The sequence below is a fragment of the Ambystoma mexicanum genome, chromosome 5q, assembly GCF_040938575.1.
Source record: "Ambystoma mexicanum isolate Mex_15411 chromosome 5q, UKY_AmexF1_1, whole genome shotgun sequence".
Classification (NCBI taxonomy): Eukaryota; Metazoa; Chordata; class Amphibia; order Caudata; family Ambystomatidae; genus Ambystoma; species Ambystoma mexicanum.
The window spans coordinates 92,861,339-94,014,771 of record NC_090933.1 but is presented as its reverse complement, the minus strand read 5'-3'; the positions used below and the strand labels follow the sequence as shown (position 1 = coordinate 94,014,771).

General features: G+C 47.1%; 2 protein-coding genes across 2 annotated transcripts in view; both read left to right on the top strand.

Moving 5' to 3' along the window:
• Positions 1-31,884, top strand: part of TGFBR1 (transforming growth factor beta receptor 1) — a 360,240-nt gene extending 328,356 nt beyond the window's left edge. Inside the window, exons 8-9 of the mRNA XM_069620584.1 lie at positions 8,713-8,843; positions 30,694-31,884. Coding sequence (XP_069476685.1) covers positions 8,713-8,843; positions 30,694-30,819 — 257 coding nt within the window. The 3' untranslated portion in view covers positions 30,820-31,884. The remainder of the gene's footprint in view (positions 1-8,712; positions 8,844-30,693) is intronic.
• A 151,230-nt stretch (positions 31,885-183,114) lies between these two features.
• Positions 183,115-1,121,238, top strand: CLPTM1L (CLPTM1 like). The gene is made up of 17 exons (XM_069620583.1): positions 183,115-183,373; positions 221,932-222,032; positions 276,783-276,972; positions 383,817-383,962; positions 407,560-407,638; positions 438,197-438,314; positions 498,727-498,821; positions 557,576-557,660; positions 662,181-662,284; positions 771,454-771,519; positions 782,408-782,458; positions 794,156-794,238; positions 900,569-900,603; positions 986,292-986,347; positions 1,061,003-1,061,047; positions 1,097,283-1,097,398; positions 1,121,021-1,121,238. The coding sequence occupies exons 1-17, from the start codon at positions 183,212-183,214 to the stop codon at positions 1,121,103-1,121,105; spliced, it is 1,617 nt and encodes a 538-aa protein (XP_069476684.1). The 5' UTR covers positions 183,115-183,211; the 3' UTR covers positions 1,121,106-1,121,238.
• The last annotated feature ends 32,195 nt before the right edge of the window (positions 1,121,239-1,153,433 follow it).

Here is a 1,153,433-nt window from a genome sequence, read left to right as displayed (position 1 = left end):
GTCTATCCCAGAGTGCACCACAGGACAACTGTAGCTCCTCTACTTTAGTTCTGTTATCATGAGCGGAGCTCACGCAACGCGTGAGCTCCTCTAGCTCTCTTTCCGCCTCCCGGAGATCCCTTTCAACCCCCCCCCCTGTAGCCCTTTGACTTGGGAAATAGCTACCCCACGCACCACCACCTTAAACGCTTCCCACAGTGTGCCCACTGAGCTTACGCTTCCCGTGTTTTTGTCAAAATATTCTTCAATAGCGTCTCTCAGGCCCTCCCGAAACCCCTCATCCTGCAGAGCCTCAGTCCTAAGTCTCCACGTAGGGATCTGCGGGCGTGGGGGCTGGTGTCTCCAGTCTACCACCAAGGGCGAGTGGTCCGACAGCACTCGGGCCTTGTATTCTGCTCCTTCTATTTCTCTCACTATCCTGGCTGTTACAAACATGTAGTCTAACCTTGTGTACAGATCATGTGGTGCTGTGTAGTGTGAGTACTGTCTTTCCGTGGGATGCAGCCTCCTCCACGCATCCTCCAGGCCTAGGTCTTTCAGTAGGGTATTCAGCGCTTTAGCCGCCGGTGCCATTTTCCCTGCCCTATCCTTGGACCTATCCATACTGGGGTCTGCGGTACAGTTAAAGCCCCCCCCCACACTACCGTACCCCCCGCCAGGGGGCCACGTTTACTGTAGAGGGTCCTAAAGTAAGCTGCTGTATCGTTATTGGGGGCGTACAAATTTATGATGTGTATTTCTCTGTTTTCCAAGAGACCCGTTTCCACCACCATTCTACCCTCCGGGTCCACCGAAGAAGCAAGCACTCGAAACGGCACATGGGGCGCCACCCAAGTGACGACCCCTCTGGCATACGCTGAGTATGCCGCCCCCACAACGGTGCCCTTCCATTTCCTCCCGACCACCTCCACCTAGTGAGGTGGGTCTCTTGCAACAGGGCTATGTCTACGCGCATCCTCTTTAAGTACATCATCACTTTGTTGCGTTTAAGGTAGCTGTTGAGGCCCCATACATTCCAGGTCACAATTCTAAGATTACCCGATGCCATCTAGTCGGTCTATCTCCGTCCCATCTCTCCCCATAATGTTCCCCATATAGGGTTGTTTCCTGGCTTCTTCCCTACTATTAACAAACCGTGCCCCCCTCCCCCCTTCTCCAACCTCACACCACTGCACACAACTCCCCCCTCCCCCCCTCTCCCCACCAACCCCCAACAATAGCCCAGCTCCATCCCTGGATCTCAGGCCTACCCACGTCTGGACCCGTCTCGTAACCAAGAACAAGGACCCTGCGGGGTGTCACCAATCTAACAGTGACCTAACTAAGTATACTACTATCGGGTACAGAGGTTGCTCCCCAGGAGCTCCCAGACATCTGTTTAGGAGAAGTGAATTCAACGGGACCCGTCGGCAGATGCCATAACTTCCCCCTCACAGGCACAATATCAAACTATATTCTAGTCCCAATGTCATAGCCATGGCCTCACGGGGGCCTCTGCAGCGTGCTACTTTTCTCCATCCGCTTCTGTCTGGGCATCCGATTCCTGTGGTCGACCTTGCATATCGAGCCATTCCATCGCGTCGCTCGGCGTCTCAAAGAAGAGGGATCTGTTCTTATGGATCACCTTTAACCTGGCGGGGTAAAGCAACATGTAGCGGTGGCCTGCCTCTCTGAGCCTCCTCTTCACCGTTCCAAAGTTCATTCGACTCCGTTGTACAAGCAGCGTGTAATCCGGATACGCTGTTATATTCGCTGACCCCCTTTCTATCGTGCCCCCTTTCCGGAAAAATTCGAGAATCTTCTCGCGGTCACGATAGTTCAAGATCTTAGCAATCAAAGGCCGCTGGGGAGCTCCTGGGGCCGGTCTCCTGGTGAGGGCCCTGTGCGCCCTTTCGACCGCGAACCCCTGGGTCAGCTCTCCGCCTGTGATCTCCTGCAAAAGCATGGTTTCAACGAAATCCGTGGGGTACGATCCTTCCGTTCCCTCCGGTACCCCCACTATGTGAATGTTGTTGAACCTGGCACGCCCCTCCGCCTGCTCTGCTCTGTCCTCCAAATTGCCCACTCGCTGCACGAGGGCATGAAGTTCCTTGGCTGTGTATTGCACGCCTCCACAGTCGGGGCCAACTCCTGCTCCAGTTCCCCAGTACGCTCCGCGATCGTTCGGACATCCTGGCGCAACAGATTCACTTCTTCTTGGACCGTTCCTATCTTAAGGTTTAGGCCCTCTTGCAACTCTTTCATGGCCAGGCCCAGCTTCGTCTCCCAGGCCAACTTCAGGTCAGCAATTGCTGCCAGCACCTCCTGGATGGTACCCGGTGGGTCCGTCGTCGCCTGGGTGGTACCCGGTGGGTCTTTGCTCTTGCCCCCTTCCGCGCCCGAGGGCGACCTAGCATAGGTCTCCATCGTAGACTGCTTGATCCGGGGTCGCACCACCTTGGAAGACATCTTGTTGCGTCGATTGGGCCCACACGCCCAGCTGTATCCAGCGGGTTCAATCTGCTAGTCCGCCACAACCCATGGTCGCTGCAGTAGGGGCTCGTCCTTATGTGCTTGCTTTCGGCCCGAGGCGCATGTGACCCATCTATCTAGTTGGGCTCGCCCACGTTCCGACCAACCTTGTCTTCCTCAGCGCGTCGGTCCTTTTATGGCCCTTTGTCCACAGGCGGCCATCTTGGGTGCTCCCCTTCCTTTGTGCGACCGCCAACTTCTTCGGGGTCTAGTTCCGTGAATATGCAGTCCCGCCGTTGGGGAGGGCACGCACCGTGTGCCCCCCACTTTCATACGCCTTTAGATGCACCGTGGGCTCGAAAGTCCACCAAAAACCATCACTTTTTTCCCAGGATCAGGATCGGATCATCGGGAGCTCCTCCAGGGAACGTCCTCTCACGTAGCCATCAAGCCACGCCGCCCTCGATTTTGAATAGTTACACTTGTAAAGTACATGGCATGGCCCTGTCAGCTGTCAATCCTCCTCGCATTTAAATGGAGTCCTGCCAATGCCCCACTTGTTATTGATGGGAATATGGAGATGGTACATGTAGCTGAGCCACAAGTTCAACCCTTAGATTCACACAGTTTAGGAGCCAAAATTCATATACTGTTAAGATGGATTTCCAAAATCAATTATGGGGGTGGATTTTGGGGGGCCAACCTATTAAGGTGACAGGAAAGATACTAAAGTCTAGCCAAACACAATAAAGTTAGGTAGCGGAGCGTTAAGGCTTAGACTTGGGAGGAGGTGTGAGAGTGGTCTATGGCTACATTGAGTCCACACAGTGTTAGGGAGAATTTTCATTTATTGTGCCCATTCCCCTCAACCTCAGAGATCCCCAGCACTTTTGCTGGACTTCTGGGATTGTTTTACTTACTCTCCTGAGTGAGTGGGACTTTTTACCACTTATTCTGCTCTGAGATGGGAACTCTATTTTTCTGCTACTGTATTTTACTTTTAATGGAGTCATGCTTTCCTCCATGTATTTCACTAGAGACATCTGTAATAAATGATTTCAGCACACAGCACCCTATGTGCAGTGTTGCTCGGGAGTCCCTATTATATATTACGTTTTCCTTAGAACTACTGTACTTAAGGATAGTAAGTTACTTTCATCTTACTTACCTTTCTTTTTGTGGGATCAGCACACACCACTTTACGTGGAGTGCTGAGGGGCGACATTGTAACTCCTTTCTTACTGCTTCTGCAACTCTTATAGGTACAGTAACAAACAACCCTAATGGCTGGTGGCAGTAGATAACTTTTTTTGTTTTTAAACAATTTGTATGTTAGTTACTCGCAGGCTGTTTTCACAGCTGCAGTACAGTTCCCATGGGAGGCTATTTCCCAAAATGTCCTCTGTCTTCTTTTATCGCTGTGTTTCAGTTGTTTGTTCCTTCTTCTACCGTTCTAAATGGGTGTGGGTCCTCTTTGTGTTTTGACTTTGGTGGGATGCTTTTGTGAAGCCTGCCAAGGTTCTAGTATGTCTGCTGAGGCAGAAAGTGAGGGAGGAGCCCGAAACTTCTCTGGCCTTTGTCTTGGGAAATGCCAGGCTCGAACCAACCAATTCGAACTAGGCAGTTGGTTGTCCTGCAAGGACATCCACCCCCAGGTGATTGACAGGTCTGTAGGACTGAATGAATGGGTTCCTGCATAAAAGGCAAGACTTTTGGGACAGAAGGCAGAGTCAATGTTGTGTTTCAGATTCCCAGGTGAACCTATGCCTGTGTTCTCAAGTACCATCCAGGGAGAAACAACAAGGAACTTCCTAGCCAATCATTGGGACCACAGGCAGAACAAAAAGCTGCAGCGCCGGACCCTCAGTAGCTTAAAAGGAAACAATAGGATTAGACCCAACTCTCTAATAACCAGCCCCATAGGAGCGTGAGTACTGCACAGTAACTTTGACACATTACCTACATAGTTAAGGAGAAAACCAGCATACCAAGAAGACGATTCAGGACTAGGGTGAACCAGTGAAGGGCACCTGTCCCAGACAGCACAAGGGCACATCTAATGGGGCGCAGAGCAGTTCAGGTGTAATTTCTGGTTCTGCCTTAGGTTGCAAAAGTCACACAATGCCAAGGAAGGGATCCAGACAATACAGCCAAGTCCAGAGTCACAAGAATCCAGAAGATAAAACAGTTCACTAAAATCCAAGAGACTTCCAAAAGCAATCCAAAGGGAAAAGCTAAAGTCCAGAAGCCAGTTTATCAAAGTACAAGGAATATCCAGGAGCAATCCAAAAAGAGTAGCCAATATCCAAAAACCAGTACACCAAAGCACAAGGAGCATCCATGAGCAATCCAAAGGGAAAAAGTCAACGTCCAAAAAGCCAGAACAACGATCCAAAAAGACACTAAAAAACTAAATGCCATTAGTACGAAATTCTGAAGCACTACCGTGCAGTAGTTACTTCCTTAAATACAGGCAGTTTCCTGATTGGCCGTATCACGTGACAGTGCAAATGTGTGTCATGGGGCTCGGCGTGAGTGCCGATGTATCCTGGTTTTCCCCAATTGCCTTGGCAATCCCCAACTGTACCGCGGGACCCGGAGCAGAAGAGAACTAAGGCACGGCAGCAGCAGTCTGCGCACAGAGCAACCCTAATGGAAAGGAAAGGGATGCTGCTGTGCCAGCAATGGTGAGTTTGACAGTCGACCAATGAAACTGAAGCTCTGAAGAAGACCACCAGAGATGCCTGCAGCACCTCCAGTAACCACAGAAGTACTGCTGAAGTACCGCTGCTGTCCTGATCCTGATTTCAAATCGACTGGGAAGCTCTACCAAGGATGGCTTTCTCCTCTGGACATGTGGGCATAGCCATTCTAAAGACACTCTTCAATTTGAGCTGTCCCTCGATGTCTGGGCTGCAGAATCTCAATACCTGGGGTACCCCGACCACCTTGAAGTGCATTGCCTTGCCGTTGACAAATCTCGGCAGAACCTGTGTGGCATCCATGTGGAGCTCCAGAAGCACGAATCCTCTCCTCAAAGATTCTAACCGATCGTTAGCTACTGGTGCTGAGAGAAAGATGTCAAGACCATGAACCGATGCAGGCGTACAAAGATTTCTGTGCTGGCGAGTCCCTCTCTCAACTACTGCTGCAGGAGCCCATCCAGGGTCACCTTTTTCGTCACCACAACCAAGGACTAGGAGACCAGGTTTGCAGCCATGCATCTTGATGGCATCCAGCTTCATCAGCTTCTTCACTCTCACAGTACTGTGGGCTTAAGGGAAACTTACCTGTAGCCATTTGTGTCGCTCCTTTGCTTTGGAACACTGTTTTTCACTGTTTGGGTGTTCACCCATTTTCAGTCACCCAGGCCTAACAGCCTGTGTCCCTCCAGGAAGGCTTCTCCTAAGCTCCTGAACGTCTTTCAAGACCAACTAACTTGTTACTTACTTGTGCTAAGAAGATTTGCATTAGAACTGTTGCATTCCTATTGACTTGGGCATTGCTGGTTTCCTAAAAGTAAAGCCTCTAAATCTCTGGGTTTGGGCATTGCTTGTTTCCCTCCAAAACCTGAAATGAATTCCTCCTTTCTTGTTACGGAAAAAGACTGACAAACCTTATAAGAGTTGCTTTTATTATTGCTTAACTGTGATTGTTGTTCTTAAACATTATTGAACTTACCTAAACTTGAACACTGCAGACTTGATTTAAAATAAGTACTTTTACTGACTTGAACTGAAGTCACTCTGCGTGGATAAGGACAGTATATAACCAATTACTAACCTGCTTTATTCCCTTAATATTCTAAATGAACGTTGGATGGTGCTTGTTGATATATTTGTGTTTAGAAATGTCTTGGGTATATATAAACAAAAATAACTATTTGGATATAACTGCAAGTGTGTGTGTGTTTCCTTAAATCCATGTATGTTGTGATTTATTTCTACTTTTGTACAGCGCACATTCCTCCTCCTAAGCGAAACCTGGTTGCTCTGCCATTCTACCAACTTTGGGTAGTGCAGGCCTAGATTAGAAGTTGGGGCCTTGACACCAAGGGATAAGTCTTGTAGAGCCCAATACTAATTGGACTGTAGAAAAACATACCTAACACACAGAACACCACCAGTAATTTCAGTTGGACAGGTAAGTACAAAAATATACAATTATTATTGATATTTTATTTCTATCGCGCTCGTACACAAGTGTTTCAGAGCGCGACAAAAGGGAGGGGAACCGGGGAGAACAAAACAACTATCTTACTAGGCCCAGTGACATTGAGAATTTGCAAGTGCATGGGAGAGTGCATGGATGGGAAGAGAAGTGGAGAGTGCGGAACAAAGGAGAAACAGATAAATAATAATAAATAAATAATAAAGGCAACAAACAGTGGTAGTGCAGCCAGCAATTGGCAAGTGCTGGGTTTAAGGCAGCAAACGGGGTAGGTCTGATAAGTGCAGGAAGAAAAAAGGGGGGCGGCTGTATGGGTACAGATACAGACCCCAGTGCAAGGGGGGGCCCGGAGGCAGTACGGGAGGGTGGCTGGATGAGCAGGTACCTGGGCCTAAAGGACAGAGGGTGGCCAGGTGCATGGTGCCAAGAGAGAACAGATTGGCAGGAGAGAGGGGGAGCAAAGGCAGAAGCAAAGAGGAAGGTCTTGGGGTGCTTCCGGAACCGGAGTTGGTTCTACTCAAGTTTTAGAGTGGCAGCGAGGCTGTTCCAGAGAAAGGCCCCAGCCAAAGACAGAGATCTACCCCAGCTCGTTTCTTTGAAAAATAACTGACCCTGAGGGAGCTAGAGGTAGAGGAGCGAGGAGCTCGAGAGGGGAGGTATTTGCGGAGGGATAGCTGAAGGTATTTTGGACCCAGGCCCCAGAAAGCCTTGTGGACAATGCAGAGGGTTTTTAATTCAATCCTTGCATCCACTGGGAGCCAATGGAGAGATTTCAGAGCTGGAGAGATACGATCCCAGGGCTTGAGGCTAAGGACAAGACTCGCAGTCCTGTTCTGGATTAGTTGCAGAGAACGGAGAGTAGAGGCAGGTAGATTTAGAAAGAGGCTGTTACAATAGTCCAACCTAGAGAGAACCAGAGCTTGGGAGACCATGAGCTTCTGGGGGAAGGAGAGGAAAGGCAGAGTACCTCTGACGATGGCAGAAGGAAAGAGCTGGTGAGTGCACCGGTTGGTCCAGGGACACTTCTGAAGGTACAGATTCTTGGCAAGGGGTCAACACTGGTTGTTCCCACCGGTCCTGGGGTCAAAGCACCAACAAGGGTCTTCTTGGGATCAGGCAGAGGTGCAGGGCTTCATCAGAACTTCACTGGAGTTGATGCTGGTCAGCTGCAAAGGTCGTCATAGGCGGTTTCACTTCTTCATAAGGGTCTTGACTCCAGCCTTCTGTGCATCGGCTACAGGAGTGCTCCTTTTATCCAAGATTTTGAATGGAAGCTCGGCCAGGTCCAAAAGTGGTAAGGATGGGCACAAGTCAAACTGGCAAAGGCTATCCAATCATGGATAGCCACTGGCCGCACAATCTGCCAAGCAACAGACATCCACGCACCAGGATGTGGACTGTGACCAGGCAGTCCCAGCCCCCACACCTGCCCACAAAGACAACCCCTTAGCCAGTGAAAGCAGCAACTGTCCCTGGGAAAGAACATTCCATATAAGGCAATTCCAGCCCTGAGTGGGGAAGGAAGAAGGCCAAAGAACAACATGGCCAAGGGCAGGCGCCATTCTTGTGGCACAGCCATCATAGAGCGCTAACCCCATTTGTGGTCATTGCAAAGCTGCACAAGTAAAATGTTTAAAACACAGTAGTATAAATATTTACTGCCACCAGCCCATCCTGAACACATTGTATTTGGCACCCAAAATGTACAAAAGAGTTATAAGGATATCAAGTATCCTAACCGCACTTCACTTTAGGGTGATGCGTGCAGTTGTAAAAATAGTCTCTCAGCTGTCTCCCCATTAAAATGAGCACAAAGAAAGGGAAGGCGAAGGCTTTGCTTACCTCCAAACAGTCTGGGACGTAGTAAAAACAAAGCAAAAGGTGTCACATAGAAGTCTATGAGAGGAAAGCAGCAGGAACAAAATCTTTCCTAACATCGAGTACACCATTTCTTCAGAATCTGGTTAGTGTTGCCTTTCTCCAAGCAAATGTGCATGTCAAAAGATAGCTAAGCATTTACCTGATTTTGGTTTTTATATAGCACAACATTTTCAGAGATAAGCTGTTTTATGGGATATTTATACTTTGCAGGAATTCATGAAGAGTACCAGTTGCCTTACTATGACCTTGTGCAGTCGGATCCTTCGGTTGAAGAAATGAGGAAAGTTGTTTGTGAGCAGAAGTTAAGGCCCAACATCCCAAACCGATGGCAAAGTTGTGAAGTGAGTATTTATGTAGCTTTTTGAAAGTGAAGAAAGTCAATTGGGACAGGAGTTGTCCTCAGATTGACTGCATTTTTTCTATTTACAGTGCAACATAGGATAAATGTATAAATAAAGATGGATTGCTTTCTTTCCAAAAACAAGTGCATTATTAGCCAAGGCCTTGCATGATTAATTCCATTTATACATTCCTAGATGTTGTAGACGAAGAAAAGATAAAAACGTTTCCAAGTATGGGCCTCTTGACACAATTTTAATCCACTCTACAAATGTTTTTATTTATGCACTTTTGTTCAACACAAACTATCACCATCACTGGTCTCCAGGCGCTAATAAGAAATTATTCAGTCCAGACGCACAAGCCGTTTTAAGTGAGAATAGCCACTTTTATTTTTAAAGCTTTCCTGAAATGCAACAAGTTCCAAAGAGTTCCATAGTGGTGGCCTGCAAAGAAGAGTACTGTCCACCCAGACCGAGTTTAGGGCAAAAGATGGTTCCTAGAACTAGAGTGAAGTCGTTGAGTTGGCACTGTAAGGGTGCAGAAGTAAGGCTCAGACACAAAGGTGGCATAGTTTTGGCTATAAGCTTTTACTAACCAAAAAAGGGTTGGGAAAAACGTCCTCTGTCCCTAAAGCTAAGAGGGAGTTCCCTGCCTGAAAGGAAACTTGTGAAAGTGTCAGGATGACAAATAAAAAAACACCCATCACTGTCATGTCCCAAAGACCTACTTCTGACCCAAACACAAATAACCGAAACTAAATGTGCATGGATGTTCTCTTCCAATCTGAAGTGGTAATGACAGTTCTTGCCAACGGGCACGTTCCCAGTGTCTCTGGTGATCAAAACAACAAAAGAAATGTTCCACATTGTGTAACTCCAAGTTCTCCAGCATTGGATCTTTCATGGATTCACATGCTTAGAATATTCCCCGTCGTCAGACTGGGACCCCTCGGTACACATATATAGCCTTTTTTAAAGGAAAAACTTTCGACACTTTTGTGTCCTATCTACGTCCTTCTAGGACCCGCCTACGCATGCTCCGCAGGCCGTGCTAGTATAAGAGGCCCGCCCCCGCGGCTCCCCTTCAGATTTCAACCGTCTCCAAAGTAGTGGGATCTCCTCGTGTTGTCCTACTGTTTTGTACTAGGTTGCGTCATTGGATTTCGAGTAATAATGTCCTCTGTGTCAGGTAAAGCGCTGTTCCGTCCATGCGCGACATGCGGCTTAAAAAAGGTTTACAAGTGGGACGGACATATGGACTGCATATATTGCCTCCACCCTCACCATTCGGCGGATACCTGCGACATATGCAAGGGGTTTTCTCAAAAAACCCTCAAAGACCGGAACCGACGCCTGGTGGCATGGCTGAATGATGGAGCAGGGGCATACCCCCCCTCGGAGGTGGGCTCCACACAGTCGGTGAAAACATTGCGCCGAGCGGCCTCGTCGGAACCACCGGCGAAGAAATCTAGACCGTCGGAAAAAGAGTCGTCTGGAAGTCACTCCACTAGAGACTCCTGGGCGAAGAAATCATCCGCATCAAAAAAGCATGAGAAGGAAAGGAAATCCTCCTCTGGCGATCATCACAGATCGACCACGAGTCGAGAGTCGAGTAAAAGCGGGCACAGTGTGGAGAAGGCGGGACCGCCAAAACCACCTGCGAAGTCTTCGTCGTCGACGGCGGTCCAGTCATCGACCGCCTCCCTGCCACTTGCACAGGGGACATCCACCGTCCCGTCGACGAGGGCCTCGTCGACGGGGATCCTACTGGAGGCCTGAAGTCTTTGACCCGACCCCCCCGGAGCCTTTGCTACAGGAACAAGCTATGTTGCTGTCCTCGGAGGACGAGAACGAGAGAGTTGCTGGCCCAGCAGACCTAGGGCTACGAGCGGCTGACAAGTCGTCGACGAGGGCCTCCATTACACCGGTATCTGCCCCTCTCCTCAATCCTCAATCGGTTTTGTCGTTGGATATTCTGTCCACGCTTCAGTCCTTGTTGCAGTCGTTGGACCAGCGACTACCCCAGGCAAGCCTGCCACAGTCACTCGTCGACGAGCCGGGCCCGTCCCGTCAACCGACGCACCCACGCACGCCAATCTCAACACTGGCACAGGAGGAAGGTGAGCTGCCAGATTCGGAGTCTGACAGGGGGGCCATGTCGGATATCTCATTATCCCCCTCCAGGGATCCTACCTGGGAGTCAGAGGCGGAGTTGGAAAACCCCAGAAGCCCAGCTCACCCGTCCCCTCCGGACGACATCACGTTATTCCATTCTATGATGGAGAAGGCATGCAAAGAATTTGGTCTGTCCCAAGAAGAACAGAAAAAGGATTGTTTTTTGTTCGTCCACATGGGCAAGAGAAGGAGGTCGGTGTTCTCGATACCAATACTGGACCATGTATGGAAAGAGGGGTTGCAGCCAATGAGACACCCATTCTCAGAACCACCAGTGAAAGGACGCCTAGAAAAAAAGTTTAAGGCTCCAGAGTCTACCCCCAAGTGTTTATCCTCCCAACCAACACCGGACTCGGTGGTGTCGGCGGCAGCAGCGAGGAAGGCAAAGGCACAGCACAAGTGCACGACTCCTCCCGAGAACGAGGCGAGACGCCAAGATGCCTTTGGCAAGAAAGTGCTCTCCGTGGGAGCGACCACAGTAAAGGCCGCAAACTCTCTGGCAATTGTGGCCAGATACGATAGGGAGATGTGGCACAGACTAGCTCCGCTGCTTGATCATCTTCCAGAAGAACAGAGAAAGGCGGCGATGCTACTGGTCCGAGAGGGTGAGGAAGCCTCAAATCACGCAATAAACATCTCGGTGGACCTCGCTGAGTCAGGCTTCAAGCAAGTCAACAATGGGGTGGTATTGCGTCGACAGTCATGGCTTAAGTGTACCTACTTCAGGCCAGAGGTGCAATACAAGGTCTTAGATATGCCCTTTGAGGGAGACCTTCTTTTCGGCGAGAAGGTGGACGAGGCCCTAAAAGGGATGAAAGAAGATTCGGACACGGCACGTTCATTGGGTGCCCTCCAGAGTGGCAGAAGTTACAAGTCTTTTCGTCCCTTTAGAGGGGCTTCAGGTAATTCAAGATTCTCGTCTGGAGACAGATCCTTTGCCAGATCGGCTTACCCCTCCCAGGGATACCGACGTGCCTCACAATCGGCTAACCGTCGACGAAACTTCCAGTCTTCCAGAAAACGACCATCCATACCCATCGTCGTCGAGAGACAAGCAAAATAAAGACCAGCAGTGACATACCACGCACCGTTCTGGGGGGAAGAGTCTCAGCATATGTCGACGAATGGGAAAGGATAACGACGGACCAATGGGTGTTAGACACCATAAGAAACGGACACTCTCTGCAATTCAAACACAACCCTCTGCAAATTCCACCTACGTTCACCGCTCAGTCCCATATGAAGGTACTGCAAAAGAGGTTACACTCATGTTAGCGAAGGCCGTGATAGAATTAGTTCCAACATCACAGAGAGGTCATGGAGTCGTAAAAAAGCCGAACGGCAAATGGCACCCCATTCTAGACTTACGCGATCTCAACAAGTCCTTGAAGAGCCTAAAATTCAAGATGCTCACTCTGCAGGAAGTGATCCGCGCAGTTCAGAAGGGAGATTTCCTGGCGTCCCTGGATTTACAGGACGCGTATTTCCATATTCCAATGTGTCGGAAACACAGGAAATTCCTACGTTTTGTAATAGGGCGAACTCACTAACAATTCACGGTTCTTCCTTTCGGGCTCAAGACCTCCCCCAGAACGTTCACAAAATGCCTGGCTCCAGTGGCTGCCTGGCTAAGGAAGCAAAGCCACCATGTATACCCATACCTCGACGACTGGCTGGTAAGGGGATCCTCCCCAGCGTCGACCAACACAAGTCTGCAAGCCACCATGCAGCTTCTACAACGACTAGGATTCGCCATAAACTTCGAGAAATCCTCTCTGCGGCCATTGAGAACGCTGGTATTCTTGGGGTCACAGTTCGAGACTCAGTTAGGGCTGGTGAAACCTTCCCTCGACAGGACCTCAAGACTCATTCAACAAGCGGCCCGGTTACGGCGAAACACCAGGATCTCAGTGAGAAAGTATGTTTCGGTCCTAGGGGCCATGGCATCCTGCATCCATCTGGTGAGAAACTGTCGACTATTCATGAGGCCAGTCCAAGAATTCCTCGCGGACCGATGGACACAGGCTCAGGGATCGTGGTCGGACAGGATAACCGTCGACGACGACAAGCTACGTCGGACCCTCCAGTGGTGGCAGAGTTCCCACAATCTGAACAACGGTGTGCCCCTACAGGAGCCGGAGTTTCAGAGCACCATAGTTACGGATGCGTCCCTAACCGGATGGGGAGCGCACATGGGTGCTCTCCAAACGCAAGGTCGCTGGTCTCCAACGGAATCACTCCTACACATAAACGTACTGGAACTCAGAGCGGTACAATGGGCTTTGAAGGTGTTCCTACCACACATCAAGAGTTTGCGAGTGCGAATACTGACCGACAATACAACAGCCATGTTTTGTCTGAGGAAACAAGGAGGGACACGATCGAGGACTCTTTCCATAGAAGCCCAGAAAACATGGCATTGGGCATCGAAACACGAAATTTCCCTCGTGGCTCATCACCTTCCAGGAGTGAGGAACGGCCAAGCTGACTCCCTCAGCAGAAGCATGGCCCAGATACACGAGTGGGAAGTGGACACGGGTCACTTGAGGAAAGTGTTCGAGAAATGGGGTCACCCCCCTCTGGACGCCTTCGCGACCAAAGACAACAAGAAATGCGAGCAATTTGCAAGCAGATGGCCCCAAGAGGGTTCGGTGGGGGAGGCGTTCTCCTTCCCATGGACGGACATGTTCCTCTATGCTTTCCCCCCGTTTCCCCTCATACGGAAAACAATACAGTGGATAGGCAGATACAATTGCCGGGTGATTCTAGTGACACCATACTGGCCGAGGCAACCGTGGTTCTCAGACCTCCTCCATCTATCGTTGGAACATCCCATAGCGTTTCCGAAAGTCCCGTACCTTCTATCCCGGGACAGAGGCACGGTGTGGCATCACGACCCGGACAGTCTCAACCTTACGTCCTGGCTCCTCACTTCTCGGAGTTCGGCGCCTTAGACATTTCAGAGGATTGCCAAAAAATTCTACAGGCGGCTAGAGCCCCTTCTACTAACAAATCTTACTCCTATAAGTGGCGGAGATTCTGTGAATGGTGTAGAGGACAACGGGGCCTACAACCATTGTTGGTGACGCCGGAACAAGTTCTACCTTACCTGCTCCTCTTGGCAGAAAAGGGATTGTCCCCCTCGTCGATAAAGGTACACCTGGCAGCCATCTTGAGGTTCACAATGAAGAGGCAGTCGTCTCCCCTATTCAGTGACAGACTGGTAAAACACTTCATGCGGGGTTTATTTCGAGCCTTTCCCCCGGTGAAACGTTTTCCCCCGACGTGGAGCCTCAACACAGTGTTGGCAGGCTTGATGAAACCGCCTTTCGAGCCTATGGCCACGTCCGACATAAAATTAATTTCGTGGAAGTTGGCATTCCTGATAGCTATCACATCAGCCAGACGTATCTCGGAACTACAAGCGCTGGTCGTGGACCCGCCCTACCTAAGATTCTTTAAGGACAAGGTAGTCCTGGCAACTAACCCTATGTTCGTCCCGAAGGTTCTGACGGTATACCACAAACACTCAGTCGTGGTTCTGCCTACTTTCTTCGCCACTCCATCATCGGCAGCAGAAAAAACTCTTCATACCCTGGACGTTAAGAGGGCTCTGAAATTCTACCTACATCGTACACAAGACATCAGGGCTACTCGGCAACTGTTTGTCGCATATGGTCCGTCGACGAGAGGAAAAGCAATCTCTAAACAGGGACTGGCTAGAAGGGTCTCGTCGACGATTGCTTTTTGTCACTCTAAGGCCGGAAGGCCACTGCAAGGACATCCTAGAGCTCATTCTACAAGGTCGATGTCCTCCTCAACAGCGTTATGGGCGGGGATTCCGCTGACGGACATATGCCAAGCTGCGGCATGGTCAGTGCCCCACACGTTTACCCACCACTACTGCCTTGCCAGGCAGCATGCAGACGATGTGCAGATGGGAAGAGCTGTCCTGCGCCATCTGTTTCAGTAAGGTAAGCTCTTCCCTGTGGAGATTCTGTTGTCTACCCTCTTAAGGGCGATATACTTTATGTGGGCAATGTTATATGACTTAACTTATCCCTACGGTAGATATGCATTGTGTAGTAGGGTGAGGATATATATTGTTACATTACATTCTCACCGCCGTCTCAAGAGTTACTGCTATACAATCTATTCTAAGCATGTGAATCCATGAAAGATCCAATGCTGGAGAAGGGAATAGTTTCTTACCTGTAACTCCATTTCTCCAGCATTGGTATCTTTCATGGATTCACATGCGCCCGCCAACCTCCCCGTATGTAATGTATGTGATAAATTTAACCCTTCCTACTTTGGAGGGGCCGAAATCTGAAGGGGAGCCGCGGGGACGGGCCTCTTATACTAGCACGGCCTGCGGAGCATGCGTAGGCGGGTCCTAGAAGGACGTAGATAGGACACAAAAGTGTCGAAAGTTTTTCCTTTAAAAAAGACTATATATGTGTACCGAGGGGTCCCAGTCTGACGACGGGGAATATTCTAAGCATGTGAATCCATGAAAGATACCAATGCTGGAGAAATGGAGTTACAGGTAAGAAACTATTCCCGATTAGGGGTTTGCTCCTTCCCCTAGATTCCATCTGGTTCTACTTTTCCTTTCGTTATCTCTTTTGGGTACCAGACCCTGTTTCTTCTTGAATATACTTCACTGTACTCTAAGGTCCGAGTCCCAGACTCATAGTTCTGTATTATACAAACTCAGTGTACTCTACTGCCAAGCATAGGCTTTCTTTTGATCTCTCTTTTGCTCTCTGGATCCCAGACCCTCTTATTCTCAAATTCTCATTTGGGTGCGGGTCCCAGACCTGCAGTGTGTTAGGGAGAATTCTCACAAATGTGTTAATTCCCTTCTACCTTAGAGACCCCCAGCACTTTTGATGGACTTCATGACTTTTAATTTCTAACCTGGAGAGACTGAGCCCTTTTTCTCACTCTCTCATGTATTTTTATTTAACTTTGGAGTCTGACAAACTCCATAGGCATCATCTTTTACATTGGGACACACAGTGCCTTCAGTACAGTGGCACATGGAAGTCTCTTAGATGTCCCAAATGTTTAAATACATTTAAATACCTTTAAATACCTTGTATTGGTGAAACTACTGTTTCAAGTGTTCTGTTTTCCACAAACATTTTCAAATACATTGGGCAAGACTTTTTACCTACCTGCAAAGAAGATCTCCAGCTCTGTCACACTTCGGGGAATCTGGCGGCTTTGGACTAGATGGAAGCTGCGCCCTCCATTGCTGGTTCCATCACGTACGGCGAAGTGCAGAGTACGGGTCTAGCCTTTCTGTGCAACGCGTTCCGACGCCGGCACTTAATCCCTCCCACTTCCGGTGTCGGATGCGTTGCAACGTACAGTATCCCTGTTCGCCTGCGCTGTCCGTACTCTTGGAGTTTCTTTCCTCTAGCCTTTGGCTATTATCCATTCCTGGTTCTCTAATTCTTTTCTTCCCGTTTTCAGCAGCCTGCCCTCGCTGCAGCTCGCCTTCGCTCCTCTTCCCTCTGCTGTTCCAATTCCGGCTTACTCGCTTCCTTCCCTCCCGCCTAGTGTTGTTTCCCTTCTGCTCTTGTGCATTACCTCTTTTCTACTCTGTCTCTCGTTGCTGCCCTTGTCTTCCTGTGTACCGACCTCGGCCTGTCCAGCGGATTGCCTTGCCACATCCTTTATCTAATTTGTTCATCTGGTACTCTATCCTGCGAGACCCTGGGACTACCCTTCAACTTTGAGCACTTATTATTCTCTTCCTGGACTCTGTTGTTACCAGCCACTCCTCCATTGCTGCTGCCCCTGGAGTTTACCGAATCTTGCAGAAGTAGACCACGCTTCAGCAGAGAACTATTCTGGGTTTTTTTGTGCCACAGGCTTTTTCCCCACTATCCGGCGGCCGCGGAGGATTACCCCAGCTCACCCATTGGGTGTCACTTTTCGTCCTTCCACGGTTGCCCCTATCTTCACTAAAAAAAGGAGAAGACTCGAACCAAGGACAATCCGAAGCTGACACAACGCCGGAAACTCAGAGGTGAGGTGGAAGGGGAGGAAAGAGAAACAGACTCTTCTCAGGAGGAAGAGGACATCACAGATCTTTCTGACAAGCTCCCCTAGACATTGTGCAATTAACATTGGCTGTCCTGGCTCCCTGAGTGACTCTTCTTACCTCTTTGATTTGATTTTATTTATAAAGCGCAAAAAACCAGACCCAGGGGCAACCAGGCGCATACTCTTAAACATGTTACAAAAAGCAGTAGTTACAGAAGTTACAAAAATATACAGCATATATACATGTACCGAAGGGTACCATTAACAGCGTATAATACAGGGACAGAGCAGAGAGAAAATGTATATTCAGTTCTGTACCCCACATGGAGTCTGGACTGTGTCAAGGTCTCATGAGTCTTGGGAGAGCAGCCATGTTTTAGCATTATTCTTGAAGGAGTGGAATGATGGTTCAATTCCGATAGGTGTGGGCAAGGTGTTCCAGAGTTTGGAGGCCAGGGCGGGGAAGCTCACCCCACCAGCTTTTTGGAGTTTGCATCTAGGCACGATGATGCTGTGAGTTTGGGCTGCTCTGGTAGGTCGAGTGGAGGTGTGGCGTGAAAAGCGAGTGGACAGGTAAGGTGGGGCGTTGTTGTTCAGACATTTGTGAGTCAAAGCTAGGGTTTTCAGGGCAATTCTCTGTTTTACCGGGAGCCAGCGTAAGTCCAATCTGACCGAGGAGATATGAGAGCGTCTCGGGATGTTTAAGGCTGCCCTTAAGGCATTATTTTGTACAGTTTGCAATTTATTAAGGTTAGACTGACTGGTCCCTAGGTAGAGAGCACTACAGTAGTCGACTTTGGCCATAAAAGAGTTCTGGCAAGTGTGATACAGTTGGTGGAGTTTAGGAAGGGTCTACAGGCAGTGATAAGTTTGCAGGTATAGGCCGAAGCTGACCTAACTGCGTTTATTTGTCTGTTCAGAGAAATCGAGGAGTCAAGATAGACCCCTAGCGTCTTAGTATCTTTGGAGACTTTAATGTCATTACCGTCAATAATGAAGGACTTGTAGGTTTGGTCTAGTTTGTTGAGCCGATGATTTGATCCTAAAAGTAAGAGCTCAGTCTTATCATCGTTAAGGCAGAGTTTGTGCTGTGCCATCCAGGCCTGGATGACAGAGTAAACATTGTTAAGGGCTTTGGTGTCAGCTGTGTAGTCTCCTGTGATAGGGATGAGTATCTGGGTGTCGTCCGTGTAGTTAGTGTAGGAGACACCCAGATAGTCCAATACATCGAAGAGGGGCTTGGTGAATACGTTATACAACGTAGGGGATACACACAAGCCTTGAGGAACGCCACAGTGAATGGGGGAGGGATCCGCTGATGCCAGCGGTGAGAAGACCCTCATGGATCTATTGCTCAGGAATGAGTGGATCCAGGCATTGGCAGAGTCGGAGAAGTGGGCTGCGGTTTTGAGATGCTGGCAGAGTATTTGGTGGTTGACCAGATCAAAAGCCGCGGAGAGATAGAGGAGAAGGAGAAGAGCTAGCTTCCCATTGTCCTTCAGTGACTCCATCTGAGTTTTCAAGTCAATCAAAGCTGACTCTGTGCCATGTTTAGGTCGGAACCCTGATTGTCTTAAGCCCAGGAGATTGTTTAGTTCGAGGTAATCCTGAATCTGCAGGTAGGCTGCGCGGTCCAGGATCTTGAGCAGGAATGGGACCGTAGTGATAGGTCTGAAGTTAGTTGGCATATTAGGGTCAAGGGAGGGTTTTTTGAGGAGTGGGATAACCCATGCATCCTTTAGGTTGTCGGGGACAATACCCGTCTTGAAAGAAGCATTTATGAATGCTGTAATGAACGGGGCTAGCTCATGAGATGCTTCCTTGATAATAGGTGCTGGGCAGGGGTCGCCTTGGCAATTGGAAGGTTTTAAATTGTTTATGATGTTTTCTACCTGACTCTGTGCTTTATCTTTTCCCCCAGGAAAGGGTTAATTGACTGAATATTGGAAGGTTTCAAAAATGACTTACCTGTTTATGTATTATGTTTTAACTTTTGTTTTATTCCCATATCTAACCTTTGTACCAAAAACAATATTGCTCTAAATGTACCAGTGATAATCAATGTCCACAGTGTCCTAACTATTTAAGTCACCTGAGGGTGTAGGAAGTGTCTGTGTGCCATCCCCAAAGGGTATCATCTGATTTAGAGACACTAGAAGTGTGTTTTGAAGTCTATTACAAGTGTTTTTTTTATATATATATATATATATATCTCCCTTCTGAAGACGGCTTAAACAACTGAATGTGAAATACATGAATAATTGTTTTATCAAGAAACCTTGAGTGTAAGTGTTTATTTGAATAACTGTACTGTGAAACTCTGTGTCACAACATTACTGTTCACATTGACTCCTCTTGAGAACACAACAATATTGACACTCCCCTTGGAATAGGGAGGGATACAGCTACCAAAATTAGAATACTACTACCTGGCATCCCAGTTTACCTTCACTGCCAAATGGTTAGCAGAGGAACCCAATGCAGAACATACTTTGCTGGAGGCCCTGATCCGCCCGGTGCAACTGCCCGAAGCTCTGTGGCACCCTCTGAGCAAACAGGTATCCCACCCACTACCGCTGATGCTTGGCAGACAAGTCTGGCTCTGGGTTATGAGACTTCTGAAGCTTACACACCCCTATTCCCCACACAGACCTATACTGGTCAACACGCAGTGGGACTTCCAAGAGTTGAAAGCGCGGTGCTGGGAGGAGGTTGGCATTGTAACGTGGGGAGACATGTACGAGAACGGCACTTACAGAGAATTCCTGGACCTCACCTGTAGGGAGGTTCTCCCGAAAGGGCAGTTTTTAATATATATGCAGATAATTAAATATGCTAGTCGAGTCTGGCCGGATTGGCCGACGGAACCCCAATCAAACAAACTCCTTATGCTTATGTACGAACTGAAAGACTGATGGAGACCGGTGTCTCGATTATACAAGACCCTAATTGAGAGCACGATTACGGACCAAGCAAAGCTTAAGGCAAGATGGGAGGCAGATCTAGGAGATAGCTTCACAGATAAACAGTGGCTGTTGGCGCTTGGTCACGGTAAACATTTCTCACGCAATGCAAGGTTCCGACTTCTCCAGGTCAATGTCCTTCACCACACATATTTAACCCTGGCTAGGGTCGCCAAATTCACTAAAGAGGCGGCATCCAATTGTCCTAGATGTGGTCACGCAGACACCCACATAATGCACATGTCCTGCGAATGTGATTTGGTACAAATGTTTTGGACCAGAATTAAACATACCTGCGAAAGCGCAGAGATCACTAGGTACAAATGGACACCACAAGAATGCACACTGGGAATGTACTCTAGAAACAGTATGTCTTTATGTTTATGGACCTTACCTGTATACTGGGGAAGAGGTGTATAGCCATGGCTTCGAAATCGATTAGAGGTCCATAGTATGAAGTATGGCAAAAAGAAATGCAACGCTGGAGTGCAGCTGACACATCGGCATGGGGACATGCTATAAATTTGCATGGTAGCGAGGTGGGACTCTTTTTTTGAAGCCTGGAAGGCATTGGTTAATACTGCTCTTTATCCTTCCGATGACAACCCTCCATGAACTACCTTAACGAGGTTGGATTTTACATCAGCCCTTTCTGTAAAGCTTGTCAACTGTGAAGCATACTATACGCTCCCCCTTCCCATGCAGACTGCAACTGTTGTATATTAATCCGTTACTATATTTAGAACTGATACTGATTGAGCACAGCAGAAATTTGTACTATACTAACGAAAGTGGTTGGTGTTTGGTTGGATTGCTTTCTTCCTTTTTCTTTTACCCTCCCAATATTGGTTATCCCCTCCCCTGGTTTGTTGTCCTTCTGTTCAAGCTTATTGGCCTGTCATACTACAAAGCATGTACCTGCTACTGAACATGCAAATGTCATTTAATTCTTGTATTTGAGAAATGCAAATAAAAAATAAAAATGTCTGCTGAAGTCAAGGAGCGTAGTTGACCAAGTTCTGCACAAATCAAGAGGACATTTGAGCGGTTTAAACAAACCGGGAATGAGTCCCCCAAAAGACTGGCTAGTTTGAGAACATTACAACCTAGGTAGGCCACCCTCGTCAATCCAGGGCCAAAGATAGGTCAGGAATTTGTCTCATTCTTACATTGGGGAATCTTTAGTGGGCCAGAGTGGGGTGCCGCGGGTGCATCAATCCTTACAGATGCCTGCACATTATAAGGTTTCTCAGACCCCCGTTGCCGTACTTTAGATCTCATTTTATATTTCATTCCCTTACACCAAGGGAGCTGTAAATGAACATCTTGAGAAAGGAGGTTACCAATCGGATTTTCTCCGCTTCCATCTGGAGGGATGTAACTGTCACGGTCCATACCCCCAAACATCAGGTACAGACCACCCTGCCCAAGGCGTTGGGTCCAATGGGGGCCTTGAAGGCCCCAAGGAATCTTGCAGGGGCTTCCTGGACTCGGGTGAAGGGATTATTTGCCGTGGGACTATTTGCTTGGGTGTGGTTGCTGGAACTACTTTACCTGAGAACTACTTTCAGAAGACTATATAAGCCACACCCTTCATACAGAACACGCTTCGCGTTTATTCTGCACTCCTGCAGCGTAACGCTCACCGTGTCTGCAGCTCCAGGCCAGCCATCAGCCACGCCCATTCAGTTGTCTCGAGTTACCTGCAAAGAAGAGTGAGAAAGAAGAGCAGAACATGATACTTACCAGTCTCTTCATCACGGCCGCTCGGGAGTCCACACTTCTTCAGAACTGAAAAGGAAAGAACATCAGATTAGCCTTGCAGACCACATGCTCTTCATCGCAGTTCAGCGCCACACTAATACTTACCAGCGAACCATCGGAACGTCATCACTCGATCTCCGCTTCATCTTCCGATCGCCGCTCCGGGACTGCCGCATCTGTAAACAGAAAGAAGACATCAGGTTAGCAGAGCAGCGGGAAGGCCTCCTTCTGACTTATAATCCTGCACGAGGCAGCTCTCACCTGAAGGCAGCAATCCTCACGGGCTCACAATTCTTCATCACGCAGCCTTTGTTCAGGAGACTCTGGACCTGCAGAATATAAAAGCAGCAGGTTAGTTGTGCAGAAAAACAGTATCGGGTGGAAAGACTTTTGCATAGCACTGGCACAAATCTTACCTTGGGAAGCCAGCTACCAAGAACCTCGCTCCATCGTATGCACGAAGAGGGAATCTGTAAAGAAAGGTACAGAGTGAACTTTTGCAACTTGAACTCTTAGCTATCCATATCTTTGGAATAAGACTTGACTTACCATAGAGTCACAGTTGTCTGGAACTTACAATAGGATCAGTGAAGTAACTAGATCCTAGAACTATGACGCACCCCTGCGAACAGTGGCAGGACGGCGAGCCCGCTATTCGTAACTCAAAGGTGAGATATAGCGGGGGGTGCAGGAGGACGCCACGGGAGGCGCCCTCATCCACATGGTTGGGTAACCTGTGATCTACCTTTCTAGGCAAGCCTGCTTTCGTATCGCAGGGGAGTACAAGACACCACTCACCACCAGATCATCCAGCTCCGTTCGGCGCCCCTGTGGAGATCAGGTGAGCGTAACAGTAACATTATCCAAGAAGCTTCCCCAGCTTAGAATTAGCCCCCTATAATCCAAATTCAACTGGATGGACCATAGAGCTGCAATACACTGGGTTAAACTGATCAACCATCGGCTTGAGGTTTGTGCAGGACATATTGTAGATCCCTGGAGGGGCAACTCCAAGCCACTTGTCTCGAGCCACATATGACCCCAACTGTTGCCCCATCTTCAATATCCCCAGCAATGAGGGGGTTATAGTGTCAATAAATTGAGTGACATTACTCTTTGGAAATCCACTCCCCTCTCTCTGTACACCCACTGACATTGCACCTTGAGGACAGGAGTATTTGCCAATGCCAAGGATTGAGAAGATGGAGGGCAGGTCCTAAGAGAATAATCCTCTACATGGGGTAACCCTTGCAGTTGACGGTTAAATATTAGAGGCCAGGCATTCCGTTCAGTCCTTGGTCTATTTTCACTGGACCCTGAGAGCTAATTGCTGGACCTGACCCTACCACCTTCTCCGTAGTAAAGCACTCTATATGACCTTTCAGAGGCAGAAAATACGTGTGGATCCCCATAGCATTTATATCCACACTAGTAGAAAGAATGACATCTCCTTCAATTTGATTGTGGCGCCAAGAGAGCTGGGTGCAAATCCGCCGCCTTTGCCTAATGAATCTGTGCGGATGAGCCTTCCTCCAACAGGGGTGAGCGGGAGGTCAGCACCTGCATTAAGTTCCTTCTGGATACTCCTACTTTTTTTACAGACTCTGGGACAGTAACGTTTCGCATACATTTCCTTGAGGAGACATTTTTCTTATAAGTGCATTTCTGCTTTTTACATTGCTTCAATCTTCCATTCTCGACCACGGCTAAATCCACATATGGTTTCTGTTCTGCGACCCTTGTACTTCCCAACTTTCCGGCATCACCACTCTTACTGAGTTCATTGTTGTTAGGCTTGGAGGCTAGTGTGGGAACTTCCAGAGTAGACACCTCAACAACAATCACTTCATTTTTATTGTCTCCAGATATAGGAATATTCAGTGGTCTCTCCAAAATCGAGACTTGGCCAAAGGACACAATGTGTCCCAGGCAGGCTTCGAGATGTTCAAGCTTTACTCCAAAGGAGTACAACATTGTGGTATGACATTTCACTTCCTCCCAGATGTTATCGTAGAGACGCACAAAAGAACTCGGCACTATATTGAGAGCAGGCCGACTAGGCGAGGTTAACTTAACCATATCATCTGCCTCTCTCCATGTATGGTGGATAGGGCCATCATCTGTGTGCTCTGTAAATTCCGACGGGATGGGGGATGCTATAGCCCCAATCTCCTGAGCCATAAAGTCAGTCAAGTATGTTGGAGAACCTGGACATGAAGCATCACAGGTCTGTTGTATTGCACTTCTCTGATCTTCAGTAGTGTTCACTCCAATAACCTCATCAGCGTGTTCAGTGATACTCATACCAGTTAGCAATTTCATCAGAGTACATTCTAGAATAGCCGTACATCTAGTGGGATTCATAGTCCGTATTTCAGTACTGGAACCCAATGATATAGGTCAGTGATTTTCTGCCCTGCTATAGGTGGCATTAGAGGGCGCACGGTGCCCAGTCAAAGTTTCCAAACATTAGTTTGGAATGTCAAAAGTTCCGACACAAAAGTGTCGAGAAAAATGTTTTGTGAATTTATTTATTTAATATTAAAGGGTTTATTTTAATTTAGTATAGGTAAATAAGGGTTTAAAAAATGATAAAAACAGGGTCTTGGGGGGGGGGGGGGGGGAACCCCCCAAAAAAAAAAAAGAAATTTGAAACTTTTTTTTTTTACACTTTTGTGTCGCAACTTTTGGCATTCGAAACTTTGGCTGTCGAAACAGTCACTAGGAACCAGGGCGTACTATACTGCTTAATTTGCTTTTGGAGATGTTTTTCTCCTACTTCCCCATATTAGTACATCGATGTTCGTGAGCCATAGCGGTCTTGTTTTCCATATTTTCATCTGATAAGGGGTCCTTCATCGGGGTAGCCTGAGTCCCCTGTGCAGGTAAGAGATTGAGGTTGACCTGGAGATCATTCAACATATCCACAGACTGAGATAACCTGCAGGACACAGGAGAGATAATTGAAGAAGGACCAGCTTTTGAGGGGTAGGCTGAAGCATGTTCTCAGTATTGGACTGGTTCCTCAGGCCAGTCTGAAAAGCCTTTATCTTTATTGCAATGTTTGTTTCTTGTACCATCGCGGCCTGAAAGTGCCGTATAAACAACCCTGTAGTCACCATAGATGGTATTTAAATGAGACAGGCAGGAAGTGAAGGTTAGATTGCCTTGGACACCGCCTTCAACCACAATAGAGCGGTCTTGCAGAAAGTCAAACGGGCTTGAGGCTGGAGGCAATTAGAAAAAGCGCTTATAGTAGCAAATGAATGTGAACAAAACTTTGGCAGGTACAGAATTGTCTGAAGATTGTCTAAGCACAGCCGGCTCACTCAGGATGGATGAAAGAAGGTACCTGCCCACATGTAGTCCTGAGCTTGTTCGCCTTCTATCCGGTCCTGGGCCTGCTCCACAAAATCAGCTGTCCAAATCACAACCTGGTGAGCACTTAAAATAGTTTGTATGACACCGGCAGCCACTCACTGGTGGTGTGTTTACCGAGGCAGAAGCGGGTTGCTTTCACATTTTGCAGTAACTTTTCGTATCTGGTTGAGAAGCTCTGATGCCTGCTGACAACTGCCAGCTATGCCTGCTGCTACGCTGAAGCTTTAGGGAGACGTCCCTTTAGCTTCTCCTCACAGCACAATGACTCTGCCTTTCACCTTGTTTCCAGCACCAGCACAGAAAGCACAATCACTGCTGACAATTGCCAGCTACGCATGCCGCCTTCCCTGGTTTATTTCATGAGTTCTCTCAGAGGCAGACTAGGGACCCTAGTGGTCTAGGTGCCAGCTGTAGGCAGGTTGAGATAGGGCTCAATTGCAGGAAAGTCCATAGGAGATTTTCTTCAACAAGTAAGTATTCACTTTCAGAGTTAGTTAAAGTGTTCAGGAACTTCACAGAAGGCTCCTATATGTGTTCCAGCATAAGGCCTGGGCACGTGGCATGGGCAAACTACCAACCACTCGAATCACCCACTCAGCCTCGCAGGATGCACACCAGACTTAAGATAAGCATTACCCAAGCCCACACAGTACATTAGGAGATAAGACGAGCTTCGGAGTCGATGCTTTCAGGATGCGCAGCACAGGACCCGGTCCCTGGATTCTTGGCCTGGAGATGAAAGAACTGGACACTGGATGGGAACTTGCAGCAGCAGTCATCAGAGGAGGCTTCCAGCTAAGGTTTCTTCACGGATTCTTGTGGCTCTGTGAATTTGGTGCCTTTTTACAGCAGTCAGATGAAGAACGAATATTGCCGGTTAGATTTTCTTTACTTTCTCGGTCCTACACTCCGGTGAGGGGACTTCAGGGATTCTAATAGTGTCTCTCATGAGCCAGGAGGAGGCCACCACAGTTTTGGACAGATTCGGACTTTGGAAGACCATGCACCACACAATGGTGGTCCCAGGTTATTGGGGTATTCCAGCCCAGCAAGGTCGCAGCTTGTTGTGGAATAGCTCAAAATGCAGGTCTTCTTGAGAATAGAGGATCCCACCAGCCTCTGGGTAGGAGTCGTGTTCGGGACCCCCAGGTCGATTGGAAGAAGGGTTACAGCAGACTGGTTACACAGCAGGCTCTCCGGTCACTGGAAATCACTACAGCTGTCCTTTCTTCTTCTTCCCCTTCGGTTTCAGCTTGAGTGGTTGACTCGTTAGCAGCTTCCGGGTTCGGAGTATTTATCAGGAACTACAGCACAACTTCTGCAATCTCTCCCTCCAGTTTACAGAAAGGGGCAGTCTTAGCTGTCCAATCAGGACAACCAGACTCCCACTGGGAGTTGGTTCCTTTCAGGCAAGGTGAAAGACAAATGGCTACAGAGTTTTGGACTCCTCCCTCACTTCCTGCCTTCTCAGATACTCTGGAGCCTGGGCGGGGAATACAAAGGATTCCCGCCGAAGACAGAACTTTCACTGAGGTCGTTCCCACCTAGAATGGCAGTGGAAGTCCTGAGAAGCAACAAGCACATGAGAAATGGCAAAAAAAGGAGCCCACCATTTTAGCAAAATGGTGGCACTTCTATACATTACAGAGGCTGATTGATTTAACAACCTACGAGTAATGATGGCTAAAAGTCATAAAAGTAGCTTCACTGCCACCAGCCATTCAAGTGAACTTGCAATTGTACCAAAAATGTTACAGGTAAGAAAGGGGATATATTGTATCCTCCCAAAACTCCACTTAAGATGGGGTGTGCTAGCTCACTATATAAAATGTAAAGAGTGATTCAAATCCCTTTTTACCCCTTGGGAACAGTAGTTCACCGAAGTACATTAAAGAGAAATTAACAAAGGGGCAACCCAGCCTAAGCCCAAAAGGTACAGGAAACTATACTCCAGCCATACACTACAGAGAGACATAAAAAGGTCACTCATAAAAAGAGTAGAAGACTAGGTGAGAGGGGGAAAAGATTCCCACTCGCCTAGGGACAAGGAGAAATAATCCCCAAGTCCAGTTATAAAGTTCTGGGGTTGACACAGGTCTGGAAGATTTATCACAAATATCAAAATCTTACCTAACAATCCTGACTTTCGCACCATTTGTTTAACCTCTATAATAGCAAGCCTCTCCATGACCTGCTGAGTCAGTCCATTATTATGCAAATGACACACAAATACTGTTAAGATTGATTGGTAAGTGTGGAGATTGACCTTGTGTGCATTCGTTCTCCATTTGGTACCATTGAAACATGCATGAGGAGCAATTGATGAAGTCTGACTCAGTCGTAGACAGAGTTCTTGGTAAATACCATTTGTAAGCACAGTTTAAGATCTAAATCTTTCGGATCAGACAGCAGGGCACATGCAGTCGCTTGGCTTATTTCTTGATTGCTCTCTCAATGGTTGCACAGACCATTGGATTTTTTAGTTCTTCAAACTATCATCTTATGTTGCTCAGGCCGTTTTTATCCGAAGCCTGCTGTGCCATCATAGCTTACACTATTATTGGAACAAAAGTTGACTATTGTAATTTTCTCTTCCTTGGAGCAAACAAGAGTGGCATCTCACAACTCCAGGTTCTTCCAAAAACTGCTGTGGGAATTATAACAAGCAAACCATGGTATGCTCACATAGTCCCTATCCTACGGAAGCTACATTGGGTGGTAGTTACAGTTTGTATTACCTTTAAAGCCCTTAAATTGACCCACAAAGCACTCTATGGTCCTGACCCAGAGAATCTGCATAATGAAGTGCAGTGGCATGAACCCAAGTCATTACTAAGGTGTAGAAATATATGTCTGACACATATCACTCCAGAACAGTTTTGGGTCACTGATTTCAAGTGCATGTTCCAAAGCTAAGGAACACACTTCCGGGCGAAGTTATTTGGCTCAATCACTTAATAAACTTCTGCAAACATTTAAAAACATTCTTACTTTAAGTTTATCACATTATTTCCTGCCTGCATCCATTATCTCTGTAACACTGCACTTTGATACCCTCTGGGTTGTTTTGCACTGTGTAAGTACAGAATGTGAGAAACCTGAAGGTGTCTCACCTGCTAGTACCTGGGGATCTGTCATCCAGGTGGCCAGGACACGGCCATCGTTTTTGGATCCAGTTCCTGGGGGTGGACCAGTGCGGGAGGATCACCTAGATGGGGGTCTTTGGGGATTGGAAGTGAGACACCGGACAGCGAGACGTTGTATCCCCGTCCCTGCCCATCCTACCAGGTAGGATACGTAGGGACTCAACCACCCCCCCTTTTCCGACACTTTCTCCCGGACTACTCACTGTGAGGGAAAACCGACTAACACCTGAGCTGTATACCTGACATGTCCCACTACAATGGTCAGGCAATTACTGATCATTACACACACATGACTTCATCACACTTCCCCACACAGATAAAAGGTGGAGCATGAAAGCACACTCTGAGCAAGGCAAAGCACATGAGGAAGCAGCAGTTCCTAGATGGCAGTTTAATACAAGGCAGAAGACGGCAAGACCGAAGAGGATTGCAAGGAGGGAAGTACCCTTGACCTTTTCACCAAAAGACTGCATCTTTCATGAGCCTTCTAGAATAGGAAACTTAAGACCAAGAATTAATGCTGAAGAATCCTGCATTGTGTGTCGGAGGCACCCGAGGCTCTCCCGCATCGATAGTCAAGCTATGGAGAGGCGTTTGCCGCCAAGGTACTGTCCTTGGCTCCTACAACAAAGCAGCACCAGTGAAGTCGGCACAACCGGTGAGTTGGGGAGACTGATACCAGACCGGTCTGTGTGGAAACCATTGTTGCAAGCTGCAACATTATATAAAGAAGAATAATAAGACAGCAGATGAGTGAATGAACTTTGAAGCCACGAATCAGCCATAACTAGGAGATTGTCTATGTGACTAAAATGTCACAGGAGCAGAGAGAAAGGTGATACTAGATACTCTTTGGCACTCCACATAAGGTGGTGTGTGCCAATCACTGACTATAAAGTTTTAGGAGAGATACTAAGTATCTCTCTATCTTTAAGAACTGTAGTTACTCTAGGATAAAGAAAAATAATCTCAAGGCACTGCCCTTAAGGAGCTGTGTGCTGCAATGGGAAATACAGATTCCTTTTACAGTTATTAGCCTTCATTGCAAATGTTCCTTTGAAGACAATCTGTAGAGAAGCTACATGGAGCTCAGTTCACTTGTTCACTCAACATTACTGGGTGGATACTCAAACAAGTGATTCTTAGGTGGGACAGTCGGTGTTAAGACAACTGTTTGCCTCTGTTCCTTCTAACAACCCACCTCCTTCTCCTGGTACTACTCGCTAGCCTATGCAAAGCATGTGATTCTAAGCAGATCCACAAGCCTCATAAGACAAATATGTCATACCTCTAATAGTCTGACTGATGCTGGTATCTGCTTAGATTCACATGCGCCCACCCTTCCTCCTTCGTTGGGAGTAGAAGGTACAGTAGAATGTGTTTATAAACAACTTACATCTGCTTCACTTTCCTGTACTTTAATACACACTTCATGTGTCCTTGTGTCAGAAAGAAAACAATCTGAGGACCTCGACACGTTAAGGACCATGGGTACACTGTACGGCACAGTAGGGATAGTATTTCAGATACACCCCGTCTACGTCCCTTTTTGATTTAAAAAACAATGCATACTCCGCACCAACCAGTAAATGTTGGCCTATGCAAAGCATGTGAATCCATGCAGAAACAAGCATCAGAAAGATGATTACAGGTATGCAACATTTTTCATATATATGGGGCTGATGGACTAAGCTGAAATAATTGCATGAGCTCAGAATTATAGGCAAGTAAACTTGCACCTTACTTGAGCTACTTATTTAGTTTAGTAAATCAGCCCCGTATCACTTTGGTTATTCGCACAAGCACTAAAATAACCAAAATTCTCTTACTAGATAGGATTTTCCACCTCTTTACATCCCCCAAAAAATTCCCTAATTTAGTACATCAACAATCTTCCTTTATGGGCACTGGTTCCTATGAGGCACACAATTAACACTCGTAATAAAAGAAAATGTAAATGGCAACCTTGCACTTTCTGCAAATATATCCTCACCATGATCCCCTTGTTAGGATGTACTTTGAATTAATTGTCCTCTGTACTTGTGGATGAACAGCACACATGGTACCATACAGGTCAGTCCGTTGTAGTAACACCGGACCCAGTGGATCCAAATTGTACCTCTGGATATCTTTGTCTCACAATTTATACCGTTAATGCTTTCTAATCCCGTCTTATGCTTGTGGAAATGTTCACATAAACTAGAAGTTGCACAAAGTGTAGGTGAAAAGCATGGTTACTGCAAACTTTATCGTAATGAAGTAAAAATGCTAAATGCGTTATTGCTCAAACTTGTGCCAACCGATCTTTAGGACATGAGGGAAATATTTTTGTGAGGTGACCATTCTTTTTTCTTATTTCAGGCCTTACGTGTCATGGCAAAGATAATGCGGGAATGTTGGTATGCCAATGGAGCTGCTCGGCTGACTGCTTTGCGCATTAAGAAAACGTTATCACAGCTCAGTCAGCAGGAAGGCATAAAGATGTAATTCTCCTTTTCAGAACACTCAAACTTCAAGATGTTAAATGCAAATGGATTTTATCATTCAGAAGATTCATTGTTCTACCTCTGCGAGCAAACAGAAGATTTTGCTTCATTTTGAGACGTCATAGGAACAGGAGATGCTATTTCCAGACTTGTCTGCCAATTCATAAACAATGAAATTTGATTCTATGCACTGTGACCACCACCTTCCTAGATATTTTGTAAAAATCTAAATAGTCTTATTTTGTATTAACTGAAACATGTTTAAAACAGGTATTTGCTGGTCTTAAGTATTCTGAAAAATGTGGCCAGTATATATTTTTACAATATAAGAGCTGGTTCGCTGTATTATAGAGAACACATTTTAATATCAAGAAGTGTGTGTTTGTTCACATCATCGGTACATTCTAGCTATTCTGAGGCATTTTATATTTGATTGAGCTTTTCACTATAACGTAACATACTTCTGCGGCCATTGGCACTGTGTTCTCACACTCATCATGGTTAAAAACGTGAACTGTTGCAGCCTTTGAAAACATAATTTATGCAGTTTTATTGTGTATTTACTATTATTTGATTTATTTTGAACATTATATCCCTTCAAAATAGATTATGCCTAGCCAGTTAGTGACATTTACTTTTTTAATGTTTTTTATGGCAATTATTACAACTAAGTATAAAATTATATATATTGTTACAAGGCATTTGAAAAGTACAAAAGGTCAAGTAGATAATTTGCATGGTTAACAACATTTCAAACTTTATTGTGAATGAAAATCATGTGCCTTACGATAAATGTTGTACATTCCTAAATTCCCTTTGTCAATTGACATGTTATGTCTGATTAAAGGGATTAGTGCCAAAAAGTATTGTGCTTAAAATATCATATCTTGTACATTCTATATGACACAAACCCTACAAAAAATTGACAGTATAATAACGACAATGTATCACAGAGTTCAGAGTAGAAACCTTTCATACTCTGTTGGTACCTGCAGGCAAGTCATGGCCTTGTGTATTGTGCACTTTTTTGTGTTTATCAGGATAAAACTATACCTTTTTGATTACACCCTTTGGCTGCTGTATGTCTGTACACCAGATTGTCATGCTATATCCCTTGGGGACAATGATCCCTTCAGCTGATACCTGTTGTGTTCTAGGTTCGCATTGAGATGCTATATTCAGTCCCTTTCAGTGACTCAAGCTAAAAGGCAAATGGTTAATTTTACAATGTGTAGTCCAAAAACGCATGGGGGGGAAGTTTGTGTGAGGGGTCAAAAATGAGTCTGGCACAAAGTTGTAGTATTCTTATTTTCAGACATTTTATTTACCAGAAATGGGTTGGAAAACGTCCCTCTAGCCCTATCCTTAAGAAGGAGGTGGTCCCCTACCTAAGAAACTATAACTAAGAATCAGTTGGTGTCAAGTAGTTGGCAACTTAGAAACTGTCCTTATATCCAAATTTTCTAAACTGACCCTCACACTAGAAACAACCAAGGGTGTGAGGAAATGTCTTTGACTTATGTTTAGTGAAATGTGTTCATAATCAAAACATAAAGATACATCCAAAAAGTGTTTCCCCAAGGAGAAATCTTTGGAGCCAGAGGATGGCTCCATCCCCCTGGATTTTTAGGTAGGATGGCGAGAGTGCCTCTTTTAAACAACAGTTTCTTTGTATCACAAGAGTGTCTCTTTGTCCAACAATTCCTTGAGACTTCTTCTACACTGGATTTAGAAAGTTCTTGTTAACACAATATTGTCCATAACATCTAACAATCCCTTTGTATCAAAAGTGTTTCTCTTGAACAACAATTTCTTTATATTTGATTCAAAAGGTTTCTTATTCAGTAAACCGGAAGGTTTGGCTGGTGTATTTTTCCACCAGAAATTTTCTTATGGGCTTTTACACTTTCTGGTGTACTCCCAGGTGAGGTATTTTCCCTAAAATGTCAGTCTTCATACAACTTCAAGTGCTGGGTATATTTACATATCTAAACTTTTATCATGTACTTTTCAGGTTCCCTGGTATCCTTCCTTGCCAGGTAGTTTGTATCACTGTTAAACGTTTCTTTACAACTCTGGTGGATTGCCTGGTATACTCCTCTGCCAAGTATCTTCCCTGAATGTTGGGGTTCTTTATCTGGTTTAAAATTCCTGGTGTATTTGACTGCCAGGACTTCTCTTTATGTCCTTCTTGGAACCCTCTGGTATACTCCGCTGCCAGGTATCTTTCCCCAAATGTCAGCTGCCTGGTGCCTTCTCTTTACCATGACTTCTTTATTGGTTTTGCTTGTTAATTCAATATATCACATCACCATCTACTTTGTTCTGTCCAATGTATTTACTTAGGGTAACACTTGTTTCAGCTCTCCCCCACATTGACATCTCATACATACGTATTTGTACAGGCTTCGTTGCTGCACTTTTTCTTGTCGGCATTCAAATCTTCTTTTTAAACATTCATTTAATATTAGGTTTTGTCTGTTTAAATTGCCTTTGAGTATTGTCCCAAATATCAATCTCACATAATTCATTCACTGGCTTCACCTGTGTGTCGGTACACCCTGGTGTCCCCAATGGCTCTAGGTCGAATCACTGATAGTTCCTGGCGTCACTGCATGCCACTTCGGTGAAGCTTCCTCACTGAATTGGCTTCTTACACAATGCGGATGTCTCCCCAGTGTTTTTTGCAGCTCTGCATTCACTTGCCGGCTTCCTTCTGTTGCCTGGACTAGAGAACGCGGTTTCCCAAAGCAACCGTGCCTCCAGTCGCTCCACTGTGCCTTCCGGTGCTCCCATGGTCATTCAGTTATGCCTGCTGTGCCTCTCCTTGCTTCACGCCACGCCAGTGTATGAGACTCACATTTGCGAGCCGCTGCTTGGATGCGCCCGTCTTCTCTTATACAGTTCTTTCCCATACTGCTTTGCTGAATTCTGTGGTTGCCATTTTTAAATGTCCTGGGCACTTTAGTTTGAATGAAACAACTAGTCAGTGCATTAGTCTTTGAACTTTTCCTAGTTTGTATCAACTCTTCCCACCTCTTCTTCGTCTTAGTACTTGAGGCTTTATGGAGCTGAAGTCTATAGATGCAATTGGATTTCCAAACTGATGTTGTTTAAAAACATCACATAAAGAAATGTCAGAAACTAAAGATTGTTTGTGTGTTGTGAATGTTGGAGGTTCTAAAGACTGTACTGGGCCTCTTTACCTCAGCCTACCAAATAACTAAGAGTGAAAATGGAGGTCAAATACAACCATAGACTCCTAATGAATCATTACTCTCCATTACATTTACTTTAATTAAGTCTCACTTCTGTCAGAAATCCTGCAACTCCATACTTTGATACCCTCCCACCGGAGTCACCTTGCCAGTGTAGAGTATTGCTGTCTGGGTTTCAGTTTTGCCAACATACCCACAAGTTTCTTGGAGGGAATCTGAAATAATGTATTTGCTTGTTAATAAATGATAAACACGCTGGATCCTAAAAAGGTTTACTACCTGATGTATATCTCTCATCAGGTCTTTCTGTAACATTCACATTCCTCTTAGATACAACATAATTGCATTTCTTCAAAACCTTTGTTGACTTCAGGTACACTTGTTCCAACTTCCTCCATACTGACATCCCATATATGAGGGTTTGTTCAAGTTCTGTCTGTCAACATTTCTTTCAATATCTCTTGACTCTTGGCAATGCTTGTTACAGATTTTCCCTAATTGACGTCTCATATTAGGAGAATTGTGCCACTTTCGCTCTGGTTTTGTTTCTGTAATGTTTGGATTATGGCAACGCTGGTTCCAGGTTTCCGCTAACTGACATCTCATATTATGGCAGGTTTTCTAAACCTGCCATTGCGCCTAAAACCCCTGGCCCCTAACTCCTGCCAGGAAGGCTGTGGCAGCCTCAGTAGACAGAGATATGGTCAGCGCTAGGACTCCACTCCACTTACTAATGGTGGCATGGTAATCCAGGGTTAACTCCAGGAGGAGTTCAACCCGGAGCTCCAAGGATTATCTTCTATATTTAGATACGAGCGGCAAGACATGCTCATCTTTCAATCGATTCACTGAGGAGAGTGGAGCAGACGGCTGCTACAATTTCATGTCAGTTGCAGACCCGGATGGCTAGGTGCTATTTCTTCGTGAGGAGCTTTCACCCGACTATGGCGGCGACATGAAGCAGAGGCTGTTGTCATTTCATAGGCATTTAGCTGCTATAATCAGGAATGTTACGAGCAAGCCTGCCGGTTGTGTGGGGTCAGTAATGCGAGACGGACAACTACTTGTGTTTTTATCCAAATTAAACATTTTATTAAAAGTAAAGAGTGCAAATTAAATCTCACTAAACCCACCATATTGGGGAGTTTCCTACCTATTCTAAGGTCTAATTGATTAATTTATAGCATTTACAAAACTGGCCCTCACACTAAACAACAAAACATTAATGATAAAACATAAACAACAGAAATAAAGGCATAACCAACAACCAATGATTTTAATGACTTTCACCTGTCCTGGGTAGATCCTTTTCCCAGGATTACTTAGTCACCTCCTCCCAAATGTTCAAAAGGAAAGTAACGTTCCAAAGGAAGTGCCCCAAACAAAATTCCACTGGCACAGTTCTTCAGCCTTCCATTGAAAGGTTCCCCTTCCAAGTTAAGCCAAGAAAACGGCACCAATGGTAATCCTGGAAACCCTTCTTCCAGGATAGGTTTGCCACAGTTTGTTAAACAAGGAAACAACTTCTACTTCAACAATTTCTTTGGTATTCTTGACCTCTGCAGTGTCTTTGGTATACTTGTCAGGATGTTTCTTCTCAGGGTGTTGCTTTCCTCGTCACAACCTCCTCCTTCTACTACTGTTACTGGAGAGCAGGCTCCTTTGCCTCACAGTATACTACTAACTTCAATCAACTTTGGGATAAGATGTACTGTCTACTCCAACTTGATACTTAAGAAATATAAGGTGCTGAAAGACAATACTCTCGACCTCCACAGGTAGGCAAGGCACTCTTCTTTCCTGAGCTATGAGAAAAGGGCAGCCTGTTTGCCTCTAATGTCTGCCTTTTTACCACCAATGTAACCTGCTTCTGCTTCTGGACTGCTTTTCTGTTAGCTTCAAAAGTCTTAGCCTTACAGATTGTTGCCTTAGTTCTTTTACAAGCACCCAGCTCCCTTCCCCAGCTTCATTCACACCTTCATGGTTCCAGTAGTTAACCTTAAGCTGTATCGCCACGCTTCGAGCTTCAGATAACAATGTCGCACTTGGATCAGAGGACACTGTGCCTTTAACAACTTCAACACTCTCAAAATGCGGGTAAATAGTTCAGACCTGGCCTCTGCTCTCCTTTCCTCCTCTCCCCACCTGCTCCTGCTGGGGGAATCTTAACTTACACCTTGTCTCTCCCGAATCATCAGGACCTTTCCGCAACCTATGTGACTCTCTTTCTCTCTCCATTCTACCTTCTGGCCAGACGCACACCGCAGGCCATACTTTGGATGCTCTCATCTCCTCAGACATCCCTCTCACTACCTCACTCACCTGAACTGATCACTCTCTTCTCTCTTCACACTTGAAGCTCTCATCTCCTTTAGCACTAGCACACCCTGCACCACAGACTGCCTTCAAGGTCTTCCAACCCATGAAGAGTGTCAGTGGATGCCTTTGCCTCCATCTACTCTCCTCCTTCTACTCCTGAAGCCGACTCCCACCCTGACACAGCCCTCACTAACTTTTGCCTTTCCATCTCCAACACTCTTTACATTCTTGCCCCTGTCATGAGGGTCTGACTGAAGCCTGCCAAATAGTGCAACTCTTGGTACGACTCCGATCTGGCTGCCCTTAAATGCAAGTTGTATATAACGCGCCTAAACACTTGTGTATAGGCGCGTTATAAATGCTATATCATATCACATCATATCAAGTGCAGAGCAGCAGAATGGAAATGGGGATCCTCAGGTGCACCCTCTGGCAAGCTAGCCTTCTTCAAAGGCAATACAGACCCCTCATCAGGTCCAAAATGAGAGTCCATATTCAAGCCTGCATCTCTGTGGCATCTAACAACACAGCCAAACCTTTCAAAGTCTGCAAGGAACTGGCCAACCCTACTGCAGCGTCATCCTCTGCTGCACCCACCCAGGCCCTTTGCTCGGCCCTGGCTGCAAACTTCACCGCCAAAACACTGGACATCCTGACCTCTCTCGCCACCGCACCCACTCATGCACCAACATCTCTTGGGCCTCCCTCTCAGCCGCCCCCACAACACCCCTCTTCTCTCCTCCCTCTCCCCTGTCACACCTGAGGAGGTCTCTAGACAAGTCTGGTCTACGAAAGCCTCCTCCAAACAGTTGGCCCCCTGCCCTTCCAAAACCATCAAGGACAACATTGACACACTCACTCCAGCCTTGGCAGACCTCTGTAGCCTCTCCTTCGCCACTGATGTTTTCCCCACTTCTCTCAAGGACTCTTGTGCACCCTCTGCTCAAAAAACCTTCCGCCGACCCTTCTATTCCAGCAAACTACCACCCGGTCTCTATCACTCCCTTCCTGGGAAAACTCCTGGAGAAGTTGGCCATTTCTCAGCTTACCCTCCATACTGAATCTGTTGGTTGTCTCCATGACCATCAGTCTGGCTTTAGAGCATCCAGAGGCACGGAGACTGCTCTTCTGAACACCTGCTCTGAAATCTTGACTCTAACTCTCCCTCTGTCCTCATTCTTCTTGACCTCTCTTCTGCTTTTGACACAGCAAAAGTAAACCACAACATCCTGATCTCCCGTCTCCGTGACACCCCTGGCATCACAGAACAGGCCCTGGTGTGGCTTGCCTCCTTTCTCTCTGACCGTCCTTCCCAGATGGAACTTGGGTCTTTTCTCTCTGCTCCCACTCTCTCTACTTGTGGTGTCCCCCAGGGATCTAACCTATCCCCCTGGTTCTTCAATGTTTACATGGCCCCTCTGGCCCGCAGGATCTCTGCCTTCACCTCCAACTTTCAGTGTTATGCGGATGACACACAGCTCCTTCAGGCTACCCTCGGCCTTCTCCTCCTCGCTCTTCCCTGACTGTCAGCAATTCTGTCTTGGAGTGCTGCGAAGAATCTCTGCCTGAATGCCAGCAAGACAGAGATCGTCCTCATTGGGACCCCTGCTCCTGCTTTCCCACTTTCAATCTGGCCGGCCTCCCTTGGCCCTGCGCCCTCACCCACTAGTAAGGCAAAAAATCTAGGGACATCTTCGACTCCACTCTCTCCTTTTTCTCTCAAATCTCAGACATCTCTAAAAGTCCCAATACCAGCTGCACCTCCTCAGAGGTATTCTACCTTTTCTCACTTTCCCCAAGGGGCTTACCATCTCCAGAGCCCTGGTTCTTTCTAGAATGGACTACTGCAACAGTCTCTCTATCAATCTTCCTACTTCTACTCTCTGACCTCTACAACTCATCCAGAACAGAACCGCAAGACTTATCCTTGGCCTCAAGTCCAGGGACTGCATCTCTCCTGCACTGAAATCTCTCCACTGGCTATCGTGGCTGCAAGGATCAAGTTTAAGACCCTCTGCATAGTCCACAAGGCGTTCCGGGGCCTGCACTATCTACAACTCTCCCTAAATACTGTCCTTCTAGAGCCCTCCGCTCTTCCTCTTCCAACTCCCTGTGGGTGAGCCATTTTTCAAAACAGAGATTTGTGGGTCGATCTTTATCCTCTGCAGGTGCTTCCCTCTGGAACAACCTCCCTGCCTCTCTCCGTTTTGAGCCTGATCTCCTTAAGTTCCAGAAACGCCTCAAGACCTTCCTCTTCGCTTCCTCTTTCTCTCTCCCTTGTTAACCTTCTCTCTATTCTCACCTACTTCCCTCATCCATTCTCTCCCTAACTCTGCTCCATTTGCTGTCTGTTTGCGTGGTGCACCTTTAGAGCCACACAGATCTCAGGCTCCCACAGCAGTCCTCACACTTGCCCCTAGGCCTCTGCACTCTGCTCGGCATCAACTGCACTTCTGGAATGTGTTCCATGAGAAGGTTAACCTCTCTGCACTCATCCCAGGTTCCCTTCCCCCCCTCACTTTGACTTCCGTCTGCACACTTACATTACCTAGAATTCACTAGGCTTAGTTCGCCAGACCTAGTACGGTAGTTTCTTTTCTGTATGTTCTTTCTCCTTCTCCTCCCCCTTATCACCTCACTCTCTGTCATGCACTTGCACTATCTGAAACATTGTTGGCCTAGTACAGTAGTATAAGGATTGTATGTTCTTCTCCCTCTTCTCCCCCTTTCCCGCCTCCCTTCTTGTCATGCACTTACACTAGTAGTAATGGCATCAGGCTAGTCATTGGGCCCTATTTTAAGTTTGCCGGTCCGGAAACAATGATGCTGGTAAGCTTACTGGCACCGTTGTTTCCGGACCGGCAAACTACAGGTTTGCCTGCCAGAGCTGCTGTGCCCAACAGGTCTGATCCAGCCACGCACGGCAGTCAAAGGCGTCAATGGAACTACCAGCACCATTAACAACGGTGCTTCTGTGTCCGAATTCCCATAGAGTCCAAATTGCCGGCACCTGGCATCTCGGCCTCCGGACTTGGAATAGCCCGGTGGCACCAGGAAGTAATGTGCCAGTAATTCATTACGGTCCGGCAGCAACCCGCCGGTAGCACCGGGACGCTTACCGCCGGACCTGTAATGAGGCCCATTTTTTGCTCAATCATTCGGAATCTTCAAGGCCTAAGAATGACTCCGTATTCCCTTGTTCCCTTCCCTCCTTGAAGCGCTTTGAAGCACTTTGCTTGTTTATAAGTGCCTTACAAATAAACAATTACAATTTAACAGGGCCGGTGTTATTATAGGAAGGTTTCGCCTACTGGCTTGGACAATTCTTGTTCTTTTCTTCAGGTTAAAAACTTCTGTAGTCTTGGAATATTTGTTCTAAATGTACTTGTTCCTAATGTTACAAGGATATTTCTTCAATATAGAAACCGATTAAGGTAAATGCCCAACTGTGAAAACATATTTTCAGCTTTAAATTCTTGAAAGAAATGGTATTTCCCTTTATTATCACAGAGTTACACTATGACTAACGTTGGGAATCACAATTATTTGCATGCAACCTTGCTTTAATGGAATCTACTGTGTAACAAATGGTAAAAGTTAGGTTTTGGTTTTCGGTTTGATCCTGAAAAGCGGTCCCCTTCTTAATTGTATAAACGTGGCCAGTTTTACAGTTCAACAATGGAGAATCAACAAGTTCTGCTGTACGCGAACACTTTAACTGGCATTTAGAGTTATGCGTTATACATTCTCATTGTTAGCCGACCACTTCATATCAATGGACAACTTTTACTCGCTTCCACGCTTACGCAAGATATTATGGAGCTGGTAAGGGTTACCAGCAAGCTTTTAAAAGTGAACATGCATACAGAACTTCACTCACCGGCTCCAGGAATACTATGCTTGCGGATTTCATCCAATTCCTGACCTCTTCGGGCTCTGCTACTTCATTAGGCACTCTTGGGACCCACATCCCTTGGCAGCACAGGTGTCTTTGGTCCGGCCTTAACCATATCTCCTCTCCTCGTCTTGCTTCAGTGCACAGGCCTCGGGTTGCAGCACTTTCTTGGCTCTGCATTCACAGTCATTAGGTGCTCCTGGGAAGACTTTCAACCTCGCCACGTCACTCTCAGTGCAGCCATGACGAGGCAGGGTTTGTGAACACAGTACTCTCTCAGGACTTGCAGGTGAAATCTGCTTTTCTCTTGCCCCAGCGTCCCTTAAGTGAACACACTTCCTCGTGAACTGCCAGCCTCGTGCTCTTCTCCTTCTGATACTGCTACCAGTCTTACAGTTCCTGCTCCAGCTCCATTCTACTTCTCTCCCCTTCTGCAGTCTTTTATGCCTTCCATGTGGGTCAATTAAGTTGAGGTGCAGGCCCTGAGTGTTAATTGCCTGACCTTGGCAAAGGCCGTTAGGCCTACTTGCCTGTTCTCCACTACTACATTCCTCCTGATTACTCTTCTTAGTCTGTCTCTGGGGCATTATGGCACATGTAGTTGACTTTAGAGAAGTTATGTTTTCTACTTTTTTTATCGAATGAGAGTTATATTTAATTCCCTTAGTATTTTTAGAAGAGGCTTTGGAGGTTTTAATTTTATTAGAGGAGGCAACATTTCCATTAATTCTAGTAGTGCACCTTTGGTATTCAGGAGGATTATTGATTTTAGGGATAAAAAGAATGGGTTCTTTTAATGAAACTGGTTTACATGTTACAAACTTAGCATTTAACATTTCGGGTTTGACAGGAGATTGAGAGATGTTAAAATGGCAATAAGCCATAAACTCTTCTGCATTGATGGAAAGGGAATCCCTTTCAGACGTTAAATACTGTGTCTCATCCCACAGACTTTCCTCACTGCCCTGGGCCTTGTCTACACCCAGGTGATCCGTCCCACAGTACACCACCCCCAGGATTGAGATCTTGAAGTCTCTGCCCTCTCCTGGCCTTTGGGAGGAGACATTAGGCAGGGTTTTGGTGAGGGATCCACATGATTCTTCACACGGCCAAGTGCTCATATTGCTTTCACGTTTACCGGAGTAGACCTCCTGAACTCTCAATGCTATTGGGGCACTCTACATACTTTGAACTCTGCATGCTGAACGTTTGTCTCCTATAAATAACCATGAGCAAATGCGCATCTTTCGCCATTCCTTACTTTCACTTTACATTGTGCCAGGAGCCACCTACAAGCCATATAGCGTCCATCCAAACCATTGATTGAGTGCACTGCTTTCCCTGTCCTCGCTCTTTCATTCCAGTAACTGAAAGTGTCTTCACAATACTATGGACACAGTATTGTGCAGTTTCCCTTCCACAGAGGACTGACTATCCATAACAGGTAACCTGAACCCTTCAAATGGTTTCAAGGGGGTTGGGAGAGTACAAACTTGTATTGCTTACAACTAGGGTTTCCTGTTTTAAGGGTTTTTTTTTTTTATTTCCGGGGTGTTTTTACAGTGTTTTCAGAATGTGTGTTTATCAGTGTTTTCCCGTTTGCCCCTTTCAAAAAATCGCGGACGACTGTTTTTCCAGGTATAAACACAGAAATGTTCTTTTATGGCTTCATTGCATGCATATGTAGGAGCTGTATTTCCTAACACAATGTCATGTAACCAAGTATGCCTTCTTCTGTAACCAGCTTTGACTCTATATGTAACAGTGCCACGATGCCTCCCGGCTGCTGCGCAGTATATAAATATTAATTAATAAATAAATAACATTGTTATATGTTACGCGGGGAGGGGGCGGATGTGTGCATTTCATTTTTCAAAGGCAGAGAGGTAATATGTTACCTTACAAAGCACACCCATATGTCTGCATTTGACACTTTTATTGTGAGCAGGAATGGGAATAAACTTCCATTGCACATATGTTCATGGAAAAGGTACACCAGCAACATAGGAGAGTTTCACCTGTTGGCATGGCAACGGCAGAAACAGCAGCAACAGCAGTAGGATGTGGGCTAATTGTTCGACGATAAAAAGGAATGAGCCAAACCGATAATGGAAGGCATGACATTACAATGCCCGTGCTCAGAAGTAAGGCAACCACATTTTACCATTATTTAATGTCTTCAGGAAAGTGGTGCGCATGATACAGAATATCACGTTTCATAAATGCCTCTTTGCCAATGTCATAGTTAATGTTGTAATGAAGGGACATCACAGGGTAACACGAATGGCACATGACTGGTGTTTGTTCTACTTTCGGATCAGTTCATAATCTGGCACAAACACCAAATATGTTGCTTAGGATACAGCTAGAGTGTTGGAGCTGATTCCTCACAATCATAATTGAGCTGAACGTTTTATTATAGAACGCTTCCCTCCCTTCTGCATTCCCATCATTCAATAGTGTTTATTCTTTCAGAGGAGCTACACTAAGGCAATGTATGGATGCAGTGTGTTTCCAGAGCGTAACCCTCCCTGCATGCCACAGTAGGATAAGTGTAAAGGCACATGCAGAGGTTGTCCAATAAATAAATTGTCCAAATAAATAAATAAACAAGGCCGTGGCTGAGGCTTGTAACTGCCTCTGGTGCCCCGTTGTAGGGGGCACCAGAGGCAGTAACAGTCCTGCACACATCCTGTTCCTCTGCCACGGCCTGGTTTATTTATTTAGACAATGTTTTTCAGGTCTGTGGACCCGATTAATTAATTTATTTCCGCGGTGTTGGTCGGGACCAACATTGCAGAAATAAATAAATCAGATCCACCGACCTGACAAACATTGTCCAAATAAATAAATAAACAAAGCCGTGGCTGAGGCATGTAACTGCCTCTGGCCACTACATGCCACTTACACACCTGCAGAGAGGCAAAGCTGCCTACAATGCACGCCCACTCCCCACACCCCACTGCACCTCCCCTCCCATTACAACACTGGCACAACACCATTCAGTGACTAATGGCCCATCATTAGCAGTTTCCTGCCAGCATTCTGATGGGAGGGGCTGGTATTAGCTGCAGGGGGAACTGAAGTGCCCTTATTGTTGTGCTTATGAAGAAATAAGCGCAAAAATAAGGGACTAATTGACAGGAGAAACAAAAGCAGTTCGCAAAAATGCATTCAATTCACCATTCGGCCACAAGGTGGCAATCGTGCATAATCATTTAAGGCATTAAATACAACTCTTTGAAAGAGTTGCCAGGATAGCTCACTGGCAACGCTTCTGTCTTGAATACAAGACATCACAGCTTCAAATTCCGCTCTCTGCACATAGTAAGTAAGTATGATTTAATGAATTACCAGGGTTTATCGGGTCTAGATATCGGGAAAATTGGTAACATCCAAAAACCGGACTCCCTACTTATAACTCTATTATTATCTCTTCCTACTTGCTGCAGCTCTTCAGCCCAGAAGACTTGCTCACCTGAATCTCCTTGCGCTCCAGATTCTGCATTAATACCACTTACTCTGGTACTTTAGACCCAAGCAACACAAATATTGTTCCATGGTAGCATTGGCACGCTCCATTTGCCCGTCTGTTTGAGGATGGAAGGCAGACGAAAAACTGCCTGGATGTGGAGGGAAGAGAGTGCTCTCCAGAACCGTGAGGTGAACTGTGTCAGTGTCGGTGACGATAACTGATGGCAAACCAAAGCGTCTGAATACGTGGGGTAAGAAAAGAGAGGCCAAGGCCGGAGCCGAGGACAGACCAGAACACGGGACAAAGACAACATACTTGGTGAAATAATCAATTACCGCCAGAATGGTGTTGAGTCCCTTGACAGCTGGCAATTCCACAACAAAGCCAATTGACACCATCTGCCAAGGTTTATAAGGCACAGGGAGCGGATGCAGCAGTCCCATGGGTTTGGACTGGGATGGTTTGCACTGGGCACATATGGCACAAGCGGACAGGTAGTCCATAACATCCCAAGACATCGAATGCCACCATGATCAGTGCCAGAGTGACTCAAGCATTTTCTGGTGTACGAGATGCGCCGCGACCACTGAATCATGGGCCCACTGCAGGGCATGTGACCACGCCCGACGAGGTGGCAAAAAATCCAGCCTTGTATGAATGGCAACTCCCTGAAAACATCAAGATTGAGTGACATGACCTCATCCGGATTGGAAACGGCCCACTCTTCTATGAGAGAGCACAATGAGGGCTGAACTGAGCATCCACAAACCTGTTAGGCTCACCTGGTCTCTGCGGAGGCGTTGGGGCATGGTTGCAGCCCTCCCAGGAATGTGGTCACCCCCGTCGGATCTCTCTCCTTGAGGATAGGCTGTGGACTGCGACAATTGGTGACTCTGCTCCTGCGCATATATGAGAAAAGGTGAGTGCGCTGCTCAGTGACTATGGTACCTCTCAAACCCTTCTACCCAAGGTGCAATTTCTGTGGGCATGTACTGGCCCATAAGGCTCACCTGGTATTCATTGATGGTGAGCTCTCCCTCCTGCTGCTTCTGGCAGGGGCGCTTGTTGATGGGATCTAGTTCCTTCACTGATCCCTGGTGAGTAACAGTCCAGTCCAGCTGCGACTATTCGCCTCTTGATTGGTAGTGTTTCTCAATGTCTCTTGTCTTTTCCTCTTTCTGTTTTCCTCTTTCTGTTTTTCCCCTTTCTGCTTTCTGTCTTGTATTATTACTCTCGATTTTGTTATTTCCTGAGTAAAGTTTTCTCTTGTGCTTTCTTACCAATAGATGGAATTGCGGCTCAAATGTAGCTGTGGAGGTGCGGAACGCGGCCAGGAGGAAGATGGATGAAACCGCAATGTCCGACAACAGGTGAGTGATGGTTTAAGGGAAAGCGCGAGATGGGATGGAGCACGACCTTACACTCAATGTCTTTTTAATGTCTAACCTTACTTTTGGCTTTTTTCTTGTAGGTGCTGCGGTCGCGGTGAAGCATGTAGTGAAGAATTCACTGTCCCTGAAGTCGTGAAGGTGAGCTGCGGTGTCAAGATGAATAGTTTGGCGCTCCGGAAGATGTGAAGAAGACGTGCACAGGTGAGAGCTGATTCCCCAGATGGTAAGTATGGAGGCAGGAAGTAGGATTTCCAAGGTAAGTTCAGATCCCAGGCGGCGGTGAGCGTTACGCTGCATGGATGTGCAGAATAACACGAAGCATCTGCCTCATGGATTGGAGCAGGTTATATAGCTCGGAGCGTGAGCACGCCCACTAGGCCTGGCTTGCCTGCCACACCTTGCCACTCCTAGTGAGTCAGCACGTGCAAGACAACCCAGTGAATAGCAGCCCCACCCCAGAGTACACGTGGGGCTGCTTTAAGTGATGAAAGTGTCTATGTGAAATGTACTTTGCACTCAGAATGAAGTGCTATGCTTACAATAAAAGCTTTTTGTGCCCAATAAATGTTTCTTGTTGTCTGTTATTTATGAGCCTGGCGCTAAGGTGCCAGGCCTGTGCCCAACCGGGCCCTGTCTGTGTTCTTGGCCTGATGACCATGACAAAACCACCTTGTCCGACAATAGCGAAATGGGTATCTTATGCTTGAACTGGTCACTCGAGGCTTGCCTCGACAAAGCATCAGCAGGGATGTGCAGTCGTGCTGGGCGATAGGTAATGACAAAGCGGAACTGGGAGAAAAAAAGATGCCATCATGCTTGGCGTGCTGTGAGGCATTTCATAGATTTGAAAGCCAGCATGCTTCTGTGGTCTGAGTAGACTGTGACTGTATGTTTGGTCCCCAAACGATGGTGCCTCCATTATGTGAATGCATCCTTTATAGCCAATAGTTCTCTCTCTGTTATGGGATAGTTCTGTTCATAGCTAGAAAGTTTACGTGAGAAATAGGCTACGGGGTGTACTACCCCTGTAAGTGGACAGGGTTGAGAGCGGACCGCACCAACAGCATAACCTGAGGCATGTGATTTCACAAAGAATGGTTGATCTGGATTAGGGTGCTGCAGAACCAGAGAAGATGTGAAAGCGTCTTTAAGCAGAGTGAAAGCTGTCTGAACCACAGTACTCCAAACAAACAGCGTTTTGGAGCTAGTTAACGCCGTGAGCGGAGCTGCAATGGCAGAAAAGGAATGTATAAAACAGCGATAAAAATTTGCAAAACCCAGGAATGATTGTAAGGTTTTCAGTTCTTAGGGACGGGCCACTTGGTCACCGCTTTTACCTTAGATGCACTCATTCTGATACCGCTGTTGGTGAGGTTGAACCCCAGAAACTCGACCTCTGTGGTATGAAAAATGCATTTTTCTGCTTTGACATATAAATGATTATCTCTAAGGCGTTGCAGGACGTTGAAGACGTGTTGGACATGTTCTTCCATGATTGCTGAATATATGAGAATATCGTCCAAATAAACCACGACATACCGGTCTTGTATGTCATGAAAAACAATCATTCATAAACGCCTGGAAAGTGGCCCAATGATATGACCAAGTATTCGTAGAGGCCAAAAACGGGTTTTGCAGGTCGTTTTCCATTCGTCACCTTCTCTGATTTGGCCAAAATTGTACGCACCACACAGGTCCAATTTAGTAAAGACCTGTGAACTACCCAACTGATGCATGAGCACCGATATCAAGGGTAGGCAGTACTGTTCTTCACTGTTACCTCGTTTAGAACACGGTAGAGACTGCAGGGGCGCAGATCACCTTCTTTCTTGGGTTCAAAAAAGAGCGGTGAAGTAGCCAGGGATTTGGAGGACGGAATGAACCCCATTGCAAGGGCTTTGTCAAGATACTCTTTTAGTAGGAGGGCGTGGCCAGCGAGCAGCCGATGTAGACGTGTGCCCGCTGAGCTCCTGGTGCCGCCAAACATCCTGTTAAATCCTGGGGGAATCTGACTTGCAGCACCCCTGCAAAACTACGATAAATTGGCGGAAAGACAGCATAACGCATCGCAGCTACTCCAAAACAAAAACGGAGATCGAAAGCAGAGATAGCCGCCGAACACGATCCAAGATGGCCGACGGCGACTTGGAATAACTCGCCATTCACATCCAGAACGAAGAACAGCGGCCCAAGGGAGGTACAAACACCTAACGGGAAGGCCGCGACCCCGCCTCGAGACGTGAGGACACTGGCACTGAGCGAGCGGCCCCCGGCGCACTGCCCCCTGACGACTCCATACACAAGACCGCCGGCGTCGTCCCCGTCCCCAGGCGTGCCGTCCAGCCGTAGGCGCTCCGCTCCACTCCGCGTTGAGCGCCTGCCACTCCAGAGCAACAGGAATCAGGCAACGGCAGGAGGGATGGCGAAGCGCGTAGCCAGGCACGCAAAACGGTAAGGAGAGGGGTGGGCGGGAGGCGGTGGTTGCGACCAGTCCCTTCCCGCTCCCGGCCTTCCCGCCCGCCCGCTCCCAGCAAATCCCCCCGATCATTGCGGTGCACGGAAACCACCGCTGCAGCCTTAAGACCCTCGCTGGAGGTGCAGCAAAACACAGAGGTAATCCCACACAGCAATAAAGTCTTGGGAAACCATCCAGATACACAGAATCAAGCTGAAAGGGACTAGCATTACTCTGTTGGACACAAGCACGTTGCTCCTGCACACAGGGAGGCGCGGGAAACCCGGAGTGTAAGTGGACGGTCCCACGGAGGGGAACGGGAGGTGGGGGACGGGGAGGGAGAGCCGCCCCACCCGCCCGCCCCCCCTCAACAACCTAACACCCTGAATGCAAATAGCCCCTTTCCTCGACCAACAGCCCAGGTGTTAAATCCGTGTCCCGGTTCACGTACAACACTTTTAGGATCAGGAAGCCCCTGAAAGTGGAAGAGGGTATGGGTAAAGATAAGGGCAGAAGAGGCACGACACAAAGCAAAATGGAGCAATACGCAGTGCCCACACTGCCCTTGGAGCCGACACAGGCAGCTACTGAAGATGAGGAACCCGAACCCTCTCTCAAAGACATTATGAATGGCATAGCCAATTCCAGAACGGCTATGGAGATTAAAATGGATGGCATCAGCACAGAAGTGTCCCTCCTACGCCATGATTTGCAGAAACTCACGTCTCGCACGGGAGAGGCGGAAACCCTCCGTAACATGAGTCAACAGATGACCAGAATACTGCAACGTGTTAAAACTCTAGAAGAACGAGTGGAGGAGGGGGAGGGACGCTCTAGGCGAAATAATATACGAATCCTGGGACTACCTGAGAAAAGTGAAGGCCCCTCCATGGAACTATTCCTTGAACAACTGCTCATGGATCTATATGCCCCAAAGAAATTCTCAAAACTCTTCTCTATTGAACGTGCACATTGAGTCCCAACAGGCAGACCAACGCCTGGGGCCCCACCCCGCACAGTGATCGCCAAAATCTTAAATTACAGGGACCGAGACACGGTACTGCAGATGGCTAGATCCAAAGGTTCCATGACCTATAACAGCGCCAAAATCACCTTCTTCCCGGACTTCACCAGGGAAGTACAAAGAGCACGCCAATCCTTTGACCAGCTCAAGAAAAAGCTACAGATCCAGAACGTCAAATATGGCCTCCTGTTCCCGGCACAGTTGAAAATTTACCATAATGGCACAACAGTGCACTTTAATGATCCAAAAGATGCATGGAACTGGGCAGAAAACAACCTGGAGGGAGATTGGGGCCCTACAAATAGAAGGGAACGTGAACGAAATAGACCGCGCCCAGACAGACCCCCGAATGCACAGCTACTGCAAGACCAGGATGAACTACCGCCAAGAGGAGCCGACTGAGGTGGGCAGGCACAGGTTGACACCAACATAACCGCCAACATCTGCAAGGGACTTCAAGTTGAGATGCCCGTTGGCAACGCACCGTCAGACTTCCCCCGCAGAATAAAGAAATGGCGGCTCAAGTGGGCCCCCCCCTGACAAAGGTGAAAGAACTAGTGTCAAGTAACAGCGAGAGACACACAAACAAGTTATACCAAATGTATTGATTAATTTTTCAGTCCGAGCAGACCCTAGTCAAGCTCGGCCTAATGTTCGGGCGACAGATACTTCTAGTTGGGGTGGAGTATAGGGAGGGGGCAAGGGAGTTTGTTTCATGACAGAGTTTGTTTGTCTAGTTTACTGTTTTAGGATCAATGCGCGCAATGGGCTGGAGTCTGGCTCTCGTGGGGCGGACAGGGGTCACAACCCGGGGACACACACAGCATTACCCGGTATGCCCAACTCCCGACCACCATGACGGAACACGCCATTGTAAGCAAGACCAGGTCCATTAAGATAATGACCTGGAACGTGAACGGGCTGGGCACCAGTATCAAGAGGCGCCTTGTACTACAATATCTGAACCGTCATGCTGTCAGGAAAGGAAGAAGGCGATGGATATGGCAGGGGAAATGTGCACAAAATACACAGTAAACAACCTTGAATCTAACAACGTGCATTCAATACCCAAGACTCGTGTATACCACTATATGAAAAGGAATGTAGGGTAAGCACTTAGAACCTCCTTATGACTGAAAGGAAAGTCGGCAAACTCCTTACCCACTATGCTATTACAGATACTGACGGCGTTAAACCCACGTAGAGGGCAAGCAGGGACAGAATCTGTAAGCTGACACTCTAGACGGTACTGAATAAAGAATTTGTAAACAGTACTCACAAGGACCGGAATGACCACATGAATGCCAGTACTCACGAAGACCGGAAAGACCACTTGGATGTCCGTATTCACGAGGACCGGAAAGACCACTCAAAAGTCAGTACTAACCCACAACCCAGTAAATCAAACAAGAACCCAGAAGGCAGTAAAGGCAAAGAGTGAGGATGACTAAATACCTAAACCCAAGTCAAGAGGCAAGAAGGAATAGTACAGTGTGGAAAACAAAAGATAATCACACAGGAGCTAGTTACAACAGCTTCCCACACCTAATAATAAAATAGGAAATAAATGTAAAAGTGTAAAGGAAAACATGGCATGGATCCCAATAGAAGGCAAGGATCAGGAGCAGTGAAAACGATATCAAAAGGGAAACTTTCCCACCCATCCAAGGTGAAAAGGCAGGAAACTAAACCTGTAAAGGAAAGATTAATGCAACAAGTCTTTCAGTAGCAAAGGACAATTTCTAGGAAACAGTGAACACAGGCAATTGGGCTACAGCAAAAGGAAAGCTCAGAGAAAGGCTGCCTGCAGACAGAGAAAGGGAGAAAGGGATTTCAAAAAGGCAGAAATCAATTAGGCATACAAATACGAATTCCAGGACAAGGAACAAGAAACACTAACTAGAAACTGGGCACAAAAACTTGGAACCAGGAACAAGGGACCAGTCAAGACAGGAACGCTGCAACAATGACCAGCGCTGGACTGAAGCAAACGGAGGCTTTTAAAGCTGCTTAACGAGCACACCCCTCAGGCGTGTCGCCTGCTGCACCTGCAGCCACAGGTGTTGCCTATCCTCCACCCAGCCTTGTCCTGCAAGGGAGGAGGTGAGGCAGTGAGCCAGGCATTCTGGGAAGCATAGTCATTTGATTAAAGTAGCAGTAGCATGCTGGCTGCCAAAAACCTGGAATGGATCCGGAAGGGAAGTAATTTGGGAAATAAGGGTTTAGCGCTCCCAATTCATCAGGACACTGTAGCATAAGGTTCGGAGGAAATGTCCAGTAGGGAAGAAACCCCAAAACATGCCCCCAAGTGGCGGGAACAGGAGCGAAGGGAGCGAGCCGTGACACATGCGCCCGATGTGGTTTTCCTAACCGAAACGCACCTGGCGGGTACGAACTGTAACCTCTTTAAGCGAACCAATTACCGCATTGCGTTACACTCGGATTTCACCATGGGAGCCAGGGGAGTACTGATCCTGGTACACAAGCGACTACCATTGAATCTCCTATCTGTCACACAGGACACGGGAGGTAGATTCGTTTACATAACCGCGACTCTCTGGGAGCGGTCCATATCCATGCTAGCAGTATACGCACCACCAACCTTACTCACTGCACTAATTAACGATATAACGCCTATGTTAGCGGCGGATTCCTCGAACTTGGTAGTGGTGGGGGAGATTTTAACGAAGTCATGAACCTGGAACTCGACCGTACGCACATCCGTTCGAGAAACCCAGCTGCGCATACCAAATTAGCCACATTCGTCGACGCAATAGGCCTGAAAGATGTGTGGAGACACTTACACCCCGGCACAAGAGAATACTCGTTTCTCTCCGGAGCACACGCCTCACTATCCAGACTTGATTACTTTTTTCTCCCGACTTCCGAATTACATCTAGCAACCGATGCACACCTCCTACCCAGAGGCATATCGGACCATTCACCGCTCATACTAGAGCTTAATACCCACAGGCCGGTCCCCCAACCCGCATGGAGGTTAAATAATTATTATCTAGGCTTCCCCGACTTGGTGGAGCATATTAAAAATGCGACAGAATCATACTTTGAATTGAACATAACCTCCGTGGATAGCCCTGTAACACTGTGGGAGGCATACAAGCCAGTACTGAGGGGGGAACTCATATCCCAGATCGCAGCCCATAAGAGAAAACAGGTAGCAGCGATCAGGGCGGCCGAAGTGCGCGTGCAAGAGGCAGAGGTAGCTCATCTATCCCAGGACCTCCCAGAATCTCATCGCGAGTTACAATTAGCACAAAAACTGTTCCAAAACGTCGCCCTGGACAATGCCAGACAGGCACACGCAGCGATGCGTGCCAGAGTATACGAAACCGGGGATAAGGCAGGCAAAATGTTGGCATGGCTGGAGAAGCGAGACGAGGGGCTCCGACATGTTAGAGCAATTAGATCACAGGGGAATACACTAACAACAGCGGACCGCGACACAGCGGAAGGGTTTGCAGCCTATTATAAGGAGCTTTATGGAGCGCCAACCTCCCCCTTTGACACCACGGCCATCTCGGGAATCACCCTTCCCTCCTTGACGCCCGAACAAAGAGCCCTGCTAGAAACCGATATAACAGAGGATGAACTGTCTGCAGCCATAGCGAACTTCCAACCCGGAAAAACCCCGGGACCCAACGGCTTTCCCGTTGAGGTGTGGAAGAAAATGGGCACAAGCATAATCACACCACACTTACTGAAAATGTATGAAACCTCCCGCAGCAAAGGGTCCCTCCCACAGGACCTGAGACAGGCCACTATAGTGGTCATACCTAAGGCGGATAAACCCCCAGATTGCTGCAGCTCGTATAGACCGATTTCCCTCATCAACACTGAAACCAAAATCCTAGCGAAAACATTAGCCAATAGACTCCAGCAAGTCATACCCTCCTTGATCCACCCGGATCAGTGTGGTTTTATGCCGCAAAGATCCACGCGGATGAATATACACCGATTATTCACTGCAATGGAAAATGCGACCACTATCCGAGGCCCTCTAGCCCTGCTGGCAGTAGACTTCGAGAATGCCTTTGATTCTATTAGATGGGATGCGATCTGGGAAATAATGCATAGAATGGGATTTGGGCCCCAGTTCATGAGTTGGGTTAAATTACTGTATAAATCTCCATTAGCTGTCACGAAAGTGAATGGTCACGTATCAGACCCCTTTGAAATTGGCACAGGGACCAGGCAAGGATGCCCACTGTCAGCCATGATATTTGCAATAGCAATTGAACCACTCGCAATACTGTTAAGAACTAACGAAACATGGAAGGGATTCCGATGGTCTGAAGCCTGGGAGGACAAAGTGTCCCTATATGCAGATGACCTGTTGGTATACTTACAGGACCCGGTCAGATCCTGCCCCATAGTGACTGATCTACTCCAGAAATACGGCTCCTTTAGTGGCCTGAGAGTAAACTGGGCCAAATCTACTCTGTTCCTGCTTAGACAAGAGGAAGAATCGATCCCGCCCCAATGTCCCTACCAGGTAGAAAGGGAACAATTCAAATACTTAGGTATATTAATAACAAATAATCTGACTGATTATGTTCCCAGAAATTTGTACCCAGTCATGACAAGATTTGCAGAGGACACCCGTCACTGGTCATCCCTTCCTCTGACATTACTGGGTAGAGCTGCGCTCTTTAAAATGATGACCTTGCCTCGACTCCTGTACATATTACAGAACGCCCCCTTATACATTCCTCCAAACATATTCAAGAAAATAGATCAGACACTTCGTAGACTACTATGGAATGACGGCCACCCACGTATAGCTCTCGCCACGCTCCAAAGATCCATATGGGAGGGTGGAATAGGACTACCCCGAATGCAAACGTATTATTGGGCCAGTCAATTGATGAAAGTGAATGACCAACTGCACGGCGACACCGGCGCACCACATAACAGATCTCTAGAACCCGACACTCCCGGGAAACCCATTATGCTATATCTCTACAAGAAAAGAGACCGCGCGGCCACCCCCAACATGCGAGCACAGATAACACAAATCTGGATAGATGCACACAAATTTGTGGGATGGGGCGACAAACTATCGCAGGCGCAACCTCTGTGGAATAACAGGAACCTTCCCGGTGTATACACGCTCCCCAGATGGCCGAACTGGTCTCGGCATGGATCACTCACACTGGGAGACCTTGTGAAAGATAACACCATGGTTCCTTTTGCGGAGTTGGCGCTCCGATTTGGACTTCCCCAAACTGAACACTACCACAATGCCCAACTACAACACGCATTACAGAACATTCTCCCCGAAGTGATCTCTCTACCAGACTTCACCCCCATTGAAAGAAACCTATTCCCGGAACAAATCACTCATAGAGTGACATCGGTTCTGTACAGTGCCATAAGTTCCTTTGGCACACCAGATCTGCTGTCACTGCGGACCAAATGGGAGTCGGATGTGGGGGCCATACTACCGGAGGAATGGGTCATAGCATTGATGTTCCCAAGGGAGATAGCAATATCATCGAGGCTTAGACTGATCCAGTTAAAGATACTACACAGAGTATACTATCCTAGGGTAGCCCTATATAAATGGGGAAGGATCAATGACCCGAACTGCCTGCGATGCAAAACAGAAGGCACCTTCTTCCACATCCTGTGGGATTGCACACACATCCAACCACTTTGGGAGGAATGTTGTGTGGAACTCTCCAGAGTTATGGGGAAAACAATTCCCAGAAACCCTAAGCTATTACTGTTGGGGATAGATGATGAAATTGACTTATCTAGATATGAAAAATTGCTTTTGTTCACCACTACTGCACTTTTGAAAAGGAACATTGCTCAGAAATGGGGCTCGGACCAAATACCGAGCTACGAACAATGGAGGACAGATGTGGATATTTGTATCGCAACGGAATACAGAGTATACTCAGCCAGAGGATGCCCGGCTAAAGCCCCGAAAGTGTGGCAGAAATGGGAAGAAGCCCAATGAGGGCTAACACAGGCAAATTGGCCATTGGGACACATCAAAAGGCGCCCCCCCCCCGACGCCCATGGTGCCCGCAGGATAATGCAGCTAGGCGCTGCCCCGTGTTCGGACAAAATTGACCCATTTGTTCTTTGTTCTTTTCTTGAAACATTATGTGTACACCAATCGGAGACAGACAGTGACCTATACCAGCAATGCGCATGTATTGATTGTTTGTTTCTTTACTTGTTTTTAAAACACCAATAAAATATGTTATCAAAAAAAAAAAGATACTCTTTTAGTACCTAATCCTCCTTCAAAGACAAGGAGTACACACGACCGGTTGGTATCTTAGCACCAGGGACTAAATCAATAGGGCAATCGTAGATCCGATTAGGCGGTAAGGTTTCAGCCATGCCCTTGGCGAATACATCTGCAAAACCGGCGTATTCTGGTGGAATGGGTGCAACTGGACTAGTTGATACAGACCCTATGCAAGAAGAGACAGTGGTCAACATATGACTAGTTATTCTACATGTGATTCCCAAGATGGTGAGACAAGAGCTGTTACAGAGAGCAGAAGGGAACTGCAGAAGGCCGGACACCCAGTCTATGACTGGATTATGGAGGCAAAGCCAAGGAATACCCAAGATCACTTTGTACTCAGGAGCCTTGATAACATCGAAGATGATGTCTTCCACATGGCCTTCCAATGTACTCATTTCCAAATACACGGTCTGTTGGGTAACCAGTCCCGATACCAGGGCAGACCCGTCCACTTCACTAACAAATTCGGGTTGTTCTTTAGGGACCAAAGGTATATATTCGAGGACTTAGCAAACTGGTAGTCAATGTAATTACCGGTGACACCTGAGTCGAGAACCGCAGGGACGGGAAAAGGTATACCTAGCTTCACTGAGAAAGTGACTGCTAGACGAAACAGGGCTGTCTGCTGTAACAAACTGGACTCCATCTACTGTCGGGATCTGGCGTTTCCCGCCTTCTTTTTTGGTTTCTTGGTACAATCAGGAAAGAGATGTTCAGAGGAGCCACAATACATGTAAAGATTGTGGCTATGGTGGTATTCCCTCTGACCCGGAGTTAGAGACCCCCCAACAGCTCCGATCTGCATCGGTTCTGGAGCTGGAATTGCTGCTGTAAGGATGTCCAGAATGAATGGAGACAGAACAGTGGGTCTTTTCTCGCTCTTCTGTTCTGCACTTTGCGCGTCTATTTGTAGCACCATATGGAGGAGTTCCCCAAAGGCTGTTGGTACTACAGCAACCGTTGAAAGAGTGTTTTTCAATTCCTCTAATAGACCTTGATAGAAAACCACAGATTTTTTCTCCTCGGGCCAGTCGGTTTCAGCAGCTAGCTGATTAAAGCAAGCCAGGTAAGTAAGTAGAGGCCTGGAACTCTGTCGTAGTTTAAGCAACTCCAGGTCAGAAGCTTGAGTAGTATACCGTGTATCAAACACCCTACTCATGGCGGTCAACAATGTATCACAATTGTATAGTACATGGCTGTTGGCCTCTAACAAGGGGTTGGCCCAGGCAGCGTCCGTACCCCCTAAATGCAATAGGACAAAGGCAGCCTTGGTGGTGGAAGTAGGGAATGAAGTAGGCCTGTACAAGAAGTGTAGTTTACACTGGTTAACGAATGTCCTATATTGCTTTGGATCGCCCGAGAAGCGTTCCGGTGGTGCCAGAGGGAACTGAGCAGAGAGAACAATCGGGGTAGCTTCCTGTGTGGGTGGAGGAAAACCGGAAGCAGAAGCTTCGGCATCCATAGCCTCTTCTCTCTGTTGACTCGCAGTGGTAACCAGGGAGTGAAGGGTTATGATATGCTGTTGCATCACCTCTTTCATAGTAGTCATATCTACTCTTAGTTCTGCAATCAGTTGCAGGACCTGAGCCATTGTCTCCGAGGGGTCCATCAGGACCCTTTGTTTAAGGCTTCTAATTCTGTTACCACCTAGCTGAACTGGCCGGGGCGTTGCTTAGACCCCTAATCAACAGATGAGGGGGAGCTGCTCCGGAAATATTCAGCCCAAGCTGTTGTAATCTTCCAAGACAGGAAAGCAACCAGAACCAGGCCTCCTCAACCTGAGGTTCTCTTTAATGCAATAAACCTCTCTGCTACTTAAGTAATAACAGACAGAGGTGTTGATTACCCAAGAGAGCGGGATACCACACCGCTACGCCAAGGCTGTAAAGGAAAGAAGAACTGATTAGAGTAGCAAAAAACAATGCCAAACTCAGTGTTCCTAATGGTGATGGAAATACCTTAGCACCTTGAAGTGGAGCGGACAACGGTATGGAAATGGAATGAACTGAAGGAACCAACCCCTAGGAAAAGGAGGACTAATTACTAAATATGAACAATACAGGAGGACCCTTAGGAGATGACAAGAGAATATGCTTACCCTGTAGAATGTGGAAGGTGCCGTGTGGACAGGGGAAAACAACAACAGTATAACATTAAAAATGGGAATGTTAGTAAAGGGGTTTCACCCTGAATGGCACGTGGAATGTAGCTAAAGCCGGGTTGGTGCAAAAGAACAGGAGAGCGTCCAAGATTTGCACGATAAGCCCCAAACACACACTGATGATGCAATTCCACTGAGAGTTCAATGAAGAGCTGGTTCCACAAAGTTAGTTAAAGAGACGAAAAAGGGCTGTGTCCTAGGCTTTCGTTCAGTCAACAATATGCAATCAAGAATAGGTGAGGTAAGAACAGTATTGAGGGAGCTTACCCGCTTTCTTATATATGCTCGTAACAATGTAATTGCCAGGCGGAATGGCAATGGCTGGACGCCGACAACAGGAGACTTGCGTGTGTAACAAGAGTGGTCCGATCACTGGACGTTGGAGAGGGAGATGCGGACCCAACGGAGCTGCTGGTAACGGCAACTTTGTAATCCGATAAGCGACGAACCAGAACGGTAAGAGGAGAAAAATCTGAGGACGGTCTGTGTCAATCATGAGTGACTTGTGGCAAAGGAACAGGCAAGGTAGTCTGTTGAGGAAGTCTGAAGTCGTAGCAGAAGGGTCTAATAACAAGGAGTTTCCCCGATATAGTAACGCTTAATTTGAAGTGTCTTTCAGTAGTGAGAGAAGCGTTTCAATGGTCAAAGCGGGGGGGAGCTTATGTGAACATGCAGCAGACAGCTGATTCGTCAGGTGAGCGGTACACTGAATCCAATGCCCAGAAACAGGGACGCTTTGTTTCCAGGGCAACCTCCAACGCTGCAAATAAGGTGAAGCAAGTCTTTTGGCCATGTAGAGACGCAGGGTGAGTGGGTACCGCAGATGTAACACTTTAAGTCCAGCCACACTGCCACCTCCGGGAGACGGCCCGAAAATTCTCACTTTACCTATGCCCAGCAAATACGGAGGTGACCCAAAGGAATTAAAAGCCTTTGTGACACAGTGTAAGATTCACATCCTCAACAGACCAAGACTATATGCTTCAGATCAAGCCAAGGTCTCCTTTCTTCTCCTTAACCCAGACAAAACTGCCTTGTCTTGGGCCACTCTTTAACTGGACTCAGATGATCCCATTCTGGGTAGATATGATGATTTCTTTGAGGCTTTCCAGTCTATGCTCAGTAGGCAATATGCTACCCAATCACTTAGAAATGAGTTCATGGAACTACAGCATATATTCTGTACATTCATGGAATATACAGATATATGAGGCGGCTGGTCTTTGGCCAACAAAATACATTGCCTATGCTATGGGAGGGTAATTTCTAGACTCACAAACCCTCCTCTTGGCCGTAAGCCAAACGCATCATCCATACATTGCATCCCCTTCTGACCAAGTATCTGATTCCGAACTTTGCATACTACTATAATTGTCATCATTGTCATCAATATTGATTGACATGAATTCTTTCACTGACTTCATTTCATGATTTACTGGAGTATCCAACCCAGGAGGTTTTTTTGTGTTACTATATGTACACACTCCTCACTTATTTCAGTGCAAATTATTGATAAACAGTGTATGCAACAACAACATGTCATAAATATTCCTAGCACTGCTACTAGGATTGCAACTAGTTTCCATCCCCATGAGCGTAATATTTCCCAAAACCAGGAGCTTATATTTAATTCCCAACTACCTTCTGGGGGATGGAGGTCGGAGCTCAAAACGTGCAACTTTTTAATAGTTTCAAAAATAGTAGGTGATGAGTCACTTACAAATACGCAACACGATGATCCCACGATTTTGCAATCTCCCCCACGATCAGCCAAAATGATGTCAAGAGCCATCCTATTTTGGAGTGTCATCAATCTAATCCCTTTTCCCTCCAATGTCATGTTGTATAATATGTCTGTTGTCCCATTTATCGTTTTCTCTAATATTCTGAACAGTTGTCTTATTTTATAGGAGTTTATTGCTTGGCCCCAAAATGGTATAAATGATTTTGCTATGTCCTCCGCAATTAATCCTCCCTCCTCGTCTCGTCATGGTCTTGATCTGGATAGTTTGGCTATGTCGGCTGTTTTTGAAAGAAACACCCCTGGAAACAGAATCCCCAAATAACAAGTACCTCCCCAATTTCTAGACAACCAGGGATAAGCTTTTTCTCCACTATATACACTGGTTCTTCCTCTCTCTCAAGGATTGCAATGTTCATACACCGGGTGTATGTCCCTACTGAATAGGAGCTTTTTTTCTTTAAACAAAATGGAACAGAGCGTGGACTGTAATTTACTGCATAGGAGGGGGCACTGTATCTTTATTTCCTTCTAGGTTCATATGAAACGTGATTACAGATGATTTATATGGCACATATAATCTATCTTGTGGTGTGACTGCTGGTCTTATTAATCTTGCTTTGCTAAATATAGAGCAACCTACAGGTTTTATTACCACCTCCTCGTATTCATCCAGATCTGTTCTATCTAATTGAACCGTTTCACTCTTATTCCATTTCCCATAGTACAATGCACTTAAGGATGCGTAACATGGAGAATTTAATGGCAATGGCTGCACATACCAACCTATTCCCTTACCACCATGTTGTGGTAAGTGAGCACACACCCAACAATTGTTTTTGTTTTTTGCCACCCCACCCCAAATCACTGGATTGGATACTGGATACTGGATTGGATTGTCGGAGGCGGCCTTTCAGAGCTGTGCTGATGTGACGGCTTCTGCGAGGTGCGGCCTGACGGTCCTTTTGGAAGACCAGGTCCTTTACTCTAAACCGGAAACTCAGCGGAAACTCTGCGAGGGAACCAGAGGCGGAACGGCCGCTAGGACGCGAGCGGCTGAGAATGAGAGGCTGCAACAGACGTCCAGTGTGAGGACGCGAGCGGCTGAGTGTGGCTGAGAGCGAGAGTCGGCCTGCGTTGCGGGTCTGTCCCCCGCGGATTCCAGCGGATTCCCGCTGACCCAGGGATTCCTGCTGACCCAGGGACACATCAGGCACATAGTGACACGGTAAGCCTGCTCTACCGCCGATTGTGCACAGAGGGGAGGCGCTACCGATAGATTAAATGGATAATACTCTGTTTTAAAACACTGTATTAAAACACATAGAGGCCTATGGTGCAGTGAGCCATTACTAAAGCGGGCCGCTGGTGGGATCTCTTCTTTCTTCCCTGAATACTGCACAGTACTGGTGCACAGGTGGGAGTGCTCAGAGACAACGAGAGGCACCGGCGGGGGAGACAGCGGGGGGGCAAATCCCCTTGGAACCCATTTGACCCTATAGACACCTCGGTGCACACAGCTGGGGGGTGCTTAGTAAACACTACCCCCTTTCGGCCTAGTGTGAGCTTATTGGAGTTTACTGGAGTTTACTGGAAGAGGCTGTTGCAGGCATCTCGCTTTTATTTAAACAGCGAGGTGTGTTTTGAGCTAGGACCCAGATAACTGAACTGTGGCTTAGCCGTAACAATGCAACAAGGGAAAAGAGCTCCCCATTCTATCTACAATCTACGGAAAACTAAGGCTAAACCTATGAAGGAAAATAAAGTGACCAAAAAGAAAGAAGACAAGATCAAGAAGAATAATGGGGCCCAAGGAGCGATCACCGATTTCTTTACAGCAAATCCGCCCCTTGAAATAAACTCAACTATCAACGAGGAAACGGTAGTACCTGTGTCAATCAGTAATATCACCCTAAACTCCACTAACTTTGACGATATAGATAACAACTCGCTGCTTGACCTCTGTTTAGACATACAGAGAGGTATGCTATCTCAGATCCCCCAGAAGGTATCTAGCAGTACAATATCACCCAAGGTTAATCCCAACTCACTCACAGAGAAGCAAACATCTGAGGGTAATGTCAGTCGTTTGTCCGCTTCTCCAAATCTAGCGATGGCATCTATGGAGGACGAACCTGAAAACGAGGTTGAAGATGATAAAAATCTACATCCAAGTACAACTGCGATAGCCCAGCTACAATCCTCGGTGGCCTCCCTCCAATTCGCACTTAAAATACTTCTGCAAATGTCAGGACGCATCCTGACAAACACTAATACAATCACCTGGGCGTTAGAACACAAGGATCCTCTCCATGAAGATGCAGAGAAAAATCTATCTGACGCTGTACACTTTGTAGAAGAATCTGAAGAGCTTGAAGTCCCGCTTGAGGTAGTGGGGGAAGCCGCTACACTTTATGGGAACTCCCCGGAGGGGGAAACACCCTCAGTAGCCGCTAAGGACCCGAAGCCCACACTAAGTCCCGGGGATATCGCATCCCTTACTCGGAAACAACGCAGATTGGCCAAGAAGGCACTTAAAAACAAGAAAGCAATTAAGAGTGACATTACCTCCACTGTTGAGCCATTGAAGGCCCCGGAAACTCGCTCTAAAAAAGCGAGGAAAAGACAAGCACGGGCAGCAGCCCGAGCGGCGGAAACTAAGGGTCCGCTCTCAGGATGGTTAGTGCCGGGAGAAAAATCTATAGTGTAGGAGCCTGAAGATACCTTTCTGGGGGACCCTGAGTTGTATCCTGACTCCAGCTTCCACGTAGGTCCAGAAGAATTGTCAGAAATAGGAGCAGTAGTAGAACCATCTGAGCCTATACGGAATGCCCCAAAAAATACAGTGGAGGAGAGCAACAAGAACTGCATCTGCTTCATTAAGAATCTGTATCCTAGTGGCAAAAACCCCTGGCTGTCACGCTCAGAGTTCCTAACTAGACTCCACCACATACCTCAACTCAGAGTTTTGAAGTCTGATGACTTCTTGTTTATTGAACCTTTACAGGTACCTAATTCACATGTCTCGGCCATATACTGTACCTTCCTGGCCTCTGCGAATCTAATCAGAAACTTTAAGGAAGAATTGAGGGCTGTAGACATTGACATAGATGTGGATCCGCAGGAGAAGGACCCTCATGACGATTCTGAGGTCACGGCCATACCGGCACTAGTCACCATCGAAGCCAAGTCCGTAGCAGCTGAACATTCTGCCTTGGCCGAAATACAGCTTGCACTCCAACAACTCCTGGCATCCTTCCCCCGAGTACTTCAGAACCACTGATGTTTCTCTTTAATTTCTTGGAACTGTCGAGGTTTTACGCATCTCTTGAGGCCCGAGGGTTCAGTAGCTTTATTGTCTAAACACAGCTGCATCTGCCTCCAGGAAACTTGGTCCTCTGATCCTCTATTCCTCGACGGTTTTGTCACATATCAGACATTTGCAAAAAGGGGTGATAAGGGCCGCCCATTTGGGGGATTACTTACAGGGGTTGTGAATACAGTGATATCACGAAAGATAAAGTGCAAAGCTGAGGACTTCCTATTAGCGGTAGAGATCGATTATGTAAAAGAAGGTGATCTGTGTAGATTCTTACTGTTAAATCTCTATAATCCACCAGGTGCCGTGATAAGTGAATCCTTACAAGAAGCAATTCAGGATATACTGTCTTATTGGGCACTTAGGCCCGGAAATGCTGCAGTAGTAGTGATGGGGGATTTTAATTGCCATATGACAGGCGACCGTCTAATATCCCCTAATCCTGATCTTAGTGAAAGATGTGTGATGATGCATGGTAGAAGGGAGGGGGAAGGTTTGGGTTGGTTACAACTGTTCGACTCCTGGGACCTTAGTATGATCAATGGTCGCACACTGGGAGACCGGCCCGGGAAACATACTTGGACTAATGGCAAATCGTGCAGCACATTGGACTACATCTTTATGTGTCCCGAGTTGCAGTCTAGAGTAATGGACATGACTGTAACTCATAACAAATGGAGCGACCATGCGCTGCTCCTTTGCTCTCTTCGTCTCCCCACTTCCTCTATCTCTCATTCTAATATCGGAAACATACAAACCAACTGCTCTGGTACCAGAATAATTTGGTCAGAGAAGAATATAATGAAGGCCTCTGAAGCTCTCAAATCAGCTGATGCACGGGTCCTTCCTCACTTCGAACATATGACATCGAATGACATAGAGGATTGGATTCGGGGTTTTACTGGCCTACATGCTACAACAAAAACTAGGTGCATGTTAAAGCCCGAGGGCAGAACTCCCTACTATAATAAGGGTATTCGGGATGCTAAGAGAGCATACAGAGCGGAGATAAGGGGGCTTAGGAGCATGAACTTGGTGGGAGAGGACTATTATGAGAAAGTTAGAAAAGCGAAATCCAGATATAGAGCCTGTGTTAAGAGCATAAAAATGTCAGAAAGGAACAACAGACATCAAAGGCTCATACAAACTATCTGTACCAGAAATTCTTGTAATATATGGTCACTCCTAAACGAGAACAGAAAGGAGGTTAAGGGACCATTAGCTAACCCAATAGGCGAAGAAACATGGATAACATTCCTTTTAGGGCGAAATTTAGAAGAGGATGAGACCACTAAGATAACACTAGAGAAGGTTCCCTTTCCCCCGCCTTTCGATGTCTCTACTGAGGCCATCTATAAGAAAATGGTAGCTCTTAAGGCCTCCAGAGCCCCTGGCCCTAACGGGTTAGCAAATGTAGTTATAAAGAACTACCCTGCATTCTGGGCTTACCTCTTCTCTATTCTCTTCAAGAAGATCCTAGTCCAGGGGACTATTCCCAGCTCTTGGCAAACGGCTATTCTGATACCTGTGTTTAAAAAAGGCAGCCGCACAGACCCTAACAACTATAGGCTCCTTTCTATGCTGGACATCACTGGTTAACATTTTGCGGCATTACTGCTCAATGAGCTAGAGAAATGGGTGGAACATACGAACATCCTCAGCAGGTTCCAATGTGGCTTCCGGCGTGACTATTCCACCTCCCATAACCTTTGTGTGATGGATATGCTACGCACACGTGCACTCAGTAAGGGACAGCCCCCGCTATATGCGTTATATATAGATTTCAGGGCTGCGTTCGACACTATACCTAGAGCAAGGTTATGGATGAAGTTGGAAAAAATGGGCTGTCCGCCGGGCCTATTATATTACCTTAGACAATTACATCATAATACTTCCGCCTGCCTCAGACTAAATCAGGAAGGCAGTATGACTAAACAGGTGATCCAGAATAGGGTGGTAAAGCAGGGATGCGTAACTGCTCCCCTTATTTACAATTTATATGTATACAACATCCCTGCAGCACTGGCGGAGACAAACAATTGCCCCCCAAAATTTGGTGAGGCTCCCTGTAGTGTCTTAGCATATGCTGATGACCTGGTCATATTTGATAACACCATAGCCGGACTGAGGCGTTCAGCGGTTACTTTGTGGGATTATGCTAAGACTAATGGCTTGTCTATAAACCTAGACAAAACAAAGGTACTTAGATTCACTAGGAGAAGAGTCTCCAGAGTGAACCTATGGGTATACAACAATAATATACTTTATGCTCCATCATATAGATACCTTGGAGTAGATATTGAGCCACTGGGTGATTATACCCTGTGCAGACAAGGGCGCATAACCAGGGCTATGCAAGTAATAGCATTAATATCATCTTTTACAAATAAGCAGGGTGGCTTTACCTTATGGGGGACAAGACAGCTTTATATTCAAGTGTTTGCGCCCATGATCATCTATGGCCTGGAGTCTCTTCTCTCTACTGACCTCGCCTGGCTGCAAGTAATAGAGGGCAAATTTTGGCGCCGGATACTCGGCTTACCCCCTAGTGTCCCTATGGCCTTGATTAGGCTCGAACTCGGCCTGCCCTCTCTTAAAGCATTAGTACTTAAGAGGAGAGCAGGATTCTATTTGAAAATGAAGGGTGGCACTTCCAACCAATTATTGGTGGTGATACATCAAGAAGTGAGTAAAAAACATTCCTCCTCCCCCCCTCTTGAAAGAAATGACCAAATTTCTTGCGAACATAGGCTGGATGCAAAGAGAGGAAACAGTCTCTAAGGAGGTGCTAATAGCACTTGGCAAAAAGGTGGATATGTGGGATTGGCTAGAGAATTTCTCACATTTAAGTAGCCTAAACTCCTACCACTTCATTAAATATAGATTATATATCTTAATGCAACCACAAGCATATTTATATCTCTGCCCCACCAAAAGGCTCAGACGGTTCATTATTTTGTTCCGAATGGAGCAACTACCTACCTTTTATAACATAGGAGTTAGAGAAAAAATTGCAGCTTGTGACAGAGTTTGTCGTATATGCAAATCTCCTGGATGTGTGGAAACAGCTAAGCATCTGTTAACGGAGTGCTTAATGTTGGAACAGCCAATACTTAAATATCTTAGGGAATTCGTACACGACCCACTTAACATACGTAGAACCTCCTTCTGGCGCTATTGCACAAATACCAGCAATATGCACCTGTTTATTGCATTGTATAATGTGTGGCAACAGATCGAAAAACATCTGGGTCCTTTACTCTGATCTGAAATGTCCGATCATGGTGGGCTAAAAGATTGCCGATGTTGCATGTGCTGGATAAGCATGCTATTTTGTAAAGCACCCTTACTTGATGGAACCCTATATCTATGGCATCTTTTTGTTAGGATAGCTGTGGGTGAGAGATGTAATGTCCGTATTTATGGTACTGACTTGGGGAAACATAACGGTTAAAGATCTGTTATAATGAAGTCCTAATATTTTATCTCATTTTCATTTTAAAAGAAATTATGTCTGATGTTTTAATATATATAGATTTGAATATATATGTTGTTAGGTTGATATTCCATATGTTATATGGTATATTGTATGATTTGATTCCTTATTTTATGACTTGCTCTTTATTTTTATTTTTGTTAATGTATGTAATTCATATTATGTGTAAAGTTTTGAATTCATTTTCAAATCTATATCACATTAAAGTTAAATTAAATTAAATTGTTTTTCATTATTAGCAGTAGTGTGTTATTTCCATATCCTTCCCTGTGTCTCTCTTGCATTGGGGACAGAGTATAAGTAATTACATGGACTGGGCTTGCAGTGGCAGAAATATTTCTACTAGGTAAGAACACTTCTAATGGGTGCATTTAGTACCAATACTGTCATTATCGGTGCTAATATACTCATAACGCACATCACTATTGTTAGGATCAGCATACAATGTTTTCGGCAATGTTTTTTCTGTAACCTTACAGGCTCTACAGTTAGCTCATTATCAGCAGCGATGCAGGAGGGGGCAAAAGCTGGTGCAGGCATCTTTCTCTCGTGGTCCTTCTTCTCCAACAATGTTCGTCGTGAATATCTCTTATCGTTGCTCTTGTTCGAATGTCAATAAGTTCAGAAATGTCAACAAAGTGTTTTGGCAGTTCTGAGCAGCGTGGATTGCTATACGTTGGGCAAGATTTATCGTGCTTCTGCACATTGCTCAAAGAACTCCAGAGCGGTTACCAATTGCCTTCGTACCATATGAGCCCCTGTTGTCTGTGAGGGGTGATCTACACATGGATTTTTCAAAAATAGCACTGGGGAGCCGTGTTCTTGAGCTGTCAGATTTGCACAACTCCCATGCCTCTCTCCCGTAGGCCTCCGGTTCCCACTTCATCTGTGATGGGAAACGGAGGCAACAAAGATCAATAAAACCAAGATTTGATAACTCCTTGTTTCGAGGCCGTAAATTATACCGCCTTACTCCTGGTACTGTGTGATCAATGAATAGTGCAGGTGCACTTCCAGACTCGGGATCAGTGCCAGCCTGCGGTGCAACGATGAGTGGTGGGTGCCAAAGTGTCGATGCAGGCTTTGTGTCAGCCAGCAGTGATGCAGATTCTGCTGGGCAACGTTGGGGCAATCTTAGCCCTTTCTCCTTTATAGCAATCTTTCCAGGCTTTGTTTCAGGATCAGAAAGATTTTGTGACAAAGAGCTGGCATCAATTTCTTTAATTTCTGGGGCCGTTGTCTCTCTTTGGTCGTCTGGATCGGTCAATTCTTTCAATGGCGATGGGACTTTCTTCGTATGCGTTGCATGTATCCACGCCTTCCTACCATCCACACGGATTGCAGTCTGTGTTGCCAAAAGGATTTGGTAGGGTCCACGCCACCTGGGTGCGAGCAATGACGTTCTCTCTAATTTCTTCAATAGAACCCATTCTCCTGGTTGCAGCGAATGCCCCGGACGAGTATATCTGATTGGACAAGCCTCCTGCACCTGCTTATGAATCAAACGCAATTTCTGTATTAACAGGTTACAATATGTACTGAGCACAGGATACTCGACTTCTCTCAATCGCCTCGGCTGTGGCTCACACCAAACATTCGCCAGCCTCCCCATCACAATCTCGTAAGGGGAGAGCCCAGTCCTTGCCTGCACAGATGTACGCATGCACAATAATGCTAGGGGCAATGCGTCTGTCCAACGCAACTTATTCCCCGCACAGATTTTGCTAATTTTGACTTTCAATATGCCGTTCTGGCACTCAACAAGGCCGGCACTCATGGGATGTCTGGTGCAATGGAATTGTTTGTCAATCTGGAGACCTGCGCAAATCTGTAGTACCACTGCGCCCACAAAATGCGGGCCATTATCTGACCATATGACCCGGGGCAAACCAAACCGTGAAAAGCACTCCTTCAACATCACTTTTGCAGTGCTCATGGCAGTGCAATCCTTCAATGAATATGCCTCCACCCACTTACTGAACGCACACACAACTACTAGAACGTATCTCAAGTTTTTACACCTTTCCATTTCTATGAAATCAAAATGGATTACCTTGAATGGCATAGAAGGTGGGCCAAAACTAGCTGTTGGAGTTGCTGTCCCCTTCCCCACATTGTGTTGCAGACACGTAATGCAATTCTGTACCAGTCTTTCTGCAGTCTTCTTTATGTGTGTGTTTTGCCATACTGTGGCTAAGTGTCAAAACTTGACTCCTCTTCCCCCTATCTCCTCCTCACCTGTGTCTTCTTGTATCTCCTCCAACTTTAATGCTTCTGTCTTCTTCCTGGTTCTTATGCTTTCCACTGGCCTCTTCTCCTTTTTCTGACATAAGTAAGGACGCGCTCCCTCGGTGGCCACCTTGATCTGGATGTTTTACAGATCTTGGGGAAACCCGAGGAGCACGCCCTTCGTGCTGGGAAAAAGCCCAAAGGCAAAAAACCCTGAGAGATGTTAACCGTCCGTCTTCAGATGTGGTGAGTGTTTGGTAGTACCTTTCAATTGTCCTTTGGGAAGGGTACCAGAAAAGTCTCCAAAGATTCCTCCGATTAGATTAAGGAGGGGCTGAATAGAGGAAAACAGACTTCAGTTGTTCTCACAAGAAAAACGGAAAAGGAACCGGAACACCGGCAAAGAAAGAAAGAAACAGGTAAGAATAAAAGATAGAAGGTAGCGAGAAAGAAATAGAAAAATGTAAAGACTTCCGATACTCAGGAAGGCAGTAAATATAGAGAGAAAGGCTGAGAGAGATAGCCGAGATAGACACTTAAATGGAAATAGCGGCAGTCACAAAAGGTGGTTAGCGCTACGTGTACGAACGAACAGCGAAACAGAACCAAGAGTTACCTTACCTTAACCTGTAGACACCCACGTGAGGAGATAAAGGGGAAAAACATACAGAAAGGAGAGTAGGAGAGGTTAAACAGAGAAGCGGTTCTGAACTGCAAGTCGCCTTAGGGAAAGAACTGGCAGCGCACGTAACAAAGTTGATACAACGCGTCGAGCGCCAGAATGCATTGTTGTTTATAGGTTCCAGCGGCCATGTTGGATAAAAACTAGACCGTCAACCTGGAACTATCAGAACCATGTTAGTGGTATTTCCATCTATGCATGAACTTCCAGGGCTGGTGCATGACAGTATGCCCCCTTCGATACTTGCTTCCTCCAGGCTTTCCCGGATTCCGTTGGTGGAACTGTTGAACAAGTCTTGGGGCATTTACATGGGATCTTGGTTCCCATGTTCTTTCAGCAATCGGATAACCCTTCCAATGGACTAGGTATTGAAGAGTTACCCCTTCTGTAACGAGAATCCACCAATCTGGCCACCTCATACTCCTTTGGTTCATCGCGAGGGGCAGTGATCGGGCTTCTTCTTGTTCTTTTGTAAGGATCTTTCTTATGAGCCTTTAGAAGCAAAGAATGAAAGACCGGATGAATTCTTCTTAAGGCGCTGGGGAGTTGTAATTTGAATGCAACTGGATTGATCCTGGATAGAATGTGATATGGACCTATAAATCTGGCTGCAAATTTACCCATATGGGTCCAACGAGGTAAATACCGAGTAGAGAGCCAGACTCGATCTCCTGGCTTCCATAATGGAGTAGGACCTCTTTTGGTGTCGGCGGACACCTTGTATCTCCTCCTGCTGTGTTCCAATGCTTGCAATGCTTCTTTGTGTGAGACTCTGAGATCCATTAGCATCTCTTCTATGGCTGGCGTGGAGATCTTAGACCTTGGAGCTAGGACTCCTGGTAAGTGGTGCGGTGGTACCCATAGGTACATTTGAAAGGGCTCATCTTGATTGCCGTATGATACGTATTATTGTAGGCGAATTCTGCCATTGGTAGCAAAGAAGCCCAATTATCTTGCTCTCTATTGCAAAAGCAACGTAGGTACTGCTCTAAATTGGCGTTCTGTCTCTCCGTCTGTCCGTTTGATTGAGGATGATACCCAGAGGAGAGAGCTTGTTGAACTCCAAGTTGTTGACAAAGGGAGTCCCAAAACATGGGGGTAAATTGGGTTCCTCTGTCAGAGATTATGGTTTGGGGTAAGCTGTGTAGTCTTATCACCTCCCTGAGGAATATGGTAGCCGTCTCAGAGGCAGAGGGTACTCCTTGTAATGCTACAAAGTGGGCTAGCTTTGTATAAGAATCTATAGTTACCAAGATCGCTGTTCTACCATTTGAAGTTGGTAGCTCTACTACAAAATCCATCGAAAGGTCTTCCCAAGGGCGTGTGGGTGCCTTGGCTTGATGTAAGAATCCTAATGGTCTTTGACGAGATGTCTTATTGATGGCACAGATGGGGCAAGTAGAAACATAGGAGGTGATATCTTTTCGCAAAGATGGCCACCAAAAACTTCTGGATATCAGCTCATAAGTTGCCTTTTCTTCCTTATGTCCCCCAAGGGGAGATCATGACAAAAGCTGATGGCTTGGTTCCGAAGAGTCGAGGTAGGTAGAAATAGTGCAGACTGGTGAAACCATAGTCCGTTGATTTCTTGTAATTGATTGGCTTCTCTTTCTTCTTGTGTATATTCCTCCAATCCACTATGAACCTCCTGTAGAAAAAGATTTGCTATCATGTAAAAATGATGCTTCGGTGGAATTTTTTCCTTCTGGAATTCTGGCTTCTCCTCATCTACCCAGCTTCGGGACAATGCGTCAGCAACACTGTTCTGAGATCCAGGTATATAGGTGATTTGGAAGTCGAAATTGGAAAAGTAGTATGCCCAGCGAGCATGTCTCGAATTTCTACACTCCATCTGTTGGAGTACCTTCAAGTTTCTATGGTCTGTTCGGATCGTGAACTGTTGCGCTGCCCCTTGCAAAAGGTGTCTCCATTCTTGACAGGCAGCTCGCATAGCCAATAGCTCTCTCTCGAGCACAGAATAATTTCTTTCACTTCCCGTCAAGGTGCGGGAATAGTAAGCTATGGGGTGTTCTTCCCCTTCTCGATCCTCTTGTAATAAGACTGCCCCCAAGGCACCTCCGGAGGCGTCTGTCTCCAGGACAAAAGGTTTTGTCTGATCAGGTTGTAGTAGAACCGGAGCAGAGGTGAAATGTTTCTTAAGGTTCTTGAATGCCTCCTGTGCTTCAGTATCCCAGTGAAAGACCACTCCCTTTTTGAGGAGCGAGGTTATGGGCAAAACCAGGTCTGAAAATTTCGGGATGAATCGGCGATAGAAATTTGCCAGACCTAGGAAGTGTTGCACCTCCTTAACTGAAGAAGGATCTGGCCATCGGTCTATTGCCTGAATCTTGTTAGGATCCATTCGCACCCCATTAGCAGACAAGATAAACCCGAGGTATGAGACCTCGGAAGCTTCGAAGGTGCACTTCTCCGGCTTGGCAAAGAGATGATTCTCTAGTAGTCTCTGTAGAACCACACTTACATGGACTCGATGTTCTTCCAAGGAAGGTGAGAAGATCAGTATATCATCCAGATATACCACGACGGATGTATATAGAAGATCTGCGAAGATCTTGTCCACAAATCTCTGAAATATCGCTGGGGCGTTCACTAATCCGAATGGCATCACACAGTACTCGAACAACCCCATTGGTGTTCTAAATGCAGTCTTCCACTCATCCCCTCTCTTAATCCTTAACAAATGGTAGGCCCCTTGTAGGTCGAGTTTGGTGAACACCCTTGAGTTCCGGACAGCCTCGAGAATGTCTCGAATAAGGGGCATTGGGTATCTGTCACGGACAGTCAGGCTATTTAAACCCCTGTAATCGATACATGGGCGTAATTCCTTTGAGTCCTTCTTAGATATAAAGAACAATGATGCCCCTCCTGAAGACTTGACCGTCGGATCAGTCCATTCTCCAAGTTGGCATCTAGATAATCCTTCAGAGCTGCCTTCTCTGCTAAGGACAAGGGATACATCCGTCCAAATGGAAGAGAAACCTCCTCCTTGAGGTCTATGCTACAGTCTTCATTACGGTGAGGTGGGAGGAGTCTAGGGTTTACATCTTCAAACACCCTTGAAAAAGTCTGGCACTGTACTGGGATAGAGGAAACTGAGATGTTGGATAGTCCTTCGGTAATGCTGGATTGGACTTCAACCTGGAGTCCCTTCATGCAATGTTCTCCGCAATAGTCTGAATCAAAGCTGAGTTTGTTAGCCGTCCAATCTATTCTGGGGTTATGACGTCGTAACCAGGAGATACCTAGTATCAGAGGGAAATGTGCCGCCCTGATGACATCAAAGCTAAGGGTCTCCGTGTGGTGTCCCATTCCCAATGAGATAGGAACCGTTTCCATAGTAATAAATCCGGAAGATAAAGGACGTCCATCCACCCCTTCGACTGGGAGAGGTGTTGTCTTCTTCTGGAGCGGGATTTGGTTCTCTTGGGCCCATTTGACATCTATGAAATTTCCTGCAGCTCCACAATCTAGCATGGCTAGTACAGGGATGTTCTGCTTCAAACTGTAGGAAAACGAGACCTGAAATACCATTAAACGGTTGTCTTCTATTCCTTCCTGGCTGAATCTGGTAAGATTGCAAGGGTTTGAGCAGGTGTCCCCACGGTCTCCCTTGCATAGACCTGGGGTCTGTCGTTTCCCTGTCTTCTGGAGGGAATTTCAGAACAGTCCTTGAGGCTGTGTCTAGAGGATCCACAGTACATACAGAGGTTCAGTTCTTGTATTCTCTTCCTTTCAGTCTTGGTTAATGGTCCTCTGGTGGATCCTATCTGCATCGGTTCCTCTAGGGTTGGACGTTCTCTTCTTCCTTGCGGGGGACTGTACCGTTGTACATAGCCTCTTCCTCTTCTTCTCTCCAAACGTCTCTCTTGAATACGAAATTCGATCTGGAGGGAGAGGGTAACTAGCTCACGAAAGCTGTTGGGACGAGCTACCGGGGCCAGTTCGTCCTTCATTTCCTCGTTCAACCCCCTTCTGAAGATTGTCTGTTGCACTGTATCTGGCCAACCAGCGGATACTGCTAGACTCTGGAATTGCGCAATCTAAGCTTGTAGGTCCTGATTTCCCTGCTTTACATCGAGGAAAGCTTCGTATTTGGTATACTGGACCTCTGGACTTTCAAAACGGTCATTGAACCCCTGTATGAACACAGCATAATCATTAACCAAAGGATTCTGGTTAGTGACCAGGGGGGTTGCCCAGGCCAGAGCACTTCCAGCTAAGTTAGAAATTATAAATCCTATCCCAGCCCTTCCAGACTCGAAGGCTCTAGGCCTGAAGGAGAAATATACCGCACAGGCATCTAGGAACTCCTTTATCATTTTAGGGTTTCCTTCATATTTACCATGTGAAAATGGCATAGGTGGTAAATCATCTCTACTCTCTGTTCTGGCCGCAGCCTGTTGACAGAGCAGAAGGTTCTCAGCATGCAGGGTTTGCATCTCCACTCTGAGTCCTTGTATGGCGTTGCACATCTCCTGAATCTGTTCCGGAGACGCCATGGGTGTAATCGGGCATTGTATACTGTCAAAACTTGACTCCTATTCCCCTGTCCCCTCCTCACCTGTGTCTTCTTGTATCTTCTCCAACTTTAATGCTTCTGTCTTCTTCCTGGTTCTTATGCTTTCCACTGGCCTCTTCTCCTTTTTCTGACGTAAGTAAGGACGCGCTCCCGGGGGGCCACCTTGATCTGGATGTTTTACAGATCTTGGGGAAACCCGAGGAGCACGCCCTTCGTGCTGGGAAAAAGCCCAAAGGCAAAAAACCCTGAGAGATGTTAACCGTCCGTCTTCAGATGTGGTGAGTGTTTGGTAGTACCTTTCAATTGTCCTTTGGGAAGGGTACCAGAAAAGTCTCCAAAGATTCCTCCGATTAGATTAAGGAGGGGCTGAATAGAGGAAAACAGACTTCAGTTGTTCTCACAAGAAAAACGGAAAAGGAACCGGAACACCGGCAAAGAAGGAAAAAGAAACAGGTAAGAATAAAAGATAGAAGGTAGCGAGAAAGAAATAGAAAAATGTAAAGACTTCCGATACTCAGGAAGGCAGTAAATATAGAGAGAAAGGCTGAGAGAGATAGCCGAGATAGACACTTAAATGGAAATAGCGGCAGTCACAAAAGGTGGTTAGCGCTACGTGTACGAACGAACAGCGAAACAGAACCAACAGTTACCTTACCTTAACCTGTAGACACCCACGTGAGGAGATAAAGGGGAAAAACATACAGAAAGGAGAGTAGGAGAGGTTAAACAGAGAAGCGGTTCTGAACTGCAAGTCGCCTTAGGGAAAGAACTGGCAGCGCACGTAACAAAGTTGATACAACGCGCCGAGCGCCAGAATGCATTGTTGTTTATAGGTTCCGGCGGCCATGTTGGATAAAAACTAGACCGTCAACCTGGAACTATCAGAACCATGTTCGTGGTATTTCCATCTATGCATGAACTTCCAGGGCTGGTGCATGACACTAAGTGCTGGACTATCTTTTTTGCACAAATGTGTGTGGGACTGTGGGCCATTGTGACCATCGCGGTTACATAGGAGTTGGGCAGCATCCATTTTCTACTTTTCTTGTCCACCCAGCAACCTTCTAGATCTAATTCTGCAGAGCCCTCAGCCCATTCTTGTATTTCATCAGCAGTGGCTTCTGCCTGCATCTCTTTAACAGTGGCAATCCCATTCATGCAATGCACTTCCTCTGACTGTAGTGTTAACCTCTTGGTATTCAAATCAGTGGCAGTTTGCTTCACAATCCTGTCTGCAAATGAGTTTCCCTCTCCCACTTTACATGTTACTTTTTTATGCGCCTCGCATTTCACTATTGCTAGGCGCTTTGGACACGTAAGTGCAGACAGCAATCGTACAATCAAAGGCCCATGTTGAATTCTGGTTCCATGTGATGTCAAGAAACCCCTCTCAGCCCAGAGTCGGACAAAGTTGTGTACCACCCCAAAGGTGTATTGGGCGTCAGTATATATGTTTACACTCAGATTTTCAGAACTTTCACATGCTCTGGTTAATGCTATTATCTCCGCGGCTTGTGCGGAGTTGTAGGGAATTCTTTTACTTTCTACAATACTTTTCTGTGTTGTAATAGCCTAGGCAGCATTTGATGTGCCATCAGGTAATTTGAAGCAGGAGCCATCACAAAACAGTTCTCCATCTGGCTCTTTCTGTGGGGTGTCTGTTAAATCAATTCTTCCTTTCGTTTCTTCCTCAGTAACCATTAAACAATCATGGGGAGGTGATTCACTCTCACCTAGTTCTCCATTGGGCAGTGGCATTAATTCTGCAGGATTCAAAGCGCTACACCTCATAATTTGGATGTGTGGTGCAAATAGGACAATTTCATATCTAGTCAATCTAGCGGACGTGAGGTGTTGCGTCTGCGTTCCATTTAATAGAACGTCTATGGCATGTGGCACCATTAAAATTAAGGTGTGCCCCAGCACCATTCCTTCAGTTTGTTTCACTGACGCAGCAGCCACTGCAACAGCTTGCAAACAACATGGTAATGCGCAAGCGACAGGGTCCAGCGCGGAAGAAAAATAACCGTATGGTCTATTTCTTCCACCTTGCTCCTGTGTCAAAACAGCCAACGCGCAGCCTTCATTCTCATGCACAAACAATCTGAAAATGTTTTCATAGTTTGGTGTGCCCAAAACTGGGCCGGAGCACAATGCAGTTTTGAGCAGACCAAATGCTCTTTGGCATTCTTCATTCCATTGCAAAGGCATCACAGCATCCTTTTTTGTCAATGCCACCATTGGTTTCACAATCATTGCAAAGTTTACTATCCACTGCCGGCAATAGGAAGCCATGCCTATTATGGCTCTGACTCCTTTCTGTGTTTTTGGAATAGGCATACCAGCGATACTCTCTATTCTTTCTGGTGTCAGTCTTCTCCCCTCTTTCGAAAGTAGGTAGCCCAAATAAGCCACCTCCTTTCGACAATACTGGAATTTCTTCAAACTAGCTTTATGGCCATGTGCTGCTAAGTGTGACAATAACAAGACAGTACTTTCTTTACAAATTTTCTCCGTATCCGCAGCAATTACAGATCTACATACTGTAATAATACACAACCAGCCGGTAGTTCTAACATATCTAATTGTTCTTTCAATGCCCTGCTATAAATACTCAGACTCTCTGTATAGCCTTGTGGAATGCGCGTGAAGGTGAATGACCGCCCTCCTAAAGGGAAAGCAAACATGTATCTGCTATCTTTGTGTACTGGGATGCTGAAAAAAGCATTTTTAAGGTCTATCACGCAAAAATATTCTGCAGAGGCGGCTATCATTGTCAAAATTGTGGTGAAGTTGTGGACCAATGGGAATTGAGGATCAACCACTTTGTTCAATGCGCGCAGATCAATTATGAAACGATACGGTATCTCATTCCCTCCTTTCTTATACACCGGGAGAATGGGGCTGTTACATGTGCTACCTGTAACGTCTTCAATTACCTTCAATTTTACCAAATCTGAAACAATACTTTTCAATGCTTTCTCTCCCTCCATTTAAATCTTGTATTGAGGAATACGTGGCAACGTTACTCCCTCCTTCAACATTTTTTTACTGGCTCTATTTTCAAGCACCCCCACATCATTGTCATTCATTGCCCATATGCAAGCTGGTACTTTACTCAATTCCCCCGGCAAAGGTTTGGACAAATATTCGGACACTGGTATATTCTGTGGCGAAATTGTCAAGAACACTCCATCAGGAGTGCAATGGATAACTGCACTCAGTTTTTTCAACAAATTTAATCCTAAAAGATTCTCCCCACAATTTTCTGTTAAGAGAAATTGACAATATTCAGTAAATGGACCTAATGTTACTGGTACGGATTGGGACACTGGATTGATTACTGGCGTACCTGCGAACCCTACTGAAATATTCCTTTGCCCTGACAGCGGTATTTCCGGAACCAAGTGGTGGTCTATTGAGCACTTTTGCGCACCTGTTTCTACGAGAAAGCTGTGCTCCCTATTCCCGACTTTCATTTCTACGTAGGGTCCTTTTTGATTCACGGGAATAGACACTGGTTCCGACCCCTGTCTTGGGCTGTCCTATTGGGGAAACAACACATCATCCGATATGTAGTCGCCACTATAATATGTATTGGGTTGTGTGCCAAAAATGTTTCTGCTTCTGCCTTTATTTTGCCCACTCTGATTTTGGTTATAAGGAACCTGACTTTGATCTTGGCTCTGATTCTGAGTGCCATTTCCTTGATTGTTCTGGTGTTGCTGCATATTATTATTTCTACTCCCATTTGTTCCCGGGTGTCCCCTGTGCGGTCTTCTCTGACCAAACCCATTCCTATTTTGCAAGTGTGGACATTGCGCTCTCCAATGACCCTCTTCTCTACAATGTGCACACTGATTTAATCCCAGAGGCCCTCCATGCATGTTGGAATTACTTCTCCCTTGCGCATTCCCTCTCCCTCTATTGTGTCCAGTCACCTGCTGAAGTAACACCCTCGTTTTCAAATTTAGCCGGTCCTTTGCCTCTTTCTCTGTGTTCACTCTATTCTCATAATACTGAGCCATATGCAATACTTCACTCAATGATTTTGCTTGCCGTGCACTTTCCGATGTCATTATTAAGTTTTGAATTGGAGGTATTAACCCTCTCACATTCTTATCAACAAATAGTCTTTTACCTGCCTCCGTGCTTACATCCTGTCCAATAAAATCTGTAAACACTTCCTCAAATCTATTAAAAAATTCTGTGGACAACTCATCTTTGTTTTGGACACATGCAGTTAATTTGTCCCATACAATTCTTTTTTCTGGAACGATTGTTTTCAGTTTTTGTATTATTCGTCCTGGTAGCGCTGCCATATTTGGCGATAGTTTCTCGCCTGCTTTTCTATTCCCATGCTCTATTGCTAGATTTTCCCATGTGGCACCGTAAGCATCCTCATCATTTACTTTCCTTATTTGTTTCTATGTGTCTGCTGGCACAATTACTGGGAATATCAAGTCTATATCATTCATAGTAAAAATGGACGATCTCAAATAGGACTCTATTTCCTTATAGAATCCCGCCGGATTCTTCCTCAAATCGGGAATCGTTTGTTTTATATTATTCACCTCTTGTGTGGAGAACGGGACATGTACATACTGTGCTGTATAATGCGCTTCCGTTACCTGTGCTGGTTGATTACCTGATGCAGGAATTTCTACTTTCGGCACAAAAGTAGGTGGGACTTCCCTCATAGGAAATACCACACTTACTTTTCCTCCTCCCCCTCATATGCAATACTATTCCCAAATCAAGTGATAAGGCTGTTTCTCCCGTTCCACATTCTATTGCTCTTTTATATATTGCCATCAATTCGGGGGGACTAGCTTGTTTATTGTCTATATCTCTGTCCTGCAAATGTTCAACCATCACCTGCAATGCTTTTCTCTTCATTGGCAATGTGTATTGATTGAATATCTCCTGCACTTCCATTGTGGGAATACTAGGATCTGCAATCCATTTTAGCACCACCTGCGTTTTTCACACGCCTGTTTTGACGGCAGAAGAAATCGCCGCTGCACATATGGTACCGCCTCTTTCCTATCCCTTCTTGTATCTTTGACCCTATACCCTGGCATGGCAAACATTTCAGCATATGCATCATCAAGTTCATTTTTAAATTCAAAAAGCCTGTCCACATGTTCTTTTATCTCTTCATCTCTCTCTCTCTCTACATCGTGCCAAAGCATTGAAATCCCGCAACTTCTGCGGCGGTACCATTCCAATTAACTGCTTCCATCTCTCCATTAAATATTCTCCCATGCATTCCAACAGTACCTGTCTTTCACTATTCTTCCTGAAATCATACATTGAGTGCAGCGTTGATATTTCATCATTTCTGTCTATATACATCTCTGTCTGTTCTTTCAACTCCCATTTTCTCTCCTTGCTGACCGCACTACAGGTTACTCTAGTGCACTCAGTTTGTGCCGTCCCCTCTCTGCCTCTTTCGTCTTCTCTTATTACAGTGAATTCAAGTTCAATGGGCGGAGGGGGAAGGGGAATATCTTGGGAGGGAGGTGTAGATGGAACAACTGGACCGGGAACGGGGAGTGGCTGCTGCAGCGTTGGAGTTGCGGACCTCGGCGCTGTTAGCTGTATGATCTGTGGCTGTACTGGGATCTGAGCAGCTGGGAGGGGCTGGGCAACTGAAGGGGGTGGAGCAATAGGCACTGGTGCAATCCTCTTGGTCTCTCTTTTTGGGCGCTCTTGCCTTGTCTCAGTTAATATTTTATTAATTAACTCATCTGATTAATGCAATTCTCGTTGAGGATATATTTTGTCTACCCCCAACTGACCACATCTCTCTGACTTTCTCAAATTATTATCCTATTCCTTTTTCATCCTGCTCTTTCACTCTTTCTGTTTTTGACTTGTGCCTGCGTGCATTTTTCTCCCTGCTTTTCCAACGAAGCATGGCTTCCTTACTCCAATCTCTAATGATGCCAAATGCCGCAGGGCATGTTTATTTTTCGCAGCAATACTTTTTCCAAATAATCTATCCTCGCAATCTCATAACTACTGTGTTTTGGCCATTGTAAATCTTCTTCGTGCCTGGTTTGCCTATGCCAAATTTCACAAAACATTACCGCCCCTACACCATACTTTACATACATTTCATATGCCGGCGACCCCACAGGTGGCGCGACCTGGCCAGTTTCCAAAGATTGTCTACCGCAGTGGAAAAAACCCACTAGGCAGGAAGACAATACCCCAGGCATGTTTTAACCTTCCCCTTGGTTAATTTTAACCTTACACTGGGCGTTTGATTTTGCAAAACCAACTCTCAACCAATATCAGGGTTATTTAGAATTGGGGCACGACTCACCTGATCAACCAATTCGTCCTTCAAGACCCAATTCGTCTGTGTACTGATGCAACCAAAAATCGTCATGTCTGTGTATCTTGACTCACTCTGCCTCATTTCGAGACCCTCGCCTCCTTGTTCTCTGGCCGGACATGTCTATCAGGGATCAGCTGTTTACAGATCTGCAAAGGAGCCTCTCATCACTTTCACAGGGGTGCCCCTAACACCTCTTGATCCCGGCTTGACCGTCTCGTCCTTGCTTCGTTTTCTCCTCTCGCCTTCTTTATATTACAACGTGCACGATGGAACAAGTGGGGGAGGGTCCCTATTCGTGCGCTATTTTGATGGGGCCCCTAGCGGACCCTCGCATATGGAAACAAGGCACACTCACCACACACAAACTGATACGCCAGACACGAGGTTCAATTCCCAAAATCTAGGGTTTATTGCAAAGCAAATAGTCTCAGTTGGCCAACTGGATCTCACGTCCCGCAAAGTGTGTCTCCAAACCCAGAGGGACGCAAGAGAGCGAACATTTTACAACAGTTACATATATACAAAACGTACATCTCACTATCAGTAATGACATGTTCAATACCGCCCATAATGTATTTCCTTTGAAATGGATTCGATGATTGACAATTGTGACAAATATGACACCTTCAGACATTCATTTAGCAACAGTTTACAATATGCAGACTTGCAGACATGATTCTTTGTTTTAGGGAACACACTGCTCCTGTTCTTTCAAGCAAGCTGTGTGCAGGGGAGAGACACATTCTAGGCCTTGCTATCTTCTAGTTTCTATTTGTGTGCTAGGGGTCAACTCGCTCTACAGGGCTCCGTGTAGGGGGGTCGTAAAAGGGAGCATAATTCAAGCCATTAATTGTTCGGTCCTTCCTTTTCTACTGCATCAGCGAGACTAGCTGGCACCTGCATAGTGATTAAATGCCTTGTTGCTTACTTCCAAGGACTTGTGAGGGAGGAGACCGGACATTGCTGTCTGGATTGCCTGCGTTGTATTTCGACATGTATCTTGTGGCCTTGCTCTATGCATGAGCAACAATGAAATAACGGAATAGAATAAGCTTACAGCAAAGCAGTTTGAACAGAGAGCAAGAAGCGAAAATTAGACAAAATGGCGAATTCTATTCTGTTCAAAATGGACGTACTCTGGTCATGCTTATGAATCTGTACTCCTAATACCGAATATATGAATCGGTTGGTCTTCGACCAACAAAATACATTGCCTATGCTATGGGAGGGTAATTTCTAGACTCGTATATAGACTACAGGCAGCCCAATGATATCACTATAAAAAATCGATATCCATTACCCCTGATCCAGGTCTTGCTAGATCAAGCCTGTCATAGCACCATGGACACTAAGTTGGACTTAACGGGGGCCTACAACCTGTTACATATAGCAGCAGGGGATGAATAGAAAACTGCATTTCATCCTTGTTATGTCCTGGTGGCACCGGGATATCAGGTGCCAGAAAAGTGTTATGAGTCTGGCAGCAAGACGCCAGTCACCCTAGCGGGTTACCGCCTGACGCGTAATGAGGCCCACTGTCAGGTTTTCCAAACCAGCCATTTCACCTAAAACCCATGCCGCCTATCTCCTGCCAGGAAGGCTGTGGCAGCATCACTGGACACAGAGATATGGTCCTTGCTGTGAGAAAACGGAAGGTGTCTCACCCGCCAGTCCCCGGGCATCTGTCATTCAGGTAGCCAGGACATGACCATCGCTTTTGGATCCAGTTCCTGGGGGTGGACCAGTGTGGGAAGATACCTGGATGGGGGTTCTCGGGGAGTGGAAGTGGGACACTGGAGGACGAGACACGGTATCCCCTTCCTTGTTATACCAGGTAGGATACCTAGGAACTCGACCCCCCCCCATTTCCCAACATGAACACTGTTTCAAGGACAGCTCACTGTGAGAGAAAATGGACTAACACCCGAGCCGTATAACTGACATGTCCCAACATAAGGGTCAGGCAGCGTCAGGCAATTACTGATAATTACACACACCTAACTTCCATCACACTTCCCCACACGGATAAAAGGCGGGGCACGAAAGCACACTATGAGCAAGGCAAAAGACACGAGGAAGCAGCAGTTCCGAGATGGTGGTTTAATACGAGATATAAGGTGGCAAGATCAGAAAGGGTTGCAAGAAGGGAATTGCCCTTAGCCTTTTCAGAGGAAGAAACCTGCTACTTTCACAAACCCTCCATAAGAAGAAACATAAGACCGGGAATTAAAGCTGCAGAAATGTGTGCTATGTGTCGAACGTGCCAGGGGCACTCCTGCATCGATAGCCAAGGCGTGGAGGAGCGATTACAGCCGCGGTACTGTCCTGAGCTCCTGCAACAAAGCCGCTCCAGAAAAGGCAGCACAGCTGGGGAGACTGATAACAGACTGGTCTGTGTTAGAACCAAGGTTGTAAGCGGCAACATTGTATGAAGAAATCTGCAAAGAACCGAGTGTAAGGCGTATGTGATGAGCGCTGGGAATATAATTGAATATCCATGGAGTTATTGAACCTTTGAAACCAAGGTAGATGCCATATACAGAGTGATCCGGAGCCACGTGGGTGCTCATTCGAAGGACTCTGTTAGGCATCCAACTAAGATTGTAAAAATTGTAAATCGTGCAATCGAAGTGGTCCTGCAACAGGTCAAGCCAAACCCTGTGCACATTCGAAAGTCTTCGATTGCTATATGAACTGTAATTGGTCCGAGCCCGGCTGAGGGAACTAATTGTGAAAAGAGGATCTGAGTCCGACGGAGGGGGATCCAGGGTGAACCGTGAGTCACCCAAGAAAAGCTTGTGGTACAAAAGGGATCTAAGCCTGGCTGAGTGGGATCCAGGGTGAGAGTGAATCACCCTATGTGAATACTTGCAAAGGAATATTTCGTTTGTTTGATAAATCAGGCCCTTTGAAGCAAACGACTTTTGATAATTTAAGAGACTTGGGCATGGAAGGCCCTGATTCTTGTAAAGGAACTGTGTCCTCATGCCAAAGAAGCCCAACAGTGTACTATGCTCGAGTGAACCGCCTTGTCCAGTGCTGAAAACATGAGGAAGGGAGGCCAACGGCCTGAACATCCTGACTTATCATTTTGTGAACACTTCTTTCTTTTTCATGAATATTACCCCACACTATTTGTAACTTAGCGGTAAGGATTTGGCAATAGGTTTTTTAGTATAGGCCCTTTTATTTTGACGAGACTCCACTAGGACTGCATTATTATTATTTTGATGGTCCTAGCTTGCTCCCATCTTACATTTAGGTTTAGATAGGCGTTTATCACACCCTCTGGTCACTTGTGTCTGTCTTACTTTGATACCATGCCTTCCTTACAGTGCTAGGACTCCACCTCACTTACTTATGTGGCATGGTAATCCAGGGTTAACTCAGGAGAAGTTTGACCCGGAACTCCAAGGACTATCTTCTATATTTAGATATGAGCGTCAAGACGTGCTCGTCTTTCAAACGATTCATCAAGGCGAGCACAACAGAAGACTGCTGCATTTTTATATCAGTTGCAGATCCGGATGGCAACCCGTTATTTCCCGGGGAGGAGCTTTCACCCGACCACATGGAAGGTGACACGAATCAGAGGCTGCTGTCATTTCATAGGTATTTAGCTGCTATAATTAGGAACGTTATGAACAAGGTGCCTGCCCGTCAAGTGCTCATATTGCTTTCATGTTGTCACACCCCTGGAGTATCACAGAACTCCTTCCTAGCCACATAAGCCAAATATAGTTGACCCCTCCCACCTTGGTTGGCACAAGCCCCTGACTTGAATATAACAAGTAACTTGAGGCAGCCAAAGGGGGAAGAGGGTTAGGGAGAGGTTGTGGATAGGTAGGGGGTGTTTAGAGAAACCGGAAAAAGGTTTAGGGATTCCTTGCAAATGGATGGGTATGGGGAAACATAGGGAAATAAGCATACAAAGATATGAGTTTACACTGAATGTGACAACACCTCCTGACACCTCAACTCACAACTACACCCTTCTTGATTAGGATGTAGCTACCTTAAGAGTTCCTGCCCAATCTTACTCCCTTCCTAAACATAGCAACAAACATAAGCACATATAGTTATTGATAGCCATGGATAACTGCCCCTGCATACAACATGGAAAGACAATGCACAAACTTCAATATATATTATTACCCATGCACCGTTTTCCTGAATGGTGCTCTCAAACCTATTCGAGTTCAACTTGATGCTCTTCTCATGTCTGACATAATAACTTGCTGGACAACATAAACATGACAAGAGCAAGCCCACACACAGCATAGCATTTCCTTCTCTGCCTTTGCAATGATGCAAACAGATATGATTCCTGATTTCCGCTTGATACAGAATGTCTTTTTAGCAAGTTCACCAGGTTTTCAACACTCTAGTTCTCAGCGTACAACATGAAAGTTCAGCGCACTGTGACTGGTGCACGGAAATGCCAGCAAATATCAAGCGTGCAACATGAAATAGGTCCGTACACTGTGAATGGTGCGCGAGAAATACCAGCAGAATATTAAGCGTGCTCACACACTCCCAGGTCACTTAACTGAGGCCTGGGGGGGCTCGCCGGCACCTCCCCAGGTATGAGATGAGCCCGGGTTGGACGGGCCACCGTCATAGCCTGCTCCGCTCCATGAAAGGAAAGAAGCGTTAGGAACGCTTTGATTCACAGCCCGGTCCGGTTCCTGTCAGTCCATCTGCGTCTGTTCTCCTCGGCCCGTGCCTGCCGCACCAACAATCACCAACAGGCAGCACGGGCCGGGGAGAAACTTAAGTAGCAGCTCAAGGGGAGCCAGCACACCTGCTCCCAACGGTCACCAGAATAATGGGAAATGTAGTCTTTCCTCATTCAACACCGCAACGTCTTATTTCAGAGATGCCAGAACAGCGCAGCCCTCATTTCCTTACACACGTTTACCAGAATAGATGCCCTGAACTCCCAATGCTATGGGGGTGCTCTATGTACTTTGAACTCTGCCTGCTGAGCGTGTCTCTCCTGCTGCAGCTCTTCAGCCCACAAGACTTGCTCACCTGAATCTCCTTGCACTCCAGATTCTGCATTAATACCTGGTTGAGGAACGGAAGGGGTTCTGATGTATATAAAGTCAAAACCTCATTCCCTTTTTGCCCTGGTATAATCACTCCATGGTTCCCAAAGACCAGGTCTGTATCATGGTTTGACATATTAGGAGAATTGTGCCATTTTTCCCCTTGCTTTTCACTTCTACTTGGTAGGTGTCCAAAAATGCTTCCCAAGTGTTCATTGACGTGTTGGTACATCCTGGGGCCCCCTATTCTTTAAGGTTGACTCACAGGTGTAACATGTGCAACTGCGGCAAAGAGTTTTCGTTGGGCAAGCTTCCCTATTTGGCAGAGTCTCCTTCGGATCCCATGTCGGCTTTTACTTCTCTTGCCGATGAAACAACTGCCGCTCTACAGGACTGCGTCTCCTCCGGCCGTGCTGAGCACTGATCACGTTTAGCGGTTCCTCCACGGCACCCACTGCGACTCCTAGGAGTTCCTCTCCTCCAGACTGAAACACCTCCAGACTTTTACCTGAAAACGTTTCCTACTATCCCCACGGCTTGTCCCAGTGAGTCTACCTCTGCCTCTGGTTTCGCTTCCCGCTCTGCGCATTCTGCAGCTTCTCTCCACCCTCCTTCTCCAATCTGATACTTGCAAGTGATTTCCAAATGCTAATGCCCTGCTCGCAGCTGACTTTGATCCAGACAACTAGACTGGACGTTGTTGTTGCTGTCGCATTCATTCCACATTGACTCTTTGCTCCTCTTCCTCATCTTAGTACCTGAGGCTTTCTGGGACTTGGAGTACAATGAAATTTCAAATGGTTTTAAGTTACATTGTTGGACAGTTCTAACTAAATAACAATCATCATAAACATTAGATGGTACAGCGCTTTCGTTGTGTAAGGCGCTTTATAAATCAGTAAATACATAAATACATACATGCGCTTTAGACTTATTATGCACATATGAAGAGTGAAAAGAGTTTTGTTTAAAATACTCGACACAAGCAGGTTTCAGGTCTTTATAATTAAATGGTTCTGAATAATGACAACATGCCATCAAAGACTCTGGAACTAAGGGATCCTTATGTAAGGAACTCATGGTGGCAACAGTAAAGACAGACACAAGTGATCACAGTTCAAGAGTGTTTATTAAACTGTAAGGAGGTTAGAAAAAAGCCTAATCTAAACCGAAATCTAAGATGGGAGCAGGCTACGACCATCATATTATTATAAGGCAGCCCTAGTGTCCTCTTGTCAGATAAAAAGGGCCTATACTAAAAGAAAATATTGCCAAACCTTACTGCTAAGTTACAAAATAGTGTGGGATAGTGTTCACCAGAAAGGAAAGACGTGTTCACAAAATAGTAAGTCAGGATGGTACAACTGGGGACTCCCTTCCCCATGTTTTTAGCACGGGACAAGGTGGGACTCTGGAGCACAGCATACACCGGGGTTTCTTCAGCACAAGCTCACAGTTTGTTTCCAAATTATTGGGGTTTTCTGTGGCCAGGTTTCTTTTACACCAAGTCTCATGTCTGAGAGGGCCTGATGCACTATAAACAACAAACAAAAAAGTTCCTTTTAATAATCTTCGTGTCGGGTGATTTCCCTTCACCCATGAATCCCCCTCAACCGGGCTCCGATCCCTCTCCAGCGTTGGCTTCCCTCAGTCTGGTTCACATTTGCCAGTTTCACACATTTCACTTAATACCTTGTGGAATTCACTTCCAATAGCTTTTTCTAGCCCCCAGTCGGGCTTTCTCTCAAGCCCCCATTCAGGCTTTTCATATTTATCGTACATGCAGCATTTTCCCTCAGCCAAGCACACACGCCTGTTTCACAATGTCACAATTTCGGTAATGGGTTAAGGACTTTCGATTGTACACAGGATTTTGACTCAAACCTTGTATGATCACCTTAACTCTGTATTCCGGTTTTTCTTGCTGCCTCTTGTTACTATTTTATTCACACGAAAAGGGCGACTAGCCAGAGTCTTTTGAATGGACGCTGACGTGGCGCCGGGCCACTCTGCAGCTGGTCTTTTCCCTGGGTTTGCAACTTTCACTCAACACTGTCCGGTTTTGCGATTGGTTCTCCCTCTGACTCGCCGGCTGTGCTGACCCCTTCAATATTTCTTGTCTCTGGAGTTAAGGACGGTACCATGATAGCAAGCACGCCTCACAGCCTTGTTGTTACGCAGGACACATAGAATACAACCAGTTAGAACAATAAGTGACTTACCGGAACTTCTACTTTTGGTTGTAATTTGGATCACTGGACTCTGATGTGGATGGAAGGTCGTATGATGAATGAAACCCTTCCTAGCAATCTCCTCCACAGGCTGAAAAGAACCTAAAGCCAGTGCAGTGAATTACCTGAAAGGGCATGCCGTTCCCTATTATGGGGAGAGCTGGGATATGGCAGCAGTCGATTCAGTGAATTTGAAGATTCTCCTAGAAGAGGAGGGCTAAATTAGTATGAAAGACTAATACAGCTAACTCACAGCTTATACTTCATAAATGTCACCAAGGAAAAGTTCCTACCTTTACTGGAAGCAACTGACTGACAACCACTAATGCGAAATCCAAAGGAAACGAAATGAGGACGGAAGGTTAGTAAAGTACTATATCCCGCACGGCATGAGGGTGTCGGGTTGGTGCACCAATTCCTCTGCAAAGCGTCATTTTAGTTTGTGCACGTTGCTGAAAACACAAAAGATTCAATGTAATAGTAACCCAAAGTTCTGATAATGGAGAATCCAGTTGAAAGAACACAACAGAACATCTGAGGTGTGGAGCGTTAGATGGAATCCACTGTTAAAGATACCAAACCCAGGATAGAAGGTTTTAACACCAGGAACTAAGGTCTGTTCAAATGGGAGACCAGAAAAAGCCACATGTCAGGAACACTGTGCGAGGCACAAAGCTGCTGTTTAACTGAAATGGAAATTCCTTAACTTTCACTGTGTTGTGCTGGAATGAATTAATCAGCTGTAATTAGTACCCGAAGAACGCTGAAGTCGAAACAGCTGAGAGCAACAGGAGACGGGAGATGCGCTGCATGTAGAATGACGCGGCTCCCGAAATGAAACAAATCCAAAGGCTTTCCGACAACAACAGGAGGCTGGGAGACTGGAGACACGTTGTGGGAGGAACGCTCGCGCTCCGGGACATGAAGGTGTCTCATTGAGGCTGGAGATGCGTTGTGGGTGTTGTGATCGGAGGGCCCACTGTGGTGGAGTGCGGGCCCCTCCTAGATCTGGGCCCTGCGCGCTGATGGATCGCGCAAGAACGGACACTGGAGACGTCCGCCTGTTCCGGCGCTCCGGCGCGAACTGTCGCCGGGCGCCGCCTTTATTAACTGGCGCGCATGCGCCGGCTCGCGGACCGTGTACCACGTACACAACATCCCTCCTTTTTCCCCTCAAACAACAAAACATTAAACATGGCGAGCCAACATGGCTCAAAACATTTTATACTTAACAGACTTGATTGCTCAGGCTGCTGAGTCCATAATGAAGTCTTGGAACCTTTGTGGGGGGCGGCGCCCTTCCCTGCGGGGGTACCTGGGCGGGCTCCTTTCGAGGTTCTCTGGCCTCCCAGGATCTCCGGGTGGTTCAACGTTTTCCGGCGGCGCTTCTGCCGCCAGCCTTTGGCCGGGATCCGGTTCTTCTTCTGAGGCTATTGGTCCTATGCGTTTGAAGAAGGACACATTTATGGTCACCGTCCCACGCTTTCGCCGCCGTGATCATGGATCCTTTGATGTGAGTCACTCCCATCAGTTGTGTTTCATAAGTCATTGAGAGTTTCCCTTCCGGCTTCCTGTTTCGGACAAGGACGGTGTCTCCTACTGCTATCTCTTTCTCCGGCAGCCTCCGCCTCGTTGTCTCACTCTCGTTTCTCGCGGCCCTCTCTGCTGCCACCTGTGCGTCATCGATCACCCCTGGGCATCGTTCTCCCGCTTCCGGTATCAACCCTCTGGGTATTCGCTTGAACAGTGCCTCGGCGGGCGCAGGTCTTCGCCACCATTGACAGAGATGCGAAAAATTTTGTTAAGCGTCCGCATGAAACGCTCAACCTCTCCATTGGCCCTCGGCCACAGCGGGGTCACCTTTCGGTGCTTGATGCCTCGTTCTGCGCAGTATCTGGCAAAACGCTGTCCTTGGAACGGGGCTCCATTGTCTGAGCAGATCTCAAGTGGGAAGCCGTGGGTGGCGAAAATTTTGTCCATGGCCAGGATGGTGTGATCGCTGGCGGTGGATTCCACGAGTTCCACCTCCGGGTACCTCGACCACTGGTCTGTTACTACTAAGAAGTATAGGCCTCTACCGGTCGAGCCGAAGTCTGCGTGAACAGTACCCCATGGCACGTCGCTCCGTTCCATGGCTCGAATGGGCGGGCTCTTTTCCGCCGGACTCGCGGCTTGGCAGGGGATGCAGGTCCTCACGAATTCGGTCACCCTGTGTTCCAGGTCGGGGAACCAGACCTTCAGCCTTAGGCGCGCCTTCATCTTAGCCATTCCTTGATGCCCTGTGTGGGCTAGCTGGAGGACTCTCGTGACCAGGGACCTGGGGATCACGATCTGGTCTCCACGCAGTAGCAGGCCGTCCGTGGACACCGAGAGCTCGTGTCGAGCCTTCCACAGTAGTTGTAGGTCTCTCTGCACCTCTGGGTTTCTTCTGGCGTTGTTCAGGAGGATGTCCCGCCATTCCCCCGTGGCTACCGCTCTTTTCACTCGCAGGAATGCCTCGTCAGAGTTCGAGTCATCCGCAATGTCCTCCCTCGACAGGGCCACTGGCAGGGCTGATTCAACGACGAGATGCACTGCGTCCCCAGCGTCAGACAACTCCACAGGATTCTGGGCGTTTCTCGTGCCTGGGTGGCGGGACAGGTAGTCCGCGGGGTTATGGGTGCCTGGGCGGTACACCAACCTGACGCCGTATTCGATGAGTGACAGCATCCATCTTTCGATACGGGGAGGCGGCTTGGAAGATGTGCCAGACAGGATGGGAATCAGGGGTTTATGGTCTGTGACCACAACAACAGGTTTGCCGAGGATGTATATCATGAAGTGTTTGCACCCCCATAGGATGGCAAGGGCCTCTCTCTCAATTTGTGAATAGCGCCTTTCCGTGTCGGTGAGGGCCTTGCTGGCGTACGCTATGGGTCTCATGGCCCCCAGTTCGTCGGCCTGCATGAGGACTGCCCCTAGTCCTACAGGGCTGGCGTCAACTACGATCTCTGATTCCCGGCTGGGGTGGAAATAGGCCATTGTCTCCTGCTCTGACAGGGCCTCTTTGATGGCATTGAAGGATCTTTGTTCAGACGCTGTCCATTGCCACGGCACGTCATTTCTGGTAAGTGCCCTCAGTGGTTCTGATAGGGAGGCCAGGTCTTTGATGAATCGGCCGCAGTAATTGACCATCCCCAAGAAGCTCCGAACTTCTGCTGGAGATGTGGGTGGAGGTGCATCTCTTATGTCTTTTACTTTTCCAGGGTCTGGGGAAATGCCGCCCGCATGAAAAGTGAACCCGAAGAATTCCAGCCGGTCTTTAAGGAACTCGCACTTTTCTTGGTGCAGGGTTAGGCCTACCGCCTGGAGCCTCTCAAACGTGCGCTCTAGCCTTTTAAGGTGTTCGCTCTCCGACTTGGCGAAGACTAAAATGTCGTCGGACATGTTAATGACACCCTTCAGACCGGACAACGCACCTCTTATGGCGTTCTGGAAGACCTCAGCCGCGGATGAGATCCCAAAGTTAAGTCTCTTGTACTGGTACAACCCCTCGTGCGTCGTGAACGTCGTAATGTACCTCGACTCGGGGTGTAGTTCCAGTTGATGGTAGCCGGATCTGAGGTCCAGTTTGGAGAAGACTTTGGCGCCTTGGAGTTCACCGACGATATCATCCAGGGTGGGTGTGAGGTGGCGCTCCCTTTTGATGGCGGCATTTGGGAGCCTCATGTCCACACAGATGCACACAGCCCCTGGTTGTTTCGGCTTTGGGGCTACTACGATGGGCGAAACCCAAGGGGTGGGGCCTTCTACCCGTTCGATGATGTCTCGGTCAATCAGCTGTTGCAGCTCCTCCTCCACTTGGGCCCTCAGGTGAAAGGGAATTCGGCGGTGTTTGAGGGCTGTCGGCCTTACAGACTTGTCGATGTGCAGGCGAATAGGGTCTGCGTTCAGTTTGCCGATGCCCTTGAAGAGACTCCCGAACTTGTGTAGCATGCTTTTCAGATTGGCGTGGTATACCCCAAATGTGAAATGGACAATGTCGAGCGCTTCCGACGCTGCACAGCTCAGCAAGGAATGTGGGCTGACGTCGGTGACGAAGAATCTTGCTTTGATGGAGTTTTGCCCATGAGAGACTGGGGCGACAAACGCACCCTGGATGGGTAAGGGAGTGTCTCCACCGAATGCATATATCCTTGCTGTGGATGTTGACAGTTCTGGTGGGCCTGGTAGGGCTACATAATGTTCGGTGGCTAGCACGCAGACTGAAGCTCCGGTGTCAATAAGGATGGGGGTGGGAATGTCATTGATGTTGACGGTGCACGTGGGTTGGCGCCTCGTGCTGGGACCTTTCGCGATGCTGGATATGAAGAAAACTTCTTCCTCCTCCTCTACTTCTTCCGCGAGGTCTAGGTCCTGCAGGCCCTGATCAATCGAGGAGATGCCTCTCACTCTGCGAGTACCACCTCGCCCCACTCTCTCTGGTCCTCTCGCTGCTGCAACAGGGGAAGCCGCACGGCACATTCTGGCAAAGTGACCCGGTGTTCCGCACCGGCTGCATGTCCTCGACTTCGCCGGGCAGTCACCGCTGTGGGGGAGGTCATACCCACAGTTCGAGCACGATGGGGCGTTGCTTGGTGTGGACGTGGCGTCAGGCCTTTTCGGCGCCCATCTCGACCTACCCGCAGCTGACCGTCCTACTGCGAATGCGTCTTCGTTGTGTCCTGGTCGCGAGGCAGCGTCCATTTTCGCGCCTCTGGCCTCTGCTAGCTCATGTGCTCTGCCCAGGTCTAGAATCTGCTGGAGGGTCAGGCCAGGCTCCCTCAGTACTTGCCTCCGAAGTTTTCCAGAGCTGCACCCCTGCAGTAGTTGGTTGCGGACCATTTCCTCCTCGTTGGCCCATCTGCAGGAGGTCGCCAGGTGTCTCAGGCGGGCGCAGAATTTGTCTAGGGGCTCATCGTCCAATTGTCTCTCAGCGCCCATGACAAACCTGTCAAAGTCTACATTGGCCATGGGTAGGAAGTGGTCTTTGAGTGCCTGCTTGACCGCGTCGTATGTGACCACGGGGATGACGAGGGAGTCGTAGATCTTGTGGACTTCTACGCCTGCCGAATAGATCATGGTTGCAATCTTTTCATCATCATCGTCTACCCCAGATGCCCTAAAGAACATGTCCAGTCTTTTGACCCACAATAGCCACTTCGGGCCTAGCTTGGAAGGGGGGCCAGTGGCATCGAATTCTGGCATGGGGGCTAGGAAGCTGCGAGCTCTGCGGGGGATTGGGGCTGCGGCACCCTCATCGTCAGCACCTTCACCCATTTCAGTGCCACGTACTCACAGTTGGCTGTCTCGGGAGAGGATGGCTTATCTCGGCCTCGTGGTAGGGTTGGGTGCGAAATCCCCTTCTTTCTTCTCGGTTGCCACAGTCTTGCGCCTGCAGGACTGTGGGCGTTCCAAAAATTATTCTTTGGTGTCTTCCGACGCCGTTGGCGAGTGGCGCACGAGCACCCTGTTGGGCCGCAACCACTGTCGCCACGTGTGACGGGGAGCGGGTGAAAGAAAAATGGCCGCCGGTGCTCCGTGGGTCCGTGACACGGCAGACTTCCGTCACTCCGTGGTCGTCGGGCACGGAAGTGGACCGTACCTCCTCGTCGCCAGTGTTGTGATCGGAGGGCCCACTGTGGTGGAGTGCGGGCCCCTCCTAGATCTGGGCCCTACGCGCTGATGGATCGCGCAAGAACGGACACTGGAGACGTCCGCCTGTTCCGGCGCTCCGGCGCGAACTGCCGCCGGGCGCCGCCTTTATTAACTGGCGCGCATGCGCCAGCTCGCGGGCCGCGCATGCGCGTTATGTGTACCACGTACACAACATCGGGCAGAACGCTGCAACTCCGGGACATGAATGAGGCTGGAGACATGTTGAGGGCAGAACACTGCGGCTCCAGACCAGAAAGGAATTCCAAATGCTTTCCGAAACTGGAAAGGCAAAGCTGAAGATACAAGTTATGCGGACCGAAGGTGTGGAGCACCTGGAGCTTCAATAACCTAATAAGAAGCAACGAGCTCCCGCCGTGGGTCAACTTAAATGTAAACACCCCCAACAGGTGACCAAGTTCACGTGACTCGCAATTCTAACATTGGAAACGCCAGTGATTCTATACTTGGAGTAGAACGGTCTTGCTGCTGTTCTATGGGCAAACTGCTGTTTGCATGTAACAGCATTATACCATCTGGAGGACAACCTTGAGGAAACCAGTGGAGCACATCTGGCAGGCATGACACTCTGTTATCAGTGCTGGAGGGTCCTGTGCACCATGGACATCTGTTACACCACACGTCAGCTGTAGTTCCCGGTCTTCTGATTCCTTTCACAGAGCCTTCACGGGCTTAGGTCCAAAAGGGCAAAGGCACTTCCCTTCTTGTTGTCCTTCTCGGTCTCGCCACCTTTCTTCTCCGTTTGAACTGCCATCCTGGAACAGCCACCTCCTTGTGCGTTTGTCCTTGTTCAAACTGTGCTCTTGTGCTACACCTTTTATCCTTGTGGGGAAGGGAAAGGGCAGTCAGGTGTGTGTAATTATTGTCAATTGCCTGACTGTGCCTGACCATTGTGTTGGGACAAGTCAGGTAAACGGCTCTGGTGTTAGTCTGTTGTCTTTCATGGTATAAGAAAGTGTTTGTGTCAGAAAAGGGGGGAGGGTAGAGCTTCTAAGTATCTTACGGTGTAGGATGGGGAAAAGGTATTATGAGCAAGGGAGTACCGCACCGAACCCGTCAGTGTCCCACATCCACTCCCCGAAGACCCCACATCCAGGTGATCCTCCCCCACAGGTTCACCCTCAGGAACTGGATCCAATAGTGATGGCCGTGTCCTGGCCACCTGGATGACAGATCTCCGGGGACTAGCGGGTGAGACACCTTCAGGTTTCTCACACTTCTCACAAAAAAAGGCATGTACACTGCTTCTTTCCTGTTGGAGTCCACTCCCCCTTGACCACCATCTCCTCCCATGTGATCCACCCTCATATTAATATCCCTGGGGTCCAGATCAGGCAGTGACTGCCTTCCCCTGGCCACATGGAAGGAGACTCTAGGCAGGGGAACAGTGATGACTCAGCAGAATTTATCACATACCCTTCCCCATATGTCTCAGCCTCCTGCTTTAGGGTCATTGGTTTTGAAAGAACCACTGACCTTCGCCATACAAGGAAGAGGTTTCTCGGTTTGAGTTTCCCAATTCAAACCAGGTCATGTTGATGAAAATCCTTCTTTCTTCCATAGGTCAATTGGGAAATAGGGATGAGATGTTTTCTGATTTTCATGTTTGGTCTTATTGGGTATTTTAAAATGTGTTTGGGCCACTTGGAAGACCCACTGATCAAAATGGGGTACTTAGATGTGGTAGTCCAGGTATTACTGCACTAATAACTGTACTTTCTTCCCCAATTTAATAACATGGATTTGAGCTTGTGGGTGTCTTTCTGTTTGGCGATGAATACTAGCCCACTTGTCCCCCCCCCCTCGCACTTCCTGTCTGCACACTTGCACAACCTTGAATGTACTAGGCCTAGCAAGACTGTCTCCCCTCCCTTGCTTGGTTGTACCTGAAATACTTGAGCATAGGTGTATTAGTGCCAAGCCTAGTACGCTAGTTTATTGTTCTTTATGTCTTTTTACCTCCTCCCCTCCCCACTCTTTGTCATGCACTTGCACTATGTGACAAGCCGTTCTGTATAGTATGGTAGATTATTGATTGGATGCTCTTCTCCCCCCCCCTTCTCTCATTCCTCCTGTCATGCACTTGCACTAGCTGAAATGCCTTGCCCTAGTATGCTAGTTATTTTTGTTAACATCATTCGGAATCTTCAAGGCCTAAGACTGACAACTGTATTCACTTGTTCCCTTCCCGCCTTGAAGCGCTTTGAAGCACTTTGCTTGTGTATAAGCGCTTTACAAATAAACAATTAAAATTACAAATCCTCTTTTCCCCTTATCTCAAAACTTAGATCCTGTAAACCACTGATTGGTGGCCCTGGGGTGGATGATGTTTGTTCCTCCTAGACTAAAGGGCACTGTCCTGAAGGGAGACCATATTCCTCCCATGAATGATCCCACCCATCTCCTATGGGAGATAATGGTCTAGGGGCTGATATCTCCTCCTCTTTCTTTGAGGGTCTCCTCTTTCTCAGAGGAAGTGGATGACATTGATAGGATATCTTACTTAGGGGACAGTCTATATTTTCCTGATGTAGTAGGAGTATTGCCCAAGGTGGAAGACAATGACATTTTGGGACTTAGAGACTTTGCAGTTCTCTGTCTCTGAGGGACAGGACACTTTTCTAGAAAAAGGGGAATCAGGAAAGCTGTTTTCCTTGTTGGGTATCCCGACTAAAGAGACCCCTACTGACGTGTTAGGTGTTCTAACGTTCTCTAGAGAATATAACGGAGTGGCCAGAGTTTCGGGAGCATTACACTCTCCTGTTTTCCAGGGAACAGAGATCTCGCGTATTATTGGGTTATCAGGAGCTTTTCTCTCTTCTCTTAGTAGTCTTGACTAGGTCTGATCGTAACTAGAGGCAGAGTTTTTTTCTGCCTCCAGCTTCGAATTATAAAAAAAGAATATGTTGGTCCCACCTCCAATTAGGTTGCTTCTTTGGGTTCTCTCCATCTCCCTCCTAATGTCAAACTGGAACAGAGGTTCACATAGAATGTCATACACCAAGAAACCTATCAGTTCACCCTTCTTAATCTGTATCAGATTGTAGGACAAGTGTAAGAGGGCCATTTTTACTTCCTCCCCACTGGACAAGAGAGGCAAGATCTTTAATCTTCTCTTTCTTCTCGTTTCACCTAGGGGCATAAGATAAATAACCGAGTTGGCAGGGATTTCAACCTTTTGCTCTAGGAAAATTATTATTTTGTCCCTACTGGGAATTTGGTTTCCGTGGGAGAAAGAAACGGTTATAAGTATTACCCTCCACATTTTTCCTAGTGGGGAAAAATGGCTTGGGGTGTCAAGGGGAGAAACTGAACTCTGACTCTTTGCCCCAGATGGTGAAAGGGCTCTTGTGTTCTTTCTATAGCTCCTAGTCCACTAGTAGAAAATAGGACCTGTTTAGATCTTTAACCAGATGTAACAACTGTGGGGCTAGTTCTTACTCTACTTATGTGGGCTCCCCAGTTTGTATCAACTGAATCTGATCCCACGCCTGACACCATTTGTGAGGAGACAGAAATGAGAGGCGGACACAAAGTTAGTAGTATTCACAACATCAGCCATTTTTATTAACAAAAAGAGGTTTGGAAAAAGGCCTAACTTTCCCTATCCAAAGAGAATGTGCCTTCTCAGGACACTCAAACTAAAGCAGGCTGGCCTAGTGTCCAAACTATATCTGACCCTTACCCTAACATACACAACAATCAAAACGTGCAAGGTAAATGTTTCAAATTTCAATTCAACACAAATGTGCAAAAACCTAAACTTATAATTCCAACAAAATAATCCTTGTGTCCAGGGGCTGGCTCCCTTCCCCTGAATTGTTTTAGGAAAATTGTTCAAAAAGTTCTATTAAAGGCAATGCAAATGTCTTTCAAATAATACTTTCTTCAGGAGGGCAAAACAAATGTCTCTTCCACAACACTGGTTGGAATGTAGAAAAACGCAAGTCTCTTTGAGTTTGCTGGTTGACAAAATGTTCAACTCAAACCACAACTTGATATGACAAAGTTTCTCTTTAACACACCAGTTCAAAAGGTTCCATGTAATAATGTCCCAGCAAAACATGTCGCCTGGCAAAAAAGTTGCCAAAGAATTGCAGTTTTTTGCATGGACAGAATTACATTAAACATGCGGAGGACAGTCCTGCAACCCCCAAAACCTATTTTTTTCTCAAGGGGAGAGGGGGACACCTCCGCAACCTTGCTCCCCTTGTGACCATATACATGGTCACCATATGTGTCACCACAACCTTTTCCCGGCTACATTATGTATGGCGACCATAGATATGGGGAAAATATTACTGGATACTGTTCAAAATGGGTTTCCTGGTATACTTTCCTGCCAGGAAATTTTTCAGCTGAATATCTAGATATCTTGGTTTACTCCCCTGCTAGGAATATCTCTGTTTTGGTTAATGCAGATCACCTGGTGTACTTTCCTGCCAGGTATCTATTCCCAACAAGGATCACTACCTGATGTTTCTCTCTTATCAGGTCTTTCTGTAACATTCACATTCCTCTTAGATACAACAAAATTGCATTTCTTCAAAAACTTTGTTGACTACAGGTATCACTTGTTCCAATTCCCCCATACTGACATCCCATATATGGATGTTTGTTCAAGTTCTGTCTGTCAACCTTCCTTTCAATATTTCTTGGCTCTTGGAAATGCCTGTTCCAGATTTCCGCCAATTGACATCTCATATTAGGAGAATTGTACGTACGACTTTTGCTCTTTTGTTCTTATGTAATGTCTTTTGCTTATGGCAATGTAGGTGCCATGTTTACCTTAATTGACATCTCATATTAGAAGAATGTTACCAAGTTTACCCTTGCTTTTCTTCCTAAATGTCATTTGCCTTGTGGCAATGCTGGCTCCAGGTTTCCCCTAATTAACATCTCATATTAGGAGAATTGTACCATTTTGCCCCCTTGCTTTTCAGTTCTACTTGGTCAGTATTCAAAAATGCTTTCCAAGTGTCCATTAAAGTGTTGGCACATCCCAGGGCCTCCTACTCTTTAAGGTTGATGTGCAACTGCGGCAAATAGTTTTTGTTGGGCAGGCTTCCCCTTTTTGCTAGCGTCTCCTTCGGTTCCCGCATCAGCTTTTCCTTCTCTTGCCGATAGAAACCCTGCCGCTCTACAGGGCCTCATCTCCTCCGGCCCTGCTGTGCACAGTTCACCTTTAGCGGCCCCTCCAGGGCACCTGCTACGACTCTACCGGAGTCCCTCTCCTCCAGTCTGAAACAACTCCAGACTTTTACCTGCAAATTTTCTGCTCTCCCCACGGCTCGTCTCAGTGAGTCTCTCTCTGCCCTTGGGTTTGCTTCCCGCTCAGCACACTCTGCAGCTTCTCTTCTCTCTCCTTCTCCAATCTGACACTTGCAGGTGATTTCCAAATTTAAATGCACTGCGCATCTGAATCTGAACCTGACAACTCTGAAGATACTCTGACAACCACTCCCGAGAGATCTTCTGTTCAGGTGGCATGGGAAGGGCCGTAGCTTTTGAATCCTGACCCTGGCGGTGGACAAGCGAGGGAGGATCACCTGGGTAGAGGATCAGGGAGAAGGGCCCGAACAGCGAGACATGCTATCCACCCTTTCCTAACTCTGACTCACCCTCCCTTCCCTCAACCTTTATGGGCTACTTTCATTCAGGCCCTATATTACCCTATAAATATCCACCAAGTACTGAGAAGAAGAAGAAGCAACTAGAAGTAACATTCACTTCCTATTACAAACACCACTCTACTACTGAGACGAAGAAGAGGCGTATGAAGATATCCAAAACTGAAGGTCAGGCATGTCCCATTGATTGGATTAAGTATGGTCAGGCAAGACAAGCCAACAACTCACACCTGAGACCCCTTAATAGGGCTCAGGTGTATACATGGGGAAGGCCCAAACTAGCAGAAGGAGAAGGAGAACGAGGATTTGAGATGCCGTGTCGGGAAGAGACTCAGAATTCTGGATGATGGCATCTATCACGGAGGACCTGTAGCTGGTGTGTGCCTGGAGTTCTCAAACTGGAAGGTGGGCAGGTGAAGAGGGAGAGAGAGAGAGAGACACGCTGCCCGTGCTGAGACCCAGAGGCAGCTCGAGCTGCAAAAGCAACCGGGAGAAGGGGAGACGCAGTCCGCCTCTATTGTGAAGTTGGAGGTTGAGAAGTGCAGTCGGAATGTGCCTCGACGAACATGGTGGTCTGCTACCCTGCTATAGAGAAGGTGAGCAAGAGCAACAGGAGCAGCCACTGGGGAAATGCGAAGGGCCAGTGAGAGTCAGAGGACACAGAGAGACCGGAGCACTCCGGGGACCGCAGGCAAGTGACGGTCCAAGTGAAGGTGAATCATATTGAATACCAAACTGAGTTGAAACTACTAATTGAATATATTAAACACCAAACTGAAGTTAACACCTGCTATTTGAATAAGATCAAGGCATATTAAACAGTGACCAAACTTTTGGAGTCAAACAGATTTACTGAATGTCAGACTATATGTAAGCAGCATTGTAGGCAAAATGAAAAAATATGGAATATTAAACAATCATTTAGGTATTCTACCAAACGAAATGAGAGAGACCCATAAGTCTATGGTAAAACAAAAGACAGATGCAAAAGAGTGTTACATTAACAGAAGAGTGTTATGATAACCAAAGTGCACACAAGTGTAACAAGTCAGAAGCCTGAGAATGGGCCAAACAAGGTTAAGGGAACTCATGGTTGCACGACCTGTGATGGGTCAACTGTGTGGTCTGACAACTGCACTTAGACCAGAGAACTCTAAATAATGACACTCAAAGAACATTGGAAATGATTCCTGAATAAGTGTGAAACAATTGTTAAAGCAAGTCAGAAGGTGGGTCAAGTAGACCTATTGTTTTTTTGTACTGAACATTGAGCGGATGGAAGCAGTATAAGTGCTGCAGTGAAATCTTGGGGAAGGGAAACCTGAGAGTTGAAAGAACTGAGAAACGCTGTCTTGGGGAAGGGAACTTCAAGACCTCCTTTTTCTGTGAACTATACTGTATTGAACTTGGGGAAGTGAACCTCAAGATTTGACAGAACATTGTGGAGACAAGCATCCATCAGACCTGTGTTGAATTTGGAATAGGGAACCCAAGAAGAACTCTGAACTAACAACAACTGAGACTTTCCTTTGGAACGCTATTCTATGGGCTAAAACCCCATACCATACTTTCTCTAGATGTGAGGATAAGCATAGGTATTTGACACAGACATACCTTTGGATTTGGACTTACAGACACAGACTTCCATTTATTTTATTTAGGCAGGAGAAATCCCTACCTTAGTTATTGAACAAGTTGGGCATTACACCATCCTGATATTTGAAATAAAACATTCTTTGAAACTTGAAATATGTTGTCTGTGTCATCTCTTGATACCATGCTTATCTCACACAACTAGACGGCGCATTGTTCTTGGTGTCACATTCATTCCACATTGACTCTGCTGCTCTTCCTCGTCTCAGTACCTGAGGCTTTCTGGAACTTGGAGTCCAAGGAGAATTCAGATGGTTTTGAGTTACATTGTCGGACAGTTCGATCTAAACAATCCTCATAAGCATTAGATGGTAAATGTGTTTTAGACTTATTATGCACATATGAAGAGTGGATATAGTTTTGTTTAAAATACTTGGCACAAGCAGGTTTCAGACCTTTATAATTAAATGGTTCTGGATATTGACAACATGCCATCAAAGACTCTGAAAGTAAGGGATCCTTCTCAATAGAAAGGGTTGAACACTGCTTCTTTCCTGTTGGAGTCACCACTCCCCCTTGACCGCCATCTCCTCCTATGTGATCCATCCTCAGAATGCCACCCCTAGGGTCAGGACCAGGAGAGGCTGCCTTCCCCGGCATCATGGGAGGAGACTACGCTGGGGAACAGTGATGACTCTGCAGGATTCATCAAAGTACCCATGTGATATGAAATGGTAGTGGTTATAGCCTTGGACAGGGTCAAAGTCATCATGGCAGCTGCTTTTGGTATCTTAGTAGAACAGCATCGCAAGAGCATCTGACAAGAACAAAGGATAATGAGGAAAAAACAAAAAAATTGGCATTAAGATTTTGACCACTAAGCTCATCCAAGATGGCACCCAAGAAAAAAGAGAGTTCAACCAAGGGTCATTTGTAATTCCTGCTTCATTCTCCAAGACCACCCTAAGCTTCTGCGATGCGACAATTGTCTGAGTCAAAGTTCCATTCACTGAATCGTTAGGAAGTGCAAAAGTGCAGCACTAACTCCCAATTTTTTGACACAACCCCTCCTCGAGGGTGTACCTATTTTGCAAGGTGATAAGCCTCAGCGCCCATAATTCCTCTTTGATCGCACTGAAAACCGACTCAGAGGAATTCACAAACCATAATAGTTTGTAGTGGGTGACCTGCAGCCATTTCGCATTTGCGATGGCTTGAACACAGGGGGCCAAGAGAGAAGAAAAGAAACTCTCAGTTCGACTGAACAGTCCGTGCTGCTCAGGAATGTCCATCAGAGCTTTTCTAGATGTGGAGGATATGTAGTTAGATCATCTGCTCTGTCTCAATGGTTCCACTTTTTTTTACAATCCAACAAAGTCAATTACTTGTCTGTATACGATGACACAGGGGGCACAGATGTGGCATTGGGCGGGCAATGTGATGAATCCTGCAGAATTCTCAGATAATCCAAGCCTAAAGACTCCTCCCATGTGGCCAGGGGAAGGCAGCCACTATCTGATCCTAAGCCTGTGGGTGGTTTTAGACAGGTGGATCACGTTGGAGGAGAAGGCTTCAAGGGAATGTGAGGACTCCAGCAGGGGAAATGCAGTATTAATCCTCTTCTGAGGGTGAAGGTTCCCTAATGCCTGAATATCTGATGGCTTGTTATCATAGTAAGGTTTACTCTCCCAGATTCCCCCCAAGGCATAAAGTATGAAAACCCTGATGGTAAACAGGGAAATTAAATATGTAAACGTCAGGGAATTAATACTATTTCTGATTCTCATAATTCTACAGTATGTTTGAATTGTGAAAGCAAGAAACGACCATTATTTCCTTTGAGAACTCTCCCTAAATATGTATCTTATAAATCACCAAACCAAATTAAGTTGAATAACTTTAAAAGGAATATGACCATTAGGGACTTCAAGTCCCATAATGCTCTGAGTACTGAGACAAGGAAGAGGTGCTCACAGTTACAGAAACATAGTGTGCAGTCTAGGGGTTATAATGAGCTATGGCTGAGCAGGACTTTTAAAGCCTCTTCAGGTGCAGGCCATTAGAAAGAAGCAATGGGAGCAGCATAAGCAGAAGGAAGAGGACGCCGGAACCACCGATGTGTTGTCAGGGAATTCAGAATGCAGAGAACTGCAGCAGGAATCTGTGCTGAGACTAGCTGTCCCGTAGGAAAGGGAAGCTCTCAGAGTTCTGCATCCTACTCTGTTGGGTTGCATTCACCGACGTATGCAAGGAGCAAAGAAGGAGCCCTTTCCAGGAAGCGCGAGCAACGGGAATGTGACTGGAGTTGTCAGACACCCAACCGGTCTTGATGAAAGAAGACATTAAAGCAACAGCATGTCCAAAGTAAGTGCAAGGAAAGACCAGTGAGTTGCCTTCGCTAGGTAACCCTAGGGCACTCCGCAATAGACCGCTGGCTCACAGCAACCCTTTTGAATGTCAAACTATTGAGCTAAAGCATTTTTGGCATGCATCTCATACATCTCATGTTGGGAGAGACCAAGTGAAACAAAATTGTAACCACCATTGCCAAAGTAAACAGGGAGCCAGTGCTTAAAGTGGGCCGGGGCCTGCCGGGGCCGGGCCCCGGCAGTCTCCAAAAAGAGGGACTGAGCCGGGGCCCTGCCGGCGCCCTCCATCCCACACAACATTGGCGGGATGCATTATCCCGCCGCAGCCGTGACGGGAGATGCGCCCGCCAGTTTAATTTCAGGCGAGCTGACAGAAGTGCCAGCCAGGCACAGCGTCGCTGAGGCTGGCTGGCACTTCTGTCAGTCACTGTAACTTCCCTGATGACCCCTCATCTGAGGGGTCATCAGGGAAGTTACAGTTCCTTTGTTTGCCCTCACCAGGTCACTGACCCTCAGCGAACCTGTGGGCTCCATGATCTAATATGCAGATTAGATCACGGAGCCCGCGGGTTTGCAGAGGGTGAAAGGCGCCTCGGGCTCAGTGATCTATCTGCTCTGAGCAGAGATCACAGAGCCCGAGGCGCCTTTCTCCATCGGCAAAGCTTTATAAAAGATGGCTTGAATTGTATACGTTTCAAGCCATCTTTTATAAACGTAGAAATATTTCTATGTTTATAAAAGACCGCTTGAAACGTGCACAATTCAAGGCATCTTTTATAAAGCTTTGTCGATGGACAAAGCCACCTGGGGTTTCGTCCGTCCTCAACGCTTTATCGCTTTATAAAAGATGCCTTGAATTGTTTACGTTTCAAGCCGTCTTTTATAAACATAGAAATATGTTATAAATCTCTATGCTTATAAAAGGTGGCTTGAAAAGTGCGCAAACCATAGTAAGGTAAGCACACAAGTGTGCGTAACTTACTATGGTTTGTGCACTTTTCAAGCCACCTTTTTATAAACATAGAAATACGTAACATTGGTATGTTTATAAGGCTTGAAAGGTACACAAACCATAGTAGTACGCATACAAATATATACATGCTCACATACATTTATATATTTATTTGCGCACCTTACAATGATTTGTGCACGTTTTAGGCCACGGCCACAATGGAAGCCACGCCCCCAAACAAGGGCCCCCCCTCAATTTCTTACCCCACTTAAAGCACTACAGGGAGCAATATTGGGACAAAGGTAATGTAATCTACAAGAAGGCAGATTAACTGAAAGGGAAGATAACAACCAGCATTAAGAAAGGCAATTATAAATAAAAGGGGATACACCTTTCCTAATGAGGGATACCTGCTGAAAAAGAAACATTACGAGCAGATAAATGGTGGTGTAGAAGGAACCCAGAGGTGGCAGAAAAAAGCCATCCTTGTAGAAATCATCAAGGGAGAGAATATAACCTGCATTGCATGTGGCAAACTAATCAGTGGGAAAAACAATGTCAATGCATATTGTACCCTTGTGGAAGAAGTTGTGAACCCTGTTGTTGTTGTTGAAAGTCAAAGACTTTTTCAAGAAGCAGTTTATTTTAAATAACTTTCCACAATAAAGATGTAAGTGTGGAAAGTTTGAAGCAAACCTCACCACAGAGTACTTATAGGAGTGGTAGGAGTTGTATCCTGGCAGGCGAGAATACCAGGAAAGGGACTATTAGTGGTACATCCTGGCAGGTTATTTGACCAGAAAGAAGATAATTGAAAGTACTGCAGTGTGGTAGAAGGTTGTGGTGGAAAGAAAGTAACAAGTCAAATAATGTCTTATGATGAACTGTGGTAAAACCACAATCACTTCTCTAAAGAAGCCATAGCATGGATACAATCGTTCCCAACCAACAGGACTATGAGAGTCTTCTCCCCTATGGCAGCAGCCAACCCCATCCCCATAACTTGTGGAGTCCCCCAGGGATCTTACGTTTCACCCACCCTCTACAATATCTTTACCAAGCCCCTTTTCGATAATCTACACCTTCTGGGTGTCACCTACACTAACTATGCAGATGACACACAGATTCTCCTACCGCTTACCGGTGATTACGACAAGGATTTGGTCTTGGTGAACAGGATATATCTCATCATCCAGGCATGAATGGCCAACCACGGTCTATGCCTGAATGATGACAAAACAGAGATCATCATCCTGGGCACTCGCTCAACCCTCAAAAAACTCAGCCCCGAATACTCAGCATTCAACATAGACAATAACATTATTACTGTCGCCAAGGAGGTTAAAAATATGAGCTTCTATTTGGACTCAACTCTCTCCTTCAACAAGCAGGTCAATGCCTTGGCCTCAGCCACGGCACATACATGCAAGTTGATTAGAGCAGGCAAGGCCTTCCTGTCATAAGACAGTTGCATCACCCTAGCCAGAGCCCTCATCTTATCCAGGCTGGACTACTGCAACGCTCTATACATAGGAGCCAATAAACAAACCATCAAAAAAATCCAACTCCTACAAAATAATGCGCTGAGAGCAGCCCTAGGAATCCCCAAGAGAGAACTTATCTCTAATACTAGAAGAACCAACAATTGGCTCTCCACACTTGATAAAATAAAACTAAAAACTGCCTCCCTCACCCACAAATGCTTGAACAATGCAGCACCCCGCTACCTTTCCGACAGATTCACTTTGAAGCCTGCCACAAGAATCACTAGACTCGCCAACACCAACTTCCTCTTGGTCCCGAGACACAAACTTGCCAAAATCGAACGCAGCAGCTTCCAGGTCAAGGCAGCCCTCCTATGGAACTCGCTACCATCCCCTCTAAGAATTGATGAAACATATCACAAGTTACGCCAGAGCATCACTAGTTGACTCAAAGATGCCGACATCTAGGCATGTATCCTGCTGACTTTGCCCGGCACCTCTCTCTACACTGCATGCACCAACCACACCAACTACTTTGTGAAACTATGCATGCCTTCAATGTACCTGCCTGTATATATTGCAACTTCATTGTGCCTACATGTAACCAATCGGCACCTGCACCTAAATGTATTTTATATGTTGTAACCAAGCTTTGAGTATCCTTATGCCTTGCGCCTGAATACCCTCGGGTCTGGAGCGCATTACAAATAATAAACTAAACTAAACTAAACTAAAACCATTCTGAAAAACCTTTATTGTTTATGATGAAGAAATAAGTGGTTATTGTTCAAAGAAGAGAAATTATATTGAATACTCATTGGAAGTGTGAAGACAAAGGGCCTCATTACGAGTTTGCTGGTCTGGAAACAAGGGTGCCGGTAAGCTCAACTGCACCCTTGTTTCGGGACTGGCAAACTACGAGTTTGCCTGACGGGGCTGCTGCGCCCAACAGGTCTGACCGTGCCGGGTGCAGCTGCCACAGTATTCACACTCTTCAAGGAAGTGCAACAGTGCTGGCACTTCCGTGAACTGATTCCCATGGACTCCACGGGAATGGGGAACAATATTTTACTGGCGCCTGACTTCCTAGGCTGCCGGACTTGTAATGTCCCGTTGGCACCAGGAAGTCAGGCGCCGGTAAAATGTTACGAGTCCAGCGGCAACCAACTGGTATCACCAGCAGGGTTAATGCCGGATTTGTAATGAGACCCAAAGTCTTTCTGCTTTATCAAGCAAGAACTTGGGACAACTTTGACAATCATTTTGAAGACTAATAAATCCTGTTTAGCAATAAGACTATCCAAATGCCAAGTGAAATAATTATGAACTGGAAAGAACTTTGTGCTCTATTTGGAGCAGAACGTGGCTATTAAGAAGAACTTTGTGTTGTATTTGCAGCAAAACTTGGCTATTGAAAAGGACTTTCTTGATTTGAACTTTCATTTGAAATATCCTGAATTAATTATGGGGAAGGGGATTTCCTTTAGTCTTGGTTTGACAGCTAGGAAAATCCTCATTAGGTTGGGGGAAAGCAAGGCATTTATCTCACCCTTATCATTTAATAAAATTGATATTTGTGAGAAAACTCAATCTACTTGTCCGTCTCGCATTTCTGACCCCTCACAGCGAGTACCAAATGTCCCTGAGGGATGACAAGGACAGGCACGTGCAGTGTAGTGAGAATGCACACTCCTCAACAGGCTGGAGGTAATTGTCGCTATGCAAATTGTCCACGCGACCAAAACGCATCAAGTGGTCCAGCCAGATCATCGTTGTGAAGAGTGTGGCTATATTTCCCATTTGTGCCAATAGGCACCGTGCCGTCGCCCTTCAAATATAGAGAAAAATGTGTAAGTAACTGGATTTTAACAGGTTTCTCTGGCTCCTTAAGCCTGGTCAGATACTATAGGTACTAAGTCCAGACACTTCCACACACTTGGTTAATGTGTGCCACCCCGTCACCCGAGAATCCCCTCATTCCTCCAGCTCTGCAACCCTTCGCCCCTTGCTTCCATCAATTATTCACAATAACAGCCCCCTTGAAGTTCAACTGGATTCTTTGCCTGCAATGTATATTCTTCTGCTTTTTATGATCTATAGGCGAACATTCCTCGTCAACAGGAAGGATAGACGCTGTGACGGATTGCCCTTGGAACTGCCCTTGGATCCTGCACAAGGCACAGGACCTCTGCTAACCTAATCTGATCAGGAATAAATAGTCTAGGGCACCAGAAGCATAGGGGATAAGAGAGCAGATGTAATAAGTTCCTACGGATCTCTCTCTTCCCACCCTCCTCATATGCCTATACCAGCACTTCTTGAATTGGCGGTTTCTGTACAAGACTATGGGCCTCATTCTGAGTTTGGAGGTAAGTAACCGTCCTTACCGGCATGGAGCAAATACCATGTCCATGTAGTCAAGAGCCTGCTAATAGAGGGCTATTACGAGTTTGCGTGCACAAGCTTTGCGCCATGCCGGTAATGACATTAAAGAAGAGAAGAGAAATTATAACGCCATGCCCTTAAAGTCCTAAAAATGGCCCTTAGCGGCATCATGTAAAGCACAGACAGCACTACCGGCATAAATAAAGATGGCATTAGCGGTCAACGCTAATAACGGTCACCTAACCACAAGCCATGCGGACGTGCCAGCTGCGCTCACTCTTTGTGAAACTAGTGCCCAGATCTCCTTCTTGATGACTACCTCCCTCTTGAGGCTCTGAGCAAATACATCGGCATTCTCTGCCAGGGTCTCTGCGAGCATGGTGAGCTCGTCTTCATTAAAGCGATCCTTGCGCTGGCGGGAGGCGCCTGTTTTCACTGCCTTATATGGTAGTTGTGGGTTGATGTGGGTACACAGCAATATACTCCTGGTCCTGTTTGCTGAGGATGGAAATGGATTGTGTTTTCAAAGATGGCCGCCGTGCTCTTTCCCTTTCCTGTGCGATGACGCTATTTCCGGTTCCGCAATTTAACGGTCACCGCTAATAGCGGTGACTGCTATTGGCATGTTACAGGAGGTCGGAAGTGCTATCAGCGCTTTCGTCGGTGCCGCTAAGGGTCTTTTTGGGGACTTTAGCGGCATGGCGGTAGGGTCATTACCGGCATGGCGCTGTGCTCGTGTCCGCGTACTCGTAATGGCACGCAATTAGCGGCCTCTACCCAAGGCGGACACGTTATTAGCGCCATGCCGGTAAAGGCCGGAATTTAGCGCATAACGTGTAATGAGGCCCATAGTCTGATGATAGTTCACCAATATGTCTGTCTAAAGAGGCAAGCCATGCCCCAATACACACACATTCCCAGCCTAGTTGTAGTCCACAGCACAGACACATGCAGATGCCTGCAGCAAGCCAATGCCAGACCTTACACAACCCACACTAAGATGTTAATGGCATAAATCACACTGCATGCAGGCCACAACAGATATGCATGTCACAGCATAGGTCCGCCCCAACATGAGTGACCCCGACGGAAGCCTGCATTACCCACCCATATAGCAAGCAACATGATGATCCAAACTGCACTGCCTATTCCCCTCCATTGTGTAGATGAGCAATTATACAAATGTATGCATGATGCTTCCCAAACCATCACTCATGCCGTCCCTCTCTTCGACCCCCACAGACTCAGATCCTGACGGCGAGGCCGAGGACTCACCCCCAAAGCCGACCACACCCCGGGAGAGGGCCCGGGATGAAGGCAACAGGCCTTCCACCTCCAAAGCCCCACACAAGCCATGGCAGGCACCGAAGGGCAAACCACCTCAGGATGCCACGGCACTTGTGCTGCCAAGGCTAGTCGACACTGAACCCACAACTCCAGTGACACTGGCACAGGATACAGTTGAAGGTGCACTCTCTGCAGAGAACAGTTCTGTCGGGGTGGCGGCAGCTACAGCACCCCTGACTGATGACGAGGCGCGGGGACAGGTGTGTGTTCCCGTGGAGGACGACTCCTCCGACCTGCCTGGCACACCAAGTCTGGCACCATCCCCCCAGCTCACATCGGTCGACTCCAATCACGGCACCACCCTGGAGCAGTCTGGGGGGGGAGTACATCCAAGGGAGCATGAGTCCCATAGAGGACCCAATTCAAATTGAGCATGACACACAAGAACCCTCCACCTCCACTGGTGTACCGGCGGGGGGGCAGCAGGCAGGGCAGGCTTTGCAGCAGCAGGAGGACCTAACTGCCCTGGAGAGACAGTTTGTCAATGACAATGCCCAAGCAAGGCAGGAGTGGCACGAGAACACCGCCTCCCTGGGGAAGATCATCGCAGATAGCACCGGTAGATTGTGCGAGGAGGTGTCTGCCCTGCGGCAGGTCCTCAGCCGCATAGCAGATTCGATGGAGGCTGGGCATCGGCTCCCCAAATGGAGCAGGCGGCCACCCCGTCTTCCTCAAGCTCCACGCAGACCAGCCCACTACGCAGGCCGGCGCACACCCTGCGCCGCCCATGAGGTGCAGGGAGTGGCAGGATGGAGACTGGCCAGCCTGATGAAGGCAATAGACAATTGCTTGGGCACCATGTGTGGGGAAGGGGGAGGGGGCGGAAGGTGAGGGTTTGTGTGGGAGTTGTGGGGGGGAGTTGGAGGGGGGAAAGGGTGTGTGGGGGAGTTGTGGGGGGGAAGAGAGGGGGGTGAGGGTGTGTGGGGGAGTTGTGGAGGGAGGGGAAGGGGTGTGTGTGTGGTGGAGGGTTAGTACACGTACATCTTTATTGGACAGTTTAATACACCCGTTGTGTGAAAATAATTATCTTGACTGGACATTCCTCATTGCGCATGTGTCATTTATTCATATACATTGCATAGTGTACATGTACTCCCACACCCAGTGCCCTCTGTCCAACTATTGTGTCAGCCTCTGCAGCATGTGTGTCAGAGATATTGTGCAATCACTGAATGACGCACAGCACGTCCCTCCTGTGCATCGGCACTGCAATGATGTGCAGCCACATCTTCATCCCCTTCATCATCACCAGGTGGTAGCAGTTCAATGTCAGGGGGCAGGGGCCCGTTCCGTCGGATACACATGTTGTGCAGCATGACACATGCCATGATGATCTTGGCCACCTTCTAATGCTTGTAGAGGAGTGCTCCACCCGACTGGCTAAGGCAGCGAAACCGTGCCTTCAACAGGCCAAAGGTCTGCTCAATGACCACACAGGTACGGGTGCGGGAACGATTGTAGTCCTGCTCGTGCCTGTTCTGTGGGTTTCCGACAGGGGTGAGGAGCCACGGCTTCAAGGGATAGCCACTATCACCTGCAAGGGAGGCAAAAAAAGGTATATGTCAGTCGATTCATGCTGAACAGCTGTACTAGTCACACATGCCTGCAGATTATCCTTGGTCACATGCGCATGTCCCTGGTTGTATGCACGCCATTTTTATGCCCTCAATGTGTCCTGTGCCATGGACTATTGGTGTGGGTTGCATCTCCAAGATGATACACGGTGTGCACTGCCTTGATGTTGCTCATGCATTGTGGACGCATAGAGCTGTGTTTGTGTCAAATTTGTGATGGGTTGTGTAAGATTTTCTGACTGGCAGCGTTGGCACTAGGCTATGCAGTATTATGCATTCAGCGCTGATTTTTCCCATGGTGACATGCTGCACTCCTGTGGTTGTGGCAGCCCTGTGACAGACAGTGGGTGACCTTGGTGGTTTTTTTCAATGCACTCCCATGGATACTTGTCCTGTGTGGTGATTTGCTGGAGACAGCAACATAGTGCATATTCACTGCATGTTGCTGGATGGTGTTACAGAGGGTGAGGTCCGCTGATGAGTGGTGCACGTATTGTGGGATATGGGGTGGTTTACTGTTTGGCATGTTGTGATAGGTGTCCACCTTACTTCAGTCCTATGGGATTTCGTTGTCATGTTCTGTTTGGGATGCTTTGGGGCACAGTGTTCAGTGATGTACACATGGTGGTGTGTGCATCTCTCCCCCCATTTCACTGGCATGTGCCTGTCAATTTACCAAGCAGCCAGGCACGTCGTCCTGCATGTCGCTCCATGTAGCGGGCAGCGTGGAGTTCTGCAGGACCATTGAGTCATGAGTTGATCCAGGATATCGGGCACAACAATGTGTGATGATCTTGCTGGCGTCACATACCATCTGCACATTGATGGAGTGGTATTGCTTGCGGTTGCAGTACACCACCTCCATGTCATGCGGGCCACCAACTCCACGTGGGTGCAGTCGAGGGCACCTATACAATTTGGCATGCCTGCCAGTGCATGTAAGCCAACTTTTGTATCGGAAATCTCCTAGGGAGTCCGTGGTAGGGATATGTAGTCCCTTGTGTGCGAGAATGCGAGAAAATAAGAGTTGTGATATGCCATGCATGTGCCCCACTGTGTGCTGGTAGGTGCCTGTGGCAAGAAGTGGGGCACGGACACTACCTTCAGAAGAGGGGGGATGTCCGTGCATATTTCGATGAGGCTGACAATGTCGTCATGTATCATGTCCACGATGGTGGTGATGGTGTCCCGGGCCAGACGGTACAGGGTGTGGATCTGCTCAGGCGTTAGGTTGGATGGACTGGCTCTGATGCGAGGCATTCAGGGGCTGCCTGCGTGGTACCACTGGCTACACTGGTGGGGCATGCTGGGCCTGTCTCACCCTCCTTCTCCTCCTGCGTCTCCTCTGTGGTGCCTGCTGTTGCTGTTGTTGTTGTTGCTGGTGTGGCAATGCAAGCATGTCCCCCATCCCCAGTATTGCTACTACTAGTGGAATCATTTTGGTGTGGGAAGGGGTGTGGTGTGTGGGTGTGCTCCTTTTGTGCTGGCCTAGACTCCGTTGCCTTTACCTCTGCTGATTGTGTGCACCTGTGGCAGTTGGGAACACTGCACATAGCATTTTACGGTTGGTTCATGATGCCGGTATTGCTGGCATGCCGGTACCCCTATTAGCGCCTTCATGATGCCGGTATTTGCATGTCCGCCTGACTTGTGATGTCCTCCCATTAGCGGCATGCCGGTATTGCCGGCCTGATGGGCCGCATGCCCGCGCCCTTGCCGCTATTAGAGGCACCGCTATTAACAGTGCCTCTAATACCAGGGTCTTAGGTCGGAATAGCCCGGAGTGGTATGCGATGCCGGTTATCCTTTACCGGCATCAGTTTTCCATTACCTCCAACCTCGCAATGACCCCCTATGTGGGGAATATTGGGCTTCCCCTGAGAGAGGCAGCAGATATTGTTTTTTATCTACATAAACTAAAGCATAAGTCACAGGTAGGGGATCGAGTGAGATCTATCGGCAGTTATCTGATTAAGACATTTTCCTACACATTAAGACACTTTGGGCCTCATTATGAGTCAGGTAGAAAATTGGCGGAAAAACCGCTGTTTTGGATTTACAGTTACCACCATGCATTGCCACAGATTTTCTGCCGAATACCAACCTGGCGGATGCGCGCACACAGCAATGGTGATAACAGACTCGTGCAGTTACCGCTGAAAACTCTGTGGTACGATGCAATCCATCAAGAATTTGCGGAATTACCATTACCGCCATTGGAGCCGTGGAAATTTCAATGGCGGTAATTCCGCGTGCAGAAATTTGTCATCACTATAAAAGGAAGTTCCACGATGGCCATTTTGAAAAACACAATCCATCCAATATCTCGAGATATGAGTGCAACCCAGACACCCAGCTAAGGACAAACATGTCCACAGGAAAGAGCAAATCCAGGGTGTCTGATATGAGGCAGCAGAAGCCGCAATTCAGCGAGCTGGAGCTCACAGTGTTGGCAGAGCAAGTAGTTGCCAACTCTGAGATATATGGGCCATCTCACAGAAAGACCAGCCAACAGCGCCAAAAACACATATGGGTAGAAATCCGGGACAAGGTGGTGGCTGTAGGGCATGTCCAATGTGCTGAAGAGCACATGAAGGAAAGGTGGAATTACCTCAAGTCCAGGATCAGGACCATCATCGCCAATCGCCGCCGGGAGGCCACTGCCACTGGAGGTGGCACAGTAAAACACCTGCTACTGACACCTTGGAAGGAGATGATCAGTTGGATACTGCACATGGTCAGGATCGAGGGTGTGGGCATGGCAGAGCGAGGAGCCAGAAGCAAAGCTGAATGTGGTGAGTACCACAGTGACACATGTAACGATGACTACACTACCGTGCAGGCAGAAAGCAATCACCACCCATGTGAGGCACCAAGCTCAATTGACAGCAACCAGTGACAACCGGACCAGCCCTCACATGACACCCATGCACAGCCAACATAGCAACCATGCAACTTGTCCCTGCCCATGGATGCACAACAGTTGATAGTTGCGTCGCAGCCACATGCACCCTGGTTGCCATGGCCCGTGTACAGACACACTGAGGAGTACACATCAAACAACATGCCCACCTGATGCACACACAGCCAAATGCACTCCACCCACTTTACTGCATCACCAGATATCTCAAGTTTGACTACCTCTCTCTTTGTCCCCAAGTGTTCAACAGAGCAGTGACACGTTTATCTACTTTCTTTTTTCAGTAGATGGACATATAGAGAGCTTAATGAAACACACTTTTGAAGAGGGCTGGATTGACATGGATGAGAAAGCGTTTTTGATTAACAGCAACCCCACAATCCCGGCTTTTTATTTCCTCTCTAAAATTCACGAGGACTCCCAAACACCACCTGGGAGACCTATAGTGTCAGCGATCAATTCGATTTTGGAACCGGTGTCCATCTATGCAGACTGGTTCCTCAGACCTTTTGTATCCAAGATGCAATCATACATAAAGGATACCACTAGTATGATTAATATCATCCAAACACTAGAGATTGGCATGAGTGATACACTAGTCATCCTAGATGTGGTATCTCTATATACCAGTAAACCACAACAGGAATGTATAGAAGTGATGTCAGGATACCTTGATAAACGCACCACCACCTTAGATAAAGTTCCAACGGCATTCATTTTAGAATGCATTAGATTGGCACTCACAGAGATTTTTTTAATTTATGAGGGTATCTCTTTCAACCAGCAACACGGGACAAGCATGGGTGCAACCTTCGCCCCAGACCTTGTGAATCTTTATATGGATAACCTCGAGATGAATTCTATTTATCATAACGATAATGCTTTTCAGAAGAATATCGTGGCATGGCATTGATATAGATGACATCTGTATGATATGGAGGGGCCCGATTACAGAATTAACATCTTTTCAAATATGGTTGAATGGACAAAATCCATTCATTAAGTTCACGATTGAACACAACGAACATAAAGTACCATTTCTAGACCTAGAAATTATGAAAACTGGACAATGCACATTGGAAACTGTCCTGTATAAAAAAACGACGGACAAAAATATGTTGCTAGAATATAGTAGTTTTCACCCTCAGATTCGCAGAAATTGCACCCAAATGGCAGAATACATACCTCATGGCAAGGCTCTTAAAACCAGACTCAAAGACCGAGGCTATCCAGGTGTCATACCTCAAGGAACCTGGCGGCTGTGGACTAAATGGAAGCTGCGTCCTCCATTACCGGTTCCTTCACGTACAATGAAGCGCAGAGTACGAGTCTAGTCTTTTTTACGCATTCCGACGCCCGTTTATAAGCCACTCGCTTCCGGGGTCGGATGCGTTGCAACGAACAGTTTTCCTGATTGCCTGCGCTTCCGTACTCCTTGTACTCGCTCTTCAGAGTTTTGCCCTCTCTTTCTCGCCTCGTTTTCCTCCCGTCCTTACCTCTGTCCCTTTTACCCTTCTCCTTCTACCTTCCGCTCCCTTCTTCCTTCTGTCCCGTCCTCCCGTCTGGTGTTCTTTTACTTCAGCCTTACCTTCTTTCATTTCCTCCTTCCAGTCTTTCCTACGAGTTACTTCCCGTGTATCGACCCTTTTCTGTGTAGCGGACTGTCTTGCCTTATCCCAGTGACTTTGTTGTTCTTCCTGTGCACCGACTCATGCTTGCCTACAGACTGCCTGCCTTTTCCTGTACATTGTTGTGGCGATCCAAACTTACTACTACTGGACCTACTCAGGTTAATCTGGATATTCCGAGTTCACTCATCTCTTCAGTTGAAGCATTCCTTTCTGGGGTTTTTTATGCCGCCGGCTTTTTCCCCACAGTATTACGGCTGAGGAGGGTAGCCACAGTTCACCCATTGGGTGTCACTGTGGCGTCCTTTCACGGTCGTCCTTCCCTGCAAAAAAAAAAGGGAAAGAATCGAACACAAGACAATCCGAAGCTTGCTTCACATCGAAAGATCAGAGGTGAGGAGGAAGGGGAGGACAGGGGATCAGACTCTTCACAAACAGAGGAAGATATCTCTGACACCAGGAAAGACTAGAAGGGCGTGGCTTGGGCGCCATGTGAAAGGACGTGGAGGAGTAGGGGCTCCCGCACATCCGTATGCTGATCCGATGATAAAATGCACTTTTACGCATTTGCGGCGGACAAAAAGGCAGGCGCATGACTATGAACTCGTGAGGCCCATTGTGAGAGTGGCAGACCCCATGGAAATTGGTTGGTTCGGACGGCCTGGAGTTTTGTGGCGTGGCGGACGATCGGACCGGCGAAATCCAAGATGGCGGACACCAACTAACAAAGGGACTCGAGGACCGATTCCGAGAGAAACTAGCGATGTGATCACTAGTATGCCGATATGATACTGCCGCTTTCCCTGTGCCGCGAAACTGCCCCTCCGGAAAGCGACACTGCAAGGTACCGAGCAGAAATGCTCACTGGGTCCCTATTATGCTTCTGGATGCGCCCCGCCTGAGAACCTGCGACGCTGTCGGATTCCCGCGGGCCGCGTACGCACTGAGTCTGCCAAGAAAGTATCAATATTGTGCCCGGGATACCCAAACACACAAGTTGCTGCAACAGTGTTGCGACCTCAGGTGAATTCTGTTGCCGAGTCCCGAGGAACGGCTCTGAAGGGGGCCAGTGAAGTGCCCGTGTGACTGCTGCTGCTGCAGAGCCGCTTCCCCAGAACGGGGAGATGCCCATGCTGAGCCCATAATATCCGAGCGCGCGCGTTGCCTGTGCCCCTGAAGCGGATGACTGGGAGCCGCAGGCAACGCTGGAAACACCACGGCCCCGACCCGAGAGTGAGCGTTGATTCGGCGGCTGAAACACCTTAAATAGCCATTGCATTTCGGTGCTGGACTGCCCCTGGGCAGGACAAAGACTGATATGCAAATAGATATTTCCCATCTGTGAAAGGCACAGTGAGAAAAAGCAGTGGCTGCGAACTCTCAAGTGGTTAATAACCACTGAACAGGTTATCAAGCCTTGTTCTATCGAGAGAGGGACGCCCGCTACCTTTGCAAACCTTAAATAGATGTGCTGCCGCATTGGCGTCGCTTGAGAAGGACAAATCCTGCCGTGCAGCATATGTGACGGACTGTGGGCTGCCCAAGTAAATACTACGAGGCAGACGAGACAGACAAAGCCAATGTGGAAGGCACATGTATTGACACACTGAACCCCGGATGCCATTGAGAGAGGAGGAGGATCTCTGCATCCTTCAATGAGGTTCACTCCGTTCTGGCACCTACGATCAAGAAGCCTACCGCACGTGTAACACGAGAGGAGGGGACCCAGGAAGTGCTTCGGAACCTCATAACAAGAGGTTCGGTGAAAAGGACGTTAAATGACAAGAGTGCCCCGAAAGTTAATGCAACATTACGAACTTGGGGCAGCACAGAACTGATGCTGAGCCCATAAGTAATTATCTAAGAGTGATATCAAAATGGTGCACAGCCATGTACAACGAGACCGGGCATAGTGATAACCATCAGTGCCCTGGTGGCTGCAGACATGTACACTGGGCGCCACGTGCATTACTGAACATGCCAAGATAACAGAGACTGGTTGTTAATGCAGCAGATCAGCTGTTGATTGGAAGAACTAACAGAACTGGCACTTGAAAACACTGTGAAGCCACTACAGTGCAGAAGAGCGCATGGCTCAGGAGAGCTGCTCGACACAAAGCACAGACATCTGAACCGGGATTCCCGACCTGTGAAATAGTGGCACTGAGGGAGCACAGGTACGCGGGAGGACACAATCCATTCTAGGTGTTGGGCAAGTGACAAGGGCATACCTGAACACGGTTGAAACGACCCTGGACGCGCTAAGGGTGGCCTGGTGCCTCTCGGACTTTCGCTCAAGGAGGCGTGCTGCTGCCACACGCCCGAATAGCAGTGTAAGATGTCTAACAAGACTGTTAGACCCAAAAGCAAACAGCCCACACTGGAGGCCTATGCCAAGACGCCCACAGGAGCAGAAAGCGGTAGAAGCAAGGACTCTACCGCTGCAGTGGCGGAGACTCCGGGCATGATCCAGGAAGTGTTGGCAGCGATTGCAGATCTGAAGATTGCTTGGGAGACCAAACTGGGCCTGGCAATGGACGAATTGAAAGTGGGTCTGGATCTCAAAATCGGAGCAGTCCAGGAGGAGGTCAATCTATTGAGACAAGACGTGCGTACGCTCGCAGAGCGCACCGGAAACCTGGAACAGGAGATGGCCCCGAATACAGCGGCATGTGCCGCCCACGGATCGGAACTTCATGCCCTTGTGCAGCGTATGGGCAACCTGGAGAATAGGGCAGAGGAGGCAGAAGGGCGCGCTAGACGCAATAATATTCGTATTGTCGGCCTGCCGGAGGGAATGGAGGGGCCTGACCCAACAGAATATGTTGAATCTATGCTCCTGCAGGAAATAACCGGTGGAGCATTGTCCCAGGGGTTCGCTGTTGAGAGGGCGCATAGGGCCTTGACAAGGAGACCACCCCCGGGCGCCCCCCCCGCGGCCGCTGATCGCAAAGATCTTGAACTACCGGGATTGTGAAAAGATATTGGAATTCTTCCGGAAGGGGGGATGATAAAAAGGGGGTCGGCGAAAATCACGGCGTACCCGGACTACACTTTGCACGTTCAGCGTAGCAGGATAAACTTCGGGGCGGTGAAAAGGAGTGTGAGAGACGCTGGTCACCGATATATGCTGCTCTATCCGGCCAAATTGAAAGTGTTCTACAAGAGCAAAAAAACTCTGTTCTTCGAGATGCCGGAAGAGGCTACGGATTGGCTGGACGTGCAGGGTCGCCCTCAAGAACCGGACGTCCAGACGGGAGCCGCTGAGGATAAGTAGCACGCAGCGGGGTCATCTCTGGTGACCTGATACAGGACATTGGGACTAGAATATAGAATTGAATAAATCTTGCGGGGGGTGTGTTGCAGCAAACACAGGCTGGCGAGACACTTGAATATAGGGTTAAATTAAGTTGTGGGGTATATGTTGCAGCGAATATGCACTGGTAGGATCCGTAGAATACGATTATCCTATTCGGGTGGGCGGGAGCTCCTGGGAGGCAGTCCTCAAACCCTGTAGAAGTACATTTAGGTAGGTCACTGTTAGATTGGTGACGCCCCGCGGGGTCCTTAACCTCGGTTCCGAGATAGGACCAGGCGCGGGTGAGCCTGAGATCCAGGGATGGAGCTGGGCATTTGTTGGGGTTGGGTAGGCGGAGGGGAGGGGTTGTGTGCAGTGGGGTGGAGAGTGAGGAGGGGAGGGGTTGTTGAGGGTGGGAGGGTTCAGAGTCGGACAACGGGTCATCTGGGAAGACATCGGAGAGGAGGGTGGTGGGGGAGTACATCGCGTAGACGGCATCGGGTAATCGGGTAATCTCAGAGTAGTGACCTGGAATGTGCGGGGTCTGAATAGTTATCTAAAACGCAACAGAGTGATGATGTATTTAAAAAGGATGTGCATTGACATAGCCTTGCTACAAGAGACCCACCTCACTAAGGAGAAGTTGGAGGTGGTCAGTAGGAAATGGAAAGGTAGTGTAATAGGTGCCACATATTCGGCATATGCAAGAGGGTTGATCACCTGGGTGGCATCGCACGTGCCGTTTCAGTTGCTTAGCTCGACAAGAGATCCAGAGGGTAGAATGGTGGTGGTGAAGGGGATCCTGGAAAACAGGGAGGTGAACATTATAAAGCTATATGCCCCTAACCATGATACAGCGGCTTATTTTAGGTCCCTATATAGTAAAATTAGCCCCATGGTGAGTGGCGCGATGGTGTGGGGAGGGGACTTCAATTGCACCCTAGACCCCAGGATTGATAGGTCAGATGATAAAACTAGGAAGCCTGCGCCAGCAGCGAAAGCACTGAGGACACAATTGATAGACCTTGATTTGGAGGATGTGTGGAGAAGGCTACACCCTACAGATAGGCAGTATTCGCACTACTCAGCGCCATATGACCTGCATACAAGATTGGATTACGTGTTCGTGGCGGTGGAGATAGCAGGGGAAATGGTGGGGGCCGAATACAAAGCCAGGGTGTTGTCCAACCATTCGCCTTTGATCGTAGAGTGGCAACACCAACCCCCCCGAGCGCGTATCCCGACATGGAGGCTCAGAACTGAGGCTCTACAGGATGCAGAATTTCGAGAGGACCTGAGGGTGGCCATCGAGGAATACTTTGAAATTAATACGGGCAGTGTACGCTCTGTGGGAACGGTATGGGAGGCCTTCAAGGTAGTGGTGCGGGGGGTAGCTATATCAAAATCTAGAGGGCTCCAAGGGGGGATTGAACGGGAACTGCTGGAAACAGAAAGAGAGCTGGAGGGCCTTACCCGCAGCGATGAGACCGCCCGAGAAAACAGCGCCAAGATAAAAGTCTTACAGTTAGCTTGTAGCGAACTCTGGGACAGATTATGTAAATTAAATTATAAGAAATACACGGAGAGGTTGCATGCAGTGGGGGATAAGCCGGGTAGACTACTGGCGTGGTTATACAAAAATGAGACCCCCAGTCCGGTGATCAGAGAGATTAGAGATGCAGAAGGCCGAATTTACAACACCCAGGAAGGGGTAATTGGGGAGTTCCTCAAGTATTATAGACGATTATATGAAGACACGGGAGAGGACATGAGCCAGGAAATAGTGGAAACAATAGAGGATGTGGGATTGCCCACCTTGGATGACCTAGAACGCGCAGACTTAGACGCCCCCATCACCGCGGACGAATTGGAGGCGGTGATCCAGCACCTCCCTACATGTAAAGTGCCCGGGTCGGATGGGTTACCCAGCGAATTTTACAAAACATACAAGCAGGAATTAATCCAGCCGCTGCTGGCCATGTTTAATGAAGCCTATGAGCGCGGGGTACTACCGGTGCCCCTCCGCGAGGCAGTAATCATTCCGCTCCTGAAACCAGGTAAGCCGAACATGGACTGTGGGTCTTACAGGCCCTTGTCCATACTTAATCAGGATAGTAAAATACTCACGGCAGTGCTGGCCAACAGGCTAAAGAGGGTCATCAGCAAGTTGATACACCCAGACCAAACGGGTTATGTCCCCGGTAGAAATATCACAGATAACCATAGGAAGCTGCACCATATCATTGACCAAACCAAGGATGACCTGAGCAAGATGGCTATCGTGTCGTTGGACGCGGTCAAAGCCTTTGATTCAGTGCGGTGGCCGTGGTTGAAAGAGACCCTGAAAGGATACGGAATGGGATCAGGATACACTAGATGGGTCCAATTGTTATACAGCTCCCCAATTGCGAGAGTCAAAACTGGACCTACAATCTCAGACAAATGGCAACTCAGCAGAGGGACCAGGCAGGGTCATCCATGTTATACATCCTGGCATTAGAGCCGCTAGCAATATGCCTGCGGCAACAATATGGGGAGGTGAGGATTTGCACGACAGGGGGCACACACCTGATATCACTTTATGCAGATGATATGCTTCTTTACTTGCGCTACCCGGAAGAAAATCTGCAGTATGTACTGGAGGTGATGGACCGTTATGCCACCCTCTCGGGCATATCGGTGAACTCCGGGAAGTCTAGCTTGTTCCCCTTGGGAAGATATAGAAACACCCTATCGGCGAAGTTACCCGTTCTACAAATACCCTGGCAGACCACTACATTCAAATATCTGGGTGTGAATATTTACCATAAAATAGAGATGGAGCACAAACATAATACAGCGAAAGCGATTGAAGGCATTAGGAATAGTATGGTGTTTTGGGCTAGGCTACCCCTGGCCATGATGGGAAGAGCGGCTCTGCTCAAAATGGTCGTTCTGCCTAGACTTTTGCACTTTTTTGTGAATGTCCCATATCTGATCCCCGGACGCTTCTTTGTGAAACTCCATGGCATGTGCATGGGCTTCATATGGGGCAACTCCAGGAATAGGGTTGCCCTTTGGAAACTACAAAACACTTATGATAAGGGGGGCATAAACCTTCCAAACTATGAACTGTATTACTTGGCAGGGCAGCTGATGTATGTGGCCAGGTGGTTGACTGTGGAGGACTCGGCAGAGGCCAGGCTTCTGCGGGGCGACTCTGCCCCATACTTTTTAAAAGAGACAGTGTGGATGCACAAAACTAAGATGGTGGGAAAGGGGAGGCTATTGGAGTTGGGCTGGGAAGTCTGGCGCAGAGTGTGGAAAATGGTGGGCGACTCTCAGCAGGTCCCGCTGGTGGTTCTATGTGGGGATGACCCCCAATTGTTCGAAGCGGTTCGCAAATACTGGGAACCGGTGGGTCTAGCCACCCTTGGAGATATATGGCAGGACGGGGAGGTATTGGAGTTTCAGAGGTTGCAGGAGGAGATGGGGGTGCATGGTGGCCAATACATTACATATATTAGACTCTTGAAATGGGTAAGGAGGAGGTGGCCTGGGTCGGCATTGGAGGCAGAACCTAACACCACCCTGGAAATGATGTATGATGTCTCAGAGGGTGGACATGAAATATCTAGGATATATGAGCTCTTAAGAGCAAAGAAGGAGAGGGAGTTACTCCAGCTGAGGCATGATTGGGAGGAGGAGATGGGAGAATCCATGACGGATGGTCAATGGGAGAGAGCCCAGAGGTATCATAAAAAGGTGTCCCGGAACGGGAGACTCCAGCAGATTCAGCTGTATGTCACCCACAGAGCCTATCTGACCCCTGGGAGAATAGCCAGGTTTGGAGGTTCAGCCATACAGAAATGCCCCCGGTGCGGGGTAGAGGAGGCCGGGTTGCTGGACATGTTCTGGGCTTGCCCAGAGGTGCGCGCATTTTGGGAAGAAATAAAGATGAAAATGGCCGATGGGGGTGTGGTGCTAGATGTGGGGTCTGCTGGGGCATGCATGCTTGGGCATTTCCCCAGGCCACGCAATTTAGGGCATATCAGCAAAATGAAGGACCTAGCATATATCCTGGCCAAGCGCAGGATTGCAATGTGTTGGAAGGCGGCCCATAGGCCTAGAGTCGAGATATGGTGGGCGAACCTCGTGAGATGGGCAGAAGCGGAAACTCTGGTCTGGTTTGAGGCTGTCACCAGGGGGGAGAAGAGGAGGTAGGTCCCCTGATAGCATGGAGGCAACTGGTGACCTCGATGGCTACCCCTCACCAGGTCAGCCATGAAACTGAGGACTCAGATGAGTCAACAAACACTGAGTTTCCCGAAATACTCATGCAGATGACACTTATGAAACGACTCGAGTTTGTGGGGAGGGAGGGGGGAGGACTGGAAACGAATAATGTGTTTATTTGATATTGATTATGTATGTCCTAAAAGTTGTAATGTTTGGAGTGTTCTTTTAAAAATAATAAAAATTGTTTCAACAAAAAAAAAAATCCAGGAAAGGCTATACAGCGAGCCTATAAAAGAGCACAACACACAAATCGGGAGAGCTGTCTACATCCTACTAACAGAACCAACCTTGACAAAATCACATGTGCGAGTACGTTTAGTCCAATAAGCAATTCTCTTAGGAAAGTAATTCTCAAAAATTGGAATATGGTGAAAACAGAAGATTTCAACCCACCAAAGCCACGTTTCGCGTTCAAAAGACCAAAACATCTAAGAGATGTATTAGTGCATTCGTATCCTGTGAATAACAACACGAAAACTGTACAAAGCCCGCTGTGGACTTCCACCAGTAATGGGACACCACAGATGTGGTAAATGTTCTGTTTGTGGACAAACAACATAAAAACTATAACTTTGAAAGGTGTGGAGATAAAACTGACCAATTTCACTAATTGCCTGACCCAATGGGTTGTATATGTCATCAAATGCCCCTGTGATCTTATCTATATAGTGAAAACCAAGCGACAAATCCGACAAAGGATATGCGAGCACAAGTCGTGTATAAAAAACAAGGTGCATAACAAACTACTGCTAGCACACTATATACAAAAACAACATAAGTTCACAGACATTTTCTGGTGTGTACTCATGGTGATAAAACGATCCCCAAGAGAAGGCAATCAAGATCTTGCCATACAGAGATGCGAACAAAAATGGATTTATGACATGGACACAGTGAAAAATATATTAAATATAGCTGTTGAATGGAATTTGTTCATTTACATCGATGTTATCTTAATTTCCTGTCTAAGCATACACTACACCAACTACTATGCCAGAAGAATACATTCCTGGAAAGACTATGGGCCTCATTACACGGTAGGCGGTAACCATGGTGCTATTAGCGCCATGGTTGCTGCCGGTATTTTACCGTGTCCGCCTTGGTGGATGGTGGAATTACCGCCCTACTCCAAGGTGAGCGGGGGCGGTAATTCCCCATTCACCAAGGCACTTCCCCATTCCTATTTTTGCCCCCATAGGGCTCAATGGGAATGGGGAAGGAGGTAATTACGGTACCGCAAATTGCGATACCGTAATTAGCACCAAGGTCCCTTAGCGGGCCCGTTCCTTAACGGCTGGTTAAACCAGCCGTTAAGGTCGGGTCCCGCAAAGGGACCTCGTAGTAAGGCGGTAAGGGTTTACCGGTACCGGTGCCCTTACCGGTACCGGTAAACCCTTACTGCCTACCGTGTAATGAGGCCCTATGTATGCCAGGGCCAATTGACAAAAGCTGTCTATTTGGAATTCTGTCGCATTCTGACTGGTGTAAAGCGCATGTTCATTTTAGCATATTGATATGGCGAACATTAAGTTGGGAAGTATATATCAATCTGCTCGCTTATAGATATATATCCGCTGTTCATTTCTAATAGGCCTCATGTAGAGTGCTGATATGTGAAAAAACATTTCCAAACATTCCATGAAAAAGTAACAGAGAAATAAATGCCTCACGATATCGTATAAGCATACCAGCAGATGAGATAATTAGTCTTTAAAAAAAGTGCAGAATAAGAGGATCCAATGAAACTGTGCCGACATCCATGGTAATGACAAGGGCAGCGTGGCTCTGTAGTCACGATCTGTTGAACTACAGATGTGACCACGTGACACGTATATGAATATGGGCCTCATTAGACGGATGGCGCGAAGGGATTACCGGCACCAGTAAGGGCACCAATGCCGGTAATCCCTTAGCGCCATACTACGAGGTCCCTCAGTGGGTCCCGTCCTTAACGTGTGACCACATGTTAAGGAAGGGACCCGCTGAGGGACTTCAGAGCAAATAACGGTACCGCTAACAGCGGTACCGTTATTTGCTCTAACGGTACCGCTAACAGCGGTACCGATATTTGCTCCTTCCCCATTCCCATTGAGCCCTCTGGGGGCTCAAATGGGAATGGGGAAGGGCCATGGTGAATGGGGAATTACCGCCCCCTTACACCTTGTAATGGGGCGGTAATTCCGCCATCCACCATGGCGGACACCGTAAAATACGGGCAGCAACCATGGCGCTATTAGCGCCATGGTTACCGCCTACCGTGTAATGAGGCCCTATGTGTGTCAAAATCTATGTGTGTCAAAATCGAGCAAGACCCTTCTGTTGTGATTTTACTCATAACAAGCATAACGCGGACGGTAACATCATTAAACAAATGTTCTGCTTAAGTGACATTGTTCACTTGAATTTCAAAATACATAACAAGAAAAGTGTGGCTCGGGTCATTTTCCAAATAGCGATCGCGTGACAGCTCTTGCATGCGTCACCTGACCGCTCCAAGTGCATTATGGTAGGAGAACGTTACCCACGAGAAAGCACACGGATCCAAGGAGCCGTCTAGAGGGGACGCCAAATCAGAAACACGGCAACGAACACCCACGCTTTTTCACGGTAAGCAAAAAGGGCGCAAAAATAAGTAAAACTAGCATTAAGCAATGTAGGAATAGTGCGCGCAAAAAGGCATGAAATAATTGTGAAAAAACTAAATTAAGGACAAACATCATTGAATAATTTATCCAACCAAATTCACTTTGTAATACAGCACTAATGCATATCCACATGTGCAATAATGATATTACACTAACAAGTGAACTAAGTGACATAAGCCAAATGATAAACAGCACTAAGAGATATGTAAAGAGTAGTTATCCGACACTTATAAATCGTGCAACCTAACAGAATCTTCTTTTTTGCAGATTGGGCGTAATTTGAAATATCTGCCCAAAGACAAGTGCTTAAAAAAGCAGAAAGGTTTAAAAAGATGTTGTGAGACAGCAACAACAGCAAACAACCTACCATGTTCATCGAAATCCAGTTACAGGTGAGAGAACGAACGTAAAGACACAATAATATCCTTTAGGTCAAACAAAAACAAAGAAATTCTAAATACTCTGGGTAAAAAGCAATCCATTGTTTTAACAGGCAGCCACTGGGCCCCTGATGGGACAGACCTTAATAAACAAGTCGGTCAAAATTCAAGCTCAAGTCCCCAATTTGGCGCTTTTGGGCAACAGGTCAGTGAACGTATAGGCCTTATTTGTTAGACCTTTAACATCTCCTCAGAAAGCTTTTTAAGTTGTTCAGTTGTTTACCAGGTTGGTGACTTTCTGTTTTTATATATTTTGTTGTAGATCGAGATTGAAGACATGATCATTGGGGTTAGAATTGAGTACTGATTGAAAGTTATTAGTTCTGAAGACGGCCTCAGTAAACATTGTACCAACAGCATTAGAGATAGTACAGTATGGTTTATTCAGGCCGAAACTGTCAGGTTTCTTGATTGTCGTGAAGAGTATAATGCCTCCGTCCTCAAGTACCACAGAGAGAGAATAAAATATTTACTCCCTATGCGATCATTGAGGCCACAGGTGGGTAGTCCTCGAACGGAAAGTCGAACCCCAAGGCGGCTGTAAAGGAAAGCCTTTATTAGCAATCAAATGAGCAAAGTACAAGCAAAGAGACAGGATAAGGAGAAGTGCTTACCTAAACCGGGAGTTGGTGTGGCCCTATATCCTGTGCTGGGTGATAGTTCCGTGGAAGGGGCACGTGAGCTGGTTCCCCGATGGCAGTAGGGAGAGGAACAGTAGGCTGGGTGTGGGCCCCGGCCTGCCCTCCTGTAGTGAGTGAAAAAGAACCAAATTCCAAGTACTTGATAACGTATAGCAGTGAGAAGACAAAAACGCCAAGTCCATTCAGGGTAATCCAAGGCAGTCCAAAGAGTGTTCCGAGTTCGATTGATCCAACAAAAACAGAGCCGAGGAGCGAAACCAAAGCAAATCCGGGTAGAAGTCCTGAGTCAAAAGCCGTGAAACTAAAGGTATCCTGAACGCCGAACAGATTCCTCCAAAGAACAGCTGTGAAGCGCGGAACCGCAGAAGTTCAGCGCTCAAGTAGCGGTCGCTTCCACGTCACATGATCCGCGAGTGCGATAGGCAACAGCGGCACGTGACCCGCGAGCACGACACGCGAGCGTTGTTTACATCTTAACGATCGCGGAAGCGATCTCCTGTGCGCAGCATCCTGCAGCTGGCGTTTGCGAGCTCCATCTTGCAGATGCCATGGCAGGCGCCAGCGAAGGAACGGGGAACCCCCGAACTTGCGTACGTGGTCCCTACGTTAAACCCGCTCACGTGACACCCTCCCACTGTGAATGACAGGTAGTGAGAAAGTAGCTGAAGTAACTGGGGCAGTGTTGTCTGTCCTAGTGTGAGTGTTGCCTGTCCTAGATACTTGTGGAATGGGAATGGAGCAAGAGGAAAGCATGACAGAGCCCCCCCCAATGGGCCACGGCCCCGTCGGCACAGAGGATTGTCCTTATGAAAGCGAGAAACCAAACGAGGAGCGTGAACATCCCCCTCAGGGACCCATGAGCGTTCCTCCGAGCCATAGCCCTCCCAATTCCACAGATACTGCAAACCCCCCCTGAAAACACAGGAACCCAGAATAGCAGCCACCTCAAACACATCCGGGGAAAATGGGGAAACCGGGGCCCCCGGGGAACGAAGGCGGGTAGTACCAGGACAGGGTTTGAGAAGGGAAACATGAAAGACAGTGTGAAGACGCCATGAAACCGGGACCCGAAGGCGAAAGGCCACAGGGTTGATTACCCGGAAGATCACAAAGGGACCAATGAATCGGGGCAACAACTTGCGGCAACCCTGCAAATGCAGATGTCGAGACGAAAGCCAAACCCTATCCCCCACAGCAAACGAAGGGGCAACAGAACGCTTCCGGTCCGCGGCAGCCTTCATCGAGTCCTGAGCTTCCCTGAGATGCAGCAAGGTCTGCGCGCGGACGGCAGAGACGTCTCTGATGCAAGAAGAAGCGGCCGGGTTACCAGAAAACGAGAAGTCGGGGATGGGCAGGATTCTAAGGTGCTGCTCATACAAAACATAAAAGGAAGAGAAACCAGTGGAGGAGTGCACCGCGTTGTTGTAGGCAAATTCAGCCAGATGAAAGATGCGAAACCAGGATTGCTGATGCTGAAGAGTCAAACAACGGAGGTACTGTTCCATGGTCTGGTTAACCCTCTCGGTCTGCCCATCCGTCTCAGGATGATAGGCCGAAGAGTAACGCAAATCTTTCCCCACCAACTTCGTCAAAGCGCGCCAGAAACGAGAGGTGAATTGAGAACCCCTGTCGGACACCAACACTGACGGTAAACCGAAAAGGCAAACTATGGACCTGAAAAACAATCCCGCCAAGGCAGGAGCAGAGGGAATGCCTGAGCACGGGATAAACCGTGCCATCTTGGTGAACGAGTCCACCACTACCCAGATGGAGTCAAAGCCTTGAACCTTGGGGAGGTCCGTCACGAAATCCATCGTCAAGGTATGCCAAGGCCTCGGGGGTATGGGTAGGGGCTGCAGAAGTCCTAACGGCCGCCCTTTCCGGTGTTTACATTGGGCACAGACAGAGCAGGTGTTGACGTAGCATTCCACATCCCTTCTCATGGACGGCCACCAACACCAGCGCTGTAAGAGCGAGAGAGTTTTTCGCTGACCGGGATATGCATTAACGGGGAGATCGTGGGACCGTTCAAGAGCCAGATTGCGGGCGTCAGTGGTGGGTAGAAACAACTTGTTCTGAAAGAAGGGCAGACCGTCCTGTAAGACCAGATCCCAATCCAGAAGTAAAGACAGGTGAGTAGACCCACAAACTGACCTTATCCAGAAGAGTCAGAGACGGGGTACAAAGACATATCACATGTTTCTTATCTAGTAAAGTTTCGGGATAGATAGGCAACAAAACCCCCCCAGGAGAGCGAGACAAAGCATCCGCCTTTCCATGAACGGTACCTGGACGATGCATGATCTGGAAATCGTAAGAGGCAAATAATAGGTGCCACCTGACTTGCCTGCTATTTACGCACTTTAGTGCCAGATCACGGAGATTCTGATGGTCCGAGAAGACCGTCACCCGGTGTCTAGCTGCTAGGAGATGGTGACGCCAGACCTGGAACGCTTCTTTAACAGCCAGGAGTTCCTTCTCAGTCACCGTATAGTGACACTCTGCGGGGGTGAACTTCCGGGAGTGAATGGCGACTGGGTGCAATCGTCCGGTAGTGGCACACTCTTGAGACAAGATCGCCCCTAGGGCAAACGAGGATGCACCCGCCACAACTATGAAAGGGAGTTCAATGTCAGGGTGCTGAAGGACAGGAGCAGTGGTAAATGCAGCCTTGAGGGTATCAAATGCAAGTTGTTGGTCATCGGACCATTTGTATGGGACAAGAGGACTGGTCAGGAGGGTGAGAGGTGCTGCTATGGAGGAAACCCCAGAGATGAACCTTCTATAAAAGTTTGCGAAGCCCAAAAAAGACTGCAATGCTTTGAGAGTGGTGGGGACCGGCCATTCCAATACAGCCTTGACCTTGGCCTGGTTCATAGCGAGGCCGTCAGGGCTGATATGGAACCCTAGAAACTCATTGGGCCTCATTACGAGTTCGGCGGTAACCGAGGCGGTAAAACCACCTGGTTACCGCCAGACTCGTGTTATCATTCCGCCTCCGTGACTCCCGGAAATACCAGGGCATTACGACCCTGGTGTCCCAGGAATTCCGGAGGCGGAATTCGGTAAAGCTCCATTCCCATTGAGTCCCGTATGACTTAATGGGAATGGGGAAGTGGAAACACCGGCACCATCTCGTGATGGTGCTGGTGTTTCCACGTCCGCCTGCAGGCGGGCGGTGTAAAACCCCCCAGGTCAGACCTGGCGGGAACATTACCTCCCGCCTGCAGGAGTCGGGATCAGGCAGTCCGGAATTAACAGTGGCGGTGGGTTTACCGCCACTGTTATTTCCGGACCGCCCGACCTGTAATGAGGCCCAATGTTGTCCGTGTGAAACTGCCATTTTTCGGGTTTTGCAAAAAGAGAAAATGTGCGTAAACCTGTTAGTACCTCCCTTACATGTAGGACGTGTTCCTCTTGTGAACATGAAAAAATGAGAATGTCGTCCAAATAGATTACCATGAAAACATCTAGGATATCACTGAATATCTCATTCATGAAGCCCTGGAAAGTAGCGGGCGCATTACATAGGGCGAAGGGCATGACCAGGTATTCGTACAATCCGTAACGAGTGCAAAAGGCCGTTTTCCACTCATCGCCTTTTCGCACGCGTACTAGATTGTACGCACCCCTGAGATCCAACTTGGTGTACACAGAAGCGTGCGTGAGGCGATCTGAAAGGGGTGTGATGAGAGGTATCAGATACCTATCCTTTTTGGTGATGGCATACAAGCGTCGATAGTCGACACATGGGCGGAGGTCTCCCGCCTTCTTAGGGACAAGGAAGAGGGGACTGGCAGCCGGGGAAGAAGACGGGCATATATGACCTTTGTGTAGGGATTCCTGAATGTACGCCTTCAATGTCTGTTCCTCAGTGGGAGACAGTGAGTAAATACGACCCGTTGGGACAACAGAACCTGGTAGTAACTCAATGGGACAATCGTACATCCTATGGGGTGGAAGGACTTCCGATGACCCCTTATCAAACACGTCCTGATAGTCCCGGTAGGCCTCTGGAACTATCTCGGTTACAAGACCCACAATATGTGTATCGGCCAAGGGAACGGGTGATGGTTCCAAAGAGAGTTGTGTAATGGCGCTGAGGAGTTGAGCTGGGGCACTCTCGACAGGAGGTATCGTGAGACAATACTCTTGGCAAACATCTGACTCAAAGAGCACGGTACCTGCCTTCCAATTGATCAATGGGTTGTGCAGACGCAACCAAGGAATACCCAGAATGAGACCGTATTGTGGCATGGATATTAGGTCAAAACTGATGGTCTCTTTGTGAAATGTTTGTATAACCAATGTAAGAGGTGCTGTCTGTTGTTTTACTGGGCCAGAAACTAAAGAACTCCCGTCTATAGTCTGCACGGGTTCTGGTCGGGTCTTAGTGATGAGAGGGAGATTGAGTGTGTGGGCCAAAGTGATATCCATATAATTACCAGTGGTGCCAGAATCAACGATGACGGTGACTGGATGGGAGACCAGGTCCGGGGGGTGACATAGAGCGCTCAATCCCATCCCCGGGTCTATGGTCGAGCTGCCCGAAAACCCTGGGGCTTAACCTTCGGGCGACGTGAACATTCTTTCACGAAGTGGCCAACCAACCCACAATAGTAGCAAGCATTGTCCACCCTCCTGCGTTCCCTTTCTGTGGAAGTCAAGGGGCTGCGCAGCCCTCCGACCTGCATGGGTTCCGGAACGGGCTCAGAGTGGGAGGAAGTTGCAGGAGGGATGGAACCAGAGAACCCAGCTTCAGCTCTCCGTTCTAAGCGTCTGGCGTCGACCTGGAGAGCCAGATCCACTAAGTCGGGGAACAGCATGGGTAAAGAGGGAACCACTGAGAGTGCATCTTTCATAGTGTTGTCTAAACCCCTGTAGAACACAACGGCCCTCTTACTCTCAAGACACGTGACATTTCGGTTACCAGGAGATCAAAGTCATACAATGTCAGGCTGTCGTTCTCGAGAAGCGGATTGGCCCAGGCAGCGGCTGTACCAGATAAGTGAGACAACCGAAAGGCAGCCTTAGCGGTAGAATCGGGGAAGGAAGCAGGTCGACACAAGAAGTGTAGCTTACACTGGTTCATAAAAGTGCAGTATTTGTTGGGATCCCCCTGGAACCTTTCAGGTGCAGCCTATGGGAAAGGAGAGGGTACAACCACGGGAGCAGGGGTGGCTGGGCTTGGGGCCTGGGGCAATGGAGCGGGTGGTACTGCATCCCCGAATTCTGCATCCGCAGGTAAAGGGTGGCGGGCACTTTGGATAGTATCCATGTGCTGGTGAAGGGCTGTGGTGTCCGCGGCCATGTCCGCTCTTAGTACTGTGATCGCCTGAACCATAGCTGCCATGGGGTCATCCGTGGCACCCTGCATACTCTGCACGACAAGAAAGGCTTCACAGTCTGTCGGGTTTCTTGATTGTCATGAAGAGTATAATGCCTCCGTCCTCAAGTACCACAGAGAGAGAATAAAATAATTACTCCCTATGCGATCATTGAGGCCACAGGTGGATAGTCCTCGAAGCCCGGAACCACGGAACGTCAAAGCCCAAGGCGGCTGTAAAGGAAAGCCTTTATTAGCAATCAAATGAGCGCAGTACAAGCAAAGAGACAGGATAAGGAGAAGTGCTTACCTAAACCGGGAGTTGGTGTGGCCCTATATCCTGTGCTGGGTGATAGTTCCGTGGAAGGGGCACGTGAGCTGGTTCCCCGATGGCAGTAGGGAGAGGAACAATAGGCTGGGTGTGGGCCCCGGCCTGCCCTCCTGTAGTGAGTGAAAAAGAACCAAAGTCCAAGTACTTGATAACGTAGAGCAGTGAGAAGACAAAAACGGCAAGTCCATTCAGGGTAATCCAAGGCAGTCCAAAGAGTGTTCCGAGTTCGATTGATCCAACAAAAACATAGCCGAGGAGTGAAACCAAAGCAAATCCGGGTAGAAGTCCTGAGTCTAAAGCCGTGAAACTAAAGGTATCCTGAACTCCAAACAGAGTCCTCCAAAGAACAGCTGTGAAGCGCGGAACTGCGGAAGTTCAGCGCTCAAGTAGCGGTCGCTTCCGCGTCACATGATCTGCGAGTGCGATGGGCAACAGCGGCACGTGAGCCGCGAGCGTGACACACGAGCGTTGTTTACATCTCAACGATCACGGAAGCGATCTCCTGCGCGCAGCATCCTGCAGCCGGCGTCTGCAAGCTCCATCTTGCAGATGCCATGACAGGTGCCAGCGAAGGAACGGGGAACCCCCGAACTTGCGTACGTGGTCCCTAGGGTAAACCCGCTCACGTGACACCCTCTCACTGTGAATGACAGGTAGTGAGAAAGTGGCTGATGTAACTGGGGCAGTATGAGTGTTGTCTGTCCTAGTGTGAGTGTTGCCTATCCTAGATACTTGTGGAACTGGAATGGAGCAAGAGGAAAGCGTGACAGAAACATATGTCGACTTTATAGGAAGCACCATCATCTAGCTTCTTTTATTCTTGTTGAAACACTGTCACACTCTGCCTCTTGTCTCACCTGTTTGTCCTTTGAAGTCTTCTTTCTCAGAGGTCTTTCTTTCTTTCTGGACGTTCGGGACTTGTACAGGTACGGACGGGTATCCTCCGTCTCCAGTGTGTAGACCGGACACCAGCCTCGGAGGGATGGTAAGCGTTCAATATTCCAGGAAGATCAGGTGAGTAATGGTCTTAAGTCCGGGATGGGTCTAGGAACCAGGGAGGAGTCGAGGTACTTGCATAGTGCAGAAGGCAGAATGCGAGTACGGAAGGAGCAGGACCGAATCCCCGGGAAGGAAGAGGGATGAGCAGATCCTCAGGCGGAAGCGCGAGGACCAGAACAATTTGATACCAGGACGGATATGTAGGAACTGCTAACTAGAAAGGGAGTAGCACGGGAGTAGAGGGAAAAGTTAGGTACGCACTTCCCGGATACTCGGAAAGGTAGCGTTGAGACGCGCAGAGCCGCGGGGCGTGTCTGTTTTCTAGGAAGTGGCAGGTCTTGCAGAAACACTAGACAGCAGCTTCTCAATGGTGTCGGCCATGTTGGTAAAATAGCGGTTCGACATTGCAGTGCTTGATGGACCATGAAGTCCAGAAAGGGCGGAAACTGCGAATCATGACAGCATGCCCTCTCTTAAACCTCGATCCAACGGGTTTACCTGGATGAGTTAGGTGGAATCTCCGTACCAAACGGGGGGCATTCATGTTGGACACTGGTTCCCATGTTTGTTCGCTAGGGGGATTACCTTTCCATTCCACCAAGTATTGTAGTCAACCTCTCCTATATCTGGAATTACATATCCTGGAGACCTCAAATTCAATCTGATCATTGATGAGCACAGGAGTAGGTCGATGAGCTTTCCTGGTGGATTGAGAATAGGGTTTTAGCAAGGAAGTGTGAAAAATGGGATGTATCTTCTTCCAGGATTCTGGTAATTGAAGTCGATATGCCAATGGGTTAATGATTTCTTTTATAGAAAAAGGCCTGTAAAATCGAGGGGCCAATTTATTGGGTCGCAGGTGTCGAGGCAAGAGTCTAGAGGAAAGCCAGACCTTGTCGCCAGTGGCATACATTGGACCAGGTCTCCTCCTGGTATCAGCGTGTCTTTTAACATCCATGTCATGCCTGCGCCACGGACGCACTCATTGGCAACCATCATGGACTAATTGTTATTCATTCATCTTCATAATATTCTTTGAACAACCCCTATTCACACTTTGGTCCTTAATTCCCATTTGCGCAACATTGGTACTTTCCTATTTAATTCATCTAACTAGATGTACCATAATACACCTTGCTACAGCTGTCAATTCCTGACCATTCCCATTCATCATCATTGGAACCACAATCCCCAGGAGCCCTAGCGATCAGTGCTGCTTCCACCATCTCAGGACCAGAGGGGGAGGAGGCAGATTGTCTTCAGGTGTGCTGCTCCAAGTGCTGCCAATTAGCCTGCCTCAGTACAGGGCAGGGCGGTATTTAAGCAGCTGCCTGCAGGAGCTCAGTCTCTTGCATCAAGACTCTCCCAGCCCCTTTTTGCCTTGAGCCATGATTTTGTATGCTGTTCCTGCTGTATCCTACTTTTGATCCAGTGCCCTTTCCGGGCTCCCTGCCTTGCAGCCGATCACGCTCTGCTGCCTTCTACCTACAGCCCTTGTCCTCTGGGCTTCCTGCCTTGCAGCCTACTACAGTCCTCTGCAGCCCTCTACAGTCAGCGGCCCTGCTCCTCTGGGCTCACTCCTTGCTGCCCTGCTCTTCTGGGCTCCTTGCCTTGCAGCCTGCTTCACTCCACTGCCTACAGCCCTTGTCCTCTGGGCTCCCTGCCTTGCAGTCTGCTTCACTCTGCTGCCTACAGCCCTTGTCCTCTGGGCTCCCTGCCTTGGAGCCTGCTTCACTCTGCTGCCTACAGCCCTTGTCCTCTGGGCTCCCTGCCTTGCAGTCTGCTTCCCTCCGCTGCCTACAGCCCTTGTCCTCTGGGCTCCCTGCCTTGCAGTCTGCTTCACTCCGCTGCCTACAGCCCTTGTCTTCTGGGACCCCTGCCTTGCAGCTTGCTACACTCCTCTGCCTTCAGCCCTTGTCCCTTGGGCTTCTTGCCTACAGCCCTTATCCTCTGGGCTCCCTGCCTTGCAGCCCTGCTCCTTTGGGCTCCTTGCTGCCCTGCTCCTCTAAGCTCTCTGTCTGCCGTCTACTACAGCTCTCTGTCCTGCTCCTCTGGGCTCTCTGCCTTGCAGCCTACTACAGACCTCTGCAGTCCACAACAGTTTACCTGCACCTTGTGCCACCCGTTATTGCAGCCCCTCTGTTTCCTGGCTGCTGCCCCCTTGCTCTCTTCCTTGTTTTCAACTCTCTGTTCTTGATCCTCTGTCCTTCCCTTAGGTTAACCATTTCAGTTAGACTGCTTTTCCTTCATTTCCTTCTGCTAGTTTGCTCATCGACTTCCTTTTCCCTGGATATTTCTGTTCTTGTCTTCTCTTGTATCGTATGTAGATCCCTTTGTACAGAGCTTGACTGTTGGTTTCCGACAGGCAACCTCTGGCCCTTCCGTTGTCGCGTTTCAGTGTTACAGACACCCACAGCTGTTGTTCCCAGCCATGAGCATACAGCGTGGGCCCCTGTAATAGCAATCTGTGCAGAAGGCTGGAGTTTCGTAAGGTCCGTGGAACACTCTTTCCCATTTCTGCATACACCCCAAGAGGGAATCCAGTTTGTTTGTACCTTTTTATTTCCTGCTACACTTGCCTACTCTTCGTTCTTGTTGAGCTTCCTGCTGTGTGTGTGCCTATCTGTCACCTTACTTCAGCACAGCCACCCAAACCTTACCTGGGTGCCCCGTGCCACTCTTGACAGAGTGCCATCCTTGACAATCCGTCCTGGCTTTTTCCAAATGACTTTTAACGTCCTTATGTACAGTGACTAGATGATCAATCCAGGAATCAACCGAAGGAACCAGGGTGGAGTGAGGCAGGAGAGTTGGAAGGACAGATGGATGGAAACCTTGACTGCAAAAGAAGGGGCTTGTCTTGATAGCAGAGTGGTCAGAATTGTTGTATGCAAATTCAGCAACTGGTATTAGAACTGACCAATCATCCTGGACCTTGGCAGCAAAGCATTGTACATATTGTTCTAGGGTCTGATTTACTCGTTCGGTTGTCCCGTTGGACTGAAGATGATATCCTGAAGATAAGGCACGTTGAATACCTAACATTTGGCACAGGTATTCCAGAATCGGGAAATGTATTGAGGCCCACGGTCTGAAATGATCTTGGAAGGGAGACCATGCAGTCTAAAGATGTGGTTCAAAAATATACCTGCCATTTCTTGTGCAGAAGGTAGCTTGTACAAGGGAGTGAAGTGGGCCATATGGGAGAATAGATCGATGGTAACCATAATGTTAGTGAAACCCTTGGAAGGAGGTAGATCCACTGTATAATAGGTGGCAATTATTTCCCAAGGGCGGTCTGGCAATGTGGGTTGATGGAGAAGACCTGCAGGTTTTCTTTTGTCGCACTTGTTCAGACTGCAGACAGCACAAGCTTGGATGTATGCCTTTACCCCATCAATCATTCTAGGCCACCAAACATGTCTCTTGATGAAATGGAGAGTAGATGTAATGCCCTGATGCCCGGAATGAAAGGTATCATGACAGAGGTTTATTATCTTGGTTCTCACGGTCTGAGTAGGTATAACCAATCTCTTGTCCTTAAAAAGGTACCCATCTTTAGCAATCAGGGACCATTGGTTGGTCTTGGTGTAATCCTTCCAGAGATCAGAAAGTGGGGTCTCAGTACGGACATTGTCCAATAAAGAGCTGGCCTGGGCCACGAATACAGTGCCGGGGAACATCTCGGGAAGAGCACGTGCCTCAACCGGTTCGTAATCAGGACATCTAGATAAGGCATCAGCGATTATGTTGGTTGTTCCGGGTACGTGATGGATGTGAAACTGATATTGGGCAAAGAAAAAAGCCCAACATGCCTGACGACTGTTTCTGCACTCAAGGGATTGCAGGAACTGTACATTCCTGTGATCAGTTCGTACTTGTACAGGGAATTTGGCACCCAGAAGCAGATGACGCCACTATGTAAAAGCCTACCGGATGGCGAGCAATTCCTTCTCCAGTACTGAGTAATGGGTCTCACTGGGATTCAGAGTTTGAGAAAGGTAAGCAATGGGATGTTCTTCTTTGTCCTCAGATTCTTGTTTTAACACTGCCCCAATAGCGTAATCTGAGGCATCAGTTTCTACCAGGAAGGGTTTATTGATGTCAGGCTGAGCCAGGACAGGACCTTGAGTAAACCTTTGTTTTAGTTCTTGGAAGGCAGACCAGTTGAAAGGAATGTCTTTCTTTAACAATGCAACTATAGGTTGTACTATGGCAGAGAATGTAGGAATTAATTTCCTATAAAACTTTACAAGTCCCAGGAAGGGTTGGATCTGTTTTACTGTTGTAGGAGCAGGCCACGAAAGGATAGCGTCAACCTTGGCGGGATTCATTTCTATTCCTTTGGAACGCAAAACAAATCCCAGGTAATGGACTGTAGGGACATGAAAGACACACTTTTCTGGTTTAGCCAGCAGCTTGTTCTCTCGTAGGCATTGTAAAACCAAGGTCACGTATTCTTGATGTAATATGGGATTGTTGGAATATATCAATATGTCATCCAGGTAAACAATGACAAAGAGGAAGAGCATGTCTGAAAAGACTCTATTCATGAAGCGCTAGAAAACTGCGGGAGCGTTGGCAAGACCAAATGGCATGACCAAATATTCAAAGTGACCGAAGGGTGTCCTGAAGGCAGTCTTCCACTCATCGCCTTCCTTTATGCGGATCTGATGGTAAGAACCCCGTAAATCGAGTTTGGTAAAGATTATAGCACCGCGTACTGCTTCCAATATGTCTGAAATGAGTGCTAAAGGATAGCGGTCCTTGAGGATGCATTGGTTAAGGCCCTGGTAGTCCAGGCATGGTCAGAGTTCCTTGGTGTCCTTTTTGGGCACAAAGAACAAAGAGGCCCCAGCAGGAGACTTAGAAGAATGAATGGTTCCGTTGGCGAGATTGGTGTCCAGGTATTCACGTAGAGCTCTTATCTCAGGCTCTGAAAGTATAAACATCCTTCCAAATGGTATAACTGCAGGGACTTCAGTATCGATAGCACAGTCTTCTGGTCGATGGGGAGGTAGTGACTGAACAATGGCTGTCGAGAATATATCTGAACATTTTTGATATATTTCAGGTACGTGGGTAACATTAGAAAGACAAATAGTGGGTTGTTCTGGGATCCGGGATTCCATGGATATAGTTTGCATCAAATTCCGGGATAGACAATGAGACAGACAACATTCTGAACCTAGAAACAAGGATCCGGCCACCCAGTTGATGTATGGGTTGTGTTTTTGAAGCCATGGCATGCCCAGAACCATTGAGTAATGAGCTGCCTTCATTATATCAAAACATAGCATCTCCTGTTGGTTGTTTATTGAGAGCGGTAGTTCCGTGGTTTGCTGGGTTATGGGTCCAGAAGACAGTGGTTTCCTATCTATCCCTTCGACTGCCTGGATTGTTTCTTTGGATTCTCGAGTAATATTGTGCTTTAAGGCCCATTCGTGGTCCAAGAATATTCCCATAGCACCACAATCCACTAGGGCCAGTATGGAATGAGTCTCCTTATTGGCGGAAGACAAGAATGCCTGTAGTACCACTATGGTGTTTTGATGAAGACAGTTCAAGGAAGGAGATGAAGCGGAACAAGTACGTTTCTCCCGAAGCTGGGCTCCGTTCAAGATCGGGAGCTGGCGTTTCCCGAACGCCGAGGCGGGGCTATTGGACAGTTTCTTACGAGATGTTTATCAGAAGCACAATACATACAGAGTCCAGAGTTGATCCTGCAAATCCTTTCTTGTGGAGAGATTGGACCCCGCAAGGAGCCAAGTTGCATAGGTTCAGGATCGGGAGAGTGAGGAGTGGTTGTTTCTTTAGGGCTAGGATAATCCACGGGAACCTTTGGTAGTACTGTTCGTGTCTTTCTTTTCTCTGCCTTTCTCTCTTGAATACGGAAGTCGATTTGTAGAGACAAATCTATCAAAGCCTGGAAGGAACCTGGACGGGCCACTCTAGAAATTCATCCTTGATTTCTTCATTTAACCCTCGACGAAACAAGGTAAAGCATGCCTCCTGGATCCAATCTGCCTCCTTAGCCAATTGCTTAAAGCGGGTTCCATAAGACAACATATCTTGGTTTCCTTGTTGGAACTCCAGCAGCTTCTCCTGAGCACTGTACACTTGTTCAGGACGGTCAAACATGGTTTTGAAGGCATCCACAAATCCGTCATAGTTGTCCAGGAGCGGGTCACCCGCATTCACCAAGGGAGTTGCCCAGGCTAAAGCATTTCCATAGAGGTGTGGGATTATAAATCCCACTTTGGCCCTGGGTGTGGAAAAATAGTAGGGTTTAAATGTGAAATGCACCAGACAAGAATCGAGGAAGGAACTCAGTGCCTTAGAGGAACCGTTGTATTTGTCCACTATGCCCCCTACCAAGGCACTTTCCTGGAATGCTGAGTCCCTGGATAGCACGAGTTGTTTTAGTGCTGCATTTTCGGCTTTGAGGTTCTGAACTTCTGTTGTTAATTCTTGCATTCCTCTTATGAGGTCCTGGACAGCAGCCTCCATATTGAATTCTATATCAAGTCTTTGGCATCTCAAACTGTCACACTCTGCCTCTTGTCTCACCTATTTGTCCTTTGAAGTCTTCTTTCTCTGAGGTCTTTCTTTTTTTCTGGACATTCGGGACTTGTACAGGTACGGATGGGTATCCTCTGTCTCCGGTGTGTAGACCGGACACCAGCCTCGGAGGGATGGTAAGCGTTCAATATTCCAGGAAGATCAGGTGAGTAATGGTCTTAAGTCCAGGATGGGTCTAGGAACCAGAAGGAGTCGAGGTACTCGCACAGTGCAGAAGGCAGAATGCGAGTACGGAAGGAGCAGGACCGAAGGCCCCGGAAGGAAGAGGGACGAGCGGATCCTCAGGCGGAAGTGCGAGGAGCAGCACAAATTGATACCAGGACAGATATTTAGGAACCGCTAACTAGAAAGGGAGTAGCATGGGAGTAGAGGGAAAAGTTAGGTACGCACTTGTCGGATACTCGGAAAGGTAGCTTTGAGACGCGCAGAGCCGCAGGGGCGTGTCTGTTTTCTAGGAAGTGGCAGGTCTTGCGGAAACACTAGACAGCGGCTTCTCAATGGTGTTGGCCATGTTGGTAGAATAGCGGTACGACATTGCGGTGCTGGTTGGACCATGAAGTTCAGAAAGGGCGGAAACGGCGAATCATGACAAACACCATAGTAGTGTTTTCCAAAAAACTATATGTGACATTGGGCCTCATTACAACGTAGGCGGCCGCGGAATGAATGGTGCTGGTAAGAGACTGGCACTGTTTATTCTGGACCGCCACATTACGAGATCTCCTCGCGGGTGCCGGTAAGGACGTCTGGTGTGACCAGACGTACTTAGCGGCACCCGCAAGCAGACCAGGATGCTGTCAGAACAACTGAATACTTGAAATGGAGCGAGTTGCCTCGTAGTGTAGACGAAGAATTCTTCCAAATAATGTACCTGTCTGATTGTTAGAAATCACAACCAGAATGTTCTATTAATGGAAAGACAGGAGACCGATGACACTGGCGTCGTAAAAGTGGTCACAAGGTAGGCAGGAGTACACACCACTGGCATCGTAGAACTGGACACAAGGTAGGCAGGAGTACACACCCCCAGCTGAAGACAAGGCAATAGTCAGTATAGTGTAACCAGGAAAACACTACACAATGTACCCAGTAACCTGCTATGTATATATGGCAATGTCAGGATAAGGACAATGATATACAGGCAACTGAATTCACAGAGAGGAGAACCAGGAATTAGGAACTGGTTAAGGCGGAAACATGAAAGAGTCAAATAAGCAGAATAACAGTCTTACTGTATTGGACTCCTGTCCGACGGAAAAATGGAGTTCAAGAGCAACTGAAATATGTGGCAAGTTCCTTTGATGGCAATAACGTACACCCAGAAGTCTCTAGTCTGTGTACTTATTTGTCCCCAAATACAAAGTTATTTCCAGGCACTGTGCAAAGTTCCGTGTGAAGCAAGGTGAGCAAGGTAAAGAAGACGAAATCCAAAGACAATCCTATGAGTTTTCCAGGTCAGGCAACGTGCAGGCGGCAAGGTACTCAAACGTGTCCAAAGATAAACCCAAAGTCGGTCCGTGATCAGGCAGGAGGCAAGCAACAATGAGTAGAGTCGAAATCCAAAGGCAAAACAGCAGCGGTCCGTGGTCAGGCAGGGTGCAGGTGACAAGAGCAAAATCAGAATCCAGAAATGCAAAACTTTAGCGGTCCGTGGTCATAGCAAGGAAGGCAAGAAGGAATGTTTCAGAAACACAAATAGCAAGGTCCGTAACGCCACCGAAGGTTGTTCAGAAGCGCTGGCAACTTCAGTGGGAAGAGCTTAAGAAGGATGAATCATATGACTGCATTGCGTGCTGCCGTCAGCGTAGGGCGGGCCATCCTGTGGTGTAGAGGATGCCAGCGTTGCCAAGCGACCTTCCAGGCGCCAGGCTGCGTTCCATGTAAACAGATAGTGTTATTCATGCGGCCCGCATCCTTGTGAAAAAGCATGCGCTTTCTGGCGTGCCTACACTTGTATTTCGCTACTGCCCGCACTTCCCCTACTGCCGTACCAGGACGGCAGGGAAACCTGACAGATGCTAACAACGGGCCCGTTGTTAGCATCCTCCCCATTCCCATTGAGCCCTATGGGTCCCGGTCCCGAGAATGGGAATTACTGGGCCCGTCAAAGTCGGCATGGCCCGGTAATTCTCTATTTTGGGACCAAACTCGTAATGAGGCCCATTGACCTGATTGATAACCGTTAATTGAGATTAGGAGAGTTATAAATGACTACTCTCTAATTGTATCACCATCATTACTCAGTAAAACTGGGGGGAAATGTATGTCACCTATTGAAAAAATAATTTTCTGTACCTAATATTTTATTTGTATTCATTACTTTTTTGTATTGTTTCTTTGGTACTGATGTTTTGTTCTGTACTTAGGTGGCCCTGACCTACTAAGCATTACTGTTTGCTTGCATTGTGTTCAACTAGGGTGCTTTTTCTCCCCTCGCAGGATTCCCTCGCGCTCCTCGCAGGATTCTCAAACTTAAGTGGCCCTGACCTACTACGCATTACTGCTTGCTCTGCATTGTGGTAAACTAGTGCCCTCCACTCACTTCCTGTCTGCATACTCGTGTCGTCCGCCTCCCCTCTTACTCCATGGTGCTCTCTATCTCGCCTATCTACTCTAACTGCTTCTCCATTGACTATCCTGCTCTCCTCACTAAATCCGGTAGGAAAAAGTTTAAAAAGGACATCCTGGTCTCCAACCCAGGCCTCCCTATCGCTGACACCTACACGAGCGCCTGCTCCAAGGAAACTCTCACTGACATTCTCTTTTTCGTGCCTTCACCTGAACTATGGACCCTTCACATGGTCGCTGTGCTCTCTCCTTTCTCCACCTCTCCCATTAATGGTGGCACCCGTTGGGATGTCCTCTTGGCCCCTTTCCACTCCTCTAAAGCCATCATTAATGTCTATGCTAACGGGACCGTCTTGGTCCAAGGCCCTCAGGCCAACCTTCACCTCTTTGATAGACGCTTCCCATGCCTCATCAACTTCCTCTCCGCTCCCGCTGTCCCCCCTCCTCTGTCCTCGGCTACCTTGCCTCTCCCCTCCCTCCCTGCCCCTTCTCTTGCTCCCTCTTCAACTCCTTCTCCAACACCTCCGCAGGGCGTACCTCTGATCTGTACCCCTCCCCGGAAGTTTTTCAAGGGTGGCAACCTTCTCCACATTGCCACTCTAAATTCTCGCTCTGCCATCAAGCACTCCTCTGATATCTGTCGCCTTCTTGAGGAACTGGACCTCGACGTCCTCGGTCTCACTGAGACTTGGTTCACTGCCAGCTCTGCCACCAGCTTCGACACACTCCTACCTGATGGCTACAAGATCCTCTCCGTGCCCAGGCCTAACCGTTCAGGGGGTGGTGTTGCCCTTATCTTCCCTGAGTGGATTCCTGCCACTGTCACCCCCACGCAGACCTACTCCTCTTTTGAATGTCTTGTCTGCCGACTCTCTCTCTCTCCTAGCCATTCCCTTACCGTGGCCACTATCTATCGGCCACCTGGTCAAATTTCCTCCTTCCTCTCTGAGTGGGCTGACCTCTCCTCACTCCTGTCCTCAACCACCCAACTCCTCTTTCTCGGTGACTTCAACATCCACCTCGATGCCTCCTGTCCCCCCACTGGTCTCTTTCGCGAACTCTGCAACTCTCTCTCACTCTCTATTCTCCCGTCTGGGCCTACTCACTCTGCAGGGCACACTCTTGATGCTCTGATCTCTTCTGACCTTCCCCTCTCCCTCCCTCTCTCCACTCCTCTCTCCTGGAGCGATCATTTTCTCCTATCCTCCTACCTCTCCCTCCCTAACCCACAGGCAAAGCCACCCTCTTCACTGCCTCCCACCTTCTCGGTCATCCGACCCATGAGGCGCGTGTCAGTTGAGGCTTTCGCTTCTACCTTCTCGCCCCCTTCTCCCCCCTCGGCTGACTCCCACCCTGACACAGCCCTCTCCATGCTCTATTCCTCTATATCTGATACTCTCGATATCCTTGCCCCCGTCATGAGAATCCGCCTGAAGCCCAAAGCCAAATTTAACTCCTGGTATGACTCGGATCTCGTCACCCTAAAACGCAAGTGCAGGGTGGCAGAGAGGAAATGGCGTGCTTCATGTTCATCCTCTGACAAACTGGCCTGCCGCCTGCTCCAAAGGCAATACCGGCTCTCCGTTCTCACCAAGAAGAGAGCCCTTATCCAAGCCCGCATCTCTGAGGCATCTAACAACTCGGCCGAACTCTTTAAAATCTGCAAGGAGCTGGCCAACCCTGCTGCAGTCTCTACCTCTCCTGTCCCCTCCCAGGCCCTTTGCACTGCACTGGCCTCGCACTTCATCTCAAAAACTCAGGACATCCTGTCCTCGCTCTCCTCCTCTCACCTCCCTCCCTCTCTTCCCGGCTCTTCCTCTTGCTCTCTTGCAGCCGCCCCTCCGCCCTCCTTCTCTGCTTTTCCACCTTTTTCTGCTGATGAGGTTTCCAGACAAGTCCGATCTATGAAAGCCTCGTCTAAACAGGTTCACCCCTGTTCCTCCAAAACCATCAAGGACCACATCGACTCCCTGGCTCCTGCCCTGGCTGACTTTTGCAACCACTCATTCGCCTCTGGAGTCTTCCCATCCCCCCTCAAGCACTCCCTTGTGCACCCCCTCCTCAAGAAACCCTCTTCCGACCCCTCCTGCCCGGCCAACTATCGCCCAATCTCCATTACTCCCTTCCTGGGCAAGCTCCTGGAGAAACTGGCCATCTCCCAGCTTAACCTCCATGCTGAATATGTTGGTAACCTTCATGACCATCAATCCGGCTTCAGAGCGGCCAGAAGCACGGAAACTGCTCTCCTGAACATCCGTGAAGACCTGCTCCTGAACCTCGATTCCAACACTCCCTGTGTTCTCATTCTGCTCGATCTCTCCTCTGCCTTTGACACTGTCAACCATTCCATCCTGCTCAACCGTCTCCGTGATAACCTGGGTATCACTGGTCAGGCTCTGGCATGGCTGACCTCTTTCCTTTCCGGTCGACCCTCCCAGGTCCAAATGGGCTCCTTCCTCTCCGACATCTTTTTCTCCGCCTGTGGTGTCCCCCAGGGATCCAACCTCTCTCCCTGGCTTTTCAACCAGTATCTGGCACTCCTTGCCCACCGCATCGCCGCTCTCTGCCCCCACTTCCAGTGCTGTGCGGACGATACCCAGCTCATTTTCAGGCTACCCTCGGCCTCCTCCTCTTCTTCCCTCATCTCCGACTGTCTGCTATCCAGGAATGGTGTGCCGCCAATGACCTCTGCCTTAACGCCAGTAAGACTGAGATTCTACTCATCGGCACACCCACTCCCTCCTTCCCTGCAGCTCTCTGGCCGGCCTCCCTTGGCCCCCTTCCTGCCCCTACCTGCAAGGCTAAAAACCTTGGGGTCATCTTCGACTCCACACTCTCCTTCTCTCCTCATATATCTGACGTCTCTAAGAAGCCACACTACCAGCTGCACCTCCTCAGAGGTATTCTTCCCTTCCTCTCCTTCCCCCAGAAGCTCACTGTCTCCCGAGCCCTGGTTCTCTCAAGGCTGGATTACTGTAACAGCCTCTATCTTAATCTGCCTGCCTCCACTCTCCGCCCTCTGCAACTTATCCAGAACAGAACTGCGAGACTTGTCCTTGGCCTCAAGCCCAGGGACCGTATCTCTCCAGGACTGAAATCTCTTCACTGGCTCCCAGTGGCTGCGAGGATTAAGTTCAAAACCCTCTGCATTGTCCACAAGGCCTTCTGGGGCCTGGGGCCTAAATACCTTCAACTCTCTCTTCCTAAATATCTTCCTTCACGAGCCCTTCGCTCATCCGTCTCCAACTCCCTCATGGTCAGCCGCTTCTCGAAGCAACGAGCTGGGGGTAGATCTCTCTCCGCAGCAGGGGCCTCCCTCTGGAACAGCCTTCCTGCCTCCCTGAAACTTGAGGAGAACCATCTCCGGTTCCGGAAGCACCTCAAAACCTTCCTCTTCGCTTCTGCCTTCTCTCTCCCTCTCCCCTGCTAAACCTGCTTAACTCCCCACTGAAATTCTGCACTAAACCTGCATCTTGGCCACTCTCAGCGACCTCGGTCCAGGGCCCAGCCACTCTCCACTTGCACTGCCTCCCTGGCTCCCCCTGCACTGTGGGACTGTCACTGTATCCCTACAGCCCCCTTCCTAGCACTTGCTCTGCACTTACCTCGCACTTGCCACCAGCTGGCCCTTTTATTTATTATTTATTATTTTATTACGCTACTTACCGTGTACTGCACTTTCCCCCCCACCTCCTCCCCCTGCACTTTCTCCTTCTCCCCTTACCTCTGCACTTGCCCGATCTGAATGACACCTGGCCTAGTAGGATCGTTTGTCTGTCTTCCCCTTGTTTCCCTCCCTCCCTGCCTCGTCGCGCCTTGAAACACTTGTGTATAGGCGCGTTACAAATACCATATCATATCATATCATACTTAGGGTTACCTTGTGTATCATGTTATTGATAAAATGTTTTAAGATGCATTAATAAAATTTTAACAATTTTTTTGTCATGGAGATTATGTCCATCTACTGAAACAAGAAAGTAGATAAACGTGTCACTTCTCTGTTTGTCAAGGAGTTCCCCCCTTCTCACCTGAGTCCGATCTTTGCTGTATTTCTTGGTCGATGCCTTCTTGCGGACAGATCGGGTCTTGAATAAGGCTGCACGAGTCTCTTCCAACTCCAGCGTGCCTTCAAAGTTCTGGGATGCAACAATCCAGGAATTCGGGAAATTAAGAAAGTGCACTACTCAGCACACGAGTCCAGGAAGTAAGAAAGAAAGGAGAGGGACTAGGAATGGAGTAGTAGGGACAGAATCAGGGAAGCAATACCGCGAGCTACGGAGCAGACGTCTGGTCGCTACTTCGCAATAGCATTGAGACGCGCGGAGCCGCGGGGGGCGTGGTCTATTAATAGAACACGCTACGTCCAACGTGTAGAGCGAGGAAGGTGTTTCACGCTGGACTGCCATGTTGGGAGTACCAGGGAGTGCAAGCCCCGTTGAGACAAGGACCAGGAAGTCCAAAAGGGGCGCGTTTTGTAGGTCATGACAGCATGCCTCCTCCGAAGACCCGTTCCTCCAGGTTTGCCCGGGTGTATGAGGTGACATTTTCTGAGCAGTCGAGGGGCCTTGAGATTAGAAAGTGGTTCCCAGGTTCTTTCACTAGGAGGATATCCCTTCCATTCAACCAGGTATTGAAGCTGACCCTGTTTATACCTGGAGTCGCATATTCGGGACACTTCATATTCCAGTTGGTTGTCGACCAGCAGAGGAGGGGATCTGCAGGATTTCCGGGAGGATTGGATGTAGGGTTTTAATAAGGATGTGTGAAAAACTGGGTGAATTTTCTTCCAGGAGTCTGGTAGTTTGATCCGGTATGAGACTGGATTTATAATTTCCTTGATGGGAAATGGACCATAGTACCGAGGGGCCAATTTGTTTGGCCGCAGATGTCAGGGTAGTAATTTCGAGGACAACCAGGCTTGATCACCAATTGCATAAGAAGGCCCTGGTCTTCTTTTGGAATCCGCATACCTCTTAGTCTGTGTTCTGGCCTTCTCTAAGTTTTCTTTGGCCTCCTGGTGTATGTTGATGAGGGTTTCGATCCAGGAGTCGACAGTAGGTACCGGTGTGGGATGAGGGAGAACAGAGGGTAGAACCGATGGATGGAAACCTTGGCTACAATAAAAGGGACTGGTCTTAAGTGCTGTATGATCAGAATTGTTGTAGGCGAATTCAGCCACGGGTATCAGGAGCGACCAGTCATCCTGAACCTTGGTGGCGAAACATCGAAGATACTGTTCCAGGGTCTGATTAGCACATTCTGTGGCCCCGTTGGTTTGGGGATGATAACCTGATGAGAGGGCGCGTTGGATTTCCAAAATGCGACAGAGATGTTTCCAGAATTGTGAGACGTATTGAGGTCTTCGATCAGATATTATCTTGGAAGGAAGTCCATGCAGACGGAATTCGTGTTCCAGAAAGATTCCAGCAAGTTCGGACGAGGATGGTAGCTTACACAGGGGTGTAAAATGAGCCATATGAGTGAACAAGTCAATGGTAACCATGATGGTCGTGTATCCTCAGGAAGGTGGTAATTCCACAATGAAGTCTGTAGCAATGAATTCCCATGGTCTTGTTGACAGTGTAGGTTGCAGTAGAAGACCCACCGGTCTCTTGTAATTATGTTTATTTTGACTACAGATAGCACAAGCTTGGATGTACTGCTGTACGTCGGTCTTCATTCCAGGCCACCAAAACTGTCTTTGTATGAGGCGGAGGGTGTTGGTTATGCCACGATGTCCGGAGTTAAGGTTATCATGACCGAGGTTTATTATTCTTTGTTGTAATTTCTGTGTGGGAATGACCAGTGCATTGTCCTTGAAAAAATATCCTTCCTTGACTCTTAGATTCCATTGATTCCTCCTTGAAATATCCTTCCACAGATCAGAGGATTGGGTTTGCACTCAAATTTCTTCCTGGAGATTGACTGCTTGAGCTACAAAGATCGTGTGGGGAAACATATTAGGATAGGCCCTATATTCAGTAGTTACATAGTCAGGACGTCGAGATAAGGCGTCAGCAATCAGGTTTTGTGATCCGGGAACATGAGTGATGTGGAAATGGTACTGGGCAAAGAAGTAGGCCCAACGCGCCTGATGACTGTTCCTACACTCCAATGATTGTAGAATTTGAAGATTCCGATGGTCCGTGAGGACCTGAACTGGATGTCTAGCACCCAGAAGTAGATGTTGCCATTCAGTGAAGGCTTGGCGGATGGCTAACGGTTCCTTTTCCATTACGGAGTAGTGTGTCTCACTGGAAGTCAGGGTTCGTGAAAGGTATGCAATGGGGTGTTCCAGTTTATCCTCAAATTCATGCTTCAACAACGCTCCTATGGTGTAGTTAGAGGCATCCGTTTCCACTAGGAATGGTCGATTTATGTCGGGTTGGGCTAAGATGGGGGCTTGCATGAACTCTGCTTGTAAACGTGGGAATGCCTTATCTTGCGGTGTAGACCAGATAAAGGGGGTGTCTTTCTTCAAGAGAGCAACGATCATCTGAACAATCTCGGAAAAGGTGGATATGAACTTCCGGTAGAAGTTGGCAAGCCCCAGGAAGGATTGAACTTGTTTCACGGATGTGGGAGCGGGCCATGCCAGTATGGCCTTTACCTTTGAAGGGTCCATACCAATTCCTTCTGGGCTAAGGATGAACCCTAGGTAGTGAACAGAAGTAACATGAAACAAGCATTTTTCGGGTTTGGCTAAAAGTTTGTGTTCACAGAGTCGTTGTAATACTGCCTTTACATGTTCTTCATGCTTTAGAAGGTCCATGGAAAAGATCAATATATCGTCCAGATAGACAATGACGAAGAGGAATAACATGTCAGAGAACACCCTATCCATGAAACGTTGAAAAACTGCGGGGGCATTATCTAGTCCGAAGGGCATGACTAGATATTCATAGTGACCAAAGGGTGTTCTAAAGGCTGTTTTCCATTCGTCTCCTTCCTGGACACGGATCAAATGGTAGGCACCCCAGAGATCCAACTTTGTGTATATTACGGCGCCTCTCACAGCTTCCAGGATATCCGAGATCAAGGGCAATGGGTACCGGTCTTTGAGGGTGCATTGATTTAAGCCACGATAGTCGAGGCAAGGTCTGAGTTCCTTGGTGTCCTTCTTGGGAACAAAGAACAACGAAGCACCCGCTGGAGATTTTGAAGGTCTTATGGTGCCATTTTCAAGGTTGGTATTCAGGTATTCTCGGAGGGCCTTTTTCTCAGGTTCGGAAAGGATGAACATTCTGCCGAAGGGAATCACTGCTGAGGGATCTGTATCTATGGCGCTGTCTTCAGGTCTGTGAGGGGGTAAGGCCTGGACTATGGCAGTTGAAAATACATCAGCATATCCCTGATAGGCCTCAGGGACTTGTATGATATTGGAAACCATGAGTGGTATTTGCTGGTCTCTTGGTAGTTCTTTAGGGGGTGTCAAGGAGGGATCCAGGAATAGACAGTGAGACATACAAAACTCTGAGCCTAGGAATAGTGATCCTGCTGCCCAATTGATATACGGATTGTGCTTCTGTAACCAGGGCATACCCAATACCATGGGGTAATGAGCTGACTTAATAATGTCGAATCTAATCCGCTCTTGGTGATGGTTTATAGAAAGCTGGATCTCTTTAGTCTGCAGGCTTATGGGCCCTGAAGTGAGGGGTCTTCCGTCGATTGCTTCTACCGGTTGCATAGTGCTTCATGTCTCATATGGAATGTGATGACTAACAACCCAATCTTGATCAATGAATATTCCCATAGCTTGGCAGTCTACCAAGGCCAAAATGGAATAGGTCTTATTCTTGGAGGGCGATAGGAAGGACTGCAGTATCACCAAATTGTTTTGTCCAGGAGAGTTCAAGGATGGAATTGATGTGGAGCAAACATCTCTCTCCCGAAGCTCTGCTCCATCTAAGATCGGGAGCTGGCGTTTCCCGAACGCCGAGGAGGGGCTAGAGGACATTCCCTAACCAAGTGTTTATCTGAGGCACAATACATGCACAACCCCTATGAATCCTTCTCATCCTTTCTTGCGGGGATATAGGTCCACGGAAGGCTCCTATCTGCATGTGTTCTAGTTCAGTGACTGAGCCTGGGTTTGTGTCCGTGTTGGTGGTGCTCTCAAAGGACACTTTTGGAGGATTTCCTCTGGATTTCTTCTTCTCTGCCTTCCTTTCCTGGATACAAAAGTCTATTTGCATGGCAAGGTCCATTAGTGCCTGGAATGAGTTTGGGCGAGCCACTCTGGCCAACTCATCCTTAATCTCCTCATTCAGTCCTTTCCTGAAAAGGGTAAAACTCGCCTCAGGGGACCAATCAGCTTCCTTGGTTAATTGCTTGAATCGGGTTACAAAGGTGAGCATCTCCTGGGATCCCTGCTGAAAGTCAAACAGGCGTTCCTAGGCACTATAGACCTGCTCTGGGCGGTCAAACATGGTTTTAAGGGCCTGTATGAACCCATCATAGTCATCTAGGAGAGCATCGCCGGAATTAACGAGGGGCGTAGCCCAGGTTAAGGCATTTCCTGAAAGGTCAGAAATTATGAAACCCACCTTATCCCTGGGAGTCGAAAAGTAGTAGGGCTTAAAAGTAAAGTGGACCAAACATGAATCCAGGAAATCACGAAGGGTTTTTGCCGACCCATCGTATTTGTCAACTATGCCGCCCAGCAACACACTTTCTTTTGTGGCAGAATCACGGATAGAACTAATTGTTTGAGAGTGGCGTTTTCCGCCTTTAGATTCTGTACCTCGGTTGTTAGTTCTTGCATGCCACGCATCAGGTCCTGAACGGCTGCTTCCATGTCCATATCGAGTTCGGTCGGGTGGCGTCTCAAAGTGTCAAGGAGTTCCCCCCTTCTCACCTGAGTCCGATCTTTGCTGGATTTCTTGGTTGATGCCTTCTTGCGGACGGATCGGGTCTTGAATAAGGCTGCACGAGTCTCTTCCGACTCCAGCGTGCGTTCAAAGTTCCGGGATGCAACGATCCAGGAATCTGGGAAATTAAGAAAGTGCACTACTCAGCACACTAGTCCAGGAAGTAAGAAAGAAAGAAGAGGGACTAGGAATGCAGTAGTAGGGACAGAATCAGGGAAGCAATACCGCGAGCTACGGAGCACACGTCTGGTCGCTACTTCGCAATAGCATTGAGACGCGCAGAGCCGCGGGGGGCGTGGTCTATTAATAGAACACGCTACGTCCAACGCGTAGAGCGAGGAAGGTGTTTCACGCTGGACGGCCATGTTGAGAGTACCAGGGAGTGCAAGCCCCGTGGAGACAAGGACCAGGAAGTGCAAAAGGGGCGCGTTCTGTAGGTCATGACACTGTTGGACACTTGGGGACAAAGAGAGGGGTAGTCAAACATGAGGTGTGTGTTTACTGTCCTATGTTTCTCCCTATTTTTTCAAGTTTGACCCCTCCCGTAAACAAAAAACAGAGGAGAACCCAATTTTTGGATCCCACCAGATACCTGCCACCAACAGTCCAGATGCACCACTAAACAGGACAGCCCATGGATTTTCGTAAAATCGAGTGCAGCGCTTTAACGCACCGCAATTTGCATATGACGCGTTTGCTGGTGTGTGTGCCTCGCAGATATGAGGCTGATGTCCCTGTAGGCTGCAGATGTTTTGAAGCTACTGTGTTCTAACAAATTTAAACCGAAGAAAAGAAAATATCTCCAAAATGGCCACCGCAGTTTCGTTTCGTTTCAGTGAGCAGCCTTCGACCTTCAAGCTGCCCCACAGTGATTGGCTCCACATTGCTACATAGAGCCAATCAGACTACTGGTAGGTGGAAGCCAGAGCCTCATGTCAAGGCCGGACTCCTAAGGCTCCTATCTGAGCTACAGGAGACTCTACGCGCACTATGACCCAGGCCCTCCTCCCTACCGATATTACCAGGTTCCAATCTCCATCACTGATTAGCTGAACCCGGGTACCTGCTCATTTCCATGCAAACCTACCAAGCCTGCATTAATTTTCTTCACAGTATGCAGCCTACTCCACACATATTTCTTACTGTACAGGTCACCTACAAAGCTATGTGCCTCGTCCAATCCCCTTGGAATGCACCCCCACTCTTTAGCAGGACGTCAGATTTATTCTTTCAAAAGTTTGCCGGCCCTTGGCCCTATACCAATTTAAGTGTGCTTTTAATGTTTGCAGCCCCCTTGGCCATAATTAAATCTAGATGTGTTTTTTAAATGTTTTCAGCCCCCATGGCCATAATCAAATCTAGATGTGTTTTTAAATGCTTGCAGTCCCTTGGCCCTATACCAATTTAGAGGTGTTTTTGAATGCTTGCAGGCCCTTGGCCCTATACCAATTTAGATGTGTTTTTAAATGTTTGCAGGCCCTTTACCAATTTAGATGTGTTTTAAATGTTTGCAGGCCCTTTATCAATTTAGATGTGTTTTTAATTGTTCCCGGGCCCTTTACCAATTTAGATGTGTTTTTAAATGTTTGCAGCCCATTTTGTCAAGCTGTCATGCGCCTCGCTCTGTGGCGCCTGTGGCCCAGGTCTCGCCTAGGGGGCCGTAGGTTTCCGCCACGTTTGACTGTGCCTGCAGAAGTCTAGTTGCTCTTTGCTCCGGGACACGACCTGCGTACTTAACCCACACCCCCGGTAGCGGCCGTTGCGTTGCAACTTTGCAGTTTTGCTTTCCACTGCTTGTTGCCCTAACGCTAGTGTGTTTTTCTTCCTTTCCTTTCTATTTTGTCCTCTACTTTCTGTTTCATTCCTTGGCGTCCGGCCCTCCTTTGGATCACTGTTTTTGCTGCCTCTCTTTATGGTTTCACTGCTCCGCTGTGGTTTCTCCCCCCCCCCCTCTCTCTCTCTCTCTCTCTCTCTCTCTCTCTCTCTCTCTCTCTCTCTCTCTCTCTCTGTGTCTCGGCTCCGGTGCCACTTTTGACTGCTGTTGCTACTACCTCTTTGCTACTACCGAGTCCAGCACTTCTACACCTGTTCCCTATCTCCTAACGGGAATCTATTACTCAGAGATTGCAGTCTTCCCAGCCATAAGGAGCCCATCTCCCATCTACTCCCACGGCTCGCCTCAGCTGGAGTTTCCATTGCTCACCCATCAAACTACGTTTTTTTTTGTGCCTGACAAGGCTTTTTTTCCCTTACCTCCCACTCCAGGAGGGAGTCGCCAGAAAAGGCAGTTTAGAGGCTTCACTGTGGCTTCCTTTCGGGAGAGACACTCTCTACCTAAAAAAATAAGACTGACTACAGCGGCCAGATGCCCCAGTTGTCCATCAGTACCGATTCTGTATCTTCAGTTGAGGAGGAGGAGGTGGAACAGGGTTCTGAAGAAGAGAAACCAGTGGAAAGTGACACAAGCCTCCCTAGCCCAGACCCACCTTATACTCAATAGTCAACACAGATCAAAGAACTACTCATAATGGCTAGCCCGTATCCCGATCGGGTGCACCAAGCTACTGATTCCCTTGAGCCAACAAACTGCCCTAACAACTACTTGCCACTCACCATCACCAAACGCAAACACCTACTCCCCTTGAATATGGCACTTGTGCTGCCCAACTCACACAACATTCCACCATCACCCTTCCTTCCTTGGGCATGGCCAATCCACACTACCACAGACCGTCATACTACGGCACACAAGACTGCCTCAAATATTAAGAAACCATGCTCCAGAGAGAATAGGAACAAGCGACTCACATCCCGCCTATCACACCTCCTGCCTAAGGAACCGCATCTCCACTCCACGGCTAACCAACAGACCACTGCACACAAGACAGCCCTAAGCTCCAAGAAAGCATGCTCCCTTGAGAATAGGAACAAGCGACCAGCATCTCGTCTAGTCACTAGCCAGCAGTTTTCCTAACAACTACCCCATCTCTCCATCAGAGAAACAAACAACTCAAATCTAGAACTGAGGCCCCTTCTACTACAACAACTCAACACTCCACGAAGGGAACCAGCTCACTCCTGAGCCTGGACCCTTACACTAGTCCCTCTGGGGGCACAGACTCCTATACCAAACCTTTGTGGTAACACAGCGCAATCCTCTCACTACTGCTGAATATACAAAGAAAAAGGACACCTCCCCAGAACCCAGAACTAAAATGGTCACCTCCCCTAACAACCCTGTAACCACAACACATCTCAAAGAAGCCCTCATAAATGCCTGATCCCGCCTGGCCCATGCCCTCGACATTGTATCACCACCGACAACCTTGACTTCCTAGCAATCTCGGAAACATGGCTGCAACCAGCCGCTGGCCCTATCCTCTCCTTAGCTATCCCAGTGGGATATACCATCCTCAGGAAAGATAGATTCATATCTAAAGAAGGTGTAGTAGCCATCATTGCCAAAAATAGCCTTCCTGTCAAAGAAATTCCTAGCCAGTCTATCCCGCCTGGAGAATTGATCTCTCTCAAAATCTCCGTATCTGCTATAACTACCTTCATGATCCACCTAATCTATAGCCCTCCTGGCCCCCTGCTCTCTTTTGAGGAAGACATTGCACAACTCCTTTCAACCAACACCAAGCCCTCATCCAGAGCTATCATTTTGTGAGATTTCAACCTAGGTCTCAACGACCCTTCAGACTCCAAGGAACTTGCCCTTGCTAACACCATTGAAGCCCAAGGCTTCTCCCGCTGAATATCCAACCCTACACATGATAAATGCTGCACACTAGAATGGCTATCAGACCACAACTGCTACACCAATATACTAACTAACAATCTGTGCCCCTGGTCAGACCACAATGTCATCATATTCTCTATCAACGATCTAGCTCAACTAAATATCCCACCTCAATCAGCCTCAGACGCCCTCTCAAGAAACTCATGAAACATCACACCAGACAACATACTCCCGTTGCTTAGACCCCTAACAACTTTCATACAGACCAATTCCGATCCCAAGGAGATGGTTTCGCTTTACAACCAAACTCTCCAAGTCGCTGTGAACAAAGTTGCACCCTTGGGCAACCGTAAACCCAAACCAACAGCCCACCTAAACTCCTGGTTCACCTCAAGTCTCAAAGCCTTACGCTCTTCAAAAAGAATCGCTGAGGGCGCATGGAAAATAAACACCCTCTCCTGCAAACAAACTACACTTCAATGCGTTGGCCAAAGAGTGTAAACTAGCCATACTTAAATCCAAAGGTAACTCTTACAATGAGAGAATCGCAAGAGCAAACTCTCACACGAGAGAACTCTTCACCATTCTACTCAAACTCGAAACACCAGCCCCTCCACCAGACCACTGTATTAAAGATATACCCTGGTGCAAAAACATCCCAAAACGCCCTCCTTGGCAAAATCTCCCTACTACAAAACAAAATCACAGTGAAGAAAACTAAACATGCCCCAGCTGACCAGACCCTTGACCAGCGACCCAAACCCCCTAGCCCCACGCCCACATTTGAATTCACCCCTGTAACCACCACTGAAACCACCAAAATCATCAAAGGCCTGAAACCCTCCAGATGTAAAGGAGACATTTGCCCAGCCTCTCCCATAAAAGACTGTGCCGAAGAGCTTGCCCCCTTCATCGCAGCCTTGATTAACAACTCCTTTTCATCTAGCAATGTACCAGAAAATCTTAAAGAAGCCTGGGTACTCTCACTCCTTAAAAAAACAACACTGGACCCCAATGTCCCCACAAATTACTGCCCTATCACAACAGTACCTTTCCTCCTGAAAATACTTGACAGAGTGGCCTACCTGCAAATTCAAAGATACTTGGAAACGCACAACCACCTTGGCCTCCGTCAGTCTGGCTTCCACCCTGGTCACGGAACGGAAACCATCCTTTTAGACCTCAAAATCCAAATGGATGAGATCAAAGACAAGGGGCTTCATTACACCGTAGGCGGTGGACCAAGGTGCTATTAGCACCTTAGTCCATGCTGGTAAAATACCGGCACTGCCTTGGAGGAAAGGGGAATTACCGCCCTATTCCAAGGTTGGCGGGGCGGTAATTCCCCCTTCCCCCATTGCCCTTCCCCATTCCCATTTTTGCCCCATAGGGCATAATGGGAATGGGGAAGGTGCTAATTACGGCACCGCAAATTGTGGTACCGTAATTAGCACCCTGGTCCCTTTGCGGGTTGGTTTTTAACACCTGCTAAAAAGCAGGCGTTAAAGTACCAACCCGCAAAGGGACCTCGTAGTAAGGCGGTAAGGGTTAACGGTCACCGGTACCATTACCGGTGACAGTTAACCCTTACCGCCTTCCATGTAATGAGGCCCAAGGGTAATCTAGTCATCCTCCTCCTACTCGACCTCTCGGCAGCCTTTGATTTGGTAAATCATATTATACTCTGCCAACACCTCACCCTAGATGCCCACTTCTCAACCAAAGCCATAAAATTGATAGAATTTTTCTTGTCCAACCGATTAATGAGGTTGTTCACAACCACAGCAGCAGCCCCCCAGCCCCAGTCACCTGTGGAGTGCCACAAGGTTCATCTGTCTTTCCAACACTTTACAACATTTTCACCAAGCCACTCTTCGACCTCTTAGACAAACTGGGTGTCACATACACTAACTACACGGATGACACCCAAATACTCCTACCCATCACTGGCAATTATGACACTGACTCCAACGTACTGAACAAAATATATTTAACCATTCAAGCCTGGATGGCGCAACACAAGCTCTGCCTAAATGACGAGAAAACGGAACTACTCCTCATTGGCACTCAATCTCGGTTAAATAACCTCCCTGACTCTTATAAATCTTTTACCAATGACGGAAACAATATCACTGTATCCAAAGAGGTAAAAACCTTACGAGCATACCTAGACTCCTCGCTCTACCTAACAAGGCAGGTAAACGCTTTCGCCTCGGCAGAAGCTCTATCTAGATTGACAAATCACTAAGACCCAAACCAATAGACCTAACCGTTTGGCCTACACATGCCTTCTAGCCATCCCCAGATACAGGTGCCAAAAAGCCAGAGGCTGCAGCTTCCCAGTGATTGGGGCCAAGCAATGGAATTCCTTGCCTTTAGCTCTTAGATCACATCCCTCCCTTTGGTCCTTCCGCAAAAAGGCCTTAAGAACTGGCTCTTTTCACAAGATACCTAGAGGAACTACCAACTATATAATTCTTGTCTTAACTGTGTTCCAGCAATCTACCTGTACTGATACCTGGTACCAACTGTATATAGAATTCCATGCATATAAGGGGCCTCATTACGAGAAAACGGTCATGAAAAAAGGAAGGCGGAATGGTAATACCAGCATCGTTAACGGGTCCGGGCCATTACGACCCGACAACCCGCCAATACCGCCACCGCCCGTAACGTGCCCCTTCCTACGGCACGCGCGTGTACACGCGCCCCTTGGCGGAGTAAATACCGGGATGCCGGTAATAGGAGGACATCACAACTCACGCAGGCATGCAATTACCGGCATCCCGAAGGCGGTAATTAGGGCCTGCACGATGGCGGCCATACAGGCATCGCGGACCACCCGTAAACAGCAACCTGCAGTCAAGGCAACTGCCATAGGTGTACACAATCACCACAGTTGGAGTCAATGGAGCCTGTCCCAGTATAAAAGGAGTACACCAACACACCACACCCCTTCCTACACCAAAATGATACCACTAGCTGTTGCAATCATGGGGCTGGAGGACATGCCTATACTGCTACAACTACAGCAACAACACCAACTACAACAACAACTACAGCCACAGCAACAGGCAGCACAGAGGAGACGCAGGAGGAGAAGGAGGGTGAGACAGGGCCAGCAATTAGCACCAGTGCAGCCAGTAGTACCTCGTAGGCAGCCACCAATCCCTCGCATCAGACCCAGTCCATTCAATTTAACCCCTGAGCAGATCCACACCCTGTACCGGTTGGACCGGGACACCATCACCACCATAGTGGACATGATACACAATGACATTGTCAGCCTCATAGAAATACGCACTGCCACCCCCCGCTACTAAAGGTGGTGTCTGTGCTCCACTTCCTGGCCACAGGCACCTATCAGTACACAGTGGGCCAGCTGCATGGCATATCACAACCACTATTTTCACGCATGTTGACCCAAATGCTGGATGCCCTACTGAAGCACGCTAGCACCCACATATCCCTACCACGGACTGCCCAGGAGATAGCCAACACAAAAGTAGGTTTCCATGCACTGGCAGGCATGCCCAATTGCATTGGTGCCCTCGACTGCACCGATGTAGAATTGGTAGTCCCCCATGCCTTAGAGGCAGTGTACCGCAATCACAAGCAATACCACTCCATCAATGTGCAGATGGTATGTGACTCCAGCAAGATCATCAAACATTGTTGCGCCCGATATCCCGGATCTACACATGATGCCATGGTGCTGCGTAACTCCACGCTACCCCGTCACATGGAGCGACATGCTGGACGACGTGCCTGGCTGCTTGGTGAGTTGCCTGACTGGCCCATGGCAGTGCACCGGGGTTGTGAGGTGGGGGGATTCATACGCCACCAGGGAGGGAATGGACGGTGAGTGGAGAATGCACGCAGAGCTAAACGCTCCTGACCTGAACCTCCCAACCCGAACATGACACATCACTGGCACACATTGGACCAATGCTGTATATCAATGACAACATGTAAGATGCACAACCTGGCCACCATGGGTATGTCAAGCAATGCATGACTAAACATGATTGCAACTGTGCTAGCGTGATCATGCACAGTGTAGTACACACAGCAAAAATGGGAGGCAAAACATTGTCCTGTATTCACAGTACATCCGCATCAGCATGCAAGAAATCACCCTGCATCATCTGTACAACGCCATCCAGACTAGCACACCATATTGCAGTATACAATGCATCTAAATAATATTTGTGCATACGTACAGGGACATATGCATGTCAACACCAAATTGCTGCGGCCATGGCTGTGAATCCTGAAGGTGGCAGCTTAGAGTGACTCACACAGACCTATTTGTATTCGCTTGCAGGTGATGGAGGATATCCCTTGAAGCCGTGGCTACTTACCCCTATGCGGAACCTGCGGAACAGCCATGAAGAGGAGTACAATCGGGTTCATACCCGTACCCGTGTTGTGATTGAGCAGACCTTTGGCCTGTTGAAGGCGTGGTTCCGCTGCCTAAGCAGGTCTGGTGGAGCACTCCTTTATAGGCCTGAGAAGGTGGCAAAGATCACCATGGCCTGTGTCATGCTGCACAACATGTGCATACGGAGAAATGTACCACTGCCAGCTGACATTGACATGCAGGCACCGGGTGAGGATGATGGGGATGAAGACGGAGGAGAAGCAGCACCCCTGCCAGTACGTGATGCACAAGATGGCCGTGCATTACGCCAATCACTGATTGACGAATACTTCTGGCGCACAGGGACGTTGATGGATATGTGTCAGTAACACATTGTACACTGGGTCCATGTGGACATGCACACAGGGAATGTGGGGAGTTGGGCACTGTGCACTGTCATGAATGAAATGTATACACACGAAATGAACAATGTCCAGGCATTGAATGATTTTTCACACAATGGGTGTATTAATAACAACTACAGAAATGTGTAACCCCCCCCACAACATCAAAACACCTCATACCCCCAATGAACTCCTCATACCCCCAATGAACTTCCCATACCCCCCAATGAACTCCCCATACCCCCCAATGAACTACCCATACCCCCAATGAACTCCCCCTAATACACCCATACACCACCAACACCATCTGACCCACTCCCATTGTTGTCCCACACTATTTCCTTGCTTTCTTGTTGTCCGGGGGCAGCATTTCTGAGTGCCTCGCACTCCGTCTTGTTGGACGCACAGGGCTGGAGAGTGCAGAGGTAGTGGGTGTGGAGGATGGGGGTGTGGTGGATGGGGTGGAAGCCGTGGTGATTTGCACGGCTGGCGCGGGTTGTTGCTGCTGCATGTGCAGCAGGATTGAGGTGAGGTCCTGTGTGACGGCCCCCAGACTGTTTCGCATCATCAATGCAGAGGCCTTGATGGTGGCTGTGTTCGCCGCTATGGCCTGCGCAATATCACGCCTCGGGTCCAGCATCGAGTTCTGTCTAGCCTCCACCCTTGCTAGCCGTACCTCAAGGTTGGTGGGAGCAGCAGTGATTGAGGGTGCTGCCACCGGGCGTGCATTGGCAGTGCTGTCCTCGGGGGGGGGGGGGGTGCTGAGGTCCGAATCTTGGAGTAGAGGATCTGCAATGCTGCTGGTGGGTGAGGCCTGAGTGTGGGGTTGGGGGGTGGAAATGGGGCTTGGGGAGTGTGGACATGCCACATGGGTTAGTCCATCCTCGTCCACATACTCCTCCACTGCTGTTTCAATGTCGCTCAGTGGGGCAGTGGCTGCTGCCTCGCCCACCGAACTTGTTGCTGCCGAAAGTGTGCACTGGCCTCGCCTTCCACTGGTGTTGCCAGCTCTGCAGTCCGGTGTCAGGCATTGATGTGGGGCCCTCATGTGCGGCCATGGCCTGGGCACTCGCCCTGGGTTTTGGTGTGGCCTGCGAGGCTGCCCCGGAGGTGGTCTTGCCTGTGGGTGTTGTCTTGTGCTGGGACGTGGATGCCCTTGTGGCTGTTTCCTCGCTGGCATCCTCTCCATCGGTGCCAGGGGGGGTAGAAGAGATGCAGGGCATCAGTTATGGTCTTACATGCAAGATGCATTATATGGTGCTGTGGAGGATTTCATTTATCATGCATTCATATCTTACAGGTGTGTCACAAAAAGTAGTATGAAGGGGGCATTTTGGCATTTGCTGTGATGTCTCAATTCAGGGATGCTGCATGGCAGGTGGTATGCCGTTGTATTGGGGTTTGTGTGATGTATTACATGGGCACGGTCTGTGTGTGTTGGCTGTGTGTTGGTAATGGGATTGGCACTCAGCATGCATTTAAGTGTGGCAGGGTTTGGGCCTCCATCTGGACAAGGATATGTTGATGTGTGTGTTGGGACATGCATTGCCTTGCCTAGATTCTATTCCAGATCACTTGTGCTAAATCATGGTTTCCCCTACTGGGATCTGCAGGGTCACTCACCTCCATCTCCAGATGTTGTGGTACCCATCTACATCTCCCCGAAGCCCTTGATGGACTCCATCTGGATGAAGGTACTGCACCTCTCCTCCCAGCGCATTTGTGGGTGAGTGGGGACCCCCGCCTGTGGCCATGGCCTCCCTCCTATTGCTGGCCAGGATGTTCCGTACCCTGAGGCGGAGGTCATCCCACCTTTTCTTACAGTCTTTGACTGTCCGTGGGGTGGTGCCGACTGCCGAGACCTTGCGGCCTACCTCCTCCCAGATCTCCTTTCTTCGCTGCTGCACCTCCCTTTTGAGGTTGTGCTGGTTAATCTCCTCAGCATGAGCAGCAAGGGTGTCCGCCAACATGTTCAGTTCTTCGTCCGAAAAATGCTTCTTGCGCAGGCGGGGGTTTGATTTCCTGGTAGCCTTAGACATGTTGAATAGATTGGCACTGGTCTCTTCTGAACACAACTGGTGGTTTGGGAGGATTGCAATGGATTGTGTTTTTAAAGATGGCCGCCAGCGCATTTCCCATTCCGACGCGATGACGATACTTCCGGGTCCGGTATTACGAGCCCGGTATTAGCATGATGTTAATACCGGGTCGGTATTAAGTAGTGCCTCCTAGGCAGAGGCGGTATCGGCGGGTCCCGTGATGGCGCTATTGGGGGGTTGGAGGGCCTTTAGCGCCATGGTGGTATGGCCATTACCGGCATGGGGGTTTGCGCGTGCTCGCGTACTCGTAATCACCCGCTATTAGCGGCGACAAACGAGCACGGACCCGCTAGTTCCTCCATGCTGGTAATGACCCCGTTTTTACTGCACTTCTCGTAATGAGGCCCAATGTCTTTTACTGGATAACTGCTGCTACAACCTCGCAGCCTGTAACCACCTGCAATATGTAACTACGGTAACCATCATTCCTATGGAACCCAGTGCCCAGTTGCCTCCGGGTAAGGTGCGCTTTACAAATGTCAAAATAAATAAATAAATGTCTCAACTAATTTCTTTGATGCACCTCCAAATCTAGCAGGCCAACCCACACCTGACCGTCCATACACAATGTATGCCATGCACACAGTGGCCGATAGATGAAGCCAGCAACGCCAGGAGTCATAACACACATTGATGACAATTTACAAGTGACAGTGAATGTTATTTTCCAAAGCACATCAGCAACAATGTGGTAACGCACATGCAAATTTGTCCCAACAGGAACCCAAGACACCCAGGAAATGTCCTAGGAGGCTGGACCATCCAGGACACCAGCAACAACCACTGCCAGCAAGCAGCCAGGCCAAGGCAGTTCAGGAAGTGGGGATGTGCCACCCAAGAAGAGGCACCAGGCCACCAACAGAGACTACTGCCATCCCGATAGACAAGCCCACGGGATCAAACAGACCCCTGGTATTCAATCTGTGCCACCAAGAAGAGTTCAGGACAGTGCCACATCACGCCCGACTGTGGACGCACAGGTGGGTCAGGGTGAGGATGACAGCCAGCAATCAGAGCATGCCACTGCAGGCATGGATGTAGATCGGCATGAGGGTGCTGGTCAGCTATGATGTGGCACTATGCCATGTGGGGTTCACGCATATGCCTACATGGGTTGTACGTTGACATGATTGCGTGGTGCTGCCTAGCCTGGCTGGATGGCCTGATTCATCACATGTGTCAAGTCTGTGTCCTGGTGTGGTCAGTCAGGGTGCCTGACCTATTCTGCCTGTCATTGTTGTTACATCATGGTACTTGTAGTTCATTCACTTTACTACTACTGATGTACCCCATGTGCATGTGAGTGATTATTTTTTTTGATAATTCGGTTTTATTAAAGTTTTTATGGTTATGACATCAATAAAACAATAATACAACCATTGAAGTAAATAGAAATTCAATCACAACTCCCCCCCCCCTCCCACTCTTTCCCCGCCTCCCCCCTCTCTCTCCCACACCATGGGTCATTGGATGATAGTAACAGCAGGGTCCGACACAATATTTTAATACACATTGCAAATGAAAGGTAGTCCAAAAATGGGCTCTCAAAACGTAGGGCCCAGCGTGCAAGAACAGCATCCTCCGTCCTATCAGGCCCCTCCAGGCCCCGGGAAGGGGTGCCCAGAAGGCAATGTTCAGGTCTAGCAGTCCATCTAGAATGTTTCTTATACCTCAAGCTATTCTCCCATATTTATCAAAGAAGGGAAGCCATAGGCCTTTGATATTAGACTTAGATTCATCAATCAAATGGGTCAAGAATTCCATGTCGTACATTGCCCATATTTTAGAGACCCACTCTCCCTCCCCGGGGGGGTCGGGGTGATTTCCATTTTTGGGCCCAGCAGCATCTAGCCGCAACTAACATGACGTGCAGCATGTGATCGTGTTTCACCTTTGGACCCTCCTCTATCTCAATACCAAACAACATTAGGCAAGGGGATAGGGTTCTTTCGATTCTGTCAACCTCTTTTATCCAAGACAAGACCATACTCCAATAGGTTTGTACCACATGACACTTCCACCACATATGTACATGGTCCCCATTTTCAGTGTGACACTTCCAGCAGTGAGGATCGTAGCCCTTTCTCATCCTGGCTATCCTCTGTGGGGGTAATGCCATCTGTGAATCAGCTTCAGGGCCTGGTGGCGGTATTGGGGGGCGGCCGTGGAGCGATTGGCCTGTCTACAAATCTTGGTCCATCTCCTTTCGGTGATGGGAGTGTCTAGGTCTTTTTCCCATTGTACCTGGGAGGATGGGGGATCCCGCGGGGCCGAGAACAGCAAAAGGCTGTAAAGCCGCGATATCACAACTTTAGTCCCTTTATATGTGATTAGAAATTTCTCAAAGTCTGTTAAGTCTCTCCTTAGAGTGTCTCCCCACCTGTTCTCAGTAAGGGCACCTTTGAGCTGCAAGTATCGAAAGGGAGAGAGGTTGGTGAGGCCCAGGGAGTCCTTCAGATCTCCCAGGGATATAAATACCCCCTCCACCTAAAGCTGCCCAGCTCTGCTAAGACCTGCCTCATACCATTGTTGGAAGGCTAATGGTTTGTTGATCCCATCCCAGAGTGGGGGAGCCCAGATGCAGCTTAGGTGCGAGGGCCATGTCGTGAGCCATCGGAGGAATCCCCCCCTCTTTCCATATGGACCATAGCACCCCCAGGACTGGATGCTTCAAGAAACTCCTTGGGATGCGTGCCTTGGGGACCCATAGCAACTTGTCTAATGTGACCGGAGAGAAAAGCACATTGTCCAATACTACCCACTGTTTCTTTGGGCCCATCACCAAGTGATCAACCAGAATTCGCAGTTGTGATGCTTTGTAATATGTGTCTAGGTCTGGGAAGTTAACTCCACCCTCATCTTTGGGCCTTATCAGTGGCATGTGAGTGCTTTTGCCAGTCAGGTCTGCGTGCTACTTACCCACAAGCCAGCTGTGCTGTCCTCTGTGCCTTTCCATGTACGCAGGCAGGGTGTTCTTGCGCAGAATAAGTGCATCATGTGTCGCACCAGGATATCAGGCACAACAGTGACTGATGGTGAGATCGGCATCACAGGTCATCTGCACGTTCATAGAGTGATTTTGTGTCTGGTTGTGGTATGCCTGTTCAGTTGCATGGGGTGGTACCAACGCCACATGGGTGCAGTCCAATGCTGCTATTGTGTTGGGCAAATGTGGAATGCTGTAGAACCTTGCCTTGGCTGCATGCACCTGTGCCTAGGTGATGGGCATGGAGATGTGCTGGTGTGCGTGCATTATTAGGGCATTCAGGACTTGGTCCAGCACCTTACAAAATGTGGCCTGCGACATGACATGCAATGCCCCTACTGTGTATTGGAAAGCACCTGTGCCACAGTAATGTAGAACGGACGCAAGCTTCAGCGGGGGGAGAGGGGGTGTCTGTTCGGATGGAAATAGCACTCTGCAGTTGTGCCTGTGTCAGGGTGAGCAGCTCTGTGATGGTTGGACGGTCCAGTCTGTATGAGATGTCTAGTTGCCTGTCCCTGAATGTCGATGTGGATGGTCAAAACGTGGGATTGTGATGTGTTTTTTGCTGAATTACCTCCAATTTTTTGAGGTAATTCTATGTCGAGACTGGAGGCTTGGATTATGCTTTCTCTCTTTACTTAGAACTCGAGCAGCATATAACAGTTACAACTCATAAAAAATATTACAATTAAAAAACTACATTTCCCATAATAAATGTCTTTTTTGTGTAGTCCATTTTTTTTTATGTCTATGAAAAACCACATGACACATTGCACCAGTCACGACACCCTAGGATCCTTATATTCCTCTACATTTCTGTGTCCTTCCTCTTTCTTTGCTGCTCGGGCAGCCAGATAAGTACTTTCCCATTATAACTGATTTTTTGTTGTCATGAGGAATAGAATTGTTTAAAGTAATTTATATGTTGAGAGTGCGCGCCCACACAGCGTTGAATTTGCTTGGTGGAGTGTATCTGCAATCTTTAGAGGATTAGAATTTACAGAACAAACCCGTGACGGGACCTAAGGCTCTGGCGGGCACAACATCCTCCTTCTCTGAGAGGGGGCACTGCTGCATGAAACGACACTGAGTGCGACAGAACCCTGAAAGGTTCTGGCGCTCAGTAGTCGTAGTACCGACTAAGAAGGAGCAAGTTGGCAACGCTCCAGGAGACAATCGGTATTTAGTCTGACACCAAGGTCAGAAAGACATCAAGGAATACACAGCAGCGCATAGGAGCATAACCCGCTTCCAGCTGACACAAAGGATCAGCAGAAATTCGCACAGCACCCCACCTAGTGGCCAATAAAAATACTGACGAAGAGAAAGTCAGTGGAGGAGACTTTTCCCTTACTATCATTTAAAGAGGCAGCAGCTGTCATTTCGGAAGGTGCTAAGCACTGCTAGACGGGCACAGATCCAACTTAAACTGGTACATTGATAACCCAGACCCACTCAACTGCAATTGTGAGACAGGGGCAGGCCCAAGACCCCTGCTAAGAACCCACCGGCATTACAATGCACAGCTCCAGTGAAGAATATGAGGAGCCCCATACCAGAAGGCAGTGGACAGCGTCCAACAAAGGCTGAGCAGTACTGTGTATTGGAAGCAGGTTGGGTGGTTTATCACAAGTTAGGAGGTTGGTGGAAGACCTTATTACTTTCTCCCAACCATGCACTTGCGCGATCTGTTAGACACCTGGCCTAGTAGGATTGTTGTCTGTCTTCCCTCTGTACCCCCTCCCTTGCCGCATCAAGCCTTGAGACACTTGTGTATAGGCGCGTTATAAATGCCATAGGGCAAGGGGCAAGATAGAAGGCCGAAAAGTCTGGAGCAACCAACCCCCCCACCCCCTGGGTGCAAGAAGAAAGGTGCTAAAAGGAGAGTGAGGTCATTGGAGAGGAGAGGCACAGGATATACAGATGATGAGTCCTATTCAGAAGACGTAGAGGCTAAGGAATGGGACGAGATGTCAGGAAAGCTCAGAAGAGCGTGATACATCCTCCCAAAGCCCTTTTGACAAGCATAAGACTGCCAAGAAAAGAAAAAGACAGAGCGAGGAAGAGGAAGAAGGTATTCGACCCAGACTCATACATCCCAGTTAGGCAGAGTGGGAGCCCCCGCCAATATTGGAAATTAAATAAAAAAGAGAATCCGTAGCTCCCTATCTAAAGAGGCCAGAAGCAAATTACGGGCAGAATGCCCCGGGTCTCAGATGCCAAAGAACAGGGCAGAAATGCCTTAAATAGATGAAAAGATGATGTCATTCATTGGGCGCTACGACAGGGACATCAAGAAGGGAATAGAGAGATCCTGGAGGTCGTGCCAGAATAGACTCCTAGATGTCCTGGGTCCGTTGGCAAAAATGTGGCAGATGGCAGAGGAAGCTAGACAACCAGAGCAGAAAGTATACCCGGAAATATTAGTGGGATGGGCGCAAAGAGCAATATGCCTGCTCGGCGATGCTTACAACACCCTAACAACTGAACGAAGGAGGTGCATCCTCGTCAAGATAGACCCCACGATGAGTGAACTAGCAACGGCAGAGTCGACATCCAGCAGTAACGGAAAACTGTTCGGGGATGCATTTATTAAAGAAATTGTGAAGTTTGCAAATACGTACGCCACGATAGATAAGGCGCAAGCATCACTGAAGAGGGTCTTTGGCTACAAGGTTTTCGGTAGGGCTGCAAGAGGAAGGGGCAGCTCAGTCAGCCGATTGGGTCCTCTATCAGGCCCAACTTCAATAATAGAAACGACTGGAGAAACCAAGAAGAACACCAGCCCAAACCCCTCTTCCAGTCGAGGGGAATGGGCAGAGGCAGAGGCTAGAGAGGCAGCAACAGAGGCCAGCAGTCAAATACAGGTGAGACAGAACACAGACTTACACAAACACCTGGTGATAACAGGGATCCCAGTGGTAGGGGGGAGAACGGCACAGTTCTTACAATGGTGGAGAGAGTTATCAGGAGATGCATGGGTCGAGGAAACAGTACAGGGTTTCCATCTAGATTTCTGTCAGGAACCAGTACAAACAACAGGCCTGAGACCCATAAGGTTCACACGAGAAGACGAAAGGCTGCTAGACAAAGAGATAGCGGAGCTAGAAAGGAAAGGGGTCATCACTCGGGTGTCCGATCCCTTGAACAGGTTTGTGAGCAATGTGTTCTTAGTGAAGGGCAAAAGGAAACACAGACCGGTGATAAACTTGAGGAAACTGGAACAAATTCATAGTAGACAGACACTTCAAGGTGGAGGGCATTCATCTTCTAAGACATGTATTACAGAGGGAAGACTGGTTAGTCAGAATAGACCTCAAAGATGCATATCTGACGATCCCAGTATCACAGGAGGATTGGACATTTCTACGGTTTTGGTGGGAGGCCAGAAATGGCACTTCACATGCCTCCCATTCGATCTAGCATCAGCCCCCTGGGTCTTTACGAAGTTAATGCGGACTGTAGTGTGTCACCTCAGGGAGCAGGGCATCAGACTCATAATATATTTAGACAACTTTTGTCTGATGAGACAGGACAGGAAGAGACTTGTAGAACAGGCAGAGAAGACAACACAATTATTACAGGAACTAGGTTTTTTAATAAATTGAGAAACATCTGTGTTGGAACTGGTGCAGACAATAGAGTTCCTAGGTTTCGTAGTGGACACGAAGACAGCCACGCTCAGTCTACCGATGGACAAAGAGAATGCGGTCAAGAAAGAGATCAGCTCAATAATAACGAAGGGAGAATTGTCACTCAGGGAAGTAGCCAGACTAGTGCGAAGACTAGCATCATCTATTCAGGCGATCTTCACAGGGCCGCTTCCTTACAGGGCTCCTCAATGCCTGAAGATCCAAAACTTGAGAAAAGGGTTATCATACGAACAAAGGGGGCCGATCTCTGCCGAGGCGAGGATGGAACTATGGTGGTGGTTCAAACACAGGGAGGCCTGGAGTGGGAGAGCAATATTTGGCTCATCCCCAGACCTCATTATAGAATTGGATGCCAGGCGCTGGGGCTGGGGAGCCCATTGTGGAGAAATCACAAGAGGTACTTGGTCAGGAAAGAGGCTCGAGCTAGACATCAATTGTCTGGAGCTACTGGATGGGTCCTTCGCTGTGAGATGCTGGACCCAGGACAAGGTGAACCGTTGCGTACTACTAAAGATGGACAACGTCTCAGAGGTACGGTAAATAAACAGACTAGGTGGGACGAAGTCCAGGATGTTAGCCGAGCTGGCCAAGCATTTCTGGCACATGTGCCTGGAAAACAAGATCAGCATCACAGCAGAATATTTCCCAGGCCTGCAGAACGTAATAGCAGACTGGAATTCAAGACACCCGAGAGATGCCAGTGACTGGCAACTGGACAGGACAGTGTTTGAGTCCTTGATGGAAATGAGAGGTCCATGCAAGACGGATCTGTTTGCATCCAGACTAAAGACTCAATTTGAGTGATTTTTTCAGCTGCAGGCCCGATCCAGCAGCGGTGGCAACAGATGCATTTTTATAAGCATGGGGAACGGACAAAGAATACGCCTTTCCCCCATTCGCAATGATTCAGAGGACGATAGCACAGGTCAGGAGACAACAGGTGACGGTAATTCTAATAACAGCAGACTGGAGGAGTCGGTTATAGGTCCTGGACCTTCTAGAACTGTCAATCAACATTCCTTTCGTATTACCACAGTTCAGGGAACTGATTCAGAATCTAGTAGGAGAGTATCACCCACTGAACCAGGAGTTGAGACTGATCGCGTGGGCGATTTCCGGACAACCTGGCAGAAGCCAGGACTTTCGGGAGATGCTGCAGAATTTATCGAGACAGCATGGGCACCAGGTACCAGAAAGGGCTATAGATTGGCCTGGGCAAGGTGGACTAGCTGGCGTGTTGAACGACATATACATCCCAATAGAGCAGATGTCACTCAGATTGCAAATTTCTTAGGAGCTTTGGCAGCGCAAGGGAAGGCATATAGGACTGTAAATACGTGTAGATCAGCCATATCTGCCGGCCACCCGAAAATAGAGAAAGTGGCAGAGGGAGAACACGACTCATATGTAGACTCCTTAGAGGGGTAAGGCTATTGAGACCACCACTTTCCAAATACACTCGGACATGGGACGTGAACATAGTCCTGAATATGTTTATCAACTGGCCAGATAACAACTAGACAAGGAAAGCAATATCGGCAAAGCTCATCACACTGCTCTGCCTCATATCCTGCAACAGAGTATCAGACGTAAGAACAGTTGAAATAGATAAGAAGTCATTCAACCCCTCTGGGGTCACTTTTCTCATTAGCAAGGGAACTAAGACAGGTATCTAATCAGTCTTATGCTCAGATTTTCCGGACCAGCCTAAGTTATGCCCAATCCGGTGTCTAAAACATTATGAAGAAAGGATGAGTATGCTTAGTCCCGCAGGGTTGACACAACTGTTTATATCACTGAGGAAATCATTCAAGGAAGTTGCAGGAGCAATACTAGCCATATGGGTCAAATGATGCATGCTACAGGCAGGCATTGACAATGGCACATACGGGGCACATTCCATTAGGGGACCTATGGCATCTGTGAGAACCACCCACGCCAAACTTGGTAATACCAGGATTCAGTTGATCGCGTAGTGTAGCCGTAGAAACCTTCCAGACAATGCAACTCCCAATAGTACAAAGGGACTATATTGGAAGGGGAATTGCCCAGAAGATTATATGAGTCGGAACACAGCTACGTAGGGAATACCTCTGGGCAAGGATAGCAAATCAGGCAGGACAGAGGGCCAGGATACCCAGGATATCAGTTTTGGTGTTTGACGGGTAATATTCTTGTCGTGGAAAAGAAGATGAAAGGAAGTTCGTCCGATGATACTGGTTCCAGTGACAGGGACAATCCAACCTATACCTATACCCGCCGGCACGCGGACGCCTAATAAACAAATGTCCGTGAATAATCCGAGTTTCTGGATAAGTTCCGAAAGAAATGTGGAAGGTCCAAATAACAATGTTCCGAGAGTCAGAGTTCCGTGAATAGTGCAATAATCCGAGACGCCAAATCATAAAAATGCCAGGCAAAAGAATGGTTGTTCGTTCCGAGATCGAGTAAACAGGTAATATCCAATACAAGGTTGAGGGGTAGTTCAATATCAATCCGTGAGACAAAAACAGGGTCCAAGGTCCAAGAACAACAGGCCAGACAAGAACACAGTAGGGAGCTCCAAAAATTGTAAATTCAGAAGCAGCGTTCCGAATGCCGGGCGGAGATTTAAACTAATCACGTGACCCTGCGGGGAACGTTGCCATGACGTAACCGTGCACGAACGTGCTCAGGCAACCAACGTTTCCACGGCAACCCCCAGCGTTGTCTGATACTCTGGAAACGCTTTGGCTCCGTGTGTTTTGGAATTGTGGAACGTGTAGTCTTGACGTAACGCTGGATGGAACGGGGAGCAGACGCTGGTTTCTTGACAGTATCCTCCCCCAAAGATGCCCTCACTCCCCGAGAGGCCAAGAATCGAGCCAAGAGAACCGGAGCATGTACATTGGATTCAGGCTCCCAAGTACGATCCTCGGGTCCATAACCCTTCCAGTCAATAAGGAAACAACGAACACCTCGGGAAACCTTAGTGTCTAGAATAGCCTTCACCTCATACTCCTCCTCCCCCTGTATCTTGACCGGAGGCGGACGAACTGGGAGCCTGGTCCCCTCCGAACAGGGCTTCAGTAGAGATACATGAAAAACCGGATGGATCTTCCAAGTATACGGTAGTTCAAGTCTCACTGCAGACTGATTGATTACATCCTTGACAGGATAAGGACCAACAAATTTGGGTTTCAAACAACTCCTCATAGGAATACGGAGATGTTTAGTGGAAAGCCAGACCAACATACCCGGGTGGTAATCGGGCGCAGGAGACCTATGCCGGTCGGCGTACTCCTTAGAACGATCCTGAGCTTCCTCCAAACGGGAATGAACATGTTGGTGTAGAGAAGTAATATCTCTAAGACTGTCTTGGACCGCGGGATTGTCTGACAAGACTGGAATATCCAATGGCAGAGAACGGGGATGACAACCATACAAGGCAAAGAAAGGAGTAGTACCTGTGGAAGTATGAACAGAATTGTTGTACGCAAATTCGGCAGTCGCCAACGCCGATAACCAGGATTCCTGATGCTGCATAGTTAGACAACGTAGATACTGCTTAAGTGTGGCATTCAAACGTTCCATCTGACCGTCCGTTTCCGGATGATAAGCAGTGGAATACCTCGCATCAACACCCAGGGACATAGTAAGATGCTTCCAGAAACGCGAGGTGAACTGCGAGCCTCTGTCGGATATTATGACATCAGGAAGGCCAAAACGGCAAAATACATGGCGAAGAAACAGATCCGCCAGAACCGGTGCCGTAGGCAAACCTTGACACGGAACAAACACGGCCAGTTTGGAGAAATAATCGATTACCACCCATATGGTGTCAAAACCCTGAATGGGAGGGAGTTCAGTGATGAAATCCATAGATATCATGGTCCATGGTTTGCTAGGAACCGGAAGAGGACACAATAAACCCACAGGTTTCGTGGTTGAGGACTTACACTGGGCACAAATAGCGCAGGTAGAGATGTAATCCGAGACATCTTTCTGCATCGAAGGCCACCAACACCATCTCTTGAGTTGTTCCAGAGTTTTGCGCACCCCAGAATGGGCTGAAACCAAAGAATCATGACCCCACCTTAAAGCTGTTTGTCTGGAGTCGACATCTGGAAGATACAGACGACCTTTAACATAAGGCATAGAGTTAATTATGGTCATATTCAAATTCTCAATCTCCGGAGGATTCCCCGAAACCCATTCTCTAATGGATTCCTTCAATGGAGTCTTCAAGGTACAGGAGCATATTACCTGATTTGGTAACAACATTCCACCAAATTCCTTGGGAGAGGAGTCATCCCCATACCTCCTAGAAAGTGCATCTGCCTTGGAATGTAGGGCCCCAGGACGATACGTGATCTGGAAATTGAATTGTGAAAAGAACTCATGCCACCTGGCATGCCTTGCTGTGGTGCATTTCACTGACTGCATGGCAAGAAGATTGCGATGATCAGTGTAAACTTTTACTGGAACAGCAGTACCCAGAAGATGATGTCGCCACACCTTGAATGCATCACGTATAGACAATAATTCTCGCTCAGTGACAGTGTATCTTTTTTCATATTTGGTAACCTTCCTGGAATGAAACGCCACAGGATGAAGGAAACCTGTGTCCTTGCAATACTGAGACAACACCGCCCCAACCGCTTGATCCGAGGCATCAGCCTCCACATAGAATGGTTGCATAGACTCGGGATGCTGGAGGACTGGCGCAGAGGTGAACGCGATCTTGAGATTGTCAAAAGCTCTTTGTGCTTCCGCCGTCCACTTGAACCCATTCTTAGGACTGGTAAGGGCAGTCAAAGGGGCAACAATAGCAGAGAATGAGCGAATGAAACGTCTATAAAAGTTCGCAAACCCTAAAAAAGACTGCAAGGATTTCATAGATGTAGGAGCAGGCCAGTCCAAAACAGCCCTTACTTTGGAATCGCTCATACCGACTCCCTGGTTCGTGATATCGTATCCCAGGAATTCCACATGTTGGACATGGAAGATACACTTCTCTAGCTTAGCATAGAGATGATTGTCTCGGAGCCTTTGTAGCACCGTGGAAACGTGTTGAACATGGGTATCATAGTCCGGTGAGTAGATCAGGATATCATCAAGATATACAATGACATAGTGGTCGAGTAAATCACTGAAAACATCATTGATAAAGTACTGAAACGTAGCCGGGGCATTGCTCAAACCAAAAGGCATGACCAAATACTCATACAGGCCGTACTTGGTTTTAAACGCCGTCTTCCACTCGTCATCCTTCCGTATTCTGACCAAATTATAAGCGCCCCGCAAATCCAACTTGGTGAAGATGGAAGAAGAACCCAATTGGTCTAGAAGAACCGAGATGAGTGGAATTGGGTATTGATTATGGATGGTGACAGCGTTCAATGCACGGTAGTCGATGCAAGGGCACAAATCGCCTTCTTTCTTTGGAACAAAAAAAAGAGGCGATGCTGCCGGAGAACGCGATGGTCTGATAAAGCCAGAAGCCAAAGACTTGTCCAAATACTCCTTGAGCACCAAGTCCTCCTTGTGGGTTAAGGAGTAGACACGACCAGATGGTATAACAGCATTAGGAACCAAATCAATAGGACAGTCATACTGTCGATGTGGTGGTAGAATCTCAGCACCTCTCTTGTCAAATACGTCCTTAAAGTCTTGGTACTCCCCAGGTAACACCGAGTTCATGACTGCTCCAATGACCAGAGCGGAATCCAAGAGATGTGTACTGGGTCCCACAGATGAAGATCCTGATGTCCCACAAGAAGTAGCACAGTATTCAGAATGAAAAGAAACCGTCCCTTTAGCCCAATCCACTAACGGATTGTGTTTCCTTAGCCAGGGCAACCCAAGGATTAACTTAAACTGGGGTGCTGTAATGACGTCAAAGGTTATGGTCTCGTTATGCCCAGAGGACGTAGTCATGAAAAGATCCACCGTTTGTTCAGTAACCAGACCAGATAACAAGGTCGTGCCGTCAACGGCGTTGACCAGTTCAGGAGAAGGCTTGGGAATCAGAGGAATACCATGATTCTTAACAAACTGGCTGTCGGCATAATTCCCAGTGGCCCCTGAATCCAATACAGTGTCCGCCGTACAAGAAACAATGGAAGGAGCGCAAACATCAACCGTTATGGGAAACAAAACCATGAGATCAGAGCCCGTATTCAAGGGACTCGACAAAGGGGCTCTCTCTATTGCCGAGCTTTGGAGTTTCCCTGTTTTCGTGGTTTTCTGGGGCACTGTCTCAGGAAATGTTCCGAGGAGCCACAGTAATAACATAAATTGTTCTTCCTACGGTTCTCTCTTTCCTCAGACGAGAGCGGAGCCCTGAGGGTACCTATCTGCATAGGTTCAGGCGTAGCATGGCTCTGATCAGCAGCTACTGGCGTAGGATAGGGAACCAGACTCTTTTCCCCTTTGCGTTCTGCTCTCCTGGCATCAATTTGAAGTACTAGATCAACTAACTCCGAAAAACCAGTAGGAATCACTGGGACAGTGGACAAAACATCCTTGAGAGAGTCTGAAAGCCCTTTGTAAAACAGAGCCCCTTTCTTTGCCTCGGGCCAATCCGTCTCCGCCACCAGTTGGTTAAACTTGGCTAGGTAGGCCAATAAAGACAAATCCTTCTGTTGTAAAGAGAGTAGTTCCAAATCCGAGGCTTGGGATTTATATCGTGTGTCAAAGACACTGGACATAGCAGAGATGAGAGCATCACAGCCGTACAAAAGATGGCTCCCTTGTTCCAGTAAAGGATTTGCCCAGACCGCTGCCGTACCCCCAAGGTAGGATAACACAAACGCCGCCTTGGTAGTGGCATCGGGGAAAGACGTAGGACGGCACAAAAAATGCAGCCTACACTGGTTGATGAAAGTGCGGAACGTCTTAGGATCCCCCATGAAACGTTCCGGAGGGGCCAAGGGAAACTGGGCCGTCATGTACACAGGTGCAGTATCTTGTCGAGGAACGCCAGCTCCAAGGGCAGAACCAGAAGGAGGGGCGCTAACACCGCCACCCGCCTGCAAACCGGCCTGAAGGGCGTCGATCCGACGCTGGGTGGCATCATGAGCCGCAGTCATGTCTGCGCGTAAACCAGCAACCAACTGAACTAAAGCTGCCAATGGATCATCGGCAGTGTCCATGATAATGGATATATGGCTTCTGAATATGAAAGGAAGTTCGTCCGATGATACTGGTTCCAGTGACAGGGACAATCAAATCTATACCTATACCCGCCGGCACGCGGACGCCTAATAAACAAATGTCCGTGAATAATCCGAGTTTCTGGATAAGTTCCGAAAGAAATGTGGAAGGTCCAAATAACAATGTTCCGAGAGTCAGAGTTCCGTGAATAGTGCAATAATCCGATACGCCAAATCATGAAAATGCCAGGCAAAAGAATGGTCGTTCGTTCTGAGATCGAGTAAACAGGTAATATCCAATACAAGGTTAAGGGGTAGTTCAATATCAATCCGTGAGACAAAAACAGGGTCCAAGGTCCAAGAACAACAGGCCAGACAAGAACACAGTAGGGAGCTTCAAAAATTGTAAATTCAGAAGCAGCATTCCGAATGCCGGGCGGAGATTTAAACTAATCACGTGACCCTGCGGGGAACGTTGCCATGACGTAACCGTGCACGAACGTGCTCAGGCAACCAACGTTTCCACGGCAACCCCCAGCGTTGTCTGATACTCTGGAAACGCTTTGGCTCCGTGTGTTTTGGAATTGTGGAACGTGTAGTCTTGACGTAACGCTGGATGGAACGGGGAGCAGACGCTGGTTTCTTGACAGCATCTAAGGCCTTTAACGCAGGAGCTAGGTTGATTGACATCCTTAGGGCAGTAGACTGATCTAAGGAGTTGACATTTAAACAATTTTCTTTCAGACCGATAGAGGAGTGGTGGTAAGTAAGTTTTAAACAAGCATAATCCAAGCCTCCGGTCTTGACATAGAGTACTGATTTTCCATACTAACGTTATAGAAAGTCAAGATTCTATTAAAGACACAGAGTCGAAGGATTATCCCACCCGAGTAATCGTTATATGGAAATGTAATGTTGTTTGGTATTGTTGTTGGTGAATTGTGACAGAATTGTGACGCATATGTTATACGACATACTACAGGGGTGCAGGTTAATGGTGGTTTAACGATTACCCACCCTAATACAGCTAGACTCAGCCTGTTTTTTGGGTTACTTTTCAGGCACAAAGGTGAAGAATACAGGAGCATGAGGAGGAACAGAAAGTTGAGGATAAAAACAGCGTTTACCGGTTGGGGCGCAAAAGTTCAAGTTGGCGATAGACAAGGAAAGAGGAAGGACACAGAAATGTAGAGGAAGATAAGGATCATAGTGTGTCGTGACTGTTGGAAAGTATCATGCGGTTTTTCATAGACATTAAAAAAAATTGACTACACAAAAAAGACATTTATTATGGGAAATGTAGTTTTTTTATTGTTATATACTGCTCGAGTTCTAAGCAAAGAGATAAAGCATAATCCTACACCTCTGTGTCTTTAATAGAATCTTGACTTTCTATAACGTTAGTATAGAAATTCAGTATTCTGCTTTTTTAAGACTTGTAATATTGTCATGCGCCCCTTCTATGTGCTCCGACAGTTAGTGGCTAACCGAGAACCTCGCAGTACTGATCTTCCTCCAATGCCACTATCATCCGGGAAGTACAACGGCTTTTCAAAGCACCTCAAGGAGTTCATTGAAGCGTGTAATATACAATTTGCATTTCGTCCAACCACATTTTCCACCGATTTGAGTAAGGTCGGATTTTTGGTGTCCAACTTAACGGGGAACGCTTTGGCTTGGGCGAGTCCTTTGGTTACGGCTGATGACCCTGTTCTACGGGATTGGAGAGCTTTCCTTGAAAGATTTAAACTAGCATTTGAAAGGCCAGAAATCAAGTATATGGCTTGTGAAGAATTGTTAGAAGTCCATCAAGGGCAGATGGATCTCTTGTCGTACATTACCAAGTTCAAACTTTTAGCCACAGAGTCTAATTGGCAAGAACAAGCCCAATTTACTATCTTCAGAAGAGGACTTAAGGAGGAGTTGAAGGATGAACTCGGGAGAATCCCACATCCGGCTTCGTTTGCTGAATTGTTGTCCGTAACTCTACAAATTGAGCATCGTATAAACGAAGGGAAGCAAGAGAAGAAGAAGGGAAGAGGGACCTTCGGACTTCCCAGTACTTCACCCGCTACTCCCATCTCCTCTGGCCTCTCTAAGGAAGAACCCATGCAGATCGGCACCATGAGGTCTCCTCTTACTCCGGACGAAAGAAAGAGGCGCAGAGACGCTGGTCTCTGTATGTACTGTGGATCTGCTTCTCATTTACTTCGCGATTGTCCCGATGTCCCACCTAGACGTTCGGGAAACGCGGTGCCTCGAACTTAAGTGGGACCACGGTTCGAGGGGTTACTGAAGGTCCATATGTAACTTTGTCATTTGCTCCCTCTCGCCAGAATGAAGACGCTCGCCTGATGGTGGTTTCCCTGCATTTGTCCTGGGGTAAGAAGTCGGTGGACACGCTGGCACCCATTGATTGTGGTGCCGCTGGAAACTTTATGGACACTGTATGGGCCTGGAAGATGGGAATCCAACGAGTGCAGAATAAAGAAGACCTCAAGGTAGAAGGAGTTGATGGTACTCCTCTCTGTTCGGGACCCATCACCCATTTCACTGAGAATATCCAGGTTACCATCCAAGACCACAAGGAAGAAATGTCTTTTGATATAATTAGGGCAGCTCATTTCCCTATCATTCTGGGCATATTTTGGCTCCATCGTCACAATCCAACTAATGATTGGTCCAACAATACCCTCAGCTTTCTCTCTTCCTACTGCAGTCAGTCTTGTATGTCTTCACAGCGATATCAGACTGCCATTTTGCAAACCGTAGAGTCTCAAACTCGAACCATACATTCTATACCACCCCAGTTTTCTGAATATACCCAAGTGTTTGTTGAAAAGGTGGAGCATAATTTACCCCCCCACCACCCTGAAGATTGTTCACTTGATCTCATCCTAGAGGAATTAGTACCATTCAGCAGGATGTTTTCCTTGTCTCTTAGGGAGAAGTTGGTTCTTCGACAGTATCTGGATGCCAATCTCAAGAATGGTTTAATTCAGCATTCCAAATCACCTGTTGGGGCTTCTCTATTCTTTATCTCGAAAAAAGATTCAGAGGAACTCAGACCCTGCATTGATTATCGCGGACTCAACAAAGTCTCCATCAGAGACAGATATCCCATGCCCCTCATTTCCGACATTCTCGAGACCGTCAAAGGAGCAGTGATCTTTACCAAGTTGGATCTCCGGAACGCATACCATCTCCTGCGCATCCGTGCAGGAGATGAATGGAAGGCCGCCTTTAGAACACCGTACGGGCTTTACGAATATAAGGTAATGCCCTTTGGCTTGGTCAATGCGCCTGCGGTGTTCCAACGGTTTATGGACCGCACTTTCTCTGATTTATTATTTCATTCGGTCATCATTTACTTGGATGATATCCTAGTTTTCTCCAAATCACCCCAAGAACATTCCACTCACCTGCATGAGGTATTCAGACGTCTTCAAGAAAATCATCTCTTGGTCAAACCCAGTAAGTGTATGTTCCAGGTTTCCTCAGTTCCCTATTTGGGATTCATCCTCTCCAGAGACGGGATTCAGATGGACCCTAAGAAGATTTCTGCAATCTCTTAATGGCCATCTCCTTCTTCGGTGAAGGAAGTTCAGAGATTCTTGGGTTTTGCCAACTTTTATCGTAAATTCATCAAGAACTTTTCTTCTACTGTGGTTCCCATCACTTCCCTTATCAAGAAAGACCAACTACCTTTTAAGTGGTTGTCAGAAGCAGAAGAGGCTTTTCGAATCTTAAAAGGGAGATTCAGTTCAGCCCCCGTTTTGAAGCAACCAGATCAAACCAAGAGGTTTATTGTTGAAGCCGATGCTTCGGCCGATGCGGTGGGAGCTGTCTTTCTTCAAGAGCATGAAGGTATCGAACACCCTGTAGCAAATCTCTATAAGACCCTAACCACCAGTCAAAAGAATTATTCAGTTATCGAACGAGAACTCCTGGCCATTAAACTTGCTTGTGAAGACTGGAGACATCTCCTACAAGGAGGGGTAGGCCCCTTCACCATAAGGACAGACCACAAGAACCTAAAATCTTTGCAGAACATGGAGTGTACCAATTCCCGTCAAGCTAGATGGGCTCATTTCTTTGCCCAGTACGATTTTGAGATCACCTATGTCCCGGGCTGTCAGAATGTGGTAGCCAATGCGCTTTCCCGCCGATGGACCATTGAAGAATCCTCGTCTCAGATCAAGGAAAAGATCTTTCCGGACAAGGTGTTTATTACAGCCACTGTGGCCTTTCTCGCCCAAATAAAGACAGCCACCGCACGATTGCCTCTCCCAGACTTTACATTACCTAGGTTCAAGGTCGAGATAAAGGACGGGCTGTACTTTGTCAACAAGAAGCTTTATATACCTCTACCAGATCTACGCCTCAAGATTGTGTTGTGGTGTCATGACCATAGGACGGCCGGTCATCAAGGGATAAAAAACACTGAAGACCTAGTCAGGAGATCATTTTTTTGGCCTGAAATATCTGCTGATGTCAGGAGACATGTCAAATCCTGTGTCCAATGCGCTCGTAGTAAACATTGCTACCAAAGACCCATAGGACTCCTGGAACAGATCCCTTTACCTACTGTGCCATGGGAGCAAATCTCCGCGGATTTCATTGTGGAACTTCCAGTATCTCGGGGACACACCTGCATAATGGTTACTGTAGATTTGCTTACCAAGTTGGCTCACTTTTCTCCATTTCCAGGGTTACGCATCAGAAATGGCAGTGGTCTTTATCCGGGATATCTTTTGCCTACATGGATTGCCTACAAAGATCATTTCGGACAGAGGGAGTCAATTCACCTCCAAATTCTGGAAGGCCTTATGTCACCAGTTGGGTATAGAACGTGGTCTCTCTTCAGGATTCCATCCGCAAACCAACGGACAAAAGAGAGACTCAATGGTACGCTAGAGCAATATCTACGGTGTTATCTCAACAACACTCAAGACAACTGGTATGATTTACTGCCCACTGCTGAATTTGCTTATAATAACTCTAAACATTGCGCCCTCGAACTCAGTCCCTTCTTCTGTACCTATGGTCAACACCCCAAGGGCATACTGCCGGTGCCTTCCTCCGATTCCATCTGTCCCACTATTGATGCCCGTTTGCAGCAAATTCATGAAGCCCACAAGATCGCTGAAAAGGCCCTGGCAGAGGCCCGTTCAGGATGCAGGAGATTGGCAGATTGGAAAAGAACAGAGGTCCCGTTTTTTGGTCCAGGTTCCAGGGTTCCGTTGTCTACCAAATTTCTCCCTAGATGGATACGTCCTTCCAAATTGTCTCCTAGATTCATAGGTCCTTACACAGTGGTATCTCGTTTCAACCCGGTGATGTTTCATCTCCGCCTGCCCAAGAACATGAGCAAGATACATCCTGTTTTCCACTCTTCTTTATTGCGTCCGGCCTCAGAGGACATCCCTACCACCCCAGTTAGACGACGCAATGAAGACAAGGCTACCCAAGAAGAAGAGTACGAAGTAGCAGAGATTAAAAACTCACGTTACCACAGAGGTAGATTGGAATTTCTTATATCCTGGAAAGGTTATCCATCATCTGAGGATTCTTGGGAACCCAGTTCACATGTTCGGGCCCCTCGTTTACTGAGGATGTTTAACCGAGCCCACCCGGGTAAGCCGGGTTTCTCCTGCACTGGAGGGGGGCATACTGTCATGCGCCCCTTCTATGTGAGGGTATGGGACCCATGGCGACGCAGCCGCCATAGAATTGCTCCATTACGTTAGACCGCAACGCTTTCAGCGGTCTAGTCTTTTCCTTTCTGTCATGGCTGCCGCCGGCTTTTTAGCAGCTCTCTGCCAGCGGCGGATGCGTTGCAACTGTGTATCTTTCTACTTTGTTGCCAGCGCTTGAGTGAAATTTTCCCTTGGCTCCTCTGAGCCCCTCTTTCCTTCGTCTCTCGCTCCTTTTCCTCTTTTCTCCTTTGCGCTCTGGCTTTTCTCCGCTGCTCCCTTCTTTCTGGCGTTTGCTTTCGCTTAGTTGGCTTTTCGCCCTGCCCGCTCTCCAAGGATTTCTGCACCTGCTTGTGTCCTTCTATTTCTCTTCTCCTACCTTGGCTCTGCATATGCACTTACTTACCGCTCCCTTCCTCTACATTTACGGAGTGTAGAAGTGCTATTTGGTTGATCGACCGCTTACCTGTTTACCTGGAAAATCATTGCTTCGATTACTAAAGTGTACTTTGGTTTTTTTTGCCTTCACAGCTTTTTCCCTTTCCTGGCGGCTGTGGATCCGGGGCCTCTCGTTTCCAGATTTTTCCGGTAACCATTCTGGCGTCGTTCCGCGGTCGGCCATACCTGCATAAAAAGAAATCAACTATAGGAGAAAGAAAGAAGAAAAAGTCACTCTTGATGATATCCTCAGGTGAGGAAGAGTGTGAGACGTTTGAATCGGAGATAGAGGTTGATTTACCTGACAAATATGACAGAAATGGGTTTTCGTTTTTTGGAGGTAATTCCGCCCTCGGAATTACCTCCATCTCGGACTCTGCAAATTATTGTCTGTGTTACCGCTGGAGGTGATTCCGCGGGTGGTAACTCAGCCTGAGGGGTTACATACATGCCAACATTCAAATTCACCTGGGAGGGAGATTACCACAGGGAAATAGGGAGTGAAAAGAGCAATATTTTTCACCTAAAAATCGGGAGTCTCCCACATAATCGCGAGGGTTGGCATGTATGGTGTTATCGCCAGAAATGTTGTAAGTCATAATTTGGCATAGTGGTAAACTTTACCACTTACCACCAAACTCGTAATGAGGCCCAAAGTCTTTTGCTATCATAGTGAATTATATGAATTGTTTTTAGTCACTTGTTCTTGGCAACATTATCATTCAGTCTTTTGCACAGTATTTTTTCTAAGAAATGTCATGAAATATGAACATTGTATGATATGATATGATATGATATGGTATTTGTAACGCGCCTATACACAAGTGTTTCAAGGCGCGACGAGGCAGGGAGGGAGGGAAACAAGGGGAAGACGGACAAGCGATCCTACTAGGCCAGGTGTCATTCAGATCGCGCAAGTGCAGAGGTAAGGGGAAAAGGAGAAAGTGCAGGGGGAGGAGGTGGGGGGAAAAGTGCAGTACAAGGTAAGTGGCGTAGTGAAATAATAACGATAATAATAAATAAAAAGGGCCAACTAGTGGCAAGTGCGAGGTAAGTGCAGAGCAAGTGCTGAGCAGGGGGCTGTAGGGATACAGTGACAGTCCCACAGTGCAGGGGGAGCCAGGGGGGCAGTGCAAGTGGAGAGTGGCTGGGCCCTGGACCGAGGTCGCTGAGAGTGGCCCAGATGCAGGTTAAGTACAGAATTCAGTGGGGAGTTAAGCAGGTTTAGCAGGGGAGAGGGAGAGAGAAGGCAGAAGCGAAGAGGAAGGTTTTGAGGTGCTTCCGGAACCGGAGATGGTTCTCCTCAAGTTTCAGGGAGGCAGGCAGGCTGTTCCAGAGGGAGGCCCCTGCTGCGGAGAGAGATCTACCCCCAGCGCGTTGCTTCGAGAAGCGGCTGACCATGAGGGAGTTAGAGATGGATGAGCGAAGGGCTCGTGAAGGAAGATATTTAGGAAGAGAGAGTTGAAGGTATTTAGGCCCCAAGCCCCAGAAGGCCTTGTGGACAATGCAGAGGGTTTTGAACTTAATCCTCGCAGCCACTGGGAGCCAGTGAAGAGATTTCAGTCCTGGAGAGATACGGTCCCTGGGCTTGAGGCCAAGGACAAGTCTCGCAGTTCTGTTCTGGATAAGTTGCAGAGGGCGGAGAGTGGAGGCAGGGAGATTAAGATAGAGGCTGTTACAGTAGTCCAGTATATTTGCATTTCAATATTTAAAGTGATTGGATTTGATAAAGGTTTTTTAAACTGCATAACAATAAAAACATGTTTTAAAAAAAATGGTTGCCATTTCTATTTCTTTCAAGGCTGGCTCAGACACAAGTGTGAAATGGGGAGTGTTAATGGCCCCTTCTCTGTGAAGTCACAGCTCAGTAGGAATAGGCGATTAGCATCCCAAAGCCCCTCATCCCGTGAATACTATAGTGGATACCTCCACTACATAAACCTGTTTTTTTGTGTACTTACCAAAACAGTGTGTTAATAATTCATTGCATGCTTGCAAATTGTATTCACAAGATGCTTGTGGTAACAGTGACTGTTGTTTTGTTAAAAAATAAAGGGTGTTTAAAAGGAATGTTGAAAACGAGGAAAGGGGATGAAAAAATTGAGACGAGCATGGGTGTGCCACCACCGGGGGTTTCGTGCCTAATAAGTTAGCGTGTGGAAAAAAATATCACGTTGCCTTTGCAGGGAAGCAGTGATGTGTTTATTTTTCCTCTAGCATGGCGCCCAGGACATTAACATTCACATAATGTGAATGAAGTTAGCATTCTAGCAATCCCATAGCACTTCGTGAACAGTATTGCGGTGACCATGGTGATATCCAGGATTGTCCCTTCTTTGTGTTCATGTCCTGGCTACTGTCACCGGAAGTATCTTTCTCCTATAGCTCTGTCAATTTTACGGTGATAACTGCGGCACTGCAACCAAAGCGGTGCGCCTGCATGCACCAGCTATGCTTAACAAGAGCTCCTTTACCACCCTCATCGTGGGGGTGTTTATCGTTTATGTATTGCACACCTGCTGGGTGATGTATGGAATCGTGTATACCAAGCCCTGCGATCGACACGGTGACAACTGCATCATCTCCTACTTGAGCAAGAGGCCCAAGCTGCAGGTTAGTGCTCGAGACTGTCGCTAGACACCGACTGCACACCCCTCTCCAGACCTACTTGCTTACCTTTTACCCACTACTATGCGCTTCTTATGTCACTGCCACCACTATTGTGAAAGGTTGAGAAAATATTGCTTAGTTTCACCATGATGTCATTCATATGTCGGACGTATGTTGTTCATCCATGTGCAGTTTATAATATCGTGCCATGTCATTTAAGAGATGCTCATCCCGGTTCCAGATGTTTTGTTGTATTCCGCGGTAGTCATGAATTTCCAATGGGAAAAGAAAAATTGCAACCCCAAAATGCAACACTAAGACTGGTTGTGCGACACCCTAATGATGTGTGGAGCATGGCACTTTTAATTTTTCAAATGGGTACCTACCTGTAGACGCTTTTTGAGGGTGGGGGAGTTGTCGGAGTACTGCAACATGGAGTAACCGTGCAGGTAAGTGTTGGTGTTTTGTATTTCAATATCGTACTTTTTTGTTTTTGTTTTCCTGTAGAAAAATTGCGTTCTGGTTGTCTGACCTATCGGTCCTAAACAATCCATAAGTCTGGAGGTAGAGGGGCTAAGGACTGTGCCACTGAAAGCGCTGCTTATTTGTACTCTCAACCATGCTTACAAGCAGTCCGATTTTGGATGTACATGTCCCGCTTTCTTGTCTCCTGTCATTTTGTATTGTTGTGCAGTACTCTAAACGCTGGACTACACCTATAATAAAAGAAAGTGACAAGCCAGTCTCCTGGCTGAGCTTTTAACACATGACCAGTGCCCGCTTGATAGCTCTGTGAACTCTGACCTATTGATGTGAACCTGCCCTTAGTCGTAGTTTCCAGTTTGTTATTGTGCACGAGGCAAATAACCTTGCAGCCCTACAAAACATGTGTCTTGAAAATGGATTAGATGGGGTTTGTAAAGTTTTAATAAAAAGGGTTTTGTGTGCTGTTTTACCAAGTTATGAGGAATGGGAAACGATTTAAACGGTTTTACGAAAACGGATTTAGCATGTATAAAGTACACCTGAGCTTTCGGGATGGCCAAACCAAGCTGGGTGTGCGTGACACACCCTGGCAGAGTTGGTTGGAATCTGCTAAATGATGATGACTGTGGGAATGAATCCCTGAGGTAGTCCGATATAATATCTGAATCGCCATGCATTAGACATTTTCACCAATTATTTGCACTGCCCAATGATAGAAATCATTTGGCACCTTTAACTGTAAATCATTTGTGGGCTAATCAATTTCACTCACAAAGATCGCACATCATGCTACCACATCTGAAAAACTCGAAAGCGTGTGGCTTGGATGAGTTAGCAAATGCATTATTTAAGACTGGCGTTAGCCTCTAGGCGATATGTGGGTACCATTGTGGCACACTGAGATAAGACATGCTGAGATATGGAAATTGATTGATTGTCCAACGGGTGGAGTGTAATGCGTGTGCGGGGGAAAAAAAAAAAAAGAAAAAATGAGCTAAAAAAACATGGCGCCGGTATGTGGCCATTTTGGACATTTATTTCCAAAACCGCAATGGAAGTCTACTTTTCGGTGAGCTCAGTTAGAAGGCAGACAAGAATTCTGCAAGGGTTACGAGATTCAGATGAGCTCACTATGGAGGATAATTGGTGTATTGTTCAATCAAGGACGCGCCAAGAAAGGAGTGAGAGTTGTGCAGTGATGAGGGGTGCTGGGAACGAGGGTGCAGGAGACATTCTGGGTTTTTCCACTAATAAATGCATTTTTCCACTCGGTGCTCTCCATGCTTGCTGTCTGTACTTCACCCGGGATGGTTGGCAACCTGAGGTGGGTGGGGATTTGCTCCCCACAAGAGAAGAGGTATCCGGGTAGTAGAATTGGAACCCCGGGGGATGAAGACTCGCTAAGAGGGAGGACGCTTTTCTCCAGGCCCTGTTAGCACGTGATCTCTCTGCCTGCCTGCCTTGGGACTGGGTAGTGTTGTCGTGTCTGAGATGATGTTTTCTCCTGCTACTGCACTAACGGTGATGTAGGACTAATGTTATCTTTCTTCTTTGTGTGCATATGTCCATGTATAACCCATTATCTTTTATTTTACTGTCTAGCTGTATATCTGTGAAGTGTGAATAAACTGCCTGTAAAGAGCCAATTATATTCTAACTGTGAATAAGTGTATATTATTGCCTCCCTGAGTCCAAGAACTTTTGGTCTGTGTAATATGGTAAGTGGTCTCTAGGGTAATTAAACAGGACAGAAAAGCAAAACAAAACAAGTATGCAGCATGTTCTCTTGCAAACTTGCAAATCTATTAAGTTAGTTGTTTAGTCCTTCTGCCTGCTCTTACTAGCATTGGTTATAATCAGACGCAGCACTCAGTTCCAAACCCAAATAAGGATAGGTCAGGGCATACTTGATCGTACACAGCAGTGTTTCCATCCTAACCTCATTAACTTTCTTCCTTGAAATCGTCATAATGTTTGTCTTTTCCAAGTTTATAACCAGTTCTTGCTGACAGGCATATACTGCAAGTTGACTTGAGCATATTCCTCATGCCGGTGAATGTCTGATCAAACATGACCAAATCATCGGCCTAGAGCATGGCGACAATGGGAGAATCACCAATCTTTGGGGGTAGTTTGCTTTCTCAAGCAAATGCAATGGGAGGTCAGCTATATACAGGTTAAATAACAGGGCAGCCAAGACGCACCCTTGCTTGACTCCCCTGTTTATCCGTATTAGTGTTGTCACCGTACCCCCTTTATCCAGCCTCACACTTGCCCAATCGTCACTGTGGCGGAGCAGGATCAGTATTTGCAGTAACAAGCCCGGACATCCCAGTTTGCTGAGTTTTGACCACAGGATCTCTCTTATATACTTGGTCACATGTGGATTTAACATCAGCAAATGCACCGTATGTTATGTCGCTTTTACAACAAGAGGTGTGTATTAGTGAGTCCAGGACTCTGATGTTGTGAACGGTCATTGATCATGGACGAAAACCGGTCTGGAATGAGTGGAGTATGTTATTGGCACCTACCCATTTTAGCAGCTCTTTCAATACCAGACTGGCAAAAAGTTTACCAGTGGATAGCAGCCTGTAATTATTAACATTCATCCGCTCTCCTTTCTTATAAATGGGTATAAAAACCGACTACTGCCATGAGGTTGGTATTTTTCTCTCCCTCTCTCTCTGCAAACTCGTATGGACAAAACACAAGTCGTGCCCAATTATCTGGATCGCTCTTAAGGACCACATTGGCCAAGCCATTGGGTCCTGGTGTTCTTGATGTGTTCAGCTTGTTTATGACTGCCACTAGGATCTTCCAGCTCATAGTCAGCAGCCAAGCCGTTTCTGACCCGGCAATTACTTGGGGAGCGGGAGAGGGCTACAGGTTCAAATAATTTTGAAGTAATAGGGGCACTCCAGTAAGCTCCTGAAATGGGGTATACCATCTTCTTTCCCCTCTTACCCCGGGCTGTTGCCAATATTTTCCATATGGCTCCAGTGTCTCATCTCTTAAAGACTTGTACGAACCGCTGCCACCTTCTCCTTACAATCGTGATCTTATAGTGCTTTAGCTATGAGCGATATTCCTTTTTGATTCTTGTGATTTCACCAAGCACAGCCGCCGTAGGGCCATAGATTGCGCGTGACTTAAGCGCACGAATGGCCCTACGTTGTTGCGCTTACGTTTACATATCTTTGTCAAACACATTGGTGCTCTCTTGTGTCGCTGGCCACAGTTGGTTTTCTGTTACTTGCCCCCATTTTGTCTGACATCTGAAAAAGCCATTCTTATATTTCATTGGCATTTTTGCCTTTGAGCCCTCTCCAGTCAAAACGGCCCTGGTAAAAGACCATACATTTTGATCCAGGTCCAGCTCAGTCGATTTCCCAGGTGGTTTGATATCAAGCAACCACACGAGATTATCGTTCTCCCTAATGTTCTTGTTTAGGTCCACTATCATCATGGCGTGGTCACTGAATCATTAGGGACAACTCTAAGGGAATTCACCTGCTCTAATAGGCAGTTATTGCAGGCAAAGTAGGCCAACATGGCTTTTATACCCCCAGCAAACAATGTGGGGCACCTGGTGGATCCCCCTCCCCCGACCATTAAGCAAAGTCAGGTTCCAGTCCTGCAAATAACAACGCCACTGTTCCGCGCACACCTCCCTGGCATTCAAGTGTTTATGTATCATTATACTATGCTCGACTACATTTTTGTGCACTGCACCCTGTCTTGTCCGCACATCTAGCATTCCAATTCCCACATACAATTTCCGAATTATTAGCTGCAAACTCTCCCCTGTGTGTCAAGATTAGGTCTAGGTTATCAAACACTTCTTCGGTAACGCTCAAACCCGGTGGGTTGTAGATGTTTTCGATCAGCATACATTGTAGTTGTTCACCTACTGTCCTAAGGGTCTCAACTGCCAAGATTAGGGTAGGATTGAGATAATTTCTTAAACCAATCAAGAGCCCTCCACTCTCCCCTTGACAGTTTTTGATTGGAAGAAGACATCCATATATCTCAATGTTAAATCTAACCCAAGTCTCTTGTAATGCAAATATGTCATGGTCAGTCAGATTACCCCTAGACGCACCCTTCTGTAACCAATGTGAGAACCCCTTTGTGTTCCAGCTCAGAATTGAACAACTTCACTGGTTGATCCTAGTTTAGGGTCGGACTCTCTGTAACCATTCCCACCCCTTGGCGTCATCGAACTTCACTCCTGTATCGGGTACACTGCTTACAATAGGAACTTTGTTGGGCGATTGGGATCTTTTGCACTGCGGACGACATGCTGGCAACTCGGCCTTGCTTTCTTATGCATTTGTTTGCGTTGTTGTCTCTGGCAGCTTTCTCGAACGGTAAGCACGGGCGGCACTATAGAGGCTGTCTTTATTGAACAGTCTTCCTTCAGTAGCCAACTAGTTAGTGTGCCCATGTTTTGGGCAGATCTCCTCTTGCAGCGTGCTGCTCGCTTCTTTACCTTTTTGGATTTTACGTTTGTGTCGGATGTCCCTATTGAGTTGAGAGGCTGGCTTTCGGAGGTGTCCATCTGGGTATATCAGACCTTTTTGGTCTTAAGTGCCCTAGTCTGTAACCGCTTTGCCAGATGTTGCAGTTTGTGGGTAGGGTAGTTTGCCGGCGAGTTTACATCCATCTCGTTTATTTTATCTGCCTTTTGATTGTCGGTGTGTGTGCCGCAAGGGAAGTGGGGAGGAGGAGATGGATTAGTGGTACCGGCCAAGCTGTATCGAGCTGAGGCTCCTCCTCGAATGCAGGCAACTGTAGAAAGACTTGGCCGCAGGCCCACGAGCAGACCACTTAAGCCAACCATTTAAAGAAAAAGTATATGCTTTCTAATTCATTCTAGATGTCTTTGTTTATTTGTGAGCAGATATAGAGTAAGCAACTATAGAGGAGATACATGGGACTTTGATATTTATATGCCACTGATTACACGCATAGCTTTTACTGATGTGCCTCAAGCAGGTTGTTTGTTTTATTTGTATAGCCCTCCAAACCCAGAGGTAGAAGGGCACTTAAAGAAGGTTACATAGTGAGATATATACAATTTCAAAGTACAGCAATTTGCAAAGTTTACAATTTACAGAGTTTACAAACAGTCTTCAATAAAGTAGTGTACACAATAAAGAATTGAAAAACGGTCATTGCCAGCCCAGTCTAAAACCCCGCTGGCTGTCTACCACGGCCTGAAACCCCCTCTTCTTGATGCATCTGGCGCCACTGGCGAGGGCTCTTCTCCGAAAGACTTCACCAGATATGGGTTGGGGAGTGATAACTTTGCACCTCAACATAGTTGCCATCTGTGAACTATGCAACCAAGGTAACGCAAGTCTGGATTCGAGAGTTAGACACAACTGGTGGACTGCTAATGTCTGTTGCAAATGACAGTTGCTCTCGTTGTTGCCAGATTACTTTTTAAAATGTGTACAATTTGCCAATTTCAATCCTGCCTGTACATCTTGCCTTAACTTTCATCCTTGCAGCTTTAGTTGTTTTTCTTTGTATGCACTATGTCTCATATGTTAATTATGCTTCATACCACAAGCAATTGGCTATTGATAATTGACTCTTGCGAGTAAGAAATGGTGTGTATGTGTAGATTTGAGTTGGCAAGTGAGTTGTTACGACTGGCTAGTAGCTTGATTTTGTTATTCGTGCTTAATTCATGCAAGGTTTGTATGTTTGCTAAAAATACATTACACCCTCTTCCTCCTATCATTTGCTAATTGAAGGAAGACTGCATTCCATGACAAGCCCTCTTGCCACCCCTTCTTCTTTTTATTTTTTTTGTTTGTTTTTTATTTAAACTCCTTGGAGTCGAGGGATTTTTATATAGGATTCCTTCCCCTACTGAACTTCCTTACAATACCTACGGACATTGATTATTCTCTTGCAGTCCTGTTGAGATGCTCTGCTCCTTCTCTAGAGATTGCTTTGATGTATGTATGTATTTCATCTTATATAGCGCCGGTAGCCTGCAGGCATCAGGGCGCTCGGACAAGACAAACACTTACTAAATGAACAGAAGGGCCTCCAGCATCAGAACTGAATAAACTGCAAGGAGTGACTTATCTGAATAGGTGGGTCTTCAGAAGTTTCCTGAACACAGAATGGCTGCTTTCCATTCTCAAAGTCGCGGGTAAGATGTTCCACAGCTGGGCCTGGGCAGCCAGCACCACAAAAGATCTTCCCATGCCAGACTTGAGTTTATCTTTGGGAATGGTCAGAAAGCTCTTACCTTCCTTGGAGTCCCTCTCTTGTTTGGTCTGCATTTATATGGATCCTGCGAGCACTATTTTGTTCATTGATATCTGAATCCCTCATCCTTCCATTTCTATATTTACCCTTCTCGGGGTGGAACTTTCAGGTTGTAGGCTACTGGTCAGGCATGAGATGTCACTCATTTCCCCCCACCCCCCTCAATTCTCCCAGTGTGAGCAACAGCAACACACCAGTTCTTGTTCACCTGGAGTCAGTTGTCACTCTCTGGTGGCTAATGGCGAGTGCACATTTTGGACCCTGCCCCCCTGGTAAGGCCTGTGTATATGCCTGTGCTCAGGTGCCCACTTCTGCTTAATGTTTCTCGGCAATTCGTCCATTCAAGGGCTCCATTTTTCTGGGCTTTGGGTGGTAGTGCTCTCACCTTCTCCTTCTGGTATAATTGTGTTGCAGGGATGTATGGCTGAGCTGACAACTCACTTGCTTTTGGCATGTGACGCGACACCCACCATAGTCAGTTCACTTACACCCAATCCCCATGCACATCTGCAGGTGCCAATGGGCTCCCATTTGCCAAAAACAAAATCCTCTTTTTTTCACCCATATTGACAACTGAATAGGTTGACAGGTATGAGTTTTTTCGTGCCCTTGGCACACATCATTATGGTCCCTGCTATCGGTGCACTCCCGTATTAGATAATTGCCAATGCCTGTTTTCTTCTTCTGCTGCTTTGCAGCTTTCTGTATGAATGGTTTATTATGGTTTCAGTTAGTAAATAATGGGATGAGGGGGTAATGCCTGGGTAATCTTCAATAGTCCAAGTCCAACTCTTAGCCCCACTCGTTTCATCCTTCCCTAGATTGTGGCTCATTCAGCCGCTTACCCTCATCTTGGGTATGATGAGGAAATTCAGTAGGGTAGGGATTCCTATATAAGGGTCATTTTACTTGGAGGAGATCATTTTTAATTTTTTTTTATTTGTATTACTTGTTTATAATCTAATAAGATTTTTACAAGGTCCTTTTCCATTTTTGCAGAATCTTTGTAAAAGGCCATGAAAATGACGTGAAGCAAAAAGAAAGAAACCGGGTATCAGGGAATCGGGGGGGGGGGGGTAGGGAAGAGAGAAGAAAGTGTAGTAACAAAGGTTATTATAATACAGAATTATTGAATTTTCACTGGTTAGTCAGATACAGGTCAGCCTCTTATATTAGTCAGGCGTTGTTTGGGCTGTGATAATTTTCATTGCCGCTTCTAGAATTTTGACCGCCGCTATGGTGTATCTGACTTTCTCCCCTGCTATCAAATGACACCACCAGATTTCTTCTTCTCTCATTTTGACGTCTCCAAAGAGCGGCGTTAGATAGGAGATCCGAAGATGGCTAGTCTTTTGACATTTCATTAACAGATATTTTATCGTTTCCGGTTCAGAGTCATCATTGCACAGTCTGCATTTGTCCGACGTTGTAAGTGCATGGATCGCTCGGATTTCTTGTGTTGGTAGCACGTTTAAACGTAGTTTCATGAACGATTTCTGCAAAGCTTTGTTCAAGAATTTGGAGCAGTATGCTACTGGGACTTTCAGTTTGTTTGTCGATGGCGGTAGATGGGTCAACAATCGGTTTGCGGTGGCCTTGTCACACGTTGAGATCCAGTCATAAAGCTCCATTTTTGTCTTTGCTCTTTCGGGGTTGATGATCAGATCTTCTTATGTGCAGGCCAAGTCTTTCAATTTACTAACCAAATTGCTTTTCCAGATGTTTAATGCTTTGCAGCGGCCGCTTTGGAGTTCAAGACAAATGATCTTATATATCGCCAAGGTGTCTGAAGTTAAACGTTTCTGCAGAAGGTGCATTTGGACTTGTTCTACTGAAGCTGCGAGAGAAAGAAGACCGAGTTTGCGCCTAATGGCTGCTATTGAGGTTGACTTTGGAAGTTCCACCACTTATTTCCACACAGAGCCTTCTATCTTCGTCCAGAGCGAGGATGGAATATTAAGGGATGCGTCCATTCCATAAATCAGGGTGGGCATCACTTTGGATATATAGAACTGTATTGCCGGTGTTAGGGATAATTTTCCGTATTTTCTGTCCACCAGTCTGATTTTACTGGTCAAAGTTTTTGTTTTGGTCCAAAGTGTTTGTTGCATCGCTTTTTCGTTACTCGTTGTGTCCACCATTATGCCCAGGTATTTGAAGTGCGGAACTGCTTTTATTTTTATGTTGTTGATTGACCAGAGGCTTGTCCTTTTTCTTGTTTGTTTTTTTTGTCTTGGCTATATTGATTTCAAAATATTCTTCTTTGGTGTATTTGGCCAGATTAGATAGCTGGCGCTGGAGACCAATTTGGGTTTGATCTAGCAAAATTAGATCGTCCGCGTAGAGAATATGGGATGCTGGATGTTCGCCTATTTTGAGGGGAAAAGATCTCACCGATTCTTCGGAGTGTTGAAAATCAACAAGGAAAGCGATAAAGAGAGATGGAGCCAGTGGGCAGCCCTGTTTTACTCCTTGCTCCGATTTGATTTCTTCAGAGAGTAGTCCCTGGTGATTCAATCGCACTCGCAATTTGGTGTCTGTGTGGAGTGTGATCACTGGTTCGAGGATATCGGCGGGGCAATTCCATGTCTTTAGCTTGGTCCAAAGTTTTTGACAATTTATTTTGTAAAATGCCTGTGACATGTCGATGAATGCTAAGAACCCTCTCGGAGCACCCGACATGATGTTGCTTTTTGTAATATTTAGTAAAAGGATGTTGATGCTGGTGCTTGCGTTTTTCAAGAAATCTGTTTGAAAGGCGTCTAAGCATGGTGATGTTCTAGCCCACTTTTGAAATCTTTTCAATAATAAGGTGGCAAAGATTTGACCAATTATGTCCATCAGCGCTATTGGCCTGTAGTTTACTGGATCGTCTCTTTCCTTTTTTGAAGATTGGGACCACTACGGCTTCAGTCCAGGATCTGGGAATCTGCTTTGTTTTGCAATGATGGAAAATGTTGCTTATGAAGATATCTTCCGGATTCTGTTTGAGGTTGATGTTAGTGAGACCATCTGGTTCTGGTGCTCTTGATCGTTTGAGTTTCATGATTGTTGCTTTGATATCTTCTACGTCTGTAAGATCGGCCCACTTATTTTCCGCCGGAAATTGTAAGGTCTTTGCATCCGATGTTAAGGGGGCAAAAAGGTTGGAAAAGTGGGTTATCCAATCTGTTTCTGGGACAGAGTTGATTAGCTGGTTGTTAGTTTGTAGGTCTTTACTCTTTATCAGAGCCCAGAAATCTCGAGTTTTTGCTGGCTAGGATTTTCAACATGTTCTCAGCGTCATTTTGATTTAGGGTTGCCCTGTAGCCTCTTAGCCAGATTGTATAGCTCCTTGCTGCAGCCTTAAGTACATTTCTCAATTTGTCCGAATCTGGCGCGTGGCTGGTCCGCTTTAATTTTCTTAGCTCTCTTCTTTTCGCTGCAAGTGTTTTGTCGTATTCATGTTTGTCTTTCTTCTCAGTTTCTTTTCCTTTCCTTGTGTCTTGTTTGTAAGCGATCAGAAAAGGAATATAATTTGGCATAGTCGTTTCAGCACCAAGGAGAGTGTTTGTAGGTTTGACGTTGTATTTATTTGTTATGCGCCTTATGTCTGCCGCTGTTGGTCTAAGGTGCATCTGGTGTGAATTTTGCTCCACGTTTGGTTTGTAGACTTGTTTTACTGGGCAGATAGCAATCAATGCCATACGTAATAAGTTGTGATCACTTTCTTTGGTCCGATAGACTTCAAATAGGTTGACATAGGGTAGCGGGGCATGGGTCAGGAAGATATAGTCTAAAGTTGCAGCTGAGTTTGCCTGTTCCCATGTTGGAAGGCATGGATGGTTTCCACGTAATGTTGCTACATTGTGAAGGTCTCTTGAGTTCATGAGGTTCATCCAAATCTTTCCTCGTTCCACAGTGGCGAGACTAAGTTGTTTTTGAGTGTTGGTGTCAGAAGGTGTTTCACACTTTGCATTTAAATCTCCGCAAATGATGATATGACTAGTTTCAAGTTCGATTAGGAATTTGTCGATTGTGTTGGCAACAGCCATACAGAAGGTGGCGTTAGTTCTTTGCGGGTTCCAGTACACATTTATTATTGCCAACTTTGTTGAATTTTGATTTGCCATAGTTGGTTTTGTGTGGTTCCATGAGGCTAAGAGAGCCAAGATTATGTAGGCTTCAACTACTTTTGTTTTCAATAGTAATTCCTGAGCCTGATCGCACTGCCGTCAGGAGGCCCGACGATGGACGCCCTAGAAGGCCTTTCACGGCTGGAAATAGCTGGATCTCATAGACATCCAGGGCCGGTTTTTCCTGTAGCCAAGTCTCTTGGAGGCAGATTATGTCCAAGGTTTCCAAATCTTGAGTGTCAGGGTTTGCTAGATGGTCATGGCCACGGGTGTTCCAGGAGCCCATTGTTACCGGTTTTGGTGGTGTCGAAACGTAACGATGGACGGTATATTTGTCTTCTTTGTTGTTCCTTTTCCTTAGTTGCTATTTTGTAGAGTTTGGTTTTAGGACTTCTTTCAAACATTTCCATGGTCCAGCTGAGCCACGATCGTTAGGCCGATTTTTGTCCGGTTGATGGCTGCGAGGCAGACTTTTGATGGGTTTGTCTTGTAAGATCTTCTCGATTGGTCCAGGGTTCTTCTACTGCCTTCCTGTTAACTGGATTTTTGAAGATGTGGTTTCTATCTGACCTCCACCTTCTTCTGTTGTTTTCGAAATTGTCAGTTCGTAATTGATAGTCTGTCGTATCTGGACCGGTCAGAGCTGATATGACTTGAGAATGCTGAGTTCCGTGTGCCCTGGTAGTCGTTTCTTTTATTTTGACGATAGTCCTCCGTCTTGGACCTATAGTGAGTTTTTGTGGCGTCTCTGCTTGATTTTGTAGCCGGTTGTTTAGTGGTGGAGGATGGTTCACTCAATAGTTCTGATATTTGAAAACCCAGATGTTCAAGGTCGGAATATACCTTGTTTGATTTCGTAAAGGGCTGACGCTTTTATGTGCAAGTAGGCTTTTGCTTTTTTGTTCTTGTGATATGGTTCAATCAAGGTAAAATCTTCAGTTTTTAATGTGCGTAGCTTCCGGTCTTTTCCTAGTATTTCCAGCACAGATTTTCTGTTCAGGGACCATGTAATTTCTACCAGGAGCTAATTGCTCCGTCTTGAAGGTACGAATGTGATTTGTCTGCGCAGGGCGTCTTGTGGATTCCCGATAAGTTTGTTCTTTGTCTTGATTATTTTCCCCCGTTGACCCTCTTTGTTCGCTAACTGTCTTTCGTTGTTCATAAGGTCCAGATTGCGTCAGCTTCTTATTGGATGATGCTGTTTGGTCTTTCTGTTTGGTCCGTGTGTTCTCGAGCTGCGCTTTTTGACACTGTAGTTAGTCTTGATGAAACTCGATTTGGGAGGGGTTGATTTTTGTGTATTGGATCGAGTGGACCTTGTTCATGATTTATTGTTGCCTCGACGACCTGGGTTTGGTCAGAAGAAACGTCTGTATCTTCCTCTTTATCTGGATGAAGTGTTAGGTTCATTAGTGAGGAAATGGCCATGAATTATTTTGTGGTTGTTGGCGATTTGTTGAGTTCGATCACATCTTGGTCGTCCTGCTGAACATCTTTCGGAGTACTTGTTGGCTTTGTCGGTTTTATTTTTGAAAAAGGAGAGCAACAAATAGAGTGCCTTTGGTGGGTTGTAGGCATCCTTCAATTAGTAAGAAATGGGACGAGGACTTGAAGTAATGATAATTGCCCTTCCTAATGCAATATGTCTGGGTGGTCTGCTTTCAACCAGTGTTGTCATATGTATGTTCGCTTAAACATCTTGTACTTGTGTGAAGGGAGTGTTTTTGAAATTGTGATACTCCTTTGAAACTCTGCAACACTTACTTTGTGGTGCTGTATTCATAATCATTGAAAAATATGTTGTCTTCATATTTGTCACCTATAGAACCCTGTTGCCAAAAATGGAAGCAAGGGGTATCCGGAATCACCTGCATGGGAGGCACACAAGGGGGCACAGTCATTATTGTGGTAGTGACAATGCAGCCATGTTTGGATGTGGGTCTGTGTCACATGGGATTGCCGCAAGACGTAGCAAATGGCATAGATGGTGGGGGTGGGTTGTGCCCACATTCCCTACACCATATGACCCCCAGCATGGCCATTATCCTTATGCCGCCACATGCCTCTACATTGTCTATGATGTGTGCCATGTTTATTTGCTTTTGCATCTTGTACATCGGTCATCTCTCCCGTTCGCTATTCTGTGTTCCTTCATTGTTCTGATTCATGTTACATGCACATGGGTATGTGCGCTTGTGACAGGCAAGTCACCTGGCTTCATGCTGTGGAGTGCACTGCTGGTGGGGAGGTAGGTCAAATTTGACTGACATGGCTGTGACGCAGGCAGTGGGGGATGTGCACGGTGTGTTCATGCTGGGGTAAGTGGCATGGGGGCAATGAATTCTGGTACCTGTAGTGTATGTGATGTTCCTGTCCATCTGTGCACAAATTGTGATGGTGTTTCCTTCCATTTGCCCATGCCCCACATGCCAAACATGCCCTCCGACACATGCATGCAATTTGTATGCATACTGTTGCATAACGCACATGCACTGGTGACAGTGGACAATTCCCCCCCCCCGCTCTTCACAGCAAACTTACTATGAGTAGGTACTTACAGTCACCCAACAGCCAGGTCCGCTGTATCGTGCCATGTACCCTGGGAGCATGGAGTCCTGCTTGGATCCAGGGAAACTTGCACTGCAGTGGATTATCAGGAGGTCTGTATCACGCACAACCTGGATGTTCAATGAGTGGTACATTTTCCTGTTGCGGTAGCCCTCCTCATTGGCATGTTTGACCACCAGCTCAACGTGCATGCAGTCCAGTGCACCTATCACGTTTGGCATGCCTGCCAGGGCATGGAAGACGACTTTTGTGTCATTGACCTGGGCTGGTGTTCTGGGGAGGGCATTATGGTCAGAAACGTGACGCATCAGGGTATCTAGAACATGGACTAGGACCTTTGAGAAACGGGGCTGGGATATCCCGTACAGCTCTCCCACATTGTGTTGAAAGGTGCCGATGGCCAGGAAATGCAGCACTGATACTACCTTGAGCAAGACAGGGTGGAGGGTTGCGGTCCTGCTGCCAATAGGGCTCCGGATGTCGGCTTGGACTAGGTCCACTACGGTGGTTATGGTTGCCCTGTCCAGCCGATACAGGGTGTGGATCTGTGTGTCTGTGAGGTTCCAGTATGCAGGGTATGGGTGGCTGCCCACGGGGTGCTACCTGCTGCCCATTGTTGACCTGCATGGCTCATCATCCTCCTTCTCCTCCTGTGCCTCCGCCGCCTTCTCTGCCTGTCTGCCTCTTCCGATTTCAGCTCATATTGGATACCTGCATGCTTGGCCCCCAGCTCTGATTACTACTGCTGCTGCCAGCATGGTTGTGTTGGAAGGTGTGTGGGCGTTGTCCTTTTGAGTATTCACAGTGCTCATGGTGTGCAGCTGGGCTAATTATGGCCACCTCTGGCCTGTTGCTGCACACCTTGGACTGCTTAACGCCTGCTCCGTGATGCCAGTGTTTCCGGTGTGGATTTCACGGTGGCACCAGCATTTTTATGCTAGTGTTTCCGTGTTGACGGAAGTCATAATGATGCCGTACTTCTGTTGTGCTGGATTTTACGGCAGTGCCTTCCGGGGTTGCTGCTGTTGATGTTTACAGTTCTGCCAGCAACGGTAGCACCATGAGTCCTATTTGTGTGAACGTAGTTTCCGGCATCGCGGGTCATAGTGTGCCAGTCCGGAAAAGGGTGCCGGTACGGTGCTACCGGCACCATTATTTCCAGACCGCCACACTTTTAATGAGGCCCATTTTGTATGTAACTATAACCTTACGAATTCTGGTTAGACCTGTTCATCAGTAATTGATATTAGGTACTAGGGAAGCTCGGAGTCAAAACGTGTGTAAGCCTTTCTCACACCTGCTACAAATATGCTGTGAATATGTCAGATTTTATACAAAGGCACTGTAAATATCTCGGATCCAATATCTGCTAATAAATCTAACCATATACGATTCTGAAACCGAATTAAACAATCCGTTTAATCTTTTGATGCCTCCAGTAATTCACTAAGGTACTAGCGCATTGGGGAACAGAATATCATTGGCTACTATTATCCATGACAATTGGGGTATACATGTCAACCCTGTAAACCCATGCTGCAGTGTCGTCATGAAACCGGAGTATAAAATGCATCTTCATCACAGTACGGATAGTGTAATGCAATACAAATACAACGTTAGAACTCGTATTTGTTTTTTTCTTTTCAGGTCATCGCTAAACCACTTCTACCAGGTATACCCAGCCAAACATTTCTTAAAATATAATGATGTCCTCTCCTCCTCTGTATACTCGTTTCTTATATTGGGCCTTATTTACAGAAGTGTTTTCCTATGGGAAAACCCTATGCAAAAACGCTTTGTAAACATGCCCATAGCTCACTTCATTGCAGAAAAGGGATTTGCTTTGTAGATTTTCGCTTTCTCTGCAGGATGCATCACATTGTATCGAGGAAGCAGTTTGGTGATTTAAGGATTAAATCAGTTGGGGGTGGGAGGAGCTATAATCCAATATAGGGTGGAAATATGGTGTTTTTTCTCCTCGTGATAGAAACTCAACCCGAAAGAGTGGTTGCTTCTAAAACCTTCTTTTTCCTGTTAGTTTGCTCATTGCTGGCGTCGTTTCGGATCATTGATGGAGGGTTGCTGTCAATACTTCCTGGTTGACCATGCATGACGTGTCAGGGGACATGAGATCAGACAACATTTTTGCCGCTTTCAGGATGTTTTTTTGTGTAAAGTGGTGAAGGTTCAACAGAATGTTGATGGGATTTCCAGTCACAAGGTTTATTGTCCCTCCTCTTTGTACTTGTTCTAGCTAAATATTTTTGTTGGGAGTATTGAAGATGTAGGAGCATTTATGTGTTCTTTAATATCTTGACCATCCACTCACTCCTACTAGTCTTTAGTTTGCATGTAATATTCAGCATATTTGGGTTTGTGCTCAGTAATATGAGAGCCCGTACTGCCAACACATGGCATGCTTCCATTTTGGAAGGTTGAGGGCCTTTGGGTTTTAATGAGAATGATTTACCTTCTGTAACGCTATTGGGTGTAGTGGGGGAAACTGGGAGACTATGATTTTTCCAAAGAACACATAATTTGGCATGATAAGTTTGGTGCGATTCCAACCTCTGACCTATATGTGAAACAAAAGTTCCTGCTCTACAAATATTGTAGTCTGTGTTCTATGCGCTAAAACAAGATGGAAAGAAAGCTTTGAATGAATCCTAACAGCTAGGAATTATTTTGACCAACTTTCCATTCCATCATATTTGTGCCTTTTGCATTAGGGGTCCTGCCCAATACAAGTTACTGTGGCCCATAGCCCCAAAAGTAGCAGTTTGGCCTCAAGTGTGTGCTGACTACCCCTTTGGTACACGGGCACAAGCCACCTAAGGCCGCGTCCAGTGAGCATGGAATCCCAATGTCCGTTTAGGGTGAAGGAGTTGGGAAAGTAAAGATAGTGAGGAGGAGGACGTCCGTCCCCCGTCCCCTCAAAAAAAGCAAATCTTCTCTGAATTCTGAAGACCTCCACAGCAACACAAGTGACACGCACAGCAGTGCTGTGCATATTCCACCCTGTCATTTAAATTGAACAGACAAATACTTGCAACCAATTTTATTTTCTATTGACTGGTCAGTCAATCGGGTTATTTTGAAATATCATGATTCCATAAAAACACAATATATTAAGAACATGAATAAATGCATACATAAAAAGGTTGAAGAAATAAGGGTTCAGGCATTACTATTCAGCAATAAATATTTCCTAATTCTGTAAATGGGTCAAACCAGCCCACAAGGTGGGTATCTGCCCTCCAGAAGGTAGCATAACGCCAGATGACCTTGATGAAAACCCACATTTCTTAAAAGCAGGCACAATTTTCTTCTAATTGATATGTAAACTGGACAACAAAAAACATAAAATCCAACAATTTGTCGCTAACATCTGAACAAAAAGGGCAATACACATCTGCAGGTATCTTATTCCATAAACCGAGATTGTTTTAAACAGAATGTAATAAATCCAAGTCTAAGAGTAACTGAAAGGTGCAGGAAAACCCTACACTCTTGGACCAGGGTATTACCATACCAGAATATGCTGAAAGATTGTCCAGAGGACATTCATTTTTAATAAACTATCAACATTTATTTAGCATGATACAAAATGTATAACTAGTGAATTAATCAACACTTCAAAGTTAATTTGCATTGCAGGAAAACATCAACTTTTACCAATTTATCATACTGACCGTGATCCATTCACTCATTCGTCCACATTCGGTGCCAAGCATTCATCCAAAAACTACTAAAACATATACCAAAGTACATTCAGTGTGTAATAGAACATTCTAATGATCACAACAGACAATTCTAGTTCATAAAGTGCATTCATTGTTGAAGACTACTGTAATTATACAACATGTGATCAACTAGTGGAGTGGATCGAATTAATATAGACCATATGATCCCATTCCCCCACTTTCTTCGACCAGATTTCGACGTATTAGGCTGATTTAGTCAAAGTCTTCATCAGGATATCCATGTAATACACTGGAAAGGAATATGTACATGCTGTTTAATGCACTCTCCTATATAGACCATATGAACAGTAAAAGCACAAAGGATAAGAAATTCCCTAGAAAAAAGAGAGAAACCTACAACAATTTTTTATTAAAAGTCAAAGTTTAAAAAGTTGATTTAAAAAGAGAGTACAACTTGAAGAAAAAAAAATCAACTGTGCACCTCATTTCCCAGTGCAAAAAGGTTAGTGAAACAGGAAATCTGTGCCCTCAAGTGAAGAGAAGCAGCACCAGCAAAATCAAGATAAAGTGAATTAACTGCGGTATGAATAGATTTTTGTGCCATGGAAAGGACCAAAGAGAAGAGTAGAAGAACTAACCTTGCATCAATGGTAATGAAGTTCCCCATCAGAAGTCAATGTAACAAGCTAGCCAACACAGAATGGCGTAAATGCCTGAAATAGACATATAAACAGTTGAAAAAGCCTAAAGAGCAACTGTGAATGTACCACTGCTTTGAATGGTTACTTTCACTATTATCTGGGATGACTCACTTCACTATTCAGAAGAAATCAAAAGTGACTTCACATTGGGTGCTATAATTAAATAATAGCACCGATGGTACACCCAATTGTACATAAACTGCTCGCTTTCTTGTAGGCAAGAATCATGCATAGTTTACTCAAAGGGTATTTCTACACGATCTGAATAAGGGAAAAATAATTTCCCAGTTTTTCTAATGGTAACATGGCATCCCGAAGCACAGAAAATTCATCAACAATTACCCGTTATATTTAGGATACCATCAGCAAAATTACTCAAAAAGATGCGTTACTGGAACCCTATCAGGTTAAATGTGTCCACTCTGCAGGACTGTTTGTTTAAAGGTTAGTAAAAATGAATAAGAAATGCATCTATATGAGATCCCGCAGGGAGTCATAAAATGAGGGCAGAGGGTGGCGCTTACCATTGCAATAACAGCCCACCTCCCACATTGCCTAAACCATTATAAAGAATCCATTACCAAGCCTGGGCCAGATTGCGTAGACTTGCTGGCGAGGATAAAAATAGCTAGGAAGTGGACAGATACTATCTGCCTGCCAGTGCATTGGCTACAAGGCTAATAGATTGAAAAAGGTACTTACAAAAAATGGTGCGTCCCACTAAGCACAAACGCGGTCCGTATTCCGACCGCTGACTGCAACAAAGCTATCTAGCGAGGTGCACATGCGTGGATATCCATATATACGGAAGTAGTGAAAAGCTACAGCGTGCACCTGATAAAATGCCAAAATCGCAACGAGTACGCTCAAGAGAACTACAAATACGGAAGCATATTGTTGCATGTAATTGGACTAGCATACTGTTGCATATAATTGGACCACCTACTAAAGTAGAAACAAAAAGGCACGATTTCCACTAGTCTACTCGCAAACAAGAAATCTTATATATACATGTGTATATATATATATATATATATATATATATATATATATTTCAACAATAAGAAGAAGTAATTCCACTTCTGAAAGGAGACAGCACTCTCAAAATTGCGGTCGTATGCCGGTTCCAGTTTTCATAGAATCAGCCCATCACACAACGGCAAGTGTATTCAAATATCCAGTTTTATTTTGGCATCCACAAGATAGATTAACCACAGTACAACGCGTTTTGCAGCGCTCCCGCTGCTTGATCACGTACAAATGAACAACAGTTAAAAAACGCCATTAAATACATGCACATGCAACACTCTATGGTTCCATAGGTTGTGTTTGTCCGTTTTCGCTTTTTACCCAAATAAGGTTCTATAGCTTCCTTTGGTAAACTCATTCGGCCATTTTGTAATAGGTTTTATGTGCATTTCACCATTAATTCAAATCACCTTGTGTGTGCAGTTTGTATTTTCATAGTTTTCCATGTATTCCATATATTTGCAGGAATATATAAGTATAGCAGATAAACTACCAGGTTACTTTTATAAAAGTTATATAAAGTGCTTGGTTTAGTGCATTGAAGAGAAATAAAATTTGTCATTACGCCCGCATTTTTTTTCATATGGATAAAAGCAAAAAATGAAGCCATTCGCCGCTTTGCAACTGCCTCTGATCTATTTGTGATTTAATTATTTCTTCATGTAGGTACTAGTAGAGTTTCAAGTTCTATGCAACTCGTATTCAGGCAATGTGTAAAGTGCATAGTGTTTGTGCAAATTACTTCTAAGTAAAAATACATTGTCGAAGAGAAGTGACTACAAAGTACTATCATGCATGTATAATTGTTTCAGTTGCAAAACGTCACATCACTTTTCTTCTTATTTCCCAAAATGATTGTGCCACAATGTTTCTGTTTTGAAAACTACTACGCACACCTATAAAAATAAATAAAATAACGTAATAGTTGTAAACCGATTAAAACTTATTGGAGAAATGCATAGAGAAGCTAAAGTTCATAGTGCAAACAAAATATATAGCTGCCATAGGTTTTTATCCTTCTCTTGTCACAATTTGGCCCACATTTCACCACCAAAGGAAAAAAGAATTTACAAATAGTTAATTCTCAATATTTCGGTTACATCCTCTGCATGAAAGATGTATTATTTGGTGATAAAATCCACATATACTATATTTAACAAGTAAAAAAGACTTTCTTAAGATGTTATCTTTGAGTCTGTTTCTTCTTTCGTGAACCCCAGTAATCGAGACATTTTAAAGTTGATTTTAAAGTGAAAAGACATTTCTAAAATGCACAGAATATTAGCAATTCATGTTCCAAGAAAAGTGTATAACTCTTCATCTTAGGCTTCCATCTGACGAAGCTCTAATTCTCGATTACCCCCTCGTGGATTCTCTTTTACATGATGTATTCCAAAAAACCTAAAAGGTTCCAACTTACTTTGGTGGACATCTCTAAAATGGACTGCCATAGGATAGGAAGCATCAACATTTTTTATGGCTCACATATGTTGTAGAATTCGTAATTTTAATTTACCTATGGTACTTCCCATGTACCAAAGGTCACATGAACAACATAATACGTATACAGCAAATTCTGTATTGCATGTGATCATGGATTTCACTTCAACATTATGACCAAGTACTGGGTGTACACAACTGTTCTTATTTAAAGCAAATTGACATGCTTTACACTTTGTACACTTGTGAAAGCCTGTATTCTTGCTCCCTAGCCATGAGGAGATGTCATGATTTTCCATTCTAGAGGGTAGAAAACTACTAACGAGTAAGTCTTTGATGGAAGTTGATTTTCTGAAGGTTATATATACTCGTTCCTCAAGATACGGTTGTAGAGCTTCATCTGATTTTACGACATGCCAATGTTTGTGCAGTATTTTTCTTATTGTACTGGCTTCGGTACCGTATGTGAGAATTAGCCTTATTTCATCTGTTTTTGTTTCTTCTGCAGATGTTCGATTAGTCAATAATAAGGCAGTTCGGTCTAATTTGCGTGCTTTGGAGTAAGCTCTTTCAATAACTGCGTTTGGGTATCTTTGATTTGCAAAATTATTGGCAGTAGTTTTGCATTCTTTATCAAAGCACTCCAGTTTACTACAATTACGCCGAATTCTAACAAATTCTCCATACGGTATACTCCATTTTAATGGAGTTGGATGGTTGTTGCTCGCAAACAGAGGCATGTCAGAACTGGTGGGTTTCCGATGAAGCTCTGTACTAATTTCTTTTTGATCCGTTTTAACTAGTACATCAAGAAAAATTTGTGACTCTCGACTATGTGTCTCAGTAAATTTCAAGTTCAAGTTGTTAGTATTCAAAATTTCAACAAAGTCGAGCCACTCTTTTTCATTGCCATTCCAGGGCATAAATAGATCTATGAACCAAAGGACTACTTGATTTGTGTGCTGGCTGTTGGCTTCTGTCCATACAATGAATTTTTCCCCCCAACCGATAGTAAGATTGGCATTTAATGGAGCAAAGCTTGTACCCATTGCTGTGCCTCTCAATTGATTGTAGTAGACATTTTCGAATAAAAATACATTATTGCGTAGACATAGATCTATCATTTCCATGATCATTTCGCCATGGGTGCGGTAATTTAATGATCTGTCTAAAAAGTGTTTGCACGCCCTTTTTCCATCCTGATGCTCTATGGAGGTATAGAGTGATACCACATCTAGTGTTGCAAACATAAAGGGCCTCATTACACGGTAGGCGGTAAGGGTTTACCGGTACCGGTAAACCCTTACCGCCTTACTACGAGGTCCCTTTGCGGGTTGGGGAATTTAACGCCTGCTTTTTGCAGGCGTTAAAAACCAACCCGCAAAGGGACCAGGGAGCTAATTACGGTACCACAATTTGCAGTACCCTAATTAGCGCCTTCCCCATTCCCATAGAGCCCTATGGGGCAAAAATGGGAATGGGGAAGGGCAATGGGGGAAGGGGGAATTGACACCCCACCAACCTTGGAATAGGGCGGTAATTCCCCTTTCCACCAAGGCGGTGCCGGTATTTTACCGGCATGGACCAAGGTGCTATAATAGCACCTTGGTCCACCGCCATCCGTGTAATGAGGACCAAAGTCTTTTTCCCAAACGACTCCTTCAATCCTACTCAAAGTCTTTAGTGTCCCGTAAATACGATGGTAAGGTAAAGACTAAAGGCAGTAACATTTGGTCAACATATTTCAACATGTTTTCAAGAGAGGCTCCATTTAAGGTGACCATGGGTCTGCCATGTTAATGGACCTTCGGTAGAAAATGAATAGTAGGAATAATGGGGAATTTATTGTAAAGGTATTTGTAGTCCTCATCATTCAAAATATCCAAGGTCTGTCCATTTTTTCAGAAAACATTCTAGTTTGTTCTTTATGATTTCAGTAGGACTCTCAATCAATTTCTCATAGCAGCTAGTGTCAATTGCCTTTCTGCTTCTTCTATGTAATCTTTTCTGTTTCGGATTACTATATTACTGTCCTTGTCGGAAGCTTTTATAACGACGTTATTTAGATCCTGCAGGTCTTTGAGAATTTTCTTTTCTTTTTCTGAGAAGTTCGATTTAATTTTCTTTTTTAGAAGTCTGGCTTTTTTCAGGTCCTGGATGACTAGGTCCTGGAAGGCTTCAATTTTACCTCTGGGTTGGAACATTGAGTTGAATCTATATTTCGCCTTCAGTTTACTCTTATATAAAATATATTTTACGCTGGGTGGTGTGTTGCCACAGCAGAGGTCCAATTTGCAAATAATGTTATAAAAAGGGAAAAGTATATATGTGTGTAGCTTGATACTTGTTGTTTTTCTTGAATTTAGTCCTAAACAAAAGAGGAAGAGAGAAAGTCTTTCAAATTCTAGGAACTCTCAGATGCAAGGCAAAATAAATTTCACAGTCTACAAAATATGGCATGTTTTGTTTAGGATGCCTCTATCACAAGTTGAAATTCCATGGTTCCAGTGTATTAAGGGCTTTAGTTAATGTCTTAGAGCCACAGTTGTTCTTTATAGGGCAGCTTATTTGTTATTTGTGCTGTACTGCTTGCGGCAATTATTTCCACACAGAACCATGTCAGTTGTTCCACACTATGGCCAATCTCCAAAAAATGGAGGACCATTGGTGCATTCAGATTACGTGTTCTAATTTTCGAACAATGCTTGTTAATGCACACATATACCTCTCTTGAAGTTTTCCCAAAGCATTTGGCAGGGGAATTGGACCGCGTAAATACATTTTTTACTTTTGCAAGTAGTGAAAGTGCGCAATTGCCAAGTCCTTCACATGCAAAAGAAGTCATTTTCTTGGAGTACTTGCAGGCTACACATGAGGTGCAAGGGTAGTGACCCAATACTGAATTAAAGTTGGTATCTGTAATTGATTCACATTTAGAGGAAAGTCTGTTGGCACCGATTTGTTCATTTCTGTCTTAAGTTTTTACACTTTGTTTGCGTTTATAAAAAAAAAAAAAAGGTGTTTGCAATTTAGCTTCTGTCGATTCTCCAAATCCAAGTCTAGTCATCAAAATTCTGTCACATGCAAAGTTAATCAAAGAGAGGTAATCCTGCCGTGTGATGGTGGAATAAACTAGGTGCTTACAGTTTGCATCTTTCATAATCTCATAATTTTCTGCTCAGATCAATCCTACAGTTACACAGACGTTCTCTTAAAAAAATTGCAGACGTGCAATCTAAAATGTGCAAGTGATTGACATGATTGTGAGCATTCATATTTCACATTGTCTTATATGCTTCAACCGTGGAATAGTCATGCCACCTTCCTTGCTCATTATTTGAGTTAAAACTGCTTTTGGATTCCACCATAATCGCAGCCATTGGTGGACTGGTTCAAGTAAAATGTCTTCCCATTAAGAAGCCCATACCCAGGTCAATATGAACTGAGTTATTTGCCACTGATCTGTTTTTTTGAAGAAGTTGTTTTCTATAGTTGAACTGCAGTCCGATTTGAGAAGCCCCATAGTGAAGCTCCATATCTCCAAATTTTATATGATTTTAAAAAAAGAAATATATAGTATTCAAATTAAATTAACAGGCTGAGCATGGCGAATGTGTGAATCGTGTAATGCCACTGAGAGTGGGTTTCATTCTATTAACTTACACATGTATATGATCGTTTCCTGATAAATGTGTTGAAATCATATTCCAAGATAATCAAAAGAAGTAACTCTTGGTATAACGCTGGTAGTACTAAGCATCTTTGGTGTGTTCCTTTGTTTTGCTTCCGGTGGTACAAACAGGGATAGCTGATTTCATTGTGTTAATTTCTAAGTCCCTTGAGTTCATAAACTTGGTATACTCTGTTATCAGGTTTTGGAGATCCCTTGGTGTCCTTGCCTGCAGGACTGTATCGTCCACATAAGCAAATACCTGTAGGGGCGTATTCCCCATTTTTAGCACATCTATATTAACAAGAGAGTCATAGAAGTCCCTTGAAATATAAAGAAAACAGCAGTAGGGTCAAAACGCACTCCTGTATTAACAGGACAATATGATGTGCATCTACACCAACTACCTGTGACAAAGGCATGAGTTCCACTAAAATGTTTAGCATATCATGGGGACAATCCAAGGACCTGAGCACAGTCCAGTGCTTGGCCCTATTAACTTTGTCAAAGGCCGTGCTCTGCTCCACAAAGGGCATATGTATAGGTTATTTTTTAATATACAATGTGTGCCACAATTGGTTATAGACTTGGGGCTTCTTCGCTTGTGCCCACACCAGAACGAAAGCCCAACTGGATTTTTGTCAAAAGATCATTTCACGAGTTGAGTTCTAATTGGTTTTAACAAGTTTGGCCAAATTTTAAAATTTCAATAAAGAGATAGGTCTGTAGGCCATTGAATTATTCCTGGAGCCCTTTTTGAACATTTGATGAATTACTGCCAGTTCCCAACCAGCTGGAGATTTACAGGTTTTTATTATGACATTAAATACCTTAGTTGGTATTGGTGCCAGTAAGTCTGTAGGGTCCCAAAATAAATCTGCAGGATACCATCCTGCCCAAGGCATCGTTCAAGTGTCTGGGCTTCCATGGCCACTACTACCTCCTGTAATGAAAATGTAAGCGGATCTATGGGCTCAACCCTACCTTCTGTCCTATTATAAAATGGGACTAGCTCCTGCCCTGTGCTCAAATTGGAAGTACTATATAAAGAACCAAAGTGGGGAAATCCATGCCTCATCACTTAACATTCATCTCCATACAATTGTTTACTCTCCTATATCTGGGTCCATAGGTCACCAGGTCCCAGAACATTTTAAAAATAATGTTCTGCACTGACCTGCAACTAATCAGCCCGTGCCTCTTTCTCCAGTTCAAGCTAGCGTTTTATCAATTGCAAGCTTGCAAGTAGTATGAGCTTGCGTCATCTTTCCTAGGGGTTTTGTAGTTTTTCAATAAACAAAGTTTTTTTTTCAGCCACATTGCATTCCTTGTTGAACCAATTCCCCCTTTTCCTGGTTCTTTGTTTGGAAGAGCTGGTATGAAACGAGTTGGATACACTTACCATAAGTGCATCAAACGCTGTTAGGGTCAACAAATACAGAACCTCTGCATCTAATAATTACAAGAATTTGTCTGTTTGTTCTACATATTAAATGATGTATCGGTTGTTTATCTAAAGGCCCTCCCTGCCCCAATCTAATTCTTGGCCGCGAAGATGATAATTGTGCAATGGCCACGTGTGGCAACTCAATTGGGGTAACTGGTTCATCAACCCATTCAATGTTTAATACAGTTGGGTATTGACAGCTATAAATGTCTTCTTCAATCTATAATTTATCACCATAGTACGATGGGAATGCAGCAATAGTCGAAGAACCCTGGTGCTCTTTTCCTGGAATGTCACTAGGCACCCTACCATTGATGGAACACATGCTCTATTCTATTAGCCATGAATAATTCACTCTCAAAAGATGTTCAACTAACAAATGGTTCATTGCCACCATAAAACGCAAGCCCTACAGACGAGCGAGGTTTTGTTGATGTTGAGGAGAGTAATGAGTGCATCCCTGGTAACGTTCTCCAGGATGGAGACTTGGATTACCCCTCTGTTAGAGATTGACTTTAGGGCAGTGGGGATGTTACTAAGTGCTTCCTGTGGTATGATTCTCAGTGCTGATCACCTTGGAATATGACATTTTGGGTGCATATATGGAGCTTTGGGTGTCATCATTAGGGTGTTGGAATCCTGTTGAGTATGTTTTTGAATGGACTGTTGCTTGTGTTGCATTTGTCTGTGGGTTTGGGTGCATGGGGGTTGGTCGGGGCTGATGAGTGCTTGATGGCCTTGAAGAAGACTCTGCTCTCGTATGCGGTTTCTGCAATGGTTGCTGTAAATTGTTATGCTTTATCTGCAAGTCCAGGGTGGAGATGGTTTTAATATCAGACTTTCTCCAATTATTTTCTTGATTTCAGATGTCTCATTAGCCATTGGTGAGTTCATGCAGATACCAAGGTGCTGCCATCTTCTTTTTGTTGGTTTGTGTTTTCAGTGTTGTCTAGATGTTGGTGGTGTTGTCCAGTGTATGGCTGACTTTGAGCAGCAGGCTGTTGTGTCAGTTAAATGGGTGCAAGTAGATGTCCGCATGATGGTCTGTTCCCAGATTGTCTGTGGGGTTCTTTTTTGAAAGCGTGATGAAGTCTTTGTTGATTTCTGATGGCCTTAATCCAATCCAAGGGCACGGGCTAGGTATGGTTGCGTGGTCTGTCCAATTTAGATGTGGAGATGAGCGGCAGTTGAAGTCTTGAGATGCAGTGACTATTGGGTTGAGAATGTTGCTTCTCTTGTGGTTTAGACTTATGATGAGCTGTGCAATTCTGATTGTGCCCTTGAGATGGAAGAGCCTATTTTGTTTTCTTGGTTGCCTGCCGTTAGGAACGTTTTCTCTTTGCGATACTTTCGCTACATGTTCTATGGACCTCCAAACTTTTTGCTTTTTGTTTTTACACCATGTCCTTAATTTTCAGCTTAACTACACTGGCCTTTTGCATTTTGTTATGGGGAAACTGACTAGTCTTTCAGACTGTTGGTTCTGGGAAACTGTTTCCCTTAGTCTACTAACTTTGTTGACTGTTGGGTTACTTTTTAACATTTCCAGGGTTCGAAATTGCCAGGAGCTGGGATCTATTTAGCTCCTAGTTATTGCCTAAGGGAGCCTGGTTATCTTGGAACCAGCACCTACTTGTGACGCCTGGAGCAAGAGGTGCCTTACCAATCTAGCTATGATCGTTTAACTATGTGCGTTTGGTAATGTATATAAAGGATGACAAAGAACACACTTGAGGGACATTTAGAGTATATTGGATGATCTGAAATGGGCAAAAAGTTAGTTTGCATCTTGCGCAAAGTTAGATTTGCTGCACACTCCGTACTAGCTCCTGGTACCCCAGAGGTAGCTCCTCCCTACCTGGTTATGCCCAATAACCAGGAGCTGCTTTTTGCTCCTAGTCAAAAAATCCCAATTGCGATTCCCTGCATTGCATAATGCATCTTCCAATGCAATGTAATGGTGTTTATATTGTATGACCCTAGAACACACTAGAAGGGATTTTTTGGTTGTCTCCGATGTGTCTAAGGACAAACTGGTGGCAGCAGTTACTGTTTCATAATGTACTTTTCTTTAGCCTTTCCAAGATTACTGCGTTTGGCTACTAACAGTGGCTAGTGTCCCAACATTGCCAGGCCACAAGGTTTTCCGTTTGTTCCTTGGCCATCTTGTCTTTTGGCTGCCTTCCTGCCTTGCCATGTCAGGAATGTCCTTTTATGGTCCTGCACTTGCCCGGGAAAGCCTTGCTTTTCGTGAGCTAGTGCATACCACGTGTGTGGGATCTCATGGGTGGGTTGGGACTGTCTGGTCCCAATCCTCATAGTGGTACCAGAATGACTAGTGTCCTGCATGAATCGGACCCACAGTGGTCCCTGATTGGACCACTGCTGGTGTGCATGTGTGGGACAGATCTTGCCATAGGAAGGCTGTGTCTAATCGCTCACCTGACTTTGGGATAAGAGGGGTCCTGCAGCCATTCCAGCAGATCTGAAGAGGAGCCAAGATCCTGTCATAGCTGTGAAAATGGTGGTATACCCATGGACGACCCTTGAAGAGGCCTGACCACCTGGTGGAGCCCTGGTTTGCTACTGATCTCGAATGACCCTCGTCATTGCTTCAACACCTTAGACTGGTGGGAACTACTGGTCCCGGCGTCTTCTGGCAACCCATCAAGTAAGAGCCTTTGGAAGTGTCCCTGGACCATCCTGTGGGCTGACTTGCTTCAATTTGTCTACTGCGGTAGAAGCACTGTCATTCCGAGTTCCGTCCCAGAACTCCAGGAGTCTTCAGCTTATCCACCAAGAGGCCATCCTCATAAATGTCCGCTCCCTGCCATCAATGGGTCCTGAGATAGAAGGCTTTCTTCGACTGCGACAACTGTGACGCCTGCTGTTGCCTTGCTTGGTGCCGGTCCCTGAAATTGGCTTTCCCGCATCTGGTCCAGTGCCTAGAAAAAGCCTTTGTTGGTGTTTGCTGCATGCAACCACAGGAACAGGTTGCACCAGCTCCTGCACTCGCAGCTCCTGGGCACCCGCGACTGGAACCAAAGGCGGGAAAACATACCTCGGGCGACCCGCCAAGTCTGAGGAGAAACCGGAGAACTGGTGGCAAGTTATAGCGAAACGTGCCTGTCCCCCTGAATAACCTTTGAAACATTTATAGCTATTTGTTTGGCTTTAGCAATACTTGTTGCCGAAAGTCCTCCAAAAGCTAGGAACAGTCTTACTTACCCATATACGTCGTCTTCTGCCTTTTGGACCCATCTTCAGGTCCCCAGGACCTCTCGCCTACTTTTTTTCCAACTCCTAAAGCTCTTGGACACGTTGAACTTTTGGATACAAGGCCTCATAAAACTTAGGGTTGGACTTCAAAAATTGGGATTGCAATTTCCGTGGACATTTGGTGCTAATCTAATTACATAGCTTCCTTTTCAGGTATTAGGGGGGTGAATTGATTATTTTGCACCAACTACAGTAACTTTATATATGTTTTGTTGTGTGATAATATTACCTGTCATTTAATGTTTTCTGGGCCTAAAATAAATATAGTATTTTAATAACTAAGTGTAATCCTGGGAGTTTCACTGTGTAGATTCATTATGGACCCCTAACCGCACTCGCCTGTCATGAGATTTAGCCTTTGCCTCTCTCCTTGCTACCTTGATTGTTTTGACTAACTCCCAGAAGTTGCTCCCTGTTCACTATATCAAGGGTGGCTCCTAAACATCTGTCCACCAGGCCAGAGATTAGAAATCCATTCTAACACCTGGTAGATGGAGGTCTAGGAGAAAGCGATTGATGGATGTGTTGATGCCTGCTCTCTTGACAAGGTCAGTGATTTCATTGTTCTTGGGTGGGCGGTAGATTATTTGCAATGTAATTGTTAGAACATGGGTCAGTGAGACGTCAAGTTCTGCCTACAGTTAATATAAAGTGCCCTCCTGCCTTTTTAATGTAAGTACTACTCCCTTTTAAACCATGTTTATTTTTTTAAATGTTATGTTTGCCATCCAAAAGTAACCTGAATAGAAAGCTGGTAAGTGGTAGGTTCACAGCTTCACGTATTTAAATGATTCTGCAGGGGGGCATGTTCATGAAGTTTTGGAGGTGACAACCAGGTTCTCCCTCCTCCTCCTCCCGCAGGCTTGGTTGTGCTGCTGGTGTGCTGTATGCTGTATCCTGAAGGGAGGAGCACTCGAGGGATCGGGATAAGCCATGTTTCTGTTAGGGTTTTGTGTGAAGATGAGCTATGCAATGTAAGCAGGTTGCAGTACTGTTGAATGTGTGCAAACAGGCATGCACTGAGTACTTGGGTGCCATCCACTAGGTGGTAGTATGTTTCAGGTTGTGAGGGTGTGAAACATGATGATGCTAGGTGTGGGAGTGCGTGCATTTCTTTAGTGTGGTTGTGGAAGGGAGTGGTGCGTGATTTGTGATGCGCAGGTTTACTGGGGGTGAAGCAAGGAGGGATTATGGTCCATGGCTCTTTCAAGGCCCTAATTGAATCAACAGATCTTAGCCCCTCACTTTGTTTGCCCTTTGGTATGGATGCCCAGCGAAGGATGCCTGCAAGACTGAATGAAGTAGAGAGGATTTTCAGATCGTCTGAATGCATGCAGAGTCACTGTTTACCTGCTATGGTGTGGGCATACTGGTCTGGATTCCTTCTCCAGAGCATAGTGCATAAATGCATGCTTAGCTCTGCCGCCTCAAAGGCTACATGCCCTGTGTTGTGGATAGTGAAAAAGGAACCAAGTGAAGTACTCTGACAGTAGCTTCTCTTACAAAGTTGAGTATGATCAAAATGAGAGACACCTGAAAATATATGGTTCAAGCAAGCTTTATTAGGGTAAGCAACAACGTCACTGGAAAACAGCACTAGACCCAATGACACCATTGAAAGATGGTATATTTTATTAAGCTTCTTTGCCAGGTTTTTGGGAATGGGGCCTTACTGAAGGGTATTCTCTCCTTAGGATAGAACATGAACATTGTAGGAGAGTTTAATCTTCGCCCTAATTATCGCCCCAGTGCTCCTTATTTTCTTTTTTCCATGAGTGCTTTTAGTTATTAAGCCATTAAGCCAGGGCATGACAAGTCTGTAGTTAGAATGTCTTGGTCTCTGGTATTTCTTTCTACTTATGTCCTTTAGCACACAGGTTATGTCTGTGTTACTCTTATGTCGTCTTTCTCCAGGATGTCAAACTAATACCTCTTCCCAGGAAATAGGCCATGCTAAAAATCGGTACTTCCTTGCTGCACAAAGTACAGTGTCCGTTTTAAATACTCTATGCCCGGGCCTCTCCTTGGGTTCACTCAAGGGGAATGTCGCTGGTCCCAATGGTCTGTCCGGTTTGGTTACATGCGATTTAATTTTAAAAATAAAGAATGGATTTTTAACGGATCCAAAACAATGAAAAATATATCGAATTCTTTTTTAACTTTTCTTTGGGGGGTTGGGGAAGTGTTTCCTCCCCAAGCCCCACGTTTCCTCATGTTTAAAACCCCACCCCACATATAGTGATATTTTTTATTTGATATTTTTTCTTTGTTTTTTGATACGATTAAGTTTAATTCTTTATTTTCTATTACTTATAATCCCTGGATACCGTCCAGTTCTTTTTCCAGTGTCACTCAGTCTTCAGTACAAAGTCACCTGTGTGATTTCTCTCTAGGTGGGTGAGAGGCCTTCCCTGCTGGTTGGATAGCATTACCAGGGTGTTGCGGCACTCTTGCTGCAGCTCCAAGTTGGTTAAGAAGAGATTCCACAGTTTATACCCTCAGCGTGGCAAGTCTGGAGGGTGGTCAAGTGCCTGCCGGGGTTAAGGCTCACCACCCTGTCTGAGTACTAAAACTATTACCAGCCCCGTCTTGCTCGCCAAGCTGATGTTCACATGTGCCTATTAGTATGATTCTAGACCTTGTCCCTGGTTCTTGAGCTGTCTCTCATCGAACTTTGTTGACGTTGCGTTGTGTGCTCATTCCTCACCTCACACTTTTTCCTGACAACAAAAAGGCTCATGTTGTCTCGCTCTCGGTTTGGCATTCTACATATGTCCCAGAGGAACTTCCCATTGTCCCCTTTCTCAATGTCTGTGTCCTCGTCTGTCCAACTGCTTCTCCCACCTTCCGTCTAACTTTTCAACCTCATGCTTTTTTGGCTTGGATTAACGTCCCCATTCTCTGCCTCTTGCAATATTTGCCTCCTTTCTTCCTCTTTGTTATTTAACTCCTTCTCCCTCTCGTGTTCTCTCTCTTCCTTCTGCACCCCAACTGCTCTTACCGTTGGCTGGACCGGATTCTGGTAAAGGCCAGTAACTGAGTTTGATTAACCTTCCCATTCTGGGATTGATTGGTTTTCTACATGCATACCGAACCTCTAAAAGGCCAGTCCACCATCTTGGGTGTGAAAGAATTGTGCATACAGCCTTACACACACACACAGTTTAAACATTGCAGTCAGAGCCGTGTCTGCTCAGTGGTCTGCTGTTCCTTCATCGCAGAAGTGATGAACATATCATTACTGGATTCTTTCTTGGTATGTTCTACTGGAATATCACAATAGGCCTTGTGCTGTGGGTCATGTTCTTTTGGGATTGTGGTGATTAAAACACTATGGTGAATCTGATTCTTTAACTTGGTAGCAGTGGCTGCATAAGCCATATGCAGTCCCCCTGTCAACCGACCCCAGTGTTGTGTGAACAAGGATCCTCCCCATACCATCCCTGGATGCCACATCTGTTAGGTGAGCACAGGACAAAATATATGCCAGAGTGTGCACTGTAGATCAGGGGAGATTCAGAGGTAACACTTAGCATATAACAGAAACTGGGTACATACCATGCTGATCTGAAACAGGTACTCGCAGGAGCTGCAGGGGTAGGAGCTGGCTGTAAGCAACGAGACACAGAGAAAGCAAAGCACAGACAAGTAAATAAACTGCGGGGTTCAAAATTGAGGGGAACTGCAAGCTATTTAGCTCCTGCTTGCATCCTAGAGCCTGGTAAGCTTGACACCAACAGCTACCAGGTGCTCATTTTGGCTCCTGAGGCCAACTGATGGCAAACAGACATACCTACGTGAATTTTACCCTGTGCATTTGGGACATTCTAGAAAAAAAAACATTAGGGAACATTGAAAGCATAAGGTGTCATGAATAATGGACACAATTATACGCTTCCATCTTATATGGAAGGTAAATGTGCAGAACGCTATGTTAGCCAGTTGTAGCTCGTGGTCACTGGTTAATGCTGGATACCCAGTAGCTGCTTATAGCTCCAGTTTATCCAGTGTCAATTTCGATCCCTGTACTGGGTTATAAGGAATGGTCAGAATAAAGGGTGTACTGAAATATAAGGGGTCTCTAGGGATTAGGGAAAGCCCTTGGGATATTTACCAGCAGATTACTCTTAACAACTGTCATTAAGGAGCGTCATGATTTTGGCATGCTGAGGAGATAGTTGAACTCCATGAAGGGTACAATTGGATACCATATACTGAGTCAGGTAAGGCACTGACAGACTAGACAAAGGCAATGGAAGTCTATCACTTATCTGATCTTAATGAAGACCAACCAAGGGGTCATACTGCATATGAATAAGAAGTGGAGGCACATCAGTGAACCACTCTGTAATACAGGCAGAAAGCAGTGTGGATAGAAATAGCCTGGTACAGGATAAGCAGGGAACCCATGGGAAACACAGAGACTATAGACACAGGCTGTAGATGGAAGCTATGAAAGTGTTCACTTAGAATGCACATGGGAATGTTGAGAGGATATCCTGGACGAAGAATCGGAACAGGTATCGGGGACTAGCAGGGAAGCCAGCAAGGAAAGCTGTGGCACAAACTCTGAATCTGACCGTATGAGGAATGTCAGGAGAAACCGGGCACCATTCACAAAGGATAGGTCACTGCCAACTCTGCAAATGCGTGGCTTCAGGAAACTCCCTGCCCTAAGGAGAAGCCACTTCAACTGTGGACTGAAGCCAAGTAACAAAGCAAGAAACAAACCAACAAGAAAGCTTAATAATGCAAGTTACTGGTAACACAGCAAATGTGTAGCATTGGATAACGGGAGAAAATTACAGTAAAGCAAGAGACCGAGATTTCAGAGAAAGGCAGAAAGCAGTAGGCAGAAACAGGAGGAGCCTGAGGCAGAAGTGCTCACAGGAAACATGGTGTTTGCAGTAAGTCAGAAAGCCAGCAGATACCTGCATACGACTTAACAGCAAACAGGACAGAGACTGCAATAAAGCAGCTACATCAGGTAGGATTCAGTAGCCGAAAGTAGGATTTCCAGGAAAGGTTAAAAAAACAAAACTGTGGTGGGTCAGTAGGAGGGCACAGACTCGGATTTCCCATCTTGCTGACGTTCATTATCTATGTGAAAACTGGGACGAGGTGGTCGGGACTGTAAAGAACCCTATATCAGAACTGAATGATTTAATCAAAGGAATTGCCAAAAAGTATACTTTATTGAATTGAACTAAGTGCAAGAACCTATCCACAGGAGAAGGAGTCATTGTCTTGTATTTATTTTGTTCTAAAAGTGGTAGGGTTAGGACAGGGTAGTTCGGACAGCGGACAGATATTATTTTGGACCTCCACCGACACCAGACGAGCACCTTGATTATGATATGATATTTGATAGGATATTTGATAGGATATTTATAATGCACTTAATACCCAGAGGTTCCAAGCACGGACCAGGGGATCGAACCTGTGGTGCTCCGTGTCTTCTTGCTTCCAAGGCGAGCACTCCTGACTTTCACTATGCCAAGGGTGTTCCCACCTAACACAACTAACTAAGGTCTCGGGAGGATAGCTCAGCAGCAACGTGCTCGCCTTGGAAGCAAGAAGACACGGAGCACCACAGGTTCGATCCCCTGGTCCGTGCTTGGAACCTCTGGGTATTAAGTGCATTATAAATATCCTATCAAATATCATATCATAATCAAGGTGCTCGTCTGGTGTCGGTGGAGGTCCAAAATAATATCTGTCCGCTGTCCGAACTACCCTGTCCTAACCCTACCACTTTTAGAACAAAATAAATACAAGACAATGACTCCTTCTCCTGTGGATAGGTTCTTGCACTTAGTTCAATTCAATAAAGTATACTTTTTGGCAATTCCTTTGATTAAATCATTCAGTTCTGATATAGGGTTCTTTACAGTCCCGACCACCTCGTCCCTTTTTTTTAAAAAAATCTTCCTTCCTTCCTTCCTTCCTTGTATTCCTTGTCTTCTTTTTTTATTTGTTCCTTTCCTTTTTGTTCTGCTTTCACTTTTATCCTTTATATCTTGTCTGAAACGGACCTCACCGTTCAGAGGTTATTCATACTCTTTTCATTCACTTTTGTTACTTTGAGCACTCCACTGATGTCTTTGGTCCCGCTCCCGGGTCTCCCGCTTTCCCCATTACCTGATTTGTCTAGGGATAACGTCACAGGGATTCTTGGCAGCTTGTGACCCTCTTTTTCCAATTGTCAGGTTGGCTTCCTGGTTCCTTAACAATCTCCTCGCTCTTCCTCTTATCGGTTTGCTATGCAGAACTGTGTTGTAGGTGGTATCAGTGTAATGAATGGACCCCAGGGTCCACCACAACGGACTTGTGGTCACACCACCACTTGCCTCTGTTTCAGGATGCTCCATGTCCACTTCAGCTTCTTCTCCTTCTTGCTCCAATGCGAAACGTCGGAGTCTGCTACCATGCTCACTGGTAAAGTGCGTCCAGCTGTTGCTTATCGTATCGTGACAAGCAGTTTTGAAGCTTGAGGGTTCTCTTTGAAGGTCTGTGCCTCCCATTCTTATTACACAGCTGTGTAGCTTCCCTGGTGCAGCGTCACAGTCCCTTCTCTTTGTTTGATTATGGCTCTGTATTCTTTTAATGAGTTTCCTCGTCTGTGTTCGATGGATTTTTCTCCATAGTTATAGTTAAAGTATTTGGATGTCAACAGCAGATTCTGAGTGGTTTTTCCACACAGTTCCTTATTGACTTTGGCCGCAGATGGGTTGGTGAGACTTTGGTTAGGAAGTTCCCCATAAGAACAGGAGTCGTCCCCAAGTAGGAAGTCTCTCCTGGTGAGGCCCTGCTTGCTTCTGCCCCTAGGGAGGGTATCTTGTAGCAGGTTAGCCCCCCTAGCCTCACAGGGAAAAGCTCCCATCTGGGGAGAAGTGACAAAATCCTGTGATTCGTCATAACTGGAAGACTAGAAAAGGTACTGCAAAGCAGATACCGCAGGCAGAATTCAGAAGCCGAAAGCAGATTATTCAAAAAGCTTAAAAATTGGTCAGTGAAAGCGGTTTGTAGAAGAAATGCTGCTGCTGATGGGAGCCACCCGTAGCCCCACAGTGTAAAGCTGATTCCATTCTCAGACAACTGTGCTCAAGCAAGCCCACTCCAGGCTGAATAGCCTGGCGCAGTGGATTGTAATTCAGGCCTCTCCAGCTCTCAGCATCCTAGTTAGTAGCTTGTAATAGGTGAATATAATTGGGTTCTCTACAGCTCTTAGCTTCCTGCTGCAAGCAAATGTACTTCGTATGCCTCCCTCAGCCCTCTGTCTCTTAGATCGAATACCTATATCCAACGCGTCTAGTAGATTAACCCAAAACCCAGAATGGAACATAAAATTAGATTGGTCCAAAACTGCATGGGTAAAATGGGTAAATAAATACAGAGGCAGTTTGTATGTTTTCAGCATGGTAATTATGCCATAAACGGAGTCCCTGAATTGTTGTATGTACATTATATATTTTATCGAATGTCCTATGTCCTTTTTACATATTTGTAATATCTGCTTGATGCAGTAAATTTGTTTCACATGCAATTGTTTGTCGATACAATCTATATGTAGCCTCACTATCGGAAGTAGTGTTGTGTGTGATGGGTTCATAGTACCTTGCTCAATTGTACTTGATAAATGTGGCATCCAGCCAACATGTGCAAATACTGTATGGAAATCGTTACCGTGCGGCAGCTTTCTGCATTGTCACAGAATACACCGTGCATTATTTATCTAAGGTCTGGCCATTTGATCTCTCATGTATATATTTAAATGTTGAAAACACAAAAACCTAGCCAAAACAAGAATTGTCTTGTGTGTTTTGAGGTTCGATAGCAGAATTATCTTTTGATGTTTAACGAAAGTCCTCATTTCCTGGAGCTATAACTATTATGATACAACAGTGCAGAGGGGCAAGAACTCCATGCAAAATTCTGTACCTAATCTCATGGCCAAAGGGTTGTTTACATTGCGCTATTGGCAAAGCGCTGTACATAGAACGTATTTATCACCAAACGAAGTCGGTACTCCTTTATCGACCTGGTAAGAATGAAAGGCTGAGTTGGCCTTGCCCAGGATTCGAACCTACAACCAACAGATCACGCACAGATTACAGCAACAAGCCCTCAACCCGCTGATCTATCTTATTGGCTAACATCCTTCAGAGGTCGATAAACTGGATATTGACTGAGGTATAATGATCACAGTGCCTCAATGTTGGACGAACCATGTACGAAGCGCTACATAAAGTTGAATACCTATCTGCTTTATCACAGGGGCAGGTTTTGCTGAGTTTCTATTTCAATTAGAAATGTAACTTTCCTTTTTGTTTGTTTTTGAACCGAGCTTGCACTTCCTGGAGAGTCAGGATTTGGATGTTTTAATTCTAGTCTTGATGATTAGAGGGGCTAGAACACCTGTGATTGGTGTAATGGCAATCCCCCCACCCTTGAGCAAAGACTCTGCTACAACTGATCATTTATAGTAATGTACCCCATTGAATGCAAGGTTAAATGGATGCATATTAGAACGTGCATACTCATTTTACACACTGTTTTCATAATTAGGGTGTATATTAAATTATAAGTGTAAAAATGAGCTGCCTCTGCATTATTATGCACACAGCACAGGAACTCTGAAAAATACAATTGTGCAATACTGGTTTGCATTCAATGGAAAAAAGCATAATTTGTTACTAATGATTAATTCTCAATTGCAACTTAGTTTTTCATCTTATTAATTATACACTCCTAAAATGTTAGGAAAATAAATATGCACAGTGGTTCTGTTTGCTTGATGAACATCTACACACAACACAGCAGAAGCTGAATGGAAAGAAACGATTCCTTTTATCACAGTGTGCAGTTTCTTTTTTTGAAAGGCTTCAGAGAAATGTTCTCCATGGCTTGCAATTACATCCATGTAGATAAAAAAAATCAAGAGCGTTCTGGTTCCTGTCAAGTAACCTGACCTTTGCACTGCCCTCTGCTCTAAACTTGTGTGTAAATGTACAAGGGAAAATAAAAAAGCTGTCTTAGTTACCCGATTTTTCATGCGTAAAAAGGTCTGGTACGAACCTTATCTGGAGGCCTGATCACCCCAAGGGAATCCTAGATCTCATCCGCCTTGGGCCGCATGAAGCCCATCTTGCCATCATGTGTTTTTTGTTCTTCAAGATTCTTTTATCTGCCCTACTGTCGGGCACCACAGTCCCGAATTCCGGTCTCTCTCGCGCCTGCTTTTTAGGAGTGTGTGGGTGGTTTGTTGAAATTTGGACCCCTCATTGCTTCAAAAGAACAGTTACATCGCTGTGTTTAGATGGGCTTCATGGGGAGGCCATTAGCAGAGCTGCCACATCGGTGTCGCTGCTGGCCACGCCACCGTTATTTGTAGCATATATTGTTTTTGTAAAAACAGTATTTATTTTTTGAGAACACACCCAAATACAGCTTTGAATGCTTCCTATTAAGGGCTAATACATATGCCATGTGTCATTGTACACTATTATTTACCATTGTATGTCACTATGTCCTATTCATTTTATCATATGAAGTATATAGCCGTTGCCATCACTAATCTACTTCACCTAGAATTCTGCTGAAAATTGCATGTGTAATAGCTTTCATGGTCTCATTGTTGTTCGTTCCTACTACCATGTTCACAGTGCTTTGATGACTGAAAGAGTCTTCCTAGTGTTCAGTAAAACCAAAACAATATATTGATTGTGTAAGTCATTCTAAAATATTGACCTGTTGTGCTTTGTCAGATGTTGTCAATTATGTCATACTGTCCATTTGTTAAATTTTGTGTTTCCTTCTTTATTTCAGCTCAGTGTGTATACCACCACAAGGTCAAGTATTAGCGCAGAGAACAACGTAGATCTTGTCTTAAATGTCAACGACTTTGATGTTGAAACCAAATTTGAAAGGTAACATTATGTTCCCATATAGTATTCACTTTGAGCCAATGTCATAATGGAACTGGGTCTTGTATAGTATGATTATTGTGATTTGGGCAGTCTCCGGGAGAGGGGGATTTTAGTTTACATAGCGTGTAATGGAGGGTTGTTCTTCTGTTGATGTATAGCTGTAAACATGAATGAGGCGCTAGGTGATATAAGATATACGCTTTGTGCTCCTGGCACATGTTCTAATGAATTGCTTTCAGGTATGGCAGAGTAAAGTGCTGAGGAGGTCTACGGATGATTTTGTCCATATCCCTACCATTTCCTTCAGATAGGCAGGTGCCCTAGAGATGACTTAAATGATTGGTGCCCTAAACTATACAAGTGTTTTCTTTAAATAGTGCTCAATTTTGATAGCCACTCTCGAGTCCCCCTTTACTTTATAAAGATGTGACCTCCAGAACAGTTAACACTACCCATGTGTGAACATTTTGTTTATGTTTACATGACTAAGAGTACAGATGCCTTTTTACTTGTTACTTCGAAGAAACCCAACAAGACACTGGCTCTCCATAAACTTTGTCACATGCGTTGGCTAATTTGAGGTTCTAAAATGTTTTACTGCCCACATCTCTCTCCTGTGTGATGGCTTTTAAGACGCCTCTATCCGTCCTACATTGCGCCTCCAGATTTCTGTGTTACAAGTAAATTATTGTGTACTCCTAACAGTTGCCTCATACACCACCTTTCAGAATCATACAATGCTTTTCAATTGTAATGAAATGTCTAAGGAATGTATATTTACTTTTTTTGTGTGGCTTGTTACAGAGAAATATTTCAGATCTAATTATCCCGCACCCCTTGCCGCAACAATCCCACCCTCGACCTGGGAAAATAAGCAGTTTTAATCAGAATTTTCTTTAAAATAATAATTCTGAGAAATTCAGGTGATCCCCTAACTCGCAATTATGGCGAAGTCATTTTGAGATATTACAAATCATTTCACACTGCAATGAGAATGAATACACTGTAGCCTCCCTATCTCTCTGACAGTTTCATGTACATCCTCGCAAACAGCCAGGCATAGAAAAACTGATATGGGTGACTATTCTAGAAAATATGCTCTGATGTTTTACTATAAAATCCACCTCTAAATGCTGTTTTTAAGAAACAATTAACAAATGTAATTTAAGGAGATATTCTTATGGGCTATGCAAAAGATATTTGATCAAAACAGCATTGTGCTATATTCAGAAATGATGGACTAATGCATTGAAATGGGTTCATTTTTCCTTTTTAAAATTAGTCAATGAAGGGGCTACTTTATTATTTTTCGTCTATTGAAAGGGGAAAATGTGCTTATTTTTCTTGTGATAAAAAATATTGTCAAGAGACAATCGTCCTAGATCACATTGACCCGCAAGACCCTACCTTCTTTGACTCTGCGGACCTTTTGAGATTCAAAATGTATTGTGTATGGCAGTGGAACTCTTGAATCAGAATGACTTTGACTCCTCGGATCAGGTAATTTATTAATGACATCATCCCCACTTAGAGGACTGAGTTACTCCCAATTGAATTGAGATAATGGCTTTTTCGAGACTTATATATGCAAACCGTTTTATGTATAGTTTTGAGACTCTATATTGAATCACTGTGTATGGCATATTTATTTGAAATACTGGGGGGAAATGCGGCAATGATATCTTTGCAGTATGGGATGGTCCATCATCTACAATGGAATATTTTTTTCCTCTACATCAATGCCATAGACACTCGCATTCGGTTCAGTGTAGAGATAGGTAAACCTAATGTACACTTCTTGGATGTGGATGTTCTAGTTCTAAATGGCAAACTATTGACTACACTGTACACCAAGGAGTCAGACTGCAGCCATCTTTTGCACTGTCTGATGTGATGTGATGAATCGGAGATGATTCCCCAAGAATAGCTGGCCTGGGACCCTTTTCATGTGGCCTGGAAAGGCAAATGCTTTCTGATCCTGACCCTGGGGTTGGTGTTCTGGCGGAGGATCACATGAGGGGGGGGCAAAGCAGGTCAGGAAGAGTGGGAAAACCCCTTTTATAACTTTCCTTGTGACCCCACAATCCTAATGGCTTATTGTAAAATGTAAGCTGTAAGAAAAGATGATCTGAACATTGGGGACTTCAAGTCCCACAATGCCCAAGGTACTGGGACAAAGAAGAGGACTGCAGTGGCACGTGACTGCAAGTTGCTGGCAGCCTAATAGTGTTAATTATTTTTATTATTTTATTGTAAAACTTCAACTTGAAATATATCAAGCTTTTGTTACATTTCAAAGAATACATTTTTCATCTCCTCCGTAAGATAGCCAAAGTCAAATTCAACAGAGAAGGTTAGACTATAATGATGCAAAGTCACATGGAAAAACTTAGACTGTTATGACATGTCCTTCAGTTACTCACAAGGCTCAGTTAGGAACTGACTTTAAGACTTCATCAAAGAAATGTACTAAGTTACAGGAAAGCTTAATGTTATGACCTGCTACAGCATAATCCCACCAGTCATCAGACACATGGATTTGTGGTTTGAATTCATTTAAATGCACTTCGTGGAGATCTGTCAGCATTGGGCATGTAGTTGCTAGGTGCTTTGAAGTCTCGACTTCTGTTGATTTGCAGAATCGGCAATTGTTGTTGACTGTTTCTTTGTTCCTGCGCAGCCAGAGCATTTCATTAGTATTTAAAGCGTTCAGTCGGAACCTTAGAAATTGAGCCCTATGGTGACGAGATGGACAATTCGTGAGATATTTTGGTTGACGTTGTAGTTTAACCAAAATTCTAGAAGTGGGCAAGGTAGATTTAAGAGCTAGACGACTGTTATAAGTTGTAATCCAGTCCCATATTGTTAGCTTCTTTTTAGCGTGTTGCGGGCACTGGATGAGCTCTTCTTCCGATATGCCTGCTTCATCCATAATTGAATTTAGTTTGAGCTTCCAAACATGGATGAGGGCATTGTCGACAGATTCTTTCCCCTTCTTGAAGATGTTATATGCAGGGATGGAAGAGCCAAGTTGCATCTTACATAAGATGGATAAAGATTTCCAGGCAATTGTCATGTGAATTGAGTTCAGGGCTAGCTCATATCTCAAAGCTGACATAGAGATATAATTAGGGAGGCCCAGAACACGCCTCCAAAACTTTCCTTCCAATCTGCGCCATAGGGTATGATTGACATTCAAGGCTGCTTCGCCACCAAAGATGAGTGTTGGGATTACTTTTTGAAGGTAAAACATTACTACAGGATTGATGGAAAATTTCCCGTAGTCAATGTTGATTTTAGCAGCTTGGATACTCAGAATTTTTGTTTTGTCCATCAAGTCGCTAATCCAGGCAGCTTTGCAAATGGAGTCGTTAACCATTACATCTAGATAATGGATTGACTTGACAACATTTAGAGCCTTTTTTTCTATGTACCATCGGAAGGACTTGTCTTTCTTTGACATAGTTTGTCCCATGCACATGATTTTAGTTTTCTCTGCATTTAAACGTAACTCGTTAGTAGTTAAAAACTCATGCAGGCGAGAAAGGAGATGTTGGAGGCCAATTTGTGTTTGGTCAACCAACACTATGTCGTCAGCATAAACCAGGTGGTTAACGAAGGATCCATTAATCTTAGGAGGGAAACAGTGGACAGACTTTAGCCACTCTGGTAGATCAGCTATAAAGAGTTTAAAGAGACCTGTTGCAAGAGGGCACCCTTGTTTAACGCCTTTGAATGTTCTTATTGGATCTGTAAGGTCACCTTGTGAATTGACTCTAATTTGAATGGAAGTATTAGAATGCAGGGCGATGATGGGTTCTAACAGGTGATCTGGACAATGCCATGAGTGTAGTTTTGCCCATAGTTTGCTGCGGTCGATGGCATCAAATGCTTGTCGAAGATCGACAAATGCAAAGAAGATTCTTTTTTTCGCTTCCATTGCTGACAACTTTAGGAATTACAAGATTGTAAGATTTACATCGGTCCCCACATGTTTCGTGAATCCTGTTTGGCGACAATCAAGTTTTCCAGCTGCGAGTGCCCAATTCACCAACTGTTGGCGTAAGAAGGATCCAAAAATGTTTCCCATAGTATCAAGAAGGGCAATTGTACGATAGTTCGCAGGATCGGCCCGGCTACCCTTCTTGTATATAGGAACCACAATTGCCCTGGACCAAGAGGACGGAAGCTTCTTGCTGTTTGTGATCTGGAAAAACAGCTCATGGATAAATTTAGCCCAATGTACACAATGCTTTTTGAGCATGAGATTTGAAATTTGGTCAGGTCCAGCAGCTCTTGAATTTTTCAACTTAGAGATTGCATCTTCAAGCTCTTTGCAAGAAGGTGCAATATCCCAAGTGGAAGTTGTCACCTCAAACGGCGAGGAATCTTCACATGCAGGTTTCATAGATTGAAGTAAAGTATTCATGCCATTTGTCGCTTGTAATTTCATTAGAGATTGCTGGAGTAGATTTGGAACGCCCCTTATTCAGGATGGCCCAAATTTCACGTGTGTTTTTCTGTGCTAATAATTTTAGCACTGTTTCTGCTCGTCCTTGATCGATGATGGTCGAGTGTGATCTTAGCCAATTTCAATATAGTTGCCGCCGATCCTTGACCTTCCTTGCCTTACAGCATGGGTCGCTCGGCTCTCTTTTGATTTGTCGAAGGTCTTTTCTTAGTAGTTTTTTTGCCGATGCTATTTCAGCACTATATAGATGTTTCGGCGATGACCCAAAAGACCTTGAAGTAAGCATTTTCAGAGTGTGGTCCATCAGCAATGGGGTGTATTCTACTATCTGGAATGCATTTAAGCTTTGGCTTAGATGTGCGATGGCAGATCCATTAGTTACCAATCGGTTGCCTGCAGCATTTGATTGTAATTGGGAGGAATATTTTTCTGCCGTGTTACAGTGCTCTTCACACCAAACAAGCCGCAGCATATCATGATCGCTGGATGATATCGGCTGCACATTGAGAGAAGAGGCTTTATCAAAAAGATCTGTCGAGGCCCAGATGTAATCAAGAGTACTTGTTCGGGCCATACTATGCCACGTCGGATTAGCAGGAAGGTCGCCTTTTATTGCTCCATTTAACATCTGACAGTTGCGTTCCGACAGATCTTTAGCCCAAGTTTGGCCTCTCAAAATAACTTCATGATGAAGTAGGCGAACATTTGACTTGGTAGATGGATCGAATTTTTAAACCAACTGCAGTTGAGGTCACCACAGATGAGTACAGAGACATTGTCATACTCTAGAAAAGAGTGGTCAATTTCATTCAGTACTGACTGGATGAAAGATGTTGATGAGATCATGGCGGGATTCCAATATCCATTGATTATTAAGAGATTTGAAACAGTGGCTCTCAACAAGAGTTTGATCAAAGTACTTTGCACAAAAGGATTTGGATTCGTGGAGGCTATTAAAGACCACCAGTTCTGGATTTTCAAAAGTGTTATCAGACCTGCAAAAGGTTGACCCTTAGGGTTTTTACCAGCTGGGTTTATCAGCGTAGTAAATCCGTCGCGAGTGGGTGGATCTCGTAGCCATGTTTCTTGTAAGCATTTGACAAACACATTTTCTAAAGATTCTTGGAATGTGTTAAACAAATGCATGAATCCTCTCGTGTACCAGGACAGTAGAATTAGTTCTTGTTGCTTGACGTTGGCTCATTGCTATTTGCGTGGTCCATTTGGGAATCTTCTCACGTTGTTGGCTTTTCTTTCGAATGACTGATGTGTGGCGGCATCTAAAATGTCAGGTGATGAGACTAGAGACTGGCGCAATGCCGATCGCTTGGTGGCTCTGTGGCTTGCTTCATGCTCGAAATTTGCCTTAAGATGAAGCAGGTGTCGTGGCAGGCGGCTCAAGAGTGAGATCTAAACCGTAAAGCAGGAGATCTTCGTTTGCGTAGGGTAACATGTTTTTCACCGCCACTGATGAAATGTGAAGAAGAACTTGGTCAGACGACGATTCAGATAAATATTCCACATTGATGTCATCTGATGAAATGGCTCGCAGTGGTGGAATACATGCAAATAGTTTTAGAATATTTGCTCTGTTTAAGTTAACTTCATTACCATCCGAATGAATGTTTTGAAGACGAAGGTTCCATTTGCATGATGAAGTCTCGAGATTTGCAGGTCCAGAAGCTTGCTGAACTCGAGGCAGACGCCAATTTAACTGATTCGACGTGTGTTTAGGGTTCAACCTTGAGCTTAGAGGTTGCTGAGAGGCCCCCTTAGTCCGAGGAGAAAGTTGTCGAACATTGGGTCTTGGTTGCGATGTGCTCTGGATTTTGCTGGCCAGTAAGTTCCTCATCATTGATGACGCGGTTGTTTTGACAACTTGAGCTTCAATAGAAGCATCGATGGGGTTCTCTGGGTCAGCCGAGTAGGTCGATAGATTGCATAAATCAATGGAGGTGTCAGAAGTGGCATTTCCAATGGAGGAATCATTAGATGCTATGCACCAGCGTTTTGCTGAAGTCCTTGAAGGATACAGTGGAGCACCTGTTGTCCTCGGTGGTGCACAGCTTGCAGAGATTGTTGCAGCAGTTTTGTGAGCAGGTCGGATAAAAAAACTTGTCTTCTTTGGGGTCGTTATGTTTCTTATGAATTTTTTTACCTTCTGTTGTGTTTGTTTCGGTGGAATACATTTTTTTTTTGGATTGCTGAGCATGTTTCCCAGATTTTTTCAGTTTAGTTTCAAGGCTTGTAGCAATGGTTTTTGCCGGACCTTTAAATATATTGAATGAATTCACTGACGTTAAAGTTTGAGCAGATTCGCTTCCTTGGATCGGGTTCACATTTGTTGCAGAACTACTCACATTAGGGACTAGACCCTGCATATTCGAATTTGGGTCCAGAGCCTCATGAGAGGGAACCAAAGAGCTCACTGTTGGGACAGGCTGTAATGGTTCTTTGGCAGCAGTCACAGATGCAACCAAAGGTTGAGGATGGGGGGGATCCAGGTGACTTGTCTCGAGTATTAGAGTCTCCCCTCGAGGGGATGATTGCATTTTTTCGCATCCATTTCAGAGTCCAACAGACCCTCCATAGTGTTAATGACGCACATCTAAGGGAGACGGGGAGGCATAAAAGTCCCCCCACCCCGCAGGTACAGGCCATAGAGCGCAGTAGCAGGAGGTGGAGTAGCCGTGTGATTTCCACGATGCAGTGGAAGCAGAAATTGGAGGACAGCAGAGACGCTGGGACCACGGTCATCTGTCAAACAGATGCTGGTCCTAGAGGGTCTCCTCCTTCAGAGACCTTGATTGCAGATGTTGCGCAGTGGGAAGCATTTGGTTTGACGACTTTCTCCCTGGAAACCGTAGCTACAGAGGTGACGCGGTTGGAAGCAGGAAGTTTAAAAGCTTCCTCCATAGTAAGTCGGGCTCCGGTGGCGCTAACACCAGAGAGCCTTCTGAGCGAGAAGAGCTCCTTTTCCGACTGGCACGCACCACGTAAAACCAAGAGAAGCTGTTTGCCGGGCCACGCGGAGCAGCAGAAGACCTGGAGGCAGCAGAGCAAAAGGACACATGCCTGACCTGACCCGGTGAGTTCACTGGTGTATCGTGACACCTGAGCACTCCATGGTTGCCCGATTACCAAGTCTGAGTCCATGAAGTACAGAAGTAATCTAAAGAGAGTGAAGTGGCAAAGCAGACATTCTTTTGAACACCGCACTGATGTACAGCAGAATAGTTATCCTATTGTAAACCAAGCTGACTCAAAGAGAAGGTGGCAGAATAAGAATTGACAAGAAAACCAGAAAGGTGTGATTGTATTTATGTGGGTCAGAACAATTGCCAGCAACATTAGAGGGCAACATTATGAGGAACCAATACAAACAACCATTGCCAAAGCCAAAAGAGAATAATATCAAGGCAAGTTAAAACGATCCAGCATTGCCAAAGCCGAGAGGGCAATTGAGCATCCCAGTGTTTGTAAATCCTATTGCCAGTGTCTAAAAGGGCCAATAAGAGGAACTTGCGTAAAACCCACATTGCCAAAGCCAAAGAAGTGTAAGGGTGAGAGAAAACAATTCTCAGAATTTGGTTAATGTTCAAGTGGGGAAACAAGATTGGCAGGAAGGTTGCCCTTGTGGCAAAAGATATTCAGTTGGTGTGGAGCGTAACCTGCATTGCGTGTGGCAATCACAAGTGTGTAACAAACGGCACCATGCGTTTGTTGTCTTCAACTTGATGTTGTGAAGCAAAAGACATTGCTAAAATTGTCGGAAACAATCCTTTACCACAGAAGTACTTGTAGTAGTTAATTTAATTTGTCCTCACATGAGAGTACACCAGGGGAAAGGATCTTGTAGTGGTAGACCTGTCAGGTGAGTTGGCCAGGTGGAAGTCATTGAAGTACTTTGGTGTGGTGCAAAAGTGTTGAACAAGAAGTGGCAGAACCACCATTGTATTTCGTGAACTATTGCAGAATCATTCTTGCAGAGTTGTTAATCCTAATGAATTATGGAAGTATTCTTGTTTTATTTATTTTATTTATTTCCCTTTGTAAAGCGCACATCAGCCCTTAGGCATTGTGGCGCTGTTGCAGAAAGCTTACTTAGTTGCGCGGGTAGTACAGAGGGATGGTGGTGCTGACATTTTTTAATGCAAGGTACAATACAAGGTATAGGGACGTTTCAGATATCGAAGTATACAGTATGTCCCTTGGTTACATTGGAACAAGGTCAGGTTAAGAAACTCTTATGCAGGTTAGTTAAACAGTTTGGCTTTAAGAACTTTGCGGAAAATGGTGTAGGATGCTTCGTTTCTGAAAGCTGTGGGCGAGGCATTACAGTGTTTGGGCGCTAGGTGTTGGAAGCTGGCCCCTCCCAGGTATGGTTGTTTTGAAGGTGGGGACAAACATCATGTTTGTGTGATGCAAATGGATGGGTCTAGAGGAGGTAAGATGGTTATTTTTTTTTTTCTGCTAGGTAGGAGGGGGCAGTGCGTGAAATGAATTTATGCGTGATGGCCATAGTTTTGAATAGGATGCGTTCTTTAACTGGTAGCCAATGTGCATCCCTCCTAGCTTACGAGATGTGTTCCCTTTTGGGGATGCTAAGGGCAGCTCTGAGGCCGTTGTTCTGTGTAACTTGTACTCTATGAAGGTTTTTGGTAGAGGTGCCCAGCAGTAGGGCATTACAATAGTCGAGTTTATGAAAAGAGTTTGTGCTGAACTCCTTATCGCAAGTGAAAAGAGGAAAAACTTGTTGAACATTGTGAACTGTTGGCGGAGTTGAAGTTGGAACAAAAAGAACTTTATAGAAACTATGTTGCAAAACAAGATTTCCTTATCCTTTTGAAACTTTTCAAGAAGATCCTGCTTGAATCTGGGGAGGGGAAACTCAACCGGGTTGTAAGGTGAAACAGTTACCAGGTTGTGAATGTTGGGGAGAGTTTTTATTTTTGTGCTAATGCCCTTAAACCTTAGAGACCCCCTGATCTTTTGCTGGACTTAGGACTTTTTAATTTTAACTCCTGAGTGAGTGGGACCCTTCTCTCACTCACTCTTCCCTGATTTGGATTTTATGCTTTCACTGTTTTTGGAGTCTGACAAACTCCATAGGCATCTGCTTTTTGTATGGTGAAACTCAGCACCTTCAGTGCAGTGTCGCTGAGAAATCCTTTGCATTTCTCTTAAGGTTTAATTACCTTTTTCTTGGGTTAACTACAGTTCCCAAAAATAGTAAGATGAAATTAATCTTACTTCCCTTTTCTCTTTGTAGGTCCAGCACACACCATCTTATGTGGAGTGCTGGGGGGGGGGGGGGGGGGTAGCCTAGTAGCCCTTATCCTACTTTCTCATGCAACATTTTTTGTTACCCTCGCTACTTTAAATGGTTGGTGGCAGTGGTTTAATTTTTACTACTATTGTGCTTTTCTACCACATGCTGAACCCTCAGCTACAGTACAGCACCCATGGGTGTCCATTTTATCAAAAGTTCCCCTGTCTTCTTCTTTTGCCATTTTCTGTTTGAAGTCTTTCGTGGCTTTTACTCTGCGTTGAGACCGATTTGAGCCCTTTGTGTGTTCTGCCTTTGGCGGGCTTCATTCCTGAAGGCCACCCCTGGCTCCAGTGTGTCTGGAAGGACAGGATGTGAGAGAGGGGTCCCGAAACTCCCCTGTCCTTTGTCTCTAGGTGTGCCTGAGCGAAACTAGTACTGATTGGCCGACTGGCTGTCCTGAAAGTGATTGACAGCCTAGGCTGTGCATGAATGGGGAAAACATGCTTAAAAGGCGAAGAAACATTCGACGAAGAAACCGTGAAGAGGAGCCCGCTGCAACCTCCAGGACCTTGAATTGCCTGGTGAAGTCCTACTGCTGTGTTGACCTCCTTTTTTCACCTCGACCGAGAAGCTGTGATGGAACAATTTCTCCCCTTGGGTTAGTGGAACCAACTAACCCTGAGACGACCTCCACTTTGGCGCAATCCTCGACTTGATGTGTCTCTCCATTGCTGCAGAAGCCCAATGCCAGGGGTCGAATGTCCATAACCAAGTGCAACGTCTGCCGCAGAATTAATCCAGCCAAAAGCTCTGGGAGCCTCCTAAGGACCCTCCAGAAGCAGGAAATCTCGAGAGTTCCCTCACCAGAGTCCAGGACCGAGGGAGCAAGGAAAGTCCATCCGGAGATTTGTTCTGCATCAGTGCTGTTTACGAAGTGCTGAAACCGCAAAGTGCTGCTGAATCGAGAGCGCGTAGCTACCAACGACTTTCCCGAGTACTGCTGCAGGATCCCTCCAGATGTCCTACCTCTTGTCGCCACGACTGAGGCTCAGGAACCAAGGTCTGCATAGCTGCAGCAAGACAGAATCCAGTTGGACCACTTTTCTTCTAACCAGAGGTTAACTATAGACTTTATCCAAATGGCTTTGGCTCTCCTGGCTCCCTAAAGGCACTCTTCTAAATCCATTGACTTTGGCATTGCTTGTCCCTCTATAGGTTGTAGCTTGTTGAATAGTGTTACTGCTGGGAAAGGGTTACCTAGACTTCATTGGAGGATTCAGTTGTCCTCCCCTTTTTGTTATAACCTTTTTATTTTCCTTAACCCTTCCTTTCTGCAACCCAGAGTCTACAAAGTATATTGATGCGATATATAAATGCAAATACTAACCTTGTAATTGAAGGCACTTCAAGGTGTAGGAGATGTGTATTAAGCATATCAAATGAATATTCTCCAGCTTTATTGATTCTGTAAAGTATTTCCAAAGTTTACTTGAACTGTTATAAAGAATTGCCTTTTTTAAGAATGCTTGTTTAAAACTGATGTTCAAAAAATACTATTTATAACTGAAACCTTGAGTATAAGTGTTACTTCGTTACTTGTATTGACTGATTTCATTTGTACAGCTCACATTTACCCCTCTTGAGATAGGCCTGGCTGCTCAGTCACAGTACCAACATGTGTAGTACAGACCTATACCAAAAGGTGGGTTACCTAATACCAAGCAAAAAAGTCTTGTGTAGTCTCACATAGTGTGACTGCACCGATTCTTACCTAAAAGTGAACATAACTGTTATTTCTGTTATATTGAAACTGCCATATGTTGCCTTGTTAAGTTTGTTATGTATAAGTGTGTGGGACAGAATCCCTTTGCTAGAGCGTTTCCTTTAGTTTATTTTGATAGGCAGGGAAATTCTTGTCAGGGTAGGGATAGTGAGGCGTTTATATCTTTTGAGTTATGTAAATGGTATCCTTTGAAAAATATTCGCAAAGTTGCCCGTCTCAAATTTCTGACCCCTCATATTGAGCTTTCGCCCACCCAATACACTAAAAGCCTTCCCTATGGAGAACTGCTGAGAATAAAAAGGGTTGTTGGGGACCCAGAACAATATTGAGAGGTATTTGCTAACCTATATGATTTGTTTAGGAACAGAGTGCATCAGGAACATCAGTTGCAAGCTGCCACAGAGAGAATGAACGCTAGAGCAAGGGAATCGCTACTATCGCTACTCCATAATTCCATGAATAGACCAGCACCATCTGGGTTTTATGTTTCTAACTTTTTGCTACAGAGTAGCAAGATCTAGAGCAGCATTCTTAGACATAGGAATATATAGGAGATCAATGATAGGTTTACTCACTAATCCCCCTGTGTTTGCATATAAACGCAGCACAAATTTAAGTGACTTACTAGTTAGCAAAACAAAGGGGATTCTGGGAGTCCCTCTGCTGGCACAAACACGGCCCATTGACCTGTTCTTGGGTGGATGGCCCCCAGGAGAGTCTCGACCAAGTCTTTAGCTCACTGTCCCTTTCACAGAGGAGAAATATCCCTGCATATCAGTCTTTGTCCTGCCCAGGGGCAGTCCAGCACCGGAATGCTGGATCCCTTGCTCGCTGTGTTCAGCAAGGCACAGCTCCAGCTCACTGATGAGGCCCAACAAAGATGGAAACGCGTGTCTGGGGTTGCTGTTAGTACCCTTGTCCAAAGGAGGTTTGCCTGGCATTTCGGTGCTGGACTGCCCTTGTGGTCGGGAGAAAGACTGATATGCAAATGGCTATTCCTCCTTTGTGAAAAGTACAGTGAGCAAAAAGCGATGGCTGCAGAGTCTCAAAGTGGGGAAAAAAACACAGAACAGGTTATCATGCCATGTTCTTTCTAGAGAGGGGCACTTGCTACCTTTTTTGTACTTACTAGTTAGCACTGACAGTCCAATCAAACGCAACTAAGGTGGGCACATACTGTAAGGTACTCATGGTGGCAACAGTTAAGACGGACACAAGTGATCACAGTTCAAGGGTGTTTATTAAACTGTATATGCAGGTTGGTGAAAACGCCTAATCTAAACCAAAATCTAAGATGGGAGCAAGCTATGACCATCAAATAATAAGGCAGTCCTAGTGGCGTCTTGTCAAATAAAAGGGCCTATGCTAAAAACACCTATTACCAATTATAAGAACTAAATACAAAAAGAGTGTGGGATAAGATTCACAGAAGGAAATAAGTGTTTACAAATGAGAAGTCAGGATGTGGTAGCCGGGGTCTCACTTTTCCACGTTCTCCTGAGCACAGCGCACACTTGAGCTTTCCCAGCATGAGACGACAGTTCCGTTTTCAGCTATCGGGGCCCTTCAGTGGTTAATTCTTTTCTACAAAATAATCTCTTTCCTCTCGACGACCTGATGTGTTCAAAATATCAAACAAAAAGCTCCTTTCCAAATGTACGTTGGGCGATGACTTTTCACCCCAAGGTCCTCCTATTCCAGGCTCAGACCCCTCTTGAATATCAGCCTCCCTCCGTCGTGTTCACTATGGCTTTTCCTCCAAACAATTTCACCTGTGGCATTCACAAGCCTTAATGTCTTTTTGAACAGTTCACTGTGGAAATTCCTCTGTCGGGTTCACTCCTGTCAACACACTGTTCATTGGGACCTCAAGCTTCGCACTGTTCTATCGGTATCCCTCCGTCTGGTTGACTCTTAGGCCTTTTTTGTCCTCTAATAGCTGCCTCATACTGGCAAGGGCTCTACAGTCCAAACTGGACTACTGCAACAGTCTATACCTAGGTGCAAATAGATCCATAATCAACAAACTGCAGGTCCTCCAAAACAACGCTCTACGAGCGGCATTAAACATTCCCAGGCGAGAGCACATTTCCACCATTAGAAAATCATGCAGATGGCTCTCCATACAACAAAAAATCGACCTAAAAACCATTTGCCTCACATACAAAGCCCTGACCCACCAAGCCCCTCCATGTCTCGCTAACAAATTCACCCTGAAATCTTGTGCCAGAATCACAAGATCCACCAATACCTTATGCCTGGTGGTGCCCAGATTCACCCTAAAAAGAGCCGGAGAAACCAGCTTCCTGGTTCTAGCCTCCCAACTTTGGAATACTCTACCACTGGACATCAAATCCATCTCCACCTTTCAATCATTCAGAAGAAATCATATCATTACATGGTTACTGAATGAAAATCTAACACTACCTAACACTAACTAACTCTCACTAACTAACACTAACTAATCACTCTCTATCTCTCACCCATGGGTTTTGACGGTATTGATTTGTACCTTACCTGAAATGTGCATATTCTATATTAACTGTATAAATTGTATAACTCATAAAATGTATCCTGTAACCATTTACCTTACCCCTGGGTCTGGCGCGCTATATAAATAAAATAAACAAACTCTTGCCAACTAATGTCAATCACACAGTTTTTTCTCTTTTCTCACTATGCAGGATTCATCTCCCTTGGCTTTTGTAGAAGTCAAAGACTTTCGACTGTAGAGGGTTTTTACTAGGCCCCTGTATGATCACCTTGACCTTTTCCTTGCAGCTCTCTTGGGCCCTGCTGGTATCGGTAGTTTGAACAAACGTGGTAACAACCAGGGTCTCTCAAATGAGCACCGACATGGTAACGGACCCCTCAGCAGCTGGTTTTCCCTTAATGTTAACAGTTCTTTGAACTTCCCTTAATTTGCTGTTTGCGACTCTCGTTCAACACAGTTCTGTTTCTCATCTGTTTCCCCCCCCCACCCCCGTTCCCCCCCCACCCCCTCAACTCACCGGCTGTGATCAAGCGCTTGGCTTTTCTTGTCTCTGGAGTCCAGGCTGGTACCACGGTAGCAAACGTCTCTCCCTGTTCTGATTATCAGTGTGGGCGTGCTCCGTGTACCGTTGACATCTGCGGCAACACACGCTGACTATTGTTCGCAATCTTACGATTCCTTCCACTGAGGCGTTGCAGGTCTATGTCGGAAAAGGCAAGGCTGCTTCTCTCCTTGCCACCCTTTCAGTTCTTGCTGCCTTTCTCCTCCTCTTGAACTGCCGTGCTTGGATAGCTGTCTCATCATACAGTCTGCCGTGCCGGTAGTGTGCTCTCGTGTTCCATCTTTTATCCCTGTGGGGAAGGGAAAGGGCCGTCTGGTCTGTGTGGCTCTGCTCAATTGCCTGAGTCTGCCTGACCCTTGTGTTGGGACATGTGAGGTCAACGGCTCTAGTGTTGGTCTGTTGTCTTTCCTGTTGTAAGGAAGTGTTTGTGTCGGAAACGGGGGCTGAAGGGACAGAGTGTCCGAGTATCCTATGTGGTAGGTTGGGGAAAAGGTGTTCTAAGAAGGGGGATACCGCGTCTCATCCGTTGGTGTCCCGCTTCCACTCCCCTCATCCAGATGATCCTCCCTCACTGGTCCACCCCCAGGAACTGGATCCAGTAGCGATGGCTGTGTCCTGGCCACCTGGATGGCAGATCCCTGGGGACTAGTCGGGGAGATGCCTTCAGGTTTCTCACATAACCTTCCTCCATGCGATGTAGCCACATTTTGTTTCACTGGGGAACCGGGAAAGAAAATCTACATATCCCTGGTCTCTTCCTTTTCAGTGTTCCACAGTGAAATAATAGGGTTGTAGAACTAGAAACCCTTGCATGACCTGAGGGTTGGAGTCTTTGCGTTGGCTAATCCAAACTAGGGGTGAGTGATCTGTAACGAGTGTGAACTTTCGTTCTTATAGGTAGTATCTAAGATGCATGAAGGCCAGGCCCTCTAGTTCCAACGCGGAGTAATTTCTTTGACGTGGGAACAGCTTGCGATTAGTGAATAGTATGGGCTGTTATAATCTTACCCAAAACTGGGACAGGACGGCTCCTGACCCTGCAAGGGAGGCATCCGTCTTTAATAAAAACTCTTTAGAGAAGTTGACTACCTTCAGGATTGGGTTCTGGGTGTTATAATAAATGTCATCCTCGTCATTCCAATGAAGTTTCTGGAGTTCAGCATTTTTAAGTTTATCTGTCAGCCGGGCTATTTTGTCCAAAAGGTTGGGGATAAACCGACATTCATATCCTATTAAACCGAGAAAAGCTCTAAGATCTCTTTTGGTCTTGGGGGTTGGCGTATCTAAAACAGCTTTTACCTTCTTATGTTGGGGCTGTAGGTTCCGATTCTCTACGAAGACACCAAGGTATTTTACGGCTGACTGGGCCAATCTACACTTAGCTGGATTAGCAGTTAGGCCAGTGTTTCTGAGGACTTTCATGATGGTATAAAGATGGAAGAGATGGTGCTCCCAAGTCTTACTATAAATTACGATATTGTCAATATAAGCTCCACAGAAATCGGAATAGGGTTGTAGGATTTAATCCAAGAGGTGTTGTAAAGTGGCTTGAGCACTGTGTAAGCCAAAAGGAAGGACTTTGAATTGGAACAATCCTAAAGGTGTTGGAAACGCAGTCTTTTCTTTATCTGGCATATACACGGAACTTGCCAATACCCTTTGGTTAAATCTGGGGTAGATAGAATGGTGGCCGCTTCGAGTTTATAAGATCAATGCGTAGCATGGGACAGGCATTGAAGTCCGAAATGGCATTAACTTGACGGAGGTCTATGCAGAATCTCCAGGCACAGTCTGGTTCAGTGACCAACACGATAGGAGAGGACCATGGACTTGAAGGCTTAGTAATATTGGCTTTCAACATTTAGTTGACTTCCTCAATCTGTTTACAGGCTTCTGGAAGTTTATAAGGTTTGAAATTAACCACTTATCCTTTAGGTGTTCTAATATAGTGGTATGTGCCTTTTTACTCTTCCTATTTTTTCTGAGAATACATCAGGAAATGAGTCCACTAGATCTTTTAGATCTTCTTGTTGTTGGATAGATGGCTCTGGAGGAATAGTATCAATCTCTTTGGGGACCAGACAGGCTAGTACTTTGGCATGGGTGGCTGACTGGTTCTCCTTCTACTCGTTCAAGAGATTTACGTGATACAAATGGACCTTCTGTTTTCTGTCCGGTTGGGCTACTTAATAAGTACAGGTTCCCGTTTGTTCTCCTATCTCGTAGCGTCCGTGCTACTTGGAGACAAGTTTTGTTTTTTGAGGTGGGTAAGAGGACTAGTACTTTTTGTCCTATGGAGAATGATCTTAAGTTCACGTTCTTATCATAAGTGGATTTTTGTTGCCTTTTCCATATGAGTACACACTAGTCTCGAACCAATTTCATATGTTCTTGCATTCTGGTGGCTGTCTGCAATATGGGAATGGGGGGGGCCTCCTCTCGTTCTTCCCGTCCAGGACATCTCTGGGCTCTATATCATAGAGTTGTTCAAAAGGCGAGAAACCTGTGGAAGCCTGAGGGGTTTTCCTTATGGCAAATCGTGCCCATGGGAACATCCGGTCCCAGTCTTTCCCGTCTTTATCTAGCAATTTTCATTAAATTAGACTCAGGTTTTTATTGGATCTTTATACCAAGCCATCGGTTTGGGGATGTTACACAGAATTTCACAAAGTGGTAATGTGGAATAGCTCTTTGTCTTCGGCCATAAGCTTACTCTTAAAATTCAAACCCTGGTCTGTTAGTATTTCCTTGGGAAAACCGACCCTGGAGAAATACGGTAGGTGGTGTTTAAGGATCTGCTGTGTGATATTGTTTCGCATTGGGAATGCCTCAGGATATTGAGTCTCATAATCTACAATTACAAGAGCATATTTATTGCCTAGTCTGAATGTTTCTAGAGGTCTAATTATGTCAGTCCTAATTCTTGAAAAGGGGACTTCTATAATTGGCAATGGGTTCAAAGGGGCAGGTAATGGGATGTGCGTGCTGGTCTTTTGACCCATTTCGCACATCTGGAAAGGTGTCTTGTCATACAGTCTGCCTTTGCCAGTAGTGTGCTCTCTTGCTCCACCTTTTATCCCTGTGGGGCAGGGAAAGGGCCGTCAGGTGTGGGTGTAGTTCTGGTCAATTGCCTGATTCTGCCTGACCCTTGTGTTGGGACATGTCAGGTAAACGGCTCTAGTGTTAGTCCGTTGTCTTTCGTGGTGTAAGAAAGTGTTTGTGTCGGAAAAGGGGTGTGGGGCAGTAGATTGTCGAGTATCCTACGTGGTAGGTTCAGGAAAAGGTGTTATAAGAAGGGTGATATCACGTCTCACCCGTCATTGTCCCGCTTCCACACCATGAGGACTCCTCTTCCAGGTGATCCTCCCCCACAGGTCCACCACCCCCAGGAACTGGATCCAATAGCGATGGCCGTGTCCTGGCCACCGGGATGACAGATCCCAGGGACTAGTCGGGGAGACACATTCAGGTTTCTCACAAAACCCATGCAAGAATTGTGTAAGTTGTAATGGCATTAAAAAAGTGTCTAGTGTTCCACCCTAGAACAGGAGAGCATATTATGTTACGCAACCACACTACATGCAAATGTTAGTGCGCGGTACAAATGTCCTTTAACATTATCACCACAGGAGTGGTCCCCTGGCGCTCCGGCAGCTCTAAAAAAGGAGGGGAGGTTGAGTTAATGGGAGGAAGCAGGAAAAGTGCAAGAGAGCAGTCATGTGCTGATGGCGGCCTCAGCCCGGTGGGTCCGTTGGGTGGGCCTGCGGTGTTTGCGGCCGGTAATCGTCGTGTACTGTTGTGCGAGTCTGTCTTTTTTGTTTTGTTGTTGCAATGTAGTGAAGTTTGTGCGGTTTGTTGTGCTGTAGGTTTTGGTTGTGTTGGTTAGGAATTTGAGAGGTGTATGTAGAGGTGAAATTGTTAGTGGAGTTGGTTAGTTGGCATCTCAATCCTGAGGTGAGGCGCTGGGCTTGTGTAGTCTCCCCCGATGCGCCTGTCCTGATCTTGGTCCCTCTGACATTCAAGGGACTCCTGTGGCCAGTGCACCTGCCAATGTCAACAAGTAAGGCAGTGTGCTAATTGCCAATATCTCGAATTCCACACCACTCTGGTACCTGGTGGTAACTAAGGGGCGGGTGGAGTAGTCGATTCGATCTCCGTGCGTGTCGCCTGAGTTCCCGTCTATCTGGTGTCAACCGTTCAGGTGCTGTGGGGGCTTCCCTGTCATTTCTGGGGTTGTCCATGTCTTTTCCAGTTTAGTCATCCTTTTCTCTGTTCCGGTTTTCAGTTTGAGTCGGTGGTGTTGAAGCCAGGTTTTAAGAGATTTCCTGAATTGTAGGTGATCTTCAGTGTTTCTTATTTCTTTTGGGATGTTGTTCCAAGTTTTTGCGGCTAAGTGGTAGAAGGAGGTGCCTCCAAGTTTTTTCTTAAGGTATGGTTTGATTTCCAGACGGACTTCGTTGCTTGATCGGAGGTGTCTTGTTGGTTGGTAGATTATTTTCTTTTGTGGGAATTCTGCTCCTTGTCCACTGATTGCCCTGTGCGTTATGCACATTGTTTTGAAGGTGATGCAATGTTTAACTGGGAGCCAGTGCAGTGTTTTTAGGGCTGGAGTGATGTGGTCTCTTCTGGATAGTTTGAGGAGTAGTCTTGCTGCTGCATTTTGGATCTGTAGCAGTTTCTTCAGGAGATGTTCTGGTATTCCGAGGTAGAGGCTGTTTGCATAGTCGATTCTTGACATGATTAGGGCGACGATGGTGAGTGTTTTGTGCGTGAAGGAGAGGAAAGGTAGAATTCTTCTTGCCGTGTGGAGGAGGAAAAAACATTTCTTCACTGTTGCATTTATTTGTGGTTCTAAGGTTAGGGTGTTGTTAGGACTCCCAGATTTTTTACTACCTTTGTTGGTGTGTTTCCCATTTCCGTAGGCCACGGGATGGTGGTCTTGTTCTCTTGGTCTTTGGATACGATCATGATTTCTGTTTTTCCTGGGTAGATTTTTTTGATTGTTTGCATTCATCCAAATGAAGACTTCTTTTAGGCAATCTATTAGGGCTGAATGATCGGCATCAGTGTCTTTGAGTTTGTAGATGATTTGAGTATCATCTGCGTAGTTGTAGCATGTAATGTTGTATTTTTTGAAGATTCTGATGACCGGAGTCTGGTAGATGCTGAAATATAGTAGAGATAGTGAGGATCCTTGTGGTACTCTACAATCTTTCACTCGTGGAGTGGATTTGAATGGTTTAATCCATACGGTTTCTGTTCTTTCTGCTAGGAATGATTTGGTCCAAAGTAGGGCTGTGTCTGTTATGCTTATGTCTTCTAGTCTTTTGGTCAGGGTGTCGTGGCTCACTGTGTCAAAGGCTGCGGAGAGGTTGAGCAGAATAAGGGCTGAGGTAGTGTTTGAGTCTGCGTTATTTTTGAGGTCGTCCCAGATGGATAGTAGTGATGTTTCCGTTCCTCTTGCTGGTCTGAAACCGACTTGAGCTTGGTCTAGCAGGTGGTGTTTTTCTACGTGTTCTTGGGTTAGTTTATATACGTAGGTTTCTAGACGTTTTGCCGGGTAGGGGATGTTCGAGATCGGCCTGTAGTTGGAGAGGTCTTCTACGTCGCCACTTGTGTTTTTTAAGAGTGGCTTGATATATGCTGATTTGAAGATCCTCTGTACAGTCCTTGTTGTTAGTGATAGATTTAGAAGGTTTCTGTAGTGTTCTGCTGGCGTTCCTTGCGCGATGATTGATTTGTAGATGTTTGGTCCATTTGTAAACATTGGGTTGGATTACTGTGGTTGGCAGTTGTCAGCGAGGTAAGGCGTTAGGTAGAGGGATTTGTCTCTTCTCTGTGTTGGTTCGATTTGTGTTCTTTTCAGTGGGGGTGCAATCTGTCGTCATTCTTAGTTGCTGTTCTGGAGTGTTTGTTCTTTCTTCTTAGTCTTTTCCTTGGAATGGGTTGTTTGCGCTGCATAATAAGCTTGAGAGTTGTTTAGTCTTTTGTTTGGTGATGTCCGGTTGGTCCTGCTTTGGTCTGGTTGTCTTGTGGTGTAGTAGTGGGTGTGAAAGCTGTCCGCTACTAGTTTGGGCTCTGTCTGTCGGTGGTGTTCCTGCTGAAGTTGGCGACTTGTGCAGTCCCTGTCCTTAGAGGGGATGGGAGTGTGGTTATGGGTAGTTTAGTTGGGTGTTATCTGTGGCTCTCTTTTGTGTCCGTCTCCCTGAGCGCGGTTCACTGCGGTGAGCTAGCTATGTGGGTTTGGGGAGGGTATCTGCTAGTTGAAGAGTGGCTTGGAGGGGCGCAGCTCGGACTTGCGCCTTGCGATGCGTGAGCCCCTAATCAGAGTGACACTCCACAGTAATTCACAGGTGGGTTCTGTTTCACTTGAGAGTGAGTTGGTCAGCTAAATTTGAGACATCTGTATAGTGGGAGAGAGTCCTATCACTGCAATCTAAATGACACAAAAGGAATTTGGGCACGGAGGCCCTGCTAAGCTTGAGACCTGTATAGTGGGAGAGAGGCCTATCAATGCAGTCTTTAACGCAGTGCAATTGGGGACAGAACCCCAGCTAAACTAGAGAAGCCTGTATAGTGGGAGAGAGGCCCCTCAATGCAAATCAAATGACACAAAAAGGAAATTTGGGCACAGAGGCCCTGCTAAATTTGAGAGACCTGTGTAGTGGGAGTGAGGCCTAGCAGTGCAATCTAAATATCTTGCAATGCAATTTTGGGCACAAAGGTGCTGCTAAATTTGAGAGACCTGTATAGTGGGAGAGAGGCCAGCAGTGCAATCTAAATATCATACAATGCAGTGTGGCGGCCTATCAAAGCAGTCTAACCCAGTGCAATTGGGGACAGAACCCCAGTTAGATTAGGGACACCTGTATAGTGGGAGAGAGGCCTAGCAGTGCAATCTGAATATCATACAATGCAATTTTGGGCACAGAGGCCCCCCTAAATTTGAGATACCTGTATAGTGGGAGAGGGGTTTAGCTGTGCAATCCAAATATCGTACAATGCAGTTTGGAGACTAAGTTTGGATTTAGACAAAATTTGAGGAAGAGGGCGAGAGATGCATTGTGGTGTAGTGACCCTGCGCAACGTGGGCTCTCCAAGTGGCTGTCTCCAGTGCAGAACGGCTGTTCCTCTCCCAACCCTTAGCCACCCCTACCTTACTGGTCCTTGTAGTTGAAGGTTGACGGCTGGCCACTGGCTTCCCCTGCGGACACCGGCTGACACTTCCTGGAGCAGCCTTTGTTGGAGCCGCCCTTGTCCTTGGGCCCTTAGCCGAGGGCTGCACGGGCAGATGGCTGCCCTGGGGGGACCAGTGATGAAGGGTGAGAGGACCAATGAGGACAGGCCTGGGCGGGTCGGGAGGCAGGAGGGAAGGGGAAGCGGGAAGAGGGTGCGGGGTGGGAGCGGGCTGCTGGGGGATCTAAAGGGCCTGGGGCCTACACAAAATAAAACTTTAGGGTTCTCCTGGAAGGGCCTTGGCACTCACCATGCTCCTGTGTAAATGGAGGACATGTGATTGAAAATGTGTGATTTACTGCATAAGATGCCTAGTGGTTTGTATTCCACTGGACAGACGGCAAGAAAAGCAAGTGTACGATGGAACTAGCACAAATCATATGTGCATACCGGCAATATGAACTCGTCTGTGGCACGCCATTACAAAGAACGAGGACATTTCCCTGTACAGATGAGCTTTCAGATACTGGAAGCCACCTACAGGAAGAACCACAGAGGAGATTTGTACAAAAAAAACGGAACAAGGAAGCTTTTTGAGTGCATCGCTTGGATGTCCTTTAGTGCCTGGAGGGGCGAACAAAGAGTAGAATTAACATTACTTTCTTTGATCTTATACTTTCTTTGATCTTATTATAATTTGGTCCTTGATGTGTGGTTTTGAGGTCAAGATGATAGTACGTAGTTTAGTAATTTTGCTCTTAAATATTTGTTAATGTGCCATTTTTGTTTGTATTTTTATGCTATGACACTTATATCATTTATTGTTTATTTTTCATGTTTTGTTTGATTTGGGTCTTAGAAGACATCTGTATGTTAGTGATCCAGTGTGAGAGACGATCATAACAGCATTCTAGAGCTGCTGCACAGTATGATTCCTTCTTTTCGTTTGCATTTATAATCACAGCAGAAGACTGATCTGTATTTCAATCTTCATTTTTTTCACCCAACCTGCCTTTTTTCCTCTCGTCTCCTTCCCCTGTTCCCCCCCCCTCTTCCCTGCTCTGCCTTTCCTCCTCTTGCCCAACCCTTCACCTGTTTCCCTTCTCCTTCTATGGTCGCCCTTTGTTCTTTCCTCCTTCCCCAACATCTTCCATCTTTTGTTTATATTGTCATCAGTTTTCAAGCATATAACGTCCCTGTTATATTTAGTGTTCCTTGTATGTTTAGCAAGAGTCATGCCATGACAACATGATACCATTTATACGGTGCGCTTGCACTTCGGCTGCATGTTTCAGTCAGAGAGGTCCGCACACACACACAGTCCGTTTTTGGTAACATGGTAAATTGATACCCTCTTCAATATAGAGTATGAATTAGAGGAGGCAGGCATTCTTTCATTTAGATTACATGCAGTGAACACGTTTTGTTTTACAGAATGGTGTTTTTACAATGCTGTACTTTACTGTACACTGCAGGAACAATATTTTCCAGCTCCTAATTCTGAATTCTGAGCATTTCTTGATATTCTAGAGGTATGCCTATTAAAATTTCAGATACAGTATGCTAATTGTTGCAATAAGGTTGCACAGCATGATTTAATTAACAGATGTTATTTTGCTATAATTATTTTGCAGATCCATGGTTCACAAATGACATGCCAGCTTTATTGGTGGATATTATCTTTGTTGGTGCACAGGCTTGGTAGAGTGGGGTTTGTTCCTGGATTATCTCACTTTCTGACAGTGTTATTTAACGATTAGGTGCTCATGTATCCTCTATTGTGTTTTGTTTTTTAGACCAGGCCCTGTGGAAGGACCTATAGAGTTGTGAAATGTATTGGCCACTGCTGTCTGCCTGTATTAATGAATACATTTGTACTATTTCGACCAATGGATGGTTGAAGAATACTATTTGTAACTCACAAGAATTTGCTTTTGAATATTTTATACCCGGAAATAGACATTACACTGTCTATTAGAGTGCAACCCTTACTGTGGCCTCACAACCTGGTCTTTCCATTGTCTTTTTGAGACCATCTCTGCTATCTTCCAGTGAAAGCCATTTTTTATGATATAATGAACCTTTAGCCTATGAAGGTTTTAACCCAATAAAGCATTCTTAACACAGTAGTATAGCTTTGAAATTTTGTAGGATTTACCATACCCTTTTAGTGCAGAAATACAAAGCCTTTTTATCTACACTCTGATCTTACCTAATGAGAACAAAGCCTTTTTCCTGCCAACCCTTACACATTCCAACAGAGAGATATTAAGAGCCAGTGATTGTTCATCTTTGTGTGTTATTTGAGTCAACACACTTAGATTGAGCTTTAATCAGCTCTTGATGTCTGTCTCTACATCCATTGTTAACTACTATAAGTTATCCAGCAGGACGTTAGGATTTCTCTATGGCAGCAGGATCCCCCATATATTTCACTTCCTTCCTGTCTCATCCTAGTGGGAACGTAGAGTTGTCCTTTTCATTTGTCATCAGCGGTATTGACATCATTCTTGATTTTGACCGAATTATTTGTAACCTGAGACTTTGCCAAAGTCCTTGTGTAATTTGACTAGACAAGTAAGGCTTTCTTCGGGAGTTGATAGAGCTTGCTTCGTATCATCCACAAATAGGATGACCTTGCTCATATATTTGTTTTTTTATGAATTTTGCCAGGCATTCATAAATAAAATCTGTGACAAACCGCATCCCTGCTTAGTACCTTTTCTCAGTGATATTTGTTCGGTGAGAAGTCTGTTAGTCGTGTTTCCTCTCATTCATGATCCTACATATAATATGAGCATCAAATTACAGAAGCCTTCTCTCAGATTGAAGTGTTTCATTATTTCAACAGTTGTCTTCAGTAAACATTGCCAAATGCCTAATTGATGTTCTCTGGTTACCTTTTGGTATGGTACCAGGACATTAAGGATCTGCCAGATATTTGTGTTTCCATTCAGTGTCTTCACAAATCCTACTCTGTTGTGAGGAGTATTTATCCCCCAGAGTCTCCCATCTGTTATCCCATATTCTTGTATCTTGTCATCCAAGTTTGTATAGCCGTATCCCACAAATCGCACTAGACCTGCAGGGCAAGTTCCTTAGTTTACATTTTCGATCTAAAAGAAATGCACTCACCTCATGGTGATGGGTGATTAAATATTTACCAGTGCTTTCTGTAAAATGGTGAATGTCACAAAAAATACACTTAATATTTGGTGCAATTCTTCCACCCATCGCCAGCCATGCACAGTGGAACTTAGTTGTGATTTACTGCAAACAGTTTGTTTGTAGTAAATGTCAAATCATTTTCAAACATTCCATACTCTCCAGCAACTTCAAGTACCAAGAAAAGGGTACTCGTCCATCATAAAATCTTTGTGCCAATGCAGGTGGTCTTGTAGATTTTGCGAGCTCCTTACTGTCATGTGTTCTTTAATGGTATGTGTGCAGATGTTGTAAATTTCAGTTAAGAGGGGTGCAAAGAAGACTGTGAATCCCTTTTGCAAGACCACACTAAAGTCATCAGGCCCATGGTACTGTCACAATTTCTATATCTTGATACTTTCCTTTAGCTTTAATGTTCAGATATCCCTTCTCTGCGTCTTCGGCCTTCACAACATTTGTTCCTTCCCGAAATGTTTTGATGTCCTTTTTTTTTTTTTAGCCCGATTCTTCTTTGAGGAGCTCTTCATAGTATTTCTCAATGTTGTTACTCTTAACATTTGTTTTTGAAGAACATTGGTTTCATGTTTGTAAGGCAGAGCCGTCCAATCGGAGGTCTGTTTTTTAAGTTCATTGGCTATTTGCCTAATTTTATCACTACTTTCCCAATAGTTTTGCTTGTTCGAAATTAGGTATTTTCTGCTTTTTTAGAATATAGTTTGATGTAATTTTCACTTTTCATATTTTCCATCTGCAGAGATGTCTTCACTCCTTATTTTCTCTAGCTTCAAGCTTGCTCAAAAGTGATGTTAGCTTGCTAATTACAGATTGATAATCTTTCTCGCTAACTCCATTAGCAGTCCCCTGCTGCAAGCTTTCAGAGTGGACCAAAGTATACCACTTTGTGTTACACTGTTTTGTATGCAAGAAGTATTTTATCTCAATTCTATTTGTGATATCTCAATTTCACGGAAAAAGACGATTGAGTCACAATATTGGGCTTTTGTACTATTTCATGCCCAGCTGCATGGACATCTCCACCCAGGCATTAACTGAGAAGATGATATTCCCTATGCCTCATGATCAGACCGCTCCAGTTGCTTCTCTGCTTCTTAGACTCAAGTCTATTGTTGAGTGAGTCTGATGGGCTGCAGAGTAAAATGTTTAATCTCTGTTACAGGGACAGAAATTATGGTTGGACAAGCGGAAGCTAAACACAGCTCCTGAGTGTCCAGCATTAATTAGTGACTAGGAGCTACTACTAGGGAACAAGGAGCTAGTGCACAGTTTATGCTAATCTAACTTCCACATAAGATGCAGACCTATTATTTTGTCAATTATTTATGACCCATTATGCTTTTAAACCATGTATAGATATGTTCTAATGGTAAATTCACTTAGCAGCTTAATGGGTTGGGCAGATGAGAGAACTTCAGATGGGGAGAAAAGGGTAGAGTAGAGTGGAGTGATTTGTGAGATGGTTTTTGAAAAGTAGGGTCTTCAGGTCCTCCCCTAAAGAGTATGATGGAGGGGGCCAGTCTGATCTGGGTTGGTAATTTATGCCAGAGACATGGTAAATGGCAGTAAAAAGACTTGTGTCTGGCATTTTTCCCCTTCTTGCAGTTTTTCTTTCCAGCCTGATGCTGTGACTTCGGTGATGCGCTGGTGTCTGGAGATGGTGAGTTTCTCAGCCAAGTAAAGTAAAGTTTTGGTTGTTAACCATCCAGGTGGGAGATGACCAGTACTTGTACAACTATTATCAATCTCTGGGCAGGAATCGAAACGCTTGACCTTGTGGAGGTGCACATGCTGATACTATGCTTCGTTGGTCTTTTTGGCGATGGGTGTTTTGAATGAAAGCTTGGTCTATAGTAAAGCAGAGATGTTCTGCACTGGGTGAGAGTTGAGGGGTTCATCTGTTGAGCTCATGTCAATCGACCAGTTCCGGACCTGGGTATGATTGGTTGGGGGGTTTCTAGAAGAATTAATTTGCTCTTTTTAGGGTTGACCTTCAGGTAGGCGTCCAGTCTTGGGTGAGGGACAGCCAGTGTTTCAGTTAATGGATGTCATTGATGTTCAGGTAAATCTGTGTGTCCTCTGCATATTGGTGTATCTTGATGTCTGTGTTGGCAAGGAGTTCGCCTTATTCATGACCATGATTCTGTGATCCACCAAACTCTCTTCCTACCCATTCTTGGCACAGTTGTTTCCCTTCTGCCCGAGTTAGTGAGGTTCGTGTAGCATGGCTCTGTCTACTTTCCTTTTGAAAAAAATAAATAAACATAACATTTATTTTCCTTTTTGATTGGTTTGACTTCACTTGTGCCCATAGCAGTTAGCAGGAAGGTGGTATGGTTTGTAAAGGGGATGGAAAAGTAGAGTGGGGAACAAAAGCAAACCGGTTATCTTCTAGTCAATTTACTTAAACCAAGCATCTTTTTCAATCCAGTATATATTTCATCGGCAGTCCATGTACGATACCCAGCTTTGAGCAAGAGATTACTTCATTTTATTCTCAGAGATGTCTGGGAAAGTTGAATTGGGTGCTGTAGGACATTGACTATTTCTTTGATAGCACCAAGTTTAGATGCTCTCATTGGCAAGTACGACTGATGCAGGAGTTTACAGAATGTCTTCCAGGTGACAAAAAATGTGCAGTCGGAAAGGAGGGACACGTAGTCTCTGACAATATCGTTCGCCTCTCTAAAGATGTGGCCAAATTTAGCCAAAGATTGCCAAATAAAAGATTGGAGTGGTGAGACCAACTAATCTAAACTGGACCCAGAACAGACAAATATGCACTTAAATGTTTTCTGTTAGCTGTTTAGGTCACATACTGGGGATGAAATGCCAAGAATGAGAAACAGACATTGATGGCAGTAAGATTGGAACAGAAGAGAAAGGAATACAGGAATCCCTTTCGCTCGACTGAAAATAAATATTTCTTCAAAATAAAAACACCTCTATTTGGCCACCTTTACCACTAGCAACCACATAAACATGAGTATCATCATTGCACATTGGGTTCAGACTAACTGTAGAGAGGTGGAGGATAGAAACGACCACATGCTGCAGCAGGCATGCACTTCTTCCGGCTTTAATTTCTTCAAAGTGCCTGCATCACAGTCCATAGCAAAAGATAGTTGGGTGCTCAATATTGTACAGAATGGCTAATCTTTTTGGCATGCTGCTCTCCTGCAATCCCACCAAGACACAGGAACTCTCCACTGTTATGACCGTTTAGTTCTTCGAGTTCAGACCGTGTTACAAGAACTTGCCCTTGAATGGGGTACCAAAACCACCCAGAGGGAAAGGCATTTATACTCCTCATGCCTTAGTACAGCACAAGGACTTATACGAAATTAGACCCATTCTGGACCTCAAGACAAACATCGGAATGCTGTGTCTCCATCAGATCTTCCTGAACCTGAAACATGGATAATGGATTTGCCCCCCAGACTTACAGGCTGCCTACATTCACGTATAGATAATCGGAAAGCACCGGATGGTTCTCGGGTTACTCACGAATGCTCTCAAATACCAGTACAAAGTTATGTTTTTTCGGTCTGACCTCTGCATAGGAGTATTATCGACATGCTTAGCAGTGTGGGTGCTCTGTGATGCTGGCCCCAGAGGTGGTATACTGAGAATCCTTCAGGTTCCCCAATTCATCGCAACCTTCCTCAGTCAGAGGGCTCTGTTTAACTCTAGAACCCCATGTTTGTACAAATGGAACCGTCAGGATGTTAAAAATCAGTGTGCGTAGTATTTAGATGCCCTAATTGGTGGAACTGTGATCCTGCGGCTCCATGTCCCAGACTGTAAATATAGCTATTGTTAATTGAGAGGAAGAAAATGGTTTTGTGTTCGCAGATTAGAGGAGTGCCTGTGAACCTGTGGGCATCCACCTGCGCGCTCTTTATACCATGCCCCAACTCATTGACACACACCACCCTGCACACTGCAATCGTGGCCCCTACCTGCAGACCTGCTGACACCTGCCCCAGTACTGTTCCCCTTTACCCTAACATCTATCTCAATGCTCCGGCCTTATGGCTCGACCACTTCACTCAAACACCTACACCCAATCAGCCCTGCGCTACAGCCCTAAGAAACCTAAGACTAGGCTCTAGACTTATGGGTAAGAAGGGTCACCCTATGTACCCTTGTGTATCTCGGAAAACCCTGAAGCCTAGCCTGTCCCCCCCCAAACCCCGACTTCACTCATGCCGCAAGGCCATCTGACTAACCTTGCCGCCTCAGGTAACACTAGTCCGTTTAAGGCAAGGCAAACCCTCATCTCACCTATGCCCCAAGGCCCTCAGACCAATCTTGCTGCTTCAGGCAACACCAGTCTGATTAAGGCAAGGCCAAGCAACGCTGGCCTGATCAAGGCCGCCATGATTAATGCACGGTCCCTTGCAGCTCATGCCCTGGACATTGCTGATCTCATCAAGACTCGGGACCTTGACTTTATCGCCATTTCTGAGACCTGGTTGCACCCCGCCTCCGGCACGGCTCTTTCACTGGCTATCCCACCCAACTACTCCATCACCAGATGCGACTGCACCTCCAGATGTGGAGGAATCGCATTAATTTACAAAAATTCACTAGGACTCAGAACCCTACCGAGCACTAAGATGGAATCCGCAGAGCTACTCTCTGCCAAACTCACTCTATCAGCCAACCAAACGGCCACCATCCATCTAATATACAGACCACCAGGTTCCCCCACTTCCTTTGTGGATGACATCACCGCTCTAGTACTAGACGAAGCGAAACCCAACTCGCTAACTATTATCCTCGGTGACCTTAACTTAGGTAACCAAGATCCTAATGACCCCACGGCCCTTGATCTTGCTAATACCTTAACAGATCTGGTCTCTTCTCACCACATACAAGCTCCCACTCGCATCAAAGGGCGAGCCTTAGCCTGGCTCAGCGACACCAACTGCAACATCCGCCTACTCTCGAACGTCCCTTGCGTTTGGTCGGATCACCACATTATCTCTTTCAGCATTGAAGCAGCCTTGCTACCAACGCCTCCTGTCGCCCCAGCTACCCTCACCAGAAACAAAAAGAACATAACTGCTGAAAAACTACTCCCCCCTCATCCTCCCCACCCTTAACAATGCCACTGACTCCTGCTTGGACCCCACCATCCTAGCCAACATCTACAACCGTCGGTTCTTACAGCCATAAACTCTAACGTCCCACTCAAACTTAGAAGACCTAAACAACATGCACACCTTAACTCGTGGTTCACACCACAACTAGTGCTACGCAAAGAGAAACGCAGTGCAGAGGCACGCTGGAAAAGTCACCCTTCTGACACCCACAAGGACAGTCTCCTTTTTGCCACCCTTAACTATAAAGAAGCTCTAGTCCAGGCCAAAAAAAGATTCATACAACAACCGCATCACGTCAGCACAATCAAATACGAAGGAATTATTCAAAATTCACAAGGAACTTGACACCAGCAGCCCCCCCTGATTCCTGTCCTAAAGACAGCAACCGGTGCATGAATATTCAGACAGCACTCCTAGGCAAAATTGCCACCCTCCAAACCAAAATAAACAAAAGTCCTTACAGTCTAATCTGCCATTGCCCACCTCCTCACCTAGCACCCAACACCAAGCCAACCCGGTCGTTAAACCATTCGCCTTCTCCCCTCTTACCATCCCTGATGTAGAAGGTATCATAAACAACCTCAAACCATCTAACTGCCAAGGTGACCCTTGCCCGGCGCCCATCATTAAGGAAGCCTCTCACTACCTTGCCCCCTTCATCACATCCTTTATAAATGCCTCCTTCAAATCGGGTACAGTCCCTGACAACCTCAAGGACGCGTGGGTAATCCCACTACTCAAAAAACCGACCCTGGACCCCAACATCCCCACTAACTTCAGACCAATCACTACGGTCCCGTTCCTGCTTAAGATACTTGATCGCGCAGCTTACCTGCAGATCCAAGATTACCTTGAGTCCAACAAACTCTTGGGGCTAAGACAATCAGGCTTCCGTCCCAAACACGGCACCGAATCTGCCCTGATTGATCTGAAAACCCAGATGGAGACATTAAAGGACAATGGGAAGCTAGCGCTACTCCTTCTACTCGACCTCTCTGCGGCATTCGACTTGGTCAACCACCAAATACTTTGCCAACATCTCAAATCCGCTGCCTACTTCTCTGACTCTGTCAATGCCTCGATCCACTCGTTCCTCAGTAACAGATCTAAGCGGGTCTTCTCACCCTCAGCATCGGCAGACCCCTCTCCCATTCTCTGCGGCATCCCTCAAGGCTCTTGTGTATTGCCTACATTGTACAATGTATTCACCAAGCCACTTTTCGATGTGCTTGACTATCTGGGTGTATCCTATACCAACTACACGGATTACACCCAGATACTCCTTCCCATAACTGGTGATTACACAGTCGATACCAAAGCCTTGAATGATGTCTACTTGGTCATCCAGGCCTGGATGGCGCAACACGAGCTTTGCCTCAACGACGATAAGACGGAGCTCCTATTACTAGGATCTGCCTATCGCCTTAACAAACCTGATCAAACCTATAAGGCTTTTACTATTGACGGCAACGTCATCAAGGTCTCCAAAGATACCAAAACCTTGGGCGTTTATCTGGACTCCACCCTCTCCCTGAACAGACAAAGAAAATGCTGTTAGGTCGGCCTCAGCATATACATGCAAACGTATCACCGCCTGCAGACCATTCCTGAACCCTCACAACTGCACTACTTTGGTTAGAACACTTATCATGTCCAAAATAGATTCCTGCAGCGCCCTTTACCTAGGGATTAGTCAGTCAAACCTCAATAAACTTCAAACTATTCAGAATAATGCCATAAGGGCTGCTCTCAAGATCCCTAGAAGGTCCCATATCTCCACAATCAGATCTGACTTACGCTGGCTCCCGGTAAAACGAAGAATTGCCCTGGAAACTTTAGCTCTGACTCACAAATGCCTGAACAACAATGCCCCTCCTTACCTCTCTTCGCGCCTCTCACTTCACTCCTCTTCCCGCCCTACCAGATCAGCCCAAACTCACAGCCTAACCCTCCCCAGATTTAAACTACATAAAGCGGGTGGTTGAGCTTCCCCTTCCTCGCTTCCAAACTGTGGAACACTCTGCCAACCCACATAAGAACTGAGCCTTTGTTCCCAACGTTCAAGAACAACGCCAAAGCTTGGCTGTTCACCCAGATAGCATGAGGTTCCTCACACTAGCCTAGCTCTCTACCTGTAATATTTCCCATCTGCGTACACATGCCACACTGTATCAATCATATCCTGTAAATTCGTTCTTGTATATAACCTGTAAATTTTGTATTTGTGTATAACTTGTAAATGTGTTATTCTTGTACAATCTTGTTGTAACCTTTACCTAAGATTATGCGCCCGGTTGTCCACGGGCCTGGTGCGCTTTACAAATAAACTAAACTTCAAACCTAAACCTGATCCGCCTCAGACTGTGGTCGAGTAGAAGGAATCCATACCTCAGGCGAGGGCATATTTGAACCAAGCGGCTAGTAGAAAGACACTGTCCAATCCCAAGCTTATGGCCAGCTGTGATATGATCTTGGTGTGCATAATTGTGGGGCAGTCCACCACACAACCTAGCCAGGGAGGGGGGAATGGGAGGCGAGGGTGCGAGGGGGGGGGTGGAGGAAGGAGGGGCAGAGGGAGAAGCCTGTATTCTATACTGATGAAGGGCCTTCTGCTGAAGAAAACCTGTAAACCATCAGAGATGCATATCCTCTTGGGATCAATGCCTTCTTGCATTTTCCTACTTCCCTACCATTCTCTTCTAAACCGAGGGCCATTTCTTTACACTTTCCCTCGAAACCCTTTTCCCAGAGTGATCCTGATAATCGAATCAAGTGCAACAATGATTGTGATAGTTCCAAAATTGGCCTTGCCAGCACTGGTATCCCAATTTAATTAACCTTTCCATCGATCGACATCAGAGACTGCTGTGCAGCTTATATCTGCAGCCTGTATGTGCGGTCATAGAAGGATCACAGCACACTCTCAGACACTGAACCTTGTGGCTCCTGAGTAGCTGCAATCAGGCCACATTAACTGTCTCCAGAGTGCATGGATATCCTGCAGGAAACAATTAGACTATGGCGAATCAGCATATACATTCCCAGAACATGTAATTTTCAATGTCCAAGTGTTTTATTTTTTTCAATAGAAATATTAATTGTCAGGATGGTGCTTCAGCTTGTGCACAAGATCTCTTTCACTTTGAGACTTTGTCTACTGGGATGTACTGTTTGAGTTTTCATCTTTCGCAGTCGTTATGGGACGCCATGTCATTAGGACTATGTTTCTCACTGGGCAGTCTCAAAACACCTCTTGTCTTAGTCTTTGTGCCACACTTTGATACTTGAGCTAGAATTCCCAAACGGCAGCTTGCCCATTTGATTTTCTAACTTTCTTCAATTGCTGCTTTGGTACTTTGACTACCTGTCACAACATGCAGCACCAGACATGGCTTGCCTACTGGTATCTATAGTGCATTGCCCTCACTTTGGTTTTCCCCTTCTCATTTAATCTGAGGCTTTCTCATGGACTTCCAACATTGTTGAACTTTGTGGCTTCTTGCAGCACGTCGCTCAGTTCTGTATATGTAAGTCACATCTTTCAACTCTCGTAGGGTGCCTCATGGCTCTTGTGGTTTCACTACTAGAGTTGCTTAGTTCTCAGGGTGACGTAGTGTACAGTTTTTACTTCCGACTTGGAACTGTTGCTTCCTGGACTCCGGACCCATCCAGCAGCTTTGGGTCTCGTGTACAGTTGCCCACCTGGTTGCAGCTCACCCAACGTCCAAGCGCCGCCAGTGCTCTCGGGGGGGATGCTGGGCCCCCTCTCCACCAGATTCTAACAGTTTTTGCCCAGGTATCTCCTTTTCCAGGTCTCCACAGTGTATCCCCCCTCAGCTGTGTCTCTTTCCCTTCCCCTATTTTTCATGACTATGCCCCATTGGGCATGACCTGTTTTCACTAGTTCTATAGGCCATCTGGTCATCTCACCTTCTTCATTCTCAGTCTCTCACCTCTCGTTGCATGATAAATGCTCCGGCCACAATCATGGAGTTCATTGCTGTTTCTTTAGGATGGTGTTTGATCATAGTTGAGTGTTCCCTGTTCCCCATGTTTATCAATCTATGTGTCCGTTTTTATGAGTGATTGTATTTAACAAACAAGTCCCTTTTTATGTGTATTTGTGATGAAATATAGAGGTACTTGTGATTTCAAGGGGAAGACGTTTTTGGTGTAGTGCCTGAATAGGAGCAGTGAGCTGAAAACCAGTCAAGAAGAAATGGTATGGGCCTGACAACATGCTGAGAAGATCTGTACTATCATTTGGAAAAACGTCTTTACAAAATCGTTCTCTGGTAGCAGTAGAGTGCAAGATAGCTTTATTGTCTTGCAAGACAATCGCCAGAATGACAAGTTAATCCTACTGGAACAAATCTGCAACAACCTGAACCTCCCATTAGATCTTAAACTTTATAGGTCATGGCCATGTGACCTATTCGAAACTGTCCTAGAACATTTGGGAATCTAATGTCTCATATTGCAATTAAGGGAGGAGGCCTCCCTATAATGTCTACTTCATAAAGGCAGGCAGATTGGTCCATCGTTGATGCATCGTTTACTTGAGGAGAGCCATCTTCGGTTCCGGAAGCACCTCCAAAACCTTCCTCTTTGTTTCTGCTTTCTCTCTCCCTCTCCCCTGCTAAATTCTTCATTGAAACTGCACTGAACCTGCACCTGGGCCACTCTCACCGACCTCGGTCCTTGGCCCAGCCACTCTCCACTTGCACTGCCTCCCTGGCAACCCCTGCACTGCGGGACTGTCTCTGCATCCCTACAGCCCCCCCCCCTCCCAGCACTTGTCTGCACTTACCTTGCACTTGCCACAAGCTGGCCCTATTTATTTATTTATTTATTTTTTACTCTACTTACCCTGTACAGCACTTCCGCCTCTCCCCTTCCCCTTGCACTTTTTCCCTTCCCCCTACCCCTCACTTGCGCGATCTGAATGACACCTGGCCTAGTAGGATCGTTGTCTGTCTTCCCCCCCCCCCCTGCCTCGTCGCGCCTTGAAACACTTGTGTATAGGCGCGTTACAAATGCCATATCATATATCATATCATATCATGCAAATGTCCCTTACACAAATCACCTGACAGGTTCGTTATACAAGGCTCCTGTTGGAGGATAGCCAACATCGCCATCTTTCTTTGCTGCACCATGTTTCCTGCATCACATGACCTCTGAAAAGCTGTCCGTTCAAAACCCTTTTACTCTCTTTACCAGGCACAAAATAAGAACATTTATGCACGATGAAAAGTTAACAAATAAAACATTATTAAAATGGGATAGAATTACTTTTCATAACGAAGTCGATATACATGTTTCTGAGGCTTGTGGATCTGCTTAGATCACATGCTATGTATAGGCCGACATCTAGTGGTAGTTGCAGAGTATTACATTATTTGGTTTAGAAACTCGAAAAGGGACGTCGACTGGGTGTGTCAGTAATACTATCCTTCGTGTGACGTCCACTGTACCCATAGTCCTTCAAGTGTCGAGGTCTATCAGATTGTTTTTTCCCACCATCAGTCGGATGCAAGTTGCAGAGTTTCCTTCTAGCTAACGCCTTTTGATTATCAAAGTTTAATTATAGACTGACTTTCTTTCCTTTTGTCACCAGGATCGGTGATATCCTTGTCAGAGAACGTAGAATCCGATTCACCACCCTCCCCTAACTCCTCACCTTCATCTCTTCTTCCTGTACCCTTCTTTCCTTTACTTCTTGGTCGCTCCTTTTTTTTATGTAGGTAAGGGCGCCCACGGAAGGAAGCCACCATGTCACCCAAGAAGGGTACCCGGTGCCTCCTCCCGGGAACGCCGGGAAGGGGAAAAAGCCAAATGGCACAAAAACCACTAAGCGACCTGCGTGACTCTCCTAAGGAATGAGCTGGTATGCTGGGAGAATGCAGTCGGCTGAAGCTGAACTCCATGGTAGAAAGGAAGCTGCTCCGGAGGAAGGTAGTCAGTAAGTAGTAAGGAATCTCACAAGAGGAACCAAGTCCATAGGTGTAGCACAAGAGAATAGGCAGTCCTTATACAGGCCAGGATCCGGTACACAGGAGATCAGAGGAAGGTATCTGAACAGTAGAATCAGCAATCCAAGAAAACAGGCCTAGGTCTGGTACACAAGGAGGCAGGCAGAGGGAGAAAAACAGGAAGGGGAAAAATAAGGTAGAAGAACGGAAACAGAGAAAAGCCGGGAGAAGGAGGGTGGCAAGGAGAGAGGAATGAAAATAGCAGAAGAAAAAGGGCAGCAGGCAAAACAAGGAGAAAGAGGACAAGGACCTGATGGAGATCGGATAGTACTGCAACAAGGGCGAGCGAGGGAAGAGCAGGCAAAAGGCAGACAGCACTAACGGAGGAAACCGGAAGCGTCGCAACGCGTACGCAATCCGGAAGCAGCTGTATTTAAACTCCGGGCCGCGTCAGCGCGCATACGCACGGGCAGAGCTGCAGGTGGGCTTGACAGGCTACCAGCGTGTGCGGCGGAATAATGTCCACGCTGCCAGCGGTTCCACAGGCGCCAAGTGTTGCGTGGCATGACACCTTTCGACTGCCGTATTATCGCAAGATCATCTTCAGCGGCTTTTTAAGATAAATTCATCGACAGACTGCTCATACAGTCTCGACGAACTTGACTGTGGCCTACACAGTCCTCACCGGGTCTCGACCCTTCACAGTAGGGGTATTGGGGGGAGGTTCATAACTTTCTTCTCCTTAGAGAATGTTGATTCTTAGCTTTCCCTCACCATCATCTCGTATTATGGAAAATACACCTTTTTTAAATGTTGTCCTTCCTGTGACAGGAAGAACCCCTGGAAGGAAACAGTGTGTGTACAACTGTCTTCCCCGGGACCACCCGGAAAAACTGTGCGTCTTGCAAGCAATCTCAGCCTAAAACTTTAAAGGACCGTAAAACAAAAGACTGTGACCATCACATCATGCAGGCCGAAGCCGCTATTGATGTGGAGGGAGCCTCCAGCGATGTCTGCGTCCTAAGTGACGCAGAGGACGATCAGGACCCGAGCCCCCGACTCCATCAAGCAGGCCGGCAGTCCTGTTACAGAGATTACACCAGCTGGCTTAGGCACTCGCACTGCACTCCAGGAAAACACAAATCCCACAGTCGACTGCATGGTCGACCGTTGAGGCACACGTGGTGTCGAATCAAATGTGTTTCCGCCTCCGCGAATAAATCAGATCACGTTTCGGGGCGCCGGAGAGCATGCGTGCAAAAATGCTTCAATGGCCCCCTACACTACCGCGAAAATTAGGGCATTTTTTTTGATTATTTAATTGTTTTTTTATAACTCGCTTAATACCCGAGTTCGGTTTCTAAGTGCGGATCCGGAATTCAAACTTCTGTTGCTCTGCATGGTCTTGCTTCCAAGACCAGCACGTTGCCCCTGTGCTATCCTCTGTTCACTCATTAAGAAGCATGTGCCAGACACACTCCTAAAGTCCAAGGCGTCACACTCAAACTTTGACACCCCTAAAGTCAAAATCCTCTACTTTCCAGGCCAGGCACCCTTCTCTCCCCAAAGACACTTTCAGTGTCCATGTATCATAATCGGCCTACTCCAACAGAGGGTACCCCTCAAATACAAGACACCCCTGCTCCCTCCATGTTCCCTAGCTCCACTCAATGGACCACAGAGACAGGATAATGCGGAGAATGTCATGCTTTGTGCTCTTCTTTGACCGTCACCCTGATCAACTTTCTAGCCTTAAAGGGCCCGCACAAGGGGATGCAGGTAAAGGTCAACCAGCTGCCAAAAAAGGCTTGGTTAGACACCTCACAGCCCAGCACCTCACAGGATGCTCCTCAGGATCTCTACTGTATTGACAATCAGATTCTCAAGATCCTGGTTTGCTAGGGGATCAAAGGGACCGATATGATTGTGACCGGTATTATGATGAGGACAATGACGTCTGTCATCCAATCTCCATTCCACCATGACCAGCCTGTAGCTGACTCCCCGGTGTATAACCAGCTCCAGTACAATGAGCTCCTCGGGAAGGCCGCAGAACATTTAAAAACTGACACACAGGAGGCCCAGGTGGATAAGGACTTTGTGGAGGACATCCTTGGGGACAAAAATTCTGCGGCACAATTCATCCCCCTCCTGCAGTCTATTCAGCCTTCTCTACTTACTCCTAACCTTACGACGGCAGTCAAACCCTGTATTGAGAAAATGTTCAGGCCAGCCGCCTCTGGCCCCTTGTACTTTAGGGGTTGGTTAAAACCTGACTCATTGTAACCACCACAAGAAAAAGGGCGGGGACACCTCTAGCTTCTGCTGAGGCACCTCCTGATAAGGAAAGTAAAAAGATGTATACATTGGGCAGGAAAGTGGCTTCCTCGGCTGCCTAACAGGCAAGAATTGCCAATAACAGCACCCTCTTGGCTAGCTACAACACAGTGGCTGAGGGTAAGCAAGTGGCCAACTGCATCCTAAAGCATAACCTGGATGCCGCCGATAATGCAGGCCGACTAATAGTAGAAGGCACTTTTATTGAACGCCATGCATGGTTAAGGTAATCTGGCTTTAAGCTCGAAACGCAAGCCACACTACTCAATATGCTGATTGAACCAAATGCCCTGTTTGTCAAGGCGGTCGAGGGTGCCCTTAAAAGCTCTAAAGAGGAGTATGATGCACTAAAATCCCTTGGCCAACTATCAAACAACTTTGTGCAGAGAGGCGCTTTCAACGCAAGGCGTTTTCGGGGACAACATTTGCAGCACTCTTCTAATTAGTCAGGGTGGCCAAGCATCATCTTGGGGTTCCTCGCAATTACAGTCCTCCCCGCAGAACTTTCAAAGGAGCTGAAGCAGAGGTAGGGCCTCCTCAGCCAGAGGCTCCACCGCCCCCCAACACAATGATGCCCGCTGCAGGTACCCTCCCATGCCTCTCCAGGAAGACGTTGCATGTCACAATTTACCCACTCATGAGGGGGGGGGGTGAAATCACCTCTGACAAGTGGGTACTATCCACCATGGCGGGTGGTTACTGTATAGAGCTCATACAAAGACCATCCAACCACCTGCCAAGACAAAGAAAGACAACACAGGAAGAACAAAGCATACTGCTAGATGAGGTCAGAACACTGCTGGAGAAAGAGGTTATAGAAATCGTCCCAGAAAACCAGGTAAACAAGGGTATCTATTCAACATACTTCCTTGTGCCAAAGAAAGACCTAACAATGTTCCCGGTCCTAGACCTGCACCCAGCAAACACATGTCAAGCCACAAAAATGTTGCATGACAACTCTGCAGGAGGTAATCCCCCTATTGAAACAGGAGGACTACATGGCAACATTGCAATGAAAGATGCATTCTTTCGTAGTTCAATGTTCCCAGTGTAAAGAAAATACCTGCACTAAAAAAAGTGTAACAGCACTACCAATTCAAGGTGCTCCCCTACGGCATGGCCTCGGCTCCCAACGGTATTTACCAAGTACTGGCAGTAGTGGCGGCGCACCTATGCAGAGAATCAATCCCAATATACCCTGATCTGAAAGGCAGGTTTATAACAGGAGAATATCCCCAAATTTGCAGGCACGACACTCAAAGAACTATCCACCTTCTATTCCAGTTGAGTTTTCCATCAACGAGAAAAAAAGTAAAGTCTCGTCAACCGGCCAAACAAAGCATTTTCTGGGAACGCTCCTAGAATCAAGCGAGGGACTAGTCTTCCCCTCAAATGAAAGAGTTCAGAACATGCTGCTGCAAATAACTCTGTATCTAGCCAGTCATCAAATACCTGTATGCAAGGCAATGCGCCTGCTCGGGATGATGGCTTCATGCATTTATCCAGCTCCACACACATGGCTGCGCATGCGTCCAATGCTGGAGTGGTTGGTGAAACAATGGTCTCGGTCAAGCGGTCAGTGGGATGATCTAGTGATTGTTTTGCTAGCCCTTGTACAGGCTCTTTTGCTGGTGGTCCAAGTAAAACTTGTTAAAAGAACACTTTCACAATCCACCAGTTCAAGCGATACTTACAACAGACTCCTCACTCTCCAGATGGTGAGCCCATTACCTTCACCACACAGCGCATGGCCAGTGGACACACATCACAGGCCCAAAACCTCATCGACCTTTTGGTCAAAGCCCTATAAGCTTTTCAACTGCATCTAGCAGGTCAGACAGTACAAAACCTCACAGACAGCACAACTGCCATGTTTTACATAAACAAGCAGGAAGGCACACACTCTCCAAGGTTGGTCAGGCAATCCCAAAACATTTCTGAAGTGAGCACTCAAGCGGAACATGTTGCTAGTCCCTCAACACGTTACAGGGGAACCCAATGCTCTAGCAGACACACTAAGCAGAAACCCTTTACTGGAGGAGCACGAGTGGCAACTCCACCTCCTTTAGACTTGTTTGCCACAAATCTAAATGCACAATTCCCAAACTTCGCATCCAGGTTTCCCCAACCTCAATCCAAGGAGAATGCCCTGTGGATGAGCTAGTCATGGAAATTTGCTTACGCTTTTCCCCAAACACCACTCCTCGGTGTAGCATGCCACACTAATCCCAATAGCCCCTATGTGGGCAAGACGACCATGGTTTCCACATCTGTGCAAACTAGCAATTGGCAAACTGATCAAACTCCTGTGCCCCTACAACATGCTAACACAGCACGGAGGGATGACACTCCATCCACATCCTCAGTCTTTGAACTTGCCAGCCTGGCTCCTGAAGTCATAGAGTTGGGTCATTTAAAATGACCCCAAAGGTGTATGGATATCACAAAAGGCACACAAACCCAACACCAGGCACTGCTATTTCAACAAGTGGAAAAGATGTGTGATATGGTGCCCATCTCAAGATTTAAATCCAATTGAATGTTCCCCAGCAAACATTCTTCACTACATGCTCTTTCTACGGAATAGGACAAAATGTCAGAAAAAAAAACCCCCGACCCCACCAAAAGACCTAAAACACACACCACGAAAAGCTCGAACTAACAAAAGTTAGAACTTTTCGTGGTATGTGTTTAGGTGGGGTTGGTGTGAACTTTCTTTTTTATTTTTATTTTTTTTTAAAGGCTGCGGGGGACTGGGGTGGTGTCCCCTGCAACATCCCGCTTACTATACTGCACAGTATAGTGAGCGGGGTTTGCAGAGGACACCCCCTGCATGTTCGCATGGGAAATGTACGAACATTTTTTATTTGTGCATTTCCCATGCAAACATTTCCCTCGCTGCACAATCAGCCATGGAAAAATCACATAGCGGCTCTGTCCACGTACATCACTTCTCAAAACAAGGTGTCTTGGTGGAAGGTTCTTGTTATCAAGGCTTTCATGGAGGGAGTAAAGAGACTTTACCCACCTATTTCCAACCTGCCACGAGGTTATGATATGATATGGCATTTATAACGCGCTTATACACAAGTGTTTCAAGGTGCAATGAGGCAAGGGAGGGGTAACAAAGGGGGGGGACAGACAACGATCGTACTAGCCCAGGTGTCAGTCAGATCAGCGTGTGAAGGGGGAACGGACAGTGCAGTACAAGGGAATAGATAATGACAATAAGTAAAAGTAAGGCCAGCATGTGGCAAGTGCATGGCTAAGTGGAGACATCCGATGTCAAGGGCTGGTAGGGGGGCTGTAGGGATACAGAAACAGTCCCCAAGTGCAGGGGTTGCCAGGCGGGCAGTGCAGGTGTGTGACACTGGTGGGGGAGGGACCTGGCCCGAGATCAGAGGGTGTCCAGGTAACCAGTGCAGTTCTGGTTACAGCCAGGAGGTCAGCAGGGGAGAGGAGGAGAAAAAGCCGAAGCAAAGAGAGAGGTTTTGAGGGGCTTCCTAAACCGGAGATGGTTCTCCTCAAGTTTAAAGGAGCCAGGGAGGCTGTTCCAGAGGGAGGCCCCAGCCGGAGAAAGAGATCTACCACCAACTCGTTGCTTGGAGAAGCGACTGACCCTGAGGGAGTTGGAGGCGGATGAGCAAAGAGCTCGAGAAGGCAGATATTTAGGAAGAGAGAGTTGAAGGTATTGAGGCCCTATGCCCCAGAAGGCCTTGTGGACAATGCATAGGGTTTTGAACTTAATCCTCCCAGCCACTGGGAGCCAGTGCAGAGATTTCAGTCCTGGAGAGATACGATCCGTGGGCTTGAGGCCAAGGTCAAGTCTCGCAGTCCTGTTCTGTATGAGTTGCAGTGGGCGGAGAGTAGAGGCAGGAAGATTTAGAAGGAGGCTGTTGCAGTAATCCAGCCTAGAGAGAGAACCAAAGCACTGGACACATTGAGCTTCTGGCGGAAGGAAAGGAAAGGAAGAATACCTCTGAGGAGGTGCAGCTGGTAGTGTGACTTCTTAGAGACGTCTGAGATGTGAGGAGAGATGGAGAGTGTGGAGTCTAAGATAACCCCAAGGTTTTTAGCCTTGCAGGAGGTGGTGCCAAGAGAGGCCGGCCAGAGAGCTACAGGAAAGGAGGGAGCGGGTGTGCTGATGAGGAGAATCTCAGTCTTACTGGCATTAAGGCAGAGGTCATTAGCGGCACACCACTTCTGGATAGCAGACAGTGAGAAATGAGGGAAGGAGGAGAGGAGGCCGAAGGTAGCTTGAAAATGAGCTGGCTGTCATCCGCATAGCACTGAAAGTTGGGGAAGAAAGCGGCAATGCAGTGGCAAGGAGTGCCAGGTATTGGTTGAACAGCCGGGAGAGAGGTTAGACCCCTGGTGAACACCACAGGTAGAGAAAAAGATAGCGGAGAGGAAGGACCCAAGTTGGACCTGGGAGGGTCGGTCAGAGAGGAAAGAGATCAGCCCAAGGTTGGGATCTTAATGTTGTACTCTCAAAGCTCATGGGTCCCACCTTTTTAGCCTATGCACAAATCCAACCTCGAACGCCTAACCTACAAGACAGCTTTCCTAGTTGCCATCCCCTTGATAAGACGGGTTAGTGAGCTACAAGCATTGTCAGTGCAAGACCCTTACTTGGTTATACACAAGGACAAGGTGGTACTCGGAACACAGCCTAGGCTTTCACCTAAATTCATATCCAAGTTCCATGTTAACCAGTCTATTGAACTACCCACTTTTTTTCAAAATCCATCTAACTCGGCTGAAAGGAGCCTCCATACACCAAATCTAAGGAGAGCAGTTTTTTTTAAAACCGGACAAAACCTGTAGGAAAAAAAGATGGCACCTGGTCCGGAGGGTGCTTACATTTCAAAGAACGCCATCTCCAAATGGATAGTTGGAGAATAGCAGAGCTGTATGCACTTACCAAAGAAAACCCTGCCTTTCAAACCAATAGCTCACTCTACCAGAGATACAGGAGCTACTTAGGCATTTATTGCAAACGTCCCTCTAGATGCCATTTGCAAAGCAGCTACTTGGAGTTCCATACATGTCTTTACTCAGCATTACTGCAGTGACGCACATTCTAAAGCAGATTCATCGGTGGGACAAGTGGTGCTAAAACATCTACTTGCTGCTCTACCTTCTCACAACCCACCTCCTCCTCCTCCAGATACTGCTCGCTAGTCTATGCATAGCATGTGATCTAAGCAGATCCACAAGCCTCAGAAGGGATACATTACTCACCGTAATCCTATTTCTGATGCTTGAGTCTGCTTAGAATTACATCTGCCCACCCTTCCTCCCCTGTAGAGTAGAAGGTGCATAGGTGTTTTCTGGCCTTACCTACTCTATCTGCTTTATTACATCCGTACTCGCGCTACACTTCATGCTACTTCATGTCCGAAACAAAACGATTGAGGGACCTCAATGTGTGAAGGACCATGGGTACAGGAGATGTCGCACTAGGGATAGTTTTAATGGCATGCCCTGTCGATGTCCCTTTTCGAGTTTCAAAAACAAAAAATGTAATACTCCGCAACTACCAATAGATGTCAGCCTATGCATAGCATGTGAATATAATCAGATACAAGCATCAGAAATACGATTACGGTGAATAATGTATCCCATATATGTGTGTGTGTGTGTGTGTGTGTGTTTATGTGTGTGTATATATATATATATATATATTTCTGAGGCTTGTGGAATCTGCTTAGATCACATGCTGTGCATAGGCCAACATCTAGTGAAGCTGCAGAGTATTACAGTTTGTTTTTCCAAACTCAAATGGCTGTCGACACAGGGCGTGCCAGTAATACTATCCCTAGTGTGACGTCCACTTTACCCATGATCCCTCACGCGTGTAGGACCCTCAGATTGTTTTTTTCCGCCACACTTGACGGAAGCATTCTGCGGAGTTCCCTGGCTTTCAGCCATATTTTGCTAAAAATCAATAATTATTCCCCGTTTCTTCCACTCCCACGTCGAATCATCGAGGTTCGAAGTTCGACGCCGGCCCGGAGAAGAAACAACCGTCGAGAGCTGCACGACGGACACTTGCCCGCTGCCACAGGGTGCGTATGAAGGGTACCCCTTTCAAATTCTGACACAAATGCAAGAGCAAGTATCCTTGGGTTGAGAAACATGCCACCTGTAACCTCTGCTTGCCGAGGGACCACCCCGAGGCGAACTGCAGAGCGTGTAGCCGGTTCAAGGCTAAGACACTTAAGGACCGCTCGACCAAACGTTGGGCCCACCACGCCAGGCAACACGAGGCCATGGATGAGGAGGAAGATGACCCAGATGTCTACAAAATAGACTCCCCTGTAAGCAAAGAACCACAAGTTACAGACTCTCCAGTCGACAACCAGCCCCTCCTAAATGAGGTCTTGACTAGAGCGGCAGAGCACTTCCGCATAGACACTCAGGGAGCACAGGAGGGGAGGGACTTTGCTGAAGAACTAGTGGGAGAAACAAAACCCATTGCCCAAGCCATTCCAATTCTCAAGTCCATCCAACGGAGAATTGACCCTTCCCTTCTCATTCCTAACCTCACCAGGGCAGTAAACCCCAGTCTCGAGAAATTGTTCAGGGCAGCCCAATCAGACCCACTTTACATGAGGGGGCAACTGAAGCCGGACTCCCTGGTAGTTACTAATACCCAGAAGAGGGCCTCTATCATCTGAGGCTCCCCCGACAAGGAGAGCAGGACAATCTACGGGTTGGGGGAAGGAAGGTGGCCTCCACTTCTGTTTACCAGGCAAGGATTGCCAACTCCACCACTCTGCTGGCTAGTTACAATTGCCACCAGTGGGAGCAAGTAGCTGTCCTCATCGACTCCGCACCGGAACCCTTAAAGGGCCAGTTGGCCCAGGTTGCGTCGGAGGGGAGAGCCGTGTCGGTTGCATCCTTAAGGCAACCTTTTCATATTTCAATGTTCCCAGCGCACAGAAGATTCTTGCGCTTCAAGGTGGACAGTCAGCAATACCAGTTCAAGGTGCTGCCCTTCGGTATAGCCTCGGCTCCAAGGGTATTCACCAAGGTACTGGCGGTGGCGGCGGCACACCTATGCAGGGAGGCAATCCCAGTGTACCCTTACCTGGACGACTGGCTCATCACGGGGGAGAGCCCAGTAATTTGCAGAGCAAACATTCAAAGAACAATCGACCTCCTCTTCGAATTGGGTTTCTCCATAAACGAGAAAAAAATCAAGCCCGGTGCCAAGCACCTCCAAACAGTTCCTAGGAGCTGTCCTAAACACTCAAGAGGGGTTGGCTTTTCCATCAGAGGAAAGAATTCTGAATCTACTACTGCAAATTCCTCTATATCAGCCCGGTTGCCAGATAAGGGTGCGCAAAGCGATGCGTTTGCTAGTCATGATGGCGTCATGTATTTACCTGGTCCCCCACGCGCGCATGCAACCCATGCAAGAATGGTTGGCGAAACAGTGGTCTCAGGCAAGTGGTCAGTGGGATGATCTAGTGGTCATTTCACCAACACTTGTACAAAGTCTTCACTGGTGGACAAGAGAGAACCTGTCAAAGGGGAAACCCTTTTACGATCCAGAGGTACAGGCTGTAGTCACTACGGACACATCCCTGTCAGGGTGGGGAGCACACCTCCTTCATCACACAGCTCCGGGTCTCTGGACTCACACAGTGGCCAAGAATCGTATCCATCTGCTAGAGCTTCTGGCAGTATTCAGAGCGCTTAAAGCGTTTGAGCCCCACCTGTTGAACCTGTCAGTGTAGATCCTGACAGACAGCACAACAGCAATGTTTTACCTAAACAAACAGGGAGGGACTCGTTCACCAAATCTGTCCAAGCTTGCCCAGAAAATCTGGAAATGGGCACTCAGACGGAACATTTACCTGTCATCTCAACACGTTCCAGGGGATCTCAATTCGCTAGCAGACGCTTTGAGCAGAGATCCCCTCCCAAGAGAACATGAATGGTGTCTACTCGGAGAAGTCGTAGAGGACATCCCCACTAAAGACCTATTCGCCACAAGCGAAAACAGGCAATTCCCAGGATTTGCATCCAGGTTCCCCCAGCCAGACTCCCAGGGGAACGCCCTGTGGATGAACTGGTCAGTGATGTTTGCCTACGCTTTTCCACCAACTCCTCTCATAATGAAGGTGGTCAACAAGATACAATGGGAATCGATGACACTCGTCCTAGTTGCTCCCATGTGGGCGAGGCAACCATGGTTCCCACACCTACGCAGACTAGCAGTGTGCGAACCCATCAGACTCCTGTGCTGGTACAACCTACTGTCCCAGCACCAAGGTCAAACAGTGCATCCTTAACCCAGCTCAATGAACCTGGCAGCATGGCTCCTGAAGTCATAGAGTTTGGACATCTCAACTTACCACAGAGATGTATGGACATCCTAAAGGAATCTAGGAAACCTAACACGAGGCACTGTTACTTTGATAAATGGAAAAGATTCATTATCTGGTGCCAGAATAAGCAAATCAACCCAGTTGATTGCACTCCTTCCAATATTGTCACTTACATGCTCCACCTGCTGGACGCAGGCCTGGTATTTAACTCACTAAAGGTACATCTGGCAGCGCTTTCAGCATACACCACTTTCCACAACAAGGTTTCGTGGTGGAAAGTACCAGTGGTAAAGCCTTCATGGAAGGGGTAAAGAGTCTCCACCCCCCAATTTCAAACCCACCACCTGGTTGGGACCTTAATGTGGTGCTTGCTAAGCTCATGGGCCCACAATTTGAACCCATGCATAAAGCCAGTCTCAAACACCTGACCTATAAAACTGCCTTCTTAGTAGCCGTTGCATCCATAAGAAGGGTCAGTGAAATTCAGGCTCTGTCAGTGCAGGATCCTTTCTTTACTGGTCATAAGGATAAACTGGTTCTACGAACACACACTAGGTTCTCACCTAAGTTTATTTCTAAATTCCACGTTAACCAGTCCATCAAGCTTCCGGCCTTCTTCCAAGAACCCAAAAGCTCTGCTGAGGTGAAACTACACACTCTAGATGTGCGAAGAGCGGTCCTCTACTATGTAGACAAGACCAGACCGCTAAGGAAAACAGACCAACTGTTTGTCTCCGTAGCTACAGGCAGAGAAGGAGATCGCATCTCTAAAGGTGCCATCTCCAAATGGATAATCAATTGTATCCAACTATGTTACTCCCTTTCTGAAAAGACTCTGCCTTTTACGCCGAGAGCCCACTCTACACTGTACCCCTTGACACCATTTGTAAAGGAGCTACGTGGAGCTCTATTCACACTTTTACTCAGCATTACTGCATTGACACTCATTCCAAGACAGATACTCAAGTGGGACAAGCGGTTCTAAGACATCTGTTTGCTCAGGACCCTTCTCACATCCCACCTCCTTCTTCTAACACTGCTCGCTAATCTATGCACAGCATGTGATCTAAACAGATTCCATGCTTGTATCTGCTTAGATTCACATGCAACCCGCCCTTCCTCCAATCTGAGAGAAGGCGCATGGATGCTTGTAGTCTTATCTTCCTATCTATCTGCTTGGATAATCTGTACTCGTGCTACTCCTCATGCTACCTCATGTCAGAAAAAATACAATCTGAGGGTCCTACACGCGTGAGGGATCATGGGTACAGTGGACGTCACACTAGGGATAGTATTACTGGCACGCCCTGTGTCGACACCCATTTTCGAGTTTAGAAAAACAAACTGTAATACTCTGCAGCTTCCACTAGATGTCGGCCTATGCACAGCATGTGAATCTAAGCATATAGAAGCATCAGAAATACGATTACGGTGAGTAATGTATCCCAAATAGATATAATATATATTGTTATAGGGCGGCAGTCACGCACCTATAGTTGAGGTGAGTAGGACTCCCAAAACAAACCTCAAAACACTTTTATTGCTAATAACTTTTGATTTGTGTAATGGATTTGGTTGAAATTTTGAAGTCCATTAGGGATGCGCCCCGCCCCCGACCTCCCCTCAACTGCAAAGTTCGGGAATTATGTGTTAAAAAATAAAAAAAAGATATTAAGAAAGAAAATGAAATTAGATGTGGCCTACTTCCCATTTATTTGCCCATAGACAAACGAGGTACATTTTTGCCGGACTGCTTGGCTCAAACTGCTGAAAGGATTTGGACCAGGTCTGAAATAACCTGGGCACAAAGCATTTACTGGAGGCCTTTTGTGATTTGTGGTTATTGCGTGCAGTAGATTTAAAAATATTTGACAGAGAAGGGGGTGCCCTTTCTCTGAAATGGATAGCTATATCTCGGGTAAATTGCCGTTCCAGTTGTTTTTAGAAATGAGACAGCCACCATCTTTGTTTTTGCTCGTTGCGAGAGATAGCCGAGGATATAGCCGAGGTCATCAGAAAATGAAACACAGGAACAAAGCCATTTGCAGGTAAACAAACATGCAAATGAGGTGGGGGTGCAAGGGGCAGGGTTGGGGTTCCGGGGGAGGGTGGGAGGTGGCTAGAGGACACCAATTTAAATTTGCGAGTTGGAGGGGGTCTAGGGACTGAGTTTGCAACACCTAGCTTTTCTGTAAACCTGGCCATATCCGCAAATAGCCAACATTTCAAAGCAAATTATGTTACAGAAACAGCATCTGTTGTTGGGGGGGGGGGGAAACGGGAGTGGGCAGGGGCCTTTAGGAGGCCATTTTATGAGAGGGGGGAGCTGTCGCAGATGAGAGGGGCACTTGGCGTGAGGGCCTGGGGGTCAAGAAAGCATTTTCTTTTTTTCAGCCGTTTTTCCGATATTCAACGTTATAAAAACTAGAGATAGCCATGGCTATTTGTAGTCAATACATAAAATGACTACAGATAGCCGTGGGTATCTGTAGTTCTGTACTCACAGCTATAGAAAAAAGGTTGAAAATAAGAAAATGGATATGTTTACAGTGAAGGTGGTGAAAAATAGCTCCCGTCCATGCAGTAACAGGGACTGACCCTGCTTCGCTTCAAAGCAAAGTAGCGGCCAGGAGCCTTTGGCCATGTTGCCGAATAAATGAGCACAAGTTACAAGACCACTTGGAGCAGTGGTCTTCAAACTTTATAGGCCTGGGCCCCACCCTAAGCAAAATGTGGGCAGGCCGGGCCCCCAAAAATGCCAAATGGACAGTAGGTCCAAATGGCTATGAATTATTGCACACCGTCACTGCACCCTACTCCCAGTATAGTCCCTGGGTTCCCCCCACCTGCTCCCATCAGTCACTGGGCTCCTTCATCCCACTCCTACCCAGCCCCTGGGCTCTCCCCACCCTACCACACACGGTGGGCTCCCCCACCCTGCACCCAGCACAGTTCCATGGTCAGTGGCGGCTGGGGAATTCTTTTCATGGAGATGCATAAATATTTCCCCAAGAAATGCCATAGCGACCGAGCGTAGCGATGGAGCCCAAACCAATCAAGGAGGGTTCTGGGGGTGGGGATGCCCCCCGCCCTCCGGGAATTATTTTTAAAACCATGTAAAATTGGGCAAAAAGCCGAACAGTTTGCAATTGGCCCCTTGGGGATCCAGGGGGCAGGCATGACATTTTTTTACTGGATATCTTTGATAGATGGGCAGTAAAAAAATACCATCCCTGGGCACTACAGCACATCAGAAGGAGAGCTGATTTTGGCAGGTGGGTAAGGGGGATTGTGCAACAAAGGCATTTTGAAAATGCCTTTGTTGTACAACCCTCCTCCATGCACTCGCCAAAATCAGCTCCACGGACCAACACAAACGCACACAACAAGCACTTTATCATTCACACGAGCAACCATCATACACTCAATCATATCACAAGCGTACATTCATACACATATTTAAATAAAAAAATAATTGCACATAAACTTTCCTTCTTCCCCTGGTCCTGACGTTTCCTCCCCAGTGCTGTAGCTCCTGCATCATGAACAGGAATCGGGAAGCAAGAGCTTGCAGGGGCCTGCGTGTGGGTGCTGAACGCCCCGCTCCAGGCTGCTCTTTCCATATGTGCGAGGAGGCGCAGGAGTTCGCCCTCCCACACACAGACATGCAGTTCCCCAGCCAGCATTTCTAATAAGCTATGCAAGGTTTGAGAAGTAAAACACCCTGAGCCTTGCATGGCTCAGTGAGCATGTGAGGCTGGGGAACTGAACTGCCAAAGGGAAACAGTGTTTCAGTTCAGCCAGCCCAGGAGCAGTCCCTCAGCTGGAAAAAGCAGCTGAGGGAGTGCTTGGTGTTTTACTGGGCTGGCTCCTCAATAATCGGTGAGGGGCCACTGGGTCGACGCCCCCTCGCCCATTATGGATGAGCCAGCAGGCTCGGACTGGCCTATAGGGCGATTGGGCACTTACCTGAACCAAAAATGCAAAATGCTTCTGTGGGCCAGTTTTTCTGGTATAAATGGGGCACTTTTTGGGCCAATATGGCCCAAATATGGCCAGTTTGATGAGTTACATCAATATGCAGCTAGTAGTTTCGACCATTGTTGCGAATAAATATTCCTTAAATATCACAATTTGCTTACATTCTAACAAAAAACACACCCTTGGGAACTATTCAAACAGTCTGTGACTAAAGGAATGAATTGCCATTTGCAACGGTGGCCCACTTTTTCATTGGTGCCCAAGACAGTTTTGTGCTCCAGTCCGACCCTGCAAGTCACCCTTGCCCATTTCCTCAATTTTTACATTTCAGGCTGGGGACTTGCGCCCTCCCCCCACACCCTGGTTTGAAGACCGACTGAGAGCAGCATGGCCTGAGGGTGCAGGCGCCTTCCTCGCTTTCAAGCTAAGCAAGGTCAGTCCCGGTTACTGCAGCCTGAAATGTACTACAGTACTACAGTTCCGGATGGCGGTTTTTCTTAGTTCTAAATTTCTCGTAACACACAGTATTGGCATAATTTCTTTTTTAAACCATGCAACGGTCGGCCCATGAAAGTATTGCACTTAAGAGACAATTTGTTTGCCTTTTGCTAAATTTCATTCTGGTATTTGTAGTTTCCCGGTCAAGATGGGGGAATAATGCCACAATTGTACACTTTTTGCCTAACCTAGTTCTTTAAGGGTTTCTTTATTTCAGTGACATTATGGTATGCGTACCTTTTCAAGTTATCTTTATAAAGCAGAGTATTGTTGAAAGACAGACATGGGGATGAGGAGGGAAAATGAGAGGGCAAATAAGTCATGAGTATTTGCCCACGATGTGGCAAGAGAGTTTGTAATCTTGGACACCAGTGCAGTTATTTGCCCCTGATTGTGGCTGCTTTTCAGGGCACAAGTAAATGACATATGTGGGTGGACAGCGTAGCTTTGTTTTCAGTGGGCGGATGCAACCCCTTCGTTTCTTTTGCAGTTGGCAAGCTTAAACAAATATTTGGCTACCCGGATTTTACTCGGGTTGTCATGTTACCAGTGCAGACGCATAACCACAAGCCTACAAGTGCTTGTTTCGTATTGGGATTTGGTTTTCCAGGGAATATTTCAAAACTGCTTGCTGGGTTTAAAAGGTGAGCATCTTTTATACTTTCCCAGCATATTTATTGGAACTTTTCTCTCTCCGGTTATTTTTCTGGTGTTCATTACTTTTTTTATAGTCCAATGCTATTTTGCCTTGCGCACTTTCTTCTAAGGGGAAGGTCAATTGAACTAAATTTGTATATTTCACTTTAATATATGTTCACTTCACTTTACTGTGCGTATATTCACGGGTGCCAGTTTTTGATTTTGGCTATGTTATCCTTGCAAACCGTCATTTTTTTCCCTTTGCCTTGGTGCTTAAATGCAGTTAGTTGGGGTTGTGCGGTGTATCACAACAGTGACCAAGAGACCGGCCATAAACAAGGGGCTTGAAGCACGCTGCTTAACCAGTGTTTGATCCGTGGCAAATAATTTTATCTCACTGCGCATTGCCTATAAACATTGTGAGTTCTCAAAGCCGGCAAACTTATATGCATACCAATACCACTGTCAAAACAGGAAAAAATCAGTTAGTGATTGATGAATATCTTTGAGTGATGGGTTGCAAGTGTTTTAAAATATAAGTCGTCTGGTAGTGTTTGTGCTGTGCCCTACTGGTCTGGACTGTTCTAAAATATACAGTGGCCACGGCCTTCCATGTTTGGAAAAAAATGTATATAGTTACAAAACCCTTGAAATTCAAGGAAAAAACTTTAGTTGCAGTCACGTTAAGGTGAGAACTTGGAGCCTATGACCACAATGATGATATTGCTGATGGCATCACTGGTATCATCGCTAATAGCATCATATAACATCAATGTTTATTTAACTAATGGCATCCGACATAATATCACTCTATGTATTTGCCAATATTTATACCACCCTTACATTTCTACATATGTGAAATTAGCATTTTAGAGTAGTTCCTAATGAGTACATTGTTTCAAACAGTAAACAGCTACACATGTACATATCACTACTTTTGAAGCTTTCCTTTGTAGTACTTTGGTAAAAGAAGATATCAGAATTATAAATGGTACACTGCTTAGAATGTTTGGTTTGTGCCAAATATATCGAAGACATGTTCACTATCATATCTGTATATATGTTTACAAAAAGAATCGGCAGAAATTGTTGAACCCTAATTATTTACTACGTTTTACAATAAACATATGTAAATTCTCAAGTGTTTTATTGTAAGAAAAATGTGTACACGTATCATTTTCTAAATGACATGAGAAGTGCTTTAATAATAGGAACAACTAGGTATTGGGATATATTTTAAGATTACCCTATATGGGTATTGAAAAAAAGTGATTGTTACTGTAAATTTATGTATGTATAGAAAAGAAATGAAGTTTTAAAATTCAACATTTGCTTGAAAACATGTACATAGATGTATATTTCTTTGTGTGTCTTTTGTAAGTAATTAACATGTTACATCTGCTGACAACTTAGTATACCACCACAGTTGGGCACTACTACCACATCTCAGTACTTAGAATTGTTAGACAGGCTTCGACAAGATACACTTCAACCTCTTCAGGTAGGCAAGGCACTCTTCCTTTCAATGACCTTCACAAAAGGTGCAGCCTCTTTGCCTCTCCTGTCTGCCACAATAACAACCTGATTCTGCACATAAGACTCATTTCTCTTTGGTGTCTGCAGTCTTTGGTACCACAGGTTGTCTACTTCAGAATGTTCTACGCAAGCAATTACTTCCCCTTCCCCAGCATTACTTGCACCTTTCTGCCAGTTATCTGCCCAAGTAATTACCAGAAGCCTTTGTGCCACTCTGTCAGCTTCAGGTAATACTGGCACACTTGTATCTTAGGCCACTTGAGTTTTAACAACTTAACCGTGCTTAACCGTGCAATTGGATGGGTTTTTAATTCTTGGAAAGGTTGATTTCACTATAAATTGTGTAGTTCTAGGCAAATTGTTCTACATTCTGTTCTCGATTTGTTCTCAATTGTTTCTCATGTTTGGCAATTATGCTTCTAATTTATTGTAATGTATTCTTGTTGTTGTAATGTAAAGCGCTTTGCCGTAAAGCGCTATATAAAATGTAATAAATACAAATGCCCAAGTCCACGTACTACCACAGAAATATTTACTATTATTAATGCCTAATCAGAAGAGGTAAACCTGTATCTTTTAATGTGCATGAATAACTAGGTGCAGAGAAATAATTATTACAAAAATTCGTTTTCCAGTTAAAACCTATTTTTACTCACTCCTAAAATACTCCCATTGGGAATTTGATTTTCATTTTTACCCTCTAAAAACATTTTACTTGCAACCTTAAAAAATAGGGACTAAAATGCTCCCATTTCCAAATCCTATCTGGGGAACTGGCTAAAAAGGTAAACATTCAAAATTAAAATTAATTCTGGAAAGACGCAGGCAAAAGGGAGTGGAGGAGTTACTTACTGATTTGGTTACATGCTTAAAAGAATCGCACATTTCCCCAAATAACACAGCACATTTGAGCTTTGTTCAGAAATATGAGACAACCTTGGAGCTCTGCATTGTAAACCAAGATTCCATGTGTAGTTGCTCTATGTGCATGTCATTTTTATAACCATTGCAGTGCCTCGATGCTTTTGTGTCCACTTTCTTTTCATTTAAGCCAGTAATTATTTGTGAGTATTATTTGAAGTCTGTCAAAAATAACTGTGGGGCATCATATCGTACTGCTTAATAATACAAGTGATTACTGATAAAGTTGTATTTATGTGCTGGAACTATGTTGGTCAGATATTTTGATTTGTGTGTCATTTATTAGTACTTCATCGGAGGAAAATACTAATTTCAATCAATATAATTTGGTTTATGCTTTAAAAATAGTTTAATTCACATATTTACTCTAAAACTTTTTATGTGTACTGAAGTCTGTTTTTTTTTTTATCCACTTGTGAAACCGCATGTGTGTTTCTGATCTGTAAGCTGGAAATATTTCTTTGTTTTTTAGGACTTTTAATGTCTCTGTACCGAAGAAAACTCGAAACAATGGTACATTGTATGCATACGTTTTTCTTCACCATGAAGGAGTCTTGCCTTGGCATGATGGTAAACAGGTACACATAGTGAGCCCACTTACCACATACATGATCCCGAAACCTGAAGAAATGAATCTGATCACTGGAGAAAGTACCACCCAGGTATGGACGGGTTTGGGTCAAAGGATATTGATTTGAAAAATAAAGTTTAAAGTGGAAAAGCAACAACACTTTAGATTATGAAGCATATACATATGGTTTGTAATGTTATTAAATTCAACAATTGAGATGTTTCAAATAAATTAAAAGGCAAGCTGATAAATATATACATTTATTTATTTATAATATGGCTGTCCCATATGTTAAAATCCTGTTAAAAAGGGTTTAGTTTTATTTTGGAATTAATATTGGCTTGCCAACATGTACCCTGACTTTTACGTAACTGTTTATTTCTGAAGCACAAGTTTATTACAAGGGGCAACGTGGCTCTGGGTTGTGCAAGGACCTTGGTATCTCTCGTCGCCAAGTAATCCCTAATTGAAGATTCAACTTGTCAATGATTTACGAAAGTGTAAATAATTTCTCATATTGGAAGGAGAATGGCATTGCGTAGTCTAGCAATCTGGTGAAATAATTAATTTCTGCCCATTGATGCACTTTGTACTCTTGAAAAAACTAAAATGTGGTCCATTGTGAGTTTCAGTGACCGGAACAGAGTACAGTAGCAGAGTTTGGTTGTTGGGAATACATGGTGTGATTAGTTAAAAGGATTAGGATTCTGGTATAAGGTCTTAATCTTGTGCTTTTTTTACACTGACTGTGCATGCAGTGACATGCTGGCTGGCGGTGAAATGTGATTGCATTTTTTCAGCCTGGTCCATATCTGTATCACACGTTTTAGACTTGTTGAAGGTCAGCCAGAAGCTTTTTCAGCATTCAGGCATATAGACACCGTTGCTTAATTTTGGATGTATCTTGTATTTATTCAAATGATTTCAGGGTTAAAAAAACTAGATCAATCATGATAAAAGAGAAGGAGGAGATTACAATGTGGTCAACTTAAATACTATACAAAAATGATTTACAAGTAATACAATTTAAATTCTTGCAGATATACCACCCTCATTTGTATACCTAATCCCAAATAAATTATTTATCAGTGCGATCAGTGACCAAGAGAATCCTCTTGTATCCACATTCTGCCACAGTAGATGTCAGTCTACTTTAGCTATGGCTTTGGGGAGGTGTAAAAATCTAAAGTGTAATGGCTTTTCTTTTTTAATTCTTGAGTTTATTTGAGAGTGAGATGATTAAATGCTAAAAGTTATGAACCAGGGATGCACACTTAGTTAACCTGTTTGATTGAATGAACTTTTTTCTTTCCTCCACCTACTCTCTTAGGAGCCTCAAAAGTTGTATTGTAAACATTTTTGCCAAAGGATTTTAAAGGAATATCATCCTATAATCTTGAGGTTGCCATCTATTTCCTAATTTAAGATTTTGAAAATGATGCTCCTGTCCAATTGTCCGGTATTGATTTAAAAAGATAATTGCTGTTACACAGCAGAATTATTCTTGCAGCCCAAATCTTGGGTAATTTTTCATTAACAATAACAAAATTTCATTTGGTCCATTGCTTTCGATATTTTCATTTCTCAAATGTATTTTATGGTCTAAGGTTCATTTATAATGATATTAAAATTATCAGTTTTAGGATGCATTCTCCCCCATTTTGTTGTAGAGGGTTGGCAATATCACGCCTGTTTATATTCAGAGATAGCAATATACAAAGAATGCTCTCACTCCTTTATTTAGCATGTATGTATATTTAATCTCTTGTAAAGCGAATATTAGAGCATTAAAGTGGAGTAGTGAAATAATGGTTCCCCTTATTAGCAATAATGTAGTTGACTATAAGCCTAGCATCCTACCCATCTCATATTGTCTCCCAGGATTCTAAAGCCTGAAACCGGTCTGGATGAAGAACAGGGCCCCTCTTTTACCATGGAGCCCTGCCCAGACAAAGGCTGCACTGCAACAGGGACCGGAATTCCATCTAGATGCGAAATTTAGATGGTCACCACTGTGGCGGAACAACCACTGTGCTCCCAGCCTGCCCCAGGTTGCTATGGAGCCGATTGGCTGGTGCCCTGGTCATTCTCCTCCTCCCCTGCAAGCTGGGAGGTGAAGCCAGCCTGTTATCAAGGCCTATGTTTAAGACATCTGCCATTTGTCTCTGCTGGCAAAGCGGCATAGGCACTCTGTCATTCGCTTCAGTACAGATGCCATTGAAACAGCCACACGCAAATCTTATAGCAGAAGTTAAGCTAGAACCTGTTGTGACAATGTTATCCTTTGTTCAAAGTCCTACCCATTTGCCTCCAGAATTGCTCATCAGTAAACTAATATGGACATACAGCATCTCTATTCCCCGTCCCCCAAAACTCAATTTCTTACCCCGGTGTTGCAAATATGCTGTGAGTTCATCTTGCCTAATCTTGTCACCCTGCTATGTCTACTGAACCTTGGCTCACTGCGCATATTGCCATGGGCGAAACTTGCATTTTGGAGGCACCTCTAAGTATAGCAGCGCCTTATAGGAAGCACTCGCCCAGAGCATTAGCGCTATGCTGTCTCGCGCACCGCCGGTCACAGCAATCACAGCCCTGTAGCCCCGACAGGATTCTGCACCACCTACACTGCTCAGTATCCTGTACTCGCCCAGCTACATTTGTATCCTTCAACAAGCAGCTTGCCTGGACTCGCCAATACATGCTTATGTCTGACCCCTCCAAAGCACGTAAAAGATGCATGGGGCGGGATCCATCAGGTCTGCTGTCATGCTCCCTCAGCTTTACAGCAGCATGCTTTGTTCAAAATCGCTGCTTTGGAGCCCGCACTAGTGCCACGGAGCACCCATCTCGCCTGCGCATGTCTGAGAGGAACATCCACCTCTGTACACGACTTGCATCAAATGTCTGTTTCAAGCACTGCAAGTCCAATGACCGCAATGCTCGCCTTTCTGTCTCGCTGCTCATGCATTGCATTCCATTGTGCACAACACGCCCCTTCTAACGAAAGTACATTGCACAGCCATATCCACAGGAGCAACTCGATGTACTATCATAACCCGCCAAACTGCCTCCTCCCCAATGCCTTCCTACGCAATTAGTAAATGACGCCAGCCAGCGCCCTGCTGTTGCCATTCTTAAACCCACCAATGTAACGGTGTCTGCAATGAAAAACGAAACAGACCCTGCTTTCTGCCCTCTATCTACAATGTGTGCAATTGCATTGACCGCTCTGAACTCCCATAGTCTAGTGCACTTGCCAAATCAGGATCAGTGCCATACTCCTTGCGACCTGGCCACACCTATTAATGAAAATGCTTGAAATAAATGCTACAGCCTTCCAAACACAGATGTTACTCGTTATATAACTGAAAATGCTTAGGAGAACTGCTGCATTAACTGTATAACTGAAAATGGTGGGGAGAACTGCTGCATTAATGCAAATGTTGAACCTATATGTGCTAAACATGGAATTGTTGACGTCTGCCCCCTCAAACTTGTTACAGTTGCCAATGTAATTGACAGAAATGTACTCTATGATGATTTTCCTACTTACCACCATCCTATTGGCCCAACCCCTGCCCTGTGTTCATTTACTCCTGCAAATAGTAGGATTCTAGCTGACCCTACGATTTTCACACCAATGAGATCCAAATCTCCTCATCCTACCCCACCCACCTTACTAATGTCTCCCCTATTAATCAATGCCCAGCCATTCTCCCTAAGAACAAGAAGCCAACCCCTGCACAACTTGAAAAAGACCCTGACCTTAAGTGTGCCCTTACAACGCACGCTCCCTTCGTACACATGCCCTAGACATAAATTAACCTCCTAATCTCACACAGCTTAGATGCCTTAGCCATGTCTGAAACCTGGCTCCACAAAGCTGCAGGCCAAGCCTTATCCCTGGCCATCCCACCGGGCTACACAATCTACTGGAAAGACCGGCTCACTGCCAGAGTTGGCAGAGTTGCTCTCCTGGCCAAAGATTCCCTTGGTATCAGACAGCTCAATACCTCCCTGAAAGGTAATGGAGACACCCTTATCCTGAAGTTGTCTATTTCACACACCTGCACAATTGCTTTCTCCAGCATGGGGTCTGGCATGGATTCACATGCTCATGAATATTCCCCGTCGTCAGGCTGGGAATCCTCGGTACAGAAAAAATCAGTATTAGTTTCGTTTCTGATCTGTCTTTCCTAGTAGTAACCAATCACTGATCTCTGGGTCATACTGCCCACAGCCAATGACTGCCTTCTCCCTAAGCCCCGCCTCCGGCAGCCATCCTCAGATTTTTACCGCACGTTCAAGTGTTGGGAGTCCTTGTGCTATAGCTCTCGAGCTTTTGCTGCGTTTCGTGCTTTTTTCATGGAGAATTTCTCATTTTTCGGTTAAATAGAGCCTCAAGCTCCACCGTCTCTACATCAGATCAACGGGGACCCGTTTCAGATTTTTCTACACCCCTCAAGGGTGAAGATTTCGTCGAGTTACACTTTGGAAGTGTCCAGAAGTTCTCAGGCCTACCTGGAATGGCCCAGGAGAAAGGAAGCTCGACGCCCGGGAAGCTGTTCAGGACCTGCCCTGGAAGCCCGCTACAGAATGTGTTCAAGGAGGATGAGCATTCTTTTTGCCTCAGTCTCCATGAGGACAAAACGCACGTGGAGATGGACTGTGCGTTTTGAGGGAACATGTCGGAGCAGACCATGAAGGATCGCCATCTTCGTCTCGCCAACTGGCTGGAAGGAAAGAGCCCGTCGGGTGAGAAGAAAAAGAAGTCGGAGCGGTCTTCTAAGTCCTGTGAGGGCGCCCCGGCGACGGGGGCCCAACAGAAGGCTAAGCACCGCGAGTCCGCGGGCACCGGGAGCGCCGAACGGTCGGGCTCCTCGGCTGCCAGGCAGGGCGCAGTCTCCCCGACGCCATCGACCACGAGCCAACGCTCTGGCTCGGGTAAGAGGAAATCCGAGCACCCGGCTAAGCTTCTGTAGAGGCCCCGGTCGAGCTCGAAGGATCCGGCGGAGGGGGAGCGAGGCGTTAACCCTCCCCCTAAGGTGAAGGCTGCAAGCACGCACAAGTTGGTGCAGGCCTTGATTCAGCCAGCCAAGGCCTCTGTCGAGAAAGTCGCGGCGGCCCTGGCGCAGCCTAAGGAGGCTACACCAGTGGAGGCGACCTCGGGGCCCAGAATCTCCCTGCCACCGCGGAGGGAGTCCTCTTTCAAGCCCATTGAGAAGACCCCCCCTGAAATCCTCGGATTGAAAAAGAGGGTGGGGGACGGGACAGGTGGCCATCGTGGATACAGACACAACCTCTGAGGAGGAGTTGATCGAAGCCTTAGAGAGCCACAACAAGGGCATGGAGGAAGCAAGGCCAGTCTGGAGGGATCCCGACTAGGGTGGCGATGAAGGCGACGGCAGCGCTGACAAGGTTCCAGAACCATCGCGCCCGTCGCTTCCGGTGCCGCAGGACAACTCAGCGGCCATTTTGATGGCAATACAATCCTTATGTACAGAGATAAGGATGAGATTGCCCCTACCCCCGACGGAGGAGCCGGAACCAGGCCCGACGGAAGAGCCAGAGCCAAGCCCGTCGGGAAGTCCACCGCCTAAGAGGAGAAGGACACATCTTCCACCGCCTTCTCGGCCCTCACGACCTGCTCAACCTTCGCCCCCGTCCACGGTCACCGGGGCTGACAAGGGGTACGGATGCGGACGCGACGGGCACGGACGGTGACGACGGGACGGGCCTCCCGTCTCCCCTTCCTCGGGCTTCCCCGCCCGACGAGATTGGATCCTTCCACGCAATGATTGCCAGGGCATCCGAGCTGTTCCAGCTCTGCCCCAAAGAAAAGAAGGAAGGGTTCCTTTACCAACGGCGCGAGGCCAAGAGGAAGACGTTCCTCTCCGTGCCTCTACTGGATGACATCTGGGACAAGGGACTTTCCCTTCTCAAGAACCCGTCCACGACGCCTGCAAAGAGGGGACCGGTACGAGAAGAAGTACCGGGTCCCCAACGTGGCCCCCCTTTGCCTTGGGGCACAGCCGACCCCAGATTTGGTCGTCTCTGCGGCGGCCAAGAAGAAAGCGGGGGGGGGGGGGCATCGGCCTCAACATCGACTTCTCCGCCGGACGGCGAGGGAAAGAAGCTGGACACAATGGGGCGACGGGTCATCTCGTCTGCAGCGACAACGATCAAGGCAGCCAACGCCCTGGCTATTGTAGCCCGCTACGACAGGGAGTTGTGGTACAAGATCGCCCCCCTGTTGGACTTCCTTCTGGACGACAAGAGGGCGGAAATCTTGCAGGACGGTGAAATGGCGTCGGACCACGCCATAACAGTGGTGACGGACATCGCCGACACCGTTTTCCACCAGTTGGGCAATGGCGTTTGCCTTAGACGGCAAGGATGGCTCAGGGCAACGGATTTCCTCCAGGACGTACAAGCCAAGGTGTTGGACATGCCCTTCGACGGGGACAACCTGTTTGGGAAAGCAGTTGATGAGTCCCTCCAAGCCATAAAAACGGACACTGAGACTGCCAGGGCCCTGGGAGTGCTCCCGCAACGATGGCCGTCCTTTCGGAACTCCGGAGGCAAGCAAGGGGCCTCCAAGGGATCCGGAGGCGGCTCCATGACCTACCGTCAAGCGGCCCGCTCCTCGTCGCAAGAAGCCTATAGGGGACGAGGCAAGTCGGGCGGATCTCGCCGTCATCGCCAGGGAGGTCAAGGCAGCAAAGCGAACTCCAAGCAGGACTGAACCGTCCGTGGCGTCGGGCCCCCACCGCAGCACCCCGGTGGGAGGCTGGCTGGCAAAATTCGTCAGCGTGTGGGAGTCCATCTCCACTGACCGTTGGGTGCTGGACGCCCTGGCCCAGGGGCACTCTCTCGAGTTTCTGAAGAAGTGCCCTCGCATTCTACCCGTGGCCAGGAAGGAAAATCACGTCTCTCAACTACTATTGAAAGCAAGGGCGATGCTCAAGAAGGGCGCCATCAAGCTCGTCCCAAAGAGGCTTTGGGGCTCCGGAGTGTACTCAAGATACTTCCTCGTAAAGAAGACAGGAGGATGGCGTCCCATCCTGGACCTGCGACGACTGAAAAAGTACATCAAGGCGCAAAGGTTCCGGATGGTCACCCACCAGCACGTGGTGGGACAGCTGGAAGAGGGTGACTTCCTGTCGTCGTTGGATTTGGAGGATGCTTACTTCCACATCCCCTTTCTGAAAGGACACCGAAAGTTCCTCAGGTTCGTGGTCCAAGGACGGCACTACCAGTTCAAGGCCCTCCCGTTCGGACTGAAGTCGGCACCCAGGGTGTTCACCAAGTGCCTCGCACCGGTCGCGGCTGTGCCTGCAGGGGATCCACGTTTACCCCTACCTGGACGACTGGCCCATCCGAGCAAGGACAAGGGAGCTCGCCGTAGAACACACAGCGAAGACCGTCCAGCTGCTCACGGACCTGGGGTTCTCCATCAATTACCCAAAATCCCACCTGGTCCCCTCACAAGTCGCACTGTTCCTAGGAGCCATGCTCGACAAAGTGCCACGGCTGGCCTCACTGTGGGAGGAAAGGACGGCGGCCATCATGGGCAAGGTGCAGCGTCTACTGGTCACAGACGTGGCCAGAGTGAGATCCATCAAATCCCTCCTCGGAATGATGTCCTCCTGCATTTATCTCGTGCGATTGTGCAGGCTTCGGATGCGTCCTCTGCAGGAATTCCTCGACGCCCACTGGATCCAATCGTCGGGGAGCTTCGAGGACAGGATCCCCCTCAACGAGTCCTTCTGTCGAGCGATCCGGTGGTGGGGTGCCCGCACGCACCGGACGGCGGGTACAGACTTTCAGATCCCAATCCACCAGTAGATGGTGACTACGGATGCCTCCCTGGAAGGGTGGGGAGCGCACAACGGAGATCTACATGCGAGAGACCTATGGCTCCCGCAGAAGAAGTCGCTCCATATCAACATCCTGGAGCTCCGTGCAGTGTTCTGGGCCCTCAGGTCCTTTCTCCCGTCCCTCAAGGGCAAGGTGGTGAGGATCTTCACGGACAACACCACCACCATGTTCTACATTCGGAAGCAGGGTGGAACCAGATCCCCAGCCCTATCCGAGGAAACCCAGGATCTGTGGCATTGCCCAAGCGATGTTTCTGGTGCCTTTTCATCTGGCAGGGATAAAAAACATCATCGCCGACTCACTCAGCAGAGAGTTGCGCTCGTGTCACGAGTGGGAACTACGACAGGATCTAGTGGATCGACTCTTCCGGCGATGGGGCACTCCCCAGATCGATCTGTTCGCGACGGCGACAAACTCGGTTCGCCAGCAAGTTGACCCAGCCGAGGAGCATGGGCGATGCCTTCTCGTTTACCTGGGACGGCCTATTCCTGTATGCGCTCCCCCCCCCCCCCCCGTTGCCGTTGCTGCTCTGACTCAACCAGCTCAAGAGGTCCCGGTGCAGGGTGATCCTCATCGCACCGGCGTGGCCGAGGAAGATCTGGTTCCCGGACCTTCTGGACTTGGCGATGTCCCAGCCATTCAAGCTGCCGGCGGACGCAGATGTCATGATGCCTACCCCCGGGCATCAGGACCAAGGCCCTCCGCTCCCGGAGCAGGCATCCAGACATTTGTTTAAACCTCAGCAGCCCCGGCTAGGAGCTGTCTGGGTTCAGTCCTGGTGCCTTAGGCGCCAGGCTCATAGACTTTACTTACCTGATGCAGACCATGCTGCAAAAGAGTCCAAGCCTACATGAGGCCTGGATGGGACTATTTTGTTACAGGGACTATTTTTTACTCTGGCGTGGCTCTAGGGAACTTCTTACCTGGAACTACTTTGGAGGCTATTTAAACCACACCCGAACAGCAGCACATGCTTCGCGTTATTCTGCATCCAGCAGCGTGACGCTCACCGTGCCTGCAGCCAGCATCCAGTCTTCTGCCACGCCCGCGTGCCTGCAGCCAGCATCCAGTCTTCTGCCACGCCCGCCTCGAATCCGGAGCTCCTAGAATAAAGAAGAAGAAAAGGACAAGGTTAGAAAACTAATTTATTTCAAATGCCTCACCTAATTCCAGAACCATTTCATCTCCGGACCTGGAAAGTACATCAGTCCTACATGTGTCTCTTCGCCAGCTCCAGCACGGCGCCATACTCACCAGTTCTCACAGCATCTTTCGATCTGGCACTGTCCATCATTTCTTCGCCGTAATCAGGCACCTAGGGGACACAAGAAAAAACAAGGTGAGCCAAGGGAATCAACAAATACAACCTCTTACCACCATAGACTTACCACCGGCGGTATTATTCCATAACTCTCCACATTTTCATATGCCGCATCTGTAAAGAGGGAGAAAAACAACACGTTAACGCATGCAATAGTTACCGGACAGCGTTGGGTAACACAGACTCTTACCTGAACGCCAGCAGCAGCTACGAGACCTTCTTCTCACGAACTCAGTTGCAACTTAAGGAAGGAAGGGGACAAGAGTGAACATCGGGCACATAGAACTCTTTGAACTTGATACTTACCAATCCCGCCTGGGACTTCAGAGTCAATACTTACCGGAACTCTACCAATGCCTTCAAACCAGTGAAGTAACTGGTATTTACGCGCCTCTGCAAGACACGCAGGATGGAGAGCTCATCTTTTACGAACATAAGGTGAGGTCACTAAGGGGATATCGGAGGTGATTAGTGGGGGAGAGCGAGAACAGTTGGGAGGCCATCACTAAAACCCACAGGTGGTTAATCCCTGTCTCCACTTGCAGGAAAATACTTCTTCGGGTCCAGCATACAAGACTAGGTGGGCCGGTCCAGACAGTCATCTCTGCACTACGCATCATGTTGAAGGAGACCGCAGCTGTCCGGGTCCGATTGACACCCCTGTGGGGTCCAGGTGAGCGTAACAGCAGATCTTCTATCCATGGAAGGAGGCGCCATCCTTCATCACGATCCGGAGTCGCTGAACTTGTAGGCCTGGCTCCTGCAGCGCTAGAGTTTGGAGGATATGATATCCCGGCCGACTGCAGAGAGGTTCTTGCAAAGGCCAGGGCGTCCTCAACTCTCAAGTGTTATGGACATAAATGGAAGAGGTTCTCTGTATGGTGCCGTGCACAGAAGATTAACCCTCTGCAGATTACGACCCCACAAGTGCTGCCGTACCTACTGTCGCTGGCCAAAGCTGGACTAGCTCACGCCTCCATCAAAATACACCTGGCTGCCATCTCCCAATACACCAGAACTACAGGATGGGCGTCCTTGTGGTCTCATCGGCTGGTGAAGGAATTTATGAAGGGACTATTACGATCGTTCCTGCCGGTGAAGGCTCCTGCCCCGGCGTGGGAGCTCAACGTGGTGCTGACCAGGCTCATGGGGGGGCCCCATTCGAGCCTATGCATTTAGCGCCGTTGAAGTTCCTGTCGTGGAAGACAGCATTTCCCGTGGCCATCACCTCCGCACGACGAGTGGGAGAGATCCAGACCCTATCTTGCAAGCCTCCATACTTGACTTTTCACGACACGAGGGTGGTGCTGAGGATACACCCCTCCTTTATGCCCAAGGTGCCGTCGGACTTCCACCTCAACGAGCCCTTGGTGTTGCCAGTTTTCTTCCCGTCGCCTTCGTCGCCGGCCGAAAGGACTTTGCACTCGCTGGATGTGGCTAGAGCGCTGAAGTTCTACGTGGACCGCACAAAGAGTTTTCGGAAGACATCGCAGCTTTTTGTGAACTTTGGACCTGTGAACCAGGGGAAGGGTCTCTCGAAGGCTTCCATTTCCAGATGGCTCTCCGGCTGCATCATGCACTGTCACCGGTTGGCAAACCGACCGTTGCCCGGCTGTCCGAGAGCCCATTCGACCAGAGCGCTCGCTGCTACCACGGCGTTCCTGTCTGGTGTGCCCCTGCTGGACATCTGCAGGGCTGCTATGTGGAGGTCGACGCACACCTTCACGAGATTCTACTGCGTCGATCGGGACTCCAGGGAGGAGTCCAGGGTCGGCCAAGCAGTGCTGCGCAACCTGTTCGCCTGAAGGTGGGCCTGGTGAGGAGGTAAGAGATGCTTAATGTTCAGTTTATGTAATGCTTATTGTTGAGCCTTTTGCCACCTCCCGTGGTTGTGCATGTGTGTACTGCTATGTATTCTTATATTCATGAGCATGTGAATCCATGCCAGACCCCATGCTGGAGAAGGAACAAGTTACTTACCTGTAACTGTTGTTCTCCAGCATGGATTCACATGCGAACCCTCCCGCCTACCCCTCTGCGGCTCTTCACTTGATCATACTGCCACTTTACGTGCTACCAAATCTGTGGATGGCTGCCGGAGGCGGGGTTTAGGGAGAGGGCAGTCATTGGCTGTGGGCAGTATGACCCCGAGATCAGTGATTGGCTACTACTAGGAAAGACATATCAGAAACGAAACTGATATTGATTTTTTCTGTACCGAGGATTCCCAGCCTGACGACGGGGAATATTCATGAGCATGTGAATCCATGCCAGACCCATGCTGGAGAACAACAGTTACAGGTAAGTAACTTGTTCCTTACACCTCATCTATCGCCCCCGCCTGAACCCACCTTCAACTTCGAAGACAATCTCCTCGATGTTCTTGGAGACATCAAGACCACTTCAAAAATTCTCCTCCTAGGGGGCGCTGTTGAGCAGCCGCAAGATGGCTGCTACTTTCTGAACTCCCATGTGAGGCGCCTAACAAAGTCACAATAGAGCATGTCTAAAGTGCACCGGGACAGGAAAAATACCAGCGGCATATCCAAGAAGACTCCCTGCACAACTTGTGAAAGTTGTATTAAGCTATGTTCAGCAGTCTCCCTGAAACAAGTTCTCTTTGCCGCACTGGCCTCCCGTATTAAACTATGCGACTGGTTGAGGGATAAAGACAGCTTCGAATGGATTGTGTCCTCCCACATATTCCTCATCTTAGATATTTGTATCGTCTGCTTTGCTGCTTCAGAAAAAGAAAATTCCACACCAGAGGGGGCTGTGCTCGATGTCGTGGCATCTATGTCCCTTGAGGGCTGCCGTAGAGCATCAACGTCATCCGTAGTAAAAATAGCTTGAGCTGCGCCTGTTGGCTTTAGTTCAGTTTTTTCGAAAACTTTTGCTTCGTGTGTATGAAAACAGTGCTTCAGTCTTTCGGGATATCATCATCTAAACCTTTTACCCCTAAAACTGGCTTTAAAAAATGCCAGAATTGCGAGAAGAAAATGTCCTTAACTGATCCCCATCGAGTCTGCCTCTGGTGCCTGGGTCCTGACCATCGATTTGACGACTGCTGTTCCTGTCAAGCTATGATGGGTAAAGCTCTCAAGGAACGACGAGATAAATTGACAGTGGGGGAGGAATATTCGAAGGCCTCTTCAAAGAAAAATAAAGGCTCCGCAGACTCCAGGGAAGCTTCCTGGCGTAAATCGAAGAAGTCTAGATCCAGGAGTTAATCAAGAAAATCTTTTGTCTTCTTCGAAGAAGAGACATCCCTGATCGCCTTCATCTTCTGATACAGGGGTTATCACTTTGTACAGGAGGGCGGAGGGACCTCTGACGGGCCCATGGGATCAGGGCTCACCCTGGAGTACTTTTAAGATGAGATAGCTGCACCTTGAGGAGGATGGGGTGCAGGATTCTCTTACTGCATCACAAATCAATAAGGACAAGTCAATGGTTTGGCAAAGGGAAGTCCGTTTAATGACAAGTACAAAAAACAGGGAAACAAATGGAAATCAACAGTGATGCGATTGCCTGTCTCGCTTCAACTTCCCCAATCTTCATTTAAACAGTAACAGTTCTACCCAAAATTTGTCATCATTGACGTGTAACACTCATAAGTTTGTCATGCAATTCTATTGGTTGGAAAAGGTAACTTAAGTATAGGTTCTATATCTGTATATGGTAACAGAGCGTGAGGATTGGATAACTCTTATCGGGTGGGTGTCTACGCCCATCCCTCTACATCACTCGCGATAGACGTCACTGCAAGTACGAAGTCTTATTGGTTATACTAGTTATAGGACCCTAGATTATTTGGTCCATTGTGATTGGGTGGGTTACACCCCTAGACATAAATCTCCACTTGGACACCCAGATGCGGAGTGCCCCAAGATTCACCCTGCCTCTCTTCCATCAATCAGTACTTTAGGGCTATGTGTCAATTAGTTGGCTGAGGATGGCCTCGAAACTGTAGCTTCTTATCAGGAAAAGTTATGGCATCCTTGGGTTCTGGGTGACATCAGACGTTGGTACCTCTTTGCCCTTGGCTGGTCACGTGTCTGTTCACCGTGAATCTGCTTCATTTTCCTTCTTTTCATGTATTTGATTCTTCCTTAACCTCGCCACTTGCCTGGGGCCTCCTTATCTTGACCTTCACTGGCTGGCTGCTATGCTCTGAAGTTTCGATTCTTCGGGGTTGCCGCTCTCCTCCCTTCATTAGGTTGATCTCGAATTCCCAGGCATGAACTGCTTCTTACTGAGTTTCGATTCCGCTCTTTCCTTTGGCTTTAGCTGGAATATGAATCTTGGCCTTGTTAGCCCCTTGCAGCCTGGGCTTAATTCTGCTTTTACAAAATGGAGTCGCACTTGTATAGTGTGCTTCATTGAGGTAGATATATAATTGGTGCTTGCCGCTCTATTCTTCCACTAAGCATTGCAAGCAGTACTGTTTCCTTGGCTTCTTGCGTTTCAAGCCTATTTACAGGCATTTTAGTCAGTTACGTATTTTCATCCTTCCTTCATGGTTCCGTTCTTCGTGCAGCAATGTTGTTTCTTCTTTTAAGTCTGTCGCACCATTATTCGTAACTTTTCGTCTTGTGTGTCATCCTTTCGATTGTCGTTTATATTCATCTGTACATCTGTCTGGGCCCTCATGTCGTCACCATTTGCCTTCCATTAAGGCTCTTTGGGTCTCTTCGGGGACAGTCTGTAAGTAGTATTCATTTCGTGTCAGCTCCTGGTACGGTTGCCTTAGTGGGTACCGGGCTGCCCGTGGTTGTCTGGTTATAGGCACTTCAACCGGTATTGCTCTTCTGCTGGGCACCGGGCAGAGGCCTAGAGCTGCTCTCTGTTGGTTCATTTGTTCCTCATACGTCACATACCTTGGTGAGTATGTTCCTGGTACCTCAAAATAGGGGCCTGGGGGGCAGGCCATGTCTGGGACCTCCTCTACAACTTGTCCATCTAAGCATGATTCCCCAAGAAAATAAAAGGCTTTTAGAGCCTCCATGATGCAAATCTTTGAGAATGCGGCACCAACCCCCTCGAAGAAATCGCGTGAAGACCATGCCCTTGCTCATTCTACGGATGAAGGAGGAAGGTCTGAGACTAGATTCTCTAAATCTGGCGTGAAATCGTCAATGGTGTCGTTGAAAGAAGCCTGTCCGATACCTCATTAAAATAGCAAGACAGGCCTATCGGTGCATTAATCAAAGGCGACGCCAGACAAAATGGCGTCCGGTTCTAAACTGTCATTGAAACCTGTGTCGAAGGTTTCCTCGACACCTCTGTCGAAGACTTACTCGACACCAGTATCGAAGGCTCCGTCGACACCTTCCTCGACAGCGCTTCTATCTAAAGCACCATCGACTTTATCGAAGCCAGCGTTGACAACATCGGCGCCAACATTGATTCCGGCACCATTATCGATGCCATTGGCAAAACCAAGGTCAATTCCCTCACAAACCACGGTTAAAATGTATACCCCTGTACCAAGAAAATACTTTTTCAGCTCTATGGCGTCTATTTATGAGGAAGAGCAATCCTCGGAGGAGGAGACTTCCACTTTTGGGGTGAGATATGGTACAAAGAATGTTCCTGAGGAACTAATTGACCCGGAGTCAAAAATGTCTGACCTATGAATGTCTCCAAACAGCTAGTGGTATAGACACTTCACCTGAATTGCAATTCGACAACCCTGACCAAGCTGATCATGCTGACTCGGCATATAGAAATATTATGAATAGGGTTCTGGAGTTCATGGGATTTAACAGAAATTCACCCACCTACGAACAGGATGACATGACGGACATTCTCAGTCAAGGTCCTCAAAAAGATCCTGTTCCTCCATTTCATACAGCACTTTAGAGGAAGGTTATGGCTGCATGGGGAAACCCCAGCACCTGGACCGGCTGTAAACAGAAATATTGCTAGGAAATATAGACCTTCATCCTCTGATCCAGACTATTTAACTAAGCATCCTTCATCTGAAAGCTTAGTGGTCCAGGTAGCTACTTCCACCAGACAATCGGCATACCACTCTATTCCTCCAGATAGGGAGAGAAGGGAGTTGATGCCTGGTCTCGCAAGATTTTTTTCTTCAAGCAGTATGGCTTTAAACTCAACAAATGTGACTTGCACCTTTGCAAGATCTACATACACCCTGTGGGATTGTATTAGTGCGACGGCTGAACACATTCCTGAGGGCGAGAAACGAGACTGCTTCCTTGCGATTGTAAAAGATGGAAAGGAGGCTATGGGGGAATGCCTCCAGTCAGGACTGGACACTGCTGACAGCATCACCAGGTACATGGCTTCTAGCACAGTGCTACACAGGTTTGCGTGGCTCCGAAAGTTGGGCTTTGCACCGGAGGTGCAGGCTAGACTTTTCAATATGCCATTTGACGGCTTGAGGTTGTTCGGCAGCAATGCGGATGGAAATTTGGAGTAGCTGCAGACCCCTAAGGCGGCGGTTAAGTCACTTAGCGCCTCCATATGTCAACTTCAGGCAACACTCCTACTCGGGCTCAACTTCCTCGAGGGGTCGTCCTTTACGTTTTTGTATTCCTCCTTTGGAAGAGGAAGAGGACCGGCTAGTCAAAGAGGACAAAGAAAATGTCCTCATGGTGGAAGAGGAAAGGGTGCCAGATCAGCCCCAGCAGCGGCAACTGTCCCCTCAGTCGCTGCTGCAGCTGCCTCTAAGCCACTCTGAGGCCTTGACCCACAAGACCCCGGTGGGAGGCAGGATCTCTCAGCATCTGAACGAATGGCGGGGCATTACCTCAGATGCTTGGGCACTGGAAACAGTGGCTAAAGGTTGCTGCCTTCCTTTTCAGAAAAGGCCTCAAGACCATCCAACGGGATACAACTCTGTCAAGATTCCAGATCCGCTTCTGTTGCAGGAAATTTTAACCCTGCTAGAGAAAGGTGCAATAGAACATGTAGCTGTAACGGAGAGGAACAAGGGTTGGTATTCCCCATACTTTCTCATCCCAAAGAAGGACGGAGGATTTAGACCCATCTTGGACTTAAGAAACTTGAACAAGTTCCTCAGGAAGGACACGTTCAAGATGGTAACCCTTTATCAGATCCTACAGGCTCTCAACTCAAACTGGTTGGTATCATTGGACCTTCAGGATGCTTACTTTCATGTGCCAATCCATCTCAAGCACAGAAAGTTCCTGAGCTTCGTGGTTGGCAGTTCTCACTATCAGTTTGGAGTTCTGCCATTCGGGCTGACCTCCGCCTGAGGGTTTTCACCAAGCTGATGGCACTAGTGGCAGCGAGTCTCAGGATAGTGGGGATTCACGTCTACCCCTACCTGGACGATTGGTTAATCAGTGCACATTCCCCGACCAGGCCCAGAAACAAACATCTGAGCATGACCTGCCACTTCTTACACTGACTGGGCTTCTCCCTCAATTGCAAGAAGTCACATATGATACCATTCCAAAGACTCCAATTTATCGGAGCAGTCCTGGATACTTCCTCTGGGAAAGCCTCACCTCCCGAGGTGAGAGCTCATCACATTCTGCAGATGGTAACAAAGTTCCAGAATGCCCAGCATCTGCCGGCCTTCGATTTTCTGAGGTTGCTTGGCCTCATGGCATCCTGCATTTTTCTGGTGCCAGAGGCCAGATTGAGAATGAGATCCCTTCAATGGGCCCTTAGGACTCAATGGTCCCAATTTTCGGGGAATATGTCAGATCTTTTGCAAGTTCCAGCCACAGTGGCTCAAGATCTGCTATGGTGGGCTTGCAAGGACAATATTCTCAAGCAAGTATCTTTTTGGCAACCATGGACAGAGATAACAGTAGTGACGGATGCCTCACTCACAGGGTGGGGAGCTCACACCAACAATCTGACAATCAGCGGTCGTTGGTCTCCATCGGAGTCCAAACTAAACATCAACCTTTTGGAGCTGAGGGCAACCAGACTAGTGCTGAAGGCCTTTCTGCCCTCTGTACGGGGAAAGAATGTCCTGATAATGATGGAAAACGCAGTGGCCATGTACTACCTAAACAAGAGAGGAGGGGTAGGGTCACTACCACTGTGCAGAGAGGCAATGCACCTCGGGTTCTGGGCAAAAGAAGAAGGAATCTCTCTATCGGCAGTTCACCTAGCCGGAGAGCAGAACACAGCGGCAGATGCTCTGAGCAGGCAGACCAGTCTCCCACGAGTGGGAACTAGCTCAGGAAGTCCTTCAAGAGATCTTCACCCTTTTGGGGAACCCCGCAAGTGGATCTGTTCACGACCAGTATCAACAGGAAGTGCGAACTGTACTGCTCAAGGCAATTTCCCCAAAGAAGAGCTCTAGGGGACGCGTTTGTAGTGGACTGGGAATTTCTACACCTATACGTGTTTCCTCCAGTCCCCGTGATTCCTCATGTAATAGTGAGGTTGAGAAAGTTCAGGAAAACCATGATCCTAATTGCCCCCGATTGGACCAGGAGGACGTGGTACCCGGACCTTCTGGACATGTCCATCTGCCCTCCAATACGTATTCCACAAAGAGAGGATCTTCTCTCGCAAGAGGAAGGTCGGGTTCTCCATCCAGAGGTGAAGACCCTCCGCCTTCAGGCATGGTTTCTGAGAAAGCTGAGATATAAGGATTGGGACCTCCTGGATGACGTAATGGAGATTTTGCTTTCAGCCAGAACGCCAGCAACAAAATCCTTGTACCGGTGTCGTTGGAACAGGTTCAGTAACTGGTGCAAGGATAAGAATGTGGCCAGCTATGGCTCCAGATTGGTACAATAAAAGGATACCTAGGTGCGCTTTCTATTTTTAAGCGCTCCTCAGTAGAGGTTTTTTACTTCAAAATTCCATTGATTGTGCAGTTTTTAAAGGGTCTCACTGACGTGTACCCTACGGTCCCATTTCAAGTCCCCGTTTGGGATCTAAATTTAGTATTAAAATTCCTTACATGCATTCCTTTCGATCCTTTGCATTATTGTCTGCTAAGGCTTCTCACTTTGAAGACAATCCTACTAGTGGCCATTACATCAGCCCACAGGGTGAGTGAGTTACAGGCTCTCTTATTAGCCTCCTCACACCACTTTCCATAAAGACAAAGTTATACTTAAAACCTTCATTTCTACCAGAAATAGTCTCTGACTTTCACTTGTCTCAAAAGATCCCATTGCCATCTTTCTATCCTCCCCCTCATGCAAGTAAGGAGGAAGAAAGGCTTCACAGGCTGGACCCAAAAAGGGCTCTTTGCTTTTATATTTCTAGACTGGCAAACTTTCGGCAAAGTGACCAACTTTTCATTGGATATACCAGCCACAAATTGGGCCTGGCAGTAACAAAGCGGACCTTATCCAGTTGTATAATTTTAGCAATTGGAGAATGTTACAGGCTTGCAGGTAAAGAACCTCCAGATGGGCTAAGGGCTCATTCTACTAGGGGCATGGCGATTTTGATGGCTCTTCAGAGGGGTGTCCCAGTGCAAGATATTTTTGCAGCGGCCACCTGGTCGTCAATGCACACTATTGTTTAGATTCGACCTCATCCCAGGAGGTCTTTTTGCTAAGGCCGTTCTACATACGGTCCATGAGTAGAATTAATCAGTACTCCTTCCTCCAAATTTTCACTGCTTTGGGAGTCTATCTAAGATGAGGAAGACGTGGGAGGACACAATCCATTTGAAGAACAAGTTACTTACCAACTGTAATGTTCTTTCGATTGGATGTTCCTCCCATGTAATCTGATCGACCCTCCCAACCTACCCCGCCGTACAGTTTACGTATTTTACACTCACTGTTCCTTGAGAGCTTACAGTCTAACGGTACGCCTTATCAACTCCTCAGTTGAGGATATGGAAAAAACAGAGCTGAAGCCAATGGGCGCCGCTTGAGCTATTTATACTACGGATGGCGTTGATGCTCTACGGCAGCCCTCAAGGGACATCGACACCACGACATTGAGCACTGCGCCCTCTGGTGTGGAATTTCTTTTTTCCGCAGCAGCAAAGCTGATGATACCAATCTCTAAGATGAGGAATACGTGGGAGGAACATCCAATTGAAAGAACGTTACAGTTGGTAAGTAACTTGTTCGTCTCGATCGGAGACACGCTGTCAAGACTGACTGGCGGATACCGGCGCACCGAGCGAACCACCGGCTGCTGGAGGTGGGAGAGAGTGGAGCGGTGCTGGGGTTGCTCCGAACAGCCCCTGGAGCTGCAGCAACTGTCCAATAATGAAGTAAACCTGCCGAGGAGTGAAGGATCCCGGAACTGATACGGTCGACACAGAGGATTCTTCATTACAGGTATAAGACACCGGGGGAATTTGGTGGCCCGTTCTGGTTTCTCTGGCTGCCGCCCACCAACTGCCATCAGACACGCTTATTGGACGTGCGATAGTCAGACCCTGCAGAAGTGCCATATGTGAATACTCGATATGCTGCAGCTACCGCTAGACAACAATGCAAGTTTGGTTGCGAGGGAGGAATTTCACTGCTGTAGCAAGCGGATACATGGACTCCTTAATACATAAATTAAAGCACTGTGAATATTTAGCGGCCCACATGGAACTTATCTACTTTTTTCCACCTACCTCCACTGTCTCTGGAAACTATCGCGGTACGTGGAAGTGTCTGGTCCTGCAGGGGGAGCAGCTGTGAAGTCTTAACATCAATCATAGGCAGTGAAGTGGCCATAAACTCCTCATTGGCCCATAAATGTAAACCGCTACAACGAGAATTGGATAAAACAAGAGTAGGGTCTTGTGGTAACATCACAAGACTGGCAAAGTGTGTGAAGGTTGGAAGACCCAGATTAAAGTGGAGCAACATAGGTAATGTAAACAAATTAACGACAATGTTGCATGATCATGAATAAGATGTACCTACCTTGTACTCCTTCCCCGTCGTCTCCAGCATCCGCGTGGCGCAAAAATACACCAGCAGATCTACCTGTAAATTCTTAGACTCAGGAGCAGTGCTTACATTCATTTATCTAACGTTTGTAGGGCACTTCAGCATAGACGGGTGCCCTGGTCTCGCTTCTGCATACAAGCCATCAAAGGAAGCGCCTAGCAAGGCACACACTGTATCATCTGTCGGAATAGAGGAGGGTTGAGACATTTAAGACTGCAGCTATGCACAGAGGAGGAGGGAGCTAGAAGAAGCAAAATACCCTTGACACGTACACATGTCAAGTAAGTCAGCCTAAAACAGGGGCACTGTCCGAAACCTAAAGACCTGCAGTTAATAGGTAGAACGCTTCAGAGGCCACCAGCCTCAAACAAATCATGGGAAACATGCAGGCGGGGTATGCCTCCCTCACAGGGAAATGTAATGATGTAATAACTAATATAGCTACCCTCAATGGCAAGATGGAATGCGTCAATACGCGACTCATGGAAGCGGAATTGTGCATCGGTACAGTTGAGGATGATGTTACTACAGACCTGAGAAGAGCCCTAGCCAAATGTGACGACCTGGAATCCAGATCTAGGAAAAGCAACATATGCATACTTGGCCTTCCTGAGCACTTTGGACATGGCCCCGTGGAAACGGCTGTAGAAGACTTGCTGAAGGAACTACTGGGACCCCAGCAGTTCTACCCTATGTTCATTGTGGAGCGGGCCCACAGAATGCCTACTGTAAGGCCCAAACCTGGAGCACCTCCCAGAGAGGTTATAGTGAAACTCCTTAACTACCACGACACGGATGCCATTATCCGACTGGCTAGAGAGAAGGGTACTCTGAAATACGACAACACATCCCTGCATATATATCCAGACTTCTCGGCAGTGGTACAACAGGAGCAAAAAAACGTTTATGGGAGTTGAGCGCATGCTGCGAGAAAGATCTGTACCATATGCTATGCTTTTCCAAACGAGACTTTGCATACAACACAGTGAGAAGACCTTATTCTTCACAATACCGGAGGAGGCAGCCTCTTTCATCGAAGCTCATATACCCATCCAACCACAGTCGGCAGAGACTGAAGGAACAAGAGAACTCTCTACGTCTACCTAATTGATACAATTGACACAGAGATGTCGACTTCACCTGTTTATAGGTTATTTGTAGAAAATTATAAGGTTGGTATTGTATACCCGCACTAGGATCAAGAAGCAGAGATGGACTCTATCAACTTCATAGGATGCAGGCTCGCAAATCCTCAGTCTACTGGTAGAAGGCGCACCTCTTTTGGGCGGTCCATATGCAGAGGCAGCAGCCCCCAGGCAAGGTTGCAGCTGGTTTGTTGTAATATTAATGCACAAGTTGGGGCTCAGGGCAGAATTAGAGGGGATAGCAAGGGGGTGGCTAAGTTATACATAGTCCTAGGGGTGGGGGAAGGAGACGAAATTTGGGGGATTGAATAAATTGGAGAAAAATGGTCTGTCAAGCACCAAGTTCAACATTGCATGTGCATATATATCCATAATAGTACACAGTCTCTCTCATGTTGGTGGTACACATTTTATTATTTTCAACATACTAGGGTTGCTTAATGTCATGAGCTGGAATGCGTGCACTCTTGGTAACTTCACTAAGGCAAGAAGGGTAATATCATACGTGATTAAGTTTAGAGTTTATTCTTTCAAGAAACTCGTGCAAAGAGAGGAGCAAATATCACGTTTACCAAGAACTGCAGTCCAAATAGATATTTTACTAATTATTCTTCGCAAAACAGAGGGGGTACTGACGCTGGTTCATAAAAAAATTGCCTTCACTCTGCTACATGTACATACTGACCCAGAGGGTAGATATGTCATAGTCCACTCTAAAATACACACCACGGAAACGCTATTGGTGAATTCATACAGTCCCAACCTAGACGACTCTGGATACTACCGGGCACTGGCCAACATTATCATAGGCTACCCACTGGTCCTGGTGATATGGAGGGGGAACCTGAAAACAATCCTTAACTTAGACTTGGACCGCACAGGCCGAGCACCCAGATCCTTCTCGAAAGCGGCGAATTATATCACAGAATTGTGGAATACACTTGCTCTACAAGATATATGGCGGCTGCAACACCCGTCCGACCGGAGATGCACATACTACTCCACCATACATGATAGGTTTTCCAGAATAGATGTCTTTTTCATATCGGACCACTTGCTGGGGCAGACGAAAGACTCAAGAATTTTGCTTTGTACCTACTTCCAATCAAGTTGTCCCTGCACTGGGATGATACGGCTCGCACTCGATACCCCTGGAGGTTTAAGCCACTAGCTTTACAGGATCCAGTGTTTCGCACTGACCTAGAAAACGACATACGCATGTATTTCTCTCTAAATGACAATGGGACGGTGTCGCAGGCCACACTTTGGTAATCTTTCAAGGTACACAGTAGGGAATGTGTGGGACCCATGCCCTGTGAATTTGGGGTGTTGAAAGATATACGCTGGGACTTGGCTAAAAGTGAGTGTGAGCTCCAGAAACTAGAAGCTGAGTACGCAGGAAATCCGGACTGCACTAAGCTTGCAGTGATTTAAAATGCAATTGGAGACGTATAAACAGTTAGCGGATAGGGAAGTAAGGTATTTTGCTAAACCTACCATGGCCAGATGCTACGGTGAAGGCGAGAGACCGGGAAGAGTACTATCCGCATCTGTTGAGCTAGATAAAGGGCACGGACATAGTGGCGATCAAGGACAAAAATCATAAACTATGGTACTCTGAAATGAAATATGCAAATATGAAAATAACTGCATGATTGCGGATTCCCCTTTCAGTAGCAGGCAGACTCTCGCTTATTAAAATGATACTAGTAGCTAAAGCACTAAACACATTTGTAAATGCACCCATCTGGCCAGGTGCCCTCTTCTTTGTACAACTACACAACACTCTAGCCAGGCACTTATGGCATTCTGGTGCTGTGCGGAAAAGAAAATGGCAATCAATGACACAGCCATATACTAGGGACGGGTTCAACGGGCCCAACCTAGAGGTCTACTAGATAGCGTCTCGCCAAACGTTAGGTTAGAAAAGTCAGCAGTAGAAGGTTCAGAAATGAGGACACTTAGAATAGATAACACATATAGAGATGACTGCCCCAATGACCCTGTCTCTGCCACATTACATGCCTGGATGCGCATCTTTCACAGAACAGAAGAATCCAAACTACCACTGTGGGACTTTCCACACCTCTCCCCTAACAGGATGCTACTATCCGCAGGCGGTGGGACTCCCTAGAATATAAATGTATAGGCGACTTGTTCTCCGGGGGCTGGGGGAGTTCTTGACAATTGAGGAATTTAAAAAAACACAGCAATACACAAGTGGGGCTCTTACAATACTATAGATTATGGGCAGCAACTCAGGCTAGATGGGACTCCTACCCCATTAAACTGCTGCCTATATATCAAACTCCAGTGGCTGCAGACACATGCTTGCCACTATTTACAGGGAGACGCAAGAAGAGAAATGGGTAACTGAATTAAATAAAGAAATAAGTGACTTACAATGGGCGGAAATGTGGAAGTTTACCACGTCGGTCTCTATGAATCGCCGACTGAAGCTAATACCGGATAAAATATTACATATGCTACACTATACACCATATTGACTCAAGAGAATTTTCCCGGATCACACTGGGCTTTGTCCGAGATGTAGGGCAAGGGATGCGGGATGTCTTCACATGCTCTGATCCTCTTCAAATCTGTCACACTACTGGACACATATATACAAAATAATGTCAGAAATAATTGGTATGAACCTGTACACTACTACGATGGCTGCATTATTTGGAAAGTGGCAAAACTCATTGGAAAATAAAACTAGGTCCTTTGTAAATGTGTGTAATGTGGTAGCAAAGAGATGTATACTTCGGAATTGGAAAGCTAGTTGTCCCTGTCTACACAGGAGTGGCTGAAGGATTTAACATGGGTAAATTAATATGAAGAACTGTACATATCATTGTCTCCAAACATGTCCCGTCCCAGAAATATCTGGGGAGAGTTCAGAATCTATCTATCTAGCTAAAGACTAAATAACAAGGTGAAATGTATGAACTAAACGATGAACGTACTAACCACATCAATACTTGCATCTGTACTATACTGTGCATGGAGTCCATGAATGTTCAATTAACGCACTGGAAATCATTATGCTTTTTTTTTTGTACTTGCGTTGCGATTGCTGATGTGAAAAAGAAAGTAAACAAAAAAAATAGAATCCTCCTCCTAGGAGACTTTAACCTAGGACTTAAGGACCCAGAATACCCTCAAGCCTCCTCTTTAGCTAAATCCCTCACTACATTAGGATTCAGGCTCTGTATCAATAACCCTACCCACATTAAGGACCGCGCATTGGACTGGATCGCTGACCTCAACTGCCTTATTGCTATCAAATCCAACACTATTTCACATCAAGTATTGACCGTCTGCTCTCCCCACCCCATCCCCGGCCTACGTCGCACTCAATAGTTCCACTGCCTCCCGACTCTATTCCTTAGCAACCACCCTTGCATCAGTCGCCTCCTGTACTGGTGTATTCTCCGAGTCTATAGCGCCCTGCCCAGAGGTGGCCAACTCAGCTATCAACTGCCTCCAAGCATCTACCCCCCTTCGCCGTGTTCCTGCTCACTGTTTCTTGCCACACCACCATCCCTGCATTTGCCCATTTCACCAGGTCCGCCCACCACACCTGCACTACTGGCCTCGTATGCGCTTTCCGTCCCATCGCTATCCTGCGTTTTGCAAGTATATATGCCAAATCCTTAAGCTTATTCACATGTCTCGCTCTTTTGTGCCTTGTGAAGCCCCCCCAACAAACATGCTAGTGGGGGATCTGATGTCCAGGGTGATATCTGCCCTTGCTAACTCTTGGGCTACCTCTCCCCAAAATCTTATAATCTCTGCGCAGGCTCAGAACATATGAACCAGATCTGCGTTAATCTCTCCGCACTTGGGGCATGATTGTACTGCTGTCTGGCTGAACCTAGCTACTGTGTTCGGTGTCAGATATGCTCTATGGGTCATGTATAATTAAATCAGTTGTAAACGTGCATTTATTGGCACCTTTTTGTGGTACGCCATCGCTCTAATCCACATAGTCTCTGACAATGCTTCTTGCAAGTCTGCCTCCCAGTTTTGCCTCGTCTGCACTAACGCATCTCCCATCTTGGATATCAGTAGCTCATATATCCTCAAGACTTCATGACCTCCTTCTGAGACATCAAAAAATGTATCTATCGTCTCGTCTAACTGCAAGGGCGCCACGGCCTCTGGCCATCTGCGTCTCAAATTCCTTATAAGGCAGGAATACGTGAGGTGTTGGCCCCGGTTCACTCCAGTGTCTTCTGCCGGTTCCCCAAACGCCTTGGGTAACCCTTCCTTCAGCACATCTCCCACCTTCACCACTCCCTTTTGGTTCCCAGTACTTCCTCACATTTAACCTCAATTGCTTATCCACCCCTCCCAGTGCAACTAACGGGATACATGGGGAATATGGGGTGGTGTTCCCCTGCAATTGGCAAGCCCTACGCCACATTACACACCACAGCCTCAACAGCCAGGAAGGGCAAGTTGCACGAGGGTCGGTTAACCTCATCACCTCTTTCACAAAAAAGGAGTACTGAATGCATGCAGTAGCTGTGATTCCGGTGATTGTTCATAAGACAGCCATTTGGCCGCAAATTGCAACTGGCTAGCAGCGAAATGTACTTCAAAATTAGGCACCTTTATTCCCCCTGTTCATACAAGTTCTGAAGCTTCCGCAGTGCTACCCTGCACCTCGAATTATGCCATAGGAAGCTCCTACATATACATTCAGCCTCTTGAAAAACGTTTTCGGTATCGCAAACAGATTTGCAAAATAGTGAAGGAGCCTCGGTAGCACCACCATCTTCATTAATGCTGCTCTCCCCATCATGGACTTCAGCAATTTGGCCCAAAAAAGACATGGAGTTCTCAATTGTATCCACTGCTCTTACCTGTGCTGTGTATGTTCTATCTTAGGATCATGATAAATGTCCACACCCAAGTACCTAAACGTGTCTAGCTCCCATTTAATTGGTAGCACCGGCAAGATGTGCCCAGACTTCCCAGCAAAGGGAACAGACTTGACTTATGTGGGTTGATTGTTATGCCCGACAAGGCCTCAGAGCGCTCCATCACATCCAGTATGTATTGCAAATTTGTCTTGGGTTGCTGCAAGTACAGGAGCATGTAATCCGCGTACAATGAAATCATGTGCCACCCTCCCGGTATGACTATGCCAGCCTCCCCATATTCTTCCCATAAATAGACAGCCAATGGCTCCAACGCTAAAATTAAAAGTATCAGGGACCACAGACATCCCTGCCTCGTGCCCTTGCTTAACTACCATTGTGATTGTGCCCGTTTTGACCCTTGCTATCGGTTCATAATACAGCGACCGCACAGATGCCGAACCTCTCTAGCACAGCTAATGGCCAAGGCCATCTGACTGAGTCAAGTGCCTTGACTTCATTGAGCGACGCCATTGCCATCTGTTGCATATCTCTTGAGTACAATCTATTATATGGTGATATCTTCTCGGGTTATTTGTAATATTTCTGTGTGCGACATATCCTGTCTGGTCCGAATGTATAAGCTTGACGATGGCCGGCTTAAGCCTATTTGCCATTAATGCTGTGAGAATCTTCCCAAATTGATTCAGTAATGAAAGGGGTCTATATGAGCCACAGTCCGTAACTGGCTTGTTTGGTTTAAGGAGGGGAACAATTATCGACCCTGCCCGTGTTCAGTGCTTCGTTCAGCATTGCTAGCAGTGGAGCTAGGACTTCCGCCTTATATTCTTTATAGAATTCACTGGGAAGCCCGTCCGCTCCTGGGGCTTTGTCAGTCGGTAGCTCTTTTATCACATGCTCTAGTTCTTCTATAGTGACGAGGCCTTATAACCTGTCTTTCTCCTCCATGTTTAGCCTGGGGAGACTAATCTCTAACAGTGCTTCTTCTATCTCCAACATGTCACACTCTGAGGTTTCCCCATAGAGCTGTTTGTAATAATCATAAAAACATGTGTTCACCCCGTCTTGCGTCTCATACAATTCACCGTCCCTTCCCACAATCGCCCTAATTGTCTCTCGTTAATTCTCATTTCTATAAAGCCAGGCTAGCAACTGCCCAGGCTTGTTTCCTTCTGCATGCTGTCTCTCCTCATATTTTCTGTAGCTCAGTTTGCTTAGCCTGTTCCAGTGTTCTCGACATTCTTGCTGCAGGTGGGACACCTCCTTCACCTCCTCTAGGACCCATTTCCTGCTTGCTCTATGGCTTCTAGTCTGTCTGACCACCATATTATCGACTTTACAATCCCACAACTAAAGAAAAGGCTACCTCGAACTTTGGCATTACCACCCCCACTATCACGCAGTGCCTGAAAACTCAACAGAGAATGGATCCTGCCTCTGCTTGACACACCCAATCTAAAACCACCATTCTCCAATAATCCAATCACTCTGGCTAACCTATACAACACTACACTAACTGATGCAGTTAACACCATTGCCCCACTAGTACCCCATAAAGCTAAAGCCTTCAACCAGTCTAATTCGTGGTTCACCCCAGAGCTCCTAGAATTTTAAAAGTAAAAGCGACAGGCTATATAACACTGGAATAAAAACCCAGATTGGAGTACACTGAAGCAGCCCTGATTTGCAAGCAACTATTCCAGCCAAATCCTCCAGCTTCAGCTCACGTATTGCTAATGCCAAATCAGATTCCAGAGAGATCTTCTCGGTCCTCCGAGAGCTAGAATCTCCTGACACCACCCCCACCCTTCACTAACCAAGGATGAGGCTTGGTGTACTAGCATTCAAACAGCAATGCTGAATAAAATTGACTTACACAACAAAAGAATCCTGACCAAACAAGCTAGCCTACGTGCCTCTCCTAACCTCCTGGTCACTATCCCTTGCCCTACCCACCAGAATTTAGATACCCCCAGTTTCACTTCAAAACGATTACAGAGCAAGAAGTCTCAGCAATCCTCAGAAGTTTAAAACCTTCAAGGTGCAAAGGGGACATCTGTCCCGCTACCATCATCAAAATGTTGTCCCATTTATTACAGCCTTCATAAACACTTCATTCTCCTCCTGGATTAGTTCCAGCAAGTCTTAAGGAAGCCTGGGTACTTCCTCTCCTGGAAAAACCTTCCCTAGACCCAGCAGTGACCAACAATTACAGGCCCATCACCACTGTTCCCTTACTTCTGAAAATTCTAGATAGATCAGCATATCTGCAAGTGCAACACTTCCTAGAAACCCACCATATCTTGGGAATGCGCCAGTCATGTTTCTGCCCGAACATAGCGCAGAGACAGCATTGTTTGATTTTATAAAACCAGATGGACGAGATTAGGGGCAATGAAAAACCAGCCCTCCTCTTCCATCTGGATCAGTCAGCGGCATTTGACTTAGTTGACAACGAAATCTTATGTCACCACCTTAACACCTCAGCTAACTTCTCCCCTGAAACCACCTTGTGGATTGCCTCCTTCCTGGAAGGGAGAGTGATGAGTGTTTGCCGAGAATGGCAGTGCTGCACCTATACCTATCCAGTGCAGGGTTCCTCAAGGCTCGTTTATATCTCCAACTCCCTACAATATATTTACCAAACCTCTCTGACATCTTGGACTCCATTGGCATAGTATACATAACTATGCCGATGACACTCCGGTTCTTCTCACTGGCAACTATGCAGATGACTCTAACACTCTTAATAGCACTTACGCCACCATTCTGGCCTGGATGGCAGTAAACTGTCTGTCTGAATGGAGATAAGACGGAGCTCCTGCTAGTAGGACCCCATGCCCTTCTACAAAACCTTAACGCCCAGGACTCTGCCTTCTACATAGATTACATCTTGGTCCCGGTCTCTTCCTCGGTGAAGACACTGGGTGTCTACCTTGACTCTACGCTCTCGCTTGCCCACCAAGTAGGCACAATCAGCTCATCAGCAGCCTATGCAACCAAATTACTGAATGCCTCAAGACCCTTTCTCACTACAGAGAGCTGCCTTACTATTGCTCAAGCAGTCATTGGATCTAGTCTCGATTATTGCAATGTCCTCTTCGCTGGCACAGACATACTCCGTGTAGCACTCGGAGGTTTGGCGAGTCAGTGGTTTTTATCCCAACAATTATAAACCCATTAAATAATAAGAGCTTATGAAGAACAAAGCTGGCCAGACATTTTCTTCATAGCTTAACATTGGCTTAGAGAACATGAATGGCATGATGCTGTCCTCGCCTTTAATCGGGGACTCCAAACACAACAAAGCTCATCCTGCCCACAGTAAAATATTAAACTAGCCTGCTGTCGGGATAGTTGGTAGCTTGTTTGACAATGTATAGTAGCCCATCTACATCAATGATGCTAGCGACAAAGATAACAAATGAAACCCTACCCTCTCCCCTCTGCCTCAGAAAGCCTAGTTAGACATGGTCTTACTTGGTTCCAATACCACAATTAACAATCACGAAGGCCACAATCCAGAAAGTCACTCAGTAGCTTCTGAAATAGGATCCACTTTTCCTCTGAAGTGAGGCGCTGCCACTCATTGTGGTCCTCCACATCCTTGCTGTTCCTCCATGTTCTCCTGCTCTGTGCCTCACTACTTGGTCACCTCTTCTTGGGAACCGGTCTGCTTCAGCTTTGGCCTCATTTCCTATAACATGATCCTCCTCTCTTGCCTGGGTCTACCTTTCACTGACCCGGTCCGCTGGAACCTTCATGCACAGTCTGTCTTGGGGAAGACATTTACTTCTTTAAACTTGACTACTGTCACCTACTGGTTACTGCCTCCTCCAATTGTTATCACTTCCTCCAACTCACTAGCACCACTTTCAAATCTTTATCCCCCTGTGGTCTCCACCACCACCTCATCTGCATACTTAGCAGTTTCCAACAATCAGCCTGCCATAACGGCCTACAACTGCCCACACTGCCTGGCTGCAAATGTGCGCATTTATAGTATTTGTATTCTTCCCTCTGGGTGGGACTATAGGTGAGGGCCTGCACCTGTACTTTGTGATTGTGGGCGCCCTTAGTATTCAGTAATAACTTTAGATGTACTTGGGACAGGTTGAGGCCAAGGGTTTTGGGCTAAATTAGCAGAATCTCAGCTGCCATTTCAAATGTTTTCCTCCTCTTTGATTCCCCCCCCCCCCGCCCTCCTGGAGCTGACTGTGTTAAGCTGCGGTCATGCATAATACCAGCATGTGAATCCTGTTTTGAAAACCCACCGTAAACATTTTATTTTTTTCAATCACTTCACATGTGGCGGTGAAATCAAAAGATTGTATCTCTGATTGGTGTTTCATTTGCTGAGGAACAATTGTGGTGGTCTTTCACATCCTGTAAAGTGTGTACAATACATGGTAAGCTGTGTCCTTAATACAATGTATCTGCGGAACTCTGCAACATGCTGTAGACCTTTAATATGTGCTAAGCACGGGTATGCTCGTCCTTTTTGCGTAAACTTGATTAAAGCTCAGCAGTTAAAGGGTTAATGTCAAAATGTATCCCTTTTGATGATCCACCGGCTGTAAACACATGCTACTGGTTTCGGAAGTCTGTGATGCCCCTCTTAACAGGCCCCTATGCTATCACTAGAGATGCAGGCTTGCACACAGGGAAATGCAGTGTTCGATAATGAGGAGGGGGCTTGGGAGGAGGGTTTGAATTGTAATCGGACTCTGCACATGTTCAGGCCCTGCAAGAGGTTGGATCGGACTTGAATGTTTGTGTTTGTATTTATTATATTATTATAGTGCCTTACGCCAAAGCACTTTAAAAACTAAAGTGTAAACAAATTCAGAAGCACATCAATCAGTTGAAAAGCAGAGGTTCTTTTGGCAGGTTTTTAAAAACAGAAAATAAAGAGATTGAGTGAAGGGTGCTTAGAAGTGAGTAGAGGAAAAAGAGCGAAATCGACGAGGTGGATGAGGGACAGAAGAAATTGAGACTGTGACCTAAGAGGTCAGGAGGGAGAATTAAAAAGACACAATAGAACAGAGATAAGAGGGGGGCGTAAGCCATAGAGACATTTAAAAACAATACAGAGAAAATTAAACAATAAGCAAAAGTCAAAAGAAAGGCAGTGGAGAGAAAGGAGAGCAGGGGAAATAGATTCACAAGGAGTTACACGGAGGAGCAAGCGGACAGACAAATTGTACATGGAATGGAGAGGAGCAGGTCGTTACGCAGGAAGACCAAGAAGAAAGCTAGAGCAGTAAAAACAATGCACGAATACAAGGGTTGTGAGTAAGGGTTTTGTAGTTTGAGAAGTTAGATATTTTCAAGCTTTCTGGATATTGTAGAATTGAATACGGCAGGAGCACAAGTTGACAAATGTGAGCAGAAAAGGATAAGGAGGATTAAGACACCACCATTATGGACGGTAGAAGATGGAGAAAAAGCAGATGGCATCAGGTGGGGAACTGAGGGGTCGGGAGAATAGTAGAGGCAGAAAAATAGATAACCTCACTCTTGTAAGTGTTCAAATTAATGTAATGAGCAGCTATCTAAGACTGGATAGTCGGAAGGCAAAGGGAAGGAGTAGATTGCAGGGAAGAAGTAAAGGAAGAAAAGGAGAAAAAAAGATCTAGGAATCACCCACATAAAGATGATGGCAGACTTTGAAAGAAGTAATTAAGAATGCCAGCGGAATAGTAGATCGAGAAAAAGTAAGCGACCTAGGACAGAGCTTTGAGGTACTCCATAAGTGAGGAGAAAAATAGGAGAAGATTGACCAAGCCACAAAACCGAAAATGTGCGAGCAGAAAGAAGAGAGCGGGATCATTCCGGAACAGATCCCTAAAAACAAAGATGATGGAGAGAAGATCTGAAAAATAGAGCGATTGACAGTATCAAATGCAGCAAAGAGATCCATAAGTATAAGCAGAGATGCACTCATCGAGGAACGAGCAGTGAAAAGAGTTGGAAACGACAAGAAGGGCTGTCTCAGTGGAATGGCCGAAAACCAGATTGGTATTAACATGAGAAGAAACCCAAGAATAGACCATGCGCTCAAGACGCTTTGAGAGAAAAGGCTAGAGTGAGATTGGGTGAAAGTTAACAGGAAGGTAAGGATTAAGAGATGGTATCTTCACAATAGGAAGAATATACATGTCTAAAGGAAGTGGGGAAAGTGGTGGTAGATGGCAAGGAGTTCATGAGGGCAGTAAGAAAGGCAAGAATGGGAGGCTAGATGGAAGAAATTGGTGAAGAGGGAATAGAATCCAAAGGAGCAGAGGTAGGATTAGCCTTAGCAAAAAAGAGATGTAGAGCCTGAGAGGGGAAAAGGTGGACATTGTTGTATGGTACTGTATTGTATTTGTCATTTATTCGGGTGGGAACGCCCTCGAAGACTGCAGTCAATGTGTGGGAGGTTCTAAGAATTACATTAAAGATGCATGTGTGTATTTTGCCAGCTAAGGACTTGGTGGGCTGGTAGGCTCCAGTAAGCATATCCATAGCTGCATTGTAGGGTGCATGGATGGATGGGTGGCCGTGCCTGCGGCCTGTGTCCAGAGACGTGGTGCATGGTATACATAACGTAAGCTTGGATGGAGTTGGGCTTCGATGTGGAGTGTCTTCGTCCAAATGCGATTGGCAGGTCCCACTAGTTGTGGTCTCCCTGGAACGAAGTCTGAGCAGTGGGAGAAGGGATGGGAGAGTGGTTGATGCACGATTGTCTGTAAGTGAGGGTGTATGAGGGAAGGACGAGAACTTGTCGCGGTGTGCCCCTGCGAACGCTGCTGGCATCAGTTGGGTAATGGTGGATAGGAGTGTTGTGTTTGGGTTAGTTTCGCTGTGCACCTATTGAAGTATAATGTGAGAGGGTTTCAAGAGGGGGGCAGGGAAGAGTCAGGGTTTGAGGGCCTTTCTGAATGCCAAGCGGATGTGCAGAGATAAATAGTTTGAGGATCAGCGCTTAGCCCGAGCAGGAGGATCCGGCCATTCTGGTGGAGTTATAATGTGGGCCAACTAGAAGAGATACTGTGCCAGATATTGTCCTTGAGGGGTGGTAGTGAGTAACTTTGCTTTGGATGAATTCCGGGTCAGTGTCGTGGATGGCCCGGTGAGTGAGGCACATGGCTTTAAAAGGTAGTGGGCCTCATTAGGAGTGTGCCGGTCCGGAAACAACGGTGCAGGTAAGCCTACCGGCACCATTGTTTCTGGACCAGCACACCACGACTCTGCGGGCGGGTGCCGTCCCGCCACGGTCAGCCCTGTCGGGTGGAACGGCTCCCGCCCGCAGTGATTCACGGAAGCACCGGCACCGTTTTTAACAGTGCCGGTGCTTCCATGGTCCCCATTCCCATGGAGTCCTATGGGACTGGGGACTTGCAAATATTACTTGCACCTGACTTCCCGGCTGCTGGGGTCAGAATGCCCCGGTTTTACTGGTAAGTCAGGCCCAGGTAATTAATTACGGGTCCGGCGGATACCTGCCGGTTTTACCGGCACGGCTACTGCCGGACCCGTAATGAGGACCATTTGTCGACCAATAGCAAGCCAATGGAGGACTCTTAGTGTAGGACTGATATTTTCTCTGGGAGTTAGGTTAATGAGCAGGCAGGCTGCAGCGTTTTGGATTCCCTGCAGTTTCCTTAGCTGAGACCCTGGTGCGCCTAGGTAAAGGTTGTTTGCATAGTCTAAACTGGACAGGATGATGGCAGAGAAACAGTGAGAAGGGTGGAGGTGGGGGAAATGTAGCAAGACAAGAAAGTACTGTAAGAGGGAAATGGAGGAGCAGAACAAAGAGATCTTAGCAGAAGGTATTCAGCAAAGTCTGATGCAGTAAGGGAGAAACGTGTGGCAGGGTCGGAAGGAAGAGGAGAAAGTACATGATTCAAGACGTGGTACAAGTATCCGGGTTGATAAGAAAGAGTTTAGAAGATCGTTGAAGTAGTCTTGTTTAGCAGTGAGCAACAAAGTCATAGGTAGAGTGAAGAGAGGAAAGAATAAAAAGGTTTGATGGCCTGTCTGTGAGTTTAAACAGAGAGGTTCTTAAAAGGCCCTCAGTCGGTTGGAAACACTTTGTGCCGAGAGATCGGCCCTCTCACTGCTTGAACCAAACCCAGTCCGGTCATGGGGCTGGGTTTAGGAGGTACTTGCAGGCAGGCTATCAGATTGAACAGTGAGCGGAGGATAGCACATGGGTAACGCACTGTTTTTGGAAGCAAGACCACACAAAGCAAAAGTGGTTTGAATCCCGGATACCCGCTTAGAAACCAAACTAAGTACAGTATTAGGTGCGTTATAAAATAAATTCAATTAAATAAATTCCCAATACCAGATTAAAAGTAACTCATCACTGATAGCTATCCGCAGGGGTACTTGGCAGGACTGCCCCATGTCGCTGCTGGTATTTGCTCTGGCGATCGAGCAAATGGCATGTGCTATTAGATCTGATGGGGACATTCAAGGGTTAGACTGTGGGGATACAACACATAGTGGGGCTCTACGCTGATGATATCGTAATCATTCTTGGCAAGAATTTTACCTCCTATCCCGTGGCGATGAGAGTCCTAGAGTGTGAGCGGTATTGGGCTTCAAGATAAACTAGGATACATCACAGGGACTGAATGTCTCCCCCTATGATGGAAGTACTTGAGTTGCAAGGACTGTCTTGCCTCTCCTGGTCCTAAGAACCCATTATTAGTTGGGTATTCGGCCATCTTTTTATGAGGCCAATATACCAGACTTGATTAGATTGTGTGGGGAGGACTTGAAGAGGTGATTATCGTGGGTGGACAAGATCAGAGGTAAAGATGTCTCTGATACAGAGGTTACTGTGTTCCGTAATCTGCCTTTGCGGCTTCCCTCATCTACACCTGATGCGCTTCAGGGGGATATAATCATATACGGGGACGGAAGAGGCCACGGATTAAGCAGGCGGTTATGCTGAAGAGCCAGTAATTGGGAGGCTTGGGAGTGCCGAATGTGAAGAAGTACTTTCTTGCAACTCAGATGTTTGACTAGGGGACAGAGATATGAGAGAAAGGCTGGAGGACATTGAGCAGGCTGCAGCGGCTTTACTGCTGAAACACCTGCCATTCCAGAGCAACAGGGCCAGATAGGCACGAGGGACTCACCCGCATCCGACAAAGGGATTCGCAACTTGGGAGGCGCAGGGAGCCTTCACCTTAGGGGAGTTATACTCAGACTCCCTCCCACTAACATTTGAGGCCTGTAAACTGAAGTTTGGGTAGGGGAACGTGAGAGCTTTCGTTATGTACAATTACGGCACTGGGTACCGCTTAGAGAGATTTGTGAGAGGGGTGCACAAGTCCCAAAGGGTTTGGACTTGTCATTAAGGGATGGCAAAGTGGCAAAGCGAATATGTTAAGCCTGCCAATTATTGCAAGGGCATTTGCCTACTGACTCGGTTGCGTATGCGGATAAGTGAAGGGAAGAGCTGCAAGTCCTGATTGAACCAAAGGAGTGGATTCACATATGGTAAAGGGCCCTGAAATCGCCCAGGTGCGTCACGGTTAAGGAAAACGCATTTAAAATGTGTCTTAGATGTTACTTAACTCCAGAACAATAAAGCAAAATAAGTCATGGGATATTGCCATTATGATGGAGAGGGTGCGTTATGGTAGGAGACTTGGGGTATATGTGGTGGAACTGCCCAGTGATCAAAATATCTTGCAAAGAGGTCTAATCGCATATCAAGGACATCACAGGCTGGTCCCTCCGATGGAATCCAGTGGGTGTGGTCTTGTTGGGGGTGTGGTGGGGGGGGGGTAGTTGACCCGGAGGGAGGATTTCCAATAAGTCGGGCCGAGGGCAACCATGATCACCCGTGTACTTCAAGCAGCGAGATTGGTAGTAGCGAGCCAATTAAAGGATCCTCGTGGCCCGGCAATTCCCTGTTGGTGGGTAAATTTTTGGGAGGTGCTGGCGATGGAGATTGTTTCAGCACTCATGTCAGGCGCCTTCCAGAAATACCTACGAGTCTGGACTCCTTTCATAAAGTATGTGAAGGAGAGGGCTCACCTATACTACAGACCAAACCTCTTAAGACACTTCTCACTGTTATAGCAGATGGGTTGTGTCGGGGGAGATGAGCCATATGCTAAAGGGGGGGAGGCACTGAGGTCGCAGAACTATGAAACAAGTAGGGTCCCACTGTAGAGTGGCTTATAAAGGGGTTCTTGATGAGGGCGGTTGGTGTAGGGGGGTGCTCCCCTCTATAGAGTGGGTCCCTTCTTAGGTTTTTTGGGTCAGCCCTATAGGGGGTGGCATTGCAAAGTGTCCTTCTCTCGGTGGTTGCTACGTTTACATTATATGGTAGTGGGGCATAGACCTAATTATACCCTAACATTGATAAGGAATGTTTCCGGTGAAAGAACCTGCTAAGGAGGAGTGGGGGGCGGGCAGAGGGGTTATAAGCAAGGTCCTGTTGTGGGGTGGTTGCCTTAAAGGGGGATTGTCCTGTATCCATGAGGTATTTTCTTAACGTCACAATTTCATAAGCAGTGGCATTGTAGTGTGTACTTCTCCTGATAGTTATGTTTTTCATATGACCGCAGCAAACAAAATTGATATTCTAACGATGATAGATAATTTTCCCGGAAATGGTTGAAAATGCTAAATAAAGCGTGTTAAAAAAATAAATAATAGAAAGGTCAGTTGGTAGTTGATGGCTTAAATATCAACCATCAGCCCTGCATAGAATACATCTAGACTGGCGAAGAGAGGGGTTTGTCCATTGCTGTAAGGTTTACATTATGGAGAGAATGTTTGGTATGATGAGGTGTAGGTCCTGGTTTTTATCTTTTGAACTTGTCGGAGTCTCAGATGGTCTATCCCTTGCAGATGGTCTTGCTGGTCTACCGTGATTGACTCCTGCCGTATGGCGGTGTCTAAGGAAGAGTGACCAGGAGATCCTTCCACAATATTACCCCGTCTCCTCATCCACTAACCTAGGGAGGCACTCGACCACCTGAGCCACTGCTCTGACAGCCCCCAGAACCAGGCAGGAGACTTGATCAGATGCCAGACACTTCTTTCTTGGCTCATTTCTAGAGTCTTTCTTGGCTTGGGCATATCTGTCCAGCGTATCGGTTCCCCTGGACTTGTCAAATACCTGGCACCATTTCCCCATGCGATCTGGGTAATCTATATAGGAGTCAAGGGCCAGTCTTTTTTGCAATTGTTGGACCCCATGATTGTCAGACTTATCCCAGCCCCCCCGACCCATCTTTTTTTAGGCTGCCTTGGCCTCCTCTTCCACCACCCTGGGAGTTTCTAGGGGGCCACAGGTCTTGCCGTGATAGCTCTTTTCCTCTGTGCCACTTTTCTTGGGCTATTCTTCTCATATGTTTTGCTCTTTCTGTTGCACCTCTTTTGATCTCTTTTTCCCTTTCTTTTCATTAACCTAAGTCGACCAGGATGCTTTAGTATATCCAGTTGTCAATGTGACGTATGCTTCTGTTTTATGTTTGGGCACTGAGTCTGTAGACTAGAGGTTTTCCGGGTGCTAGCCATTGGCTCAGCTAGCTAACCTTATTTTACCCACATCCACCATCTTGGTATCCTCTACGGACCACTTGTGCTGCCTCTACCTGTGATGGCTGGCGTTCCCAACTGTGCAAGATCTCTGCTTTTTGACTCATGGGTTTTCACAAGAGGCAAAAAGCAGGACTCTCATTTTACTGTGTAAGCAGCACTTGCAAACCATTCTTCTCCATCTGTACTGTGCAGTCTACAGACGTCTTTCTATCACAATTTTGTGGGTTAAAATCTTCCCAAGAGTGAAGGAGAAGGGGTGGCTGCACATTGGAGCTTTAGTTCACATTTCGTTTATCCTCTGGGAATTGTTACCAGCGTTTGTAGTATGGCAGACAGTCCTTCAATTTCACAGAAACAGAGGATGCTGTGACCAGAAAACCTCTGGCAGGCTTTTAAAATTGCATACCTGTGCAGAATTGCGTAGAAGTGGAGTTAAGAAGTTTGGCAGATTTGGCAGTAAGGTGAGACATTTTAATTGGAACTGTAGTTGCTCAATAAGTGTACGAACTAAGTAAAGAGCGTTCAGCATCTGTCCATAATATGGCTTCTTTTCCAGCCTGCTAATTAGAAATGGCTAGTGTTCTTCCCCTGCAGGTATCCACCCACAGACACTCTGATTCAATCCACAAGATGCCCAAGTGGCTCTAGTGTCCTAGTAAAGGATTCCGATTAAAAAATAAAATGTTACCAAAATCTCTTCATTCTTTGAACCAGTACCCAAAGAGAACGTGGTCAATGAAGGCGATGGGGGGACGCGAAGCAAGCCAGTGAATGAGAGGTTCTCTGTATCCGATACAGACTTCCTTTTCGTAAATACTAGCAGGATTACCGACCATAAGAGTGATTGCAACATAGATACTCCTCCCATATTTAAAGAAATGGACAGTGAGGCTAGCGACAGCTATTGTTCGTCTGTTTCATCTTATAAGTTTCATCAAAGAGGGGGGAATCTAACATACCTATTGATACAGTCTCAGAGGCGAGACCATAACTCTTCTGCCTAATTGCTCTTAATTGTGCATTGACCGGATTTGTGGCTGTCTACAAAATAATTCATGCAGAAGTGAAATTGCATTAATCTGTATTGGAATTAGCTATGAAGAAATTAGATAAAACATCTAAAGTTGTGAATGCATGTTACAATGTGGAGGGGGTAGAGTCAAAATCAAATAATTCAAGAGTGGATAATACGCCTGCACACATTGATTCTCAGAACTTAATGATAAGTCTGGCCACTCAAAATGCAATTCAAGGTTCCTGGATCGCCATTTCTGACGAAATGGAGCTCACATTCCAACAAAAGGGGTCGTCCCAGGAAAAACGGAGAGTGACTCAAGTTACAACTACACGTGAACTAGTTGGTGACAATTATAAGGGTTCTCATACGGTCCCAATTAGGAGTGGTTTGAACATAGGTTTACCCAAGTCAACCTTAGTCGGGAAGGATACTATTATTAATGTAACTAGATCGCAAATGGATTTAGGGCCACCCATTATCGATATTGCTAATACTCAGAATGTTGGAGGTGAATCATGCGGGCTGAGTGATATAGGAACGACTAATGTGGAGGGTCATTCATCCAGCGCCAAGATAGCCTGTAAAAACAAAGAATATGAAGCCCAAAAAAATAAATGGTAGCTCGTCAAGGACGTTTTTAAGAAATCTGAGCTTCCTTACAGAGGTCCCTAGCCCTGAATTGGTGAATTCTGAGGCAGGTCCACAGAAGAGCACTCTGAGAGTGGGGCCGCGTCTTCGGGATCCAGTGACTCTCTAGAGAGAGATATTAAATCAGTGATGCAGGACTTGGGTGGAAAGTTACACACCGAATTAACCCTGTTGCAGAATCAATTTGATCAACATAAGCTACTCTTCACCCATTTATTGAAAAATACGGGTATTGGCATGAACGATTCAGGGGAAATGGTTGTACCGGTTTTATTGCCTGGCAGATCAGCTTGAAATAATGTAATGCCACCAATAGTAGTAAGTGATATGTTCTGGATAATTTAAACCGGTGTATTTCAAGTTTCTCAGATATGAGAGTTTTGACGGCTGGAGAAGGTTTCTTATTAAAGCCCAAAGCTGGTAGATCTAAGAGCATAGGTCTTCTCTATTGAAACTTGGAGAGGGCCGGGTACTGGGTCATCAAGTCTAATTGCTCAGGGTAATAATCATTTAAATAAAAGGGTGCAAGTTGAAGCATTACCAATGCGTCAAAATAGATTGCGATTCGAGCATATATTGCGAGACTCCTGTCCAGTTCCCTTGAACCAAATTAATATGCTGCCTCTTTTCTGAAATTCTATATCTGTCTATCCTCTAGGGATGTTTTGGGTGTTGAATACATTGATAAGAGATTGGAACTAGTCACTATGGATATAGCCCATGGAATTGCTTGATGTGATTTTAATGGAGTCCATTCCACTAAGACAGATGGGGGGATTAGTTACCGCTGTAAAATCAAAATTAGATGGGAGGAATAGCTGTGAACTAAACATCCAAAGAGGGTCTTTGGGAGTAGTCTTGGACTTTCCTGTCGACAATAGGTTTATTAGACTTTTAATTGTTATCTGTTATTGGCATATGGGAATTAGCAACGTGAAAGTTTCTAGGCAAGTTAGACATTTTTACATAATTGGATAGATCGTAATCGAAATATTTTTATTATAATTGCAGGTGATTTTAATTCAACATGCTCGGTCTTTGAAACGATTACTTTGTTGAATGATGAATTTGATCTAAATGGGACTTCTATAAAGGAAATTATTGGCAAATTGTGCTGCTCGAAATGAACCGCTATTGTTTTAAGAATGTTTAACAGGAATTTAAGCAGTGATATCCCCGCACAATGTACTTTGAAGCATGGGGAATACAAATCCATACTCCATTATGTATTTGAGGAACACAGTTTATTTTCCCGTTCAAATTTTGAAGTAGCAAAATCAACCCTAAATGATAATAATTTGCTTAGGACAAAGTTCAGGATTGATATTGACAAGTATGATTCTATGCCTAATGTTCCACTGTTAGTTAGTAATGGTGGCAATAGGCTTAGGTTATCAAATAGCCAAATACTGTTTTAATGAAATGCTTGAAGTACGTATTATTTGAAACTGTGCACATTCAATGAGGCTACATTTCATTCTTGTATTAAGGAGTTGTTCAATAGTTATCTGGTTTCCAAGAAACCTCTAACCACTAATGTGTAATTCCATTACAGATGTACACCAATTTGATCCTCTTGTGGCAGAGTGAAAAATAGATTGTGGCGGAATATTAGAGGGATAAAGAGCCTTCAATGTGGATATTCAGGCAAAATTAATGGCAATAAAAGTTGAGAAGAGAATAACAATCCAACTTTTACAATGTCATCTCTGTATCTTGTTCCAAAATGATGAAAACAAAATGTTGGACATTTTACGTTATTGGAATACTTCAAATTTCTGTCAGCTGGGGGCGTGGCTAGGTAGCCTTGCAGTGAGGATGTGCATCTGGTGGCTCCTGCTGATCAGTTAGGATCCAGACCGAGAAAAGCAAGCTGATGCATAGCGGCGAGTTTGCAGTGGGACCAAACAATACATGAAAGTGCCGTGGACAGCTGTGTGCAGCACAATAAGAAAATCGCTTGGTGATGGCCCTGTGCAAACACGTTGAACCTGGGGACCTGCACAGGAAGACGAAACCAAGATGGCGGTGACCACAAGGCAGAGCTCTGTTTATAGGTGGCGGACAAGGGAGCGGTGCACTTAACGACTTGCCACAGCAAATGTAACAGTGCCAGTGCCTGGAAAGGATATGCTCTAACTTCGGTGAGGGGGGGGGAGGGTGCAGGCGGCTGCAGTAGCACAGACCATGGCCGAGACTGCGGTTGCAGAAGCTGGCGTAAAGGGATATTGTGATCCTGTTGTATGTGCCGCCCGGGAGGTGTGCCGCCCCTTGGAGGAAGGCCCAGTTTTCTGGCCGACGGCTGGGCGACAGTGGAACAGTGGCTGCCCCATGTCAATTGCTGAGACATTGTGCATCGAGCCACAGACGTGTCCACAGTATTGGGCGAGGGGGCGCACAATAGTAGTTGCCGATAACACATGGGGCGGACTGTGGCGACGAACCTCTCTGGCCGCAGAGTGTGAGCAGACCATAGGGGGTGCTGGCCCCAGTTGGGTATGTGCAGGCGGACCACAGTAAGCCGGCCCGGAAAGTGTATTGTATTGATGATTGATGAGTGAACCGCAAAGGAAGCAGACTGCGATTGATGGGCGGATCAAGGCGGAAGCCGACCCTGCTGTAATGAGGAAGCGGACCATTGGGGAAACTGAATAGCAGAGTGAATAACTTGTAAGGGCGGACCGTGGTGTAAACAGACCTGAAGAGTAGTGCCTGAAATGGCACCTACTAATCGTGCATGGGCCACGGGCTCCGCAGCAGCTAAACAAGTCGTATTTAAGACTGGCTCAGCTGGGTGGGCATTACTACAAACAGTCCACATCATCCACAATTGTACGGATACAAATACTGCCTGACGAAGGGCTAGTGGCTCCTGAATAAGAAAGGAGCAAGCAAGTGTGGCATATGGTCACAAAGGAGGGGACAGTTATTTGCGGACACAAGGCCGAGAGCCTCAGCAAGGCTATGGTTCGGATGGGAGATGGGGCGGTAGCCCCCTTCTTTATGGGATCACCCGAAACAGATGGATAAGTGGCACAAACTAAGGACAGACCAAAGAAGAACATATCATGGATGCTGACATCACGCTTGGGTAGCAGAGTACGATACCCAAGTAGGCAGAAACTGATATCGTACAGGCTCCCTTCCACCTGGGAGGACATAACCTTGTAGAGTACAGAAAAACTGTGGACCCAACCGGGGAACAAAACAAGCGGAATACTGGAGTCCTATAGCTGCAAACCCCTGGCATTTCGTAGGTCCTGCCACGCAGGGGTAAACCACAACAGGCACAGGCATCTGGGGACAAATTATACTAGTTCACATAGGCCATAGTAAGGTGCAAGCTCTGGATGTCTAGGTGGGTGAGGGAGACTGAATATCCGGACTGGACTGATGGTGTTTGGCACGCCACAAGCAGTACCTAGCAGATAAGCTGCAGTACTCCAGTGAGCAAGCAGGTGGACAGCAGCAAACCCACCTGTAATAACAGATTGACAAGCAGCGGAATCTACACGCCAGGTAGCCCAATCGCTAGAACGGGTGCTGAGGACCAAGACGACAACCAGCCATGGCGTCTAAACCCCAAAAAAACAAAGGGAAGCAGCTCAATTTGGAGGCATGCACCAAAACTACGCACCCAGTGGAGAGCCCTGCCAAAGCGACCTCGACACCTCAAGGGGAGCAGACGCTTGCGGAGGGGGAGATCAACAGATCCTAGCGGCCATAGCATCTCTGAAAGAGTCTCTTGAAGCTAAAATAGATGCCATCAGCATAGATGTGAACCTGCTAAGACAGGATGTGAGGTCACTCGCTGAACGCACGGGAACACTTGAAAAAACAGTAGCGGAGAATACCTGTGGACCGGGCCGAGGATGCGGAAGGCAGGGCACGAAGTAATAATGTAAGAATTATTGGGCTCCCGGAAGGAGAAGGGGCAAACACGACAAAATACATAGAGACCCTGCTGCAGCAAGAAATTGTTCCAGGCGCTCTCACCAAAGCTTCACGATTGAAAGGGTGCATAGTTCGCTGATGAGGAAACCACCACCTGGATCCCCGCCAAGACCAATAATAGCCCGGATTCGAGGGGATTGGGTCCTCCGACGTATTCCATATCTATGACAGTAATAACCACAACTGTGCTGTTTCGGAAAATATTCTGCGTCTGCGTCCTGCGTCGATGACGTCGATACACCGCCCTCGAGGACCACCTCCGACGGCCGATGTCACTGGATGTTATAAGTAGGATGCACGACGCCCGTAGCCTCAGTTCCGTTTTTTCCGCGAACATGTTCGCTTCGGAGATCTCGGCACGCCTCGACTCTTTGGAGTTTCTGTTCTTTCTCGGTTCTTCAAACCTGTTCGTATTGTGAAGTATATTCTTCGTGAAGATGTCTACCTCGTCTTCCACCCCGCGCCCGGGCTTTAAGAAGTGCGGGGACTGTGGGTCCAAGATGTCGGTGACGGACGCGCACAACGCCTGCCTCTGTTGCCTCGGGGAGGCCCATGACACGGATGACTGTGTCGACTGCCAGTCGCTCACGTCCAAAACCTTGCGGGAGCGCAAGAAGAAACTATCGGTAGGTAAGGTGTGCAAGCCGTGGAAGTCGAGGTCTGCGGGGCTTTCGACGGACGAATCGAGGGGCGACTCTCTGCATCATCGTCGGAAGTCCAGTGGGTCTCGGTCCCAGAGTCGGTCCCGCCACTCCTCTGCCTCTTCGAGGCACTCCCGGAAGCGCCGTCATCGGCCGCCTTCCCCGTCTTCATCCCAGGACTCCGCCCGTTGGCGGGTCGCTTATCCTACAGCGCATGCGACGCCGGAGGAATGGGCTTCCTTCGGGAAGAAAATGTTAGCGATTCTCGAATCGCAGGGCACTGGTCTGTCCGCGCCTCCGAGTGGGGTCGGTCGTGATCGCTCGAGAGACACTGCTCGCACGCCTTCGGGCTCGGTTGGTCGGCACGATTCGCGGGAGAGGTCCCGCTCGGACAAAAGGAATCGTTCTCGTCATGCCTGGTCCAGGTCCCGGTTCTCGACACGCTCGAGACCGTGTGCACCTGTGGTGTCTTCGAGGAAGATGTCGACGCCGGTGGCGCCGAGGTCGTCGACGGACTCTTTCGAGGCATCGCCTCCGAAGAAGTCTTCGACGCCATCGGCGCCCAGGCTGTCGAGGGACATGCTCGGGGCTCCGGCCTTGAGGCCTGTGTCGACGCCATCGTTGCTGTCGGCGCCGCATTTGGCGTTGACACCGATTCACTCAACGCCTTTTGAAGCTGTTTCGACGGGGGTACCCCCGGGGCTCAGTGGAACCCCCTAGAAAGGCTCTGGCCAAGGTCAAGCATGGCTTTGTTCCACATTCTGTGCCTTCTTACCGCCATCTTGAGTTTATTTCAGAGGTGGATGAGGGCTCTGATGATGGCATGGTTCCTGATACGGTGCCAGACGAAGTTCTCTCGGGCCATAGCCAAATTGAGGACCTGCGGCAGTCCCTGCACGATGCCAGTGGGGTGGACACCTCTCCGGAGGTGATTTTGTAGGCCTGATCCTGGCACTCATGCCGACTTCTCTTACCGGCGCCTTATGCCCAGGGTCACCGAGTACTTGGGGTGGTCTGCTCCCCCAGGGGATTTTCTTCAGGATGACCTTACGGATATCCTCGACCAAGGTCCACCAACTGACCCGGTACTGCCATTCTATATGGCTCTACAGAGGAGGGTGGTGGCGGCTTGGACTGCTCCAGAGAGTCTCCCGGCAGTGGGCAAGTCTTTGCCGCGAAAATACCGCCCAGCCAGTAGTGACCCCTGCTACTTGACCAAGCACCCCACTCCGGAGAGTTTGGTGGTGCAGGCGGCTACGGCCCCAGCAAAGCAGGCGTCGTATCCTACCATCCCTCCTGATAGGGACGACAAGCATTTTGACGGCTGGGCGAAGAAAGCATTTTCTTCAGGGGGTATGGCGCTTCAGGCAGCCAACTCCATATGTGCCTTGTCGCGTTTCACGCATATTCTGTGGAACTGTGTTTCCTTAGTGGCTGAATATATTCCTGAAGGGGACGAACGGGATGGTTTCCTTGCCATGGTTCAGGATGGCAAGGATGCCATGTGTGAGGCCGTTCAGTCGGGGTTGGACATGGCAGATTGCGTCAGCCGGTCTATGGCGGGCAGCACCGTGATGCGCAGGTTCGCGTGGGTGCGGAGGTCGGGGTTGGCACCTGATGTGCAGGCTCTGTCCCTTCAACATACCCTTTGACGGGGAACATCTTTTTAGCAGCAAGTCTGACGAGAGCCTTGAGAGGCTGCAGACCTCAAAAGCTGCAGCAAAGTCGTTGGGCGCTGCAGTTTGCCAACCTCTGCCTTTTCGTCCTAGGGAACAGCAATGGAGGGGAGGTTCCTTTCGTTATTACTCATCCTTTGGTAAAGCGAGAGGAGCTGCCAGTCAAAGGGGCCACAGTAGGAGTGCCAGAGGTGGAAAACAAGGTACTCGAGGTGCCAAGGCCGCTCGGGCTGTTGCCTCTTTGCCCTCAGGCAATGCCGCAGCCGCTTCAGCGCAGTCATGAGGCCATGTCCGGTTCGCCGGTTGGGGGAAGGCTGGCGCAGCATCTTGCAGAGTGGTGCGCCATTACTTCAGATGTGTGGGTTCTGGAGATCATAACCCACGGCTACTGTCTTCCTTTCCGGCAGAGGCCTCCAGACAATCCACCGGGGAATCTCTCTTTGAAGAGTCCGGATCCGCTTCTTGCGCAGGAAATTCAATCCCTGCTGGAGAAAGGCGCCATAGAACTGGTGCCTGTAGCGGAGAGGAACAAGGGATGGTATTTCCCTTATTTTTTGATTTCCAAGAAACACTGGGGATTGAGACCCATCATGGACTTGCGCGGTTTGAACAAACTCCTCAGGGAGGACAAGTTCAAGATGGTTACTCTCAAGTCCTCCAGGCCCTTCATCTTCAGGACTGGTTGGTGTCTCTCGACCTCAAGGACGCTTATTTTCATGTGCCGATACATCCAAAGCACAAGAAGTACCTGAGGTTCGCGGTTGGCGACTCGCACTTTCAGTTTCGGCTCCTGCCGTTCGGATTGACCTCCGCCCCGAGGGTCTTCACCAAGCTCATGGTAGTGGTGGCAGCGCACCTCAGGAAAGGGGGGGATTCACGTCTACCCCTACCTGGACGATTGGTTGATAAGGGCGCGCTCTCCCGAGCAAGTCCTGGATCATCTGTCTGTCACCTGCCACTCCCTCCACAAGCTGGGTTCCTCCCTCAACTTAGAGTAGTCCCATTTGACACCAACTCAGAGGCTCCAGTACATCGGAGCTGTGCTCGACACGTCCCTGGGGCAGTGTTTTCCTCCCCAGGTGAGGGCTCATCACATTCAGCAGATGGTTCGCAAGTTTCAGCTTGCCCAAAGTCTCCCAGCGTTCGAGATTGCTTGGCCTCATGGCATCCTGCATTCTTCTGGTGCCAGAGGCCAGGTTGCGGATGAGATCTTTGTAATGGGCACTCAAGCTCCAGTGGTCTCAGTCCTCCGGCAGGTTGTCGGACCCTGTTCAGTTGCCGTCCTCGGTCGCCCAGATGAAGGGGGCTCCATTTTGGCTACCCTGGCCAGAGGTGACGATCGTGACGGACGCATCCCTCACGGGATGGGGAGCTTATACCAACGAGTTGACAGTCAGCGGTTGTTGGTCTCTGTCGGAGTCCAGACTCCATATCAATCTGTTGGAGCTGAGGGCCGTCAGGCTAGCCCCGAAGGCTTTTCTGCCGACTGTGTGAGGGAAGAATGTCCTTATCCTGACGGACAACACGGTGGCCATGCACTACCTCAACAAAAAAGGGCGGGGGGCAGCGTCACTTCCTCTGTGCAGGGAGGCGATGCAGCTCAGGTTCTGGGCAATCCAGCAGGAAGTTTCGATCTCGGCAGTTCATTTGGCCGTAGACGAAAACGAGATGGCGGACGCTCTGAGCAGGCAGAGCGCGATCTCTCACGAGTGGGAGTTGGCTCAGGAGATTCTCCTGGAGATCTTCGCCCTTTGGGGGACCCCTCAAGTTGATCTCTTCGCCTCCAGTGTCAACCGGAAGTGCGAGAGGTTCTGCTCGTGGGAATTTCCTCCAAAAGGAGCCTTAGGAGACGCGTTCGTGGTGGAGTGGTCATTCCCACTGCTGTACGCGTTTCCTCCAGTCCCCGTCATCCCGCATGTACTACGGAGGTTCGGTTCCCGTATGATCCTCATTGCACCGGCGTTGGCCCGGAGGAGGTGGTACCCGGACCTTCTCGACTTGTCCATCTGCCCTCCACGTCGTCTTCCCTACCGAGACGATCTGCTCTCACGGGAGGAGGGTCAGGTTCTCCATCCAGAGGTCAGATCCCTCAACCTTCACGCTTGGTTTCTGAAAGGTTGAGGTATAAGGATTGGGACTTCCCTGAAGACCTGATGGAGGTGTTGCTCTCGGCCAGACGGCCAGCAACAAAGTCCCTGTACCGTTGACGTAAGTTCTGCGACTGGTGCAGGGTTAAGAATGTGGATCCTTTTGCATGTGACATTCCCATGGTTCTGTCTTTTTTGCTTTCTTTGGCCCACAGGGGCTTGCAAGTGGGTACCGTTAAAGGTTACCTGGTGGCGCTGTCCATATTTAAGCGCTTGTCTAAAGAGTGTTCCTATTTTAAAATTCCTTTAATTTCTCAGTTTCTGAAAGCGCTCACTAATGTGTTCCCTCCGTCACCTTTCCAGGTGCCCGGTTGGGATTTGAACCTTGTTCTCGAGTTTCTGATGGGTGCTCCATTTGAGCCTTTGCATTCATGCCCTTTGAGACTGTTAACTCTTAAAACTGTATTTTTGGTTTTGGTCACTTCTGCTCGCAGAGTGAGTGAGTGAGTTACAGGCACTTTCAGTTAAGCCACCTTTCACTGTGTTTCATAAGGACAGGGTTGTCCTTAGAGTTCGTCCTTCCTTTCTTCCGAAGGTGATGTCAGAATTTCATTTAGGCCAGAAGGTTGTTCTTCCGGCGTTTTATCCTCCTCCACATCCTGGTAAGGAAGAGGAGAGGCTCCATACGCTTGATCCTAGGAGAGCGTTAAGCTTTTCACGCATGTCCCGGGTCAGAGTGGACGATCAACTCTTCATTTGTTACGTTGGAAAGCATTTGGGACAAGCTGTGACTAAGCAGACTCTGTCTCGCTGGATTATTCTGGCTATTTCTGAGTGTTACCGCTTGGCAGGTAAAGACCCACCGGTCGGCTTGCGGGCCCATTCTACCAGGTGTATGGCTGCCTCTACTGCCCTACAGAGGGGTGTTCCTATTTGTTACATCTGTGATGCAGCCACCTGGGCTTCGTTACATACTTTTGTACGTCACTACTCCCTCGATTCCATCCGTGGGCAGGATCTGGCCTTTGGCAAGACGCTCCTTTACTCTGCAATTTGATTGGGCATTCTAAATTTCTGTTTTCTAAATTCTTTTTCCACCTCCTTGCATTGGTACTGCTTTGGGAGTCTGTCATAGATATGGAATACGTTGGAGGACCCAATCCCCTCGAAGAACAAGTTACTCTCTTACCTGGTAACGTTCTTTCGATGGGTTGGTCCGACAACGTATTACATATCGCTCCCTCCCTGCCTTCCCCGCTACAGAATTTATTATGCGATTGCAGCTTATGTTTCTGCAAGGCTTTGTGTGTCAGACTGGCAGAAGACTGGTGCAACACGTTCTGGGGGAAAAACTACAACTGAGGCTACGGGCGTCGTGCGTCCTACTTATATCATCCAGTGACATCGGCCATCGGAGGAGGTCCTCGAGGGCGGCGTATCGACGTCATCGACGCAGGACGCAGACGCCGAAGATTTTCCGAAGCAACACAGCTGTGCTGATTACTGTCATAGGTATGGAATACGTCGTCGGACCATCCCATCGAAAGAACGTTACCAGGTAAGAGAGTAACTTGTTCTTCTGAACTACCGAGATAGGGAAAAGATCCTCGAATACTTCCACAAAGGATGGACGATCCAACGAGCATCCGCCACGATAACTGCATACCCGGATTATACCCTACAGGTACAAAAGCAACGGATGAACTACATATCGGTCAAAAGAAAACTATAAGCGGTTAACCTGAGGTACATGTTGCTGTACCCGGCTAAACTGAAAGTGATCCACAAAGTTCACGCCATTTTTTTGGATAACCCCGTAGACGCATACAAATGGATGGACACGCAGAATGTGCCAACCGGAGCAGAGGCCCGTCTGAGTAGCGATGAGTAGTCACATGCAAAAGACCACGATAATTACGAGGCAGCAGGGGTCTGTAATTATATGCCTTAGAAAACAAGAGTTGCTGAATAAAGGAGCCAACAACGTGGTGCTTATCGAAGATTGCAAAACGGAGGAGCATCCAACACCTAAGATTGGATTCGTTGCTCGTATACTAGCAGTTACGTATCCGCTTACTGTGCTCCACGCACCAGGACATGACCCTGGAGCAGAGGCGAAATGTGTGAAGGCCTGAGCACAAGGGATTGAGCTGGGATATTGCTAGGGGGGGCTAGAGGGGAAGGGAGTTGGGGTAGCTAGAAGAGTGTCAGCCTATGAATCCACACTGACATGCTGAACATTAACGTTGGACCGATGGTACATGTCAGAATTTTTAAATGTAATGGGGGAACTTAAAATAGTATCTTGGAATGTTAGAGGCCTCAGCAGTTAAATTAAACGTAAGAAAATGATGACTTGCTTAAGGTGCCAGAAAATTGACATTTCGCTCCTGCAAGAAACGCACCTCACAAGAGAGAAACAGATTGCTCTTGCTAAAAAATGGAGAGGCACAACGGTGGGCTCGTCATATTCGGCTTATGCTAGGGGAGTAATAATATGGGTGGCACAGTCGGTTCCTTTGAGAGTGCTCGTGACTTTCCAAGATGAAGAGGGCAGGATGTTCGTATTGCGAGGTCGTGTTGAGCACAGAGAATTTTGTATTATCAACACATATGCACCAAACCAAGGGACTGCGGCTTATTTCCGCACTTTATACCCACTAATAAGTCCACAGAGAGATGGCATATTGATATGGGGTGGGGACTTTAATTGCAAACTCAACCCATACACTGGACAGATCGGATGACAAATTTACGCATCCTGCCCTTCCGCCAAATCCCTGGGCACATTGTTGCAAGCATTTAAACTCTGACATATGGCAGATTTTACACCCACATGCCAGTGAATATTCGCATTACTCTGCACCCGAAGATCTGTATACTAGATTGGATGATATTTTTACAGGAGAAGACACACTGGGCGAATTCGAGAGAGCGGAATATAAAGCACGGTTGTTGTCAGATCTTGCCCCGCTGGTGGTCACATGGCGAGTCTCACCCCCTCCCCCTGAGGGCACACATGCCGACGTAGAGACTGAGGATCGAGTCTCTGAGGCACAAAGCATTCTGAGAACAGTTAAAAGGATGGGTGCCGGATTACTTCACGTACAATACAGAAAGTGTATGTCAGCGGGCACGTTATGGGAGGCCTTCAAAGTGGTGATCAGGGTGACCGCAATTGCCAAGGAGAATGGGGTTCAGGCTGCAATAGAGAATGACTTGCGTAAGGCAGAAATAGAATTAGAAGCCATAACCGGTCAGAGTTATACCAAGCGGGAGTGCCCAAGAGGCCATCGCCCTGCAGAATGAGTGCTTAGTACACTGTGATATATTGGGTAAATTGAGTAATAGGAAATATGCAGAACGTCGGCGCGAAGAAGGGGACAAACCGGGACGCTTGCTAGCCTGGTTGTGCAAAAGTGAAATGGAGCATGATTCGGGCAATCTCAGTGTGTAATGGGGAGATCTGTGAGATGCAACAGGATATAAACAAATGTTTTTATGATTTTTCTAGGAAGTTATACAAGGAGACGTCAGAAACCCAGGACTCACAGAGAGAAGAAGTCTTCATGCTGATAGATCTTCCAAAGCTAGATGCAAAAGCGGTAGACAAGCTTGAAGCCCCCATAACCATAGAGCAGTTGCAACTCACCATTAGAGGGTTGCCGTCAGGTAAGGCTCCAGGTGCAGATGGATTACCAAGTGAGTTCTATAAAGAATTCATAGAAGAAATCACTCCTTCATTGTTAGAAATGTTGAATGAATCATTAGATAAAGGCATTTGTGCCGCTGACATTGAGAGAGTCAATTATAGTTCCATTACTGAAGCCTAACAAACCTGATAGTGATTGCGGCTCTTATAGACCCCTCTCGCTGCTCAACCAAGATGGGAAGATGCTGACGGCCCTGATGGCTAACAGGTTGAAACCATTAATTCACAAACTCATACACCCAGATCAGTCAGGTTATGTCCCAAATAGGAATATCACATGTAATCTAAGAGGTTTGCATCATGTCATCGACCATACCCAAGACAGCACCCAGTTTATGGCAGTAACCTCGCTGGATGCAGTCAAGGCATCGGACTCGGCCAGATGGCCATGGCTACTTGCGGTGTTGAGAGGCTTTGGCATGGGTCCCACGTATATTAAGTGGGTAAAGCTACTGTACAGCGACCGAGTTGCGAGAGTCAAGACAGGCACCACCAGATCAGAACTATGGAGGCTAAGCAAGGGTATGAGGCAAGGTTGTCCTTGGTCCCCTATGTTATTTATATTGTCCTGAGAACCGTTGGCGGTATATTTACGGTCAGAATATCATGAGGCTGCCATCGGAATACAGGGCAGCACACACCTGGTATCCTTGTACGCAGACGATCTACTTTACCTACAACAACCAGAGACTAATCTACAATACATATTAGATAGTTTTGAGCGCTACACAGACCTTTCTGGGATTACAATAAATGCACAGAAGTCAAGTTTATTCCCCCTCACATGGTACATTGGAAGACCCCGGAGTGCGTTACCAGAATTACCGATTATATGGGAAATGGACACATTTAGATACCTGGGGGTAGACCTCTTCCACAACCCTAAGGTAGAACATTCACAGAACACGTTTAAGGCGGTGCATAAAATAGAGAACTCCATGAAATGTTGGGCCAAGTTGCCGCTTTCATTAATGGGAAGAGCCGCGGTGTTGAAAATGGTGGTGCTTCAGAGGCTGCTACATTACTTCTCGAATGTCCCTTATAATGTACCCAAAGCCTTTTTTAGGACACTCAACACTATTTGCCAGAGCTTCCTGCGGCACAACTCGAGATGTAGGATGTCGCTAGAGAAATGACAGAGACCATATGAACGGGGAGGGATAAAAGTGCCGGATTTTTAGGGGTATTTTGGTACTGGCTGTCAGACGAACAGACCCAGGACACTGAGTTGCTACAACCGGCATGCACCCCATTCTTTCTGAAAGAGCTAGTGTGTACCACGGTATCGCAAGACCCCAATTCCCCTCTGTTGCTCTGGCTAGGCATGATGATGTGGCAAAGGGCCTGCTGCTTTCTGGGCAAGGAGGTGTGCTATTCGCCCCAGATCCCATTGGTGACACTAAAGAGTGAAGACTCGCAACTTAGGCTGAGTGTTAGGAAACACTGGGAGCCTAGGGATGTATTGACATTAGGTGATATACTGAGAGAGGGATGACCGATTACCTTTTAATGAGGTTGCTTTGGAGACAGGTGTACGGGAGGGTTAACACATAACCTATGCCTCACTTGTCCATAGAATAAAAGTAAAATTGTAATGAACCATCGAACTCGCCCCTTCTGAGTTTCCTGGTCCCTGTCACGTCGGGCCTTACACTCCATAATACTACCAACATGGCGGCAAGCTCAGAACGCTGCTCGCCAGTCTTCACATTCTACGCAGCGTCTTCTATAAAGAAGCCACACCCCTGCGGCCCCACGCGTCTCAACGCTGCTACTAGCTGTGATCGGACGTGTGTTCCGAACCTTCTCTAGTGCTACTTGCTATCCCCTGGTCCCTGGATTCCCTTCTCCCGATTTATTCCCTCTTTTCTACTTCCCGGAATCCCTGTGCCGCTTCCGCGCGCCCCCAACACCTTCTTGAATACTCCTGGAGTTTCCCGTGATCCTGGACATCGAAGCTGAATGTAATCTGGAAGCCGAGGACGGCCGAGCGGGCTTATTTAAGTCCCGAACCATACAAAAGAAGACTCCACCTAAGGAGGACATCAGGCAACGTAGAAGGGGGGGGGAAACCTGGGACAGATTGAGACGCCACCTGACCGAAGTCGATACAGACATGGAGGCGGCCATCCAGGATCTTATGCGTGGCATGCAAGAACTATCGACCAAAGCACAGAACTTGAAAGCGGAGAACGCCGCGCTGAAACAATTAGTACTCTCACGCGACTCTGCCTCAAAGGACAGCGTGCTATTGGGCGGCATTGTTGACAAATATGACGGCTGTGCAAAAACCCTCTGAGGATTCCTGGATTCTTGTTTGGTCCACTTTACCTTTAAACCTAATTATTTTTCCACCCCCAGGGCTACAGTGGGATTTATTATTTCTCACCTGTCCGGGAATGCCTTAGCTTGGGCCACACCATTAGTTAACACCGGAGATTCTCTTTTGGATGGTTATGATGGATTCATTCAAGCACTAAAGACTGTTTGTCCGCCCAGAACAGGTCTTTAGTGCTCGAACGTTTACTCTATTTCCAGCAAGGCTCTCAGGACATGCTCACCTACGTAACTCGATTCAAGCAATTGGCTAAAGAAGCGGGTTGGCCTTCTGAAGCTTGCTTCACCCTCTTTCGAAGAGGGCTAAATGAAGATATTAAGGATGAATTAGCCAGGGTAGCACGTCCTAGTTCTTACCAGGCACTTATGGATCTTGCTCTACAAATTGATTTCCTCATCCAGGAAAGAAAGGCAAAGAAAAGAAAGACAAAGTCAACCATCCAAAAAAGTCCTCTTGTGAGCCCTTCAAAATCCGAAGATTCTCCTGCTCCTACAAATGAACCCGAACCTATGCAGCTAGGGGCCTTCCGTGGACGCATATCCCCCCAAGAAAGGCTGAGCAGGATCCATACTGGCTTATGCATGTACTGTGCCTCGGACAAGCATTTAGTCAGAGAATGTCCCTTAGCCCCTCCACGGCATTCGGGAAACGCCAGCTCCCGATCCTAGATGGAGCTCAGTTTCGGGAGAGAGATGCAGGTTCCACATCTATACCATCCTTGAACTCTCCTGGACAAAACTCCCTGGTAGTCTTACAGGCTTTTCTATTGTCATCTAAGAAGAAATCCTACCCCATTCTGGCACTAGTGGACTGTGGGGCCATGGGAATATTGGCCCCACAGTCCACTTGTGTATAAGCGCGTGTCAGGAGTGGCACTCTATTAAGAGTGGCACAGGACACCCTGAAAGGGTTTGGGTGGTTGTGCCAAATAAAGTGGACAGATAAGATCACACACAGCGGAATGGAAAGAGAACGAAGAGTAAGCAAGAGTAGTAAGGGAAAAGATACAGAATGAATACCCTCTTGGGGTCTATGCAGATATTGGAAAAGAGTATTCCACGAACCTTGGAAATACTCTAGCCTTCTGCACAGTTTGCTATAACAGAGGCCCACGCTGTTTGCTCATGACTTGGAACAGCAGCTCTGGGTGTCTGTAATGTAGAAACAGGACAATGGAAGGGGCAGAGGTTGACTGATGGGAACCAACAGACAAGCTCTGTACAAAAGGGTCTACAAACAGTACAAGAGAAGATACTACAGACAAATCCAGGAAAGGAGGTGATAGCAAACTAGCAGAAGGAAATGAAAGGAAAGTCGTGTAACAGGATAGGATAGCAGAGGACAGTAAGGAACAAGGTTGAGCTCTGAGGAGCAGGAAAGCAATGAGAAAGCCCACAGGAGTGGGACTGTAAGGTAGAAAGCCCAGAGGAAAAGGGCTTAGGGCAGCAGAGTTAAGCAGACTGCACGGCAAGGATCCCAAAAAGGACCGGGCAGTAAGGAGTGAACCCTGAGGGACAGGGCCGCTGAACGTAGAAGGTAGCAGAGGACTGTAGAGGGCTGCTAGGCCAAGAACCCAGCGGAAAAGGTAGGTAGTAGGCAGCGGAGCGTGATAAGCTGCAAAGTAGGAAGGCCCAGAGGGCAAGGGCGGTAGGTAGCCAGAGTGAGGTAGGCTGCAGAGCAGGGAGCCCAGAGGACAAGGGCTAAGGCAGCCGGAGTGAGGCAGGCTGCAGAGCAGGGAGCTCAGAAGACAAGGGAGCCGGAGTGAGGCAGGCTGCAGGGCAGGGAGCCCAGAAGACAAGGGCTGAAGGCAGCCGGAGTGAGGCAGGCTGCAGGGCAGGGAGCCCAGAGGACAAGGGCTAAGGCAGCCGGAGTGAGGCAGGCTGCAGAGCAGGGAGCTCAAAAGACAAGGGCTGAAGGCAGCCGGAGTGAGGCAGGCTGCAGAGCAGGGAGCCCAGAGGACAAGAGCTGAGGCTGGAAAGCAGCAGAGCGTGATCGGCTTCAGTGTGGAGAGCCCGGCAGGGCAAGGGCGGAGGCTGGAAGGCAGCAGAGCGTGATCGGCTGCAATGTGGAGAGCCCGGCAGGGCAAGGGCGGAGGCTGGAAGGCAGCAGGGCGTGATTGGCTGCAATGTGGAGAGCCCAGCAGGGCAAGGGCGGAGGCTGGAAGGCAGCAGAGCGTGATCGGCTGCAATGTGGAGAGCCCGGCAGGGCAAGGGCGGAGGCTGGAAGGCAGCAGAGCGTGATCGGCTGCAATGTGGAGAGCCCGGCGCCCGGCAGGGCAAGGGCGGAGACTGTAAGGCAGCAGAGCGTGATCAGCTGCAGTGTGGAGAGCCCAGAGGAGCAGGGCTGTGAGGCAGTGAGCCTGGAAGGCTATGGCTGGAGGCAGCAGGGTGGAGCAAGCAACAAGGCAGGGTCCAAGCAGGAGTGAAGGTAAGCAGCATACAAGATCCGTAGGAAGATGCAAAAGGTGGAGGAAGGACTCTCAGATGCAAGAGGCTGAGCCACTGCAGGCAGCAGCCTTTATACTGCCTAGCCCAGCACATGGGCAGGCTAATTGGTTGCACCTGGCGAAGCACACCTGCAGGCAACCGGCCACCTCCCTTTCTGTTCCTGGGCTGGTGGAAGCAGGGCAAGTCCCTAGGGCTTCTGGGGGGTGTAGTTCCTTTGATAACCAATAGGAACAGCCAGGAATCGATGCTTGTAGCCAGGTGCATTATGGTATGCGTAGTTTGTTGGAAATAATAATAAAGCACCAAAGTCTTGCAAATGGGAAATAAAGTTCCCAAAGTAAATATAGATGGATCCAAGAGTCTGTTGTAACTAAATGATAAACATATAGTCCAAATTGAGCGTAAATGGATGCGCCCATGGCGCAGGCATGACAGCGCGTTACAAATGCCATATCATATTCATAGATCAGGAATGGGTCCTTAAACACCATATTCCTTACGAATCCCGGAACGTCCAGCAACCTGTAGAAGCAATTGATGGTAGACCTCTTCCTTCTGGACCCATAACCCTTCAGACTAAGGAAATTGAGCTTGCTATAAACCATCCCCGAGAAAGGATAAAGTTTGACATCATAAAATCTGCCCATTACCCAATGGTTTTGGGAATGCCCTGGCTACAAAAACACAACTCATACATCAATTGGACAGCTGGTTCCCGGTTCCTAGGTTCTGAATTTTGCATGTCCCATTGTCTGCTCCAGGATCCTTCACCGACAACATCAGAAGAACATTCAACAACTCAGCAAGATCCTCTTATGGTCTCCAACATCATCCAGGTTCCTAAAACCTACCAGGAATACGCCAATGTGTTTTCTTCTGCTATTGTCCAAGCCCTGCCACCCCATAGGCCTGAGGACTATGCTATTGAAACTGAACCTTCAGCTGTGATTCCCTTTGGAAGTATGTTCCTCCTGTCTGAACCAGAGGAAAAGGCCCTTCTTGAATACCTAGATACTAATCTAAAAAATTGCACCATCCGCCCATCCAAGTCTCCGGCTGGAGCTACATTATTTTTTGTTCCTAAAAAAGACACCAAGGAACTCAGACCTTCTCTTGATTATCAAGGTCTTAATCAGTGCACCCTTAAGGATCGTTATCCATTACCCTTGATCTCGGATATCCTGGAAGCCGTAAGAGGAGCCGTAATATTCACCAAATTGGATCTTAGGGGTGCTTAGCACTTGATTTGTATTAGAGAAGGTGACGAATGGAAGACCGGCTTCAGAACACCCTTTGGTCATTACGAATACTTGGTCATGCCCTTTGAACTCTCTAATGCTCCGGCAATCTTCCAACTCTTCATGGACCGGGTGTTTTCGGATATGCTATTTCTTTTCGTCATCGTCTACTTGGACGATATTTTGATATTCTCCAAGGATCCTCTCAAGCATGAAGAACATGTTAAATCAGTGTTACAACGGCTACGTGAACACAAGCTTCTAGCAAAACCCGAGAAATGCCTTTTTCATGTTTTCACTGTTCACTATCTAGGATTTTTCCTTAGCCCAGATGGCATAGGCATGGATCAATCCAAGGTTAAAGCCATACTATCTTGGCCAATTCCGACCTCTGTAAAACAGATCCAATCTTTCCTGGGCTTGGCCAATTTCTATCGGAAGTTTATACCATCCTTCTCCGAGATTGTTCAACCGATCATCTCCTTGTTGAAGAAAGATACTCCCTATCATTGGACCCCAGCCCAGGAGAAGGCCTTCCAACGCCTAAAAACAGAATTTACACAAGCACCCATCCTGGTTCAACCAGATATAAATCGACCATTCCTAGTGGAAACAGATGCCTCTAACTATGCCATCGGAGCAGTTCTGAAACAGGAACTAGATGACGGGCTGGAACATCCTATTGCCTATCTTTCACTGACATTGACCTCCAGTGAAACTCATTACTCAGTCTTAGAAAAGGAACTTCTAGCTATCCGCCAAGGCTTCACCGAGTGGCTTCATTTACTTCTAGGAGCTAAACATTCTGTCCAGGTTCGGACGGACCATCGAAATCTTCAAGTGTTACAGGCCCTGGAATGCAGGAACAGCCGTCAGGCCCGTTGGGCGTTCTTCTTTGCTCAATACCAGTTCCAAATTCACCATGTTCCGGGAACACAAAACGTAATTGCTGACGCCTTGTCTCGGCGCCCTGACTATGAACCTCCTGATGACCGAGCATTTCCCAAGATGTTTCCCCACACAGTAATTGTAGCCCAGGCGACCAGCCTCCTAGATGAAGTCCACAGTCAGACTCAATCCTTGGAACTCTGGAAAGATATCTCGGACAAGAACCAGTGGAAACTGAAGACCAAAGATGGATACTTGTTCAAAGACAATGCCTTGGTCATCCCAACACAAAAACTACAGCAAAGGATAATAAATCTCTGTCACAATACTCTTTATTCCGGGCATCGTGGTATTACCAATATCCTCCGATTAATACAAAGGCAATTTTGGTGGCCTGGAGTGAAAGCTGATGTACAAAGGTATATACAGGCATGCTCTGTCTGTAATCAAAACAAACATGACAACAAGAGACCAGCGGGTCTATTGCAGCAACCTCCACTTCCAACAAGGCCTTGGGAATTCATAGCAACAGACTTCATTGTGGAATTACCACCTTCCAGGGGATACACAACCATCATGGTCACCATTGATTTGTTCACCCATGTGGCCCATTTTACACCTCTGTTTAAACTGCCATCCTCGTCAGAACTTGCTGGAATTTTCCTTGAACACATATTCCGACTGCATGGACTTCCTTCCAAGATCATATCAGACAGAGGGCCCCAATACATTTCTCAGTTCTGGAAACAGCTTTGCCAAATACTAGGAATCCAAAGAGCTCTTTCCTCAGGATATCATCCCCAAACCAACGGAGCCACAGAGCACGTAAACCAAACCTTGGAACAATACCTCCGTTGCTTCGCTACCAAGGTCCAGGACGATTGGTCCCTCCTTAATACCAGTGGCAGAATTCGCCTATAATAATTCGCACCACTCTGCTATTAAGACCAGTCCTTTTTTCTGTAGCCAAGGATTCCACCCTTCGGTTCTACCCCCCATCCTTCCTCATCCTACACCACTTCCAACAGTCGATTCCTGGATCGAAATGCTCATTAATGTTCAAAGAGAAGCCAAAGATCAATTAGAAAAGGCCAGGACCCAGACCAAACTGTATGCGGATTCCAAACGAAGACCAAGCCCCTCCTACACAATAGGGGATAAGGTTTGGCTGTCCTCAAAACTGCTACCACGGCATTTGCGACCAAATAAATTGGCTCCTCTATATTATGGGCCATTCCTTATAAAGGAAATCATCAACCCAGTGGCCTACCGACTCAAGCTTCCAGACTCCTGGAAGAAAATCCACCCAGTCTTTCACACATCCTTAATAAAGCCATATGTTCAGACCTCTCGCACTAACCTTCGGCCCAAACCAGTACTCATCAATGACCAACTGGAGTATGAGGTCTCCAGGATTTGCGATTCTAGATATAGACGTGGCAAACTCTAGTACCTGGTGGAGTGGAAAGGATATCCCCCCAGTGAATCTAAATACCCCCAGGCTACTCAGAAGGTTCCATCTCATGGTGGAACGAGTTTGCGGAGGAGGCATGCTGTCATGAACCATCAAACTCGCCCCTTCTGGGCTTCCTGGTCCCTGTCACGTCGGGCCTTACACTCCATAATACTACCAACATGGCGGCAAGCTCAGAACGCTGCTCGCCAGTCTTCACGTTCTACGCAGTGTCCTCTATAAAGAAGCCACACCCCCGCGGACCCGCACGTCTCAACGCTTCTACTAGATGTGATCGGTCGTGTGTTCCGAACCTTCTCTAGTGCTACTTGCTATCCCCTGGCCCATGGATTCCCTTCTCCCGACTTATTCCCTCTTTTCTACTTCCCGGAATCCCTGTGCCGCTTCCGCGCGCCCCCAACACCTTCTTGAATACTCCTGGAGGTTCCCGTGATCCTGGACATCGAAGCTGAACGTAATCTGGAAGCCGAGGACGGCCGAGAGGGCTTATTTAAGTCCCAAACCATATGAAAGAAGACTCCACCTAAGGAGGACATCAGGCAACATAGACAGGTGAGAAGGGGGGAAACCTGTGACAAAAATGGCCAGGACCGGAGGGGTACTGGTAGAAGATGAAATGATAGAAACGTTATGACATCTCCAAAGGAGGAGATGCAGTATCACGACTGTATGAGGTACTGATGGCGAGGCCCGATAACCTTATTTTTTTAAAAAATGTGTATTATTTTGAACAACACACCAAACATTACAAACAGTTAGGACTTCCATGTTTAAGTTTTACAACATTACATTACAGAGTACACTCTTCTGTCCTTCCCCCTCCCACCCCATTAACTCGTGCCCCTGTGTCCATATCATCAGCCTGTTCATCTTCAGACATATCTGTTACCTTTGTCTCTTCTGTGCCGTCATCACTATGGTTGGCCTGGGAGGGACCCGCCATCGAGGCCACCAATTGTCTCTGTGCTATTAGGGGTCCCACCTCCTCCCCCCCTCCCCGCTGCTGACCGCCTCGTACCAGGTGTCCGTTTCTGCCTCTGCCCACTTCATGAGGTCCGTCCACCACATTTTAGGCTTGTAGGCTGCTTTTCAGCACATTGCAATCCTTCTTTTGGCCAAGATGTAGGCCAGGTCCTTCATCTTGCTAATGGGCCTCAGGTTGCGTGGTCTGGGGAAGCCCCCAAGCATGCATGCCCAAGCTGACTCCACCTCCAGCGTAATCCCTTTCTCTGCCAAGCGCATTTTCAGTTCTGTCCAAAACCTTCCCACCTCCGGGCAAGCCCAAAACATATGTAGCATCCCAGCCGCCTCCTCCCCGCACCTAGGGCATTTCTTTATCGCCGGGCCACCAAACCTGGCAATTTTGCTTGGGGTCAAATATGCTCTGAGTGATATATAATTGGATCTGCTGGAGCCTCGCGTTTCGGGACACCTTCTAATGATACTTTTGGGCTCTGTCCCATTGCCCATCCGACATGGGTTCTCCCACCTCGTCTTCCCAATCTCGCCTCAGTTGGAACAACTCCTTCCCCACCATGGTTCCCAGTAGCTCATATATGTGGAATATTTCATGCCCACCCTCTGAGATGTCATACATCGTCGCAATGGTAGCATCAGGTTGTTCCGCTAGCACTACCGCAGGCCACCTTTCTCGCACCTATCTGATGATTCTGGAATATGGAATATGTTGGCCCTTGTGCACTCCGGTGTCCACTATTAGCCTCTGAAAATCCAGTGCCTCCCCCTCCTGCCATATGTCCCCAAGGGTGGCCAGGCCCATCGGTTCCCAGTATTTACGGACCCCTTTTATCATTTGGGAGTCCTCTCCACATAGCGCCACTAGCGGTACCTGCATGGAGAGCGGGGCCGGGCAACCCACGGTCCACCATGCTCTATGCCACACCTCCCAGCCAAGCACCAGCAGCCTTGCCATTCCCAGTATCTTCGCCTTAGGCAACCACACGGTCTCTCTAAGGAAGTAGGGAGCAGGATCCTTACATAATAGCCTAGCTTCAGCTGTTTCCTCCTCAGACAACCACCTGGCCACATATTGCAGCTGTCCCGCCAACAATACAACTCGAAATTCGGCAGGTTTATACCACCCTTGTCACACGAGTTTTGTAGTTTCCAGAGAGCCACTCTATTCCTGGAGTTATGCCATATAAACCCTCTGCACAAGCTGTAGAGTCTGGCAAAGAAGCGCTTGGGGATCACATGTGGGATGTTTACAAAGAAGTGTAACAGTCTGGGCAGGACTACCATTTTAATCAGGGCCGCTCTTCCCATCATGGCCAGGGCTAGTCTGGACTAAAATCCCATGCTATTTTTAATACCTTCAACTGCCTTTTCCGTATTATGTTTGTGTTCTTCTCCTGTCGTGTGGTAAATGTCAATGCCCAGGTATCGGAACGTCTCGGTTCGCCAGGGTATTGGCAATACCGGTTGGCTTCTCTGTGGGACACTTCTATATCGCCCCAGGGTGAACAAACTGGATTTCTTGGGGTCCACTGCTATGCCCGAGAGGGTGGCGTTTCGCTCCATCACCTCCAGGACTTATTGTAGGTTCTCCTCTGGGAAGCTTAGATATAAAAGTATGTCATCGGCATACAGTGATATAAGATGCGAGCCTCCCGCCGTCTATCTCCCCATATTGTTGTCTGAGGCATACTGCCAATGGCTCCAACGTTAGGATATATAGCATAGGCGACCAAGGGCAGCCTTGTCTAGTGCCCCTGCTAAGTTACCATTTATCCGAGATGGTAGCGCCCGTTTTGACCCTTGCAATTGGGGAACTATATAGCATTTTAACCCACCTTAGGTACCCCGGCCCCATTCCATATTCTCTAAGAGTCGCAAGCAGCCAGGGCCATCTCACTGAGTCGAAGGCCTTAACCGCATCCAGCGAAATGATTGCCAATTCGCCAGGGTCCTGCTTTGTTTGGTCAATAATATGGTGGATTCTCCTTTGGTTGTCAGTTATATTCCTACCAGGGACGTAGCCTGTTTGGTCGGGGTGTATCAGTCTCCCGATGACTCGCTTAAGCCTGTTTGCCAGCACTGCCGTGAGGATTTTGCTGTCCTGGTTAAGCATCGATAGAGGTCTATAAGACCCACAGTCTGTGCTTGGCTAACCTGGTTTCAAGAGCGGGATGATCACCGCCTCCCATAGGGACTCCGGCAACCTACCACGATCACACGCCTCGTTAAGCATGGCCAGCAGCGGGTGGAGCAGCTCTTGTTTATATGTTTTATGGAATTCCCTTGGGAGCCCGTCTGACTCCGGAGCTTTGCATGTGGGCAGGTGCTGGATCACTATCTCTAGTTCGTCTGAGGTGATTGGAGCATCCAGGTCTGCCCGTTCCAGATCGTCTAACGTGGGCAAGCCTACGTCTTGTAGTGTGTCCTGGATCTCTTGGTCTTTATCTTCTCCTAAATCCTCATAAAGGCGCTTATAATATCTAAGGAACTCTTCGTTTACTCCCTCTTGGGTATCCCAAATCTGGCCTTCGCCCCCCCCCCCCCCCTAATTTCCCTGATCACTGGTTGTGATGTTTTCACGTTTATATAACCAGGCCAGCAATCTGCCCAGCTTGTCTCCCCCCGTATGCTGTCTTTCGACGTATTTCTTGTAGTTCAACTTACATATTCTATCCCAGTGCTCACTGCTGGCTTGTTGTAATAGCCTCACCCTTGCCCCATCCTCCCGAGCGGTGCCTCCCTTACGCATTATGTCTTCCAGCTCCCGCTCCGTTTTCTGCAACTCTCGTTCTATACCCCCCTGGAGCCGTCTTGATTTTGATATAGCTATGCCCCGCACTACAACTTGGAATGCCTCCCATACGGTTCCCTCAGATTGGACGCTACCGGTATTAATATGAAAGTACTCGGTGATCGCTTTACGTAGGTCCTCCCGGAATCCTGAGTCCTGCAGGACCTCAGCTCTGAGCTTCCACGTTGGGATTCGCGCTCTAGGGGGTTGGTGTCGCCACTCCAGGATTAAGGGGGAGTGGTCCGAAAGCACTCTGGCCTTATACACCGCGCTCAACATTTCTCCTACTAACCCAGCGGTAGCAAACACATAATCCAGCCTTGTGTGCAGCTCATGAGGTGCCGCGTAGTGTGAGTACTGCCTGTCCGTTGGATGCAGCTGCCGCCAAACATCTTCAAGTCCAAAATCTCTCAACAGGGCCTGTAACGCCTTTGCGGCCGAGGTGGGTTTGTATAGTTTACCATCTGATCTATCCAATTTAGGGTTCAGTGTACAGTTGAAGTGCCCTCCCCACAGGATCGTGCCACCCAGCAGGGGGCTAATTTTCCCATATAGACTCCTAAAATAGGCCGCTGTATCTTGGTTCGGGGCGTATAAGTTTATAATGCTCACCTCTCGGTTTTCCAGCCAGCATCCCCCGCACTACTATCATCCTACCTTCCGGGTCCCCCGTGGATTGAATCAATTGAAATGGTACATGCAGTGCGACCCATATGAGAACACCCCTTGCGTAAGCTGATTAAGTGGCTCCCGTGACGCTCCCCCTCCACTTTCTCCTGACCACCTCCAGTTTCTCCCTAGTAAGATGGGTTTCCTGTAACAGTGCTATATCGATCCTCATCCTTCTCGGGTACATCATCACTTTGTTACGCTTCAGATAGCTATTGATGCCCCTCACATTCCAATAAGGCTACCCGATGCCAGTTATGAAGTATCCCGCCTCCCCACCCAGTTTCCCTCCTGTCTGAAGTGACACAAAATTTGGCTCGTTCCCTTCCCATTTCCAACAAATTCTCCCCCCCTTTCCCAACTTTAAACCACTGCACACAACCCCTTACCTCCCCCCACCCTGCCCAACCCCAACACGTGCCCAGCTCCATCCCTGGATCTCAGGCTCCCCCGCGTTTGGTCCTGCCTCGGAATGCCGAGGCCAGGAACCCGGCAGGGTGCCACTGGACTACCGGTGACCTAACTAGACTTCTCGTTGTGGGGGTATGAGGGCAGGCTCTGTAGGGCTCCCGCCCTAATATCAAAGTTTCTCGGTGCCAACGGATCCCGCATACATATATGGCCCAAGCAACACCCGCCCGTAGGCCGTGTCTCAAACTATATTCCAGTCCAATTGACCTTGGCTGTGACACCGTGGGTGCCCCAGATTTCTGTTACTTATCTTCTCCTTCTCCTGTCTGGATATCCGGTTCTTGGGGGCAGCTCTGCACGTCCAGCCATCCCATAGCATCCTCCAGGGTCTCGAAAAACAAAGTTCTGTTCTTGTGGAACACCTTCAATTTTGCCGGGTAGATCAGCATGTACTTGTGGCCTGATTCACGCAATCTTCTCTTCACAGTCCCAAGTTCATGCGTCTGCGCTTGCACCTGCAAGGTGTAATCCGGGTATGCGGTGATGTGTGCTGTTAGGGAGAATTCTCTTATAAGGCTAATTTCCCAAACCTAGTGAGTCCCCCAGCAGCTTTGCTGGATTTTTGGGGTTTGATTTTTTCTCCTGCTAAGAGTGACTCTTTTACTCCCACTCTTAGGCATGATTTGAGGTATGTCTTTGACTTGTTATGTGCTTATGGGCTATGGTGTTTCTTTTTACTCCACAGGGTATCATCTGTTTTTCTGTATGTGTGGTACACAGTACCCTCAGTGCAGTACCACAGGGGTGTCACAGTGACCCCCAAACATAGACTCCATACCCTGGGACTAACTACTGTCTCCCAGGGCATGTAAAGTCACCATTGGCTTTACTAGTCCAAAATTGTGAACAAAACCAGTACAAACCATCATATTTTGGAAGTACTGTTAAGGGGTAATTCGATTGCCCCTGGGTCTGTTTTCGAGAGGGCACTGTCCCGTCCCCCCTCGTCGAGTTTCTGGCTGGTGGCAGTGGTTACCACGCAAAATATTCCACCGGAATATTCTCTATGGGATTTTCCCATTCATTTTAAACGCACCCCCGGTTGGGTCTTTTTGCCAGAACTCAAACCTAAAATGGCGATTGTGTTCGTCTCTGTAACTCTGACCAAGGTCGACCCCTTTGTTCCACTTTTTGGCGGGCTTCTCCACAGAAGCCCTCCAAATGGTGCCACTCTGTCTGGGTTCCACAGGAGGGCTGGGGGGGGAGGGAATAGGCACCCTGGACTGCGTTGCCCCGGCAACCCAAGTCGCACTCTACTCTGATTGGCCCAGTGGTGAGCCACCCGGCTCACCACTTAGCATGTGTGATTGACAGCTAGGTTGATGAATGGGGGTTTTTCTGCATAAAAGCAGGGCCTTTGGGACTGGAACTTCAGAAGTCGCCACAGGACCTAAGAATCCGAAGAGGGACGAAGCTGAGCCATCTGCAACGACGACACCACCGGTGAAGCCCTGCTGCAGCTACCTCACCACTTTCCCGACAACAAGAGAAGATCTTCTGCTGGACGAGTCTTCTTCCTCTGAGCTGGTGGGACCAACCAGTTCACCCTTTTTCGCCTTCCAAAGACGGCCCTTGGTCGAATCGCCCGTGCCAAGCACCCCGGCGGCCGGATAGCCAAGCGCACCACTTTTTGACCGCGAATAAAAGGACTGCACCTTTTAATCGGGAACTCCGCGGCTGGTTTCATCCCTGTGCAGTGCAACGACTCCAAGTTTCCTCCTCGACGAGATCCTCTCTTCCCCTGGTCGGAACAACGAACTGCAACCACTGCCAGGAACAACTGCCCCCGCTGGAGCTTCCTTTCTCTTTGAGGTACTGTGTCCTGCCTGGCCTCCCTTTCTACAGATTGCTAAAGGTGACCCTTAAATCCTTGGCTTCTATACTGGGTTGGCTCCACATCTCTAACTATATCTTTTGAATCACCCCAACCTCTTTTGAACACTCTGCAAAGACTTTCAGTGCACTTTAGACCGTGTGATCCTGGCCACATTTCGCCTTGCTCCATTTAAAGTGGGCCTGGCCTATGAACTTTGGTTCTACAGTATAACCTGCCTTTCTCCCCTTGCTCTGAACTCTTAAGTGTTGGGAACTGTTGTATTTTATGCTCTGCCTTTTCTTTCCCTTTTTAACCTAAACTATTGGAGTGCCCTCTAGGTTAAGCGCTCACTTCTGTCTTAACAAATAGTTGTGCTTTAACCCCGACTTGTCTGATAGTTATCAAGGGAGGTGTGTATACTTACCTGACTATGTTTTAGATTACTTTTCATTGAGAGTGCTAGTGTATTACTTAAAGTGTGTTTTAAATAAATAACTATATACTTTTTATACAAAGCTCTGGTCAGTGTTTGTTTGCTCTACTGGGTTTTGGCCCTATTGTGTACACTCCGCATACTGCCCTACTCTTTTTGAGAGAAGTCTGACTGCTCAGCCACAGCTACCAGGTAAATCTGGGTGGTGCAGACTGCTACCAATTGGGTTTACCGCCGCTTCTGTAGTCTTAATCTTTTCGCAGTGTTCCCCAAGGGAACTGCACAGGATTCTGCCTAACATGTGCCGACCCCCTTTGTATTGTTCCGCCCTCCCGAAAGTGTTGGAGAATCTTTTTGCGGTCCCGGTAGTTCAGGATCTTGGCGATCACCGGCCTAGGAGAGGTCCCCGGCGGTGGCCTCTTCATCAGGGCCCTGTGCGCCCTCTCAGCAGCAAACCCCTGGGTCAACACACCACTGGTTATCTCCTGCAGCAGCATGGATTCAATGTATTTCGTGGGGTTCGGTCCCTCAGCTCCCACCGGCAGACCAACAATGCAGATATTATTTCTTCGGGTGCGTCCTTCTGCCTCCTCCGCCCTACTTTCCAGGTTCCCCATGCAATGTACTAGGGCGTGAAGTTCCGATTTATGGGTTGCGCAGTCCGCTGTGTTCGGGGCCACCTCTTTTTCTAAGTTCCCCATGTGTTCCGCCAATGGCTGGACATCTTGTCGGAGAAGATTCTCCTCCTCTTGCACCGCTCCAACTTTGAGCTCTAGTGCCGCGTTCAATTCGGTCATGGCCAGGCCCAGTTCGGTCTCCCAGGCCACTTTCAGATCAGCAATCGCAGCAAGGATCTCGTGGTTCATGCCCATGGTGGCTGTGCCCCCAACAGGGATTTTGTTTTTGCTCCTGGCTCCTTCAGCACCCAGTGATGATCTAGGGTATTCGTCGAGCGTGGGTTGCTTGCCCTTTTTTTTTTTTTAAGGTTTATTGGTCATCGTGTTGTGGCAAAGGAGTGCGGGCGAGCCCCACAACTTGAAGCCCCCGGGCTTAGTAGAGGTTTAGGCTGCTATTAATGTTAGGGCTGCGCCAGGGGCGTCTCCAGGCTGTGTATAGTGCCACCCGCGGCCTCATACCGCACCTCTACGCTCCATGGGCCCCAGCGCCTTCATCACGACCCGGCAGAGTCTCATCCCATCCTCAAAGGTCCTCCTTCTTTGGCACACACGCCGGGCTCGGTCTCCGCTGTGCCTCCCCTGCCACCTCTCCCGGCGACGCAGCGGTCAGTTTATATGGCCCTTTGTTCACCGTCCGCCATTTTGTTCAGCCCCGAGATTCGGGCTCCCCAAATCTTCCAGCATCCAACCCACGCCCGTCATGCCGCAGATTGGGCCCTCATTGCGTTCAATTCGTGCCCCCGGCATTCATGCATCCATAGGTGTGCAGCAGGCTCATGTGGCAAAGGTGAAGCACGTTCGTATCCAAGGATCAATGTCAGATCTGCGGGAGCCGTCCAAGAACACGTCCACTCACGTGGCCCTGTAGCCATGCCCCGAGGCCCGATAACCTTATACAGGTTAGACAAAGTTTGGAAGCAAATTTGCAACAGCAGCTATCAGACGCAGCTTGAAGTAGGGCCATGGGGAATCACAAGAAAGTGTCCAGAAATGTAAAACTACAGCTGATCCAATTGTATGTCACTCGCAGAGCATATTTAACCCCAAAGAAAATTGCAAAATGTAGTAAAGCAACAGAACAAGCTTTGCCCGAAATGTGGCCTGATTAATGCAGACCTGATACATATGTTTTGGGCCTGTGTGGACATGCGCCGATATTGGGAGGGAGTGGCCCATGGCCTAACTAAGGTTGGCTTGTCGTCGGACTCGATCTCCTCCAAGGCATGCTTGCTTGGAATTTTTCCGATACCAAAACATGCGAGACGTGAGTATATTGAGACCTAGCGTGCATCTTGCCGAAGCATAGGATAGCGATGGGGTGGAAAGCACATAATGGCCCAGTGATAGGCATGTGGTTGAGGGACCTCCACAAATGGTCAGTGGCAGAAACTGCTGTGTGGCAAGAAGCATCCTGTCGAGGCCAAGAGGAGCAAAACATGGATTTAGTAGCTTGCAGACATATTATACAAGAACTGACACCCTCTGCACACGATGACACCCAGACACAGGTACATGTGCCATCATAATCTTGGGGATTGAGTTATGGTGAAAGTTCAAGCAGTTTAATGGATACCTTAAGTAGACATTGCAAGTGGATAGGCTGGGGGAGGTGTGGAACGGGGGTTGTGTGGAGGTTTGAAGAGATCAAGAATGCAATGTATCATTGGAGGTCAAGTACAAAGTCTGTATGTTATTTTGTTGTAAAATGCTATAAAAAGTTTTCTACATTTCTTAGGTGCCTGATCTTTTATTCCGCATAACCAAACTCTTTCCCCTAGTTGTTCCGCATCAGGGAATATCTTAATGATTTCCGTCTTTATTTCTGACCAGAAGGCTTTGATCCCCCTACAGTCCCACCAGATGTGTTTCCACATGCCCACCTCTGTGCAGCCTCTCCAGCGCATGTTAGGTGTTAGGGGTACATGGCTTGCAGCCTTTCCGGTGTATAGTTCCATTGGGTTACTATTTTTAGCCACATTTCCCTTTTTTGGACTGATCGGGTCATTTTTGGAATGTTATTCCACAGATCTTCATACTGTGGTTTGTGGACATCCTCCCCCCGTGTCCTCGTTAACTTGACCATGTATGCCCATTTGACTTTCTCTTCCTGGGAGTTGATTTAGGCGTAAAGCGAGGAGACCAGTTTTCTTGATTCAGAGTTGGTTATTAGGAATTTCTCAAATGGCTTGAGTTCTCTTGTGGCTGCTGCTTTGATGTCTGGAGTTGCCAGCCAATGCCTAAGCTGTTCATATTTGTATCTGTCTGCTTCCGTAAATTTTAGTATTGTTTTGCATTCTTTGAATGTTCTTATTTCTTCGTTTTGGTACATTTCACCTATTTTTGTGTATCCCGCTGCCTCCCATTTCTCGTAGGCTCCCTGCTCCATTCCCGGTGGGAATTGGGGGTTCCGGCAGATGGGTGTGAAGGGACCGTCGACTGTGGTCATGATACCCCTCCGCGTTTGTTCATCCCAGGCCTCTAGGGTGGTTTTTATGATCTCACTTATACGAAGGTTGGGGTGCCTATGTTGTTTTGCTTTCCATAGGGTTTCTTCCAAGGGGGATCTGGCTACCCCCCGGTCTTGTGTCACCCATACTGTTTGTTGGTTGTCTCCCAGGCATTCTCTCAGAACCCAGAGTTGTGCTGCCTGGTAGTATTTGCGGAAGTGTGGCAGAGACATTCCACCCTCCCTGGTTGGAGCTTTAAAGGGTCGCTCTGGCGATCCTTGGGGGGGCTTTTTATTCCAAATATAGGACGAGGTTGCTTTGGATAGTGCTTTGAAGAATGATTTGGGAACTGTAATTGGGAGAGCCTGAAAGTGATATAGCATTTTATGGAGGACGTTCATCTTTACTGCTTGAATACTACCCCACCATGAAACCATTAGGGGGGTCCAGCGCTCCAGGTCCCTTTTTACCCGTTCCAGAAGGGAGGGGGGGTGGGGGGGAGTTCCCATTGTATAGTGCTTCTATCTTGTGTGTCAGGGTTATCCCCAGATATTTGATTCCTTTTTCCGCTATTGTCAAGTCTAGTTTTGCTGCTATTCTTTCTATTTCCGGCCTCTCTCCAGCTAAAAGTAACAGTTCTGATTTTTTATTGTTTATTTTAAGATCCGAGATTGCCCCAAACGTCTCCAGCTCTCTAATTGCTATGGGTAATGCTGTCCCTGGGTTCGTTATTACCTTATGTTGTGTGCCACCCATTTCTATCCCCGTTATGCGGACTGACTCCCTTATTCTAATTAGGAGTGGTTCCAGGAATATGGCGTACAAGAGGGGGGATAGTGGACAGCCCTGTTTGGTGCCCCGTGTTATCTCAATTTTGTCTGTGCCTGCCCCATTTATGGCAATCCTGATTGTTGGGGAGGTGTAATTGGCTTTTACTATTTTTATAAACTGTTCTCCAAATCCCATATGCTTTAAAGTTTTGAATAATATTGACCACTCAACCCTATCGAAAGCCTTTTCGGCGTCTAGTGAGAGTAAGGCAGCCGGTGTACGAGTTATCTCGGTCTTTTCCACCAGGTGTATTATTCTTCTCAGGTTATCGTGCGTTTGTCTCCCTGCGATAAATCCTGATTGGTCTGTGTTTATTATGGACAGGAGAAGTGGGGATAGCCTATTTGCCTGAATTTTGGTGTATAGCTTGGCATCTAAATTAATCGCTGAAATGGGACGGTAGGAGCTGGGAAGGGATGGGTCTTTGCGCGTTTTATGGAATGCCAACAACTTTGCTTCATTCATTGAGTGAGTCACATTGCCATTTTCTTTGAAGGAGTTTAGGATTCTCGTCAAGACAGGGATGAGTATATCTGCGTATTCTTTTGTAAAAGTGGGCAGTAAAGCCGTCCGGGCCTGGTGCCTTGTCGTCTGGAAGTGCGGCTATTGCCTTTTTTACTTCCTCTTCCGTGATCGGGTTCTCTAGTGCTTCTCTGTCTTCCCCTGAGATTTTAGGGATGGGGAGAGTTTGCAGGTATGTGTCTTGGTCGGTTTCATTCGGATGGTCTGTGGCATATAGTGTTTGATAGAATTCTCGAAAGACTTTTCCTATATTCTGGGTTTGTGTTTGTAATTCATCCTGTTAGTCTCGAATGCTCATTATGTTTGTTGTCTTTTGTTTTTCTCGTAGCTGTCTCGCTAAGAGTCTGTCTGCCTTTTTGGCTTTTATATAATGTCATTGTTTGAGGAATTGGAGGGATCTCTCGTCCCCTTTGGTGCGGAGCATTTCTAGTTGTACCTGTACGTGTTTGAGGGCCTTCTTGAGGGTTCTGGAGAGGTGGGACAGACGTTTTTCTTGTGTGTCTGCTATTTTATTTTCGAGTTCTATTTCCCAGCGGTGTCTCTGGATTTCTTTAGTCGCCTTTAGTCCTATAAAGTGTCCGCGGATCACCGCTTTGAATGCCTCCCAGACTGTGCTTTATGGGACCTCCCCTGTGTCGTTTTGTGTAAAATATTCTATTATCTTGTCCCTAATCGTTTCCCCCAGTACTGGGTCCAGGAGAATATCCTGTGGGAGCCTCCAGCGCCATATCCCCCCCCACTCCCCTTTTTTGGGGTCGTCTTTTCTAGCCAGAGCGGGGCGTGATCTGATGGTGATATCGATCCCATTTCTATATCTTGGATTTTACCCATGAGGCCCACCGATACCCAGAAGTAGTCTATCCATGACATCGTATTATATACGTGCGAAAAGTACATGTAGCCTCTCTGCTGGCTCTTTTGTTCCCTCCATACATCGCAGAATGGCAGCTGGTCCATTTTTTGTTTGAGAAGTTTGGAAGGAGCGCCTTGAGTGATGGGACCCCCCGTGCTCCGATCTGTTTGTGGATGTCATGCTAAGTTTAGATCTCCCCCCCCCCCCCCCCATAATCACTTCCCCCCCTTCGCGAAGCCTTAGAGCTTCTCCAAAGCGTCTCTAAGGAAGCCATCTTGACCCGTGTTGGGTGCGTATATTGAGGCTAGTGTTAGGTGGCATCCGTCAATCTGAACATTAACGATCGCAAGCCTCCCTTCCCTGTCCGTTATCCTGTCTGGTAGGACTACATTCACTCCTTCTTTTATTGCTATCAGGTCCCCTGCCCTTTTATCTTTGGCATTGGATTGCGCCCATATCCGGTATCCCCTGAGATAAATGTTCTGTTTGTCCTGAGCTTTAATGTGTGTTTCTTGAAGTAGGAGAATGCTCGCCTTTTCTCTCTTCAGCATAGTCTCTACTTTCTTCCTCTTTACCGGGGAGGTCAAGCCTCTTATATTGTAAGTTAGGATTCTAAGTTTCCCCATTTTGTATTGTGGCGTTGTGAATTTGAATGATTCCCTGTGCGGTGAGATCCTTGCTTCTTCCGGTATGTTCCCCCCCCCCCCCCCCGCACTGTCCCCCCAACTTCCCAACTTCAAACATTGAAACAAATAACTTCCCGAGGAGGGCTCGGGTACCTAAGGTTGCTAGGGCGTTGAGACTATCGCTCCCGGCCCTCAATGAACTCTGTGTCAACTTCGCAGGCATTCCTATACCCCGCATTTCCTCAGACCTTTCTGAGTTTCAGTTCAAGGGCTCCTTACCGGGCTGCCGATTTGTGCTTTCCATGGACATTTTAATATGTTCACTTATTTACCCATTTTGCTTTTTCTTTTGCTGTATCTCTTCCCAGCCTCTCGGCGTTTTGTGGTACCCTCCGCTTGTTCTGTTGGCTATTCCCCTCGCTCCCTCTGTTTGTATGTCCATTACGTGTAGACCATCGTCGCATGTGGTGACTCTTCTTTGTTTGCCTTCCCAGGTGAATAGGAGGCCGAACGGGAATGTCAACTTGTATCGTATTTCCTTCGCCACAAGTTCCTTGATTAGCAGTGCCATATCTCTTCTTTTTTGCAATGTCACCGAGGCCAGATCCTGGTACAGGTGGATGTCCGTCCCATTCATCCTGATGTGATCCAATTGTCGCACCCTCTTTAGAATTTGTTCCTTCTGTGGGTAGGAAGAGAGGGCTGCTAGGACATCTCTTGGTCTTTCTCCGGGCGCCCCTGTTCTTTTTGGGCCCACTCTGTGGATCCTGTCGCTCCCTATGGAGTCCGCTTCCTGTTCTTCCAAAATGTCTCTGAACACTTCCTGGACCGCATTTTTGAGATCCTTGTCGAGTACCGACTCTGTGATGTTCTTGATTCTAATGTTGGATCTCCCGGGAGCGATTTTCTAGGTCTTCGCACTGGATCTCTAGATTGTGGGTTAAGCGCACCAAGTGTTCCTGGGTCTCGCCATATTGGCGTGTTTCGTCTTCAAGGTTTTGGATGATTCTCTCTACCGTGTCGGTCCTCTCTTCTAGTTTGGCTACGTCCCTCTTTACTTCTTGGACCACTTGTTTCATTTAATTTCTCATTGTGGTAAACTGGTCCTGGACCGTGGTCATGAACATATCCTGTAGCTCCACGAACCATGAGTGCATATCCTCCCTTGATGGAGGTGGTGGGGGAGCGTCGGGGGTGGTTGCGGTCCTCTGGGGGGTCTTCATGAGCCCTTCCTCTAGTATGGACCTGGGATTCCGCCGACCACATTTGTACTAGATTCGCATCTTGTTTAGATGGCTGTGAGTTCGGGAGTGCAGAGCTCCCCTTCGCCTTTGCTTTCGACATGCCTTCCCTGGGGTATATCGTTCTCCTGTGGTTACGGGGAGACGCGGTGCGCTCTTGGAGGGTCCTGGGGGGTGTCTCCTGGTTGTCGCCCTTACAGTCTTCCCCCTTGTTGTGCAGAGTTGTAGGGGGGGGGCTGTAGGTCTTCCTGTGGGAGGTGGGTGCCCTCGAGAGGGGTTCTGCCTGTGGCAAAGTCTTAAATATTCCATGGTTCCCCCCCTGCCCCTCCCCACTCTCCTTGGCCCTGGCGTTGGGCTTATGTGAGGTTTGGGTTGGGTGAGTGTCCACCGATGATTATTAGTGTTGGGGTGGAGGGGGCGCTCACCTTATGCACCTCCGGGCGGCCGATGGCGTGCGGCGTGATGTTCGGGCTGCGGCCCTTCGCCTCCTCTATACAGGGCCTCGCACTCCTGCGTTGTCTTCCCCGCCCCGCCGCTGCTCGTCTCCTCGGTGGGGGGCGGGTGTGCTCCGAGGGCGGGGGCTGCTTCTCGCTCCCTCGCGTGCCTGCTCCGGGAGCCACGCAGTGTACAGGGTGCTGCCGCGGCCGCCTGCGCCTCCCTGCTGGTTCACTTCTCCCACGGAGTCCAGTGGCTGGCTCCGGAGGGGGAGGAGTGGCTGCGTCGCTCCGGTGCACCCGTGTGTCCTGGTCCCCGCTGGTGCGAGGTCGACTCTCGCCTGTCGGATGCTGCCTTGTGTGTATCGGGTAGGTTTTCGTGCCGTATTAAATGATTCTGTCCAGCTTTATTGTAGTTTCAGTGGCTGCCCAGGCGGAGAGAGATCTATGCGCGTCTCCCTGTCCCGGCGGCCGTCTTGGAATAACCTGGATCCAACATTTTGAGACCATTTATACAAAGGGACATTTGTTTTCCTATCAAATGCTTCAGCTCGATTCAGATCCTCCTGGGTGGTCCTTCAATATTACCCATGAAATAGTATATTTCTTGATTTTGGAGGCAGGCACAACAAGAGCATCAGGTCCTAACATCCCACAAATCACATTTTTAAGACGGCCCCTGATCAATGGGCTGATATTTTAGTTAGTTTTCTCTCTCAGCTAGTTGCATCTAATGTATTGCCCTTATCCTGGCAATTCTATGTGCTTCCAATTTACAAAGTGGTGATCGGAGTAAACAATCCATCTATTGACCCATAATGGTTATGGATGCGGACAGCAAGATTTTTGTGTCATTGCTGCTATACAATCTTGAAGTTTGGTCTTCGGAAACAGGCAGGCTGAAAAAACCCATGTGGGTTTCAGGAAACATCAAAGCACCTCAATTAATGGCTTTGTTTTGAGATGCCTGCAGGTTCTTGCCTGGGGGAAATCATATGGCCATTTATATGTAGCCTCCATTGATCTATCTGCAGCGTTTGCCTCTGTTAATAGGAATCTGCTCTGGCACAAATTGGTGAAGTGGGGTATTCCAGCAGTTTTGTTGAAATTGCTCAACCTCCTCCATGAAAATTCAAATATTGAGGTTAAGTTGGCTAATCGGGGTATATTATCTGCACAAATATTTACTGATAGAGGTTTGAGGCAGGGTTGCATCTTGGCACCCTGCCCCTTTAAACTGTGTCAGATGTGGAGGAGGAATTGTCAGCTGCATTTGCATCCCCCAAGATCGCATCTTTTAAATATTATTGGATGGCATATGCAGATGATTTTGTTATTTGACTGTACCCAGCGTGGTCGCCATAGTTTAATCTCTGCTTTTGCACGTTTTCCTAGTAAAGATTTTTGGAAAATAATTATGGGAAAACTCAGATAATGCATTTCAAATTGGTGAGGCACTTGCGAGTTATACTTGTTTTTAAAATAATAATCGATTAAGTTTAGCAGAGATATATTTATTTGGGATTCCCAATTTTTAATATGTCTAGTAAAACTCATATGATTTTTTAAAGTATAAAGCGTAATGTCTTGGCTATAAATAATGAATATTGTACATTTTCAATTGAGCCTCCAATTTGTTTTAAGAGGGTAGTGCCCAAATAGTTATATGCAGTTGATCACATTTTTCACTGACCCAGAGCAGAATTTTAATATTTGGTGTCTCTGATTTGGAGGAGAGTCCTGGGTTTACCCAACTGTGTACTGTGAGGGATCAAGAATAAGACTTAGACACTGTAACACGTTTGGTATTGAATACAGCCTTTTATTATCAAAAGAAAGAGCAGTTGGGAAAATCCTACCCATCTCCGACTCTAAGAAGGGTTTCCCTGCCTCCCCAAAAGTAAGGCACATCTGTGTAGGTTGTCTAAAGAAAAACAGATTTCTCCGTCCTGTATCCAAAATCCTAAGCCGACACTTGCACACAAAACTCATTATAATGTGAGATGGGGGAATGTCTCTTGGCTGAACACCTACAACTTCCTTACAAAGTTCCAAATATTAAGTCTCTAAGGTGCACAAAATAAAATAAACTTGGGAAGGGACCTTTTCTTCCCCTAGGGTTCTTTTGGTTGTTCCGTGTCACTTTTGGATATTTCTACAATCCCAAGGAGGATGGCTCTTCCCTTGAGCTTTCTCCGATCCCACTTTACAGTTTTTTCTCTGGACCCCCGATGCCCTTTTCAGAAAGGAGTATGGTTCTTCCCTTTTAGTCCACAATTCAAAAGGGGTTTTGGGGGGGGGGTTCTTCCTGTGTTTTCTCAGCACTTCCTGGGGACCTCTGCGCCGTTTCTCCAACCCATGGTTTACTCTCCTGCCAAGCCTTTTTGAGTCCTCTCAATAAAGAGTGCACATCTCAGGTTCACACTCTCCATTAGCATCCACTAGCTTCTATAGTCGGGTAATTATACCTTTTTATATGTCAGCCCACCAACCCTTCTCCAACTGTGTTAAATGTCCCTGCTCCCTTGTGTAGGTTTTTGCTCTTTACCAACGGCACACGTGTCTGCCCTGAAGCACCCTGGTATCCCAATCTCCTTCTCTGGGCTTACTGGTCTTCTTTGGCAGCTTCAGCGTCTCACCATATCCTCTCAGTCTGTTGTCTGGGAGTGCGTCTCGTCGGCTTATCTGGTCCCGCCTGGCCTTTGCTCGGCAGCTCCTGCTGTTCGGGATGGCAGTGCAGCGAATACTCTTTCGCCTGACTTCCTTGGACGCTCTGGCCAGCTTCCTCGCTCTGGTCTGCAGCTCGCTTTCCTCCTGTGTCCCAACCAGCGTCTGGAAGATTGACTCTTTCGTCTTGTTTAGGTGTTCCATATTTGAATGTCCCGGCACCTGTTAACATCTTTCAACGACTAGAACATGGCGTTAGCTTGCCGTTTCTAGTGATCTTAAATCTTCCATCTCGCTTTCTCATCTGATTATTAAAGGGGAAGGTATGCATCTACAGTTGGTGACCAGTAAACAAAAGATTCTTTATCCACCCTAAAATGCGCCATACAAAAATGGGGAAAAGACACATGGTTGTTATCAAGGGAACCAGTTAAATAATTATTCTGGTCTAAAATAGCCACACCTAGTTTCAGTCGGGTACCTTCTTCCTTTCCCAGGCCACGTGAAAGAAGCTTCCCTCAAGGGAAGCAGTGATGATATCGCTAGATTTGTCCAGTACCCATCGCAGTAGTTGGATACAAGTTGGGTCTAAGGTCTTAAGTGGCCAGGGCGAATTGGAGATGTTTGTCTTTATTTTTTAAAATCTTGAGCCCTCCAGAAAATTCGTTTTATGGTAACATGGAGCAGTTGATTCGAGATAGAACAGGGAAGACCATGCGTAATTTTGTAGGAGCATGTCTGGATGTACTAGGTAATGTGGGTTTTGATCTGTTTGATCTCCTAGGCAATTTAATGAAGATTGAATGGGCACTTAATGCTGAAGATTGGAGACTTCACCATGGACAAAATGCATTGTTTTGAATCACTGTCATTTAAAAAATTAACATAGGTTGGATGTCTACCTGCATATCTGAGCTTGTTCCCAAATATGAGAGGTCGAGACGACTTTATAAGAGTTGGTTTTAATTTGTGTTTTACTCGTGGCATTTTTCTGAGAAGAAACCTTTGTCCTAGTGATGCAGTCAATTGTAGGTTCTGTAAAGATCAAAGTACCTTGGAAATCCAATTGTACATTGTCCTGCCTTAAAATATAAGACTCCTATATTTTAGATGTATTTATATAACACATTTTATAGACTGCAAAACCTTATGGTCCTATTTATTGAGTGGTTATTTGAATTCAGTTGTTATGTTGCGTTTTTTGAAGTCTTCAAATTAAACTTTGGTCGGGAAATTAGTGGACTCTGATCTCATCGCTAGTATGGATATTGTGGCTGCAGTGAATGTCTGTGTATATTGATTTCTTCATCTTAACATCAATTAATGTTTTAATTGCAATTTTGTAATCCATTATTTTAATTACGTGTAGTTGTTTGCCATTTGAAATATACTGTAAAGGTCTTTTTAAACCACATGCAATAAAAAGAAGTCCTCTTCCCAAGCTTTTAGGATATTAGGGGTTGGTTCTACAAATGAGGCTGGAGACGGAGTGGGGAGCCTGGTGGATACACCATATATACCTCCTATGTGGCATGTATCCTTAAGCAAGTGGAGGTCGCTGGCACAAAGTTTCTCCCCAGTCCCGTCTACTTGCCTCAGTCATGGGGCTTTATTACCACTCTAAAACAGTGTCCTAATAATTCCAGGGTAACTCTGCTTCCGTGGAATCGGGCTGTCTTTTCCTCGACATTCACAGCGCAGATAAAGGTCTTTTTTTCGGGTTCCTTTCCACTTTCCTAGGGGGCCTTAATACTTCTCTAGTCAGCACCCCAGCTGTGAATTTTTTAAAGTACTTGTCCCTGTGTAAGATACCTTGCTTTACATTTGATCCTCCATGTTCTCCCGCTGTCTGAGAACTCCCCTTGATGCTTGTCCCTCTTGTGATGCATCTACCTCCTCATCAGGCATCCCTATGGCCAAATCTCTATTTTGGCAACAGTGCCATGGTGCTCCAACTGCTGCTGCACCCATTGTGTGGCAAGCCTTAGCCAGGCATTCGATGTAGCAAGTAGCTGTCTTGCATCCTTTCCCACAGCAGCTTACTCTGGCTCTAACATAAATCAAACTGTGAAGAACCTATGGTGGCATGGTACAATTTCTGTATTGTCTCCTACCTGCACGCCCAGGAACCACAATAGTTTCTCTGTCCACTTCTGGGTCCTGCGGCACTGCCACATCACCACTTCTTGAGTCACCGCACATCGCCTTGCTCCATTCGCAGGTATATCTGTCTCAGTCACTAGCCACTGCCTTCACACCTTTATGGCTCCCTGACAAGCCTGCCTGTCCCGGAATAAGCACGTGGATAGGCCAATGCACTGACTACCACAAACATTCTTAGAGCCAGGAAATCCTTCATGCCTTAGTTTACCTCTGGGAGCGCTGAGCAAAATATGGCTGCACCAAGTGACCTTACTCTGCTCTGGTTTGGTCCAGGGTAAGCGTTGGCGGGGGAAGCTCAAGTTCAATTCATCATCCCGTGTGTGGAGATTATGGAAAAGGATACTGTTGACAGCCTCATGATATTGCCACCATTTTGTTTCTACCTCCTATTTTTTAAAACCTAGGCCTCCATTTGGCTATGGCCATCCCTGCGCATGAAAGAATTGCATCCCTAGTTGCGGTGCACATATGTGAAAGTCACAAATAGTGATTACAAATCATAGAAAACCATCTTTTTGATTATAAACAGATGGACATCTACACAGCAACGTTAAACCCCATCTACCTAGATTAACTACTAGAAAGGCTGCTAGTTGCCAACTCCCATGGCTTTGTTGAAACCAATGGTGAGCCTATACTGGCTTGTATGCAGAGTGTCTTGATTTCTACGCTGGATGATTTGTGGCATGAGGTGCAACAGAGCCTTACTCTGAGAAGGACAATTTGGTGCTTTGGCTTAGTGGACAGCACCATCTTGCTACTCACCATTCTTTGATTTCACTTTACAGTCTCTGCTCTCCCGATTTGTCTCCAATTAACATATCCCCTATTAGATCCTCCTTCACATGTCTGTGCTGCAGCGACACTTAGGGACTCTATGCTATTCATTCTTTTTCAATATTTATCTTCATGCATTTGATTCATTAATATGGGTGCATTTTAAATTCTATGCTAACAAGCCCCACCTGATTGTGACAATTCTTTATCAAAGGGCACCTCCTCTTTCAGCCATTGCATGCAGTCCATTAACAATTCCAATAGTATTCATTGACCACATCCTGCCACTCCAAGAGTGAAATCATCATTATTGTTGGTTCCTGGCCAGTGGGCTGATATAACTCCTTAAAGCATTCTATCAATGTCCTAATCCAGCCACATCTGTCAAGAACAAGGGTTTTGCTATTTATTCTATTTTGTTTGATACTTGACTCTCATTTCAGCTGAGTGGTTAAAAAAGGGTTTTTACCATCGCCTGACTTTGGAACTTCTTTCTTTATCAAATTCACTAAACATTGAACTCTAGCTTTCTATTTCATCCCTTCCCCTCCATCAATCTTCTCCAAGGCTCAAACCACCTACTGAAATACCCTCTAAGTGCCGGGCCATAATCCGGAGACCTCTACCTCCCTAACCTGTTCTTCAACTCGACTCCTCCCGCTCTGACCACTCTTGGGATATCTTGCACAAAATGTGAGTCCACATCCATGCTATTTCACTGACTCAAGCCTTTCTCTCATCTTTCTCTTGGACTTCACTGTATCTGTCCCTCCACCACTCTGCTTCCATTTCCTTCTTGCCCAAGTGCAAATTTCGAGGTGGCTCCATGCATCCCATATGAATCATTTATTAAATATAGATTTTATTGTGTTTTGGTACAAAATCGTGCCTTGCACAATTTCATAAAACAAAACAGACAATAGTAAAAACTATACAAACTCTTTACAGCCACATACAAAAAATAAACATTTCATTGTACATACTATAAAACATATAATTAAAAACAAATATTATCCTTAAAAACTAATATTACCATCTAAAACCTGACACAAATGTCCACAATTTATTAATACTAAATTTCCAATGGACTTAATCGTCATGAGTCTATTCCATAGATCAGAGGTTATTACAGCCGAAGTTGAGCGTATCAAATAATAGTATACAGTATGAAACTGTTATGGGGCATACCGTCATCACATGATGCAATCACTCTAGGCAGTTCATTTTGCATAACCTACAATTTGCTCAAGTCCTTTGAATCTTCAACTTTGGAGCAATAACTTCAAGGGTGGGCAGACAGTTTCGTCTAAATCTCATATACCATGAACGGAATTTTTATGATGGGCACTTTCTCAAACAAGTCTGAGTCTTCTTTGTCGCAACATAGTAGAGCTCATTATTCCTACATATCTTTATCCTTTGTAGATCTCTAATATCTGTGATCTTGTCCCAACTCTTGATTTTACATTTCATTGCCTCGTGTGAATCAGAGTTTAGAATCTGTTTCTTCCATGAAGAGCTTGCATCTTTTCTTAAACTTGCACAGAAAAATATACTTCGAATGGATTGTGTCCTCCCACGTATTCCTCAACTTAGATATATCCTTACATTCAGCTTTGCTGCTTCGGAAATTTTTTCTCTTGATGTCCCTCAGCGGCATCCGTCGAGCACCGACGTCATCCACTGTATAAATGCCTCGAGCGCGCCCGGTGGCCTCAGTTCTGTTTTTTCATGTATTATAGCCCATGGATTATAGTTAAAGGGCGTGCCTCTTTTGACCCAGGTCTTAAAAGAATTTAGAGTGTAAATCACATAAACTGTACTGTGGGGTAGGCTGGGAGGGTCGATGAGGAATACGTGGGAGGAACATCCAATCAAAAGCACGGTACAGTTAGTAAGTAACTTTTTCTTTGAATGGATTGTGTCCTCCCACGTATTCCTCATCTTAGATAGACTCCCAAAGCAGTTTTGTATTGGAGGTGGGAGTACAGAATTGTTATTCTTGTACAGAATGAAGTACTGATTTAGTGAATAGACATTGAGAAGAAGTCGAATCTAGAGCATAATGTTTTATAGAAGTGTGCATGGATGACCATGTGGCTGCAGCGCAAATATCTTGCACAGGGACACCCCTTTTGAAGTGCTGTCAAAGTTGCCATGCCACTGGTTGAATGAGCCCTCGGCCCATCTGGCGGTTCTTTCCCAGCCAATCTATAACATTCTGTTATAGCTAAAATGATCCATCTAGATAATGTTTGTTTAGTTACAGCAAGTCCTAGTTTGCGGCCAGTGTATCCCACAAAACGTTGATCACACTGACATTTTTTCCAATCTTGAAATATAGAAGCTAAGAGCTCTTCTAGGATCTAATCTATGTAGCCGTTCCTCTTCCTTACTTGTGTGAGGGGAAGGATTGAAAGTCTACGTGGGAGGAACATTCAATCGAAAGAATGTTACAGTTGGTAAGTAACTTGTTCTTTTCCATCACTTCACTAAGGTAGAAAGCTATGCTTGTGTGATTCATGTTCATAACCTTCTTATAAGCAAGCAGAGGTTTCTTCAGATACTGTTGCCACCTTGATTACAGGCCCAGTTTTAGTCGAATAATACTAATAGGTGTGGTCTTCGGTACTCCCAAAACCTCTTTCAATATCCTCCCCTCAAGAATATCTAAATATTTTCTTGAGCTAAACTTTACAAACTCTGTTGCATACATCAACATAGCTGTAACTTTCAGGCGATAGAATTCAATTAACTGAGCTAAGGGGAAGGCACATAGTCTGTTGCACAAGCAAACCTTTGATTCCCATATTAGTTGACAATTATTTTGCATTTCTTTCCCCAAAAAGGTGAAGCCCAAATACTTGAATGATTTAACTTCTGCCACCTTAGAATTATTTATCGTCCATGTATATTGCTTCTTTTTTTTTGGCTTACTATTGCCTCATACAATTAATCAGGATATAGAATCTGTTTGGTCTCACTCGAATTTGCGGCTATGCCATTCAGGGACCTTCGCATGCCAGCAGGAGTGAAATCGAGCAAGATCAGTTGGTCCGAATATGCCATGCAGTTCACACGTAACCCTGCACACCTGTGTGGATAACCTGCCACACTTCTGCTCGCTTACCAAAATCTGCCAAGTATAAATTAAACTGCGTTGGATCAATCGCGTCCCCTTGCCGTAGCCCTTTTCTTAATGAAATCTGTCTAGAGAGATCCTCGACGTATTGTTCGAATACAGCACCTCCAGCATCTGCAATAGCACGTTATCGATCCCCCATAACCGCAGTTTTTGCCATAACCTACCCATGTAGATTACCCACTTTCCTTCTCCGCCCACATCTCTGAGGTCTCTAAAAAGTCAAACTTCCTACTGCACCTCCTCATAGGTACTGTGCCTTTCCTCTCCTTCACCCAGAAGCTCACTGTCTCCCAAGCTCTGGTTCTCTCCAGGTTGGACTATTGTAACAGCCTCTTTCTAAATCTACCTGCCTCTACTCTTACACCCTCTGCAACTAATCCAGAACAGGACTGCGAGACTTGTCCTTGGCCTCGAGCCCTCAGATCTTATCTCTCCAGCTCTGAAATCTCTCCATTGTCTCCCAGTGGATGCAAGGATTAAATTCAAAACCCTCTGCATTGTCCACAAGGTTTTCTGGGGCCTGGGTCCAAAATACCTTCAGCTATCCCTCCGCAAATACCTCCCCTCTCGAGCTCTTCGCTCCTCTACCTCCAACTCCCTCAGGGTCAGTCGTTTTTCAAAGAAACGAGCTCGGGGTAGATCTTTCTTCGGCTGGGGCCTCCCTCTGGAACAGCCTCCCTACTACTCTAAAACTTGAGGAGAACCTTCTCCGGTTCTGGAAGCACCTCAAGACCTTCCTCTTTGCTTCTGTCTTTGCTCCCCCTGTCCCCTGCCGATTTGTTCTCTCGGCACTGTGCACCTGGCCACCCTCTGTCCCCCGGGCCCAGGTACCTGCTCAACCTGCCACCCTACCCTACCGCACTGCCTCCGGCCCACCCCTTGCACTGGGGTCTGTATCTGTACCCATACAGCCCCCCTTTTTCTTCCTGCACTTATCAGACCTACCCTGCCTGTTGCTTTAAACCCAGCACTTGTCACTTGCTGGCTGCATTACCACTGTTTGTTGCCTTTATTATTTATTTAGTATTATTTATCTGTTTCTCCTTTGCTCTGCACTTTCCACTTCTCCCCCCTTCCATGCACTTTTCTCCTTCCCCTCCCCCTCTCCCATGCACTTGCGCGTTCTCAATGTCACTGGGACTATTAAAATGGGCGTTTTGTTCTCCCCTGTTCCCCTCCCTTGCCTCTGCCGCGCTCTGAAACACTTGGGTACGAGCGCGATAGAAATAAAATTTCAATTCAATGTCAACACTGTCAAAGGCACAAGAGAGATCTAAACTTGCCATATATAGCGATCTAGCCGTGCCCTTACCTGCATGCAACATGCATGCACTGAGGGTGAATCAAAGTCTCCATTCCTTTCCTGTAACCTTTTTTGAAGGGATTAAACCTTCCTGTGTACTCTGCCCACTTGGTGAGGAAGTTTAGCAGTAACCTAGATAAAATCTTTGAGGACACATCAGAAGGGAAATTGGCTGATAGCTTCTGGGATCTTCTCTGGGCCATTTTCATAGATTGGAATTAGTAACGAACCATGCCAGGAATGTGAGCATTACCTGATCTAATTACCTGAAGGAACAAGTTGTTGAGGATATCCGCCCATAATTCTTTCGCGCTTTTCAAAAGGCGGTTATTCATACCATCAGGTCCACTCGTACGTGAGTCATTCAAGTTTCCTATGGCCAATTCTATGTCTAGCTTGCCAAACTTTCCTATCCAAGGAATGGGGGACGTTTTGTTATCAACTGCAATCTCCTTTAATTCTACCACATCCCTGTTGTATTTAGCAGTGTAGTGCCCCACCCACGCTCGCTCTGAAGCACTGGATGATTGCTGCTCCATTTGTTATTTTCCTGTAATTGTGTCCACCACATTGATTGCATGTCTTTTTTAATTAAGTGTTAAAAATGTTATTGATTTTCTCGAATATATTTTTGGATTTTGTGATTCTTCACCCATCGTTTATATTCTTGTTGACTTTTTTATAGACGGCTGTTTCCCATTCCAATCACTATCTTTTGTATTGGATTTATTTATATAGCGCACTGAGCCCTGAGGCAACTGGGCACATTTCTTTGGGTACATATGACAGTGCAAGAAAATTAGTTATAAATTAAATTACAGTTGCATATTTACAGTTGCAGGCATAGTAGTTCACACACATTACTATCATGGGGGATGATCAAGTTAACATAGAACCAGGAATGTGTGCAGTATGGGAGTTGGTGTGTTCTTGTAGATTTTTTTATCCTCCTAACTGTAGACCTCAGACTAATTTCCTTATCTTGATGTCTCCCATCTTCATACACTACCTTATTGTTAGCGAAGATTTGCAGTTTCCAGCATTTTAGGGAGGCACTCCTGGTTTTTATTTATTTATTTTTTTAACCCATCCCAATTTATTAAAAAATTGTTCAGAGCTTGTACTTCTGATCTTTTCCTTTTCATTCAGATTCACCTACCAAAGTTCACACTGTCGGCATGCTTTTACGAATTAAACTAATCGGTTTCTGAAAGCATTCACTATTCGGTTCTAGCATTTTGATTGTGGTTTATCCATACCCTTTTCTCGCAACATCAACTGACATGTGAGCATGGAATGATCACTCAATTTAGTGTCCACAACCTCAAAGTTCTTTACATCTTCACATCGAATATTTGTTATATAGATGTAACCTATTGTCGATTTTACAATGCAACCATGCCATGCCATGTATATGCTGGAACCTGGACAAACATTGAGTTAATTTGTCGAAAACCACCTAGACAAAAAGTGCACCCATATCCAACCTTGACTTTGCCTTTTCCTGTGTTTCATTCATGCTCCCTCAACCGCTCTAAATATGCTTGTTCCTCAAACTCGCTAAACAAGGGTTCTAGACGAGGACATGTACAGTAAAGTCCGCACCTAAAATAATGGGATCCGCTTCTTTGCTTTTTGTGTGTTGCCGTTTTGTCAATATGTTCTCAACTTCATTAATCACGTTCACTAGTTCTGCTTTCTTTTGGATCCAAGTAAATGTTTATTATCAGAACTGTTAATCCTTTTTCAGGAATGGCATCAGCAACTGTCAGTGCTAAGATAGCCTCTGACACTGTGTTGATCTTTTTTAATTCTCTGCCTTGTTTGTTCTTAATTGCATTCAGGAACCCTTTCAAACGGTCAACCTCTTTTTCCTTTCTTAGCAATTTTTACAATATTTGTGAAGCCATCTCTCACAGGACACGTCAAAAGCAAGGTTTCCTGAATTAACAGAAAATCGTATTCTAACACTGCAGCCTATGATCCTTCATTCGAAAAGCTACTAAAACCTTCCGATTTCCAGCATAGGACCTTACATTCCTTAATACTAGAATCCTGGATGGACCCCTTTGTTAACTGTGGTAGCAAGCCAGGCTCAGCTTTCTCGATTCGTTAAAGCTGACCTGCCTGCAACCTTCCTGCGTAGCTGAGCATTTAATTTTTAGATTCTTTTCTTAACGCTGCCAACATTTTCTTCTGTTTGCTCCATTGTTTCTATCTGACGAGCATAGTAGCTTTCATACTACCCTCTAATAAGCAATTCTTCTTGATTGTTATGTACCAATTTCTCAATTTAGAGAAGAAATAAAACGCACATATCCCTTTCCTGTGAAGATCCAACACATGCACAATCTTAATGTCAGATGAGATCATTTCTTTTAAGTCCGGGATCAAAAAAAAGCTTAATATTTTAGATTGTTTTAAAGGAACCTTTTTCTCCTCTTCAAACACTGATTCGAAAATTAACAGTATCACCGCCCTTTATATGTTATTTTTCCTATTCCCGCTTACTCCGTGCTTCGGGCTCACCTCTGACTTTGTGCAGAGGAAGTAACTTCTTACTTTGAGAACCCTCATCTAATTTCGTTGACTCATCGTTGACTTCAGTCCTCAGAATGACCCCTTTTGTACAGGCCTCTGAAGCCCTTCCTCATGTGTTGCATCTTCGACTCTCATTCCTTTGTCTCTGCATCAACTTCTTCCCTGTATTAGACTTTCTGACTCTGCACAGCATTTAGAATTTTCAAAGTCTATCGTCCTTTATCTGCCTGGCTTTGCAAGTCTTCAATTATTATCACACTTTGTTTTTTACCACTGTCTTTTTTCCTCTTTTTCACACTATAACCTTTAACAGATGCTGTTATGATGGTTCGTAGAAATGTTTGAGAGTGTCTGTTCTGCGTTTTCTTTCTTCCTCTTCCACTCTTCAAATTTTCTTCAGACTTTTCTGTTCCTGCCATCATTTCATAGCTCATTTCCTGAAGGGATTCTCCTAGGACCACTCTGGCTCAACTTGCTCCCTTCCTTTTGGCCTGTCAGCCCCTCTTCCTCCTCCTGCAGACTGGTTCACCTCTCATACCATTAAGGAACTTGCACCCCTTACCTGCACCCAGCTCTCCAACATCTCCCTTCCCTTTGCGATGTCTAAGCATTCTATATGGTGGAAACAGTCATACCCTCATAAAAACATGAATGAAGTCTCCAATGACCCTGACAACTACCAACCTGTTTGCTTTTTACCTCACTAGTTTAAAATCCTTGAGCATGGGGTGTACAATCTCATTACCACCTGCTGCAACTTGTAACGCATGGGATCGCTCAGTCCAGGCTCCACATCCCTCATCACTCCACATAAACGGCACTTGCCATTGCCTCGAACTACCTCACTTCTGCTCATCACTCCACCTATCCGCCATCCTCGTCCATCTCTCTGCTGCATTCAGTAATGTCACCCACTTATCTCTTCGTCTGCTCTTCTCTAATCTTGGCTTCCAGGACTTGGCCCTTACCTTTATTATGTATTCACTAGCTGATTGCTCCTTTTATATCCCCTTGAACTTTGAAAGATCCTCTGCCACACCTCTAGTAATCAAAGTCCCTCAAGGATCTGTGTTGGTCTCTTCCTATACGCTGTTTACACCACATGCAGAGGTCGAAATGTAAGATTTCATGAGCAGGAGCAAAAACTAGCTTCTGGGTAATGCCACAACCTAGTAGGTAGGCGCTACCCCTCGAGAACCATGGGCTAGCACATTGTGCCGTTATCTAACTTTTATGTGAGCTCCCAACTTTAAACATTTTGCCCATTGTATCCAATTCATTATGCTTTAAATGTCTCTAATAATTCCTTTTCAGATACAGAAAGTGTATGCCGCCTAGGTATGTTTGTAATGCACCAGTTTGACTTGCGAGTCAAAAGTATCCCCCGTCATCTATTGGTGACAAGCTAACCAGGCTCTCCTGGGGTTGAAGCAGGCTCTAAATAGCTTCCAGCAATTTCAAACTCTGCACGTGCCTTGGCAAACTCATCTCCTTTGTGTTCCCATATAATCTCTTTGCCGTTCACACTTTTTCACCTTCAACTCTCCTCGTTTCTGGAGCGATCTTGCCACACTGCAGACTGCCTGCATGGCTTCCAGCGTTGGATGGCGATATGCTCCCTGATGTTTGTTTTAACACCTCACCCTTTCTTCCCTCCATCCTTTCCATGGCCTTTTAAATGCTCATAACATTAGACCTGGGTCGCAACTTCGGAGGGTGGTGGGGTTTTTAACCAGTATCTGAAACCACAACCGTTTATTACCTCCAACGCTATGTCTGCTAGGTTCAATGTCGTTTTACCAACATGAGATTTTTCGAAATATTTTTTCTTTATCTGGGAGAGGAGGTTGGTCCCCCCCTTAGCTCCCCTTCCCTATATTAACCCTACCCCAACCCCCTCCCGGCCCCTTTTAATCCCTTAACCCCTTCTATATTTCGATGTGTTTTTTTCAATGTAGTTTAGTCGAAAGAAATGACATTGAAAACTCCTGGGGATGAAACAACATCATACCGTCTGCCAAGGTTCCTACCACCTGAACATCAGTAAAATCCACACCATCTCTTATTTGAGCCTACTAAGAAACCTCTGCACGCTTGTGGTCAGTAGAGTGGATTGCTCCTCCACCCTTCCCACGCCACTCCTTCTCTGCTCCTTTTACCCCACTTGACAAGATAATGTACTACCTGCTCCCCTTCAACCTGCCCCCCCATCCCATCATCTGCCAATGAGCACAGCCTCAATATGGGGTGGCTGTCCGTGCTCCATTTCTCCCTCTTTAAATGTCTCCTTGTGTACTAATTCATCAAAGGGCTAGCTCTATTACTACTCACCCCCTCTCATCCTGAGATTTTAAGCCCTGTGCAACTTCTTTGTTCCCCCTCCTCCCTATACTAACTCTACTTTTTGTTATTTCACCCTTTCTCCCTGACGCTAGAATGTCTTGACCCCTGACATCAAGTTCATCTCCACTGTATCAGATATCCAGACTGCCCTGATAAAGCACCTCGTTTCTCTTGAAGCAGAACCTGAGCTGCCTTCTGGTATTCAGGCTTCCCACCCCCCGGATCACCCATCTTGTTCTACAAGCTGTATTTTCATGTCAATACAAATCCTGATGCATATATAAATACCCCAAATGTTTATCTGTGTATGTCTCTAATAATTGTTCCTCCGTGCCATCCCCTTTTGCTATTCCAAATCTGATCTACTATTTCTTGTTCTTGTATCTGTTCTTACATGTCATTGACTGTTGCAAGGCATCTGATCTCGGTATTGTCCAGTCAGCCATAATGTACAGAATTTCTTGTTAAAGCTCTTATCTCTTGCCTAATAAATACAAATGACTGCACATGTCAGCTTTGATAGCAAAACAAAAGAGTTGATGGCTGGAAGGTTTAGAATAAATCTTGACCTCTGGCATTGCTCTGGGCAACCCTCCAGACCATCGTTCTTCGCCTGCCAAGCCATTACAAAAGGGGTAAGACCATATGCAAATCAGGCTTGGTCCCACCCCCAAAGGGGTAGTCCAGCCCACACTGCTAGGTCACATCCCTTTTGCACAAGACCACAAGCATCCCCAGACATGTGTCAGCCCTGTTGGGCGTCATCCGTGAGGAGTAGCTTGGGTCTCTAGGCCCAGCTGGCAAGGGACCCACATCTGGGCATACCCTTCCCACTCGGGGTGACCATAGCAAAACAAGTTGATGGCTGGAAGGTTTAGAATAAATCTTGACCTCTGGATTTGCTCTGGGCAACCCTCCAGACCACCGTTCTTCGCCTGCCTAGCAGTTTGGGCTGGGCTGCTACCATTGGTGGCAGTTCCTGACTGATTTGCATATGGCTGGACCTCTTTTGCAATGGCGCAGATGGGCTAAAAAACGGTGGTGTGGAAGGTGGCCCAGAGCAATGCCAGTGGTTCCGATTAATTCAGAACCTTCCACCCACCACTTTTGTGCTTCATGTCAGCTTTGATGGCAGCCTCACTCCTTACACACTTGATTATTGCAGCAGACTATGCCAAGAGCTTACTTCATTCATAGTCTTCATTCTCCCTCAGAATGCCACAGCTATATGCGAAATCACAGGATCTGGACAAATGGAACGGATTTGGCATGTAACAGGACAAAATGACCCTGTTGTTTTGTGCCCGCATGTCCTACTGTCACTTTGTCATTTACCCTTTCTTCTTCTTGATATTAATTCTCTGTAAGCATTATGAATTTAGCATTGGTCCTAGTTCATCCCACTGGAGAGTTTGGGTGCAGTACCTCTGGTCTTGCTTTATTACTGCCAGCCTCCACACCGCCTCTCGGTTATAATTTTTTGTGAACGGGTCCTTGTTAATATGGTTCAATAAAAACTGTATTAAAAAATAAAAGAAATTCACAGCAAGCATATTATATAATTTAAGGAAAAGCATATCACCACTGCTCTTCTCACTTTGCAGTGTCTTCCCATGTGCTAGCACCCAATTCAGGTCTTTCATTTAGGCTGATGTAGTATCCTGACCTGTTCTGTCTGAAGAGGGAATGTGGAATGCAGAGTCAGCGTGGAATGTTGGTGTGTGAAGTGGAGCAGTGTGAGTAAGATTTTTTCAGGAAGTGGGGGAGAGGTTGAGAGATGAACTGGCGGGTTGCCATGATTGAGCCTCCTACGTGCATCTTCTTACCTGTAACTTCTGCAACTATTAAATACTCCTTTTCTACAACTGCAGTGTTCTGCCTGTTCCTGAGTCGCCTACATATTTACCCAGACAGGAGAAATCATTTTGGCGTCAAGAATGCTTGCTGTGAGGGATGCTTGCTGTGAGGATGATCTGGGGGCGGGGGACATGCCACCCAGCGCCCTGAAGACTGTTTTAAAACGGATGGCTTCACATTCCACAACAGGAACCATGCTCTGGAGCTTTTAGGAGATGTCTTGAAGTTTTGGAGAGGCTCTGAAGGTAGCGTGTTGCTGCGGAAATGATGAGGCGGATTCTTCAGTCTTTCCTGGTCCAAATTTGAGGTGCTGAGCAAGTCGACCAAACTGAATTCATATTGGAGCACCAAGAGTTAATCAACGTGGACCAACATAAAATCTTGGATTCTTGGTTACATGGTGCGGTGGAGTTCACCCCCAAAAGAAGGCGGCATTCAGGAAGAGAGAGGGTGTCGGAGGCTATGGTGGAAGCAGTTGACATGGTGTTGGCTGGTTCCTGGTGGATTCAGGTTGCGTGCAGTACCCTGAACTAGTATTGCCCATGTCGCAGGCGAGTACCAGCTAGGCAAAAAGCAGAGAGGGGTAACTAGCAGAGATCCTTTTAGCACAGCATTTTGAGTCGGTATGATGACATCAGGAGGCATGAGAGAGGTGCGTCTGACGTCTCCACATCATGGAAGAGAGTGCCCCACACACCCATTGTCACTCTAGGACATGGATAGCAGAGCGATTTGAATGGTGAAGTTTAACCTTGTTCTGATGTAAGGTGACATTCCGTGGTCACTGTGATAATCAGTTTGGAGGGTAATATCTGGCAATCATTTATCCTCTGTATTAATTCAATGTGTGATATTTTAGCAAAGATCTTTGCTGGAATGTCCCGCATCGCTAACATGTGATAGTTTCCTGGGTCTTTTGGGCACCCTTTTATATACAGGTAGTATGGAGTTCTCCTGACATGTTTTAGGTATTTTAATATTTTTGCCAATCCATACAAACAATATGTGCAAAGTTTTGGACAATATTTCTGGTGTTAACTTCAACAAAGCATTGGATGTGCAATCTGGACCCATAGCTCGTGATGAGAGTAGTGTTACAATTAGATTTTTAATTTTCTCAATTGATAAGCTACATTTCCATTCACCAGCCACCATTATTGAGATCTCATTAGGGGGTTCTGTTGCTCCCAGTGTTTTTCCCACATGATTACAACATTCCAATTCAGCCACACTATTCACAAGAGGTGTCTTCTTTATTTTATTTTTTCATTGACTATTGTCCATACAGCTTGATTATTATTTTGTTTGGCTAGATGGGCCATGGTGCACCATATTTTATTGGCTTTCTCACTTTGGTCGTCAAAGCCATTTCCTATGTTCAGCCTTGGCAATCTTAATTTTCTGGTATGCGTTATGTCTATCAGTACTTATAATTAGGCCAATTATTTGCCGCAGTGATTTTTTTTATATATATATTTTTTTTGCTCTATGAATGTCATTCTCCATATATAGGTCTAGTCTGATGACGCAGATTCCACCGTTCACGTGTTGATATATAATTGCGTTTATGTTTAGTGTTGGGGTTTTGCAACTATTGCTATATCAAAATCTTCCAGCATTCTGCAATCAATAGTATCTATGCCTTCCTGATGTTAATCAATAAATTCCACGAGTTCTATTTCAGCTCTGTTTGCCCTTGTCCTAATTAGTGGGATTCCATTGTATGCGGTTACCCGCAGTGTTTACTTCAATTTTTCCTACAGAATCATAATCATTTACCTCTACATGAATGTTCTTTAGCAGGAGATAAAGGGGAAGATGATCACTCTCTTACCTACATCCAACAGTCATATCACATACAATCAATCAATATAATCAATAAACAATCAGTATCACAATATAATCAATAGTGGACATGCTCAATCTTCCTATTCTCGTTGGTTTTCTCATGGGATCACTCAGAGATGAGCCATTCATTACCTTTATCTTAAAATTACGAATCCATTAATTCCGGCCCTTTGCATGTCTGTTGCCAACCACAGCTTTATGGGGTCCAGATTTACAATCCAATATGTCCTTGCCTTTGGATTCAGCAGGTACTGCATTAAAATCACCCAACAAGATGACCGGGTATGTATCATTTATACTCTTTAAGGATCATTTGAATAGTTTGAATATTAACCTAATTGGAACTACCATTCGGAGGATTGTAGAGATTAATAACAAGCATAGCCAAACCTGAAATGTTTACATTATGGATCATCACGTCTAATACCATGTCTGTTGGCCATTTCGTGTCTACACCTGTCCATGGATGGCGTATTGATGTCAAAAGTCCACCTTTAGGTCGACCTAACGGACCCTGCTTTGCTAAGCTCTGGAAGGTACAACGGCCATCAATCTCACATTCTCGACATAACCAAGTTTCTTGGAAAGCTACCACTGCAAATGTATGCATATTTGCTAATAATCCCTCATCGGCTATGTAATAGGAATTTCCTCTAGTGTTCCAAGACAATACCAGGTTAGTGTTATCGAGGCCGATTGTGAAAGTGGGCTTTAAAGGCTACCTGGAGCCATTGCCAGTAGACATGAGATATATCTTGAAAAGTATCTGATTGTTCTAATAAAGGTGTTAATTTAGACTCTTTTTACGTAGCCACTCAGGCCTGATTGATCTTTTTTTGCCAAATCATCTCTCAGTTCTAATGGGGGTTAAGGAATTTTTCATTATTTGTTTAATTGGTTTCATATGTGTCTCTTTACAAACATAGCCCAGTTTTCTAAACTTGGCACTATACTGTAACATATACTCTAAGATCTCCTCATTAACACACCATATATTAATGGCTACTATATTCATATGAACTAACCGATCAGCAATCCGTAAATCTTCACTCTCAATGGGATAATTTGTTGATATAAGTCAAGAATCCGTTTTCTATTTAAGAGTATATTATTATTCATTGGATTGTCAACCTTGTAATTGGAGGGCATGTATTTTGCTGCTCTCTAGGTCTATGTGTGGATTATCGTCAGGTTTAGGAGGATTAACCTGTTGATGATTATCGTTATCCACACTGTTAGCACTTATGATTTAATTCTGAGCTGTGTTTCAATGAATATATCTAGAAGGTCATTTAGGATATTATCGGTGATCTCATCATTTCGCTTAGCATTTTTTTTTTTGTTTTCGTGATATTTTTTTGTTTTTTAAAAAAAAATATTTTCCCCTAACTTATCCCTTTTAGGATCGGTATTCTCAGGGGCATTTACATCCGCCAAATAATCGTGAATATCTTTTGATTTTTTTTTTTCAACACTTTTTATTGGTTTTGTAAGAAATAAAAAACAAAGCAAAAAAGGAAACATAAAGCTTCCAACATGGCGTCGGATCTTAGAGTTACTTTGAAGCTTCATTTCAGCAAAACAGAACCAGAACCACAAACTCGCTGGAAGTGAGAAGAAAGGAAAAAGTGGGAGGGGGGTGCAAGAGGGGAGACAAAGGGGAACATCAGTTTTCACAATAAGCCGTAGCGGGAGTCTACTTCTTGCTGCTGTATTATAGGGCATGGGGCCATTCCTTTGGCCTAAGTTTGCCAGGCGGCCAAGGAGGTTGAAGGTTTGTCAGCTGTTAGGCCCAGTCTTGGCCTCGGGAGTAGCTGCATCTATTTTGCCTCCATCAGGTGCTATTAGTCAAATTTCTCCATCCATCGAAGGGTTGGGGGTTGTCTTGCCACCCCTGGGAATTGCTGCGTGTAGTCCAGAAAGGGGGCCCAGACGTGGTGGAATTGGCTTCTTTTGTCGAAGCGGTTGGCCGTAATTTTCTCTGCTGCCACAATCTCCCAGCATTTGGCCCACCACATTGGGATTGACGAGCCCTCTGGGTTTTTCCATAGCCTGGCGATTGATCTTTTTGCTGCAGTTAGGAGGTGTGAACAGAGGTCAGCTAGGCGTCCGGTTAGCGGGGATTGTCCTTCACCTGTCGCCCCCAGCAGGACGATTCCTGTGTCCCACGGGATTGTGAGGCCTGTGATTAGTTCAATTTGATCGAGGACACTCCTCCAGAACTGTGCCGCCTTGGGGCAGTTGCATAGCAGGTGGTATAACGTGCCTTTATCTGAGCATCCTCTCCAGCAATGCTCCAGGATGGTGGGTTATATTTATTGAGAATCTCTGTGGTTCGATACCATCTGTAACGCACCTTGAAGGCTCCTTCCTTATTGGTTATGCATTTGGAGCTTTTCTGTACTCTGGACCAGATACAGCTCCATTCCGCAGAGTCAATCTCTCTGCCTATGTCCTTTTCCCATTTTATCATATATATATATTTATTGGATAGATATACATGTAGCCAATTGGCTTTGTATAACACATTGACAATACAACATAAATACACTAAATCTAAGACATATTTCATTTTCACATATCCTATACAATACAGTTTAAAATTGCCACAATTTTCAAGTAAAATGCAACAATAAAATATATCAGGTTAATATCATTGCCTCGCATAAAATTCATCCATTGATCTGATATCTGTCATCACGACGTCATTGTTATAAGATTTAAAACATGTAGTTCGCAAATCATTTAAACTTTCACAGCACATGATTAGATGATGAAGGGACTCAACAACATTTACTCCACACAGGCGACAATGCTTTAACATGTGTGGATCCAATGTTAGCACAGTTAGTTTCTAGTGCAACAGACACATTAAATTTCATCAATAAATAAGTACGAAATGTGCCAGCATTGGGATAAGCAAGAATATAAGAGGGAGATGACACTCTACTCAAATATTCTTCAAGAAACGTGCCACTGAACTTTTTGGATGCTAGATTGATCGTATTTTGTTCATGGCAGTAGTCCTGCACCTTGATCTTAAGTCTCATTTTTAAAGATAGAAGAGAGAGAGTACCTGGTTCATACCCATTGGTCCATGTGCGGTGTAGTCTTTGAATGATACCAATGGGACCAATCAGCACATCACCTTCCAGATTGAGATATGATTTTACAAATGGCACAAAAATAGTTTCAGTGCGAAGTGTGACAGCTTTCTCACAGGACAGAACACATTGGCATATGTATGCATACAAATAACTTTTGATATTAAATTCCAAATACAAGTATTCCACACTCACTCTTGGAGGGAGACGTAGTAGTTTTCTTAGGATAGATTCATAGACTACATTACGTTTAACAAACTTGTGCCCCCAAATTTCCACAGCATAAAGCAACATGGATCTAATTTTTGCATGGTAAATATTAAGAACTTCAATGACCGAATAACAGCAATTGCGACCAATAAAGGCACTTAAGGCGTTAGCAGCCACAATACATCTGCTCTTGATAGTAGACCACTGTTCCTCCCAATTCAGCTTTTCATCAATAACAACTCCCAGATATTTGTATGATTTTTTTGCTTTCGAGGCTCCATGAGTATTTCTTCGGTCTACATTTATTTGAGAAGACCATTATTTTGCTCTTATTGATGTTAATAGTCAGACCATTCTCGGCTGAGTAGATAACCAAGGAGTCAAGCATATGCTGAAGGCCCGCCGAAGTATAATCCAACAGTAGCAAGTCATCAGCATAGGCAAGCCAACCAACAGTTACTCCATTAACTTATATACTTATCATATATAGGGCTCCTTCTTGCTTGGGTCCGTTCTGTCGAGCAGCTTGTACAGGGTGGATACTTTCCCTTTAGGGGGGGTGGCGGTGAGTGTTCTCTCTAGGGCTGATAATTCTCTGCGTCCGCCTTGCTTTACTGCTTCGCTTGATAGCCAATGCCTGAGCTGTGCGTACCTGAACCTTTCAGTTTCGAAGAAGTCTGTGATGACGCCCAGCCCTCCTATTTTCCACTTGTCGAAGCTGTTCGGGGTGATGCCTGGAGAGAAGTCCGGGTTGTCCCAAATGGGGATAAGCGGGCCAATCGTAGTTCTGCAATTCCATTGGCGGGCTGCTTTCTTCCAGCACGCCACTGTATTTCTTGTCGCCGACAGGGGCCCCTCGTTAGCGGGGTAGCCAGGGCTTCTTATGTGTGGTAGGAATTCTATTGGCGACTGGCACCATTTGTCCTCCAGTGTCAGCCAACGAGGTCGGGGGTCGTTTAGTTTCCATGCAAAGGCCTGGGAGAGCTGAGCTGCAAGGCAGTATCTGTTAACGTCCGGGACCCCTAGGCCGCCCATCGCAGTGCCCCGGAGCATAATGCGCCTTGGTATTCTCAATCTCTTTCCTTCCCAGACTTATTTTAGGATGTCTACCTGCAGCTTTTGGGCTGCTTTCTTTTGGACCGTTACTGTGGGGGCCAGGCAGTGGTAAAGCAGTCTTGGGACTAAGTTCATTTTTACGGCGGTGTTCCTTCCGAACCATGCGATTTTCTTTCTTTTGCCATCTGACCAGGTCCTTTCAGAATTCCCTGAATAGTGGGCGGAAATTTGTTTTGTAGATTCTTTCTTTGTTATTTGGCATTTGGACCCCCAGGTGGGTGAGGTGCCGCTTTACCCATGGGATTGGGTATTTGGCTTCCAGGGAAACCTTGCATTGATGCTAATTACTGCTGATTTCCTGAAGTTTACCTGAAATCCTGCTGCTTCTCTGAACGTTTTTAATTCCTGCCAGATTGCTTGCATGGATTCTTCTGGTTGGGTGGTTGTTAGCAGTACGTCGTCTGCGTATAGGGCTACTTTGTAGGACTCTCCTCTAACCGTAAGGCCGTGGATTGCCGAGTCCGCTCATATTCTGCATGCAAAAGGTTCCATGGAGAGCGCAAATATGAGGTGGGACAGGGGGCAACCTTGCCTAGTGCCTCTCGTGATAATGATTCTCTCCCATTTGACCTTGTTCACTCTGAGGTGCATGGAGGGGTGTTGGTAGTTAGATAAAATCCATTTGGCAAAGTTCGGGCCGAATTTCTAGTGACTTAGTATTTCCTTGATGTAGCCCCAGTCCAGCATGTCGAGTGACATGACTACCAATTCCAACCCGATTCTGTTAGCTGACTCGATTGTGTTGATGGTTTGTCTGATGTTATCATGTGTGCTGCGGCCCTGGATGAAGCCTGTTTGATCCGGAGGGATTATGCCTGAGAGAATCTGTGCTAATCTCTTCGCCAGGATTGTTGCAAACAGCTTGGCGTCGTTATTTAGCAAGGTGATGGGTCTATATGAGGAGCATTGGGTTGGTCTTTCCGTGGCTTTGGGATGAGGACCGTCACTGACTCTTCCATCAACGGGGTTGTGGAGCCCATCTCGAGGAATGAATTGAATAGAATTGATAGCTGGGGTGACAGAATGTGGGTGTATTTCTTGTAAAATTGGGCTGTGAAGCCGTCTGGCCCCGGCGCCGTGTTTTTCAGAGTGAAAATTGTTTCACCTACTTCCTCCGCTGTGATTGGGCGCTCCAGTGTTTCCAGGTGGTTTGCCTTGTTGCTATTCAAGTAATAAAATTGCTTTGTGTAGGACAGGGCCCAGGTGCATTTCCAGTTTGGATTTCGCTTTCTTGAGCTCCCGGCCTGTTGCTTTGGTTTGGCGCTTTTGAAAGGTACTCTCCAGTTCCATGACCCTTTTCTCTAGCTTGTCTTGTTGCAGCTGGTTGAGGTTCTTGAGCCTCGCTGTGCAGTTAATCGCTACCCCACGGATCACTGGCTTCATAGAATCCCAGATGATTGCCTTTGAGGTGTTGTCTGTCGTGTTCTCCGCGAAGTAATTTGTAAGTGCTTCGGCTTTTTCCGTTCTACTGGCTACGTCCGCCAGGGTTTGGTCTTGCAATTTCCAGGGCCATCTCCACACTTCCGGCATACCCAGGGTCCGCAGGCGCATGACGACTGGCGCATGATCTGATATGGCTCTCGGGCCGATTTGGATGTCCTCCACACAGGGGAAGAGCTCACTTGAGGTCAGTAGCAGGTCGATTCTTGAGTGTCTTCTGTGGACGTGCGAGAAGAATAATCCCTCTCCTTCCTGTTGAACAGTTTCCAGACGTCTATAATCTTGGTTTCCCGCAAGAACTCCGGCAAGGCTTTAGTGTAGTCCTCCCTTGTTGGAGGGAGTGTTTTGTCCAGGTCAGGGTCTGGCGTTAGGTTAAAGTCTCCGCCGATTAATAGTTGGCCCTTGGAGAATGCTGCCACTACCGGTAGAAGGTTGCGGAGAAATCAGTCTTGGGCGCTGTTTGGGCAATAAATAGCTGCTAGTGTAATGGGGAGGTCGACGAGGACCATCTTTTGCTAAATCGCTCTTGTTCAATTGGTGCTTAATGCTTATGGAGTGCGAAGTCTCAGAAGGACTATATAACATTTGGGTTATTCGTTTTTTGCCAATACATGGCAATGCTTTGCTTATTTCTTCAGAAAGAGAATGGTAGCGTTGCCTCTTCATTCGATTTTACTTAAGATGTTTCTTACCTATTTCAGACTGGTTATTTTTTGCAAAATAATTGGTCATTTTTGTCAGCCCTGTGTCATTTAAAAGCCCTTGCTTATGAATAGTTTTTTGCGTGCACAAGCAAGACTCGGGCGTTTGGGTCGAACGTCTCTGTCCATCCCACCTAAATCAGACAAATCAACATTTCTAGTGCTGGCGGACTCGCGTACTATGGCAGAATACAAGGTTATACAAGTTTGATTCTCGCCGTTGCTCATTTCTAGATAATTTGGTCGGCTTACAATAGCCTCCATGAGTATGACAATATACTAGCCACCAGACACCACATATATCGCACACCAGTTCACCAGTTGATGTCAGAGAACTACCGGTTATACATGGCAATAAGCAACTGGCTAATGAACTTTCCCTCTCTTTCTGTGGGTTAATTCTTATTAAAGATGGCAGCCCCACGCGTACACAGCATGTCTGTACGTACTTGTTTTTGTCCGGCACCGGGACCTTTCAAACAGGTTAGTGTCACCAGCAGTCTCACGGATGCACAATCCTTCATGAGAGATCACTCAATCCAGGCGCCTATAAAATGGTGCTAGCACTGGCATTGTCGCATACAAGCAGACAGCAAGACAGTACACTTAACAGTGCCCTTTCAAAGATGCGTGCGTGTGCCCATCTGATGTAGGGCAGCTGGGAAAAAGAGGAGGGGCCTGTAGTATCCCGTATCTCTTCCAGCACAGCTTCACAGCAGGACCTGACAGTACACTTAACAGTGCATTGCCACAGATGCGCACCAATACTTTTCAAAGGTGACTGCTTCAATTGAAGTTGCTCGCGGTTACAATTGTTACCGAAAAGGACACTAATGACAGTTCCGACGTATTATCGGAACTATAGCGCACTCGCATAGATTACAGATAAACAGTAGTTGCATTCATGTAAAGTCACATCAGATAGGGTCTGTAGGAAGGAAAAGATGGTTATTCACACTTGAGCAACATTATATGTTCTAGTAACACTTTTCAAGGCTTCTAATGCTTTGTAAGTCCAATAGCAAAATGTCTTATGATGTAGCAGCAGGAAATGAAAGGCTCCTTAGTCACTAGAATTAAAAATGCCTAGCAAGATAACACAAGTTATAGGGATCCTGCAAAGGACACCCTAATAGGAAACAAGCTGTCAAGCCTGGGCTAGTGGCATGGGTGGACAGCCAAACACCTTGTAACGCACTCCAATCACACTGGAGTGACTCCTTAACTTTAGTAAGATCTACCTTTAGCCCCACAGTCCCTTAGGTTAAAATAAGTAAATGCAGCTGGATTCTTTTCTGTGCAGCAGCGACGGACCGGTCTCTTGATTCCTCGGTCTGGTGACGAAAGGAAGGACTCTGAAAGGGATGTCACAGCAGCAGTCGCGAGAAAGGACCGTCATCTTGGATTTCTTTGGTCTGCTATGCCAGTCTGCGGTTTTGGCACCTTTTTTATCAGCTCCAACAAAAGGACGGTTATCACCTGGTCGATCCTACTCGGTTCTTCAGTTCTGCACTCTGTTGAGGGGACTTGGATGCCTCTGGAGGTCCAACTGGAGCTCACCAAAGTTCTAGGTAGATTTGTCCATGCCAAGACATTGCACTGCAAATGGGTCAGAGGTCTCCTGGTATTTTCAGTTTACAGTCCTGGAAGGTCACAGCACACTTGGAGATGGCTCGATGTATAGTTCTTATTGGGGCTGGTTGGTCACACCAGCCAAAGGGAAGGAGTCGTCCTCTTCGTAGATCCTCTGTTCATAAGAAAACCGGGTCAGGACAGCAGTGGCTGCACCACGGTTACTGGAAGGATCTGCAGTCTCTGGTAGTCTTCAGCTTTGGATCTTCTGTTTCAGTGGTCGACTTGCCTTCTACCTCAGGAAGCTCACCTTAAATTCGGGTTTCCCCACTCACTTCTCTGCAAACTGACCCAGCAGTTTACAGTAGGGGGCGGGTGACTGTCCAATCAGGACAGCCAGCCCCCCAGTGGGAACTGGTTCCATTCCTGCACTCTGGCAGACAAAGGCCAGCAGAGTGTTAAAACTTTTCCCCTCCTTCCTGCTTTCGCAGACTCACTGGAGCCTAGGTGGGGACACCCCAGGGTTCCCGCCTAAGACGCAGACACACACATATATATATATATATATATATATATATATATATATATACACACACGCACACACGGTTGAAGAAGGGATAACAAAGGATAAACACACGAGAAATGGCGAAAAAAGAAAGCAGCCACCACAATAGTTGGTACAACACGTCCACTGCCACCAGCCATAACTGTAGGGTTGTCACTGCGACTAGAAAGTTACAGGAGCCGAGAGAAGGGGCATACTAAGTATCTCCTTAGCACTCCACATAAAGTGGTGTGTGCTAACCTCTCGTAAGGTAACATTTTGAGAAGGATACAAAGTATCCCTCTTTCCTTAAGAACAGTAGTTCTTAGGAAACAGCAAATAATTTCAGAGGAGAACCCAAAGGGTTCCCAGCAACACTGCACATAGGGTGTTGTGTGCTGCAAAAGTGTAACACAATTGCCTTAAAGAGATATGGAGGAAAATAGACACCATAGAATAAAGTGAAATAGAAAGTCAGAGCAAACCAGAATGAATGAGGGGAGAAAAGGCTCCTCTGATTCAGGATTGAAAGAAAAAGTTCCTGAATTCCAGCAAAAAGTGTTGGGTGTCTCACTAGGCGATGGGATTAAGCATAAAACTGATACATCTCCGTAGCACTTAATAACTTGATTCATACGCGACACCTGTCAACTCTCACGGCTCCCTTCAGCACATACTATACTCTCACAGGATCACTCCACAATATCTCACCTTTTCTTTTCACCACGGCCTTCCGGATTCATGTCCAATCTCCCCCAAACATTTCCATGTCCTCAGCATTTTTCTTATATCGACTCTTACCTTTCACGTTCCGTTTTCCCTCTTCCTCTCTCGTTTGTATTGCACCCATACCCAACTTTATGCTTTTCGCCCTTGCCGTCCACGCAGGACATACTCGAATGTATCTTCTCCCTCTCATCACTTCAAATGGTGTTACCCTCGTCACTCCGTGAGGGGACAACCTCAATGCTGGAATCTCTTCCACCACCTCCCTTTTCTTCCTCCAACGCATATTGTCCATCCATATGGCCTCGGATTATGCTGCTATTCACCATCCCTACTGCCCCATTTGTTTCTGGATGATATAGAGCAGTCCTTTTATGTTTTATCACTTATTGCAACAGATACCCTTCCATCACTCTTCTCCCAAACTGAGTCCCATTGGCAGTGAGAACACTACTATGGTATCCTTCATGACTAAAAACCTCCTTTTGGAACTCAACAATTATTTCTGCCTTTGTCGCCTCAACAACAGTTCTATCAGCACCACAATGAATTGTCCATGGCCACTTCAATGAACACAGGTCCCATTATATCCATCAATGCATCTTCAAGCACCCCACACAAGGTGTCTGTAATTAACTTTTGACATGCTTTCACTTTTAATCCTTTATCTGCATTCTCACATTCTATACAGTTTGTCTTCTTTCCACCACCGCATTAACACCTGGCCACCAATAACCATCTCAACACCACTTTTATTCTTGCAATCTCGATATGGCCCCTGTGAGCCACTTCAGTCAACTTGTCCCTTAAACTGATATGAGCCACAACGAGTCCGACCTATACAAGAACTCTGCTTCCACACTCAATTCGTCCTTGACCTCCCAATAACTTCTCAGCTCTCCACCTATGCCTATGGTCCCTCTTTAGAGGACTATGTGGTCTAAGAAATTAATTGCATCTTTAATACGTTCGCCCTCTTGCACCACTTTTTACCCATTATGAATGCACAATTACTCCATCATGCATCCCAAACACCTGTTTTATCCACTCGCCCTTTCCGTCTTCCATTTACCCTGGAAATCTGGACAAATTATCTGCAAAGCTGTTCTCTCTCCCAGGCAACACTTAGACTTCAAAAGTATGACATTTCATTCTCACTACCCAACTAACTATTCTGCAAGCTACTTCATCCAATCCTTTATAATATCTCTTTCAACGGTATATGGTATTTCAATAGGATAAAATTAGATTCCCCATACAAAAGTTGGAAATCTGTCCACTCCCAAGTGACATACAAGAGACTCCTTTTCAACTACTGAGGAGCTCCTATTAGGGCCCATTAAAACTCTAGGCGCATGAGCAATGACAAGTTCCACACCTGTGGAGTGTATTTGTGATGTAATCCCATGTCACTAGCATTCACTGTAATGATTATTTTTAGACGTCTATTAAACTTTCCTAGTGCTGCAGACCCATCTATTTCACTATTTCACTCTTTACACTGAGACTCTTATTCACAAGCTGCACTCCACACAAACTCCACACCCTCCTTTTAACATGTGCCTCTTCTCACGTGTTCTCTCTGCAAAATGTTTAATAAACTTCTGATGAAGCTCCACCCTTCTGAGAAATTACCTTAGTTCGGCCTTTGAGTGAGGTGCCTCTGCTTTTCTCATCTCAACCACTATTTCCCTTCTTAGATTTACACCTTTTTTGGATATCTCGTGTCCTAAGGATTCCAAAACCTCCTTTTGTAAAAAACACTTCTCCCTTTTTAACGTCAACCACATTCCTGTAGTATCTCTAAAACCCTATTCAATATCATGTTCCTCAATCGTGTACTCACACACCACTATGTCGTCTTGGAAACTGTGCATGTTCCCGACCTCATTAAACAACTTGTACACCGCCTTTTGAAGCACAGATTATTCGGATACTAATCCAAGCGTCAGTTGTTTAAAACTGAATACCCCCCCCTCATGCGTTACGAACGCTGTCAAAGATCTGGATGCCGGGTGTAACACTATCTGATGGTATGTGAAAGCCAGGTTGAGTTTCGTGAAAATCTTTCCACTGCCCACTGGACATAGTATCCCAGCCACATTGGGCAGGGGATGGCACTCTACCACCACACATCTGTTCAACTGTTCTAGATCCACACATCTCCACTAGGCTGTTGTGCTACTACCATGGGTGACGCCCACTCAACCACACCTGCTCTGTTATTCCTTCTTTTCACAGCCTATTCAGCTCAACTTTCACCTTTTCCCTTAAAAAACACAGGAACTGGAGGCAACTTGGCAGCCACAGGCACACTTCCCTCACAATATAATTTGATGAACAAATACTTTAAGCTTTCCCACAGACTCTGTGAACACCTCATCGTATTTTTCAACCTCTCTCTCTGATTTATCGGGTTTGTATTTAACATTTGTTCATTTGTATTAGGATCTTAACTTATGCATACTTTATTTTGTTTCCTCCACCCAAGAAAAGATGTACACTTCTTCGGGGCAAAGTTCTGGTATATGCAAAGTTCCCACAGAAGTTGCAAAATGTCTTAATTGCTTCCAAGGCATACATTGGAATTCAAAATAATAAGGGGGGTCCTAGGAGTCCCTCTGCCAGACATTAGTCCTGGTTACAAGAGACTTACCCAGAGTCTTTAGCTCACTATCTTTCAGAGAGAAGAAATATCCCAAACATATCAGTCTTTGTCCTGCCCTGGGGCAGTCCAGCACCGAAATGCTAGGCAATTCTCCTCTGAACAAGAGTACCAACAGCAACCCCAGACACGTGTTTCGGTCTGGTTGGACCTCGTCAGTAGGGTGGAGCTGTGCCTCTCTAAGAATAGTGAGCAAGGGGTCCACGGTCTGGATTCCCCTAGTAACTTAGGGTGAGACCCAAAGTTACTTAAATATGCAAAATAACAAGGGGGTTCCTGGGAGTCCCTCTGCCAGACATTAGTTCTGGTTACGAGAGACTTACCCAGAGTATTTAGCTCACTATCTTTCACAGAGAAGAAATATCCCATCCATTGGAATTCGCCAAGTGTGATTTGCTTCCAAACTGAAATCTGATTCTATTTGGGTTAGTGGAACCTATTTTGAGGCTTCTCTTCCATTTTATAATACTCTTTAATGCCTCTTTTCAGTAGTTGTTTTGGATGCCTGCTCCCTCCACCTCAGCAAAATTGAAATTCAGATATTGTCAAGTACAATAGCTGACACTACAATATGTCTCTAGGCAAGATGTTTTAATAATTGACGTCTTAAGTTACAAGTAAAATCTATGTACAGGAACAAGTGCCCACCACCAACACTACATCTTCAAACTGCGTTGGGTAAAATACCGGGCTCTCAACACTCCATACATCCAGTTATTATGAATAAGAACAGGTATACGTGCTATGTTTAACACTCATTTATTGAACTACAGCTAGTATCTTCAAGTATAACGCCCCCACCCTCAGCTCCTTCTCCAGTCTCTTCCCAAATAACTCTTGGATCTTTCACCACGCACCCAAGAATGTAGAACCAAATAATCTTCTAACTTCCAGTTCCATCATCCATCGTTCAGCATCCCTTCAAAGCTTCACAGTAACATTACAATTTTTTCATCCAAAATGGCCCTCTCACAAATAGCCATCAGTGCAGTGTTCTGGAACAAAACATTTGACTGGGGTTTTGGCAGCAACAGTGCTTTTGGCTCAAGGTTATGGCTTTGCGCGCTTATGATCTAAACAAACAAAATTGTTCTATTTAATAACAAACAATGTGAGCTCGGCAAACCTGTTCACTTTTCTAATGGTCGATTAATGCATTCTCACCTGGTCACTTGGTCCTGTCTAAATGCTGCCTTACTGCTAATTATTTTTGAGTATTCACACAAAACTTTTTTCAGTATTTTACTCAACTGTGAAGCATTCAGTTGCGGCTTGTGTGTGTGTTAGGCCAGTCTAGTAGCAAACGGCCGTCTCTGCTTAACAGTTGTTCATCTTGTTCGGTTACTTGCACCTCAAAGTAATAGAAAGGCCATACCAACCCTTTATAAACACATACAAATAAATATACAAGATGAATTGAGATCCCCGAGTTCCAAAACCAAAGCGTGTTTATCACACGAGCCTTTTGCTGTAGTACCACTCTGCTTTAAAATGTGAATTGATCAGATTAGTACATAAAATAAGTGGCATTTTTACACAAACTGAATTGAAGAGCAGTACCATCAATGTGATATTGGCGATGTTCCAGTGTGTGAAATTGTTTTCTCTTTTTATTACTGAAGCAAATTGAGTCCGAAAAGAAAGATGCAAATGCACTGGATGAGCCCGTTTCCCACTGGAGATCAAAGTTGACCTTAAATGTTATGGTTGAAGATTTCATTTTTGATGGCTCCTCTCTACCTTCGGATGTACACCGATATATGAAAATGTGAGTATTTTCCTATTTAAAAATGGTATTTAACAGGGTTTTCTATTGAGAATGATTGACTGATGCTGATACAGAGTTAATGAATGCATTTAACAGAAAACCTTGTCATATCTTTAAGGACTTGACCAAATTGAAAGGAGGAATCCAGATGTTGAATGGCAGAATGCAATATCTATCTATGTGTATATGTGTATATATATATATATATGTATATATATATATATATATATATATATATATATATATATATATATATATTATTTCTGAGGCTTGTGGAATCTGCTTAGATCACATGCTGTGCATAGGCCGACATCTAGTGGAAGCTGCGGAGTATTACAGTTTGTTTTTCGAAACTCGAAAATGGGCGTCGACACAGGGCGTGCCAGTAATACTATCCCTAGTGTGACGTCCACTGTACCCAAGATCCCTCACGCGTCTAGGATCCTCAGATTGTTTTTTTCCGCCATACTGGTCGGAAGCATTTTGCGGAGTCCCCTGGCCTTAGCCATACATTTGCTAGAATTTAAAATAATAATCTATTGACATCCTTTCCCACCCCAACGTCTAACTTCGACACTCGACGCCGGCTGGAGAAGAAATCGACCGTCGGCTGCTGCACGACGGATTTGAGCCTCGGAAGGCCGCTGGCCTCGGCCCGGGCCTGGTAGGCCGCTGGCCTCGGCCCTGCAAGTAGGGAGAGTGCGGGGTGGTACATACTCTACACTCTTGATATATAGGTACACCTTATACATTTCCTACACTTACAGCCCGCTGCCTCAAGGTGCGTATGGAGGGTACCCCTTTTCAATTCTGCCCCAAGTGCAATCGCAAATACCCTTGGGTCGACAGGCACGCCACGTGCAATCTCTGCTTGCCGAGGGACCACCCCGAAGCGAACTGCAGAGCGTGTAGTAGGTTTAAACCTAAGACACTTAAGGACCGTTCGACGAAGCGTTGGGCCCACCACGCCAGGCAGGCGGCCATGGCAGCGGAGGGCGTCTTCAGCGATGGCAGCGACGCCGTACTTTCGGACGGCGAGGGCATTACGGCGTAGAAAGACAGCCGAGCGCAGGTCCCCGACCTCGGAAGGTCATCCGGCAGGGCGGCTATGGGGAAGACCCCCGGCGACACAAGCGCTTCACATACTACACACACTAAACACACTAAGTCCAACCGAGACTCGACGACGTTGAGTTCTCGGAAAGAGGCACAGACAGAACGGTCCGATTCGGTGTCCTCTGGGCGATCAAGATCGCCGCATGACTCCAGGCAATCATCCACTCTTGCCAAGAGTGCCTTGCTCCCTAGGCTAACAGAAGTTCGATCGTCGGAGGACGAAGACGACTTCCACCCCCAGGCCGCGCTCTAGGAGTCGGAGCCCGCAATTAAAGCCAGCGAGGCCCCACGCTCGAAGGACAGGGACACCTCTCCCGATCCTCGACGCCAGGCGTCGAAAAACTCTGGAGCCACTAAGGGACAGGGAAAACATTTTTCTACGCACGGGGAGGTGGCAAAACAGCAGAAGAAACTACCTGTACATTCTTCCACACCTGTGAAACACTCCACCCCCCCTAAACAGACAGACAAACCCAGGTCTGCTGATAGGTCCACAACCAGCAAAGCTACTCAAGATAAATCCTATAGACTTGCTGAGAGAGTCATTCCCAGTTCCAAAAAATGGTCCAGTGAAGACATAGATAGGGTCATGTCAAGAATGTCTTCTTTGGCTGATTTTTATGATAAAAATCCAGAACATTTCCTCTCGTATGATCCACAAGGGGCCACACCCTCGGGCTCTACTGATCCTATCCCCCTGAGTAAGAAGGCCCGGTTTGAAACTCCAATAAGGTCCGAACCCTTCGAGGTACAACCTTACGCAAGACCATACTCACGGTACCAAGGAGAGGCTTCCTTTTTTGAAGACCAAGATTTTGGGTTGATAGAAGAGCAAACCGGGACAGCCTACTATGGGGATGATGAGGACCAGGAGGAAGAAGAGGATGACCCGGAAACATACAGAGTAGATTCCCCGGTAGAGAACGAAGCCCCGGTTACCGACTCCCCGGTCGATAACCAACCCCTCCTAAATGAGGTTCTCGCTCGCGCAGCAGAACATTTTCACATTGACACCCACGGTGTACAGGAGGAAAGGTACTTCGCAGAAGAGTTAGTGGGAGAAAGGAGGCCTGTTGCCCAGACCATACCTATCCTTAAATCCATTCAGCAGAGAATACATCCGTCCCTGGTGAACCCACACCTCACCAGAGCAGTCCATCCCAGGGATGAAAACATTTTCAGGGCAGCTCAGTCTGACCCTCTCTATAGAAGAGGACATCTGAAGCCAGACTCCCTAGTTGTCACCAACACTCGTAAGAGGGCTGGGACACGCTTGTCTTCGTCAGAAGCTCCTCCCGACAAGGAGAGCAAAAAACTATACGGTTTCGGCAGGAAGGTAGCCTCAACGTCCGCCTATCAAGCAAGGATTGCTAACTCCACCACCCTGTTGGCCAGCTACAACTGCCATCAGTGGGAAGAAGTCGCGGCTCTCATAGCCTCTGCTCCTGAACGTTAAAGGGCCAATTAGCTCGGATTTCCGCAGAGGGTAGAGCCGTGTCTGGTTGCATTTTGAAAGCAACCTTCGACGCCGCGGACAACGCAGGCAGATTGATAGCAGAAGGTACTGTTATCAAGAGACATGTGTGGTTACGGCAGTCTGGTTTTAAGGCAGAAACACGGGCATCATTGTTAGACAAACCGGTGGAAGCCGATCTGTTGTTTGGTAAGGCGGTCGAAGACGCGCTGAAAAATGCCCAGGACGAATACGAGACACTCAAATCCCTTGGTCAGTTAACCAATAAACCCCCTAACCAGAGAGGGAATAGTAATTTTCGTCGCCCACGCGGCCAAAATTCCCAGAGAGGATCTAACTATTCCCAGGGGCAGGGTACACAGTGGAACAACAACCAACAGTCTACCCAGGGTTACGACAGAGGTAATAGGAGAGGTCGTGGTAAAGGCAGAGGCAGCCCCAGCAAGGGAGGCGGCACGCCTCCACCAAAGCAGTGACGCTCAGTTCAGGGTCCCTTCTCACGCAACCCCAGTAGGGGGACGCATTTCAAACTTCACCCAGGCTTGGGAAGGGATCACATCAGACAGATGGGTGCTGTCAACAGTATCCACAGGGTACTGTATAGAACTACTGCAGCGTCCCCGGAACCATCCTCCACGACAAAGAGTACACTCCTTAGAACATCAGAAGATTCTCCTCGAGGAGATCGCCATTCTTCTACAAAAGGACGCGATAGAACTTGTCCCGGGACACCAGGTAAACAAGGGTATTTATTCAACTTACTTCCTTGTGCCAAAGAAAGACTTGACAATGCGCCCAGTATTGGACTTACGGCCTGCCAACAAGTATGTCAAGCCCCAAAAATTTCGTATGACCACGCTACAAGAGGTAATCCCCCTCCTAAAAAAGGGGGATTACATAGCAACCTTGGATATGAAAGATGCTTACTTTCATATTTCCATGTTCCCAGCGCACAGAAAGTACTTGCGCTTCAAGGTGGACAGTCGGCACTACCAATTCAAGGTACTGCCCTTCGGGATAGCTTCAGCACCAAGGGTATTCACCAAGGTACTGGCGGTGGCGGCTGTACACCTACGCAGGGTGGCAATCCCAGTGTACCCTTATCTGGACGACTGGCTCATAACGGGGGAAACCCCAGGAATTTGCAGGACAAGCATTCAAAGGACTATCGACCTCCTCCACGAGTTAGGCTTCTCAATCAACGAGAAGAAGTCAAGCCTGGTGCCAAGCACCTCAAAACTATTCCTAGGAGCAATCCTGGATGCCCAGGAGGGGTTGACCTTTCCTTCAGAAGAAAGAATTCAGAATATACTACTGCAAATTCTGCATTATCAGTCCGGTCAACGAATAACGGTATGCAAAGCAATGCGTTTACTGGGCATGATGGCGTCATGCATTTACCTGGTCCCCCACGCGCGCCTGCGCATGCGTCCCATGCAGGAATGGTTGGCGAAACAGTGGTCTCAGGCAAGTGGTCAGTGGGACGATCTAGTGGTTGTTTCGCCAACACTGGTACAAAGCCTTCACTGGTGGACAAGAGAAAATCTTGCACAAGGGAAACCCTTTTACGATCCCGAAGTACAGGCAGTAGTCACTACAGATGCATGTCTGACGGGGTGGGGAGCTCACCATCTCAACCACACAGCTCAGGGTCTCTGGTCTCACTCAGTGGCCAAGAACCACATCAACCTGCTAGAGCTTCTGGCAGTATTCAGAGCGCTTCAGGCGTTCGAGCCCCACCAACTAAACCTGTCAGTGCAAATCCGGACGGACAGCACTACAGCCATGTTCTACCTGAACAAGCAAGGAGGGACTCGCTCGCCAAATCTGTCCAAGCTTGCCCAGAAAATCTGGATATGGGCGCTCAGACGGAACATCTTCCTGTCATCACAACATGTTCCAGGGGAGCTCAATTCCCTAGCGGATGCTCTGAGCAGAGACTCCCTCCCAGAGGAACACGAATGGGTTCTTCACAGAGAGGTCGTAGAAGATCTCTTCTCTCAGTGGGGTTTCCCCACTATAGACTTATTCGCCACAAGCGAAAACAGACAATGCCCAGGATTTGCATCCAGGTTCCCCCAACCAGACTCCCAGGGGAACGCCCTGTGGATGAACTGGTCAGGGATGTTTGCGTACGCTTTTCCACCAACTCCTCTCATCAGGAAAGTGGTGAACAAGATGAACAGGGAGTCGATGACGCTCGTCCTAGTTGCTCCCATGTGGGCAAGACAACCGTGGTTCCCACACCTACGAAGGATGGCGGTGTGCGAGCCCATCAAACTTCAAGCATGGTACAACCTACTGTCCCAGCACCAAGGTCAAACAGTGCACCAGCAACCCAACTCAATGAACCTGGCAGCATGGCTCCTGAGGTCATAGAGTTTGGACACCTCAATTTACCACAGAGGTGTATGGACATCCTAAAAGAATCTAGGAAACCAAACACAAGGCACTGTTACTTTGACAAGTGGAAGAGGTTCGTTATCTGGTGCCAGAGTAGACAAATCAACCCAGTTGATTGCACTCCTTCCACTATTGTTACATGGTTCATAGACATAATTTCGAATACAAAATATTCGAAAGTCAAAATGTCGAAAAAAAAATGTCGAATTTTTTTTAATGACGTTTTTTTTTCGAAATGGGGGGGTTCCCCCCAACCCCCCCTTTTTTTATTTTTACCTATTTTTTTCACAGAAACTAGAGCCAAAAAAAATATCGAAAAAAAAAACAATTCAACATTTTTTTTTTCGACATTTTTGATTCGACTTTTTTTACTTTCGAAATTATGTTTTCGAAATTATGACTGGACACCATTGTTACATACATGCTCCACCTGCTAGATGCAGAATTGGTTTTTAACTCACTGAAAGTACACCTGGCAGCCCTCTCAGCTTACACCACTTCCCATAGCAAGGTTTCGTGGTGGAAAGTACCAGTAGTTAAAGCCTTCATGGAAGGAGTAAAGAGACTTCACCCTCCTATTTCAAACCCACCACCAGGGTGGGACCTTAATGTGGTGCTAGCCAAGCTCATGGGCCCCCCTTTCGAACCCATGCATAAAAGCAGTCTCAAACACCTGACTTATAAAACGGCCTTCTTAGTAGCTATTACTTCTATAAGAAGGGTCAGTGAAATTCAGGCTCTGTCAGTGCAGGATCCCTTCTTTACTATCCATAAAGACAAACTGGTTTTACGCACACACCCTAGGTTCTCGCCTAAATTAATATCAAAATTCCATGTAAACCAGTCCATCGAGCTTCCGGCTTTCTTCCAGAACCCGCAAAGCTCGGCTGAGGTGAAACTACACACCCTAGATGTGCGTAGGGCGGTCCTCTACTATGTAAATAAAACCAGACCGCTAAGGAAAACAGATCAACTGTTTGTCTCCGTAGCTACAGGCAGAGAGGGGGTTCGCGTCTCTAAAGGTGCCATCTCGAAGTGGATTATTAACTGTATCCAGCTGTGTTACTCTCTGAAAAGACTCTGCCTTTTACGCCAAGGGCCCACTCTACTAGAGGCATTGGGGCCACTCTGGCTTTCATTGCAAATGTACCCCTTGGCACCATTTGCAAAGCAGTTACTTGGAGCTCTATTCACACTTTTACTCAGCATTACTGCATTGACACCCATTCCAAGGCAGATACACAAGTGGGACAAGCGGTTCTAAGACACTTATTTGCTCATGACCCTTCTCACATCCCACCTCCTTTTTCTGGTACTGCTAGCTAATCTATGCACAGCATGTGATCTAAGCAGATTCCACAAGCCTCAGAAGGGATACATTACTCAACGTAATCGTATTTCTCATGCTTGTATCTGCTTAGATTCACATGCGACCCACCCTTCCTCCCCTCCGAGAGAAGGCGCATGATTGCTTGTAGTCTTACCTTCTGTCTATCTGTTTGGATTATCTGTACTCACGCTACTCCTCATGCTACCTCATGTCAGAAAAAATACAATCTGAGGATCCTAGACGCGTGAGGGCTCTTGGGTACAGTGGACGCCACACTAGGGATAGTATTACTGGCACGCCCTGTGTCGACGCCCATTTTCGAGTTTCGAAAAACAAACTGTAATACTCTGCAGCTTCCACTAGATGCCGGCCTATGCACAGCATGTGAATCTAAGCAGATACAAGCATCAGAAATACGATTAGGGTGAGTAATGTATCCCATATATATATATCAAAATTAGTTTGTGGTGGGATTTGTGGGTTCATAGCTTGGCAAAGCGTTGTTCCTTATACACCCCGTTTGACCAATCTGCACCAAATCTGCATAGTTGCCTCTAAGGATCCTCAGACAATACTGACAACATGACATTTGGATACCCCATCCCCGCCTCGGTTTTCAGCACAAGTCAAAATTTGTTGGTGGGTTTGTGGCTTGGTGAAGCGCTGTTGCTTATACAATTTCACACCGTTTCACCAATCTGCACCACATTTTGCATAGTTACCTGTAAGGATCCTCCAGACAATACATGACATTTCGACACACCACCCTTTGCCCGGATTTCAGCAACATTTAAAATTGAGTTTGTGGCCTGCTGATGAAGCCGTAAACCATGTTCACCGGGAAGGGAAACAAAAATGTATTCAAGGTGAATGGACCTGAGAGGCGAAGGTGAAGGCAGGGTAGCCTTCCAGACGTTTCCACATTATTGCCGCAGCAGGTGAATTACTTTTGCAGAAGTTTTTTGCTAGATGGTGTCTGCCATGTTCACTTGGAAGAGAAACAAATTTTGATTCCTAAGGTACCGACACGAGGAGCAAAACTCAAGGTCCCTATCGAACCTCAAAAACCACGTTTCAAGGCCCTAGGATGGGTGGTTTGTGAGGAATTTGCACTGCAAGGGACAGCAACGAACTGCATCATGCCAGGGCGAGGTGGAACAATGACCTTCACTACAGGATCATGCATTTTCAACAATTGATGAGTGTTATCCTGTCTGTCTACAGAACCTGTTTGTAGAACGCGTACTTTTGCTAGTAATAATATATTTAAAGAAAAGGTGATCAACAAAGAAAAACATGGAAGAATTCGGATTTGATAAATTACCCGGATAATATGCAGAGTGAGTGCAATCAAGAGGTTGCAAAATGGCTGTTATGAAGCCTCGCCTGTGCTGGCTCTTGGCCTTGTGCGCTCCAGCAAGTCTCATCTTCTAGCTGACCGGTATACCTCTGCTGGCGACTGCAGGCTGGGGACAGGGCAACATTGTCTCCCGAAGCTTAGTGGAGGAAATGCCAGAGGATCAGTCTCGAGCACTGGAATTGCAAACGTGGGTGCCACATTGTGCATGCGCAGGTGTCTATTGCCCAACTTTAGGGCACTTGCTCTTCCCTCTTTGGGACTGTCCGCATTAACCAACAGTTGGTTTATGTGGCCTTTCACCTTCATTTGCCCACATTGTGGCACACACATCCAATCTTTCATGCATAACTTCTGAAGTGCTATATTACAGACAACTATGATTAATCCGCTCCTAAATCTGCCCCTATTTGGATATCTTGGGATGTGGAATGCAAAGTCAATGACTTTTGCGATTCATGGATAAGCCATGAACACCTGTTTTATCTCCTTGACTGCAAGGGAAATTACCCCGGAGTCTGAACTGGGCAATTAGCTACTCGTATTCCTGCGCCTTGTTTACTGAGACATTTTGTAATGGTTTTTCTTTAAAATCAGGTGCTCTGTGAATCTTCAAGTGGGGCAAGCAGTGTGGTAGTGAAGCCCACTGGTGTGGGGCTTACCTTATGGCTGCAGGGTGTACCCACACTTGAGTTTGCGGGGAGGAACTGCTCAACATGATCCCCTGAAGCTCCATGGATGCAATGCCAGAGCCATAAGGATCTGGGTCCAGGGTGGGAACTGCAGACCTCGGGGCTTCCATTATGCATGCAGTGTGCATGCCTAGATTATGGGTGCATTGGGGAACCCTAAACCAACTAAGCACAGGCTCATTCCCACTGGGCATTAAAGTATAGAAAGGGTGCACTCACACATGCATTGTCAACTATTTTCCATGGGTTTCTGTCCAGAGTTTTTCTCCTACCTAAACGCTGCGCGATTGCCGGACCCAGTGTTACATTGTTACCTCTGTCAGTCTGTGTCTCAGCACCAATGCCATATTTGTGTGCCCCATTCTTCTCCTCTCATTCCCCTGGCCATCCCTGTTTCTTCCAGTGGTTCCCTCTGTCTGCCGCTGCCTCCAATCTGCTTGTGTTCTTCTTGCAAGTTTCCTTCACGGTTGTCCTGCAAATTCTTGCCAGCCTGCTTTCTGCCTTTCGCAATCAACCTTGTCTGATGGCGCTACCTGTGTAAGGCCATTTTTCTCCCTTTGTGCAATTGCAAGTCTCTGCAGCAGTTCGACTTCACCAAGAGGCACCACCAATGTTAACTATGTACACTGTCATTGCATCATATAAAACATGAGTGTTAAATATTACAGGGAGTGGGTGTCTGTGACTTACTCTGGGCATCCACAAATTCAGCAAATGGCACTCTGGACTCCCATGTCAAACAGGGACGACCGCTACATGCCCCGGAATGCCGCAACTGAGAGCTATGCAGCTTGGTTATGAGCAGATTAGATGTGTCTGGTGATCTTTTTCTTTCCAAACACTGAAGCGATCGAAGAAAAAGCCTTGCATGAATCATAACCATTTGGGTTTGACTGGGGTAGTCTTCCATTGCATAACGTTTCTCCCAGCTGTACTATTTATGTAAGGGGACAGCCAAAATGCAAATCGAGCTATTCCCTACCAAAAAGTCTGTCTCTTTTTTTTTTTTTCTTTCTTGCTTGTTTCCATGCTCTTGCTGACGAGTCTGATCGCTGTATTACTCTGTACTGTTATGTAATTAAAGAGCCTGTCCGCTGTACACCTGTCAAGTCTAAATCAAATAGAGGCTAGGGTATCTTTGATTAACTTCTCGATTTCAGTCAAAATGAACCAATCTTACATACAAGGTCTTTGTTAGCGGGCCCAATTGCGTAGAAGGAGGCACTCTTTTTTTTACTGTACAGTGCAAATACCTTCTCTTCAGTGGGGATGATGGTTTTTGTCAAAAGAGCTGCCCCAGCGAAGTCTACTGAAAAGAAATTGGTGGCCAGTCCAAGGGAGTGTTGCTTTGTGGAGCATGCTCCATAATATTCCTTTCCGAAAGAGATTAGTTTGTGGTTTGGGGAGTGTCCTTGCTCTTCCAGGGAGTTCTTGGAGAAAGTTATCTAACTTTCAAGAACCCCGACTAGTGACAGAGAGGCACAGGGTATTTGGGCTAATTTAGCCGGTCATAAGGACATTAGGAGAGGTGCAACCTACCTACGGGATCAACAGTTGCAGAACTAATAAGAGGAGCGTGCTTCCTCCTTTTTCTAGTGGTGTTTCATGTGCAAGCTCACAGTGACTGTTTCAAAGTATTGAAAGAAAGGACCGAAAAAAAAGTCAGACTATACAAAAAGTCTGAAAACCACCAAAGGTTCGAACACCAAAAGTTTGAACCTTTAGTGGCATGCATTTTAGGTAAGTAACATTTTCTTTTTTAAAAAGCCTGCGGGGGTGTCCCCCGCAACACCCCGCTTACCATACTATACATTATAGTGAGCGGGGGTTGGAGGGGACACCCTCGCTGCACACCCGAGGGGAAAATACAAAACGGGGGCTGCAGGGGTGTCCCAATAACAAACCTGCTCACTATACTGGACAGTATAGTGAGCGGGGGTTGCGGGGAAAACCCCTGCAGCTGCCCATTAAAAAAATGTATATATAAAAATAAAAGGACCCTGCAGTGCCGGTTCCCGATCACAGAAGTGAAAGGGAACTGGCGCCGCAGGGACACAGCGTGAAGAAAAGGTAAGTAGGGTTTGTTTATGTTGGGGGTGTGTTGAAAGTGTGGGTGTGGGTATATTGTGGTTTGCAGTGTATGTTCGCATGGGAAATGTACGAACCTTTTGAGGTGCGTACATTTCTCATGCACATTTTTCCGTCAGACTTTTCCGTGATGGAAAAACCACGCAGATCCTGCTTCGATCTACTGACGTTCGTGATCAACGTAGTACTTCCATTTATTTTTTGTACACTGTCTGCATCCAATTTTCACAGTGATTCGCTATAGCTCCTATCGATTCCTATCACTTTGACTGAGCAGTCGGCTGTGTCCCTATCTCTAATGATCGGCCACCACCCTAGTAGAGCGTCTTTGCCCTGACCCTCCCTTATGTTCAGATCTATGAAAGGTTCTGAAAACATCTCTCCCCCTGACGGCAGACTTGATGCGAATAGTGTTTCCACACTGTCATGCTGGCTGCAGACCCGAGCCCCATTGTGCGACTGATTGCAGAACCTGTTTTATGTTTCGTTTTAGTTTTTTAAACCTTTATTTAACCAGACAGGTAGACCGATTGGACCCTGGCCCCACGACCCTTTTACTTCACACAATGATTCATACTGTGTTGGTTTACTTTCCACAACAGTATTACAATGGCACTGCTTCTTTATCCATTCCCCAATGGTGGTGTTCTTAGGTATTCACAGAACGGTCTATGCGTCCCAATTACTGTCATTACATATCCCTCTTCTTTTTCATTTACATCTTGCTACTATACGGAGCTGATATTTCTAGGCACTTGAACACTCTGGCCCATGCCTTCACTGTTGTACGAACCAGATCAAATGTGCGCAAATCGTGTACCGATCATCCAAAATGACTGCCCTGAGATCTGTTGGGGCCGCTCCCAATTAGTAAATAGTCAACCTAGCCACTTCATCCGTAACTGGTCCTAAGTGCACTTCTGGGTTCCGTATATCCAGTTAAGTATCCTCTGCATACAAGGAAATAATTTGAGGTGGTCCCCCTATGTGCATGGCGTTCCCTCATCTGTTGTGCCAGCACAAACAACAACGTAGATGATGGGCGTCCCTGTCATGTTCCCTGAGCAAGTGTAAAAGCCTGAGAAAGAGCCCTGTTAGTCTGTGTTCTAGCTGTCGTGTTTGTATATAAGAGTCTCGCGCATTTGACAAAATAACCCCCCAAACTGCTTGAGTACCCCGAACAGGTAATTCCAAGACAGAGAGTCAAAACCCTTCTCCATATCAAGAGATTCAGCCACCACTTGAGCCTTTTGATCAATCTGCAATATTATGCCAAAAAGGCGCCATAAGTTAAGGGCAGTGGATCTTGTTGGGATAAAATCTGATTGGTCCGAGTGTGCCAGATATGTCATATGTGGAAGGAGTCTATTTGCTAGTACTTTAGCATAAATCTTAGCGTCCGTATTAATTAGTGACAATGGACGGTAGGAAGCATCTTCATTCGTTGGTCTGCATGGTTTTAGTAACACTGAGATAACTGCCTCTTTGAGTGGTGGGATGGGATTTTCCCTGTTGCTAATGTCTCTTCCCGATCTCTCACCAATCGTGGTCCCAGGATGTCACAGTATGTCTTGTATAGTTCTATACCAGTCCCATCAGGTCCGGGAGCCTTACTGGAAGCGAGCATAGTGACGGCGTTGGTTACTTCTTCAGTAGTAATGGGAGCATCTAGTATCGCCCTGACCTCTGCGGGGAGACCCGGGGGATGAATCCCTTGTAAATATAATTCCATTTCTTCCTCCGTACAAGTGTCTGCATTAGCATACCGCTTACTATAGTGTCGTAGAAACTCATAATTGATGGCTTCAGTGGTTGTCAAAATCTCCCCAGCTGTTCGCTCAATTCCTGTGATGGGCACCATCCTGTTCTCACTTTTCACTATTCTTGCCAGCAAGCGTCCGTGCCTACCTATCCGCCTCACCTAACGCTGTGCCAGGGCAGGTTTGACCACATAGCGTATCTCTTGGTTATCTAATTCTGGGATGTTAATCAAGTTACCTTTTACCACCCCACGGAATGGTTTATCTTTTTTTATGCCATATTCATTCTCTAACCTGCAGTGTGTGCATTCTACCTCCGTCAGCTCTTGCCTGGTGGCCTTAAATACCCCCATCGTGACTGAAATCATTGTGCCCCTCAAACAAGCTGTAATGGTCTCCCATATTATGGCGCAAGTTGGAACTGACCCCTCATTTATCTAAAAGAAACCTTCAATTTTCTCCCACATATCTTCTACCAGCGCACTATCCGTGAACATGGCCCATGGCATTATCCACAAGGGTTTGGGCCGTGGTGTATTACCAAGCTACAGTGATATCACCACCGGGGTGTGATCGGAGAGGTTACGAGCCAAAATTCTGCTGCCACGCCTAGCCTGCCGCGAGCAGCCAGAAATCAATCCGTGACATAGCATCATGGCCCATATAGTAATATGTATATTCGGCTACTCGGGTGTTCGTTCCTCCATACGTCTGAGTCCCAGTTGGCTTATTTGCTTGATCATTTTGGCTGTGCCAAGCAAATCCCGCTGAGCGATTCTAGATCGGTCCATATGTAGATTCCAGATCGTATTAAAGTCGCCTCCCCCTGAAATGGGAGCGGCTCCCATTCTAACCAATGTCTCGGACACTTGAGAGTAGAACCCCGGATCATCTAGGTGTTTACTAACGTTACTCTTCCGCCTGATAGCACCCCTCTAACAATAACACATCGACCTTCAGGACCTGCATGCATCTCCTCTACTTGAAATGACAACGATCGATGTATCATGATTAGCACTCCCCTAGCTTGTGATAAGTAGGTTGTGTAATATCTCTGTTGCCCACAGTTAGGTGCAAACCCAACATTTACTGGACCTAATGCGTGTGTTTCTTGCAGCATTGTTATTTTAGGAGCGTGTCTATCCAGGTATGCTATAACCTTCTTGGCTTTAATGGGATTGTTCAGACCCCGGGTGTTCCATGAAACTAAACCAATCACTTCACTCAGCATTTAGTTATACCCAAGAACAATAATGGAGCATCACTTTACATAAATTAATCGGGGCATTGCACCAACCAAGTCCAACTATCCGCCCGCTGCTGTTTTTTTAAAAGCCTTTTAACTCCCCTTTTCCTTTCTCCATCCCCCCACCCGCCTCCATCTCTCATTCCTATATGTAGACCTTTCCCCTGAACAGCTCAATTCCCCCCCCCCCCCACCCTCACCATCCATTCCAACTTGATGTTGTCACCCTTGTGTAACCATTGAAATTTGGTGAGGTACGTATTGAGTAGCCCGACTTCAGTAGGCTGGCCCAGCCACCGCGTCCCTGGCTACATCACAAAAATGTTGCATGCCTGCATATGCTATAGAAACGGCAGATTTGGCATTATTTTCTGAGTCTTGATTAGGTTCTCTCCAGCGTTCCGGTATGGGGAGTGGGATCGACGCCTCAATATAAGCTGTGGCGTCTGCAGTATTTTGGAAACAATGTGCCCTTCCTCCATGTTGAATGTGTAATTTTGCAGGGAACATAAGAGCATATGGGATGTGTCTGGCTCTAAGTAATCTCTTCACCGAGTCATATGACCTTCTTTGCACTTGGACCCCGTCCTCAAAGTCGGGATAGATATGAATGTTCATTAGCTTCGTAGAGGAGCATCCCACGTTCTCTATATAGCCTTAGGATGCCGTCTCTGTTCCTAGAATTAATCATTTTTGCAATAATGGTGCTTGACGGGGCTCCTGGTATAGGAATCTGGGCCAGAGTACGCTGTGCACGCTCAACCAAAAAGTGTGTGGAGAACTGATCTTCGCCGAATAAAGTTTTCAAGGTGTCTTCTATAAATGGTTCCATGGGTTCCCTGCATGCAACCTCGGGTACCCCGACAATACGTAGATTGTTATCCTCAGATATTTATGAGTTTGGCTTTTAGTATTGCGATATCAGTCATGCTGGCTCACTGTGTCCTCAACCATATTTATTCTGAGCTCTGCCTCGTTGAAACAACCCCTTTCTTTTTCAAGCTTGGATTTTAGAGACCCAATGGTGGCTACAATGTCATCTAATTTGGCGTTAACCGCCATAAATCCGCTTTGCATTGCTGTTAATATTTGGTCATCTCAAGTCTCAGTATTCGAGGTGCTGGAGGTTCCTGCCTGTTCCGGCGGCCTGGAGCACAATTGCTTGCAAAGGAGTCCTCCTGGCTCCTTTAGTCATGTTGCTCCACCTGTCTATTCCCATCACCACTTTTCAGTCAGAGGGAGTAAGCACTGCCTCTTCATGCAAGTGTATCTACCACAGGATTAGGTTCTCGCAGCAGGATGTTGATCACCCGGCGTCACCCCAGAGCCAGCCGTGGGGCTGGTCACCGCTATACTAGTGTGGCCCCGGTTACCTACAGGGTGTCACCAACGCCACTCCACAGGTTTCAGGCCCCGACCAATCCTATTACTATTCACTACCATCTGTCAACTGATGTACAGGAGCAGGGTACAGGCCGCCACAGCTCCTGGATGCTACAAACAAATGCACTCATTGTGGCGCACTCCCAGATTGTTTCAGTTGCTGTATGCACCAAATCCTCCCCCCATACTGATGGCCTCAGATATATCATAGTTTCAAGTTCCAGTGTTGCTCTGAGGCTACTCAGTACTCCTCTGCACCATTTCTATCCTCTTAACTCGCCTATTAGGCACACCTCTTGGGCACTGTACTTCCGGGGTCTGGCTGTGCCCTGGCAGCAAAGAGGGGCTAGCGATACATCCCCCTTCCCCAGTGCTGGATGAGCCTTGTTGTGCCCTCCAACCCTTGGCCTACCTTACCAGACCTTACGGTACCCCAGTCTGACCTGTGGACTCTGCCAGCACCTCAAAGTACAGCTGTTCCTCAGCGCACCAGTCTGTCATCGAGGGCAGATGGGAGCCTCAGCCACCTTCCTCTGCAATATGTTGGTCTGCTGGCGCAGTGCGCTTTCCTGTTTCTCCCAATGTAATGAGGCTGTACCGTCTTTCAGCATGTCACAGCCAGCAAGATCAAATGGAATGTGGTCCTCCTGGGTCCATCACGGTCCAGCAGCTCCACTTCACTAACGTAGCAAGAGGCAGCAGGTAACCGGCAGCAGGATCGAGTGGAGGGTGATGTGTGGGCCCAGGGTCTCCAGCGTGGGCAGGTGCATTGCAGCCGCCCCTGCACTACTGTGGCTCCTCTGCAGCCGCAAGCAGTCTCTGGCGGTGTGCAGTCAAAATATCAATTTCTTATTTTTTTTTTTTCTTATTTTTTTTTCGAAAGACAAAAAAATCGAAAACACGGCGAAAGAAAAAAAGTCGAATATTTATTTTTTTATTTATTTCTTTTTGGCTCTCTCATGTAAAAAAAAAAGGTAAACACAAAAAAAAGGGGGGATTTGGGGGGGAACCCCCCTTTTCGTATAAAAAACGTAATAAAAAAGAAATGTGATTTTGTGACTTTTTTTTTGATATTTTGACTTTCGACCTTTGTTTTTGATTTTTTTTTTTTTTTTTTTTTTTTTATTACTATAAACAGTCTCCGGCTGCCGGTCTCAGCACACTGGAATACCAATGCAGTTTCCAGCAGCTGACCGCCCACTCCGATGCGGCGCTCCTCCGGTATTATGCTGCCTCATGCTGTCACCCAGAAACAACATTGTGCTGAGAGCACTCCGGCTGCAGACTGCAGGATCTCACAGCCCCTCCCCAACTCAGGCCACTGCAGCGCCAGGCTCAGTTAACGGAGGCTCGTTTATTCACGAAAGTGTCTGTTGGGGCCAGGTCTCACGTAGTATCGCCCGCCTCTTTGGTGGTCCAATTCTTCACTTCTGCTTCACTGAGCAGAACAATGTTTGGTCACTGGGTGCCTGAGGCTAGTTGCTGCTTCTGTGCACATGTGAAGTTCCAGAAACAGGCACGTAGAAGGATATGAGGATTGTGCTGGGGCCAGAGCTCGCCCTCGGGCCGCCTTTTCTTTTGCTGCTCAGCAGCACCCAGATCCTGGGTTTGAAGGTATTATGGCAGGCCAGAAGGAGGGCACAGACTCTCGGGTAGCATGGAGTACAATATTTTATTAAAGTAACACTCTAAGGCCTAACTTTTCCTATCGCTATGGGTGTCAGTTGTGAGTGTCCCAAAGAAATAAGTCTGCTGTCCAAAAACTATCCTTACTGACCCTACCACTTATGAAAAACTCCCTTCTCCTACATTCACATACATTTCACATGGATTGTGTCCTCCCACGTATTCCTTCTCTTTGATATTTCCAATATTTCAGCTTTGCTGCCTCTGAAAACTTTTTTCAGTAGGGGGCTTTGGCCTCAGTTCTGTTTTTCTGCGCTTTCAGCTTTGGATGCGTAACGCCTCGTTCCTGACAGGAATATTTGCAAAACTCTTCTTTGAATTTCTTCAAACTCTAATCTTATCTCAAGTTTCGATTCGAAATGGCCTAGTCTTCGGCGTTGTCCACTCCTCGATCCGGCTTCAAGAAGTGCCGTGACTGCAGTGCTAGGATGTCCTCCATGACAGACCCTCACAGGATCTGCCTGTGGTGCTTGTGGTCAAATCATCCATCTTCGGAGTGCGAGGGTTGCCTGTCTATGACGGCCAAAGCTTTGAGGGAGCGTAGAGGGAAGCTTGCAGCAGGCAAGCCCCAGAAGACCCCTTCTACTCCATCGAAATGAAAAACGTCTGACGAGTCGAGGACAACTTCTAGTCGTAAAAGATCCAAACGTTCTTGGTCACAAAGTGGTTCTCCCCATTCGTAGACTTCAAGGCATTGGCGTCATAGGTCTCCATCATCCTTGTTTAGTTCACCCGAAAGGGTCGTTTGCCCCACCAAATCCAGTTCACCGGCCCAGTGGGAGAAGTTTAGACTCTGAATGTTAAGGGTCTTTGAGAACACGGCCTTGCTCCTCTCAAACACCTAAAGGCGATGCTCCAGTCGAAAGACCTCGGAAGCATAAGAGCCGTGCGTCTTCGGACCCGGCCGCCAAAACTCCTCGAGTGCGATCCCATCGCTCGAGTCGAAGAAGTCTCAAAGACTACGACATCGACGTCGAAGGAGACCATTATGTCTGGACCAAAAAGTGTGTCATCTGGACCAAAAAGTGTGTCATCGCCATCTGCGCCGATTTCGGTGGAGAAGCAGACGCCTCGAGTGTCGACCTCCTCCACGCCAGAGGTGTCAAAATCATCGACGTTGACAATTTACACTTTTCCGGCTCCTGTATCAGCAAGCATGTCAACTTCAGTTGAAAAAATGTATAATCCTCTGCCACATTCAGACTTTTTCAATTCTCGTTCTTCAATTTATGAAGAGGCAGAGGAGTCTTCTGATGAGGAAAGGCCCTTTGGACTGCAATATGGGACACCATCAGTACCTTGAGGCACTCATGTTGGAGGACTCTCGCATGAAGAATGCATAAGAGTATCTTCATGAGGCTAGTGGGATTCACACATCTCCTGAGGTTGATTTTGGAAGAGCAGACCATGGGGACCACGCTGAGGTAACATACAGACGACTAATGTCAAGGGTCATGGAATATATGTGATGGTCGAGACCCACACCTGTTTCTGAACAGGATGATCTCGCAAACCTATTGGACAGAGGGCCACATGAGAATTCTAATGTCCCTTTTCACCAAGCCCTGCAAAGGACGGTGGCCTCTAATTGGGAGGCACCAGAGGTTATTCCAGCTGTAAACAAAAGTACAGAGTCTCCAGCTCTGATCCTTTTTACCTCTCAAAACATCCTACTCCAGAAAGCCTTGTAGTGCAGGCAGTTACTTCCACAGGCAGAGAAAATGCCTACCCCACCATACCTCAAGATAGAGTTGACAAAAGGTAGGACACCATGGGCAAGAAAGTTTTTTTCAGGCGGCAGTATGGATTTAAAGTCGGCCAATGCTACGTGCACCGTAGCAAGTTTCACTCACACCCTTTGGGTGTGCATTTCTGTGGCAGCTGACCATATCCCCGAGGGGGCGGAGGCAGACGGTTTCCTTAACATTGTCAAGAATGGGAAAGACGCAAAGTGCGAGTCCCTCCAGACTGGTCTCGACTCTGAGAGTATCAGCAGAGCTATGGCGGCTAGTACAGTGATAAGCATATTTGCTTGGTTGCGAGTCAGGATTTGCCCCAGATGTACAATCCAGGCTTCTCAACATGCCCGTTGATGGCAGGCATTTATTTGGAAACAAAGCTGATGAGAGTTTGGAGAAGCTGCAAACTTCCAAGGAGGCGGGCGGCGGCGGCAAAATCCCTTGGAGCTGCAATAAGACAAACTCCAAATCGCCCCACAGGTACGCCCTGTAGGGGTATGTCCTTTCGCCATTATGCCACATTTGGAAGGGGCAGAGGACAGCCAGCTCAAAGAGGACAGACGATTCCATCGTGGTGGACGGGGAAGAATTACTAAGACTGCAACAGCAGCGGCTGCCTTACCCAATGCCACTGCATCAGCCACTCCAAAACCTCTCTGCGGTCTTCGTTCACAAGACTACAGTAGGAAGCAGGTTATCACAGCATCTGACAGAATGGCAGGGTATTACTTAAGGTGTTTGGGCACTGGAAACAGTGGCCCAAGGTTACTACCTACCTTTCCTGCAAAAACCTGTCATCCACCGGGGAACAACTCTTTGAAGGTTTCCAGATCCGCTCCTTATGCAGGAGATTTTAACCCTGCTAGAGAATGGTGCTATAAAACCAGTACCTGTAGCAGAGAGGAACAAGGGTTGGTACTCCCCATATTTTCTAATTCCAAAGAAGGACGGAGGATTGAGACCCATCTTGGACTAGTTCAAGATGGTAACCCTTTCTCAGATCCTTCAGGCTCCCCAGCTTCAGGATTGGATGGCATCATTGGACCTCCAGGATGCTTACCTTCATGTGCCGATCCATCACAAGCACAGACAGTACCTGAGGTTCGCCGTTGGCGGTTGTCATTATCAGTTTCAGATTCTGCCATTTGGGCTGACCTCCGCCTGAGGGTTTTTACCAAGCTACTGTCGGTTGTACCAGCGAGTCTCGGGAGAGGGGGGGTTTCACGTCAACCCCTACCTGGACGATTGGCTGATCAGGGCCAGTTCTCCAGAACAGGCTTTGGAACATATCAACTCCACCTGTTACTCCCTTCACAGGCTGGGCTTCTCCCTCAACATCAAGAAGTCCCACATGATACCATCTCAAAGGCTCCAATTTATTTGAGCAGTCCTGGATGCATCCCTAGGAAAAGCCTCACCACCAGAGGTGAGGGCTCAAGACTTTATGCAGATGGTGACAAAATTCTAGAATGCCCAACATCTATTGCCCTTCCATTTTCTGAGGTTGCTCGGTCTCATGGCATCCTGCATTTTTCTGGTGCCAGAGGCTTGCCTGAGAATGAGATCTCTCCACTGGGCTCTCAGTACCCAGTGGTCACAGTTTTCAGGAAGAATGTCAGATCTCCTAAAAATCCCAAACAGAGTCTTGCTGGATCTTCAGTGGTGGGACTGTCAGGAGAACATCTTCAAATGAGAACCTGTTTGGCAACCATGGCCAGAGATAACAGTAGCGACGGGCGCCTCACTCCCTGGGTGAGGAGCCCATACCAACGATTTGACAATCAGCAGTGATTGGTCTCCATCGGAGTCCAAACTGCATATCAAACATTTAGAGTTGAGGGCAATCAGACTAGCGCTGAAGGCTTTTCTGCCCTCTGTACAGGGAAAGAATTTCCTGATAATGACAGAAAACACAGTGGCCATGTACTACCTCAACAAGAGGAGTTGTAGGGTCACTACCACTGTGCAGAGGGGCAATGCAGCTTTCCTTCTGGGCAATACAAGAAGGAATATTTGTCGGCAGTTTACCTAGCCGGAGAGAAAAACACGACGGCGGACGCTCTGGCAGAGCAGTCTCCCGTGAGGGGGGACCTGGTCAGGAAGTCCTTCAGGAGATCGTCATCCTTTGGGGAACCCCTCAAATGGATCTGTTTGCAACCATTGCCAACAGGAAGTGCGAACTGTACTGCTCAAAGGAATTTCCCCCAAGAGGAGCTCTAGGAGACATACAGGAGTGGAAATTCCCAGTTTTCTCCAGTCCCTGCGATTCCTCACGTAATCAGGAGGTTGAGAAGGTTCAAGAAATCCATGATCCCAATTACCCTGGACTGGGTCAGGAGGACTTGGTACCCAGACCTTCTGGACGTGTCCATCTGTCCTCCGATTCGTCTTCCACAAAGAGAGGACCTTCTCTCACGAGAGGAGGGTCGGATTCTCCATCCAGATATCAGGACTCTCAGCCATCACGCATGGTTTCTGAGAGGCTGAGATACAAGGATTGGGACCTCCTCCCGGACGACGTAATGGGTTTTAACTTTTGGCCAGAAGGCCAGCAACCAAATCTTTATACCGCTGCTGCTGGAATAAGTTCTGCTGCTGGTGTACAGATAAGAATGTTGACCCTTTTTCATGTAATACAACTATGGTGTTATCCTTTCTATTGCATCTAGCAAATCTGGGGCTCCAGATTGGTACCATCAAGGGATACCTAAAGATTCCTATAGTAGTACAGTTTTTAAAGGGACTAACTAATGTTTACCCTCCAATCCCATTTCAAGTCCCACTGTGGGAAGGTAAAGGTTTTATTGTAATTATAATGGGTTTAAAGGGGTAAAAAAAACCAGGTTTTGGGGAGGGAACCCCCCCACACCCCCTCATTAAAATAAAAATGAAAAAAAAATGCATTCAATGCTTTTTTTTCATTGCTTTTGTTTAGATGCTAAGGCATTCGATGTAATCACTATAAACCGAATTGTATGCATTTCTGCAAACCTACGGTGACTGTATATATGTTTGATAACTGAGTGTTGTGTGATATTACCTGCTTTATTAATTTTTATAAGTGGAAATTATTTTGTGCTTCACTGTGTGGACTCATTGTGGACCCCTGACCGCATTCACTCACTCCTAAGACTAAGCCTTGTTCACTCTCCAGGCTTACCTTGATTGGGTTTAGCTAACCTCTTATGGGTTCTCCTTTTTAATATAACTAGGGAGGCCTCCTGAAATCGGTCTACCAGGCCAGAATTTAGAAATATATCTTAACATGTATCAGTCCCCTCACTTAACAGTCCCCCTACTTAACTTCTTGTATACATTATACATTTTTATAACTATAAACATGCACTTAAAATTACATCTATATACACACACATAGCAAACAATGACATATACAACATATAATACATTATTTTATACAGGGGGGGCTGCAGTAGTTGGCCATTACCTTTTGGTGGTGCTATCCTAGTGCTTGAATGAGCAGGGTTTGCCCCTAATGAAATTGGTGGCCTGGTCTCCACCGTTTTTTTCCATTCACCATGTGGGCACCCGATCTCACTGCATGGTCCCAGCACCATTCAGTCTGTTTCTGGGTGGGGGAGCCTAATCTCCCCACCACAGCCCTCTGCCGCCCTACTATCTTCTGGTTGGCCCGCAAACCCTGGGTGAGCACCTCTGCACCTTCTTTTCTTAAGGTGGGTCCCCGTTTCCCTGGGTATGCCACCGTTATCCTGGCTGTGCCTTGCAGCACAGAGTCTGCCTGGCAGCCCGCCTGCTCTCCATTGCATCCATCCATCCAACCAATGCAAGGTGTGGGCCACACATTTGTTGGGGTTCTGGCTGGCTGGCCAGACCCCTCTTCTTCACCCAGCCCCCCGATGGCAAAGCAGCCTGAAGCTTCTCCACCTGTCCACACCTGGGCCACATCAGCGACTGTTCCGCCTCCTTCGACTACACCTCACAGGCAGCCCTTGCATACACAGCCTGGCAAGACTTACCTTCAGGGCTCTCCCCAGCTGGCTCTGGGGCAGGCCATCAGGGGCACTCCCAGGTCTCCCAGTTCGGGCTGCCCCCAACACACATCTGGACTGGGCGGCTCTTGATTCTTCACCCCGGCAGCACCCTGCAAGCTGCAAGCGTCTTTAACGATGCGCACATTTGGTCTAGCCCCTTGGTGGGCCATCATCTATTATGGCCTCGTGGGTGCCCGGGCTGTTCGGGTATGTAGCCCGGACCCACGGGAAGTACACTGGGGAGCCAGGCACATGCGGCCATGCCAGAAATGGCCTTAGGAGGCTGCTCAGGGCAGTGCACACTCCCCCGGGAGCTGTATTTTTTCTGCTTCTGCCTCTCTTCTTCAATCTTCTCTCTCTGCGATTTCCGTTCTGAAACCTTCTCCCTTGCCCATCCCACTCCTAGGCAGGGGAGTGCTGCTTTCTTTCTTTTTTTCTTTTCTTTTAATTTTTTTTATTTGCAAACACTTATCTCTGCATCTTATTTATAGGCTTCCCTTCAGGGACAAACATGTAGCCCCATCTAGCCTTGCCCTATTTGGCACTGGCTACACAACTGCTCGGACAACCACTTTTCCTTTGCAGTGAAATTTGCTGATCACTGGGGAAGTCCAGCTGAATATCATGCTCAGAAACAGACTTACTTGTTTTTAAAAATAAAATGAACAACTGTTGGTCATATCGTCGCTGTGTCAGCACACTATTCTTCAATAAGTGTAGAGATCTATTTAAATGAGAAACCTAGGTGGAAAGAAACCTGCTGAACTAAGGCCCTTTTGTGTACGTATCGGCCTGATGGGAAATCTGTCCTTCAGATTTGTTCATATGTCCTTTGATAAGCAGTGGTGATGGGAACTAGGAATGTGTGTAACCATGGGGTGTCTTATGTTAGCCAATCGCATGAGCACATTACCAATTCCCAATAACTTAATGTACAAAGTATGTTATTGAAATTATGGTAATGGTGCACTGTTGATTTCCCTGTTGACTAATTGTTATTTATCACTTATTTAGAATGTAAATTGCATGCTCCTTTAAAAGAAGCATTCTTCCTAAATTTCCCTTTACCACCTAAAATCATTATTCAGTCTTGGTGTTGTGTAGATGGTGGCTTATCCTCCGTTAATTCCTACTAACAGTAAGCATTGTGCTTGCTCTTCATTTGTCTAAAGCCATATCGATTAAGACAGCATTTGTAGTGAATTGGCCAGTGTTTGTTTTATGTTGCGGATTATAATTAAACATGTAATTTATGTTCACTAAACTGACTTGTTGCCTATAACGTAGCTTTTTTGTATTTTTACAATTCGTAGGATACAGTTGGGGAAGTCTGTCCATTACCTTCCAATACTATTTATCGATCAGCTAAGTAACAGAGTGAAGGATCTCATGGTAAGCAATTTTTCTTCTCTCTATTGTGTTATTTGGCTGGTGTTATAGGAAAATGGATTAATATTATTTATTAGAGTTTTGGAGAGTACAGACGTCATACTAGAGCCCTTTACATGAGTCGCCAGTGTGTGAGGAGACACTAGATAAATCTGGGACCATATAGTAGAGTAGCGTGGCATATAGCTTTTAAAATTATATACATTGATTAATTTTAAGAGATAATTGCATAATATTTGATGTTGATACATCAGTATACCAACAAAATAATGTCAATACTCATTCTCTTTTTCATCATGAATTTATTAAACTTTAAAATTCTCAAATTGAACACCAATCGCCACTCAGTAAGGAAATCTTTAGTTGACATTAAGGTCCAACATATTTGTAAAAGTTTCATTAGTCTTCATGCATCCATATATACTCCACTACACTAAAGTGACAGAAGCCTGCGTTTGCTTCACAATTTGGTGTACCGCTTGAGAGTATAAACTGGGGCCTTATATACATTTGGCCCATTTTAAGTGCGTGAATGTGTGGCTATGTCTTGTTCCCAGCAGAAGGTTACTCTGGCTAGCACATCTACTTAACCACCCCACAGCTTCCCGGTTTAGCCTTAACATATTTTTATCTATATGCTTCCTTGTATGCATTCAGTCCCTTCGGATTATAGTTTGTCTTGTGTATGTCCTGTCTTTGTGATTGAGATCCATCTTTTGCCCACTATCCACCACTATCGGCCTTCTACCTTTCCCAATAATTTACCATACTTGATTTGGGATTGCTCCACTGACTAAATTCCTTGTTAGTTTTTTTCTGCTATACACTGTGCACTAAATGAATATCAATACAATGAATATCAATGCAAATGCAACATAAAATCAAAATCTATAAAATGGGCGAGGGGCCAGGTCCTATTGAGAGGGCGTCCTCAAAGCCTTGAGAGTGGCAGTTCAGTGGTTTAATGAACGCTACATATGTCGCAGCACAGTATGCCACTTTCAAGTAGTTTAAGATTTCTGGTTGGTGGGTTCCCCTTGGTTCTGCAACAGCCCCCCTGCTTGACCTTGGTGGACAGTGGTGGGGCTTGCAAGGGGGTTAGTTGAAACGATAAGCTACTTGGTGTTGTGCCTGTAGGGGCGGCATGGGAAGGATCTCTACCTGGGTCCCCCCCTCCCCCTTATGCCACTTGCGGAAGTCAGGGGCTCATCACATTGGCACTGTAGTCACCTGGACCTTTACAGGAATCAAGCAGTGGTGGTCTGATAGTTGATGGTGCTTGTACGCTTGCCTCCCCTTGCAGAGGTGCACAAAAATCCTATTTATGGTGAGAAAAAACAGGACCTGTACTAGGTAGGTATATTCGCGAAGCAGCCAGCTTGTCATCGCACAAGTTCTCCCCTCTCATTGTCAGGGCGAGATCCGTTCCACGCAGAAGCAGCACAAACTCCTTCCTCCCATTGGTGGTCTTGGCGCCTGGATTAGAAAAACACAGGTCACCGCGATCCCCACGGGGAAAGAGGGTTAGGGTCCTTGGATGGGATGGGTAGGGGATTTTAGGTACACCGGGTTGAGGGTTAGGAAGCGGTTATGGATAGGCAGGGTTTTTTTTAGGGAAGGCATGCTCCTTGGCTCTGTTCCTGGCCTATAGCTGTGGGCAGGTGCTCCGAGTCTTTCTGCCCTTTCAGCAATAACTTCCACACTCGCATGTATTCATTGTCATACATGCGTTACCCCCTTTTGGTAGAACATGCATTCAGCTTTCATACATGCATTCCTTGCTTTGGCACAGAGGTGGATAGTGAATTGCAGATTAAACAAATGCACAAATAGTAATGGGTCTTTCTAAATCACATTTTCAGTTCACTGTGAATAGTTTGTGATGCGTGAAAATACTGGGCTGCAATGCGTACACCCAGCGAATGCCCCGCTGTACTCAAATTAGGCAGTTTCATGCATTAAACAGATAACTAGAAAGCACTTAGCTCTGGCTTCCACACGGGTCCTGTTTCTTGTAGTAACACGGGTTCAGAAGGCTACGAGCGCCGAAGCGTTTCTTTTTCCTGACAAAGGAAACAATTGGTGCGTGCTTCCACGTGCTGCAGTTGTCACCCAAACAACACCAGAGATACGCGGCATGCAATTATGAGTTAGTATTGTTGTAACGTTCCCCAATGAGCTTCCGATCACTTCCCAAAGTTAGTGTATTAGGCAAGTATCAGATACATGCTCCGGTAACATCCACAGCGTAAAACAAGTTCAGCACTTATCTTAAAAGGCGCGGGGCCAGGGAGATTGATTCCCGCGAGGGCGGGCCCCGTGTAAGGTTTTCGCCGGAGCTCTGTGAGATGCGTCCTGTCCGAAGGAATCTGGAGCGCGAACAAGCGTTCGCGAGTTGCGCATGCGTGGTAGCCGTCCCGCGCATGCGCATCATGTTGGGCATTGGCCTGGGCGTCGCCTGAGCCTTTTGCAGGCCCCGTGTGCCTGTTTTCTTTTGAGGAAGAGTATGGGCTGCTGGGGCTGTAGTCCTATGCCCAGAGGCTGCTGGGATATGCGGTCATGCTAGGTCTTTCTGAGAATGCCCAGCTGCCACACAAAGCACACCTACAACCTGGGCAGAGATGACATCTACTTAAAGGCTTTCCCTCCACAGTTCCAGCAACAGTATTACATTTACCTTTTGTTATGTCTGGCTTTATGACGCTCATACACTTAAGACCAGAGAGGGTAAGAACGTTCACCCTGAAGCCAGAACCAGGGTTTGAAAGCCAGATAAAGAACTGCCCAAGAGGTGCGGGTGAGGGGTGCAGGGAATTGCCAACCCCAAGTACCACATCAGAGCGAAAATCCACCACAGGGGCGGGGCAGACCAGCCAATCCCTAACCAAGCTACCGAAAGAGACTTTCCTTACACCAACCAGCTAGCGGCGGGAATGCAGGCCCACGGTTCTAGTAAATGCAGGGCATGTGGGAGAGGGGAAAGAGAGGAAGTTGACAAAGTTGCAGAGGAGCAGGAGGAAAGCTCCTAGAACCTGGAGAGGGCAGGAGACTGGAGGAGAGCCCCTGGAGCCTGAGGGGACACTAGCCCCTGGAGCTAGGGGGAACAGAAGACTGGAAGCTGCAGGGGAGAACCATTAGCTGGGGAAAGGCAGATCCTGGAGGTTGGGAATTAGTGCACCCAAAGGTCTTGGGGGGGGGGGGGGGAGACCCAGGGGGCCAGGGGATGTGGGGGATAGTGACCCAGAGGAGAAAGAACCCACAGGGTCATAAAAAAAGGCTATTGTAGATAGTTAAGAGGTGAAGGGGCAGTAAAACATTTCGAAGCAGACCGAGAAGGTGCTAGAGAAATCAGTAAAGTTAAGCAGGAGGTGGTAGAGGGAAGCATGGGGATGGAGTGAAATATTGTTGAAGGATAGGAGTAGGGAGACTTAAGCAGAGAGAAGGAGGAACAGTAGTAAGGAGGGGAATGGTTGTGGACCCTAATACACACTAGGTTACACTAGGCTTGCTAGAGGTAGTAGCTTGGGGGGAGATGTTCAGAAGGGGCAGAATAAGCTCTTACCAAACAAATCTAGAGAGTAAGGGTCCTGCAGGAATAAGACTTGGGGTGAGATGTAGAGGCCAAAGAGAAACGAACAGGTGGCCAGAGAGCCAGGAGGGAGAGGTAAGTTGGAAGAGGCTTGGTGATTCTCCTGTTAAGACCATAGGGTCTCCCCATGACTCGATGGCCGGCTTCATCATGAAACTGCCTGTCAACAGGCTGCCCACATGAGTGAAGACCTACGTGGAGGCTCCCTCCTTGTGAAAGCTGGAAGATTAGGGCATGCCCCCGTAAGCGCAATTTGTACTGGGAGATACATAGGAGACGAAGAGTGAGGTCCTTAAACCTGAGACTGTAATCATGCCCGCTATTATGGGCCATGAGTTATGGAGAACTGGAAGAACATATTTTCTGTGTTTGGACACTCGTTACCCTCTCCGAGACGCTTGTGTTACACTACTCAAATCCTAGACGATACCCAACCTCACACCTCCCTGTTTATTATTTAGCATAACTTGTAACATACTCTTTATAAATCTTTTGCTTCTATAAAATGTTTGTGTTAACCTTCATTGATCTCATCTGGTATTACCCAATTTGATTTTTTAATTGATCGAATGGTACATCTGGACAAATTCGGCCAGTACCAATTCGATCGATTAAATTGGGTAATACCAGATGAGGATCTTTGTGATTTGGTGGTGGCAGAATTGTTTGCTGCGGAATGGACCATAGTAAATTTAGCTGTGAAACCAATTGTGCGGCGGCCAAAATCTACAAATCTATGCCTCCTCTGCCCCCCAATACATCCCCATTAACTCCACTTAACTTCCTGTCCTCTATTTGACTGTTCCAAGACTTTGGATGCAAAGGAAAGGTTCTGGGTTCAAATATGTACGAGTTGCCAACTAAAGAACTCTGGTTTCAAACAAATTTCCATCAGGGCTCAAACAAAAGCATCTCGGTATTTTCCATTCTTCGTTGTTCATTCTCCGCTCTTCCTTCTTGGCTCCTCAGTATCTCGTTCTCCTCTTTTCAGAGATCTTTTCATCTGGGCCTCAGGTCCTCCGTCCGCTTGCATTGCAGGCCTGGTCAGGAGTGGGAAGTATAAATGACTTTTTACCAGAAGGCTAGCCAGCAGGACTGCTTTAAAAGCTGGGTCTGCTTCCCTTTTGCCACCTACCTGTCTTACGGTCCTTAGCGTGGCATTCATTTGTTCATCTTTTCCATATCTTAGGGAATTTCTCTTCCCCCACTTGATACATTTTTCTTTTTCTGACCGGAGACTGTAATGTAATCTTTATTAAAACTGATTTCTCCATTAACACAAATACAAACCTATTCATATACAAATGGTATCAAAGCATAAAACCTTCCTGATGAGAGAATACATACCACCAATCATTAAGATCTCCAAAATTATAATGTGGACAGGAGTCCGTAGTCCATATTCTAAGCCATTCATGTTACCCTAGACACAACATAATTCCTGATCATTTGAGTTGCTGAGACAGATCCTCACTTGCGTATTGAAACAGATTAAAAATCGAATGTGTTACAATTCATTATTAAAAACAGTGCTTCGAAGTTTAATCAAATATTCCACTTCATAAAATAGGGCTTTAGCCACTTCCTTCTTAAATCAATGTAACATTTACTGGATTTCAATCTCTACATTGCATTTATTGCTGAAACCCATTCCTTTGCTAGTTCTTTTAGCCATCATAGTACAGGAGCATATGTACAGAAAACATACTCCATGGCAATTTTAAGTGGGACCGTGGCTTCTCCCTCGACCTGCGGCAGCGGGCAATCTTGACTCCTTGGTGCAGAAACTCTGTGCTTACCTTCGGTGGTCCTGCGATCCTGGGACTCTGTGGAGAACTTACTGCACACTCGCCTCTTTGATCTGTTCACCTGCTTGCAGGCATGTAACATAAGAAACTGAGTGTGGGGATAACCTCGGGCCTGTGGCAGTGAATGGCACTGCTTGAGAATAGGTGCCTTACAGCTTGAAATTTCAAGTGTTTTATTTTACACTGCACTAGTTCTCAAGTTGAATAGTACAGCTCCCATCTGCCTCTCCTTTTACCTTTATGAGGAGACTCTCCTAAAGCATTGCAATTATGACATAGATGCGCGCGTAATTGGAATAAACCTGAACTTTACTTTTTCTCGCCCCTTGTTCTGATTCTTCCAAGAGTTAATTATTTCTAATCACAAGTTATTTGTGATCTTCTGCTGACTGGTTCAAGTTACATCACCTCAAAATGGCTCGGCCCTGTCAGAAATATTGCCACTTGCAGCATAAAAAGGGGAAGATAAATACCCATTCAGATGATGAGCAATCTGATACATTTTGTGTTTCCATGCTGGAGGACAAAGTACCTTCCCTAGAGGCATGTTTGCATTTCTGGAACAAATGACCAAACATTTTCACCTGATCAAGGGAGATGTGGCAGAGGTGAAACTGAGCAGAATCCAGAATTTCTCAGTTGGAAGATGACATGAACATCCGCAAACTGGTACCTCTTCACTAGCTTGGCCATCCTGTCAACCTTGAAGACTGCTTAACTGATCTAGCACCAAGAGAAAAGAAACAATATTGCATATCTTTGTGGTGCCGGAAGGATGTAAAGCCCAACAACCTAACGTTTTTGTACTGCATCTTTTATCTGAGGCTCTACAAATCGATTTCCAATATCACACTGAACTTGATGGGGAACACTGGGTGGCTGGACCAGGGCCAGATCCAAAGAAAGCACTGAGAGAGCTCCTATTGTGCACTTTTTAAGATTTTCAGTCAAAGAAATAGTCATGTCACTAGTGAGGAAAACAGTATGCAACAGCCATAAATTCAGATTCTTCCAAGAGATGACAAAAAAAGATCTAGAATAGAGGAAACCATATACAACTGTTGAAAAAGAATGTGTCAAAGGCAAGATCTGATCTTCCTGGAGCTTTGCATCAGTAGCCCTGAGGTTTTAGTGGAAGGGAGAAAACCATGTTGCTCTTCCCATTCCTGGCACCCCCCACCCATGCACAGGTTAATCATTCCATGCTTTGTTGGGCGATCATGTAGGCTCTCATTCAGACAAAGGTGATGAAGCTATGTTGCTTACACAGAAGAAGATTCCTAAAATGTTCTCCAAAGGCAAATTACCAGGGGAAACCACACCATAGCACCTAGTCAGAGGTGTACTGAAGCTTTGTGAGGCTCCTCCTTTTTAGTTTGGGCTATAAGCCGAAACTATTGCATTGGAGTACAGATGGGGAGAAATGGCATATGAGGACGGACACAAAGCTTGCAAGTGTTTGATTATTTGCCCACCCATTGACTGCCCATGGCCATGCTAACCCATATGACCGTATCCACCCAGTTCCTGCCCCTCCCACCCAAAAACCACCTCTTGGGAACTATATGAGCTCTCTTTAAGCAAGCCTTGCCATCAAACTGTGCACTTGAAATGCCTGCCAGTGTTTTTTTCAAAGCAGTCTTCGGAGAGTTAATTAATGGGAGCTGTGAACATGCCACTGGTGCATTAAAAATGTCTCAACCAGGTCTGCCTTCAGCCACTCGCTTTATAATCACTATGTGTCCTTTGCTGAAGTCCTTTTTAAAACCCAGCATTGGCAAAGCCAACAATTTTGGCTTGTGTAGAAGTAATAGGTATTTGCCAGGCACTGCTATTAGATGCTCAGGTATTTGCACCATTTTCTCACCTGCTACCATCAATGGCAGTGCCTGTCAAGTGCTGTTCCCATACCTACACAAAAGCCCAAATTGTTGCCATTGCCAATGCTTGTTTTCATTGGTGAGATTGTTTACCCTACACAAATGATAGCATGGATGACAATCCAACCCAAGTTATCACATGGAATGTGATCATCCGATTAAGCACACAAATGTGATCTCTTTTGAATAAGATCGTTTCTGATATTATCTGTTTCAAGTGACATATCTGGAAACTTGGGGAAGATGAAAAATGTGCCTACAAATAGCACAGGGCTTGTTTTTATAGTGCTGTAATCAAGAAGCTAAATGGTGTTGTGATTCTTATGCTCAAACATTTCCCTTGTACAATTATGGAAACCCTTGCAAGATGGATAGCAGTTCCCCTCTGCTTGGCCAGGCCACCTGGATAATTTCTGTCTAGGTCCTTTATGAAAAAAAATGTGTTTTGGTTATGCCTGCCACTGCCTGACTATTGGTGGGAACTGGAACAAGGTGATAGATTACAATCTAGCCAGATCAGGGACTCCTGGATATCTTGTAAGTCCCTGCAGATAATCCTTTAGTGACATGATTGACGACTCTGGCATTTCTGACTCCTACGACTTTTCCACCCCTCAGCAAGAGACTATACATTTCAGTCTCCAAGGCACTTTACCACCTCTAGGATTGACATGATTTGTATCTCTAAACTACACTCCTCGGATGAACTTGATGCAAAGATACCCTCTCGGAGCATCTGAGACCATGCACCAATCTCTACAAAGTTGAAAATTGTTGGTGTCACCAAACAATCACATTTATGGAGATGAAGCCATTGCTATGCACTTAAAAAGATGAAATTTCATGTTTGTTTATTTGTTTATTTATTTAGTATGGCGCGCAAAACCCAGAGGTAACGGGGCACAACAGAGAGCAGGAAGGTAGGATTACATAAAAACTTTCAGGATAAGGCACACATGAAAAAGAAGCATAGCATTACATTGCGAGGAATGTGCATATATACATATATACATATAGTTAATAAATTTCTTACATATTTACATGTTTAGTGCTGTGCATAGCGACAATTTGGTTGAACTTACATATTTAATGCTGAACAAAGGCATGGGCGGGTGAGATGGCAGGGTTAGTCATGGGGATCATTGGACCGCAACCAGGTGAGGGTGTTTCACCTGAAGCTGTAGTAGGATTGGTCTGTCCTAATGTTGAGTGGGAGGGCGTTCCAATGTTGGGCTGCCAGGACATGGAAGCTACTGCCGCCGGTTTTCTTTTGTCTGAAATTGGGTACCTGCAGGCAGCAAGAGTTAATCGATCTGGTGGGGCAGGTGGAGGTTTTTTTCTTTATTCTGGATGCGAGATAGGGGGGGGGCTGCGTTGTTTAAGCATTTGAAAGTGAGTGATGCCGTTTTGAGAGAGATGCAGTCAGTGATTTTGAGCCATTTGTGTTCTCTCCTTCTGTTGGAGATGTGTTCCTTGGAGGGTAGGTTAAGGGCTGTTCTGAGAGCGTTATTTTGTAGTGTCTGTAGTTTGTTGGTTATGTATTTGTTGGCTCCTAGGTACATGGCATTACAATAGTCAAGTCTGGATAGTATTAGGGCATTGGCAATGATGATGCAGCTAGTTTGGGTGAGGAAGGCTCTACTTGCCCTGATTAGCTTGCATGTGTAGGCGGTAGAGGATGCTAGTGAGTTGACTTGTTTTCTTAGTGACATGGTTGCATCAAGGTGAAAGCCTAGCGTTTTCACTGTTTTGGCCACTGTGATGGTGTTGCCATCAATGTTGAAGGCCTTGTAGTTGGAGCTGAGTTTTATTAGGTTAGTGTTGGATCCGAGGAGCAGGATTTCGGTTTTCTCATCATTCAGGCATAAGCCGTGTGTGGCCATCCATGCCCGAATGATGAGATATATTTTGTTTACCAAGGCCGTATCTGAGTCGAAGTTGCCCGAAAGGGGTATGAGGATCTGGGTGTCATCTGCATAGTTAGTATATGAGACACCCAGTCTGTCCAACTTGTCGAATAGGGGCTTAGTAAAGATGTTGTAGAGGGTGGGAGCGACACAGGAGCCCTGGGGTACCCCACAAGTTATTTTGATGGGGTCTGCAGAGGCTAGGGTAGAGAAGACCCTCATGGTTCGATTGTCCAAGAATGATTGTATCCTGGCTAAGGCCTCTTTCGAGAAGTGGGCAGCTGAGACCAGGTGTTCGCACAGAACTGCGTGATCCACCAGGTCGAACGCTGCCAACAGGTCGAGGAGGAGTAGCATGGCAGTGTTCCCTTTGTCATTAATCTCATTGATCTGGGTTTTGAGATCAATTAGGGCTGTCTCGGTACCGTGCTGCGGTCTGAAGCCCGATTGGCGGGTGCCTAATTGTTTGTGAGTTTCAAGATATTGCTGAATTTGTAGGTATGCTACTCTATTATCTTTAACAGGAACGGCACCGTGGTGATGGGCCTGTAATTGGTGGGAATAGCAGGGTCTAGGGTTTGCTTCTTGAGGAGAGGCAGGACCCAAGATTCTTTGAAGTTACTTGGTATGATGTTGGAGGAGAAGGATGCATTGATCAGCTTGGTTATAAAGGGGGCTAGGTCCCTGGCAGCATCCTTGATTTCTGGGGAGGGCAGTTGTCGCCTTTGCAGTTAGATGGTTTAAGTGAGGCTATAACTCTTTCTGTTTCTTGACGACTTCATGCACTTCATCGATTCCACCAAAATAAGCTGACAAACTCTTTGGGATGCAGCAAATACGATCATGAGGTCACATCATTAAATTGAGCTCCCATAACAAGAAACAGGATAGAAAATAAAACCAATGTTTGGTAAGGATTATCAAAGATTTCAAGCTGGTCTATTGAGATTGCCCAAATAGCCACACTTATGAAAACTAAGTCTAAGTATGACTTCAATGAGTTGTCTGCAGCTCTTTGTTTGCATAAGAAAGCAGGAGCCTCCTTCCACAAACACAGGAATAAATCTGGGATGCTCTTGGCCCATTTGATTTTCAAACAGTTGACAAGACCTATATCTTCTGTCGTCCCGCTGGATCCATTGTTACTACCCACAAAGAAATACCAGACACCTTTTGCAGATTATATTCAAAGCTATACCAGTCTGAATTCCCCCAAGAACGATGCATTGTATGACCAATTTGTTGGCTCGTTTGCTCTTCTGCTCAGGAAATCTGCCATCCTATTTCCGAAGAATTGGCCTTGCCTATTGTGGCTGCCAAAAATGGAAAGACCCCAGGCCCCGACGGTTTCACCTCAGAAATTTAGAAGACATTTACCACCTCTTTAGTACCGATCCTCACAAAAATATATAATGCTTTTCTAGATCATGTCTCTGCATCAGACTCCAGGGGAGCATCCACCATTGTTGTAATTCCCAAGCAAGCTGAAGATCTGCAGCTCTGTGGCAGATACTCCCCTATTTCATTACTGAATTTGGAGTTGAAAAATGGGATTTATAGCTTCCAGATCTGTAGATAACATGAGATGTATTACTCCTGTCATAGATGCCTCAGGGAAACACCTAGGTACATCAGTGTTGATCTCAATAGATGCTGAAAAAGCTTTTGGGAGGGTACAGTGTCCCTAACTAATCTGCTGTCTGCAAGAGTTTGTGTTCAGATGGTTCACGGCTTTGTATGAAACACCCTCTGCAACAGTGGGGGTGACCAATACCAAATCAAACTTTCAATTGGAGGAGGGGCATGAAGCGAGACTGTGCCCTCATGCCTCTACTCTGCCTCCTTGCGCTGGAAACAATGGCATACACGATTTGACAGCACGACTCCATTCAAAGAAATTTGCATGTTTGGGACAAAGAGCAAACATCTGCTCTACATGAACAATATTCTCCTTCTGCTGGCTGGTTGCACTAATATTGTGCAGTCTGTGGCAAGTAAGGCAACAAATTTTAGGACCATTTTGTTTTGTTAGATTAATTGGGAAGAGACTGACATTCTTTCGTTGGGGCTGACCACTCTGTTCCTGGATGGGTCTTTGCTTCCCCCAACTGCAACCTGCTGACACAATGACCTATCTGGGGGAAAAAGCTCCAGAAGTGTCTCTCGAGAGAATGTTTGGTATTAAATTAGAGGGAATTTGGTAGGCTGTAGAGAAAGACATGAGATTTTGAAGACCATTTCCAATCTCCTTGATGGGTGGCAATTTCACAATTTAAAATTGTTTTGCTCTCCCAGATTCCTTAGATCATTAGAATGCCACCTCTGCTGGTCCCAGCCATATACTTTAAGAAGACAAATAGGGTGCTCGTATTACCTTCTTTAGGGCCAATAACATGTGATCCTCTGTTAGGAGAAGAAAACTGAGGGGTGCCACCTCCCAAACATACAATTCTATTCCTGGGCTTCAAAGCTAGTGCAATTAACTAGGGCACTCCTCCAGGGAGCAGAGAAACCCCAGTGGGTACTTTTTGAACAGCATTTGTAATGTTATTCAAAATGTAGCATACACACATCACCACCATAGTTGTCGTACAGCACCTGACCTTGTCCAAGAGATGGCATATTGGGACCCAGCCTGGGTGCTGCCTGACCATGGACTGTGAATACGAAAGAAGGGATGGGGAAATGGAAGGTGATAGGAAAGTGAGATAGCCAGCAGACAAACAATTAAGTGGGGGAAAAGCACATGAGTGGAGGATGGATCATGGTTGTGGTAGCTGTGATGCATGTTTCTTAAATGTGATTAGTTATTGGTCAGCATGAAAGAACATTTCAGGAATGTGTAGCTTGGTTTAATAGCCAGGCTTAACAGTATTTAAACCATACAATGCTGGGTATGATTGGTGTGTAGTTGTGTGATGTGTTTTCAAGGTGCTCAAGCAGCCTTTGCACTTTTTTGACCAAATATTTTCTTGATCAAGGACATCCGCTAGGTGAAAACATTCAGTTTTATGGCATTCACTTAAACTATGATTTACACAGAAATGAAGGCATGTAACAGGCTATACCCTGAGAGTTGGCTGTTAACCGTCCTCTGCCGCAACGAATGTCTCAACAGTGTATTTCTGACTGATTTATCTCACGGCTATTGAACTGTGAGCAGTATATCATTGTTTTGTGCTATTGGCTCTTTTATTGATGAATCCCAGTATTCCTGAAATGCCTGTCTCCTACAGTTGGCGCACTGTACAACAGATCATCACAGAAACATATTCGATGTGGCAAAGAAGCATATAAACATACACGTTTTACATTGTATGCTTGATACTTGGAAGTGTGCTTCAAGAAGCATCCATGTGCAGAACCTCTTAATAAGGCAGACTAATTATTTAACAAATGTATCAAGAGTTGTGTTAAGATCGTTCGGGAAGCCAGCCCTAGTAAAATGCCCCGCAATGAGTAAAGTAGCCAACCTTTGCAATAAATCCTATGCTTCACAGGGGCTTCACCCTCCAACTGGGAACTGGCCTGTCTACTTAGGCCTTGAATTGATGGGCACCCACGTTGGCCCTTACTGAACTCATCCCTTGTGGCACTCTGCTGCTAGCAAACTCTGCAGTTCAGAGTGTTCATTGGGATTGAGTATTTCAGGCAGCCCCTCTTCCTCGTCTGGTTCAGGGGCTTGGCCAACTACCTCAACCTCAGTTGTACCTGAGTTGGGAGAATATTCCCTTTAGCTCTTCTGAGTTTCTGCTCTCCTTAAGCCTTGGGTTTCCCCTTTGGATTTGGCTGGGCCTTAGGCTTGGCTAAAACAGCTTTGGCCAGAGCCCTAGTGTGTGGAACAGGAAACAAAAATATGTTCCAGCCTGACCAAATTGAACATGCCTTCACAAGTGGTAACCTTATGGCCTTCTACCCAGCCACTCCAGTTTCTCAAAGAGTCGGTCATAAATGACACCCAACTATTACTCTTTCTTCTTGTATTCTCTAAATCTCTTAAGTATTGGGCAGGAGTCTTCACAAAGTTTGAGTAGAGCCTGTTTGTTTCTCAGAATCGTTTGTCATCCTTGGACATTTCCATAATGGCACTGTAGCCAGAAATGGGTAGTCTTGTCGAGCAACCAGGCAATCTTATCAGGCTCTACTACTTTTTTGTCCTTCAAAGGCATATTCAAAAGCAGTCAATTACATCAGTTTTCCCATCATACATACTCGGTAGATCCCTAGGAAAGGTTGGATGTGAAATCCTGGATCAAAACCACTTAAAGAATCTCTGGAGGAGCCTTGAGACCCTGGCAGACCCCGGCAGTCTGGCCCACTCCAGCTGGTGTTCTCAGGCTTTGTTTCTCTAACATGTCAGTCTCCAGTTTAGCCATATTAATTTCAAGCTCTTTCTCTCTGAGCTTTAGATTTCCTCTCTTGAGCTAGGCAAAGCTTCAGCTCCTGAAGTTGACATAGAAACTTGAAAATACCCCTCTTCTTTCTCCTGTATTTTCAATAGTAGCATTAACTACAAGCCCATTGCCACTGCTGGGACCTGCCCCAGCATCCACTGCATCCCCTACCCACAGGTAAAGAAGTAATCCAAGATTCTTGGTGATCTCAATGTTTGTTTGAGATCAGCCTTTACACTAGGAGATGGCAATCCTCTGTCTAGACATCATTTTAAATTAACTACCTTGAGAGCAGAAAGAGTAGTCATGTTAGTCCCAAATATGAGTTACTGCAAATCAACGAAGAACACACCAGTCACGAAACAAATTTATGACAAGAGTTTATTTCGCTTAAGCGGTCTCAGATTAGTCTTTCTGGCAGGCAATCATAAAGAAAATGAGCAATTTACAGGGTGGCCTGTTAGCCTCTTTATGCAGTTCAGAGCAGCACTGGTTGTAGCAATTACAAATAGTTTACGACCCGCGTAATGTTGGCATTGTCCATGGTAATGCATGCATCCTCGCTCTGCGTCATGTCTGTACAATTTACTGTTGGAGCAATAAGGTTCACACTGTTCACAGTGCAAGGAGACATTCCTGGCCTATCTTGATCTGTGTGTTTTCCTTGTACCAAAAGGGCCTCTCGCATTTCGGCTTGGTAGTCTAATTATCTTTCCTTTCCTAGAATGTGCATGGTACATCAGGTTTCCTAAACATTTGGTCACATAATTAGCTTCAGAAAGCGGGAGACAGGAAGACCCATACACAACCCTATATCTCAGTTCGTCAAGGCTTGAAGCTGGTAAATTCCATTAGCCAAGCATTCCTTTACATGAACCCGTTCACCAGCACTGCAGCCCTTGTGATCATTTGCTACTGGTGACATGACAACCCAGTTTGTGAGCAAAGAAACCAAAATGGAGTCTGAAGACCACAGTTCAATGTGTGCGCCTAGGCTAACTCAAAATGACACAAAATGGATGCATTTTCAGAGTCAGGGTAAATATTTCCATTAAGTAGCTAGAGTAGGTTACTGTTACAGAGCCCATTCCTTTTAAATCAATGTTCTTTGTAAACCGAATTGCAGTACTACACCAGTGATAAATACAGGGTACACAAGACCGTATCCTCAACTCCAAGCACTAACTTGTATAGATGGATTTCTAGAATATGGCCTGGTGACTGATTTTAGGAGGCCACCCTAGTTCAAATGAACACGGAACTCCGGGAGGTAGCCAAAACACAATTGAGATAAACGCGGAGAGCAGTCAAGGCTATTCTCAGGATAGTGTGAATGGGTCTCTCAATGAGTCCACGCAATATAATACACAGTTATTCAGTTTGAAAAGGTATGTGTAAAAAGACAATTATTTATTCTAAGCCTTCTACACACTCTGAAAAATGAAACTAGCATGTACAATACTCCATAATAAACCTATATACACAGGGCTTGTAATTGAGAGTGGATAAGCAGGACCTAAAAGCAGCTCCTTGGTATCCAACACTAACCAGTGACCAGGAGCTACCACTGATGAACTAGGAGCTGAATCTAACTTCCGTATAAGATGGAAACATATAATGTTCTTTATTACTTATGACACCTTATGCTTTAAATGTCATATAGGTGTGTTTGTTTGGCATACAGTGGCATTCGGGAGCTAAAGGTAGCTGGTGGTGTCAAGCTAACCAGGCTCTTTCTATGCTACAGGTAAGAGCTAAATAGTTTCCAGCTCCCGTCAATTTCAAAATCTGTATACATTCACTATAGGTTCATCGATGCATTCACATAACTTATTCAACACAGGAGGTAAGTAAAATAAAGCAGTGTATGATGGAACCAATCAGTAATTTCCCTAACTTAAGCAGCCCAATGCCTAAGAGGAATGGGGACTGGTGCTCAAAGATCACTGGAGCCACAATGCTTCTTACCAGATGGACTCTTTGGACTCTTTGCAGACAAGTTATAATTTACTTGTGTTGCTGAGGGAATTAAATACTCTTAAACCATTTTAATATCGTAAGTAAATAGTCTTGTATATTTCACGAGATACTGACCATGTTCGACAACCAAAAGGCAGTTAAATTGGAAGTTTGGGCAACAAAGGGACTTGTTTCCAATGTTGTCCTATGGTGGACAGGGATGGGAATCGATGCACTGTTTACTTGCCCCTGTGACTCCACTTTTCTCATGTGACTTGGTGGGCCTGCTGAGGGTCGTGGAGGTTGGATTTCCTGCCACTGGTTACAGTGAGGTGCCCAGGAACTGCGGGTGCAAGAATTTTTCCGGTCAGGTAGGAAGTTGCTGAACCCCTGTCGCTAAAGATATGCAAGATTCACTGAAGCAGGCCTCTTCGAGACACTTCACAGGACAGGGAAGGTAATTTCCTGCGACGGTCTCCACACACAAGGTAATGAAAGTCATCCTACAGTCGTGGTGACAGAGCTCCCTTAGGACAGGATCTCTCGATCTTGATGCTGAAATTCTGACTGAATGCGTCTTGTACCACAAGCTGGTGACTTCCAAATTTCCCGGTGCAACTGCCGAACGGTGTTGGTTCTGGTGAGGTAACCCACAAGAAAGCTGGTCAGTCCACCAGTGGTCCAGGGACACTTTTGAAGGCTCGGGACGGCTGGATCCTCGAGTACGCATCGAGACTCGTTGGTCCCACTAGTACAGGGGCTGAAGTACTGCTCAGGATCTTCGGCGATCAGGTAGTCTGTCAGGCCTTCACGAGCCAGATGCAGGAAGGGATGTGAAGCCCATACAAGGGTCATCTTTGGATCTTCAGTCGGCTGTTCCTCTACGAGGGATTCTTGGCTCCAACTCTGATCTGAAGAAATGGCTGCAGGAATAGGCTTACCCAAAATCCAGACTGTAAGCAAGTCCAAGCGAAACGCTGGTAAGGATGTGCACCATTCAACCAGCCAGTAGTTGTCCAAACAGGGACAACTCCTGGTTTCACTCATGCCTCACACCTGAACTCTCTGGCACCATGGATGTGGAATGGGACTAGACAGTCCCACCCACTTTGTGTGACACACACACGCGCGCTCAGGCACACACAGGCACAGGTGCGCAGACACACACACGCAGACACACACACACACGCAGACACACACACACACGCAGACACACACACACGCAGACACACACGCAGACACACACACGCAGACACACACGCAGACACACACACGCAGACACACACACGCAGACACACACACGCAGACACACACACGCAGACACACACACACGCAGACACACACACACGCAGACACACACACACGCAGACACACACACGCAGACAGACACACACACGCAGACAGACACACACACGCAGACAGACACACACACGCAGACAGACACACACACGCAGACAGACACACACACGCAGACAGACACACACACGCAGACAGACACACACACGCAGACAGACACACACACGCAGACAGACACACACACGCAGACAGACACACACACGCAGACAGACACACACACGCAGACAGACACACACACGCAGACAGACACACACACGCAGACAGACACACACACGCAGACAGACACACGCAGGCAGACACACACGCAGGCAGACACACACGCAGGCAGACACACACGCAGGCAGACACACACGCAGGCAGACACACACGCAGGCAGACACACACGCAGGCAGACACACACGCAGGCAGACACACACACACGCAGGCAGACACACACGCAGACACACACACACGCAGACACACACACACACGCAGACACACACACACACACGCAGACACACACACACACGCAGACACACACACACGCAGACACACACGCACACACGCAGACACACACACACACGCAGACACACGCACGCAGACACACGCACGCAGACACACGCACGCAGACACACACACGCAGACACACACACGCAGACACACACACACGCAGACACACACACGCAGACACACACACGCAGACACACACACACGCAGACACACACACACGCAGACACACACACACGCAGACACACACACACGCAGACACACACACACGCAGACACACACACACGCAGACACACACACACACGCAGACACACACACACACGCAGACACACACACACGCAGACACACACACACGCAGACACACACACACGCAGACACACACACACGCAGACACACACACACGCAGACACACACACACGCAGACACACACACACACGCAGACACACACACACACGCAGACACACACACACGCAGACACACACACACACACGCAGACACACACACACACACACGCAGACACACACACACACACACACACACACACACACGCAGACACACACACACACATATACACACGCAGACACACACACGCAGACACACACATATACACACGCAGACACACACACATATACACACGCAGACACACACACATATACACACGCAGACACACACACACGCAGACACACACACGCAGACACACACACACGCAGACACACACACACGCAGACACACACACACGCAGACACACACACACGCAGACACACACACACGCAGACACACACACACGCAGACACACACACACGCAGACACACACACACGCAGACACACACACGCAGACACACACACGCACGCAGACACACACACGCACGCAGACACACACACGCACGCAGACACACACACACACACGCAGACACACACACACACGCAGACACACACACGCACGCAGACACACACACGCACGCAGACACACACACGCACGCAGACACACACACGCACGCAGACACACACACGCACGCAGACACACGCACGCACACACACACACACACACACACACACGCAGACACACACACACACGCAGACACACACACACGCAGACACACACACATATACACACGCAGACACAAATGCATGCAGACACACAGACACCCTCCCTCCCCCCCATTTCCTGGGCAAGTGCATGACCTTTATAAGGGGTTTCATGACCTGGAAAGGCATGAAGAAGACCAAACTACAAGCAAAAGTCTCGCGGCACGGCCATTCTAGGGCACTAGCCACAATTAGTAGCCATAAGCAGTGAACCTGAATGCGTACACTAAAAATAATGCAAACTTTGTCAAAATGTGTCTGCAGCCAACAGCTTGCCTTTAGGCGCATATAAAAGTAACCAAAAATCCCAAGTGTAAAAAGCTAGGCTGATACGAAAGCATTCCCATTGCACTGCATTGTAAGATACTTTGTGCAATGTTATAACATCACCCAAAGGAAACATATTTTCCCAGTACTCATAGCCTGAAGGACTGATCAGTTTCCCCATAACAAATTGGCAAAAGGGAAATGAAGCTGAAGGCTTTACATCCCTTCAAAAAGTCAGGACAGAACAAAAACAGAGCAAAACGATTGAAGGTCCATTGGAACTATGGAGGTAAAGTTGCAAAATTATAAATATCTCCTGACAAGTTGCAATATTCAAGACCTGCCAGCCACCATGTAAAAATGAAGGAGTTTGACAATGTAAAATGTCCGCGTTTTTCAACATTAACAATGATGTGGGATTACATGCAATGATGGAATCTGTTGTTGCAAGTAATAAGGCTGGTTAGATGTTGACTGGATTGCACAGATCACACATTTCATCAGTTAAAAAAGAAATGAATCTATTTCTTTGCATTAAACTTTCATAATCACTCTGCGTTGATGACGTAATGACATGAAGAAGTTAGTGTTTTGAAAGGGTCAGATCGTGCAATATGGGAAAAGTTTGAAATGGGAAACTGGGTTTTGAGGAAAACTAATATTCCAGTCAGAACTCTTGGAGCCAATGAAGTGCTTGAACATCAAAGCAGAGCTTTGAATGTTCCTTGCTGTATAGTAGGCATAACACAACACCCTAGGGCACTTGCATGATACTTTTCAACATTGCCAGTACTTGACCATACATTGGAATAGATATTGTGTACAGCAGGGATACCAGAGAGGCTGTTCATGAAACAGATTGCTTATTGAACTTGGACCTGTTTGAAATCCATTTTCATATGATGGACCTGAAATTGTCGACATTGCAACCAAGACAGTTTTTAGTGACAGTATAACAAAAGATGTTGGTATTAGATTGTATGAGTTCAAAACACAGAGATTGCTCTCTGAAACTAGTACCCAAAGTTATGGGATCTGTGATACGTCAGACATAGGAGATGGACATAAAGACATGCTTCAACGACTTCAGGTTTATTAAAGCAAAGAAATGCCTATCCTATCCATGACTCTAGTGATGGTGGTTCTCTATTCTAAAAAATAAAAATGATGCTAGTCAGGATGTCTTTTAAAAATGACATCCGTCCTCCGTCCAAAACCTATTCTGTCCTGTTGCCAGCACTTCCACTAACAGTAAAGGAACATAAAGTGGCCCATGGAAGTATTCTTCTTCCCTCTTGGCTTGATCCCCACATACTTGTAGTTTGTCTTTTCCCCTTCTTGATGCAGGCCTCAGCCTTTATTTATAGTTAAAAAGACAAAGGAAATGATCTGTGTTTATTACAACATTGTGTAGAAGGGGACTCTCGAGTCTTGATCCCGCCTCAGCAGGATTCTGCTAAGTTCATAAAGATTGGTCTCCGATTGCAAAATGTGTTTGGTTAATTCAGTCTCTTGTGTGTTCAACATCAGGATCTCTCTTGCTTCTTCCTCCAGGATAGCCCCCTCTTTCTTGTGTCTCTGTTAGCCTAATATGGGCTATACAGCCTAACTTGTCATAGATGTAGTACACTGTGCTCGCACCCTCCAGGCGTCCTGGCTCTCTGTCCCTCGTGGACTATTTGGTCTTGTTGGCTGTGTGCAGTTTATTATTATGCTCTTGCCCCATCCAGCTGCCCGGTTTCCTCAGCCCCTCGTGAGCTAGTTGGCCTCATAGTCCATGCATTTGGTGCAATGTTCTCACCCCCATCCAGGGGTTCTGTAGCTTTTGGCCTCATTGGCTGCGTTTTCTGCAAGGTTCTCACCCCTTCCAGGGGTCCTCTGTCTCCCGACCTCTGGTGGGTTGTTTGGCCTGATTGGCTGTGCCTTCTCGCACCCTTGTGGAGTACATTGGGGTCTCGCTGCCCTCCTCCCTATTCTCCGTACCAGCCGCGTAACCGAGTGTTGACTATTGTTGGTCTGGAGAGGAAATGCCTCGGATAGCGCGATCACTAAGATGTACTTATTCCACAATTTTGATGTTTGTGCATTGCTATTCTGGAAAAGGGTGCTTCAATAATGGGAAGTGGTTGTAATGGGGCCAGGGGAACTGGAGTGGCTGAGGTTTTCTGGCAGATTTAGCATGTTGCAACATGGTTCTTAACATCTGCCAATACTCCAGGCCGGTAGAACCAGGGTATCGCCTTGCTTTGGGTCTTCCCTATCCCCTGATGGACGGCCATGAGATGGGAGTAGGCCAGCTCAAGCACTACCATTCGATGACTGCGACAAACCACCAGTTGTATCTTGAAGCCCATCCTTTGCCACGTCTCCTCGATAAGTAATCCCTTTTTCTGGAAGAAAAAAGGACCCGTTTGGACACAAACCTATTCCTCCGAGGTTACCTGCCCAAAAGCGGCCAATATCTGAGGGTCATTCCTTTGTGTGTTGAGTTGAAGGAGGGTTGTGTCTCTAGTGGCTGTGGATCCGCGTCTTCAAGGTCATTGGCTCTCTTGCAGTGAATCTTCATCTTGGCTTGCAGAATGTTGGGGTGTTCCATCCAGCCCTACTGATAAGGGGTGTATCAGCCACTTTTACTCCCTAAAAATAAGCAAATACTCCCAAAAAGTAAAATTGGGCAGTAAAAATGCTGCCAAAAAGAAAATAGGAAAAAGAAAGCAAACAACTTCATGGATATGTTTGGACCAGCAGTGCATCGAGTAGCACAGGAGGAAACTGCTATTATTACTGCCTGATTGGAAGAAGTAAACCTATATCCTTTCATGTGCAGGTCTATCTAGGTGCAATTAAATAATTAGAAAACACATTTCTGTTTTCCAGTTAACATATTTTACTCGATTATAAAATACTCATGTTGGGCAATGGACTTACATTGTTACTCCCCAAAAAATCATTTTAATCCCAACTTTAAATAATAGGGAGTGACTACTCCCACTTCAAAATATTATCTGGAGCACTGCTTGCGTCTCTGGCAGTTTGGTCTCCAACTTATGGGGGACCTCTGGTTGTTGGGCACTCTGCACTGTTCCACGGGCTCCAGGAATCCTCTGCTCACCATGCATCTGACATAGTCTTACCACCAGAATTGACCTACCCAGCGTAACAGCACAGGCTTCCACTGTACCTGTGGTGGCTTGAGCTCAATCCTCCCCCATAGGTACGATCATGCATCCTTTTAGGTTCTCCTGAGAAACGAGAAGAAACAGGATTGGTTCTACGTCTTGTTACAAGGGTGGTCCTTTCACAAAGAATCACGTTGACTCTTAAAGAACGTCCAGGGTTGTTTGTTGAAATAAAAGCGGTCAGAATGGCTGTTAATCTCAAAGTTCTTTGGGGGTATTGGGATTTTAGTGGAACTGGTGCTAGAGCTAGCCCTCTCTCTCACTGCTGTGCCCCGGTCTTGGTTCCAATCTGTCTACCCCAGATGTCCCTATTGGGGTGTTAATAGGACTTGGATCAGTAAGCCCTATCGGTCTTTTTCTCTTACTCACTTCAGGTGTTTTCCCAAAGTCGCCGGATGTGACTCCCTGGGGAACTTCTGACTCTTCCTTGCCTATTCCTTTTTAGTATTCTCAGGGAGTAATGAGCGGTGTCTTCATTCCCCCTGTGTCCTACTTGCTCTGTGCATACATTCTCGTACCTGTTCCCTTTTTAATTTTCTTTCTCTCACTTCCTTACTGACACTCCAGTCTCACTCCGCCTTTCCACATCTATCCTTCGATCTTACTTCCCTCCCTACTCCTTACTGTTCCTCGCATTTCAAGCTCTATATTACTCCATGCCAATAGCTACTCCCCTACTCCCACTCACTGTCACTCTTCCACACTCTAGCCGCCCAGGGATATTGTGCACTGCTCACCCCTCTACTACTGACTACAAGTCTACTACTTATTTCCTTCACCCGCTACTCCTGCTGCCTCACTCCGAACTACTACTACCACCTCTAACACCATTGCTATTCCACTCTCACTCTACCACTTTTACTCATGCTCTCCTCTTTCTCACACACACTCCACAGACCTTCTCCTTAGCAATAACCGCAGCACTCCAAACACTTTGTCTTCTCTAGTCTCTTGGACGTCCTCTGCCATCTCATGTCCTCGCCCAACTAACCCACCCTTACAGATTCACACACACCTCCTTCTATCCCCACCCCTTCCCATGATTGGATACTCACCCTGTCCAATACCTTACCTGGCTCTCGAGGCCTGCCCCCTTTACGCTGCATTTCTCCAAGACCATCTATTCTCTTCAAGCTCCTCTAGCGGTCTTCCCCCCCTCTCACAGTAAATCCATGGTGATTTAGTGGGGCCCTGATTTATAGGGCCTCTCACCTTTAGGAACAATCCCAGGTGGGTTAGTGGGCCAATTTCATGTTCCTTTTGCAGCGACTGGTGTTATTCTGTTCGCCGTTCCCCATTCTGCAAGGTAGCTGGGTTGCGTCTCTTGCCAGCCGGTGTTGTGGGAGTTGCTGTACCCCCGGGTTCATGGCAACCCTTCTCAACGTGTTGTGCCGCTCACAACCCCCTAGGTTTTCAGATTGATGTCTGTTTCCTGCGTGTGTCATCCGGCTGCTGCTGGGGTCTTACCCTGCTGCAGCGAAATTGATGCAGGTAAGGAGGGCTGGGCAGGGGTCCTGCTGACACTGGCACCCTGTTTGGCTTGGGTTGGACTCACCTCGCGCCCCCCCTGACGGGGCCTGTTCACCGGCTCTGTCCGTCTTGTGATTATTTGAGTGGGATCAGCCGAATGTGTCCATGTTTAGCAAACAACCTACCTTGTACAAACATGTTTGTGTGAAGGAAATTAACTATTAACACTGTGTCGAACTTGGCAGACTCTGATGGTGAACGTGGTTTTAGCAAAGACCATGTTGATCACATTCAGTGACCTATTGAATGATGCCATTTAATTGCTATTGATAAGTTAGTCATTGTTTGCTCTCCTATGTACATGCCGTTTCCATTTGGTTGTGTGATGCAAACCTCCAAGTAAACACCCCATTTCAGATGTAACCTTAAGGGCTACCTGCCTCCTTCTCCACCTCTTGCCATCTTGTGTTTTTCCATTAGTTAGTAGGTGGTGTGATGAATCAGAGATGATTCACCCAGGAAACCTTAGCTGGAACCCCTCTCATGTGGCCATGGAAAGGCAGACACTTTCGGATCCTTATCCTGGGGGCGGTGTTAGCCGGAGGGATCACGTGGTGTGTGGGGAAATAGGTCAGGTGGAATGGGAGACCCCTCCCCCCCTTAGGTAACTTTTCCCAAAACCCCAATCTCCTAATAGCTTACTGTAAAATAGAAGCTGTTTAAAGAAATAACTTTTGTGATTGGGACTTCAAATTGGTACCCGGACCAGTATGGCACCTGTGAGTTCACTGTTGAGTTGTGTCCCCAGAGTGCGACCTGGTTACTCGTTGCCTGAGCCCAGACTCATTATTGAATACTGACCTGATATAAACCAGATTACTGACTCGAACATATACCAAGTTGATATAAACAAAAGCAGTTGGCAGACAAAGTCCTAAGATTCCATCCGAAGGTGATCATTGCTATATAAGTGGGTGATAAGGACAGCCAACCACCTAAAGGGGCAATATATAAAGAAGGGAACTCAAACGATCATTGCCAAAGCCAAAAAGGATACACACTAAGGCAATTGAAAAACACAGGGTGTTGCCTTGTTGAAGTGCTTTTCTTTGTATGTATGAGCTGAAAGAATGTTGATGTGCTGCTGTGGAATGTTTGGTTATGTATGTCGTGTCAGGTTTCCACTGTGGGTCAGTTGAAGGAAGTTAGCTTGGGTGATGGGACCCAGGGGTTCGCTCTGTAACAGCTTGAAGCAACTTACAATAAAGCTTATATGAAGGAACCTACTGAAGTGTCCAAGAGACAGCTTTATTACACTGGTGACAAGGATTTCTTATGAGAAAAGAAAAAGAACCCATAGCAAAGAAAACGAGCAGTCTGCAGAGGGGGGAGCAGCAGAGAAGAAAAGGGACCACTGCCCCCCAAGAGAAGTAAGTCCCATCGCCCAGGGCAGTAAGAAGAGGAAAATAAGCCCCAGCACAGCACCCAGGGCAGAAAGGAAGGAGAAGCCCCACGTTTAACCCAGGGAAAAAGGGAAGGGTAAGCAGAAGCCTGAGTGCAGTATTCTGGGTAGAAGTGAAGCATAGCCCCAGGTAGTACACAAGGGGTAGAGAAGGGAAGTTGAAGCCCAGCAAGGTTCCAGGCTGAAGGGAAGAAGAAGAAAGCTTGGGAAGGACTGCGGAGATGAGGTCACAAAGCCTGTTCAAGGGCACTGAAGAATGGCCCAATATACGGAAGGGAAGCGTAGCGTGGATTGAGTCCCCGGTGTTCCAGGGCAAAACAACAATTAACTGACATGTGAAGAACCAGTGAGTTTAGTGCAGTGTTGGCCTGACCGTGACTGGTGCCATGAAGTAAAAGTTGCTGCCAGATGGGGCAATGTAAGCAAGGAGAAATGTCAGTGGAGAGAGGACAACCTTGCCGTATAGTGAGAGGGCTGACATGGTGGGCCGTTGGCCAGCGGAAATATGTGGCTGTCCCCAGACAGCATCAGTGTGGTGACGTCACGGGCTGTGCTGGGGGACTTGGCAAACGAGTGGAATCTGACGCACTGCTATGAGGTGGGAGTCAGCGTTCTGTGGGAGAAATTCCAAGTAGCCGTTACAATGGATCCTCGGGAGTGTTAGAGTAAAGAACCTGCAACGTTGGAGGACGTGATGTCATCGGAGATATTGTACGGAAACTCTTTGTTTCGGAGTCACTGTTTCTCGTGAAGCATGGTGTGATCGAGGAAGTGAGTCAATGCGCAGCAGTGTCGGAGGCAGAAGTGTGTTGGCGACAAGCAAGACCATGCGCACTATGAGGCACTGTCGGAAGCATTTCGGAAGCCGCAATGTTTTCATCTGGCTGGGCATATTTAACTGTGAAGCAGCGAGAAGTAGTGAGAATCTCACTACCAGTTCCAGTATCGGGACCGGTGTCTTTGTCTTGTTTCTCGCGGTATGGAGGTGCTGTGAGATGAGTGCTTCGTGGCACAAAAGGGAAATGCATGCAGTTACTGTTCCGCCAGTATCCTTTAAGCGACATATACAAAGACAAGCACTTCACAACACATCTCCTTTCCTTGTGTGTGCACACTTACACACACACTTACACACACACACACACACACACACACACACACTTACTTCACATAAGCTTTATTATGAGTTGCTTCAAGCTGTTACAGAGCGTACCACTGGTTCCCATCACCCAGTCTAACTTCTTCCAACTGACCCCAGGGTGGAACCTTGACACGATATCCATACCCAAACATTCCACTAACTCACATCAACAGTCTCTCAACTCATACATACAAAGACAAGCACTTCACAACACATCTTCTTTCCTTACAACACCACCACACACACACAGCATGTCACAACACATCACCGTTCCTACACACACACATCCACAAGAGGATGAACTGGGGAAGAAAACTAACTGCATCTGTTTAAGGAGAGATGCAACTCTAATAAACATTTTTAGGGGAGCTCTTCCTCAAACATATCCTTATCCATGCTCGTAGGGCGTCCCCCCAACACTTCATTTGCTACCTACTATTTAACACTCTGCAAACTTCTCAGGGCTCTCATCCCTAACGGATACATTCTGCACACTCACTTTCCTAACTGGATGGGTAATTGTAATAAAGCGGTCTCTTGGACACTTCAGTAGGTTCCTTTTATATAAGCTTTATTGTAAATTGCTTCAAGCTGTTACAGAGCGAACCACTGGGTCCCATCACCCAGGCTAACTTCTTCCAAATGACCCAGAGTGGATCCCTGACTCAACATACATAACTAAACATTCCATAGCAGCACATCAACATTCTCTCAGCTCATACATACAAAGACAAGCACATCACAACACATATCCCTCTACACACACACACACACACACACACACACACACACACACACACACACACACACACACACACACACACACACACACACACACACACACACACACACACACACACACACACACACACACACACACACACACACACACACACACACACACACACACACACACACACACACACACACACACACACACACACACACACACACACACACACACACACACACACACACACACACACACACACACACACACACACACACACACACACACACACACACACACACACACACACACACACACACACACACACACACACACACACACACACACACACACACACACACACACACACACACACACACTTCCACAAGAGGGTGCCAAAAACATCCTGACACAGACGTTTGCTTTGGAGTTAAGGAAGTTACAAACAATTTATTGTTGATAAGAAGTTGTTTGAAGACCTTGAGTGCAAGTGGAAAGGGGAAAGTGTTATTAAACTATTGTGAACTAGCCTTGGAACCCAAGTTGGAACTTTGTGTTTGCGTGTTGAATTAGAAAAAGAACTGAAGTGGAACTTTTGGTTATGATACAGGATTTCCTTATCCTTTTTTGAACATTTAAAGAAGGACCCGCTTGTATCTGGGGAAGGGGAATTCCCCCAGGTTTTCGGAAGAAGCATCTATTGTGTTGTGACCTATATTGATTTGTTTGCTATTATTAAACTGCCATATAATTCCTTATTGACTTGGTGTGTATATAAGTATTAGTGACAGAAACCATTTGTTAGTGTTTTCCTTTAGTTTGTTTTAGGCAGGGAATTCCTTGTCATGGTAGGGTTAGTGAGGCGTTTATCCAACCTTTTTATTTAATAAAATGGCATTTGTTCAAAAACTCATCAAGTTGTCGCCGCACATTTCTGACCGCCCGCACTGTCCTGCCTATTCCATACAATAATGCCAATGTCTGCATGTTAACACTTGCCGGTGCCAAGGCCGCCGTCGCAAAGTCAGCACTTTTTTTAGTGCTAGCATTCCTAATGGCTCAGGCTGCCTAACAGTCTGTGATTATCCTTGCTAAAGAAAAAAATCAAATTGGAAAATGTTTTCTTTCGCACAGTACTTTCTGGTGACAAAGACCAGCCCCACCTTTTCTCAACTAAATTTGCAGTATAAATACACGTGCTCACCTACTATCTCGAAGTGTAATTTTGTGGTTGTTTTGCCCTGGTCCTTAGTTTCAACAAACCTGATTGCTCTGAGTTCTGTGACAAGGCCACGTTAAGAGGGGATGGGAATCCCTCACAGCTGGGGGTGGGAGACCTACCAGGGAGAAATCCAGAGTCTGTCCTAACCATCAGGACGGTGGTGGCAGTTGAAAGGGCCTCAATTCCTGCCCCCCTCTTGTGCCAGTATGTTTTTGTGCAGTACAATATTGTCTCACATCATGCCTACTCGGCAAGATGCCCGCCAGAGTCTTTCTTTGTTCAGAGACAACGTGCCATACCCGGTTATCAGCGAGAGCCAAATGAGCAACAGCAGTCCATTAAAGCCATACGCGAACAAAGCCTCCAGACTGGATCAACATCTAGTGGGAGAGAGAGCAGCGCAGGAGCCACAGGACTCGCATGACCCTGGAACGAACTGCAGGCTGCTACACAACACCAGCGGGTGCACAGCTAACAGGGACCAAACTTAGATGACCCTGGACATGAAAAGCAGTTAGACACCCTAAGCAGAGCCTTATTTACCTGGTGCAATGCCATCAACAGGCCCCCTAACATGAACTGGGACTTGGTGAACCATGAGACTCCATTGAGAGATAATGGCAGATCCGCACAGAGAAAAGGGTTGGGGTCTAGCCCGCAATTTAGCAACTTCACTGTCCCGGGATTGGGAAGAAGGGGCCAGATTGTCCAGGGTCAGTGGGCCATTGGAAGCAGTATGGGGCGTGGGGGGACAGTACAAATGGGGAAGTAGGAAGGGGCAGGTTATTTGTGTCGAGTCAGTGGAGGAGGAGGAGGCGGCAACAGACCAAAAGACCAGTGGTGAGAGAAGCCGAGTGTGGAGATGATTTCTGGAGCAGGTGAAGTATTGACTAGCGAGTTCAAGGGTATTCCTGTGAATGTGCATGACGGTGTGGTTGGGGTGAGGTAGTGTAAATGTGAATGTGAAGTGTTTGGGACTGAGAGAAAGGAGGGGGGTCTGATTAGCAGTTGGGGAAGAGGGGGTAGTAGAGTGGAGGAGGGAGTAGTAGAGTGGAGGAGGGAGTAGTAGAGTGGAGGAGGGAGTAGTAGAGTGGAGGACGGAGAAGTAGTGTTATGGAGATGGTAGTAACCTCAAAGGGTGCAAGCGAGGCCTATAAGGAGCGAGAGACACCGAAGGGAAAATGGAAAGAGGGAAGAAAGAAAGGGGTCGGGTGGAGTTGGGGAAGGAGAGTATTGAGAGTTATGGAGTGGGGAAGGAAAATGTGGTCATGATAGAAAGGAGATAGTTGGGTAGAATGGCTGTTAGGCACAAACTCATACCCCCTTAAGCACACACTTACGATAGAGTTGGCACACATTTAAGAAGTCCGAGGGACTTTAGATGGAGATGGCGGGCTGCCTTTAGCTCTTTGCTTCTAGTTCAAGCAAGATCTTGGACAGTTGGGGTAAATAATCAGGATCTATTAACCCGCGTCTTGGGATGCCTAGGTTATGGAGGATGCACTTTACAAGATGAGAGAGAGAGAGTGAGGCAGTCGACCAAAGTACCCTTTAGAAATCTAAATAAAAACCCTTGAATTGCCTCAGAGTATTGGAGCATGCTTTACTATAGAGTGGGAGTGGAGAGTATTAGCACAGTGTAATGGAGGGAAGTAGTTAGCGATAAGAAAGTAGCAGTAGGCTGAGCAACATCTGAGGGACATAGAGAGGATGAGAAAGGGAGGCAGAAGAGAGTGGGTGGGTGGAAGAGTGACGTGAGTGGAGGGAAAGGAAGGAAGGAAGGAAGGAAAGAACATCAGGTCAGGGAACATGAGAGCGTGATAGGTAAAGACCAAGAGACTTGGGTAATTGGATGGCACCACTTTTTGATAACTTTCTTATTGTGGGACTGAGGTTAGGATCCACCTAGGAAAATCCTGCTGGGAGTAAGACATAAGGTGGATGCCTTTTAGGCCCTCACCAGTAACCAGCCATACTTTTTAGATAGTAAGCGTTCCCAATCTCTAGATAACACCTTGGGATTTAGAGATGTCTGGGCTGGAGTGAAAGGAGACCAGGTGAGACAAGCGAGATGGACAGCCATTCGCGAGACCATATTAAAACCTTCAATGCAAATGAGTGTAGGTGTGTTGTGGAGGGCATCTGTGACACAAGTATTGATTCATGTATACATGATGTGCCTGTTTACATATACATTTGATGTGTTCTTGTATTTGATGAATTATGATGTCCTATATAGTTGAAACTGTTACTTGATAGTTTGAGCTCCAACTCTCATTTCAAAGTGGATGTAACTGCTTGGTGTTGGTGAAGCGTATACTTAATTCCTCATTGGCAATTTCAAACATACTGAACCACCCAGTAAATGGACCCCCTCCTTCATGCATGGGTTGGGAGTGCAATAGGCCAGGTGTTCGCTACAGTGGCAGCTGGTTTTTCAACTCTGGTAATTTTGTCCATCACTGTGACTTTCATAACACATTGAAAACATGCTCATGCACTTTTATCAGTACAGGTTAGCAATGTTTTCATCTTTTCTGTGGTAATTTTTTATAACACAGCCCATTTGCTTGCCTTTTTCTGTTTCTAATGATGTAGCATATGTACCTGTCATTTTCTTTGCAGATGATAAACCGTTCAACGACTGAGCTACCACTCACAGTTTCATATGATAAAATCTCTCTTGGAAAGCTTCGCTTTTGGATCCATATGCAAGATTCTGTGTACTCACTCCAGCAATTTGGTAAGAACTATTGATGAAACATTTGAAAAAAATTAAAACGTGCTGTTCCTGCGCTTGGTATGCAACGTGGCTTCACATTTCTCTGTCCTCCTGCTCTTCCACCTTTTTCAGCTGCAAAACATTTAAGGGTCAGGTTCTCCTGTGAGCTGACTGATTGATACATTTCTGCAAGAATCGATAGTACAATACTTGTTGGTTGAATGAAAAAAGTCTTCCTTCATTCCATTTAAAACCAAACAATAGTTCTATGAGTTGCTATTTGTACAAAGGTAATCCAATCACACTTGCAGAATTCAGAATGATCTATTTAAATTATACCTGTCAATCTAAGCTGCCAAGCCTACACACGCTTCATGCTAACCACCTGTGTAAAGCCATAAATGTATTTGTCAAGACAATTGGAATAGTTCAAATACAGTTTAACAAGTTGAAGTGTTTGTACATAGATGTATACAAATACTGATTCATAGTTCATGTATCTGTCCTCAATATAAAAGCAAGCATGGGTAAAGCAAACAGAAAACTTTGTTTTTAAGTCATTCTCTTGGGCTATGCATTGAAACAAATACACAAGCAGTCTCCAGAATATCAATCTGGAGAAAAATGTCTTTAGCCTCATTTTTCAGTAATGAGCATACATCCCTGACTCAATGTCGCTTTTATGAAACCCCTCCCCCAGGAGCAAAAGAGAACAGAAGAAACGGAAACATTTATTAGAGGTAAGAGAGATACAAGTTAGAAATGGAAGAATGCAAAAGAGAGGGGCGGGGTGAGGGACACTAAGACAAGGTTCAAATGGTCCCCACTGAGTCTGCAGCTGAAGCATCTTATTAGTCATGACGGAAAAAAAATCCTAACCCCTCTGGATCTCCTTCCAATTACAGACAAATGATGCTTGACAAGTACAGACAAAATACCAGTTACCAAATACCAAATACCAGTACCCGGCTGAGGCATTCTAGCCCTGTGAGCTGTTGGCAATAAGTGCAGCCTTCAACCCTGAGAGATATTTCCTGTAATCAGCTCACATATCCTTTGGTCTTGAGGTTCCCAGCAGCGTGGCAATATATAGTTCTTCATTAGCATTTGCCCAGGTGATGTTGCTTGACCAGTTTGCTATAAGGGGTGAATGTGTTTTCTTCCAGTTTCTTAATATACATAATTTCGCTAGCAATAGCCCCACCTTCATTCTCATGAGGAGATGCCCTTCTACTAGCATTGTTTAGGTTCTGTCTCGGTGTTCAAATCTGTTATCTCTGTTAGTTTAGCACACACCTCAGACCAGAAGCTGTACAGATTAGGAAAACTGAATCTATAATTAGTGAGTTGGCAGCAGGAGTTCAGACAGTGAGGATGGAGAGGACGCTGGTGAAACCTGTGCTTTACTGTGTGTGCTGTGTTTTGTTAAACTCAATGCCTGTGGCCTTACAAAATCTGGCTTTCCACATAAGGAGTAGCCCGGCACGTAGCATCAGTGTGTGAGTTGGCAGCAGGAGTTGAGACTGAGTTTAGGCGAGTCGCAGACAAGTCCCTGTCTCCTGGTCCGTCTTGGTTGGGAAAACCATGTCGCCGGGTGGTCCTTGCATGCGTCAGCAACTTTGGCTCCAGGACTTGTCATTGTCAAGCCCAATGCAAACCACTGAGGTGAGTGATCCCCCTGCCCCTATAGAAGATCTAACTACCTTGATGAATGATACAGATAGCACAATGTTGAAGTGTGTTAACTTTAATCAAGGGCTTGTACGGTTGTCTGATCAGAAGAGAGTACCTTGTGGGTGGAGCGCGAGCGGAGGGAGGGCTCCCTGGCTGTCACCTATCATTAATCTACTAATGCTAATCTAAGTGGCAACCCTGCAACACCCTTGCGTGGTTCTCAGCGGCAGATGTGGAGGATATTGCAGGGTGGCCGCTTTTTGTAGAGTCTGACGCCTATATTCCCCAAGTCACCGCCTAGGCGATAGAAGTTGACACAGAGCTTGCCTTGTACTAGAGTGTTGGGGAGGACGCCCTCCGAGCATGGATAAGGATATGTTTGAGGAAGAGCTCCCCTGACCCACTGAATCAGTGGGCTTACTTGGGCTGCATATTTGCTGCACCGCAAGTGTTGGGTGACTTGCGGCCAACAATAGAGGCTTTAGAGGGGCAACACTCCCTACTGGCGGCTAGCCTATCCTGCAATATCGCACGTCAAAAGAAAGCGAAGCACGCCAGAGCTAGCGGCTCTGATAACGGGTAAAGTCCAAGTATAAATCCTGTTCAAGAGAACTTACAGCTGAAAAATGACAAACGCGAGGTCCCTGCCCAAGATCCAATAGCAGGATTGCATCCAACATGGAGAACTTGACCAAGGCATCAAAAGGCTTTGTTTCTCGGGTGGGTCCACACTCGCGTAAATCATCTTGCTCTGAAAGTTCCCCTTTAAGGATGTAGAGAACCTTGAAACCTCCTCAGGATTCCTCTTCTGTGTCCGCTGACGAGTCTGGAAGTGAGTTGGTCTTTCAAGGAGATGGACTCATCAGCGGCAGTCTTGCAACTACAAAACAACATAATGGCAGCTTTAACCATCTCCATTGCCCCATTCTCTAAGTTGTACAAATCGGTTTATGATACGCTTAATGACCAGGCAACCCTTTTAGCGATGATGCACTCCAAGATGATATTTCTGTAAATCTTTGTTGTTAATGTTCAAAGCAGACTGGATAAAGGGGTGAAAACATAGTCTCAATGGCAAAATAGACTCTGCGATTTAGCGAGGCGAGAAGATCTGGATAAAAATACCTGGATGGCTGCTCTCTTGGAGGACTGTAAATGGATGAGATCTCAATACAAGAATGCAAATACGCCCAATAGGGGGCTGTATGAAAAATCGGAGCTAGCACCACAAACCCAGCCGAAACGATCTAACATTGTATGGCCTTTGAGAGAGGTGCCATCAAAGCAGCATGGACCTACTCCTATAATAGATCAGGAATCGACCAGCCTACCGGTGCCAGAAATGGCAGATAAAGACCATATGAAGGTGGCAGGTGGAAAGCAGCGTGAGGTGATCCACCCTCAAGATGGATGCGCGATATGTCCACAATCAAATGTGATCCCCGGTAAAGACTGTGCCTCTTTCAAAGCAGAAGGCCAAAAACCGCTCTATCAAAGCCTTTTCAATTTTTGAAAAACAGGTGACCTAATTCATCTAATCTGAAGCCTAACTCATCTTCACAACAAAAAAATCTAAAAACCTTCAAGTAGCGCATAAATCCAAAGGCGCCAGGGCTTTTCTGAGGAACCGAAGGACACTTCGCCCAATGTCCCCGCTCTGCCATGGGCAGAGGGAGGAGCGAAGCGGACAGACTGTTCATTCTAGTGATGGGCCTGAAGATGCCTTAGCTGCCTCGCAATTGGAACATTCTCATGATTACCAGGAGGCATCCATATCGGAGGATCTATGCCTTAGTGCCCTGCTAGAAGAAATTAACTTCCATGAAGGGACAAGGTGTGGGAAGAATCGGGGAGTTTGGAGCCCCGGTTTAGGCTCACAGTGAAATCATACCTCCAGTTAAGGCTCGGAGGACCCCCCCCCCCCCCCCAGGCAACATAGGGGAAGGGGAGGGCAGGAGAGGGAGTGTATGCACAGAGTTTTCAGACACTTGAAGTGAAAAGGCTGGCCTTGACTCAGAAAATTTGGCTAAAAACTAGCAATAAACCGAAGCTTTATGGTCCAAGCCTAAAAGAGCCAATTAACACGTTAAGCTTGCAGCAAACAAGTTTAACTTTGGAGAACATGATTATATTGGAGAGACTGCTACCCATGGACGATAATTTGAACTGAAGAAATGTCTTGAAGCTGCTGCACCACATTCTGAAATGAATATACTTCAATTCGGAGGACATTCATGTGGTGCAGTTTTTGAAAACAGACAGGGTAATTTTACATTTGAACTGTGCCCTGATGAAGACTAACAGGTTTGGACCTGCTGCCCTTGGGGTTTGAGTTGAGTGATCATAGAGGGGAGGCCTTCAGGGGTTGCAGTTGAAAACTCCCTGGGCCTTAGCGGGTCAGCAATTGTAAATGTTCCGTTTGGTGCCCTGGGAGTGGATTTCTGCACCAGAGATGGGTTGACTAATATCTTATTAGTGAACATCTATTGGCATAGGGGCATTGAACAGGTAGACCTATTTTTAGATAAGGTATGCCATGCTATTGATGAGTGGGCTGGGAGCCATCTCAATGGGAAAATTATTGTCATGGGGGATCTGAATGCAGACTGTGATCTACATGTGGAGGATTTAGATGAGACATCGAATGGACACCCAGGAAAGAGATATTTAGGCCAAAAGTGGCAGGCTGGCTTGGGAGGTACGGGGTCTACAACCTCTAGTGGGAAGGAAGATCGAAGATCGACCACCACTCTGTTGGGGAATGGTACACGTGGCATAGAGGCAATAGTTCCTCCCTTATTGATTACATCTATGTTGACCCGTTCCTGATGAACCTCTGCCGGTCATTTAACATAGACAGAAATGCCTGGAATGATCACTCCATTTTAACTGCAGTGTTTGACTGGACGTTTTTCCCTAGAGGATTCCGGCCACTGCTCCAGGTGACTGCCAATGTGGCAGGAAATGCAGTTGGATGGACTGATCGGAACATCTGCCAATTGAACTCGAACATCAAACTGGCACTCAATCGATCCACTTATGAGTGGAAGCTTAACAACTTCAATGTGTACTGGTTCCAGTTACTTGTCGGCTCATTGGTTTCTGGGTTGGTAGCAGGTAGGGGAAACAGGGGGATAGGACTTGCTAGGCATACCCATTACTACAATCCTGAACTAGCAGAAGCAAAACATTATTTGAGGAGGGATGTGAAACTAATCCAGCGCACCAATTCTGATAAGGCGATTAGGAAAGCTAAGCAGTCTTATAAAAACTACTGCAAATCAATCAAAACCCATATCCTGCAACGAGATGCTGAAATGATGTTGGGGATCCCGATTAACTCTGAGGTCAGTGGCTTTTGGCACTTGGTAAATGGGCAAGATCCCAACTACGCAATCTCTCAACTGAATTCGATCTCTGAACAGGAATGGGTAGAGTTTTATGAGGAAAGGTTTGGGCCCCCTAAGATTGATACTGCAATGGCTGCTGATTTAATAGGAGGGGCAATTTGGTATCCTCATTTAGACATTGCTGTCATCCAACACCTCATTAATAAATGTAAGAGATCTCGGGCCCCTGGGCCTAATGGCCTCACTAGTAACACCTTCAAGGACAATCAAAATATTTGGGCTAACCTTATGTATCTGGAGTTTAGGGACATTCTCGCCACAGGCATAACCCCTACCTCTTGGAACATGGTCCACGTGGTACCCATCTTCAAATGTGGTAGCAGGATTGATCCAGCTAATTAGCGTCCAATCTCGCTTATTGACGCAGATTGTAAGATCTTTTCGGCGTACCTGCTCTCACACCTTGAAGAATGGGCCAGTATCTTTCACCCGTTAGACCAATTTCAGACTGGTTTTAGGAAGGGCCATTCCACCAATATCAACGGCCTGGCTCTCAAATGCGTGCAGGAAGAGGCCTGGATGACAACTGGGGGGTACTTATATGGCCTTGATCGATCTAACTACCGCATTTGACTGCGTTGACCGGGGTAGACTTTGGGGCAAAATGGGGCATGCCTGGTGGGCTCCTAAGACTTATTAGTGGGGTCTATGATAATTGCGGTATCCAAGTGCGCCTCAGACAAAAGGGGACCTCTCAAAGAGAATTCAATCTTACAGGGGGTTGAGACAAGGTTGTACCTTGGCCCCCTGGCTCTTCAACCAATACCTCTCAGATGTCGCACTCTCGCTTATGAGGGAAGGGCTTGTTGCACCAAAGTTAGGCAAGTAAAAAATGGTACGGCTTGCCTATGCAGATGACCACCTGATTTTTGATCTATTTTACCAAGGTGGGGTTACAAAGGTCTCTTAATAAATTTGAGAATATGCCAAAGATAACGAGTTAGTCATCAACGCTATTAAAATCAAGATCCTTCCCTTCAGAAAAGCGAGAGTGAAGACCAACGGGCCTGCTGGCAAAGTCAGGGGTATTCCCCTGCAGGTCTCAGTCTGTTCGATACCTGGGCTTTAATTTCTCGGCTTATCTAGGCTCTACGGTAGTTACTGAGCCTCTGCTACAAAACGCAAAACTGTTGGAAGCACAGATTGTTAGGATTGATAGTAAGTTTGGAAAATGTTCTCTCAAACCTGCAGTGATGTTTTTTGAGGGTAAAATGTCCCCAAACTGATCTATGGCCTAGAACTAAAGTCCGATAAAGTATGTAACACTCTTAACAGAATTGAGGGACGTATCTGGAGGAGAATACTGGGGCTTCCGAATGAGGTACCCATATCGGCTATACGCTTTGAATCGGGGATTGTTTCCTTGTGGGCACGGGTACAATGGGCTTGTCTTTCCCTCTATTTAGAAAATCAAGGCTCCAATCCCGAATATTCTGTACCATCTAATGGGAAGAAACTTGAATTTCTCTCGGGCACTCATCTCTATTAGGGACAGATCAGAACAGGTCCTTGATGAGATTAGCGTGACTTTGGAGTCCTTGATTGAGAATCCTATGAAGGCCAAACAAGCCTTATTTGACTTTGATTGGACCAAGGCTATCAAGGACTTTCATTCTTAACCCTCCTTGAGTCATCTGAAGCATGAACACAGATGTAGAGGCTCTTTAAGGAAGATTCTGCTCCAATTCCCAAACAGATTCTATAGAGGCACTCTACTCGGGGCACGGCGGAACATCCTCCCCACCAGGGAAATTCAAGTAAGGAGGTAATTAATTCAGGTGGAAGCAGCGTACTGTAGGTTTTGTTCTAAAACTGGAGACCTTAAGGCACTTAGTTCTTGAGTGTGTGCCACTGGAGAGCCTAAGAGCGAAATTCTCGCGCCCTTGAACGTGAAATGTGTAATTTATAATGAAGAGTGGGTATGGAAGCGCTGTCTCAACATTCATAATATTCATGGGGGATTGGCCCTTTCGGGCTTCATTAAAAGTCTGAATCTGTATTTATTTATTTTTTGGGATTTGTATAACGCAAATCTGCCCGGGGGCATCGTGGCGCTGAAAGCAGTCTTACTTGTTACATCGCATACATGGTATAAGGATAGAGACAATACAGAACATATTTACATATAGTTGTGCTTATTTACATCCAGTTGTGACATACAATAGGACAGATAGGGTGGAGTAGAGGGGGTTAGTTGAACAACGTGGTTTTGAGTAGTCTGCAGAAAGCATGGTATGATTTTTCGTTTCTTAGTGCAGTGAGGAGTGCGTTCCAGTTTTTGGGTGCTAGGTGTTGAAAGCTGGACCCTCTATCTTTACTACTTTTGAATGTGGGTACATGGGTCTGTCTGGTCAGGTGTGACCTAGAGTGTCTGGTAGATGTATTAAGAGTGATTCTTTCAGAAAGGTAGGGCGGTGCGTTGGCGCAAAGGCATCTGTGGGTGATGGCCATGGATGTGCATAATATAGGTTATTTTATTGGTAGCCAGTGAGCTTCTTTTCTGGCTTGGGAGATGTGCTCCCTTTTTGGGCTGCTCAGGGCTGCTCTCAGAGCATTGTTTTGTATGACTAGCATTTTTTTTTTAGGTTTTTTGCAGACGTGCCCAAGAAGAGGGCATTGCAGTAGTCCAATTTGGTGCCTACTGTGGCTCTGGCTATGGCCAGGCATTTTTTGGTGGATAGGAAGGGTTTAACAGCATTAATTATCTTAGCGGTAAGCGCAGCAGAGGAGGCTATCGCATTGACCTGCCGTGTCATGGAGAGAGTGGAGTCAAGGTATACTCCTAGCGTTTGTACTGCAGTGGAGACTGTGATGGTGGAGTTATCGATGTTAAAATATTTGTAATGCGGTGGGAGTTTTAGTGTTTCTTTGGTGCCAACTAGTAGGATCTCTGTTTTGTCCCCATTTAAGCAGAGGCCGTTGGCTGCCATACAGGTTTGGATAGCTGTATAGATCTTGGTTAATGCTGCGGCATCTTGTTCATAGACCCCGGTGAGACGGAGTAGGACTTGCGTATCGTCAGCATAATTGGTATAAGCTATGTGACGATGGTCCAAGTCATTGAACAGTGGGAGGGTGAAGATGTTGTATAGGGTGGGGGCAGTGCAAGACCTTTGTGGGATGCCACAGTGGATAGTGGTGGGGGTGGCGCTCGCTGAGTCAGAAAAGACTTTCATAAGTCGACCCTCGAGGAAAGATTTGACCCAAGAGATGGCTTCGGGCGAGAAGTGAGCTTCATTTTTGAGTTCCGTGCCTAGAATGTCACGGTTGACCAGGTCAAAGGCCGCAGATAGGTCCAGCAGAGCAGGAGTGCTGGTTTCCCTTTGTCCATGATGTAATTGAGTTGGATTTTGAGATCTAGTAAGGCCGATTCGGTCCCATGTCCTGGGCGGAAACCCGATTGCCTTTTGCCTAAAATGCAATGTTCTTCCAGGTATTGCTTGATTTGTGTGTAGGCCACTTTATCGAGGATCTTGAGCAGGAAGGGAACGGTCATGATAGGTCTATAGTTGTTGGCGTTTTCAGGATCTAGGGTGGGTTTTTTGAGAAGAGGGCGCACCCAAGCTTCTTTTAGGCTGGTTGGGACTGACTTGGTGTTGAAGGATGCATTGATGAAGGTTTTAAGAAACAGTGCTAGTGTTGCTACTCAGTCTTTGACTAGTTTAGCGGGGCAGGCGTTGCCTTTACAATTGGAAAGTTTGATTCTGTTAACAATATCAACTACCTCTGTTTCAGAGACTTCTCTAAATTTGAATGGTGTAATGTGATTTGTCTTTTTGTTCTCAGTCACTGTTTCAGTGTGAGATACTGATGAGATGTGCTGAGTGAGATTTTTGTGGTGGACTAGGATTTTTTCTTGAAGGAGTTGAATTTTATTTAGGAGGGCGGACTGTATGGTGTTACCCCAGGCTTGGTCCTTGACAATCTCTTGAGACTTAGTGGCCGGTGTCGATAGTTGCTTGAAGATTTGCGAAGAGCTCTTTGGATTCTGAGGTGGCGTTAGAGATTCTTTCATTGCAGGATACGGATTTCGCTGATATGATGGCTTTTTTGTATTGGGTGGCCAGTGATTTGTATGAAGATAGTGAGGAGGCGCTGGGAGAGCTTTGCCATATGTTTAGGGCTTTGCGTTTTTTGGTTCATAGTTCCTTTAGTTCTGCTGAGAACCAGGTATTGGAGTGTTTGGTATTTTTAGATTTTTTTTCTTTTGGACAGGGGCGATGATGTCTATAGCTGAGCTAATGGTGGATTTGTAGTTATCCGGCAGTGCGGCTGGGTCTGAGGTGGCACGGGGGTTGGTGGTGAGGGTGTCTCTGTAACGCTCACCTGATTCCCACGGAGGCGCGGGTCTTGGCAGGAAGGTGTCTGTAACACGAAACGTGATGTGCAGGATTCGGTTGGCTTCTGGGGTCGACCCTCTCCGCACTGTGTGTCGAACTCGAAGGGTGAGGTTTCTGCAGGTGAAATAATATGGGGATTAAAGGTCTGGGTTGCTGAATGTCCCTATCTCTCTCCTCCCAGCGTGTCTGTTGAACCCCCCTCCCAGGTCAACGTGTTCACCTTAGATAGGTGAATGCTGGGCTCTCCATCTGCGTCTAGTGCAGGGTGCCGTTGCCAGTTCCTTCACTGGTGAAACGTGGGCCTCTTGACTTCAGAGGATGGGTACCGTCGTTGACTGCACGACCGGTAAGTTTCTGGACACCTTTAGTCTTTATAGTCTTTTATGCGTGGCACTGAAGCGCCTGGAGTTGCGTAAGTATGGCAGCGCTCTTACTGTCTCTTTCTTTGTCTTTGCAGGAGACGATGCAGAATGAAGAAATCCGGAATTCGCCACGTGCCGGTAAGTGTGACACTGTTGTTGTCTTTGCAGGTGAAGATGCGGCGTGAAGAATCCGGAATGCACTGCGTGCCAGTAAGTAGAATAATGCTGTTTATCTTTGCAGGTGCAGATGCAGCGTGAAGAATCTGGAGTGCACAGCGTGCCAGTAAGTATAATAATGCTGTTTATCTTTGCCGGCGAAGGTGCAGCGTTAGACACGGCCGCTGCCGATGGATCAGGTAAGAAAGCACTGCGTGTGAAAGTTCGTTCTGCTAACCTGTTGTTTCTGGTCTTTTGCAGGTGTTGAAGTTGCTCGGGTACAGGAATGGTAAGTATAATTCTTGCAGGTTCAGGATCCCAAGAAGAAATGCTGGAACAGACTCGGTGAGCGTTCTGCTGCAGATGCAGAATAACGCGAAGCACGTTTCATCAATCGGGTGTGGTTTAAATAGCCTTGGAGTGATGAGGCGTCTCCTTCCACGGCCCCACCTTGGTAAGAAAAGAGTTCCTGCTTCCAGAAGAGTTCCAGTGCTGTATCCAGGGAGTGGAGCTGCCCCACCCAGGTAAGAAAGTAGTCCCAGTTCACCGAGGACTTCTAAGAGTCTGGCAAGTAAGCAGCATGGTCTGCCGCAGGTAAGTCCACCCAAGCACCTTCACACCAATGATGAGCCCGGCGCTTCCAGTGCCGGGACCGATGCGTCTGATGAGCCTGGTGCCACCGGCGCCAGGACAAGGTCCAAAAGGTCCCTGTGGGGACCGGCTGGTGCCTAGGATCAGTGTTAGGGGCCTGCTTCCAAGGACGTTGGGCTGATCCTGGCTCCTTGGAAGCAGTGATCATGACAGTCTAGGCAGGGGGAAATACTTTCTTTGAGATTTTTGGCGCTTCTGGCCATGGCTGGAGGTGCTGGATTGAGTTTTTTTTACTGAGTTGTTGGGTGTGGTGATGAGGAAGTGAATGAGAAAGTGGTCGGACCATGGGGTAGGTGTGATGGAGCTGATGTCGATGCCACAGTTGTGGTTAGCTATCCAGTCAAGAGTACGTCCTTTACTGTGGGTAGGGTAGAGTACTTTTTGTTAAAAGCCCAGTTCTTGGAGAGCTTGTGCTAGTGTGGTGGAGGGTCTATCTTTTTGGTCATGGAGACCCAGGTTAAGGTCTCCTAGAAGAATAGTTTTGGTAGTTGTTTTAAGGTTTTCAGCTAGTAGATGTGAGAGGTTGTCCTGAAAGTCTGATATAGGGCCTGGTGGGCAGTATACTAGATTAAAGGTGATGGTGGTGTTAGGAGAAAGTGCAATCTTGGCGGTGAGAGAGTCTACGTTCTCCCCTAGTTTGGAGGAAAGTTGTCTTATTTTTAGGTGATCCTTGACTATGAGGGCTACTCCCCCCACCTGTAGACAGTGGTCTGTCCTGTCTGTGGATGGAGTATCCTGATGGGATAGCTAATGAGATGGCAGGGCCGGCGGCATTGTGTAGCCAGGTTTCAGTTATGGCAAGGATGTCAAGGTGGAGGTTGGTTAGGACATGAATTTCTCCAGCATTGGATCTTTCATGGATTCACATGCTTAGAATATTCCCCGTCGTCAGGCTGGGAATCCTCGGTAAATTATATAGACCTTTTCCATAGGAAAATTTTGACACTTTTGTGTCCTATCTACGTCGTTTTGGGCCGCGTACGCCTGCGCCATTAGGACGTAGAGGTATAAGTGGCCCCGCCCCCGCGGCTCCCTCAGATTTCAACCGTCTACCAAAGTAGTGAGATTACCTCGAGTATCTACTATTTTATTAGGTTGTGCGTTCTTCTACTTCTGCTTCGACTGTTTCTTTTCGAAGTATGTCTGGAAAGGCGTTATTTCGTCCGTGTGCTACATGCGGTCTTAAGAAGGTATATGAAGGAGACGGCCATATGGACTGTATTTACCGCCTTCACCCTCATCATACGGCAGACACATGTGAGATCTGACGAGGCTTCTCACAGAAGACCCTAAAAGACCGCAACAGACGCCTGGTTACTTGGCTCAATGACGGATCGATCGGGGTGGGCGGAGCCTCCGGCGAAGAAATCACGCTCATCTGAAAAACGCCTCTCGGAGAAACATCCTGCAAAGTCCTCCTCTTCACATAAGGCTTCGTCTTCTTCCTTCTCATCTAAAAAGGAGAGAAAAGACCCATCGAAATCCTCCTCAGGAGACCGTCATAAGTCTACCTCGAGTCGAGAGTCCTTGTCTCACAAGTTGAGGCCAAAAACGGCGGGAACGCCTCAAGGCCCTGCTCCACAGACTTCATTGACGATGGTCCGGTCGTCGACGCCTGCTTTGTCTTCGGCGACGGCTCTTCAGACGGCTATTTCGTCAGGTCAAACAGAGCCTATGGGAAAGATGTCATCGTCGACGGTGGCCCCGTCGGTGAGATGGCAACCCGAGGTTTTGACCCGATTCCGCCTGAAGCCTTGCTGCAACCAGAAGCGGCTTTCTCCATCTCGTCAGTGGAAGATGACCGTGATCCGTTCGCACATCCAACCGATCTGGGACTACAACCAACTGGTTCGGGGTCGCTCTTTAGTGGAAGTGCCATTCCAGTTACCTCTTCCTTACTGAATGCCCAGGCTGTTCTGTCCCTGGAGGTGTTGAACACATTACAGAAGCTGTCGAGCGGTTGGACACTCGGTGACCTCAGCTTGTCCAGACAGCGCCGCCAGCCTGTCAGTTGTCGACGAGCCAGGCCCGGCTCCTCGCCCTCCACCCAGAATTCCTACCGCTTAACCGGTTGAGGAAGATCGTTCTCGTCTGCAGGAAGAAGGGGAACTGTCAGTGTCGGAACGTGAAGGGTCGGTTTCAGACATCTCGTTATCTCCTTCAAGGGACCCTACATGGGACTCTGAAGCGGAGATGGAAACTCCGAAGAGACCAGTGCAGCCATCACCACCTGATGATGTGGGTGCTTTCCATGCCATGATGGGTAAGGCATGTGCGGAGTTTGGCCTAGTCCCAGAAGAAGAGAAAAAAGATTGTTTTCTGTTCGATCATATGGGCAAGAGAGAAAAGCAATATTTGCTTTCCCCATTTTAGACCATGTCTGGCAGGAGGAACTGAAAACCATGCGTCACCCTTTTTCAGAACCGGCAGTAAAAGGTCGATTGGAAAAGAAATTCAAGGCTCCGGAATCGACCCCCAAGTGCTTGACGTATCAACCTTCGCCGGAATCAGTGGTATCCGCCGCGGCGGCCAGAAAGGCAAGGTCGCAACACAAATGCATGACCCCGCCCGATAGCGAAGCCAGGAGACCAGATACTTTTGGAAAGTAAGTGCTATCGGTCGGAGGGACTACAGTTTTAGCAGCCAACTCCCTGGCTATTATGGCCAGGTATGATAAGAAAATGTGGCATCGACTAGCTCCTATCTTGGACCATCTGCCGGAGGAACACAGGAAGTCTGCCATGCTGCTCGTACGTGAGGGAGAAGAGGCCACCAATCATTCCATTAACATTGCTGTCGACCTGGCAGAATCAGGCTTTAAGCAAATTAACAATGGCGTAGTGTTACGGAGGCAAGCCTGGCTTAAATGCACGACGTTCAGACCAGAGGTACAATATACGGTAATGAATATGCCGTGCGAAGGAGAACACCTGTTTGGGGAGAAAGTCGATGAAGCTCTGAAGGGCATGAAAGAAGATTCTGACACGGCTCGTTCCCTTGGAGCCCTCCTGAGTGGTAGGAATTTTCGTTCCTTTCGTCCCTTCAGAGGAGCATCAGGTAACTCCCGGTTTGGATCATCTAGAGACCGAGGTTTCACCAGGCCCTCCTACTCTTCCCAAGGCTACAGACGTGCAGGGAAGCCCAAGCTACTCGAAAAGGCAGAGATTACCAAACCTCCAGATGACGAAGCGCCTACAAAAGCCAGCAATGACAACTTACAGGGCGTCCTGGGGGGCAGAGTGTCTCGTCACGTCGACGAGTGGGCACGCATAACAGACCAATGGGTTTTGGACACGATACATCTGGGCCATTCTCTACAGTTCAAGGACAAGCCGCCACGCATTCCACCGGTGTTCTCCACGCAGCCCCACCTTCAAATACTAAGGCAAGAGGTGACTCTTGTGCTGCAGAAAGGGGCTATAGAACTGGTCCCGGTGGCAGAAAGAGGACAGGGGGTGTACTCCCGTTACTTTGTCGTCGAGAAACCCAATGGAAAATGGCGTCCCATTCTAGATCTACGGGCACTCAACAAACTGCTCAAGAATCGAAAGTTCAAGATGCTTACGCTCCAAGAAGTGATCCGTTCGATACAACCGGGAGACTATTTATCGGCGCTAGATCTTCAGGACGCATACTTCCATATCCCGATGTGTCGGCGTCACAAAAGATTTCTAAGGTTCGTTGTCGGACGGACCCATTATCAGTTCAAGGTCCTCCCATTCGGTCTAAAATCGTCTCCTAGGACGTTCACCAAGTGTCTAGCTCCAGTAGCAGCCTGGTTAAGGAAAGAAGGTCATCATGTGTACCCTTATCTAGACGATTGGCTAGTGAGGGGTTGTCTCCAGAAAGAACACAGGAAAGTCTGCATGCCACCATGTGCCTCCTACAAGGTTTGGGCTTCGCAATAAACTTCGAAAAGTCCTCCTTATTGCCATCAAGGACCTTGCTCTTTCTGGGGGCAGAGTTCCAGACGCAGTCAGGACTGCTAAAGCCATCTGTCGAAAGGGTTCTGAAACTGCAGAAAAAGCATCGGAGTGGAAAGTCAACACCAGAGTATCAGTGCGAAGGTACATGCCCCTACTTGGGACCATGTCGTCCTGCATACCCTTAATCAACAATTGTCGTCTCTTCATGAGACCGATTCAAGAATTCTTGGCGGATCGATAGGCACAGAGTCCAGCGCTTTGGTCGGACAAATTGACCATCAACCGCAAACTCGTGCAGGCACTTCAGTGGTGGAGAGTTTCCATAAATCTGACAGAGGGAATGCCCTTACTGGAACCGGTGTTCCAGATGACGGTGGTGACGGATGCTTCCCTAACTGGATGGGGAGCTCATCTGGATTCCCTACAGGTTCAGGGGCGTTGGTCATCGGAGGAATCCGGCCTTCATATCAATGTGCTGTAATTAAGGGCGGTGCGTTGGGCCCTGAAATCCTTTCTTCCATGGATAAAGGGATCGGTTGTACGGATTATGACAGACAACACAACAACAATGTTTTATCTAAGGAAACCGGGAGGAACAAGCTCCAGAACTCGGTCATCCGAAGCCCAGGAGATCTGGCATTGGGCCATTCAGCAGAAGATCTATCTATTGGCGTTCCACTTGCCAGGAGTCAAAAACGTGCAAGCAGACTCTCTCAGCAGGGAAATGAACTGACTACACGAATGGGAATTGAACGACCAACAACTACACCGTGTTTTCGAGAAATGGGGTCATCAGGCCCTCGACCTCTTTGCAACGAGAGACAACAAGAAATGCCCACAATACGCGGGCAGGTGGCCGCAGCAAGACTCACTAGGGGAAGCGTTCTCTTTCCCGTGGACGGGCAGGTTTCTGTATGCCTTCCCCCCCATTTCCGCTCATACGTCGGACGCTGCAATGGATCCACAGATATCCATGTCGGGTGATCCTGGTGGCCCCGTACTGGGCCAGACAAGTGTGGTTCTTCGATCTACTACATCTTTCAGCGGCAGAACCAATGAGATTCCAAAAAGTCCCGAACCTTCTGTCTCAGGAGAAAGGGGTTGTTTGGCAACACACCCCCGACAGCCTCAGTCTGACAGCCTGGCTCCTGATTTCTCTGAGTTTGGTACGTTAGAGATTCCAGCGGACTGTCGTCGCATTTTGCAAGCGGCGAGGGCACCGTCCACGAACGCTTCATATTCATACAAATGGAGGAGATTCTGCATATGGTGCGTGGGTCAACCAGGTCTGGTCCCGCTGGATATCACACCGGAACAGCTTCTACCATACTTGCTACTCCTAGCTCAAAAAGGCTTGTCTGTTTCATCCATAAAAGTGCATCTAGCTGCCATTTCGAGATTTACTCGGAAGAGACGTTCAATTCTGTTATTTAGTGACCGGCTGATTAAACATTTCCTTAAAGGGTTGTTCCGAACCTTTCCTCCGGCGAAAAAGTTCCCTCCAAGCTGGAGTCTTAACCTGGTTCTGGCAGCGCTGATGAAGCCCCCTTTTGAGCCGATGTCATCGTCGTCATTGAAATTTTTGTCATGGAAGTTGGCTATTCTGGTAGCTATTACTTCGGCTCGACGACTGTCAGAAATACAAGCTTTAGTGATCGATCCACCGTACTTGAGATTTTTCAGTAATAAAGTTGTGTTGGCTACTAATCCTCATTTCATTCCTAAAGTACCTACCATGTTTCATAAGCACTCTTCTGTAGTGCTGCCGACGTTTTTTCCAACACCTTCGTCGATTGCGGAGAAGACTCTCCATACATTGGACGTTAAAAGAGCTTTAAAAATGTACCTCAATCGCACTCAAAGCTTCAGAGACACGAGACAGCTATTTGTGGCTTATGGCCCTTCGGCTAAAGGTAAGCCGATCTCGAACCAAGGACTAGCCCGATGGGTGCCGTCGACTATTTCCTTTTGTCACTCAAAAGCCGGAAAACCGCTGGAGAAGCGTCCAAGGGCCCATTCGACGAGATCCACTTCCTCGTCGACGGCGTTGTGGCCCGGAATTCCGCTGGGAGACATCTGTCAGGCGGCTTCCTGGTCGGTACCACATACGTTTACCCGGCATTATTGCCTCGAGCAGCAACATGCTGAGGATACACAGATGGGTCGCGCAGTCCTACGGCACCTGTTTCAATAAGGTAAGCCCCAATTAAGGGGTCACATCCTTTGGCTAATGTAATTTGAAGTGTGATGTTGTCACTGAAACATACTATACGGTGTGTTTTGCCATGATAAATATGCATTATGGTTATGGAGATATTGGTTTGCATACACACCTCCATCTATGGGGGATACTTCTGTACAATCTATTCTAAGCATGTGAATCCATGAAAGATCCAATGCTGGAGAAGGGAATAGTTTCTTACCTGTAACTCCATTTCTCCAGCGTTGGTATCTTTCATGGATTCACATGCGCCCGCCAGCCTCCCCTGCAAACCAGATGTCCCCCCAGACTACTTTTGGGGTTGAAATCTGAGGGAGCCGCGGGGGCGGGGCTACTTATACCTCTACGTTCTAATGGCGCAGGCGTACGCGGCCCAAAACGACGTAGAAATGACACAAGTGTCGAAATTTTCCTATGGAAAAGGTCTATATAATTTACCGAGGATTCCCAGCCTGACGACGGGGAATATTCTAAGCATGTGAATCCATGAAAGATACCAACGCTGGAGAAATGGAGTTACAGGTAAGAAACTATTCCCTCCTGTAGCAGGGAGGGATCTGGCATTAATTAATCCACACTGTAAGTCCGGGCATGGCAGGGGGGGTTGATATGGCATTTTGCCTTTTGGCTGTTTTCCTGGCGGTGGTCAGTTTATGGCGTCCTTTGGTTAGTTGGTTTTCATTCTTGGCTAGTGAGGTTTGCAGTGCCTATCTGGAGCAGAGGCCTAATATTTGATTTCTAGAGTTAGTAGCTCTAGGGCGTGCCGAGTGTGTGCTGTGTTCATGTTTTGTGGGTTTAGTGGAGAAGGATGGAAGGAAGGGCGTAGGGGGGGATGAGTGCGGAGGGTGGGGGTGTGATGTTGGCCATGATAGATGGGCAAAGGGCAGTATTCAACTGTGGGTGCAGACAAATTTGGGCACCGGGCAGCAATCAGCTATAGGCACAGTTGGTTTGGACTAAGTGCAACAATCAACAGTAAGTGCAGTCGGTTTGGGCACAGTGCAACAATCAACAGTAGGTGCAGTCAAATTTGGGCACAGGGCAGCAAGCAGCTATAGGCACTGTCAATTTGGGCACAGGGCAACAATCAACAGTAGGCGCAGTCAAATTTGGGCACAGGGCAGCAAATGCAGTGTACAATTGCGGGGAGCCACTTTGTAGCATGAAACACTTGATAGATCATTAGTGGGCTTTTTAATACAAAAAAAGCATTGGAGGCACACTTGGGTAGAGAGTAAGTTTGTAGGCAGCGCAGGTGCTAGGAGGCTTCAGAGCAATTAATCTGCTGTAAATGAATTAGTGCAGGTATCGGACAGTACATTAAGTAAATACATTTTTTAGTGACACAGGCGGTAGAAGGAGGTGGGGGGGAGATATGTGCTAGGACAAGATAGTAGCAGGGAACCGGTAGTACCTTCCGTAGATGCAATGAGGATATGTACCTGAGCAGCACAGACCTTTGCAGGGATGTGGAGAATGCCTGGGCTAAGACAGTAGGTTTAGGCAAGTACGAGGGTCATAATAGTCTGCAGCGGGCATTTTGCTGGGCAGGTGTATGCTTGGACGAGCAGCTGGAGCATGGCACCGTTGAGAGGCAGCATTGTTTTACTCACGGTGGGCTCCTGAGCCTAAGCATCAAAAAATCGTCTGCTCAAATCTGTTTTACTCATTGAGTCTTTTGCCCATGGCTCATGATTTATGCAATGCTTATGTATTTTATTCTAAAGATTGAGTTTTTGATTGATACTTTTTGTATATGCCTCAGTGTTTTAATTTCTTAGTTTTTTTCTCTTATCATTATCCAATGTAAAATATTCTGATTTTACCAGCTATGTTTATCATTTATTAATGTATCTTTTGATTTACTTATGTTCTTATATGTTCTTCTTGTTTTCTTTTGTAAAGGTTTAATTAAACCAATTGCAATAAAAAAAAGGGGGAGACCATAAAAAAGTATGATGATGACAACCCCCTATATAAACAGGGTTTTACAAAGGAGGCTGCTCGACACACGGCCAAGTCTGCCAAGCCCCGGGGAAAGAAGGACATGATGGAGTCGAACAAAAAGTACCGCCCGATAAGAGCGGGCATAAAATGTACAAAGGTCCAACCACGACAAGCACTAGAGGTCCAAGGCACAAGTTTCTCATACTTGGCTAAACAAGATTGGTCACGGCTGGCAGGTGCGCTGGCTGCATCCATTGACAATTAATGCCAGGCTGAGGACAAAGCCCTTGTGCTACGAATAGGATCCTGGAATTCAAGGTTTTGCTAATTTATTAACAAAGACCTCGGGCTGGGGTCCTATGACCTCTTATGTCTCCAAGAGACTTGGCTGAGATCTCATCCAGTTTGCAAGGGATTTGTAGGTCCCCTGAACTAAGCAAAAAATGTTTTGGCAGGAAGGCCATATCCTGGTCTACTGGCACTCATAAAAGGTGGAAAGGGAATGGTAGTGAGGGAAGCCCTTAACCCTATTCTCTTAATCCAAATGCTGATTTCCGAGTGAAAGAAGAGATTGTGATGAAGAAATTGTGCTTGCAATATTTAACCTGCATTGGAATGTAGCTGTGTGGGGAAGATGTCATCATTGTATCTGTAATGGGGCTGATAAATGAGATATATGCCACTTTCAAATATCCTCACGTTATTATTTGTGGGGATCTAAAGGTGAAATTACTAGACGACCTGGGGAAGCCCTTGACTAGGAATGTATTGCATAAGACCCACACTATGGCTTGAAGAAATCTCTGATCGGGGGCTAAAAATGATAAAGGGTAAACTAAGGGAGACATCCCCGGGGCTTGGACCTGGGCTTAGGGGCAAACAGAAATTCTGTTTGGACTATTGTTTCATCTCAACTAACATTCTGTCCTCAGTGGTACTGTTTCAGGTGGTCCTAATGCCAACAAATGACCACAATATGTTGGAAATAAGGTGTGAGGGGACCCAGAATTCATTCAAGCAGCCAGCAGAACAACGGCTGCAGATCTCACAGGCGAGGAACAGATTAAGAATAAAGTCAGGTGAGGTAGCAACCATCACAGCTAAATTTAGCAAATATTTGTCTGGTAAAAAGGGGGGAGGTTTGAATATGCATGGATATTACATTTTTTTGCTGAAGTAAGGCAGAACTATGGGAGACAATACTTCAACCCTTCCCACATATATAATCAAGATGTGGTGGAGGTAAGGAAACTACTTTGCTCAGATCTCGGGATACTCCAACTAGGGGACGGTGGTGACCATGGGCTTTTAGTGAAAAAGCGTAAACAGTAAAGAAACTGGCTGATTGCGTCTCGAGCGTTGAGATCACAGCATGATGCTGAGTATATGTTAAAAACCATCTGCAAAAACACTAGGAACCTATGGGAACTGATCAGTAACAATGACAGGTTTCAATCCGCACTGCAATCAAACTAGGTCTCTGAGGAAGCATGGATAGCTAACTTCACAGCTCTTTACAGTGCTGCCCCATAAAGAAACTAAGGAAGTTATAAACGCCCTTAAAAAAAATTGTCCTTTGACTTAGACAAACGGATATCGACGGTCTGATCGGAAATTGAATCCTTCACTGTCCCCCGGCCCGGACGGGCTTACCAATTCTATGCTAAAAGAAGCCATAGGTCCCTGGACCGAGTTTATCGTCCTGGTTTTCAATCGGATCATGATTATTAGAGAAGTCCCTAATATATGGAAAACGGCTATAATTGTCCCAAGAACTATCCGGCTAATCATCCTTTTGGACATCCTGGGAAAAATCTTTGCATCCATACTACTACGTGATCTTGAATGCCTGGGCTATTGGATCTGGCTGTTTAGGCCCGAGACAAACGTGATTTTTTACGGGGAGGCACCAACCTAAACCACCTTTTTCAATCTGTTGAAATTAAGCTCCTACTTGACTTTCATTGATCTAGAACAAACGTGAGACAGCGTCAACAGGGAGAGACTATGGGGGAAACTTCAAAGCTGGGAATGCCCACAAGATCTATTGGAGGCAATTAAAGCCCTATATTCGGGGACTTCAGTACAGGTTAGAATGATGATGCAGGGAGCGTCTCTAAAAGGAAAGCAACACATAAAGAGGATTAAAGCAAGGATGCCTTTTGCACCGGCATTGTTTAACCTGTATATGTCAGATTTGGGGGTGTCCCAGAAGACCATTGTAGTTTTCCCTCCAAAACTTCAGGACTCTCACATCCCATGGATCCTGTATGCGGATAAATTGGTCATTATTGTACAGACCCCGATAGGTCTGCAACGATGATTAAATCAATTTATGGCCTACACAATTGAAAATTAGTTTAGCGTGAATATCAAAAAATCTAATATTCTGATATTAACTGCAGCCCAAAAGAAGAAAAAGGTGGATTCAATTGGGTAGTAGGTGGTCAGAAACTGTCATAAGTGGATTTGATCCTATACCTGGGTGTGTTTGTCATCAAATGAGAGAGCTTGGTACTTGACATTTAGATCGAAAGTCAAGAGCCTGTTGGCTTAAGGGGTGACCCTGAATAAGCGCTACGGGACATACAGTAGTCCCGGTCCTAACCTTCTATAAACAGAAGATTGTGCCAGTATCTATGGTGCAGAAGCAATGCTAAATCTTGCCTGGCAAACATGGGAGATCCTAGAGGGATTCTTTTGGAAGAGGGTATTGCAGTCAACATCTACTATATATGAGCTGGGGCTGCAATCTATAGAGTCTGTGGTTTTGTGGAAATATCTCTGTTTTGGAAATGTTACATCAGACAAATCCCCCCCCCTTTGAGATCTTAATTAACACAGATAAAGGCAAACCAGATCGGCTCCTGGAAAATTGGCAAAAGGGGTCTGTGGAACCCTCGATTGATATTATTTAGTATTTATAAAGCGCATATCAACCCGAAGGCACTGTGGCGCTGTTAAATACGCTAATAATGTCGTGACCCCTGCCCCTGGCCCTCACTGGCAAGTCAGCCTTCCAGTTAGGGCCAGGTCAAAGGCCTTAAACCCTCATCCAAGACTCTCTTGGAGTCAGTCCTGGCGCCTTTGGCGCTAGGCTCATAACCATCATCAAGACCAACATAAGAATGGGACTATTTACTTGGGACTATTTACCTTTGGGGTGGGGGGGTCAGCCAACATGGAGGCACACACATAGCTCAGTTACAAGGAACTGAGCTATGCGGTCTAGTCTTTGGCAGGGAGTCAGTCCTGGCGCCTTTGGCGCTAGGCTCATAACCATCATCAAGACCAACATAAGAATGGGACTATTTACTTGGGACTATTTACCTTTGGGGGGGGGGTCAGCCAACATGGAGGCACACACATAGCTCAGTTACAAGGAACTGAGCTATGCGGTCTAGTCTTTGGCAGGCCTGGGTCTATTTTACCTGGACTACTTTACCTGACACTATTTAAACCGCACCCAAACAGCAGAACATGCTTTGCGTTATTCTGCTGTGGGCAGCGTAACGCTCACCGTATCCAGTTCTTTGATGCCAGTTTACCTGAAACCAAGGACCTGCAGAGAGAGAAAGAACACTACGAAACTTACCTGGAACAGTATCCTGTCTTCAATCCATCGCCGACTTCATTTCCACTCACCTGAATGTACGAACTCTGCATCCTGGAATACCATAACCTGGAATGAGGAGAAAGAAAGACAGCATTAGTAAGCGTTTATTCACGTTTCCTCCCGAATGAATAAAGCCACACAATTCTTACCTGGGTAGTCATCACCTGGTCAGTATCATTGCTGGAACATTACGGCGCTCGGCGAGGAACATCGCAACCTGCAAGGAGAGAAGACACAGGTTAGCAATATAAAAGGTGAAACAGCGCCGCGCATTGCGCATTACTCACCGGACAGCATTGCACACACCGCGCTTTCAACTACCGGCCCATGCTCATTTTCAAACTGCATGACAACACCAAAATACCTTTCCATACCTAAAGGAAAGCAGCAAGACATTATTCGAACTAAGAGGAACATACGAACTGCATATAAAGATTGTAAAGCAGCAAACCTGCGGAGTCGCAGCAGGCCTGGATTCCCACAGGGGGGCTTGCACCAGTGAAGTAACTTGGTCGCTGCTCGCCCCCCACATCTACGCGCCCCTGCCACGAGGAGCAGGACGGAGAATCCACCTTTTACAATATTAAGGTGAGGAGAGGACCCAAGGGGGAGGAAGGAGTTGAGGCCAAGGGAGGTGGGAAAACATAGACAATCTGGTATTGAATCCAGCTCTCCTGTATTGCAGACCCATCTTTAACCAGAGGCCTTACCAAGGGACTGGGAGAGGGTTTGAGAGTGCAAATCATCCAACCATGGCTGGGTGGCGTCCCCCGTGGATACCAGGTGAGCATAACAAATGAAGAACCCGGAGAGGGTAAAAAAAAATGATGGTACAGGAATGGATAGATGCACACGAAAAAAGATCGAAGCATAGATTGTCCTTCAACCTTGCTTATGAAAGGAGAGCAATCAGTCCAGCGCCTGTGTACCTATCCAAATGTCCATCTTCCCAGTAACGAGATCTATTTATGGAATTTCGCTTGAACACCTTACCGACTAGAGAAGTCCTAGAGCTCCATAAACAGATTCTGAAGATGTAATCGACCTGTAGATACTGTGCGGTAACTGGCCTCAGTGAATCGCTAAGCCACTTGGTGGTGGACTGTAAGGAGCTAATTGGGGTGAAAACTCGATATCTAGAGCCATTCATTAATTTAAGAGGTAAATACCTTATCGGCACTGGAGTGGTGGGACATGTTTTTAATTGTGATAACCCAAGCTCGATCTTGTAGTTATGAAATTTATGGTACAAGTTTTATATATTGGAATAGAGCAGAAATGTTGGTTAATTTGATTGTAGTTTTTCCTTCTTTCCACTTTTCCTTTTTTTTTTTTTAAATGAATCTATTGGAAATGATAAAGATGAACTTGTAATGTATGCAGTTGTATCCTATAGGAGTTTTGAATTATGAAAGGTTTGTATTAAACAACAAATAAAATAAATAATTACATAAATAATAAAAAAGGAACATCCTTCTCCCCATATACTGGTTTTAGAAGAAGTTAAGCCAAACCTCCAAACTCATTCTAACTGGCCAACAGAGACTAAATAGGCAAAATTATTTTCAGGAAAGAAGAGCACCCCATTAAGGCAGTTCAGGTGGGAGAGCGAACAGACTCTCCCTTTCTCCCCAGATCAGATCACAAACACTGCATAGAAGACTCTGCATGCATAACTAAGCTGAGAACTACACTGAAGCAGATAATTTTGGGTCAATAATTGATCTCTTCACTCAGTAATTTGTAGTGGCTTTCAATGTAAGGAGCATGAAGATCTGGGGGAAAAAAGAATTTGCTGAACAATCATGTCATGCGCTCCCTTACTACGACATTGAAGCTAGAAGACAATTTATCTAAAGAACGGTTAGATGTGGAACAATGTGGCAAGGTGCTCAATGAATCACAAAATAAAATGAATGTTGCCTGTTTTTATTCTATAAAACTGCAAACCCCATATTTCAAATGCATGCAATATGTGATTCGCGGTCTAGGTGGTACCCCTATATACCTTTGAGGAAACTGTGCATAGATAGTAGAAAAATAAGTGTGACGTTATTCGTCAGGCTCTTACCTTAGCCAAAAGCAATACAAAGCTGAGATGTTCATGACTACGTAATTCTGCTACCAACACTCAAAAGGACATTTTTTAAACCCTACGACTTCAGAAAATAAAATACCAGCCAGGCTATCTAAACAGTTTCCATTGAATGGTTACAGGAAATTTTACTTTTCATGCATTCTAAAATTAATCCTATTCGTTCCTCTATTCCTCGATACTACTCACATTTTAATTTCGGTCAGCTTAACTACCGGTGGACCCCAACCTCAATTTTCATTCTCTAGAACTAATTCTGCTCCTTGGTGTATTGTTCATGCATTCCACTTGACCAGGAAATCCCTGTTTTGTGTTTATGATTAGGCCTATATTAAGCCCATTCTTCCTTCCTTGTTCATTTCATCAATGTCTCCCTTTTCTCTGCTGTCATTGTGGCTGATTTGAAGCGCTTCTAGATCGTTCCTCTGCTTAACAAACCCACAATGGATCCAGATCGGTCTAGCAGCTATCTACCAATTGCTAATATCCCATTCCTTATGAAAAAACTTGAAAAGGTTGTGATCTCATAATTACAAGATCACATGGAATCTTTCAACCTCCTGGGCAGTCGCCAGTGTGGCTTTCGTCCTCAAAAAGGCACCAAAACCGCTCTTCTTGATGTCAGAGAGGTTCTTCTCTGGAACATGGAAAATAACGTGGCATCCTTGTTGATTATGCTCAACTTGTCCGCTTCTTTTTTCAAATGGATAACAATGTGACCATAAAAAACACACACAATTTTGATGCTCGCAATACTCCTGCCCTTTGTAAACTTAGGTGGCTGCCAGTCTCTGCCAGAATTGTTTTTAAATTAGTAAATCTGGGTCACAAATGCAGTTATGTTAAAGCTCCAAGCTATGTTGCCTCCAGGCTTTTTTGAGATACTTCAAATGGTCCTCTGTTGTACACCCACCTTAAAGGCTTTAACTTTACTCCGTTTAAGGTTGAACTCTGCGCAACGTCAGACGTTTTTTGTAGTTGGCCACAGAATTTGGAACAAGCTTCTTTTTCCATTAAGACCCAGTACAACCTGGCGAAATTTCTTAAAACGCTGAAGACCCATCTGTTTCCCCAATCTTTGTCTGGATAATAGTGTGAAAACAACGCTCCACACTCTCGTGCCTGAGGGATTGAGCACTCTATAAATATACACTGTGGTCGGTCAGAAGCAGGGCATGGACACTTCAAGGACATGGTTCATGATATTTTTATTAACGTAACATAAATCCTAACTTTCCCTGTCTGTGGGTGGCCCCTGCCTATATTTCTAACCAAGGTGCTCGTCCATCGGTAGTGAATGTCGAAAAGGAAAATGTCAGCTGTCCAAAAACTACTCTAACTGACCCTAAAACTATGTAAACTAACTTATAGCTGGACAATGATTCCCTTCTCCTAAGGGTACTAGTAGCGCCAGTTAATAGGATTTTTCACTAATAGGAAATCCTCGGATAGTCTCTTTGGACGTCTTGCATCAGTCTCTCTAACTCTTCAAGTGCCGTTTGTAGTTTTCCCGTAGCTTCAGAATTCTTTTTGGGTTCCTTATGTCAGAACAGCTTTTTTCTCTTGGCTAATTGTGGTTTGCTTTACTTTGGTTTATTAACATCTTGTTTAGCTTCACTTGTCTGATTTCTCCAAACTCAGGTTCACCATAATGTCTCCCTTTTATGTTGTCTTCTAGTATACATTGGCTTGTGAGTCTCCCTGTTTCCCAGTGTGTTGTTATCCACAATTGGTTTCACTGGATATTATTATTTTCTCTTATATTCCTATTTTGTGTTTTATCCCAAAATTTTTAAATCATTTCCTCAAAGGGGAACTTTATCTTGTGACTTGCCACAGAGACGAGTGTCTCTCCTTGGGTACCTTCTCTGCATTCCTGTATCCCGCTTCAAGCGAGTTTCAAACTCGCAGGCTTGTCGGCTTGCATGGACTCTGTCTCTCTAATGTCTGCACGTTGGGTGTGCATTATTTTTTAACATACTCGTCCCAATGTATGAGATATTAAGATTTTTTTTTTATTAAACCTTTATTTATAGTTGCACACAGGTAAGACTTATACACAACAAGCATTAATTATGAGACATTCACAATACAATCTGTTGCATTTTATATCATTGTGGGTCATCGGCTGCTGTTTAGTCGGACAGGTATTGTTTATATCTGTCCCATATGTTCCTGGGTCTCGATGTGGGGTGTACCGAGTCTATGTATAATTCCTCAATGTCGCTTGTCCAGATCATATCTGTATCCCAATCTCGCTTCGTTGGCAGATTTTTACATTTCCACTTCATCGGTATTGCTCTCTTGGCTATCAATAGACTCAAGTTCAGTAGTTTCCTCCAATTAGGGTTCATCTTTTCTGTAGCACCCAGTAGGCATAGCATTGGTGACCATTCGATGGGCTGATCAGCCATTTCGTCTAGGGCTGCACAAATCTCCCCCCAGTACTCTCAGTTCTTCGCATGCCCACAGCATGTGGAAAATATTTGCTTCTTTGGAGTAACATCTTGGGCATGTGCCTGCCATTGTTTGGTATATACGCTTCAGTTTGGCTGGAGTGTAATGTGTTAATTGGTCGATTTTATAATGTATTAGTTTATATCTGGCATTGCATGATATATATTTGGTTAGAGTACATATCTGTTGCCATTAGTAGGTTTCTATTTGATGCCCCAGATCTTGTTCACACTTAGTTTTGGCGCTCCGTGTTTCTGGTGGGCGAGTCTGAATAATGGTCCTGTATAGTGTGGACGCTGACATTTTCCCTCTCTGCTGTAAACATATACCCCAGGCCCAAGTTTATCTCTGGCTCCTCTGGGAAGTCGGCCCGTAAGTTTGCAATAGATGATTTTATACGCATATAGTATAGCCTGTGTTTGGCCGTGTCGCTTACTATGTCCTTGAGGTTATCCCAAGTCGCAAATCGTTTGTCTGGGAACAGTTGACCCCAAAGGAATATACCTTTGGCGCTCCACTGTGCCGCAATCTCCTTGTCTAAGGTGGGTGGTATTTGAGGGTCGCCCCAGATTGGCATGCTCGGATGGTATAGTTTGTTTGTGCCATACATCTCGGTAATTCTAGCCCAAGCCTTGGTTGTGACCTATGCTGGGTCAATGGAGTTATGACGCTTGGGGCGAGGCTTTGTCATATTGTGGAGTAGTGTGGTGGGTTTAGTTGGGTGGTGGTCGTTCATACCCTTGGGCTTGAGGAAGTCTGTAGCCGATTGGGCGGTGTAATGTGCCTGCGTGGCTAAATAATAGAGTTCAAAGTCTGGCGCCGCTAGACCTCCCTGTGGATATGAATCCGTTCGCATCCTCCAACTCAATCTGGAATGTCCCCCCGCTCCCCCCATATGAATGTGGTGCAGGCACCCTTTATTTTGGTGAACAGTGCTTTACCGGGCCATACTGGGACTGTGGTGAATAGATAGAAGAGTTTAGGGAGTATTATCATTTTGATGAGGGTGATTCTACCCATCAATGAGATTAGTAGGGGTTTCCAGCGTGTCATTTTAGAGCACAATGCGTCAGCCAAGGTGTCATAGTTCAAGGCGCGGGTTAATTGAGCCGTCCTAGCCACATATGCCCCTAGATACTGAATATGCATCGGGCTACAAATGAGCCTGTTGAGTTCACTTGGTGCAGTCGTTGCCTCTGTGAGTGAAAACATTTCGGATTTGTTAGCGTTAAGTCTTAGTCCAGAGAGCTTGCCGAAGGTTCTAACCTTTGACAGGACCCTCTGGAGCGTGCGATCTGGGTTTTTAAGGTGTAATAAAATGTCATCAGCGTACAATGTGATGATTTCTAATTTGCCTTTGAGCCATAGCCCATATGCGCTGTAGCGTGCGCCGAGTATGTCCGCTAGGGGTTCTATCACCAATGCGAAAATAAGAGGTGATAGTGGGCATCCTTGCCTGGCGCCTCCACAGAGCTTTTTGCATATCGAGGGAGACTGCCACCCTCTGTGTCTCCTCTGGTATTGCCGTCAGGATCTTATGACAGCGTCTAATATTTGTGGCGGTGGATCTACCGGTGACAAATCCCTCCTGGTCTTCATGAACCATATAGGGCATTAGCGGGGTAAGTCGGATGGCTAGTATTTTTGAAAAGATTTTAGCGTCAGTATTAATTAATGATAGTGGTCTGTAGGAGCCACAGTCTTCCGGTGGTTTCCCTGGCTTAAGGATCAAGGTTATGACCGCTACCATGGTGTTTTCAGGCAATTCCCCTTTTTCCAGAGCCTCTGTCTACACTGCGTTTAGCCTTGGCACGAGGAGCTGGCTGAATTCTTTGTAGAATTCCGCTCTGAGGCCATCAGTGCCTGGTGCTTTTCCGTTGGCTAACGTTTTTATGGACTCTGATATCTCTGCTTCTGTGATAGGGCTTTCAAAAGTCTCTCTAGTGGCATCTGCTAGTAGTGTTGTGGGTATGCGGGAAAGGTATTTCCTCTCATCAACCCCGCAGGGCAGGAAGCCCGCGGGGGAGCAAGGGCACGGGTGTTGGCGTCCCGCGAAGGGTGTTTGCGGACCCGTGGAGGTGTACCTTCAGGACTTTGTCACTCTGACCTTGAGGTGGCGCAAGGACGCAGTGTTTAGGAGGTGAAGAGGAAGGCCCGGCCCGGATTCGCCTGGGAGTAAAGGGTGAAAGTAAGTGCTGGCGAGGGACTGTAAGAGGAGCTGTTTGTCTGTTTGTTCTGGACAAGAGGGCTGAAAACTGATGTGGACCTACTAAACCCGCAATGTCACTCCTCAAGTCCCTGAGTTCTTTGAAAGCCCAAGGCCCCCCCTAGGAACCCTCCCTCCGTCACCAGCGCTCTCACCCTTCCACCTTCCTTCGTTTTGCTCAGAGGTTCATCTTGCCCGCCAAAAGAGCAGCCACAATTCCAAGCGTAAGGTCTTGGCTGTGAAGAGGTTTTGCTCCCGGGATCAGAAGGGAGTGACAGTCAAAGCCCTAAATCTGGATGGACAAAACTCTGTTCTAGTACATGCAGGTGAGCCCTTCACATGTTCCCCCGAACTCCCACTAGAGATGAAAGAAGGGGGCTGTCGGTTGCCGCAGGGGGACAGTATAGTCGCAGGACAAGGGATCAGGGAAGGTCCAATACCTACCAACCATGGCAGTCTGGTTGGTAGGTATTGGACCTCTAAGCCTCAGGCTACCACAGACCCCATCGGAGGAAGACTTCCTGGCCCGTTGTTCCACCCATCCACTGCAGTTGTGCTTTCTCCCCCTGTCCCCACCCTGAGCGTCAGCCCCTCCCAAGGTGTTATCCTTTTCGGGAATTCTTGGTCCCGGAACGGAGATGCCGGAGTCCAATGAGGAAGACACTGCAGGAATCGGAGCACTAGTCAGCAGCTATCCCTCAGATTGCTCCACTCCTGCCAGCAACATCACGGCCTCCACCCCGCCATTTGGCTCTAACATTCGTGCCAGCCCGGGAAAGACTCCTTCCAGCTCTGCTCTGGCCAGCCCATTTGGGGGAGGGGCAGCCCTTTTATTGACGATGTCCTTGTATGCAACCTCCCCCTGGGCATCAGAAGTTTCGGGAGTGTACCTATGTCTACAGTGCGCCTATTGGCTAGCCCCTCTCTTCACCTATCTCCACTTAGGGTGTCCAAACAACCAAACTGTGAAACCTCCCCGGCTGCAGGGCCGGTCATCAACCCATCAGTCGAGGTGGACTTGTCACTCGGGGGGTGTAAATGTAAACAAGTTTTGGCAGAGTTGGCTGCCATCAGAAATCTGCGTAGAACACTAATAGCCATTCAGGGGAGGGGGAATAGGGAGGGGGAGCCCTTTCCCACTCTGTTTGTTTGTAAGGGTCTCTCTGACTTTTCTCTGGTACACCCTAAGAACCACGACCCTTTTTGTCCCGAGACTATAGCCCCAACATCTTCTGGCCCTGGCTTGTTGTCTGGGATGATACATTCGGTTATTGGAAAAGTTCCCAGGGGAGGGGGATCCATGCACAGTGAGCCCAGTGGGGCGGCGGAATCTTCCCCAAATCCAGTAGGTCTAAAAAGCCCTAATCATGGGGGGATGATCGTCTGTGGTCAACGGCACAGAGACGGTCCATCTTAGCCTCCTGTTCAAGGCCAGATTGGTCGAGCTACAGTGTATCTTCACGGGGTACCAACAATGGAAAGGAACTTGTTGGAGTCCAGGGAGTCTCTCGTAAATAAAAGTGTTCACTGGCTACGATCCGTGAGAGGTTGTTCCTTTGTGTCCGGGGAATCCTTGGTGGGCTGTCGGAGAATGGCCAGTTTGGGCAAGAGCTCGGAGGAAATAATGAAATTGGCCTTTTGTGACTGGAGACTGGCGAGCAGGGTCCTGGGTCAATGGGTGGGGACGGGAGGGACGCCAGGGAGCGGAATTATAATCAGTCCACACTTATATTTAGGCTCCAAATACCCCTTGAGGCCAGTCAGGAGGACCTTCCCCCTGTCTGGGGCAAACCTCACTCCCCTGGGCCGTGTTCGGTCAGGTTTTTTGGGGGCCAGGCCCAGGCAAGGGGAGTTATTCAGAGGGTGATGGGGTCCTTTGTTCCTCCTTTTTCTTTCCCTTATCTTGTTTGGAACTGCAATTTTATGGAATTGTAACCTGGATTTGTGCAATAATGTGTATCTTTGTCGTTTAATGGCTGTTTTTATACATCCGAATAAACTTGTTTGACTTTGGTATTGATCTATTTCTTCATCAGTGGCGTCGCTCTGGGGAGAGTACAGCCGCTTATAGGAATCATAAAACGCCCCCATTACCTTTTGTTTGTCCGTGGTCACAGTGCCGTCTGTTTTATGCATGGGATGGTAGTCGGGCCTCGCTCTCCCCGGACCATTCTGGCCAGTAGTTTCCAAGGGCGTTCACGCTCCCCATAACAACGTGCTGCTGCAATCCTGTCGAAGTAGCGGATCTCGCGATCAGCTGCTTCTCTAAATTCATCTAGTTTCGATTTAATCTCTAGTCCTATTTGTGGGTACGACGACTGCGTGTACTGGTTATGTCTAATGGCAATGTCTGCTTCTCGGTGCGCCAGGTCTCTGCGAATGTCTTTAAGGACCCTGAATTCAGTGGACATTGCAGCCTCCGATACAGACTTTAAATGATTGCCATAATACCGCTTGACTGGACACGGAGCCCTCATTAATTTCGAAGTATTCTCGTATATGCTGGGCTAGTGTTGTTTTATAGACCAAATCCTGGAGGGCAGCTGCTTTAAACCCCCAGGGTGGTCTGTCCAGTTTTACGTCAGGGATGCGCACTGTTAGCTGTATAGGTGAATGGTCGGAAAATGTCCTAGGGTATATGTGTGTGTCAGTAACCCGACTAACCACAGATCTATTCTAGAATGCATATCATGCACGGACGAATAGAATGTGTATGCCCTTTTAGTTGTATTTAAGGAGCGCCATGCATCTCTTAAATTCAAATCCGTCATGTGGGTTAGTATCATTTGGGTGGATTTAGACAGTGCTCTCGGCTGGTCCGATGTGCGGTCTAGGTGTACGTCCAGAATGGTGTTAATATCACTGCCGCATATCAGGTAGGCCGTTGGGAATTTTGCCATTTTTTCAAATAAAGTGTTAAATAAATTAGTGTCGTCTATGTTAGGGGCATATATATTAAGTAATACCACCTCCCTGTCAAGAAGGGTAAAGTGTACCAGTACATATCTACCTTCTGTTTCACATTCAGTGTGGAGATTTGCAAATGGCAAGGATTTATGTATGAGGGTCGCCACTCCTCTCGCCCTGGTGAAGTATGATGTGTAGTATTGATGTGCTCCCCAACTAGGGGCAAGCTTTCCGGCTTGCTGACTTAATAAGTGTGTTTCCTGCAGGAACAATATCTTGGGGACCCAACCTATTAATGTATGCTAACATTTTTCTTCTCTTAATCTGGGAACCTAGCCCCCGGACATTCCTACTTAGCATTTTGATCTCATTGTTCATTGGTTCAGCCATTGTCCCGGCTTTGTGTGTACTTAAGTTCAGTGTGTCCCATCCTTATTGTGCTCTTGTACGTGCTGGTATTCGTTACCTGTGTGCTTTTTCTTTTAATACTCTCCTCCCCCAGTCTAAACTTTAACAAACTTGCCCCGCTGCCCTCCCCCACACTCATAGTTCCCCAAACTTTAACTATGCCCGCTTGTCCCTCCCTTAGCCCTCCCATTAACTCGTAGTGCACTTGCTACAGGGGGACTGTAGTGACATTCCGGGCCGCCATTTCTGATCTCTTATGTCACGGCCAGTTTCGCTTGTTGTTGCTCTAGTCTCATTATGAACAGAAAAGGGTGCTCGCATCTCTGTTATAAGTTTTTTGAGTTGGTCTTGCCCTTATTCCTGGGATTTGTCCCCCGGAGTGGGCCATCTCTATTTTCGTGTCACAGATCTTTCCTCCTGTTTGTTCCTCATTGTAAGGTTCATATCTTTAAGAGTCTTCCTCTATTCTCGGTTGGTGGGCTGGTATGGGAATATGAGTCTCCACAAAATTTGCCGCCTCCTCAGGAAATGTGAAGTAGGTTTTGTTTTGATGTTGTATTTTTAGCCTGGCTGGGTCTAGCATGGCGTAGGGAACATGTCGTTCACGGAGTAGTTTCTTAACCCCTGTAAATAGACTTCTTTCTTGTTCTACCGCCAATGTGTAATCAGGGAAAATACGGACAGTATTGGCCTCCCATCTTAGTTCTTGTTTTTCTCTGGCAGTTTTCAGCACCAAGTCCCTATCTCTGTAATTCATCAAGCGTGCTATGATGGGCCTCGGATATGCTCCATGTTTAGGTCGTGGTGCTAAGGCTCTGTGTGCATGCTCCACAATAAACATCGTAGACCATCCGGGATCCCCCAGTAGATCGCGTAAGAGTTTTTCTACCGCTTGTTCCATGGGTCCTTTTAGGACTTCCTCTGGCATACCAATTATACGGATGTTCCGTCTGGACCTAGCTTCTAAGTCTTCGCACTTGATTTTGACCGTTCCCAATTCTTTTGCCATTGTTGTCACTGTATTCTTTAGCGTCTCCAGCCCATCTTCTGTGTTGGAGATTCGTGTCTCGGCATCTGTAATTCGGCCTGTGGTTTTGTCTAATTGCGTTTTGATGATGGCTACATTGGCATTTATCCCGTCAAGTTTCTCATTTAGTGAGGTAAATCCTTGCTGCATGGCCAGGAAGACTGCCTGTGGTTCCATCGCTGAGGGCGTTGTCGCTGGTTGTCTGCGGTGCTGTTTCGGTGGGCATCGCGGTATCCGTGTCTTTTCTCGTCGTCGTCATATACTTCTCTATGGTTCCCTTCCCTTTCTTGGGGCCGAAGCCCTTGGGCATCGTACTTTGCTCACTTTACTATTGTTTGTTTCGGTGTCTCGTTTGGTAGAGCTGTGCAGTGCCACCGTCTTTTGTAGCTTTAGTAGCGCTGTTAGTTTGGTAGTCCGGTAGATGTCGTGGGGCTGATAGGCGCCGCAGCTCTAGGCCAGGATTGGTGGTGTCCGGCACGATCCCTTTCTCGCAACCGTGACCTATCTTGAAAATGTAACTATTCGCACTGAGGTGCAGATGCTTGGGGTAGGCCGGTTCTGTGAGGGCTTGAATATCAGTTTTCCTGTAGTCTTTGCCTTGTGTTCACCTGGTTAGCTTGTCCACGAAGTGGATGCAGGTGAGCCCTCCTTCCTAATGCGTGGATCACGGCCACCGTAGACAGAGGAAGCTGTACTTGGCTTGTTCTCTCTTTTTTTTTTTTCTCTCCCCACAGCTGTGTTTTATCCTGTGCTCATGATTACCCGGACATGGGCCTTTACGTTGTTTCAATTGTGGTTACTGTTCGGTAGGAGCTGGTTGGCCTGTTCAAGTAGTGGTGGTGTGTGAGCTTCTTTGGATCTATGTGCTTGTGGCGAGTCACTGTGTGGAAGTGAGTAGGATGTCTCTGTATCTTTGTGGCTTTGCGCACTGCGACTACTACCATTGAGCTCAGAGATGCAGTTTAAGGTTAACACAGCCGTCAGTGCTTGCCAGAATTGATTATATTCGCGGTGCAGGCTGTGGAGTGTTATTGTCTGTAGAAGCCTTGTAATGCTGCCTGGGTTTATTACTGGCGCGTGGGCTCCCAGTGTAACAGAGCGCATAGGAGCGGCTCAGCATTCATAATTTCCCCAGGCTTGCTTTGCCTTTCGTGCTCCGTTTTCAGGTGGTGGCCGCGCGTTTATATTAGCGGGGGGGGGGGGGAAGCTCCTGCTTGGGGCCCCTTTTCCTTACTTGGGGGCTTATTTTGATGAGGGGGGCAAAGAAACAGGAATCCTTGTCCCCAAAGGAGGAGTCTCTCCTGGTGAGGTCACTTAGCTCAACCCCTGGGTAGGGCGTTGCAGAGTGGTGATCACCCTAGCCTCACAGTGTGGTTGGGGGGGGGGTTGTGTTTGGGGTTTGTTCCCCCTTGGGAGAAGTCACAAATTCCCTTGATTCATCACAACACAAACCTTTCACTCAACCTTTGTGGGGGATGCCAGTCTCCCTACCCCCACTTGGTAAACTGCAGTACCACTTTCACCAGCGCCAGGGCTACTCCTACTCTCTGGTCTATCCCTGTACCTATCCCTCTACCTAGAGAGGGTCTAAAGACTGCACCAAAAGACTATGGCTCCCTGAAGGGCCTAGTCGGGTGTTAACTTGAGGCAACGTTTCCTCCATAGTCCATGGACCCCAAACCTTTTGCATTCGTTTTAGTATCCTTAACTGACTTTTTACAGTGGATCACAGCCTTAAGCTGCACTCCACTGGGCTTTAGCTCACTGTAATCAGAAACTGATATGTCCTTCAGGCTGTAAGTACTGAGAAACGTTCGACTTTGTTGCCACTTGTTGGGAAACATTTTATCATTGTGCAAAGTACTTTCCAGTACCGCGCAATGCGGCCTTTGTGTTTTATGACCCTACGAACCCTCTAAGGAATTGTTGGTGTTTGTGCAATGTGTCTTAGAACAAACAGGTGGCAGCAGTAGCGTTTTCTTGTATTTGTGTACATTTTCTACTGAGCCTAACAGCGTTTTTATTCTGTGTGCTACCTGTCTGTGGCTAGTGTCCCGCATGGCCATGCCACAAGGTCGTTTGTTTTGTTCCTTTCGCCATTTTGTCCCTTATCTTTCTCCTTTCCTTTCCAGGTCAAGAATTTCCTTTTTTGGGGCATGCATTTGTCAGCAAAAGCTACTTCTTCCGCGGGCCTCTGCAGATCACATGTGTAGGCACACATGATGTGGTTCTGGACTGTCTTGTCCCAATCCATACTACTGGTGCAAGGGTGTCAGAGGTGCATGCGGACATGAGACCCACAGTCGTCCCTGATTGTGTGGGGCAGATCTCACCATTGGTGGGCTTAGTGTGTGCGTTCACCTGACTGTGGATAAGAATAGGGGCCTTCCATTCATTCCACAATGAGCCAAATACGTAATTGCCACATACACATACCATATATAAAAACATAACCACATTTTAGACAATAATATTCACAAATGCACAGTCCAATTCTCAAACACTGACATTCTATGTGCACAATTTGTCAAAAGACCACTCAATACATCCGGTCAAATAAAGTGCAAAGAATGTAAACATGAATAGTGCACATCGGCTAAATATAAACAATATACCAGATAAATATATAAACTACAGATTCTAAATGTGACAGTGGTCACGATAACATTAACCTAGTCACTCAATACATCAGGACAAATAAAGTGCAGAAGATATAAATGTGAATAGTGCAAATTTGCATAATCTTGTCTAGCACTAATGTACACAATGAATGTGCAAAAATTGAAAACCAAGGATCCTAAATCCCAACTGTGATAACCTGGTCTACTAGAGGGTCGTAAAAAGAGCACACAATTCAATGACACTCCCCCGTTGAATCCCAATGTTATAATTTACAAATTCCCTATTTCTAGTCTCAACGGAAAAGTCATCTAAAACAACAAGTGCATTGATGTCTGTCTTCTTCAGGACCAAGAACATTCCTGTGATGTCATTCCCCAATTGCTTCTTTCACAAGGATATACATTTCCAAACAGGTCAGTTTGCACCCCAACTGGTTCTAAAGTCAAAAACACACAAACAAGAGACCCAAACAAATACAAATTTAAACTCTTCCTAGCCATTACTCCATCAATCAAGCCTGTTCATGCTCCTAGAAAGCTATGATTGAAAAGGGGGCTAAAAAGTTACCTTTCATATATACTGCCACGTGGACTGTCTCCATCGTAATTCTTAGTTTAAAAAGCAGGATAAACATAACCTTCAACGAAACAATATGCAACACATAACTAGGGTAAATATCCTCTAGTTGTCGTGCCATGATCAAAATGATTTTTTATGCACGCATCTTGTAATGAGGTAGGAAATAACCACAACGTACCTTGACCGCATAACTACTTCCCCAAAGCAGCACGAAAATGATTAACGTCTGCAGAAAGTCATAACGCATTAATCTCAGCGTAAACTAAAGTAATGGAACCATCTTCCTTCTCAAAGCAATTCTTCCTTTTCTCTCTTTGACCCAGAAGCTCAATGTTACTGGAGCCCTGGTTCTCTCTAGGCTTGACTATTGCAATAGCCCCCTCTTGAATCCCCCTTCTTCCTCTATGCAACCCATCCAGCTAATCCAGAATAGGGCTGAGACTTATCCTTGGCCTTAAGCCCAGGTACTGCATCTCTCCTGCCCTAAAGTCTTCATTGTCTCCCGGTTGCTCCGCAGATTAAATTAAAATCCCTCTTCATCATACATAAGGCTGGGGACCACACTATCTGCAAATCTCTTACTAAATACTCTCCCTCTAGACTTCTACGTTCCCCTGGCACCAACTTTGTGTGTAAAGCGTTTCGCTAAACGGAGGGCAGGAGGTCTTTCGCTTTCCTCAGCTGGCTCCCTCCTAATGAACAGCTTCTGCCGCCCTCTGCGTCTAGAGCAGGACTTTCTTAAATTCCGAAAGCTCCTCAAGACTTTCCTGCTTTACCTTTTCCTTCTTGTTGTCTCTGCTAATCTCACAGTTGCTGTGATTGGTGTCCGGGGCCCTTATGCATCCTCTGGGCCCTTGACCTCCCACACCCAATCTCCCCAGCTCCTGCCTACCCCAGCACTTGCCTCGCATTTTTCCACCCAACACAGTGTCGGGTCGTGTAGCACTTACCATACCTTGTACTTCATCGGTGGCTCACCCACGAGCGCGGACACTCCACACCTACCACTACTGCCCTCTTCCTTGCTGCACTTGCACGTTCTGAATACTCACAAGGCATAGTAGGTTCGTCCTTCCCCCTCCCCCCACTGTATTTAATATTTTTTGTATGTTAATGTGTTTCAGCCCCATGTTCCCTCCCTGTTATCCTGTGAACGCTTTGAAACAGAATTTACTTACTGTCATAAGCGCCTAAGAAGCAAACAATAAATAAATAAATCTGTAACAATATTTATAAGAGGTTATACCTCTTCAAACCATCCTGCTAAATTGTAGCAAAATACAGGTTAAAGTTGAAATTGATTCAATCCTACCACTAACATTGGGTCATTACGATGAGCGAAAGCCAAATCTGGGATGATCTCGGGTTCTTCCTAACTAGAGGTGGATTTTAATTTTAGGGTCTAAGGGATTGCTTAAGGTTCTTTGTCAGCTTCCCCAAAACATTTGGTTCCTCTCCCAGTGTTATCGGTCTCAGATACTTCTATAAACTTGTAAAACAAGGCATTCTCGAGGATCCCCTGTCCAACCTTTTCCCCTAGTTTAATTTGATAGGAGTGTTTGCTATTTTTCTGTAGCAATATCTTGACATCCCCTCTATAGTTTGGGTCCACTACCCCGGCCATCACGTCCAGGACATATTTCCTGACTTTGAGACCACTCTTATGTAGATCCCTTTTGGGCAGATGTCTGGGAGGTGAAGACCAAATCCGTAGGTATTAACTCTTTCTCGGCTCCAGAAACAGCAAAAGGATCTAAGACCCTGTGTACAGCAAAGGAACATCGCGTGCCTCAAAACGAACTTTTTGGAACGTGAGCAAATAAAAATGAAAATCGCTGAATATTCTCAAAACATTTGATGTCAAATAAATGTACTTTACCAAATTTACAATCTTGCGGTTTAATTTAAAAGTACAGTTTCATATTCCCAATTGTGGCGCGCTGTGTTGTGTGAGCTCATCTGTGTTGATTTCCGGGTTCTGTGTGGAGTCGCGTAGAAGACGCCTGGGCGCGTTTGCCTACACAGCTCAGTCACGTCACGGATAGAGGCGGGGAATATGAATGTTTTGATAAAGTTTGTTTCAGGGGCGGGGGATTTGATTTAGTGCCGCAAAAGCAGGTGAGCCAGGGCGATGGGGGGAAATGATAGGATTATCAGAAAATGGCGGCTGATTTCGAGTGCGTTAATGGACGAAAAGTCGGGTAAGGTCCATAGGAAAGTTTTCTACGATCTACCGAGTTATGCTTAAAAACACATGGCCGAACCGTAGGGACAATAAAAAAAAAAGTCCCGGAACTATCCTTTAAGGACTTCCGGCGAACTGCTACCACAGCTGCTGCTCGAACATCGCGACCTGCAATTATGAGAAAAGGAAAAACAATATTAGAACGCGTGCGCTTCCAAAACATCAAATTCCATCAATCTTACCTGAATTCCATCGTGCTACGCTGCGCTTCCATCCGGAGCACCACAGCAACATCTGCAAAGGAAAAAGACATATTCAGGTTCGCTTTCAATATTAAACAACCGCACAGCACTGTACTTACCTTTAACGGATTCCGGGGGTCTGTTTTTCATCGCACTCTCATCCACTCGCAGCACCACAGCGGCCTGTGAGGAGAAGACGAAAACACAGGTTAGCTTTAAAACACAATAAAGGCACTGTGCTTCGCGCTTTCTCTTACCTAGAAACGTGCCTCTTCTTCCGGCACGCCAGCATCAAGACCTTCGCACCTGAAAAGGAGGAGATAAAGACATTAATGAATTCCCACCATAAACAGAACAAAGACTTAAAATTAACAAACCTACCTGCCTACTGGCAGATTCGGGGTCACAGCAGGCCTGGGCCCAAGGAAGGCATACTGCACCATTGAAGCAACTCGGGCAGCTCGCCAACAAACATCAAGCGCCTCTGCACAAGAAACGTAAGATGGATAGCTCGCCCTACAAGTAACTAAGGTGAGAAAAGAACCCAGTGGGAAGGGAATCGGTCAGAGGGAGGTGGGAGATTCACCCATTAGAGACAGTTATCACAAATCCTCCCTTCTGTAATTGCAGATTCATTATTCAGCACTGTGCAACTTCGCATTCAGGGTTCCAGATCTCTGAGCCTTCCAGGCGCCCCCGAGGATATCAGGTGAGCGTAACACCTATCCGGTTCTTGGGGGGAGGGGGGTAAGTCTAGCTTAGTCCTCCCCAATAATAAACCCGGTGATGTCACCTGCTTTAAATAAGGGTGGGAGCTCACAGGGACAGGACTCGCACTCTCCTGCGTTTCCAGACATTTCAGAGCCACCTTTGCAAGATTCCAGGCACTACTGCCAGGCCAAAGCATAGCTGATCCTATCCCAGCAAGGCCATTGATCCAGAAACCCCACTAAAACTCCTTTTGGGTGTATCCTTTGACCAGGCCGGCTTGTTGTCCCATACATGCATGCCCCCGGTACCCTTGCCATCCAATGACCAAACTTGCCCAGCTGTTTGCTGTAAGGGGCGCCCGCCGTGCTGTGAGCAGAGCTGAATCCAGAACCTGGTTGGCTGTCCCATATCCCAAACTCAAAGTGCGGCGGATTGTGAGCATTTCCCCAGCATTTCACCATTCCATAGCAACACATAGCCTATCCCATCTTGACCTTTTTTCTTTGTCATATGTTCTAAGTAATTCTATCCATACCCTGGTAACTTGTTTAAGATTGTTAGAATTCTCTGTGCATCCTGCCTTGATTTCCTAGTGTTGGCGCCATCCTTCCATTTTGTAACTCTGTAGCAATATTTTGAATAATTTAATTAATTCCCACATAAAGAGAAACGTGGTGTGAAGGGGGTTAAGACGGCCACTTAACCCGTTTCATGGGCAGTACTATCTTCTTGATAATCTACTTTAAGTAAAACTTGTCCTTTTTTCTTTTCAAACAGATTTTCTCTTTTTAACTGCTTTATTTTACCAAAACCGAATTTCTTTCCCCTTGAAAATCTCCTCCAATTATTGAGCTATAATCACTCTTTCACATCTATATGATCCCTGTGATGTGCATCCATCACCCAGCCTAAAAACAGCATTCCGATTCTGTATATTTCAGCTGTTTAAAAAGACGTTTTGACATTTAAAACTGCAAAAAGTGTAAATTGCAACTTTTCCACGTCTGATTTTGACTGCACTATGTTCTCCATCTCAAGTTGCTTTTGAACTGTATGCCATTTGTGATACCTTATGGTTGCTAGTGATATAACATCCCTGATACTGTGATAAAACATATGTAGATCATTATTTAATCACACATATAATTAAATTCTGAGTGTCATTTTATGCCATTGCAAGTTTTTGCCTCTTATTTTGTGAGGGGTCAGATTTTGATTCTGTTTGCTGCCTCATATCCCTGGCTCTGTGCTACTTCTTCCTATCCACTCAGAATTCAATTAATTGGGGCTTGATAGAACATTGCAGGGGGAAACCTTAACTCAGGTGCTATCTACCCGCATAGAAAAAGTGCTCCTATTTATGTGTACTTTGGATATATTCTTGTAGAAGGTTACCCAAGTGTATTTCAGTGGTTTTCATTGGAATTATCACCCCATTGGTGATTGCTGCCCAATATAAAAATGGTGTGATTTCCTTTGAAATTAAAATGAATAAATATTGGATTACCACCCACCGGCCTGGTTCATGGTCCATTGTGACCCGGGGTATTTGTAAAAGGGGGTGTGAGACGGGTTGGGTATCGGCTCAATTCGAATTCGTAGAAAATAAAGAAAAAGTATTCTCATTAAGCGCTACATCCTAGACTAAGACCAAGGGTCCCGGTCCGGTGTGTGACGCCCGATTGGAAACCTTCACAATATGTGTTCCTGTGTAAGATCTGAACAGGCAGCAGGAATCAGTTGGATTTATATATAGAAAAATAAAATAAATAACTTTAAAATGGACCATACATGTAGATCCAAGTGGTGAGGAAATTGCCTTTTTGGATATAGTGATCTATGGCAGAATAAAAAGAAAGAGATGGGAACTTTCAGAAAGAAACCAGAGGTAATTTCAATCTTCCCAGTGGGCATAAGCATAACACGATCACAAATATTCCAGCAGGAGAAATGATGATGGCCGGAAGAAACTGCAGTAGTTTAAACTAAACAAATTTGAACATGAAGCAGTCCGGGTTGAACAGAGATTCATGTAGAGGGTATGACAAGTATATTAATCTTGCTATCGGGACATGCAGGAAATGGAATAGAATTGAGTTGCTCATTCCCAAGAAAATTACAATAAATCGGCAAGATAAACATGTGTGATTCATAACAATATTCAGCAGAGTCTTCTCATTTACTAGGTTTTATGTAGGCACCAGAATATTCTTTTCTTTGACAAAATGTTGAATATGTTCATGATAATCTAGAACAGTTTTTCATAAGGCATTGGACAACATCTGAGTCCCGATTACAAGCTACCCATAGCCCTAGAAATAAACACTACATGGCTACCAGAAAGAGTACAGTGTTTTTATAAGTGGGGTACTTGTAGCATGTGCAGATATGCAATGTCAAAAGTCCAGACATTATTTACATGTACTGACAGATTAAAATCAAAGCATTAACTGTAAGAGCACTCCTGTCATTTACATTGTATTATGTATAATCTGTTTTGGAGCATTAAAAGAGAACTGTGTTATATCTTTACTCCATTCGTAACAAGAATACACAACACCACTGGCCCCTGCTTTGGCCCAAAGAACATTTGAAAGAAAAACAGGCCAGATTTGCTTCTTTGACTTCAAAAAGATTGATTCTGAACAAGGTGGAGACGGAACTTCTGATACGTCAGCAGGGAGCCAGATCAATCTTTGAAGTTGGAGCTACAAAGGACAGCCTGAGTGTAGAAAATGAGCTGAAAGTATCTGATAATGAATACATATCTTTTATAATATCCCCAAAAGGGGGCCAGTTAATGACTGACCGCTAAAGGATGGTTTGATATGAAGTGAGATATGATCAGATAATGATGATGTACAATTAGTAAAAAAAAAAATAATATATATATATTTCTGAGGCTTGTGGAATCTGCTTAGATCACATGCTGTGCATAGGCCGACATCTAGTGGAAGCTGCGGAGTATTACAGTTTGTTTTTCGAAACTCGAAAATGGGCGTCGACACAGGCGTGCCAGTAATACTATCCCTAGTGTGACGTCCACTGTACCCAAGATCCCTCACGCGTCTAGGATCCTCAGATTGTTTTTTTCCGCCATACTGGTCGGAAGCATCTTGCGGAGTCCCCTGGCCTTAGCCATACTTTTGCTTATTATTGAAGTTTAAAATTATTTATTAACATCCTTCCCCACCCCAACACTCGACGACGGCTGGAGAAGACATCGACTGTCGGCTGCTGCACGACGGATCTGGGCCTCGGAAGGCCGCTGGCCTCGGCCCGGGCCTAGTAGGCCGCTGGCCTCGGCCCTGCAAGTAGGGAGAGTGGGGGGTGGTACATACTTTTCACTCTTGGTATATACCTTATATATTTACTACACTTACCAGCCCGCGGCCTCAAGGTGCGTATGGAGGGTACCCCTTTCCAATTCTGCCCCAAGTGCAACCGCAAATACCCTTGGGTCGACAGGCACGCCACGTGCAATCTCTGCTTGCCGAGGGACCACCCCGAAGCGAACTGCAGAGCGTGTAGTAGGTTTAAGGACCGTTCGACAAAGCGTTAGGCCCACCACGCCAGGCAGGCGGCCATGGCAGCGGAGGGCGCCTTCAGTGATGGCAGCGACGCCGTACTTTCGGACGGCGAGGGCATTACGGCGTCGAAAGACTGCCGAGCGCTGGTCCCCGACCTCGGAAGGTTGTCCGGCAGGGCGGCTATGGGGAAGACCCCCGGCGACGCAAGCGCTACACACCCTACACACACTAAGCACACTAAGTCCAACCGAACCTCGACGACGTCGACTTCTCGGAAAGAGGCACAGATAGAACGGTCCGACTCGGTGTCCTCTGGGCGCTCTCGATCGAGATCGCCTCATGACGCAAGGCAATCATCCACTCTTGCCAAGAGTGCCTCGCTCCCTAGATTAACAGAAGTTCGATCGTCGGAAGACGAAGACGACTTCCACCCCCAGGCCGCGCTCCAGGAGACCGAGGCCGCAGTTAACACCAGCGAGGCCCCACGCTCGAAACACACAGATACCTCCCCAGACCATCGACGCCAGCCGTCGAAAGTCTCTGGGGCCTCCAAGGGGCAGGGAAAACATTTTTCCACGCATGGGGAGGGGGGGAAACAGCGGAAAGCACAGCCTTCCACTCCTATAAAACCATCCTTCCACCCTACTGGGACATCAACATCCAGCAAGGGTACCCTTGATAAGTCCTCTAAGTTGCCTACTAAAGTCATACCCTGTTCCAAAGAATGGTCCAGTGAAGACATAGACAGGGTCATGTCAAGGATGTCTTCCTTAGCTGATTTTTATGACAAAATCCCAGAACATTTCCTTTCGTATGACCCTCAAGGGGCCACACCCTCAGGCTCCTCTGATCCTATCCCCCTAAGTAAAAAGGCCCGGTTCGAAAGACCTAAACCCTTCGAGGTGCAGCCTTACTCTACTCCATACTCTACTCCACTCCAGGAGTTTGAAATTATGGAGGAACTAGCCGGGACTGAATACTATGCGGATGATGAGGACCTGGAGGAGGTAAAAGATGAGCAGGAAATTTACAGAGTAGATTCCCCGGTAGAGAGCGAAGCCCCAGTTACCGACTCGCCAGTTGATAACCAGCCCCTCCTTAATGAAGTTCTCGCTCGCGCAGCAGAACATTTTCACATCGACACCCACGGTGTACAGGAGGAAAGGGACTTCGCAGAAGAGTTGGTGGGAGAGAGGAGGCCGGTCGCTCAGACCATCCCTATCCTTAAATCCATCCAACGTAGAATAGATCCATCCCTGGTGAATCCTAACCTCACCAGAGCCGTCAACCCCAGAGTCGAAAAACTTTTTCGGGCAGCCCAGTCTGACCCTCTTTATATAAGAGGACATCTTAAACCAGACTCCCTAGTGGTTACCAACACTCGGAAGAGGGCTGGGACACCCTTATCGTCGTCAGAAGCTCCTCCCGACAAGGAGAGCAAAAAACTGTACGGGTTTGGCAGGAAGGTAGCCTCAACGTCCGCCTACCAAGCAAGGATTGCAAACTCCACCACCCTGTTGGCAAGTTACAACTGCCATCAATGGGAAGAGGTTGCGGCGCTCATAGCCTCTGCTCCTGAACCGTTAAAGGGCCAGTTGGCTCGGATCTCGGCAGAAGGAAGAGCCGTGTCTGGTTGCATATTAAAGGCAACTTTCGACGCCGCGGACAACGCAGGAAGATTGATAGCAGAAGGTACTGTTATCAAGAGACATGCGTGGTTACGGCAGTCGGGGTTCAAAACAGAAACCCAGGCTTCATTAATAGACAAGCCGGTGGAACCCGATCTATTGTTTGGGAAAGCGGTCGAAGACGCACTTAAGAATGCCAAGGACGAATACGCGACTCTCAAATCCCTTGGCCAGCTTACCAACAAACCCCCTAACCAGAGGGGGAACAGTAATTTTCGTCGCCCACGCGGCCAAAATTCACAAAGAGGCAACTATGCCCAAGGACAGGGTACACAATGGAACAACAACCAGTCTACCCAAAGTTACGGCAGGGGTAACAAGAGAGGTCGTGGAAGAGGCGGAGGCAGCCCCAATAAGGGAGGTGGCACGCCTCCACCAAAGCAGTGACGCTCAGTTCAGGGTCCCTTCTCACGCAACCCCAGTAGGGGGACGCATTTCCAACTTCACCCAGGCTTGGGAAGGGATCACCTCAGACAGATGGGTGCTGTCAACAGTGTCCACAGGATATTGTATAGAATTACTACAGCGTCCCCGGAACCACCCTCCACGACAAAGAATACACTCCTTAGAACATCAGAAGATCCTTCTCGAGGAGATCGCCATTCTGCTAGAAAAGGATGCGATAGAACTCGTCCCAGGACACCAGGTAAACAAGGGTATCTATTCAACCTACTTCCTTGTGCCAAAGAAAGATTTGACAATGCGCCCAGTATTGGACTTACGGCCTGCCAACAAGTATGTCAAGCCCCAAAAATTCCGTATGACCACGTTACAAGAGGTAATCCCCCTCCTAAAAAAGGGGGATTACATGGCAACCTTGGATATGAAAGATGCTTATTTTCATATTTCCATGCTCCCAGCGCACAGAAAATACTTGCGCTTCAAGGTGGACAGTCGCCACTACCAATTCAAGGTACTGCCCTTCGGGATAGCTTCAGCACCAAGGGTATTCACCAAGGTACTGGCGGTGGCAGCTGCACACCTACGCAGGGAGGCAATCCCAGTGTACCCTTATCTGGACGACTGGCTCATAACGGGGGAAACCCCAGGAATTTGCAGGTCAAACATTCAGAGGACTATCGACCTCCTCCACGAATTAGGCTTCTCTATCAACGAGAAGAAGTCAAGTCTGGTGCCAAGCACCTCCAAACAGTTCCTAGGAGCAATCCTAGATACTCAGAAAGGGTTGACCTTCCCTTCGGAAGAAAGAATTCGGAATATACTACTGCAAATTCCGCTTTATCAGTCAGGTCAACAAATAACGGTACGCAAAGCAATGCGGTTACTGGGCATGATGGCGTCATGCATTTACCTGGTCCCCCACGCGCGTCTGCGCATGCGTCCCATGCAGGAATGGTTGGCGAAACAGTGGTCTCAGGCAAGTGGTCAGTGGGACGATCTAGTGGTCGTTTCGCCAACACACGTACAGAGCTTACACTGGTGGACAAGAGAGAATCTCGCAAGGGGAAAACCCTTTTACGATCCAGAGGTACAGGCAGTGGTGACTACAGATGCATGCCTGACTGGGTGGGGAGCTCACCATCTCCACCACACAGCTCAGGGTCTCTGGTCTCACTCAGTAGCCAAGAACCACATCAATCTGCTAGAGCTTCTGGCAGTATTCCGAGCGCTTCGGGCGTTTGAGCCCCATCTGCTAAACTTGTCGGTGCAGATCCGGACGGACAGCACGACAGCCATGTTCTATCTGAACAAACAAGGAGGGACTCGTTCGTCAAATCTGTCCAAGCTTGCCCAGAAAATCTGGATATGGACACTCAGACGGAACATCTTCCTGTCATCACAACATGTTCCAGGGGAGCTCAATTCCCTAGCGGATGCCCTAAGCAGAGACTCCCTCCCAGAAGAACACGAATGGGTCCTTCACAGAGATATCGTAGAAGATCTCTTCTCTCGGTGGGGTTTCGACACTATAGACCTATTCGCCACAAGCGAAAACAAACATTGCCCAGGATTTGCATCCAGGTTCCCCCAGCCAGACTCCCAGGGGAACGCCCTGTGGATGAACTGGTCAGGGATGTTTGCGTACGCTTTTCCACCAACTCCTCATCAGGAAGGTGGTGTACAAGATGAACAAGGAATCGATGACGCTCATCCTAGTTGCTCCCATGTGGGCGAGACAACCATGGTTTCCACACCTACGCAGGATGGCGGTGTGCAAGCCCATCAAACTCCCAGCCTGGTACAACCTACTGTCCCAGCAACAAGGTCAAACAGTGCACCGCCATCAATGGGAAGAGGTTGCGGCGCTCATAGCCTCTGCTCCTGAACCGTTAAAGGGCCAGTTGGCTCGGATCTCGGCAGAAGGAAGAGCCGTGTCTGGTTGCATATTAAAGGCAGCATGGCTCCTGAGGTCATAGAGTTTGGCCATCTCAATTTACCACAGAGGTGTATGGACATCCTAAAAGAATCCAGGAAACCAAACACACGGCACTGTTACTTTGACAAGTGGAAGAGATTCGTTATTTGGTGCCAGAATAAACAAATCAACCCAGTTGATTGCACTCCTTCCAACGTTGTAACATACATGCTCCACCTGCTGGACGCAGGTTTGGTTTTTAACTCTCTGAAAGTACACCTGGCAGCCCTCTCGGCTTACACCACATCCCATAACAAAGTATCGTGGTGGAAAGTACCAGTAGTTAAAGCCTTCATGGAAGGAGTAAAGAGACTTCACCCTCCTATTTCGAACCCACCGCCAGGATGGGACCTCAATGTGGTGCTAGCTAAGCTCATGGGCCCCCCTTTCGAACCCATGCATAAAAGTAGTCTCAAACACCTGACTTATAAAACGGCCTTCTTAGTAGCCATTACCTCTATAAGAAGGGTCAGTGAAATTCAGGCTCTGTCAGTGCAGGATCCTTTCTTTACTATCCACAAAGACAAACTGGTTTTACGCACACACCCTAGGTTCTCACCTAAATTTATATCCAAGTTCCACGTAAACCAGTCCATCGAGCTTCCGGCTTTCTTCCAGAACCCGCAAAGCTCAGCTGGGGTGAAACTACACACCCTTGATGTGCGTAGGGCGGTCCTCTACTATGTAAATAAAACCAGACCGCTAAGGAAAACAGATCAACTGTTTGTCTCCGTAGCTACAGGCAGAGAAGGGGATCGCGTCTCTAAAGGCGCGATCTCGAAGTGGATTATCAACTGTATACAGCTGTGTTACTCTCTTTCTGAAAAAACTCTGCCTTTTACGCCAAGGGCCCATTCTACTAGAGGCATTGGGGCCACTCTGGCTTTCATTGCAAATGTTCCCCTCGACACCATTTGCAAAGCAGCTACTTGGAGCTCTATTCACACTTTTACTCAGCATTACTGCATTGACACTCATTCCAAGACAGATACACAAGTGGGACAAGCGGTTCTAAGACACCTGTTTGCTCATGACCCTTCTCACATCCCACCTCCTTCTGGTACTGCTCGCTAATCTATGCACAGCATGTGATCTAAGCAGATTCCACAAGCCTCAGAAGGGATACATTACTCACCGTAATCGTATTTCTGATGCTTGTATCTGCTTAGATTCACATGCGACCCACCCTTCCTCCCCTCCGAGAGAAGGCGCATGATTGCTTGTAGTCTTACCTTCTGTCTATCTGCTTGGATTATCTGTACTCACGCTACTCTTCATGCTTCCTCATGTCAGAAAAAATACAATCTGAGGATCCTAGACGCGTGAGGGATCTTGGGTACAGTGGACGTCACACTAGGGATAGTATTACTGGCACGCCTGTGTCGACGCCCATTTTCGAGTTTCGAAAAACAAACTGTAATACTCCGCAGCTTCCACTAGATGTCGGCCTATGCACAGCATGTGAATCTAAGCAGATACAAGCATCAGAAATACGATTACGGTGAGTAATGTATCCCATATATATATATAGTAAAGATCTATGGCAGGGGTACTGGCAAATATTTTCAAGGCGTCCAAAATGTTAGTTTTGGTCTTTTTTCGGTGCCGCATTAATCACTTCCCAAACGTAAAGCCCACATTAGCATTAATAGCTACTGACAGTAGTAGTGGTTCTATTTTATTTTTACTTTAAATTTTGATAAAGTGCGAACAAGACAAGAGTTTACCAGAGCGCTGTATGGACTAAAACATATACTACAGGGAGCATAGTGAAAACATAAAAGTTAATGAAACATTTTCATATCAGAACATAAGTAACCTAAACCTGGGGTTAAACTATTACAGCAATTAATATGCAAAGTTCCATAACCAAGTTACCCATGCTTTTCTGAATTTCATATAGTCATAAATCATGTGTAAATTAAGTGGCAAGGCATTCCAATTGGAAACTGACGAACTTGTGAAAGATCTTTTCATAGAAAATACCTCTTAAAGGGCAGGATCTTCTAAATTTTAAGAGTCAAGGGTGCAAAAACCTCTAAAGCACGCTCTCCCCCCTACAGCCCCAGAGATCTTCATTTATCAGCCAAGTAGGAAGGGGTCTGGAAGTGAATGGCTTTGTACACAATACATACGTCTTAAAAACATTTATTGTATCTGATGGTAACCAATGCAAAGACTTTAAGATAGGACTCTTATGGTGAAACTAATTGGGCAGACAATAGCATGAAAATGAGCTTTTAATGAAGCCACAGAAGATTGGGTGATGGCCTGCTAAAACAGAATTGCCAAAATCGATCTGACATGAAACCAAAGATTGCACCAACAACCGAAAGTGTGCAACCGATAGAAAAGGCTTCATGGATCTCGGGGCAAAAAGATGGGTATTTGCAAATGTAACTACTGCATTAATATGTGATCTTGGAGATGAGCAGGAGTCCAAAGCGAATGCAAGTAATTTTACACCGGGAGAACATTCAACAGGAGCCCAAGGAATTATAGTTCAAGCAAACCGGCTTAAAAAGGGGATTTACAGGGAGAATGTGAAAATAAAAAACTCAGTTTTAGTAGGTCAGTGTAAAACAAGGAGTGGCAATCCATGCTTGATTATTTGTCATGCACTCAGTCTCAACCTATCATTAATAGAAGCCATTCTGTTACATAGCTGTGTATCACCATCAAATTAATGCATTTCTACTTCTTGTTTCATAGCCAAATTACCCAATGCCTCTGTGTGCAAATAAAAAAGCAGAGGTGAAAGGATTTACTCCTATGGAACTCCATAAGGGACTGGAATGTCATAGGAGTGAACTTGACCCATTCATAAATGAACGGAACCGCTCAAGTACAAATCCCTTGATTCCCATATTGTGGGCTAAAATCTCAAGAAGAATCTCATGGACAGTCGTGTCGAAAGCCACTGAAAAGTCCAGCAGCAGAAATGAACCAGATCCACCATCAGCCTCGCAATCCAAGTCCATAAAAAAAGAATGTTATTCTAATAAACCCATTGAGCAGGTAATATTGATAAAACATATATTGATTTAAATACTATGCCATATGGGGTTTGGCAATGCTAGGATGCCAAGGATATTTGGTTGGCACTTCTTCCAAATGATGCATTTCAAAAAACACTGATAATATTGGTAATACAGGAAAGATTCAAATGTCAATTGTAGTCAGGTTAGAGATTCTCCCTATAGCAATAATTGTGAAAAAGAAATTATACCACAGTACTTTGAGCCAGTAACGCTGACTAAACATGTGATTTGGATTTTTAAAAAAAACAATTTTCGCTGGGGTTGGCCAGAAAGTGATTGTAATGCCATACATTTGGTGGCAAAATGAGCCAGTGCATGCATATTTGTATTTTCTTTTTATAGCGCCTTACTTCAAGGCGCTCTACAAAACTAATTAACAGAACAATTGAAGTGACAAGGGGTAGTACAATAAAAAGTGACTTACAATGAGACTTAAAATACAATTAAGGTAGCAGTAGGAACGTTTTTACAGTGGAAAGTAGAATAGGAGTGAATAGACAGCAGAGAGAGAGAGAATTCCAGTGCAGAGGAGACAATAAAGAAAAAGAACAGAATGAGAAGAAGCACATGGAGGGTGAGATACAGTTAAAAGAAAATGGGTTTCGGAGAGAAGAGTATGAGAGGGAACATAAAAGGAAACAAAAGTAGTAAGATAAATAGGAGCAAGTCCATAAAGAGATTTAAATACTAAACAGAGAAAGTTGAATTTAAGTAGAGTGGAATGTTAGCCATCGAAGAGAGACCAAAGAATCAGAGATAGTCGCAAATAGGTAAGGAGTATAGGAGATGGCTAGAGGAATTAAAAACAGCTTTGAGAGGAGCTAGTCGAGAGACAGGAAAACCAAATCTAGTACAGAACAATAGAATAATCGAGAAAAGATTGCAGAGATTAGAAGCTTGGTGCCACCCAAAGTGAGAAGACGTCTAACTTTACGAATATTGAAAAGATGGAAACGACAGGAATGGTATGTGATCGAAATGTGATGGGCAAAAAGAAGATTGGTGTCAAGATGGAGGCCATGGTTGCGAGCAGTAATAGAAAAAGGGAGAGAAGGGGAGAACAGGACAAAAGGGGGAGAAACAGGCAGAGGAATAGGTTCGACATCCAGATTTTGATAGCGGAGATACAGGCAGAAAGATTTGTGTGTATGATGGGTGTAAAGAAGAAAAAGAGAGAACAAATCCTCAGCATAAAAGTGATGCGACAACTCAAAAGAAGAGATTAGCCGAGAGAGATATAAAGAGAGAAATTAAATGGACTAAGAACAGACCCTTTTGGAACACTGTGCAAAAGAGGGAGGCTCTCGGAGCAAACACCAGCCCAGCATACTGATTAAGTGCGATTAGATTGATAGTTTGAAACCACGTGATAACAGACCCAGAAAAAAAAGGATGAAATATTGAAGAAGTAGTGTGTGATCCACTGTATCAAAAGCAGCAGATATGTCCAAGAGTATAGGAATAGAAGAGTGTTTAGCATAGCGGCCAGAAAGAAGAGTCACACACAGAAAGAAGAGCCGTTTCCGTGGAATGAAGGGGTCGAAAACCAGACTGGCAGCGAGGTAAAATAGAATTAAGAGTTACAAAGGAAGAAACATAAGGAAGAAGAGAAATAGTATGAAAGTTCAACGGAATGGCAGGATCCAAGGAGGGTTTCCAAACAGAAAGAATAATGGCATGTTTGAATAGAGAGGGAAAGCAGAAGTGATAAGAGAAATATTGAGAAGACTGGTAATGTAGGAATTGAGAGATGGATAGATTTTAGAAATAAGAGCAGAAGGAACAGGATCTTTGAGCGAAGCAGTAGGATGACCCTGAGAGATGAGTAAGGAAGCATCAGAATTGGAGATCGGCACGAATGAGGAAAGAACCTGCAGTAGTAGGTAAAGAGGGACACAGGGCAAGAGGAAGGCAAAGAACTAGGAGAAATTGCAGAACATATGCAGAATTAACTGGTTGGGTGGAATTACTGTGCCATTTGTAGCTCTTCTGACATATGGTGGCGAAATAAGTTCCTGAGACTCGACAGTAGCATATAATTAGCTCAGCAGGAAAGCGCTAGCCTCTCACTCGGGACCAACTTGCCTTTTGAAAGTTCAAATCCCGCAGAAGGACTGACTGAACCTTTCATCCTTTAAAGGTTGATAAATTGAGTTATATAAAATGTTCTAACACCTGTCATTGCAGTGCTTTAAAGCGGGAGGAATCTGGAATGAAGCAATATGGAAGAGCACAAATTATACAATGCATATGAGGTATTGGCCCTCATTACAATTTTTCCGGTCCTGAAAAATGTGCCGGTAACAGCGGTTACTGGTACCTTTTTCAGACCGGCAAACTACAAGTCTGCTGGTAGGGGCTGTGCACTACCGGCACGCCTGACCTGCCGGTAGTTCTGGCCCATACCTGCAGATATTTCACGGAAGCACTGGCACCTTTACTAACTGTGCCGGTGCTTCAGGGTTCTCATTCCCGTAGAGTCCTATTGGTCTCAACGGGAATGGGAACTTACTGTTGCTCCACTGTCTGTAATATCCCAGTATTACCGGGATATCAGGCGGCAGACTCGTAATGAGGGCCAGTAACTAGAATTGGATGTTATTACTGAGGCATTTGAGACTGCAGTTAGCATTTGACATTTTGTTTGACAGATTCCAGTAATTACTTTTCCACTCTTTCTCTGGTTTGCCGCACCGTGGTGTCTCGGGATCTCCTTCCCATGTTGTGATCTTCCTTCTGCCCATGCTCAGGATTGGTTTGCTTTTGCCCTTGTTTGGGGATGCTTGTCACTTGCGCCCTACCAGGTTATACTTGCTCCCATTATGCCTTGGTGCTGTTAGACTTTCACCCCACTTTGGAATGGGATCTCTCACCCCGCCCTGGGAACATCTGGCATTCACACCACTTCCATCATCCCGCCCTGGGCTGTCATGCTCCCCCCTCCACCCCCACCCCTTTCAAGTTAGTTTGGATTGATCTTGTCACCCATCTCCTGACTCTCCTGAGCCACTGCGTACCTGTTATTTCCAGACGGTGATCTTATGGTCGGCTTGTTCTGGAAGTCACTGTGGTCTTGATTCGTCAGAGCGGGTGCTCCCTTTCCACCAGCTCCTAGCAGGGGTTTAGCGGCCTGCTGCTCACTTCCTCACAGTTCTCTGTGACCCAGTGTCTCCGGCTCCCTTCGCTGGGCTGCCAGCTCATCAAGCGAACATTCAGCAGACTCCTTTTCGGCTCTGTGCATCACGTCGGTTGCTGGTGTTTCCCTCTGGGGGAGGATTAAACTGTAGCTTTGCAGGCCTTTCCTAGGCCTCGCAACAATGTGGGCTCTTCTCCTCCTTGGTTGCTACAGGGAGTACTTCTATCTCGGTCTCCAGATGTACACGGGTACTGTGCCTGAAGAGGGTCAGAAACCATACCAACATTATATATACACATTGAAGCCTCATTTCAGTTATCAATTCCCATATAATCCATAAATGTATTGGACTCTTGGGACAAGGGAAGATAACACACACATCCCTCTTTACGGTTTGCCTGTCCACTAAGGGTCGGCATGGGGAACCCCCAGTGGTATCCCATTTGCCCTGTCCCCAGGGGGTGCTAAGGTATTCAGCCTCACCTCCCTAGTCCCAAAGGGGTAGCTCACTCTTGGCCAGAGGAGGCGGATTCCCTGGATTTGTCACATAATGCTGTCACTACTAATATGTGCATAATATGATGCCCAGATGCATTATTTCTAGAACTAATCAAGATGGCAGTCACATTCACTAAAATAGATCAGTGCAACCCCAAAGAATTGAAATACTTTTAAGGCCAACCACTTTACAGTTTGTTGCATGTAACAAATGGAAAATGGCTGTCTTCCACTTTCCTACGAGTGGTGGTTGGCATTCGGTACCAGATTGGAAGATGTATTCATGCTAACGACTGATGGGAGGGAAAAAAAACATACCAACTGGGAATTTATATTGATAGTGTATTAGAGGAGCAGACTATAATGGTATTACCCACTTTTTTTTTTTAAATCTATTTTTATTCACATTTTATCAAGACAAAAACAGGGGGCCGAAGGCCAACAATTTGGGGGCAAAAAGCCCATAATTTATCAAACATCAATAATCCCTGCCAACCCTTGAACCCAATCCCCCCCCAGCCCCCTCAAGTAAAGTGATCCTGGGAAGGATGAGCCGGGGAAATATGCTAATGGAATAATCCCGTGAGGCAATAGCTAGGCCGGACTACTCACATTTATTTCCAATGTGCTCCGCATATGACCGCAGAGTCATAATACACTTTCTGATGGGGCTGGGTCCGAGGTACTATTCCATGCCCAGACTAACAAGCTTGATCGCCAAAGACCTCAAAAAACTGGGACCACTCCGTCTCCACGGGCAGGCTGCTACTCCTGATAGCTGCAGTGATTTTTTTCCATCAAATATATTTCTTTGGCTGTTCCCACCCACTCCTGAGCTCTTCCAGTGCCTGGCCCGATGGGCTCTTTTTGCTAATAGTAAGAAATGTGCTAGGAAAGGGAGTTTCATCCAATGTTCTTCATTTCTCTCCAAACCAAAAAGCACTAGGGTCGGATTCAAACTATATGATTGATCCGCCCCCCCCCCCGCGTCTCGTAATCACCCCAAGACTTCCGTCCAATACACTTGTACTTTACGACATGACCAGCAGATATGGCAATAATTGGCTCTCTCCCCGCACCCATGCCAGCAGTGAGGATCAACTGCCGGGAACATCCTTGTGAGCGAGACAGGGTTGTACTGCCACCTATGAGTTTTATGGCGTGCATTTTATATTAGCAGGCTATTGGAGCCCAGAGTCCATACCCCATGTCTAGGCCCAGATCCCTGCCCCATTTCGACTTGAGGCTTCTAGTTGCCGCCTCTCTTGCTACCAACAGTGCCCGGTAGAGTGCCGAGATGAGACCCCTGGTGTCAATGTGGGCATCTAAAGCCATTTCCACTAGGGTGAGGTCTCTTTGAATCAAAGGTTTCAGCTTGGCACTCGTGAGAACCCCCTTGAGTCGGAGATAAAGCAATGGGGAAAGAGTGCCAATGCCCAGTGCCTCTCCCATGTCCTGAATGCCTATAAACCTGTTGCCATGGAACAATTGGCCCACCCTAGCCAACCCCGCCTCGAACCAGGCTTGGTATTGGCCCACTTCAGGAATGGCGTCTCTCACCGGCAGTGACCAAATATGGCTCATTGGTGAGGGCCAGGTCGTGATCTGACCCGCCCTACCTCCTTCCGGTATTACCCACTTTTATCGAATGGAAATTACACAGAATTTATTTTGCTGCATTTGCCAAACCTTCCCCCCTCACAAACTTGTAGATGCTAAATTGGGGTAAGGTATATTGAACGGGGGAGGAGTGGAAGCGGGGGAACTCAAATTAGTTGCAAATGCTAGCCTACATGTGGCAGACGGTGTTTGGTAACTGACTGGTAAACGTGCCTCAGCTTACAGAACAAGCACAGGTAAGCGAAGGTTAAAAGTAGTATATAAGCATAAGTGATATTTCGTATAGCATTAAGGGTTACTGTAATGAGAGACAGTAACTTACCTAGCAGGAATTAAAATTGATAATGTCACATTAGGAGCTGACTTGCAGTTCATGCAAAATTGTTTTCAGGAAAATAAATTTGGGAACACATTTGAAGACCACCAACATGTAAATCACAGCATTGCACTCTGTACATGAAACAGAATTAGGGTTTGGCCTTGGTAAATAAAATCTATCATCATCCAGGCATGGATGGATGGCCATGGTCTATGCCTGAATGATGACAAAACTGAGCTCATCATTCTCGGATCTACGGTTAACTTCAATAAACTCGCCCACAAATACACCTCTTTTAACATTGATGGCAACATTATTAAAGTGACGAAGGAGGTAAAAACTGTAGGTTTTTACTTGGACTCCACCCACACCTTTGTCAAACAGGTTAACTCCATGGCCTCTGCGTCTGCTTATACTTGTAAGCGGATCAGAGCTGGCAAACCACTCCTATATTAGAACAGTTGTAACATTCTAGCTCAGGCTCTAATTCTGTCGAAACTGGACTACTGTAACTCCCTATATCTGGGTGCCAGCAAGTACATTATCAACAAGATTCAAATTCTCCAAAATAATGCCCTCAGAGCGGCACAGGGCTTATCTAGAAAATAGCACATTTCAGAGGTAAGGAGACAGAATAAATGGCCGTCCATCAGTGACAACATTTTGCTCAAAACAGCATTGTTAACACTTAAGTGCCTTAACAACGCTGCACCACGCTACCTTATTCAGAGAATCAACATAACTTTCAGCCGTCCCACCATGTCTGCAAACACCAATTGCCTAGTTGTACCTAGGTTCAAATTGACCAAAGCTGGAGGGAGCAATTTCCCAGTCAAAGCAGCCAAGCTATGGAACTTCCTCCCCCCTTTCTCGAGGGTGGAACACACCGAACTTCAGGTACAACACCATCAAATGGCTGAGAGAAAGACCACTGACGCACTCTAGTGCCTCTGTCTCAATCGCCTCTTTGTATGCTAAACCTCAACCTTGTAAATTATGTAATTTTTTGGATTGATTATTCCTTTTGTGTGTGTATATATATATATATAGTTGCACAGTCCATTGACCGCATTGATTGTTTTGTAAATGTTGTTCTACTATTGTGTAACTGCGTAACCTTAAGCTGAAAGTAATCATGTATCTTCTTGTCCCTTGCGCCCTGATACCCCTGGGTTTGGTGCACATTACAAATATGGTGCATTTGTCCTATGTGGGGAGAGGTGAGTTGGCCTCTACCAATTTGAATATCTGCATATAACAGGTAAACACAAACCGGGAAAGCATCTTATTTTGCAGATTCTAAATGTAGAGCAGGATCATTATGGCGACACTACAATATCACGGAGGGATGAGATCACTGCACTGTCCCCTTCTCCTGCCCCCTCCGCACTTTCCTCCTTCCCCCTTCCCCCTTCCCATGCACTTGCGCGATCTGAATGACACCGGATCGGTGTCCGTCTTCCCTCCGTTCCCCCTCCCTTGTCGCGCCTTGAAACACTTGTGTATAAGCGCATTATAAATGCCATATCATATCATATCAAGAACCCTATGGAATATGTATGAGAAATAAAACGTAGAATTATCAGATTTGAGGCTGTTATTTTGTAACATTACTTTTGAAATGATAGGGTTGAATCCAGGTTAATAATAAATTGAGGAAATGCCTAAAAAACGGAACGTTTAAAATGTTGAGTATGTCCCACTTGCATTTTCAATAATCAAAGCTTCTTGGTCTGATTTTATTTATGGTTATTCATAATGTATCAGTAGCAGTTTCACCATATATAATTGAGAAATTAAAATGGTCTAAAAACAGGATGAATATTTAAAAGAAGTGGAGCGTGGAGTCTGTACACACTGTGAATTGAGGCTACAGCAGCGGAACGCTTTTCAAACAGGAGGCGTTGCCTGGCGGGACAAGTGTAGAGGAACACACCTCTTTAAATTGCTCACACAGCGCAGAGCGAGGCGAGCAGAGTATGCAGTGTGTGGCAGTCCCTAGTGAAGCCATGACAGCTGCCTCAATGGTGCAGCAGATACATCAGTGAGGATCATCTTCTGTTACGTTTCTGTGGCAAAGTAAGGAAGTAAGTCGCTCAAAGTGAACGTTCACACTTCAGGGCTCCTTGGTCTAGGCATAGTTGTCAGACCACATGGCCCACCCCTCACAACTTGCGCAACGAGGGACCCTAGACTCTTCAACCTACACAGGTTCTTCTGTGTCCAAATTCACCTTCACTAGCTTCTCTTTGTCAGCCTCTTGGCTTTAAATATAGGTTCACTCTCTTCTGGCTTCTCTTTGTCAGCCTTTTGACCTTTTAGCAATGTACCCATTCATAAAGTTCACTATGTTGTGGTGGTCTGGTTCATGCCCCACCTTTCTGTTACACTCTTTCACATTTGTGCTCTTTTATGTAGATTTCTTTCAATTGGGCACTTTCCCTTTTGTCTTTCATCCATTATTAGCATTGCCCATATTCAATATGCATAACTTGGTTTTATTTCCAGTTTTCATCCAGTTCGGTATTCAATATTTACAATTCAGCGTTATTTCAAGTTTTCCTTCCGTTTGGCATCCAATGAGTATTATACGTCCGATTGTAACCATTGCGCAGCCTTCTCGAGGTGCCCCAGCTTCGAGTGACATCCCTGACACTCACTGGTTCTCTGCGTCTTCTCCAGCGGCTTCAGCGGCCTTTGTTCTGCTTTGGTCGGTGGGCCGACCTCTGCGAGCCCCTCTCGCACTCAAGGTGTTCGCCTGCACATGCCGGTGGCTCTGCTACTCCGGCACATACATGGACGGTGTCCCTTCTTCTTTCCTGTTTGCCCTCAGGATCAGCAACACGCTTCCCAACAGTGAGGCCCCCACACCTGTTGTAGCCTAACCGCTTAACTTGCCTTGGGCTTCACAGGTCCTCTGAGCATCGGCGGGTGTCTTGGCTTCCTTGTAGGCCCCACCACAGCTGCCTCCTCACGTCACGAGTCCCCTGCTGGTCTCTCCCACACTAGTCTCCCTGTTGCTCCCTCTGCGGTTAATCGGGTCTCCCTTTATACACCTGCAACCACTTCACAGGTTGCAAGTGTGGATTCATAATAAGATTTGCCTAACCATAGCTAAAGGGACAGCCCTCTGCCGGCATCTTTCTTGTCCCAGTACCAAAGTGGTGAAATGAAGTTTGAGTGTTCATTACTCTTAGTCGCCTTTCCTCTTCAAATGTGGGTAAATGAGGGGAGTTGTTTTAGAGTAGCCTAGAAAGGCCGGGGGAGCGGTAGGTAGTCATCAATGGGGAAAGGGGATACCATGTCTCGCCTGTGGGCACCCCACTCCCAATTCACAAGGACCCTCCAGCTAGGTGATCCTCCCTCTCTTCTCCACCCCCAGGATCAGGAATCAAAAGCGATGGCCTTTCCGTGGTCACCTGTGAAGCGGATCCACGGGGAGTGGGATGACCCTCAGGTTTCTCACACAATTTACATACCACCACACATCCCAGTGCATCCTAGCACCACATGCGTATTAAGCTCCCATCTGCACACAATTTCCCTCTGCATAAACCACTTGGAGATGGACCTGCACACAGTAACCAGGTACTGCTGAACTACATGCACCAACATAAGAGCAGAGCTGTCTAGCATTCTCCCTATCGTCTTACTAACCTAACCCACCCACCTCTTTTGCTAATCAGCCCAAAGAGCCTGGAGGTCATGCAGTGGTGCGCTGTATAAATCACAGTAACATAGCATATGCCACACTTCAACCTTACTGTAAAAGTGGGAATACCTATGTAACAATGTGTGGTGGTTGGTGGCACTCATTATATAATGGCAGGCCTGCAAGGGATGGACATGGGACTCTGAGGCCCTTTCTAAAAGTCTTGAAGAGATGCCAATATTTTTAGAGATACTACCCCCAGAGCACAACATTTTCAGTCCGTTTGTGAAGGTCGGAGTGAATGGACTAAAAGAACAGGACTCCCTATCAATGTAATATTTGCTGTTTTTGCCATTTATATGTGTTATCTGTTTGATTGTAAGAAGATAGAGAGGCATAGTTCATCAACAGACTCTTTCTATCCCACTATTCCCAAAAATATAACTCGCATCAGCAGCTGGTTTGCCTCAATCCTGCAATTCTCTTGAAGCCTGCATGTACTCTAAGCCATACAGAATGCCCACTTGTTCATTAACCTCCATTAACCTGCAGGCTTCCAACAAGAGCTGCAGGAGGGGAGTTGGGCAATACGTTTAACTTGCAAGCCCCACACAAGTGTGTGATCTGTTATTTACTTTTAATTTTGCTATCGATTTTTGATTCTTTCTCAGAGGTGCATTATAGTTTGAGATATAAAGTTACTTTTTTTTTTTTGCTCGGACAGTAAATATGTTCAATACGGTCATTGTGCATGCTGCATATTGTGTGTTTTTATCTGACGAGCAGAAAAGCTTTTATGTTTACTCATATTGAGTCACTTCTTCTTTTAGGTTTTTCAGAAAAGGATGCAGATGAAGTTAAAGGGATTTTTGTTGACACAAACCTGTACTTTCTGGCATTAACATTCTTTGTGGCAGCTTTCCATGTAAGTCATGTATTTATGTTATGTTCTTGCACATAATGACAAATGGAAGACAATACTTGCACACCCTGATTAACCTATTTGGAGTGGACAACATTGATGTTTTGGGGAAAAATGCTGTGGATGAGGTGGGGATTTTTTTTCTAACCCTTCCAGGATCTGGCTATTGTCGGCATACAAGTAAAATGAAGTTCTGAACAGCAGTTCAGCGAAGTCAAAGAACATGAGTACAAGATATAGAATGGGAGGGGGCGGGGCAGAAGGGGGAGGAAATGCTGCCCTCAGGCAGATAACATTTGGTTTAGCTTGGGGTATAGGCGCAATCTCGCTACATTTGGTTTAGCTTGGGGTATAGGCGCAATCTCACTACATTTGTTTGGAAGCAAGGAAGATATCCTAGAACTGAGTTAAGCCTTAAAAATCTGTTTTATAAACGACTGGCTAAAGACCATCAACCAGAAGGAAACCTACCAACTGAATCTACACTGTCCCACAGACATACAAGCCGTGAATTAACTGCCCAAATACTTGACAATTTTCCCAGATAACAAGATTAGAACAATCTATATGAAAATTCGACTTAACACCATACCAACAAGGTCAAACTTGGCCATTGCTAGATTGATAACATTCGAGGAACAGCACTGCCGGTTTTGCAAGGACAACGAAACTCCAGAAACTCTACATCTCCTTGTGATGGAATGTCCAGAACTCGCTCTTCAGAGAGCACGCTTTGGCACCTTCTTTGACGTTTTGTCGCACCAATTGGAAGTTGATGCAAGATGGGCAATGATACTGAACGGACAAGTTCATCTACACCATCACCCAGTTCCTCCATATCATCTTGGATCTAGACAAAAGAAGACTGTGGAAACCTGAAGGAACTCTGACTAATTCCAACGCAGAGTCCTTTAGCATTAACACACAGATCTGATTTGTCCAGAACTGTATTTCTAACTCAATATTATAAAATACTTTTAACGTCACCATTAATGAAAGGTTTACAATTAAACTGTGCCATTAAAAAAAAGAAAGTCTGTTTTGTGGAGCCGGGAAAAGATGATTGTGTAGTCCGTGATGTAGTAGGTATCGGACCAGTTGTGAAGGATCAGAACTCAAACTTTATCAGTGGGCCTACACATGTAATTCAGGATAGATGCAACCACTGATTTTGTGCCGAGCTGAGGTCATACGTTTGCTAGCAATTGTTAGGAAAGATTTTCTTTTTTGCAGCTTTCCCTCCATAGATTCCTATGGGACCCACAGTCTTTTGGCTTATTTTTGTAACCCTGCCCTGATTTTGGAAGTCAGTAAAGCTTCTATGTTACTTCCCTTGCCTGCTTTGCTCCTCCTTATGTAGAAACTGACTAGTCTCGAAGACTGCCAGTAGTGAGAGACTTTCTTTCTTGGAATTCTTGTATTTTTACAAATTGCACACTATGCCTTACAGTGAAGTGCAGTTAGGATACTTTGTGTCAACTTTTTACCTGATGGTTTTTTGGTCAGATATGCAGAGGATAAGCTCAAACATTTTTTTATACAGTTTTTGTGATATTTTTCTCATGCACTTTGGGATTTACTGTGAAAGTGGCGAGCACCCTAAAATTGCTGTGCCATGAGATTTTCGCTTGTCCTTTGGCATTCTTATATTCTCAGGTCAGTAAATGCCATACATGATAACTGTGAGAAACCTGAGGGTATCCTCCGACCTACTCCCCTTGGATCCTCTTCTCAGGTGGCCAGGGAAAGGCCATCTCTTTTGGATCCTGACTCTGGGGGCGAGATGCAAAGGAGGATCACCTGGGTGGAGGGTCCTTGGGGATTGGGGAGAGGATATCTGCAGGCGAGACATGATACCCCTCCTTTTCTGGTGAGAACCAAACTTCCCCTGCCTTTATAGGCTTTTGGAAGCCATCTCCCCTAATTTTCCCCCATTCGTACTATGCTAGTACAGGGACGAGGAAGAGGCGACTAGGAGTAGTGCACATTATGTTCTTTCGCCACTCTGGTACTGAGACGAGGAGGAGGCCTGAGGACTGTTGTGAGGGTCAGACATATCACAATAACTATAGTCGGGCAATGAAAATAAGGAACTCAGACTTGCAACCTGTTTAATGGTTGCAGGTATAAAAGAGGGATAAAGCAGCAGAGAACCAGCAGGGCAGTAGAGCGCAGCAAGCGGAGTTGGAATAGGCAAGAGTATGGGCTGGTGAAAAGGACGCGACCACATAGAAGCCAGAAAGCCGCTGAGGCCAGAGCAGGCAACGAGAGGGTTGGGATTGGGGAACACAGCAAAGCCGGCGAAAGCTGCCGTAAGGTCTGGAAGAAGCAAGCGCTGCTCGCCTGTGCTCCGTGGTAGAGAGAACGGAGCCAGCGAGAACCGGAGGAGTTGCCGCACATCGATGAGTGACAGGGAAGCATCACTCAGGCCTGGGCGCTCCAGGGGCATGGTGTGTGCAACGGCTGATGCCAGTCGAGTAAAAGTCTATGGAAAAGAGGGCTGGGGAGCCGATGTGAATTATTGAATATCGAACAAGTTGTCAAGCATGAAAAGAGTTTTTAATGATCTGGTAAAGGGGTCTGGAAGCCCAATACGAAATAGTGAATACTGCACAAGTTGTCAAGAACATGAGATGTGAATGCTGAACAAAGGAAAAGATACGATAATATCACTCGAATGAAACAAAAAGTAATGTGCATTTGCAAACAAAGTGTATTTACAGAGACAGCCTTTGTGAACAAAGTGAAACGGGTAAAAAGCAAAAGACTGGATAATGTGGCAGCAAGGTGGTAACCTGGAGAAATACCACAAAGGAAGGTGTGTGAGAATCGCATGCTTGTAAAGGCAAGAAGCCGCTAAAGTAAACCAGAAACATATTTAGACATATGACATGGGTGTAGAAAGGAAACCCGTGTTGTCAAAAAAGCCCTATGATAAAGAGTGAACTGTGGGAAAATGCCAAGCGTTATCATTTGTGTGACCTGTGATGGGGGGGGGGTTTTGTGGTTCCGACAACTGCGCCTAGACCGAGAAACCCTTTCTTGGAGCATACCAAGTGAATTTTAGAGGCGGAGGCTGGTCGGCCTAAGATTGGCCAGTGACAAAATGAGAAGGCAAACTAAGCAAGTGAATGTGACTGTGAATTTGAAACCTGTGGAACTGTGTTGCACTTGGGGAAGAGCATCACGAGACCATTCTGTGGAACTTTGCTGAACTTGGGGAAGGGAACCCAGAAGCCATTTTGTTGGAACTGTCTCGAACTTGGGGAAGTGAGCTAAGCGCAAACCAGGAGCTGGAAGAAGCTCAGAACGTTAGTTTGAAGACTGTTTCTTTGGTTGTTGACATCCCTGCACATTGTTTAGCTTTTTTAGAACATTCTTCTGGTATATCACACATACACTCCAGTGGGGCTTTCTTCTTACAAGAAACCTGGTGTATTACAGACTTTTACATAGATGGATATATTTTATTTTCTCATGCTAACAAAGGTGTTAAGGGTCATCTTGCGGGTGGGCTTGCTATGGGTGCCCAATCTAAGTATTCTTTTAAACCTTTCACTATTACTGAGCCTTCTTCTAATGTTCTCGCTGCAATTTTTAAAGACCTAACATATCCTCCTACTGATATCTTGATCATCAACATTTACGATCCTCTGGGAGGTTGCTTTACTAGAAATGTTTGCACCACTATGGACAAAATATTTTAGTTGGATGGAATCCTGCCCTAGTGGCAAGTTTGTCATAGTTGGCGGATTTTATACTTCTTGCCTGTTGGCGTGCATATCCTTGAGCATTGATACATATGTAAATGACCAGTGCTGGGAGCCTCCTTTGCCCAAGGATGACATGGATTGGGTTAAATTAATGCGCATGTATGACCTGCGATGCTTGAATAACCTGGGCTGCAATTATGAGATCCCTTATACTACTTGGACAAATGGGAAAACATCTTCCTGCGTCGATTATGTCCTCGTAGATGGGAATTTCGGGAAGCAATGTAGCCTTTTGTCTGTAATTTTTACTTCAGTTGGCGAGCATGCCATACGTACTTGGTCCTGAAAAATGTGAACTACCCGTAGAGTTAACTGCTTGAATCAGATGGTCTCTACCAACCCACAAGGCAATCAGATTATTTGGAGTGCAAAACATATGGAAATTATTAATGAATTTGTTGATAGACACCATTTGTTCCTATTGCGGTGGCTTTTAGCACATGAATGGGACCTTTCTTGTATGATGAGGTTCATTAGTGAAACTTTGCGCCTGAGAAATTTGTTTTCGGTTAGTCACAATATGAACCTTGTCGTTTTTGATATTGCTATCCAATAGGCTAAGAGGGATTATCGCAGAAAGAGAGACTATATTAAGAGATTTTTTTACCATCATTGAGAAAAAGAAATTAAGTGCTTCAGCATCAACTCAGTATAAAAATTGGATACGGTCTTATAAATAATTTATTGCTAATGCAAATTGGAAATGTATATTCTGCTTGCTTTGGCAAAATGATAACGGAAGGTTCTGGACTACTATTATGAATTTTTCAACCAAACTGACCATAGGCAAGCTTAATTATATTGCTGCTACTGCTTGGGCTGAGGCCGTTTCAAATTCTTTTTATGATCCAGAGTGTTTTAGTAGAGGTGAATGGATATAAACCATTGGCTAATGTACTTGCGGGTTTTGAACATGACATTGTTGTTGTGACCAGCTCTCCTAACAACCCCCGTGCTCCTGGTCCTGACACGCTTGCTAATATTGTAGTGAGAGAGTTTTTTTGGGCTGCCGTTTTGGAAAATCTTTTTTACAAAGTGTTGTCCAATGGCCACATAGCGGAAAGTTGGTGTAAATTGATATTGAAACCGATGTCTAAAAAAGGCTGCAGTCATAACTATCGTCTGCTTGCAATGTTGGACGTCAGTCAAAAAATCTTTTCAACTATTTTGTTAAAGAAACTTGTACAGTGGGCTATGGGGAAAAAGTTTACCCCCATTTCAGACTAGGTTCTGTAAGGGACATAGCACTGTAAATAACATTTCTATGCTAGAATATATAACTGCTGCTCTTTGCAGTATTGCTACACGTAAACCATACCTTTTTTATTTTGTTGAATTTTCAAAAGCATTTGATACTGTGTCCCGTCCAGTACTGTGGCAGAAACTGAGGAATTGGGGATTGATGGATCTATTTGACATTTTCTGATCGCGTTACATACTGACACTACTGTAACGCTTCAAACCAACCAGGCAGTCAAGACTACCTTACCCATATTAACTAATCTGGGATTTAAGGAGGGATGTGTCCTTGCCCCACTGCTTTATAATTTATACGTTGCTGACATTCTAACCTCTTGGCTTGGATACTCCGATGATACCATCCTGCTTGACTATACACTGATAGGACTTCAGCGTTCACTCGATGCTTTGCTTTTATACACTGAAAAAAACCATCTTAAATTCAATGCATCTAAAATAAAAGATTGCAATCATTGGTAATCAATCCAAGAATTTACCTTTCTGCTGGACAATTGGTAAGGTACCTGTTGAGATTGTGAGTAGTTATATATATATATATATATATATATATATATATATATATATATATGTCTCCATTACCACCTAACCCCACTGTTCTTTACTATGGCGAGTGCTTTGTGGCAAAGTCACTGAAGAAATGGCTTGCATTTTGGAAATGTATCCGTAAGAAAAGCGGTGTGTTGCAGGAGTATTATACCTGGGTTGCTTTATGGAACGGCAGTCCTATCGGAAAGTAGAATGAAGTGGCTAGAACAATTTCTTCTCCGTACTATATTGGGAGCCCCAGATCGGTTCCAGTGGAGGCGCTTTGTTGCGAACTAGGTGTTCCTTCGATCAGGTCGCATTGGCTTTTACAGCGTTTTAAGATTTACCGTAACATCTACTCATGCCGTGACTTTAAATCAGATTATTGCATTCTCCAGCATTGGATCTTTCATGGATTCACATGCTGTGAATATTCTCTGTCATCAGGCTGGGAATCCTCGGTTACTTTGACTTAGTAATTTTCCTATGGAAAAAACACCTCGAGTGTCCCATCGATGTCGTTGTGGGTGCTTTTGGTCCCCACCAATTAGACGTCAAGTGTATAGCTCTGCTCCAGCAGCTTCCCCTCAGATTTCAACCGTCTTCAGAGCTGTTGTGAGGCCTCGTGTTCGTCTCTTCTGAGAGAAAATTACTGTATTCAGAAAATGTATATTTCTTCAACTTCCTCTATCAAGAGCACCCGCAGTCTACGTACACGGTACTATATATAACCATGGAGATCTCGGGACCAAACAAGTCCTTGTTTAGGCCTTCTGACACTTGCGGCCTTAAAAATGTGTATGAACGCGATAGACATACGGAATGTCTTTACTGTCTCTACCCCAACCATTCCATGGACGGATGTGACATCTGCCAGGGTTTCTCATAAAAAACCCTTAATGACAAAAACCGTTGCCTAATCTGTTGGCTCAATGAGGGAGTGTACCTGGTGTTAGAAGTGGGGTCTTCATGGAGTGGGAGAGCTACCACTCCCTCTGACAAGAGGTCACCATCACGGCAGAGATAGAGATCTAAAGAGCTGGTGGCGAAAAAACAGGCGACACGGGTCACCATAAGGCCAAACATTCGTTCCCTGTTAAAAAACCACCAGCTAGTAGTGAGGGGTCCCATAGTGGGCCTAAGCTCTCAGCTAAGGCCCCGTCGATGAAGACATCATCGGAAAAACTGAGGGATAAAGGCTCACGCCTGTCAACAACCCACGTCAGACCTGTCCAGGAGATCTCCTCCCTAGACGGACAAACACCGATCCAAATCTGCTACGAGGACCTCCTCTTCATCGTCGATTAAATAGAAACACTACTAGTCATCGGAATCTCGCAGATCCTCCTCAGAGCATGAATTGTCAACGAGACATCTGTCGATGATCAAATCGTCGTCGAAATCCACTCTTGACGGCTTCATCGGCAGCAACAGCATTGACACCGACAACTTCGTCATTGTCAACGCCCCATCCCTCGACGACCACCACCTCACCAACGACCAAAAAACATCAATCGTCTGGAGAAAAACCTAAGCAGCTGTCGACCACCATCACGACAGAGACTTCGGGATTACTTCTGCAGGGCAGTAAGTTGTCTTCCAAAGGTATTTTTAAAACCTCAACGGGGGACGCGGTAGAGCATGACCAGGCACCATGTTTCCTATACATTAACCAGCTATCATGCCAGAAGAAATTTTGTAGCATGAAATCGCATCCGATTTGAACCTCCGCCAGAAGAATGTCCAGGTGTCACTGACTCTGATCCTGAAGAAGGAACTTCCCATCCTCCTATCCAAGGTCCATCTACAAAGGAATACACTCCTCTAGAGTTTGACACCTACTCTACCATCACCCCCTGCGGGAATGGGCGCTATGAATTAGCAATACCCCCTTATAAACGCACAATCCTGCAAGTGCTAACAACACTAAAACCCCTTTTGGGGCAGCTTGATGCCAGGCTTCCGCTCCTGCAGGCTCAGATAATTCAGGCATATGGAGAAGGCAAAGTTACGCCGCAGCATCAAAGGGACCCAAGCACTCCCTTTAGAGTCCAAGACAAACTTCCTCCTAGACCTCCATGAGAATATAGTCCAATTTGTGCTATGGAGGGAGTTGTTTCCAGTCACCTGCAAGAGAAATTAAATGTGAAAAATACAAGTACCAGAATCCTTAGAGAGACTAAAGTCAATTAACTTGCTACACCTGAAAAGGAAATGAAGACACGCCTGAAAAAGAAAAGAAACACAGCCTCCCTGAAGATTGATTGGAGGAGAAGTCAATGCAGGAAAACTTGACTGGCAACAGAGTGCGTGGCCTGTCACTATTTCTTATCCACGAGAATATAGTCCACGTAGAAGAGAGCCTGAGGAGGGAGTATTGGTTGACAAAGACCAGGACACTGGTCCGCCATATACAATCTCCACCACCTCCTCGTCTCCATGCAGAGCCGATGCGTGGCACACAGATGATCCTGACCAAGACGCGCAGGGTAGCCCTGTTCAACCTTCACCTCCAGATGACATTGGGGCTTTTCACTCTGATGTCTAAAGCATGGCAGGAGTTTGGTTTGATTCCGGAAGAGGAAAATGAGGATAGTTTCCGCTTCGACCTCATGGGTAAACGCAGGAAGGCGGTGTTCTCCATAAACATCCTGGGTCACATTTAGCAGGAGGGCCTCTACTCTGAAGCATCCATTTACAGGACAGGCAGTTAAAGGTAGACTGGATAAGAAGTTTAAGGTGCCAGACACAACACCAAAATGCCTCACCTCACAATCCTCTCCAGAGTCATAGGTATCAGTGGCAGCAAACCGCAAGGCTCGTACTCCGCATAAGTGCACCACTCCCCCGGACAATGAAAACAGGAAAAAGGATGCTAAGGAAAAAAGGTTCTCGCCATTAGGGCAACAACGGACAAAGCAGCAAATGCCCTTGCAATAGTTGCTTGATACGATCGAGAGATGTGGCTCCAGCTGGCTCCTGTAGTGGAACACTTTTGCAGGAACAGCAAAGGAAGGAAGCCATGACGCTAGTGCGTAAATGGGAGGAAGCCTTGAATGCAGCATTAATATTACTGTAGACCTCGCTGAAACGGGGTTCAAACAGATTGGCAATGGGGTAGTCCTCAGTCTGCAAGCATGGTTACGTTGCACCAATTTTCACAGGAAGTACAGCACAAGGTCATCGATATGCCATGTGAAGGGGAAAATCTGTTTGGGGACCAGATCGATGAGGCCCTTAAAACCATGAGGGCAGATTAGGACACTGCTAGGTCTCTTAAAGCCCTGCAGGGCAGGCGGTCCTTTCGAGGAGCCTCGGGTAAATCAAGATTCTCATCCTTGGAGACAGCAAGAACTACAGTAGATGCGGATACTACTCTGAGGGCTACAAGAGAAATTACCAATCCTCCCAGCGCAACAGAGAATACCATCAAGGGCAGCGAAAGCGCAGATCAACTACTTCTCGAAGAGGTAGGCAAAATAAGGCACAACAATGACTGCCTCAGAGGCAGGCGGGTGGGGGGGAAATGTGGCGTTCTACCACAATAACAAAGGACAAGTGGGTGCTAAATGCAATCCAGTACGGCCACTTGTTGGAGTTCAAGCGTACACAAATCCTAATGCCTCCCTTAAAGGTATCTCACCCGCACCTTCAGGTTTTACAGGAGGTACGTCAAATACTAAGAAAACCAGCCATCGAAAGGGTTCCTCTTTCAGCAAGAGGAAAAGGAGTATACTCCAGGTACTTCGTCAAAAAACCAGACGGGGAAGTGGTGCCCTACCCTGGACTTGCGAAGGCTGTATAAAATAGCAGAGGTTCAAGATGGTAACACTCCAGGAGGTCATAAAGGCCATTCAGCCCCACGAATATCTGACAGCGTTCTATCTCAAGGATGCATACTTCCACATGCCAATACACTCAAGGCACTGAAAGTACCTCAGATTTGTGGTCGGCGAAAGCCATAACCAGTTTTGGGTACTTTCACTCGGCTTGAAATCAGCACCCAGGATGTTCACGAAATGCCTGTCATCAGTAGCAGCCTTCCTCCGAAAACGGGGCCACCACGTCTACCCGTTCTTGGACGACTGGTTAGTTCGAGGTTCAAAATATCAACAGGCCTTGTGTTCTCTCAGACAAATAAACTCTTCTCCAACAATTGGGATTTGCAATAAATTGCACAAAATCTTGCACAGTTACCTCAAAAAATGTGATGTTCCTGGGCGCTCATTTTCTCATGGACCAAGGACTTGTCAAACCCTCATCGTACAGGATGGAAAAAATTGACAACCCTAGCAAACTCTTTCACGCCAAAAAAGCTAGTCACGGTCCACAGATACATGGCTGTCCTGGGGACAATGTCCTCCTGCATCCCTCTAATCCCCCACTGCAGGCTGCACATGTGGCCACTGCAAAGGTTTCTGGCTACCAGATGGTCCCAAATTCTGGGTTCCTGGTCAGACAAAGTTACCATCACTCAGACTCTGTCAAGCATATTAAAATGGTGGACATACCCCTGCAACATCGTGGAACCCAATTACCATCTCACGATTGTGACTGATGCCTCCCTGGCGGGATGGGGAGCTCATTTGGACAAGCACCTAGTCATTTGCCTCCCTTGGCCCTCCTACCCCCACCTGCGAGGCTAAGACCCTCAGGGTCATCTTTGACTCCACACGTTCCTTCTCCGCCCACATCTCTGATCTCTCTAAAAAGTTAGACTTCCTACTGCACCTCCTCAGAGGTACTCTGCCTTTCCTCTCATGGTCTCCCAAGCTCTGGTTCTCTCTAGGTTGGACTATTGTAACAGCCTCTTTCTAAATCTGCCTGCCTCCTCTCTCCGCCCTCTGCAACTAATCCAGAACAGGACTGCAAGACTTGTCCTTGGCCTCAAGCCCTGGGATCATCTCTCCAGCTCTAAAATCTCTCAATTGGCTCCCATTGGATGCAAGGATTAAATTCAAAACCCTCTGCATTTCTTTCTGGGGCCTGGGTCTAAATATACCTTCAGCTATCCCTCCGGAAATACCTCCCCTCTCAAGCCCTTCACTCCTATACCACCTAACTCCCCCACGGTCAGTCGTTTTTCAAAGAAACAAGCTGGGGGTAGATTTGTCTTCGGCTGGGGCCTCCCTCTGGAACAGCCTGCCTGCCACTCTAAAATTTGAGGAGAACCATCTCCAGTTCCGGAAGCACGTGAAGACCTTCCTCTTTGCTTCTGCCTTCGCCCCCCCCTCCCCTGCAGATCTGTTCACTTGGCACAGTGCACCTGACCACCCTCTGTCCTCTGGGCCTAGGTACCTGCGCAACCTGACATCCTCCCGCACTGCCTCAGGGCCACCCCTTGCACTGGGGTCTGTATCTGTACCCATACAGTCGCCCACCCCCTTTTTTTCTTCCTGCATTTATCAGACCTACACTGTCTGCTACCTTAACCCAGCACTAATGGCTGGCTGCACTACCACAGTTTGTTGCCTTTATTATTTATTTATTATTATTTATCTGTTTCTCCTTTGCTCCGCACTCTCCACTTCTCCCCCAATCCATGCACTTTTTCCCTCCCCCCTCTCCCATGCACTTGCACGTTCTGAATGTCTCTGGGCCTAGTAAGATCGTTGTTTTGTTCTCCCCTGTTCCCCTCCGCTCCCTTGCCTTGTCGCGCTCTGAAACACTTGTGTACGAGTGCAATAGAAATAAAATATCAATATCAAAGGCCTTTGGACCGCCGAAGAAGCAATACTCCACATAAACGTGCTGGGACTGCGGGCAGTACATTGGGCTCTGAAATCCGTCCTCCCGCTAATCAAGAATTCGGGGGTACGAGTCCTCGTACTGGCCAGGCAGTCCTGGTTCTCGGACCTCCTGCAGCTGGCAGTGGATTATTCAAACCATCTAGGATATCATGCCAATCTTCTATCCCAGAACAACGGGATGATTCTTGATCACGATCCGAGCTCTCTCAAATTAAGTTTGGCTACTGACCATGCCGAATTAGGCCATTCAACATTCCTCAAGACTGTCTGCGTATTCTAGCAGCTGCTCGGGCCCCTTATACTAACGTTTCCTATAACCACAAATGGAAGGGATTCTGTGCATGGTTGCGCAACAGCCCAACCTGCGGTGTTATGGCCAGTGGATGCATCAGATCTTTCCTTACCTGCTGGATTTAGCAAAATAAGGTCTACCAATCTCTTCTATTAAGGTACACTTATCTGCACTTTCTAGATTTACAAGAAAAAGATCTTCCGCTCTCTACAGTGACAGACTAATCAAGAACTTCTTAAAATGGCTTTTTCGTACCTTTCCTCCAAAGAAAAGGATTCCACCTGTCTGAACCTGGTCCTGGCAGGGCTTATGAAGCCCCCCGTTCGATTCTGGAAGGTGGCTTTCTTAGTAGCCATTATGTCCTCTAGGCGCATTTCGGAGCTACAAGCTTTGGTAGTAGACTCCTCCGTATCTACGATTCGTTAAAGACAAGGTGATACTCTCACCAATCCTCATTTCATCCCAAAAGTTTATCAGTGGTGCATGGCTTGATAGCCATGTAAGAAGACGTGGGTTTGCCGTGTCTCCCGCGAATCTTACATTGATCGAATAAATGAACCACTGAATGCGACCGTAAAAGACTGCAACTACATGAATGCATGGGTGAAACAGACAGGCACAGGCTGGAACATTTGGAACCTGTCCAGTATGCTGATTCGTCAAGATATGCCCAAGGAAACATTCCTATGAAAATGGATAGTGAGGTCCCAAGATGGCTGCGCCTGAGAACAAAGGGATCGGGCGCAGAGTAAACGGCTGACTGGACCCCGAGCCTGACCACATTCTCAGAGAAGACCGAACCAATTCTCGAGGAGGCGGCCTAGCCATCATCGTTAAAAATAATCTCACCATAAAAATAGAAACGCCTTCAAACACCAAATCCTGCGAATCCTTAACCGCTTAACTCTTAACATCATCCTCTCATTCCATCAATATACACCTCATATATAGGCCACCATGTCCCATTGGAACTTTTGAGGAGGGCATCTCCACGATCCTCTCAACCTAAAAAACTCATCGCAAGCCATCCTTCTGGGAGACCTGAACTTAGGTTTCAACGACCACAAAGATTTACAAGCAACTAATATCGCCAATGTCATCACAGAATTAGGATTTACCCAAAGAATATCACAACCTACCCACAAAAAAGGTCGAACTCTCGACTGGGTAGCCAACCACAACTGTAATGTAACTATTACTGATGTCAGGCCACAAATCTGGACAGATCATGTGCTAGTAACCTTCCTTATAAATGAAAACACTACCCAACCTAAAGAAAATATATTGCCCCCCCCCCCCCACCAACCAGAAATAAAAAAAACATAACCACGGACAAACTGCTACCACTTATCCTCCCAACTCTAAACGCCCTACCTGAATCACTAAACCCTTCAGCTCTAGTGAATGAATTCAACTCAACCATGGCCATAGCCTTGGACACTATCGCCCCTTCGAAAATGAGAAAAAGTAAGCACAGAGCACATCTGGTTCACCCCTCACCTTAAATCCCTAAGGATTGAAAAATGCAAATGTGAATCCGCCTGGCGACTAACTCCATCTGAGACTAATAAAGTAGCTCTCATCAACGCCCCTAAGATTTACAAAAATGAAATAAGGAGAGCTAAAAAAGAGAACTTTAACAACAGAATACTGCAGGCTAAATCTGGAACCAAAGAGCTAGTCATTATACTAAAGGAACTGGAAAACCCCATCCCGGCCCCGGACAACTGCGACAAAAATAAAATGTGGTGCTCCAACATCCAAAAAGCGATAAATGACAAAATAGCTACACTCCAAACTAAAATTGAGAAAAAGAAACAACATTTTCCTCCTTCAACCAATCAAAGAGGTAAACTACCTACTTCTACCAAACCAGAACAAAAATTCAACTTCCCCAAAGTGACTATTTTAGAGATTGAAAAGATCATACTCCCGCTCAAACATTCCAACTGTTGAGGCGACATATGCCCAGCCCAACTGATAAAAGATGTGGCCAGAGACCTATCCCCATTTATTTCTAAACTCATTAATGCTTCCTTTGCATCAGGCACGATACCAGACAACCTCAAACAATCGTGATCCTCCCCCTCCTTAAAAAGCAAACTTTGGACCCATCCATCCCGACTAACTATAGGCCAATTACAATGGTACCTTTTCTGTTAAAAATACTAGACAGAGTGGCTTACCTACAGATCCAAAAATACTTGGACCTGCATAAACTATTAGGTACTAGACAATCAGGCTTCAGGCCTCAGCACGGTACAGAAACCGTGCTTATTGATCTGAAAACCCAGGTCGATGCGCTGAGAGACCTTGGAAAAACAGCCTTACTGCTCCTACTGGATCTCTCGGCGGCTTTTGACTTGGTAGATCATGATGTGCTCTATACCCACCTGGAATCTGCGTCCCACTTCTCCACACATGCTATTGCGTGGATCAAGTCGTTCTTAAGTGGCAGAACTATGAGGGTTTTCTCTACCTCTGCAGCGGCTGACCCAGTGCCTATCACATGTGGCATTCCCCAGGGCTCCTGCGTCTCTCCTACCATGTATAACATTTTCACGAAGCCCCTGTTTGATGATCTGGACCTTCTGGGTGTTGCCTACACTAACTATGCAGATAACACTCAGATTCTCATCCCACTTTCGGGGGATTATGAACAGGATTTGGCCTTGGTGAATAAGATATACCTCATCATTCAGGCATGGATGGCCCGTCATGATCTATGGCTGAATGATGACAAAACGGAACTCGTCATACTGGGGAATACACAAAATATCAAAAAATTTAACGATGACTGTTCATTTGTTATAGATGGCAACACGATTAAAGTAGCAAAAGAGGTAAAAACATTAGGTTTTTACCTCGACTCTTGCCTCTCTCTAACAAAGCAGGTGAGTGCGATGGCCTCTAGTACCGCATACACCTGCAAGTTGATTAGAGCAGCAAAACCATTCCTGTCCACTACAAGCTGGCTCACCTTATCAAGAGCTCCGTTATTATCCAAATTGGACTATTGTAACACACTATATATAGGGTCTAATAAACGCATGCTGGAAAAAATCCAAACCTTGCAGAACAATGCCCTCCGAGCCGCCTTAGGAATCCCAAGAAGAGAGCATATCTCAGATGTCAGAAGACAATCTAATTGGCTCTCTACAGTGGACAAAATTAAACTTAAAACAGTATCACTAACATACAAAAGTATTAATGATTTAGCCCCCAAATACCTAACGGAAAGGTTCAAAAGACGAACTTCCAATAGACCCACCAGAGAAGCATATACCAACCAGCTAGTTGTGCCCCTATTTAAACTGAGCACTGCCGGAGGCAACAGCTTCCCTGTCAAAGCAGCCCAGTTGTGGAACTCCCTTCCAACCTCTCTAAGGTCTGACCAATCTTTTTCAACACTTCAGACTTAACTGCATTAAATGGCTCAAAGAAAACTACCTCTAACTGACCGACACCAGGACTACTTACGTCTTACCCATCTGTTAATCTGCAGTTGAACGCATACTTACATGCTCTTCCCCCCGCCTACTCCACCCTGCTTTTTGACATTCAATGTATACTGTGTATACATTTGTGTACAAATACCTGTGTATATAACTCTGTATATTACCCTGTGTACAAACTTTTAGGGCAATCATTATCCTGCTGTCGGTGTATCCTGTATATGCTTGGAATGTGTAACTGTAAATTGTAAGCTTAAATATTCTTGTACACGCGCCCGGATACCTTCGTGTCTGGCGCGCGCTATAAATAAATAAACAAACCTTTGCGCCTTGGCCGGCAACCCACACATACGGCCCCGCACTCCCAAAGGCAGTAGATTTGTGGCTGGACACGGCGTCACCAACGGGACGCACGAGGACTGCTGCACCCAGGACTGCTGCACCCAAATAACGGATTTCTGAATGCGGACAAGCCCACGCCAGCCTGTCGGAAATAAACGGGGCTCGGATCGGCATATCCGCGCCGCTTCAGGAGAGGCTCCCCCCGTCTGGGGAAGAAAGACTGGTGTGGATACATAGTTGCACGACACAGCTGTGGGTGAAACTGACAAGGATCCCGCTCCGCTAGTGGCCCCCACACAGTAACACGCTTCAAAGTGCCGCGTTTTGTGCAGCTACATGCATGTGCCTGGGTAGAAGATGGGCACGGGAGGTGACAGCTGGGGCCAGCCCCGGGAAATATAGCATGTACTCGGCGCTGGAAGGCACATTGAACGCCAAATTGCGACCTCAAGATGGCCGCACAAGAGACCATTAAGACTCGCTGTTGAGGAAACAATCACCTGATGTATTCTAGAACATTGGGAAGGATAAACGTATTAACGCTACCCCTGCACATCACAGTAGAGACTAGAGAATAAAGCCCTGGGCTCATTTGGCCCATCTTGCCCTGGATTGCTCAGGACACAAGAGGCTGGTGTCAACACCGGACTGGCGTCACGCCCGAGGGGCACAGTTGGGAGGGGAACAACCGGGCAAGTCAAAGCATTGCCCAATCAATCTACAAAGCCCCACAGAGCTGGAAGTTGAGTGCCACCAGAGCTCCAGAGTGCATGTGGCCCGGGAGACGTGCTCCCTTGCGCCCCTGGGCCCTGCAAGGTAGGGGCGGACGCAACCATCAATTAAACGTCAGACAAGAAGGCCCCGGATTGTGCACTAGCCCGCTCGGAGGACAGCGCCTCATATCTCAGCCAAGAAAGTGCTGGGAACCCATCCCCAAGAGGTCCAGCCATAATCTCTGACCCCGTAGACACATGAAGTAGAGTGAGGAAGGTGCTTATGGCCTTGGGACTAGAATGAATGAATGAATGAAGGAAGGATGGTGCAGAGCCAACATGTCCATGCAGGCTGAGAGGCCAAGTACACGCACACTCCCATACTGTAGTGTCTCCGTAACAGACAGCATAACCAGGCCTCATAATACGGAAAGCACTGACATGGCACCAGCAAGGGGAGAGCTCCTCCCCACCACCAACTCCACACTACCTGCAGGTTGTGGACAGTGCCTTGCAAGACAGGGGCAGGGCCCATAGAGGAAGTGATACAGACGCCCTGGGTCAACAGCGGCTGGCATAGGGCACGGACCACATATCCAGAACACTCATACAGCGGCAGCAAGAAGTCGGGCAATTTCTGCTCTAGCACCCGGGACCATATGACCCAGGGAGCATGAGAGATCCAAAAGCCCCAACATGAGTCCAGTGACGAAATAAACTGACCACGCCAAATTCCTTGTGGAACACTGCCAAGCTAAACAGATTTAAGGGTCGGGGACTGGTCTGTCACCAACCGAAACCAAAGATTGCGACTATCCGAAGATGGTATCCAAGCAGGGCAAGACCAAGGGGAAACAGCCCACGCTAGAAGAATTTACAAGAACACCACAGCCGGCGGAAGGTGCTAGAAGCAAAGAAAAGATCCCACAAACGGACGCAACCCCGGCACGCAATGACCTCCAGATCCTAGAAGCGATTGCTGACCTAAAGCTAACCTGGGAAACCAAACTGGAAGCGGCCATGGCCGAACTTAAGACAGCACTGGAATTTAAAGTCGGCGCAGTCCAGGAGGAAGTGAACCTACTGCGACATGACGTGAGAACAATGAAAGAACGCACTGGCGAAACAGAGAAAGAAGTGACCTCAAATACAGCCGCATGTGGCGCTCACGCCTCAGAGATTCACATACTGAAGCCACACGTAAGCAATCTAGAAAACAGAGACGAGGAAGCCAAAGGACGTGCCCGAAGAAACAATGTACGCATCGTTGGGCTCCCGGATGGCGAAGAGGGCTCTAACCGAACGTATTGCGTTGAGACGATGTTGCTGCAGGAGATAGGGGGAAGCGCACTCTCCCAAGGGTTTGCGGCGGAAAGGGCACAAAGAGCCCTGACACGAAGGCCACCACCGCCCAACCCCCCCCCCCCCCGAGACCCATAATCGCCAAAATATTTAAGACAGGAAGAAAATCCTGGAATACTTCCGGAAGGGCGGCACAATACAAAGAGCATCCACGGCCATCACGGCATACCCAGATTACACGCTTATTGTACAGAGACAGCAAATGAACTATGGAACGGTGAAGACAAGATTGCGAGGCGCAGGCTATAAATACATGATGATGTATCTGGCTAAATTGAAGGTGTTCCACAGGAACAGGACCCTGTTTTTTGAGACTCCAGAGGATGCAACTGAATGGCTGGACACCCAGAACTGCCTGTCTGAAACGGACAACCAGAAGGAAGGCATATCGGATATTTGAAACAGCATTTCGTTGGAACTGAGGCGCTGTATATTTCAGTGTATTGGGACCGGGATAGAAGACGAGGAAGGCTGACCGGAACACATAAGCTAAGTGGTGAATAAACGGTTGTGGTCGGACACGGCGCAACAGTGCATAGAGCGGGGGACGCGACGGACCCGCGCCCATACCATACTCGTGGAGATAGTATTGTCATGGTTACCGTTAGGTGGTAACTCCCTGCTGGGTTCCGAGTACCGGCCTACCGAGAAAGGACTAAATGCAGGTAAGCCCGAGATCCAGGGATGGAGCTGGGCAACAGTTGGGGATGGGGAGGGAGGGAAGGTAGAGGGAGTAGAGCTGGAGGGCGCAACGGGAAGGGCCCACAGACAGTTGGGATAGTTAGCGGGGTGTTTTGTTTTGGGGTAAAGGGAGGGATCATAATGATGACACGGGAGTTCGACACGAAGGGGCTGCAAGCACAACTGTATCTGGCTGGGATGAAGCGGGAGAGAAGGGCGGGCGGAATGGGATACTGTTGGAATGGGGGACCTTAAAGTTATTACCTGGAATGTACGTGGGCTAAACACCTATATCAAGCGTAATAAAGTTATGATGTATTTACGCCGGCAGAGGATAGATATAGCAATGTTGCAGGAAACCCACTTAACTAAAGGGAAGCTAGAGTTGATGAGGAAGTGGCAAGGGACCATAATAGGTGCCACATACTCGGCTTATGCTAGCGGAGTCCTTACATGGATTGCGCCCCATGTCCCGTTCAAACTGCTACGACAAGAGATAAAAGAAGATGGGAGAATGGTGTTGGTGAAAGGGATAGTGGGTAACAAAATTGTCAACCTGATTAATATCTATGCCCCGAACAATGATACTGCACCCTATTTCAGAAGTCTATATACCACGGTTAGCCCATACATGGAAGGGGCAGTCATAATAGGGGGGGACCTTAATTGCACACTGGACCCCAAGATGGATAGGTCAGATAATAAAACAAACAGGCCCAACCCAGCAACAAAGGCCCTCCTCACACTTATGCGAGAATTTCAGCTCACTGATATTTGGAGGAGGCTTCACCCCAACACTAGGGGGTATTCACATTATGCGGCCCCATACGATTTGTACACCAGGCTAGACTATATACTAGTGTCAAGTTCTTCAGTGGCAGAGTTCAAAGAGGCGGAGTACAAAGCAGCAGTACTATCGGACCATACACCTCTGTTGGTGGCATGGCAGATCTTGCCTCCTAGGCCTAGGATACCGACGTGGAAACCGCGTGTAGAAGCACTGAGGGACACCATGTTTAGGGAGGACCTCAGGCAAGCAATACAAGAATACTTTGAACTTAACACTGGAAGTGTTGCATCAGCAGGCACGCTCTGGGAAGCATTTAAGGTAGTAATAAGGGGGGGTGGCGATAGCAAAGTCGACCGGGCTGCTAGGAGGTATAGTGGCGGATTTACAAACTGCAGAAAAGGAGATTGAGACTAAAATGCAAATAGGCCCAGACTCCCCGGAGAAAACTGAAACGATACGGCACTTGACCGATAAATGCAGAACCTACTGGGAGAGATTATGTAACCTTAACTACAGGAAATGTGTAGAGAGACAACATGCGGAAGGGGATAAACCAGGCAGATTATTAGCCCGGTTGTGTAAAAACGAGGCTCTGAGACAGGCGATCCGGGAGATGCGTCGCGAAGACGGCAACCTCGAGAACACCCCAGAAGGAGTAAATTAGTGCTTCCGGAGCTACTATGGCAAGTTGTACACCAATAAAACAGGCGCAGAAGACATTGACATAAACAAAGTGCTGGAAGATATCATCCTACCCAGGCTAGAAATATCTGATAGTGAAAGGCTTGAGGCGCCACTGGAATTAGAGGAGCTGGAATTTGTAATCCGGAACCTGCCCACTAAAAATGCGCCAGGAGCCGGTGGCATCCCTAGTGAATTTTATAAGGCATACATGGCAGACCTGCTACCACCATTGTTGGCCATGTTGAAGGAGGCATTTGAACAGGGCAAGCTGCCAGAGACTCTGAGAAAAGCGGTCATCGTTCCACTCCTCAAGCCTGGCAAAATAGACACCGATTGTGGATCCTACAGACCGCTGTCAATGTTAAATTAGGATAGTAAGATTCTCACTGCAGTGATGGCAAATAGATTACAACCATTGATAAGTACTCTAATACACCATGACCAGCCAGGTTATGTCCCCCAACGGAGCATCTCTGATAAGCTTCGGAGATTGCACCATGTAATAGACCAGACAGCAGGAAGCCCCCAAGAACAGATGATAGTTTCATTAGATGCAGTCAAGGCTTTTGATTCCGTTAAATGGGCCTGATTACTGTCGGTCCTGAAGAAGTTCCGGATGGGATCGGTGTATCTCCGATGGGTGCAATTATTGTACAGTTTGCCGATAGCTAGAGTTAGGACGGGGTCGGTGACATCAGAAAGGTGGACACTAAGCAGAGGAACTAGACAGGGCTGCCCTAGGTACCCGATGCTGTTCATATTAGCGTTGGAGCCTCTGGCTGCATATCTCGGATACCAATACGGGGAGGTGGGCATCACAACGAAAAGCGGGAAGCACCTGATATCATTGTATGCTGATGACTTGTTGCTGTACCTAAGTTACCCTGAAGAAAATCTACAATATATACTAGAAGTATTAGACTGTTATGCACTGATATCGGGCATAACGGTAAATCCACGGAAGTCCATGATATTCCCGCTAGGGAGATATAAAGGGATACCCCTAGATAGGTTGCCGGTATTACAGATCGAATGGGCGGTAGATACCTTCAGATACCTGGGGATAAATGTGTATCACAATGCAGGAGATGAACATAAGAATAATACGGAGCGGGCAATTGTAGGGATACAACGCAGTATGACATTTTGGACGAAGCTGCCCCTAACCATGGTGGGGAGCACGGCTTTCCTCAAGATGATCGTATTACCCAGGCTGTTGTACAACTTTGCGAACGTCCCGTACCTGATGCCTAAACGTTTTTTTAGCAAACTCCACGGCATGTGCAGAGGGTTCATTTGGCATAATACTAGAAACTGAGTCGCCCTTTGGAAATTACAAAATCCACATGATCGGGCAGGTATCAAATTACCCAACTTTGAGTTGTATTACCTAGAGGAGCAATTGCAATACGTGGCTAGATGGCTTTCCGAAGATACCACTTCGGAGTCCAGGCTGCTGGGGGCAGAAATGTGCACCATATTTCCTAAACAAGTGGATGTGGGTAACGGAACCCCCGGAGAGTAAGAGGGCGGCGCTGCTAAAACTGGGCAGGACGATCTGGCATAGAACATGGTTCACGCTGGGGAACCGGACGCCATGCTCCCCGCGGATCCCCCTAGTGACATTAAAGGGGACAGATGACCAACTTAGACGGGCTATAAGGGAACAATGGGAGCCGGTGGGGGTAACAAAAGTAGGAGATGTGTGGCAAGGAAAGGGTAGAATAGAGTTTGATAGCTTGTGCGAAGGCACAGGCCTACACAAGGGGCTATAAATCACGTATGCAAGGGTAATAGCCATGCTAAAGAAGATATGGTCAGAAGAGGAACTGACCCAACAGCCAGATGAAGCTATAGAAATGTTCCAAGTTGTGTCAGACGGGGGACACGAGGTCTCCACAATCTATGAAATACTACTGTCCAAGGTTGGTAAGGAGGCAGTTCAGACTAGACGGGACTGGGAAGAGGAAAACGGGGAAACAATGAGCGACGGGCTATGGGAAAGGGCGCAAGGGTATCACAAAAAAGTGTCGAGAAATGCCTGATTACAACAGATACAATTGTACATAACCCACAGAGCATATATGACTCCCAGGAGAACCACTAAGTTTGTAAATGCAGCCCCACAGCGATGCCCGAAATGTGCAGAAGAAAATACTGGGATGGTACATATGTTCTGGGCCTGCCCACAAATCGCGCGATACTGGCATGAAATTGTGGATCGTATGGCATCCAAGGGCATAGTATTGGTGATAGACTCCTTTTGGGCATGCATGGTAGGGGGATTCCCGAGACCACGTAAACTCAAGCATGTGTGCAAACTCAAAGATCTAGCCTATATTTTAGCAAAAAGGAGGATAGCCATGTGATGGAAAGCTCACACTCGATGTCCTATTGGTGGGGACCAAAAGCACCCGCGACGACGTCGAAAGGACACTCAGGGGGTCACGTTTTTCCATAGGATAATTACTAAGTCAAGGTAACCTGGGATTCGCAGCCTGACGGGGAATGTTCACAGCATGTGAATCCATGAAAGATACTAACGCTGTAGAAATGAAGTTATAGGTAAGAAACTACTCCCTTCCAATTACATGAAAAGCCTCTTAATCTTTTCTAGTTACATCTTACTACCTCGACTCGTTTGAAGAATATTGGTGTTTATATTGAAGACTTTCTGGAGGCACCCAATGCTCATTTAATACTAAAGAACAAAGCTAGATTATATGATATCTCAAATAATATTGACAACTTAGCAAAAAAGAGGACATATGCCCCCTATTGCACCCAGAGCTTCTGTAACAGCCAGCCATATTCTTATTTATGTAAACTGTTTCACACACATCCGCAGATTCATTACATACTTACGATTTGAGATTCTGCCTACGTGGGAATGCAAGGGTAGATGGATCAATCAACCTTACGAAGGATTATGTCGAATATGCAGAATGTTTGTGGAAACTGCTCAACGTATCCTTACCCAATGCCAAAAATTAAGGTGTTATTTAAAGAGCTATATTAATTTCACATCTGACCCCTGATTAATAGAGGCTGATCAATTTTGGTCGACTATTTTTGGGGCAGAGTCACTTATTACATCTGCTACCTACCATGTATGGTTGGAGGATCTACATCTTTTTACTGCTTCTATTTAATTTTGCGGGACTGGTTTGATATATCTGGTGTTTTATAATTGTCTTGTGGGTAACTTTACTACTTCTCTATTATAAAATTGCTGTCAGCATCAGCAGGGCGACCAGTCAATCCCAAGGGTGGGAAATCTGTGACACCGACCTGAAAGTACTGTCGCCAGATGGGGACGGTCAAAAATCGATTTGTTTGCAACAAAGAAACACAAAATGCCTCCCGTTCACCAGCATGATGCCACAGAATGGATCAATGGGGAAGTCTGCATCATTTGGACTCATTTCCTGATGAGTGGGAAGGCATGCGTATAGGCCTGCCCACTGGAACGAAAACGCTGTAATGATTCTATATTGTCTTAATTGTATATGTAATGTGCTAAAGTTTTGTTCTTTTATAACCAAATGCACTGAACAAAAACACAATTTTTTTTTTAAATTGTTTAGCTTTAGTCGTGAGGGCAAGTATAGGTTTTGGACTTTCCGGTTGAACTTAATGACTCAGACTATCTTTTAGTTCATTTAGGTAGGGAAAGCCCACCTTAGTATAGGACAAGGTGGGCCTTACACCATCCAGATATTTGGGTTAATAAATATCTTTTGCTTCATTATGCCTTCACATTGTGTGAGCCAGAGGAGGGGGCTGAGACTGTGTGGTCCCAGTCCACATCCTCCGGCACCTGAGCGTCTGTTGCTGGACGGATGTGTTAACCAGTGGTTGCACAGGATTGGGCAATCCTGGACTATTTGAATGTTGCAGATCTTTAGCATTCGTGTGCTTCGGATAACTTCCAGTCTGAATCTTGGATAGAAGCTATCCAACAGATCATTGTTGGAACCAAGACTTCGATGAAGAAAATCAGCATGCTGACAAGCCGAGATGATCCCAGCAGCTGACCAGCGTAGACTCCAGCGATTGGCCTGGTGAAACCCTGCTCATCTGCCTGATCTCAGAAGACCCTTGTTGGTGCTTTGACCTTTGGACGGATGCGAACAACCAGTCTTGACCTCTGCTCGTGGATCCATGTCTTGGAAGCATTCCGAAGTGTCCCTGGACCACCAAGTGGACTGCCAGCTCCCTTTTGGACTACCTTCAAGACGCTGCATGGAACCGTCTGGTGAGGACAACGACCAGCTCCCAACCCCTGAGTTCCCCTCTACCGAACCAACGACAGAAGATTGAAACCCCAGCGAATTCCCAGAGACCTGCAGTCTCACCTGGAAGAATCCGAGGCCAGGGGGTGGGGATGTGTGTAATTTAACTTACCTGTTTCTGTCACCGATAGTGTAATATTGGATGTAGAGCCCTTGTCCATACACTCCCTCTGGTCTAGACTTTTGTCGTCCAGCCTTGGTCAAGGATCTTGTCCTAATACCTACCTTTGGAGCAAGATAGAGTGAGATTCTTACCTTATTTTAAGTAACTACTGAACTTACTTTAAAGATATTTTCATTCACCACCAAAACCCACTGCATCTGTTTTGAAATACCATAGTCAAACTTGTTTTATTGGGCGCAAGTCCCCCATCTGTTCTAGGGCTGGACTTCCTAAGACATTAGGAACTAATTTGTGATTATTCTATGTAATCTAGATGTTTTTCCTGCATGTTATTACCCACCTTTTGACTACTGGTATGTAACATTTATTTCTAAAGGTGAATGTTTGTGTATGATGTATGAGTTATGAGTACAATACTTAACTGTATTTAGAAAGGCCTAATTCTTTGTATGTTCATATGCTTACTGACTTACTTGAATTTGTGATGGTGTTCTGTGTGGACTCCTTGTAGCCCTTGACCACTCTTATGCTTTTCCTGAGACTAAGGGCCTCCTCACGAGTCTGGCGGTAACCCTTCAATTACAGCCGCATTTAAGGGTCCGCCAGATCATGGCTTTGGCGGATTTCCCCCCAGCTCTGAGCTGGGGGAAATCTGTGGCAAAATTGCCGATTTTCGGCGCGATTACTGCCGGCGGGAAATCCGCCGGCGGGAATAGTGTGAATTTTCCCCATTGGGCCCAATGGGAAATGTGGAATTCCCAAATGGGCCCAATGGGGAATGGGCAATAACCCTTCCGCCAAACCCATGATCAGGCGCTAATAGCGCCGGGGGGTTTGGCGGTAGGGCTATTAGCGCCAGCGCTAAGCGCTAATAGCGCCAGCATTACCGCCCAACTCGTGATGGGGCCCTTAGTCTTGACTGCTCGTCCACATACCTTTATTGGGTTTTTGCTAACATCTCAGTGTCTTCCCTGTTTACCATAAATAGGCTGGCCTCATGAAATCCTCCCCGAGGGCTGATTTTAGAAAATCATCAACATATGCTATGCCAACGTTTTCCCATTGTCCAACTTCCATGCATGTGGCTCATTCCTTATGCCCACCACCAGGACACTTGGGGGCTCGTAATGATTAACGACCTGCTCTTGCATATAATTCTTACTTTTTCTCGAGATATGAGCATGTAGCACCTGTCCATTCCCCCAGACTTTTTTCACATTCTCATATGTTTTCATTTAGTATTGATGCGTTTCAATGGCTGGTTGTTTCCATTCTCTGTGTGTCTGTGTGATTGCATCTCACTGCAGTTGAGCAGCTTTGTAATCACTTCTCTGGGAGGAGCTGTTGGAAAGGGGGGAGTTTGATGCCTCATAGAGACTCTGACACCCTCTCTATTATGATCATACATCAGTGGTGTAACCTAAATAGTCACCTTCTGGAGCTTTTCAGAGCTTTTGTTGCATCCTGATTCAGACATTTAGCCATGTACTTCTCTTAATGGACATTGTTTCATCTCTGCTAACCTGGCAATTTGTACCTCAGGGATGCATTTACATATTACTCTGTGTACTGTCACATACAAAAACTCCTAATGCAATCTGATCTCACCACATGACCAGAGCAAGAGTTTTTTCAGGTGACAGGAAGCCGCAGAGTGCAGGCCATGCACGCAGCACAAGAGCAGTCGGTCTGAGCACTTGTGATCCTTTGGATAACTCTTTCATAGCTTTGGTCCATGAGTTGTAGTGGCCTTGCGGTCATACTTGCATCACAGCGGTAACCAATTGCAAGATCACAGTGCACTAATCATGGCCCAGGGTCAATCATTGGACAGAGTTGCAAACACTCTGAGGAAATCAGGCCACAGGGGAAAAAAGGGACCTGTAACATCTTGAGGCATCAGGAAGTAAGACACCGACAACAGGTTAACTTTTCTAAAATCTAGCTTTTATTTCTCAAATGTCATGATGGAGTAAGGCCTAACTTGCCCTATGCGAAGGTGATTTCCCTACCTAAAGAAACTAAGTATCGTCTCTGTCATAAAGTTCAACTCAAGTCTGGCTGTGTCTAAAAGCTATGTTCAACGTAAAGTTCTGAGCTTCTTCCAGCTCCCTGCAAATTCTCAGCTTCTTTCTCAGGTTCCAGTCCGCAAGTTCAATACAGTTACAAACAACCTTGGGGTTCCCTTCCTCAAGTTCAGTACAGTTTAAAACAACCTTGGGGTTTCCTTCCCCAGGTGTAACACAGTACTAAAGAACTTTGGGGTTTCCTTCCCCAAGTTCAACACAGTTAATTCAACTTTGTCAGCTTCTGTAGGAATTGTAATCTTTCAGGCTTTCCAACCATTCACTGGCTCACTCCAAATAGGGGTTACTCGGTCTAGGCGCAGTTGTCGGACCACACAGTCCACCCATCACAGTTCACGCAACCGATTACCGATGGCACTTTATAATCATTGGACTACTTTGCCACCATATTTTCCCTTACTGCACTTGTGACATTAGTCCATCTGTACGCCTATTTCTTCTTGGCAGTCTCTGGACTCTGCCCACACGTACCTTTCACGCAGTTCCCTTCGTGGTGTTTGCTCCTTGTCACCACCTTATTTTCACGCTAACCAATAGTGTCCCTCATTTGCCTTTCACGTGCTACACCAATTCTCATTACAGGTTTTCACTTGGCTTTCCGCTTTCACATTGTTCAAAATTGCTTCCTCCTTATTTGCATTTTGTTCGTAAATACACATCACTTTCTCACCATTTGTGCAGTATTTTCATATATTTTGCATAGCTTTACATTAGTTCAGTATTCAATATTTAGGTACTTGGCAACTTTCTGTTGCCAGGCTGCGGCAGGGGGACACAGGGCTCAGAGATCTGCAGGGCTCTTGACTCTCTTGTGGCGTTCTCCATCCCCAGCGTCCTTCCTGCTCCTCTGCAGCCTCTGGCGTCCTTTTCAACGTCTCCTCCTATCCAGCCTGCTTCATGGCATCCTGGCTTCCCAGGCGTTTCTCCTCTTGCATTTGGGTCACTCCTTTTTATACGCACCTGTAGCCTCTCAAGGGGTTGCAGGTGCATGTCCTTTGTCCGACTACAATTACCTCTATCACTGGGACATGCCTGATCTTTAGAATGGTATTCCACAGTCCTCTTCCTCGTCCCTTGCCTCTTCCTCCTCCCAGTTTTACAGGGACCTGAATGGGATACAGCGGGTGTGTGTGGCAGTGGGGAAGAATGGAAATAACCTATTAAGGTTGGGGGAGGGTAGGATGTATTTTAAAATGGGAAAGGGGAATACCATGCCTCACCCAAAGGCACCTTTCCTCGACTCCCCAAGGTCCCTCCACCCAGGTGATCCTTTTCACTTAACCATCCCCAGGGTCGGGATCCAAAAGCGATGGACCTTCTCTGGCCACCTGAGAGGAAGAGCCAAGGGGAGTAGATGGGAGGATGCCTTCATGTTCCCTGTGAGGAACATAAGGGAATTTTTCGAGACTGAGCAAGAGACGTTTTGGATGCGACTGGAGAGAGGCATACGAGCAGAGCGAAGCAAGCGGCACATGAGTTGTGGAAGGAGAAGGAAGAGGGTGCATACTATCAGGAGGAGGTCAATAACCGGAGGCAAAAGAATGTTACCAAGAGGTGGAGGACGAAGGTAAGAACAGACAAGAGGGAGGAGGAGTGTGAAGGCAATCAGGAGGCAGCAGATGGGAACTGCAGCTCGAGAGTAGAAACTGTAGGAAATATTTAGAGTAGAGAACAGTGGAAGGTGGAACTTACTAGGAGGAGGGTGAGAGCTGTTTGAGGAGAAGGAGATGGATATTGGAGAGGGACATCAGTAAAAGGAGGTGCATACCTAGGAGGGCAAGCCTGGCCCTACTGAGCGAGGGACCTTTGAAGATTAGCAGTTGCAAACCCCGAGTCCCCAAGTGTTGTCCCTGAAAGGGGTTAAATTATGAGCACATGGTGAAATGTCAAGGTGGTCAGGAAAAGTTATGAAGATGACGAGGATAGTTCCCCTAGGAACGAACCTGCAGTGTGATGATGAGGAAAGGTGTAGCGGGTTGGAGGATGGTGAGAGTTGGGGGGGCCCAAAGACAGCAAGGTGATGAGGACCCAGAGATGCAAACCCCAAGACTCCTTTACTTGCCTTTCTTGGTGAGTTTCTTGCCTTTTGTGAGAACTTGTTTGAAATCTACCAGCATCTATAAAACAGCCAGCAATAGATCTGGGATTTGGGTCAGTTGGGGGCAGATTATCACACCATACGCAAACTACAAAAGATACAGACAAGAGTACTCGGGAAGATCAAGAGAGAGGCAATGGACCCTTCCACCAAGGGACTGGGAGTGCTTGGCTGAACCCCAGAGAGTCTAATTTGAGAGAAACCTGTTTCATTATATTAATTCCGATTGCTTCAAGAGAATGTCATTTGTCACAGATGTCACAAGAATTACTCTGTCTTCAAGGGGGTTCAAGGGTTTTTATTGATGGGTTTATGGGTATTGGGGCTTTCCCTCTCGTCTAGATATACCTCCTCCCTAACCCTGACAGCCTTAACCCCAGGTTGGTTGGTGCTCGCAATTGTTTCTCCCTCAGTCTACTAAAGTATACTAATTCCTACATGAACTTTGACTACACCCTAAAGGCGCTTGCCCTTGTTTCTCTAAGCTCCCCCAGGAATTTTTTAGCTTTCCCTACTCTAGTGTCAATAAGGGAATTTTGAGTGTAGTACCTTTCAAAGGCCCTTTTGGATCTAGATCCTCACCCAGCATGCTCACTCTCGCCTCTCCCTTCCTACTCTTTTCTCTTTGCCACTACTTCCCCTTTCTCCTCCCACCAGTATCCTGTCCCTTCGATGTTTTCATTCCTCCTAGGTCTTGTCTCCACCCTTTTATGTTACTACTCCTTCGACTGCTCTTCTGCTCCCTCCTCCACTCTACTTCTCCCTTCTCCACACTACTTCTCCCTGTTCCACACTACTCGCACACTTCTTCCACTCAGTACCATTTGCTTCAGTCACTCTTTACACTAATCTTTCTAACCACACTTGCTACAAGAGCAAGCGCACTCACACAGCAGTACCACATTCACTCTCTAGCCAATACCTCACCTCTTTACCTGCTGCTCTTTCCTTCCTCTTGCTGGTCTGCTGGTCATTCTCCACCTCTACCACTGACTTCACCCGAATAACCTACTCTTCCTGGAAGTGTATTGATCCGCAACAGGAGGTGAAATCTGTGCAAAGCTGGGGATGGGCAGAAGTTAAAATACCATTGGGGTTTCTTGAAATTATGAGTTATACTTTTCTGAAGTGACGATTGCTGCCCGAAAGGTACAGTCCTGTGTCTTTAAGAATACCATAAATACTGCTTCCGGGCGCAGAGTTCGGTGGCGAGTTCAGTCGAACGGCAGTCAGTCGGAAGGAGGTTGGCAGGATGAGCCAGATGGAAGAAGGGAGGACCGTCTGCAGCACAAGCTCAAGAGTGATGGGGAGCGTGCCACACCTCAATCCTCGGACTGCTCTGAGACAGCTAGAACACAGTCAGTCCCGAACGCCATCGGTAAGCGTAACCTGAAAACTCTATTTCTTTGTACTCTGTCTTTGACGCTGCCTCTGCGCCCCTCATATCCTAAGACTGGAAATTCCCCTTTATGCACTGAACTTTTGTCCCAGAAGTCCCTGCCCCGTCTATTCCCCAGAACTCCCTAAATTAGTTTTCCTAATGAAACTGAAATCTTAAAAAATTTGGTTACGGCAACTGAAGCTCTCCATATAGTTTCAAACACGCAACACATACCCGCTCGTCTCCCCAGTGTTTGGGTAGAGGTGGCAAAAGTGACTGTTGTGCCAACGACTGCCAAGGTGCCTGATACTCTGGCTCCATTGATGCTATTTCAAAAGCATGACGAATGGGATAGGGGGGGGGGGTGCACTTGAGTTTCTCAGAGGCGCCTTCTAGGCCGGGGGCACAAGGGAGTGGCGAACAGTCGGAAGAGGATTGACTATCACTTCAGGCTGAGATGTTAACTGATGGTGCAAGTGGTGTTTGTGCGAATGGAGCGGACAAAGAATTTCTGGGGTGGGACTCTGGACTTGCTATGCCCATCCCCTCGCCGTTGTGGCAGGGAGCCCTAGTTTCGGCTCCAATACAACTACAACCAAGCAGCCCACCGTAGAATGTTTCGGTGCCTGTGTTTGCTCAAGTCCATAGACCTTTGCACAATGTGTTCTTAGTTCCTTGGGTTGCAATGCTTAGAGAATCATTGCAATATTTTCAGACTGTTCTCGAACCGCTTTCCTTTCTTCTATTCGGCTTAAAGGCTCGTCCAGCCCACAGTCACAGAAAAAGAAAATCGATGTCTAATAGTTTGCCGGATGACAGAGGCCACCGACCTCCATCAAATTATTCAGTGGCTCTTAGCCCAAACGAGTCTCAGTCATTTCTATGTGCCGGGAGTTAGAAATCTGTAGACCTGCTGACCAGATACAATTTATTCGACCTGGGGGTTGAGTCACGTCAAATTAACAAGCTCTGTGCGCTATTCGTGATGTCGATTTCTGGCATGTAGAACAATTTGATAAAGTGATTGATCTTTCAAGAAAAGGCAAAAGTTATGGAGACTGCTTTACTGTTGATCCTGAGTGCAACAGGCGACATTGGTTGTAGTCCTTGTCCTTCTCCCCTTTTGTTGTGTAAAGAGGCAATAGTGGGACACGGATCAACCTCTCCCAACCTTCCCAGACTGCCCCGACTGCTTTTTTGAACCTCTCGGCTCAGCTCCGTGGGGTTCAAGAAATTTTAAAGCCAAGCACTGCCTCTGCTGCAGCAAAATAGAAAAAAGATTCAGGAGTTGTAGAAATACGAGCGCTCTGCCCCAACTGCCTTTCTGAACCTCTCTGCACAATGTGCCTACTCCTCTGACCCAGGAAATTCATAAAAAGCACTCTGCTCCCGTTCAACGAAGTTCTCTTGCATCCGCCGACTCGAATTTGATTCTAGAAACGGTGGGACAAACAGAGCTTGCCTGGAGTAAAGAGGGCCCATCAGGTGCTTGTGAAGAATCATCCTCCACCGAAAACACCAAACTGGCTCAAGATGAGGGCCTATCTGAAGATCAATCAATGGTGTGTAAAACCTTGAGGGCGGCTGAAAAGGCCTGGGAGGGATCAGCGGCTACTCTAGAAAAATAACTGGCTGCTGATGCCCTCTCCGGCACTATAGCAGCCCTGCTGACATCTTCCTTCACACCATAAAGCCTAAATATAGCAAATGGGGAGAAGATACAATTTCTTCGTGCAAAGTTGCCAGCTGCTTACCAAACAAAAGTAAAGTCTTTAAAAAAGGAAATGTATCAATGTCACTGGGGAGCTGTTGGGCGCAGAGATCAAGGAAGGAGCAGGCGAGAGCCCACTCCATTCCTTACTTCAACCCCAGAAACCCTGCACCCTTCACTGCTAGGGGACCAAAGGTGAGGGGATCCTCACTATTTGACAGAATCTGCCATCGGGATCAAGGGCAGCCATCAGAGGAGCAGGCACCAACACAACCAAGCAATAACAGGACTAGGGGGTATTAAAACTGTGGACAAGGCCAACAAGGGCCCATGTTGTTTCACGGGCTGCCAATATAACCAACAAAGGGATTTTTTTACTAAACAAGCTAATTAAGGTTGTCTTGATGCTGGAAAGGATGAAGAATGGGATTACAGGAATACGGCAAATTGTGAAGCTGAGAATCCAAAATTAAGCTCAAAAGTGGGTAGGAAAACAAGAACTTCGGAAGGAAACAATGTCTTTGCACCTGACTATCCCACCAGGGGTCCTGATTCCCCGATTATAGCCTTCCTCAAAACTTCTCGAACTCGTCCTCCTGCTCAGACTAATTTACGGAGTGTCCTGCTGACAGAAGACCACACAACAGAAGTTGAATGTCAACGTCTAGGCGTTCATCACAATCGTCCAAACCAGATCTTCTTACTATTATTTCCTCTATGACCATTGCACCTTGTATAAAACTATACAAAGCTTTGAATGAAACGCTGAAGGACCCCACTACCCTTTTTGGCAATGGCTCATACAAAGCTGGCATTTGTAGAGGGTTTTATTAGTGGGCTGGAGTTGGGGAACCTATAGCCCGTAGTGCCATTGCCTCTGCTCTAAATTCATCAGGATACAATAAGAGGGGAAATATTGTCGCTAGAGATCAACAAGTACAAACAATGGCAAGTAGACCAAACTAGGAAGATACCTCTGATGAAGGAGGGGACGCAAGGGGAGGCGAGATCAGAAACCCATCCAGCAAACCCCCAGGTAATGTCTCATGCTCGAGGCTGACAACGGAAGTCACTATAGATGAAGGTCTGGAGCCCACAAAGCTCACCTCAGGAAAGAAATCTGTGAAATCAAACGTCAAACCGTACCCTCTGTTTGGTCAAAAAAAGAAAAGAGGGAAAGCAAGGCCCCAGCTGTCGTCAAACCAAAAAACACACCACCTGTATCGTCCTCCAAAGGCTAACGCCCCTGGGCATCCGTAGGGACCCCTTCAATCCACAGAAGTTATATGTTTGGAGGAAGGGGTGACTCAGGGTGTGCCAGAAATTGGGTCTAACACCCAGCTCTTGTTGAGGGAGACCGACGACGGTCCCACCAGTGGATCGTTGGAAATAAACAATGAAGTCCTGGCTTCAGTAGCCCTCGATTTAATGAACATCTCGATATACCCGACATCAGAGTTTGAACTGGACCTACCATCACTGCAGGTTCCCCAAATATCGACTATACTGTAAATTAAACCCAGCACTAGAGGCTGCAGAAATCACACGGCTGGTCACTTTGTGACAGAATTAGGTCTACTGGAAGAAAAAAGGAACACAACCCCAGGGAAACATTACCACACGGCCCAGCCTACTGTTCTGGATTGCCTTAATGGTGCAAACCTCAGTTCAACCAAATCTGTCGTGGTACCAAATGAATTGGGTAGCAGTAGGCCTGACAATTCATTGTCATTAGATCTGTAACGTCCTTACGAAAGCCTCGCTCAAGATCAAAGAATAATCAAAGGTCCACTAAATATAAATGCTTCAGGAAATATCATGATCACACTGTTGAAGTCTAGGAGCGACCACCGAGGGGAACAACAGTCCCTAAGGGTTGCCTCTTCACATGCGCCAACTGTTCCAACGAGATCTACATGCTCGGTGAATCTGGAGCGAATCGTTGATAGAGAGGTTGCACTTTTACTGAATAGAAAGCATGCAATGGACTTGTTCCACTGCATACTGAATCTACGCCGCCAGATGGACTCTGGCGATTTGAGAATCATTGAATTTGTGGATGAGGCCTGTACGGATAGTATCTATATACACACACATTTCCTCTCCAGTCGTAAAAAGAATGCTGATGGATGAGGCAGAACACCTGTTAATGTGGGGTTTTGATATTACAACATTAACAGACCTCAGTTAGGTGAACCCATCAGTCTTGGGAAACCAGGGTCCACATCGGACCAAAATAAAACAAGCTAATCAATGTAAGCAACCTGAATGTAATCCATGGAAAGGGGCTGGGTGGTGTGATTGAGAAGAGAAGTATTGTGACAAATGTCGCCTTGAAACCGGACTCTACTACGAGCGCTAACTCACGAGTACTCAAAAAAACTAATTTAAGTATTACTTTATTGGCAGAAAATGGCTCCGAACATAAAAGGCAGATTAAGGTTCTCAGCGGAAAAAATCAAGACAAGCTAGACAATTACTTGTGGAATTGGCCCAGGGAGCCTTGGACATCAATGGAAACTCATAGCCTGGCAGGATCGGGCTTCGGAGTTGGACGAGGATGGCATCCTGGAACTCAAGAGGTTTTAAACATCTGACGGCAAAGAGTGATGACAATTCGGGGGACTATGACCTCTTCTGTTTCCAAGAGACGTGACTTTGTCAAACTCCACTTTTGGACGGCTATGAGATAATTCTCAGCCTAGCAGTAAAGGGCCCTAAATGAAGTCCCTCATCTGGCCTTATGACAGCAATACGATCGTGAAGCGTCTTCAAGCCTAAGAAGGTGTTTTTTTTTTTCAAATATATTTGTGCAGGAAATTGTCATGGGATGGTCTCCCCCATTGGGTAGGGGGAAAACGGCCAAGACATTTGGACTAGGAATCATAAATATATATCGGAACCCTGTGACCATCACAAACGAAGCATTCTTGCTGATGGTGGCATCCCTAATAGATGACGCGTCCAAATAGCAGGAAGCTTCTTTTTTTTTTTTTTTTTTAGTATTATCATTTGCAATGCCAACTGCTTGGGGACTCGGGTGCTGCAATAGTAGAGTCCCAACAAACTCCATCAATGCGAAGGGGAGTGACCTTGCATCTCTTATGGCTTCAGAAGATATGCACGTTCTAAATGGACAGATGTCGGAAGATCTGCCTCCATGAGCAACCTGGTCTAGTGAAGGGAAAGAGGCAGTTATAGACTATATATTCGTCTCTAGATTTTTTCCTACATATGTATCCTCTTTTAAAGTAGTCAAGACAACAGAAAGTGATCACGACCTTCTGGAGTAGCTGATCCTCATTGGAGGTTTGTAATGGAGGAACTAGATAAAGAATGCCCAAAAATGCTATTAAGCTCCAAACAGCGAGATTTTCAGGGGGCACACAAGACCAAGTTAGTCCCACAGAAAATGACATTGTGGACTATACTCCTCTGTTAAAGCGTTTCCTTAAGAAAAACAAGGGTGCACTTAAAGGGAGAAGAGATAGTAAATGAGGAGATTGAAGAACAGAGCCAAGTACTCCAAGCAACCTAAGGACCGCTAGCGTGTAAAAAACGCCGCTAGATTCTACGAAACCTGGCTAAGGAAACACAGATGTAATCTCTACCAACATTATTCAGAAATGATGTTAAAAATAGTTTGTGGGAGATGTGCAAGAGCATTTTGGTCCCTCATTAACTTGTGCACAACGAATGTGGGTGTACTGCAGTTAAACAATGTTCGAGAAGAGGCTTGGGACTCCCACTTCTCCGACTTGTATGAAGCAAAAGGACCAGCAGGTGACATCGACCCCAGAGTAGGAAAGCTCGTTGGACAGTCCCCTGATATTGAAGACATTATGGCAAAACTGAGAAAATGATTAAACTCCCTGGCTGCGGGCCCAGATGGCTTGACAAGATGCTGAAAGAGAACCCCGAGCAATGGGCCGTGTTTAATAATTGTTTATTCGACATGTCATCCAGACCCGGACCATCCCGAACTCATGGATGAAAGCCATACTGGTCCTAATATTCGAGAAGGGAGTAAGGGAAGACCCAAAAAGACTACCAGTCGCCGTTCTGGATGTGATTGGGAAGATATTTGGCTTTCTCCTGCTGTAAAGATTTAACGAATGGTCGGCTAGAGAAGGCTGCAACAATCCCTTACAATCTGGATTCAGAAGGGGACTGGGAACATCAGCTAACATTATGCTCCTGAGCCTTCTAAAGGGACTGGTCTGGGAAGGTAAGCCAAAGCTTTAGACAAGATGGGGCGAGAACATCTCTGGAAGAAACTTCGCAGACTGAAATGCCCCGGATCTATCCTGGACCTTCTAATGAATCGCCACTCGAATACCACCATGAGAGTAAGACTAAATCAATCAGATCTTTTATCAGCTGAAATAAATCTGCCAGAGGGCTAAAATAGCATTGCCCATTAACCACAACCCTCTAGCTTCTTTTTGTCTGACATCAGCCAAACTTTGGATACTGCAATGTTTTTTTGCTCCATGTATGGTGGCAGTCATCTAGGCCGCCTTTTGTATGCTGACGATTTGGTGCTAATAGACCAAACTCCAGTGGGTTTGCAGTGACAACTCGACCAACTGAAGCAATATGTGGAGGAGAACAACTTGAAGATAAATACCAAGGAAACCAAACTTTTGGTATTAGAAAAACAAAAGAACGAAGAGGTTGATTCGAGTGGCACATGGGGAATACAAAAATCAAACTGGTACCTGCATTTAAGTACCTAGCGATCTGGATCAACAGAAACGCGGAAAAACCAATGGTGGATAAGTTACGCAAAAAAGTAAGATCCTTGATGAACCAAGCACTTACCCTAAACCGGAACTATGGACGTTTCTCTCTGATCCCAATCCTGGACCTTTGCAAAATGAAAGTGGTCTCCAGTCTTGCCTATGGATCAGAGGCAATCCTGAAGCTCCCAAATTACATTTGGCACTACTTGAGGAGGTGTTTTGGAGAAGAGTTTTGAGACTCCCGAACTCTCTCCCAGTTGCTGTCCTACGGAAAGAGCTTGGTATTGTCTCATTACATGCTGTAGTGGAGTGGAAAAGACTGGAACTTTATGGGAAGTGCCTTGGTGACTCCAGTATACCTTTACTAGAGATTATCGATAAGGAAATGAGGAGACCAAAGGGCCATTGAAAGTCTGGGTGGATGCAAACAAAGCTAAATTGAAGCAAATTGGAACCGTTGTTGGGATTTGACAGCTAAACCATGTAGTGGATAATCCAAGTTGGAGGGACTTAATTGGATTACCACGCTGGAAAAAGCCATGACCTACAAGCTATACCACCAACTGGACTTGGGAGACAAGAATGCTGGGGTCAGGCCAACATACTTGGAAAAGTTTCAGAGTAAATCTTACAGAGAGCAGTTCCTTTTAATATTTGACTGAACCTCCTCCTAACAAACGAGGTAATTGCATTAAATTCCCTACCTAACGAAAAGAAACCCAACCACGTTTGCTTTTGCTCTGAGGTCGGCCAAGTGGAAACTTTCAAACACTTGATGCTCTCGTGTCCGGAGATAACCGCCTTCTCGGCAGTGATTTAAGACGTGCCATCTCTGTCCAGAACTTTGGTGGTCCCGATTAATGAATGAGGACAGGGTCACTATGGTCTTTGCTGTGGTGACATTCATGAACAAAAGTTTGGGTGAACAGGGGAGGGAAGGTGGACTCCTGTACGAATGTGCAAATTAATTTGCAAAAACCTTCTACAAAGGATATCGAGAGGGTCCTTTCCTGTCTCTTGGAGGTTTTAAGTTGCCAAAGTTTGTGATAAATTAATGCAAATAAATAAAAAATGAAATTGTGAGTTAAATTTGTAATTACAGCCTGATAGCTCTTAAGAGTGGACAAGTGAATATAGTTTGCGGACCAGTCCAACTGTTCTAGTTTTCTGGTAAAGGTTTTCAGTAATAGATTAGTTCTCATCCAAATCAATGGTTTCGAACATGTTTGTTACCAGTATAGTAACTTAACATTCATGCTTTGCGCTGATTTCCTTTCCCAACATTGTGAGTAGTGGACAGGTGGGGGAGGGTCTTGACTTTAAAAATAAAAGGCATCTTTTCAATGCCATAGCCACCAAAGACATCAAGCCCAATTCAAGTCAAATTATTTCAGCAGGGGCACTGGGTCCCAAACCAATAATACATCTCCAAAGTGTACCCTCAATAATTCTCAGCCATGCCCAATCTTCAATACAAATGGCTTCCAGCCAATACAGAATGGTGGCACAGAAGCATTGTTTGTATATAGCATTATTATGCCAGTCACACTGTATCCAGAGGCTTCTCCTACACCCCTAGCAATAGTAGAAGTCGGGTCTATGGCTTACCTTTACTTTTCGGCAATTATTGCTGAGTAATCACACTTTGTAGTTTCTTCAAGACCTAGCTATTTAGATCTCCCAATCCCTATCCATCTGGGCATTTGTGAAAAACCAAAGTCAAAGGCTAAGCCACACCCGCTATTTCCACGTGGACCCGCTGCATAATGGAGAGGGCAGCACGGGAAGGCAAGTGTTTGTGTGCTGGGGCCCTGTTTTCCAGGTCTTCCCAAAGTTAGTACACTGGGTAGGGGCAGGTATTCCCCCTCCCCAACCCCTTTTTTGTTCCTGGTGGTCTAAGGAGCTTATGTCTCGTTGTGGGTGGTGTGCCTGAGTCTTTGGGCATCCCTTTGATGACCTCCCGTTGGCTGCTTGGGGACACACCATCTCTACGCTCCTCTCTCCTTCTTGGTGTAAGTCCATAAGGTCATCGGTACACGTGCCATTGGTGGTTAGTGCCTTGTGAGGTGTTGCAAAAAGAAATCTAGAGACACAAGCAAGTATCTGGCATTGAAGGCAAGGCATGGGGAAAATGTGGTCTGCACAAAACCATGTTTGCACAAGTGGCTGTGCAGAAAATGAGTCCCTTCACCTGCCACCGCTTCCTCAGTGGTAGGACTGGCTCTAGATTTCTCCCAAGAAAGCCTTCTAGCCCTGGATAAAACAAAGTCATGTTCATGCCAATAAACGCTAATAAATTCCTTTTTAGCAACATAACTTGAGTAGAGTCCTTTGTTGTGTCCACCCAGCTTTTGTGACATGTAGCAAGTAATTAGAGGAGCCAGGAAAGACATTTACCAGGAAAACATACTGCTATGGGTAGAGGAGATTAGGAACATCACTCTGTATCTCTGCTTTCAGAATTGGGCTCTGCATTCCATATTTTCATTTTGTAAAGGCAAAGTACTTTTTCATGCAGTCAGACCATGTATGCTTTTAATTTCTCGTTAATGGAAAGTATATTTTGTGTGTGTGTGTGTCTATATATATTTCTGAGGCTTGTGGATCTGCCTAGATCCCCTGCTCTGCATAGTCAGACATCTAGTGGTAGTCGCAGAGTATTACAAGATGTGTTTTTTAAAGTTGAAAATAGTAGTCGACACAGAGTGTTAGTAATACTATCCCTAGTGTGAAGTGTATTGTACCCATGTTCCTTCACGAGTCAAGGTCCTTCAGATTGTTTCTTTCCGCCATTGTGGTCGGTCGCAAGTTGCAGAGATCTTGCCAGGCTGATGCCTTTTGACTAGTTAAGTTTATTCATAGATCTTTCTTTCTTTCTTTCTTTCTTTCTTTCTTTCTTTCTTTCTTTCTTTCTTTCTTTCTTTCTTTCTTTCTTTCTTTCTTTCTTTCTTTCTTTCTTTCTTTCTTTCTTTCTTTCTTTTTCTTTCTTTCTTTCCCACAGCACCATCCAACTGCTCGACTGACAACTCCTTTGTTGACGACTTGACTGAATCGATGACCAGACGTGGCCTTCACGGGCCTAGGCCCTTACAGTGGGGAGAGAGGGGGGAGGTGTTTCTTTTCCAGCATGGGGTCAGGCATGGATTCACATGCTCATGAATATTCCCTGTCGCCAGGCTTGGAATCCTTGGTAAAAAAAAAAGTTTAACTTTCACTTAAAAACTGTATTTCGAATGGATTGTTTCCTCCAACGTATTCCTCGTTTTAGATGTATTCCATCCAGCTTTAGCTGCTTTGGATTTTTTTTCTCGGCAGAGGGCGCTGTGCGTCGATGTCGAGTCGAAGGCCTCCGTCGAGGGTGACCTCATTGGGTATACAAGTAGCACGCGCGGTGCCCGTTGGCCTCTGTTCCCTTTTTCCACAGTACGTGTTTTGTTTTGGAGACTCAGTGCGCCTCGAGTAGTTCTGTGACGCAGTTATTGTGAAGTGATATTCGAGATGTCCTCGTTGTCAACCCCGACTACCCCACGTTCGCGGTTCAAAAAGTGTAAATCCTGAGGTTCCAAAATGTCCATCACGGATCTGCACCGAGAATGTCTGTGGTGCCTCGGTGAAGGCCACGACATGGAGGCCTGTACAAAGTATCAGGCAATGATGGGGAAGGCCTTGCAAGAGAGGAAGGGAAAACTACAGGTAGGTCTAAAACCCGACCGAAAAGCCTCAAGCGTCGAGTCGAGGTCCCATGAGGAGAAATCTCCTCGGGGCGAAATGCAAAAGCATCATTCTAGGTCCCGAAGTGGTTCACACCACTCTTCGTCTTTGATGAAAAAGTCCAAAAAAAGACGCCACCGGTCCCCTTACACCTCGTCCTCGGACGAATCCCCCAAGAGAATGAAATGCCCCACAAAACACTCTTCCTCCGAAGAATGAGAAGCATTTAGAATTAAAATGATGGAGGTTTTTGAAAAGGCTAAGCCTCGGTCCGCGCCTTCCTCGGAAGCCGGCTGTGAGCATTACTGATCCGACACTTGCGTGCCCTCGAGCCTGGGTGATTGAAGGAGAAAAGATTGGGAACCCTCCAGGACCCCGAGCGAAAAAGATCAGTCGAGTCGACCGCTTGAGGTCACCGATGCCGTCCAGAACCCGACACACCTCGAAGGGCGAGCCTTCGAAGAGCGCGTCGACGACTACTATTTCATTGATGACCTTGACACCCTTGTCGATGTCGACCCTGAAGCCCTCGGCGCCGAATGTTTCAAAGGCTGCAATTCAGCCAGAAACTGTCAAAATACCAGCAACAAAAAAAGCTGCAAAGACTGTAAAGCCTTCAGTCTCTACTGCAACACCTCCTCCAGAAAAAATGTACAAACCTCTACCAAGGAAAGAATATTTTAAATCCTTAACTTCAATTTTTGATGAACAAGAGAGGTCTGAGGAGGGGGGATGCTCCTTTTGGCCTAGAGTATGGCACCTCGAATGTCCCAGAATGCCTGATTTCTGACGAAAGCAGAATGAGAGATCTGGTGGAAACCTTGCATAATGCAAATGGAATTGACACTTCACCTGAGATAGATTTTGGCAGACCAGAACCAGGGGAACATGCCAGTCCCTCATACAGGCAGCTGATGACAAAGGTGGTTGATTATTTAGGATGGGCTAGACCACCAACTCAGTTCATCCAGGATGATCTGACTGATATATTGGATCATGGCCCCACCGCAGATCTGATTTTACCCTTCCATGTAGCCTTACAAAATGGGGTGGCCAAAAATTGGGAGGCCCCGGACTCAATTCCTCTTGTGAATAAGTCGCTCACTTCATACCGCCCTTCCAGTATCGACCCTGGCTATCTGTCCAACCACCATACTCCTGAGAGTCTGGTGGTCCAGGCAGCCACAGCTTCAAATAAGGTGGCGTACCCTTCCATCCCTATTGATGGGGACAACAAGCGTGTGGATGGTTGGGCACGCAAGGTATTTTCAGCTGGGAGTATGGCGTTAAAATCGGCCAACTCCACATGTGCCTTGGCAACATTTTCGTACACTCTGTGGGAGTGCATTGCAATGGTGGCGCAGCACATACCAGAAGGGGAAGAAAGGGAAGGATTCCTAGCTATTGTTAGAGATGGAAAGGCCATGCAGCAATCCATTCAGTCTGGATTGGACACTGCAGATAGTGGGAGCAGGTCCGTGGCCACTAGCACGGTAATGCATGCACAGATTTGCGTGGTTGTGAAAGTCTGGTTTCGCACCAGATGTGCAAAAACGTCTTTTGAACATGCCCTTTGACGTCTCACCTTTTTGGCTACAAGGCTGACGAGAGCCTCGAGAGGTTGCAGACCTCAAAAGCGGCTGCCAAATCTTTAGGAGCTGCTATTAGGCAACCTCAGCCTTTTCATGCATTAGGACAATCTTGGAAGGGACAATCCTATCGTTACTACTACTCATATGGAAAGGCGAGAGGTATGGCCAGTTAAAGAGGCCAGAAAAAAACCACTGGTGGTGGACGAGGAAAACGTGCAAAGCCAGCCCCTGCTGCAGCCTCTTTACCATCAGCGGCCGCAGCAACCGCCATAAAACCACTTTGAGGACCTGTGGGAGGCAGGCTGTCGCAGCATCTGCAAGATTGGCGAGCCATTACTTCAGATGTTTGGGCTCTAGAAATAATAGTCCAAGGTTACTGCCTCCCTTTTCTAATGCAACCTCAAAGCAATCCTCCAGGGATACACTCTTTGAAGTTTCCAGACCTGCTCCTACAGCAGGAAGTCTTAACCCTGCTGGAGAAAGGTGCTATAGAACCAGTACTTGTAGCGGAGAGGAACAAAGGATGGTACTCCCCATATTTTTTGATTCCCAAAAAGGACGGAGAACTGAGACCCATCTTGAACTTAAGAGGCTTGAAAAAGCTCCTCAGGAAGGACAAGTTCAAAATGGTCACTCTTTCTCAGATCCTTCAGGCCCTTCAACTTCAGGATTGTTGGTATAATTGGACCTCCAGGATGCTTATTTTCATGTGCCAATCCATCTCAAGCACAGAAAATACTATCAGTTTCGAGTCCTGCCATTCGGGTTGACCTATGCCCCAAGTGTCGTCACCAAGTTAATGGTAGTGGTGGCAGCGCACTTCAGGAGAGGGGGGATTCACATCTACCCTACCTGGACGATTGGTTGATCAGGGCACGTACTGCCGAACAAGCCATGGATCATCTGAAAGTCACCTGCCACTTCCTCCACAGACTAGGCTTCTCCCTTAATTTCAAGAAGTCAAAAATGACACTTTCCCAACAGCTCCAGTACATAGGGGCTGTATTAGACACATCCTTGGGAAAGAGCTCGCCTCCCAAGCCGAGGGCTCAAGACATTCTTCAGATGGTTTCAAAATTCCAAAATGCCCAAAATCTCCAGGCCTACGACTTCTTGAGGTTGCTTGGCCTGGAGTTTTGCATCCTGCATTTTGTAGTGCCAGAAGCACGCCTGAGGATGAGATCCCTTCAATGGGCTCTAAAGACTCAATGGGCCCAGTTCTCAGGTCAAATGACGGATCTCCTTCAGATTCCGAACAAGGTTCGGTAGGATCTTCTGTGGTGGACTTGCACAGAGAATATCCTAAAAGGAGAACATTTTTGGCAACCATGGCCGGAGATTACAGTAGTGACGGACGCCTCACTCATAGGGTGGAGAGCTCATGCCAACGATCTGACAATCAGCGGTCTTTGGTCTCCATTGGCGCCCAAACTACACATCAACCTTTTAGAGCTGAGAGCAATCAGACTAGCGCTGAATGCTTTTCTGCCATCTGTCAGGGGAAAAATTTCCTGATAATGACGGACAACACAGTGGCCATGCATTACCTAAACAAGAGAGGAGGTGTAGGGTCACTACCTCTGTGCAGAGAGGCAATGCGGCTCTGGTATTGGGCAATTCAAGAAGGAATCTCCTTAACGGCAGTTCATCTAGCCGGGGAGGTGAATATGACGTCGGACGCTCTGAGCAAGCAGAGTACGGTGTCCCACGAGTGGGAACTGGCTCAGGAAGTCCTTCAGGAGATCTTCACCCTTTGAGGAACCCCTCAAGTAGACTTGTTCACGACCAGAATCAATCAGAAGTGTGAAAAGTATTGCTGAAGGGAATTTCCCCTGAGAGGAGCCCTAGGGGACGCGTTTGTGGTGGAGTGGCAACTTCCCACTGCTATACGCGTTCCCTCCGATTCCTGTCATTCCTCAAGTCATCAGGAGATTGAGACGGTTGGGAAACCGCATGATCCTAATTGCCCTGGATTGGACGAGGAGAACGTGGTACTCGGACCTTCTAGACCTGTACATCTGCCCTCGTTACGTCTTCCTCAGAAAAAGGACCTTCTCTCACAAATGGAGGGCCAGGTTCTCCATCCAGAGGTCAGGACTCTCAACCTTCATGCTTGGTATCTGAAAGGCTGAGATACAAGGATTGGGACCTTCAGATGACATCATGGAGGTGTTGCTTTCGGCAAGAAGGCCAGCAACAAAATCTCTGTACCGTTGCCGCTGGAAGAAGTTTTGCGACTGTTGCAAGGAAAAGAATGTTGATCCTTTTCTGTGTTCTATCCCAGAAGTGTTGTCTTTCCTCTTGTCCCTGGCAAATAGAGGCCTCAATGTTGAGACCATTAAAGGTTATCTTGCAGCGCTTTCCATTTTCAAGCGCTCTTCGGAAGAAAGTTCCTACTTTAAAATTCCTTTTGATAATACAATTCTTAAAGGGACTCACCAATGTGTTCCCTCCTTCTTTCCAAGTCCCAGTTTGGGACCTTAATCTGGTTCTAAAGTTTTTAATGTGTGCCTCTTTTGAACCCTTGAACACTTGTCCATTAAGAAACTGTTTTCTTGATTGCTTTAACATCTGCATGAAGAGTGAGCGAATTGCAGGCACTGTCTTCTGGGCCACCCTATACTGTGTTCCACAGGGACAGAGTTTTATTGAGGGTTAAACCCTCATTCTTACCTAAAGTTGTGTTTGATTTCCATTTAAATCGGAAAATGATTCTGCCTGCGTTCGATCCTCCACCTCATCCCAGTAAGGAGGAGGAAAGATTGCACAGGCTGGACCCGAGAAGAGCTCTAAGCTTTTACATTTCTAGGCTCTCCAAGCTTAGGAAATTGGGTGAATCGGTGTCAAAACAAACCCTATCACGTTGGATTGTGCTTTGCATTTCAGAATGCTACAGTTTGGCGGGCAAAGATCCACAGAAGGCTTGAGGGCCCATTCTACCAGAGGCATAGCCTCTTCGACCGCCCTTCAAAGAGTGTTCCCAAAAAATCTATTTGTGAAGCAGCAACTTGGTCATCACTGCACACTTTTTCTAAATTCTATAGTCTGGATGTTTCCCACTCTAAAGCTTGCTTTTGGTAAAGCAGTGTTATATTAAGCTATATAATATAAAAAATCTACTCCCTCCTCCAGAGAGATTTCTACACTGCTTTGGGAGTCTATCTAAGATGAGGAATACGTTGGAGGGCACAATCCATTCGAAGAACAAGTTACTTACCAACTGGTAATGTTCTTTCGACTGGATGTTCCTCATCGCCCTCCCATCCTACCCCTCTACATTTTCCGGTGTTATTACCACTTTAACTCTCGCAAGGCTGACACCTGGCTACCTAAACTATCTATACAGCAGAGCAAGAGGGGAAAAACAGAACTGAGGCCAACGGGTGCCGTGCGTGCTACTTGTATATCCGAGTCCTTCGAGGGACTTCGACTCAACGACATTGACGCACGGCGCCCTCTGCCGAGAAAAAATTTCCGAAGCATCTAAAGCTGGATGGAATACATCTAAGATGAGGAATACATTGGAGGAACATCCAGTCGAGAGAACTTTACCAGTTGGTAAGTAACTTGTTCTTCACCTCTAAACCAATCACTGTCCTCTAGGTCATACTGCCCTCATCCAATGACAGTCCTCTCCCTAAGCCCCTCCTATGGCAGCCATCTTCAGATTTTTACAACACGCTTCAGTGTTGGGAGTCCTCAAGTTTCCTTTGCAAGATATTTGTATACTTTTTTGTGTTTTTGACAGAAAAAGTTCTTATTTATTTCAAAGAAGCCTGTGTGCTCTTTGCTTCACCCTCCGACATCGGGGATGCTTTGGCGGTGAAGTTCTGGGCCCCTAAAGGGTGAAAATCATTGAAGATTCTAGAAGGCCCTTGGGCCTACTTCACGCCCTCCGACCATGACACAGGAGAAGGAGGGAAGGTCCCTCTTCAGGCCCTGCACCAAATGCAGGCTACGGAATGTGGAGGACTAGCATCTGCAATGCCGCTACTGCCTGCACCCAGACCACAAGGATGTGGAGTGCGAGAAATGCCTCGCTTTCTCCAAGACGACAAAGAACAGGCATAGTAGACTGGCGGCGTGGATTAACGCCAAGGCCTCTGACCTATACTCCCAGCAGGGTCATGCCCCATCCGTGGGGGCCCAGGATAAGGCCAAGAGCTGCAAGTCTGAATCCATCGGGTCCCAAGGTGGATAGGGTGCAATTGACATCACCTTCCGCCTCCGTTGCAGGCTGACAATCGAGCTCCTCTTCGGAGACTAAGTCATCTGCCCCAGCTAACGTACATGAGAAATCTGAGAACCCACAGATAGAGGAAAGGAAGGCTGAACAGCCCAATCGGGCTCAACCGGCACAGGCTAAGACCTAGTCAGTGGCTGCATCGACGACTACTATTGCCACGACAGCTAAGGGCGCTGATCCTACGAGGGTAGTCTCCACGGCTGAGTAGGTGTCCTTAACACCAAGGCGCAACACCTCTTTAGTGACTTTGGCAAATTCTGCAGGCATGCCAGCAGGGTGGAAACTGGCTCAGGCCTGGTTCCAGACCCTCGGGGGGGGGGGGGGGTGGGGGGAAGAGGGGCAGGGGGATGGGAAGGGGGGCGAGGAGATCCGTAGCAGCCCTCTCAGGCCATCGCCATAATCCATGGAGATCTCGTCCGCGGATGACTAAGAGAAGGAGTCCTTGCACACGGTCCACAAGGATGTTGAAGAGGAGGGTGACGACGGCGCAGGGCCTAGTTTTCCTGGTCTGCCTGCTCAGCCGAGGGATATTTCCTTGGATATTCTGTCGACCTTGCACACTTTGGTGTCAGAGATCCAGATGAGGATGCCTCCGGTACCTGTGGTCCCCCAGGTCCCTGATCCGCCTCCAGCGGAGAAGAGCAAGTGTCATCCGACGCCCACATTTTAACCTCTGCCACCATGTCTGGTCCCTTCTTCCCCAGAAGACCCAGACACGGGTATGAAAACTGATACGGCCACGACGACGGATGGCGACGAGGATATCATCGCAGCAGACGGTCAATCTCCACATTTAGATGCTCCACATAGGGTGTCACCACTGGTTTCTTGTACCAGAGGCACGAGGCCAAGAGGAAGACTATCATGGCGATGCCCGTTCTGGATGACGTTTGGGAAGATGGCCTTGCCCTCATGAAGAACACTTGCATGGCTGCAGCCAAATGGAATAGGATGGAGAAGAAATATTGGGTGCCAGACTATGCACCCAAAGGCCTGAGGTCACAGCCATCGCCGGATTCAGTGGTATCCGCGGCCGCGAGGAAACAGTCGGCCAACCCGTTCTTGTCTTTGGTCCCACCGGACAGCGAGGGGAAGAGGATGGACGCCATGGGGAAGGTGGTGATTTACAACGCTGCATCCACTATCCAGGCAGCTAACGCACTGGCGATCCTAGCACGGTACGAAGGGGAGTTGTGGTACAAGCTGGGACCTATACTGGAGTTCCTCCCCGACGACAAGAAAATGGAGGCAATCGCTCTTCTCCAGGAAAGGGAGGTATCGTCTGATCACGTCATAACAGTGGCATTGGACGTCGCCGACTGGATGAAGTCCACAGCAAATGGGGAACAGTGTCTGCCTTTGTTGCTAAGGCTGGATGAAGTCCACGAATTTCCATCACGAGGTCCAAACGAAGGTGCAGGACATGCCCTTCGACTGAGAGAACCTATTTGGGAAGGTGGTTGACGAGTCCCTCCAGGCCATCAAAGCGGATACAGGGACGGCCTGTTCACTGGGCACTCTCCAGCAGCACCGCTCTTCTTTTCGCTCCTCCAGGGGAAAGTCGAGCAGGTCTTCAAAAGGTTTCTCCACATAGTGCCATCAGCCTTCCAGAACCACCGCTCAGGAAGCCTCCAGAGGCCGTTCCCAGGCCATTGGTAGCAGAGGACCGCGTCGCCCGCAGGGCAGGATGCCGGCTCCGAAGCAATCCTGAACTGACCGGGACGTCGGGCACCCACTCGTGCACCCCCCGGTGGGAGGCCAGCTGACGAAGTTCATCAGCGAGTGGAAAAAGATCACTAGGCAGATGGGTGCTGGTCGCTCTCGCCCAAGGACACACCCTGGAGTTTCAACGCATGTGTTCATGGATCCCTCCGGTTACCCATCAGGAGCAGCACATCCCTCCATTCCTGGAAGAGGTACGGGCCATGTTGCAAAAAGGGGCGATAGTTCCCCAATGGGTCCAGAGTTTATTGCAGATACTGTCTGGTCAGGAAGAAGACCGGGGACTGGAAGCCCATCCTAGACCTACGATGTCTGAACAAATACCTCAAGTACCAAAAGTTCAGGATGGTCACGTTGCAACATGTGCTCGGCCAACTGGAAAAAGGAGACTTCTTGACGTCATTGGATCTGAAGCACGCCTACTTCCACGTCCCCATCCCCAAGAAGCATCTGACGTTTCTACGTTTCGTGGTGCAGACACAGCATTACCAGTTCAAGGCTCTTCCTTTTGGCTTGAAGTCGGCCCACAGTGTGTTCACGAAATACCTGACACGAGTGGCTGCCCATCTGCGTCTACAGGGCATACACTTATACCCGTACTTGGACGACTGGCAGATTCGTGCTAGCTTGTGGGAGCCGGCCGACGGACACACAGACGACCATCAAGCTACTGACAGATCTGGGATTCTCCAACTATCCAAAGTCCTGCTTAATGCCATCACAGAACGCGCTGTTCCTGGGCGCCGTACTCAGCACTGTGTCTTGCCTGGCATCCCCCTCGGAAGAGAGGGTAGCAGCCATTTAAGGAATGGTGCAACAACTGTTGTCGACGAAGACGGCCACGGTGTGGGCCACCAAGTAGTTACTGGGCATGATGTTGTCCTGCTTCTTCCTCATCCGGCTGTGCAGTTTGCAAATGCGACCCCCTTCAGGAAATCCTGGACGTCCGCTGGATACAGGTGTCTGGAAGCTTCACGGACAGGATCTCTTAACGACAAGTTCTGTCGGGCGATAGGATGGTGGGGCATCCGCTCCAACATCGCCTAAGGCACAGGATTTCAGAACCCCCATACCAGGAGACGGTCACCACGGACACCTCCCTGGTAGGATGGGGAGCGCACAGCAGAAATGTGCACGCCAGTGGCTGCCGGAGGATAAATAAGGATCTTCATATCCATATCCTGGAGCTACGGGCAGTGTTCTGGGCCCTCAAGTCGTTCCTACTGTCTCTGAAAGGCAAGGTGGTGAGTATCTTCACGGACAACACAACCACCATGTTCTACATCAGGAAGTAGGCGGGAACTTGATCCCGACGCACTACAAAGAAGCACTGGACTTGTGGAGCTGGGCAGTCGGACAGGGGATTGCCCTTGTTCCTCTCCACCTGGTAGGAGTAAAGAACACCATTGCAGACTCCGCCAGCAGGGCACTGCGCTCCTGCCACAAGTGGGAGCTTTGTCAGGATCAGGTGGACCGCCTATTTGTCAAATGGGGCAGGCCCCAGATCTGTTTGCGACGGCAGCAAACTCCAAGTGCCAGATGTTTGCCAGCAGATTCCACTAGCCAAGGAGCCTGGGGGGACACGTTCTCCTTCCCATGGGAGGGGCTGTTACCTCCGTTCCCTCTCTTGCTAAGAGTCATCAACACACTCGGTGTCCATGCAAGATGATACTCATCGCCCTGGCGTGTCTGAGGCAGATTTGGTATCTGGGCCTTCTCAGCCGGTCAGCGTTCGCTCCGGTCGAGCTGCCAGTGGTTCCGGATCTTCTCACGAGAGGAGGCGCAATCCTTCATTACGACCCAGGATCGCTGAACCCGAGGGCTTTGCTCCTACAGCCCTAGAGTTTGGAGGATACAAGTTTCCTGCACACTGCCGTCGACTTTGAAGTGCTACGGTCACAAGTGGAAGCGCTTCACTACGTGGTGCCGGTCTCAGAAGATTACACCTCTCCGGTTCAAGGCCCCGCAGATCCTTCCATACTTGCTATCCTTGGCTGAGGCGGGACAGGCACACACCGGCGGCTATCTCCTGCTACACCAGGTCTTCAGGAAGATAGTCGGTTTGGTCCCACCGACTCGTCAAGGAATTTCTCTGAAGTTCTACGTGACACCCATGAAGAGTTTTCGGAACAACTCACAACTGTTTGTGCACTTTGGTCCTTAACCATGGGAAGGCCTTGTCCAAGGCTTCCATTTCAAGGTGGCTGTCGGGCTGCATCACGCACTGTCGGTTTGGCGAACCGACAGCTGCCCGGCCGTCCCAGAGCCCACTCCACCAAAGCCATCGCTGCGACGACGGCATTCTTGTCTATTGTACCCCTGCTGGAGATCTGCAGGGTTGCTAAGTCAAGGTCCACGCACACCTTCAAGATGTTCAACTGCGTCGAAAGGGATTTCAGGTAGGAGTCCACAGTCGGCCAAGCAGTGCTACGCAACCTGCTCACTTGAGGTGAGACTGTTCCGGAGGTAAGAATATATTGCTTCCAGGGCTAAGTGTTAATTGCTTCTGTTGAGCCTTGCCACCTCCCGTGGTTGTGTAATGTTGTACTGCTATATGTTTGTTATTCATGAGCATGTGAATGCATGCCAGACCCTGTGCTGGAGAAGGTTTAAGTTACTTATCTGTAACTATTTTTCTCCAGCATGGGTCTGCCATGGATTCACATCCCTCTGTGGCTCTTCTTGGTCATACTGCCACTTTACGTGCTTACCAAATCTCAAGATGGCTGCCAGAGAAGGGGCTTAGGGAGAGGACTTTCATTGGATGGGGGCAGTATGACCCAGAGGACAGTGAATGCTTTAGAGGAGAAATACAGTTTTTAAGTGAAAATGAAACCATTTTCTTTTACCGAGGATTCCCGCCTGATGGCTGGGAATATTCTTGAGCATGTGAATCCATGCCAGACCCATGCTGGAGAACATTAGACACAGGTAAGTAACTTAAACCATACTGACTTCTTTAGAGAATGCATATTCTGCCACCCCCTTTCCCTTTTCCTCGCCTAACTGCCCTTTCCATTTATAATGGACAAAACACCTTTTAAATCTTGCCCTAACTGCCATAGAACATTTCTGTGGAAAGACACGCACAAGTGTGCAATTACTGTCTCCCTAGGGAACAACCCGAAAAGCTTTGCAAGTCCTGAAAACTTTTTCGCCCGAAAACATTCAAAGATCGTCACACCAGCACTGGGCCGTCCACGCAATTTGGGCCGAAGCCACCATCGATGTGACAGAGGACTCCAGCAAGGGCATTATTGGTGTCCTGAGTGACGCTGAAGGCGACCAGGGTTTGTTGGAACCCCATGCGTGGGCCCCCGACTCCAATAAGCAGGCTGGAGGCTCTGTGACAGAGACGTCACCCAGCAGCCATAGCGCGCACACACACATCCAAGAACATTAAACACATAGCCTATGGCCACATTCGACACCAACGAGCCTTTGGTGTTGCCTGTGTTTTTTCTGACGCCTTTGTCGCCGGCTGAAAGGACTTCATAGAACTTCAGAGCACGCGGCACTGGATGTGGCGCGTGCTCTGAAGTTCTACGTGGCACGCTTGAAGAGTTTCCGGAATACATCTCAACTATTCGTGAACTTTGGTCCTGTGAACCATGGGAAAGCTTTGTCCAAGGCTTCCATTTCCAGGTGGCTCTCTGGCTGTATCACGCACTGTCAACGTCAAACTGACTGCTGCCTGGCCGCCCGATAGCCCATACCACCAGAGCTATTGCTGCGACAACGGTGTTCCTTTCTGGTGTGCCCCTGCTGGACTTCTTCAGGGCTGCAATGTGGAGGTCTAGGCACAACTTCACAGGATTCTACTGTGTCGACAGGGATACCAGAGAGCAGTCCAGGGTCGGCCAAGCAGTGCTACGCAACCTGTTCACTTGAAGGTGATCCTGTTCCAGAGTTAAGAGTCATTGCTTTAGAGATTGGTTTATGGGAGAAAGACAGTTTGTAAATGAAAGTGAAACTGTTTTTTCTTTTACTGAGGATTCCCGGCCTGATGGCGAGGAATTTCATGAGTATGCAAATCCATGCTAGAACCATGCTGGAGAACAATAGTTACAGGTAACGTGTTCCTTTCCGGTTACCTACCAGAGTACTTGCAGTCATTCTTTTCCCCGTCCCTTTTATTATCATTTTCTCTCCCAGTCGACTGTGACAAACTATAGTTCCCACCATCCTTCCTACTCATTTCACAAACCCTACACTTCGGAACTAACCACAAACCCTAGGATGAGAGATGTATTTCTTATGACACCTTTCCCCATCCTGCCCAGCAGGATATTTAGAAACTCTACACCCGGGCCCCCTTTTCCAACCTGAACACTTTTCCATACTGTGAAAAATAACGGAATAACAGAGCCGTTTACCTCACATGTCCCAACACAAGGGTCATGCAATTAATAAAAACCACACACACCTGACGGCCCTTTCCTTTCCCCACAGGGATAAAAAGTGGAGCATGAGAGCACACTACGAGCAAGGCATTCCACATGACGAGATAGCTATCTCAGGGCGGCAGTTCAAGATGAGGAGAAAAGTGGCGAGAACCAAGGGGCGACAAGGGGAGAAGCAACCTTGCTCTTCTCGACCCAGACCCACAAAGCCTCCATGAAAGGAATCCTAAGACTGTGAACAATAGCCGGTGTGTGTTACAGCAGATGTCAATGGTACACAGAGCCCTCCTACACTGATAATTAGGGCAGGGAGAGACGCTTGCTACAGTGGTACCGTCCTTGACTCCAGAGACAAGAAAAGCCAAGCGGTTTCTAACAGCCAGTGAGTAGAAAGGAGGACCGATAAGAAACAGAACTTTGTTGAACGGAAGTTGCGAATGGCAAATTAAGGTGGAAACCACCTGTAGAAGGGTCCTTCACCACATGGGTGCTCACTCGATAGACTCTGGGTGATTCCCCTATTGTTGAAACTACCGATACCAGAAGACCCTAGGAGAGCCGCAAGGAAAAGGTCAAAGTGGCCATACAGGGATCTAGCAAAACCCCCTGTACAGTCGAAAGTCTTTGACCGGCACATAATTGGGAAGCTAAGGGAGACAAATCCTGCATATTGAGAAAATAGAAGGAACTTTGTGGTTGGCAAGAGTGAGCCCGATGGAGGGATGTCCACAGTGGATTGTTTAAAAAGTCATTAAGACTTGTGAAAGCGAAAGGAGAAATCTTTTGGAATTAAAGCCATAGTGAACCCGACAGAGCGAGGCTGCTGTTTGAGAGGGATCTGAGCCCGGAAGAGGGGGTGAAAAGCGATCACCCACCGTACATACATAAAGGAACTTTTTGTTTTGTTATGAACCCATCAGATCCTCGGAGGCAAGAGACTTTTTTGTAAAAAAGAGACGTAACCACTGAAGATCCTGATACCTGAGAACGGAACTGTAATCTTGTGCTGGGAAAGCTCGAGAGAGTGCTACACTCGGGGGTCCTGCCTTGTCCCGTGCCCAAAACGTGGGGACGGGAGACCCTATAACTCCCTGACTTATAATTTGTGAACACTTCTTTCTTTCTTGTGAACACTATGACACACTATTTTTGTATTAAGTTGTAAGGATTAGCAATAGTTTTTTTAGTTTAGGCCCTTTTATGTGACAAGACGCCACCAGGACTGCTTTATTATTTTTTGATGGTTGTAGCTTGCTCCCATCTTAGCTTTAGGTTTAGGTTAGGAGTTTTTCCAACCTACCTATACAGTTTAATAAACTCCCTTGAACTTTGATCACTTTTTACTGTTGCCACCATGAGTTCCTTACAATGGCCATTCAGTAAATCTTACTTAAGCTTCCTCCCCTGAGCGACTAGCTTTCAGGGCTAAGAGACCTCTGAATTATTGTTTGGCTGGGACCAAAGGATATGAATAAACTACTTACCCTAACGTTTAATCTCCAAGTCCACTCACCCTCTTGCTCCTGACTAATTGAATCTACCTAAAAACTCTGGTCCTAACATATTGGAGCAGAGCATTATGAATATTGAATGCAATATTACATGGTCTTAATACCAGCGTTCTCCAATAAGAAGAAAACCCTTATGTGCGCTTAGCCTTTTATCCTTTGTTCTTCCTAACCGTACTAGGAAATTGTTTGTGTGGTTCTTTATCTAATTCTTTTCTTTGTTCAATAATGAAGTGTACATTCCATATTATGATTAAGAAAACCTCAAACCCCAAAATCCCCCTCCACAATTGATTTGTCATCCCGTTTGGATGCATGTAGCAGCATAGCAATGTGTTCTGTGTTCGGCCTGAAGAACCGCAAGCTCATACCCAAATCAACCACATTGTACAGAAATGCACTTAGTTAATTCCATCTCATGCAATAAAATTGGTCTGATACACTCATGGTGGATGATGATCAAAGTCGTGTTCCAAGACTGGCGGAAAAAGGGCCCATGTACAAAATATTAACATCCTATCCCTATTCCTTTGGTTCCAGGCCATTTTCCCCCATCAGTGTACCAATTCTACAATGTTAAGGGACTTCCATTGTACGGCATTGCATATCTTTGAGCGGACGGGACCCATATTAATATATTTAGCAGTTACTTTCCCTTGTCTTTCAATTGGGACCAATCCGAGCAAACACAGCTTTAAAGATGGGATCTTTGACCATTACTATAATCTTACAAGACACTGCAACTTCTGACCAGAATTTTGAATATGCACACAGGAACACTGCACATGTAAGAAGGGTGCTGGTCTAGGATTGCACAAAGTGCACTCACTTGAACACTCTGGATTATGTTTATGTAATTTTTGCAGGGTTAAACTGGCCTGCTGCAACCATTTGAAACTAACCAATTTAAACATCATATTCCTACATACCTTCTTTGTATTCAGGTAAGGCTTGGCCCACTTTGCATTTTCCAATGGTGTAACAAAATCTTGCTCACATTGATTACATGCACTGTTCACTGCTCTGGTGTTTTAAGATTCAGAGGTACATCTACCCGTGACAAATTGTGCATAGTGCTATTCATTACATGGGGGTCAGGCGCCTGGATAAAACCACCCCAAATGTTCTTGTTTTGCCACAATCTTGGCATGTTCTAGTAAGCAACTAGGCCCAATCGCCACTCCTTACAGGTTTGAGCATGGCTGCCTATAACAAGCTTAAGTCATTATGAAACAGACTATTGTTTGTGATGAATTAGAGGTGATCATCCCAAAGAATCCAGCCTGGAACCCTTCTCATGTGGCTAGGGAAAGGCAGACTCGATCTGATCTTGAACCTGGGGGTAGTGTTCTGCGGGAGGATCACGTGGGAGGGGAATAGGGTCAGAAAGAATGGGAGTACTGTCTGAATAATTTCCCTCATGATTCCACTATCTTAATGGCTTATTGCCAAATTGAAAATGTTCAGGTTCATACAACTAAGAACATTATGGATTTCCAGTCCCATAATGCTCTTAGTACTGGGACAAGGAAGAGGGGTCCAGAGTTACCGGACTGTAGTATGCGGTCTAGTGGTTGGAATAACCCACACATGAGCGGGGCCTTTAAATATTTAAAAGACCTTTCAGGTGTGGGTTGAGTCAGAGCAGCAGGAGTACCAGAAGCAGACTGAAGCAGAGTCAGCGTTGCCGCTTTGCCAGTAGCGGGATGCCGTGATGAGACTGTGGTTGAGGTTGTGAAGCGCAAGAGATGCAGAGGATGCACATTGGGAACCGGAGCAGTGTCTAGCTCTCCTGAGAGACAGAGAAGTGCTTTCTGCGTCCGGCATCTCGCTCCGGTGAGAGGACTTCACAGGCACGCGTGTGTAGCAGGGCGAGCTACAGTGATACAGTGCGGGCAGCAGGAAACCGACTGCAGCGGTCAAACGGGAGGGCAGACCCAGCAAGCAGCAAATCAGAGGAAGCGTTTCTGGTGGAGATGCCAGCAGCAACCAGTGAGTCGGCCTGATGTAGGTAACCCCGGAGTGCTCCAAAGCCGACCGCTATGCAAGCAAGTAAATATTGAATACCGAACATTTAAAGTCAAGCAGACAGAATGTTACTATCAGAAAGGGAGAGGACGAATTGAAGCATATTGTAATTCGCATTCACCAAGCCAAAAGGGGGCAATAATTAAACACAGTGAATAAGACGTACTTGAAAGGAAAGGCCCAATAAGAGAACATTGAAACCCACACTGCCCAAGCCAAAGAAGGGCAAATTTAAACAAAATTATTTTTGGGCAACCCATCCTGCACTTCTCCCACTCCCTCTCCCCCGCACTTAGCACCTCTTTCGTGCACTTGCACGGTACGATTGTCACAAGGCCTATATACGCGTCAGTTTGTAGTTTAATTTCCTACGTCTCCCCCCACCAATTTGTTTTGTGGTACCTGGGAACACTTGAGTATAGGCGCCATACAAATGTCCAATATAAAATAAATACAATTTTCCCAAAGAGGGATATCCAAATAAGGGACCTTATTTCCTTCATTGCCAAATCCATGAGATATCAATGCAGATTGTTAGTAGCAATCTTATAAATTGTAAATCACGTTTGTCAACAGCCAGTAGGCTGTGTTAAATGAAACCAGAAACTGCAGGAGAAAAGCCCTCTTTGTAGAAAGGAGCAAGGGGAGGGTGCATTGCCAATGGCAAGCAAGTCAATGTAAGAATCATCGTCCTCTTTTACAGCTTGTGTATGAAAGAAGTTATAAGCCAGTTGTGGTTCAAGTCCAAAGACTTATTCCAGAAGATGTTGTTTGTTTAACTTTCCCCATTAATGAGTTAGCGTGGATAATTGTTAACAAACCTCACCACCGAGTACGAGCAGTAGTAGTAGGAGCTTGACTCTTGCAGGCGAGTATACCAGGAAAAGGAAATATAGTTTTTAGTCCTGGCAGGTGTAAGGAACGTATGGTGTCAAAAGTAAGACGGACACAAGTGACCGCAGTTCAAGGGTGTTCATTGAACTTCAACAAGGTTGTGATAAATGCCTATCTAATCCTAAATCTAAAGATGGGAGCAAGCTACGACCGTCAAAATAAAAGGGCCTATACCAAAAAAAAAAGATTGCCAATCCTTTCCGCTAAATACAAATAGTGTGGGGTAGTGTTGATGAAAAAGAAAAGTGTTCACAAAATGATATGTCGGGATGTTCAGGCCATTGGCCTCCCTTCTCCGCGTTTTCAAAATGGGAAAAGGCGGTTCACTCGAGCAAAGCACACACTCTGGCTTCTCCTGCATGAGGATACAGTTCCATTACCATCATTAGGGCCTTCTGTGCCCAAGTCTCTTTACTTCAAGTTTCTTGATTCAGTGGGCCTGATGTACCAAAACAGTATCCTTTCCTTTTTATAAGTACTCAATTTGGATGATCCAACCTGGATCCCCCTCAGTCGGGCTCAGATCCTTCCTCTCGGACCAATTTCAGTTCACATTAAACTATCAAAGACTTTCGAATGTGCACAGGGTTTAGCTTGACCCGTTGCAGGACCACTACAATTCTCAAAATTCTCCTTTCTCAGTCGCCAACCAGTTGGAAAACTAACAGAGACCTTCGAATGAGCACCCAGGTTGTGCCGTACCACTCTGTATATGGTATCTTTCTTGGCCTCTAAATTTCAGTCACTCCTGGTTTTCAATTATATTTGCGTCGCTTGTCACATGCGTTTCTCACACTGTTCTATTTAGATTTCTTCATACATTGTTGCCGCTTGCCACCTCGGTTTTAACATAGGCTGGTCTGGTATCACTCTGTCTGACTCACCGGCTGTGCTGTCTTTACTAGCGCTGCTTTGTTGTAGGAGCCAAGGACAGTACCATGGTGGCAGCTGCTCCTCCTTGCCTGGGTTATCGGCACCAGAGAGGCCCGGGTGCCTCTGACTCACACTGCAGGTTTCTTCAGCTTTAGTCTCAGGTCTTAGGTTTCTTATTTTCCAAAGGTTCACGAAAGTAACGGTCTGAAAAGGTCAAGGTCACTTACCTCCTTGCAACACTTTCTGGTCCTGCCGTCTTTCTCCTTGTATTAAACTGCCATCTTAGAACTGCGGCTTCCTTGTGTGCTGTGCCTTGCTCAGAGTGTGCTTTCGTGCTCCGCCTTTTATCCATGTACGGAAGTGTGATGGAAGTCAGGTGTGTGTAATGATCAGTAATTGCCTGATCTTGCCTGACTATTGTATTGGGACATGTCAGATATATGGCTCTGGTGTTAATCTGTTTTCGCTCACAGAGAGCTGCCGTGAGAAAGTGTTTGTGTCGAGGAAAAGGGTGGGCGGGGGGTCGATTTCCTAAGACCTCCTCCCCGAATTCCCTTCATCCAGGTGATCCTCCCGCACTAGTCCACCCCCAGGAACAGGATCCAAAAGCGATGGCCGTGTCCTGGCCACCTGGATGACAGATCCCTGGGGACTAGTGGGTGAGACACCTTGAGGTTTCTCACATAGGCGAGTGGACCAGGAAGAAGAGAAGTTGAAGCACTGTATTTGTGATGGAAACAAATTTACAATTCCACTCCTGTGGTATATGAACTGTTGTATAACCATCTTGACTAAAGTAGAACTTTTGAATGATCCTTTCTGATTAAGGTGTTGCTTATGAAGATGGAATATAAAGTGGTGAACGCTGATTGGTCTCCTGAGAAAGGAATCTTTGTGTTATTGGCTTTCCAATTTGAGATATGAAGTAAGAGACTTTTTGATTTGTCAAGTGGAAATCTTAACAATTGTGATAAGAGTGAGCGACCTTTTGGAAAGTTGCGTTACCAAATGAACGACATATTGGATACAAAGAACTGTGTATTCCACCTTGAGTGAAACGTGATGAGTGAAAAGAACTGTTCTGAATTGATCCAGGGGAAGGGAATCCACCCTGATCACAAGAATTCTTGGTTTCTTTGTACTTGAATATGTGTTGAAATTGCCAATTAATTCCTGTATGGTTTTGGTTGTATGTATTCGTGTGAAGGACAGACAATTTGGACGAAGGGTCATTTTCTTTTAACTTTAGTTTGATAGGCAGGGTAGTCCTTGTTAGGTTAGGGAAAGATGGGCATTTGTTACAGCTTTTATTATTCATTAAATGGCATCTTGTGAGTAAACTTCACCAATGTGCCCGCCTCCCATGTCTGACTCCTCACATGGTCCACAGATGGAGATTAGGGCAATACATTTTCTTGCATCCCTTAACAGCCCTATTACACAGTTCTAGGACTGTGCAAAGATTTCTCAGCAATTCTTCAGAAGTAAAACATTGCAGCTGTTCAATGAGTGGGTTTGTCTTGCCGTACACCGTCTACGATGAAAATATGTATTATAATCTAACAATGATTGTATTGAAATACATTTAAACAAATACGAATGTGGTGATTGGATTCTGCAAAAGCGTTAAAGAATTAGTTTAAGCCTCCTAATTTGTTTACCAACTATGCCCAAATTATTAGATTAGTAAATACCTTATTTGTTCTCCACAGCTTCTATTTGATTTCCTTGCATTCAAAAATGACATCAGTTTCTGGAAGAAAAAGAAAAATATGGTTGGAATGTCTACTAAAGCAGGTAATGTTTCCATTAGATTATGTTTTTGAAGAAAATGTGTGTACCCAAACACCCATTTCCCCTACATCTTCCCTCTTTGGCTTAGTACCAAAACAGCTGGTCAGTTTCTAGTGCCATTCTTTTTGTAAATTGGCACTGAATGCTGAAATAATGTATGTGTAATAAAGTGTTTTTTGACTGGTTCCACAAAATGATTGCAGATATGGTTTTATAGATTAGCTGTGTAGCACAGGTCATTTCTTCAAATGTAACAGTGGTGATGGAATTGTCCTGTCAAAATCCACCTTTTACTGCATACTGTGTGCAGAACATCTGGGTATATTCTATGATCATTCCTAACTAATAGAATGTGCAATATGATACATAACCGTCTATATCGGTCACGCTATTTTGGATAAGATCTGTTTTTGGGGCTCAATAGAGGTGTATATCAAGCCACATGCACGACGTGGGCTGAATAACTCTTCAAATCAATTCAATCTCTATCTACACTGTTTTTCAGGTTATAAATATTACAGTGGTACAAAAGTAACAAATAATGAATACATCTTAAACCTTATTGCTACTTGACCATACTTTCCTGAACTCTAGTATCCCCAAATGTTTGTGTTGGCAGAATCCCACATCAGAAAACTGGGTTGACAATAATATACAGTATAATGTGTGGGAAATGGTGTTGCAGGCTGCCTTCTGCTGCTTCCTGATTTTCTTTATGGTTGCGGCTTGACTCAGATAGGTGCTTTCCTTGAATACCGGTCAGTGCTGTTGCAGTGAGTGGCAGTGGCAGTGATAAGTGAGCTAGCGTTCAAGACTCTTTCCCCAGTATTCATTTAGTATTCACTCGGTATAGCGCAGAGGGCTGTGAGAGGCTCACCAGCCAGTCTGTGTGGTCCCCAGAGCAGGGATGGCTTGTGCTCCTGGGAGAGGGCAGAACCACATTGCGGAAGATGATCTGCTGCTAGTGAGTGAGTGCACATTCCTGAGAGTGTGAGCTCTCTATAGTTCACCACGACAGACACGTGAGCTGTCCACTGCTCTGCAAAAGGTGCTTGCAGGGCTAGAAGGTGTAGGAGGACACACCCTAACGAAGATATGTTAGGCTGGATTAACCTTTGGTAGCCCCTCCACCCCCCCCATACTCGTGCTAAGTGGCTTGCTAAGAGCCTGTAGCTCGACAGCAAGTGTGGGCAATTCTCATTGGCCTGGATACTGACTTCCATTGATTGAGTAGCCCGCTTTACATCCGGTTAGTGCCTGCAGCATGAAAGCTTTGCTCTAATACTATCTTTAACAGTGCAGTATTGACTCATCTGACGGCTGCATGTGTGTGGAGAGGGCAGAATAACGCTTAACGAGAGATGTATTGCATCTACCAGCAGGCGTAGCCAGGGCTTTGTGGTGACTGTTGGGCTGGTATGCCTTTTGAGCCACTTTCTCCATGCTCGTCTGCCGATAACAAAATGCTCAAGCGGCGTGCTAACAGTACGGCAGCATTGCGTCCTGCCAAATGTGTCACTTTTGCTCCAACCGGTGATATCGAGGGCCAGCTGGAAAATATGGAGCCATTATGTGCGGGGGACGAGATACTGATGTGACCGGTACACCCTTCCCGCTTAGACCTTGGCGATAGCGAGCTGTTGCATGCAGCTGAGAGTGCTGAGGATAATAGCCCAGCTTCTTCTGTGGGCAGGTCCTGGACGCACAGTGAAGACATTTAGAGTCACTGGTGTGGAAAATAGTAACAAGAGCTCAGTAAAAATTACTAACTTCTTTTCAGTCCCAATCGTTCCCACTGTTAACAACAATGTCAACACTGATAGCTTATGTACTGAATGTCATTCTGAACTAACGGCCTCAGTGCCTTGCTTAGGATCAAAAACCATCAAGATTGTGGTGAATGCACTGCTTCCTGGTAAACTAGTGCTATCCCCAGTCCTGTTGTGGCAGGTATTACGCCTCTTCTGGCAGAACTGGTGGTCACAGGTCAGTTATTGGGTACAACCATACTGACTATGGTAGATGAACGTGTGGATGTACATGTACCCCCATGGACTACATACAATAAGTCTCCACTAGCGCCAATTCAAAACTTGTCTAACATCACGTTGTCTTCTGTCACAGAGCTCAATAACTCCATGCAAGATAGTTCAGGTAGCTGTACGTCAGCAGCAATGTTTAGTATTTTGGAAAATGTATTAACGCAGTTAGCTGCTGCGAGTAGGATTGCCAGACAAGATATCATTCTTAAGGAAGTTAATCTGCCAAATCATAACAACTGCTGAGGCACATGTAGTCAGTATGGATAAAATGCATGCCAACACTGCTTTTATTAATGGAAATGTTACAATATCATTTTAGCAGTGATAAGAATTCTGATCATCACAACGAAGATAGGGGTATGCCTAACACTGCAGCCTGGTATAAACAGAAGCCTAAAAAAAGTACTAAGCAAGCAATAATGTATGAGTATCTTAGTCAGCGGAAAAGGAAAGGGTGGCTTAATGCATTAGATAACTCTATTACTCGTAAGCCTGAACTTTCTTCAAAAACCACCAGCAAAGAAGTTGTCAAGCCAAGTTTGTCCCCCAGAATCATTGTGTGGTTGACAACTCTTTTGCAGTGATAAAAGGGAGTGGAAATGAACCGATCCTGCTCGTAAGAGACACAGAGCTGACATTTGCTCATAGCTCGCCTGCCGACGCATGGCCCAAAGGTAGGCCAAGGATTGGGGCAGTTGTGCAAAGGAAAAAAACATAAGCCAACGAGTGACGCTACTGACAAGGTGGTGTATAACTGTGAACACTCCTGACGCATAAGCATGTCATACAATAAGGTTTTCTGGTCCAAACGGACCCATCTTGCTCTGAGACAGGTTTGAAATATGTTTCTAACGTTTGAACGACCCAGCAAATCTAGAGTTCTCAGAATTATTAGCCTTTTTTGTGATGGAGGACCCTCTATTTAAATAGATCCAGGCTCTTGGAACTGTTTAAAGACATCATCCCATTATGCTACATCAGAAGTGGCAACATGCGAATCGTGGACATATGTGAAGATGCAATGTATGTTACCTCGGTCGTTCACTAGGCGGAGAACACTATTGACTACATAATAGAATATTGTTCCTGCTTTTATTTTTAAAGTTAGGATATGAATGTTTGATAATGGAGCTTGAGCTTGTGTCGGATGTGAGATCACTTGAAAAAATCTTTGATAATCATACACCTACTTTGTAAGGCAAATTGGTAATCTGTCAACCGAAATACCAAACCCACACCAAAGAGAGTTGAATGGGCATGTTATGTGTGAACATTGTCTAGGACGCCCACAGCAGGAACTGGTGTCTGGGTGGGGGCGGGAAATCGTGGTTGGACTAAATGAAGGGACTCTGGGGAGGCGTGTCATTGGGACTGGCTTGCAAACTTGGTAAATCAGCGCAGGCAGAAGGGTTCCTAGTCTGCCTTTTTTGCTGATCTGTTGGAATGCAGGGAGAACATCGATACTTTCGGCATCATCACCTTACAGGAAAGGTGGCATATGATGTGGATTGTGATCGATGATTTGAATATAATAACCAAAATGGCCAGCCAGGGTCGAAGGGATCAACTTAAAGGTGGTTTGATTTTTGGGGGTAAGGAAACTGCTTCATCTGGAGGAATTCCCATGTGTGCCCAATAATGTCTTGGATGGTTAGAATCACACACATAGGAACACCAAGACCTGGGTGTATGAAGAATCGTGGCCCAATGCAGAATTACTTAATGAAATGGAGGGAATACTTAATAACATGGACGTTCAGGTTCCTGTCCTTGTATGTCCGGATCTCAACTCTAGTATTCCTAGGGACGCCTCATGGAGTGTACTAGAAAAGGAAGGTCCATCCTTCACTGCCTGCGAAGGCAGGCTTGATAAAGCTTGTGGTTCGGGGAACTTGATGGCCAACACTGCTTTACTCAGCAGGATTTAACATGGTTAATGGAGCTTGCCCATCTGACAATCCTCCACATTTCACTAGGACTAGCTATAGTAGCTCCAGCATTATTGATTATATGTTCATTGCTCATGTTCCAGCTGTGATTGATAGAGTTGTGTGTTTTTCAGTTCCACGAGAGTGACTACCACCCCACCATTTCCAGTCTCAGCCTGGAGCGGCACTATACTAAACCAAAATCTTTTGGGACACATGATGTCAACTACCAACTTAATCGGCCTCTCTAGGACAGGAATAGGTTTAAACAAGTAACATCACCGTGCCTTTGATAATGCCATTAAAGATGGGAAAAGGGTACTACGCAGAGACCTCCGTTATATGGCTAAGCTACAGCCAAAATCGGCTGATCATGCCCTTATGGTTAAAAAAATCAAGGACAAATACTTTAAATGGCTAAAATGAAACCGGTATTACGTTGAGTGTCACAAGTGGTGTGGTCTGGTCCATTCATTGTTCTGGAAGAATCATATAGAGTTTTGGAAAATCATCAATGGAAAAAACTCACATGGTAGAGGTGTAAATGGGGTCTTGGAAAAGGACTGGGCAACTCACATCCAGCAAACACTGTGTGTCTGCAGTCCCGAGAATCTTCTGGTTGTACAGGCTTCTTCTTGTTGGACCGTTGGGAAGAGCCCCACTGATATAGCCAACTTGATCATGGCCAGCATGGCCTGTGCAGTTATCTCAAGACTGATACTAGCATCTGGGCAGAGGTGCTCTACTGGTTATTTCGTTGGATGAGTGTGACACAGTCCATACCTGCTTCTTGGAAGGACGGTATCATTGTCCCAGTATACAAAAAAGGCTGTTGTTCTGACATCTGAAATTACCGTCTTTGGGCTATGTTTGACTCTCCGGCCAAAATATTTGCTGACTGTAATAGGGTGCTTCTTGATGAGCTTAATCAATGGATTGAGACCAATAACATAATTCTGCTCAAATGGGTTTTAGGAAAGGCTATAATACTCCCATCAATGGCCTAGCTATAGTCCCTACTGTGCAGCAGGCTTGGATGATTAAAAAAAACACCAGTGTATGTGGCCTTCATAGACTTTAGCGCAGCCTTCAACACTGTCGATAGGGAGAGGCTGTGGGCGAAGTTGGAATATCCCGTCTGGACTACTAAAAATGATCCATCTGCATGAAAAATAAGAGCTAAGGGACGCCTGGACCGACATGACGCGATGTCTAGTTGGATAACTACTCAGAAGGGGCTTAAGCAAGGGTGCATTTTGGCACCCATGTTGTTTAATTTGTATTTGTCAGATCTAAGAGCGGCAATCTTCTGTGTGCATACTAGTCTACTAACACACTAAAAGTCACCCCTCAGTATAAAAAAGGGAAGAGCTTGAAATGGTTGAGTAGTTTTTCTCTTTTTCCCTTTTTCTCTTTTTCTCTTTTTCATCTTTCTCTATTTCGGAGGCTTGTGGAATCTGCTTAGACATGCTGTGCATAGGCCGACATCTAGTGGAAGCTGCGGAGTATTACAGTTTGTTTTTCGAAACTCAAAAATGGGCGTCGACACAGGGCGTGCCAGTAATACTATCCCTAGTGTGACGTCCACTGTACCAATGATCCCTCACGCGTGTAGGACCCTCAGATTGTTTTTTCCTCCATACTTGTCGGAAGCATTGCGCTGAGTTCTCTGGCTTTCAGCCATATTTTGCTAAATATCATATAATTTCCCCTTTCTTCCACTCCCACGTCGAGACATCGAAGTTCGACGCCGGTCCGGAGAACATACAACCGTCGAGAGCTGCACGACGGACTTTGGGCCACGGAAAGGCCTCTGGCCTCGGCCCGGGCCTTGGAAGGCCTCTGGCCTCGGCCCTGCAAGTAGGGAGCTGGGCGGTGGAAACATACTCTACACTCTGGGGGACTCTTCTTGTTTATGTATTTATTGATAGTGGCAAATGACATTTTTTTTCTTTTCATTTATATATTATATGTATAGGTTTTCGACATTATTGTTTTCGACATTTTTCTTTCGACATTATCACTATGAACCATAGGGAAGGGGGTAAACTGTAGAAGAAACCATCTCACCCTTATTCTGCACCACAGACACATAAGCACAGTTCAAAGTCTTCAGATAAGCATAAATCCAAGACCCCTGTCCAGGCCCCTAGCTCCAAACAAGGAATAGAAGGGGAACCCTCTCAGGAAATGGTCATTCCCAGCTCCAATAAATGGACCAGTGAAGATATAGGGCCTCATCAAGAGTTGGGCTGTAGCCCTTAAATGCAGTGGTAACGGTATTACAGCCGCATTTAAGGGCTGGCCCTATCACGAGTTGGGCGCTAAATGGGCTTTTTTACCTCCAGCCTTTCTCTGGAGGTGAAAATCCCCTGTTTTTGGCTGTATTACCGCCGGCTGTATGAGCCTGCATAATTAGCACTGAAAATTCCCCATTGAATCCAATGGAACCAATGGGGAATGGGGATTTACCGTTAACACCCAACTCGTGATCTGGCGGTAATACAGCCGGACCGGTCGGTGCTAGGGCTATTACAGTCAGCGGTATTACAGCCGGGAATACAGCCCAACTCGTGATGAGGACCATAGACAGGGTAATGACTAGAATGTCCTCCCTAGCTGACTTCTACTCCAAGAACCCAGAGCACTTTCTCACCTATACCTCGGACATTGCTACTCCTTCAGGATCCAGGGACCCTCAGCCCCCTACTAAGAAACCTCGGGTTGAGACTCCAACTCAGGTATTGATTTTAGACCCTTTTTACATACAGCCTTACACTCAGTATGGTGAGGATGCACAACAGTAGGATGAGGATCCAGACTTGATAATGTTGGATGACCAAACTGGGGTACGAGGGCCAAGAGGGGGAGGAAGATGACGTCGCAGAAGTCTACAGGATAGACTCTCCTGTTCACAAAGAACCTCAGTAGACAACCAGCCCCTCCTAAATGAGGTCTTGGCTAGAGCGGCGGAGCACTTCCGCATAGACAGGGGGCACAGTAAGAGAGGGACTTTGCAGAAGAACTAGTGGGAGAGAAGAGACCCATTGCCCAAGCCATTCCAATTCTCAAGTCCATCCAACAGAGAACTGATCCTTCCCTTCTTACTCCTAACCTCACCAGGCCCGTAAACCCCAGAATCGAGAAACTCCTCGGGGCCGCCCAGTCTGACCCACTTTAAATAAGGGGTCAACTGAAGCCGACTCCTTGGTAGTTACTAACACCAGAAAGAGGGCAGGGACACCTCTAACATCATCTGAATCCCCCCAGACAAGGAGAGCAAGAGAATTTACGGGTTGGGAAGGAAGGTAGCCTCCACTTCCGCTTAACCAGGCAAGGATTGCCAATACCACTACTCCGCTGGCAAGTTACAATTGCCACCAGCGGGAGCAGGTACCTGCCCTCATTGACTCCGCACCAGAACCACTAAAGGGTCAGTTGGCCCAGGTCGCGTTGGAGGGGAGAGCCGTGTCTGGTTGCATCCTTAAAGCAACCTTTGATGCCGCAGATAATGCGGACAGGCTCATAGCAGAGAGCACGGTCATAAAGAGGCATGCTTGGTTAAGACAGTCAGGGTTTAAACCCGAGACACAAGCATCCCTAATTGACATGCCGGTGGAACTGAATCTCCTATTTGGCAAGGCAGTTGAGGACACATTAAAAACTGAGTATGATACTCTGAAATCCCTGGGACAGTTGACCAACAAGCCCCCTAATCAAAGAGGCAATGGTAATTTTCGTCACCCATGCGGCCAAAATTCACAAAGGGGCTCCAATTATACAGAGGGGCAGGGTACATCATGGGTTAACAACCAGCAGACTACCCAAAGTTATGGCAGAAGAAATGAAAGGGGCCGTGGTAGAGGTAGAGGCAGCCCCAGCAGAGGCGGCACGCCTCCTGCAAAACAGTGACGCTGCGCTCGGGGTCCCTTCTCATGCATCCCCAGTAGTAAGCTTGGGAAGGGATCACAGGATACTGCATAGAACTGCTCGAATGTCCCCTAAACCACCCTCCACGTCAAAAGATACATTCCTTGGACCACCAGAAGATCCTCCTCGAGGAGATCATCAATCTTCTAGCAAAGGACGCGATAGAACTCGTCCCGGGCAACCAGTTAAACAAGGGTATTTATTCAACTTACTTCCTTGTGCCAAAGAAAGATTTGACAATGCACCCAGTATTAGACTTGCGCCCTGCAAACAAGTATGTCAAGCCCCAAAAGTTTTGCATGACTACTCTCCAAGAGGTAATCCCCCTCCTGAAAAAGGGGATTACATGGCAACTTTGGATATGAAAGATGCCTATTTTCATATTTCCATGTTCCCAGCGCACAGAAGATTCTTGCGCTTCAAGGTGGACAGTCCGCATTACCAGTTCAAGGTGCTGCCCTTCGGTATAGCCTCGGCTCCAAGGGTATTCACCAAGGTACTGGCGGTGGCGGCGGCACACCTGCACAGGGAGGCAATCCCGGTGTACCCTTAACTGGACGACTGGCTCATCACGCGGAGACCCCAGTAATTTGCAGATCAAACATTCAAAGAACGATCAACTTCGAATTGGGTTTCTCCATAAATGAGAAAAAAATCAAGTCTGGTGCCAAGCACCTCCAAACAGTTCCTAGGAGCTGTCCTAAACACTCAAGAGGGGTTGGCCTTTCCACCAGAGGAAAGAATTTGGAATCTACTACTGCAAATACCTCTATACCAGCCCGGTCGCCAGATAAGGGTGCGCAAAGCAATGCATTTGCTAGGCATGATGGCATCATGTATTTACCTGGTCCCCCACGCGTGCCTGTGCATGCGACCCATGCAAGAATGGTTGGCGAAACAGTGGTCTCAGGCAAGTGGTCAGTGGGACGATCTAGTGGTCGTTTCGCCAACACTTGTACAAAGTCTTCACTGGTGGACAAGAGAGAACCCGTCAAAGGGAAACCCTTTTACGATCCAGAAGTACAGGCTGTAGTCACAGCAAACGCATCCCTGTCAGGGTGGGGAGCACACCTCCGTCACCACACAGCTGAGTCTCTGGTCTCACACAGTAGCCAAGAATCATATCAATCTGCTAGAGCTTCTGGCAGTATTCAGAGCGCTTCAAGCGTTAGAGCCCCACCTGTTGAACCTGCCAGTGCAAATCCTGATAGACAGCACAACAGCGATGTTTTACCTAAAGAAACGGGGAGGAACTCGTTCGCCAAATCTGTCCAAGCTTGCCCAGAAAATGTAGATATGGGCACTCAGACGGAACATTTACCTATCATCTCAATATGTTCCAGGGGATCTCAATTCGCTAGCGGACACTTTGAGCAGAGATCCCCTCCCAGAAGAACACAAATGGTTTCTACTCAGAGAAGTCTTAGAAGACATCTTCTCACAGTGGGGTTTCCCCACTACAGACCTATTTGCCACAAGCGAAAACAGGCAATGCCCAGGATTCGCATCCAGGTTCCCTCAGCCAGACTCCAAGGGGAACGCCCTGTGGATGAACTGGTCAGGAATGTTTGCCTACGCTTTTCCACCAACCCCTCTGATGAGGAAGGTGGTCAACAAGATGCACAGGGAATCAATGACGCTCATCCTAGTTGCTCCCATGTGGGCGAGGCAACCGTGGTTCCCACACCTACGCAGACTAGCAGTGTGCAAACCCATCAGACTCCCGTGCTGGTAAAACCTACTGTCCCAGCACCAAGGTCAAACAGTGCATCCTCAACCCAGCTCAATGAACCTGGCAGCATGGCGCCTGAAGTCAGAGTTTGGACATCTCAACTTACCACAGAGATGTATGAACATCCTAAAAGAATCTAGGAAACCTAACACGAGGCACTGTTACTTTGATAAATGAAAAAGATTTGTTATCTGGTGCCAGAATAAGGAAATCAACCCAGTTGATTGCACTCCTTCCAATATTGTCACATACATGCTCCACCTGCTGTATGCAGGGTTGGTATTTAACTCACTCAAGGTACACCTGGCAGCGCTGTCCGCCTACACCACCTCCCACAACAAGGTTTTGTGGTGGAAGGTACCAGTGGTTAAAGCCTTCATGGAAGAGGTAAAGAGACTCCACCCTCCAATTTCAAACCCACCACCTGGATGGGACCATAATGTGGTGCTTGCTAAGCTCATGGGCCCACCCTTTGAACCCATGCATAAAGCTAGTCTCAAACACCTGACCTATCAAACTGCCTTCTTAGTAGCCATTACATCCATAAGAAGGGTCCGTGAAATTCAGGCTCTGTTGGTGCAGGATCCTTTCTTTACTGTTCATAAGGATAAACTGGTTCTACAAACATACCCTAGGTTCTCACCTAAGTTCATTCTAAATTCCACGTTAACCAGTCCATTGAGCATCCGGCCTTCTTCCAAGAACCTAAAAGCTCTGCTGAGGTGAAACTACACACTCTAGATGTGCGAAAGAGCGGTCCTCTACTGTGTAGACAAGACCAGACCGCTAAGGAAAACAGACCAACTGTTTGTCTCTGTAGCTACAGGCAGAGAAGGAGATTGCGTCTCTAAAGGTGCCATCTCCAAGTGGATAGTCAATTGTATCCAGCTATGTTACTCCCTTTCTGAAAAGACTCTGCCTTTTACGCCAAGAGCCCACTCTACAAGAGGCGTTGGGGCCACTCTGGCTTTCATTGCAAATGTACCCCTTGACACCATTTGCAAAGCAGCTACATGGAGCTCTATTCACACTTTTACTCAGCACTACTGCATTGACACTCATTCCAAGACAGATACTCAAGTGGGACAAGCGGTTCTAAGACATTTATTTGCTCATGACCCTTCTCACATCCCACCTCCTTCTTCTAACACTGCTCGCTAATCTATGCACAGCATGTGATCTAAGCAGATTCCACATGCCTCAGAAGGGATACATTACTCACCGTAATCATATTTCTGATGCTTGTATCTGCTTAGATTCACATGCTGTGCAACGTTACTCAACATGCCAGTGGAACCAACCGTGCTATTCGGCAAAGCGGTAGAGGACGCTCTGCAATCATTGAAAGAGGAATATGACAGCCTCAAATCCTTTGGGCAACTGACTAGTAACTTGGGCAGAGCGGCGGGAACAATATATGCTGCTTTCATGGCCAAACTTCCCAAAGAGGCTCCGAATAAGGACAAAGTCAAAATACATCATGGAACAACAACCAGGGTCAAGAGGCCAGTATAGATCCCGCGTTTGGGGAGAGCCTCTCCATCTAGAGGTGGAGGAACACCTCCCAAACAATGACAGCCCGCTACAGGTCCCCTCTCATGTCTTCCCAGTAGAGGGGCGGGTTTCACACTTCACCCACGCATGGGAGGGAATAACCACAGAGAAGTGGGTCCTATCAACAGTAGCGGGAGGTTACTGTGTGGAGCTCCTCGAAAAACCATCGACCATCCCCCGCGCCAAAGGAAGACAACAAAGAACAGCTCATCCTGATGGAAGAAGTCAACGCGTTGCTACTCAAGGAAGCCATCGAGATGCTGTCCAACGAGGTAAATAAGGGTATTTATTCAACATACATCCTTGTGCCAATAAAAAAATCCAACTATGCGCCCAGTATTAGACTTACGCCCTGAAAACACATCTATAAAGCCACAAAAATTCTGCAGGACAACGCGACAAGAGGTAATCCCACTGCTAAAGCGGGGGGATTACATGGCAGCACTGGATATGAAAGATGCCTATTTTCAGATTTCAATGTTCACAGCGCACAGAAAACCTTTGCGATTCAAAGTAGCAAACCAGCACTACCAATTCAAGCTGCTACCCTTTCGGAATAGCTTCAGCTCCAAGATACTGGCGGTGGTGGCGGCGCACCTGCGCAGGGAGGCAATCCCAGTGTACCCCTACCTTGACAACTGGCTGATCACAGGAGAAACACCCTATCTTTGCAAACAAAACACGCAAAGAACCATAAACCTTCTCTTACAATTGGGCTACTCAATAAACGAGACAGTCAAGTCTTGTACCAAACACAACAAAACAGCTCCTAGGAGCTGTATTGGATACAAAAACAGGCTTAGACTTTCCATCCGTGGAAAAGACTGCAGAACATGCTTCGGCAAATACCTCAGTATCAAGCCGGTCTCCAGATAAGCATACACAAAGCAATGCGCTTGGTAGATATCTAGTCCCACAAGCACGTCTGCGCATGCGACCGATGCAGGAGTGGTTGGCGAAATGGTGGTGTCAGACAAGCGGTGTGGGACGATCTAGTGGTCCTTTCGCCAACACTAGTTCAGAACCTACGCTGGTGGTCAAGAGAAAACCTGTTAAAGGGAAAACCCTTCCACGATCCGGAAGCGCAAGCAATTGTTACAACAGACACATCACTCTCCGGGTGGTGGGGCTCATTACCTTCACCACACAGTACATGGTCTGTGAACCCACATCACAGCACAGACCATATCAACCTGCTGGAACTACCAGCAGTATTCAAAGCACTTCAAGCATTCGAAGAGCAACTGTCGAACCAGTCAGTTCCAATTCTAATGGACAGCACCACTGCAATGTTTTTATATCAACAAACAGGGTGGCGCACACTTTCCAAGCTGGCGCAGAAAGTATGGAATTGGGCACTGAGATGGGGGATATCCATATCCTCCCAACACGTTCCAGGGGTCCTCAACACTCTAGCAGACTCTCTGAGCAGAGATCCCCTACCAGAGGAACACGAGTGGCAACTAGACTCAAGTATCGTAGACCACATCTTCTCTCAGTGGGGTTACCCCACACTAGACTTGTTCGCTACAGGAGAAAACCAAGCAATGCCCAGAGTTCTCGTCCAGGTTCCCCCAGCCAGACTCCAAGGGGAACACCCTATGGATGAACTGGTCAGGGAAATTTGCTTACGCTTTTCCGCCCGACTCCATTAATGAGCAGAATAGTGAACAAAATGCACAGATAACAGATGACTCCCATCCTGGTTGCTCCCATGTGTGCGAGACAGCCATGGTATTCACATCTGCGCAAGCTGGTAATGTGCAATCTCATCTAACTCCCGTGTTAGTCCAACCTGTTAACCCAACACAGGGGGAACAACAGTGCATCCTCAACCACACTCAATGAACTTGGCAGCATGGCTCCTGTAGTCATAGAGTTCGGACACCTTAATCTACCACAGTGGTGTATGGATATCCTCAAGGAGGCATGTAAACCAAACGCTAGACACTGTTATTTTGACAAGTGGAGGAGATTTGTAATTTGGTACAAGTCTAAACAAATAAACCCCATAGAATGTACTCCTTCACGCATTCTAAATTATATCCTTCACTTATGAGATTCAGGATTAGTATTCAACTCCATTCAGGTCCATCTTGTGGAATCTGCTTAGATCACATGCTGTGCATAGGCCGACATCTAGTGGAAGCTGCGGAGTATTACAGATGTTGTTTTCGAAACTCGAAAAGGGACGTCGACAGGGCGTGCCAGTAATACTATCCCTAGTGTGACATCCACTATACCCTTGATCCATCACGCGTTGAGGTCCCTCAGATTGTTTTTTTCCGCCATTCTAGGCGGACGCTTAGAGCAGAGTTCCTCTTTCGGCTGATAGCCATTTACGTTTATCAAATTACTGATAGTTCCTTCTTTCTATCCTTTATATCACCGACTTATTGACATACAGACCGGTTGAAGGACGTGAAAAGCAACTGTCGAAAGACTTTAGCGACGGATCCGTTTCGGCCTTGCAAGGCCGCTACAGGCTTCGGCCCAAGCAGTAGGGAGAGAGGGTGGGGGAGGTCATTATAGAATGTATATGCCCCTTTTCTTGCACTACATTCGCCTAGCTGCCACATCTTTTCGTTATGGACAAGACCGCCTTTAAATTCTGCCCCAAATGCAGTAGGAAATTTCCCTGGGTCGATAAACATCTAGTCGGTAACTTGTGTCTCCCGAGCGACCACGTCGAGGGTTCTTGTCAGGCGTGTAGGCTCTTCAAGCCCAAGACTTTGAAGGACCGATCTACCAAACGCTGGCCCTACTTCGCCAGGCAACTCGAGGCCATGGAAGTAGAAGATGCTCTCGGTGATGGCAGCAACGCCGCAGTTTCTGACAGTGAAGGTGTTGGGGTGGCTTCGGCTACCCAAACGCATGCCCCCAACCCCGGAAGACAGGCCGGTGGCATTGTTATGGGGACAACACCCAGCAGCGGAAGCGCTAACACTTCATCCACCATTAAGCACACAACCTGAGGCTGGGATTCGACACACGTGTCGAGCGGACAGCAACGCACAACGTCCAGAGAAAGGTCAGTGGAAACTCTGCCTCTGGGCACTCTCGTTCGAGATCGCCGCATGACAGGTCCCGACCGTCAAAGGACGGTACAGATGTTGCGCGAATAACTCTCACCGAGGGACGATTGTCCGCGGACGAGGATCCGGTACAGTCCGCACCCGAAATTCAACGTTTTCCGTCAAATCAGGTGCTTGGCCCCGAACAGTCTGTTAAACACACTTCAGAGAGCCAAAGTAGGGAGAAAGAGCCCAAGGAAAAGTCCTCAAAGACCCCTCCTAGGGAGAAAAAACCCTCCTAGGGAGAAAACACCCTCATAGGGAGAGATCTCAAGAGGCTAGGCCTAAAGATCCTGTATTACATCCTCCAACAGATGAATATTTAGGGCTCCCTTCCCAACCATTACTCATTCCTAGCTCGGCACAATGGTTGGAGGAGGATGTCCTTCATGGCTAACTTCTATGAAAAAGACCCTGCCTATTTTCAAAGTTTCCAGTCCACTCCCCCCACTACAGCACCCTCTGGGTTGCAGATCCCTGTTCTACCTGCTCAACCCCCTGCTAAGAGGTCTCGCCCCGAGATTCCAGTGCAAAGCACAGTCCGTGATCTCTGACCCGGACACTGACCATGAAGACCTCTATCCAAGAGGCAGCAGACCCTTACTACGGGGATGATGAAGACCCTGAGGTTGACCCTGAGGCAAATATGTATCCCATAGACTCACCAGTTGATCAGGACCCCCCCGGTCATGGACTCACCAATTGACAACCAACCCCTCCTGAATGAGGTCTTGGTCAAAGCAGCAGAGCACTTTCAAATAGAGACTCAAGAGGTACAACAAGATAAGGATTTTGTAGAAGAAATCCTTGGGGATAAGAAGGCTGTCTCACAGTTTATCCCACTCCTCAAATCCATTCAGCGAAGTACAGCCATCGCTGGAAACCCCTAATGTTATGCGGAAGTGAACCCATGCATAGAAAAACTGTTTAGTCCTGCCCCTTCTGACCCGCTGTGCATCAGAGGGCAACTGAAGCCCGATTCATTGGTTGTAACTACAACAAGGAAGAGGACTGGTAATCACCTAGCTTCCTCTGAGGCCTGCCTGACAAGGAAAGCAAAAGAATGTACACGATGGGCAGAAAGGTCGCTTCCTCCGCGGCTTTCCAGATTAGAGTTGCTAATAATTCTACCCAGTTGGCCAGTTACAACTGCCATAAATGGGATGAGATCTCGACCTTAATTTCATCGGCCCCAGAACAACTTAAATCTCAGCTTGCCCAGGTAGCCACAGAGGACAGAGAAGTGTTAAGCTGCTTATTAAAGACCATTGTTGACGCCGTGGATAACGCAGGCAGAATAATAACGGAGGGTACTATTATCAAGTGGCATGCTTGGTTGCGCCAATCGGGTTTTAAACCAGAGACGCAAGCTACTCTTATCAGCATGCCTGTTGAACCCAATGTGCTCTTTGGCAAGGCTGTCGAAGGCGCCTTAAAAACAGCCAAAAAAGAGTAGGAGACTCTCAGTTCTCTAGGCTAAAGCACAAATAAGCCCACTGGCCAGAGGGGAAACCGTAATTTTCGTCGCTTTCACAGCCAACATTCTCGAAAGGGTTCCACTTATAGCCAAAGCCAAGCTACTACCTGGGGAAACAATCGGGGACAGTCCTCCCAGTATTACCCAAGAGAAGCGCACAGAGACCGCGGACGAGGTGGAGGCAACTCCTCCCGAGGTGGCACTCCACCTCAAAAGCAGTGACTATCCGCTCCAGGTGCCCTCCCATGCCTCTTCAGTCGGAGTGTGCATATCCAGCTTCACCCATGCATGGGAGGGAATCAACACAGAAGGGTGGGTACTGTCCACTGTAACAGGTGGATACTGCATAGAACTCTTCGAGCAACCCCAAAACCACCCACCACGACAAAAGACCCATTCCAAGGAGCACTAGCGCATCCTCCTCGAGGAGATCGCCACGCTTCTTCTAAAGGACGCCATCGAGGTTGTCCCGGCCAACCAGGTAAACAAAGGTATTTATTCAACATACTTCCTTATGCCAAATAATCTAACAATGTGCACAGTATTAGATTTGTGCTCTGCGAACAAATGTCAAGCCACAAAAGTTCTGCATGACTACGCTACAGGAGATAATACCCCCCTACTAAAAAAGGGGGACTACATGGCAACACTGGATATGAAAGATGCCTATTTTCACATTTCAATGTTCCCAGTGCACAGAAGATTCTTGCGTTTCAAGATGGCGAACCAGATGGCGAACCAGCACTACCAATTTAAGGTGCTGCCCTTCGGAATAGCCTCGGCTCCAAGGGTATTCACCAAGGTACTCGTGGTGGTGGCAACGCACCTGCGCAGGGAGGCAATCCCAGTGTACCCTTACTTGGACGACTGGCTCATAACAGGGTAATCACCTCTGATATGCAGACAAAACATCCAAACAACTATCAACCTCCTCTTTCAATTGGGCTTCTCAATCAACGAGAAAAAAATCAAGCCTTGTGCCAAGTACTTCCAAAAACAGTTCCTAGGAGCTATCCTAAACACAGAGAAAGGATTGGTCTTTCCCTCAGTGGAGAGAATGAGGAATTTGTTACTGCAAATACCACATTATCAGGCCGGCTGCCAGATAAGGGTACGCAAAGCAATGCATTTAATAGGCATGATGGCATCTTGCATATACCTGGTTCCCCACACGCGCCTGTGTCCCATACAGGAGTGGTTGGCGAAACAATGGTCTCAGGCAAGCGATCAGTGGGACGATCTAGTGACCGTTTTGCTTACACTGGTACAAAATCTTTGCTGGTGGACAAGAGAAAACCTGACTAAGGGGAAACCCTTCTACGACCCACAAATACAAGCAGTGGTCACAACGGACGCCTCACTGGCAGGGTGGGGGGGCTCACAACCTTCACCACACAGCCCAGGGTCTGTGGTCTCGCACTGCAGCTCAGAACCACATCAATGTGCTGGAACTTCTGGCAGGATTGAAAGGAGTGTTGATTGAGATGAGGTCGTGGTTGGAGATTTCTGAGACCCATCTCAATTGTTTAGGCCACTGATATCATCTATTGTGGTCCGACATATGGATTGAACATTCTTTCTATAAATGTTCTTGATGAATCACATTTCATGAATTTTCTTATAGATTTTATATCACTTAGATGTGCATTTTTATAAATAAACTGTTTCCTGCGATGTAAATTGTATTTTACAAGGGCAGATTTAATTATGATTTGTTTCATACATTAAACTTGTATCAGGTTAAATAAAATTCCTTGATACCCAATGCTTGATTTTTATCCTTTGGATGCCTTTCCCTGATCCAAGTATTGAAAGCCCTCCAGGTGTTCGAACCCCATTTAACAAACCTGTCACTGCAGATCCTGACGGACAGCACCACAGCAATGTTTTATATCCACAAACAGCGTGGAACACGCTCTCCAAATCTATCCAGACTTGCACAGAAAATCTGGAAATGGGCACTCAGACGGAAGATCTTCCTGTCATCACAACATGTTCCAGGGGAACTCAACGCTCTAGCAGACTCATTGAGCAGAGATCCCCTACCAGAGGAACACGAGTGGCGTCTACACAAAGAAGTCGTAGAACACCTCTTCTCTCTATGGGGTTTTCCAACTATAGACTTATTCTCCACTTGTGAAAATCTTCAATGCCCAGACTTCGGGTCCAGGTTCCCCCAACCAGGGTCCAAGGGGAATGCCCTATGGATGAATTGGTCAGGGAAGTTTGCTTATGCTTTTCCCCCCGACTCCTCTCATGAGGAAAGTGGTGAACAAGTTACACAAAGAACCAATGACGCTGATCCTTTTTGCTCCTATGTGGGCAAGACAACCGTGGTATCCACATCTGCACAGACTGGCGATGTGCGAACCAATCAAACTCCTGTGCCAGTACAACCTACTCTCCCAGCACAGAGGACTAACCGTGCACCCACAACCACAATCAATGAACTTGACAGCATGGCTCCTGAAGTCCTAGAGTTCAGACATCTCCATCTACCACAGAGATGTATGGCTATCTTGAAAGAATCAAGAAAACCGAACACTAGGCACTGTTACTATGATAAATGGAAACGTTTCGTAATTTGATGCCAGAATAAGCAAATCAACCCTGTTGATTGTACTCCTTCAAACATTCTAACCCATATGCCCCACTTACTAGATGCAGGGTCAGTGTTTAACTCACTAAAAGTACACCTGGCGGCATTGTCAGCCAACACCACTTCCATAACAAGGTCCCATGGTGTAAGGTACCAGTCCTCAAAGCATTTATGGAAGGGGTAAAGAGACTCCACCCTCCAATTTATAACCCACTACCAGGTTGGGCCCTTAATGTGGTCCTCACTAAGCTCATGGGACCACCGTTTGAGCCTATGTACAAGTCTAGTCTCAAACACCTGACTTATAAAACTGCCTTCTTAGTAGCCATCACTTCCATAAGAAAGGTCAGTGAAATCCAAGCTCTGTCAGTGTAGGATCCTTTCTTTACTATACATAAGGACAAACTGGTTTCACGCACTCACCCTGGGTTCTCACCTAAATTCATTTCCAAATTCCATGTAAACCAGTCTATTGAGCTACCGGCTCTTCCAAGAACCCAAAAGCTCTGCTGAGGTAAAACTCTGCACACTAGATGTGAGGTGGGCGATCCTCTACTAGGTAGACAAGACCAGACCGCTAAGAAAAACAGATCAACTGTTTGTCTCCATAGCGCCAGGCAGAGAATGAGATTGCATCTCTAAAAATGCCATGTCTAGGTGGATAGTCAGATGTATCCAACTGTGCTATTCCCTATCAATTAAGACATTGCCTTTTACGCCAAGGGCCCACTCCACAAGAGGTACTGGAGCCACTCTGGCTTTCATTGCAAATGTCCCTTTAGACATTATTTGCAAAGCAGCTACAAGGAGCTCTATATATTCTTTTACTCAACACTACTGCATTGACACTCATTCCAAGACAGATACACAAGTGGGACAAGCGGTTCTAAGACATTTATTCGCTCATGAACCTTCTCACATCCACCTCCTTGTTCCACTGCTCGCTAATCTATGCACAGCATGTGATCTGAGCAGAAGCCTCAAGCCTCAGAAGGGATACATTACTCATCGTAATCATATTTCTGATGCTTGTATCTGCTTAGATTCACACGCGACCCACCCTTCCTCTCCTCGGAGAGAAGGCGCATGGATGCTCATGACCTTGTCTGATACGTATCTGCTTGGATACAACTGTACTGAACGCTACACCATGTCAGAAAAATAACAATCTGAGGGACCTTGACGCGTGAGGGGTCATGGCTGCAGTGGACATCACACTAGGGATAGTATTACTGGCATTCCCTCTCGGCGTCACTTTTCGAGTTTCGAAAACCACAACTGTAATACTCTGCAGCTTCCACTAGATGTCGGCCTATGCACAGCATGTGAATCTAAGCAGATACAAGCATCAGAAATACGATTACGGTGAGTAATGTATCATATATATATATTTGAGGCTTGTGGAATCTGCTTAGATCACATGCTGTGCATAGGCCCACATCTAGTGGAAGCTGCAGAGTATTACAGTTGTGGTTTTCGAAACTCGAAAAGGGACGTTGACAGGGCGTGCCAGTAATACTATCCCTAGTGTGATGTCCACTGTACCCATGATCCTTCACGTGTCGAGGTCCCTCAGATTGATTTTTTCCGCCATTCTAGGCGGACGCTTATAGCAGAGTTCATCTTTCGGTTTATAGCCATTTACTATTATCAAATTAACGATATTTTCTTCTTACTATCCTTTATATCACCGACTATCAAAACACCAGACGCCAGTGAAAGACAAGAAAGATGACCATCGAAAGACTCTCACCACGGATCAGTTTCGGCCTTGGAAGGCCGCTATGGGCTTCCGCCCACACGGTAGGGAGAGAGGGGGGGGAGGTCATTTTAGAATGTATTTGCCCCTTTTCTTACACTACATTCGCCTAGCTGTCATGTCATTCCGTTATGAACAAGACCCCCTTTAAATTTTGCCCCAAGTGCAATAGGACATTTCCGTGGGTCGATAAACACCTTGTGTGTAACCTGTCTCTCCCGCAAGACCACATCGATGGTTCTTGTCGAGCGTGCAGACTCTTAAAGCCCAAGACTTTGAAGCACCGATCTACTAAACGCTGGGCCCACTATGCCAGGCAGTTCAAGGCCATGGAAGTATAGGGTGCCTTCAGCGACGGCAGCACTGCTGCGGTATCCGAAGGCGACAGGGTTACTCCGGTTTCCCAAGCGCAGGCCCCCGACCCCAGAAGGCAGGGCGGCGGACTTTTTAAGGGGAAAACACCCGGCGGCGGAAGTGCTATAACATCCTCCACTAAACACGCAACCCACGGCCGAGACTCGACACACGTGTCGAGCAGATGGCAACATGTGACGTCTAGGATGAGGTCCGTTGAATCGCTGTCCTCTAGGCACTCTCGATCCAGATTGCCACATGACAGGCCCCGGCCGTCGAAGGACAGTACAGACGTTGCGCAAAACCTCCCACCGGGGGGCCGTTTGTCCGCAAACGAGGTTCCGGTTCAGCCTGCACCCGAAATGTGGTGTTCTGCGTCGATTCAGGTACAAGACCCCATACAGTCGTGTTTGGCCCACTTAGTCAAGAAACACGCTTCAGGGGGCCTGGGTAAAGGAGAGTCCAAGAAAAAGACTATTCCAAGAGCATCCACTGCACCCCCCACACCCCTACTACATCACCCTCTGGGTCTCAGATCCCTGCTCAACCACCTGCTAAGAGGTCTCGCCCCGAGAATCCAGTGCAAGGCAGTCATTGACCTCTGACCCAGACTCCGATCATGAAGACCTCTCTATTCAATAGGCTGCAGACCCTTATTGGGACCCTGCGGTTGACCCCGAGACACATATGTATGTCATGGACTCTACTGTTAATCAGGACCCCCCGGTCATGAACTCCCCCATTGACAATAAACCCCTGCTAAATGAAGTGCTCGTCGAGGCAGCAGAGCATTTTCAGATAGCTACTCAGAAAAAACAAGATAAAGATTTTGTAGATGAAATCTTAGGAGATAAGAAGGCTGTTACTCAGTTTATCCCTCTCCTCAAGTCCATTCAGCGAAAAATTCAGCCATCGCTGAAGACCCCTAATCTTACACGGGCAGTGGACCCCCGCATAGAGAAACTGTTTAGACCTGCCCCTTCTGACCCGCTTTATATCAGAAGGCAACTGAAGCCTGATTCATTATTTGTTACTACAACAAGGAAAAGGGCTGGTACTCCCCTAGCTTGCTCTGAGGCCCCTCTGACAAGGAAAGCAAGACATTTACACAATGGGCAGAAAGGGAGCCTCCTCCGCGGCATTCCAGACCAGGATTGCTAACAATTCTACTTTGTTGGCCAGCTACAACTGCCCCAAATGGGATGAGGTCTCGGCCTTACTATCATGGGCCCCGGAACCACTTACGTCTCAGCTTGCCCAGTTGGCCGGAGAAGGCAGGGCAGTGTCAAGCCGCTTATTAAAAACCAATCTTGACGCCGTGGACAATGCAGGCAGGATAATAGCAAAAAGGACAATTCTCAAGTGTCATGCTTGCTTGCGCCTATCGGGTTTTAAACCAGAGACGCAAGCTACCCTTATTAACATGCCCAATGTGCTCTTTGGCAAGGCTGTCGAGGATGCCTTAAAGATGGTCCAAGAATAATACGATACTCTCAAGTCATTGGGCCAACTGACAAACTTCTAGCCAGAGGGGAAACGAGAATTTTTGTCGCTTTAGCGGCCAAAATTCACAGACGTTCCACCTATAACCAGAGCCAAGGTACTGCCTGGGAAACAATCAGGGTCAGTCCTCCCAGAATTACCCTGGAGGAGCACGCAGATCCTGCGGTCGCGGTAGGGGCAACTCCTCCCGAGGTGGCACCCCACCTCAAAAGCAGTGACTCCCACATGGGAGGAAATCACCACAGACAGATGGGTGCTGTCCACCGTAACAGGCGGGTATTGTCTAGAGCTCCTCGAGCAACCCCAGAACCACCCCCCACAACGAAAGACCCATTCTAAGGAACACCATGGCATCCTCCTCAAGGAAATCGCCACACTTCTACTAAAGGACGCCATCGAAGTCGTCCCGGTTAACAAGGTAAGGAACAAGTTACTTACCTGTAACTGTTGTTCTCCAGCATGGGTCTGGCATGGATTCACATGCTCATGAATATTCCCCGTCGTCAGGCTGGGAATCCTCGGTAAAGAAAAAACCAGTATCAGTTTCGTTTCTGATCTGTCTTTCGTAGTAATAACCAATCACTGGTCTCTGCGTCATACTGACCACAGCCAATGACTGCCCTCTACCTAAGCACCGCCTCTGGCAGCCATCTTCAGATTTGGAAGCACGTGAAGTGGCAGTATGACCAAGTGAAGAGCCGCAGAGGGGTAGGCGGGAGGGTTCGCATGTGAATCCATGCCAGACCCATGCTGGAGAACAACAGTTACAGGTAAGTAACTTGTTCCTTCTCCAGCATGGGGTCTTGCATGGATTCACATGCTCATGAATAAAGAATACATAGCAGTACACACATGCACAACCACGGGAGGTGGCAAAGGCTCAACATTAAGCATCACATCAACTCAACATTAAGCATCTTACCTCCTCACCAGGCTCACCTCAGGCGAACAGGTTGCGCAGCACTGCTTGGCCGACCCTGGACTCCTCCCTGGAATCCCGGTCGACGCAGTAGAATTTCGTGAAGGTGTGCGTCGACCTCCACGTAGCAGCCCTGCATATGTCCAGCAGGGGCACACCAGATAGGAACGCCGTGGTAGCTGCGATCGCTCTGGTGGAATGGGCTCTCGGACGGCCAGGCAGCGGTCGGTTTGCCAACCGGTGACAGCACATGATACAGCCGGAGAGCCATCTGGAGATGGAAGCCTTCGAGAGAGCCTTCCCCTGATTGACAGGTCCAAAGTTCACAAAGAGTTGTGACGTCTTCCGAAAACCCTTCGTGCGGTCTACGTAGAACTTCAGCGCTCTAGCTACATCCAGCGAGTGCAAAGTCCTCTCAGCCGGCGACGAAGGCGACGGGAAGAACACAGGTAACACCAAGGGTTCGTTGAGATGGAAGTCCGACGGTACCTTGGGCATGAAGGAGGGGTGCGTCCTGAGCACTACCCTCGTGTCGTGGAAAGTCAAGTACGGGGCCTTGCAGGAAAGGGCCTGGATCTCTCCCACTCGTCGTGCGGAGGTGATGGCCACAAGAAACGCTGTTTTCCACGATAGAAACTTCAACGGGGCCGAGTGCAGAGGCTCGAACGGAGGTCCCATGAGCTTGGTCAGCACCACGTTGAGCTCCCACGCCGGGGCCGGAGCCTTCACCGGCGGGAACGATCTGAACAGTCCCTTCATGAACTCTTTCACCAGACGATGAGACCACAAGGACGTCCGGCCCGTGGTTCTGGTGTATCGGGAGATCGCAGCAAGATGAATCTTGATGGACGCATGTGCCAGACCAGCTTTGGCCAGCGTCAGCAGGTACGGCAGTACTTGGGGAGCCGTAATCCGTAGAGGGTTAATCTTCTGTGCGTGGCACCAGACAGAGAACCTCTTCCATTTGTGTCCGTAGCATTTAAGAGTCGAGGACGCCCTGGCCTTTGCAAGAACCTCTCTGCAATCGGCCGGTAAGTCGTATCCTCCAAACTCTAGTGCTGCAGGAGCCAGGCCTGCAAGTTCAGCGACTTCGGGTCGTGGTGGAGGATGGCGCCTCCTTCCCTGGAGAGTAGATCCGCGTCCGCCGGCAGCTTGATCGGCGGGGACGCTGACAAGTCCAGAAGGTCCGGGAACCATATCTGCCTCGGCCACGCAGGTGCGACGAGGATCATCCTGCACCGTGACCTCTTGAGCTGGTTGACGAGCCGGATTAGCAGAGGCAAGGGAGGGAACGCGTAGAGGAACAGGCCCTCCCAGGGGAACGAGAAAGCATCGCCCATGCTCCTCGCCTGGGGAAACCTGCTGGCGAACCTCCGGCACTTGGTGTTCGTCGCCGTCGCGAACAGGTCGATCTGGGGTGTGCCCCACCGTCGGAAGAGGCGATCCACCAGATCCTGCCGTAGTTCCCACTCGTGGCACGAGCGCAGCTCCCTGCTGAGTGAGTCGGCGATGGTGTTTTTTATCCCTGCCAGATGAAACGGCACCAGAAAAATCCCTTGGGCGACGGCCCAATGCCACAGGTCCTGCGCCTCCTTGGACAGCGCTGGGGACCTGGTTCCGCCCTGTTTCCTGATGTAAAACATGGTGGTGGTGTTGTCGGTGAAGATCCTCACCACCTTGCCCTTGAGGGACGGAAGGAAGGACCTGAGGGCCCAAAACACTGCACGGAGCTCCAGGACGTTGATATGTAGGGACTTCTCCGTCGGGAGCCAGAGTCCCCTTGCGTGCAGATTTTCGGTGTGCGCTCCCCACCCTTCCAGGGAGGCATCCGTGGTCACAGTCTCCTGGTGGGCTGGGGTCTGGAAGTCCATGCCCGCCGTCAGATGCGCGCGGGTGCCCCACCACCGTATCGCTCGTCGGAAACTCTCGTCGAGCTTGATCCTTTCCTCGAAGCTGCCCGTCGTCTGGATCCAGCGCGCATCCAGGAATTCTTGCAACGGGCGCATCCGGAGCCTGCACATGGGAATGAGGTAGATGCAGGAAGACATCATCCCGAGGAGGGACTTGATGGACCTCACTTTGGCCGCGTCGGCCACCAACATCCGTTGCACCTTGCCCAAGATGGTCCTGGTCCTCTCCTCCGACGGGGAGGCCAGAAGGGACACTGTGTCGAGCCTCGCTCCCAGAAACAGTGCGACTTGCGCGGGCACCAGGTGGGATTTGGCGTAGTTCACGGAGAATCCCAGGTCCGTGAGGAGTTGGACGGTCCTTGCCGTGTGGACCACGGCGAGCTCCCTCGTCTTGGCGCGGATGAGCCAGTCGTCCAGGTAGGGGTAGACGTGGATCCCCTCGCGGCGCAGCTGCGCCGCCACCGGTGCAAGGCACTTGGTGAATACCCTGGGTGCCGACCGTAGTCCGAAGGGAAGGGCTTTGAACTGGTAATGACGCCCTTGGACCACGAATCTGAGGAATTTGCGGTGCCCCTTTAGGATGGGAATGTGGAAGTAGGCATCCTCCAAATCCAACGACGATAGGAAGTCTCCTTCCTTTTTCTTCTCCTCAGGGCAGAGTTGGAAAAGCTCGGAAGCCCTGGAGATCATGGAGTGGAAAGATCCGATCTCGTCGGGCGGAGAGGCCCTGGTGGGAGGCGACGACGGAAAGTCCTCGTCGTATGCCTCGTCGTCCGTACCCGTCGCTGCCGTGTCAGTCCCCGTATCATCCCCTCGGGTGGACGGGGAGGAGGGCTGGAAGGGGCGCGACGGTTGAAAAGGAGGTGGTGGATGGATCCTTCTTTTCTTGGTAGGGGGAACACCAGAAGGTCCCGGTTCTGGATCCCCCGACGGGAGAGGTTCCTCCGTCGGTAACGGTAGCCTCGTCCTTATCTCGGAGCATAAGGACTGTATGGCCAACAAAATGGCCGCCGAGTTGTCTTGCGGCGCTGGCAGAGGGAAACCCGACGGGAGGGCAGGGGCCCCGTCGGTATCCTCGACGATGTCGTCGTCGTCACCTGCGTCGGGGTCCATTCCGACGGGCTGGCCTTCTTCCACGCCTAGGCCGTGGCTTAAGACCTCGATCAGCTCCTCTTCTGAGGTTGAGGCCGACTCTACGACGACGCCCTGCCCCCCCTTCTTCTTCCCCACGGAGGGTTTCACGGGGGTCCTATCGATGGGCACAAAGGAAGACTCCCTCCGAGGAGGCAGGGAGATTCTGGGCCCTGAGGTCGCCACCACTGGTGCAGCCACCACAGGCTGAGCCAGGGCCGCCGCGACCGTTTCGATAGAGGGCTTGGTCGGATGGATCAAGGCCTTCACCACCTTAGGTGCGCTCACCGCCTTATCCTTGAGGGAGGGGGCACTGCCACGCTCCTCCTCTGCCTTAGAGCTCGACCGGGGCCTCTCCAGGAGCTTCGCCGGGTGCTCGGCCTTCCTCTTACCCGACCCAGAGCGTTGGCTCGTGGTTGATGGTGCCGGGGAGGGTGCGCCCTGCCTGGCGCCCGTAGAGCCCGACCGTTCGGCGCTCCCGGTGCCAGCGGACTCGCGGTGCTTGGCCTTATGTTGGGCCCCCGTCGCCGGGGCGCCCTCAAAGGTCTTAGAAGACCGCTCGGATTTCTTCTTCTTCTCGCCAGACGGGCTCTTACCCTCCAGCCAGTTGGCGAGACGTTGATGGCGGTCCTTCATGGTCCGTTCCGACATGTTGCCGCAAAACGCACAGTCCTTCTCCACGTGCGTCTTGTCCTCATGAAGGCAGTAAAGGCAGAAAGAGTGTTCGTCCTCCTTGAAGACGTTCTGCAGCTGGCATCCAGGGCAGACCCTGAACAGCTTTCCGGGCGTCGAGCTTCCCTTCTCCTGGGCCATCTCCGAGACAGGGCCTGAGAAGCTTCTGGAGTCCTCCGAAGTGTAGCTCGACGAAATCTTCACCCTTGAGGGGCACAGATGAATCCGACACGGGTCCCCGTTGATCGGATGTAGGATCGGTGGAGCTTGAGGCTCTTTTGACCGAAAGAATCGAAGTTTTTGTAAAAAGCGCGAAAAAAATAGCACTAACGCTCGAGAGCAATAGCACGAGGATCCCAACACATGAACGTGCGGTAAAAATCTGAAGATGGCTGCCAGAGGCGGTGCTTAGGTAGAGGGCAGTCATTGGCTGTGGTCAGTATGACGCAGAGACCAGTGATTGGTTATTACTACGAAAGACAGATCAGAAACGAAACTGATACTGGTTTTTTCTTTACCGAGGATTCCCAGCCTGACGACGGGGAATATTCATGAGCATGTGAATCCATGCCAGACCCCATGCTGGAGAAACAAGGGTATTTATTCAACTAAATTCCTTGTGCCAAAGAAAGATTCAACAATGCGCCCAGTATTAGATTTGCACCGTGCAAACAAATGTCCAGCCACAGCAAAAGTTCTGCTTGACTACGCTACAACAGGTAATCCCTCTATTAAAAAAGGGGATTACATGGCAACACTGGATATGAAAGATGCCTATTTTCATATTTCAATGTTCCCAGCGCACAGAAGATTCTTGCGTTTCAAGAAAGCAAACCAGCACTACCAATTGAAAGTGCTACCCTTCGGAATAGCATCTGCTCCAAGGGTATTCATGAAGGTACTGTCGGTGGTGGCAGCACACCTGCGCAGGGAGCCAATCCCAGTGTACCATTACCTGGACGACTGGCAGATTGCAGGGGACTCTCCCCTAACTTGCAAGCAAAATATTCAAAGAACTATCAACCTATTCTTCCATTTGGGCTTTTGCATCAACAAGAACAAATCCAAGCCTTGTGCCAAGTACAACCAAGCAGCTCCTAGGAGCTGCCGTAAACCACAAGAGGGGTTGGTCTTTCCGTCAGAGGAAAGAATCCAAAACATGTCACTGCAAATACCACATTCTCAGGCCAGCTGCCAGATAAGGGTGCGCAAAGCAATGCATTTGCTAGGCATGATGGCATCTTGCATTTACCTGGTACCTCATGCGTGCCTGCGCATGCGACCCATGCAGGAGTGGTTGGCGAAACATTTGTCTACGGCGAGTGGGACGATATAGTGGTAGTTTCGCCCACACTAGTACAAAATATTTGCTGGTAGACAAGAGAAAATCTGTTGAATGGGGAAACCTTTTACCATCCGGAAGTACAAGCAATTGTCATGATGGACGCCTCACTCGCTGCGTGGGGGGCTCATTACCTTCACCACACAGCTCAGGGTCTGTCGTCTCATGCAGCAGCACAGAACCAGATCAATATACTAGAACTACTGGCAGTATTCAAAGCCCTTCAGGCATTTGAGTCACACCTAGCAAACCAATCTGTGCAAGTCCTGACAGACAGCACTAAAGCAATGTTTTACATAAGCAAACAGGGGGGCACGCATTCTCCAAATCTGTCCAGGCTTGCGCAACAAATTTGGAAATGGGCACTCAAACGGAAAATATTCCTATCTTCACAGCACGTTCTAGGGGAAATCAACTCTCTCGCCGACTCATTGAGCAGCGATCCCCTTACCAGACGAACACGAGTGGCAACTACACGCAGGGGTCGTAGAACACCTCTTCTCTGAATGGGGTTTTCCCACAATAGACTTGTTCGCTTCAAGCGAAAACAGGCAATGCGCAAACTTCGCGTCCACATTCCCCCAACCAGGCTCCAAGGGGAATGCCCTATGGATGAACTGGTCAGGGAAGTTTGCTTACGCTCCACCCCCTCCACCGACTCCTCTCATGAGGAAAGTGGTGAACAAGTTACACAAAGAACCAATGACGCAGAGCCTTTTTGCTCCTATGTGGGCAAGACAACCGTGGTATCCACATCTGCACAGACTGGCGAATTGCGAACCAATCATACTCCCGTGCCAATACTATCTGCTCACTCAGCACAGGTCAGAGTTCGGAAATCAGAATCTGCCACAGAGATGTATGGATATCTTGAAAGAATCAAGACAGCCTAACACTAGGCACTGTTATTTTGAGAAGTGGAGGAGATTTGTAATTTGGTGCCAGTCTAAAGAAATTAACCCCATATAAGGTACTCCTTCCCACAGTCTAACTTATTTGCTCCACTTGCTAGCTGCAGTGTTAGTATTCAACTCCTTAAAGGTCCACATTGCGGCTTTGTCAGCCTATACCACTTCCCACAGTAAAGTCTCATGGTGGAAGGTAGCTGTCATCAAAGCATTCATAGAGGGAGTAAAGAGACTCCACCCTCCAATTGCAAACCCGCCGCCAAGATGGGATCTCAATGTACTTGCTAAACTCATGGGACCCCCTTTCGAGCCAATGCAAAAGTCTAGTCTCAAACGCCTGACTTACAAAACTGCCTTCTTAGTGACTATCACTTCCATAAGAAGAGTTGGTGAAATACAAGCCTTGTCAGTGCAGGATCCTTTCTTTGATGTACACAAAGACAAGCTGGTTTTACGTACTAACCCTAGGTTCTCCCCTAAATTCATCTCTAAATTTCACGTAAACCAGTCTATTGAGCTACCAGCTTTCTTTCAGGAACCCACCAGCTCAGCTGAGGTAAAACTCCACACACTAGATGTGAGGAGGGCGGTCCTCTACTATGTAGACAAGACCAGACCGCTAAGAAAAACAGATCAGTTGTTTGTCTCCATAGCACATGGAGAGAAGGTGACCGCATTGCAAAGAATGCCATCTCCAGGGGGATAGTCAGATGTATACAATTGTGCTATTCCCTATCAGACAAGACACTGCCTTTTATGCCCAGCGCTCACGTCACAAGGAGCAGAGGAGCCACTCTGGCTTTCATTGCAAATGTCCCTTTAGACTGCATTTGCAAAGCAGCTAACTGGAGCTCAATACACACTTTCACTCAGCATTACTGCATTGACACTGATTCCAAGACAGATACGCAGGTGGGACAAGGGGTTCTAAGACATCTGTTCGCCCATGAACCTTTTCACATCCCACCATCTTCTTCTAACAATGCTCGCTAATCTATGCACTGAATGTGATCCAAGCAGATCCCACAAGCTTTAGAAGGGATACATTACTCAACGTCATTGTTTTTCTGATGCTTGTATCTGCTTAGATTCACATGCGCCCACCCTTCCTCCCCTCGGAGAGAAAGCGCATGGATGCTTATGAGCTTGTCCGATATATATCTGCTTGGATACAACTGTACACACTCTACACTTCATGCTACTTCATGTCAGAAAAATAACAATCTGAGGGACCTCGACGTGTGAAGGATCATGGGTAACGTGGGCGTCATGCTAGGGATGGTATTACTGTCATGCCCTGTCGACATCCCTTTTCGAGTTTCAAAAACAACAACTGTAATACTCTGCAGCTTCCACTAGATGTTGGCCTATGCACAGAATGTGAATCTAAGCAGATGTAAGCATCAGGAATACGATTACGGTGAGTATAGGTAAAGGTGATTCTTCAGAGAGGTGAGTACTATAACACGCAATGAGTAACTTGGAACAACCAATGCTGCATTTACTGTATGTAAAACACGTTTGTAATACTTTGAGAATGGCAGTATTCAATTAAAAAGGTAAGTAAAATACTTTTGTAATCGTTTCAGATAAAATGATTGAAACAAGACCCACATCAAGCTGGTAAATATTTGTAATAATTTCAGAGAGGCCTTAGGCTTTAGTAGTCCATCCCGATCTATCGGGGTCAGATTGGAGGGCTAAACATGCAAGGCACAAGCTGTAGCAAGTCACATATTCCACAGTAAGTCTTCAGTAGCAAGTAAGTAACACTCTTTGTTGGGGGAAAAGGTTCAGGGACCTCGAGGGAAGGCTTCCTGGAGGCACACTGGCATTGGGACTGGGCAAACTTGGATGGGTAAATTCCCAAAAACACAAATTTGCACTCCAGCAACAAAGGAGCAGCAAATCAACTGTAGGTAATGTGAAGATGACATAAAGCAAAACACAGACAACAGATTCAAAGTTCCAACAGATTTGCTTTATTAAATGAAATGTAAGGATGGATGAAGACCTAACTTGCCCTATAAAAAAGTGGGATTTCCCTACCTTAAAGAAACTAAGGAAAGTCTGAGTCAGAAAGTACAACTTAAGTCTCTCTGTGTCCAAAACCTATCCTCACAACTAAAGCTAAACAATGTGTAGGGATGTCCACAATAACAGAAATAGTAATCGAAATAAAGTTCTGAGCTCTTCCAGCTTCTAGATTACTTTTCAGCTCCCCTTCCCCAAGTTCAAGAAAGTTCCACAAATGTCTCGGGATTACCTTTCCCAAGTTCATGAAACGTCCACAAATCTTCTGGGTGCCCTTCCCCAAGTTCAAGAAAGTCAATTGTCAAAAGAACTCAAGATCAACTTTACACTCCTTCTGGATTGGATCAACAGTCCAATCAGATTACTACTTCTTGGTTCACTTCAGCAATGTGTTTGGCTTTCACAATTGAGGGTTCACTGGTCTGGGCGCAGTTGTCCGACCACACGGTCCACAAATTACAGGTCGTGCAACCAGGAACCCTACACTTTCTATCCCGCACAGGTTTGTAAATCCAGATCATATGCTGGCCTTTTATGAGTTATCATAAGTATAATTTCATTTTGATACAGATCCACATTTCATCCACATTATGTTTCCACATTTTGCCATACATTTGCCAGAGAAATAAGCCCTGTCATGTGAAGGGTTTCTTAGACATGATGTTGCCATGTTTGCATAGAGACACGCATGTGCATGCATTTAGAATGTACACTGATCCGTTTTATGTAGTGCTTGAAGAGAAATGCTGGGAGCTAGGCACTAGGATGCATGAAACTGCTCTCTGAGCCACTGAGAAGCTCTGCTTTCCGCAGAGGGTTTGTTTATGGCACACTGTGAATCTGAGAATGTAAACAATTAGCTTGCCCTCTGTCCGAGTAGAAGCGAATGAGACGGAAGCTTATCTGGCTTTGCCTTGTCTGCAGACAGCAGGAAGGTGGGAGGGATATGGAAGGAGTGCTTTGCACAGCTTTTCAGTAGAAGGCTTTTGTTCAGACGGAGGAGAAGTGTTAGGATTTTGCAATAGATGCCACGCAATGAACAGGAAGAGGGACGAAATTGAGTTTTGTCCTGTTCCTTATGAGAATGTCACAGTGAACTTGGAGAAATGCATACGTAGATAGACACAGTGGCGCTTTGCTTTTGGAGGAAAGCTTAGCTAGTAGAAAATGCAGTATTTTGACATGTAACCGTAGTGATGTCGTGCGTCATTGCACAGTATATCCATGAGTGAGGTTTTGCAGTAGAACAGATGAGATGCAGAATCGAGTTTGGAGCAGATCGAGTTTGGAGCAGATCGAGTTTGGAGCAGATCGAGTTTGGAGCAGATCGAGTTTGGAGCAGATCGAGTTTGGAGCAGATCGAGTTTGGAGCAGATCGAGTTTGGAGCAGATCGAGTTTTGCAGCAGTCATTAGAGCAGTTGGGGATGCAGACCGATTGGGGGAGAGCAGAGTTCAAGAGCAGTTACAGGAAAGCAGCATGAGAGACCAGCCTCTTAGGGACAAGATCGCTGGGGGCCAAAGAGGGAGCAGAGAAAGAGAGAGGCCCGGTTCGAGTCTTGCTGGGAGCAGACCTGCCTGTCTAGCAGAGATGAGACACATTTCGGGAGAGCAGTGAGCCTGCCTGGGAGAAGTTCACATCCAGAGGGGAGTAGTTTGAATGAGGCCTGCTGATTAGAAAGCTTTGTTAAGACAAGTGCAACAGGGAATTGGCACACACAGGGGTTTTGGGCTGATAGAAGGGGAGATCATCAGGCAGGGATTGTCTCATTAGAGAGTGCCAATGTGTGTGGGGAGAGAGGGGGAAATGATGACGATTTAGGAGCTTGCCACCTGTTGCTATTAGGCTGCCATGTGTTGTTAGCATTTTTAGGCTGCGTTGTTATTAGGCTGCGTTGTTATTAGGCTGCTTTTAGACTCAGCAGGACTGGATAATGTAATTAGGCTGCTTGCATAGAGGCCAGACGGGCTGGTAATGTTGCAATAATTGGGTATTAGTGACCCATGCTAAGGGGTTGCACATTTGTTTGCTTGTTTATAGTACTGATAGTGATCTTATCATACAAATGCTATGCATGAATAAAGTGTTTCCATTGTTATTAATTGAACCGTTTTGTGTTTTTTCTTTGTCTGTTATCTCATTCCGTGTCATTTTCCGTGTCATTTCTAGTGTTTGGTTTGTTTGTTGTGTGTCCCCTAGCATAGCAATTTTGCAGTAACACAGTTCAACCCCCTCCCCCCCAACCCCCTCAGGTATATCTGCAGACTAACAGGTTCTTCTGTATCTGCCCCCGTGTGAATGTTCACACTCGACTTCTCCTTGTCAGCCTCTTGGCTTTGCCACAATGTGTCTCATATCCTTTGCCAGTCTTTGCCTTGCCACACTGTTTTCATGCACATAGTTCAGTTTGTGGTGGTTCTGTTCCTTCACCACCTTGCTGTCCTGCTCTCTCACAATCTTTCATACTTGCTTTATTTCGTACTATGCTTTCAATTAGGCAAAATATTTGAATGTCACGTTCATTTGTCATCAGGTCGTAGCTTTGCCAAAAAGTTAATTCCGTTTGGTATTCAATATTTGCGAATGTTTACTTTGCCACTTGCATATTATATTGTCCTTAATTTGCTACCAGCCCGTGGATTTGTTTTTTTTCATTATGCGCATGCTGTGTCATTCATTTGGTATTCGCCTTGCTTCCCCGCAGACCCCCGCCCCCCACCTCCCAGAGCACCCTGGCTCAAGTGACTTTCCTAAACTCACTGGTTCCTGGCGTTCCCTCCGGGCAGCTGTACTTAAGCTTTTTCAGCTCTGCCAGCTGGCTTTCCTTTACCCGCACACCCCGCTTGTACTTCGGTTTCTCTCCCATTCTCGCCGTCAGCCCCGCTTCTTCTCCGCAGACGCCATTGGGTCACTTTGCTTCCTTTTCCTTGTCCACAGCTCCGGCTGCGAATCTCCGACCATGGAAGCTCCCACACCTGTGGTCGTCTCGCGGCCCGCCTGTTCCTGGGCTCCACAGTTCCTTGGGGTCGTCTGCCGGCATCCTGGCTCTCCTGCAGGACCCATGGGTGCCTCCTCACAATTAGGATTCCCTTCTGTCTCTTTGCTGCTAGTCTCCTCCCTTCTTATACACCTGCAACCACTTGACAGGTTGCAGGTGTGAGTTTCAAATTGTAATTGCCTGTTTGCAATTAGAGGAGGATTTGGGCTTGACCTTTACAACACTCTGCAGGCTTCCTCCTCGTCTCATTACTAGAGTGGTGAAATGACTTATTAGTGTTCATTACTCCTAGTCTATTCCTCGTCCCAGTACTATAGTAGTTTGAATGAGGGGAAATGAGGTGAGATGTTTTGCAATAGCTCATAAAGGCAGTGGGAGGGTTAGGTTGGTCCTCATTAGGAAAAATGGATGCCATGTCTCGCCTGTAGATACCCTCTTCCCAATCCCAAAGGACCCTCCACCCAGGTAATCCTCCCTCGCTTCTCCACCCCCAGGGTCAGCCACCTGAGAAGAGGATCCAGGGGGAGTAGGTGTGAGTATACTCTCTGCTTTCTCACAGTAAGCACTACCAAGGATCTTGCAGTACCTTAGACATGAAGAAGAGGATGCAGCACGATACCCCTGCAATGAAGCAGCAGAAGATCGTCACCGGATTCTTGGCCTGGCCGACAAAAGAAGGGACACTGGATTGGATCTCGCAGCAACAGTCGATTGAAGAGGCTTCAGGCAAAGGATTCTTTGTGGTTGTGATTTTGGCACCCTTTTCAAAACACCAGTGAAGAATGGTTACCACCCGGTCGATCTGTCTCACTTTCTCAGTTCAGCACTCTGGTGCTGCGACTTCAAGGGGTAGATTCTAACCTCTCGAGATCCTGAAGTAGTCCAAGTTTTGTGAGGATTCGATCTTCCAAAGCCGATGCACTGCACAATGACCACAGGTCCCAGGGTATTGGCGGTTGTAGCTGGTGAAGGTCACAGCTCGTCGTGGGATGGCTCAATTTGCAGGTCTTCTTGAGACTCGCTATACCCACCGGTCTAAGGGAGAGAGCCACCATTTTTGGGGCTCTGCTGATACTTGAAAGAAGGGGTCGAACAGCAGCGATTACTCAGAAGGCATCTCCGGTCATCTGGAAATGGCTGCGGGCAGCTCTCCTTCTCTTCCTCCTTGTTGATTCTCTAGTTCCAGTGGTCGGCTTGTCTTTAGCCTCAGGATCCATGCCTCTTGATCAGGAACCCAGCCAATCCGCACCCATGCACCGTTCATACTGTGGGTGGTGGTTGTCCTTTCACAGGGTCTAGAGAGTCTCTCAAAAAAACAAAGGATGGGTGGATGACAGAGAACTGGAGTGGGATTGAACCTGGGGAAGGGAGTTGGTGCTGAAGCCATTCTGACATTTCCTTTTGAGATGCTATTTTCATTTTTGTATTCCCTTAAAACAAGAAGGAAGGCAAGGTTCGGCTTTCTTAGTATAGGCCTTTTTTATTTTTGACTGGACTGATTTGGATGCGTTTGGTTTAATGGTAGAGATTACTCCCATTTAAGAGTTAGGGCCAGGTAGTAATTCTACCATCCCAATCAAAAGTGTAAATAAAGGTTTTCAAAACTTGTGTGATGATATCATCTGTAGTAGACTCCAGAGATGTTTTCTTTTTGGATTAGAATTAGTTTATGTGAATTTGTCATGTGGAAGGACTGCCCTTAAATGTATTTATTTTTTAAGGGGTATGATGTAGTATTGTTACATAGCCATTTTTGGGTATATGTTCGATTGATGGAATTGATGGAGGTGAAGGATTGATGACGTCCAATTTCAAAGAAGAATGTGGCCACCTACAAACAACTATTGGGAGTGCATGATCCCAAGTGAGAGCGGCCTTTTGATAAGGGTGTGGTGTATAAAGATCAAGCGAGTGAAGAGCCCAGTGCTTCGTGAATGGTCACATACATATCTTGATTGCAGGGACGGGGTCTTCAAAGGGGAGCATGGAGACACCAGTTCTGGGGTGGCCATGTGGTCCCTAGAGGCCAGACCAGTTGTGCATGGTAATCAGCACTTTGTTTCTTCCCATCCACCAATCCCCATTGTGAGCGCATGGGACCAGGGAGAACTGTCTTTGATACGGGAGGGGGATGGAAAAGGATGAAGCGAGCGCAATAGGCCTGGCACCTTGTCAAAGGACACAAAGATATTTTGATTGCAGGGACGTGATCTTCAAAGGGGACTATGGAGACGCTGGGTCTTAGATGGACACTTGTCAATAGACGCAAGAACACAGAGAGCGGATTGTCATAAGCAACTGTGCGGATCAGTGCGGAGTGACTAGCTTGATGTGATACGTGTTACGAGCTTAGGTCCTTTCCTTGATGGAACGACGGAACGTTCAGCAGAGCGTTGGCAGAGCACAGCAACCGAGGCGAGTGAGTAGAGGTGAATAAAAACCAGTATGGAGGTGAGACGAGCGAGTAAGTAGGTGTTTGACTGCCTTGCTGAAAAAGTGTGTGGAGTCTGGCAGGGGCTTGTGGATCTCGTGCAGACATGCCACGTTGAGCCGAGACCTCTTTAACCTTGCAGTAGCAGCTGGCGACGCATCGTGCAGCGAGCCCAGGTAAGCTGCATAGCCTAGCCGTGAGCTCTGAGGAGTTTGGACGGAGATCTTACAGCCCAGCTTATACAAGTATAAGTGTCAATTGGCGAATGGTCAATCTATACTTGAAAGGAACGTTATCCTGTACATTCTCATTGTTATTTGAGGAGGGTTTAAACACGTGAAAGTGCAATACATACGTGCTTGTAAATTGTTCAAGACTTACCATTTACTCAGACTGCAGCAAAGCCACTTATGGTTCTCTTTGATCTGGGATCCGATTCCTGGGCAAGTGAAAACAACTACTGGGCACAGTAAGTGTGACGCAATAAGTCGGACAAGTTGGATAAATACGGTATGGCTTTTTGCTGTACTGCCAGTTCAGCGCAGTTTAAAAAAACACTTATTACGTAGGATTCTCGTGATTTTTCGTATCTTCCTAAGGCTTGTTGTTTACCCAGAGACTGTGGGGAAGCTATAGCATTGGTACCCTTTGATCTGGGTCTTTTGATTTGTGTTAGAGAAAACGATTACTGGGCATAGAAATACCGACACCAAAACAATGCATACTAGCCTAAGACGTCCAATTGCTTTGAGCACCCACCAAGGAATCTTGGCAACCTTGCTGAATTTGGAGCTGGCGGTGGGTGGTGGAGAACCTGATTGATGACCAACAATCTCAGCCGGCCATCTCTTCACTCTGCAGGCTTTCACCAGCTGTTACGATTGGAAACTACTTGACTGGGGCAGAGAAAATGGGAGTCATGGTGGATGGCAAACTGGTGCCACAGTTATCTTTGGACCTGGATGATCTATTCAATCCGGTGGCTCCACGTAAAGTTATGATTCATGCTCCACATGACGCAGTACCTATTAATAAACCTCTGTTACCAGTGAAAGTTTCCCCAATGACATGAATGGGAAGAAAAGAGGTTTGTCCAATAATGGACCAAAGGTTCATGCATCATTACATTAAGTCAGCATCGACCAGCACTGATGTCAAAATTTATAGAGGGAATGCAATGTTGGATTGCGCCGCTATGACGACACCAGACTTTTTTGGGAGACAGAATGACATCACTGACATTAGCATCATAGAATGTGCTGATAAAGCAATGGAACAGGGTAATCTAGAAGGAAACATGGAAAGTGTAACTCAGCAAACATGTTATGCATCAATGCATGACTCTCCAACAGCCCTTACTAACATTATTGAGGCGATTGACAGTGACAATTAATGGAAGGATGCGGAACAAAACAGAAATGGAAGTTTGAGTGAACTAGGGGCCAACTATGGGTCTACAAAAATGTACCACATGCTGAAAGAAATTGATGAAGGAATACGGCTGATGCACCCGACCGTATCCGCTTTGAATGCAGTGTTGAGTTCCTTTGTTGAGCTATAGGACAACATATGGGCTGACCTTAAATCAACCAATATGTTGATGGCTGAAGTCAATAGTAAACTGGATTATATTGGTTCAGAACTATAATTTAGACTGTTGGGTATAGAACTGAACATAGAGGGACCGGTTGATATTGGAAATCAATTGAATCATGTAACTATTATTGACCCCATAAATGTAATTGAAATTTCGGATGTAGAGGGTGAGGTAGGATTGGGATCTGGTGAGGTGGAAGAGGGGAAGCAGGCAATACCAACGAATACCCTGGGGCGTGAGAGTGAAAGGAATGAACAAATAATGTGCGAAAAAGTTGTGGATGTGCGACTGGATGAGGGAAGAGGTACAGAGGTGGAAAAGTGTGGGTCATAACAAGTTACCAAGACTGAGGTCCACAGAAAACCTAGACAAACTAGGCGGAGACCCTTGGTTAGAAAACTGAGGGCTATGAATGTCAAATCTGCTTACAATACGCTTTTAAACTCTAAATTGACTCCTATTGTTGAAATTGGAAATGGGCAGCCTGAGGCAAGTAAGAATCCATTGACAATGGACTTGACTGCTCAAACAGATGTGGTTCCTCTGGTCAACTATGTTGACCCTAATCTACCGTTGGCAGGAGGGGGAGGATACCAGTTTGGTGTGGCAAGGGAACACCCTGGGAGAAATCAATTAAGCCCTCAAAAGGGGGTAAACGATGAACCATCCCACCATAGAATTTGATAGAGTTGTGGGCCTGGTAAATCAAGGAACCTCAATGCTATGGGTACCATAAGAGAGGATGAAGCGAGAAGGTCCGGTGGTGTAAATCAGTTAGGACATTCTCAGTTGTAGCCTGATTGTGGGGTGGCCAAAATTGGGCAAAGGAAATCAAGGGCCCTCAGTGCTTTGGGAATTACAGGTGAGGGTGATTTGAGAATGTCCAGTGATTCGAACCTGCTAGGACACTCCCAATGGTCACTTGATTGTGGGGCGTCCAAAATTGGGGTACCTCTGCCTCGATGGCGGCTGATGGAGGGGGCGGCTTCTTCTACCTGCAAACCCCCATATTCGGAGGTGGTAAATGAACTATCAGAGAGGGGTTGTGGGTTAGGTAAATTCCGGGCTGAGAACATTCCTTCGTCTACTTTATATCGGAGATTGGCCTCTGGAATATGAGACCTGGTAAATCAGCTTCAACAACCGAACATTGGGAAAGGGAAAGAAGGAACAAATAAGGATCATCAACGGCCTACTGCTGAGACTGAGAGAAACAAATTGAAATGGTCAAACACTAGTAAAAGCAATAAGGAAGAATCTGACAATGAACCTCATCTAATTAGAATAAAAAGCTTGCTGGACCCGGATGAACGGATTTGCTCGAATAGGTCAAATATTTTGACAATTTTTGCAGAAATACCAGCTCTGGCATTAGTGGGTTCTAGAGACATACTGTTAGGCAGAAACCTGTGCAGTTCCCTTAGGGATCACTGCAAAAGATTTAAGACTACAGGTGTTTGGCAGTAAACCCACTTGGTAGCAGTGTGTACCACACAGATTCACTTGGTAGCTGTGGCTGAGCAGTCAGACTTCTCTCAAGAGGAGTTAGGCAGTATGCAGAGTATACACAATAGGTACAGAGACTCGGTAGTACAAACAAACACTGACCAGAGCTTTGGTGTAAAAGTATATAATTATTTATTTAAAAACACACTTGTAAATCACACTAGCAAAAAAGAGGTAAGTAATTTCAGCACACAGTCACTATCATATTTATACAACACTATTCACCTATTAAACAAGTCTTTGTGAGAAACACCACTTATTTTCAGACAGAGGTGAGCGCTTAACATAAGATGACACTCTAATAAGTTGTTAAGAAAGGGAGGGGAAAAGGCAGAGTTACAGAAGCACACAAGTTTCAATACTTTCTCAAAGAACCACAGTAAGGCAGGATAGGCAGAGTTCTACTGGAGAGCAAGGAAGTCAATTGCAAGGCCCACTCTTGGAGAGAGCAAGCAGAAGGGGTCCAGGTTCACCAGTGGGGTTATGCCCAAAGAGTCTTTGTAGATAGTTTGCACAAGAAGGATGAAATTAAAGTCAGGAAAAGTTAGCTAGGTTGTCCCAGGCCAGCCCAGGTTAGAAAGTCGAGGCTTTACTGTCAACCCGAACGATCTGTCGCAAGGGAAGCCAGGTGGGACACAGTACCTTAAGTGTGAAGGAAGCTCCAGCGGGGGCAGTTGTTCCTGGAAGCAGGTGCAAGTCGGTGTTTCGTCCAGAGGAAGAAGAGGTCTCGCCGTGGAGGAAAGATGAAGGTCGTTGCACTGCCAGGGAAGAAACCAGCCGCGGAGTTCTCCGGTTAAAAGGCACTACCCTTCTCTTCGCGGTAGTGGTAAACCCTGGTATTCCAGTTGCCGGGGTGCTTGGCACAGGCAAGGCGGCCACGAGATGCTCCAGGAAGGTGAAAAGAAGGCGAAACTGGTTATCCCCACCAGTTAAAGGAAGAAGACTCCCCGGACTGGAGATCTCCTCTGTCGTCAGGAAAAGTGGTGAGACGGTTCAGCAGAGCTCCACCGGTGGTGTCGTTGCAGGTCGGCGCAGCTTCTCCCTCCTCGGATTCTTAGGTCCTGTGGCGACTTCTGAAGTTCCAGTCCCCAAAGGCCTGCTTTTATGCAGCAAACCCCCATTCACTCAGCCTAGCTGTCAATCAAATATGCTAAGTGGTGAGCCGGCCAGCTCACCACTTGGGCCAATCACACAAGAGTGCGACTTGAGTTACCAAGGTAACTCAGTCCAGGGAGCCTAAACCTCCTCCCACACCCCCTGTGGTACCCAGACAGAGTGGCACCACTTTTGGAGGCTTCTGTGGAGAAGCCTGCCAAAAAGTGGAATAAAGGGCTCGACTCGGGTTGGAGTCACAGAAGAGAACACAAACGCCATTTTAGAATAGAGTTCTGGCAAAAAATACCAACCGGTGAATTAATATTAAATAAATAAATATTTAGCTATAAGAATTAAATAATTAAAGTTGGTAGCCTCAAACAATGGGAAAATCTGGGAAAATCCCATAGAGATATATTCACGGTCGAACATAAAAAGTAGTATCCACTGCCACCAGCCAAAACTCGATCAGGGGGGACGGACACGTGCCCCCTCGAACAACAGACCCCGGGGCAATCGAATTGCCCCGACCAGTGCGTCCACGATATGATGGTTTGTACTGGTTTCTGTTCATAATTTGGGACTAGTAAAGCCAATGGTGACTTTACATGCCCTGGGAGACAGTACTCAGTCCCAGGGTATGGAGTCTATGTTGGGGGGTCGCTACAACACCCCTGGGTTACGGCACAGAGGGTGCTTTGTAACCCATATAAAAAAACACATGAGACCTTATGGAGTAAAATACCCCATAGCCCATAAAACACATAGAAAGTGAAAGGAACACCTCAAATCATGTCTAAGAGTGGGAGCAAAAGAATCTCACTCTTAGCAGGAGAGTAAAAAATAAACCCTAAAAATCCAGCAAAGCTGCGGGGGACTCACTAGGTTTGGGAAATTAGCCTTACAGAGAATTCTCCCTAACACATAGCGAGAGTAGATTTTCCAGCTAAAAATCAATTAGACGCAAGTATCATGTTTATTGATTCTCTTTTGTTAAAGGAACTTATTTTTACTCACCAAGAGGCTTTAAGGAACTTCGGCTTTGAAATTGATTTTAGGACATACATGGACATCTTAAATGTAAAAGAAAAGCAGACTGATGGTGGGGGAGAGAGACCTCCATGGGAAAACTCATAGGCAATGAGCAAGGTAAAGTATGAACAGAGAAGAAGCTGAGAAAAGAAATTGACTGGGCTGCAGTAATCTCAACCCTGTGGCAGAAACTGGTACGGTAAGCAAACTGCCAATGTGTAGGGGGGGGGGATTATAAAAATATCTGTCTCTATGGTCATGGAACACTAGAGGGAACCAACACTTGTTCAGCAATCCTGACTGTTTGGCTTATTTGAGAGGGGCAAATTGCATATGTCTTCAAGAGACATGGATGAGCTCTACTCCTATCTTGGACGGCTATAAGATATTCATCCAACCTGCAAAAGGAAGCACCGGGGGTCCACCATCGGGAGGACGCTTGATGGCAATAGAGAACAATTTGAGCCTTAGTGGCATGATTGTGGAAAATGTCCCGTTTAGGGCACTGGCGGTGGACCTAATTTCTGTGGACCTTACCTTTTTAATATTCTGCTAGTAAATATATATTGGCATAATGGAATCTCTCCAGTAGAGGTCTTTGTTGAGAAGGTTTGTTATGTGATTGATGAGTGGGCTATGAACTATAAGAATGGGCAAATCCTTTTGGTGGGAGACGCAGGATGTGTTTTCAACAAGCCACCATGGGAAATCTGTAACATAGAAGATTGTGCCTAAACTGGTATATGGTCTGGAACTTGCATTTACCAGTATGATTGAGGAACATTTAGGGAAACATTTGGAGCCGGATCATTGGTATACCTAAAGCCGTGCCGCTAGCGACAATCAGATATGAGCTAGGGTATTTTTCACTTTGGGCCCGAGTACAGTGGAGGTTGTTAACATTATATTTGAAAATTGTGGCCCATACTTAGCAAACCCTCTGAGCTTAAGGGAAATAAACAGTTCACTGTACCTATTAGAACTTAAAAATACTTGTGAAACAATCCGTCAAAAACTAAATACCAATTTGAAAGTACTGGTTAGCAATCCATTGCTAATCAAAAAACTCGAGTTTGAGCAGGATTGGATTCTAACCACTGAATCTTTCCACTCGTATTCCTCAATGAGTCATTTGGCCCATGAACATAAGTGCCGAGGATCCCGTTCTAAAATATTGTTCCAATTTCCAAACCAATGTTATTGGGGGCTATTGCTGAGGTTCAGATGGAATATCCTGTTAACTAAAGATATACTGTTAAGAAGGAAACACATATGCAGGTTTTGTCATTCTATGCCTGAGTCTGCAAAACATCTTGTGTTGGAGTGTGAAACATTGAAAGATCTAACGAATGTCTATTTAAGAACTTAGAATGACTATCATCTGTCTTGCTCTTCTGATATATTATGGAAACGCTGTCTCAATATTCGGGAAGGACTAGCACTGTCAGGTTTTCTTAAGGCTATCAAGATGGAGTAGAATGTTATAATGGAATGTCTAACGTGCTCAATTCGGGTAATTGAATGAACTACAACTTTGCCTGATTTACTATGAATAACAACTTATATCTGCTATGAACTGTTCTGAATTGTAGGAGAACAAAGAACTATTTCCCGTTGGGTGGGAGATTGATTCAATTATCTGTGTTCTGCTGGTCTTTTTTTCTTTTTCTTTTTCTCTTTTTTTTCATGGTTAGTAATGTGAATAGTAAATATTTTAATTATGCTTTTCTTTCGTTATTTGAATGTTTGTTTTGCCTTTTTTTTATCCTATGAGATTTAAATGTAAATTTGTAAAGGTTTGATTAAACCAAATACAATAAAAAATGAAAGAAAATAAAATAGACACGAGAACATGTTGAGTTGTACATTCACTTACACTCTGTTGAACCTACTGGACCAAAACAAAAAGGCATTGGACAAATGATATCAGTTCATTGAAAAGGGAGAAGTGTTTGGATAGAATATCATAGAGTGAGAATGATATTGAAAACGTATTGATGGCAGCAACAATAAAATGTGGTGTACGGTATAGCATACTATTTTTATTATACTTGGTGGTGTTGACTGGGACAATCACTTTCATTGACTTATCATATTAACTGATTGCTTTCATTTCCTATGACTGACAAAGTGTGAACATTTGTAACGCTCACCTGATTCCCGCAGAGGCGCCGGTCTTGACTGGGTGAATGCCGTATCTTCAAAGGTGATGTGTAGCACACGGTTGGCTCTTTGGGCTGGACCTCTGTGCACTGTATGTCTGACTCGAAGAGTAAGATGTCTGCAGATAGAAAATATGGGATTAATGAACTGGGTTTATTGGGTGCCTCTCTCCTCTTCCCTTTCTCTTCTCCTGTAGAACCCCAAAGGTTAATGCCCTCACCTTAGGTAAGTGAACGCCAAGCTCTCCATCTGCCTCGGGGCAGGGTGCCGTAACCAGTTTCTTCACTGGATAAGGGTGCAGGCCTCTTGACCTCAGAGGACTGCTGTCCGTCGTTAACTGCACGAACGGTAAGTTCTGGGCACTTCAAATGTCTTAAAATTCTTTTGTAATGATATCTCTTGTTTTGCAGGGTTCCAGCGATGGCGGATGGTGGGCTGATGAGAGTTGAGGATCGAACCCGCGTGAGGAATAGAAGCGCCTGGAAGCACGTAAGTAAGCGCTTGTAGCCTGCTTCACGATGCGCACTAACTGTCCCTTTTATCTTGCAGGTACAAGTTCAGAGCTTTAGAGAAGCTGAAGGGTGCTGGAATACCCACTGAATTCGGCGTGGGAAGGAGTAATGGCACGTGAGTAATAAAGTTGCCCAATGTCTTTAAACGCACCTTCTTTTGTCTTTCAGTTGCGGGATGCAGCGCCGAAGGCCTCCGGAGCGTGCGAAGAGCTGGTAAGCTTTTGTCTTTCAGATGCCGGAATGCAGTGTGAAGACCTCCGGAGTATGCGAAGAGTAGGTAAGCCTCTGTCTTTCAGATGCCGGAATGCAGCGCGAGGCGTTGGTGACAGCCGATGGACCAGGTAAGAGATGCGCTGCCACTGAAGACCGTAGTGCTAACCTGTTCTTTCTTTGTCTTTACAGGTGCTGCTGAAGACGGGATTCCAGGATGGTAAGCCTTTGTTCCCTTAGGCCCAGGATCAGAAGCAGAAGACACGATGAGCGTTCTGCTGCAGAGAATGCAGAATAACGCAAAGCAAGATTCATCCATCGGGTGTGGTTTAAATAGCCTCCTGTAGTGCTTAGGTGTCTCCTTCCACAGCCACGCCTAGGTAAGAAAAGAGTTCCTGCTTTCCAGAAGAGTTCCAGTGTTCTGAACCTAGGGAGTGGCTCCTGCCCCACCCAACAGGAAAAGTAGTCCCAAACAGAAGAGGATCAGGGGTTCAACTGGCAGGTAAGTAAGCAGCATGGTCTGCTGCAGGTAAATCCACCCAAGCATTATGAGCCCGGCGCTTCCAGCGCTGGGACTGGGCATCTTTATGAGCCTGGTGCCACTGGCGCCAGGACAGGGTCCAAAAGGTCCCAATTGGGACTGGCTGGCACTCGGAACCGGGGTTATGGGTCTGCTTCCAAGGGAGTCGGGCAAGTCCTGATCTTTTGGAAGCAGAGATCATGACAACATTGTTAACATTTAATAAGAGTTGTGTATATATTAAAAATAAATGAAATCTAGAGTGCCTAAAGCCAAGAAGTAACATGTGAAGAAATAATAAGAAATGCAATCACCCTTATAATGCAAGTACTAAGCATTTTGACTTTAGGGTTCGTTCCTTGCTGTATGTTGTTGAAAATGAGAACATTTGAAATTGGCAAAGAAAACTAAATACTTGAAATGAAATAAACTAAATTGAAATCATTAGAAAATGAACAATGCAAAATGTATTTAATACATTTCTTTTTTGTTGTGATTTAATCAAAAATATCATGAATATTTATCACATTTACAACAAAGCGAAAGGAAGAAACACTAAAAGCAAAACCAACAAAAGATGCAAACAAATCAAACCAAATATTTCATCAAATCATTTTTTTTTTCCTCCCCAACTCAAGCAATTCTCGGTCCGCTATCGTCTTGCCTCCCCCCCCTGTCACAGTACTATAAAACCTAAACTGTCCAGCTATTTTAATACTTCTATTGTTAAAAATACTTCATGACCCGAGAATATTCTGTGCCAGAATTCTTCCCTATTTACCCACCCCCGACTATCCACAAAACATCTGATATTTCTCCCTAGCTGGCTCCACTGCTTTACAGGATATCACAACATGCCTCAGTGTCTACTGCAAAGCTTCACCACACAAAGTACATATTACGCCAATAGAATCGGGTTGTTTTCTAACTCTTAAAATTTCACCTGTCATCAATCCATTCAAACGAAATCTCAAGAATTCCATTTGCCATTTTGGATTTGGAAAACGTTTCAAGTAAGTTGATATAGAACCCCTAGGTTTATCCAAACAATAAAAGGAGGTATATACCTTATAATAAGAGCGCATAGTGTCGATAATTAGAATCCAGCCGGTTCTCATTATTGGGCGCTTTACACTCACTGGGTTAGTTACTAAGTTATCCACTGTTTTCAGACATTTGTCTAATATTCCCAGCACAGTTCCTTCAAACCTCCGCAGGAAAGCCCTAGAACCCTCCTATAGTGTAACTTTCAGATCTACATGCAAGGACTTGTTTTTCAGAGCCCACATAGACCTATATATGTCACCAATTTCCAATCTAGGCTTGCACCAAGTGAGCTCAAACCCGGTTCATATCAAATACTTGCCATGAGGAGTGATTGCCGTAGATGTAACACTTTGCGCCACAACCTTCACTCAAGTCTTGCCCAACTGATGTTCTATGCATGGGATTCAACATCCATACTATAGAGGAGGGTTGGAATCACTTTACCTTTTTATAAAGGTTTATCATGGGCACGATCGAAAATGTACAATACATCCCTGTTAACGTCTGCATTTGACAGACAAGCTGATCTATTTTTGCCTCCAAGCACCCCTCTACTAGGGCAGAATTAGAATGGGAGGTGATGTTAAAACCCAGATAGACGGTCTCTTTCTGCTTTATTACTGGCCATATAAATCCCACCGATTCTTTTTTTTTTCAATGGATGCAAGAAGCAAATTATGTTTAACTTTGATGGATTTCTGAGCAAGAAATTTGTTTCTATGTAATTTTTTCGATTTTTGTAGGTCGCCTAACAAAGACTTATAATTATTTTTTTTTTTCTGGGCAGTTTTAGGCGGTATACAAAAATGGAAAAAATTCCATTCCTTCGCCCCCCACCGCCCACCCTCTCTTGCGTGATTTCTTCCTAATCACAGCGTTTTACCCCCACAAAACTCACTCCCTCCGCCCCTGTTGACTCCTCCCCACCCAAGACTCCCCTGCACCAAAACGCACACAAACACGTAACACATACGCATGAACATATAACACACATGCAAACACACATGCAACACTCAAAGACTTACCCGTTCTCCCCCAGCGGCGCTTACGGGTCCTGGCGTGCCTTTCGGGTCCTGCACGTCCTCGTGTGCATCGCAGGGGCTGACAGTTCGATTTAGAAAGACCGCTCTGTCTTTCTAAATCTTTTTTTCTTTTTTGTTCCCAGAGTTTTTGAAAAACCTGAGCAATTATCTAGGGTAGGAGTGACCACATTGTTTTGTTACCATCACTTGAATCCCCAATCAATTTCCCATCCCTCTCGCTTTTTTTTTCTTTTGATCTTCCTGGTTTCCTATAGCTTTTTTCTTCTTCCCACCCCTACTGCTTTCCCATCAATTTTTCCCAACTTCTCCCCTGCCCAAACCTCTTCCCTCTGGTTTTGTTCCTCAAATCTAATAACGCCTCAGCCCCAACCTCATCTTCGAGCCCACTTACACAATATTTGTGATGTCATCAAATGGGAAGTGGACATAGTCCATGTCTTGGGATGACAGGAGATGATTTCCTTAGTGGTCTTCAGAATTGGGTAACTATTCAGTACCCCACACCTGCCACCAATTTTCAGTTCTTCGATCCAGGCTCTCGAAATAGCAAAAGGCGTTTTACTATCAGATGATAGTTTTCTGGAATCCAGATTAATATCCCCCTGAAATCTTAAATCTTTTGCTTTGAGTTACCTCAATTACGAGGACACTACCATAGCTGTAGAGGGTACAGACCAGGCTTCCATGGTAGAGTTTGTAAAGCAGCAGTCCAACGCACTAATGTCTTCCGTTTGCATTTGCGTTGAGGTCACTGTATTTGACCCACCTTCTTCAACTGATTTACCCTCGCTGAAGAATCTGTTCCCCTTTCCCATGGGCACTGTTCTTTGCTCTTACCGCGTTGTTCATTAGACAGTTAGTGGTCTACTCGGATTTACCAACACCTCACTTGTTGCAGGCTGCTGTTCACTTAGCGATGCTACAGAGATTGCGCCTCCTGAGGATTGAAAATCCTGTTTGTTGGCCACCATCTTTTGTTTTTGGCAGACTCTTGTTGACATCACTCAAGGTTCCACCAATCCTTACCACTTGGAAAATATGTTCTCTCACTTGTCTAGCAGAGTGATTATGTACACTCCAACTGTACTCACTCTCACTTTGAATTGTAGCAATCGTTTGTGTAGTTCTGTTTTTCTTTCCCAGACAGACCCTCCCCTCCGTTCCATAAAGACATTTTCCTCTGTCGGAGCACTCTATTTTTGTTTTGATTCTGGGAGATCGTACCACACTTGGCAATTCTATGTCAAAATCAATGTCTCTAAAATACTTTAATAGAATTCTAGTTTTGCTTCTTTCTGCCCATCTTGGCTCTTCGATTATTCTTTTTCATGGCCTTTCGCACCCTTTACTTTAGGATTTTCATTCCTGGGTGATGGGTATGTTCTCGGGTGATCTGTCCTCCGGGACAACTAGCTCTTCCGTGCACTGAGTCACTGGGTCAACTACAACAAGATTACACACTTAGGTTCTACTGATGCAAGCTTGGGACACCACCTCTTGACCACTGGTTATACTTTTAACTTTTGGGATTTCAATTGGTTCCTTCATAGAGCCCTTCAATTTGTGACTGCTGGCTAGATTCCTTTTTTCAAACACCCACCTGTCAATGTACTTTGAGTTTCCCCCGTAGCTATTACAGTCACTTCTTTTGACTTGACAGGAGCTAGACTGTTTGAAACTGTCATGTGTCTCTGCACAATCACCCTCCGATCTTAAAATATGATTAATAATCACTCTTTGTGCTCTTGCTTCCTCCTTTCCTTTGTTCTCTTTTGAGTCTTGCAGCAAAAAGGCTATTTTTATTTCACTGAGTTGGAGACTATTTGCAGAGAGCTTTAGTTTGATATTTTCATACAAGCTTACAAAAGAATTTAGCCCCACATTTAAGGCTGAAATGCTTGGAGCAGTCAGTTTCACCCTGTTATCCATTTCGCGTAGTGTTTCATGCAAGCCCTGGTCTTGCTCCTGGATGACATGCGGGGAGAGAATAGAACTGAGGAACAAGTGTTCTGTAAGAATAGGTCAGCCCTTAAGAAATAGCCTCTATTTCTTACATACATGCCGGATCTCCACTAAGTTGCACTCTGACTCGTGAAGAAACTTTTCTTCAGTACGTTTAGACATAAACATAGCCTCCAAAAAGCTTCCATTCTTAATACATTGTACTGCCAGCTCTCCACAGTTTGACTCTGACTGCCTGGAGACCGAGCTCTGGCCATTTACTTCGTAGAAATCTGTAACTGTCCTTTGATTATTACAAATAGGAAGATCCGACAAAGGTAAATCCCTTTTACTGAGCAGTCACAGCTTTTTTCCTTTAATTAATCATGAATCCTTCTTCTACGAGGCGTTTTTAAAAATCATTTTATTTACAGTATGACGTGTCAATTGTGGCTGAAGTGTAAAGGCCTTGTTGGGGGCAATCAAACCCCTGCTTTGCTTGATTGACCCCCAGCCTCACTGATTTAATTTGCACGTTCGGGAGTGAAGTAGGTGCCATAGGTGACTGATTTACTGCTCCCAAATCCATGCTTTGATCACCTGCAGAGCCGACTGTAGAGCCCACTTCAGTGCTTATGGCCACCCTGCGGACCAAGTCAGTCTCGGGCAGACCTGACTTGATAGGAGGGCCTTCACTGTTGTGCTCCGGGACCGGTCAGAGTACTAATGATCATAACCCTAGTCACCAACTGATCAGGCAGAACGACAGCATTACTTCTCGTTATTGTAGGCATATTCAAATTTCCCTCAGAACTTAATGCCAATGCAGACCAAGGAAAAATTAAACTGAGGTGATAAAGAATCAACTTTCCTTGGAGACGTAACTTCCACACAGTCCGTTCAAAGGCTTTTCACCTGCAGTCACCGACTGTAGCCTTTTTACAGATGGCACACAGTACTCTACTGCTCCTTATAGCTCCTACTGGCTCCTAATGGCTAACGCACATAGACGTTGTACTATGCAGCGCTCACAGGTGGTTGCCAGAATGCCTGATTAGCAGTCTTAGCAATCTTAACCATTTGACAGTCTTCACTATGCAAAAGGAGCTTTTTGATTTGGTTTTAATTAAGTTTTGATGTTGGTAGTTGATAGTACATTTAGTAATGATCCCGGGTCATCACCCAAAAACATAAGCAGGGAAACTGTTGTAAAAATATATAGGTAACTGACCGAGACTATTAGAAATTGCTGGCACCTTCAAGTTTCGAGCACACTCATGTCTCCTCTCTGTGGTCGGTGGTCGACGTCCTTCGCCCCAAACTCATAACACACTTCTGCACACTGCTGCGCTCAGTGCAGTGTGGAATCTTTTGAGGGTTAAGCACGTCCTCCTCCAAGCTGAGTCAATCGACAGTACAGACTCGGTACACGCCAATTCAGTGTACTGACAAAACACACTGCTGCACACAGCATTTTTTTTTATTGAAAGTGCAATATTTTGATGAAAGGCATTTAAAAAGGATGCTGGTATCTTGTAACTACAAATTATAATTATTTGGTAGTGGTACTGTCTCTAAAAAACCTTTGTATTGTCCGGAAGAACATTAGGAAATTGTTAATGGATGGCTCGAACCACACAGCCGGTATGACGCATTGAATGCGGAATCCCAGTCGTCCATGAATCCACCATGTGAACGTTTGCTAGGCCACAAGCCTGTGCCCTCTGTGTAAAAGCTAGAGAAATCGTTTTGTTAAATGAATCCAATAATTGCATTTATCTTGTTTGGCCTATCATTTAAAATACAAGGAATTGATATGAATTATATAACATAATTTGTGAGCGAAGTAGTGGCTGTCCAATACTTTTGAAGTAAGGTTAGTCCAATAATTCATATGCCCTTTTGAAAAATAAAAGATAGGAAGATTTTTTATTGGCGTGAAAGTAACTAAAATGTTATTGTTGATTCGCAAAATAGAAGATGGAATAGGTTGGCATGAACAGAGAACAGTACATTTTTCTTTGTCAAAATATATATATATATATATAATAGTGAATCCATGATATCACAATGTAGTTGAACAATCTAAAAGGCTATAATGTAAGGTTGTCACAAATAAAACGTTCAGACACAATACTTGGGAGCATGAGGGCAAACTGTTGCTATAAGTTTGTGCATCTGCACCATCAGCATTCTCAACACAGATCGTGTAAGGCAGGCTGCCCTGAAGTCATGTAGCTTGTTAACGCATAGTGGTGGAGGCTCTTCTTTGGCTGTGTAGGTCAAGAAGTCAGAGTTTTCTCTGCAACAACAGTTTGCCACCAAAGTTGGTATCAACTCAATGGCAGGTCCAACAAGTGGAAGCGTGTTCTATGCGACAAGGATCAGGATCCTGCGAGCGATCATCACGACTTTCACTCGATTCACCATCTTTTTGGCTACTTTCTCTCTCAACCATTTCCTCTTCTGTATACTCCGGCTCGTAAAGGTATGGCTGGATGGATGCCATAATTATTGAAGATTGAAAGGTAGAAAATCAACTGTGGGAGAAAAATACAATATTAATAATTTGGATAAAGTAATGAATTGAGGTTTTATTTTAAAATGCCATGTAAAAGAACATGAGGAGGAGCAGAAACAGACATGGTATAAAAACCCATAGTGCACAGACAACGGGAATAGGCCCAAAGTTGGAAAGTTCTCATTGCCCATTAAAAAAAGAACTGCTGTAAATATACAATTTAAATATGGTTTAGTAAAGACATTTGTAATTATGTAATAATTATTAATTTGAAAGTGCTTGCAGAGTACATTCATTTGAGCTAGTTTTAGTACCCTTTTCAGTTTAATTTGTCACAGTTGTTCTGTAGCTGAGCAGAGAAGACCAAGTTACTCTCTTATCTGGTAACATTCTTTTGATGGGATGGTCCGACGACGTATTCCATATCTATGACAGTATTCACCACAGCTGTGCTGCTATGGAAAATCTTTCTGCGTCCTGCGTCGATGACGTTGATATGCCATCCTCGAGGACCTCCTCCGATGGCCTACGTCACCGGATGTTATAAGTAGGACGCACAACGCCCGTAGCCTCAGTTATCAGTAGCCATCGAAAGAACGTTACCAGGTAAGAGAGTAACTTGTTCTTCGAGGGGATTGGGTCCTCCAACGTATTCCATATCTATGACAGACTCCCAAAGCAGTACCAACGTAAGGAGGTGGGAAAAGAATTTAGAATATACAAATTTAGAATGCCCAATCAAATTGCAGAGTAAAGGACCGCCTTGCCAAAGGCCAGATCCTGCCCCCGGATAAAATCGAGGGAGTAGTGACGTACAAAAGTATGGACCGAAGCCCAGGTGGCTGCATCACAGATTTTACGAATAGAAACACCCCTCTGCAAGGCAGTGGAGGCAGCCATACCCCTGGTAGAAGGGGCCCATAAGCCTACTGGAGGGTCCTTACCCGCCAAGCGGTAACATTCGGCAATTGCCAAGATGATCCATCGAGACAAAGTCTGCTTAGTAACAGCTTGTCCCAAACTCCTTCCAGCGTAACCAATAAAGAGTGGATCGTCCACTCTGACCGGGACATGCGTGAAATGTAGAAGCTTAAAGCTCTCCTAGGATCCAGCCTATGGAGCCTCTCCTCTTCCTTACCAGGATGTGGAGATAAAATGCCGGAAGAATAACCTTCTGGCTTAAATGGAATTCCGACACCACCTTCGGAAGAAAGGAAGGACTAACTTTAAGGACAACCCTGTCCTTATGAAACACAGTGAAGGGTGGCTTAACTGAAAGTGCCTGTAACTCACTCACTGCGAGCGGAAGTGACCGCAACTAAAACACAGTTTTAAGGGTTAACAGTCTCAAAGGACAAGAATGCAAAGGCTCAAAGGGAGTACCCATTAGAAACCTGAGAACAAGGTTCAGATCCCAACCGGGCACCTGGAAAGGTGTCGGAGGGAACACATTAGTGAGCCCTTTCAGAAACTGATAAATTAAAGGGATTTTAAAATAAGAACACTCCTCAGACGAGTGCTTAAATATAGACCGCACCGCCAGGTAATCTTTAACGGTACCCACTTGCAGGCCCTTGTGGGTCAAAGAAAGCAAAAAAGACAGAACGACAGAAATGTTGCATGAAAAAGGATCCACATTCTGAACCCCGGACCAGTCGCAGAACTTTCTCCAACGGCAACGGTACAGGGACTTTGTTGCCGGCCGTCTGGCCGAAGGCAACACCTCCATCACGTCTTCAGGGAGGTCCCAATCCTTATACCTCAACCTTTCAGAAGTCAAGCGTGAAGGTTGAGGGATCTGACCTCTGGATGGAGAACCTGACCCCCCTCCCGTGAGAGCAGATCGTCTTGGTAGGGAAGACGACGTGGAGGGCAGATGGACAAGTCGAGAAGGGCCGGGTACCACGTCCTCCTGGCCCATGCCGGAGCAATGAGGATCATCCGGGAACCAAACCTCCATAACCTCCGGAACTCTTGCGGGATGACGGGGACTGGAGGAAACGCGTGCAGCAGTGGGAATGACCACTCCACCACAAACGCGTCTCCTAAGGCTCCTCTTGGAGGAAATTCTTGCAAGCAGAACCTTTCGCACATCCGGTTGACACTGGAGGCGAAGAGATCCACTTGAGGGGTCCCCCAAAGGGCGAAGATCTCCAGGAGAATCTCCTGAGCCAGCTCCCACTCGTAAGAGATCGTGCTCTGCCTGCTCAGAGCATCCGCCGTCTTGTTTTCGTCTCCGGCCAGATGAACTGCCGAGATCGAAATTTCCTGCTGGATGGCCCGGAACCAGAGCTGCATCGCCTCCCTGCACAGAGGAAGTGACCCTGCCCCCCCTTTTTGTTGAGGTAGTGCATGGCCACCGTGTTGTCCGTCAGAATCGGGACATTCTTTTCTCGCACAGTCGGCAGAAAAGCCTTCAGGGCAAGCCTGACGGCCCTCAGCTCCAACAGATTGATATGGAGTCTGGACTCCGACGGAGACCAACGACCGCTGACTGTCAACTCGTTGGCATGCGCTCCCCATCCGTGGGGGATGCGTCCGTCACGATTGTCACCTCCGGTCAGGGTAGCCAAAATGGAGCCCCCCTCATCAGATTGCCTTTGTCGGCCCACCACAGAAGATCCTGGGCGACCGAGGGTGGCACCTGAACGGGGTCCGACATCCTGCCGGAGGACTGAGAGCACTGGAGCTTGAGAGCCCACTGCAGAGATCTCATCCGCAACCTGGCCTCTGGCACCAGAAGAATGTAGGATGCCATGAGGCCGAGCAACCTCAAGAACTCGAACGCTGGGAGACTCTGGGCATGTTGAAACTTGTGCACCATCTGCTGAATGTGGTGAGCCCTCACCTGGGGAGGAAAACACTGCCCCAAGGATGTGTCGAGCACTGCTCCGATGTACTGGAGCTGCTGAGTTGGCGTCAAGTGGACTTCTTTAAGTTGAGGGAGAAGCCCAGCTTGTGAAGGGAGTGGCAGGTGTCGGACAGATGATCCAGGACTTGCTCTGGAGAGCGCGCCCTGATCAACCAATCGTCCAGGTAGGGGTAGATGTGAATCCCCCCTTTCCTGAGATACGCTGCCACCACCACCATGAGCTTGGTGAAAACCCTCGGGCGGAGGTCAATCCGAACGACAGGACCCGAAACTGAAAGTGCGAGTCGCCAACCGCGAACCTCAGGTACTTCTTGTGCTTGGGATGGATCGGCACATGAAAATAAGCGTCCTTGAGGTCGAGAGACACCAACCAGTCCTGAAGTTGAAGGGCCTGGAGGATTTAAGAGAGAGTAACCATTTTGAACTTGTCCTTCCTGAGGAGTTTGTTCAAACCGCGCAAGTCCATGATGGGTCTCAATCCCCCGTCTTTCTTCGAAATTAAAAAATAAGGGGAATACCATCCCTTGTACCTCTCCGATACAGGCACCAGCTCTCTGGTGCCTTTCTCCAGCAGGGATTGAATTTCCTGCGCAAGAAGCAGATCCGGACTCTTCAAAGAGAGATTCCCTGGTGGATTGTCATGAGGCCTCTGCCGGAAAGGAAGACGGTAGCTGTGGGCTATGATCTCCAGAACGCACACATCTGAAGTAATGGCTTGCCATTCTACAAGATGCTGCGCAGCCTTCCCCCAACCGGTGAAGCATGGGCCTCATGACTGAGCAGAAGCGGCTGCGGCGTTGCCTGAGGGCAAAGAGGCAACTGCTTGCACGGCCTTGGCACCTCCAGTACCTCGTTTTCCACCTCTGGCACTCCTACGGTTGCCCCTTTTACTTGCAGCTCCTCTCGCTTTACTAAAGGATGAATAATAACGAAAGGAACCTCCCCTCCATTGCTGTCCCCTAGGACGAAAAGGCGGAGGTTGGCGGACTTCGCTGCTGCTTTGGAGGTCTGCAACCTCTCAAGGCTTTCGTTAGCCTTTCTGCCAAAAAGATGTTCACCATCAAAGGGCATGTTGAGGAGCCTGGCTTGCGCATCAGGAGCAAACCCTGACTTCCTCAACCACGCAAACCTGCGTATTACGGTGCTCGCTGCCATGGACCGGCTGACATTCTGCCATGTCCAAACCTGACTGAACGGACTCACACATGGCATCCTTGCCATCCTGAATAATAGTAAGAAAACCATCCCGTTCGTCCCCTTCGGGAATATGTTCAGCCGCTAAGGAAATAGAGTTCCACAGAGTGTGCGTGAAACGTGACAAGGCACATACGGAGTTGGCCGCCTGAAGAGCCATACCCCCTGAAGAAAACACTTTCTTCGCCCAGCCATCAAAATGCTTGTCGTCCCTATCAGGAGGGATGGTAGGATACAACGCCTGCTTTGCCGCGGCCGTAGCCGCCTGCACCACCAAACTCTCCGGAGTGGGGTGCGTGGTAAAGTAGCAGGGGTCCCTACTGGCTGGGCAGTATTTTCGCGGTAAAGACTTGCCCACTGCCGGGAGACTCTCTGGAGCAGTCCAAGCCGCTGCCGCCCTTCTTTGGAGAGCCATATGGAATGGCAGTACCGGGTCAGTGGGTGGACCTTGGTCGAGGAGATCAGTCAGGTCATCCTGCACAAAATCAACTGGGGGCGCCAACCACCCCAAGTAGTCCGTGACCCTCGACATAAGGTGCCGGTACGATGACTCGGCATGGGTGCCAGGGTCAGGCCTACAGAACTCCACCTCCGGAGAGGTGTCCAGACCACTGGCGTCATGCAGTGACTGACGCAGGTCCTCAATCTGGCTATGACCATAAAGAATCTCATCTGGTACCATGTCAGAAACCAACCCATCTTCAGAACCCTCTTCCACCTCGGAAATCCACTCCATAGGCTGGAAAGTGGGCATTGAATAAGGAAGAAAGACATGTTTTGCCTTGGCCAGAGCCTTTCTAGGGGGGTTCCCCTGTGCCATGGGGTACCTCTGACACCACAGCCTCGAAAGGCATTGACGTCGAGCACGGCGCCGACAGCATCGATGGCGTCGACACAGGCCTCGAAGGCGGAGCCCTAAGCGTGTCCTTCGACAGCCTGGGCGCCGATGGTGTCGACGACTTCCTCGGAGGTGGAACCTCAAGAGAGTCAGTATACGACCTCGGCGCCACCGGCGTCGACGTCTTCTTCGAAGACTTCACAGGTGCACACGCTCTCGAGGGTGTCGAGGACTGGGACCTGTAACGGGCATGACTAGAACGATTCCCCTTGTCTGAGCGGGACCTCTCCCGCGAATCATGCCGACAACCAGAGTCCAAAGGCGTACGAGCGGTGTCTCTAGTACGGTTACCGCCGACCCCTTTCGGAGGCGCGGACGGACCGGAGCCCTGCGATTCAAGAATCGCCAACATTTTCTTCCCGAAGGAAGCCCATTCCTTCGGAGAGGAACGCTTGGTGGGATAAGAAACCCACCGACGGGCAGAGTCCTCGGATGAGGACGGGGAAGGTGACCGATGACGGCGCTTCCGGGAGTCCCTCGAAGAGGCAGAGTGGTGGCGGGACCCACTCCGCGACCAAGACCCCTTTGACTTACGACTACGATCCGAGAGTCGCCCCTCGAATCGTCCTTCGAAAGCCCAGTGGACCTCGCCTTCCGGGGCTTGGACACCTTACCGACCGACAGCTTCTTCTTACGTTCCCGCAAGGCCTTGTACATAAGCGACTGGCAGTCGGCACAATCATCCGTGTCGTGGGCCTCCCCCAGGCACCAGAGTCAGGCGTCGTGCAAGTCCGTCACTGACATCTTGGACCCGCAGTCCCCACACTTCTTGAATTCCGGACGCGGGGTGGAAGAAGAGAAAGACATCCCGATAAACTTTCGTACAAACGAACAGGTTCGAAGAACTGAAAGAACAGAAACTGAGTCGAGGCGCGCCGAGATCTCCGAAGCGAACACGTTCGCAGAAAAAACAGAAGTGAGGCTACGGGCGTTGTGCGCCCATACTTATAGCATACGGTGACTTCGGCCGTCGGAGGAGGTCCTCGAGGACAACGTATCGTCGTCATTGACGCAGGGCGCAGACGCCGAAAGATTTTCCGAAGCAGCACAGCTGTGGTGATTACTGTCATAGATATGGAATACGTCGGAGGACCCAATCCCCTTGAAAGAACTTGTGGAGGCTTGTAATGAAATAGACACACTAAGGCAGCAGACACTCCAATGTTTGTTCAGAAAGAGTTTGTTGATACTTAGCTAGGAAAGAGTCTTGAAATTTCCATGTAGACATGCCAATATATTGCGCACAGAGGACATTGAAATGAGACGTGCACTGCAGTTGAGACAAGGGTCGTAAGAGTCTAATGATGTCAGCTTGTGGGGCGGGAGTTCTTATTTATTGCTGTGATAGTACTTGAATTTAGGGGTATGAATCAATGGATAAAATGATCACAAGATGGCGGTTTCCGACCGGTGAGTTTCGCATGAAAATTTCAATCGAAGGTAAGATGCTTTGGAAAAAGAAATTTCAGATTGATCGATATATGCTAAAAAAAAAAAGAAAATGCCCTATTTATTGGGCCAATACAATTCCTGAGAGAACTTACCGCTTAAAGACTAAGGGCCTCATTACAAGTTGGGCGGTGTGGGTAAAATGCAGCGGTATTACCATATACCGCCACTTTTCTGCACCACCCAACTGAGGTGGCCGAGAAGTTGGAGGATTCACCTCCAGTTATGGGCTGAAGGTAAATCCGCCGACTTTCTGCCCATTTTTGGTGGAATTACCACTGTGGAATTACTGTTGCGGTAATTCCACCGAAAATGCCCCATTGAGTCCTAAGGACTAACAAAACATTTTCTGACTTACACCGCCACTTGTAATCTGGTGGTAATACCATAATACCACCGGATCAAGTGGTGGTAATGGTAATACAGTTTGGTGGTATCGGGCGGATTAACCGCCCAGTTACCACCAAACTCGTAACGAGGCCCGTCAGTTTCCTAATTTTCAGAGGAATGCATGCATGCTTTCAACTTGAGCCAATGAATATATTTCAAAATCGGGGACAGCGAATCAAAAGAGCAAAAGCAAAAGCCTTATTATTCTGTGCCTGTAGATGTCGTGTTAGAAGTGAGCTGCTTTTGTTTCCATCAAGGAAGATTCATTTTTTTTAACCCTCAGAAATGTGGCCTTTTTATTATTCGTTGGCAAAGTATTCAGCTGGACCCACGTGAAGAACACCCTGATTTTATACTTGGATTCAAGGGTCCTGCAGCCCATCCTCTGTAAGAGATCATACGCAGTAGGTCCAAAATTATTAAATACATTTTTCAGTCTATTGGACATTGCTCCTAATAAGTGGTGTGTTTTACTAAAAGAGCAGTCTATAGTCCACTCTTAAACAAAGGTAAAATTGGTAGCAAACTGTAAGTCCTTTCTCCAGTGCATCCACACATTTCAACAATAAGTCATCCTGTTGATTAGGAGCATATGTAGACATCAAGTAACATCTTTCCTGTCTAGCCACTAGAACATATCTGCAATATCTGCATCTCAGATTAGATTTGACTTTGTGGCAGCGAATTAGAAAATGTGTATGCTGTGGGATTGCTATATCAAGCAATTTGCTGTTCACTCCTGCATAATATTGTGTGGGGTAGTCCCTGGTTCTCAATCTGGTGCTTCAATGTGTTTAAGTGAGTCTCCTGTAATAACAAAATACCTGGGTAGTTATGAGATGCTTTCATATCTATCTGTGTCTTATTGGAGAGTTCAGACCCCGTAAGTTTAGTAACCTAAACCTTAGTCATCTTTGTGTATATATCTTACAACTTCATCAATTCCATCTTTTCCCAAACCCTATGGCAGGGTCTCATAAGCATTAGTTATAGGCAAGTGGACTGCCCAGGGTCTATGCAAACATCCCGTCTCATGGTTTAAGTTTCCTTTTAAACCTTGCTGAAACCCAAACCCCCCTCTACCCCGCCCCCCCACACCCACTTTAAACATTTTTGTATAAACACTATATTTTCCAGCGTGGCCATAACTCTTCCTGGTGTCCTGCCCCCATCTCCCACCAACCCCCACCCTCAACAAATCAGTTTCAACACAGTACAGGAGATCAGCAAGACAAGAGCATGCAAAACCTCTCAAGATGACACAGCAAGAGTAATTTATAGAAAACAATGAGAACAATTCCTAAACCATTGACTGGGTCAAACACCAAATCAATCCCCAGAATTCTTAGATCACATGCATGTTTCTACCGTTACCAGGATATGGCAATAGAGAACCACAACCCTGCGAAAACATAGGAAACAGAACATGGGATACTTCAACTATCCTTGGTAGCTCAACCCTTTGCCTCTTTAAATCATTTATTCTAATCCTTTTGTTGCTGCCAGCTATTGCAAAATCTATTCTGCATGCCTTGGCCCGTACTGACAATGCTTTCTGCGTACAAGGCTGTGCAGATGAGGGTGGTGTATCCTTCCCCAGCAAAGCATGTAAGTCTTGTAGAGCAGGCCACTAAGATATCTTTTTCTCCATAGGACCCTGGAAATACACTATGTTGGAAAGTAATATCCGACCAGCAACTTTCCATTAGGTTATTCACAAAGGAATTTCTAACTTTGAATTTTTTCACAAATGACCTGTGTCCACTTCAATTGGTTCACCAGTATGCAAGGAAATAGGAAAGAAACCTTTGCTAAAGATTGACCTGTATATTGATAATACAGTACTCTTTGTTCACATTGCTGTTAATACTATACTTTTGTTTTTTGTTATGAATTTTTATTGATGGTATTATATGTTGTCTTAACTTTTCATCTATGTATGTTGTACTTTTTTCAATATCTATTTTCAACTTTTATGTATTGAATACTTATCTATATAATTAGCAAATAAAAACCATGTTTTCTACTCTTTGGTTTGTTTTAGCTCGGTGAGAAGGCAATATACCTTTGACCTTAGGTTTGGATCCATCACTTAATAGACCAACCTACATATTAATTTGTGGGCAGGACCACCCTCCTGCACCAGTGAAGTACTTTAGCCTTGAGCTTGTCCACTAGAAAGGGTACCCCCCTCTTTTTTAAATCTTGTAGAGCAGGCCTATGCATCTTTGCAGCACGTAGAAACAGAAGGTCAAAGGGATGGGCCCATTTGGATCAGATTTTTCCTTTGAGCAGTATAGTAACAGGATTTCCCCTTTGCAAGCAAGCATTGCAGGAACAGTCGCTTAAATAATTCAGACAGTAATGTCCCCGAAGTAAACATGAGGTTTCTCCCCCACAGCTGTCGGGATCTACTCCTTGGTCTGGAAATTGTGCAATTTCATGAGAATGTCTCATAGGGAGGACCCAAGTTCCATTCTGTATTTGCCAACTCGGTGAACTCTGTCCTTCTTATGAACTGTTTTTTGAAGTTCCTTTGTGACAGTGACAAACAGTAGGTGCATACATTCTATTAGGTCAGAACCTTCAGACTCCTCTGCTAAACAAGTATTATTGAAGGTTTGCCCTCTGGTATAGGTTTTAAGGATCTTTGTGTTTATCAGGCGGTCCCAGCAATGATTATCTCAGTGTCACAGCCTATCCCGCCTTTGGTTGGACAGAATCACATATCGAGCCAATATCTGCTTCACATGCAAGAACTCTCACAGCACCAATATCTCTACTTTGCTTTTGAGAATTGCATTGCTCTCGTCAGACCTGAGGCTTGCTAGTTCCTCCCTTAAAAGCTCCCTCAAGTCTTGTTTTCAATGGGCCAATTACGCTTCGAGGATATCCTTGACGAGCGCTGCATTTCCTACTGCTGATTGAGCTGGTTGTGCAATGCTGTCTTACTCCAAGCTTGTAGGGTGGATTGCTTTCTTCTGAGACTTGTTGACTTCTCTGGCGCCCCGGAAAGGAGGAGTCGGACGAGTTAAGGATATGTTCAAGGGCTTTAATAAAAATTAAAAATGCCTAGCTAGCCCCATCGCTATGATGGACATTCCCTGCCTAATCAACTAAAATTAAGGGTGAACGTCAAAGTCCAAAGTGAAAGGTTCTCTGTCCAAATCCTAACCAAATAACTGGCCCTACCAATTCGAAAATCAAACAAAAAGACCAGGAAAAGGTCTCTGCCTGGGACTTCTGCATGGCCCAACACTTGGGTTCCTCCTCCAAGCAGGTTTTTGAATGCTCGTCAATTCTCTACATTCTCTGCATTCCTCACTCCGTTCCACAATGTTCTGACAAGTTTTATCAAAGATCTTAGAAAAGAATAACATTTTGGTCAAGGTCAACACTCAGCTAGAGTACAGTTTTCAGGCCTCTCTGTAGGCTATAGATGTCAGCTTTTCTAGTCTTGTCATAAGGTTTTCTCCTTCTCATGAAAACCAAGTATTCTTTAATACTACACCATTTCCCCCCATGGTGACTGACCATAACCTTGTCTTGCTCTTGCAGGTTGAATCCTCCCAGGTTCAGTTTTGTAAATGGGATTTCAGGTTTCTTAGACTTTTCAAAGTTATCCGGCCCTTTATCAGGCTTACTCAAGCAGGGCTTCGATGCACGTCTGCCTGTTCGGTTTTCCGGGCTCCTGTAACCCTTTTGACTTCCCTAGCCTGTACTATTAATGTAATTTGGCTTCTCCGGTCTTCCCAACCCCCTTTGGCCCACTCATAGATTTGCTGTGTGTCTACATGGTTTATCAGGCTCCCGTAACCACGTTGGCTCCCGGCAGCCTTGATAGTCTTAGTTTCTCTGGGCTCTCTGAAGCCTGATGGCCCTCCCATAGGCTCGCATTCTTTCTGCTCTGGTATATCAGGCTCCCGTAACCTCATCGACTTCCCCAGCCTTGAATATCAATGTTCGTACCTCTCACTTGTGTTCTCTCCCCAGGAGCTTTCGCTTCCCTTCTGTTGCTTGTCTCAGTGGCAAATGCACTTCTCGTGCAGAGCTCTGGCATCCGGACTCCCCATTCGTTGGCGGGCCCCAGGCTCACCACTGCTTCCTTGTGGTTGCACAACCAGGTGAGACGATTGCTTTCCGGTCTCCGTCTTTTCCTTGACCATGGCTTCTCGATCGGTCAGAACGCTAGACTTCAGGCGTTCTACGGGTGCTTTGTTCACGCTCCATGCTACTGCTCGCTCCGTAGGCTAGCATGGCTCTGCCTCTCTAGGACGTCTTCTCGTCAGAGGCATGCCTCAGCATTGGAATTTCTCTTTGATTCAAAGTTCCTCTTGGCTTTATCTACAGCATCACAAACACAAGGGGTTTGTTGCTGTTCTTTGAATGTGGAGTTCAGGCAGAGAACAGCATTACCTGAACTCGGAGATTGAAGAAACAACACTGTTCAGTAATTCCAAAAGAAGTCGAGTCAACAGGTCACATCCGGCCAAAGAAACATGGCAGTGTGTTTTAGGTGAGCTCCGAGTTGCCAAATCTTTTTCCAGCCTGTCCAATGTGATTACTGGAGGCTCTGAGCACCCTGAGGGGTGTCAAAAGGTTGGGGGCACCTGATGCTGAGGTGGTGGCCCCTGCAGATGTTCGGAACCAGAGTTAGTCGAATTTGAGTTCAACACCCCTGCGCTGCCAAAATGGCAACTAGAGCCGCAAAAAAGTAGCCTGCAGAAGGAAGGGTGCATGAGTGCTGAAGCTGCGAGAGGACCCAGGTCCGGGAGTGACAGTGGCTGGTGCGACACAGCCCTAGTCACCCGAGGTCAAACTGACTAGAAACCCCAGTGACATGGGATCCACACATCAATGCTGAAATCCTGAGCAGGTGGATTCCCACACGGGAGGCAGCAGTGAGAACCGGAAAGAGTGTTGAGCTGGGCAGCCGCTGATAACGAGGAACAGTTACTGGTGAGCGAGGCGATTACTGCAGACTGAATCAAGGAACCGGAGAGTGCTGGGCCCTCTGAGCTTGAAGTGAGTGCCCGATCTCAGGTGGCTGACAGAGTTACCCGCTCTGCGTAAGACTGGCAGCCAGAGACATTTAACTCGCATTTGTTTAAACATTGTTCGCTATATCGCTTGCCCCCAATAAGGTCCCTAAATTGCTATCCACGTGATTTACCCTTTTGTGCAACTACCCGCTGAGGGGAATGGTGCACTGCAAGTTATCACACACAAGTGCTGGCTTTATGTATGCTTTGAACTTTGAATTCTGGGCATTCTGCCATTGTACTTTGTGTTCTGAATCTCAAATCTGGCCTTTTTGGTTCCTATCTCTTATACTAATTGCTGACGTTTGACTGTATTCCTGGCTTTCTAATCCTCTTCTAACCCTCAAATTATGCTAAATGTTCTTGCCTCTTCACTGAATTTGGGGATTCCTAATACAATCTCTGCTTGCATTTAAAACCTGCTGCCCTGTTTAGACACTGGCAATTCTCATGTATGATTTTTGTGGGGTACGTTTATCCGCCCAGCAGTAATCCCCTACATCACCAAACTGCATTTTCAGCAGAATGGCAGGGCTGGCTCTGTTCAGCACTATTGGATTACACCAAAACTTCGTTTTGCAGTCACCAAAATAATGGCTGTGCTGTCTTTGCCAAGCACATATGGGGCAAGAAAGGCTGCTAGTGTTTTCCTTGTGTGCACCAAAGAAAAGGATTGAGAAGCAGCGCTGCTAGCTCAAAATTTCCCATTGAAAAAGGAAATTTAAAATGACTGCACCCTGATGCTCTTTTCCACCGTTTCAACATTACACAGTTCTGTTCCAATGAGACCCAGCTATGTCCATCCATATTCAGGTTGTGCTCCAACAAAAGGGGGCATTTCTCACTGAATGACAGGCTGTGTCAGGCAAGATCTGTGAAATAACAAAGAATTTCACTTCAAGCTGTACGGAAAAACGCGTGACTTTTTGCAACAAAATATCACAGCTAAACTCTTCACAAGAAGCCCTATCTCTATATGCTTATGTCAGTTTCAGTGGTCCCTTGCCTTGAACAGATTTCTGTGTATGAGAATTTTACTAGGGCTACAAATAATGTTTAGAATCTAGATGAAAGCGAAAACCACATTTTGAAGTGACAGCAAAGTAAAATTAACCACGTGTAAAATGGTGCTTTTTACAAACCAGGAAATGTCGTTTTTTTTTTTTAAACTTTTATTGGCATGGCGAGAGAGCAGACAATCAACAAAGTGCACAGTATACAGCAGGGGAAGGAAAAAGGTAGCAGATACATGAGTGATAATGCAATACACGGTAAATGCCGTCAAGGACAGATAAACACTTATACAAATGTATATGACTCAGCAATGGACTAAGTTACTCCATCAGGAGGGAGGGAGGACAGTAGTTCCAAGTCATCCTTGTTGTTCAAATAGGTACAAAATTCCGACCATACATTCTTGGGGCGGGAGGTCAGCGGAAGGGTGTTTATATAGTCCTCCTCACAAGCCTGAGTCCAGGTGAGGGCCGCCAACCACATCTCAAACGAGGGGGAGAGGGGGATTGGCGCTTCCAACATTGTAGTATGCATTTTTTGGCTACTATGGTGGCAACGCTCAAAAACCTAGACAACTTCCTCGATTCAGGGTTATCCCACAGGCCGAACAATATAGCCAGTGGTTCTGGAGGGATATGGGACGCTGTAATTTCTGAGAGAGCGTCTATTATGGCTTTCCAGTATGGACACAACGCATCACAAGACCAGAACATATGAATGTGGTGAGCAGCAGGAGACCTACACCTAGGGCAGGTGCGAACCTGGGTGCGTGCGAACCCGTCCAACCTGTGCGGTGTGTAGTATAATCTATTCAGGAGCTTATATTGTATACACCTATGTCTGGCATTAAGAGCGGTGGTTCGGGTGTGTGTGCACATTTTTTTCCACATTGCATCAGTGATGGGGAGGCCCAGCTCATTACTCCATGCATCCCATGCGGTCAGCGGCACGTCCTTAGGATCGGCCATCAGCATTTTGTATAGCGAGGACACTATCCCACTCGCTCCGGCAGAGTTGGATATGTAATGAATCTCGGGAGAGTCTGGGAGCTCATCAGGGTACGAGGGCCACCAGGCGCGGAACGCCGCCCTCAACCTGTAATATTGTAGTAATTCCAACGCAGTGCCAGAATGAACGGGGCGCCACGTCTGCGGAGTGATAAACTTCCCTTCCAGGTAGAAGTCGGTCAGGGCCCGGTAGCCCAAATCGTGCCAGTGTTTCATTAGGAGTTTATCATGTGTAGGGCTGAGGCCCGGGAACTGCCAGATGGGCAACCATTTGTAATATGGGCGGTGGCCGGGTTGTGTCTGCAGGATACGTGTCCAGGCTTTGACGGTAGCCGCTACGGGGTCAGCCGGGCCATCGAAATGTGTGGTGGAGTATGAGAGAGAGGATATTAATTCCTTCAATTGCCAGTTTCTCGAGTTTAACGTGCGGGGGAGGGTCGGTGAACGTGTACCAGTATGTGACATGTTGGGCCTGCACGGCTGACTAGTATTTAGCGAAGTCGGGGGCGGAGAAGCTCCCATTGTCATAGGAGAGAGTCATGTGCTGCCATTTCTTGCAGACCGCGCCAGAGTGCCACAAAAATTGAGCGCATGCAGTGTGCAGGTTCCTGAAGTATCGCTTTCCGGGCCAAATCGGCACGTTGGCGAAGACGTAGAGTAATTTAGGGACCATTATCATTTTGATCAGAGACAGTCTACCCGACAGGGAGAGTGGGAGACCACGCCATTTCAACATTTGGGCCTCTGCTTGCTGCGCCACAGCCACGTAGTTGTCGGCCATAAGGGAAGCTTTAGTGAGGGACACCTGCACCCCGAGGTATCTGATGCCCTTCGGGGACCAGCAGAGGGGGAATTCACAGGGCGGCTGTGTAGTGGTCGGAGTGAGCGGGAAGATTTCAGATTTGGTATAGTTTATGGTAAAGCCGGAGAAAGTGCCAATTCGAGGGGATTGGGTCCTCCGACGTATTCCATATCTATGACATGTAATCACCACAGCTGTGCTGCTTCGGAAACTTTTTCGGCGTCTGCGTCCTGCGTCGATGACGTCGATGCGCCGCCGTCGAGGACCTCCTCCGACGTCCGACGTCATCCGATGTGATAAGTAGGACGCACGACGCCAGTAGCCTCAGTTCCGTTTTTTCCGCGAACGTGTTGCTTCGTGTTTCTCGGTTCTAGCCTCGACTCATTGGAGTTCTGTTCTTTCTGGTTCTTCGAACCTGTTCGTTTGTGAAATATTCCTTCGACGATGTCTTCCACTTCGTCTTCAACCCCGCGTCCGGGCTTCAAGAAGTGCGGGGAGTGTGGGTCCAAGATGTCGGTGACTGACTCGCACGATGCCTGCCTCTGGTGCCTCGGGGAGGCCCACGACACGGATGACTGTGTCGACTGCCTGTCGCTCACGTCCAAGGCCTTACGCGAACGTAAGAAGAAATTGTCGGTAGGTCGGGTGTCCAAGCCCCGGAAGTCGAAGTCGGCGGGGCTTTCGACGGATGATTCGAGGGGTGACTCTCCGCGTCATCGTCGGAAGTCTCGTCGGTCTTCTTCTAGGAGTCGGTCTCGCCACTCCTCAGCCTCTTCGAGGCATTCTCGGAAGCGCCGACACCGGTCGCCTTCCAGGTCCTCTTCAGAGGACTCTGCCCGGCTCGTCGGTTACCCCACCAGCCGTGCGACGCCGGAGGAATGGGCTTCCTTCGGGAAGAAGATGTTGGCGATTCTTGAGTCGCAGGGTACTCAACCGTCCGCGCCCCCGAGTGGGGTCGGCCGTGTGAGGTCGAGAGCCACCGCTCGCAAGAGTGGTCGGCGCGAGTCACGGGAGAGGTCCCGTTCGGACAAGGAGGCTCGTTCTCGCCGTACCCGTTCCAGGTCCCGGTCCTCGACGCGATCGAGACCGTGTGCACCTGTGATGTCTTCGAGGAAGACATCGACGTCTGTGGCGTCGAGGGCGTCGACAGGCTTTCTCGAGGCTCCGGCTCCGAGGAAGTCGTCGAAGCCGTCGACGGTCAGGTCGTCGAGGGACACGCTCGGGGCTCCGGCTTCGAGGGCTGTGTCGACGCCGCCGATACTGGAGGCGCTGCATCTGACGTCGACGCCGATTTCCTCGACGTCGACGCCGATCCTCTCGGCGCCGTTGCCGGTTTTCTCGGCGTCGGCGCCGATTCGCTCGACGCCATCGTCGCCTTTCGTGTCGGAGGTGCCCCGTGTCTCGGGTGTTCCCCCTAGGAAGGCTCTGGTTAAGAGCAGGCACTCTCGGGTGCCTTTCCACCACTTGGATTATATTTCAGAGGCGGATGAGGATTCGGATGGCCTGGTTCCTAGTCAGGTGCCAGATGACATTGTCTCGGGCCATAGTCAATTTGACGATTTGAGGCAGTCGCTGCATGATGCCAGTGGACTGGACACCTCTCCGGAGGTGGAATTTGGTCGGCCTGAGCCTGGCTCCCATGCCGATTCCTCATACCGGCGCCTTATGGCTAGGGTGTCTGAGTATCTGGGATGGTCTGCTCCCCCAGGGGAGTTTGTGCAGGATGATCTGACGGACATCCTTGATGTTGGTCCCCCATCTGACCCGGTACTGCCGTTCCATATGGCTTTACAGCGTAGGGTGGCGGCGGCTTGGACTGCTCCGGAGAGTCTCCCGGCAGTGGGCAGATCCTTGTCGCGAAAATACCGTCCAGCCAGTGGCGACCCCTGCTACTTGACCAGGCACCCCACTCCGGAAAGTTTGGTGGTGCAGGCGGCCACGGCCCCGGCAAAGCAGGCGTCGTACCCTACCATCCCTCCTGATAGGGACGACAAACGTTTTGATGGCTGGGCGAAGAAGGTGTTTTCTTCTGGTGGTATGGCGCTTCAGGCGGCCAACTCCATTTGTGCCTTGTCGCGTTTCACGCACACTCTGTGGAACTGTGTTGCGTTAGCGGCTGAACATATTCCCGAAGGGGTCGAACGGGATGGTTTCCTTGCTATGGTCCAGGATGGTAAGGATGCCATGTGTGAGTCCGTTCAGTCGGGTTTGGACTTAGCTGAATGCGTCAGTAGGTCCATGGCGCGAGCACCGTGATACGCAGGTTTGCGTGGTTGCGGAAGTCGGGGTTTGCTCCTGATGTGCAGTCCCGGCTCCTCAACATGCCCTTTGATGGTGAACATCTTTTTGGCAGCAAGGCTGACGAGAGCCTTGAGAGGTTGCAGACCTCAAAAGCTGCAGCGAAGTCGTTGGGCGCTGCAGTTCGCCAACCTCCGCCTTTTCGTCCTAGGGGACAGCAGTGGAGGGGTGGCTCCTTTCGCTATTACTCGTCCTTTGGTAAAGCAAGAGGAGCTGGCAGTCAAAGGGGCCAACGCAGGGGTACCAGAGGTGGACGACAGGGTACCCGTGGTGCCAAGGCCGCTCGGGCAGTTGCCTCTTTGCCCTCAGGTAACGCCGCAGCCGCTCCTACTCAGTCATGAGGCCATGTCCCATGGTTCGCCGGTTGGGGGAAGGCTGGCGCAGCATCTTGTAGAGTGGCGTGCCATTACTTCAGATGTGTGGGTTCTGGAGATCATAACCCACGGCTACTGTCTTCCCTTTCGGCACAGGCCTCGCGACAATCCACCGGGGAACCTCTCTTTGAAGTGTCTGGATCCGCTCCTTGCGCAGGAAATTCAAGCCCTGCTGGAGAAAGGCGCCATAGAACTGGTGCCTGTAGCGGAGAGGAACAAGGGATGGTATTCCCCTTATTTTTTGATTTCGAAGAAAGACGGGGGTTTGAGACCCATCATGGACTTGCGCGGTTTGAACAAACTCCTCAGGAAGGACAAGTTCAAGATGGTTACTCTCTCTCAAGTCCTCCAGGCCCTTCAGCTTCAGGACTGGTTGGTGTCACTCGACCTCAAGGATGCTTAATTCCATGTGCCGATCCATCCCAAGCACAAGAAGTACCTGAGGTTCGCGGTTGGCGACTCGCACTTTCAGTTTCGGGTCCTGCCGTTCGGTTTGACCTCCGCCCCGAGGGTTTTCACCAAGCTCATGGTGGTGGTGGCAGCGCATCTCAGGCAAGGGGGGATTCACGTCTACCCCTACCTGGACGATTGGTTGATCAGGGGGAGCTCTCCCGTGCAAGTCCTGGATCATCTGTCCGTCGCCTGCCACTCCCTTCACAGGCTGGGCTTCTCCCTCAATTTAAAGAAGTCCCATTTGACGCCAACACAGAGGCTCCAGTACATCGGAGCAGTGCTCGACACTTCCCTGGGGCAGTGTTTTCCTCCCCAGGTGAGGGCTCTTCACATTCAGCAGATGGTGCACAAGTTTCAGCATGCCCAGACGCTCCCGGCGTTCGAGTTCTTGAGGTTGCTCGGCCTCATGGCATCCTGCATTCTTCTGGTGCCAGAGGCTCGCCTGCGGATGAGATCTTTGCAGTGGGCACTCAAGACGCAATGGTCGCAGTCCTCCGGCAGGATGTCGGACCCGGTTCAGGTGCCGCCCTCGGTCGCCCGGGACCTTCTGTGGTGGGCCGTCGAAGGCAACTTGATGAAGGGGGCTCCATTTTGGCTACCCTGGCCGGAGGTGACGATCGTGTCGGATGCATCCCTCACGGGATGGGGAGCTCATGCCAACGGGCTGACAGTCAGCGGTCGTTGGTCTCCGTCGGAGTCCAGACTCCATATCAATCTGTTGGAGCTGAGGGCCGTCAGGCTAGCCCTGAAGGCTTTTCTGCCGACTGTGCGAGGAAAGACTGTCCTGATCATGACGGACAACACTGTGGCCATGCACTACCTCAACAAAAAGGGGGGGGGGCAGGGTCACTTCCTCTGTGCAGGGAGGCGATGCAGCTCGAGTTCTGGGCCATCCGGCAGGAAGTTTCGATCTCGGCAGTTCATCTGGCCGGAGACGAAAACGTGACGGCGGACGCTCTGAGCAGGCAGAGCGCGATCTCTCACGAGTGGGAGTTGGCTCAGGAGATTCTCCTGGAGATCTTCGCCCTTTGGGGGACCCCTCAAGTGGATCTCTTCGCCTCCAGTGTCAACCGGAAGTGCGAGAGGTTTTGCTCGCGGGAATTTCCTCCGAAAGGAGCCTTAGGAGACGCGTTTGTGGTGGAGTGGTCATTCCCGCTGCTGTACGCGTTTCCTCCAGTCCCCGTCATCCCGCAAGTGCTGCGGAGGTTACGGAAGTTCGGTTCCCGGATGATCCTCATTGCTCCGGCGTGGGCTCGGAGGACGTGGTACCCGGACCTTCTCGACTTGTCCATCTGCCCTCCACGTCGTCTTCCCTACCGAGACGATCTGCTCTCACGGGAGGGGGGTCAGGTTCTCCATCCAGAGGTCGGATCCCTCAACCTTCACGCTTGGCTTCTGAAAGGTTGAGGTATAAGGATTGGGACCTCCCTGAAGACGTGATGGAGGTGTTGCTTTCGGCCCGAAGGCCCGCAACTAAGTCTCTGTACCGTTGCCGTTGGCGTAAGTTCTGCGACTGGTGCAGTGTTCAGAATGTGGATCCTTTTGCATGTGTCATCCCCATGGTTCTGTCCTTTTTGCTTTCTTTGGCCCACAGGGGCTTGCAAGTGGGTACCATTAAAGGTTACCTGGCGGCGCTGTCCATCTTTAAGCGCTCATCTGAAGAATGTTCTTACTTTAAAATCCCTTTAATTTCACAGTTTCTAAAAGGGCTCACTAATGTGTTCCCTCCGTCGCCTTTCCTGGTGCCCGGTTGGGATTTAAACCTTGTTCTTAGGTTTCTTATGGGTGCTCCGTTTGAGCCTTTACATTCTTGCCCTTTGAGGCTGTTGACTTTGAAAACTGTGTTTTTAGTTGCGGTTACTTCCGCTCGCAGAGTGAGTGAGTTACAGGCACTTTCTGTTAAGCCACCCTTCACTGTATTTCACAAGGACAGGGTTGTCCTTCGAGTTCGTCCTTCTTTTCTTCCAAAGGTAGTGACGGAATTTCATTTGGCCCAGAAGATTGTTCTTCCGGCATTCTATCCTCCTCCGCATCCTGGTAAGGAAGAGGAGAGGCTCCATAGGCTTGATCCTAGGAGAGCTTTGAGCTTTTATGTTTCTCGCATGTCCCGGGTCAGAGTGGACGATCAACTCTTTATTGGTTATGCTGGTAAGCGCTTGGGGCAAGCTGTGACGAAACAGACTTTGTCACGCTGGATTATTTTGGCCATCTCGGAGTGTTACCGCTTGGCGGGTAAGGACCCACCGGCTGGCTTGCGGGCCCATTCTACCAGGGGCGTGGCTGCATCTACTGCCCTGCAGAGGGGTGTTCCTATTCGCAACATCTGTGATGCTGCCACCTGGGCTTCAGTACATACATTTGTACGGCATTATTCCCTCGATTCCATCAGAGGGCAGGATCTGGCCTTTGGCAGGGCGGTCCTTTGCTCTGCTATTTGATTGGCTATTCTAAATTTTGTTTCTAAATTCTTTCCCTCCTCCTTGATTTGGTACTGCTTTGGGAGTCTGTCATAGATATGGAATACGTCGGAGGACCCAATCCCCTCGAAGAACAAGTTACTTTCTTACCTGGTAACGTTCTTTCGATGGGAGGGTCCGACGACGTATTCCATATCGCTCCCACCCTGCCTTCCCCGCTGCAGAATTTCTGTTGCGATTGCAGCTTACGTTCCGCAAGGCTTTGTGTCGGACTGGCAGTTGACTAATGTCACACGTTCTGGGGGAAAAAACTACAACTGAGGCTACTGGCGTCGTGCGTCCTACTTATCACATCGGATGACGTCGGAGGAGGTCCTCGACGGCGGCGCATCGACGCAGGACGCAGACGCCGAAAAAGTTTCCGAAGCAGCACAGCTGTGGTGATTACATGTCATAGATATGGAATACGTCGTCGGACCCTCCCATCGAAAGAACGTTACCAGGTAAGAAAGTAACTTGTTCTTTTGTATGTCTCTAAGGATCGGGTCTAAGTGGGCAGCCAGGTCCGTAATATAAAGAAGCATGTCGTCGGCATATAGTGAAATAATCTCGGGGGGGGTATCACGAAGACGAATACCTTTGTGTGTATGTTTGTCCCTAACGTTGTCAGCCATGGGTTCTATGGCGAGCGCAAAAAGTATCGGGGAGAACGGACATCCTTGGCGGGTGCCTCTGTGCAAAGCGAAAGGGGCCGATGCCTTGGAGTTGACCAGGACTCTGGCCACATAGCTTGTGTAGAGGAGTTTAATGTACGATCTCATGCGTGGACCAATTCCCATTTTGTGGAGCACCGCCCACATACATTGCCATGACACCATATCAAACGCCTTCTGGGCATCGAGAGTGACCGCCACGGCGTTAGCATTGGGGCCAATTCTGGCCAGGACATTAAATAGGCGGCGGGTATTGAGGGTGGTGGATCTACCGGGAACAAAACCACACTGGTCGGGGTGAACCAGGTGGGTCATAATGGGGAGGAACCTATTGGCAATAATCTTGGCGAATATTTTCGTGTCCGTGTTGATTAGAGAGAGGGGTCTGTAGGAACCACATTCGTCCAGCGGTTTACCCGGCTTGGGAAGCACAGTTATGAGCGCCTCGCGCATGGATTGGGGTAGGATGTTCAGCTCCAGGGACTCGTTCCACACCTCAAGTAGTCTAGGCGCTAGAATGGCTACATGTTCCTGATAAAACTCCGATGTTAGGCCGTCTGGGCCTGGTGCTTTGCCCCTAGGACAGTTCGAGATGACCGCGGTTATCTCGTCAAGGGTGATGGGGGGTGGGGAGGGCGGGAAGCTTCAAGTAGGTCGCTAGTCGCGCGGGGGAGAAGGGTCATGGGGATTTGGTCTAGCAGGGTGTCCGTGTCTTGCAGGCTGTGTTCTTGCTGGGGGCCAATCAGGGTTGTGTAGAACGCGGTGAACGTCTCGAGGATGTCTTGGTCGGACCAGCATAGGGTGCCTCCTGTGTCTTTGACACAGTCAATGCGGTTTCTGCCCCCCTCAGTGCGGATCAGTCTGGACAGTGTCCTACCCGGTCTATCTCCCTCACCATATTTCCTGGCCGCTACTGGACGGGCGTAGTACCGAATTTCTTTTTGAGCAAGGTACTCGAATGTTTCCAATTCCGCTCTGATCTGTGCGAGGATGGTTGGGGAAGGGGCAGAGGCATACTCCCTCTCAAGTTCTTTTAACTTCGCTTCTGACTGCTGCAAGCTATTTTTTATGGTATTGAGGACCCCAGCCTCCCTAGAGATGCACATCCCCTTGATGAAGACTTTGAATGCTTCCCAGCGCAACCCATCAGAGGTGCTCTGCCTGTTGGTGCACTCAAAGAAAGTGTTGATGTTGGCCAGAATATCAGCTTTGAAAACTATGTCTTGGAGGGCCTCTGATTTAAATCTCCAGGAGGAGCGGGGGGTTTATCATGCCCCAGTGCTATACGAAGCGTTACCGGTGAGTGGTCCGATAACGTGTGCAGTAATATCTTGATCTCTATGGCCCTGCCCACCATACAGCCCGATATGAGAAAGAGATCGATCCTGGAGAGGCTATCATGGACCGATGAATAGAAGGTGTACTCCCTAGCCTGTAGGTTGAGGGCTCTCCATACATCCTTGAGACCCAGTGTGTCCATGTGGGCGTGTAATCTGTGGGCCGTGCGTGATGGGGCCCTGCGGGCCGTCCCGGATCTATCCAGGTCATTATCCAGAATTAAAATTATGTCCCCACCCCATATGATGGGAATACCAATATACTTAAGAAGCATGGAGGTGATGGCATCAAAGAAGTCTGGGGCATCAAAGTTAGGGGCATATGTGTTCACCAGGAGGCATTCCATATTATCAAGTGAGCAATTAAGTATTACATATCTACCCTCGGGGTCAATGTGGCTGGAACGCAGTGAGAGCTGGACTGATTTATGGACTAAAGTTAGAACCCCCCTGGACTGGGTGGAGTACTTTGTGTAGTATCTATTGTCGCCCCATGTGGGGGCGAGGTATGCTGCCAGGCGCCCAAGGGCATGAGTTTCTTGGAGAAAGAGGATTTTGGTGCCATGCCTCTGGGCGTATGCAGTTATCCTGTGGGCCTTAGTGAAATTACTCAGACCTTGGACATTCCATGTCATGATGTTCAGGGCCACAGCGTCACTTTATGGGACATCCCTGCAGTAGTATACATTTTCGTTCCACATTTTGTGTTTGCAGTATGTACAGCTATGTTGAGTAAAAGTCGTGTATCCCTCAGCCATGTTTTTAACTGTTAACCCAGCCCCAACTTTGCCACCCCCTCACTGCTCAACCCCAACATGCAGTGCTGTCCCCCTCCCCCAGAACACAACAACCGCCCTTTAGGCCTACTCCAACCAGGAGATAAAGGACAGAGGGCCAGATCCAACGTGGATAGGGCCACATCACAGCCCAACACGGGCCCTTCAGTAAGAGGAACAAAATAAAGTTAAAAGCAAACATTGCAACTGCAGTGGGGAGCGCTGGTGCCGTGTGGCCGGCATCTTGAGCTTGGTGCGGGGCAGCATGTGCTGTCCTGAATGTGTTGCTGCGGTAGACTGGTATCACAGGCAGCCTCTGAGACCACAGAGTGCACTCAGGATGGATAACATTGCAGGAAAAAGTAGGGCACAGGGCCAGCTCCGAGAACTTGGAAGGGGCGGAGGCGGAGTAGACAGTTCGGAGCTGGTCTGCGGCCCAAACGCATATGGTAGGAGGCTATAGTCGCCGAGTGGACACATTGGGGTTGCCATCGACACATATAAGGATCACTGGACACAATGTGACACACGGGGCTGTGCTGCCCATGGTGCGTGGTCGCCTCGCCTGGCTGCCATTGACACATCGAAAGACAAGGATCAATGGACATGATGTGACATTCCGGGCCGTGCTGTCTGTGATTAGTCACCATTGGGGGGGGGTCGTTCCTTGGCCCATGTAGCGGTATCTGCAATTCGATGAATTTCACCGCCTCGTCCGGGACAGTGAAGAAATATAGCTTGCCATTGTAGGTGATTTTCAGCCTCGCCGGGAACAGAATGGGATAGGGGATGTTGCGCTCCCTGAGCAGCTTCTTCGCGCCAAGGAATTGGTGTCTCTCCTACTGCACCGCAAGTGAAAAGTCTGGGAAGATTCTGATAGTGTGGGCCTCAAACCGTAGTTCTCCTTTCTCCCGCGACAGGCGGAGGATGAGGTCTCTGTCGCGATAATTGAGTACCTTAGCGATGATGGGCCTGGGAATGTCGCCCGGTCTGGGGCAAGGTGATAGGGCCCGGTGGGCTCCCTGCTCTGTAAAATACGGTGAAAGGCCAGGATTGTCCAGCAGGCCTTTAAGTAGTTTTTCCACAGCATCCTCCATCCGCCCCTCAAGGGCCTTCTCGGGAAACCTGAGAATGCGCAGGTTGTTTCTGTGAGAGCGGGACTCCAAATCGTCACATTTCGCCTTGAAGCTTTTCATATCACGCGACAGGGAGGCCACCGTGTCTTGGAGTGCGTGAATTCCTTCTTCATTGAGCGAAATTCTATTCTCGGCCTCAGTGATCTTAGATCCCGCCTGGTCTACTCGAGTCTTAAGTGAGGCAACATTTGCATTGATGTCATCTAATTTTTCGTGAAAAGAGGCGAAGTTTTTGGCCATGGATTCCATTAGGGTGGTGAGGTCTGGCGTTGTGGCACTATGGTGAGGGACCGGGTCGGGTACGTCTTGTGAGGATGATGCCTGGTCCGACACAGCTCGGGGGACAGTTTTGGTGAACTTGTCCAAGGTGCCCCCTTAGGCAGCGCTCCTCGATCTGCTTGGCATTGTGGCCAGCGTAGGCCTGGAAGTGGTGAAGGGACGTCGGCGTGGGGGAGGACAATGATGCGAGGAGGTGTAAGTCTCAGCGGGGTCAGAAGCCTCCCCGCAATGTCCCCACCCCAGCTGTGTGTAGAGGCCGCAGTAGAGGCGGTCAATCCCAGCTGTAAGATGGTTACGGGTGGGTGTCGCCCCGGGGCGGTTTTAGATTGAGTTGGCGCTGTCGGAGGGGCAGGGCTGTAATGATGGGAGCGATGCCCTTGTGCACCCCGACTGCCCACGCCCGGGCCAGCACTGCCTGCAGTAAGCCGTTCTGGAGGTGTCTGAGGTCGAGATAATGGAGAGGGGGGCCACTCACCTCAAGTGCGTGGTGGACCAGTAGTGGAAGAGTGGCGAAGTGGGGACCCCCAGGTCCCAGAAGGCACACAAGCAGTATGACAGGCCCCAACCAGGTGAGCTTGGGTTATTTAGCGGCCTGGTCTCAGTCCGTTTGTATGGGAGAGCCACAGGTTCGTCTGTAGAGAGGCCCACGTACAGCAGGGAGGGTGCCGCCGGGACAACAGTGCAGGTAGCGCACATGGGCGCACGCGGAATGGCCAGCAGCAGGGAGGAGGGGGGGGGAATGCCGCATTCGGAAACAGTCGGTGGCCGTGAATACGGGGCCGCGGGCAGCTCGATAAGGGATTCTTTGGACCGGGGGGGCGGTGGGGGGCGCGCTCCAGCGCAGGCCCAGAGCGCAGCTACGTCCCGCTGCGGCTCACCCCAAGGGAGATCCCGCGGCCAGCAGTGTTGGGCTCCCGCGGCGCGCCTCATGCTCCTCAGCGTTGCACATAGGGAGGGGGGCCGGGGCCACCTCCTTGGCGGTCGCGGCGCAGACCCAGGAAGATGATCCCCAGCGGGGGAGGCCGGATGCCGAAGTGCACACCGGCTCCTCTCTGATGTATGGAGGGAGAGAGCGGGCCTCCTCCGCAGCCGCCACAGCGCAGTCTCAGGACGGGGATCCTGGCGAGGGGGGGCAGGCCGACGGCCGCACGCCGGCAAGGCCCACAACCGGCCAGCAGCTCGCAGGGGTTGCAGCCGGGTCACCAAAGGGTGAAACGGCCCCAAATTTTCACAGCGCACGGCCACAGATGTGGCCAATGTCTCAACAAAGTGGTGGTGTCATACAGCAAAGAAGACCGCAGATGTTAAAGGATTGATGCCTGCGCCGCACAGAGCTGAAAGGCTAGGCAGCCATCTTGGGCTGCTCCACAGCGCCACCCCGTACAACTTCAAGGAAATGTCTTTTTAAAAGTAAATTGTTGAATTAAGGCCCCGTCCTTGCATAGAAAGGTGAGGGGGCTTGTTCTAAAACATATGTTGGCTATTTAATTCCAACAGTTTTGCTTTCTGGTTCAAGAAAGAAAAGAATAAATAAATACATTTGCTGAAGCCACAGAACAGGTTTTTCCTGGCCTGGCTTCAAAGGACTTTGCTTCCTGGGAACAGGATCTGCCTCCTTTCAAGTGGACCAGCTCCCGGGGCATATGAATAGGCAAGGGTGGTGGATCTCGCACCCTCGTCAGACTCTGTGGCAGTGCTCCAGCCTGGTACAATGGATTTCTGACACAAATAGGTGTGACTTTTTAGAAGCACCTCCCCTCAACTCAAACTGGGGATCTTCAAAGGCAACTCCAGAGCAACATTGGATTCAGGCTTGCTAAAGCCTGACATTTAGCTGGGGGTTGGGAAGTATGCCCTTATTTGGAAGACGATGCTGGCCTATTTGGGGCAAAAGACCGTTCCGAATTAATAAACTGTAAGACTGTTATCTCTACAACCGGAAAACGTAAATGTTATTTTGGGGGCATTAAAACAAGACATTGTAGCTTTCCCTAGCATGTGGGGACGCAAACGGCAGAAAAATGTAAATCATGGGAAAAGTATACATGGTATAACTTTGAAATTTAATGCAAACATGCTTTATGAAAATAGGTACACATCTAAAATTGTAGAATTTTAGGTGAAGCGGTTCCCACTAGAAATGGCGAAAGATTAGAACAGCGAAACAATATCGTACAAATGTGGGAATTGGAATGACATGTTCAATGTAAAATCTGGAATCTGCCTATGTGATTTTCAAAAGTGCTAGAACTGTAAAAATGTGCAATTTATGTCATAACTGATTTTGGCTAAAAGAAATGTGGGAGGTCAATGGGCCTTGTAAGCACACCCCATAAAACAGATGTCATGTCCCTGAAGTCCAACCAGCTGACAGGAAGGCGGTAACAGTAACCCCTGACCAATCAAGTTGTTAGAGGCATGTCAAGCCAAAGGTCTGCCCCCATAGTAAATCCTGTGATGTCACCCGCCTTATAAAGGTGGAAGCTCACAGAGACAAGGGACTCTTCTGAATTTTCCAGCTCCTGCGTATCCAGATATTCCATATTCATCCTGCAAGATTCCAGATACAACTGCCAGGCCAGGCCAGAGCATAGCTGACCCCTATCCAGGCAGGACCATTGATCCAGAAAAACCCCACTAAAAATCCCAATAACTCGGGGGAGGGAGGGGGAGGTGGCTGAATCCTCATTGGGGTTATCCAGTGCTGCCTGCTTGCCCTGCTACCCGCTCTATCCAGCTGAGGTGCCACTGTGCCGTGACCAGACCTTTGCCCAGCTGTTTCCTTCTAGGAGAGCACGCCGCTGTGACCAGTGACCAGATATTGCCTAGCTGTCGAGAAACTCGGCCTGCTGTCCAAAATACCCCATTCAAGTGCTTGTTGTGAGTATTTTCCTTCCCCCAACACCACAAACTACATCCCTTGCTCTGTTACATTGTATTAGGTGCAATCCCATAGAAATCCCATAACTGCCTTAGCAGAAATGCTTAAAATTGTCAGAACCCTCTGTGTATTCTGTTCATTGATTTCCAAGTGTTAGTGCCATTCTTCCACTCATTTCTGTCCTGGTGTAAGCCCTTAGTACTATTTTGATTAAATAAATGAATTCTCCCTAAAAGAGGCACTCAGCGTGAAGGGGTTAAAACTGCAGCTTAACCTTTCTATTCACGTGTGGCGTTTCTCTTTTCTAGCCACTAAAATCTAGTTTAAGTGAAACTTGTCCTTTCCTTTCCAAACCGATTTTCTTAGGATTTTCAAAATGAAAGCAGTGCACTATTTCCTTTCCCATTGAGAATCTCATCCTGTTATTCATTTAGTCACTCGTTCACTTTCATATTATCCCTGTGATGTGCATCTGTCACTCAGAATAAAAACTGCATTCCGATTCTGTCTATTTCACACGTTTTTCAAGCTGTTTTGTGATTTTGAACACGTGTAAATTAACAAAGGCAATTTCTGCGTGTGAGATTTGGCTGCACTGTGTTTTTCACTTTCAAGTTGATTTTCTGAATTGTATGCTCGTTGTTAGGACATTGCTTGTAGTTTGCTAGTGTTCTTACATCCCTGATACTGCTATAATTTATTTTTACCTCACTCATTCAACTGCACATGTAAATCAAATCTTTACTAATTCTGAGTGCTATTTTGTTCAATTGAAAGGGTTTTAAATAAGTTTTTGTGGGTGATGGTCGGATTTTAATTTGGTTTGTTGCCTAGGATACCTGACTCCTTGCTACCCACACAAACTTTGGTTAATAGGGGTTTGAGGGTGTATTGCAGGGGGAAATCTTAACTGGAGTGCTATCTACCCGAAAAGTAGTTTTGCTCTCATTCATTTGTGCTTTGTGTATGTTATATTAGAAGGTCAAACTAAGTGTATTTTATCAATTTACCTTGTAAATTATCACCCCATTGGTGATTGCTGCCCAATATAAAATTTGTGTGATTTTATTTGAATTTAAAATAAATAAATATTGTATTACCACCCATCGGCCTGGTTCATGGTCCATTGTCATCCGGGGTATTTGTAAAAGGGGGTGTGAGACGGGTTGGGTGCCATCTCAATCTGAATTCTTAGGAAATAAAGTATGAGTGTTTTAATTGTGTGCTGCATCCTAGGCCAGTTGCAAGAATCCTGGGCTGGTGTGTGACGCCCGATTAAAATCCTTAACAATTTGGCATTTCTCATGAATGCTTTAACTTCTGATCTAGGATCTAAAATCTGCTGCCCTTGCTTGAATTTTAAAGTACCTAGTTCATTTGTGGCTGCTTGGCTGCTAGTATGCCGCCTGGTGAGTTCTTCGGGCACTATGCAGCTCTCCACACACCCCAGCACACCTCACCTCCCGGGCATCCTTCCGTCATACCTCCACCCCCATCCATCCGCATGGTGCTCGATCTATTCTAACTTCTACTCTATTAACTATCCCCCCCTCTCTTTCAAAGCCTGGAAGGAAAAAGTTTAAGAAGGATCTCCTGGTCTCAAGCCCAGGTCTGCCCATTGCTGACACCTTTGTCCATGCTATCTCCAGGCAGACAATTACCAACATTCTCTTTGTTGTTCCCTCTCTGGACATATGTGCACTCCCCATATGGTCCTTGTCCGCTCCCCTTTCTCTTCTTAACCCGTTAATGGTGGGACCAGATGGGAAGTGCTCTTGGCACACTTCTCATCATCCAGGTGCATCATCAATCTTTACTTGAATGGCGCTATCGTGGCCCAGGCCCTCAGCCCATCCTCCTTCTGGACAGGCATCTTCAGTCTCTCATTAACTTCTGCCCTTTTCCTGGCACTCCTCCTCCTTCCATTCCCCTTGCCCCACCCCCCTACGACAGTGGTACCTCGTCCCTGTACCCCTCATTGGAAAACCTATAAAGGTGGCAACCAGCTTCACTTAGCTACCCCCAATTCTCGCTCTGTTGTCAAACATTTCTCTGAGGCATATGTTACCTCCTCGAAGACTTTGACCTTGTCATCCTCCCGCTCACCGAGACGTGGTTCAATGCCAACTCTGTCACTGCTCTTGACACTCGATCCTCTCCAAGTCCAGGCCTAACCGGCCTGGAGGCGGAGTGGCCCTTATCTTCCCTGAATGGATCCCTACATCTGCCTCTATCATACCCATCCCATCCAATCCTGCTCCTCCTTTGAATGTCTTGTCTGCAGGTTTTGCATCTACCCTGTTGATCACTCTCGCTGGGCGGACCTCACCTCTCCTTACCTCTACTTTGAAGCTTCTCCTCTTCTGAGATTTCAATATCCTTCTGGACTCTCCTGATGCGGCCTTACCCTTCCGCAAGGTCTGCAACTCTTTCTCCTTTGCAATTCTTCGCTCTAGTCCAGCTCACTCAGCCGGGCACACTCTGGATGCGCCCATCCCAGCTGGCCTCTATATCTAACCCTCTCAGTACACCTCTCTCTTGGTCTGATCATTCTCATCTGGAGCTCGCTGGCTAAGCCTCTGCCCGCACTGCTAGCCTCCTTCTCTGTCATCCGACTGATGAAGCGAGTGTCAGTAGACTCTTTTGCCGCCTCTTTTATTCCCCCCCTCCACACCTGCTGTTGACTTTCACTCTGACTCAGACCTTGCTAAACTTCACCTCCATCGCCAACACCCTTGACATCCTTGCCCCTACCATGAGGATTCCCATGAAGCCTGCCTCCAAGTGCAACAGTTGGTATGATTCCGACCTAGCCTTGCTGAAAAGCGGTCTTCTCGCACATCCTCTGACAAACAGGCCTGTCACCTGCTCCATAGGCATTACAGATTCTCCATCTGGTTCAATAAGTGGGCCCATATTCAAGCCTGGATCTCTGGGGCCACCAACCACACAGTCAAACTTTTCAAAATCTGTAAGGAGCTTGCCAATCCAACTGCAGTCCTTGCTTCTCCTCTTCATTCCTAGGCGCTATGCACGGCCTTGGCCTCTCACTTCACAACCAAAACGCAGGACATCCTGTTCTCACTCTACTCAACCTCCCTCCAACACCTGACATGAAGGCCTCATTTGGCCCCACTCTCTCCATCCCTCCTACTCTCCTCCTCCTCACCCATAGCACTGGATGAGATCACCAAGACTGTTTGCTCTATGAAAGTCTCTTCCAAACAGGTGCTTCCTTGCTTCTCTGGAACTATCAAGGACAATATTGCCACCCTTGCTTCCTCTTTGGGTGAGTTCTGCAATCATTCTTTTGCCAGTGTCTCCTTCCCAGCACCTCTCAAGCACTCCCATCCATCTGCAGACCCAGCTAACTACCACCTTATCTTCACTACCCCCTTCCTGGGCAAACATTTGGAGAAGTTGGTCATCTCCCAACTAACCCACAACACTTTATCTGTTGGCTGTCTCCATGACCACCAGTCTCGCTTCAGAGCACCAGAGGCATGGAAACTGCTCTCCTAAACACCCGTGAAGACTTGTTCTCAAACCTCGACTCCAACTCCCATTCTGCTCCGATCCTCCTTGATTTTTTCCTTTGCCTTCAACACTCAATCATAAGTCTACTCCATGACACACTTGGCATCCTGGGCCAGGCACTGACTTGGCTGACCTCTTTTCTTTCAAATCGGCCCTCTAGGTTCAAATGGGACCTTTTCTCTCCTCTACTTTGCTCTCCACTACCTTGCTCTCCACTTGTGGCGTTCCCTAAGGCTCTATCCTCTCGCATGGCTATTCAACGTTTACCTTGCCCCTCTGACCCACCTGGTCTCCTCCATCTCTCCTCACTTCCAGTGTTATGCGGATGGCACTCTGCTCTCATTTAAGCTTCCCTCCTCTCCTTCCCCTCTCATTCCCGACTGCCTGACCACTATTTAGGGATGGTGTGCTGCTTAAGATCTATCTTAAAGCCAGTAAGACTGATATCCTTCTCATTGGAAACCTCTGCCACCTTTGTTCCCCCTACTCTCTAGCCACCACCCTTGGACACCCTCCCCTGACACTATTGTGAGGCAAACCTGGGTGTCATCTTTGACTGATCCCTCTCCTTCTCACCTCATATCGCTGACCTTGCCAAGAAGGCTCACTTTCAGGTTCACCTCCTCAGAGGCCTTCTCCCTTTTCTCAACTTAGCCAGAAACTAAATGTCTCTCGAGTTCTGGTTCTCTCCAGGCTGGACTACTGCAACAGCTTCTTCTTCAATCTGCCTCTTTCCTCCCTCCTTTAACTAAGCCAGAATAGGACTGTAAGTCTTACCCTTATCCTCAAGCCCAGGGACTGCATCTCTCCAGCCCTAAAATCTCTCCACTGGCTCCCGGTGGCTGCAACAATCAAATTCAAGACCCTCTGCATCATCCGGGAGCCAGTGGAAAGATGCTACATCCAACTTTCTCTCCCTAAATACCTCCCTGCTAGAGTCCCTTGATACTCTAGCTCTAACTCTCTGCAGGTCAGACGTTTCTCCAAGCAGAGACTGGGGGGGGGGGGGTGGATCGCTTTCCTCAGCAGGAGCCTCCTTCTGGAATGGCCTCCCCGCCCCTCGCAGACTTGAGCCGGATCTCCTTAAGTTCCAGAAGCTTCTCAAGACCTATCCCCCCCCCTTTCCTTGCTAAGGCCCCCCTGCTGCTGCTGTAACTGGCTGCCTGGTCCCTTATGAGTCATAAAGGGGCCGGGCGCTCCCCCGACCAGTCGGCTTCAGCGCTACCCTCCTCCCCACTAGCACTTGCCTTCAGGCACCCTTCCCTGACCAGACTACTTAGCCTGGTCCACCCCACAACCCCCTACACTAGTTGACCCTTCTCCCACCCCCCAGCACATTTGCCCTCCAAGCTCACCTTAGCACTTGCCCAGCCCCTGGCCCCTTAAATCTTGCATACCCTCCACCCCCTCCCCTTCTCCCTGACCTGCCCCCCACAGCACTTCCAGTCTGTTGCACTTGCACAATCTGAATGTTACAAGGCCTAGTAGGACCGTTTATTGTTGTTTATCCTCCTCTGTTCCCCTCTGCCCCCTTAGTCTTGTGGTGCCTGGAAACACTTTCTGCTGTATAGTCGCCATACATATGTGCAATTAATACATTTAAAAAAAACTGTGGAGTTAGTCAAACAGGTTTTTAACAAATTACAAGCGATAACGTGCCTCTGATTAATAGAGATTGATTTTTTTTAAAGTATTTTTATTGGCATTTAGTAAACATTTCTCAACAAAAGAATTACCCCCCTTCCGCCAATCCTTGCTCCCTCCCTCCCCCCAGAAAGAACCGCTATCCCATTCCCGTATCTTCTAGCATCTTAACAGCTTTTTTTCCATTGTTCTCCTCTCCATAGTATCCATGTGTCAGCTCGTGTCCATCACCCAGATGTTTTGGGGGCACCATTGTTGTACAAAGACACTTTTCAAAAGGTTTAGCAGCTCTCCTAATTTTTTCTTCAATCTATCTGCATCCCCTTGGGCCCTATACTTTAATCATTCCATCACCTCTATGTCCCAAAGCTTGAGGTACCAGTTGATTATCGACAGGGGGGAGTTTTGTTTCCAGTCTTTGGCTATTACCATCCATGCGACTAGTAGTGCCGTTGTCGGGGCCCTTTTCTGTGATTTCGAGGTCGTATGTAGCTCTGGGTTCAGGGCCCCACCATGGTTTCCGTGAGTTGAGAGGGGTAGAGCTTCCGGCACTATGCCTTGAAGACTGTTCATCACCTCCCCCCAGCTGCTTTAAATCTTGGGGCAGCCCCACCAAATATGCATCCAGTCCTCCACCCCCATGCATCCCCACCAGCATTCTTCCGAGGTGGAAGCGGAACATCTTGCACAGTTTGCTGGGAGTGTAATGCCACTGGAGCATCATTTTGTACCATGCCTCGCGCAAGTGACCTGCTCAATTTTGTAATGTTGTTCCACAGCTCTTCCCAATGTCTCTCGGGTATCATTTCCCCTAGTGAGTTTGCCCATGCTATTTGATACGGCCACAATCTTTGGTCCGGGCAGTCTTGTAGAAGCTTATGTATGTCTGCCACTAGATGTTTATCCCCCGAGTGGGAGGTGATGAATGTCTTGTATTTCGTCGCTGGCCTTGTGGCAGCTATCTGAATCTCCTTCTGCTTCAACCAATGTCTAAGTTGTGTATATTCACATCGGTGTTCTCTCACACCCACTTGTGTTTTGCAGTCTACGAATGACCTAACGTCCCCTTGCCACATCATGGGCCTCATTACATGGACGGAGGTAAGGGTTAACGGTCACCGTTAATGGCAACGGTGACCGTTAACCCTTACCGCCGTACTACGAGGTCCCTTTGTGGGTTGGAGGATTTAACGCCTGCTTCTTGCAGGCGTTAAAATCCAACCCGCTAAGGGACCTCGGAGCTAATTACGGCACCGCAAAATTGCGGTGGCGTAATTCGCGCCTTCCCCATTTCCAGAGAGCCCTATGGGGCAGAAATGGGAATGGGGAAGGGCAATGGCGGAAAGGGGATTTACCGCCCCTCCAACCTTGGAATGGGGCGGTAAATCCCCTTTCCGCCAAGGCGGTGCCGGTATTTTACCGGCATGAGCCATGGCGCTAATAGCACCATGGCTCACCACCTACCGTGTAATGAGGCCCCATGTCTCCTATCTTTTCACATCCTTTCTTTCCACTTTTTAAAGGCTCCTTTTGCCATCCCTGGGGTGAAGTTGGGGTTGCCGAACATTGGGGTAAAGGGAGATGGCATTGACGAGAGATGCCCTTTCTTGTCCCAAATGCCACAAGCTGTTCGAAGGAACTTACTCCGTGCATTAGGAGGTCTCTCATTGCCCTGCATCCAAAGCAGTCCTGTGAGGTGCATGTCTGCTACTGGCGCCCATGTCCATGTATTCCCATATTTTGTCTGTGCTGCCTGAAAACCATTCCCTATCCACCCTGAGTTGAGCCGCTTCATAGTACTGGTAGAGATTTGGGAGCCCTATAGCGCCCCTATGTCTAGGGGACCCTAGCACGTCCATAGCTACTCCGGCATTTATTTTGCCAAAGGAATCTGGAGATGAGTGAGTTCATGCTTTTAAAGAAGGCCTTTGGAATGGCTATAGGCAGTGTATGGAATCTATACAGTATTCTCCGGAGGGTCATCATCTTAACGGTGTTTATGCGTCCCATCGAGGAGATCCTCATTGGGGACCACTTTGAAAAGTTGGTCTCTGTCCGTTTCATTAGGTCAAGTAGGTTTGCTTTATACAGTGCGGTTACCCTGCTCATCAGTTTTATGCCCAAGTATGCTAGGCTTCCTTCTGCCCCCCGGAATGGGGAGCAGATCTTTATGCGACTGGCTTTGTCTTTTGTGAGTCTTATTTCTAGCATCTCCGACTTCCTAGGTTTATTTTTAAGGCTGATAGTCCTTCCTGTTCTTTGAGCGTAGCTATTAGGGTGGGTATCGACTTCTCATGTTCAACTAATGTTATCAGCATGTTATCAGCATGTCATCGGCATATGCTGCGGTTTTGTGCATTCCCCCCCAAAGGGCACTCCCTTAATGGCCTGGTTCTGTCTTATTGCCGCTAACATGGGTTCTAGATATATAGCATATAGATGCGGCCAGAGGAGGCACCCCCGTCTCGTCCATCGTTCTATGCCGACTGCTTCTGAAATTTGATTGTTTATTGCCAGGCGGATTGAGGGGGTACTATAGATTGCTCTAGCCATTTGTATGTATTTGGGCCCAAAGCCCATTTGTATCATCGTTTGAAACAGATACGGCCACTCCACCCTTTAAAAAGCTTTCTCAGCGTCCAGCAAGATAATCGTGGCCGCTATCTCTTTCATTTCTAATTTTTCAAGAAGGTGCATCACCCTTCTGGTGTTATCCCACGTTTAAATAAAACCAGATTGGTCTTGTCCTATGATCCCCGGGAGAGCCACTCTCTCCACTAAAATATCCCAGTGTAGATTTTTGCGTCTATATTCAGTAGAGCAATTAGTCTATATGACCCACAATTTGTGGGGTCTTTATTCGGTTTCCCAAAGAGGAATACTTTATCTTTGCCCTCCCTGAATGAGTTGAACAGCCTTGTTAGGAATCCCTTCACCTGTGTACAGTATACCTTATAGAATTCCCCCCGTAAAGCCGCCTGGCCCGGTGCTTTATTGCTCGGCAAGTTTATCGCCTTCTCCACCTCCTCCTCCTCTTCTTCTATTTCCCGTTCCAGGCCCTCCCTCTCTTCTTGTCTCATTGTTGGCAATTCTATACTTTCCAGGAAAGCCTGTATCCTTTGTACGTCGGTTTTCCCCGTAGAGTATAGTTCCTTATAGTATTCCCTAAAGGGCTGGGTTATCCCTCTTAATTGAGTAGTTAGCCCCCCGTCTGTTAGCTGTATTCCCTCTATATGCCGCTGACCCTTCTGTTTCAGGAGCCTGGCCAGCATTTGTCTGCTTTGTTTGTGTTCACGTAATACCTTTGTTTAAGCCTTAATAAAGCGCTTTCGGCCTTACATTTGTTAAAGTGCTGAAGCTGTCTTTGTGCCTCTTTGACATTGTTGTAGTTCTCCCTTAACTTCTGTCCAGCTAAAACCCTTTGTTCCTGCATCAATGCATCTTCTAGGTCTTTCTCTAATCTGTTTCTTTCTTTTTGCCGTTGGGCTTTTAAAGAAATGAGCTCCCCCCTCAGCATTGCTTTAAAGGCGTCCAATATGCTCATCGGGGCCCTGTCTATATTGTTCAACAAAGTATTCCTGTATTTTGCCCCTCACCTTTTCTCAGATTGCCGGGTCCCTCAATAGTTCACTCGGGAGTCTCCATGTCCATAGTGGATTTTTAGGTTTTAGCTTCCCTAGTGAAATCTTCATTGGTGCATGATCCGATAATTCTATTGGGACAAGTTCTATGTCTTTTAGTGTGCCCAGTATCCCAGGGGTCCCCCATACGGAATCTATTCTCGAGTATGTCTGATGTACATGCAAGAAGCACGTATACCTGGTCTTCTGTCCCTTTTTCGCCCTCCAAGGGTCCTTTAACTCCATACCCTCCAATCTTTGTCGTATCGCCTCTGAAGGTTGTACTCCCTTATGCGTGTTCTGCCCGCTCCTATTGATCTCTGGGTCCCAGGTCAAGTTGAAGTCCCCTGTGATCATTAGTTCCCTGAATACAAATTTCCCTAGTTTCCCTAGGACTTGCGTCAGGAGTATGTCTGGGCCTGTGTTTGGGGCATATGTTGTCCCTATGGTAATAGCGCTCTGTCCAATCTGCGCCTGGATGAATACATATCTCCCATTCCGGGTTACTAGTGTATTTTTGCGCCCAGTATGTCCTTGAGGCTGATCATAACTCCCGCCGTCTTATTGGCAGCATTGGCCTGGTACAGTTGTGTGTATTGCTGAAATCTTATTTCATGTTTGTCGTTTTTCTTTGTGCGTCTCCTGTAGTAGGGATATGCCTGTGTTGTATTTCTTTCTGTGTTTGCACTTTCTTTTGTTTTACCGGTGTGTTCAGGCCCCTCACATTATGTGAGAGTATCAGTAATGACTTTCCCATTAATCTATCTTATCCTGGCTCTCCCCATTGTTGTGCCCCTTCAATCTGTCTAAGTGTAGGAGTGTGGTTCTTTCCTCCCCCCTTGCCCCTTCCCTCTCCCCCTCCCTTCTGCCTACCTTGCCCCCCCTTACCCTCCCCCGGTTCCGACTCTGTATCCGAGGACTCTTCCCGCTAGGTGGGCACCGACCCATGTTTAACCCGAGCCCTTGGGTTACCTAACCTGTGCGATTCTAAGTGGTACCTCTTCTCCCCCCCTCCAGTCCTCCCTGTTGCAAGATCAACTCTGCTGTTCAAATGTGTCCGTGTGGGGGCCCTTTCCTTCCCCATTCGTTCCAGTTTCATCCAGGTGTTTGCCCCAGCTGGTTCCCGTCTTTTCTTGTCTCTTCTCTTTCATTTTCATTGCTTCGCGCCTTGAAACACTTGTGTATAGGCGCTTTACAAATGCCATATCATATCATATAATTTCCTAGGTCTTGGGCCTTTCGGGTTTCTCGCTATTCCTGTGTGCAATGGCCCATTCCCAGGGCTTCGGTTCCTTCCTGCGAGCCCCACTGCTTCTCTCGTCTGCACTGGTCTCCTCTGCTTCCAGCCCCAGAACTGCAAGTCCTTCGTCGTAGGTTCTCACCCTCTATTGTTTCCCTTCCCAGGGGAATACCAAACCGAAGAGGAATGTTCATTTTTAGGGGACTGTTTTTTCTTGCAGTTTCCTTGTTACTGGGCCTATCGCTCTTTGTTTCTGTAGGGTGGCGGTTGACAAGTCTTGAAACAGGCTGACCTCTGAGACATTTATTGTTCTTGATTCTTGACCCTTTGCAGCTATCAGTATTTTTTCCTTCTCTTCGTATGAAGCTAGTGCTGCTAGAACATCCCTGGGCCCATTCCCTTTGCCGCTCCTTTTGGGCCCACTCTGTGTACCCCATCTATTCTTGTATCCTCTGGAGTGGTACTCGCCAGCAGGATGGGGAAGCAATGTTGAATTGTGCTTTTTAGGTCTCCCTCAGAGGTTGCTACTGCCAGCCCTTTAATCCTAACGTTAGAGTGCCTCAAACGGTTTTCTAAGTCCTCTGTTGGAATCTCGAGGTTGTGTGTGGCGGAGGCAATGTGTTCCAGCAATTCCGCGTTCTGACATACTTCTTTTTCCATTTCTGATAGCCCTTGTTCTGTCAAGTCCACTCTGCTTCCCAGAGAGTTGATGTCATCCCTAATTTATTTTAGTGCTTCCTTTTAGGTCCTCTTTCAGGCCTCCTATCTGTTGCTGGAAGGTGACGATCATTCTCTCTTCCAAGCCCATCAGACACTTCTGTAGGTCTTCTTTGTTCAGCACCATGGCCTGTGTCCCCTTGGTTTCTTCTTCATCCTGTTCCACCTGTCATGGACGCTCTTCCTGCGTTGGTTCAGCCGGCTGCCTGTGGCAGCATCTTTCTACTTGGGCTGCGGGCCCTGGGACTGTTTCCCCTTTGTGCCTGGCATCTGCAGGTGGTGGGGGGGAACGCTACCGGACCTCTGCTTCTTCACTCTCCCAATGTTTCTCCCTTGGGGCAGTGGCGTTTTCTTAACCTGTGGGGCTGTTGTTTGCCACCTCTCCTCTTTCATCCGGCTGTGCCGTCAATGCCCCTTTGGTTTCAGTCTCTGGCTGCCACTTGAATGCGCCTTCTTACTGGGCTTCCCCGAGGGACTCCCAGCCTTCTCGTCCTGGGCTCTACCCGGCCTTCACGGCCTTATGCAGACCTTTTACTGAGTACCCTAAGCTTTATTGCCTTACTGGTGGGGGGTTTCCCTTTTCCGATCCACTCTCCTGGTGTTGAGAGGTTGTTCAATTGCAGTTGTTGCCCCCATGTCATGCCTGGCGTGCCCCCTGACTCACACAATCATAACTTTCGTCTTCCCTTCGCTTAGCTTGCTCCTGGAGGCTTTATTTTCAGGCCCAATGGCGTGGGGTGCGACTTACTGCAGACGTGGCTCATACGCTCTGCTTATGCTTCTCTACTAAGAGGGGGGTTCCCATGTCTCCGGTTTGACGGGCACCTCTTCTCTCCCTCTGCTGCCTGACTTTCTCCTCACCTCACGGTACGCTAGTCTATCCGGTCCTGCGTCGGGAGCCCGTCTCTCTGTCCTCTCCACCCCTTTCCGCTGGGTCTCTGTCAGTAGGCCTTCCCTCCAATGGCACCTTTCTTCTCCTCTGTGCAGGGGCTTCTCCGCTATCGGGAAGCCTCTTCTCCGGGTCCCCCTTCCCGGATTTTTCTTTTGTGGAGCAGCGCCGTCGGCAGAGCTCCTCCTCCCGGGCGTCTCCTTCGGTCTGCTGCACTCGTGCCGGCTCGAGATACGTGGGGCCTATTGGCTCAGTTCTCTCCCTCCCCGCGGGTCTGTGTTCCTGTGGCCTCTCACAGCGCTGCAACCTCCTTCTGATCACAGCCACCCACCCACGCAGCCTCTAACCGATCTTCTCCTGCGGTCTTTCCATGCCCGTTGAGCGTATCATTGACTCTGGTAGTGCTTCTAGCCCTTTTGTTGTCGCTTTTCACCCTGCTCCGGAGGCAGGGGGGAGGGCAGCTCCTTATATCTTCACCCTGCGAGCACAACTGCTCGCTCACTGCTTCTCCCTCCTCGGTTGCCGTTGGCGCGCTCCACCACCAATCTCTGGGTCGGTCCCCTTTGGTGGGCTCGCCACGTTCGTTCTGCACTTCTATGCCTTCTTTGGGTGTACAGTACACATTGTACACACTCCGGGTGATGTCTCCTTCCCTCCTGGTGACACTGGTTTTCAGTTTCTTCGACCTAGCTTATTTTCTCCTCATTATTAAAGACCCAGCCAGGAGCTCCCAGGAGTGCACCCTCACTCCACAGTGGTCCTCTTGGAATCAATAGAGATTGATTTTGAGGAGGGTTTGGCAGTGAAAAGGGGGCTTATCGCCATTTTTTACTTTGGTGGTTCCCAGGTAGGTGGAGAGTACAGATTTTATTGGGGCTCTTGTCCTATCCTGGGAGTCCTCATCCCCAAAGGGGGGGGGGTAACTCCCAGTGAGGTCCAGCTTGCCCAAACCCCTAGGGAGGGTTGGGCTGAGCAGGCTCCCCTCCCTAGCCTCAAAGCAGCTCAATCCCCCTCTTACTGATGACCTATCCAACTTCAAAATTGTTTAGCCCCTTTGGAATACTTGTAAATAAATACGTTTGCCAGGTTTCTGTGTTCCAATGGATATCCAAATTAGCTGACTCAATCCAACTGTGGATCACAAGATGATGCAGAGGGAACATAAGTGATACCACACTTAATAAGAGGATGGCCAGGGGAGGAGGCAGGTGATGATGTGGAAAAGGTGAAAGATGGTGGCTGTGTTGGATTGTGATGCCTTATAGGTAGCTCACAAAGGTGGGAAAATATACTTTCGGAAGTGGGATATTACCCACATAGTGAGCAGAGGTTATTTTCTCAACTTTCAAGTACAAGGAAAGCCAGCAGGAGTACTCTTACATGTAGAGGGAGGGCTGATGCTGTTAAACGGCTGATGCTGTTATGACAGCTCTCATGCTCCTGCAGTGAATTGCTGCTGTCTTTTGCTGTGCTGATGACGCAACGTTTTAGTTAAATGTGTAGCTAGCCACGTCTACCTTCTCTAATGAAAAGTAATTTTTTTATTTAGTCTATTTTTTGCCTTGTCACCACCATGCTCACGGTGGATAAGGGTGCCTGTTTTTTATGCAGACCGACCCTTGAGTGATTTATACAAGGTTTGAGTTGGCTAGCTCTACCGTATCCTTATATTTACATCAGTTTTTTAATTTTTTTTGGGTCGTCATTATTTGTTCTTCTGGACAGAGCTGCGGATTAGACTACTACATGTTTTTTTACACCTAACGGGATGTGCTGAATGCACAACAGCCAGATGCAGCAGATCTGTGCCAGATTGATGCCAAAACTAAGCCTGTCCATCCCATCCCATCCCAGCCCTAACTCGGCTTCTGATGAACATGGCTGATACCCCGAATGATAATGCAACTTTACTCCTGGGTAGGAGGCCTGCTATGTATGTATGTATGTAGGGTAGGAAGCTGCTGTCTATGATAAAGCAGCACTACGTGCGTTGTCTCCTATAGACACCCGTTGGCCCTCTGGACGAATGTGTAATTCCCTCTGTACTGTTCCTTCTGTGACGATCCTTCAGATGGTGACACTTAACGCCAGGGGAGAATTCCTTCCCATGAGGCTAGGGAGGTGAGGCCGCTAACCAGTGGTCCCCCTAGGGGAAGTAACATGCGATAAGATCTCATGAGGAGGGACTCTTGTCCTGGGGATAAGGATGCGACTGGGAGGCACAGTCCCTTTAAACCCCAACCTCATAGGCTGACGCTAGGATCAGAACCTTATGGGTCTATTCTCCTGTCTAAAACTATGTGTTACTGTGAAACTTTCAACTACCTAGATGGTTTAAATACTGAGACGAAGAATCTCCCGAGAATGCCCCAAGTGAGCGGGGAAAAATACCAGAACAGCTGTAGTCAATAGAATTAATGTTGCACCCAAGCGGACCCTACTATATCAGGGCGTAAAACGAAGGGGAAAAAGGGTACTGGGAAGGATACCAGAGAGAGTACTAGAAAGAAACGGAGAGAGGGAGCGGGAAGGAGAATGGCAAGTCGAGGCTGGAGAGACCGACTTGTGGATGGGAACAGAGATCAAGGAGGAAGCCAAGGTAGAGAGGAGTGAAAGAACGAGAAGGGCTTGGCAATCCTATCACAGAAGGAAGAACAGGAAGACCCGAGAGAGGGGCATGGAGGGTGTGGTTCAGGACAACGCACATGGACACTCAGCAGGCCGCTGCAGTGTTGGGAGAAGTAATAGAAGCAGAGACAAACGTTATCAGAGTTATACTTGGTGTCTGTGAAAATAAGACTGCAACCAATAACGAGAGGCCTTTTGCCCCTGCAAGACGAATTCCCCTGACAAGCGGGTCCAACAGAAAGACAAGAGTGTGTACGGTGGTGACATGACCTTTACTGGGTGGACCGTCGGGTCCAACAACTACCCTGAGTCCACTACCCCAGGTTTGCTACAGAGAAGGGAGAACTAGCCAGGGAAAACTACAGAATACTGGTGGCACCTGGGCCTATATGAGAAGAACGGTTGAAGCCACTATCGATATCCGAGACACGAGCAGCACGAGGCTCCAAAAATTGGCGCCCTGCAACAACGTCATCCAAAATCTTAGCGACCTGGTGAAGCAGGTCCTGGCTGACCCCAATAGAGGTAACATGAGTTCAGGAAAGCTTGGGAGGGAGCGGACGAGCCATTTAAGAAACTCTTTAGACATTCCATGAAACTTAAGGCAACAAGGGAGAACAGTGAATAGAATGTAATGAAAACACCTACCTCAGCAGTTGAGAAGATACGTTGTCGATGAACACTAGACCCCAAATCCCTGAAACGCCATAAAAGGGGGTTATCTTATCGACCCTGCAAAGTACAACGGATGGGCCAGAAAGGGTTGAATGCCAGAGGATAGTTTATGCTCTCCTTCTCTAGCCAAACATCGAATAGCTGGGAAAACCCCTGCCAAAGAAGAGAATCGCTGTACAAACCCCAGAATCATCGAGGGCTGGTCCATCAAACCAAATCACAATCATCTTCTGTCGACACCACCGTTACCCATTGCTGATTGGTCAACACCAGCTCCTGCTTGCCTTCTTCAAAGCTAAGAAGAAAACGGTTAACATTCTAATTTTCTTTGCGCTTAAAAAGCCAGGAAAATAGAAAACCCTAAAGGAACAGGGTAAACTGCGAACCACCTTGTGATACAGTTCCTAGTCTAGATCCATGGGAGCGTGGTGCCGGAGAGTCACAAGGGACTCTGGGGAACAGCTTCATCGTCCTTGTAGGATGTATTAATGTGTGCAAAACCGAGGGATTGTGAAAACATCTGTAAGGTAGCAACAGATCTTATTAAGAACTGTGAAAGACATTGTGGCACGAGCTAGGAGAAGGATGTCATTCTCCTAGCCCCACAAGAACGTTATGTGATGATCTACTTTCTGTTGGGTAACGTAGGACCCAGGCCTTTTTGCTTTTAACAACCTGAGAGGCGTTTGGATGCTTTACATCCATGAGGAGTGGGGAGTCATTCTCCTGGAGTACGAATAGTAGCTGGACGTTATGGTGTTTTGTTGCAGTGACAGGGATGGAGTGGGAGCCTTTGTGACCGTGACAGTGCCTTTTTGTTTTGACTCACACAGACTTGGGGATAGATGGGTTTGGTTTTCATTTAATAAAGGTTTATAGCAACCACTATTGCACCACTTGGTCAGTCTCTTAATTCCTTGTCACCACACTTCACCACCTGCTTTGCGCCCTGCTCTCTTTGGTATGTTGTGCAATGCTCAGTCGTTGGTAGCACACCAGCTTGATATTTTTGAACTGTTATCTGTACATGAGCCAGACTTTCTGTGTCACAGAGACACGGATTAACAATAGCTCATCTCCTGACCGTATTCAAGCTATTCCTCCCTATTATGCAATTATTCATGCATCATCTCTCGGCTCACAAGGGAGGTGATGTTGTTATGATTTTTAAGCAGCACTTGCACTCTTAGATTATCTCCATCTTGCATGATCTAAATATTTAACATCTCTTGGTTCGGATGTCTTTAACCAACCTTAACTACTTACTATCTGATTGTTTATCGCCCCCCCTCGCTCCCTCATTTAGATACCACATTTTCTGAGGTTTTTTCGAATTTTGTTACTGCTTTGTAACTTAAATCTTCTAGTTTGATTGTTCTAGGGAGATTTGACTTTTTGGCCTGCTGATGGCTTGGATGCCCGGGCAGTAAAATGGATTGATTCTCTAGTGGATTTTCAAATGTAACATGTTCATGTCCCTACTCGGGTTAAGCGACATATTCTGGATTTGATCTTTGCTGATGGCAAACTACTGTTGGTACACTCAACCTTGCTGGTGGTTTGGTCAGACCATTTAGTTGTGCCATTTACAGTATTTAATGTTGAAAGCTGTTAAACCTATTAGGCACGTCATGCCTGGAGGGAAAGTGGAACCTTGTATTTTATCTGCTCACTTCCGCAAACATTATGAGCAGTTCTCTCTGGTCTCCTATCAGAATTCACTGAATGTGCTTCAGGATTCATTCACGGTAGCGGCTGGTGAGTTGGCTCCCATGAAAGTGAGGAAAAAAGCATTCTAGACTCTCAGCCGCTTCGTATGCTGCCCCCTTGTGCTCTCTGAAGCTTGTGTATAAGCACGTGGAACGCACCTGGCGCTCAGCGTACTTAGTGTCAGACAAAATCCATCTGAAAGCTTGCTGACATAACTATCATAAAACGATTAAGGAGGCGAAAACGACCTATTTTACTAAACAAATTTCAGGGGCTGTAAATTCGCCTCAGTGCTTAGGGAATTATCCTGCCCCAGTTTTTAGTTTCTGCTTCAGTCGCCTTTTCTCAAGATTTTTGCGATTTCCTTTTCTTATTTATTTTTTTAAATTCAAACGATTGTCAATATCCAGAATAACATTCCAGCTCCTGCTGCGGGTGCAGTTGCTATCCCACCATGACTACTGCGATCCCCTCTAGCACTGGTGTTTCTTTCTCACATTTTTGTCCGGCCACTTCGGATCAGGTCCTGGCTGTAGTAGCCTGACTGCGATCCAGTTCTCCCCTTGATCCCAGAGCAGTACCAGTGGTTCAGATTAATTCAAAACCCTCCACTCACCATTTTTTGGTTATAGTTTGTCTCCCTATGTGAGAGTGCCCAGATGTGGGTCCCTTGCTCGCTGTGCCATAAGGAACCAAGCTGCACCTCACTGATGAGGCCCAACAAGGCCGAAACAATTCTGGGGTTGCTTGTGTTTTTGTGCAGAGGGGGACCTGGCCTAGCAGTTCGGGCATGGCTGCTCCCATTAGTGGCAGTACCTGACTGATTTGACTATGGCTGGACCCCTTTTGCAATGGCACAGACGGGCAGAAAAACGGTGGTGTGGGAGTTTGCCCAGAGCAGTGCCAGTGGTTCAGATTAATTCAAAAACACCACTTTTTGGTTCTAGTTGGACTCCCCTCGAACTTATTCCACTGAAAGAAAAAAATATTTTTTAAAAAGGATTTTGTCCCTTTTCTTACATCGGCTCTAAATCACTCTCTCACTCGTGGATTAATTCCTTCAGTTCTTAAACATGCCTTAGTAACGGCTCTTTTGCAGAAGCATTCGGCTGATCCTGCCCTCCCAGCACATTTCATCCTTTCTCCCTTCTCGTGTTTCTCTTGAAACTCCTAGAAGCTCTAGTCACTCCTTTGTTAGGGTATTTTCTAGAGGACGCCTCCATTTTGGACCCTTCTTTCTTTTTTTAACAAGATTTTATTGATTGTTACCAATTTGAAATTGACAAGATACACATGAATATAGCTCAGGATAAACAAATATGCATACTGCATAGTTATACAAAGCAAGAATAAAATCTTCTTAGAGGACGCATTCCTAAGTGTTAAACATTAACCGAACAAGTCCTGAATGGCTTAATATAACAGGAAGGGGAGCCAGGTTGTGTCTATATGGGAGTGCGTCTCTAAGAATGCAGCTGTCATGCTTTCTATCTGATATATTGTGTGGGCTTTATTCAGCCATTCCCTTGTGTTGGTAACGTGTTACTTTTCCATCTGACTGTCAGACAAACTCTGGCTGCTAGAAGCATGTTCCTGAGCATATGTGAAAGCTCTGTGCTTGTTCCCTAAGTGTCTGTTTCTACTCCAAATAATATTAATAACCGGGATAGGCTTCTTTGGATACAGTCTATGGCCTGTATCCAGCCCATGATCTCTTTCCAGTACATCTGCACTCTCGCACAACCCCACCACTGATGCCAATAATCGATGACTTCAGAGCAACCTCCAACAGTACGGCGTGACCTCTGGTTACATTTTCACTAACCTTTGCCGATATGGGTGCCATCACATTAATATCCTCCCATTGTGCATTTTATATTGCATGGGTATTGAAGTATTCCATACTGCTCTGTGTACCACTGCTCAGGTATCCGGGCAATCTTGCAGCACTAGCTCCGTCTCCCCTTTCGTCTGTGTGCTTGGTTGTGGCAGGTGGCCTCTAGTGACTAGTGCGATGTACAATTGTGCTATTACACCTCTGGAGTCGCGGCATTCACTCAAGAGTGCTCAAAGGGAGTGAGCGGCCTTCAGAGGGAATCACCCCAGCGTGGGTCAAGCATTACACTTCTTAACTGCAAGTAGTGTAGTGGTGATATGGTGACGCCCTGCTGTGCTTCTTCCAATTCTGATTTGGTCATGTAGGTGCCATCCTTCCACATCTGCCCTGCTCTAACCAGGCCACCCTCATACTGAGGCTGAAAGCCGTTTGTGTCAACCAACAGGTCTCTAATGGGGGTTGGGGGCCATATGCAACTGAGCGCAGATGGCCATAACGTCACTCCTTGCATTTTGTGTGAGGGGCGCCAAAGAGACAACAATACCGCTAAGACTGGGTGCTCATGGATTCTACGCGGCATAGCTCTATAAGGGTTCTATAGCTACTCCCCTAGGGTTACTGGCGCAAATAGTACATTTTCGAGTCCAACCCACTGTTTTTCGGTATTTTCCCACAAGTGGTCTAAAAGTATGCAAAGTTGCGATTCCCTATAATACTCTGAGATCCGGGTAACCCATACCCCCCCCTTGTCCTCAGGTGTTGTCAGAGTCATGTATGATACCCATGGTTTCAGGATGGCCCGCAAAAATGTAAGTAAGGTGCACTTTATTTCTATGTGAAATTTTTCTGGGATAACCACCTGAAGTGATTGAAAGAGAAATAATAACCTAGGGACAATGTTCATCTTAAATGATGTGAATCTTGCCGTCCAGGAAAGTGTCATTTCGGACCACCTCTCCAGATCCGATTTAATAGTGTTCCACAAGGGTGTGAAGTTCGCACGGAACAGGCTTGTTATCTTTAGTGATCTCTACACCTAAATACTTCACTCCCTCTGCCTGCAATTGGAATCCCCCAATCTGCTACGTGGCTCGGAAGGGCAGAAGTTTGCTTTAGTGCAAGTGCAACTGTTTTATTTAGATTAGCACGGAATCCTGATAAGGTGCCATATTCCGCCAAAGAGGGCAGGAATCGCCTGTCGGTTGAGTGATGTACACCAAGATGTCATCAGCAAATAGTAGTAGTTTATATTCACGCCCCGATTTTACCAACCACCGTATTTGGGCATTTGTTTTCAGATTGCCTGCACCAGCAGTTCTAAAACCAGGGTGAACACAAGGGTTGACCAGGGGCAGCCTTGTTGCATGCCCCCTGACACGATGAAGGACTCTGATGTGATACCATTAACCATGACGTTGGCTGTGGTGTTTCAGTATAGCGCCAGGGCCCCAGACATCCATTGTCGGCCTAGCCCTGCCCACCGCATTGCTGCATGCTGAAAAGGCCACCCGACCATGTCAAATGTCTTCTCCACATTGTTTGACATTAGGGTGGGACAATCTTGCTCATCGATGGTGGCAATCAGATATGGGGTTTTACTGAAGTTGTCCGTGCCCTGTCTTCCCCTTACATATCCGACCTGGTCCGTGTGTACTAATTGCGGTAAAATATCTGCGAGAGACGGCTAGCCAGGACACTCGCATAAATCTTAGCGTCAACGTTTATGAGTGAAATTGGGTGGTATGAGGAGCATTCGTTATGTCCTTGCCTTCCTTTGGTATGACTGATTCTTGATTCCTTGAATGAAGCTGGGGCCTGGCTGGTTTCTTGGATTTTATTAAAGAACTTCACTAGGAAGGGCGCTAAGGAGTTGCTGTAAGCTTTATAAAATGCTGGCGTAAACCCAGCTTGCCCTGGCGCCGAGCCTGCTTTTAATTTGGAGATGGCGTTCTGAACTTCATCAATTTGTTATTGGGCTGTTTAGCATTGCCTGGCTTTTGTGTGGTATTGGAGCACGGGAGAACCTTGATAAATATTGTGCAATATCCTCCTCCGTGCCTCCCTCTTCTGCAGTGTACAAGGTGGCATAGAATTAGGAAAAGCGCTTAGTAATCTTGCTTGGATTCAGCAAGTCTTTTAATTTTTCATCTTTGACTTTGGGTATCGCCCTATCTGACCTCTGTTTCCACAGGCATTCGGTTAACATAGTGTGGGCTTTGTCGCCTTTTACGCCTTGTTTTGCTGTATGTCACTCAATTCTTTCCGAAGCATTCTAATGTGTGCCAGGATTTCCTCTCTGCTACTGGGGTCGGATTGGAGGGACAATTCCTTCTGTTTAATTTCTTTTTTAGCATCAATTCCCTTATCACTCTGGTTTTATTTCTAAATGCCCCTTCCGCTATCGGGACGCCCCAGATTGTGGCCTTGGTTGCTTCCCATACAGTATTTAATGTCAATTCCCCTGTGTCGTTAGCAATAAAATAACTTTTTATTTCCTCAGCAAGGGTTTCTCAAAACAGAGGGTCTTTGTAAAGGGTATCATTGTAGATCCATCTGCGTTCTGTCTGCAGTGGCGCACCCAGGTCTAGTTCTAAGAGGAACAATTCATGGTCTGACCATGCTACAATTTCTATAGCTGCGGTTAGTATGGTGTATTCATATGCAGCTTGAACAAGAATGTAATCTATACGTGCATATGTAAGGTGTGGGCGGGGGTAAAAAGTGAACGATTTGTCCTGCGTATGCACCCTTCGCCACGTATCGATTATGTGATTAGCCCTTAAAAGGTTGGGGAATCCCTCACTCGGCGGGCAGGATGGGGGGGGGGTGTGCGCCCTGCCTCATTGAGTCCCAGTCCATTACGGGGTCTGATATGATGGTGAAATCATCCCGTTTTCCAACTTTCGAGGAAGTCTTAAAGAACTCTGCTAAAGTTCAGCTGATTTTGATTGGGTGCATAGGCTGAGCAAAGAGTTACAACAGGGGACCTCACTTTCCCTTTCAATGCTATGAACCTCCCGTCCTCATCTCTATGTATCTGTGTTATTTGGAGACCTAAGGATTTCTTATATATGACGCTGACTCCCCCCTTTTTGTGTTGATTTGACGCCCATAATGCCCCTCCTATTTCCTTACAACCTTAAATTGCTTTCCATGTGCAAATTTTGTTTCTTGGACAAGCGCATCCAATTTAGAGTTTGAATCCTCTTGCTAACATGGAGCGCTTTTGCAGTGAATTTAGACCTTTAAAATTGAGGGACCCAAACTTTATCCCATCATTTAATACCATGGCAGTTTGTCATTTGCTTTGTTCTAGCCCTGGCCAATTGATCTATTCGCTGAGTAGCTGTACTAGGTTGTAAGCCATATTTATAGATCTTGTATGTGTTACGCTGTTTCTGTTTAACTGCGAGAGTGTTGACACAAACCTTATTTCCCCCAGATGTGTATCCCTTCCTCCCCAACCCCCAGTGAAAAGTGTTAGCATTGACACTCCTCTTTTTACTAAAATGCCCTAAAGTAAGAAGGGCCACACTTTAGGGACCCCTCACCAAGAAATATACAACTGAGACATATCTGTCTAGATAATGGCGGTAACGTCATGTAACCATAATCTAACTTGTCGCCAACCTGACCAAACGTAACATGATCATTCTGGACCCATTTGTGTATCCTATCGAACTCGGAAGTTAACTGACTCTGTGGAGTCGAACAGTGACGCAATTGGGGCCTTCACTCGACTCTACAGTGAGGATGGGGTTTCTCCTGGCTGCTCACCGAGGCCCACAATACGTATCTTTGTTCTCGGTTCTCCAGGTTGTCGAGCTTCAGTTCTACATCTCTTTCTCTTTGTTGCAAGTCTAGGAACCGAGATTTGCTGTTCATTGTCATGAGGTCAGCTGACAGTTGATTATTCTCCAGAGCCTCTATGCGGTCTTCGACATTTTCGATTCTGGTCAGCAGGTCAGTGACATTCTCCGTCAAACGTGATTTGATTGACTGAATTTCTCCCAGGAGGAGGCGGATGTCAGCCTTAGTCGAGCTATCATAGTCTTCCCCCGGAATATTCGGTGGGTTCGCCCCCCTGCTTCTGTTCCATGACCGCTGGTTTGTGGTGGAAGTTGTGCAACCTTAGCTCTGTGCGCGGGTCCAGGGTGAAGGGAATCGTGCAAGTTTGTCTTTCCCTGCTGGGTTGGTGGTAATTCTGACCGCTATCTGCCCGGTCAGTTTGCCGTGCCCCCTTCTCAAACAAGCGTATTTGTGGTCAGTGCTCACACTCTGTACACTCTCTGACACCGCCTGCCCCAGGTGCGCCTTGCTGGTCAGGTGGCCACATTATGGGAGTGTTTACAGTTGGAATTTGTAGCTGCAGCCTCGCCTCTTTTTTAAAGGTGCACTATACAATGTGAAAGGGCTTTTTTCCATTAAACTCAATCAGGTTGTCTGCTCTGGATAACGTAGCTGCAATAAAACGCTGCTATTTGCAGTATTTACTTATTGTAGGAGCCTTTGCCTCTGCTCTTTACAGTCAGTCTGTCTTTTTAAGCTGCATGCACCCACGGCGTTGTTCGTTCGGGCAGCAGACTTATCTGCACTAGCGATGAGTGCCGGTTGGAGCTGGTGCGCGCCTTCCTTATCGGCTTTTATGCATATCTGGCTGGATGCTGAGGCCATCAGACGAGCTGCGCAGTTCTGTCCCTCAATGGATGCCGGCAAGTCGGGACTCTCCGTTTTATATACGTGTGTGTCAAGCAGATTCCCTGCTGGGCGCTGGCACACTGGGGCTCTTCCTTAGTGGTCTTGGGGGATGGCCTTGTCTCGTGCTAGGCACCGGTGCCACAGGGCTCGGCCACTATACTTCAATGGCGTCCGCCATGCTTTCTTCTTACTCACGGTAGCGCTCCGATCTGGGCCGCGTTAGGACCGAGTAAAGGCTCAGTTTTGTCCACAATCCGACCTATGTGTGCACCGAAGGGTCACATTTGGAGCTATGATCTCGGTCTGTGTCAAACCTTGCCATTTATGGAGTGCTCTGCCATTGTTCTCTGCTTGGTGAGGGAGACGACGGCTCAGGCAGCCATAGTGTCTGCGCCCCCTGGTGGCCTCCTTGGACCCTTTTCAATCGGGCTTTCGCCCTTCTCTGGGCAATAAATCTATGCTAGTTTTGGTTATTGATGACCTCACTCTGATGTCCGATCTGTGTGTGGGGGTTGGGTTTTTGATCCTGCTGGAGTTATCTACAACCTTTGATACCATTGACCATTCTACCCTGTGTCGCTATCTTGGTGGATGGAGTCTCCTGCACGGTACTTCATTTGTTTAAATCTTGTTTGTCTGAGTGTTCTCAGATGCTTTCTTCCCCCACCCCCTTTTTTTAGATCGGCTCCCTCTGTTCTCCCTTGTGTGGTCCCTCAGGGGTCTGCTATTTCTCTTTTACTTTTCAATGTGTACATTCGCCCATTGGCTAGTCTCATTCATTCTCGTTGGTGCTGCTTTTACTCTTATGCAGATGACACCCAGTTGATTCTGCGAGTGGATCAGAACTTGAATGGAGCTGCCACTCGTTTTGAAGTGTTGTCTGACAGATATCTGATTATGGATGAATAATAACTGGCTGAAATTGAATGGAGACAAGACAGAAATTCTGGTGATTGGACCACCACCGACAGCACAGTCAGTTTGGTCCCCTGAGTTTTGACCGCCCTCTCTGGGTAATCTCCCGACCCTGGTTGACTCTGTAAAAAAACCGGGAATAGAAATTACCAATTCTCTCTCGCCCGAGCCTCAAATTAGTGCTAGATGTAGTGCTGGCCACTTCAAACAAAAAATTCTTAAAATGGTCATACCCTATAAACTGGTTGCCTTTTGTGGGCTCGTAGTCGCCTCCTCTGTTGACTATTGCAATGCGACACTGTTGACTCAGCCCAAGTACCATTTCAATCGGCTACAGGTCTTGCAATAGTCAGATGACCAGCTGGTGGCGGGATTACCTAAGTGTGCCCATGTTTCACCTACACTATACAAACTTCACTGGCACCCATTGGCTAGACGGATGTAGTTTAAACCTCTTTGTCTAATACATTGAAACTTTCACCAACAGGGTGCATCTTCTCTTCATGAAAAGATTACCCCTTACAGGCCGACAAGGAACCATCGCTCCTCAAATTTTCTTTGTGTCCCTCTGTACCGAAAGGCGACTGTCGGTGGTAGAGCTTTCTCGGTAGCAGCACATACTCTCTGGATTACCCTTCCGGTATCCTTTAGGTCAATTGAAGACCATCTTAAGTTTCAGAAAGCTTTAAAGACTTTCCTCTATCCTAAATAACTGGTACTGGCTAGTTCTGTCTTAAATAGACCTTTCTTTTTTTCCTTCTATGGGGATCTCCGCAATGAGCGCCGGGATACTCTTTGGTTACAATGTGCTTTATAAGCACCCATTAACATAACAAAACTCCACTCCCCCCAGTGGTCACTTTATGGTGAGAGGAGAGAGGTGCATCCCCTAGTACCAATGTATACATGTCAGTGCATGCATCTGGGACCCGCGTGTGGGGGAAGTTAGAGGAGGGTGTAAAGTAGTTGACCATGGCCAGCATGGCAGCAGGGCTTAAGGAAGCAGTTTCTGAGTTTTCACTCTGAGAGGAAAATGAGCAGTTGGCAAGTTAAGTACCAGCAGGCTAATGCAGCAATGACTAGTTTTGGAATGTGCTTCCCCAACAGTTTAGTCGTAGGGTAGCAGGTTGCTAGGGACTACTGATTCTGCTCACTGCGGCCCAGCATACCACTGTGTTTAATACACAAATGCTGACTATTTTCATATTATTTCATCAGAGAGCCATATTGTAAGACTGGCAAAATGCATACACCACAAGGTTTGGGAATTCAGACTTCCAGGTAGGTAACAATGTTCCCTTGTGATCCTGGTGGGATGTGTTAATTTCATATAGCATGTAATGCATTTGAATTTGAGAACTCTGTGCTGTTTTCTGATCCACTTCAAAAATACCATACATGTTGGTGCACTGAATAATATGTCTTGAGAAGATCTTAAAGCACTCAACTGCATTATGCTGATTATTTGATTTGAGTACCAGCATGTGATTCCTGTTTATGATGTTATCTGCAATCCTTATCACTAGTCTATCTGCTTTCACACAGAAATCCTTTCATGTACTGTTATTTGATGTACAATTATTTTGCTTTATTTATAGTGCTTTGGCGCTGCTTCAGTACCGTTGTCATATTTCTTTTCCTTTTGGACGAACAAACCAGTTTATTGGTATTAATTCCAGCAGGAGTTGGTGCTGTTATCGAGGTGAGTTTTCTCATTCAGTTTAGAGTGTTAAATTTAGCAAATATAATGTCTGTATGTTTTAAAATATTCAAACCTTCGTGGTATCCGCATTGCACTTCTAGTATGTTTTTTGACACATATTGCAGTTAATTTCGAAACAAACTATTCTTGGGATGCGTTATTATGCCAATGAATACCCCTGCTTGAAACAATGATGTTGGGGACATTATAAAATGGAACACCTATAAGGACCTATTGTATTGTAGGGGGATGTATACTCCTAGATAGCTACTTTAAGAATATAGGTGAAAGAAAAGCATGAGGATGAGATGGAAAAAACCTTGAGCAATAACACAAAAGGACTGGGTAATTGAGTACACTTCAGGGGATTACCGGGTGTCACAAGTCAGCTGGGAGTGTCGCCAACCTATAGGTCAGGATACTTGCTCTTGAAAGTCAAACTGATTTATTATGAGAAACGAGGATAAGAGGATCAGCAATGGCATAGCTGTGTCAGGCAGGTCCTGCTGGTTTCTAAAGTATAAAATACGTTTGGAGAATTAACCGCATTTATCAGAGGTTCTCCTAAGTGAAAGGCTTGGCTGGGGAAGTTCAAGTCAAACATTCCAAAAGCAGTCTCATATTAAGATGAACAATACCCTTGGTCCGGATGACCCCCAATCCAGATTTTAATAAGGCCGCCTTTTTGTTTGGTATTTGTTTGATAGCAAGGATGTCATTTTGGTCGTAAGTAATGGACATACTTTATATAAAGTGAAGGAAGTCACTGGATAGGGTGCCTTTACTGTGAACAATGTTTGTATGGATAGAGTAGACGAGATGGTGTAGGGGAACAGTAATTGAACAGTAATTGAACAGTAATTGAACTTGGAGCAACCAGTGTCTATGGGAGAAAACATGAACAAGATAGACATGTTGATTTAGAGCCAGTATTTACATGGGTACAATTTGTAGCTACACATTCATATGTGGCAGTGGCAAGGAAAGCTGGCTGAATAGTCGAGACGAGTAGGGATAGTGTAGGAGTTGATCATGCCTCTTCACTTGCTAGCAGAGGGACCTTGAGGCCAATCTTAAATAATTCCACTGTTGAAATGGTTTTACTCGCTGCGGGACTGCAATCTAGTGAAGATGGGCAACTAATGTGAATAAGGCACAGGAGTGGATGGGGACCAATACGTTGAGAGATCAGAATCCTAGACTCTGATAGGGTGAGTATAGACAGATGCAGTTAGCAAATGTAGGAAGGTTGAGGAATGGTATGTGACACAATATGCATGTTATCAATTAAATGGGTTTATTTAATAATACATCAGGTAAAGGAACAAACACCTATAGGAACACGGGGAGGCTTGACACATGAAAAGGTTGTTTATAATAGAAACGGTGTCAGGGATAGAATAAAGCAAAGTAGGATAATTCTCAGGTTTCCTGTACCTCCAGTCGAGTTTCTCCAAATCAAACATGGTTGACGATTCTGAGTCCTTGTTCCTCCAGAGACAATCCAGTCTAAAATATGATTTTCTTTTTTTTTTCTCAAAGCTTTATTTAGTCGTGGTGTGAACAGCAGTCGGGCATGAAAAGTATACAACTTAGAAGTTCAATACAACAACAGATAATTCCACATCTTAGACGATCTCATAGAGGACTGAGTTAACATTCATTTTTAACTGTTACATACCACCCGACCACTCTCCCCTACCGCCACCCGCCCCAAACTACCGAAACCAATTCTGAGTTCCTCCAATTTTCAGTTATTGTCCGTTATCTTTGTATCTGTGGGCTCACTTCTGTGCTCAGAACCTTTAAAGTTCCTTTCAAAGGACCAAGCAACTATGAAGAAAAGCGGGTCTGAAGTAGTTGTGCTCCTTGTCTGATACATGTTCATGAAATAGGATCCACATTGCCAGAGATTTTTGGTATTTACCATTAGCTAAGGCGCACACTTTCTCCATTGCCATAATTCCCTACATTCCCATTACGGGCCCCTGTTCTGTTTTCCAGCCATGGGCCAACATAATCCTTGCCGCTGTAAGCATGTGAGTGATGTGAGCCGCACAGGCTCCACTAGCATCACATTGGGCCTCAGCTACTGCACCCAATAATATATCTGTTGGACTATAAGGTAGATGTATGCCCAACATGTCTTTGATAGGGCTCAGAGACCTCTGCAAATTCTTTGGGAGCGAACATGCCATATCACGGAGGAACAACAATATATCATCTGTATATAATGCAATCTTGTGCGTGTCTCCCTTAACTAAAACCCCAAATATTTCCGGGTCTGCCGTAATCGCCTGTGCCAGTTGTAAGGAAGGAATGGTGTCAACAGTAAGACGGATACAAATGACCACAGTTCAAGGGTGTGATCAATGCCTATCTAATCCTAAATCTACAGATGGGAAGCAAGCTACGACCATCAAGTAATAATAATGCAGTCCTAGTAGTCTTATTGAAATAAAAGGGCCTATACAAAACAAAACTATTGCCAGTCCTTACTGCTAAATACAAATAGTGTGGGGTAGTGTTCATGAAAAAGAAAGAAGTATTCACAAAATGATGTGTCATGATGTTCAGGCCGTTGGCCTCCCTTCCCCATGTTTTCAGCACGTGATAAAGCAGTTTACTCGAGCAAAGCACACACTCTGCCTTCTCCGGCAGGAGGATACAGTTCCATTACCAGCATCAGGGCCTTCTGTGCCCAAGTCTCTTTACTTCAAAGTCTATTGATTCAGAGGGGCTGATGTCCAAAAAATGATATACACAGTTCTTTTCTTCTCGCATGTTTTCAACTCTGGTGCTTCACCCTGGAACCCCCCTCAACTCGGCTCAGATCCCTGTTATTTCAAAGTTCAGAGAATATTCATTTTATCGGGTGACTTGCGGTTCACCCCGGATCCCCTCAGCCGCGCTCAGATCCTTTCCCTTTTCCAATTAGTCTCCCTCAGCTGGGCTCGGACCAATTTGTATTTCCCTTGGTTTATCGAAGACTTTAGAATGTGCACAGGATTTGGCTTGCCCCGTTGCAGGACCTCTTCGATACAAAAACCTCAGTTTCACAATACAGTTGCCATTCAGTTGTATACCTAACAATGACTTTCGAATGAGCCCCCATGTGCCGCTGGACCACTCTGTATACGGTATCTCACTTGGCCTCCCAAAGTTCATTCACTCCTTTTGGTTTGCAATTATATTTGCATCGTTCATCACGTATGTTTCATACACTGACCTCTTGGGATTTCTTCATACAGTGTTGCTGCTTGCAACCTTGGTTCAAACACAAGCTGGTTTGGTATCAGTCTCTCCGACTCACCAGCTGTGCCGTCTTTACTGGTGCTGCTTTGTTGTGGGAGCCAAGGACAGTACCACAGCAGCAATCACTCCTCCCCGCCTTGGTTATCAAAGCGGGAGAGCCCCGGGTACCTTCATTGCACATTGTAGGTTTTGTTCAGCTTGTCTTAGGCTTCTTACTTTCCAAGGCTTGCAAAAGTAAGTCTTTAAAGGTTAAGGGCACTTCCCTCCTTTTAACCCTCTCCGGTCTCGCCGTCTTTCTCCTTGTATTAAACTGCCATCTTGGAACTCCTGTTTCCTAGTGTGCGTTTCCTCGCTCCCTTAGGGTCTCCGTCAACTGGCTTCGGACCCCTCTCCTTAAGATTTAAAGTTCACAGAGAAGACTTCCCTCTGCCGGGCTCAAACCTTCTCTCAAAATTCACGGTTTTTGATATATGGTTTTGGACTCCCAGTCTCGGAATGCACTGCGATCATTTTGCTCCCACTTCACATCTCCCCCAAAACGGCATTCCATGATTTTGGGGGCTGTAGGAGTCAACAGGGGGATGTTCAAATGAGGTCAGGGTCTCATCTCCTGCCCCTCAAAGACCTGGGTTTGCCTGCCTGGCCCAGGGGAGTAGTTCTGCTATGGGTACTGCCAGGCAACCCCAGCTACCCGTGGGCTCCCTGGGTCTCTGTAGCTCGCTAGGTCTTTCTTCTGCTTTCCGGCACCTTCCAGCATCCCCAACTTGCCCGAAGTGTGCTTTCCTGCTCTGCCTTTTATGCTGCCTGGGAGAGGTAATTATGTTCAGGTGTGCATAATTGTAAAGGGAGGCCTGACTTTGCCTGGCCTCGTTACTGGCACAGACTGCTGTCAAAAGGAAAGAGTCTGTCTTTTGTCTCTGAGCATGTTTCTCGTCATCAATCTTCATCCTCCCAATCTCTCTCCTACTTGTCTGTGTTTGAGGGAAAAAAGGGGAGAGGGAGTTGAAAAGTCAGTAATGCCTGTATAGTAGAATGGGGAAGAGGACATAACGGAAAGGGGATGCTGGTGTCTCGCCATCGGGGGCCCCTATCCTACTCCCCGAGGATCCCTCACCCAGGTGATCAATCCTGCACTGGTCATCCCCCAGGAACTGGATCCAACAGCAATGGCCGTGTCCTGGTCACCTGGATGACAAATCCCTGGGGTTTAGCACGTGAGACACACCTAGTTTCTCATACTGCGCTCCAAAATATCCAACATCGCCTTCTCGCTAGTTCCACGGTATCTTCTGTTAGGTACATTCTTCATGGGCTACTAGTCCTAGTATGCACGTTCCGGTCACATGAGCTGAGTGCTGCATCATCTCATCTCACAATGGTAAAAAGCGACGATGGAAAACCTAACGCTAATCTCCAATAGCTTATACACACAGAGAACGGACCCTTGCATCAATATTGACACATTATAAAAGTAATTGGTCATATATCGGAGCAAAGGAAAGCCTGTTACATTTTATTTTTACATATATGTATTTTCTCACCAATTCGGTATTGACAATTCTGACTGACTGAATTAAACATGGGCATTTTAAATATTTTGGTCAAAAGCAAGGGTACCAAAGCTGACACATGGGACACTCAATGGTCATAGCTGAGACAAGCCAACCCCCTTTGTGCTGGCTTGAGGGGACATGAACTACAAATTAACCCATGCAATTTGACCATTGACTGTTACATGTGCCCAACCAATCAATGTGGTATAGTGAAGAAATATTGGAGATACTTCAGAAGAGAGGGTTATGTTTGAAAATCCCACTGTTCCATACAGTTCAGGCCTCTCTCAAATGTTTTCAAATTGAAAATCCATAACTGTTCCTTATACACCAGTTTCAGGGCTTCCTCTACCATGGACACTTCCTGGATTTTGTCCACACAAACCAAGATAAGTCATCCAAAGTGTCCAAAGTGTCCAATTTCCCAAGAATTGCCTACCAAGGGGGCATTTAATGTCCTTGTACTGATTGTTGACCGATGTTCATTGATTCTCAAATGAACCTCTCTTGATGTCTTACCAATGGAGATCTTCTTAAATGAACACAGCACAGCATAGATACAAAATTTACTTTTGTAGGTGGTAAAGGAACGTAGTTGCTATATTCTCCCATCATGTTCAAAAGCATGTATTTTCATGGAATACTTGCATGCTAGGCATGAAATACAGTGTTAATGTCCAACCACTGGGGCATGCTGAACATTGAGTCGTTGTGCTTTTTACTAACATGCGACTTGCTTTTGAGAGCTTCCGTTTTAAATTTTGACTTTTTTTTAAAAGCAAATAGTGTTTTTTCCAATGTAACTCCTGCTGTATTCAGAATTCTTAACTTTTTCAAAATTGCTCCCTGAAATGCCATTCTTTGTCAGACTAAGTCAGATGGGTTTCAGGCAAATGCGTCTCCTGTAGCCAAATCACTGAGGAGCGCAACTCTAAATGGAACACTTCTTGATCAGTGAGTTCAGGCCCTGGACATTTAGAGAGGTCTGGAGCTCAGCCATCACCTGATTACTGATTTGAAAGGAACTCCTACATAACATCACCATAGTGTAACTTATTAGAAACACAAGTAAATGAGTCCATCCAATACCGACTTGGGGATCCCATGGATACGTATATTATTCCATCAGCATCTATTTTCAGCATCCTCCAGTTTATTGAGGATTGAGGACCTGCCCCATCTGCCGCTCCAGGGTACCCATTCGCTGTGCCAATTCCTCTTGGTCATGCCCCTGCTCGCACGTCGTCTTCACCTCATCCAACCTCCTCACTACTGCAAGGACATTCTTATTAAGATCTGAGATGGCTTTGGTGAGGTTGGTGGCACTGTCCTTAATATCCTTCTAAACCCCCATCAGTTTGTCATCAGATCATACCTTCTTGTTGTTGGGTCCTCCATCTCTGAGTAGGGAGGAAGCGAAGAGTCTATCTGGGCCGTCGTCGGCTGCTGCAGACACTTCTGTTCCCTGCATTAAAATCTTTATATCCTGCCAAAGGCCCTTTCATCTTTGTTGCTTGCTTTGCCATGTTAGTCTCCAGGGGTCGATGTATCGTAAGTGCCACTGGCTTGGACAAGGCCTCTCCTGAGGCCTAACGATAAGGACCCTGCCCAGCTGTCGTCCACCAGGACATTTCAATTTCTTACTATGGCCTCTCCCACAAGGCCTTCCCCCCACGTGCTGTAGTCTCAAGCTGGGGCTCTCCAAGCTCACTTCCCAATGGATTCCACAGCCGGACAGTTGCGCCTCTCACCCTGGGTCAAGCTCGGCTGTGCACTCTTACCTCTGCCCACCTCAACTAGAGTCGGGCCAGCCCCCACATGTATAGCCCACCTGGAGCATTCAAGGGCGCATTGGGCACTCAGAAGTCTAGACCACACTGAAGAGGAGAGGGCATCCTTGCCAACATCACCTGTGCCTCACTCCCAGATGTATGCAAGTACTCTTATCCAAGAGCCTTTGTTCTATTTTGGGTTGCTCCTCATATCCCGAACCTCTTAGTCCAGTGGGCTACCACATACGTGCTCTTCCAACTCCCTGCCAACTGTCCAATAATCTCTGCCTAGAATAGAGTACTCTGTTCCTGCAGGTAGCATGCCAAGCTATCTATTAGGGTAAGCTTCCAGAGTTACTTTAGCAGAACCTATTCCAGGTCCTGTGCTGCCATGGGCTGCTGTTAGCGCCTCTGCTCCAAGACTCAGTGCTCATCCGGGACCAGCCGCGCCCAGCCGTGCCTCTCCCGCTCTGTCAAACGGTGTTGCCGATATCGCTGGCAATCCCCAACCGAGTCAGAAATTCACTGCTGTGGGCTCTGGGTACACAAAATGAGGCAGGCAAGCCCAGTTATGCGTTTCTCGGTCCGGCGGAAGATTGTCTCGTCTCTCTTTGACTGGGGCGGCTCTCCCGTGTCTTCAGAGGCCTTCGCCCGTCAGACCCTCAGCGCAGCAGTTCACACCATGCGCTATCCTCTGGTCAGACTGATCCTCTGCCAATAAATCCCCCAGTATGAATGGTCAGGCTGGTGTTTTTTGCAGCTATGAGAGTGGAGGTGTTTACTGAGGGCTCAGATGTCGGCCCGGCGACCATTTTGAGAGGAGAGGTGCTCTTTTCCAAAGATCACAGCAAGCTTCTTTGTTGGTACAACACTCCAGAACTCACATGGGGTCATCACTGCAGCCTCATATACCATTCTCCTGCATTTCAGTGCGAATTCCTCCTCGCTGAGGGGGATAAGAGACTCTGGAATGGGCTCTAACACAGGAGCTCACCGAAGAAGCATCCGATGGAATCTCCGGCTAGCCACGCCCCTCCCTAAAATACAATTTTCAAAGGTGTGCCCAACAGAGAGATCCAAGACCTAGTCTTGACAAGTTCTTGGTTTCCTGGCAAACACAACATGTCCACGTATTGCCCAATAGAAAAGTGGACAACCTACACTGAAATGTCCAGCCCTAGTTTATAAAACAAAGGAAAGTAATCTCTCGTGGAGAGGTTCTTGCACCGTCGCTCACTCTGGGTCCCTCTTATGGATCCCTCTTAACACTTCCTGCTTTCTCTATGCACCATTAGACTTCTCCCAGATAAATAGATTCTCAGGCTTCTCGTTTAGGCTTCACCTCTGCCTCTTTTTCTTCCAGTTATTACTGTACTTTCCTTCAGTACTCCTAGCTGCACTGTTGGGTTTTCCCCCAAGCTCTGAAACTTCATGCTACCAGATAGATATCTTCTAGACTTTTGGCTTTTAGAATTCATGACCGGTCTCGCCGAGACCTCAGCTTCAGCTTTTCACCACGCACTTGTTCCGGTTTTTTGTAGGCTTCTGGTTTCTCAGCATTCACTTCTTCCTCGCTTTCATGGACCTCTGTTCTCAAAGCATTTAATTTTTCAGGTCTCTGTCTCTCATAGACTTCCGGTTTCTCAGCATTCCTTTGTTCAGATAACTCCTGGACCTCAGGTTTCCCAGCATTTACTTGTTCACGTCTCTAATACACCTCAGGTTTCACAACATTCACTTGTTCAGGTCTCTCTTAAACTTAGCTTTTTCAGCATTCACTTGTTCAAGCTTCTCCTGGATCTCTGGCTGGCTTCACAACTTTGTATCAGGGTGCAGGGTAGCAAGTAGCTTCCTCATCAAAGTGGCCACATTGTACCAAGTGGCGGCCTCCCTGGCTCGGCAGGGAGCAGTGAGGAGCACTTTCTTTTCTGAGGTCACCCAGCATTTTTTTTTATAGTACCTTGAAAGTTCATGTGTTTGGGTCCCCCTTGTGATAGGCAGTGGCTGCTCGGGTTTTGTATTGTGGGTTTCGCCTAACTGTCTTTGAAATCTATTACAAGCAGCCTCTCTGCATTGGTTAGTTATAATACTTGCCTGGCAGTTTCCGCAGCTTTATAGGAGCTGTACGATGCCAGTGCCATCTATGATTCTTGCCTGGAACAGGTCTTCAGGTTCGGAAGGAGTCTGCTGCTGCATATCTGCCTGACTGTGTCGTTCGCTGTCGCATTGCTTCCTGCTTCCTATCGGTGGGTAAACTTGGGGTCCAATATCATTGCAATCGGCAGATTGCAGGACCAAACCTGTCCCTTACAGCTCACCCCCCTCGCAAACAAGGATTAACCGTTAGTGAGTTCATGAACAGAAATGTAGCATTTCTTAGTATTCCTCAGTTACAGCTCTCGAAGCAACAGAGAAGAACATGCAGAAGAACTGAGTAGGGAGTCTTGAATAGCCCTGTTGGGACATCACCATGCATTAGTGGGGTAGGTGAGCCTGCAGGGTCCCAAACACCCTACCCTCGGAGGCACATTGGGTAGCGGCCAGACGCAACCTGTTTCATGCGACTCATCCACTTCCCATACTAGGATGGGGAGTTCCTTTCATTCGGCATGCAAGGTAAGGGGGGTGGGGGAGGGGCAAGGCCATGGATAGATTTAAAGACCAGGACTATAATCTCAGAGTGAGCAATTGTGCTTGGAGAGCCATCCTGCATGGTGATGGTGTGTGGAGGTGGGAGATGATCTGGAAATTTGTTATGGGGAACAAAGCACGAGAGAGGAAGACCAATGTTTGAACAGTAGTTTAGTTTACTTCATGAACCTGCACTTGATTTTATTTCCAAGATATTAGCCTTTAGTTTGGAGAACCTTTACCGTAATCTCTTGGCCCCTGATCAGGCTAGGTTTTTTAGGAAAACACACATCAGAGCATATCAGAAAGATAGTTTTGGATAGAAAACAACCAATGTTTTTGACATTGAACAAGTTTTTGATATGCTTGAAAGGTGATCACTCCAAAATGCTTTCCTTCAAATTCTGCCTTAATCTGTAAAGTGAATTTTGCCCAAGGTGCAATGCCCCATTTGAAAATAGCGATAAATACATTTGTGTGGAAGCCCTATGAGCTAGACAAGGTGAGAGTGGTCATTGTGTTTGTGGTGGAAACATTTCTGCAGAGGCTAATACTCAATTTCCCATTAAGGCCATGACAGAATTTAAGTGCATGATATTTGAGGGCAATGCTTTGGTTTTGCTAAAAAACCTGGAACTTTAATTCCTGGATCTGATGGTGGAGTTAGTGAAATTTGATTGGGTATCTGGCTTGAAAGTGAATACGGCAAATTCTTAAACCCTGAGTGTTTCAATAGGTACCGCAATATAGTACAACAGCACTTACAGGGGCGCAAGTGTAGATAAAATATTGTAGTGTAATTATCATGCCTAAACATAGGTACTTGAACAAGACTAATGGACCACCAGTTGTAGATGAGGTGTGCAGACCTAAAGAACTGGTTTCAGGGTTGGCGAGATTGGCTGTTGTCAAAATAATTTTACTCCCCAATTTGTTGTACCTTTTCCAGGTGCTGCTAGTAGTGGTGCCGATAGTAGCTTTAATGGCCTGGAGAAGCAAGCAATGTGTTTTGTGTGAGTGGGTGCAAAGAAAGTTCCAATGAAGTGCTCTTCTATCTAGAGACATGGGGGGGTTCTTTCAGGAGGGCCAAACTAAGGGTGTTGCAGAAATGGCAGCACAGCACTTTGGCCAACTGATGGTAATGTGGGGACTCTGCCATTTCAGGGATGCCATGAGCATGTTTGATGGCTCTGGAAGAGTCTGCATTTAAACCTTGTGTATGTAGTCTAGTTACAGAAATAAATCTGAGGGTGTTGAATAGTCATGTCTTGATAATGGAATAGACGCCCTTCCCACATCCATCCTCACCACCTTGCCTTAACCACTCCATACTGGATTAGGTGGGAGGAGGGTGGTCTTTTAAGATCTTGGACAAAGAAGGGTGAGGACAACAAATGTATTTGTGTTTAGCTTGAATACTGTAAAGTCTTTACTTCGGTTCAAACCGATGATATTAATCTGACCAAATTGGGACGATTTCAGTTTCTGTAACTAAAATTGTGTCGGTTTTGTTATCTAAAGAACACCCCCTTAAACCCTCAAAAGAGAGATAATTGCTGGGATTATTTTTTCCTAAAGCAGAGCACTTCCTTTTCTTTCAGTGGCAAAGGTAGTGCATTCCAGAATTTACCTGCCTAATAGGAAAACTACCCTCCTCCCTTTCTTGATTTTTCAGGACTGCACTTTGTTGGCCAAAGTTGATCAAAGATCTGTGCAGATTTGCTATGTTATGTCACGTTTTCTGTGGCATCTAGCTGCCACCAGGGCCTCAAAGCACTGTGGGCTATTTGAGAGTTTTGGTAGACCATAATCTGGGGCTTACTTTTGAATTCTGTATATTACATTGCAGGAAAGTGTTGCTCAGTGGGTCGGGTGTACTTTGTGTTTGACTATGTAATTGATTTAATGATTGCTGAATTTAGATTGTCAGACCCTGTGGCTCTAAAAAGGTGGAACGAGCAAAGTGAGGTGGCAGCGACTAGCTATCTCGAAGCAACAGATTGCTGTTGTGTGCTCCGCAATAACACGATGAACTGCACATTGAATTTCAGGCGAAAAACATGAGAAACTGTACATTAAATTGGAGCTAAGTAAAGTAGCTTTGGCAGAGATTAATAGTACTGTAACATTGTCTTTATCAATTTGTAGATTTGTGTCTGAAAAGCGACTATACTAAAGCAGCTGGTTGCACTGTAGAACACCGCTGACATTGATCTAACAGCAGTGTACCCTTGTCTGAATGTGAAGTCACTGTACAACTAAGGACTGCTGTCCAGGGGGCTACATATGTTACATGGCTGATAAGCCAGGCTATTATATGCTAGTGGCTCATTAGCGCTTCATGCCAACGTAAGGCCCCCTTACAGCATGTAATGTGAGGGGTGGAGACCACAGCCCCACAACATATGAGCTAGTCCTGAAAAGGTAAGCCCCAAAGGCCATGGACTGTCAGTGATACGGTGAGGCTGCGTTGGTGACCCTCAGATCATTTCCATGTAATTGGGGACTTTCAGTATGTAGGTTCCCTTTTTGAAGATGCATGTCTGAGCAGTGATTGAGCCCTGCCTGCCAAAGCCTCCCTCTGATTAATAGACATTTTATATTGCTCATCTGTAGCAGGCAGCAGTTTAGTGTACTCATCTACGTTTTGCAAAGCAGCTCAGTTTACGGGACATCTTGGTCTAATTCATAAATCTTTTGTCTTCAGGATGATTGCTCCACTGCATCCCTTTATTAGTATTTCTGCGATTGAAGTAGGCCCTTGCTGTGAAAAAGGGGTTGAATTGGGCTAGTGCCGCTGTTTGAATTGGGCTAGTGCCGCTGTTGTAAATATGGCTGGCACAATCTACAGCAAATGGAAAGCCTTACTCAGAAAACAAAGCTTGGCTGGATCTGCGTTTCCATTTAAAACATTTCTGCCGATATCTGGAATATCGAGTTCAACATTTTTTTAGTTAATTTTCTTGGGTAGATTAGAAGTAGTTCTGTGCCTTGTTATGGGGCACAATCAGGTCCTCCTGCTATTAAAATGTTGCTACTTGATATTGTCAACATAACTTAAAAGATGGCTGCCAGATGTACACAGTTCAGCCTTATTTTAGAATGATGCCCCACTCCAACCGATGTGGTACTAATTAATATAAAGTGGTTGTAGGAGACGCCACTTTTCAAATACAAACTGGTAATGTACATGCAGTCAGAATGAAGCAAATTTTAAGGGGCATGAGAACATGTTAGAAACTCATTATAGCAATTTTGCTCTCCCCTGGTCTCATGAACCAAGAGCAGATATGTTTTTCTCTTCTCTTTTATTAAGGAAACTGCTCTCTCAGCATTGTGGGGTGACACAAGTTACAATTCTTCAGGTCTTGAGTGTTTGTTGTCACACAAATATAAACTATGTGAGTCAATCAATGTTCTAAATACCACACCGATTACAACATATGCTCCCACACAGGTTTATCACCCCTGAGGGCAAACAACATGGCTAATTAATTTAACCATACAACTGCAACTGAAATGTGTAGTCTCCACTTCAATACAGGATTCATAGCCATAAGCTATTCATAGCCGACAGCTGATATAGGCCATTGTGTCGATTTATACTTCTTAGACTGTTGACATTGATCAACACATATAAGCCCAGGCAAAATTATATGTTTAACAAAAGGTTTATTAGCGAGTGTGTTGAAATTGGGGCTAAAATAACAAACTGGTTGGGGCCAAACTCAACTAAAGTTGGCAGGATGGATATTTTCCAGGGTGTGGGGTAATGCTTCAGGACACTTAACAAAAGAAAGTATCTTTTGATGAGTGTTCAAGCAAAACATTCTCCCAGTAGGTTCTGGGCTGGGTCTCTCCCGGCAGTTGAACACAATAGCCAGTATGCTTATAGTCTCTTATTTAAGATCTCTTTCTCCTTGGATGTAAGGCCCTTGTTAAATGGGATCTCATGTTGTTCTTCTATGGCCTCCTTAGGGTTAAAGATGAAAGGAGAGCGTCCCTCTCTGCTTTTGCTCAGTCTTGCGTTTAATGGGATCCGGCATGCTTCTTCTGACTTTCACAAAGGGTAGTCTCCTCCCAAAGATTAACTCCGGACTGGAGTCTTTTGACAGACTATGAAGGTGGGACCATGAGTAGTGAGCCTTCCAGCAAAGATCACCGCCACAAGAGGCTGCCATAAAGGCTTGATGAGGCACTATCGCATCCTCTAGCTTTTGGGGTCCTGGGTCTCCAACCACATGCACCAATTGTTCTATCACACTCAGTCTTTCCGCAAGTCTTGTATCCTGCCTCTTTCTCTCTGCACTCTGAGCTTCTCCTGCCACTCCTGGGTGAATCAAACCATGCTCATTCCTGCACCCCTTCTAGGTGTACCCATTGGTCTCTTGGGACCAACCACCTTCTCCCCTTGCTTCTGCGCATCTTCTATTTCCCCTTCCAGGTGTTTTTCCACTCTTCTACGACTTTTAACAACTCTTCCATGTATCTTTTCCCTACCTCTCCTTCTATTATTGATCCCCTCCCATTTTCTGATAACTATTAGCAGTCCTTTCAGTTTTTCTCCATCTGGCCACTGGGTCTTTCTCCTTCTGGATACTGATGGTCCGTTATCAAGCCGGCAATCAGTCAACTCCCCCTACCTGTTTTCCATGCATCCCGTTCCCCCTGAATCTACCTCCCTCCCAGCACACACCTCCCACCCCCAACCCATGGGCTTCCCTCCACCTGTGTCATTGACTGCCCATCCCCAAGGGCCATTGTCCTCACAGACCCCAGCCTTCCAGTCTACTGCACCATTTTATAACTCTCTGTCCAAATATCTAGCCAGCTCTGGCTTTGACCCTGCCTTCCAGACTCATTCTGGTGTGGGAGTACAGCTGTGCTCCTTAGGTAGCTGGGATGGGAGTTGGGTTACAGTCCATCCTCTGGGGGTCTGTCAGAGTTCGGAAGTAGGAGTTGAAGGTGACTAATGCATTGCTCATGTTCTGCCTCCTGAATCAGCTCCTACTCTTCCTCACCTCTCGTTTCATATCTACATATCGGATTTCTGTACCCACACGAGTGGTGTGGGTGGCTCAGTGTGATCTCCTCACCTATATTCTCTCAAACGGTAAGGGGTGTCTACTGTGGCATGTAACGTGCCCCGGCATCCTGTGCATGGCATTGTGTGGGTACCGGAGGTGAGGGGGTTCCTCATGTCCCCGGACACGGCACAACCTGGCAACCTCTAGCCCCCTTGATGACTCCACCATCCACCAGTAGGGTCAGGCAGGGGACTAGGGGGTCAGGCAGGGGTATTTGGCAGTCTCCACTTCTACTGTAACGGCCCTACTACCTTTTGGTGTTTAACGGCAATGAAAAATATGGAAACTTGATAGCATTCAAACAAAAGATATCGGAATAAGTCATCAAAATATTATGATATGTTAAAAATACAGGTACAGAGGATTTGTCAGTGTTAATTTTCCTCTGCAAAACCTTTTTTTTATGTTTTGGCAACAAATCTTGAGTTCTCCTGCATAATTTTTCTAGGCTGAATAACAGTTTTACTGCCTTCAAGCCTGATTGCCCTATACTCTTGAATGTGGAAGAAGTGCTTCTCTGCCATAAAGGATAAGTAGCCACAAACCTGAACAGAATCCTTGATTGTAGTTGTACAGTTGGGCAGTCATTCTCTGTTGGGGCTCTGCTCCCTTCTTTTTGGCAGGCCATATACCAGCATCTTCTAGGAAAAGATCCACGTTTTAAGGGCAGTCTAATGATTCTGACTGACTAAGAACTACCAACACAGGTGTTTTTGCCTCTTCTGTTGTGTGAAAAGATGGTTTAAAACTGAATAGGTGTATGGATTTGACACTGACCCTTCTTGGGATTCCCGAGGAATAGGGACAGAGCCAGTCACTTGCCTACAAGCCATAGAGCGTGCCCCAACCCTACTGGTATTTGAGTAGTCAGCTGATGACCAAAAGGCACCAGTGATATAGCAGATATTTGACACTTCTGAGCGCTCATGCTGTTTGAGTTTTTTATTGGTTATGTTGGTTTTATATAGTGCAAGAATGCGCCTCAGCGCTGATTAGTACAAATGCACCATAGAGAACGTCTGCTCTTTCTAATGTTGTTCAAATGTGGCTCATTTAAGTGCTTTTTGTTTAATCTTTTACAATAATGTAGTGCTATCACAAAATATAAGACCATAGTTAAAACAGCGTAGCTACCTTTGTTTACCTGTGGGAAAAAGGTTGCATTGTCCTTGGCTACAATTGCTAGTAAAATGAAAACTCCAAGTGGATCACAGTTTAATGTACAAAGTATATCATTTGGTTGGAGTACAGATGCAGACCAAATACAAATGTTGTGTACCCTCCATTTTTCCACCTTGCACTCAAGACTTCGGGAATCTTACCATATAGTTAATCGTTCCAGCCACTTGAACAGCCCTGCTGTCTCTCAACGAACACCTAACCAACTGTACGCTTACGCCCCCTCACCACATTACAGCAAACTCTGTACATATCCCCAGTCTTTGTGTACGTGGGGCAGAACTATTGAGCAAGCAGCTGAGGAGGATAAACCTATCCTTTCTACCCTCGCATTACATAACCCAGGTGCGCTAACCAAGCTCACTTGGAATCTTTATGTCACACAGTGAGTGGATGCTTCTAATTTGCGTGCCTTAGCATGACAGTGGGCAATAGAGGGAAATGCAAGGTATGAAACCTAACTCCATTTCTTCGCTCTCAGGGGCACTAAAAGGCAAGACGCAGTTACATTAGATTTACCAAACTCGGTAAAGCTTTGTTTTGACCATCCTAATTGGATCAGACCAGATGCTTGTGGAGATATCAATACTCTATTTAATTCTGAATTAAAACATCCGATTACACAAATGCACTGCTAGCCCTCAAAGGCACTGTTAAGTGGCTAGTGAATGGAGCATGCAGCCCTTCAAGCCTAGTTCTCAAGTCAGAAGAAAAGGTGGAACTTGGGGCAAAGCAGAGGGGTAAACAGTTGCCGTTAACATAGGCTCATAGCTATATGAAGACACTTAAAATAGGCTGCTGCACAAAATAGTCTATCAACCTAATAATAAGTGTACTATATAGGGAGACAATAAAATAGTCTCCCTAAAACTTGTGCGCTTTTTAAACCTTTTTTTTGTAGGAATTCTGTACCTACCGAAGGAGATTGTGCTATCAATGACAGTGCTCATAGTTGCTATCTCAAAACCCTCAAACCCCATGTAAAGGGTAGGGCTGTTGCAGAATTAGCCTTGCTGCGCTGGTCCTTGTATTCTGCTCTAGCAAGGGGCCGTTCAGCAGTTGACTGGTGGTTGCCAGTCAGATTAAACAGTCCATCACAGGTGTAAGGCATATTTGTCAAAACGTTTCCAGTAACTCTCATAGTGCCTATTAGATGATTTGGGTATTGATACAATTAAAGGTAGATCAGGAATGCTTGTCATTTTTCTTGCAATGGGATGCCGTGTCACATATTTGCTACAATATTCGGAGGCATTAAACTCAACTGTAGAGCAGAGTATCTGGTCTGTCTCGTGTGGCAATATAACAGTTATTATTTCTTGAAGCTTGACACTCAAGTAGTTCCACTATTGATGGGCAGAGATGTAAAAGCTGTCTTAGAGATATGACGTGGCAAAATACTAGGTGTCTTCTCTAAATGGTCTTGCCCCTCCAAGCCACCAGTGCATCACTAGTTGCCTCAATTTAGTTCCGTTTTTTCTGCCTGTGTGTATGGCGAGGAACGGTCTTCTTGGTAGCATTAAACGCTTTGGCCAGTGTCTGCCTCCTGTTCACACAGCTTCCTTTCTGGGTGTTCATTTATCAGTGATTTAAACAATCCTCATCAGACTTTTATTCAACCATTTGTCAAAATACATAAAATAAAATACTCATATACATTCAATACAATTAAAAAACATAAACCAACATTACAATATACAACATGACAAAATCCAGCATTAGAACAAAGACAGCTACATCTATGGGTACATTAAAAAATGAAACCCAAGGTCGGTAAAGGCTGACAGTGCTGGGTTTGCAGAAGTGCATAATAGGAAAACTATGTACCATATAGTTCTAGGGCAAATTGTGCGAACATGTAAACTTTCAAGACTGCGCAAACTCTGCGTTATAAGGAAAGTACCAAGCACATAATATAAATGGTGTCACTGTGATAACATCAAAGGGCTTCTGTGCTCGCACAACCTTAAAATTGGCCCTAGCCCTGTTTAAAAAGACTAAATGTACGAATATATGCAGGCACAGCATATAACATAGTACCGGACTGGATGCCGATGTTTACACGTATTAAAGTATCGTGTATCGTTATTTAGTAGTCTGCCCACAAACTTCATAACTAGATCTTTTGAGCCAGGCTTGACGAATGTAACTGGCAACACGGTATACAATGTCATGGTCAGTTGTCTGCCTTATTAACAATCAGGCTTGATTAACATAGCGCACGTTGTGGACGTTACAGATCGATTTCAAATACCTGGATCGTATGGTCCGATATCCTTCACAAAAGAACAGAAAATGACTTGTCTCTTTTGTTGAACCACCCACTGGGCACAAGTCACTTCCATCCACAGACCATACACAGGTGTGGCTTGCTATATTCAATATACTTAGCCTAATTTCCAATTACAAACAGCGTGCCAAATGGGGATTTACAACGTCAAGGTATTTTTCAAATCCTAAAGAGTGCTTGCCAGTTAAATAACATTCACCCCCATAGCTTGATTACATTTAGATCATTAGGGCGTTTTTTAACATGCGCAAACCATGGGAGTGATCTACCACCCTCCAGGTGAAAGACATGCTCTACTGCATTATGATTGGTTGTAAGCTCTGGAACTAACCATACTCTCAACCAGTACAATACTGGGCAGAGGCCCGCATCTCCATCAATGGGCCTCAGGCCCAGTTCCAAATAAAGAGGGGGGGCTAAGGCATGCAGAGGGCATTCTTAACAAACGCTTAAGGAAGGCTCTTTCTGCCAACCTAAGGCTATTTGTGTGTCCCCATATTTCTTCTTCATAGAGGACAGCTGACTTTGCCTGTGCTATATACATGTTGACAAAGGGGGTTATAGCACCAATTCCATTGGTATGAAAAATCTCTGTATTGCCCCACCATATTTTTTCAAGTGCTGAGCGAGACTAAAGCATCTGGGTTGTCCACTGGCCATAATCATTGCATCTGACACCCAGGTAATCATAATGGGAGACTTGATCCAGAGCTAGGCCATAGACCTTCAGTGTGAATTTTTATGTTGCCTAAATATGGGTCGGAAAACCAAAGTTTTTGTTTTCCCCATTTAAAAAATCTTGAAGGGGTTTTTGGAAGACAGAAATTAACTGAAGCACATGTATAAGAAGGAGCCTTTGGGGGGCGTGGCCTGGAGGTAATGGTGGATAGAGGCTGAGGCGCCGAGCTCCGACCGAGACGCCGCATCACAATCCGATTTTGGTCAGAAGCAGACACTATTTTGAAGCTGCAAGCCACTAAGAAGGTGTGGGAACCGAACCTCTACTTCCGCCACTGCATTCGCACAGAAGGAGACGGACGGAGGAGAACGTGAACCCCTCCGGAGGTGCCGGAGACCACTGGGCTGCTTAGACCCCAACGGCTGGTGGCCGGCCCACAACACCCTGCCGGTGCCCATGTGAGGAGGGAGAGTTGCCAGCAACACGCCGGACACCAACGAGGAGCATAACTGATCTGGCCCAACTGATGTAAAGTCCGCGCCGGCAGAGAAGCCGGGAGACCTCGAGGAGGAGCTGCACTATGAGAGCGAGCCGAAGCGACAGGCCCCGAGTGGCGGACCAAGGAGCCTGAGGTGAGGAGACCCAGGGGGAGTACAACCCGAGAAAGTGGGCCCCAAGCGCTACCCGGGGCACAACTCCGAACCCAAGTCCCCCCCCCACCAGAACTCATTAAGGGAAAGGGGACGCCAACTCCACGTGGGTAAGGGACACGGCGGCCCCCTGGCACGGACACCTCCCAGCCACGTCGTGGCATTAAAGGGGCACCTGGCCTTCTAGTCTTCCGGCAGACACCACGCGCGTATCGCGTTCCACCAGTGAACCGCAGCAATCCACTCCAGACACATTTGCCACAAACCCCCCCGGACGCCTCCTGATCAAACACTGCACTGAGGAGCCCCGCGGGGAGACAAACCAGAGACCCCGAAGCTAGAAGAACTGAGGGGAGAGCAAACTGGAAGTGGGGCCTCAGAAGCCACAGCCCCACATTGCGCCCCGACGCACCACAAATGCGAGCTTGTGGTGCCCCCCCACCAGATCCCACCAAGGGAACGCGGATACTGGTCCCGCGCGAGCGCAATAAAAACCAGTCCCCTTGGCTCGAAAATCCTCTGAACCAAGCTGCTACACCAGAGGAGCACTTGAATCATCGTGTGGCTAGCAATCCGCCCCAAGGTTCTCAACAGAGCAGCGGATCAACCCCGACACATTGACCAGACCTTGAGACCCTCTAACAAGACCAGCAGCCGGGGCGGGAAAGAAAAATAAATAAAACCCCCTCTAGAGAAGCTGTGCGCTGCAGTAACGAGACCTCAGCATGGGCTCCAGAAACAAAACTAAATCCATTACAATGGACACTTATGTCACTGCCAAGGCAAAATACTCAACCATCCCGCACCCCGCCACTCCTGATCCTACACAAGCAAAAGGAGCCGACTCCACCGAGAATCAATCCCAAGTGCTGGAAGCCATAGCGTCACTGCGCACATTCATAGACTCGAAAATAGATGAGTTTAGATCCGACATCCAGCTGGTGCGTCAGGATGCCAGGAACTTAACAGAAAGAGTGACTAACTCTGAAGCAACCATAAAGGAACTGGCCGAAGACACCGTCGAACTGAAAGCTAAAGTTGTGGACCTTGAGACGAAAGTCGCCATTCTCGAGGCGAGAGCCGAGGAGGCCGAGGGATAGGCCAGACGGGGTAACATCAGAATATTGGGTGTCCCGGAGGGCGACGAGGGCCCTAACCCAACAGCGTACATTGAATCCCTGCTACAACAGGAGATGGGAGCGGGAAAACTCGCACAAGGATTCGCAGTCGAAAGAGCACACAGGTCCCTCCAGAAAAGACCCCTCCGCGGGTTCACATCCTCGCCCGATGATGGCAAAAATACTCAATTTCCAAGATCGAGAAACCATCCTAAGGTACTCCAGGGAGGGGTGGCCCCATTGAACGTGGCAATGCCAAAATAACTATTTACCCAGACTACACCCCAAAGGTGCAGAGGGAGAGAAACTCATTCGTGCCGGTCAAGGCCAGGCTTAGGCATTTAAACCTAAAATACATACTGCTCTACCCATCAAGGCTTAAGGTCATCTACAAGGGCTGCACGATTTTCCTAGAGTCCCCGGCAGCTGCCAATATGTGGATGGAGGACAACAACCTCGCCGAAGGAGGAGAAACCCACCCCAAGGACAATTGAAGAAAACTGGCCCGCAGCACACAAGAAACATGAGCAAAGCCGCTCCGCAACCCCAAGCAACCAAGAAAGTAACATACACTATCAATAGTTAAATAGATGCGGCCCTCGCTTGGCCCCACACCAGGCACAGGACTCAACCCCCACGAATAGACCAGGTCAGGGCAGTTGGCAGACCGACCCCGCTCGAGCCCGATACCCGGATGGGTCCTGACGGCGCAAGAGCACCCGAGCACTGCAGGAAGGATGCAGTCGCTGGGCCCACCAGTTCCAGTTTTGTTAAATGTTACATTAGTTGCACAGTCTTCACACTATCACAATCAAGGTGGCAGAGAGAAAGGGCACCACAGACCCCGAATGAGGTCAACACTGAGACCCGAGACCGGGGAACCAATGAGGGAAAACGGCAACCGCTGAGAAATATCAAAGAGGGTAGATACAAAGGACACACCACTCCACCCCAATGGCAACACACCTGAAAGTGATGACGTGGAATGTACGAGGGATGGGCTCATACCTAAGAAGGAATAGGATCCAGTCCTATCTCCGCAGAAAGAAGATCTCAATTGCAATGCTTAAAGAGACCCACCTGTCGGATGAGTCGTCAACCAATCTGGCAGAACGATGGGGAGGCACCGGGAAAGGAGCACCCTACTCTAAATACGCTAGAGGGGTAAAGTACCATTTCAACTTGTGGGCACAGAGGTCGATAAAGAAGGCAGATACCTAATAATAATGTGGAGAACCATAGAGCACACCGCGGTATGCCTAGTGAACTCCTATTTTCCACACCATGGAATACCCTCACACCTCAGAGCACTATGCGCCAAAATGGCACACCATAGGGAAGGAACCTTCATATGGGGAGGCGACTTTAACTGCGTCAGGAACGGAACCATGGACAGATCTGCACCCCCCAACAGCCCAGCAAGATCCACACGAGGATCGACTACTGTTCATCGGCAGAGATCAAATCTCAATGGCTGATGCAACTGCATATCTAGGTAGATAGATATCTGATCACTCACCGCTAATCATGCAGTGGAAATTGAGGGCACCCAGACCACCGATCCCAACATGGAGAATGCCCGCCGCGGCTCTCACCGATCATGAATTTAGGGAACATCTTGGTACCAAACTAGGTGGAGCACGCTGTGGGAGGCTATGAAGGTAGTAACGCGTGGAGAAGTGATATGAGGGGCAGGAGGCATCCGGAAGCACCGGACGGCAGCGCTAGAGGAGCAGGAAGCTGAGATAACGCACCTTGAGACATGCTCTGTCGCCACCCCGTAGACAGAAGCGACACTGCAAGAAATCCATAACGAAAGCCACGCAGCCTGGGACAGGCTGGCCAAATTCAACTTTGCAGTGCATACCGCCAGGGCTCACAAGGAAGCTGATAAACCAGGCAGATTACTGGCCTGGCTGTGCAAACGCGAACAGCCAAGACACCTCCCAACAGAGATCATGGACGAAGGTGGCACAACGCATAAGTCACAACAAGATATTAACAACGCTTTTGCAGAATTTTACTCCAAGCTATTCTCCCATGGCAATGAAATACCCAGAGAAGACATCAAGGCCACCCTGGAAGAGATTGGACTCCCGAAGCTCTCAGAGGAACACAGAGAGGCAGTGGAAGCTGAGATCACCACAGAAGATGTCACAGAAGCAATCAGGACTCTGCCCACTTGCAAGACCCCCGGCAGTGACGGTCTTCCACCCGAGTTTTACAAAGCTTACGAAGCCACTATCACTCCAGTACTACACAAGGTCTACATGGAGGCGTACGAGAATGGAATTCTCCCCAACACCATGAAGGAGACAATCATAGTCCCCATGCTCAAGCCAAACAAACCACCCACGGACTGCGACTCATACCGTCCATTAGCGATGTTCAACTATGACAGCAAGATCCTGACCAGTATCCTAGCCAAGAGACTCGCAAAGGTCGTGGGGACCATAATTCACGAAGACCAAAACGGCTTTGTCCCGGGACGAAACACCACGGCTAACTTGAGAAGACTGCAACACATCACAGCAGAAACCCACACAAGAGAAGAGGATCTCGCGGTGTTCACTCGATGCCATCAAGGCTTTCGACTCCATATATTGGGACTGGCTGATTGAGGTGTTGAGGGAGTTTGGGTTTGGAGAGGGCTTTGTGAGATGGATCAAGGTTCTCTACAACTCGCCCATGGCAAGAGTGAAAACGGGGAGAATGATTTCAGAAGCCTGGGCGATACAGCGGGGCACCAGGCAGGGATGCCCATTGTCACCGATATTATACATCTTGGGACTGGAACCGATCGCTATCTACTTCGGAAAGCAGTTCTTCGATGCAGGCATCAAACTGGGCAACCAATACTCTATAATATCCCTGTACGCGGACAACGTACTCTTGTATGTGAAAGACCCACACATGAATGCACAGGTCATACTAGCCGTCCTCGATAACTACGCACTCTACTCAGGGATCAGGTTCAGCAGAGCACAATCATGTGCATTCTCACTAGCCTGACTTAGAGACTTGGAGGAATCCGACCTACCAGAAGTGAGGATAAAATGGCAACCTAAGACATTCTGATACCTTGGAATCAATATTTATCACACCCCGGAAGTTACACATGACCACAACACCGAAATCACAATGAAAGGACTTCGCAGGTCCATGAAATTCTGGTCAAAATTGGCACTCGCAATGATGGGCAGATTAGCCATTGCAAAAATGATAATACTCCCACACCTCTTGTACTTCTTCACGAACATCTGCCACTACATTCGCCCGCCCTTCTTCAGGAGACTGGAGACACTAATCAGAGACTTCCTATGGGGCCCATCCAGACACAAGCTGTCCCTAACAGTTCTCACGCTGCGCCACAAAGAGGGTGGAGTTAAACTCCCTGATTTTCAAATGTACTACCTAGCCGCACAGCTTAGCCACATGACGAGGTGGCTCCAGTGCGAGCCGTGCAGCGAACTAGAACTACTAAGACAAATAACCTCCAACCTATTCCCCAAGGAGACACTCTGGAACCCACTGAAGCAGACACAGGACGTCCCCATGATCACAAAACTGGGCAGACCGATCTGGACCAGAACCTGCTCCGTCCAGTGATTGACCCATCCGTATTCGCCCGACACCCCCATCCTGGTGGATGTATGCAAGACTATCACAGACCTCAGGGTGGCGAGACGCTGGGAGGGAGCTGGGATCTACGTGTGGGAGGACGTGTTTGAAGATGGCAAATTCAGAGATTTCGCATCGATGCAGACGGTAGAAGGACTAACCAGCGGCCAATTCCTATGGTACCACAGAATCAAACAGATTGCAAAGAAAAAATGGAGCAACTGGCCAGAGGAACCCACACCAGACCCCTTGCTGCAAGAGATGCACGAGCTTAGCAGATGGCTGGAAACCGGTGACCCGACTTTACGGCCGACTGATGGACAAACCCAACCCCAAAAGCACAGCACTGAAAGAAAGATGGGACACCGACCTGGGTGTCACACTGACAGACAAAGAATGGGAAAGGATACTTCTCTACCCCAAAGAGGTGTCCAGGAACGCCAGATTCAGACAAACACAAATGAACGTCTTGTACAGAACGTACATGACCCCAAAGCGGGTGGCAAGCTTCAACAAAAAAGCATCATCAAATTGCCCATGGTGCGGCAATGATACGGCTTATCTGCTCCACATGTTCTGGACCTGCACCAAGGCAATGAATCTCTGGTCCAAAGTTCAGCAGACCTGCACAACCGCGGGCATCACTAGATAAAAATGGAACCCGAAAGAATGCCTACTTGGAGCACACCCCAGAACAAGCAAATACAAGCATGTAAACAAGCTGATGGACTTATCCTGCATCCTCGCAAAAAGAACCATAGCTATGGCCTGGAAGTCCCCTGGGGGCCCGAGACACGAGCGATGGATCAAGGAGCTCGAAAGATGGACCGAAGCGGAGACTAGAGCGTGGCAGGAAGGGGCCACCGCCAGACCAGATGAAGCAAACAATACCCTTGAAGCATGGAAAGCCCTTCTGAGAGACATACCCTTCGCCGCGGACCACAAACCCCCCTGAAGGGAATAACCGGCTCGGCACAAGGATAGTAAGAGATCTGCCTAAACCACGATAAGACACTAACCTGGACCGCCCTCAGTAACTGAACTTTCGCCCCCCTACACCCCTGCCCCTGAATAGACGCTGAAAACACCATAACATCAAAAGAAGACTGTTTTGTTTGTTTGTTTATTCTATTGTTTTTCTCTTAAATATTACCATACACAATGTTTGGACGATGGGACAATATCTCACATGTCATGGCCTAATCAAAGCTTAATGTCTAATTATCTAAATGCCAATAAAATACGTTTAAAAAAAAATAAAATAAGAAGGAGCCTTTGGGGCGTCTTTATAAAATCTTGTTGCTACATCTCTGTGAAAGGGATTCACTGCTGGGAACAGTTTCGTAATGTGCAATTCCTCTCTGCGCCAATGTGAGTCTCCCACACTCAATACCAGGGCTTCCCAAATGCCTGCTCATTAGCGTTTCATTAACCTTTTACTAGGCCCTGGAGGTGAAGTAATTGGTCACAAGACTGACACAAACACTGACCCCACCCACCCCGCCCTACACCTGCCCCTGAAAGAAGTATTACAGTACTACAGAGAGAATGCTAGTAAAGCATGCACCATTAAAGCCTCCGGTCCTGCTGGTGGTTAATATGGTTTCAAAATGCTTCTGCCAAATTATTACTTGGGCTCTGACCAAATCCTTTTTATTGCCTTTCTACTTTGAAATATAGATTTTTCTTTATGCCAGAATATGCAGAATATGTGCCCCATAAGAGGCGCACTACTGACCAATTTGACCTAGTATATTATTTCACATAGTTTCAATGAGCTGTCACCTCATGCTGGTCACACATTAAAAATGCCACCATTCACATATGCCATTTCCCTGCCTGCCTAACAATGTTTAACAATGCCAATTCATTCTTATGCGCATGCGCGTCTGGTAACGTTGTTGGTCTGGGGCGTTCGGAAGCCACGCTGCGACACAGGACAACACTGAGATTGCTACAGCTCTTACCATCAAATCAGGTGTTTGCTGTCCTTCTGGCTACGAGGGTCTTCCGTAGAGCAGCTTATGTGCCAGCTCGTTCACCAATTGAGTGCATCCTTTTGGGCACATACTTTCATTCTGATTCCTGTCATCCACTGGTCTGAGCCCAAGATTCAACTCTTACAGGCTTAGGTTCTCTTTGTTTTTCATGCTTATGGATGAGGGCTCCATAATTCTTCGCAGGCCCCCTGTGCCATTGTAAAGGCCCTGTAATAATAATGTGTGTCCCATATTTTGTGTTTTGTCAAACCTTCTTTCCCTGATGAAGAGGTTCAAAATGATTTGTTAACGTCAAAACTGGTCGGTGTATATAGAAGTAGCCGGAAGACTACAACATCAATTTGATTCATTTTTGCCACCAATTGGCTACACCCTTGTCTAAATTAGGTCAACAAATTGAACCTGGGATTGTTTGTTTACTTGCACCGCCTTTTCTCTATTTCTGTGCTATGCTAACTCGTTTAGCCTCCAAGGGGTATGTTGCAGATGTGATGGGTAGAAGGTTTTATTATGTTAGATAGGTTACCAGTTTTTCAAGTGTCTTTTTGTGTGTTTTTGCATTGTTGCACTTATTGATGCAGTGCTGATGGTTATAAATTGAAATTGAAACAAATTAAATTGCGTATTGTTTTTGAAATCATTCCATTTGATGTATTGATTTATTGTTCTAGATTTGCCTTTTCAGATATTTATGTAGCAACGTAACTGGACCATGACCTATTATGGGAGGTGCATAATAGTCCCAGCGTTTATATTTAGCTTAAACACTCCCACTTGAGTGAATTGTTTTTGTTTTTGTTCTCTTGCCCAGGTGTATTTGTGACGATCAAGAGGACCGAACTGTAATTGTTTGGGGTTAAAGGTTTATGTTTCATCTTTTCAGGAAGACTCCTACAGATTCTCCTACAGATTCTTCTAGGATTCTTCAACAAAACTTGAGTTAGTCTAAGGTTGAGATATGGCTGCCTTCATTTAGGTTGTATCCTGTCTCTTCTTTGGTCTCTCAGTCTAATAAGCACATTAGTAATGAGGGCTCTCTTTGGCGTTGTTGTCCTCCTGGAATGAAGAAAGGTCCTTTCTCATTCTCCATCAAACCATAGTCCCGTCCATCTTTTCTACCAAGCTAATTGACGGCTCTGGCAAACATTACATCTCCTCGGTCTGTCGCGGCACTCTGCATGGCTCCTTCCCAGTGTGTAACCCGCGGCGAATTGCCAGCTTCTTATGGCACGGCCCCAGCCCATGGAACCTTCGGATGACGATCCCCTGGGGCTTCCCAACTCCCTCCCACTCGCTCCAACCATGACTGCAGAGGTAAGGCGGTGATTAGCTTTGGTATAGACATTAGAAAGCACACCTCAGATGGAGCAGCGTGGCTCCCCTCAGCCGTCCCGATGGAATGGAAACAGGTTGTTAGGTTTGTCTGCATGTTCGTCGTTCCCTTCATGAGGTGCTGTGCTTTGTTTCTCCAGCATGGGGTCTGGCATGGATTCACATGCTCATGAATATTCCCCGTCGTCAGGCTGGGAATCCTCGGTAAAGAAAAAACCAGTATCAGTTTCGTTTCTGATCTGTCTTTCGTAGTAATAACCAATCACTGGTCTCTGCGTCATACTGACCACAGCCAATGACTGCCCTCTACCTAAGCAACGCCTCTGGCAGCCATCTTCAGATTTTTACCGCACGTTCATGTGTTGGGATCCTCGTGCTATTGCTCTCGAGCGTTAGTGCTATTTTTTCACGTTTTTTCTCAAAAACTTCGTTTTTTTCGGTCAAAAGAGCCTCAAGCTCCACCGACTCTCCATCCGATCAACGGGGACCCGTTTCGGATTCGTCTGCGCCCCTCAAGGGTGAAGATTTCGTCGAGCTACGCTTTTGGAGGACTCCAGAAGTTTCTCAGGCCCGGCCATGGCCCAGGAGAAGGGAAGCTCGACGCCCGGAAAGCTGTTCAGGGTCTGCCCTGGATGCCAGCTGCAGAACGTCTTCAAGGAGGACGAACACTCTTTTTGTCTTTACTGCCTACATGAGGACAAGACGCACGTGGAGAAGAACTGTGCGTTTTGCGGCAACATGTCGGAGCGGACCATGAAGGACCGCCATCAACGTCTCGCCAACTGGCTAGAAGGGAAGAGCCCGTCCGGCGAGAAGAAGAGGAAGAAATCCGAGCGGTCTTCTAAGACCTTTGAGGACGCCCCGGCGACGGGGGTCCAACATAAGGCCAAGCACCGCGAGTACGCTGGCACCGGGAGCGCCGAACGGTCGGGCTCTACGGGCGCCAGGCAGGGCGCGCCCTCCCCGGCACCATCAACCACGAGCCAACGCTCTGGGTCGGGTAAGAGGAAGGCCGAGCACCCGGCGAAGCTCCTGGAGAGGCCCCGGTCGAGCTCGAAGGCGGAGGGGGAGCGAGGCAGTGTCCCCCCCCCCTCAAGGATAAGGCGGTGAGCGCACCTAAGGTGGTGAAGGCCTTAATCCATCCGGCCAAGCCCTCTATCGAAACTGTCGTGGCGGCCCTGGCTCAGCCTGTGGAGGCTACACCAGTGGTGGCGACTTTGGGGCTCAGAGTCTCCCTGCCACCTCGGAGGGAGTCCTCTTTTGTGCCCATCGATAGGACCCCCGTGAAATCCCCCGTGGGGAAGAAAAAGGGGAGCAGGGCGTCGTCGTAGATTCGGCCTCAACCTCGGAGGAGGAGCTGGTCGAGGTCTTAAGCCACGGCCTCGGCGTGGAAGAAGACCGGCCCGTCGGGATGGATCCCGACGCAGGGGATGACGACATCGTCGAGGGTACCGACGGGGCCCCTGATCGCCCGTCGGATTCCCCTCTGCCAGCGCCGCGAGACAACTCGGCGGCCATTTTGTTGGCTATACAGTCCTTATGCTCAGAGATAAGGACGAGACTACCGTTGCCGACGGAACCTCTCCCGTCGGGGGACCCAGAACCGGGACCTTCTGGTGTTCCCCCTACCAAGAAAAGAAGGATCCACCCTCCACCTCCTTTTCAGCCGTCGCGCCCCTTCCAGCCCTCCTCCCCGACTACCCGAGGGGATGATACGGGGACTAACACGGCAGCGACGGGTACGGACGACGAGGTATACGACGAGGATGTACCGTCGTCGCCTCCCACCAGGGCTTCTCCGCCCGACGAGATTGGATCGTTCCACTCAATGATCGCCAGGGCATCCGAGCTTTTCCAACTCTGCCCTGAGGAGAAGAAGGAAGGTTTCCTTTATCAGCGGCGCGAGGCCAAGAGGAAGACGGTCCTCGTGGTGCCTCTATTGGACGACATTTGGGATGAGGGCCTCACCCTCCTCAAGAACCCGTCAACGACGCCAGCTAGAAGAGACCGGTACGAGAAAAAGTACCGGGTCCCGGACACGGCCCCCCTGTGCCTCCGGGCGCAGCCTACTCCGGACTCCGTCGTCTCCGCGGCGGCCAGGAAAAAAGCGGGGGGGGTGCGGCCTCCACATCAACTTCCCCACCGGACGGCGAGGGAAAGAAATTGGACGCTATGGGGCGCAGAGTCATCTCGTCTGCAGCGACGACGATTAAAGCTGCTAACGCCTTGGCTATCGTGGCCCGATACGACAGGGAGCTCTGGTACAAACTGGCTCCCCGGCTGGACTTCTTGCCGGACGACAAGAGGGCAGAGGCCCTGGAGATCCTGCAGGAAGGTGAGGTGGCTTCGGACCACGCCATTACCGTTGCGACGGACATCGCCGACACTGGGTTCCGCCAGTTGGGCAACGGCGTTTGCCTTAGGCGGTGTGGATGGCTCAAGGCTACGGACTTCCGTCAAGACGTTCAGAGTCCTGGACATGCCCTTCGATGGGAACAACCTGTTTGGGAAAACAGTGGACGATTCCCTTCAGGCCATTAAAGCGGACACCGAGACGGCCCGGGCCCTTGGAGTTCTGCAACAACGACGGACGCCCTTTCGGAGCAGCGGAGGCAAGGGCGCCTCCAAAGGTTCCAGCGGCGGTTTCTCCTCCTACCGTCAAGCGGCCCGCTCGTCATCTCAGGAGGCCTACAGAGGACGAGGCAAGCCTGGCGGACCCCGCCGTCGTCGCCAAGGACAAGGCGCTAAAGCCTCGTCGAAGCAGGATTGAACCGGCCGGGGGGTCGGGCCCCCACCGAAGCACCCCGGTGGGAGGCCGGCTGGCGAGCTTCGTCAGCGTGTGGGAGTCCATCTCCACCGACCGTTGGGTGCTGGACGCCTTGGCCCGGCGCCACGCGCTCGAGTTTCAAAGAAATTGTCCGCGCGTCCCCCCCGTGGCCAGGAAAGAACTTCACGTCCCTCAACTTCTCCTGGAGGTGAAGGCAATGCTCAAGAAGGGCGCCATCGAACTCGTCCCAAAGAGGCTTCGGGGCTCCGGAGTCTACTCGAGATACTTCCTCGTGAAGAAGAAGACGGGGGGGATGGCGCCCCATCCTGGACCTGCGACGTCTGAACAAGTTCATCAAGGCGCAAAAGTTCCGGATGGTCACCCTCCAGCACGTCCTGGGCCAGCTGGAGGAAGGAGACTTCCTGTCGTTGTTGGATTTGGAGGATGCCTACTTCCATATACCCATCTTGAAGGGGCACCGAAAATTCCTCAGGTTTGTGGTCCAAGGGCGGCATTACCAGTTCAAAGCCCTCCCCTTCGGTCTACGGTCGGCACCCAGGGTGTTCACCAAGTGCCTCGCACTGGTGGCGGCTCAGCTGCGCCGCGAAGGGATCCACGTCTACCCCTACCTGGACGACTGGCTCATCCGAGCCAAGACAAGGGAGCTCGCCGTGGTTCACACGGCAAGGACCGTCCACTTTCTCACGGACCTGGGATTCTCCGTGAACTACGCCAAATCCCACCTGGTACCCGCGCAAGTCACTCTGTTTCTGGGAGCGAGGCTCAACACAGTGTCCCTTCTGGCCTCCCCGTCGGAGGAGAGGACCAGGACCATCCTGGGCAAGGTGCAGCGGATGTTGGTGGCCGACGCGGCCAAGGTGAGGTCCATCAAGTCCCTCCTTGGAATGATGTCTTCCTGCATCTACCTCATTCCCATGTGCAGGCTCCGGATGCGCCCGTTGCAGGAGTCCCTGGACGCGCGCTGGATCCAAACGACGGGCAGCTTCGAGGAAAGGATCACACTCGACGAGAGTTTCCGACGAGCGATCCGGTGGTGGGGCACCCGCGCGCATCTGATGACGGGCATGGACTTCCAGACCCCAGCCCACCAGGAGACAGTGACCACGGATGCCTCCCTGGAAGGGTGGGGAGCGCACACCGAAAATCTGCACGCAAGAGGCCTTTGGCTCCCGACGGAGAAATCCTTACATATCAACGTCCTGGAGCTCCGTGCAGTGTTTTGGGCCCTCAGGTCCTTCCTTCCGTCCCTCAAGGGCAAGGTGGTGAGGATCTTCACCGACAACACCACCACCATGTTTTACATCAGAAAACAGGGCGGAACCAGGTCCCCAGCACTGTCCAAGGAGGCACAGGACCTGTGGCATTGGGCAGTCGCCCAAGGGATGTTTCTGGTGCCGTTTCATCTAGCAGGGATAAAAAACACCATCGCCGACTCACTCAGCAGGGAGCTGCGCTCGTGCCACGAGTGGGAACTACGGCAGGATCTAGTGGATCGCCTCTTCTGACGGTGGGGCACACCCCAGATTCGACCTGTTCGCGACGGCGACTAACTCCAAGTGCCGCAAGTTCGCCAGCAGGTTTCCCCAGGCGAGGAGCATGGGCGATGCTTTCTCGTTCCCCTGGGAGGGCCTGTTCCTCTACGCGTTCCCTCCTTTGCCACTGCTAATCCGGCTCGTCAACCAGCTCAAGAGGTCACGGTGCAGGATGATCCTCGTCGCACCTGCGTGGCCGAGGCAGATATGGTTCCCGGACCTTCTGGACTTGTCAGCGTCCCCGCCAATCAAGCTGCCGGTGGACGCGGATCTACTCTCCAGGAAAGGAGGCGGCATCCTCCACCACGACCTGAAATCGCTGAACTTGCAGGCCTGGCTCCTGCAGCGCTAGAGTTTGGAGGATACGACATACCGGCCGACTGCAGAGAGGTTCTTGCAAAGGCCAGGGCGCCCTCGACTCTTAAATGCTACGGACACAATTGGAAGAGGTTCTCTGTCTGGTGCCACGCACAGAAGATTAACCCTCTACGGATTACGGCTCCCCAAGTACTGCCGTACCTGCTGACGCTGGCCAAAGCTGGACTGGCACACGCGTCCATCAAGATTCATCTTGCTGCGATCTCCCGATACACCAGAACCACGGGGCGGACGTCCTTGTGGTCTCATCGTCTGGTGAAAGAGTTCATGAAGGGACTGTTCAGATCGTTCCCGCCGGTGAAGGCTCCGTCCCCGGCGTGGGAGCTCAACGTGGTGCTGACCAAGCTCATGGGACCTCCGTTCGAGCCTCTGCACTCGGCCCCGTTGAAGTTTCTGTCGTGGAAAACAGCGTTTCTTGTGGCCATCACCTCCGCACGACGGGTGGGAGAGATCCAGGCCCTTTCCTGCAAGGCCCCGTACTTGACTTTTCACGACACGAGGGTAGTGCTCAGGACGCACCCCTCCTTCATGCCCAAGGTACCGTCGGACTTCCACCTCAACGAACCCTTGGTGTTGCCTGTATTCTTCCCGTCGCCTTCGTCGCCGGCTGAGAGGACTTTGCACTCGCTGGATGTGGCTAGAGCGCTGAAGTTCTACGTGTACCGCACGAAGTGTTTCCGGAAGACGTCACAACTCTTTGTGAACTTTGGACCTGTCAATCAGGGGAAGGCTCTCTCGAAGGCTTCCATTTCCAGATGGCTCTCCGGCTGTGTCATGTACTTTCATCGGTTGGCAAACCGACCGCTGCCTGGCCGTCCGAGAGCCCATTCCACCAGAGCGATCGCAGCTACCACGGCGTTCCTTTCTGGTGTGCCCCTGCTGGACATATGCAGGGCTGCTACGTGGAGGTCGACGCACACCTTCACGAAGTTCTACTGCGTCGATCGGGATTCCAGGGAGGAGTCCAGGGTCGGCCAAGCAGTGCTGCGCAACCTGTTCGCCTGAGGTGAGCCTGGTGAGGAGGTAAGATGCTTAATGTTGAGTTTGATGTAATGCTTAATGTTGAGCCTTTGCCACCTCCCGTGGTTGTGCATGTGTGTACTGCTATGTATTCTTTATTCATGAGCATGTGAATCCATGCCAGACCCCATGCTGGAGAAGGAACAAGTTACTTACCTGCAACTGTTGTTCTCCAGCATGGGTCTGGCATGGATTCACATGCGAACCCTCCCGCCTACCCCTCTGCGGCTCTTCACTTGGTCATACTGCCACTTCACGTGCTTCCAAATCTGAAGATGGCTGCCAGAGGCGGTGCTTAGGTAGAGGGCAGTCATTGGCTGTGGTCAGTATGACGCAGAGACCAGTGATTGGTTATTACTACGAAAGACAGATCAGAAACGAAACTGATACTGGTTTTTTCTTTACCGAGGATTCCCAGCCTGACGACGGGGAATATTCATGAGCATGTGAATCCATGCCAGACCCATGCTGGAGAACAACAGTTACAGGTAAGTAACTTGTTCCTTCCTCGTTGCTTGTCTCACTGATTGTTCTCCTTACCTCCTTTTTCCTTGGTCCCGGTGTTTAGTACATTATTTTTTACTACATGTTCCTTCTCACATACCCCCCTACTAGGACCCTTCTATCAGCAGATCACAAGCACTCGATAAGTAGTCCACCACCATTTCAAAGCAGCAGGTTTACAAAAGTAAAAAGGCTGGAGGGTAAGGAACCACTTTTCCTTGTGAACAGTCAACCATTGCAATGGAGCTTGATCTTTAGAATGGGTGAATGACCTGCCCAATGGGTAATATCTGAACGACTGAAGTGCCCACTTGATTGCCAGTCATTCCTTCTCCACTGTAGAACATGGAAGCTCATGAGGCAGAAGCTTTATAGCTGATAAAACCGACAGGTCGGAGGTCATCCAGGGAGCTCAGTGAGAGTACAGATCCCAGAATGCAGCCTGCAACATCCGTTAGTAAGTAGAACGTTTCAGAGAAGTGTAATACTGGATGCCTGGATATGATGCCTTTGACTTGGATTAAGGTTTTTTTGGGCCTATGACAGATCTCAGTCAATGGTTGCTTTCAAGGTGTCTGTTAATGGGGCTGCTACCGATGAGAAGGGAGGTATAAATCTGGGGTAGTACCCCACAAAACCTAGGAAGGCACGTATTACTTTTTTGGAGGAAGGTAGGGTTCTCCAGCATGGGGTCTGGCATGGATTCACATGCTCATGAATATTCCCCGTCGTCAGGCTGGGAATCCTCGGTAAAGAAAAAACCAGTATCAGTTTCGTTTCTGATCTGTCTTTCGTAGTAATAACCAATCACTGGTCTCTGCGTCATACTGACCACAGCCAATGACTGCCCTCTACCTAAGCACCGCCTCTGGCAGCCATCTTCAGATTTTTACCGCACGTTCATGTGTTGGGATCCTCGTGCTATTGCTCTCGAGCGTTAGTGCTATTTTTCGCGCTTTTTCACAAAAAACTCCGATTCTTTCGGTCAAAAGAGCCTCAAGCTCCACCGATCCTACATCCGATCAACGGGGACCCGTGTCGGATTCGTCTGCGCCCCTCAAGGGTGAAGATTTCGTCGAGCTACACTTCGGAGGACTCCAGAAGCTTCTCAGGCCTGGTCTCGGAGATGGCCCAGGAGAAGGGAAGCTCGACGCCCGGAAAGCTGTTCAGGGTCTGCCCTGGATGCCAGCTGCAGAACGTCTTTAAGGAGGACGAACACTCTTTCTGCCTTTACTGCCTTCATGAGGACAAGACGCACGTGGAGAAGGACTGTGCGTTTTGCGGCAACATGTCGGAACGGACCATGAAGGACCGCCATCAACGTCTCGCCAACTGGCTGGAGGGTAAGAGCCCGTCTGGCGAGAAGAAGAAGAAATCCGAGCGGTCTTCTAAGACCTTTGAGGGCGCCCCGGCGACGGGGCCCAACATAAGGCTAAGCACCGCGAGTCCGCTGGCACCGGGAGCGCCGAACGGTCGGGCTCTACGGGCGCCAGGCAGGGCGCACCCTCCCCGGCACCATCAACCACGAGCCAACGCTCTGGGTCGGGTAAGAGGAAGGCCGAGCACCCGGCGAAGCTCCTGGAGAGGCCCCGGTCGAGCTCTAAGGCAGAGGAGGAGCGTGGCAGTGCCCCCTCCCTCAAGGATAAGGCGGTGAGCGCACCTAAGGTGGTGAAGGCCTTGATCCATCCGACCAAGCCCTCTATCGAAACGGTCGCGGCGGCCCTGGCTCAGCCTGTGGAGGCTGCACCAGTGGTGGCGACCTCGGGGCCCAGAATCTCCCTGCCTCCTCGGAGGGAGTCTTCTTTTGTGCCCATCGATAGGACCCCCGTGAAACCCTCCGTGGGGAAGAAGGGGGGGCAGGGCGTCGTCGTAGATTCGGCCTCAACCTCAGAAGAGGAGCTGATCGAGGTCTTAAGCCACGGCCTAGGCGTGGAAGAAGGCCAGCCCGTCGGAATGGACCCCGACGCAGGTGACAACGACGACATCGTCGAGGATACCGACGGGGCCCCTGCTCGCCCGTCGGATTCCCCTCTGCCAGCGCCGCAAGACAACTCGGCGGCCATTTTGTTGGCCATACAGTCCTTATGCTCCGAGATAAGGACGAGGCTACCGTTACCGACGGAGGAACCTCTCCCGTCGGGGGATCCAGAACCGGGACCTTCTGGTGTTCCCCCTACCAAGAAAAGAAGGATCCATCCACCACCTCCTTTTCAACCGTCGCGCCCCGTCCAGCCCTCCTCCCCGTCCACCCGAGGGGATGATACGGGGACTGACACGGCAGCGACGGGTACGGACGACGAGGCATACGACGAGGATATTCCGTCGTCGCCTCCCGCCAGGGCTTCTCCGCCCGACGAGATCGGATCTTTCCACTCCATGATCTCCAGGGCTTCCGAGCTTTTCCAACTCTGCCCTGAGGAGAAGAAAAAGGAAGGCTTCCTTTATCAGCGGCGCGAGGCCAAGAGGAAGACGGTCCTCGCAGTGCCTCTGTTGGACGACATTTGGGATGAGGGCCTTTCCCTCCTCAAGAACCCTTCCACGACGCCAGCTAGAAGAGACCGGTACGAGAAAAAGTACCGGGTCCCGGACACGGCCCCCCTGTGCCTCCGGGCGCAGCCTACCCCGGATTCCGTCGTCTCCGCGGCAGCCAGGAAGAAAGCGGGGGGGGGTGCGGCCTCCACATCGACTTCCCCGCCGGACGGCGAGGGAAAGAAATTGGATGCTATGGGACGTAGAGTCATCTCGTCGGCAGCGACGACGATTAAAGCGGCCAACGCCTTGGCTATCGTGGCTCGCTACGACAGGGAGCTCTGGTACAAGATAGCTCCCCTGCTGGATTTTCTGCTGGACGACAAGAGGGCGGAGGCCCTGGAGATCCTGCAGGAAGGTGAGGTGGCCTCGGACCACGCCATCACCGTGGCGACGGACATCGCCGACACTGGGTTCCGCCAGCTGGGCAACGGCGTTTGCCTTCGACGTCGTGGATGGCTCAAAGCTACGGACTTCCGGCAGGACGTCCAGACCAGAGTCCTGGACATGCCCTTCGACGGGAACAACCTGTTTGGGAAGACAGTGGACGATTCCCTTCAGGCCATCAAGGCGGATACTGAGACGGCCCGGGCCCTTGGAGTTCTGCAGCAACGACGGACGCCCTTTCGGAGCAGCGGAGGCAAGGGCGCCTCCAAAGGTTCCGGCGGCGGTTTCGCTTCCTACCGTCAAGCGGCCCGCTCGTCGTCGCAAGAGGCCTACAGAGGACGAGGCAAGTCTAGCGGACCCCGCCGTCGTCGCCAAGGAGGTCAAGGCGGCAAGGCCGCGTCCAAGCAGGATTGAACCGGCCGTGGGGTCGGGCCCCCACCGAAGCACCCCGGTGGGAGGCCGGCTGGCGGGCTTCGTCAGCGTGTGGGAGTCCATCTCCACCGACCGTTGGGTGCTGGACGCCCTGGCCCGGGGCCACGCGCTTGAGTTTCAAAGAAGGTGCCCGCGCGTCCCCCCCCGGGGCCAGGAAAGAACTTCACGTCCCTCAACTTCTCCTGGAGGTAAAGGCGATGCTCAGGAAGGGCGCCATCGAACTCGTCCCAAAGAGGCTTCGGGGCTCCGGAGTCTACTCGAGATACTTCCTCGTGAAGAAGAAGACGGGAGGATGGCGCCCCATCCTAGACCTGCGACGTCATTACCAGTTCAAAGCCCTTCCCTTCGGACTACGGTCGGCACCCAGGGTATTCACCAAGTGCCTCGCACCGGTGGCGGCGCAGCTGCGCCGCGAGGGGATTCACGTCTACCCCTACCTGGACGACTGGCTCATCCGCGCCAAGACGAGGGAGCTCGCCGTGGTCCACACGGCAAGGACCGTCCAACTCCTCACGGACCTGGGATTCTCCGTGAACTACGCCAAATCCCACCTTGTGCCCGCGCAAGTCGCACTGTTTCTGGGAGCGAGGCTCGACACAGTGTCCCTTCTGGCCTCCCCGTCGGAGGAGAGGACCAGGACCATCTTGGGCAAGGTGCAACGGATGTTGGTGGCCGACGCGGCCAAAGTGAGGTCCATCAAGTCCCTCCTCGGGATGATGTCTTCCTGCATCTACCTCATTCCCATGTGCAGGCTCCGGATGCGCCCGTTGCAAGAATTCCTGGATGCGCGCTGGATCCAGACGACGGGCAGCTTCGAGGAAAGGATCAAGCTCGACGAGAGCTTCCGACGAGCGATACGGTGGTGGGGCACCCGCGCGCATCTGACGGCGGGCATGGACTTCCAGACCCCAGCCCACCAGGAGACTGACCACGGATGCCTCCCTGGAAGGGTGGGGAGCGCACACCGAAAATCTGCACGCAAGGGGACTCTGGCTCCCGACGGAGAAGTCCCTGCATATCAACGTCCTGGAGCTCCGTGCAGTGTTTTGGGCCCTCAGGTCCTTCCTTCCGTCCCTCAAGGGCAAGGTGGTGAGGATCTTCACCGACAACACCACCACCATGTTTTACATCAGGAAACAGGGCGGAACCAGGTCCCCAGCGCTGTCCAAGGAGGCGCAGGACCTGTGGCATTGGGCCGTCGCCCAAGGGATTTTTCTGGTGCCGTTTCATCTGGCAGGGATAAAAAACACCATCGCCGACTCTCAGCAGGGAGCTGCGCTCGTGCCACGAGTCGGAACTACGGCAGGATCTGGTGGATCGCCTCTTCCGACGGTGGGGCACACCCCAGATCGACCTGTTCGCGACGGCGACGAACACCAAGTGCCGGAGGTTCGCCAGCAGGTTTCCCCAGACGAGGAGCATGGGCGATGCTTTCTCGTTCCCCTGGGAGGGCCTGTTCCTCTACGCGTTCCCTCCCTTGCCTCTGCTAATCCGGCTCGTCAACCAGCTCAAGAGGTCACGGTGCAGGATGATCCTCGTCGCACCTGCGTGGCCGAGGCAGATATGGTTCCCGGACTTTCTGGACTTGTCAGCGTCCCCGCCGATCAAGCTGCCGGCGGACGCGGATCTACTCTCCAGGGAAGGAGGCGCCATCCTCCACCACGACCCGAAGTCGCTGAACTTGCAGGCCTGGCTCCTGCAGCGCTAGAGTTTGGAGGATACGACATACCGGCCGATTGCAGAGAGGTTCTTGCAAAGGCCAGGGCGTCCTCGACTCTTAAATGCTACGGACACAAATGGAAGAGGTTCTCTGTCTGGTGCCACGCACAGAAGATTAACCCTCTACGGATTACGGCCCCCCAAGTACTGCCGTACCTGCTGACGCTGGCCAAAGCTGGTCTGGCACACGCGTCCATCAAGATTCATCTTGCTGCGATCTCCCGATACACCAGAACCACGGGGCGGACGTCCTTGTGGTCTCATCGTCTGGTGAAAGAGTTCATGAAGGGACTGTTCAGATCGTTCCCGCCGGTGAAGGCTCCGGCCCCGGCGTGGGAGCTCAACGTGGTGCTGACCAAGCTCATGGGACCTCCGTTCGAGCCTCTGCACTCGGCCCCGTTGAAGTTTCTATCGTGGAAAACAGCTTTTCTTGTGGCCATCACCTCCGCACGACGAGTGGGAGAGATCCAGGCCCTTTCCTGCAAGGCCCCGTACTTGACTTTCCACGACACGAGGGTAGTGCTCAGGACGCACCCCTCCTTCATGCCCAAGGTACCGTCGGACTTCCATCTCAACGAACCCTTGGTGTTACCTGTGTTCTTCCCGTCGCCTTCGTCGCCGGCTGAGAGGACTTTGCACTCGCTGGATGTAGCTAGAGCGCTGAAGTTCTACGTGGACCGCACGAAGGGTTTTCGGAAGACGTCACAACTCTTTGTGAACTTTGGACCTGTCAATCAGGGGAAGGCTCTCTCGAAGGCTTCCATCTCCAGATGGCTCTCCGGCTGTATCATGTGCTGTCACCGGTTGGCAAACCGACCGCTGCCTGGCCGTCCGAGAGCCCATTCCACCAGAGCGATCGCAGCTACCACGGCGTTCCTATCTGGTGTGCCCCTGCTGGACATATGCAGGGCTGCTACGTGGAGGTTGACGCACACCTTCACAAAATTCTACTGCGTCGACCGGGATTCCAGGGAGGAGTCCAGGGTCGGCCAAGCAGTGCTGCGCAACCTGTTCGCCTGAGGTGAGCCTGGTGAGGAGGTAAGATGCTTAATGTTGAGTTGATGTGATGCTTAATGTTGAGCCTTTGCCACCTCCCGTGGTTGTGCATGTGTGTACTGCTATGTATTCTTTATTCATGAGCATGTGAATCCATGCCAGACCCCATGCTGGAGAAGGAACAAGTTACTTACCTGTAACTGTTGTTCTCCAGCATGGGTCTGGCATGGATTCACATGCGAACCCTCCCGCCTACCCCTCTGCGGCTCTTCACTTGGTCATACTGCCACTTCACGTGCTTCCAAATCTGAAGATGGCTGCCAGAGGCGGTGCTTAGGTAGAGGGCAGTCATTGGCTGTGGTCAGTATGACGCAGAGACCAGTGATTGGTTATTACTACGAAAGACAGATCAGAAACGAAACTGATACTGGTTTTTTCTTTACCGAGGATTCCCAGCCTGACGACGGGGAATATTCATGAGCATGTGAATCCATGCCAGACCCATGCTGGAGAACAACAGTTACAGGTAAGTAACTTGTTCCTTATCTTCCTGATGGCCTCAAATGTATCAGCCTGGCGTTGGATTTCACCCCCTCCCCCAGATGTTCCAAAGTACTTGGTTTGGGTGGTTCCCAGGGTGTTTTTTCCTGGTTGCTTTTCAAGCCTGCTGCCTCCAATGTTTTCACTACCATCTTCATATGGGTCAAGTGTTCTTCCCAAGACTAAAGAAAATGATATTGTCCACATATGCAGCTGCATATGTCTCATGTGGTTTCAGCATTCTATCCATTAAATGTTGGAAGGTTGCCAGTGCACCATGTGTAATCCAAAGGGTAATACTTTGAACTGATAAAGGCCCTTAGGACTGGCAAGGTGGTTTTCTCGCCATCCTGGTCTCTTAAAGGTATCTGCCAGTAGTCTTTGGTTAAGTCTATTGTGCTTTGCCATACCTAACTTTTCTTAAGATCATCAACTATTGGCATGGGATACTCCTCGTATCCAGAAATGTTAAGTTGTTGGAAATCTATACAGAATCTGGTTGACCGATCAGGTGTTGGTACTAACACTATGGGGGAACACCAGGGTCTTACTAAAGGCTCTGTTATATCAAGGTTCGCCATCTCTTCGTTCTTGTGTTGAACAATGCTTCTTTTGACTTTTTGTATCCGAAACAGTCTTAACCTGAAGTATGGCTGGCTCGATTTAGCCCATACCCTGCCTGCTTTGGTTTGTCTAATAAGCCCAGTGGTAGTGAGGGCTCCGGTCAGCAATTTCTTCCTCCTGGAATGAAGAAAGATAGAATGGCACAATGGATCCTAGTTTTTTGGATTTAGTCCAGAAGGGGTTGCAGTTAGCCAATCAATGACAGAGTTGCCTTGTCCTTTCTCCTTCGATATCAAACCATAGGACACGCCCCCTTTTCTACCAATCTAATCCTCTGCTCTGGCCTGCCATGGCATCTCCCCGGTCAGTCGCTGCTTTCCGAAGTGCTTTCCGGCGTGTAACCCGCCATGACATGCCAGCTTCCTATGGCACAGCCAGAGCCCACAGACATTCGAATGACTGCCTCCTGGGGCTTCCGAGCTCCCTTCGCTACTTGCTCCAACCTTGACTGCACAGGTAAGGCTGTGATTAGCATTGGTATGGGTGTTACTAAGCACGCCTCAGATTGGTCGGCGTGGCTCCCCCCGTGCCCCAGGTGGAATGGAAACCGTTTTTCTGTTTGTCCGTGTGTCTGTTGTTCCTTCACAAGATGCTATGCTTTCACTTTCCTCGTTGCTTCTTTCACCGCTGCTGTTCTCTTTTCTTTCTCCTTCCTTGGTTCCCGTTTGCAGCGTGGCATTTACTAATTGACTGTATCTTCCTTAGTATTACTCACCTTTGATATACTCGGAAATCCTGCTTGCCTCTCAAACTTTTCAAAGCAAAGGGGCACTGTGCTTCGTCAATGCCCTCATGTCCCTCGACAGCCATTGTCTGTCGTGAGTATGACGTTGGCATCAGTATAAATGGCAGGCACCAAGCCCATTTCCTGAATTCCATTTTTCCACACAGCTGCTCGAAACGGTTCACTCACCTCGGTGATCTAACTATGTGCTTACAATTAATCTATCTACCCAGAAAACAGGATTTAAAAGTTGTGCTGAGGCTCCAAGATGCCGATAACGGATCTGCATCGAGTATGTATTTGCTGTTTGGGAACAGGTCACAAAGTCGATCACTATGGCTTCTGTCAACCTGACAGTGAAGGCCTTAAAGGAAAGGAAGGGGAAACTCGTCCTGGACAGACCTCCCCCACCTCCCCAAGTCAGCTTCAAACCCTCTGGAAAAGGTACAATCTTTCAAGGATAATTGTTTGCGAGAGGTTTTGCCTTGCAGGGCCAAGAAAAGCATCAAGCATGCAAAGCGTTCCAGATCGAGGTCTCGTCACTCTTCTTCCTCCTCCTCGAGGAAATCCAGAAAGAGATGCCTTCGGTCTCGATCAACCTCTTCGGATTCCTCGGCCTGAGGGAAAATGGATACGCTTTCCTAAAAAAACATCTTCTAACGCACAATTGGAAAATTTCCGACTGTATATGTTAAAGATATTTGCGAAGGCGACAAGCCAGACCCTTCGGAGGAGTCAAAGGCTTCCGACCCCATCGTGTCTCATCAGGCCGACAGGGCGTCAATACAAACCTCTGTACACGTGCCCAAGAGCCTGGACAGAAAGGTATTGAAGGTCCCTCGAATGCCTATTGTTGACTTGACACCTCGAGAGAAAAAGATTCTTACTCCATCTATCCCGTCGAAGGTGTCAAAGCCTTTGACATTCTCGATGAGTACATCTAAGGCATACAAGCCAAAGGCTAAGAAAGTTTTCTTTAGGTCTATGAGCTCAATATATGAGGAAGCAGAGGAGGAAAGCCCTGTATTAGGATTTGGTCTGGATTATGGCACACCTGGTGTCCCAGAAGAGCTAATCTCGGAGGAATCTAGGATGAGGGATCTGGTAGACACACTTAAGGATGCAAGTGGGCTGGATACTTCTCCAGAGGTGGCGTTTGGTGCACATGAGGGATCTGGACATGCAGATATCATACAGATCTGTAATGTCTAAGTTCATTGAAAATCTTGGTTGGTGTAGGGCTGCAGTGGAATTCCAGCAGGATGATTAAACTGACATCCTGGATAACGGTCCTGCAAAGGATCCCATCTTTTCATTCCGCACTGTAGTCAGAAAGTCATAGAAAATTGGAAAAAAACACTCTATCCCAGCGATGAATGAAGACCTCACCAAGAATTACAAGCCATGCTCTATAGAGCCAGAAATTTCTCTCCAAACATACGAGCCCAGAGAGCTTAGTGGTACAAACGGCCACCTCTACCTCAAGGTGCGGCGTAACCTATGATTCCACCGAACAGGGATAAGAGGGTGGATACCCTGTGGAAGAGTTTTCTCTGCCAGGAGGCATGGCTCTAAAGGCTGTGAATGCTGCTGGTCTATTGGCCAAATGCACTCATACTTTGCGAGAGGTGGTTCCAATGGTGGCTCAACATGTCCCTGAGGGGGAAGAGAGAAGGGTTCCTTAATATCCTACAGGATGGAAAGGTTTCCATGTGTCAATCTCTTCAATCTGGACTAGACGCAGCAGACTGACTTAGCCGTTCCATCGCTGCCAGTACAGTGTTAAGGAGGTTTGCTTGGCTGAGAGTCAGGTTTTGCACCCGATGTGCAATCAAGACTTTTGGATTTGCCCTTGGAGGACTCACAATATTTTGGCTGCAGGGCAGATGATAGTTTGGAGAAACTGCAATCCTTTAAAGTAGACGCTAAATCTCGGAGTGCTGCAGTTCAGCAGCCACAGCAGGGCCGATCATCTTCTCAGAGTTGGAGGGACGTCCATCTCGTTTCTACTCCTCTCTTGGAAGATCGAGAGGCCATTTCTCTGAGAGGACAAAGGAGACCGCCTCGTGTGTCACAAGGATATGGAGGTACAGCTGCTACGACACCCTCCGCATCTCTGCCATCCGCAGCCTCCGCAACAGCAAACCAGAGGCCTTAACCCACAGGACTGTGGTAGGAGGCAGGTTATCTCAGCATCTGGAAGATTGGCAAAGTATTACTTCTGATGCTTGGGCACTGCAAACAGTTGCCCATTGGTACTGCCTTCCTTTTCTAAATAGGCCTCCAAACTGTTCCCCAAGAGGCCAGTCCATGAAAGAACCAGACCCGCTCCTCTTACAGGAGGTTATAACCCTTTTGGAGAAAGGTGCAGTCAAACTGGTACCTGCAGCGGAAAGAAATGAAGGTTGTTACGCGCTGTACTTTCTGATCCCCGAAAAGGACAGAGGATTGCGACCCCTCTTGGATTTAAGATGCTTGAACAGGTTCCTCTTCTAGATGGTCACTCTTTCGCAAATCCTCCAGCTCCAGAATTGTGTCATTGGATCTCCAGGATGCTTACTTCCATGTGCCAATACGTCACAAGCACAGGAAGTACCTGAGATTCGCCATTGGCTGTTTCACTATCTGTTTCCAGTTCTGCCTTTAAGGCTCACCTCCACCCGAGGGTCTTCACCCAGTTGGTGGCGGTGGTGGCAGCAAATCTAAGTGGTGGAGGGATTTACATCTACCCCTACCTGGATGATTGGCTGATCAGAGCTTCTACACCCAAACAGGCTCTGCAACATCTAGACAGCATATGCCACTCTCTCCACAAACTGGGCTTCTCCTTCAGTTTCAAGAAGTCCCACATGACCCTTTCTCAAAAGCTCTAGTTTATCGGAGCAGTGCTGGACTCTTCCTATGGAACAGTTTCACCACCGAGGTAAGGGCTCTTCACATATCGCAGATGGTAAGGAAGTTTCAGAATGGCCAACGTCTGCCAGCTTTCGATTTTGTGAGGTTGCTGGGCCTCATGGCATTCTGCATTTTCTGGTGCCAGAAGCCCATTTTAGGATGAGATCCCTTCAGTGTGCCCTCAGACCCCAATGGTCAAAGTTCCCTGGCAGAAAGACGGACCTTATTCATGTCCCGAGCAAGGTCTCACAGGATCTTCTGTTGTGGGCCTGCAAGGAGAATGTGTTGAAAGGGGAACATTTCTGGCAACCATGGCCGGAGAATACGATGGTGATGGACGCCTCCTTCACAGTCTATGGGAGGGGTGGGGGGGCAGGGGAGACATACCAACGATCTGACTATCAGCGGACACTGGTCTCTGTCGAGTCCAAATTACAGATCAACCTTTTGGAGCTGAGGGCAATCAGACTAGCGCTGATGGGCTTTCTGCCCTCTGTAGGGGAAAGAAGGTCCTGATAATGTCGGACAACATGGCCGCCATGCATTATCTCAACAAGAGAGGAGGTGCAAGGTCACTACCACTGTGCAGAGAGGCAATGCAGCTCTGGATTTGGGCACTACAAGAAGGAAATCTCTCCATCGGCAGTTCACCTAGTCGGGGAGGAGATCACAGCAGCATATGCTCTGAGCAGGCAGAGCACAGTCTCCCACAAGTGGGAATTAGTTTAGGAAGTCCCTCTAGAGATCTTCACCCTTCTGGGGGACCCCTGAAGTGGATCTGTTTGCGTCCAATGTCAACAGGAAATGCGACCTGTTCTGCTCCAGGGAATTTCACCAGAGAGCAGCTCTGGGAGACACGTTCGTGGCAGATAGGGATTTTCTACTTCTGTATGTGTTAACACCAGTTCCTGTCATTCCTCATGTTCTCAGGAGATGGAGAAAGTTCGTGAAATCCATAATCCTGTATTGGACCTGAGGACGTGATACCCGGAACTTTTGGACATGTCCATCTGCCCTCCAATTTGTCTTACCCAAACCGAGGACTTGCTCTTGCAAGAGGGGGGAGGTGTCACATTCTCCACCCAGAAATCTGGAACCTGAACCTTTACGAGAGGTTAAGTTACAAAGATTGGGACCTTCCGTAGACGTGATGGAAGTGTTGCTTTCAGCCAGCAGGTCAGCGACTCTCTATATTGCTGCCTTTAGTAAATGTTTTTCAGCTGGTGTAGGGATAAAGAATTTGACCCACTCACTTGTGATACACCATGAGTATTATCCTTCCATCCACAACTAACCCATCAGTAGCTCCAAGTTTCTTCAGCCAAGAGCTATCTGGATCTGCTGTCCATTTTTCAGCATTTGCTGGAGGAGTGCTCCTACTTCAAATTTCTATTGTCATCCAATTCTTGAAAGGGTTGACTAACATGTTCCCGCTGGTTCCCTTTAATTTCCTGTTTCTGGGACCTCAATCTAGTCTTGAGCTTCCCGATGGGCGCTCCTTTTGAGCCTTTGCATCCTGTCCTCTTAGGATGCTTTCGTTAAAACCTGTTAACAGCTATTACCTCTGCTCGCAGGCTTTGTCTAAACTACCGTTTACAGTCTTTTATAAAGACAAAGTAGTTTTGAGGGTCTGCCCTTTTTTCTACCTAAGGTGATGATAGAATTCCATTTGGTGAACAAAACAAATGTGCCTGCTTTCTATCCTCCTCATCCTAACGAGGAGGAACGACTCCACGACGGAATCCTAAGAGAGTTATGTTTTTATATTAACAGGCTCTCTAATTTAAGACCCGTTGATCAGCTATTTGTAGGTTACGCGAGCCATAGAATGGGACAACGGGTTACATAACGAACCCTGTCTCTCTGGATTATCCTATGCATTGCCGAATGCTACAATCTGGCTGTAAAAGAAGTCCCTGAAGGTCTCAGGGCACATTCCACCAGAGGGTTGGCTACTTCCTCTGCCCTTCGAAGAGGGGTACCGGTGCAGGATATTTGCAAAGGTGCCACCTGTTCTTCGTTGCCTACCTTCACAAAACACTACTGCTTGGATTCCCTATCGGTCCAGGAAACCAGATTTGGCAAAGCTGTATTACGCAGCATAAATCAGAAATAAATTCTCCTTTCCCACCTCCTGCAAAGCACTGCTATGGGAGTCTATCAAAGATGAGGAATTTGTGGCCAGGCGCAATCCATTTGATGAGCAAATTACCCCTGGTAATGTTCTTTCGACTGGATGTTCCTCCCACCTATTCCTCATTGCCCCTCCCATCGTACCCCTCTGTTGGGAGAATTTCTGTGATTTACACGTTCCCCTCTTTTAATGCTCATGCCTTTTCTCATCTTCGAGACTGCTGTGCTGGTGAGAGGAAAAACAAGAACTGAGGCAACAGTTGTGGTGTGCGTGCCCTTTATACCGATGCAGACGACATACTCTAGACGGACGGAAGCCGTTGACAGACACAAGGTTGGCGACAACGATGCTCAATGCCCTCTGCTTTGAAGTTTCCAAGCTGCAGGCAGGATATCAAAGTATATCAAAGATGAGGAACATCCAGTCCAAAACACATTACCAGGGGTAAGTATGATCCTTCTCACAGTATTGCATTCGTTTTTGTGGTATATACACCAAGGCCAATTTGCACCATATAATGTATGTTTCGACAAGCTTTTGTTAGGGCAACAGTGTTATGCCTTCAAAACGGAATTCTATCAAACAGAATAGGCAAACAGCAGGCACCCATATGAGAAATATCTGGTGTTTCTTCCAGTTCCTTGACCGAGGAGTTTCTGTACAAATTAAAAAGTAAATCTTTTTGTATGCAGCACTGGCGTACACCGTAAAGCAAAAAGAACTGGGTGGTTAACTCCTGAAGTTCCACATCTAACCTGAGCACCGTTGCCCGTATGCCTTCCTTTTAGAAGGGACAATTGAGCTAAAAGAATACCTGTTTTCCGCCAAGAAAATCCATAATCTACCTTAGCCCACAGTCAAAAGTCAAATACTAATCCATAAAATCAAAATGGATGGAAGAACCCTGAGCCTGTACATACATGCCTATCATGTAGTGTAAATGAAGTCTTGGAAGGATATTACCTAGGTCTCCTCTTAAACCAAATAAAATATCAGAAAGAATATTGAAATTTGCTAGCCACTACAGAATTCTGTTATAAATCACTTTACCAAAAAAGCTTAAAAGAACTGCTTCATTAGGAAAAAGGAAATATGTGCTAGGCATGGATTACATGTGTTTAAAAATAGAAGCAATGACTGCTCTTTTCCAACTTCTGCGGACTTTGTCCATGGCAACATTCTGGTCAATGAAGGGGCTCTCAATTAATGTCTAAATGTAAAGAACGTTTATGCTTGAACAGAGAAGACAGTACAACCTAACCACTGAATGGGTTTCTGGGTTGTAATTGGACAAACTACCATAGCGGCCAGTTCTGATTCTAGGGCCATCCTGCATACACAGCATCCATGTTTTTTCTTGCATATCCTCTTAACATATTCCACCCAGCTCTTGGTGGCAGTGTGCAGCGGCATTCTTATCCCCGCCAGGCTACGGTCTGCACCCCTCATTACAGTTGACACAGTGGCTCATAGTCATTAAGTTAGGACTGAGTCAGTAATTCCTCACAGACTATATCTTTGAGATCTTTCAGGTAAGCTCTTGTTTTAACATAACCCCCTATATGCACTACTGTTGTTCCCTAAAGCCTCTGTCCTTGCGAGTATCTATTCAGTCACGTAGAGGTTACATGTAACCAAAACCTGTTATTTCTCTTTATTGGGATGCTTTTTAGCCAATAAGAAAAACTTGACAAATTGATTAGGTCCTAAATTCATCAAATGCTGGAGTCTCATAGTCCATGAATTTAAAAACACATTTTCCGTGCTTGCAATTTTTGAGCTGCAGGTGGATCAATAACTACCCAATTTACATGTGTTGCTTTATCAAGTTACTTCAGCTCTACAATAACTTATCTGCTGTTTGTAGACTTTCCAATGTTAGTCTATCGTCCTACAGATTATGATCACTTGGAAAATGGCAGATAACTCTTGGATTCTGTACCATAGATAAATCTGAAATGCAGTTAAATTGTCATATAACACAACTTCTGCAATTTTTGGTGGCATCTTGGAGCAGAAGTAGGACAAGGGTATTGGGAGGAGAGGAAGTGTGAGGGTGATTCCTGAGGTGTTGGTGGGAGCAGGCCGGAAGTACCAGATTCCGGTGTGCCATACGTTTGTATGCAGTTTCTAGTGGAGACACTCCTGATAGCGGTGAATCCAGTTGGGAGAACCCAAGTGTTGGAAATCTGTAGGACTCTCAATCAGTGCAGGGGTACCTGGAAATCTGCTATGGTCGAAGATGAGGGGTGGTGTATACATTGTGGGGGGTAGAATTGATGCAGACTTGTGCAGAGAGCTCTCTATAGCTCTGCAGCGGTTAATGAGACAATGAGGTGCAAGCAGGTGTTAGGATGCAGTGTGTATGGGACTCGATGTATGTAGTGAAAGGTGGGAAGAGTAGTTTAGAAGTCGGCTGGGTGGGTCTCCTTGGCTAATGGCATTATCTTGAGGACCTTTGCTTTGTTCTGATGATGATAGTTGAAGGGTGGTTGCAGTACAAACGTGTTCTACTTTTGCTTGCCCCAGCCTTAGTGAGTGCTCATGTAGAGTGTCACAAACACACTTTGCGTGAAGGAACAGAGATCGACACTCTCCCCCGAACCACGGAAGCCGAATGAACTCGACCCTCCCACCGTGGTTGGCACAGGCGCCTGATACAGAAAACAGGACGCCACGTGGCAGCCAATGTGGGGGAAGAGGGGTTTGGGAGAGGTTGTGGACAGGGAAGGGGATTTTAGGGACACCGGAAAGAGGGTAAGGAACTCCGAAGTTGGATGGGAACAGGGAAACACCAGGAAAAAGCCCTATCCTACCTAACATGTAAGCACTTAGCAATGCTCTTGGCCCTATTGGTTTACCACAACTCCTAACAGCACACCTTAATATGTGTATCCCCTCCTAACAGCACACCTTAATAAATATGTGTACCCCCTGCAAGTTACCAGAAAACATATAAGCAAGCAATATGATGAGGACACACTGGATGATTTAGACAATACACATGGCCCTACTGGCAGCGAAAGCCTCATACAACATAAATGATACTTTCCCACTAGTTAACTGCACTAGTAAGGATTCACAAACATCTCAACATGACATATCATGTTTTGTTTTGTCCGTGGATCTTCCGTTGCACAGCAGAGTACTAGAATGACCCCAAATTACAAGGTAACAATATGCAGGATGTAAGAGTAACTTGACACCCACACACAAACTTCAATGACTGTGCCACACTTAACTTAGGTCTGGGAGCCATCGGAACTCACAGACAGTAAATGACCAGCAGTAATCACTCCCGCTACCCTTCAGTAGACATAAATCAACATGCGTTGCAAATTACTTAGCTTTGGTCTGGGGAGCCCCGTGAGACTTCCCAGATGATGCGCGTAATGCGATACGACTGTCAGCAGCCTCGAGCCTTCCTGCTTCAGACAGCATCCTTGTCCAGTTTCAGAGTTCGTGCTGACATTGCTCCGCTTCACACGCGACCCGCCTGCCTCCAAACACGATCCAAAATAAGCCACACCTGCACGCTGCCGTTGCCTGCTTAAAAGCTGTACTAATTAAAGACCGCTGGCAGGCCGCGCGCGTGCAGAACTACCAGAAACCCCCTGGAATGCTGGGAATTGGAGTTTCCAAGTCTATATCCCCTTACGAGGCATATTTGAGCACACCACGCCATTGCCAGCCCCGATTCCTGACAGAGAGGTCTTGATAAACCCTCTCTATGATGGAGGAATTGACCAACATGGTAGGGTTTGTCCGCCAAGTCTCCTTGACAGTGACTTTGCAATAAAAGAGAAGACTTTGAATACTGTGTCCAGTGGTGAGGACGTATGAATGAGACTGAAAAAATGTCAATGGTTTCTGTGTCAGTATGATATATGCTTGTGGAATCTGCTTAGATCACATGCTGTGCATAGGCGGATATCTAGTTGAAGCTGCGGAGTATTACAGTTGTTGTTTTCGAAACTCGAAAAAGGACGTCGACAGGGCGTGCCAGTAATACTATTCCTAGTGTGACGTCCCCTGTACCCATGATCCTTCACGTGTCAATGTCCCTCAGATTGTTTTTTTTTTCGCCATGCTAGACGGACGCGTAAAGCGGAGTTCCTTTCAGTGATAAGCCATCGACTTTTATACAATTATGATAGTTTTTCTTTCTATCCTTTCATCGACTGCCGAAACACCACACCGGTGAAGAAAGAAAACTGCCCGCCGGAGACCACTACGATGGACCGTACAGCCTTGGAAGGCCTCCCCGGGCCTCGACCCAGACAGTAGGGAGCAGGGGGGGGGGGGGCATTTTAGAATGCATGTTCTCCCCTTCCTACACTTCGTTTGCCCAGCTGCCATTTCCATAACCCATAATTATGGAAAATACACCATTTAAATTTTGCTCCAAGTGTCATCGTAAATTCCCCTGGGTTGACAAACACTTAGTTTGCAATTTGTGTCTCATGAGAGACTAGGTCGAAACGTCTTGTCGAGCGTGCAGGCTCTTCAAGCCTAAGACGTTAAACAACCGCTCCATGAAACGCTGGACCCACTACGCCAGGCAACTCGAGGCCATGGAGGTAGAGGGAGCCTTTAGCGATGGCAGCGACGTTGCACTTTCGGATGGCGAGGGCATCGGAGTAGCTTTGCCTACTCGAGCGCAGACCCCCGACCCCGTAGGACAGGCCGGTGGCCATGTTGTGGGGACCACACCCGGCGGCGGCAGCGCTACAAAAGCAGACACTACCAAGCACACGCCCCATTCGACAGATGAGTCGAATACTTGGCAACGTTCAACACCCTGTGAAATGTCCACCGAGTGAGTCCCAGTCCTCTGGGCAATCTTGTTCAAGATAGCCACAGGACAGGGTTCAACCGTTGAAAGACTGCAAGGGTGTCGCACAAAAAACTCCTTCCAAAGGCCGATAGTCCACGGACGAAGCCTCGGCTCCCACACCCGAAGTTCGACGTTCGTCTGATAAAACGGCATGCCCTAAGAAGTCTGTTAAACACTCCTGTGGGCCCCAGGGTGGAGAAAAACATCATAAACAGTCCTCGAAGACCCCTCCTAGGGACAAGAGCCATCCTAGGGAGAAGACATCATAAAAGGGAATATTATCCAAGCCCATAGAGAAACCTAAGGACTCTAGACCAAATATTATACCTCCCACGAATGAGGAAATGGGTATTTCCTCTCAACCTATTGTGAACCCAAGTTCAAAGGAATGGTCCTCACAAGATATTGATAGGCTTATGCGAAGAATGAACTTCATGGCTAATTTTTATGAAAAGAACCCAGATTACTTTCAAAGTTTCCACCCCACTCCTCCCACCTCAGCCTCTTCCGGCTCTCAAGCCTCGGCCTTACCCACTCAACCCCCTTCTAAGAGGTCTCGCACAGTTATAGATCTATATGACCCCGAAATAAAACCAGAAGACCAGGAGGATCTCTCTTTTGTGGAAACATCTGACCCTCAACTTAATGAAGAGGATACAGATGAACTTTATTATGGGGAGGATGAAGACCCAGACACAGACCAGGAGGCTAACATGTACTCCATAGATTCCCCTCTTAATCAGGACGCTCCAGTGGTCAATTCCCCTGTCGATAATTAACCCCTCCTCAATGAAGTATTAGCCAAAGCGGCGGAACACTTCCAAATTGACACACAGTACAGGAGGATAGAGACTTCGCTGAACAAATACTGTGGGACAAAAAGACAGTAGGTCAGTTTTTCCCATTATTAAAATTGGTCCAACGTAGAATACAGCCTTCCTTAGAAGCACTGAATCTCACACGGGCCGTTAACCCACGTGTGGAAAAACTATTCAGGCCTGCACCATCAGACTGCTTGTATATAAGAGGCCAATTGAAACCGGACTCATTGGTTGTTACCACGACAAGAAAGAGAGCAGGCTCACCACTTGCTTCCTCTGAGGCTCCAACGGATAAGGAGAGCAAAAAGATATATGCCATGGGCAGAAAGGTTGCTTCCTCTGCGGCCTATCAAACTAGAATAGCCAACAATGCTACACCTTTTGCAAGTTATAACTGCCATAAATTGGAGGAGATTGCTGCATTTCTTTCATCCGTCCGGAGCCACTTAAATCACAACTAGCTCAAGTGGCAGCAGACAGAAGGGCCGTATCTACCGGTCTCCTCAAATCAAATTTCGGTGCAGCTGACAATGCCGGAAGAGTCATTGCAGAGGGGACTATTATTAAGAGGCATGCATGGCTTCGCCAGTCAGGCTTGAGGCCAGAGACACAAGCCACTCTAATAAACATGCCAGTGGAACCTAATGTGCTCTTTGGCAAGGCTGTGGAAGACGCACTTAAGACCGCAAAGGATGAGTATGACACTCTAAAATCTTTAGGTCAGCTTACAAACAAGCCTACAAAGGGGTAACAGTAATTTTCACCGTTTTCTGGGCCAAAATTCACAGAGGATCCGGTTACAGTCAAAGACAAGGTTCCTATGGCAATAATCAAAGACGAGCTTTCCAAGGCTATCCACGAGGACAACGCAGAGGTCGTGGTGGTCGGGCAGAGTCCCAACTCGAGGTGGCACCCCACCTCAGAGCAAGTGACATTCCGCCCCAGGTACCCTCCCATGCATCTCCAGTAGGAGGATGCATTTCCAACTTCACCCACGCATGGGAGGGTATCGCCTCGGACAGATGGGTACTGTCCATGGTAGCAGGGGTCTAATGCATAGAACTACTTCCAACGTCCTCACGACCACCCCGACGACAGAAAATCCACTCAGAGGAACATCAGCAGATCTTTCTAGAAGAAATAACGTTTCTATTAAAGGACACCATAGAAGTGGTCCCAACCAACCAGGTAAACAAGGGTATTTATTCAACTTACTTCCTTGTGCCAAAGAAAGATCTAACGATGCGCCCTGTATTAGATATACGCCCTGCAAACAAGTATGTCAAGCCACAGAAGTTCCGCATGACTACAAGAGGAGAAGATTCTTGCATTTCAAGATAGCGAACAAGCACTACCAATTCAAGGTGCTGCCCACTGGAATAGCCTTGGCTCCAAGGGTATTCACAAAGGTACTGGCGGTAGTGGCAGCTCACATGCGCAGGGGAGCAATCCCATTGTACCCTTACCTGGACAACTGGCTCATAACAGGGGAATCGCCTCTGATTTGCAGACAAAAAATCCAAACAATCAACCTCCTCTTTCAATTGGGCTTCTGAATCAACGAGAAAAAATCATGCCTAGTGCCAAGCACTTCCAAACAGTTCCTAGGAGCTATCCTAAACACAGAGGAAGGATTGGTATTTCCTTCAGAGGAAAGAGTAAAGAATTTGTTAATGCAAATACCACATTATCAGGCTGGCCACCAGATAAGGGTGTGCAAAGCAATGCATTTAATAGGCATGATGGCAATTTGCATATACCTGGTTCCTCATACGCGCCTGCGTCCCATACAGGAGTGGTTGGCGAAACAGTGGTCTCAGGCAAGTGGTCAGTGGGACTATCTAGTGGTCATTTCGCCAACACTTGTACAGAATCTTCGCTGGTGGACAAGAGAAAACCTAACGAGAGGGAAAGCCTTCTATGACCCACAGATATAGGCAGTGTTAACAATGGATGCCTCACTGGCAGGGTGGGGGCTCACTACCTTCACCACACAGCTCAGGGTCTGTGGTCTCGCACTGCAGCTCAGAACCACATCAATGTGCTGGAACTTCTGGCAATATTCAAAGCCCTTCAGGCATTTGAACCCAATTTAACAAACCTATCGGTGCAGATTCTAACAGACAGCACCACAGCGATGTTTTATATCAACAAACAGTGGCGTACACGTTCTCCAAATCTATCCAGACTTGCACAGAAAATGTGGACATGGGCACTCAGACGGAAAATGTTCCTGTCATCACAACATGTTCCACGGCAACTCAACGCTCTAGCAGACTCATTGAGCAGAGATCCCCTACCAGAGGAACACGAGTGGCGTCTACACGGAGAAGTCTTAGAACTCCTCTTCTCTCAATGGGGTTTCCCAACTATAGACTTATTCGCCACAAGTGAAAATCGTCAATGCCCAGACTTCGCGTACAGGTTCCCCCAGCCAGGCTCCAAGGGAAACGCCCTATGGATGAACTGGTCAGGGAAATTTGCTTACGCTTCCCCCCCCCCCAACTCCTCTCATGAGGAAGGTGGTGAACAAGTTACATAAGGAACCGTTGACGCTTATCCTAGTTGCTCCTATGTGGGCAAGACAACCGTGGTATCCACATCTGCGCAAACTGGCGATGTGCGACCCCATCAAGCTCCCGTGCTAGTACAACCTACTCACCCAGCACGAGGGACTAACAGTGCACCCACAACCGCAATCAATGAACTTGGCAGCATGGCTCCTGAGTTCGGGCATCTCAATCTACCGCAAAGATGTGTAGATATCTTGAAAGAATCAAGAAAACCAAACACTAGGCACTGTTATTATGACAAATGGAGACGATTTGTAATCTGGTGCCAGACAAAGCTGATCAACCCCATAGATTGTACTCCATCTAACGTTCTAACCTATATGCTCCACTTGCTAGATGCAGGGTTGGTGTTCAACTCCCTAAAAGTCCACCTGGCGGCCTTGTCAGCCTACCACTTCCCAAAATAAGGTCTCATGGTGGAAGGTACCGGTCATCAAAGCATTTATGGAAGGGGTAAATAGACTCCACCCTCCAATTTCTAACCCACCGCCAGGCTGGGACCTCAATGTGCTACTCGCTAAACTCATCGGACCCCCATTCGAGCCTATGCAAAAGTCTAGTCTCAAACACCTGACTTATAAAACTGCCTTTTTAGTAGCCATCACTTCCATAAGAAGGGTTAGTGAAATCCAAGCATCATCAGTGCAGGATCCTTTATTTACTATACATAAGGATAAGCTGGTTGTATGTTCTCACCCTAGGTTCTAACCTAAATTAATCTCCAAATTTCATGTAAACCATTCTATTGAGCTACCGGCTTTCTTCCAGGAGCCCAAAAGCTCTGCTGAGGTAAAACCCCACACACTAGATGTGAGGAGAGCAGTCCTCTACTACGTAAACCAGACCGCTAAGAAAGACAGATCAACTGTTTGTCTCCATAGCGCCAGGCAGAGAAGGTGATCGCATCTCTAAGAATGCCATCTCTAGGTGGATAGTCAGATGTATCCAACTGTGCTATTCCCTATCAGATAAAACACTGTCTTTTATGTCAAGGGCCCACTCCACAAGAGGTACTGGAGCCACTCTGGCTTTCATTGCAAATGTCCCCTTAGACAGTATTTGCAAAGCAGCTACATGGAGCTCAATACATACTTTCACTCAGCACTACTGCATTGACACTCATTCCAAGACAGATACACAAGTGGGACAAGCGGTTCCAAGACATGTATTTGCTCATGAACCTTCTCACAGCCACCTCCTTCTTCCACTGCTCGCTAATCTATGCATAGCATGTGATCTAAGCAGATTCCACAAGCCTCAGAAGGGATAAATTACTCACTGTAATCATATTTCTGATGCTTGTATCTGCTTAGATTCACATGCGACCCTCCCTTCCTCCCCTCGGAGAGAAGGTGCATGGATACTCATGACCTGGTCTGATGCGTATCTGCTTGGATACAACTGTACTCGCGCTACACCATGTCAGAAAAATAACAATCTGTGGGACCTCGACGCGTGAGGGATCATGGGTACAGGGGACGTCACACTAGGGATAGTATTACTGGCATGCCCTCTCAACGTCACTTTTCGAGTTTCGAAAACAACTGTAATACTCTGCAGCTTCCACTAGATGTCAGCCTATGCACAGCATGTGAATCTAAGCAGATACAAGCATCAGAACAACGATTACGGTGAGTAATGTATCCCATATATAAACACAGTACACCATTTCTTACTCGCCAAGAGTTAAATATCACTAGCCTATGACTAGTGGTGAGTGTACATTGTGCATGCTGTCTGTTATGATCGTCCTACGTCCGTCCGTCCTGGCCCTGTGTTCGAGAGCTGTTATTGCAGTTCCTTCACTTTTAGTTAGGAAGCTTGGGCGAGAACAAGCCGATTGAGTGCACCCTAAGATGTGATTATGTGTGTGCGCAATTGTGCTCATGCGGCGAGGTCTTGGAGAACCAAGTCCATATTGTGGTGTATCGGTCAGAGCAACCTGACCATCACCTCCTCTCCTTCTCGCTTGAAGCCTCAAGCCCCATAACCAACTCAACATTAGCCGGAGCCATCCCCACGAGAAGCAAGAAAAATATCACAGCGGAAAAACTGATTCCACTCATCCTCCCCATGCTCAACCGACTCCCTGCTTCCAACCCTTACAACCTCGTAGAAGGATACAATAATACCATGCGCACAGCCTTAGACTCCATCGCACCCCTTAAGCTCAGAAAAAGCAAACCAAAAAAGCACCTTAGCCAATGGTTCTCCAGCCACCTTAAAGCGCTTCAACTAGAAAAAAGTAAAATGGAACAAATCTGGAGAAAGTCTCCCACAGACCACAACAAGTTATTACTAAACAAAATCAAGGCCAATTACAAAAAAGAAATTCTAGCTGCCAAACAAGAATCCTATAACCAGAGGATCGCACATTCCAACTGTAGCACTCTAGCACCAAAGAATTGTTTACAATTATCAAAGAATTGGAAACACCAGTGCCTGTCCCAGATACTTGTGTGAAGAACAAACAATGGTGCACTAGTGTCCAAAATGCACTAAACCACAAAGTCCTAGGCCTTCAAAACAAAATTAAAAATAAGAAAGATTCCCTCTCCAAATCAACCAACCCCATTAATACCCCCCTAGTACTCCACCCACTCACATCCCTCCCAACAGTACTCGCTTTAGCTTCTCCAAAGTCACTACCCTAGAAGTGGAAAAAATCATTCTTAGCCTCAAACCTTCCAACTGTAAAGGCGACCTCTGCCCCCCACAAATCATTAAAGATGCGGCAAGATACCTATCGCCATTCATCACCAGACTCATCAACGCCTCATTCGCCTCAGGAACAGTCCCCAGCAACCTCCAAGAGTCCTGGGTCCTCCCCCTCCTTAAAAAACCTTCCCTTGACCCCTCTATCCTGACCAACTACAGACCCATTACCACCGTCCCCTTCCTGCTTAAGATACTAGACAAGACAGCATACCAACAAATCCAAAAACACCTGGAAACTAACCACCTCCTAGATACGCGACAATCAGGTTTTAGACCCCTACACGGGACTGAAACAGCCCTCATTGATCTGAAAGCCCAGATAGACACTATCAGAGACAACGGTAAAACTGCACTACTTCTCTTACTAGACCTCTCCCCGGCGTTTGACCTAGTTTACCACAAAATCCTTTGCAATCATCTAGATTCAGCCGCGCACTTCTCCCAAGAAGCCATCAGATGGATCGAGTCATTCCTCAGCAACATATCCATGCGTGTCTTCTCCACCACTGCCGCTGCCGACCCCATCCCCATCACATGCAGAGTCCCACAGGGCGTCTGCGTCTCCCCTACTCTGTACAACATATTCACGAAGCCCCTGTTTGATCTAGATGGCCTGGGTATCACCTATACTAATTACGCTGATGATACACAGATCCTCATCCCGCTGACGGGAGACTACAACCAGGATTTGGCCTTGGTGAACAAGGTGTACCTCATCATCCAGGCATGGATGGCTTCGCACAGTCTATGCCTGAATGATGACAAGACGGAACTCATCATCCTTGGGTTCTCTACAAACCTAACCAAATTAGACCAAAACTATACCAACTTCATCATAGACGGGAACCCGATCAAGGTTGCCAGAGAAGTGAAAACTTTAGGAATATACCTCGACTCCGCCCTTACCTTCCATAAACGGGTTAGTTCCATGGCATCTTCCACGGCCTACACATGTAAGCTTATAAGAGCTGCCAAACCCTTCCTATCTCCCCAGAGTTGCATTACACTAGCCAGAGCCTTGGTATTATCCAAACAGGATTACTGTAATGCCCTCTACGTCGGAGCCAGCAACAAATCACAAACAAAATTCAGACACTCCAAAACAACGCTCTCAGAGCTGCGCTTAACATCCCCAAGAGAGCCCACATCTCCAAAATCCGGAAATCCCATAACTGGCTCAACACCTCAGACAAAATCTTGCTCAAAGTAACATCGCTAACGCACAAATGTCTGAACAACGCTGCCCCATGCTACCTTGCAGACAGAATATGCAAATACACCCCCAACAGACCCACCAGAACCTCTAAAGCAAACCTACTCATAGTCCCTAGGTACAAACGCACTAAAATGGGCGGCAACAGCTTCCAGGTGAAGGCACCCCAACTTTGGAATGCCCTACCACCATCCCTTAGGTCACCTCAAACCTCTACTCACTTCAGACGCAATTATATCCAATGGATAAAGAACAAAGAGCTCTAATTCGTCTAACCCAACACCACACTGCCGCCAACCTAGAACGAATGCTTATCTGCAAACTCCCTAATATATCTGCAATGTAGGTATAAGATATGTATAAGCTGTAAGTGATATGTTTATGATATGTATAAGCTACCTCACTGTAACACTGTAAGTGATATGTATAAGATATGTATAAGCAACCTGTAACCAAGCTTTGAATAATCTGCTGCTCATGCGCCCTCATACTCTCGGGTCTGGCGCGCAATACAAATGAATAAACAAAACTAAACTAAACCTCACTTGACCCACCTTCACATCAGTGCTGTTTTCTTCATTGTTAGTTGGTGAACAGTCAGGTTTTAAGAGACTTCCTGAAGGTGAAGTGGTCTTCAAATTGTCTGGGTATGAAATTCCATGGGTTGTTTGCTTGGACTGAAAAGTAGAGCTCTTCTATTCTGGTGTGGGACTGTTATTATAGTTGTGTTTCTGGATCAAAGCATGCACACTGGTGCATGTGTGGTAATTTCTGCACCCCTGTTATGGAAGGGCGCGGTTGGCATTACCTAGGGTTTCTAACTGGTTTCTGCTGTCTTGGACTGGGAGCCATCAGAGTTTTTGGAGTGCTGGTGTAATGTGGTTCCAGGTTTCCAGTCTTCGGGAGTATCTTGCTACTGCTTTTTGTGGTGTTTGTAGATGGTTCAGCTGGTATTCTGGGAAACCTAGGTAAAGGCTGTTGTTGTACGGCAGGCTTGAATGCTAGAATGTTGCATGGCATGGTTATATGCGGGGATGACTGACATAGCATGATGTGATGAGTGGTTCTTTGTTGATAGAAACCACTTCTGACTATAGCTTTAATTTGTGGTTTGAAGGCAAGAGTTATCCATGGAAATCCAATGTTTTTGACTGTATAGGTAAGCATGGGGCAGGTTACAATTTCGTCTGAAAGAGGAATATTTATGGGATGAGTTGTTTTGGAACCACAGACCACAAGTTTAGTTTTAGTTAGGTTGAGTTTTAGTCGTCATCCATGAATCTCTGTGTGAAGCAATTTCCAAGATATGCTTGTTTATGACTTGAGATTTGCCTAATTTTGTAGACCATTTTATTTTTTTACTTTTATTGCTTTATTTCGACAAAATAGTCATAAAAGCAGTTAACAGAAAAGTTAAAAAACACATTAGTTACATCGTCACAATCGCTTAGCTCATAATTACTCCACTAAAATTACACAATCAGTGCTTTACCTTAAAACCAAATAAAACCAACTCAACATTACACAGACAATAGCAGCTTGTACAGAAAGATGTCTTTACCCCATAGCACTGTTCAGCAACTTAGCCTTCCACATATACATTTTTCTTGCACAGCTCAGATAGCAAAGGAGAAAGACGGCAGGAATCGAGAGGGTGGCGAGGAGAGAAGTGTCCTTGCCCTTTACATCCCAGACCCGCAGAACCTTAGTGGAAGAGAGCCTAAGACCACGAACAATAGCACAAGTGTTTTGCACCAGATGTCAATGATACACAGGGCCAATGAGCAGGAGCGAGGGAAGCTCCCGCACCCGTGTTAACAGCCTTGACTCCAGAAAAGCAAAAAGTCAAGCGGTTCATCTCAGCCGGTGAGTCGAAGGGAGAATCAATAATAATCGGGCTGTGTTGAATGAGAAGCGCAAAGTGACAAGTTTGAACCAAGTTTAATGAACTGGTTAAAGAACTGTAAAAAGTGTTAAGGGGAGACCAGCTGCAGAGGGAAAACTGGCACCATGTGGGTGCTAATTCAAGAGACTCTGGTTGATCCCCATCTGAGCAAACTACGGGTACCAGAAGGCTGTAGGAGAGTCACCGAAAGAGGTCAAAGTGGTCATACAGGTCTAGTAAAATCCCCATACAATCGAAAGACTTTGATCTACATCAGCGTGAAAGCAAAGGAAACAAATCCGGCCATATGAGAAAGCAAGGGAAGTGAATCCCAAAAATGCAAGTGAATGTGAAGTAAACAAGAGTGAACCCGGCGCAGGGATACTGATGAAAAGGGGGCAAGTCTGAAGTCCCAAGAAACAGTGTGTTGACGAGTGAACCCGGCGGAGGGATGTCCATTGGAGCTGCTTAAAAAGACATTCAGAATTGTGAAAGAGGGGTCTGAGTCCGACCGAGAGAGATCCAGGGGTGCAGCTATCTCCCAAAAGTTAATTGAGGAAAGAACGGTCATATCATTTGGGAAATTAGATATGTCATGTTACTTTGCATTTATATAGGGCCTTATGTATCATTGGTATGATCTCAAAGCGCCGGTAGGTTGAACGCCCTCGGGAACCGTAGTTCAAGTCAGTTGAGAGACAGAGAGAGTCATAAGGTGCGTGGGTGCACCGGATATGTGTGCAGCCGGTGTGGCACTTGCATGATAGCTGCTTCTTAGAGGTAGGGGTGATGGTTGGGAGGTCAGGAATGTGTTAATTCTGGAGGGTTGACACCCAGTCTGATTTCTGGCTGTGTTAGGCCTGAGGAGACGCTTAGGCTAGCAGTGTGTGCTCAGCTAGCTGTGTTTAATTAGGATGATGAGTATGTGGCGGATGTTAGTATGAGAACACCTATACTGAATGTGTCATAGTATCGCTGTGGTCTAGTTGAGTGGCGGTGTATAGGAGAGAGTAAGCGTGGTAGTGTGATATGGTGGTTTTCAGTAAGGCGCTTGCGATCGAGCACTCATCTGTACCATCTATTCTATCCGTTTTATTCACTCTGTCCGTTCATTCCACTTCGTCTGTTCATTCCACTTCGTCTGTTCATACATTTCGTCTGGTTCATCATTTAATTTACTAGTCTTTCCATCCATTCCATCATTCAATCCTTCATCCACATAAACTACTCCATGCAATCCGTTGATCCATTTCATCCTTCCCATCTGTTTAGTGTGTTCCATCTGTTGTTCCATCCTTCCTATTCATTCGATCCGCTCTGTGTTCTACTCACTTCATCAGTTCCATCCGTTCTATCTGTTCCATACACTCCATCCACTCCACCTGGTTGCGTCCGCTCCACCTGGTTGCGTCCGCTCCACCTGGTTGCGTCCGCTCCACCTGGTTGCGTCCGCTCCACCTGGTTGCGTCCGCTCCACCTGGTTGCGCCCGCTCTGTCCGTTCCATCCGCTCCATCTGGTCTAGCCACTCTACGTGTTTCATCTGTTCCATTGGCTCTGCCAGCCAGTACGTCTATTGTGTTCCATCTGATTCATCTGCTCCATCCACTCCGTCCGTTCGTTTTGACAAGTAGACTTATTCCAACTAGCTCTCCGTTCCATCCTTTGCATTCACTCTATCCGTTCGATTCACTAGGTGCGTTCCATCCGCTCTATCCGTTCTGTCCACTCTATGCTTTCCATACGTTCGATCTACTTTTCCATTTCGTTTACTTCATCCGTTCTTTATATTTCATCTGTTATATTTGATCTGTTCGTTAGATTTCATCTGTTCAGGATACTTCTTTTATTCCCTCTTCTTCTGCTTCATCCAATTCTTCTTCCATTCCATCCAATTCTTCTATCCACTTCTCCCGTTCCAACCACTTCTCCCGTTCCAACCACTTCTCCCGTTCTATCCACTTCATTCCAGTGTATCCACTTTATTCCGGTTCCATCCACTTTATTCCGGTTCCATCCACTTTATTCCGGTTCCATCCACTTTATTCCGGTTCCATCCACTTTATTCCGGTTCCATCCACTTTATTCCGGTTCCATCCACTTTATTCCGGTTCCATCCACTTTATTCCGGTTCCATCCACTTTATTCCGGTTCCATCCACTTTATTCCGGTTCCATCCACTTCTTCCGTTCTACCTATTTCATCCGTTCCGTCCACTTCATCGGTTCCATCCATTCCATCCACCTAAGAAGGGTCAGCGCCAGAGGGGGACCCAGGGGTGAAGCCATCACCCAGCGAACATTGGAAACAAACGTTAATTTGTTAAAGGAACTTTATTTTGGAACCAGAGAGGCCTTCGAAAGTGAGAAAACTTAGCTATCCGGGGTCTTGATATCATTAAATACTTTCTAGGGATTTGTGCCCAGCAGAGGGGAGTGCCGGGGTGAAAGTAGTCACCCGAAGCCCATGGAAAAGAGACTGTGTATTTGTTTTGTTAGTTGAATACGTCCGGTCCTCGAAGGCAAGAGACTTTCAAGAAAACAAGACTTGGCCATTGACGGTCCTGAGAGCTGCCATTGGAACTGTTATCTCGTGCTGGAGGAGCCTGAGACTGTACTGTGCTTTGCTCCAACCTCCCATCTTACCCCGTGCCCAAAACATGGGGAAGGGAGACCCAGGCTACCGCATCCTGACATATTATTTCAGAACACTTCTTTCTTTTCTTTAGAACTATCACACACCCCTTTTTGAATATAGTTCTGAGGTTTGTCAATAGGTTTCTTAGTACAGGCCCTTTTTATTTTGACGCCTTATTTTTTATTTGATGGTCACCGCTTGCTCCCATCTTAGATTTAGGTTTAGATTAGGCGTTTTTCCAACCTGCATACAGCATTCATTGTTCAATAAACACCCTTGAACTGTGATCATTTGTGTCCGTCTTTGTTGCCAACATGAGTTCCTCACAACTCAGAGGAATTATCTTCCAAAACTCCCCCTCTGTGTTCCATCTGAGATTTTTCAGAAACGTTCTTTCTCGATGTGCTGCTGCATTCTATCAACTGTATAAACCAAGCAGTTTAGCTTGCCATTCACCGACTCAAACCCGGATTTCATTTGTGTTGGGATGATTGATGGCTCGGAATGAGGGCCCGGATGCACGCCCATCGGGAGTGACTGGGAAGCAAGGGCACCCCAGAAGCAAACTCATTCCCCAAGGACGTTGTGGTGGTCAGACTACATCTCCCAGGGGTAGCGCACGGCTCTCTGAGAGCGAAGGGTAGCTCAGATTGCTTTTTATTTCCTCTGGCCATCCGGTTCCCAATGCAGTCCAGAACAATCCAGATAGCCGACAGGGATTTCAGGAAACCCCTCTTCCCAGCTCCATTGGGAGTCAGAGAGGCACCCCCAGCAAGGCACCCCACCAGCACAGCAATGAGACCCCACAGTACCTCCAAATATGCAGATGAGTGAGGGGTCAACAACACAGCACCCCACAAGATCTTCCAAGCAGTCTGGGGCTGTAGAGGCTGCTGTTCAATCCATAACCCTGAGCCAGATGCACCCTTGTCCCAGCCGTCCCCTCGGACCACAGATTACCGTCAAAGGCTAGTGGGCACCTTCAGAACAACTGCAGCAGTAATCTGAGAAGAGGAGACACTGTGCCCGCCTCAGCTCCACTCCAGTAGTTTCCATGCAGACAAACAGCATTGCAGTGGGGGAGCACCAGGGGGGTGGGGGGAGTACGCTTGGCTCGTACTCAGGGTCCGATTTATTTCATGCTGCTAACAGGCATCCCCCTCTCCGGTGTGTCTGGGTTAATTGCTTCTCCTCCCCCGCTCTCCAGTCGGCAGGCCTCCACAGAACTTTGTGCAAGGCGAGAGCCCGCACGGCGAAAGCTTGCCACGGCCGTCATCTGGACTCCCTGTTAACACCAGGCCTCTGGGTCACCAGCCCGCACTTACCGGTGCCAGCCTCCGGCAGCTAGCTCGGAGTTCCAAACAAGCCTGGGCGGGTCCTCTGGTATTGTCCTTAACACCCCTTACAGATGAAGACAAAAGGGGGTCCGCAACACCCAATTTCAGTCCCATACTCACTCGAACACTCAGTCGGCAATCACTCAACAGCACCCACTATTGTCGAGAGTTTTTGAAGGATTCACCTCCACATTTCCTTTCCAAAAGGTGCATTTTACCACATGATTTTGCAATGAAATTTGCTAAAGAGATAGTCAACAGACATTTCTGAAGGGTATAAGCAACAGAAGTACTGTCTGCCTAGCAGAGAGCTCGTATTGTGCAGGCAGCAGCAAAGCAAGCTTCCCTTACAACTGAGTTTTTCTCAAAAGGAACAGGTAAAGCACCAGGTACAGGGTCCCCTCACACCCCCCCCAAAGATACTGCAAGGGCAGCTGTACTGCAGGAAAGCTATAACACTCACACTCACCTACACACACACACTCTTCACACAGACATACACACACTCCTTCTCTCACACACACTCCTCTCTCTCTCTCTCTCTCTCTCTCTCTCTCTCACACACACACACTCCTTCTCTCTCTCACACGCACACACACACACTCCTCTCTCACACACACACACTCCTTCTCTCACTCACACACACACACACTCCTTCTCTCTCTCACACACACACACACTCCTTCTCACACACACATTTTCTCATGGACACTTCCACTGTGCTCTCTCCACCCCCACTGTGCGCTCTCCACCCCCACTGTGCGCTCTCCACCCCCACTGTGCGCTCTCCACCCCCACTGTGCGCTCTCCACCCCCACGCGCTCTCCACCCGCACTGTGCGCTCTCCACCCCCACTGTGCGCTCTCCACCCCCACTGTGCGCTCTCCACCCCCACTGTGCGCTCTCCACCCCCACTGTGCGCTCTCCACCCCCACTGTGCGCTCTCCACCCGCACTGTCCTCGCTCCACCCGCACTGTCCTCGCTCCACCCGCACTGTCCTCGCTCCACCCGCACTGTCCTCGCTCCACCCGCACTGTCCTCGCTCCCCCACCGCACGTGCTCTTCCCCCCACCGCACGCGCTCTTCCCCCCACCGCACGCGCTCTTTCCCCCACCATACTCCTTCGCCACCTGTAGGATGTTTTAACTGGGTTATGTCTAATGCAGGGCAATTTCCACTGACCCCCAAACCAGGTACGCACAATTCTCCTTTATTTAATAAAGTTGTTTATATGAATCTTGGACCCCATTTTTATTTAATTGATTGCCCATATCTTCCTCACCCTTTCTATTTACCAAATTCAAATAATTTAATCAGATTACAGATAAACAACTTGCTTCTTCAAAAATAATTGCAAGTGGTAAAAAATAATCAAACCGCTAGTAGTTTTCAATACCACAGATATGGAAATTAAATCTTTAGTAACACACACTTCACCATAACTATCTATGCATGTAATTCACCCTGAGCATGCAGGCACCATAGAATGAATGCATGAGAGTCCAGGAGGAATCTTTCATTTGTGAAAACAACAAAGTAGTTGCAATATCCATGCCTAGCCACTTCGCACTACCTCCCCTTTATTCAAAATGACCCCCCTCCCCACCCCTTTATTCAACAGACAGGTCAGAGTTTTAGCTCCATTGTTACAAGCTATTGGACCTTTGGGTATGTGAATGGCTTGTAGAAAGGAAAATGTGTATAGCAGTATATTGGCAAAATTCCCTTCAGTGAAGTTTCTGTAAAATGTACCTTTCTCCCTTTAAATGGGCACATGAACAGCAGAAAGAAATGGACAGCGAATAATCACCCTCTCCCCTTTATCTTGAGCAACCCTCAATATCAATATTCTGCTTGATGACACCCAGGAATTACTTCAATTATCTTCATTTTCTAGATATGCACACAGTAAGATGCCCATTTGACTCCCCGATAATTCTTCTGTGCTAGAGGTCGTTACACAGAGAAAGAGTTGGGGGATCTAACTGTAGACACGCCATGGGACCTAATCTATAAAATATATATTTTTCCAGAAGCACATACACTTCTGAAATGTTCCCTAACTTCTTGGGATGCACAATTAATGTATCTCTTTCCAGCCTCGGTACTAACAAATTATAGGGACCAGGATTTACTCTAATTCCCTTGATAGGATCACTCCCCATACTCAAATCAGGATTTCCTTTGGCTGAATCAGACAGGTGGGCTCCCCCCCCCCCCCCCCCCCTTGAGGACTGGTCAAATTCTCCACCTCTAGGAATAGGTGGGGATCGGGCAGTAAGATAGATTTGGCTTTTCTCCACAATCTGTTTGCCTTCTCTTCCACTCTACCAATAATCCATCAAAGGGTCCAGAGGCGAGCAATCTATTCCTTCTGCTTCCTGGTGTAATCAAAGTGAGTTTCTTCAGTAAGTGTCCATGAGTGAGCTTCAGTGTCGCCTATTTATTTTATAGAACAGAAAACCCCACATTTTTGAGGTGTGTATACTTTCCCCAATTTAATTGGTCCATGTTAGGCAGAATCACCTGCAGTAGCCTTTGGGAACACTACAGGCAATTAGGACAACAAGTGTAAGCACATTTTCACCTTTGGTACAAGCCTTTACTACACAGCAAAGTGGTAGCGATGGCTGAGCAGCCAGACTTATCTCAAGAGTTTGAGTGAGCAGTAGAACAAGTTACACAAAGGACCAACCAATACAGTGATTCAGGAAAACACTTACTCAAGGTTTCTTAGTAAAAGAAAATACATGTATTTACTCAATCATTTGTAAACCATTACACTAGCACAAGCAGCTAAATATCACACACTAATACACCACAAAAATCCAACCGGTAAGTAACTGAACAAGTATAGCTCAAAAATGAAGTAGGAGCAAAATGGCACTTCATATACTTAGAAAGGAGGGAAAATACAAGGTTATAAGAATAGACAACCCAAATGCATTCATAGGCAGGGCAAAGGGTTTCAGTTAAATACAACCAGCATTTCTTCTCAATAGGCCTGGGCCAAAGTCAATGTTTCAGAGTCTCTTGTATAGGATAGCACAGTTCTGATAATTAACAGTTAAGTCTTTGCCACAGATTTTTAAAGGATTTGGCTAGGTGAAAAGTTAGATGAATATTAAGGGAAGGTCAAGCCTTCGTAGTTGAGGAAAGTTTCACGCGCTTTCTCGTTGGCCGAAAAGATTTCCGGACTGCGTTTGCACAGTACCTTTTAAATGTAGAAAGCTGTAGCTGAGGCAGTTGTTCCGGGCAGTTCAAGCAGATCTTTCTGTTCCTGAGCTCCAGTCGTGGGGACAAGAAGGACGTCGGGAGGTTCCTGCACTGCCCAGGGAAGAGGCCAAAAGTTGTAGCAAGATGTCGGTTTAAGGTGTGAGTGCCTTAAAGTTCCCCTGGTTTCCTTCCCTCTGGCTATCCGGTTTTCAACAGTACTCTGAAGAAAATTCGACCAGAATAGGACAGTGTCCAGGTGGCTTGCAAGTTGGCTGTTCCCACCAAACTCAAGGGAAGAAGTTAACCTTGAAGGGCTGCTCTGTCATCAGAGTTTCAGGCAATTCAGACCTGCAGCAGGGCTTCACCGGACGTCCAGGAGTTGCAGCAGTCCTCTTCCTTCCTCTCCTCTTTGGTTCTTTTGTTCCAGTGGTCGACTCTGCTGTCCAAGTCCCAGAGGCAGGCTTTTAAACAGTTTTTCCCCCAATCATTAAGCATGGCTGTCACTCACACAGCAGGGTGGCTGTCCTTGCTGGACAGCCAGCCGGCCAATCACACAAAGTGCATTGAGGTCTCCTAGGAGACTAATCACAGGGAGTTTCAGGCACCTCCCTCACATCCTGTCCACCCCAGACACTCTGGCACCAGAGGAGGGCTTCAGTACAGAAGCCCGCCAAAGGGCATTAACAAAGGGACCAAACCTGGTTTGGCGCGCAGAGACAAACGCAAGAAGGACTTTTCCTAAAAGAAATGGCGTAAAAAGATGACCGGAGTCTGTTTTTACAGATAGGTCTGGGGCGCCATATTGAAAAACATAGCTACCCCTGATTTTGTGCTACCGTTGTTAGCGGTTGCGAACAATCACGGTAGTTCATCTAAACCACTGCCACCAGCCATTTAAAATAGGAAAAAGTAACATTTTACTGTTACATTAGTGTTTTGACTCAGGGGAAGCTAAGCAACCCCTCCAGCACTCTATAGTAAGATAGGGTGTGTTGGGTCAGTAATTCTAAAGAGACTAGTAAAGTCAATTTAACTTTGCATGCCCTGGGAGACAGTAGTCAGTCCCAGGAAAGGTATTTAAACCTTGTGGAGTCTGAAAGACACCACTGTGCCACTGCACTGAAGGTGCTGTGTGACACACAGAAAAAGATGATGCCATGAAGTTTGTTTAAAACACCATATCCAAAGAACACAAACTAGAACTATAGCAAAAGAGCTGGAGGGCTCTAAGGTAGAGGGAACTAAGCACTTGTGTGAGAAATCTCCCTAACAGTCCATGTACATGATTGGACATTTTTCCAAAAGTGACATCACAGTAGAAATACCTCTCAGCATTGCTTGGGCATATTAATGACGAGGGCTGCACCCAGCGTCTCTCCCATTTAATGTGATGTCATCTCAGGGATTTCTTGCATTAAATATTACCACGTGCCAAAACATTACATTCCAACTATGTGACCATTTCAAGAATCAGCTCATCAGATTTAGCTCTCTGGCACGAATCAATTGATGCAAGTTTTATCATTATAACATGAATAGTTTGTTATAGATGTTTCCCTTTAACTCACGTCTACAATAATCTTCAAATTATTTTTACATCTCAACATAATGGGTTCGTCACTGCAAACACGGGGTTATGACACACTAGCTTGCACCCATTCTTTGTGACAAAATTCAAATTCGCCTAATTCGCCTAATTTGCATATTCATATTACAGTTCAACAGAATCGAATAGTGGATCTTCAACTGAACAATGGGACACCTAAATGAGCTCTCTAAGATGTTTGGGTCCAGAGATACAGGCGATATAAACAATTCAGTGTACTTTTTAAAAAACTTAACGCTTGGAAGATACAGGTATTCTACAACAATATAATATACAATGGTACATAACGGTATTATTACTTACAGCAGGGCTATCTCTGGCAGTATGACAGCTGCAGTAGTGTAAACATTTGTCGCATTCAACAAGTCCTTATAGGCCACATCAGTATCAACTTCCATTGTGCACACACAAAAGGTCAGCATGGATGTTCTGTATAGATCAAAACATCCCGATCTTCCCCTTTCTATCCCTCTCTCCTTGAGTGATCACTTTCTCCTTTCCTCCCAGCTTACTCTCTCCATCCCTCAGGCCAAGCCAACTCCAGCACTGCCATCTACCTTCTCGGTTATTAGACCCATGAAGCGTGTGTCAGTTGAGGCTTTCACCACCACTTTCTCACCCCTCCTTCGACTGACTCACACCCTGACACAGCCTTTTCTGTGCTCCACTCTGCTATATGTGATACTCTTGATGTTCTTGCCCCTGTCATGAGGATCCGCTTGAATCCCAAAGCCAAGTGCAATTCCTGGTACCACTCAGACCTTGTCACCCTTTAGCGCAAGTGCAGGGTGGCTGAGAGGAAATGGTGTGCTTCCTTTACATCCTCTGACAAACTGGCCTGCTGCCTCCTCCAAAGGCAATATCGGCTCTCTGTTCACACCAAGAAGATAGCCCTCATCCAAGCCCGCGTCTCTGCGGCATCCAACAACTCGGCTGAACTCTTTCAAATCTTCAAGGAGTTGGCCAATCCTGCTGCAGTTGCTATCTCGCCTGTCCCCCACCTAGGCCCTCTGCACGGCCCTGGCTTCTTATTTAATCTCTTAAACTCAGGACATCCTGTCCTCTCTTTTCTTCCTCCTACCTCTACTCCCCTCTCTTCCTCTGGCCACCTCTTCCCCCCCTTCTTCTCTGCCTTTCCCCTGTTCTCCCCAGACGAGTTTGCTAGACAAGTCCGATCTATGAAAGTCTTGTCGGACCAGGTTCTCCCCTGTTCCTCTAAAACCATCAAGCACCACATTGACACTGTGGCTCCTGTTTTTGCCGACTTCTGCAACCACTCCTTCGCCACTGGAGTCTTCCCTTCCCCCCTGAAACACTCCCTTGTGCACACTCTCCTTAATAAACCCTCAGCTGACCCCTCCTGCCCTGCTAACTACCGCCCAAACTCCATCACTCCTTTCCTGGGCAAACTCCTGGAAAAGCTTGTCATCTCCCAGCTCAATCTTCATACTGAATTGGTTGGTTGTCTCCATGACCATCAGTCTGGCTTCAGAGCTGCCAGAATCACAAACTGCTCTCCTGAACATCCGTGAAGACCTGCTCGCCAACTTGGACTCCAATAACCCCCTGTGTCGTCCTCTTACTTGATTTCTCTTCCGCCTTAGACACGGCCATCCATGCCATCCTGCTCAACAGTCTCCGTGATAACCTGGGTTTCACCGATCAAGCCCTTGTTTGGCTGACCTCTTGCCTCTCAGATCGACCCTCCCAGGTCCAACTTGGGTCCTTCATCTCCTCTATCTCAACTTTCAGTGCTATGCGAATGAAACTCCGCTCATTTTCAGGCTCCCTTCCGCCACCTCTTCTCCTTCCCTCATCTCTGACTGTCTGCTATCCAGGAATGGTGTGCCGCCAACAATCTCTGCCTTAATGCCACTAAGACTGAGATTCTCCCCATTTTCACACACCTGCTCCCTCCTTTCCTGTCGCTCTCAGGCCAGCATCCCTTGGCCCTCTTCCTTCTCCCACTTGTGAGGCTAAAAACCTCAGGGTCATCTTCGACTCGACTCTGTCCTTCTCTCCTCAAATCTCTGGCATCTCTAAGAAGTCACACTACCAGCTGCACCTCCTCAGAGGTATTCTTCCTTTTCTCCCCTTCCCCTCAGAAGCTCACAGTCTCCAGAGCTCTGATTCTCTCTAGGCTGGATTACTGCAACAGCCTCTTTCTAAATTTGCGTGCTTCTACTCTCCACCCTCTGCAACTCATCCAGAACAGGAATGTGAGACTTGTCCTTGGCCATAAGCCCAGGGATCGTATTTCTTCAGGACTGAAATCTCTGCACTGGCTCCCAGTTACTGCGAGGATTCAGTTAAAAACCTTCTGCATTGTTCACAAGGCCTTCTGGGGCCTAGGGTCTCACTTCCTCCAACTCTCTCTTCCAAGATATCTTCCTTCTCAAACTCTTCGCTCATCCGCCTCCAACTCCCTCAGGGTCAGTCGCTTCTCCAAGCAACAAGTTGTTGGTAGATCTTTCTTCAGCTGGGGCCTCCCTCTGGAACAGACTCCCTGAAACTTGAGGAGAACCATCTCCGGTTCCGGAAGCACCTCAAGGCTATCCTCTTTGCTTCTGCTTTCTCTCCTCCTGCTTTCTCTCCTCCTCTCCCCTGCTGAACTCCTGACTGAAACTGCACTGGTCACCTGGCTACCCCCTGATTTTGGGCCCAGGTCCTCTCCCCCGCCAGCTGCACTCCTCCACTGCCTCCCAGACAACCCCTGCACTTGGGGGCTGTTTCAGTATGCCTAAAGTCCCCACCAGCTCTCGACACTTTGTCTGCACTTACCCCTGCACTTGCCACTAGCTTTTACCTACTGTTTTCATTAATTTTACTGTTTATCCTATGTATTGCACTGCCCCCTACCCCTTTACCCCCCACACTTTCCCATTCCCCCCTCGCTTGCACTTGTGCGATCTCAATGTCACCTGGCCTAGTAAGATCAATGTCTCTGTCTTCCCTCTGTTCCACTTCCCTTGCCTCGTTGAGCTTTGAATCACCTGTGTAGAGGCGCGTTATAAATGCCATATCATATCGTATCATATCATGGGGCACAGCCGTGTAGATCCCTCAGATCAAAAAGGTACAGCATGGCCCAGAGCAGTATTAACTTCCTCTGTCCTTAAATCACTGTGGGCTGGATTAGTGAATACTGCCAACTGGTATTGAGGGTGGTGGGAGTTTGCTTCGGTCACATCTAAGAATGATTTCTTTCTCTCCCTCTCTCCTGCCTGCATGTTTATAGTATTTAGTGGAGTGTCACTTTGTTTACAGCTCACCTCTTTAAGGGTTCACAATGTCCCAAATTGAACGAACCAGCAAAGTGAAAAAGCTTCACATTCACCTGAGCGATTTTGAAGGATTCGGCTCCAAGAAAAGGTTCCAAATGTTGCATTTTCCAACCGGATTTAGCAAAGAAATTGACTAAAGAGATAGTCAACTGATATTTCTGAAAGGAATGGGCAACAGAAGTACGGTTTGCTTAGCGCAGAGCTGGTATTGTGCAGACAGCAGCAGAGCAAGCTTCCCTTGCAACTGGGAACGTTTTCCTTAAACAAAAGGAACTGGTGTAAAGCACCAGATGCAGCAAGGGCTGCTGTACTGAAGGATGGATACAACACACACACTAACAATTGCTCTCCTTCCCGCCTCGCTTCTCCTTCCCGCCTCGCTTCTCCTTCCCGCCTCGCTTCTCCTTCCCGCCTCGCTTCTCCTTCCCGCCTCGCTTCTCCTTCCCGCCTCGCTTCTCCTTCCCGCCTCGCTTCTCCTTCCCGCCTCGCTTCTCCTTCCCGCCTCGCTTCTCCTTCCCGCCTCGCTTCTCCTTCCCGCCTCGCTTCTCCTTCCCGCCTCACTCTCTCTCACACACACGCACACGCACACACACGTACGTACACACACGTACGTACACACACGTACGTACACACACGTACGTGCACACACGTACGTGCACACACACACGTGCACACACACACGTACGTACACACACGTACGTACACACACACACGTACGTACACACACGTACGTACACACACGTACGTACACACACATACTCACACGTACTCACACACACACACGTACTCACACACACACGTACTCACACACACACGTACTCACACACACACACGTACTCACACACACACATGTACTCACACACACACATGTACTCACACACATGTACTCACACACAACAGGTCATCACGGGCCTCAGCAGAGCTAGCTTGCATTGCATCTTCAATAGCTATAAAGCTTCAAGTCAGAAACGGAGCCCACCACCATCCTCCTTTCTGCAGTTTTCCCCAACATAAAAAGAAGTCCTAGTAAAGATGCTCAACTGTTTCATACATTCTTCTTGGCCAGCTATAAATAGATGTCCACTTCACCCTTTTTCTCTATAGGTATTTTTCTTGGGCATCATGTTTATGGGAAATTCCCGACTACCCGCCAAGGGCAGAATTCTAGTCCCAAAGGCAGACAGCGGAAGATTCAGTGAACCAAGACAAATCTGCAATCCAAATCTGACCTAAGGGGCTATAGGATGTTGGTGCTACTTCAGATTATAATGTGCAACATCCTTTGTCTGTTTGGAACAGCAACACCCCAGCACACAGGGTTAGGAGAAGAGGGCCAAGAAGATTGAACACTACACAAATCTGACACTTCTTCTCACCAAGGAAATGTGTAATCCAGGATCCTTCAATGGGTTTCTTTTTTCATTTGTGTTTTTGCGTTTACAACAAACCTTGCACAAAAATATGAATGAACACAAAATATAGGTTGATCATATTAGAAGGTATCCTTCCTAAAAACATGACATTTCTAATATTCTAAAATGTCTTCAATAATTTACATAAATTCATAAGCGTGTACAGCAATAATCAATGAGATTTGATGCCCTTACAACATTTTCAACCAAAAATGTTTGGATCCATGTGATCACTGCGCCGCCCATGACTGCGACGGCCGAAATGCAGATGCTAGTTACGGCGCGGCACAGTGATCATATAGATCACTGTGCCCACTTCCCCGGCCTGCTTTTCCCTTCACACCCCCCCCCCATCCCTAACTTACCTTTTACGCCGGCACACTTCTGTGTGCCGCCTGCACCCTGCTATCCCTGCAGCGTCAGCTCCTCCCACTAACAGGGTGCTTTAATTATTTTTTCTTTCTTGTCCCCCCGCTTACCAAATGGTAAACGGGGGACACCACGCAACCCCCGACTCCTGTTAAAGCGACCAAGCAGATCGGGGACACCCCTGCTGTGCTTGGGCGCAGTAAATGTCGCCCTCATTTTGTGCACCCCCAAAGTCGCAGTAACTGCGCGGGCGCACAAATGAGGGCGACATTTTTGTACGATTCCAAAGGTTTGGCAGATATAAAATCTATTTGTAGTTCTCTTCTAAAATCATTTATTCGCAGGCTCTGTGTAAGCCAGATTCACCTTAAATAGAATGCAGTCTACAGGTACTTGCTTCTTTTAGTAGGCCCTATCGAGGGCCCATCAATTCAAGAGGGGGAATTAAATTTAAACGGCTTTTCAAAAATATAGTTCTCTGCAACTTGGAAGGACACTTTTTTCAAATAACATGGCGCAGTACCCTGGAGCAATGGAAGTCTAATGTATTCTAACATTCAATTACAATCCTAACTGTGAAAAACCAGAGGGTGTTGCACAACTTAGTCCCCATGTATCCCATACTCCGGTGGACAGGGAAGGGCCATCGCTTTTGGATCCTGACCTTGGGGGTGGCCAAGTGAGGGCAGATCACCTGGGTAGGGGTCCTCTGGGAGAGGCGGAGAAACATCTAATGGTGAAACAGCGTATCCCCTATTTCCACACTCGTCTAACCCATATCCCTGCATATTTTATGGGAAACTATACCTCCCATAATTACTCTCCACGTTACAGTAACACAACTACTGAGCTGAGCGTGATGAATATGGTCAGACAGATTACCTCCATTGACTTGCACTGGCTCTGTCCCTGTAATGAGGCCTTGCAGCATCAGGCACGTAATCCTAACTACATATACCTGCCACTTGTTAACACTCCCGTTCAGAAAAATAAAAGGCAGTGCATAGGCACACTCTGAGCGAGGCTGGGTACGAGAAGGAACAGCTCTTTCAGGGCTGATGTGAACCAGGAGATGGAAATCGGTAGGCCAAGGGGCTGATCTGCAGTTTTTTTTGGCCAGAATGGTCCACTCAGTGGAATAAATTGGATTGGTGATGTTCATAAGGAAGGTAGATGGGTTGAGGAGGAGGAATTATGTGCCAAATTTACTATAGCAGGCTATTCCAGTGGTGATTTCAGGAAATTAAAAACATGTATAAAAGAGATGGATGAGCAAGGAGATACTATTGTGGACCTCTTTCTACAGAAAAGTGAACCAGGTGGCGGTTCCATTGCCAGCAGAATATACATCCGGAATTGTCCAATTATAGAAAGAATACAGGCCTAAGAGCAGAGTGGGGCAGGAGGTTAGATTGTGAGATTTCTTCTGAGATGTGGATGGTGATGTGTGCTAACGTTAAAATTTGCTCGATTTAACTTAGAAGAACATTCAAGGCAAATTAAAATACTCAAAAGAGTGTATTGGAGCCCGGAGAGATTGAAGATGAGAGGTATGTTGGATTCGGATGACTGCTGGAGCTGTGGAAATGGAGTGGGATGCTTAGAACATATGATATGGGACTGTATACGTGTTCGTGGATTGTGGCAAGTTGTGTGTAACATATGCCTATGGTTTTTACATCGGGATATTGCTCTAGATTTCAAAACAATGGTCTTGGGTTGTGACGATCTACTTGAAGATCTTTCAGTCTCTCAGAGAAAACTTCTATTCAGGGGGGCTTGTGTGTGCAAGAAGATGATACTGAGGAGTTGGAAGTCTCGAACGGCACCAACGGTTGTGGAGTGGATTGAGGAGATTAATTGTCTTGCCAGTATGGAAAGGATAATCTACAGGAAACAAAAGAAGCTTGGCTTGTATGCTAAGGTCTGGGATGAGTTTCTAAACATGTACTAGTGCATTGTTTGTAAATATGTGCTATGTTATATGCGTGCCTTTATATTGTTTTAATTCCATTGCTTGCTCTTTGCTGTTTTGTCGAAATTACAAATACATGATTATAAATTTTTTTTTTCAAAACGGAGATCGAGAGAGAGCTAGGCGAGAATCCCCCACTTTCGGGAAGCCGTAAGCGTTCCAAGACTGAAACCGAGTGAGCAGAATAAAGAAACCTTCAAGGTACTTGAAAGCAGCCTGCTACCCTCCCGGGTCAACAACAGTTGGGGAGGAGCAGAAGAGGCATTGGAAACGACCATGAAGAGCGTTGATGAAAGAAGGATGATTAACACAACCAGTGTGTTATCCAAGGCAACAAAATAGAAGCAAAAGTAACTGTAACTCCAAAGTTGAAGGTTGCGCGTATGCCGATAAAATTTGTATTGGAAAGGACAATTGCTGAATTATAAAAGGAATGGATACAAAGTAACAGAGTGGTCCTGTGAGGTGAAAACGCACATTCGAAAGTTTCTGTGAATGTGAGTTGATTGGGAATCAAAGACAGGAAAGCAATTGTGATCCAAAAAGAAAGTGAATGAATGACAAGCAAAGTATGTGAACTCTGAATATGCCAAGAGGGCAAAATATGTTAACTCTGAATATGCCGAGAAGGCAAACCGAAGAGAATGTGAAACTACAAGTACCAAGAGGCATTGGTGTTTTAAGAGGAGGAAGATTGTGAATTGTAGAATTATTGAAAGAGAGGTTGAAGTGGTCATGCAGAGGTCTATGAATAATCGTTGCAGTTTCGAAAGTCTTTGACAGTGAAAAGACGCCCGAGACAAAATGTTGGAAGTGAACCCCCACGTAGTGAAAGACAGGCTCGTCCCCGGCAGAGGGAAGCCTGTGCAGAACTGTGTGATAAACTGCACCAGGAAAGACACTCGAGCTTGACAGAGGGAAGCCTGTACAATAAAGGTCAAAAGTAGAACTGTATATGTTTGACAAGGTGGACGAAGCATAATGAAGTGATTGAGCTACCAGAAGCTTGAAGCCCAAGCTGAACTGTTCAACTGTATCAGTAAGACAAAGTGTGCAAGACTGAAAGCACTGTGCCATCCACCTATACTTTTTAGGAAACACTCTAGACCCTCTGGTGCTGAACCTGGGGAAGGAAGTACATCTATGAAACAATTAACAAGACCAAGACTATTCCACCTTCTTGGAAGATGGCAATTTTGATACCCATTTTTAAAAAAGGAGATACAAAAGACCCCTCCACTAGAGGCCCGTTGCCCTGTTAGATCCCCTAGGGAAAATGGTTGCTAATCTTCTGCTGGACAAATTGAACATCTGGACCACAGCAAAAAACATACAAGCACCTAGACAAACAGGTTTTGTCAAATACGTGGGAACCAACATCAACTTACTCCTTCTCAATTTGCTGAAACAAGAGGCCATCCATGATCAAAGGCAAATATATGCAGCATTTATAGATTTGAAACTCGCTTTTGACCTAGTCAATAGACCACTCCTATGGTCGAATTGCGAAAATGGGGCTGTCCCGATGACATCTTGGAACCAATAAAGTTACTTTACGGGGAAACATCTATTAGAGTCAGATTATCACAAGACGGGACAGTAACTAAATCCATCCCAACTAATAATGGTCTCAAACAAGGATGTCCACTTGCAGCCATGCTTTTCAACTTATTTACATCTGACTACGAAATCGAGACAAACTCGCCATTGTCAAACCCACCAAAACTAAATGCCACAACTATCGCCTGCATGATGTATGCAGACGATCTTGTTCTGTGCGCACAAACCCCAAGAGGCCTGCAAACAGCCTTGTTAAAAATAGAAATGTATATGAAGGCAAACCAACTTGAAATAAATACACAAAAATCAAAAGTAATGCTTCTAGCTCCATCTCATAGAACAAAACAGCATCCAAAACCATTTCTTCTCAACAATCCACCCCTTGAACAAGTGACAACAGTTAAATACTTGGGGATTTGGATAAATCAATCACCCACTGAAACAAACTGGTCTAGCTATTTATTGGCAAAAACTCTATCTTTAGCCCGCCAGGGACGTTTCCTCCACTTGAAATATGGAAAATTCACATTAAAACCAATCATATCATTCTACAGACAAAAAGCCACGGCAATTCTACTTTATGGAAGCAAATCTATGATTAACATCGACAGATCTATATGGCTGAGTCTAGAAGGCATGTTCTGGCGGAAAGTTCTTTCCTTACCTCAATCGTTTCCGATGGCCCGTATTCGATACGAACTGGCACTTCAGTCCCTTACCTCCCTCCAAACATGGCGAAAACTAGATCTTTATAGGAAAATTGTCTCTGACTCGCATATTCCAGCGCTACATATTTTCCAGCAAAAAGAACGTACCACTCGGGCAACTGCACTACAAACCTGGAAAAACCATATGGAAAACATTAGAATAATGGCAGATATATCCATTGAACAGTTAACTCAGCGCCCAGGAAAAGCGAAAAAAAAAACTTGCTCGTAACGATTGGATAGCGACTATCGACGCCAAAAGACAACTAAAACTAAATCTGGAATGCAAGATGGACATGCATCCATTAAACTGTCTCCCGTTATATTTACAATGCTTTCCATCTGCCTCTGCCAGAGACACTTTCCTACGGTTCCGATTTAACTTGATGCCAATGAGTGAGCTATTACAATCCAGGCAACTGCTATCCAAAGATAATTCCTTCTGTCGGTTCTGCAAACAACAAAACGAACTAGAAACTTTACAGCACATAGTTATTTCATGTCCGGCACTCGATTAAACCAAATCGCGAATTAGTGACATGTATCTATCCTCCACAATCAAATTGTCACCCGAAGACCGATGGGCTAAATTCCTGCATGGTGGTACGAAGAAAGACATTTTCACAATTGTCAGTTTCTTTAATGTATTATTTGAATCTAATTGGGAAAAGAAAAAGGAGTAAGAAAGAGATTTTTTGTTCAATTGTATAAAAGATGAAAGGTTTAAAATTTGAACCATATCATTTTTAAATAAAAAAAAAAGTTATTTAAAGCCATTCTGACATTTCTTTTGAGACACTATTTTCCTTTTGAATTCCCTTAATACATTTGTCATTTTGAGAAGGAGGTTTTCTCTAGGCCTTTTTATGTTGACTAGACTGACTGGGACTGTTTTGTTATTTATTTAATGGTTGAGATTACTCCCATTTTAGAGTTTGGGTCAGTTAGGAATTCTATCAACACAGCCAAATTACCAAATAAAGGTTTTTGAAACTTGTATTCATTGTATCTACTATTGATACCATGCCTTCCTTACAAAATAGTACACCGTCAATCTCTGTCCCATAGTTGCCTTTTCAAGACAATGATGTAAATAATAGCAATGTCTAATGATATGTCAAGTTTTAACATAATTGTATTGGATTTAAACATAATTTGGTAACACCATTTGAGATTTCCTTTTTTTAAATCCGTCTTAAGTCATTATAAAGTGACTGATCTTTAGCTGGTCAGATTCTCTGATACAGGGCCAGTTTTCTCCAGGCTACCATTGTATTCATAGAGTTCAGGCTGAACTGCATACATATAATCGGCCATATATAAGAGTAGGATTTAACTTTTAAGATTTTACTCCAAAGCAAACTTTAATCCTTTGGTATGTAGGGAAAGTCTGAGATAGACTAAGTGCTCTACATTCTCAATGCACTCCCTAATTTTCCAAACACATGAAAGCCTATTCTTCTTGTTTGAGAATCTCATGAATTTTGTTTTTAGGATAGTAACCCTAACATAATACTCATTGAGAGGGGAGGAGAGGGGAGGGGTGGGTAAGGGGGGGAAGGAGGGAAGGGGGTGAGGGGGAAGGAGGGTGGGTGGGTGAAGGGGGGGAGGGGGGGCAACTTTGAACTTTGAGGCAAGAGGGGCCTAGGCTTGGGAAAGGGAATCCTGAGACGCCCAAAGGAAACCTACGAGAGACATTGTTGAAAAGAGAGAGGCCTAGACTTGGGGAAGGGAACCCTTGGAGGCCTACAATGAACTGTGACTCTTCGTCTTGGAACCAGAGGGATCAGAGCTTGGGAAAGGAAACCCCAAGAGACCCAGCGACATTGTAAACTGTATTGTCCTGCTACAAGAGTTCTACCTGGAAGATCCCAAGGTCACCCCTTTTTCCGTAGAACTATTTTTAAACTGGCAGAGCTAAACCTGACAGTAAGACTACCTGAAACCAGCCCTGGTTTATATTTCTTTTTGCCCCACCATTTTTTTTTTTTTTCTTTTTTTTAAGAAGACCTAACCTCACATTTGTTTTAAGAGCGAGGGCAAGCATAGGGTTGGACACAGACAGACTTTGGTTTTAGACTTACTGACATCCACGGCGCATCAGTTGAGGGAACAACCCCATTAGAGTTAGGCATTACACCATTCCTACAAAGTTTTATAATAAAAAAGGTTTTCAAACTGTTACATCTGAGTCTGCGTCTCTCTTGATACCATGACTGCCTCACAGTACTCAAATGACAATGCTGACCATACATTGTCTCCCTCGCCCTCAAGCTGCCTCAGTCCACACCCGGAGTAGTGCTGCCCCTATACTGTTTTTTCAACCATGCGCAAGCATGGAGGGTACGCGTCCCAACCTCATGGCAGTGAGCAGCAGCAACACAGGTATCATTACAACCCTTTTGCTGGCTTCCACCAGCCTCTGACGACTCCATGAGCACAGTCCGAGCTGGCAGAACATGAAACAAATTCCGGCACAAGTGCCTTTCAATTAATTGTTGAACTTGTTGTCAAGGACATTGCTTTGATTGGAGCGTTAATCTACCTGACAAACGATGGCCCTCAAGGGAGTTGCAGGTGAAGTCCAAGACTCCCCCACGGTTGTTTCCATCCTGTATGCAGACACAAACAGATGCTGTATCAAGGTGGCAAACCTTGTAGTACTTTCAAGGCTCCATAGATGTTTGTATTGTTTGGAAGTAGGACCCGGTCGAAAAAGGCCTCTTTTAGTTGATGTGTCGGCACCATCTAATTGCTTTCCAACATTAATTTCCATCAAGGAGACCAGGTCTACTAAAGAGAAGGCAGACGCTGTGAGTAAAACTAGATGGGCAACAAGGAATCAAGCTAGAATAATGATAGACCAAGTAGTGATCTTGGATTGATGTGTTAACATTATAAATTCACTATTGGGCAACATGTTTGGAAACTGATGTGTTGATGCAGGAGGAAACATTTCAATTTGCAAGCAACTAGTCAGCTTAACGTCATTCGCCACCTCAATTCCATACATGTATAAATAGCACACCATTTCTTAATCACCAAGAGTCTATTATCACGAGCCAATGGCTAGTGTTGAATGTACATTTTACATCCTGGTTAGTACATTTTGGATAGCTGCAATGTGAATGTTTGATTTTGATAGGACTGAGGGGGATGCCAGAGTTTCTGTAACTGGAAACATTTTGATTTGTCTCATATTAGAGGGCTCTTGTAATTGATAGTACAATGCACTGTTTATTTTTTTTCTCTCATACACCTGTATGTTTTGAGGAATTTAAAAAAAACAAATATGCATATTATTTCACCAAATCAAAAGTGTACATGTCTGCGCGCGTGTGTGTGTTTCATGAACATATAACTGTGAATGTTTAGGTTTTTACCCCTTGCAAATAAGAGCTGAATAAAAGTCCCTCTTTCCTGCATCTGTGAATCCCCCACACTAATGCCCTAGCAGACTGGATTAATCATCTGCCCAACTCATATACCATTGGTTGCCCTCCGTGATTTCCACGCCTCTTCCTCACTACTACCTCTGGAGGTCAAGATGCACCAGCTACGGAATGCTGTGGGTTAACCAGCGCTATGTCCAAGTCTAAACAGGCACTGCAAAGTATGTTGGCATCAGCCAGCCAACTTGTGATAGATCTCAGTCTTCCTTCTACGTAGCAAAGACTTTTCAATTCTAGAGCCCACTTTTGTCCAAAAGCATCAGCCTTCGTTTCTTCAACTTGCAACAAGAAGAACAGACACATTGGGATGCCAAAGCTTCCACTCTTTCCACAGCTGACGCCAAACCTTCTCAATGAACCCCCTGGGTTGACATTTTATGTCCCTTTAGGGTAAAAAAAGGCATGAATAGGAGGAAGATTATCCTATCATTAACACAATTAACGACGGATTAACTGAGATTCTTGGTTGCTCTCTGTATTGGAGACTAGTGATGCGCTTTAGCACCCTAAGTTACCAACTCGGGCAGCTCTTCTGCTTCTGTCAGTCTCCAGAGCTGTTGGCAAGCTGTTGGCAAATGTACTGCAACTCCATCCCTCCATCCTTAAGTGACGATAAAGGAAGCGCAGCCTCTGGAGTGCTTCTACTTTTGCTACTGTCAGGTCTGTAGAAAAAGGAGAGTTTGTTCAGTTCTGATTTTGAACAACCTTAAGCAATTACCAATTTACAAAGTCCAATATAGGAAGATTTGCTCCTGTGTTGACTGTTAGGAAAGACTTTCTTTTTGCTGCTTTCCTCCCAGAGACTTCTATGGGATACCATTTCTTTTTGCTTTCTTTGTGCATGGGCTGGTGGCAGCAGATCTTGTTCTACGTTCTTTGGTACTTTTCACACTTGCTCTTTTACATTTTTCGTGAATGGCTACTAAGGGTGGCTAGCACCCTAAGATAGCCATGCCACAAAGTTTTGCCTGTCCTTTAGCCGTATTGTGTATTGTTCTTGGGCCTTCTTCCTGCCCTCTTAGGTCCAGAATTACTGCTATCCCAGTCTACGAGGTGTTTTGTATTTGAACCCGGATGTGGAGACTGGCACTGTTTGGTGCCAGTACACATCCTGGTGCCTTACTGTCTGTTGCTGGGCAGATGTTGTGGCCAGTGGCTATCCATGATTGGATAGCCACTACCAGTTTGAATGGTGCAGATCCTTCCCTTTTGTGGGTTTGGACACGTTCCTAGTCCAAATCCTGGATAAAAGGAGTTCTCCAGCATTGGATCTTTCATAGATTCATATGCTTGAATATTGCCCGTTGTCAGACTGGGAATCCACAGTAATTTAAATAATAAAAGTAATAATATAAAATGTCTTCCTTGGGAAGAGAAAACTACACCCAAAGTGCCCCATAGGGCCTGTCTAGTCCCTCACTTGTGTAGTCCCTCACTTGTGTAGTCCCTCCACCTCCTTTGGTCCTTTTAGGCCCCAACCAGTGAGGTGGCAGGGCTTAGGCTCCACCTCAGTCAGCCATGTTCAGACTTTTAACTGTGTCTACAGATCAGGGGAGCTCTCTGAGCAAATGTCTTTTTTCAATATTAATTCTAGACATTTTTGTCATACTTTAAGCTTTTTTTAGCTTCCTTTTGACGACTCTGGAAGACAGGCATAGGAGAGATTGTTACTCCAACTGGAGAGCAAACTAATGTCGTCTGATGAGGAATCCAGCAAAAACGCACCCACAACTTCCTCCAGGCACCCTGAGAAGCAAGCTCCAAAGAGGAGCGCTTCAGTGGATAAAGCAGACTCTCCGCCATCCAAGGGCAAGAAGAGGAGTGGGAAATCCTCAACTGAACCATTATCTAAAGGTCTGCTGGAAGGAGAACTACACAAAGATAAAAGTTCCTCCTTTTCCTCACCGACCGCCGACGAAACGGCCGTCCACAGGGACACCGTCCACGACTAAACTAACCTCTCCGTCCACTAAAACTGTCCCGTCATTGTCAGGTAAGCTGTCGCCCACCGTGAAACCAACAACCTCGTCGACGAAGGCAAAGTCATTGACGAGAGAACCATTGACAAAGCACACAACCACGAAAGACACTGCCGAATAGCATGTGTCAACGAAGACCTCCTTGTCGACAAAGCATTCATCGACGTCCAAACATTCCTCGATGATGGAAAAACCGTAGACGAGCCCCCAAGAACAGGATAAAACACTGTCGATTGACCCAACACCACCAGACGTCATCCAGGAGCCCTTTCAACAACCAGAGGAAGCTTTAAGCACTCATACACCACAGATGGATGGCTTAGAACACTCCTTCCACACTCTCGGACATTGCCCTCACCCAACTAACCCACACTATACCCTTCCCAAGCTTAACCTTAAATGCCCCACCTCCTCACCCACCCCTCCAGGATTGGCCAACTTACCCTAGAAGTCGTTTATCTTTCTCCAGGGGTGTGATACAGGAAGGGCTTTGGGGGGGGCTTAAAATGGCTTGTTGTGTGCAAAATGTGCGGGCTGTTGCTACTTTCTTCTAGGGCCTACGTGAATGCCATTTTTTAATCAGCCACTTCCAGGTTGTTTAATGAGGTATGGTTTGTAAGGCCTTCATGGAGGCCTTATCCCAATAAAGTCGTCCTTGGTGGTTTAGTGGGACTTGAATTCATATGGTCTCCCTTGGCTACGGCACTAGGCTGATGGGAGCGGACTGGCCTCCCTGGTCTCAGTCATCGCCTTCTGCATCGGCTGCTCAGTTCAGCCTCCCCTACCACTTTACCAGCTGTTCCTTGGTCCTCCAGATTGAAATGGGGCTGACTGCAGTCCCACCACCAGCGTTCCCTGGTAAGAGGCAGGGAGGGGTGGTCCCTGATTCATTCCGTCACCCTTGTGGGCGTTTGGGTTCCCTACCTCCTCTGACAGGGCCTGAATATAGGCCTTATCACAGATCCCAGGGTTGATTTTGGAAATCCATCTTGAATTGACCATTGACTGCCACCGCTCAGTGTCCTTTCTAAATGTAAAAGAAGCAATGACAAGCCAATAAAATAACTCATTAACTTAAACACTCGCCCCTTACATCTATGCCCAGCTTGCTGTACAAAAGGTTGAATTCTGCACCATGAACTATAGTTTTAATGCCTCTTATCACAGTCCTAGAAAGCAATTCGGCATGTAGTACTGTATAAAAACATGATGGCATTTTGAAGTTTAAAGTGAAAGGTGTTTATTGCAGCACAGAAGCATCCGTGTCCATTAGGTGGAATCTCTAAATGTTTGTCAAGACTTTAAAAAGTAAAAGCAGGATTGCCATGAGTTTCAGACATATAGCAATTTAGTTTCATGTATGTATCCTCCTGCTGTCCCTATGCTAATTCTGGCCTGGCAAAGCTTTTAAGACTTGTGATTGTTATAGAGATCAAATTAATCTCCATTTATTTTGCACATGTGAAGACTGTGACAAATCCAGAGTTTTCGTCCCTTCTCCTGTAAGGAAGGCATGGCATCAAACAATAAGACAGGCACAAGTGATCACAGTTCAAGGTTGTTTATTGAACTTCAACTGCGTTTGAAAAACGCCTATCTAATCCTAAATCTAAAGATGGGAGAAACTACGACCATCAAATAATAATAATAATGCAGTCCTAGTGGTGTTGTGTAAAAATGAAAGGGTCTATACTTATAAACCCATTGCCAGTCCTTACTTTTTTTTAGACTTTATGGATCTGGTTTGCATTGCTTTACAGGTACATCGACATAATACAACTTGTACACTTCGTCATTATAAACATGATATTGCATCTTACAGTCATATCAATACACTTTGTGCTTTCCATATCTTCAGCATGCTGGAGTCCGTCGACCATCCCTTTTTACTGAAATATTACATTGGTATTCTGCTGGAAAACGAAGGATTGCTTTGTATTGGATTGTGTGGAGCCCTTCAGCCTGTCCTAATCGGCACTGCGAGCTGCTGCTCTTGCCGTATTCTCGCCGCATACCCGCTTCCTGGAGGAGGCGGAGCTGCGTGTGGCACGTGACGGCACACGTGACTGCCTTCTGCTTCTAAAGCAGCTGCGAGCCGCCCGAGCGGCGTATTCTGCTGGAAAACGAAGGATTGCTTTGTATTGGATTGTGTGGAGCCCTTCAGCTTGTCCTAATCGGCACTGCGAGCTGCTGCTCTTGCCGTATTCTCGCCACATACCCGCTTCCTGGAGGAGGCGGAGCTGAGTGTGGCACGTGACGGCACACGTGACTGCCTTCTGCTTCTAAAGCAGCTGCGAGCCACCCTTGCGGCGATGAGCCCTGTGGCGTCAAGCCCATTGCCTGTTATGCGGCTGTTTTGCGGATGGTTTGAAAAGTGAATTACCCATTTAAGGTACTGTACTTAACCAGTGTTATCATTCAGTCCACACCCTGGAGCCAAACCTGTGATGAACTCAGGGACATTATTTTAGATATCAAAGCTAATAATTGCTAAGGTTGTTATTTTATAACTCTTAAGTTTACATAGTGTTGTTCTTAAGAAAGAAAGTGTATTTTACACCTTATGTTTACCTTACGAACAGGCATGCCATCCGAGATAACTAGAGACTCTATGACAACTACATCATCTATCATGCCTAATACATTGGATTTAGCGTTGCTTCCTCAAACCCCCATTAATCAAAATTTAGCCACTTCACATGAAAGGACCAAAAGTCGAACTCGAACATCAAAAAAAAATATCATTTTGACACCTATTAATAAAAATTCAAATGATATTCGCAATTTTTATGCTGCTAAACCACAAGTTTTAATGACTTTTAATTTGACTGCGCTTGCTCCCCCAGTATTGATTAGGGCAGAAACGGTTTTATCTAATGGTGATATGAATGATGTGATTTCTAAATCAATTCCCAACTCAGACAATGAGGTTTCTGCCCCCCCTTTGAGTTCCTCCGTATCTGATCTAACTCTATTAACTATACCCCATTCACCGACTAGAATAATTAAACCTATGCGAACTTGCACTACTGTTTTAGAAGAGACAACCTTAGACCCAAATGTGATGACAAATGAATGTCAAATTTCATTACTGGAGAATGTTACATTAGCCTCAATAATTATTGAAGACGTGGGACATATCTCTAATAATAAGCCTCCTTCTGCTCTTTTACAAAATTCTTCTGAATGTAGAGAGCTTGAAAGTTCAAGAATTTCGATCACGACTGATTATGCACAGGCATGTTCCATGAATTCAACAAGACAAGACGAGGAGATCTCTTTTTTGCAACCTACCCCCCGTCGTTGCCAAACTTCCGATATGAAAAGACAACTAACTGACCCCTTACTGAACCCGGTTTTATTGGAAGTTACTTTGGGAGCTATTAATACAACTATGGCTACTCTATTTAAGCTTTTTAATTCTTTGGATCAGAAGCTAGCTATCCAAACTGACAAAATAAATCAAATAAGTGATTGGATGAAAGACACTTCTCTTAAATGTTCCAAGGAGTTATCTTTGGTAAATTTGGAACAAAGGATTGGAAAGCTTGAATCCAATTGGTCATCTTATCAAGACTTAAATGCACACTCAGGCCCTTCCATTCTTCAGCGTATTTCGCATTTAGAGAGGATGATGCAAGATCCCTTAAAAACTACGCCATCTTTACCAATGTTTTCTAATATAATTCGACCTATTGAATGTGATGACGTTGAAGACATAGCTAATCCTAATGAATCTTGGATTAGTATTGATTCCCATGTGAGAACTGAGGGTCAACCAATACCGAGCCAGACATGTCGAGACTCTATCCTAAAACCACAGAAGCTGGGAGGTTCTTTGTTAAATAAGAAAAAAATTAAACAGTTGTCATCTAAGCTTATACAAAGAAATAAAAAAGCTCTCTGAGTTAAAAATAACATCGCAGATACCTCTTCTTCCAGATGTTTCTACGTCTCTCCCTCATAAATCTGCTGCCCTGCTAGCATTAAGCAATGAGATATCTAATAATGACTATGTTAATATACCCGATAATACGCGGGTTGATGGAACTACACAAGATATTCCTCCTCCCTCTCATATTGCTCCCGCTCACAGGACCCTAGCCGAAGTTTCTAAATCATTCCCCAACTATGATCCATTAAATGAGCTGGTCTCTCTCTTAACATCTAATTCTGATAACATACCGCCAACACAGGCCTGCTTGAATGTTCATACGAAACCAGTAATCCAAAATGAGGTTGATTCTACAGGTGCTACAAAAGTATTTCTTCCTAACGCTCCGATAGAAAAAGTAGAAGATCGTTTAACTGCTTTGAGAAATGCAGTCGATTCTTATCTACTTAACAGAAGATCTGAAGCGCTATCTGATACTTTACATACCCTTGAACAGCCCCCTCATACACATAATGTTAATAAAAACCCACAAAATGACGTTAATGTTCTCAAAAACCGATCTGATAATTATATGAAAATCATGCCTCCTCCCTCTAATATGCAGCACCTTCGAAATCAATCTAAAGATAGAAATAGGTGTAACATGAATATACACAATGGTAGTAATAAACGTTATGTAAACGACGATAATACTGCTTTTTTAAAGAAACTTAACCAGTATCACACTCTGATCTTAAAGTGCCGGGATGGTTCTTTTCCAAAATATGATTTATGTCGTGCAAGTGTCTTCAATATATTTGGAGACATAGAGGGCCTAGAAGCCATTTCCTCTTCAGATGTGGATCAAGTGGAGTTTCTTTGTGATAAAAACCTTTCCATCGTTAGGCTATGGATAAAATCTGGTATTGTTCGCAATACACTATGGAATGCCAGAATGGAATTGTTTAATCTAGGTTTTCTGTTAGCCCAAGACCCAGCACGCCAGCAATTTAAAGAGACTGATGAAAATAAATCTATTGGTGGTATAAATTCTGATCCTTCATGTAACTGCAATTATTGTACTAATTATTCGTTTTCTGATCCCAATGTAGGACCCAATGTCTACTCGTAACCACGAATAACCGTTTCCATCAATACTTTTTCACTTGCTAGTTGGAATACTAGAGGGTACTCTCATTTGCAGTGGAACTTAGATAATAATTTGAATAGTTATGATATTGTAGCCCTACAAGAAACATGGTTACTAAATCTTCCCATATGGGACGATCATGAAATTAGTTTACTACCAGCAGCACATGGTGGTAAAGGTAGCCCTACAGCCGGGTTGTTAGTAGCAGTAAAAGTGAGCAGGGGATTGAAAATCATACCCTGGCAAACACCAAATAAATTCATTCAATTGGTTAAGATTCTTTTCAACTCACAGACATATGCACTTATTAATCTATATAGAAACCCTGTAGGCATCACTGACGATAGCTTTTATGATGCCCTGTCCTGTATGTTTGAGCTTATCTCAAATGAAACTAATATTGTTGGAATATTGCTAATGGGCGATTTGAACTTCTCCTGTTTCTATTCTAATAAGAGGAATTGGAGTCAAGAAGGTGCAAGATGGAATCCCTTTATGGAAGATCATGGATTAAGGTTGATAAATGGTGCAATCACAGGTGATATTCCACCTATGAATACCTGGGAAAGAGGTTCCTCTAAATCTACCATCGATTACATCTTTGTTTCAAACTCCATATTTACAAACATTAGCAAATTTGAGATAATCAAACAAACATCTAGTGATCATCACCTTCTATCTTTACATTGGTTGGCAGATAGTGGTGACCACACGAAAATTGCAATGTTCTATAAACATACTCTATCTGTTAATAATGGTAGAAATCGATTCAAATGGTCTTCCAACAAATTACTTGCTTTGAATGATGCAATTCTAGAAAATCAAATTTTACCCGGGCCCAACTCTTATATAGATATTCTTAGCACCTTCGCGAATCCTCTTCCTGTTCATACTAAACCAGGTAAAAGACATGTTCATAGATTTGATCTGCTGCTGTATGAACGAAAGAAAGCCTACAGAAGAGAGATTAGAATTGCTCAGAAATTACCACTAATTGATCGAAATAAAGCTGTTAAAAATGCGTCTTCGAAATATCGCAACTGGGTACGAGCAAGGAGAACTACCTTGTATCAAAAAGATAGTGAATGTTTTTTATCAGCTTGTCGGGGTAAAAATTCAGGCCTTATATGGGAACTCCTGAATAGATGTAACATCTCAGCCCTACCACATGTGCAGCTCAATGGCGTACCTGAATCGATGTGGGTTACACATTTTTCATCCTTGTATAGTGATCCTACGATGAATCATTATATTTACAATAGTATCGTTGTAAACAGTTGGTCTTTACATTTTACAAAAATGACCATTCAAACTTTCATCAAAGCTTCTTCGTCATCTAGAGCGGCAGGTTTAGGTGGACTGACCAATGTAAAGCTCAAACAAAATATACCAGAATGGTCATTAATTTTGAATAATATGTTTCTGCAGATACTACAAACTAAAAATATTCCGCAATCATGGCGTTCTTCTGTAATTATTCCAGTCTATAAAAAAGGTGATCGGACTAACCCGAAAAATTATCGTCCAATAACGCTACTAGACGTACCGGGAAAATTTTTTTGTAGACTGGTGTTAAGAGATTTTATTGATTGGACAAAGAAAGTAAACCAGCGTGATCCAGCACAGACTGGATTTGTAGCAGGGCTGGGCACGAGCATTAATTTAATAACTTTAAATGCTATAAAACAACAAGCAATATATAAAAAGCAAGCCAGATATTTTGCGTTTGTAGATCTTCATTCCGCATTTGATTCGGTCTCAAGACCAAAACTTATAGATAAGTTAGTCAAAGCAAATTGTCCATCCACTCTTACTGACATTATTTTTGCCCTCCACTCACAAACCAGGGTTTATGTAAGGCTAAACTCTGAGGGGCTTCTATCAACCCCTATTCTAACATTTAGAGGGCTGAAACAGGGATGCATTTTGGCGGCTGCCTTATTTAACTTTTTTATTAATTATGTACAGGATATTTTTCACAAAGTAATCGCTGACGCTCCTAAATTGAACAATGTAAAAATCTGCGCATTGTGGTATGCAGATGATCTTGTGTTGGTATCAAAAACCCCAAGTGGTTTAAACAATCTCTTGTTAGCTTTATGCTCCTATTTCAAAGAAAATGAACTTGTAGTGAACACGAGTAAAACACAAATAGTTACATATGTTCCTAAAGGCGCACAGAAACATCTAATGAATTGGCAGATTGATGGAATATCCTTAAAAACGGTACCAAATTATGTTTATTTGGGCCTGATTTTTGAGGGCACTCCATCGTTAGACTCACATCTGAATAAAATTAAGCAGAAGCTAACCAAGCAATTTGTCAGACACGAGTAATCATTTCTAAATATGGTAAATTTTCCATCAAAGCTGCCATCACTTATTGGGATCAGAATGTTGTAGCAACCATTCTTTATGGCATGAAAACACTAATAGTTCCCTTAGGGTTTTTGAATTTATTAGAAGCCAAGTTTTGGCGTTCAATCTTAAATCTACCTCAATGTATTCAAGGAGTGTTAATAAGATACGAATTGGGATTAATTTCTCTAAGTGCACTATATAATTGGCGTTTATGTGCCTTATTTCGTAAATGTTTACTATCTACATATGGTGACTCTACATTATCTACTATTTCAAGTTACCTAATTAATTCTACAGAAATGTTCCCAAAATACTGGACTATGAAAATTTTAACAATCATGGTACATGCTGATATCTCACTAAAACTGCTTATTGCTCATCCAGAGCTGGCAAAGAAGAAGGTGTACATGATGGACTGGATCGACACCAGAACTTTGTGTCTAACTTATAAAGACTTTGATCCTACAATCTTTGGTCCAAATTGCTATAAAAACATTGCGTCCTATTTGCTTTTAGCACCATCTGCTGCTTTAAGATCTGCAATTCTTCACTTAAGGTTTAACATCTGGCCTACCGGTGAGATCAAAGCAAGAAGGAAACAAATTGCTTCTGAACATAACTGGTGTCGGTTCTGTAAAAATGTGATGATTGTGGAATCCCTTCAACACTTAATACTGGATTGCCCTGCACTTAGTACACTAAGAAAATTGCACTTTGTTAACCATTTTGCATACTTTGCACAACTCGACCCAAAAAATAGATGGGTCGCCTTGGCTGCTACTGATTGTATGAGTATAAGAATTGCAACAATCAATTTTTTACAGGCCTTGAACCTAGAATGATGATGATTGTATAATATGAATTGATAACGTTTTTGACTGTTTTATTTGGATTTCTATGTTTAAGAATTTTCTAAATGTATAAATTGAAAAAGTTGATATAAATTCAACTATATTCAATAAAAAAAAAAAAATATTACATTAACATTTATCTGATTAATGTTCATCCTTATTCGTATATTCACGGAATAGGCCCCATATGTCTTTAGGCCTGCTTGTTGGAACTGTGCCCACATACCTCTCCTCCATTTCATTTACAAAGGTCAATTCTTTAAACCATTCTGCTATTGTCGGTGCTGTTTGATTTCCATTTCAGTAGAATACATTTCTTGGTTATAATGCATCCCGTATTAAAGAATCAACGTGTGGTTACTCCAGTTTTCCCAATATCTCCCAGGAGGTACCTTAGGGGGAGCATCATTGGGGGCATGTTGGTAATCTCGTGTAGCACATCCACCACCCTTTGCCAAAATTCTAACACAACTGGACATTTCCAAAACTGTATGTACAAAAAATATGTATGTTAACTGCCGCCTCCTGCGACATTTCGAGCAGTTGTCCTTAGCGTTTAGACAGAACCGTGCAGTTTTCTTTGGTGTATAATGCAATCTATTCAGCTCCTTAAATTGTATGAGTCAGAGTCGCAAGTTCGAAACTTCTTTAGTAACGAGGGAATACTTCTGCCTTTTGGTGTCGCCTATGGTGGTTTCAGTGTCTCTTTCCCATTTTAGCTTTGCTATGTTGTGCAGCTCACTCCCACTCTGGACGTTAGCGTATATTCTGGACAATAAACCCTACCTGCCGTCTCCCTTTGCTACCAGCTCTATACATTCAGTTTTTTCTGGTTCCTGTGGGAATGATGGCCATCTCTTCTTAACCGCTGCGCGTATGCGATAATATTGCAGCTGCTGCACTGGGTTGTCACCCAGTTTCAGTTTAAACTCTTCAGTTGTAACAAACCAGCCATCTGGGTAGAGGTCTCCAAGTTTCATTGCTTTACCTGGGTCCTATGCTGCCTGAATATCTAAATCAGATCTAGCAGGGAGCCCAGGGCAGTTCCACAATGGAATACTTTTGCAGTATTGGTTATTGCCAATCCTTACTTTTAAATACAAAAAGTGTGAGAAACAATGTTATGCAAAAGAAATGATATGTCAGGATATTCAATCCGCTGTCTTCCCTTCCCCAAGTTTTTTAGCAACGGCCAAGGCAGCACACTGCCCTTAACACAGTCTCTAGCTTCTCCAGCACAAGGATGCAGTTCAAAACTGCAACACCCTGGTCTTCTCTGCCAATATCTCTTTGCCGTTCAAAGTCTCTTATTTCAGAGGCCCTGATGCAACACGAAAAACATTAAAGTTACTTTCTTTTTTAGGATTTCACATGTATACATTCTCGGGTGATTTTCTGTTCACACTGGGTCCCCCTCTGCCGGGCTCAGACCCACTTTAACACAAAACCTTCAATTGCTCTCCCTCGGCCTGTCTGAGACCAAATTAAAGTACTTTTCCAAACTTTCTCTATTTCATCAAAATCGAAGCATTTCAACTGTGTGCGGGATTTTGCTTGACCCGTCGCATGACCACTTCGATTCACATTTATTAGTTTTCTTTCAATTGGTCTCCCTCTGCCGGGCTCGGACCATATGTATCTGCTGTTATTACTTCTCAGCAGTTTAACTTCACTCGTGTCTCTTACCACACGCGTTTTAACCATGTTCATGCCATCGCTCGCCGCACAATGTTGCTGCTTGCAACCTTGGCGTCAACACAGACCGGTCTTGTATCGGTCTCCCAAACTCACCGGCTGTGTTGACTTCACTGATGTTGCTTTGTTCTTGGAGCCAAGGATGGTACCAGGGCAGTTGGTGATTCTCCCGCCTTGGTTAATGACGCGGGAAGGCCCAGGGGGTATCCAACTCACAATGCAGGATTCTTCTGGCTGGGATTCCTGGTTTTACGCTTTCTATTCTCTAGGTCTCTGGAAGGTAATGGTTCCTTATCGAAAAGGGCAAGGGAATTTTCCTCCTTGCGATCCCATTCGGTTTTGCCGTGTTTCCCCTCTTGCTCAGTTGGCGTCTCGAAACTATTTCCTTGTGTGCTTTGCCTCGCTCAGAGTGTGCTCTTGTACTCCGCTTTTTATCTGTGTGGGGGAAGTGTAATGGAAGTCAGGTGTGAGCGATTGTCGATAATTGCCTGACCTCAGTATTGCGACATGTTAAGTACACGACTCTGGTGTTGGTCTGTTTTCCCTTATAGCGGGCTGTCCGTGAGAAAGTGTTCATGTTATAAAAAGGGGATGGAGGGGGTGTTAGAGTCCCTAAATATCCTACCAGGTAGGATGGGGTCTAGGTGTTACTAGGAAGGGGATACCGTGTCTCACCATCTGGAGTCCCACTCCTGAAAGACCCCTCACCCAGGTGATCCTCCCGCACTGTTCCACACCCAAGAACTGGATCCAAAAGCGATGGCCATGTCCTGGCCACCTGGATGACAGATCCCCGGGGACTAGTGGGTGAGACACTTTGTTTCTCGCACTCCCCATTGGGGAGCTGCCCTCGCTGAGATTAGGGAGGGCAGCCTGTAATGCAAGACGCTCCATAGGGTTTTGGGCAAGCAGAATCTCACTCTGTGATTAATTCTGAGGGGACAAGGACTCCTACAGAATAAGTTGGTTATTGTTAACTCATACCCAATTCCCAAAATGCTTTCTGCCTATATGGGAGTAGATTTTAATGATAAAACTGTTAAACCTGTATCTTCTTGTGAATGTGTTGCTGACCCCCTCGGATCCCACCACCTCCTTGAGTATGAGATCCTGTAAACAATTGAACTTCGTCTCTGTTTCAGAACCCCTATAAAGACCCTTTGATTCTCACCTGGAGATCGAAGAGACCAGCTGACGTAAAGTTAATAAGCTCGGTGGAAACCCACAGAGTGAACGTTGCTGCTACTGGGCGGATTGAGTGCTGCCTGGGTGCAGGACCACAGTGCATAAGTGGAGCTTGAGCAGCATGTGGAACTTGGCCGAGCCCAGCAGCGCTGACCAAACAATGCTCCCTGGTCACATCCTGAGAGACGGCGACAGAGGAAGGAGAGACACTGGCGAGCCCTCAAGAAGGTGACCGTTGGAAGAAGCTAAAGTAAGTGAAACCGGCAAGCCTACAAGAAGGCTGCTGCCAGTGAAAACTTGAGAAAGTGAGACAGAGGTGCACGAGAAAAGGCTGCCATCGGAGAATGCTAGAGAGCGGGAGAGATACAGCAAGCCCACAAGAAGGTATTCACCGGAGAAAGAGAACAGCGAGTCACCGAGAAGGCTGCCGCTGAAGAGATACTGGCGTGCCCCCAAGAATGTTACTGCTGTAGAACACCAAGGAGAGAGATGACAACGAGCCACTGAGAAAACTGCTGCCGGAGAATACCAGCAAGCGGCCTAATGCAAGGGTGTAAGCTGCTACCGAAGCCACAGAGAATACCGCAGAGTAGCATGTATGTGGTTTGGGCCAGAGAAAAGGTAGGGGGTGGTGAAGCTCAGCAATGAACCTGGGGAAGTACAAAACCCCAGGATATCAAAGACAGGCTAAGTCTATGAATCTACTTGTCGACAAAGCCCTGAAGAGATGCATATAAACCTCATGATAACCGACGGTAGTTCAGGCTAAGAGAGAGGGAACATCTGTGCAGGGTGTAAGCCAAGGGTCTAGAAGGCCCAGTAAACATCTTAAGCAACCAAGTCAGGAAATGGATAAAGGTGTGCAGGGAAGTCCATGAGAGAAAGCTGATCATAACACAAGTACTATGTACAACCCTGAGAAGAGGCGTACTGGCCCTCGAAAGGTGGCTATCAAGATATATCCCAAGTATTTGGAAGTAGATGAGAGAAATTACCTTTTTATTCTGCTTTGGTGAAGTTTCTAAGTTTATGAAGGACTGAATAGGAAAACTATTTAATTTGAAAAAGGATTAAGAAACCAATTTTGTTTTCATGAATTGCATCAAAGCGAATTGACTTTTGTGTAAGATACTGTTGGCACATGCCAAATACAGAGAACAGTGAGGAACATTTCTTTTCAAGAGCTGTTGAGTGAGAAGGGTGTCGGCTACAAGATCCGAAACCTAATGGGCATTTGCCTTGCATATTCTAATTTGTATCTAGTGGTAGGGCCAGTTAGATTATTTTTTGGCCTAAGGACAGACTTTTTGTGTGTTGACTAGATGTCCTGACGAGCACTTTAGGTTTTCAGTTTTATATAGGGAACCTCACGTTAGCAGTCATTTAAGTTAATAAAAATGTTCTGTTTGAGTCATGTTCAGTGATCCGACTCCTATTTCTCGCTTGCCACAAGACCCAGTTGTTTACTTTTCATGCTGTATTAATCTTGCCATGGCCATTGAGCCAAGAGCCTGTGCCAAAACAGTATGTATCTGTACTCTGTGTTATGTCCTGTGTTATGTCCCACACAATGAGTGCAAGGATGGAATTTTCTATTTTTTTTTAAACATATTTTTATTGATTTCATATCAAAAACCAACAACACATTTAACCCACAAAAGCACCCTCCCAACCACCCCGTCCCCGTGTGTGTTGATACATTGTTATAGTGTGGACACCAGTTTCTTGTCTCTTGGATTGGCGATTAGGAATTTTTCAAATGGCGTTAGGTCCCTGGTGGCACACTGAAAGACGTCTGGGGTCGTAATCCAGTGTTTGATATGTTCATATTAGTATCTATCCGCTTCTGTGAGGTGCCACATTTTTTTGCAGTCCGCAAATGATCTTATTTCTTTGTTTTGGATCATTTCCCCTATTTTCCTGCACCCTGCGGCTTCCCATTTTTCAAATGCACCCGGGATCAAGACCCGGTGGGAATTGTGGATTTCGATTTATGGGCGTGAAGGGGGCCAGTGAGGTGGTCATTATTCCCCTCTTGGTTTGTTCGTCCCAGGCTTCGAAGGTGGTTTTCATGACCTTGCTTATGCCAAGGTTCGGATGCCTATGCTGTTTTTGCTTCCACAGTAGGTCCTCCAGGGGGGTCCTGGCGACCGCCCTATCTTGTGTCACCCAAGTTGAACTTTGATCATCCCCCAGCCATTCTTTCAGGACCCAGAGTTGTGCTGCTTGATAATATCTCCTGAAGTGTGGAAGTGCCATTCCGCCTGCCTTGGTTGGGGCTGTAAGGATGGCTCTGGCCATCCGTGGGGGTTTCCTGTTCCACGCGTAGGCCGAGATAGCCTTTGACAGAGTTTTAAAGAAGGAGTTTGGGACCGCTATTGGGAGGGCATGGAAATAATATAGCACCCGGGGGGAGTATGTTCATTTTCACGGATTGTATTCTGCCCCACCAGGAGACCCTTAGCGGATTCCACCTATCTAGATCTTTCTTCACTTTAGCCAGCAGCTGTGGGTAGTTACTCGCAAAAAGCCCATCCACCTTATGTGTGAGTGTCACCCCTAGGTACTCGATACCCTCCTCTGCTATTTTTAGTCCTAGGAAACCCACCTCTTTGATCAGTGTCCCCTTGTCCCTCGCTAGAAAGAGTATCTCGGATTTCTTCCTGTTTATTTATTTTTAATCCTGATATCTCTCCGAAGACCAAGTTCTTTTAGGGTTTGTGGTAGGGAACTAAACGGGTCCTCCAGGGCCAGGAGCATGTCATCTGCGTATGCTATGACTTTGTGTTGTCTGCCCGCCATCTCTATCCCCCTTACCCCTGCCGATTCCTTCCATTTGATAAGGAGGGGTTCCAAGAATATGGCGTATAGGAGCAGGGAGAGGGGGCAACCCTGCTTAGTTCCTCTTGAGATCTCCACCCTGTCTGTGACTTCCCCATTAATTTTAATTCTAATGGATGGGGATTTGTAGTTGGCTTTGACCATATTTATAAATTGTTCTCCGAATCTCATGTGGTGCAGTGTCTTAAAAAGAATGGACCACTCTACCCGGTCAAATGCCTTCTCGGCGTCTAAGGACAGTAGTATTGCCGGTGTATGGGTAATGCCTGTTTTTTCTACCAGGTGTATTATTCTTAAGTTGTCGTGTGTTTGCCTTGCCGGGTATGAAGCCCGATTGGTCTGTGTTTATTAGGGTCGGGAGGAGGGGAGACAGTCTGGCAGCCAAAACCTTGGTGTAGATCTTTGTGTCCAAATTCATCAGAGCAATGGGGCGGTATGAGCCTGGGAGGGTGGGGTCTTTACCTGATTTATGGAACACTAGGACCTTTGCCTCATTCATGGAGGGGGTCACATTTCCACTGTCCTTGAATGTGTGGAGTGAGAATGTCTGCATATGTTTTATAGAAGGGGGCCGTGAAGCCATCTGGGCCTGGTGCCTTAGAGTTTGGAAGGTCTGCTATTGCCCTCTGGACTTCTTCTTCTGTTATCCGTGATTCCAGCCCTATTTTGTCATCCTCTGATATTTTCAGGAATGGGAGTGATTGTAGGAATCTGTCTTGTTTCTCCTCATCCGGGTGCTCTGACGTATAGAAATCTTTATAGAATTACTTGAAGGCCTCCCCTATGTCCTTAGTGTGTGTTTGTATTTTTCCATTTGCATCTTTGATGTTCACGATAGTCATTGAATTTTGTTTTTCTCTGAGTTGTCTTGCGAGGTATTTATCTGCCTTGTTAGCCTTGATGTAGTATCTTTGTTTTAGATATAGGAGGGATCTTTCTGCCTTTTTATTACGAAGCATATCCGGTTGACCTGTACATGTTTCAGTGCTTTATTGAGGCTTCTGGTGGGGTGGACCGCCAGCTCCTCCTGGATGTCTGTTATTTTCTTTTCCAGCGTTCGTTCCCAGTCGTACTTCTGGTTATCCTTAGTGGCCTTTAATGCTATAAAGTGCCCCCGGATCACTGCCTTGAAGGCTTCCCATACGGTCCCTAGAGGTACTTCTCCAGTGTCATTCATTTCAAAGAATTATTTGATTTTGTCTCCTATTGCTTGTCCCAACACCTGGTCCGAGAGAACATCCGGCAGCAGCCTCCACCTCCAGAGGCCTCTTTACCATTTGGAAGTCTGGATGTCCAACCACAGCGGGGCATGGTCTGACAATGCAATAGAGCCCGTTTCCAATCCTTGTATCTTCCCCATCAGTCCCACCGACACCCAGAAATAATCTATTCTCGACATTGTGTTGTGCACCTGCGAGTAGTACATATACCCACTTGCCTGACCCTTCAGTTCCCTCCAGGCGCCTCGTAGTGCCAACTGCTCCATCTTCTGTTTGAGTTGTTTTGATGGGGCTCCCTGACCTTGAGAACCTCCCGCACTCCTATCCACTCTAGGTTGCCAGGCCATGTTTAGGTCTCCTCCCAAAATTACCTCACCTTTCGCAAACCCCTCTGGTTTCTCCAGGGTGTCTCGGAGGAAGCCGTCTTGCCCTGTGTTTGGTGCGTATATTGTCGCTAGGGTTAGCCGGAGACCCCAGAGTGACATTTGCAAATGCGTACCTCCCTTCCCTGTCTACCTGAGAATCTGTGGGAGTTGTCGCCAGTCCCTTTTTAGCAGCTATCATCACTCCCGCTCTCTTTCCCCTGGCGTTCGCCTGTGCCCAGACCATGTACCCTTTGAGGATTACCTTCTGTCTATCCTGGGCTTTTATGTGTGTCTCCTGGAGTAACAGAATATCTGCCTTCTCCCTCCTTAGCAGAGCCACCACTTTTTTCCTTTTCGCCGGTGAATTCAGCCCTCTCACGTTTAGTGAGAAGAATCTGAACTTCCTCATCTTACTCAGTCTATCGTTGCTGCTGACTTTCCCACTAGTTGTGATCCCGTCTCTCTTCCGGGGTTCTCTCCCTCCCATTCCCCCCCCCAAACTCCCCAACAACCCCCTAACAGTTAACATGAACTCAACTTTCAACCTGAGGAGGGCCCAGGCACCTAAGGTTGCTAGGGCGTTACGCCCATCGCTCCTTGCCCTCACTTGACTCGGAGGGGTGGGGGGGGGGACTTTGCGGGAAGCCCTAAACCCTGCTTCATCCTCACACCTGGATGGAGTCCTTTCCTGGACCCCCGCCAGGCCGCTGTGCATCTGATATTCCGAGATTACAATCTTAGTCTACACCCGCCTATCCCCAACTTGGATTGGGCCGACAATTTGTGTCGGAGTATTTCTTCTACTCCCCAGCGGGTTGCCCTGAGAGCCCTCCCCATTCTGTTTCTTTTTTTTCCGCACAGTGTCCCATCTTCTCAGCCTCTTATGCGGCTCCCCCTTGGTTCTGGCTCCCCTCGGGTCCATCTCCTCTATTTGCAGGCCCATTATACAAAGTCCTTCCTGGTTGGTGGTCACTCTTCTCTGTTTGCCCTCCCACTCGAACAGAAGGCCAAAAGGGAAAGTCCACTTATATCTTATCTCCTTCGCCACCAGCTCCCTCACCAGTGGGGCCATCTCCCTACTCTTCCATAGTGTCGCTGATGCCAGATCCTGATATAACTGAATGTCGGCCCCGTTCATCCTAATCTTATCCATTTGCCTTGCTCTCCGTAGGATCTGCTCATTCTGTGGGTAAGATGAGAGAGCCGCCAGTACATCCCTTGGTCTTTCTCCTGGGGCGCCCGTTCTTCGCGGCCCCACCCGGTGCACCCTGTTGATTCCAATGTTCGCCGCTTCTTGCTCCTCTAATATATCTCTGAATACTTCTTGAACCGCAGTCTTGAGGTCCTTATCCAGCACTGACTCGGGCATGTACTTAATGCGGATATTGGATCTGCGGGATCGGTTTTGCAAGTCTTCACACTGGATTTCAAGATTATGGGTTAACCGAACTAGGTGTTCCTACGTTTCGCTGTTTTGTCTAGCTTCGTCTTCAACATTTTGCACTATTCTCTCAATGGTGTCTGTCCTTTCCTCCAGCTTGGCTACATCTAATTTCAATTCCTGGACTGCCTGTCTCATATCGTTCCTCATTGAGGTAAATTGGTCTTGCACTGTTGACATGAACTTGTCTTGCAGCTCCATGAACCAGGCATGCATGTCATCTTTTGACGGGGGAGATTGCACTGGTTTGGGGGGGGTGATATCCGTTGTGGCTTCTTCTGCCGATCTGTCCCTTGAGGATGCCGTGGCCTCCGACGACCACATGTGGAGTAAATTGGAGTCTTGTCTGGGTGGCTGAGTCGTCGCTTGAGATGCGCCCCCCCCTTCCCTTTCGTCCTAGACATTTTCCCAGATGATGGGGGTCCAGTTATGACTCCAGACGTCTCTTGAGGGGTCGTGGTGCGGCGCCTGCAGTAACTCCCTGTGGCGTCTCTGGTTATGGGATTGATCCAGGAGGGTTCACACCATCCACCTATTGCATGTGGTGGGGGGGGCGCAGAATGACTGTTTGTGGCGTTGATTTACTATATGGGGTCCGTTTCCACCCCCCCCCTTGAAGCGCTCCCTCCGTCCATGCTATGATGTTTGGCAGATGCTGGGGGCGGTGTGGGGGGCAGCTGTCGCGCCTGTGTCGTGCGTATGACCGGGGACAGGTGTCCTTATGTGGGGTTGGTAGAGGGAGGGAAGCCTTGCTCGCGCTCTCACCTGGGTCTCTGCTGCTCCTTTCCTCTCCTGCAGTGGCCCTCCTTCTCGCCGATCTCCTGTGTGTCTCGCGTGGTCTCGGCGGGATCTTCCGCCCGTCCCACAGGCGCTATGGTCCCCGGTGGGGATCCGATGGGGGCCCGCCGCCACCGCCTATCCCGCTCAGTAAGCTGGAGATCACTTCTCTTCCACGCCGCTTATGCGAGGGGGAGAGGAAGAGGGAGGGCCTCGCATTAGCCCTGGCGCCCCCTCCGCACCTGCGGTTGCTTTGCCGATGTGGGCGCGGGGTGTCCGCGGTCGCCGGATTGTTGTCCCCCTTGGCGCTTCTCCCAGGGAGAAAGTCTGGAGGTCCTGCGCGTGCCTCCTGACCCTCTGGGTGGTCCTTCCGACGGCCTCTCCCGGGAGTCTGCTGTGCTTTCCCTCGATGGGGGAGGGGCCCTGCTTCTCTCTGCGGCGATATCAGCCCAGGGGGTTCTCGTTGCGGGAATTCACGCCGCTCTTGTGCCCGCTGCTTCTTGGGAGTTGCAGGTGAGGATCCGATGCTGAAACTCGGATTTCGCGATTTACTGTGCTTTATTGTTGGCGGCCCGGTGGGAGCGCGGCTCATCCGCGACCACCACTGCCGGCGGCCATCTTAGAATCAAAATTTTCTATTTAATGGCTATATCCTGTATTCAACCCTACCCTCGACTGAACCATAGTCATCACAGCCTCTATAATGAGTAAAGGAGATTTAGGAGAATTTCAGGACTTACCCTGGATGTACGTGATCGCTACTGCTGGGCATTTAAGGCTAATAAAAAATAAGGGATAGCATTTAAAAGTGACTTGTTCTTTTGTCTCAGTATTTCTTTGTTTCTTGTAGGTTTGTTGCTCTGTGTTAGGGAGTTCACTATGCTTATTTCACTCCCTTTTAATATACCATCCAATTGCTGTTATTTTCACTGCTATCACTGCATTCAAATATCTAGAGTGTACAGGAAAATTCAGGATTTCATTGAGTGAAGGACGTGAGGTAAGTTTGCAGTGTTAAGCCTGCAAGTCCCTATTTAGTGTACTTCTGAACAGTTTTTGATGCAGAATAAAGCAAAGAAGTTAATTAATTAACTGCTGCTGAGCCGCTAATTAGAACCAAACATATTGCGTAATAAGTGTATTCTTGAAGACGGGCATATTCGCTTTTTCATACTTCTGTAATCCCATTTGGAGAACTTAACTTGGTTGCATACTGAACTTTGACATTTTCAATAAGGAATTTGGTCAACATGCCATCATCTAATGCAAGTGAGTGTCAGACCACTTTAAATAATTCTTGTTGGGCTTCAGGGAGTGTGACATACTGAAACACTTGTGTACGAGTGCGATACAAATAAAATATCATATATCATATCATCCCTTTAATTCTCTCAATTTGCACTTGTTACCTTACGTGCTACCATGAAAAGCCAATCAGCAGCTTCTTCTTTAACTTGCCCAGTCGGAGATATCTGTACTCTTCAGATCCCCTTGCTGTGCCTCACTGGATCCCACTCCCTTGGCAGAGTTTTGTTTTCCCACCAGGGATATTTGCCATGCCTCACTTTTAAAAACCCTTTCCATGACGCTAGCCCATAATAGATCTATATGGAATATACATTGCCGGAAGCACTAATTGACTGTGGGCTGTGGCGTGCTGGCGTAAGGAGTTGGACAAAAGGGTGGCATTTTCACTAGAATCTTTATTTAAATAATTAAAAAAATATCTTTGCATATCTTTGCACCAGACAATCCGGTTTTAGACCAAGACATGGTACCGAGACGACCCTCCTCGATCTCAAGAACCGACTAGATGAGCGCAAAGACAAAGGAAATACATCTATTCTGCTTCTCCTAGATCTATCAGCCGCATTCGACTTGGTGGATCACAAAGTACTTTGCAACCACCTTAAATCGGCTGGCAACTTCTCTACCAAGGCTATGGCATTGATAAATTCTTTTCTGGACAATAGAACCATAAGTCTTCTCGCCCATCTCAGCCGCTGACACAGTCCCTATCACTTGTGGTGTCCCTCAGGGGTCATGTGTCTCCCCTACTTTGTATAATATTTTTACAAAGCACCTCTTTGATATCTTGGACAAACTGGGTGTCTCCTATACTAACTATGCCGACGACACCCAGATCCTCATCCCAATCCAAGAAGACTACGACAAAGACACCTCCCATATAAACAAAATCTACCAAATTATTCAAACTTGGATGGCCACTCACGGTTTGTCTTAATGACGATAAAACCGAGCTATTCATCATTAGATCCACAAACAAACTTAACAAACACTCCCACCTATACAAAACCATTACTATTAATGGTATAAAAATCAATGTAGCCAATGACATCAAAACATTAGGATTCTACCTAGACTCAGCTCTCAACCTTAACAAGCAAGTTAATGCCACAGCTTCAGCTACTAGCCACACCTGCAAGTTAATTCACAAATGCAAACCCTTTCTATCTACAGACAGTTGCATCACCATAGCACGAGCCCTTATCCTATCAAAACTAGACTAGTGCAACACACTCTATCTAGGCACCAGCAAACACAACACCCATAAACTTCAAACCTTGCAAAATAATGCCCTCAGAACAGCACTAGGCATTCCCAAAGGTCTCCACATATCTGACCAAAGAAGAAATATCAACTGGCTGTCCATCAATGACGTATCAAGCTTAAAACACTGAACATCACACACAACTGTCTTAACAACAAAGCACCCGCATATCTCACTGAGAAATGTACCAGGTTTACATCGGACTGCCCTATTAGAAAGGCTCAAACTAATAGCATCAGAATCCCACATTATAATCTGAAAAGAACTGGAGGCTCAAGCTTCCCAGTATTGGCTGCTAATCTGTGGAATTCTATTCCTGATCCATTTAGAGCCATTCCCTCCTTTCACATGTTTAAAAATAATGTTAAGCTCTGGTTACAAACCAAGGACTGCTGACAACTTTTCTCATCCGACAGATCTCCTAGACACTTCTCCCCGCTCCCGTTGCCATCCCTTTACCCCCTTCTACCTCTCATCTGTAAATATATCCTAATATGCCTGCTTGTAATTATACAGTTAAACCTGCATTTGTAACATAAGAAATGTAAGATATTTATAATTGCAAGATATGCCTATAACTAACATAAGACATGTAAGATACTCATGTAACTGCAACCTAAGAAGTTCACAAGCGCCCAGTTGCCTAACGGCCCGGTTGCGTTCTATAAATAAATAAACAGTACAAACAATCACTAAAGGCGTTTTCCCTACCTAACTAAAGAATAACTTGGGTGCTCGTTGTCCGGGTGGTTATCAAAGTCGATGTTCAATCTCTGTCCAAACTATCCGACTCTAGCCCTACCACTAAACAAAAGACATGAACATAAATAGCTCCAGGGCAAGGTCACCCTTCTCCTTGGTTCAATGGGTGGTTCTCTACTAGTCTTTAATAATAGTTAACAGTTCAGCCACTGCTGTCTTCAGGTAGTTTCTTGTAGTAGCTCAATTTCAGCACACATAGATTTAAAGTCCCAAAAATGACTATTTTCACCTGGTCAACTTGGTCAGATTCTGGGCTTCTGGTTGGCAAACCTTTTGCCTTCGTTTCTGACACAACAATTCTATGGGAAATCAGGAGAATGACTCCCTTCTCCTGGTTTCGCTGGCTCAGCCTTTGGCTATCTTTTGATAACGTCCTGCAACAGTTTTTTATCCACCTTTGCAATTCTTTTCAGACTTCTATCAGGGTTTACTTAAAGGCCATACACTCCTTCTTTCTTCAATACATAGTTACTCGTTCACTTTCTTTATCTTCCACTTGCCTGTGAGAACAAAGGGAACTGCTCACGTAATGTCCTTGTTTCCCACTCTGACAAAGGAGACTGTTCCTGTGGCACTCTCTAGCCTTAATGTCCTTCTTAATAATAGGGTGTTGAGGGAGACTACTCCCCATATGCTCTTCTCGTTCAGCCTCTTTGACACAACTACTGAGACAAGGGAGATTACTCCCGATGCCTTCTTTACATTCAGCACAATTCCCCAATCCCCTACCGGGTCTCCTGGTAAGGAGGTGACTCCCGTTACCTCTTCTCTGGGGTGTTGGGTAGCTGCAGCCCCTCTGAACGCTCTTCCTTGTCTCTTTCCACTCCCTTTGCCGTGATTTGGATCCACGGGGTCCCTGGCCAGATGGTATTGGCGCAGTTAATAGACTTGCCGGTCCTCCTCCACGAGATCACGCCACCATCGGTCGGTTCCCAGCTTCCACTTCCACTCCTGCACACCTTCTTGCTTCTAGGTTTGAACTTCCTGGGTCTGCCAGGCTTCATGCCTGCTTTGCCATCTTCCCCTGCTTCCACTCTCATTGAGTCCTTTCTCCATTTCTGTTGTATAGCTGGGTCTTCCCCAGTAGTTAGTCCTTTGTTTGGGTCCATTGCATATTATTCATGCTTCCTCTGGGCCACCTCTTCCCAGTACCTTCTGTACTCGGCAAATTAATAGATTGTATAACTCATTCAATCATCTTCTCAGTACTTATGGAAGAGGATTCAAGATCAAACTGTCTATTTGAGTCTTCCTTTTCTTGGTGGTATTAAGTCTTACAGGAAGAAAGGAAGGAGTATTGCAATAACACACAGTTGTGCCTTTAGGTTGTTTCTCAGCAGACCTTATGGGTATCATGGTCTCAAGGGCCAAGAGAGTTAGGGAATTCCATCACGGAATGGGAGTCCTTGTCCTCATGATGGGTGTCTCTCCCTATGAGGTCCCGCTTTCTGCCATCCCTATGGGGAGTGTTGCGTAGCAGGCTCACCTCCCTAGCCTAACTGGGAAAGGCTACACTCTGGGGAGAAGTGACGAGACCCAATGATTCGTCACAGGTCACCCCATATCTAAAATAACTGAATGCTCTATGCTGCCAATTACATAATATAATTAAAATCTTGTTTCATGACACAATAAATTGAGAAGTATGTAGCTTCCCAATACAAACAAAGATGGAAACCATCTCGTATTAAGACAGTCAACCCAGTAGATTTAGAACAGACTGATGAAATGAGTCCTCATTAGTTTGTGTCAAATATCCTTGAGGGCGATGGACGAAGGATAATCGGCATTCTTACTGCTGCTGAACCTTTCTCCAACATTAAGTACTCCTGGAAGTACTTGCGATTTGTTATTGTATGCAAGTTATAGCTTTATTCGGCGTCCGCTTCTTCATAGATGCCAGACATTCGCTAACCTGGGTAGTATATAAACACAAAGATTTGCTTATTTGTGAATCCTTCAGAGCCTTCACATCTGCTTGGTTATCTGGAAATTCCATCTGAAGTTGCAGAAGTATGCATAAATACTCTTTCATCTAGACAAAAGTAATAACACAAACAAGCTGCATACTACCCTTACGCCATCTCATGGATGAGTTTTCAATTTAGCTAGGCCTCAAGGGTTTATAGCGGAAATCCGACTTGTTTTCAGTGAGCTGTTGCCTCTTATTCTTCTCATAACATGCCTCCCTGTTGTTCCAGCTAACTACAACTTTCAAAGTTTAAGATCTGTGGTTTGACCCAAATAAGGGTTTTTTTAGAGCCATGTTCGTCCCTGTCTACTCTCCTCCCCCGCCCCTGCACACCTTGTGTCATAATTGTTTTAACCATGGTCCTAAAGGAAAACTGCCAATCTCTTGGCCGAAATGCACAGGAAACTTTATTTTACTACTAGTCGACAAAAGATCACCATATCTTAAGTGTGGCAGTTGGCAGGCTCACTGTTATTCAGGAAGAAAATATACACCCCTGTCACTTAATCGGTCTAATACTTTATTGGTTCAGAAGCCTTTGTTGGGCTGGGGTTGAACTTTCTTCTGCAAAGTACCATTCTTCACCTTTAAAGCAGCAACGGATATCCTCTGTTATAATTAATTGTACCAGTGAAGGTGCATCATTTGCACTAACCATTCGTTAGTGATAATTGACTCTTGGCGAGTAAGAGGTGGTGTTTGCGTATGTGTAGAATTGAGTTAGCAATTGGGTTTTTATGGCTGGCTTGTAGCTTGCAACTTTTTTCAATTTTTACCCCTGCTACTAATCACCCAAATTACTGGCAGTGACTTTTGCAGCCTTCTGAAACAAACGTCTGCAAACATCACATGTAATAATAAAAGCCCAACACATTGCTGTCCAGCAATGCTTTTGATTACATGTTAGTAGTGACTGTTTTTGCTGTCAGACAAAATTGTTCAAAGCAACTCTGTTCAGTCTTTGATTTAGTTATTGATTTCCAGCGTGCTACAAATCAAGTAAACCGTTTCAGAGTGTGTGGAAGTGGTTAGCAGACATGCAGAATTTGGAGCAAAAACAAAGGGTAGTCATATACCCATTTCTGAGCTAAGCAGATTTGGCTGTATTCCATTGCCTTCAGATGATGGTGTTCGATAGTCTTATAAGATCTCAGACATCATCCTTATTTTATCTGGGGACAGCTTCTAGTAAATGTTTGTTTTTTAGCACTTTCCTGAACTTTAAGCAGGTATCATAGAGCCTCAGTTCTTTAGGAGCGTTTAACAGCAAATGTTTCCATTGTCCAAACTCCCAATAATTGTCATTTGTTTGTTAGGGCTGCGTAATCCCATAAATACGTGCCCAATAAATGAACAAACATTAAATATATATTTGTATGTAATATAATGTAAAGTGGTCTTATAAACTGTATTTCTGCCATTTAAACCTTGCAAGAGGAGGTTGGTACAGTGTTAAGGGGGAGAGTCGATGTGAAAACTGATGGTGATGATTGCAGGCCGCAGCTACCCAGGTCATGTTTTGCACTCTGCTTCCGTCGGTTTGCGATGACCCTTCAGTATGTGTTTATCCCAAGTGGAAAGCCCAAGGTTGGGCTCTGCTCTGCAAACATGGGCCAACTACCGGTGTGGGGGTTGTTTATAGAGCTAAAGCAGTGAGCTTTGACCAGCAAATATAGTGAAAGAAATAATAAATTCTAATAGAGAAGGGAATGGCATCCCATCACTCCTTTCTAGACCACTAGTTACCTGCTGCCACTCTTTCTCTAAATGTTATTAGTATCCAGAATACTCTGTCTAATCTACACATTCGAATAGCCTGAAAAGTTTTAAGAATTACAATGCTGTCATAGCCAATGTTTATTTTTCAGAAACCTGTATTTGTGTTTTTGTTATAATAGTGATAAACCTAACTATGTGGGGTGGACATGAAGGTAAAAGCCAGGTAAGCCCAGTTGTAACAAGGGCTAAGCAAGGGCTCAGTTATGTTACTTGGCCTTTCCCCTCATTATAGCGACATATAGTACTGTTGGCACCCCAGGGATCCCTCGACAGAGCAAGTCGATTTATTTTATGTGTTTATGAGCATTTGATTTTATGAATTGTTTAACCACGAAAACTGTTACGTTTTTTAACTTGTCTAAAATTACTCCTTAGGTCTGGAAAGTCAAGAAAGCTTTGAAGATTTCTATAGAATGGAAAGGGATAAAACCAGTAATAAAGGTAACGTATTAGAATGTTAAAGGATGTTTTTGGTATTAGCATCTCTAAGGCAAACTGTACTCGCTGTCAGGGACCATGTTCTCATAACAGCCTTACTGTAGCTTAAACACTTTGAAATATTTTTCTAGCGGTTATAAAATCTTCTGTCCTTTTAAAGTACAAGTGGGGACATTACCCACAGCTCTTGTTATTTTTTTTTTTAAGGAAATGGTCTTTTCTATAACTTTAAATTGAAATTCAAAGTTATAACCTAGGTTTACAGTATGAGATCCTCCCTAATTTCATATGCTACCCAGAAACTCCTTACGGATGGTGGGAACCACCAAGCACTTTAAACAAACTTGATTTTATTTTCAACACATTGGTTTCCCCCTTTTAAAGAAGATGGCACCATGTGGAGGAGAAGATGCTGCCATGATTCCTTGTACCAATGGAGCCACAATAGGCAGAACGAAGCCAAGACTGAGATTCTTGGCCTCTTTTCCCATTCCGAGTTTCTGGCCTTTTGGCTTACTTGTCTATTGGGCCTACTAGCCTATGCCTCTGCTCCTTGTCGATTCCCATGATTAAAACGATCTGAAGAAAAGTGCCACTTTTACTTGGGACTCTCACATTTCTTCACCCAAACTGTTTTTCATCTGTTCCCTACTGAGCGAGTTCTCCCATCTTTTCTCTTTTTCAAATCCTAGCAGTAAATAGCCTTCATTTCAATAAACGTAACAACTGTAAGGCTCTCTTTTTGGGTCTTCCTAAGTCTTCTATTACACCGCTCAAACGTGTCCCGAAACCACTGCTAGTCTTCACTTGCCTTAACACCATCTGATTGTGTTTCCCCTATCTATCCATGTTGCGGAGTAAGTGAAGTTTAAGGCTCTGTTTTGTTTTTAAAACTCCACACAATAAGCGACTGAGGTTTCTGGCATTGAAACTCTGTCACCATTTTGGTCTTCGTCTTCAAATTTTGAGACTGTGCCCAAGTTCTGGCCATTGCATTAGGGTGGCCGATCGGCCGGAGTCTGCAACTCGTTCTCTGATTCTTTCTGTTGTATTTCAGCTCTTCTTACTGTTGGTTAGGCCCTGCAATCCCGTAATTTATTTCTACAAATGCACTTCTTTACTGAGCCAGATGGTCTTTTCAATTCAACAGTCTCTTAATTGCGCCAGGATTCCAGTAATGGTGGAAGTTGCACTCCTCAGCTTGCACTAAATAGAAATAGTCTGTATGATTTATCTATCATTGGGTCTTTGGACCACAATTCACAGTGCCCCACTCAAATGATTCTTCTCCCTGTGTTAGCTTATCACTGGACCCTACTTGATCTCAGATTGTGGCTCAACCTTTTCACCACCATCCAGCATGCAAGGCAAATAACTTTTCACCCACTCTTAGGTTGTCACAGAGTCTTTGGACTACATTTCCCAGCAAGCAGCTCAGATGACACATCACTCGCTATTACATTATTCCTGGGTATTTGGATGACCTTAAACCAGTATGCATGACTATTTTGTTCTCCTCATTCTCTTTCTTGCAGACCCTAGATTCCCTTCTCGCCTGGGTTGGTTCCCTTTGTGGTTTGTTTTCCCGGATCACCTCTACAACATTTTGGGCCACTGTTGATTTGTTTCTCTTGGCATTCTCCCATAGTCGTTTCTCTCTCATCTCTCCTCCGCCTCAGTTTCCTGAACAGGTTCTGTGTTGTAGGCTTCTTCCAAGGTACCAACACTTTTCTCAGTCTCTTTTCTATGCTTCTGGGTCACGCCAGAGTTGGCAAGCCCTCCTGATTTGCTTCTCCATACCCTCACCCACCTTCTCTAACCTCCTCATCCAATATCCTCTTTCTGCTGCTGGTTCCCTTCTGTAGCAAATCGTGGAGCATTGTCGCCTTTACTGCTGGCAACAACTCCTCAAGCAGTCTCTCTCCTCCCTGCATCAAGTCTCTTACTAACAGGAACTTCAGGCACCCCTTTCTCTTCAGATCATCCTAATTTTGTGTTGCTCTGGTTGCAAAAAGGATAGAAAAACTCCTTCAACTTCTGCCATGATGTCTCCCATTATCCACAGTGCTCTAAAAATCACTGGAGTGCCAAAGGGGAGTTATTTTTGTAGTGACCCATTATAGAAAATGTAAATCGAACAAATTTCACATTTTTGACTGTGTCTCCTTGTTGGGGTGATAGATTGGATTAAACCTTCAAGTTAGAGTAGAATGTCTATGTTTAGAGGACCCCAAACATGTTGCCTGGCTAGGAGCAGTGATAGATTGACCTCTAGAGCATACAAGAAGTACTTTAAGGAACACCATGGAAAAGCAGTGATAGCTAGGTATAGTAGGATGTAAAAGGCTCGTCTTTGATGCCAGCAAGGTTTCCTTCAGCCCCTTGTCTCTGTCTGAGTAGCACAATCAATGCTGATATTTATTTGCAGTTTGGGACTTGAAGCAATGCATTGAGAACGAGAGCTGCAAAAGCACATACCCCCGAATGCAAACAATAAAAGCAGAATTAGATCAGGCCCTGTAAGACGTCAACTGGAAGACTCGGACACAGTGGCATATTCAGGTTGGGTTACAAACTTGTATGTATCACAGAAGAAAAAGGGGTTGGAGGAATCCTATCTATCCTAATCCTAAGAAGGGTTTCCCTGCTGCAACACAACTAAGGATTGTCCTTGTCAGGATGTTAATCAAATAAAGTGTCCTCTGCCCTGTGCCCAAAAGCCCTAAATTGACCCTTAAATGCTAAACTAAATACAATATGTGAAGAAGAATTTCAATAAAATTCCAAACACACCTAATTTGCTACCAAATTGTTCGGGGGTAGGGGACTCTTCCCTTGAGCTTCCTCCAAAAGTCTCTTGAAATACAAACACAGTTCTCTTGAGTCACAACATAGTTCACAATATAGTTCTCTTGAATCCTTAAAGGGCCATGAGTCTTCCGCTTTCTCTTACACATTTTCACATATAGGGGTTTTGAATTCTGAGCTTTCTCAGTACTTCTATTCCCTGATACACTCTCCTGCCAGGTTTGTGTGCCTTGTTCCTGAAAACGGGTATGGGCCTTCCCTTGTTATCACGGTTTCTTCTTACCCCTGATTTATGTCACGTTCTTGCTTGGGTGTGAGTCCCATACTTACTGTTTGCCTGGTTCACTAAACTGCCAGGACTTCTCCGCTCTTTGTTCACTTTCTCTTTTATCCAGTTTGCAACACTTCTCCAGTATTGGGTCAGGGACCCTTTCTTATTAAATCCACTGTCTTACTTTGCTTTTGCTCTCAATAATCTGTGTCGGCAATAGTTCACTCCGTTGCATAGGCTCTTTCCTTCAGTAATGTTGCTTTCCTCAACAATGTTCGCATTGGTAATAATTACACTGCCTTTACTTGGGTTCTTTCTCTCAACAGTGTTTGTATCAGTAATATTTGGGCTCTCGTGTAGTACGCGGTGCACGGCATTCTCCCAAAAACGCCCCGGTAACCTGTTGGACTCTTCCGGGGCTTACCGGCTGTCCATGGTGTCTTCAGCATTCCTTGTGTTTCTCCAGGGTCTGCGCTCCCGCTCCACTGACTGGTGTCTGTTGGTCTCTGCACTGCGCTTTGCAGTCTGCTCACCTCTGGCTTCCTTCCCAGAGTCAGCACAAGTCGGGTGCCTCTCCAGTCTCTGACACTCTAATTCTCTGTCTCTTGGTTCACCTGTGTCCTTTTTAAATATCCCGGGTTTTCTCTACAGTTTCCAATCAATAAGTAGACTGCGGCATTGGCTTCCTGTGTCTATCCATCCTCATTACTCCATCTCTCTTCTTTATCTAAGTACCAAGAAAGGGTGGAAAGGTAAATGAGATGCTGGGCTAGAAAAATCTGGAAAGTCAGTATCTATGTTACAACAAGCCATCTAGGAATGTTGCAAAGGCACATGGGTGTCTTGACTCAGTCTTTTTCTGGCGCCCTGGAGCGTGTCCCCTCCCACATGATCCTCCCACAGATGGCCACCACCAGAGTCAGAGTCAGGTAGCTTCTGCCTTTCCCTGGCCACGTTAGAGACGCTTCCTTTCAGGGAATAAGTGACGAGGTTGTCAGATTCGTCACAGCCCATGTCCCAATATTGGTTCATTTGAAAGCTTTTCCCATAATGGTGACTGAAAGAATTTCGCTGTAACCCCAGAACCTCTCATTTGTAGCCCACACACCTAGCCAAATTGATACCTACACTTATAACTTGGCTATAACAGATGATTTTCTAGACCTGCTGCCATTGTTCTCTCACACGCTTTCAACACACTCTTTAAAGGTGAAGAATACACAGTAGATGTGAAGGGGTGACTGGTTTATCTTTGCTCTGAGTGCTTACAATTCTGCCCAACATCTTCCCTGTTTTGATGTCTACTGTAAATCAATTGGGGGTGAGACTGTCATGTGGAGAGAAAGGGCAGTGCATATGGCTAGAAAATATGCACACAATCACACAGGAAGATTATCAAATCATATGCACTCATGAACCAAGAAACAAGCACGTTAACACCCACAAAGTGCAAATATATGAAGTGGGGTGTAGAATAAGCACTTAGAAGATTCTTATGATTACAAAGAAACTCTGCAAGATCTTCACCCACACATGCTGTTGTTATAGGTACACTCGCCACTAAGCCCACATACAGGAGAAGCAATTACAGGTTCTGTGAGCTGACACCCTTGATGGTATTTTTTAAGGTAACTTTAAAACATTTTGAACGAAAAATAATATATGTAATAGTGGAGCCCATTAACCCTTCCTGATCAAACAGGGACCCCACATGAAAAGGAAAGCACTGGAAAGTGCTGACTGTAAAACAGAGGAAGCCCGAAAAGGAATACAGGAAGCAGAAATTACTAATATGCACACTAAATTTTGAAATCCAGGGGTCGAGGAACTAGAAACTAAGAATAAAGAAAACAAGGGACCAATCACAAACTGGAACAATGCAACAATGACAAGTAATGGGCCTAAGCAAACAGTCTTTTAAAGCTGTCTAACAATCACATGCTTTAGGTGTGATGCTTGCTAGCACCTGCCAGCCACAGGTGTTGTTTATTCCCCCACCCAACCTTGTTCTTCTAGGATGGAGATGAAGCAGCTGGCAAGGAATTCTGGGACACAAAGTCTTGTGAATAATGAAGCATGCTGGCTGCCAAAAACTCCAAATGGCTCCGGAAGGGACGTAAAATGGAAAATATGGTTTTAGAGTGCCCAAAGCACCTCATTGCTGTGTTTGAAGGTTCAGAAGCAAAGTCCAATAGGAAATGGACCCCAAATCATGCCCCAAAGTGGTGTGAACAAGAGCGAAGGCAGCAAATCATGACAGACAGGTAGTACCTATGCAGAAAACCTCAACCATTGACGAGAGCTCATACTTTGTGTCCATGCCCGGTTTGTGGTTTGAAGACACAGGAAGATTGGCCCTCTAGCATACATGTGTGTGCAATCTACAGATCTTTTTTTTTTAGCCTGCTATGACTAACATGTCTTTCATCGGCCTGCTATAGATAAAAATGTTACTTTTATATATATCATGCTAATCTTACCTTTTGAAACAATTCTTCTTTTAATTTATTTGTATTTATTGGGCATTTGTGTGGTGCCTATACACAAGTGTTTCCAGACGCCACAAGATGGGGGGTAGGGGGCAGTGGGGAAAAAGAATAAATGGTCCTACTAGGCCTTGTGACATTCAGACTGCAAGTGCAGTGACAATATGTGCAGGCGGAGAGGAGTGGACAGGGCGAAAGGGCTGGGGTAAGGGAGAGGCGGGTGTAAGTGCAGGATGGAAGTGCCGAAGGGGCTAAACAAGTGATGAGGGTAGCCCAAGGAAGGCAAGTGCATGGATAAGCCAGGGGTAAAGGACAGCCCATATTCAGTGGACCAGAATCAGGCTGGTCAAGTGCAAGTGCTGATTTGGTGTGCTGGGATAGACTCATTGAGGGCCTGGCCCCAGTAAGACTCATAAGGGACCAGTGGCAGTGGCAGGGGGGAACGTTAGCACGGGAGAGGGAAGGAGGAGGAGAAAAGGTAACTCTCGAGAAGCTTCTGGGACTTAAGGAGATCTGGCACAAGTCTGATAGGGGCACGAATGCCGGTCCAGAGGGAGGCTCCTGCCGAATGAAAGAGATCTATCTCCCACTCTCTGCTTGGCGACACATCTGATCAGCAGAGAGTTGGAGCTAGAGGACCGAAGGACTCTAGCAGGGAGGTATTTGGGGAGAGAAAGTTGGATGTAGCGGGGGTCCCAGACCCCAGAAAGCCTTGTGGTTGATGCAGAGGATCTTGAACTTGATCCTCACAACCAGCGGCTTGAAGCCAAGGATAAGCCTTAGAGCACTATTGTGGATTAGTTGAAGAGGGCAAAGAGAGGAAAGAGGGAGATTGTGGAAGAGGCTATTGCAGTAGTCCAGCCTAGAGAGGACCAGAGCTCTGAAGACATTGAGCTTCTGGGGAAAGGTGAGAAAAGGTAGAATGCCTCTGAGGAGGTGCAGCTGAAAGTGGGCCTCATTGTTGGTGTGCTACACCTGGACAGGTTACTCGCATGGTAGTCACGGCACAGGAAGAGCTCAGCCCGCCATGCCGGCTGTGCCTACGCATGAGGGCGCATCCCCAGCGTTCAAGGAACAATTCTTTAAGTGTCTCAGAGAATCTTGGGGTTTTATTTGCGAATGTCCGCAATACAGAAGAAGAACCAGGCAGGCCTTTGAGAGGTTCTCGATCTATCCTTATTAAACCTCTCCCTACCCCTTCAAATGTTCAAGATGGTTACGCCAGACCTGATAGCGGAGTCTCTGTGTGGGGGTGACTGGACCTGAAGGATGCATATCTACACATCCCAATATGGCACCCCCACCGCTCCTACCTATCGTTCATAGTGATGGGCTGCTCTGGTCAGAGGGTCACTGTGTCTACCCATACCTCGACGATTGGTTGATCTGGGTGGAATCCCCAGGGTAGGTTTGAAATATGGACTCCAGACTGATGGACATCCCCTAAGAACTGGGTTTCTCCAACAACAAAGTCTCAGCTTCAGCCGAGCCAAGCCTTGGTCTGAAGTGGGATACCAGTGGAGCAGAGGATCTTCCCCACGATGGAGAGTGTGGAAGCTCTGAAGGCGCTTACTGGACATTTTCTCAGCAGGTCGAAAACTTCATCCTGGTGGTACCAGCATCTGTTGGGAATTATGGCAGCGTGCCTGCTGGCCGTTTCGCTTACAAGGCTCAAAATGAGGAGGGTTCAGTTACACCTCGCAGCTTCCTGGAACCAGGAGACGGGCTCTCAGGTAGCTTCAGTAACCATCCCGGCAGCACTCCACCAGGATTTGGTTTGGTGGAGGCAATAGACCAATCTTATGGTGGGCAGACCGTTCAGACAGGCACTACCTACTTATACCATCACAACAGACTCCTCCTTGGATGGATGGGGCGCAACTGTGGGCAACCACAGTGTTACATGGTCTGTGGACAAGGGAGGATCGGAAGAGTCACATCAGCTTGCTCTAGCGAACGGCCATACAGCTGACTCTCAGGGCGTTCCTACCAGTGATCACGAACAGCTCGCTCTGCATATAGATAGAGCTCCACTTGCATGTACTAGATCAGCAATCATGGGGGCACCAGATGCCCCCCCCGTGCCTCCTGACTATCGAGATCTGGGAATGGGCTATATCCCACAACATATGGCTTTCTGCAATCCACCTTCCGGGGGACTCCAGTCTAGAGGCGGCCAGGCTCAGCAGGTTGGGGGTCAACAACTAGGAGTGACAGTTGAACACACAAGTTCTGCTGGAGATTTTAAGGTTGTGGGGCCAGCCCCACATAGACCTATTTGCCACGGAGCAGAACTGACGATACAACAGTTTGCTTCCTGGCTGGGCAGGGGCAGAGGCTCACTGGGGAATGCCCTACACCTGCAATGGAATGGAATGTGGGATTATGCATTCACCCCAACCCCACTAATCCACAAGGCCATCTGCAAGATCAGAGAAGCTTGACACTTAGGTTTAATTCTGATAGCGCTGCAGTGGATGGCCAGACCATGGTTTTCGGTCCTCATACGTCTCTCAATGCAGCCCCGGTGCCTCTTCCAGTCAGGACAGCCCCACTCCTCTCCCAGCAGGGGGAACGAGGGAGGGCAGTGGTTCACCCCTCCCGGAGAAGTTGGCCCTGGCAGCCTGGTTCCTGAGCACGTAACCCTGCAGCACCTTCACCTGTCTCAGGACAACCTGAAGATAGTACAGAAGGCAAGAAGTGACTCCACCAGGAGCCAATACAAGAGCAAATGGACCAGGTTCTGCTGCTGGGCCAAGGAAAGGGGTGTAGACCCATTGGCGTGCACACTTGCTCAGGTGCTGTCATTCTCGGCACATCTAGCAGAGTCAAGGGTGCAGGTCGACATGTGCCGTATCTACCTGGCAGCGCCAGGTGCTTACAGAAACTCGGACAATGGCTCATTCTCCAATTCCAACCCTGTGGTCAAGAGGCATCTAACGGGTCTGATGAGGTTGTATCCCCCTATCAAACGTTCACATCCGGTCTGGGACCTCAATGTGGTGCTGGGCACCATGGCACATAAACCCATCGAGCCCATGGCGTCCGTCAACATCAGGCTGGTCACAATTAAGATGGCTCTTCTGGTGGGCCTTACATCAGCGCACAGGATCAGCGAGATTGAGGCCCTCGTGGCCTCGGAACCCTATACCACGTTCCATTGTAAGAAGGTGGTGCTCCGCATCCACCATTAGTTTTTCCTGAAGGTGGCGTCTTCGTTTCATCTCAACAAGGAAATAGTTTTACAAACTTTCTTTCCCAACCCAAAGGACGAGGCAGAAAAGGTATTGTACTGTCTTGATGTGAGGAGAGCCCTCAAGTTCTACCTCGGGGGACAAAAGGCTTCCGCAAGTCAGATGCATTATTCAACACCTTTGGTGGTTCAAAGCCAGGTTGTCTGACGTCAAAGGCCTCGATAGCTAGGTGGATGGTTGCGGCCATTAAGGAGGCCTACAAGTAACAGCATAAGGAGGTATCGGCAGATCTTCATGCTCATGTATCGGGGGCAAGGCCACGGTGGTCGCCTTCCAGAGGCATGTGCCATGGCAAACAATCAGCAGGCCGGCTACCTCCTCAGCATTCTACATGCATTGTCTAGATGGAAGTACACGCTCAGCCTCTGCCTTTGAGGAAGTGGTCCTGAGGAACCTTTTCTCTTAAGGTCTTCCACGTCTCACCTCCTTAGGGCTTCAATCAGTGGTAATACCCATGCAGTATGGAGGAAAGGGGAAGGGAGGTAGGAGTAATTACAAGTTACTCACTGTAGTGACTAACATGCTCGTACTCCATAGTCGCCTTTTCACCATACGTTTCACCATCCTCCGCCTTAAAAAAGGAACGTTGTTAGGCAGTTTAATCTAGCCGATGCGTCAAAGGGGATTGAGGTGTGGCGCCAGAGGGCTGAGTCAGGGGAGCGCATGCTCCTAGGGCCAGGCCTCTCTGTGCAACAAAAGTTAAATGGGAAAATACTTTTTTGGGTGAAAGTTTCCGTTCCCGTCCCTAGCAAGGGACGCCCATGCAGTATGGCGGAAGTGGACTATGGACTAGAAGTACGTCAGTCACTACAGTGAGTAACTTTTAATATCCCCATGATGTGTTGAAGTACTCACAATTCTTCCCCCAAACCAAAGCCCTTGAATAGGAGTTTCTAAGGCCACTGGTTCTGCCATGGAGACTATAATACATTAGCACCCTGGGAGGTGCTGTCAACCTATAAGAATGCTCGAAACGCAGGCTGTATTCACTAAGTAAAGCCTGCGTTTCAAGCATTTTCATTGGTGTCCGGCGGGCTTCCCTTCCCCCTTCACCTTAGCACCCGTGTAGCTCTCTACATTGATGACCTCCGTGTTGATGGATTTCCTTGCTTTCAGCACTGCGTGGTATTAGGCCGCGGGATAAACGTCAGCTTCTTTAAAAAAAAAAATATATACTATTCGCATCTGCGTATGTAACTACATGGATGCTAATGGCGATAATACGCGAGGCGGCGGGCCGACCCTGTCAGCAATGGCACAGCTGCCCGCATTAACAGACCCTTGCTTCACTCAGCCATTAACTTGGGCAGCGTGCCGTTGCAGACAGGGTCGGCCCGCTGCTTTGTGTAACATTGAAGACTGTAAGTTGCTTTGTATAGTAGTTTTACACAGGATGTTTTTTGACAAGTCTACATTTACTATGTGTTTTTAAAAGCTTGCTGTGTGGTATGTTCATTAATTCTGTGTACCTTTTTTTATTTGATTTTTAGAATGTGTTCTGCATACCGTTTTGCCACATTGCTGTAGGGTAATTGCAAAGGTGACCGAGGAAGGATTTAATTAGTTAATCACTGAAATAATTAATAGTAACTGACAGTCAGCATTGTTTTAGTTCTTTGCTTACAGTCTTAGTTTGTCAACAAGCTGGCAGCCAGGGACTGGGGTACACCTACCATGAAGTCAGGAAAGATTTTTTTACTATGTAATCTTTTTTAAAGCAAGTGTTTTTTCTTTCTGTTTTTTTTTCTTTCTCTAAAAATAACATATTGTATGCTTCTCTAAGTGATGCCTGCCATGAACTTTGCTAAACTGGAATAATAAGGATTACCAGCAGTTGAACCTGTCCTTTTCATTGTTATGAGGCAGTGTATTCTAAATTTGGGCTAGAAATCTGAATGGATGAGAAATAAGGGGTTCCTCCATATGAGTGTTGCACCAATTGTATGTGATCTGTTGTTTTCATTATTAATTGATGCTACATGAAGCGTGCCTGATTGTGTGATAGGATGGACTTGTAAGTAATTCTATTTTTAGATGCTAATCTGTTCTATAATTTCAATGTATTCCATTAGTTTGGAGCCCACAGTGCATCGGAAAGGAAAACTGAGGAGTATGACACCCAGGTAGGACAACTGTGTTTTGTCAGCTTATAATGCATTGCATCATTTATTAAATGCACTGTAATGCAATTAAAGCAATGTTTTAGTATATATATTGTTCTATTGTGCTATTTATCTTGGCATGCCCAGCTAAAATTGTTTATACACGTGCTCTTGTTTCCTCCTAAAACAAAGATACATCAAGTATGTTTTGAAAATATTCGATTTTTGTATTTTTTTATATAATTGGTGTCTTTATCTGTAAAAGGCAGGGCTGGCCCATCCATAATAGGTGATGGGGCAGCAACCTGCCAGAACTGGTGCCCATTGTGTCGAGTTGAACCAGCCCAGTGAAACCCCCGAGTGTTCCCTCAGATGCTTTTTAAAGCTGAGACAGCGTTCTTGGGCTGGCTTTAACTGTCAATGGGAAGCGTCTTAGCTGAGTTATCAGTCCTAGCACACAAGTAATAGGGGATCTTGGAAATGACAAATGCAGGACCAAGTAATTCAAGAAAGGATTAACCATTTTGCAATCCCAAAACACATGGCTAAACGTACCTGTATCATCTTTACAATGCCAACATTCATTAGATGGCAGTTTACTAGTCGATATCCGGCTCGGTGACCGGTACAGCGGATATATTTCTCTTTATTGTGTATACCGCAGATTGCAATCTACCTTCCAAAAGCAGGAACTAGAGCAGACCCTGTTCAACTCCCGCTCAGAAATATCCTGATTTAATTCCATTTCCCACCTTTCCTTACCAAGCGTTACTGCTTGACCTTTTGTATTTTATCAGAATACCTTCATATTGTATCATATAAACGTTATTCAAATTGTAAAACACTATTTAATCAAATGATAAAAACAAGTTAAAACCACAGATGCAGATACATAATAAATATAAATGGGTCATCATTAATAGTAATGAACAGAATTCATAACATAGCCTTCAGTAAATTTGAGCGTTGTCGAGGTGCTTTTCTTAGATAGTTACTCTGGAAACCACAAAATCATTAATGAATAAAGCCACACATTGGATCAACACAATTCTGATGGGTCCAAGTATTGACCCTAATCAAGTCATAATGGCGAGAAGTGGGAGGGGTGGGCCTTCAAGAAAATTAATAGAAGGGGACTGTATTGTAGTCTCCTTCACCAACCCACAAATAGCCACATGGTAACTTCAAACCTAACAAGAGGGCTAAGGCCTCTACATTGGATAGCAGAATGGTTGACCTGGATCATTTTTACCCCCCAATGGGGTTGCAGGTGGGACCTATTCAGGGAATATGGAGAGGGGGCTAAACCGGGGAAATGGATCAGGTGGCAGGGGTGTCCAAGTGCATGTAATGCATTCTATGCATTACCATGGACCAAGGTGGGTAGAAGTGAAACACTGGTGCCAGGTAGAGGCAAACCATTCAGGGGTGTGTTGTCGCAGAATAGATTAGATCCCCTATCATCCCAGGATGAACGGGATTGACCAAGGGGCTTAATGTCTCAGAATATAGTAGGGGTCTAAGAGTCTCGGGCCGGTAGTGGGCAGGAATTGGGGATTAGAATTCATGAATGGGAGGAGGTAGGTCTCCATGCTAAGATTATATCCTGGAATATAGCAGGTACGAGGGGTAAATTGGACCAGGCAGGCACAGTGGAATTTTTGTGGTCTCATGATGTGAGCCTCTTGCAGGAAACATGGGCTCTAGAGACACCCCTACAGGATGGTTATGTCTCCTTTGTAATACCGGCTAAAAGAAATCGGAGGGGGGATGTTATTGGGATCTTGTCACTCAGGTTGCTTCAGTAACCATCCCGGCAGCACTCCACCAGGATCAAGGGTTGAGGTGTGGGAGACACAGATGGACTCCCTTCAACTTTTAAGGTTTAGTCTGCCTGGCAGTGGTAAATTTGATAACCTAATAACCTAAACTTTAACAGCTCCCATAAGGTAGAGGGGAATAGATGGGAGAAAGTAAAGGGGTTTGTGGATAAGTATCAGGTGGACAAATGGCGCACCAATATCAGGCTCTTCTGGGGGGGGGGATTTCAATCTTAGAATGGGATGTGGAATTCCAAATGAGTTTTGAGGTACAGGAGGACCTTTCTCTAAGTGTCCGGGAACCCCACATGGAGGACCCCCGGGTGTGTGCAAAGGGACTTCAACTAATTGAATGGGTCATGGGATCAGTGAATGGCTGCTTTGAGCCGGATATTCCTAGGAAACGAACATTCCATATCCATCTGGGTTCCTCAACAATAGATTATTTCTGTCTCTCTTTAGATCTGTGGAAAGACATGGTGAAAATTGAAGTGGTTACATGGGGTAGTAGTGACCACAACCCACTGGTTTAAACAATCGAGGGACTGTTTGGTAGGAAAGGTCACATAAACAGTGTACCCTGCCGAGTTGAAACTGAAGCAGCTTCACTAAGAAGGATTAATAGGGGGAAATTCAAGCCTCGGTTTTACATTTAAATATCGTGGCCATGCTGTCCACGGAAATGAGTGGAATTTTGGAGCAATCGGCCAAACCAGAGGTGTGGTGGTGGTTCTTCTATGGCCATTCTGGAGGCATTTGCTTTAAAGTAGGGTTGGGGGTTCGGCAGGGCTGTCTCCTTGCCCCCATACTCTTTACCCTGTACATTAATGGTTTGTGGAAGGCCTTGGTGGCAACCAGTGTGGATTTTTTGAGCCCCGCGGGGGGTGGCAGGGGGGGAGCGGGCCAGGTCATTCCCAGTGTTGGTATATGCGGACGATACGGTCCTCATAGCCCGAACTCCTAGGGCCTTGCAGGCCTTGGTTGACGCATATGCCTTCTTTATGACAGGCTTGGGGTTAAAGATGAACACTGTCAAATATGCAGTGATGGGGTGCACCGGAAGGAAGAAGCAGGCAAAGATGTGATGCATAGTCTGCAATGGGGAAACCATTCCAAGGGTAGCAGAATTTGATTATTTGGGGGGTCAGGTTTCCGGAGGCAATGAAGGGCAGTGCCCATGTGAAAAAAGAATTGTTTAAGATGAGCCAATTATATGGCAGGTATTTCCCGCTTTCAAAGAAGGTGCAATGGTCAGCATCTGAAATCGGCACTTAAGGTTTACACTACCCAAATTAAGGCGGCCACCCTATATGGAGCATCATTGTGGGGCTATTCAAAGTCGGGAGAATTGCAGGGAAAGAAACCGTTTTTTCAAAAAACTCCTTGGTCTTCCTGGCTCATCCTCTTTTGCCTCGGTACAGAAGGAATTGGGGATGGCCTATAGGGAGGATGAATGGGCAGCTGCCTCTTGTATCTCTGGTTGAGAATATGGGCTAATAAACATTCAACTATGTGCCGTTTTATAATAAGTATGCTGGCCAAGGAAACCTGGCGCAAAATTCCTTGGCTGTGGCGTGTAAATGATTCCCTGTGCACAAGTGATGTTCAGGCTCAGTTTCCCCTGCAGCAATGTTATCTTCCTTGATATGATAGGTTATTTATAACGCGCTTAATAACCAGAGGTTTCTAAGCGTGGACCCGGGGATCGAACCTGTGTGGCTCTGTGTGGTCTTGCTTCTAAGGCAAGCACGTTGCCGCTGAGCTATCCTCCCTTTCAGCAGAGAGGGTGTGTGTCGGGGGATCATAGACAAATGGACCTGAACAGTACGGGCCACTTACGAGGATAGTCAACATAGGTTGATTAGAAGGGTCTCCGATTTACAGCCATATCTTGTCTGGACTACGAAAAAAAAACTTAGTTGGCTCATTACCAGGGCAAGATTCGACTGTTTGTTGTTGAGGGCTAACACCGCAAAGTGGCCTGGGTACTCCAATGACTCCAGCTGTCCAGTGTGTGGGGCGCCAAGAGAGGACTTAAAACTTTTTATATTATTTTGCCCCGGTTATGGGGACATCAGAAAATGTACAATTCTGCAGATCTTGAATCACTGGGAATATGAATTCATTTTCTGGGGCAACCCATTGCTTAGTAGTGATAGGGTCCTAATGGTATATCATAATCCTGAATTGAGCAGTTCTGTAGTATGCATGAAGTCTGGGAAGTTTACTCCTCCCTGGTCTCTGGGTCAGAGTGGCATAAGCAATTCTGGGTTTCGAACCGGCCCACAAAAACCTTTCTCAATGTCATAAAGAAATCCCTGTTTTATTGGACTGGTAACATCTGGAAAAGATCCAAGTACCTCGGCAGTATGTTAATTTTAATGACATTAAGTCTTGCCATCCAGGATAGCCCCATCTTCCCCTATCCGTCCAAATCACTTTTCATCTCCTCCCACAGTGGTGGGTAATTTGCCTCATATAAATCAGTGATCGGGTTAGTGATATTTATTCCCAAGGATTTAAGCTTATTTCCTGCCAAGCTGAAGGAAGAATGTGTTGCATATGCTATTATATGGGTAGAGACCTTGCCCGTCAGAGAAAAGAACCGATTTTGTGTAGTTAACTTTGAATTCGGAGTGCTTACCGTATTAGATTACCTCCTTCACTACCGCTGGTAGTGTCTCCTCTGGGTCACGGACATAAAGTAAGAGGTCATCTGTGAATAAAGCCACTTTACATTGTACATTATGTAGGGGGTCCCTTTTAACTATCGCTCGGTGCATACAGCAAGGGGATCCATCACCAGTGAGAAAAGCAGGGGAGACAGAGGGCAGCCCTGACACGTGCCTCTGATTAAGGAAAAGGGTTCCAACTAAGTTCCATTCACCAGGACTTTGGCCGATCGATTGGACTAAAGCATTTTCAGCCACTAGAGCCAGCGGGGGCCAAATCTACATTTGACTAGGGTTGACTAGAGGAATGTCCAATCGTCCCCATCAAAGGCCTTCTCATCCATTGCCAATAATAATGGGTCTAATTGTTCCTGGGGTAAGGCTATCAAATTGAGTGTCTTTAATAGGTTGTCCACACCCTGCCTGTTCTGGACGAAGCTCACCTGAGTGCACCAATTTTGGAAGGAAGGAATCCAGTCGGGAGCCTGTAATTTTTATCAATATCTTTGCATCTAGATTCAATAGGGATATCTGTTTATCTGAAGGGCAACAGGTTGGAGCCTTACCCTCTTTCGATATAACTACTATCTTTGCTGTAAGATCGGAACGTGTGAGAGGTCATGTGTCACCAAGCCCATTAAGGAGTTTCAATAGGAAGTGTGCTAAAGCCCCCAGAAACGATTTATAAAATGGCACTCTGTAGGCGATTCCTGGGTTTGAGTCTTTTTATCGCATCTGACACTTCAGATTGGGGGATTGGAGCATCTAACAGTAGTGCTACTTCCTTCCACTGACAGAGTTGCAAGGTTCAAAGAGCGCAGGTGTACTCCTAGGTGAGCATCTCTATCGGAGGGGATTTCTAACGAGTATAGTTCTTGGTAAAATCTCGCAAAGGAGCTTGCTGTTTCCTCTATCTGAGCATCTACACATGAGCCTGCTTTCTGAACCTCGTGGCCAGCATGGTTCCTGCCTTGACCCCCGTTTCGTAAAAACTTTGCAATCACCCCCAACAGCATTTTATATATCCTTCCAGGCCCACCTCCCTTAAGTCCTTTCGTCTGGCCTGGATTTCCCCCCATATCTCCTCATGGCTTCCCCTGTCAGTTTAGAGCTTACCCCTCAGGGTTGTTATCCCCCCCGCCCCGGCCAGCTCTGCTTGGGATCTAATTTCTTTTACCCGGGCGCCGTATGGTTACCTTGGCTTCCTCCCAAACTGTAGCTGCCTCCAAATCCCCATTGTCAATGGTACCAAAGAACCATGCCAAAGATGCTCCCTAAATTGCATACCCATCTCCCGTTCTTCGGTGTCTCCCAGCCGTTCCCCCGCGGATCTCAATCTGGACCACATCATGGTCTGACAATGCTACCACCAGAATATCAGCCATATCCACCAGGTGTTCGCTGTTCCGATCTACTAGGAGAAACCCAGTCCTTGTAAATGATCTCTGGTGGTGTGAAAAAAACGTGTAACACCCCTGATTCAGGGTGGAATGACCTCCAGGTATCGCACCACGAGTATAGCTGTAGACCATGATCTACTGAGATTATGTTCTGTGACAGGTCCATCATTGTGGCTGTGTCAGGTGAGGGAGGTAGTTCTCCCTGCTGGTGACTGAGCGAGAGCGCAGAGACCCCTTCCCTCCGCTTCTCTTCCTTACCTGTATGGGGCTGGCTACCTCAAGAAGCATCCGCCGTCTGCGGCGGACCAAAGAGGACCCCTCCACAATGAGGCCAGTGCCCTCGCCGCCAAAGGAGCACTGGCAGAGAGGAGCCGCGGGGAAGACACGGAGCAGCAGAACCAACGCCATGGGAAGCAGCACACTTAACACCGGCTGCAGGACGCAGCAATGTTGTGCGCGGCACCAGTTGGTGCTGCGACAACTAAAACACTGGTGCGGCTCCAGCAGACAGTTTCTGCTGGAGTCCGTGCCAAGTAGGGAACCACAACTCTGCCACCAGGGAGTTTTTTCTTTTTAAATAAACCAGGCAACCCCTATTGGATAAAGGGCCCAGTAGCCCACCAGGGAATGTATTAAAGGCTCACAGGAAGGCCTTTAAGAACCGTTCTCCCTGGGGACTGGTACATGGTCCATATTCGAAATGGGGTGTGTCTTCAAGCCCTTATGAGCCCTTGTGAAGCCTCTAAAACCCTTCCCATGACACGCTCCCTTGAGACAGGTAAGTGATTTGCTAAAATGTCTAATACTGGGAGGGGGTGAGGAATTTAAGTGGGTGCATGCAAATGGTTCTGTTTGAGATAGTTGGGTGAGGACCGGAGGTGAAGGAGGATGTCTGAGAGACCAGAGGAGACGAGAACAAAAGGAGTGCAAAGGGTATTATAGGAGGTGAGGGTGGGTCAGTGGGGTGTTTGTATGTGATAAGACTGACAGTAGTAGTGGGAGATAAAGGAGATAGGAGACAAAGGAAATAAGGGGATAGTGTTAGTAATGGAGTAAGAACAGTAGTAGAGGAAGAGTAGTATGAGCGACAGAGAGCGGGAGAATAGGAGTAGCTAGTGGTAAGAGTAGATGGAGAAAACAGAAGAATAGCTAGAGTCAAGAAAGTAGAGGAAAGGAACAATGGAGGTAGCAGGAGATGGCGACAGTAAGAAGTGATGGATGTGAGAAGTGAGAGGAGAAGTCTGATCAAATGGTGCAGGTGAAAAAGTGGAGTGAGAGATCGGAGGGGCAGTAGCACAATGGGAGGAGAACATCTATAACATCCAATATAAGTGATGCTTCAGGTACAAGTAGGCATGAGAGAAGTAAGAGGGACACCGTGTGAAAGAAGGCACCATCCCCAACTCCCTAAAACTACTAAACGGGATAGGCCAGGGAAAGCTAGAAGACCCCAAGGGAGTTAGTTACCACTGTCTTAGTCAAGTCTTACTTGGCCCCAGAAAAAGCAAAGAAAACAGGTGGCACTGATCGATTCTATTAACCACAGTTAGGGATGCCTAGGTTGAGAACTCTTGAAACCCTGTGCTTTGAACGTGGGAAAGGGAGTTGTTACCTATTTACCGAAGGCATGCTGACATTTCTTTGTAGACACCATTTTCATTTTCATATCCCCTTTTCACATTTGTCATTTGAGAGTTCGCCTAGGTTTGTTTTTATTTTTTTATTTTTAAGTATAGGCCTTTTTATTTTTGACTAGATTGACTTGGACTTGTTTTTTCTATGTTTTAATGGTCGAGACTACTCCCGTTATAGTGTTGGGGCCAGTTAGGAATGCTCCCAACCCTTTGCAATACCAAAATAAAGGCTTTTGAAACTTGCATTGCTTGTGTCTGTGTCTACTATTGATACTATGCCTTGCTCACACTTGCCTCTGTAATAGTGGCATACTCGTACGTCCCGTCTCCTTTCCTTCATCCTTGTGGGCGTCCCCCAACATGGGGATGGTACCAGAAGATTTGGCAGCGGAAACAAAATTGATCTTCCCCTTTGAATTTAGTACGGCACGTGGCTTCGGCCGTGGGAATGCCCTGCCTTCCGGTGCCTCACCAAAGTCACTTGTTCCGCATGGACAGTGTCGGACCTGGCAGCCAGTGCAGACACTTTTTGGGCTTTCCGCTTGCTCCCCGTTTTGTTTATTCAATCTTACTTAACTACCCTTCGGTGCCTTGCCTCTCCCAGCGTGTTGGCCACAGGTGGATTCACAAGCTGTACCTCGTGCAAGCACTCGTTGAGTGTTTGGGCCCGACCACCGCTGGGACGCATGTTCGGCTTGCAGCACTCTCGGTCACAGGGCATTGAAGAATCAATTGTCACAGTGGAGGGAGATCTTCCACACTTCTTCCCTTTCCCACCTTAAGGACTTTGTCTCCAGGACCTCTTGTCAAGATATGGTAGGCCCACTGTTCAGCACGGCGCAGCAACTCCTTACCCAGTGTTCCCACTGATCAGAGTTCCTCCAATTCAGGTACTGGCAGGCCTGAGACCTCTAAGACTACCGGCTCCCAAGCCGAGGGGCCCGAGGGCTCTTTTGGGCACTCCAGGGACATACCGGAGGCCGTCCCGGCTAAGGGCTCTCAAGCTGAGGGGCACAGTAGCCCTTCCAGGCTGTCCTCGTAAGGACTACTAGGTTCGTTCTCTTCTTCTACCCCGGGGGGGTAAGGGATCATAGAGTGCCACTTCCAAGAGAGTGTCCTCTGCACAATCCAGCACGGCTACTGGCACAGGTGCTGAGGGCGTCCAGCCTATCGGAGCTTGCGCCAAGGTCGTGAGTCAGGGCATTACGACTACCAGCTGTCTGGCCAAGGGCTTAGCGCCGACCAGAGTGATCTGAAGTCGACGCCTCTGCCTCGGGTGCCAAACCCAAGCTATATCCTCCCATGTCTGAGGCCTCTCCTGGATCCGGCTTGGAGCCCACCAGTGCTTTCACATATCCAATGGGCTTTACAAGATGATCCCAGTTCCCTTTCCTTTGGAAGCGGCAGTGTATTGCATGGTGGAGGATTCTGGTACCCTCAGGATACATCCACTCATCACAGCTTTACGACTACACACACCAGGCACCTGGGCGCTTTGACCAGGAGCGGAGGCCCAGTGCCTCGGAGGGCTGGGATCTTTGATCGCTTCCTCTTCCTTATGATGAAGAGGCTCCTGAAGGACATAGTGAAGGAGGTCATCCCACAGGTGGCACCGCCCCTGTCCCCACTTCTGGATACTCCTCCAGCAATGCTGGTCGCTCCCCGGTCCAGGCTCTACCCGCTGTTCTGACCCCTCCACCTCTTCCTGTACCACCAACGCCTACCCCTCAACAGCCATTGGCCCTGTTGGAGGCTCTGGACCTAGGGGGACCCAACCAACACCTGGTTGGACAGCAGGTTTTGGCTGACGTGCGGTGAGCCAATCCTCCTTGCCTCCCACGGTAGCCTCATTCTTCAGTGGTGGCTGCGGCCTCCTTGTATTCTAAACCATTGTCTTCCTCCACGGGAGCCACCTCCATTTGTCTCTTCAAGGAGGACAAAGTCCTTGAGTCTTTGGGAAAGTGCTGTTATTCCATCTCAAGACTGCATATGTGACAAGCCAACGCAGACGCCCTCTTGGCTGCGGCTAACCAGAAGCTGTGGCGGCAGCTCAGGGAATTTGTGCCCGACTCCCTTCGGACAAGCACGCGTCCTTCAAGGCCGGTCTGGCAGAAGCCCAGGCCATTGTGCAGAACCTCATGTAGTCTTTGGTCTCCAAAATCGACACAGCCAGCATAGGGCTGTGCCTTGGGGTCGGGACGAGAAGGACGGCATGGATGCACGCCACTAAGTTTTCATCTGACGTGCAGGAACGGATCCTGGATCTGCCCTTCGATGGCGTGGACCTTTTTCATTCTTCAACCGATGACGAGTTGACGAAAAAGAAAAACTTCACTCAAACCGCTGAGTCCCTGGCCATTCTGACAGAACAAGGACAGAAATCCTTCCCTCAGTCCCAGGGCAGGACCGAGTTCAAGCCCTGCGCTTTCTCCAGATACAAGGGGTTCCGGGACTGCAGTACACAAAGGCCTGACAGGTCGCCCAGCGACAACAGGAGGAAGCAGCAGAGGATGTCACGCAGGTTTTTCTGCTGTTTTTCTGATGCCAAGAAGCAGTGACATCAAGGTCAGGGAACAAAGCTTCCCTGTGGGGGGGTGGACAGCATTTGGCTCTGTTCCAGGACACCTGGAAGCATCTTTTCTGCAACCCGTGGATCGTATCTGTGGTCTGCATGGACTTCAGTCTTCCTATTTCTTTGCCTCTACCATCCTCTCCTTCTCTTCGTCACATCGGGTGCCAGGCTCTTTTACGGGACGTCCTTTTGCTCTTGAAGATCCAGGAGAGCCAACCAGTTACTATTCGTGTATTTTGGCGGTACCCAAGAACAACCAGATTGGCCTGAAGGTTGTTCTGAACCTGTAATTTTGAAATCTGTCTTTACCGCTGGAACACTTCAAGATGATTGCTACCGCACACATAGCTGAGCTGCTGTGTGCAGGGGGACTGGATGTGTTCCCTCGACCTCAAGGATGCCTACTTGCATGTTCCCATCTACCAGCCACATCAGACGTTTCTGCGATTCACGAATGCCGTACCATTTTCAGTACAGGGTGCTGCCCCTCGGCCTTAACTAGGCCCCTCGTGTCTTCATGAAGTTGATCAATGCAGTGGCAGGCCTTCTATGCTTGGAGGGCCACCATCTGTACCCTTACTTGGACGACTGGCTGGTGAGGGCGGGTTCACCTGAAGGGGTGGTGCACACCTGCCAAAGACTGGCGGATATCCTTCATCAGCTGGGGTTCTCCCTCAACCAGAGGAAGTCACAGTTGTGCCTAGGAAGACTCAGGAACTGGTCTTCCTGGGGATGGGTTGGAACACTACCATTCAGCATGTGTTCCTTGTGTCCAAGAGGCTTCTGTCCCTCTCTAAGGGCACTTTCTGGCCAACACGACCAACTCGACATGATGGTTCCAGCACATTCTGGGCCAGATGGCCTCCTGCGTGCTCACTGTACAGCACGCCCGCCTCAAGGTGCAGTGCCTCCAGCTCCACCTGGTGGCCAATTGGGACCAGGAGACGGGGTCTAAGTTGGACAGGATCCCAATACCACTGCTCCTACTGCCCAATCTTCGCTGGTGGCTGATGGATGGCAATGTTTTAGTGGGAGCCCCCTTCACCTGCCCGCAGCCTACCCTGGTGGTGATGACAGACTCCTCCCTTTCTGGCTGAAGGGCTATGCTGAAGGGCTATGTGATCAATTTTGTAGACTTTGCATATATCTAGCAGAGCACTCTTATATTGCAAGCGAGCAGGTTTTTTTTTGCTCCTCACCAACAAAAGATGTTGCATCGCAAGTTAAAATGTATAACATAAGAAATATACATCCCACTCCAAACAGGAATCGCTCTTAGTATTATATGAAAACAGACTCCTATTTAAATCTTTGTCCTTATACCCCCTCCCTCCTGATTATATTGCCAGAAAAGGGGTGACCTATCTATACTATTTCACCCCCAGCATCATTTTAAGATATGGGAAGATGGTGCACTGCTGTTTATGCACCCTTGTTTGTTTCATATGACAAATAATTTTGGGCAGTTTGAAATGTTTTTATTTTACATTTATTGGATTCTGCGTATTCATTCTGTAATCTGGATTGACATTATTTTTCTCTAGGATGTTTTTGTTTTGTGAAATGTTTAGTCCTAAATGTAATGCTGATGGTTTCTGCCTTCTTTTCTGTCTCGTACAGGCTATGAAATACTTGTCCTATTTACTCTATCCACTATGCATTGGAGGTGCTGCATATTCACTACTGAACATACGCTATAAAAGGTAGGGCAGCTTTTGTAGTTCCTGAAATATTTTAATGTCGCACCAACATTTGTTGAGGTATGTTTTAAGAGTAGATTATTGTTTTACACTTTGAATAATTTTTTTCATATGCATTTTATTGAATAGTCTTAATCTGCGAAATATAAAATCATCCCATTTTGTTCTGCACCTCAAATTTAAGATTGTTTCCTGCTGCTTCTTACCTCACTTCCGCACCTGCCTGAAGACAGCTAATGCATCTAGAAAACAGTTGAAAAAAACACAGTGATCTGGACGTCTTGTAAGGCAGTTGCGTGATGCTAGAGTTTGGTGCACTTATTTTCATTGGTAGTTTAGTTTATCTCCTCCATGAAGGAGTCTGTGTGGTAAATTTTGGATTATGTTTGTGGAGGGAAGTTCATCCAGGCAGCAAGTGAAGCCCACAATAACCATGCAAAAAGAGGTCAGGGCGCCCCTCTGCAAGAAAGAACACGGCATGACAACCTGTTCTTTGGGAATGTACCCACTTAGAGTCCGCAGCCACAATAAACATGCGCACACTCTTCTCTTCCTCTTCTATTTTCTCTCTCACTCGTTCTCCCTCTCACTCTCGCTGTCTGTTTCTCAGAAGGCAGAGTGATGATACATGTGGTGCCAGATAGTTTTGTTACATGCAGCTATTCTGTTTTATGTCACTAAAGGAGTTTGGCCACATTTCTTTTGAAGCCTGGGGAAGCTCTAAAAATGATGAGAGAATCATAAAGTTCATAGCCCTGTCTTAAGAGTACTTGTCCCTCCAGGGACAACCTATTCTACAAATCAATGTGAAAAGTGGCCAGCACAAAGATTCAAATCCTAGTTTCAGCAAATTCTTAGTCTCCTGGCTAACTCTAAGTTATAACACAAGATTTTTCCAAGTCGTGACCAGCGGAAGAGTTGACAAAATGTATTCTTAGTGTCCAGGCGAAGTCCATAGCTCAAAAAGATTGAATCTCTTCAGTGAAGGTCCTTCCAGGGTTACTTGTAGTCTGGAATCCTTCATCATTCTTCCTGCTTTCACGATTGATGTCCAGACTTCTCTCAGACCACTAGGTTTTCAAACTTCACCCTCTCATCTTCACAATACCACATAGGTCTCCTCTACTGCTCTACACCTCTTGATACTTGATGTTCAGGACATGTTTCGCCAGAATCGAGTTTGTCGGCTTTCCAACTTCAGGTCTCGCCTAGACCTCTGGTTTCTGATTATATTTATTATCTGGTTATTTTTGTTGCGCTTAATTCTGGACTCCAGCTTCAAAATGCTGGGCTGGGAAATGAACCCTTGTTGCACCTGATTGTTTTATTGCGAAGACAAGCATGTTCCCTCTGAGCTACCCTCCTGGATATGCAGCATTCACTTGTTCAAGTATCTCATAGACAGCAGGTTTCTCAGCATTCACTTGTTCAGGTTTCATGAAGACCTCTGGTTTCTCAGCACTCCATATTCAGGCACCTCCTAGACCCCTGGCAGCCTTCACCCTCTTGTGTCAGGGTTGCTGCAGCTAGTAAGTAGCTAGTAAGTAGCTTCTCCAGCAAAAGTAGCCACCTTGTAGCAAGTACTTGCGTTCCTGCTTCTGTGGAGAGTAGCGGCTCCCAGTCTGCTGCCTCTGCTGGGTGAGTTCACCCAGCATTTTTTTTATATGCCTGAATGTGTTTGGTATTTATGTCGTCCCCTATTATTGGCTGGGGCATCTTGGTTGTTGTATCATGGTTTTGGGTTTGGCTTTTCCTTCACTTTCCCGTAACTGACCCTTCAATTTGTAACAAAGAGCCTCTCTCCGTTGGTTAATTGCAGCATTTGGCTCACCTGGTGGTTCTGCACCTTTTAGTGGAGCTGGCTGACATCTGAACCCTCATGGTTTTTTGTTGGTATCAGCTTCCATCAGTTTCCTCCCAAGATTAGGAAGCAGACTACTACAGCATCTCTGCCTGCCAGATTCCTTTCTTGATTCTTCAGTAACAGATTCCATGCTCTCTGTGGGTTTGCAAACCGATCAAGAGCACTTCTTGACATTTCTCCATTCCTTCAGCCAGTGTTGGGCATTCTCAGATGGGGTCTGCTAGCAGTACTGTGCCGTAGGAGGGGCAAATCAGCACACTCCCATTTTCTGGGAGGCACATTCAGTAGTGGACAGAGCAGTCCAGCTTGCCCCCTCACATATGCGGATGAGGAGTTCTGTGGGGGCAACACTAGGTTTGAGAGTGCTCATTGACAGTGGCGACTGGGAATATTTCAGTATGCCTGCAAAACTTTGTTCCTATCAGCTATGGAGGAAGCAGTTTGGCTCTAATAAAAGGTACAGAAGTCAAGTTTCAGTGGACACTATTATTTCGCCTGTGAATACACAGCAGGCAAAAAAGGATTATGGAGCAAATCCAGCAACAGAACAATCTAAAATTATGGTTTACTTCTCTGAATAATCAACAGAAAAAGCTTGTCTCTACCGACAGTTAATAACAACTCCCTTCTCAACCTATGTTATAACCTACAACGCAAGTCTCTTGGTATTCCGAGACCTAGTACTCCCATTCATGGTGTTAATGAATATGATCATATTATTGAGACTAACCTATCGGTATCTCCTGATTTAGCCCAAATCACTGTCAATGTTGAAAGTTCTAGCAGTGATTCTGACTGTATGGAAAGTACTTACCCCTCACATATTGGCCAGTCAATTCTTCTAGCATGCTCAAAGCAATGGCTGTGACATTACATGCTTTGTATGGCATTTGCTCCTCGCTCATGAAGGAACATATGGACCTCATGTGGATTATAGCCAAAATTGTGAATTTAATATTGTTGAACAGTGATATCATAGGGCGCAATGACGCAACATCTCCCGTTTGCCGACATTCATCTTGGTGGATTTGGTATTGATACATTGGCAGTATCTGAAATCGAGGATGTGTTGATAGTTGTGTGTAAATCAAATGAGAATTATATAATTGATGATCACAGTAAGGATGAAGGTAATAAAATAATAAGTAGCAGCATAGGAAAAAAAACAAAGCTTGGTTTCTGTTCAGCTGCAAAAACGCACATGCTGTGAAAAAGCCTAGAATGAATATGGGCCCTTTAGCAGAAACAAACACGGATGGTATAGTCTGTCAGTTTGGGAACAAATTTGACTTGGAACATATTGATAAGCTGACCTCTTGTACCATGGTTAACCCTGCTCATGAAAGGTTGTTTAGATAAGTGTCTCAAGGATAGTCTGATTTGTGCAGATAGTGCCAAAGTCCGGTCTGGTGGAACCTCTGCAACTCTTGCCGACAATCCTTCCTGGTATTGCGGGCCTGTTAAAGGCCCTTCACACCCCTCCCTGAAAGATGGACTTGGTGGCACGAGTAAGCCTTCAACACCCTTGCCGGAGATTGCTCCTTCCATGAATGAAAATGTGGCCTCTGATCTTATCGCAGTGGGATTTTCTTCCACTAGCAAATCATTATAGACTGGGGAAATCAGTAAAAATGATTGAAATATTCACCATGGTTGACAGACCCTTCCTGAATCGCAGGAGGTTTTTGGAATTATTAGACACTGTTTCACAGCTGAGATCAATAACTACTGCAGATATTGAAACTGTTCAGTTTTCTGATCTTTACAGTGCTGACAATTGGGCTATAATCCAGTTTATAGTGTCAATAATAGTACATTTGGTAATTTCACGTTTATCCTCCCTTTTTAAGGCTATGCTATGATCTTGTATGTAAGAAATATCTTCAAGACATTAATGGGGCTGCGACTGTGAAAGAAAGCTTAGGAGGGGTAAATAATGTAGATAGACTCAGCCTTTTCATGAAACCTGAAGGAACTGAATGTTAAGGAAGCTGAGCAATGGACTGTAGGGTCGGTGAGTGTGATATCTGGTTGAACCTCTTAGAATAATGATGTGTACTGTTTGCTTTCCTGTAATACAGGAGGACATGGGCCCTTTCTTGGGCTTGAGGGACGCTCTATTCTCTAGCATGGGGTCTGGCATGGATTCACATGCTCACGAATATTCCCCGTCGTCAGGCTGGGAATCCTCGGTAAAGAAAAAATCAGTTTCAGTTTCGTTTCTGAACTGTCTTTCTCCTAATAACCAATCTCTGGGTCATACTGCCCCCAACCAATGACTGCCCTCTACCTAAGCCCCTCCTCTGGCAGTCATTTTCAGATTTTTACCGCACGTTCAAGTGTTGGGAGTTCTCGTGCTATAGCTCTTGAACTTTTACTGCGTTTTGCGATTTTTCAAAGAGTATGATCTCCTTTTTTTCGGTCAATCGAGCCTCAAGCTCCACCGTTTCTACTTCCGATCAACAGGACCCGTTTCGGAATTTTCTACGCCCCTCAATGGTGAAGTTTTCATCGAGTTTCGCTTCTTGGAGGATTCCAGAAGATCTTTGAGGCCTACCCTGTGTGGACATGGCCCAGGACAAAGGAAACACGACGCCCGGATCCAAGCTGTTCAGGAGCTGTCCTGGATGCGGATTGCAGAATGTCTTCAAGGAGGATGAGCATTCTAGATGTCTCTACTGCCTTCACGAAGACAAAACGCATGTGGAGAAGGACTGTGCGTTTTGCAAGAACATATCGGAACGGACTATGAAGGATCGGCGTGTCTGGCTCACCAACTGGCTGGAAGCGAAGAGCCCAGCGGTAGGTGAGAAGAAGTCCGAGCGGTCTTCTAAGACCTTTGAGGGCGATCCAGCGATGGGGGGGGGGGGATGAACAAAAAGCAAAGCACCGCGAGTACACGAGCACCAGGAGCGCCGATCGGTTGTACTCCTCGGCTGCCAGGCAGGGCAAACTTTCACCGACGCCATCAACCACGAGCCCAATGCTCTGGCACGGGGAAGAGGAAATCGGAGAACCTGGGTAAGCTTGAGGAGAAGCCCTGGTCGATCTTGACGGAGACAGCCGAGGGGGAGCGAGGCGGCGACCCTCCCACCAAGGTGAAGGCCTCAAGCGCGCCCAAAGTCGCAAAGGCCCTGATTCACCCGGCTAAGGCCTTTATCGAGGGAGTCGCGGCGGCCCTTGCGAAGCCTGTGGAGGCTACCCCAGTGGAGGCGACCTCGGGGCCTAGAGTTTTCCTGCCACCACAGAGGGAATTGTCTTATCAGCCCATCAATAAGACCCTCGTGAAACCCCGGGTGGAAAAAGAGGGGGGGGGGGGCCTGGTGGCCATCACGGACACAGATACAGCCTCTGAGGAGGAGCTGGCTGGAGTCGCGAAGATCCTGAACAAGAAGTTCGAGGAGGTCTGGTCCCACGGGAGGGATCCCAACGAGGCACACAAGGAAAGAGACGGTGGTGCCGACGAGGAGCCGTTGCTCCCGTTGCAGCCGGTACCTGGGCCACCTGGGCCACAAGATAACTCAGGAGAGATCTTGATGGCAATCCAGGCCTTGTGTACGGAGATGAGGACAAGGTTGCCCTTACCCCCAACGGGCGATCCAGCGGAGCCTGGACCATCGGGAAGCCCTCCAAGCAAGCGGAGGAGAATTCATCCACCGCTACCCTTCCAGCCTTCTCAACCTTCATCGCCCTCTCCTGACCCGAGGGATGATAAGGGAACGGAGACGGCCACAACGGGGATGGATGATGACGACGGTGGTGACGACGGGATGGGCCTTCCATCACCACCTCCTGGGGCCTCCCCGCCTAACGAAATTGGCTCCTTCCACGCCATGATCGCCAGGGCTTCCAAGCTCTTCCAGCTCTGCCCCACGGAACAGAAGAAGGAAGGTTTCCTCTATCAACGGTGTGAGGCCAAGAGGAAGATGTTCCTCTCAATTCCCTTACTTGACTACATCTGGGAAGAGGGGCTGTCGCTCCTGAAGAACCCGATCACGACTCCTGACTTTGGGACTGTGAACCAAGGGAAGGCCCTCTCGAAGGCTTCCATTTCCAGATGGCTCTCCAGCTGCATCATGCACTGTCACCGGTTGGCAAACCGACAGCTGCCAGGCCGTCCCAGAGCCCATTCAACCAGAGTGATCGCTGCTACCACAGCGTTCCTGTCTGGTGTGCCCTTCTGGACATCTGCAGGGCTACTACATGGAGGTTGACGCACACCTTCACGAGATTCTACTGCATCGACTGGGATTCCAGGGAGGAGTCCAGAGTTGGCCAGGCAGTGCTGCGCAACCTGTTCGCCTGAAGGTGGGCCTGGTGAGGGGGTAAGAGATGCTTAATGTTGAGTTGTATGTAAATGCTTAATGTTGAGCCTTGCCACCTCCCGTGGTTGTGCATGTGTTTACTGCTATGTATTGTATTCATTAGCATGTGAATCCATGCCAGACCCCATGCTGGAGAAGGAACAAGTTACTTACCTGTAACTGTTGTTCTCCAGCATGGGTCTGGCATGGATTCACATGCAAACCCTCCCTCCTACCCCTCTGCGGCTCTTCTCTTGGTCCTACTGCCACTTTACGTGCTACCAAATCTGAAGATGGCTGCCAGAGCAGGGGCTTAAGTAGAGGGCAGTCATTGGCTCGGGGCAGTATGACCCAGAGACCAGTGATTGGTTATTAGGAGAAAGACAGTTCAGAAACGAAACTGAAACTGATTTTTTTTCTTTACCGAGGATTCCCAGCCTGACGACGGGGAATATTCATGAGCATGTGAATCCATAACAGCCCCATGCTGGAGAAAAACAGTTACAGGTAAGTAACTTGTTCCTTATATCCACTTGTGAAGTCTTTGTATTCTAGGAAACATGGCTTTGAGACAATTGTATTATTGATGGTTTGAACTTTGTGTGCAGACATGCTACTCGTGCTGAGAAGGGGAGACCCTCCGGTGGGCTATTTATTAGGGCAAAGTCTCACTTTAAGAACAGAGTATAATACGTTTGGGGAAACTCCCCAATGTATTTTGTTTGACTCTGACTTCCCCCGAGGGGAAACATTATTAGTTAATGTATGTGACCATCCTGGTGGTAAACTCACCCCTCAGATTAATTCCTATTTATTGTTATTGGGGGGTGGGTATTGGACCACCCTAATGCTGACATAATGGTGGCAGGAAATTTGAATTCTTATTGTAGTTTTTTAACAAATGACCTAGATGGAGGGGATTTCCAGGCACAGCAGGTGGAGAAAGCGGTTCTTTCGGAACTTTGCGAAAAAAAATTGACAGATTATTTTTCCCCAACAAGTAAATGGTATGAAATGGCTTGAATCGCTAGGGGGCTTTGAGTTGGAATATCTTGATCCTACATTGGATGGGGGTGGTTCCAACTGCAGGGCTTAGTCTAATGTTATTGCATCTTTCCTCATTGATTACTTCTTTGTTGGACCCTGTTTAAGGAAATTAGTTTGCCCTGGTAAAGACACATTTTAGTGACCACCTAGTATTAAAGCTCTTAATTGGAACCCCGAAATGAAAGAATGCCCAAGGCCCACATGAAATATCCGGGTGAATTGTCGGGGCAATAGGGTAATGCGGTTGGAGGTTAACATCAATTCATTTGATAGTTTAATGGCCTGCCCATTGCTCACACCAGACTCATGTATGCAGGATCATGACAAGATATAAACTGCGTTCAATTGCTCATTTGAGTTATAAAGCCCATCAATTGGATCGGAAGAAGCATAGCAACACATATGATGTGTTTATACATAAAAGGAAAAAACCTTTGCAGTGTACCTTACTACAGATAAATAGATCCCACTACCTAATCTTGACAGATAAATTAAGAATTGCTACTCTCCATCGCACGAGATCTAAGAATTGGATTAGAGTTTATAAGCAGGACGTGGGTAATGCGAATTGGCATTTGATTTGTGGCATGCTTAAGACACATGACTGTAAGAGGTTGTGGTACCTGGTCAGGCAACATCTAACTGTAGAGGGAATTAACAAAAGTAATTCTGTCTCAGTCTATTTGGGAGGTTCATATTAGAGAAATATATTGTACTAGTGAGCCAGTGCAGCCGTACGAACCTTATTCCTCTGCCTTAGGGATGCCAATATGGGATATTTTTTGATTCTGAAGACATCCTGGATATTGGGAACCTCAAGGCCTCTAGAGCCCCTGGCCTAGATGGTATTGCCATCATTGTTATTTGACGAAATCCTGAGAGATGGGCCTGCTTCACAGGATGTATGTTTCTATATGGATGGATGAAGCTGTTACTAGTTGGAAGAAATCCATACTAATTCCAGTGTTCAAAAAGGGAATTCGAATAAATCCACATAATTACCATCTGTTGGCGATGATTGATTCTCACTGTAACATTTGTTGTACATTATTATTGCATAGAATAAACCTATGGATATGGGAAATTAATGTTATCTTGCCAGCAGACTGGTTTTAGGCATGGTCTTCGCACCCTTGAGAACATTTGGACTTTACAATATTTGATATGTGGTATCTATTGGTCTCCTGCGAAGAATCTGTATCTCTATTATATAGACTACGCAGGTGTGTTTCATTGTGTAATGAGAGAGGGGGACACTGAGACAAGTTGTTAGCCTGGAGAATAGATCACAAAATTCTTAATTTTATGTGACAAATGTATAGGCAGGCTACGCTTGATGTCCGGAATGCATACTAAGCCTATAGCTGCTAACCATGGGTTAAAGCAAGGCTGCGTCACGTCCCCTGTCCTTTATAATTTGCATGTGGATGATATAGATAATGCGCTCAGGGATCGGTGTAATTTTACGGCTGGGATTGGCCAAGAATATATATATATATATATATATATATCATGGCTCTCAAATGCGGATGATACAGTGTTCCTTGTTCGCACCACTGTTGGTTTGCAGAGATATTTCGATGTGCTGTATAATTATGCTGTTATGCATAATCTAAGAGTACGTTTGCATAAGACTAAGTTGATGGTTGTAGGTAGAAAAACAAGGTCCAAGCCTGCTTATAATTAGAAAATAAATGGGGTGACCTTAGAAGTAGTTTGACTCTTATACATTTCTTGACATGCCTATTTAAAAGCTCCCTAACAAATTATATTATGAGAGAGTTCTAATTGGCAAAGTCTTACAAATATGGCATTTGATTAAAGGATTATTGTCCAGGAAAGGGGGACATAATGGGATATCTTCATGTATATAAAGTAGGTGTGATGCCGCGTATCCTTTATGGCCTAGAGGTCTTAACTGAAAAATATGTATTGTGGCTGGAACGGCTTGAGGGTAAGCTTTGGAGAGCTATACTGTCAATGCCTAGATCCGTCCCTATAGAAGCCATAGAACTTGGGTTTACCTCGCTGCTTGCCTTGTGGAAAATCCTGTGTTGTAAACTGACATAAAGAAAATGTTGGCAGACTGGTAGACAACCTAATTGACATTATTGCTAGGGATTTTCGTACTAGTAATACTAATGCATCCTTTCTGGTATTTGGGAAACCTGGTTAAGAAATGGCTTTTGGCAATTCATTTGGATGTGTCACCCAATACTGAAATGGTGCCCTCCACATTTTATACAAAGTTAAAAACTAAAGCCATGGAGTGGGATCTGGCAATCTTGAGTTGCATACTCAAAAAACAAAGTATGCATGTTATAACAGGCAGTTTTGTGTTGAAAAAACCTTGAAGCAAATCTGACAAAATTCTGTTTATTCTGCACCTTTGCTTCAGTGTGCACCCTACTCAGGACTATACTGGAGCTTGTGAGGGTAGTGGGCACATTATATGAGGCAAGAAAGTGACGAGTGCACACTGTAGAGGTAGCAACTGCGAGGCACACACTAACTGGTTGCCAGGCTCTAACCCATTGCTTTCTTAAGGGTTATAAGAATCTGGTAAATTCTTAGACAAGGATCTTAATGGACGCATTTCTGTCCGATATTTATTCGGCTGAGCCTTAGTTGTCACGGAAGCCGCATATCCTATATCGAAAATGGCAGCTAAGTACTTTGTGGACCAATATGGTTCATATAAGGTGTCTTAGTTTTTAGCACTCGAATTTTCGGTTTATAAATTAAGATTTTATTGGAAGGGAGCTTACTGAGGATATTTTTAGAAGTAATATTCCCATGTGGGTATGTTGTTAGGGAGAATTCTCTCTTTAGGCTGAATGTCCTAACCTAGTGAGTCCCCCAGCAGCTTTGCTGGATTTCTGGAGTTTGTTTTTTTCCTCCTGCCAAGAGTGAGACTCTTTTCCTCCCACTCTTGGACATAATTAATGGTATTCCTTTGACTGGTAATGTGTTTTATGGGCTATGGGGTCCTTTACTCCATAGGGTCTCATGTGTTTTTCCTATGTGTGTTACACAGCACCCTCCGTGCAGTAACACAGGGGTGTCATAGTGACACCCCACCATAGACTCCATACCCTGGAACTGACTACTGTCTCCCAGGGCATGTAAAGTCACCGTTGGCTTTACTAGTCCCAAATTATTAACAGAAACCAGTACAAACCATCATATTGTGGACGTACTGGTCGGGGCAATTCGATTGCCCCGGGATCTGTTAGTCGAGGGGGCACGTCTCCGTTCCCCCTGATCGAGTTTTGGCTGGTGGCAGTGGAAACTACTTTTTATATTTGACCGCAAATATTTTCCTATGGGATTTTCCCATTGTTCGAGGCTACCAACTTTAATTATTTATTTCTCATAGCCTCGAACATACCGCCGGTTTATTTTATTAATATTGCAACTCTGTCTGGGTACCACAGAGGGTGTTGGTGGGGGTTTAGGCACCCTGGACCGAGTTACCTTGGTAACTCAGGTCGCACTCTTGTGTGATTGGCCGGCCAGCTCACCACTTAGCATGTTTGAGTGACAGCTAGGCTGAGTGCATGGGGGTTTTCTGCATAAAAGCAGGGCTCTGGGGACTGGAACTTCAGAAGTCGCCACAGGACCTGAGAATCCGACGAGGGAGAAGCTGAGCCGACCTACCACGACAACACCACCGGTGGACCCCTGCAGAACCGACTCACCACTTCCCGACGACAGAGAAGATCTCCCCGGCTGGAGAGGCCTCTTCCCCTGACTGGTGGGCACAAACAGTTTTCCTTTCTTTCTTCGCACCCCAGCCCGGTTTGTGGTCGAACTGCCCATGCCGAGCACCCCGGCAGCCGGATAGCCACTCACCACTGAACCGCAAATCACCGGACCGCTCCTTGTACCTGAGAAACTCTGCAGCTGGTTTCTTCCCTGGCAGTGCAACGGACTCCTGTCTTCCTCCACGACGAGATCCTCTCTTCCCCCGGATGAAGCACCGACTTGCACCCGCTGACAGCAACAACTGCCCCTGCTGGAGCGTTCTCATTACTTTAAGGTACCGTGTCCGCCAGGCCTCCCTTTCTAAAGATTGCTACAAGGTAATAATAACTCTTTAACCTTCTGGACTGGGCTGGCCGCCTTGACCCTCTAACTGGTCCCTTTCTGTGGTCCAACTCCTTTTTGAACCTTTACAAGACTTTTGTGCACTGCAACCGTGTGACCTTGGACACTTTTCGTTTGGATCCTCTGAAAGTGGATTCGGCCTCTTGGACTCTAACTTCACGGTTTTATCTTGCCTTCTTCTCTTGTTGTGTTCTTGAAAAAGTGTTGGGATCTGTTTCAATTTTTTCTCTGCTTTTCTCTCCCTTTTTAAAACGAACTATTAGAGTGCCATCTACGTTAAGCGCTCACCGCTGTCTGAAAATAAGTGGGGCTTTACTTAAGACTTGTCTAATATTCTTTTAAGGGAGTGTATATCTTTTAGTGACCGTGTTTTTGAATTGCTTACATTAGTGCCTGTGTGTTTTTTTTTTTTTTTTTTTAGATGTGGTTTTAAATAAATAATGATATCTCTTTTACACCAAGCCCTGGTCAGTGTTTACTTGTTCTATTGTGTGCTCTTGACCTATTGTGAATACTCTGTACACTGCCTAACTCTTCTTGAGGGAAGTTTGACTGCTCAGCCACAGCTACCAAGTGAATCTGTGTGGTACAGACTGCTACCAAGTGGGTTTACTGCCAAACACCTGTACTCCTAAATCTTTTGCAGTGGTCCCAGAGGGAACTGCACAGGTTTTTGCCTAACATATGTGATTTTAGAATTGTATATTTTAGCATAGAAATGAATTAGATTTAAGCATGTTATCAAATTGATTAATTATTATGATGATCCTGTTGTATCATGTTGGTGCATGTGTATTTTTTTTATTGTGAATTAATAATTAATATTTAAAACCTTTCACACAAGACATCAACATATGCAGATCAATTTTTCACATTATTCATACATTATTTCATTTGACAAAATAAACCTTAAATACATTTGAAAACAGGGTAAAAACGAATTTTAATTCAACAGTCGGGATACAATTTTTTTCTAGAAATTCAAAAATTGCAATTAAGAGACTTATTTCATTCAAGTTTAAAATACAAATCCATAAGTGGCCTCAGGTTTGACCCCCCAGGTTATAGATGCATCTACCCATCTTCTAATGTCGGAGTTGTGAGATCTTGCGACACTCCACACATGTGTTTTAGTGATCCTGCACCCTGTTACAGAAGCGACAAAATCTCAAACTGGAAGCCAGGTCTTCCCGTGAACCTTGAACCTCCTTTGTCAAGTATAGGTAAAATCATAGTCTCATGGCCTTCATTCGAAAGTCTCTGAACGGTGCTTTCTCAGGTAAGGAGACAACATGTTAAAGCTTTTTATATTGTGTTCAAAGTGGTCCTTTAAACATCGGTAATTCAACAGAATTGTCCTGTTTTTTAACCATTCAGTTGTATATAGCTTACATTTCACCTTGTTAGGGTTATTATCAAGTTCAGCAGCCGAAGAATCAATCCTTTTTAGTATCAACGTACAATTTACATTCCGGGCCACTAATGGTTTACAGATAGCTTTGGTGAGTTCTTGACCCATTTTTATGTACATTGATGCATTTGGGGAGCCAATATTAAAGCAGATTTTTTCAACATTTTCCATTCAACCGAAGAACCAGCAGGCAACGGACCCAATTCATGCCTTATCTCTGCCATAGGAAGTGTTAGGCAGGTGCAGAGCCCTTCTCCAGAGGAAGGCCTCTAATGTTGAACAAGCTATCGCAACTGCCAGATTTTCAACGCCAAAAATAAGTCCTGCCAGGATTTTTTGCCTGTACAATTTCAACATGGGCAATATTGAAAAGCAACCACATTTTTTGTCAGTCGCAGCTGGGGCCAAAGCCAAAAAGGGCAATTTACATTTTCGATAAATTTCAGCTTTACATTTGTTTGACACTATGCTGCCCAAATATTTAAACTCCTGTACTACTTTCAGGGCAAACCCCTGGACCGTCCATGTATAAGATATCCATTTGGATGTTACTTCATTTAAGATCAGGACCTTTGATTTAGCACCATTTAGTTTGAGGTCCAGACTTTCGAAGTAAAAAATAAATTTGTCCAAGGCCAGTTGTAGTCCTATCAGAGTTTTATCAAAAATTATGACATTGTCTGCATAGTTTAAATATTGGATCTTGGTCTTACCTAAAAGAGGGGGATTCGTACTTCACAGCAGAGGCCCATGTCCATTATGTAGAAATTAAATTAAAAAGGCGCCAGGTCACACCCAGGATGCAGTCCTCTGTGGAAATCCAGGCAGTGCTGGACCCATTGGCGTAAAGTCTGACCCTGATCTTTGTGTCCCTGTGTAGTGATACAAGGATATCTATTAGTGCAATCGGGCAACCATGCTTGGATAATTTTGCCCATAAAAGCTCTCGATTTACACATTCGAATGCCTTACTTACGTCCAGGAATGCAAAGTATCGAGCCTGCTTTGGCCCCGCGCCTGGGCATCTAGTAGGTTTACCAGAAAAACGTTTAGACACGTCCCCACTTTTTTTTTTAACCCAGATTGGAAAAGGGTCAAGTTTGCCTAGATTTCGAACCCAAATGAGCAAATTCTGTAGGACCAGCTTCAAGAATATTTTACAGCTTACACTGTTGCCAGTTTCCATGATTGAGGGTTCTTACTCTCAGCACGTTCGAGAACAGGGCTGAAATTATCTTTGCCCACAGTATCCGGTCAGACTTTAGTGTCATAACTTACAAGGCATCAGGGCTAGGGTCAGCAAATCATCCAAATCCCAGAGGTGAGAGCACCCTTCTTTATCTGCCTTGTATAATTTTTCAAAGTGGTCAACCCAGCTTGACTTCGATATGGATTGTACCTGCAAGAACGGGTCAATCTCGTTTGACCTAATCAGTCCACCAGAAATGAACCGAATTGGAGCCTGACAAACATCCTAAAAAAAATCTGCGTCATTTATTGACCTCAGAAACCTGTGCCCTTGAATCCAGTTTTTTTATTTAGTCTTTCGGCAAAAAAGGAGTGGCTGTTTTTGTTCAGCCCCCAATGTTATGCCTCAACTGTTTCTTGCAAAGCCTTACTGCACCGTCAAAAGTGTGGGCGTGGACATCGAAGCATACACCGTTTGCCAGAGACCTTGCGGATCATAAAGCCCCCAGAGTTGAAAAAACAGTGGGACCAAAGTATTCAGAGGAACATAGTCTGGGCATATTTCATTGAAACTTCAATTCCATTATCCCATTGAATTGTTGTGCATATCTATATTTCCAGCGGAAGCTATGGTCCCTTGGGTTTAGCACTATTGGCAACTCCACATGGTCTATGGAACAAGACCATATGGCTGGAAATGTGTACACTAACATTGAATGGTTGATTAGTTTAGTAGACCGTACCTCCAGAGAACCACCCCTTGCTAAAAGTTCTGAGGACAGAAAAACAGTCAACATTCTATTTCCAGAGATTGTCATGCCACGATAAACTAGGCGGTATATCTGGCTGTAGGACTCTATTCAGAGGGATCAAATCCCTGTCAGAAATTCTTGGCAGATCCGGCTCCCATTTTGGAGTTTTTTAGCTGACACGCCCAGTCGGTCTTGTTTTTGATGCCATGACTGCTCGAGACATTCTGCATGAAAATCTCCCACAACTATAACATAGGCCCCTTCCTCTGGGGTTTTACCAAGCATAGAGTAAGAGAAATCTGACAGAAAATCCTCCAAACCTACACGTTCCCGGTTAAGGTAGATATTAAATAAAAGACACTTAGTGAACTTGCGTGATAAACATATCTGCTCTTGATAATTTAATTGGGGTAGCTTCAATCCCCTGATTGTTTAATGGCTGTCAGGAGCCCGCCATAGGGGCGGCCTCTTTCACCCCGTTCAGATTTAATTGCAAACACCTCATAACCATCCATGATGGGAGCATCACACATTAGGGTCCTGCAGTCACAAACAATATCAAAGGCACTTAAAACATCTTTACTAGCAATATTGTTAAAACCCCTTGATTTCCAAGACACCATAGATACTAAAGGTAATCATACTTGGGGATCGGAGCTAACTACTTCCCCATGTAGTGCGTTCATAATCCTGACCCAGTCATAACTAGCTGTTCTCTCGCTCTCCTGCGTATTAGGGTGTGACCTCTGGGGCCCTCTGAGACTGGTTAGTGCACAAATTTAACGGGTCAAATGTTGGGTATGATCTCTAGGTGGCCAGTTATCACTCACGCTATCCCTACTTTGCAGGGGAGAAGGAGTCAGTAGGTTCTCAGAAATCTCATACCCCATTGACAGTAGGTCTTCACCCTCAGCAAAAATTACATTCTTTACTATATTTGCACGTAAACACACTTTTACAACATTCAAGCTGTCTTTGTAGACGAAAACCACCTGTTTTATGTCGTTGGAGCAAATTAGCCTTGGGCTTGGTGCTTCCAAGAACACAATACTATATGCTGACGGTTTAGGGGATTATCATCGTATTCCTCAAACAGACGCCCCAAATAGACATAATATGGCTCCTCTACAAATTTCACCTTCATATTGCTCTTAGGGTTAGTCCCCCTGTCTTTTTTTGATTCTGTACCAGGATTGATCCCCTTTTTTTGAGGCATAAGTATTTTATGTTTTAATGTATGCTATGTAGTATTCATATGCTAAAGGTTTTATTTAACCATAAGCACGTAAATAACACATTTAAAAAATCATATATGATCTATACGCGTGAATTATCCTAAACACAACACCCCTTGGCAAAGCAAAGAGTTAAACCAGACCATGTGATCTTGTTCTTATTCATACTTTATAGTGATAATTTCTTGGTAGCCTCTTGGTGTCTCTTTTGGGATACCAAGTTTCATCAGATGAGTAGAGTGAGCATCTAGTCTCTTCTATGGCATCTACTACGGGTCCATTCTGGGACTATAGGGCAATGGATTGTTTTTCACATCAACCCTTTCATCACGTGCCACACCCCTGGCTTCATCCTCTACTACTTGCCAGCAACCCCCTTGTCCTGGTTCAGCAAGCACAAATCTGCTTCTAGCTGTCCTCGATAAAACTCTTGAAAACATTTTGAGGAATGACCCTCAACAGGTGGCAGAAAACTACATTGTTCCTGTGGTTGCAACTACAGCCAACGTCTGTATTTCAGAGGACATAAAGAGCTTGTTGTTGTAGTGCTGGTTTCGGAGAACAACTTTGTCTCCCACCTGTAAATCCTGGTTTAACATAAAGCTTCACAGCTGGTGTGATGGTACCATTCCTCCAATGTGTGGTTTCATCTTGCCTTTGCTGTAGAAACTCCTATTGATGAGTGAAGCATGATGCGGTCCTCTGTATGAAACTCTTTATAGCTTACCTCCCTTACTTCCTTTCTGTTGAGGGCAATCGTAAATATTTTGTTCAAAGGACACATAAACCTCCTGATCTTCCCATTGGTCCTTGGCCCAGCTGTGGTCCCCCTTATGTGACATGTTGAAACTCTTTGGAAAACCCTAAAAGTCCTACACATGCAATGGTGGGCCATTATCAGATGTTTTGAATATGAATTCCAAGTATCACTGTTCCAAAATCACCTCTTGGTGGGAAGATTTTGGGAGGTCTCCCTATTTATGGTAAACCGGGAAGACACTGAGAGGTTGGCCAAAACATAATCATGGCAGGGTAACTGAGCAGTCAAGGATTAGTGTCAGAAAAGTGAGAGTGGTCTAGGGCTACAATGAGTCCACATATATCAACACCATGAAATTAAGTTATACAGTACGTATATAAAACAAAATCTCTTTTAGGCCTTTAGTCACACACCAAGCATATAAAAAGCAGAGGTAAGTATTGCCACACAAACTCTTACAATATAAATAGTTCAGAAGCTGCTATAGTATTGATTTGGGATCTAATCTTCTTGTTCTATTAGTGTATCTAAATAACAGATATCACTCAGTATTTTTTCACTAAGAATCTGAATGTAAACATTAACTTTATCAAAAGGTAATTTTTATTTTTTAAGATGGAGTTGTAAAGCATAAAAATGTATAATGATACAGAAACAAAAACACAATTGTTGTCAAAAACACATGAATAAAGAAAAGGAACAATAAAGATAAATTGCAAAGGACACACACAAAAATGTGCTCAAAACTTGAATTGTAATTATCTAACTTATACACATAGTTTGTTAATTTCTTTTCTCTTAGCCGGTCTGCCTACGTATGCGAAAACATCACAGTTAGTTGTTTAGTAATTTAGTACTGGTGTTTTAGATGAAATCTAAACACCTATATACGTTTTCTGCAAAGCGAGCCACCTGCTGGGCATAATGTCAACAGCCTTCCTCAGGGCGGTTTGTCACATGACCCTAGGGGGAAGCAGGCAAGAGATTTTTTGGAACAAGTTCTTCTTTGAGAAAATTGCGGTAAAGAAATACAAAGAAAATGTTTACATTCAGATAGTTGGACTGTTGAAGTTATTTCAATGGCTTAAAATTACTGTTTTTAATAAATTGCCCTTCAAGATAACTTACCCAATCATTATACTGGGTAAACAAAGTGTAAGGCAAGCCGGTAGTAACCCTTGTTCATGCGAGGCGTGTAGTGCAGAGGTTAAAGAGAGCCAACCAGCGATCCAACTAGCAGATCCCCGATACATATTCACCATTAGGAGAATAGAACTGCATTGAATTAGTTACCAGTATTAAACGGGTGAATAGTCGGATGCGATATACAAATTCTAAGAACTGCCCAATTCAAGGCACATCTATACAGCAGAATAGCCAAGCCTGACCCCCATCGATTCTCCCGAGGTGCTTCTGTGACCCTCGACACTCCTTGGGCTGACAGACGCGAAGTGACTGACCCGCGCGTCCCGCCCTGTCCCTGCAGCATATAACCACAGATTAAAGGATGCCACACAACAATCTCGGGAAGGCAACTTGATCTCCCAAGCAACCGTGATGGGGGACGCCGAAGCATGGTGGCATTAATGCCCGACGACCCTCACATTGCTGCTCCCCGCTACTCCTGACCCTGGTGGAGCCTCCCGCAATACGCTGCATGACTGCCACGGCCTATCGGGAAGATCTTTGTTGGCGCTGACTGCACCAGCTATCCTCAGTGGCGACGATGAGTGGGGCCATATATTGCCTTGTGGGACTGGTGGGGGCACACCACCCGAGATGGGTTGGGGTGTGAGGGGTGCCGACCCACAGGCGGCGGTGACCCAGAAACCACAGTGACAATCTTTGCTGGCCCCTACATCGCTCCTCAGCCGCCTATACCCCTGTGCGGATTGGCGGGACTGATCCTGCCTGTGCTGCCCTGGGCAGCACAGGCAGGATCACCCGCGGCCTGCGTCTGTCCCCCACAGGTATCCACATGCTACCAGAGTGCGGACCTCCACACTGTTGCCCTTTAAAACCACTTTTGGGGAGCTGCAGCAGGGTAGACTTGCCGATGCTCCTGCCCTGGATGCCCGACTACAGTCGCTGTCTGCACAGCATCGCCTCACACCAAACTAATGGATCACGTGGACCCCATAGTGACACGGGCACTCTTCATCCATCAATACAAATTGCGCTGCCTCCACACACCAGCTACACCACACTGTGGTAGGCTTATGGGCAACGGTGAGACACTATTTAAGTAAATAACAGCACCTTCTCCTTCTGTATGCGCCACAAAACTTGACTGGCAGACCCCTTTGGCAGTGGCCAAACCTCCTATCGGTGCACGGGAATTACGTGCTATGAGCCCCTGCAAAGCCCACAGGATTCCAGTTTAAATATCACAGCAGTTGCGCAGCAAGCCTCTTCTCTTCACTACTGCCACACTGCGCCTCTGCCACAGACCAGCAAATACACAATGATTAAAGGAGCCAGGAAAAAGCAGAGTCCGTGTTCGCCAAGCCTGCATTCAAAGCTGTGGAGGGAGCGAATGGTGAAGAGGAAGCGATGGGTGGTGTGGCTGAACAACACAAACCCAGTGAACTGCACCGCATGATGGAATACATGCGGGAAGGGTTCACTGCCATAGACACCAAACTAGATGATATGAGTGCCACAATCAGCTCAATAAAATCCTGAATGGTGAAATCTGATGCTCGTATCACAGAAGTGGAGACTAGAGTGGGCATGACGGAAGGTAAGGTTATGGCCCTAAGAGCAGATGTTGCCTTGCTCTCGAAACAAGTGTTATCAAGAATGACTACCTCGAATCCAGATCGCGACGCAATAACCTGCGAATAATACGAGTGCCGGAAGACAACATTGCAGGGCCAATGGAAGAATATGTGGACCGTACCCTAATGTCATTGCTGGATGACCCTAAACTGTCACCACAATTTGTGTTGGAATGGGCCCATCGCACACTTGCTCCTAAATCCAAACCTGGAGCCCCTCCTCGTCAGATAATAGCCCGCATGCTAAACTACCGAGACAGAGACACGCTGCTGCGAGCCGCAAGAGCCAAGGGCAAACTGCTGCTGGGCTGACTTTTCGATATCGGTCCAACAAGAACGCAAATCTTTCATAGCTACGAACAAGAGGCTTTGCTACCTCAACGTGAAGTACACCATGCTCTACCCAGCCAAATTGAGAATAGAAAATTGCAAAATAAGGTGTACTTCGAATGGATTGTCCTCCAACGTATTCCACATCTTTGACTATAATGTCCACATCTGTGCCCTTCGGAAACTTTTTCGGCAGAGGGAGTCCTGCGTCGTCGACGTCGGGTCGATGTCCCTCGAAGGCATCCGTCGAGGGTGACGTCACAGGATGTTATAAATAGGACGAACAGCGCCCATAGCCTCAGTTCTGTTTTTTCTGCAAAAGTGTCTGCTTCAAGAACTCGGTGCGCCTCGTGTGTCATCGTAGAAATGCCTTCTTCGACCCCTCCGGCTCTGCGGTCTGGCTTCAAGACTTTCGGGGACTGCAAGTCGAAAATGTCGATCACTGACCTGCATCGCATTTGTTTGTGGTGCTTGGGCGAGTGTCATGACACCAACAACTGTTCAAAATGCCAGTCGTTGACTTCCAAGGCTTTGCGGGTGCGTGAGGGGAAGCATCAGGTAGGTAGGTAGGTAGGGGTTCTAAACCCAGTAAGTCCCGTAAATCTAAATCGAAATACAAAGGGGTGTCCACCGATGACTCGAGGGGTGACTCTCCGCGTTGGGAGGAGGCCTGGGGTGCTCGGTCCCGGAGTGGATCCCGCCATTCTTCTTCCTCACTGCGGCATTCTCAGAAGTGTGGTCACCGGTCAACTTCCCCATCGTCCTCGGAGGAGGGAGCCGTGAGGAAAGTGGCATGCCCGACGAAGTCCTCGACTCTGGAGGATTAGGCTGCCTTTAAGGAACAGATGTTGGCGATTTTTCAATTGCAGGGCACGGTTCCGGTTGCGCCTTCTAATGAAGCCGGCAAGGAACGGTCTCGTACTGTGGCTCGCACGCCTTCGGGCTTGGGTCCGCAACGCGACTCGTATTTGGAACCTTCGAGGTCCCGTTCGGACAAGGCTTCGGATAGTCGCAAGAGATGTGCTTCAAGGTCTCGGTCCTTGTCTCCTGCAACCTGCTAAGGGCTAGACGCCGGGGTCGACTCGGCACCTTTGTCTTTTTTTTAAACATTTTATTTATTATTGCACACAGGAACAGCACATACACATGCATACGTCACATTATTACATTGATTTACATCACACACGTATATATTTCCCTTAGAGCCCACATCCTCCTTTCCAGCTTTGTCCAATAGATATTGTTTGTACCTTGCACATATATTACTGGGTCTGGATTGGGGCAGCAGCGTACCAATGTATAGTTCTTCTGTATCTTTTGTCCATATCATATCGTCTTCCCAATCCTCTCTGGTTGGCAGGGTTACACTTTTCCACCTCATCAATATAGCTCTCTTAGCTATCAGAAGGCCTAAATTCAACAATTTCCTGCATATTGGGTTCATTTTCCCCACCACCCCTAGCAAACAATTCCGCGGGGACCACCCCATCCTAATAGTTCTTCAATTTTATGCATGACCACATCATATGATATAGATTTGCATTGTCTGCATTACATCTCGCACAAGTTCCCTGGGCATCCGGGTAAATCCTTTTGAGTTTTGCAGGGGTGTAGTGTGCGTCCTATTTATTATTTTATAATGGATAAGTTTGTATATAGAATTGCATGAGATCTGTTTGGTAAGGTCGCAGATTTCGGACCATTCCTCCTCCTTGATTTGCTGCCCCAGATCAAGTTCCCATTTCTGCCTGGTTGAGTGCTTATCAGTTGGGCGTGTCTGTATTAAAATTTTTGTATAGCAGTGTTAGGGAGAATTCTCAGTTAAGGCTAATTTCCCAAACCTAGTGAGTCCCCCAGCAGCTTTGCTGGATTTTTGGGGTTTATTTTTTTCTCCTGCTAAGAGTGAGACTCTTTTTCTCCCACTCGTAGGTATGATTTGAGAATGTCCTTTGACTTTGTATGTGTTTTATGGGCTATGGGGTCTTTTACTCCATAGGGCTTCATGTGATTTTGGTATGTGTGTGTTACACAGCACCCTCAGTGCAGTAACATAGGGGTGTCATAGTGACCCCCAAACATAGACTCCATACCCTGGGGCTGACTGTCTCCCAGGGCATGTAAAGTCACCATTGACTTTACTAGTCTCAAATTGTGAACAGAACCAGTATAAACCATCATATTGTGGAAGTACTGGTAGGGGTAATTAGATTGCCCCTGGGTCTGTTTTTCAATGGGGCACTGTGCAGTCCCCCCCTTGTCGAGTTTCTGTCTGGTGGCAGTGGATACCACGCAAAATATTCCACCGGAATATTTCCTATGGGATTTTCCCATTCATTTTAAACGCACCACTTTTTTGGTCCAATGTTAAAGATACCGCCGGGTTATTTATTTAATATTTATTCCCCGGTTGGGTCTTTTTGCCAGGACTCTGTTTTAAAATGGCGTTTGTGTTTGCCTCTGAAACTCTAACCCAAGTCGAGCCCTTTGTTCCACTATTTTGGCGGGCTTCTCCACAGAAACCCTCCAAATGGTGCCACTCTGTCTGGGGTCAACAGGATGTGTGGGAGGGGGATTAGGCACCCTGCACTGAGTTGCCTTGGCACCTCAAGTCGCACTCTTGTGTGATTGGCCCAGTGGTGAGCCACCCGGCTCACAACTTACAATGTTTTAGTGACAGCTAGGACTGATGAATGGGGGTTTTCTGCATAAAAGCAGCGCTTTGGGGACTGGAACTTCAGAAGTCGCCACAGGACCTAAAGAATCCGAAGAGGGGAGAAGCTGAGCCATCTACAACGACGACACCACCGGTGGAGCTCTGCAGTACAAACTCGCCACTTCCCGACGACAGAGGAGATCTTCTTCCAGGAGAGTCTTCTTCCCTTTGAGCTGGTGGGACCAACCAGTTCACCTTTTTTGCCTTCCTGGATCGTCTCGTGGTCGAATCGCCCGTGCCAAGCACCCCGGCGGCCGGATGGCCACGCTTCACCACTACTATAAAAGGATCGTACCTTTTAACCGGGAAACTCCGCGGCTGGTTTCTTCCCTGGCAGTGCAACGACCTCCAGCTTTCCTCCACGTCGAGATCCTCTCTTCCTCTGGACGAAGCCCCGATTTACACCCGCTGCCAGGAACAACTGCTCCCGCTGGAGCTTTCTCACCATTTCAGGTACTGTGTCCCGCCTGGTCTCCCTTGCAACAGACTGTCCAAGGTGTCCCGTAAATCCTTGACTCTCTATCCTGGGGTGACCGCGGACCTGTTAACATTACCTTTCTAACTTGATCCAACCTCTTTTGACTTTTCTGCAAAGACTTTGAGTGCATTTCCACTGTGTGATCTTGGGCACATTCCGCCTTGCTCTCTCCAAGAGTGGGCCTGGCCTATGAACGTTTTGCTCTACAGTAGACCCTGCCTTTCTTGACTTGCTGTGGTATCTTAAAAGTGTTGGTACTGTGTGATTTTCCTATTCTGCCTTTTCTCTCCCTTTTTAAACTGAATTATTGGAGTGCCATCTACGGTTACGCGCTCACCTCTGTTTTGCTAAATAAGTGGTGTCTTAACCTAGACGTGTCGAATAATTAACTGGGGAGGTGTATATATTTATAGTGACTGTTTGAACTTGCTTGATATATTAGTGTCAGTGTATTCTTATAAGTGTGCTTTTAAATAAATAATTATATACTTTATACCAAAGCTCTGGTCAGTGTTTGCTTGTGCTACTGTATGTTTAGCCCTATTGTGTATACTCTATATACTGTCTTACTCTTCTTGAGAGAAGTCTAACTGCTCAGCCACAGCTACCAGGTAAATTTGGGTGGTGCAGACTGCTACCAATTGGGTTTACTGCTAACACCTGTAGTCTTAAACTTTTTGCAGTGGTCCCTAAGGGAACTGCACAGGTTTCTGCCTAACAAGCGCCTAGGCTGTGATTTTCTGTGTCGCCCCAGTGAAGATGTATCCAAGCCCCATATGTACCTCTGGTTCCTCTGGGAATGTGGGGTATACCTTACGCACAGCATCTCGCACACACTCATATGGTTGTTTCTGTCTACTCGTATTGCCCACTAGATATCTTAAGTCTTCAGACTGGACAAAGTGCTTGTCTATGAAAAGCTGTCCCCATTGAGTTATGCCCCAGGTGTTTCAATGCCTGGCCACCTCCCCTTCCAAGCTGAAATACATTAGGGGATCTCCCCAAATTGGCATACTTGGATGGTATAACTTGTTTGTAATGAAAATATCTGCTATCTTGGTCCAATGCCGTAATTGTGACCTTGGTGGGATCTAAGGTGTTACAGTGCTTGGGGGTTGGCCTTGTCAACCTATGCAAACATATAATTGCCTCCAGTTCCTTCTGGGTAGGTGTTGAGGACCCCGGGAAACTGTGCGGCCCATTGATACGCATACTGTGCCTGTGCTGCGAGATAGTATAATTCCAGATCAGGTGCCATCAAACCACCCCTCGAGTATGTGCCCGTTAACGTCCTCCAGCTCAGTCTCGGACGTCCTCCCCATACAAACTCAATACAGGCGCTGTTAATCTTCGTAAATAGGGCTGGCACAGGCCAAACAGGTACAGTGCTAAACAAGTAAAATAATTTCGGTAAAATCACCATTTTTATCAGCGCTATCCTACCCATTAGTGATATGGGAACAACACTCCATCGTAGTGCATAATGTGACTGCCAGAGCATCATAGTTTAGAGCACGCGAATGTTGGGGCGTACTAGCTATGTATACACCCAAATATTGAATATTATTTGGTTTGGTTGGAGGCCATGTATATTCAGGGGCTGCTTTGTATTATCTGTCAATGAGACTACCTCCGATTTGGAGGGATTTAGCGAAGGCCCAAGTACCCTCCGAATCTTTCAACCTCCGCCAGTACTCTACCCAGCGTGCGATCTGGATTTTTAAGATACAGGAGGATATTGTCTGCATATAAAGTTATAATTTGTGGGATGCCCTCCAGCATCAGACCATAGGGACTATATTGTGACCTGAGTATGTCAGCCAGGGGTTCTATTACCAGGGCAAATAATAGAGGGGACAGTGGGCAGCCCTGTTGGATACCTCCCTGTAGGTTCAGCTTATTCCTTAAGTGTCCATTAATTCTAATCCTGGCATGAGGATGAGAGTATAGTATTTGTATCCATTTTATGAAGTTGGGGCCAAATCCATAGCTGTGCAGTACCTCGAATAGAAAGGGCCATGAGATGGTATCGAATGCTTTGCACATATCGAGTGACACCACCACCACCACCACCGCCTGCATGTCAGGTGGAAGTGATGTCAGAATTTTATGGCATTTCCTGATGTTCATTGCGGTGGATCTCCCTGAACGAACCCTGCCTGGTCTTCATGCACCATATAAGGCATCAATGGTGTCAGTCTAGTTGCTATAATTTTTGCGAAAATCTTCACATCAGTGTTTATTAAAGATAATGGTCTGTACGACCCACAATCTTCAGGGGGCTTCCCAGCTTTAAGCAGTAGTGTGATCACCGCCTCTCTCGTAGTTTCAGGGAGTTCACCCTTATTTAAGGCTTCCTCCCACAGTGCATATAGTCTAGGAGAGAGCACCTGGCCGAACTCCTTAAAGAATTCTGCCCCAAGTCCATCTGAACCAGGGGCCTTCCTGTTGGGAAGTGCCTTGATCGCTTCTGCTATTTCGGCCTCTGTGATCGGGGTCTCCAGTATTTCTCTAGTATCATCAGATAAGTGTCGTCGGGATCTGAGAGAGATAATCCCGAATCTCGTCTAGGGTAACATCGCTCTGTGGGGAATATAGTTCATTATAGAATGTATAGAACGTCTCTTCCAGCTCTTCCCTCTCGGTAGTCGCCATGCCATCAACTTTACGTATGCAGGGTATGGTTGATGGGCCCTTTTCCCCCCTTACTGCCCCAGCCAACAGTTTCCCAGGGCGTTCCCCTTCCCCGTAACGGCGCGCTGCTATGGGTTTGTCAAAATAGCGGATCTCTTGTTCCGCAGCATCGGTGAATTCATCTAACTTAGTTTTTATCTCTGACCTAAGCTGCGTCGTAGGTGTGTGTGCGCGTACTGAGATTGTAATGAGTTTAGTTGTATTTCTAATCTCGCTAGTCTATCCCTAATGTCTTTAAGGATATGACTCTCCGTGGATATTGAGTTGCCCCTGATGCAAACCTTAAATGCTTGCCACAGAGTGGCTTGACTATTAACTGAACCAACATTTATGTAAAAAGTCTTATATTTGCTGTAACATCGAGTTCTTATAGACCGGGTCTTGCAACGCTGCAGGCTTAAACCACCATTGGGGTCTAAACAACACCTTTCCTGGAATTCTAAATGTTAATTGTATTGGCGAGTGATCTGAATATGTCCTAGGGTATATATGTGCCTCCGTCACCCAAGACAGGACTTCATTGTCCACCAGCCATAGGTCAATTCTGGAATGCATATCATGCACGGAGGAATAAAAAGTATATTCACGCTTATTTGGGTTCAGTGTCCTCCATGCATCCCTCAAATGCAGGTCTGCCATGTGTAGAATAATTGTCTGTGCTGCCTTGGTTAATGTTCTGGTCTGTATTGAAGTGTGATCAGTATGTACGTCTAAAATGGTATTAAAATCCCCCCCACATATCAGACGTGCAGAGGGATAGTTCGCCATGCTCTGAAATATCTGAGAAAAAACCCCAGGATCATCAATATTTGGCCCATACACATTAAGAAGGAGTACCTCTTTCCCACAAAGTGTACCATGAACTAACATATTTCCCTGCAACGTCACACTCTGTCATCTTGCACGTAAACTGTAAGGATTTGTGGATCAGGATGGCCACACCTCGCGCCCCTATGGAGTACCTAGTAACATATTGATGTTCCCCCCCCCAATTCGGGAACAGCGGCCCACCCTGCTGAGGTCCAATGTGTGTTTCCTGTAAAAATACTATCTTAGGTTTCAGCCTATTAATGCCTGCAATAATCTTCCTTTTCTTAATACCCGACCCCAAGCCACAAACGTTCCAGCTCAGAATTTTAACATCCTCGACCCCTGCATCAGCCATTGCCTATGATGAGTAGGATATTGTATGTGTGCCAGTATGCTACTAGTATGCTTACTATGGTCCTTGTGTGTAGTATCTGTGTGCTTTTCACTGCAAAACAATTCTTGCCATAACCAAACCACATTTCAACCCTGCGCCTTCCCCCTCCCTCACGGTTCCCCTAACTTCAACCGTGCTTCCATTATCCCACCCACCCCACCCATCAACTTCTCATGCACCTGCAATGGGGGGGAAACTGCGGCGATCACCAATGCCAGTGCCAACATCAGACATATTGTAATCGGTTCTATTACCGATTAGTTGCACTAGCTAATAATAACCTGTGTGGGGGAACTCATATCTACACCACTTATACAGAAAGTAACATTGCCCTCCTATAGAGTCACTTTGCCGTGGTGTTCTGTATTTGCACCTCCATAATGGGACCTGAACGTGCATAGTGTTAGATCAGAGTAAGTATTCACGGGTTCATTTCTTTGTTCGGCTGCCTTGCCGTGGCTGGAATGTGCGTTTCAATAAAATTTGCCGCCTCCTCCGGAAACGTGAAGAAGTACACTTTATTTTGATGCTGTATTTTAAGTCTAGCAGGGTAGAGCATAGCATACTGTACTCCCCTCTCATGCAAAAGTTTTTTGACCCCCGTGAAGAGCTTCCTTTCTTGCTGTACTGCGAGAGTGAAGTCCGGGAAGATGCGTATGGTGTTCGCCTCCCAACGTAACTCTCGTTTGTCTCTGGCCGCTTTCAATATCAGGACTCTGTCCCTATAATTCATGAATCGTGCTATTATTGGCCTAGGGTACGCTCCCGGCTTTGCCTTGGGGCTAACGCCCTGTGTGCCCTTTCCACTATAAACATCGCTGACCAGCCCGGATCTCCCAGGAGGTTGCGGAGGAGGTCTTCAACTGCTTTCTCCATCGGACCCTTCATAGCTTCCTTGGGCACGCCTACAATGCGAATGTTATTTCGCCTGGATCTCGCCTCCAAGTCCTCACACTTGGCCTTCACTGTACCCAAGTCTATGGCCAGAGTAGACACTGTAGTTTTCAAAGTTGCCAACTCATCCTCTGTACTTGAAATTCTCGGCTCCGCTACAGTGATGCGCGTCCTTGTTTTTTCTAGTTGCGACCGAATGCCTGCCACTATAGCCGTTATCCCATCCAGTTTATCATTCAATGCGGAAAACCCTTGTTGCATGGCAAGGAAGACTGCCTGGGGATCCATCACCGATCCGGCCGGAGCCTCCTGTTCTTGTGAGTGAGCTTCCCCTTCCATCTCAGGCGCGTTGTCCTTCTGGATCGTCGTTGTGTACTTATCTATGGCCCCTCTACCATTCTTAGGGCCAAAGTTTTTGGGCATCGCCACCCTTTTATATGGGTTGATGTTGGGTATCTCTCCGGCGGGTCCCCCACGCAGGGAGGTAGCACTCAGAAGGGACCGAAGACCAGCCTCGATTAAGGTATAATATGTCAGGCGTCGCCAATCACTCTTCAACGTGATCCCATATCAACTATGTGAGGATACACTGTCAGCTATTGCTTCTTACATCTGTATGAGTAGGTCCTAGGAACCTCTCTGGAGGCCCACCTCTGCCAGTAGTTTGCCCTCAGGGTGTATGGGTAGGGGCAACCACCAGTTCCACCTGAGATGTACTTCGGATGGATTTGTCTCATATCTGCCAGCGTGTGATGATAGGGTTGTTGGGGGCCGTTGCCAGTCCTGAGGTCTTGGTGGATCCACCCGCTCTCCGCGCAGTCCAATTCCACCGCAGATATGACGAGGAGTAAGACGGGCCCTGCCCAGAGGCCCTCTTCAACAGCTGCCCCCAGAGCGTGCTCTTTCAGATTAGTTGTCCCACTCACATTCCCATTCAGCTCACATTATTACGCACCCTGCTCAGTATGGGGCGCATGGCTCAGCTACTTCCTGCGCCTGGGAGACCACCCCCTTCTTTGCCCCGTGCCTGGGGGCTAGGCAGTGACACCAGCCTTTCCCTCAGTGGATGTTGAGCCAGCGCTGCCCCCTGAACCAAGCATGCAAGGTCCTCGGTAGCCGCCACACAATATCCCAGGGTGCATTAAATTGCAGGATGATAGTGTCCCAATGATCCGAGCTGCACACCAATAGATTGTTTGCGGGATGTGGTATGGCGCAGGTTCGGGCCGCTTCACCAGGGTTCGCCTGCTTTACAACACCAGAGCCTGGAAGCGAGGCCCCGATCCCAACATATGCAGATTAACTCCCCCCTACCATGTGAGCATGCAGATACAGGCGGGAAACGAATGGCGAGCCAGGGGTGATGCGTCCTCGACAGGGTCTGATGGGGGGGGTCGGACAGGCAGACCCCCGGTCCACGTATCCTTGTCACTGTCTTCTCTCCCCGGCCGCCTCCAAGACATGACCGGCGCAGTGCAAGGTACCGGAGATAACGACCGCAGCACCTGCCTCACCTCTATTACAGCACAGCTCTGAGGCAGCAGATCTAGTCCGGCGCAGGATCTGCAGCGGCGGTCCTCCTGCTTATGAACGGGGGCCTGCAGGCGCTCAACGGGTATCGGAGCGCCCGCGCCCCACCTCCGATGGTCGCAGGGCTCTCATCCGCCCCCCCTCTCCCTGCGCTTATCAATGCCGGCCTCCTCCCCTCCACCCGCGGCACGTCTCCTGGACTCGGGCGCGGGATCTTGATCGTTCAGCATCACTGCAATGACGCACTCCCAAACCACGAAACTTCACATGCACAAGCCGCCTGCTATTATGCACGTTCAGTGACAATTGTAAACCGAACCGCAACCTGTACGAGGTTTTAGTGGCAACTTGGCCTCAGATCCCACTGTAGCTTACACAGAAGCCGGCATCTTCTTTCCGTGCGCAACAGCGCCCCGACTCGGCACCTTTGTCGACATCGACTCCTTCAGCACTCTCGACACCAAAGCTGTCGATACTCTCGGCATCGAAGCCTTCAGGGATTTTTGCCTGAAATTTGCCATTGGAGTACTCTGATCTGGTGAATCCTCCAAGGAAGGCTATGGCTAAGTCTGTGAGGCCGGTGTTGGACTCCAGGCCCTCTTCTGTCCCCAGGCCAGGTTTTCACCTCCCTCTGGACGACATATATAAAGAGGAAGAAAGGTCTGACTTTGAGGACCCTATTGAGCATGATGTGGCTCCTGTCTTTTCTGAAGACAGTCAATTGGAGGAGTTGAGGCAAACCCTTCATGATGCCAGTGGGTTGGACACTTCTCCGGAAGTGGAATTTGGTAGGCATGAGCCTGGGGCTCATGCTGAGTAGTCATACTGGCGGCCCATGGCTAGGGGCTTGGAGTATCTGGGCTAGTCCAGTCCTCCTGAAGATTTTTGTACAAGACGATCTACCTGACATTTTAGATCGAGGTCCGTCCTCTGACCCGGTGTTAACTTTTCATCTCACTTTGCAGAAAAGGGTGGCAGCAGCTTGACAGTCATCGGAATCTCTTCCGGCTGTTAACAAGTTTTTGACAAAGAAGTAAGGCCCTTCCGTTAGCGACCCCAGCTACTTATCCACTCACTCCACTCCCGAGAGTTTGGGGGTTCAGGCAGCTACAGCCACCTCGAGGCAGGTGACGGACACTACCATCCCTCTGGATAGGGAAGACCAACGCTTCGACGGTTGGGATCGCAAGGTATTTTTTGCGGGGAGTATGGCATTGAAATCTGCCAACCCCACTTGTGCCTTAGCAAAGTTTTCACATACTCTGTGGAACTGTTTCTCTAGCGGCTGAGCATATTCACGAGGGGGGAAGAAAGGGATGGGTTTCTTGCTCTTGTGCAAGATGGCAAGGATGCCATGTGCAAATCCCTTCAGTCTGGTTTGGATACGGCCGACAGTGTTAGCCGGTCCATGGCTGCAAGCACGGTTATACGCAGGTTTGCGTGGTTGCGGAAGTCCGGTTTTGCCCCGGATATGCAAGTCCGCCTTTTGAACATGCCCTTTGATGATGCGCATTTGTTGGGCAGCAAGGCTGACGAGAGCCTTGAGAGGTTGCAGACCTCAAATGCTGTGGCGAAATCTTTAAGCGCAGCCGTGCGTCAACGTCTGCCTTTTCGTCCTAGGGGACAGCATTGGAGGGGAGGTTCTTTTTGTTACTACTCCTCCTTTGGTAGAACGAGAGGAGCCGCCAGTCAAAGGGGTCACTGTAAAAGTACCCCTGGTGGTCAGGGAAATAAAGGTGCCAAAGCCGCTCAGGCAGCTGCCTCTTTGCCTTCAGGCGCTGGCGCAGCCGCTCCAAAACAGTCATGAGGCCATGTCCCATGGTTTACCGTTTGGGGGCAGGCTGCCTCAGCATCTCGAAGAGTGGTGAGCCATTACTTCAGATGCGTGGGTTCTGGATACAATAGCCCACGTTTACTGCCTTCCCTTCCTAAAGCAGCCTCATGACAATCCACCGGGGCATCTCTTTGAAGCTTCCAGATCCGCTCCTTTTGCAGGAAATCTTGACCCTGCTAGAGAAAGGCGCTATAGAACTGGTGCCTGTAGTGGAGAGGAACAAGTATTGGTATTCCCCTTATTTTTTATCCCAAAGAAAGACGGAGGGTTGAGACCCATCCTGGACTTGCATTGGTTGAACAAACATCTCAGGAAGTTTGGGGGCGCTGTTGAGCAGCCCAAAGATGGCTGCCTAGCTACAGGGCTCTGTGCTACACCACCATCATTATTTAGAAAATGGCAGCTTCCCTCTTTACCCTGCTATTAGGAAGCTAACTGCCAAGAAGCCCTCCTTTCGGCACCACTGAGTCTGGGGTGGGTCCATTGTGTGGGAGGGGGAGTAGGACCCCTGGAAAGGGTTGCCTCAGCAACCCATGTCGCACTCTATCCTGATAGGCTGGAGGGTCTCCCGCCAAGATGACCACTCCACTGTGTGAATGACAGCTAGGCTGTATGAATGGGGATCTTTTTGCATAAAAGCAGGGTCCTGAGGACTGGAAGAGCAAGACGTCGCCACTGGAACGAAGAAGCAGAAGAGGAGAGAAGCCAAAGACATCTCCAACGTCTGAACCACCGGTGAAGCCCTGCTGCAGCGTCTCGCCACTTTTCTCCACACGACGAGAGAAGATCTTCATCTGCAAGAGCCTTCTTCCCTTGAGCTGGTGGGGCCAACCAGTTTGCCAATCGCATTCCCGGAACTGCCTTGGTCGAATCGTCAGTACCCTGTACTCGGAGGCCGGATAGCCATGCACCAGTCCACCCGGACCGCGATTTAAAGGAGCGTACCTTTTATTCATCGGGTAGCACCGCGCTGGTTTCATCCCTGGGTAGTGCAGTAACTCGAACCTTCCTCCACGACGAGAGCCTCTCTTCCTCTGCTGGATCCCCCGAACTGCAGGAACAACCGCCACCGCAGGAGCCACTGCTTCATTTTTAAGGTACATTGTTCCCCCAGGCCGCCCTTTCTCCGCGGTAGAGCTAAAGGTGTTTTAAATCCTTTACCTACCTGTCGGCCGCCCCTCTCTCTTAACATTGTCTTTCACCTTCTGCATCCACCTTTTCAAAATCGTTAATCAAAGACTTGAATGCAGCTACAAGAACATTTTGCTCCTGGGCCCTTGCCCTGTACCACTGACTCTGGCACAGGCCTACTGACTCTGGCTAAATTTGTTAGAACTGCCTTCTCTAGATTGCTTCTCAACTAGAACTGTGTTGGAGCACCTACTTCTTATAACCACCCTTTCCTCCCCACTTTTAAACCTTGTGAAATGCCATATTGCTCAGTTTTCATTTAAGTATTTTCTATACTGATGCACTGCCTTGCTTAAACGGGTTCACAAACCTATGGGAAGTGTTGCTAGGGGGTGTAAGAAGATATTTCTGTATAACTTGTGAGAAATTACTAGAGTATCCCTTGTGTGTGGTTTTCACTGTGCCGTTTTGCTTTTCACTCTGGTTCACTTGGTCTACAATTTAACTACGGAGTGTGTATATTTTTCTTTGACTTATTTTAACTTGCTTTTGCTTGATGACTGTGATAAATGTGTTTTACTAGAAGTGTATAAAATAAATATATATATACTTTTTTTTTTTACTACAAAGCTTTGGTCAGTGTTTCCTTTTTCCATAGTAGTGTAGGCCTATTGTGGAAACCCTGAATACTGCTCATCTCCCTCTTGAGATAAGTCGGACTGCTCAGCCACAGCTACCAACTAAATCGTTGTGGTACAGACTTATACCAAAGGGTATTTATTGCTCTCACCTGTAGTCCTAATCTTCTGTGGTGCTCCCTAGGGGAACTGCACAGAATTCTGCCCAACAAGGACCACACCTATAGGAGGATTTCCTACAGCAACTGTTGCACCACGCTGACTGCCCTCCAACCTATGATCCATGCCCACTAATCTCATTGCCCCCGACGTGTAAGTTGCCTTGAGGTGCAGAGGTCGATGGGCAACCTGGCACTGCGGGCCAAATCTCCAGAACCCCGCTGTGTTGTCCGTTGTACTCCGTCTGGCAGCGACTCGCATCTACTACTCTCTGCTGCCTCTGTGAAGGAAGAATCGCTGCCAAGGGCCCCCTAGATTAATACAGAGTACCCTACGTTTGGCAGCACCCTGACAATCCGGTCCAAGTCTGTTTGGCCCTGTGTATGCCTTGCATGTGCTGGTCAACTGAAGCCGACACTATCAGCCACCCGGCAGCCCCCTCCTATCTACCTGAACAATGTCAAATAGGTCCCGTGCTGCAAACAAGGCAGGAGCAATGGATAAGTTTGCCAAGGCTGCTCCCAGGCCTGAATAGTGCCAGGCTGCAGCCGACCTGGAGGAGATGGGCATGCCGTTTGCCGCCCAGTCTCTGGATCTTGCAGGCATGATGGAAACCATGGCTAAAAACGTTGCGTCCTTCCACGAGAAACTCGATGATATAAATGCAAACGTGGCATCACTCGGGTCCAAACTGGATCAACAGGGCACCCGGATCACCGAGGCTGAACTATAATTGTTGGTAATGAGGATGGCATTCAAGCCCTACAAGACAGTGACTACCCTATCTATGGATATAAAGTTCGTCAAAGCCAAGTGCAACGTCCTTGAGTCAAGAACGCGCAGGAATAACATCCGTATTATCGGGGTCACAGAGAACGCTCCATGGAATTGGCAACTGAAAATTTGCTCAAAGACCTTCAAGATAACCCTGAACTGTCTCCCTTCTTTGCCATTGAGCACGCCCACCGAGTGCTGGCCCCGCGCCCCAAACCGGGCGACTTCCCCAGGCCCATCAATGCCAAGATCCTTAGCTATAGGGACAGAGATCATATCTTCTGCCTTGAACGCGAGAAAAGGGAACTCAGACTGGATGCCCAGATCATCGGGATCTTCCCGGACTTCCCCATCGGTGTGCAGCAGGAACGACATCAATTTGTAGGAGTTAAAAAACTGCTCAGGGAGAGGAACATCCCTTACGCGATATTGTTCCCTGCACGCCTCAAGTTCACCTTCAATAATAAACTCCACTTCTTCATGGTCCCGGAGGAAGCAGTGAAATTCATAGAGGCACACATACCTCGGCACCCTCCAGCGGATGACCTGATGGAAAATGACTAAATGAACGGCTTGCCTCTCAGGTACAGGGACCCCACACCTTCCTCTCTCAGATATCCTTTTTGCCTTATGAGTCGATAGCACCCTAAGCGAAATTGTCCCACCCATTTATTTAAATGCTATGCGTGTGCACAGTTAGCAGCCTATGCCTAGATGCCTCATTGCACGCTCCTGTTATTCCACTATCCGCGAGTGGCACCACTCATGAGCTTATGTTTCCCTTCTGTTATACTTTGAGCAATACATGTGGTCCTTTTGTAGTGTGTGCTCCGGTCAATGGTTGCAACTTCAGGGCTCGCTATCCTATGTTCCAATTGTTTGTTATGCAGGGCGGGGGATAGACCGCCAAAACGTTATGAGTAATGTAGCATCTACTATGCCTCCTTGTAGCTCGTCGCACGGCAGCAGCGCATCCCACTGCAGCTGCAATGGTTTTCTTTATGGCCCTTTTGTACGTGTGCCCCTGTTGAGCCTGCGCCACATGTTAGCTGAGTTTGGGATGGCTCGCTGTACTGGGATCTGGGGTGTAGGGGCGGGGGGGGCAAGACACACTGCCAGTTGGGGAAGGGCGGTGAGGGTGGGGGGTGTTAAAGATGGGGAATGTTATGCAAAAAAATGGCAGAAGCAATGTGGCACTGCACGCAGTGGGTGGACATGCTTGCACAGTTCTGTACATACGATGCTGTTATGGTAGTGAAGGGAGTGGCTCAATGCTGCAATGGCGGCGTGCGATCTGGGATGCGCCTTGAGACGGCGACATGGCTGTACGAATGTCCTAGAACATCCGCAGGATAGGTAATTACACCAAGGCTCGTAGAATCGCGCCGTATGCCCAAAGGCATGGCGTGAAGGTACTATTATTACAGAAGACCCATGCCCAGGGCCGCCTTGCATCATGCATAGCACCATCCTGGGGGCCCAGTAGGTTTTACACCATGTACTCAACACAATCCAGAGGGGTCCTAACGCTGGTCCACAAGTCGGTTAAATTCACGTTGAAAAGGAGCCACATGGACTCCGAAGGGAGATGTGTCATTTTACACTGTGTAGTAATGGGCGTGGAGTACTTACTGGTGAACACATATGGCCCAAATGTGGACACCCCTGACTTCTTTGATACTGTGGTTTCACTGCTGTTGGGATACATTGGTGTCCCAATAATATGGGGAGGGGATATGAACTTGATATTGAATGATGACTTGGACAGGATGGGAACGGCACCCAGGGCTCTATCCCGAGCTGCTAGGAGATTACGCTCACATATCCTAATGCTTGGCCTGCAGGATGTGTGGAGAACTTTTCATCCCCTTTACCGTGAATACACCTACTGCTCTTCAGTGCACGATCGTTCGTCGAGGATAGATCTTTTCCTGGTAACAGGGGGTGTGGTGGGCCGTGATGTAGATTCTCAGATACTCACTCGCATACTATCCGACCGCGCTCCAGTACTGGTCGAGCTGGGGCCCGCCCCGCCGGGCGCTTCAAGTCGGAAGCTTCACTAGATATAGGGGGTCATTATGAGATTCGGGGTAAAAAACTCGTTTTACCGGCATGGAGGCAATACTGTGTCCATGTAGTAATGATGCCGCTAACCACAGGTCTGCGTGCACCTTGCGGCGCTCAGACATGCCGCCACCAGAGGCGGGAAGTGGCCAAAAGTAGCAGGGGCAGCCTGAATATGGCAATTGATGCAGACACCTGCAGCATTTGATTGCTCACCATGTGTGGGGGAGTTGAGGGGGGAGAGGGTGTGTGTGTGGGGGAGGAAAGGGGTGGGGTGTGTGGGGGAGTTGTTGGGGGAGAGGGGAGTGTTTGAGGTGGAGGGTATGAGCACTTTTAACTTTATACTGTTTAATACACCCGATGTGTACCAGAAACAATACTTGACTGGACATTCCTTATTGTGTAAGTGTGATTGAATTACCATGCATAGTGTCCATGTACTCCCACACCCAGTGCCCTCAGTCCCACAGTCATGGCACCATCTGCACCCATGTGTCTTAGAAGTATTGGCCAATCACAGACTGGCGCACAGCACGTCCCTCCTGTGCATCGCCACCACGATCATGTGCGCCCACATCATCTTCATCATCACCTGGTGGTTGCTGTTCAATGTCAGGGGGCAGAGGCACATTCCGTCCGATGCACATGTTGTGCAGCATGACGCATGCCAAGATGATCTTGGCCACCTTCTCATGCCTGTAGAAGAGTGCCCCACCTGACTGGCTAAGACAGCGGAAACGTTCCTTCAACAGGCCGAAGGTCTGCTCGATGACCACACGGGTACGGGAACGATTTTAGTCCTCTTCGTGCCTGTTCTGCGGGTTCCGGACAGGTGTGAGGAGCCACATCTTCAAGGGATAGCCACTATCCCCTGCATGGGTGCAAAATAAGGTATGTGTTAGTCAATTCATGAAGAACACCTGTACTTATCACACTTGCCTGCAGCTATTTGTTGTTCACATGCACATTTCCCTGGTTGTATGCACACATTTTCTTCAGCATGGGGTCTGGCATGGATTCACATGCTCATGAATATTCCCTGTCGTCAGGCTTGGGAATCCTTGGTAAAGAAAAAATCAGTTTCAGTTTCGTTTCTGAACTGTCTTTCTCCTAATAACCAATCATTGGTCTCTGGGTCATACTGCCCCCAGCCAATGACTGTCCTCTACCTAAGCCCCTCCTCTGGCAGCCATCTACAGATTTTTACCGCATGTTCAAGTGTTGGGAGTCCTTGTGCTATAGCTCTCGAGCTTTTACTGCGTTTTGCGATTTTTCAAAGAGTTTAATCTCATTTTTTTCGGTCAATCGAGCCTCAAGCTCCACCGTTTCTACGTCCGATCAACGGGGACCCGTTTCGGAATTTTCTAAACCCCTCAAGGGCAAAGATTTCATCGAGTTTCGCTTCTCGGAGTATTCCAGAAGATCTTTGAGGCCTACCCCACGTGGATGTGGCCCAGGACAAAGGAAACGCAACGGCCGGATCCAAGCTGTTCAGGAGCTGCCCTGGATGCGGATTGCAGAATGTCTTCAAGGAGGATGAGCATTCCAGATGTCTCCACTGCCTTCACGAAGACAAAACGCACGTGGAGAAGGACCGTGCATTTTGCAAGAACATGTCGGAACGGACCATGAGGGATCGGCGTGTCCGGCTCGCCAACTGGCTTGAAGGGAAGAGCCCAGCGGTAGGTGACAAGAAGAAGAAGTCCGAGCGGTCTTCTAAGACCTTTGAGGGCACTCCGGCGACGGGGGCCCAACATAAGGCAAAGCACAGTGAATCCGCGGGCACCAGGAGTGCCGATCGGCCGGGCTCCTCGGCTGCCAGGCAGGGCGCACTTTTACCGACGCCATCAACCACGAGCCAACACTCTGGCTTGGGGAAGAGGAAATCGGAGAACCCGGGTAAGCTTTGGGAGAAGCCCCGGTTGATCCCGACGGAGACAGCCGAGGGGGAGCGAGGCGGTGACCCTCGCCCCAAGGTGAAGGCCTCAGGCACACCCAAGGTCGTCAAGGCCTTGATCCACTCGGCTAATGCCTCTATCGAAGGAGTCGCGCCAGCCCTGGCGAAGCCTGTGGAGGCTATCCCAGTGGAGGTGACCTCAGGGCCTAGAGTTTCCCTGCCACCACGGAGGTAATCGTCTTTTCAGCCCATCGATAAGACCCCCGTGAAACCCCAGGTGAAAAAGAGAGGGGGGCCCGGTGGCCATCACGGATTCAGATACAGCCTCTGAGGAGGAGCTGGCTGGAGTCGCGAAGATCCTGAACAAGAAGTTCGAGGAAGTCCGGTCCCACGGGATGTATCCCGACGAGGCGGACGAGGAAAGCGACGGTGGTGCCGACGAGGAGCCCGTGGAGCCGGAGGATTCCACTCCCCGGCGGGGTCGCAGCCGGTACCTGGGCCACAAGACAACTGAGGAGCGATCTTGATGGCGATCCAGGCCTTGTGTAAGGAGAGAAGGACAAGGTTGCCCTTACCACCAATGGACGATCCACCGGAGTCTGGACCATCGGGAATCCCTCCAAGCAAGCAGAGGAGAGTTCACCCCCCACGACCAGCCAGCCTGCACGGCCTTCTCAACCTTCATCGCCCTCTCCTGATCCGAGGGATGACACGGGAACGGAGACGGCCACGGATGACGACGGTGGTGACAACGGGATGGGCCTTCCATCACCACCTCCTTGGGCCTCCCCGCCTGACGGGCCCTTCCATGCCATGATGTCCAGGGCATCAGAACTCCTCCAGCTCTGCCCCGAGGAACAGAAGGAAGGAAGGTTTCCTCTATCAACGGCATGAGGCCAAGAGGAAGACGGTCCTCTCGATTCCCTTACTCGACATCTGGGACGAGGGGCTGTTGCTCCTGAAGAACCCATCCACGACCCCCGCCAGGAAGAGACCGGTACAAGAAGAAGTACTGGGTCCTGGATTCTGCCCCCAAGTGCCTTAGGGCGCAGCCAACCCCTGATTCGGTCATCTCTGCGGCGGTCAAGAAGAAAGCGGCAGGGGCGACGGCTTCAACTTCGACCTTTCCGCCGGACGGCGAGGGGAAGAAACTGGACGCCATGAGACGACGGGTTTTCTCGTCGGCGGCGACAACAATTAAAGTGGCCAATGCCCTCGCGATTGTGGCTCGCTACGACAGGGAGCTGTGGTTTAAGATTGCTCCCCTGCGAGGGTGTGGCTTGGAGCGCTAGCGATGCAGTCGCTCCTTTGATGCCGCCCACGGGAGACCCGCCGCCGCCACAAAAATTATACGGATTCCTGCAAGTAACACGATCACCGATGCTACCCAAGGTGATCGGAACCACTGAAGCATGTCTGGGTCGTGGATGAACTTCTAACGCGTGTGCGTTGTGCCCGAATCCACCTTCCGAGTCCAGCACCCGGCGCCCTCCGTAATAACCAAGATGGCGGATGCTCGGGGGCCCGGAGGGAGGAGACGGACAGCGGTCGAAAGAAGGGGGGCGCACTGACACTCGCCGCCGCCCGAGCAGCAGTGGACCCAGCGACGGGAGACAACCCAGGAATAGCCCCGGCTCCGACCTCCACCTGAGCGGTGCAGCGACTGCAGCGGCGACCGCAAAGGAGCTCCTGCCGAGGATCCCCCCGATTTTCAGAACGCCGGCGGGGACAGACAGCCCCGTGGCGGACTGCTTTCCGCCTCCCCCTCTTGGCTCCCGCATTAATCCGGGCCCCCGGGCCGGAGCCGCCGAAATCCAGACTCCGTCAGGGCCAGGTGAGAAAACCCATACTACGGGAGTTCGGCGGCAACATCCTGCGCCGGGGGAAACATAGGCGCGGCGCCCTGCCCTTGTCGTAGGGCACTCCAGCAGCAGCTAGAGAGACCAGCATTATCCCCCCGACGTGGGGGGAGGCGCCGGGGGTACGAGGGACCAGGAAGCACTGGGAGGCACCAAGAGGGCCAAGAGTAGCCCGCACCAGCAGACTCTAACCCTTGGAGCCTCAAGAGGCTGAGACGGCCTCCGCAAAACATACGGGGGGCTCCACAACAGACCCGGCCTGCCACATAAGCGTCACCAGGGACGGCCTGAGGTTCGGCCACACCGCCAAGCACCCTACTCAATCACCCAAGAACGGGCCCCTTCGCCATTGGCCGCCTAACACAACACTGCGCACCGTCCCTGCCTCTGGGGTCAACCAACGGCAACAGAGGAAGCGGCCCCACTGCAGCAGAGCCTAAGCAAAAGAAGGACAACAGAGGCACGGACACAACCCCTAGGTTTACTACCCAGCCTCTCCAGCTAAAATCCCATAATCACTAACACGTGTCCTCCACATTCTTCCTGGGGCGCCCCGGCCCACACCTTCATCCAGCAAACCCACGCAGCACCCATTGAAGCAACCCCTCCACTCACCTATCATGTCCAGGCAATCGAAAGCCAATAAGACAACAGACATCCCCACTATGTTGGCTGGCGCGGACAGAAGCAAAAAACAGGACTCTATCAAATTGACCCCGCAAAAACAGCTGGAAGAAAAAGATGCTCTAGCCACCAGAGGGGACCTAGTAGCCTTTATGGCGGACATTATGTCTGAATTTCGCTCCTGCCTAGCCGACCTCACCTCCAAAATAGAACAAACGGATCAAAGAATAACAGAGGCGGAACAGAGGCTGGTGGAGGTTGAAGATCGGTCACAAGTTCACACTACCACCCTTAAGGAGATCCAACAATCTATCCATGCAATACAAGACAAATATGAGCTGCTGGAGTTTAAGCAGGAGGACCTGGAAAATAGGGCTCGCCGCAATAATCTCCGGATTCGGGGGGTCCCATCCTCTGTCCCCGACAACAAGCTAACGGAATACATAGGAGATTTCTTCCAGGCCCTATTACCGGATCTAGACAAATCCCAGCTCCTGCTGGATCGGACTCACCGACTGCGCCTGCGCCGGGGCATGGACTCAGACCCTCCCCCAGATGTGATCACCAGGGTTCACTTCTTTACAACCAAGGAGGCCATAGCAGCAATCAGCCGTACGGGAGACAGTCTCTCGTTCCAAGGTTCCCCCTTCAGATTTATCAGGATCTCTCGCTACTCACCTTACAGAAACGAAGGGCGCTCCGCCCCCGGCGCTTTTTCTTCAAAAACAACAGGTTCGGTACAGATGGCTGTTCGCCACGGCACTGCAATTCTCATACAGAGGCACTCTTCGACGGATCAGCAATTTGGAGGACGCAAATTCAATCATGCAGCCAACCTCACCCAGTGAGACCTCCTCACCAAACCTGGATAAAGCTGGGGACTCTGAACCTCCTCCCTCCCCGAAGCCCAGGCGGTCATCGTGGTCAAAGATCCAGCGAAACCACAAGAAAAGATAACTAAGGATGACGCACACCACAGAAACAGGACGCCCCCGCGGACTCCGGTCCGGACAACATCCACACCGGGCACTTGCGACCTTGCCAAAATTTAGATCCGCCACCTTCATCTTGAAGGAACAAGCCTAGCGAGCGGCGGCGGCGGACCATTCCCATGGTTCATACCCATTCCAGGGAGACTTTCCAACAGCTGTTCCCTGGAAACCCGCAGTTTTCAAGTCGAGATGGGACAGTTGGCCCCGTTGGCCAGGGAGGGGCCTGTACCCGAAAGGTCGGTCCCCCCACCAGTTAAAGTTGCGGCCCCCCGTTGGGGCGCCGCTTTAAAACCTCAAGTGCAGAATGGTACCATAGTAGCTCTCGATAGACATGGCAGCTGAAGCAATAACACACGACCCCCTCCCCCAACCCAAACGACGGAACAGGTGACCCCAACGGACCACCAGACTCTGCGGATCCTCTCCCTAAATGTGAACAGACTAAACTCCCCTAACAAACGGAAGGCAATTTTACTAAAACTCCAAGACGAAGATGCCATGATAGCCATGCTTCAAGAGACCCACCTGTTGCCGGTGGACGTAACTCGGCTCCGTTCCCGGCTGTTCCCGTTTCAATTCTTCGCCTCTGGGGGAAGCAAAAAGGGAGGCACTGCGATCCTCTTTCGGAAAGACTTACACCCGCAAATCCTAGAAACTAAAACATGCCCGCAAGGCCGGTACACAGAGGTCAAATGACTTCTTATGGGAGACCTATACACCCTGGTCTCAGTCTACGCCCCCAACACGGGACAATCCGTCTTCTGACTCTCTGGGCACTGCTCTTGCTGGCTTCGTGGAAGGCCAAACAATCATGGGGGGGGACTTCAACGGGGTTCCCGATCCCACCAAAGACAGATCGCACCCCCCAACTCCAAGCGACTTTGCCCAGGCTCTCAGCCTCCTCCGGCTCTTCAGGTCCCTGGAGATAATAGACTTGTGGCGAGTGTTCCACCCCAACGAAATAGATTACTCTTTCTATTCATTTGTCCATCGCACCTTTTCAAGGATCGACTTGTTCTTGATCTCCCCACAAACTTTCCCCTCTGTCAAAGAGGTCTCCATTGGCACCAGAGCCATATCCGACCATGCTCCAATGCTCCTGGAACTCCGGGCACAGAACCCCAACCCTCATAGCCCACGTAAATGGGCACTATATGACCCGATCCTCAACGACATGGCCACCAAAGACAAGATCGCAATAGGCATAAGAAATTTTTTTGAAGAAAATCCCTCCTCAGACACCTCGCTAGCGAACAACTGGGACACCATGAAGGCTGTAATAAGAGGCTCCCTAATAGCTCAAGGAGTGGCTTACCACCGAAACAGGCGCCAAGCCCGAATAGCCCTAGAAAATGAACTAAAAGAGGCAGAGGCAATACAAAAGGAAAAAGGCTGGTCCCCTAAAACGCAACGGATCATACGCACAGCAAGGAAAAAACTGGAAGCCCACTATGCGGAACAGACCGCTCAACTGTTGGCGAAAGCTAAGCAGTCATATTACGCAAAGGGTAACAAGGCCAATAGGTTCTTGGTAGCCAAACGCCGACGCGGTAACACGATCACCAGCCTGCGTGATCCTAACGGAGTCACGCACTACTCGGAGCCTGAAAAGCAACGCCTCGCAAAAGACTACCTGGCCCAAATTATGAAGGCAACCCCACGGAGCCTACCGCAACAGATGGAATACCTACAGGAGGCAGCAGTGCCTCACCTCCCCGATGCAGCGAGAGATGAACTGGAGGAGCCCATAACGGGGGAGGAGGTGGAACAAGCCATCAAATCACTGAAAACCTCGGCCCCTGGGCCAGACGGCTTCTCAACTAGGTTTTACAAACGGTTCAGAGCTCAACTGACCCCGCACCTGGTTACCCTATTCAACTCCTTCAGGGAAACGGGATCGGTGACTCCGTCGATGCAGGAATCGACCACTATCCTCCTGCCTAAGCCGGGAAAAAATCCGAGAAACCTGACCTCCTACAGGACGATTGCTCTCTTAAACATCGACGCAAACATATACTCAAAAATCCTGGCAACCCCCCTGAATCACATCCTACCGAAAATTATCCATCCCGATCAGGCAGGTTTCATTTTGCATCGGACAGCAGGAGATAACATACGAAGAACATTGAACCTAATAGACCTTGCCTCCCGGAACTCTCAAAAACTAGTGTTGGTGGCACTGGACGCAGCCAAGGCATTTGATAGGGTGGATTGGACATTCATGAAGCACACCCTTAGGGCCTTCGGCTTTGGACCAAACTTCCAAACGATGGCTCTAGCCAATTACAGCAACCCAAAAACCAGCCTAAGAATCAACGGCCACAATTCGGACCCAATCCCCCTATCATGCGGAACCCGACAAGGCTGCCCGCTGTCGCCCCTGCTCTTTGCACTCACCATTGAGCCATTCGCCCAAAGAATCAGACGAAACAACCAAATTAAGGGCATACAGAGTGGCCCCACGCAACACAAAATTGCCCTATACGCAGACGACGTTCTGCTCACGATCTCAGAGGCCCACTCATCCCTAAAACACGCGATCCGTGAAATCGCCACCTATGGGGAAGTCTCTGGCTTCTCAATAAACTTCGACAAGTCATCGGCTTTGGGCATCGGCCTCAATTTAGCGGAGCAGGAGCCACTGACCAAGATATGCCCAATAACATGGGAAAAAAAGGCCATCCCCTATTCAGGGGTCCATATTCCGGCAGACCCGAGAGACACATATAAGGTCAACTTTCCTCGACTCTTTACAGAATTGGAAGGCGACTTGAAACGATGGGAGACCCAAGAGATCTCACTGCTAGGGCGCATCACAGCATGCAAGATGAACCTCCTCCCAAGATTCCTGTACACCTGCGCCTCCCTACCAGTAGCGATTCCCACAACAACGCTCCGAGGTCTCCAGAGGACAATGCTGAACTTTATCTGGAAAGGTAAGAGAGCGAGAATCCAGCTCAGGAAGATGCTGGGGGGTTCCAAACTAGGAGGGCTCGGGGTCCCAGACTTGCAAGCCTACAGAGTGGCGGCACAACTGGCACAGGTTCAGGCATGGCAAAACATAACAAACCGCCCTAGATGGGTTGAGCTGGAACAATCGCGAACACCCCTGCCCCTACGATTCTTGCCACATATCCCACCCCCCCTCAGGTCACATTGGGGAGACCTCCTCCTATCAACTAAACATACCCTCAGCTCCTGGGACTGGGCACTAAAACGGAAGGGAGTGCCAAGGGGACTGAGCCCACAATCCCCAATCTTTCACAACCCAACTTTCTCACCGGGAGCGAATCCCCGCAACTTTCAGAATTGGATAAACGGGGGACTGGAGACGGTGGACCAACTATACATGGGAGGGAGACCACTCACATTCGACCAATGCAAGGAGAAATTCCAACTCCAGGAAAGAGACAGATTTACCTACATCCAGATACGCCACTGGTGCTCGCATCCCCAGACTCTCCAAGCAGCGACACGCCCCCCGACCGCTCTGGAACTCACACTGAGAGACCTCCCCACCCACGGTAGAGTATCCACCCTATATAGACGCTTCTTAGCCGACTTCCTGACTACAAAGACTCAATGCATGGCTCAGTGGGAGGCAGACCTGGGACACCCAATCGAGGACCAAACCTGGGTGGACATATGGACCAGAACACACACCTCATCTACCTGCATCACTAACAGGGAATGTGCATATAAGGTCACACTCCGGTGGTATTACCCGCCCCTCCGACTTCACCATATAAATCCGCAAGTGGACCACTCCTGTTGGAGAGGATGCGGCCGCCCAGGCTCCTTCTTCCACATGTGATGGACCTGCCCAAAGATCCAACAGTTCTAGAGGACATGCCTGGGGACCATCACGCAGATTACCGGAACAAGAATCCCCCTGGAACCAGAACCAGTCCTGCTGGGAGCTCCGATCCCCACGATCTACCCGCGCTCCGGGCCCAGATCGAAACTACTAACCAACTGCCTCCTGGCAGGGAAAACAGTGGTGGCACGAACTTGGAAATCCCCGGAAAGGCCCTCGCATAGCCCAATGGTGGACCAAACTCTGGGACATTTTGATCGCGGAGAAACTGACGGCGGCACAAGCGGGAATACTCCACAGGTTCCGGAATATTTGGGCCCCAGTGCTTGAATACGACCAGCGCTTCCCCGCCCTGACTTATAAACCGCCCCGGGCCCGCTGGATCCTGGAAAACCAAGGGACCCCCGAGGCAGACCCATAGACGCCGAGGCAAGAAGCGGGCAATATAGGAGGGGAAGATACCACCTCCAGAAACTGAGGAGCAGTGAGGTCGAAGGACGAGGAGAGGGAGGAAACCCAGGGGAGGGGGATAAGAAACTAGGGATCAATATGCCTAAAGAATCACTGCTGATATTGTTTGTAATTATCATTCTGCCTTTATTTAAAATAAACAAAGTTAAAAAAAAAGATTGCTCCCCTGCTGGACTTCCTCCCGGACGACAAGAGGGCTGAGGCTCTGGAGATCCTACAGGAAGGCGAGGTGGTGTCGGACCACGCCATAACGGTGGCCACGGACATTGCTGACACAGGTTTTCGCTAGATGGGCAACAGCGTTTGCCTTCGCCGGCGTGGTTGGCACAAGGAAACCGATTTCTGCCAGGACGTGCAGACCAGGGTTCTGGACATGCCCCTCGACGGGAACAATCTGTTGGGCAACACTGTGGACGAGTCACTGCAGGCCATCAAGGCCGACACAGAGACGGCTCGGGCCTTGGGGGTTCTGTAACGACGACGGCCGCCCTTTCGGAACTCTGTAGGCAAGCAAGGTGCCTCCAAAGGATTCGGCAGCGGCTCCTTGATGTACCACCAGGCGGCCCGCTCCTTGTCAGTGGAGGCCTACATAGGACGTGGCAAGTCAGAGGATCTCGTCGCCAAGGCGCAAGGCTGCTGCCAAGCAGGACTGAACCGGCCGTAGCGTCGGGCCCCCACCTGAGTACCCGGTGGGAGGCCGGCTGGTGAATTTCGTCAGCGTGTGGGAGTCCATCTCCACCGACCGATGGGTGCTGGATGCCCTGGCCCGCGGACACACGCTCGAGTTTCTAAAGAAGTGCCCCCACGTTCCAACCGTGGCCAGGAAGGAAAACCACGTCCCTCAACTTCTGCTGGAAGTAAGGGCGATGCTGAAGAAAGGAGCCATCGAGCTCGTCCCGAAGAGGCTCCGGGGCTCTAGAGTGTACTCACGATACTTCCTCGTAAGAAAGAAATCTGGCGGCTGGTGTCACATCCTGGACCTTCTTCGTCTAAACAAGTGTCACATCCTGGACCTTTGTCGTCTAAACAAGTACATCAAGTCCCAGAAGTTCTGGATGGTCACCCTCCAGCACGTGCTCGGACAGCTGGAGGAAGGTGACTTCCTATCGCTGCTGGACTTGGAGGATGCCTACTTTCACATCCCCATTCTAAAAGGACATCAAAAGTTCCTGAGATTCGTAGTCCAAGGTTGACATCATCAGTTCAAGGCTCTTCCCTTCGGGTTGAAGTCGGCGCCCAGGGTATTCACCAAGTGCCTAGCACCAGTGGCGACGCGGCTGCGCCTGCAGGGGATCCATGTCTACCCCTACCTGGACGATTGGCTCATCCGAGCAAAGATAAGAGAACTCGCCATCGGGCACATTGCGAAGACCGTCCAACTGCTCACGGGGCTGGGATTCTCGATCAATTTCGCGAAATCCCACTTAGTGCCGTCGCAAGTCGCCCTGTTCCTGGGAGCCAGGCTCGACACAGTGGCGCGATTGGCCTCTCCGTCGGAGGAAAGGACGAAGGCCATCCTGGGCAAGGTGCAACGGCTGTCGACCATGTACGTGGCCAGGGTGAGGTCCGTCAAGTCTCTTCTCGACATGATGTCCTCCTGCATCTACCTCGTGCGCCTGTGCAGGTTGCGGATGCGTCCACTACAAGAGTTCCTCAACGCCTGTTGGATGCAGACGAGGGGCAGATTCGAAGACAGGATCTCACTCAACGAGTCCTTCCGCCAAGCAATCCGGTGGTGGTGCACATTCGCGCATCTGGCAGCGGGTATGGACTTCCAGACGCCGGCACATCAGGAGACAGTGACGACGGACACCTCACTGGAGGGATGGGGGCCGCCCACCAGAGATCTCCACGTAAGAGGCCTTTGGCTCCCGGAGGAGAGGTCACTACACATCAATGTCCTGGAGCTCTGAGCCGTGTTCTGGGCCCTCGGGTCGTTCCTCCCGTCCCTCAAGGGCAAGGTGGTAAGGATCTTCACGGACAACACCACCACGATGTTCTACATCCGGAAGCAGGGAGGCACCAGATCCCCAGTCCTATCCAAGGAAGCCCAGGATCTCTGGCACTGGGCCGTCGCCCAAGGGATGTTTCTGGTACCCTTCCATCTGGCAGGAATAAAGAACACCATTGCCGACTCACTCAGCAAGGAGCTGCGCTCGTGCCACGAGTGGGAACTGCGTCAGGATCAAGTGGATCTACTTTTCCAACAATGGGGCAATCCCCAGATCGACCTATTCACAAAGGGCGGAGAACACCAAGTGCCGGAGGTTCGCCAGCAGGTTTCCCCAGACAGGGTCATGGGAGATGCATTCTCATTCCTCTGGGACGGCCTGTTCCTGTATGCATTCCCACTGTTGCCGTTGCTGCTGCGACTCATCAACCAACTCAGATGGTCCCGGTGCAGGATGATCCTCGTCGCACCGGCGTGGGCGAGGCAGATCTGGTTCCCGGACCTTCTGAACATGTCGGCGTCCCCCCCCCCCAGTCAAACTGCCGACTGACGCGGACCTCCTCGCCAGAGAAGGGGGCGCCATCTTCCACCACGACCCGGGGTCGCTGAACTTGCAGGCCTGGCTCCTGCAGCACTAGAGTTTGGAGGGTACGATATCCTGGCGGACAGCAAGGAGGTGCTTGCAGAGGCCAGGGCGTCCTCAACTCTCAAGGGCTATGGACACAAATGGAAGAGGTTCTCTGTCTGGTGCCGTGCACAGAAGATTAACCCTCTGCGGATTACGGCCCCTCAAGTGCTGCCGTACCTACTGTCGCTGGCCAAGGCGGGGCTAGCTCATGCCTCCCATCAAGATACATCTGGCGGCGATTTCCCGCTACACCAGGACGCCGGGATGATCATCTCTGTGGTCTCATCGCCTGGTGAAGGAGTTTATGAAGGGACTGTTTCGATAATTCCTGCCGGTGAAGGCTCGGGGCCCCGGCGTGGGAGCTCAACGTGGTGCTGGGCAGGCTCATGTTGCCGCCATTCGAGCCTCTGCATTCAGCACCGTTGAAGTTCCTATCGTGGAAGACAGCGTTTCTCGTGGCCATCACCTCCACACGACGAGTGGGAGAGATCCAGGCCCTCTCCTGCAGACCACCCTACCTGACATTCCACGAGACGAGCGTGGTGCTGAGGACGCACCCCTCCTTCATGCTCAAGGTGCCGTTGGACTTCCATCTCAATGAGCCCTTGGTGTTAACTGTTTTCTTCCCGTCGCCTTTGTCGCCGTCCGAAAGGACTTTGCACTCGCTGGATGTGGCTAGAGCGCTGATGTTCTATGTGGACCGCACAAAGAGTTTTCGGAAGACATCACAGCTGTTTGTGAACTTGAGGACTGTGAACCAAGGGTAGTCCCTCTCGAAGGCTTCCATTTCCAGATGGCTCTCCGGCTGCATCATGCATTGTCACCGGTTGGCAAACCGACCGTTGCCCGGCCGTCCGAGAACCCACTCGACCAGAGCGATCACTGCTACCACGGCGTTCTTGTCTGGTGTGCCCCTGCTGGACATCTGCAGGGCTGCTACGTGGAGGCCGACGCACACCTTCACGAGATTCTACTGCGTCGACCGGGATTCCAGGGAGTAGTCCAGAGTCGGCCAGGCAGTGCTGTGCAACCTGTTCGCCTGAAGGTGGGCCTGGTGAGGGGGTAAGAGATGCTTAATGTTGAGTTGTATGTAAATGCTTAATATTGAGCCTTGCCACCTCCCGTGGTTGTGCATGTGTGTACTGCTATGTATTCTTGTATCTATGAGCATGTGAATCCATGCTGGAGAAGGAACATGTTACTTACCTGTAACTGTTGTTAGTTTTTTTTTTTATATTGATATTGTTGAATTTAATCAACTTTTCAATACAAAACTTTTACAGTTTGAAATATACAAAATAGACCAATACAAAGCAATTCTGATACAGATAAAGTACATCAAACAAAAGGTATTTTCAATTACATAATTAGTTGGCTGGAACAGGTGGTTGAAAAGAGGAGTTGGATTGGTTTACAACCTTCAAACACAAGTGGATAGACAGCTTAACAAGTAAAATTCACTGCATGAAGAAAATTAACTGTTGCAATTTGTAGAGAAACATTTGTTGTACACAACAATGTGGACCACCTCTCAACTGGGTTCAAAATTCTCAAATGATTGCAGTGACCAGAGAAATATTTCAATCGTTCATGGATTAAAGCTGGACATAGGGACACAATGTGTTCTAGAGTTTCAAACACCTCTGTATCTGAGCAGAATCGACAAAAGGATGACTTCAACTCGATGCACTTACATTTGCACAAGAGTTCTCGAGTGTGCCACAAGTTGAAGCGTAGCCTAATGATTCCTGAGCCTGTTTTTTTACAAGGAAACCTGAGGAGGTACGGTTCCATGGATCCCAGGCTTTTGTGTCTAAATTTTTCAGGGATGGCAGTTTTATATTGAAGCCATCGAAATCTGGTCTTAATCCAATCACAACGGTAAATAAGATGTTTCACTTTGTCAGGATTGTTAAGAAGCATGTTAAGAGTAGCGTCCGCTTGCACTAGGATGGTATAGATGGCACGTAACCAATATTTAACAAAGTAATGTTTCATTTTAAAAATGTAATCGGACAAGAATTTTAAGAGATTGGTCTCCTTGCTTGACACTAAACATTTACGAAGGAGGGCACAGGCTTTCCACTGGTACTGCACGTATAGGCAGGTTAGGCCTAGTTCAAAGCGCACCCAAGCCACTGGAATGCATTGGGGAAGTTGAAGAATCGCTTTCCAGAATTTGCCTTCAATTTTATCTAACACCGCAGGGGACCATGATGGTTGTGATTCCAGGCCATATAGTATGCAAGGGTTAGCTTTTTGTTTCCAGTATATCAGCGCTGGTTTCATTGTAAAGGCACCAAAACGATGCATTATAATTTTGGTTTGTGAAATGGCTGTATCTAACTTGTGCTGTACTGCTTCTAAGTGGCCGGCGACTGAGCCGTTACCATCAAACACCATTCCCAAATATATGTAATTTGGAACTACTACCAAATTGATATGGTTAATGGTCCATTGAAATTTATGCTTAGTCGAATTGAAAGGTCTATACATTACAATCTGTGTTTTTGAAGTGTTGACCCGCAACTCATTTTGTATTATGTAGCCGTTAAACGCATCGAGCAGACTTTGAAGCCCACTCGTAACTGTTGTTCTCCAGCATGGGTCTGGCATGGATTCACATGCAAACTCTCCCTTCTACCTCTCTGCGGCTCTTCTCTTGGTCCTACTGCCACTTTCTGTGCGACCAAATCTGACGATGGCTACCAGAAGAGGGGCTTAGGTAGAGGGCAGTCATTGGCTGGTGGCAGTATGACCCAGAGACCAGTGATTGGTTATTAGGAGAAAGACAGTTCAGAAACAAAACAAACTGATTTTTTCTTTACCGAAGATTCCCAGCCTGACGACGAGGAACATTCATGAGCATGTGAATCCATGCCAGACCCATGCTGGAGAACAACAGTTACAGGTAAGTAACTTGTTCCTTACCTTGCCACAATGTGTGTTGTGCCATGGTGTTATGGTGTGGATTGCGTCTTCAAGATGATACACGGTGTACACTGCCTTGATTTTGCTCATGCATTGTGGACGCATACCGCTGTGTGTTTCAAATGTGATGAGTAGTGATCAGTATGATTTTATTACTGGCAGCGTTGGCAGTCGTCTCAGCATTATTTATCATTCAGTGCTTATTATTCCCATGGTGACATGCAGCGCTACTGTTTTGGTGGCCCTGTGACGAGCAGTTTATTCCCTTGGTGGATTTGATTTGTGCACTCTCATGGATGCTTGTACTGTGTAGTGAATTGCTGCGGACATTTACATTGTGCATACTCACAGCAAGTTGCTGGATGGTGTTAGGGACGGTGAGGTCTGATGATGATGGGTGGTGGATGTGTTGTGGGATGTGGGATTGTTGGAAGTTAGGCATGTTGTGATTGGTGGGCAGCTTCCATCATTGCTATGGGGATTGGTTGTCATGTTCAGTTTGGGATGCTTTGGGGCACAGTGTATTGGGATGTGGACATCGTGCTGTCACCACAACAATGACGCCATGGTGGTGTGTGCATCTCTCCCCCATTACACTGCTATGTGCCTGTCCTGCAATTTACCAAGCAGCTAGGCACGTCGTCCTGCATGTCGCTCCATGTAGCGTGGAGTTGCACAGGACCATTGAGTCATGAGTTGATCTGGGAAATCGGGCACAACAATGTGTGATGATCTTGCTGGAGTCACATACCATCTGTACATTGATGGAGTGATCTAGCTTACGATTGCGGTACACCACCTCAGTTGCATGCAGGACCACCAATTCAACATGGGTGCAGACAAGTGCACCAATACAATTTGGCATGCCTGCCAGTGCATGGAAGCCAACTTTCGTGTCAAAGATCTCCTGGGCAGTCCTTGGTAGGGATACGTAGTTCCTTGAGTGCTTCAGGAGGGGGCATCAGCACTTGGTTCAGGATGCGAGAAAATAAGGGTTGTGAAATGCCATGCATGTGCCCCACTGTGTGCTGGTAGGTGCCTGTGGCCAGGAAGTGGAGCACAGACACTACCTTCAGTAGAAGGGGGGGATGGTGGTGCGTTTCAATCAGGCTGACAATGTCGTGTATCATGCCCACAATGGTGGTGATGGTGTCCCGATCCAGACGGTACAGGGTGTGGATCTGCTCAGGGGTTAGGTTGAATGGACTGGCTCTGATGCAAGGGATTGGGGGCTGTCTACGTGGTACCACTGGCTGCACTGGTGGGGCTTGCTGGGCCTGTCTCACCCTCCTTCTCCTCTGTGGTGCCTGTTGTTGTTGTTGCTGGTGTAGCAATGCAAGCATGTCTTCCAGCCCCAATATTGCTACTGCAAGTGGAATCATTTTGATGTGGAAAGGTGTGTTGGTGTGCTCCTTTTGTGCTGGGCCAGGCTCCATTGCTTTCACCTGTGCTGATTGTGTGCACATGTGGCCGTTGGGTACACTGCACATTGCTGTTTGCGGGTGGTTCGCGATGCCGTTAGTGCTTTTATCCCTTTTTACCGCCTTCATGATGCCGTTATTTGCAGGTCTGCATGACTTGTGATCTCCTATTTGTGCCATCCCGGTATTGCCGGCCCGTAGTGCCGCGTGCACACGCGCATTCACGATATCAGCGGTAGCGCTGATACTGGGTTGCTGACTCATAATAGGCCGGAGCGGTATGCTGTGCCGGTAATCCCTTACCAGCATCGTTTTTCCATTACCGCCAACCTCGTAATGACCCCCATAGTCTTTAAGGCAGAGATCCTTTCAGATATAAAAACATTTTTCAAATGCAACACAGAAAAAGACTCTACCATGCGGGTCCGCTGGGAGACCTTTAAGCTGTATATTAGGGACATGTCCATTTCCCCGGAGGCGGGAGTGTTAAAAACTATCAGGAGCAATCTGCACAGCTCCAAGGCTAAACTCAAAGACCTAGAACGTGTGTGTGTGACTGCAGCGGGCCCCCTTAAATTAGCGCAAATAAGGGAGGAATTGGATGTGTTTGAATCACATGCCCTAAGGGAGATACGATACCTCACTCGTCCATGCGCAGCGAGGAAATACAGGGAAGGTGATATACCTGGGAGGACGCTTGCAAGGTTGGTCCGGGCGGAGGGCGGCAGGGTCCAGATTGATTGTATTAGGGATGAACACAGCATACAACAATGGTCGGATCAACAGATTTTAAAAAGGTTCTCCGATTTCTACGCCAAACTATACACGCCATCTCACGAACATAGCATACGAGACATTCAAGAACTCCTAGACCAAATCCCCATGACATGCATATCCCTTACGACTAGGGAACAACTGAACCTGCCGATCACTCTGGATGAAATAGTCACTGCTATAACCGACCTTCCGAAGGGTAAAGCCCTGGGTCCGGACGGGCTCACCTCTGAATTCTATCAGGAACATGTGGCGCCTAGGCCGCTGGAGGTCTGGTCCGAGTTGCTTCGAGAGTACACCCTCCCTCATTTCGTGAGGCGATTATAACCATCCTACGAAGCCGGGGAAGCCCAGTGATGACTGCGGGTCCTACAGGCCACTGTCACTTATGAATATTGACACCAAGATATTCACCAAGACCATCGCAAATAGGTTCCTTCCAATTATGCCGCATCTCGTCCATGAGGACCAGAACGGATTTGTTCCCAGGTCGATCAACGGCTCTTAACATCCCACGGCTCTTTAATGTCATGGCTAGGATCGACCAGGGGGGCCTCCGATGTCGCGGTCACACTTTATGCCCAAAAGGCATTCGACATGGTATTGTGGCAATACATGTGGCAGGTTCTGCGAGGATGGGACTGGGCCCTTCCATGATGCAATATATTACATTTCTGTACACGTGCCCCACAGCTAGGGTATTGGTCCACTCCATGACTTCGGCATCCATCACACTACTTAGAGGCACCTGTCAGTGTTGCCCATTATCCCCCATCCTATTTGGACTGGTAATTGAGCCTATGGCGGACTATGTTAGGGCAAGGCCCTCTCGGAAAGGCATACGTTTAACCGACACCCCAGAAATAATCTCATTGTACACAGATGATGTGCTATTATATGTTAAGGACCCGGCCTCCCATTTGGATACTATCCTTCGGAACATAACAAAAATTGGCACTTTCTCTGGCTTCGCTCTCAATTATTTGAAACCTGAGATATTCACGCTCACCACCACGACTCAACAACCACCCTGTGAATATCCCCTCCGCTGGTCCCCAGGTTGCATCAAATATTTGGGGGTTCAGGTATCGCTATCCAGGTCGTCCCTGCTTACCGATAATTACACTGCGACCGCACAACATCTTGAGTCAAAGTTGCTGAGATGGCAATCTCTACCCCTATCACTAGTGGGGAAACTGTCCCTGATCAAGATGATATTGGTCCCAAAACTCCTATACATCTTCGCCAATGTCCCGATATGGCCGGGGAGAAAATACTTTGAAAATGTACACAAGAAGAGTGCACAATTCCTATGGCACGCAGACGCGGTCTGGAAAAAGTGGGAACATATGACATTACCCTATGAGAAAGGGGGCTTTACTGCCCCTGACCTAACCCTATACTGGTCCGCGGCCCAAGCACAGCATGCTACGTATTGGTACAAGTGCCCAACAGCCCCCCCTCATGTCAAACTTGAAAAGCTGGCAACGACTGGGGTACACACTATGAAACTGAGGCGGCTGCTGATCCCATTGCATCCACATTAAGGGCGCGTCACCGACTTAATGATATGTCATCAGACCCTCGCCCATACTACAGATTCCAGGCTTTATCTGATCTATTCCCTGAGGGTAAATGTATCACTTCGCAAACGTGGTGCCCTGGCCACTCAGGATCGGCACTGGAGATGTTGCAGTACTACAGATTGCGTGCAGCGGTCCGGGCCATGTGGTGTTCTTACCCAGACAAAACCCCTAAACTCTCAAATTGCAATATATAGCCAACTCTAGTAATAGCCGCAGGATAGTCTCTGTTAGGCAGAAACCTGTGCAGTTCCCTCTGGGACCACTGCAAAAGATTTAAGACTACAGGTGTTTGGCAGTAAACCCACTTGGTAGCAGTCTGCACCACCCAGATTTACCTGGTAGCTGTGGCTGAGCAGTCAGACTTCCCTCAAGAAGAGTTAGGCAGTATACAGAGCATACATAATAGGTACAGAGGCACAATAGTACAAGCAAACACTGACCAGAGCTAGGTGTAAAAGTATATAATTATTTATTTAAAAGGCACACTCATAAATCACACTAGCACAGAAAAGGTAAGTAAGTCAAAACACAGTCACTATTACTCATATGTACATCCCTAGTTATTTGTTGGACAAGTCTAAGTTTACACCACTTATTTCCAAACAGAGGTGAGCGCTTAACGTTAGATGGCACTCCAACAAGTTAGTTAAAAGGGAGGGAAAAGGCAAAAGAAGTGAAAACAGCAAGGCAAAACACTTTTCAGAGATTCACAGTGAGTGTAGAAAGGCAGTCTATTGAGGAGCAAGGAAGTTCGGTTGCCAGGCCCACTCTAGGGAAAGCCAGGCAAAAAGATGCCCAAGATCACACAATGTCACAAGTCTTTACAGGTGAGTAGAAAAGGTTTTTCCCAGCTAAGAAAAGTTTAGTTAGGGTGTCCCAGGCTTACCCAGGGTCGAGAGCCGAGGGCTAAATCTACCCCGTACAATCGGTGGCAAGGGAAGCCGGGCGGAACACAGTACCTTTAAAATGGAAAGGATCCTCCAGCGGGGGCAGTTGTTCCTGGTAGTGGGTGCAAGTCGTGGCGTCGTCCAGAGGAGGAGAAGATCTCGTCGTGGAGGAAAGCTGAAGGTCGTTGCACTACCAGGGAAGAAACCAGCCGTGGAGTTTTTCCGGTAAAAAGGATGTTACCCCTCTTTCACGGTTGAGGTAAAAAGTGGTATCCCGGTTGCTGGGGTGCTTGGCACAGGCAAGGCGGCCACGAGATGCTTCAGGGCGGCGAAAAGAAGGCAGAAACTGGTTGTCCCCACCAGTCAAGGGAAGAAGACTCTCCGGCGGGAGATCTCCTCTGTCGTCGGGAAAAGTGGTGAGACGGTTCCACAGGGCTCCACCGGTGGTGTCGTCTTGGCAGGTCGGCTCGGCTTCTCCCTCTTCGGCTTCTTAGGTCCTGTGGCGACTTCTGAAGAACCAGTCCCAAAAACCCTGCTTTTATGCAGCAAACCCCCATTCATACAGCCTAGCTGTCACTCAAACATGCTAAGTGGTGAGCGGGGTGGCTCACCACTTGGGCCAATCACACCAGAGTGCGACATGAGTTGGCAAGGCAACTCAGTCCAGGGTGCCTAAACCCCCTCCCACACCCCCTGTGGTACCCAGACAGAATGGCACCACTTTGGAGGGCTTCTGTGCAGAAGCCCGCCAAAAGTGGAACAAAGGCTCGACTCGGGTTTAGGGTTACTGAAGTGAACCTAGAGGCCATTTTGGTGGCGAGTTCTGGCAAAAAGTCCCAACCGGTGAATTTATATTAAATAAATAACCCGGCGGTATCTTTAACATTGCACCAAAAAGTGGTGCATTAAAATCAATGGGAAATCCCATTGGGAAATATTCCGGTGGAATATTTCCGTGGTATCCACTGCCACCAGCCAGAAACTCGGCGAGGGGGGGACGGGACAGTACCCCCTCAACAACAAACCCAGGGGCAATTTAATTGCCCCTACCAGTACTTCCACAGTGTGATGGTTTGTACTGGTCAAGTTCCTAAGTTAAGACTAGTAAAGTCAATGGTGACTTTACAAACCCAGGGAGACAGTAGTCAGTCCCAGGGTGTGGAGTCTGTTTGGGGGTCTCTATGACACCCCTGTGTTACTGCACTGAGGCTGCTGTGTAACACACATTCAAAAACCAATGATAGCCTATGGGGAAAATAAACCCCAAAAATCCAGCAAAGCTGCTGGGGGACTCACTAGGTTAGGAAATTCAGCCTAACAGAGAATTCTCCCTAACACTCGCCCCCCCCCCCCCAGACTAAGGGACAGGAGGATTTAATCCACTCCTGGATGAACCTCATACCTCTAGTCGATGACATACATCCTAGAGAGTCCATCAGCATTTTGATGGTGACACCCTGACCTGTGCTCAATGGTAAAATCAAACCCCCGGAGGCAGATTGACCATCTCAATAGTTTTGGATTTTCCCCTTTCATTTGCATTAACCATCTCAAGGGTTGGTGGTCAGTCTGAATGACAAAAGTAGAACCATACAAGTATGGCCTAAACTTCTTTAGTGCCCACACAATAGCAAAGCATTCTCTTTCTATTGTTGCCCACCTTGTTTCAGGATCCTTCAGTTTTCTACTGATGAAGCAAATGGGGTGTTCCCTACCCTTCTCATCCAGTTGGCTAAGAACTGCACCTATACCTACATTGGAAGCATCAGTTTGTACAATGAAAGGTTGGTGGTAGTCAGGAGCTCGGAGTACTGGAGCTTGGCAAAGAGCTTTCTTCAGGTTTTCAAAGGCCTGATTGCATTCCTCATTCCATTTGACCTTCTTGGGGAATTTTGGAGAGGATATCACATTCAGAGGAGAAGCTATGGTCCCATAGTTCTCAATGAAATTCCTGTAGTACCCAGTGAGGCCTAAGAAGGCTCTCACCTGGGTCTGAGTAGTAGGTGTTGTCCAATTTTGCACAGCTTCAATCTTGCTGAGCAAAGGCCTTATCTCACCACCTCCTACCTCATGTCCAAGGTAGACCACTTTACTCTGTCCAATTTGGCATTTGCTTGCCTTTATGGTCAGATTGGCCTGCTCATGAGCCTGCAAAACTTGTCCTAAGTGGTTCACATGGTCCTCCCAGGAGTGGCTGAAGACTGCAATGTCATCCAAGTATGCCATGCAGAAGTCCTCCATCCCAGCTGGAACTTGCTTCACCATCCTTTGGAATGTTGCAGGTGCATTTTTTAGTCCAAAAGGCATAACCTTGAATTGGTATAGGCCAACTGGGGTAGAAAATGCAGTTTTCTCCTTGGCATGGTCTGTCAGGGCTATTTGCCAATAGCCTGACGTAAGGTCCAGTCTGCTGAGGTACTTGGCTGCACCAAGTTTATCCACCAACTCATCTGTCCTTGGCAAAGGGTGGGCATCAGTCTTGGTGACTGCATTAAGAGCTCTATAGTCCACACAGAATCTCAACTCTTTGGATCCTGCTTTTGGTACTAACACCACTGGGCTAGACCATGGACTAGTAGAGGGCTCTATTACCCCGAGATCAAGCATCTTCTTGACTTCACCTTTGATGTGGGTTCTGACATGTTCTGACATCCTGTATCCTCTGCTTTTGACTGGCAGATAGTCACCAGTGAGTATATCATGCTGTCCCCAAGGGGTCAAGCCTGGTGAAAGTGAGAACAGGGGGGCAAACTGATTTAACATAGCTTTGCACTCCTCCTGTTGCTCAGGGGTCAGATCTGAAGAGAGATTAACTCCTTCAACCTTTTCGTCCAAAGGTAAGCCTCTCAGGAGGTCAGGTAGAGCTTCACTCTCCTCCTCCTCTTCTGATGAAGCTAGAAGCAAGGCTCCTACTTCTGGTCTAGAGACGTAGGCTTTGAGGCGGTTGGTGTGGAAGACTCTGGGAACTTCCCTGGGTTTGCCCAGATCCACCAGATAGTTGACCTCTCCAAGTTTCCCCACAACCCTGAAGGGTCCCATCCATTTGTTTTGCAAGGCCCTCTGCCTTGTTGGGAGCATAACTAGAACTAGCTGGTCTTGAGTGAACTCAACCATGTTAGCCTTCTGATCATGCCAATGTTTGATCAGAGCTTGTCCAGCTCTCAAGTTGTCACTTGCTTCTGCCATCATGTGTGACATTCTCCTGCGGAGATCTATCACATAGTCAGTCACTCTGACTGGCTTGGGGGAAGGAGCACTCTCCAACCCCTCCTTAATCAGGGCCAAGGGGCCTCTGACTGGATGGCCATAGAGAAGTTTAAAGGGAGAGTAACCTACTCCCTCCTGAGGGACTTCTCTATAAGCAAAGAGAAGGCATGGCAGTAGAAGGTCCCACTTCTTCTTAAGGGGTTCTTCTAAAGCACCTATCATGCTCTTCATGGTTCTGTTAAACCTTTCTACCAACCGGTTGTCTGAGGGTGGTATGCAGTTGAGAACTTGTAGGTAACTCTGCAGGTTTTCCACATGGCTCTCATGTAGAGGGACATACAATTTGACCCCCTGTCGGAGATCACCTCCTTAGGAAACCCAACCCTGGTAAAAATACCAAGGAGGGCCTTAGCTACAGCCGGAGCTGTAATAGTCCTCATAGGAATTGCCTCAGGGTACCTAGTAGCATGGTCTACTACAACAAGGATAAACCTGTTGCCTGAGGAGGTTGGGGGATCAAGGGGACCAACAATGTCAATCCCTACCCTCTCAAATGGGACTCCCACAACTGGGAGAGGCACTAAAGGTGCCACATTCTTGGAACCCACCTTACCAGACGTGTGGCAGCTCCTGCAACATCTATCTACTTCAGCCCCCATCTTTGGCCAATACAAGTAGAGAGAGAGCCTTTCCTTGGTCTTCTTGAAACTCAAGTGACCAGCCAAAGGAATCTCGTGGGCTAGTTGCAAGAAGTGTTGTCTGTTCTCTTGGGGCACTACCAGGCGTTGGTAGGCTCCAGGTTCAGATTCAGTTGGTTCACTGTAGAAGAGGCCATCTTCCCAGTGTAACCTATACTTCCCAGGCTCTTGCCTATCAGCCTGAGAAGCTGCCTGTTGGCGAAGGCCCTCCAGAGTTGGACATTCTCTTTGTCCCTTACGAAAATCTGACCTGCTGGGTCCCCCTTCTGCCAGTAAAGACTGCAGCTCAGGATGGTCAGCCGGGTCCAGGTCTCCAATAAGTTCTGGGCCTCCTACTAGCTCTTCTTCAGAGTCTAGTTCAACCAGACAGGGTTGTACCTCCCTCTCAGCCTCAGCTGGAGGTGGAGTTACAGTGTAACTTTGGACAACCTCGGGGAAGTCCTTGTTGGAAGCACTGGAGTGCTTGCTGTAGGTTTTTTTCTAGGAGTCTTGGGTTGTCCCTTTGCTCCTGATCTGGTAGTTACTGCAGTAAGTTGCTCCAGTGGAAGAGGAGTGATTTCTGTCATCATCTCCTGAGATACACCTCGCAGGGTTTTCTCTCTTGCAGGTTTGGTGAGCTCCTGTAACCTTTTACTAGGAGGTCTGGGGGTTTGTGACACAACTCCAAGAGCTTTCAGGTCATTACCCAACAGAACCCTTCCTGGTACCTCACATTGTATACTGACAGGTATCTTCACAGCCATATCATTACACTGGATGAGAACTGGTAACTGGGGACACATCTGCACAGGCCCTCCAGCTAACTTGGTGAGGCATTTGGGTGCCTTAGCAACATCCTCTGCCTTGAAAAATGATTCATCCACCACAGTTATGCTGGCCCCAGTGTCCCTGATGGCAGGAGTCTCCTGACCATTCACGTGGACACTGTCCTTATAATACTCTTTAGTATTATCTGGGATAGAATTATAGACATCTAAATTCTGTTGTTCCCACAACCCCAGAGAGACTAAAGAAACACTGGCTGAGACTCCAGTGGGTTCATCAGCCAGTAGTAGAAACTTTCCACTTGCCATAGGGACTTCCTCCTCTGGAGCGAAGGCTAAAGAGACAAGCTGGACCCCTGAAGGTTTACCCTTACATCTGAGATCTCCTTTCACATGGTCAGTAGCCTTACAAACATAACAGGATCCAAAGGACCTTTGGAATGGAGGCTTGTTCTGACCTCCTTCTGGTTTGGCACCAGAAGGTATACTACTCTGCTGTGGTTTCCCAGGTGGCTTACCCTTATGGTATGGTTTGGGGCCCTCTTTGGAATTGGAATTATTTGAATTCTCTTTGGAGTCTTTCTTAGGCTGTCTCCCCTCATCCTTCTTCTGAGTTACCCCAGAATCCTTGTGAGTAGCCCTGTTGGCCACCCACAAGTCAGCAGCCTTAGCTAGCTTTCTAGGATCTAATTCCCGTGAGTCAGCCAAGTGCTGTCTGAGCTCAGGAGAGCAGGCATCATAAATTGACTCCATCATTACAAGATTTCTCATTCCTTCATAAGTGTTCACTTTGTAACCCTTAATCCATCCCTCTAAGTTTTTTAACCCTTCACACACTCAGGTAGCCCAAGGGGTACCATCATGCTTTTTGAGGCTTCTAAACCTCTTTAAGATACTGGAAAGGGGTCTTCCCAAACCTAGCTATCAAAGCTAGTTTCACACATTCATACTCTTTCCTATCCTCCTCCCCCAACTCCATTACTGCATCAGTCGCAACAGGGGGAAGCCTAGAGAACAACCAGGTGAGTAACTCATTACCTGTGATGTTCTGGAGCCCATGATTATACTCAAACATGGACAACCAATCCAACACATCCAACTTAGGCTCATACATACCAATTAATTCTTTAGGCATCCGGGGTCTTTTAGGACTGGAACTTCTAGAGGAGCCAGAGAGAGAAGCATTCTCAACAGACAATTTCTTCATTTCTAGCTCATACTTGAGCTCCATTTCTCTTAGCCTTAGTTCTTTGTCAGTTTGAGCATTAAGTTTCTTGTACTCTAATTCAAGTTTCATTTTCTCCAGCTCATAGTACTGAGGACCAAATGTGGGGCCTGGTAAAGGCCCAGTAGGCACAGCTGGTAGAGCAGACAGAGGCCTAGAGGGAACATCTACAATAGTTTCATCCTCCTCTTCTGGGTCTGATCCAAGATCACCAATACTTTGTTCAATATCAGTATCATTGCTGTTCTCTACATTTGCTGGAGTGTTAGGTTCCTCTGAACCATCATCCAGACTTTGGTTTTCTAACAACCTTTCTATTAGCTCCATTTTCTTTCCTTTAGTCATGAGATTCTTATGCTTACAGAGAAGTCTTAGACAATCAGCAGTTTTTGTAGCAAGGGACTCTTGACTATAACTTTCCATAGTAGACAGGTTAGAATATGACTTTTTCTTTTTGTGCTTAAGCTTTGTGGTTAGTTGCACTAAGGTATCTCAAAAGTACACTCAAGTGTATGCTCAATACAAATCCCGCCGCTGTACACCAGTGTTAGGCAGAAACCTGTGCAGTTCCCTCTGGGACCACTGCAAAAGATTTAAGACTACAGGTGTTTGGCAGTAAACCCACTTGGTAGCAGTCTGCACCACCCAGATCTACCTGGTAGCTGTGGCTGAGCAGTCAGACTTCCCTCAAGAAGAGTTAGGCAGTATACAGAGCATACAAAATAGGTACAGAGGCACAATAGTACAAGCAAACACTGACCAGAGCTAGGTGTAAAAGTATATAATTATTTATTTAAAAGACACACTCATAAATCACATTAGCACAGAAAAGGTAAGTAAGTCAAAACACAGTCACTATTACTCATATGTACATCCCTAGTTATTTGTTGGACAAGTCTAAGTTTACACCACTTATTTCCAAACAGAGGTGAGCGCTTAACGTTAGATGGCACTCCAACAAGTTAGTTAAAAGGGAGGGAAAAGGCAAAGAAGTGAAAACAGCAAGGCAAAACACTTTTCAGAGATTCACAGTGAGTGTAGAAAGGCAGTCTATTGAGGAGCAAGGAAGTTCGGTTGCCAGGCCCACTCTAGGGAAAGCCAGGCAAAAAGATGCCCAAGATCACACAATGTCACAAGTCTTTACAGGTGAGTAGAAAAGGTTTTTCCCAGTTAAGAAAAGTTTAGTTAGGGTGTCCCAGGCTTACCCAGGGTCGAGAGCCGAGGGCTAAATCTACCCCGTACAATCGGTGGCAAGGGAAGCCGGGCGGAACACAGTACCTTTAAAATGGAAAGGATCCTCCAGCGGGGGCAGTTGTTCCTGGTAGTGGGTGCAAGTCATGGCGTCGTCCAGAGGAGAAGATCTCGTCGTGGAGGAAAGCTGAAGGTCATTGCACTACCAGGGAAGAAACCAGCCGTGGAGTTTTTCCGGTAAAAAGGATGTTACCCCTTTTTCTCGGTTGAGGTAAAAAGTGGTATCCCTGTTGCCGGGGTGCTTGGCACAGGCAAGGCGGCCACGAGATGCTTCAGGGCGGCGAAAAGAAGGCAGAAACTGGTTGTCCCCACCAAGGGAAGAAGACTCTCTGGCGGGAGATCTCCTCTGTCGTCGGGATAAGTGGTGAGACGGTTCCGCAGGGCTCCACCGGTGGTGTCGTCTTGGCAGGTCGGCTCGGCTTCTCCCTCTTTGGCTTCTTAGGTCCTGTGGCGACTTCTGAAGAACCAGTCCCAAAAACCCTGCTTTTATGCAGCAAACCCCCATTCATACAGCCTAGCAGTCACTCAAACATGCTAAGTGGTGAGCGGGGTGGCTCACCACTTGGGCCAATCACACCGAAGTGCGACATGAGTTGGCAAGGCAACGCAGTCCAGGGTGCCTAAACCCCCTCCCACACCCCCTGTAGTACCCAGACAGAATGGCACCACTTTGGAGGGCTTCTGTGCAGAAGCCCGCCAAAAGTGGAACAAAGGCTCGACTCGGGTTTAGGGTTATTGAAGTGAACCTAGACGCCATTTTGGCGGCGAGTTCTGTCAAAAAATCCCAACCGGTGAATTTATATTAAATAAATAACCCGGCGGTATCTTTAACATTGCACCAAAAAGTGGTGCATTAAAATCAATGGGAAATCCCATTGGGAAATATTCCGGTGGAATATTTCCGTGGTATCCACTGCCACCAGCCAGAAACTCGGCGAGGGGGGACGGGACAGTACCCCCTCGACAACAAACCCAGGGGCAATCTAATTGCCCCTACCAGTACTTCCACAGTATGATGGTTTGTACTGGTTAAGTTCCTAAATTGAGACTAGTAAAGTCAATGGTGACTTTACAGACCCAGGGAGACAGTAGTCAGTCCCAGGGAGTGGAGTCTATGTTTGGGGGTCTCTATGACACCCCTGTGTTACTGCACTGAGGGTGCTGTGTAACACACATTCAAAAACCAATGATGGCCTATGGGGAAAAAATACCCCATAGCCCATAAGCACATAGCAAGTCACAGAAACACTCTCGTCATGCCCAAGAGTGAGGGTAAAAGAGTCTCACTCTTGGCAGGAGAAAAAATAAACCCCAAAAATCCAGCAAAGCTGCTGGGGGACTCACTAGGTTAGGAAATTCAGCCTAAACAGAAAATTCTCCCTAACAGTCTCTTCCATATACAAAATGCTGCTGACAAAGTCCCTGGACCAGCCCGTCCGCGCCCGCAATGAGTGGGCTGGTGAGCTTGGCCTTGATATCATGGATGGTTTATGGAAGAGGATGTGCTCACATACGTGCAGAGTCTCCCTCAATTTCAAATTCCAATGCATGCAGTACAGATTACTGAATAGAGTTTATTACACTCTGCATAAACTCAATAGGTTCGCCAAAGCCCAGACTCGCACCTGCCCTAGATGCCATCTTGAAATGGCGGATCATACACACATTTTGTGGTCATGTCCGGTGCTGAACACATATTGGACTGAGATCTTGGGGGCTCTCACTGAGATAGCGGACACTGAGGTGGACCCAGACCCGTTGGGTGTGCTGTTCGGGGTATGGGGCAATGATGATGTTAAGAAAGTGTCCAAGTTTCTAAATATAAGCATCATGGTGGCCAAAAAATGTGAACTACAGTGTTGGAAGCGTTCATCTCCACCTTCTTTCATAATGTGGTTAAATGCACTTACTTGGACGCAAACCTGCGAGGAAGAGTACATTGTGTCGTTGACGACGCATTGACGTCCCAGAAATGTATGGACTGCATTCTGTAGCTACCTACACAAATGGGCCGAAGAGACTCTGGACTCCCCTGCTTCTCCGGTCACGAATAATTAAACTGAGCCATGGAACAGTCAATGTACACTGCACCTGCTGTACGACTCGTTTTGTACCACATACCACTGTGCAATGTAACTTAAATTGCTGATTCTCTTCTTTAGTGAATGTTTACTGTGTATAACTGCTACTAACTTGTGCCAACCAAAATAAAAGTTTGAAAACTTCTCAGGTAGGACAAGTTCAAGATGGTCACTCTTTCTCAAGTCCTCCAAGCCCTTCAACTTCAGGATTGGTTGGAGTCTCTGGACATACAGGATGCCTACTTTCATGTGCCGATTCATCCAATGCACAGGAAGTACCGCAGGTTTGCGGCTGGCAAATCGCACTTCCTGTTTCGGGTCCTGCCATTCGGATTGACCTCAGCCCGAGGCTCTTCACCAAGCTCATGGTGGTGGTGGAAGCGTATCTCAGGCGAGAGGGGATTCACGTCTACCCCTACCTGGACGACTGGCTGAACCGTGCGCGTTCTCCCGAGCAAGCATTGGATCACCTCGGTCTCACCTGCCGCTCCCTCCACAGGCTGGGCTTCTCTCTCAATTTCAAGAAGTCGCATCTGACACCTTCCCAACAGCTCCAGTACATCGGGCTGTGTTGGACACGTCCTTGGGGAAGTGCTCGCCTCCCAAGGTGAGGGCTTATCACATTGTGCAGATGGTGGACAGGTTTCAACATGCCCAGAGTCTCCCAGCTTTCGAATTCTTAAGGTTGCTCGGCCTCCTGGTATCCTGCATTTTCTGGTGCCAGAGGCCAGGCTGAGGATGAGATCCCTGCAATGGGTCCTCAGGATGCATTGGTTGCAGTTCTCAGGCAAGATGTTGGATCCCGTTCAGATTCCACCCTGTCTCCCAGGATCTTCTGTGGTGGGCCAACGAAGGGAACCTAATGAGGGGGGAGCAGTTTTGGCAAACGTGGCCGGAGGTGGTTATAGTGACGGATGCTTCCCTCACAGGATGGGGCGCTCATGCCAACGACTTGACCGCCAGCGGTCGTTGGTCTCCATCGGAGTCCAAACTCCACATCAATCTGTTAGAGCTGCGGGCCATCAGGCTGGCCCTGAAGGCTTTTCTGATCTCTGTGCGGCGGAAGAGTGTTCTGATCATGACGGACAACACAGTGGCCATGCATTACCTCAACAAAAAAGGGGGGCGGGGGGTAGGGTCGAGTCACTCGCGTTGTGCAGAGAGGCAATGCAGCTTTGGTTCTGGGCCATCCAGCAGGGAATTTCGATCTCGGCATTTCATCTGTCCGGAGACGAAAATGCGGTGGCGGGCACTCTGAGCAGGCAGAGCATGGTCTCTCACGAGTGGGAGTTGGCTCAGGAAGTCCTTCTGGAGATCTTCGCCCTTTGGGGAACCCCACAAGTGGATATCTTCGCCACCAGTGCCAACTGGAAGTGCGAGAGATTCTGCTGAAGGGAATTTCCTCTGAGAGGAGCCTTAGGAGACGCGTTCGGATCCTATGTAGTCGCTCCGCTTCCTTACAAGGATGAGGAGGAGTATAGAAAGAAGGAAGAACCACCTTCTGACTCAAATGAAATTCATATACTACCTTATCCCTGCCTCCCCTCTGGAGAATTTCCTATGCGATTGCAGCTTACGTTTCCGCAAGGCTATGTGCAGTCAAGCAGGCATTGGATTGGTGATTGGTGCCACACGTTCTGGGGGAAAAACTTAAACTGAGACTATGGGCCCTGTGCGTCCTATTTATAACATCCGGTGACGTCGCCCTCGACGGAGGCCTTCGAGGGACATCAACCTGACGTCATCGACGCAGGACGCCCTCTGCTGAAAAAGTTACCGAAGTGCACAGCTGTGGAATACGTTGGAGGAAGATTCAGTCGAAAGAACGTTACCAGTTGGTAAGTACCTTGTTGTTCTTCACCACACCCGAGGCGGCCATGAGGTTTATAGACTATCACTTCCCTGGGTGACCCCAGCCAACATGCTCTTGCTTTCCCAAGACTCTTGTCTACAGATCCTAATTGGGAAGCTGATGAGAGCGGCGGATGCCTGTGTGGTGGTACTTCGCCTCCTCTGCAGCGTCCGTTACTACCTACCACCTTGGTTATTGTACACTTGGAAAGTATGCACCTGCAACCTGTTTCAAAGACGCAATGCTAAGCTGTGCTTAGACCGGTTTCAACCTGTTATGCTACGCCAACAGAAAAGACCGTTCTCACGGAGTATCTCGCAATCACGGAATTCGCTTTGGCAGCGTTACAAGTTGCTTTGGAAACTGTTTGGGTCACGAAGATCCGCTAGTCAGCTGATCCGACGTGCCTCGCGTATACGGAAACCACGCCCTCTTGTTCCTTAAAGCGAGTAGCTGCGGGAGCTTCGTTGCTGCTAATTCATTTGTTACGACGTTCCTTTTCGTAACCTTCCTACGGCTTGTTTTCTATCGGATTACTCTCCGTGCATCCTGCTTTGACTTTGATCTACCGTTACCAGACCTTGGATCTGTTCCCTGTTTTGCAACCTGGATTATCCTTTGGTATCTTGCCTCGGTTTTCAAACCCACTCGCAGTCTCCATTACACTGCTGAGCCCCCGCTGAGCTTCCTGCTCAGACTGTCCTTCTGCCGGGTTACGGCACACCACTTCCCCGCTGAGAACTGAATTCCAGCCCTCCTTCAGCAAGCGTCTCTGCTTTCAGTTGTTTCCGGTGTTACGCTCAGACCTGCTGTGAGCTACTTCAACACAACACTTAAGGAATTTCTCCTTTAAATCGTAAGTGTCCTCTTGCTGGTTGCTTGTCCTCTTGCTCTATCAGTGAAGTCCTATCTCCCAGTCCTGCTCACATTTAGGATTTCATTCTGCTCTACTACTTATTGACTGTGATTACTTTCTGGGAAGATGATGTGGATTTTCAACTAAGTGCATTACGAACGCTTTCCAGAATTGCACCAACCCGGTCCTAGTGCGTCCCTCATGCCGTTCGGGTTGTCCTACCTATACTAACCTTCCCATTTGTTATTTTATCCTTTTGTTGTCATTTCTCAATGGAACTCTGAACACTTTCTGAATTGTCGCAGGACTTCCTCTCAAGGTCTTCATTTCTCCTATCTCAGGTACCAGCGGTTCTATAGTGTTAAACAGTTATATACTTCACACCAGATTAGCATTATACTCAAAACAGTTTTTGTATCTTTTACAGCATTGGTTGGTGGTGCGCTCAATCCCGCTCTTTTGCATTATATAGACTACTCTGTCTTGTTTTACATAATAAGCAGAGTGGTACGTCGTGAAAAAGAGCCCCTCTCTAAGAGGAAGCCCGATTCTTTGAAATCAGGGGACCTGGGTTTTCTGAAGACTTCTACAGCTCATCTTACATCTGATCCAGGTCGGGGCCAAGTACACCTTCCGGTTCGGTGAGTGTAACAACCCCTCTTAGAGATCTGTGACTTCAGAAAGGTTCCTGGACCAACCAGTGATCTGACCAGCTCTCTCCTAGGTTACCTTACTGCAGCCATCATAGTTCCGACCAGGGCCTTGAAACTGCAGATCTCTAGCTTGTACTTGTCCATGCATTTTCAGCCATCTCACTCCAAGGGAAGCTCAGCCGGGAATGCTTCTGTGTACGCTGCCTGTCGCCACGTGACCATGGTGAGCTTCGTTGGAACACTGTTTCCATCCCATCCCGTGTGGTGTCCTGAAAGGGTCTGCACTACACAGGTCTTCATCTTACATCGTTTTGGCTCTTCAACTTTCTAGCTGACTGGAACCGATTTCTGTGCACCGCAACCATCTGAAACTAAATCCTGATGCAGAAAGTGACCTCTGCACCCACAACCCACGGGCTTTCCACACCCAAACCAAGGACAGAAGATTGTGTTCCCAACCAATTCTGGAAGATCTGCAGTGGTATCTGAAGAGTCAGGGGGTAAGTTAACATAATCATTACTGTCCTTCACAGGGTAACATTGGGTGAAAAATCCTTCACCCAAACTCCCTGTGACCTAGCCTCTTGTTGTAGAACCTGAGTTAAGGATCCTTTCCTAGGTATGACCTGGTGAATATGATAGAGTGGGGCCTTTACCTGAATCTGGGTGAATACTTCTTTAACTTTTAAAAACTTGCCAAAGCACCACCACAGCCCACTGCAGCATTTCTGAATCCTTTACCCAAAGAGTCTATATACTGAAACTTGTGCTCTTTGGGCACATGGCCCCCATACCACCTTAATGCTGAACTTCATAAGATTGAGCGAAGTTGTAGCTTATTCTTTAAAAAAAAAAAAATTATAGAGTGCTTGACATTACAACAGAGGAAAAAGACAGAAGCATTGACGGGAATAGGTACATTACATTTAGGTTGTTAATAACTCTACAGTGACTGAAACAGTTGGTTATGAGCAGTGACTTAGGCACCAGTGAACCAACAAAAAGGATATAGGGAGAGGGGGAATCACCAATCGGTTGGCAAGCTCTCGATATCATGTGCATACGTTTGAGTTGATAACAAGTAATTGCAGCAGGGGGGCCATATGTCTATAGGTTTGCAGTTCACAGGTTGCAGTGAGGACCAACGCTCCTCCATGTCCGATGGCCACGTAACAGCCCACAACCACTGTGTCACAGATGGGCAGGTAGGGCGCAGCCACAACAGCAGCACACACCGGATTGCACACAGCATACAAAGGCTCGCCAGTCTGTGAAAACTGTTGTAGTTGTTCAAATTAATGGAACAAACAGTTTGACGGTATGGGTTCAGTAGTGTAATTGAATATTTCTGACATGACATCACAAATCCCATTCCAGTATTCTCCCAGTCTTGGGCAGCTCCAAAGCATGTGGAAATATCCCGCCCCATCCGTGTGGCATCTGGGGCACAGGGCAGAGTGGGTGTGTGAAAAGAGATGTAGCCTGGCCGGCGTGTAGTGAAATCTGATATAATTGAAACTGCATTAGCCGAAATCTGGAGTTGAGGGATGCAGCACAGGTCCGTAGGCACATGGATTCCCAGATGTCGTCAGTAATGTTTGTCTAGATCCCTAGCCCAGGCATTCTGGAGTCTCATCAGGGGTTTGCTGCTGCGGTTTTGCAGCAGGTCATACAATCTGGCCACCCCGCCTCATGCAGCGGTTCCCCTCATGATGGTATCTAACAGGGGCTCATCAGGTGGTTGTACTGGAAACTCAGCTCAAGTTTTTTTAAGCTGCTCAGCGGAGCCCAGGGTATTGTAGCCAACCTGAGAATTGTCTGTGTAAGGCCCTGGTAGGTCTTGAAATGTGATAAAGGATTCCACGTTGTATATATCACCTACAGCCATGTACCCATCTGCCGCCCTCACCGTGCAGCTATTTTGCCTATTCTCCGGAGTGACAGGAAATAATTCCACAATGGCAGCCCCCCATGGTATGGGTGAGGGTTGTCCAACATTTTCCATATCTTGCACAAAGCCAATGTTGTTGTGACAACTGGATCGTTGACTTCAGGGTCTTTCCACTGTGGTGGTAGTATCAACGAGCGTACGTCACAAGTACCAGCTGCATGTCATTCAATTTTAAGGTGTGGGTGCTCTGAGTCCTCGACGAACCAGTAAACTGCATAGGGTACCTGAGCAGCAACCCAGTATTTTTTTAGGTCTGGGGCGGCAAGGCTTCCATGTGTATAGGGTTTTATCAAGGTATCCGATTTTAGCCGAGCCTCGCCCGTATGCCATATGAAATCATTAATTGCCACTTTTAGTGCATCAAAGAATACTACTCCTGGTCACAACAGTACGGTTAGAAAATAGTATAGTAGTTTTGGAGGATTATCATTTTGAGTAGTGACACTGCTATTGTGAGTGGGAGGTTTGCCCGGCCGCGCAATTTGGCCATTAGCTGCGGTAGATATAGTTGTGGGGTTTAAAGGGGGGCGTTGTGCCATGTCACGATAACCACCAAGTATTTAATTTATTTCTAGTGGGGACCAGGAAAGACCCATGAGATCTGGCGGGCGGTAGTTGCATTGGTAAGTGGGGAATAGCTCACATTTGGCACAGTTGATGCGTAGCCCAGACAGGGTCCCAAAGGAGAGGATATCTTGCATAATTGGAGCCAGATGTCTCACTGGATCATGTACGAATAGTGTGTCTGCCTAAAATGAGAATTTCTGATTCACCGTAAGCCAGATCCCTTTCTGTGCGTGCTTGCAGCGAATCGAGTCTGCTAATGGCTCTATAACTATGACGAACAGTAGGGGCGACAGCGGGCTGCCTTGTCGGGTTCCACTGTGTAGATCAATGGGGGGCGAGAGAAACCAGTTTACATTAACTCTGGCAGTGAGCAGCTTGTATAACAGCTGTACCCACGATATGAACCCAGGACCAAAGTTATTTTCTATTACTGCCCACAAATTGCCAGGACACTGAGTCGAAGGCCTTTTGTAAATCCAGAGCTGCGGCAACTGCCTGCGCCTGTGGATCAATCTGCACCAGGATATTAAAAAGGCGTCTCGGGTTGAGTGCTGTGGATCGGCCAGGGACGAAACCAGATTGGTCTGGGTGAATAGTATGTCCCATGTAAGGGTCTAATCGCAAGTACCTTAGCACATATTTTAATGTCAGAGTTTAAGAGGAAATAGGACGGTAGGAGCCGCATTGCTCAGGAGGTTTATCGGGTTTAAGTAAAACTGTAATCACTGCTTCACGTAATGTGTGTTAAGTATCCCTGAAGCGCAGGTTTCTGTCCATAGGACGACTCTTGGGGAATCAGGTGGACTTGAAGTGCTTAGAAAACTCCTTTGTGAGGCCATCTGGGCCGGGAGCCTAGCCAGATGGGAGGGCTTCGATGGCTTGGGATATCTCCTCGGGGGTTATGGGCCGGTCGAGGATTTACCTGGCTTCTTCGGACAGTACTGATAACGGAAGGTTATCTAAGAATGCATCCATGTCTGGGAGGGTCTCCACATCTGAGTTGTCGTACAGCGTGGAGAAAAAGGAGTGAAACACTTGGCTCATCTCTGGTGTGGTATGGACAAACATCCCAGACATGTCTTGCACAAATGGGATATGGCGATTACCCCTTGCTTGTCGCACCATCCTAGCCAGCAACTTGCCAGGACGCTCACCCTCACCATACTTTCTCGCCAGGCCTTGGTTGTCCAGTAACTTCAATTCCCTTTCTGCGTAGGACCGGAACTTGTCAAGTTCGGTTTTAATGTGTCCCAGAAAGATTAAGACGCCTATGTCTACTCTAGATGGTGCAGGTTTGTTTCACTGGCGTGAATATCCCTTCGTATTGTTTTGAGTAGCCCTGATTCCGTTGCTAGGGCTATGCCGCGTATGTACACCTTGAAGGCTTTCCAGAGGGTTGCGCGTTTATAAACGGAGCCAGTGTTTATCTCAAAGTATTCATCAACTTGCCTCTCCATTTCCGCCGCAAACACAGGGTCTAGTAAGGATTGCGGCTTGAATCTCCACTCCCTTCTTGTTTTCAGTGCATCTCCTAGTGACAGTCTTAGTGTAACTGGGGAGTGGTCAGAGAATGTCCTGGGCATTATGTTGGTTTCATTAAGATGACTCACAAGTGTGTCAGATACTCACCACATACCAATTCTGGAATGGGAGTCGTGTACTGTGGAGTAGTGGTCAGCTGCCGGATTTTGGATCCTGACCTGTCGAGGTCTAAATCTATTATAGTGTTAAAGTCTCCTCCCCACAGAACGGGCACTAAGGAATATAGCGCCAATAGGTCCATTACTTCTGTGTAGAATTTGGGATTGTCGATATTGGGCCCATACACATTTAACAAAACTATTTCCTGACCCAACAGCACGCCACGTAATAACAAATAGCGTCCCAGTGGGTCTAAGTGTGCCTTTATGTGGGTATAATGTATGGACTTGTGGATAAGGGTCATGACCCCTCTGCACGTCGAGTACGAGGTGCAGTAGTGTTGCGAGCCCCTGCTTTTAGCGAATCCCTCACTGCCCATGGCCAATGCTTGCGTCTCTTGTAGGAACAGGATGCATACCTTATGTCGTTCATTATACAGCTGGAGTCGCTGCATTTTTATGAGATTACCCAGACCTCGCACGTTCCAGCTCATAAAATATAACATCTCAGCTCCCATTGGGCCAGTTTGTAATATAGTCACTGAGTTCCATCGTGGTAAATATTAGGCATTTCAGTGGTGTCGCTGCACAGTAATGTTGCATGCTATCAGGAGAAACACACATGTCAAGCACATCTTGTATAACTATCCCATAACTTCCACCCCCCATCCCCATCCCCATCCCTCTCCCAGTCAGTTGAATGTACATCCCACACTGAACAGCCCAATATTTGCAACTTTGCATGGGCGGCTGTCAGTCGACTACAGCTCGGCATCAGCAAAAGGCCAGCAACAACGGCTCTCTATCGCTGCCATTAGAACACATTTTGCAGCTGGTGCAGTGCTAACAATATAGACGATTTTACTTGTTACACACCATCAGTGTTATCTTTCTTGTTACATCTGGCCCATCAAGGGCTACAGGTTTCTACTACGAAACGTAGTGTCGCTATCTATTTTCAAACGCTCACCTGAACAAGGTTCTTATTTGAAACTTCCGATTGTTATCTAGTTCCTGAAGGGACTGACGAACATCTTTTCACCGTTTCCGTTTATAGTTCCGGTTTAGGACCTTAATTTACTGTTAACATTTTTAATGGGAGCTCCATTTGAGCCTCTTCATGCGTGTCCACTTAGTATGTTGACTGTGAAGACTGGCTTTCTGACAACAATACTTCTGCTCGTAGAGGGAACACATTTCAGGCTTGGTCTTCTTACAAACCACTGATTACTACCTTTTACAAGGAGAAGGTAGTTTTGAGGGTTTGTCCTTCATTTCTGCCTAAGGTTGTGTCAGAGTTTCACCTGGCACAAACAATTGTCTTGCTAGTCTTTTATCCCCCTGATCATCCTTCCGAGGATGAACAAAGACTACATGGCTTGAATCCATAGAGAGCATTGAGCTTTTACATTAGCAGGTTGTCTGAAGTCATACAGGATGAACAGCGCTTTGTGGGCTATGGCAATCATCGGGCAGGCTGTTACCAAACCAATGGATAATTTTATGGATCACTGAATGCTACACTTTCGCTGACAAGGATGTCCCTGATGGGTTCAGGGCACATTCCACTAGAGGAGTAGTTACATTTTCATCTCTTCAAAGTTGGGTGCGGGACGGTTATCCACAGCATCAATCAACAGTAAATTATGTATTCCCACCTCCATCTTCAAACTGCTATGGGACTCTATCAAAGATGAGGAATCTGTGGGAGGACACGATCCATTAGAACAACACATTACTTACCCCTGGTAACATTCTTGCTGATGGATGTTCCTCCCAAGGATTCCTCATTACCCTCCCTGCTAACCCTAATTTTTGGGGGAATTTCCATTGATTACATCTTCCTCTTTTTCAACGTCTGGGTTTCTTTGGCCTCGAGACGACCGTGCTTAAAGAGGGGAAAAATATGAACTAAGGCAAAGGGCATGGTGCGTGCTACTTACACCAGCGTCAACGTCATGGGCGAGAGCTGGATGGAAGCCACGAGGGACCTCGAATCGACGACGCAAAGCGCCCTCTGCTGTTGAAAAGTTTCCGAAGCTGCAAGCAGGATATCGGAAATATCAGAGATGAGGAATCTGTGGGAGGAACATCCATCAGAAAGAACATTACCAGGGGTAAGTAATTTGTTCTTCTCTGTCGTCCTGCTCTCCCTCCTTCCCAACATGTTGGAACGCCTGCTTCTGCAGGTGTGTTGGAATAAGTGGGTGCTCAAAGATAGCTGCCCCTTTAAGAATTTTAACATGATGGTACTACATCAAGTGTGTGCGTCCTGTCGCGTGCCAGTTCCTCCCTTCACCCCTATGTCACCAACCACCCACAACCAGTCACTGTTTTTACACCTACTGGGCGGATCGGAACTGCTGCGCTGCGCTCTGTGACATCTCTTCTTTGGGGTGTTACTTTTTGGCTGTCCAATCCCCCTCTTTCATTCGGATTGGTGTACTTTTCTTTTTTTCTTTAACGCGGTACCTCCCTCTGACGCATGCGGTTTACTACGGGGTTCAAGCAATGCATCCATTGTAGGACACAGTTCTCAGTGGCTGATCCTCATCATGCCTGCGTCCGATACCTGAGGCTAAATCACCCAGTGAGTTTGGGTGTCTTCTGTTGTGGAATTCACCCAAGGTCTTTGCGTAGTAATCTTCTTTCCATGTCACAGCTTGGACTGGTACAGAAGGCAATCAAAGACTTTGTAACCAACCAGCAAGGAGGCCGACATAGGTACGATGCAGATGCACCTGCACGTGGGGTACGTGTTTCGGCACTGGCCCTTGGTACCCAGGTGAAGACCGCCACCCCAGTTCCAGGGTCTTCAGAGGACCGTTTAGCAGGAATCCCCAGGCACTTACGCCTTCGAGTAACTCTGGGTGGGAAAACGTTAGTACTTCTGGGTGGAAACACGTTAGTATCCCCAGGGTGGGAAAGGATCTGAAAGGGTCTGCTCGGTACTGGAAGAATTGTTAACTACAGTACCGGGAAAAAGCTCTTCTGCTTTGGAAATCAACCATACAGACAAGATTAGCCATAAAGAGGCAAAAGCCTCCAGGGTTGAATCGGTACTGACTGGCTCCCCTGTGACTGCATCAGTACCCAATTCAGGTACGGCAGTTGAATTTTCAGGTCATTCGATACTGAAGAAAAGTGTGAAAAGTTCTCACAAGAGGCACAAACATTCTCGGTCAGTACCGAGCTCGGTACCAGCTTCTCTGCAGAAGCACAAAAGAAGGAAATCTTCTAAGGACAGTTAAAGGCATTTTAGGCCTCCCCAGAAATGCCCCATCTATACCTGTATTCTTAGAAGTATATCTACGGAGAATTGATTTGCTTTGCATATCTAAACCTTTACTCTGCTGGATCAGGTTTTGGTCTGCACCTGGCTTAACTCATTACAGATTGGCCTTGAAGGATATTTTATCCCAGGAGGGTGGGCGATCATTGCCATGGTTGGAGTATGTAAATTAATCATTCATCAGACTAGGGCGAAATGATTGCTGGATCGAACTGCCACATATAGACAGTGTGTTTAAATCCTGCATTAAAAAATGCTCTAAATTTGGTTGAAGAAAACAGTTGGAAAGCATTGAATGCAGTGAGGTTGCAAAGAGATTTTTGAGACATAGAACATCCAAATAACTTTCACAACCAGTGGATTGTTTTATCTCCCAAATTATTCTCGAGCGCTGTATATTAAATTGAGTATAGGCAGAGGGCGCTAGAGAGCCGGCCAAGATGGCCGCATCTCTATGAGCTCCCGCGTGGCCCTGCATGAATCCTGTCTAATCCTGATTGTTCAAGGAAAGGAATAAGTGGGCACCACTTTGTATGATGATTCTTGAAATGAAGTAACAAAGTAAACAGAAGAATAAAGCTTCTCAAAAAATACTTTTAGGGAGCTGGCTGTGAAGAGTCTGGAGACACCCTGACTCGAAAAGTAAAAGTGAAGGAAAAGACTAAGTATGGCTAACTTAGTCACACAGCCGCTCTCCGTTATACCCAAAACAACGGGTTATGAAGTTAAAAAGAAAATATTCCTGTATGTAGGTAAACGTGCTTGTATCCAATTTCAAAAATGATAGTCAAAAAGAATCCAAGTCAGAAATAAATTCAATAATAATTTATCAAAAGATCATTGATAAGAGCACAACACTAATGGAATCTTGGTGAGGCTGCAGCTACACATCACATGTTAGGTATGGACTTAATATGCCAATGCATTTCGGAGTATACAAACTCCTTCATCAGGGCAAGTCTGTATTGAAATAATGTGAACACACAACATAAAAACACATGCATAAATCAATAAAGAAAATTTAAACACATACCAGAATGTAGAATGTTCATATGAGCGTTGGAATATATGTTTGGAAATAAACAACAAAATAAATGCAGTAAGGAACAAGTAAATCAACAACATAATAAGGCTAAAGGAGTGAAAAACAAATAACAAATGGTACCTCTATACCGGTCTGTAGCCAGTGTAGCTTTTTTTATGAGTGTCAGGCTGTCAGTAACACCCGTGGTCCAATAAAGGACAGCAGCCACAACGGCTTTCTAAAAGCATGAAAGTTAGAGTAATCAGAGGGCTACATGTGTTTAAGTGAAGCAGTTTATCTATTACAATCTAAAATGCAAAGATACCTGTAAACGCAGCACGGTCGTGAGACAAGCCGTCTGAACGCTGCAGTGCATCGCCGTATTGTGGTGTTGCTAGGAAACGGGTTATTTACATAACCACGTGACCGCATCGCGTCTATAAGACGGCGCGATGCGTGTGACTTTCAAATAGCTATGCTATCTCGATTTGTAAGTCCCCAAGGTGTAAACTAAGTAATTATATAGTCTAATGGTGGTCAAGTACTAATTCTAGGGTGCATAATGTCTAAGATAAAATTATAGAATCAGCATAGAAATGAAAAAAAATACTCTGTGAAAACAGCTATGTTGTTTACATACAAAATGGCAAATATAAACAGAATCAACAAAAATAAATAAAATCTGCCGCTAATGGTGGCATTGAAAACAATGCCACCTTGGGTCCCAGACTGGACATCCGGGAGGCACAGCAGCAAAGTGTATACATCTATGTAAATATAAATCAACCAATTTAGCAGATTTAGAGCGACATGAAAATTTCTCAATCAGGGAAACAAACATAAATATTATATGTCACCTGGAAACCCAGGCATCAAATACAGAAAAAAACAACTTCTAAAGCAGATGAAATAGCACAAGATAGTGGAATACTGTCATATGTAAAGCATGATGTCCATGTACAACAAATCTGAGGTTCAAAGGAAAGTCTATAGAGTATACTGAACCTTCAATATTGGTTGCCACTGAATCAATATGTCATAGTTAAATGTAGCAATGATAGTTAATCTCTTCATTGAGTCCATGAGGAGATAAACTACCAAGTTTATCTATCCAAAAGGTTTCTCTCCTATTAAGCCGCAGTCCAAGGTCCTCATGTGGATTTTTCTTGCTCAATACCTCTAAGATCAAAAACTTAATTTGGGTTAGGTTATGTCTATTTTCAATCCAGTGGCGGGCCACCGCTGAATTCGAATTGCAGTTCCGGATACAAGAAAGATGTTCATTCCAACGTACTTTCGCTGCTCTTGTGGACTGACCTACATAGTACTTCCCGCAGGGACACTTGATACCATATATAATGTTCGTGCTATCGCAAGTTCCAAATGTTCTCAACAGGATTTTTTGACCTGTACGGGGATGGTGTATTGTGTTCCCTTTCAATATTAAATTACAGTTGGCACAATGAAGACAAGGATATGTCCCAGTGCATTGGGTAACAGGTTCTTTCAATCTCGGGCGTGTATGTACCAGTTCATCTCGCAAATTTCTGCTCCTTTGATATGCAAAAACCGGAAGTTGGTCAAACAGATTCTGTACTCTTGTGTCATTTCTGAGGATGTTCCGATGTTTCTTTATTGCATTTTTAATTTTATTGCTCTGTACAGAAAATTTTGAGACGTATACTGGTGATTTCAATTCCCTTGGCAATTTAACAGTGTCCAATAACAAAGTGCTGCGATCACATGCATTCACTCTCTGGGATCCTAATCCTACATTCATTACCACTATTGATGGTTTGACAACATTACAGGCGAGAAAAAACAGAATTTGGAGACTCCAGCAACTTAATTCCCACCGTATGATTCTGCACTGCAGACGAGGCTCAGTCAGCCTGCAGACACCCAGCAGTCCCCCCACAGCCTCACACCGGCCGGCCTGGGATACTAACTCAGCTCCACACTGAACAGGGACTACGGAGCGAAGACACGCCGGCTAGCCATGCCCTGCCCCCCCACACTGGCACGCTGAGCGACGCCCAGGCCCGCCTTCACCCGAGAAAAGTGGCGGCAGAGACCAGGAGAACCCAATCCGCACCAGGTGGGACTCTCTCGCCGCGCGGTCAGACCAACCCGCAAGCCAGAATCACCGGCAGCTACGACCCGGGTGTGTGTACAAGGTACTCCTGGCTGAAATAGCACCCAGCACTGGGCATCCACTAGGAAACCTAGACGTGCCCAGCAGTCGGAAAGAAGCGACCAAGGCGGCCTGCCAGCCCCAAAGCAAACCCGAAGCGAAACAACATCCATGCTGCAGCAGCGGGAACTCTGAATCCCACGTGCCGGACAGCCCCCTGCCCATACCGGCACCAGAGTCCTCCTCCAAGCGGCAGCTAGGAGCAGACGCTGCTAAACGAGATGCCGTGATCGGTGAGGAGGAGGGAGCTCGGGCTCCAGCTTCGGAATCCTCCCACAAAAACAGCAGCGAGGGGCGGCCACCACTAGACCCGATGCCGAGATCAGCGTGGAAGAAGGGGCTCGTGACCTGGTGCGGCGAGCCCATCCAAGCGGCCAAGACAACCGACAGGACACCCCCAGCAGCAGACCCTCAAGAACAACTCTGGCCAAAGACAGCAGACACATGCAAGAAGAACCGAGAACCCACCACGCTACACAGGTACTTCGCGCGCTAGCCTATAAACAGTGACCCACACAACGCGCTGTATCCCGCGATTACACCGCGTATTAGAAATCCATGACTACTCATTGAAACATTGCTCCAATAACTGCTGAGTCACCCGATCGCATAGCTGCTAACATAATCACTCACAGCACAGACAGGAAAGCTCCGGTGATACCTCGACTTCAACCAGTGCCAGAACCAACAAGACAACCCAGCAAGAGAGCCATAAATAGCAGCACCTACCATAAACTAAGAGGAGGTAATCAATTCAAAAGGGCACAGATATGCCGCAAGAACAGCTAGCATTGTCAAATAATATCCTCAAATACCCGAGCGATACAGAACGGGGTAGGAACACTTACAACCCAACCCGCCACCATTCGCCAAAACGAACACCTTCCACCCAGAGCGTCGCATTCCAGCGACAGAGCAAATACCTTATAAACGGCAGAAAACCACCTCCCACCCAAAACCAGGGGCCCCAAACGCCACTCAATAACAACCAGAAAATACGCGCAGTCCACTGCCCCTGCACAAGCAAAATGGGGAAGGCAGATAAATCACAGCGGAAACTGAATTTTGAAGCTGGCTCAGCCCATAAAACACCCAGACTAACCGGGGAGCAAGATCCCCCCCCGACAGACGACACAAATCCGGAGGAAGATGGCTCCCACCACACAGACATCAAGGAACTCCTTCTCGACTTGAAAGCTGGGAAAGGGAGCCTCAACAACAAGATGGATGGCCTCTCCTCCAAAGTGGACCAACTCCAACATCGACTAGACAACCACAACAAACGCTTAAATGAGGTAGAACAATGCGTGTCCAATCTTGATGACGACACAACGGCCCTAGTAACCAGAGTGTCGACACTAGACACCCAGATGAAATCGGCTAACGCTCGGAATGAAGATTTAGAAGCCTGCTCCAGGAGGAATAATATCAGGATAGTCGGGGTGAGGGAACATCAACCACAAATGAAAATGGAAGATTACGTGGAAGCGATGTGTATAAATCTCTTTGGGTCCAAGGCCCTTTCATGCCTATTTGTCAATGAAAGAGCCCACAGAATCCCAGCAACAAAACCTATCCCAGGGGCCCCTCCTGCCCAATCATCGCAAAACCCCTCATTACAAGGATCGAGACACAATACTCTGACTCGCAAGAGAAAAAGGAAATCTACAACACGACAGCAACGCGGTTCATTTTTATCCAGACTTTTCACCTGTGGTGCAAGCCCAAAGGAGATCCTTTACAAGCATCAAACAAAGACTCTGAGACAACCAAACAACCTATTCAATGCTCTTCCCAGCCCAGCTTAGGATACAACATGGTGGAAGAATCCAATTCTTCCAGACACCAGAAGAAGCAGGCGTTTACCTAGACCAAGCAGGGTGCAACACGTCCAACATTAACCAAGCACGCTCCCAGAGGGAAAGAACCCAGATAAATCCACCATAGCCAACCAGCAACAACTGAAAAATCACTGATAAGCAACGGCAATCTCAATGGAACGCAACATTGGTGCCCTTTTCACAGCAGAGTTAAATTTCACCAGTTAAATGTTAAAGGGAGGGGAAATTAGAAATGAGGAAGTTGGGGGTTGCTCGTGTGTTTGGGGGGGGGGGTTCGACGTTCAAGTTGGTAGTCACCAAGTCAAGGGAAGACCGTTGTCTTTGTTAGGGAGAGTTCTCATCTATGGCTAATTTCCCTTACCTAGTGAGTCCCCCAGCAGCTTTTCTGGACTTCTGGAGTTTATTTTTTCTTTCCACTTGGTAAGAGTGAGAGCTTTTCCCCACTCTTACCTGTGTTTTGCTATGTGTGTCTACCTGTTTTTGTGATTGTGGACTCTGAAGTACACCACTTCAGTATCCCCCTTCTTTTTGTGTCACACAGCACCTTCAGTGCCGTGGCACAGGGTTGTCTTTGAGACTTCCCCGACTCCATTTCTGAGGCGACAACCGTCCCCCCGAAAAGGGTCAAGTTACCATTAACTTTACTTAGTCAATCTACCACCAATCCAGTACACCCCATCTTCCATGGAGTACTGGAAAGGGTTACCTCGTATCCCTTTTTATCTGTACCTCCTAGAGCATTCTTTCGCTCTTTTAACATTTAGACTTGGCTGGTGGCAGTGGTATCTACCCTAACTTTTCTACCACGATTATATTAGATAAACGTGGTACTGTTCTTGGCTATTGTATTAACCTCGAACATCAACCCGCTTGACCAAATCGCCTTCCTTTTGGCTCCGGTTGGGTTTATTCGCCATTTCTTTTTGTTAAAGTCCTTCTTGTGTTTTACTTTGCGTGGCAAACTAGGTTTGCCTTCTTTTTTCACTGTCTTTTGGCAGGCTTCTGCGCCTGGGTGTCTAGGTGGGCTGAATGTGAGGGAGGGGTGTAGTCACCCCCTGCACAGGGTATCCTAGGAAACCCAAGTCGCACTTTGTCATGATTGGCCAGGGTAGTTGTCCGGGCTGGACAACCCCTCTGCTGGGTGATTGACAGCCAGGCTGTGTGAATGGGGGTTTATGGCATAAAAGGCAGGTCTCTTGGGCTAGAAGTCAGAGAGTCGCCTTTGGAACTACAAGGAACCGAAGAGAAGCGGAGAAAACGACGACGGCTGCTGCAACTACCCCGTCCCGGTGAAGCCCTGCTGCAGTCCTGAGCTATCTTCCCTTCAACGACTTAGAGAAGATCCAGTCCGGAGTCTTCTTCCCTTGAGCTTGGTGGGGATAACCAGCTCACCTTCTACAGCCAGAGGATCCTCTTCCTTGGTCGGAATCACTGCACGCTGCTGTAGTGGTCCGGATAGCCACCTGAAGAGCCTCTCCTGTTTTTAAGGAGCACACCTTTTCTTCCTCGTTGCTGCTGCCGGCTTCATCCCTGTGTGGTGCAGACCCCCTTCAGACGTCCTTCACAACGAAGCTCCAGGAATCGTGGGTCTGCGGGAAACCAACAGGAACAACTGCCAGGGCACCAGCTGCAAGCAAACAAGAGGAGGAGTCCTGTCTATGGAGTCAAAGCTAATTGCAATTTAATTGTATGCAAAAGAAATTTAAGGTGTATCTGATCCTCTATTGTAGCCTTATTTATGCATATCCAGAGGATAGGTGTACAAACAAAGGAGTTATAATACACATGCACTCGTGTCAGTTAAATTAAATGAAGGGTCTGCGGGAAACCAGCAGGAACAACTGCCAGGGCACCAGCTGCACCATTGGAACAAGGTACTGTGTTCTACTTGAGGAAACTGGGTGAATCCCTTTTCTTAATTTCCAAGGTTTGCCCTTGTCTTCCCTCCTTCTTATAACTTTTGCTTCCGAACATTGACAATATCGAAGTACTTTTGGCTACGTTGAATCGTGAACTCTCTGACTGTGTGATCTTCGGCAACAGGCCCCGGTGTCTTTCGACCCTGGCTCCAGCCCTTTGACTTTGGAACTCCTTTCTCTGAGTGTTTCTTGATTCTGCCTGCCTAACCAAAATATTGCCTGTGATTTTTGCCTCCAACTCCCTCTGGGTATCTCGGGTGCTAAGTGTGTTTTGCCCCGGTAGCATTTCATGTCAGATACGCGTTTATTTAGTAGACCGAACTATCTAAAAGTGATTGCAATCGTATTCGCGATAACGTGTTTTGTCCGTAACACTGGTTCATTCAAACACAGGGTACTTACCTTGAGACCTACTGTACAAAGTGAATTGGTTAGTTGTGGTATATTTAACATGTGGTTTTATTTGAGTTTAATAGAAGTGTTGTGTTTATAACGAATGGTTTAAAAATAAATGTACTTATTTCTCCAGCATGGGTTCTGGCATGGATTCACATGCTCATGAATATTCCCCGTCGTTAGGCTTGGAATCCTCGGTAAAGAAAAAAATCAGTATCAGTTTTGTTTCTGATCTGTCTTTCTCAGTAGTAACCAATCACTGGTCTCTGGGTCATACTGCCCCAAGCCAATGATTGCCCTCTCCCTAAGCCCCGCCTCTGGCAGCCATCTTCAGATTTTTACTGCACGCTCAAGTGTTGGGAGTCCTTGTGTTTAGCTCTCGAGCTTTTGCTGCGTTTTCGCGCTTTTTCAAAGAGAATTTCTCATTTTTGGTCAAATAGAGCCTCAAGCTCCACCGTCTCTACATCCGATTAATGGGGATCCGTGTCGGATTTTTTCTACGCCCCTCAAGGGTGAAGATTTTGTCGAGTTACGCTTGTTGGAGGATTCCAGAAGTTTCTGCGGCCTACCCGAACATGGCCCAGGAGAAAGGAAGCTCGACGCCCGGAAAGCTGTTCAGGGTCTGCCTTGGATGCCAGCTACAGAATGTGTTCAAGGAGGACGAGCATTCGAAATGTGTCTACTGCCTTCATGAGGACAAAACGCACGTGGAGAAGGACTGTGCGTTTTGCAGGAACATGTCGGAACAGACCATCAGGGACCGACACTTTGGTCTCTCCAACTGGCTGGAAGGAAGGAGTCCGTCAGGTGAGAAGAAGAAGTCCGAGCGGTCTTCTAAGTCCTGTGAGGGCGCGCCGGCGACGGGGGCCCAACAGAAGGCAAAGCACCGCGAGTCCGCGGGCACCGGGAGCGCCGAACGGTCAGGCTCTTCGGCTGCCAGGCAGGGCGCGCCTTCCCTGGCACCATCAACCACGAGCCAACGCTCTGGTTCGGGGAAGAGGAAATCCGAGAACCCGGGTAAGCCTCTGGAGAGGGTCCGGTCGATCTCGAAGGATTCAGCTGAGGGGGAACGAGGCGGCGACCCTCCTCCCAAGGTGAAGGCCTCAAGCGCGCCTAAGGCGGTGAAGGCCTTGATTCACCCGGCCAAGGCCTCTATCGAGGGAGTCGCAGCGGCCCTGGCGCAGCCTGTGGAGGCTACACCAGTGGAGGCGACCTCGCGGCCCAGAGTCTCCCTGCCTCCACGGAGGGAAGCCTCCTTCAGACCCATCGAAAAGACCCCTGTGAAGACCCCGGCGGAAAAAGAGGGGGGGGGCGGTGGCCATTGTGGACACAGACACAACATCCGAGGAGGAGCTGGCAGAAGTCCTAGAGGGCCTCGACGAGGGCGTCGAAGAGGCCCGTCCCCACGGGAGGGATCCCGACGAAGGTGATGATGAGGGTGACGGCGGCACCGGCGAGGGTCCTAGTCAGCCATCGCTTCCGGAGCCGCAGGATAACTCGGCGGCCATTTTGTTGGCAATACAATCCTTATGTTCAGAGATAAGGACGAGATTGCCCTTACCACCGACAGAGGACCCGGTACCAGGTCCAGCGGAGGAACCTGAGCCGGTCCCGGCGGGTAGCCCCCCGAACAAGAGAAGACGGATACACCCAGCTCCGCCTTCTCAGCCCTCTCGGCCTGCTCGGCCTTTACCCACGTCCCCTGTCCCTGGGGATGACACAGGAACAGACACGGCCACGACGAGTACTGCCGACGACGGGACCGAGCTCCCATCACCAGCCCGGGCCTCCCCGTCCAATGAGATCGGATCTTTCCATGCAATGATCGCCAGGGCATCCAAGCTTTTTCAGCTCTGCCCCGAAGAGAAGGAAGGTTTCCTTTACCAACGGCGCGAGGCCATGAAGAAGTCAGTCCTCGCCGTGCCTCTGCTGGATGACATCTGGGACAAGGGTCTCACCCTTCTCAAGGACCCGTCTACGACGCCTGCCAAGAAGGATCGGTACGAGAAGAAGTACCGGGTCCCTGACAAGGCCCCTTTGTGCCTTACGGCACAACCTACCCCGGACTCGGTCGTCTCAGCGGCGGCCAATAAGAAAGCGGGGTGGCATCGGTCTTAACGTCAACTTCCCTGCCGGACGGCGAAGGGAAGAAGCTGGAAGCAATGGGACGACGAGTTATCTCGTCGGCGGCAACAACGATTAAGGCGGCCAACACCCTCGCGATCGTGGCCCGCTACGACAGGGAGTTATTGTACAAGATCGCCCCGCTGTTGGACTTCCTACCGGATGACAAGAGAGCCGTGGCCCTGGAGATCTTGCAAGAAGGCGAAGTGGCGTCGGACCACGCCATTACGGTGGCAATGGACATTGCCGACACTGGTTTCCGCCAGCTAGGCAACGGCATTTGCCTTAGACGACGAGGTTGGCTCAAGGCGACGGATTTCCGCCAGGATGTACAAGCCAAGATGCTGGACATGCCGTTTGACGGGAACAACCTGTTTGGGAAAACGGTGGATGAGTCCCTCCAAGCCATCAAGGCGGACACAGAGAGTGGTAGGGCCCTAGGCGTTCTCCGGCAACGGAGGCCGACCTTTCGGAGCGCCGGAGGCAAGCAGGTTGCCTCCAAGGGATTCGGTGGTGGCTCCTCTACGTACCACCAAGTGGGCCCGCTCCTCGTCGCAGGAAGCCTAAAGAGGACGAGGCAAGTCGGGGGGGGCCCTGCCGTCGTCGCCAGGGAGGCCAAGGCGGCAAGGCGTCCGCCAAGCAAGATTGAACCGACAGCGGGGTTGGGCTCCCACCGAAGCACCCCGGTGGGAGGCCAGCTGGCGAAGTTCGTCAGCGTGTGGGAGTTCATCTCCACCGACCGTTGGGTGCTGGACGCCCTGGCCCAGGGGCACGCCCTTGAATTTCTAAAAAAGTGCCCCCGCATTCCACCCGTGGTCAGGAAGGAAAATCACGTCTCTCAACTACTTTTGGAGGTGAGGGCGTTGCTCAGAAAAGGTGCCATCGAGCTCGTCCCGAAGAGGCTTCGGGGCTCTGGAGTATACTCAAGGTACTTCCTAGTAAAAAAGAAGACAGGAGGATGGCGCCCCATCCTGGACCTGCGACGGCTGAACAAGTACATCAAGGCACAAAAGTTCCGGATGGTCACCCTCCAGCATGTGCTGGGACAACTGGAGCAGGGCAATTTCCTGTCGTTGTTGGATTTGGAGGATGCGTACTTCCACATCCCCATTCTGAAAGGTCACCGAAAGTCCCTCAGGTTCGTGATCCAAGGACGGCACTACCAGTTCAAGACCCTCCCTTTCGGATTGAAGTCGGCACCCAGGGTGTTCACCAAGTGCTTCGTACCGGTGGCGGCGCGGCTGCGCCTGCAGGGAATCCACGTCTACCCCTACCTGGACGACTGGCTCATCCGAGCAGGGACAAGGGAGCTCGCCGTGGATCACACAGCAAAGACCGTCCAGCTGCCCTCGGACCTGGGATTCTCCATCAACTTTCCCAAATCCCACCTGGTCCCGTCGCAAGTCGCACTGTTTCTGGGAGCAAAGCTCGACACAGTGGCGCGCCTGGCCTCACCGTCGGAAAAAAGGACGAAGGCCATCCTGGGCAAGGTGCAGCGCCTGCTGGCCACGGACGTGGCCAGGGTGAGGTCCATCAAGTCCCTCCTCGGGATGATGTCCTCCTGCATATATCTTGTGCGCCTGTGCAGGCTTCTGATGCGCCCTCTGCAAGGGTTCCTTGACTCTCGCTAGATCCAAGTGACTGGCAGCTTCGCGGACGGGATTCCGCTCAACGAGACCTTCCGACGAGCGCGCCGGTGGTGGGGCACCCGCGCTAATCTGATGGCGGGCAGAGACTTTCAGACCCCATCCCACCAGATAACTGTGACGACGGATGCCTCCCTGGAAGGGTGGGGAGCACACACCGGAGATCTTCACGCAAGAGGCCTTTGGCTCCCGGAGGAGAAGCAGCTCCACATCAACATCCTGGAGCTCCGTGCAGTGTTCTGGGCCCTCAGGTCCTTTCTCCCATCCCTCAAGGGCAAGGTGGTGAGAATTTTCACAGACAACACCACCACAATGTTCTACATCCGGAAGCAGGGAGGAACCAGATCCCCAGCCCTCTCCAAGGAAGCCCAGGATCTGTGGCATTGGGTCGTCACCCAAGGGATGTTTCTGGTGCCCTTTCATCTGTCAGGGATAAAAAACACCATCGCCGACTCACTCAGCAGGGAGCTGCGCTCGTGCCACGAGTGGGAACTACGTCCGGATCAAGTGGATCGACTCTTCCGACGATGGGGGAAAAACCCCAGATCGACCTGTTCGCGACGGCGACAAACTCCAAGTGCCAGAGGTTTGCCAGTAAGTTTCCCCAGCCGAGGAGCATGGGCAATGCTTTCTCGTTCCCCTGGGAAGGCCTGTTCCTTTGTGCGTTCCCTCCGTTGCCGTTGCTGCTCTGACTCGTCAACCAGCTCAAGAGGACCCGGTGCAGGATGATCCTGGTCGCACCGGCGTGGCCGAGGCAGATCTGATTCCCGGACCTTCTGGACTTGTCAGTGTCCCCACCAGTCAAACTGCCGATGGACGCAGATCTTCTCTCCAGAGAAAGAGGTGCCATACTTCATCACGACCTGGAGTCGCTGAACTTGCAGGCCTGGCTCCTGCAGTGCTAGAGTTTGGAGGGTACGATATCCCGGATGACTGCAGAGAGGTCCTTGCAAAAGCCAGGACGTCCTCAACCCTCAAGTGCTACGGACATAAGTGGAAGAGGTTCTCTGTCTGGTGCCGTGCACGGAAGATTAACCCGCTACGGATTACGGCCCCTCAAGTGCTGCCGTACCTACTGTCGCTGGCCAAGGCTGGACTGGCTCACGCCTCCATCAAGATACATCTGGCTGCGATCTCCCGATACACCAGAACCACAGGACGGGTGTCCTTGTGGTCCCATCGCCTGGTGAAGGAATTTATGAAGGGACTGTTCCGATCGTTCCCGCTGGTGAAGGCACCTGCCCCGGTTTGGGAACTCAACGTGGTGCTGACCAGGCTCATGGGGGCGCCATTCGAGCCCCTGCATTCGGCGCTGCTGAAATTCCTGTCGTGGAAGACTGCCGTTCTTGTGGCCATCACCTCCGCACTGCGAGTGGAAGAGTTCCGGGCCCTATCCTGCAAGCCTCCATACTTAACTTTTCACGACACGGGGGTGGTGCTGAGGATGCACCCCTCGTTTATGCCCAAGGTGCCGTCGGACTTCCACCTCAACAAGCCCTTGGTGTTACCTGTTTTCTTCCCGTCGCCTTCGTCTCCGACCGAGAGGACTTTGCACTCGCTGGATGTGGCTAGAGCGCTGAAGTTCTATGTGGACCGCACAAAGAGTTTTCGGAAGACATCACAGCTGTTTGTGAACTTTGGACCTGTGAACCAAGGGAAGGCTCTCTCGAAGACTTCCATTTCCAGATGGCTCTCCGGCTGCATCATGCATTGTCATTGGTTGGCAAACCAACCGTTGCCCGGCCGTCCGAGAGCCCACTTGACCAGAGCGATCGCTGCTGCCACAGCGTTCTTGTCTGGTGTGCCCCTGCTGGACATCTGCAGGGCTGCTACGTGGAGGTCGACGCACACCTTCACAAGATTCTACTGTGTCGACCAGGATGCCAGGGAGGAGTCCAGAGTCGGCCAGGCAGTGCTGCGCAACCTGTTCGCTTAAGGTGAGCCTGGTGAGGAGGTAAGAGATAGAGTTTTATGTAATGCTTAATGTTGAGCCTTGCCACCTCCCGTGGTTGTGCATGTGTACTGCTATGTATTCTTATATTCATGAGCATGTGAATCCATGCCAGACCCCATGCTGGAGAAGGAACAAGTTGTTCTGGAACTGTTGTTCTCCAGCATGGGTCTGGCATGGATTCACATGCGAACCCTCCCTCCTGCCCCTCTACGGCTCTTCACTTGGTCATACTGCCACTTTGCGTGCTACCAAATCTGAAGATGGCTGCCAGAGGCGGGGCTTAGGAAGAGGGCAGTCATTGGCTGGCAGCAGTATGACCCAGAGACCAGTGATTGGTTACTACTGAGAAAGACGGATCAGAAACGAAACTGATACTGATTTTTTTCTTTACCGAGGATTCCCAGCCTGACGACGGGGAATATTCATGAGCATGTGAATCCATGCCAGACCCATGCTGGAGAACAGTTACAGCTAAGTAACTTGTTCCTTTTCTACCTGAAACATTGAGTCAGTGTTTGCTTGAGTCACAGTAATTGTGGTCCCTTTGTGTAATCTCTGCTACTGCTCATATACTCTTGAGATAAGCCTGGCTGCTCCGCCACTGCTACCACTCTGACATAGTAGTACAGGCTTGTACCAAAGGTAAAATCTGTATTGCCACCTGTAGTCTTAATAGTGTGTAGGGGCCCCTAAGGGCACTGCACAGGATTCTGCCTGACAGTCTTCCGCATGTACCTCGAACCATCTTGCAGAAGCCCCTACCTCCAAGACCCAGTTCCCGCTTACAACACTCGAAGATTGCACAATTCAGAACTTGGAAACAAGAGGTCCTTCATAAACCCGGCGAGCAAACTAAAATGACAATATTCAATTTAGCCACGTGGAACATTAAAGCTGGCAATCAACCAGCTAAAGTGAGGAAAATAATGCAGTACCTGCGGTGCCACAAAATTGACATAGCCCTTATCCAGGAAATACACTTGCACCCCACTTCTGAAAACCGCTGGGCCAAGGATTGGGGCTGTCATATATATTTCACTTCCTTCTCTTCATATGCCAAAGGCGTGGTGATCCTAATCAGCAAAACATACTTCAGGCTCATATCAACCCAAAATGATACAGAAGGGGAGATCAATACTAGTACATGGAATAGTCAATGGGGAAGGAGTACTCCTAGTGAATTCATATGGCCCTAATGTCGACGGCGCCAACAATTTCGACTGGGTGATAAACCTAGAAAATGGACGGCAGCCCACACTCATCTGGGGAGGAGACCTAAATACTCCTCTTGGCCCTTCCAAGGATAAATCGCACAGTAATATGCTTCCCCGCTCCAAAGCTAGCCAGCAAATTAAATAAATATGCAAAGCGTACAACCTCAGACATATGGAGACAAAAACATCAAGACACTCATGAATACACTTATTTTTCCTGGGTCCATAAAACAAGCTCAAAACTAGACTACTTCCTCGTGTCAGTTGAACTCCGGTTACGGTGGGGAGAATGCCAAATCCTTCCTAGATCCCTGTCCGACCACTCGGCAGTGACCCTGGAGTGCATCCCATCACAAACAACTAATGCCAGACCACATTGGAAATCCAAACCTAGAGCCCTGCAGGATCAGGTCTTCGCGGACGAACTCCTGAAAGAAATAACATCCTTTGAGACTAATCAAGGGTCGGTGTCCTCAGCGGGGACGCTCTGGGAAACCCTAAAGTGTTTCGTCAGAGGAGTTTGCCTAACAAAAGAAAACAGAATTCTTAAGCTAATACGGAGAGAACTCGACACAAGCGAATCACGTCTCAAAGAACTTGAGCGCTTACACCCGCTGACAACCCATAGGTACTCGCAAAACTCAAAGAAGAATTGGAGACATTCAGTGCCGCAGCCGAGAGAGAGAAACAAAATTCCTAGCTAGCAACCACAAGATCCGTCAATATGGCGACTGGAAAAAACCTGGCGCTCTATTAGCCAGGCTTATAGCCGATAATAGGAAGCCTACAAAGGTCGAATCGATCATCGACGATACCGGCAACCCCGTCTACGCAGCCAATGACATCGTTGAGACATTCCGCCAATATTACCAAAAGCTGTACAACTCTTACTACACAGCAGACCCCACGGAATTAACACACCTCGACACAATCGAACTGTGCTGGTTGGAGGCCAAACTCTGAGAACCGCTCCAGACTCCCATCACCATAGAGGAGATCATCGAAGGGTTCAAGGAACTTCCAAACACGAAAGCACCAGGTCCAGATGGGCTGACAGGCGAATTTTAAAAACACTTCGCAAACCTGCTCGCACCGCTACTACTATAAGTGTACGATGAAGCCCTGGTCAATGAACAACTACCACCTGCGCTCTACATGGCCAATATAATCCTCCTCCATAAACCCGACAAACCTAAAGACGATTGCGCATCTTATAGGCTGATATCATTAATAAACCTAGATAATAAAATATTGGTGAACATACTCACCAAAAGACTACTTCGCCTAATGCCTGCCCTAGTCCTAGCAGATCAGGCGGGATTCATTCTAGGAAGAAACACGTCCTTCGGCATAAGGAGAATGTTTGGTGTGATTGAAGCCCTCGACCCGGCATATCAAGCGGCGGTGGTACTACTAGACGCTGAAAAAGCATTTGATTCAGATGAATGGCCCTTCTTATTCTCAATCCTCGAACGCATGGGCCCGGGCAAATGCCTCATACAATTAATCTCCATTCTGTACAAACAACCCACATCCAACATTATTCTAGGAACCAACAGCTCCACAAAGATACACTTACGGAGAGGAGCGTGACAAGGATGCCCACTGTCCGCTCTATTGTTCGCCTTGGTGTTGGAATCTCTTGCTTCGGACCTCAGACTGCACCATCTTCACCGTGGCCTAACCTTAGGCCCCCACAACATGATCATATCACTGTAAGCCGACGATGTCGCACTTTTTCTCCGAGACCCCAGTGAAAACCTAAACCCAGTGATGCGGGCGGTACTGAAATTCAGACACTTTTCGGGACTCAAGGTCAATAATTCTAAATGAATAATTTTCCCCTTAAATGCCTCAACCAAAGAGTTTGTCGACTATTTCGGCTTCCAGTGGCAACACACAAGAATCAGGTATCTGGGTAACTACATGTCAAGATCCAGCTGAGACATCTTGCGCGACAACTATGAAAGAGTCGCTGACACCATCCAAAACAAAATCAGCAGATGGAGATCACTCCCCCTCGCACTCTGGGGCAGAGTATCGCTAGTCAAGATGGTCATCCTACCCAAACTGTTATATCTCTTTACAAACATTCCCCTGTTACTGACACAAAGGTTACTACAACGCATCAAGAGCATGATCCTTGATCTAATCTGGACAGGAAAGTTAGCAAGAGTGCCTTACGACGTTCTAAGCCTTCCTGTGAGACAAGAAGGCCTGGCCCTACCAGACATGGAGCATTACTACTGGGCTGCCCAGGCTCAATTTCTCAGCCACTGGTACACAAAATACTTTGTGACACCACACGTCCAAATTCAAAGAGCCCTGGCAACCCCACCTTTACTACAAATCATTATTCTGGGGGAGTTCCCAGCACCTCGGACAACGCTGAACATAGTATATGCAACGTACTCCATCTGGAAACAAATAGCAAATCCATTCAATGAGCGATCTATTCCCGGAAGGAACCTTTCTCTCACTAAAACAGGCTCAAACAATGGGAGGCAACAACACGCTAGCCGTTTTCATCTATTTCAGAATACGACACAGGCTGCAGGCCATCTTCCCTACTATTCCGCAGTCTGGCCACTGCTGGATAATATGATAAAGGCACAGGGGAGAAGGTCATCTAATAACCACCATCTACAGGTCCAACTCACCCAACCCAGGTGCAAAACAAAGATGGGGGAAAAAACAAACACCACTATCACCGAGGGGGACTGGAACTACATACTAAATCTCACCCAAAAAGTAGCAATCAACACGAAATGAGAATGCATTACTTACCGTAAAAGCATTTCTGATGGTTGTATCTGCTTAGATTCACATGCTGTGCATAGGTCCGACATCCAGTGGTCACTGCGGAGTATTGCATTTTGTTTTTCGTAGTCGAAAAGGGGACGTCGACTAGGCGTGTCTGAAACACTATCCCTATAGTGACGTGCGTTGTACCCACAATCCCTCACGCGTCGAGGTCCCTCTGTTTGTATTTTTTCTGCCCTGAGGGAGCCTTCTAGACGTGAGTGAGTACAGAAAGAGAGAGAGATATATAAAGGAAGTCTATGTTCCTTCCATCCGAGCGGGGAGGAAGGGTGGGCGCATGTGAATCTAAGCAGATACAACCATCAGAAATGCTTTTACGGTAAGTAATGCATTCTCTTCTGATGTTTGTTAATCTGCTTAGAATCACATGCTGTGCATAGACTAGCGAGCAGTACCCGGAGTTGGCGGTGGGTTATGAGAAGGAACAGTAGAGAAAAGGTGTCGTAATACTGCCTGTCCCACCTGGGAGTCAGATCTAGAGTGTGTATCTAGACAGTAGTGTTTTGTAAAGGTGTGCACAGAACTCCAGGTAGCCGCTTTGCAGATGGACTCAAGGGGAACATTTGCAATGAATGCTATGGATGCCCCCGTGCCTCGAGTAGAGTGTGCTCTTGGCTTAAAGGGTAGTTCTCTCTTAGCAAGAGTATAGCAGAGAGTGATGCATTGAACAATCCATCTAGAAATAGTGGATTTTGAAACCGCATCTCCTTCTCTTCCTGCTGCCACCGAGACGAAGAACTGATTAGTCTTCCTCAATGGTCTGGTTCTTTCCATGTAGAACATGACCGCCCTGCGTACATCAAGTGTGTGCAGAGTCCTTTCTCCCAAATTGGAAGGATTTTGAAAGAACGTTGGTAGTTCTATAGACTGGTTTACGTGGAATTTAGAAATAAATTTCGGAGCAAACCTAGGGTGAGTGCGTAGAACCACTTTATCTTTGTGAACTGTAACAAAGGGGTCTAGAATAGAAAGAGCCTGAAGTTCACTTACTCTCCTGATGGAGGTGATAGCTATTAAAAAAGCAGTCTTAAGAGTAAGGTGTTTAAGGGATGCTTTGTGCATGGGTTCGAATGGAGAGCCCATGAGTCTGGTAAGTACCACATTAAGGTCCCATCCGGGAGCAGGGTCAGCTATCGGGGGGTGTATTCTCTTTACTCCCTCCATGATGTCTTTATAACTGGGATCCTCCACCACGACACTTTGAGTTGGGAGGTGGTGTATGCAGAAAGTGCCGCTAGGTGGACTTTAATGGAGTTAAACACTAGGCCTGAATCCAAGAGATGGGTCAGGTATAGTACCACATGTGTGGGAGAGCAGTCAATAGGGTTGATGCTTTTACTCCTGCACCAGATGACAAATCTCTTCCACTTGCTAGAATAGCAGTGGCGAGTGTTCGGTTTTCTGGCTTCCCTGAGGATGTCCATGCATCTTTGCGGGAGTTGTAGATGTCCGAACTCTATGATTTCAGGAGCCAAGCTGCTAAATTCATGTTCTGGGGGCATGGGTGCAGAGTCCTGCCCTTGTTCTGAGATAGCATGTTGTACGGGCAGGGGAGTTTTACTGGGGGAGATAGAGACATCTCCATCAAGTGAGCGAACCATGGCTGTCGGGCCCACATTGGGGCCACCAGTATCATGGTCACTTGTTCCTGGTGCATCTTGTGCACCACCTTGTTGAGAAGGGGAGTCGGGGGAAAAGCGTAAACAAATTTCCCTGACCATTGCATCGATAGACCGTTCCCCTTGGATTGGTTCTGGGGGTACCTGGAGGCGTAACTTAGGCATTGAGAGTTCTCCAGGGTTGCGAACAGGTCTATTTCTGGGAATCCCCATTGTGTGAAGACGTCGAAGACGATGTCTTCGTGTAGACGCCATTCGTACTCTTCGGGCAGAGGGAAATCTCTGCTGAGTCTGTCTGCCAGCAGATTGAGTTCCCCGGGTACATGTAGTGACAGTAGGAACATGTCCTGTTTGAGAGCCCACTTCCATATATTCTGGGACAGTTTGGACAAGCCTGGAGAGTGGGTGCCCCCCTGCTTGTTGATGTAGTACATGGCTGTAGTGCTGTCCGTAAGGACCATTACTGTCTTGCCTTGTAGGTGTTTTTGGAAGGCTTTTAGCGCCTTGAATACTGCTAGTAGCTCCAGTAGATTGATGTGTTTGGATGCTACGTTCGGAGTCCACACTCCGTGAGCAGTCTGATGGGATAGGTGAGCACCCCATCCTGTGAGGGATGCGTCTGTGGTTAGAGTGGCTTCCGCCGCGGGTGTGGCAAAGGGTTTTCCTTTTTCCATGTTCCCCTTTGTCCACCACTGTAGCGAGAGAACCAAGGCCTGCGAGACCACCACTAGATCGTCCCATTGTCCGCTGGCCTGACACCACTGGCTGTTGAGCCACTCTTGCATTGGGCGCATGCGCAGGCGCGCGTGAGGTACCAAATAAATACACAACGCCATCATTCCTAGCAAGCGCATTGCTTTGCGTACCGTCACCTCTCGGCCGGTCACATATTGGGGGATCTGAAACAGCATGTTTTGGACCCTCTCTTTGGAGGGGAAGACGAGGCCGTCCCTTGTTTGAATTAGAGCCCCTAGGAATTGTTTGATTTGACTGGGGTCTAGACTGGACTTCTTTTCGTTGATGGAGAAGCCCAGTTGGAACAAAAGGTCTACCGTCTTTTGGGTATTGGAGAAACATGTTTCGTAAGAGTCCCCTGTTATGAGCCAGTCGTCGAGGTAAGGGTAAACTGGGATGGACAACCTGCGCAGGTGGGCCGCAGCCACTGCCAGTACCTTTGTGAATACCCTTGGTGCTGAAGCTATACCGAAGGGTAGCACCTTGAACTGGTAGTGTTTGCCCTCTATCATGAACCTTAGGTATTTTCTGTGCGCTGGCAACATTGAAATATGAAAGTATGCATCTTTCATGTCCAATGTTGTCATGTAATCTCCCTGCGAAAGCAGCGGGATCACCTCCTGTAAGGTCACCATACGAAACTTTTGGGGTTTGATAAACTTGTTCGCTGGGCGCAGATCTAATACAGGGCGCATGGTTAGATCCTTTTTGGGTACAAGGAAGTACACTGAATAAATACCTTCCGTTACCTGAGATAGAGGCACGACCTCTATGGCTCCTTTTTCCAGCAGTTGTTGTACTTCTTGAAGAAGGATGGCAAGATGTTCCGGCGTCAACCGTCGTCCCCTCGGGGGTTTGTAGGATGGGGAACTGTTGAATTCGATACAGTATCCGTGGGCTACGGTGGAAAGTACCCAACGGTCTGACGTTATCTCCTCCCATGCAGGAAGAAAGGATGTTATCCGGCCCCCGACCGGTGTCGCATGGGAGGGGACGCGAATCTTCGCGTCACTTGGAGTTGTTGGGGGCTTGGGAGCCTCTGGGGGTGGATCCCCGACCTCTCCCTTTGCCCCGGCGTTGGCCTCTTTGGCTGTACTGCCCACTATTGGCTTGGTAATTGGTGGCAGGGTATTGCTGATGCTGACCTTGTTGTTGTTGCCGTTGGCCACGAAAAAAGCGCTTGTTGCCATAGCCGCGTCTGGTAGTGGGCTTAGAGATCTGGTCAAGAGTCTTGATAGTGTCGAACTCTTTTTTGGCCATCTCTAGGGCTTCATCTACCGCTTTTCCGAAGAGGTTAGCGTCCTCGACAGGTTTATTTATTAAAGACGCCTGTGTCTCCGGTTTAAAGCCTGAGTTGCGCAGCCATACATGGCGCTTTAGGAGTATTCCTTGTACCAGGGAACGTCCTGCTGTTTCTGCCGCGTCCAGAGAGTTTTTTACAATGCTCTGGTTCACTTGTGTTCCTTCGCCAATAGTCGACAGTAGGCGTGTACGTAAAGGCTCCGGTGCTTCCTCTGCGTCTTTGCGCAGTTTGGTCCACTGCGCGTCTGCGTAGCTCGCCAGCAAGGAATTGTTGTTGGCAATTCTTGCTGAGAAGGCAGCCGAGGAAGTAACTCTTTTTGCAAGGGCATATAGCCTCTTGCCCTCCTTGTCAGGGGGTGCCTCACTGGTGGAAAGTGGTACCCCTGCCCTCTTTCTAGTATTAGATACAACTAGGGAGTCCGGTATGGAATGTCCTCTAATGTAGAGCGGGTCTGAGGGTGAAGGAGCGAAAAGTTTCTCAATCCGTGGATTGACCCCTCTGATCAAAGCGGGAGTGGACAGCGACGGGGTGATCCTCCTTTTAACTGAAGCGAGGAGAGGAATGGTCTGGCTGACCGGGGGTTTTTCTTTAATGACTCTTTCTACAAAGTCTAATTCTGGAGAGAGTTCTCCCGTGTCCAGTTCGAAATGCGCTGCTGCTCTGCGCAACAGTGCATTGAAAGTAGGCTGATCGTCTATTGGAGACGTGTTCCTAACTGGAGAATTATCCGGAGGAGTTAGATTTAGGGCATCAGTGTCGGAACACACTGATGGTGATTGCCAGGGGTGCGAAGGTCCTTCTCCTGGGCTAATCCCGAAGCCTTCTTCTATAATGTCTGTTCTGTCTTCTAGACATTCCTCCTGGTTCTGTCCTTTGTTGTCCATGAAATCATCTTCTTCTTCGAAGTATTGTTCCTCCCCAGTGAGGTCATATACGTCTTGGAAGTCTGAGGCTGTGTCCAGCAGGGGATCGACCAGCCTCGGTTTTTTGGCTCTGGGGTCGTCTTGAGGCCCTTCTCTAGTTCTTCTGAGAGTTAGAGGGGCTTGGGTACTCATAAACTTTTCCATCCTCTCCATACAGAGGTGGAGTCTCTCCATAGTTTCATGGGGTACCCCAGAGCGGTCTAGCGGGGGAAAACTCGAGTTGTCTACCTCGAAATGGCTCGACCTCTCCCAAAGCGTCGAGGAAAGTGTCCCGTCGCCCTCCTCAAAACCCTCAGGTGTGTAGGGAGACTCCCTGACTGAAGGGGGTAATCCCTGCTTTCCTTCGGGTGTTTTCGGCGTATCCTTTGATCTATGCGTAACGCTCGACGAAATTTTCGGCGTACGCTTTTGGGCGTCGGCTACAACGATCCTGGCTAAGCTATCGGCGACATTCTTGTCGGCGGAAGCTTGAGTTTTCGACGCTATGGGTATCGAGCGGTGTACGGCGGTATGCGCCTTCTGTTGATGCGCACCGGCCGGTGGTTTGGTGGTGGCGCCCTTGTTTGCCGAAAGCCCAGTCGCAGGTCGCGGCTGCGGTTGCGAGAGGGGCTTCGAACCCGAACGGTCCGAGGAGGCCGCCGGTGGAACCTGCGTCTCCTTGGGCGCCGAAGCTCTCTTCGACTTAGACGAAGAAGAGCCATGGGTTGTGTGCTTATCTTTATGTGAATCTTTGTGTGCGTCAGTGTCGCCGGGGTGTTCATCCCCATAAGCAGGGCGTGAGCCGAGCCCGTCGGGGCCGGGGACAGACGATGAAGCGCGTAAGCGCTCCTTAGAGGGGGTTTCGACTTCCGTGGCGGAGGTCGTGTCATCGCGTTCCTCGTCACTGTCGGTGGTAGCAGCGGCGGGTGAACCTTCGGCCTTCGACATCGCGTAGGCCGCCCACCTTTTAACCCTACGGTCTTTTAGAGTTTTAGGCTTCAGAAGCCGACAAGCCGCGCACCCTTCCTCTTTGTGATCGAGGGGCAAGCAGCGGTTACACCGTGAGTGCTTGTCCTTCCAAGTGAATTTGCCTTTACAAAGTGGGCAAAACCTAAATGGTGTCCTCTCCATAGCAGAGGCAAAAAATCGCGATAAACACCCCCAGGGAAAGGAAGGGGAAAGTGAAAGGCATTCTCAGAAAGACCCAGAGATGTCCCACGACCCCACTCTCCCTACTGTAAGTGGCCAGCGAGGCCAGGCCACGTGTTCGGCAGCGCTGAAGATTTCCTCCGCTCGACCCTCCGTCGACGATTTTGCTCGGCGGAGAACAGCTACACTGCGTCGAGGGAGTGCTGTATTAATCTTCGTAGAAGAAACGACCAAAGGTCGAGGGTTGCAATGTCTCTCGAGGAGCTCCGCGTGAAGGCGACCAGAAGCTGGGCGGAAAAAAACAATCTGAGGGACCTCGACGCGTGAGGGATTGTGGGTACAACGCACGTCACTATAGGGATAGTGTTTCAGACACGCCTAGTCGACGTCCCCTTTTCGACTACGAAAAACAAAATGCAATACTCCGCAGTGACCACTGGATGTCGGACCTATGCACAGCATGTGATTCTAAGCAGATTAACAAACATCAGAAATAAACTAATACATTTCAATTATCTGCATCAAATATACCTCACACCAGCGAAACTCCATTTACAGTGAGACACAATCCCTGCGGAGTGCAACAGGTGCGGATACCCAGAGGCTGACTTCCTACACCTGGCATGGACCTGCCCCACGGTGGCCACATTCTGTAAGGCAGTGTTAGAAAAAACGTCGGCAATAATCGGCACCAAACTGCTCCCCGACCCCAAATTGACAATGCTGGGACTCACTAAGGACCTCCCGGGCACTACCTGGAAATTAACAGACCTTCTACTGGTCCTAGCACGAAGGAGAGTAGCGTGCAACTGGGGAAGAGGTCCACTGCGAGCCTACATCGCTGGCTAAAAGACATTACATATTGCCAAGACACAGAAACCAGCTTCATCGGGACATTGCTGTTACATGCACGCCCTCCAGACATCTGGGGCCCATACATAGCATACTTGATATCAACCACTTATGATATAGACTCACAAACACTGTCTCAGGCATGTACTCAAAGGATCTCACCAATTCAAAACTCTAACGGCCGAGATAACACATAAAAGGAACTTTCCAACCAAGAATACACGCCCAATCAGATGAAAGATGGACACGGGGGGTAGGGGGGAGAGAGGAGGGTTACCGGCAAAAGATGGTGCATGGCATGTATGTTACCTGTTCACTGACCGTTGTAAAAAAAAAACCAATAAAGAACGTTTTTTAAAAAAATAACTTGCGTATGGGCATTTTGCAGTTGGCTGAGTTACTGCATTAGTGGAAGAGCGAGGTTTCCGACAAATGCCCTTTCTGCGATAACGCAATTGGGAATTTGAAGCACTTTTTGCTAATTTGCCCAGATTATCGTGACAAAAAAAAAAGTTATCTGAAGATGCTATTCAGAGTGAGATCTATTAGAACGACCAAGCGATTGTCTTGTGTTCAAATGCGAATGATGACTTGGCTGTACATTCTGTTGCTAATTATCTTACTTGGGCCTGGAGGAAAAGACGTAGTTCTATTAATTGATATCTGCATAATGCATACTATGACTTAAAAACAACAGTAATACTATTTGCATATTTAAATTAATGTTTACGATTTTATCCTGCGGTTAATTGTATTGTACTCAAGTTTTATCTCCAACTGTATGTTTGTAAGAATGACTGTATTTTTCATTGTTTGTTATTAAGACTCTGTGACAACGTGCTCTTATGGTCTGTCAACCAAAATAAAGCTTTATCGTATCTAATAACAGATGCCCCATAGCTACTGGAAAGTCCAAATGAGCATATTAGCCTCATTTCAGACTCTGAGGATGTTGATTCGTTAAAATACTTCACAGTGCCACCTGAAGAATTTATTGCCATTCCTTTGAGACCCAAGACTACAAAAATCCCCAATTTTCTCCTACGACTGAGGAGTTTTGGGCGGAACCTACTCAATCAAATTCGCAATTAGTGTTGACCATACAGGTTCTCAGACCTGTTATATTAAACATTTACAATCCTGCTCAGCAATTGGGACTAGAAGAAATCCAAGGCGACTCATCCGATATGGCTAAAGATATTACTAATACAGTCCTGGAGACTGTTGTCTGAACCGTTTCTGGAAGTCTTAGCCCAACATATTAATGATAAGATGGGGTCTCCTGAACCTCCTCAAGGAGCGAATCCCAAGGAGCCAACTTCATTACCAACACCTGTTACAATTGAAGGAGAGGGCAGGGCTTCACCGGGCCGGCCGCTGGACGGGATGCTGGGCCACTTCAGGAGTGGTCTTCAGTGCATCAAGTCTACTCTTCTTCAAGAGATTCTTGGCTCCAATGTAGATCTGAAGAATAGCTGCAGAAGACTTCTCCTTATCCAAAATCCGAGCTGGAAGCAAGTCCAAGCCTACCAATGGTAAGGATCTGCACCATTCAAACAGCCAGTAGTTGTCTAATCAGAGACAACTCCTGGTTTCACATACCACTAGAGGCAGTCTTTCTGGCACCAGTGATGTGGACTGGGACTAGACCGTCAGAGCCTGGGCCCCACACATGCACACAAAGGCTCACTAGCCCACTAAGGAGCAGCTTTCCGGTCAAGTGCATGACCTTCTAACGACTTTCCTGTCCTGAGAAGGCAGGAAGCAGGCCAAACTCCAATATGGCCAACAAGCGGAAATCTCGTGGCACAGCCTTTTTAGGATGGCTAGCCACGTTTAGTAGCAATACGTGGTAAACGCGAATGCGCACACTAAAAATAATGCAAAAATGGTTGGTAAAAAAGTAACTGCTGCCACCAGTTTGTCTTTAGGCACTTCTAAAAGTAACCAAAAATCCTAAGTGTAAAAAGCTAGTCATTCAAAAGTATCCCCATTGCACTGCATTGTAAGGTGCAGTGTGCAATATAAAAATACAAGAATTCAAAAGGGAAACTAAAGTTTTACTGATAGTGTGAAGGACTAATCCGTTTCCCCATACGTGAGCAAAAGGGAAGTGAAGGTGAAGGCTTTACTTTCCTTCAATAAGTCGGGACAGGGTAAATAACGGGGCACAATGAATGGGGTTCCATAGGAAACTATGGAGGGAAAGTTGCAAAAAGAAAACCTTCCTAACAGAAGGTGACAGTCTACTTTACTGCTTTGAACCCATGGGAACTGGGAAGGTGGAGGACTTTCCTGAAGAACTTTACAGGCAAGTGTATGTTTTAAGTGTTCTGCTGGCCTCAGACTTGCATGGCAACTACGGTTTGACACCTCACTGGGGCTTAAAATTTCATGCAAGCATCCTCTTATGGAAATTGCAAACTGTTCTTTCAGAGGCCAATGCCAAAGCCTGTGGTTAGGCATAACCCAATGTACATATTGGTATATGGCTCCCTTGTGGAGACATGTTTTCCATTCAACCCTACTGTGACTGACCCTTTTGAAGGCTGTGTGGTTCAAGGCTGCTTTGGCTGTAGACTGGGACATTTGCAAGAAGTGCTACCCTGCCGACCAGAGTTTCCTTTCACTCAGCCTACCCTCCACTTGTATCTGGTGAACCATGCTTCCATTATCTGGTTTAAGGCAGGTACCTTCGGTCCTTAACTCAGTTAAGGAAATCATCTTGCAGTCACTGAACACTGCAGACTGTGTGGATGGTTCAGTTGACACTAGAACTGTTCTTTGGGGGCCCTTTGTCTTAGAATGTCAGGTGTTGCCCCCGACATCCAGATAAAACTCCTGGATATGCCATTTGACAGTTTGGGTCTAGGGCCAATGGGCCCCTGGAGAAGTTTAAATCTAACAAGAGAATGGCAACATCCCTTGGCTTGGCAGTTCAGCAATAAGGCCAAAGAAATATGGGGGCCTGCATCCAATTATTGATCTGCTGGTAATTGAATTAGTTCTGTGCAGACTCTCGACCTTCATTGATGGCTTTTGTCACCGGGCCTCAAGTGGTATTTAGTGAAAATTACTCATTTATTTAAAAAAAGGTTGGTTTAGAAAGACCGCTTCAGCAGTCTTTCTAAATCGACCTGTAACGCAACTGCCATGATGAGTAAGCGCTGGGGCTGACTGGTGCGACCAGGCAGGGTAGACTGACGACACAGCCGTATCGGGTAAGTGTGTTTGTGTGCATGTTGAGGGAGAATGTTTGTAGCGTGGTGGGGGATGGAGCAGAGGATAAGTTATGTGTGTGAGTGGGTGTTGAGGAGAAGTGTTTGTGGCATGAAAGGGAAGGGGCGGTGAGTGAGAAGGTGTATGTGTTGCTGTTATTGTGTGTATCGTGTTCGTAGGGGCGTTTAGAGTACTGTACTTGGTGGGTTTGGGCGGGGACCCCCCTCCCCTATTTTAAAGTGTGAGGGCCAGGGATTGGGTGAAAGTGGGGACTCTGGGGTTTGGAGGGGGGTTAAACCCCGTGAAATAGGGATAGATTTCAAATATATATTTAGAATCCTGAAGGCTGCACCAAATTGGCCAAACAAAATTGGTCTTTTTGGTGTGCGGTTATCAATATTCAACAATATCACATAGAACCCCTCAAGTACATTTACTTCTGTGTGCCGATCCCTCCAAACCACAAGAAGTGCCTTAAATTCATGGTTAGGAATAACGACAACCAGTTTGCTGTCCTGCCCTTTGAGCTTTAACGAGCCCCAAGGGTATTCACCAGGCTGTTGCCTGTGGTGGCTTCTCATCTCATGAGGGACAGGATTCCCATAACTGGTTGACTGGTTCATTCAGCTTGCTCCCGAGAGTAATTGTTGTCACACCTTTACCACATATTCTGCACAGCTTGAGCTTTAGCCTCAACTTATCTTACAACTTCAGGCTTTCTCTGTGTATTTTTGTTCTATCCACAAGAGGCATGTGTTTCCAGATTCTGATGAACAAGACAGCCATACATCACCTCAACAAGAGGGGTAGCGTGAGCTTACTGCCTCTTTGCAGGGAAGCAATGCAATTATGTTTTTGGGCACTGGAGAACACCTACATCTCTGCTGCCCATTTAGCAAGGATGTAGAATGTGGTTGCCAACATCTTGAATAGGTGCTAGGAGTGTGTCTCAAGAGTGGGAACTATGTCAGGAAGTTGGCCGAGATCTTTGCTCTTCTTTGAATGGACCTCTTTGCCTCAGTGTCATCCAAAAGTGCAAATTGTTCTGCTTCAGGGAGTTTAATCTGAGAAAGGCATTGATGTAAAAAGGAACGTTGACATCCGCTATGCAAATTCCTACGATTCCTATCATTCTACTTGTTCACAGGAGACTAAGGAAGTTAAGGTCCACCCTGATCTATATTGCTTCAGACTGCACCAGTGGATGTGTTGCCCAGAGCTCCTGGACATGTCCTTTGGTTCTGTTTGGCACCTCCCAGCTTCGGCTTGGAGAACCCTGCACTACCAGTGGAGCCTCAGCATTCTCAATCTAATGCTTAGCTGATGAGCGGCTAAAGTACAAGAAGTGAACATGTGCACTTGATGTGCTTCTTTTCGCCAAGAGGCTGAACACCAAGTCATTCTGCGCTTGCAGGTGGCGTGAGCTTTTTGCTTGGTGCTGTGAGAGTGGTTTGGATCATTTGTCCTTGTGGAACTCTTGAGTTCTTTGGTCTTTGGCCCAGAAGGGCCAGCAGAATGCACTGTGAAGCCGTACCTGCCTGCTATTTCATTCTTCAAAGGGAGACCCGAAATAGTGCTTTTATTTCTCCATATCCACTTTTGAGCAATTGTTGCAGGGTTGACTCTAATCGGTTTCCACCACGCCAAATTGTTCCTGTGTGAGATTTAAAACTTGTTTTGTACATCTCATTGTGGCTGTGTTTGAGCTCTTGCATTCTTGTCCATTGGGGTACTCGCTTCAAGGGTATTTTCCTGGTTGTCATCACGTCTGATAGGTCTGTGAATTCTAAGCTCTTGCAGTTCAACCTCCTTTCCTCAACTTCTTTAAGGAGAAAGTGACTTTGAGGCGGTCAGACTTTCTCTTAGAAGATCCACCTCCCTGTCTTTTTACCCCCCCCCCCCACCATCCTAAAACCATTAAGAGATTTAATATGGACTCCAGGGCAGGGTGCCTCAGCTGCTATGTCTCTAGGACAAGGTACCATCTGGAAAGATGACCAGTGACTTGTTGGTTTTGCTGGTGCTTGGTTTGGCTGAGCAGTCACTAAGTAGACAGATTGTACAGGTGGGCCAGTCTTTGCATTTCAGAATGGAATGCTATGACTGGTAAAGTGGTGCCTGAGGTCTTCAGTGCCTGTTGCACTAGAGCCATGCTAGTTATATATCTGCATTGCAGAAGACTGCCTAGTTACATGGCCTTCTCTACACACGTTCATCACGCATTACTGCCTGAATTCCATGTTGGGTGCATGATTTGGTTGGACAGTGCTCGAGAGGTTTCTGATGTAGGTTATGCTGCTTTGCCCTCTTCCCTCCTCCAGATTTTGTACTCCCATTGGAGTCTGTTTAAGATGAGGACTCTGTGGGGGCAAATTACTTGTATACAGCGATGTTCTTTGTAATGGATTGGTCCTCCCTCTAATGGATTCCACATATCGCCCTCCCAACCTACCCTGCACTAGGTGGCTTGTAATCTCTGCAGTTCTGTGGGTCCCCCGCCAGCTGAGTACGTGAAATCTAGGCAGAACTGAGGTCATGGGATATATACCACTCATAATGTTGCAGTTATATATTCTTGCCTAAAAATAGTCCATTTGGAAATGAGACTACATTTTTACTTGTTCAAAAACCCTTTTACTCACAACATCCCAAGAATAGATTGCGAACCACTTTTACCTAACATTCTTATGAATCTCCTATCTCGAGCCCTGACGGCGGTTTTGATTGTAACACCTGTCCATATCAGACTGCACCTGACATATGATGGCAGTACGTTGGGTTGTAAGGCTGCTCTTTGCCGTTTGATTTCTGTGTCCAGACATAAGACTGCAAATGTCATTAAGTAAAGCCAGGCAAGTTTGAGTTGCCAGTTTTTGTTACACGTTTAGTAGCAGTTGCATGGCACCTATAGACCCCCCTCCGCCACAAAATTTGCTGGGTTATTTTCATGTTTGACTACAAGGCTTCTTTCCACATTTTGTTCCTTTGCAATCAACCAATACATTGGCAATTCTAGGAAGCACATAAATATGCATGTGAATGTTGGCTTCTTGTACTTGGTGCTTGTGATCGGTGAACTTCATCTGTTAAACTGTGTCAGGTAGGGTTTACCATAAGAATCCATTGTTTCGCTTTCCGTATGCATGTTCTGTCTTTAGTTTAAGAAAACTCTAAAGAATCTATAGAAGTCCAATATTTAAAGTACATGTATTTATTGTATTTTAAAATATGAATAAAAAGATTGTATTCTAAGCTTGCCTCTCCTAAACATTGTCAGAGGAGTCTGTTCACCATAGGAACTTCACCATTAGCTGTCTTAACTGCTCAGGAATAAAATCTGGAAATATACTATTTACTTAAATGCTATAGAAATATATAATTTTAAAAATATTAATATTGATTTTATTAAATAAAATCTACTTCCAGTTGGTACAAATCCCATTTTTCTTGCTCACATGCTCCTGATTGAGCACAATTCGTTATTTATACTGATTTTTGCATGTGCATGCCCAGATACCTGAACAGAATGCTTAATGTGTTGGATAAAAAAGTGAGACTATAATTTGTAAGAACTTATTTGGTTGGAGGTAACTTTGCCAATGGCTAGGTTAACAGTGAACAACTTCTCATCACACCCTCTTTTTTTACAGCTGGTATTCCTGGTTGATCAACAGCTTTGTCAATGGTAAATATTTATTTGGCATAATGTTCCCATTTTGATTTTTGTGAATGCTTATTTGTGTGATTCCTTTTCATATTATATTGTCTGGGGTCCTAGGATTATGTTGTTATTCAGTGCATCAAATCAAGACTTGCAAGATTAGTGTTATCTAGCAGCCGTTCTCTATCAATGGGGCCACACAGCAGTGGATCACGCCGCTGAATTGAGTAGGTCATGCACGAGCCAGACATATTGTGGGAGAAATAAACAGTGTGGGCAAGAGGGAAATAAATGGTATGCATCATAAACTAGACTTGCAATTTCAAAAGGAGAGCCTGACATTAGAACAAAATACATGGGGAAAAAACTTGCATGGCATACAGTATTATTCCTACTGCATTTATTCTTCATAGACACTGATTTGTAAGACTTGCCAAATGATGATGAATTGGGACAACACATTTCTTTGGCATGGAATTCTCTTTAGTTTGATAACCTGCATAATCCTTCCACCATCGTCAAGAAGGTTCCTTTAACATCTTTTGAACTTTCTGTTTGAGTTACAAATTCAGCTGAGATAGCCAACACCCATAATTCACAACACCATTCAGTGCAGCTACTTTTTCCAAATTGTTTTGAGCCTCAAAGAAATTATAAGGTATTGCATTTTTAGTTTTGCAATATTTCAGGATAACATGGCACACTTTTTCAAGCAGTACATGGTTTTGAAGACATTCTTTTGACCTATCTTAATGTATATATTTCTTTTTAATGTTAGTCTTTTTTCTTGAATTGTATTTCTTTCTGCTTCTATGTGTTTTTCTTGTAATTATTGAGTGATTACATCAAAAAAAAATTCGGTCTATGAGGATTTAGGCTGCCATAACTTTAAGTAAATATGCGCTCTTTGTCAAAATAGAACATATTAGATGGCAAATTGGCTTGTGTGGGAGATCAGAAATGTGAGACGGACCACGTTGTAAAGTTTTCTCAACATTTGCCATTTCATTCGAATATTAGGTTGGATCAACGCCTCACTTTTCCTACCCTGCCGAGGATTACCCTGCCTAAAATAAACTAAAGGAAACACTCTAACAAAGGATATCTGTCCCTCACACTTAAACATACAACAAATAAACAAGGACATACATGGCAGTTGAAAACAATAATCAATGAGTTCTTAGTCTTTTTTCAGAACCTGGGTGACCTCCCCTTCCCCAGGTTTTTAAAAGTGATTCTACGTCACAGTTCAAAAGAAAAAAGACAAGAAAATCCTGATTCACAACCAAGTTCCAAAATAGTCTGATGTAAGTTCAACTTGTCAACAGAAAGTTCCAACGCATACATTATAAGATTCTTCTGTGAGCTGGTTTTCAGTTTCTCAATAGCAACAACGCTTATATTGGTCGGGGTGATTTGCCACTTCAACGACTCCAGAAAATATAACTTCTCCCCAACAGCCTTGCTTGGCTTTTCCTCTAGTATTACAAAAGCAAGCAATGTCTCTGTTTAGGACCACCTTGTTAGCCCTTCTCCAACTTTCACTTGGCCTGATTCCTTGCCAGGCCTAGTATCACAAAAGGGTTCCATTCATGTGTACTCCCATGCCCAAACAGTTTTTCACAGCAACAGTGCTTTGGATATTCAAATGTCAACTGACAAGTGATGATAACAGCTTCACAGCATTCAACAACTCACAGCTTTAAGAATCGACACCTTTTTAGGGAAGACCAGGTTCACATGAATACTGTTCAACAATTTTCTGTAAATGATGCACCTTTCCTTCTGCAAACTTGCCCCCAGAAGGGTAGCCTTTTTTCACAACTCTTGTTTCCCCACTGCGCAAACGACCAAAGACCTACAGGGATGCAATCTCCTTTTACTTCTCCCCTGGTTTTGACAAACTGTGGGACTTCCAACGTGTACAAGATGTTGTATACAATATGGGCGCTTATTTTCAGAGTTTACATCACTAGCATTAGCCCTCTTATGCTGTTTGTAATATTGGCCAGATTGAGTTTCTTATTTCCAGCCTCTCTTGGCTTGGGTAATTCTTATTGACACCGACTCTTAATAAAGTTGCCCCCACAGTTGGTTGGGTTTTCCAAACACTCCCACTTTCAAGATTAGTCATTTGGCTTTTGTTCATTAAGTCTTAGCTGCTTTTCCCCAGCTAAATATGCACCACTAGCTTGGGAACTGCTTTTACCATTCTGCAAGTACTTCTTCTGAATATTCGGTATTCAAAATCGGTGTGTAAAATACTTTTTTTTTCACACTCTGCACTTGTTCTGCTGCTAGACGAGTGCCTCTCATTTCTGCTTCCCGCCTGCAAGCAGGGACATACTCCCCTTGCGGTCCGGCTTTGGCCCTTCACAATGCAGCAAACCTCTACGGTAAGCCTGCCTTGGTTCGCGCCACTTGCGATTGGAGCGCCGGTGCACACTAGCCATCCGAAACGGCCTCAGGGCCTACAGGTGCATGCCCGCTTCCCACCACTCAGACTGCAGAACCGGTCACAAGTGGGACAGCCTTCCTTCTGCACGCTTTCCACTGCGCAACCTCTGCACTGCAGTTTTCTGGGGAAACTGACCCACTCAGGACCGGCAGCTGGAATCTGCCCTGCAATGGTCCCGGCGTCCTCTCCTTTCTCCAGCTCCTGTTTGGGCTGCCAACTTGAACCACATACTTTGTTTCAGATTTCCTCTGATCTTCACTAGCAGAGTCAGCTTCTTCTCTATGGCCTGCACCTGTGGGGGGTTGTTAAGCCTTTGTCTCCCTCAGGTGTAGGTCATCTACACTAATGATCTGACCATTCCTGCCACATTGTGCCTCTTCATCCCTCGTCCCTGTACTTAGGAAATTCTGGGACTTGAGTCCCTAAAGGAAAATGTTGTTTTTCTTACTTCTAGTGCTTAAGCGATAAGAAGAGAGTGGCTTCAGGGGAAAGATAAACAAGGGGGTTTCCCATTCTTCCTGACCTGCTTCCCTCCCCCCCATGTGATCCTCTCGCAGAACACCACCCCCAGTGTCGGGATCAGGAAGAATGTGTCTTTCCCTGGACACGTAAGAAGGGACTCAAACAAGGGTTTGGGAGAGCCCAAATAACCACTTTAAACAAAAATGTTCCTCTACCCTAATTTCGGGAAAGTGAGACTAATCAGTAAGAAAAAGGTAGAGAAAACGTTTCTTCAACAGTCACTCACTCTTGAACATCACTACAAATCACATTAACCAATCAGTGATGAATAATCAATACAAAATGATTTTAATATAATTCAATACAAGATAGAAATCTCATGAGGTAGAGACTACAATAAATTACATAAAAAAACCCTAAAACAAGCAGATTTAAATAAGCTAATGACCAAGCAGAAAAAGTAAACATGTATCAATTATTTACGACAAAAATCATGAGGGGATAGATCCGTCTCTTAATTTTTATCAATGAAATATTCATTCTCAAATTGAAAAATACACTTGATTACAACTCCAAGTTATACACTCGACATGTTTCAGTCCTCTTTGAAAACTCTGGGACTTTCTTCAGGAGTAGTCATCACAAAGGAGTTATTTTTAAAAAAAAACTATCAAAGCTTCTTTCAATAAAGACGCATTCACTTGTCTGGAGACGTGACTGTTGATAGAAACAAGAAAAAAAAAAACATCAGCAATTTTGCTTGTATGTACGAAACACTAGCTAGTTGTCCAAGTGGACCCTTGTTTTTTTTAACCTAGGAACACTAGTGCGAACAGACCTCTGTCGGGTTAAATGTCCAATTGTGGACTAGTTATGGGGAAATCAGTTTCTCTTCACCAAAACCTGTAAATCAATTACAGACGGGGGTACTGGTTAAAATTGCCATTTTCCTCAAGCCAGAATTGTCTTGCTATTTTGATACAATTTAACAAGGTTTAGAGACCACAAAACTACCAGTAACTGGTTATTCTGTCTGTTCTAAAATGTATAATTAATTTATCTGTTAAGGTATTCTTATCTTGTAAGGATGCTTCTTTCCTTATCATTCTTAGAATTACTATGGATCTTCATTCAACTATATAACACGTCCAAAGCTCAATATCTTACCTATGAGTAAGTGCCCATTTCACAGAAGCACTGTGTGCCCATGCGGGTCGGGGTCACTGATCTTCTTAAAACCCTTTCTGGGGAGGCTTGTCCAACGGATTTATGTCGCTACTGCAGCCCAAGGGCAACTCTTGTTACATTCAGCTATACAACTTGAGAGACACACAGTATTCAAACTGGGTGCCTCTTAAGTGATTACTTTTGTGGTTATAGTCCTTTCTTTAGGTGCTAAAACAGGGCTAGTCATCAGCTTTCTAAATAAGTCAGTATAGTCAATGTACCCATTTTCAAAGGGTCTCTTTACTTAAAATAAATATTCCTCATTCAATATTTGGAAAAACTACCCCATTTTTCAAAACCCACCGCTTTGTTAAGGATGCCCTTACATTCTTACCTGGGCAATTTTAGGGATTCAGCGTCCTTAGTTATTGCCACTCGCCATCTACAGCCTCCAGCCAGTCTTGAAAAATGAGTCCTAGAGTGCGAACTACTTCCAGGGCCTTTAAGTAGGCCTCTCTACTGCCTGTAGAGACTCGTTTTGGCACCAAAACAGTTCAGATGGCCACCATCCTAGAATGGTACCATAGGATTGGACACTGGTCGGCCATTTTAAATAACAACTAGTCTGCCTCTCTCATATCAATGCCTCCATCTTGGAAACCCTTGGTGTGCATAGTGAAAATGCCTGTGCATGGACAAACAAACACTTGTTTAAAATTTAGGGCTGTCTCGGATAACGGCAACTAAATGTCAGCGTTCTGACTTGCATGACATTTAAGAAAAAATTACTATTTTTTTTTTTTTTTTTAATAGTCGGGCCTAATACATTCTATGCCATTCGATCGCCTCATTGAGGCCCCTAGTATCACTTTGTGTCAAAAAAAATTACCCTTTGCTCCTTTTCCAACAAAATCCTGCTTTTAATATGTTGACTTGCCCCTTGTACCTTTAGCAGCACTGTCCATATGAACTCATGATTGTTGTTTATCAATAAAATGTTTCACCATCGGTGCCAAAAGTTAATGATTCTTCAAACAGCTTCTATGCTCTATGATACAAGTTTTTACCTTTCTAATGGTCTTACGAATATACTGCAAATTGAATGGGCACGTGATCATGTAGATGGCATAATCTGAATTGTAGTTTGAAAACTGATTTTGTTGCCATGGCTTCGGTAGACAATGTAGTCTGCTTACAAATAATACACTGGCCACATGGGTAATGGCCGATCAGTGGTTCTAAGCCCCAGGATTGTGTCAGGCTCATGATTTTTTAGCCCTTTTCTCTGAGCTTGCTACTGCTCACTCGGTTACCTATAGTCGTTGACTTCTTGTAGGCAAACAGTGGCATCAGTACCTCAGGCTTAGTATCAGAAAACTCTCCAGTGTTTCCGGACAATATGGCTTATCTTTAAGCTCAGGTTTGTGAATGTAGTAACACAAACCAGCCGTTCCCCAAGTGTTTTTTTTTGTTTATCTTTTAGGAGTGCATCCCAGTTGTTGTTCGATGCTCTCTTCATAGATTTCTTAATACGTTTTTTCGGGTATCCTCTCGGTTTTAATTTCTTAGTCAGTTTAGACACTTCATCCTCAAAGGAAGCTTGCGGACTGCTATTCCTTTTGATTTGTAAAAATTGACCATAGGGCAGATTATCCCTCAGGTGCTTTACATGGTGACTCTGGTAATGCAAAAGTGAATTCCTTTACATAGATTTATGAAAAGGTGCCAATAATAGGCGACTTGCCTCATGAAAAATGGTCAAATCCAAAAAAATCTATGGAGTGTTTCTGAATATTGATGGTACATTTTAGTTGCCGATTGAGCTGATTTAGCCACACTAAAAACTCATTAGCTTGATCAAATGTCCCTGTCCAGACTACAAAAACATCGATGTATCGTGCCCATGATTGTAATTGAGTAAAAGTATGAGTTGTGTAAAGATGTTCTTTCTCGAAACCCTCGACATAAATTTGCTACACTCTGGGCCATTGTAACCCCCATCGCGGTCCCTTCTATTTGCTGAAAATATACTCCTTGGAATTCAAAATAATTCCTTGTTAAGGCCAACTCAATGCAACATAGAATAAAGGAATTTGGTACTGGATCCTGGTCTACTCTAGTATGCAAAATTTCATAAGAAGGGTCCCAGGCCAGGTATTTTCAGGGAATCATTGCTGATTCATAACACCTGCCTCTTTTGTTATGCTCAAGTCAGTGAACAGATAGGGCATACAATAGTGGTCTTTGGCAATATGAGCTCTAATTGCAATGGCAAAACTAAAAGCAAGTTACCAATGCATTCTCATTTTTAGATGTGCCCCTGCTGCAAGGCATACCATAGTTGTGCAGGTTCCAGATCCAGTGCTTCTGGAAGAACTGCTGTCTCTTCTGGCAGTGTAAGTGCTTCCCTCTTTGGAAAAGGGGTTGGGGTGGTACTGCTGTTATTTCCTTGTCCCGAACAAAGGGAGAGGGCTGCATCCCATTCTTGACCTCGGATACTTGGAACAAGTTCCTGAGGGAAGACCAATTCAGAATGGTGACACTGAAACAAATCCTTCAGGCAGGCTTTACTGACCCAGGCCTGGCTGGTGCCAACAAACTTCTAGAATGCTTGTTTCTATTGGCCGGATCAAATAAAGGTCCGGATGTTCCCGATGTTCATGATAGGCAGTACCATTTATCAATTCCAGGTCCTGACTTTCAGGTTGTCCAACACCAGAGGGTTTTCACCATATTGATGGCACCAGTAGTGGCCTGTCTCTGGAGGGAGCAAATGCAAATTTTTTCTCTGTTCTGGACGATTAGCTCATTAGGGGTTGCTCATCAGATATTGCACACGTTGGGCTTCTCTCTAAACGTAAAAAGGTTACAGTTGCCACCATCTTGGACTCTCTAGTTAATCAGAAACGTCCTGGACGCTGGGATACAGAATGCCTTTTGGCCACCCATTGCACAGATTGTAAATCTGTTCCAGAACATGCACATTTTAACAGCTGTGATGGTTGAAGGAGGAGTCGGACCCAATTTGGACATTTTGAGGTTCTTTTATCTAAATAATACAGAAAAGGCCCATCTCACCCTATTGCCATAGGGAAATTCCCTACTTAACTAAAACTACTCTTGTCATTGGGAAGTCATAAAACCAAAATGTCCGGGATGCAAACCTAAATCTACCTGACCCCGCAACTAATAACTAGATTATATAATCCAGATTATACCATCCTCAGGACGGACAGAACGAAATCAGTAGGTGGGGGAGTAGCTTTTATTGCTAAAACCCATCTCAAAATAAGAACTTGCCCCATTGAGAACCCAGAAAGCTACGAAGTCCTGCTAGCTAAACTAGCTATGAACCATAAAACTACTATAAACATGATAACCATCTATAGAGCACCTAACACCAAATCTCAACCAGAATTAGACATACCACTATTGCTAACGACACTTATTAAACCAAACACAAAATGTCTAATCCTAGGGGACCTGAATCTAGGATTTAATGACCCCCAAGACTACAAAGCAGAAGCACTATACAGTGCACTCAAAGACATGGCATTCACACAACTTGTGAACACCCCTACCTATACAAAAGGGAGATCACTAGATTGGATACTACCACTCAACACTATAGTCTCTATAGACTCCATTAACTCAGTACCCTGGTCAGACCATCATAGCATAAACTTCACTATCCTGTGTAACAAACCAGATTTACCAAAAACGGTCATGGAAGAACCTTACGTAACGAGAAACATCCGTAAACTTACAGCAGAAAACCTCAACCCTCTATTAGCCAACGGCCTCAACAACAATATCATTACTGCTAAAGAACCCTGTGCCCTGGCGGACCATTACCATAATTGTCTCACCAGCAAAATTGATACCTAGCACCTTGTGTTAATAAAACCAAACGTAAGGTCAAAAAGTCCTCTTTCTGGTTCAGTGAGGAATTAGTCTCTCTTAGACGGATTAAAAGATCGTTTGAACACCGGCTAAAGAAAACCCACACCTTAGAAGCCCTGGAAGCATTCAATTCCGCAAACAAAACCTATAAATCAGCCATCACTGCCCATAAAGCAGATGCCTTTAATACCAGAATCAGCAATGCATCCTCCGACAGCAAAGAGCTATTTACCATACTCAAGGAGTTGGAGAATCCGATACCTATAATCAACCCAGTCCAGCCAAGCAAAGAATGGTGTACCACCATCCAAGATTCCTTGGCTTCAAAAATCAAGCTACTACAAAACAAAATCCTCTCCAAAAGAAACCTCCTGTCGGATAAACACTCCACGGCCAACCAAATCACCACGAATATAGAAAACTCCACCCCCCTCTTCAATTTCACACCAGTCACTCATGATATAGTACTTAATACTATATCCAAACTTAAAGCTTCTAACTGCAAAGGAGATCATTTTCCAGCACACCTAATTAAACTCTGTACCCTCACACCTATAATCACTAACTTTGTGAATGCCTCCTTTCACACCAATCGGGTCCCAGTCAGCATTAAAGCGGCATGGGTCACCCCCCTACTAAAGTCCACTCTAGATCCATTAGTGCCCACGAACTACCGGCCCATAACGACTGTCCCATTCTTACTTAAAATCATTGATAAAATAGCCTATAACCAAATACAAACCCACATCGAACTAAATGACTTGCTAGGAGCCAGACAATCAGGTTTTAGACCCACGAGCACGAGACAGCTCTCCTGGATCTGAAAATCCAACTGGACTCCATTAGGGATTCAGGCAAACTAGCCACCCTACTGCTACTGGACCTATCAGCAGCATTCGACTTGGTAGACCATGATATACTATGCGACACGCTAAAAAAAGATTTCAATTTCTCTATTAACGCCACACATTGGATCAAATCCTTTCTAACGGACCGTACATCCAGAGTTGCCATCGGAAATTTTGCAGCGGACCCTATAATGGTACCCATAGGAGTCCCCCAGGGATCCTGCCTCTCCCCAACCGTCTACAATGCATATACTAAACTCCTATTCTCGGCCTTAGACGATATGGGTGTCATCTACACCAACTTTGCAGATGACACCCAGATCCTTATCCCCATTACAGGCGATTACACCCAAGACACCCTCACCATCAATAAAGTATACTCTATAATCCAAAATTGGATGGCCCTCAATAGCCTCTGCCTTAACGACGAGAAAACGGTGGTCCTCATTGTGGGCTCCCAAAAAAGAATAAGCACCCTCCACCCGGACTATTCTCACATTAACATTGACGGCACACTGATCCCTGTACTCAAACAAGTCAGAACACTTGGTGTCTACATAGACGCCAACCTCACTATGCACAAACAAATAGCAGCCCTCTCCTCGTCCACAGCCTACACAGCAAAACTTATTGCACTCATCCGCCAATTTCTTACCCCCTCAAATTGCATCACCCTGGCCAGAGCTTTAATTTTAACGAAACTGGATTATTGTAACATCCTCTTTCTAGGAACCTCTAAAACCAATTTAAACAAAATCCAATTATTACAGAACAAAGCCCTTAGAGCGGCACTAGGTATAAAGAAATACGAACACATATCCAGCATTAGAAGAGAAAACCACTGGCTGCCAATTAAAGCAAGGATCATCTTCAAAACCCTTAGTATCGTCTACAAATGTACCACCAAAAAGGCACCTAGCTACCTCAACAACTCTATTAAGAAAGAAATCTCTTGTAGGACACGGAGATCCAACAAACTGGCCCTCTTAGAAGTTCCTCAATACAAATACAGTAGAGCTGGAGGAAGTAGCTTCAAAGTCTTAGCCCCATTGCACTGGAACGCACTACCCCCGAGCATCAAAAACGAGCACTCCTTACTAAGATTAAAAAAAGCACTGAAAACTTGGTTATTCAACAAATATTAACCGCTTGAGTCCTACTCTCCCAGGGCCAACATATACAGCTAGGGGTCACCTTCAGAACTGTAAGTAGTGCTGAAACAAAGTGTGAGTGGCTACCTGAGCAATTGTAACTTGGTATAAGTAACTTGACTATATGATTTTTTTGTGACCTAAGTATAAAAAACGTTTTATATGACTGTATCTGTAACACTGTATAAAAATGACGAGTCACCTGTATTTTCGCCGTGATACCCTTGGGTCTGGGCGAGTAACAAATGTAATAAATAAATAAAAATAAACTAAGCTGAGCCAACAATTGTCTCTCTTCTGGTGACCTCCCTTTGCCTTTTATCTTGAGGCGATCTTTCAGGGTTTTCTCATTCAGTACAACTCTTCAATATGGAAATGCCTCTGTTTGGAAAAACAACTGCTTATGGTGCAGGGTGCTTTTGAGCAGCCGCAAGATGGCCGCCAATCTCTGAACTCCTGTGCAAGTCGCCTGGGAATTAGCACCAACCGCCTGCATCGGGAGGTCCAGTGCACAACTGGAGAAACCTTGGCTGAGCTACGAGCCCGTGTTTCTACACTGCCTGCTGTTCTCGCCACTGCTGCTTCCTGGGTCGGGCGTGACTGTGCCACTCATCGCAGGACGTGAAAAAGCCTTGGCCAGGATTGATGTATACAGGGTGAGAGCAGCTGATGGTGCCCACCACGTTGTGCAGCCCAACAACCTCAAGGCAGAAATATTAATTACGGCGTGAGCCTCGCTCTATCTGCGCTCTGCGACTCTGAGACCGGCAACAATCAGCCCTGCGAGATGGGAGAAACGTGTGATCTGGGAACCGCTGCGGGAGAAGTTGAAAAGCCCTAAGGTAAAGCTACATGAAAACAGAGTGGTTACGGATTATTAACTGCAGACATCTCCCCCACCCCTCCTCCATATCTCTACACCCGCAGCGTACATAAAGGTGCCAAGAGCAGTGTGAGACACTATAGTTGCTTATAAAAACACCAATTGCAGAGAACGTGCGACCCTGCAACCTCTGAAGAGAAACAATGCAACGGGACTGGTGGATATAATCCCCTGACTGAAAGATACTGCAAGAATGTAGGCCCCAGGAGGATTGCCTAATATATAATACCACAGGGAGCACTGAGCACACTACGCTCCGTGGCCCACATCACCGTTGATAAGACGGGGCAATAGCAATTGCAGCAATGACTAAAGGGGGAGGGAAGCCAAAGGAAACAGCACTCGATTGAGGCGTATGCACAGCAAGTTGACCAGCCTTTGGCGGAGGCACCCCCTGTGGCCCCGGGAGCCGATGAAGCTGCTGGGGTGACTTCTGAGGCCCCAAGCCTTAAACAACCAATGGACAACAAGCAGGCTGGCTTTGCTTCTTCTCTTACAGGTGAACTAGATGACATAACTAACATAACCTCCCTTAACGGCAAGATGGAATGTTTATGTACAAGGCTCACGGAAGCCGAAACGCAGATTGGCACAGTTGAAGATGATGTACACACCCTTAAGTCCCAAATGGCAATTTTGACTACAGGCCTGAAAAAGGCCCTCTCCAAATGTGATGACCTGGAATCTAGGTCCAGAAGAAGCAACATACGCATCCTGGGCCTCCGAGAGAACTTTGGCGGGAGCCCCATGAAAACGGCCATTGAGAACTTGTTGAAAGAACTGCTGGATGATAAAGAATGCTCTTCCATGTTTGTGGTAGAATGGCCCATAGAACACCAACTGCATGGCCAGACCTGGGGCCCCTCCCAGGCAGTCACAGCGAAAAATCCTCAATTACCATGACAGGGACGTCATCATTCGACTTGCTAGAGAAAAGGGCCATTGAATTATGACAACACATCCCTGCACATCTCTGAATGTCCTTCATGGGAGTCAAACAAATGCTTTGTGAAAGAGCCACGTCCTATGCCATGCTTTTTCCAGTGAGACTCTGTATACAGCAGCGAAGAAAAACCTTGTTCTTCACATTACCGGAGGAGGCAGCCTCCTATATTGAGACCATCATACCAATTCCCAGCTGGCAGAGAACGGGGGAGCAGGAGAGTAATCCATACTACCTGATCGGTACTGGAACAACAGAGCGGTTGGCTCCACTTATTTGCAATTTATCTACTGGAGTACAATATACTTGTAACGCTTACTATGACCTAGCATCAAGAAACAGATGTAATGCTGTTGGACCTCACCTGCAGCAGGCTTGTTAATCCTTTGATATGTTATTAAGCTGTGAAAGGTGAGTCACTATCAGGAGGTTTGTGCAGCAACCACCAGGCTCGGTTGCAGTTGACTGTTGTAGTATTTATGCACAAGTTGGGGTTGAGTGCAACAGTTGGGAGGGAGGGCAGTGGACGGGAACAGTAGACATTGTCCTGATTGGGAGGGTGATGAGGGTGGGGGAAGGGTGTGAAGGGGAAAAAAGGTTGGGGGGGGGAACGCTCAATCAGGAAACCTATACTTGTATGTTTATGTTCACTGAAACTAATACACTGGTCTGCTCGCACTGGTGGCATATATTTTCACTGCTTGTAACACTCCAGAGACGCTTAATGATTTAGGTTGGAACGTGCAGGGATTTGGAAACTTAACCAAGACAAGGAGGGTGGTATCCTATATTAACCGCCATGACGTTCAGATTTTATTCTTACAAGAAACACATGAGAAGGGAGGAGTGAATACTGCGCTTGCCAAAGGTTGGGTCTCAAATAGGGTTTTTACTAACTACTCTTCGCAATCCAGAGGTGTATAAACTCTGGTCCATCAGAGGGTGGGTTTTGTCCTACTACATTCACACATAGACCGGGAGGGCAGATACGTAATTGTTAATTGCAAATTGAGAAATAGAGAGGCCGTTCTGGTAAATGTATACGGCCCAAACCTAGACGACCCAAACTTTTACCTGAAACTGGCGGGGTTGACATGAACACTATTCTGAACTTGGATCTTGACCGCAGAGAGCGGGCGCCCAGACTACTATCGAAGGCCGCTGGCTGCATCCTCGATCTGTTGAATGCTCTTGGCCTATATTTTATATGGCATACACAACACCCGACTGAAAAGGGCTACACATACTACTCCACTGTGCATGATATGTCATCCTTATCTCTGACTGTCTGGTGGGACAGGCAGCGGAGTCTAGCATACTTCCTCGTACCCATCACCCCCCAAGTAGGCTGTCTCTAAACTGGGATGACACTGCTCGAACCTTGAGCCCATGGAGGTTTAAATCACTAACCCTACGAACTTGGTATTTTTAACCGACTTAGAAAATGAGATCTGTATGTATTTTTTACCGAATGATACTGGGGTCATGGCACAGACCACGCTCTGTCAAGCGTTTAAGGTCTATATCAGGGGGATGGAAATGTTGCGTGAATTTAGTGGGCTGCGAAGCTATACGCAGAGACATAGCTAAAAGCGAGAGTGAGCTCCACATGCTAGAGGCTGAATATGTGGCTGCACCCGACCACAGCAAACTGGCAGCTATCAAAACGCAATTGGAGGTCTCTAGGCAGCTCGCAGATAGGGAGTTGAGATTTTGCCAAACCAGCCATGGCCAGACGCTATGGAGAAGGCGAGAGACCCGGAAGACCACTATCTGCATTGGTTAAATAATACAGGGGGTGCAATCGCATAGTGGTTATTAAAGATAAACATCTGGTACTGCGGGACTCCGACAAAGAGATCAAGGAAGAATTCACGCAATTCTACACAGAGCTATACCAGTCACAAGGAGATGAGCAGGGACTCGAGAGGCTGCTGGATTGTATTCTGCTGTCTGTACTATCGACAGATGCCAGAATCCAAATCGGTACACCCATTTACGACAGAGGAGATATTTTATGTGATAAAATAATTGCCAAGAAATAAGGCCCCAGGCCCTGATGGCCTCACAACGGAATTTTATGTGGCGTACAGAGCTCACCTGGCACCCCTCTTAATGTAATTATGGCTGGAGGCTGTGGCGGTGGGACAACTTCCACAGTCTCTTCGAGAAGCAGTCGTAACTATGTTGCTCAAACCAGATAAACCGAGTGAGTGCAGTTCCTACAGAACATTATCATTAATGAATGTAGGCACAAAATTATACGCAGAAATATTAGCTAGTACACTATTACCATTAAAGCCAGCTTTAATACAACAAGATCAGGCCGGCTTCATACCCGGTAGAACGACATCCCTCAGTCTTAGACTGCTGTTTAATATTATGGCAGGCATATCCCCCAACGTCCATGCAGTGGCTATGGCCCTCGATGCCCAAAAGTCATTCAAAATGGTGTCTTGGCCATTCTTATTCACTGTCCTTCAGAAATGTGGGTTGGGTGACGTTTTTATAAGCTTTATTAAATACTTTACATAAAGCCCATGGCCACCATTTTGACCAACATGACACAATCAGCTACATTTAAATTGGGCAGAGGGACGTGGCAAGGGTGTCCACTGACCCTGCTACTCTTAGCCATGGCAATAGAACCCTTGGCAGACTTAAGTGCCTGACATAAGAGTAAAGGCATTTTAATAGCCAGAACCCCAGAGATTATATCACTATATGCGAACGACATCCTACTGTAGGTCAGAGACCCGCAACAGAACCTAGACCCCAAAATGGAAGATGACACCCTGATCGGGGCATACTCCGGTTTCACAGTCAATTATGGGAAGTCAGAGGTGTTCCCCTTCACGGATGACTCACCCTGGTCGCGCCTTGAAACACTTGTGTATAGGCGCGTTATAGATGCCTTATCTTATATCATATCAGACACAAGCCCCGTTGAAATGGCCGCCAGACAAGCTAAGATATCTGGGAGTAATGATCTCTAGATCTTAGAATTAGTTTTTAATGCACAATTATGCTACCCTGACGAGGTACACGAGCACTAAAACATCTGCATGGTCACGGATCCCCCCCCTATCATTGACGGGCAGGCTTGCACTAATTAAAATATTAGTACCTAAAATACTATATGCATTCATGAATGTACCTATATAGCCAGGTAATTGCTTTTTATAAGAGCTACATAAAACCTTATCTAGGTTCTTGTGGCATTCTGGAGCTCTGCGGAAAAGATGGGAACTGATGGCATTGACATACTCTTGAGTGGGTTCAGTTGACCCAACCTAGAGATTTATTGGATGGCGGGCCAAGCACAATTTGCCTCCTATTGGTATGGCACAGGGAAGACTCTGCCACATGTTAAACTAGAAAAATCAGTTACTAAGGGATGACACTCATAATTGATTATTTTATTTCTATTGCGCTCGTACACAAGTGTTTCAGAGCGCGACAAGGCAAGGGTGGGGAACAGGGGAGAACAAAACAGCGATCTTACTAGGCCCAGTGATATTGAGAACGCGCAAGTGCATGGGAGAGGGGGAGGGGAAAAGTGCATGGAAGGAGGGAGAAGTGGAAAGTGCGAAGCAGAGGAGAAACAGATAAATAACAATAAATAAATTGATAATACATATAGAGATGACTGCCCATATGACAGTGTCTACCACATTAAGAGCCTGGATGCATATTCTTCTTAGAACAGATGGAAAAACTCTATATTACCATTGGCTACCGTTATGGGATTTCCCACATCTCCCTCCTACACGAGACACTGCGATCCATAAGCAATGGGAAGCTCTGGCATATACATGTATAGTGGACCTGTTCCCTGATGGGAAGTTTTTAACGGCTGAGGATTGGAAAGCAATACAAGGTGACACTCAGGTGGGATTATTAGACTATAATAGACTACGAGCAGCGATACAAGGTAGATTGGATTCTTACCCGGCTGAGCCCCCGAAAACAAACTGCTGGCCTATATCTCCAATTCTGGTGGATGCACACACATACTCACTACGTTATATCGGGAAATACTAGCTGGGATTTCGACACAGGGGATTCCTCATGTGAGAAATGGGAGACTGAACTGAACCAGAGGATAAATGATGAACAATGGGTAGCTATGTGTAGATTTACCACGTCACTGTCTATGAATGGTCAGTTGAAACTTATTCAGTACAAAGTATTACACATGCTACACTGCACACCATATAAAGTTAAGAGGGCATTTCCGGACCACAATGGTCTATGCCCAAGATGCAGAGTGATAGAAGCCGGATGCTTGCACATGTTCTGGTCCTGCCAGAGCCTATTGCAATACTGGAAACAGTTATACACTGTAATGTCTAAAATTATTGGAAGGTATCTGGACTTAACCCCGATGTCTGCGCTATTTGGACTATGGCAAGACCTGCAGAAAGAAGGACTAGAGCCTTCGGAAAATAGTGGCTACAAAGTGTATACTCAGAAAATGGAAAGGCTTGTTGCCCTCTGTCCATGCAGGAATGGCTGAAAGACTTAACCTGGGTGAATGAATGTGAAGATTTATATATATCAATGATACCACATACACCCTGCCCCAAAGACATATGGGGAGAGTTAGAACGTAATTGAACTAGATACATAATAAACGAATACTGTGGTGTGAGCGAACTATGCATAATCGTGTGTGTATTGTATATCTATCTGACAAATGTATTGGACATGTTTTTGTGCTTGCTGACTTTCAATACAGTTTTTTTTTAAGTTTAAAAAAAATCCCCTTATGGTGTTCTCTTCTGATCCTGTTTTAGGGTTTTGTTTCCTAGTTCATGTAGCTCTTTCCAATTGTTCATAGATCTTGCCTTCCAGACCAAATGACCCTCGTCTTCTCCTTGAGATCATCTCTCAAACATCTTCCTTTCACTTTGTTGTTCACTTGCTTTATCAGCTTTGAGAGTTCCCACCTCTGGGGTCTCCCAAATGAACTCTTTTCCTCCTTAACTCATTATGTATACTTAACTCACAACTTGGTCTAGAACTTCTCGTTAAGTGGTTTCCCCAGTCTTCAGCACTTATTTCTCGAGTTATCTCCTGGGGTTCTTTCTCTCTCTGTCCCAGGATCTTTGTTTTCAATTTTGAATGCTTCAGTTATTATTTCGGGTTTTGAACAGTTCCTTGGTTATCTTGTGATGCTGGTTCTCTGTTCCGTTATTGCCCTTACGGCCATCACAATCTGTTTTTTATTAAAGACTCTCCTGGCAGCCTCCACTACTCCCGTCCACCCCGGTACCTGTTTGTTGTGTGTGACTTCACAGGGCTCGGCACTTCCTCAGACAGGGTAGTCTGCTTTCAGACGTCCTCTTTTCGGGCTTCTCTCTCATTCTGATGTCGGCGTCTCTACATCTTGAAGAGTTCTGCGAATGGTGGCAGAAGGGAGCTTTCCACTCTCCCGGTCTCCCAGGTTTCGGCGCCATTATGCGAGCGCCAGGCCCACCACGGCACCTCCGTGGTCGCACCACCTGATTTGGTCTGCCTTTCCACAGCGTTGACATTAGGGGCCTCCCCTACGTACCGTCCTCTCTACTCCACTCTGTCCTCCTCGTCCCAGTTTCAGTCAAATATTTTCTTCAAGGCCTATTCTCTTTTTGTTCAGACAGCATGCTTGATTCAACATTGACTAAGGCCATATGGAAATGGCAGCCTAGAGTGAGCTGGAAACGACTTACTGAATCATACGAGAAGGGTGGATTGGTTGCACCCGACTTGGAACTCTATTTATTATCCGCACAAGCCTGCTACGCAATATACTGGACAGAAGGGGGCCCCGGAGCACCACATGCAGCGATTAAAACACACAATGAGGGTACCGCAGGGCTCCTACATAGGATAGCGGCAAGGGGGCGGCAGAATGATAACTCCATGAACCCAGCACATGTGACCTGTAGAGCATGTGATAGACTAGCAGGTTTCCCTAAAGACACAATGCTGTATCACCCCAGTATGCCTATATGGGACGCACCCTACCTACCCCCAACGCAAGATGCGATAATAGCCATACATTGGAAGGTGAGAGGCGTTGAACTCTTCGCAGGCGTGTTCGTCGATAAGCACTTCATCAGTTGGGCCGCGATCAAAGTGATTGTGGGTGACAGTCCACTCCAAAAGTTACAATACTTCAGGTTGCGCTCGGTGATGGCCAATGTATAGGAGAACTTCCCTGAAAAACCCCAGATACATCCAGGCCTGGGTTATATACTTACCCCTAGTCCGTCGAGGAAATCTGCCTCTACACGCTACAAAATCTTCCTGTCAGAGTAGCCCGGACCTCGAATGTTAGAGGAGAGTGGAAACAAGATCTGGGAACCACCTTCAGAGACACACAGTGGTCGCAGTTATGTGGGTTGACAAAAAGTATATAATGTAACACCAGATAACAGCTGATTCGCTATGAAATAGTCAACAGGGCTCACTTCACACCGGCCCGTCTCAAAAGCATGTACAGCACAACATCAGGAGAATGTCCCAGATGTGGGAGAGAAATGTTGTGGTTGTGTACAAAGCTCACATGTAACTGGTCCAACGTCTGTGCGGCACTGGACTAGATGTCTGACCACCACATACAATGGGATCCGTAGGCATGTGTCATGGGTATTGTAACCAAGATGAACCCCATCCATCGCAAATTTCTTAATTGGAGTGTATTCTTTGCAAAACGCGTTATATTAATGCGCTGGAAATGCAGGGAGCCCCCTGAGCTGGGAAACTGGGTGAGGGACATGAACTGCGTGAATGATAATGAAGAAGTATACTCAGGTCTTCTCCCAATGACATGCCGACCAAGGTATATCTGGGGTGCGTTCAGACAATACCTAGCTGATAAAAGGTAAAGAGAAGAACAAGACGAAATGTAACTATGTAACGATTGGAAGATGTACAAAATGAGCATGTGTAATGACAAGTAATCTAATCAAGACCAAAGTAATATGTCTATCTGTGCAAGTTAAATAAAAGTTTTTAAAAAACTTAAAAATAACATTGCCTAAGGCCAAGCAGCAGCAGGACACAGTTTTTTGGACAAGAGTCCGTCCCACATATGCTGATGGTGTCCTGCATAGGGAGTTTCCTTTGGGAATGGGAGCCCTCGTCACCAAGGGGGGGGGGTGGGGTTCCATTTGCCCAAAACCCTAGGGAGGGTCTTGCAGAGCAGAATCACCTCCTTAGCCTGCAAACCTGGTGGCTCCCACTTTGGGAGAAGGGACAAATACTCCTGATTCCTCTCGCAGCCGAGGCCTTTCTCATCCTACTCTGGATTATGGCATCCTGCATTTTTCTTGTGCCAAAGGCCCGACTGAGAATGAAGTTACTCCAGTGGCTTTGTTAAAGTTCAGTAGTCGTACTTTATCTGTGGCATGGCATGGAATTTCAAAGGGGGTTGTGCAGGATCTCCTGTAGTTGGAGCCATTTGGAAGGCGGTCGAATCATTCTGGCAGCCGTGTCTGGAGACCATGAATGTCACAGATGAGTTGTTTGTTCAAAGACGGGGGTGCTCACCTGAAGATCAGAGTGGCCAGGCTTTTCTCTCTGGTGGAGTCCAGCTTTCCCATAGATGTTCTGCAGCTGTAGCTATTAGGCTAGCTCTCATGGCATTCCTTCCTTCACTGTGCAGTAAAAGTGTCCTGATTTTCATAGACACCACAGTGACCTTGCATTACCTTGTCGAAATTCAATGCTGCTGTGGTTCTGGCAATTCAAGAACAACATCTCGACCATGGCAGCCTGTCTGACCAGGGTGGAGAATGTGGTGAAGAATGCTCTGAGCAGGCAGTGCTCGGTTTCCCTGGAGAAGGAGCTTTGCCAGGAAAATACTTGGATAGGTTTTCATCCTTTGTTTGGGGAACCTCTCAAATCGATCTGTTAGTGACCAGGAACAACAGGAAATGTGAGCTGCTCTGTGTGAAAGAAACTTCCTACAAGGAGGGCTTAGAAAGGAATGTGTTTCTGATGGAGTGGTATTTGTCTTCTGTATGAATTCCTGCTGGTTTTTGTCTGAGCACTAGTTTGCAGGCGGTTAAGATGCTTCGGGTCCACCATGATTCAGGCTGCCCCAGATTGGGCTTGGAGGATGTAGTACTCTGATCTTTTGGAGCTAGTAGTCTGCCCTCCTTGACACCTCTCCTGGAGGATGGACCTACTGTCCCAGTCCAAGGGACATATTTTCCATCTGAACCACCACTCTCTCAGCCTTCATGCATGGCTTCTGAAAGGCTAAGGTATATAGGCTGGGGATTGCCAGACAATTTTTTTCAAGGAACTGCTCTCTGCATACAGATGTACTACAAAAGTAATCTATGCATACAGGTGGACGAAGTTTGATGGAAGGCGCCGAGAAAAGGATTTGGACCCCTGTTTTGCTTTCCAAAAAAGTGCACGGATATATTGCTTATTTTTCACCCCAATACACTAACTGAAAAACAACCTTGGATGCTGGGAGACAATTATTCACAGAGGGACACAATCGGTTAGAAAAATGGCTCTTATAATGCCTATTTATTCACCAAAAACATACATGAATGGGTAAAAACAACCCGAATAAAAGTAGCTCAGTAGTAGCTCAGAAATAATACATCACTGTTGATACTGTTGATACAGCGTTAAAGAAAGCCTTCATCTCGCCAGAATAACTCACTGGAAAGCTCCCCAACAGGCATGCAGAGAGAGCTTGATATGCATCCATCTACCAGCAAAGCTTTCTCTGACTGACTGTCCGGGCGCCCCCCTTTTTAAGCCATTGCAAGTTCATGATGGCATTTTCCAAAACTTTCTGGCTTTTTCCAAATCTCTGCCTATTTAAAAATTCCCATGGGCCCCGGCCCAGAGTAACCCATAGCAAACCAAAAAGGCAAAGCTTTTCCCTTTCTCATGAAAGCAGCAAAAATAACTGCATTCCACAACAATGTTATCAATTCTGTGAGAAACCAGAAGGTGTCGCCCCAGTTAGTCACCAGGTATCTGTCAGCCAGGTGACCAGGACACGGACATCGATTTTGGATCCAATTCCTGGGGGTGGACCAGTGCCGGAGGATCACCTGGGTGAGGGGTTTTAGGGGAGTGCAAGTGGGACACCGGATGGTGAGACGCAGTATCCCCTTTCCTATAGCACCTTTTCCCCATCCTACCAGGTAGGATACTTAGGAACTCCACCCCCACCCCTTTCCCGACACAAATACTTTCTCACGGATAGCTCACTTTAAGAGAAAATGGACCAACACCCAAGACGTATACCTGACATGTACCAACACCAAGGGTTGGACAATTACTGATAATTACACACACCTGACTTCCATCACACTTCCCCACACAGATAAAAGGCGGAGCACGAAAGCACACTCTGAGCAAGGCAAGAACACATGAGGAAGCAGCAGTTCTGAGATGGCAGTTTAAGACAAGGAGAAAGACAGCAAGACCAGAGAGGGTTGCTAGGGGTAAGTGCCTTTTGACCTTTTCGGAGAAGAACCACAACTTTCAAGAGTCCTCAAGAATAAGAAACAGAAGACCGGGAATTAAAGCTGAAGAAAGGTGCAGTGTGTGTCGAAGGTCCCTGCATCGATGGCCAAGGCGGGGAGGAGCGATTGACACCATGGTGCTGTCCTTGACTCCTACAACAAAGCAGCACCAGTAAAGTCAGCAAAGCCGGCGAGTCAGGGAAAATGATAGCAGACAGGTCTGTTAGAACCAAGGTTACAAGCGGCAACATTGTATGAAGAGATCTGCAAAGAAGAGTGTGAGGCGTATGTGATGAACGACGCAAACATCATTGAATATCCAAGGAGTGACTGAACTTTTGAAACCAAGATAGATACCTTATACAGAGTGGAGCTGCATCACGTGGGTGTTCATTCGAAGGTCTAGGTTAGGTATCCAACTGAGAGTGTAAAATTGTTGAACTGTGAAATCAAAGTGGAACTGTAACGGGTCAAGCTAAGCCCTGCGCATGCTCGAAAGTCTTATGAACTGCAATTGGTCTGAGGCTGGCTGAGGGAGACTAATTGTGTAAAAGGTATCTGAGCCCGGCTGAGTGGGATCCAGGGTGAACCGCGAGTCCCCTGAGAAAAGATATTGCTGAAATTGGTCCGAGCCCGGCTGGGGAAGACTAGTTGTGTAAAAGGGATCTGAGCCCGACTCAGGGGATGCAAGGTGAACCGTGAGTCACCCGAGAAAAGATATTGCTGAAATTGGTCAGAGTCCAGCTGAGGGAGACCACTTGTGTCAAAGGGATCTGAGCCTGGAAGAAGAGGGGGATCCGGGGTGAACCGTGAGTCACCCGAGAGAAGATACTCTATAAGAATTGGCGAAGAGGATCTGATCCCGGCTGATGGGGGATCCAGGGTGAAGGATGACTCACCTGATTTGATTTTCTGTATTTGTAAAGGAACTTTTCGTTTGTTTGGGTACATCAGGCCCTCTGAATAAAGAGACTTTCTTAACGTAAGAGACTTGGGCACAGAAGGCCCTGATGTTGGTAATGGAACTGTGTCCTCGTGCCCGAGAAGCCGGAGGGTGTGCTAGGCTCCAGTAAACCGCCTTGTCCCGTGCTGAACACATGGGGAAGGGAGGCCAACGGCCTGACCATCCTGACCTATCGTTTTGTGAACACTTCTTTATTTTTCATGAACATTATCCCACACTATTTGTGATTAGCGGTAAGGATTGGCAATCGTTTTTGTAGTATAGGCCCTTTTTAGTTTGTTGAGACTCCACTAGGTTTGCATTATTATTTGATGGTCGTAGCTAACTCCCATCTTTAGGTTTAGGGTTAGATAGGCATTTATCACACCTTTGTCAAAGTTCAATTAAAACTCTTGAACTGTGGTCACTTGTGTCTCTTACCTTGATACCATGCCTTCCTTACAATTACCAGACATCACCTGGCTCAGTCTTAGTCGTCTATGCGTGTAGTCTCTCTCTGTCCTTAAAGCATTGCAAAATAACATAAGCACTCAACATGCTTAGATTGCTTCAAGTGCAGCTTCCACAGAGGCCTGAAGCAAATGTCAGTTATAGCTCTGGGTGCACTGCACACAAGCGCTATATTTTAGTAAAAAGCGCACATAGACACTATGTTTTAGTCATAATCGTTACAACCCCTTGTTCTGCCCCAGCTCTGTTTTTTTTTATTTATTTTTTTATGCCCAAGTTTCATCATCAAAATTGTTGAAGGTTACCTTGCAGTGATATCAGCATTTTAGAGAAATCCACAACTGGGCTCCTACTTTACAATCCCCATGGTTGTTCACTTTCTAAAGGTTTAACTAATACCTTTGCCCTGGTTCAGTTTGTGGTTCCTGCTTGGAACCTTGCCTTTTTTAATGGTTTTTCTGTTTGAGTCAACTTCTGACTCTGAAGGTGATTTTCCTTGTAGCTATAACTTCTGCTGTGAAAGTAAATGAACCCCTGGCTCTGACTTGTAAACGCCCTTATATTCTCTTTTTAAAGAAAAAGGTTACTTTGAAAGTTATTCTTTCTTTCCTGCAGAAAGTGATCTCTTCTGTTGAGTCAAAAATAATCAGTCGCTCGTTTTTTATCTGCAACCAAATCGTCTAAGAAAGAAAAGAGACTACACAGGCCGGACCCAAAAAAAGATTTGAGTGTCTACATTGCTTTTCGTCACAATGATCAAATGTTTCTCTTTTTCTAGTGAGGTTTTGGGGAAGGCTGTGACTAAACAGATTTCCCGCTGGAATAGTATTTCATAATGCTGTTCAAGGGCAGGGAAAACATTCTTCAATGCTTCATGCCCCAATCCACAAGAGGGGTATCTGCAACCTCCACTTTATAGAGTGGGGTATAGCGGGTGGAAATGGGTACGGCTGTGTCGCATGCTGAGGGTATTGGATGACACTGATGCGGTATTGAGGTTTAATTATAGATTATTTTATTAGTTTAAGCAAACTCGCATTAGGTTGGCCCAGAAGTCCACTTCATGAGAGGGTTGCAGTTACTGCACGACAACCCCTCTTCCTCCCCTCGGCCTGTAAGTTCCTGTCTGGCCTGATTAACCAATAATTTCCTCATTGACGTTCTGCTTAAGAAGGCAAGCCCTGCTTGAATAAACAATACTCTCCCTCGGTGGCGGCATTACGCAATAGCAGGCAAGCCATGTGTGAATAAACAATAATCTCCCTCGGTGATGGCATTCCGCACTAGCAGGGAAGCTCTGCTTGAATATACAATACTCTCCCTCAGTGGTGGCGTTCTGCATTACTCGTCTTCTATGTCTGCCTCTGAGGGTGAGCCAAACCGTCCTCCGCCTCCTGAGCTATGCCTTGCCCTATGATATGATTGGTTATTTATAACACGCTTAATACCCAGAGGTTTCTAAGCGTGGTCCCAGGCATCGAACCTGTGTTGCTCCGTGTTGTCTTGCTTCCAAGGCAAACCCGTTGCCCCTGAGCTATCCTCCCGATGTTGGGATGATTTCCTCTGGAAGCTGAAAGCTTCCAAAACAGCAGTGAAATCTTTAGGAGCTATAGTCTGGCAACAGACAGCCCAATCTGCACCATTGAGTTGCAAGGGCAGACCTTTTTGCTACTGTGGTATCTTTAGCCAAAGAGCAAGCGAGCAAGCACCTGGGAAGCAGAGACAATGGAGGTTTGCAAGACCTGCAAAAGGTAGAGTTGGAAAATCCAACTCCAACTACATCTTCTTCTGCCCCATCAGGTGCATCAAAGCTGCACTGAGAATTTCTCACAACCTACGTCTGGGCGGGGCGTTTGATGCAACATTCCACAGAATTGTGAATTATTACTACAGACGCATGGGTAAGTCAGGTGGCCATCCAGGGGTACTGCCTCCCCTTCCTCAAACACCCCTGACTTGTCCTCCACCGGCTGTCCCCTCCACTCCCGGGACCCAGATTTGCTGCTCCTGTAGAAGATTGTGTCCCTGCTGAAGAATGGCACAGTAGAATTGGTGCCTCAATCGGTGAAGAACCGGGGTAGTATTCCCACTACTTCTTATGACTAAAGGAGGACTGGAGACTACAACCAATCTTGGACCAGAGGCACTTCAACAAGTTTCTCAGGAAGGAAAAGACAAATTGAAGATGGTAACACTTTCACAGATCCTCCAGGCCTTATAGCTCCAGGATGGGTTGGCTTCCTTCCAACTGCGAGACACGGACTTACACTTGCCAATATATCCCGAGCACAGGATGTACCTGAGGTATGTGATCAGCAGTTCTTATTTCATTTTGGTTCTTGCTGTTCGGGCTTGCCTCTGTCTGAGGGTCTTCACTATATTGCTGTCAGTGGTGGGAGCCAGTCTAAGGAGAGGGCGGAGTCACGTCTTCCCTTTTCCTGGATGATTAGCTGATGAGAGCCTGTTCTGCAGTGCCGGCTCAGAAACAGCTAAGCCACACCTGCCCTTCACTGCACATACTTGCCCCTTCCTGCACATCCAGCAGATGGGTCTAGGCGTGAAGATTATAACGTGTGGTAATATCAATATTTACATCTCAGGTGTATCTTTGATTTTGCTATTTGGATAGACGAAGGTATAGGTTATTAGTGGAAGTTTCATTTTAGATTGTGGGCTCTCCTTTTATAATATTAGTTAGAAGTTTGGACACTTCTAAACTGTTTATACTATGTTTTATACAATTGTGATTATTTGTATGTGACTTATATTTTTGTATTGGAATAAAATGTATTTTTGTTATTTGTTGTATTGTTTGGTACTACTGTATGACACTTGCCTTTTTTGTTTAGAACACCTTAAGAGTGGGCATTGTCACCACACCTCCGGCGATTCTGGGTTACCCGAGCAAATGAAAACACCAAATTCCAAAACACTCACAAACTGCCAGCCCTGGACTTTCTACATTTGCTGGGTCTGATGGCATTATGCATACTCATACGTCCCGCCCCCTTTCCTCCATCCTCGTGGGTGTCCCCCAACATGGGGACTGTACCGCAACATTTGGCAGCGAAACATTGAACTTCCCCTCTAAATTTAGTACAGCGTGCGGGGGCGCAGCCTCCGGCACCTCAACTCAGTCCCTTTTGCTGCATGAACGGTGTCGGACCTGGCAGCCAGCGCTGAGACTTTATTTAGCTTTCTGCGTGCTCCCCTTCTTTCTTTTCAATTTTATTTAACCTCTCTTCGGTGCCTCGCCTCCCCCAGCACATGTCGGCTGCAGGAGGATTCACCCTGCGCCTCGGGTCTTCACGAAGTTGATGAACCCAGTGGCGGGTCTCCTGCGCTTGGAGGGCCATCTCCTATACCCCTATCTGGACAACTGGCTGGTGAGGGCAGGGTCGCCCGAAGGGGTTATACGCTCCTGCCAGAGATCGGCAGATTTTCATCATCAGCTGGGCTTCTCTCTCAACCAGAAGAAGTCACAGCTGTGCCCCTCCCAGGATCTGGTCTTTCTAGGAATGCGTCAGAACACGGGTGTTCAGTGGGTGTTCCTCACGCCTGCGAAGCGCCTCTCCCCTCGCAAAGCGGTAGGGCACTTTCTAGCCAACTTGACTACTGCAGCATAGTGTTTCTAGCACCTTGTACAGCTGTTGGCCTCAAGCATGCTCACTGTACAGCATGCCCACCTCACCTGTGTCCAATTGGGATCAGGAGACAGGGTTTCAGTCGGACAGGATCCCCATACCCCCGCTCCTTCTGCCCGATCTTCGCAGGTGGTTGATGGATGGCAATATTTCAGTGGGAGCCCCCTTCACCCAACCAGAGCCTACCCTGGTGGCGACGACAGACTCCTTTCGGGCTGGGGGGCAACTCGATTCACGGCACATGGTCCAGGATGGAAGCCTTCCTGCATATCAATCTGTTTGAGCTCAGGGCAGTGGGCCTGGCCCTCAAGGCATTTCTGCGCCTCATCAGGGACAGGTCTGTTCTAGTCAGGACAGACAATTCCACTACAATTTTTTACCTGAACAAGAAGGGTTCTTTTTACCTTCCTTCTATGAAAAGCTTTGCAGGCGTATCTAAGATGAGGAATCTGTGGAAGGACACAATCCATTAGAAGAACAAATTACTTGCCTCTGGTAGCGTTCTTTCTGATGGATGTTCCTCCCACAGATTCCTCATCGTCCTCCCATACTGGAACAAGAGCTCTTTCTCCTGCAAAGTCTCTCCTTTAATGTCTTTCTTGCCAAAATAAGACCAAACTATTTCATAAGGAGTACAAAAACCAAATTCCCCAATGCGGATGAGCAAGGGTAACAAAAGGGTGAACTGAGATCATGGCGAGTGGTGCATGCTACTTATGCCTTAGCCATGTCTCACTCGAATCATGAAGAGCGCTGGTGAACCTCAATGACTATACCACACAGTGCCCCCCCTGCTGTTGAAAAGTTTCCAAAATCTGCTGCAGCCGTATTGAATCTCGAAGCTGAGGAATACTTGGGAGGAACATCCATCAGAAAGGACATTACCAGAGTTAAGTAATTTGTTCTTTCTACCAAGACGCCACAATTGGTACAGTGTTTGAAAAAAGAACCCACCCATTGTTTGTTCTGCAATTAACCCTGATATTTTGTGTTGAAGTAAAATCAATTGACAATGATGTCTTCATATTTTGTATTTCGTTTTTCATTATTTTCTGACTTATTCGTACTTTAACCCTTAGGATGTTTTCCCTTCCGATTTGAACAATAAAATTCCACTAACAATTGAAGATAAACCCATTGAGGAATTGTGGCCAGTTGCGTGTTGCAATGTTTTACAAGCTTTATCAAAGCCACTTTATGTCTGAAATTACAAAAGCAAGAATGATCAAAAAGGCACATTCATAATGATGCTGCACAAACCAATTCCCTACTGAACTGGGTAGAAAATTCAATATCACCTGCTAGATGCAAGGGTGTATTTATGACACTGAGATTTTAAAAATAAGAATGTCCACTGTACTACCCTCATGCACTGTACTTTTAAAACTGAAAGGCTTAGCACTTATCAGAGTGGACCTTTCCTCCAACTGCACAGCCTCTGTGAAATGGTGACATGCAGGGATTAAAGGGCTACGGTAGGTATACCAACAGGTGCCTTCTGTCAGCGCACTCGCTCACCTGTTGACTGGAGAAGTCCAGTGATGGGCTGATCGACGGTCTGAGTCATGATTTCGGGGCTTCTCCTGCGAGACTGGTACTCCGGCAAAGTTTTGACTGGGTGTCCCAAAAATGGGGACTATCCTCTCTGAATGTCGCCCTGACCTCCGATGGAGACAGCGGACCGGGTGGCAGACAGAGTGAATCCCCACATAGAGGAAAAAACCCTGATGGGAAAAACCTCTGTAGAAGGCAGTCAGCAACTTTGGAAGATGAAAGGCTACCAGCAGGCTTGTACGAGGCAATTGGGGCTTCCGAGTAGTAAGGGGAAAAGGTAGTGGGCAAAACGGGAGGAAAGCAGCAGGAGCAGGATCCAAGATGGAAAAAAGGACAAGGAGCAACTAGTAGGGAACAAGGGAAATGCCATTGTGGCAACATATAGAGAGATGAACTGTTGTTGTGACGCAAGGTTGCTGAGGATTGCCAGCTAGATATTGGTCTCTGCACCGGAAAGCGAGGCGTTGCGTGAATGTGCATCACCATCCTGGTTTTGGCACGTAGCATGTGCACACAGCATGTTATGCAGGCCATCTTGGTAGTAGCCTACACAGCCACACGTGAGATTACGGCCGGGAGCTTCCATCATCGCCATAGCGACCACGCATGTCCTCCAGGTTTCGGTCTGCAGGGATACTGGTTCATGACACTCTCCCTGAGCTGTAAAGGAAATAAGAGGTACAGTTACGAACCAGCTCCCACCTTCTTCCTTTACCCTGACCCTGGTGTCTGTGTTTTGATGGTGAAGTGCAGGTCCAAAATCGTTCTAGATGCAAGAGAATGAGCCGAAAGTCGCTTGTCTTGAAATCTGCTATTAAAAGGAGGCGCCACCCAAATGTCGACCTTGCATGGCTATCTCAAGTACTGCCTAGTGTGGCCTACGTCTAGTAATCATGAGGCAGGAGATTCCGGGAGGCACATGCCTACACAAACAAGTAAAGGGAAATACATTTCCCACAATGCCCCTCAAACGGAAACGAAACCCGGACCAGATTCAGGAAGCAGAATTGGCTGGGGAGAAGGTAAATACTCAGTCTTGTCACAAGCCAGGGAAAACACCAGAAAACCTGTCTCGGGGACCAAATATTGAAATTGTACAGGAAAACCACTCTCAGAGAGACTATTAGGTAAGAATTATTGTAGTAACACTGTGTGAGACTACACAACACGTATCTGGTTGGTATTGGGTAACTATCTTTTGGTATAGGTCTGTACTACTCAAGTTGGTAGTGTGACTGAGCAGCCCGGCCTATCTCAAGAGGGGTAAATGTGAGCTGTAGCAATGAAATCTGCAAACACGAGTACCCAAATAACACTTAAACTCAAGGTTTCAGTTATAAATAGTTATTTATGTATTTAACATCAATTTTTAAATAAGCATTCTTTAAAAAGGGCAAGATATGTAACTATCAAATATACTTTAAAATATTTTTCCAGAATCAGCACAAGTTAATGGATACTCTTCAGAGATGCTTTTTACACACTTCCTACACCCGGGGTTACGTCATTCACAAGGACAGTAATGGCATGTATATATCACTAGTTAAACGTTGCAGATTCTGAGGTTGCAGAAGGAAATGTTAAACAGGTTCTCAGGGCATGTGAGTACACTTAAGTCTTCCAATGAAGTCTAGACAAGCCTTTCCCAACAATACATTTACCACCTATGAGGGATGAAATATCAAAGTCAATGGACTAGAAGAGTCTACAGGGAGCCAGGACAGCCAAAGTCAATTGGAGCACAGTCTATGGAGCTGAGGCACTTCGTAGATGATAAGTCTTGCACAAAGTTAGAGTTTTGTAGAAATCACTTGTAGGGTCACAAATGGTTACACTTGTGAAATGCAGAGTTGGAATCAACTCTAAGGCAAACCAATGCAAGTGTCAGCTGAAAGAAGCACAGCTCAAAAAAAACACTGAGGTGTAAGTACCCCAAGTGTAAACCGTACCTATGGTTGTTAAGCTGGATTCTGTCCTGTTGCAGCGATGCAAATCCTGTGTTCCTGAGCCTCAGTTGTGGGGACAAGAGGGAGGACCTCGGCAGCTATGAGCTCTTTTCGGATCAGCGGCACGTCATGGTTTCAGCGCGCGGTAAACAGCACCACTGCGGATCTCAGATACCGGTTGGGCTTCCTTCACTCCTTGAGTCCTGTACTCTGGTGAGGGGACTCGAGCTCTGGTCGTCCTGCCTCTGGAGGGTCATTAGGAGACTCTTGGAGCTTCTGGCTGGATTCCAGACGTTTCACTAGACTACATATTACTCGCCCCTGGCGCTCGGTTCCTGCAGCAGCGAAGAAGTATAGCCAGTCGGGGAAGGTGGTCCAGTGGAGTTCGTCTCGCGGGTAGTTGGTCCCACTAACCCAAGGGAAGAAGTTGTCCCTTCCAGAGCTTCTCTTGTCGATCAGAAAAAGGAGTTTCAGCACAGCAGCAGGGCGTCGCTAGGCAATTCAAAGGTCCAGGAGGATGCAGCAAGCTTTGTTCATGGTTTCTTCGTCTGGTTTTCTCCCAGTGGTTGACTCAGCCTCTAGTCCCAAAACCCTCACCTTTTTAAGCAGGTTTCTCCAATTCATGCACAGCCAAGGCTGTCAATCACACAGCAGGGTGGCTTTCCTGAAAGAACAGCCAGCCAATCGGGACTGGTTGCATTCGTGCACTCCTAGAGAGAGGACAGGGGCGTTTCGGGAAACCTCCCTCACATCCTTCCTTTCCAGATTTAAATTAGTGAGGGTAACATAAACATTTTTTACCTTAGAATGTAGGATAAGGGGCTACTAGGTAACCCCCAGCACTCCACATAAGAGTTACATAAGATGTGTGCTGAACCCACAAAGAGAAAAGTTAAGTAAAGTCAATTTCACTTAACTATTCTTCAGAACAGTAGTTCACACAAGAAAAGGTATTGAAACCTTATAAGAAATCTAAAGGATTTATCTGTGACACTGCACTAAAGGTGCTGTGGGTCACCGTACAAAAAGTAGATGCCTGTGGAGTTTCAGACTCCAAAAACAGTGGAAACACATAATCGAAATCAGGCCAAAACACATGCGAGAGGGAGAAAAAGGTCTCTCACTCCAGGGTTAAATTAAAAAGTCCTAAAGTCCAGCAAAAGAGCTGGAGGGTCTGGTCTCTAAGGTGGGAGGAATTGAGCATTAAAATGAACATTCTCCCTAACAGACTACATCTCCCATATTGCCCTTCTCCCCCAACCAGAAAACCCAGAAGGGATCCGGGAAGTGAAATGATTCCCTGGGGGAGGAGTAAACACCCCTAGAGACCTACTAACACATTTTGCCTTCCCAACAGAAGTGCATCAGGACATGCTTCACACAAGCAACTTCACCATGCACGCAGAGTTCCAAAATAACCACCAGTGTTCTCATAAAGTCCAGCCAAACCTGTCAGCCTCAACCAGACTATCACGTAGTGATTGAGTCCAGCCAATGCCACACCCTTTAGGCTCACAGCTGCGGGCCATCAGCACTAATTCCATTCAGGGGGAGGGGCATGTTGCTATATAAGCCAAGTAGCCCAGTTCATTGTGGTAGCTGACAGGACCAGGCAGCTCCTGTTTAATGAAGTAAAACCAGGTGTGGATTTCAATTCGATAGTAGTAGTAGCAGCACAGAAAGAAGAGCGGAAACAAAGCCAGGAGTGGAGTGGATTGGAAGGCAGTCGCAGGAACAGTGGAAAAAGAGAAGGCAGAGCACAAATAGACTGAGCAAACCCCAGAGTGGGTAGTGAGAGTAAGCAGAGCTCTGGATTGGGGAGAACCTGAGAGCCTCCCAGAATAGGGAGTGAGAGTAGGAACCTGTAGGGAGAGCCTTAGGACCCCCCAGAGTGCAGAGCGAGAGTAAAAGAAGCCCCAGAGTGGAAAGACCATGAGAACACCCCAGAATGGGGAGTGAGAAGAGGAGCCCCAGAGTGAGCAAGTTCTGGAGTAAGAAAAGCTACAAAGTGGGGAAAGACTGAGAAGCCCCAGAGTGGAGTGGAAGGTGGCAGCCACATGCCAAGGTGGTAGTAAGGAGACAATAGAAAATCAGCAGGAAGACAGGGTGGTAGGTGTGAATGAGGATACTGGGGAAGATAAGTCTTCAGATGTGAGTGAAGAAGATTGTCCCAAGGGTTGACTAGTAGTGTAAGACAAAGAAGAAAGCATTAGAGAGAAGAGATCAGGATTTTGTTAAGCTATTGAGAAGAGGCAAGGAACCAGAAGCTGGTGAGCCAGCTAGAAGCAGGAGGATCGGGAGGGCCAGGTCAGGCCAGAGGCAGGTCTAATAGACCAGAGGAGGTTCCAGCGGTGGTCAGGGTGCCTGGTGACAGTTCAGAGAGATGGGGTAAGAACAGAGGCAGGAAGGAAGGCTAGAAGGGATTGGTCCTTTTGCCTCTCTTGTTGCCCCCAACACGATCTCTAGGAGACCCAAAAAGGGTCCTGCAGAACAGCGAGGACTGGCTTAGTCTTGGGGTACAGGACCCCGGAAAGCCTGAACATAGGCTCAGAAGAGCAGATGAAGGGTTTGCTACATAGTGGAAGGAGTAGCAAGGTAACTCCTCAAGGACTTTGGAACAGTGCCTGTTAAGACTCAAAAGCTTGACCACTAATCCTGAGACTAGAAAGCCGTCTTGAGAGATTTGTGAAAGGAGGTAATCCATTATTTTGTTATATATTTGGGGAAGATCCTATTTATTTTTAGGTTCACCCATCCATTTACACAGTCCCTGATAAAAGGTTTGAACTTCAAACATATGGTATTGGCGTACTTCTTGGGTCCCAATTCGCATCTGTGACACTAAGGAAGGAATTCCAAATGTTCAGTTCCCCAATATATACACCAGGGAACAAACAATTCTTGCATAGGCAGATAGAAAGAAGAGGTCGCACAGAATCCAAAATGCCAGGGCTACGTAGAATCCAGTAGCAGTCCATATCCAAACACAGTCCAAATGTGGCACAGTCGGGGAAGTCGGTCCATACAAGTACAAGTTCAAATGCCAGGATGGGAAGATCAAAAGCATTCAGATAAACAGAAAGAGCAGTTCAAAAAACAGAGTAGACTTACTGTAGTTTCAAACATGTCACAGCGCAATCAAGAGAAAGTGCAATACACAACAGGGGTCGACGAGTCGACATTAGATCGAACACGAAAAAAAACAGGAAACTTTTTGAAGAATAAACTAAGAAAAATGTCTGCTTCAAAAACCAGAGCTTGTTGCGAAGCTTAGCGGGTTAGTGAGACACGCCTTCTGCTTTGAACAAGGAGGATGCTTCGCGCAGTGTAGTTCCAGGAATCACGCAGTGTCTGGACAGATGCTCCTCCAACCAGCATCCCCGCATGGAAAACATCTGCGGACGGTGGCCCATGGCAGTTGCCTAAGGATTTTCTCAACATAGCCCACTCCAAATGACGTACACAATAGGTACATTTGCCTTAAACACTGTGATGCGAAAACTGTGATTTCACAGCTTCTCCTTAAATCAAGAGGAAAGAAGCAAGAAACTAAAGCACAGCAATTCTCAGGATGATGACGCTCAAAGTACAGCTTTTAAAGGTAATCTTTAACTCTCTGCAGTGCGTTCCACTAAATGTCTCATACAGGCAAGGGGCTCCTGCTGTTGCAAAGATCTTAGAGGCAGTTGAGTGACAAAAAAGATTTTCTTTTTGCAACTTTCCCTCCATAGTTTTCTATGGAACCCCATGTTTTTTGCTTGGTTTTCAATCCAGTCATAATTTTTTGAAGTGAAGCCTCCATCTTCACTTGCCTTGCCTTTTGCTCATGTGTTATGGAGAAACTGAATAGTTCTTCAGACTTTCAGTACTGGGAGACTGTTTCCCTTTTTGAATTTTTTTTTTACATTGCACACAACACCTTATAGTGCAGTGCTTTGGGCCTTCATCAGGACAAAAACAACTGTGGGTTCCTGTGTAGATGACTGTACATCAAAAAAGTGTAGCTTAAAAAAACAGCTATTTCCCCAGGTTCCAAAATTGCCTTCACTACGAAGGTGTCCACAGCATCCATTTAAACTGCCATCGTATATGAATCGTTTGAATAGTCTCAATTAGTAAGAAGAGAAACGTCTCACTGGACGTAGAATGACTAAGGAAGTCACCTGCCTGTGAGCATAGTAGCTGGTCATCCTGGATGCCTCCTTTAAAGGCTGGGGAGCTTACCTGCAAGATCGCAGGATGAGTGGCCTCTGGTCGCTGATAGAATCTCAGGAACACATCAACTTGCTGGAGCTGTGGGCTATCAGGCTGTCCCTGATGGCCTTCCTCCCTTCATGCGTGAGGCAAGTGCATGTGGATACTGAAAAACAACACAATAGCCATGCACTACCTCAACAAGCGGGGTGATGTGGGGGTCATTGCCTCTGTGCAGAGAAGCGTGCAACAATTGTTCTGGGCTCTGGAGAACAGTGTGTCTCTGACAGAAGCCCATCTTGTTGGAATGGAGAATGTTGTTGCAGATTAGATGAGCCGACACACTTCGGCCTTCCATGAGTGGGAGCTTCGACAGGAAGTTCCGGTGAAGATATTGGCCTTCTGGGGACTTTTCAAGTGTACTTCCTTGTTTTCAGTTTGAAAAGGTGGTGCATGTTATTCTGCTCCAGGCAGTACCCTCCATAGGGAGCTCTGGAGGACGCTTTAGTTGTCGAATGAAACTTAAAGCTCCTCTATGCGTTCCCATCAATCCCTGTCATTCTGCTGGTTACCATACTCTTGAGGTTCGGGTCAAGTATGACTAAGCATTCCACACTGTGCATGAAGCACATGGTACCTAGAACTCCTGGACACACCCATCTGCTCTCCCTGGCATCTCATGGCGAGGGAGAACCTAGTCTGGCACTGACTGGGGTTGAGGGGATGGGGGGGAAGTCGGGTTCCTCTATCCAAGCCTCTGCATCATGAGTCTTCATGCTTGGCTGCTTGGAGGTTTAAGCTGCAAGGAGTGGGATTTGTCAGACAACGTTCCTGAATTTGCTGCTCTTTTCTGTTTGGAGGCCTGCCGCCATATGTATCTTTGCCTCATGGTGGCGAATGTTTTTGTCTTGTAGAGAGAGGGATCTATTTGGCCTGTCCAACTTCCTTGATTACGTATTGCCTGTTTTTCATGGCCCGGCTGAGCCTGCAGAATGGCTCTGTGAACGGGTACCTGGATACCTTTTTTTTTTTTTTTTTAAAGGACACATAAGCAGGGCTCGTTCTTATCATTTCTTTCATTCCCTGTATGGGCAGCACGTTTGCTGGGTTGTCTGATGTAAGAGGTGGTTTTTATTGCTCTCCTTCGTCCTCCAGATATTTGTTCTACTATGGGAGTCTTATTTGAAGAATCTGTGGGAGGAAGGAATCCATTAAAAGAACAAATTACTTTCTTCTGCATGAGTTTTTGCTGATGGATTAGTCCTTCCTCCCATAGATTACTCATTGCCCTCCCAACCTGTCCCTCTTGGTGGATAACTCCTACATCTCATCTCTTCTGCGGTCCCTCGACTGCTGAGGGCTAGAGAACAGAGCAGAACCTTGGTCATGGGGTGCAGCTACTCAATTTATAATGGCCCCAACACCACTTTTGCCATTTTAGTGCAGCAGTCATGTGGAATTGCACTGTGCCACATGGTGGCGGAAAACGTTTTTAAAGACAAACGGTACTGGAAGTGCAATGTCTCCGATGAGAAATTTGTGGGACGACTGGTTAATCCTTCAGAAAGAACATTAGCAAGAACCAAGTAATTTGTTCCTTGAGAAGACTAAACATTTTTTTTTTTTATTTTATTGTAAAATTACAGTTTAATACATGTATCAAACTTTTGTTACAAGAATTTCCCACTTTAGCTGTTATGCACCAATCAAAGCTAAATTGACCTTGTCGTTTCCACTCCCTTTATTTCTTTTTCCTTTTTCCTCACACATAATAAAATCTTGTCTCGTATCCTCAGGTTTGATCTGTGCTCAGGATTGTGTCTAGGAAGTTTATTATACTGCATGTAAGTTTGATGTTTTGCCCAGCCGCAACTGTTTCCCACCACTCATCTGCATCATATAGAATGGGTTTGTAGGAGTGCAGATGTAATTCTCGGGTAATGGTAAGCTCTGTACAGGATGTTATTAGGCGTTTTAATGATTCCACTTCACCTGAGTTGCAAAACCTGCATTTATCTGAGGGAGTGACTTTAGATCGACGTTGACATAATGATTCTCTGTTATTCAGAACATTCAGTCTGAATTTCAGGAATTGATTCCTGTGGTAACGTGATGGACAAGTTGTAAGATACTTCGGGGGGGGAATGTAATTTCAGCATACTCGTCAAATCTGGGAGAGTGGCTTTACGAGTTGCACGAAGCTCGTGAGTTGATATCCAGTCCCAGGTTTTGAGTTTTTTTTTTGCGTGCTGAGGTCGATTGATCAGCTCATCTATGGATATGTTGGCGGCTTCCATGATGGTTTTTATTTTTAACTTCCATGTTTGAAGTATGGTTGATTGTGAGTGTTCGGACTCCTTTGCAAAAATTTCATATGCTGGAATTTGTGGACCAAGTAGCATTTTCCTCATAAACGATAAGGATTGCCATAGTATTGTCATGTATAGAGAGTTCTGCGTCAATTCATATCTCAGAGCTACAGTTGAAATATATTTTGGAAGACTCAAAGCTCGTCTCCAGAACCTCCCTTCGAGTTGTTGCCACAGGGAATGCTCGATGTTCCACCCTGTCGCCCCAACAAAAGTTATGGTGGGGATAAACTTCTGCAGGTAGAATGTTAATAGTGGGGCTATTAAGAATTTTCCAAAATCGTTATTGATTTTGGCTCCTTGTCGACCTAATTTGTCTGCTTTTTCTAGAAGATCGCTTGTCCATGCAGATTCGCAGATGGAATTGTTGACCAAAATGCCCAGGTATCTAATAGATGATACGATATTTAGTTCTGCTTTTTCAATTACTCATTTAAAGTTGTTATCTTTTCTCGATAAGCTTTTTCCAATACACATAATCTTTGTTTTGTCTGTATTTAGTTGCAGGTCGTTGGCCTCTAAGTACTTGTTCAAACTAAGTAGTAGATGTTGTAGGCCAATCTGAGTTAGGTCGATCAACACAATGTCGTCGGCGTATACAAGACATTTAATGGAGGATCCGTTTATCTTTGGAGAGAAACAATGGACAGTTTCAAGCCAGTTCGGTAAGTCAGAAATGAAGAGTTTGAATAATTCGGCAGCAAGAGGGCAACCTTGCTTGACCCCTTTATGCGTGGGAATCGGCTCTGTGAGTGTACCTTGAGAGTTCACCTTCACTTGTATTGTTGTGTTAGTGTGCAACGCTATGAGGGGGGTCAAGAAGTTGCGCTGGACAGTTCCACCCTCGTAATTTAGACCAAAGTTTGCCGCGGTTTATTGCATCAAAGGCTTGTCTGAGGTCGACAAATGCAAAAAAGATTTTTTTCTTCGCTTTTAGGGCTTCTAGTTTTAAAATGGATAACAGGGTGAGATTCACATCAACACCAACTTGTTCAGTGAAACCTGTTTGTCGACAATCTGTTTGTTTTTCTTTGGCAGCCCAAGCCGTCAGTTTCAAGCGAAGAAACGATCCGAATATTTTCCCCATCGTGTCCAGCAGGGCAATGGGCCGATAATTCGAAGGCTCATCTCGTCTTCCTTTCTTATAGATTGGTACCACTATAGCCTTGGCCCATGATGCAGGCGTTTTTCTAGACTTTGAAATGTGTCGGAATAGAGTTTCCATAAATTTGGCCCAATGATATTTATGTTTTTTTAATGTAATGTTGGAGATGTAGTCAGGTCCGGCTGCACTTGAGTTTTTTAGGTTTCCAATTGCTAGTGCCAAATCTTCATGTGAGGGTGTTCTTTCCCAGGCTTTGGAAGAGGCAGAGGAAAAGTCTTGGGTGTCTTGGAGCGGCTGTTCATATGCTTTTGTAAAGTAGTCGACCCACTTCGCGCTAGGAATTTCATTTGACATGTTTGGATTTGTTTTTGTAATTCCTTTATTTAGTATAGCCCATATGTCGCGGGAGTTTTTGGTGATTATTAAGTTTAGCATAATTTCGGCTCTGTCTTGTTCGATGATCACCGAGTGAGATTTAAGCCAGTTTCTATAGGCCTGGCGACGTGCTTGTATCTCCTTTTGTATGTCGTTCTGATCGTGTTTGGACTTTCTTATCAGCCGTATGTCTTTCCTTAATGATTTTTTTTCTGCAACTATTTTATTGCTGAAGAGATGTTTTGTAGTGTTGCCATAAACTCTTGAATTCGAGTGTTTTGGCAAGAACGCGGCCAGCAGGGGAACATATTCAACGTCATTAGAATCATCAAAGTCAGAGACTAGTTTCAAGATTGTCGGGCCGTTGGTTTTAAGCCGATTTCCAGCAGCATTTATTGACAGAGGTATTTCATAAGTCTCAGACAGAAAGGAGGTCTCATGATGTAATGATAAACATAACATGTCGTGATCACTAGCGGCCTTCGGGATTACCTCGAGTGATTCCACCCTTTCGAATATATTTCGAGAGGCCCAAATATAGTCCAGGGTTTTCCTGCATTGGAGTCGCTTCCAGGTTGTCTTGCAGGGTTGGTCGCCCTTTGTGTTGCCGTTAACCATCTGACAATTTCGTGAGGAAAGCGCACGAGACCAAAGTTGGCCTCGTTCAGATACTTCGGCTTCAGGTATAGGGTTGTTCTCCATATTGTGAGGATTGAATTGAAACCAGCTGCAGTTCAGGTCACCACATATAATCACTGATAGGTCAGTAAAATTAAGGAAGGCATCGTCAATTAGAGTTGTGACTGAAGCAATAAAGTTCGCGGTGGAGATCTTTGCTGGATTCCAATAGCTGTTAATTACAAGTAAATGACTGTAGCTCTTTGGAGTTTTCGTGTCACGTCGGATAATCGTTCCTTGCACAAAGGGATTCGGATTAACCAACAATTGGGGTCATCCAGTTATAGATTTTAACCAGGGTTAGTAGGCCTGAGAAAGGACGACCTTTGGAGTTTTTTTCCGCGGGATTCAAGAAAATACTGAATCCATCTTTAGTTGGTGCTTCGCGAAGCCATGTTTCTTGGAGGCAGATCATGAAAACCTCATCTAAGGGTTCCACAAAATCGTTGAACAAGTGCATAAAGCCACGGGTGTTCCAGGAGATCAGACAGAGCTTTGTCTGTGTCACTCATTGTCAGTGGTTTAGGTCGTTTCTTCTGCTGACTTCTTGTCTGCCTCCATCGTTTCCTGTTTTGATAACCAGCTCTTGTCGAGATCTAAATGGAAGCGATAATAATTTCCGTAGGGGCGTTCGACTGATATTTCTTTCAGGTTTATTTACGTTGGTCTTCCTGGTCAGGTTTCTGTTTTGATTTATCAAATCTGGTTCCAAGGTAATGTCAAAACCAAAGACTAGCAACTCTTCAGCAGCTTGCAATAAGGTGTTTTTTGCAGCACAGGAGGTTAAGTGTAGCAGCACTTGGTCGGTGGATTTTTCCGTTGCGTACTCAACAATTTTGATGTCGTCTGTCGTTATAGTCCGAAGTTGAGGAACACAAGCGAACAGTTTTAGAACGTTAGCTCTATTTAGGTTTAATTCGTGTTCGTCAGATAAAATGTTTTGAAGTCGGAGTTTCCATGAGGTCGCTACAAGTTTTGACGTATCACCATGAACTCTAGAACGAAAGTGTGAATCGATTTTTCTCTGGTTTGTTGTTATCTTTGGATTTAGTCTTGAGCTGACAGATGCAGGCAAAGTCTTTTCAGCATTTGAAAAGTCCTTTTTTAAAATTTCGCAGGAACGTCGATTGTGCAGTTTTTCATTCACTGAAGTTTGTTTTACTGCCAGGTTGTTAGCAACCTTTGCTGGCGTGGCTTCGTAAGAGGAGGAGTTGTTTGTTTCACTTCCAGTTAAGTATGTAGAGAGATCGCATAGATCTACAGAAGATTCGTTAGCCGAACGGTCCGGACTCTCAATATTTGAGTCTAAGCGTCGGCGTTTTGCTGTTTGTTTAGGCATGACTTTGTTCTGATCTTTTTGCCGGGCGGGCGCTTGGGTTTGTAAAGAGGTTGATTGTTGATGAACAGTTTTACGTTCAAACAAACCAGTTTTTTTTGGGGTGGTCAGAATTCTTATGAATTTTTTTACATTCTGACGTGTATTTTTTTGTTGGGATTCCTTTTGACCGCCTTCAGAACATTTCTTTTTGGCGATGATTGAGCCTTTCTTGATTGGATTCGTTGTAGCAATCGTTTTAGCAGGAGCGCTAAAAATATTAAATGAGGAAGGGCGAAAACTCACTGGAGCAAGTGATTCCTCAGAGTTTGCTGCAAGACTCGTCAGGAGAGAGGCGTCTTTTCCTAGAGGGTTTGCATTACAAGTGTGTCTTAGTTGGTCGCTCTGTTGCTCGTAAGTAAGTTGCGTCAGTTGGATTGGAGCAACGGCAAAGATGTCAGGTTTTAAAAGGGCGTTCGCATTGGTTGTCGCAGGGATTGGCTCGTCGGGCTGATGTCCGACATCTTTTAAGACCGAAGAGGAACTTTTTGAACACGATGGTGTTGTATGCAATATGGAATTCGAGTTGGCGTTTTTCCTCATCCATTTCACTGCGTCTAACAGGCCTTCTGTAAGTGTGTCATTTTGACAGTGGTGTCTGGCGGCCAAGTCGCCGAGCCGCTCTTGCCATCTTATTGTCTGGTCAGCATTTTTCTCCATTTGCGTTTGGAGAAAGACTGTAAAGCGATCGAATTTGTCTACTTGTTTGACCAGAGTCTGAATCATCGATCCTTGGTCAGATATTTGGCCTTGTAAAGTTTCATATAGTTTGGTAAAGGGCGCCAACGCAACAGCAGATGCCGCAAGGACGTTATTGTGGATTTGCATGATAGCTTCAGATAGGATGCTCGCGTGCAAGATGTTTGCTGAGGTGGCATCTTGTTCATTTGAAGATGAAATGGAGCAATCCAAATGAAACTTAGAATTGATAGGAGACAGAGTTCGAGGTAGAGTAGATTGTAAAATTTCGCCATGAGAAGACTTGTTTGTAGAAAATGGAGTGCTTGCTTGAGCAGTTTGCTGATCTTGTAGTGGTGACGGTTGTTGAAGGTTTGACTTTAATTCTGCAATTCGTTGTAGGCGTCTTGCTCTCGCAAGCGAACTAGATTCCAAGCCGGATGGCTTGTGTATTGTTACTGGTAAAGACAAGGTTGGGTGGAGTCCATTCGGAGGTCTCAGCGTTGCTGGATCTTCAGGTGCTTGGCATGCATAGCTACTACAGTTTCCTTGACCCGGGAGCTCTGTTGAGCGTTTAGCAGACGTCGCTGCCAAGTGAGGTGAGGGCAGAGAGATAAAATGGCTAGATGCAGGTCTTGAGGAATGTAAAGTTTGAAACAGGTTTTTTGTTGAAGCCGTTGTCAAAGATTTCTCCTGTGCCAATAGAGCTGTTGGATTCACAGCGTATATGCAAGATGAAGAGCGTAGCGCGGCCTCATCATTTGGCAGATTTAAGAGTTCGTCGTCGCTCACCATAAAGTGCTGCCGGAGTTGGGAAGCTGGTGCGTCAGGCGCTGTAGGAGCTAGATGATTCGAGGGATCACAAGTCGTGTCCGAGGTTAAGTGTGCTGCGGCTGCAGCTGTGGTCAGCATAAAATGCGCTGGCACAACAAGAGGAGGACTGGCAGGCTCAACTGCCGGATCTTCGCCCCTATTGTTGGTTGGTTGAGGAGGCAGCAGAGTGACAACAGGGACAGGAGGGGAGGTAGCCGGCACGGGGGCCTCTGGTACATCATTACTAGTAGCGTCAAGATGATCTTGACTCAGTGAGTGTTCTAATTGCCCGTGCCTTCCCTGATGGATTTGCTTCACAAGTAAATTTACTGCAGTGACAGTGGCTAGGTTGGTATTCGAGACGTGATCTTTGGAACAGGAGCGCCTGGGAGGTCGATCTTCGTTTATGCATTCGTGTCTCAAAGCTTCATGGCATGGATTAGGTAGATGACAGGCAGAGGGCTGTTCTAGGTGGGCCTCGGATAGAGCTGCTGGTAGGGTGGGAGATGCAAGCAAGACTCGGCCAGCAGTTTTGCTTACCTTTGTGCTGGCTGTTGATTTCATCCCTGTCCATGGGTTAAGCATTCGGCGATGTTGGAGAGTTTTCTTTCTAGTCTGAGGTCCTTCTGCTATTAGCGTCATCGGGGGGTGGATAATAGCCGAACTTTAGTTGGTCCACTGAGGCGCTGGAGCGTCAGTGCGGGTCCCGGTGCAGACAGGACTCGCCGCGGGCCGGGATCAAAGAGGGAACGCCTCCGCAGTCTCCCGCCCACTTAACACTCCACCAGCGAACAACAGCCGTATAACAGCCGGTGGGCTTATTTCCAACCCGGGCTTACAGCCACAAGGGTGGTAGCCTCCGGCCTTTCAAGTTGCACCAAGTCACGTGATGCAGTCACGTGGTGTAGTACACGCCTCCTCCAGGAAGCGTGTAGGAAGTCCGTAGATGCAAGAGCCTCAGGCGGCTCGTATTGCGAGTAAAAATGAGGGCTAAAGGCTGCTGCTGCACGGGTCACAGGCTCGAAAGTGTTTCTACCAGTAGACGCTCACAAATTCATTGGGAACATATCTTTCAGAATAGAAAGCTTACATGTTATCATGCCGTCAATAGCAAAAGGACATTTCCTTTGTGTGTTAGAATACCTTCACATGAGAATTCATCAGCAAGCCAAGAAATTCCAGATATTTGTCCTACTAGAAAATCATTACCTATTTATGGCACTGGCTTTCAGACTAAAGTCGGCCCTAAGAGATTCTACAACACCCCTACTCCCAGTGGCAGCATACTTAATGTAAGGGTGTTATAGAAGGATGCTAGCACAAAGGTGGCATAGTGGTGGTTATAGCCTTGTTTTCAGTACCAACAACCTATCTATCCCTAGATGTGAGGGGTTTCCCTGCCTCAAAACGAATACTGAAGGGTCAGTCAGAATGTCTGTCAAAAACAACTCCACCGTCCTGTGTCACAGCCTACTTCTATCCCTCACACTACAACTAAAGGATACTCTAACAGAATGTTCCTCCTTCAGGAGAATATCTCCCTTATCTTGAATCTTGAATAATGTTCAAAAGAACTTTCTCTTTCAACAGAAATGCCAGGGGGAATGACTCTCTTCCCCTGGCTTCCGGGTTTCACCCAGCCTTTATACAATTCCACATCCAGGAGAATGGCTCCCTTCTCCGGGTGTAGATCTAAACAGTTTCCAATAAAACCAGGGGGAATTACTTCCTTCCCCTGGCGTATTACAAGTTCTCTCTCACAATCTTCAGCTTGATTTACACTTTGCCACTTTGTTTTGGTTGTAGCAAAGTACCAAATTTTTCTATGTTGGTTACTTGGCTTACCATTTTACCATCTCATTCTCCACCTTTGGTGTCCCTCAGGTCTGTATCCTCTTGCCCTGGCTTTTTAATATCTACCTGGCCCCCATAGCCCATCTGATCTCCTCCTTCTCTCCTAATTTTCAGTGTGATGCTGATAACACAGCTTTCCTCCAAGCCACCCTCCTCTACTTCCTCTTCTTCCTCTCATTCCTGACGGCTCGTACGCTGTTCAGACATGGTGCACTACTAACAATCCCTGCCTGAATTCCAGTAAGATAGATACCCTTCTCATTAAGATTTCTGATCCTGTCTCCCCCCCCGCCCCCCCCTCCACACTCTGGCCACCCTCCTTGGCCCCACTCCCCTCAGGTGAAGCTAAAAACCTTGGCGTCATCTTCGACTCCTCCCCATCTTTCTCTCCTCACATCATGGACCTGGCCAAGAAGGCCTGCTTCCTGCTTCACCTCCTCAGAGGTATTCTCCTCTTTCTCACCTTCCCCCAGAAACTCCACTTTCTTTTTATCTCCTCTGTGTCGGCCGCTTCTTCCTTTACCCGCAGCCCTACTGACGGACCATTCCCTCATTTATTGCTGGTCGGGTCCCGGCTCTCTTAATCTGTGCTCCGACTCGGAGCACCACTTTTTTTCTGAATATCTTCAATACAGAGCTCTTCAAATGTCACCACAAAGGGAGCCGCGATCGCAGGCAGGGCTATTCACATTTATTTATTTTTCCCAGCGCTGTTCTGTAGCGCTTTATTACTTTTACCTCTTTGTAGCCCAGGATACTTATACAATGTTGCCAGTCCCGCCCTGGCAGATTGTAAAAGTTCTTTTCCTCTGTTGATGACTTAATCTTCATGCCTCCTTGGCGTTACCTCGTACCAGTACTAGCACAGTCCATGACCCTCGTGTCTCCTGTGCTTTTGCTTTGGCTCTATCCCCCATGTTTCCCATGTTATAACAATACATAAGTTTACTTTCAATAAAATGGTTCTAAACAGTGGGAAGGGCTAGGGAATGTTGGGCATAATTGCTCCCTACTTAAGAACTTAATAGACATAATCACTGCAACATACTAAATTTACAAAGATGGATAAGATCTGCGATTCTGTCTCATCAAGCACAAGACATGTGGAAAAAAGTGTTCATTACTAATGTACTTTTCATAGTGAACTATCTACTTTGAATTTCGAATCAACTGTCGGACACCCTCAGCAGGGACAACACAAGAAATCGCCAATGGGATCAAGATCACAATACTCTTCAGGACAGCTTTGGCTGTTCAGGCAAACAGTAGTTAGGATGGTTTGCCACTGTCTGCAATTGCACATGCCAGTTTTCTTTAGCATGATCCACATTTCAGCTCTGCTTTCCCGATCCCTCTAATATGTAGGGTGGTATGGAAATTGAAGAGAAGCTTGAGGACAAAGTTTCCAGTAGCCCCATCATGGGCCCAGAGTCTGTGTTTATTCAATCTGTTTGACACCTGCTAGTACATCAAACGTTTGAGAGCTGCTGGTTAATGGCCTATAGCAGACAGCTTTTAAACTAACTCCTCTCACCACAAAGAGAACTGTTAGCTCTATGGGTGCTGGTTCTTTACTCATTTATCAATGTATTTCACGTGTAAGGATTGCATGTCCTATTTATTAACAAACATTTTCACTAACCACAATTCACAATAATATTTGTATTTTCTGTTATCTAGTAAAAGCCTGCGTAGCCAACACTTAGCACTTAGTCTGTGCTTCTTATCACTCATCAAATACAAATAAATCGCATTCACATTCAAAAAACTGAAAACTATTTAAATATATATATGTGTGTGTGTGTGTGTGTGAAAATGTGTCTGTGGTGAAGCGTTGTTCCTTATAAAACTCCACACCGTTTCACCAATCTGCACGCAAATTTGCATAGTTGCCTGTTTGGACCCTCCGGACATTACATGACATTTGGACATGCCACCCCTTTCACTGGATTTCAGCACTTTCACACATGAGACGGTTGCCTGAAATCGGCGAAACATCGAAGTGGTCGTAGAAGAACTGGTCCCAACACGAGGAACAAAGCTCGAGGTCCAGGCCCTAGGATGCACGGTTTCCAAGATATTTGCACTGCACCATGCCAGGGTGAGGCAACAGGTGGTAAGAGCAAAGAAGGTCCTAGTATGCAGCAGCACACCAGCTCTTGCCTGTGTTAGGGAGAATTCTCTCTTTAGGCTGAATTTCCTAACCTAGTGAGTCCCCCAGCAGCTTTGCTGGATTTCTGGAGTTTGTTTTTTTCTCCTGCCAAGAGTGAGACTCTTTTTCTCCCACTCTTGGACATGATTTATGGTATTCCTTTGACTGGTAATGTGTTTTATGGGCTATGGGGTCTTTACTCCATAGGGTCTCATATGTTTTTCCTATGTGTGTTACACAGCACCCTCCGTGCAGTAACGCAGGGGTGTCATAGTGACACCCCACCATAGACTCCATACCCTGGGACTGACTGTCTCCCAGGGTATATAAAGTCACCATTGGCTTTACTAGTCCCAAATTATTAACAGAAACCAGTACAAACCATCATATTGTGGATGTACTGGTCGGGGCAATTCAATTGCTCCGGGGTCTGTTAGTCGAGGGGGCACGTCTCTGTCCCCCCTGATCGAGTTTTGGCTGGTGGCAGTGGAAACTACTTTTTATATTCGACCGTGAATATTTTCCTATGGGATTTTCCCATTGTTCGAGGCTACCAACTTTAATTATTTAATTCTCATAGCCTCGAACATACCGCCGGTTTATTTAATTAATATTAATTCTCCGGTTGGTATTTTTTGCCAAGACTCGATTCTAAAATGGCGTTTGTGTTCTCTTCTGTGACTCCAACCCAAGTCAGCCCTTTGTTCCACTTTTTGGCGGGTTTCTCCACAGAAGCCTCCAAAAGTGGTGCCACTCTGTCTGGGTACCACAGGGGGTGCGGGAGGGGGTTTAGGCACCCTGGACTGAGTTACCTTGGTAACTCAAGTCGCACTCTTGTGTGATTGGCCCAAGTGGTGAGCCGGCCGGCTCACCACTTAGCATGTTTGAGTGACAGCTAGGCTGAGTGAATGGGGGTTTTCTGCATAAAAGCAGGGCTTTGGGGACTGGAACTTCAGAAGTCGCCACAGGACCTGAGAATCCGACGAGGGAGAAGCTGAGCCGACCTACCACGACGACACCACCGGTGGAGCCCTGCAGAACCGACTCACCACTTCCCGACGACAGAGAAGATCTCCCGGCTGGAGAGGCTTCTTCCCCTGACTGGTGGGCACAACCAGTTTACCTTTCTTTCTTCGCACCCCAGCCCGGTTTGTGGTCGAATTGCCCGTGCCAAGCACCCCGGCAGCCGGATAGCCACTCGCCACTGAACCGCGAATCAACAGACTGCTCCTTGTACCTGAGAAACTCTGCGGCTGGTTTCTTCCCTGGCAGTGCAACAGACTCCTGTCTTCCTCCACGACGAGATCCTCTCTTCCCCCGGACGAAGCACCGACTTGCACCCGCTGCCAGGAACAACTGCCCCCGCTGGAGCGTTCTCACCACTTTAAGGTACCGTGTCCGCCAGGCCTCCCTTTCTAAAGATTGCAACAAGGTAATAACTCCTTAACCTTCTGGACTGGGCTGGCCGCCTTGACCCTCTAACTGGTCCCTTTCTTTGATCCAACTCCTTTTTGAACAATTACAAGACTTTTGTGCACTGCAACCGTGTGACCTTGGACACATTTCGTTTCGATCCTCTTAAAGCGGATCCGGCCTACTGACTCTGAATTCACGGTTCTACTTTGCCTTCCCCTCTTGTTCTGTTCTTGTAAAAGTGTTGGGATCGGTTTCAAGTTGTTCTCTGCTTTTCTCTCCCTTTTTAAAAAACGAATTATTAGAGTGCCATCTACGTTAAGCACTCACCGCTGTCTGAAAATAAGTGGGGCTTTACTTAAGACTTGTCTAATACTCTTTTAAGGGAGTGTATATCTTTTAGTGACCGTGTTTTTGAATTGCTTACTATTAGTGCCTGTGTGTTTTTTTTTTTAGATGTGGTTTTAAATAAATAATTATATCTCTTTTACACCAAGCCCTGGTCAGTGTCTACTTGTTCTATTGTGTTCTCTTGACCTATTGTGAATACTCTGTATACTGCCTAACTCTTCTTGAGGGAGTCTGACTGCTCAGCCACAGCTACCAAGTAAATTTGTGTGGTACAGACTGCTACCAAGTTGGTTTACTGCCAAACACCTGTAGTCCATATCTTTTGCAGTGGTCCCAGAGGGAACTGCACAGGTTTCTGCCCAACAGCCTGCCCCCAACATCTGCTCTGGGTTATGCCTACCACACCTGCCCATTTTCAGTGCAGTTTACTTCAGGGTGCAAAGCACATCCAGCGATAAGCGAATCGCAACACCGACCTACTGGATCAGTGTTATGTTGGTATACAGAATCTGTTCGGAGAATGGGTACTTCTGCTAGTAGTCTATACTTTTAGTGGACTAACTTTGTACTTGTTAACCACGGTACAGATCTCATCATATAGTAGGTAGTACTAAAAGTTCTTCAAGAATCTCCCATTAAAACAAATTTTATCGAGATCATGCTATCTACCTTACATGATTGTGTGTGTGTGTGTATATATATATATATATATATATATATATATATATATATATATATATATATATATATATATTTCTGATGTTTGTTAATCTGCTTAGAATCACATGCTGTGCATAGGTCCGACATCCAGTGGTCACTGCGGAGTATTGCATTTTGTTTTTCGTAGTCGAAAAGGGGACGTCGACAAGGCGTGTCTGTAACACTATCCCTATAGTGACGTGCGTTGTACCCACAATCCCTCACGCGTCGAGGTCCCTGAGATTGTTTTTTTCCGCCCAGCTACTGGTCGCCTTTATGCGGAGCTCCTCGAGAGACATTGCCAAATAGTTTCTTCGACCTTTGGTCGTTTGTTATTAATATCAATAACGTACATCCCTCCCTCGACGCAGAGCTGTTTCTCCGTCGAGCAAGATCTTCGACGGAAAGACGAGCGGAGGGGATCCTTCGGCGCTGCCGAACACGTGGCCTGGCCTCGCCGGCCATACACAGTAGGGAGAGTGGGGTTGTGTGGTTCTTTCTTTCTCTTTAAGAATGCCTTTCTCTTTCCCCTCCCTCTCTTTCGAGGTCGTAGTCACACTTCTTGCCCTAAGCTATGGAGAGGACGCCATTTAGGTTTTGCCCGCTTTGCAAGGGTAAATATACCTGGAAGGATAAGCACAAACGGTGCAACCGTTGCTTACCCCTCGATCACCAGGGGGACGGCTGTGCGGCCTGTAAATTACTAACGCCCAAAACTCTAAAAGACCGCAGGGTCAAAAGGTGGGCGGCTTACGCCATGTCTAGGCCTGATTCCTCGCCCGCTGCCGCCGAATGTGACGAGGACAGTGGCTACACGGCCCCCGTAACAGAGGTTGTAGACCTCTCAAAGGAGCGTTCACGCTCCTCGCCGTCCGTCCCCGGCCCCGACAAGCCCGGCTCACGGCCAGCTTATGGGGATGAACACCCCGGCGACAAGGACGCACACGGAAAAACACCAAAGCACATACCCCCCTGCATGCATTTGTCAGAGACGAAGGCAGCCATAGCGCCAACAGGGGCGCCGGGCCCACCGGCGTCTTCCGCCGACCGTAAGGGTCGTCAGCCCTCCCTGCCACCACCTCCGCGACAGGGCATTCTAAAAATAAGGGCGCTAACACCAAAACCTTCGGCCAAAGATACGCCGAAAGCGCCGGAAAACAGATCAGGCCTTTTCCCAACGCCGACGGAAGCCCCTAGCTAGCGAGAAGGCTACTCAGAAGGCGAAGGCTCACTTTCTTCGACGTTATGGGACAGAACCAGACAACTACAGGTGGAAGAAACTCCTTTTTCATTCCCAGACCGTCCTGGCCGACCTCAGTGGACCTTTGAAAGGTTCCAGACCTGTATGGATAAACTAGACAGGTTCATGTCCATCCCAGAAGACAGGGCACCCAAGAGACCAAGGGAGGCACCCCTGGAGAGTCCAAGGGCTAAATACCAGAGGTTTTATAGCCCCATGCAGGAGGACATATACTCTTACAATCTCACTGAGGAAGACACCTTCTTCCAGGAGGAAGATGAGTTCACCTATGTTGAAGACCAAAAAGAAGAGGAAGGTTTTCACGAGGTCACTAACCTAGGTGAGGAGGGATTCCAGGAGGACACAGGCGAGGGTGACCCAAATCCCTGGCAGTCACCAGCTAGGTCTACAGGCAGTAGCAGTATAGTCATCAGGTCTACTGAAACTACACCAGTCAGGAACCCTTCGCCTGTTGATGATCAACCCACCTTCAATGCACTGCTGAAGAAGGCAGCAGCACATTTTGAAATTGAAACTGGGGAGGTAACCCCAAACACCGATTTTGTGGAGAGGATTATCAAGGAAAAACCCCCCACTAGCCAAATTATGCCCATCCTCGCCTCAGTTAAGAGACGTATTACCCCTTCTCTGTCCACTCCTGCACTGGTGAGAGGGGTCAATCCGAGGATTGAGAAACTGTTCTCTCCCTCTCAATCAGACCCATTATATATTAAGGGTCACTCAATCCCGGACTCCCTGGTCGTGACCAACACCAGGAAAAGGGCCGGAGTCCCACTATCTACCAGTGAGGCACCCCCAGATAAAGAGGGGAAGAAACTTTATGCCCTAGCCAAGAGAATCGCCACCTCTGCAGCATTCTCTACCAGAATTGCCAATAATAACACACTATTGGCAAGCTACGCTGATGCTCAATGGGAAAAGCTTAAACAGGACATTGAAGAAGCTCCCGAACCCTTAAGAACTTGTTTGATGGCTACAGTTAACGAGGGCTCTCTGGTCAACCAAAGCATCGTCAAGAATACCCTTGATGCAGCAGAGACGGCTGGCCGCACTTTGGTACAAGGAATTTTGCTGAAGCGTCACGTCTGGCTTCGCAATTCCGGGTTTAAGGCAGAAACACAAGCGTCCCTTATTAATAAGCCCATAGAGGAGTCCAACCTCTTTGGGAAAGCAGTGGATGACGCACTGGAGAACGCGAAGAAGGAATTTGACACAATAAAGACCTTAGACCAAATTTCTAAACCCCCTAACAGGTGGGGATTTGGAAATAAGCGCTTTTTTCATGGCCAATGCCAGCAACAAAACCACCACCAACAGTATTCTGCCAGCAACTACCAAGGAAATAGTGGCCAGTACAATCAGAGGGGTCAACGCCGTGGCAAAGGGAGAGGCCGGGGTTCCACCCCCCAGAGGCTCCCAAGCCACCAACACCACCAAGTGACGCGAAGATTTCCGTCCCCTCCCATGCAACGCCGGTCAGGGGCCGGATAACATCCTTTCTTCCAGCATGGGAGGGAATAACATCAGACCGCTGGGTACTTTCCACCGTAGCCCGCGGCTACTGTATAGAGTTCAACAGTTCCCCAACATACAGACCCCCGAGGGGATGCCGCATGACACCAGAACACCTCGCCATCCTTCTCCAAGAAGTGGACCAACTGCTGGAAAAAGGAGCCATAGAGGTTGTGCCTCTATCTCAGGTAACGGAAGGTATTTATTCAGTGTACGTCCTTGTACCCAAAAAGGATCTAACCATGCGCCCTGTATTAGATCTGCGCCCAGCGAACAAGTTTGTCAAACCCCAAAAGTTTTGTATGGTGACCTTACAGGAAGGGATCCCACTGCTAACACAGGGAGATTAAATGACAACACTGGACATGAAAGATGCATACTTTCATATTTTAATGTTGCCAGCGCACAGAAAATACCTAAGGTTCATGATAGAGGGCAAACACTACCAGTTCAGAGTGCTACCCTTCGGCATAGCATCTGCACCAAGGGTATTCACGAAAGTACTGGCAGTGGCAGCGGCCCATCTGCGCAGGTTATCCATCCCAGTATACCCTTACCTCGACTACTGGCTCATAACAGGGGATTCTTACGAGACATGCTTCTCAAACACCCAAAAGACTGTAGACCTTTTGTTCCAACTGGGCTTCTCCATCAACGAGAGGGTCCAAAACATGCTGTTTCAGATCCCCCAATATGTGGCAGGTAGAGAGGTGACGGTGCGCAAAGCGATGCGCTTGCTAGAAATGATGGCGTTGTGTATCCATTTGGTACATCACGCGCGCCTGCGCATGCGCCCAATGCAAGAGTGACTCAACAGCCAGTGGTGTCAGGCCAGCGGACAATGGGACGATCTAGTGGTGGTCTCGCAGGCCTTGGTTCTCTCGCTAAGGTACTGGACAAAGGAAAACCTGATAATAGGGAAACCCTTTGCCACACCCGCGGTGGAGGCCACTCTAACCACGGACGCATCTCTCACAGGATGGGGGGCTCATCTATCCCATCAGACTGCTCACGGAGTGTGGACTCCGAGCGTAGCATCCAAGCATATAAACCTACTGGAGCTACTGGCGGTGTTCAAAGAACTAAAAGCCTTCCAGGAACACCTACAAGGGAAGACAGTGATTGTCCTTACAGACAGCACCACAGCCATGTACTACATCAACAAGCAGGGGGGCACACACTCTCCAGGACTGTCCAAGTTGTCCCAGAATATATGGAAGTGGGCTCTCAGACACATGTTCCTACTGTCACAACACGTACCAGGGGAACTCAATCTGCTAGCGGACGAACTCAGCAGAGAGTTCCCCCCTGCCCGAAGAGTACGAATGGCGATTGCACGAAGACATCGTCTTCACTCAATTTGGATTCCCCGAAATAGACCTGTTCGCAACTCTGGAGAACTCACAATGCCAAAGTTACGCCTCCAGGTACCCCCAGAACCAGTCCAAGGGGAACGGTTTGTCGATTCAATGGTCAGGGAAATTTGTTTACGCTTTTCCCCTGACTCCCCTTCTCAACAGGGTTGTGCACAAGATGCACCAGGAACAAGTCACCATGATACTAGTGGCCCCGTTGTGGGCCCGGCAGCCATGGTTCGCTCACTTGATGGAGATGTCTTTCTCCCCCAGTGAAACTTCCCTGCCCACACAACATGCTGTCACAGGACAAGGGCAGGACACTGCATCCATGCCCTCAGAACATGAACTTAGCAGCCTGGCTCCTGAGATCATTGAATTTGGACATCTACAACTCCCGCAGAGATGTATGGACATCCTCAGGGAAGCCAGAAAACCTAATACTCGCCACTGCTATTCTAGCAAGTGGATCAGATTTGTCATCTGGTGTAGAGGAAAGAGCATCAACCCGGTTGTCTGCTCTCCCACACAAATTGTTCTGTACCTGACCCATTTATTGGATTCAGGTCTAGTGTTCAATTCCATTAAAGTCCACCTGGCGACACTTTCTGCATACACCACTTCCCAACTTAGTGTCGTGGTGGAAGATCCCAGTTATCAAGGCCTTAATGGAAGGGGTAAAGAGAATACACCCTTCGATAGCTAACCCAGCTCCCGGATGGGACTTAAATGTGGTACTTACCAAACTCATGGGCTCGCCATTTGAACCCATGCACAAGGCAACTCTTAAGGACCTCACTCTTAAGACTGCTTTTCTAATAGCTATCACCTCCATTAGGAGAGTAAGTGAACTACAGGCTCTTTCTGTTCTAGACCCCTTCGTAACAGTTCACAAGGATAAGGTGGTTCTACGCACACACCCAAGGTTTGCACCGAAATTCATCTCGAAATTCCACGTAAACCAGTCAATAGAACTACCAACGTTCTTTCAAAACCCTTGCAACTTGGGAGAAAAAAGTCTGCATACACTGGATGTACGCAGAGCTGTCATGTTCTACATGGAAAGAACCAGGCCACTGAGAAAGACTAATCAGTTCTTTGTCTCGGTGGCAGCAGGAAGAGAAGGAGATGCAGTCTCAAAGTCCACTATATCTAGATGGATTGTTGTCATGCATGCTGGACGCTACGCTCGTAGGACAGCTAGACCGTTCTACTCCAAATGGAGGCTATTCGATACGTTACCGGGAAAACGACGTTTACACTTTTCACGTCGCTAACTTCACGTGACTTTTGCTTCGTCACGTGAACTACGGTATTACGTATTTAAGCAGCGTAGAAACTTCACTCGCTGCTTCTGATCGTCTCTATTGGCGTTGTGTAGCTGAACCTCTGATCTACATCCTGGCATAATCCTACAGCTACTTTTGGGCCTTCGATAGCATGTGTCCCGCCACACGCTGATTCCTGGAGCTATCCCTTCGCGTGATAATTCACACGCGTTCTCTGTCTCCAAGCACGCCTGGCTAAGGCTGCGTAAAACCTGCCCGCGTGTAAAATCCACACGCGCTCTTTGTCTTCAAGTGCGGCTGGCCAAGGCTGCGTGAATCCTGCCCGCGTGTAAAATCCACACGCGCTCTTCGTCTTCAAGTGCGGCTGGCCAAGGCTGCGTGAATCCTGCCCGCGTGTAAAATCCACACGCGCTCTTTGTCTTCACACGCGGCTGGCCAAGGCTGCGTGAATCCTGCCCGCGTGTAAAATCCACACGCGCTCTTTGTCTTCACACGCGGCTGGCCAAGGCTGCGTGAATCATGCCCGCGTGTAAAATCCACACGCGCTCTTTGTCTTCACACGCGGCTGGCCAAGGCTGCGTGAATCCTGCCCGCGTGTAAAATCCACACGCGCTCTTTGTCTTCACACGCGGCTGGCCCAGGCTGCGCGAATCCTGCCCGCGTGTAAATCCACACGCGCACGTTGTCTTCAAACGCTATTTTCTTCTAACTCCTGCATCTGTGGAATTAACAGAAGGATTGATCCCTAAAGTGGGAAGGAAGCCTTTCAAGGATTATTGGAAGTGACTTTGAACTGAACTTTGGACGCTATCCTGTGGTGAATTCAACCCGTATCTAGCGTGAGCCTCGTTCCGTTCGGGATAAGTCTCCCTTACTAATTTTCCCTTCCCTGTCGTTTTGTTCTTCATTTCAAATCCATCAAGAGACTTCTGGATTATTCTACCCAGAGATACAGGTCAGTGTGATCATTCCTGCCATTATCTAATTCATCATACTCAGGTTGGAGCAGTTATTCATGATACTTTAATTTGTCCTAGGCTGGATTACTATACCTTACCCACGCCCTTTCCAGTGATCCATCGCTCTGCCTGTTTTATCAGCCAGAGGGTTGTATCATTTGGAAGGTCTTTGTTGACTTCACGACTATCAAGTCGGGTGAACAGGGATCCGGAAGACCCTACCTCCTGTATCCTTTTGAGTATTGTATCCTTTTCAGTTAATACTTTGGTACATTCTGACAGAATCAGAAGCCATGGAGGGTACGGATCCTTTAACTGTTTTGACACAGTTGATCAACGATTTGAGAAATGAAATGGTTACTGCACAGGACATGTTACGGCACCGTATGGACGTTATGCAAGACGCCCTACATGGTAGTCCTCAGGGAGCACAGGCGCCGATGGCTACTGCATCTGGATCTGGGATTACGGCACCCCCACAGGAAACTATTAATGTGGTTATGCCCACTCAGTTTCCCTTGGCCCCTCCGGAAAGGTTCACGGGTGATCCCAAAACCTACAGAACCTTTGTAAATCAGTGCCGGCTCCATTTTCTTTGCCGTCCTACATCTTTTCGTGATCTAACCACAAAAGCAGCCTTCGTGCTTTCCCATTTAGGGGGCACAGCTGCTGCTTGGGCTAACCCTTTGTTGGAAACTAATAGCCCTTTGTTGTACGATTGTGACGATCTCTTGACTGCTATGAGTAAAGTCTTTGACATGCGTTACTCTACTCAAGCCACAGATTTAGAGTTGCTTAACCTACAACAGGGCAGCCAACCCCTTATGTCTTACGTTGCCCGGTTCAATCAACTGACGGCGGAAACCCAATGGCCTGACAGCAAGAAAACGGCTGTTTTTTACAAGGGTCTTTCTGAAGAACTGAAAGACGCCTTATCTACAGTTCCTGTGGTTCCTACGGGTTTCCCAGAGCTGCTCGATTTGGTTCTACAAATCGACGCCCGAAGGAATGCTCGAAAGGGAGAGAAAAAGCCCTTCATGCCAGTCTCGGGGCGGTCAGAGACACCAGCAGTCATCTCTAACGACCCTGAACCCATGCAGATAGGCGCCGTGAGAGGCCGATTGTCCAATGCAGAACGGGAGAACCGAAGAAAAAACCACTTATGTATGTACTGTGGTTCTTCCGAGCATTTATTGGCAACATGTCCTAAAAAACCCATAAAGCATGCGGGAAACGCCAAAACTCGACATTAGCAGGAGTCCCTATGTCGAGTGTTTCATCGGACTCCAGTACCATTCCTAAACATGCGCCTGTAATAGTTCAGGTGACGTTACATTGTGATGAGCGAGAAGTGGTTTCCAAGGCCATGGTTGATTCTGGAGCCACCAGCAATTATATAGATATCACCTTTGCCAAGAACCGTTCCTTACCCCTTGTAAACAAAAAAAGACCTGAAACGGTGAACACCGTGGACGGATCTGTTTTGATTTCTGGTATGGTAACCCAGGAGACGGTACCTGTTCAGATGACGTTATCAAATAACCATTCAGAAGAAATCATCTTCGATGTTATTGCTGCTCCGCAGTACGAGATCATACTTGGTCTTGCATGGTTAACCCTTCACAATCCTGCTGTTGACTGGGTTTCGGGATCGCTCCAATATCCTTCGACTCATTGCAATGAACATTGCTTTACCAGTCAGGAGGTGTCAAATAAACAACACATATTGGCCTCTATGGTGGAGGATTCTACTATCAGCGTTGTACATCAATGCGACAATATCATACCATGCGAATACGCTGATTATGCTGATGTCTTTGATAAAGGCCAGGCAGAACGATTACCTCCTCATCGACAGTACGACTGTCCTATCGAATTGATTCCTGGTGCCAAAATTCCTACAGGCCGTGTTTATTCTTTAACACCTAAAGAAGATGTCGTGTTAAAAGAATACATTGACAAAGCGCTAGCAACGGGCTTTATACGGCTCTCACAATCTCCTGCTGCATCTCCTCTATTCTTTGTTCCTAAGAAAGAGGGAGACCTCAGACCATGCATTGATTACAGGGCACTTAATGATATCACCATCAAAAACCAATACCCCTTACCACTAATAAACGTTCTGTTGGATCAGTTAGGCACTTCCAGTTATTTCACCAAATTGGACTTGCGAGGTGCATACAATTTGGTTCGCATTCGTGAAGGCGACGAATGGAAGACCGCTTTTAAGACACGGTATGGTCTTTACGAATATTTGGTGATGCCTTTTGGTCTGTGCAATGCTCCCGCCACATTTCAATTCTTCATGAATGATATATTCAGAGACATAATGGACCAATTTGTGGTTGTCTATCTGGACGACATTTTGATCTACTCATCTTTATCGGAACACGTCAGACATGTTTCTACAGTCCTACAAAGACTTAGGGAGAACCATCTTTATGTGAAAGCCGAAAAATGTGTCTTTCATTCACAGGAAGTGGAATTCCTTGGTTACGACATTACCAATCTAGGTGCTCGAATGAGTCGTTCCAAGGTAAAGGCCGTCTTGAATTGGCCGATTCCACATAACGTCAAGTCACTACAGTCTTTCTTGGGCTTTGCGAATTTCTATCGCAGATTTATCCATTCCTTTTCCAAAACAGTAGCTCCTTTGACGGCTTTAACTAGTTCCAAAGTACCTTTCTGTTGGAACCAACATGCCCAAGCAGCATTCGAAAAGCTGAAGGAAGCATTTACCACTGCACCCGTGCTTCAACATCCGGATCCTGATCGCCAGTTTGTCGTTGAAGCGGATGCATCCAGTGTCGCTATTGGCGCAGTGCTCTCACAAGTTTCCACAGAAACCAAGGAGGAACACCCAGTGGCTTTCTTCTCTCGTAAACTCACCTCATATGAACGGAACTACACCGTTACTGAGCGGGAACTACTGGCTATCAAAGATGCTTTCCGAGAATGGCGTCATCATCTTCTTGGGGCCAAACAACAGGTGTTGGTGTACTCTGACCATAGAAATCTCCAAGCATTCAAATCCATGAAATGCCTTACGGCCCGTCAGGCCAGATGGCATGTCTTTTTTGCCCAATACGATTTCCAGGTCACCTATCGTCCTGCCCGAGAACATGTTAAGTCGGACGCTTTGTCCCGTATGAGTAAAGAGGCGCAGGAAGAAAAACAAGTACAGATCCAGCTGTTGGCAGATCATGTGATTTGTAGTTGTTCGGTTCAACCATCCTTAAAAACCGAAATACAAGAGTGGGTAAAAAATAATCCACAAGTAGTCCAGGATATGAATCTGGACGTGCATAACGGTTTACCATTCACACAAGGAGTACTTTATCTACCAACTCCTTCAATGCGGAATAAAGCCCTCAAATGGAATCATGATTCCTTGATTGCAGCCCATCCTGGACGGAAGAAAACACTGGACCTGCTCAAAAGGTGGTGCTGGTGGCCATCCATGGCAAAAGATGTTATAAACTATGTATCTTCTTGTTCTGTATGTATCCAATGTAAAAATACTCCTGGTAAACCAGTGGGCTTACTCCAATCCCTGCCTGTCCCTAACAAACCATGGGACATGATATCTATGGACTTTGTGGTAGAACTCCCCCCAAATCAGGGATATGATACCCTATGGGTCGTAGTGGATTATTTCACTAAATTGGCTCTATTTATTCCTTGTATTGGTTTACCAACTGCTACTGTTCTGGCTGAACTATTCATCCAACATATATTTCGTTTCTTTGGTCTACCATCAGTAATCATTACTGACAGGGGCTCGCAGTTTGCGTCACGCTTTTGGAGAGCTTTAACATCTGCATTACTAATTGATGATAGAATGTCCAGCGCTTATCATCCTCAAACCGACGGACAGACTGAAAGGGTCAATTGTACTATGGAACAATATCTGCGGTGTCTGTGTTTGCAATACCAATCGGATTGGCTCACGGTACTGCCGGCGGCTGAATTCGCCTATAACAACTCTTATCATAGTGCCATAGGCACTTCACCGTTCTATGCTCTCTATGGACAACACCCCCGATCAATACCTCTGGATTCCAGTCTATCCCTGGACACGCCTGCCGCAGGCCGTACTCTTCGTGATCTGAAGAGATTACAAAGAAAGGTGAAGCAGCAATTGGAGCAGGCTAAACGACGTGACAAGTTCTATGCCGATGCTCATAGGGTATCCGCACCTGTCTATAGGGCTGGGATGAAAGTCTGGCTATCCACTAAGAACTTAAGAATTCCAGGCAAAAAGAAATTGTTGCCTAGATACATCGGTCCGTATGTAGTGCTCCATGTTCTTAATCCTGCTGCTGTACGTCTGGCTTTGCCACAACGATGGCGGGTGCATCCTGTATTCCACGTCTCGCTCATTAAGCCATTCTCTGACACTACTAGACTGCCTGTACGGCCTGTTGCTATTTCTGTGCGGGGGTCTGATGAATACGAGGTACAAGACATACTGGATATGAAACTCCGTTCTGGTAGACCATATTATCTGGTGGACTGGAAGGGCTATGGTCCCGAAGATAGGTCCTGGGAACCTCTTTCCAACATTCATGCTCCTGCTTTATTGAAGCGCTTTCACACAAGAAGGGGAGAGGTTGTCCCTTTGGGGGATGGCACTGTCATGCATGCTGGACGCTACGCTCGTAGGATAGCTAGACCGTTCTACTCCAAATGGAGGCTATTCGATACGTTACCGGGAAAACGACGTTTACACTTTTCACGTCGCTAACTTCACGTGACTTTTGCTTCGTCACGTGAACTACGGTATTACGTATTTAAGCAGCGTAGAAACTTCACTCGCTGCTTCTGATCGTCTCTATTGGCGTTGTGTAGCTGAACCTCTGATCTACATCCTGGCATAATCCTACAGCTACTTTTGGGCCTTCGATAGCGTGTGTCCCGCCACACGCTGATTCCTGGAGCTATCCCTTCGCGTGATAATTCACACGCGTTCTCTGTCTCCAAGCGCGCCTGGCTAAGGCTGCGTAAAACCTGCCCGCGTGTAAAATCCACACGCGCTCTTTGTCTTCAAGTGCGGCTGGCCAAGGCTGCGTGAATCCTGCCCGCGTGTAAAATCCACACGCGCTCTTCGTCTTCAAGTGCGGCTGGCCAAGGCTGCGTGAATCCTGCCCGCGTGTAAAATCCACACGCGCTCTTTGTCTTCACACGCGGCTGGCCAAGGCTGCGTGAATCCTGCCCGCCTGTAAAATCCACACGCGCTCTTTGTCTTCACACGCGGCTGGCCAAGGCTGCGTGAATCCTGCCCGCGTGTAAAATCCACACGCGCTCTTTGTCTTCACACGCGGCTGGCCAAGGCTGCGTGAATCCTGCCCGCGTGTAAAATCCACACGCGCTCTTTGTCTTCAAGTGCGGCGGGCCAAGGCTGCGTTAATCCTGCCCGCGTGTAAATCCACACGCGCACGTTGTCTTCACACGCGGCTGGCCCAGGCTGCGCGAATCCTGCCCGCGTGTAAATCCACACGCGCACGTTGTCTTCAAACGCTATTTTCTTCTAACTCCTGCATCTGTGGAATTAACAGAAGGATTGATCCCTAAAGTGGGAAGGAAGCCTTTCAAGGATTATTGGAAGTGACTTTGAACTGAACTTTGGACGCTATCCTGTGGTGAATTCAACCCGTATCTAGCGTGAGCCTCGTTCCGTTCGGGATAAGTCTCCCTTACTAATTTTCCCTTCCCTGTCGTTTTGTTCTTCATTTCAAATCCATCAAGAGACTTCTGGATTATTCTACCCAGAGATACAGGTCAGTGTGATCATTCCTGCCATTATCTAATTCATCATACTCAGGTTGGAGCAGTTATTCATGATACTTTAATTTGTCCTAGGCTGGATTACTATACCTTACCCACGCCCTTTCCAGTGATCCATCGCTCTGCCTGTTTTATCAGCCAGAGGGTTGTATCATTTGGAAGGTCTTTGTTGACTTCACGACTATCAAGTCGGGTGAACAGGGATCCGGAAGACCCTACCTCCTGTATCCTTTTGAGTATTGTATCCTTTTCAGTTAATACTTTGGTACATTCTGACAATTGTTCAATGCATCACTCTGTTACACTCTTGCTAAGAGAGAACTACCCTTCAAGCCAAGAGCACATTCTACTCGAGGCACTGGGGCATGCATAGCATTCATTGCAAATGTTCCCCTTGAGTCCATCTGCAAAGCGGCTACCTGGAGTTCTGTGCACACCTTCACAAAACGCTACTGTCTAGATGCACACTCTAGATCTGACTCCCAGGTGGGACAGGCAGTATTAAGACATCTTTTCTCTACTGTTCCTTCTCATAACCCACCGCCAACTCCGGGTACTGCTTGCTAGTCTATGCACAGCATGTGATTCTAAGCAGATTAACAAACATCAGAAGACAATGCATTACTTACCGTAAAAGCATTTCTGATGGTTGTATCTGCTTAGATTCACATGCGCCCACCCTTCCTCCCCGCTCGGATGGAAGGTACATAGACATCTTTCTACATCTTTCTCTCTTTTCTGTACTCACTCACGAATAGAAGGCTCCCTCAGGGCAGAAAAAATACAAACAGAGGGACCTCGACGACGCGTGAGGGATTGTGGGTACAACGCACGTCACTATAGGGATAGTGTTACAGACACGCCTTGTCGACGTCCCCTTTTCGACTACGAAAAACAAAATGCAATACTCCGCAGTGACCACTGGATGTCGGACCTATGCACAGCATGTGAATCTAAGCAGATACAACCATCAGAAATGCTTTTACGGTAAGTAATGCATTGTCATATATATGTATTACTGCCCGTGCCGAGACATTCATCCAGCGGTTTTGATTCCACTATCTGTATCTTCTGCTTAAAGGGCTTTCAACTGTAAATATTGTGCTTTGCTACTGTTTTTTTTCCTTATCCTGCAAGGTTGATTAAAACAGTATGCGTATTTCAGATCAAAATACCTTTTTATCTTCGGAAGAAGGGGAAGTTTAGGACCGTGGGGTGTGGGATGGATCCAATTCCACGGGTAGACTCATTCAACTATCTGAGTGTCTGTTTTTTGGAGGCTTTTTCTCCTGAGGCTTATTTTGTAAAACTGTGCCTTATGAGGCAGGTAGCGGACATTTTTCGCTTCATGGGGCTACATGGAAAGCAGACGCTAAAGATAGTTAGAACCATCTATTTGGCTAGCACCAGAGGAATCGTCAAATATGGTGCTGCGATTTGGGGCTATGGGAACCAGAAGGAAATTCAACAAGAAAATGCCATTCTGAAAATGTTGTTTGTGTTAGCACTGTCGGCACTGAACTTTGCGGTCCACATTGAATTGGTTTTAAGGTATATCGTGGATGGAAGTGGCAAGAGAACAGATTTCACTGTGGCTTCAGGTTTGTGCAAATCTCAATGCTTCTCTGTCCCAGCACCTTATACAAAACACTGCTAAGCATAAAGGGGTGAATCAAATCAAATGGCTCCAAAACATAAAACAAAAATTACAGAATTTAAATCTGGAAGGGCATTTTGATATGCCAAGCCTATTGACCAAGGCGAGGAGCCGTGAAATGGGAAAGAGAGTGACGGCTTGGATTTATGGTAAAAGAGAAACCTCTGAGAAATTAACCCTTTTGCATCAGCAACACTGCTTTATTTCAATTAATTATTTTTGGTTTTGCATCATATTTAACCATGTGAAGGCCTCTGGTTTCAAGAAATGCTGTGACTGCAGATGTCTGTTTATGACCTCCACATAATGTATATACCATCTAGGGGAGGAACATGACACGCAGGTCATATCAGTCGATGCTCCCGTGATGGGGCTGCAGAGCTATTTACCTTTTCCCATCAAGAAAAGGATGTCGGACTTGTTCAAAGTTGTCGGACATGTAGCAAATTACTGAAGCCAGTTGTGATGAATCTGCTGCCTTTACGACGTTCCAACAGAGCTCAATGTGCTGTGCTAACTAAGGACATATCTACTACTTCCAACATGGCGGCTGAGTTACAGAGTGGGTGTCTAGTTCTGCATCAACACCCAGTCACGCCCCCAGCGCAGGAAACAGGATATCAGGGCGGTCCGAGAAGACAGCAGTGCATTGGTACTCTTATCAGAGGAAATACGCTTAGTAAGTTATTCGTGCGGCTGGCCTCTGTTAGGCACATTCTTCCACATCTGTTTGTCTTTAGACGCTTCTTTTACTAACTATCCATCTTCTTTGCTCTCCTTGCAGTTCCCGCTTTCCTCCTTGCAGTCCTCTCCTTTTTACCGCAGCAATCTCCGTTGGGTGGAGCTTCATGATTCAGTGCTTGTTCCTGAGCAGGCTATCAGCGCACGAAACACTGTTTGTGTCAGAATCTGAGTCTTCGGATTCGTGACTCATCTGTTTGTCACTTGTGGTTCTTTTCTTAGAGTTTGCAGGCTGCTTTTTCCTGGAGGAGCGAGCCTTGTAGAGATAAGGTCTTGAATCCTCTGAATCCAGTCAGCTGAGAGGCGACGAGCGCACTGATTCCTGATTCCCAGCAGCAGTAGCTCTTGGAATTCGGAGAACGTTCAATGTTCCTGAAAGGATCCGGGCCGGAACAGTGGCAGGAAGGGAATAAGGGAAAGTGAAGCTCCGAAAATGGAGGTTGCGGGAGCAAGCGGACGGGGAAACCAGGAAGGATAATAAAAAGCAGGCACAAGGTTTACAAAGGAACAGGGCTAGGAAGATTTAGGAACAAAACTTGCCGGGACAAGGGTGCAGGCAAGCGGAGCGTTGCGACACGCTGAAGCGCGGGGGCGTGTCTGTTTTCAAGGAAGCAGGAGTATGAATTCAGAAAGACTAGACGCACCGTTCCTTGGTGTCGCCATGTTGGGAAGGATCAGTGTGAATTGGTCATTGACTGAGAGACCAGGCTGACCAGAAGGGTCGATCTCGCTGATTCATGACAGTTTGTCCATTTCGTCGGTAGGCATACTTCTGTTTAGTTTTCATCGATCCTCCGTCACAATACCTCGGGAGAACTACATCTCCCATAACTCTCCAAGGAACGCCCCAGGATACTACCATTCTCTCAGTGGGATTATGAACACACTATTGGTACAAGGACATTGTAGGGTGGGAGTTGCCATATCTCTTACTGCTTTACCTTTCCTTAATCTATTCGTATTTTATTTATCTGTTCTCTTTCAAGGATCTCATCCTTTTCAATTCAGAACCTGACATCCGCTTCGCTCCTTCCACCTCAGAGCTTACCGGATCTGCCTGCTAGGTACTATCCGTTTTTTGATTTCCCAATATCCGTTGAACTCCAACTGGATCTACATTACACTTACCTTGTGTGTCTTGCTTCAGGGGATCAGACATGCTGAGAGGTCCTCTGCTTCCGCGCAGTATCCAGTTCATTGGAAGTCTTAGGACCTACGCACCCTAGCAGCTCATCCCAGGGTTTTTTCCCCCAGGAGGGTGGAAACCCCTCTTTTGATCCTGGCTTCACAGGATAATAGAGGGGTGACTAGGTGGATCCTCATAGCATCTATCCCGTCATTAGAGCCAGGTAGGTGGGCTCCACTTACTTACAGCTGTTATTACCAATCGTGGTATTGTATCGACTTTTCTGGGTCTCAAGGCATTACAGATAGCAGCACCTATTGTTCAGATGTGGGGGAGTGGCAGACACCATCATGGAGCACTTAATCCAACAGTTGGTCTAGGCGGTCCTGTCTTGGACCACAGAGATGCAACAACTCAAACAAGAGAACGCCGCCCTTGGGCAACAATCAGGGCGACTCCGCCAGTGCTCCGAGGTCCCTCCCGGGCCTTTGTCAGGGGGTCGTTTCGATGGTAGCCCCCACAAGGTTAAGGAATTCTTAGATTCATGTACAGTCCAATTTGCATTTATGGGGGCTTATTTCCGATCAGACAGGGATAGGGTGGGATATATGATAGCTCAGGTGACTGGGCCAGCTTTGGGCCAGCTTTGGCATGGGCCACGCCATTGATCACCTCCAACAACCTGCAGTTGGACTATAGAATGCAGGAGAGGAAGAAGGGCCGAGTAAACCTTCGGCAATAGACAAACCTATGCAGCTGGGAATCACCAGAGGTCTGCTAACCCCGGAAAAGAGCGGACTCTGAGACAAACTCTGTGTCTTTGTATGTATTGTGGGGCTAACACACATACAATGAAGGAATGCCCCATCGCTCCTCCAAGAAAGGCAGGAAACGCCAACGCCCGGCCGTCAGAGGAACCTCTGCTCAGGATCCCTCACAGTTCCAAGGTTCCTCAAGGTTTACAAAGTCATCATAATGAAACAGATCTATGGACAACACCATGTTGGTGCTTATGGTCTCCTTTACAGTGGGAGACTTCGTCATCCAGAACGTTCCCGCCTTAATCAATAGTGGAGCAGCAGGTAACTTTATTGGCAATCAATGGGCTAACTCACAGAAGATCCCCGTACCATTAAACCAGTATCAGTACAGGTAGAGCGCGTCGATGGGAGTTCATTCGTTTCCGGTCCCATAAGTGATCAGATGTGCCCATTGGAAATGAGAATCTCCTCTCATCAGGAAATTCTCAGCCTAGACATCATTAAAGCCTCATACCACCCTGTGATACTAGGCCTGCTGTGGTTAATGGAACACAACCCCTACATAAATTGGGCAGCAGGCTTGTTTTTTCTTGGGTCTGAACACTGCCTCACTCATTGTATTGTAACGTCATCCGGTCTTCACCCCCACTCACATCTCTGCTCCAAACGGGTTACCACACTGAATCAAGTTGCGGGTCTCCTGAACCCTATCAAAAGTACCAAAGAGTCTTCTCAGTTGCGGAATATTTGGAATTAACGCCACACAGGCGAGATGACTGTGCAATTGAGTGAATTCCGGATAACCCATTGCCCTTCGGCAGGATGTATATTCTGTCAGCCAGAGAGAAAGAGGTACTCCGTGAGTACCTACAAACCAATCTAGGGAATTGACTGATTACAGAAACAACTGCCCCTGCTGCCCTTCTCTTTTCTTTAAACCAAAGAAAAATACTATTGAGCACCACCCATATTTAGACTTTCATGGTCTCAACAAAATCACAGTCCCGGATCGTTATCCCATGCCTTTGATACCTGACATCCTGGAGGCCGTGAAAGGAGCTAAGATGTATACTAAACTGGACCTTTGCAGAGCTTATCTCATCCGAATTAGACGAATGGAATACAGCTTTTCGGACACCATTCGGCCATTACCAATGCAGGGGGATGCCGTTTGGTCTGTCAAACGCTCCCGCTGTTATCCAAAGGTTCATGGATTATCTCTTTGCGGACATCTTGCTCCACTATGTAATCATATACCTGGACGATATTCTGATATACTCATACTCCACCCAGGAACATGTCTTTCATGTCAGGGAGGTTTTACGTCGGTTGCAGGAGAACCATTTATTTTGCAAATTAGACAAATGCATATTTCATCAGGCACAAGTGGTCTATTTGGGGTATGTATTGTCGGCAAACGGCATAGCTATGGACCCTGAGAAAATCTCTGCAGTCTTAGACTGACCGGTTCCAACATCTGTCAAAGATATTCGAAGGTTTATTGGCTTTGCCAATTTCTACAGACGATTCATACCCCATTTCTCCAGACTTACACAGCCCATGACAGCTCTCTTGAAGAAGGGGGTGCCCTTTTCTTGGGACACAAATACCCAACTCTCCTCCTATGAACTCCTATGAACTGAAGAGACGTTTCACAAGCGCTCCTGTACTTATCACCCCAGACCAAGACCGTAGGTTTATAGTGGAGACCGATGCCTCCCAACACGCCTTAGGGGCGGTCTTACTTCAACTCGATTCCCAAGAACAGGAACGCCCAGTGGCATACCTTTCGAAGACGCTGATACCAGCAGAAATCAACTAGAGCGTGGTAGAGAAAGAACTCCTAGCCATTAAGAGAGCCTTTTGAGGAATGGCGCCAGCTCCTACTCAGAGCCAAGTCCCCTGTTGAAGTAAGAACCGATCACCACATCCTTCGGGCCCTGCAATATACCCAGACTCATAACAGCAGACAGGCCAGATGGGCCTACTTTTTCTCCCCCTACTGGATTACCTTCACCTTCATCCCTGGCAGAGTAAATTTACGGGCAGATGCCTTATCCCGAAAGGACCCAGTAGTACATACAAATTTTCGGTCAGAACCGATCTTCCCCAAAACTGTGGTGGTACAAGCAGTTTCCAACCTACTTGGGAAGTTTAAAAGACATTCGAAATCATTGGAGGACGCTTTTATGAGATTGCATTGCTTGAAGGCGGAATGAGGATACCTGTTCCAGGATACAAGGTTATTTGTCCCAACAGAATCATTAAGACTCAAGATTCTGAGATTGTCATGACTCGAAAGCCGCGGGTCATCGCGGTACAGCTAATACGAGAGAATTGATCCTATGTAATTTCTTGTGGCCATCTTTGACTCAAGATGTGCAGGAGTATGTGGCGTCCTGTGCAACCTGCCTCCAGACAAAGATCCCTAGATCCCCTCCGGTGGGGAAATTGGTGAAGATGCCTCTTCCGGATAAACCTTGGCAGATCAATTCCACGGATTTCGTGGGCGAACTACCTTCCTCGGGTCATTGTACGGTCATAATGGTGACCATAGACTGCTTCTCCAAATTTGCGCATTTTATTCTGCTCTCCGGAATCTCCTCCGCTTCCCACATGGCAAGGATTTTCATAGAAGGCATTTTCTCTCTCCACAGGTTGCCGGAATGTATCGTCTCGGACCGTGGTGCTCAATACACTTCCCGCTATTGGAAGCAAGTCTGTATATCACGGGCCCTCAGCTCCGGCTGCCACCCACAGTCAAACAGACAAACAGAGCGGTTGAATCAGACCCTAGATGGGTACCTCCGCTGTTATGCGTCAGCAGCTCAAGATGACTAGAAAGAACTCCTACCAATGGCAGAATACGCTTACAATAACGTGTATAATTCCTCAGTAAAGGCCAGTCCCTTCTTCTGCACTTATGGGTTTCACCCTTCTTCCTATCTGACTCTAGTGCCTCCCGCTTCCGCGCTTCCTGATGGATACATTGATGGACAATATTCAGTAAGGTTATCTGATTGCACAGAAGGCCCTCCAGGAATCCCAAGTCAAACTGAAGATGTATGCAGACCGACATCGTACCCTCGCACCTGAGATCATATAAGGCGAGAAAGTATGCTTGTCATCAAAGATTCTGCTACGGCATTTAGCACCATCAAAGCTATCTCCTAGGTACTTTGACCCCTTTCGAGTTTTATCCCGGGTGGGCAAAGCAGCATTTCGGCTTCAACTCCCTCAGTTGTGGTCACGTATCCACCCAGTATTTCACGTTTCTCAATTCAAACGAGACAAGCGTAGCTGATATCATCGTAGAGTTCCAACCAGACCCCCTCTAATTCTTACATCTAGAGTCCCAGAGTATGAAGTTGCAGGGATCTGTGACTCCCGTTATCACCAAGGTAGGCTGCAATATCTAGTTGACTATTCGGAGGGCTACTCACCGGAGGAACAGACTTGGGAACACCAGTCAGCTGTCCATGCTCCTCGTCTTATCTGACTTTTCCATCGCCGCCACCCAGGCAAGCTGGGGGTGTGCCCCCCTAGAAGGGGGCATACTGTGATAAATCTACTGCCTTTACGACGTTCCAACAGAGCTCAATGCGCTATGCTAACTAAGGACATATCTACTACTTCCAACATGGCGGCCGAGTTACAGAGTGGGTGTCTAGTTCTGCATCAACACCCAGTCACACCCCCAGCACAGGAAACGGGATATCAGGGCAGTCCGAGCAGACAGCAGTGTGTTGCTACTCTCTTATCAGAGGAAATACGCATTGTAAGTTAATCGCGCGCCTGTCCGCTGTTAAGCACATTCTTCTACATCTGTTTGTCTTTAGACGCTTCGTTTCTAACTATCAGTCTTCTTTGCTCTGCTCGCAGTTCCCGCTTTCCTCCTTGCAGTCCTCTGCTGTGTACCGCAGCAATCTCCCTCTGGCCGAACTTCACGATTCAGGGCTTGTTCCCGACCAGGCTATCAGCGCGCGGAACACTGTTTGTCCGTTTTGTCTGTAGGCTTACTTCCGTCTAGTTTTCATCGACACTGGTAGTTAACATTTCAGTAACTGTTCCTACAGTCTAGCCTCCGTCACAATGCCTTGGGAGAACTACGTCTCCCATAACTCTCCGTAGAAGACTATAGGCTTGATTTCCAAGAAACGCCCCCAGGATACTACCATTCTCCCAGCGGGATTACGAGCATACTATTGGTACAAGGACATTGTAGGGTGGAGTTGCCATATCTCTGTTAATGCTCTAACTTTCCTTAATCTATTCATATTTTACTTATCTGTTCTCTTTCAAGAATCTCATCCCTTTCAATTCAGAACCTGACATCCGTTTCGCTCCTTCCACTTCAGAGTTTACCGGATCTGCCTTCTAGGTACTATCCGTTTTTGATTTCCCAATATCAGTTGAACTCCAACTGGATCTACATTATACTTACCTTGTGTGTCTTGCTTCAGGAGATCAGACACCCTGAGAGGTCCTCCGCTTCTGCGCAGTATCCAGTCCATTGGAAGTATTACGACCTACGCACCCTAGCAGCTCATCCCAGGGTTTTTCACCCAGGAGGGTTTCCCTGGAAACATCTCTTTTGATCCTGGTTTCACAGGATAGTAGAGGGGTGACTAGGTGGATCCTCATAGCATCTATCCCGTCATCAGAGGCACGTAGGTGGGCTCCACTTACTTACAGCTGTTATTACCAATCGTGGCATTGTAAAGACCCTTCTGGGTCTCAAGGCATTACAACAGTTCCCCAGTTCAAAAAGAAAACTCTACAGGAGGTCTCGATCACCGTGCACTTCTCTCGCCACCACTCCTCTAGAGCCTGGTCTGAAAACACAATGCCACAGGTATTGTTTCCTACCCAATTCTCTACGTCAGAGGAATGGGAGGGAGGCATTTAGGCAAAAAATGCTTGACATCTTTGTCCAAAGACACAGCGCCATCAGGGCTCACCGCACTTGGTCGACCCAGCAGGGACCCTACACGGGCCCACGACTGCTTGCCTTTAGGCTCAAACACAGCTCCCACAGGCAAAGACCAGTTGTTAAATCAAGCCGCTCTGTCTTCTGACATCGGTCACTCTGCACCAGCTCGATCTTCCGGTGTGTCAAGCCTCCTCAGGAAAAAGGTCCACTACCTATTGAAGCCTTTATGTCGAAGATGATGGACATCTTTGACGGGCAGGGTGATCCCAACCCCTTTGGGCTGGAACCTTTATGCCCTAGGGAATTCGGGGATTTAGCTGGGGGCTTTAGAAGATGGAGATCTGATTGACTTCACTTCCAATGTGCAAGAGGTAAGTGGGCTGAGCACATCTCCGGAGTTGGACATGTTACTTATGCCAACTGCATGTTAAGCACATGCTTCCTTTCAATGCCTAATGGCAAATGTGGTGAAAACTTTGGGTTTGTCAGTCCCTTGCAGACCATAGGTTTTGTTTGAGGTAATGCATATTCTGGACAAAGACCCTCAAAGGGCGATGTTGCTGCCCTTTAACCTGGCCGTAGAGTCCCTGGTGTTGGAGATCTGGGAGAAACAAGCTTCAAAATGCATAAACCAGCACCCCTTGATCTGGTGATTCTCTTTGCACGCCTTGCTGGAGAGTCCTGCGGTTCAGGCTGCCATAGCAAACCTGAAAAAGGTCCTCTTTCCCCTCCTTTCCTCCTGACAAGAGATAACAAAAAGCTGGATGCCTGTGCTAGGAAGATTTTAACTTCATGTAGTCTGAGCCAGAGGGCAATCAATGCCTCCTGTGCTCTAGCAAAATTCTTCTTATACGTGTGGTCGTCAGTCTCGAGAACTGCAAGGACTACCTGCCAGTGAGGTGTGAGGGGTTTTGAGGTCCAGGTCAAAGATGGTAAATGTTCTACCAAATTCAACAGTCTTCCTGCGACAGCCGAGGAGGGACACCTGGATGAGATCCTTTTGGTTTTGCCCTGGATTTTCAGGCAAAGCTCTTGGAGATGTTGTTTGACAGCAATAAGCTGTTCAAAGCAACGGCTGGTGAGTCCCTCCAGAGGTTCCAGGTCCTCAAAGGCAACAGCTAAGTCCCTGGGTCTAGTGGTGCAGAAGGGGATTGCAGCCCTTCTCCTCTTTTTCCCATAGGGGCAGGGAGCAGGCTCCCTCAAGCAAGAAACGGTGCTACCCAGCCAGTGTTAGGGGCTGGGGTACTCCAAGAGGAGGTTTGTCCACCTAGACTGTGCCCCCAGCAGCCCATAGTGTGAAGACCTTGTGAAGGATCTCGTGCAACAGTGATGGCCTGGACCACTGGGTTCCTGCAAAAGTTTAAAGACGTACCACAGGGTTTTCCAGAAAATTCCTGTATGAATTTCTAGGGGTAGGGCTGAAGGGGGAAAGACATCAACACTCTTTGCAATGATTGTGATCGTCCTCTTCTGTGAACCTCAAGCAACACTACCCAATGACCTCCTTTATTTTCCGATGTAGACACTGCGGCTTACAAAACTGGTTGCCTGAAGATGAAATAATTCTGGCTGATGCTCTCAACCTCCCTTGAATGTCACAAGCTCCTCCACCGTTTCCACCACTGCAGGCCTCGCCACAGCATTTCTTTCCTCAAACAGCAGAAGCAAAGAGAAACTAAGGATGAGGGGCCTCATAAAGGGACCAGATACATCCACTTAAGCTGCTTATGAACTCCATAGGCACACCACTCAAGCTGCTTCTTCACTCCATAGGTGCACCCCCTCTCTGCTGGCCGCACTTCACCAATGGACGAGGGCGCTCAGGCAGTGCGAGGTAGAGGTGCCCTTTTAGGTGAGTATAGCAGCATTACGGGCCCTGCTTTTATCTCTTATTGGTCCAGTCTTTATGTGGCATGTTCTCCCAATCATCTAACCAATCTGATCTGTGGTACTGCTCAGCCAGGGTTATTATCCTGGGCAGGTACCATTGTTCTCAGATTTGGAAAACCTGGGCCAGACACAGCACTCCTGGTCTTTCGAGCAGCCGCTCCTCATAGTAAACCTTATTGTTTAGTTTTCTTGGACCTTATCTGCATCCTCCTGTCACAAGGGCACTAAATTACCTTTTTATACATTTGGAATCATTTATTTTGTGTACATGTGAACTGAGGTTTTGTCAGGAAAATCTGCAATATCTTAAGTATTTCTTAAGCGTGCTTACGGCACAGCCAATCCACTTCTACTCCTCTGCCTCATAACAGCTAGACACCAAACTTGCAAAGCCAAACTAAAAAGGAATGTAAAACGCATTTCGAATTACACTTAGTCTTCTTTGCCCTTATTACACCTCTGCCACTTCATTCTTAAAAGAGGGGAATGTTTTTTTTTTTATTGTTTTCATCATGCTCCAGGCGAGATTGTTTCATAAATCCATTTAGAAAATGTGCAGCCCACAAATTAAAACCTTCAGTTGCTACTTCAGAGTCCATGGACCTGCTCGGAGGGTCTTTGTTTACAAAGGAAACCTTTGCCCCATCTGACAGTGGTCATGGATGCCTCTTTGAAAGCCTGGGGTGCTCACCTGGAAGATCTTATGGTGAGCAGCCTCTCGTCCCCTATGAAGCCACAGGAACGGATCAACCGTCTGGTGTTGCAAGATATCAGGCTGGGCCTGATTGCCTTCCTTACATCTGTGCAAGGATAGTGTCTGTGCGCGTGTGTGTCAATCCTGACTGATAACTAGGCGGCCATGCACTTCCACAACAAGCATGATACTGTGGGGTGCATTGCCTCTGTGCAAGTAAGCAATGTGACCCGTGTATCTGTGCTCTAGAAAACAATGTGTCTTTGACTGTGGCCAATCTTGCCAGGATATAGAATGTAATTGCAAATGTTCTTAGTAGGCAAACATCAGTCTCAGTTCTGGCGACGTCTGGCTTTTGGGGCACTCCTGCAATGGACCTCTTCCTTTCCAGGGAGGACAGGAAGTGCAAGTTATTCTACTCCCTTGTTTTTCCTCAGCAGGAAACACAGGCTTACACATTGGTTGTGGAAAAAGAACTTCAAACTTGTTTGTGTTACTTTTGTCCTGTCATTTTGCTAGTTTCCAGGAGACTCTGGAAGTTCAATCCATACTGAATATGACCACTCCATGTTGGTCCCAGAGGACATGGTACCCAGAGCTTCAGGAAATGTCCATCTGCACTCCCAGGAAGGGTGGAGCTGCACTCCCACTCTGAGGACTTTTCCTCGATCTGAGCCTCGGCAGCCTGAATCATCATGCTTAGCTGCCTAGGCTGAGGTATAAGCAGGGTCACTTGTGGGATGACGTCCTGATGTGCCATTTCTGCTCAGAGGCCTGCTACCAACTTGGTGTTGGGAGAGACTTCTGGGCCCTTTTTCCCCTCCAATGTTCACTGTTCTGGATTTCCTGCCGCCTTTGGCCCGGTCAGGCCTGTAGATTGGCACTGTGAAAGGGGTACCTGCATGCCAATTCAGTTGTTTAAGATACCCCTGAATAGGTCCCTCCAGTGTTATGCTGTTTTTACAGGAACTATGTAACCAGCTTCCACCGAATCAGTGCCAGAACTGAGCTAAAATTCTAATAAATAAAATAGTTTGTTCCTGCATGAGATTAAAATTTATTTTTCAGCTTCCTTTTGAGAAATCTGTTCAAGCAGTTGCGGTCATGTTCCATAAGGCTCCTCACCCTTACTGTGATTTGCCTGGTAGCCATCACTTCTGCAAGAGGGGTGAGTGCCAGGCTTTGTCTGTCAAACCTCTGTATTTTTTATTTTTTTTATTTTTTATGGTGTGTATTTTTTTATTTTCTTTATTTAGGTTTCAAAACGAATAAGTCAGATCATGATTACTTGATTATTTAACAACTTGTTCCATATATATCAAATTTTCTTTACATAGGCATATTCTTGATGACAAGATAAATAAAATAGATCAACGAGACAGTATTCATAGCATAACATTAAAAAAGTTTTTTAAAAAACAAGGAACAATCAAATATATGACATTAAAATACAGTTATAAAAGTAGGAGGGAACAGGGTTTGCTAGACAGATTTGAACAGTGCATTAAGATACTGTACAATTGCGATACGGACTGTGAGTGTCTTGTTGGTAAAAAGCCAGTACCACACTTGTGTTTGATTCATAGGGAGTAGATACATAGTGACTCTTGAAAAATATTCTTTCTCAAATCTGTTAGATCCGGGCATTCAATTAGACAATGATGTAATGTTTCGTTCTGATCTATTGATTTGCACCATCTACAATAGTTTTGCTCGCTGGTTATCAGTTTTCATTTTGCTAATACATCACGTGTATTCCAAAGGTTAAATCTAAATCGTAGGTACTCACTGCGAATTTGGGGCGTGGGCCATCTATAAAGATAGTCAGCCATCATTCCCAATTTCTTATGGCCAAATAACCTTATATCAAATTCTTTTATCGTAAGCATTGGCTGATGGTATTAATCCAGTCCATCTGGTACAATTTTATTTTAGCTCTGCCAGGAATATGGAACAAGTTACTTACCTGTAACTGTTGTTCTCCAGCATGGGTCTGGCATGGATTCACATGCTCATGAATATGCCCCGTCGTCAGGCTGGGAATCCTCGGTAAAGAAAAAACCAGTATCAGTTTCGTTTCTGATCTGTCTTTCGTAGTAATAACCAATCACTGGTCTCTGCGTCATACTGACCACAGCCAATGACTGCCCTCTACCTAAGCACCGCCTCCGGCAGCCATCTTCAGATTTGGAAGCACGTGAAGTGGCAGTATGACCAAGTGAAGAGTCGCAGAGGGGTAGGCGGGAGGGTTCGCATGTGAATCCATGCCAGACCCATGCTGGAGAACAACAGTTACAGGTAAGTAACTTGTTCCTTCTCCAGCATGGGGTCTGGCATGGATTCACATGCTCATGAATAAAGAATACATAGCAGTACACACATGCACAACCACGGGAGGTGGCAAAGGCTCAACATTAAGCATTGCATCAAACTCAACATTAAGCATCTTACCTCCTCACCAGGCTCACCTCAGGGGAACAGGTTGCCCAGCACTGCTTGGCCGACCCTGGACTCCTCCCTGGAATCCCGATCGACGCAGTAGAACTTCGTGAAGGTGTGCGTCGACCTCCACGTAGCAGCCATTCATATGTCCAGCAGGGGCACACCAGAAAGGAACGCCGTGGTAGCTGCGATCTCTCTGGTGGAATGGGCTCTCGGACGGCCGGGCAGCGGTCGGTTTGCCAACCGATGACAGTACATGATACAGCCGGAGAGCCATCTGGAAATGGAAGCCTTCGAGAGAGCCTTCCCCTGATTGACAGGTCCAAAGTTCACAAAGAGTTGTGACGTCTTCCGAAAACACTTCGTGCGGTCCACGTAGAACTTCAGCGCTCTAGCCACATCCAGCGAGTGCAAAGTCCTCTCAGCCGGCGACAAAGGCGACGGTAAGAACACAGGCAACACCAAGGGTTCGTTGAGATGGAAGTCCGACGGTACCTTGGGCATGAAGGAGGGGTGCGTCCTGAGCACTACCCTCGTGTCGTGAAAAGTCAAGTACGGGGCCTTGCAGGAAAGGGCCTGGATCTCTCCCACCCGTCCTGCGGAGGTGATGGCCACAAGAAACGCTGTTTTCCACGACAGAAACTTCAATGGGGCCGAGTGCAGAGGCTCGAACGGAGGTCCCATGAGCTTGGTCAGCACCACGTTGAGCTCCCACGCCGGGGCCGGAGCCTTCACCGGCGGGAACGATCTGAACAGTCCCTTCATGAACTCTTTCACCAGACGATGAGACCACAAGGACGTCCGTCCCGTGGTTCTGGTGTATCGGGAGATCGCAGCAAGATGAATCTTGATGGACGCGTGTGCCAGTCCAGCTTTAGCCAGCGTCAGCAGGTACGGCAGAACTTGGGGAGCCGTAATCCGTAGAGGGTTAATCTTCTGTGCGTGGCACCAGACAGAAAACCTCTTCCATTTGTGTCCGTAGCATTTAAGAGTCGAGGACGCCCTGGCCTTTGCAAGAACCTCTCTGCAGTCGGCCGGTATGTCGTATCCTCCAAACTCTAGCGCTGCAGGAGCCAGGCCTGCAAGTTCAGCGATTTCGGGTCGTGGTGGAGGATGGCGCCTCCTTCCCTGGAGAGCAGATCCGCGTCCACCGGCAGCTTGATTGGCGGGGACGCTGACAAGTCCAGAAGGTCCGGCAACCATATCTGCCTCGGCCACGCAGGTGCGACGAGGATCATCCTGCACCGTGACCTCTTGAGCTGGTTGACGAGCCGGATTAGCAGTGGCAAAGGAGGGAACGCGTAGAGGAACAGGCCCTCCCAGGGGAACGAGAAAGCATCGCCCATGCTCCTCGCCTGGGGAAACCTGCTGGCGAACCTCCGGCACTTGGTGTTCGTCGCCGTCGAGAACAGGTCGATCTGCGGTGTGCCCCACCGTCGGAAGAGGCGATCCACTAGATCCTGCCGTAGTTCCCACTCGTGGCACGAGCGCAGCTCCCTGCTGAGTGAGTCGGCGATGGTGTTTCTTATCCCTGCCAGATGAAACGGCACCAGAAACATCCCTTGGGCGACTGCCCAATGCCACAGGTCCTGCGCCTCCTTGGACAGTGCTGGGGACCTGGTTCCGCCCTGTTTTCTGATGTAAAACATGGTGGTGGTGTTGTCGGTGAAGATCCTCACCACCTTGCCCTTGAGGGACGGAACGAAGGACCTGAGGGCCCAAAACACTGCACGGAGCTCCAGGACGTTGATATGTAAGGATTTCTCCGTCGGGAGCCAAAGGCCCCTTGCGTGCAGATTTTCGGTGTGCGCTCCCCACCCTTCCAGGGAGGCATCCGTGGTCACTGTCTCCTGGTGAGCTGGGGTCTGGAAGTCCATGCCCGCCGTCAGATGCGCGCGGGTGCCCCACCACCGGATCGCTCGTCGGAAACTCTCGTCGAGTGTGATCCTTTCCTCGAAGCTGCCCGTCGTTTGGATCCAGCGCACGTCCAGGAACTCCTGCAACGGGCGCATCCGGAGCCTGCACATGGGAATGAGGTAGATGCAGGAAGACATCATTCCGAGGAGGGACTTGATGGACCTCACCTTGGCCGCGTCGGCCACCAACATCCGCTGCACCTTGCCCAGGATGGTCCTGGTCCTCTCCTCCGACGGGGAGGCCAGAAGGGACACTGTGTTGAGCCTCGCTCCCAGAAACAGAGTGTCTTGCGCGGGTACCAGGTGGGATTTGGCGTAGTTCACGGAGAATCCCAGGTCCGTGAGAAGTTGGACGGTCCTTGCCGTGTGAACCACGGCGAGCTCCCTTGTCTTGGCCCGGATGAGCCAGTCGTCCAGGTAGGGGTAGACGTGGATCCCTTCGCGGCGCAGCTGAGCCGCCACCGGTGCGAGGCACTTGGTGAACACCCTGGGTGCCGACCGTAGACCAAAGGGGAGGGCTTTGAACTGGTAATGCCGCCCTTGGACCACAAACCTGAGGAATTTTCGGTGCCCCTTCAAGATGGGAATATGGAAGTAGGCATCCTCCAAATCCAACGACGACAGGAAGTCTCCTTCCTCCAGCTGACCCAGGACGTGCTGGAGGGTGACCATCCGGAACTTTTGCGTCTTGATGAACTTGTTCAGACGTCGCAGGTCCAGGATGGGGCGCCATCCCCCCGTCTTCTTCTTCACGAGGAAGTATCTCGAGTAGACTCCGGAGCCCCGAAGCCTCTTTGGGACGAGTTCGATGGCGCCCTTCTTGAGCATCGCCTTCACCTCCAGGAGAAGTTGAGGGACGTGAAGTTCTTTCCTGGCCACGGGGGGGACGCGCGGACACTTTCTTTGAAACTCGAGCGCGTGGCCCCGGGCCAAGGCGTCCAACACCCAACGGTCGGTGGAGATGGACTCCCACACGCTGACGAAGCTCGCCAGCCGGCCTCCCACCGGGGTGCTTCGGTGGGGGCCCGACCCCCCGGCCGGTTCAATCCTGCTTCGACGAGGCTTTAGCACCTTGTCATTGGCGACGACGGCGGGCTCCGCCAGGCTTGCCTCGTCCTCTGTAGGCCTCCTGAGATGACGAGCGGGCCACTTGACGGTAGGAGGAGAAACCGCCGCCGGAACCTTTGGAGGCACCCTTGCCTCCGCTGCTCCGAAAGGGCGTTCGTCGCTGTTGCAGAACTCCAAGGGCCCGGGCCGTCTCGGTGTCCGCTTTAATGGCCTGAAGGGAATCGTCCACCGTCTTCCCAAACAGGTTGTTCCCATCGAAGGGCATGTCCAGGACTCTGGTCTGAACGTCTTGACGGAAGTCCGTAGCCTTGAGCCATCCACGCCGCCTAAGGCAAACGCTGTTGCCCAACTGGCGTAACCCAGTGTCGGCGATGTCCGTCGCAACGGTAATGGCGTGGTCCGAAGCCATCTCACCTTCCTGCAGGATCTCCAGGGCCTCTGCCCTCTTGTCGTCCGGCAAGAAGTCCAGCAGGGGAGCCAGTTTGTACCAGAGCTCCCTGTCGTATCGGGCCACGATAGCCAAGGCGTTGGCAGCTTTAATCGTCGTCGCTGCAGACGAGATGACTCTGCGTCCCATAGCATCCAATTTCTTTCCCTCGCCGTCCGGTGGGGAAGTCGATGTGGAGGCCGCACCCCCCCCCCCCGCTTTTTTCCTGGCCGCCGCGGAGACGACGGAGTCCGGAGTAGGCTGCGCCCGGAGGCACAGGGGGGCCGTGTCCGGGACCCGGTACTTTTTCTCGTACCGGTCTCTTCTAGCTGGCGTCGTGGACGGGTTCTTGAGGAGGGTGAGGCCCTCATCCCAAATGTCGTCCAATAGAGGCACCGCGAGGACCGTCTTCCTCTTGGCCTCGCGCCGCTGATAAAGGAAACCTTCCTTCTTCTTCTCCTCAGGGCAGAGTTGGAAAAGCTCGGATGCCCTGGCGATCATTGAGTGGAACGATCCAATCTCGTCGGGCGGAGAAGCCCTGGTGGGAGGCGACGACGGTACATCCTCGTTGTATACCTCGTCGTCCGTACCCGTCGCTGCCGTGTCAGTCCCCGTATCATCCCCTCGGGTGGACGGGGAGGAGGGCTGGAAGGGGCGCGACGGCTGAAAAGGAGGTGGAGGGTGGATCCTTCTTTTCTTGGTAGGGGGAACACCAGAAGGTCCCGGTTCTGGGTCCCCCGACGGGAGAGGTTCCGTCGGCAACGGTAGTCTCGTCCTTATCTCAGAGCATAAGGACTGTATAGCCAACAAAAAATGGCCGCCGAGTTGTCTCGCGGCGCTGGCAGAGGGAAATCCGACGGGCGATCAGGGGCCCCGTCGGTACCCTCGACGATGTCGTCGTCACCTGCGTCGGGATCCATCCCGACGGGCCGGTCTTCTTCCACGCCGAGGCCGTGGCTTAAGACCTCGACCAGTTCCTCCTCCGAGGTTGAGGCCGAATCTACGACGACGCCCTGCCCCCCCTTTTTCTTCCCCACGGGGGATTTCACGGGGGTCCTATCGATGGGCACAAAAGAGGACTCCCTCCGAGGTGGCAGGGAGACTCTGAGCCCCGAGGTCGCCACCACTGGTGTAGCCTCCACAGGCTGAGCCAGGGCCGCCGCGACAGTTTCGATAGAGGGCTTAGCCGGATGGATTAAGGCCTTCACCACCTTAGGTGCGCTCACCGCCTTATCCTTGAGGGGGGGGGACACTGCCTCGCTCCCCCTCCGCCTTCGAGCTCAACCGGGGCCTCTCCAGGAGCTTCGCCGGGTGCTCAGCCTTCCTCTTACCCGACCCAGAGCGTTGGCTCGTGGTTGATGGTGCCGGGGAGGGTGCGCCCTGCCTGGCGCCCGTAGAGCCCGACCGTTCGGCGCTCCCGGTGCCAGCGGACTCGCGGTGCTTGGCCTTATGTTGGACCCCCGTCGCCGGGGCGTCCTCAAAGGTCTTAGAAGATCGCTCGGATTTCTTCCTTTTCTTCTCGCCGGATGGGCTCTTCCCTTCTAGCCAGTTGGCGAGACGTTGATGGCGGTCCTTCATGGTCCGCTCCGACATGTTGCCGCAAAACGCACAGTCCTTCTCCACGTGCGTCTTGTCCTCATGCAGGCAGTAAAGACAAAAAGAGTGTTCGTCCTCCTTGAAGACGTTCTGCAGCTGGCATCCAGGGCAGACCCTGAACAGCTTTCCGGGCGTCGAGCTTCCCTTCTCCTGGGCCATGGCCGGGCCTGAGAAACTTCTGGAGTCCTCCAAAAGCGTAGCTCGACGGAATCTTCACCCTTGAGGGGCGCAGACGAATCCGAAACGGGTCCCCGTTGATCGGATGGTGAGTCAGTGGAGCTTGAGGCTCTTTTGACCGAAAAAACGAAGTTTTTGAGAAAGAAACGTGAAAAAATAGCACTAACTCTCGAGAGCAATAGCACGAGGATCCCAACACATGAACGTGCGGTAAAAATCTGAAGATGGCTGCCGGAGGCGGTGCTTAGGTAGAGGGCAGTCATTGGCTGTGGTCAGTATGACGCAGAGACCAGTGATTGGTTATTACTACGAAAGACAGATCAGAAACGAAACTGATACTGGTTTTTTCTTTACCGAGGATTCCCAGCCTGACGACGGGGAATATTCACGAGCATGTGAATCCATGCCAGACCCCATGCTGGAGAAGTAAGAGTGTTTCCAGCGGAATGTTGGCATCTGCGAGGATGTCTAAAGTATGTTCTAACCATTTGTTTGGAAATTAATCCTTAGATGTCATTAGATACCGGGCCAACATACCAACAACATTTAAAGCTGTCAAATTGGTTAAACATTTTCTTAACAAGGCACATCTTTTCCATTGAACTTGCCAAAATAATGAGGATAAGCCAACTTCAAATCGTATCATTGCTCTTGGTGTACAGTTGGGAAGGCATAGAGTCTTTCTCCAAAATTCCGCCTCGATCGCATCCCAAAAGGCTCGTTGAGGTAATGTCGTCTCCTCTCCATACGTTAATATGGGAACTACTTGGGACAAATTTGTTAGGGCTGAAACTTTCTCAACAATTCTTGGACCTGTTCCAATTCGCCATTTAGCAGTAAGTAATTCATGGTCACTATAGTGCGAGTTCACAATCTGAAACGCATCCACTGCAGGGAACAGGGAGGCACTTATATAAATGTAGTCAATCCACGCGACAGAGACACCCCGACGCCAAGTTGGATGAGCAGGCATGTCAGACTCACAAGATTCATTAAGCATCACCAGGTTATGGGAAGTCGTAAATTTGTCCCAAGTTTTTCGTCTTGAATTGGATTGCTGCGCAGTTTTGCCTAGGCAATTGAGATTGAGATCACCTCCAATGATTACATGTTTAATTGAGCTATCTAACGAAATTGCGAGCATAAGCTCGTAGAGATTCTCAATAAAGCGTGCGTCCGCAATGCCCGCTGGGTTCCAATACAAGTTGACAAAAGCATATACATTCAATAGAGTGCTAACCTTTACCATTTGCATGAAACCATTTGTCGTTGGCCATTGACACGCTATGGTTCCTAATTGCGTTTTAATGGCAACAAGCAGACCTGATGAGGGGCGCCCATTGGTTGATTTTAAAGCAGCATTAAGAAACACATCATAGCCATCTATTAAAGGGGGATTCATAAGCCACGTTTCTTGAAGCATTATGAAGTCATATTTTATAAGATCGCAGAAACTCACTGATAGATGCTTATAGCCTCTCATATTCCAGCTAACCAATGAACCCCAATCACCCGATACGGCTTGTATATGCTAACTTTGAGCTTGTGAACAAGAGCATACCACAGCTTTCAACTGAGACTTGGGATCATTTTTGCGAATGAAGTTAGGATTTTTGCCACTGGGGAACTCTTTTTTTAGGTTCATTTTTTTGGAGATTTTGGACATCAACAACAGCTGTTTCAAAACCCAGATTATACAGGGAGACTTTTGCTTGCCATATGGTTTTTTGCACAACTCTAGAATTAATCAAAAAGTTTATGCTCGGGATTGCTTTATTTCTAGGAAAGTCGACCCGTATGATGTCAGATGACCTAATGTCTTCTAACTGCGGTATATCTGAAAAGATTGCCAACGCTGCTCGTCGATTCAATACATATTGTGGTAATGGTGCCGGTCGACACGTTAGGGTCAGCGTATAGGGAGCTGGAATATGTCTTACTAGCGGAAACAGATCTTCTTTAGGTTCACACACCTTTATCACTTCGCTTTCCCCTACACTCTTTACTTGGATTGGATTAAAAAATGTCAATGTCGATTGAAGTAATTGTATGATTTGAGTCGAATCAATTGTAAGAGGCTCACCCACTCCTGGATCACTACACACCGGGGGCTCAATTTCATTATTAAGAGTTAGATGCTGGTTTATTCACTTTGGCTATTTCCATTCCAACAGGCGAGGCCAACAACTTTCAAACTTTCTTTTGAATTGTATATGATTGGGTCTGGCTTGTGATGTAGTACTGTCTACATTAGGGTTACTCCCTATTTTTAGTACTTGGGCCTCTGCGATCATAGGATTAGGAGGTGCTCTATTTGAAGGTAAAAGATTCGACATATAGGCGTCCACAGCTTTTTGGATTTCCGACCGCTGCAATGCTGAGGGATGTTTAACCTTTGGGGGTACGTTTGATTGGGGTGCTTGTCAGGGTTGTTGGTCTGTGATCACATTTAGCAAATCATCAAGTGGTGCATATGGTGTTACTTCGACATTCTCTATATACTGTTGGAAGCAAAGGTCACCTTTTTCGTTAAATCAAATTTTTGATATTTTTTGGTAATCGCTTTAGACGTGAGAATAAAGTTCTTTGTCACTTTTGGCATCGAAATTGCTTTAATGAACTGCTTAGTTTTTGCTCCACTGATTTTCGTTTGAGAATTCTGATTTTTCGGTAGTTTCAATTCTTTCGTTATCATTGGAGGGATTGTTTTATCTTTATTAAAAATTGTATAAGCATTTTTTTTTCTTTTTTGGAGGAACAACTGAAGATTGTTGTGCACTCTGTGATTGTTGGGAATCAGCCATTTATGAATCCACAACGACAACCACCGGCAAAGTTGCACAGTCGGCATCTACCTCCATGGGTTTTAAACTGACTTCCGTAATGAGGTTGTGAAACATCAGCAATGTCGGCTGCATTATGGAATCAGGTGTTGGATCACTGATCGTCTGAGAACATGCTGATGCCATTGACACAGGAACTTTTTGTTTAGAATTTAGTATCTGATGTGGTAAAGATTTGTGTAAAAAAAACAAAAAAAAAAAAAGTCGTTTCACGTTGCCATTGTAGTATTTGTTCTATCTGCACATGCTGAATACACATTTTTCCTTCTAAAGTTTCGAAAAGTTTAGTCATAGTTTGCAGGGCTAAATTCATGGTTGTAAAAGTAATTTCAAGCACTTTAGTGATGGAATCAGAAGGAAGCACTCTAGATGGTTTGGGGGAATCACATGCTTTTAGTGGTGTTGGGGCAGAGTAAGAAGCTATGGAGCTGACCGATGTATGACTCGAGTCTACAAATAGAACCGGGGACTTTGATAATGAATGAGGGGACACCTCATTACATGATCTAGGGGTTTGATCATTCAAGTCACTCACATTTAATTCACTTACACGGGGCACAGCCTCCACTGCGATACCTGCAAGAAAAGGTGCGTTAGAGATCGCGTCCAAAAGCGTGTTATCCGATGGAGCAAGATGTGATAAAAAAAAGACCACTGATTTTGTTGTCTGACCCGGAGGACAATGGATTTCACACGCTTTATCTTGTAATATTGGCGGCATGACGGCACCCACACTCTCCTCTGCGTGACTTGTTTGTGGGGCCGAGATAATATCTCCCTCCAGATCCAAGTCTTTGCAGTACTTCCGAATGTCCGCCATTACCACTTGTTTCAGTATGTTTTTTTTTTTTTTTCCTTTTGGTGTTAGGGGATGCTTGGCTGGAGTTGAGCTCATTAAGGCCGTAGGTAGCTTTGTACTTTTTATAATGGATGAGCCAGAGTTTAGAGGATTAGCGAGGGTATGGGCGGAAGCGGGCATTCCCGACTTCAAAGAATGTAGTGTGCGCTGCATGTTAAACAACTACGCTCTAGCGTATGGCACTGTTATATAGCGGTGTTATACTCCGCTAATCCACACATCCACTCCGCTAAGTTACACCGCGCTGGACCGACCGAGTGCTCCCTCGCCGAAGAGGCACTCGGCAGGCACTCCGCTTGGCGCACGCGCTGGTGCGTGCGGGTGTCCGCCTTTACGTCCTCCGGTCAAAAGGGGGCGTGGCCTCAGACAGCACCAGTAGAATGAAACTAAAGTAAAAGAAAACAAGCTATAGTCTTGTAGTATAATGAGTCAAGTAGGCTCTAGTTACTCACTGGCCATTAAGTAACATATACCGTGCTAAAAAGTTCACAAGGCACGAAGCAGGAAAACAATGAATCACACTCGTGGAGCAGCTGAAGATTCCGGATCGGCTAAGAGGCAATCAGCAGGCACTCCGCTTGGTGCGCGTGGGTGGCCGCATTTACGTCCTCCGGTCAAAAGGGGGCATGGCTTCAGACAGCACTAGTAGAATGAAACGTGCTAAAAGGTTCACAAGGCACAAAGCAGGAAAACAATGAATCACACTCGTGGAGCAGCTGAAGATACCGGATCTGCGAAGAGGCACTCCGCTTTAGTTTTTGCCAAGGAGATGAATGAGTGCGATACTGTTCTTCCTTCCCAAGTTTGTGCAGGAATTTCATCTCAGAAGATTCAACTTCCTGTGTTTTTCCCTCTGCCTCATCCCTTTAAGGTGGCGGAGAGGTTACATTTGCTGGACCCTGTGTGTGCACTTTTTGACAAGGGGCATCAGGAAAGATGAATAGCTGTTTGTGGGTTACGCTGGATGCATGGCGGTCACTAAACAATTCCCGAATTTTAAGATCTCGCTGAGAAGGATATACCTGATAGTCTCAGTGCTCATTCCGGTAGGAGGCTGGCTGTACGTCTGCCTTGCAGAAAGGTTCTCCGTCTTGTATATCTGTCAAACAGCTCCATGGGCTTCACTGCACACATATGCTAAACATTACCTTTTGATTGTCTGTCGGGGCAGAATGTTCGCTTTGGCCAAGCAGTCCTCTAGAGTGTTCTAGTGTAGGTGCTGGTTTTTTCCTACTCCAGATTTTTGTACTGCCATGGGAGTCTATTTTAGAAGAGGAGTATGTGGGAGTAAAGAATCCATTAGAAAAGTAGATCACATAACTCTCAGTAATGTTCTTTCTGATAGATTAGTCCTTCCTCCCACAGATTCCTCATCACCCTGCCAACCTGCACCTCTTGGCTCATACATCACATCTGTTCTGTAGTCCCTCAGCTACCGAGTGCTAAGGAAAAAAGCAGAACTGAAGTCACTGGGCACAGTGACTCCATATATACTGGTCCGACATCACCTCCAGGCGTTCAATGGTGCTGGGACTGGGCCCCTTGGTGACTGAAAAAGGTTCAGAAGTCAGCTAGAGAATATCGAAGATCAGAATTCTGTGGAAGGACAAGTCCATCATAGAGAGATGTCCTTTGTTAATTTGTAGTCCTCCTCATCCCAGTCCCTCTTTCATGTAGCATTACCTCTTCTTATTCTTCTTCAGTCCCACTTTCTTGGCAAGATTAATCTTTCTAATCACAGTCCCTTTTTATGTTCCCGGTCCCAGCCCAGCCCCGCCCCGACCCAACATTTACATTTTGAGAATCAAAGGTTGCAGATCCGGTTCTAGTGTATACGAAACTGTAGATTCACATGAGCATTAACCACTTTCTAAAGTTATTCTATAATTATTTACAATGTTGGGAAACTATTTTTGACATTCAATTTAAGTATGCATGAAAGTAGTACAGGGTATATTACATCTGTGTGGATATGCCCAATATGTCTTGAAATGGAGCACAAACATGTTTTACCTTGACTGGTAACTAGCAGTGAGGTCAATGATGGTGCCATCGTAACGGCATCGCTGATGTGTGCCGTTAAACGAGCACCTTAACATCAATTTGATTAAAGTTTTTTTGACTGAATATGTTTGAGGGTGTGCTACTGAGGACTCCTTTGCCTGGCAGCGGGATAAGCGCTAAGCATGTGTGTTTATGAAGAGGTCCATACTGGAGAACTACTTTTACAGGTAAATAACAATGGCATGGTCCCTTATGACACAACCCTGCTTAAAATCTTAGATGGGGATTCATTTCTAAATGGACCTGTTCTATATGTACACATGCAACTTTGTACATCCATTTTTGTTGCCTGTTCTACTCAACCCCGGGCTCTGTATAGCAACACTTTGTCGCTCAAGGTTGAGTGTCTGCTTTCCAAATAAGTAAAATAGATAATTCAATATCGTTTGTCTTCTTCATTACCTTATTGTTAACATGTATGTTTTTTTTCTTCAGGAGTTTACGCCTTTGGATTCTTGTTTATGCTACCACAGCTTTTTGTGAATTTTAAGGTAAGTTGGGTAAATATTTCTCTGTTTTTCTTTTATTTTACCATTAATCGTATTCAAATTAGATCAAAGGATACTGTTGCATACAACGCTGCAGATATATTTTTCACTTGTGATTCACGCACTGTCAATTTTCGCTTGGATTTTAATTCCCCAACTCATCCCTTAGTTACCTCCTTTGGACCTGTCTTAGTCAAAAAGAGTGCATGTCTGCACAGCTATTCAATTTCTGTTTTTCATGAACCAGGAACATCCTTGCATACTTTAGCAGAACTGCTCAAACATTTTGAAAACGAGGATCACATCAACTGACAATAAGTGGTAGCTACTTTAGTCCTAGCTTGTATTAAGGAGCCTTCTTCGTGATTTTTGGTAGTTGAATAAAATCCAATGAGCCTGTTGGCATTTCATGATCTTTTTGGTCTACTCACACCCATCCCAACTGTTTGGAAATCCCATCACCTTTTGTAGGAATGAACCCTGCGTCTTAAGATTCATGTAATCTTTTTAAAATGTTCCGGTATTGCTCACGCATGCCCTTGTCAAATCTTGCCCCCCCTCCCGCTGAGCATTCACCTTTGTTCTTCCACCTAACCAGTGATAGCGATTAAACCAACCTCTCAGTGACTGTGCTTATTATTTTTGTTTTAGCCTGGCTCTTTAAGCCTTGAATATTTACACAATTGGGTATAGTCTGATATGTATATATATTTATTTCGGAGGCTTATGGATCTGCTTAGATCACATGCTATGCATAGGCCGACATCTGGTGTTAGTCACAGAGTATTAAATGATTTATTTTCGAAATTCGAAAAGGGACGTTGACTGTGCATGCTAGTAAAACTGTTCCTAGTAAAACTATCCCTAGTTAGTCGCAAGTTGCAGAGTTCTCTTGCTTAAACTCCTTTATTAGCAAAGTTTAACTTGATAATTCTTCTCCTCGTCTTCCGCTTCATGAATTCTTCAGTGCTCGACAGACGAACGGCCCCAGCGTCAAAGAAGAATCTCTTTCGACGGACGACTGCGGCCTACACGGGCCTCACCGTGCTTCAGCCCTTTACAGTAGGGAGAGTGGGGGAGGACACATACTTTTTATCTAGACAATGTCTATTTCGCCACCTTCCCTTCCCATTTATTGTCGTGCTGCCTTTTTCCTCCACTATGGAAAATAGACCGTGTTAAATTTTGCTCTTCTTGCGGTCGACAATTTCCCTGGAAGGACATGCACCGGTTTGTGCAATTACTGTCTTCCACAGGATCACGTTGAGAAACATTGCTATTTACGCTCTAATTGCCTACTTTGGAGGCAAAGAGCACGTAATTCATCCTAGAACCAGGACGCAGAAGGACGAGCTTCTAGGTTTGAGTGCCTAGATCAACCAGGCTGGGATCAGTGTTTCGCACTTTAGTTTCATCATTAATGTCCTCCTTAGGCACTGACTGCCAAGCTCGCTTAGGGACATGCTGAGATTGGGACACTGGTAGGCTAGATGTCAGGGCCCAATAAAAAGGGACAATAAAGTGGTCTGACCAGAAAACCAGAAGAGCTCAGAATACTGACACCTCTGACACAGGCGTGAATAGGAGGTTCAGCGTGTTTCCTAAGCCATAGATGGGGCATTTTACGTGTTGAAATAGTTCCAATTGATTCATGGCAGTGATATATTTACAGGCTTTATTATCTACAGGATCATTAACTCTGAGGTTGAAGTCACCAGTGATCAGGAGGAAAGCGTGCTGAAGGTCTGCCTCAAGATTGAGAAAGGCATTGCAAAAAGTAGAGTCCAGGCCAGGAGGATGATATACAACCATCCAATGGATGTAGAGAGCCAGAGATATTGCGACGTGGACAACCAACGCCTCCATCTGTAGATGATGATTTAATGTAAGCACTGTGAGGAGTAAAACAAGAGTTAAAAATAATAGCAACGCCACCCGCAGTGCTGGTTGTAGTGTGGGCAAGATGCAAAATTTTAAAATTAGGGGCAGCAGAGGTACTAAAACAGGGCCTGAAGTGTCACACAACCAGGTTTCTGTAACAGATACGAGGTTGTGGTAAAAGTCCAATAGCATATCATGGAACTATGTAGCATGCAGTGAGTGTGTGTTAAAAAGCAGACACTTGAGAAAAGGTTGCACAAACTTCACAGTAGATCTGATGTTATCCATCTTACGGAAGTGTGAGAAACCAGAAGGTGTCTCACCCGGTAGTGCCTGGGGATTTGTCATCCAGGTGGCCAGAACACGGCCATCGCTTTTGGATCCATTTCCTGGGGGTGGAACAGTGCGGGAGGATCCCCTGGGTGAGGGGTCTTGTGGGAGTTGGACACCGGATTGCGAGACGTGGTATCCCTCCCCCTACAACACCTTTACCCCATCCTACCAGGTAGGATATGGGGGAACCTTAAACCCTTCCCCACCACACCCCGTTCCCTTCTCTAACACTTGCCCACGAACAGCCCGCTTTGGGAAAAAACAGACTTGTACACGAGTACTGTACCTAACCTGTCCCGGTGTTATGGTCAGGGGAAGTCAGGCAATTACTAAAAATCACTCGCACATGACTTCCAATAAACTTCTCCACATGGATAAAAGGCGGAGCACGAGAGCACACTCTGAGCGAGGCAAAGCACATGAAGGAACAGCAGTTTCGAGCTTGCAGCTGAACGAGGGGAGAAAGACGGCAAACCTCGAAGGGTTTGAGAGAAGGGAAGAAACACCCTTGACCTATTCGGCAAGAAAGTGTAAGGCCAGGCAACCAGACTGAAGAATCCTGCTTTTTGTGTTGAAGATACCGACGGCCCTCCTGTGTTACTGACCAATTCGGGGAGAAGTAGCAGCAGCAGCTGCTATGGTATCTTCCTTGGCTCCAAGAACAAAGAAGCACCAGAGAGATCAACACAGCCAGTGAGTTGGGGAGACTGATGCAAGACCGGTCTGTCTTGAAGTCAAGGTTGTAAGCGGCAACATTGTATAACGAGCGCTGGAACTAACATTGTTAAATGTGTGTGATGGAAGACACAATCAAAGGTAAACTGCTGATGAATGTTTGAACTTGAGAAGGCAAGATACAATACCGTTGACAGTGGTCCGGCACAGTGAATGTGCTCTATCGAAGGACTCTGTAAGGTATCCCACCTAGAGAAATGAATGTAGAAGATTGATGAAAACAATTGTCTGAAGTGAATTGAAGTGGTCCTGCGACGGTTCAAGCAAAACCCATCGCACATTCTAAGCTTCGATTTTGGTAAAGAGGATCCAGGCCCGAACAAGGGGGGGTGGTCCATAGTCTGTGCCTAATCTAGGGCATCCAAGTGTGAACATTGTGATGAAAGGGGGCCTCCGCCTGAAGAGGGTGACCCATGATGAACATTGAAAGCGAGAACTTGGCATGTAAAAATCCTGATGGGAATGGAACTTTGAGACATTGTTACGACAGACCCTCTGCAGTAAGCGACTGTTATTGGAAAAGAGACTTTGGCGGAAGGCACTGATGTCTGTGCTTTGAGCTGTATCCTCATGGCAGAGAAGCCAGAGTGTGTACGAAGTTCGACCGTGCCGCCTTGCCCGTGCTGAAAACATGGGGAAGGAAAGCCAACTGCTCAACCGCCCTGACTTATTATTTCTTGAACACTTTTCTTTTTGCATACACGATTGTCCCAAACCCTTTTGTGTTTAGAAGTAAGGATTGGCAATAGGTTTATTAGTAAATCAGGCATTCAGACCAAATAAATGTGGACGTGTCAAGCATCTATGTGGGCTCCTCGCACACATTCACCAAACATTACTCTCTGGATTTCCAGTTGGGGCAGGACGCTCGCTTTGGCCAAGCGGTCCTCTAGACCCCTTGATCACAGATCAACTCACTAATGAAGCCCAACAAGGCCGAAACACGTGTCTGGGGTTGCTGTTGGTACTCTTGTTCAGAGGAGATTTGCCTAGCATTTCGGTGCTGGACTGCCCTTGTTTGCGTGACCAGACTGATAAGCAAATGGGGATTTCTCCAGCATTGGATCTTTCATAGATACTCATGCTTGAGCATTCCTCGTCGTTACTGGGAATCCTCAATAATTTGAAATGTGTGTGTGTGTGTGTGTGTATATATATATATATATATATATATATATATATATATATATATTTCTCTGTCATCCTGGCTCTCCCGCCTTCCCAGACCGGAAAAGCTGGCTGGCTGCAAAAGACAGCTGTCACTTTAAGAGTTTTGGAAGGGTAGTGCTAAGTCACGTGTGCGTTCCTCCGTGCGCCAGGCCCACACCTCACCCCTACGTCACCAACGTTCCACACCCAGTTCCTGTTTTTCCACCTACTAGGCGGCTCAGAATTTTTGCTGTGCTGCGACTCCCTTTTCGGGGCGTTGCTTTTCTGCTGTCCATCCCTTTTTTTAAATGTTTTTATTTTATTTTTTAGTGTTTGGTTCTTTATTTTAATGTTTTCAATTTGTTGTGCTTCCCTCTATGCATGCCGTATGCGACAGGTTTCAAGCAGTGCATCAGTTGCCGGGAGCATTTTTCTGCGGCCGATCCCCATCATGCCTGGTTCCGCTGTTTGGGTATAAATCACCTGGTGAGTACCTGTGTCTTTTGCTGTGGGATTCACCCAAGGTCTCTGTGGACTCGTCTTCTCTCCATGTCACAGCTGGGACCGCTACTGAAGACAATCGAAGACTTTGTTCGGAACAGGAGGGAGGCCGACCTCGGTAAGAGGTGGACTGTACCTTCTGGTGAGGTACTAGTTTCGGCACTGGCTGTCGGTACCCAGGGGAAGACTGCCTCCTCAGTTACGGAGTCTTCACAGGACCGTTCCGAGGGAAACCCCCCGGCCTATTAACCTTAAAGTACCTCTGGGTGGGAAAGGGTCTCAGAAGACTGCTATCCAACAGCTTGAGGTGGTCAAAGACCTCACTGACACAACAGCAAGAGCAGTCACTAGTGCAGGCTGCATGCTTAGGCATGCATATTTGTCGGCCTCTTCTCTGCACCAAGATATCCAGGAGAACGTTTTGTTTTCATATTAATTTAAAGTGCAAATTGGTTGATTAAAACCGTATACACCATCACATAATATCCATACATAAAGGAAACCATTAAAAGAGAAGACATTGCTTCACAATATTACTCAACACTTGCATAGTAACCTAAGAGGAAGAAAGGTCCTATCAAGTTCCTTCCCATGACGTACATATAGCATACCTCTGTATTATTTCATATATTCAAAAACACAGACATAACATTATTCCTTCAATTATTTAAACATGGTACACATCCAAACATCCTAAATACACAATAAATCATTAAAAGGGGGGATTGTTAAACTTTAAAAATTGCTCTCTTCCATATATAAAAAGCTGCCCCAATATATACCGTAGTTTTGGCCTCATAGATAGTTGGCCAAAACTGGTCAGACGTTATCATACTTGGGTCACTCACCAATTTACTGTATCCTTTATAGTACCATTTTTGTAGTGTTCCACACTTGGTGAGTATATGGCTAATGGTTTCTACCTCCATATTACAATATAGGCACAGTCTTTCTTCCCATGGTATCCCCTTCCAAGTCCCTGTGTACCTGAATGGAAGAATATTAAATGGAAGTTGGATAATAAATCTCACCAAATCTCTATTTCCAGTTTTTATCAGGTAACTTCTTGGAGTTGTGGGTTTCAGTCCTTGCAAGGCATATGCGCCATATCGTTTCTTTTTATAGAGACATGTCAGGTTTTTACTCAAATCCAAGACTAATGCTTCCTTTTTAAGATGTTTAAATGTAATATTAACCTCCCCTTTCTCGGGGAAATTCAAATGTATTTCTGTGAAGAAAGAGTGTTATATATTTTAAGCTAGACATGTAGGCATTCAATTTTCCTTTCTCATTCATATTTTTACCAATAAGTCCCAATAAACTCTCTTCCTCCCCTTCCCACATCAGTCTTTATTTAAGTCTCTGCGCCCTGATCCCTGCAGGATTTCGGCGCATTGCAAACACATTAATAAAATAAAGTTTGCAACACTGTATTTTCCACAGAGTTTCCAGCGAAATTAGCCCCAACTCGCACCTTAAAGCATCTATTGGAGTAGACCCAGAGAGGCCCAACAGAGGTCTCCACAACTTCACTTCGTTTCCCTAGATAACCCATTGTACTTTCCCTCCACTGATTCCAGTGCATAAAGTGCCCCAGGGATGATACAGCTTTTATACACTTTAAGTTAACCTTCAATAGAGTATCCACCCCTACCTGACATGTACTTTCTTGGAACATTCCACTTCTTGGTCACCTTGGACTCTACCATTTCATGATAAAAACCCGTTAGGAGGATTATTCATAATTGGGATGCCCAAATAGGGGTAAATATCCACCACCTCCAATATTTCAGAATTAATGTGCCAACGAAAAAGCAGTCTTTTCTTTCTTTCTTTCTTTTGGGCAACCCAAACACCATTATCTTAGTTTTACTAATATTAATATTTAAATTATTTTCATTTGAATATTGATACAACACATTTAACATCCTTTGTAATCCCACCAGTGTTTTATTCAATGATATTGTGTCGTCCGCATACATAAGTCCACTAATGGCCTTTCCTCAAACTTTAGGAGGGAAGTTATTTATAGTTGCATATCTATCCCATAAGTCAGACACGTAAAGGTTGTATAGCACCGGTGATGTTACACAGCCCTGTTTAAGGCCCATATTAGTTTTAATTACCGGGTAAACTCAATCCCCTTTGCCTATGCTGATAACAAAAGTAGCATCTCTGTACATTTCCTTCAAAAAGTGTAAAATTCTGGGACAGAGTTTTCTATCCATCAATTTTTCCCAAAGTTTACCTCTATCAACACTGTCAAATCCCTTAGAGTAATCAATATAACACGCATATAGTCTTGTGCCTTTTTTTATCCATGGTGTCTGCGATGAAGTGGTTCAGCATGGCCAAGTTGTCGAATGTACTGGATAGGGAGTAGTCCCTTCTCTTTACTCCATTTATCAATTCTGTCCACTAACAGAGAGCAGGACATTTTGCAGCTACTATCGGCCATTGCTAATAGGCGATAGTTATCAGGGATTTTTCTATCCCTTTTTAAAAAAAAAAATGGGTACAACTATAGTTTTCGCCAGCTATCCGGGATAATACCCTTTTCGAAGGGATTGTGTCCTCCGACGTATTCCTCATCTTAGATATATCCTTCCAGCTCTGCTGGCCTCGGAAAATTTTTTCTCCAGAGGGCGCTGCGCGTCGACGTCCCTCGAGTCGATGTCCTTCGACAGCCGCCGTATCGACGCTTGACGTCATCCTGCCTATAAAGGCCGCGCGCATGCGTCCGTTGCTCAGTTCCGTTTTTCCGCGCTACTCGGTGCCTCGGAATACTGTTGCTCAGTTCTTAGTCAGATAATCCTATCTACCTCGAGTTATTCGATCCGTACTCGATGGCTTCCTCGTCGGAACCGACAACTCCTCGATCCCGCTTCAAAAAATGTCGAGATTGTGGGAAAAAGATGTCGTTGACTGATCCTCACAGAAATTGTCTGTGGTGCTTGGGAGCCGAACACCATTGTTCGGAGTGCGAGGACTGTATGTCCATGACAGCTAAGGCCCTGAAGGAGCGTAGGGGGAAGCTGGAGAAAGGTAAGACTTTTAAAGCTTCTTCTTCGTCGACGAAGTCGAGACATTCGTCTCCTCGTCACCATTCGCGCTCCAGGTCTCGGAGTGGGTCTCATCACTCCTCGAGATCGAAGCACTCGAAGAGGAGACGTCGAAGATCCCCTTCTCCGTCTTCCTCTTCCTCTGTTTCGCCAAAAAGAATCCCTTGCCCCACGAAACATAGTTCCCGGGCTGAATGGGAGGAATTCAGAAAAAATATGATGAGCGTCTTCGAGAAAGCGGCCTCGACCCCCTCGAAGACTGCCGAGAGCGATGCTCTGGTCGAAAGACCCGAAGGTCAAAAACGCCGCGAGTCGCAGTACCCGGCGAAAGAAACCTCTCGAGCGCGTCTCGAACCCTCGAGTAGGACTATGACCTCCAAACCTTCCTCGAAGGTTCCGTCGAGGTCGATGTCTTCGACGCCGTTGTCGAAGGGAGCTTCGACACATGGGTCTGTCGACTCGACGCCGGCCTCGACACCGGCGTCGACGCCGGCCTCGACACCGGCGTCGACGCCGAGAAAAGTCACGGTGACCACACATCCAGTGACGATCCCCAGGCCCTCGACGTCGATGGCGTCGATATTGTCGAGTAGAATTCCAATTCTGTCGAGGTCCTCGAGGCCTCCACCTCTGTTTTCGACGCCACGCTCGAAGCCTTCGACGTCGGCGTCAACGACATCGACGTTTTCGAGGCCAATAATGACAAGTTCGGCACCCTCTGCCTTGGAAATGGGATTTACTCCCTTTATGAGTTCAGAACAATTGAGAACTATATCCTCAATTTTAGAAGAGGGTGATTTGTCTGAACAAGACACATTTGAGTTACAGGAACCTGTAACCCCGGTTAGAGAGGAATTTTCCTCTGAAGAGCGCAGATTAAAGGATCTTCATGATTCTTTACATGAGGCAAGTGGGTTAGACACTTCCCCTGAGGTGGATTTTGCTAAAACAGACCCGGGGAGCATGCTGAAACCCCCTACAGAGCCTTAATGGCCAGGATTACAGAGTTCATGGGGTGGTCTACACCTTCACAATCTTTCCAGCAAGATGACCTCACGGATATTCTTGACAAAGGCCCACAAAAGGATCCAGTGGTGCCCTTTCATAAAACTCTTCAGAGAAAGATCATGACAAACTGGGAAACCCCAGATGTAATACCAGCAGTAAATAAAAAACTGTCTGCAAAGTACAGGGTATCTTCCACAGACCCAGAGTTCTTGTCTAAACATCCATCCCCAGAAAGTCTGGTGGTAGAAGCAGCATCCTCTACCGATGTCAAGACGGCTTATCCTACAGTCCCACAGGACAGGGACGATAAAAAATATGATGCTATGGCAAAGAAAGTCTTTTCAGCATGTAGCATGGCGTTAAAGTCTGTTAATGCTACTTGCACCCTTGCTAGGTTCAGCCATACACTTTGGGAGTGTGCTTCTACAGCGGCTGACTGCATCCCGGAGGGAGAAGAAAGGGATGCGTTCCTGAATATTATACAGGACGGTAAAGACGCTATGTGCGAATCCCTCCAGACGGGCATTGATTCGGCTGACAGTATCAGCAGAGCAATGGCGGCAAGTACATCAACCAGGAGGTTCGCTTGGTTGAGAAAGTCGGGTTTTGCCCCAGATGTGCAAGCCAGGCTCTTGAACATGCCATTTGATGGCTCTTCTTTGTTCGGGAAAAAGGCGAATGACAGTTTAGAGAAACTGCAAACTTCAAAAGCAGCAGCAAAATCCCTAGGAGCTGCAATCCGTCAGACTCCTTTTCGTCCCACAGGAACCTCTGCGAGGGGCAAGTCCTTTCGCTTCTACTCCGCATTCGGAAGAGGTAGAGGACGACCGGCTCAAAGGGGTCAAAGAAGAACTACCCGAGGTGGACGGGGTAGATATTCTAAAGCCGCAGCAACAGCAGGTGCCTCTTTACCATCGGCATCTGCATCAGCCGCCCCAAAACCACTCTGAGGACTCCCCTCACAGGACACCTGTAGGAGGCAGGTTGACTCAACATCTGACGGTATGGCAGGCTATCACGTCAGATGCTTGGACATTGGAAACAGTCGCCCAAGGTTACTGCCTGCCTTTCCTACGTATACCTCAGAGTCATCCACCGGGGATCAGCTCTCAGAAAGCTCCAGATCCGCTCCTCTTGCAGGAAATTTTGGACCTGCTAGAGAAAGGTGCCATGGAACCGGTACCTGTAGCGGAGAGGAACAAGGGCTGGTACTCCCCTTACTTTCTCATTCCGAAGAAAGACGGAGGACTGAGACCCATCTTGGACTTACGAGAATTGAACAAATTCCTCAGGAAAGACAAATTCAAGATGGTCACTCTTTCTCAGATCCTTCAGGCCCTTCAGTTCCAGGACTGGTTGGTATCTCTGGACCTTCAGGACGCTTATTTCCATGTGCCTATCCATCTCAAACACAGGAAATACCTGAGGTTCGCAATTGGCAACTCTCACTATCAATTTCGAGTACTGCCATTTGGGCTGACCTCCGCCCCGAGGGTCTTCACCAAGTTAATGTCGGTAGTGGCTGCAAGTCTAAGGAGGGAAGGGATTCACGTCTACCCCTACCTGGACGATTGGCTGATCAGGGCTGTTTCTCCAGAGCAAGCTCAGATCCAGCTAAATCACGTGTGCTACTCCCTTCACAAACTGGGCTTCTCCCTCAATTTAAAGAAGTCTCAAATGATACCATCGCAGAGACTCCAGTTCATAGGAACGATCCTGGATACTTCCCTGGGAAAAGCCTCACCACCAGAGGTGAGGGCTCAAAATATTCTACAGATGGTTACCAAGTTCCAACATGCCCAACGTCTCCCAGCCTTCGACTTTTTGAGGTTGCTAGGCCTCATGGCATCCTGCATTTTCCTTGTGCCAGAGGCTCGCCTGAGAATGAGATCCCTCCAGTGGGCACTGAGGACTCAGTGGTCACAATTCTCAGGGAGAATGACAGATCTTCTTCAGGTTCCCGGCAGGGTGGCTCGAGACCTTCAGTGGTGGGCCTGTCAGGAGAACATTCTGAAAGGAGAACAGTTTTGGCAACCCTGGCCGGAGATAACAGTAGTCACGGATGCCTCACTCACGGGGTGGGGAGCCCACGCCAACGACTTGACCATCAGCACATCAACCGTAAAGTTCAATACCCACCAGACCCTAACAGCTTGGTGGTTTTAAAGGCTCTTGGGCCTATGGCCTCTTGCATTGACCTGGTTCCCTTTGCAAGGCACCATAGGAGAACGGTCCAGTGGCACCAGCTATTGGATTCCCATGAAATGAAAATCCAAATTCCAAAACAAGTTTAGGACTCTCTACTCTGGTGGTACTCCCCAGAGAACCTGTTAATAGATTTTCCTTTTCAACATTCTCCTCACCAAATAGTCATAACAGACTCTTCAGAGTACGGTTGAGGAGCCAATTGTCTACGTCTAACAGCTCACAGTCTTTGGTCCTCTCAGCAAAAGGACCACATAAATACCCTGGAACTAAGCCATATTTTATGCTCTGAAATCATTTCCTCCATCAAGCCCCCTTCAAGCCTATGTATCAGGCCCTTCTAAAGTTCCCCTCATGGAAAATGGCTTTCCTCGTGGCCATTACCTCAGCCTTATTTGACTCTTCATGACACAAGGGTGGTGCTACGGACGCACCCCTCGTTCATGCCAAAGGTTCCATCGGACTTCCACCTCAACAAGCCTGTGGTGTTGCCTGTGTTCTTTCTGAAAACGTTGTAGCTGGCGGAAAGACTTGGCACTCGCTCTATGGTGGCGCATGCTCTGAAGTTCTATCTGGAATGCACAAAGAGTTTCCGGAAGACGTCTCAACTATTTGTGAACTTTGGTACTTTGAACCATGGGAAGCCCTTTTCCAAGACTTTCATCTCCAGGTCGCACTCCGGCTTTATCACACACTGTCACACCGGTTGGCAAACCGACCGCTGCCCTACCCGTCCGAGAACCCATTGCACCAGGCGATCACTGTGACGACAGCATTCCTGTCTGGTGTGCCCCTGCTGGACATCTGCAGGGCTGCTACGTGGAGGTCCATGTACACCTTCACAAGATTCAGCTGTGTTGCCAGGGATTCCAGAGAGGAGTCCAGGGTAGGCCAAGCAATGCTACACAACCTGTTAGCTTGAAGATGAGCCTGTTCTAGAGGTAAGAGTAATTGCTTCTGTTGAGTCTTGCCACCTCCCGTGGTGGTGTAATGTTGTACTGCTGTGTGTTCTTTATTCATGAGCATGTGAATCCATGCCAGACCCCATGCTGGAGAAGGAACAAGTTGCTTACCTTTTACTATTGTTCTCCAGCATGGGTCTGGCATGGATTCACATGCAAACCCTCCCTCCTGCCCCTCTGCGGCTCTTCTTGAACATACTGCCACTTTACGTGCTTGCCATATCTCAAGATGGCAAGCACAGGAGGGGCTTAGGGAGAGGGCAGTCATTGGCTGGGGGCCGCATGACCCAGAGCTCAGGGATTGGTTTAGAGGAGAAATACAGTTTGAAAGTGAAACAGTTTTTTCTTTTACCGAGGATTCCCGGCCTGACGACGGGGAATATTAATGAACATGTGAATCCATGCCAGATCCATGCTGGAAAAAATAGTTACAGGTATGTAACTCGTTCCCTACGAGCTTTGGGACAAACGGAGACGATCCGTGACGACCATCCCAATTCTCGACACTGTATGAGAAGCAGGGGAGAAAATATTATCTAGCCCCTTATCTACCCCAACTCTGGTTTCTTGTCCGGAGAAGAAATATAAAGCTCCTGATATGGGACACCTTAAGCCTGACTGTAATTACGGTTGTGGCAATGACAATGCTAGCTAACCCATCCTCACCATTGACAACCTTCCAAACAAAGAAGGTTGGAAACTGGAAACCATGGGCAGGAAAGTGTCAACAACAGCCTCGCTCGCTGTAAGAGCAGCTAACACGCTGAGAATGACGACAAGTTTGGACAGGTAGCTCTGGCTGAGTATGTCAATGCTGGCAAAACATCTGCTAGCAGAATTCCAAGAGGAGGCAAAGGCCATTGTGGCGGATGTTGAACCCACATTCGATCACACGATCAACACAGCAGTAGACTTGGACGAATATGGGTTCAGACAGATGGCCCATAGTGTAGTGCTCAGAGGACGGGCCAGGATGAAGGCAACAAACCTCAGGCAGGAGGTGTAGGCCCATATCTTGGACATGCTTTATAAGTTCAGTGAGGGATAAAGACAACAAGGACCGGCATCCCTTTTGTGCCTTTCGCGGCTTCACTGCGAGATACAGGGGGTATAACCGATCTTTCAACATCCAAAGATCTTCCTACACCTTGTACCAAACAGGCAACACATCAACAACCAGATACCACATGCAAAGAGGCAAGCGGGGGTCCGCCCAATGAGGGCCCAATCTAAGCAAAATTGACAGATTTCCGTGCCCCTCACATCCACACCCTGGTGGGAGGGCGAATAAGCCAACACTCGCACCATTGGCAAAAATGAACATCCGATAGGAGGGTGTTACATGTTGTGCAAACAGGACACACAATCGAATTTCTGGGCCGTCTCCCTTCTCTACCTCGAAGGGGCCATCTGCTGAAGCATCTAAAAGTAGAAGGCGGCCATAGATCTTGTCCCACAAAAACAGAGGGGGAAAGGGTTCTATTCTCGGTTCTTTCTCATCAAGAAAAAAAACAGTGGCACCCAAAATTAGACCTGAGGTCCTTAAACAAATTCATTAGACAAACTTCCATATTCCGACCCACCCGGCACGCAGACGGTATCTCAGGTTCTCTGTGGAGCAGGCACATTTTCAGTTGCCCCTGCTCCCTATCGACTGCAAATCGACCCCAAGGGTATTTACAAAGTACCAAGCACCAGTGGCAGCAAACCTCAGGCGAGCAGGGTTGGAGTTGGTTCCATATTTAGACGGCTTGCTGATGAAGACAAACTCCCAGAGGTGCGCAGCCGTGGCCATCGCAAAGACCAGATTAATTCTAGAAACGCTAGCCTTCTCCATCAAGACCAAGTCCATCCCTGTACTGGCTCAAACCTCTCTTCCTCAGGGCAAAGCCGGGCACTCGCATCCCCAGAGTAGGACTGTTTATGGAGAGAACTACGGCAGTACTGGGTCTGGTCTCATGGTTTCTCATCAATGCCTCCACCACGTTACGTTGGTTCAAATCCCTACTGGGCATGATGTCCTCTTGTATATATTGATTCCCAAATGCAGGTTTCGAATGAGGCCAATTCTGGAGACACTGGACAACCAAGGGAAATAAGCCTATGGCTCGTGGAAAGATGTTCGCCCACATTCTTCCACAAGGCGTTGCAATTAAAAACATCTAATTCAATGCATGCTGTTTAAAGCACCCACCTCAACATTGCTCCTCAGAACGGATGCATCTTACTCAGGTTGGGGAGCACATCTGGGGGAGCTTCAGGCGAAGGGCGCATGGTTGCCAGAGGCCTCTCGTCTCCATATCAATGTTTTAGAACTCCGAGGTATCTGCTAGGTGTTGGAATCATTCTAGCCGGTATTGGGCGAGGTAGTCTCGGTCCAAACGGACAATATAACCTCCATGCATTGCACCAACAAACATGGAGGCATGAAATCGGCCATTCTCTCGGTGGAAGCGCAGAGGCTATGGGGTTGGGCCCTCTAACACAGGGTTCAAGTGAGGGTGGAACATCAGTCAGGAAAGGACAATGTCCTAGCAGACAAGCTAAGCAGAGACTACTCATCGTTCCACGAATGGGAGCTGGTTGATAGATAACTAAATTGAATTGTCTGCAGTTGGGGCCAACCGCAAATAGATTTATTCGCAACAAACAACAATATGACGCACCCTTGCTTAGCCTCCAGGTACCTAGAGAAACAGTCCCTGGGGGAAGCCTTCTCCCTTTGTTAGCCCGAGTTCTCTGGAGAATGAAGGAGCAACCTTACGAAATGATCCCCCTAGCCCTGGTTTTGGTACGTCGGGTTTGGTACCCAACCCTCCTATGACTGTCACAAGAGATGCCCATTCGCCTCAGGCCCACCAACACCTGTTAGCTCAACAGGAAGGCAAAATTCTCCATCACGACCTGGCAAGTCTGTCACTCAAAGCATGGTTCCTGGACAGCGAAGGCTGTCAAATCTGACACTGTCCGCAGAGTTCTGGGATGTCCTCTGAGCCTCCTGGGTGTAATCGACACATTTGACTTACTCCAAGAAATGAACCCGCTTTACTACATGGTGTACAACGTCACAACTGAACACTTACTATATCAGTAGACCAAGTTTTACCCTATCTTTTACACCTGGCGAAGAGCGGGTTATCTAAGTCATAAATAAAAGTGCATCTCTCGGCCATGTCAGCCTATACCACAGACCCATCAGTCTACACTAATCACTGACCCACGGTCAAGGTGTTTCTCAAAGGATAACTACACAGTTTCCCTCCATCACTCAAGCAGGTACCCTCTTGGAGTTTGAATACCGTCCTGTCAGTACTTATGGCAGCACCGTAGGAACCCATCCGTAGATGTGATATTTGATTTGTATCCTGAAAAGTCACCTTTTTAGTAGCCATAACGTGGGCAAGGTGAATTAGTGAGCTACGGCCCTCTCTACAGAACCGTCATTCACAATTTTTCAAAATGACCGAGGGATTCTCAGACTGCATCCCAAATTAATTCCAAAAGTGGTTTATGAGATGACGTTATTGTAGTTGAATAATACTCCTTACCTTTTTCAGCAAGCACTCATCAGCGGCAAAGCCGCATTAAAGGGCAAAGCATATCAAAGCAAAGTCTATCGCATTGGGTGACCAACTGCATCAGTAACTGCCACCAATCCAGAGGCGATCCACTCCCCAGCCCACCTACTGTGCACTGCACCAAAGGGAGGGCAGCAACAACTGTGTTGCAGGCGGGAGTGGCGATACAAGACATTCGTAGAGCGGCCACCTGGAGCATGCTCGATATGTTTGCTAAGCATTACTGCTTAGCAGAAGACGTCCGAAGGGAATCGGACAGGCAGTCAGCACTCATCTTGAATATAGCAGGAATTTCTGCAATCTTCTGTAAATACTAAGGTCTTGACATGCCAATCAATCTGTGGATTATGTTTCTCTAACCATGGGATTCCTAAAATCACTTTAAATTGTGGAGCACTAATTAGGTCAAACAATATCTTTCATTGATGTCCTTTCTGGCAAAGCAAGGTACAAACTTCAGTACACTTCGTCAGTGGTCCGGAGATCAGTTGAGTCCCATCTACTGCGGTGGCATTTTCTACCACAGCCTTTTGGTGCATACCAATACCCATCTTCCCTGCGAGCTCGTAATCAATGTAGTTCCCTATCGCACCACTGTTCACATGTGCTTCTAGAGCATTTGTCTGGGATGGTGGAAGGTCACTGCTGAAGGTAACTGGAACAAAGAAATGAGAGATCTGAATGTCCTTCAGGCTCGACAAGTCGACCTCTACACTTGTCGGGCGTTGGAGTTTTCCGTCTGCTTATTTTCTTTGATACTTCTGTCTGACTGGTCTACTGCTCCCACTGGTTTCCATGGTGGTTTCACTGGACAGTTTCGCAAGTGGTGACCTGCCGATCCACAATAAAGGCATAGATTCTGTTGTCTTCTTTTGTCTCTCTCTTCCTTACAAATGGGACCTCGAACACCTCCTAACTGCATTGGTTCAGAGTGACTTTCAGTCGCTGGACGAGTTCCACAATCTTTTGAATGAACATAGAAAGATCTAGATTCCGATCTGGCCCTATCAGAGCGCCGGTTCTGCAGTCAGTGATCTAACTGTATAGATAAGTCTATAGATTCAGCAAAACCTATAGGAGGATTCACTACTTGCGCTGATGTCTTTGCGTTCTCCCCGTAATCCTCAATAAAAGAGGGTTGTTCTCTTCTCTTCAGGCCAACTAGTTTCTGCTACTAATCGATTAAAGGAAGCTATGTGTGCCAACAATTCCTGGTTACCTTGACGTAGAGAGAGCAGCTCATTATCCAAAGCCTGTCACTGGTCAGTCTCTAATGCCTGCCGAAAACCTGGGAAATTCCTTAACAAGGGGTCATCTCGATTGACTAAGTGTATAGACCAGTCAGCAGCATGTCCCCCCCAGATATGATCACACAAATGCCACCTTGGCTTGATCTGAAGGAAAAACCCTGGATCTACACAGGAAATGTAAATTACATTGGTTCATAAAAACTGCAAAGCCCTGTGGATCCCCCGTAAACCTCTCTGGGGCTGCTAATGGAATGTTCCCGAACAAAACTACCTATAAAGGAGGACTGGGAGCGGAAATGGGACCCTGTGAAACCCCACTATAGTGGTGCTTGTCCAGCCTGGGACTGTAGTAATTGGCGACTCAATTCATTGGTGCGTTCTCTGTTTACCACCAACTCTCTCCTGAGAGAATTGGCTTCAGACCTAGCTGCATGTGGACTTCTGCTCTTAATTCTTCTAAATTCTGGGATAAATTATCAATTCCTGTGTCCTCCATTACGCTCAGGTGGAGGATTTTTAAGTATTTGCTTCGCGTTCTGTAACGCTTACCTGGACTCCTCGGGAGCGTAATGCCTTCTCAGCCTGTGAACCTGTACGTGGGCACTTTTTGGATTCCTTTTCTGTAAAAAAACGCTAACAATAATAATAGAATGGCTATTGCATCTAATTACTGATGCCTTGAACATATATGCTTTGGTATTCTCCCCTCTCAGCTGTGTTTATTATGAGTGGAGCTCTCCATCCTGGTTTCTAGGGGCGCGTTGAAAATGGAATACCAAGGAGTCTTGGAACGCTGAGGACTCAATCGTTTTGTCTTGAAAAAATGCCTGTACTTTTCCAGGAAATGTCTTTGTGTAAGGTATCTTGAGAAAAAACGCTGTAGTCTTTATATCATGTAATTATTCCTACGTTGGAGAGATCTCTTTCTAATAATTAACTTTTCTTTTGCAGCTTCTCAGAATTCGGAAGAGTTTATGGCTGCGGATGATTACGAAGTTATTTAGGCTGAGGAAACGCTAAACAACGTAAGTTCAACTATCTGGAATAACTGCAGTCTTCAGGAAAAGCACGGAAACCACTGTGCTGAGAGAAACTTGCAGTATTTCAGGTAAGTAAGCTTATTCAACTTAAGTTTGTATTTTTCAGTTTGTTAGTTAAATACCTCTGTTTTATCTGCAGATTTTCAGAAAGCTGAGGAAAGTCCTTTTGGAATGGTGCGGAGGCGGCGGAAGAAACTTCTGACTGAAGATACTGCTGCTTTGGGCGAAAACTGCTTCAGATGATGCTGCGGCTGTGAGAGAAACGTCTGACGCGAGCTGCTGCAGTGATAAAGAACCACTGCTTGCTGAGAAACTGCTTTGAAGAAAACTACAGTTTGGTAAGTTTTTCTATGAGCTATGAAATTCTGTTGTCTTATAATGTCTTATATTCCTCTCCTTTGACAGGTTCTGTGAGGAGAAAGCGTCGGTAGCGTTACCCGCTGTCAGCGGAGAAGACGCGAAGTAATCGCTTCAGCAGAGGTGGGGCTTAAGTATCTCGATCTGCAAAATCAATGGAGCGCGCTGAATGGATCTTGTGGCAGCCATGTTTGGAGTATAAGGCCGATGTTAACTTTATGAAAGTCTATGGAAACTGATGCTGGGAGTGGTGCAAATGCCATGTATGCCAGGCTAACACCCACTTTTGACCCACTGACTGATGTAATGTTCCTGGCTTAACTGGGATGCCTGAATGTACACTGTGCTAATTGGCTGGAATCATGACACCGCGGCTTTAAGACCCATCCAATTTGCTGACCACCAATCCAGCGCGGGGTCTACCACCAGGTTGAAGTCCCCACCCAAAAACACAGCACCCTCCACCCAGCCATCCATCATTCTAAATACATGACGTAGAAATACCAACTGTTCCACATTGGGTGTCTACAGGGTTGCAAGCGTGAGCTGTCCCCCTCATAGATTCCTTTTATTACCAGGAACCGGCCCGCAAAGGTCCTTGATCTGGACCCCCCTCATCTGAATGACTTCCCTAGCAGGATCCCCACCCCTTCCTTCTTGGAGTTGCTCTGGGAGGCCCAGAAGTTCATACCAATCTCCTTGCCCTTTATTGTGGATTCCTCCCCCTGCCTGCAATGGATCTCCTGCAGGAAAATGATTGCCAGTTTCTGCTTACGGAACATGTTGCCAGTTAGGGATCTTTTATTCTGTGAGTTTAGTCTCTTTTCGTTCAGCGTGCCTACTCTCACCTCAGCCACAACCCTTCTTCACTGTTCACTGGTTGCCCTTTTTATTTTCTGGGCAGTACTTGTCCCTTGTTGCGTATGAGCTCCGCTGCATGAGATACTCTTACGTCCCGTCCCCTTTCCTCCATACTGTATCGGCGTCCCTCGTGAGTGTCTGGAGACGGAACCTTTTTCACCAGAAAATTCTTCTTCCCCTTTAAATTTAGAGGCGCCCTGGGAGCATGCGCACACCTGACTCCGCCTACCGGCACCACTCCTCAGTCCCCTTTTTCGCGTCAACTGGAACAGGCTGAATTCACCAGCGCTCTTGGGTTTGGCTTCGGCTATCTAATACCACGCGCTTTTCCCCGAATATTCTTCTATCTTTGACTTTTTCTTTTCAATTAGGTACTTGGTCCTCCAACGCCACGCTCTCCCTGGCACATGTCGACTTCAGCGGGCTTCAGCAGGTGTCCAGCCTGCGAGGGGCTCTTCCCTATGTCCGATCCCCACCCCCTTTGCCTCCACTGCCTTAGCCCCGACCACGGCTGGGAAAGTTGTTCGGCGTGCAACGCGCTGACTCCACATGCACTGAAGAACAGGCTAGCTAGGTGGAGCAAGTTCTTCCAGAAGTCACCTCCGGAGGACCTGAAGGACTTCGTCAAACATTACTCAAGGTCTAAGGCAAGGCCTCTATTTAACATCGCACCCTGGAAGGGCGACTCCTTTACAAGGAAGCGCCCGGCCGGGAGGAACCCCTCAGGTTCTCACACCAACACTCGTACCGAGGCTAGTCTTTCTACCGGCCTTACGGCCTAGGGGTCTCCGACTCCTTCTGGTGCCAGTGCTGAGGGACCACAAGGTTCTTTTACCGGGGTTACTCCCGAGGGGCAACCCCCTAATACCACCATTATGTCTGAGGGGGTTCCTTTGTGCGGCAATACCGGCAGTTCAGCCAAGGGCAATACGCCTTCCAGGTCTCAGCCTGAGGTGCGGGATAGGCCTTATGTTCCAACACCAAGCGTCTTGGACGAGGCTGGGTCCAGTGAGCCAGGCACCACGACTTTGGCCTGCAGCTCGACAAAATGTCCACTGCGCCAGACAAGATGGCTGCTCATCTGATACCTCCTCTAGTACAGAGGGTGGAAGAATGAGTTACTAGGTGGGACTTGTGTCAACCAGGTACGTCGCCTACGGTTTATCCATCAGCAGCGCAGGGCAGGTTTCCCCTGCACCCCAGGCAGTGTGCGCCCCGGCCCCAGCAGCCGTTGGCCACTCAGTCAACATTTCCTGCCACCTCTACAGCCTCCGAGGACAGGTTCTTCGAATGTTTCCTAGGGCTAAAGTAAACTCCCCAGATGGGGGGAAGAGCGGGGTCATCCTCCGGGACGCCATCAGGGACATGCTCCCCCAAGTCACACCACCAGCGCCCATAGTCCTTCCTCCTATGGCTCCAGCGCCACAGGCCCCAGTGCAGCCTCAAATGCCCCAGCCGGCGGATCCTATTCCGGCTTCCTTGCCTCCCGCAGCACAGGTGGTTCGGCACCAGCCTCCGCAGCAGCCACCGGCTCCGGTCTCCACTCTGCAGCCCCCGGCTCCGGTCTCCACTCTGCAGCCCCCGGCTCCCAGCACTCCTCCCACCAGTTCCGTACCCTCCGAGCACGCTGGTGGACAAAGATGATGATGATGAGGAGGAGGAACCCGACACGCCATCTTTAGCCAGGGCCTTCCACGAACTGCTTGCCGGTTTGGCAGAGTATTTGGGCCTTCCTCAACCTGAGGTAGAGCAGCCCGAGGAGGGGGTCTTGGCAGAAGTCCTCGCCCTAAGCCCCCCCCCTCCAAAACAGGGATCCCAATGCAGAAGGACATAGTCACTTTGGCCAAGAAGGGGTGGCTCAAGCCACACTCGGCACAGCCTATCAATTGGTGCCTGGATGCCAAGTATAGGTAGTTGGAGGGGGATACACTCTTGCTCTCGGCGCCTCCTCAACCGCACTCTTCCATGATCGCTGCGGCGTCACTTTATTCTAAGCCTCAGTCGTCCTCGGCACTGCTAGGCAAGGAGGAGAAGATCTTGGAGGTGTACTGGAAAAAGCTGTACTCCAACATTTCCTTGCACCTGTGTCAAGCCAGTGCCATGCTGGCAGCCGTTAACCAAATGCTATGGCGGGAAATTGCAAACTTCCTCCCGTGACTTCTGGCACACAGCCAAGCTCGCTTCAAGGCGGGATTAGGAGAAGCCAGGCTGGTAGCCACGGTGGCCCTTATCGATACCTCTGGCCAGGCTATCTGCATTGCCACAGACATGAGTAGGACGGCCTGGCTCCGGGCTAGTAAGTTTAACCCTGACGTCCAGGAATGCATATTGGACCTTCCATTCAAGGGTAATGGCCTCTTCCACTCCACCACGGATAAAGAATTGGATAAAAAGAATAGCTTGCAAACTGCAAAGTATTTATCTCTTCTTACGAAGGCCGTGCCCAAGGCATACACCCAGTCACATCAACAATCCGACAAGGGGCGGACGTCTGGAGGGTTCCGGGGCTTCCAAGAACAGAGGTCCAGACAACCTGACCGTTCCCCGAGTCAGCACCGGAGGAAACGACAAAAGGAGGGGCAGGGTGGCCAGGGCTTTTTCCAATCCCCCTCCTCTGTAACAGCCTCAGAGGGAAAGAAGGTATGACGCCCCTTTGGGTCCACATGTCTCCAGTGGGGGGCAGGCTTGCCTTCCACATGCAATTTTGGCGCCAAAACTTTTCAGACCCCTGGATCCTCTCTGGAGTATCCACGGGGTGCTGCCTACCAGTCCCTTCCTCTCCTCCCTCTTCCCCTCCTCTCCTCCCTCTTCCCCTCCTCTCCCACAGATTGAGACAGCAGCTCTGTTGGTGGAGATCCGCTCGCACGTCAAGAGCCAGGCAGTGGAAGAAGTCCCTGCCTCCCAGCAATGCTTGGGCTTCTATTCCAGGATTTTCACCATAGAGAAAAACCGCCAGGCTGGCCTGAGAGTTGTGTTGGGCCTTTCCACCCTCAACCTCTCCCTTCCTTTACAAAAATTCAAGATGGTTCCGCCAGCACTCATTGCATACACACTGAACAGGGGAGATTGGATGTGCTCCCTGGATCTGAAGGACACATCCCTATTTGGCAGCTTCAGGATCACAGGCTGCCATTGCCAATACAATTCAGCCCCCAGGGCATTTACCAGGTTGATGAACGTGGTGGCAGCCCTCCTCAGGGCCCAGGGCCACCACGTCTACCCATACTTGGACGACTTGCTTGTCCGGGCTTAATCTCCGGAGCCGATTCTCCACACCTCCTCTGCGCTCATGAACCCTCTCCACGACCTGGGGTTTACCATCAATCTCAAGAAGTCTCGGCTGCAACCCACGCAGAGCCTGACCTCACCTGGGACAACGGATCCGAGTGAGTCTTTCCCTCGGAGGACAAGATCAAAGCCATCAAGAGGGCCACGACTCACTTCCTCTCCAGGACTGTGACCTCGGCGTGGTTGTACCAACACCTGCTGGGTATTATGGCGGCTGTCCTTTTGGCTGTACCCCACACAATATTCAAGATGAGGCGATTACAGCTGCACTTCACAGCCTCATGGAATCAGGAGAAGGGCTCTCAAGCGGAGCCAGTAGACATCCCTATATCACTCCACCCGGACCTCAAGTGGTGGCCTGCGGATTACAACCTGCGGCAGGGCAGGCCATCCCGGCAGCCTCTCGCTCAGGTTACTGTCACTATGGACTCCTCCCTAGAGGGTTGGGGTGCCACTCTGGACAACCACAGCATCCATGGAGTCTGGACCCGGCAGGAGCAGGAGTCCCACATCAACTGGCTAGAGTTCAAGGCCATATGACTGTGCCTCAAGGCCTTCCTCTCTCTCCTAGAGGGCAAGGCAGTACTTATCCAGACAGACAACTCCACCAGCATGTACTATGTCAACAAGCAGGGGGGGGGAGGGGTTCCAGGTCCCCCCACTAGGCGGCCCAGCGGTCCGCATGTGGGAATGGGCTCTGGAAAACATCTACATCACCGATGTCTACCTCCCGTGGGAGTCCAACCTGGAGGCGGACAGGCTCAGCAGACTGGGGGTGGACAATTACGAGTGGCAATTGAACGACCTGGTACTGAAAGAGATCTTCCTCAGGTGGGGTCATCCCCAAGTTGGACCTGTTTGCCTCCCAGGACAACAGGATCCTGGCAGGACAACAGGATCCTGGCAGGGGCAGGGCCCAGGCTCCCTGGGCGATGCATTCCAGATACAATGGAACCACATGTCGGCGTATGCCTTCCCGCCCACCCCCCCTGGTTCACAGGTGATCTGCAGGATAAAGCAATCTTGTCACCACAGCATCATGGTTGCCGGCGAGACCGTGGTTCTCCGAGCTGCTCAGCCTATCGGACAGTCCTCCCATCCACTCCTGACCCAGCAGGGAACAGGGTACTCCACCCTACTCCTCACAAACTAGCCCTCGCAGCGTGGTTCCTGAGCAGGTCACTCTGAAACACTTGAACCTGTCTCAGGCTAAACTGGAGATCATCCAGGGCGCCAGAAGCAAAGCTACCAGAAGCCAATATAGAAGTAAATGGTCTAGATTCGGTCATTGGGCCAACTCTAAGCAGATTGACCCCCTAAGGTGCTCACTGGACGACATGCTCTCCTTCTCAGCACACCTCGCCCACTCTGGAGTGCAGGTGGACACATGCCGCACCTATTTGACTGTCTCTCCTTCCTTGGAGCCTACAGGAATTTGGAGGAGGGTCTCTTCTCCTCCGCTAACCGAATGGTCAAGCGACATCTTGCAGGCCTCCACAGACTCTACCTGCCTATAAGGAAGCCACACCCGATGTGGGACCTCAGTGTAGTTTTGGGTGCATTGGCGCACAAACGGTTCGAGCCAATGGCATCCGCGGACATCAAGCTGGTCACCCTAAAGACTGCTCTGCTCGTAGGTCTCACCTCTGCTCGCAGAGTAGACGAAATACAGGCTCTGGGGGCTTCAGAGCCCTACACCACTTTCCACAAGGATAAGGTGGTCCTCCGGACGCATCATGCGTTCCTACCCCAGGTGCCCTCCTCCTTCCACCTTAACAAGGAGACAATCTTACCCACCTTCTACATTGACCCCAAGGATGAGCGTCAGAGGGTCTTGTGCTGTCTGGATTTCAGACGCGCTCTGTAATACTACCTGGACAGGACCAAGGAATTCGGCAAGTCGGATGCCCCCTTTGTCACCTTTGGGGGCTCATGGCCAAGTTATCAGGCTTTCAAGGCCTCCATAGCGAGGTGGATGGTTGCAGCCATCAAGGAGGCCTATGAGGGGCAGCACAGGCCAGCTCTGGCTAATTGACATGCCCATGCAGTGAGAGCCAAGGCCACAGCCATTGTGTTCCAAAGGCATGTACCTTGGCAAGTCATCACCAGGCGGCCACCTGGGCCACCCCTTCTGCTTTTTGCAGGCACTAGTGTCTGGACGCCGCCTCTAGGTCAGACGCGGCCTTTGGGCAGGCGGTTCTAAGAAACCGATTTGCTTATGGAGGGTCTCCTCTCCACCCTGGGGCTACATTCAGTTGTAATCGACCATACAGTATGGAGGAAAGGGGACGGGACGTAAGAGTAATTAATAGTCGCTCACTGTGGTGACTAACGTACTCTTAGTCCATAGTCCCCTTTCCTCCATACTTCCCACCATCCTCCCCTCCTCCCCCCACCCCCAATACTGGTGTCATTAGGCAATGTTGTATATTGTCAATGCGTCAATGGGGACTGAGGAGTGGCGCCAGTGGGCATAGTCAGGCGAGCGCATACTCGCAGGGCCGCGCCTCCCACACACGCCTCTAAATTTAAAAGGAAGAAGATTTTTCTGGTGGAAAAGGTTCTGTCTCCCGTCAGTCGCGAGGGACACCCATACAGTATGGAGGAAAGGGGACTATGGACCAAGAGTACGTTAGTCACTACGGTGAGTAACTATTAATTTCCCTCCCCCATTCCTCCTCTTCCCATCCCGCGTTCCTCCTCCCTCGATCCCGTTCTGAGACTTTTGATTGCGTGCCCCAACCGTGTTGGGCGCACCCATCGAACCATCAGCTGCCTTGGATACCGTGTCGGGAAACCCCTTCACCCGTTCAGCCACCACACTCCTCGGATGATGCCCATACCCCTCTCTAAACAGACGATAAACTCCCCCAATGCCCGGATCCCCCCCCCCTGAAACAACTAGGTGACCCCTCAGCACACCTCTACCCTCCCACCCCGCAACTCAGTTTCAATATCATAAAACCTAACCGCGCAACCAGCAGCCGTATCTTTCCTCCAGTCCAATCCGCTCAACACTCATGGAACCCCTATGTGTGGTCTGGGGTATTCCCCCAGAAACAGAGCTCCTCAAGACCCTCAAGTGTTATTGTTCCATGACGGTGGGGTGTTGAGCTTCTGAAACTTCCAGACCCCTCTTGCCCTGCACTTTCCTTGTGCTGATTCCGGGCCCCGGGACCCCCGGTTAGGATCTAGTCTGCCTCCTTCCGAAGTAGACCCCTCTTTACAGACCACCAGGTTGTCCGTAACACTCAGTATCTCTTCCTCTGCCACCAGATGGTATTGTACCCCCCGCCCCCATTAAAAGGCTAGTGCGAAGGGGTAACCCCACCAGTATCTCACTCCCTTCTCCTGGAGCCTTCTTGTGAGAGCCCCACACTTCTTACGTCTCAGCAACGTATGCGCTGACAGACCTTGAAAGATAGCTACCCTTGAGTGAGGGTAGTCCACCTCCTTCATACGTCTCACTTTTTCGAGGATCCTCATCTTGTCCCCATAGTAGTGCATACGTGCCGGGACTGAGCATGGACCACAGCGCCACTGCGCCCCCCTCAGCATGATGCACAAGGTCCATGACGACTGTCTCTCCTTCCTTGGAACCTAGGACCATCCCTATTATTTCCTGTATTTTGTGCTCCTGGCCCACTGGCGATTCCCCTTCAACCTATTGCAGCCCAACGAACTGAAGATTGTTCCGCCTCTCCTAGTTCTCAATATCATCCACCTTGAGGCGCAGTTTATCCTCACGCCTCTCCATTTCCATGAAGCGTGCCTCCATTTAAGTCTCCAGAATTCGTCGAGGTTTGGTTTGCCTCCACCCCCTCCATTCTAGCTTCAAGGGTGACTACCCTAGCCGAGAGGTCTGCCGGCTTCACCCCTATATCTGTCCTCATCCCTCTGATCTTCTCCACGATAGTCTGTATGTCACTTTTGATGGATCCAAGCTCCGCTGATGTGGGGGAGGTTTCCCATCTCCCTTAGCCTCTGCCATATCCTCTCCGCTTTGGTATTGAAATCGCACTAGGGCACCTCTCAGCTCATAGGCAGTCCGGGTCGTGCCCACTACTCCCGTTGGGAGGTGATCATAAGTCAATAGTCCTACCTCCAACCAGGGGCACTGTGTCCCTCGACAGCCCCTATTGCTACAAATTTGCAAGGCACGGCCAGACCTCCCGTGCCCACTCCTGTGCCTCAAGGTGGTGTGCCAAGCTCCCCAGGGACGATTTGCGTCCAGTGTCGGTGGTGGTCACCCATCTTCTCTATATTGCTGGGCTGGGGCCACACCAAGGGTCCGCCGCATGCTAGGTACCAGGCCTCCTGGGTCAGTTTCCTCAGATAGGCGTCCCTCTTCACCCCAGTGTCACCTCAGGGCTAGGCTGCACTACTAACACTAACCCACATAGATGTTGGATCGCGTTGTCCACTAGTTCCAGGGGTCCAAGCCAGTTCACCTTCCGTGCGCGCTGCAAGAGGATTTTTCACTGTCTAACCCACACTTTCTCTGGTCCTGTGTCGATACCCCTTCCAATTAGAGGGGATGGGGGGGGGGTCACGTCACGTCAGGGGACGTCTCTCGTGACGGTGTGCTTCTCACCACTGCTGCACCTATGTTTAGGGTTTCCAGCATTGGTCTCCCCAGGGACCCGGGGAGACACTGCAGCACCTGTGTCACTCTGCTACAGGTCTGTTGTCTCAGTTCGGTGTTAGCAGCGGCCGGTGTTCCTTCTCAAGCGCAACACCAAGGCGGTATGGGTCCGGCATTCAGCAGCGTCCCTCTGGCTCTGCGGCAGCCGGGCGCCGCTCCACGGGGGTGAGGACTGTTCTCAGTGTGGCACGGGTCTCCTGGGGCGGTGCGGGTACCAAAATGTTCAAATGCACACATTTAATTCACATAGATGTGTTTATTCCGCTTCAATGGTCTGGGTAGCCAAAAGTAGCTCATGTTGGCTTTACACCAACAGATAACAAGGCTCCTCTCAGCTACAAGCAGGAGCTAAATGGCACCTAGCTCACCTTAGTTTCGATCCCTGGATTTAAATTTTGTGATAGATGCAAGTTGGACAGGCCTATGCTTTACAGATTTATTTTTATGAGGGAAGCCGCATCAACATTAAAGAGGGAATTAACTGAGATGGATCTTTGTGATGTTTGTAGAGTTTGCCATCCGAATGTGACTGATTTTACCCCTTCATTTGTTTACGCATTTGCCATATTCGAGGATTGATTATATTTTTATTTCAGCAATTAGTTTAGGAAAGTTAAAAGGAATTAAAATGTTCACCAGTATTGGATCTTTCATGGACTTGCATGCTGTTTGAATATTGATGTCGTCGGGCTGGGAATCCTCTGTAACATTAAAGTAGTTTACTGTAACATTTTTAAACTGCTTGTCGCTTTAGTGCTCTTGGTCATTTTGGGTCATACTGCCCACAGCCAATTAGACAGGTCCCCTTAGCTCCACCCCTGGTGGCCATCTTCAGATTTGTTACCGCACATTAAGTGTTGGGAAACCTTGAAATCACTCTTCAGATATTCAACAATTTTGTCTATTTTTTGTTTTGTTTTTACCATAACATCTGGTTTAGTGCCATGTAGCTTCCCACCAGCTGGTGTGAACGTTCGGCCCATCGTCTCTGGGTTGCTGTACTTCTGTCCCATTTGATGCCTTCAGGAGTCCGTGGATGACGTGACAGACACAAGCAAGAAAAGCCTGTTCAAGGCCTGCTCGACTTGTCACCTTGAGAGCATATGCCTCAAGGCTCTTCATGAGCAATGCCTCTACTGTCTGTAACTGGACCACGACTTGAACAGCTGTACCATCTGCCAATCATTCTCATCCAAGATCGCAAGAATCGCCACTGGAGGTTAGTGGCTTGGTTGTTTGAAGGGGCTGGTGCCTCCGACTCCACCTCGGTCTGCAGTTAGGCTTACGCCAGGCACAGCAGACCCCTGGAACACACTCCCTCATCAAAGTGGGCAAGGTCCCGTAAGGAATCTTCCTATCGGAAGAGGGCAAAAGGTGTCATGGATAATATGCTCGGGCTGCTCCATTGTCGATGAGGTCATTGACATCTTTGTCAACACCTACGGTCACCTGGTTTACTACAGCGACGAGAACGCCCTTGCCAGCATATTCGTCATCTAAGCACTCTTTGGAGAAATGAAACAAGTCCCCACCTATGGCCACTTGGTCTACGCCATCCTCGTTGATGACCCCGACCACGGCCCACAGACTGCCCAAGTCCTCTTCGATGACTATCATCCTGTCGACGAAGTGGTCGACTGCGTCATCAACGGGATGATAGTCTTCTTCGAAGAGGACTGGGCAGTCTGGCCCATCAACGATCAACTACTTCAGTGATCAAATCGATTGTCTGTTTCATCGATTACCAGATCTACCTCCAAGTCCACTACACCACTGACCTCTTTGTCAGCTTGACCCACTCTGTCACCAAGCACGTCTTCATCGTCCACAATGTGTGCTCAAAGGACCTTTTGTTTTCTCTTTTCCAAAGGGAGTTGCTGTGGACTGGGAGGTCCGTCAGCGTTGCCTTACCTCCCCAGGCCAACCGGTCTCATTCAAAGTCTGCAGTGTGAAATTAACGGGATGCAGGATATCATTTCCAGATGGGACTTGAGAGAGCGGACGGAGGCAATCTGCAGGCCTGACTGCTGCTTTACCTTGCTCAGGATAGTATTTACCCTCTCCTCCAAAGGCATGGCGACACGCAAGAGTGTTGAGGCATGAGCCCAAAAACAGCGATTTAGGCCAGGACTTGAGCAAGACTTTGCAAAGTTCACAGAGAATCCTAGTTATAGACCAGTTCAGGAGTTCCTGGATGCCCGTTGGCAACAAATATCAGGGCCTTGGGAGGACAAATTTCACCTCACTCCTTCCTTTCACAATGCCCTCCAGTAGTGGAGTCGTCTCCTCAACCTCTCAGGGAGCCTCATTTTTCCTTCCGTCAGTTACCACGGATGCTTCCGTAGAAGAGTGGGGAGCTCACACAGGAAAATGCCACGCTAGAGGCCTGTGGTTGCTCAAAGAAAGTCCTGAATCGTTGTTTTGGAGCGGAGGGTGGTTTTGGTTCACGTCTTCACGGCAACACCTCTACCATGTTGTATATTCGCAAGCAAGGAGGGACCCGCTCGCCGATTCTGTCTGCAACAGGCACAAGCCTTGTGAACAAGGGCGCTGGTGCACAACATGTTCCTAATTCCCTTCCATTGGCCAGGTATCCACAATACAATTAGCGGATTCCATCAGCAGGGAACTCTGGTCCTGCCACGAATGGGAACTTCACCAAGGCCAAGTTCTCCATCTTTTCTCCGAGTGGAGTCATCAAGAGATCAATTTGTTTGCTACAGCGACCAACAAGAAATGCACTAGGTTTGTGAGCAGGTTTCCTCAAGGGGAGAGAGAGAGATTCCATGGGCAGAACTGTTCCTCTACGCTTCCCCGCCATCCCTCTTCTCCATCAAGTTCTCAGTACACCCAAACCACACTGCTGCATGATGAACCTGGAGGCCTGGCTTGGTCGCAGCAAACTTGGTACTCTGTCCTGCTTCACCTGTTGTTGGCTACCCCTCTACAGAGACGGTGGGTCCCTCCTGCACCACGAACCAGCACCACTCAACTTGATGGCCTGACTCCTGTAGCCCTAGAATTCAGCAACATACCGCTGCCTTCAGACTGCATAAACATCTTGGCCAGGGCACTGCCGTCATCAACATTTTGCTGCTACAGAAGCCAATGGAAGCACTTTTCTATATGGTGTGCAACTCACCACCTGGAACCTTTGCAAGTTGAGTCTTCAGACCTCTTGACAAACCTCCAAGGCAAATGCTGGTTTAGCGCACTCTTCTATCAAAGTGCATTTAGCAACCATTTCATGCTACACGCGTTCCCTAGTTACCCCTTCCCTCTGGTACCACAGGTTGGTGAAACAATTCCTCAAAGGACTGTTTCATGGTTTTCCCCCTGTCCGAGCTCCTGCTCCAGTTTGGGAACTCAACGTGGTCCCTCAAAGCTAATGGGCTCTCCTTTCGAGCCTCTACAAAGAACCTCCTTAAAGTTTCTCTTCTGGAAAACGGTATTCCTAGTTGCCATTACTTTAGCCAGACAAGTGGGTGAGTTATAGGCCCTCTCCTGCAAGCCTCCCTACTTGACTTCATCAGTCTAAGGTTGTACTTTGCAAAAACAAAGAGGTGATGGCTGGAAGGTTTAGACTTAATCTTAACCACTGGCAATGATCTGGGCAACCCTCCAGACCACCGTTCTTCGCCTGCCAAGCCATTACAGAAGGGAAAGACCATATGCAAATCAGGCTTGGCCCCACCCCAAAAGGGGCAGTCCAGCCCGAACTGCTAGGCCACATCCCCTCTGCACGAGACCACAAGCATCCCCAAACATGTTTCGCCCTTGTTGGGGCTCATCAGTGAGGAGTAGCTTGGGTCTCTAGGCCCTTCAGGCACGGGACCCACGTCTGGGCATACCCGTCCCACTCGGGGTGACATAGCAAAAACAAAGAGGTGATGGCTGGAAGGTTTAGACTTAATCTTAACCACTGGCAATGCTCTGGGCAACCCTCCAGACCACCGTTCTTCGCCTGCCAAGCCATTACAGAAGGGAAAGACCATATGCAAATCAGGCTTGGCCCCACCCCAAAAGGCGCAGTCCAGCCCGAACTGCTAGGCCACATCCCCTCTGCACGAGACCACAAGCATCCCCAAACATGTTTCGCCCTTGTTGGGGCTCATCAGTGAGGAGTAGCTTGGGTCTCTAGGCCCAGCAGGCACGGGACCCACGTCTGGGCATACCCGTCCCACTCGGGGTGACATAGCAAAAACAAAGAGGTGATGGCTGGAAGGTTTAGACTTAATCTTAACCACTGGCAATGCTCTGGGCAACCCTCCAGACCACCGTTCTTCGCCTGCCAAGCCATTACAGAAGGGAAAGACCATATGCAAATCAGGCTTGGCCCCACCCCAAAAGGGGCAGTCCAGCCCGAACTGCTAGGCCACATCCCCTCTGCACGAGACCACAAGCATCCCCAAACATGTTTCGCCCTTGTTGGGGCTCATCAGTGAGGAGTAGCTTGGGTCTCTAGGCCCAGCAGGCACGGGACCCACGTCTGGGCATACCCGTCCCACTCGGGGTGACATAGCAAAAACAAAGAGGTGATGGCTGGAAGGTTTAGACTTAATCTTAACCACTGGCAATGCTCTGGGCAACCCTCCAGACCACCGTTCTTCGCCTGCCAAGCCATTACAGAAGGGAAAGACCATATGCAAATCAGGCTTGGCCCCACCCCAAAAGGGGCAGTCCAGCCCGAACTGCTAGGCCACATCCCCTCTGCACGAGACCACAAGCATCCCCAAACATGTTTCGCCCTTGTTGGGGCTCATCAGTGAGGAGTAGCTTGGGTCTCTAGGCCCAGCAGGCACGGGACCCACGTCTGGGCATACCCGTCCCACTCGGGGTGACATAGCAAAAACAAAGAGGTGATGGCTGGAAGGTTTAGACTTAATCTTAACCACTGGCAATGCTCTGGGCAACCCTCCAGACCACCGTTCTTCGCCTGCCAAGCCATTACAGAAGGGAAAGACCATATGCAAATCAGGCTTGGCCCCACCCCAAAAGGGGCAGTCCAGCCCGAACTGCTAGGCCACATCCCCTCTGCACGAGACCACAAGCATCCCCAAACATGTTTCGCCCTTGTTGGGGCTCATCAGTGAGGAGTAGCTTGGGTCTCTAGGCCCAGCAGGCACGGGACCCACGTCTGGGCATACCCGTCCCACTCGGGGTGACATAGCAAAAACAAAGAGGTGATGGCTGGAAGGTTTAGACTTAATCTTAACCACTGGCAATGCTCTGGGCAACCCTCCAGACCACCGTTCTTCGCCTGCCAAGCCATTACAGAAGGGAAAGACCATATGCAAATCAGGCTTGGCCCCACCCCAAAAGGGGCAGTCCAGCCCGAACTGCTAGGCCACATCCCCTCTGCACGAGACCACAAGCATCCCCAAACATGTTTCGCCCTTGTTGGGGCTCATCAGTGAGGAGTAGCTTGGGTCTCTAGGCCCAGCAGGCACGGGACCCACGTCTGGGCATACCCGTCCCACTCGGGGTGACATAGCAAAAACAAAGAGGTGATGGCTGGAAGGTTTAGACTTAATCTTAACCACTGGCAATGCTCTGGGCAACCCTCCAGACCACCGTTCTTCGCCTGCCAAGCCATTACAGAAGGGAAAGACCATATGCAAATCAGGCTTGGCCCCACCCCAAAAGGGGCAGTCCAGCCCGAACTGCTAGGCCACATCCCCTCTGCACGAGACCACAAGCATCCCCAAACATGTTTCGCCCTTGTTGGGGCTCATCAGTGAGGAGTAGCTTGGGTCTCTAGGCCCAGCAGGCACGGGACCCACGTCTGGGCATACCCGTCCCACTCGGGGTGACATAGCAAAAACAAAGAGGTGATGGCTGGAAGGTTTAGACTTAATCTTAACCACTGGCAATGCTCTGGGCAACCCTCCAGACCACCGTCACCGCCAAGCCTGATTTGCATATGGTCTTTCCCCTTCTGTAATGGCTTGGCAGGCGAAGAACGGTGGTCTGGAGGGTTGCCCAGAGCAATGCCAGTGGTTAAGATTCATTCTAAACCTTCCAGCCATCACCTCTTTGTTTTTGCTATGTCACCCCGAGTGGGACGGGTATGCCCAGACGTGGGTCCCGTGCCTGCTGGGCCTAGAGACCCAAGCTACTCCTCACTGATGAGCCCCAACAGGGCGAAACATGTTTGGGGATGCTTGTGGTCTCGTGCAGAAGGGATGTGACCTAGCAGTTCGGGCTGGACTGCCCATTTTGGGGTGGGGCCAAGCCTGATTTGCATATGGTCTTTCCCCTTCTGTAATGGCTTGGCAGGCGAAGAATGGTGGTCTGGAGGGTTGCCCAGAGCAATGCCAGTGGTTAAGATTCATTCTAAACCTTCCAGCCATCACCTCTTTGTTTTTGCTATGTCACCCCGAGTGGGACGGGTATGCCCAGACGTGGGTCCCGTGCCTGCTGGGCCTAGAGACCCAAGCTACTCCTCACTGATGAGCCCCAACAGGGCGTAACATGTTTGGGGATGCTTGTGGTCTCGTGCAGAAGGGATGTGACCTAGCAGTTCGGGCTGGACTGCCCATTTTGGGGTGGGGCCAAGCCTGATTTGCATATGGTCTTTCCCCTTCTGTAATGGCTTGGCAGGCGAAGAACGGTGGTCTGGAGGGTTGCCCAGAGCAATGCCAGTGGTTAAGATTCATTCTAAACCTTCCAGCCATCACCTCTTTGTTTTTGCTAAGGTTGTACTTTGTACAAACCCTTCCTACATGCCTAAAGTTTCTTCTGCATTTCAACTCCATGAACGCTTGATTCTGTCAGTGTTCTTTCCTTTGTCTCTGGCGGAGTGATCCTTACCTTCCCTGGATTGTCCCTGAGTGTGGCATGCACTAAGGAGTTCCAAAAGCCATTGCAATTGTCTTCCGACCTGCCGGCATAGGCAAGGTCCTTTCAAAGTCTTCCATTGCTAGATGGCTGTCTGCGTGCATTTCCCACTGCCATTGTCTGGCCAACAGGCCCCATCCAAGAAGACCAAGAGCACACCCTACGAGGGCCGATGGCTTCTACTGCAACATTCCTTCCTGGTGTTCTGTTGGTCAACATCTGCGGGGCAGCCACATGGAAGTCTGTCCATACCATCACAAGGTTCTACTGCGTCAATAGGTTTTCCAGGGAGGAGTCCCGATTACGGCCAGTCAGTGCTTCACAACCTGTTTGTATGAGGAGAGTCTTCCAGAGATTAATTGGTTACTTCTATTGAGCTTTGCCTCTGCCTGTTTTGCTTGTATATTTGTACTGTAAGGGTGCAGAAGTAAGATTCTGGTACAGTGGTGGCATGGTGGTTGGCAAATACTTTTATTAGATGAAAATAAAGGAGGAATACCCTAACTATTCCTAATACGAAGAGGGGTTTCCCCGCTTCAGCTAAAAATACTATGGAATCTGTCAGGATGTCCAAAGTAGTAGAGTCCACCATCCTGTGTCAAAATCCTATTTCCTTTTTCTTACTCTTTGAACGAAATGTTTTTCAAGATAGATATTTTATTTATTAGTAACCAAAGAAATAACAATTAAACAGCAGACATCGGTATTGGCATAAGCTTAAAATGGCACAGTTCACTGTAGTGTTAATAAAATCATAAAATTAACATATATTTCATTCAGTGTTGCTAGGCCGTGGAACCAGTGGCGGTGGAGAAGAGCTCTGTGTAGGGGATGGTGCCTCAACTTGAGATTCAGTCTAGCCAATGGGCGGTGGGAGGCTTTTGCGTGAGGGCTGGATAGCATTCTGCATAGTCCATGAATGGGGCCCAAGTGTTTCGGAAGGGATTGAGGTTGCCCATGCGAAGTGCAGTGATCCTTTCCGCTATGGCGATGTCCCAACATTTGGCCCACCAGAGGGACCCTCAGGGTGCTTCCAGATGGGCGAGGGCTATCTTGGCAGCTGTTAGTAGGTGTGTACACAAGCGGGCTGCATTCCCGGACAGCGGCAAGTCCCCACCCCCCGTGTCTCCCAGCAAAATGATTCCGGGGTCCCACGGGATACTGAGACCTGTGATTGCTTGGACATGCAACAGTACAACTTTTCAATAGTGCGCCGCCTTAGGACATTCCCACAGGAGATGGAATAGCGATCCCTCTCGCAGACAACCTCTCCAGCAGTTCGGTGATGGGCTTATGCCTGCCTTGTACAGTTGGGCTGGTGTGATGTAGTACCTGAAGCACACCTTATATCCCACTTCCCTGTTGGTAACACATTGGGTGCTTCTGTGAAGTCTTGCCCATATTTTATTCCATGCCTCTGGCTCCAGGGAACGCCCTAGGTCCCCCTCCCAATTCAACATGTATCTCTTTCGACTCTGGGCTAGTCTTTTCCAAGAGTTTGTAGAGGGCAGAAATCTTGCCCCTTGGGGATGACGTCAATGTGAGTTCTAGAGGTATTAGGTCCCTGGAGCTGCGCTCTTTAACGGTGCGTTGAGCGATGCAGTGGCGGATCTGCGTGTAGTGGAACCGTTCCTCCTCCGTGATGTTAAACCTCGCCTTGCACTCCTCAAATGAGAGCGGTTGACCCTCTTTTAGAAAGTCGAGATTCTGTGAAGGCCGCCCCCCTTCCACTTAGCAAAGCTGCGGTTGCAAAGGCCAGGGGAGAAACCCGGGTTGCCCCAGATTGAAGTCAGTGGGCCCAGTGAGCTTTTGATTCCCCACTTCCGGGACGCAGTTCTCCAGCTGTCCACCATGTTGCATGTTGCTGGTAGCGGGTTCAGAGTGGGGGAGGATCTCCAGGACTGCACGGATCTTTGAACTAAAATTAAAGAACTGAGTGTTTTTCTGCAGCACCATGTTGAGACTGTGGTCTGAGGAGATGTCTCTCTTCCTCAGGTTATATTGCTGTTTGTAAACAACATAAAGTTACAGGTTCACCAGGTTTCTCCAAAACACAGTTCACAAGAAATGTCCTTCTTTTATCATAGTTGGATTCACTGTGATTTCTTTGGCATATAAGCTTCTTCAGCTCCTTGGCCAGGTTCGTGGTGTTAGGGGGATGGCTCCCTTCCCCTAACCTTTTTCAGGTTTCTGGTTGCTCAAGTCTCTGTAGGGGCAATGTCTCCCTTCCCCGGCCTTTCTCAGGCTTCTGAAATAATACTGCACTTGCTGGAGAATGTCTCCTTTCCCCTCGGTTTTCTCTGCCTTCTTAGCAGCTTGTTCTCTTTACTTTTCATATGCACAGCCCACATGGCTTATCATGGCCAGGTATTGTGACTATGAAGAGGTACTGAGGATCTTTCTTCCTTTTTATGGGTGCAGATCGCAGAATCGCTTCTTTTGTGTGGTAATCCTGCTGGGTAGACTTTGTTAACTCCTGCCCTGTGTGTGCGGCCCAATGTATGCAAATGTCTCTTCCCCCCTAGTTAGGGTCCCAGACCCTATCTTCGGCATTTTTGTGGGTGTGGGTTGCAGACTTGTCTTGCTTTCCCTTCTGATAGACTTGATTAACTCTTCTGCCAAGTACTATTGTGCGACTCAATGTAAGCCAACACCTCTTCCCCTTGGTTAGGGTCTCAAACCCTATATTCTTGACTTGCTCTCCCATTTTGGACTATCCACCACATTCTTGGGGCCCCAGCCCCTTTCCAGCGACGTGCGTACCTTCTCAACCATGCCGTGGCCATATTGGGTCTTCCCTGCCGTCTGTAATCAGCTGTGGGGCTTCCCCGACCCTAGTGGTTTGTCCAGACTGCAGCAGCTCCGCAGCGGTACACTTCTCTCGGGTGGCAACTTCTTCCCTTCTCGCCCTGTCCCACTGTCAGTAACGCCTCAAGCGTCTCTTGGTGGGACTGTCGAGTGGTTCTCCCACTCCGGACCGACCGTGTAGCTTCCTGCTCCCTTCTCGGCATCCTGGTCTGCTCTCTTCTCTCCTGGGCTGGGCTGTCTCTCGTGGCTCCTCCAGGGAGATTTGGCGTCTTTTGAAATGTGTTGTAATCTGGCTTGCAGAGTAGCAGTGTGTGTCATGTCATCTGATAGAGGAATGTTGGTGGTGGAAGTGTTCTGCTGGGTGACGGTTGGAGAGAGAGAGAAAGCTGTGAGCAGAGAAGATGGGTGTGGGGGTGAGACCGGTGTTTCCCTTGTGATCTTGTGTCCCCTACCATCCCCGTGTCTTGTTGAGGAGTATAGGACAAGGACAACAAAGACCCTAAGAACTTACCTGGAGTACTGGAGGTCTTCATTACTACACTGGCGACAAGGATGGGATGGTAGGTGGACAGCCTTTCCTTGGGCGCTGGTGGGGGGGGGGGGGTGCAGCACTCCTGGAACACCGCCCCGTGAGGTCCCCCCATACCCAGGCGGGCCTGTATCCTTTTGGCCCGTGAGTATTAAGTTTATTTTGTTGGAGGGGCAGCTATTACTTTTGTTGCCATTCCGAGTGCAAATGGCTGATTGTCCTGGAGGTGGCAGAGCTAGGAGCCCATGGATTTCAGGCGCTCCTCTGTCCAGGAAGAGGGAGCGGCTCCTGAGGTGCGCCGGAATGTCGGGTGCTGACCTGCGGAGGAGTGGGGCTGCGTTTGCAGAGCGGCGCAGAGGATTATTCCCCCATAGCTGGCCTTTCCCTATTCCGGGTTGCGATTGGAGAGGTGCGGTCCTTCCAGCTGGACCCCTTCCATGTGGTGGCTGTGGAGTGGGTCCCTCCTTGATGGCATCAGGTGGAGAGAACTACATGCGCACAGCTGGGCAGGGGTTCTCGTTTTGTCAGCGTCGGCATCTTTGGAAGGAGACCTGTGCGCGGCTGCGGCTTTAACGAAGTGTCCGCGTCGCTGCAAATATGGTCCATGCGCACCGGCATCCAGAAGGAAAAGGTGTGCACTGCAGCGGAATGGATTAGATCTTTGATTCCGTTTTTTCTGGCTGTTTGTTTAATTTGGACATCGCAACATGTGCCTGGGAAAGGGAGCGTTACGGTGCCAGGTGATGTTGCTGGGACGGCGACTCCATGTCTTCTAATTACATCACAGCTGGGAGAGGTTTCCCAATCCGTCACATGTGCAGAGAACATTGTTCTTCCTCCATTCCAAGCCTTGTTCTCAGCTCGTTGAGGAAGGAAACTACGTGCCTGAGAGAGAGCAGAGCAGCGTATCACTGGCGGGGATTGATTTCATTCGGTTTACGAACTCCTTTCGGGAATGTGCCGGGCAGTGATGAATTGATGACGACTTCCCATTTGGTGTGGGAGATATCGTGGATTTATCTTTTAATGAGGGAATGCTGGTCAGGTTAGTTTATTGGGCCGTGTGAGTGTGGTGTATAGGTGCAGTTACGTGTAGTGGCCCATGTTTTTGTTTTTTGGTAGGTACCTAGCGCCCTTCTTTGTCATGGGGCGGGGGTACCTCTAAAGTTGAAGGCCGTTGTCTGTCTCCTTGTGGTGTCAAGTGTTGTGGCCTTTTGTGGGCGAATAGAACCCTGTGGGTGGGTTTAGTGTTTTTCCTCCATCTCCTGGGTGGGGGTTGTAATGTAATTGATACTGCAAATTCGGATGACCAATGCCATGGCTGTGTTTTAGCTGCGGGTGGAACATAGTATCTGGGTAATGTTAACCACAAGGAGTGTGGATTTGAATGTATTCATGGAAGAAAATGCATCAATATGACTTTTGTCATTTGGAACACTGACTTTCATGCATCATTGACATTGCTTGGTGCCCACGAGTTCACGCCGGTTTTGCATCTGTGGGTTGTGCAGGGGGGGTCATTATCTAATTTCTTCACATTTATTATGCAATGTTTTCAGCTTTGAACATGTGTTTTTCATGGTGTTTGCAATCAACTTCTATGTGTTATATTTTATCGCCATGTCATACAGTTGTGTGCTTAATGTATCAGTGTTAGAGTTTAGAGTGTGAGTGTAGTGAATAGGGGCATGCAAGTAGTTTGGTGAACCTGTGGTCACATGTTTTATGGTGTGTGTGCTGTAGTGGTTCCCCAGGTCTGTGTGTGTGAGAGTGCGTGTTGGGCTATTTGAATGTAGGAGTTGTTTTCCATGGTGCCCTGATACTGGGGTAGGTCGCTATGGTGTGTGTGTGTGTGTGTGGAGTGCTCTGTGTGGCTGTTCACATTCCGTGTTCTATTTTTGTAGTGCCTGGTCTAGTACCGCTGTAGGACACTGTTTTGTGGTGTATCTCGGGGAAATGTTTATCTGGGTTTCATAGTTCCTGGTTTGGTCCCAGGGTAGGTCGCTATGGTGTTTTTTGTCTCAGTTGTATTATTTCTGAGTGTGTGGTTGGAGCTGATGTGGCAGTTATGGTGGGTGTTATGGGCATTAGTGCCTGATGTGTTATCAGGGTAGGTCATTTTTGGCCTGGGTGTTGTGGTCATTAGTGCCTGATGTGTCATCAGGGTTGGTCACTTTTGGCGTGGGTGTTGTTCTCAGGGCAGTTGTTTTTCTGCAGTGTATTTCGTAGTGTTAGTTTTAACTCCAGTTCTGGTCGCTATGCCTGAGTTCTGTTGAATTTTCATGTCGTCCACAGTGTTTGGTCTAAGGGCCGAGGCAGGTCACTATGGGTTTGGGGTTTTAATTTTCTTGGTTGCCTCCTGATTCCGAGTTTTGGCAAATGAGGTCGTCACTGGTGCTTTTGAATTTGTGTAATGTTTGTAAGAGGAATGGCCAATGGCTTTGTGGGAGAAGAGCAGTATTGGGATGCGGTTCTTCTTTATACTGCGGTCAGGGTTGTGCTGCGTGGGTCCCTCGGTGGTTGTTGGGCATTTGTTGTTGCTCTCTTTGGGGTTGGTTGGTTGGTTTGTGCTCAGAGGGGCAGCTCTGATACTCCGGGGTGGCAGACCAGAGTGGAAGGTGTTTTGTGCGGAGGAGGGTGAGTTGGTTAGGTAGTTGTGTTAGTGTTATCTAACAATAGTGTGGCTAGGGGTGGCAGCCCTAGGTCCTGAGGGGCAGGACAGGCGTAAGTGCTCTGTTTATTATTTTTGTGGCCTCGTGGTGTTAACCAAAGGATTTGGTTAGTTGTGTTTTAGAGTTAATGTGCCGTTGGCATTTTCCACTTGGTCCGGTTTGCCCTGTGAATGGTTTCCTTTGTGTGGTTCCTATTAATTAATAGTTGCCAGGGGTTCTGGGCATAGGCGGCCGCTGTGTGCAGAATCTCTGGTACCGTGTTGTGTTTGGACGATTAGGGTTTGGTGCTGGTCATGTTGCCTTAGTCGTTCTTTTGTGTTTCCTAGGGGAGGAGAAGTGTTGGAATCTGGCTTGCAGAGTAGCAGTGTGTGTGATGTCATCTGATAGAGGAATGTTGGTGGTGGAAGTGTTCTGCTGGGTGACGGTTGGAGAGAGAGAAAGCTGTGAGCAGAGAAGATGGGTGTGGGGGTGAGCCCGGTGTTTCCCTTATCTTGTGTCCCCTTCTATCCCTGTGTCTTGTTGAGGAGTAGAGGGCAAGGACCCTAAGAACTTACCTGGAGTACTGGAGGTCTTCATTACTACAAAATGCTTCTTTCCTTTTTATGTTTAAAGTGTCCACATTGAATGGAGCGTGTACCTTGATTCTGCTGTATGCTCCTTATTTCTCTGCAGATCTTTTTCGTCCCAGTGTTGTCACGATTACTCTACATTGGGTTATGTGAGGGGTCAGAAACGAAAGCCAGACACAAGGTTGTCATCTTTGGGTTAAACACTAATATTTAAAAGAAAATGGGTTGGAGAAAATGCCTCTCTGACCCTATTCTAAAGAGGAGTTTCCCTACATAAGAACCAAAAACTAAGGATCCTTCTGGGTCAAGGTGGCAATAACTTAAAAGGCCATCCGTGTGTCCAAAACGTCCTACCCTGACCCTCGCACAACAAACAAAACAATAAAGTGTGAAAGGAAATGTCTTCAACCTGATGTTGGCAAAAACTGTTCATACCTGAAAATTGGAATAGCTCCAACAAAAATGTTCTCCAAGGGGTAGACCTGGCAGGTGAGTGGACCAGGCATAGTTCATTGAAGTACTATGGTGTAGCTAAAGACCGTGAAGAAGCAGAAGTGGCAAGACCACTAAAATATCATATAAACTGTTGTAGAAGCTTCTTGTCAAATCATTCTTGCTGATAAAAGTATATTGTGAACTGTTATGGAGCCAAGCTGACAAGCACTTTTTGTTGATAAAGATGAACTGTGGAAGTATTACTAAGAAGGATTTGTCAGACTCTGCAACCAATGGAGAGATAGCTTGTTTAATATTGCGAACTGTGGGTCAAAGTCCAAAGGAGAGACTTTTGCAGAACAGAAGGAACTTTCTTTCTCCAATATGGCGTCTGGCATGGATTCACATGCTCATGAATATTCCCCATCGTCAGGCTGGGAATCCTCCGTAAAGAAAAAATCAGTTTCAGTTTAGTTTCTGAACTGTCTTTTTCCTAATAACCAGTCACTGGTCTCTGGGTCATACTGCCTCCAGTCAATGACTGCCCTCTACCTAAGCCCCTCCTCTGGCATCCATCTTCAGATTTTTACCGCACTTTCAAGTGTTGGGAGTCCTCGAGCTATAGGTTAATCTCATTTTTTCGGTCATCGAGCCTCAAGCTCCACCGTTTCTACTTCCGATCAACAGGGACCCGTTTTGGAATTTTCTACGCCCCTCACGTCGATTTTTGCTTCTCAGAGGATTCCAGAAGATCTTGGAGGCCTACCCCGCATGGAGATGGGCCAGGACAAAGGAAACACGACGCCCGGATCCAAGCTGTTCAGGAGCTGTCCTGGATGCGGATTGCAGAATGTCTTCAAGGAGGATGAGCATTCCAGATGTCTCTACTGCCTTCACGAAGACAAAACGCACGTGGAGAAAGACTGCGTTTTGCAAGAACATGACGTAACGGACCATGAGGGATCGCCATGTCAGGCTCACCAACTGGCTGGAAGGGAAGTGCCTAGCAGTAGGTGACAAGAAGAATTCGTCCAAGCGGTCTTCTAAGAACTTTGCGGGTGCTCCGGCGACGGGGGCCCAACATAAGGCAAAGCACTGCGAGTCCGCGGGTACCGGGAGCGCTGATCGGTTGGGCTCCTCGGCTGCCAGGCAGTGCGCACTTTCACCGACACCATCAACCACGAGCCAGAATGCTCTGGCTCGGGGAAGAGGAAATCGGAGAACCTGTGAAAGCTTCGGGAGAAGCCCCGGTTGATCTCGACGGAGACAGCCGAGGGGGGGCGAGGCGATGACCCTCCCCCCAAGGTGAAGGCCTCAGGCACACCCAAGGTCGTCAAGGCCTTGATTCACCCAGCTAAGGCCTCTATCGAAGGAGTCGCGGCAGCCCTGGCGAAGCCTGTGGAGGCTATCCCAGTGGAGGCGGCCTCGGGGCCTAGAGTTTTCCTGCCACCACAGAGGGAATCTTCTTTTCTGCCCATCGATAAGAGCCCCGAGAAACCCTGGGTGAAAAAGAGGGGAGGGCCCGGTGGCCATCACGGATGCAGATACAGCCTCGGAGGAGCTGGCTGGAGTAGCGAAGATCCTGAACAAGAGGTTTGACGACGTCCGGTCCCACGGGAGGGATCCCGACGAGGCGGACGAGGAAAGCGACGGTGGTGCTGACGAGGAGCCCGTGGAGGCAGAGGATTCCACTCCCCGGCCGTCGCGCCCGTCGCAGCCGGTACCTGGGCCACAAGACAACTCGGGAGCGATCTTGATAGCGATCCAGGCCTTGTGTACGGAGATAAGGACAAGGGTGCCTTACCACCAACGGATGATCCAGCGGAGCCTGGACCATTGGGAAACCCTCCAAGCAAGCGGAGGAGAGGTCATCCCAGCCAGCCTGCATGGCCTTATCAACCTTCATCGCCCTCTCCTGATCTGAGGAATGACACGGGAACGGAGACGGCCACGACGGGGACGGATGACGACAGTGGTGACGACAGGATGGGCCTTCCATCACCACCTCCTCGGGCCTCCCCGTCCGACAAAATTGGCTCCTTCCACGCCATGATCGCCAGGCAATCCGAGCTCTTCCAGCTCTGCCCCGAGGAACAGAAGAAGGAAGGTTTCCTCTATCAACGGCGTGAGGCCAAGAGGAAGACGGTCCTCCCGATTCCCTTACTCAATGACATCTGGGACGAGGGGCTTTTGCTCCTGAAGAACCCATCCACGACCCCCGCCAGGAGAGACCGGTACAAGAAGAAGGCCGGGATTCCGCCCCCATGTGCCTTAGGGCACAGCCGACCCCGGATTCGGTCGTCTATGCGGTGGCCAAGAGGAAAGCAGCGGGGGCGACGGCTTCAACTTCGACCTCCCCGCCGGACGGCGAGGGGAAGAGACTGGACGCCATGGGACGACGGATCATGTCGTCGGCGGCAACGATGATTAAAGCGGCCAACGCCCTCGCGATTGTGGCTCGCTACGACAGGGAGCTGTGGTTTAAGATCGCTCCACTGCTGGGCTTCCTCCCGGATGACAAGAGGGCTAAGGCCCTGGAGATCCTACAGGAAGGCGAGGTGGCGTCGGAACACGCCTTAACGATGGCCACGGACATTGCTGACACTGGTTTTTGCCAGATGGGCAACAGTGTTTGCCTTCGCCGGTGGATGTGCTCAAGGCAACCAATTTCTGCCAGGACGTGCAGACCAGGGTTCTGGACATGCCCTTCGACAGGAACAATCTGTTTGGCAAGTCTGTGGACAAGTCACTGCAGGCCATCAAGGCCGACACGGAGACGGCTCGGGCCTTGGGGGTTCTGCAACGACGGCCACCCTTTTGGAACTCAGGAGGCAAGCAATGTGCCTCCAAAGGATTCGGCATCGGCTCCTAGACGTACTGCCGGGCGGCCCGCTCCTCGTCTCAGGAGGCCTACAGAGGACGCGGCAAGTCAGGAGGATCTCATAGTCGGCGGCAAGGCCACTACCGAGCAGGACTGAACCGGCCGTAGCGTTGGGCCCCCACCTGAGCACCCCGGTGGGAGGCCGGCTGGCAAAGTTCGTCAGCGTGTGGGAGTCCATCTCCACCGACCGATGGGTGCTGGATGCCCTGGCCCGCGGACACACTCTCGAGTTTCTAAAGAAGTGCCCCCGCGTTCCACCCGTGGCCAGGAAGGAAAACCACGTCCCTCAACTGCTGCTGGAAGTAAGGGCGATGCTGAAGAAAGGAGCCATCAAGCTCGTCCCGAAGAGGCTCCGGGGCTCCGGAGTGTACTCACGATACTTCCTCATAAGAAAGAAGACCGGCGGCTGGCGTCCCATCCTGGACCTTCGTCATCTAAACAAGTACATCAAGTCCCAGAAGTTCCGGATGGTCACTCTCCAGCACGTGCTGGGACAGCTGGAGGAAGGCGACTTCCTATCGTCCCTGGACTTGGAGGATGCTTACTTTCACATCCCCATCCTAAAAGGACATTGAAAGTTCCTGAGATTCGTAGTCCAAGGGCGACATTATCAGTTTAAGACCCTTCCCTTCGGATTGAAGTCTGCGCCCAGGGTATTCACCAAGTGCCTAGCACCAGTGGCGGCGCGGCTGCACCTGCAGGGGATCCACGTCTACCCCTACCTGGACGATTGGGTCATCTGAGCAAAGACAAGAGAACTCGCCGTCGGGCACACTGAGAAAACCGTCCAACTGCTCACGGAGCTGGGATTCTCAATCAATTTCACGAAATCCCACTTAGTGCCGTCTCAAGTCGCCCTGTTCCTGGGAGCCAGGCTCGACACAGTGGCGCGATTGGCCTCTCCATCGGAGGAAAGGACGAAGGCCATCCTGGGCAAGGTGCAACGGCTGTCGACCATGGACGTGGCCAGGGTGAGGTCCCTACTCGGCATGATGTCCTCGTGCATCTACCTTGTGCGCCTGTGCAGGTTGCAGATGCGTCCACAAGTTCCTCGACGCCTGCTGGGTGCAGGCGAGGGGCCGCTTCGAAGACAGGATCTCGCTCAACGAGACCTTCGGCCAAGCAATCCGGTGGTGGGGCACCTGCGCGCATCTGGCAGTGGGTATGGACTTCCAGACCCTGGCACATCAGGAGACGGTCACGACGGACGCCTCACTGGAAGGATGGGGGGGGCGCACACCGGAGATCTCCACGCAAGAGGCCTTTGGCACCCGGACGAGAGGTCACTACACATCAATGTCCTGGAGCTCTGGACCGTGTTCTGGGACCTCAGGTCGTTCCTCCCGTCCCTCAAGGGCAAGGTGTTAAGGATCTTCACTGACAACACTACCACGATGTTCTACATCCGTAAGCAGGGAGGCACCAGATCCCCAGCCCTATCCAAGGAAGCCCAGGATCTGTGGCACTAGGCCGTCGCCCAAGGGATGTTTCTGGTACCCTTCCATCTGGCAGGAATAAAGAACACCATCGCCGACTCACTCGGCTGGGAGCTGCGCTCGTGCCATGAGTGGGAACTGTGTCAGGATCAAGTGGATCTACTTTTCCAACGATGGGGCAATCCCCAGATCGACCTATTCGCAAAGGCAGAGAACACCAAGTGCCGGAGGTTCGCCAGCAGGTTTTCCCAGCCGGGGAGCATGGGAGATGCCTTCTCATTCCCCTGGGACGGCCTGTTCCTCTATGCGTTCCCAATTCCCACCGTTGCTGCTGCGACTCATCAACCAACTCAGACGGTCCTGGTGCAGGATGATCCTCGTCGCACCGGCGTGGCCGAGGCAGATCTGGTTCCCAGACCCTCGGGATATGTCGGCCCCCCCCCCCCCCAGTCAAACTGCCGACGGACGCAGACCTCCTCGCCAAAGAAGGGGGCGCCATCCCCCACCACAACCCGGGGTTGCTGAACTTGCAGGCCTGGCTCCTGCGGCACTAGAGTTTGGAGGGTACGATATCCCGGCGGACTGCAAGGAGGTGCTTGCAAAGGCCAGGGCGTCCTCAACTCTCAAGGGCTATGGACACAAATGGAAGAGGTACTCTGTCTGGTGCCTTGGACAGAAGATTAACCCTCTGCGGATTACGGCCCCTCAAGTGCTGCCGTACCTACTGTTGCTGGCCAAGGCGGGGCTAGCTCATGCCTCCATCAAGATACATCTGGCAGCGCTTTTTATTTATGTATTAATTTTTTCCCCCCCCATACCCCCCGCTACACCTGGACGCCGGGGCTATCATCTCTGGTTTCATCGCCTGGTGAAGGAGTTTATGAAGGGACTGTTCCGATCATTCCCGCCAGTGAAGGCTCCGGCCCCTGCGGGGGAGCTCAATGTGGTGCTGGGCAGGCTCATGGGGCCGCCATTCGAGCCTCTGCATTTGGCACGGTTGGCGTTTCTATCGTGGAAGATAGCGTTTCTCGTGGCCATCACCTCCGCACGACGAGTGGGAGAGATCCAGGCCCTCTCCTGCAGACCACCCTACCTGACATTCCACGAGATGAGGGTGGTGCTGAGGACGCACCCCTCGTTCATGCCCAAGGTGCCGTCGGACTTCCATCTCAACGAGCACTTGCTGTTACCTGTTTTCTTCCCGTCACCTTCGTCGCTGGCTGAGAGGACTTTGCACTCGCTGGATGTGGCTAGAGCGCTGAAGTTCTACATGGACCGCACAAAGAGTTTTCAGAAGACATCAAAGCTGTTTGTGAACTTTGGGACTGTGAACCAAGGGAAGGCCCTCTCGAAGGCTTCCATTTCCCGATGGCTCTCCAGCTGCATCAACATATAACTTGTGAAAATCTCTGGGGAATTTAAATGGCTCTGAGATCCATCCCCTTAGCAAGGCTTACGACTGTTTCCAAACTAGAGACTCTCATGGCTCCCATGTGGGCCCTCCTTAAACATAAAATTCCCCAGATTTATGACCAAGTTAGCAAACAAACGAATTATGCCTTTGGGTAATACACATACTTTTAATATTTTATTAAATTGACATTTGTATGAACATATTCATATAGTTATAATATACAGTGATAAACACTGAACTGCTAAAAACACATATTTAATTTCATTTCAATTATAAAAATTACAAAGTGCAATTAAACCGTAAATCATAAACTCTAAAAACCCTATATCACAAACTATTATCATAAATGACCGGTTGTTTGTAAAAAATAAGAAGACCCTATAAAGTGATAAACACTCACAATAGAAACCAAAGATGGTCCCTATTCTAAAGGGTACTCTCTTTCTACACCTTATGCCCTTATTCAGTGAATCCGCATCAATACTGGTATGCGGTTCTCAACATTTCAATACTTCATTATTAGATGTTGGCTAATATACAACACACAAATGAACCCGACATGTTTCGTTTTCTAACAATAGTTTGTATAATGTAAGAAATTCTTCAGGGGTAGGAAATGATGATTTATCAAACAAAAACAGGTCTTGGCTCCTTAAAACACCATACGTCAACGAGATTTTGTTTTCTTTGTGGTGAACTTCATGCAACCTAAGGAGGGACAACATGGAAAGACAGCTATGAGTTTAAGCTGTACACTCTTTACATCAAGCACAAAATCGAGCAGGAATTAAACTGTCCTGCTGATGGCTTACCGTATTCACATTCACAATTAATGTTAATGGATGGATGGGTAAACTGGTCTTCAAAGTAGACACTAACAAATCTGAAAACAAACAAACAAATACACCGGTTGAGGAAACATGTGCCAAGCAATCCCGCCTGTGCTAAGATACCAAAATAGATTTTATTAAACAGAACTGGTTCGTAAACTATACACTAAATACCAAGGCTTGTGGCAAATGAAATATCTCCGGCTGCATCATGCACTGTCACCGGTTGGCAAACCGACCATTGCCCGGCCGTCCGAGAGCCCATTCGACCAGAGCGATCGCTGCTACCACGGCGTTCTTGTCTGGTGTGCCCCTGCTGGACATCTGCAGGGCTGCTACGTGGAGGTCGACTCACACATTCACGAGATTCTACTGCGTCGACCGGGATTCCAGGGAGGAGTCCAGAGTCGGCCAGGCAGTGCTGCGCAACCTGTTCGCCTGAAGGTGGGCCTGGTGAGGGGGTAAAAGATGCTTAATGTTGAGCCTTGCCACCTCCCGTGGTTGTGCATGTGTGTACTGCTATGTATTCTTGTATTCATGAGCATGTGAATCCATGCCAGACCCCATGCTGGAGAAGGAACAGGTTACTTACCTGTAACTGTTGTTCTCCAGCATAGGTCTGGCATGGATTCACATGCAAACCCTCCCTCCTACCCCTCTGCGGCTTCTTTCTTGGTCCTACTGGCACTTTACGTGCGACCAAATCTGAAGATGGCTGCCAGAGGGTCTTAGGTAGAGGGCAGTCATTGGCTGGGGGCAGTATGACCCAGAGGCCAGTGATTGGTTATTAGGAGAAAGACAGTTCAGAAACAAAACTGAAACGGTCCCACGCACAGGTGATTTTGTAGAACTAGTCTGCACATTGAGCTTCAGTCACCTGTTACTTTGGGCCGACTCCTTCATCCTCCTCGTCTCAGTACTCCAGTGACTATGGGAGTGGAGTCCGTGGATGTCATCGGGCATATAGCATTTAGTTTTTCTCAGGGGTTTTACATGCTAACATTTTCACATGAAGGCATATCGGAAGCAAAAGGGGTTTGTTGGAGCTTTGTGTGTTTAGGTCATAGATGGGGTTTTGACCTAGCTGACAATAGGCCAATAAGGTTTTGGGTTTTAGAGCGTCTTCCAAAGAGGGGGGGGATACTGCATCTTTTCTAATGAAGTCATGACATCTCCCCAGTAGTTGTCTCCTCCCTCATATAGCTGCCCCCAGGGTCAGGATCAGGTAGCGGCTGCCATCTCCTGGACACATGGGAGGATGTCACTGCCGGGTAATCTGTGATGACTCCATTGGATTCATCACAGTTAGGTGAGTTCTTCATCTCAGTTTCTTGATGTACTACATCTAAGCAATATCTACTCTTCCTCCTCTCAGTATGTTTTACGAGGATGGGATTTGCTACTTTACAGCAATACATAGAGGTATTGGGAAGTGCAGAGGTGGGTGAAGAGTAGGAGTTTTAAGGGAGTTATGTAGAGGTGGAGGGTGGAAATACTGTGTTGTCCCATAATAGTTTCCCTTCTAAGGTGTCAAGCCATTCTGCTTTTGCGTCAAAACTTCAGTCCCATACATTATGCAAAGTACAATGGCCCTCACATAGGTCTCTAAGAGACCCTCTGGATCGGCATATAGTCGCAGTCCTAGGTATAAGGATAAATAATACAGGGCGCCTGGCTGTGTCCTGAAATGCCCAGGAGGGTAAATATAATATAAGAAAAAGAATCAGGATGGGAGAACCACACAAATACTTGACATACTGCACCCACCGGTCTCCTAGCGACCAAGCATCCGGAGACTACCAGAAGCACCACCGCCAAAGCGTCTTTTTTGACGATCTCTCACAGACAGTGTTTCTTCTTCACCCCATCCTGAAGAAGGCCAACAACAGCAACTTACTTCTAGTCTACGTACCACATGGCCGAAACACTACAGTGTCGATCCATGACACAACTCCATCACACATCTTCCTGTTAACACTTGTGTTTTTTATGACAATACCCTCAGACCAACAATGGCTTTGGGTAGCATTCACTCTTGTGTGTTAACCAAATGTCAAAACTGTTCTCAAGAGATTTTGCACCTTGTATTAGGCTGATACCTTCCACACCTAAGAGGGAGGTACACAGCAGTACCGCTAATTGCTAAGTCAAAATCTGTCGGTTGTTTTTTCTGTTAACTTCAAACAAGTGAATTGTTTGTTTTCTGTATCATCATTAGTTTTCTGAGATTAAATTATTAATCCTCAATCCTCATTGTGTGGTTCTCCCATCCTGATTCTTTTTCTTATATTATAGTCCTAGGTATAAGTAATTATCTACAACTTCTAACTTTACTCAAATATTCCATCTATACCCCGACGGGTGGCACCCTTTCCCATGCAGCTGTAACACCTTGGTGTTATTCTGGTTGATGGTGAGTTGATTTACCTCTGCATATTGGGCCAGTGCATCCATGGACCACTGCAGGCTCACCGGCGTACGATCTAACAGCATGGTGCCTGTATGGACTATCCACGGCACAGCAGTGGCACCAATTCACAGAGGGTAACTCCCACATCCAGCCAGCGCCTTGCCCATGTCCGCCACAATAGGTTAAATAAAGGGGTGCCAAGACGCACCCCTGTTTAAGTCCTTGATTAGCTGGCATATGCACAGATACTGCCCCTTCTTGAGCACGGTCTAACACAGACTGTAGTGCCAGTATAGAGTTTTTTGATGAAATTCCCCAGTCCTCGAGTTTGGTCCACAAGATTGATCGGACCACACGATCGAAGACTTCTGTGTAGTCTACAAAACATAAATACAATGCGCCATCCTGACCCTCCAAAACGTCTGCTGCCAGCAGATGTAATGCCCACATTGCTTCTATGGTAGAACAGCCCTTTCTAAAAACCAATCTGCAAAGGTCCAAATAACCTTTTTTCTTTGACCCAACTAGTTAAATTTTGCAAGAGAACCATGGCAAAGACCTTGCTACTTGTGTCCAACATTGACAACAGCCTATAAAGATCTGCCTCACAATGGTCTCCATTCTTATAGACTGGTATCAATGTAGAGTTATACCAACTTCTGAATACCCTCTCCCTAGCGATAATGTCAGCAAACATGTCGTTTAAAAAATATTGCCCAATAGTGTGGATTATTCCGCAACACGACATTCCATACCATCCAGTCGTGATGCTTTCAATTTGGTAAGTATATTAAATATTTCCTCCTCATTGGTCTGGACCATAAACTTTCCCTGTTGAGGCGGCATCGGTCCCATATCGCCCGCCCCCCACGTCACGTCTTACCAGTAGATCTTCCTCACATGTTTAGTTCAGTTTACCTCATTAACATTGCACATCTCTCTAGGGCCAGAAGCCGCAAGATGGGTGCGGTACAAGTACCAGAATTTCTGTGCATCATTGGTCTTGATGATAGCAAACCTATTTTTTTATTGTGTTTGGTTAACATAACCTTTTACGACCATAGAAAAACAACACATAACATAAAAACTCGTTGAGGAAATCTCAATGATACATAAAACAAAAGCGAGGGGAAACCGCAAGACAGAGAAAGAAAAAAAAAGGATGAACACATTACCTAACATACCATTTTCCAATTACTCTTTGAAGCCGATATTCAATAAATCATGTCCATGTTGTCCAAAACCTAAATTCAGCTTCCTTTCCCCTCCTCGCCTAAAATATCTTTAAAAGGATTTCCACAATTTACATTTACTCCTACGTCCTGTCTCCTTTCCTCCATACTTATGGGACATCTCTCCGTCCTGTGGGACGGGACCGGAGCACTTTTGTAAAAAGCATCAACATTTTTTTACAAAAAATGTTGTCCTTCCTCTTTGTTACGCGGGGCCCAGCACGCGGCTGTAACCCTGCCCACCTTGGCTCTGCCCCGCGCATCGCCCATCAGTCCTTTTCTCCGCTCGTTCGGGACTGGACGCACTTGCATCCTCTGAAGATTTTCTTCCCTTTTTTCCTCTCTGGCTCTCGCTAGCGATCGTGTGCTAGTCCGTCTGTCGTTCAAACTAGACTTTCCAGATTGTTCATCGTGTCATCGTCGTTTCGCGAGGGCGGATCCCCATCCTCTTTGTTTAGAGTGCTTGGGTCCGGATCACCGTTGGGACTCCTGTTTTTACTGCGACTCCCTTTCGGTCCGGGCACTTCAAGGTCGGTTGGAGCGGTGGGAGGTGTTGTTCCGACGAACTCCTCCTTCACATTTTCAGGCGTTCATCGACGAGAAGAAGAAACGCCCGATAAGTTCTTTACTTTTCAGAGCACCCCGGCCGGGGATACCTTTCCGGGTTCCTCTCGGGCCGGGAGGGGCATTGATCGCTATGCCACCGGGGTTTGCCCTGAGGTGCCTGTTGGGCCTAATAATTGTACCAGAGTTTTCTCCGAGGGTCACCGTAAGGGGCCTGTGGATACCGGAGTGCGCTCCGAGGCCCCTCCTGTGGGGGTTGTTTGTAGACCCAGTTCTACTGAGTTGGGGGGTACCGGAGCTCGCTCAGAGGCCTTTCTGTCGGCTTCCCTCAAAAATAAGACCGGGGTGCGCTCTGAGGCCTTGGGTGAGCTTGCTGTTACCAAACGGATGTTCGAGGCCCGCACATATAAGGCTGTTACCGGACCTGGGTCCGAGGTCCCTCGTTCAGAGGCTAAAGCTACCAACAGTTCTGAGAGGCCTGGCAAGGCCTTGTCGGTGAAAGGTGTTTCTCACCGTTCCCGCTCTTGCGGTGACACCAGACCTGTTGAGGAGGCAAAGAAGCAAAGTTCTTCTTTTACCGACAGTGCCGAGGTCCTTCCTTCGAAGGCTAATTTGGCGGTTGGTATGTCGCAAAAACATTCCAGGTCTCACAGTACAGGCTCTGCCGAGGTCCCTTATGTTAAGGCTGAAGTTAAAACCCCTGATCCATCGACGGGGACCCCTGCCTCACTTCCTCACGTTCCGCAGTTCCCCTCAGATGATGACAAAATGGCGCCCGTTCCTGCCAAGACCGCGGCGGCCATTTTGGGTGCTACCCCTACAACTACGCCATCGGCCTCAGGTGTAGGGCTTGGCCCCTTGGGTGAACATAGTCCCTTGTGCGCATCCTTATCGACCAGTTTATGACTGGAACGCTCGGATGCCTCTTCCGCACAATGTTCGCTGCCTGCAGGGTCGGCACCGTTGATTTATGTGGATATGTCGGTGGAGGGGCCAGTGTGGCACCCGTCCCCGTTACCTCCCTGGACTTGTCCACCTCATGAGAGGCCGCCTCAGGTTCCGAAGCAATCCCCGGAGGAAGCTTTTTTCGGTAAATTTCAAACGCTTATGCGTACCGACCCCATGAGGGAGTATTTCAAAGGGCTTTTTAGGGAGATATGTCCTCCCGCGCCTCCGGCTCCACCTGTTCCTCCGGTGGTTCCACTGGCGCCTCCCTTGCCTACAGTGCCTCCCACGACTTTTCCACTTTTGCCCCCATTGTCCTCTGTGGACAAGGCAGCGCCCGACATGGTTCAGCAGGATCCTGATCTGTCGGATGACGCACAAGGCGATCAGGACAGCAAGGCCTTTCCCCGCTCTAGCAGAGCTTTTCATGACTGGGTGCTGGACATGATGAACTTGTTCCAGTGCCCGAGGCACCCGCTCCGCAGGAGGGCGTGCTTTCTGGGGCATTCACCCTGTCTCCCTTGGAGCATACCGGCCTGTTCTTGCAGAAGGACGTTCTGGCCGAGGTCCGCAGAGTCTGGGAAAAGCCACACTCTGGACTTTTCATCAATAAGAAAATTGATGCAAGATACAGGCTGCATTCTTCGGAAGAGGTGGCCCTGTCATTTTGTCCGCCCCCCTCCTCCACAGTGGTGGCTGCGGCCACTTTGCAGTCCAGGCCTGCCGCATTCTCTTCTACGACGGCTACTCAGGTTCTGGGAAAGGAGGACAAGCTCCTCGACTCCCTCGGGAGGAAAATCTTCACTAACTCGGACTTGCAGCTCAGGCAGGCCAACGCTGAATTGATATTAGCGGGAGCTAACATGCGGATGTGGAAAGGTCTGTCGGAGTTTGAGGAGTTTATCCCGGTCGAGAAGCTGGAAGACTTTAAAGGAGGCCTTTCTGACGCCAGGGTCTTGGCCCAGGATCTCCTGGAGGCTTCGGCTCATCACGGAGACACCTCGGCTCGGGGCCTTATGCTGGGGGTTGATACCTCACGGCAGGCGTGGCTGCATGCAACTAAATTCTCAAAAGAAGTGCAGGACAAGGTGCTGGACCTTCCGTTCGATGGGAAGGAGCTCTTTCATGCTACAACAGATGTAGTGCTCACCAAGACGAAGGATAGCACTCAGACAGCTAAATCCTTGTCTGTGCTGGTTAAGGCTCCTTTCAAAACCCAGAGACCGTTGTCGCAGAGTCGACCTTCCTCTGGCTTTAGGGGCTTCATCGATCGCAAGTCTCGCAGAGTGGATACCCCTGTGGGGAATAACCGCTGTAGGCAACAACGGACGCGGTTTTTCTCCCGTTCCTCAGCCTCCTCCTCAGGTTCAGGTGGCACCGCCACTGATAAACCTACTAAATGAGGGTTTTCCGTGCTTGCACGAGACCCCGGTGAGAGGACGCATTGCGTCTCATTGGGAGGCGTGGCAGGCCATCACAGAAGACAGATGGGTCTTCTCAGTCGCTCGAGCGGGCTTCCGCTTACCTCTACCCCCTAATCCACCCCTCAACCCTCCTTTTCAGCTGTCGGGCTCGCCCTCCCTCAAAGCTGAGGTTCAGAAACTTCTGGACCTCAGAGCTGTGGAACCCGTTCCCCTTGGGGAGCGAGGGGAGGGCTTCTACTCCCGGCTGTTTACGGTGCCCAAACCCATCCAGGCTGGCCTGCGCACCATCGTAGATCTTTCCCAGTTCAATCTTTTCCTACCCCAAGAGAAATTCAAGATTATCACGCCCAGCCAGATACGGTCCTCCTTGCAGATGGGTGATTGGCTCAGCGTTGTGGATCTTCAGGATGCGTACATGCATATCCTGATTTGGCACCCACGCATGAGATATCTCCGCTTCTCTTTGGGACAGGAGCACTTCCAGTTTTGAGTGCTTCATTTTGGCCTCAGCTCGGCGCCGCGTGTCTTCACGAAGATGTCGGTGATTGCGGCCAATCTTCGTCTCCAGGGTATCCATGTGTATCCATATTTGGACGACTGGCTCTTAAGCAGCCCTTGTCCGCTGGCAGCAGCGGGCAATCTCCAGTCTCTCCTTCAGCTCCTGTTCCATCTTGGGCTGTCGGTGAACTGGCTGAAATCTTCCATGACGGTCTCGCAGGACCTGATTTTCCTGGGTTTTCGCTGGAACACGATCGACTGCAGAGTGTACCTGACCGGGGACAGAATGGCGGATCTGTTAGCCACGTGTCAGATGTTTGCGCAGTCGGAGAGCATGTCGGCCTGGTGGTTCCAGAGGCTTCTGAGCCTCATGGCCTCGTGCATGCTGGCTCTTTCTCTTGCTCGTCTCAAGATGAGACGGACCCAGATGGCTCTTCAGAGTTCCTGGCGTCGGGCTGTGGACCTGGATTCCAAGCTGATAATGATTCCGGTTTCCATGAGAGTGGACCTGGATTGGTGGTCATCTCTCAGCAACCTGTCGGTGGGTGCGGGGTTTCAGGACCCAAGCCCCATGGTGACGATCAGGACGGACTCCTCCCTTCTGGGGTGGGGTGTGGCGTTAGATCTTCTTCAGGTTTCGGACCTCTGGTCGCCTCAGGACAAGCTCCTGCACATAAATCATTTGGAGCTTCTGGGGATCTTCCTAGCACTCAGGGCGTTCAGACCGCTCATTGCCAATAAGGTGGTCCGCATACGCACGGACAATGTGGTGTCAATGTATTACATCAACAAGCAAGGGGCAACGAAGTCTCCCCGCCTCGTGGACCTGTCCATCCAGATATGGGAATGGGCCGTGCTTCATGGGGTCTGGCTGCTTGCAATGCACATCCCGGGCCAGCGGATGCCCTCAGCCGGCGGTCAGTGGTCAGCTATGAGTGGATGTTGAAGGCGGAGTTCCTCTCATGGATTTTCTTGTGTTGGGGCACACCGGAGGTGGACTTCTTCGCTACGGCGGTAAACAAGCTTCCTCAGTGTGCCTCCAGAGGGAGGCTGGGAGCCTCCTATCTGGGGCATGCTCTCGAGATTCCATGGCACAACATGAGAGGTTACGCCTTCCCGCCTCTGCCTCTACTCCATCGAGCAATTTGGAAACTGAAGAACTCGGTGAACTGTTCCCTTCTACTCATAGCCCTGTGGTGGCCGGCCAGGTTTTGGTTCTCAGAACTTCAACACCTGTCGGTGTATCCGCCGATCAGGTTACCAATGACCCCCGATCTTCTTCATCAAGGGTAACAGCAGATGTGGCACCCCTCCCCACAATCGCTCAGCTTGGCGGCATGGCGCCTGAGTTCAAGTTTTTAGAGCACCTTTACTTGTCTACGGATAACCTGCGTATTATCCAGGCAGCCGGAAACCCTCGACCAGATCCCAATACAGGAGTAAATGGCTCAGCTTCTGTCATTGGTGTTTGGAAAAGCAGTTGGATCCAACGGCGGCTACGATTGACACGGTGCTGTCCTTTGTGTCCTCCCTAGCAGAGTCGGGTGTTCACGTTCTGTCATGCAGAACTTACCTTTCAGCGGTTTCTGCTTATCTTTCCACAGACCAATGCTCTTATTCTCTGCGTAACCCAGTGGTTAAGAGGCATTTTGCAGGCTTGACACGCCTCTACCCTCCGGGTCGTAGTCCGCACCCGCCCTGGGACCTAAATGTAGTCCTGACGGCATTGTGCCATAAACCCTTTGAACCAATGGCCACGGTGGACCTCAAGTACCTATCCTGGAAAGTGTCCTTTCTGATCACTGTTACGTCAGCGAGTGTGAGTGAGCTCCAGGCCTTGTCAGTGGAGCATCCTTTCTTGGTCTTTCACAAGGACAAGGTAGTCCTACGGACAAACCCGGCCTTTCTACTGAAGGTGGTAACTGAATTCCATATGAATCAGTCGATCTCCCTACCGGTCTTTTTTCCTAACCCTGCCTCAGAGGCTGAAAGGGTTCTGCACTGTCTTGACGTCAGAAGGGCTCTTAAGTTCTACCTTGATAGGACTTCCGAGCTTAGGAGTTCTTCTCAACTTTTTGTGACTTTCGGCAACCCTAAGGGTAAGCAGGCGTCTAAGGTGACTATTTCTCGGTGGATCACCGCCTGCATCACGGAGTCTTTCACCGTCCAAGGGCTGAAACCTCCTAAGGATATTCACACGCACCTGGTGCGGGGCAAGGCATCCGCGGTTGCTCTTCAGAAATATGTCCCCTGGGAATCCATCACTAGGGCAGCTCCTTGGGCCTCCCCACCTGCTTTTTGTAAGCATTATTGTTGTGACATGTGCTCAAGAGCTGATGCTGTTTGGTCAGGCTGTGCTGAAGAACCTTTTTCAGTAAGGGGTATTTCCATCCACCAGTAGTTCCTGTTAGGAGGGGTTGGGAATCTCCCATAAGTATGGAGGAAAGGGGACGGGACGTAGGAGTATAACCAGGTTACTCACCGTAGTGACCACCTTACTCCTAGTCCATAGTCCCCTTTCCTCCATACGCCTGCCCGCCGTCCCCTCTAATAAGGTTCCTCTGTTATTGCTAATAGGTCTCTGACCTGGCGATAGAAAAGGGCTGATGGGCGATGCGCAGGGCGGAGCCAAGGTGGTCGGGGTTACGGCCGCGTGCTGGGCCCCACGCAAGAAAGAGGGGGAAGGACAACATTTTTGGAATTTTGTTTTGATGCTTTTTACAAAAGTGCTCCGGTCCCGTCCCACAGGACGGAGAGATGTCCCATAAGTATGGAGGAAAAGGGGACTATGGACTAGGAGTAAGGTGGTCACTATGGTGAGTAACCTGGTTAATCTACCTATCCTTTTAAACAGTGATCCACACGGCCATTCAGAGCATTATATTACATCTTTCAAGCATCTGAATTACTGCCATAGTCATGGCCTGTGAGTGTTTGGCAATTAGTCTCTCCCAAAACATTTCTGGGATGTAGTGTGTTGATTCAAAACCAAATTGTCCAAAGAGGGCTGATATTGCTTGCCAGATGCCTTCACAATCCATTAATAGATGTCTAGTAAGTAGTTTGTGCTTCTTCATTATTGCATGCCTGGCACAAATGGATTGCTGAATCTCTAAGTCCTCTTTTTGCAAGCACCTCCCCTGTATGTATTGCGTTCAACTGCAATCTAAGGAATTTCTTTCTAATTCTCCAATCCGGAAATTTAACCAGGTATTTATTCAGATAACCGAGTTTCTTGTTTGCTTTCTGGTATGGATTTGGATTGGCCGCCATGTGTACTTCCTCAATCATTTTGATCCAGTCCATCTCATGTCGAGTTGGTCCCCTGCTTATGAGATCTTAACCAGTGTTTGTAGTTGGTCATCAGTGCCCCCATTTGTTTCTTCTCACTTAATTCAAGATGTCAATTTCTTTTTATTACTGCAGTCTGCCAATGGAGGACTCAGTTCTCCCTGTGTAGGGTAGCATCAAATAAAGGCAGCCCCCCTTTTGATATTGATATTGAGATTTTATTTGTATCGCACCCATACACAAGTGTTTCAGAGCACGACGATACAAGGGAAGGGAAACAAAGAAGGACAAAACAACAATCTTACTAGGCCCAGTGACATTGAGAACATGCAAGTGCAGGGGAATTCCTTTCCCCTGAATGGCTACCTCTTTTGGGTGACAGCAAAGACGCGGCCGCGGGCATGGGAATACAAATGGACGTAGATCCCAGAATTCCCGCCTGTTCCTGTGAGGGAGAGGACCCTCTGTTGGTTTTTTAGATCAGGACCTACAAAATTGGGATTACGAACCACCAGTGACGAGGAGCAGCAGAGCTTATTAATTAATTTGTCTGCTTATATACCCACACATGTTGAGATGTCCGTTCTGGAAAAAGGGTTTGGTTTTGTTCCTACCATTGCCTATGATCGTTTTGTTTCCAGGGTCGAAATAGAGGAACTATTCAGGAAAATACATCAAACAGTTTTTTCATGAGAATCCCTTTGAGGATGAAGAAAGGAATAGTGGTTTGCACACCCGATCCTCTTTTTGTCCGCCTTCCACCAGTCACAGTCCAGAATCTGTAGTTTTTGAGAGAAGGGTCCTCGCAGATTTGGAAGAAATGGAACGTACCCATTCTCCATATGCTTTCCAAAATTGTTCGGCGGTACAGAGAAAAGCTTTCGATTCGCTCAAAAACAAGTCAATAGTAATACGAAGTGCAGACAAAGGTGGTGCGATTGTCTTGCTGAATCGGGAAGATTATGTGACAGAATGCCTTCGACAATTGTCAGAGACAACATTTTATAAACCTATGGAACAAGATCCAACGGGACGTTTGACAAGTCTAATTGCCCATAAAGTTGAGAAAGCTAAAGACAGACACTGGATAACTCGGAAGGAGGCTGAGTACCTAGTGAAAAAGCATCCTAGTGTTCCCCTGTTTTATATTTTGCCGAAAATCCACAAGACACTATTGAACCCTCCAGGGAGACCAATAGTGTCGGGCACAAACTCAGTGTTGGAACCACTAGCAAAATTTGCCGATTCCTTTTTAAAAGGGTTTGTCAGTAAAATGACTTCATATGTTCAAGACTCGATGGCAGTAATCAATTTGATTGAGAACCGCCATTTTAATCTGGGTGAAGACATCCTTGTCACTATGGACATTGTTTCATTGTATACAAAAATTCCGCAGACCGCCACACTGGATGTCATTGAGGAGTTGCTACTGACTAAACGAAGGCCCGGCATGACACCTAATTCTTTTATTTTGTGGTGCACAAAGTTGGCTCTCACTGAGAACTATTTCTAATTCGATGGCCGTTTTTACCAACAAGTCCACGGTACCGCCATGGGGTCGGCCGTGGCACCCTCTTTGGCTAATCTTTATGTGGATTACATAGAACACATGAGTGTTTATAGTGAAAATAATGTTTTCAGAGATCATATCGCGTTGTGGCGTTGGTACATCGATGATGTGCTGTTGATATGGCATAGTAATGAAACCAGCTTACTAACCTTTTTCCAATGGCTAAATGGAATCAATCCCTTTTTGAAGTTCACTATGAATTTCCATAAGGAACAGATCGATTTTTTGGACTTGACCATCTTTTCCAATTCTTCTACCAATTTGTTGGGATTAAAACCATTCCACAAGATTACTGACAGGAACTCCCTCCTCAGATATGACCGCTTCCATCCCAAATCTTTCAGGGATGGTTTACCGTTCGGCCAATTTTTACGGCTCAAACGGAATAGCAGTGAGAAGGACGTTCTGAGTCATAATTTGATCCAACGAGGCTATCCCAATAAGGTTGTCAAAGGATCCTTGAAGAGAGCCTCAAACAACCACCATGAGGCCTTGCTGGAATACAGACACAAACCTAGTTCATCTAAATCCGACTCATTAGTTTTTGTCAGTACATTTAACCACCTTTCCAACCATGTGGTTAATGTTGTCAAGAAACATTGGCATCTTTTAGCACAAGCAAAAATACCTGTTGACAGCCCACGGTGTGCTTTTAAACGTGGACGTAATGTCAAGGAACTGGTTAGCAGGAACAACATCATCAATAAGGTTGATACGCAGGCCACCATAACCCAGCAGTGGGGGTTACCTAAATTGAGAGGACATGCCCCGTGTGGGGCCTGTGTATGTTGTCCACTAACAAAACGGACCACTGAGGTGGACATTGGTCTATCTAGACCAGAGGTCTTCAAACTGTGGGGCGCGCCCCCCCGGGGGGGGCGCGGCCGCCTCCTAGGAGGGGCGCCAGAGCCCAGCATGAAATGTGTAAAAATAAAAATATATATATATATATTTTTTTTTTTAGATTGGAGGAAATGGGAGGGGGCAGATCACATGGACCTTAAAACGGTTTTAGGCACCAATGAAAACATGGCCAGCAGTTGCAAATGGATATTCAGTCCTTTAGTCAGACTGTTTGAATAGTACCCAAGGTGTTGTTTTTTATTCAAATGTAAACAAATTGTGATATTTAAAGAATAATTTATTCAGCAACAATGGTCAAAACTACTAGCTGCATAGTGAAGCAACTCCTCAAACTGGCCCACATTGGCCACAAAAGTGGCCCATTTTTATTGGCCTGCACTAGCATTTTGCATTTTTGGTACAGTCATCGCCCTATAGGCCAGTCCAAGCCTGCCGACTCATCCATAATGGGTGAGGAGGCGTCCACCCACTGGCCACCTCACCCATTATGGAGGAGCCGAGGAGCCAGCGCAGTGAAACACTGAGCACTCCCTCACCTGCTTTATCCAGCTGAGGGAGTGCTCCTGGGCCGGCTGAACTGTCAAAGGGAAACACTGTTTGCCTTCGACAGTTCATTTCCCCAGCCGCACATGACCACTGAGCCCTGCAACGTTGGGGGTCTTTTGCTTCGCCAGCCTTGCATAGCTCATTGGAAATGCTGGCTGGGGCACTGCATGTATGTATGTGCGAGGGGGTGCTCCTGCGCCTCCTCGCACATACGGGCTTAGCAACCTGGAGCGGGGCATTTTAGCAACCATGCGCAGACCCCTGCAGAAGGTAAGTTTATGGCAATTTATTTTTTATTTAAATGTGTATGTGTGTGTTTGTTTGTGTTATGGGACTGTGGCGGGAGCAGGAAGGGCGGCAGCACTGGGAAAGTGGTGGGAGTAGGGTGGGGGAGAGGCACCCAAAAGTTCATAGCGATTTCTACATACTGTCCATCTGGCACTTTTAGGGGGGCCCGGCCTGCCCAAACTTGGCTCAGGGGGGGCCCTAGCCAAAAAGGTTTGAAGACCACTGATCTAGACCATGGGAACAAAGAGGGTTCTCGAATTGTAATTCCTGTTCTGTGTTATATGCTATTTGGTGTCCGTGCCATAAAATATATATCGGGGGGAAAACAGAACGTAAAATCAAAACCCGTATCAACGAACATAGAAGCTGCATCAGATTGAGGAATTTGACTGCCCCGATGGTAGGGCATTTTATAATGCGCAACCATAGTTGCGATGATTTAAGATGGACAGTACTGAAAAAGATTTTGATCACTAATAATACCTCCCTGGACAAGCAGACTCTGTCCAGGGAAGAGACCAAACTTATCTTTCTGAGCAGGAGTCACCTGGTTGGTTTAAATGAAGCAATAGATTGGAATCTGTAACATTGTTTCGTTACAGTCAAGGCAACAATTCTCTTGAAGAAATACATTTTTTTTATAAAACAAATTTTTTCACAAGAATCTAGGCACAAGATTTTGTCTAGTACAGGATATATATGTTGTTGACGGTATAATAATTTTGTTGAGTAGGTGCATAGTACATTTTACCTGTTCCTAACTGTTCATGGGATTCCCTACATTCATGGTGAGTGTGGCACACCTTTGAATAATTGCTGGTGAATTTATCCCATTATAGAGTTTGATAATGCTGGACCGTGAGGTTATGATCCACGTACATGATGGTGGCATTTTAATTGTATAAAACATCTTAATATTTGATTCAATGAGAACGACACGCTTTTGAACATCTAGTGAGGCTGTATCTTTAAGATCAGAGAGCGCTTTATTTTACGTTGCGTGTATGTCACATGACAACACCAGCGCGTACATGACCCAGATATGTGGAGCCTGAACGTTTGTCGTAACGGCTCACAGAATCACCGTGGCGAAGGACGTTCCTCGGAATAAAGGTAAGCAGTGTCTCCTGTCTCCCGTCCATATTGATGGGCCGTGCCAGTTAGAATCCCCTATGTTCCCCGTATATCTAAGTGCAGGGCAGTTGGCTTTTTTCCATGAGGTGTGTTTACTATAACACTTCCTCAATGGCAGCACCATTATCAGACGCCCACATTACAATGAGTTCATGTTGTAGGGTGATAATCTGGCTCCCTGTTCTGTTTGTTTTATATCGTCACAGAATCGTGAACTGTTTAGATTTGAATTGGACAGTACCGATCCGGTTTGTTTTTTCTCGTCCTGAGAAGAGACTCTGTGAGGCAGTCCCCCCAGATATATCTACGCGGATGGGAAAGACCATTATAATTAAGGTAAGCCGGGTCGGTGTGTGATAGTTTTTACTCCTGCCTCAGTTACTTAGTATCATGTTACTCTGAGTACTTTATGTACACAGTGGTTATTTGAAATAAACCACGCGGTAGTGTTAATGATATTCTGGGCGCAATTTGCAGGTTCGCCTTGATTGTCACGTTCCTTTCTTCCGCTTTTGTGTGATTCTAGGTGGTCGAGGATTTGCCCTCATGAACACACAGGCTCTATATAGTTGTGCCTGCCCCTATAAGTGTCGGGCACTACCTCCCAAATGGTAATGGTGTACCTCAGTGGCTGGCAAAAACTAGTGTAACTAGTGAAGACCTTTACATGATATATATAATGTGAGTTTTTGCTGGATTTTGATCTTGCTCACAGCTTTTTCCATGAGATACCACTGGGTTGTGGTTGGTTGCATCACAACTTTGAGGGATGGCCTTAGTAGTCCTGGAGGTCCCGATGTGTCACGTGGTGTTGGTGATGGTGGCGGTCTGTGGAATACACCAATTTATATGGTGTATCAATCATGGTGCCGTGTTTCGGTTCACATGATCCCTACAGTGGTGAAGGAAGTTTATGGGTATTGGTGACCCTTTTTCTACTCCCCGTTCATTTTTTGGTGCGGTGGTAGTAATGATCAATTTAGAGATTTAAGCATTTGAGCTCGATTGATGGTGTTTTTATGTTTATATTTAGGTGAGATCTTGGTGTACTCTACACGTTCCTATTTCCATCGACTTTCCATTTGATAACGCTGGACCTTTGTGCACTTGAAGAATTTCTGTTGAACAAGATTTGCACAGAAAGAAACATGTCGGGTTGGGGAGTGTACTGTTATTTGTAAACAGTTTTGATAAATAATAGTTTGAGCCTTTATTTGCCACAATAGGTCGTACAATTAACGGTGGCTCAGCTGTAAATAACTTATTGTTCATATTTGTAATGAACATAGAGTTGTATTGTTGTATTTTAGTATGATTGTTTTATATTGATGAATTAAATGTTGGAATTGAATGAATTGATGATTCATTGTTTGAGTATGAAATGATGTATGGTTGGCGTGTGGTTTGTTGGGGTTTTAGACGGGAATCATGTATTTTACCAGTCAAATTATTAACTTGATGGATTGGCTGATGAATGTATTGATACTGACATTTGGGATTGTTTTATTACAATAACGAGATCAGTCTTTTATAAATGTTTTTTCTACATGTTAATAAAAATGTTGAATCATGAGAGTGTCTATTGGGTTGAATTGAATGTTTTTCTTCTCATTACATGGTTAGTGAAAGACACGATTTTTTACAAATGTATTTGAGTCACATTGATATTGTGACTTTGTAGATGGGTAGACTATGCCCAAACTCACCACATAAAAACACCAGTACTATGACCTTTGATCTTAATATACATTTTTGGGTTCTATCCAGGCCAGATCATAGTACTTGGATATTCCTGGTATCCCTTGCTGCTTCTGTTGTTTGTTGCCAGTGACATTGAGAACATGCAAGTGCAGGGGAATTCCTTTCCCCTGAATGGCTACCTCTTTTCCTGTGCACCAAGGGCTAAACATTTATTAGCAATGCAGGTATGTCACCTTTGCACTGTTCAAACTCTGCACCATACGCCTGTTAACTAACTCAACATTCAGTTCAGACCATATAATGCGATGACCCTGCAAACTGACCATCGCTTTGGCCAGTGCAGGATTGCTCCTTTTTTTTATTCGCAATTTCAAAAGTGACATTCCGCCTAAAATGGTCACTCAATGTATTAGGTACAATATTCTATTTTGACATAGACTTGCTGAATCCAGCAGTAGCAAAAATACAATCTACAACAGATGAATATCCACCCCTCGTCCAAGTCACTACTTCAATAATATTCACATTTGTGCTTGGAGCAAGAGGCTCTAGTTGGTAATTGCGTAGCAATTCTGTCCATCTACGTCCCTTCTGTAGTAATTCAGAATTGTGTTGTGAGCACAGGGTTAGGACCTTCCCATTTCTCCGGCCCATTTCTCCGGCCCATTGTCAATCCACCACTCCTCTACCAATGTGCATTAAAGTCTCCTGCTATCGGAGCAGATCCCGTAGGATTATAGTCCTTGCAATTCAGCTCGTACCTTTCCATTCATATACACAATTCCCTTGTACCACCACCTTCGGGAGTATCATAGATGTTTACCACTAATATGTTATTGTTCCTGGTCGACAAACCACCAACCTCGACACAGACAGCCAGGACAATCAGTATCTATATCATAACATTTTAAATTTAGATGTTTTTTTACCCCAATACATAAGCCCCCCTTGGGTCTTCCTTTGTTAGACTTGACTGCTGGTAGCATAAATGTCTGGTACCCATCTATCTGTATGGTCATCAATAGCCAGGTTTACTGCAGATTAAAGATTTCCACTGAATTCAGGGCCTCTATGCCCTCAATATGGGAGGTAACCCCATACAGATGTAGCCCCTACAGATGTAGCCCTGGGTATTTCATGAAAGTACCTGGAGCACTAAATCAACCTCTATGTTTATCCAAGACCGGGATCCAATTGTTAGTCCTGCTCGTCGATGTAACTGACCTTGCTCTTTCCCAGTCCATAACTTGTTGTTTCTGTCCCCATGGGTCGCCCTGTTTCGTTCTGACTCTTTCTCCTTAGATACAATATATTGGTGTCTTGAATCTGCCCTCATTTGGTTCGCAATATTGCACCTTAATGGTGAAGCCCATGACCGGCAATTCCTCAGCAGAGGCTATTCGTTTTTCTACCACCAATAGGCTTACAAATGTAACTACCGCCCACTTGCTCTGACTGTGCAACTTGGGCAGTTCCACGTTTTCAATGTCCTGCAGCGCTAGAAGCCTCAAGGCCCCCACTCGGTGGAACAAATGCATTAGGTTGCTGCGATTCAAATGGGGGCTGGTACTTGTCGGATCCACTACTTATGTACATATACTGCGTGTTATGTTCTTTGTCAATTTGTGTCTTATTTGCACAGTGTAAATCGGGTGATTGCTCGGTCCAAGTTCATGGTACTGACATTTCTCAGATACCAGAGGAATAAATTGGGCAGGCATTATTTATGGCTGCACATATGCCTCCCATGGTGCATTTCCATTATCAGCATCCCTTTGCCGGGGGCACTCTCTCATAAGGGTGGATCTAGAACACCACCATTTTGCTGTCGACAGCACACCCCAATTTCGCTAGCTGCCAGCCTTTCCTGGTTAAAAGAGCTCAACCCCCTCTCATGGTCATCACCCCCAATTCTGTTTACATACTCTCCTACCGGCTCTGGGAACTGGAGACATTTGTCCAGCGTTCCAGGATGACCATCTTTGTTTGTTTTTATTTTTTAATAAGCCTGATGGCTCTGTATTTGTTTTCCTAATTGGGAGGCTCTGGATGGTGTTTTCCAATGAGCCCACGTTGGCCGGGAGCTTTATTGGTGGCTTTCCCTTAGCTGTTGCTACTTTAATAATCTCGCACTTGTTTCTCCTTTTATATTTCATTGGTAATGTATACGTCTGGGCAGGAAGCACCGTTGTCATCAACGTTTGGTCCAACTCCAGTTTGTCCCTTATCCAGTGAGTTTAATGGTATTGCACCGGGTCCACAGGCGTTATTGACGGAGGAGTAGCTGGCATACCGGAATGTAGTTCCAAGTTCCCCATGTCATTCCTGTGAGCTCTTCCACAAATACCCTCTTTGGTTGACTGCAACTCCATAGCACTGTTTGTCAAAATGACGTCCACCACTCTGGCCAGTATCTGCTTTATAGCCCGCTGCTCACTTGCCATGGTCGAACACATCCCAAATATTGTCAACTGTTACTGCGACGGTATTCAGATTGGGATTGAAACTCATAGAAGTGTGGTGTGTGGAATCATCTGTAGTGTCACTGCACTGTGGTTGACACAGACCCATACATGCCAACATTCTGTAACCAAAAAGCTGTAGGAATCTTAGTTTCAAAAATAGTAATTAGCATAATGATGACATCACATGAATTGATGTCACATCAATTTGACCCAATGAAAAAATGACAGAGCATGACATCACAGGAAATGATGTAATGTGAACTTTGACCTTATGAAGTCACAGGAACTGACCTCAAATGGCATATGGCCTTGAAGAGATCACAGGAAAGTTCAACATAATGGCCCTTGCGTAGAATGGAAAACAGTCATGAGGCATCTGTGAGGTGCATACATTATAAGGGAGACAAAGAAATAGAGCAGGGGGTTAATAGCTGCCGATTATCACGAGACGGGCAGCCAGCAGGGACCTGAAACATGAAATACCCACTGAAAGGACTCCTTCAATGTTAGCAAGTGCCTGCTGTGAAGAAAACGGTGTGATAACACTTCTGTATATCCCAAGGGAAGTGAGGGCCGCAAGGGCTCCCAAAAATGCAGCTTGTAAGGCAAGCCCCAAAAAAAAGTAATATAGAGAGAAAATGATTGCTATGTTATAACTGCTGACTGGAATCATGGGCAGTTGCTGCAGGTCTCCGAGGTTCATGACCCGTTTCAAATGACAAGGTTGAAAGGCCCTGATGCCGTTCCTTGTCCTTGACACATCAAATATTTAAAATAGTAACAAGTGTACCTGCCCCAGAGAACATACGTTTGCAGCTGTGTGTATTCCGCACAGACGCTGGGAAGTTCACTATTCTGCAATGAGACCGAGCACCAGGGAGCTCTGAATAAACACAGTAAATTATCCCACATCCAAAGAGAAAAAAATAAAAAGAGAAAAGAAAAAAGCAGTTATTAGTATGTGATAAATGTCCACATGTTTTGGCTCATGTATAAGGAAATGAATAATATCTACCTCATTAAAAGGTAACTCATTCACAGAGATTGAATTGACGATGATGAGTCAATCATCCATCTTGGAAAACAGTAAACACCTTTCGAGTGGATTGTGTCCTCCAACGTATTCCTCATCTTAGATGTATTCCATCCAGCTTTGCTGCTCTTCGGAAATTCTTTCGGCAAGGGCGCCGTGCGTCGATTTCGTCGAGTCAATGGTCCCTCGAAGGCCTCTGTCAAGGGTGACGTCATCAGGTATATAAATAGCACGCCCGGTGCCCGTTGGCCTTAGTTCCGTTTTTTCCGCAGTATACGTTGCTTCGGAGATTCAGCGCGGCTCGAGTTCTGTGAAGAAATACTAAATAAACTAATGTCCTCGTCATCGACGCCGACCACAACCACGAGATCGGGTTTCAAAAAGTGCAAGTAGTGCGGTTAAAAAATGTCGATCACAGACCCGCACTAAGAGTGTTTGTGGTGCCTTGGAGAAGGCCACGACATGGAGGCCTGTACGAAGTGTCAAGCGATGACTCGTAAGGCCTTGCGAGAAAGGAGAGGAAAACTACAGGTAGGTCGCAAACCCGACCGTAAAGCCTCTAGCATCGAGTCGAGGTCCCTTGATGAGAAATCTCCTTGACGCAAAAGGCATCGGTCCAGGTCCCGAAGCGATTCCCATCGCTCGTCGTCTTCGACAAAAAAGTCGAAGAAACAACGCTACAGGTCCCCCTCCACATTGTCCTCAGACAAGTCCCCAAAAAGGATGAAATGCCCCACGAAACATTCGTCCTCCGAAGAGTGGGAAGCATTCAGAGTCAAAATGATGGAGGTGTTTGAAAAAGCGAAGCCTCGGTCCGCGCCTCCTTCGGAAGCCGGCCGGGAGCGTCATCGCTCCGACACTCGCGCGCCCTCGAGCCCGGGTGTTCGAAAAAGGAAGGATAGAGAACCTTCCAGGACGCCGAGTCGACCGTTCGAGGTCACCGGCGCCGTCCAAGACCCAATGCACCTCGAAGGGCAAATCTTCGAAGAGCGCCTCAACGCCCTCGAAGCAAACTCCGTCAACGACCACTATTTCGTTGACGCCATCGACGTCCTTATCGATGTCGATCCCGAAGCCCTCGGCGCCAAAGGCTCCAGCCAAGCCAGGCCAGCCAGAAAAAGGGAAAGATAGGGTTACAAGACCTGTAATACCCTCAGAGCCCAGCAATACACCTCTTCCTCCTCCTCTCCCAGAGAAGGTTTTCAATCCTCTCCCTAGGAAGGAGTTTTTCAAGTCCCTGACCTCAATTTTTGAGGAACAGGAAAGATCTGATGAGGAGAATGTACCTTTTGGGCTAGAATATGGCACCCCAATGTCCCAGAAGGCCTGATTTCAGAAGAAAGCAGAATGAGGGACTTGGTGGAATCATTACACAATGCAGGTGGCATTGACACATCTCCTGAAAATGACTTTGGCAGACCAGAACCAGGAGGGCATGCCAGTCCATCATACCGTCAGTTAATGACGAAGGTAGTAGATTACTTAGGATGGGCTAGACCATCAGCCCAATTCATCCAGGATGATTTGACAGATCTATTGGACCATGGTCTCACCGAAGACCCAGTACTACCCTTTCATGTAGCCCTGCAAAATAGGGTGGCCAAGAATTGGAAAACTCCGGATTCTATTCCTCCGATAAACAAATCCCTCACCTCAAAATACCGCCCTGCCAGTAGCGACCCCGGCTATCTGTCCAAACATCCCACTCCCGAGAGTCTGGTCACACAGGCAGCCACAGCTTCTAACTAACTTGCGTACCCTTCTATCCCTCCAGACAGGGACGAAAAGCGTTTGGATGGCTGGGCACGGAAGGTATTTTCAGCTGGGAGTATGGCTTTAAAATCTGCCAACTCCACATGTGCCTTGGAAAAGTTTTCGTACACTCTGTTGGAATGCATCGCAATGGCGGCAGAGCACATACCAGAAGGGGACGAAAGGGAAGGGTTCCTAGCCATCGTTGGAGATGGAAAGGAAGCCATGCAGGAATCCCTTCAATCTGGATTGGACACTGCGGATAGTGTAAGCAGGTCCATGGGCACTAGCATGGTAATGCACAGATTTGTGTGGTTACGGAAGTCGGGTTTCGCACCGGTCGTACAGAACCGCCTTCTGAATATGCCTTTTGACGGGTCTCACCTTTTTGGCAGCAAGGCTGACGAGAGCCTTGAGAGGTTGCAGACCTCAAAAGCAGCTGCCAAATCTTTAGGGGTTGCTATTAGGCAACCTCAGCCTTTTTGTGCGCCAGGACAATCGTGGAGGGGACGATCCTATCGTTACTACTCCTCTTATCGAAAGGCGAGAGGAATGGCCAGTCAAAGGGGCCAGAGAAAGGCCACTCGCGGTGGATGAGCAAAACGTGCTAAGCCAGCTCCAGCTGCAGCCTCTTTGCCATCTGCGGCTGCAACAACCGCCACAAAACCACTTTGAGGACTTTCATCACAAAACACCTGTAGGAGTCCGGCCGTCACAGCATCTGCAAGAATGGCGAGCCATTACTTCAGATGTTTGGGCTCTAGAAATAATAGCCCAAGGTTACTGCCTTCCTTTCCTAACGCAACCTCAAAGCAATCCACCAGGGAGACACCCTTTGAAGTTTTCAGACCCCCTCCTACAGCAGGAAGTTCTAACCATGCTGGAGAAAGGTGTATAGAACCAGTACCTGCAGCGGAGAAGAACAAGGGATGGTACTCCCCGTATTTTTTGATCCCCAAAAAGGACAGAGGATTGAGACCCATCTTGGACTTAAGAAACTTGAACAAGTTCCTCAGGAAGGACAAGTTCAAGATGGTTACCCTTTCTCAGATCCTTCAGGCCCTTCAATTTCAGGACTGGTTGGTGTCATTGGACCTCCAGGATGCTTATTTTCATGTGCCGATTCATCTCGAGCACAGAAAATACCTGAGGTTCGTAGTTGGCGACTCACACTATCAGTTTCGAGTCCTGCCATTCCGATTGACCTCCGCCCGAGGGTCTTCACCAAGTTAATGGTAGTGGTGGCAGCGCACCTCAGGAGAGGTGGGATTCACGTCTACCCCTACCTGGACGATTGGTTGATCAGGGCACATTCTGCCGAACAAGCACTGTATCATCTGAAAGTCACCTGCCACTTCCTCCACAGACTTGGCTTCTCCCTAAATTTCAAGAAGTCGCAGATGACACCTTCCCAACAGCTTTAGTACATAGGAGCTGTATTAGACTCGTCCTTGGGAAAGAGCTCGCCTCCCAAGTCGAGGGCTCAAGACATTCTTCAGATGGTTTCCAAATTCCAAAATCTCCAGGCTTACGGCTTCTTAACGTTGCTCGGACTCATGGCATTCTGCATCTTCCTGGGGCCAGAGGCACGTTTGAGGATGAGATCCCTTCAATGGGCTCTAAAGACTCAGTGGTCCCAGTTCTCAGGTCAAATGACGATTTTCTCAAGATTCCGAACAAGGTTCGACAAGATCTTCTATGGTAGACTTGTACAGAGAACATCCTAAAAGGAGAACCTTTTTGGCAACCATGGCCGGAGATCACAGTAGTGACGGACGCCTCACTCATGGGGTGGGGAGCTCATGCCAACGATCTGAGAATCGGCGTTCGTTGGTCTCCATCGGAGTCCAAACTACACATCAACCTTTTAGAGCTGAGAGCAATCAGAATAGCGCTGATAATGACGGACAACACAGTGGCCATGCATTATCTAAACAAAAGAGATGGTGTAGGGTCACTACCTGTGCAGAGAGGCAATGCAACTCTGGTATTGGGCAATTCAGGAGGGAATCTCTTTAACAGCAGTTCATCTAGCCGGGGAGGAGAATATGACGGCAGATGCTCTGAGCAGGCAGAGCACGGTGTCCCACGAATGCGAACTGGCTCAGGAAGTCATTCAAGAGATCGTCGCCCTTTGGGGAACCCCTCAAGTAGACCCATTTGCGACCAAAATCAACTGGAAGTGCAAAAGGTATTGCTCAAGGGAATTTCCCCCGAGAGGAGCCCTGGGAGACGCGTTCGTGGTGGAGTGGAATTTCTCACTATTGTACGCGTTCCCCCCGATTACCGTCATTCCTCAGGTCATCAGGTGACTGAGACGGTTTGGGAATTGCATGATCCTAATTGCCCCGGATTGGGCCAGGAGAACGTAGTACTCGGACCTTCTAGACATGTCCATCTGTCCCCCAGTACGTCTTACGCAGAGTGAGGACCTTCTCTCACAAATGGAGGGTCAGGTTCTCCATCCAGAGGTCAAAACTCTCAACCTTCATGCTTGGTATCTGAAAGGCTGAGATACAAGGATTGGGACCTTCCAGATGACGTCATGGAGGTGTTACTTTCGGCAAGAAGGCCAGCAACAAAATTGTCTATACTGTTGCCGTTGGAGGAAGTTTTGCAACTGTTGCAGAGAAAAGAATGTCGATCCTTTTCTATGTTCTATCCCGGAAGTACTGTCCTTCCTCTTGTGCCTAGCGCATAGAGGTCTAAATGTTGGTACCATTAAAGGTTATCTTGCAGCACTTTCCATCTTCAAGCACTCATCGGAAGAATGATCCTATTTCAAAATTCCTTAATGTGTTTCCTTCTTACCCATTCCAAGTGCCAATTTGTGATCTCAGTCTGGTTCTAAAATTCTTAATGTGTGCTCCTTTTGAGCCTTTGAAAACCTGTCCATTAAGATTACTGACATGGAAAACTGCTTTCCTAGTTGCTTTAACATCTGCAAGAAGAGTGAGCGAATTGCAGGCACTGTCTTCTGGGCCACCCTATACTGTGTTCCATAAGGACAGAGTTGTGTTAAGGGTTAAACCCTCATTTTTACCTAAAGTAGTATCTGATTTTCGTTTAAGTCAGAAAATTGTTTTACCCGCATTCTATCCTCCACCTCCTCCTACTAAGGAGGAGGAAAGATTACACAGGTTGGACCCAAGAAGAGCTTGAAGCTTTTACATCTCTAGGCTTTCCAAGCTTAGAGTGGACAACCAACTGTTTATCGGTTACACCGGAAGGAAACTGGGTCAATCGATGACAAAACAGACAATATCACGCTGGATTGTGCTTTGCATTTCAGAATGCTACAGATTAGCACAAAAAGACCCGCCAGAAGGGTTAAGGACTCATTCCACAAGAGGTATCGCCTCTTTGACGGCCCTTCAAAGAGATGTTCCAATAAGGTCTATTTGTGAAGCAGCAACTTGGTCTTCACTGCACACTTTTTCAAAATTCTATAGTCTGGATGCTTCCCGGTCTAAGGAGCGGAGTTTTGGTAAAGCAGTACTATATTCAGCCATCTAAGGGCATTGAAAAATCTAACCCCTCCTCCAAAGAAATTATCCATACTGCTTTGGGAGTCTATCTAAAATGAGGAATACGTTGGAGGACACAATCCACTCGAAGAACAAGTTACTTACCAACTGGTAACGTTCTTTCGATTGGATGTTCCTCCAACGTATTCCCCATCGCCCTCCCAGCCTACCCCTCTGTAGATTTTTCCGGGTTATTGCCAACTCAACTCTCGCAAGGCTGATACCTGTCTGCCGGCACAATCTACACAGTACAAAATCAAAGATAAAAGGGGGAAAAACGGAACTGAGGCCAATGGGCGCCGCGCGTGCTTCTTATATACCCGATGACGTCACCCTTGACGGAGGCCTTCGAGGGACCATCGACTCGACGACAACGGCGCCCTCTGCTGAAAAAATTTCCGAAGAGCAGCAAAGCTGGATGGAATACATCTAAGATGAGGAATATGTTGGAGGAACATCCAATCGAAAGAACGCTACCAGTTGGTAAGTAACTTGTTCGTTAACTATGAGGTGGCATGGGTATTTGACATCATAACATCTTAAAGATAAGTGTGAACGAAAACATAATGGATGCTATAGTGAGTGTCTCTATATATCAGCTGTACTAGTAACCTAATTGGATATGCTGTGATAAAAAATGCCTGTGTACCATGTGTCAACACCTTTACTCCACCACTGGTGATCCCAACACTCCCAGTGTCAGAATGGTACATTTGTAAGATGCATGCCCAAACATACCTCTTAAAACGAGGTGGCAAAAAAACATTGGAAAAAAAGTTATGCCGGATATGTGGCAACAACCTACGTATGGAAAAACAGTGTTAGATCTCACATAACTAAAAGGTGGGCCTAATTCACAGAAGCGTTTTATAATGGCAAAACCCCATTGGAAAATGTCCTGTGAATTAGGCCCAGTGTCTCTAAAATCTGTCCAATACCGTTCGGGGAATCGCCACCAAATCAGGAGTAGATGAAAGGTTTGTATTTGGCATTTGTAGTGGCTCCTAAATATTTACTTCTGTGCCACTCATTGATGCTCTTCGATAGACCAGACACACATTTACTAGAGTTGTTATTGTGTATACTTGCCATTGCAATCAGTGAAATAACAGATGGTTCAAGGGATGGAAGCGCTGCCAACTTAACCACCGGAAAAAAAGTTTGAAATAATTTCACTTTGGACAAGGGACTTACTGCTAATTCGCTTCCTTTTGGCCACGTGTGACCTTTTAGCATTAGTTCCATAAATGCCATTCACTGGTCCAGCCACCTCCTCCGTATTAATCACACTGATTATTTTCAACATTTGTGTTGGTTTGTTCCCGCAACGCTTTATTATTGCCCAGTAGTGTTTTCGTCTTACTCCTGGTTTCGGTGATGCTTTTATGTTGGTCAATGATAAATCACTCGGAAAGTAAGAATTCCCGACAACCCCTCCGCGCCCTGCCGAGTACCCTGGGCGTACATTCGAAATAGCTGGTAGTTTAGAGTCCTGAACGCGTTAACATCTTAACACAACTCACTTATGTGCCGTAATTTTTGCGCCACTAACCCGAGTGGGAGGGAAGTCACAGTTCCACATTAAGTGCTGTATCATCGTGTTAGTTTAGCAATGCACACAAAGGATGAGGGGGAGGGGGCGCGGTAAAGAGCGAGGCGGAAGAGAGGCAGGGCAAACGCGGGGAGGATTAGCGTTGGAGTTCAGATCTTTCTTCAGTCTGGTGAAAATGCCTCTCCTTTTCGATTTCCAGGCTACTGGCTCCCCCGCGACCACATAGACCACTCCACAGCACTCTCGCGCTGCGCTTCGCTTCGTGCGTAAATTAGCTTTTGAAGAGTTGAGCTGACTTAGGTCCTGAAGAGTCTCGCCTCCAGTAGCACGCAGTAGAACACAAGAAAAGACTATAAATCCTCAAGGTTTCAGCCACATAGACCACTCCACACACTCATGTGTTTTAATATCATATTTTTAAAAATGTATATGATTTTGCTTTGCAAAGTTAACACATTTTTCTGTTTTTCAAGGTTTGACATTAGCTTGTCATAAATTGTCCACAAATTAACTTGCCTATTTATTTTTTTTGAGAATTGTGCATTGTGTATTCTAGAGTAGTGCAGCCCTAATGTTTTTTTTTTCTTTTTCAGATGAAATCAGTAGCGCACTTACCGTGGAAAGCATTCACATATAAAGTAAGTCATTGATTATGCAAGCTATTCTTATTGCATTTTTTATTTTATAATAGGAAAACAACTGATTTATAATAATGTGTTTGAGAGGTGTGTGTGTTTGATAGAAAAAAACACAGCTGGGTCAATTTAATGATCAGAAGTATTCAAGCTGCATTGCAAACTGCGATTTAACTCTGATAAAATGCTTGTTTACTAGTGTAAGAGGATTTTTTAAAAAAAATGTGATAAACTGTTTACATGTGTGCTTTTTGGTCTACCTATGATATACTATATCATTATATTTGCAAACATCCTGCCTATATATCGGTGCAGAATACTTATTAATATAGTTTTGTAACCTAAAGCTATTACAGGGGACTTTTATTTAACCAAATCTCGATTCCTTCAACACTGTTTACACATATGATTAACTTGTCTCTCATGTAACATTTGTGTAGCACATTTTCAACCAACATTGTATACTACGTCAACACTTCAACACTGCCCCCTTCCCCACCAGTTCCTATAGGCGTCCCTTTAAGTCCTATTAATTGCAGCTCGGACCTCTTCTTCCTCTAAAATCCCCAGTGCCCCCAGTCTCTTCGGGATGAATAGGTGTGTGGTATCTTTAATTGCATAGTTTATGAAGGGTGATCAAACTTTACAGCATTTCCTCCTTGACTCCCGTATTGTTGCAGTCATCTTTTCCACATCTATCATATCCCATATTGCATAGTACCATTCTATAATGGATGGCAGCTCCTTCTGTTTCCACTGTTCAACTATACATCTCTTTGCGGCCATCATTAAGTTCGCCCATAACCTTCCAGCACTCTAACCCATACTTGGTTGTCCTTCAGGCATAGCTCCTAGGAACACTGGTACTCCATCATACTCCTTATCTACTCTCATTATTTCAAGCACCTTTGATTTCACCTCTTGCCAGAAATGTTTAAGCAGCTGGCATCCCCACCAGATGTGTTCCATCGTTCCCGCCTTCCCACACCCCATCCAACACGCTGCTGAAATTGAGGGATTAATTTTATGAAGTCTCTTTGGGGTGTAATGCCACTCGTGTAGCAGCTTGTATTGTAGTTGTCTATGCTGTACCGAAGTGTATGAGGTGTACCAGCCCTTTAGTGCTTTGTCGCATTCCTTGTCAGTGAGTGCCTTTCCCCTTACCTACCCCCATTTGTCCCTCAGTGCCCCTTCTGCCTCCTTCTACCCACTTAGCGATTTATAAGATCTTGCTATCAGTCCTCTTTTACTCTCTATAGATGACGTTCGCTTTTCCCACTCTGTATATTCCCTTGTAGCCCCTTACATCATTGTGGGACCCCGCCCAATGTCTTAGTTACTGATAGGCAAACGGGTCCCCTTTCTTTAGTCCCAGTTCCCTTCTGCAGTCTGTAAATGACCTGAATTGGGTTCCTTCATACAGATCGCTGATCTCCCTTATCCCTCCCTCCACCCACTGTTTAAACCAGTTATATTCCTTTTCTGGTGGGACGGTGGGGTTGCCAAAAATGGGTGCCTGCGGCAAAGGCCATAGAGATAATTTAAACCTCCTGTTCAGTTGCTCGCTAATCTTCAGGGTATTCCTTGTAATCTGATTTCCCAATAGCCCCTCTGGCCTGTCCACCTTTTTCATCCTTGATACTTTCCAAAGGTATTCCCCCCACCACAGCTTATTCCATGCACACCCAGTGTTTCTGATGCTCTGCCCTCCCCCACTCAGCTGCACCGACTGGTAATATTTCATTATTTTGGGGCAGGCCACTCCTCCCTGAGGCTTGCTCCTGAATAACATTTTCCTCCCCATCCTCGGCTTTTTCCCTCCTAGAATAAACCCCATGATGCTCTCCTGAATATCCTTCATCAATCTCCCCGGGACTGCTAGGGGAATCGCGTGGAAAAGATATAGAAGCTGAGGAAGTATGTTCATTTTGACAGCGACTATCCTTCCAAACCATGATATGTACAGCCCTCTCCATCCTGCTAGATCCGCCTTGATTTGTTTCAGCAGCGGCATGTAATTTGCCCCCACTGTTTGTTTTATGGAAGTTGTTAAATTCACCCCCAGCTATCTGATTGGTCCCGATGCCCACCTGAATGGGTTACTTTTTCCAGCTGGTTCCTTTCCCTCTACCCTATGGATAAATTTAGAATCTCCGACTTTACAAATTTCACTTTAAAGCCAGACACTGCAGAGAAAGCCCTTATGTCCTCCATTATTGCCGGTAGCGAGTTCTCCGTGTCGGTGATCATCAGGACCACATCATCGGTAAACAGGCCTATTTTGTGGGGCGTCTTTGCCCATCTGACCCCTCGTATCTCCCTATTCTCTCTTATCTGATGCGCAAAGTGTTCCATAAACAGGGCGAAAACGAGTGGGTAGGGTGGGCATCCTTGCTTTGTTCCTCTTCTTATTGAGAATGGATTGTTCAACTCCCCCGTTCACTTTAATCTTAGCTTGAGGATGCTGGTAGTTAGCCTGGATCATTCTCAAAAAAGTTTGGTCCTAATCCCACCTTTCTGAGTGTTTGCTCCATGAAGGCCCAATTGACATGGTCAAACGTCTTCTCGGCATCTAGCATCAACAAGCAGGTAGGTGTGGCACCCCCCTCTCCCTACCTTGTCGCTAATAATAATAATATTTTATTGTGATATAATGCATAATTTGGACTTTTCACAATATATAAAATTAACATCTAACAAAACAGAAACACAAATACAGTATGTGTAAAATACAGTGAAGTACAATATAACAAACAAGCAGACATAATTAACTTAATTCCCAATATCCAGATTGGATAGTATAAAATAAATAAGATAACATAAAACAAAGTGAAACTAAGAAATTCATCAAACATTTCCCCAAAACAATTCATTGGAAGAATACGGGCAACTCGGGTAAAAAGGCAAAGTCTAAGGGCACTGTGGCGTCACCGCACCAAGGGGTACCAAAAGATACCAAAAAGAGATACCCCCAGGTGCAGGGATCACAGAATCATTATTCAGGTAAAACGGTCTGGACGGGTGCAGGGATCACAGTATCATTATTCAGGTAATAAGGTCTAGACGTGCTGCCATACACTAAATAAGGCAAACTGCACTGAGATGGAGAATGAATCCAAAAAGAGTCTGCAGTAATTGCCTCATAAGAGTGGACCAATCTGCCTAACATACACATATATAAGGGCCCCAGATCCGCGCATTGGGAGAGGACATGCCTAGCTTTCTCCAATTGGCCAGGTTTGCCACACATTTGACATGTCCTGTGTTCCAAGGATACCCCCAATCGGGGGCCCAGAACAGCCATTACTGGCAGTTGGTTTGTGCGCAGTTTTAAAAGAAACTGCCTAAATTTAGGGACCGGGCATAGCAGCAAATAGGGTTGTACCTTACGATAGCGATGTACTATGTGAGACACTGCCTCATACCCTTTTAACTTGGAGAGATTAGTATAATTTCTGCACCAGTCTCATCTGTTAAATCAGTGTTCAAAAGATTTTTTCAAATGAACATACCGGAGATCTCCAATCTCTGAGAAAATGGTTTCATTCTGAGTTTTATAATTAGACTCTCGTAGGACCGTCTCAGAGTCGTAATTATCTCCAACCAGTGCAAATAACTTGCAGGTAGGGTTAACACAGGATTTTAGATAAAGACGACCTGGCTTGGAGGGCCATGCCCCTTAATGATGATGGGCCTAATTCTAGGCGGAGATACTTCATGGGACACAAGGGACCTAATCCCAAAACTGTTCGCCAGTAGTGGCCTTCGAGTTTGTTTAGCCAGGTTAAGTCCTGAATGGCCAATGCATCCAGGCCATAGAGAATGGCTGGGACAAAGCATTTCTGGCAAAGTTTAACAATCCCTGCCATACTATAGCTTGCGGTGCCCCTGGTGAACTTAGACTTGTAAAGTGAGTAATTTAGCTCGTCTCTTTTTATTGAGAATTACCAGTTCGTAATTGGGGCGAGCATCTAGGCCTAAATAAGGGTAGGATTGGGTATAATCTATTGTGCCCATGGAAGTATCAATTCTCCAGCATGGGGTCTGGCATGGATTCACATGCTCATGAATATTCCCCGTCGTCAGGCTGGGAATCCTCGGTAAAGAAAAAATCAGTATCAGTTTTGTTTCTGATCTGTCTTTCTTACTAGTAACCAATCACTGATCTCTGCGTCATACTGCCCCCAGCCAATGACTGCCCTCTGGCAGCCATCCTCAGATTTTTACCGCACGCTCAAGTGTTGGGAGTCCTCGTGTTTAGCTCTCGAGTTTTTTTACTGCGTTTTCACGCTTTTTCAGGGGAATTTCTCATTTTTACGGTTTAATCGAGCCTCAAGCTCCAGCGTTTCTACTTCCGATAACGGGGACCCGTTTCGGAATTCTTCTACGCCCCTCAAGGGTGAAGTTTTTGTCGAGTTTACACTTCTTGGACGATTCCGGAAGATCTGCGGCCTACCTCAACGGACATGGCCCAGGACAAGGGGAGCTCGACGCCCAGATCCAAGCTGTTCAGGAACTGCCCTGGATGAAGATTATATAACGTTTTCAAGGAGGACGAGCATTCGCAATGTCTCTACTGCCTCCATGGGGACAAGACGCACGTGGAGAAGGACTGTGCATTCTGCAAGAACCTTTCGGAACGGACCAAACAAGATCGTCGTTCCCGCCTCGCCACCTGGCTGGAGAAGGGCACAGCAGGTGAGAAGGCGAAGAAGTTTCAGCGGGCTTCTAAGTCCTTTGAGGGCGCCCCGGCGACGGGGGCCCAACAGAAGGCCAAGCACCGCAAGTCCGCGGGCTCCGAGAGCGCCGAAAGGTCGGGCTCTTCGGTTGCCAAGCAGGGCGTTACTTCCCCGGCACGTTCGACCACGAACCAGCGCTCTGGTTCGGGGAAGAGGAAGTCCAAGAACCCAGGTAGGCCGCTGGAGCGGACCCAGTTGATCTCGAAGGGGGAGCGAGGCGCTGACCCTCCCCCCAAGGCGAAGGCCCAGGACGCACCTAAGGTGGTGAGGGCTTTGATCCACCTGGCTACGGCCTCTACCGAAGTGGTTGCTGCAACCCTGTAGGAGCCGGCTGAGACTACGCCAATGGAAACGGCCTCTGGGCCCAGAGTATCCCTGCCGCCGCGGAGGGAATCCTCTTTCCAGCCCATCGCTAAGATCCCCGTGAAGCCCCCGGCTGAAAAAGAGGGAAGGGGCGGCCATTACAGACTCGGAATCAGCCTCTGAGGAGGATCTGGTGGAGACCGAGAAGGGCCTCAATGAAAGTTCCATAGGCCTCAACGAGAGGTTCGAGAAGGTTCGATCCCAGGGGACGGTCCCTGCTGACGTGATCAAAGGGCCCAGTGGAGCGGCCATCCCATCTGTCGCAGCCATTGCCCGAGCCCCAGGATAGCTCGGCAGCCATTTTGTTGGCAATCCAATCCTTATGTACAGAGATAAGGACGAGATTACCACGCACCCCGACGGAGGAGCCAGAACCAGGCCCGTCGGGAAGCCCTCCGAACAAGCGGAGGAGAGTCCACCCCGCTCTGCCCTTTGTGCCTGCGAGACCGGTGGACCCCTCATCCCCCTCGCCGGGAGAGGATACGGCGACGGATACGGGGACGGGCGATGACACAGCGGACATCCCGTCGTCATGTCCCCAGCCGAAGAGGTTGGCTCTTTCCACGCCATAACAACCAGGGCATCCAAGCTCTTCCAGCTCTGCCCTGAAGAACAGAAAAAGGAGGGTTTCTGTACCAACGACGAGAGGCTAAGAGGAAGACAGTCCTCGCTGTGCCTTTACTCGACATCTGGGACGAGGGGCTTGCTGTCCTCAAGAACCCTGCCACGACACCCGCCAAGAGGGACAGGTACGAGAAGAAGTACCGAGTCCCCGATGCCGCCCCCTTGTGCCTCAGGGCCCAGCCCATGCCAGACTCGGTCGTCTCGGCAGCTGCTAAGAAGAAGGCAGCGGGCGCGGCGGCTTCAACTTCGACTTCCCCGCCGGACAACGAGGGCAAGAAGTTGGACTCTATGGGACGACGAGTTATCTCGTCGTCGGCAACGACGATTAAGGCGGCCGATGCCTTAGCGATCGTGGCCCGCTACGACAGGGAGCTCTGGTTCAAGATAGCTCCCCTGCTAGGTTTCCTGCCTAATGACAAAAGGGCGGAGGCCCTAGAAATTCTGCAGGAGGGCGAGGTGGCGCCGGATCACGCCATAACGGTGGCGACGGACATTGCTGATACCGGATTTCGCCAACTGGGCAACAGAGTTTGCCTCCGACGACGAGAATGGCTCAAGGCGACAGACTTTCGCCAGGACGTCCAGACCAGAGTGTTGGACATGCCGTTCGACGGCAACAACCTCTTTGGTAAGGCTGTGGATGAGTCTCTACAGGCCATCAAGACCGACTCAGAGACGGCCCGGGCCCTTGGGGTGTTTCAGCAGCGACGGCCCTTTCGGAGCCCGGGAGGCAGACAGGGTGCCTCTAAAGGATCCAGCGGTGGCTCCTCCACTTACCCCCAGGCGGCCTGCTCCTCTTCCCAGGAGGCCTACAGAGGTCGCGGCAAGCAAGGGGGTTCCCGCCGTCGTCACCAGGGCGGCAAGGCCGCTTCCAAGCAAGACTGACCCGGCCGGGTTGTCTGGCCCCCACCGAAGCACCCCGGTGGGAGGCCGGCTGACGAAGTTCGTCAGAGTGTGGGAGTCCATCTCCACCGATCGTTGGGTGTTGGACACCCTGGCCAACGTGCACTCGCTGGAATTCCTAAAGAAGTGCCCTCGCATTCCTCCCGTGGCCAGGAAGGAGAATCACGTCCCTCAACTGCTGTTGGAAGTAAAGGCAATGCTCAAGAAAGGTGCCACCGAGCTCGTCCCCAGGAGGCTCCGGGGCTCTGGAGTGTACTCAAGGTACTTCCTCATCAGAAAGAAGACAGGCGGTTGGCACCCCATCCTGGACCTGCGTTGGTTAAACAAATACATCAAGGCTCAGAAATTCAGGATGGTCACCCTCCAGCACTTGCTGGGACAGCTGGAGGAAGGCGACTTCCTTTCGTCGTTGGACATGGAGGATCCTTACTTCCACATCCCCATTCTAAAAAGGCACAGGAAGTTCCTCAGGTTCGTGGTCCAGGGACGCCACTACCAATTCAAAGCCCTACCGTTTGGTAAGTCGGCACCCAGGGTTTTCACCAAGTGCCTGGCACCTGTGGCGGTGCGGCTGCGCCTGCAGGGGATCCACGTCTACCCCTCCCTGGACGACTGGCTAATCCGGTCAAGGTCAAGGGAACTCGCCGTCGATCATACGGCGAGGACCGTCCGGTTGCTCATGGAGCTGGGGTTCGCCATCAACTACCGCAAATCCCACCTGGTTCCATCACAAGTAGCACTGTTTTTGGGGGCGAAGCTCGATACAGTGGAGCAATTGGCCTCCTCTTCAGAGGAGAGGACCAAGACCATCCTGGGCAAGGTGTGGCGCCTGTTAGCCACGGACGTGGCCAGGGTGAGGTCCATCAAGTCCCTTCTCGGGATGATGTCCTCATGCATCTACCTTGTGCCCCTTTGCAGACTTCGGATGGGTCTGCTACAGGAGTTCCTCGACGCCCGCTGGTTTCAGGCGAGGGGCTGCTTCGAGGACAGGATCCCCCTCGACGAGGAGTTCCGTCGGGCGATCCTATGGTGGGGCACCCGGGCTCACATCACGACGGGCACGGACTTTCAAATGCCGGCGTTTCAGGAGACGGTGACTACGGACGCCTCTCTGGAGGGTTGGGGGGCCCACACCAGAGATCTCCATGCAAGAGGCCTTTGGCTCCAGGAGGAGAGGTTTCTTCACATCAACATCTTGGAGCTCCGAGCGGTGTTCTGGGCGCTCAAGTCGTTCCTCCCGTCCCGCAAGGACAAAGTGGTGAGGATCTTCATCGACAACACCACCATGATGTTCTACATACGGAAGCAGGGGGGCACCAGATCCCCAGCCCTATCCAAGGAGGCCCAGGATCTGTGGCACTGGGCCGTCGCCCAGGGGATGTTTCTGGTTCCCTTCCACCTGGCAGGAATAAAAAACACCATCGCCGACTCACTCAGCAGGGAGCTGCGCTCGTGCCACGAGTGGGAACTGCGCCAGGATCAAGTGGATCGACTCTTCCAACGATGGGGCAAACCCCAGATCGACCTGTTCGCGACGGCGACGAACTCCAAGTGCCAGAGGTTCGCCAGCAGGTTCCCACAGCCGCGGAGCATGGGCGATGCTTTCTCGTTCCCTTGGGACGGCCTGTTTCTATACGCGTTCCCTCCATTGCCGTTGATGCTCCGCCTCATCAACCAGCTCAAGAAGTCCAGATGCAGGATGATCCTCGTCGCACCGGCGTGGCCGAGGCAGGTCTGGTTCCCGGACCTTCTGGACTTGTCAACGTCCCCGCCAGTCAGGCTGCCGGCAGACGCGGATCTTCTCTCCAGAGAAGGAGGCGCCATTCTCCACCACAATCCACAGTCGCTGAACTTGCAGGCTTGGCTCCTGCAGCACTAGAGTTTGGAGGGTACGATATCCCGGCTGATTGCAGAGAGGTTCTTGCAAAGGCCAGGGCGTCCTCAACTCTCAATTGTTACGGTCATAAATGGAAGAGGTTCTCTGTCTGGTGCCGTGCACAGATTATTAACCCTCTGCGAATTACGGCCCCTCAAGTGCTGCCGTACCTGCTGTTGCTGGCCAAGGCTGGACTGGCTCACGCCTCCATAAAAATACATCTGGCTGCCATCTCCCGATATACCAGGACGACGGGACGGGCGTCCTTGTGGTCCCATCGCCTGGTGAAGGAATTTATGAAGGGGACTATTCCGATCATTCCCGCCGGTGAAGGCTCCTGCCCCGGCGTGGGAGCTTAATGTGGTGCTGACCAGGCTCATGGGGGCCCCATTCGAGCCTATGCATTCTGCGCCTTTGAAGTTCCTGTCATGGAAGACAGCATTCCTTGTGGCCATCACCTCTGCACGACGAGTGGGAGAGATTCAGGCCCTATCTTGCAAGCCTCCATACTTGACTTTTCATGACACGAGGGTGGTGCTGACTTCCACCTCAACGAGCCCTTGGTGTTACCAGTTTTCTTTCCGTCGCTTTCAACGCCGGCCGAGAGGACTTTGCACTCGCTGGATGTAGCTAGAGTGCTGAAGTTCTACGTGGACCGCACGAAGAGTTTTCAGAAGACGTCACAACTGTTTGTGAACTATGGGTCTGTGAATCAAGGGAAGGCTCTCTCGAAGACTTCCATCTCCAGATGGCTCTCCGGCTGCATCATGCATTGTCACCGGTTGGCAAACCGACCGCTGCCGGCCGTCCGAGAGCCCATTCGACCAGAGCGATCGCTGCTACCACGGCGTTCCTGTCTGGTGTGCCCCTGCTGGACATCTGCAGGGCTGCTACGTGGAGGTCGACGCACACCTTCACAAGATTCTACTGCGTCGATCGGGACTCCAGGGAGGAGTCCAGGGTCGGCCAAGCAGTGCTGCGCAACCTGTTCGCTTAAGGTGAGCCTGATGAGGAGGTAAGAGATGCTTAATGTTGAGTTGTTGTATTGCTTAATGTTGAGCCTGTTGGCACCTCCCGTGGTTGTGCATGTGTATACTGCTATGTATTCTTTTATTCATGAGCATGTGAATCCATGCCAGACCCCATGCTGGAGAAGGAACAAGTCACTTACCTTTAACTGTTGTTCTCCAGCATGGGTCTGGCATGGATTCACATGCGAACCCTCCCACCTACCCCTCTGCGGCTCTTCACTTGGTCATACTGCCACTTGGCGTGCTACCAAATCTGAGGATGGCTGCCAGAGGCGGGGTTTAGGGAGAGGGCTGTCATTGGCTGGGGGCAGTATGACCCAGAGATCAGTGATTGGTTACTACTAAGAAAGACAGATCAGAAACGAAACTGATACTGATTTTTTTCTTTACCGAGGATTCCCAGCCTGACGCCGGGGAATATTCATGAGCATGTGAATCCATGCCAGACCCATGCTGGAGAACAACAGTTACAGGTAAGTAACTTGTTCCTTCTAGTCCTGCTGACCTTATTTCTTGCAATCAATATTATATTCGTTTTTTCCAGGTTGATGGTCAAACCCAACAGGGATCCATAGCAGGCCAGCTCATTAAGCATATTCTTTATCCCAGATATAGTCCTGTCGAATAGTATCAAATAATCAGCGTAAAGCATAACCACAATAGGCAGATCTCCTATCTTAGGTGGGCAGTTAGATTTAATAGCCATTCGGAGAAGGAGGTCAGCAATGTACAAATTATACAGCATAGGGGCCGCCACACACCCTTGCTTGATGCCCAGATTTATATGTATAGGGTAAGACACTTCCCCGTTATTCAATCTAATGCTGGCTGAATTGTCACCATGCATCAGGATTAGGATGTGTAAGAGCCAGCTGGGACAATTCAAAGCTCTGAACTTTGCCCGCAGAGTGACCCTGTTAACCCGATCAAAAACACTGCTGAAATTGATAAAGGTGATGTATAAGGTGGCCTCCTTTCTACTGAGCATGGTGTTAATCAGCTGGTCCAACACTCTGATGTTATGTGTGGTGGCCGACCGAGGCCTGAAGCCTGTCTGCGCAAAGCTAAGGACCTGGTTAGTTGTGGCCCACGTTTCCAATTCCCGGAGTACAAGTGTCATAAAGATCTTGCTCGCAACATCCAACATGGACAGCAGTCAGTAATTGGACACTTTGGAACGGTTCCCCTTTTTATACACTGGTATAAGTACCGACTGCCGCCATTTTGACGGAACAGAGCAAGACCTACAAACGCAGGGAGTGGGGGGGGGAGTTAATAACACCTGTGCACAATTGTTCGGGTCCTTTTTTAAAACTGTTACCTCATCTCATGATCTCTGATAAGATATTCTTCTAGTCTCCATCCCCCAGTCCCTCCCCGCGTGTTCCCTCCCACTCTAGTGAGATCGGCGCATGGTTCGATACTGTCATGCTCCCAATGTGTACTCTGCTGGTTGCTTGAACCACCCCTCGTGTTGGTATGGTATTTATTTATATAGCACCTATACACAGGCAAGTGTTTAAAAGTGCTCAAGGAGGGAGGTGGGAACACAGGGAAAATGCAACAGTCGCTCAGAGCCCTTGAAAATCTGAGACAAATTTAGTCTGCCCATGCGAGTAAGTGCTTAAAATACATTTAAACAGTATGGGATATAGCAAATAGGCCTTGCAGCGATTCTGCAATTTTAATAGTAAAATAAAGAGTGAAGACGGGAGAGACAGACTATCTTCAGGCGTAGTGCGTACGGATCGAAGCAAGTGCACAGAGGGTCACAGGGAGGGGAGGGTCAAGTGCACCCAGTTGGTTAAGACTGGGGTAAGTGCAGAGAGAGCGACTCTCTTGGGTTAACTGAAAACCTGGCTCTTTCAACGAAACTAACTTCCTTGCTCTCTGCCATTTTGGATCTTTCAGAGCCATGAGACCACCCTGCTGGTGAACAATTCACTCTACAAATAGCAAAGGTAAATACAACCTCATCCACTGCTCTGCAGAGGCTGAAGGGATCTTCAATTTGCCCCTGGTTTCAAATTATTGCTGCAGTCATCCTTGCAATGGTACTTGTATTTCCTGACTGTTTCGCACAGATCTCACTGAAGCAAGCCCCACTTCCAAGGTCTACCAGACATTCCTCACTAGGCCTCAACTTCTTCATATAAAATATTGGAATGTTGGCCACTCCGTTGCAGACCATGCAGAGGGCAATGATAGCTGGTATAATTACTGTGTCCCAACATTGCAAAGTTTCTCCTTTGTCTTTGTGTTTTAAACTGAACCCTCTGTCCTCATTGGGTGGAATGTTCGAATAACAATAATGCCACGTTCCTTGGGCCTTTACCAATTTGTAACTTTCCATTCATTAACATGATCTGTTGACTTTGTTAGGCCAAGGGCCTTTAGCACCAGGTAATGGTCCTTGGAATGCAGCATTATTGATTATGCATACATCCTAAGGGCACTCAGAAGGTTAATGGGACACTTGCTTTCCAAACTCAAAAGGAGTTGCAAATCTTGGTGTTTATATAATGCTGAATTTTAATTACCTTCTGCTTTTTGTTATGGTAAGTAAAAGTTGCACCGTTGCCTCGGTCCTTGAATTAGCAAGAACTTTTTCTTCTTGATGGGGTCTGGCATGGATTTGCATGCTCATGAATATTCCCCGTCGCCAGGCTGGGAATCCTCTGTAATAGAAAAAAAAGTCTCATTTTTGTTTCTCAACTGTCTTTCTCCTATAAACCAATCACTGAGCTCTGGGTCATGCTGCCCGAGCCAATGACTGCCCTCTACCTAAGCCCCTCCCTCTGGCAGCCATCTTCAGATTTTTACTGCACGTTCAAGTGTTGAGAGTCCTTGTGTTTTGCTCTCTGAGTTTTTCTGCGTTTTTCGCTTTTTCTACTAGAGAATTCTATTTTTCGGTCAATCGAGCCCTTTTGCTCCATCTTTCATCCTTCCGATTACTGGGGACCCGTTTTTTCAGAATTGTTCATCGCCCCTCATGGGCAGAAATCGTCGAGTGTTCTACTTGGAAGCTTCCAGAAGTCTTCAGGCCTACACCGCGCCGGATCATGTCGGAGGAGAAGGTCGGAGCTTTCCTCTTCAAGCTGTGTACCAACTGCGATTTGTGGAATATTTTTTCAGGCGATAAGCATTCCCGGTGTCTGTATTGTCGACACCCAGCGCATAAAGATTGAGATCTGCCGTGGCTTCATCAAGCGCACAATGAAGGATTGACACGTCGGTTGGCGGCGTGTCTCAACACCAAATCCTCTACTCCGGGTGATTCTTGGGGACCTATCTCCCCCAGATCCAGCCAACCTGAGCGGTCTTCTAAGTCCTTTGAGGGTGCCCCAAAACAAGGCCAAGCACAGCGAGTCCGCTGCTCCAGCGGGTCCCGCGACTGTCCGGGCACTTTCATCGTCTCCATCGGCCTCAATCTCCAGCCACTGCTTCAGCTCTTCATCCAAGTGGAAGTCAGCTACCCCAGGCAAGCTGCGGAAAACACCAGATCAGGCCAAACGGGGGTAAGGTGTCTGAACCGCCTTTGAAGGAGAAGGCAAGTGGTTCGAGCTGCCCGTGAAGAAGGTCAAGATGGCCGACCTTCCTGTGAAGGCCCAGGTGGGCCAGGCAAAATCATCCCCCTCGATCGAGTTGGTGGTCGCCTCCCTTTGAAAGGAAAGGTACCCCGGGGGTAGCCAGAGTCTCTCGCGGCCAGTAGAGAGTCTTCGTTCAAGTCGATAGAAAAGACCCCGGAGAAGAGGATGCCGGACCTCAGCCCGAGACCGACCTTTCCGGACCTGAAGAAAGGGGGCTGGGGGGGGGTTAAGAACTCCAGGGCATGGACATTTCTTCTTCTGAGGAGGATGAGATTCTTTCCGTCCACACCATCCATGGTGGCAGCGATGGAAATGTCGACGGGGACGACATGGGCGACAAAGACATGGGCGCTGGGGGCGACCGCGACGACATCGGGGCTGGACCCAGTGACCCTGTTCCCCCTAGACATTTGTCGCAGGACATCCTCTCAACACTGTCAGAGATTCAGAAGAGATTTCCTGTTGACACCGGGGCAGCCACCGGCAAAGAAGAGGAGACACCCTACACCTTCATTCCAACCGTCGCTGCCCTCTCCCCCGGCGGGGACAGACACAGCGATGACCGATACGGACGATGAGGCAGGGCTGGGAGACCCTGCATCGCCAGTGCCGAGAGCCTCTCCGCCGGACGAGATGGGATCTCTTCATTCCATGATTGCCCAGGCATCAGAGCTTTTTCAGCTCACCCCGGAGGAGAAGGGCTTCCTGTACCAACACCGGGAGGCGTATTGGAAGACTATCCTGTCAGTACCGCTCCTCAACGACATCTCAGATGAGGGGGCTGGTGTTGCTGATGAACCCTGCTTCAGATCCAGCGAAGAGAGACCGGCTTGAGAAAAAGTACTGGGTGACTGACTCTGCGCCCAAGTGCCTGTGGTCTCAACCTTCGCCGGACTTCATGGTCTCGGCGGCCGCCAGGAAGAAGTCGTCAAGTTTGTCTTCATCAGTACCTCCCGGATGACGAGGGGAAGAAATTGGATTCCATGGGTAGAAATGTAATCTACTCGGCGATGGTGAAAGCAGCCAACGCCTTGGCGATCGTGGCCACCTACGACCGGGAGCTTTGGTACAAGATGGCTCCCCTCCTGGATTTCCTCCCCGATGACAAGCGGGTCGAGGCTTTGGAGATCCTCCATGAAGGCGAGGTGGCGTCGGACCACACCATCACGGTGGCACTGGACATTGCGGACGTGTGTTTCCGCCAGATGGGCAACAGGGTTTGCCTTCACCTTCTTGGCTGGCACAAAGCCACCAACTTCAGGCAGGAGGTCCAGACGAGGGTGCTAGACATGACGTTCGACGTAGACAACCTGTCCGGGAAGGCCGTCAATGAATCCCTCCAGGCCATCAAGACCGACACAGAGACGGCCCGTGCTTTGAGCACCCTGCAGCAACACCAGCCGTCCTTTCGTTCCTCAGGAGGGAAGTCCAGCAGGTGTTAGAGGGGTTTTGGCGGAGGCTCTTCCTCTTGCCACCAACCCTCCCGATCTTCGACCCAGGAAGCCAACAGGGGTCGATCCAAAGCCTTCGAAGGTGGCCACAGTCATCGTCAAGGGCGCCAAGGCGGTCTGACTACCTCCAAGCAAGATTGCACTGTCTAGGACGTCGGACCCGCACCCATGCACCCCGTTGGGCGGCCGGCTGGCGAACTTCGTCAGCGTGTGGAAGACCATTTCCACCAGTCGATGGGTGCTGGAGGCTCTCGCCCACTAACACACCTTGAAATTCCAACGGAAGTGTCCGCGAATACTACTGGTGGCCCGGCCAGAAAATCACATCCCTCAGCTGCTGCTGGAGGTTCGGGCCATATAGCAGGTTCCACAGCGACTCTGGGGCTCGGGAGTCAACTCAAGATACTTTCTCGTAAGAAAGAAGACCGGGGGCTGGAGGCCCATTCTCGACCTAGGACGACTCATCAAGTACATAAAGTCCCAGAAGTTCAGGATGGTTATGCTGCAGCATGTGCTGGGCCAGCTGGAGGAGGGGGACTTTCTATCGTCGTTGGATCTAGAGGACGCGTATTTCCATGTCCCCATACACAAAGGACATCGAAAGTTTCTGCGCTTTGTCGTTCCTGGGGAAGCATTACCAGTTCAAGGCTCTTCCCTTCGGACTGAAGTCAGCGCCCAGAGTTTTCACCAAGTGCTTGGCACCAGTGGTGGCCCATCTACGACTGCAAGTGATCGACGTGTAACCTTACCTGGCTGACTGGCTCATCTGGGCCAGGTCAAAGGACATAGCCATCGACCACACGGCAAGGACTGTCCGGCTGCTGACGGAACTGGGGCTCCCTGTGAATTATGAAAAGTCCTTCTTGACTCCATCGCAGGACACGCTGTTCCTGGGATCCAGACTCAACATGGTGTCATGCCTGGCGTCCCCGTCTGAGGAAAGGATGTCGGCTATCTTAGGCAAAGTGCAACGGCTGTTGGCACTGAAGGTCGCCACGGTAATCACCATCAAGCCTCTACTCGACATTATTATTATTAGATCTGGTACCCGGACCTTCTCAGCATGTCGGTGTCCCCTCCAATCAAGCTGCCAGTGGTCGTGGATCTTCTCGCCAAGGAAGGAGGCACAATTCTTAACCACGACCCGGGGTCTCTGAACCTGAAGGGCTGGCTCCTGCAGTATTGGAGTTCAGTGGCTACGATCTTCCAGTGGACTGCAAGGAGGTACTTTCCAAGGTCAGGGCGTCCTCTATGTTGAAATGCTATGGACACTAATGGAAGCTTTTTGCGACTTGGTGTCAGTCACAGAAGATTAACCCTCTCAGCATCTCGGCCCCCCAAGTACTTCGTATTTACTGCGGCAGAAGGAAGCTGGCCATCCCGAAGAAGGCCAGAGGAAAAAGGCCTTGTTTGCCGCCGTGAGCCCCACTAGCAATCTATCCAGCAGGAGGCCGAGAGCGCAGGAGCCCTTTTCTCCCTGCAACTCCAACATCACTTTCGCCCACGCGGGCTCATCAAACATACGAGGTACGCAGAGACCTGCAGAGGGCCTGGACCAGTGCATCACCGTGAGCACCTCTGCTGCACTGTCCACCCCTCCTAACCGACGTCGCTGCCTGCAGATCAGCTGTTTTCCCCTTAATAGCAGCTGCGCCTCGCCCCAAAATGGCTGGCGTAACGCGGGATCAAACAGAGGCTTGATCCGGTTGCCAAGCAACCTTCACGATTTATTCTCCATACATCCACCGGCAGGCGGAAGGAAGCCGGCCATCCGGAAGAAGGCCAGAGGAAAAAGGCGTTGTCTGCCGCTGTGAGCCCGCGAGCACCACTCGCCACTTGGTACAACTATTAAGGTACTGCTGTTCTCTGATATTATCTCGCCACTCTTTCACCGCCCAAGTCAATTCACAGCATTAGTCATTCAGGTTACAAGCAGGCCAATTATGCATCGCGCTGCAGAAATTGCAAGCATTCTATTTTAACTTTGCTATTTGCCCAACCGATCACTACGTCATCTCACAACACTTAAACGTCGAAACAGCCTGTATTAGATACCGACCAGAACCAGCCACCCCCACCCTAAGCAAGCATGTTACGATCTGTTGAGCGCCTCTGTTGATATCCTTAACCACTGTGCTATATTCTGACTCTTCCTACTACTGGCATCCTGCATATTACGCAGACCTTTCGAAGTAGCCTACTGCCAATACTTTGCCTATTGCATTAACTTCTATTCCACAGACCTTCAGTACTGAGACATTGGCGTACAATGCTTTTCAGCTAAGTCTGCGCTGCACAAGGTGCTATCCAAAAGCCCCCAAGGCTTCTATTCTAGAATTGGCGCCCATGTTATGTATGTACACTCTGAAACAATGCCCAAAAACGGATCTGTTGCTCTCCTCATGGTTTCTGCCACATGTGTTTGGCATGTTGCACATTATTGAAGTGCCCTTTGCCCACGCTTTCAAAACCAGTCGCTACCATATGATTTGTATAATGAGGATGCAGTGCATATTTCGAACTTGCCTATTTTGAATCTAACTGAAACCATATTAGATGGTACTAGTTTATCTGACTTACCTATGCTAAAATGGTATTAGCCTGTTAGAATTCAACTGTATCTATGCAATGTGGGACTAGCCCACTTGACTGTACTGTAGTTATGATAACCTGGGACTAGCCTACATGTATCCGCTGGTAATTTGCCTACGCAGGATTAGCCCTCTTTGCACTCGACCGCATCCATGCTAATGCGGGACTAGCCTACCATTGACCTGTAACTTCCCCACCATTGACCTGTAACTTCCTCACTATTGCAAGCTTAATCTACCTACCTAGTAGCGACTAGCCTTTCCTCTCTTTGATTTTATATGTGTGACACTAGCCTACTATACCGCCACCACCTCACTAGGCAACGTGGACCAGCCCACTGCCCTGCATCTGCCTCACCCAGATTATACCAGCCTTACCCGATTGGCACAACACACACCCTACCGATCTCTGAATTACTACAGCCTAACAGAACAATGTATACTAGAAAGGGCCAGCTATCCAACACACGACTATCACTTCTTTGCACCTTCACAATAATGGCCAGCATTAACTTCCTACCCTACCCACTGTAGGAAAGAAACCTCAGACTACAAGCAAGACTACCCCGTCTCTATGAACCTAAGACCAATCATCAAAACACCTACCGTAACAATAACACCACCACCCCAGCTAAGGAACGGTCCATAACAGCACTAGAAATCCTGCAAAAAACTCAGAACTGCACTCCTCCCCCCTGCTCTGCACACACATAGGAGATTCAATCACCCTAACCGCAAATCTTCCCCCACCCAAGGGCAGAATAACTTGACAACTATCTCTGGAGTCCTCATCAATGCAAAATCTCTCTTGGCACATACCACGGAAATTGCTTACATATTATCTACTGATGATGACTTCTTGGCAGTCACTGAATCTTGGCTCCACAATGCAGCAGGCCCAGCCCTCATGCTAGCCATCCCAGATAACTAAAAGATACTTAGAGTAGGCAGACCCAATGCCACAGGAAGCGGCCTACCTATTATAGCTAAAACTAACCTGGCATTAAGACTAACCACACCCCCTCAAATCAAGTCCTGTGAAATACTATCTGCCAAAGTACCCATACCCAATAACTGCACGCTAACTATCTTCTTGATATACAGACCTCCAGGTCCAATAGGCACCTTTGAGGAAGATATATCAAGTCTCCTTGCCAACAATACCAAAGACTCAACACAACTTCTACTCTTAGGAGACTTCAACTTGGGCTTCAATGACCCCGAGGACAAACACACCCTTTCAGTTGAAGCCATCCTGACAGAACATGGTCTCACCCAAAAAGCTCTTGCTCCCACACACATCAAAGGGAGATCACTAGATTGGGTTGGCAACTTAAATTGTATTATTACCTTCACCAATATAACACTTCAAACTTGGACCGACTGTTACGCTCACCTGTTTCCCACGGGGGCGTCGATCTGGACTGGCCCGCTGTTGCTTCCACCAGAGTAACACGTAGAGCCGAGATGACAGACTGGACAGACCCACTTAGCTTCGTTTGTTGGACTCGTACGAATATCTTTCTGCAATGGAGAAAGGGAATTAACCTCCCGTAATCTGAGCGTTAACCCGCCTTCCCACTCCCCTTGTCTGCCACAGAACACTCCTGAAGTTCCCTCTTAATCTCACCTGAAGATTTGGAAAGATGAGCTCTGCATCCTGCGTCAAGCGCAGGGGCGCGTAGACGACCAGTTGCTTCACTGGCGTGGAGGAATTGGTGAGTTCCAGTATTGAATCTAAGTCCAATTGTTCGTAAGAGTTCAAAAGTCTGATCTTCACTCTGCCAGATTCCTTGCAGGTTGCAGATTTAAACCACCCAAAGAGTTCCAAGTGGCAATTGGTAAGATCCTGGTAAGTCTATTGTGGTTCTCCCCTTTGGGGCCGGGGTACAGCGGTGATGCAGAATTAACTGCGCCAACCCGAAATGAGGTGAGTACCCCCCTGTGGTAAATCAGGTTAGTCTTTGGGGTTAGGTTGTATTGTCCTTGTTTTTTCCCCTTAGGGACCGGGCTGCGGCGGTGATGCGGAATTGACTGCGCCGACCCGAGATGAGGTGAGTACCCCCCTGTGCTAATCAGGTAAGTCTGTGGGGGTGATTTGTATTGTCCTTGTTTTCCCCTTAGGGGGCGGGGTGCGGCAGTGATGCAGAATTGACTACGCCGACCCGAGTACCCCCCTGAGGTAAATCAGGTAAGTCTTTGGGGGTGGTTTGTATTACCCTTGCTCACCTATCTGTTCTGGTCTCCCCCAGGTGTTGATGAATGGCCTGGAGATGATGGATTCGCGATGGAGTAAAGGAATGCAGCCCCGGTTGGTGAGTTCAGCGCGCTCTGCGAGTTGCGTGGCAATGCACCTGAGAAGGCTTCTCTCTTCCAGATCGACGATGTGCTGGATCAAGGATTCAGGTAAGGGTTTTGTTCTGACCTCTTCTCCTTCTCCTTCTCTTGTTCCAGGTGTTCCAGAGCTGAAGCGGGCGTGGCTGAAGACTGGAGCTGCTGAAGACACGGTGAGCGTTACGCTGCAGCAAGCAGAATAACGCGAAGCACTTGTGGCTGTCTGGGTGTGGCTTAAATAGCCTTGGAAGAAGTCCCAGGTAAGTATTCTTCCACAGCCCCACCCGAGAGGAAAGGAGTCCTGGAGGTAAAGTAGTCCCTTTAAGCCTCATTTGGCTTGTGACTTCGTACAGCATGGTCTGCAACAGGTAAGATTTCTGTAATGAGCCTGGCGCCCATGGCGCCAGGACTGACTTCATTCTTATGAGCCTGGCGCCATAGGTGCCAGGACTGTAGCCAAAGATCCCCTAACTTGGGTTTTTGGGCATGCTTCAAGTGGCATGATGCCTGCTTCCGGGGTTGCTGGGCCTGGTATGGCTTTCCGGGGGCAGGCATTGTGACAGCACTCCCCCTCAAGGCCCCTCCTAAAGCTGTTCTCCCTCTCGGCCTTGGTTTGTCTGGAAATTCTTGGTGGAACCTTTTCACTAATTGAGGTGCATGCACATGGTGACTAGGCTCCCAAGATCTTTCTTGTGGACCATAACCTTTCCAATCAATGAGATAGAAGAGTTTTGATCTCACCCTTTTAGAGTCCAAAATATTCTTGACTTCGAATTCGGGTTCCCCGTCTATGAGGATAGGTTCAGGTGGGGTGGTTAGTCTAGTTCCTGGTTGCACAGGCTTCAAAAGAGACACGTGAAAAACAGGATGAACACGCATATGACGGCCACTGGGTTAATAATAGCCTTAATAGAATAAGGTCCCAAGTACCTGGGGTTAAAAGTCCGTCTTCCCTTGAGTGGTAAGTACTTGGTGGCTAACCATACTTGGTCCCCTACTTGGTATTGCGGTGCTTCACTCCTGTGTTGATCAGCATCCTTCTTGTATTTATCCTTAGCCTTTTGTAAATGTGCAGTCGCCTCTTTAAAGGCTTGTTTGATAACATCGTGGAGATGGTCCACTGCAGGCATCTCTAAATGCTGGGGTGAATCTAAGTCTGAGGATGGTGACCATATATGGTAAAAAAAGGGCTTTGTTTAGTTCCTGAGTGTACAGAATTATTGTATGCATACTCGGCGATCCAAAGAATGTCTTTCCAATCCTCTTCAGATTGATGTAGCATACAACGTAGGTATTGCTCAAGAGTCTGGTTGGTTCTCTCAGTTTGACCGTCGGTCTGGGGATGGTGGCTGGTTGAAAGCCTAACATCAATTTGTGCCAGCTGGCAGCACTTCCTCCAAAAATGTGAAATAAATTGATTTCCCTGGTCTGAAATTAACACGGAAGGAAAGCCATTTAGACGGACAACATTTTCAAGGAACTCCTTGGCCAGGATTGAAGCTGAAGGTATTCCTTTTAAAGGAATGAAATGGGCCATTTTAGAAAAAAGATCTACAATAACTAGAATGGTGTTATAACCTTTGCACGGGGGTAAATCCGTGATAAAGTCTAATGACAAGGTATGCCAAGGAGTAGGTGGTATGTCTAACGGTTGTAATAATCCAGCGGGTTTTTTCTTTTCCCCTTTATTTTGAGCGCAAATGCCACAAGACATGACAAAGAACTTCTTTTCGCCAGGTGGGCCACCAAAACCGTTTCTTGATTTTGGCTTCAGTTTTAGAAATGCCAGGATGTCCTTCCATCAAGGTGTTGTGGTAATGAGAAATGACAAGTTTCTGTAGTTCCTCTAGTGGCAAAAATAGCCGGCCTTGGTAATAAGGTAGATTGTTGGTGACAGAATACTCTGGGCCTTTCCTTGCCCAGCCCTGTAAGGCATCGGAATCAGAGTTGATGGACCTTTTCTTGAATGTCCTCCAGAGAGTGTATGGATGTCAGACCAAGGATCCTCTGTTCAGGAATTATGGGTACAGATTCTAAAGCTCTTTCTGTTTCTCGCATTCCAATTCGGGACAGGGCGTCGGCTTTTCCATTTTTACAACCTGGTCGATAGGTTATTACAAAATCAAACTCGGCGAAGAACAATGCTCAACGGAGTTGGCGTGAAGATTGGGCCTTGGCTACCTTTAGGTATTGTAGGTTGCGGTGATCAGTGATGACCGAAATGGTATGCCTGGCGCCCAGCAGATAGTGCCGCCAAGCCTTGAAGGCGGACTTGATGGCTAACAGTTCCTTGTCGGTAATAGCATAATTTAATTCGGGAGCCAAAAACTTTCTTGACCAAAACGCCACTGGGTGCAGCTGGTTAGTTTCGGGATCCTTTTGGGAGAGCACTGCTCCCATAGCTGAACTGGATGCATCTGTTTCCACTATGTAGGGAAGCTCTGGGTGCGGGTGTCGTAATACAGGAGCGGACGTGAATTTCTTTTTTAACTCTTAGAAGGCGTTCTCGGCTTCTTCTGTCCATGTAAAGCGTGTATTCTTTCGCAATAGTGTTGTAATGGGATGTACAATGTGTGAGAAGTCCGGGATAAACCTGCGGTAGAAATTGGCAAAGCCGAGCATGCTTTGAACTCCTTTGACTGAGCTTGGCGAAGGCCAATTAAAATTTGCGTCCACCTTCTGTGTATCCATCCGGATTCCTTTCATGGTCAGAATAAATCCAAGAAACAGTACTTCCGTAGTGTGAAAGATGCACTTTTCCAGTTTAGCGTATAACTTATACTGGCATAACTTTTCTAGGACTGCTCAGACGTGCTTTACATGATCGGATTCTGATAGGGAGTATGAGAATGCATTACTTACCGTAAAAGCATTTCTGATGGTTGTATCTGCTTAGATTCACATGCTGTGCATAGGTCCGACATCCAGTGGTCACTGCGGAGTATTGCATTTTGTTTTTCGTAGTCGAAAAGGGGACGTCGACCAGGCGTGTCTGAAACACTATCCCTATAGTGACGTGCGTTGTACCCACAATCCCTCACGCGTCGAGGTCCCTCTGTTTGTATTTTTTCTGCCCTGAGGGAGCCTTCTAGACGTGAGTGAGTACAGAAAGAGAGAGAGATATATAAAGGAAGTCTATGTTCCTTCCATCCGAGCGGGGAGGAAGGGTGGGCGCATGTGAATCTAAGCAGATACAACCATCAGAAATGCTTTTACGGTAAGTAATGCATTCTCTTCTGATGTTTGTTAATCTGCTTAGAATCACATGCTGTGCATAGACTAGCGAGCAGTACCCGGAGTTGGCGGTGGGTTATGAGAAGGAACAGTAGAGAAAAGGTGTCGTAATACTGCCTGTCCCACCTGGGAGTCAGATCTAGAGTGTGTATCTAGACAGTAGTGTTTTGTAAAGGTGTGCACAGAACTCCAGGTAGCCGCTTTGCAGATGGACTCAAGGGGAACATTTGCAATGAATGCTATGGATGCCCCCGTGCCTCGAGTAGAGTGTGCTCTTGGCTTAAAGGGTAGTTCTCTCTTAGCAAGAGTATAGCAGAGAGTGATGCATTGAACAATCCATCTAGAAATAGTGGATTTTGAAACCGCATCTCCTTCTCTTCCTGCTGCCACCGAGACGAAGAACTGATTAGTCTTCCTCAATGGTCTGGTTCTTTCCATGTAGAACATGACCGCCCTGCGTACATCAAGTGTGTGCAGAGTCCTTTCTCCCAAATTGGAAGGATTTTGAAAGAACGTTGGTAGTTCTATAGACTGGTTTACGTGGAATTTAGAAATACATTTCGGAGCAAACCTAGGGTGAGTGTGTAGAACCACTTTATCTTTGTGAACTGTAACAAAGGGGTCTAGAATAGAAAGAGCCTGAAGTTCACTTACTCTCCTGATGGAGGTGATAGCTATTAAAAAAGCAGTCTTAAGAGTAAGATGTTTAAGGGATGCTTTGTGCATGGGTTCGAATGGAGAGCCCATGAGTCTGGTAAGTACCACATTAAGGTCCCATCCGGGAGCAGGGTCAGCTATCGGGGGGTGTATTCTTTTTACTCCCTCCATGAATGCCTTTATAACTGGGATCATCCACCACGACACTTTGAGTTGGGAGGTGGTGTATGCAGAAAGTGCTGCTAGGTGGACTTTAATGGAGTTAAACACTAGGCCTGAATCCAAGAGATGGGTCAGGTATAGTACCACATGTGTGGGAGAGCAGTCAATAGGGTTGATGCTTTTACTCCTGCACCAGATGACAAATCTCTTCCACTTGCTAGAATAGCAGTGGCGAGTGTTCGGTTTTCTGGCTTCCCCGAGGATGTCCATGCATCTTTGCGGGAGTTGTAGATGTCCGAACTCTATGACCTCAGGAGCCAAGCTGCTAAATTCATGTTCTGGGGGCATGGGTGCAGAGTCCTGCCCTTGTTCTGAGATAGCATGTTGTACGGGCAGGGGAGTTTTACTGGGGGAGATAGAGACATCTCCATCAAGTGAGCGAACCATGGCTGTCGGGCCCACATTGGGGCCACCAGTATCATGGTCACTTGTTCCTGGTGCATCTTGTGCACTACCTTGTTGAGAAGGGGAGTCGGGGGAAAAGCGTAAACAAATTTCCCTGACCATTGCATCGATAGACCGTTCCCCTTGGATTGGTTCTGGGGGTACCTGGAGGCGTAACTTAGGCATTGAGAGTTCTCCAGGGTTGCAAACAGGTCTATTTCTGGGAATCCCCATTGTGTGAAGACGTCGAAGACGATGTCTTCGTGCAGACGCCATTCGTACTCTTCGGGCAGGGGGAAATCTCTGCTGAGTCTGTCTGCCAGCAGATTGAGTTCCCCGGGTACATGTAGTGATAGTAGGAACATGTCCTGTTTGAGAGCCCACTTCCATATATTCTGGGCCAGTTTGGACAAGCCTGGAGAGTGGGTGCCCCCCTGCTTGTTGATGTAGTACATGGCTGTAGTGCTGTCCGTAAGGACCATTACTGTCTTGCCTTGTAGGTGTTCTTGGAAGGCTTTTAGCGCCTTGAATACCGCTAGTAGCTCCAGTAGATTGATGTGTTTGGATGCTACGTTCGGAGTCCACACTCCGTGAGCAGTCTGATGGGATAGGTGAGCACCCCATCCTGTGAGGGATGCGTCTGTGGTTAGAGTGGCTTCCGCCGCGGGTGTGGCAAAGGGTTTTCCTTTTTCCATGTTCCCCTTTGTCCACCACTGTAGCGAGAGAACCAAGGCCTGCGAGACCACCACTAGATCGTCCCATTGTCCGCTGGCCTGACACCACTGGCTGTTGAGCCACTCTTGCATTGGGCGCATGCGCAGGTGCGCGTGAGGTACCAAATAAATACACGACGCCATCATTCCTAGCAAGCGCATTGCTTTGCGTACCGTCACCTCTCGGCCGGTCACATATTGGGGGATCTGAAACAGCATGTTTTGGACCCTCTCTTTGGAGGGGAAGACGAGGCCGTCCCTTGTTTGAATTAGAGCCCCTAGGAATTGTTTGATTTGACTGGGGTCTAGACTGGACTTCTTTTCGTTGATGGAGAAGCCCAGTTGGAACAAAAGGTCTACCGTCTTTTGGGTATTGGAGAAACATGTTTCGTAGGAGTCCTCTGTTATGAGCCAGTCGTCGAGGTAAGGGTAAACTGGGATGGACAACCTGCGCAGGTGGGCCGCAGCCACTGCCAGTACCTTTGTGAATACCCTTGGTGCTGAAGCTATACCGAAGGGTAGCACCTTGAACTGGTAGTGTTTGCCCTCTATCATGAACCTTAGGTATTTTCTGTGCGCTGGCAACATTGAAATATGAAAGTATGCATCTTTCATGTCCAATGTTGTCATGTAATCTCCCTGTGAAAGCAGCGGGATCACCTCCTGTAAGGTCACCATACGAAACTTTTGGGGTTTGATAAACTTGTTCGCTGGGCGCAGATCTAATACAGGGCGCATGGTTAGATCCTTTTTGGGTACAAGGAAGTACACTGAATAAATACCTTCCGTTACCTGAGATAGAGGCACGACCTCTATGGCTCCTTTTTCCAGCAGTTGTTGTACTTCTTGAAGAAGGATGGCAAGATGTTCCGGCGTCAACCGCCGTCCCCTCGGGGGTCTGTAGGATGGGGAACTGTTGAATTCGATACAGTATCCGTGGGCTACGGTGGAAAGTACCCAACGGTCTGACGTTATCTCCTCCCATGCAGGAAGAAAGGATGTTATCCGGCCCCCGACCGGTGTTGCATGGGAGGGGACGCAAATCTTCGCGTCACTTGGAGTTGTTGGGGGCTTGGGAGCCTCTGGGGGTGGATCCCCGACCTCTCCCTTTGCCCCGGCGTTGGCCTCTTTGGCTGTACTGCCCACTATTGGCTTGGTAATTGGTGGCAGGGTATTGCTGATGCTGACCTTGTTGTTGTTGCCGTTGGCCACGAAAAAAGCGCTTGTTGCCATAGCCGCGTCTGGTAGTGGGCTTAGAGATCTGGTCAAGAGTCTTGATAGTGTCGAACTCTTTTTTGGCCATCTCTAGGGCTTCATCTACCGCTTTTCCGAAGAGGTTGGCGTCCTCGACAGGTTTATTTATTAAAGACGCCTGTGTCTCCGGTTTAAAGCCTGAGTTGCGCAGCCATACATGGCGCTTTAGGAGTATTCCTTGTACCAGGGAACGTCCTGCTGTTTCTGCCGCGTCCAGAGAGTTTTTTACAATGCTCTGGTTAACTTGTGTTCCTTCGCCAATAGTCGACAGTAGGCGTGTACGTAAAGGCTCCGGTGCTTCCTCTGCGTCTTTGCGCAGTTTGGCCCACTGCGCGTCTGCGTAGCTCGCAAGCAAGGAATTGTTGTTGGCAATTCTTGCTGAGAAGGCAGCCGAGGAAGTAACTCTTTTTGCAAGGGCATATAGCATCTTGCCCTCCTTGTCAGGGGGTGCCTCACTGGTGGAAAGTGGTACCCCTGCCCTCTTTCTAGTATTAGATACAACTAGGGAGTCCGGTATGGAATGTCCCCTAATGTAGAGCGGGTCTGAGGGTGAAGGAGCGAAAAGTTTCTCAATCCGTGGATTGACCCCTCTGATCAATGCGGGAGTGGACAGCGACGGGGTGATCCTCCTTTTAACTGAGGCGAGGAGTGGAATGGTCTGGCTGACCGGGGGTTTTTCTTTAATGACTCTTTCTACAAAGTCTAATTCTGGAGAGAGTTCTCCCGTGTCCAGTTCGAAATGCGCTGCTGCTCTGCGCAACAGTGCATTGAAAGTAGGCTGATCGTCAATTGGAGACGTGTTCCTAACTGGAGAATTATCCGGAGGAGTTAGATTTAGGGCATCAGTGTCGGAACACACTGATGGTGATTGCCAGGGGTGCGAAGGTCCTTCTCCTGGGCTAATCCCGAAGCCTTCTTCTATAATGTCTGTTCTGTCTTCTAGACATTCCTCCTGGTTCTGTCCTTCGTTGTCCATGAAATCATCTTCTTCCTCGAAGTATTGTTCCTCCCCAGTGAGGTCATATACATCTTGGAAGTCTGAGGCTGTGTCCAGCAGGGGATCGACCAGCCTCGGTTTTTTGGCTCTGGGGTCGTCTTGAGGCCCTTCTCTAGTTCTTCTGAGAGTTAGAGGGGCTTGGGTACTCATAAACTTTTCCATCCTCTCCATACAGAGGTGGAGTCTTTCCATAGTTTCATGGGGTACCCCAGAGCGGTCTAGCGGGGGAAAACTCGAGTTGTCTACCTCGAAATGGCTCGACCTCTCCCAAAGCGTCGAGGAAAGTGTCCCGTCGCCCTCCTCAAAACCCTCAGGTGTGTCGGGAGACTCCCTGACTGAAGGGGGTAGTCCCTGCTTTCCTTCGGGTGTTTTCGGCGTATCCTTTGATCTATGCGTAACGCTCGACGAAATCTTCGGCGTACGCTTTTGGGCGTCGGCTACAACGATCCTGGCTAAGCTATCGGCGACATTCTTGCCGGCGGAAGCTTGAGTTTTCGACGCTATGGGTATCGAGCGCTGTACGGCGGTCTGCGCCTTCTGTTGATGCGCACCGGCCGATGGTTTGGTGGTGGCGCCCTTGTTTGCCGAAAGCCCAGTCGCAGGTCGCGGCTGCGGTTGCGAGAGGGGCTTCGAACCCGAACGGTCCGAGGAGGCCGCCGGTGGAACCTGCGTCTCCTTGGGCGCCGAAGCTCTCTTCGACTTAGACGAAGAAGAGCCATGGGTTGTGTGCTTACCTTTATGTGAATCTTTGTGTGCGTCAGTGTCGCCGGGGTGTTCATCCCCATAAGCAGGGCGTGAGCCGAGCCCGTCGGGGCCGGGGACAGACGACGAAGCGCGTAAGCGCTCCTTAGAGGGGGTTTCGACTTCCGTGGCGGAGGTCGTGTCATCGCGTTCCTCGTCACTGTCGGTGGTAGCAGCGGCGGGTGAACCTTCGGCCTTCGACATCGCATAGGCCGCCCACCTTTTAACCCTGCGGTCTTTTAGAGTTTTAGGCTTCAGAAGCCGACAAGCCGCGCACCCTTCCTCTTTGTGATCGAGGGGCAAGCAGCGGTTACACCGTGAGTGCTTGTCCTTCCAAGTGAATTTGCCTTTACAAAGTGGGCAAAACCTAAATGGTGTCCTCTCCATAGCAGAGGCAATAAATCGCGATAAACACCCCCAGGGAAAGGAAGGGGAAAGGGAAAGGCATTCTCAGAAAGACCCAGAGATGTCCCACGACCCCACTCTCCCTACTGTATGTGGCCAGCGAGGCCAGGCCACGTGTTCGGCAGCGCCGAAGATTTCCTCCGCTCGACCCTCCGTCGACGATTTTGCTCGGCAGAGAACAGCTACACTGCGTCGAGGGAGTGCTGTATTAATCTTCGTAGAAGAAATGACCAAAGGTCGAGGGTTGCAATGTCTCTCGAGGAGCTCCGCGTGAAGGCGACCAGAAGCTGGGCGGAAAAAAACAATCTGAGGGACCTCGACGCGTGAGGGATTGTGGGTACAACGCACGTCACTATAGGGATAGTGTTTCAAACACGCCTGGTCGACGTCCCCTTTTCGACTACGAAAAACAAAATGCAATACTCCGCAGTGACCACTGGATGTCGGACCTATGCACAGCATGTGATTCTAAGCAGATTAACAAACATCAGAAACTAAGATATCGTCGATGTAAACGACTACACAAACATCGATGAGCTCTCGGAAGACATCGTTCATGAAGAACTGGAAGGCTGCTGGTGCGTTACACAGTCCGAAAGGCATCACCTGATACTCAAATAATCCGTACTTGGTGCGAAAAGCAGTCTTCCATTCGTCACCCTCTTTTACGCGTACCAGATGATATGCCCCCCGAAGGTCTAGTTTTGTGTATATACAAGCATTCTTTACCTGGTCTAGTAGTTCAGGGATCAAAGGCAATGGGTACCGATTCTTGATAGTTATCTGATTCAGCGCGCGGTAGTCAATGCATGTTCTAAGGTCGCCTTCCTTTTTTGGCACGAAGAACAAAGCGGAAGATGCAGGGGACTTGGACGGGCGGATGAAGCCATTAGCAAGATACTGGTCTAGGTACTGGCGCAAGTGGAGATTTTCAGGTTCCGTGAGGGCATAGATTCTGCTGCAAGGAGGTTGCGTTCCTGGTATGAGATCTATTTGACAATCATACGATCTGTGCGGTGGTAAGGTGTTTGCCTGCTCCTTTTGAAAGACATCCTGAAAGTCTTGGTATTCAGCAGGTAATTGTATGGCAGCTGGGATTATTGGGGCCAGTACTGAATTTAGAGTTCTCTTTGGGTAACAGGTGTTAGCACATTCTGGGAAGGTTAGTCTCTTCTCTCGCCAATCAATACAGGGATTGTGTTTTTCCAACCAAGGGATTCCCAGTATCAGTTGAAACTGTGGAGCCTTGATTAAATCAAACACCATAACCTCTTGGTGTCCATCCTGACCCAGCAAAGTCATCTCTGCAGTGGAATGAATTACGGGCCCAGAGGCAATTTCAGTTCCATCAACAGTGGTGACGACATCGGTAGTGGTCTTTCGGGTGAGAGGTAGATTCATCCTGGAAGCCAATCCATAGTCCAAATACTTTCCTATGGCTCCACTATCTACGTACGCCTTTACCCCGTGGATGCGTGATGGCTGCTCTAGATCTATAAGGACCATGGGTATGGTGAAATGCGAGGTCAGAGTGTCCTTCTTTAAGCTCGGCAAGCTGACCTCTAAGCTTGCCGGGCGTGATCGTTTCCCGAGTCAGGTTTCAAGTGGTTTTGGTCTGCTGCTCCTATAGCTTTCTTGGGTGGTTTTACAGGGCCGTTCAGAAGGAAATGACCAGTAGCTACGCAATATAGACATAATTGCTGTTGCCGTCTTCTTTCCCTTTCCTTCTGGGTTTAGGGTCCTCTAACTCCCCCGATTTGCATGGGTTCTGAGGCATCTACCCCCTTCGAGGGTACGTAGGTTTTAACCGAGACCTTGTTTTCAAACTTGGTTCGATCAGCCTTTCTGGTTTGAAGTCTGTGATCTAACTGGACCACAAAATCTATATATTCAGCACAGTCTAAAGGCGGGTTCACGACTTGGGCTAAAACATCCTTGAGTTCTCCCCGAAGCCCTCGATGGAATAATGTAATTCGCTTGGCTTCAGGCCATTCGGTTTCCACAACTAATCTATTGAAAGTTGCAATGTAAGATAAAAGATCCTGATTACCTTGCCGTAAGGATAAAAGTTTGTTATCCAAAGCCTGTCCTTGGGAATGTCGGGCGAACAGTCTTTCCATGCTAGTTCGAAAACCTTGGAAATCTCGAAGAATCGGGTCATCCTGATTTACTAGCGGAATGGACCAGTCCGCTGCACTGCCGCTGAGATATGACAGTACAAAAGCTACCTTGGCTTGATCGTTTGGGAAAGCTCCAGGTCTACATAAAAAGTGTAAGCGACATTGATTCATGAATATAGCAAACCTTTTAGGGTCTCCGTTAAAGCGTTCAGGCGGAGCCCAGGGAACGGCTCCAGGAAGGTTTATCTGCACCGGGTTACTCAGTGGCACCGGAGCTGGGCTGGCCTCGAGTCCAGGTAGAGGTGTTTGTCCAGCTTGGCTTTGTAATAGCTGTCTGGCCAAATCATCAGTTAGTTCTATTGATACTATCAATTCCCTCCTGAGGGCATTGGTTTCCTGGCGGGCGGAATGCACTTTGGCCCTTAGTTCCCCTAATAATTGGGCCAACTGGTCGGTTTCCAAGGTTTCCATGACCCCCCAGGTGGCTATTTGTGGGTAGTCTTCGCGTACTGTTACACTCACCTGATTCCCACGGGGGCGTCGATCTGGACTGGCCCGCTGTTGCTTCCACCAGAGTAACACGTAGAGCCGAGATGACAGACTGGACAGACCCACTTAGCTTCGTTTGTTGGACTCGTACGAATATCTTTCTGCAATGGAGAAAGGGAATTAACCTCCCCGCCTTCCCACTCCCCTTGTCTGCCCACAGAACACTCCTGAAGTTCCCTCTTAATCTCACCTGAAGATTTGGAAAGATGAGCTCTCCATCCTGCGTCCAGCACAGGGGCGCGTAGACGACCAGTTACTTCACTGGCGTGGAGGAATTGGTGAGTTCCAGTATTGACTCTAAGTCCAATTGTTCGTAAGAGTTCAAAAGTCTGATCTTCACTCTGCCAGATTCCTTGCAGGTTGCGGATTTAAACCACCAGAAGAGTTCCAAGTGGCAATTGGTAAGATCCTGGTAAGTCTATTGTGGTTCTCCCTTTTGGGGCCGGGGTACAGCGATGATGCAGAATTAACTGCGCCAACCCGAAATGAGGTGAGTACCCCCCTGTGGTAAATCAGGTAAGTATTTGGGGTTAGGTTGTATTGTCCTTGTTTTTTCCCCTTGGGCGCCGGGGTGCGGTGGTGATGCGGAATTGACTGTGCCGAAACCGAGATGAGGTGAGTACCCCCCTGTGGTAATCAGGTAAGTCTTTGGGGGTGATTTGTATTGTCCTTGTTTTCCCCTTAGGGGCCGGGGTGCGGCAGTGATGCAGAATTGACTACGCCGACCCGAGGTGAGGTGAGTACCCCCCTGTGGTAAATCAGGTAAGTCTTTGGGGGTGGTTTGTATTACCCTTGCTCACCTATCTGTTCTTTTCTCCCCCAGGTGTTGAAGAATGGCCTGGAGATGCTGGATTCGCAATGGAGTAAAGGAATGCAGCCCCGGTTGGTGAGTTCAGCGCGGCTCTGCTTCTCTCTTCCAGATCGACTATGTGCTGGATCAAGGATTCAGGTAAGGGTTTTGTTCTGACCTCTTCTCCTCCTCCTTTTCTTGTTCCAGGTGTTCCAGAGCTGAAGCGGGCGTGGCTGAAGACTGGAGCTGCTGAAGACACGGTGAGCGTTACGCTGCAGCAAGCAGAATAACGCGAAGCATGTTTGGCTGTCTGGGTGTGGCTTAAATAGCCTTGGAAGAAGTCCCAGGTAAGTATTCTTCCACAGCCCCACCCGAGAGGAAAGGAGTCCCTGCGGTAAAGTAGTCCCTTTAAGCCTCATTTGGCTTGTGACTTCGTGCAGCATGGTCTGCATCAGGTAGGTATGCAGCATGGTCTGCAACAGGTAAGATTTCTGTAATGAGCCTGGCGCCCATGGCGCCAGGACTGACTTTATTCTTATGAGTCTGGCGCCATAGGCGCCAGGACTGTAGCCAAAGAGCCCCTAACTGGGGTTTTTGGGCATGCTTCAAGTGGCATGATGCCTGCTTCCGGGGTTGCTGGGCCTGGTCTGGCTTTCCGGGGGCAGGCATCGTGACACCGACCACCACCTTATCAGCTTCTCCTCCAAATAGAGCCTCAAAAGCTGACAATTATGGTACCCCCCCCCACCAGAAGTAAAAAAGACATTACAGCTGAAAAACTACTTACTCGCATCCTCCCTACCCTCTCTTCGCTCAATGACAATTCCGACCCTAACATACTAGTAGAGACCTTTAACAACACTATGACCACAGCCCTTGACATTATTGCACCAGTCAAACTACGCAAAAGCAAACAAAGTCCCACCTAAGCACCTGGTTCACCCCCCATCTTAAAGAATTACGACTTCAGAAAAGAAAACTCACAAGCTATATGGCAACACTCCCCCACAGCCGAAAACAAAGTCCTCCTAACCATCTTGTACAAAAACAAAATAACCCCCACCAAAAGGAACACCTTCAATGACAGAATTTCTAAGGCCAACTCCAACACCAAGGAGCTATTCACCATCCTCCTTAAAATGGAAACCCGCATTCCACCTACAGACAATGTCCTTAAAGATAAGCAATGGTGCACTAGCATCCAAAATGCTTTATCTAATAAAATAGCCACCTTACAGACTAAAATAGATAACAAAAAGGCCTCCCTGCTCTCCACCGAAATGCAGTCTACCTCACCCACTGCATTACCTAGCACCCACATACCTTTCAGATTCACTAATATCTCTATACCAGAAACTGAAAAAGCAATCATATCTCTAAAGCCATCAAATTGCCAGGGCGACAGCTGCTCAGCACAAATCATTAAGGACGCAGCTAGAGATTTAGCACAGTTTATCTCTAAATTAATAATGCCTCCTTCAAGACTAGTACTGTCCCCAACAACCTCCAAGAATCCTGGGTTCTACCGTTACTGAAGAAACCAACATTAGACCCTTCCGTCCAAACAAACTATAGATCAATCACTACGGTCCCCTTCCTCTTCAAAATAATTGACAGAGTAGCTTACCTCCAAATTCAGAAACATCTTGAAACAAACCACCTACTAGGTTCCCGCCAATCTGGATTCAGACCACAACATGGTACTTGAACAGCATTAATTAATTTAAAGACTCAAATTGGCGAGTTGAAGAATAAAGGCAAAACAGCTATGCTACTCCTCCACCTATCGGCAGCATTTGACCTGGTGGATCATACAGTGTTATGCAAACATCTAGCGTCAGCCGCCCACTTCTCGAGTGATGCTACAGCCTGGGTACAATCCTTCCTAGCCAACCGTACGATGAGTTTTCTCCCCTTCAGCTTCCGCATACCCAAACCAAATCACCTGTGGTGTTCCACAGGGATCATGTGTCTCACCGACTATGTATAATATCTTTACCAAGCCACTCTTCGACAAATTGGACAGACTGCACACTAACTATGCAGATGACACCCAGATCCCGATACCACTTTCGGGCAATTTTGAGGTGGGCATGGCCTTGGTAAACAAGATATACCTCCTCATTCATGCATGGATGGCATCACATGGCCTTTGCCTGAACGACGATAAAACGGAGATCCTGAATCTGGGCTCGGACGCCAACTTAAAAAAACATAGCCCCAGCTACGCCTCATTCATTATTGACGGAAACACAATTAAAGCAGTAACCGAGATAAAACACTAGGATTTTACCCTGACTCTGCCTTATCACAAAAAAAAACAAGTTGGCGCCATGGCATCCTCAACTGCCTATATGTGCAAACTTATTAGGGCCTGCAGACCCTTCCTCTCCAAAGCTAGCTGCATCGCACTTGCCAATGCACTAATAATGTCCAAATAGGACTACTCCAACGCTCTATACATAGGGGCCAATAAATACATCCTAGATAAAATGTAAACATTACAAAATAATGCCCTCATACCAGCTCTGAACATGCCCAGCAGAGAGCACATCTCTAATATCAGAAGAAACCAGCACTGGCTAAAAATCGGCAGGATCCTTCTTAAAACTGTCTCCCTCACCTTTAAATGTCAGAACAACGCAGCACCCCCTATCCCTCAGACAGAATGATCAGAAGAACTTCAACCCGTCCCACAATATCTTCCAATTCTCACTGTCTAGAAGTCCCTAGATTTAAACGTTCCAAATCTGGCAGAGCCAGCTTCCCAGTTAAAGCGGCTCTATCTTGGAATGCACTCCCCTCCGCCTTCAGAACTGACCAGCCATCCCTTAGATTCAGACGCAATATGTTAAACTGGCTTAGAGCTAATGACAACTATTACTTGCCTGCTTTTGATGTAACGATATGAAGACGTGATTTCTTGGCCACCCTCTTATCTCTTCAGTTAGCTATGGCAACAGTTGACTGTACCAACCACTGCACATGTCCTCTGTATGCTACCTTGTTCCCCTGGCACTCAAATGTCTTTACTGTACCTTTACCATGTTGTGTAACTAAGCTTTATGTATACTTGTAAACTGCTGCACCCAGCTCCCTGAAGGTTTGGCGCGCATTACCAAATAAACAAACTGTCATTGGCTAAATCGGGACTGGCCCACGTCTCCATCAAGGTACATCTGGTGGCTATCTCCCGCTACACCAGGTCTCCGGGACGGTCTTCACTGTGGTCACACCGTCTAGTCAAAGAATTCATCAAAGGACTGTTCCTTTTGTTCCCGCCAGTGAAGGCTCCGGCCCCGGCGTGGTGCTGACTGGGGTCATGGGGGCTTCAATCGAACCTATGCATTCAGCTCAGCTCAAATTTCTGGCGTGGAAGACAGCTTTCCTCGTGGCCATCACCTCTGAGGCCCTGTCCTGCAAGCGGCCTTACTTGACTGTCCACGAGACGAGGGTGGTGCTGTGGATGCACCCCTCCTTCATGCCCAAGGTTCAAGGTTCGGTCGGAATTTCATCTCAACGAGCCCTTGAAGTTACCTGTGTTTTTTCTGATGCCTTTGTCGCCGGCTGAAAGGACTTTGCACTCGCTGGATGTGGCTTGATCGCTGAAGTTTTATGTGGCCCGCACGAAGAGTTTCCGGACAACCTCTCAACTTGTTGTAAACGTTGGTCCTGTGAACCATGGGTAGGCCCTGCCCAAGGCTTCCATTTCCAGGTGGCTCTATCACTCACTGTCACTGGTTGGCAAACCGACAGATGCCTGGCCGTCCAAGTGCCCATTCTTCCTGAGCGATCGCTGCTACTACGGCATTCCTGTCTGGTGTGCCCCTGCTGGACATTTGCAGGGCTGCTACGTGGAGGTTGACGCACACCTTCACGAAATTCTACTGCATCGACAGGGATTCCAGGGAGGAGTCCTGAGTCGGCCAAGCAGTGCTGCGCAACCTGTTTTCTTGAAGGTGAGCCTGGTGAGGCGGTAAGAGATTGCTTCTGTTGAGCCTTGCCCCCTCCTGTGGTTGTGCATGTGGTATGTACTGCTGTGTATTCTTTATTCATGAGCATGTGAATCCATGCCAGACCCCATGTTGGAGAAGGAACAAGTTACTTTCCTGTAACTCCAGGATGGGTCTGGCATGGATTCAAATGCGAACCCTACTGCCTGCCCCACTGCAGCTCTTCTCTTGTTCCTACTGCCACATTACGTGCCTCCAAATCTGAAGATGGCTGCCAGAGGAGGGGCTTAGGTAGAGGGCAGTCATTGGCTGGGGGCAGTATGACCCAAAGCTCAGTGATTGGTTTATAGGAGAAAGACAGTTTAGAAAAAAATTGAAACTTTTTTCTTTTACTGAGGATTCCCAGCCTGATGACAGTGAATATTCATGAGCATGTGAATCCATGATTGACCCATGCTGGAGAACCACAGTTACAGGTAAGTAACTTTGGAAGTGGGTGAGGGGTGGGGTGGGTGTGTGTGTGTGTGTGTGTGTGTGTGTGTTTTCAAGACTATGAGTAACGATTGTGTTTTGGCCATGAATACAAAAGGTATGCTTTAATATACTGATGGTATTCAGTTTAGGTGATGCAGTTAAATAGCCTAGCTAGTCAGCGTTTATTTGTTTTGATATTACACAGATTTCAAGTTAACATCTACCTTCTTACTGTTTTTGTAGGCATTTAACACTTTCATTGATGATATTTTCGCTTTCATCATCACAATGCCAACATCCCATAGGTTGGCATGTTTTAGGGATGATGTGGTGTTTCTAATATACCTTTACCAAAGATGGTAAGTCTACTTTATTTAACACTTCTTCCATGTCAGTTTGAATGTAATGTTGCTTCTCACCCCATCACATCTTGTTGCATTAGTTCTTGTTTGCTTGAAAGGAATGTAGTCTTCCTGTATTAGTTGTTAGTCAACTTAACACATTTACATTTTTAAGGTAGTCTCATGGACAAATGTCACTATGTAGTAGCAAATCTTGTATCACCAACCAAGACCATTGGCAAAGAAGCAAAGATTACCACCGTTTTCATAGAAATATTTAATTTGCATACCTAATCAGTCTTTAAATTCATGCCAGCAGGACGATTACTTTGTCCTACTGGGACACTACTGATTTACAGGGTCATCCAAATATGTGCTTTTCTTTTCTAATAGTATGGCTACACTCCTCGCACAGATTACTAATGTTATGAAGTACACTCCAGTTGCAGTCGGTGTGGTGAGTTCAAGCAACTCCCGTTGCTTTTGATGAGGGAGCAGAGGTCCAAGGGACTAGGTTAGCATAGCTGCTACCTTAACTGCCCACAGAGGATGAACGAGGCAGGATCCCTTGGTGTCTTCATTTCCCTCATGCCTGTACCAACACAATACCATATTCAGCACTCAAAAGTAGACTGATACAAGATGTTTTTGATTTTCACTGTTCCTGAGAAGGCCGGTGACCTGCAGGAGACAGACGATAGAGCTGAATGAGTAAGACTGTTCAAAGACCAACTGGAGTATGGAGTGGAGAAGAAGCCACTCGCCTTGCGGAAGGATGGAAAAGCTGCACTCATTCTTATGCAGTTTTTGGGGAACCACAGAATGCCTCAGATCCACAACACTGCATTTCCTTGATTCCAAGATGCGTTGATGCATAGAAAGCTTTGCACGCTGCTAACAGACCCATGAGGGAAGAAAAGGAGCCCAATTGAAAAATAAACCAATCACATGAACCCTGTAATAATTACTTAACAGACACATTTAAGAAATCTTGCAGATGTAACCAATCCGAGTGCATGAAGCCGGTTACGTTAGGAAATAACCAATCCCAAAAGAGAGTACAAAGAGACCCACCGCGCCATGGGCATAAAAGGGTCTAGGATAAGTCAGTACGTATCACAGACCCAGAGGAATCAGACAGGCGTTTTAAAGCACCTAGGTGAAGTAGGAGGCCACAACCTGGAGGAAGGTGGCAAATGTCTGGAGACAATATAGAGATCCACTGTACACAGTGTGGGTGACATACTTTGAACCACTAAGGTAGGCTGAGTGGACTCACCCAACAAACTACAGACTCCCAAGAAAGATTTAAAAAGCCTTAAACCTAGGGAGAGTCGAGAGGGGTGAGCAAGAGACGCACGAGAGACAGAAGAGAGAGAGACGAGAGAAGAGAGGGACACGAGAGATACACATGAGAGGGAGCAAGTGCGGCATGGGAGAGGGAGCGAGAGCGGCATGGAAGAGGGAGCGAGGGTGGCGCGGGAGAAGGGGCAAGGGCTGCACGGGAGTGGGAGCGAGGGGGGCACGGGAGTGGGAACGGCACGGGAGAGAGAGCGGTACGGGAGCAGCGAGAGAGAGAGAGAGCAAGATATATGCAGAGACATGCTGATGCCCCCTGGGTAATGAGCATACTACCAGGCGTTGTATCAAATCCTAAAATAAATGTAATTATAATTTCTGATCAGACTCGTATGCATCACTTCACAGCATCCTACAACTGCCAGGTGGCACTCTGCAGCTCTGATGATAGCCTTGTCACAGGTGCTGCCCCATGCCGGATGTGACATTACTTGTGCATATATTCGAAGCCCTGGGTCCATTTCCCCTCAGTCCCTCAGACTGGAAAAAGCCCTTACCCACCCACCCCCTTTTGTTTGCTTGAGTGCTGGCTCGGAGAGCAGTCAGGCTGTCTCGACCTCCATTCCTGGAAGTTCCGGAACCCGTTGAACGCCCACCCCTTAGGTGTACTTCTTGGGCTTGGCCTTCGTTAGGATAGATAAAGACTTTGTTGTTTGCGAGCTGTTCTTTTTATCTAATTCCTCATCGGTGGTAGAGTGAAAGAGGTCACTGCCCTCGAATGGAAGGTCCAATATGCGTTCCTGAACGTTGGGGTTGAACTTAGTAGCCCGAAGCCATGCAGTCCTTCTCATGTCCATGGCAATGCATATGGCCCAGCCAGAGGTATCATTGTGGGCCACGGTGGACTCCATGATGTCCTGCACCACCAGCTTGTCTTCTGCTAGCCCAGCCTTGAAGTGTGCTTGGCTCTGCACCGGATGTTCTGGAAGGAAGTCGGCTATTTCTTGCCAAAGCCTTTGGTTGATGGCTGACAGCATGGCATCAGCGTTGGATTAACGTAGGTGCAGAGAGGCGTTGGAGGACAGCTTTTCCTGTACGCTTCCAAGATCATCTCCTCCTTGCCTAGCTCGCTGAGGATAAGGTGGCCGAGGATGACTGAGGCTTCGAGTAGAGTGATGCCACAGCAATCGCCGAAGAGTGTGGTTGAGTATGAGCCGACGGAGTGGATCGCCCTCCATCTGCCTATGCTTGCCATCGAGGCGCAGATTGACAGGCTGGGCCGAGTGTGGCTTGAGCCACCCCTTCTTGGCCAAAGCAACAATGTCCTCCTGCATCGGGATCCCCGTTCCAGTAGGGGTACGTAGAGTGAGGACTTCTGCCAAAACCCCTTCCTCTGCCTGTTCGACCTCTGGTTGGGGAGCCCAAAACATTCCGCCAAACCTGCAAGACATTTGTGGAAGGCCCTGTCTGACGATGGCGTGTCTGGGTCGTCCTCCTCCTCTGTGTCTGCCAGGGTGTCCTGCTGGTCCGGGGCGGGTGGAGGAGTACTGGGCGCCGTGGGCTGCAGTGTATGAGTCGGTGGCTGGTGCGGAACCACCTCTACTGTGGGAGGTAGGGGAGCCAGAATCGAAGGAGCCGGCTAGAGCAGCAGGGACTGCACTGGGGCCTGTGGTGCCAGAGCCATAGGAGGAATGACAATGGGCGCTGGTGGGGTGACCGGAGGGAGCATGTCTTTGATAGCTTCCTGAAGGATGGGCCTCATCTTAGGAGTTTGCATCAGTGCTAGGAACCTTTCGAAGAACCTGTCTTCGGAGGCTGAAGAGGTGGCAGGTGATATTGACAGCGTGGCTGGCGGCTGCTGAGGCGGAGAGCACTCTGCCTCGGTTGCAGGGGAAACCTGCCCTGCGCTGCTGATGGATAAACTGTAGGCCATGCACCTGGTTGACGCCAGTCCCACCTTGAAACTCGTTCTCCCACCTGCTCCGTTCCTAGGCGTGGCAATGGACGAGCGGCCATGTTATCTGGCGTGGCAGTCATTTTGTCGAGCTGCGTGTCATGTGCCGAAGTAGTGGCGCTTGGCTCACTGGGCACGGCCTCTTCCAAAACTCTTGGCGGTGGAGCATGAGACCTACTCTGCACCTCAGGCCGGGGCCAGGAAGGCGTATTGCCCTCGGCAGTATCGCCGGTAGTGCTGCGTGCAGGCACCCCCTTGGACATTAGGCCAGTAATAGGGCGTTGCCCCTCGGGTGAACACCCGGTAAAAGAACTTTGCAGTGCCTCAGCACTGTGCCCGGAAGGATCTTATGACCCCTCGGCAGTGAGGCCGGTACCTGGACTACCCTCGGTACCTGTGCTGGTGCGGGAACCAGAGAGGTTCCTCCCGCTTGGGCGTTTCCTTGGGAAGGAGTCGCCCTTACGGAGTGCGATGGAAAATAGCGACCCTCCCTTGGGCCTCAATCTCTGTCTGACGAAGTCCTTCATATCCTCTGGAGGTGACTTTTCGAAGTGCTCCCTCCACCGAGCTAGCCTGTTTTTCAGTGCACTTGGAGTAAGTGCATTGCACGCGGTACAACCTTCCCAGCCGTGGTCTGGGCCAATGCAGAAGAGGTAAAGAGCTTGGGTGTCAGACTTTGGGCAGAGCCCCTCGCAGGCTGGACACCTGCTGAAGCCCGCTGAAGTCGACCTGCACCGGGGAGGAGCGTGGCACCGGAGGACCAAGTACCTAATTGACAAGAAGAAGACAAAAAGATAGAAGAAAGAATCCTGGAATGAGCGCATGGTATTGCATGGCCGAAGCCAAACCCAGGAGCCCTGCTGAAATCGGCCCGTCGATGCGGAAAAGGGGATTGTGGAGCGCATGCTCTGAGGGCCGCACCTCTAAATATAAAGGAGAAGGTGGTTTGTCTGGTGAAAAAGGTTGTGTATCCCGTCCCTAGCGAGGGATGCCCATGCAGTATGGAGGAAAGGGAACTATGGACTAAGAGTATGTTAGTTACTATGGTGAGTAACTATTAATTTCTTGCAATTAACTAAGGAAAGGTCACCTTAATCCTTTGTCCCAGAAGGTTGTTTTGAAGTTCAATTTACCGCAGACTCACTCTCCTGTTTTTTTACCCCTCGCCCGCCTATTCAAGGCAGAAGAAAGATATCACTGTCTAGATCCCAAAAAATCTCTGAAGTTTTGTCTTCCTACTTTATCCCATCCCCTTTCTTCCATATTGTATAGGTGTCCCCACATTTGGGACATGGGTACGAAGCCTTTTACTCGACAACATGCACCTTGCCCCTTAATTTTGAAGGTGCACAAGGGTGTAGCTCTGCCCCACAATGGCCGCCTCTGAGTCGCCTTTTTTCACGTCTTCGTTGACACTTTTATTATTTACTTCAGCGGCAAATGACCTTCAGCTTCAACACCATGGTCTGTGGCATATTTCTTCCATAAGGTATGCTGATCCCTGTTTGACCCAAGTAGGGCAGCTAGTCTGTATTTTGGCAATGTCCTCCTTGACCCCATCGACAATAGGGGCACAGGCACATGACACTGATTAAATGGGACTGTTGAAGAACCTTATCAAGGTGGCCATACCTGCTCACTAGCAAACAAGTTCTCTCTGTTGTGGTGCAAAATGTAATGCACAATTCTGTGAGTGTGTAAAGTAAAAACATTATTATACAGTTGCAGACACATACGCTGGCCATCTTGTACAAGGGAAAGGCGGGGATATTGATGCTGTTAGACTTTAGTTTAGCATTTGATGGATCACCAACTGCTACGAAAGGCATTGGAAAAAATAGCAGGATGCTCTCCAGCTGCCTTAGCGTGGCTGACATCCTTCCTAGTGGACCAGAAAGCCAGAGTGCATAGGGGGGAAATGTTCTCTGAGGCCACCCATATCGATTTCGGGGTCACACAGGGGGCAAGTCTATCTCCCTTGCTATTCAACCTGTACATGAGATGCCTTTGCGATCTTTTGGAAATCGTCAGTGTGTTCTTTACGAACTACGCTGACGATACCCAGTTGGTCTTTCAACTGGAAGGCGAGCATTTGAGTGACAGTGCCAAAATAACGGAAATCTACGAAATCATAGATAAGTGGATGAAATATAACTGGATGTGTCAAAACAATACCAAGACAGAATTACTGATCTTTGGAACACATCAGGCCAGAGCTAAATTAGGTGCAGAATAAAGCTTTTTTTGATTAGGACCCAGGTCAAAACGCTGGGGATGATGGTGGAGGCAACTGTGAGATCTGAGGTGCAGGTTAAATACCTGCATCAAAATAATGCCTACTACCTGCGCCTTCTGAGAGCCATTCGGCCCTTCCGAAATGAGGAAAATACGGCAACGATTACCAGAGGCATTTTTCTATCGCAGCTGGACTATGGCAAAGCACTGCCGTTAGGAACACCAAAGAAAGAAGTTGAGAAATGCCAATTGATGGAAAACAATGCCGTTCGTATTATTAAAAGGATAGAAAATAGAGAGCCCATAACAGAAGGAAGGAAATAACTACAGTGGCTAAGAATAGAGGAAAGAATTACCTTCAAATCTGTGACAATTGTCCATAGATGTCTACATGGCACGGCCCCTATGTATTTGAAGAAACATTTCTCTAGATACACCCCGCCGAGGTCTCTAAGATCAAAAAACCAGGTTTAGTTGAATGTGCCACGTTTTAGTCGGGTAAAAGGCATGGAGAAATCCTTCCCGGTACAGGCGGTGCAGTGTTGGAACAAGCTGCCTCAGACCCTTCGGCTGGAAAACAAATACCAGACTTTTAAGAGTCAATTTAAAACCCATCTGTTTAAATAGGTTTTTTTCATTCCGAAAGTATGGTCTAAATTTATTGCCATCAGAAATCTTTTATTGTCTGTCTCGTAGGCCGTCTTTGTTTTGTGTTTCACGCGCCCTGATGCCTGCGGGCTTTAGGTGCGATATAAGCACATAAACATCAAACATTTTATTTAAATATGAAATATTTGACAGAGAGGTCAGTTATATAGTGGTGCAAAAAATCAGAATTAAGGAAAACTACATACAGTGCAGCCTAACAAAACAAAATTTTGGTTTTAACCAGTGTAAGGTTGCTGCTTTATATCTGTCATACACAACACATAGACATTTTCATACAATCAAGCAATGTACAATACATCAATTCTGGTTTAGGGGGATTTGTTTGAAAACTTTTTGTCGAAGGAGAATTGGTCAAATTCTTTTTTTGACAGATTAATTTTACTGCATATATATGTGGGGGAGACCCCCTTAACCTAACTACATTATTTCCCTAAACCCACCCTCCACGTATATATGCAGCAACATTTGTCCAGAAAAACTGCAACAAATGAATTCCCCGACCAAAAGTGCAGCGCAGTAATTTGCCGATCCCATGTATGTATGTATAGTAATACTGAATTGTCATACACTTGTGTTTTGGTGTAATTCCAACAGCAACAAATGCAGTTAAAAATGAACAGTGCAGAAAAAAATAGGAATATGAGATTAAAATCGGGTATATACCCCAACTCAAGTTACTTGTGTTTCGTTAAGTGGGACATGGCGTGGAGGAAAGCCCAGCCTTCATTAGGACGCAAGTGGAGTATAGGCGGCACCTCTATTCTGGATTGTGTTAAGATTGTAGGTGAAGGGTGAAGGGAGAATCTGTGTGGAAACATAAAGATGTCCTATGTCAGTATAAGTAACTGTTATTCAAAGGTGTGCTGCCCATGCGTGATTGCTGACAATGATTTACGGGTACCTGTTTAATGAGAAATGAGTTCCTCTATATTGATCAATCACCTATTCCAACGGATGGAATCCTGGCTTTACAGTGAGCATGCCTGATTGTGGTCCCAGTCCTGTGTAGTATAAAGGAATCCAAACGGTCAGAATAGAATGCAGGTGTGAGGACCGCTTTGGGTGTTGCAGCAATTGTGAAGAGGGTATTGGAAGGAAAGAGGCTTGCCGAGTCCCATGGGCAGTGTTGGCTGCAAGTTAGTACTTTGTTTCACTCCTGTATGGAAAAAGGACAAAGAGTGGTGCGTGATATGGTCACACTGTTTGCATAAAGTGAGGGTACGATACTTTCCTATTGTGGGCAACTGGTATCAGTGTTACTTGTTGTCTTTGTAGCTGCGTGTGCAGCTTTTGCTCATATCGAGGTAAAAGTTGTCGCCAGTGTGGTGCGTTATACTGTTTATGCTTATTACTGGTTGGCCTAAGTACCAGAGATACTCTGGATTTTGGCAATGTTCTCCTCAACCCCATCGACGGCCACTGTACAGGCGCATGCCACTGATTAAATGGGACTGTTGAAGAACCTTATCATGCCTGCTCAGCCTTCAATAGGGCCTCCTGCGGCTCCTCCAGTGGAAATTACGGCTGTAGTCACTAGACAGGTGCCCATTCTACAGAGCAGGGCGATTTTCCTTTTTCTGGGAGGTCTTATTCTGAGAGAATGTCAGGAATGTCTTAGTTCCTCAGCATTCCTGCACATTGTGAGATTCCAAATAGAGGTTTTGCCAGTAACAACCAGGAATTGGCTGAAGCCTCACTCAGGCCACCCTCAGAAAATGAGAGGCTAGGTAGCTTCAAGTAGCCTTTAGTAGTGGATCTTTGATGGCACATCTAGAGCCCCATTTGTCAGTAGCAGCGGCACTCCTTTACATCAAGTCCTCTTCGGCCGGAACTTTATTCTCCCTCCTTGGCTATACTTTAAATTAAGCGAACCAGTTGCTAGAATCATTTGAGAGGAAGGTTTATTCAAATGTGGTTCTCCATTTGAGACAAGCAAATACAGATACGCTTCTGCCAGCTGCAAATGGGCAACTTTGAAGTGAAATTGCTGACTTTCTACTAGATCTGCCTGTTTATAAATAGGCTGCCTTTAAATCAGGCTTGAGTCAAGATAAGCAAGTTTTATACGATTTGCTAGAGCCCTATTTCCACCATATTAGTAGCCCCAGTCGCGGAATGCATGTGCAAGCTGATATGAGCTGCATGGCCTGGATGCACTTCACAAAATTCAAGTCTGATGTCAGGAGCGTATTCCAGGTGTTCTGTTTGACAGAAGAGTTGTTTATCATCCATCTATTGATGATGAGCTAAATAAGAAAGGCTAGCTCATAGCCAGCCAAATATTTGGTTCTTCTCACAAAACTGGCAGGTAAATCCTTTTTGAAACAAAGCAAGTCGGATTCTAGAGCAAGAACATTTGGTAGCTTGAGAGGCTATCAAGAAAGAATGGCTAGGCATCTAGTGCACAAAGGCGCAAACAAAGCAGAACTTCCCCATAGGGCTTCTGCACGCCCCCCTCTGCTTTCTAACCATCTGATCTCAAAAAGTAGTGATATTGTCATCCAGGTCTACGAGTCACCCTTTGGCGACAGATTAGCACTGCTCTTGGAGGTGTGACCTCACCAATTCACAGACCCATTTCAGTGGTTTCAGAGAAGGAAGGCGGGTCTCCTGCTTCCTTCTTATCCCCCTAGCTCTTCCTCCTACTCTTCTTCAGGTGGGCTTACCAGCACGGCTGTAAAGAAAGTCCCAGAGCCACAGAAGAGTTTGATTCTTTTCTTGAATTTTTGCAGTAGTCCTGGATAACCGGGCAGGCCTGAGTGTAGTGCTGAATATTTCCTTAGCCTTGGAAATGTTCAGGATGGTGGTGCCAGCAGCCTGGATTGTAGTCCCTTTGCGCATGGGGTTGTCTCTACTCTGTGGACCTGAAATACCCTTACTTATATTTGCCAATATGGAAACCACATCAACAATAGCTGAGATTATTTGTGAGGGGCTACCATTTGTAATACACACTTCTGTCTTTCGGGCTCAATTCAGCGCCACAGGACTTTATAACAATCATAAATGCTTTAGAAGGCAATTTGAGTTTCAAAGGTTTGCATGTCTATCCATATTTGGACGACTGGTTAGTGGGGGTTGTCAGAAGAGACAGTTGAGATGACTTTTTTGACCAACTTTTTGTACAAGCTTGGTTTCACAATCAATCCTCCAAAGTCCGAATTTGCCCATTCACAGACATATGTACATAGGCTTTTGTTGGGACAGCATACAGGGTAAAATATTTCCCACTCCCGAAAAAGCGGAAGACGTACTTGAATCAGTCAGACATTTTCTGATCAGATAGAGTAGACCGTATCAGAGGTGTCAGTAGTATCGGAGATTGTTACGCCTCATGGCTGGTCCCAGGAGACTAGCAGAAATCGGACAGGGTGTCTATGCTGGTTCTCTGCCGCAATACCTCCTGTTAAGGCAAGACATGTCAAACTTTATAAGTGTCATCTGAATCCAACAATTATGATGACTTCTGACGGAGAACTCGACCTATGGTGTCTAGACTGGGGAAGATCTCTTACCATATAAACCACCTGGAACTCAAAGCAGTGTTCAATGCAATTAGGTAATTTAAGCTTTTGACTCAGTCAATAGGTCAAAACTGGAGGAGGGTGCTGCGACAGCAGGGTCTTCCAGAGAATTGAAGTACAGTAACCGGGCGGCTGTTAAAAGTTGGCGTGTAGGTGATTGTATTTCGTGGTTCCAAGTTGACAGGAGTGCGTCATGGCACCCCTTCTGTTCTCCTTATACATAAACAACTAAGAAAACACACTCATAACTGGTCCAGTGGATATATCTGATTGCCAAAAATCCTTGTCCTGGCATAAGCGGACGACATTGCTCTCAAGGCCAGGATTCCTCTCTCCCTACAAAAGTTGATAACCAGATATGTGGGGTTCATGCTTTCTTTTGATTTAAAAGTGAACCCCACCAAATCAGTGGTAGTTCGTTTTTCCCATAACAAACTATCAGAAGGTGCTTTATCTATACAGCTGGGCCAGGAGAAATTATTCGCAAAAAATGTTTTATTCCTATCTGGGAATGACGGGAGTGAGACTTGTTGTACGATGTCCTTGATGTGCTCCTCTCAGCTCCGAGAACCAGCTACAAACTCTATTTATGCCTGCACGTGGCATACATTGTTGGCTTGGTGCCAGGAGCAGGATTTGGACCCTTTATCCTGTTTGTTATCCCTGGTTTTGCCCCAAGCAGGATTGCAGATTACCACTGTTAAGGTATACCTCGCAGCTGTTTAGTTTTTTAACATGTCCCCAGAACAGGGCTCGTTCCTTACAATACCCACTGTTGTGCAGTTTTTGCGGGGTTTGTGTAACCAGTTTCCTCAATGCCGGTTTGTGGTTCTGGTGTGGGATTTGAATTTGACATTCCTTATGGGAGCTTCGTTTGAGCCCCTCATTCCTGTTCTATTAGATTGCTCACCATTAAGGGGATTTTCCTAGTTGCCATCCTTTGGAGACTATTGGTGAGCTCCAGGCGTTCTCTGTTAAACCTCCCTATTTGCTTTTCTCCAAAGAGAAGGTGACATTGAGAGTGAGAACTTGTTTTCTTCCACAGGTGATTTTCATATTTCTCAAAGGATCCATCTTTCTGTATTTTTTCCTCATCCTTCCTTGTAAGAACGACGATTCCATCGGCTGGAACTAGAGTGGGCGCTCAGCTACTACATCTCTCGGACGAGAGGGGCAAGGAAATATTACCATCTTTTCATTGGTTACGCTGGGGCAGGAGCTGGCAGGGCTGTGATCAAACAGACCTTTTCAAGGTTGATCATTCTCTGCATCCCAGAATGCTATGATCTGGCTAAAAATGATGTGCCTGATGCTCTGCAGAGGGGAGTTCCTGCCGTATACAACTGCCAGGTGTCAACATGGGCGTCTCTGCACACATTTGATTAGTGTTACTGTTTGGATTCCCTTTCAGGCCAGGGCACCTGTTTTGGTAGGGTGATCCTCAAAAGTTTTTGGGTGTAGCTGGTGTCCTTGCTCTCCTCCCTCCTCCAGATCTTTGAACTACTTTGGGAGTCCATTCTCCTGTCGGCTTTGCTATTTAAAATGCCATGCCACAATAAGAAATCATGTACAAACTGCCTGTATAATGGGTTCAACGTCATAGTTCTGCTTTTTAAAACCTGAACATATAAAAAAAGAGCAGAAATATGGCATACTCGCACCCCCCCCCACCCTCCCATATTTACCTACCCCCACCCTCTGATTCGCACATTATTCAGAGGGAGCTAGGGAGGGAGGGGGGAGTTTAACCGCAAACCCCTAATTTGCCCACTCTCCACCCCCTTCCTACCTCAACACTCATCCTCCCCACACATACGCACACAGACACACATACATACAAAAACTCACCTCTCACTCCCGTGACGACTACACTGGGGCTCACAGAGCTTGTTAGCCCCTGCGTACACTCGTGTGCGGCAGGGGCATGACAGTACGATTTAGAAAGACGGCTCTGTGCAGTCTTTCAAAATTGATCTTTTTTTGGTTAGAATTTTAAAAAAAGGTCTTTTGACCTAATGACGTATAATTCTTATGTTTGCTTTATCATTGATGCTCAGTAAAACAATGCCATGTCACTGTAAGAAAGGCTAGATTAGCTGTACCAAAAAGCCAGTCTAGCCATGTAATTACATGTATCATGCTTGATTTATCCCTCGCCCCTGCCCTCTCACCACCAAAATTCAGCTCAGCCCAGCCCAAACACAAGCACACTCTAAGGGTGTCGAAGAAGGAAGCTGACACAAAGGTGGCATGGTGTAGGTTATAGACTTTTATTTGTGCATAAAACGGCCCTCGCTAGCCCTATCTTCTAAGTGGTGTTACCCTGCATCAAAACTAGTACTAAAGGGTCAGTTAAAAAAACTCCACCGTCCTGTGTCGCAACCTACTTCTATGCCTCACACTACACTTAAATGATCATCTAACAAAAAGTTCCTTCCCCAGGAGATTGTCTCCCTTTTTTCTGATACTCGGATAATGTTCAAAAGAATGTTCTCTTGCAATAAAAAGGCCCCTTACCCTGGCGTCTAAAATGTTCTCTCACAATCTTTAGCTTGATATACACTTAGCCACTCTGTTTTGGTCACTGGGCTTAGTGTCACCACTGTGACAAGGAAGTTCTCCTTGCTTGCTCAGTTCCTTATTGTTGGGGTCCCAGACGCTTCTCTGGTGCTCAGTGGTTCTATTACTGCCACAGCAATGAGGAAGCTCGCCTCTGATGCTTGGTTTCCAATAGTTGGGGGGGGGGGGGGGTTCCAACCTATCACTTGTGGTCAGTGGGCTTATTGTCGCCACTGCGAAGAGGAAGCTCTCCTCAGATGCTGGGTTTGCAAGACTTGGGGTCTGTTAGGCAGAAACCTGTGCAGTTCCCTCTGGGACCACTGCAAAAGATTTAGGACTACAGGTGGCAGTAAACCCACTTGGTAGCAGTCTGTACCACACAGATTCACTAGGTAGCTGTGGCTGAGCAGTCAGACTTCCCTCAAGAAGAGTTAGGCGGTATACAGAGTATTCTCAATAGGTCAAGAGAACACAATAGAACAAGTAAACACTGACCAGGGTTTGGTGTAAAAGAGATATAATTATTTATTTAAAACCACATCTAGAAAAACACACAGGCACTAATAGTAAGCAATTCAAAAACACGGTCACTAAAAGATATACACTCCCTTAAAAGAATATTAGACAAGTCTTAAGTAAAGCCCCACTTATTTTCAGACAGCGGTGAGCGCTTAACGTAGATGGCACTCTAATAATTCGTTTTGAAAAGGGAGAGAAAAGCAGAGAATAAATTGAAACAGATCCCAACACTTTTTCACGAACACAACAAGAGAGGAAGGCAAAGTAACACCGTGAATTCAGAGTCAGTAGGCCGTATCCGCTTTAAGAGGATCAAAACGAAATGTGTCCAAGGTCACACGGTTGCAGTGCACAAAAGTCTTGTAACGGTTCAAAAAGGAGTTGGACCAAAGAAAGGGACCAGTTAGAGGGTCAAGGGGGCCAGCCCAGTCCAGAAGGTTAAGGGGTTATTATTACCTTGTAGCAATCTTTAGAAAGGGAGGCCTGGCGGACACGGTACCTTAACGTGGTGAGAATACTCCAGCGGGGGCAGTTGTTCCTGGCAGCGGATGCAAGTCGGTGCTTCGTCCGGGGGAAGAGAGGATCTCGTCGGGGAGGAAGACAGGAGTCTGTTGCACTGCCAGGGAAGAAACCAGCCGTGGAGTTTCTCAGGTACAAGGAGCGGTCCGTTGATTCGCGGTACAGTGGTAAGTGGCTATCCGGCTGCCGGGGTGCTTGGCACTGGCAATTCGACCACAAGCCGGTCTGGGGTGCGAAGAGAAGAAGGTAAACTGGTTGTGCCCACCAGTCAGGGGAAGAAGCCTCTCCAGTCGGGAGATCTTCTCTGTCGTCGGGAAGTGGTGAGTCTGTTCCACAGGGCTCCACCGGTGGTGTCGTCGTGGTAGGTCGGCTCAGCTTCTCCCTCGTCGGATTCTCAGGTCCTGTGGCGACTTCTGAAGTTCCAGTCCCCAAAGCCCTGCTTTTATGCAGCATACCCCCATTCACTCAGCCTAGCTGTCAATCAAACATGCTAAGTGGTGAGCCGGCCGGCCAATCACACAAGAGTGCGACTTGAGTTACCAAGGTAACTCAGTCCCGGGTGCCTAAACCCCCTCCCACACCCCCTGTGGTACCCAGCAGACAGAGTGGCACCACTTTTGGAGACTTCTGTGGAGAAGCCCGCCAAAAAGTGGAACAAAGGGCTCGACTTGGGTTGGAGTCACAGAAGAGAACACAAACGCCATTTTAGAATCGAGTCCTGCCACAAAATACCAGCCGCCGAAATTAATATTAATTAAATAAACCGGCGGTGTGTTCGAGGCTATGAGAATTAAATAATTAAAGTTGGTAGCCTCGAACAATGGGAAAATCCCATAGGGAAATATTCGTGGTCGAATATAAAAAGTAGTTTCCACTGCCACCAGCCAAAACTCGATCAGGGGGGACGGAGACGTGCCCCCTCGACTAACAGACCCCAGGGCAATCGAATTGCCCCGACCAGTATGTCCACAATATGATGGTTTGTACTGGATTCTGTCAATAATTTGGGACTAGTAAAGCCAATGGTGACTTTACATGCCCTGGGAGACAGTAGTCAGTCCCAGGGTATGGAGTCTATGGTGGGTGTAACTATGACACCCCTGTGTTACTGCACGGAGGGTGCTGTGTAACACACATAGTAAAAACACATGAGAACCTACGGAGTAAAGGACCCCATAGCCCATAAAACACATTAACAGTCAAAGGAACACCATAAATCATGTCCAAGAGTGGGAGAAAGAGTCTCACTCTTGGCAGGAGAAAAAAACAAACTCCAGAAATCCAGCAAAGCTGCTGGGGGACTCACTAGGTTAGGAAATTCAGCCTAATGAGAGAATTCTCCCGAACAGGGTCCCCGACCCGTCTATCTTCCACCCCTGTGTCCCCTCCGGATCTCTCGCACCTCCCGTTACCTTCTGAGGGATTTTGGCACACCACCAGTACTTCCTGGGACTGGGGTTCTTCTCTGCAATCCACCGGGCTTCTCTCTCTGGTTTCTGCAGCATGGGCGGTCTTTTAGTAACCTTGACCTTGGCCTAGACAGCAAAAATCAAGCATTTTCGAAAAAACCTTTTACTGTTTTCTACAAGGACAAGATGGTGATATGCATCCACCATGTGTTTCCCAAAAGTGGTTTCATTTTTACACATAATTTAAGCAGATTCCTAACCCACTTTTTTACCTCTCTCAAATTGGACGTGGAAGAGTCTTGCATTATCTGGGTTTCAGAAGGGCTTTGTAGTTTTATTTGGTCAGTAGAAAATAATTCCACAAATCTTATGCTGTGTTTATTACTTTTGGATGTTCTTCATCTGGCTTCGAAATAGTCTATAGTGAGGTGGATTGTTTTGGCTATTGCAGAATATTACAAGTTATAGAAACGGGATCCACTTCATAGCTTGCATGCTCATTCTCTTAGTATCAAGGCTACAGCTATAGCTTATCAGAAACACATTTTTTGGGATGCTACGAGGAAGACAGCTACTTGGTCCATGCCCTACCCCTTTTGCAGCCACTATGTTGTTGATACCAGTTCCCGAACTGATGCAGCTTTCGGGCAGGCAGTCTTGAACTATCTTTTTTTGTCGGTAAAATAAGCTTTCTCCTCCCAAGTTGTGCTCATGTTTTGCAGTCACCCATGGAGTAGGGAATGTTACCGTAGTGACGTTTGCACTCCTACTCCATAGTCTTCTTTACTCTATAGAACCATTCCTCCAGCCCCATAACATGCAGCTAGTGCCCTCAAGACTGACCATGGGTGCCAGGGATGAGGCTTGTGGGGCAGAGCTACACTGCACACCTTTGCGGACCCTTACCTTTAAAGGTGAAGTTTCACATTGCAGTGCAAATGGCTCCGATCCCGTCGGTAATGGTGGGACGCCCATAGAGTATGGTGGAAAGGGGGCTGTGGACTAGAATACAATCGTCAATAGGGAGAGTGAAATGTACTTTCTAGATTAAGTTATTATAAACGGCATGGCCAACTCTTTGTGGGATTTGTAGGCCATGGGAAAGGAGTGGCACATACAAAACAAACTATTTCTAGATGGATTGTGCTTTGCATAAAGACATGCTATGAATTGGGCCATAAGGAAATGCCAGAAGGGTAACATGCCCACGCTTCCAGAGGGCCGCTGCAACTATAACTTTAGTAAACATTGTCTCGACTCCCTGGATGGGGAGGGTGCAAGAGTGGGTAGGTCTGTATTACAAAATGTCTTGGTGTAATCGCTTCTCAAACTGATCCCTGCCTTTGTCCTGTTGTGATAGGGCTTAAGTCATTTTCATAAGATGAAGAATCTGTGGGAAGCATGCACCTATCAGAAGAACAAATTAATTCCCTCAGGTAAAGTTCTTCCTGATGAATGATACTTCCCACATATTCCCCATAGACCTCCCACCTACCTGTCAATGATCAGTTCTCAATTGGAATGTGTTCCATTGTAACATTTTTTTTTTAAGAGTGACAGTTCTGCCGTTAATCATGGGTGCTTGGAGGATGTATATGGCAACATGAGACACCACCAAGGAATAGGCATTCTGTCAAACAACTCCACCTGATGGAGGATGAAAATGTTTGCATGGTTTTTGTCAGGAAGGACTTGAATTTGACGCTTGCGAGTAGCACGTGCGCGTCACCTTGATAGAGGGTGCAGGACGTGTAAGGAAGAGATTGAGAGAAAGAACAGGAGTCCGGAACTGAGTCCCAGTCTGCCCAGAACGACTGTGCTTTCAACTGAGGAGCTGCTGCTACAGCCTCTGCTTTCTTGTGGAGAAACTCCTGTCCTGTTTCTATTGTTAATAGAACTTTGCATAAAATCTCCTTTCCTGTGTGGAGCACGGCGCAGAGTCCGGCACTGAGTCCCAGTCTGCCCAGTCCGCCCGGGAGCAGTCCGAGTGTCGGAGGCCTGCATGGTTGACTCCCCAAAGAATGCCCCAGCCCCACCATAAAACCCTCCAGCAATGACGAATGCTGAACCCTTGGACGGCAATTCCACAGAAAGGCATGGCAGGCAGCAAGGTAAGCAAACCAGCAGTTACCTTAAACACTCCGCCACCCCCTTACAGGTCACTGTCCAAGTGCACCAGGTCGCGTCCCACGTTACTGCTGATCCTCCTGTCCACATACCTCTAGATGCAGCCGTATGTCCAACTAACATGCATAGTGACACTCAAGTTGAAAAGCCAACACGGCCAGTAGCGCTGCTCTCGCTTGCTGACTTAACTCTGGTGCCGTCAGTGGAGAACGTTATAACCTGTAACCTATCGCCATTGCAAGCTGACTCGCCTGACATTTATTTTTCAACATTTGACATAACGGATGCAGAAATTATGAGCGCATCGAGCCTGGTGCAGGACAAACTCACTGAAGTACTCCATGATTCAGTTGTTACAATTGATGCTGAGGCGTGCCCGAGTAAAAGCCCTGCAAGCACGGAGCCAGCACGAATCAGCTTGACTTCTCCTTCAAGACCAGGTTCTCAACCTGAAAGTGAGCCTGAACTGCCTGGCCTACCTACAAAAGTGTCTGTCAGTCGGACTCCGAAGTCACAGAAGTGTGTTTCTCCATCGCCTCGGCAAACACCCACACACTTCTTGCTGCCACCAGCGAACAACTTGTCAAACTCCATGCCTTTGGAAGTCGGAGGGCCCACGCCAAGAAAGGCATGTTTTTCGCAGCATGATTCCGCCTCAGCTCCTGTTGACTTGAATATGGAAATTGCTCGACAATTCAGTCAACAGCTTCTCGACACCAATTCCAGAGGTGCCATTACTACTGCAATCGAAGTCTGATTCCCACAATGCATTAGCTCGGCAGGCGTCACGAAATAATGAGCTGTTCTTACCAAAACAGTTTCAATCCTCTATGAATCAGCGGAGTCTGCAATCAGCCAATGTCACATTGTCGGCACCACTAACATTGACGCCCCAGCAAACTCTTCAGTGTAGTCAACAAGGAACCTCACAAGAAATGACGAGCTCGGCTAAACAGCTGGAAGGCCGCATTAGCTCAAAAAGAGCAAGTGCATCCATGTCTTCAGCGACCCCCGTCAAAGTTCCACACTCCAAACAAGGAGCTACTAAGTGCTGCAAGTCCAGGAAATGAGTGTCCTACAACTCCAAGTACGAAATCTAGTTGTCACTGCAGCAATCCAAATCCACAATAATGTGCTTGTGGCGTCGTCCCAAGCAATGATACCCTTTGTGAAATTGTACGAGGCAATGAATTAAACCATCCGCGACTAAGGGGCGATGTTAATGAACTTATCCACAAAATTGGAGAAACTTGTTACCTTTACCTTGTACTTAAAACAACAAATGCAAGCTGAAGTAGAATCTAGCATGCAATGGCAACTGCGGCTTAGTGACTCAGCCACATTTCAGCATGGGCGAAACGAAAATCTGATAAAAGGTCTTCTTGATGCATTAAAAGAGACGGCGCAAATTTCAGCATGGGCGAAACGAAAATCTGATAAAAGGTCTTCTTGATGCATTAAAAGAGACGGCGCAAAAGACTACCCCAGCGGAATATCTATGTGCCTGCATCTCAAAAGAAGCTAATGCAGACAAGCTGGTGTCTTCTGCTCTGCCAAGCTCTATTACTAAGAATCTCGCCACAATGCACTCACCTGAGAGTCCTGATCCTAACTATGCGACAAATGATATCCTAGTAGCTCAACCCATAGCTACAACCAGTGCTCAAGGATTGGCAGAGGTTATTCTACAACCACTACCCGATGCAGCTTATCCTCAGCCTTTTACGAAACATGATCTGCCTGCCTTGGTTGGTGTTGATTCTTCAACTGGCGTTAGTCCGACACCACAAGCCGAGACACAAACTGAGCCGCTTGGTAATCCATTCTCTTCATTTGGTCATTTTTTCGGGCCCAGCTAAAACAGGCTCGGTAGGAACCCAGCCAAAAATAAAAGTGGCCGCCGCTTCTGCTAAGCCACCAGCTCCTTCCAGGAAGGAAAAGAGCCCTACTGCAGCGAAGAAATCTAAATTGAAACCCACACTACCTGGTCATTCAACCACTAAAAGCTTTATAAGGAATCTGCCACTTCCTGGGCTGGGCCTGGTTGAGCACAACTCTAATGTATGCAGAGGCCCCTCTACCAAGGAGAAAAATAGTCAGCCGTTCCCTGCAAAACCAGGACCAAAACGATGACACAAGATCTAAAGACTGCTCACGCATCACCTGATCTTTGCGACTTATCTACGTTCATCTTCGGGCGATGCGGAAAATCCACAAGCCTTTGGCGAGGAGTCAAGGTTGACCACACAACCTCCTACTCGAGCACGACAAACTATTGAGAGCTCCATGCCTTTGAAGCGACAAGCAGATCAGCCATTAAGCTCTGCTGCCGCACACGACAAATCTGTAATCTGTCTCGGCTGGCCTGAGTTTAAATCCAAAACTTACCACAAATCAACGCAAACCGCTCCCTCACTTTAAATCTGGGACCCATGAAAATAAGTCGCACCACGCAATCAACTATAGTTGGAAATTAAGATTACAGAACATACATAGAGATGACACTGAGCTGAACTTCAATCGTGCAAATGTTCTGAGGCTGTTCAAACATGTGCCACCGCTTCGCCTGATCAATTCAGATGACATCAAAATCGTCAAGTATGTAACAGAGCCGTGTTCTGATGCAGTTTTGCTTCATATTGAATCAGCCGGGGTTCGCAACACGATTCTTAAAGCTGCTGATGATCTTTTGATGTTTGGTTTTGATATCTCCCCTGAACCCGGGAAAGCTACCTCAAATAACAACTTCGAGAGGGCCGACAACAAACTGAACGCAAAAAACACTGCTGATGCGACTCAATTACGGAATCTTTTGAGTACTGCCTCAACACATGGTCATCTGGGGAACTCCATCGCCAAACATGGAAACCTCCCGAGACAACAAGTGCAGGACTAGCTATGACTGGAACCACAGGAGGCACAATACTCTATTCTCGCATGGAACACTCGCAGCTTCAACCACTTGTTTAATGACTTTGAAGCCCCTCTTGAAAACGTGTTTGCAATTTGTCTACAGGAGACGTGGCTCCTCGATGCACCCTTGAGAGACGGATACACCATGCTAGTTAACCCAGCTATTAAAAATGTGCAAGGCAGACTAAGTGCGGGCCTGCTAACAATGGTTCGATTGTTTCAAAACTGGTCAACACCGGTATGCTTAAATCCCAATCCATTTGTACAAGGCTCAACTATGCATACCTTGAGTGATAAATCCCTCTTGATTATCAACTGTTATTGGAACCCCGCAAAAATTAACGACAAAGACTTTGTTAACACAATAGGTAAATTAATGGATGATGCAATACTGAGGTACAATAACCTGACGATCATATGCTGCAGTGACTTAAACTGTTCATGGTTTAATTATGATCAACAAACCCAAAGTTATATCCGGACCGCCAAAGAAGGTTTGGCGGCCAGAGAGCAAATGTGGTCGAATGCGATGAAAATGCGCGATTGTGTGATGCTAAATGGTGCAGTAAGTGGTGATATTCCTGCGCCATCAACCTGGCACCGCAACCTTTCTCATAGCATCATCGACTACTTCTGGGTCTCAAGAAAGTTTGAGTCCAAGGTTACTACACTGTATTCTCAAATTATGACTAGTAGTGATCATACGCTACTAAAACTTGGCTGCTTTCTGGCCGTGACGACCTCTGCTCCTTTATATAATCTACCAGTAGAGACTAATCTAGGTGGCAACCGTCTTCGGTTAAGTGTCACCCAGATTGGACACCTTACTGAAAGATTTTTGAGATCGCCATATGGAGTGGATTACACTCCTTTACTATGGATCTGTATAAAAGATAACAATGATCCAAGCCAATTGCGCAAATGCCACAAACATCTGTTCTGCAAGGTCATGCATGAGAAAAAGAAAGCTCTACGAAGGGACTTGAGACAAATAAAAAAAAACATATCCCAAGGCACAAGGTACTTGAAGAAGTCAAGGCAAGACGAACAACCTATAGGAACTGGGTAACGTCTCACAGAATAATTGTTGAGCAAGGTCGCGCAGAACTGATGCTGAAGCTCCTGTTTACGAAAAAACACTTGAGACACTTGGCAAATTCTGAATATGGGCAATGTGAACAGTATAAATTCGACCCAGAATACCATCTCAGGTGACAGATGGTGCAGTCACTTTTCTAGAGTGTTCACCAGTGTGAACCCTAAACCTGAATTACACCTTAGGGCCGAAGATGGGCTCTGGGAGGTGGAAATGTCCCAGGCTGACATAACTCAAGCAATCATGATGCTAAAAAAACTCTCGTGCTGCTGGACCTGACATGATTAGCAATGTGATGCTCAAGAAGAAAATATTGATGTGGGCTCCTTTTATTGAAAGTCTCTTCAGGAAAATTGCTGGATACAAACAACTTCCAGTGTCGTGGCTAACAGCAATCGTGGTAACAATTCACAAGAAGGGCAGCTGGGATATTCCCGATAATTACTGCCCCATTGCATTGCTTGATTCAATCAGTAAAATCTTTGGTTCCCATCTACGATTGAATCTTGTGAATTGGGCCCACGGTGCTGGATTTCTTGATGAACGTCAAACTGGCTTTCCAAAGGGTGTGGGTGTCGATGTAAACCTCTCGATACTAACAATCTTAAAATTGGAAGCCCAGAAAGCCAGATCTAAAATCCATCTAGCATTTATTGATCTGAAGCAGGCCTTTGACGGTATAAATTGTGACCTGCTTTGGTAAAAATTGCATAAATGGAAATGTCCAGCCAGCATTCTCAACCCAATAATGGCTCTCCACTCGAATACCTCAGTTCGGGTTTGCCTTAACAAGAGCAGAGAACTATCAGCTTCTATTCCAACAACAAGGGGAGTTAAGCAAGGCTGTTCCCTTGCCGCTGATTTATTCAAATTATTCTTGGCGGATTTGGTGCCTGTAAGATATATCGCCTATGCAGACGATCTAGTCTTGATAGACAGGACCCAGATCGGCTTCCAGCGCCTACTTCTCTGCCTCTATGAATATCTATTAACGAACTCTCAATTAACACAGAAAAAAACAAAATTGTGTCCATTGGAGCTGAGACCAGTAGAAGAGAGAGAGCCTTTAGTTGGGCGGTTGGAGGCCAGCTTTTGTCTTCAGTAGACTCTATACGCTACTTGGGAGTCCAGTTCAATAACTCCATTTGTGAACATCAGTGGGCGAAGGATTTGAAATTGAAGACCTCAAGGTTGGGACTCCAAGCAGCAAAAATAAAAAAAAAAGCTATGGCAAATTTTCCCTAACACCTCTTCTGATGTTCTACTTGCAAAAGGTAGTGCCCATACTAACTTTCGGAGGGAAGCTAGCTTGAACATCAATGAGCAAACCTGGAACCATCTTGAAGGCCATTTCTGGCAGCGAGCCCTTAATCGTCCACAATGCGTCTCACTTATATCACTACGCCATGAACTATCACTAAATTAACTGTACAGCCATGTGATCTGGAAATCAATTTCGCTAATGCGAAAGATGACAGTGTATAGTAAGTCTCCGGCTTACCATATATTCACAAATAAACATGCAACTAAAAACGTCTGCTTACTGGACCAATGGTGGTTAAGAGTGCAAGGATGGGTCGATTCTGCAGCAATTAGCAATTATGACCTTTTTATTCGACCACAACATGCAAAAAGAAAATTTGAGTCCTGGGCATGGATTGTTAACCTAGAGAAACGCGAAAAACTGATTTCAACCAACTGGCTGGGTAATGAACAAAAAAATTAAATGCTCAGTCACCCTACTTACTGCTCTCTTACTACCGTGAGCAATTCCTTAGATTCTGATTGAATATCTTGAAATCTAAGGAAATTTGATGGCAAAGAAAAGACCTACTGATAAAAGACAATCTATGCCGTTTCTGCCATAGTACAGTTGAATCATTGAAACATCTAATCTTGGCCTGCCAGGCAACCTGTAACTTGCGCTCTACACATCTTGGTCAATTTGCTCCCATAGACGAACACATGGCTGCCTGGTGGTGTCTGATTTCTTCTGGCAATAATGGCAACATGTTTGCGTCATCGTGAATTACTTGGATGTGCTCTTGAAGTCTCCATCTTAAGCTGTGCCTAAGAAGCTGACATTCTGTTGGACTACTAAATGTCGGCTGAGCCAAATTTGCTATCACTTGCTGTGTCAAAGTCTGATTTAAGAAGCTTGAGACTTCTTCTCTTTTCCTGTTTTGGCCTCTCCTTTCTTTATTTTGTTCCTTTCTTTCCTTCTTGCTAACTGGCTTCTTCTCTTAGAAGTGTGAGTGGAATGGTTGTTACTTATTTAATGGATGTATGGATTTTTGAAACAAATGTTTCTTCTTTATGTCAAAACAGTAGTTTTTTTTTTCAAATTAAAAAAAAAAAAAGTTTGCAGACCTTATTGAGCCAGAGTTGTATTTCATGAGATGAGGAATCCGTGGGATGAATCATTGTATCCATCAGAAAGAGCATTACCAGAGGTAAGTAATTTGTTCTTTCAAAATTTGAAGAAGCAAATTATTTTCTTTCCCCCATGATATATTGATTGAAAAATAAAACGAAATAATGCCCTAGATAATTTTGCATTGCTACTCTGTGGGCTGTTTTTCTGACTTTGCAGAGAAACCAACGCCATTAAATTACAGCGTGCTGTGACTGTGGTACACCTGAATGTGTGTGTGTGTGTGTGTGTGTGTGTGTGTGTGTGTGTGTGTGTGTGTGTGTGTGTGTGTGTGTGTGTGTGTGTGTGTGTGTGTGTGTGTGTGTAGATAGATATGATTATCATATTTGTACCTGCATGTTAACATTAAAAAACGAACTGATGTCTTTGTTTTTACCTTCAAGGCTTTATCCTGTGGATAAGACTAGAGTGAATGAATTTGGTGAATCATATGAAGAAAAACCTAAACGAAAACCTCACAAAGATTAAATGCAAAGTCTGTCAAGTCACCTCTTTGGACTTCTTGGTTAGGTGTATTGAAGACTGCTCACAATCAATATTTGAAGATGACAATTGTCATGTTACAGAGTATTTGCGAAAGCAACAATTCTTCATGGACTATATATACTGTGCATTGCCAAAATCTCGATATAACTTACTGTATTTTATTTTTAAGTGAGAATACTCCCCATGTACTACAGCTCGTTTTTTTAATCTTAAAAAGAAAGTCAGAATACTACAGCTGCTGTACTACCGGCGTGAATGCAAAATTATAGCCGTCAATTTTAGTCATCTGAAAAAGGCTCTGGAGCTTTATCTATGGAAAGAATGTCCTCATTCAGTGTCCAATTGGATCTGTAGGGGAGGGCATATAGTTTGCGAAAAAGCAACAGTGTCTTCAGGTGAGTATATACAAATGTGTTTTGAAGAAGGGGAATGGCACTGGCATAATGTGCAGTGAATGTATCCCATTGGTAAATGGAAAAGAGACTTTTCAAACCTAATTCCACTTTCAATTTCACTGTGTTTTTGTCTACCCTCATTTTTATGGCGCTTTTATGAAAATGTCTTTATTGATGAGATCATCATGCATCTCCCACCGTTGGATTTTGTTTAGTTTTGTAGTGATGCATGTTAAGGAAGCACAGCACTGGGCCACGTTTACACCAGCGAAGCCATTGTCTTAATGCAGTTTGATTTACATTCCTCAATTACATCTTAACATTTTCTTATGTTATGTTAATGTGGCTTCTGAAATACAATAGGTCAGTGATGGAACCACAGCTTCAAGTTTGTTAGATTGTTTTTGCCCTGTAACCACTCAGTAGCAAGTCACTAACTCTGGTTTAGAGACAACAGCTGTGAAGGCATTTCACAAAGGTCATTTTCAAACTGCCCAGGTTAAGATCAAGGAGTGACAGAATTGAACTACTTACATTTGTGCACTTATTGTTTCTTCAAATGAATGTACTAATTGTTGGTAAATGCCTCTAACTTCACCGTGTTGGTTACAGCTGTGTCAGTAACTTAAATCAGCCCATGTCCATTGAAAAGCCTGTTTCCAAAGTTGTGGTTCTGAACAAAGGTGCTCATATTGTGGACTTCATTAAATGAAAACTTAATTTTGCAAGCGCATCTAAACTGAAGTAAACTGAATTAGTGATTTTAATATCGGCTTTCCAGTTTCTTACCTGAGGATCACTTTCTCCGTCAGGTTGAGGCAACAGACTGGATAGGAGAGAGAAACCTGATCTGCCCATCAGAGATTTTGGAAAAAATATATACCAGCCTCTGTTAACTATTCTACAAAGAGTCGTTAGTCGTACAAGCGGCTAATTTGTAATTTTGGCCAAATTAGCTTTCCCTTTCTATTTACAGAGAATCTGCAAAGGTGGCTGTAACTTGTGGAAAGGTATACCTCTGGGACATTTGTTGTTCTGGCGGGACATTGAGCATTGAACGGTTTCCCACACCTTCGTACTATGGGAAGTAATTCATGATGATATGATGCTTCCATGAAGAGCACATGTATTTTCTTTTTAGTTAGCTCAACACATAATTGTTCCACTTATGAAGAAATCCCAGTAAATATACAACCAATTATTATATGAAATATTTAGGTTTATAAATTAGATGCAAACTCCCAAGTAATGAAAATCACCTCTGTAAAACTCATTTGTTGCAGAGTAGCAGAAGGGGAAATTAAGGAGAAAAAGTAGTAACTATGAAGAACATTGATAAAAGTAGAAAAAGGAAGGCAAAGGAAAGAAAAAAAGGAAGGAAATGGGAGAGGTGTACCAAAAGAGGAGAGAATTTCATGTACACATAGATACAAATTACAGCCAAATACTGGCCGAACAAACCCCAGAGTAAAGTATTGCTCAAGTTGAAAAGCATCCCGTCAACCAATTGTACCCAATCTTATTTCCAGAAAACATAGTAAATATAGAACAGAACATGCTCATGGAGGGGCCTCTACCCCCTAATTATACCACAGTGTAAACAATCTTTGAAGGTTTCAGCTACCCTCAGTTCCACAACCACCTGCAGCGCCCAGCATAGACCACCTTGGCACCACTAACACACAGAAGCCGACCAATGCAATAAAGTCACCTGCTTTTTTAAAGTCCTACATCTTCCATTGCTTGGCTATAGATGAGGTGCTCGCATCCAGAAATGACCATTTTCTGTCCCTCCAATTGTGATGTTTTCTTTTTGAAAATCGATTTTATTAGGTTTCCTTTGTGCATTACGAGATTACATTATTACATTGCATTTATTAATGTGAGTTAACATATAGAAAAAACCAAACGCAACACACCCCTTACCCCTCCCTCCTTTTCCCTCCCCCCACCCCCCTTCAGTTCGAGCGTTCATAGCATAGGTAGTTACTTGCGTAACGGGCTCTTTTAGTGATAGAGGCGGCAGTGCATTGTGCGTGTGGCACGTCAAAGTCATGCGGATCAAACGGGTTCAGTTCACAACCGGGTCCTTGGGCCATGGTCCCGTGTCCTTGGGGAGGAGGGGGATCCCTCAGCTCAGCCACCAGGTCCTAGACCACTCGGCCGTATTTGTCAAAAAAGGGGAGCCAGATTTCCTCGATGTTGGACTTGGGCTCATCAAGCAGGTGTGTGAGGAACTCCATGTCGTAGATGGCTCTTACTTTGGTCACCCAGGTTTTTTCCCCTGGCATTTTCGGGTGTTTCCATTTCTGTGCCAGGCAGCATCTAGCTGCTACCAGCATCACCTGTAGCATGTGGTCTTGAGTGCTATCCTGGTCCTCCCCGTTGCTATATCCCGAAAAGGAGGAGCCAAGGGCAGGAAGCTCGTTCGATCCCATCCACCCCTTTAATCCAGGCCCGCACCTTGTCCCAGTATTTCTGAACCACTGGGCATCCCCACCACATGTGGATATAGTCACCTCTTTCTGTCTTGCATTTCCAACAGTGTGGGTCATATCCTGGCCGCATTCTAGCTATCCTTTGCGGGGGGTAGTGCCATCTGTGTAATATCTTGAGGGCCTGATGGCGATATTGGAGGGAGGATGTGGACCGATTAGCCCGTCTACACATCTCTGTCCATCTCTCGTCATCGATTTCCTCGCCTAGGTCCCTACCCCATTGTGTGCGTGCTGGTGGTGGGTCTCGGGGGATAGAGAATAGAAAGAGCTTGTATAGGCGAGAGATTATCCCCTTGGAACCCTTTGCGGTCAAAAGGAGCTTTTCAAAGTCTGTGAGTTCCCTCCTGAGGGTATCGCCCCAAGATGGCTCGGTGAGGGGACACCCTTGAGCTGAAGATAACGAAACGGGGAAAGCGTGCCTATTCCCAGGGCTTCCTCAAGGTCCTTCAGGGGGAGGAAGGAGACCCCCACCCACAGTTGGCCGGTCCTACTAAGGCCCGCCTCGAGCCACGTCTGGTAAGCTGCTGGTTCCGCTATTTTGGCCAGGAAAGGGGGGGGCCCATATACAGCTCAAGGGGGAGGGCCATGTCGTGAGCCATCTGTAGTAACCTCCCTCTCTCCATAGGGACCACAATACTTTCAGAATCGGGTGGTTCAAGACGGTTCTGGGGATCGTACTCCTTGGGACCCAGAGCCATTCCTCTAGTGTGACAGGCGCCAGGGGCCTATTATCCATGGCTACCCACTGTTTTTTCGTTCCCGGTGTGAAGTGATCGACCAGGATCCTCAACTGGGATGCCCTATAGTACGTCTCAAGATCGGGGTAGCCCACCCCCCCATCCTCCTTGGTCCTAGTCAATACCTCATACGAAATCCTGTGTTGTTTGTCCTGCCAGAGGAATCTAAGGAGGATTCGTTTTGTTTCATCAAAAAAGGCCTTGGGGACTTGCACAGGGAGCATTTGGAAGAGAAACAGGAATTTTGGGATGTTTTAATGGCAGCTAACCCTCCCAAGAGTTCCTCTCTTACCTTCAAGTCTTTAAAGGGCAACATCACGTCCGCATCTCTGGCAGCCTGGAAAGGTATAGTTCCTCTCTTAGGAAGTTTGAAAGCCTTTAGTATTTCCAATTGCTTACCATTATTGCAGTGTCCACCTCTGTGTTGAAAAAAAGATTATAATGTGGCACAAAGTCACTATGGCCTCACTCCATCGCCAACTCCCAGCACTCGTACGCTACCAGCGCGTTTGAAGTTTTCAGCACCCTTCACATTTTTGTCATGGATCAGCATGGAATCCATCTTCTGATTTCTGATGTTGTGTATCTTGCACCTGCTCTTCGGTGCAGTTCATCTTTTGCTTAAGGGTCTTCAGCTTGAGTACCGGTGGCCTGTAGACCTTGTTGAGCCCCTTTCAGGTGGCCCTCCAGCCATTCCAGCATTGAAACAAGGGGAGATTGAATGCTGAACTTTACCCACTGTCGGTTGCAAGGCCCTGATGCGTCTGGCAGCTCATGGAAGCAGTCTGTCATGTTACTCTCAGAAGCAGATGGGCATTGACCTTTGGTTAAAGAAATGCACCATCTCCCACCTGTATCATTTATCCACCATAATGTTATCTTTGTTTATACACCACTCTCCCTTATTAACCGATGATCCTTCAGTGTAGTCGGTAAGCCAAAATGTGCAGTGTGTTTATAACTTTCCACCTTGACTCTGAACTTTCCATGCCCTTCCAGGTCACCGCTTCAAAGAGAGCCCTGATTAAGTTTGCTTTACAAATTTAGTTATGAGTGCACTGCTGCAGTTTGAGGACCAACTTGAAAAAGAAACTGGTAATAACCATTTGCTGCAGGGAACCATCTCAATGCTCAGCAGTGGACTAACCGGGGAAGCCCTCACACAGTGCTAGCCCTGCGATTCTCTACAAAGTCCCCAGGGCTGCAATGCCACCATTTCGTTTCCTCAACATGCGTGCTGCAGGCCTCATCTCGCCCTGTAATACTTTAAGGTTACTGTAAACCTTTCCAAAATTAGAGTCCAATGATGGACGCCATTCTCTGACGTCAGGTGATTTAAAAAAAGTTAAGCAGTTGCCCCCACTACAGGGGTCTGCAGACTGTGGCTCCCCAGAGGTTTTGGACTACAATCGCTATGATCCCTCACCATTTACTATGCTGGCTACAGCTGATGGGAATTGTAGTAAAAAACATCTGGAGAGTCAAATGTTGCGGACCCATACCCTACAAGTTAATGGAGGCAGGAATCGCATTGTGGATTTTGGGGCAGATGAAGAGGGGCCATCATGTATGCCACTCTGCCTAAACACTGACACAAATATTTTAAGAAGTAATGCAAGATATGCAGACAAATTGTTTGGACTTGGCTCAGCACTTCGGTTTTTCTGGTTGGAGCAACTCATTTTTAGGCATGTTGACTTTGTAACCAACTGTACAAGCTAACATTCTATGCATTACTTGCTGCAGGTTCTCCTGCAGCTAAGTTCAAGGTTTCAACTAATCTACTTTTACATCTCTGCATGGCACCACCATTTTCCAGTAGATGTAGATAGTTTAGTCGAAGTTGGGAGAGTCTAACTAGTAAACGTATGTTATTTTATTTAATTCTTGACTATTCTTTCTGATTCCATTGTCAGTCCTCCAATGTGGAGACACTGCTTTCAGAGGTGAGCTAAAAGAGCTACCTCTTATTAAAAAGAGTTAAAGAACGTTTATCTTCAGAAAAGCAGGGAATAAGCTTTCATTACAGGTGCTCATATCTACACATAAAAACAAAAGGCAGTACTCAAGTTAAGCCATGTGTTGGTTCTACAAGCCTTTCTGTTGAAAATTGAAGATCCTTAGTTGGTGGAAATATTCAAACATAAGGTTGTTTGGCTGGTGTTTCCAATGGATGCTTGCCTTTCACACAATCCTAATCCTTTGAGCTAGCTCCAGGTGCTGATTGGATTCTGAAATCCTTGTGCGACCGCTGGAAGTTGTTGCCATCGCATAGCCACATCAACAGATGTCAATGGCACCACTGTTGTCGCCTTTGATGCAGCGTGTATATGGAGCCACCCATGCCTGCATATTCCAGTTTATGCTGCAGTTACTACTCCTCGAACTTGCCATCAAGGTTTTTGCCAAACCCATGAGCATGTCCTCGCGGGAGACTTCTGGAGGCTGACCGGAATTTCAAGTAGTAGATGTTTGTGTCGGATCTGCACTTGAAGTGTTTAGTTGGGTGTTGCTCACAACACAGATACCTGCAGATCACGCCAGACTATGCATCTTAAAGCTTCAAGGTATTTGTTGCAGAGGGAGTCCCTGCACACTACCAAGGTAGGTGAAGAGGTAAGTGGCACCCATTGCCACTGCTGTGAAGACAGGACCGATAGCCAGCCCCAGTTACAGAGCTAGCTAAGGAAATTAATAATTGAAAGAGAAAAATATCAAGGAGGGAATCCTCTTCTTTTAGACACCACTCACCCTCTAATTTTAGAGGGCAGTGCCATTGGACCCCATCACAGGTCTCCATTTGTAGCTCCCAGAAGGCATGGATTCCTGTGCTATGGAAGGAACAAAAACAGTTTCTGCCCTAAGATGTTCTTTGTGGCTCACTTAGAGGCTTTAAGTTATAAGCTTGCCCCTTTTCAAGAGAATGCTCTAGTGCGTTCTGGGTAGGCCCCCTCTGCATCTTCACTGAACAGAACTGTGAGGCTTTGCACCATACACTGTACTTCTCTGGGGTTGGTCTTTAGGCCACCATTTCCTCCGGCACCAGTGGATGTGGGGACCAGTGCAAATGCACATTTCAAGTTTTCCTTGGCCTCAAGACTGATACTGCCCTGGCACCCAAATGCCAGTGGGACTGGACCAACTTGTGCCTTTAGTGCTTAAGCAGACTGACTCAAGAGCAGTGCACCAGGGACATATCACCCCACTGCTGAGCTTCTCACAGCATCAAGCTTTGCCCAATTTTGAGCAGATTAATGGTGTGCAGATTGCCTAGAGCCTGCCTACAACCCCTTTGAGGGTTCTTCAGAGGACCTTAGTCCCTTTGGGAACTTTTGAGATACATCAAAGACTTAACGTTTGGACCGTTAAGAGCCTAATGGGTTAGCTGCATACCATGAGCTGGACTTTCCTGATGCATGTCATGGCCATTCAAATGATGTCATGTCCTTTAATCCGGTTAGGCCACAAGTCTGACTATCTTAGATGTTCTACCCAGGTGCTATCAGGCTAGCCCACAAGCTTACAGATACCCTGGAGTCACATGTCAAGCAAGGAGTCGTAATCTTCAGCGGGGTCATGCCTGAACATGTTCTTATTTGAGGGAAGCCTTCATTTGCACCTCCTATGTGAAGGAACGTTGAAATAAAACATAGGCAGTGTTCTGGGTACTCTGTGTTTTCTAACGTGCAACAAATCTGACAGTCTGGGGGACCTGGCTTACAGTGTGAGATCTTAGCCAAGCACATTCCTTAATATGCTTTCAGAGAGGGAATCCAAGAAGCTACACTCCTTTGCGGGGAAAAGTGTTTCGCCTGCAGCTTGGGCTTACATGCAGCAAATGCTTCCTCCGCCTATTAACAATACCCTTTTAGAAGTAGTTTGTGATGCTGAATATGGCATTAGAATTTTTAAAAATAATATTTAAGTGTCAGATGGTAGAGAGGCTGGTAGGCAAATCCTCTATTTCACTATGCCACAGCAGATGGTGGGGAAATACGTGAGCACCATGAAAGTCCGACCACATACCGGATTGTTTACAGCAAAGTTTTTTTAGGTTGTTCACAGCATGTTTTTTTCAATATTCCCTTTTAGGAAGATTTGATTCCAAGACTGGTGATTCTTGAGAGAAGTTCATGACTTTCAGTGCCTCTACAAATTCTCTGGGACTGTCCATTTCTGCACCAGAGAAATCATGCCTGCATTGGTCATTTCCATTTTTGAGAATACCTTCTGGCATGCTTAGCAGCTATATGTGCCTCAGCAACAGTTGGAAAAGGTACTCCTTGCTCCCAATAAGGATGCTAGATTGTAGCCTACCCTAGATTTAACCCGGTTGAACAAATGCCTTTGAAGAGTTGACAGTAGTGACTATGGGTTAAATTCTGCAAGCATTATTTGTGCCTGACACTCCAGGATGCCGATTTCCTCATCCATGTGAACCCTTAGAGGTAACAGTCTGTCAGCCACGGTGGTCTTCATAGAGCTCATGGCTGTGGCGAAACTGAAGAGACAGAGCGTTCATCTCATTCGCAAACTTGGCCAATTGATTAATCAAAGCACGATCGTCCAGTTTGAGTGCAGGGAAAGCTGGGTGGAAATGAGGTCATGGGGATCTGCTGCGTCCATATATACTGCTTATGATGTCATAGCCGGCGCAATGGGTGCCTATTGCACGTGTAGAGCTGACACAGAGCTGCATTGTGCTCTTTGGTGGCAGAAGGCATTTTCAAATATTCTGTCTGGTTGATAATACTAAGATGAGGAATCTGTGGGAGGAGGTTCTAATCCATCAGAACGAACATTGCTGAAGGTAAGGGATTTTTGTATTCACATTACCCAATGAGCTTTTGCCACCTTGACCAGTTGCAAAGATTGGACTTCAGATGACTGCTCAGAGCATGAATATGCATAGTGTGCATCAATCTACATGTGACTTATGCTGCGTGTACTTCTGAACCATAGCATGTGCCCCTTAGACTCCAGGGGTTAGGACATCATCCTGTGCTCAACAGGGCAAGGGAGTCCTGGAGGGGAGGAGGCCTTAAGATTCTCAGGCTTATGCCTGGACATAAGCCTTTCTTCGTCTCTCTCTGCATGTCAGGAGAGGTGGCTGGAAACTATTTAACAGGTGCTACCCCTTTTACATTTTCCTAATGCAGTCTAGATAGATCGGTTATCATAGATGTTGTCGGTGTTAGTCTGCACTAGAGCCTTGGGAACAGTCCAGGTTTGAGCTCCGGAAGATGTCTCGAAGAATGCTGCACAAAAATTTGCTCCACTGGGCTCTTAATTATCCTCTGGAGAATGACCTCAAGGGCACTTTACCGTAAGCTCGGAAGGAGCTGTGGGTAACCCAGGGAGGAAACTGTTGCTTGTAAATTGTTCAGAAACAGCAAGTGGCTGGGCTCAGCAGTTTTAAGAAAAAAGGTTTACTCACCTTCTTCCTTGCAAAACAGTACTTTAAGGTCGGTGAGGCTACAGTGTTGATGGCAACAACGTAACACTGAAACCATTTCTTGATGCCTTGATCCGAAAGGGAGACACAACACTGCAGAACCAGGACCAATGTAGACCCATATTGTGAAGATCATTATCTGAAAATTGAGCAAGGTGGCCTGTCATCTTTTAGAGTTCAATCATTGAAGTATAAACAACTAAATAAGGACCTGTAAGGTAGCATGTACAATAGACAAGGGATCCACAATATTTTAAGAAAAAACAGCTTTATAACTACGGCTCTGCACAAAACACCTTCAGTGGAGAGAAGGGATGGAGGGAAGCAAGCCAGTGCATGTGTTCAGGGAGTAGGGCCTTTGCACATGCATCCATTGGTTTGCTTTTTTATGCTTTGCAAGAAATGTTCTGTTTTCTGTACAAATGGTGTGGCTATCCCAGGAGTCTGGAGTAAGGACAAGCCAGTACTATATTTATAGTACTTGTAGAGGCAAACTGCACTGTTACTTTAATTTTGATTGGTTATGTATTCTTTAATGTTCTCCTTTAGTTTTAAAGCCAGCACTTGGTTGTTAGCCTCAAAGAACAGGTGATGTGAGGGAGGACCATAAACAAAATCCACTTGGTGTGACCAGACCAATCTTAGTTTTTATGTTCCACTTTCAAAGTTGAATATCCCCCTTCCACTGGCTTCCGAGGGACGGGCTTTCAGTGTCGCATGGAAAGCAAGTATCTAGACATCTTGTATGTCTTTGAAACATTTTGACGGGAAGGGTGATTATTTACACCACACATGGTTCAGGAATATCTCAAGGGCTCTTAGAAAGATTCCATTTTACCAAACTTGCTTGGTCTTTGCACTGCTAGATGATCCTCATATTAACTGCCTGTATAATTCAAACATTAAGTACCCAATATATACAAGCCTCCTTTTAACAGCTGTAGAATTTGCTAGGTGTTATGTGAAACCGTAGTTTGGTTCATGTCTATGTAAAAAAAACATTTGCTACTTTACATTTATTTCGTTTTTTTCCTTCATTAGTGAATCCTTTACTTTGTTTTAACAAGTTATCGAAAAAAAGAGCGTTGGCAGCATCACAATCCCTCACTGGAAATCATCTATATTTTCTTTCTCGTCCGGTTTTGCATTTTCTCTGTTTGGAGAGGTTACTTTACCCCATAGATTCCTAGGTCTGTCATACTTCTAACTACACTTTCCTTAGCCAAAATGTACAAAAATCACTCTTACAGCTCTCAAAAAAAACTACCAATGTATGAGAAACACACAGCTGTGACAAATGAACATTATGGAGACTCAGGCATGGAATGAATCCTAATGTAAGCGATTGCTTGGCCATTTCGATACCAATTGGGTAGGTGCAGTGAATCCATATATATAAATGTTTTGTACGTTTACATGTTAAAGAGCAGCTCAGATTTCCAGTTAGATTGGATTTCACAACAACCAATGTATTCTGCTTTCAGCTTTCTTTGATTCTCCTTTTTTAACAGTGATGAGACCGGCTGGGCTGCACCACAAGAGTTCAGAGGGCAAGTCTGCTCTGTATTGCTTCCAGGGGAGCTCACAAAGCAATGGTAGTTACTAAACCCTCTCCAGACCAGATACATAATATTGTGCATATCTCCATTCCATGAGGTGGATCAGAAAGTGGCCACTGCACATATAATAAAAGTCACCCCATCGGAGGTAAACCATCTACTTCTGCATTTCTTAGATGTGGTCCTACTATATATATATTATATATCTGCCAAAGCATCACAACAGTGAATTTTGCTAGCTTCTCCAATTAATTTTCCTGTATGCAGAGGCGAGGCTTACGGACAATTTTTGAAAAATCAGTGTTGGAGCAGAATTTTAGATAGACCTTTCTAAATGTGGAAAATGTGCATTTCATATTTTGTCCTTGTAAAATGTGCTGAATCACAAATCTGTTAGACTTAGGTTTCCAACTTTCGGTAACATTGTATTTGACAGATACAATCCATCTGCAGATTCTTCATGTGCACCCTCATACGCTCGCGAGTGTTCTCCCTGGATCCTGCTTACCAGGTGGAAATATTCAAAAAGGAGGGTGCAGGAGGTATTGTGGTTTATTCCTTTGGGACCATCACACATGCAGTGATGTTGCATGGCATGTATATCCTTGCCAATCCAAGGCACTTTCCTCTGGCTGTTAGATCTGGAATCTAGCAGTGGAATAGATTATTTTTGTTGAAACCACACATGAATGACCCAAATATACTTCCTGGCAATCTTCATTAATCTGTGTTCCTTCTTCCTAGTCATATTTCTTACAATGCGACCTGAAGCCTTCCCATAGACAGGTCTTTGTTAGACACTTAAAAAAAAAAAAAAAAATTACCCAGGGCACTTATTTGATTTTTGATGATATTGCAAACTTTCTCCCTACCCTCGGCCCTCTCCCAGGCATTACCCTGAGTTCATTCCAAATCCTCTTCCTTTAACGTCACCTGAAAATGAGGAGGGGGGCTTTGAGGGAAAGATGAGAGTTTGCCGGGGAACAATCAACCAAGTAACAAAGTTTACTTGATGTTATCTGGTCAGCAACTTCTTTGATCCGTTTTCGTGCTCAGAGTCCTTAAGATTGTGAAGCTCTACAAAGCTCTATCCTACAGCACTCAAAACACAGTATGCCAAAATACTCATATTGTCGTTTGGCCGACAAGAGTTCTTTCTGTGGAATTTTTACTGAAAAAAAAACTCCATCCAACTATAGAAGGGGGGGGGGAGGGGATAAAAGGAGTAGAGAGGGGTTGGAATAGGGTTTCAAATATAGGGAAGATGGGGACCCACCAAATAGAGAGAACACAACATTTGATTAGTTTTTTTCGATATAATTCTTCCTAAAAAGTTGCATCAAAAAAAGGACGTGTCTGCAAACGGACATGGAACCCCAAAATACACCCCTTTCTTCAAATGACAACAAATTTATATTTTGATACAGCGTAAAATGCTGTGACTGGGGCCGACTTGATTGATATCGGCCTCTGGTTTGAACAAAGTGAGCACCATGCCCTGAGAACGGGCGTTATTCTGAAACCATCTACTTCCAAGAGTCAGGTCATCAGATGGGAGCCTATGAGGGACAAATGCATTCTCATACAGTGCATTTGTAACAAGACCTATAGAAAAGTACCACTTCTCTTACCGTAAAAGTGTATCAATGGGTGTTTCACAGACATGCTGCCACAAGAGGCAGAATGGGCGAATGTCTGGTTTATATCTGCTTCGGAGGGCTGGTCAGAGTAATAATGTATAAGAGTAATAAGAGACCTTCGGGAATCACTGTGGTCTTTTATCTGGTTCTGCATGATGTTGTATGGAAGACCTGTTTTGGGGAATGCTTCAACTCACATTGGTAAGAACTGCAGCAAGAAGTAAGTCGCAGAATATTAGTAACTTTGACTCTGCTTTTGTGTACCAATAGTTTATTATGTGCATTTTATTTTGTTGATGCAGTGTAACTCGGGTTTACAATAATGGGAGTGACGGGGTAACAAGCAGCTCAGTGAAATACAGCAACTGTGAAGAACCAGTGTTAAAGCACGTAAGGTTAGAATGTGGCAACAGGTGCATGCATTTCCAAAGGAAGAAGATATCAATTACACTCTCCCAGAATTAATCGATTGTGATAAAGAAGAAACCCCTCATGAAGAGGTTTTTCTTTTTGTGATGAATTCAAACAGAAAGCACTGATGGCCCATTGGTCAACTAAAACGAATATTTAATCACCAATAAACCGCTGCTTACTTTTTTTTCCCCCTTTTGCCAGATATTTGTTAGAAAGTAATTGTATATATCCGAAACCTTGTCTACCAGGCTGAATACGATGGTTATTTTGAGTGCTTTGGAAAGCTAATGCATGTTATTTGTTCAAACTATCATTGAATGTTCTATATGCATTCCTTCTCCCCAAGGAAATCTGAATGTTTAATTCCACCAATTTCGTTTATTAATGGTTGCGTATGCATTAGACGTTATTTCTCAGAAATTAGCGTAATTACAACGTGCCAAGAATGCAGTCGATACTTTTATATCATTCCCAAGGTACCAGCTGTGTTTAGTGGCTTGTTAGACATTCCTGTGTTTCTTTACTTTTGTTTCCATTGCCTGTTAAAGTTGGTTATAATTTTATGGGGAAGCAAACATGATATTGATTGCGAAGACTAGATGTGTATTTATGTGCTGTTTATTTATTTTTTGACTGATTCATTGATTTTTAAAATCTTATAAAATTTAGTTCCAATAAAAATGCATCTGAACATAAAACAGAGCTATTACGATTTTTTAGTTCAGAGGCTGGCTTTTATTTTGAAGGGCATTTTTGTGTTAGTTTCCGATTGCCACGGAATAGATGATTGTAACAATAGGAGACATTTAATGTTTTTCCTACTGATATTGACTGGAAATAGTGATTGCCCTTCTTAACTCATGAATCAGTTTTTCAAAAGGCATAAAAAAGAAGTGCAATCATTGTTCCAAAAGTGGAAAATTAGACTTTGCGAGCGAGTCTACAAGATTTGTGATTGTCCTTGTTTGCTTCTTATTACTCACTGAAAGAAAATCTGTAACAGAAGGCAGATTAATGCCTCTTTTGATGATCTACTGAGTCTGATTCCATAGTTGGCCATTTTTGACTCCGTTTGTCATCCTCATGAGGCCTTACCCGAAAACACAGGCACAAAGCATGTGTTTTTCTCCAAAATGTATACTGGCAAATGCCCTCATCCTTTATGTGATGCGTATCATCTTGATCTTTTGAAGTCCCTGTATAAAAACCCAAAAATCCTTTTGTAGTGAAGGTGGTTGCATAGCTATTGCTTACATTTCCTTTTGATCAATGCAGATGTGTTTCTAATTTGAGTTAAAAAGCATTGTGCATCGATTGGTTTTGATTGTTTGACAAATACCTGGGGGATCATCAGAAGAGACTTGTTAAAGTGTGTGTTGAGTAGGAGGGATGTCAAAGAATGGTGATGTGCAGGTATCAACAAGCCTGAATTAAGGTTGGGGAGAGGTGAGAAATATTTTGGGGGCAAGGATCAAGGAGTGAAAATACATTTGGTTGAAATTGCACTTTGGGCTGTAGAAGAAGCAAGGCAGAGAGAACGGGACTCGGAGGCAAAATGGATACTGGGGATTTGGTCATCTCCCACGCTCATGGAGCCAGGCAGGGACCAACTATTCAGCATATTTGAGAGTGCTGCGGGTACAAGAGAGAATATATGTATTTATTTGGGTTTTCAAACCGCAGCACATTTGACATCCCCCCTTCTCTAAAGCCTCAGTAAGTTCTCAGAGGATAGGGTGCAAGCTTTAGCCCAGCTCTAAAGGGTCTCTTTAAGATTATGACGCTTCCTATGCATACCATAACATGCGACTATTTCATCACCACTTAATTCTCTGCATAGTGGTCCTATGCTGCTCAATTCGACATCCAGTACCTCTAGACTGGGTAGTTGTGCACCTTATCAATGTCAATCAAGGATCAAAAGGTTGCATTGATCATGAAGCTGGGGCTTATGGACAATGTGAAAGGGGTACAGGGACCATCTGGCGGGGTGCAGAGTGCACTGAGAGTGGCACAGGGTACATTGAAGGAGCATTGGGGGCAGGGAGGAGAACCAAAGGAGCAAATGGAAGGGGCAAAAGCAAGGTCCACGGCATGTTGGGATGCATGGAAGGAGGAGGAGGTCTATGTTGAATGGACCTGATGTGGTCGTTCTGCTGCTGACCAGAGACCTCGGAGGGGAGGGGACTGGGTACTTTGGGTCTCTTAGCAGGTGTCATTTCCATTTGAACGTTAAATTGGCACATGGCAACTCACACCATAATCAGTGCAGTGCCTGCCAACAAACTACTGGCCAAGTAATAAGACCTCCAATGGGACCTACTTATCGATTTTTCATCCCCTCCGCCCCCTTCCACCGACCCCTCACACTTAATGACCTGAGGAAGTCCTGCCCGGGGAGAGGAGAAATCTGCTCCTGGCTGGAGATCTTCAAGGAAAAGGAAGCAGTGTTTAGGTCTCTCAGCACAATGCCATACTTGTGGTAGAGTCACAGAGGTGAAAGCATTTGCAGAGAAGCATGGCCTGCACTTGCACAATGATTGCCTCTTCCTTTAACACACTCAAAAGAGAAGGATACTCTGAATTGGAAGGTCAGGTAAGGGCCACACATTGTCCAGCATCCCAGGTCCAACCAGAAAGCTGAAAAGCAATTGTGGATGGAACTAGGAATTGAGGCAGCACAAGGCACTGGATACATTCAAAACAGTTTCTGCTTCTTAGACAAACTGATGAACATCCAACCCTATTGACGATTAGAGTTCTGTAAGATTTTGTGGCTGAAGCCAGACATAAGCAAGTCAAAGTAGGTATGTGCAATAGATGTGCAACTTTTAATGTGGGAGTTGTAAAAACCAAAGTTGGCATCACCACATCATTTGTCCTTGCATCAATCGGAACGGGTTAATTGCTAATCTCATATGCATAACTTCCTTCCACATATTTCTCATTTTTTAAATGGTACAAAACAAAGACCAAGCCAATCTCTAAGCAGCCCCGAGGTGACATCAGTGTGACTTCATGATTGGCTCTGTTACAGCACTGCTGGGTAACGGGTGGCTCAAGATTCACCCCCAGTCGTATATTCAGTTTGAGGGTTTTTATTGAAACATTTGTGAGGCCTATGGCCGCCCCTTTATCTCTCATTTAGCATTAAACCTTAAACCAAGCATCCCTGACCCCAGGTTAGCAAGTACAAATGATTGACCCCGTACTAATTCTGTCTACTAGCAGTGAGGGCCTAAAGGCTGAACACCTTAACTTACCTAGACTCCCTCAGGGACTTCCTAACTCTCCTTATACTATCTAGTGTTTAGTGTTCTAATACGAGTTGGGATGGTGTGTTGCAATTACGTGGTTTGATTCAGACCCTTCTAGCGCACTACTCAAACACCCTCCTTTCACTCAGAACCATCTCTTCACATCCACTCCTTACACTACCTTTTCTACACACTCCAGGACTGGGTCCCATTCCCTAACCATGTCCTTTCCACCCAGGGTATGTATGGAGTGCAAGGTCCCCTAGTGGTCAGAGTGACTCAATGCTTGTTGCACAGGTTCACAGAGGATGCTCAGCAGCTTGCTACGTGTAATGCAGTCTCTGATGGTGGCTTCACTGTGTTCTCTCCTTCCTGACCTCGGTGCACCAGTCTCTGGTCATGGTCTGGCTCTGCTTTTCTTTCTCTATCTCTCTCTATCTCTCTCTTTCGAAGGGATTGTGTCCGACGTATTCCTTATCTTAGATATCTCTTTCCAGCTTTGCTGGCCTCGGAAATGTTTTCTCTCTAGAGGGCGCTGCGCGTCGACGTCCGCCGAGTCGATGTCCCTCGACAGCCGCTGTGTCGACGTCATCCTGCCTATAAAGGCCACGCGCAGCGTCCGTTGCTCAGTTCTGTTTTTCCGCGCTTACTCAGTGCCTCGGAATATCGTTTCTCAGTTTCGTAGAGAATCCAATTTCCTCGAGATATTCGATCCATACTCGATGGCTTCCTCGTCGTAACCGACGAACCCTCGGTCCGGCTTTAAAAAATGCCGAGGCTGTGGAAAAAAGATGTCGCTGACTGACCCTCACAGAGTTTGTCTGTGGTGTTTGGGAGCTGAACACTATTGTTCGGAGTGCGAGGACTGTATGTCCATGACAGCTAAGGCCCTGAAGGAGCGTAGGGGGAAGCTGGAAAAAGGTAAGACTTCTAAAGCTTCTTCTTCCTCGACGAAGTCGAGACATTCGTCTCCTCGTCACCATTCGCGCTCCAGGTCTCGAAGCGGGTCCCATCACTCCTCGAGATCGAAGCACTCTAAGAGGAGACGTCGAAGATCCCCTTCTTCGTCCTCCTCTTCCTCTGTTTCACCTAAGAGAATCCCTTGCCCCACGGAACATAGTTCCCGGGCTGAATGGGAGGAATTCCGAAAAAAAATGATGAGCGTCTTCGAGAAAGCGGCCTCGACCCCCTCGAAGACTGCCGAGAGCGATGCTCTGGTCGAAAGACCCGAAGGTCCAAAACGCCGCAAGTCGCAGTACCCGGCGAAGGAAGCTTCTCGAGCGCGTCACGAACCCTCGAGTAAAGCAAAGACCTCGAATCCTTCTTCGAAGGTTCCGTCGACGAAGGTTCCGTCGACGTCCAGGTCGGTATCTTCGACGCCGTTGTCGAAGGGACCTTCGACACACGGGTCTGTCGACTCGACGCCATCCTCAACACGGGCGTCGACGCCAAGGAAAGTCACGGTTGCGGTGCACCCAGTGGCTATTCCCAGGTCTTCGATGACGATGTCGTCGATTGTCGACATCCTCAAGCAGAATTCCAATTCTATCAAGGACGTCGAGGCCTCCGCCTTTGTTTTCAACGCCACGTTCGAAGCCTTCGACGTCGGCGTCATCGACGTTTGAGGCCGATTACAACAAGTTTGGCACCCTCTGCCTTGGAGATGGGTTTCACACCCTTTGTCAGTTCAGACCAATTGAGAACAATGTCCTCAATTATGGAAGAGGGAGAACTATCTGACCAAGAAGAGACATTTGAGTTGCAGGGATCTGCAACCCCAGTTCAAGAAGAGTTATCCTCAGAGGAACGCAGATTAAAGGAACTCCATGAGTCTGATTTTGCCCCAGATGTGCAAGCCAGGCTCTTGAACATGCCATTTGATGGCTCTTCTTTGTTTGGGAAAAAGGCGGATGACAGTTTAGAAAAACTGCAAACATCAAAGGCAGCAGCAAAATCCCTAGGCGCTGCAATCCGTCAGACACCTTTTCATCCCACAGGAACCTCTGCGAGAGGCAAGTCCTTTCGCTTCTACTTCACATTCGGTAGAGGACGACCGGCTCAAAGGGGACAAAGAAGAACTACCCGAGGTGGACGGGGTAGATAGTCAAAAGCCGCAGCAACGGCAGGTGCCTCTTTACCATCGGCATCTGCATCAGCCGCCCCAAAACCACTCTGAGGACTTCCCTCACAAGACACCTGTAGGAGGCAGGTTAACTCAACATCTGGCGGAATGGCAGGCTATCACGTCAGATGCTTGGGCATTGGAGACAGTTGCACAAGGTTACTGCCTGCCTCTCCGACGCATACCTCAGAGTCATCCACCGGGGATCAGCTCTCAAAAAGCTCCAGATCCGCTCCTCTTGCAGGAAATTTTAGACCTGCTAGAGAAAGGTGCCATAGAACCGGTACCTGTAGCAGAGAGGAAAAAGGGCTGGTACGCCCCTTACTTTCTCATTCCAAAAAAAGACAGAGGACTGAGACCCATCTTGGACTTGCGAGAATTGAACAAATTCCTCAGGAAAGACTAATTCAAGATGGTAACTCTTTCTCAGATCCTTCAGACCCTTCAGTTCCAGGACTGGTTGGTATCTCTGGACCTTCAGGACGCTTATTTCCATGTGCCAATCCATCTCAAACACAGGAAATACCTGAGGTTCGCAATTGGCAACTCTCATTATCAATTTCGAGTGTTGCTATTTGGGCTGACCTCCGCCCCAAGGGTCTTCACCAAGTTAATGTCGGTAGTGGCTGCAAGTCTAAGGAGGGAAGGAATTCATGTCTACCCCTACCTGGACGATTGGTTGATCAGAGCTGTATCTTCGGAACAAGCTCAGATCCAGCTAGATCATGTTTGCCACTCCCTTCACAGACTGGGCTTCTCCCTCAATTTAAAGAAGTCACAAATGATACCATCGCAGAGACTCCAGTTCATCGAAGCGATCCTGGACACTTCCCTGGGAAAAGCCTCGCCACCAGAGGTGAGGGCTCAAGATATTCTACAGATGGTTACCAAGTTTCAAAATGCCCAACGTCTCCCAGCCTTCGACTTTTTGAGGTTGCTAGGCCTCATGGCATCCTGCATTTTCCTAGTGCCAGAGGCTCGCCTGAGAATGAGATCCCTCCAGTGGGCACTGAGAACTCAGTGGTCACAATTCTCAGGGAGAATGACAGATCTTCTTCAGGTTCCCGACAGGGTGGCTCGAGACCTTCAGTGGTGGGCCTGTCAGGAGAACATTCTGAAAGGAGAGCAGTTTTGGCAACCCTGGCCGGAGATAACAGTAGTCACGGATGCCTCACTCACGGGGTGGGGAGCCCACGCCAACGACTTGACCATCAGCGGTCGTTGGTCTCCATCGGAGTCCAGACTACATATCAACCTGTTAGAGCTGAGGGCCATCAGACTTGTGCTGAAGGCTTTTCTGCCATCTGTACAAGGAAATAATGTCCTGATAATAACGGACAACACAGTGGCCATGCATTACCTCAACAAAAGAGGAGGCGTAGGATCACTACCTCTGTGCAGAGGCGCGATGCAGCTCTGGTTTTGGGCAATCCAAGAAGGAATCTCTCTATCGGCAGTTCACCTAGCCGGAGAGAAGAACTTGACCGCGGATGCTCTGAGCAGGCAGAGCACAGTCTCCCACGAGTGGGAACTAGCTCAGGAAGTCCTTCAAGAGATCTTCGCCCTTTGGGGAACCCCTCAGGTGGATCTGTTCGCCACCAGTGTCAACAGGATGTGCGATCTGTTCTGTTCAAGGGAATTTCCCCCAAGAGGAGCTCTAGGAGACGCGTTCATAGTGGACTGGGAGTTTCCGCTCCTGTACGCGTTTCCACCTGTCCCTGTCATTCCTCAAATGATCAGGAGGTTGAGAAGATTCCGGAAAACCATGATCCTAATTGCCCTGGATAGGGCCAGGAGAACGTGGTACCCGGACCTTCTAGACTTGTCCATCTGCCCTCCAATTCGACTTCCACTCGGAGAGAATCTGCTCTCACAGAAGGGAGGTCAGGTTCTCCATCCAGACATCAAAACCCTCAACCTTCACGCTTGGCTTCTGAAAGGCTGAGGTACAAGGATTGGGACCTCCCTGATGATGTTATGGAGGTGTTGCTTTCGGCAAGAAGGCCAGCAACAAAATCTTTATACCGCTGCCGTTGGAACAGATTTTGCAGCTTGTGTAGGGATAAGAATATCGATCCCTTTTCATGTGGTACACCAATGGTTTTGTCCTTCCTACTTTATTTAGCGAATTCAGGCCTTCAAGTTGGCACCATCAAGGGCTATCTCGCAGCGCTATCCATTTTTAAGCGCACTGCGGAAGAACCATCCTATTTCAAGTTACCCTTGGTAATACAGTTTCTAAAGGGGTTAACTAACCTTTAACCCCCAAGACCATTCCAGGTTCCCCTATGGGATTTAAATTTAGTCCTAACTTTCCTGATGGGCACAACTTTCGAACCACTCCACTCTTGTTCGTTAAGGTTTCTTACCCTTAAGACTGTTTTATTAGTAGCACTTACATCTGCTAGAAGGGTGAGCGAGTTACAAGCTCTTTCTTGTAAACCCCCTCATACAATCTTTCACAAAGACAAAATTGTTCTGCAAGTGAAGCCTAATTTCCTCCCAAAGGTGGTTTCGGAATTTCATATCACACAGAAGATTACCCTTCCATCTTTCTATCCTCCTCCCCATCCGGGGAATGAGGAAGAGAGGTTACACAGGCTGGACCCAAGAAGGGCTTTAAGTTTTTACATTAGTAGACTGGCTAGGATAAGCCAAGCAGACCAGCTGTTTGTAGGCTATGCAGGTCACAAGCTGGGGTTACCGATAACTAAGCAGACCATTTCCAGATGGATCATTTTAGCCATTTTGGAATGTTATAAACTGCCAGGAAAAGAGCCCCCTCAAAATTTTAGGGCTCATTCGACCAGAGGTATCGCAGCTTCATCGGCCCTCAAAAGAGGAGTGCCGGTTAGAGACATATGTGCGGCTGCCACATGGTCGTCCGTCCATACCTTTACACGGTTTTACAACTTGGATTCCTCCTCCAGTCAAGAGACTAGGTTTGGAAGGGCAGTATTGCACTCTATTCATCAATAAGAGGAAGCATGAAGTCAGTACTCCCACCTCCAATAACAGAATACTGCTATGGGAGCCTATCTAAGATGAGGAATACGTCGGAGGACACATCCCTTCGAAGAACCAGTTACTTCTTACCTTGTAACGTTCTTTCGATGGGATGTTCCTCTGACGTATTCCTTATCGACCCTCCCATCCATCCCGCAGTACTACTTCCCTTGTTGTTGCAGCTTACGCTCCTTCAGGGTGATTAGTGTAGTGCAGAAAGAATTATTGTGGGCTACAAAACGGAACTGAGCAACGGACTCTGCGCGCGGCCTTTATAGGCAGGATGACGTCGATACGGCGGCTGTCGAGGGACATCGACTCTGCGGACGTCGACGCGCAGCACCCTCTAGAGAGAAAAAATTTCCGAGGCCAGCAAAGCTGGAAAGAGATATCTAAGATAAGGAATACGTCGGAGGAACATCCCATCGAAAGAACGTTACAAGGTAAGAAGTAACTTGTTCTCTCTTATATATATATATTTATATATGTGTATATATATCAATATCTATCAATCACTGTTTGGGTCGGTCTTCTGTTTTTGATATTGAAGTTCTGAAAGCAACTGAAAAACACTGGCAAGGCTGGAGATATCAGTGGTCTGCACAGAAACATACTGGCACAAGAAAGGAGCAACAACTGGAGTCCTCTCAACTGCCACCATTCACCTAAGCGGCAGGACTGGCTCTGGACTTCTCCCTGCTAGTTCTCCTGCCCCTAGTTGAGAGGGGTATTATGATGTAGGTCTTGTATTGTCACTGGCCAGGAGTGCATGCTATTGGAATGTTGATGCATGAATGATGAGCAGCTCAGGAGAATGTTGAGTGGGTCTGTGAGCGAGTATTCCATGAATGTCAGTTGGGGGCCTGAGCTGGGTGTGTAAGGATGGCTGGTGGGTCTCTGTTCATATATCTACCTGTCTATGTTCCTGTGATGTCTACCGTAACTACCAGTGATGGTACTGTACATATAAAGAGAAACTGGTTCCTTACAAGTGTAAATCTGTACAATAAAGATGACCTGGACAAAACTTTATGGCTCCACAGCTGGTATGTGTATGGATGATCAGAGTCCAACATCGATACATAACAGAGGGGTTCCCAATCCCTCTCGTCAAGGCCACTCTACTATTGGCCTTGTCACAGCTGCTAGCACGAAATAAGACTTGGCTGATATGCAGACTGGCCTAATTCCCATTCCCCAGTTAATTATTTCTGTGTGCTACTCCACTGACTTTTTTCTATGTATTTGAAATGTCTGTTCCCCAAAGTTTTCTGGGTTTTAAGTCTTGAGCAAGTGGCTGTCTTCAATCCACACAGGAGCTGTCTGGTGCCTAGTTGCAGAGCATTCATACACCAACTGGGAGCAGGTTACTCAGGCTGTCCCTGTGCTCCCTATGATTGCAGCCTGGAGAGCTGATATCCGCTCAGTCATCTCGGTCCGGGGGTAAATCCTTACCTCTCAACAATGTGAAGTTAGCTGGCAATCAATTTCCTATTTATTATAGTGTGTCACAGTTTATGTAAACATTTCACACACAACAGCAGCAGCAGAAGAAAAACACTGATATAACGCTGAATACAGAAGCTTAAAAATCGTATAATAGCAATACAAATACCAATTTCACTCATTTAAAATGCGTTGCCAAAATCCCTCTGCTAAGAAGAATTCTGCATTCCATATACGAATTTCACAAACAAATGATTACGGACATCAGAAAGTGATGGACATTCCATAAATGAATACCTTAGTTTCAACAAAACTATTACAGTGGTGGCAAATTCTCTCATCTTTTGAAATACAGACTCTAGCACCTATAACATCTTTTGTCGACTATAAATTCAATTTAAATCGTAAAATAAAATTCCTAAAATCACGTGATGGATGTTTAATCAAATAAAGTGCAACAATATTAAAAGGTTTAATTTTCCCATCTAAATGTTCAAACACACAATACTGTATTAATAGTTCTCAGTTCGGAATCCAATGCATTTCAAAACCTTTTATTTTTGTAGCACCTCGGAAAAGGCAAAGTTCCTCCTCCAATGATCTTATTACTTTTAAGAGAGTACCACAATTAGTTTGCCATTGTAGTAACTATTTACACAAATTTACAAAAATTTCTCCTGAAGCATAACAAAAACTCCAAGAAGGAGGTGCCAAGACCTCACCATCTAATTGGAAAAGCCACCAGGCAGAACTTGCCTGCAGCGAAAGCAGGCCCAATTTGTGCCTAATATGGACACACATAGAGGTACGGTCAAACTTTCCTCTATAGAAATGCTTCCAGTTTGGGCCAGAATAAAATAAACTCTAACAATTCCGACCCTTATAACAGTTTTGGATCCAATTTTGTATGGTAAAGCCATAATACCGAAATAAGTAAAAACAGGCCATTTTTTTGTCAAACTGACAAAGTTGAGCCACCACAGAAGTGGTTTTGAAAAGGAACCCTGTTGGTCTAATCTCACTAACTTTTGTATTTTCATCAAGAATACTAACTAAAGAGGGGGGGGCACCCCAGTCCTAACAATGTTTGCCACAGTTTACATCTAAATACACAATCAAAAGCTTATGTCAAATCTAAAAAGGCCACATGAATAGGCTTTTTCAGCTTAATTTGATTGGCCAGCAATTGAAGCACCAAACTAACTATTCAGAAATGACCCGACTACTTTTTAAAACCCTGCTTGGAATACATCTAATCAGCCAGCACTATTCACCCAGTTCTGCAGTTCTCTAAAAATGATGGTCGCAAAATTGTTTTTTGATGAATCCAACAACGAGATTGGGCGATAGTTTAACGGCTGATGATGAACACAGCGCTTCTAAATTGGCATAATCGCTGCACCTTTCCAGGAGAGCGGGATCACAACTGTCTAATTAAAATATTCTTGAATAATCTCAGCAGTACCGTAGACCCATACCAGTGGATTCGATTTGAATGTAGCATTGGACAGACCATGAGGCCCAGGAGCATTGGAAGCTTTGCATTTTAAAATGGCACTGCAAATGCTCTCCAAATCCACAGATATACAATCGACCCAAGAGACGTTTAAGTTGGTAATAACCATCTCTCCTTCATAATGCTTGAAAACAAAGTCAGAAAATGCCCTTGGGGCCATGTGAATGCAACCAACTTGTAAATCCTTCTTTTAATTTACAAATCAATTCCTTTGATGAACCACCTAACTCTCTCACTTTCCTTATATTCTTCCTTAAATCATTATTTTTTGTATACAGCAATACATCATCCGAATGAGTATGTGACTTATTTACAATATTCAACTTGTACACAGTTGTGAGCCCGCTAAGTATGGTCTGTATTATTAGCGCATACGCATTGGGATGAAATGGTACCAAATTCTCCCTACAACAGCATTTTACTATAGACAAATTAAAGCGAGCAGTCAATGGAGGACGCCAAAGAACAGAGCAATTTATTGGTCTAATTTCTACGGAGGAGCACATCCTCTCCCCACAGACCACTAGAGATGGCACTACTACAGACAAGACTAGCAGGCTCTGGTCACTAAATGAACAATTCAAAACATTAAAATTAGAGCACGGCTAATTCAAATCTTCAGAAACAAAAATCTACTCTAAAGTGGACTTTGAAGAAGAGCCATTGCATGTATAATGTGACAATCACCAACAATGTTACCATTCAGAAGTAAAAGATCCCATGCATCCATCAAGCGCATTGAGGCCACACAAGTGGGGAAAGAGTGCTATATAAATAACCCAATACAATACATCATGGATCTCATTTTATAACCACAATCCCTAGAGATCACTGCAGCATGGCCACCCTCTCCTACACTATAATACATTGTATAAAGACATTCACTATTAAAATCACCTACAATCAAACTAGAAGCACCATATGGAATTTTGTGTATAAAAAAAATTCTGAATTATTATTTAAAAACATAGCCAAATCAAGATATTTGGAATTAAAATATACATTACACAGTAAGCATTTTTGTAAATTGCTAGAGTCCTCCCACCACTGTAACTCAACCATTAAAATATCCTTCCTGCCTGAGTTCAACTTCTACAGAGCGATATCTAGACCAGTTTTAACTGCAAGGATTAAGCCACCGTATCGTCTACCCCTTTCACCCCGGGAAGCCTCTTCAAAGCAAATGTCAAACCACCAATTATTGGTCGGTCCAAAAGCAAGGTTTCTTGCAGACATATAATGGAGAACCTAGCAAATAACTTGTACTGAAAAATATAAACTAAAATAATCCAGTCTATTCCAGGAGGCGAGAAGCAATACCTTATCTCATTGGATCACGCCCATTTTAGTTACATCCCTATGCAGCACATTTAAGATAAGATAGGGGAGCCTAGTCATACTCCACTTTCTTAAAGTTTGGGCGCACCAATGGATTTACCACTACACGTCCACTGTCAGCCCTGGAGTTACTTGTTTTTATAAGAGGTGCCGAGATATTTTATTTCCCTGTGCACCTGGCTTAGCCCAGAGTACATTTCAAACTCTGGGCTCCCTTTCTGGCCTAGAGACTCAAATACGTCATATCCCATAGACAACACTGCAGGAGCTTCTAACAATATTGCATTCCTCACCATCCTGGAATGAAAACAATTTAACAATATCAACAAGGTTCTCAAAGATAAACTCAATGTGTGCTATATCTTGAGTGGAGATTCATCCAAGGCCTAGGTATTTCAAAAAGCAGGTACAACACTTGTTGCCTATTCAGAGGACAGAATCCCTAAATGGGCATGCCAAATATAAAGTATTCATGGCCAAAGGTAAGACTGACGCTTTACATGAATCCCCAAACTGGATTTCTTTTATGCCATTAGCCGTGCTATTAATTAAAAAGGCTGCTGTGAATCCCATTTTGCAGGAATCTCCAAAATCCACAATTGGAGCTTCACCCTCCTTCATAACCCCAATTGATGGCATATTCCCCACCCCAGATATGTCCCTAAACACTACATTTACTCAAGCCTCATTTAACCCCACTACACTGTTCTCCCGGGGGCTCTCTGACAACTAACTCTTTGTTAATGAACTCAAATCCAGGCTTAAAGTGTATAATCTCATTCTTACCAAACTCATCTCAGAACAGGTTATCATGCCTTGTTCTTTCTGGAGAGGAGCGCCTGCTACGTTTTTTTTTTTTTTTAAATGTTTTCAAGGAACTTGGGGTTGGTCACCCTAAGTTACCTGGGGGCAACCAGAAGTGGACTCCCTGCTCACTGTGCTTAGAGAGGCACAGCTTCACCTCACTGATGATGCCCACCAAGGCTGAAACACATGTATGGGGTTGCTGGTGGTACTCTTGTTCAGAGAGGAATTGCCATAGCATTTCGGTGCTGGACTGCCCATGTGGGCGGGACAAAGACTGATATGCAAATGGTTATTTCCCATCTGTGAAAGGTACAGTGAGCAAAAAGCGTGTGCTGCAAACTCTCATCTCAGAACAGGTTATCATGCCTTGTTCTTTCTGGAGAGGAGCGCCTGCTACCTTTTTTACAACTTACAAAGAGCAGTATCCACTGTACCCATTTTTAGAGACTGTCCACAAATGCGTTTAGCTGTATCACCCTGGCATAACTGAGATTTTAAATTAGGAAGACATTTCTGTGACTCTTTATGCCAATTTTTAGACTGGATTCTTATAGTTTTTAGGTTTCTTTAGGTTCCCTTGAGGGCCATGTTACAGCTACTTCAGGCACTTGAGGCTCCACTTTAGAAGTTTCAGACGTAACCACAGATGTTGATGAAGTAATTGATATCAAGCGATCTGCCCTATACGATACACGCACATCCTGGCCAGGGCCACTCACCACTTTAAAAATATCCTATCTAACAACTTCGGTTGACTCAGGAACCTTAAACATAGGGCACGTAAAACAGGGACAAATCAGGGTCATGAGCCAAACCTACCCCTTTACAAATGCAGCTAATATATCCACCCTTACCTATGGCTGCATTAAACTCTTCCACATAGTTCGCTTTTGCACAAAGCTCTTTCAAAATTGCCCGAACCTCACAGATCTCAAAATTCATGGTATATACCTTGTCTATGGTGTTCAGGATATGTGAAAGAACTGGAAAAGAAAAAGCATCCAGTCTGTTCAACTGAGTTGCTAACAGAACTATTATGGTTTCCCCTTCCATCCCCATTGTAATTAGTGGCAGGCTCAGGAAGACCAATCGGTGTAAATGCTGATTCGACCATCCCCCATTGTAAAGATCTACCTAGCCAATTAGGTCCTTCAAATAAAACAGGACAAGATTCCCTATCACACGCAGCTAATTGTCCTGTGAAGCACCACTACTTCTTTATTGTCAAACCAAGGTGAGACAGTGGTCTCGGGTCCAAAACAAGACGGGCCCTTTTAGCTAATTCGTGGGAAGTAACAGGAGCCAACATCGATACATCAGAATCAAATCCACATTTTGGCAGCTCTGTAGACCCTCCATATTCAATATGTTCCAGCAAACAAGGCCAAATACTCATTATCAGACTTTGTGTTCTCAATCACCATATCCTGCTCTACAATATCCCATTTTATTTTAAATTTTGTTTGAGTTAAATACACCAGAAGTATCATTACACCAGTACAACAAGGATGCATAGTAATATTACAAACACTTCAACAACAGTGAAGATAGTGTTTCGTCGTCTTATCTCGGAATATATGACCAACCTGCAAACAAACCAACAAATATAGAGCTTGGGTGGTCCGTACTTCGCAAATGGGCCATGGAGAGCAGCGGGTACAGCAAAATCGAGTACTGAGTGGTCTCTGTGAGAGCGGCACAGGTGGGGAAATTCGAAGCAAGCACAAATGTATCTCCTATGTTGCACAACCACTTCTACGATAGGCAAATCAGTGTTCAGGGTGGTTTATCATTGGAGGGGTGGAACATTGCTATGTTAATACTTTACCAGGCATCGAACGTAGCAGCTACCTCATCCTCTCCTTCATCTACAGCACCAGCCCATGCTTTTGTTTCAGCCAGGCACCAGCACTCAGTCTTTGTGCCACAGTTCATATTGGGGTCCCTGCTTGTTTTTCCACAACATAGCTAGGCATCTCTTCGCTAGAACACATGCAAGGTCCATGAACTTAATTGCATGCCTGTGTTTACTCGGCCTAGAACACATTCCTACAAGGCATTCTCGTGGGTTCCATTCAAACCTGGCAATCCCAGCCTTCGTACAGGCCAGTTATATGTGTGACCAAAAGCTTTGCACCCAAATACCTTTCCAGAGCATATGCATTAAAACAGCCCCTTCACCAGGGACAAGTTTGGGTTGCATTTATGCTAAATTTGGCCATCCTGCTGGGAGTCATGTATGTATGTATGTATGTATGTATGTATGTATGTATGAATGATGCAGCAGGTTAAGTTGGATAAGCCGAAACCATGCGTTCCGGGGCACGTTTTTAATGAAAATTAAGGCCTGTTCCTATTGTGCCTCAGTGAACTTTAGCCCCGTATCCACCTCTCATTTTCCACTTCAGTCGCTCATTGCATGTGCTGACCATGCCTAACAAACATCCATAAACCTGAGACACCGCCCTCCAGCCATCTTCCAAATTATACATTAGGGCTAAAAGTGCCATTCCCTCTGTTCAGCAGGTTACCCTTCCCATTTACGCTTACCCACTCTCACCACCCTCATATATCTTAGAGGATGGCCTCCAGGTAGACCTCCCTTTTGTACCAAACTTTCTGAATCTCGAAACCGCCCATTATCAAATATATCCCCCAGGTAAATATAGCAAGTGCTATCCATCGTCTGTCCGCCTTCAATTCTTCCACGCTAGCGCAAACGTCCTCTACAATGGGTGCATTCCAGGAGTACGGGTGTAATGAGTGCACCATTTTCAATGTTCTGGTCCAAATCTGCCTGCCCAGTCCTACAATCGGGGCTTGAGAGAAGCACAGTCTCATGGGTGATATCATCAGACAGCCTCATTGTCACAAAGCGAAGCAGGGCAGCCAAGTGATAAAGTTCCAGATGAGAAGCTGCACTCTCCATCCCGATATGGTAGGTATAATGCTTTTAGTGCAATCCTGTGCCGTCCCACCCCCTACAAAAAGTCCCTGAGAATGGCATCATGGGCTCGAAAAAACATAGGTTCTATGTGATAGGGCACATTTGTGAATGCATATAGCAGTCTTGGATGGATAATCATCTTGACTATAGAGATCCTTCCCATGAAAGAGAGCGTTCCCATGAGAGAAAGGGGCAGGCTGGCCCAGAATTTCATGGATTTCTTGATTCCATCCACCGCTCTAAATGTAATGTGTGGTGTATCATGAGGTGCATGTGTGATCCGGACTTCTAAATATTTAAATGTGGCCGTTTCCCACTCCAACCCCAGGTCTGGTAAATCTGCTGCGTCCTCCCCACGAAGTCCCGCCAAAGGAAAAAGGCATAACTTCAGCCTGATGAAGGAAATCCCAAACAGTTTTGCAAATGTATCCAATACATCTGGAATAATGGGTAGAGTTGTATGCCGGCTCACACAAGTATAGCATGACATCATCTCCGTATAGCGATAGAAGATGCCATGTTCTTCCAATTTCTATACCAGCCTCCAGGTATTCTGTCCTCCAGTATGCAGCCAGGGGCTCCAGAGCCAATGTGTACAGCATTGGGGAAAGCGGGCACCCACCCCTGATGGGTTCCCCTTTGTATGTCCCATATGTCTGAAATCTGCCTTTGGGACACTTGGTGGGTGTACAGTAGTTCGACCAAGCGGATAAAGGTTTCCCCAAAGCCTCTTAGCGCTGCGTACATCCACTCCCAGTAGACTGAATTGAAGGCCTTAATGGCGTTGAGGGATGCAACCACCAAATCCGCAGATTGAGATTTGGTCTGGTCTATAACATGCTGCAATCTGCAAAAATGTAAAGCGGTACTGTGGTCAGGTACAAACCCTGTGTGGTCAGTATGTATTAAGGAAGCTATCACCTTGCGCAGGCGGCCAGCCAATATAGTATTTTCCCATTATAGTTCAGCAAGGCCAAGGGGCAGTAGGAGACACATTTTGCCATAGGTATTCCTGGTTTAGGGATAGGTATCACCAGCATTTCTCTCATGCTGGCTGGGAGCATACCTCTATCGTATGACTCATAGACCTTCAAAAATGCTGGCGTCAGTGAGGAACTGTATGTCTTATAAAATTCTGCCGGGAGTCCATCACTTCCTGGAGTTTTACCAGTGGAGAGTGCAGTAATCCCTTTGCCTAATTCTTCCAGGGAGACGGGTCGATCAAGGTCAGACACCTGATCATCAGTGAGCCGTGGGAGTAGAGTCTGCCTAAACGCAGCATCAATCTCATCTTGGCATATCTGTGTGTCATGTTTATACAGGTGAGCGTAAAACGTAGTAAACATTTTGTTAATAGCTGTCTGGGACCGGAATGGGGCACTGCATTAATCGTGCAACATCGTGGTTGTTACTCCGGGGTGTTCACGTTTGCACAACCTTGCCAGTAGCCTTCCGGATTTGTCTCCCTCAGCATGTGTTTGTGCTACTCATGTGTCATAATCTAATTTGGACAGCCTCCCCCCTAGTCTCTGGGCACTGCAGTCGTGGTTCAGTGAGTTCCTTTTCCGACAGTCGTTTCTCTGGGTTCCTGTCCCCCATGGCCTTTAAGTGTTCCCCCAATTGCCTACGGATGCCCCCCGCACTTGCTATGATCTCACCTCAAACCACTACCTTCATAGCCTCCCAAACAGTGCCCCAGCTGTGTACGCTGCCAATGTTGGTCTCCAGGAATTGTTATAAAGCTTCACGCAGTGAGTCCTTAAAGGGACCTTCCCGCAGGGCATTGCAGGCAAGTGCCAAGTCAGCATAGGGGGGGCCTAGATTTCCCAGTTTCCCATGTAATCACCAGTGGGGAGTTGTCTGACATTGTGCGTCCCATGTAGTCTGAACGAGTAAATTCTGCCAAGTGTTTGATTCCTACAAATATGTAATCTATCCTAGTGTGCAAGTTATGGGGGGACGAGTAAAAAGAATATCCCTTTGTGTCCAGATGTAGTTCTCTTGAGATGTCGGTCAGAGCAAGCTCCAACAGAGCCGCATTAAGGACATCAGTGGCCGGGGGTGTACCACCCTGAGAGGGGGAAGATATATCTAGGGATATGTCTCGAACACAGTTAAAATTGCTGCCCATAGTAGTAGGACATCACGTCTCAGTGCAATCCGACTGCTCCGTGCATGCACATGAACCCGGATCATATTCGGAAAATATGAGTTTACAATGCACACTTCTCTGTGGCGAAGATAGCCCTGTAATATCGCATATCTCCCTTCTCTGTTGGCCACCACCTCCAGTAGCTGGATTGGGACCGTCGCCGCCACCCATATAAGGACGCCCCACGCAAATTGTGAAAATGTAGAGCTGTATCCAGTCCCTCCCCATCTCGTTAAGACCTGCTCCGGACCATCCAGCAGTAAGTGAGTCTCCTGCAGAAGGGAAATAGAAATCTTTTATCTGCGGAGATTAGATCTCACCCTATTACTACGTATCTATGATCCCAGTCCTCTCATGTTCCAGGACAAAAATCTAAGTGATGCCATGACAAGAGTTTAATGGCCAACCCCACCGAGTGCTCTGCATAGACCAGCATAGATTTCAGCATGTCATCATCACACAGCACTCACCTTCTCCCATCAAGGGCACATCCCAATACCATTTTACAGCGCACCCAACATAATCACATTGGAATCCTGTCTGCTCTGCAAGCAGCACCGCCCCCTCCCTCCAGTGTTCACTTTCGTCAAGCTCTATAAAACAAACAGAACATAACCAATATAACAAACCCCTTAACCTGGGGTGTAAACAGCACCCAACTGGGTGTCTGTTCGGGCCTGCCAAAGCTATCCTTAGCCTTTGGGTACTGGGTTAAAGGACCAGCAAAAGGCTGGCACCAATCAGGGCCATCTTAACAGTTTTGGGGGCCCGGGGCGCAGACAGCGTTGCCCCCCCCCCCCGAAACCCATGTTGCCCCCCGAAACCCATGTCCTACTCCCACCCCCTCCAAATCCATGTCGCCCCCCACGACACGACACCCATGCCCCCTCCATATCTCGAGTCTAATTCAACAGATACTCCTCTAAGCTTTAAATGGATTATCTAGTTGTTAATAAAATATACAATTAAACAAACTTCACATATCTCACTGTCGCAGTGTTTTGAAAGTTAATGGCTTAAT

Coding starts and splice junctions, on each gene's coding strand:
- CLPTM1L (XM_069620583.1), top strand. CDS start 183,212: ATGCTTAACAAGAGCTCCTTTACCACCCTCATCGTGGGGGTGTTTATC. Junction 383,963..407,559: donor GTACACCGATATATGAAAAT/GTGAGTATTTTC, acceptor TACAATTCGTAG/GATACAGTTGGGGAAGTCTG. Junction 986,348..1,061,002: donor AGCTTTTTGTGAATTTTAAG/GTAAGTTGGGTA, acceptor TTTCTTTTTCAG/ATGAAATCAGTAGCGCACTT.